General features: G+C 35.2%; 1 protein-coding gene across 7 annotated transcripts; it reads right to left on the bottom strand.

Annotated features, from left to right (window-relative positions):
- Positions 1–246,475: 246,475 nt before the first annotated feature.
- PCDH9 (protocadherin 9) lies at positions 246,476–1,105,332 on the bottom strand. Of its 7 annotated transcripts, none has more exons than XM_010982176.3 (5): positions 1,104,767–1,105,332; positions 1,100,354–1,103,524; positions 784,462–784,563; positions 547,110–547,311; positions 246,476–248,659 (listed from the first exon to the last, which is right to left on the bottom strand). In XM_010982176.3, exons 2-5 carry the CDS (start codon positions 1,103,387–1,103,389, stop codon positions 248,286–248,288), a joined length of 3,714 nt encoding a protein of 1,237 aa, XP_010980478.1. In that variant the 5' UTR covers positions 1,103,390–1,103,524; positions 1,104,767–1,105,332; the 3' UTR covers positions 246,476–248,285. The 7 variants fall into 7 exon arrangements, with proteins under 7 accessions (XP_010980478.1, XP_010980481.1, XP_010980479.1 ...); XM_010982179.3 differs by having other exon boundaries at positions 547,110–547,185; XM_010982177.3 differs by having other exon boundaries at positions 784,462–784,518.
- Between the last annotated feature and the right edge of the window lie 48,101 nt (positions 1,105,333–1,153,433).

The raw sequence follows: 1,153,433 nt of genomic DNA, 5'->3' as shown, positions 1-1,153,433 counted from the left end.
AAATTTAAACTGAAATTGAAAAGTAATTTATCAGTATATTCTTGTATATTTATATAAGAGATGCCTTTAGATGGTATTTTTGATGCTTTTGAAATATTTATGGAAAAGTATGTTTAAAATATTAATTGAATGAGACAGGTAGCTATACCAATTTAAATAACTGAAATTAGCCATTTCATTTCTGGAAGAAAAACAAAAGGTAATATTCATTCATGGTATAAACCAGGAAAGAAATCAGTAGTGATGAAGGTATCATAATTATTAAGAGTTGTGAAATGGGAAGAAAAGTATCACCAAAAACTGATTTGCATCATCAATAAAGACTCAACAAGGCTAAGCAAGATATTAATCCAAGATATTAATCTAGAAAGGGACTGAAATAAATTGTGTGTTAAAAATTAACTGAAATACTAAATCAAGCTCAGTAAAGCTCAGAATAAAAAAGAAACTATATAGTGCTTATATGTTACTTTCTTTAAAATTTGTTTTCAGTGTTACTTCCTCCAAAATTTACTTAATATCTACATACATATAAAGTTTTAGTCAGAATTATATCAAATATAATAACAGTACATTATTGGAAATGCACAAAATTAATATTTTAACGTATAAATTTTTTTTTGTATTGCCCCCTGGGAATAATAAAAATGATTAGCCTAAGCTACTGTGACATTCAATAATTTCTACCTGTCATAAGATTTCCACTGAGATAGACATGCTTGTTTCAAAACAGTTTAACCAGCCTTGAAGAGACATGATTTACAACACCATCTTTATTAGACACATGAAGTAAAATTAAATATCTTTAGAATACAATATAAATAATGTTGGTGAGATTTTAGGAAGGGAATAATTAGTATCTCTTTCATTCTCAGTTTAGAACTAAGTGAAAAGTAAGACATGTAGGAGTTCACAAACAGGGATCAAGATGTCAGTTTTTAACTGACAGATTTGGAAGTGTAGCTTTAGAATTTTACTCAAATAGTTTGATAATGGCTTGATAATGAGCACATATTTTATAGAAAACACTCTTACCCATTTTTCTCCTCCATCCACTATCTTTTAAATAGTTTAACTGCATTAAATCAAGAAATCTAGACCAATATAAAGTAGTCTTAGAAAGTTGCATATCCCAAAGAAAGCCATATTCCCCAAAACTCAGTTATTATCAAAAAAGATAACACAAGAAAAAGAACCTCCCAGAGCCTGGCTTCAGGGGTCTATCACAGAGAACAGTGGGCAAGAGGGGACTCTCCAGAGAGCAGAATCAGGGATTTATGAAAGTACCTACCCAGATCAAAAGCCTATATGTTTCCCCAGTGGGATTTAAACACTGCTGTGGATCAACGACTGTGGAGCATTTTCACCACTTCTTTCTGAATAGCAGTGTTCATTGCAACTATCCCACTTGATTCCTGTGTACTTGATGGAGTCACCTCTGACTTGATGCAGAGATTGCTATGTGTCACCAGAGATTCTGGAATTTTGAGCTGAATGAAGTAATAGGATGGAATTCCATGGGGATGAGATGAGTGTTTCTATTCTTTAAGAAAGAAAAGGAATTTCTGATGATCAGGATTGTGGCTACTTCTGGCATGTGGATCATGGGCGGAAGTGACAAATGTCACTTCTGAGCTGAATTAATAAAAAGACCCTGCATAATGTTCCATGTTCTCTCTTCTTCTCCTGAAGTAACCCTGAAACACTCCTGTTGAGATTGTGAAGGCACAAAATAGAGACAGACAAGATTATTAAATTGCCACTTATAAGGAGCTGGTCTAAAAAGTTTCTCAAACTACTGCAGAACCTCCTTGAATGGCAAAACAAACAAAACAAACCTCTATTCAGTTAAAATTCTAAAATTTGGTCATTTAACTTTTGTTATTGTAGCTACAACTTTTTTTATTTGTAGCTATAAATTTTATCTTCTCTGTTATAGCTATATAGAACATATATGATGCCATAATTTAAATAAGATTAAGCTTATATATATATATGTGTGTGTGTGTGTGTGTGTGTGTGTGTGTATACCAACAGAAGATACCTACAGTTGAGTGATTCACTTTTCCTTGCAGAGTTGAGAAATCAGGAGAGATACTCTTATAGAAGTCTTGCTATATGGGAACAAGATGTCAGAGGGGAGGAAGTTACCCCACAGACAAGCCTGGAAGGATTGAGTATTATACATTAATTGGGGCATTAGCTTTATAAATACATTTATTATTTACTCATAAAATATTTTATAACATTTAAATAAAGTGTGCTTAAATATTTTTTGTCTAAATGATCCATTGATTTTAGACATAAAATAATAGATATGTTCCTATAATTATCCTCCAAACCATGCTATTCTTAAAATGTTAAATGGGACACAATTAATAATTTTGCCAGAACAACAAATATAAACTAGGACTCTTCTGGGAAAACTAGGACATATGATCACCCTCCCTTTTTTTTCACAGCCCTGCAAGTTTTCTCCATCTCTCTCTCCTTTCTTCCTCCTCCTGAAAGACAAAATAAAACCAAATAAACAAACAAACAAAACTCCCTTTTCTTTCCTTAAAGCACATCTGATGGGAACATAAACTTTCATTCCACTACTGGAGTTTAAACTTAAATCTCAAATACTCTTGGATAACACACTGATTAGTATATACACGCTCAGAGTGGGCTATAGTGGAAGGCTGTCACTTGTAACATAAAACGCAGAGGGATGAGAGTGAGGATGTGAGGGTTTCCAAAGAAAAACAAAGGGTAATAAGTAATGACTGCATGCACCAAAGATAGACTTCACTTACTTTGGTCTTGCAAAGAGCCAGCAATGTCTGAATATATAGTTCCCCAAACTGAATTATCATTAACCTTGAGAGAACTTCATGGTGCATGTTTTATTGTTCCCATTTTATTTCTAATTTCAGACTGAGATCTACTGCCAAGCAACTTTCCTTTCTCCTTCAATAATTACCTGAAATCCAAACTTCTACATGAAGTTTTCAGTGATTAAGTCATTTAAAGAAATTAAATAGTCTTGAGCAATAATCAGTCAGAGCAGTTATCCATTTTAGATGAGTCATTTGAATAATAAATGCTTTAAAAAATCCTCTTCAATGGCACTTTTAGCCTGAATTTTTCCTATAATTGCCTTAATTCCTTAGCACAATTACTAAATGTCCACACACTACTTTTACAATTTTACTACCCAAATCACTTGCTCTTCCTCATCAGCTTTGCAAATTAATAGTATGTTAAATGCACCAGGGTAGCTTACTTGAAAGGAATGCTAAAGTGAATTTTTGTAAATGGCTAATAAATGTGCTTTAAAAGACACTTAGTTAAGTTTTAAGATTCTTTTCTGGAGGAAACCTGTATTTCTTTCTAAATTGCATTCTTCTCATGACATTGAAATTCATTAATGCCAACAACATTTTTAAAGATAGTAATAATAATATTAATAGTAATGATAATAATAACAATAAAGATTATAATAACTACCCATTCATTTAGTCCCAACTCTGAGGCAGATGCTGTACTAGGCATTTTATGTACATTGTTTCATTCTTATTCTTAAGGCTGTAAGCTGTATCTATTCTGTTTTAATCTTTGGACCCTATGTACAAATTAGGCATCTCCTGGATGAATATACTTGTACATATTTTCTTTCAAAATTTCTGACTTATGGAAACAGCAACTTCTATAAAGGCAGAGAATAAGTCTATTTTTCTACTGTCTCTACACCACCTCTACCTCATTCAAGATAATAAAGTTATTACATTTCAGGAAATTTCCTTTAATCACAAATGTCAAAAGTTCAGAAAATTGCTTTCTATAAAAAATAAATAAAATACTATGTAAAGGAACAGAGCTAACACAAAATTAACGAAATTATTTTTGTTGTAATTTGGTAATAATTATTGTGTGACTTCAATTATTTATATTTATCTCAATGCTTGTATTTCCCCATCTACAAAAGCATGAGATTTTTACTCAATTTTCCTTTCTCTCCATAAGGAAAAAATGTTAACTAGACAATTTAGAACACACTTGTAAATGAAGAGGACAATTCTATACAAAAACTGACTTCCAGCAGTCATTTCACACTTTAATTTCTTGCACCCCAATTGTGTTTTGTACCCTTATGAACAGTTGCAAGGGATAAGCCTTGACTGAGTATAAGCCAATCTTAGCAGATAGGTTTCTTTTGACAAATCTTTACTTTCCCAATCCCCCTTGCCACTTGGAATGGCTTTGGGATCCATCTCTGGCCAGTTATATGTGGTCATGTGGGAAATAACTCTGATGTAATGGTAGCCTTCACAGACATTACAGGCATGCTATCCCAGAAGCCATGGAACAGAAAGGTTTATAAACCAAATTAAAATGCTCTAATCACAGTGTTTATCAAAATCGAGTCAAAACACAGTAAAAAGCCAAGGAGAGAGGTGATAGTCAACACATTTAGGATAGGATGCAAGCAAGATAGGACAACTACATTACCTGAATCCTGGGTATGTAATGTTCATATGTCCTGTTTCTTTCTCTGCCACATGAAACTTCCCTGCTGATGTCATAGGAATTAGGACCAGAATGGAGATGATCACAGCTGGGCCAAAAGACAGAAGGTGTCCTTAGCCAAGGGCACTCGCTCCATCACAGGTACGAGGAAAGGCATACTGGCCAAAGTGGTAGCTTGGCAAATATCCTGGAGAACAGCCATGGGATGTAATTTGTGTCTCTTTAGCAGAGAACTCATGGGACTAGAATGGGTGTTACCAGTGCGTGGCCTACTAAGACCTCATGAACAGTCAGTGCCTGAACATTCTGAGATGCTTGTATTTCCTAAATATTTACTACACAGATCCCTCATGAAGATCAGGTATCTCTTGGTTTTTCCATTCCCTTCTGTCTATATTTAACCCACTTCTGCTCCTTTTATTAACTACTTGCCTTAAACATACCTTAAGAATTCTGCCTGTGTGTAAAAACTATTTGCTTATGGGTTACCTATCTACAGTGAAAATGGCTTGAATATTTTTACCTATGTTTTACAAACTACAGACTTATTCATCTAAGATAATTGAATATTCTCAAAAGCAAATGCACATGTCAGATGGAAGGGGAAACACTTGAGAGCATATACGGGATTTGTTTAAAAATGTTAACAACAGACCTGATGTTTTCTAACTGTTCACTTCCTTTCTGCTTAGGTTGCTAGTATAAAGACTTAACTCCAGAAGCTGTGGGAGCCATATTGCTTCTCTGATATTGAAAGGTCTACATGCTGGAGAACAGGTTGATGCCAGTTGGAAAAATTTTTTTTCTGTGTTCTTAACAACATTTTTGAGCTGTTGAATGAAACCTGGAAGTGTGCACTCTAAGTTTTTTGTGATGTAAACAATAGGTACCTTCATGATCTGAGACACCATTAGACTTTCTTTGTTTTCACTCAAAGACATCAAACTGATTCAAAGGCCTATCATCACTCTTCACACAAAAGTTCTCCAGCAGAGGAACCATGGTATATCTAATAGTGTTCTGAGCTTAAAAAAAAAAGCAGGCTAGGTGTAAGTAAAAATGCAAATGTGTTTTTCAAAATGTGCCATAAATTCATTATCACGCATAAAGTTTTTAGAAGCATTCAGCTTATTTTTTTCTAAGTCTAGTTTAGAAGGAAAGGAAAAAAAAGTTGTTTTGTTCTTTGGTTTTTTTATAAATAAGTACACACACACACACACACACACACATGCTGTGTGTGTCCTCATGGCATGCTAAAACTCTATTTTTTGTCACATACACATATTCTATATATATAATATATATAAATAATATATATTTAAAATGTATATATAAATAAATAAAAAATAATATATATATAAAACCTTCAATGAACAGAAGATGTAACCCCTCTATTCTACTTCTTGGAGGTAGATAGATACTGATACAGATGAGATACATATACAGATACAGATATGGATGTATACACTGTAACAATGTTTTGTTTATTTCACATATGTATATCTACTTCTATATCCATATTTATAGCTATATCAATTATATACATTTAAACATATATGTGTATGTGTACATATATACATTTAATCTTGGAGAGAGATACATACACATATATGTGTATATATGAAGATACATTTATTCTTGGATCTATATATATCTCTAAAAGAATGCATAGGTACATATAGATACAGATATATGTACACACATGTATATATACATATATATATATTTATGGCAAGCTAACACTATACCAATTATTTATTTTATTTCACATATGTATGTGTATGTTATGTTAATGAAATGTATAATCAGAGTAGTGTTAGCTTACCTGAAGGAAATAAACCTTCCTTCCCTTTATCCTAGAACACAACATAGTACCTGGCTTAGTAGGTACTAAATTATGGGCATATATAAGTTATATTGTTGGATCTCTAAGGAAATGTTAAAGTCAAATTAAGCAAAATTATTAAGAAAAAGGTAATCAAGGATTTGTATCAAAAATCAACCTGCTTGGTTTAAATTCAGAAAATAAAATATGAAGAAAAGTAATGCTAATTATCTGTAAAAGGTATTAAACATTCAGCTTTTGTTACAAATAATACTGTATAAAACCTAAGACATAACATGGGAAGTGACAGCTACTTCCACTAACAAGTAGTTATAACAGGAAGATGTCATCATGGGTGAGACTCAAAGTGGTTTTCCAAATTTTCAAATGTTCTCTTTACTTTTCTTCAGTTTTGAAAACTGAGTCAAAAATCTTCAAAGAATATAGTAGAGTACAACATAGCCACTTTTAATCTAAGGCAGTTTAGGGAAATCAGACATACATGCATAAGATTTTTAAACATTGTGTTAGAAGTTAATGTGCTGACATATTGAAGAGGAAATTAAATAAAGGACAATAAATTATATGAGAAGCATGTTCTCCAAGGAATGCAGGAGATATTAGCCTATAGTTGAGTTATAAAAAATATGAAGTTTGTAATTCAATCACAGCACCAAATAAACATGAAAACTTGGTGCCTTTTCTTGTGTTTGGTTTCCTAACAACTCTTCCTTCTCTTTCTGTAACAGATGCAACTTTTCAAGTAACAGTCAGGAGTGGGCACCTGGACCTCCCTAGGTAAATAGCAATCTATTTCATGATGGGAGAGACAGTATAGAGAAGCAATTAACAGGGTTCTGGAGCCAAATTCTCCAGTTTCACATCCTGCTTCTGATACTTATTAGCTGTATGACTTAGGTCAAGAAAGTTAGCTTCTCTGTGGCTCAGTTTCAAGTGGAAAGTAAATAATAGGTATAGAATAGTATCCCTTTACATAAAGTTTCAGTAAATATTAACAACAAAAATAAATGAAACAAAATTTCTCACTTATCCCCTTGAAGCCAGACTGTAATTTGAAATTACATGAAGATGAAACTATAAATTGCTTCTGTTTCTGAGATGGAGAAAATGTAGCTTTTCTGTTCCTCCTGCTAAACACAAGTAAAAACCCTAGATATTATTTATAAAACAAAAGAAGACTCTGAAAAGTTGAGAGAAGAAGGCAGGCCACCTAAGGACCTTGCTATCTAAGAAGCATTGCAATGGTCAGTCTCCAGGTTTTCCTTTTCACCTTTAATACCCTGGACTGAAAAATGGAGAGGCTGGTGATCCAGAAATGCCAATGGAAGTAGAAAACAACAACTACTCTGTCTAACCAAGGGACGGGAAAGATGTAGCCACAGAGGATGGAAAACTTTCTGGCAATAACTAATCTGCTGCAGTCAACACCACGTAAAAAAAAAAAAAATGTGGCCTTCCCCTTATCCACCCCAGGAAAATCCTAGTGGGGGGCCTAGAACTCGATCCTGGAGAGGCTATACAGGAGGTACCCAGCGTGTCTGCTAGGGCAATGACAGAGAAGGCTAAGCAGAGAGTCTCGAATACTTCATCCTTTCCAAATGGTGACAAGCCCCCTCCTCACCACCTAAGGTATGGAGAGAGACCACCTGGAAAGGTGGATTTTCACTTCTATCACCAGCAATGAGGCAGCCCTTCTCAGGCCTGCAGATGTGGTGTCAAAGGAGAGCACTTAGAGAGTTTCAGCATCGCCCAACACTAACCAGGCCACATCCCCACCATGGTGTCTACGGTGCTCACATGGGGAGCAGTTACAGGGCCCTCTTACCCCTCACAGCTTGAGGACTCAGAGGTACCAGGATACCTGGGTATTTCATACTATTAAAGAAAATAATTTCTTAAAAAGTGCAAACGTATTAGCTAAGGGAACCATCAATTTATTAGGGTTAATCTTTCTATTCTTTGGGGTTTGTTTGTTTATTTTTTAAATCACTTCCTTCATTTCAGTGAGCTTCCTATTTATCTTTCCAATACATCCACTTTTGTTAAAGTTTTTTTAGTTAGTTTCTGTTGCTTGCCATTAAAGAACTTTAACTTATACAGGTAGGAAGGGTAATAAACTATTTAAATAGACTTTTTTAATAATTGTAAGAGGAAAATGATAATTTGCCCTCTTTTGGTACATAGCAACTGACTTACTCCATACCTAATTCAATTCCTAAATGCCTTCTTCTGTTATGAATATCTTATAATGTGAATGCTCTATATTTCCTAGATCCACTTACAGTTATTTTTTCCCCATGTGGTCTAGGTTCCTCCAAACAGTCACCTACACAAGATGTAAAAGGCAAAAGGGAGAAAGTTTTGAAACTTCAACCTTCACTTGGGGAAATGAGGGCTTGAGGCAGAGACATTTAGCTTTTCTAAGGCAGGGGTTCTTGTCTATTTTTGTGCCATTGACCTCTTTGGTAGTCATGGATAATACTAATACTATTGCAGTTTGTATTACATTCAAAACTTAATACAAAACTAAATTTCAGTATAGAGGACAGGGAAAATACTAATACGTGTACATTTGAATATATATGTATATATACATATATGTATATTTCTGTTCAAGTTTAAGGAATTATAGGATGTTAATAAAGCAGGATTCACAGTCAACTTCTTAGAGACATGGGTCCAAACATGTGGGCAGAGATGTCAGTATAGATGAAAAGATAAGCTTTCAAAGAGATGCCAAATTCTTGTCTTGCCCAACAGGAACAATTCTATGTGTGGTTGGACATTTATTCTAGGTGTATTATCCTATGTGTTATTTAAATTCAAAGGCGCTCCTAGAAATTCTGTACACTGTTATTTTCTTTAAAAATCTAGCTCGAGGGAATCCTGTTGTCAAGTAATAATAGTGACCAATATAGTAAGTGGTTAAAAAGAAATGTTTGCAGGAAATAAAAGCTGAAAGAAATGAGAATCTAAAGTGTTTTTCTGATCTAGATTTTGAAGGCAATGAGGATCAGCTTAACAAAACTTGAAGAAACAGTGGTAATCTCTAGCACACAATGGTGAAACATTAAATTATTTAGCATGGGTACTTGGAATGAAATGCCTATTGAAAGCAAAATGTTGAGTGGCTTTTGCAAGGGTCACTTTTGAAAGACTGATGAGAATTGTCTGCTTCTAAATTTGATGGAGAAGTTAAAGAAAATTATTTGTTTAATTAACTTGTTGAATAAAAGCATGGTCAGAGAACCCTTGGGTTTCTTCTTGTGGTTCACAGAGTTCACATAATTGAATGTCAGATATAGAATCTGAACTTGAGTGGAGCTGAAATATACCATAAGATATATTTACAGCATAGATAGAGTTTTCATATGAAAATTGGGACATTGTTTAGGAATACTGAGGAATTAAGAAATACACTGGAGACATTCAGTTGTTTCTGAATACACAAAACAAACACATTTATTGAGCTTCCCTTCTCAGTAGAAACAGTTCTTTTTCCAATATCGGATGATTTTCTAGCTGAAAATTCTGTAATGACCATGCTTGAGGATAGTTATCTCACAAAGGGACATTGGTTTCCTCATGTCCCACTTACACTACTCTACATTGTCTCTTGGCCAAAAATCTTACCTTGCTACACATGAGAATTACCTGTGGAGGTTTAAAATATCTTGTTGTCTTGACCAATTAAACCAGACTCTCTAAGTGTGGGGCCCAGACACGTGTCTCTTTTAAACACTTTGTAGAAGAATCTTACTTATCTCCTCCCCCAAAATGTTATATACAGGATATATAATATATTTAGATAGATACATATGTAATATATATTACATACACACATATGTATACAAAATATATATACTCTTTCCATATATATATGAAAATATGTATCATAATTATATATAAGTATGTATATATATATATATATATATGCAGAGGAGATATATATATCTGCATTTAGCCACCCCAAAAGCAAAGCAAAACAAACACAGAGGAAGACATAAAACCCTTTATAGTCAGGATAAGAAGGGGTATACTTCACTTACATCCACATTGGAGAGCCAGTGATAGGTCCCATCTTAAGTCCAAAGAAGGCTGGAAAATGTAGTTATCATGTGTTCCCAGGAATAAAAAGCAGTTGATAAGCATCTAGCTAGTATGTACTCCTGAGAGTAATCATGGGAAATACATGAAACATAAGAAACTTGAATATTAGATAACACTATTCTATATAATAAAGCTTTCAATTCAGTATCGAGTTTCATGAGCTCTGGTTGCTGTTATATTTCTGGGACCTTTTTCTTTTCAGCTTCCTGTCACTCCTTACAACAAGAACAGGAACTTCGCAAACCCACATAAACACATTTTGCATATTATTTTAACTCTTATTTTTACTTAAGCTTTTCCCATCTATATTCTCACAACCATGCCTTTGTTAAATAATAGACACATTACTATTTTTTTCTGAGGCAAAATAATTTTTTTCCATCCTTTTAAGTCAATCAGCTCAAAGTGTAGATAATTTTAAAAATAAACAGATTTTCTCGCTGTCATAGAATCTTTCAAAATCTCTGTACTCTCTTTTCCTAAAGCAAACGTTGCCGTCAATATTAAAAAGTGGCTGCTACATGAGAGATACTACTGCTGGGGAGACAAACTCATCACAGTGGGTTTGCTATTCAGGGATCTGTGAGGATGATATGAGATGATATATGTAAATGCTATATCACCAAAATTCAGCTCAATAGTTTTTTTTTTCCTCTTCTTTCTTCCCTTCCTCCTCTTCTCACACAGCACTTCCCTCTTGCTTTCCCCACATGTACTTGGGTTGACTTCTTCATCCTCGCATTTATTAACCTTCTCTAGGATATGAGGTCTTGATATCTGGAGTCTGGAGTTCTAAGAGCACTGCAAATAAGTGAGTAAACACTAGAAGTATACTTTTCCCAAATCTGCTCTAATTTAGGGAGAGGTGACTACTTAAAAAAAAATCTATTTCCAGGGGGACGGTATAGCTCAAGTGATAGAGTGCATGCTTAGTATGCAGAAAATCCTGGGTTCAATCCCCAGTCCCTCCTCTAAAAATAAACCTAGTTACTTCCCTCCAAATAAAATAATTACATAATACAATAATAAATAAAATATTTTGAATATATGTATTTTCATGTACGACTGAAGCATTGTGCTATACACCAGAAATTGACACAATATTGTAAACTGACTATACCTCAATACAAATATATATATATATATATATATGGCTTCTCTGTAAATACATTTGTTTCTCTGGCTTATCTTGTTGCTGTTATTGTGCCTAAAGTGGTAATGTGCACTAGAAATATATTTCCAATGTGGCTTTTTATATAAGGAAATCATTTTCTTAGGTTAATGTAATACACAATGCTTCAGACAGGTGAGCAGCCTAATTGTTTTCCATCACTCCTCTGTACTGGTCAGGAAACAAAGGATCAATCAAATTAAAAATAATTTAAGGTTTTTTTTTTCTCTCTCTATTATATTTTCTAAATACCTACTTCAACTAAAGATCTCAATTTCCCCTTATCCAATGGGGCCCAGCAATTTACACAACAGTGGCTGGAAACGATCACAAATACCTTCATTTTTATCTATTTCACATTTGTTTTATAAATGTTTGTGAAAAAGTAAAATACTGCTGAGTTATACTATAAAGAACACTGATAGAGTTTGATAATGGATGATATTTAAAATCTACAAAACTCTGCTTATAACTAGTTGTGAAATAAATTTCCCCAAATCTGCATGAAGGGCAGCTCAAATTGGGCACATTTGTTATAAGATTTCGCCTGTACATAAATTTTGCCTTTTCCTTTGTTTAGCTTCACAAACATCCTTACCTTTTTTCTGAGAGACAATCTCCGTTTCTATTCAAAGACTAAACAAGCACATATTAAGTCTGCCTACCTGCACACTAAATTTCTGGAAACAATACAAAAATTCAAAAATGCATAATTGCACTGAAAACAAGAAAGGGAAGACTACTGTCTCATAAACTATGCATAATCCCTCAAATATAGACAAAATTAATTGGAAGAAGGAATCCACAGCTTAGAATGGGTGCCATAGTACACTTCTGTAAACAAGGGCTCACGGAGAGAAGCAGACAAAAAGACAGGAGGCAGTGTAGCGGCAGCCAAAGGTGTTATTAGTTTGATCCCCATAGAGACAACCAGGAAATGTTCCCCCTGTACATGGCTAACGTGTGTCAGGCGACAGCCACGGAGGCAGACACCTACAGGCAAAAGCACAGGGTGTAGGAATTGAGTTGGAGTGACAGGGCGATGCCCAAGGCAGCTGGCTGCCCCCTGGAAGAAATGGGGTACTCACACCCAGAAGATGTGCTTCTAAAGGACTGTGCCTGCTGCCTCTCCCATCCTTCTGCCACTCGCCTGGAAAACAGATCAAACAAAAGCGGCAGCACCTGCTGCCAGGTCTTTACCCACAAGCAGGCCGTGCAAAGGATGCTCTAGGCAGGCAAACAGCGATCTCAGCTTGGAAAATCAGTACACCTGATACCGGCGCTCAGAAACAACTCAGCCAACACAAGAACCAACACTTGGGAATCAAAATTAACAGGGCAAGCCGAAAAGATGATGATTTCCTCTAATTACATACTTAGAGGAATTAATGACATTGGGTAATGTTCTGATTATAAGAGAAAAACTCCAGATCAAGATTTGGAAAAGTCAGTATATACAATCAATTGTATGGTGAATTTCAATGACCATCCAGTTGATTAAAATAGGAAAAAAGTACAAAATAGAGGACCAGCAATTAAAATTAAAATATTTACATATAAATGTATAAACTATCTATTCAAATATATATTTATTACATATAATAAGTATATATTTATAATTATAAATATTTAGATATTTATAATTTACCATACTATTTATATATAAATATATCCTTTAAAAGAAATTTATTAATAAAAATAAAACTTAGGTATCTTTTTGTCACAACGTATTAAAACATGCCATTTTCTCAGGGAAAATATTTTCTAAACTTAACCTGTTTCAATTTTTTTTCCAGATTATAGATAGATGTCTAAGCTCAAGAGAGAGGTAGTGTTTAGAGCAACATCCCTCTTCACAGACCATTGTCATCAGGCATTAAGAAGAGCCCTCAGACTAATACTGGAGACACCCCCTGCCTAGCACAATATCCCCTTTGCACATCTGTGTACATCTGCAGTAGCGGAAGTCAAGTCAAGTGGAAGCTTAGATGTCTTCCTTATCTGGGAAAGACCCTCAACTCGGCATTATTTTCTTACTCCCTTCATCATTATCTGTCTATGTTTCTTTTGGACTAAAGCCATCATGCTGCTCTTACTTGTTCATAAGAGTCACATCAGTAGCCCAGGACCCTCAGATCATCCCCCATTCCCCAAATCCTAATTCTCCTACTATTTCTGTACAACCCTCGCTCCCATCTTCTTAATCTGTCTCTCTATCCTCTGAAATTCAAGGTAAATTGTCATCAACTCTTTTGTCCCCACTGCTTTTTTCTTCTTGAATTAACTGAAGCCTGGCTTTCTCTGATCACACTGCTTTTCCTGAAACTATTTCAGGAAAAAACTTACTGCTTTCCCCAAAGCCCTAAAACTGCTGGGTTTGGAAGTGGGGTAACTGCTGTTCTTGTATCTTTTTACAGCATCTAGAATATATTTCCTCTCTCCTCCTTATAATCTCCAAATTTGAACCCTAAATAATCAAATTATACCTCTTATTAAGTTTCTTGAATTACAGTCATTAACCAACTGGTTACTCTCTCTTATGCCTTGAAGATTTTAGCTCTAGACTTAATGTCATGTCCTTCAACACTATTCTTACTGTAATTTTTAGCGATGTCAATATCCACATATATGTTCCTTTCAGTATCTTGGCTTCTTGACTTCTTGACCTTTTCTCTTTCAGTAATTCTAGCCTCCATTCTATCTTAGCCATTCCTTTCTGTGATCCTACATCTAACTATATCATACCATAATTTCATCACCTTTCTAATCACAATTTAGAATATTCAGCCCTTTTATCGTCAGCTGTCTTTCTAGCCTACTTCCACTAACACTCCAACATCAACAATGTTTTCAACCCACTGTCAGTCAAACTTATTTGATTAACTTACTCATGTTAATCTCTCCACATCCTCTCTTCCTACCTTACCCAAATTAACTTCTATGGTAAGTCTCTTTTGCATACACCATCCACTCCATACCCTCTTTCTGTTTTTTGTCATACTCTTTTCATCAAACCACAACCCTGGCTAAATCCATCTTTCCCCCCATTCCATGTTGAATGTGATTGAGGAAAACTCACACTTTGGTGACTAATCTCACTGTAAATGTAGTATGTTCTTAGTTCCTTCCAAGAGTCATACTCTATTACCCAAGTTCAGTTTCACACCTACTCTTAGACAACTATTTCATTCTTCCTTCTTACTCCTCAATTTATAATATCTTCTCTCTCATTTTCACTTTCAATCAATGATTGTATTGAACAGTGTCATGCTCTTCTGAGAAACATTTTAATCTCTTTTTGGTTTTTGTTTGTTTGTTTATTTGTTTAGTCCTTGGCTTCAAGAGTGTTCTCACCTCAAACAGCTAGTGCACCTGGGTTTTTTTGTCAGAGGGCTGTCTCAGGCTAATGGATCTTGTTTTGTAAGCATAGTACTGGGAATTTGCTGCCCCGGGGAAACATTGAAACCTTAAGTGATGCATATTGTTGTGTGAAAGTCCAGCTTACTTGCCTTTGGGCAGGACAACCCTTAGGTGTAATTTACCCTTAGAATTCTCCTACAAGATCAGACTAAAGATTTATTGTGCCTGAAATTGTCATCTTTCTTGACTTCCTCTCCTTCCTTGTCCTCCTCCCCCACTGCCTTTTAATGGTCTCTCCTGACAATATTTTCTTAATAAATGGCTTGCACAAAAAACGTCCACTCTGGTCTTCTTCTAGAAAGAAAAAAAATTACCTAAGACAGTGTATTTGTGTCTTGACTGAGAAAACTGAAGAAATTGGAAGAGATCCAGGAGTTATCATTTCATCCACTCGTCTATCTACCCCTATATCTTACAGTTTTTGCTGTTACAATAGGAGGACTATTGAGTACTCAACTCATGCACTCAACTCTACTTCTTTCCTACATCATAAGTTTTTTCCTCTCTGATGCATCATTTCTTCAGTATCTGTAATGGGCTGAATGAAGCCCCCAGAAAGATATACATATACCCTAGTACCCAAGCCTTGTGCATACTACTTTATTTGGAAAAGAGTCTATGCAGACATAATTAAGTTAAGAATCTTGAGATGAGAGAATCATGGATTACCCAGGTGTGCCCTAAATCCAGTGACAAGTATCCTTAAAAGATGCTGAAGAGAAGATGGAAATGCAGGAACAAGAAGAGAAAATGTGACCAGGGAAACAGAGATTGGAGTGACACAGTCAGGGAAATCAAGGAATGCCTGGAACCACCAGAAGCTGTGTTAGGTAGTTAGATGAGTATGACCACTGGGCAGATAAGGTGGAGGAGAGGGAGGATGGTCCAGAAGATGGCAGTATGCCCACCTTCAGCATAAAGAGGCCTTACTTCTTCTAAATGAGTGTCAGCAGGAAACTGGTTAGAACCTGACAGTTGCAACTGCATGGTAGCTAAAAGGACCTAACTGGACATGACCCAACCCTCATTGTAATATGATTAACATTGCGATTTAGCCACCCCCAATGAGTTTTTCTGTGTGCATTATTTGTAAGGACATACACAGAGAGGGGATGGACGTGACTAAGCATTCCAGGGGCAAGAGCCATCAATCAATCAGGAGACCATCTCTAAGTGAGGATATAAGAGAAGAGGCAAACAAAGACTATTGTTATCTGCCCTTGGATCAGCCTGCCTTCCACTCTTGTGGATATACTTTCCCTTTGCTAATAAATCCTTTAAAATCCTCTGCTACACAATGCTTTGTCTCCCATCTGAATTCCTATCTTTTGGGTATGACAAAAACGGGTGATTTTCCTTCCCCTTTTGGAATAACAGCTGGAAGCAGCAAAGAAGGATTCTCCCAAGAAGCTCTAGTGGTAGAGCAGGCCTGGTGACACGTCGATTTCAGACTTCTGTCCCCCAGAACCATGAGGGGATAGCTTTCCCTCATTTTTGAACCACCTTGTTTGTGGTAATTTTTTGCAGCAGCCATAAGAAACTAATAAACTATCCAAACATGATGTTCTCTGTCCCGTCTTTAAAAGTTAAAAAAACAAAACAAACAAAAATGTCATCTTAAACCCATTTCCTTTCCAGCCACCATCCTTTTTTTCTCTTTCCTTTTTCTATGAATGTCTTTGAAAGAATTTTCTCTCCCTGCTGCCTCCAACTTCTTTCTTCTCCTTTTCTCATGAACCCATTCCAATCAGGTTTTTCTTTATTCCCACATCACTACAAACAAACTGCTCTTACTGAAGTTATCAAAGACCTCAACTAATAGTTTCTAAATCCAATTTTCATTTCTCAGTCAGTATCTTACCTGACCTATCAGCAGCCTTTGACACAGAGGATCACTCTCTCCTCCTTAAATAATTTTTCCACTTAGTTTCCAGGGCACCTCAATTGCCAGGTTTCCATCAGCCCTACTCTTGCTGCTTACTTTCTATCTCCTCAATGTCTATAATTTGGATTTCTCTAAGACTTGCTATTTGAATTTCATCTTAAAAATATTTATATTAACTCCTTGAGTAAGTCATTCAATCTTTGTGGTTTTAAATGAATCTATATGCTGATAAATTCATCATTTATATTTCTATTCTAGTCCCCTACTCTGCACTTCAAATCCATATAATGAACTATCTACTCATCACCTGTGCTTAAATGTGTAATCATTTTACCAAACGTAACGTATCCAACTGAGCCCTGACATTCTATCCTAACTCCATTTTCTCTTAAAATTTGTATATACCTTAGTCCATGGCAACCTTGTTTTTCCAGTTATGCTGGCCAAAATGTTTGCATTATTTTCGACTCACCTTTCACTTGCTCCTCAAACCCATCAGGAAATCCACTAGGTTTCACTTCAGAATCAATTCAAGATGAGATCACTTTTCACAGCACAGCAGCCAATGCCCTGATCCAAGCCAACAATGCCTCTAACATGGATTATTGCAATAACCTTCTAAATTGTCTTTCATCTTCTGCCTTTTTCAATTTCTTCTCAACGTAGCAGTCACTGTGATTCCACTAAAATATAGGCCAGTTGATATTTTGTCTGTGCTCAAACCATCCAATATCTTTTCACATCACTCAAAGGTAAAACCAGATTTCTTCCAATGACCGTGAATGATCTGCCCCCTCTCATTACAGCTGGGATCTCATCTCCCACTACTGTCCTCCTCATTTACTCCCTTTAACCATAATGATGACTATCTTACAGTTTATCAAAAAAACGAAGAATGATCCAGTCTCTGAACCTGTCTTTTTATTTTTCTTCTTTATTTTTTAAACTTATCTTCTTCTGAATTGTTCTCCTCCAGATGAGTTCTTTACAAAAGACGCATTCGCATACAGAACTGCTCTGGCCTCCTTGCCTAAAATGTCAGCCCTCCTTCCTACATTAGTTTTCCTCTTTAGCACACATCAGTATTTAACACTCTATATATTTTACTTTTTTTTTTTTTTTAATATTGTGTATTGTTTGTCTCCTTCATAGATTTTAAGATCCATGAAGTCAATGATACCTGCCAGTTATTTTAACTTTTGTATCCTCACTACCTGGCACATGGTAGCATAATTAATATTTGTTGAATGACTAAATGAAATGATAAGAAAACATTGACTCTAAGAGGTCAAACACCACAAACTAAAACATCAAGACAAAAATACCTGATTTATACCTTATTTGTAATTTTTAACAATAATAGAGTCTCAGGTCACACACATGATCAGTGCTAAAATCTGGGTGATTCAACTAATATTATGGATTAAGCATTTGATTCCATAAACTATTTAGGCTTCACTATTTATTTATAACGATCTATTTCTTTTTGACATATGATTTTATATTTTTCCCAAATCATTAGCATTAACTCCATGTCAGAACACACCATGTCATATGGTAGAGAATTGAAATAATCCTAAAGAAGATTTTTTTAATGTATTATCACTTTGTTGACTGCCAAAATTATTATGATAAAAGCTTCATTATTAGCATATAATATTTATCTCTCTTTAAACTAACAAGAAAAAGTAGAAGCAAAGTGTGTGATTTTTATCTAAACCATGCCTCAGAATTAAACTCAAAAAATATCCTTCCTTTAAATATTTTAGGGGAAAAAAACACTTGTATGGCCCTCCTGGATACTCATTACGTTTTAGTTCTAGCACAGCTTCTTATATCTGTAACAGCTTCCTCTGGTGCTAACTGAGGTCTGCTTCCAAAAGCTATACCTGAACTGTTTTATCCAGGAATAATTTATAATCAAAATATTTCAATAGATATCACCATGTTCTTATTATACAACTAATTCTAAAGAAGAAGGACTTTTATATAATAGGGAAAAAGAATCTCAGAATGTCAATATACCTTGATTCTGGTTTGCATTCTTTCAGTTAAGTATTTGGGAAACTCTGAGGGAATCCATTAACCTCTTTTGGCCTCTTTGCACTCATTTGCTTAAAACACTAATTTTTAAACATATATCTTGATTAATTTTTTAGAAATGGTAGGACTATGGAGAAAGAGTAAGGGGAAGAAAGAAATATCTAAAGACAAATACAATTATGTGGAGAAAATATTCATTTTATAGATTCAGTGTGCTTTTTGTGGAGATAGTCACTCTTAATATTGTTTATTCACCACTTAATTTTTCATGAAACAAATATTTGAAGGAGGCTTGAGTACTTACCATGCAGAAAGCATTCTGCTAGGCCTCAAAAGTACAGCAGTGAAAGGGAGATAAGGCCACTGCTTGGTCAGTGTCTCAACAACACACTATTTTTCATATAGAAAAAAAAAAAAAAAGAAGAAGGAAAGAGGAGAGAAACAAAAAAAGAAAGAAAGAATTCTTTATTCTTCCTCACTCTCTTGCTACTGGAATTTTCTTAGAAAAAGGAGAAAATCAATTGCCAATTATTAAAGAGTTAAGAACTTAAAACTATATAGAAATGAAGTAGTTCCTTCCAGAAAACAATATTATGATGGTCTCTGGACCACTTAGATCTGACTTCTGTTCCTGACATTTCTTTGATGATTTTTTAATATAATTTTTATCTTAGAATAGTTGATTTACAGAAAAATTACAAACGTGAAACAGTTTCATATACCCCTCCCTCGATTTTCCTGTGATCAACATTTATATTAGTATGGTACATTTTTCACAATTCGTGAACCAGTATTGATTCTTTGTATTAACTAAAGTGTGTATTTCATTCAGATTTCTTTAGTTTTTAATCTAACCTCCTAATAAAAATTCTTAGGCTCCCACCAAAGATACAATGTTACATTTAATCTTCATGTTTATTGTGGCAACATTCTTTCGTTTGGGGAGTAGGTTTTTGTTGTAGAAAGGACTCGGTGTATTTCACACAGATTGATTTACCATCCTGCTGGGGCTGATGCACATAAGACCCTTCAGCTTCCTCACCTCTAAAATGAAGATAAAAAGCATTTTACTCATATAGCTATTGTCAGGACTACGTTTAAAACAATCTGTAAATCCACTGCAGTCATTAAATTGTGATCACAATTATTACTCAATTAAAACAAAGCAGCTTTCTTCAATCTCTTTTATTCTTACTATTGCTAAGCATAGTAATGAAATTCTACTCTTCTCTTTCCATGTAATGAGGAAGAATGTGAGCCTAAAGCAGCATTTCCAATTCCAGACACCTACAGAGATGCCTATTCACCTGTAAGTAGGTGGAACTGAAGTGCAAAGTAATATAAAAAGGGCTGGAGAATGTGTACATGGGAAAGTGTGTGCCCACTAAGAATCTTTTCAAGTTGAAAAGGGTTTAAATACTAGTATGACAAAACAAAATCTGTAGGATTAATCTGGCCCATTGGTCCCAATATATAAGTGGCTTAACATGTTGCATGTTAAGGAAATTAGAGTGTGAAATAACTTTGTTTTTTATAGCTTTTTTTTTTTTCCACCCAGAGAAAATGCTTCTATGTCTTGCTGATTATATTATATATTTTTCAACAATGTGTGGTTCTGGGAATTTCAGGAATCACACATTTAGTGATTCTAACTCCACATAATAACTTACGGAAGAATTATTGTTGGTAGGTGACATACCATCATTTTGTTGTAGAAATTAAAAACAAAAAAAAACCTACGAGAAAACTACAGACTTGTCACTTCAAAGAATTATTTGTATGCTCCTCTGAGGTCAATCTTAATTAACGACTAAAGAAAAAGCATGGAAAGCAGCAGAAAGACATGCTTGCCCTAACATGATGAGGACATGTTATGTCCATACATTACTCAAATATCGAAAGTGGACATACATTAGGAAGCAATTTTTGATGTTGCCTTTATTACAGGAAAATGGGTTCTCTCTTGGTGTCGTCTTAAACTGATTTATATCTAATCTACTCAACTCAACTCATAGGCAACTTTTTCTCCCCTTAGGTAAACCTGGAACATTTTTAACCCTCAAACGCCTTTTGCTGTTTGCATCTGGTATGCTAAGAGCTGTTGGTGGAAAGGCTCACAGCTAGAAAACTAGGCTCCCGCCGTGGCTCAGCAGACCTCTGCTTCCAAGGTCAGTTTCTTTCCCATGACCTGCAACAGCCTTTCTAAACCTTCTCTGATGGACTCTCCAAACCCATCTCTCTGCTCTGAGATAGGGATTCCACCTGCTACTTCACAGAGACAGAAGAAGCTCCCAAACAAGAATAGTCAATTCCATTCATCTTAATTAGGAGAATAAATCAAGCTCCTTGTTTCCCACCCAGCACAGTTCCTCCAGCCCACCCCAAAACATTAGGAGAAAAACAAAATCCACTGAAGATAAAGAAAGGCTGTGGCTTGTAAATAACTAGCCATAACAAAACTTTTTCAGTTGCAAATTTAGCGAGCTGCTTCCTAAACAGAAGTTGCCATTATCCTATCTGTTACCTGAGCTAGACAGCATTTTCTTTTTTTACCTCTCTAATATCTTCTGTGCTTCTTACAATAGTGACACATCAGCAATATCTGACTGGTAGATTCCTGTACAGATATAAGCACCAGACATACTTAGATACCTTTTGAAAGAATCTCTTACAGATATATGATTCTCTGAACACAATTTGAAAAAAATTCTGAATTGTAAATCTAAATTGAGTAGCTTAGAAGTAAAACAGAACATTCTTTTGGAAGTAGATATAATAGCTACTCAATTTTAGAGAAGACTGAACTAGAAAAAACTGTGTTACATTGTTTTTTTTAATTGAATTGTTTCTTTTTTGTATTCTTACTTTCCTCTTTTCAAACAGCATTGAGAGGTACATGAAGTAACAGTGTCTTTATTTCCACAAGTTGCTTCCGAGTTTTACCTTTTTTGCTACATATAACTAAAACAGGAGAAACCTAGGTGATTTTTACAATGGGAAATGTCTTATTTGACACTTATCTATTCAAAGGGGGATGGAGAGTAAGAAAGAAGACATAAGATAAGGAAAAATGGAAAAAATAAGCTAAAATGAAGTAGAGGAAAAAGGACTACATAGAAATACCAGGAGGTGTAAGAAAGGCAGCCTGCACGTTGGTGAAAGGAGATATTTACATCTAAATTTGTTTCCAACTAGAGCATGTGCTCCTTGAGGAATGGCAGTAACCATCTCCTTGTTCCATTCCACGTCGCCTCCGCTTTGCTCTGTTTAGTGCGGTCACTGAAAAATTATATTTACTCACCAACTAAGTAATCCAGCAGCATAAGTAGAGGTCTTCTCTCGCTGGATGGCCTTAAGGTGTAAATTAAAATGTAAACCTGTAAAATATCAATAAATCTGACATAAAACTTTTTGTTTCCAAAGATAGAAAACAAAAAAGAGCATGGCCTTAGGGTAATATACTATGCCTAAAGGCTAACCAAGTCTCCTGCCACACATTATATTGGAGTGTTATTACATTTTGTCTATTAGAGGCGTAGTGCCCTTGGGATTTTACAGGGTTTTGAACATAAATCCTTCAGCAGCTCAAATTCTAGTTGATGCAGAAGTGTATACCGTGGCTCGAATGCTCGTGAGTGGGACAAAATACCAAATCATTTCTTGAGATGCCTAATGTGAGTGTCAAATTACCAGCCTCCACCAAGCAAAAGGGAATGTTAATTAAAAGGGTAGGACATGTTCCAGTTGTTCTAATCAAAGAGAGCTTAATCCTTCCATAAGCTGGCTGGCTTTGTTGGAGGAAATTCTGAACAACCTTGTTACTTTTGATAACTGTAAGCCACTGACTCATGGCCCCTTGACAGCTAGCTGAGCATGTAATAACATTTCTCTGTATTTGGGGACTGGCTTAGCTGGCTTTATAATAGATTATTGTGGATGTTAAAGTGAAATGTTAGTCTTTCTTTAAAGCTCTGTATTCCCCAGTAATTAAGGTTATAAAAAGGGCATTGAGCACAATACAGTTTCAAGGTCGCCAAACACAGATATAACAGCCTTCAGTTTGTGTAAATAAGGTATTAACCATAGGTTTATTCTGCAATTGTGTCAGGAAAAATAGGTTTTTCAATAGCAGTTTGATGGGAAAGTATTTTGAGGTGAATTTTAAAGTATCTTTTTTTTTTCTTTAAGTTTCAAAAAAAAAATAATGAATAGAAGTCAAAGTTAGTGACATTACAGAAAGGCCAGAAAAAGGGAAATATATATACAATAAAGAGGAGCTGAATGCTATCAGTTAAAGAGAAAAAGCAGATAGTGGAGCAGAGTGTCATCCAAAAGCATTCGAGGTTATTGAATATAACAAGAACCTTGGAGAAATCACAACCTTTGGCATGAAAATGTCTAGGGACCACACAAACAAAGATTTCACTTTAACTTTCCAGGCAGTGACAGTTATTGGCTGTTTGTGTTTCCAATTCATTGTAAATGGAAAAAGTTAAAGAAAAAGTTCACCCAAGAGAACTATTTAACTACTTATTTCAAAGAAAGAAATTGACATAGTTTCATACAACTTTCGAGTTTTGATATTCACTCACCATTTGAATCAGGTCCTTGGTGTTCATCATTACAATAGGGAGAAACATTACATCGTGTGTTTCATAAAAAATACTCCTTTGTGATGTTCAGATGCCATATAATTTGAGATGAGAAAAAGAGAAGAAAGATTTTCTATGTAAGTATTGTAAAGGTAAAACAACTTGTAGCGCAAAAGAGTCACACTAATAGTGTAGATTTCTGCTGCAGAAGGGTCCTAGAGTTGGCAAAGCATAATTTATAGTGTCAGGAAGGCAATCATATTTTCATTCTACCAGATAAGATCAGGGCAGGTACTCCCCAAGGAGCCAGCCTCTTTGCTTCAATTTTCAGCTGATGAAAGGGAAGCTGTGCCGTGCTTTATAGTGCAGACAAAAATGTCACACCAGTAATTGCTATGCAGGTGCTTAAGTATATGCCAAATAAAACCATAAATTATATTTCTCATGCATTAGGCGTTAATTGTGTCAGTAGTTAAAAGAACAATTACCACATAATATGTACCTTTTCAAAAGATAGAAATAATCAGGAAAATCATTCAGATAACATTTTGTGAAGAATCAAGACTTCCTTTCATGGTATTTTACATCTTTCAGCCCATCTATCATCTAAGCAGGAATATTCATGTTAGCCAAATTCCTTCCATCAGATGCCATATATAATATACGGAAGTCTTCCAAAATGTATCAAATAAAAATATAATTAGTGATGTAATGAATTCATTTAAAGTTACATGGTAGAATAAAATGAAGTTTGCATAGTCTAAAGGAAATGAAAGACATCACCAGCCCTTCTGTCTCTCTCTGTCCACACAAATTTACTTGGTTAATCCGTTGTAAAAGACAAATTTTAATAGCTATGTACCTCAACACTCATAAACCCAGTAACCTTGCTTGGGTTGCTCTTCCCTCCTGCTCTTTTCTAGGCATAATTTTCATCACACATTAACCCAATCTTGACTAACCAGAGCCCTTTTCTAGTACCATTCAAAAAGAACTGGGGGAAGGAAGTGTCTTTTTCCCGTCTGGCCAGAAGACAGTAACAATATAAGCACTGGGCTGACGCTGGCTGAGGTTCAAGTATCCCTGAGTAATGAACACACAGAGGGAAGCAAAGATAAAAGCAAGAGATGAAAATTTGATGATATTCAAGTTTCCAATTATCCTCAAGACTATGTCTACCATTGACCTTTCTGAGTTTAGTTGGGTATGTTAATTATCAAGTCTTTCTGGTCTATGACAATTTAGGTTTTTATACTCATAAACAAAGGAAATGTGGTAAACACATCTGTGTTCCTACTACATTAAAAATAATGTTAAGCTACTATATTAATTGCCCAAGATGCCTCTAACTTGCATTTGAATATGACTCAACCATTTCCTACATAGGGTATCTTAGTCATGTGTTTAACCCTCTCTATGGTTCAGTCCCTTATGTAAAATTAGGTAATAAGTATGACTACTTTATGGAATATTGTGAGGTTAAATGAGTTAGTATGTGTAAAGGACTTACACCAGTACCTGGTACAGGATAATAACAACAGTAATATAAAAATAATATTGGGTTCTATTAAGGCTAATTAAATTGATGATTATCTTTAATCATAACAAAAATCCATATCAAGTTGCCTTTATTATTCTCATTTTACAGATAGGAAAACTGAATTTAAGAAGTCATAGTCCCACCATTAAATTCTAGGGTTGTTTGAATCTGATTCTTCTATTCTTTCTTTTTTATCAGGCTACTTCTCATAATGCTAATATGAGACTTATCCTATTATTATTATTATTGTTCACTAGATAAGGATTTGTATCCTCCATTAGATTATAAGTTCCATTAGGGTAGTAACTATATTTAATTCATTTTGCTAAACTAAGTGCTTAGCATTGTGCATATTCTCCCTCCCTCTCCTTCAACTCTTCCCAGGTCAAATGCACATGTGCAAGGACCACGCAGTCTACCTCAAATGACTCTGTCTGGGTCTCTTGCTTACTCACTGTTTCCCTGCTTCCACGGAATATTGCACCCTAAGGAAGAACCATATTGTTTTTTTTTTTTTTTCTTCCCCCTGTGGCCTGAGAACTCCTCTCTGCTTAATTTTTGTAGGTTCTGTTTCATGCAGGTGATCTGATATCTGTTCTCACTGGTCTGGATTTTGTATAAAGTTTCTGATACATCTCAGCTTTGTATCCACAGCCCACTTCCCTCCAATCTTCATTGCCCTAGACATGTGCCTCAAAGATCACATTGCCCTTAATTCTAAATTGCTAGTGTAGGACTGGTATGGAGCTCTGCTTTGGGTCTATTGAACTTGATTACTAGTGGTTGATCACTTCTACTGCCGATCCAGATTCCTTCTTGCTAGGGCCAAAATAACTCTTCCTGCTCCAGAGAGCAGCACCTGTGCCCAGCACACACCACCTACACGTACCCAATAAAGCCATGCTGTGGACACAAAGCCATGAGTTTATAGTACATACAAAGCCAGAAGTGTTGAAGGCCAAGCTGTCTAGGTGATAGAAAGCCATCATATGTCTCAGGGGGCTGAGGTTAAGTCTCTAGAAAGTGACAGGTTATGCCAGCTGAGGTCAATTATGATCTTAGTGAAGAATGGTTTATATTGTAAGAGATTCTCCTTTAGTTTTACTCATATATAGAAACGTCTTCATTACCAAACCAGCTTTCTAAGTGTTTGCAACATATTTTTAAGTACATGTATGCTATTTTGAAATATTCACTTACCTCCTACTCTGAAATAATACTGTTTCTTTTAGTAATTTCATATATTTATTTGTAAAAATATATTTATAATTAATAAAGTATATCTGTTTAGTCAATAAAAGACTATATTAAATAGTCATAGATTGTTAAGAAAATTATCTAATTGATCTTTACTTATGGAATTTACAAATGTCTTTAAGAGTTTAACTAATATCTTTTTTTCAGTGAAGCATAGTGACTATCATCACAGATAAATACCCCAAAATAGCAGGTTAGAAATATACACAGATAGAAATCATGGACCCTTTTCTCAGTAAGTTTTAAGTAATAGGAAGTAAACACAAATAATATTTAAGTTAGTTAACTTTGCATAGGCATTTCATGATAAACAGTCAAACAATGGAGTACTACTTAGAGACTGATGGTTGGAATCTAAATTGGCATAACCACTTTGAAACACTACTTGGCATTATTACCAAAGATAAACATTTCTATATCCTATGACCCAGCAGTTTCTCTTCTAGCTATAAAAAAAAAAAAAAAAAAGGAAATAAACAACTATGCCAAATATCAGTAACGAATGTAAGTAGCAGCGCTGTAATAGCTCCAAACTGGAAACAACTACAATGGTTTAATCAGAGTAAAATTTTAAAAATGCATCAGGACATACTGTGGTAGAAAATACTATACAAAATGATGATGGAAAAAATAGATACGACAAGCAAAAGCATTAATGAGCTTTATGTATATAATATTAAGGCACCGTAAAACCCAGATCTAAAAAAGTGTGTACAGTATAGTTCTATTTATATAAAATTCAGATGAAACCAATCTATTTTGTTAAAAGCCAGGATAATGGTTATCTTTTGGTGGTATGTAGAAATTGTAAGTGATTACAAGACATTCTTCTAGAGTACTGATAATGGTTACATGCGTATATTTTCTGAAAGTTCACTGAGGTGTGTAATTATGATATGAGCATTTTTAGGTCATATGTTATCCTTCAATAAGTAGTTTACCCAATGCTGAAAAGAGTTATAAAGCGGAATATTAAAAATGTCAACTTCAGCATGAGTTTACAGAAAGGTTCACTCAATCCCAGAGTGGATAAGCCTGGGATTATGGAAAACATGAAGACTGAATGGAGGCTTGAAAGAAGTGTAAGAGTAATCCTCATAACTCATCCTGGTAGGAATAGCTGTTAGAATGAAGTTTAGCTAAAAATAACAGACAAGGAAATAAATACAAGCAAATCAATCAGGGTAGCTTAAACAAGATGGAAATGTATTTCTTTCTCACTGAAAAAGAAGTTTACAGAAATGCCCAGGTGAGGTATGGCAGATCCAAAGTATTCACCAGACACCCGGATGCACCCCATCTTTTCACTGCATCATGTTGGTGTGTGGCTATATTTTCAGGTTCCTCATGATCCAGTATGACTGCTGGAGACGCAGCTACTAGAGCCAAGTTGTTGACTAGAAGAAGGAAGCAAAACAGAGGCAAAATAAATAAATAAATAAATAAATAAATAAATAAATAAATAAATAAATAAATAAATAGGATTGAGTCAGTTCACAGGAGCTACATTCCCATTTTTATCTCATTAGGCACGTGGCCAAACTCAACCTATGAAGAGGTAGGGAAATGCAATCTTTCCTTCCAAGAGGTAATATGTTGAGTTTAAAATGAGAATCTATTATTAATTGAAATAGGACAGAAGAGTTGGTTATGGACAGATAAAGTTCCCTGCCACAGTGGAAAACAATAGACTGGTTATTACTAAGGACCTACCTTTGTGAAACACCAGTTTGGAAGAATAGAACTGATTTTGGAGGAAAGAAATAACTGTTTCTGTAACCATAGACGACAGTAAAGTGTATTATCTATCTTTGTGGAACACAAATTTAAGTGGCCATATTTTCAAGTCATTTCAATTTTTATTTTCATTTATGTAGCCATGTCCAAAAAAAAAAAAAAAGAGAAATAACTAGAACAAAACACATTTTCTTTGATAACTGCATATCTAAACATTGGCCACAGCTTTTGTAAATGCTTTGAAATTCCTCAGACTCCACAGTTGCCCCCCTGTAAGAAGGGAACCACCACTGAAGATAAGAATCTTTCTTTTTAGAAAATTCTGTCACATCTTTCCGTTATAGATACTGATTAGAGCAATTGTTTCAAATAGGCTTTCCCTAAAGTTAAATGCACTTAACAATAGCTACAAATGATACTGTCCTGGTCAGCTTGGGCTGCTATAACAAAATTACCATAGCCTGGATGGCGTATAAACATTGGAAATTTATTTCTCATAGTACTGGAGGCTGGAAGCGCATGGTTGGGCTCTGGTAAGAAAACTCTTCCAAGTTGTAGATTGCTGATTTCTCCTGGTGTCCCACATGGCAAAGAGCCAAAGAGAGGAGGCAAGCTCTTTCATGACTCTTAAGAAGACACTAATCCTGGAGTGGAGGGTATAGCTCAGTGGTAGAATGCATGCTTAGCATGTGTGAGGTCCTGGGTTCAACCCTCAGTACCTTAATTAAAAAAATTAAATTTAAAAAAAGGGAGAAAAGATACTAATCCCATTCATGAGGGCTCCACCCACATGACCTCATCTGATCCTAATTACCTCTCAAACACCCCACCTCTTAATACTTTCACATCTGAGGGCAGGATTTCAACATACAAACTTTTCAGGGAACATAAACATTCAGTCCATAATGGGCATTGAGAAAACTTTTACACCAGCCAAGCTATAAAAATGTTTCAGAGTATTCTGCTGAGTTTCTTCAAGTACAGCGTTTCAGGTCAGAGGAATTACCTCTGAGGCAATTAAAGGCCCCTACTAGATTGTACATCCCTGGAAGACAAAAAAAATTCATTTTTATGTGCCTCTAGAATCTGGCAGAGTGCTCAGCAATTAATACAATTGTAAAATTTGAGAATGGGTAATATGAATTGGATTCTGGTAGTGAAAGTCAGCTGTATTAAAAAAAAAATTCTCTTCTTTGCATAAAGTGAAACCAGTGATATTGAAGGTGCAACATGGCTGCTCAGTACTTCTTGAATTTTGAATTGTTGAAACCACTTCTCATCAATTGTATGGGAGCAGAGCTAAGTCCCCGGGCCAGTACTTTTGAAGAGCAAGCGTATTGTGTGCTCTCTCCTGAATGTTTGAGGTAGATGTTCCAAGATCCTGGAGATGGTGATACAGACTAGAGAGCAAATCTAGTCACTATATCACTGCATGGAGTAAATCTACTCCCAACTAGAACTGTCAGATTGGAGCTGATGTGTTGTAGTAAACCTTTGAGATTTTGGGGTTTATTTGTGAAAACAGCTAACATAATCACAACAGAGGCAAAGGTCACTCCCTACAGATAGAAAATATAAGTTAATTTTCTAAGAAAGTGTGATCTCTGAACAGAAGTAAGTCAATGAGTACTTAATCCGTATTGAAACCCTTTCATGTACCGGCATCTGCACTGGTAACGTGTGAGCCATTCTGCAATGTTTAAACATAGATATACATATATGGGAATATTCATCTTTAGTCACTGCTTTGGTAACAAGAGAACTAATAAGGCTCTACTCTTAGATACCAATGCTTGTGTTCCCTATTTTGAGATCCTGAATGGTATGACAACCTCTTCTCACTCAGGGTTTGCCAGCCTCAGTATTATTAACATTTTGGGTGAGATGATTCTCCATTGTAGGAGATTATCTTGCATACTGAAAGATGCTTAGCAGCATTCCTGGCTTTTACTCAGTGAATGCCTCTAACATCCTGCCATTTGTGACATCCCTAAAATGTCTTCAGACATGAGATACTGCCAAATGCCCTCTAGGGGGCAGAAATACCTCCTGGTTAAGAACCACTGTAATCTGAACTTTTATATGTCATTGAAGTACTTGCATTTGCTCCCAAACTGTAAGTATGAGTTACCAGAAAAGGATGTCTGCTGGATTATTATGTGCAGTGTGTCTTATTTATTCAAATTGAGTAACCTCATGCTAAAACATCTTTGGCCCTTTGTAATTAGAAAACTGCAAAATTAAAAAAATCAGTAATAGTGAATTAGTTTAGTCCATGTTGGGATTTGATGAGAAAATATATTTAAATTATACTGGTGTGTGGCGTGTAGTAGGCATTCAAGAAACTGTTGATAATAGTCTAACCCTCTCCTGAGCTAATAATTCCCTCCAAAAGATATGTTTTATATGGAGACACAGTTCATTCAGCTACTCAGGAAAAACTAAGTTAGTAAAGGCAGAATTTATGCTAAGTGCTGGAGCCACAAAGGAGAGGAAATTTAATAATCATGATAGTCTCTTGAAACATTTTCTGGAAAGATTTTATTGTTCCATTCAAGCCCTACAAGACATATCATAGTGCATATCATACCCACAAATTTGGATCTATGAAAATAAAGATTTGTAGTTGATTTTGCTTAAAAGTCCATATAAATATTATTCAGGAAGAAAACCTTTGATTTTTGCATTTTATAGCCTTGATATATCATTAAGAATGTAAATGAGAGTGTTAAAATTGCTGAAATATACATATTTGCATAGATAATGGTTTAGCTATCACAATGTATGCAATGGAGGTATAAAATATAAAAATTTTTATAGATGTTCATATTTCATATTTATTGCTTAAATCATGATGCTTGTATTTTGAGACTATTTCTCATACAGGACACAGTGCCAAGATAAACAGCCACGATGGAAGAGAAGCTGTTAAACTTGCAGAATGAAATCCTGCCAGGGGTAAGGGGACAGCTTAGGAGGCCTCTGTGAGTGACAGCAGTGTCGAGCATTTAGTAGGCCTTCAACTCACATTTGCTGATTGAAGAAGGAATGCTTGACTATCAGAGCAGTGCCCGCCTGAAGTGGGTTCTGTGGACTCCGTTAGTATGTAGCCCAGCTGTCTGCATTTTGATATAAACAGATAATTTGGGAGCTTCACAGTGTGCTTTGCTTCTGTCTGGAGAATGCAGGACTGCCACTGCCCTTAGAAATCATACTGCTGGTGGCAAAATACAGAAGTACCAGTTAGAAAACCAGTTCTTAATTGTTAGTAGAAATAGAGCCCTCCCTTTAGAGCAACATATTCTGAAACAGATTTTGAAACATTTACCTAGAGCATGAGCAAAATAAATAGATCTTTCAAACTGTGGCGCATTTCCAGTCTGTTTATATATTTAGCCATTCTCCCCTCATTTAGAATAGGAATGCCAGCTCCCACCATTCCATAACTGCAATATTTACTCTGGGACTTAGCATTGCAAACAGTCCCCTTAGCTGCTGGCAGTTTTGTTGATAGATAACCTCTGGTGTTTCAGGACTTGGAAGCTTCAATCTCCCCGCTCTTGAGAGCTTGGTATGATTCTGCCTCCTCCTACTACATACGAAATTGTTAATTAGCTGATTATCCTAACACCTTAGCTAACACTCTTATCTGAGAATACCTTCTGCTTACACTGGCATGATACAAGGGACAGTACCTTACTCGTGGCATCTCCCTGCCAAGTCTTGATCCCTCAATCCTTCTCCTTCCAGACTAAGCAAAAATGATGTCCGGGCAAGTGTAGGGGCTGGCACAGATAGAAAAGACACAAGGTTTCCCTACTCTATAGTTATGTAAGCCTGATTCAACTTTATGGTATATCCCTACTAATCATGATCAGATTATAACATCAATAATATGAGAAAGAGCTTCTTCCAGAGCTTTCAAAACACCTGTTTGTTTCTTTCCTTTTTTTGGGAGGGGGAATCGGTCAGTAAGCACATCTCTTCATTAGAACAGGTAATTTCAACTGTTGTTATTTTGATTCCTTTTCTCTCCTTATGTGATTCTTTTCCACCAATCCTTTCAAACCTGTCTCTAACACACACACACACACACACACACACACACACACGTATGTATATATCTGTCTGTCTGTCTATCTATTTATCTATCTATTCAGACAAATCTTGAACAATTAATGGTAAAGTTTTTCCAGTTTTTACTTCAGGAACCTCTAACCCACAACTTCTCTTTTTTAGAAATGCCTAAGGCATTAACTTGATATCAAAGAAGCAATAACATGACATTTACTATATAAATACTAATCTGGGGAAATAAGGAACTGTTAGAGTCTATAGTCAGAAACTTTAAGGTTTAGCTTTGTCAAGTTAATATGTAAGCATTTTAAAGGAATAATGTATATATTTATTGGGCAACTTAGCATTCATTCTGAGGACACAAATTGATTATCCTTAACATGTCTATACTACCTAGAGTTCAGGTCAACTTTATCTAGCTTGTCAAAGCCAATTATTTAATAAGTAGTGATCACTTCATCCTTGAAAATCCTGCTTTTGATAAATAATCTCCCAGGTATTGGTTGTTACTTCCACCACTTCATAAAGACGGTTTGAGTGTGGGGTCGAACTAACCTTTCATTAAATCAAAGCAGTGAACCAAATGCTTAGAGTAAGGCTGATAATTAATCCATGGCCTCATAGAAGAACAAAGGCTCATTTGAAGAAGGCATTTATATGCTGGACTCATTTCTTTTGTTCTTGTTATGTTTTGCATCCCATGGTAATTTAATTCATAAGATATTTGAGAAACATACTGATCATACTGGATATGTGATAGCATATCAGCATTTCAGAAAATCTTTCTAAACCTCAGGGATCAAATTTACCTTTGTTTCTAGTTTTGTGGTAAAATACAGTATACTGACATTTTCTATTTCATCAAAAGATGGACAATAAATTCTACACTGATTTCACAGCTTTGATTCTTACAAATGATCATTAATAGATGTCTCTAAAGATATTAAAGAAAATAGGTTCAACTGAGTTTGGATAAGTGGGATTAGGTCAAAATATAAAATTCCATGCACTTGTTTATTTACATGTTAACAAAGCCAAGTTCTAAGACTCATTTAATATTTTTGTATAATTTTTGTGTATTAAGAAATACAATTTTTTGATACTTATAGTCCTGCTTATATCCATATATTCCATTGGAGGAATAGGAGAAAATAAAGCAAAGCACATGGAAATAGTCTGAAAAACAGTTACTTATATACTCCAAAGAAAGAAACTCTTCTCCAAAATATAACTTTAAGAATTAGAAATTTTCTGAACTAAATTAAAATTGCACACAGCAAGTCCTACTATACAAAAATATCTTTCATTCATTTATTCAGCAAATACTTACCATGTGTTTCCCATATGCCACTCACTGTGCTATTTGATATGAATATAGCAGTAAATATTCTTTGTTGAAAGTGAAAAAAAAATCAATGAAAATTCCAAAAGGAGGCCCTTAGAACTATTTTCATAATGCACAGAATAAGCAGCTAACAGAGGAAACTGGGAACTAAACAGGAGAAAAAAGTAGAAGGAAGACAAATAATTCATTGTATACAAAGGGTCCAGCAATTTCAAATACTGCCAGTAGATCAAGTAAAAAGAATACTGATTTGTCTCTATTGGTAATAAGACAATGTGAGGGAACTTTATTGAAAGAAGTTTTACTGCAGTGGTGAGGCAGCTATCAAGTTGCTGTGGTCTGAGTGAGGGATGTGGGGGAGGTGGAGAAAGCTATGGCATTGAAAACTCTTGACATGCTTTGAAGGAAAAAAAGCTATGGTGGAGGCTAGAGAGCCAACAGATTGAGGGGGTTTTATGGGACAACTTAGTAATGATGTTTATACACTAAAGGGAAGGAATCAACAGAGAGGGCAAGAATGAAAATGCAAAGGATAGAGGGGAAAAAGAGACATAAAATTGCATAGCATTTGCTTCCATTGGCATGGAGGGTTAAGGAACAGTCTAGATGTTGATTAGAATATTGGTCAGGTGGCAGAAGTAGAGATCAGTCTATTAAATGGTTTCTGTTTTAATGTGAATATTTATTAATATAATAAATATGTTTTCTACACTATTGTAGATGTAGCTGGGAGAAAAGGGAAGAGGGGAATTTCAGGAAAGTTTATGGAGATTTATGGACTTTTGTGCAAAAACTTTAAATAGCTGTTTTATAGAACAAGAGCAAGAACTGAAGAAGGGATGGTGAAAATATTACAAGTCAGGATTAAGGTTCCAGGTGAGGTTGGGTGTTGTAAATTCATAGTGTCATAAATTCACATCATTTTTAGTCATTTCCATCAGTGCTGAGTAGCCAGGTGTGTATATTGAGTAGGTGGGCAAATATTATCAGGCAGTATGATTAAAAAATAATATTTTTTAAAAAAGGAATTGGTAAAAATAAGAATCAGAGAATCTTTGAAATGATGGACCAAGAATCTTAGATGAGGAAGAAAAAGAGCATGAGAATGGGAATAAATAGAGAAAATAGGTAGTTCCTAGTCCTTGAATAGGTGGACTGTATGGAGTTGAAGAAAATGATCTCAATATTATTAACCGAGATGAATATAAGCTGGTCTATAATTTGGAAGAGGAATGTTTCAACTCAAGTTTTAATTGGTTGAGAGTTACCAAGTGATGGTAAGATCTAGTGTAGTAGAATATTGAGTACAGATAAAAATCATTAAAGGTGAAACAAAATCACAAAACTGAAAGTTTAGGAAACTGAATCTTGAAGTCATCCAAAAAGGATTTAGATTGTTTCTCAGTGTGAGAAGTGCTCCAAATAAAATGGATAACCAAGAGAGGTATTATAACCCATCTGACAGAAGTGACAGCCAAGAAAATGGTCCTCAGTAGAAAATAACTGAATAACACTTCAAAGTGGATAAAGAGAAAAGAGAAAGGAAATATTTCATAACAGAAAGTGTATGGGATTTGGAATCTGATAGACCTGCATTCTTATCCTGACTCCCCTATTTGTTAGTTCTGTGGTATCATCTATCTGAGCCTTGGCTTATTAACAGTAAAATGCAGATTCATTTAATATATACTTATTGGGCTATTTCTTTCTGCCAGAGAATGGGTTCAATAAGAATGAAATAAGTAAATGTACAGAATTGGATGTGTAAGTAAATAAATATTACTATTATCTCATTATTGCTCTCATTTCTAAATCCTACTAGGAATTATGTGCCAATAATAATAATAATAGTAATAATATACATTATTTTACTACTGCCACGTGAAGACAGAGATTATTAAAATATATCCAAATATTTTCATATTTGAAAAAAGTATATATTTCTAATTCTGCTGAGTTTTTTTTTTTGAGAATTGAATCATTACCTACTCTTTGTAGGGTAACATGCCTTAGGATTTTGCTTAATTGATTTATTTACAACTAATTAATTTGCAGTAATGCACTATATAGTATATATCTATTATTGAAGAATGATATAATGTGTTCTGCTTTATGATTTTTAAAAATGATCAATTAAATGTTATTATATATTTTATTAATATACATTTTATTTTAATATGAACTGTTGTATGCACATACAACTATAGAGTTTAAAAGTTTTATATGAAATTTTTTGCAGAGATTATTTCAGAATAGTAAGTGAGTCTGAAGTATTTATAAAAATGCTTTCTAGTTTCTGTGAAATTTAAAATAATTCATTGTTATGTGAGAAATATGCAGGTTCTTAATATTTATTGAAAATAAACAAAATTCAAATGGTTTCATCATCTATTTTCCACACAATTATCACTATCATGGTGGGGACTATAATGCTGCTAAATCCTGCCACATCCCAGTGGTACCTTGTGATGAAAAACTGGCCAAATTTTTTAGATTTCTTCTGCCTGGATAGGTTTCCTCCTGAAAAAAAAGAAAAAAAAATACTAAAATACTTCTGAGAATAATCTGCTTCCTGCTAAAGCATTTTAAAATCATTGTTAAACTCAAGCAATCTTTCCATATTTTCCCAGGTTTAACTGGAGCCATAAGGATTCCCTTTCAGTGTTGTCAAAAGTCATTTTAATTATAATTGGTTCTGTGACCTTTGGTCTAGACCACCAATATGTGGGGCTGACCACTTCCTTCCCTGACCAAGCACCAGGCCTTTTGATTGCTCAGTGAAGACGGAATCACAGCCCTTGCTTTTGATTGCTCAATGAAGGGAATCACAGCCCTTGCTTCTTGTATTACAGGTAGGCTGCACAACTTGTAATCATGTCGTTTCTTCCTTTTACCAGCTACTGACTCCTAAGCCATCCGTTCCACGCTTGTTTAAACAACCATTTCCCCAAATATGGAGACTATGTAGCTACTAAGAGAATAGATTATCACACTTGTGCTATGCTCTCCCTAATTATTTTCATACTTCCTTTCTAAATCACCCACTTTAGGGTTGACTAAGAGTTACAAAATTCAGAGTGTGGATTAGCATTTTAATTTTACCAAAAGGCACTGGCGGTTTAACAGTTGGATTTATAATGCTCTTCCTTCTCACAAAGAGCCTGTTTTTAAACCTAACATCAATCTACAAAACATAACAAGCAGGATTATACAAAAACACACATGCAGAACATTTTCATCATAACAGATGAGTGGCTCTCAGAGCAGACAAGAACCCATAGGGTATTCACTGCCATGACTCGTCTCTTCAAAATCCCGTCTCTGCTCTACACATGCAATTTTAGATCTCACTGCTTCCCAGCGTGAGCTGAGATACAGCTTCTTGCTCTTTCTGAATATATTCAGCTCATTTTCCACTCTAAGCTCTTTTTTGTACTGTTGCCTCAAATTTACGAGACTACATTTTCCTTCCCATTCCCTTTTCGTATCTTAACTATTTTTTTAAATTTCAGCTTTATTGAGGTATAATTGACAAAATTTTAAGATATTTAAAATACACATCGTGATTTCATTTGCATATACATAGTGAGAGGACTCCCGCTATCGAGTTAATTAATACCTTCATCACCTTTCTGTTTGCTGAGAACATTAAAGTTTTACTCTCAGCAAATTTCAATTTTACAGTACAGTGTTATCAACAATAGTTACCATGTTTTACATTGGATCCTCAGACCTTACTCGTCTTATAGCTGAAAGTTTGTACGCTTTAATCAGCCACTACTATTTCCTCCACCCCCAGCCCCTGGCAACTACTTTTCTACTCTCTGTTTCGGTAAGTCTTTTTCCCAGACTTTTCATATAAGATATACCACACTATTTTTCTTTCTCTGTCTGGCTCATTTCATTTAGCATAGTGTTTCAAGGGCCATCTGTGCTGTTCGAATTATCAAGATTTCCTTCTTTTTGTAGTTGAATAATACTCCATTGATTTATTCATCCATTGAGACACACTTAGATTGTTTCCATATTGGTTATTTCTAAAGATCTGGTTGAGGTATTTCTTCCACCATGCTTTGTCAATCTAACCTATCAATGTTTCTTAATTTGTTTCATCAACTAGATTCTTTTTTTTTTTTTTTTTTTAATAGGAGTAGGTATTATCTTACAGGATGAGGCAGGGAACCCTTGGCTAACTCAGAGTTAGGCAAATAACGTGTCCTTAGTTTTGAGAAGAGGATGGATATTTCTACCCCTGTATTCTTATGTCCACCACAACTAGCAGGGATGAGATGCATTCAACCTTTTACCTTTTTTTTTTTTTTCACCTCCATTTTAATGCTATCACAGTGAATTGTAGTTCTAAGTCTCAGCATGTCAACTGTTGGGTCTCACTTTTAGAAGTGAGAAATTTCCTTTAGAAGAAGAAATTATGCAGTTAAGAATGATATTGTTCTGTGAGTGAGCTTATTTCCACTTTCTGTGGCAAAAATTGTGAAATATTCTGCCTTCACTGAAAAAATATAGGCCGTACAGAACCTTCCCCTTCCCCGATCATTGAGGCAGAAGCTTTTGTCTTCCGTGATGCAAGCAGCCCCTGGACTCTGCCTGGTCCCACTGGCTTGATCTGTCAGTTTCTGTTCCTCACCTGTGTTCCTTCTTGCTTAGGTTAACTGAGGTCTGCTATCAAAGGAGCAAGGTAGAATGCAAACAGAGGAATCACCTAGGTTTCTAGCCTAAGCTCATACCCAACATCAAAAGCCAAAGAAGCTTAAGGTTCAGCGAATTTTGCTGGGTCCTCATAAACAAAGGAATAATTTCTTTCCATATTCTTTTTGCACAGATACCACTGTGAATGAAAAGTATTGCTAACCATAAGAATAAACAAAGGATGTTGTGGCCATCAAGTCATCAGCCACTACTGCCACCCCTAAGGTGAGCAGAGGGAGCAGAGGGAACTCAGTGAGTGGTGAGCAGAGGGAGCAGATGGAACTCAGTGAGCAGTGAGCAGAGGGAACTCAGGATGCTAACAAGCAGTCAGCCTGGCCTCTGCTGCCACCCCCAAGGATGTACCGTGAGGGAACTCAGAATGTGAAAGAACAGAATACTGGCCTTAGATAGCTAGGTGCATATCAAAGGAATGACTTCAGTAAACCCAGACCTTTGCACCTTCCCATCCATAAAAAAGCACTAAATTCCTTAACTTGAGATATCTGATTTTCTTTAATTAACAGTAATATTTTGATGTCCTGATTACCTGGTCCTTGTTTCAAAAACCCCTATTTATCCTGGCTTCTACCTTGCCACTTTGGAACAGTCTCTTAGAGCAACCTGGGAGGCTGCCTCCCAGGTTCAAGTCCTCAGATAGTCTGCCAAATAAAACATAACTCTCAATTTATAGGTTGTGCACTTTATTTCAGGTGACATCTCTTTAGGGAACTCTGAAAAGGAAGAGGGAGAAATTGTAATATATAAGCAAGTCATATTCCAAAGGGACTAATACCCTAGCTTCTTAAAAGTCCAAGTTTAAATATGAAAATAAAAAAGGTTTAAAATAATTTATAAATGTTACTTTGAGTTAAAAGATAATTGAAGTCATAAAGACAATCACATTATGTTAAAGACCAAATAATGTTTAAACATATACATTTATACAATGAAAAAAGTCCAATTAGGTATTTTTAACAATGTTTGCCTGTGTCAATTGCCTCTATTTACTTAGTCTCTTGCTTTGCCTATTTTATATCTAAATATTAGACATAAATGGTGAAAAAAATCAAATACTAAACGTTGTAATGAAAAACAACTCATTTTATATAGCGCCCTGATACCAGTCTATTGCTCTAGTGGAAACACTCACTATTGACATGTTTTTTTTTTTTAAATTAAGGAGTAGATAAGGTCATCACTCTAAAAACATTACTATAACAATTGTGAATGAAAAATACTGTGAGCCATATCAATAAACAAAAAATGCTGAAACCATCAAGTCATCAGCGGCTACCGCCACCCCCGAGTGACGACAAGCCTGCAGCCCAGCCTCTGCAGCCACTCACAATGGTGCACCTGAGCGGACTCAGAATAAGAAAAGACAGAATACTGGCCCTACACAGCTAGATGCTTGTCAAAGGAATGAATCCAATGAGCCCAAATGTTTGCTCCCTCCCATAAATAGAAAAGCACTAAATTATTTAACTTTAGAAGTCTAATCTTCTTCAGTTAATAAGTAATCTTTTAATGTTCCAATTACCTGGCCTTTGTTGTAAAACTCCTATGTATCCTAGCTCCTCCCCTGCCTCTTCAGAGCAGTCCCTCAGGGCAACCTAAGAGGCAGTCATCCCAGGCTCAAAGGGATTCAAGGCCTCAGAATTGTCCACTGAATAAAACATAACTCTAACTTTTAGGCTGTGCATTTATTTCAGTTGACACAATGAATCTGGATTTAACTATCGGTGCTCTATAAGGAAAAAGTATTTAGCTTTTAATCCATCCAAATAATAGTCCTCATTCATGTCACATTTTTGACAAGTCTATTATCGTTATACTATACAATTTTTAACTGTTTTACTTATTACTTTTGTAACAATACATAGTATTATTAAAATTTGGTTTCTCTTTCCATAAAGTTTATACAACTTATTTTATTTGAAGATCCATACAGGATGCTGAGATTACTTGTCATTTTCTTATCAATAAATATTTATTGAGTATGTGCTATATGCAAGGCATTGTTTTAGTCAGAGGGTTCAGCAGAGGAAAAAAAAAACAGGTAAACAAAGAAATAGAAATGCTCCTTTCCTCAGGGGGCTTGCATTTTTATGTAACTTAATAGCTCCAAATTTCAATGTCATGAACACTGTGTATCTGAATATTTCTAACATCTAGGTCAATGTAATATCTTTTCCTATTCTCCATCAATTGCTCAAAAATTTGCCATGTTCTAATTTACTAAATGCTGAATCTTTTTCTTCAGTTGTTTGTTTTTGTAGAAGTGTCTAATTTTTTTTATTGTTGAGAAAAAAATAACGTGCCTTCAACGTATCTTAAACTTAGCCACCTCTCAGTCATACTTTTTATAAAATGGAAAATCCTCCCCCTTCCCCAGATTGCCTTTGAACCACCTTTTTAAGTATGGACTCATTATCTTGGGCTTCACAGGTTCTGACCAGTTCTTATTTCTTCTCTTTGCAGCTGCTTCTAGAGACTTAGGTGAGAGTAATTGGTTTCTATTCAAGGGAAGGGCAGGAGGTATGATCCTGGGGAAAATAGCCTTGGCAACAAAAAGGAAAACTGCCTTAAATCAGGATGTTGGCGATCTGCTGGACCCACTGTTTCCCCCAAAAGCCATCTCTGAAGATTCTGCTCAGGCATAAACAAGAAGCAGGGGTTGTGGGAGCCTTCGTTCCCGCAGAAGAAGTTAAAGGTATTATTAGGCATATTCCTCGAGGGGGAACCAGGATCCTGCCCCAGGTCTGCACTATTATTTCTGGACTGTTCCTCCCTAGCCTCTGCATTCCCTCTCTTCCCTGATTAGCAATGGTTTGAATCTGCCCCTTGGAACTCAGGAAAGGTTAAGGAGGTTGAATGAAGCTCATTTTCTACAAACACAAAATGAGGAACATGGAAAAGTTTGTACCAGGGAGGACCACACAGAGGCCTGCTCTGTGTTTCAGAATAAAGCATGAAGGGTCTTTGCAGATGCCATGGAATATTTCTCCATCTTGTTGTTGATGACATAGGTGTGTCCAGTTTGTGAAAATAGATTGATCAAGACACTTTGGGGAAAATATAACTGAAAACAAAATCTTTTCTCAAGCCAGAAATCCTCTCCACATTTATTATGGAATAAGCATTAAGCTAGAATGTGATGCAGGTTACAGGAAATCCACTAAGAAATTTTAAAGAAAGAAAGAAATCTCACCCTTTTATGTAGCCAAGCAGATAAAACCAAACATACACATTTTCAAGATAAACAGTAAGTAGTCCTCAAGTAAGAAAATTTAACAGCACTATTTGTCACACAGTTCACCCTAAATTTGCCTGGTAATTGGGATGACTATCTATGGTAGCTAATTGACTTTATTCAGAGAAGAAATAAACTTCTTATATTTTTACCCCAAAAAGGGAAGGGAAAAGACCTCAGTTCTTGTCTTACCTGAAAGATAAGAACTTGGACAGGAGAGTGAAAGATTTTAAAGGTTTTATTAGCAAAGAAAAAGCACACCTCCAAGAATGGGAGGCAGGCTGATCCAAGAGCGGATGGCAATGGTCTTTGTTTGTCCCTGCTCTTATACTCTTGATTAGAGGTAGTTTTTTGATTGATTGATGGCTTTTGCCCCTGGAGTGTTTAGTCATGCCTGTCCCCTTTTGCCCGTGTCCTTACCTATGATGCACACAGAAAAATCCATGGTCGGCGGGGTGGGGCTAAACTGCAATGCTAAGTATTTTAGAGTGAGCACTGGGTCATATCTGGTTGGGTCCTTGTCATGGGGCAGTCAGGTTCTAACCAGTTGCTTGATGGCACTCACTTAGAGGATGTAAAAGCCCTTAATGCTGAAGGGAGCATGCCACTATCTTCCAGACCACCCTCCTTCTCCCCCACCTTATCTGCCTGGTGTCCCCACTCAACTACCTGAAAATATCTTTATAACAGAAGGTAGTTTTGTAACTTGAAACAGGGGATGCAGGATCTTCCACAGATACTGGGAGTTAGGGGTACTGTCCTCCTTGATGTTTACATTTGGAGAAGCTGGCTCTCCGGTCCTTGAGAAAGACATTCCTGGGCTGTAAAGTTGACAAAAGTCCTACTTAGCATTCAAAAGGACAAACAGACATTTCAAAGAGAATAAAATACAAAGAAGTTTTCTAAAGTAAAAGACCTAAGGAAAGAGGGGAGTGGTTCTTTCCCTATTTTCAACATAGAGAATTAAGCCTCTTATTTTTAATTTTTACTGTCTTATGATACAAATATGAAATTTTGAAATAGAGCAGGACCCTGTGGAGCTCTCCCTGATCCTTTCCAAATCCCCCATTTCTTGTTTGTAGGAAATGGGCTTCTTTCAGCCTCCTTGACCTTCCCTGAGTTCCTAGGGGCAAATTCAAACAGTTGCTAGTCAGGGAAGGGAGACTAGTGCAGAACCAAGGGAGGAAGAGTCAAGAAAAAAACCGCGCAGCCTTGGGGCAGGGTTCTGGTTCCTCCCCAAGGAGTATACAGAATAATCTCATACTGATACTGATACTGTCTTTTGAGTTATTCTGCAGGAACTAAGGCCCCCACCCAGGTAGAGGATGGCAACTTCAGTCAAAGCACAAGATTCCTGGAACACTGCCCCGTTACCTCTGCACCAACCAATCAGAAGAAAGCCACACATTCTGCTGCCCTCACCCCAAATTTTGCCTATAAAAACTTTTCCTTGAAAACCATCAGGGAGTCTGGGGTTTTCTTGGGCATGAGCCACCTTCTCTTCCTTGCTTGGCCCTGTGATGAAACTTTCTCTGCTCCAAACTCCGATGTCTCAGTTTGGTTAGCCTCACAGTGTATAGGGCACAAGAACTTTTGTTCCATAATAATTTCTATTTGTTTATTATCTTAAAAAGGACTTCCAAAATTGTGTAACTTGAGGCAACTCACAGTTGGATCTATCCTGAGATTGTCCCAATGCTTCATTTTATTCAATAGTTATAGAGACAGCCCACGTGGTTATAGAGAATATCTCTTAATAAGTGATTAGAGAGGAAGCAGAGCTTCTTCCCATTTTAATCTTTCTTACAATAAAGCCTTGAGCAAAAAACAGTGTAATTTTTATAAAATAGTGATAAATATTTTCTCAAGGTTTATTCCAGGATGTATGAAAGTCAAAAGAAAGAAAACAAATGGTTTAAATAGTAGAAGTAAAGCACTGATTAGCAATGAGAAGCCCTATAAATGAAAATAGAAGGTTTAATGATTTTTGCCTTAGTTGCTAAACCCCTTATAATGCATGTCATTAGAAAACAATTTAAATATCTGGTGAAGACACACAAGGGGGCAAATTCCAAAGGTGGTTTTGGACCCTTATTAAAAATGCAGTGAAATCGCAAACCACATTACAATAGTAATTAACTATGGTTAAAGGCACCCTGAAGAGATGCAATTACCTTTAAAGTAATTCTGCAATTTAAGATGTATATTTAATGCATTTATTTCTCAGGTAATTGATAATTTGCCAGTTAAATGAATGTGAAATCTTCCACTATAAGGCATAGTGAATATTTTTCATTCATTTGGGAATATTATGTTGCTGTCTCCTTCAAACAATACATAAGATGACCATCTTCCTCATTACAGCTAAATAAAATATTCTTAGAAAGTTGATAAGAATAAGGTGGTTACCACAGGGCATGTTCATTTATGAGTCATTTAAATTTAAAATACTTCATAAGAGCAATAATAATTCTCTCTGAAACAAAATAATTATTCCCACATTTTAAAAATAAATTGACTATAGTTATTTTATAATGGGTTGGAAAGTCAGGAAATAGAAATTTATAACAAATACTAAACATAGTTATATTTCTAAGTGGCTTTCCTCAGGCTCTATTAACATATTAGAAACATTTCATGATTGTTTAATGGAGGGTGGATTTCTATTAATCAAATCCTGCTTTATACCAATTCCCATCATTAAAAGAGAGACCCATTTTGTCAAATGTAAAACTGCTGCTGGAAAATTTAAATGATAAAATTAAGGGTAGAAAATTTAAACATGTATTAGAGAGAAAATGATAATTATACAGACATTTTAAAATCTTAATAGCAAAACCTTTTACAAAATAAATCTCAGGGTAAGCATATGCTTCAGTATTTGAATTATTTACAGCAAGATTACTTGTTTTCACTGATTTGAAAATTGTAAAGCATGTAACCTGTAATACTTTACCCAGTTGGTTAAATTTTTCACTAGCTTCAAATTGTTTTATTACTTCTATCTGTACCTTGAGTGATAATATTGCTTTCTTCTCTGCTTCTCTTTCAGAAGAGACTCTACTGGCCTCTTTTGAAATGTCCACACCTAATATATCCATACAGTCTGTCACAGTATTATTGAAGACAAAATCCTAAAATAAAGTGCAAAACATTTCAATTATTTGACAACAGAGGGAAGATTGAAGGCTCATGTTTGCCTGAATCACATAGGAGAGCAGTGTGTTCTGTAGCTGATGACAGTAATAAAAAGTATCAAAGATCATCAGAAGAACTGTAACTTCTTAGTGTGAAGAAATAGTTACTTAAGACAAACATTTGATTTAACTGTCTAATTCCTTGAATAATATAATTTTTAAATTCAATATTTAAGTTTCTTAGGCAAATGGAAGCAGAGAGAATCTGGGTTGCAAATCTTATTCTCTACTCCTCCAAAGAGTCCAAGAGCTACAAGACATTATTTAAAGAAATGTTTTTTTGAGATATTGTCAAAGCAGTCACAACAGGAGGTGAAGTTTTAGGGAATAAAAACATGGTTAGGTAGTGAGAGTCTACTTCATCAATGGTTAGACCCACCTACCAACCCAATGTCAATTCTCAAACTGAGATATAAGGCAAAAGATATCCAAACAAAACCTGAACAGATTATTTGTGGAATTAAACAAACTGTTTTACGATTTATATGCAATTTCAAATAGTCAAGAAGAGTCAAGACCTATGATGAAAGACAAAAGAGATGCAAAGACTTGTTCCACCAGATGTTGAAATATAACTATTCAGTCAAGACCCTGTAATATCATCACAGGGAGAGAATAATAAACCAATGAAACAAAATGAAGAGAAACTAGAAACAAGTGTACAGATATATGGACACTAGACTTGAAATAAACTTTTCTTCATAGTGCAAAGGGAAATGAATGAACTAATATAGGAACGTAACTTTATAACATCTGGGTAGCAAAAAATTCCTAAACTGATAGAAAAAGCAGAAACTGTAAAGAAAATGATTGATAAATTTGAATGCATTAAACTAAGAACTTCTTCTCATGAAAAAGTGCCATTAAGAGAATGTAAACTTAGCCACAGAGAGGCTGAGGTGACATTTCCAACCACTGACAAGGGGCTCACATCCCAATTATATAAGAATCCCCCCCCCAAATCAATAAATAAAAGGCATACAAACCAATAGATAAAAACTTAAATATACACTTTGTAAAATGAAAATCCAAATGGCCTATAAACACATGGAAATGTTGCACCCCTCATTAGTAATCAAGAAAAATAAAAATAAAATCACAGCCAAAAGTATGGCTAATACTGAAAAGTCTAACTGTTGCCAAATTTTTTGAGCAAAATAATTCCCCATCTACTTTTTTAAAGGAACGTTAATTGGTAAATTCATTTTGGAAAAGAGTTTGGCATTATCTGGTGATAACAATTCTCCAGTCAGTCTCCTTTGAGCCCTCTTCTGGACTAGGCTTTGAACTGGCCTGCCTTTAGCAATAGTCCTGCTAAATCATTTTAGCAAGAATCCCCCACCCTTGATATATAACCACTCCTCATCCTCCACTCTTGATGTCTAAGTCCCTCACCTGCCTTTATCAAGAATCCTACTAGGTTAGTGAAAACCTCTACCCTTGTTGTCTCCTGTTAGTGATTTTCCATCCACTGATCTCCTCACTCCACTCCTTGGCTATCAATCCCCCACTGTCCTTGCTGTATTGGAGGTAAAGCATAATCTCTCTTCCCTATTGCAATAGAGTTGACTCCTATTACAGTAATCTCTGACAAATAGTCCTTACTGTTTTAACAAGTGTCAGGGTAATTTTTCTTTAACTTTGGTTAGGTAAAATTGCTGCATACCCTATGACCTGGTGATTCCTTTCTAGATACATATGTTGCAGAGATGGGCTCTTTTGTCTGCCAAGATGCTAACAGTCAAGAACACTAATAGAAGCATTGCTTGTGATTACTCCAAATGAATAAATACCCAAATATACATTCATACAATAAATATGATATGGTTTACTCAAATAAAAAATAAACACTAACTGCAAGCAAAAACATAGTTGTATTCTGAAGAATAATATTGAGCAAGAGTAGATAAACAGAAAACAGTATATTCTGTAAAAACAAATTCAGATAAAGTTAAAAAATAGGAAAACAAATTCACATATAACTAGGTTAACATGCTGTGATGATCCTTTCATATGTCAACTTGCTCAGGTGACAGTCCCCAGTTATTCAGTGAAACTCTGTTCTAGATGTTGTTGTGAAGATATTTTGTAGATGTAGTTCAAGTCCATAATTAGTTGACTTTAAGTAAGGAAGACTGCCCTATGTAATCTGAGTGCCCTGACTCCATCAGTTGGACAGCCTTAAGAGCAGCAGAACTGAGGTTTCCCTGATGAAGATGAAATTATGCCTGTGTTTTGCAGCTTCAGTTCATCCAGCCAGCCTTCCCTGATGGCCAGCCCTGTGGATTATTGACTTGGCTACTCAGCTCCCACAATTGCATAAGCTAATCTCTTACAATAAAACTTTTAATACATATCTCATTTTGGTTTTCTTTCTCTGTTTGAACCCTGAGTGATGCATACATATACCATCCAAGTGTAATTAGGTAATAAAACTATAAAGAAGAACACAGAAGTTACAGTAAAAGTCAGGATATAAGATAATTCTGATCAAGAAGAGAATCACATGGGGGCCACTGAGTGATGGAAATATTCATGTTTTGACCTGATTTGTAGTTTTGTGGTTTTTCATTACATTTATTTTTTAACGTGTATATTTAGGTTATCTATTTTTTGTAAGTTTCCCCTTGCAAAAAATTTTAAAAATCTAACTTTTGAATCATGAAAATGGACCTAATTTATCCTGATGTAATACGGCAACATATGTATTTCTCATTCAATTCACTATTGGAAAAATATTCTGTGGGATATTTTACTAATTTTTTCCTAGATTTTTCAGTGCTACAGTATGCATTATAGAATATTTTTAACCCATCATGCAAATTAATCATTACAACATAACTATCTGCTGTGAGACTGAGCTATTGTATCTCTATAGTGCACTTGGAATTTGTTTAGCAAATGTTCTATTTTAGTGTTCTGAAATGCAGTGACCAAGTTGTCAAATTAGATTGCTGAATACATTACTTTAAAAATATATTAGGCTTTTTCTCAAAGAAAAAAAAAAATCACTGAATGGAAAAACTGCTACTTTTACTCTTATTGACCCATATCCTCTAAAGTTGATCTAGGTTTGGTTTTTCTTTGAAGTTAGCATTTATTTCTCTCATATATTATATCCTGGAGGAGGGAAACCATGAAAATGGTGAGCTTACATAGTTTTAAAACTCATAAGATGTTTAAAAGAATACCTCAAATAGTTCTAAAACAGCCTACTTTGTTTAAAATATATTTCAAAATGACAGTAAACACAATAAAATGTAGAAATAGGTTTGTATGTTGCTTTTAACATTGGCTAAAGGAATAATCTCACAAATATTCAAAATTGTTTCCATGAAAATGTCAATTTGAAAAGTTTTAAAACTTCAGTTACTATACACCAAAAATATGTTTACATTAATTTATTATTAGAACTAATGTATCTAGTAACATTTATATTCAGATTCCAAACATTCAGGAAATCATTCTAATTCCAGGTGTATATCTCACATCTATCACTAGATTCTTAGTGTCATACTGTCAAATTCAGACAGGCAGTCCTTGAATTAAATACTCCAGTTCAAGCTTTAACATAGGATGAAAGTTGATCTAACCTGACAGTTCTCTAGAAATAATCATTCTGACATGTCAAAGATGGTACATGCCTGGATCTCTACATTATTCAAAAATGATGGAATCTAGGGAAAGGAAAAGAAATGACACAAAGTCCTACACCCAAGAATTAAATACTTCAAAAGTAAAAAATGGTATAATTCATATAGGCTTGGATTAGGCCTGGAGGATGAGAATACAGCAGTATACATCATTATATCTGTTCAATCTTTTTCTCAGCCTTTCCCCACATGCATTGAACTTCTCAAATTTGGGGAATTATGGGAAAAGATGGATAAGGCAAACTTTCAGCATTTAACTTCAGTGACATCTTTTGATGTGCAGTTCTTGGTAATTAGTAATTCACCACTTGTATAAATATATTAGGAAATGTCAACCATCCTGGGTGTAAGGTTTTTAAGTAATTGTCTTTTTTTTTTCAATAATTTTATCTTTGTAATTTGGTCCTAGATATTTTTAGGAACTACTGGTTATGCTTGAATTGTCCATCTGCTTTGTTTGATTGGCTACTCGTGTCACAGATTGATTGGAACAACTGGCTATTCCCCCAGTTGTTCCCATTTATAACAGCAATGACTAAATCTATTTTGGAATTTGATGCTAGGAAATACCAGCTTAAAGGTTTTCATTTCTATCTAAAACTGGAATTAATGATTTGTTCCAACTACACCGTTAGAATTAAGGGCCTAATCTGCAAAAATCACCTCCAGAGTTGACATGGCAGTTCAGATACCTTTGCCAGCCAAGTCTTACATCCCTGTGACGAGTCCACCATAATGGCCCTGCAGTCAGCATATGAATAGCAAACTAGCTGAGCTGAGTCAGCTGGGTCATCTCCTGCTCCCTGCTCACAGAGGAGAGCTGGAAGTGATAGATAGCTCCATTAACTCTGCCTGACTAATGCACACTTGGGGAACACCAAATTGGGAACTTTTTTTTTATCTTCCCTAGACAAACTGCAGGGAAGCAGTTGGTTCATTCTCCACTTGTAATAAGGATCATATGTGAGAAAATGAATAATAACCACAGAAAGCAGTGAGAATGGTATTGTACATCATGAATGGTATCTGACTTTTAATGAACATGTTTCAGTCCAGACTGTCAAAATATTTTTTCAGCATTATTTACAAATATCTGAGTAAACTCTGATATTCAATATCTCAGTTCAAACATTGGATAGTTTTAGCTTAAGCAGAATGTCAATTCTCATGATATTAATATGTATTTACCTGGCATATTATAGGTCCCATTTTATAATGATGAGATATTTATATGAGACTGCTTTCTAGATCAGAGATTAAGTGAAAGTTTACAACAGAATCACAATTGTTTTCTAATTTGCATTATTGAACATACAAAGTATAATCATTTCTTTTTAAGTTCAAAGAGAGAAATTAAAATTTAAAGATTAAATACACTAATTCCTCAGATTTTTTTAAATAACAGTTTTATTAGGAATTGGCATTAATAAATGGGCTCAGGAGAGCACAAGGCAATGCTGCTTTCCTATTATTTGTCTTTTAAAAAATGAGTTATTAGCAAGAGTCTGATACTAGAAATTGGCAGTCTTTCTGTGTGACAATTCCTTCTTTTCTCTACTATGTGTATTATGAATGATGATTTTTGAAGAGTTAAAAAATTTAATCAATTTTAGCACTGCAGTTAATGGCATTAGAAAATTGATATTAATTATTGAAGTGAATAGTACTAATAATAAGCTAATATTCTCATATTTAATATCCAATGAAAGGATTAATGGCTAGGGTTCAACTCATTCTTTTGCTATTAAGTTTAATGTACTTATGTCAATTTTTATCACTATGTTTATTATTCTTAGGAATTTTAATATATCAAAAATGTGTTTATGGGTATGTTCTGGAGCATATATTTTGTGATGATTTAAATAAATGATTTTGAAAAACAAATTCAGTGCTATAATTAGTCATAGCATAAATGTTTTCTTGTATTCTATATTTACAGATATGTATCATGTTGATATTGTGTGTGTTCAAACACTGAATTACATAATAATACAAAATCTGAAATGACATTAACACTCTAGCAAACTTTTGATGCAAGACTAATAATGAAATAAGGTTCACTATATTAGCAGCTATAATATTTAAACAACTAAAAGCATATAACTCCTAGATATCTAAGGGACAATCTTTTGTCTTTTAATTTTTTAGAGTATTTGATTTTGTTCTTTTAATATGTTAGTGTATGTCCTACTTAGGTACATTTTCTATACTGTGCATATCACTACCTAAATATATATATATATATTTTTTTTTTTTAATTTGATTTTTGATTCTCTCCTTTTGGGTACTTTGGGTCTGGCAAACAAAGAAAAGCCTGCCTCAAAGTAGATATTTCATTAATATGTTTAATTAAATGCATAACTTGTCAATTTTTTTAAATTATTTTAAAACAGATTTCAAATTTTCCATTTTAGGTTATTATATGCTGTTTTACTCCCAGCACTACATTTTAGACATGTTCAAGATATTTTTCCATAAGAGCTACTCAAACCCTTACATTTTAAATAATATGCAACTATAATTATTATGTCTATTATCCAGGGCATTTGGCTACACATACAGACTACATAATTAAAACTGTCTTGGTGGGAAGGGTACAGCTCAGTGGTAGAGTTCATGGCTAGCATGCATGAGGTCCTGAGTGCAATCCCCAGTACCTCTGTTAAATAAATAAATGAATACATGTATACATACATACATACATACATAAATACATAAAACTAGTTACCTACCTCCCTGAAACAAACAAAATTGGCTTAAATCGTAAGAATACATATTATTTACTAAATTTCCAAATTAGTGGTGTAGTTGTTCATTCTGTGTCTTAAAGAAACCACCAATTGTCCAATTTACAAACATTCTTCCATTAGATATAATGAGCATGTGGGTGGTGTCCTTCTGCACAGCTGCTAACTGGCTGCTGCAACTCTCAGCACCTTACCCATTCTTACCTCTCTAAACAAGAGAAGCAGCAGCAAATTAAACAAAAAAAGAAGTAGGGGTGAGACTGGTCTAGTTTTGGAATAGGATAGTATAATAAGACTAAATTTATATTCTTGTCTCCTTTTTGAAAGATTAATTGACCTAGGGTCTGTGGGTTTATTTCTGGGCTCTCTATTCTATTCCATTGATCCATGTGTCTGTTTTTGTGTCAGTACCATGCTGTTTTTATTACTGTAGCTCTGTAGTACTGTCTGAAGTCTGGGAGGTTTATTCCTCCAGCTTCATTCTTTTCCTTCAGTACTGTTTTGGCAATTCTGGGTCTTTTGTGAGTCCATATAAATTTTAGGATTATTTGCTTTAGTTCAGTGAAAAATATCATGGGTGATTTGATACAGATCACATTAAATCTATAAATTGCTTTGGGCAATATGGCCATTTTGACAATATTGATTCTTCTAATCCAAGAGCATGGGATATTTTTTCATTTCTATAAGTCATCTTTAATTTCCTGAGTCAATGTTTTGTAGTTCTCCATGTATAAGTCTTTCTTCTCCTTGATCAGATTTATTCCTAATTATTTTACTGTTTGGGATGCAATTTTAAAAGGGATTGTTTCTTTACTCTCTTTTTCTGATATCTTACTGTTAGTGTAGAGAAATGCAACTGATTTCTGTATGTTAATCTTGTATCCTGCTACCTTGCCAAATTCTTTTATCAGCTGTAAAAGTTTTTGGGTAGAACCTTTAGGGTTTTCTATATATAGTATTATGTCTGCTGCATACAGTGACAATTATACTTCTCTTCCAATTTGGATCCCTTAAATTTCTTTTTCTTGCCTGATTTCTATCAGTAGGACTTCCAATACTGTGTTGAATAGAAGTGACAAGAGTAGACATCCTTGTCTTGTTCTAGATTTTAGTGGGAAGGCTTTCAGCTTTTTACTGTTCAGTATTAGGCTGTCTGTGAGTTTGTCATAAACTTACCATATGATCCAGCAATCCACCTCCTGAGCATATATCCAGAGAAAACTCAAATTCAAAAAGATACATGCATCCCAATGTTCATAGCAGCACTATATACAATAGCCAAGACATGGAAACAGCCTAAATGTCCATCAACAGGTGACTGGATAAAGAAGAGGTGGTATATGTATACAATGGAATACTGCTCAGCCATAAAAACTGACAACATAATGCCATTTGCAGCAACATGGATGCTCCTGGAGAATGTCATTCTAAGTGAAGTAAGCCAGAAAGAGAAAGAAAAATACCATATGAGATCGCTCATATGTGGAATCTAAAAAACAAAAACAAAAACAAACAAACAAACAAAAACAAAGCATAAATACAGGATAGAAATAGACTCATAGACAGCGAATACAGATTTGTGGTTGCCAGGGGGGTGGAGGGTGGGAAGGGATAGACTGGGATTTCAAAATTGTTGAATAGATAAACAAGATTACACTGTATAGCACAGGGAAATATACACAAAATGTTATGATAACTCACAGAGAAAAAAATGTGACAATGAGTGTGTATATGTCCATGAATGACTGAAAATTGTGCTGAACACTGGAATTTGACACAACATTGTAAAATTATTATAAATCAATAAAAAATGTTAAAAAAAAATGCTAGTTCATCACTCCCCCCCAAAAAAAAAGAAGTTGTTGTATATTTATATAATGGAATACTACTCAGCCATAAAAAATAATAAAATAATGCCATTTACAGCAATATAGATGGATCTGGAGATCGTCATTCTAAGTGAAGTAAGCCAGAAAGAGAAAGAAAAATACTATATGATGTCACACATATGTGGAATCTAAAAAAAACAAAAAGAAAAAAGAAGACACTGATGAACTCATCTACAGAAGAGAAACAGACTCACAGACACAATTTTATGGTTCCCAGGGGGAAAGGTGTTGGGAAGGAATAAATTTGGGAGTTCGAGATTTGCATATATTAAGTACTATATATAAAAATAGTTAAAAAACAAACTTCTGTATAGCACAGGGAACTATATTCAATATCTTTTAATAACCTTTAATGAAAAAGAATATGAAAACATATATGTATGTATATATAAGACTGCGACTATGCTATACTGCAAAGATTGACACATTAACTTACCATACTTTAATAAAAATTTTTTTAAATAAAGAGGTAGACATTTAACAAAGAATGAAATGAAAAAAGAAGAGTAAATTTAAGTTAATGTTTTACATTGTTTATGCAGTACCCATGTTATATTGCAAAATGTTGTTTCCTGATTTCTTACTATTTTGTTTCTTTCCATTCCATATACTTTGGGAGTTCAGTTGTCCTTTTTCTCTCTCTCTCAGAATTATTTCATGCTTCTCTCAAATTCCATGCTTCTAAAAGCTAGAGCCAAAACCCAACCCAGTAAATTTCCAGATATCAGGTAGTTAACAGTTATTTTTAGTACCCACAGGCATTAAAAATAAAAACTTTCTTTGTGCTACTGGTGAAATATTAATTTTAAAAGATATTTGAACTCACATAAAGTTTTACTTTTTAGTCCCTTCTTTCTAGGACATCAGTTTCTCGATAGGACTTTTGTCCTTAGCCTTTTAAATATGACTAACATTCCATAATATTACCAAAACAATGTTTGTCACTTAATACCACTATATCCTTACCTTATCTTCCTTCCTTAAAAGTTTTAATTTCTTAATGATCTCTTTTTTCATTATTTTTTCAGCTATTATCTATTCCTACTGCCTCCCACAAACCATCTAATTCTCCATGGTTCTGGCCATGGTCATCTCTGATTTCTGCCAAATACCAAAACCTCAATTGTGTTCTGATACAATAATTTTACTCCTTCAGTCATCCATCATTCACTGTACATCAACTATGTACCAATTGCTGAGCCAAGAACCAGTGATTTGTGATCTTCAATGCATTTTTTTGCTACTAATTATTATACTTTTTAAGAATACAGACTTCCAGTTTACCCATTTTTGTTATCTATATTCATGTTTTTAGCTACTGCTGTGCTTTTTTCACTTGAGATTTGTTTGTATTTATTCAATTTCTGTTTGACAAAAGTAAAGAAATCTTTAATTTATCTATGAATTTTATTTTTATATAATTTATATTTAATTTCAACAAAATACACATGACTTGTCCCTAGCAATACATACAGTACTACTACTTAGGTGAATTTTACTTTTAAGTTTACATTTGGAAAAATTAATTTTCATAACGCTTTGTCAAGTGTGAGAATTAGCTTCAGATAATAATGTGAGTTTAGACCAACACTGGATAATATTTTAATTCTCAAAAAGTGGAATTTGGTTAACAAGTGTCTACATTAAATTTTACACATACTGTATTTTGGTTTTTAATTGGAATATGCCCAAGATAGACTATTTTATGTTATAGCATTAAACATTTATTGCCATCTTGCAAACTTACAAATGATTTAATAAAATATATGAGATACAAGAGACTTGTCTGAGTTTAAAGCTTAACAGGGTTAAATTGATTGTTTTTACACTTTACAATTATTCAACACATCAAAGCAATAATATTTAGTAAATATAATAAATCTATGCAAACATATCAGCACACACATGTATGCAATGTTAATATAACATTTTCTTGAAACATACCAGTGCTTTATGGTCTGTTAGGCTTAAATTTAGAATCTAATGGTATCATTAAATAAATGATTTGGTCTTTTACTTGAGCATCACACTCTACTAATTAGCACCCCAAAGTCAAGAAGAGTATCATACATGTTTTAGCATTTCACTTTGACTTACTTTGTAATGGAAACTTTGGGGAAAAAAAGTACTGACAATTAGAATTCGTTAAATCTTTTATTTGTTGATTAATTTATTTACTTTTGCAGGCTACAGATATAAGACATGGTGGGAAAGGATGGTAGTTAATAAAATAATCAAAGAAAGTCAACTCAAATTCCTCTCTGCAGTGGAGTATAATCTTATGAGAGATTCTCTTATCAAAGATAGAAATATCGTTTTCTAATTTTTTAGTTTTATTTTATAATTACACAGCATAAATTTATTAGTATGAGATAGCCACTATTGCCTGTGATCCTGTGGCAGGATAAATAAAAGAGTACAGCAGGTTAGACAGATGATAGATGCTTTATACATCTGGTATGACTTGCTTCATTAATTTGTGGTGAAATATAGCGACTTTTCTTGTTTTTCCAAATAAATACTATTACCATTACCTGTCTTAATAGCAGGAAGTATGGTATTTCCATCATCAAGGCTATCCCCACCCAATTGTTTAAAAAAAAAATTGATAGAGTTGTTGAATCTAAAGTGAGGTTTTTTTCTGCCTTAATTCACCAAGGAGAGGGACATTGATGTCTGGTCAATCTGCGTCTGCTATTCATTTCCTACCCTAGGGTACTGCTGTTGAGTGACATACCCTTGGGGGTGTTTTCACTATGGCGCTGCTTGGCAATTTCCTTGAGCAGAACTGTTAGAAACCATTCTTAGTCTGCAAAACTGTTATTCTCTTATTTTTTAGAAGCACAATTACCTTTCTCTAAAGCTGAAATACTGTCAAGATGGCTGGTGTTTCCAGAATACCAAAATTACTTAAAACACTTAAAACTAACTTACCAACCTAGACTTTTTTCTTTCTGATATAAAATTTTGTTTCATTGTACTCCTATGCCTTTCCTGGCACTAGATTTTGTTTAGGGTTGTCAAAATCCCATATGTTTCTCTAACTTGGAATATGAGGATGTTTGGTGATTTTATTCCACATTTCCCATAAACTCCAGGACTCTATATAGAAAAATATCCACCATTTCCCAAAAGCAGCTTTGCATTCCAAAGGGGTGACAACTTTCGTGAAAGTAATCAATGTCTCAAAATTCTTATTGCACTTTTACCTGCCAGGCGTCTAACTGCATAAATAAAAGAGCCATTCTAATTATACTGGATAGCCTAAGAAAACTGATAAATAGTAAGAAGAAGACAAGTAACAGTGCTATCAACAGTCTTAGTTCACCAGCTACTGTATTTTTGTTACTTATGTGACAAATGGAAAGGGAGAACATAAGCAAACTTTTCTTAAACACAGATGACATTATGGCTTTAAGGGTGCTCATAACTAATTTTGATCTATTAGACAAAAATACCTCTCATCTGATAAGTTCCAAAGGGTGGGGGAATCCAAAGGAAAATGCATGAAGATGGCACCACGACTTACTCCACAGCCATCTTGTGTTTTCTTGAATTAGCCTCGACTTGTCAATGATTTTGCCATCATATGCCATTTTAAACTCATTTTTGTATCTTAAGGTAGACACAATATGAGAATAGAAAATTTACATGAAAACATTAAATTAGAGTATTTGGAAAAAATCTCTGGATAGATGCTTTAGTCTATTTGCAGGGCTATAGAATTCAGCTGTGCATTTTGTTCCCTGCCCAAATGCACACGGTAGGGCTCAAGTAGGGACTTAACCCAACCCATGCTCAGTTGCTCAAGGCTCTGCATAAGTTTGCATTTAGCCTGGAAGCACAGATATTTCTTTACAATTTGATTTCCCATAAGAGAAACTATTTTTTTCCATTTAGTCTACCTGGGGAGAGGGGTGTCTTTTTTATAACTTGTTCAAGACCTTGTATGTGTTAACAGAAAACTGATTGGTGTCTACTCTTATGATAGTAACAATTTCATAATGGTTCCTGGCTAAACTATTCATCCATGACTTTGGAAATGTGCACCCTACACACATACACACACACACACACACACAATCTTAAAGTAGTTGTATATAAGGTGAGGAATATTTCCACGTGCCATTTATTAAATAAGAAAGAAAAGAAGGAAAAGAGATAAATTTAAGTATTTTTTAGAGTAGGAACCATACCAAGATGGGTCAAAATAAAATGCATAACTAAAGTATTCACCCAATCAACTTAGGGATTTCTTGTATTAAATTACTCATTGAGGGAGAAAAAAAAAAAAAGCAAAACATTACTGAGGGTTTATGCATTCTTCCATCCTCCATCTTCAATTTGCCTCTTTAAACAATACTCACATTTCTCCTAGTTGGGCAACACTTTCACTCTTGTTGCCAAAAAGACAGAACATCTGAAATCTGTTTTTAAGCAGTGTCAGTTTTTCAAAGTAATAGGCACAACAAGAAGAAAAGAAACATCTGCTATCTGCAGATTTTTTTTTTCCTTTCCTCCCAACATCAATCTAGCAAGTCTTTGGCAAGCAGCTCCTTGCACTCTAAGTCACAGAAATGTCAGAGGAGAGTGGAAATGAGACTGGATACCTCTGTTAAAATGTCACTTTGAAAGTAAATAAAATCAATTGGAAAAAAGGCCATCAAAAAACAGGGAACTTAGTGATCAGGAGATGAGTTGTACTGTATTCACAGCCACAAACAGAAATCATGCTTTTTACCTAAAGCATGCTTCATAGATATTGATTGTTTGGAACGGTAAAACACAACATGCCTACATACAAACTTAAAATTTGGTGGCATTCACTGCCTTGAAATTAATTGATTAATTAAGACTACTTTCTATTGAAACAAAATTAATATGCTAAATGAAAACATTTATTGCATGTGAAAAATCTTAAGGGATTTTTATTATAAAACTGCCTCCAGAAATAATAGTGATAGGTGTCAGAGAATTTCACTGTGCAGTAAGGTGTAAAGCATATGGTCAGAATCTCTGGTTTAATTTTTTTAGCTTCATCACTTAGCTGTGTGGCTGTAAGCAAGGTATTTAAACATCTGATGACCAAACTTCTAATCTGTAAATTTTGATAATAATAGTCACCAACTGGATTTTTGTCAGTATTAAAAACAAAGCACTTAGAATTGTGCCTAGCCTGCATGGGTACTCAGAAAATGTTTGCTTTTTATTGTTATTAAGTAATGTCTCCCTAATGCTTTCAGTGCAATTCCTTCCATCATAAACCTATACATAAGGAAGCAATTTCCTCTTCTAATTTCATTTACTACATTGCTGGTATGACCAGAAGTGTTGACTCCTAAGCAAACAATGGTGTTGTCTAGACATACTCATTAAAGAGCTATCAATATACTTATTAAGGATAGAAAGGATTTAAGAGTGCCCTCCAAATATTGATGATGAAAGATGTGCAGTCTCCAAAGAACTAATGGTAGAAAAATTACAGTCATTATAATTGAAATAAGAAATGATCATACTATCATTACGGAATATGACTGTTTTGCTAAACTGAGATGGCACTTCTTACCTACAGTTTGTATGGAAAACTCCTCCAAATCTTTAAAGAACCTCCATCATGTTTGCTTATTTCTTTTCTAGACTCACATATAACTATCACCCTTGTCTGACCCCTCTAATATCATTTACATTAACGCAGATATTTATATACCTAGGTGAAAAGTCAAGAAACAGAATTACTTTAGATGACTTGCTTGGGAGTCTAGGAGCAAATTTACAAGGTTTGTGTTGTTGCTGTTTTTTGCTTGTTTTTTTAAAGCTCCATTATGTTTTATTCATTTATTTACTTTTTAACTTTTTGTTTTCTACATACTTTCTGCTTCCTGGGTGGATTTTGTTTTTTTATTTGTTTGTTTTGGTAAGTCTTGAAAGACAGTCATTGGTGCAGGGCATATAAGGATAGAGAATATCTATGGAATTTCCTCCCTTCATGGTAATGACCCTGCTCTCCTCCATCCTCAGTATTCAAGTGGATGTACATGCACCTGAAACCTTGGAAGCCAGTATCTGTTCTTCAACAGAATCCCCCCCTTTTTTTTTTCTTAATAGTTGAAGTAAAATTTCCTTTGTATTCTGCTAAAATGAGATTCCCAGGGAAGTGGGAAGTGGAATATTTTAGGGTGGCATTCCTGAAGCTCCTGAAGCTTAGAGACAATGCTGTTTCCAAGTTTGTAGAATTGCAAATGATCCAGGCCTTTTCTATGGATAAAGGTCTTCCAGAATTAATCTCCTGCCAGGCAAACTGATAAGGTATCTGAGAGTGGGTCAGCAAGATAAGTCAAAATGGATCTATTTGTAGAGTTTTATTGGCTGCGGCTTTCACCTGTTTGTTCGGCACCTGGAACAAAGTGACATGGTGACTAGTTGCTGCCAGTCCCTATGGAGGTTAAGCTGTAGAACCCTGCCACTTGAGTTAGTCATCATGCAAACCTATGACCTTTCTCCAAGGAGCACAGTTAGAGGAAATACAGGGGCATTACTTAAATGATAAAGGTTTTTGAGCCTCTACATAATATCAATATTCATTTCAAACCTACCCCCATGATATATTCCTGAGCCACCATATTTGGAAACTAATCCTATACAAATGATTTCTTTTGCAGTGTAACATCTTAGGGCAACAAATTACCACTGGATATATTGCGATTTTCCATTTTTAACAGTGTTTTTAATCAAAATGCACCAGTTTACATTTCTCTTTGTCTCTTACTCATATCCACATACACAGCATTTTTCCTTTGCAGAGTTTGGGCCAGTAATAATACAGTGCCCCAACAAAAGCAACTTCTGTTGTTGGTTTGATAAAATGCTCCAGAGAAGTTCCATTTACCAAGTGTTTAATATCAGTTAGGGGTTCATGTGCAGGAACAGTATTGTCTTTATTGGAAAGATTAAAGTCTGCTTTTCAAGATTATTGTTTTTAGCTCCAATGCATTTTATACTGAAAGAGTGTTATATATGTGATGGATATAGAAAATCTTTCTATTAACATGTTGTTTTTGTTTTGTTTTGTTTTGTTTTTTTCAGAAAGCCTGATGATGTAAAAGAGAAGAAAAAAGATTAAGTGAAACTCTAGATGCTTTGTTGAGTAATGGCTTTAGAAAATTAACTCTATAACTGAATAGATTATTTTCTATTCATTTTCTGTTTTCTAACACACACATTGTGAATGTGTCATCCATTCATTCTATGGTCTTTCCTCTTTGATCAATGAATACACATCCATGCCCTAAATCACTATTAAAATTGCAATAGTAAAGAATATTTTTATCATGGTAGTTCACATGATAATTATGATTTTCTTCTAATGCCATTTCACATTGAAATACTGCTCTCCTCTAGACATATCAGATTATTTACCACTCTATAACCATACCTTGTAAGTTTTATACCTCTTTATTGGCAGACTTCTTCATGTAAATTGCTCTTTACCATTTCTTCACTTTTGAAATCTTATTCATTCTTCAAAGTCCAGTTAAAATACAATTGTTTCTATAGGAAGATTTTCTCCATGCCCTTAATCAAACATGTTTCCCTCCTTTGTGTTTTTTAGTATTTTGTTATATAATAAATATAGCATTTTTCCCAGTTTACTTTGTATTTTAAATATATGAAGACTACACGAATATACCCTTTTTAAATTTTAATGGGTTTTTATGATATGGTTAGCACAGTAAGATTTTTAAAATATTAAAAATCAAATGAAGGAAATAAGAAGGCTCCATAATTATCTGCTGGAAAAAAAATTAGAAGAACCAAAATAATCAATCAGAAACTCAGAGCTGGATTTGAGATTGGTCAGTGTTCGTCTGATTTTAAAAAATAAGATTATGAGAATTCAATGAGGGTTGAAACCATTTCCAAAGCACTTGTGAGAGAAGCTTTTGCCAATGTGTTACAAATGTCCTGGTCCCACTGGTGAAGAGAGTTCTATGATAAAATGAATGTATTTGGCTATTATAGATATTAAATATTCAATTTATCTCATGCAGCTTTGAGAATGCACGTTCATCAAGCGATCTTTTTATAGTGACTTGCCTTCCTATAAAGGTTTCCTGGAGAGAAAAGATATTCATCATGTCACTATTGAGTCCTGTGGTCTGTGTGGCAAGAATGTTTTATTGCAAAGAAATACATTGACATTCTGCTTGTACATCAGACTCATGAATTTGGTTAATAATATATGTATGGATCTACACAAGGCTGAGAAGGAGAGCATGCATCATAGCAAACTCATCTGTGATACTTCTTGGAGGTGAGCCAATAGTATTTAAACCCTGCAGAGGAGTTGTGATATTGACATGTGAGAATTCAAGAATATTAAATTTTTATATTTACTAATATAATTAGTTTTACATTTTTTACCCTTTTTTTTTTTTAGCACATAAGAGCAGGTTCTATGTCTTATTTATGCCTAGCACAAATATTGGCCTCCAGTCTCTCAGCAAATATTTCCTGAATTGATTGAGCCTGGTATGCTCTGTTATTGTCCTTTTTAACCCAGTTCTTGATGGTTAAGGTATTCACTCACTCATTTACTCATTCATTCAAAATATATTGTATGCCTGCCACGCACTAGGTAGGCATGTGTGTGCGTATCATTTCTAAATGTCTCTGTAGCTCTTCAGAAGCAGATGAGTTCACCTATTACATACATAATATTTAGTTTTATTTGGTGAATCAAAAACTGGCTTTCTTACAATAGCCTTCTTTATTTTTTATTAATAAAGACACTGAATTGTCTCTGTATACATGGCAGCACAGCTAAAGACTTCATTTCTCAGCCTCACTTTCAGCAATATTGAGTCATGTGACTACATCCTGGCTAATGGGATTGAGCAGAGAGTGATGAGTTCAACTTCCATGCCACATCACGGAAGATCAGGAGCATACCATCCAATGTCTCTTCTATTTTCTTATAGTTGAAATATAGACTTGATAAATAGGATCTTGGCTGTTCTTTGACTATGAAGTGGAGGCAATGTGTTGAGGGCCTCAGCTTAATAAGATAGAAGGATCCTGGATAATAAATATCATGGAACCACTGTCATTTCAGGACTGAGCTATTAGTTGAAAGAACAATTAAACTTTCACATTTATTAGCTACTGCTCTTTGGCCTTTATAACAGCAGCTTATCCAACATACTAATAACTACAACTGGATTTCACTTGGACTTTATAATAACATTTTGAAAAACGTTGATCTTTGCCTGTGTGCTCTGCTCCTATAAATGTGGATTTAGGAAGAAAAAAAAAATCATATACTGAAATACTGATGAGCAAAAAAGATGAAAAAAGTGGAGAGCTCACTTTTTTTCTGCGTTTTTCTCTCTCAGCCCTCTCTCAGTCCCTCATCTCTTATATACCATCTCTGAATGTATAAGAGATGGGAGACTTTTTGCCGTCATTTCCCTAATGCAGAGCAGGAATCTTCAGTGGAGACAAAATTGACTTCCCTGAAAATTATGTTCTGAAGATGTAATCAAAAATTAACATTAAAAAATAAAACCAAACGGTTTAAAGAAATCAGTGGATTTATTAAACTGTTATACAGGTGCTTCTGTTTTAAGAGATTGCCTATTCAAAACTGTATTTATATATTTTTTCTAGAGACCAAACCTTATTCTTTTCTATAAGCATTCCTTAATGCTCCTCCCAATAAAATTTGCAAATGTTTCCCAATTTCAGTTGCAGGACCTGGCCTTAGCCTCTTTGATCTATCTGTTGCTTTAATAAATACTGCATAGTATTTGCCTAGTATTAATAAATACTGCATAGTACTTGCCATGTCCATTCTTCTGGGGAAAAAAAAAAAACCATCTTTTTAGTATCAAATTTAATTGTATTTTTTACAAACTCTCCAGATCCCCACAGCACTACTAGTCTCAAGCAGACTAGTCAGAGCAGTGCATCACACATAGCCACAGTGATCTAATCAATGTTGGGTGTGTGGTGCAAGAAAGGAAGATCAGAGAATCAAGTTATTATTACCATAAAAAATTGGTCCCAATATAAAAAGTTAAAGATATTGGTGGTCCTCATAATGATGTAGTTTTTTACTTCAAATAAATAGTCATAAGTTTTTATGCATCAAATTTTATATAATATGATTTATAAAGGAAAAAAATCTACTAACAATACAGAAAATACAAATGTAATATGTGACTTTAATTAGCCGCTCTCAGGAAATGAAGATAAAATAGATAAAAAAATGAGTAATCCAGTTCATCAGTTGTAACAAATGCACCACCCTGATGGAGGATGGCAATAATGGAGGAGACTTATGTATGTGTGGGATAAAGGGTATGTGATAAATCTCTGTACTTTACCTTCAATTTTGCTGTGAACCTAAAACTGCCCTAAGAAAAATAATGTTTTAATTTAAAAAAATATAGGCACATATTCCTACTTATTCCCTCTCCACCTACCTCAAGTATTCTATACACAGATATCCCCATGTAGTTTCATTTCTCAAGATGTTACCCAAAGACTTGGAGCTGCACAGGGCAAATGGATAAGAGAAGAAAAAAGAAGTTGAGGATGCTGAACTTGTAGCATGAGGAGTTAAATTGTATTTTATTTTATTTTTCTACCAAGTTATATTTTTAAGTGTCTCAAAAGTAAAATAACTCAATCTCTTGTGAACTGCAATCTGTTTTTGTTGTTGTTGTTGTTGTTGTTCCATGAAATAAATGAGGTACTGCTTACAAAAAAATAAAACAAAATGAATGAGCCTAAAGAAGTCCAGAATATCATAATTAACGTGGTGAATCTACACATATGTATTAAATGTATTAAATCTCTGAGGAGATTATAGCCATGGATGAGTTACAAAATGATGATTAGACTTCAGATAACAAAAAGTCAACAATTTATAAAAAGTAGAAATATAAATGCTTCTTGGAATAAATGTTGTATCTTCTCCAAGTAAAACTAGAAATGAATAAAAATAAGAATTTCAAACTAAGAAAACTTACTATAGGAATAAAAAAAAAAAACTAAGAAATATTTGTGTTTACTTCCATTTTCATAAACATGGAATACTAGATGGCTGGACAGAGGTTCTTAATATTTTTAAAAAGCTCAATATCATACAAAAACACCTCTTTATATAACCATGTAGTAGCAAAAAACGTAAAGAATACACAGACAAAAATTGCATGAAGACTGGAACTCATAGAAGTAGAACATGAAAGTCAATTTTTTCCTTGTGGGAATTTTCCAAGCTTAGTAAACATAAGTGTATTTTTTTTTAGCTACCTAAGACTTATAGAACAGATATAGACCAACAGAGATCAAGAGATAGCATCTCAAGTATCCATGCCCTCAGTTTAAGGTAAACTCAAAATAGAAACAGTGTCACCACCTCCAACCTAAAAATAAAATGCAATGAGGGAATTTGTAACAAAGAACAAGACTTCACAAGGCATATGTCTCAAATTCACTGTGACTAAACTGTCAGAAAACTCTAAATCCCAGAATGTTGCCCAAAGAATGTCTCATAATAGTATTTCTTATAGCGTGTCTTATAGAAATAAATAAAAGTCCTTTCTGTAGTAGCCCAACTTCATCCCACATCTTGTATATTTCTGCATTAAAATTTTCTTGGAAATAAACTATACACATAAAATAAATAAATAATCACTAACCCCACACACACTAATAAGGTAAAAAGAATTGAAATCAACAGAAAAAAGAGATGACAAAAGCAGAACCACAAAAACTCACAATATTGGAACAATCAGTAGGAGATTATCACTAGTACAAAAAATCAACAAATAAAAGACAAATCTAAAATATTAGTACATAGCAAAAATTTTTGAGAAAAAAGAAAGAAGTCTAGAAATGAAAATATAATTAGTAAAATTAAAAACTCAAATCAAATTTGTCAAACATATAATCGGTCTAAACATTACTTCATATTCAATCTGGTTTTATTTTACTCTTACTCATTATCTTTCAAAAAGTTATCTTTGAAGAGCTAATGATTGAAAAATTTCCAGAATTGGTAAGAGACACCAGGCTACATATTCCAGAAGCATAACTAATCACAAGAAGGATAATGTAGAATAAATCTATACCCAGAAACAACTTAAAGAAAAAGCCCAAGAAATGAAAAGTGCAAAATAAAAATGCTTTAAATAACATAATCAGTAATTAAAATAACTTTAATAATTATTAAATTTAGTAAATTAATTAAATCCTGAAATAATTTGAGATTGGACAAAGGAACAGAGCCGAGGTACATGCTATTTTCAAGAGAAAAAAAAATCAAGCATAAAGATACAGGAAGGTTAAAGTAAAAAGAATAAAATTATGTAAAGTAATGCTAAAAACAACAAAAGTTTTTTTGGTAATATTAATACCAGACAGCAAGCAAACAAGAAACATCATGTTTAAAGCAAAAAAGAATTACCAGCAATAATTAGGATTAATTCATAATTACAAAATTTCAATTCATTATGAAAGAAAAACAAATTTAGTTTACATACAACTGAAACATGGCTTCAAAATTTATAGAAGTTAAAATAAGAAAGAAATATATGAAAATAGTGGAAGATTTTAAAACACTTCTTTAAGGAATTGACAGAAATAATGGTCAAATATTTAATTATAGAAATTCAATTGAAAAAATCTAAAAGGTTGAGCAGTAGATATATAATATTCTAATAGCTATATAATATTTTATAGAGCACTGAATCCAACAACTAGAAAACATACTCTCCTTTTAAACATACTTTAAATATTCACTTTCTATAAAACATACCATGACAAATGTTAAGGGTTTGCGTCATTAAAGTCAACATTATATAGAAAGTGAATAAGTTAGAAAGTAAAAATAAAATGATAACCAGAAAAAAATATGTTAAGACGTTAAGAAAAAATTCAAATACTCATGAATCAAAGTCACAATGCTACGGGAAACTGAAAATATTTACAAATTAAAACGAATAAAAATATTTAAAAATTTATGAGCTGAATCTATAATATTATTTAGAGGGAAATTTGTGACAAGTCAAGTGTCAACAAATCCAGCCTTCTGCTCTTTTTATACAACTATTGAGATAAGAATTTTTTTGATACACTTCTAAAGGGTCATGAAAAAAATACAAAGATACAAGTATTTTCAACAGAATCCATATGTGGCCCACATAACTTCAAATATTCACTATCTACTCGTATATAAGAAAGTGTTCATTGACTCCTGGCTTAAATGCTTATATAGAAAAGAAAATAATGAGCTTAGCAGTGTATACTTCCTAAGAAATTGATAAAAGACCTGTAAAGCAAACCCAAAGAAATTAGAGGAAAACAGTCAAGATAAGAGTAGAAAGTAATAAAACAGAAGTCAAACCTAGGGCTGCTATCGACAAAAGCCAAAGTTGTTTCCTTGAAAAGTCTAGTAAAAGTGACAAGCTTCTGGTGAGACAGATTGAGGAAAAAAAAAAAAAGTGTAGGCACACATAAACAATGCTAGAAATAAAACAAGAGAGATAACTCAGATTCTTCAGACCTTAAAAAGTTACTAAGAGGATTCAATGTGTAAAAGGGGTATAACCAGATGCTTCATAGTACTAAAAGTTAATAAGAATATACTAGGGAAAAATTATGCTACTAGCTTAAAACACTCATGATACTGGATGTAAAAATTCTAAATAAAATATGAGCAAATAAAATCCAGCCATGTAAGCAAAAAATAATACATCATCTTAGTTAAGTTTATTCTGGGAATGCAGATTGGTTGGATAAACATTAGAAAAATCACTGAATATAATTCAGTACAACAAATAAAAGAACAAACACATAATTATATCAACACATGCTAAAGCAAACACTCAGTAGAACTCTCTCTCTCCATATATGTATATAGTCATTATTTTAAAAAGTAGTTTTATTAAAGTAAAATTAGAAGAGGACTTTCTTATCCTGAAAAAAAAACTATTAAAGCTATGAACAACAACAAAAATTAAATGAGATATTATAAACTGATACTAATTCTATTTAACTTTAGAAGTAAGCCAAAGCAGACTACCATCACTAATCAGAAAATGTTTTCAACACTGTCTTGGTGTACCTAGCCAGTAAAATAAGGAAAGAAATAAAAGTGAAAGGGAGAAGCACTGGAAAGAATATAGCAAAACTGTCATTATTCTCAACATGATAGTTAACATTGAAATTCCAGAGTATTTTTACATATAATTATTAGAAATAGAGTAAAAATTAGTAACATCTCTATGTATAAACCGGAAAAAATAGATACATAAAACACTGTATAGCATATTATTAGGATAAGCAATACTAGCTTTGGTAACAATTAACCTCCCAAATCTCACTGGCTTAACACAATAATGATTTATTCAAAGATAATAATTTATCAGGTATTCCATGGATAGTCGTGCAGTTTGTATTCATGGATCCTGCCTCTGTTTTCAACATGCATCATTACCTTCTAGGACTTCCTCAGAATTCTCTGCTCAATCTCTACATCCTTTCAGGCAATGAACAAATAGAAATAGCAACAACTACTGTGATTGTTTATGAACAAGCTTGGAAGTAACATAACACGTCAAGAGAGTCTTGTAATTGTCCTCTTCCTATATGCCCAGAAAGATGAAAGGAATTCCTGGTTATCTAGTAGATTCCCCACAATAATTGTAGTGATGATGAACCAATATTTATTTCCTTTATTTCATATAATAGAACTCACCAACTTCTTTCTTAAGGAAAAACCTTCAAGTGCTACTGAAGTCAATGCATTTATTTCAGTGTTCAGGATCTCCAGGTGATGTAGCTGTTTCTTTTTTTAAGTATAGACAGTGGCCCAGAAATCTATCGAATAAAACAAATTACCAGTCTTCATCTTCACTGTTGTCCAGCCCCACTGTTATAGTGATAAAATAGAGATAATCACAATAAATCCTCTTTTGTGGCAGGGTGAATAATGGACTCCCAAAGCTGCCCATGTTTAAATTTCTGAAAACTGTGAATATGTTACCACACAAGGTAAAAGAGGCTTTTTATTTGATGCTGTTCTTAAGTTAGGGATTTGAGATGAATGGGCTCAATGTAACCTCAAGAGTACTTATAAGAATGCAAGAGGCAGAAAAAGAGGGAAGGTGATGTGATGATGGAAGTCAAGAGGAAAAGGAAGATACTATGCTGCTGGCTTTGAAGACAGAGGAAACACAAGCCAAGAAATTTAGGCAGCCTATAGAAATTGAAAAGGCAAGAAAACATATTGTCCCCTAGAGCCTCCAGAAGGAATGCAACACTGTAAAACTATTTTAGACTTCTGATCTACAGAAGTGTAATACAATTAAATTTGTGTTGTTTTGAGCCACAAAATTTGTGATAATCCGTTACAGTAGCAAGGAGGTTTTGGTACCTAGAATTGTCGTGCTCCTATAATAATAACCTAAAAATAAAGTGGCTTTGGAATTGGGTATTAAGTAAGGCTAGGAAAAATTAAATAAAATAGCTTGAACAGACTGTTGGTAGAAATAAAGATATTAAATTTTCTGTAGGTGAACATTCAAAAAAGAAGTGAGGAATACAGTAGAGAAATTTTACATTGTCTTTAGGAGAAACTAAATCATCAAAAATGGAATGTTGCTGGAAATATAGGCATTAAATTCCTGCTGATGAGAATGAGAACAAAGGGAGGTGAATGATGGAGAAAACGTTTATCATCTTAGAGAATGTCTGTCATCATAAATAATATCAGAAATATGTACATTAAAAGTGCTACTGCTGATGGCTCAGAAGGAAATAAGGAACAAATTATCAGAAACTGGAGGAAAGGGAATATTGTGGCCAAAAAACTTAGCTGAATTGTGTCCTTAGTTACTTGGAAATCAGAAATTGTAAACTAATGAACTTGGATTTTTAGTTTAGGAGCTTTCCATGTGAAGTGTGGAAGGTGCACCCTGATTTCTTCTTGCTGCTTATAGTAAAATGAAAGGGGTGGAGATAAATTGAAGGAAGAACTGAAGTAAAAAAGAAACCGGGACTCAATGATTAAGGATATTTTCAGCCTATCCAGATTGCAAAAGACACTAAAATGAGTAAAGTCACTATCAAAACACCATGATCCAGAGACAAAGCCAAATATGTGACAGGATGATATTTTTCTAATGTCTCACAGGGAAATATATGTCACAGCATTCTGTCACAGAGAAGGATCTCTGAAGAGATTAGTCACGTGACTCATGGATCCCCTCAGTCATCTCAGTAGAAACCAAAAATAGAACAGATTATATTGGAAAGACCTGGTGAAGAGCCTCTCATCAGAGTGAATCTCTATGATTTACAAGGGAGGCATATGACGTTTGAAGGAATTTTTTAAAAATTATTTGATTTATTTAAACTAAAAACGAAAACAAAACAGTTCACCCATTTATCCCACCACCCTCTATCCTTGCATCTGTCAGCCACCAATCTCTTTTCTGTATCTATGAACTTAGTGTGTGTGTGTATAAAATATTTGGATTCAACATATAAGAGAGATTATAAGGTATTTGTCTTTCTCTGTCTGACTTGTTTCAGTTAGCATAATTCCCTTGAATTCCATCCATATTGTTGCAAAAGGCAATCTCATTCTTTTTTTATGGCTGAATAAATTGCTATTTTATATATATACGTATATACCGCAATTTCTTTATCCATTCATCTATTCATGGACATTTAGCTTGTTTCCGTATCTTGGCCATTGTAACTAACAATGAACATGGGGGAGTGCATAGGTTTTTCTTTGAATTAGTGTCTTAATGTTCTCCAGATAAATGCCAAGAAGTGGAATTGCTGGATCATATGGTAGTTTAATTTTTAATCTTATTTTAAGTTTTTTTGAAGGGTAGGGAAGATAATAGGTATGTATGTATGTATGTATGCATTTATGTATGTATGTATGTATTTATATTTTAATGGAAATGCTGGGGATTGAACCCAGGACCTCATGCATGCTGAGCAACATCTCTACCACTGAGCTATACTGTCCTCCTCCATATTTAATTTTTTGAGAAAACTTCCTGCTATTTTCCATAGTGGCTGTACCAATATTCATCCCCAATAAGGATTTACAAGAATTCTCTTTTCTCCACATCCTCACCATCAGTTGCTATTTCTAGTCTTGTTGATAATAGACATTCTAATGTATGAAATGATAGCTCATTGTGGTATTGATTTGCATGTTTCTGATGATGAATGATGAAGATCATCTTTTAACGTACCTGTTAGCTATTTTTATGTCTTTGGGAATATGTCTACATAAATCTTCTGCTCATTTTTAAATTAGATTGTTATGATGGGTTTTTTCTTTTTCTTTTGTTATTGAGTTGTGAAAGTTCTTTATGTATTTTGCTATTTTTTTACCATTTATCCTATTCAGTATGTTGCTTTTTCATGTTCCTGATGGTTTCCATTGCTGTGAAGATTTTTTTTTTTTATTTTGATGTAGTTCCTTTTTTTTTTCTTTTGTTGCTTTTGGTTTGGTGTCTGATTAAAAAGTATTGCCAAGACCTATATCAAGGAGCTTATTGCCTATTTTCTTCTAGGAGTTTTATTATTTCAGGTCTTACAATCAAGTCTTTAATTCATTTTGAGTTAATTTTTGTATATGATGCAAGATAATGGTCCAGTTTTATTCTTTTGCATGTGACTGTTTAATTTTCCCAACATCATTTATTGAACAGACTATCCTTTCCCCATTGCATATTCTTGGTTCCTTGTCATAAATTAATTGGCTATATATGTATGGGTTTATTTGTGGGCTCAAAAACCACAACCGACTTCTGAACAGCCATTGAGAAAAAAGACTGGAGTCTAGCAAAAAGGATCTGCTTCAACTGGAAACATTGAAACAGAAGCACAACAGGAAGGTAGGAGGGGTGCGCTAATGATATAGTTGGGCCCCATACCCTCTGGGTGGACAACCCACAAGCTGAAGAATGATTAAGTCATAGAGGTGCTCCCACAGGAGAGAGAGTTCTGACCCCCAGGGTCCCCAGACCAGGGTTCTGGAAGTGGGAGGAGGAGACCCCAGGGCATCTGGTTTTGAAGGCCAGTGGGGCTTAACTTCAGGAGCCCCACAGGACTGGGAGAAACAGAGACTCTATAGGAGGTGTGCAAGGGATCTTGAGTGCACCATGTCAAGGGGCAGAGACAGTGATTGCATAGGAACCTGGGCCATACCAGCCATGCTGGTTTTGGAAGTTCTCCTGGGGAGTTAGGGGACTGCTGAAGCTCACCAAGGGGACATAGAAGCTGGTAAGGGACATTCTAAGAGTGTTGATCTACATGAGCCTCCCTGGAGGCTGACACCTTGATTGGATTAATAACACTAAGACCCAGCCCCACCCAACAGGCTGTAGGCTTAAGGGCTGGAAACCCGCAGGCCAAAAAACATACTGGGTGGAAACACAGCCTCACTCATCAGCACACTTTCTGAGCCACAAATGCCTCTAGGCAGGGCCCTACCCACCAGAGGTCTGGGCCAAGCTTCACCCAGCAGTGAGCAGACATCAACCCCTCCTGCCAGGAAACCTACATAAGCCTCTAGCCCAACCTCATACACCAGGGGGGCAGATACCAGAAACAAGAAAATAATAGCCCCAAGGCTGTGGAAGGAATCCACAAACACAGACCAGACTCTACACTGGGACCAGCTCAACCCTGCCCTTTGGGTGACAAGAGATTAGTGTTCTGCTGGAACTCACAGGACATCTCCCACAGAAGGCCACTTATCCAAGGTTGAGAATCATAACTAGCCCATCTAAAAACACAAAGAGAAAGACAGAAAAAATGAGGCAGCATAGGAATATCCACCAGGACAAGACACAAGATAAAAATCTCACAAGAAGAAATAAGTGATGAGGAAATAGGCAATTTATCTGATAAAGGGTTTAAAATGATGATAGTGAAGATATTCAGGGAACTCAAGGGAAGTATAGATGCACAGAAGTTTTTAGCAAAGAGCTGGAAAATATAAAGAATATCCAGAGTTGAAGAATAAAATTATTGAAATGAATAACACATTAGAGGAACCAAGAATAGGCTAAATTAGGCAGAAGAATGAATTAGTGAGCAAGAAGACAGAATAGTGGAAATCACCACTGCAGAACAGAAAAAAGAAAAAGAATGAAAATAAATGAAGATAATTTAAGAGAACTCTGGGACAACATGAAGCACACCAATATTTGCATTATATGGGTCCCAGAAAATGAAGAAAGGACCTGAGAAAATTTCTGAAGAGATACTAACTGAAAACTTCTCTAACTTGGGAAAGGAAATACTCACCCAAGTCCAGGAAGCTCAGAGAGTCCCATACAAGATCAACCCAAAGAGGAATACACCAGGCACATACTAATCAAATTCACAAAAATTAAGGATAAAGAGAGAATATTAAAATCAGCAAGAGAAAAGCAACAAATAACATATAAGGGAACTCCCATAACGTCAACAGCTGATTTTTCAGCAGAAATCTTTCAGACTAGAAGGCAGTGGCATGATTTATTTAAAGTGCTGAAAGGGAAAAACCTACAGCCAAGAATACCTTATCCAGCAAGGCTATCATTTGGACTTGGTGAAGAAATCAAAAGTTTCACAGATAAACAAAAGCTAAAAGAATTCAGCACCTCCAAACCAGCTTTACAAGAAATATTAAAGGAACTTCTCTAGTCATCAAATAACAAGAAAGGAGAACAAAAAGAAGAAAGATAGAGGAAAAAAAAAAAAAACTCTACAAAAACAAATTCAAGACATTTAACAAAATGGCAGTAATAACACACCTATCAATAATTACCTTAAATGTAAATGGATTAAACACTCCAACCAAAAGACATAGACTGGCTGAATGGATACAAAAACAAGACCCATATATATGTTGTCTACAAAAGACCCACTTCACAGCTAGAGAAACGTGCAGGTTGAAAGTAAGGGGATGGAAAAAGATATTCCATGCAAACGGAAACCAGAAGAAAGCTGGAGTAGCAATATTTATATCAGACAAAATAGATCTTTTAAAAAAGACTGTTACAATAGAGAAAGAAGGGTGCTACATAATGCTTAAGGGATCAATCCAAGAAGAGGATATAACAATTGTAAATATATATGCACCCAAGGTAGGAGCACCACATTATGTATGGCAACTTTTAAGAGACATAAAAGGAGAAATTGAAAATAACACAATAATAGTGAGGGACCTTAACACCCCACTTACACCAATGGACAGGTCATCCAGACAGAAAATCAATAAGGAAATGCAGGCACTAAATAACACATTAGGCCAGATGGAACTAATTGATATCTATAGACCATTCCACCCCAAAACAATAGAATACACATTCTTCTCAGGTGCATATGGAACATTCACCAGAATCGACCACATGCTGGCCCACAAAGCTAGCCTCAGCAAATTTAAGAAAATTGAAATTATACCAAGCATCCTTTCAAACCACAATGCTATTAGGTTAGTAATCAACTACAAGAAAAAAACTGCAAACACGTGGAGGCTAAACAATATACTACTATGCAACCAGTGGATCATGGAAGAAATCAAAAAGAAAATCAAGAAATATTTTGAGACAAATGAAAATGAAAACATAACAATCCAAAACATCTGGGACACAGCAAAAGCAGTTCTCAGAGGGAAGTTTATAGCAACACATGAATACCTCAGGAAGCAAGAAAAATCTCAAGTAAACAATCTAAACTTACACCTTAAGCAGGTGGAGAAAGAAGAACAAATACACCCCAAAGTTAGCAGAAGAAAAGAAATCATAAAGATTAGAGCAGAAATAAAGACAAAAAAAAAAAAAAGAAAAAAAAGAAAAGAAAGAAAGAAGAAAGAAAAAAAGAAAAAGAAAAAGAAAACATCAACGAAACTTAAAGCTGGTTCTTTGAAAAGATAAGCAAAATTGATAAGCCTTTAGTCAGACTCATCAAGGAAAAAAAGGGAGCAGGCCCAAATTAAAATCAGAAATGAAAAAGGAAAAGTTACAACTGACACCACAGAAATAAAAGGAATCGTAAGAGAATACTATAAGCAACTATACGCCAACAAAAATGACAATGCAGAAAAAATGAACAATTTCTTAGAAAGGTACAATCTGCCAAGACCAAACCAGGAAGAAACAGACAATATGAACAGACCAATTACCAGTATTGAATCACTAATGGAAAACCTCCCAACAAATAAAAGTCCAGGACCAGATGACTTCACAGGTGAATTCTACCAAACATTTAGAGAAGAGTTAACACCTATCCTTCTGAAACTATTCCAAAAAAATTGCCAAGGAACACTTCCAAACTCATTCTATGAGGCCATAATCACCCAGATACCAAAACCAGACAAGGATATCACAAAAAAGAAAATTATAGGCCAATATCACTTATGAATATAGATGCAAAAATCCTCAGCAAAATACTAGCAAATCAACTCCAACAATGTATTAAAAGGATCATACACAATGATCAAGCTGAATTTATCCCAGGGATGAAGGGATTTTTCAGTATATGTAAATCAATCAAAGTGATACAGCACATTAACAAATTGAAGAATAAAAACCATATGATACTCTCAATAGATGCAGAAAAATATTTTGATAAAATTCAACACCAATTTATGGTCAAAACTCTCCAGAAAGTGGACATAGACAGAACATACCTCAACATAATAAAGGCCACATATGACAAACCTACAGCTAACATCATGCTTAATGGGGAAAAGCTGAAAGCATTCCCTCTAAGATCAGGAACAAGAGAAGGATGCCCACTCTCACCCCTTTTATTCAACATAGTTTTGAAAGTCTTAGCCATTGAAATCAGAGAAGAAAAAGAAATAAAAGGAATCTAAATTGGAAATGAAGAAGTAAAGCTGTCACTGTTACAGATGACATGATACTATACATAGAAAATCCTAAAGAAGCAATCAGAAAACTATTAGAACTCATCAATGAATATGGTAAAATTGCAGGATACAAAATTAATGTACAGAAATCAGTTGCTTTTCTCTTGCTGTCTTTAGAATTCTTTCTTTATCTTTAACTTCGGCCATCTTAATTATAATGTCTTGGTGTAGGTCTGTTTGGGTTCTTCTTATTTGTGATCCTCTGTGCCTCCTGTACTTGGATATCTGTTTCCTTCTTTAGATTTGGAAAGTTTTCATCATAATTTATTCAAATACCTTTTCAATTGTCTTTTCTCTTACTTCTCCTTCTGGAACTCTTATTATGCATAGTTTGGCATGGTTTATATTATTCCATGCATCCCTTATATTGCTTTCATTTTTTTTTACTTGTTTTTCTGTCTGCTGTTCTGATTGGGTGATTTCTGTTATCCTGTCTTCTAAGTCACTTATTCATTCCTCTGCATTATCTAGTTTTTTTGACTGCTTTTTTTCTTGGCTCTTATTTTAGCCATTGAATTTTCTGTTTTTAATTGGCTCCTCCTTATAGGTTCTATTTCCTTTTCATAGTATTCTCTGTCTCTATTCGTAGTCTTTCTTATTCCTTTCAGTGCTTTTATCATCTCCTTTTTGAAGTTATGATCTAGTAGCCTGTTGAGGTCTATCTCATTGTTTGTTCTTTCAGGGGACTTCTCTTGTTCTTTTAATTGGGAGTGGTTCCTCTGCTTCTTCATTTTACTATATTTCTCTGGCTGTATGGATTTAGGAGTACCAGTTATCTATTGTGGTCTTGAAGGGCTATTTTTGTTTGTTTGTTTTTATTTAATGTGGGAACATCTCTGTGTAGACTGTGTGCATCTAATCGTTTTGTTGCGAGGGCTGTTCTTAGTGTGGATAGTTGCCACATCTTTCTTCTGTGTGTGTTGGCTGTTATCCCTTTAATTGGGGGTGTGGTTGGTGTTGTGTTGATCAGAGCCTGTCCTGATTTTTGTTGCTGAGTGGGGCCTCCTTTTTTGTTCTGTTGCAGTCACAACCTTGACAATGGCCGAGTCTGCTGCCCTGTTGCTGGAATAGAGGCTTCTCGACCTATTTCTGATCTGTGGTTTCTGGTAGGCAGGGTTAGAGTGCTTCAGCTGGGAAGAAGAGTCGCTGAGTGTACCTCCACAGATGTCCAGTGCGAAGTGCCCTCTCAGGTGTTTTCTGTCACTTGTTGTGTGGGCTTACAAAGTACTCTTTGCTGATGCTGCCTTCGTCCTCACCTTACCTCTGGAAATGTCAGCCACCCACCCTGGTGTCCCCCAGGTTCTGGACCTCAGAATCACCAGCACAGATCCACCAATGTCAGCAACTAGGGCCCACTGTAGTGAGTGTAAAGTCACACCTCTGATCCTTTGCCACAGGATCAGCACAGACCTCAGCCCTGCCTCCACACACATTAATTTATGCTTGTTTCTTGTAAATGCCTTTACTCACCCCTACAGTGTGCCAGAACTCTGCTCACTGTCTGTTCATCCTAGAGACACAGATCCACAAAGCCTTCAGCAGAGTAAATCCACCCTCTCTGCCTTGGGTTGTAAACAAATCTCAGTCCCACCTGTGAAGTTGCAGGTTCCCTGGGTATGAATTCAACTTTCAGCCCCACCTCTGCACAGCGGCAATGGCTATGACTGAGCCTCACCACTCTTATTGGAGAACACACCAACAGTGGAGCCAAGCAGAGATGGGGCTATGGTGCGGCTGCATTGTGCCCCTCCCCACAACACACACCAGCAACAGTGGTCTTTTATGGATGTCCCAGGTTGTTTTGTCTCACACACCCCCAGCCAAAGCTCACACTGCCTTCCAGTTACCTGAGGCTACCTCTGTGCATTGGGCCCCAGCCCTCTCCCAGGGCTCATCACCTATATCCAGCGGCCAGTAACAGCTAATCCCTGCCAGCTCAAGTCTAGTGCTGGGAATTGCAGGGACCCTCCATGCCAGTTTCTCTTAGTTCTGTCTGTCAGGTGGCTGCCACTTTTTCAACCTAGCCTCGGAAGCTCTGCTCTGTCCCCTCTGACCTACTGGCTGGGGAGGGTACATCCCGGCATGAGGGCGTCTTTCTTCCTTTGCTGCTCCCTCACAGCAGGACCAGTCCTGCAACAATTTTCTTTATCTTTCTTTTTTTTTTTCTTCTTTACTCTTACTGGTTTTTGTGAGAATCCTCCTGTATTTCCAACTGAGAGACATTCTGCCAGAATTCAGTAAGTGTTCTATGCGATTCATTGGGTCTGTAGATGTAATTCTTGGTGTATTTGTGGAAGAGGAAGAGCTGTGAACCTCTCTATCTGCCATCTTCTACAACAATTTAAATTTCCCTGAATGTCACAAGTTCCTGATCGTTTTATATGCCACTATAAGGTGCTGTTTATTAAACAGATATTTTAAAATAGCATAGAAATACCAAATTATAATTGAATATTATTTTTAAATGTATATGTCACAGTTTTCTTGGTCCAAATTTCTTCCTCTTTTTGTTATCTTCCATTTTTCTTGAGATGAAATTGACATGCAGTACTGCATAAGTTTAAGGTGCACAGAATAATGATTTGACTTAGATGCATCATGAAATTATTTCTATGATAATTTTAGTGAGCACCTATCATCTCATATAGTTACACAATTAAAGAAATAGAGAAAAATCTGTTTTCCCTGTGATGAGAACTCATGATTTACTCTCAAAGCAACTTTCATATATAATATGCATCAATGTTAATTATATTTACCATGTTGAGAATTCCATCCCTAGTCCTCATTTATCTTATAACTGGAACTTTATACCTTTTGACTGCCTTTGTCCAATTCTCCCTCCCTCCACCTTAACCTCTGGTATTCACAAATCTGATCTCTTTTACTTCAGTTTGTTTATTTGGATTTTTTTGAAGTATAATGGTCCTACAATTCTATGTTAGTTCCTCTTACACAACTTAGTGATTCAATATTTCTATACATTTCAAAATGATTGACACTATAATTATAGTTTCCATCTGTCACCATATCAAATATATTACATAATTATTGACTATATTCCCCTCACTGTATATTTTATACCCAGGACTATTTTTTCACACCATGCACAAAAATAAATACAAAATGGATTAAATGCTTAAATGTAAGACCCAAAACCATAAGACTTCTAGAAGAAAATACAGGCAGTATGCTTTTTGGCATTGGTCTTAGTGATTATTTTGGATATGTCTCCTCAGACAAAGGAAATAAAAGCAAAAATAGACAAATGGAACTACATTAAACTGAAAAGATTTTACACAGTGAAGGAAACCATCAACAAAAAGAAACAACCGCTTACTGAGCGGGAGAAGATATTTGCAAATGATGTCCCTGATAAGGGGTCAATATCCAAAATATAAAGGAACTCATATAACTCAACATCAAAAAAAACACAACTTAAAAATGAGCAGAGAATATAAATGGACATTTTTTCCAAAGAAAACAAAGAGGGCCAACAGGAAAATGAAAAGATGCTCAACATCACTAATCATTATGGAAATGCAAATCAAAACCACAATGAGATATCACTTCTCACCTGCCAGAATGACTATCGTCAGAAAGTCTACAAATAACAAATATTGGTGAGAATATGTAGATAAGAGAACCCTCATGTACTGTTGGTGGAAATGTAGATTGGTGAAGCCACTATCAAAAACAGTATAGAGATTCCTCAAAATATTAAAAATAGAACCACCCTATAATCCAGCAATTCCATTATTGTGTATGAAGAAAATCAAACACTAATTTAAAAAGATATATGCACTTCTATGTTGATTGCAGCACTATTTATAATAGCCAACATATGGAAGAGATCTGCGTGCTCATCAATAGATGAATGGATAAAGAAGTTGTATATATCTACAATGGACTATTGCTCATCCATAAAAAAAGAATGAAATCTTTCACTTTGCAACAACATGGATGGACCTAGATAATACTATGCTATATGAAATAAGGCACATAGAGAAAGACAAATACAAAATGATTTCATTTATATGTGGAATCAAAAATGCAAAAAATGGACAAATTTAAAACAGAAACAGAGTCATAGATGCAGAGAACAAATGGGTGGTTGTCAGATGGGAAGAGAATGGGGAGAGGAGAGAATTAGGTGAGTAAGATTAAGAAGTATAAACTTCCAGTTACAAAAGAGATTTTTTTCCTTTTAAAATATATATTTTGATATATATTTATGTATATTATTAACTATTCTACATATATTTTGCAAATAACATTTTTACATGACTTAAAATCCACTTGAAAGGAAAAAAAAAAAATAGAAGAAATAGAAATGAGACCAAGAGGTTAACAAGGAGCACAAATGTTCCACATATTTTTATGAACTGGAATTTTTCTCCAAAAATACCCCAAAATTTGTCATTAAGATTCTTGATAACCAAATGGACAGCAATACATCATCCTTTTACATAATTACTTTTCCCAGAATTAAACTATAACTAAAAAACTTTTTTTCATGAGACAAGTTTTATAGTTGAAATTTTATATACTGAGGATACTAAATATTATGTTGAGTAACATTTTTTATGTTAACAGTAAATTCAGAAACAGATTTCATGTTGCAGTGTTGACAACTATTACCAATGAAACCTGATACCATTGTTACTTTAAAATATTTTCCAGATATAGAGAAAGCTGCATCAAGATTGAGAGCTGTGGGTTTTAATGACCCTTGTCCAATAAAAATGAGACTATGCCTGCAAAGAAAATCTATAACCAATAAAGAAACTATGGAATTACTGATTTTTCATTTTCTGTTAACTCAGGAAATATGGCATAGTGGATAAAAGTGAGGTTTGACTTTGAAAGAACTGGATTTGTTTGTGTTGTACTGTTTATACTTTACCTTGTATTTTTTAAACTCTTGGAAACTTTAATTTCTGTATCTTTAAAATATCTGTTTATTTACCTACTTGTATGTATCTATATCCACATCTATATTTATAATCACTTATAGTTCATACCTTTAGGATTGAAAATAGATTACCAATTTATCTGTCATTTTGTATGTTTGGTTCCAGAGCTAAGTGTTCTTCAAAAAATAAAGTTTTATTATCCTCTTGTCAATTAAAATTTACTCATAGTGCACAAGTATTTTTTAATATCTCACATAATACTCTTCACAGTGTTATGCACAGGACTATCATGGAAAAATTAATTCTCAAAAATAAAAATCCACAAATTTAAAAAGTCATTTTTAATAATTTACAATTACTGGACTTTTCTTTTTAATTATTGACCACTTAGTTAAGTTGGCTTTTATTACCCATATTTCCTTAAAAATATTATGTTATTTTGTTTTAAGTATATATTGTACAAGTCTTACATTATCTTTATATAGAAGCCTTATCCCCAGTCACTAGTTTTGCTTAACCCATTTCTTAAGGTGGTACCAAATACTATTTAATCTAACAAGTGAGTATTCTTCATTATAACATGACAAGTCAGGCCTGATCAACATGTCCTCTCTATGTTACCTAATTATTTATAATGCTATACAAAAATAAATTGAAAGCAAGGAGGATAAACACACACTGTTTGGGTAGTTTGGAGGGTTGAGGGTGGAATGGGAGAAATAGACTGCTAACCATCAAAGAAGTTAAGAGAAATGAGTGACAGTATGAATATTCTGACTTTGGCCACAATGACATTTTGGTAAATGTTGGGATTATTCAAAAGATCAAAAAATGTAACAGATTATCAGGGCAGGTATTGAGCTAATTTTCTGACTTTCCTGGTCTTTCAACAGGCTAGATAAACACTTAGTGGAGATGGTCTTTCAACACAGGCTGGATAAATACTTTCCTAAGAAGGAAGTTCATAGTGATGCACGCCTTCCTCAAAAAACAATTTGAAATTAACAACCTAAGCTACCACCTAAAAGGATTAGAAAAATAAGAGCAAACAAAACTAAAAATCAGCAGTAGGAAAGAAATAATAAAGATCAGGGAGGAAATAAATTAGAGATTAAAAATAGAAAAAAATCAATCAAACCAAGAGATGGTTATTTGAAAGTGTAAACAAAATTGGCAAAACTCTGCCAGGCTCAACAAGAAGAAAAGAGAGAGGGCACAAAAAACAAAATAATAAATAAAAATGGAGAAATTACACCCAACACCACAGAAATACAAAAAAAAAAAAAAAGAAAATATATATAGAGAGAATACTATGAATAACTATATGCAAATAAATTGTACAACTTAAAAGAAATGGGCAAGTTTCTAGAAACATATAGTCCACCAAAACCGAACCAAGAACAAATAGATTATTTTTTTAACATTTTTTATTGATTTATAATTATTTTACAATGTTGTATCAAATTCCAGTGTTCAGCACAATTTTTCAGTTATTCATGGACATATACACACTCATTGTCACATTTTTTTCTCTGTGAGTTATCATAACATTTTGTGTATATTTCCCTGTGCTATACAGTGTAGTCTATTCTACAATTTTGAAATCCCAGTCTATCCCTTCCCACCCTCCACCCCCCTGGTAACCACAAGTCTGTATTCTCTGTCTGTGAGTCTGTTTCTGTCCTTTATTTATGCTTTGTTTTTGTTTGCTTGTTTGTTTTTGTTTTTGTTTTTTAGATTCCACATATGAGCGATCTCATATGGTATTTTTCTTTCTCTTTCTGGCTTACTTCACTTAGAATGACATTCTCCAGGAGCATCCATGTTGCTGCAAATGGCATTATGTTGTCAGTTTTTATGGCTGAGCAGTATTCCATTGTATACATATACCACCTCTTCTTTATCCAGTCACCTGTTGATGGACATTTAGGCTGTTTCCATGTTTTGGCTATTGTAAATAGTGCTGCTATGAACATGGGGGTGCAGGTGTCATCCTGAAGTAGGGTTCCTTCTGGATATAAGCCCAGGAGTGGGATTCCTGTGTCCTATGCTAAGACTATTCCTAGTCTTTTGAGGAATCTCCACACTGTATTCCACAGTGGCTGCACCAAACTGCATTCCCACCAGCAGTGTAGGAGGGTTCCCCTTTCTCCACAGCCTCTCCAGCATTTGTCGTTTCTGGATTTTTGAATGACGGCCATTCTGACTGGTGTGAGGTGATACCTCATTGTAGTTTTGATTTGCATTTCTCTGATAATTAGTGATATTGAGCATTTTTTCATGTGCTTTTTGATCATTTGTAAGTCTTCCTTGGAGAATTGCTTGTTTAGGTCTTCTGCCCATTTTTGGATTGGGTTGTTTATTTTTTTTCTTATTGAGTCCTATGAGCTGCTTATATATTCTGGAGATCAAGCCTTTGTCGGTTTCCCTTGCAAAAATTTTCTCCCATTCCGTAGGTTTTCTTCTTGTTTTATTTCTGGTTTCCTTTGCTGTGCAGAAGCTTGTAAGTTTCATTAGGTCCCATTTGTTTATTCTTGCTTTTATTTCTTCTAGGAGAAAATTTTTGAAATGTATGTCAGATAATGTTTTGCCTAAGTTTTCCTCTAGGACGTTTATTGTATCTTGTCTTATGTTTAAGTCTTTAATCCATTTTGAGTTGATTTTTGTATATGGTGTAAGGGAGTGTTCTAGCTTCATTGTTTTACATGCTGCTGTCCAGTTTTCCCAACACCATTTGCTGAAGAGACTGTCTTTATTCCAATGTATATTCTTGCCTCCTTTGTCAAAGATGAGTTGACCAAAAGTTTGTGGGTTCAGTTCTGGGCTCTGTTCCATTGGTCTATATGTCTGTTTTGGTACCAATACCATGCTGTCTTGATGACTGTAGCTCTATAGTATTGTCTGAAGTCTGGGAGAGTTATTCCTCCAGCCTCTTTCTTTCTCTTCAGTAATGCTTTGGCAATTCTAGGTCTTTGATGGTTCCACATGTATTTTATTATGATTTTTTCTAGTTCTGTGAAATATGTCCTGGGTAATTGGATAGGGATTGCATTAAATCTGTAGATTGCCTTGGGCAGTGTGACCATTTTAACAATATTGATTCTTCCAATCCAAGAGCACGGAATATCTTTCCATTTTTTAAAGTCTTCTTTAATTTCCTTCATCAATGGTTTATAGTTTTCTGTGTATAATTCTTTCACCTCCTTGGTTAGATTTCTTCCCAGATATTTTATTACTTTGGGTGCTATTTTAAAGGGGATTGTTTCTTTACTTTCTTCTTCTGTTGATTTATCGTTAGTGTAAAGAAATGCAACTTATTTTTGAACGTTAATTTTGTAACCTACTACCTTGCTGAATTCTTCAATCAGCTCTAGTAGCTTTTGTGTGGACCTTTTAGGGTTTTCTGTATATAGTTAACATGTCATCAGCATATAATGACACTTTTACCTCTTCTTTTCCAATTTGGATCCCTTTTATTTCTCTCTCTTGTCTGATTGCTGTGGCTAGGACTTCCAGGACTATGTTGAATAGGAGTGGTGATAGTGGGCATCCTTGTCCTGTCCCAGATTTTAGTGGGAAGCTTTTGAGTTTTTAACCGTTGAGTACTATGCTGGCTGTAGGTTTGTCATATATAGCTTTTATTATGTTGAGATATGTTCCCTCTATACCCACTTTGGCGAGAGTTTTATCATAAATGGGTGTTGAATTTTATCAAATGCTTTTTCTGCATCAATTGAGATGATCATGTGGTTTTTGTCCTTTCTCTTGTTGATGTGATGTATTACACTGATTGATTTGTGTATGTTGAACCAGCCTTGTGTCCCTGGGATGAACCCCACTTGGTCATGATGTATAATCTTTTTTATGTGTTGTTGAATTCTGTTTGCTAAAATTTGGGTGAGGATTTTGGCGTCTATGTTCATCAGTGATATTGGCCTATAATTCTCTTTTTTTGTAGTGTCTTTGCCTGGTTTTGGTATCAGGGTGATGGTGGCTTCATAGAATGAGTTTGGGAGTATTCCCTCCTTTTCAATCATCTGGAAGAGTTTGAGAAGGACTGGTATGAGTTCTTCTTTGTATGTTTGGTAGAATTCCCGGGTGAAGCCGTCCGGTCCTGGACTTTTATCTGTAGGGAGGTTTTTAATTGCTATTTCTATTTCCTTTCTAGTGATCGGATTGTTCAAGTGTTCAGATTCTTCTTGATTCAGTTTTGGTGGACAGTATATTTCCAGAAACTTGTCCATCTCCTCTAGGTTATCCAGTTTGGTTCCATATAGTTTTTCATAGTATTCTCATATGATATTCTGTATTTCTATTTTGTTTGTTGTAATTTCTCCATTTTCCTTTATTATTTTGCTAATTTTTGCTCTCTCTTTTTTCTTCTTTGTGAGTTTGGCCAGAGGTTTGTCGATTTTATTTACTTTTTCAAAAAACCAGCTTTTGGTTTGGTTGATTTTTTCTATGGTCTTGTTAATCTCTATTGTATTTAATTCCTCTCTGATCTTTATTATTTCCTTCCTTCTGCTGCTTTTTGGGGCTTTTTGTTCTTCTTTTTCTAATTCATTCAGGTGGTGGGTTAAATTGTTTAATTGAAGTTGTTCTTCTTTTTTGAGGAAGGCCTGTTTCGCTATAAATTTCCCTCTTAGCACTGCCTTTGCTGTGTCCCATAGGTTTTGAGTGGTTGTGCTTTCATTATCATTTGTCTCAAGGTATTTTTTAATTTCAGCTTTGATTTCCTCATTGATCCATTGTTTTCTCAATAACATATTGTTTAATCTCCATGCTTTCCTTTTTTTCTCCTTTGTTTCTCTGTTGTTGATTTCCAGTTTCATGGCATTGTGGTCAGTAAAGATGCTTGAGATAATTTCTATCTTCTTAAAATTGTTGAGGTTTCTTTTGTGCCCAAGTACATGATCGATCCTGGAAAATGTTCCATGTGCACTTGAAAAGAATGTATATCCTATTTTTGGGGGGTGTAATGCTCTGAAAATATCCACCAAATCTAGTTTTTCTATTGTAGTATTTCATTTCTCTGTTGCCTTGTTTATTTTCTGTCTGGAAGATCTGTCTAGTGATGTTAATGCAGTGTTAAAGTCTCCAACTATGATTTTATTCCCATCAATATCCCCCTTTATCTCTGTTAGTAATTCTTGTATGTACTTAGGTGCTCCTATATTGGGTGCATATATATTAACGATTGTAATATCCTCATCTTGTATCACTCCTTTAATCATTATAAAATGTCCTTCTTTTTCTTTCTTTATGGCCTTTGTTTTAAAGTCTATTTTGTCTGAAATCAGTACTGCAACACCTGCTTTTTTGGCTTTTCCATTTGCATGGAGTATCCTTTTCCATCCTTTCACTCTCAGTCTATATGTGTCCTTCTCCCTAAAGTGGGTCTCTTGTATGCAGCATATTGAAGGTTCTTGCTTTATTATCCAGTCTGCCACTCTGTGTCTTTTGACTGGAGTATTTAGTCCATTAACATTTACAGTAATTAATGATAGATGTGTGTTTATTGCCATTTTGAACTTATCTTTGCAGTTGAATTGGTATATCCTCTTTGTTCCTTTCTTCTTCCTTTTGTGGTTTGGTAATTTTCCTTTGTATTATCATGGATTTTATTTAATTTTTGTGACTCCTTTGTAAATTTTTGGCTTGTGGCTACCCTTTTTTTGTAAATCTATCAACCCATTACTATAACTGTTTTTATTAAACTGATAGTAACATGATCTCAAACCCATCCTAGTGTTAAAAAAATTTTAAAAAGAAAGAAAAAATATTCTATATTTCCCTGCCTCCCTCTCCCACTCTCAGTGATTTGTATGTCTTCTTTTATAATTTCATGTTTACTTTATTTGTAATTCATGAGTTATCACCTTTCCAGTTGTGTGTTCCTCATTTCTGTAGCATCCTGCTGCTTTTCTATTTAGAATAGCCCTTTCAATATTTCTTTTAGCATGGGTTTAGTGTTGCTAAACTCCTGCAGCTATTTTTTTTGTCTGTGAAACTCTTTATTTCTCCTTCTATCCTCAAGGATAGCCTTGCTGGATAAAGGATCCTAGGCTGCATCTTTTTTTCATTCAGGGCTTTGAATATATCTTGCCACTCCCTTCTGGCCTGTAGTGTTTGTGTAGAGAAATCAGCTGAGAGCCTTATGGGGGTTCCCTTGTAACTCACTCTTTGCTTTTCTCTTGCTGCCTTTAGAATCATTTCTTTATCCTTGACTTTGGCCATGTTGATTATGATATGTCTTGGTGTGGGTCTATTTGGGTTCTTCCTGTTTGGGACCCTCTAAGCTTCCTGTACTTGGATATCTGATTCCTTCTTTAAGTTTGGGAAGTTTTCAGTCATGATTTCTTCAAAAACCTTTTCAATCCCCTTTGATCTTTCTTCTCCTTCTGGGACCCCTATTATGCGAAGATTGGCATGCTTTATATTATCCCATAGGTCCCTTATGCTATTTTCATTATTTTTTATTTGCTTCTCTTGTAGTTCTTCTGAATGGGTGCTTTCTATTGCCCTGTCTTCTAGATCACTAATTTGTTCCTCTGCATTATCTAGTCAGCTTTGCACAGCTATTAGATCATTCCTCATCTCTGTCAATGAGTTTACCCATTCTACTTGGCTCTTCTTTATAGCTTCAATTTCATTTTTGACATATTTTATATCTCTAAACACTATCTCTTAATTCCTTCAGCAATTCAATCACTCCTTTTTTGAAATCTTGACCTAGTAGGCTATCGATGTCTACTTCATTGATCTTTCTTTCAGGGGATTTCTCTTGTTCTTTTAATTGGGAAAGGTTTTTCTGCTTCTTCATCTTGCTCATACCTCTTTGGCACTGTGGTTCATGGAGTATCAGTTGTTTATTTTGGTCCTCAAGGATTTTATCTATCTGATGCCTATTTAGGAATAGAACTTAGGAAAAAAAGAAAAAAAAATAAGAGAAAGAGAGAAAGAATTTTAAAAGAAGGGAGAAAGAGGGTTTGAAAACTGTGTAATGAATAATAGAAGAGTGAGTTGAAGCAAAGTATTAATCGGGTTGAGACGTCCTTTTGAAACCTTTACAAAAAAAAGGGGGGGAGATGAATAGATGTATTTGAAACCTGTGTCTAATCAATAGCAGGACATCAAAACCCAAGAGAAATAGAAATGAATTAAGAAGTAAAGATTAAGAGAGTAATAGAAAATAGAACAGGTAAAAACAGATTTAAAAAAAAAAGGGGGGGGGTTCGGTGTTCTCCTGGAGTCTGTGTGCTTTTAATGTGAAGTCTTTCTGTCTTCGTCCTGTTTTGGAAGCTCAGCTTGCTGTTTTCAGAGGCCCTCCGTTGGCGCCCTCTTCTGTGCTGCTCCTAGCACCTGTCGGCAAGCAGATCGCGCCTCCTCCTAACACTGGGTCAGGTGCAGCTCTCTGCTGTGGGCGTGCGGGTCGCTGCCCCTCCGGATGCCGCAGTCAGATGTTGCAGACTGGCCAGGTAGGAGGGCGGGTCGTGCCCCCTCCCAGCACCTCGGTCAGGGGCTGTGTTCCTGCCCGAAAGGCGGGGGGCCGCTCTCGCTCTACCTGCGCCGCCGCGGGTAGCTCCGCCGGTAGCTGTGCGGCTGCATGCTCTGCCCTGGTCGGCGCTCCGCCCTGGTCGGCGCTCCGCGGGTGGGCTCGGGGAACACCGAGGGACAGCCCTGTCCCTGCTCCGAGCCAAAACCCAGCTCCTTGTTTGTCTTTGTGGAGCAAGTTCTCTGAGGGACCAGGATGGAAGGATCCTATCTGCCCCGGGCTGCAGGCCAGTCTCCGTCTGGCCTTTGAGGCTGCTAAATCCTTCCGTGCGGATGCAGGTTTCGCCCCCTCCCCCGCCTGAGTGCTCAGCGCGGAGGATATGGCAGCTATGCCTGAGCCCCGCCTCTCTTCCCCCGAAAACTTTCCGCGGGTTTTCAGAGATGGGGGTGTGCACCCTTCCCCCGAGAGCACATCAACCTTGCTGTTTTATGGAGGGCCCAGGTTGTTCTGCCCTGTGCACCCACAGCCACAGCGCGCAGCCCCTTGCGTTCCCCCAGGGCTGCCTTCATGCAGCCACTTCCGTCCTCCGCCCGGCTTGTGCAGCCTGGCCCTGCTCGTGGCTGCCGGCCGCGTCTCAGGCTGGGTGTCGGGGGGACGCTCTGTGCCCTTTTAACTTAGTTCTGTTAGTCAAGGGCTGCTCTGTACAGATCCGAGCCTCGGAGGCTCCCCCTCCGTCCCTCTGGCCTCTCAGTTGGAGAGGGGAGACCCAGCGAGCGAGCCCCAGTCCTCCTTTGCCGCTCCCTCCCCGCGGGACCCGTCCCGCGCTGCTTTGCCTTTTGTTCTTTCTTTTTTCCTTTTCTCCTACCAGATTTTTGGCGTCTTTATCTTTTGAAGAGGGCGATGTTCTGTCGGAGTTCCACAGGTGCTCTGGTTGGCTGAGTGGGTCTGTAGATGTGGGTCTTGGTGTATTTGTGGGAGAGGGTGACCTGAGAGCGTCCTTCTACTCCGCCATCTTCTCCGTCTTCCGACAAATAGATTATTTGAACAGACTAATCACTAGAAGTGAAATAGTATCAGAAAAAAAACTTTCCTTCAAACAAAAGTCCAGGACCAGATGGCTTCACTGGAGGATTCTACAAAACATACAAAGAAGAACTCATTACAATCCTTCTTATAATCTTCTAAAAGATAGAAGAGGAGAGAATACTCTCAAACTCATTTTCTGAAGCCACCATCACTCTGATACCAGAGCCAAACAAAGACACTAACAAAAAAGAAAATTATAGATCAAAATCATTGATGAACAAAGATGTAAAAATCCTCAACAAAATATCAGCAAGCAGAATCCAACAACATATAAAAAAGATTGTACACCATGATCAAGTTGGATTCATCCAGGGACATTAGGGTGGTTCAATATACACAAATCAATCAATGTGATATACCACACCAACAACAGAAAGGACAAAAATCACATGATCATATCAATAGATGCAGAAAAAGCATTTGATAAAATTCAACACACATTTATGATAAAAATTCTAACCAAAGTGGGTATAGAGGGAACATATCTCAACAAAATAAAATCTATTTATGACAAAGCACAGCCAGCATAATACTCAATGGTGAAAAGTTGAAAGCCTCCCCACTAAAATCTGGAACAAGACAAGGAAGCCCACTGTCACCATTTCTTTTATTATATTTTATTAGAAGTCCTAGCCATAGCAATTGAACAACAATAACAAAAAAGAAATAAAAGGGATCCAAGTTGGAAGAGAAGAGGTAAAATTGTCATCATATGTGTATGACGTGATACTATATAGAAAACCTTAAAGGCTCTACACAAAAACTGCTAGAGCTGATAGAAGAATTCAGCAAGGTAGTAGGATACAAGATTAACATATAGAAATCAGTGGCATTTCTTTAAACTAACAATGAAATATCAGAAAATGAAAGTAAAGAAAAAATCCTTTTTAAAATTGCATCCAAAAAAATAAAATACTTAGGAATAAATCTGACAAAGAGGTGAAAGACTTGTATGTGGAGAACTACAAAAATTAGAGATGACTTAAAGGAATGGAAAGATATCCCATGTTCTTGGATTGGAAGAATTAATATAGTTAATATAGTTAAAATGGCCATACTACACAAAGCAATCTACAGATTTAATGCAACCCCTATCAAATTACCCATGACATTTTTTCACAGAACTAGAACAAATAGCCCTAAAATTTATGTGGAATCACAAAATACACAGAATTGCAAAAGTTATATTGAAAAAAAAAAAAAAAAAAAAAGAAGAAGCTGGAGGAATAACCCTCTCAGACTTCAGACAATACTACAGAGCTATAGTAATCAGAACAGCATGGTATTGGTACAAAAATAGACATATAGATCAAAGAATCAGAATAGAGAGCCCAAATGTTACTCCACCAATTTTTGGTCAGTTAATCTTTGACAAAGGAGTCAAAAACATACAATATAGAAATTACAGTCTCTTCAACAAATGCTGTTAGTTAAACTGGGCAGCTGAATGTAAATCAATGAAGTTAGAATACTCCTTCACACCATATACAAAAATAAACTCAAAATGGCTTAAAGACTCAAACATAAGACAAGACACTATAAACCTCTTAGAAGAAAACATAGGCAAGACATTATCCAACATAAATGTCAGCAATGTTCCCTATGGCAGTCTAGCCAAGCAATAGAAACAAAAGCAAAAATAAACAAATGGGACCTAATTAAACGTATAAGATTTTGTACAGCAAAAGAAACCATAAGCAAAACAAAAAGACAACCTATGGAATGGGAGAAAATATTTGCAAAAGATGAGACTGACAAGGGCTTAATTTTCAGAATATATAAACAGCTCATACAACTTAATAAGAAAGACACAAACAACCCAATCCAAAATTGGGCAGAAGACCTAAACAAGCAATTCTCCAATGAAGACATACAAATGGCCAATAAACACATGAAAAAATGCTCAATATCACTAATTATCAGAGAATTGCAAATCAAAACTACAATAAGGTATGATCTCACACTAGTCAGAATGGCCATCATTCAAAAGTCCACAAATGATACATGCTGGAGGCTATGAAGAAAATGGAACCCTCCTGCACTGCTGGTGGGAATGTAGTTTGGTGCAGCCATTATGGAAAACAGTATGGAGATTCCTCAAAGGCTAAAAATAGACCTACCATATGATCCAGCCAAACCACTCCTGGGCATATATCCAGAGGGAACCTTAATTCAGAAAGATACATGTACCCCAATGTCCATAGCAGCACTATTTACAATAGCCAAGACATGGAAACAACCTGAATGTCCATCAACAGATGACTGGATGAAGAAATGGTGGTATATTTATACAATGGAATACTACTCAGCCATAAAAAAGAATAAAATAATGCCATTTGCAGCGACATCAGTGGACCTGGAGAGTGTCATTCTAAGTGAAGTAAGCCAAAAGGGAAAGAAAAATACCTTATGATATCACTTATATGAGGAATCTAAATAAAAAAAGACAACCTTATTTACAAATCATAAACAGACTCACAGAAATAGAAAACAAACTTATGATTACCGGTGAGGGAATGGGGTGGGAAGGGATAAATTGGGAGTTTGAGTTTTGCAGACACTAATTAATATATATAAAAGAGATATATACAATATATATTTTATATAATAAATATAAAAGAGTTGTTCATATATGACTGAAGCATTGTGCTGTACACCAGAAATTGACACAACATGGTAAACTGACTATACTTTAATAAAAATATTTTAAAAATTAAAAAACATTGTTTTAAGGTGTCATTTAAGGAAAAAGTTTGACAATATATCTGTTCATTCATATGAGTATAATTAGAGGCCTATTCATATAAATCAAAAAAATTGTAGCTGCAAAATACAGAGTGGTTAAAGACACGTAAACTGCTGATTTCTATATAAATTACTTGGCATCCAATTTTTCTTAAATATTTAATGTTTCTTGAGTGAGTTTCTGCTTATACATCTGTTTTTTTTTATTTATTTTATTTTATTTTTTTGCTTTTCTCCGTAGAAAAAGTGGAGCAGATGGGGATAGTGAGACAATATAAAGATAATTCTTCTTCCTGGATGTGAATTCACTAACTACTCTGGATCTTGGCAGCAGCAGTCATGTGCCACACACAGAATGACAGTCCTATAATTTCTCCATCTATAGATGACAGCTGTTTTATGTATTGACATATATTTTCCATTTTCTACACCCACACATTGCAAACTTGAGGCATACGTGTGTTTACTTATGTATATTTCTTTGTATATATGTTCCTGTATCGAGATTTTCTCAATGAACACAATTAACATTCTGTCACAAATGTCTCCCATGTGTAATATTTCATTATATTAATATCCATATGCTTTTAACTATGAATTATTAAACATTTGATTTTTCTTTCCATTTAATTCTAAAATGGATATTAATCTTTGACAGTCTTAACGTAAATAGTTAACAATAAATTACTGAGGCTGTGAAATAATCAACATTTTAAGGGTTTTGATTCTTATTGAAATTTGATATGTGTATGTTTTTATGTATACATAGAAAAAGTGAAAAAACCAACATTTATAAGAAACAAGCATATTTTAGAAGACTTTCTTTTAGACGATAAGACTAAAATTGGTTGGATGATCATATAAAACATTTGTATAGATCTCTCCAACAATTTTATATGTATATAAGTAAATGAAAAAAAGCTTTAAAATCTTAAAGATTAAAATGGATCCCCAAAATAAAACACAAGCAATTGTTGAGGTAAACTGCATATGCTACATAGGGGATTTAGTTTCTACAGTGGAATTAAATTTCCTTGGAATCTCTTCAAGTGACTTTAGATGCTACAATCCAGACTTTTAAAAAGGGAATTTTTACTTGTATATTCAAAAGTATTGAAAAATGAAATAGTAATAAAAATGGTGACTGTGTTGCCACAGTTAAAATAATATATTTATTTGGGTACAACTAGAAGAAATTGGGAGAATCCCTGTCCTGTTCATTCCACATTATCTAAGTGAAAAAATATATATGGCAATTTTAAATATTATTTTTAAAACATTTATTCCAAAGATTGATTAAAAAGTGTCCATTAGGGGACAGATAATTCAAATTTTCAGAATACCTTCACACTCTAACCTAGATTTCAAACTCACCAAAAAAAATATATTAATATTTTACAGAGGGGGAGGGTATAGCTCAAGTGGTAGAGCATATGCTTATCATGCGTGAGGTCCTAGGTTCAATCCCCAGTACCTCCTCTAAAAATCAATTAATAAACCTAATTACCACCCCCCCAACAAATTTAATATTTTACAGGGACCTGGAAAGGGAAAACTGTTCTAGAAATGAAGGGTTCTCTAAGAGAGTAGGAGGGATTGTCCTGGTGTTCACAACGAAACACACTTCCTGACATCTAGTGAATCCTAAATTTCTGTTAGTAGAAATGCTCAGACTCCAAAAAATATCTTCTGCTATTACATATTGTCTGATAGAACTCAAGTCTTTGTACGTGCATGCTGTTTAAAATAGGAATTTCAGAACATAGACTTTCTTAGGAAATCTGCATCACAAAATTCTGGACCTCCAAAATTCAGAGTAGACTTCATACTTAAGGGCAAGCCTAAAATATATCTTACACACACACACACCCACACACTTTCCCTTAGAAGAAGGATAAGAAATAGATGTTAAATGTATTATCTAAGCAACTTTACAATAACATCAGGTTATATCTTAATTTAACTGAACAAATAATTTTGTCCTCAATACATATTATAAAGTACATGAAAATGAAAATTTAAGGGTTATTCTCTCTAAAATTCTTGCCAGTACTCTCTTCTAGTTCTCATCAAGAGGAAATAACTTGGCAACTACCTACAGTTGGCTACAGCTTTCTGACAAAACATTGTTCTGGAATTTACCTGCATCTAACTGCAGTTATACACAAGACACATCTCCAAGGCCAAGTAACGGGAAGAAGAAATGCATGTTACCATCTGTGGCTTTTGGACTGGGGTCTGCACAGCATATGCTTTGTCTTTGTAAGGAGGAGACAACTCATTCTTCTACCCCTATAAATGACCTTGATTATCAAAGGGTCAAAGGAGAGACCCACCCTCAGGGATATAGGTTGTCCTCACTGTTTGCAACCATTGTCTAGAAGACACTAACACTCTGACTATTTAGGAATCCCGTACCCCCCACATCCTTACAGTATTCTAATTATCCAGGCTTCACATCCATTGATTTTTTTATACCACAGGTGAATTCCTTTCAGAATTGTCAAATTGCATCAGGTTACAAATTCAACAAATAATTATTAGTCACCTATCATGTAGAGACACTTTATGTGAACACAAAGAATAGTAAATCATTGCATCTTCCCTAAAGGAACTCAATGGAGAGCTGAATGAAACACACAGTGCATAATTACCTAGAGAAATGCTCTGGATGTTATCAAACCCAACGAATAAGAAATGGATCTGGCCAACCCCGAACAAATGCCACTTAATGGCATCTAACACAAAGAAAGCATTTATTTTGATCTGTTTTTTGATAAAACATTGCTGAGGACAAGAACATTTTGGCGTTTATTACTCCCTTGCATTCCTTGCTTTAGAAACGCGTCTACGTAAATGGTGTGCTGGGAAATATTCTCTACTCCCTAGTCGCTCTCTGAACTAGTCATTCATGGTTCATTTGACCACTCTAGGGTTCAAGTTCTCTTACATGAAAATAAGAATGCAAATCACTTCACAGATATAAGGTCTGGCATCAATGCTACTTTAAAAAACTCTCATGATTCATTAAAACACTTCATAGTCTCTCTACCTCAAACCTCTATTAGGTGCTTAAGTGCCACCAAAGAGCTTTATCAACAAGTACTCAGGCACCACTCACGGGAAACACTCTCACTGTGAAGGGCATGTGCTCACACAGTAAATGCCAAACGTACAGAGCTTTAAATAATTACAATGTGCACACTTAAATCAGATCCCCATTGTCGGATTTAGTGAAGTACCACCAATTTTGAATGTGTGCATAACATCTATGCACATATTTTCCCTGCAAAACTGCTAGAATTTCTAAATGATGTTTAAGAAACCTTTATCCACCAAAATTTTTCACTGTGAGGTAACTGAATAGGAAGTAATAATAAAAATGCAAGGCATATAATAACCATGAATTTTAATACTAAAAATGCTACGTATCATAGATATTGGTGGATATATATGTGGTTGTTTTAACTTGTATGTTGAATATTTGAACTAAGGTATAAGCTTAGCAAAAGACATCTACAGAAGTACAAAACTATTGCTAGAAGTCAATACAAAACTTAAAATGAAACTAATTGGACCCTGTGGAGTATGTAAGAAAAGATTGATTAAGCTTTGTCACAGCTTTTTAATGCCAGCTCAAGACCAGCTTGAACCTTTCGTGAATTTAATGCACGTGTATCGCTAATTCACCTATAAAGCTTTTCCAACTCCTAAACTAGATGATTTTACTTTTAAGCCTGTAATGAACTACAGTAGGAGAACTACTTAAATGATAAATCAATATGTTCCTCTAGTCATAAAAGTAGTTCTGATTCTCTTTCCAGATATCAGCGTCTACTCAGAAAGTATAGTATATTGCAATAGTTTTTCCCTTCATTAGGGTACGGAGAAGAGATTCAGTGAGCCTCATCCCTCTGGCATTAGAGGAAAGAGGGTCCATGTATTAATGATTTACACATCACAAGCTATTTATGCCTCAGACATGATGTTCATGTGTGGGGGGGGATTGAAATAGACTGGTGGATGAGAAATCAATATGTGAAGCTTTTTTTAAAAAAAATCTTGATTTTATGAATATATAGGAGACTGAACTGTCCAAAGTATGTACATGTTTGGGCTATGAAGATCACATTTTCAACGTTTGAGCTGTAGAATACTTTTAACAACCATTCTAGTCCAATGTTAAAAAGTTATTATTAATAAATTGAGAAAAGCTGTTTGGGTCTGCAGTACAATTGGGTTTACATGAAGCTAATCACTGCATTGCTTATCTACTTTTTATAGATTTCTTGCTAACCTCTTTTTACATGAAAAACAAAAATGTAACCTTGTAACACTTGAAATGGAATTGATACATTAATTGGTAAATTTAGAATTTTGAGAAAAATATCTGAACAATTGTTGCTTAGTGTGTTCTCCTTTTCAATTTGAACTTTCCAGAAATAATGCTATCGATAGCTATTTTGATCTTCAATGTTCAAATTTTTCAGAATTTTTAGTAGTTAATGAGATTGCTGCTACAGAAGAAAAACTGATGAGATACAGAAGACAAAAGTTTTGCAAAATACTACATAGTCTAAGATAAATAAAAATTTAAAACTTTAAATAATTGTTTATGATTCTTCTAATGTAAGTTATGGAGTTTTTATTCATTTGGGGTCATTGATGCCTTATTACTCTGGTGCATTGTGACACCAACACAGACTTGAGTTTCTATTCTATGCTATGGACTATCAAACTTTTTCTCCCTCAGTTCATGAGCATTACGTTTTCACAGGCCTGTCTGTGACATTCTCCACTTAACATAAGTAATTCTCAACAAAGGAAGGCATGGATTGCTATAATAATTTAACATCTTTCACATTTCCATTCCCAGCTCCATATTTGAAAATAAGGCTCAGTAAAACTGGCTCAATCATCTCTGCTTTAAATCTTTAATTCACAAAGTATGGCTCTGGAACCAGTATGGTGCACTAGACCAGAGCTTGTTAAAAATGTAAAATCTAGGCCCTTACTCAAATCTGCTTAATCATTAGGGTTAAGTGTCCGTCTTCTCTGATGACAGCAACTGTGACTAGTATTCCAGGATCAAATGAGACAAAGCATGATGACGTGATCCCAAGGAAATATCTTTGTCTAGTTCGTAAGGGGTTTGTACATCTGGTAATAGAAACTCAGAGTTTCATGGATCCCTCTTAATATAACAAAATGACTACGACATGTGATACAACATCATAAATACTATAAAGAAATGGTTTACATTTGTCTTGATGCTGAGAAGAGGAAGATATTTCTATTTGAGGCGTAAAGTCTACTGGGAACTTTTTGAAAGCATTAAAAAATGCATTGAACAAATCATCAAATAGATGAGTGTTTTGCAAAATACAGTGAGTAATTGCTTAATTATGCAGGTAAAAATAAATTTTAAAATCGATCAGTGGGTAAAAGTCTCAGCTGCTTGTGCTGTGTGATTTGTTGTAGTTAATTGATTATTAAAATTGTCAAAATTGTGCTAAAACTAATCATTTTGAGAAGCACAGTTGAAGGCTGTCAAACAGTAGATAATTTTCTCATCCCTTTATATTCAATGTTCATTCTTGTTTGAGTAAAAGAAGTCCCAAATTCTTATAAATTAAACAAGGATTCATTAATTACTCAACATTGATCACTGAAGTCACTATTGTGAGGAGAGAGAACAGTGTTGATTATGTTGACAACAATAAAGGAGAAAACAGGATGAATTTCACACCCAAGACTCTAGGATAGGATCTAAAACTGCTTCTCAGCTCACTTTCCTTCCCTGTCCACTTCCCCAAATGTCATTTTACCCTGGTTAGCTGGACCAGACCCTTCCATATTGCATTGTTTTGTCTATACTGAATCCTGTGACAAGAATAACCTCCTCTTGGCTTCTTCCTTCCCATCCCCAAGTCTGGAAATCTCTTGATCATCTTTATGATATAAATCAAATAAAATTTCTCTATGCATCTTTTCTCACAAGTCAAGACCAACATCTGTTGTGTTGCAATAAAAAAGAACTTGGTATATATTATCACCAGAGCATTTATCTTATTATATAGTAATAACACTTTACATGCCTGCTTCCCCCACAAGACCAGGTACTTCTCCAGAATAGAGACAATATAGCATCCGTTCTGACACTCCATTAGCACAATGCTTCATACACAGTGTGCTCTCAACAATGCTTTTTGAATGAAGGAATGAATTTTTCATCCATTAGACATTAAGATAAATTCATCCACTTAAAATCTTTCTTTTCTTTTTTACTGCATGCCTTGTAGCAATGACAACAACAAAAATATCAGACATTTATTGGGACTTGTCTAGAGCTAGGCACTGTGCTAAGAGCTTTACATCAATTATTTATTTCATTTAATGCTCAGAACAATCCTCTGAGGTGGGTATAATTATTATCCCTGCTTTACGATAAGGAAACTGAACAAAGAGACATTACACATTTAGCAAATGGCAGTGTCAAGATAAAAACCCCGGTCTTCCGACTCCGGCACTTGCCATTTTGAACAAACACGAAAAGAAAGTTCTTACATGATTGATAGGAGAGCTAATTAAATGCTTTAGCCAGTGGCATAAATAGCAAAACATCTGAAAATAACCCCCTATTAACTACAAAAATAAGTGACTCTTCATAAGAAAATCGCCATGGCTTTCATCTTTCCAACCCTGCACTGTATTTATTAATGTGTTGTGGTTGTGATATAGATTCCATTATTTATGCTGCTACTATGGTATTTACTTATGCCTAGTTCACCATTATGTAGTCTTAATTTATTGGCCATCCTATCCTTTAAAAGTTCCTTTTAACTAGAGTATCTCATTTTACTTCTAAAAAAGCATTTATCCTATAAGACACTGGGATATAAAAAAACCATTGAAAATTAAATCCAATCTTTGAATAAAATGATTTTTAGATAGTACTTTAATTTTCCTAATCTTTTATTTTAAATTTGCAAAAATTTTGTTGATTTTTTTGCACACATGCACACATACACAACTACACAGAAAAAAATCTCTACCATGTTTTAAAATTCCCTTTTGTTTATATGAATGCATATGACATTCAGTTATAGCAATATTATGGTTTCAATGTTTCTCAATTAACATGAGTGGTAAATTGAGTTAAAATTAATATAGAAATTACAACAGTGTTCACCTATGGGGTATGGAAGATTAACTTGATTTTAACGTGGTTGAAGAATGAGGAAATATTTGAGTTGAAGAACTCAGTTGAGGTTCTATATCTCAACTGGTTTCTTAGTCAGCCAAAAAATATATTTTCTCAGCCTAATTTGTCCTTCTGTTATATTGCACTTAAATTTTTTAATAAAAATTTATTTTAATTTTTTTAATTGAAGTATAGCTGTGTTAGTTTCTGGCATACAGCATTTTGATTGAGTTATACATATACATTCTTTTTCATATTCTTTATTATTATAAGTTATCACAAGATATTGAATATATTTTCCTGTCCTAAAGAGTAGACCTTGCTGTTTTTCTATTTTATGTATAGTAATTAGTATCTGTAAATCCCAGACTTCTAATTTTTCCCTCTCCCCACCTTCTCCTCGGTAGCTATATATATATTTTTTTCAGTGTCTGTGTGTCTGTTTCTGTTTTGTAAATAAGTTCATTTGTGTCATCTTTTTTTAGATTCTGAAAATACAAATACTAGAGAGGGTGTGGAGGAAAGGGAACCCTCCTGCATTCTTAGTGGAAATGTAAATTGGTGAAGCCACTATGGAAAACATATGGAAATTTCTTTAAAAAACTAAAAAAAAAAAAATACTTACCATATTATCTAGCAATCCCTGGGCATATATTTAGAAGAAACTCTAATTTGGAAAGATACATGCACCCCAATGTTTATATCAGTACTATTTAAAATAGCCAAGGCATGGAAGCAACCTAAATGTTCATCAACAGATGAATGAATAAAGATGTAGTGTATGTATGTGTGTGTGTGCTATACAGTATGAACTTGTTGCTCATCTATTATCTACACACACACACACACACACATATACACACAATGGAATACTACTCAGCCATAAAAAAGAATGAAATAATGTCATTTGCAGCAACATGGATGAACCTGGAGATAGTCATTCTAAGTGAATTAGGTCAGAAAGAGAAAGACAAATACCATACTGTACTTTCTTTTTAATTCTCCTTGAACTAGACTCCTCGTACAATGGTTTTAACATCATGTCTTTACCAATGCTATATTACTTAGTCTTAAGTGTTTTATATTGTTAGAGTCAAAACTGAATTTATCTTAATTATCTTGAAGGAATACAGAAGACAAGTTCTATGTCCTTATTAGAGAAGGCATAAGCTAAGACCTTAGTAGGGGCAAAAATCAATTATTTTCTTAGGATTTAAAAATTATTTCCATATATAAAGCTTACATAGATAGAAAAAAAATTTTTGTTACCTTGGACAAGACTCAAGGTTGCTATAATATTTATGTGACTGTCCATAATACTAACATTATATTTTCATTATTCTCTGGGAGGATTAGAAGTACATCCTTGAAAGACAACATGTTCTGGAGTACTTTTTGTTGCACAGGAGCTGAGAAACACTGCTCTCCTCTTTCCTAGTATGAGAAATCTTACTCCTCTACCGAGATATCACAGAAGGCACTTATTAACTGACTGGTAGTTTCATGGATGTAGTCTAGGTGCCCATTCTATGACAGGTCTTGTGCTAGATGCAGCAGCTACCTAGACAAATCCCACAAAGACCCTGCCCTCAAGGAGTTCAAGATCTAGGGGGAGAAAGAATAACCCTAGAACAACTACAAAAATAAAACTTTTTAAAAGCTAAGACCATTTTACTTATCAGAAATCATTTAAATGTCACCAATTTGAATAACACCAAACAATTTCTACAAGACTAATTTTGTCTCACATTTATAAAGACATTATCCTGGCTGTTAGGGAACGTACAGTTTTGTGAAGAGGCATCTACAAGCAACTAATTTTGCTGTGATCTGATAAATTCTATAATAAGGCTAAGTGTAATGACTTTTATATATATAGACTCATTTTAATGCAACATTTACTGTAAAAAGATACCACCAAAATTATATTTCCACTCAGTTTAACCTTTATTGACTTTTCACAGGCTATTTTCCAAATATTTTTAAAACATTTTACAGAAATACTTCAGTTTTAACTTGTTTTTTTCCCCCCCATAACAATCAGTTCTCTCCTATCTCATATGAGTGGAACATCTTTATTTAAAATGATGCTGAAGTAAAATGGAATGTTAACTTGTAATCCAGAAAGTAACCTACCTGATTTCATTCTAATACTATGCCTAATTATTGTCAAGTGTTTTTAGACTATTAAAATGCAACTGTTCATTCTGGCATGAATCTTCACACATCCCACGTCTGCCCAGCAATGGAGTACTGGTCAGGATGCACTCCAGTATGTGGCTCTAGCAAATCATATTTTTCTCAAATTTTCAGGGAAAATCGATAAAGAGAAAAAAAATTTCTTCTTGAAATTGAGGTGGGAAGCCCTATGAAAAAGACTGGCAGGACCCCCAGGCAGGGCCACTACTCTTCTCCCAGCATCATCCGTTTCCTGGCCTGGTGTCATTATCCCGCTTCTTGCTTCTGAAATGGCTTGCTTCTAGGAAAGTGGAATTTACCCCTAAGATTCTATTGGTTCCCTGAGCTAACTCCTGATTGGTTCATTTGTAATGCCTCATTTGCATGGAGCTCACTCCTGATTGGTCCATTTCTATCACTCCTGATTGGTCCATTTCTATCACTCCTAATTAGTCCATTTCTATCACTTCTAATTAGTCTATTTCTATTACTCCTGACTGGTCCTTTTCTATAAAGCTCATTCTTAATTAGTCAACTTTGTTACACCTTATTTGCATATGATGTTGCAAAGTCTAGACTGGAAGCCTATAAAGGCCTGTGTAAACTTACAGACGGAGTCCAGAGCTTGGAGTGTTAACTTCTCTGGGCCCACCGGCTTACTAAACCTGAGTTCTCCAACCCTCCGAGTACTATTTGGTCTCTTGCCCGGATCCAGGTTGCTGTCACAACTGAGCTGTAACACTGATGTGTAACACACTTTGCAGCAACAAAATCACTTATCTTTAATATCAAATAATAGTCTCATGATTTATTCAAATATTGCTATTTTAGCTTTAGTTGTTTTGATTTGATTTCACTTGATTTGATTTGATTTGGGACCAGTTTTTTGTTCTTTTATTTTCTTTATTGTCATTAAAACTTATTCATTTTCTTAATCTAATGTTTTTACGGATAAGACATTGTTTATTAATTTGGAAAACAGAATCCAAATTTCAGTGGTTTTTATCTATTATCTCAGTTTGTTCAGATTCCAAATAAAAGAAATGAATATTGATACTAACTGAAGATGTAGAAGTGCACAAGGCAGAGGTGACAACATTCCATAGTAGGTTCTCCAACATGCTGTCCCTTTAGGACTGAAGCACATCTTCCTTCAGCTGATGGGGATGCTGCCTGCAGACAGCCAACAGTCCTCTTTAGGACCGCCTTGCCTGAATTGTATTATCCTCCTCAACATTGTGGCATCTTCCCAGAACAGCCTGAAGCCAATGGCTGACTCATGTGCAGATAAAACCACTGGACTCCTTCAGTCCTGTTCAGAACAACTCTAAAGTTCGATCTCAGGTTCAGAGCTCCTGTTGGATCATCTGAGGTCATCACTGAGACTGCATCACAGCTCACCTCCATCATCTATCCAGTCCTGCTTCCTTCCTTTCCACTCTTCTGGTGTTAATCCCTAGAATGCACACTAAAGTTTCTCCTGCTTGCTAATTGCCTGAGTCTACTAGAGGGAAATGCTGAGATGAGCCCTGTCCAGTAAACTCTAAGAGAGGATCAATTGGCTTCAATCTTATCTAAAAAAATCTAATTTATTCTATGATTGAATGTCTTGATGAGGAAACAGGCACCATTCTCTGCCAGCAATTCAACATAAACTAATAGTTACTTAAGCTTGTGAAGGAAGTTTTTTTCCTCCTCTTACAGATTTTACCTAGTCAAACAATGCAAGAGGGATTTACTTAGCAGCCTTTGCCTAAAAAGTCAGTGTAGGAGAAAAGTGACAATCATTGAAAAGAACAATAGCTCTCTAGAGAAGATTAGTAGAATTCGGGTACCTATAGCAGGATCACCACAGGTCCATAAAATAATCCCTTTTTAATACTGGGCAAAGTTATCACATTGTTCATTCTTCTTTCCCCTCCTTCACTTTAAAAATATGCAATTTATTTTGTTTGTCTCTTATGTATTTATTTAATAAAAAGGAGAAGAACAATTAGAGCTTATGTAAAATCACAATTCACAAAAATTTAGAAAGAAAGATGCTTTTAGGTTACCTCATTTAGGTATCCTATTTTAAAAGTGAAGGATTTGATAACCTGTATAGTTAAGTTTCAGGGAAGAGCCTAGAAGCTGTTTTTCTCCCCCCAAAGCATTGTGCTACATTGTCACCAGTTTTTGTCCACTAAGTGTGCATATTTGTACAAACTGCCTTCAATTACTACATCCTGCTTTTTAGTGGGGGCAGGTACAAATAAGTCAACAATTATGTAGCTGTTTAAGTTCTATAAGAGAAGTAAGTTCTACTGTGCCTTTTATAGTTCTAAGAGCTGCAGTAACAATTATATGTGTGTGTATGTCTGTGTGTGTTGTATTGCAGCTTAAAACCCTATTGCTTCTATTATTTCAAGCTTAGGTTTCAGCCTTGACTGTATGAAACACACACTACAAACTAAAATTCTTAAACTGCATAACTGTTAATAGATCTCTCTACCATGGATAAATGTATGTGTATATCTAATAATGCATTTAACTGCACATTTTCAGGTGTTGGATATAGTTTAACAATGATAATGCAAACATTATTAGTTCTGAATATTAATATTTCTCAATATTAATAATGACAAATCATTTTGTAATTGCAACAAGGGCTAGCAAGCCATGAAGTAAAGTTGATTAATGCTTTTCTGATGAAGATTGGAAGCACTAAAGAAGTTTATTAATCAGAACGACTGGAATGCTTGTCATGTCCCATCGCTTAAGTATTCCATGGGTTGCTTTAAGCCACTAAATTTTAAATGAATCTAAATAACATATTGTATTAAATTAATTTAATCCCTAATAAATTGATTCAATAGTTACTAATTGTATATCTGAGAATGGAGAATATATTCCTTCAGAGTTGTGCAATCATTTACAACTCAGATCATCTTTACATTGCCTGTGGTTGGCCTATTACAAATAATCTATTCAGAATACATCCCTACTCTATGAGAATAGATTGGGTACAACATTTAAGCCTCAGAGGGGAAGACACAGTTCATCTTTCCAATGACTAGTAAAGTGCTTTGTAATGTGTCAACTTGCTCTGCAGACTTTAACCTCCAGCATCAGATGTGAGAACAACAACCTTACAGAGGTTCTTAACCAGATCACACAATTGCATAAGGTCAAATCTCTTAATAAGCCCCATTTCTGTTTGTGAGTGTATGTTTACAAATTCACACCATAGCCTGCTTCTCTGAGTTTTCACTGATACAATCGTCCTGAACAAGTCAAACAAAAGCAGGTTTGATTCTAGGAAAAGGAAAAAAAAAATGCAAAAAAAAAAAAAAAGCAACAAAAACAAAACCTTTTACTGTTCCTTCATCCTGAAGCTAATAAAAACAACTGTCCCTCCTGATAAACCCATCAGTAAACTACTTGTTATCCTGGTTGTATGCTCATTAGCATATATGTATAACTTAAAAGTATTTGCTTTTCTAAAGCAGGATCTTTAAACATTATTTTATTGCTTTATTTTATTGTATTGTAAACCCTTATCAGTAAATCTGAGGATACCTGGATTCATATTTACTCACTTTACCAATCATTCTCATATAATTATACTACTCTGTATAACAATGTTGCAAAGCTTTTTTTTTTTTTTTTGCAGATGACAGGCTCCCAGCTGTTTATTGAAATACTGCTCTATGAACATGCATATATTCAGAATTGTTAAATCCATTCTCTTCTGCTTCTGGAGTTACTTTTAGGTACAGGTAAGTAGACATTGAAATTCCAAAATTTTCTGTGTACCAAATTTTGCCTTGAGCACCTTCCTGGAACATGCATACGGTTTGTTGGGGTAGGGTAAATGACAAACTATCCTGTAAATTAGTATCCCTGTCCCCAACTAAATCCCAGTAGTTCTCTCACCCTCAATGAACATTGAGCAAAAACACTCCCAAAGTCTATGTGCCTCCTAGGTTAGCCATACTCCATCTGGTTGGGATGCTAATGCTGACTAAGAGGTCCAGTGAACAGACTGGAGCCTGGCCATCTGACCACACTTGGCTTGTTTTATATTCCCATCTGTAAGTATAGGCAATTGATGGGCTAATTCTAGTTGATAAGATTTCTCCTTTATTCACAGAGTTCTTCCAAAAACCAGGCTTATTTTTTGCTGCATTCCCCAACATAATATATAAATTCACAAAACAGCTGAAGAAAGAATAGTAAGCAAGGAATATAAAATGATGTCAAAAATTGCAAAATGTGATCAAATTCCCAGTAAAACAAGGATAATCTTAATAATTCCAATTCATTGTTCTAGGATTATGTAGAAATACCAAATTCATTTTCAGTATTACAGGTAAGTTAATTATTTTCATAAGTTAACCTTTGCCTAAGGGTGTCTTGGTAAAGTACCAATACAAATGACTTTTGTAGCAACCCAAAATTTAGATCCAAAAGCATAATATGGCCCTAATTCTGGGCTAAGAACTTACAAACAATTACAACTCTGTTTACAAAATTAACCAGCATTTTCTTGTTTAATACAAACAAATTTTAAGTAACGATTATAATTGCAGTTCAGTCTATATGGGAACAACATATATAATTATCCTGAATAACTAATTAATTTTAAACCACTGTCTCTGCAGACTTAAAAGGTGATTATATTTTATAAAGTAGTTCCCTATATTGCAATTCATTCAAACTACTCTTGTATATATTTCTTGTTGCAGTCGAGATTTTACTGGTTTATGGAAGAGAAGAAAGAGATGATGACAAGATTTCTAAACTTGTGGCAAAGAGTCATTTTCAAGATATATTTCTACTGGCAGGGTTTATCACCAATTTCCGTAATTGATGTTTCATCTACAATACCACAACCTTTTTATATGATATAGATAATTAGCTAGTCTTCACTTCTAAGTGATTATTTCTATCCTCCCAGGAGCCTCATGGTATAACGGACAAAATGTCAAGAATAATTAGGAATAATGATGGTGGCAACTATGCTATCAAACAACACGTACTTTGGCCTGATTCTTTTAAGCCTGGCTTTGAAGAAGATATTTAGATGATTTAAATCTCTTTTCCAGGCTCTAATTTTCCTTAATGCAAAAGAGTAAGATTCCAAAAAAGAAAGACAGATTGCCTTTATGTTCATACATATGATGCACACTGCCTGGGTTTGTATATTTATTTTCATACTTAAGGTGGTAAAATCAATTGAGCCCAAGTACCCCAGAGCTTTACAGCGTCTCTGCATATGTAGCTACATGTTATCTTCCACATGATGTTTTGAAAGCTAATAGATCTATTTATCATGCTGAATGAAGTCAGTAGAAATAATTTGTATTCTTTGTCTGGGATTTGATACATTTATCTTTGTTGATACCCAGTCACATCTATTCACTTTTAGGTAACTTGGTGTCTGCTCATCCAATACATTCTCTAACAGTGGTTCCTCGAGATGACTGAGCAGAGGAGAGGAGAGCAATGTATACTCTCATATTATCATATTCAGTCTAATTTACAAAGTGTCACTCTGTCAAATTACATTGAAGTCATTTATGTCCATCCTGTCATACACTGCTGATCATGAAGAAAGCAGTCATTGTTTTCATTTCAAACTGCAAAATAATTATAACTATATAAATGTATTTCATAATATCACATATATCAGATATCATATCATCTAGCATATTAATGCTGTTCTGTACTTCCCAACATTTTAACAGTGTTTACCTTGTTATATTACTAATACAGTCTCCTTTTTTATCCATTCATTGGCTGTGAGAGAATGAAAAGACTTTCATTCCATATTAAAGATAAAAGCTCAGAAGTTAAGTTATTTATCCAAGGTCAAATGATTGGTAAATAAATGTCATTAGGAATAGAAGTCAGTCTTTTTTGAATTTCTGTTATACTATCCAAACCCTACTCCAGTTCTTCTAACATCACATTATTTGTACAAGGAAGCCAGATTGATGAAAAATTAAAATTTTCTTACTAGTTAAAATTGTAAAAAGTATCTCTTAAAATATAAATATTTAATATCATACAATAAATATCTAAATTTTATTTAATATAATAAAACAGGTTGATAATCCCAGTTTAGAAGGGATTCAGTTATATTATACAAATAATATAGATGTTTAGAGATACCATATTTAATTCCTGTACATAACCTTCACTCCCAAAATCTAGTGCATATCACCTTACCTGTCAACCAAAATCCAGATTGAACTTGTGAAGTCAGTCTTCACTCCACATGCAGAAAAAGGCAAGACTGCAACAGTAAAATAATGTGTAGGAAGATAGGTCTTCTTTTACAAGTCTCTTGGATTCCTCAAAGATTTGCTGTGAAATAAGAAAAAGACACAAGAAATCTTATGTATGGGATATTGTTCAGTGATGCTTACTCCTGGGACCATGCTCCAGAAAAGCAAAAGGAGAGGTGCTCCTAGAAAAGTGTGATGTCCCTGGAGGTAAAATAATCCTCTGCCACCATCTAAATCCATGTTAATCAAGTGAAGAGCAGAGTGAGCCTGGGAGAAGGGGATCTAGTGCCTTGTTTAATGAGGAGCTCTTTATTCTTCCCAATGGGGCCATTTCATGCAGTATAAAGGGAAGACTGGTATCAGATGAAGTCTAATGTCACAAAACAGGTTGACAAGATAACTGAAATCCCTAAGAACTCAGAAGCATTCATCACAGGAACAGGAAACTAGTACAGATCCCTTTATTCTTTATGTATGAAAAAATTTGTATCACCACACATGCCGCAGGTTACCACCAAGTTAGACTGGTAGCTAGAAATCATTGCGGATGGAATCTTTACCTCTCCTGGGTATGAATGCTTCCTTGATTTTGCCAATTCAAACAGTGAATAAAGCTGAAAAGTACTCCATGAATGCTATAGATGCCAGTTATCTGTAGCAAATGTTTCCAATGGTTAATGATTCTAAATGAGAAAAGCTCAAAAGGCATGCTTTGCAGTCCCTTAAAATAATATTTTAAAATATTGTTATATATTTTAAATAATTCTTTGGCTGATTAATATTTATGAGTCTATGTAGAAGCTAGCTTGATGCTGCAGTTGGGAAGTTAATAATTTACACAGACTGCTTTGTAGTCTAATGGCAGCACTTGACTTTTGCTACTGCTTGAGGGCTTGCAACTTTGATGTTTCTGTCTTAAATTAAGAGAAAAGGAAGAGTCAGGTATCAGCTCTTGTGCAGTTACTTTTCTGAGGGGTTCTTTTAACTGAGTTCCATGAAGCCATAATGTCTTTTAACAAGAATATTGATTGCAAAATAAAGCCTTGTTCCATTATCTTCTTAGAAGAAGCCCAGATAGAGGTTTTTGTTTTGTTTTGTTTTGTTTTGTTTTTTCTTTTTTTTAAAGGTTGAGTAACATTACTTCTTTGCAGAATGTAAGTGTACTGTTAACTCTCTGGAACACCTAAAAGGAAAGTTTTATGTAAGCAAATGTTTTCTTCCTCCCCAGTTCAAAATAAAAAGCCATGGCATTTAAATTCCTCTGACTCTGTGTGTGTGTGTGTGTGTGTGTGTTTTAATTTAGAGAAACTGTCTAGACCTCTAGATTTTACTTATTACCTTGATCACAACTGTGTGCAATGAACACTCTTGCTTGCTACCTTGAGACCTAGAAATTGACAGGTTATGGTTCATAAGGTAACCAGCAGTACCAGTTTTCCAACCCCAGTGTCCAGCAAAGCTAGCAGACTAAGACTCAGCAAGTTGAACCATTGCTTACTGAGTGTGGTTAGCAAAAACTTGGAGGGTCTCCGTATCTAGTGGACATTATCTTTAGTTCTTCATCATCACTGCAGTTGGTTATTCCCACATTCCAAACATAACAGAGTTCAGCAATTCTCCCATTTTATATTATAATAAAGCATACAGTGAAAACTAAACATAAACCTTGAAAGGTACTTATTTTAATGGTCTGTCAAATGATAACTGAAAAATGTCACTGAACAATCCAAACAATGAAAAGTTATTTTATTGAAATATGCAACATTGTTATCTGGGAAACATGATTTCTGATTCCCAAGCAAATGTAAACTAGAACTCATCAAATGTTTTGAGCTCATTCACTGAGGGCTTATCTATTGCAGACTACATTAAATTCAACCCCACGAGAAAAGAGACAAAGCATGACAACAAAGTGATTTCTAACAGCAGGAAGGACAGAAACCTGAATCTAAGCTACTTACTTATACTAGTAACTAAATAGTAAGTAGGTAATGTGGTTGGTAAAACCTTGAAAGACCCACATAATTCTTAATTAGTTTAAAAACTAGCTTTCAGTGTCTTTGCTGGTGCCTGGTGGGAATTCCAAAAATAAAAGAGATGTTACCTTTACTCAAAGTCCATTGATAATACACAAGGCATTAAATAATAAAAGTTCTTCAAAAGAAGTCTTCTTTAATGGCCATACTAAAACACAACCATATCACAATAGGTGTAAAATTATTCAAAGCAATGTAAGTGACTTTTTTAATGTTACTATGTGAATAATTTGCTGAGAAATTTAAGTAGTTTAAAATCTGATGAAGTTCCACACATTGATTAATTCAAGAAGGTCTCTGAACGTTTTAATATGTTGTTTTGCTAATTGGTCCCTTTAAGCAGAATTTAGCATTAGTTCCTGACTTCCCACTTTAACTAGCTGAAATAAGCCATATCCTAGATAACTCGTGTATATTAAGTGCTTTCAGAAAAGATACTGTGTAATACCTTGGGTCCTCCTAGAGTTTTTCCTTAGTTCTTTTTACAAATCAGATTCCTCTTATTTGCAAAAGCATCTCAGGCAAGTCTTTCTAAACACTGTCCATGCAATACTAATATTCTGTTGAATTTACTTTATTTTCTTCTTACAGCATCTGAGTTACATGATTTTTTAAAAATCTATCTATTCATCTATCATTATCTAATCTATCATCTTCTATGTGTGTAGATTTTGTCTACTCATATTTATTTCATCTTACCAAATTCCTATGATAATGACAGAACTTCTAAAGAACTTGCCTTATTTCTTGAGGCTCCCTTATTGATTGTCCTAGGGGGCATCAGTAATCACCCAGAGATGCGCCTGAGGACTTTAAATACCTGCTAGAGATTAAAGAAGGAATGGAGTGGGTTAGTAATGAGGAGAATATTGTTGAGAAACCCACCAGCAGTATGAATAAGTCAGAATAAGTGGAGAAGAGATACAAAAAAAAAATCATCTTGTTAGTTTGTTTTTCCCAGAATCATATTCAGTCTCATGATTTTCCAGGGAATCAAATTGATCAAAGGCTTGTAAATCACAGAGGCTTTGTTATTCCTACCATTGATCTAATGAGAAAATACTTTTTAAATAATGCATTTTAGCTGGTATTGTCAAAATTATTCTATATTTTATTGCTATGCAAATAAAGATAAAATTACAAAGCTGAAGTTTTGTACAAACTGCACAAAATTTCTTCCTCATGGCCACAAGGAGTCCTGTATTTTCATTTGCATCTGGCCTGGCATTTAGGAAGCATATAATACACTCCTAGGAAAGGGCAAAACAATTTACCCTAAGGTTATGTTTTCATAAGCAAAGTAATTTTAGATAATTACACAGTTCAAGCAGAGTGGGTTTAAATTTATATCACACAGATTATATAATAGAGTGATGCTTTAGCAGCGCACTGCCAAGGACTGTGGACTTTTTTTTCAAGTGTTAGCTCTTATTCTAATTACATGTGTGAACGTGAACTAGCCAAATTGTCACTTGGCCTCCACTTCCTCATCTATAAAATGAAGCACTTGGCCTAAATTTTGCCAGTGTTTCTTTCTTCTAATACTTATGTTTACCTCAGTTCTCATTTTGTCTCATAGCCTTCAAATTTCTGAACTTTTTATTCCATTTGAAAGTGTTTTACAGGATGCTAAGATGTTTACGAAATTTACTCTTTTTTGAAATATAGTTTAAAGATATTATCCTTCAATAAAATTTCCAATTAAAAAGTTAGAAAATAATTTACATATCCATTGAAACTGATCCATTCAAAGGACAGAATGGAGGCAATATTCTTGTGATAGAACACAGCTTTGAGGACTAAACATGAACTGACTTTTAAGTGGTTGAAATGAGAAAGCAATTTTTAAACAGGGCTAATCTATACATTTGGTGCTTCTGTTGTGAGAAGTAAATGCTTATTCTAATGCATTTAAGCAAGCAGTATTAATGATTAATGACATTTTTGATCCTGTAACTAGACCTACAAATTCCTGAATAATTAATAAGGTACTCAATACTGCACAGGATATCCATCTGCTAAGAATTTTTTTTGTGTGTGCAAGCTATTAATATTGAAAGCCTTACACAAAAGCATGAGGAAGAGACTTTGGGGTTGAAGTAATAATATCTATTAAATATACAAATTTTTAATTTCTTATTTTAATGTTCTTTTTTAATGCTAAATGTTTAATGCTTAATACAAAATGCTTATAAAGTGGTCATAAAAGAGGTAATAGCACAAAGACAATGATTTTTTTCTCAGTTTGTCTTCTCCTATGACAATAATGAATAGCTGTTGAGGAAGTACTAAATTGTAGCTATTGTGCTGGATTTTAAGAATAATATGAAAAATCTTAATTCTTCATATTACTTAATGTCTGTTATATTGAGAGAAAATTATTCAATGGACTATTTTTTAAGGCATCACTTGTATGCTCATTGGAGACACAACATTTTTAAGACCTACATGAGAAGAAAAAAAATGTTAGTCCAGAAGTCATCACCACATCATCCTAAATGTCTAAAAGATAATCTCATTCTTCATAGTTCATCTCATATTATAACTTTCAGGTTGATTTCTTTATTAAAAAAATAAATTTATTTATACTGTATAGCACAGGGAAATATATACAAGATCTTGTGGTAGCTCACAGATAAAAAAAATGTGACAATGAATATATGTATGTTCATGTATAACTGAAAAACTGTGCTCTACACTGGAATTTGACACAACATTGTAAAATGACTATAACTCAATAAAAAATGTTAAATAAAATAAAATAATTTAGAAATAAAAAAAACGTATGTTGGTCATAGAATTCTGGAGACAGATTTGAATGAAATCTTTAAGAACATTTAGTTCAATTTTCTTATTTTACAAATAAGGAAGTTGAAGCCCAGACATCTTAGAATACTCAAGAATTCCCTCTAGGTCTACGGTATTCCATTCTGTCTCTCTTATGTGAAACTGTCATTTTGAATATATTCATGTGATGAAGCCGGTCTGTAGTCTAAGTAGCCTAGACTGCGGAGAAATGTACCACTCCCTGTCACCATGGAAATGTACTGCAGTCCTTTACATGGTGGAGAAGCGGAGGGCAGGTAAATATTATAAGGCACTGTTGAGTTCAGCTATAAATTATTCTCATTTTATTCTTTAAGTAAAACCTGATAGAGAAGTTATGATAGCAATACACAAACTAGTGACAAAAATATTTTGAGAACTAACAATGTAATTATTTGCAATTTTGACAGTATTGTCAATATAGTCCAGGTAGCTCATATGTATATAAAATTACATTCATAAAGCCTGTCTGTTTCATTAATCTAATAATATGACACACTAACACACATCCATGCAATATAGATGGATATGCATACAGCTGTGTAGTGACAATACTATAAACACTTACTCCTCTAGGAATCAGAGACCTTTGAAGTTAAGCTGTAGGGCATTTATAGTGTCATGATTTTTAAGTACAGGTGCTTTTGATAGCTCAAGCTTATCAATGAAAATAGAATTTTGAGGACCTTATAATCTATTTTCATTTTAAAAATGTATGAATCAGTCACTAGGAATATGATGGTAAACAAGATAAACACAGTCTGTTTTTTAAACATGAAGAATTTAAAATTATTATAACATAATATAATACATTTTGATATGGAGAAACAGTGTGTAACAGTAGAAAATAAATCAAGTATAAATGAAATTAATATACATGAAATTGTGTTTTTAAATCATTTTATTGGGTTATAATTTACATATATTAAAATGGACCCATTTTTAACATAGAGTTTGATGAGTTTCGACAAACATCCGTCAATGTAACTACCATCGCAAGTGCTATGTTTCTATCATCAAAATTTTCGTCAAGCCCTTACTCAGATCAACTTCCCCCAGGCCTCCCCAGAGGTAACCATGGTTCATATTTGTCGCTTTTTTATATTGCATTTAATGTTACTTTTTTATATTTATGAATTTTGCATACAGAATACTCTCACTGATTACAACTCTAAGTTTTTTTGTAATCAGACATATATGGTTGTTTCCTAAACAACTGTTTTGCATTTATCTTAAGAATTTTGTCGATTTTGTACATAACTAGGTTTGTCCTCTCATGTTCAGTGATGAATGTCAAAATTCTGGCGCACTCTTGGCAAAGACATAGAATTTATGGTGTCTATTTTTATCATAACCTCCTTTCTAGCTCCATTTTGTGTCTTTAACTTTGTTGAATTTGTCTATTATATATATAAGTTACATAGTTCTCTAGTATACATGTCAGTATAAGCTTACTCAATTAATCAATTAAATCAGTTATGCTAAATATTTAAATTATTTTCAAATTCATGTAAACTTCTAATCATTTAGGAATTAATTCAGAGGGCCACCTCAAAGTACTGTCTTTACCTCAAATTTCGTTTTTTTTTTTAAATTAAATGTCCTTTTATATCTTGGCAGGGAACAATCTCATTTAGAACTGTGACCAGCAGGCTAGGAAGTATTACGAATAAAGTGAATTTGATATGTGCTGGATACATATAACCCTTTGTTGTTAGTGTTTATGTGAATCACACTTGTAGAAGCAAAGTCCAAATCCTACCAGCTGTTACAGCAACTCAGTCTTAGCGCATTACTCTAATTAAAGTAAGCTTATTATCAGTGCTTCCATTTTCCTAAAAAGAGAAAGTCAGAAGATATAAAATCAGTGAACTTTCTGAGATTAATTAGGAGGAAAAGAAGCCTCTAAACATTTCCAACATAATAAAATTCTTTGATCTATAACAATACTATGTACATCCCCAAACATACATTTCAAATGAAAGCTTTAAGGCATAAAAATTATGCTTATAACAGAAATTATTGCTGAAGCTATCCAGCTGCCTTTTCATTCATAATAAATTGCTAAGTTATACCATATACATATGGCACTTTATTTAGCCAAATATTATTATATTATAAAAATTGCGACTCCTTTTCCTTGTTAAGAATAAAAATACTAATAATTTTTTTGCCATGAGGAAACAAATTCTCAATATCCAAAATGTAAATACTTTATACATGTAGCTTAATCACCTAAAAACAGGAATAATGTGGCTGAGACATTTATGTTAGATCCTACTTCAGAGTGAAGGTTTTGCTTTATAACATGAATATGAGTCTATGTATTTAGATAAAATGCACGAAAGACCACAAAACTAAGTTGATGTTGTGTATTATTAATGATAATTATTGTTTTGGCCTAAATTCTCATATTTCTAAACATATTAAGTAAAAACTTCTAAAATTCAAATAGACTTGTATTTAAAGGCAAAAACAAGACTATTTTATATTTCCTGAAAATTGTTTCTGACCCTGTAAGTGGGAAAACGTTTTCTAAGCCTAAATTAAATAAATCAAAGAAATTCTCTCTAACACAGGTTGGTTTAGCCCAGAGTTATGATTTTTAACCAGCCATGCCCACCAGGAGTACTTGCCAGGGAGTTAAATTCAGGACAGGCTCCTCATCACTCTCAAGCACCCCGGATCCATCATCACCCTCAAATGCTGGAAACTTGCCAGAAGGAAATTCATGGAGGAATTCAGGAGTGTGGCTGGTTTGGCCAAAGTGGACATGGGGAGATGTACGGCTCACACAGACCTGAGCCCTACAATACTGAGCTGTAGTCAGAGACTTGAAGGTCTCCATGCTTTCAGGATACGTGTACAGGGTCCCAGCAGCCATGGTGATTTCCCAGAGGAAAGGGCCATTGATTCTTCTTTAAAACCTTCAGCATTTATCCCTTCATCTTCATTCCAGTCATCAGTACTGCTTCATTCCCTTGTTGTCTCTTCACAGTGTCATTGTAAATGATTTCTAATTGATCCATCTTCAGCCCTGTCTCATGTATTGCCAGAATGTTCTGTCTAAAATGCATCTCTGATTATAGCACAGACCTACTCAAAACATGTCTAAGTTTCCAAATAACCCATGGAATAAAATTTATAACCATGTCTATTGATACACAAGATCTGCATTTTCTGGCCCTTATCTATCACTGCAAATGATTGCCAACGGATTTCCTACCTTTACCTTCTCTCCACCAGACAACTATTCATGGTTTTCCAAATGTATAATAGAGTTTTCTGTCTCTGTGCATTGGCATATGTCTCTCATTCTGGAAAGCTCTTTCACTTAATGACCTGGGAAATGGTTACTCAACTCTAACTCAAGTATATTGGTTATATAAAAATGTCTCTGATTTCCTATTTTTTGTTGTTTATTACCTCCTTGTATTCCCATTATATGTTTTACATGATCTTATCATTCGTACTCCTTACAGTGTTCTGAAATAATTACTTTGTATGAGATGAGTCAAGCATTCCAAGCCTTTTTTTTTTAACTGTTAACTATTAAAGGAAAGTATAAACAGCCATATTTTAAACACTTGACTCCCCACTCCCTAAGCCACAGAAAATCAGATTGTGGATGAACACCAAATCCTAGGTTAACCATTCAGTAGACTGAACAGAAAACATAGATTAAACTAGGTGATTATATTTTATCTTTCAGAAATTTGACCTAGAAAATGTAGGGATGGTAAGATAGTTTTTAGCAGGCAATAAAGCTAGAAAGATCCATTCAAGGAAACCCTCAGGTAGTTTATAACAGATAAGGGAGAGTCAGTTCCATAAACATTCATGTCATGCCGAAGTTATAAGGAAGAAAAAGTTCTAAACATGGAAAATCGAATATCTATGCATAGTGGAGAGAAGACAAAGTGAGCTGGTAGCAAAAGGGGAAGATAACAGAAATCTGCAGGGTCATGAGACATATTACACCAGAACACATAATCATCAATGACTCTGCATGATCTTCTACAGCTAATGTTCTCAGTACTGCCTTAGATCCCTGAAGAAACTGAGGTTTCTAAATTTTCTCATTCATCTGCAATATTTTGACTTTTATTTGCATATGGTCTAATTATGCAATTTTTCCCCTTAGGTTAAACAGTTACTCTCAAAATAAATTATCCATTGCTAGAAGTAGGTTCTCTTGGTAGAAGTGATTCTCTTCCTTTTAACCACTGGAACATCTATTCCCACCATCATGTGAATTTCACCCAGGCTGGAACACTCTCATCTTTCTGGTTATATCTCTGGTACATAGTAAGTACTTTCCCTTCCTCCAGTACTAGATACTATTAACATGCCCCAGTCTGCCCCTCAAATCCTGTTACTTACTCTGCAAATCGTCAATTCAATACAACCAAAAGAATTACAGTTTCTAATCTCTTATAGTAATTACCATGAAAAGGGGAAAGGGCAGCTGGACAAACTGAATTCTATCTGAAAAAGATTAGAAGAGCAAACTTCCTGACTCATATATGAATAAGCTTTTCCAGATGCATTAGATCCCACAGTGACCACAATGGGGAACACTGAAGACAGTAAAAGCAGCTGGTAATTGGACCCAGAGAACAGAAGTCTAGACCATCTACTGAGATGAGCACTGCCACAAGACCCACTGGCAAAACCTTCCCATTTTCCCAAAATGGGCCCCTTCGGGGCTTCCAGCTGGCCCTGAAATTCTGAATTATGACTTGTTCAGGGGACCACTATTTCTTGTATTCAAAGTTTCAACCTTACATACACTCATGTTTCCCAGTCTCTTCTCAGTTCTGGAAACTTCTCATTTTAGATTCTCACAGAAAATCTTATGTAATGGAAGAAACCGCCCATCATCCTAAGATCTTATTCTCTTAGCACTTTAAGTCATCCTCTACATCACCCTCCACCCAAAAGCAAAGCTGCCTTTCATAACTTGAAGATGATTTATTCCTTTATGGGTGATAAACTTGTCTTTAAAGTACTTATTTTTCCTAGAGTCCTTCTTAGAGCCGGAAAAAACCCCATAAAACATATGCAAAATCAAAATTTTGGCAGAATGTGCTAAAACGGTAATGAACAAATGAATCAATGAATGATGTTTGCACTAGAAACAAGTGGCTGAGATCATGGCCTTATATATATACACACACATATATATATAATTTTTATATATTTATATTTTATATTAATTAGTTAATTAATATAAATTAATTAATTTATATATATATATATACACACACACACATTTTTTAACGGAGGTACTGGGGATTGAACCCAGGACCTTGTGCATGCTAAGCAAGCACTCTACCACTGAGCTATTTCCCTCCCCACTAATTTAACTTTTTTAAATAGTACAGTTAACAGGCTAAAACTAAATTACTTGGTGATCACGGCAGAAGCAATTGTAGGCACATTAATATTCCTAGAGCACACAGGCCACGATTATTAAACTCAGCACTTAAGTGCTCCGGTTTCACTCTTTCTCTTTCTACATTGAGAAAACGGCTGTTAGTAGTTATTAGGCAGCATTTACATACCTAACAAGTCAAGAAAATCTTCATGCATTGTCTCACATCCACAAAAAAAAATCAATTTTTCTGGATCAGTAAGTTGAGACATTTAAAAAAGTTTAAATGTAGCATAGTTATAAATAATGCATTTTAAATGTATAGCATTTTTTAAGAGGAGGAATAGATTGATAGTATACAAAGAACACTTTTAGAATTCAATTTTTTATTAGATTAAAAATGACTAGTTCCTCTTACTCTAAGTTGTTCCATGGTCTTCCAAATAAAATAATTTGACGTGATAATGTGAATGGAGAAGAAAAAGATCCCCTGAGAAAAGCAGAGAATGACAGGAGAGTTGTTTTTGCCATTTATCAAGGTATAATTCCCAGTGTATAATTTTTAAAGAATCATAAAAACCTAAATATATTTATGCTATCTTTTGATTATACAAGGAGTATAAACTAAACCCTGGTTTATTTACATGTAGTTGGTCAGAAATACTTGTGGCCCAGAACTGGCAAATGGCATCTGAGGTGGGGGCCAGTCTTGTGGGACTGGGCCCTTTGACTTGTAGGGTCTGATGCTAATTCCAGGTAGATAGTGTCAGAATTGAATTGAATTAGTGGGTGCCCAGTTAGTGTCAGAGAGTTGAAGAAGTGATGCTGGAAGAGCACCATGTCTTTGTTGCTAGGAGGGAAACAAATAACCCCTTAATTGGTGTCAGAATTAGTGTGAGAAAAACAGTCAGAGTGAATATGTTTAATTCAGTCTTTGAAGAGAATGTGTTTTCTGCAGTTCTCTGGACACCTCAGGCAATGAATGCAGTTGCTAGGCAAAAAGATCAATGGGAAGAAGAAGGCCACAGAATACACACCTAGATTCAGCAACTTTCGTTGTTACGGGAAAATGTCTAGGTATTACCAGATATTCACAAGAGGGTAAAATATTTCAATAAAATGTAAAACAAAGAAATTTTATATAGCCATCTTTAGAGATCAATGAGACGAAGACATGCCCTGAATTTAAAACAAATGAACATTTAGTAATGGCTGTTTTACCTCTTTCCCACTTCTGCTGCTCTAATTCATTGCATTCCTATTGAAGTTGATAACATTTTTGGACCAACTTTAGAATTACCTTGATATGTAGATTTTCAAATTTTAACTGAGTGCATTCTCCAACTTTTCTGGTATTGGGTTGCACCCTGCAGGCTTGCAAGCTCTACATCTGCCCATCCTCAGGACTGAAGAAAGAGCCCAGAGTCAGAGACAGAGACATCAGTGGTTTAATGGATAAGGGGATCCTGCATGTCTGAAGTAAGGTCCTGGAGTGACACCCCACCATGCACAGTAGACAGTGGGCAGGACATGATGGCAGTCTTCTGGCAATGCTCCTAGAGGGAGGGGGACGTTACTAGTTATAGGGGGAATTGACATCAAGTTGGCTCATTAGTTTCCAAGGGAACCAACAGAGAGTCATATCGCTCTTTGCTTCTTGGTAAGTTATTATAGTGGAAATGTTCTGATCTTTAAATCAGAATAATTTCTAGCTAGGGCTGTGGCAAGTATGTAGGAAGGTCAGTCATGTGAGTGAGGTGTAAGTGAAGTAGGCATTGGTTGAGGAGGGATATACAGAGCACAAGAGAACAGCCATGTTGAGTGACCTGACCATACATTTGACATAGAACATATTAGGGTAGACAAGGCTCTACGCCTGTAACCAAGAAGGACAGGTGGGGCTTTCCTGGGACATGTCCCTCCAACCACGTCTTCTGCCTGTCTCTTGTCTGTGGAAAAGTTGTAGTCTCCCAGGCCTCCCCTGAGTCACAAAAGCTTGGGTCAGGAATTAAGTTTAAAAGGATGTGAACATGTAGTGACAAAAATAGCAGTTGGGCCAGAAGAACTGGTAAGAATTTAACAGTAAGTCAGCCATATGGCAGTCCAGAATTTTTAGTTCCTCCCTGAAGGACATGGATAACAGTGTCTGATACATATTCCTGAGTTTTTTACACATGCTAAAACCCCCACCAAATGGAAGACATTGACTACTTGATAACTATGAGTATGTAGACTTCAGATCTACTGGAGACTGAGAGTTGATAATGTTAACTCCTGTGAAATCACCCTGTTACCCCACAATCAACCAGTCAGAGAACTGCATATGAGCTAATCACACACCCTGCGACTCCTCTCCCTCTCCTTGCCTTAAAAATGCTCCCCTGAAACCATCATAGAGCATGAGCTGCCCTGTTCTCCTTGCATGACCCTGCAATAAACGTTTCTCTGCTCCAAACTCTGGTGTTTCAACTTGTTTGGCCTTGTTGAACTTGAATTCAGCAATACACCCATTACCTAGAAGGCATCCTAGGATTTAGAGAATAATCTTCCTATCCAGAATAACTATAAGGTCCTGGATAGTGTATTTAGTGTATTTTCTTGGGAGAACATTTTTGTAATTCTAAAGAAGAAAGGGTAACCTAGCATTAGTTCTAATTTATAAGAGAATTTTGCCTACTTTGGTCACTGCTGTATTCTCAAAGACTATGAAATTGCCAGTAACATTAAGTATCAAACAAAATTGCAAAGTGCTTGTTGAGTGAATTAACAAACAAGCATAAATAAATTTGAAGCTAAGGAGAAAAGATACAGGATCTAGAAAACCTTCTCTATGTTACAGATGATGAAACTGTCCTAGAAAGGTGACCCTCTCAAAACCTTAAATCTGGTGAAGGGTAGAATTAAACTCGGAAACCCAATTGCCAAGGACAGTATTAAATTCCATGACATCAATATTGCAACCGTACTTCTAACTAAATTTCCCTAGTAACTATTATTTGATTGGAGAATGAAATTGTCATTCCTGTAGGTCAAAAATAGTAAAATATTAGCAATTTCATATAGTTAAGCATATATGCATTTATAAAGATAGGTAGATAGACAAATATAGATGACTTATAGATAGATAGATTTATCTAGATATAATATATACAAAGGTATATGTCTGGAAATATCTATGTAAATAGATATATCTCTTTGTAGCTATATATACTTATACATACATATACACATACATATATAAGCACACATACATGTATTTCATAGAAATGCACACCCCATCTGAGTTATGAAAGTTTAGAGAACAAATGAAAAGCACATTACTTTCTTTACAATTCCTGCACTATCTTTTCTAATTAATAAAAAATATAAGTATTCTTGAGAACCTTCAAGTTGCTCCCCTTCTGTTTCTTGGCAGTTAGGTAAGGATCATGGAAGTCCATTGAACTTAAGGAGAATTTTCTGGCAAATAACTATGATGAATTTCAAAGGCCATAAACAATATGAATTTTTGAAGGATATGGACTTTATTAGAAATGAAATAGATATACTGGATGATGTTGACAAAATGGAAATTGGAGATTTCCCAAGGAATCTTTCAAATTAATAAGAACATATATAAATTCTGTAACAAAACTGAGGCCTAGAGGCTGGATAAATACATGATTTACAAAAGTCTTTGTCAAGACTTTTAATCTATGATTTCAAGAAGAATGGGAAAGTCTAAGCAAATTTATGCAAGCTTTTCAGAACAGAGAATATCCAAATGTCACGATATTAAATAACATGGCACAAATGCCATACCTGTAATAAACATACTTTTTGACCTATTACCTAAGTTTGCATATATTAATCCAGAAGCTCAAAACTTCCACAGATTACTAATCATTGATTTGAAATATATTCACTTGTAAGTGGTAATTCCTTCAGGGTAGCAGACTGCATTGTTTTTAACTTAATTTTCTATAATCACTACATTACCTTACAGGAGTGCTATGAACTATTACTAATTAATGATTATAACATTTAAAAAGTTTGATGTGCTGCGCTAATGCTGAGTACCATGATAATAATGTCAGATGTGTAGTACACCAATGAACTCTTACAAAAGATAAACAAATTCAATAAACATAATTACCTAGTTGCCAGAACCATTATCTGTCGAAAATTGAAATTGTTCATGTTCATATTTTTCCCAATGAAAGACAATATTAAATTAATTACTTATTCCAATTTTATTCTAGGAATCATACACTAGGAAACATTTCATAAATTGGGCTATGAGAAAACAAAACACCAAAATGTAATTTTTGCATTCAAAGCTTAAAATCTTTCCAGGAGAAAGGTTATGTATTTAATTTCACAACCAAGGATTTACTTAATTCAAAGAATATCTACATTACTGATTATAACAGAATCAAAATTGCTATGTTTTCAGTTCTGAGACCACCTTAAAATTTCCTAAAATAATTACATATCTAGAATATAAGAGTTGACTTTAAAATCACATGATCTATTGATTATTCAATTACAGTTAAGTACATGGACCATGTTCATATTCTCTGGATAATAAGCAGAACATATATTGTGATTCATAGCTAGCAGGATATTAGTATAGGCAGAAAAAAATATGCTCCCTAATGTCAGGACAAAGAATGTTTGCTATATTTGAGCCTGTATTTCCTTCTTCCTAACACTTCTCATGTTTTTGTTTGGGTATTCACAGGTCTACCATAGAGTTCCTATGCTTCAGAAATGAACTCACCAGCAGATGGAGGTGAGGAGGTGGATGTTAAGTGTTGAGAGTAAGAGCAGTTTGGTTGAAAGTTCTGTTAAACCAACTAACAAATTCCACTCCCTTAGTCAAAGGGGTCAGTTCAACTGTGAGGGAATTACAGTACTACCTTTTGAACAGCTTGATTATAAGAGAAGTATTTATTTCTACCTATGGGAAAAATGAAGAATCTGTTATTCCTTATTGTCTTCAATCATGAGGAAATCAGCCCAAGGACAAAGGAAGAGGACCAAAATGAAGACATCATAAAGAAACAGATAACTCTCTCATCAAAGTAGGTCTCAAGTCTTCCTTACCTCTACATAACTAAGCTGCATGAGCCAAAACATCTCCTCTGTTGTTTGAGATGGATTTCATATTGGGTATATTGTATGCATTTCCCTAATTTGGAAGGCAAATATTGTGATTTCCTCTTGTCATCTTAGCTGGACACCTGTCCTACAATGGTATGAATTGCACAATGGTAGGAACAGTACAATTTCATTTGTTTTACAATGGTATGAATTCATGATTATGTACCAAAGTCCCTAGCATTATATATACATGTGCCCATTATATATAATATACATGCATGTGTATGTGTGCACACACATACATATATATTTCAAGTACCATGAATGTTTTGGTTGTGAAAAATTCATAGTATTTTTCTCTAATAAGTTTTTCTTTGCTGATTGATTCTAAATAACCCACAAGTTTCCTTTGTTTGTTTGCCTGTTACTATTATACACAGCTTCTAAGACAGTTTCCTTTATAGCTCTTTTGATATAGACCTCTCCAGTCCAGGGACTCACTCCTGCTCCTGATCTCCTTCATCAATTTTCTTCCTTTTCCTTTCCATGGTGCTTTTTCTTTTCAGTCTATCCTACTGCTTCTGAGACACTGACGTAACAAGATTTCATGGGGTAGTTTGAAAATTCACAGCCTTGTAAAACCTTTATACTTCTCCCTGGGTCTCCGGAGTTCATCCCTACCACTGAAGTGTACACACTTTAGAAATAATAAAGTTTTGAGAGAGAGAAAGAGAGAGAAAGAATACATAAATAAATTAATAGACGATTGAGAATACATATTATAAATCTATACCAATATGTCTATATTATCATTATGTTATTTTACTGTGTCCCAAATAATGATTCTATCCTGGTACCCACTAGTGTTAACACCCCACTACTTAAGTGTAGAGTGAATAGTGGCTTGTTTCCAAAGAGTACATTTTGGAAAGAGAAAACATAAAAAAGAATAACTCCATAGAAAAGGAATCGGGCAAATACTACTTCAGCCTGGTGGTCATGATCAATACCAAGAATGATAAGTCATGTTGATTTACGTGTCTTTGATATGATGTGATAAGAACAGAATCTATCTCTGCAGTCTTCCAACCAAAAACTCATGACCCCTGTCCAATCAAAAGGAATACATCAGAGAAATCCCAGTGGCAGGATGTTCTACAAAATACCTGAGCAGTCCTCCTCAGAACTGTCAAAGTCATTAAAAACAAAGGAAGTTTATGGCCAAAAGGAACCTAAGAAGATATAATGACTAATCACAATGTGTCATCCTGGATGGGATTCTGGACTAGATGAAATACATTAGGTAAAAACTAAGAAACTCCAGGGGGAAAAAGTTTCAGTTTTAGCTAATAACAATTTACCAGGACCAGTTTATTAATTGTGACAATATATTTAATGTAAGATGCGACTATATGGGAAACAAAGTGTGGTGATTTACACACTTTTCTGTAAATCAAAAAATATTCTAAAATAAAAAGTTTGTTTGAAAAAACTACATCTGCGACCCCTGACCTGACATAGCTTCTGACCCACTTCTAAGACCTAAATTAAAAGGAGGCAAAGTGACAACACTTGGCCATTATTTCCATGTCCACACTGTTGGGCTCTTACATCATTTAGGTAGAAAAAAAGTCCCCTAAAATAAAAGAGAACAAGGGAAAAGAAGCCCTGCTCCCAGGCTTTGGATCAGGTTCTCAACTTTGTGGGCTTAGCAAGAGCAGGGGAGGCATGCCAGTGTGAGGGGCCCCAGTGTGAGAAATTCTGAGAACAGAAGCCAAGGCCCAGTCATCACTTGCTCAAGCCCATATCTTTTTACAATCCCTTCATTTCTTTTCCTACATCTTCTATCCACTAAATAATCATCAGTGTCCTTCATCTGAATCATAACGTTTTCTCCTGTGGGTAGAAGGGAGAAAAGACTAACACAATATTTATTGCATGCCACTAAAACAATAATTAAATTTTAAATAGAATCAACGTTAAAAATGAGAGAAGTTTTAAGAGTCAGTAGAGTGTGTTTATCAGTTTAGGACATGTCAGTTACTTACACATAATCTTTAGCAATAGCTCTTATTTTTAACTTTATGGAAAAATTTCAGAGAATGTCATGTAGGACATATTTGCTCTTGTTTATAACTTTATTGCCCTCATGTTGACATTTATGCAAAAATGACCATATTATGCTAATTTGCATTTGGAAGGTATATCTTGTGCCAATACAACAAGTGTTTTGTTGTATTACTTAATAAAAACTAATATCTCTTGTTAATGATTTTTTTCTTTCTTGTTAATCCATATTCATCTTCATTTAACTTTTATCTTGTCTAATTACTGTTCAATGCCAAGTCTTTAAATATGAACTTATACGTATTTAGTTTTCTGCTACTACCACAAATTACTACAAACTTAGAGGCTTAAAATAACATACATTTATTCCCTCATAGTTTGTGTGGGTCGGAAATCCAGGCATGGTTTAGCTGGATCCTCTGTTTAGGATCTGACAAGGCTACACTCCAGGCGTTTGGCAAGCTGTGCTCTCATATGGTGGTCTGAATGGGGACGATCTCACTTCTGGATTGTTCCACATCACCATCAGATGTTGGTAGAATGTATTTTCTTGGGGCTGTCAGGCTGAGGGCCTGGCTTCTGGATGACTATGGGCTGGAGGATGTCCTCAAGTTGGAGAGGCTGCCCAAAGATTCCTCCCACGAGAACTTTCCTAACACAGCTACTTTCCTCATCAAACCAGCAAGGAAAGTCTGTAGCGCAAGTCAGCCTCCAAGATGGATTCTTACACAGGGGATGTCTTCCCTGGAGGGACAAACCATCACCTTTTCCACCTGCTTTTGGTTAAAAACAAACCACAAGTCCCTGCTGCATTCCAGGGAAGGAGATTGCGCATGAATACTGTAAAGACAGGGAAAATGGTGAGCCGCTCTAAAGTCTCTCCATCACAATGACAGAGTTGACACACATAGTTCAGAATTTTGACTTTGTAACACTTTTCAAAATATGCCAGGAGAGACATATTCATTTTCACACGAGTTGTCAATATAGTTGCAACTGTAGTATGAATATAATAATAGCAAAATTCAGAACATGTTTTTTAGAGAGGTGTCATTTATGAAAAAGAGTTGACTTTAGTTACTTCTTTGCATATGATTACTAATCACAAAGTACCTATTTGGAAGGTTACCCATGGAAATAATATAATATCAGCAGTTTTCTACGGGAAAGTCAACTGAGTAAAGTTTTGTTTTATTTTATTTATATATTTGAGCCATAGTAATGACTACCTATCCATCAATCTAATTAAACATTTTAGAAGTCCATATATAGCATTACAAACAGCCACAAAATCTAAGTGATATCACAAAATGTTAAAGCTGAGAACCATCCTTGCTCTTCCTGTAATTATCAGAGATGATGTATCTAATAGGGAGTTCTAGCTAAAGAGCTAGTAAAAGCAGGCATTAAGAAGATAACAGCTATTAAACATTCTGACAGTTAAAACTATTTTAAATTTTCACTTTCTTTTGTGTTGGTCCATGAAAGAGCAGAAGAAAAGGAAAGTGCAAAACACATACAAAGCACCCAAGGGATGTTAGCAAGAGAAATTTACCAGCAGACAGCAGCGACAATGTAATGATCTCCAAAGCAACGGCACAAAATTTCAACATCATTTTAAGCATATTAATATCTGTTACTTTAAGACAGCCCTGTTAGCATTTAATGATTTTGATTCCTGGACACCAAAGTAGGATTTGAGCTCTATGATGAACAGAAAAGCCAATCCTGTTCACTTCCACTTTCCATCATTGAAACAAACAGCGTAGAACTGAAAAAGAAAGGCACAGAAAGAACAGTGTTTATGAGCTTACAATTTTTAAGGCAAGTGCCTTTAAGAGTCTTCAGAATGAAGTCACTGAGCAATATTAAAACCATATTTTGAAAACCTTTTAAATGAGCTTTTTGCAACGGTCTCATAAGTGCTCTCTTCTGAACTCAACCATTTCTGTTTTGTTTCTGCCCATGAGTTTGAATGTTGCCCTAGAGGCTAAGGGATATCAGTTATAAGCACTGATAACCGCAGTCAGACTGCGGCCAGAGTAGATAGAGATGTACACATCTATCCTTCTCCATTTGAACAGTCTGCTAAATTCTGCATGCAGCTGTTGGCTCTGAATGGTTTTTAACTCTTCTGTAATACAAATTCTGAAAATATTTAGTATATATTATTTTTTTACCCTATCTACTGTCCTTGTTTCTATTCTCTCATTTGGATTGCAATTTAGATATAATGGATCTGATGATTCCATCAAATCTCTGTAAGGTGAGTGTCACCAACAAGATTATGGTCCAAAGACATCTTTGTCTATTCATTGATTATACAAATAACATATAATGAAGCAGCACAAGGGAGCAAACAACATCAGTTTAATTTTTGAAAAAGGCTATTGGCTAGGGTTCTTCTATGGCCAGTGTTCAATCAGTAGTTTTGAAATAAAGTGGGAGTACTGAGAATAAAGGCAGAAGATAGAATGTAGACCTAGGGTAGAGAATCAACTTCTCTGAAAGCTTCAGCTTGGAAAAAAACGATAAGAAAATGGAATGATGGAATGATACAGGCAATGTTTCTGCCTCTTCCCTTCACTGTTTGGGAGGCTTAGTCACTTTCCACTGATGTCTCTCCACCCTCCTGTTCCCTCTTAACTATTTCAGAGGATTAGACTTAGCTGTTGTAAATCAGCACACCCAGCAGACTCATTTTTTAACAGAAAACTAAAATTGGGCAATTTTCCCACTCATGTCCACCCACGAGTGTGAAGGGAATGTATCAGCAAAGTAATCATGTGTAAATTTCCCCTTGCTGTAAATGAACATCTTCTAGAAATGTGTTGCCAAAGGCAGTTCAGTTCTGCTCTGTAAAGGAAGCCCATCCTACTCATGAATCCAGATGTCTGTTCTTGCTCCCATCAGAATGCAGACTTTTACCACCGAAAAAGCTTGGAGCCACAGCCACATTCAGCAAATGAAAACAGCGAGAGTTTTTCTACTAAGAAACCAACTACACAGTCCAGATTCATTCACATTATATGGTTCTGGCGTCTGCCATCTGTAGCACACAGGCAAATTCCCCTAATTACTGACATCGCTCTAGGAAGGCCTGTGTTCTGTCTGTGTGTTTTGCACTTTCCTTTTCATCAGCTCCCTCGTGGACCAAAAGCAACAATTCTGCCAGGTGAGCTTAACAGATACCGTTTTCTGACCCAGTCAGTCAAAGGCCTGTTACTTTGTTTTGAGCTGGAAATACTTCTTGTTGTATTGTATACCAATTGAGCCACCGGCTTGCAGCACATGTGCCAGCTTACAATCCTTATCAAAATTAGAAAATGTATTCACAGTACACCTATGGCCCATCAACCGAAGGCATACAGTGCCCACCAAAAATCAAGTCCATGAAAACAATGAAAAATAAGAAACGTGATGGGGTCAGGTAAAGAAAAATAAAGGCAAACAGCTCTCAGTCTTAGTGAGCACACAGAAGCCAAAATCAACAGCTACATCCAAGGTCAAGGCAAGCCAGCATGATGAAGGAAGCAAAGGAGGTGAACTCAGAAGATACTAAAACCTTTCTGTACAGTATGGTCATTTCTGACAACTTTCTGTGAACATTCCAGTCACTGCTCCTATATTCCTGTCTCTTTTTTAGAGGTGCTAACAGCTTAGGCCACTGTTTCCATCACCTAGACTATTTTCCACTATCTACTTCCCCAAATTACCCCAACTCTTTGACTTGCATGTATCTTTATTACTGGCATCTTCTTCTTGGACTTCAGAATTCATCGATTTCCTTCACTTCTGCATTACCGTTGCACTTATGATCTTTATCTTACACAGCTAAACTTTACTCAGTCATTCCACAAACATTTATAAAGTTTCCATCATGCCCCAGTTGTCCTTGACTCATATTTGCTTTTTCCTTTCTACTGGGATATAAGAACCTCAAAGATAAGATACTGGTGATAGAAATTTGTTTTAAATATCCCCTATATCCTTTAGCATAGCATAGGATACAGAATAAGAATTTAGTAGGAACTTTTTAATTAAAAAAAAGATAAGATGGAATTATAAGCAGATAAAAATGAGATAGGTATTACAATTAAACCAAATACGCAGTAAGAATATTTGTTTTGTATATTGGAAATCTATATTTAAAAACGGCCATAAATTTCTTGGTGGAATTACAAGTTAGGTTCTGAACTAGGGCCATAGTGTTTGGTATACTAAGGTAGGGGGCAGCATTAGAGTCAGAGGAGGACTGTCAGACTCATAATTGATTGGACACAAGAGATAAATTAGAAGAAACTTTTATAGAATGACTTCTAGGTTTAGGGATGGATGGTGGAACAAATATTGGTATCATGAATCAAGATTTTATTTTTGTCATGCTCTGTCTTTCAAATGCACAGATAACACTTGCTTTCAGCGTCACTGGCTATGTTTTATTCCCTGTCAACTTCACTATCCAAGATGGATAAACTTCATTCAGCATTTATTTAGCAATTATTTATTGGGTGAATGATAGGAGAAGAACCTAAACAGGCACAAAGATGCATAAGACCTGGCTGGGAATTTAGTCAGACAGAGAGTATTTAAACCAAGGAAACTGAAACACTGTACATATTCAAAGTGCTGTGGAAACACATCTAAGGCTTCACAAACAGAGCGGTGATATTTGAATTGATCTTTGAAGAATAAGCAGCGTTGAATTGAGTAGTGGACATTCCAGCTAAAGGAAGCTGCATCTGCAAGCTTCTAGAGTCCAGAAAGCATGTTACATTTAGAAAAATTCCCAGGTTCCAGTCTTCCCTGACTCTTCCTCCTTCTGTAAGCAAAGGGACAATGCCCAGTTATGTCATAAGATGTGGTGTGCTTTGTATGGGAAATGGATATAAGAAATACTGAATTAAGAAAGAAATTAATTCAAGGTATCAAGCCTCCAAAGATCAAAAAGATAAGCCGTAATTTGAACTTGAGTTTTGGCTTTATTTCTCCATTTTACACTGTGTGTGTAAATAATATAACAATAATGACATAGACTTTTCACTTGTCCAATGTCCTTTGAGAAGCTGCTACCAAATCAGGTCAGAGCACTTTGATGAAGATCATTTAAAGTTTTTAGCTGTTTTACATAAGTTTCCCTCAAAACTATGAATTTAGAAGGACAATGAAGAAATTGATGTACACACAAAACAAGATCTCTATCTTACTGATATATTGCACTATATTTTTAAGGTTTCTTTAAGCATAAAAAGTATGTCCTAAGACTGAATTTTATCTTCTTGCTAGATTTCTATTTAACATTCACGTGAAATGAAGGTAAAGAAGTGATTATGTTAAACTTGAGCTATAAGACCTTGAATTCTGCAAACTGTGAGAAGTCTTAAGATAAAAGAGATGGGTAATCACATTGTCTTAACTGTTTCCACAGGGTGCAGAGTTCCTTCTATCCATGAGGAAGTTGTAATGGCCTAATCTTTGTACCTGAGTGTTGAATTGCATGATAACCAAAGGTAAATTGAGAGAGAATTGGGAAAATTGGACATTAAACAATCCAAGATGTTACTCTCTTTATTCTTGAAAAACTCGCCAAAGGGTAGAATGTATAGGAAAATTTCATAAGCTTTGTGATTTCCTTTTCTTTTAACTTTCTCCATGACAGCTCTCTACTGTCCTTGCAACAGGACTTTCAAAATGAGTTAGTGTGATCAAATGAAACTCCACAGAGGCAGAAAGAAGAAAGCAGAAGACCAGCTTCCTACTTCACAGCCTCCACCGGATTCTTTACTTGTTATCCACCTCTGTTTCCATGCCCTACCAGCTGAGCAGGTAGGGGAAGGGTTGTACCCCAAGGGTCATTGATCCCACTTAGCACAATGTGAAAATGTCTCTCTAACCTGCTACTGCAAGAATGGGTTATCTGGTAACAATCCCTGCTCAGGCATCACTTGTGCAACTAGAATCAATACAGCTGTCAGAAGCAATTGAGGGGCTGCTTCCTACACACACTCCCTGTGTTCATATGGGTGGCTGTGTCCACTTGGGTTCCTTTGTTTCTATTTTAAAAGCACTTGAACAGGATCCTTTCAAAAAGGAGTTTAGTGAGAGTCACCAAAAGAGTTCCTAGAAAGTTAACTCTGTATTCTCTATGTTGATAATTTCAGAATGCACGGTAATCATGATTTTTATTTAACAATCATTTCCATATCAGTGAGGCTCTGAGTCTTTCGTGGTTAGGGGAAATATTTCAGTACTGACACTGGCTGGCTGTTTGGTGATGTCCTTCTCTCTTGTCTTCTCCAGTTACCTTCTGATAAAGTGGAAGGACTTTTAAAATTGGGCTGCCGGCAGGCCTTTGACACCTTCTCCATTCACTTAAACCCAAAATGTGCCTGCTAACAACCAAGAATTCTTCCCAGTTCAGGTAACTGAAGATGGCCATGTTTTCTGTGAGTTTTTTTTTCTTCGACTGATTGAGAAATGTCCCTCTCCCACCCTTTGGGTTTGCATGTTTCCCTGTGCTGTGCTGTACTGTGCACCAAAGTTACAGTCTAGTGGTCTCTTATTGCATCATCCTTCTAAGCTTGCTGAGCAACCAGGTTACAGTCTGTGGTCTGATGTCCTAATTAATCTCTCTCTCTGCTGATCCCAGAGTCTCAATGATCCGTCTGCTTTCTGCCCTGAGCACATTATGAATAGATAGATACTTGTCCTGCTGTCGTCATTTTGAGTGTGAATTAGAATAATGGCTGTATTTTTTTTTTCTTACCATTTCCTATATGGCAGATACTGTGATAAGTACTTAATAACACACATTATCTAATGTGTTCCTCAAAAATAAAAATGTACAAAGGAGATACCAATATTAGTCTCTTTTAGAGATGAGAAAACAAGATTAGAGAAAATGTTTATATTAAATACAGTTATAATACAGTTACTAATAAATGACTCAAGACTGTCTGATGCCAGATTCTACACTCTTGTCCATTAATCACAACAGTATGAGAAATAATTCCCAAGCAGGGTTAGACTAGGAAAATATGTTAGATAGTTAGATATGTTCAGGCACTGTTCAGACAGGTGGAGGAAAGGGAGGATGGTCCAGAAGATGGCGCTATGCCTGCCTCCAGCATAAAGGGACTTCACTTCCTTCCTCTAAATGAGTGCCAGCAAGGAACTGGTTAGAGTCTGACAGCCAAAACTGTGTGCTAGCAGAAAGGACTTAACCAGACATGACCCAAAGCTCATTGTAATATAATTAGCATTGTGGTTTAAGCACCCCACCGTGGGCTTTTCTGTGTACATCATGGGTAAGCACATGTGCAAAAGGGACAAACATGACTAAGCACTCTAGGGACAAGAGCCATCAGTCAATCAAGAGATCACTTCTAAGTGAAGGTACAAGAGAAGGGTGGACAAAAAACTACCACTTTTCCTCCCTTGGATCAGCCCGCCTCCTGTTCTTGGAGGTGTACTTTTCCTTTTCAAAATAAATCTTTTAAAATCTTTTGCTACACAACACATTGTCTCCCAACTGTAAACTTATCTTTCAGCTATGACAGGAACTGGGGTCTTTACCTTTTGGGGTAACAAATATATCACGTTCTTGACAATGTTCTGATCTCTTTTGAACTTGCCCTCCTATTACATATCTAAAGAAATAAGAGTCTGTTTAATAAGCAATAATGTGGCTCTTGGACAAATTATTAATATTGACAAGGAGGTCAAGATTGTATTTTAGCATTTTAAAATATTTTACTTCTTCCTTCCCTTCTCATCAGTGGGCTCATACTACATTTATAGATCATTTTTCAACAACGACAGCAGCAAAAAAAGAAATACCCTAATTTTGCTCTTTGAAATTGAAATTGTAGAGGCATATAACCAACACTCCCTCTAGAGTTTGGACTGTGTCAAAGAGAGACAAATGTGTTCCACAAATGGAGCTTCAGGCACCAACTTTCTTATGGACAGAGTTACTGCACAATTTGGCTGAGTTAATCAGAATTAGGCTGAGTCTTCCATTCAGTCTCATGTGACACTCCCTGTGAATTCAAGCCTCAAAGCAGTGATTTTTCACTGGATGGGATCCCCCTCCTTGGAGATACTTGGCAATATCTGGAGAAAGATTTTGGTCATTGCAAGTAAGGGAATGACACTGGTTATCTAGTGGATGTAAGCCAGGGATTCTGCTAAACATCCTACAATGCACAAGACAATCAACACAACAAGGAATTACCTGTCTAAAATGTTAGTGATGCTGTGATTGACAAACCCTGAGCAAAGCTTATGGAAGGGACCTGCATAGAGTAGAACACATTTTTCTCCGGAGGAAGGCACAGCCGTAAGGGAAGGAAGCATGATGATACCGCCTACATTCACCTAGTTCCTGCTTAAAAATTTATCCATTAGATAATTTATTCATCTTGTCCTGGTAAGGAATAAGGGAAAGAGATAAGAGAGCCAAGTTTGTGTTACACGAATTACTGTCCCTCAACAGAGAAGCACTGACTCTGACACCTATTAAAATAATGTGATTTGTTCACATTTTCTAAATCAATTCCAATGGCATAGGACCAAGATAACATGAAAGTAGTTTGGCTTCGTATCATACTTTGTTTAATTCATGATCAGAAGAATAATGAACCCTTTATTTGTATTAGGCCTGTCACACGGGAAAGGAGTGACCAACTGCAATGGGTATTCTGACCTATGCTATCACTTTAAGCTTTTACTTAAGTACATACATAACACTTTTCTTAGGTGGAGGAAAAAAGCAAAAACTAATATAGTTTGCAGAAGGCATATTTGCTTTATTGATTAAACAATTCAAATTGGGTTTGACTAGTTACTTCAATGTCCCAGAAGCACTTAATTAGCCTTACCCTGAAATATAAACAGGGGAGAGAGGCAGAAAAGGAGGGCAGATAGGCAGAGTCATTTAAATTACCACAAAATTGGGGTTCAGGCAGATGGAGCAAAATTAAAGATAGATTCCAAAAGACCCTGCTTATTTACTTATTTCTTCTTTTTCTGTGACTTCTTGTTACTTTTATATTCTGAAACATGTCAGCGTTTCCTTTTCTTATCTCCCTTTTTTGGGCCTGAAGAGAAGGTATTAGTATACAGTCAGAAGCCAGGCAGGTTTTCATTCTCTGCTGTTTTGAGGTCCACATAAAATATCTAGCGGATTAGCTAGAACTAGTAAACATTAAAGTGGAAAACTGTCCTTGATACCAGCAGGCCTCCATGCAAAAACATATGTCACTCTTAAAAGAAATATGAATAATAGCATGCTGCTCATTTAAGGCTATAGCAAAGAGAAAAGACCAAATCCCAAAGCAGAGTTCTAATAATAACATGAATATTTAACATTTGTTAAATGGTTACCATGAGTTAGACACCATATACATCAATTGTATGCAGTATCATTTTTTTTCCTCACACCGTATCTCTGAGTAAGGTTCTGAATTGTCTCTATTTTACAGATAAAGAAACTTGTCCAATGTCAGGCACAGTACACTGGGATCCAGACTCAAGTTCATTTGACTAAATATCCTGTCATTTTTAACCACTAGATGAGAATAACTTGATTAAACAACAATCATAGTAATAAATATTTCTGGGATTCATTGATTCCTAAATGTAAGAAAACCACTAATATTGTGGCAGTGTTTAAATACTTTAAAAATATTGCTTGTTATGTCATAAGCCTTAACTATGCTGAAATAGTTTCCTTCAAATGATTTCTAACTAAATATAAATTACTTTCCCAATGTGAGACAGAAGAGTCCTGGATAACTCCCAGATGATCTGCTTGGGCAACAGGAAAGACATAACAAAACAAAGGGTCACCAATTAAGAAATAATGTAGAGAAGGAGAAATCTATTTTTACAGAAAGATGAATTCAGTTTAGAAATGTTAACTCTGAAGCATATTGTGTATAAACACTGTTTTTGAAGGTTTGGGAACACTCTTCCTCACTCTGAAATAGAACTTATTTTTCAAAAGTGAACCTCATATTACAGAGTTCTAGAGAGCTACCCCTTCTTCACCCCTTGCAGAAGAGTAGACATATGAATGAGGTCATACCAAGCAGAGTAGAATGTCTCTCTGGTCACAATGACTTGCTTAAGGATGATGCAACAGAGCCAGTTGGAGTTCTCCCCATAATTTTTATTGGTACTGTCTGAGAAGAGTGAATGGTATGAGAACTAAGTACCATGTAGACCTTAAGCTGCCCAAATCATCTTTGCCATCATGTTACAGAGACTTCCAATTATTGACACTTTCATAGAGTGAAGAAGAGGAAGAGAGACTGACTCATCACTTGAACACCTGTACTAAAAAAAGCAGAAAAGTAGATTTTCAATTATGAGAGCCAAAAAATTCCCTTCTCTTAAAAAAAAAAAAGTTAATTTGAATTGTATATTGGAACGTGCAATCCAGACAGCTACAACGTAAGAGTTGGTACAGCACAGAAGTGGCCATGTTACCATCTCTCACACACCTCCACTCAGCTGAAGGTGAAGTTGCACCCACTCTACCCATATGCTGTGGTATAAATTCCAGATTGTTGAACCACTGCCACCTCACGCTGAAACATTAGCTCTCCTGCTTCCAGCTTAGTTATCACGGTTTATTTGAAGTCATGCCATATCACTTTGCATCTCTCCCAAATGATCAATGCAATTCCTCCATCTTCCTTGATGACTTCAATATATGGCTCACTTGCTTCCTCTCTTCATGCTTAATCATTTGCCGTTCCTTTAATAACAACCTCAGTGATTTATTGAACTTCTCAATCTGGTCATCATTATCATGCAATTCGGTCTTTTTTAACTAACTGACTTTTAACTGTACATCACTCCACTTTCCTTGCAGGATTTTCCCATTTGTCTTGCTCACCCCATAGCACAGTTCAAACCTCAAAAACTGAAACAGGACTTTCCCTTTACAATGATCTCTGAAAATTATGCTTCATTTGTTTTTTTTCAACACTTGCTGTCAACTCGTTAACCATCTTGAAATTATACTTCCCTTCATTTTTCAACTTCAAATTTCTATTATGATAACTCAATATTATTACTTTTGCCATAGTACGTATCTCTTTTAAATGTTACATTTCACTCATTTGTTCATTCCTTTATTCTTTTTCTGATCTCACTAGAAAAATGGCTCAGTATCCAACCTGTTGACTCAACACAGCTTTCTCCCACATGTGTGACATCTATCTCACATTAAATCTTACTGATTTTACTTTCTACTGCCTAGCATTTATTTCATTGTCTCCATATGCATTATTTCCATCCTGATCTGGCTACGTCATCTCTTGTTTGGACTTCTAGTCTCTCCACATTTACTCTTGCCTCATTATATTCTGTTCCTCACATTTTAATTTGCTTTTAAATGAAATATTACAATGATGTCACCTGTTTAAGATCTAATTACTTCTCATTGTTTCTAGAAAAAAAATCACAAATCCTTACCATGGCCAGTAGGTGTCATTGGTCTGATCCCTACATCTCTACCTCTTTCCTCTAATCTCACACCAAATATTCGCTTGCTCTTTAAGTTTCAAATATACTATCATTCTTTTCATTCTTTGATTCTGTCATGCTTCTTACCACTGCTTCTTTGTGTACTCCTGTTCTTCTGTTTGGAATGCCCTCCCCTTTGCCCGCCTTCACCTAGTTAACTCCAATTCAACATTTACATTTTTCTCCCATTTAAATACTCAGAGAAACCTCACCTGGTACCCAAGTTTTTAGGTCAGGCTTCTGTCTTTTATATGAAAGTCTGTGACTGTATTCTTTTCTGTCGCTTGCTTATCTCAGTTTGTACTATTGCAAACTCTGCTGGTGATTGTTTAATATTTATCTCCTCCACTCAATAGAAGCTCCTAAAAAATAATTGCTAAGTGAATAGTTAGATGAATAAAAAAATGATTTTGAAAACATTATGTCCCAGGTATTATACTATATCTTGGATATGCAAAAAACTGCATGGAAACTGTGGGCACGTAAACATACATATTTGTGAACATATCAGTGTGATAGTTCTGGTCCAGCCCAGTTAAGCTTAGGTTAATAAGTGTCAAAAAGAGAATCTCCTGACACAGTCTGAGGACAAATTTAATGGGGAAAAGACTGGAAGTCGAGATATCACTTAGAAAGTGGAGAGGTATTGCCACACTAATCCCCACAACTTATATATTTTCATTCTTGTCTCCCTGGGATGACTTGCTTTGATGGAAAAAGATAAAAAAGCAATTCAGTACTGCTTCACCATCGATCAGTATTTAATTCATTTAGCAGATTTTCATTGACTACCTACTGTGTGGCAGACAATGTGTTAACCTGGAAACGTAGAAATGAATGAAACTGTCTCTGTCTTCAAATCTTTCCCAGTCCAGTATAGCAGAGAGACTTTTATGGTACAACATGATAAAAGTATGCAAAGGAAAGTGCCAGATAATATGGAAGCAGTTTAGAGGACTATCTAAGCAGCCTGATAAATTTGGGGACGTTTTCCTCATTTTGTAAAACCTGACAGGACTCTAAAGATATAAGTAAGATTAAACAATTTAGATAAAAGCATTCCAAGAAGAAAAAGATCACACGATGAATCTGGGGGAAATGTAACTCACGTTGTTTCACTTTATGATGTAGGGTATCTTAAGGAACATTTAGAGAGGAGTCTATAGCTATGAGCAGGGGAAAATAATGAATAATCTTATGAACTATGAAGCTTGGATTTTATCAGGAAAACAGTGGAAAGAATTATAGTTTGAAAAGTAACATGAGATTCATTTTTAGGGAAAAAATAAATGACAAATGTGAAAAGAATATATTGGAAGACTGAAAGAGTCAGGAGTGGGTTAATCTTACCAATCATGCAGAATTCTACTTAAGATGTTTCCCAGATCAAGGGTTCCTTACAATTTCTCCCACAGCTCCCTGTACCCACCTCCATCACAGACTTACTATAAAGTACCAAGCCCACTTATTTATAAGTAGGTAGTATCCAGCATAATCATGTGTCTATGGTAGACTGGATAAACACTTGTAGAGACAGTGAGAGTGAAAGAAATAAAAAGTCCATAAGTCAGTGAGAGAGCTGTGAAGATTCCTAACAGTGATTAAAACGGTTTACATACTTACCTTTCATGTGATGCTAAATCACATTGAAATTGATTTCTTTGTTCTATAGAAATATTTAATATTCCTTTGGAAAACTTTTATATCTTCCCACTGGAACAAAGCCAGCTATTTGAAGAAGATAGAAAAGCTAAGAAATGTTGTTGAGTCAGTCTTCCTTCTTCCAAATTAACTTTGTATATCTCAGATATCAGAGTGACTGTTCCAAGGAGGCAAGCAAATATTAAGTGAATGCAGTTTTTTTTTTTTTTTTCGGTCAGAAAGGATTTAAGCATTAAGTTAAATTATTTATAGAGGTCAAAGGATTCTTCAGTCCTTGGGTTTGAGAAAAAGTAATAAATATATCTTTGTTTATGTAATGTTATTTTCAAAGGTATAAAAGAAAATGTAAAGATGCTGTTTGTTTTTAAACATCCTTATTTTTGTTATTCCAGTTTATTAAAAGTCTTTCTACTAATTTATTCAATCTATCATAGTTAATTTAAATAGCACATGAAATTTTAGGCAGATGTTATGTCATAAATATCCAGGGTATAAATATTAAAATTATGCTTGCAAGCATAGAAAATATCTATTTTTATTTGAAGTGATTAGCACATTTTTAAAAGAATATTTTTACAAATACTTCTCAGCTAGGAGAGAGCAGCAGCATGGATTATCTGAACTAAGAATAATCCAGAAGGCATTTATCTACAATTATGGGATGTATTTTTTTTTTTTTTTTGGTAACAGAACCACATTATAAATTTGTGTTACTTAAGCAAAAACTCAAATTAGTTTACATTTCCTGTCTACATGGGAAATGGTTTACCAGCTGAGTTGTTAGCTTAGTTGATGAGAAATATGTTGGGTTTTGGGAGGAGGAAAGAACAAAGCCACAGGTAATAGACACATCACAATGCTTTTATTAACTCATTTTATTAGATGCATTTTTGTTTTCTTGATTTTAACTAGATTTTCTTTTCATAGACATTTAGATAATTCACCTTCTGTATTATTTTTATTGGAACTAAGAGTATTTAAAGTGATCAATGATAGCAATTAGTGGATGTACTATATATTTTCAGCATTAAGTAAAAATTTTATATTTCCTGTAGTGAAGCTGAATGAGGGCCAATAATCAGCAATGTTTCAGGATAGATAAATAGCAAATTATGCTCAACACATCCTGTCAATAATAATCACCTTCGGGTGAAGACAAATTCATTAATTCCTTTTTTATTCATTTAAAACTATCAATATATGTTAAGTTGTATGAAAGATGACATTGAGATCTGGGGTATAGGAATTGCTAAAATAGCATATCTGTCTCTATGGAGCTTACCTTTTAGAGGTAAGCTTCTGTCTAAATGAAAATACAAAATAAAATAATTTTGTTTAAAGAATCTTGGTTGTTATAAATATTTCATAGCTTGGCTATTTACATTTTGATATCATTCTTCTTAATTTTCTTTTAGAACAAAATATACATCCACTGATGGGAACAGAAAGATGGAGTTGTGGGTGAAAATAGAGGTGGAGGCAGAGAAGTAGATGGGGGATATCTCAGATAGGAAGCTGAGAATTTCACATTAGGATACAGAGAAGGGAGTATATCTATGTCATTCCTAATTATCCCTGTAAACAGTTGTTTCCAGGAATTGCTGCATAATTAGGGGACAGGGATGGTTTTTGGGATTTCTATTCGGAGTTTGGCACTGGAGAAGCCAGGAGGAGAATGAATGGAAAAGACTGCAAGAAGGCAGAGTAAGCATTCTGATAAGCCTGTACAAATGTTGGCAGTTCCAGTCAATAGACTCAAGAATAATAAGAAATGAAAATGGAGAGATTAAAACCAACACCACAGAAAAAACAAAAATCATAAGAAAATACAATGAACAACTATATGGCAATAAATCTGACAATTTAGAAGAAATGGACAAGATTCTAGAAACATACAGTCCACCAAAACTGAATCAAGAAGAAATAGAAAACTTGAATCGACCAATCACTAGAAGTGAAATGGAATCAGCAATAAAAAACTTCCCTGCAGACAAAAGTCCAAAACCAGATGGCTTCACTGAGGAATTCTATCAAACATGCAAAGAAGAGGTCATACCAATCTTTCTCAAACTCTTCCAAAAAATTGAAGAGGAAGGAATGCTCCCAAACTCATTCTATGAAGCCACTATAACCCTGATACCAAAGTCAGAAAAAGACTCTACCAAAAAAGAAAGCTATAGGCCAATATCATTGATGAACATAGATGTAAAAATCCTCAACAAAATATTAGCAAACAGAATCCAACCTCACATAAAAAACATACACCATAATCAAGCTGGGTTCATCCCAGGGACACAAGGATGGTTCAACATAAGCAAATTGATCAATGTGATACACCACATAAAAAAGAGAAAGGACAAAAATCACATGATCATCTCAATAGATGCAGAAAAAGCATTTGATAAAATTCAACACCCATTTAAGATAAAAACTTTTACCAAAGTGAGTATAAAGGGAACGTATCTCAATATAATAAAAGCTATTTATGACAAACCTACAGCCAGCATAATACTCAATGGTGAAAAGCTGAGAGCCTTTCCACTAAAATCTGGAACAAGACAAGGATGCCCACTGTCATCACCTCTATTCAATATAGTATTGGAAGTCCTAGCCATAGCAATTAGACAAGAAAAAGAAATAAAAGTGATCCAAATTGGAAGAGAAGAGGTAAAATTGTCATTATATGCAGATGACATGATACTATACATAGAAAACCTTAAAGGTGCCACACAAAAACTACTAGAGCTGATAAAAGAATTTGGCAAGGTAGCAGGATACAAGATAAACATACAGAAATTAGTGGCATTTCTTTATACTAACAACAAAATATCAGAAAAGGAAAGTAAACAGACAATCCTTTTTAAAATTGCAGCCAAAAAAATAAAATACTTAGGAATAAATCTGACCAAGGAAGTGAAAGATTTATACATGGAGAACTACAAAACGCTGACTAAGGAAAATAAAGAGGACTTAAATAAATCAAAAGATACCCCATGTTCTTGGATTGTAAGAATTAATATTGTTAAAATGGCCATACTACCCAAAGCAATCTACAGATTTAATGCAATCCCTATCAAATTAACCAGGACATTTTTCACAGAACTACAGCATATCATACTAAAATTTATATGGAATCACAAAAGACCAAGACTTACCAAAACGTTATGAAATAAATGAAGTAAAAGAATGACGATGGAGGAATAACCCTCCAGACTTCAGGCAATATTACAGAGCTACAGTAATCAAAACAGCATGAATCAATGGAATAGAATAGAGAGGCCAGAAATGAACCCACTAACTTTTGGTCAATTAATCTTTGACAAAGGAGGCAAGAACATACAATGGAGAAAAGATAGTCTCTTCAGCAAATGATGTGGGAAAACTGGACAGCTGCAGGTAAATCAATGAAGTTAGAATATTCCCTCACACCATACACAAAAATAAACTCAAAATGGCTTAAAGATTTAAACATAAGACAAGACACAATAAATCTCCTAGAAGAAAACATAGGCAAAACATTATCTCACATACATCTCAGCAGTGTTCTCCTAGGGCAGTCTACACAAAAAATAGAAATAAAAGCAAAAATAAACAAATGGGACCTAATTAAATGTATAAGCTTTTGCACAGCAAAGGGATCCATAAGTAAAACAAAAAGACAACCTATGGAATGGGAGAAAATATTTGCAAAAGATGAGACTGACAAGGGCTTAATTTCCAGAATATATAAACAGCTCATACAACTTAATAAGAAAAACACAAACAACCCAATCCAAAAATGGGCAGAAGACCTAAATAAGCAATTCTCCAATGAAAACATACAAATGGCCAATAACCACATGAAAAAATGCTCAGTATCACTAATTATCAGAGAAATGCAAATCAAAACTACAATAAGATATTACTTCACACCGGTCAGAATGGCCATTATTAAAAAGTCCACAAAAGATAAATGTTGGAGAGGGTGTGGAGAAAAGGGAACCCTCCTATACTGTTGGTGGGAATGTAGTTTGGTGCAGCCACTGGGGAAAACAGTATGGTGATTCCTCAAAAAACTAAAAATAGACTTACCATTTGATCCAGCAATCTCACTCCTGGGCATATATCCAGAGAGTATTAAAAATTAATTAATTAATCTTAATTCAAAAATATGCATGCACCCCAATGTTCATAGCAGCACTACAATAACCAAGACATGGAAACAACCTAAATGTCCATCAACAGATGACTGGATGAAGAAATATTGGTATATTTATACAATGGAATACTACTCAGCCATAAAAAAGAATGAAATAATGCCATTTGCAGCAACATAGATGAACCGAAAGAATGTCATTCTAAGTGAAGTAAGCAAGAAAGAGAAAGAAAAACACCATATGATATTACTTATATGTGGGATCTGAAAAAAAATAAAGACAGATGAACTTACTTGCAAAACAGAAACAGACTCACAGACATAGAAAACAAACTTATGGTTACCGGGGGGAAGGGGAAGGAAAGGGATAGAATGGGAGTTCAAGATTCGCAGATACTGACTGGTATATATAAAATAGATAAACAAGTTTATACTGTATAGCACAGGGAACTGTATTTGATAACTTGTAGTAGCTTACAGTGAAAAAGAATATGAAAACAAATATATGTACATGAAAAAGAAATTGGCACAATATTGTAAACTTACCATACTTCCATTAAAATAAAATAGAAAAAAAAAGGAGTATAAGGGCAAGAGCTCTACAAAGGAAACAGTTTTGGCCAAGGTTGGTAGGTAAATGGATGCTTATGTACATGAGCTAACCAGAAAAAGGGAGAACCAAAAAGGGGCAAGCTGGACTTTTGTATTACTCTGTAGATTGGCTCCACAGGGTTAGTGATTTACCTCTGGAAAAGTGAATTCCAAGTGCGATTGTCCTTGAGATGAAGATGTGGGCTCCAGTGGCCAGGAGTGAGACGAAGAGAGAGTGAGGGTTCAGGAGCAGCGCTAGATCCATAACAAGGATATCAACATTTCCTTAAGACATTAGCCCGGAGGAACCTCAAAATGTTGATGTAGGGAATATTTATTAGGTCATTCTCCATGAAAATATGAAAGTAGTCATTATGGGAAAGTCAGAATATTTTTGGATTATTAACAATTAGAGTTTTAAAATTATACATGAGGAATGGACTCTTTATTTTACAAGGTTTGTATACTCCTAAGGCTGGTATACTAGCTCTGGCCACCTCTGAGTGTGTTTTCAGAAGGAGAGAGTAGCTATTGTACAAAATACACTTCTGCTATTATCTGACCTGACCCTAACAAGTGGGGCAAACAGTAGAATACTGGTAGATTTACTATTTTTGCTGCTATCAAGTTACATGTTCTCCAGGCAATTCAAACATGTAAAACTGACAAGGACAGTTACCAGTGTATTTTAGGTGACCAATAATCCAATAATAAGCTTAATTTTCTACTCCTCTTCTTTTCATCCTCTTTCCTTACCTTTTTTTTTCTTCCTTCATTTCTTATCATCAGTAACACTGTAGTCAAATCTTAAGGCCTTCTAGCTAGCACTCATCAGTCAGTTCAGGAAATAGAAACCCTCCTACTTATTTCAATTAGAAATAAATTTAATGCAGAGAATCAAGAGTGAATCAAATCCTTGGAAAGCATGGAGGTGCTGCAGCCAGGAGACCATTCATCATTCTACTAATGATTTCAAGTACCACCATCTAGCTCCAATCTAGAATGCAAAAAGATGCTGTTGACATTGCAGCCCCCAAGGCTGGCCAACAGTGCTTTTTAAAGCCCAGGAAGCTGGATACAGGTGTTGGAACGTTGAGTCTGGTCACCACACTTTTTCATGTCTCATGATCTTGCTTGCAAGACCAAACAGCAGCCGGAGACAGCTTCTGCCTCACGTTCATCTTCCAAGCCTTGTATGTGTGCAACTGTTGGGGTACCTCACTTGCATGCAGATCCTATATGTAAGAGAGAGGCTGGGCAAAGTCGTTTTTAGCTTTCTATTATGACCAAATTGAACGAAGCTGGGCTGGAGTTTGGGCAAGCCAAACCAAATGTCTAAGACAAGCTGAAAGACTGATATGTATTGAGCTCCCATTTGTTTCCTATACTTGTTATTTTATATTATCCATGTCTTTCATTAAATTTGCATCTTATGTGCTGCTTACCTCTCCCTTGACCTTGCTAAATCTCATTTCTGTCCTTCTGTGTAAGTCCATTAGCCAATTTTGTGGTTTTGTAACATTGCTGTTACCTGGCCTATTTGCTGTATCATTAACTCAACTTCTGGAACAGCTCTCCACAATTTAGGGAAGAAATACGCCATAAAGTTAAATCAGAACTTATGTACCTAAACAATGACTTATTTACTATGGGCCTAGATATAATGGTCATATTACTTCATCAGAATATTTGTTTTGAGCAAGTGTTATTTCTATAAGTTATATGCTAATCAAAAGGTAAAATTATTGAATGATTAATAAAATTCCAGGTAGACTATAAAGAAAAGTGTCTAGAATTTTAACTTGCTACTAAGTTGACTTTTTAAATTAAGAGATAAGACATTCATTATTCAGACAAATTTTTCTCATATTGTTATCATGGATATTAAGTTTGTGTTGTATTTTTAGACAAGCTAGCAAAAATGATTAAAAAAATCAACAAATATCATTTCCATTATAAAACCAACATAGTTAATTCTAATCTTTCTGCTTGAGTTTTCTTTCCTCTGCGTATTTTTTACCTGTACATGGGCTGATACTGTCCTTCTTACTATAAAGGGTTAAACTTGATTTAAAAATAGGAAATAAAATTATGTCCATTCTACTAATAATCCTAAGACTACTTTCTCTTGATCCTTTAAGGTAAATGTGAAATTACTCCTCCACATTTGCTAAGTTTGACACCTCTATCAACTATCACCATACTTTCCTGTTTGCTGTCCCTGCATCCCAAATAAAATGGGCTTGTAAAACTAGTTTTGAATTCAAATAACCTATTAAAAATGTCTGCTCTCCTTTTCTGGACAAGGATTGTTGCTCTGTTCAAAGCATGTCTTGTTATCAGAGACTGTGAAGCTGTATTGTCCCTTGGTTCAGAATGTTGGACCCGAGAGTCTGATGTTGTATTTACTGCATGAACAACAACTTAATTAAGTGTTGCTTTAGAAACATCACCGGAGCTTTGTTTCTGGTGTGGCACTCAGGCATGTATCACATTGTTTTGACACACGCAGTGGGAGATTTGCTTTGTAGTTAGTCATGTTTTTGGAACACTACTAGTAAAGACAGAAGAAAAGAATGATTCTATTGGTAGAGCAGGGAAGATGCTCTCAGATCCAAAAAATGACTGTAAAAGTGAGGATCAAGGGCAAAATTTTCTTCTGAAAACACTCTCAGTAAAACCAAATTTCCTCTTTTGGCATTTAACTGCTTGAAAGTAAAAGTTTTAATGCCTTAGTAAAGATTAATAAATCAAATGTACAAAGATTTCTTCCTTTCATATTTCCATATTTATCTCCCTAAATAAATTTCATCTTTTGATTTTAGATTGTTATTTACCATGATAAAACACCTTTTAAACCAGGCAGGGTTTGGGAAAGGATGATGATGCATGGACATATTTTCACACGCTATTCTGCAAAGAAGTAAACACATTTTTCCTTCCTGGAATGCTCTAAAAAAACACCTGAAACTAAGAGGAATTAAATGCACCAGCCTCAAAACACTAGAATGTTTAACTCCACTATTGGAGTTTGTAAAATTAAACCAATTGCTTAACAAAGATACAAACATTTGAAAAAAAGAAGGCTACCAACTATTAAGAAAGGAGCAATTTCTTCAAAGGCAGTATGGCCTGGAATCTCTAGACAAGTTGGCCCAAATGATCAGTGAGGGAAAGTACCCCAGAGGGACACAGAGCTTTAAAGATCTGCAAGATAAAGAAATGAAAATGATTATTTTCAAAAGTTTTCTCATGTCCCTTTTAGCTCAATAATTATCCCTATTCTAGTCCAGTGATAAATGGTCCTGACTAAAGAAAGTCTCGCCAGACTTTGTTTACCTCAAAGATAAGCTAATATTGGACCTCAAATCTAAAGTACCCAACTTAAGCAGGGTTTTAAAGCACTTGCTAGAGAGAGATTTATAAGGCAACTATATTTAAACTGCTGTCTATGATTTAGTGATAAAGTAAGTCTATTTGACAATTTCACATACATTTGAAAAAGTGTTACATTAAAATTTGATTATTCAAAATTTGATTATTTGTGTGAATTTATAAGCATTTTGGCATGTGTGTTTAAGTTTCTAAGTTATCACTTTATTTCATAAGTCCAAAGATCGATACCACATTATACATTATGTGACAATGTTTTGCCAGAGCAGAATGGATGCAACTGGGGGCAGTAACAGAAAGCTTTTTCAGAATGTGTCAGAAAGTATTCAAAGAATTAGGCAAAGGCAGAAAACACATACACAATAATAACCATGGTGAAAATTAAATAAATGGTCCAAAATTCCTTCCCAAATGGCCATGATCCCAGAGAGTTCATTCAAATAGAAAATTATCTTGTTATAGAAACTATTCCAGACTGAAGAAAATATGAAAAGTTTACTTTACGATTTTATAAACCTAATGTATCTATAATATCATACTAACTATATTTCAATTAGAAATTAACAACCAGATCCACTGGGTCACTTATTAAGCTATTGTCTCTCAACTATAAAGTCACCTTTCTATACACTTTCCCATCCTTGGAGCCGGGCCTCTGAAAACTGCATTCTCCCATCTCAGCTGACTGTACCACTTTTCAGGCATCAGTAGTGTTGAAGGGCAGCTGACACTGAGAAAGAATATGCTTCACTCTGTTTGCTTGTCATCCCCTTCAGCATCATCTCAGTGTTAATTTTTCAGCAGAAACAGATACTCCAGATTCCGTGTTTTCTGGGTGGGTGAACACTTGGAGATTGGGGAGTGGAATGCTGGGAGAGGGCATGAAAGCCCCAAGCCCTTTCTCCATACTTTTCTCTGTGCATCTTGTCCATCTGGCAGTTTCTGAGTTATCCTTTTATAATAAGCCAGTAATCCAGTAAGTAAAATGTTTCTTGGTGCTTTGTCAGATCCTCTAGAAAATTAATGATGCCCAAGGAAGAAGGGAGTTACTGGAACCTTCAATTTGTAGCCAGTTGGTTAGAAACACAAGTAATAACTCAGGCTTGTGCCTGGCTTTTGTAGTAGAGGTAATCAGGGACAATGCTGTAGGACTGAAACTTTAGCCTGTGGAATCTGATGCTACTTCTGGGTCAATAGTGTCAGAATTGCTTGGTACTGTGTAGGAAGCCCCCTTTACACACACTCATTGTAATTGGGTCCAAGAACTCAAAAAAAGTTAGGATGGGTAAATAAAAAGACATTCATTTATATTATTAATCACAATAAAAATGAAAAAAAAAACACCTTTATCTGATCCTTTTAATAGAATCCAAAATGCTTTTGGCAAAATCAATATCCATTCCCAATAAAAATACCTATTAAAATAAGAAAAATAATCATGATTAAACTATTATTTTTTCATGCTAAGAGCCAACATCATATAAAACAGGAGAACGTATCTACCATCCTGATAAACTCAAGAACAAGGCAGTGATACACATTTTTGTCACTATTATTTATTATTATTCTGAATATAATCACTGCAAAAAGCCATGTGACTTACACTGGCTCAAATGAGAGCAAGTCACATGATTACTTATACACACTTAACTGTTTTTCTGGTGTAAACCAGTTCTTAGTAAATGGAGCAATGGATACTGCTCCACATATTCTTTTTACCAGAATTGATTAGAATCAAGTAAATTCAGAGAGAGGTAAAACAGTTATATTTTTTCCTTTTACTTTTGTCAATTTAATTATAGGAGATACAGGACGACAAAAACAGAAGATAGTTTACAACCATTCAAAGTCGATAAAAATAATATAATTGACATAAATAATAATTTAATTTAATAAAATTTAACTAAGCAGAAATTAGTTACAGAATATTTCCATTTAGGAATATTAAGAGTTCATATGGAACAGAAGGTTAAATGACAGCGTAGGTGGTGGAAACTTTGTACATATCTGATTTGTTAAAACTTCAATTTGCCAATTAATGCTTTAATATTCCTTAAGAAATAGTATATAATCTATTTATAAAATCATACATATTAGGCAGAAAAAGATTTCACTGATTACAAATGAGATTATTTTTAACATATTGCTCTGAAGGGTTAGTTCACAAGTGATTACATTACTTATAAAATAATTTCATTAGAGATTTTTACCTGATTAAAACAACAGGAGCTTTTATCTTTTGAATTCTCTTCCTGAAGAGTGGAAACATTTGGGGAACAACTCTTACCTGTTAAAAGTCTCTATCTTAAATACCTATAAAATGCTGTAACAGTTCTCCTTTATGGCTATGTCAGGGTAGATTAGATTACAGTATTTTAGTAAACAAACTGAAAATCTCAGTTGCTGAAAACAGCAAAGTTTCCTTCCTTGTCTGTGCAGCCTGCTATGTTCTTTGCAAATGTCCGACTGTTCTTTATATGCTGATCTTACCTAGATATCATCATGTGTCTCCATGTCCACGCAGCAGAAGAAACAACAAATTGAAGAGTTGATCTTTGATAACTAAATATTTCCACCTAGAATTGATTCATATAATTTCAGCTCAAATGTCACAGTCTACAGAGAGTCATATAACCTCATCTCTCTTCAAGGAGGTAAGTACAATTTACCTGTTTCTTGGAAAGTTAGGAAAATCAGACATCACTGAATAGCAGGAGTGTCTACCACAAGAATGCTTTGAAAATATTTTTATTATGAGTAATAAATTAGAAAATCATTAATATTACTGCTCATAACATTCAACATACCACCTCCAAACAACAGTCATGCACGTACACACATGTACAATCACTTCATGCCCAAGTCATGTAAATTACCCAAGAAGATGGCAATGGAGGGCCTCAGTTAAGTAAATTACTGAAGTACAAATGAAAAAGCAACAGAATGCACAAGTTTTTTTTGATGAGTTTATATAACAGTGCACAAAAAGTATCTTCAATTCTGGGTAAGAATTATCTAAAGAAAGAGGGTCTAGAATAAAAGGAAAGTGGATTATATATCCTCAGTGATGGGTTTTTCAACTGCATCTGAAAGCATATGCTTTCCATTTTAATCTCCAAATGACTATTGCATCAAATTGAGAAGAAAAATCTCCATGTAAGTTATCCACATGTAATTTCATCAGTTACTTCCAATCACAGAACTCTTGATACCCTACACCTTTCACTCATCTGCTTCAAACCCCAGAACTATCTAAGATTTACTCTATCGGCAGGAGGTGTTTGGAGAACTTTATTTTGGATACTCAGTTCTTCTCTATCTTTCTACAGTCCCTGCTGCTATGACTCTAGCAATCTCAAATTTTAATGTGTTTTGGTTTCTGATTCCTCATCACTTCTGATTTCTGCTTACTTATGGGATTCTGCTGACTCATCACTTCAGTTTACTCATAGCTTCTGCTGACTCGTCACCTCTACTATCTCAAGGTCTCTGTGTGTCTCTTCTGGTGTTATTTCCATAATCAAATGCTGATGTCTTTCTATTTTGCACAGTTAAATTTCTTGGAAATGATCTAATTTAACCAGCAACTACATTATACCTACATGGTATAACCCTAATTTTAAGCTTTTTCATACAAAACTCATTTATCTATACATTGGTTTCCTTTGAAACAATTTCTTACATGGAGCCCACCAGATTTTTCTCAGAAGAGCAGTAACATAAAAACAAACATTGTTACCAGGTCCAAACTTGTTCTGCTCGTGCATGACAGGCCAATAAATCAGGAGACGAGGTGTTGGGGCAAGGAATAGAGACTTTATTTTGAAAGCCAGCAGACCAAGACAATGGCAGACTAATGTCTTGGAGAACCATCTGGCTCCAGTCAGAATACAGGCTCCTTTTATACAAAAAAACAGGGGAGTGGGTGTGGTTGGTTGTTGCAAACTTCTTAGTGTAGGAATTCTTTGTTCCTGCAGCTGTCCAGGTGGGCCAGGTCATGGTGCTCCTGCAAAACCTCCAACAAAACAAAGGCTACCCTCTATTCTGCAACTTGTTATCTTTATATAAGTGCAGAAGTGTTAATATCTTTAAAGGTCAGAGACTTGAGAAAAGGCTCTCCTGTTTACCAGACAGGCTAAAGGCAACATTCATTTACAAAAGTTGCAGAGCTAGCAAGAATAAACCCAGAAAAAAGGGCACAGTGATTAAAACCAAAGGAACAAATGAAAAATAGAGTCATATCTGTTCTCCCCTATTACAACATGATCCTCTATACTTAAACAATTCTGTAGGTTTACTACTGAGGGCAGAGATCACAGTCAGTGATTATCTTAAAAGAAAACAGAAGTCATAGCTATTTGCAATCCCAGGTAGTCTTATAAGACTTCATACAGGGTAATATCTGTTAGGCATAACTGTAGAATATATATATATATATTCCTATATATATATATATATAGGAAACAGAAAAATGTAAGGAAATGTTCAAGAGAGAAACATACAATAAAGGAATCATACCATAGAAAACTTTTTTAGAAAAAAATAACCCTGAATAATTAATGCCAAAAATTATATGTGATGTTTGTTATATCCACATTTCTTCCTAACCTTTCTTAAATTTATCATTTATTGGTCTAATCCTCTAACCTCACCTTGAATATGTACTCATACTACTCAATTGACAACCACTTTTCTCTTGCTCTTATAACCTAAAGAGATCCTTGGAGGCCATAGATTATGTTGGATCCAGGAATAAAATCCCACTGGGTAAGTCATGTGTATAAGTTCTAAAGCACACTTTATTAGCATATAAATTGAAAATAGCAACTTTGATCAGGTTGTTTAATGAAAAACACCTCTTAGCACAAGTGAAAAACCATTTCCTTAATCCAGTTTGCTTAAAAAACAACAACAAAAATTACTTATGTGATTACTGCAAAAAGTGACAGGAGACAGGAAATCAAAGTGTTGGCTGAACCAATCACCTTTAAGAAAAATCTTATGTTAACTCTGGGCAGGTAAATAGCTGGATATATGTGTAGACAGAAACCCTTCCAATAATGTTCCAAATGTCAAGGTCTCTTGGGCAATAAAGACTTCCCTGTGATGAAGTCCATTAGGCAGCAACCTTATTAAACACAGCACACACAATTAGCTCTGGGTGACTACCTCCAGTCTTCCCTCCTGTGACAATACAACGAATCTTCATTTTTTTCAGTGAAGGGTGATATGGCTTTGATTAAACCTTCTAACTTCAATTTCCCTGGGTTAAAAATATTCCTACAAAGCCTTTTTTTTTGGAGATCTAACCTCACAGATACATTCTTTTATTTTTCCTTCTCAGACATTTCCAGACTCTATGCAAATACCATAATTAAAGAATGAACTCCTTCATCAAGGGTTGTCACTGAAGTCTATGATTTTTATAATTCTATTACACAAATATTATGTCAAATTTCAGAAAAAAGTGAACAAATTCACATTGCTGTATATATTTTTATTCATTCATTTTGAGAGTATACCTTAACTTTAACAATAAATCTCAACTTAATTGTAAAGGACATCTTGCTATTATTGGTCACTGTATGATCAAGAAGAGAATAAACAACATATTACTGAATGTGAAAATTATGGAACCAAAGGATGCCATCTTCTACAGCATCAACAAAAAAATCTAGCACACAAATGAAGTCATACTATATGATAATCTAAAACATTTTGTGACTAAAAAACAAAACATACAGTTGGGGAGAAAAATATCTACTATCATTTAAACACTAAAAATTTTTTTTAAAAAGTATGCAAAGTAGTAATAATGGGAGACAGTAGTTTTCCATAAATAGACAGTCATAATACACCAGTATCACAATGCATAAAATATGATGGTTTCTTTTAATAGATTTGGTTTAGAAATCCAAATGAAAGGAAAAAATTGTACTAGAGGTTCTCAAAAATACTGTACTACTCTCCTGTTGTAGCTTTCACAAATTAAACTACATAAATTTATCTTACAGTTCTAGTAGTCAGAAATCCTACAGAAACATGTCTCACTGGCTAAAACTAAGACATCAGCAGGGTTGTATGCATTTGTGGAGGCTCTGGGGGAGAATCTATTTCTTGCTTTTTACAACTTGTAAAGTGTGTCTGCATTCTGTGACTTGTGACCCCTTCCAATATAGGACAACATTTGCCCTGAAAAATGTTTAGTCTGTTTGTCATAGACAATGATGTAAATTTATTTTTATGTCAATCCAATTTTAATCAAATTCATATACACTTTTTTTATTCTTAAGGAGGTTCTTGTATTTCTACTACCCAGTTTCTTGTAGAGAACAGAACATATTTCCTTACATATTCAGTTAATAATATTGGTTAGGGTCTTAAATGTTTGTAATAAAATTTTCCTCCTATTTGACTTTTTTCCTTATAAACCTCATCTTTTCTAATAGTACAAAATATCTTCACTTTAAGTCTGATAGAGAACAGGATTTTTAATTATTTATATTCCAGGTTCTATCAAAACCCCAGGGGAGAAAAAAATTTATTAAGCTATATGTTTCAATCATGTTCATACAAAATTGTGCTTTAATCTTAACCTTTGAACTTGGACTGAGAGTCACTAAATTAAAAAACATTATTTCTTCATTATTTGTTCTGACATCATTGTTGAGGGTACCCTTTATTTCAAGGAATAGCATGTTTTAAATCTTAAGCCTGCCACTGTATTTGGTATATATAAAAACATAAAACTCTAACATTTGAATCCTTTTAGAAGTGATACTGTCACTGTCTACACAGGGCCACAACACCCTGATATCTCCAAACAAGCTGTTTTATGCATTTACATTACCTGACAGACTCTTGAAGGCATTTGTGTTTTCTTGCTCTTGTCTATTATATTTCTAAATGTTACTTCACACATTGAATTGCTGTCAGCACTTGGGACTGCTAAACCTTTGTCTTTGCTAAGGATTGTTTTGTTTTGGTTTTCCTGTATCACTGTCTTCCAAATGATTATAGTATCATTAAAATTTTTGACCAATTATGCCTACCCATATATATTTATTTTTTATTAACACTATATTAATACATTAGTTATATCAGAAAGCATGCACAAAATGGACATTGAAATATAGATGAGGTTGAAAATATAAGTAGAAATGCTAATATTTTTGTAGTATCCCACTATGAAGATCATTATTTAAGTATTATCTTTTCATTTCTTACACATAATGGTTGGTGAGAAGCCCAGGAGCAGTGGTAATGTCCAATGAAAGAAACTCTATTGACCTATGTTGGCAACTCTTGTCTTTTCTTGAAGAGTTATTTTCTCAAGTCCTGTTTTTAATTTTAAAAATGTTTCTTTTGTATGTTTTTTAATATCTCTTTTGAAAAAGAGTAAGATATGATAAAATAATTATTCAGTCCATTGGGTAGAGTATCAACATATCACAGAATATTGAATCTCAAAGAGTGATTAGAAAAACAATGTAATTTTACAGAGATGTAAACTAAGACATAAATTCTAAAACACATTCTCAAGGTCACATTTGTTTCTATGTATGGCATATCAAATGTAATACAATATCTTTGACTTCCTTTACTTTTCAATTGGAACTTTAGTCTTCAAATTGGCTGATACTTTAGGAATAATTTTTGAATGGACTGAAATTTGAAAAGACTGCATCTTTTCCAAAATCAAATGGAAGTTTTGAAAGTATTCCATTGAGGAAATACAGATATGCCTTCCTCATAACTTCCCAGGCCAGAATATACTCTGTTACAATCATGCATTTTAGTGATTCTTCATCAGGCTGGCTTATCAGACCATCATACCAGGAGATTTTTTCAGACTCAAAATGCTATGGCTTCTTCCAAGTTGAGAATCACTTGTAGCCTCTTTATATATGAAAAGGAAAGGAAAGAAAAGGTTATTTGAGCAATGTGTAGACACTTCTACTTAAGTACTGATGGGATACAGAGATCTGAGGTAATGACTAAAAAGGAAATTTAAATTAATTAAATTTAAAACCTCATTCTTAATTAAATCAACTATAAAAATTGGCCAGCTTAGATGTGTGATCTTACACATAAAAAGCCCTCTATTTTCATTCAATCATTTCTCAACACTTTAAATGGCATTGATTTGCTTGTACCATATCAATTCTTCAGCTGAATAATAAATTAGAAGTAAAATGTCTACCATAATCACTTTAAATGAGCCAAGATCTTATGAAATCTAAACTGTGACAGTAATATTGGTGTAAGACCTAATAAAACTCTAACATAGGTGTAGCCACAGTTGGTCTCACTGCATTTATAAACCTAGGTGATAGTGTTTGTTTTTTCTAGAGACTTGGAACTTGGGCTAGAGATCCATCCCAGTAAGTTCTGTGTGATCCTAATACCTAAACACCATAATTGGTGATTCACGAAATGAGATATGGAAATGGAAATGAATAACAATACAATTTTGAATTTTGTACTATTCTTTTCATTTTCTAATCACTGCCAAAACAATGAAGTATGGCTATACTGCACTTACATGAATAAATAAATGATAGATAAATTGATAAATCTGGACTATTATGCCATTGCAAAAATTACTAAAGTGATGAAAACTCATTTTCTTTATTTGGACAAATCTAGTAGTTATATTGAAATATTCACTAGGGAACATTTTCAAAGCTTTTATGATATCTTTTATGCTGCTACACATTCTGGTTTTGAGAGGAAGAATTGCCCTGGAGGAGAAATCCTTCAGAAAGAAGAAGAGAGGGAACACAAGGACTCAGAAAAAAAAAAAAAAAGTTTGCAACTGCAGAGAATGATTAGTACAAGGAAAAGGAGGAGGAGACATCTGTTGGTGAAATGATTTTTAGAGATAATTAAGTGCATTCATCCAGAAATAACACATATTATACATCGTTTGCAGGCACACATGGCTTCACTAAAAACAAGAGACTTTGAAAGGCCCACAAAAATAATCAGCAGCTTTGATCCGATGTCACCAGAATGTCAGTCTTCCTTGTGTGCCCCACCTCAGCCTTTCTAAGCCCCTTTCATGCTCCATAACAGTTTCTATTGCAGGGTATATATATTATTTACAGAGGTCAGCTTTATTGGGAAGTATTGGCAGAAAGACGTAGCTTGGTCCTCGTGTTTCTTAAATAGCTTAGATTAATATCCCATTTCAATCTCCTGAAATTTAATTGGATTTCTGGACATCTCAGAGGTCCACATGTAAAGAATATTAGTGTTCCAATTAAATGGATGCAGATTTTTTTCTAAGCACAGAATAAAGCAATTGACCTGACAGTAATGCCTATTTTAAAGACAATAAAAATTAACCTCAGAAATAAAGTTTAGATTTCGCTTGACATTTTTGCTTATTTAATTTTCTTCCATAAGGAAATGTATGCTTCATATCTCTATATGTGATGCCTGCTTGTGCAGTCTTAGATACACTCTGTAAGGTATTAAATGATAAGCCTTGAAGTGCAGAGTTAAAGAAATAAAGAAAGAACAAGGTAAAAGACATATTTTATTAGAGTTTACATATCTCATTCACCATGCAAAGAACAAATCAGATCATGCTCAGCTTTTAAATCTAAATGAATTTGAAAGTTTTAGATCAGGAAGTATATACATATATATAAACAGAAGTGGAAGACAGTGATTTCCTCTCATTGATTGAGATTAACCATAATGATAAAGTAAACAGTATTTGCACACAATTCATTTGACATTAAAAGGTTTTCTAATTCAAAACCCAGATGCACATTTTGCTTTTCTATTTCATCTTCCCTGTCATTCTCCATCTCCTGCCACTTCAGCAATTATTAAAATTCTAATGATTCTTTAAAATTTAGCCATAATGTCATCTACTATGAACTCCCTCTTAGTTAGAAGGCTTTCAACTCCACATCTCTCCTCCTAAATAAAATAGAATTAGTTTTTAAATAACAAAAAATATAATATTGCACATAGTAAAAACTCCCTAGGTAGGATGCTCCTATAGTTGATAAATTTATTAGCTCAAATTAAGAATCTAATTTATCTGGATTCATCTTCTCAGTCTGCCGCCATTACTGTGTTACCAAAACTCATGATTCTAAAGTGGCTGCCAGTGTTCTGGGTGTAAAAGGTACACCTTTGAAAAGCCAGAAGGAGGAGAAGAGTCATGCCCCTTCCTTATGGTCCTTTTTATGTCTAGGACAATTTTCCCAGATATGTCTAGCATGGTCATATCTTGTAGGCTAGAATCAAGTCACATGGCACTCATATGCCTCTGGAAAGACAGAACAGAATAACCATGATTGCATAGCCTTAGACAAATCAAGATCAACTAGCACATGGCTTTCTGCTACCTGAACTATATGAGTTCAAATGGCAAAGACAAAGGGGATGTTGGTGATGCTATTGTATTGGCACCAGAGTGTCCAATACATACTTTATTTACCCCACATCTATTGCAATGATCACTCTTCTCTTTGAACTTATGTGAAATGAGTCTTATATTCACTTACAGAATATAAACAACTTTTAGGAAGAGGGTGCATCAGAAAGCTTTTTCATTCCCCATTTTGCTTGATGCAGTGGTTTAATTATAATAGGTAATCAATAAAACGCTTTTGAGTGAATGAATAAATTTATAAGGTTTTGTTTGTCTGGCATGTGGTTTTCATTTGCACAAGTTTATTCTTAGCTATGACTAAATAGAATTTTTTTCTTGACTTGATAAAATGTTTCCTGAAATATATTTTTGGAATGCTTCTTCCTGAGAAAAAAACCTTTTAGGTGTAGGAAAGGAAGTAGAAATACAATTTGCTTCTTATAAAAATCAAAGAGATATTTTTAAACTATAACTTTTACAAAATGAAGTATCAAAATATAAACAAAGAGGGAACTTGGTTCATTTTAATAATGTGTTCTCAAAATAAAGTAAATCTGCAGTAATTTTAAATTAACTGCTTTGATGCAATTTGGTGCAAAACTTTCCAGAGATAATATAAACACCAAATGTTGGGGGATGACTTTTGAGTTGTCATTTGTCATTAAACAAAAATGGAAAATATGCTTGGAATAAAAATGAATCTTATGTGTATTCTATTACAGAGAAATTCAAACATGGATGAAAAAAAAATCTGGTACCCCTTTTTCTCATTCCTATTTTTGCCACCCAAATCCAGGTGTCACTTCTCTAACCTGAACTTTTACCCTAGCTATCTGCACTCTATTCCAAACTAACAAACAAAATTCTGCTACTTTGATCTTTAATGCACAGATCCAATCACATCAATCTCTGTCATGATGTGTGCTGACTGACTATATGTTGTCTAGAGAATTGAATACAAATTCATTGGCCCAGTAATCAAATCTGTTACTAAAATAGACTCAATTCAGTTTTTTACTGTCTTATGTTTTGATATTCATACACAACTTATTCTCCAGTCTAATTGTACATTCACAGTTTCCAAACACAATCTCCACTCTCTCTAACTGTCAACATTCTCACTTTTTTCAAGTTTACATCTAAACTCTTGTACTCATTGGAGAAGACTTTCATTATTATCTGTACTGTCTTGTAAGCTTTTTACCTAATTAATACACTTTAATACACTCTGTTAATATATCTCATAATATATCTCATATCTCATAAGACATAGTTATTGTTGAATTGTCTCCCCCCAAAACAGTTATGTTGAAGTTCTTACTCCCAGTAACTCAAAATGTGACCTCATTTGGAGATAGGGTCTTTGTAGATATAATTAAACTAAAATGAGATCACACTGGAGTAGGGTAGACCCCTAATTCAATATGGCTGATGTCCTTAGAAGGGAAGACAAAGAAAGATGAGTGAAGACCAAGGCAGAGATTGGAGTTATGCAACTGTCAGCGAAGGAATGCAAAGGACTGCCAGCCAACCTTTGGAAGAGCAAGAAAGCATTCCCCTACACGGTCCAGAGGGAACATGGCCCTTCCAGCACCTTGGTTTCAGCCTTTAGAATTGTGAGACAACAGAAGTCTGTTATTTTGAGGCACCAAGTGTGTAGTACTTTGTTAAAGAAGCCTTAGGAATCTAATACAGCCACAACATAAATCCTCTGTATTGATACAGGTGTTATCCTATAAAAATTCTGTGGATATCCCTTCTGCCCTTCATTTTCTCTACCTAGTCACCTGTTTCTACATACTAATATAAAACATACCTCCTGTCATCATAATCATATAAAGGCAAGCATTTTATTTTATCTTTAAATGTCTTAATCATTTTTGAAACCCTTTCAGTGACTTAATCATTGTAGCTTAATAGAAAAATAAATTAAAACATTCCGAGACAATTTTATGATTTAACTCTCCTCTTAAGTGAGTGGAAATGCTTCAGGCAAACACCTAAAAATATTCACAAAGTACTTCTGATTGTTTCCATTTCTTCCACAAACCATCTGGCTCACAAAAGCATATGCATCCTGACAAAGAGTGAGTTTCAAGGACTACTTAATTTAAAATGTACAGATGAAAAGATAAATATTCAGTCAATTTTATACATATAAGTAAACATTCAGTGAACTCAAAACATGTTCTATTTTAACATTTAGAATGTATAAGTATTTCAAGCAAGTAGAGGACTGAGAACCAGTTAATTGCATATATATAAAAAAGTAGGAAAAGAAGATTAAACTTTCATATATCTAGTATTCAACTTCAAGAAATGTCATTTCATGACCAATTTTTTTTAAAAGTGGAATTCCTCCAACATTGTACCTTTTATTTTTTATTTTATTTTATTTTCAGGGGGAGGTAATTAGGTTTGTGTTTATTTATGGTTAGAGAAGGTACTGGGGATTGAACATGGGACCTCATGAATGCTAAGCATGCACTCTACCACTTGAGCTATACCCTCCCCTGTCATGATCAATTTTTTTCCATATATGTCACCACAATTTTCCTCACAAACAAGTGGATTATAAAAGCATACATTTTTTAATTTCCTCTCATCAATCCCTCATCCTATATCTAGCACTTTCTCTACCTCATAGATACCTAAGTAGCATTTTTGATGTTACCTTAGAATATACGTATGAGCACATTTATGATCTAGATATTCTAGAATATCTACATAAGAATATTCAGGGGTAAGACTTGAAAGACAGGAATTAAGAAAATTTTGAATATCAGCTGATTTTAATATATTCTAGTTTGAAGGAACACAGTGAAGAAAAGAAATGTTGGGTTATTTAGTTATAAATATATAAAAAATTCAGTTGATATGTATAAGATGAAAAATTGAGAATCTTTCAAAAATGTCATTGATTACAGGGAAAATCTTTAGTAAATCAGGCTAGACAGAGGTTTGAACAGGTGAGTGATGGCAGGAAAGAGGTGACTAATATTTTGTGACAGTGGGCAGTATGGAACAGTCTTCATTTCAATTCATTCATTTAAAAAATATATTTATAATTTTCTTAACATACAGGTACTGTTCCTAACTCAGGTTATAGCAATCATTCTGAAATTAAATAAAATTTTAGTTAAAAAATTCAAATTAGTTTGATGTTTTTTAAAGTCTGATTCATCGTCCATATTCTCATGAGGGAAATAGATTTGAAACAAGTAATCAGGAAACATGTAATTTGGGGTAATGTAAAGAATGAGAAAGCCAAATGAGCAAAATAAAGGGTTAGATAGTGACCTCAGGCAAGACTATTTGACTTAGGGTGGTCAAAAGTTTATCAGATGATGTACATTCGAAGAGAGATACGTATGACAAGAGGAAGTGAGTCACACCAAAATCTGAAGGAACAGCTTTCCTGACAGAAGGAATAGTGTGTACAGGCCTCTGAGTCAAAGTTTGGCTGTAAAGGGAGCAGCAGGAGGGAAGAAAAGAGTGAAGGTGGTTAAAGTTGGAGACCTCCACAGAGCAGAGTAGGTAAGGTCAACAAGACCAGTAGACCGTGACATGGAAACAGAGTTTGGCTTTATTCTAAATATTTTCTTGGAAGCCATTTTCAGAGCTTAGGACAGAGTTTAGAGTGGAATGACATCAACTAATTTTAAGATTCAGGAGATCACATTGGCAGCTGTCTGAAGGGTTGACTTTGAGGCTGGTCAAAGAGTAGAAGCAGGAAGACAATTTGGGGATTATTACAGAAATTCAAAGAGTTTTATCAGTGTTTTAGGCTAGGATGGCTAGTAAATGGCTGGATTCCAGGTATATTTTGAAGGAAAAGTGAATGAAAATTCCTGATGGGTTGGATATGGGTTTGAGGCAAATAGGGAAGTCAGTGTCGATGTTTTTGGTTGGGTTTTTGGCTTAACCCCCAGAGTAAAGATCATACCATTTACTAAGATGGGGAAGTCTGGGACTGAAAGAGTTCTTTGAGAAAAATAATCTTTGGTCATAAGAACATTGAGGATGCTTCCCAGACAGAATTGTCACTTAAACTGGGGGGAATATGAAATTGGAGCTCAGGGGAAAACTGGGTTTGAGGATAAAAGTGTGGATTCATAAGCACACTGAGTGGGTTTTTAAATACATAATTCCTAGTATTATATGCTGGGATTATATTCCTTATCACTATTGGTTTAATAATGCCAATAAGATGATTATTAATTTCCTAATTCTGGAGAAAAGTACACTTATACACTTTTTTTTCTTTTAAAAAAAATTTCTTATCTGAAAATAAATCTAGAGAGCTGTTGGTGAGAATATGGCTGTTTGAAGTTCTTGAATCTCTTTTTGGAGTGCTTCTCTTTGAAAAAAAGGAAATAAATTCAAAGACAAATATCAAGAGAAAAATTCAAAATGTATTTTGGAAACATGGGTTCTCATTTTTCGCATAGTTACTTCATAAATATTTGTGTAGATTAAATTTGTAAACAAAGACTGGGGTAATTATTTGAACAATTATTAGCAAATTTAGTCAATTAACTAAATGAATCTATCTACAACATGCTCACACCCACCACCTAAATATTTAAATATTTTAAGTCAATACTTTTTTTTCAAATAGTGAGCATCAGTATTGCTTGGGGAAGCTGTTTCAAAAGCCCATGCCCAAATGTCACCTCCCCAAAATGTGAACTTTGATTCAGGGGATTTGTGGGGGAATCTGACGTGTATTGGGAAAAGACTGATGCACCCAAGTTTAAAACTACTGCCTTAAGCAAAAAGGTTTGGATTGGCACTGCTGACTAATCTCTCTGATTCATTTGTCTCCTCTTTTTTCTAACCAAACTCCCAATTCAAATTTAAAACTTCTACGGATAAATTAATTAATCCATTGAGCAACTATAAAGTTTTGCCTTATATGTCAGTCTCTTTGAGGTGATTTTGGATAACTTTGATTATATCCATTACGTATAAATTTTGTAGGTTAATTTATATGTTACAATTTTTCCTCTTATTTTAAATAAGTGGACAGTCTCTTATTTTTGCCTCCTGTTCGCTGTTGTTCATCACTTAACAAAGCTAACACATTTAAAAGTTTTTTCTAAATAATATAATTTTTTTTTGTACTGGTCTCCAATCCATCATTCAATTATACAAGTATTAAACTAGTTTCCCTGTTTTTTAAAATTTGTATTAAGAATTTTCATCTACATGCATGAGATATACCAATTAATTATTCTCTAAAATTATTTCCCTCTGCTGTATGTAACAGGTCATTAACCTTATTTAAAAACTTTAATGTCACTGGAAAATCAGTTTTATTTCATAATATATACCTATTCAAACATGACCAAAATATATTTTTATACTTTTTGAATTTAAAGTCTCATCTTTAATAAACAATAGTAAAATCAGTTTGTGTTTTTAAACTTGGGATTTTGTTTTTAGTTTGAAAATCTCCTCTGATTATACAAACCCCTTTTATATTCTACACAATTTGCTGGGAAAAATTCCCATTGAATTCCCTGCACTGATCATCTAAGAGTTGTTTGTTTGTGAAACAAATTCAGACTATGCTGTGGAATATACAGTGGAGGCAGTGAGGTTAATTTTATTCTGGATTTATGAGGTCATTTTCATGGCAACTGCAAATTTTCTCAATGCCAAATCTATAAACATGTTAATTTGTCAGAGTTTTGGAACATAAATACATTGTTAATAAATGTCTGTATTTATTAAAATGCTTTTCCATATCTAAATGTTTATTTCCAGCATTCTGGAAATGGTGAGACAAACCTTTGAGAAACACACTGAAGAATACATTTGGAACCTAAACAGTCACCTATTAAGTACGATCATGTGGACAACCAAAATGGCCTTTGTCGGAGAAAATGGGAGTGAGAGAGAGCCAATCAGGATTCTGTGCTGCAGGAGAGAAAAATAGATATTTTAAAAATTACATGTATCAGAGTGACCTGGGATATTACTGCATCAAAATTTTTAAATAGATAAATTGGGAGATTTAATTTAAAATATGTTAAGTCAAGTTATAAAGTGTGTTAAAAACAAATAACTTTTAAATAAATACTGGTAGTCATTAAATCACATATTTGAAAAAAAAAAAATCCTTACAATTTGATATTCAACATCTTTGTTCTTAAAATCCTTTAAGCCTTCCGGCATCAGTTTTCCACTGGCCAATATTTGTACTACAGGCCCCTCTGCTTGCCTCACGTTGGTACCTACTTTTGTGTTAGTTTCTCTCCACCATCACCATCCTCACCACCTGCCTGCACCATCTAGCAGCCCTCTACATATACATTCCCAAACACCCTGCTGTCCAATGTGTAACTTTCTAAACAGATCAGCTTATCTAACTCTCTTTCTGGCTCCTGCCCATTACAAGTTATGTCAGATGGCTGAAACCTTAAAACTGAACTCTCCATGTAGGGTTTTTCATATGTTAAGAAAGCTTCTATAGCCAGATTGTACTTTTTTTTTTTTTTTAAATGTAGCTAGTTCCTGTAATAGTAAAAAAGAAAAAAATTAATTGGTCAAGATTTTAATTGTGTGCTAAATCAATGATGGATTTAAATCATTGATCTAGCAGTTTCTTAGCTAACTATTAAAGAGCTACTCAGGTAATGTCCCTTCATATTTGGTGCTGTACGTGTCAGAGTTTTGGTTGCAAACAGTAAAAAGCCCATTTTAGTTAATGTAGGAGGAAAGAGAATTAATTAAATTGAGTCAAAAATGTACCCAGTGAGTGGCTGAAAACTATGCCAGGCATAAACTTTCTGCAGAAACAGTGAATGAGGTCTACAGAACTCATTTCCATGCTCCTAAAAGCTTAACTCCACAACAGTTACTGTGAATTTACAACTTTTCTACTGCGGTAGTTACAGAGCTTTGAGCATTGCTGGTACACCGTATACTATTTAACTGATACCGCATACTGTAAATTTTTGGTGGAATACAGAGCCATCAGACTGCTTCCTGAATATCAAATGTGTTTACATCTGGGCAGAATAGAATTATAAATGGATGAGGGTCCAATCAAGACAAAGAAAACCCACCAATGATCAGAAGTAGAGTTAATGTAAGAAATAATTACTAGTAAAAAGGGATTCTAAGAGTAGTTAGAATTTTAAATGATAGAGATCGTAAATGGTACTATATTGTTGTAGTCAGATTATGGACTTCCAACTTTCAGTTCCATAGGTAAGGAGCTTGGAAGTCACCACTCCTGCCTGACAACAAGCAAGAGCTAAACCGACTGGCAAATCCACAAGTCTTCTTGGATCCATAAACGATCCTGTGTGGAGGAGCCACCTGCTGCCCAGGACTTGGGAGGGAGGCGATACAGGAACTCATGGCTACCAGAGCTCACACTCAGATACCACAAGCAGAAACTTCCTCTTGAACTAAAAACTCCAGGGGTACTCAATTTAGGATGCACAATATTGAGAGATTACTTTCAGAAACTCCACTTGGTCCCAATAGTAAATATCAGAGAAAAATTTCCCCCTGCTTCTGGCAGGAGGAAGACAGAAAGAATCATTTTTTTTTTAAATTTTTTTTTTTAAAGTACAGTCAGTTTACAATGTGTCAATTTCTGGTGTATAGCATAATGTCCCAGTCATGCATATATATACACATATTCATTTTCATATTCCTTTTCAATAAAAGTTATTACAAGATACTGAATGTAGTTCCCTGTGCTATACAGAAGAAATTTGTTTTTTTTTTTTAACTATTTTTATAGATAGTGGCTAACATTTGCAACTCCCAAACTCCTATACTTATCCCTTCCCACCACCTTTCCACCAGCAATCATTTTAAATACTCTGGAGACTCCGTTCTTCCTAACAAGGCCTTCCCTCAGGAGAAACTAGTTAACCAGAGCCTAACCTATGGGAGTATTAATTAGAGCCTTCTTCATCTGGGGGAAGGGAAATACCCAATTTCAGCCCACTCCAGCCATCCTGTCCCACCTAAATGGGGAAAAAAAAACTGAGAAACTCTTGTGAAATTCACAATCCTGAGGCAGAGACTAGAAGACTGAGACTAGGAGGGTGGTGTAGCTCAGGGGTAGAGCACTTGCTGGGCATGCTCAAGGTCCTGGATTCAATCCCCAGTACCTCCATTAAAATTAAAATTTAAAAAAAAGACACTCATTCTAGGACTACAATGCTTCCCTTTCCCCACCTCACCACCACATTACTAAAAGCTTGTTTACAGCAATTCCTTTCAGCTGGGAGGAAGAAAGTGCCTGCTGGGCTGTTACTGGCACTCAGGAGAAAGTGTGCAACCCTGGCTCTCCTGAACAAGGACAAGGAAGCCACGGGCTGGGTGCTGGCCAAACTCCCTGGAAGGGGAAGATGGGGGGATCCCAGCACACCCTCACATGCAAGTCACTATCTGGGGGCCTCCAGCAAAACACACTACGAAGACTCAAATGCCAGTAAAATGGTAAATTGCCAGTGAGACTTGCTGGGAGGGTGACTATCATTGTGTCTTCTATGAAGTACTAGAAAGGAAACAGCTCATTCAGATTCTGGAGATGCTCTGGAGGGTGAGAACCACTGAGCATTCTTCATACCACTGGCAGAGTTCTGATATTTGATTCAAATTGTGGGTATAGTGGCATTAAGGGCTGGTTTGCGGAGAAAGAGCATCCTCTTTCATGGCACCTGCAAAAGGTGAGGTTATCACAGTGTCTTCAAACAAAGGACGTCCAGTCACCCTTGACATAAAGGGAAAAACTTCCAGTTAGTTGCAATGGAAGCTCAGCTGACTTGTGAGTTTGACTCTCCATGGCACCTGAATCAAAACAAGTGTGTCCAATCCCAAGATTGGTTCTGTTCTTTCCCAGTCACTGCAACATTCGCGTGAGAAATTGTGTCACATGCTGACATGGTGAACTCAAGTGATGTGATTCAGCAGCCTGCACAATTGTTGTTTGGTTCTTGAGCAATATCACCTCTACAAGTAAAAAAAAAAAAAAAATTAGGTGTTATGAGGGCTTTCATGAAAGCGTTCCGATTTTCAAATCATGATTTGAACCAGGGGTTAAAGGGCTTGAGCTTGGCATTTATTTCCTGTAAGTTCTCCAGTCAGCACATGCCTCTCACAGCACAGCACTTCTGTGTACCATGATCACTTACTTAATGGTTCAGGTGCAACAGCCACTTAGGCTTCCAAGGCACGTGCTGCAGTTGACACTTCATCAGAATCCACTACAGGTGGTAGTTTGATTAATTGTGATGCCACTGCATGCCTTGAGTTATTAGCATCCTGCATCCCAGGGGTCGGGATATCAACACTGCGCACAAGCCCAGGGGTATGATGAAACCAATCCCTGAATCTCATCTTTAAAGGTTTATCTCCTAGGGCCACTTCTAGTTACTAATTCTACATTAGTCAGGATCCAGTTAGGAAATAGAATCCATTGCAATAATTGGCATATGGAAAATGCAATGTAAAGAATTATTAACTAATTAAAGGTGGTTAACTACTAAACAAAAGCAACTCTTAAAAAATACAGGACCAGCTACATCTAAGGCCAGGGGAGAGTATATGCAAGGAGGGAAGAACCTCGGAAGAACTGCCCTCCACCCCAAGCCAGGGTGAACCTCAGACTTTGTTGGAAAAGCCAGGGTTGTGGCACACTGGATAACAAAATTCCCAGAGGTACTGCAGACCGGAGCTGCTGGTCAGAAGCTGCCAACCAGGTTGCCAGCTGTCCCAGGCTGGCAAGCAGAAAACCTCCACTGGACATAGGATTGTCAGACAATATAGGGGATGCTGTGTGAAATTTAAATATCAGATAAATAATGAATAAAAGTTAGTGTAAGTTTATCCCAAATATTGCAAAAAATGTTAATCTGAAATTCAAATTTATCTAGACATCTCACGTGTCTCTTTGCTAAATACAGCAATCCTACTCTGCAGTGATGTGAAACCAGCTGGAAACCGTGCACCGCTGGTCTCCCACACACCATTAGCAAGGAACCTGCCCTTTGGGATACTAGTGAATCTTGCTGAAGGCGCAGTCCCAACAGGTGTCCCTCCAACCATGACCATCAGAAGTTGGAAGTAAGAAACACCAGAATCAAGAAGAAAACCTTCTCCTGTTTTTCCTTCCAGACTTCTTTTAATGTCATCTAATGATAAACATTGTACCAGGGATCAAAGAAAAATTGCCTCAGGATGGAGCAGCACCAATTACACAAGACAAAACAAGGAAGACTGGATTTGTAGTTGAAAGACAATAAACCGGTAACTGTCACTTAAACCGGTAAGTATTCACTGTGGATGTCTTTTAAAAATAAGATTTGATGCCTCATTTGAACAAAATTATACAAGCAACTATGTGTAAACCTGCTTAAATCACCAAGTCTATATTTGTATATTTAATTTTAAATCATTAGCATTTGTTTTCTACTCAAGGATTCTTACACATTATAATATTACACATTTATAATATTTGTCTAAAAATTTCTTTCCAAGTGACACTTTTAAATGGTGGCTACAATCATTAGTGATAGGGAACAAATCAAAAGCCTATGTAATGATTCATTTCTTCACAACTTCATAATTCATTGCTATAGTTATTCTTAAAATCCATCAAATTTAGAGGTCGATAGGCTGGAGAAATAAGCTACACTAGTATTTCTCTGAATATATGAGTTTTTTTTTTTTCTTATACCAGTGGCATTTTGCAGTGATGGAGTTTCAGTAAACTGCTATTAGATGCATTTTTCTGGAGTAGAAAAATAGCAACTGCTAATTTTGGTTGGATAGAGAGGCCTACAATTATATTCTCTTCTACCAACAAAGCTATCGAAGATTTCCATGTTGTACAACGATTTATAGTAGCTTGTTTTTTGGAGATTTATGTGTGCAATCTGTTGTGTAGTTCTGCTATATAGGGACATGTGATTAACATATTTTCCCTTCGCATCAGGTAAGAAAGTGAAGCATTTGAGGATTTTATTTCATTAAACTTTGAAATCAACTTAAGAAATGAATGTTTGGATTTTACTTTTCAATATTTAGATAAACTACATGCTCTGAATGCCTTTTCACATAAATGTGCAAAAGAGGTTATTTAAAAACTATAGGTGAATGTATAGGAATGGAAATCTTAACAGGTCAAAAATAAGAAACTGAAAACTAGAATGGTAAGTTAAAAACAGACTGCAGCTGTCTGAAGGGGTGATGGTTTGGGATTGGGTGTTGCAGTCTCAGTAAATTTTTGGATTTAACAGCCATACAATAGGTAAAGCTTGGTCATTATATGGTGGGTGACTGGAACTCAGAACATTTAAAGGATCATATCATCACTTCATTAGATATTCAAAGGACCTCACTATCATTGAAAAGGTAGCTTAGAAAAAAATCAATCTTTGACAGCTCAAAAACAAAGAAACTCATCTGTCTTTCGGATTAATGTGTAAATTTTAAAAAAATTCCCGAGTAATAATAAATGGGTGTGACCTCATGTGAGTTGGAATATTTCGTCTCTTGCATGATCCAGAAACACCCAAGCTAACAACTTAATATAATAAAGTGGCCTCAAAGGGCATCAAAAGTGAGAGAATGGCAAAAGTATTCTAGAGAAACATTTAGTTCAGATTAAAGAGGATTCCACAGATAAATTCTCACTTAATGTGAACTCACAACCCAAAATGGCACAATACTTGTGCAGTCTTTCAAGACCAAGAATTTGCATACATAATGAGATCCTTATGTAATAAAATTATTAGATACAGACTTTCAAAGGATAAATGCTTAAATATATTACAAATTTGAAAATGAATAGGCAAAATCAAATATCAACAAAATTGAACTTCTGTCAATGAAATATATACTGAAAAAAATACTTTTGATGGATTGATCAAATAGCAAATAGTACAGATATGGCTGAACAGATACTTAGCAAAGTAGAAGACATAGCTGGGAAATTATAGAAAATAAAAACCTAAATATTCAAAGAGAGAAAATATGAACAGTCCAATGTACATCTAATAGAATTTCAAAAAAGGACAGATTTTAAAAAATAGGAGGTAAAACCCTGAGTCCTGAGATTTGGGAATGCCTACATGGGAGATTTCAAGCCTACATGAAATATTCATGAACTTAAAAAGAATGACTATATATTAAATGTCACAAAAGTAACTCTCAGCAAATAACAAAAAAGAGTGTCATTCAGAGCATGTTTCCTAATCACAATAAAAATGTTATAAGTCCTTGTTGAAAACTAACTTTAAAAAGTCCCATACATATGGAAGTTTTAAAATGAATACATAAATAGCTTATACATCAAAGACTAAGTCATAATAGATAAAACTTTAGAAGAAATTTATAATCAAAATTACATACCAAAATTTATTAGGTCCAGCTAAAGTAGTATTTAGAGAATTTTTTTTCCATAGGCTTACAGTAGGGGAAAGATGACTGAGAATGAAGATTAGGGTACAGCATGAGAAACTAGAAAATTAACTGAAGAACCATCTTAAGAAAGTATAAGAAAGGAATTAATGAACATAAAACTATAATTGAAAACAAAAATATAAAAATTTTGTATCAATAAAACCAAAAGCTTATTTTTAAAAGACTTTAAAAATATATAGATAAGTAGATTAAAATAATACGAATCACAAAATCAATGCTAGGATTTGAAATCTAAAAATTTGCATTTTCTATTTTAACATCCCTGAAATCAGATATATTACAATCAATAATGTATTGTATTTTAATTGGTGAAGTTTTTTTCTTAAAGGAATATAAATATATGGTGCATCTGACTAAGTAAAATATCATTATAAGAAAGCATCATGAGCAATTTTATGCCAATAAATTTGAAAACTGAGACAAATTTGATTTAAAAAATGTAACTTAACACAATTAACACAAAACAGTAGAAAAATTAGATAGACATGTAAAATGCTTTAGCTTAGGTTTCCTTAGAATCAGACATAAAGCCTTGAATGTGGTACTTATGTGAGAATGTGGTGCCATGGAGCAGGAGTATAGGACAGGTGGAATGAAACTGAAAAAGAAGTACAGCCAACCTATAGATTAATCAGATTGTGCTCAACTCTAGGTAAATACTACTGGATCTAAGGGGATATGTCTCAGAATTCTTCACCAGGGGGACTATAGATTATCATACTAAGTGAAGGGGAAGAACATCTCCTTCTGTTCTCATTCCTTATTGGTCAAGTATAGCCCAAGAGTCAATAATTTCTCTCCCTTCTGGTATGTCCCTCAGAGGTGAGAGTATTGTTGATTGATTGGTTCTACAGAAGTGAGTTTATCTGAGTAAGTTTTCCCTTGATTGGCTGACTTTCAGGAAAAAAAGGGTTGACACAGATTGGCTGGCTTGGAAAAGTATGCTTATTTAGGCATATTGTTGATAGAATAAACAGTTGAAATCCAATTCTTATGTCTGCAGAACAATATGTATTTTCCTAAATTTGTGAGAATATATATATATATATTTTAATTGAAGTATAGTTAATTTACAATGTTGTATTAGTTTCAGGTGTACAGCAAAGTGATTCAGTTATACACACACATGTACACACATGTATACATATGTATATATTCTTTCTTATATTATTTTCCATTATAGGTTATTACAAGATATTGACTATAGTTCCCTGTGCCATATAGTAGGTCCTTTTTGTTTATTTTATATGTAGTAGTGTTTGTCTGTTAACCCCAAACTCCTAATTTATCTGTCCTCTCTTTCTTCTTTGGTAGCCATAAGTTTATGTCTGTGAGTCTATTTCTGTTTTGTCAGTAAGTTCATTTGTATCATTTTTTTTAGATTCCACATCTAAATGATATCACATATTTGTCTTTCTCTGTCTGATTTAATTCACTTAGTATGATAATCTCTAGTTTTATCCATGTTGCTATAAACGGCATCATTCTTTTTTTATGGCTGAATAATATTCTGTTCCATATATATATACACCACATTTTCTTTATCCACTCATCTGTTGATGGGAATTTAGGTAGATTCTATGTCTTGGCTATTGTAAATAAAGCTGCTAAGAACATTGGGATGCATGTATCCTTTCAAATTAGAATTTTCTTCTTTTCTGGATACATGCCCAGGAATGGGATTGCTGGATAATATGGTGACTCTTTTTAGCTTTTTAAAGAAACATTCATACAGTTCTCCATAGTGGCTGTACCAATTTACATTCCCACCAACAGTGTAGGAAGATTCCTTTTTCTCCACACCCCATCCAGCATTTACTATTTGTAGACTTTTTGATGATGGCTGTTCTGACCAGTGTGAGGTGATACGTTATGGTAGTTTTGATTTGCATTTTTCTAGTAATTTTCAGTATTAAGCATCTTTTCATGTGCCTTTTGGCCATCTGTATGTCTTCTTTGGAGATTTTCTATTTAGGTCTTTTGCCCATTTTTTTTTTTTTATTGGATTGTTTGTTCTTGTATGAGCTATTTGGAAATTAATCCCTTCTCAGTTACATTGCTTCCAAATATTATATCTTGTTCCATATGTTGTATTTTAATTTTGTTTATGGTTTCCATTGCTGTGTGAAAGCTTTTAAGTTTAATTAGGTCCCATTTGTTTATTTTTGCTTTCATTTCCGTTACTCTAGGAAATCATACCCAAAAAATATTGCTGCAATTTATGCCAAAGAGTGTTCTGCCTGTGTTTTCCTCTAGGAGTTTTATAGTATGTGGTCTTACATTTAGGTCTTTAATCCATTTTGAATTTATTTTTGTATGTGGTGTTAGAGAATGTTCCAATTTCAATCTTTTACAGGTAGCTGTCCAGTTTTCCCAGTACAACTTATTGAAAAGACTGTCTTTTCTCCATTGTATTTGCTTACCTCCTTTGTCATAGATTAATTGGCAATAAATGTATGGGTTTATTTCTGGGCAGTCTATCCTGTTCCATTGATCTATGTGTTTTTTGTGCCAGTACCATACTGTTTGATTACCATAGCTTTGTAGTATAGTCTGAAGCCAGGAAGCCTGATTCCTACAGCTCCGTTTTTCTTTCTCAAGATTGTTTTGGACATTCGGGGTCTTTTGTGTTTCCATACAAGTTTTAAAATCATTTGTTCTAGTTTTGTGAAAAAATGTCATTTGTATTTTGATAGAGATTGCATTGAATCTGTATATTGCCATAATTAGAATGGTTATTTTAACAATATTGAGTCTTCTAATCCAAGAACATGGTATATCTTTACGCCTGTTTGTATTGTCTTCACTTTCTTTCATCAGCAACTTATTATTTTCAGTGTACAGATCTTTTGCCTCGTTACATAAGTTTATTCCTAGGTATCATACTCTTTTTGATGCAATGGTAAATGGGATTGTTTCTTTAATTTCTCTTTTTGATAGTTTGCTGTTAATGTATAGAAATGCAACAGATTTCTGTATATTAATTTTGTATCCTACAAATTTACTGAATTCCTTGATGAGCTCTAGCAGTTTTCTGGTATCATCTTTAGGATTTTCTATGTATGGTATTGTGTCATCTACGAATAGTGACAGTTGTACTTCTTCCTTTCCAATTTGTATTCTTTTTATTTCTTTTGCTTCTCTGATTGCTATGAATAGGACTTCCAAAACTGTGTTGAATAAAAAGTGGCAAGAGTGGGCATCCTTGTCTTGTACCTCATCTTAGAGGGAATGCTTTTAGCTTTTCATTGTTGAATATGATAGCTGTGGGTTTGTCATATATAGCCTTTACTATGTTGAGGTATGTTCCCTCCATGCTCACTTTCTGGAGAGTTTTTATCAGAAATGGATGTTGAATTTTATGAAAAGCTTTTTCTATGTCTATTGAGATGATCATGGTTTTTTTTCTTCAGTTTGTTAATGTGGTGTATCACATTGGTTCATTTTCAGACACTGAAAAATCCTTGCATCCCTGGGATAAATTCCACTTGATCATGGTTTATAATCCTTTTAATGTATTATTGGAGTCAGTTTGCTAGTATTTTGTTGAGGTCTTTTGCATCTATGAATTTGTGATAATATTAAAACACGTAACACAGTAAAAAGTTTTGCTGAATCCTAACAGTGTAGAACTTCCTTAGTTGGCTAAGAGGTATCTACAAAAAAGCCAAAAAACAGAAAGACCTACTAAAAATTACGTATAGTGATGAAATGATAGGCACATTCTTTCAATTGGAACAAAACAAAGATGTCCCATTATCATCACTAATTTTCAGCACTTTTCTGGTGGTGCTAGGCTGTAGAAAATAACACAAAAAAATGGAATTTATGATAACTGGTCAGGATGAAAATGGAATACTCAAAAATATATATATACACACACACACACACACACACACACACACACACACATACTTTTTTTTAATCCAAAAAGATCTACAAAATATTGCAAGAGTAACTTTACAGAAATCCATTGAGCTTTTACATATAAGCAAAAACAGTGGAAAATAAACTTTAAAAATCTTTTTATAAGAGCAACAGAAGATATTAGGGAGTCTCTAGAGAACTTTGTGGTGACATGCCATGCGTCCAACTTCAAGAGAAAGGAAGAAGCCCCAGAGCATTAAGACATTCCATAGTCTATTCTCCTCTACCCTCACTTCAGTCATTATCATTAGAGGATAAGAGGTTGTCCTGAAATTTTGGGCATAAAATTGCTCTGATCTTGACTCTGCAGGAGTCAGTCTAGAGCCCCTAGCCCCAGGAATTCACATGCGCCTTGAAAAATCTCCACAAATATAGATGCTGATTTCTACCTTCAGATCATCAAAATTCATCAGTCACAGAATATTTCATATCCTGGGGTCTTGTCATTTCCTATAAGAATCCCATGATTCCCAGATCATCATCACAAATAACCTACTCAAATTCCTTTACTGACCCCATTTCCTACCTCTCTCCAATTCCTGCATCCTTTTGTGCCGTTTGGAATTTTATTATAAAATTTCAAAATTCTTTATGTTTTCTCTAGTCCTTACCTTTAACTTCTCAATCTAACAGAAATCTAGAATCTCTCTTTCCCCAGGGTTCTTCTCTGTAAACTTTTCAAATGATAAGTTGAAAACATCTTCACCACTGCACTATTTATTGCTTTGGAAATCTTTTTGCAGGTATTTCTAGAGTTCTACAATAGATATGGTTTTTCCATTATGGATTAGTATTTGCTCTGTCTGTTGCCAGGTGACCAGGACAGAATTACTTTTAAACACAATTTGCTGGAGATAGTTCCCTAGACCACTTTAGTGATGAGAATTTGGGCTGCACATTGTCAACAATAGGGCTGGCTGAGAAGATTTCTCTCCCTCTCTCTCTTCCTCCCTCCCCACCCCCCTCTATCTCCAGTGCCAAACAACTTTTCTTTGTAGTCTCCTGAGTGAAATAACGAGGGGGTTGGGGGCTGGCTTACTTCTGGTTCATTCTTACTCTGATCTCATTTTAATGAGCAGAAAGGTCTACCAGATACTTTATGTTTTGACTTTTATTCTTCAAGGCCTCAAAACTAGGATATAATTTACTACTTGATTGAGTCTTGTGATCAAGGGCCCTCAGATTTTCATAGTTTCTGTTTACCTCTCTAGTTGTTATGGCTTGCCTTATAATTATTTATTATTTTCATCTGTCTTATACTTTTAAAGCATTCTATTTAATGAGACATTTTTAATTGAAAGTTTTCCCTGGTAATATCCCAACTTTACCCAAATCAGAGGTTTTTAGAATATTATTTTTTGTGTTTTACTCATGTGAAATGAAATAAAAGAAGAGTACTAGGAATTAAGCTTCCATATAGAACCAACAAACCCATGATTAAATGACCTTATAATTATAATTATATGGGGACATTTTGCATTCATATATTAGAAGAATATTAAAAATAGCAATCTGAGTTAGACTGGAATAGTACAAAAAAAGAAAAATTGAGGATTTTTTATGTTTATAACTAGACTAATTCCTTGATAAGTTTGGCCCAGCTATCTCTTTCTCAGAAGATAAAAAGTTCTAAAATTATGTCAGTCCATGGACCCTGCTGTTCAACATTTGGGGATTACATTTTCAAGACCAAGAATAGATTACCCACTAGAGTTTTAAGCCTGATTCTTCACTGATAGCCTTCAGAGAGGTTCAAACATTTCTCCTACTCTTATTCTATTTGCTGCAGTTGACACCACTGAGTGGCAGCTACTACTTACAGGAAATGTATCAGCTAAGACTACTTACATAGTGAGATTAAAAGTAGCAAATTTACAACCTAAAGATAGACTTGGAATTCTCTTTGCATTCTTGAAGGAGAGATTTAAAAAATGAGTTTTCCAAACCAACACACTCTCTCTCTCTTCTCCATTTATATAAATATATTTATATGTATGCACATAAATATATATATCTATGTAAAGATTGTAAATATATTTCATGTATAATGTGTAATGAGTATGCATATATTATATAACTGATTCCACATAAGTACATACATATGAATCAGCTATATATTGCTGTGTAACAAATGACACTAAAATCCAGTGTTTTAAGATTATAAGAATTTATTATTGCATCTAGGTTTTTAAATTGGCTGGGCAACTTTGCTGATGTAGCCCAGGCTTGGCTGATTTTCTCTGGTTTTGCTTATACTTCTGCCATCAGCTGGCATTTCAACCAGAGGCTCACTGATCTGGTGATTAACTCACAGATTTCCTTCACAAGTCTTATTTTTAACTTACTGGTATATTTATTTGGTTTTTAGTCTGTCTCACCCACTAAATTCTAAATTCTAGAGTCAGGACCTCTTTTGCCTTCCTTCCTATTGTCACTGGCCCATAATAGGCACTTGGTAGCAATTTCTTGCTCTAGAATGTGAGTCCATGCAACTCTTGGCAGTGGCTCAGGTGTCCACAATCAAAATCTAGAAAGTAAATACAGAATTTAAAAACAGCTGCTTCTATGATACCAAAGAGCAGGTATAAGGAAGAGTTAGCTGCTCCAACAGATCCCCAAGGCCCCCCACTGGCTTTTATGCTGACACAGTCTAAACATACCTGCCACAGCTGGTCAGATTTTATGTCCTTAAAGATGTCCGTCTAGATACTGATATGATCTTTTCTTTGCCTATGTCCTCAGGAAAAAGAGGAGCTCTGAAGAGCAGTGTGCTGTCTGAGGCTGGAGGGAAGCTGCGGTGGTTGATAGAATGACCTCAGGACTTCCAGGTAAGCTTGTCATTAAGTCCAGCTTGCACTTGCTTGCTCTCTCTCTCTCTGTCTTTCTCTCCCTTGCTCTCTCTCCCATTCTCCTTTTGGTATCCTGAATATATCCAGGATCTCCATTCCTAAATATCTTCCAGCTTAAAATACATGTATTATATATAGTGATTTTATCATAAAAATATTCTGCACACAGTTTTCACTATGAGTTTTGTTACCAACTCCAAACTCAAGTTCTGTTCACCACAGGATAGGCCAATAAGTCTGGAGACATGAAGTGTTGGGGCACGGAATAAGGACCTTATTTGGAGAGACAGTGGGTCAAAAAGATGGCAGACTAATGTTCTAGAGAATCATCTTACCCAAGTCAGAATTCAGGCTCCTTTTATACTAAGAAAGGGAGGGCGTGTGGTTGGTTGTTGCAAACTTCTTGGTATCAGAATTGTTCGTTCTTGCAGCTGTCCACGTAGGTCAGGTCACCATATTCCTGTAAACCTCCAACAAGACAAGTATTATTCTCTGCTCTGCAACTTTTTCTCTCTCTATGAATGGAAAAAATGTCATACCCTTAAATATCAGAGCCTTGAGAAGGGGCTATTCTGTATATTTCAGGCTATAGGCAACATTCTTTGCACAACCAGCATGACTAGGGCCAGGAAACAGAGCACAGGGTTAGAGCTAAAGGAACAAATCTAATATGGAGTCAGATTTGTTCTTCCCTATTATAATTTCTTTTTGGACAAAATATATTTGCAGAGTGCTTACATATTAGCATAACTTCTGGATATCTTGCCTCCCCAACTAGATTCTAATACCTTTTATGGATTTACTAAGACATAGAACAGAAAAATAAATGAGGCACTGCAAAAGAAAATAACTCTAAGGAAATTTTGAAGACATTTAACACTTTTAATGTAAATTATGTACCATATTTGTATATAATATATAAGGTTCAACATCTCTAACATGTGACACAACTCATGCAAACCTCTGGTTTTTCATAAAGAAATACATAGTCACAAAATAAAATAACTGTATATTTGTAAATTTTTATTTTACTGCTATTGGGAGTAATAAAAGGAGAGGGAGAAAAGCATTTATCAAGAACCTATTATGTGCCACACATTTTGTTTGCCACTTTAGAGGTTTTATTTCAGTTAATATTAACAGTAATCTTATTATATTAAACCCAGAAATTGCCCCTAAGAGAGAGTGTGAAACATGTTCCTGGTCACAAAGTTAATAAGAAGCAAAGCCGAGATTTAAACCCAGTCTTTTTTCCTAACTCCCAACATCTGGATGTTTTTCATTTCACCATGATTCTTCCTAAAACTTTTTTTGGGGGGGGCAAAGTATTTATTCTAGAGCTATATATTGACACAGTCATGCTTTATTGAGAAATTTATAAGCTGTTTCTGAAACAAGCAGACTTTTTTTTTTTTTTTGAGAAGCTACAAGATGTTTGTCTTGAAGGGGAGGGAGAAGGGTCAGACTTCAAATTAATCCATCTTTTTCTATGCCAAGGAATAAAGAAGATATTAATTCTATCACAACTCTGTGAATGTAATCCTTACAGATGTTAAATAACTCAAACTGAACAAATTTCCTTTACTGTTGATTCTCTCACAAGATGGATGAAAGTATTAAATGTGAAATGAATATGGGAAGTTTGGTTATCATATCAAAGTCAAAAGATTTACAACTGTAAAATAATTTTTACCCAAATAAGGATTACATATAACTCAGACACTATTCCATCCTCTAAAAAAGTAAGAAAAGTTCTATAACAAGATGAGAAAGTATAATTGGCAAAGATACCAATTTAAAAAACAACAACTTTTGCCAAAAAAGATACTGGAAAAATTCAAGTTGCCTAGTTATTCCATAAATATCATTGATTTACTCTCCCTCAAGTTCAACTCATTAGCTATTCCAGAACTTTACTGGACTCCTCCATTCCTCCAGTTCCCTCGTTCCCTTTCATTTCTGGCAGCAGCTCTATTCTTTGCCTAAAAGTTCATGGAGTGGGGAGGGTATAGCTCAAGAAGCAGAGTGCATACTTAGCATGAAGGAAGTCCTGAGTTCAATCCCCCAGCACCTCCTCTAAAAATAAATAAATAAGTAAATAAGTAAATAAATATATAAATAAATAAACAAACCTAATTACCTTCTCCTGTCAAGAATAAAACAATTAAAAAAAAACCTTCATGGAGTAAATAGAGACAATACAGGAGATAACTCGCTCAATTTTCTATATCGCTACTTGCTTGGGTACACGCACGCACGCGCGCGCGCACACACACACACACACACACACACCCACACACACCCCCAATATCCTCACATCCTATATGAGAAAAAGAAGTGTCCTTTTAGATGGACTGTTAAAAAGGCTAATACATCCAATCGCACAGTCTTCAAGACACCTAATCAAAAAGCGAATCCCTCTGCCTCTGTTTTGATTTTTTTCACTCATAATAAAAACATGCTCTAGGACAGCCTCTCAAGGAAGCTTTTAAAAGCCCCCCAAAATCCACAACCACAATAAGAAAACTAAACAAATCAAAAATATCTCCCCTGATTTGAGTCATTGCATTCCTTCCATCTCAGTCCTGGCACTGAACTAGAAAGAAATATGTACATATTTCTCCTTTTTTGTGTCCACTTTTCCCTCTCCTCTTCCTTCCTTCATCTGTCATTCTGTAAATCTGTATTTATCATCAGTTCTGTTAGAGGTTGAGGATGCAGAGAAAAATAGGTTCATGCTGTCAAGAGGTTGGCTCGCCTATAATGTAATAGAAAGAGAGAAATAAATATAAATAACCAGGTACAATTGAATGTTTTAGTGCAGTAGGGGAAAGATGAGAATGCACTATTCTATGCCAGTGGATCACAAAGAATTCAAAGACAGAAAACGGGCCTTGAAAAATGAGCAGATAATTACTTCTTGAAGGGGATCAACACATGGAACAGAAGAAAAATTCAGGCAGGATAAGAGGTAAAAGCAAAGTTAATAATTTGTGAGAGGACCTGGGGTGTTTGGAGGTGTGCAAGCAGGTATATATAAATGGCATTATGCTGGGACACAAGGACTAGAGCTGGGGAGAGGTATAAGAGATAAAGCTAAAGAGGCAAACATAGATGAGATTTTAAAGAGTCTTGTATATGATGCTGAGTTTACAATGTATTAAAAGGAAATGAAGAATGACTCAGGAGTGAAAATCCTGTTTCAGTCAATTTTGCCATATAACAAACCACCCCAATACTTAGTGACTTTAAAACAACAAATACTTATTTCTCAGATTTTTCTATGTCAGTTGGGCTATTCTGATCTCATCTAATTCAGCTGATCTGTGTAGCTAACTAGCAGTTCAGCTGGGGTTAGACGGCCTAAGACAGCCTCACTCGTATATCTGATAGTAGGCTTTTTGTCAGCTTGGTATTAGACCGACTTGGCCATGTGTCTCTTACCATCCAACAAGCTCACCCAAACTTTCTCCCATGACAGAAATCTTAGCGTAGCAAGACAAGGCAAGCCTTAATCAAAAACACTTAAGTGTCTGCTTACATTAAATTGACAGTATCCCATTGACCAAACCAATTCACATAGTTAAGACCAGAATCTGTGTAGGAAGGAATTACCTACAAGCTTGGATAAGGAACTAGCAACATAATTGTGGCCGTTTATTGGAAACAAACCACCAGAGCAAGGAACCAGACCTTCATAGCATGTGTCATGTGTTATTTAGAAGTAATTTATTACTAACTGATTGACTAGAATCACCATCCCTTGTCCTCTACCTGTATCATATAATCTGCCCTTAATAAAATGGAGTAGAGGCCAGAATGCTAATGGAGGTTTATATTATATTTATATTTATAAATATATACATTTACAAGTTATAAATCAAGCTAATAAGTATTAAATAAAATACAAACTTCTTCCTACTTTGAAAGATATATACTCATAATGACCTGGAAGACCAAGTTCAAATTTCCAGGACTTCATGGAGATTCTTGCTACAATATGGAGACCAAGGAGATTTGATTCACAGCATGCCCTTTTGTGCTTCCTGCTCTGGCTCTAACAGTGTAGGGATCTTCACACCCATGTGTTTATCAGAGTCCACATTTCCAGGTTCTTTATTTGTCTCCAGACATCAAAACATCACCTGTTGGTCCTACAGTTGTGTCCAGCGGTGGTATGGTCCTTCCTCTGGAGGATCAACATGGAGAAGAGAACTTTGCAAGTCCTGCAAATAGACCTAGAGCCACTTAGACAAGGAATCTGGAGTGAAGAACACAATCTAGAAATTGGGGCATGGTCCCTGACCCATGCAGATTTTCTGCCCCTTGGATAAGGATGCATCTGGAGACAACAGAACTAGGACAGTGAACCTCTTATTTCAGTGTAATGATGGTTATTTCAGGTGAGAAAATAGGAATAACTGTAAGTACTATTCTTACCATGGTAAAAACTGAACTGAAAGCTGGACAACTGTAACTGGGGGCCCGCTGATGAATTTCTCCGTGAGAAGCTCTTCTGGGGTCCGTGGCCCCACAGATAGGGCATGAGCGTTCACTACTGCCTCCTTTCCTTTATACCCATGAAATCATGGCAGTCTTGCTCTTGAAGCTGCCCAGATACCAAAGTAGCTTTAGCAGCAATGGCCATTTGACTGTCTAAACTAATGGGCATTTCTCAGAACTTATCTCACTGGTAATAACAATATTTCTGGTGGTCTGTTAATCAACTAATTTTTCCAACTTTTTTTTTCCCAAGAGTGGACCCATAATGAAAGCTACCCAGTTGACATGTTTTATCCTCCTGAAGAACTGACATGACCTAAGCAGAGCCAATCAGAGTCCTTTTTCAGAATTTATATGGACTCTGGGAAAGAGAAAGTCACCTTCCCCCCTTATACTCTGGAATAAAAAATAAGCCCCCAACTGCCTGGAAAAAAAAAAAAGCAATTGAAAGAGAGGGGAAGAGAGAGAAAGAAGCAGAGAAAATAGAGAGAGAGAAAAAATAACTTCTAGTAACGTATCTTAAAATCTTGGATATAACCATGACTGATCCAGTTGGATCAGCCTGGACCATCCCATGAATATGAAAAAAAAAAATCATTCTTGTAGATATTTGTTGTTTCAAATAGTTTGAATTAGGTTTGTATCATTCATAACTAAGAGTGTTCTGACTGTCCTGTAGTACATGGTACTCTTGAACACTGCCTCTGTTTTTTAAATCTCTCTTTCCTAAACTTCCAAGAAATGTCTCTCTAGTTTTCTGGCCTGCATTTTTAATACTAAATTTATTAATTTCTCTCTCTATCTGCCCCTTGAATGGGGATATATCTCAGCCCTTGTTTATTTCATGCAATAGATTCTGAATAATACACCAACATCCATTGTCTACTCCCCCTTTATATCAGTAATGTTCAAGCCAGGTCTTTAAATATAGGAAACAGGTAAGAATTCACTGTATATTTCTGTGCTTTAGTTCAGGACTTGCTTTCACCACCCACTTCCTCAAATTCCCACCCTTTAATCATATACTGTAGTATATGACTTAGCTGCTTGAGCCCACCTTCACGTCTGGACTCCTTGCTTTTTGGTTTCTCTTCTTTGCTCTCGTTCACCAGGGCAACTCCTGCTAATCCTGAAGGAGATAATCTGATCTTTAAAAACATTCCCCAGCTCATGCCCTAGTATCATCAGGTGATACATAAAATCTTACCCCTAGGAGGGTGAGAAAACCTACCACCCAGGCCAGTGGTTCTCAAAATTTAACATCTGAATCTCTTGGAAACTTATTAACACACAGAACACTGGGCTCTACTCCCAGCATTTCTGACACAGTAGGTCTGGGATGGGGCTTGAGAATATGACTTTCTAACAAGTTCATAAAAAAAGCTACTGCTGCTGGTGTGGGCCGTAAGAATAATTCTGATCTAGTCTATATTGTTTATTTTCATTACTGCAAAACTTGTGTTGTGTGCTCCTCTTGAGTATAGGAGAAGCCTATGACATTTCTAACCAATAGAATATGGCAAAGTAATGGGATATTTCTCCCATGACTATAGTGTGTATATATACACACACACACACACACACACACGCACACACATCTATATACAAGACTGTATTTTAGGGAGGGTGGGTTATAGCTCAGTAGTACAGTGCATGCTTAGCATGCACGAGGTCCTGGGTTCAATCCCCAGTGCCTCCATTTAAAAAAAAGAGAGAGAGAGACTATTTTAGCAGAAAGGAAACAGACAAATTCTCCTTCTGGCCTTGAAGAAATAAGCATCTATGTGGTGATTGTGAGCTGCCTGTACAGAAGCAGAAAGCAGAGATATAAGGGTGTCATCCTCTAAGACCTGAAGGCAGCCTCCTGCTGACAGCCAGTAGGAAGCTGAGACCCTCAGTCATGCACTCACAAGAAAATGAGTTCTGTCAACCACCTAAATGAACCTGAAAATGGATTTTTCCCCGGTTAGGGATCCAGATGAAACACAGTCCAGCTGGCACCTTCCTTGAAGCCTTGTGGGGCCCTAAGCAGGAGACCTAAATAAGCCCTGGCTGGACTCCTGACCCATGGAAACTGTGAGATGATAAATGTGTGTTGTTTGAAGCTGCTAGGTTTGTGGTAATTTGTGTTGAATATCCTCTAAAAAGGTTATCCCCAGCATCCACCTCACCAAAGCTCCCTTTGCTTAAAAGATAAAATTTAAACAGGCATGAAATTTGGGGAGTTATAAGGCTTTTATGAAAGGTGTCCTGCTCCCTTCTGTCATCTCAGTCCTCAAATTGTTGTCCCTCCCGGTTAGTACCAAACTATTTTAACTCCCTCTTCAAGCCTGGAACATGCTTTAATAGATATCCATCAGAAACTTCCAAAGTTTTCCACCTAGAATTTCTCATTTTACACCCACTCCTATCCCTTTCAGAATTCACTTCTGATGTTGTCATCTTCTGTGAACCTTCTGTGACACCCCCATCAACCCAACTCCTGAGCCTATTTATTTATAGTCTTTGCCTCTAAGTACAATGGGTTTACCTCTAATTTTTCAGTTATTACATTGCCTTGCAGAGTTAGCTTCCTTTCTTGTCTCCACGAGTAGGTCTCAGTAGTGTGAAGGCAAGAAGTTTCCCTTTAGTTTCTCTGTGTCCCACAGGCCCGTCAAGTCGTATCTATTCAGTGGCTCAATCAAGGACAATAGTGAGAATCACATGTATTTTTAAGAGGAAGAATTGTTTATTAAGGTACCACAAATGCAAATACCTAGAATTCTTGGTAGAGGAAAAAGGTGTATAACATTGACCAAGTGATGTCTAAAACCATGATCTGAAAATCCCTTAACAGGGATGAGAAATAATGAACAACAGGAGGCCTTTGTCTAGCCATGGCAGGCGGGCCGAGCACTGAGCTGCATTTGTATTTTCCAGGCTCTCTGTGATGCCACTTTATAATATTCTGTTTCACACTGAGCCAGTGCCACAAATGTAAGTTCTATATAGTTCCACATGGATATACTCTCAGAATGAATCAACTATTGTCATGTTTGATGGAAGATATTTAATTCAATTACTAAGTAAACAGATAATTATATACTTTATAATAACCTAATTTTAAATGTGCTACATAGTGAGAGCATTATAACTTTTTTTTTTAAAAAGCAATGGTCTATTACAGTTTCTAATTCGTTAAAAAGAAACCTCACCCTCTTATGGTTTTTCCTCACTTTTCCGGGAAATTAGTTTTTAAAAAGTTGATAGCATTTAGATTTACATTGAAGAAAGTGTTTCATTCTGGTTCTACTGCTCTTCTCCTCAAGATGCATACGCTCCTTGGAGTTGTCATTCAATGTAATAACCACATTGAATTCTTTCTCTTTTTTTCCCATTATGCTAGACCAGAATGAAAGGTTAATTTCCTCTGACAGTCTTAATAAATGCAATTTGTAACATATAAACAGTTATACAAGGAGAGAGGGTATAGCTCAGTGGTAGAGTACATGGCTAGCATGGGTTCAATCCCCAATACCTCCATTAAAAATAAATAAATAAAAATAAATAAACAAACAAATAGATAAACCTAATTACCTTCTCTCAACAACAACTGCAAAAAAAAAAAAAGTTTAAAAGAAAATAAATTCCCCTATCTATTTAAAAAAGAAAAGTAATTATACAGGAATTACAATAAATATGTACAATTCCATAAAGTTAGGATACATGGCAACAAAGTGTTGTCTAAACAAGATGTGTTATTCTCAGCAAGTCAGACCTCCGTGCTCTTTGGACAAGAGAACCACAATCACTCTTTCAGTGTAGATATTGAAAGGCCTCCTAAATCTTCTTTCTTATGAAAAAAAATCACAAAATGTAAAAGAGAAAGAGAGCACAGGGCTTATGTTAATCTGCTAACACCGTTATGGACTGAAATATGTCCTCCCAAAATTCATATACTGAAGCCCTAACACGAAATAACTAAGAAAGTGAGTATATTTGAGATAGGGCCGTGAAAGACGTGATTCTGTTAGAATGAGGTCATTAGAGTGGGCCTTAATCCAGCCTGGCTGGTGCCCTCATAGGAAGAGGGGGTTAGAACAAACAGACTCAGCAGCGATGCGCATACACAGAGTACAGGCCTGTGGGGACACTGCCAGAAGGTGACCTTCCACAAGCCAAGGAGAGGCCTCAGGAGAAACCAAACTTCCAGCACTCTGGCCTTGGACTTCCAGCCTCCAGAATTGCGAAAAAATGAATTTCTGTTGCTCAAGCCCCCAGGCTGGTATTTTGCCCTGGCAGCCCTAGGAGAGTAATTCACTCCCAACTAATACATACCAAGGGCATGATGACAATGATGTTAAAATTTAGGAAAAACAAAACCAAAAACATTTCTCACCCTTTGAAAAAATGAAAGAAAGCAAATAACTGCTGATGCTATAAATATTTCTCAGAAGCACTTTTACGAACGCTGCATAAAACTAGATCTATCCTTATTAGTGCTATTTCTCTCTCTCTCTCTTTGCTTTGACACAAATCTGCTTTGTCCTGTGCCTCACAGAAACACTAACCCAAGTGTATTACACTAAGATTAGGGGAAAAATGATAACTGTATTTAGCGTATCCCTAAAGAATTTAGCAGTAAAACGTAACAACGAGGGAAAAGGAGACTTTCACTTTAAACTCCATGCCAGAACACTGCAACAAAAATAGACTGTGTAAGTGCAAAACTTTTAAAAATTGCTTTGTTAAATATCATTGTAAAGACAACTTGACATTTGGTCTTTTAAATTAAAATGATGAGCTCCAGGTTAAGAAACTTTGAAGTACCTTCTGTCTTATAAACAAGAGCGAAATTTAACAGCTGAGAAATTTCTTTATCTTCCAACCTGTTATTATGACTGGCATTTTTTAAGTAGTGAAAAATGAAAAATACATGATTCCAGGTATTGCTACTGAATGCGTCTTCCTGGGTTGATGGTTGAATTCATAAGTGTGTAATTACTATTCAGACAAACAAAATGAACATAATGTTTTCTGTTAATACACTACAAGCCTAAAGCCTTTTGTGTTAAACTCTTTATTCCTTTATGAATGAAAAAATCAAAATGAATTTTTATTATATTCTTGATATAAAGGAACAGTATTTTATGATCATCATTATATAATAAGACACCTGTTCTATACAAAATTTGATTCCACTAGTCACAGATCATTTTTAAGGTACTTAGGCTACTGGGGTAGCAGATATTACATCTTGAAGCCATCGAACAATATACCAGCTGACAAGCTAACAGAAAATTGAAAGACAATTTTCAATACTATGCTCCAACTAAATGCCAATTTAGAAACAAAATATAACTCCTGGATTCTGTTTGCACTTTAAAAATTACATTCCAAAGTTTAATAGTGGAACAACGTTTTCTGTAAGTTCTACATTCTCGTCTTGAGGTTTCAGTACAGTTTGTTCCAAAAGAATGAGCACTGTTACTTAAAATGCAAAAAACATTTCTAAATCGTATACAAATATTACAACTTTTATGTAAGAAAAAATTTTGGAACAGGGAACTTCCTAGTCATCAGGGTAATTAGGAACAGACCAGAAGACTAAACGACAGCTTCTACCGCTAGGAAGAAATGACCTGTACATACTGTACACACTCTCAAGTGGTTCGTTTAACGTTTTTGGAAATTTAACTGTCAGATGCTGTGCTGCCTGCTAGAGAGTGTTAAGACCCAGTTGCTGAGATCGAGGAGTTCATAAACAACTGGGAGTCAGCAGAGAAAACAATGACATGCCAGTGAGGTAAGAGCTGGTCCAGGGTTGCTATGGGTGGTCTTAGGAAAAGAATTACTCCTGAGAAGGTATGTAGTTGGGAGGGGCAAGTGTTGGTTTCTTGCAAGAGGTGACATATATAATACGCTTTAGAAAATGAGTAGGACATTGGCTAGACACAGAATCATGTACAAAGGCACAACAGCTTCCATATTATGGTCTATAAGCTGACAATTAGAGTGGCAAACAGGGAGAGGCAAATAGTTAGTGGGAGAAATTATAAAGGGCCCTATTTGTGAAATCTGCAAGAACCCAGCAAAAGGTAGGGTGCTTTATGTTTGGGTATTATTGCTCAGGGTTGCAATCATGTATCCTGTAATAAGGAAATTCTGCATTCTAGTATTAATTAAGAAAGTTCCTTCCTTTTTGTATCAGCATACTTTCCTATAAAATGGCAATAGTAAAATCTACCTCATAGTTTGGTAATGATAAAAACTTAAATTGATTTATGTAGGTATAATGGACAGAATTTGGTGTTCCCACAAAACATTTTTGAAGCTTTTAACCTCCAGTGCAGCTGAATTTGGAGATGGGAATTTTAAGCAACTAGTTTTAAATGAAGTCTTAAGGGTGGGGTCCTGATCTGATAGGAGTATCCTTATAAGAAGAGACACCATAGAGCTCTCTTTTCCTCTCTTTCCAAATGTACACCAAGGAAAGATTATGTGAGGCCAGAGAGAGAAGGCAGCTGTCTGCAAGCCAGGAAAAGAGCACTTACCAGAAACTGAGTTGGCTGAAACCTTGATATTGGACTTCTAACTCAAGAAATGTGAGAAAATAAGTTTTTATTGTTTAAGCCACCCAGTTGATGGTATTTTGTTATGGTAGCCCAAGCAGACTAACACAATAGGTAAAAGGCAAGTCACTGAAGTTAGCACACGGTAAGAACTCAGGAAACTGAATCAGTACCTAAAATGGCATAATCAATTTTCTCTGGAGAAGGATAACCCTTAAATGAAGATAGAGAATGATTCAGATAGGAACAAAGCAAGAGGTGGCATGTACACCTGGTGGCTGCACATGTAGCCCAGGTGAGGATTAAAGCTTTGGATAGAAGGATGGGGAAGGCCGATGAGTTGGAGAAAGATTTGAGAGCTATTAAGCAGAAGCTTTAAAATCTGATGACCAGCTAACATGTAAGAAATGAGAAGGTAAAATGAAAGATGGCCTCCAAATGTGTACAAGTCCTATTAATACAGGGAATATTGGAGGAAGTAATTATGGGGGAAAACATTGAACTCAGTTTTTTTTAACTTTTTTATTTTAAGGTATTATTTTGTAGCAGCATATACACTGGAATAAAAATTGGGATTTACAACCAAATTCTTCCAGAATTCTTGAATTAATATATTGTTCAGTATCCAGAGAAAATGGCTAGAGGCGCCATCTCATGTAATTATAAAAGTTAAAAACCTTCCTCAAACTTGCTGTGGCTTCCAAAATGTTTAACTTTTGTGCTTGTGTTTTCCTCCAAATTTTGTCTCCAAATGTATTTGTGTCTGTGCATGTATGTGTGTGTGTGTGAAAACACTTAACATGAAATCTGCCCTCTTAACACATTTTAAGTGCACAATAAAATATTGCTCACTATAGGCACAATGATGTAAAGGGGACCTCCAGAACTCATAAACATCTTGCAAAATACCAGGTCATCTGTCTAACATAGCCACCTCAATGTAAGCAGACCTTTTATATTTATATAAACATATGTAAAATACCTTAGGGTTCCAAAGCCCATCTCCCAAGAGAGGAAGATGAAAGAGATAAAGCCAGGAAGAGACTGTGTAGCTGTATTGACTCATATGACCTGGAAAGTCATGCAGTGTTGCTTCCATTGCATTCTGTTCTATAGACAAGTTACTAAGGCCATTTCACACTCAAGGGAAGTGGAATTCAGCTCTTCATCTTGAGGAGTGTAGTGGGTTAAATGTTACGCTTCTTCCCCACAAAAATGCACATTTTCTAACTCAGAGGCCTGTATATATGTAACCTTACATGGCAAATAAGACGTTGTATGTGTGATTAAAGATCCTGAGAAGGAAAGGTTATCCTGGATTATCCAGGTGGGATTGAATGAAATCACAAAGGCCCCTACAAGAAGGAGCAGAAGAATAAGAACCAGAAGGAGATATGCTGACAGAAAACAGAGGTCAAAATTAGGCAGGACCACAAGCCAAGGCAAGGCAGCCTCTAAAAGCCAGAAGAGGCAAGGAAGCAGATTCTTACCAAGAGCCTCCAGAGAGCTGGAGCCCTGCCTTGATTTTCAATCCATTCTGGACTTGTGACTTCCAGAACTGTAAGATGATAAATTTGAGTTGTTTTGTTAGGTAGTTAGATAAGTAGAGGCACTGGGCAGATAAGGTGGAGGAGAAGGAAGATGGTCTGGAAGATGGCAGTATATCCACCTGCAGTATAAGCAGCTTTACTTCCTATAAATGAGTGCCAGCAAGAAACAGAAACTGCTTAGAACCCAACAGCCACAACTGCATGGTAGGGACAAGGACTTAACTGGACATGACCCAGTGCTCATTGTGATATAATTAGCATTGTGGTTTAGCCCCACTGACCATGAGTTTTTCTGTAAGGACATGCACAAAAGGGGATGAACGTGACTAAGCACTCCAGGGGCAAGAGCTGTCAATCAATCAAGCGACCACCTCTAAGCTAGGGTATAAGAGAAGGGACAAAGACCATAACTATTCACACTTGGATCAGCCCACCTCCCGTTCTTAGAGGTGTACTTCCCCTTTGCTAATAAAACCTTTAAAATCTTTCACTACACAATGCTCCGTCTCCCATCTGAATTTTTCTCTTTCAAAAGCACTGAGGTCTTTTCCCTTCCCCTTTTGGGGCGACAGTTTCAAGGCATTAACTTCTTGGTAATTGGTTGTGTAGAAACAATAGAAAACTAATAGAAGGAGTATCAAATAATTCATGGACATGTTTTTAAACTACCACATTCATCATCTTCTTTTACTTGTTAAGAGACTCAAATGAGTTCATTAAAAACCCTGTATTATGGAACTTCCATGTGCTAGCATTGGGTTAGATGATAAGGATATAAAGATGAATTAAACATGATTATTTTCTCTAGAATGCTCACAGCTAGCATTCATGGAAGGACTTTGTAAAACTCTAAAGGGCAATATAAATGTAATATATTGTGAGTCACTTGTGGAGTTTAATATGCAAACCAACCATTCCTGAATTTACTAAATCATAAATAAGAATCAATATTTCAACAGATGGGAACTATGCATACTTCCTGAGTAAATTACAAACAAATACAGAAGATGATTTAAAAATTAAATGTCAATTGGGTTTGTAAGAGATGTTTATCATGTCTCAAAGTAAGAAAACCTGTTAGAACAAGTACACTACGGTCTATCTCAGAGCAAAAGCTCTGTTAATGAGCCTCCAACAGGCTAAGGGACATCCCCTAGGGATGAAAGGCTAGGTTGGTTCGTTCTCTCACTGAGCTTTTAACTGAGGCAGCTAACAAGGTAGCCAACTGTGATTTAGACACATATCCAGTAGAAACTAGATAGAGATTGCTAATTTAGTTTGTACAGGTCACTGAACTGATTCCATTAGGTGACAACTTATGGTCACTACAGATAAAATCATGAATACAAACCTGAGACCAAAAATTAAGGGGGTTAAAAAAAAAAAAAAGGAAAGAACTTCTTGAATTATCTTAGTGGCCAAGAAAAGCAAATAGAAATAAGAGAAATAGACACTCACTTAAACCAAAGTACCTATTTCTGTTGATATTTAGGTCTTGGAATAATTTTGTTCCTTTGAGAATCACAAATAGAGATCTAAAGTATGACTAGAATATGTAAATGAGTTCATGAAAACAAGGTTAAAAGGAACAATTTCTTTAGAGAACCACAACCACTTGAATTCTTGAAGAAAGTTGACTGTTCAAAGGATAACTTGCTTAATGATTAGATGCTAAAAACCACAAGCTATCAAGAAAACGTAAAGAAGTGATATATTCAGTGATCTGCCTTGGGTGTCTGGGGAGCCCTCTTTCCACAGACACAGCTGCTGGCAGCTGGCCAGCATCTCAGGCAGGCAGCTGGCAGGGGAGGAGTGGGCTCTGCCAGCTGGCACTAAAAAATTAAAATTAAGGGGAAAAAAACCCAACCTGAGTCACACATGCATAACAATCAGGCATTGATTCCTGGTGTCCGCCCTTCTGCAGTTGGCAGGGAAGCCCTGCAGTGAGGTAGCGCCCTCCCTCCCCACCTTGGGGTCCCCACCCTGCTCTTCTCTGCTTCTGGTTCCCTATTTGGGGAGGTTTTCTGGGTTCATTCATCCAAGCCACATTTCTGGACTCCTAGTGTGTGCCAAGCAATGCACTAAGGGCTGAGGATGAAGATATAAATATCAGTTACATTCCTGACTTCTAGAAATATGCACATTAGTCAGGGTTATGGGCTTCTTTTAAAATGCCTATAAATCACTGCAGACAATGGGGCAACCCTAGTATTTAAGGAGAATAGAAGACAGCCCAGATGTGATGATGGGAGACAATGATAGAGGAAAAGACTCGTTAAGGCTTTCTCAGCTGGACAACCCCGAATAACCTCTTCAAGGGGAAAGAACATGAGGAAATGAATGGAGACAAAACATGGAAGTGGAATTTTAACATACGAGTATAATATTACAGTATATTCTTAGCCGCTATAACAAAGAGTCCAAAAATTATAGAAGCTTCAAGTACCTTCCCTCTCTTTTATAGTTATGTTTCAGAAGGATGTGGCTAGTACAGCAACACTGCCATTCTCAACACACAACTTCCAATTTCCAGATCTGGGAAAGCTGCTCCAGCTTCTGTTATCATGTCTGTATCTCCAGGAGAGGGAAAAAAGGGCAAAAATCTCTTTTCAGGAGGGACAACATAAAAGTGGTTCACATAACCTCCACTCATAGCCAGTTTCAAATGCAACTGGGTAGACTTATGCCCCCCTAAGACTTAGGAGTTCTATTAAAAACAAAAGGAGAGAATTGACATTGGTAAAAAGCTAGACTCAGTCAGAATAAATAGTAAATCCATATGAGCATAGTTCTGATTTTTAGTGCATAATTAGTTTTGTGACTTTCTCCTTAAATTATTTCATCCAAGATTTATATTCCTTGGGCTATTACCAGGCCAAAAATATGAATCACTTAATGAACAACTATATATTAGAGATAAGTTAGGGACAAGACGTTGTGGGAAGCGTGGTGGTGATAAAATATGCTTAGGTGCACTATGATAAAGGTGGAATTTTAAAATATTATCATGAGAAGTGGAAAGAGATGAACACACATTATTAGAGCCAGTAGTGGAGTAGGATGGGCATCAGCCTTCTTGACGGATGCATGAGACTCACTATAAAATAGCCCAAATAGTCATAAAACCTTTCTTCTGTCAAGTCAAAAAACCTCCACTGAAAATAAGTTTGCTCAACCTGCATTTTATCCTATCTCTCAATCTAGCCATCAGATCTTGATCTATGTGAGCCTCAAGGTAATACATTATTGCTCCGAGAGTCACCATATATTCCATGCAGTCACATTTCATGCATAATGAAGATGGCAGTGAACTACAAAGGTTTTATCAACTCAAACAGGAATACAAATGCTGTCTCAGAGCAATTTATGGTGTGTATTTTAAGAGTAAGAAAAGGAGAAGTTTTTAGGTCAATTCATATGTCTTTAGGGAAAATTATGTCACTTAAAGCCAGTTTGAAAGGAGAAAATTTTCACTTTAATTGTTTTTAAGATTCTTCTCCACTTCATACATCTATTTTTCAGACACACACACACATACAAACACACACATAACAAATGGTAGTATTGACAATTCAAACAAAAACTCCTAGAATTTTTTTTTTAAGTATAGGTATTTTCTGTTTAAATATTTATTGATTGCCTATTGTGTGCAAGGCACTTTGCTAGACACTGGGAATACAAACTTGGGTAAGTCATTTATTTTAATTAGGATAATTTTGCTGGAAGGATAAAAGATTCATCACAAACAGATCAAATTAAGAAAGTGTGTTGTTAGAGATAAGAAGTAGCAGTCTACACAAATTTAAGAACTACATGCTGACAAGGCTGGGACTTACTCAAACCAAACTGAGGAAGCCCTAAGGGTCTTAGCTGGAACCCCTAAGGGTCTTAGCAATATTTGTGGACTTTCCAGTGCCCTGCCTTTAAGTGTGACTTAGCTACATAACAGAAATCTGGGCTGGGTTTAGTTTATTTTTTAATTCATTTTCCTTTTGTTTGTTTCTCTACCAACTGTCAAATTCCATCTAATATTCTTAGTTCAAATTGCCAAGAAGAGACACCTGATTTACACAAATCATTTCCCAGGCCATATATAGTCTCAGGTCCCCATCCTTACTTATGTACCTGCCCTTATATAATCAGGGGAGACCAAGGTAAATGAGGTCACAAAGTAGAGAATCTCTCAATTTAGACAGAAGGGCATTGGGGAATGAAAGATAAAAAAGGCAAGGGTTTTGACTTCATGAAAAAAAATGTTTGAATTATTTTAAATTAAAATGACAAAATGCTTAGCAAACATAGCTATTATCATTTATATAATATTTTATAAAATACCTTAACATAAACTGTATATTCACAAAACCCCTATGGTGTAAGTGGAGGCAATATTCAGAAGAGTTGACTGTTCAGAATAGTTGTGGGCACCGTCTGATCACAATGAACACCTAAAATATTAGAACAAATGATGTTGAAAGCAACCAGTGTAATCAATCAGCTCATACTGGCTGAACAGCGGTCCTGGATCCAGATTCAGCCTTTCTTTTATACTCATTTTACAGATAAAACAAAGAATGACATTTAAGGGAAGTTTGAGTTCTTTGCACTGGGAGCTGGGCCTTCAGATTCCAAAACTAGTGTATTTGATCCACCTGGCCTCCATCTGTTCCTTGTTACCTAACACAACATACAGCATGCCCAAGGCCACATCTGTGACCTCCCTAACTAGCAGCCCATTGTCCTTTGTATGGATTCTGAAGTGAAGTGTAAGATTTTATCTCTGTTGTCTCTCCTGTGACATTGACTTTCTATTGTCTTCTCTCCTTTTCCTGCAGAGTACACTCTCTGAAGGAGAGTCTATTGGTATTTTTTTCCTTGTGTTAGGTAGTTAGATAACTAGGGTCACAGAGCAGATAAGGTAGAGGAGAGGGAAGATGGTCCAGAAGATAGCAGTATGTCCACCTTCAGCATAAACAGGCTTTACTTCCTCTAAATGAGTGACAGCAAGAAACTAGTTAAAACCCAATGGCCACAATTGTGTGGTAGTGACAAGGACCTAACCAGACATGAACCAGTGCTCATTGTAATATGATTAGCATTGTGGTTTAGGCACCACACCCCCTCCATGTGTTTTTCTGTGTGCATCACCAGTAAAGACACGTGCAAAAGGGGACAGGCATGACTAAGCACTCCAGAGGCAAGAGCTGTCAATCAAGAAACCACTTCTAAGCCTCACTCATAAGAGAAGGGGTAAAAGAGAAGTGGCAAACAGAGAACATTGCTATCTGCCTTTGGACAAGTCCCCTCTTCCATTCTTGGAGGTGTACTTTCCCTTTGCTAATAAATCCTTTAAAATTTTTTGCTACACAAGTGTTTGTCTCCCATCTGAATTCTTATCCTTCGGGTATGACAGGAATTGAGGTCTTTTCCCTTTCCCTTTTGGGGTAACACTTGTACTCTGTACATCCTATGTTAGGCAATCAGTAAATATGCTGTAAAATTTTTTGAAGGGAAGAGAACTAATCAAGTGTATGTAAACTAGTCCTTTGATCAAAGACTTGTGGAATTTAAATAAATTAATGAATGTAAAGGGCTTAGCACAGTGTGGGACACACAATCAGTGCCAAATGCCTCTTGATTGTTAAGCAGTCTGTTATAGACTCCACCTTCTGTTTACAGAGGAATCATATATTACCTACGACACTTAGAGTTGGAAGTCAGTGCAAAATTTTCTTGAGTAATTTTCAGAATTACTCTTGAAAATCCTTTTATCCATACAATTCTACATTAAGCTATGTATAAATGATTAATGCATTTACTAATATATCTTTTTAAATTTATTTTTAATAGACTTTATTTTTTTAGAATAGTTTCAGGTTTACAGCAGAATTGAACAGAAAATGCAGAGTTCGTACATAGCCTCCCCCACCCACACATATGTACTCCCGACCCTCAACATCCCTCATCAGTGTGGCATCTGAGTGTTTACATTTTTAAATACCTGTGATTTTTATTATAAATTAATTTTAATTTCTCCTTTACATTTGAGTTATAGCACCTTTCAAAAGTGTTTGGCAATATTTTAAACCTTAAAGGGTTTGGATGTCCTTTGGATGTCCCCCCCAAATTGGATGTCCCTCTTGTTTACTTACCTATGACAAGGTCAGACACAGACACCCCCCCCCCCCCGATTCCCATTCTTTGCCTCATAAAGCATTAGCTGGCCCACTGCCCTGCTAATCAATCAGAACAAAATGCTTGTTACCCAAACTTCTCTTAAGTCCCTTTCCTTCCCAGGGAAGAACTTTGAATTGCCCTCAGGTGGAGACAGCAAACAGCCCCTTTTGCGTATAGGCAGACTCTACTGTAAAACATCCTACACCATAAGGCCACCCTTTAGTCTCACTTCCCCATACCCACTTTTTTGTAGCCTTGGTTACTCCTCCCTATAAAAGAAAAACGCTTTCTTGTCTAACCCTTCAGGCACGGCAGATCTATGGTCAGAGATTTCTCCCTTTTGTAATGCCCTCCCCCCCTTACAAAATCTTTCCTAATGAAGTCTCTCCTTACTAAGCCCAGATTTGTTTTTAACTTGACATATTGTTATCTGAGCAAAACAAATTCAGAAACAAGCAAAAATGTATTCAAGATCAGAAAAATGCCAGGGAGTCCAAATATATACATTTTACAGAATTTCTAGAATAGATTCATATATATTTAAGTTTGCTATAATTCCTTTCAGAAACTCATTACAGTAAATTCCTAAGCATCCTTAGACTGCTCTGTCAGCCAAAAGATGATTGTTTCTTGCTTTCCTTGTTTTTTCTTAAATTCATCATTCTTCAGTATGTGCAAGACTGGCTAATAACCCCTGGACAGTCAGACAGGAGCTCTCCCTGGCTGCACTGCTCTGCTTTGTGAGGTTAGACCAGGCTCCAACAAAGGTGGAGAAAGTATGAATGTCAATGGTAGTGATTGTTAAACAGACTGTGGAAAATGGGGAAAAGATTAAGCCAAGTTTAGACGACCTTCCTGTGCATTTAAGTCATAATGGCCCTTGGCTGCTCGTAGCCCTGTTCTTCTTCACAGAGCACTTAGCCAGGCAGCAATTTAACAACACGGCTGATTTTCCCTCCTCAGGATGGTGGTAGTTTAGGGCTGGTTGTAGTAAAAGGATAAAATGTCATCTAATAGTTACAACCTATGAAGTTTTGCATTCTTTAAATTGGCCTAAAAACTCACTGTCATTACCGGACAACAAAAGAGAAAAATAAAAAGCAACCACTGTGATTGTTATTGAAAAGGTTTTTTCTAATATATAAACCAAAATCTGATTTGTGCGCTAATAAGTGAAAAAAAAAATATGCTGGACACAAACGAACTTATCTACAAAAGAGAAACAGACCCACAGACATAGAGAACAAATTTATGGTAACCAGGGCTTAAAGGGGATGGGAAGGGATAAACTGAGAATTTGAAAAGCACACCTCCTGGGGAGTGATGGAAATGTTAGCTATCTTGATTGTGGTAGTGGTTTCACTGGTGTATTCATCTATTAAATAAATAAATAAAGGCTAGTTTAAAAAGAGAAAAGAAGAAAAAAATGTGATCCTACTTTTCATAAATCAATCTGACCTATAACTTCACATCTGATGCCTTATTTGGGCAAGATTCAGAGTTGAAGCCATGCGTGTCTCTTTTTCTAAAAACACAAGGTGTAGGTGTTGTCCTAAGTTCCTCCAATTCCAAGAACACCTGCTGTGGGACTGCGGCTGTTTTGCTGGGAGGGCAAGAAAGAGTATCACACAGCGCTACTGCTGCAGCTGGTGGAGGTCAGCCACCGTGATCTCTGTCCAGAAGAAAGATAAATGAAAGACGAACTTCATTTTTCAGTTAATAAAATGTTAATGCATTTGAAAGCAGAAAGTGACATTTTCTGATTCTAATTTTCAAAAGTAAACATTGGCGTTTTATCTCAGCATAATTATTAATTGAGTCTTCTGGCTTAATATGAGGTATGTATGTGTCATCATGAGTGCAAAAACACATAGACTAAAAATTAATTTTGACTTGCCTTAAATAGTTGAATTCTTCTTTATAACTGTAGGAAACCTTCATTCCAGAAATCATAGAATAAAATTGCCTAAAGTGTTCTGTGATTTAATCATAAAATCATTTATTTAATTTGTGGTTTGAAAATAAAGACAAAAGCTAGTATGCTAATGTAATTTAATTTCTACATAACATCATTTCCTTTAAATATTATGCATATCTCTAATCCCAGTTTTGCAAAATGATAAAAAGGATATTTCACAGACACACTTTTATATTTTCAAATGTGTATATTTTACCATTCAGAAATGCTTTTCATGTTAGCATTTCTTTTCACGATATCCCCTTTTTATCAAGTCCTAAGAATGCCCTCCAACTATGTAATTGATATTATGTTTCCTTTTTATCTGTAACCAGAAAACAGTTGGTAATTCTATATAATTTTTTGTTTGTTTCTGAGTGAGAAAAATAGAGAAAAGAGAAAGAAAAGAGAAGTTGAAAAAGAGAATGAAACTAATATTCTTTGTGAATGGCCTAAAACTAGAAGATTATTGAGGCAACAGATTCCCCATCCCCTTGCCCACCCTTGACCTTTTCCCCAGGGAACATGGCATCTATCATTCAGTGAGGGGTTAAAGCAGGTGGAAAAAATAACCATAATGATCTTCATTTTCTCCTGATAGAGAAGGTGGATAAGGTCAGGGACGCAGGCCCGTGTCAGGCAGAGATGTCATTAACTAGTCTGCAATGATGATTTGAGTGTGTTTATAGCACCTTTGCCCTGGGTAATTCCAGAAAGATGAAATAACATGCCTTTTAAACAAAGTAGAATCAAGCTCCTCATTAGAAGAAGAGGCCAGTATGTCTCTTGGGGATGTCATTCATCTCAGATACTGTCTATTTTAAATGGTTCATTTTAAGACAATATAATGAACAATCATCTTACTTTTTCACTCCTTAAATTTTCTTCTATTATTAACATCGCCTTAGCTTCCCAATCTACAATTGCCACTTATTTGTTCAGGGCTACCAGAAACACTGACTATTTTGTTACCCATATGATTTGCCCTTCATTTCACACTTTCATCTGTTCCATCCTTTACAATGCTGTGTGTGCGCACCTGTGTGTGCACACGCACGTGTTTCCTTATCTGCGCTGTTAGCACTGAGCAATAGAACAGTACCAACAGATCCTGTTCTGTTGCCATCCTCAGACCTTGAGCTATGCGAATACAATAGGTGTGAATGTTACACAACATCTGTAGTATAAGAAGCATCATGTTTTTAAAACTTTTGGTCCAAATCCTCTACTCAGCAATATTGGCATTAGGTCCACATTATTCATTTTTCATCATTCTTTCTCCTTCCCTTGAAGCTGTAGCTGCCATAGTCTAGGGAAAGTGGAGTCCACTGCCTCTCAGCTAATAATTGTCACTGTTGCTAATGCTCCTTGACAGGCAAAACAGGGACTTTCCAACCTCCCACGATTAGAGTTCTTGGTGTTTAATTCATCACAGATATTCCCCATCTACTCCCACCCAAACGCCTTTAGTACACTGATGATAAGCTTAGTGCCAGTCTGCCACTTTGAGAAACCAATACTTTTTTGTTCCCCCAGTTTAAGGAATATTTGCCTCCCTTACATGCAGACTGCCAACTTTCAACATTTCCCATCCTAGAGGAAATTTCCAACTCATTTCCTTAATTGGGATTACAGTAAAAGCTGCAAAATGATGGCCTAACCCCCTAAGTCAACCTGCAGAAATGTTTTGGTGTGGCCTAAGCCGTGTTCTGAAAATTGGGGAATTTCTTAAAAATCTAGATTTTAAGTTGGTCTTGAAACACAAAGAGGTTGCTCTCATTCCTAGTAGCAAGTGAACCCATGATTTAAGAAATACCAAAAATTGACTGCAAAAAAAAAAAAATCTAAGTACAATAATAGGAAAAATTTCACATTAAAGAGTTTTCACATTAAAGAGTTCATATTACCTTACAAATATGTTTTTCCTTATATGCAGAGGACATTTGATGATTTTGGCTCATGGTCTGTTTTCATAAAGTAAAAGAATCTAAATTTCCTGGGAACCTCCCTATGCCATTCTCTGGGTGGTTCTGATGGAATTAAAATATACCTCTTAGCCGTAGAGATGAGTGAGTGACCCAGACACAGTCAGACAGAGCTAAGGATACCGAATGTTCAGGACATTTTTTGGAGGGGAGGGCAATAATAATAATATAATTTTTTTGATGATGTCAGTGAGACTGTGAGAACTTATCTCTGACACTGTGGAGGTAGCAAAGAGTAGAGAGCCTGCTAAGAATGAAACCAACAGAGAAGAAAGCAGAACTCAGGCCAGAGTAAGAACGAGACCTTACAACACTTTTTTGAGGCCCTGTGTTCAGTCATATCTGAATCTGATCTATCTCTGGGGATTTTAGATTCATAGGCCGACACATTCCCTTTCCTCCCTCAGCCTCTTGGAGTTAGATTTCTGTCACCTGGAATCACGGGTCCTAACAAGAGAGCTTCTTATATACACGCTGTCCCATCTGTGGACCCTCTTGCTCTTAACTCCTTTCTTTCTTCTAACATTTCTCCATAATCTTTCTGTTACTGAGTCCAAACTCATTCTGCTCACTGCATGACAGGCCAATAAATTAGGAGACAAGGTGTTGTGGCAAGGAACAATGACTTTATTCAGAAAACCAGCAGACCGAGCAGATGGGGGACTAATGTCTTAGGGACCCATCTTACCCAAGTCAGAATTCAGACTCCTTTTTTACTAACAAGAGGAGGGGGTGTGGTTGGTTGCCGCAAACTTCTTGATATCAGAATCCTTTTTTCTTGCAGCTGTCCACATGTCAGGCCATGATGTCCCAGTAAACCTTCAATAATAAACCTGCAATTCCTTTTATCTTTATATCAATGGGAAAGTGTTATACCCTTAAAGATCAGAGCCTTGAGAATGGGCTCTTCTGTATATTTTGGGCTGTAGGCAACAGTCTTTTACAAAAGGTGCAAAACCAGCCTGACTAAGCACTGAAAACAGAGCACAGGGTTAGAGCCAAAGGAACAGATTGAATATGGAGTCAGATTTGCTTTTCCCTATTACATTTCAAATATACTCCTTAATTTTTACCTTCTCCGGCTGATCAGACTTGTCATTGTCCTGAAAGACAAATGTTGTATGTGGTATCCTAGGATCTTGAATATGGTCCAACATGAAACTCCCACTCTAGAATGTTACACAAGGAAAAAAAAAACTTTCTTGCTTTCTAAACCACTGAAATTTAGGGGACAATTTAGCTTACCATCAGTAACTTATCAACATATTTTCATAATTCAAATTTATCTGGTGGTTGTGTTATGATTCACACAGGTCAAAATTCACATAGCACACTGATAATTTTGATGATAAGTATCTACAGTTATTTAAAACAGATATTACATTTAAAGTCTATGAAATGCTAACTGTAGAGGACTATTTTCCTTTTAACAGTCTAAACATATAAAAACTGGAATACCGGAGAGAAGATAAAATATATGGTAAATTAAATTTTTTTTCAATCCATTACGAAGTCCTGCATTTAAAATGAAAGGATGAGTGTTAATATGTGAAATTAGCTGCCTTTATGGATTAATAAGAGATTTCACAACAAACAAATTGAAAAGGAAATTTAGAGGACAATGAGGTCATGTATTAAACAAAATCATCTTCTTCTAATAATTCAAATTTCCACTCTTGTGGCATTTGACCAGTATTCATAAAATCCACCCCAGGACTAAAATTATTAGTGAATGGTTGGAAACTGAGGTGAGCAGGCATTTAGCAATTGTTCAGTGGTCTGTAAAATGAATTTCTGATCTCAGTCCAGTCATAAAACCTATCATCACAATTGATGCAAGTCAATGCCTTTTCTATCAGTCTCATCAGGGAAGCCTGGGACTGCCTGAACACAGACACAGAAATGTCTCCTACAGAGCCAAAATCTGTAAGTCAAAATTAAGGATCACTGGTAAGGGAGTTGCTGCCTCTGTTTGAATCATTCTGTAGCTAAGTGCAAGGCTTTAAATGATGATTCCAGTTCCTTTAAGAAGATTTACATTCTCTGTGAAGATAAAGTCAGATAGATACCATGAAAATCCTACGTCCAGTAGAGAAGAAATTGAAAATAAGGAACCACTTCATCCCACAAGGGAGGAAGGTAGCAGGTAACCTATGGTCCAAGTCAATGCAACAGACATTCTGACTTAGAGGTGGAGGGAGCTCCAAAAAGTGCCCTTGATATCAAAATGGGTCCATGGAATTCAGACTGTGTTAGAGGAGGCAAAATTACACATGTATCTAAATTAAATGTACTTATGCCTGTCTGAAATTACTTGACCATATTTTGTTGCAAAATTCCAGATGTCCCCCAGGTCTTCTTCAAAAGGCTTAAAGTAACATCTCTTTGTCAATCAGTGTCATTTTTTTATTCTTAACTTCCAGCCTGTTTCATAAAGTTGCATCTTTTGGTGGTGGTGTTAAATTTGGTTTAAATGGGGTTTGCAGGACCAATAAAAAAGATTTAAGATGATCAAACCCAGTGGCAAATTCTGAGTCCAGCCAGAACAGATCTTTGTTCCTCTTCTCTTGATTCCCTATAAAACTCTTGTGGTCCTTTTCCAGCCTGAATGCTCATCCCTTTGTGATTGCAGAAGTAGATAGAGCAGAGATCTTAGGATGTATATAATCTTTTTAATAGTCTGAGCCTGGATAATGCTAAGGTGACATTTTGGTGTCAAGATTCATCTGTCTAATTTTCCAGGCTAGAAACAGGTGCTGTATGTAGCAAGATCTCAAGGACCTAAAAGATTTAGATCAGATCACCAAATGAGAACAAAGATTAAATCACCTTAAGTACAGACACCTCCAAATTGAAGGTGAAGTTCTCAAGTTTAAAATCTTTTAACTTCCTTTTTTTCATCATAAAACCCCTCTGAATTTTAGGAACTATCCCTTTAAAGTAAGAGGAGTGATAATATGGGAGGATATATTATAATTCTTAAGGAAGTTGTAATCTGCACAACCATTAATGAAGATTTATGCCTTCACTTTAGGTATGGTGTAATATACTGATTGCTTTCACGATGCCAGCAGATATCATAAACATGTAAATGTGTCCTTTAGCTTTAGCATGTAAATTTGATTGGTCTCTTCCTCCTCTAATTTTTATTTGTGACATTCAGTATAGAATGGGGGTGGGGAAAAGGTCCTGAAGTATTAACTGTTTCAGTCAGAAAGTAACTGGTTCTCCTCAATCTCCCTAAACTGTATGCAGCACATGGTCCTGGACTGTGTGATGTTAACAGGGCTCAAGCTGGGAAATATTTTCCCAGAATACAACACCTTATAAGATTCTATGTAAGAACTGGCCAAAAGAGAAACTGTGAGAAATTTGGGAGGTACAAAGAAAACAGTGTCGTTCTCTCAGAAGGTCATCACAATCACACAGAGTGATGGATCAATAAAGAGGTGCCAGATGGTCCCAGCTGGTTCTGCTCTCTCTTGTTTCTCTTCCCAAGTGCTGGTCTTGCTGATCAAAGTGGCTTCAAATTTCCTATCAGGCACGTGACTTGGGCCCACGTGGTACCACCCACCCAGAGGAAACAGCTTCTCCAGAGCCTGCAGTTCCCTACAATCCCTCTAGGAGTGCTCTTTTCACAGTCTAACTTCAGTTGTCAACTCGGTTTGGCTTCTCCGAGTCCCCTGCAAGTACAGCTGGTCCATGCACATCAGATTTTATTAATTCTCAGTTCTTAGGCTTATTCACTCATCGGAAAAGTAGAGACTTAGTCTCTGAATCATTAAACTCATTCTGTATGAAGCATTACATTAATTGGGTTTAATATTCCATTAAGTAGATTTTTTTTAATTGAAGTATAGTCAGTTACAAAGTGTCAATTTCTAGTATATAGCACAATGTCCCAGTCATATATATATATATGTATTCATTCATTCATTCACAATGTCCCATACATATATATATATATATATATGTATTCATTTTCATATTCTTTTTCATTAAAGGTTGTTATTACAAGATATTGAATATAGTTCCCTGTGCTATACAGAAGATATTTGTTTTTTTAATCTATTTTTATATCTAGTGGTTACTATTAACTAGCTTTACTGGTGACATGTAATTAATTGTCATACAGTCCTTGAGTGAGGCCTAGACATTTCCTCAAATTCAGGCTGCTCCCATCAGAATAGAGTTTATTTCTCAAGGTTAGAGAAACAAAAACATTCAATGAACAGGGAAGGGACAGAAGAATAAATCATGATTATATTGTTTCAGCCTCTGCTCAACCTGGCATGAGAAGTGTTATGCTCCCAGACCAGCCTCCTGAGAGAAGTCCCTAATTACGAGCTCTGTCAGCACCTTCACTCAATGCCTGTTAGGTTTCCTACTTGTTCTCATTTCAGGATACTCTTAATTGAGGCAGGGATTATACAGACATTTCATTTCTACCTGTAAACTTTAATTTTTTTTCCCTTGAATTTGTAGAAGATTCAATCCTGGCTTTGTTTATAGTTGTTGTTTTATTCTTTCTGCAATTGTTTTGGGGAGGAAAGCAAACTTGACAGTCTAAGCCCATGAGTGAAACTGGAATCTGTTCTAGTTACCCACTGCATTACAAACCAGCCCAAACGTGATAGCTTAAAACAAAACAGTAATCACAGTACTGTATTCATGACCTTTAGGCCAGAAATTCAGGCCCAATTAGCTGGATAATGCTTCTGTTCTAAATGGCACCAAATATGGTTCTTATGTGGTATTCCATTGGAAGCTGACCTGGTTTGGAGGATCCAAGACGGCTTCACTCACATTTCCGGTGCCATGGCAGAAACAGTGGCCCTACTGGTGCCAGACTCCCTTGCTACAAGTTCCTAGGGCCTCTCATGTGGTCTGTCCAGCAGGATAGTCAAGCTTGTAATACGACAGTTCAGATCTTCAAGCATGCTTGCTCCAGAGACAGAGCATGGCACAATGTAACTTCTGCCATATTCGGACAGCCAGAGTAGTCACAGAGCCTGCACAGATGCAAGACTCAGGGATACAGACCCAGTATCTCAATAGATCAAGGAATGAAGCATTAAAGGTTTTCTGATCATCTTTAATTTACCACATAACTAGAAATGGATTGGCACATGGTCATTTAAAATCTTAATGTATTAGAGCTGGGGGGGTCCTTAGTGCTTATTCAGCCATATATATATATATATATCATATATATATGATGGAATACTACTTAGCCATAAAAAAGAATAAAATAATTTCATTTACAGCAACATTGATGGATCTGGATACCATCATATTAAGTGAAGTAAGCCAGAAAGAGAAAGAAAAATACCATTTGATATCACTCATATGTGGGACATTAAAAAAAAATGACAAAAATAAACTTACTTACAAAACAGAAACAGACTCACAGACATGGAAAACAAACTTATGGCTACCAAAGGGGAAAGTGAAAGGGGAGGGGTAAATAAGGATTTCAGGATTTGTAGATATTAACTAGTATATATAAAATAGATAAACAACAATGTCCTACCGTATAGCACAGGGAACTATATTCAGTACCTTGTAATAGCCTATAATGAAAAATAATATAAAAAAGGAATATAGATATGTATAACTGAATCACTATGCTGTGCACCAGAAATTGACACAACATTATAAACCAACTACACTTCAATAAAAAAAATAAATTAAAATGTACAACTAAATCCTAGTGGTAATTGGGACTTAAAGAAATGAAATAGTTGATCAGATTCAGAGCAAAGATTAGAACTCTGAGCTCCTGACAAATTCTAGTACTTTTGAACAGAAACAGATTGATAATAATTATTACTTTCTGATAGATATTTTTGATATAATGATAATCCACAACCCCACAAAACACCATCTAAAAAAATCTTAGCAATGTTCTCCTAGGGCAGTCTACCTAGGCAATAGAAATAAAAGTAAAAATAAACAAATGGAACCTAATTAAACTTAAAAGCTTTTGCACAGCAAGGGAAATCCTAAGCAAAACAAAAAGACAACCTACAGAATAGGAGAGAATATTTGCAAGTGATGCAATTGACAAGACCTTAAGTTCCAGAATACATAAACAGCTCATACAACTTAACAACTAAAAATAAATAAACAACCCAGTCCAAAGGTGGACAGAAGACCTAAACAAGCAATTCTCCAGTGAAGACATATGAATGGCCAATTGGCACATGACAAAATGTTCAATATTGCTAATTATCAGAGAAATGTAAATCAAAACTACAATGAGGTATCAACTCACACCAGTCAGAATGATCATCATTTAAAAGTCTACAAACAATAAATGCTGGAGAGGATGTGAAGAAAAGGGAACCCTCCTACACTATTAGTGGGAATGTAATTTGGTGTAGCCATTATGAAAAACAGTACAGAGATTCCTCAAGAAACTAAAAACAGACTTACCCTGTGATCCTGCAATCCTAATTCTGTGTATATATCTGGAGGGTCCTCTAATTCAAAAAGATACATGCACCCCAATGTTCATAGCAGCACTATATACAATAGCCAAGGCATGAAAACAAACTAAATGTGCATCAATAGATGATTGGATAAAGAAGTTGTGGTATATTTATACAATGGAATACTACTCAGCCATAAAAATGATAAAATAATGCCATTTGCAGCAACATGGATGTCCCTGGAAAATGTCACTCTAAGTGAAGTAAGCCAGAAAGGGAAAGAAAATAACCATATGATATCACTCATATGTGGAGTCTTAAAAAAAAGAAAGACATTAATGAACTTATATACAAAACAGAAACAGACTCACAGACATGGAAGACAAACTCATGGTTACCAGTGGCAGAGGTGGGTGGGAAGGGATAAATTGGGAGTTCAAGATTTGCAGATACTAACTACTATGTATAAAATAGCTAAACAACAAGTCTCTACTGTATAGCACAGGGAACGATATTTGGTATCTTGTGGTAACCTATAATGAAAAAGAATATGAAAAGGAATATATGTATATATATGTATGACCAAAACATATGCTGCACATCAGAAATTGAGACAAAATTGTAAACTGACTATACTTCGGTTAAAAAAAAGCCACAAACACCGTGTAGCATACAGCAGTTGCTGAGTAGTTTAAAGCAATAAAACAAGCTTGTGCATATCTGTGTAGGTTTGGAAGCAGACTGAAGTACCACTTGGTTTGTCTCCAGGCTCCAGTATGACTGCAGTTTGTTATTTAATCTTCCTGTTATTTGGTTTCTTCATCTGAAATAATAAGAAAACTACCTTATAAGTTTGCTGTAAGGATAAAATGAGATGATATATGAAGTGTCAGGCACAAATCAGTGGCCAGTAATTCTCAGATATTGTTTTAAGTTTGGGATAGGAGGATAATGCAGGGTTTTTTTTTCCTGAAGATATTTATTGTGTCATTCATGTCTTGGTCAGGTCATCAGCTGAGAGTGAGGTGGAGCGAAACTGTAGGAATATTGAGCAAAGAAGAAAAGCTATAAAACTGTTTTCTTAGAAAGTGAAAAAATGTGTAGAATTTCAGAGCAATTGAATTACTCTTTGAAGACTGTGGTAATGAATTTAAAGTGAAACCAGGGAGTCTGGAGTAGTTTTTCTCCAGCAATATGCACTTGCTTAGATGTGGTTGTTGGGCAGCCTCAGAGAATAGGGATCTCCCTAGACAGGTGTGACAGAAGGAGAAGATGAAGATAGTTAAAGGTTTTTACGAGAAAATGATAATAATAATGGACTTTGGAAATTGAGCAAAATTAGGCAGAAAGTTTGTATAATTTTTCTAACACAATAGTCATTTAAAAAATACTGATTGCAGAGGTGTAATAGTTTTGGATAATGCTAAAGTCCAGTTGTGTCAAGGAAAGAGAAACTAAAAAGTGTGGAGACGAAAGTTATTAAAACTGAGGCTAAATGATGCTGCTGCTGGATCATGTGGGTGTGGAGTTCTAACCATCAATGAAGACAGAGGCTCAGTTTCAAAGCCTTGGGGGAGTGAGAAAGAGACAGAGGGTAAGAAGAGAGGAGTGAGGATCAGGAGAAGGGCTGATTGACTAGCCTGATGCCTTAAGCTTCAGGAGACAAGGGCCAGAGTCAAGGAAGAGTTTTCTAGAAACCATCTCAGAGCAAAAAGTAGTTGAGCACATTACTGAAATTCTGAGGCTTAACAGGTAGGGAAGAATTAGCAACAATACTTTGAGAAGGCTATGGAGAAGCTGTATCTTTGCTGCAGGATGAGAGAGGGTGACTGCCACTTGAGTCACAGATGCTAGAGGAAGTGTTCTGTCATCACCATCACTGTCATCACCGCCATCATCATTAGTATTGTTGCTGTTATTAATATACTCATTGTTCATCTAACCAGGGCACAGTTGAAAAGACTGAGAGTGAGGGACCAGGGCTGGGTGATCCAGAAGAGAGGGATGAAACAGTGTAGTGATAAAAATGAAAAGATAAGTAGGGAAGCGCTTATTTCCCATAGGTGCTTCCCTGCTGTTTAGTGACTGAGAAGAACAGGCCTGAGAAGTATATGATCTCATTGTTTCCAAAGAATTAGTCCTATTAGTGCTGGTTTGAGGGGATTGTACGCTACAGCAGTGTTTCTCAAAGTTTGACACTCATATGCGTCACCTGAAAATCTTATTTAAATGCAAATTCTGATTCAGTAAGTCTGGGTAATGCCAGTTTCTGCTTTTCTAACAAGATCCCAGGTGCTACCCTCTTTTCATTCTCATTAACCCAATCAACACTGCCCACATTACAGGCAACAAAAACCAGTGACAAGTCTAAATGAAAAACAGTCACTCTTCATTTACTGTGGCACAGAAAGAAACAATTAGAAGAATGAGATTTAAGTGGTTTGGAACAATTTATTTACAATGTGTTGGCTTAATATTTGTTACATCTATTTACTCTTAATATAACCCCAAACCTCAAATAATTTCTGGAAATTGTGTCAGCAAGAATTTGGTTAAACTATATTAATTCAACATCTCAGCTATTTCAAGAAGTGCTGAACTTCGGAGTGGGGAGCGAGAATGTGATGTGTAGAAGGTTGAAGATTACCCAAAAAGCAATATTCCATGAAGTTAATTAACTGGTAATTCAAGAAAGACTGACCGGACATAGGCATTACACACTGAAGAAACGCTTTCCTTGTAAGTTGCGGTGATGTGACTGAGCACAGAGGAGACACCAGTCCTTTCTCCTCATTAAAAAGCCCACCCAAGCATCTTGATATATTTCTGGATACACCAGGATGCTTTTTCAAATCAACTAATAGAAGAAATCAAATTTAGAAATCAGATTCAAGATTTTCTTCAGTTACTGGGTAATGTGTCTGTAAAACTGGAAGAAATATTTTACACTGAGAAGTCAATCTCCAGTAAATTATTAACAATAGATTAGGCTGAAAAAAATCTCAATCTTCTGATTCAAAAGGGTTGAAGCAGCACAGAAGGATTTACAAGAATCCATGAAGGGTGACTGACACAGGTACAATATGTATCCTGACTTGGAATGACTTTAAAGATATCCAAGAGGAGGGGAGGGTGTAGCTCAGTGCTGTAGAGTGCATGCCTAGCATGCACGAGGTCCTGGGTTCAGTCTCCAGGACTTCCATTTTAAATAAATAAATAAACAAACAAACAAGTCTAATTACTTCTCCCCCAAAACAAAACAAAACAAAAATATATACATCCAAGAGAAGATAGAGGCATAAATATGATTTATTTAATTGCTTGACTTTCCTTGGAACTTTCTCATGTTAATCATTTATATCGTGAGTGTCTCTCTCTTTGTCCTCACCTAAGAGTGTTATAAAATGCCTCTGCATTGCCCCCCAGTATAGGCAGATGTATTTAGTTGCTATGATTGTACTGTGGGTCTCTTAGGGCTTGTAAGCATCCCAGGGCATTATAAGAACTCACATCAGTGGAGTAGGCAAAGAGTTTGGTGTGGAAATTCAAAGCTCAGTGGCACTGAAGCAGGCATATGATCCCAGATGAATGACAGACATAGGGATCTATTGCTTAGATGGTCAGAGGCCAGTTCCTGAGTCTCAGGAAGCATCACTCTTTCACTGACAGCATGGACAACCAGTACTGCCATCGAATCTTTGTCCCTACACAGCCGTTGGCCTCCTGAATGCCTCCCAGATCTCTAAATTAGTTGTCAGTGACATTTCTCAGGGAGGAGATGCAAGCATCTGAACCTCAGATACATTGATCCAAATATGTGCAGAGCAACAGTCTAGCATCTAGGAATCAAACTGTGACTGGAACAGTCACTGACCTCAGGAGCTTAAATTCATTGTGCTCATAGATAACTAGGGGACAAAAATCAGTTCCATTTCTACACAGTAATAATAAATTATCAGACAAAGAAATTAAGAAAACAATCCATTTTACAATTACATCAAAAAGAATAGAATGCCTAAGAGTAAATTTAACCAAGAAAGTGAAAGACTTGTACAGTAAAAATTAAAAAACATTCATGAAAGAAACTGAAGAAGAAACAGATAAATGGAAAGATATTTTATGCCCCTGATTGGAAAAATTAATATTGTGAAAGTATCCATACTACCTAATGAAATCTACAGATCCAGTACAATCTCTTTCAAAATTCCAATGGTATTTTTCATGGAAATAGGAAATAATCATAAAATGTGTACAGAACCACAAACAACCTTAAATAGCCAAAGCAATCTTGAAAAAGAGGAACAAAGTTGGAGGCATCACACTTCTTGATTTCAAACTGTATTATGAAGCCGTGTGATCAAACTAGTATGGTACTGGCATAGAAACAGACACTTAGATCAATGGAAAAGAATGGAGAGCCCAGAAATAAATCCATGTGTCTACAGTCAATTAATTTATAATAAAAGAGCCAAGAATATACAGTGGAGAAATAACAGTCTCTTCAGAAAATTGTGCTGGGAATACTGGACAGTCACACGCAAAGGAGTGAAACTGGACCACTATCTTGTACCATATACAAAAATCTACTCAAAATGGATTGGAAACTTGAAGTTAAGACCTGAAATCATAAAGTCTCAAGAAGAAAACATGGAGAAAAAGCTCCTTGACATTGGTCTTGGCAATGATTTTTTGGATCTGACATGAAAAGCACAAGCAACAAAAGCAAAAAATAGGCAAATGGTCTACATCAAATTAAAGTTTCTGCATAGTAAGATCCTCAAAATGATAAAAATAGGACTACCACATAACCCAGTTATCTCACTTGGGGGTATACATCCAAAGGAAATAAAATCACTACCTTGGAGAGACATCTGCACTCCCGTGTTCTTTGCATCATTATTCACAATAGCCAAGTATGGAAGCAACCTGAGTGCCCACTGATGGATGAATGGGTAAAGAAAACATGGTACACACACACAAAATGGAATGTAATTCCACCTTAAAAAAGAAGGAAATGTTGCCATTTGTGATAACATGGATGAACTTGAAGGATAGTATTCTAAGTGAAATAAGCCACACAGAGAAAGACAAACACTGTATGATCTCACTTATACGTGGAATCTAAAAAAGTTAAATTCACAGAAACAGAGAGTAGAATGGAGGTTGACAGGGGTCGGGGTCGGGTTGGGGTGAGAGGGGAATGGGAAGATGTTGGTTAAAGGGTACAAACTAAGTCAAAAATAACATTTCTTGTGCTCATAATCTTAGTAGTGACAGTAAAAATGTAAAAGGGACAAATGAAAATTCTGCCATTTGCTTCATTGCATTGTTTCTTTTGTTCTGTAACTAATTGCATACATTTTGCATTTAAAACAGCACACGTATTTTTTTCCTTTTACATTTCTGTAGAAATCCAACATGGGTCTCACTGGGCTAAAATGCTGGTGTTGGCGGCCTGTGTTCCTATTTGGAGTCTCCAGGGAAGAATTCATCTCCTTGCTTTTCCAGATTCTAAAGGCTGTACTTGTTTGGGGCCCCTGCCCCCTCCTTTCTTCATCCTCAAAGCCAGCAGTGTTGCTTCTTCCGATCATTTTTCCGTAGTCATGTCTTCCTCTGATCGACTGCTGCTGGGAAACTTTCTCCACTTTTGAAGGGCCCTGTGTGATTTAATTGGGCCACCTGTATAATTCAGGCTAATCTCTGCTCCTCAATGTCCTTAGCCTCATTGCATCTTACAGGTTCCAGAAATTAGGACGAGGACATCTTTGTGAGACTATTATTCTGTCCTACCATACCATTTTATGCTTTTCATTTCCTTTTTTAAAACCTGATAAGAATCACTCAGAGATTTCCTTGAAATCTTTTCTTAATCAACTCTCAGTCCCTCATCTCTAATGAATAGTTGCAAGCCTCAGCTAAACTGCCTGTTCAGTTATTATGGCAGGACTTCATTACAGCCCGGTTATAAACATCTCAGACAGTATTTATCTATCCATCTATAAGCACCTGTATTAAATAGCAGACTTACTTTATCATGTCTCTTTAGTGTGCATCTTAGTTTTACCAGGTCCCTAACAGGTTTTATCCAATATCCTTTGGATGCCCATCCCCAATAAGTCAGAGAAGGGAAAAATAAATTGCCCATGTCTAAAGGAGGACCTGTGACTATAAAATAAATATTCCATCACTGTAGATGTCTTTTCTTCATTCTTCCTTATCTGAAGAAAGAATAGCAGGTTCACTAGGAGGTGTCTGGCGGATGACTAAGATGCTTGTGAAGGATGGCAGAAGTGAAGCCAACAGCCCTAGAAATCTCCAGCCAATCGGGTTAATTGAGCTAAAAAGGAGAACATGGTATGGACAATGAAAAAATACATAAGTAAATTGATAAACTATGTATCTTCACAGCAAATAATAGTTATATATATATATATATATGTATGTATGTGTATATATATATATGTATGTATGTGTATATATATATATATATATGTATGTATGTATATATATAAAATGTGATTGTGATGTTATTAAAAAGTAAATAAATGAAAAACACAATTTAGGTAAAGTGGGGAGGAATGGCATTGCTTTAGGTATTATTTAATCTAAGATCTGAATGAAGAGAGAAACCAACTACTATGAACATTTGGAGAAAGACATTGTATGCAGAGGAAACATTGACTAAAAGATCTGGAACTACGGTGGGGATGTAATGCAAGTTTGTGCAGCTAGAAAAGAGTGAACCAAGGCTGGGGGTAGGAGGGGAGGTGAAGGATAAGAGATAAGGATGGAGAGGAAGGCAGAGTCCAACACAGACCTTTATAGTTAGAGAGGCTCCAGAATCTACTGCTTTAACTGGGACAATTTTTAGAGTGGAAAGGATGCTATCAACAGGGCATGAAAAAGAGCATGGAGAATAAAAGCCTAGAGCAGTTTAGGACAATCCACAGAAATGTGGACTCTCCCAGTCAATCCAAGGCACATGGTTTCCTGACTTACAGACCAGGTAAGGGGTTTTAATTTTGCTCTTTGGCAGTGTGATCTGACAGCTGCTTTAAGAAGATGATCTGGTTGTAATGGGCAGAATAGATTATGTAGGAGAAAGAGAGGATACAAGGAAATCAGTGGGGACATCCTTGTAGCAAACTGTGCAACATTATGGGTATAGCAGTGGAGATGCTCAAAGATGGTTAGATGCAAATTACAATTTGAAGATAGTGGCATCCAGCCTGGAGAGTGGATGTGAGGAAAAGAGCAACATTAAGCATGGAGTTTTACCTAAACAAGTGGGTAGACAGTTGTGCCATTATGTGAAATATAGATGACAATGAGCTTCAGTGCCGGTAAGAACTCTAAGATGGGGATTTATATTTTAGAATTATTTTCATAGAGGTAAGACTTAGTATCTTGTGATTTAATGACATTGCTGAGCACAGTGTCGAGGATGGGCAAGAATCATGAGGTCCAAATCCCTGTTAAAGTCCAAAGAAAAGAGAAGTGAGGATGACTAAGCAGAGGTGATGATGATGGTTAATACAAAACAAATTAAAACAGAGTTTTCTCTTGAAAGAGAGGATAAAAATGGTAATTATAATACCCTGATTTATTTCCCTTTCTCAGACTTTTCCTTAGATTTCCAACAGCCTTTTCTTCTAATAACTCTCACCTTTCATACTAGGATCAGATTACTGCCTCAAACAAATTACTTACCCTCTCTATTTCTAAAGTCCCCATCTTTAAAATGAGGGCAATAAAAGTTGCTAATATAAAGTTGATGAGAAGATTAAAGTAGATAATACACATAAAATGCTTGAGACAGCACCTACATACTGTTTTTTTAATTTTACAATGATTATTATTATTGCTATTATTACTACTCAGAGTATCACAAATACTTTTTTATCCTATCTCCAGGCTAAGAGAGGTCCCATCCTAGGACCCCTTACCCCTCCTTGAAGGGAAAAAAATGCTATTTATAAACAGGAAAAACAAACCCCAGCGAATACAATTGGAATTTTTATAATTTGGTGTATAAAATTTCATGCATATCTATAATTTAAAAAATACACTATGTGCTTAATTATTTATTTATTTATTCTTTTTTTTTGTTGAAGTGTAGTCAGTTACAATGTGTCAATTACAGGGGGGTACAGAATTGTGTTTTGGTCATACATATACATACATATATTTGTTTTCATATTCTTTTGCATTATAGGTTACTACAAGATATTGAATATAGTTCTCTGTAATATTCAGAATAAATTTGTTGTTTTTAATCTATTTTATATATAGTAGTTAATATTAGCAATTCTCTAACTCTCATTTTATTTCTTCCCACCATCATTCCCCTGGTAACCACAGGTTTGTGGACTGTCTGTAAGTCTGTTTCTGTTTTGTAGATAAATTAATTAGTGTCTTTTTTCTTTTTTCTTTTTTTTTTTTTTTTTTTTTTTTTTTTTTTTTAGATTCCACATGAGTGATATCATATGTTATTTTTCTTTCTCTTTCTGGCTTGCTTCACTTAGAATGACAATCTCCAGATCTATCTATGTTGCTGAAAATGGCATTTTTATGTCTAAGTAGTATTCCATTATATAAGTATACCACAACTTCTTCATCCAGTCATCTGTTGATGGGCATTTAGGTTGTTTCCATGTCTTGGCTATTGTGTATAGTGCTGCTATGAATATTGGGGTGCATGTATCTTTCAAATTAGAGTTCCCTTTGGATATATGCCCAAGAGTGGGATTTCTGGATTATATGATAACTCTGTTTTTAGTTTTTTGAGAAATCTCCATACTGTTTTCCATAATGACTGCACCAAACTACATTCCTACCAACAGCGTAGGAGGGTTCCCTTTTCTCCACACCCTCTCCAACATTTATCTTTTGTGGACTTTTGAATGATGGCCATTCTGACTGGTGTGAAGTAATATCTTATTGTAGTTTTGATTTGCATTTCTGATAATTAACAATATTGAGCATATAGTCATGTGCCTTTTGGCCATTAAATATTTATTGAAATTCATTTTTTAAGCCAGGCATGAGCAAGCTTCTACTGCATAGTTTAATTATAAGAAGATCTCCCATCTATTGCCAGTGCACTCGATGTTGGGAGCTGTGTGAGGCAGTTTACACATACTACCTTTTTTAACAGCCACAATACTTTTTGTATGTAAGTATGAATATCTCCCTTTTTACAGATGAGAGGCCTGAGGTTTAGAGTAGTTTATCTCCTGAGGCCACAGGTTTAAAGGACTCCACAGTCTTCCTCTTTCCAATGTACAGAAATGGCTCAACTGTATAATACACATCTTTAAACATCTATTGAGCACCAATTCTGTATAAGGACCTTCAATTACAGCAGGCCTGGGGCACATGGATCACAATCCCCATTATATAAACAGGGACTCAGAGACCCTGAGAGATCACCATTGTTTGTCCAAGGCTACATCATTTACAGCATTTGGAATAGGGTTTAAACTCAAGATTTCCTGGCTGCAGGACAGGTCTTCTTCCTGCTTTCCCAGCAAACCTTTCAGTAGATAGTGTGGCTGTAGGAATGCTGGAAAGGGAGCACTGAAGGGAGGTTCAAGGACGTGTTTTGGTTTTTAACTTCAGCATAATTGCAGTTGCATGAAATAATAAATTACAGTTCTCAAATTTGAAACAATAAAATTTACATTGCAAACTTCAATTGGGGGGTCTAATTACATGTAATGTCAGTTCATAATAACTTAAACTTCCAATTCACCTATTTTTCTATTTGACTTCTAACTATTTAAAACATGATCCCTGGTTGGCGATTAACAGACACATATTACTGTATATAAAATAGATAAACAAGAAGGAACTATTGTATAGCACAAGGAACTATATTCAATTTCTTGTAATAACATATAATGGAAAAGAATCTGAAAAGAAAATTCAACATATGTATGTTGAATCACTTTGTTGTTCACCTGAAACTAACATTGTAAATCAACTACACTTCAATACATTTTTTAAAAAATAAAACAAAATAAAATAATAAAATATGATCCCTGGGTTCCAATTACATCTTCTTGGGAAAAATAACTAATCAATGTTAAATTCTCTTTTTCCTTGACTTTTCTACTGCATAGATTATATCTTATACTTGTAATGTGAAAGACTCAATCACTGGATCACTCCAGAAATTTATTTCAGCAAACAATATTTTTGAATCAATGTAAGTCTTTTAAGTGTCATTCTGCCCCTGTACTATTTCCCCTCTATTATTCCAGAGTTTTCATTAATGTCATATATTTTTATATCATCTTTAATCATGTCCACCCTTATCTTCTTACTTCTAAAAACCAGACTCAGAATTTATACCACATGCATGATAACTTAAACTAAAAGTATTCCAAAATAACAAAGACTGGATTATTAATATTCACAGCAGCATTTTCATCTTTCTGCACTCTCAAAGAAATGGGCATTTCTTACAGAGTCTTTAAAAGCAAACTTGTAGAGATTTTTGGAAAGGGCGCAGAAAGTTGTCACTATTTTACTACGTCATAAAAATCACATGTATTTGTTACCTTCTTGTCTTCTACAAAACAAATCTTTTGTAATAACATTTCCTGCCTTACGAGAACATCTCCCTACCAGCCTTCCTGCCCTGAGCATTATTCTAGAGTAAGTACAATAAATAACTTTTTGCTTTTCATGCCCTTGGCAGGCATTGGTAATGAAAGACAGTTTTTATTTCAGAATGTACAATAAAAATAACTAATATTTTTGAACAATTATTACATGCCAGGCACTCTTCTAAGTTTTATTAATCACTACTTTATTTAATTATTATAACAGCAATGTTCTGTGGGTATAATATTATTCCCATTTTATAGATGGAGAAATAGAGGCACTTAGAACTAAGTAAGCAACTTTCCAAAAGTCCCTCAGCAGGTAAATTGCTAGATAAGAATTTCAAGCTAATCCAGTAGCCAAGTAATTAATTATTGCTTTATGTCTCCTCAAAAGTGCAGTGTTCAGATCACAAAGAATCATGGCATTTTGAGGTTTCTGGTGAAATCCACGGGTGAGGTTTGGGTGGGGTCCTGTGATTACTTCTCTTACAGGGGTGTTACTGTAGACTGAATGTTTCTGTTTCTCCTAAATCCACATGTTGAAGCCTAACCCCCAAAGTGATGGTATTTAGAGGCAGGGCCTTTGGGGTTGATTGGGTTATGAGGACAGAACTCTCTTGAGTGGGACTAGTGCTCTTATAAAAGAGACCCCAGAAAGACCCCTTGCCTCTTCCATGAAAGGAAGACACAGTGAGAAGATTGCTGTCTATGAACAAGGAAGCAGGTTCTCATCAAATACTAAATCTGCTGGCTCTGAAAACAAATTGCCCCTTCCTTGTTTAGCCATTTCTGTCCCCTCCTAACCTAAAAAGAACTTAATTATAGGCATGAGATCACTAAGCAATTGAAACTAACTCTTGACAAACACTTTCCTGAATGCACACCATGACTTGCCTAACCTATTGATTCTTTTCCTTGATTAAAAGAAGTAAGAATGAAGAACTGAGATGTTAAAGAATGACTAGCTCTCTACTCCCAACAGCCCCCTTAGAAATCCTGCAGGCAGATCACAGGGAGCAAGATAACATCTGGAGAGTCAGCCAGCCTGCACACAATGGAGAATAATGCAGAATCCAACCTCCTGCCTCAATGATTCAATGAGATTCTTTTCTCCATTTTTCCTTTTAAAACTTGCCATAGTGCTGCTGAAAAACCAGCCTCTGTTCCTCAATCACCAAATTGAGACTTGGAGGCAGAGTTTGGGGAGAATTAGAAAAGGACAGCTTTACTGCTTTCCCAGGCAAAGAGGAGTCAAAGCAGGCTAATGCCTAGAGACTGGGAATCCATGTCCGGGTTGGTGTCCCAAGGTTTTTATAGAAAACCAAATGGAACAGAAAGGTGACAACAATCAGGATGTTTTCCAGGGCACTGTATTCTTAATCTTGATGAATCCACCTCGTGTCATGGAGAAACTCCAAAGGATCTGTTCATTCTTCTGAGGCTAACAGCCCATGTGACCACCTTTCTGGAGCACATCTTCTGGGTTAAAGGCTAAACTCTTCTGAGTAAAGAATGTACAGGGAGTGGAGACTGTCATGGGAAGGCTAGGGGCTGTTTAGAACAAAAGCAGTTGAGCAAGTGAAGCAGAGATGGGGGTTTGTCAGAGAAAAAAGAAAAACAAGTTACAAGAATTTTAAGTCAGAGTGAATCAGCAAACAGCTTTCGCATTGGGGAAGCCATTTTGTTTGTTTCCTACTCTTTCAATGGCTGAGCAGAATCTTTGGAGTTGGTCACTGGATATGAGTCCACCTTCTCCCCAGATTGCCAGCTTTTCTGATTAAAGCACTTTTACTTTCTAGTGACACTTTCCTTTTGATTATTGGCTTTTAAGCAGTGAGTGCCTAAACCTGAATTCAATAACAGCTCCTTGATCTTGGACTTACCAGCCCCCCGAACTGTGACAAATAAATGTTAATTGTTTAAACCACCCAATCTATAGTATTTTTTTATAGCAGCTCAAACAGACTAAGACAAGTGTTCTACCACTCAAATAAAATGACTTATTTGAAAACATATGTTAAATAACACCACACAGTTTGTTGTAATCAGTAGAATTTTAAATAATAGATCCTTTCATAAAGTCATCCTTGTTTTTTGAAATTTTATTTTCAAGTTCAATGTTTTTATTCCATCCACTTTTAATGTAAGCTGATTTTGAATATTTTGAATAACAAACCCCTTGAAGGTATGTACTGTACTTTAAAAGAGAATTAAGTATTTCCTTTGTATTTCCCTATGAATATCTATCAATTTCTAAAATATTGAGGATTGGAATAAAGTGTTATTCAAATAGAAATAAAAAAATCAAAGCAATGGAAAAAAGAAATTAAAAAGTGTGTGTGAAAGGAATATAGTTACCACTATTATAATAGTAAAATTGGTTCTGAAATTTTTGACACTCTAGGGTTACACAATTCATTTTATGTAATGGAGGAAAACACACCAATTATTAAGGGATAAAAATGGTATTGAGGCACTAAATTCCAAAATAAATTTGTCATATGACATCTATTTCATGAATATTGTGTCACAAAGTAAGTATCTTTTATTTTCACTTTGAAAGGTGTTGTATAATAGAGATTCAATGTTCATAAACCAGCTATTAGTTTTGTGGACCATTGTGAAAAATAATCTAGGTAAAAGGGCAAAAGCAAACCTTCTTTTTATCTGACTTGACACAAAGCTAAAGTTACACTATGTAGTGACATTTGATGGGGGTAACATATCCATTACCTACATAACTCACCTCTTACTTCTCTAGTACAACAAACTTAAAAAAACATGACTATGTCAGTTTTATAAGAATGTGAGATTTATAGATGTTATGTGGCATGTCTAAGCTAAGTAAAGAATTATATCCAAGCAAGTACATCTCCAAAGTCATGTTCTTTTTGCAGGAGAGGAGGGTAATTAGGCTTATTTATTTATTTTTAGAGGTACTGGGGATTGAACCCAGGACCCCATGCATGCTAAGCATGTGCTCTACCACTTGAGCCATACCTTCCTCCAAAGCCATATTCTTTCTAACAAAATTTTCTTTCCTTCTGAAAAGTCAAAAGAGTTGGTGATATTTGAAGGAAGTTTGAGAGCATCCATATAATTCCATTGGTTGTTTTACTAAGTCCAAACTCATACTGCAAGCTAAATGACAGGCCAATAAATCAGGAGACGAGGTGTTGGGGGAATAAGGAATTTATTCAGAAAGCCAGCAGAGCAATAAAATGGCAAACTAATGTCCTGGAGAACCATCTTACCCAAGTCAGGCTCTTTTATACTAAAAAGGGAAAGGAAAGTGGTTGGTTGGTGCAAACTTCCTGGGGTAAGAATCATTTGTTCTTGTAGCTGTCCACATAGGTCAGGTCACTGTGTTCCTATAAATCTCCAACAAGTATCTGTTCTGCAACTTTTTATCACTGTATGAATGGAAAATTGTTACACGTTTTAAGGTCAGAGCATTGAAAATGGGCTCTCCTATATATTTCGGGCTATAGGCAACATTCTTTTACAAAAGGTACAGAACCAGCCTGACTAAGCACAGGGAACAGAGTACAGGGTTAGAGAAAATGGAAGACATCTAATATGGAGTCAGGCTGTCCTTCCCTCTTAGGTGGAAAGGGAGGAAAAGGGCAATCCAGACAGAGAACAGCATTTGCAGAGCCTCCAGACATGACAGATTACCCTGTACTCAGGGACCTGCCAGTTGTTTGACATGGATGGAGTATGGTTAGACTTGCATTATGGAACCAGATCATTCAGAAAGTTAACCATTATCAGAAGTCTGGATTTCATCATGGAAGCCATGAGAAAACACTGACGGATTCTATGTATTATGTGGGGAGTAAGAGATAAAAGGCGTTAAACAAAAGGAAAAAATAATGCTGGTAAGATTAATAATGCAGCTGAAGTCATCATATTCTTTAAATATTTAAAGATGTCAAAATTCTCTCCCCCCCTTTTTTTTTTAACTAACTGAGTTCAAAAGTTCAAGCACAAGAGTAGAGACATTAACTTGTGGAGTTGGATAGGATATTCACAGTTGAATAAAGTAATCAAGCAAATTTAGGATGACATCAATAGAACAGGCAGAGATGTGAGTCAGGTGCATGAGAGAAAGGAAGTAGAAGATAGGGTGGATGACACACTGACATGTAATGTAATAAGAATGCTAGGTCTGGATGCGGTTAAAAGAACTGGTGTGAGTGATGCTGAGGAACACCAAGTTTAGGAAACATCAAATCTAAAAGGTGACGTCTAGCAAATCTGCCCAATATCTGTCCAAGGGAAATCATGTCTTATTACCTTTCAGTGTATCATCTGAGGGTGGAGGAAGAAGACTTCACTATATTGAAATGTTTTGGGGGAAGGAGATGTTCTTTATTCATGTTATATTGGTCAGGAGACAAACGTAGAGAAATAGGTTTTCTCTAGCTGCCAAGGCTGTTTGCTATTCAAAAGTCTTTAACAAAATAAGCCAGGATGCTGTATAGAAATACTAGGGAGTATTGCCTCCTAAGATTCTCACAGGTGGATTTTTTTTCCAACTATAACAAGTTCTGTGTTATAGAAATGGGTTGCTAATCAATATTATAGTTACCAGTAGTAATGGCAGAAGCTGACACAAAGTAGATCATGAAAACGGTCGTCGAGTTCTTGAGTGAATTGCAAAGAGCAATCTGAATTTGAAGATAAGTGATGAAAGACCAGAATAAAAATCTATGTGAAAATTTTCCTAAGGGAAAAAAAAAAGAGAGAGAAAGCAATAACCATACAGCAAGACTTTTTATTGCATAAGAAATAAAAGAGCTTTTATTTTGACAGTCCTTACTTCCAAAAATATTCACATAAACTCTAGTTTTAGTGGTTTGCAGGCTGAGGTATTTAAGGAAAAGTGTGCTTTTAAATGTACCAAAAAACCAAGATGATGATGAATAGGTAGATAGAGATGTGTTTAAGCAAACATCGTAAAATATTAGTAGTATCATCAAGGAAGTGGTGATACAGATGTTCACTACAAATTATTTTATTTTTTCCTGTATGCTTGAAAACTTTCTTATAATATGTTGATGGGAAAGGATGGAGTGGTGGTGAGGATATTTGCTTTCTTGTTTGCTCCACTAAAGATCTGAGATGTTGCCTCCCCTACACTGGGGTCTAAACCTCTACAGTACTGCAGGAAGTTCCCATTGCTTTGTCAGAACTCTGGGCATTCTCTTTGGTTCAGTTCTCAGCTTCTTTGACCTTGAGTACTGTAGCCTCAGTGTAGACTGCATCGAGCACCACAGCTGTGGTGGCCCCTTGGGGAGCAGCTGTGGCCTTTGACAGTGGCAGTGACTGCAGGTTTAATCACAGCAAACCAGAGTCTGAGAGAAGCGATCACAGGAGCCAAGAGGTTCGTGTAAAAAGCCCTTTGTTGCATGTCCCCGAAGACTCTTCAGTGTCTTTGGAGGAATCTGACCATATCCAGGATTTCAGAAGAGTTGAGGAAGGAATCACAGAACTACTGGCTGATGAGTATAATATGTCTCTTTACATGGCATGACTTTTAAATCAATCACAACTTATAACTAATTATTTAAAATAGCCGTGGACGGGGAGGGTGTAGCTCAGTGGTAGAGTACATGCTCAGTGTGCGCGAGGCCCTGTGTTCAATCCCCAGTACCTCTATTAAATAAATAAACAAACACACACATAAATAAATAAACCTAATTACCTCCCCTCAAAATAAATAAATAAAAAATAAAATAAATTAAAAAAAATAACCATGGAGTTGGAAGAATGTTCATTATTTTGTCCATCAAGAGTTTCCAGTATTTAATAGAATAATGAGTTACCCACCAGCAAAGAGATGGCTCTGGAATAGGTTCTAAGGCTAAAGTTGGAGTGAATGATACATAGTGAGAAAGGAAAAGCAGGGCCATTTGAACATGATGAGCTGGGTATTGGAAGCCCCAGTGCAAAGAACTGGAAATGAAGTCACATGGGGGAGGCTGAATAAGCAGACAAATTACCCCAGCAGAATAAGAATAGAAATGTTGATTGGATATGAGGTTTGTTTAAAGTCACAATTTCCCTCTAGACTGTGAACTTCATGAATGTGGTCTTGATGTGTCTTCTGTGTTCCCAGCACTAGTTACAGTGTTTGAAACTAAAGGCAAATTCCCTATGAAGATAACAAAGTCTTAGGCTTCAGGGTCCATTCTTTCCATAGGCACCTTCCAAGGCCCTGGGAGAACTCCAAATGAGTATTTTACAAGCCCCTATGTTTTTGTTAAACATTCTTTTTTAACATTTTTTATTGATTTATAATCATTTTACAATGTGGTGTCAAATTTCAGTGTAGAGCACAATTTTTCACTTATACATGAACATATATATATTCATTGTCACATTTTTTTCTCCATGAGCTACCATAAGATCTTGTGTATATTTCTCAGTACTATACAGTATAATCTTGTTTATCTATTCTACAATTTTGAAATCCTGTCTATCCCTTCCCATCCTCTGCCCCCTTGGCAACCACAAGTTTTTTTTCTATGTCTATGAGTCTGTTTCTATTTTGTATTTATGCTTTGTTTGTTTGTTTGTTTGTTTGTTTAAGACTCCACATATGAGCGATCTCATATGGTATTTTTCTTTCTCTTTCTGGCTTACTTCACTTAGAATGACATTCTCCAGGAGCATCCATGTTGCTGCACATGGTGTTAAGTTGTCGGTTTTTATGGCTGAGTAGTATTCCACTGTATAAATATACCACTTCTTCTTTATCCAGTCACCCGTTGATGGACATTTAGGCTGTCTCCATGTCTTAGCTATTGTAAATAGTGCTACTATGAACATTGGGGTGCAGGTGTCATCCTGAAGTAGGGTTCCTTCTGGATATATGCCCAGGAGTGGGATTCCTGGGTCCTATGGTAAGTCTATTCCTAGTCTTTTGAGGAATCTCCATACTTTTTTCCACAGTGGTTGCACCAAACTGCATTCCCACCAGCAGTGTAGGAGGGTTCCCCTTTCTCCACAGCCTCTCCAGCATTTGTCATTTGTGGATTTTTGAATGATGGCCATTCTGACTGGTGTGAGGTGATACCTCATTGTAGTTTTGATTTGCATTTCTCTGATAATTAGTGATATTGAGCATTTTTTCATGTGCCTATTGATCATTTGTAGGTCTTCCTTGGAGAATTACATTTGTTATTTTGTAAACTGTTTCATTCAATAGTTTTTTATTAAAGACAGCCTCCCAAATTATATAAGCTTAGGGTCCTACAAATCTGAATTCATCACCACCTAAGATATAATTCAGTGAACATTTATGAAACTAATGAAAGCTTAGAAAAGGTATTTAATAGTAAGGGGCCCTAGAATCATTCCTAAGACTTAGAGAAATTATCTTAAAAGTGTTTAGCACTTTGCATATATTGCAAATATACATGAAATCTTTTCCTAAAGATAAAAAATGAAATATATGTGTATATATTAACATTTGCAGAAAGTTTGTGAGAGGAGAGAGAAACAAACTTAAGAGGAAAATGGATGTTTTACATGCACCTCAATGTTCACAGAATTATTTACAATATCCAAGATATGGAAGCAACCTAAGCGTCCATCAACAGAATGAATAAAGAACACATAGCATCTACTTATACAATGGAATATTAGCCCATCATAAAAAAGAATGAAATTTTGTCATTTTAAACAAATAGACCTGGAGGGTATTATGCTTAGTGAAATAAGTCAGACAGAGAAAGACAAATATGGTGTGTTATTACTTATATGTGGAATCTAAAAAATAAAGCAAACAAATGAGTATAACAAAACAGAAACAGGCTCACAGATACAGAGAACAAACAGTGGGGAGAAGGGAGCAGGGAGGGGCAAGAGCAGACAGAGGATTAAGAGGTACAAACTACTATATATAAAGTAAATATGCTACAAGGATGCAGCACAGGGAATAGAGTTGATATTTCAAAATAACTCTAAATGTAGCATAATCCATCAAAATGTTGAATCTCTATGTTGTATACTTCAAACTGACATAGTAGTGTAAATCAACTATAATTCAATTTGAAAATAAAATTAAATAAATAATGTTTTAAACACCTCACTCCAAAAAATATATATGGAGGGGAGGTATATAGCTCAAGAGGTAGAGCACATGCTTAGCATGCACAAGGTCCTGGGTTCAATCCCCAGTACTTCCTCTAAAAATAAATAAATAAACCAAATTACCTACTCCTCTAAAAAAAAGAAAAAATATATATTAAGAAAAAGAAGAGCAAAAAATGTATAAAACCCTATATTCTTAAGTAAATCAAAGAAATCAGACTAAAAACATTGAATTTTTTCAGCAAAAGATGTAATGAGGCATACATATTTTATTTTCTCTAAATAGCTGTGAAGAACAGCCTTGAGAAACTTGTTCTAATTCCAAACCAGATTATAGAAGAAAGTGGGTAACCACTGGAGAAATAAAATACTAATACAAGGACTTCCAAAAATATTTCTATAAAACAAAAGAGGATGTGATAATTGGATAAACTAATAAAATAATTAGTACAACTTTGGAAAAGTTTGTGAACAGACCAGTAGGTATTCTGTAAATGTTTATGAGAAACCAAATAAAGAAACTGACAGATACCATGTTTGATTATCATCACTAAACAATTCTAATTTTTTAAAGAAAGAGAAAATGAAATTGTATTCTTAATCCTATTTGTTATGTTCATGTTAAGAGAGGCAGCATTAGGCATATTAATGTGTTTGCCTCTCCTTTAATTTATGATTCCTTTCCTCCTTTAATGAGATCTGCTCCGCAGCCCATAAAATAATTGTTATGGTAAACTGACTTTTTAAAATTAGCTACACACCAGTTGGTCCAGAAACCTATTCCTCTAGATCATTCATGCACAAAATACCTTTGTGTGAAACCCTTTCCAAATGTGTAATGGCTGGAGTTAGTCCAGAAGTTTGCCTGCAGAGTCTCTCGGTGGAAGCAGCCTTACAATTTCCTTTCCTTGCAAGCGTTTCCATGAGACTGTCAGGCAGGCATGTTTGGGCTACTGGCAGACGACCCAGAATATACCTTCAACCTGAGCTCTGTTTCCAAAGAACTTGTTTTCTTTTACCTGCAGGGAGGCTGTCTGACCTAATGTCTGCCTGTATGGCACAGAAGATGAAGGGAAAAGTTGTCCAAGGATTCTCGGGGAGCTGGAGGAAGATTTACAGGGAAATATCTGGGCTGTCCTTAGAACAATTAGCTCCTTGTTTCATACACAAACTGTTTTCCCCGTGTTAAGTCTCAAGGTGATTGTTATTCTGCCGACTGCTGGCGCCATTCTTTCCAGAAAGATTGGAAAGAAAGACGTCTGTAGGATGTAGGTACCGGGTAGCCCTGAGTACTTCAAGGGAACGTGGAGAGGGAGGGTTGTGAAGAGCTTGCAGGTTCTTTCCCCTCCTCAATAGCACTCCTGAATCAAAGAGGCTAACAGGGCTGAATGTGTGCTAAAGTAGTTACTATTAATATAAATAGTTTTCAGGTGTTTCAATTTGTGTTCATGGAAGCATCCTGCATATCTGAAAGAAAAATGAAGCTTTGCTTTGGAACAATTAATATCAGTATCTTTTGTAACACATAAAAACTCCAAGGGAAAATAAACTAAAACAAGAAGAGCTTTTAGCATTACTTAGCAGCCATTACATTATTCTACTGAACTATTTTCCTTTTTTTCTTGAAAGCATGATAGTTTATTGTGCAAAAGAAGATGATGAATTCCTCTTCCTACACTGACACACACATTCCCCTTAAGTCTGTTTTACTTTTGGCATTTGAATTAAGGACATGAACATTTCCCTATTTAATTTTACAAATGATATTAAAAAGCCTCTAAGTGCAGGCATTGTACTGATGCTAGAAATCTAGTAGTGAACAAAGTTGACATGCAATGGAAGTTACCAGCATGCACACTATTTATTTTAAATAAAATATGTTGATAGCACTGTAATCTGATCAATTTGACACTACCTTATTTTGTATTCAAGGCAAGATGTGATATCATCACCTATTCCCAGGGGGAGGATGACAAATCAAGTTTTTCAGCTTTTCTCCAAAGGAATTATCTATTCATTTAAAATATAACCCAAATGAAAATCGTGGTTCATTTTCCAGGAATTTACTTTATGGCCAATTGAAAAAGAGTAAGGTGAGTAGTGAGCAGTCCCTAGAGAGGAACTGCCAGATGAGAGGAGACATGAGAGAAGGTGAGACAAAGCGTAAGTCAGGTCAATATTTGACTTGCAGAGTTTTTAAATGTAGGGAAATATACAAATAGTTAGGGAAGAAGTGACCACAGCAGGCAGAAAACTTGTGATTCAGCCAGGCTCTGACCAATGGCAGAGAACAAGGGACAGATTCAGATCTAGAGCCATTCATTGAAATATGATCATTTTAGGGAGAATAAAGTCAGATGCAAATGCTAAATTTCATGAAAAGAATACAGTGGTACAGAGATAGAAAGAGAGGTAAAGATGGAGAGAAAGAGAGAGAGATCAAGTATAGTTGGACTAAGCAGACTACAGATCACAATAGGATTCTGGAAAGCGAGTGAGTGTGTGTGCGTGCGCACGCACGTGTGTGTCCTGGGAAAGGTCCCAAAGATAGGGTTAAGATATTAGAGGATGCAGGCGGGCAATTGATTGGCATCAGTTTGCATTTGGCTGCAGGTAACAAATCTGCAGACCAGTAGCTGTTCTGCAAATCTTTCCAGTATCTGGACTTCAGTTAACTTTAGCTAATTTAAGATTATGGCTGATCTCTAGGGGTAAAATGATTCCTTAAGAAATGAGAAGGAAGTGGTGAGAGATAACAGAGTTTAATTCCATTCCTTAATAAATGTAACAAGTGGTGTGTTTATAGGCAAATCTTTAACATGTTTGTTTTCAGAAAAGAGTAATCCTGCTTCTGTAAAAAGAATTTTTGCCTTCAGCAAAGACAGTTTGGCATACCTTATAACTACGTGAAAATAGTCATGTTTATTAGCAAAGAATACCCAAACCAGTTAACTATTTTATGTTTTCAAAATGTATTCAATTGAAATGTGTAGGAAAAAGTGTTTGAAAAATAGTAAACTGGGATCCATTAAAATCTGGCCATAGCAACATTAATAATTTTAACTGTACAGAAACTTTCAATGTCTTATAAAAAGGTCATCTGAGAATGTAACTATTGAATGACTCAAAATTGTATAGTTATGGATTTCTTGTATAGCTACAAAGACACTTAATGATGACATAGGTTGGATATGGAAGAAGGAAGATCAATTTTCTCTCCAAAACTTCAAAAACTTAAGTAGTGGATTATGAAGTTCCATTAGGGCTAATGGCCACTATTTTGCTTTAAATAAAACAAAATGTGGTAAATATTACAGAGAAAGAATAACAAATAGAGTGCATCGTATGCAGTATATCATGAAATGTTTATTTCAGTTGTGCATTTGGATATATGTGACCAATCACAGTATAATATGTATTTCTTATTGTGGGTTGGATTCAAAAAAGTTGGGTATTAACCAGTCTAGAAATGGAATGGGGAAAGGCCCTATCCCTTTCTATAAATTCTTCTTCAGGCTATATCTTATGATATTTTTCTTTATTTGAGTGTATTATGAATGTTGCTTTTATTTGATTTCACCTGCATAAAACAGTTGGGAAATAAATATGAGAAATAAGACATTTTTTAAAAAATGTGCACCTCTTTAAAGATGATTCTGCCAAATAAAATATTCTTCCAAGAACTACAGCTTCTAAAACTCCAACTTATAGACATTGTGCAAAAAGTTAAAAAGTTAAAGTTAAAAGTTAAACTTAAATGAAAATCTTGATACTATCAAACAGCACTAATGTTGTTGGTTTTCAGTTAATCATGTCACTAAGCCTTAAAACTCCTGACACATATAAACACTCCATCATTACAATTTTAAAACAGCTTTAAAAGAAAAACTCAAATGAGTCAGACTTTTTTTTTTTTCTTTATCTGCTTCAGGCAATGAAGGAATTTGCTGTGTCTCAATGTGACATTTGAAATTTCCCTCATTTAAACTGTCCCAACTTCAAAGCATTTGAAATACAAATCCATCTTCTCTTGGCAGTCTCAATGTCAAAAAGTTATCAAGGGAACAAAGCCCACCTTCAGCTTAATAAAACGATACTTTTTACAAAAGACGTTTCCATTATCTACAGCCGAACTAAACTCTATAAACAATCACCACAATACTGAATTCAAATTTCCCTACTTAAAAAAAAATTGTCAGAAAGTGAGGAATATTAAAAACTCCAAGGAGACATAAAATCAGAAGACTCAACTCGTAGTTAACAATGCAGCCCACAGAAGTGTCGAATGAAACCACAATAGCTGTTGAGATGATAGAAGAGAGATTGACAATTTTGATTTCTGTATTCGTTTTCAGGAGTGAAAGTATCATTACACATACTTCATTCGTTCCAGGTCTTGGTTTCCTGCTTAGAAAAAGTAACTGAAAACTCATGTAATATCTACTTGTAATCTGGGTAAAGGGATCTACTGAATAAAAACTAATCTTTTTAGTTCTAGATTAAATATTATCATTAGCTTACATTTAGGAAATGGTTTTATTGTCTTGAACTGGGCTGTTGAATTCATAACGTGATGATCGTGTGATGTTGGTCAAAGAACTGAAATTCTCTCAGCCTCAATTTTCTCATCTGTAAAATGGAAGAGCATCCCTGTTTCACAAGGATTGCTATGAGGATTCAGTAAATTGGTAGATGAAAACCACTTAATATAGCATCTAGCATGTAAGAAATATTCAATAGTGATTTGCTGTTATTATTATTATTAGCTTAAATTTTCCATCTTCACATCCTGACTTCCTAGTGAAATTGTGAGAAATAATGAAAGAACACATTTGAGCATTGTCTCATTAGGTAAAAGGTGTTATGTAAATAGTGGAATTCATAGAAGCATGGACCACACTTTGCTACATTTATAAACTACTCTTAATGGCGGACTATAGAACAACATTAATGATAATAATAACTTTTATTCATAATCCTAAAAGTTAGAATTACTCATGTATGTTCCAATACATTGGAACTTTGGGGGAAAATACACAAATAAAAGTGTTTCCTGTATGTTTGCTTCCTCTCTACTTTTGAATTTAAGACCACAAATGCAACTACAGAAAAGTTTTCCTAAGCAGAAATACTGGTTTCTCTGACAGTATAGACTAAAACTCAATGTACAGTATCTGGCTTTTTGCCATATTGGGAGGAGGGAGCTCTGGTCCCTCATGGAGCCAACCAAGCACCCAACAAGACACGCTTGTCTGTCTTGTTGGCTTTGTCTTACTCTGTTCTTCCTACTCGCTCCTTGACAGAAACTCTAGTGTCCCAGTAGAAACCAGGCTTTTGGATGTTTAGGCATTGTAATGATTGAAGGAAAAGGGAACCAAAAGATAGTATGTGATAGAGTGAAAAAGACTATACCTTACCAGTTCTGAGCCTGGGTAAAGGCCTTGTCTAGAACGTTTAAAGAGGTTTTTTAAGGTCTCCTCCAAATCTGAAATTTCATATTTAAGGGAAGTAGTTATAGATCTGAATTCTAACCTACAGTCACTGTGATTGCGTAGAGTGTACAACGGCTTTTATTATGGCTTTGTGAAATTAACATGTGTCGAGCACAGAGTGCACATGGTGAACAGTGAGTGGTTCAACAACAGAACAGAAGAGAAACTGAAACAGAGTCTATTACTCACAGGTCCTGGAGAAAGTAGCTGGCAGGGAGGTCAAGGCAGAGTGCAGACAGAGAGGCAGGACCTGGGGGATATTCCTTTACCAATGTCTGTGGGAAGAGTATTTTGGAGTTCTCAGGCTAAGATACATCAATTCAAACCCCAAAGAGTGGAGTTTTGGTAAGTTCCACAGGGTCTCATCTAAGGGGCATACAGAAGGAAGGTTCCGGGCAGGCCTAGGGGAGAGGCTGCAGATGACAAATGCTGTTAGGGAAGTACTAACAGGAACTCATGCTTGCCTGTGACTCTGTGAGCTCTTATCTACAGTGTGCTCTTGTGTGAGGGGCTAGCTTCAGCTGAAGAGCCCCAAAAATGAATGCCAAGACAGCAATACCAGGGAGCAGCTTAGCTAAACTCTTGACCTTTTAAAATGCATATTTTTCTATTTAATATGACAGAAACTCCATGAGATTGATCATCTTCACTCTAGAGTCACGTACATATAAATGGAGGTTCAGAAAGGTTAAATAAGTCATGAATGGTGGATAGCAAGTGAGATTTTGAATGTATTTCTTTCAAATTCAGAGCTTGTGCTTTTCTAGTACATCACATCACCTCTTATATGTGCTCATTCAATGAATGTAAAATGTATTGTATTTCCCCAATGATAACCAGTCCAGTTTCACATATGAAACTACTCTTGTCATCAGCAGAGCTAAATGAACTCTACAAATTTAACAAATATTTACTAAATGACAGTGTGATAGATGCTGTATAATGTATCAGGATACAACGGTAAACAAGAGAAAGGTACCTAGCCTTATGGAGTTTATAGTCAAGAGGGAGACACATGATTTAAAAGTATAAAAGATGTTCAATTATTTCTTCCTTGTCTTTTTTGGTAAGCTACCAGAATTTAAGGGTCACTATGTACCAACATTGTGTGGCATGCTTTTATATATTATTTCATTTAATCCCAGTCTTAAGTATTCTTTTTTTTTTTAATTATTGAGTTATAGTCATTTTACAATGTTGTGTCAAATTCCAGTGTAGAGCACAATTTTTCAGTTATACATGAGCATACATATATTCATTGTCACAATTTTTTTTGCTGTGAGCTACCACAAGATCTTGCATATATTTCCCTGTGCTCTACAGTATAATATTGTTTATAGATGAGAAAACATGCACATTAGTACACGTTTGTGCCAATTTATTTTCTTTCCAGCAATGGATAAAAATGGCCTATTTCATCATATCCTCTACCATACCATGCAGTTTCCTAAAAAAAATGCAATTTAATAGATTAAGATATTGAAACTCATTGTTTTCAATTTGTATTTTTACTCCTAATGAGGTTGGAAATTTGTTGATTTATCAGTAAAGACTTATTAGGCAGCTATTATTAACCAAGTAATACATGTGGCACAGAGGATAAAAAGATAAAATTATTGTTTCCAAAGATTAGAAAGATTAAAAGAAAAAAAACTTTATAAGCATCAGAGGTGAAAAGAAACAGACAAATGTTCTTCATGGCCTAGTATCACCCTCTTGGTCACAGAGTCACAGTTGGTGAATTTCAACAAGGAGAACAACGGACATTCTGAATCATTGGTTTTTTACTACTATTTTTATAAGGATTCTGGCTTAATAAAATTAACTATGGTTTTACTCTTTGTTTATGGGTTTCTGTTCAGCTTTTTCTATCTACCATACTTCAATGGCTTGAAATTTAATATTGGTCCCAAGTTAAAACCTAAGAATGGCTTTCACAGTGTTGATCTTGACTATATATAGATTTAACAGCTATAATTCACCTGAAAAAAGAATTGATCCTAACAATATATAGATATTAATGTCTATAAGTCATCTGAACAAAGAATTGCTAATTTGAATATAAAGTTTATTTTAATGCCCTTGCAGAATATGTCTGTTGTGTTTGCCATAATGTAGGTCTTGTATTTGTAATGCTTCTTAAAGGTTATTAGCTACTCCTGAAAAATCAGATTAGTACTAATGCAGTTTTATGGTGGCTTGGCTTTCATTCCATTTTCTTTCAGCCAAATCATACTGGCTTCCCACCCTCCTACTGGACAGCAAGGGAAATTGCCCTAGGCTAGGATTATCACAGTATGAAAGTCAGATGCAATGACAAAGGCACCTAATATTCACTACACCCATATGGCATAGTTATTTTTCATACAGCTCTCTCTTTGCTTTGGAAAATCACCTATTTTATACCATCTCATTGGTTTTGCTTGTTTGTTTTTAAACTGTAAAAACTATCAGAGTTGCAGCTTACATCTATTTGTAGATGATGTCAAGCTACTCTAAGCTACTTCTATGAATCTATTTATCTGTAAGAGTTGATTTTTATATTAATCGAAGACTAATAGTAGCTTAAACTATAGGACATTGATTGCTCACTCACTGGAAAGTCTCAAGGTTGGTGGCTGCTGGGTTAGTACACAGACTCAATATGTTCAGGGCTCTGAGTTAGCACCTTGATGATCCTCTTGGCCTTTTTTTTTTTTTTTTTTTATCATAACAAGACAGCTACATGCAATCAAGGCAAATTTTTTATTAAAGGAAAAAACAACAAGTTGTCCTCCAGAGGTTCTGCCAGAGACTTTCCTTTCTACATCGCTGGCTAGAACTTTGTTACATACCCATTCCAATACTAGACTATCCCTTCCTTCAATGAGATTAAGAAATACCTATTCTATTCATGAACAAAATTAAGCCATGGCAAAAAGGAAAAATTCGGAAAATAATTTTTGTATAAAAATCCAGGAGTATCTGAGGAAAAAAAAAATAGTGATTGATCAAACCTAATCAGTTCTTAAATCTTTTTAAAAATAGAAGAAGAAAGTAAAAATTTGTTATGATTGAATTTGGTCCAGGGATAAACACTATAAAATTTGAATAAGTAAGTCTATCACAAAATTGCATATTTGACATGCATCTTTTTTTTGACATGTATCATAAAACCAGTGTTGAATCATATTTTATATGTATTCCTATTTAATTTTACTAACATATTATAGAATCATGATTTGATTCCATTGTGCAGCAAAAAGTTCAAAATTTATTGATCTAGTTCAGCTTCAGTAATAAAAGGACCATATGTATAGTCAACTTAACAAAAATAACATGAGAACATATTTCTGTAACAAAAGAGAATTTCTTATACTCGGAATTGTCAAGAAGATATTCAGCTTGTTTGAACATCTGACACTAAAGTGAAGTTTGTTGAGAGGTAGAAAGTATACCTTTAGAAAATTGAACATATTTCAACTAAGAAGCATATCATACAGAAAAAAATAACACCAAGGTTGGTCTAGATTTTTAAAATTTATAATTATCTGCTATTTTTAGCAACATCTTATGAATAGAAGTTGTACAATAATTAAAATCAGAAAGAAAACTAGACTTTAAAATTTTTTGTCTCATTTTGTTTTTTTTAGTAAAAATGTTTAAAATGTCAATATTTAAAATTAATAAATCAAAGCATATTTTATTTATGTAGGCTTTATTTTTATTTTACTCTAATGAATATAACATGAAATCTAAGATTACTACAATGCAGAATTATTTTCAGGTGCTTATACAGTTAATATGATTCAGTAGGCAGCTGCACTCTAATAACTTTGTACTAGTGAAAACTTTCTTTTAAATAAAATAATCATCACTTGATAGCCTTCTATTCTTTTTGATTTGTTTTTGGATATTTAAAGCTGTAAGGTGATCAGTAATTACAGATGATCTTTTCAAAGTTTTCTATAGAGTTGCACATAAAAGATAAGATTACATTTTAAAGGAATGGGTGGGGTGTAGGTTTCTAGAAATGTTAACGGCAATGCACATTTAAATAATCAATATCACAGAGATAAAATACTGTTTTAATTTTCCAAAGAAAATAAACTGCACAAGCCAAAATTAATGATTATTTTGGGGTGGCTTACCAAAATAAGTTTTCTAATAAAAAAGTGGAAATTACACTAGAACAGAAGTGTGTAATCAATTAAAATTGTTGGAGAAAGGTTTTTCACCTCAGCTCACGTCAAACAAGCATTAGAGCAGTGTTCTAATAAGTATTTCTTGCTGAGACAGTAAAGCTAAGTCTGTTGCGTAAGTGGCAACTATTTCAAGTCATGCTCCCAAGAATAGTTTCTTAGAATTTTCTGGCATCAGAACTAATGCTTAGAATTTGCTTTCTTTAACGCCTTTCCCTTCATTTCCTTCCAATAGCTGCAGCCTAACATTGCCTGTCTGCCCACTCCATCTCTACTTCTCATCATGATGGAGGGAGATTCCTGAGCATGGCCTTTCCCCTTCTCCTCATTAGTGCTACTGGCTTGACCAGCCAGTCCCAGCATGACACCCCTAACTCCCTGTTCTTTTGAATCATCTAGAAAAATCAGGATCTTCTGCAGGTGCTGCTCTCAATGTACAGAATTCCACCTGTGGCAACTCACCATAATTTTAAGACCTATGTCATGATGGAAGTGAGTTCTAAGAAAGAGTTTCATTGTATTTTGTCTGTTGGAAAAACAACAACAACAACAACAACCACAACAACAACAAAACAAACAAAAAAACTACTCTTTAAATTTAAAAGAACAGTTGGTTTGCAATCAAGACAGTGTTTTGATCCATGTTGTTTCAATAAGCTTTGTATGAAAGCAAGACACTGTGGAAAAGACAGCAATGTTGTACCCAAGCGCTGAGAATTAGAGGAAAAATCAATAAGGTAAAGAGGCTTCTGATGCATTCTCCTTGAGAAAAATGATCTAGATTTCTAACACTTAATATCCAAGGAAACTTTGGGAGTATGACCTGTTTAAGAATGCATGAATGCTTGTTTATGTAAACTAATTGACTTTATACTATGTACATAAATTCAGTAAGCACTTCCTGAGTTCTTCAACCAAAGCGGTGTCTCCTCTGATACAAAAATTGCATAGCCCAAGCCCCCAGTCCTATGTGATTACAGAAAATATGGGTTTTACATAGATTTACCTCCCTTACTATTTCTGAGGGTTCCCAAGGAATACTTTTCTAGTACAACAAATTGATCCTGGTTGCCTCTTGCCATGTCTTCATGTGGCATCCTTCCAGAATTCTCATTGTATCTCTTGTCTTAAAATTGCTTCTCCAAATGTTACCATTTCCCAGACAAAAAGGGATTCTACACATTCCTGCATAGCACAGCTAATACTAGTTTGTAATATGTAATACAACTTCGCTGAAGTTTGATTATAATGTCAAGAATTATGATGCAGGAAGGGACACTTCAAAAATGGATACCAGATAATCTAGCAGTCTCTTCACTTCTAGCACCATCTGTTTTTTTTGAAATTTTGCATGTGGTCAACTTCTATCATCTTGAAGTCAAATTCCCATTGTCTCTGTGTGTGTGTGGGTGGAGGGGAGGGAGGTGGGAGGGAGGAGGAGGTAGATGGGAAGAGGATGAATAAACATTATAGTAATTTCCTCTAGCTCTGACTGAGCCCTGATGGCTTCTTAACACCTCCATGTGATTTGTCTTCAGTGAGACTTCCTCTCTGGTTCAAGATTGCCTCAAATCTGCATGAATCTCTGTTGCTCTCAAGTCAACCTGACCAGAATAAAGGGAGAGTATTTCCCTGCACAATTCCCATGTCTCATCTGAAATTCCAAAACTGTTTATAAATCCCTTTTTGCCTTTTGTCAGCTTCAATAGTTTTAAAATCCAGATCATTCCACTTGGAGCAATGGGAGGAACTCTTGGTAAATTTAAAATAGAAGTTTATCTCCACTGCATAAGCATTACTGCTTCTATATGTTGGAGCATTGAGTAAGTGCAAATTACTATCTGTTCTGGGATATCATTTGGTATTTCAAATAAAATGCACCTTTTAAGAATGACTGATAACTCATAATTCAGTATTTAATGCATAAAACTTTGAACAACTCTATTTGAGTATAGAGTTTTTTCATATTCACAGCCCAACCATTTTATTTTATAGTGCCATTTAGCAATTGCAGCATAATTCTTGAGGAGTTCATATTTGAATTTGAAAATTTGAAACGTTTTTGAATTATTTATACTCTGATACAAAGTAGAAGAAGAAATCAAAAAAGAACTTTGAGCAAAAGGTTTTTTCACTTAAGACTGGAATAAACTAGTCCAATGTCTGTCTTATTATCATGTTAAAAAAGAAAAACTTCTAATGAAATAAGTACACTTAGAAGAAACAGAATTAACTTTGTGCCTTAATTTTCAATTTTGGCTTATAGACCTTGATTTCCCAACCTTACATTATCTTATATACTTCCCTTACATGTCTCCTACTTACCATGTTACAAAGTATTACAGAATATCAAATTGGAAGAAATTATATTTAAAGACCATTTAATCAAACCCACATCTGATGTATATATCTTTTTAAAATTCTGACAAATAATCATTATGTTTATAGCTGACTACTTCTAGGCAAAAGAATTTTATTACATATTTCACATTACACCTTCTTTAAATGCTTACTGTAAGTTCTGTATGAGATGTTTATTCCATAAGGGGACCCAGTCAGTCTCTGCCTTCAAGTAGCTCCCAGTTGGTAGGAGTGGCCAGGAAATAAATTGACAATGACAATTTAATGTGATAATATTTTGATAAGAAAGAGACTAAAAGAATGCACAGGGGGGCACCTGGGCAAAAGGAAAGACAGTTTCTCTCCAGTGCTTGCCTACTGAAGGAGTGATCCCTTTTGCTTTTGCCTTTTTGTGTCAGCTACACCTTGGCAAAGGCAGTAAAGGCCAAATCAGCTCCTTTCAAAAGAGTCTACTTTCACCCTGGACAGAAAAAAAAGGGGGTGGGGTAAAGAAAAAACCTAAAACACATAGTATGTGAGATAGAGAGAGCAGAACAGTCCTCCTAAATTGGTTTAACAATATTTTAATACCTTTATAATACCTATAATACGTCTATAATCAGCACTTAGATTGTCTTCCAAGTTCTCTGGATGGCACCAGTGTGCATTTCCAAGGACTCAAACACTTCACTTTGTAGAGGATCCTACAATTAGATTACAGTCATGAATTGATTCCATAAACATTTATTTATTGGGGGAGCTTGTGAAGAGGATGGTCAAGTTATCAGAGGACAGTGTGCTGGAGTCTGCAGGTTATTTTAGGACCTGGGGACTTTGCAACTGAGAGTAATAGAGAAATATTGGATAGTTTAAGATTTCATTTTAAACATAATATACTGCTTATGGAGAATAGATTTTCAGGGCTTCAAGTCAAGGAGTGGGTAAGAGTCCATTACAGATTGCTACCCCATCATACTGCCTATATCAGATTTAAAGCAATGCCCCAAATTTGCTTAGCACCAATCAACTCCTCAGTGTCCTCAATGACTTAGGTGGTTTAGTGGCTTTAGTGAATTAAAGTGGAGAAGTGGAAAGGGCTGTCACACTACGCCTCATGTCCTAGCATGATCAGCTAGCTGGGCCTCTCTCCATGATGATTGCTCTGGCAAACCTCCATCCCACCAGCTAGAGCAGGACCTGCAGCAGCTCTGGTGTCCAGGCACACAGAAGCTCTGGTCCTTTCTCTATTTCTAGATTCAGACATAGTCTAGAAGCATGGTTTTGCTCACATGACTGAAAGCAAGACTTCGAGCTTCACTAGAAGCTGCATGGAGATGCTGAATGGAATTGAGTTTGTGGCATTTCTGGAACATTCCATTGGCCAGTTGTTCTCATCAATCTGGTATGTAAGAAAAAGCTCGACTGTATTTGTGTACCTGGGAAACTTGTAATTGATACATTGGCATGAGTGATATCACCTAGAGTATGCAATTAGAGAAGATGGAAACTTGGAGAAGAATAACGCTTCAAACTTGGGAAAAGGAAGGCATTTTGCATAGAATACTAAGAAGACACTTAAGATATAGGAAAAAACACAGCAGAGTTTCAAAAATAAAGGAATAGAGTCCTGTGCTATACAGTAGGACTTTGTTGTTCATTTATCTTATGCTAGTTAGTATCTGCAAATCCCAAACTCCTAATTTATCCACTCCCTTTTCCCCTTTGGTAACCAGTTTGTTTTCTACATCCATGAGTCTGTTTCTGTTTTGTCAATAAGTTAATTTGTGTCAATTTTTAGATTCCACATATAAGTGATATGTGATTTTTGTCTTCTCTGTCTTAACTTACTTCAGTTAGTATGGTTATCTCTAGGTCCAGCCACGTTGCTGCAAATGGTATTATTTCATTATATTCACTATCTTGTAGTAATCTATAATTATAAAGAGTATGAAAAAGAATGTATATGTATGTATAACTAAATCACTATGCTGTACACCAGAAATTAACACAGCATTGTAAATCAATTATGCTTCAATAAAAAAAAGTGTAAAATCTAAGAAGATGTGAAATGCTGCTAAGAGAAGTAAAGCCCAAGAGGTGGCCTTTATTTAGAGAAGACATAGGCAGCTGATGGAGAATTTAGCCAGAGAAATTGTGTTGGAGTGGTTAGAGGTGGAAGAAAAGACTGTGGTGTGTTGATGTACACTTTTGAGAAGATCATGAAGTGGAAAAAGAGAGGAGGCAGTAGATAAAGTAAATGGAAGGAAGATTTTCTATTTATTCATTTATTATTATTTTGTTCTAAATTAGAGGTGTTCAAATATTTTAAAATATTATTAAAAAGCATAAGCTTATAAGCAGTTAAAAAAAAAAGAGGTTAAACTTGTAGAACACAGAAGAGAGAATTTCTGACTAATTAGCAAACATGCTACCTTGTGGCCTGCAAATGTGTGTGTTTGTTTTAAGCCCAAAACATAGTCTAGAGAGATATTCCCCACAAATACAGGCTTCACTTGAAATTTGGGAAGATCTGGCACCTATTGGACACATTCCTCTTTTTGGAAGTGTCTGTGGTGGTCAAATAGCCATCACTATCTCTTTCAAAGGAAGAAAGTACAGTTTCCTGCTCTCCTTTATCTATGCTGAACCACTCTCTTCAAGTACTTGAATTTGTGTGGCCTGAGCTATAAAATAATAAGAGAATAATTATTGAATAAGCCTGAAAGAGTTGAAAGATACCAATTCAGAAAAGTTGAAGAATTTTATTAACAGAAGTGAAGAAAGAAAAGAAGCAAGAAGGCAGCCAAGTTTCTACCTGTTTTGGTTAAAAAAAGTTGAGAGAATTCTTGACTGACAGCATCTCTGCTCTCTGGAGTTAGGGGAAAATTTTGTCTAAGAGTAGAGGGAAGTTCATTAGTAAAAATCTTGTAATAACACTTAGTAAGTAGGAGTAGAACTAAAGAAAAATTAATTGGTGATATTATGTAAAATTAATATATTTGAAATGTTTTGTGATTGGAAAAGATTTTCCAATAAACTACTATTGCCACCACTACCACTGGTAATATAAAGAACACTTATAGAACTTACTGTATTTCAGATGCCATTCTCAGCTCTATAAATGAATTACCATTCAATCTTCACCATGAGCCTATGAAGTGAATATTATTCTCCCAATTTTACTTCACTAAAAGAGTATTGTGTCAATTATATAAAACACTACGTTTATCCTGCTAAATGGAGATTTTTTCAATTTGATGAGATTCAGTACTATTATCTCCCTTAAATTTTTCTAACCAAGTAGGATTTATAAGCTAAATCTCCTTATCCTTATTTCATTATTAATTTTAATAAATACTGAAATATGAAAGGGAACTTCACTACCACTAAATATTGCTGAAGGCAAGTATTTCATTTTGTACCATCTAAGTTTAATTCATGAGCCTCTAGAATGAATAACTAAAGCAATCTTTCCTCTAGTGATATTTTATCTGCACTAGATAGTTTAAAGCCATCCCATTAGGAAATGGGTGTTTGTGCTAGAGGAACTTCTTTGCTTAGAATTCTGGAATTATATAAGCAATAACAAATTAACACAATGAATAACCATATGAGCTGTTAGTAATAAATACTATAAATAACATACAACAATCTATGTAACTATATACCTTTATATACACACACACACACACACACACACACATATTTTTATCTATCTACCCATTTATCTATATATCTCACTGATAAAACATGCCAAGATTCCTAGGTTAACATTTTCTAAAGGAAATGACCACATGTATTTTCTTTCACAAGGTGTTTAGTATTGTTGGTTTTCTCATACTGATTGCTGTGTGTCCATTAAGAGACAGGTATTTCCTATGCACCTGATATTCAAGTACTTGCATCAGCAATTAAGCAGACAAATTATTAAATATCAAAATATGAAAGAGGAATGAAAAGTTTCCCTGTGCACGTGGCTTAATGGGGCAACAGATATTGTGATATTATTCAAGCGCTATTAATTGAATACTTATATTTAACACTTTGTGTAATTTGTTATCACACTGTTTTATGAAAAGAGTGTACTGTAAAATTGTGAACTATAGGAAGCTGACATTTAAAAATTTGTGGTCAACCTTTCCCGGGGGACGGGAAGACTAATGAGGTACCACTACATAGTATGACCTTGGCCTTAATATGTAAATTATTTCACACCTATAGTCTGGGATTCTTGTTAGTCAAATTAAGAAGTACTTCTCCATTTAGACAATAAACCAAACTGTAGAAGTAAGAGCAGTTGATTGAAATCAGTGATGCAGTAAGAGAGGGTGTTTATGCTTTGAAGCTTAACATATAGCTCTCTCCATTGATGCTCCAGGAGTCCATTCTGTTCTCTGTTCAAGCACATAGCTCCCTTTGATGTCAGTGGGAGCTGCTTTTCCGTGACGAGGAGAAAATAGGCTTGCTAAAGTTAATTGTCAAGCCGATTTTGGTCTCATTTTAATGCCCTGTTTATTGGCAATGGAAGCCTGATGTGTGGCTCACTTCGTTCCTTACCTGATTTCCAAAGTAGGGAACAGAAGGCAAGTGCCATGTGTAAAAAGGTGTGAGCTGTGAATAGATACACCTGGGGTATGTAAAAAGAATTCAACACCTTAAACTATCAACAGGGACATTAGCTAGATTTCCCAGTAACACTGTTTAGGCTCTATTCCCTCTAAATTGTGCTCCATTTTAGACAGCGCTATTTTGTTCTAAGGGTAAATAGCACAATAGTTACACTTTTAATAAATAAAATATTTAAACCAACATATAAATACGTCATCCATTGGGTAAACCAAATTCTTAAGTGGGAGGGGGAAATTCATTTCAGAATAAATTAATACATTATTTTATTATTGTTATTTTAAAAAATGGCAATTGATCATTCAGTCTGAATCAAAAAAGGGTTTGAATCTTTTATAAGGAGGTAGTGTTGCCTAGAGTTTAAGAGCCCAGACTCTAGAGTCAGACCAACAGACTGGTGCTGCTGCTTTCTGGGTGTAGGATCTAGAGTAGATTCATTTGAACCCCTTGCATCCTCCGTTTCCTCATCTGTAGAACAGTAATATACGAACCTAAAAAGCACACACCTAAAAAATAAAGTACATGGAAAAATTAATGATAATATATGTAAATCCTTAGAACTATGCTGAGCATAGACTGTTTTTAAGTGCAATTATAATATTGATAACTAAAACAAACTTTACTGAAGAATAATTATATATTGTGGATAAAAAGGATGGCAAGTATGTTTCCCACATATTTGAGTTTCAGTCTGACAACTGTGCAACTAGGTAGATTTTCCTAGGGAATTATATTCTGTGTATGCTGTGTGTGCCAGGCTTCTCTAGCAGTTACTCTGAAGACCTCTGTGTTCTGAGTCAAGCTCCCCCTATTTCTACCACTGTTTGGGATAATCCCAATCAACAGTAAATAAAATCCTAATTTTTAAAAATGCTGTGCATTAGTTGTCATATTATAGAACTTAACTAAAGGCCATCTAATCCACATACACTGGGTGATGAAGATTTTAACAATCTTTTGTAACCTCTGCCATATCTAGAGTCAGTGGTCCTTTAGATCCTGAACAGAATTTTATGAGGGATTCTGTAAACAAGTGGGAAATGAGGACACATTATTGAGGCTGGATGTGTATTATTTTATAGGGATTATTGTCTTCTCAGCTATGATAGCCAAGGTAATTTCCTCCTTCTGAAATGGTAGGCTTTCCTAAGGGAATCAGTCCCTTCAGAATGTAGAGAGGAGAATTAGAGATTGATGGGGACCTGGGTGATGTGAGTGCTCTGGGGGCCAGCATAGATGACATTATTATGATGTTTTTCCAAAGGGTGAAAAAGGATTGCTTTAGTGATATAGAAACATTTTTTTAAAATATTAAAAATAAATTAAAAGTACATTTTATATAGAATTTCATATAGTTTAAATAGTGATATCCATGATTTAACTATGACTTAAAACAAGGTTAAACATTGAAAAAACGAGTGTGTTCAAAAATATTATTTTTAGTGGTCCATTTATTATCAGGCTTTGGAGAAAAATAAAAAAAGATAGAATGTGATCTGTGAAAATTTTAAAATGCATTTTACATATTTTACTGATGAATGAAGTGGGTTTTGCTTGTTTGTTTTGCTTTGACTCCCAATTATCTTAGAGACAAATACATGGCCCATTTCTGGCAAGTGTGCAGAATTGATGTGAATTCATATACATGTATAAAACAAACACACATTTCCTTTGCCTCAACTTTCTGGGTTTTTGGTTTTTTTTGTTTTTTTTTTTGGTCATTTTTCTGTTATTTTTATTTTTCTGTAATGTAATGATTTGGGGGAAAAAAAGCAATCTAAAGCTTGTTTGTAGTAGAAATAAGGTGTGTTTTTATAGCGGCTACTACATTAGCCTTTTCCATTAGGTTGACGGCCACAAAGATCGTCTTCTTGGTGGTATTGACAGTGCCGGGGTAGACTATGTTCAGTGAAGGCAGCAGAGTGCAAGAAAGGCTTGTGTGGGAATCTCAAGCCATAAAGTGTCAAGGAAGAAACACCACCTGTAAAAGCAGTGACCACATACCACAGTCAGTAGAAAATGCAGACTTCAGGGAGTACGGAAAGGAAAATTTGTTCCATGAAGAAACATTATGGAAAAAAATGAAAATTATTTCCTTTATAAGTAAAATCCAGCAAATTCCTGGAAACATAATCATTTTGTACTTGAAATTAATTGAAAAAAAGTTTGGTGTTCCCCTAGGGAAAAACAGACTAATTCCAATAAGCAGATAGAAGGGAATAGAAGAGGGAAAATGTAGTGAGTGGAGTGTTTCAGTTTTGTGCAAATAACACATTTTGTTATAATCTCCTAATCATTTAACCTAAATGGCTCCTATTTTGTATTTACTGAGGATCTTGTTTTCAGTGTGAAAACTGGGCTATTTATCTCTATCACATGTATACAACCTGTAGAAATGAAAAAGGCTGAGAGGTAGGGAGATAGTTCATTCATTCATTCATTCATTCACCATAGAGCTACTGCTTGTGGCAAACACCATTCTAAGAGCTGTGGATATGAGACAGGAGGGAAGCGGGCAGGGCACAACCACTGAAGAAATGATACAGCCACTGAGGACAGAAAAAACTGTTTAGAACCAAGATGCTAGAAGATTTGACTTACAGTAGATCTTGAGCCTTATGGCACACCCACCTGTGCCATGACAGTTCCTAGGCTGACCATAAAAGGTCGAAAAGTGAGTGGGGTGGGGGGTTGGGGGGTGGTGCTGATTCCTGGAAATCCCTGCCCCTTCCCCAAAATAGTTGGAATAATCCTTCTACTCATTAGCATATGAAATTACCTAGCCCACAAAACCTAACAGCTCTGCACCTCGTGGTCACTCTCTCTAGCCTTCTGAGACAGCCTGTACTTTGTCTATGGAATGCGTATCTACTTTTACTTTAAACTAAACACTCCACACCTCCTGGTCTCTCTCCTTCTCACCTTTCTGAGATGGCTCACATTCTGTCTATGGAGTGTGTATCTCTCTGTGTAGACTTGGTTTCACTTTCCTATGCCTCACTCTTGAATTCTTTCCTGCACGAGGTCAGAACCTATTCTCCAGCAACAAATATATCAGTGAACAAAAAAGTTAAAAATCTTTGCCTTAATGGAGCTTACCTTCTTGTGGGGGTTGACAGACAATGAACATAAGCATCAGTAAATAAGTAAATTATACCCATGTTAGAGAGTGATCATCGCCACAGGGAAAAAAAGTAGAGCTGGGTGTGAATGGGACTGAGAATGCTAGAGGAAAAATTTCAATTTTAAAATGAGGTGGTCAGATATGCCCACAAAACAAGTCTCAATAAATTCTAAAAGATTGAAATCATAGAAGGGTTCTTTTTTCTGATCACACTAGAGTGAAGCTAGAAAATCAGTAATAGAAGGAAAATGGGAAAATTCACAAATAGGTGGAAATTGATGAAGACACTCTAAACAACCCATATGTCAAGGAATAAATAACCAGGGAACCTAGAACATAGTCAGGGATAGATGAAAATGAAAATACAGCACATCAAAACCTATAAGATGAAGAGGAGGCAGTGCTCAGAGGGAAATTTAGAGCAGTAAACACGTTGAAAAAGGAGAAAGATCTAAGGACTGGCCAGTGAGGTAGGAGGAAATCAAGTGTGTGATCCCCAGGAAGCCAAGAGAACAAAATGTTTCCAGGAGAAGGGAGTATTCAATTGTTTGTCTGTAATTAAGAGGTTTGATGCCTCAGCACCAAGGTCAAATTGTCAGTTACACTGACACTGAAGTATGTTTGGGGGTGAATGACAAATGAATTTAATGGTACCTTACATCTTTTCATGAAATTTTTTTTTCTGCAATAAAGCAAAAGCACTTCACATATCAAGTAATATGGGCCACAACTGCTTATGTGAATAGTCAAAAGAAAATAGGCATAATATCATTCAATATAAAGGTATAATTTTACTTAGAATCACCTAATACTATATTGCAGAAAATTGTGATTGTGTTAGACTTCCAAAGTAAATATTATTTTTGGGGTATCATTATTCAGGATTATGTCAATGATGCCAAACTAGTGATGAATTTGAAAAAAATCATTGTTAGAACTACAAAGGTAATACACAGGATAGTAACTGTAGTTGATAATAATATATATTTGAAGATTGTTAAGACAGTATATCTTAAAAGTTCTCATCGGAAGATAATAAACATTGTAATTATGGGTGGTGATGGCTGCTAACTAGATTTATTGCAGTGATCATTTTGCACTTTAAACTGATACTGAATCTTTATGTTGTACACCCAAAATTAATACAATGTTATAGGTCAATAATATTTCAATAATTTTTTTAAAAAAAAACAAAGGATCCAGAAAATGTAGGGATTGAATTTAAATAGCACTGTAATGTGATTTGAAAAACCACTGAAGTTGAAACATATTTGAAAACCTGTGGACTTTATAATGTCTGGCATTGAATGAGTCCAATAATAATTGCATTGTGTTTATTCTAAGAAGAACATAGCCATAGGACTTTAAAAAGAAAATTTTAGGATTAAAAAGTTAAAGACTATTTAAAAAAAGATTTTTACTATAAAGCTTCAAGAACCATGTGATATGTTAGGATCACGAAAATGTTAACAGAACTCATTTTGTTGTGGGGTGCACTATTTAGGACTTCTAAGACATAAGAAAATAAGACTATTTTAAAATGGATGATGGTGGCATCATGACAATAGAAAATTGATATCTTTGAAACACCCATCAATATAAATGAAAATTGAGTGTACTAAAGTGAATGAAATATCACTATGATAGTCATGTTTTATGTAGTGTATCTTATAAAGGTCTTTATTGTATTACTAAGATATTAATTTTGTATTTTTTCAACAGTGAAAATCCTGGTTGATATCTACTGAAATTTAGATTGGTAGTTGTGATCAGGGAAGAACAGTATATAGAGAAATCATTATGTGATCACTGTGCCTTTAAGAGCACTGAGAGACTCTGAAAGCAATCTCTTTCAAAAGAACCAATGAAGGCGCTTCCTTTAGGGAGAGAAGATCAGCTCTATTTAAAACAAAGCAGAACAATGAAGCATTTTCAGACTCCCAGCACCACTCCTCCTTTTCATAGCTTGGTTTCCCCTTTTACAGAGTAGCACCCTGGCATCCACAGTAGAACTGAAACCGACAAGGCACCCCTTTTATGCATGGCTGTGAAACTCCTCAGTAATAATAATTAGCCATTCCTGGCTTCTATCCAAGGGAGTTTAATAAATACTAGAATGGCTTCTGGTCCTCAGCTGCATTTCTTGCTTTAGCTGAGGAATGATGGTGGGGAGGGAACACCACTCTACTGAATGAGATTTGCTGAATAGCATCAGTGCAGCAAAATGACTACTCAGTTGTCTGCAAATAAATGACCATTATTTAAATATATATTTTATGTTAGAGTATGTGTAGAAATGTTTACTCAAACAGATCATATTTGGCTTATGAAGTTGTCTCTACCTGCCTTAGAAAATGTGTAGTATCTAGCATTTGATAATCACTTTAAAAGTCATTATTTTTATACATTTCATATGTGGGTGTGCTTTACTAGGAAATGTAACTGGCTTTGATTTCCAGGTAGATGATGATTTATACTGTTCAATGTCTACACAATAAAGCAAGGTGGGTGATATTTAAGGATTAGTCATTGTAAATATGCTATTTACTTAATGAGTAAATACTTCAGTTTGCTTTGTGATGTTACCTATCTTAAATTTGCACAAGAGCATATAACTGAATGCTTTGATAAGAGCAGAGGTTGTCATATTTATTAGAAGAAATACATGGAGGATGGGGAGTTTCTTTACCAAACTTCTGGTTTGGAGGAGAGCATCTCTGCTCTATTCTTTTTGGGAAGGAAAAGGTAGGAGAGTAATTATTTTAGTTTCTCTCACCTTTTACTCTTCAAGGCAGAGGGGAATGACTTATTCAGTTGGTGAAAAGTGGAGGAAGGGAGTGGGCTGGTAAGGATTCTACTTTTTTCCAGAGTGGCCTATTTTCAGATTCACTCATTCTCTGTGTCCCAGGGCAGGCTCTGTCCCTGTGAAGGAGAGGACTGTGATGCTTCAGACTTCTGGATAAACCTGGTTTATTCAGGGGTGAAGGGTTAGGGCTTCACCTATGGCTGCTGGTCCAAGCAAATACATTTACCTCCACATCTACTCTCTCCTGAGTCTTATAGCCCCTGGAAAAGCTCTAGAGGAAGAGTCAGGCAGGTTTATTTACCCTCAGACTCTTGTCCAGTTGCTCTCCAGTGAATATAAACACATGGCATGTATGTGAGTGTGTCTTACTCTCCTTGGCAGTTTCTGGGTCTATTTTTCCTTATCTGAAAGAAATATAGATGAAGGTTTGGCCCTTGTCTCAAGGACTTAATCCCTGAATAGTTCTCTTCTGCTGTGGCCAGCAATGTGATATATGAGAGTTTGTGTCATGAAATCTTGTTAAAGAGACTAAAAGCCAAGAAGATAACCTCACTCACTAACCAGTGTTACCTGCCCAGTTTCTGACAGGATTTCCCTTTGATGAAACTTGCATGAATCTTGACTAGAAAGTGAACCAGCATTCTCCATGAGTTTCCCTAGAAAATAACTTCATAGATCATTAGGGAAACTTACCTCTAACTTGGAACTATATTTTTTAGAACATAGGTATTAAATCCTTTACATATCTTCCTTGATTTCTATTTAAAAGTTAAGTTTTATCAATGTATCATTTATCTAACAATTAGAGTAAAAATCATTACTTTAGATAGTGACCAAGAATTAACACACTACAGTCAGGAATTCAGAACATTTATTGCAAGAGCTGAATAATTGTAAATAATGTAGAACTGGCAAAGCAGTAACAAGGATAATTGTTTAGATATTTATTCTGTCAAAGTCATCAAACACCCCTCACAAACCGACAAATATGTACTGCAATAAGCAATGCACCCCTAACCCATTATTTTCCATTATACTGTGGAAAAATGTGAATTGCTATTTACAGAGTAATTTTATTTTTGGTAAGAACAAATTAACTATCAGATTAGCAAACCTTTTTATTTTTTATTTTTTTATTTTTTTTACTTTTAAACTGATGTTGAACTGTGGCATTAAGATAACTTTCACTTCTTTCAATAAAGACATTTTGTTGCATGCTATTTATTTGTTTAAATCATCTGTCATGCCTTAACAAAAACCTCCTAAGAATGTTCGAATTTGGATTTGTTTGCACGTGCAACTGAGATCTTATTAACATTAGGTGTCATTCTGTTGGTTTGACCTAAGTGACGAGATGCTGGTACCTGCCACGCATTGACCAACTATGATAACAAACAGTTAAACAGCAATAATTAGAGATTTATCCCTTTATTTCCCCCAACTAGCCTACCTGGAGAATGTTCTGTTACATCATGAAGGCACAACACATTAAATATTTTGTGGCTATGGTCTAACACTTGTGTTACAACAACATTATTGTATATGAGGATCAACACAAACGGCCATTTCAACAAAGTTGTAGACACACACACGCCCAATTGAAACTAGGTTTGAATAGTAATTTGTCTTCAATATATGCTAATTTTAATACATTAGTTTTGCATGAGTGACAAGCACAGGATAGTATATCACTTTCTGAAGGATAACAATTTCCCATTACTATTTCACTTAATGCTACTAATTAAGTGATTTTGCTTTTGCCTACTTTGAAAATAAGGATGTCAAGAAAATCGGTTCTGAATTTCCAAGCTTTTGCAGAAGTTCTTATTTTTAATATAAAGTTTCCACTATTTATCTTTATTTTTTATAGAATGCCAGCATCATAAGCTATCATAAAAGAAGCAAGATTCCAGAACCTTTTTTTCAACACAAGTGTTTGAGATCTTTTGAACAATGTGTGTCAAGACAGACTACTAACGCAGAAACACCTCACCGAAAGAAACAACGAATATAACAACAAAGAGGCAAAAAAAAAAGAAAAAAGGAAAGAAGCAACCATAAAACACAGAATTATGCTACAACATTTTTTAGGTGAGCGATATAAGTACACAAAAGTTGTTAATAATAACTTGCTTCTATTTACAAATACTTTAACACTGATTGACTTACAAGTATCCACTAACGTTGTTAACAGCACAATAGGTTTAATGCTTATCTTTTTTAAGTTTCATTTGAAGTATAATGTCAAGTATAGCAGTCCCAGCACAGATCAATGACAAAAAAGCACAATTTTCTAACTGGATATGTTTGTCAGTCACTCTAATCCATGGAACTTTCTTACTCTCCAAATGCATATTCTATTGTTCATAGCAGCAGTCCAGGGTCAAAATAAAATGCAATTAAAAAACAAAAGGATATTTGCACAATGGAGAGATCTCTGAAGAGTTTAATCAATTCTAGTAAAGAAGATCACATGGCTAGTAGAACTGTCTTTCCTCTTGTGGTAAAATATGGTACCCTCCATGGCGCTAACACAAAGTTATGGGTATCCCTGCTCTAAGGGGCATAGCTGTAGAGATCTACTGCATACATAAAGCTCGACACACACGGTATTAGCATGTCTATTTAGATTAAAGTTATTAGGTCCCATTTAGCCTTTGATTTTTAGAGTTGGTGCTCCTTAGGACTCTCCATAGCACCTCCTGCTTGTTTATAAGACTTCAGATTTGCCAGAGGAATGTCTGTCACGTGGCTGCCATTGTTGAAATGGCCTTCAGTGGAGCCATACTGCTTCCGCTCATTGAACTGGTTCCTGTTGCTCTCTTCCTTCCAGGCTCTGGTCAGGGTGTGCCCATTCACAAGCTTGTCCTTCTTGACCCATTCTTTCTGGGGTGCAAAGGTTGAAAGAGGAGATTTAGGGTGTTGATATGGACCCAAGCCAGGAGGCATCCAGCAATTATCAGAGTGACCCAAAACCAAGCACTCTTGAGTGCACATCTCTGTAGCTTCCGCTAATCCTCGGGGGCCCAGAGGCCCATCTGCAAAGGACAAGAGATAGAGAAAATAAGAAAAGAAACTAGTTAGGGTTTTCATTTAAAATGATCTCTTTAGAGAAAAAGTGCATTGGCACTCTCATTTTCTCATGAAAAGTATCTTAAGTAAAGCAATTCAAAGATATTATTTCTCATGCTTTGAAGAATAACATAGGAGGAATAACATTCTTTGTTGTGGAGGTAAGAATTATCTCTTTTCCTTAAGCCTTCATTTATATCTAGAGATACAGACAAAAAAAGAAAAATAAATAGCTATACAGACAGACAGACATGGGTAAACAGATATACACATGATATATCATTTCTGGTCAACTTTATCCATGGCATATATATTATTACTGACATACATCCTAATTCTCAACAAAAAGCTCATATTCATGAAAAATTATGAAAAACAGAAAAATTTTATGCACAATGTTGAAATATATGTTAACATTACAAGTCTATGAATACAAAATATAAAAGTACTACTTGAAACACAGTATTAAAAAGAACTATGCTAAGTGGTTATATAAAATATTGTTCTTTTCCATATAAACCTGTGATTTTTAATATGAAGTCACATGAAATGACTTTGCAACATTTAAAAAAGCTAAATAATTATTTTAAAGAATATTTTAATTAAAGTATATTACTGTAGACTGCAAGCATGGTGAAATCTGAATAAATAAAGACACCATTTGCATCCAAAGACAACATGCGGTTCCTTCCAAGCTTAACCTAGTTGCTACATTTCTAAGTGTATTAAAATAGCCCAGATTTCACTGGAGTGAAAGTCTAGCTCAGTTGAGAATTGGATCACATGGAGCCTAATATGCAGATAAAAAAGAAAATCATAGATATTTCTCTTTATTTTTCTACCAGCAGGTAGTCTAAAACATTTTAACCAGGATTAAGTAAACAGGAAGTCAGTTCTTTACTGAAAAACAATAAAAGTCAAATGGTTACAGAAAAATTTGGTTTTTTTGTTGTTGTCTTTTCCCCTTGATTAAATGGTCAAGTGATAAGTGATAGCTTGAAAATTAGGAATTGATTTTATGAACAAGGTTAAGTGGATCGGCAAGAATGCCTGAGGCATAAAGTATTTTCAAAAGCAGAGAGTCATCAGAATAAAAATGTAGAAGAAAATGTGAGCTTGCCTACTCAACAATTAAAATCACTAGACAATCAGAATGTAAGTCTTTGCTAAAACCCAAGTTAGCACTCCTAACATTTTTAAGTGCCCAATAATTGTGGGATTTTTCTGTTTATAACTATTTATCTTAATAATATTCAGGTTATATCTTACATGAAAGAAAAAATAAAAACCTGAGATAGGTAACAGTTGGTGTCAGACACCTGAGATCGCAAAACACAGGCAACATCAGAATGGACACTGGATGTGAAAAAAAAAAAAAGTGCCTAAAATGTACACTTAACATACAAACTCAGATTTTAGTCATTTTTGAAATCTGAAGTCTGGGATTTAGAATAATCTTAAAATTCCTTCCCATCAGACCTATATTCCCATCCCCTCAAAGGTAAATAGTTTTGTTTTGTTTAAACACATTCATTACTTACAAATATTTCTCTGACAAACCCACAATGATTTCCTACTTCTTAGGATATTTAATTTAAACTTCTCTGTGAGCCTTTCTTTGTCCTCTGAATTCTGCCCATACTTTAAAAGCTCAAACTAATTTCTCTCTTTTAGGTTCGCTTTGGTGTGTTCAGTGACTCTGTAACCACAAAGCCAGTACACGTGGCTTAAACCAATCCCCACTCCTTACATAAGCATCACGGCTTAGAAGATGCTTTTTGCCTGGACTGTTTTCATTTAATGACTTTAATTCTTTCTAGGGCCAGCTTGCTTCCATGTACCACAGTAAGCCTCCCTAACTTGGCCAACTGAAGTCTTATATGCCCTTTGAAGATTCCCCAAATCTTCCTTTATTGATGAATAACATATTTCTTAATTGAGCTCACTCAACTCTTACTTTAATGGCATATTTGTCTTGGGGTGGGGGAGGTCCTACACATTCATGAGCATACATTTTTATTTTTGTTTTCTCTCAACTAGATTTAACATCCATTGATGGCAAAAAAAAAAAAAAAAAAAAAAAAAAAAAAGATGACCTATCAGTCTTCTGATTCCTCATAGTGCTAAGCAATAGTGATGATCTATGAACAATGTTAATTGTTAATTAAAATTTTATGAGGTTGAAAATGTTCTAAGGAATTATTAAAGATCTCTTCCATTTAAAAGGCTGACCTTAAGATGCTGATTTCACAAATATCACACCAAAATCTTCCTTCACAACAAATCTCTTTTCCTAGCAATACTTTGTGACAGTTAATAAATGAGTTATTTAACTTTTCTGTTGAATATATTTACTCCATTTTAGACATGAGTGAAGATAATCACCACCCTGATGTATAATGTATCTTGAGGCCTATAAACCAATCCTTAATTTTCACTTTTCCAAAATCATTCAGAAGTTTTTCTTTCCCTGTTAATATCTCCAAAGGAAAAACAAAATACATTATCAGCTACCTCAGAAACATCAATAGCATCAGTTTTTTGCTGAATATATTAAAATGAAAGAATATGCAAGATTATTTTTAAGTAGTCCTATCCAACATACATTGCCATCATATTAAATTAAGACTATTACCCAAGGATTAAGAACAATGTTTGTGCATATATCCATCCATAAGTACATGTGGACTCTTAAGTCTTCAATGCTGAGTGACACATTTTAACAAATAGAGTTTATTCCTTGTTTTTCAAAACTGGTAACATTTATTTATTCCATAAATATTTACTGAGCCTGTTACTATATGCTGACACTGTGACAAGAACCCGGACTACAGTAGTGAACAAAGCAGATGTCAACACTCTCCTCATGGAGTTTCTGGCCTATCCTGGGAAACAAACAATTGCCTTAAAAGCAGGGAACCACGAGGGGAGAAAAGGAAGGAAAAGGAGGCAAGGTTTCGGGAGGCCTGTCTCTTTACAAGGCAACTCGTGGACTTTGTTCTAAGTTTTATCCTTTCTGAAAGTTCTTACTGATAACTGACAGTTTAAGACATTTATAGGTAAAATTTATGTGCACTATACAAAATCTTTCACTTGAAAAATCAAATCTTTTTTCATTAAATAATATGAATTGCTCTTTGAGATTTGTACTTATTGTGCATTCTTGTAAATACATTTGAAGGCTTTTGACAAAGTCTATAAATAAATGTATAGAATTTTTGAGATTCTTAGGTAAGTCTTTTGGGTAGTTGATTGTTATATAAGATTTAAAAATCCATCAGAAGGTGGGACAAAACACAATGATTACATTGATTTTCATTACTTTGAGTCCTAAAGGAGAAAAGGCCACCAGGCAGGGCTACACAGAGGGTTGTGCCAGGAACAGGCTAATGACAAGCCGGAATTGTCCAGGGCAGTTTAAGTACAGTCAAGCAGGGTGGGGTTAACTAGATTTCCAGGGGCCTCTCTGTATTGACTGGTTTGAATAATTCCTCAGGCTGTAGGGTGCAGAGGCTATTTCAAATCACCTGGTACCTGACCCTTGTGGCAATTAAGGTGGGTACATAATGACCTAGGAGTGTGAGCACTCCAGAAGAAAAGTGATGGGATGTAGACTTAGTTAAGGTGGGGATCTGACCAGCCTCTAGCCAGGGTCACAGAACTGGGTCAAGACAGCATTGAAAAAAATAGAAGAAGAAAGAAAAAAAAAAAAGCTATATTAAACTACCTTACACCCATTTGCTTATTGGCTTGAGCTGCATGGTTGGAAAACATACTTTGTTTTTTTCTTTTGCAAGTTTTCATTTTGAGACATGACATTAAATAGGGAAAATTATACTTTCTGAATTTGGACATACATATAATTCCCAGTAATTGCCCTGATAGTAAAAGGAAACACACACACCCATACACACATAGACACATACAACACACATACAAACACTGGGTTTTATTTTGGGAAATAACAATGCCTCTAAGTCTTCTTCCATAAAGTCTGTGTCATGGTGTCATGAATTGATAGAAAGAAATAAAAACATTTTTACTATGAGTTGTTAAAGGGAACAGTCATTCCATTGGTTCCCTAATAGGCCTGGTCCTTTAAAAGTTTATTATCTGAAGCATCTTAAACATTGAATAGTCTCCAGTTAGTTTTTCTCACTTTTAGAACCACTTACTGAATTGTTTTATACATTGAAAATGGAGAAAAACATTCATTAAAAAGCACTGACATCTAATATTGTCGTTTTCCAAAATATAATTGAAAATAATATATGATTCTTCATCAAATATATAGCATTTAAAATATCAGGACATTTTTGCTAATATTACAAAATGTATGTGTATTAAAATAGTATCCTTTATCTTTGACACATAATTACCTTTAATGTTATCACTATACTTGTCTTAATTGATGAATAATTTTATTTTTTGTCATATATTTCTTTGACAAGTGTTTTGAATATCTAACATGTATTATGTGTACCAAACATGTGCTGGACATTCTTAGCACATGTTGAGAGTGTGTGTGTGTTCACATGTGCACTTAGATTTTCCCTATGTCCACAATTTTTTCATAAATTTTGATATCCTATTTGCACTACATCATACAATATGTATTTAGAATCCAAATCTGGATTTAAAACTGCTTACAAATGCTTTCTATAATTTCAACATCATACCAGTTTGTTTCCCTTTTCTTAAAGTATTAAAAATCCTCCAGGATTTTTTTTTAACACTGAAATATTTATTGATTTTTTTTTAAAAAAACCTAAATTATTTGTTCCCTTTCACAATCTGCCGTCTATGAGTCTCGTTATCTCTCTTGGTTTCTGAATGTGTAAAGGCACAAGTGCTGATAAAACTGTCAAGCCATCTGTCTCTGCATTTAAATGTTGAAAGCAAAAACAAAAGCACGTAACAAAAGGCTTCTTGAAAGTCATCTTAGTTAATGTTTATATATCAGGTCTCAGTGTATTTCTCTTTCCATCTTTGCACAACTCACCTTCCTGCTCAAAACCAAACAAAATACTTTTTCTATGATTTAAGCATCAATAGCTGTCAGAGAGCAGCTTGAACTGCTGACTTTTAAAGATGTAGGTTTAAAATGTGAAACTTTCCAATTTAATGGATCTCCAGCTATACTTAAATGGTAGTTTACTTGAATGAGTTTTGATATCATTTTAATTTATGCAGGAGCAGAAATGATACCTCATTGATTACCCCCTGCTATAATTAACACGTACCTTCTGGCCCGTTGTCCACTTGTTTTTCAACCTGATCATTTGAAACCCTTTAATTCCAAAGATAGAAATCGATCTTTAAAAAAAAAGTCATGAGACCTTTCATATTTCTGGTTAGGTTTCATATTATATGAAGGTTTGGACTTTCATGTGAAAAATTTTTCCTTAGAATTTTTACTTTTGGGTAAAATAAGACTAAACAGACTGCCAAAATTGAATTGTAAAATAGATAAGTCATTTTTGTATCATTTTGGATTAAATTCATCACATCTCACTCAATTTTTTTTCATTCAATTTTTGTTAAAAAAAAATACCTCTTCCATGCAAAACACATCTGACTGTCATGTTATAAATGGCCTTTTTGTGGTAAGAGCACATATCATCATTTTTATACAAAACATTGGTTACATTCCAGTGTTGCTGTACTCCCTCAGAAAAGGTACCATAAAAGGTAGCATGAGTGTGGGATGCAAACAGTTGTGCATCACTAAACATCTTAAAAAGAAAGATGCATCCACTGATTCAAACTTGCAGAAGCAGCTTTCCTGATCTGTAAGTACAGTGATGAAATTACTTGTTCTAAAGAAATTGCCAATTTTATGTAAGCCTTTATCCTATAATTTTGCATTGCACCTGCTATTAATGTACTGAGAAAGATCTTAATTTTCATACTTGCTCCTTGCCTTAATCAATCTTCCTATAATAAAATTGCAGGGAAACAAATAGTCTCATCACTACACTTTTAGTTAATTTTAGTATCTCTAGGAGATCAATACAAAAAAATTACTATTTTTATTGGCTCATTTTCACCCTCAATATATTTCTATTCTTTTTTTTTTATTTTTTGTGAGGCAAGATGTAGTGGCATAACAAGTTCTTATCGTTTTGTGGATTACCCTGAGTGGAAATCTACAAGTAGATGTTTTATGGAAATCTGCACGGCCCTGAAAGAATGTCAGGTAAAAACTCACTTGATATGCAACCCTATTATCTCCATGCATTATATTTATTAACTTTTGCAGTTACAAATCGAATCAGTCAATTTGCTTCCAATCTCAATATGGTAAAAGTTAATTTTGATTATGAGAATTGGCATGAAAGCAGAGGAAATTGTTCAGCATTGCTCACATTCCCTTGTGATATGTGATTTCTATGTTATTTCACAGTATCCTATGTCCAATTAGTATTTTTAAATCAATGTCACATGGGAATAAATATCACTTATTACTCTGCCTGTATTAGAGAGAAAAACAAGGGGTACAGATTTTATTGCCATTTTAAACTCAGATTTGTATATAAAATAGTGCAACATAGTTATGTGTACAGTCTCAATCCAAAAACAGCATAGCTATAGGAATATATTTTTCATGCATTCATTCATTCAACAGTTTTTGTTTGATCTCACGTTAGGTTCAAGGGATTGTTGCGTAAAGTATCTAAAATGAGAACAAATCCAGAAATATCAAGTCACATGATCATCACAGCTCAGACAAATGGAAATAGATTCGAGTCCTAGTAAAACAGTAAGTTAGCATGGACTTTGTGAAAGTCGTTTTTGATTCCCTAGCTCCCAGTTTCTCATCTAAAAATTGAGAGTAAAAGACTAGATTTAATGCATGACCTCTTATTCCTTTATTAAACATCACTGCAGTTTGTCATAGTTAATCAAACTTTTCAGCGCCATTTTCATTTCACTAATGAGAAGCCCAAGGCAGGGCAAAGAGATTATGAAACAGTTGCCCTTGTAGATTAGTGTATTACTTAAGTCACATTTAGGTGTTGGAATGTGAAAGTATGTTTAGAACAAGTATTTATATTTCTCAATCTAAGTAAAAACTGAGTGGTTTAATCAGAGTTTCAGCTTATACCTTAAGTTTAAACACAATATTGGGAATGCATCTCCTGTCACCTTGAGAAACAAATGCAAAAATCCCACACCAGCAGGATTTGACAAAACCTTGGTTTAATAAGTAAACAAGGATTAGACATTTTACACATTCCTCATACAGAATTCTTCCCGTGGTCACAGATGAAAAGTCAACATTTGCAGACGGAGCCAGTCCAAAAACAATAACACATGGCCAGCCCAAGAGCAGATTCTCTGCTGGAGAGGCTATTGCCATTTGGACAGACTTCATAGCTCACAAAGAATGGAGAGCACTTCTTTATAAATCTTTATCTTTCTTCTGTGTGTCATGAATTATCAGCTGCCTTTTTCTCATCTTCAGAGCTAACTGCTGAAAGGAACATTATCTTTGATAATTTTATCTATTCAACATTAGCATTTGATATTGTAGTAACTTGAATGGCGATAGTCTAAGATTATTGCTTGCTGAAATTAACTATCAAATTCTGACCAAACTGCTTGAAATAAAACACCTTATTTACATTATTGAAGATCATGTTTACTATCTTCTATAGTTTGCCATATCTTTTAATGATAGTTGATGTCTATCATTTAAAAGTCATTCATATACTGGTATCTCCTGCATTAGTCTCCATTTCTTGCAATTTGCATTATTTCTCAAAAAACATAGTAAATATTATTTGGTGTGCAAAAGGTTTTAAGGGGCAAATCTATAGTATTAAGAAATGAAGTAATTCTTTACAGATGAATTTCAGGTTTAGACCAAGTTTAAAAAGATGCAATTTATATAATTTTCTGTCTTCTTAAAAAAGTTTCAGTTGCTTGTCTGAAACCAGAGCAGCAGTATACAATACTGTGAAGTAATATGTCTTTACACAGCCTCCACTGTTTCCCATATTTCAGATATATTTAATTAGAATGGAAAAAAATGTTGAAGTTAATTTTTCACTTGCCCAGTTTTCTCTGATAATTTTCACCTGGGACACTTATAACTGCAGCCTCGTTCCTCCCCGAGTCTCTGGGCTAGAAATTCTACCTCTCACAGTTTTCAGAGGGCATGGAGATTTGTTCCTGTTTTTTTTAAGCATTGCAAAATTTGGGGAAAATACTTTGCTATGTTATTAAGAATTAAAGGCTTAATAAATTCTGTTCTTTAAAAGATGTCTGAAAGGTTATTTCTCAGATGGAATAAACCATCAATTTTGATGCATGTGACCTGTAGGAGTGTGTGTGTGTGTGTGTGTGTGTGTGTGTGTGTTTACACCTGGATTGTCTTACCTTAACTGAATTAATATAGCAAAGATCAGTGGTTCTCAAATGTTAATGTGCATATAAACCACCTGGGGAAATTGTTAAAATGCAGAATCTGATTCAGTATATCTGGAGTCCTGAGTTCCCTCATTTCTAACAGTCTCTCAAATGCTGCTGCTGCATTTCAAGGCCCTGGCTTGCAGGTGTAGACACACTGAAGACTTATCCACCTCCATTGGCTAATTTCCTGGTGTTCTACACAGCTCAAGTTCCCAAACTTTGCATGTATCAGAGTTAGCTGGAAGGCTTAACACATAAATTACATGACCACATTCAGGAATTTTGATTCAGTAGTGTTGAGGTGGAGCCCAAGAATTTTCAATTCTAACAAGTCCCCTGTTACTGCCATCTTTTCCTGATTTCTCCAGTACATCACTAGACTCTCCATTTCACTTTCCTTTGATGATACCACAACTTTTTCCAGACTCCTGAATGCTGCAATGCTCAGTGCTCCCTACCTACACCTCTGCTAGATGAGCTCACATAATTATGTGGCCTTATAAATCATATATATGCTAGTGATCCCCCAGCTTACATCTTTAGCTCCATATCATTCTTCTGTGGTCAGATTAACATGTCTGACTCCTGGACCCTCTGCCTCATTTGGATTTTGAATTGGCATTTCCATGTAACATAATCCTTACCATTATACCATTATTTTTCCCAGAACATCTATCCTCCCTGAATTTACCTGCTTCACTGATCACCTGCTTGCCCAATTCAGAAAGGAAAGAGAGAAAAAAAAAAAAAAAAGGAGTCAGCTTTGGCACCTGTTAGGCAGAAATACAAAGTTCCCCAACTTAATTCCTAGGACTATAAGCACAGTAGGATATCACACAAGTGGCCATTTTATGATATGGCTGCTATGGACTGAAGGCTTATGTGCCCCCAAGTTCATATGTTGAATTCCTAGCGCCCAATGTGATGGTATTTGGAGGTGGGAACTTTGGGGTGTGATTAAGTTTCAATGAGGTCATGAGGGTGTAGTCCCCACAGTTAGATTAGCGCCCTTATACGGAGGGACCAGGCAGCTGGCTCTTTCTCTCTCTCTCTCTGCCACGTGAGGACACAGCAGTCTTCAAAGCGGAGAGGGCTCTCACCAGACACCGATTTTGCCTACACCTTAACCTTGGTCTTCCCAGCCTCCTGAACTATGAGAAATAAATGTTCCCCGTTTAAACCAGTCTGTTGCATTCTGTTACAGCAGCTCATTCTGACTAAAACAACGGCAAGAGGCTTTGCAAATATAATAAAGTCACTCATCAACTAACAAAGTTGATTTTTAGTTAAATACAAGAGACCGTATTAGATGGGCCTAATATAATCACGTGAGCTCTCGAAAATTAGGGCGTTTTCTCCAGCTATTAGCAGAAAGCAGCTCAGAGTCAAAGCACAAGAAAGATTCAATATATCATTGGTGACTTTGAAGATGGAAAGAACTGCACGGGAAGAATCTGAGAAAGCAGCCTCCAATTGCTGACAGCAACCCCAGCTGGGCAGCCAGCAGGACACCAGGGGTCTCAGTCCTACAACCACGAGGAACAGAATTCTGCCAACAATCTGTGTGAGCTAGAAAACTGATTCATCATCAGAGCCTCCAGAAGAGAGTTCCATTCAGCTGATAAATGAGGTTGGCCTTGTGAGATCCCAGGCATGGCAAGCCCATTTGGACTGCTGAGATAGTAAATGTATGGAAACTGAGGTAATACATTTGTGTGGTTATAACCAGCTAAATTGGGGTGATTTATTACTCAGAAATAGAAAACTAATACAACATCCGTCTTTTACTCAAGATACAGAGTCAATCAACACACTTTTTAGTCTACCCCCCTCCCTGAAAACCCACCACCTCAAGCCACTGTTGTCTCCCAGCAGGGCTCCCTCTTCTCACCCTGACATTCTATGCTCTAGTCCCTAACTAGAGGCATGTTCATACTTATATTAGTTTCCTATTGATGCTGTAACAAATTACCACAAATTTAGTGGCTTCAAACAACATTCTCCTACAGTTTTGGAGGTCAAATGTCTGCAAATCAATTTAACTAAGCTAAAGTCAAAGTGTCAGCCAGGCTGCTTCATTCTGGAAACTCGGAGGGAAAATCCATGCTATTCCTTTTCTTCAGCTTCTAGAGGCCATCTGTGTTTCTTGGTTTCTGGGTCCTTCTTCATTTTCAAAGTACCTTCTCCAATCTCCACTTCTGTTACCACATCACCTCCTCTAACACCTCTTCTAAGGACCACTGTGATGACACTGTGCTGATGTAGATAATCCAGGATAATCTCCTCATCTCAAAATCCTTTCTTTAATCATATCTGCACAGTCCCTTTTGCCAAATAGGATGATACAGTCACACATTTGGGGACTAAGATGTAGATATATTTGAGGGCTATCCAGCCTAACCCAGTATTTAAAGCAGAACACTCCTCTGCTTCCAACCACATCAGAGGAAAAGCCATACTCCTTCCCAGGCCCAGAGAGCCCCCCACACCATCCAGCTCCTATCCACCTCTCTGACATCACATCCACTCAGCCTCTGCCGCCTTCTCTCCTTCACCCCACCTGACTCCCTCTGTCCAAGTACACTTACTTTCTTGCTGTGCCTCAAACAGATCAAGGTAAATGAAGTCCCAGGCGCTTTGAATTTGCTATTATTTGTGCCTGGACTATCCTTCTCCCTGGCCTCACTCTCTCAACTTCATTTAGATGTTTCCTCAAGTGCCGTTCTTCATACAGGCATTTCATGACCATCTTACAAAAATACCCTTTACTCAGTCACTCTCTATTTCCTGACCCAGCTGCACTTCTCTCGATAGCACTCATCACTACTGTCACAGAATACTTATGTGTTAACAGTCTGGCGCCAACACTAAAGTGTAAGCACCACAAAGCTAGGTAGTTGCTTTTAGATGACTGTCTCCTCAACACCTGTCACCATAGCTGGGCATCCTGTAGATGATTACTAGGTAGATTTTGATAGAAAGGAATAAATGAATTTCATTTGGAACCCCAAATCAGTGAGCTAACATAAAAACTCTATGTAAAACACAAGACTAGTCATATACAATCAGAAAATAGTTGGTAATCGAATAGTTTTCACCTGTATTTAAGAAACATTGCTAGGAGTTCACAGCATAAAATTTCACTAAGATAATATTTGGAAAGTCTAAATGGTATCACTGCAAAACAGCTGTATTCTAGAGAACTTGCATGCTACCTTACTTTGGGTCAAAGCAAGTGGAACGCCCTGAGACGAAACATAATTAGGTTGCTTCTTGTATCCCACTGACCTACTTATCAGGCCAAAAGGTCATAATTCCATTCACTCACTGAGCTCTTCAGATGTCTTCAGAAGTCCAGATTCACAGGATACATAACAAAACAATTCTTTAAAGCCTGAAGATTCCAAAGTAATTACTAGCAATTATTCCAAAGCAGATCACTAATGAGATGCTTGTAAGTGTGCAGGATTTAGCCCTTTGGCACAGATATGTACAAGTACATGAAAGGATATTTAGAAAAAATTAAATTGATTAGGGGTGATATTAAGAACCTAAAAGTAGTTTAGATTCCATAACTTTATTTGCTTACAATCGTTAAGGGATGAAATTACTTTTCACAAATTTTAGGGGAATGTGTGATTTTTAAAAGAGGCTAATATGTCACATTAGATTGCATATAGAATACCATGGTGAAATTCATTATTTAAATTCAGATGTACATAAAGAAAAAGTACTCTAAAAATGAGAATCATGATGTTATATTTTGCAAGAATTCCCCTAAGGGGGCTGTTGAAAATACCATAGCTTCATTATTGAAAATGGCCTGTATATTGGAGGATTGTGAAGAGAAACCTTGCCCTCTTGATGTATTGCATAGGATCACCATTCTGATCTAAAAATGTATGTTTATCTTTGAATGTACCTTGCAAATGCAGAGAAATCACATCATTAATATAGGTCTTTGAAAGATAAACTTCTCTCTTAAAATAACAAGAATTCCAGGTGAATTTTATAACATTTATATAAATTTGGCTGAAGTTTCCTGCAGTATTTTCTGTTCTGCCTACTGCCAAGTGGTGACTATAATTTTATGAAGACAAGTTAATTTTCTTTAATATTTCACTATTTTATTGGCAGTTGACCATAAGTCCCAGATATTCAAAAGATATAATATTGCCATATTTAACACCCAAAATATTGCCATTGTGATTTTATTTATAATATAAGAATCCTTTATCATTTTTTTCTGAAACAGCACAATTTCATCACAACACCAATGCACTTGAAAATTTTATCAGAAGTATTTTTAGAATTCTCAACATTAAGCTGATGTTTACATATAAATTTTAGGAAAACCAGCATTACTCTCAGAATAAAGCTTCTTAGTGAATGTAAGAAAACAAAATAAGGGAGAGGTACTACCCTTCATTCTATATCTGGGAGAAAAACTCATGGTAAGTAAAATTTGACCTTGTCTTCTGAGGGATTGTCTATTTTCTTCCTCTGGGTTATTACAAAGACTTCTTTGGAGGAGTTATAGCTAATCACGTTTGCTGCCTATCTAGATCTGCTGTCCCTTTGCAATTAAGTATGTTTTTATTATCTTCCAATCTGCCTCATCAAAATGACCCGTCTCTTGGGCATCATTGGTGGTTGGCTACTCTGATATTCTCATTAATCTTACAATGTTATTGAGCAAAATGCTAAGTGTTAGCCTTTGGAAGAATATCTACATGTCAGTAAGAGCCTTAAAAAGCTGCTTCAATGCATACTTAGGAATGCTTGAAGCATAAGGCAGAAGAATGTGATTCTGAGATAGAGACGGCTTTGAGGCATCCATCAATCACAATGTGAAAGTATGGCCCAGTATGAGCTGGCATAACTTGGGCATATCTTTCAATGTTCTGGCATGAAGAAGATGGCACTCCAAAGGACTAACTGAAAAGAGTTTAATGCAGGGACTCTGTGGATGTGAGCTAAGAAAGTGAGCTCATGTAGTGAGGAAAGCGAGGACCTGAAAAAAATAGGAAATATTACCATTCCTAAGCCTGAAGGGGTAAGGAAAGGGGCAGGTGAAATGTGCTCGGAATCTAGAAAGAGCTTCGTGAAAGATTTACAGGAATTTATTCAGGAAACCAAAGAGTGAACCAAGATAATTTGTAATATATAAGAACAGAGCAAACAGGGGAAAGTTTTTATGTTTTCTGTTTGTTTGTTTGTTTTTTGCTCTTGTAAACCACCGAGTATAAAGCCAATAAACGTCCTTTGAGATAACCTTCCCACTGGAATCCAAATTTTAAGGGCCTAACTGCTCAAAACACAACTTCAAAATCTTTTAGGGTCATCGACCACTAATCCAGACAAGTGTGATCAGTTTGGGAACAAAACTTCCTATTAACCATATGTGATATGTAAGCAAATTATTAGGGTACTAAAACTCAGAATAAATATTATTCAAAAATTCAGAGCAGGTTTATGAGCTGATGAATAGAGAGCTAGTAAACAATGAATGGAATATTCCATTGTCTTCTAAATATTTCAGTAAAAATTATTGAAATGCCTCTCTTCACATATTCACTAAGCACCATACTCTTTGTATCATGAGTCATTACAAAATAACTAACCTCATATATCTTCACTGGAAATAAAAACTATCAGTAAATGTATAAATCATAGATTCTGTGACTTTGTAACTTTATGCTGTACACTCCTGTTTTGAGCTCTTGAGTTGGCCTCTGTGCCTCAGTCTACCACATCAATAAAACCGCAAGACGGCTGGCCCCTGCCAGATATCAATACTGCTTAGGGTGTCAGCTCGTTCCTCTCTAACAGAAGTGAACTGCACAGTGAACCTTTACTTTTTAATCTAGATGACATTCAAAGGTTTTGAGATCTGTGAACTTTTGGCAAGATTTATAAAGTTAAGTTGTCATCTGAAACAATGGGTATGGCTGTGGTTCAAAAATCAGTCGCTAAGAATATTCTTTAATCTGGCTGAAATACCCTAGAATGTTCTCCCTGTCAGTGTGGAATGCAAACAGAACTCCATCGAACAGCATATTTCACAATCATGTTATCGCCACTAAATTACTTGGAGTTATTACTTGGATAACATCTCTGTATATGTATTCATCTATCTATCCCTAAGCTTGCTATCTGGGAGTTACCAAGTTGACAGTAGCATTATTTTAGTTAATATAACTCTATTATGTAGGTCTTAATTATATTCTCCAAGCCTCATTGTACTAAAAGTTGACACAGATGAGAGAAAATGAAATGGTATTATTGAATTAAATAGATGATTTAAGATCACGTAGATTTGAGCAGCCTCCCTTTAAGCAATGCTACTGAACCAAATTTCTTTCCCTATCAGAGCGTTTTTCACTAAATCAAAAGCATTGCTTCCTGGTAATTACTCTTACAGCCACAAAATGTATTCTCCTCTCTGGTGAATATGCTACAAACACTTTCTTCAGCCCTTAAGACATATACCTGGCATTGCTACACGATCATGCCTGTTTGGCTCCTCAAACGAGCTGCAAATATATACCAATGATTACAACTTACTCTTCAAATTCCTTGACATAAAGTTGAAGAAAGCCAAAGCCCTGAAGTAGGAGACCTGCAAAGATGTTACTCAGATTCAGAGTGTTAATTTACCATTGCATTTTTCTGCTTGTGATAAAGATTCAGTGATTTTTTTTTTTAATTTGCTTGTTTGCAGAGGGTGAGAGGTTGATCCTCTAATTAATTTTCAAAAGAGAACTAGAAATGATAACTATGAAATATATTTTCCTTACATAAAGATCTAGTTTGGAAATTGGTGTCCAGGTGCATGATCATGGATGAAGGTCAACACGACACTGACAACATATTCGTGTTTATATAAATTCTTTTTGGTTAATGGTCATCGCTGCTATTTCAGGAGATAAGGCTGCTTGAAAGTGAGTTGCTTGGCTGGCTGCCTAACCCAGCGCCCTTGGAATTCCTTAGATGGTCAGGTCAATACATCAAATTCAAAGCTGGTTTCATCCGTTTGTTTAATTAAAACCATCACTACAGATGACCAAGTTGTTTGTAAACATATAGAGAATTTACTAAAAAAAAAAAACACAACTTGTTCTCTCTAATTGCTGAATAACAAGATAAGCAAACTCTATGTATGTTTTCTAACTCCTGCAAGACTTGAAATGACTAGATTTTTTTTTTTTTCTTTCTAGGTTGTTTAAAGTTTCTTTGCTGTAGCTCACTGAGGTCCATTTTTCTTTCTTGTTATCCTTTCTTTGTTTCTTCACTAGCCCAATGCCACAGTGTCTTTGTATCTAGCTACAGTGCCAGTGGACTAGAAATATTCTAGGCCTGTGATCTTACTGCCTCACCAACAATTACTAAATCTAAATCATAAGGAAAACTGATAAAATAACACAAATTACATGAACAGAGTCATATATTGTATTTTGGGGAGCATGGATGGTGCGATTATTGTTATTTGGCAGTGATACCAAATTGCTGTCACATTATTTTCTCTGTTTTCCTGAAGGACATGCTGTGTTTTATTTTGTTTGTTTTGTTTCCATGAGAATACTTTCCTGAGTCATAGCAGTCAAGTACCTAACAAGATGTACCAAATGAATGGAGGGGAACCAAGCCGTTGCATTCTCTTTGGTTATCCCAATGACAGATGTAAATTGACACATGATCACGGTGGCTAGGAGCATTGGTGATGATTGCATAAATGGCCACAACTCAGTTTCTCACATAGAGACACTGCTTCAGTGTTTAAAGTCGTGAAGCCAAACTCTCACACAGTTAAGTTCAACTTGAGTGGAAGCACTTAGTGAGCTTTAGGGACTAGAAAACAGGCTGGATTTGGGGTAAGCTGGCAATTTATCCCTGTTTATGATTTACCACCCTGTACCAACACGTTTTCTCGAGCCATCTGCTTCCTTCATACCATTAGAGAACAAGACACAGGCCACATTTCCTGTGTTTATTTAACAGAATACTTGTTGGTGACGACATGCGTACAGTCCTTATTAATTCAAGAACTTATATTTTCACTTAGAAAAGTGTACTATATGAATGTTGGAAAGGATATACTCTAGTAACCAATAACATGAAGTTTTCTGAAGTTGATCCAAAGATTATATAATTCGTGTTTAGTGGACATCTTTGTTTCATTTGCATATGCACATATGTTCATTCTAAGTTTTGTTAACAAAACTAGATGTATGAAAAAAGCTCTATATATTTCATGTCCAATGGACTACAAAATCAATGCATTGGTAAAACTCTCTGGCTCTTTTTCTCTTTCTTTTTAAAAAATTCTTCTAATCATATTTAACAGGAAAATTCCTCCACTGTAATTTATGATACATTAGGAGTTTCCATTTTTAACAAAAATATAGTTTTAACAGAACTATTAAGTAAGATCTGGATGAAAAGAATTACTGCCTTTCCAAGTGTTAACGTATTCAGTGTTTTTCCTTCTTGGCAGGAATAGCAGTGCAGATGTTAATTATGATATATGATATATAGAATGACTCGTCAAGACACCTAAAATCCTTGGTCTTCATGCCCCCTGGTCCTCTACTGGGTTTGATGACTGGCTTATGTTGGAAAATTAGGAAGTGGATTTCTAACAGTCATTTTAATTGAGAGTCTTCACACCGCCTCCCCAATACCTTTCCAGAACATTTGGCTTTACTTCAAAAATTAACTTCAGGAAAAGAACTATTATAAAAATTTCTTTGAGTGGGAATCTACACTTTAATCAGCTGCTTATACTTGCATTTGGTGTATTAAATTATTTTAAAAAATAAATAAATAAAAACCAATTCCAGAACAGTGAGTAACTGTGAGGCAATAGAAAATTGAAGTTTACGTGTATGTGTCTGTGTGAGTATAAACAGATTCATCATCATCATTGTATTAATGTAACACAAAAGATAAAATTTAAAAAAAATCATTGAATCATTGTGTCACTGAAGAAAGAAGAGTTGTTTGGTTTCATTTGAAGAAATTAAGGAGTTTTGTTTCTTTACTTCATTCTTATAATTTTGTTAGGTAGTTAGATAAGTGGAGGGCACCAGGCAGATAAGGTGGAGGAGAGGGAGGATGGTTCAGAAGATGGTTCTGTGCCCACCTTCAGCATAAATGGGATTTACTGCCCCTAAATGAGCACCAGCAAGAAACTGGTTAGAACCCTATGGCTGCAACTGCGCAGTAGCAACAAGGACCGAACCCGAAGTGACCCAATGCTCACTGTAGCACTGTGGAGTAGCCCCCCTGCCCCCATGGGCTTTTCTGTGTGCATCATGAGTAAGGAACATGTGCAAAAGAGGATGAGCACAACTAAGCACTCTAGGGGCAAGAGCCATCAATAAATCAAGAGAGCACCTCTAAGCAAGGGTGCATGAGAAGGGACAGACAAAGACTGCTGCTTTTCCTTCTTTGTATCAGGCTGCCTCTCATCCTTGGAGGTGTACTTTTTCCCTTTCCTAAATAAACCCTTTAAAATATTTGTTACACAGTGCTCTATCTCCTGTCTGAAATCACCTTTTGAGTATGACAAGTATTGGGGTCTTTTTCGTTCCCCTTTTGGGGTAACAATTTGAATTATTGCTTCTATAGCATAGATTTTATGAACACTGCAGCAATTCTTTCAAAATAAACTGATTTTTAATTTAAGTTGTCTTTTTATTGGTTCTGTTTTGCTTTGGCACTTACAGTTTTGAAACCTACCATGGCATCATATCTTAAGTAGGTTTTAAAGTGAGTGTTTAAGGAAAAATTTGGGTATAGTCAGAACTACCCTTGAAGTGCATGCAGCATGTCAAGTTGTTCAAATTCTAAGAAGCACGAGGGAACTGGAGGGCAGGCATTCATATCACCCACAGCCTATTACTCAGGGGCATCTGCTCACTCTACCAGGAGTAATGACTGACAGAATCACCTGGACTGTTTCAACTATCTGTCTCTCTCCCTGTTTCACTACATTGGTCCAGCCAGTGTAGTGAAGTTGTACCACTGAAATACACATACGTACATTTAGTAAGACTTTGCTCTATACAGAGTGGTTACTTTTTGGCTGCAATTCTGCCCTAGCTCCTACTTCTTTTTATTTTTCCTATGTAAAGATGATACAGGAAGAAGAAAGGAGAGTTTTGAGTCAAGTATTATACATTAGAACTATGATAGACCATATGAAACATGAGGCTGTATAATAGGGATGAACAAATTTGACTCCGTATTAGGTCTGTTCCTTTACCTCTAACCCTGTGCTCTGTTTCCTGTGCTTAGTCAGGCTGGTTCTGCACCTGCTGTAAAAGAATGTTGCCCATAGCCTGAAATATACAGGAGAGCCCATTCTTAAGTCTCTGACCTTTAAAGGTATAACAGTTTTTCATTCATATAGAGATAAAATGTTGCAGAACAGAGAATAACATTTGTCTTGTTGGAGGTTTACAGGAACATGGTGAACTGACCTAGGTGGACAGCTGCAAGAACAAAGGATTCTGACACTAAGAAGTTTGCAACAACCAACCACACCTCCTCCCCTTTTTAGTATAAAAGGAGACTGAATTCTGACTTGGGTAAGATAGTTCTCTAGGATATTAGTCCCTCATCTTCTCGATCTGATGGCTTTCTGAATAAAATCTTTATTCCTTGCCCCAACATTCATGTCTTCAGGTTTAGTGACCTGTCCTGTGGTGAGCAGAACAGGTCTCGACTCGGTAAAGCTGGGCTTTCCTTTTGACATAGGAGAGAAGAGTGCTGACACTAAGATATGCACCATTTTGCTCCACTATCTTGCCACGTTCTCCTCTTTACAAGGTGGAAAAAAGGTAGATATATTGGTGAATGTTGTAGATAAGATTAGATGTTTTAGAAGTGTCCTAGAGAGACAGTAGAGAGCCCCTCCCTCATTCTCATCATTTTCATTAGGTAAGATGGTTCAGAGAGATAAAGCAACCTGCCATCACCACACAGCTCTTAAGTTCTAGGCCAGGATTTAGTGCTTCTAATTCTAAAAACACTGTTGCATGCTGCTGCTTCTCTGTTGCAGATACAGGACATTAATTTTAGACTAATAATGGTAATTAAAACAAACACGACCAGAATAAAATAAAACTACATGTGCCAAACAGGACAGTCTAAAGTGTAGGGGTAGCCACTGGACACTTTATGGAATGAAAACATTTGAAAAGGGAGAATAATAGACTGTGCATGGACAGCACAGAAAAACTGATTGTAACAGCATTCTAGAAAGTTAATTTCCTAAGCAAACAGAACAAAATAACTTTATAAACACAGAAATATGCTGTCTGTAAGGTGGAATTATTCAGAACACTTAGATGAATTTAATTCACCATGACTGGAAGTGACAGGTTTACCACTGTAGAGTTCTACCTGTCACCAGTATTTCTGGGTTGGGTTTCACAACCTGGAAAACTTCCTCATGCTGAAAATAAGAAATTTGGACACATATACAAATTTAGAGCATCTGTTATCTCTTACTCCCATTCTGGGAAATTAGATGTCAGTTATCTCCACTTTGACTACATTACCAATATTGTGCCTTTAGTATAGCTTATAAAATACCATCTGTTCGTGTGACATAAATAGTTGTTTTCACTAGCAATCTACTATAAGACTCATATTTTGGCCAACAAAATAGGTAGGGTCTATGTAGTGCAAACTTCATGTGCATTTTTACAATGTGTTTCCCTAGCCACTCTCAGTTCTGCATAAGAAATATGTGCTGTTCCATCCCAGGGTTGGATTTTGTGGTCTTTGCTAAGAAAGAATCATTATTCAGAAAGCTAGGCTATAAACATTAAAGGATAAGTCCTGATCTTCAGGTTTGTGACAGATCACTTCCCTTTTCTCCCGGTTAAGGTTTAAATGCACTTATGACATCTCTGGGACTTGTGAGAGTTGTTTTTAGCCAATGAGATGGGAAAAAAAGAGTTTCCAGAAGCCCGAAAATGCTAAGGACAGAGATAACATTTGTGTCAAATTAAACTATGTCAGTTTATTCCACAATTAGAGCTGACAAGGTTATACTTCTGATTTTCTTTTATGGAATAAGCCAGCATTTAGAGAAATATAAGGACAGCTTTCTTTTTCTTAGTCCACAATTTACTTAGAAAAATGGTGCTTAAGAATGATCATTGTGCCAAGATACTGCATGTATTTTCTGTAGGGTCACTGTTCCTGTGACATAGATTTAATCCAAGAATACATCAGTGGGAGGTCACTCTTATTTTATTCTCAGTTGTTAAAGTTCATGCTTTTGGTTGCCATTAATGAATACAAGGATTTTCGAAAGATACTGAGAAAAAAAAGTCACAGAATTAGAGTAAACTATGTAATCTTGTATCCATGGAGTTGGACTGAATTAGAATGAAATAGCTTTAAAGCAGAGATTCATTATAATCCTAATGAAGCAAAATTGGTAGATCATTCCCACCTCCTATTCAGAAATATGACAGGAACTGTGGCTTATTTTTCTCCTTGTAACATGACTCAGGTACCTTATTCCTCTCATTATCAAACCTCTGTGCAGTTTCTGGTTGTTTCACATCCAGAAGATTCTAATAGTCTAGTTTTCACCAGTCCCACGCTTCTCACATCTTTGGCTAGTCTGCTCTAAATACCATGACAACCATATTATGTTCCTCCTGTGTTACCTTGATTACATCCTCATATGGTTTAAACCAGGGCATGAATGGTTAAAACTTGAACACATAATTAGACATTCTTTCCCACTTACATGTATGTAACCCTGTGGGTGTTCTCTTGGCTGTGTATTCCCAGGTCTTTCATCTTTCCCAATTATAAATCCTTTGAGATTAACACCCATGTCCTTTTCTACATTACTTTATAAACACCCATTGATACCAGGGCAATTCCATAGATGCATAATGCATTTTAATTCATGATAATTCTACTCCCATGGGTGAAATTAATGACAGAGGCATCATGAAATTTTATCCAACTGTTACACTTTATAGATAAAAACAAATGTATTGAATTTAAGAAAAAAATAAGCTATTAAAAGTATTAAACAAATGCTCTCCCTTCTCAAAGCCAACCTAAGCACACTGCCTTAGTTGAAAACCTGTCATTTCTCTCTTGGACAAATGCAGTACCTTTCTATTGGGCTCTCTGTGTCCACAGAAAGTCTTTCTTTCCTTTAGTTTTTCTCTCCAAGGAAGTCACAATCATCTTTCTTAATATAATCATCTTTCAAATGATTTCAAATAATTCCGTATACAAAACCAGAGCAATTGACTTAAGAATCGCCCTAACAAACTCTGAAATAGTCACAGCAAGGCCCAGTTCTAAGAATGGAACGTGTGCTTGCTGTGAAAGCTAAGAAAACTCTCCAGGAAAACACAACCCCGTAAGCAGATTGAACATGAGTTAAACTTCTGATATCAGGGATGCTTCTGGTGTTCTGGCTAACCTAAATCCCTCACCCTATGTGAGAAAGCCACAGCATTTCATTTTGTATCTGGTGGAAAAGAGAATAACAGAATACTAGTCTCTTTAAATTTGCCTTTCTTTACTTTGGTCTGGGAGAGCTTGCCTCTTTGAGTAGGCAAATGTGAGACCACGTGGTACAGAAATTTGAGAAGCAAAATAATTAGTTTGTCCGAAAATATGATCTTCACAACTCTTCCCTTTTTCCTAATTTTTCCCTGTTAGTCATCCCTTTAAAAATATTAACCAGGGAATAAAAAAAAAAGAACTATGTGAACATGTGAAATGTAGTCTTACGAGAGGCAGTGTAGTATGGGCAAAAGAGCTCTAAACCAGCTTCTGAGCAGCAAGGTTCAAATACCCAGGTCATCACAGGCAGTGACATTGGGGATCTTATCTAACATCTCTGTACTGTCATAAGTGCATCTCTAAAATTATAAACAATAATACTCAATTTATCATGAGGTCATTGTGAGCATCAAAATCAATTGGATGCATTGATTAGATGACAATTTTGCATAATCTCTATAAAAATGAAATGAAAGATCTATAGCCAATGCATTCGAATTCTTGGATTCTATTCTCCTCAGCTGTGGAGCCTAGAATAAACTTAGTTTTGTTTATTCCTGTGTCTTTAATCTCTCTAAAATTATTTGTATTTTTCCACAATTCTTGGAACTGATTTGGCATCATCTTACAAGTAACTAAAGGCTTATTAATTAGATGTCAGATGATGCCAAATTAAAGATCAGTGTGGAAAACATAAATAAAATATCACTGACCCTTCAAAGAGCCCTTTAGGTTTCAAAAATACATGTAGGAAACTTTATAATTAGTTGTTGCATGAAATTCATCAGTCAGCTTTTAATCTCCTTAGGTTCACTCTCATCAAAGCCGGAAATACTTTTTTCTTTTTCCAAAATATTTTTGAACATTGAACAAAATGCTTTACCCAACTACTAGCATTTATTACTTTTCTCCTCTGGTTTTATCTTTATGGACACCAAATAAAGGATATTTTTCAGACATAAGTAATATTGGCTCAGGTCTGTTTGTGATTCAGTGGCTTCACACCTTTCAAACTCAGGAGCACTTTGACAGCATCAGAAGGAAAATACCATGCGAATAAGAAGTGCTTCAGAAGGATGATACTGTCATTTACAGTAAAGGAAGCAATAGCCAAGGTAGGACATTAATATATCATTTTCAATTACTTTATTTTACATTTCATATAAGGTACAGAACATTGGCCGTGTGGTATTATGGTCAAGCCTCCGAATGCATCAGTGGCCCTCCCCGGCTACCCACCATTCCTGCTGAGCACTTGGATAACCTGTGTGAGAGCGGACATCTGCATGTCTTCGGGGCGGTGGAGTGGTTTATATTCTTTCCAGTTGATCCATGTTAACTGAGAATGGGTTTTCTGCCTGGATTGAGGACAGTCACCGAGTGTGACGAGTATGACTGACAGCAGCAGCTCGAGTAAGCACTTCAGTGTTTCAATATGATTTCTACAGTCAAGATGAGATTTTTTTTTTCCCCTTAGACAAAGATATTGAATTGAGCTTCAAAGGAATAGCAAAGCATATTTTCTTGGAGACTGGCCCTAAAAGTGGAATGCTCTTTTTTAAAATGGAACATAAAGACACAATTCTTAAAGCTCACTTTAAAAGACTGGTTGCATTTTAATTTTTAGTTAATCATTCAAAGATGTCATTTTCTAGCAACACTTCCTCTTAATATTTTCTTTTGTCATTTTCAAGAGAATAAGGTTAAAAATCATTCCTTTGGGGAGATAATTCTACATTTTTTATGTTCACTATTGGGATTTAGAAATCTGTAAAGTGATCATTGAAGAAGATATTTAGAGAATAATTAGTAAGTCTTATCATAAAGCATATATTATAACCAAGACAGGTTTTCCACCAAATAATCTCTGTAATTACAACTCTTCTGTATCTGTAACTGTGAGTCACAGCCCTCAGTCAGAATTGCCTATGTGACCACGTGATGGGTAGATTCTGAATGCTTAGCAATTATTCTGATTTGTCCTGCAATGTGGAAAAGCTATGTAAACAGCTTGAAAAAAAGAAAAAAGTTACCATCTACTGATTCTAGGAGCAGTTCAGTCCCCGGATGTGAAGATTCAATTTAAGTTTATAATTTCAAATTATTATCCCACCTCTCCTCATCGCCCCTCATCTCTCAGTTCTGTGGCCCAGTGGAATCTACACTCAACTTTTTTCCAACGCCTTTTTTCTTAGGAGAGTATAGCACACTTAGCAGAATGTCTCCAGCTGGTGAAGGACACCATGGTTCATCATGCTCTCCAATGTCTTTCCCTGTGGCTAACACATGGAACGAGCTTTTAATAAAATGTTCAGGGATCCCTTATTAACCCTTGTCAACCAGAGGAAAGCTTGCTGTTTGTTGCTCTGCTCTTAGGTGGTCTCGTGTGCCTGTGTGCACGCATGTGTGCTGCGGGAGGGTGTGTGAGATTTGCATACAGCTAGGCGCGTGGAAAGTGTAAAAACAGAGGTCTTTCTGAAATGAAAGAGACCACACCATAAACATGAATTTTCTTTTCTCAGCTTAACCACCACCTACTGAAGCAAAACAGTTATTTCTTATTATATGAAAGTACTGAATTTCTAGAAGGAAAAAAAAATTGCATAACTTCATAGTATCTACAATGAAAAACATCTGGTAGCTGTTCTGACTATAAACGTTTTATTAAACACTTAAACTGCATCCTTTCAGTGCTAATTAAATGAACTTAACCCAATTAGAGGATTAAAAACACTTTGTCAACCCTCGATAGCAGGAGTGCCTGAGAATCCCTCCTCCCCATCACTTTCCCCTTACACGCCACTTGCACAGGGCGTGAATCGTGGAAGTCTGTTTTGTGCTTATTTTGAGAGTTGTTTCCTGTTTCTCTTTGCTCTTGAAAATCCTCTTGTCCAATGGCTTGGCACGAGTTGCTCATTCAGGATGCTTGCTAATTCACCACGTCATTGCTCAGAGGGACCTGTTTTCAGAATTTGAAATATAGAAGTGGGGAGATCTTCTGTTTCCTGCTGATACAGGGACATATTTAGAAGCAATTGTCTATACAAGTGTCTGCCTCAGCACGTCCTGCAGCAAAATTCAGCAGCAGAAGCACTTGCCCGTGCTGCATGCTCACCACGCTTCAGACACTCCTCCTTCCTGCCATCACCCACTGTGTTCCGCTATGGCCCATTGGACAGATTTGCTGCCAGTGCTCTGTTTGTTTTTCCACCCCCACTCCCTGCTAAGCAAAAGGGGGAAATGTGATAAGCAAAACTGTACCTCAAAAGGAAAGATCAGGGATGAAATAAATTCCAGGAAAAATTCTTTGGGATTCTTCTGAGATAGTTCAAGTAGAGTTTAGACTATAAAGACTTTCAAGTCTCATTTTTCATTTGAGAAAAATGTCCTGCACATAACCACACAATTCTGTATGAAACAAATGTCCACATTATGTTATGTGTTCAAATACAACTGGCCTCTATGCATCACATCCAGTCTTAGCATAAGACAGCTTCTGAACTGATTATTTTAAACCAAAAGGATGCTGTTTATTAAAAGTTAGGCTCACATCCGAAGGCTAGGTAGTTTGGCGGGAATAAATACATGTTGTGGGATATTTTATTTATGTCTGAGCTAATAGGTCACAAAATACACTTCTCTCTTTTAGGAGAAATGTATAGTTGGAAGGATCCTCATTAGGAATTAGTTGAATCAGTCCAAAAAAGATATGGACACAAACTTTATGCCCAGAAGAGAAAATTTGTGTGTGTATGTGTTTGGGTTTCCTGGAACAAACTCAGTCTCTTAAAACAAGCATTTATACTGCACAAAAATATGAGGTAAATGAGTCCTCATGACTTCCAGACAACCCAGGAGGCTCTCCAAATTAAACTAGAGTCATATCTGATTGTCACTGGGAAAAGCTGAGCCTTGGCACATCCATTAATGAAAGGGATGAAGTTTGGCCAACACATATTGAAATATTATTTTGGGAACCCTGTGGTCCCAAACTATAAGAGCGCCAAAGGAAAGATGGGTGGTTACAGTAGATCTATTTATTTGGTTTAATGCTTCCCAGAATTTATCATAAGGTATCTCTTTGTGAACTAATAAATAATCATATAAGTGATTCAAAATTCAAAATTTAAGTGAGGATGTAATTTAAAAAAATAAATGGCATAAAATGGTATAAATAATCATATAAGTGATTCAAAATTCAAAATTTAAGTGAGGATGTAATTTAAAAAAATAAGTAGCATAAAATGGTATAAAAACTTTTATGACTCTTTGAACAACTTATTTAAACTGGTGACCAACTCAAATGAGTTGGCAGGAAGTTAATTATTCAGCAAAACGTACGTGATCCACTAGTTGTGTCAGACACTGCTAGGTACAGGGACACAGCCAGGAACAAGACAGTGTACCCCATGAGGATGGTAGTTTAGTGGCAACAAATGAGTAAACACACCAGACTTTCTCTATGGGGGAACTTGGCAGCAGCAAGTTCCTTGGCAAGCAAGATAAGGGACTTCACCTGAGAAGCAATCTATTTGTTTAATTTCTCTGTTTTATTTGAGGAGTGGACTTTAGACTGGTTTAATGGAAGTGGAGAGGTGATGCAGAAGGGAGGATTCTGTATTGCCTCTCTGGCAATGAGGTGAAATAAACAAACATTTCAGATAATTACGGATGGTGATAAATGCTATCAAGCAAAGAGAGACTGTGCAGGGAGAAAAAATAAAAGAGAATCAAAGGTGCTGGCAGGTGTTTTCTAAAAAGCAAAGAGAGGGCTGATTTCAGTCATCCCACTAAGAAGAAGAGTCAAAGGACTCTCCACATCTCCTTGGCTCACCCAGAAGAAACGGGCCTTCCAAACTGTGGAGGCAGCCCCAAGTGCTAAGTAATTCTCCACTCTGAAGTGATACTGCTGTGCCCATACAGGGGAGATGACAGGGGAGGAGGGGACCAGAAACAAAAAGAACAAAGGATGCTGGATGGGGCAGAGCACACCATATAAGAAAATACCCTTAATTAACTCTTGACAAGCCACAGCAGCTTGTCCACCACTATCTCCTCTTTGTCAAAAAAGAATTTTGTCAAGTCCTGTTATTAATAAAATTCACAGAGTTCTATCTATCTATCTATCTATCTATCTATCTATCTATCTATCCATCTATCTATTTTTTTTTAATCAAAGAATTTTGCAAAGTTTAATCCTGGAGACAGTCCCGTAAGATGGGAGCCTACTATTGTAACTTCCATTTTGCAGATGAGGAAACTGAGGCACAGAGGGGTCAAGTCTGTGGCCTGAAGTCATGCAGTGGGCAAGTGGTCACACCAGGATACAAGCCCAGAGTCCATGTGCTTAACCTCCATGAGACATGAGAACATAGCATACAGATGCTACTCAATAGATGCAGCTCTGGTTAACCCTGGTCTCTTGAGAGACATATCCTCCAAAGACATGTCCTCCTCCATTTTTCCCCACCCCCAATTGGAAATGGTTGTGTATACTGTGGGTGCTTACTAAGTGCTCTATAATAACTTTAACTCCACAGGAGGGGAGGGTCTATCATCATTCTCGAATCAACAGAACTCATTACTTGTTTACCAAATGATTCCTTTATGTTAATTCACTCACTCAACAATACTGATTCTGCAGATCCTAGGGCTGGGTTCCTGGGAAACAAAGACCATCGAGGAGGTCATAGTCTCATGGGTGAGGCATACAGGTCACCAGGGAAGGTGGCAGTTACAATGAGAGGTATGCACACGTAATATGTGCGCACTTATGTCTGGTGTCTCAGGGGAGGGGTGGTCAGGGCAAGCTTCCTGGGAAAAGTGGCTCCTGGGATCAGTTCCATGGGAGGGCTTTTTGGGAATGGGGAGTTGAAGGAGAAGGGACCAGAACAGCAAGCACTGGAAAACTGGAACAATGCTAAGGAAAGGCTTATATATATAATCACTGTATGCAAAAATCTGTGTACTTATTAACTCTGCTCTTTTTCAGAACTAAACAGGGATGTTTGTCACTGATCATTGGATGACAAGCTCATTTCAATGCAGTTCCAGTTTTACTCTCCTAGCATTCATAGCATTATTTGCTCTCTTACATTGATGCTGACAGATGCTTGGTTTATATTTAACCTAAAAGTGGCATTTACAACTGCAAAGTCTCTTAATTATGATCGATTTGAAAACATACAGGATTCTCATGACAAGGAAGACTTTCTTACTAGCACGTGTTTCCTTTTAAAACACCAAATACAAGATGAACTAACTGAGACAAGAGAAATAAGCATGCAGGGTGTATATATTTTCAGGAATCAGAATAGTGTTAATAGTCTCAACATATTTTCAAAGGATAAGATGGAAATTTTATTTTTAACCTGGTCCCAGACATTAACTGCAGGAGATATCAGAAATCTGCTATGCCCTTTGTACACCAATATAGCACTGAGGTAGACATGATGGACTAGACACCCCCCATGAAGACCAGACCAGCAGGGGTGCTAGGCTTTTCACAACACAGCCACAAGCAGCATGTCCCTTTGCAATGCTCTCTTTCCTCAGTCTTGAAGTAAACAGTGGGATCCCTGAGGACCAGATACTTCTGTGAAGGAGAAAAATTACCTTGGATGGAAAATTTTAAATGGAATGACCCAAGAACAAAGATCAGTGTTTCAGATTTTGTTTCTTTTGTTGTTGTTGTTATAAAAATTGTGGATTTTAAAAGGGGAAGAAAGAAAAAAAATAAAATAAAAGATATTTCTTTCAGAAATAGATTTTGAAGGGATATTTTATTGTATGTTTGCCTCTGGTGCTTGCAATGTTTAGTAGTAATAGAATGATTAGTTAATAACAAAGTGATTTGAATTCCATTCTGAAAAAAATATGGATACAACCCTATGATGGTTAATTGTAAGCATCAATTTGGGTGGGTCATGATTCCCAGGTATTTTGACGAACACCAGCCGAGATGTCACTGTGAAGATATTTGTAAGGTGAGATTAATTTCAGTTAGTTGACTTTGAGTAAAGCAGATCATCTCCCTAATGAGGGTGGGCCTCACCTATAGTTGAAGGCCTTAAGAGCTAAAAGACAGACTTTCCCCAAGGAATTCTGCCTCCAGACTGCAACAGTAATTCTTCCCAAGGTCTCTAGCTTGTCATTCCTCCCTGCAGACTTTTGGACTTACCAGCTTCCACAGTCATATGAACTAACTCCTTAAAATAAATCTCTGTCTCTCTCTGTCTTTGTCTCTGCCTATCTCTATCCATATATATATTCTATTGTTCTGTTTCTCTGGAGAACCCTCACTAATATGAGTCCTCATAGCAAGTAAGTCTGCTCTATTAAAAAAAAAAAGCTTTCTGGTCAGATTATCCTATCCAACTAACTTTTCTTTATGATTCACTTTTGGTGTTCACTTAGTGCAATGATTATGAATGGGGCACAGACTCCTATTCTTGCAACACAAATTTTTCTTTTGATTCATATTTTATAAAGAACAGATAATAGCATGGCCCTTCTTACTTGAACCTGTAATCATACATGCTAACTAAAGAGGTCCCTATTATCCTTGGCAACTCCCTCAAATCACAGTTTAAAGTTTTACAGCACATTTGTATTCATTAATTTCATACTGTTGATTTTCACACACATACACACACACACACACACACACACACACACACACACACACACCCCTAAGATATAGGTACTTTTACAACTTTAAGTGGATGACAAATGAGGCTGAATTTTGCCCAGACCTTTGCAATATAAGTGACTCCAAACTTTTCAGCTTTTCCATCACATCAGAGTTACCTAAGTCAAAAGCATCTCCTACAAAAGTCTTAACCATCGGCTTCAGGCTGCTCTTACAAGTCAGCCCAGCAGGACATAGAAGGGAAAGCATTAGATGGACACCTGAATTCTGCTTACTTCAAAGTATTAAATTTCTGGATCTTAATTCCTTCCTCCCTCTTTGATATTTGAGAATTTTCTCATCTCTTACTTATCTCCTTTTAACACAAAGTCTGCTCTGACCCTTTGTACGTGCTCAATCCATTTAATATGTATATATTTCCTAGCTTGTTAGCTTGTTAGATAATTGTGTTAACAGCAAAAATTACCAACACCAGCATAAAAAAAAAATTAAATGAAAAAAAAATCCAAAACTAACATGTTTTGAGTACTTATGTACCAGGCACAATGCCAAGTATTGGATTTGCATTATCTTTTGAAATTAATAACCTTGCGAGGTGAATCTTTCTATTTTTATTTTAGCAAAGCAGAAACAGAAAGTCAGAGACATTAATTTGCACGAAATAGCTGAGCTAATAAGTGGCCAAGACAGCCCTTAAACCCAAGGTTGTCTGATTACAAAACATACTTTTGGCCACAATGGTAGGCAGAATGAAATATTCCCTTCTTGTGAAATGTGGTGTGCCCCAGCAACCTTTCTTCTTGGCAGTTTTTAATGATCTTTAACAGTAAACAAGAGGAACTTGACTCTTCTCTTTATAATCTGGTAAAACATTAGTAAAAAGGACAAGGGGCTTCTGCAGAATTTGATAGCATGGCTCAGGAGGCCTAGAATGTCACTGTCAAGCAAGGTTTGCTGGGTAAGAGTGATTCAGCAATGACCTGGCCTCTGGCAGAACACACGCTGGAAAAGCCTGTAAGAATAGATGTCCAGCTACATCTCCAACATGCTCTGGGTGGCCCCTTCTAAAGTTAGGCTCTCGTGTGTGGAAAAGGTCATGAAGGGAAGCAGAACATGACCCCCCTGAATGTGTCACTTTGGCACGTGATTACTTTAAGCTGAGGACAATCCAGGGCCCAGCAGACTCAGTAAGAATCTTTTATCCCCCAACCCCATTAACTGCCTGAAAATATTTTTAGATCAGTGGCCTGGATCAGAAAGAAAGCTGTTACCAGAGATACTTTTTTATACCAGAAGGACTTGCCTGCATGGTAGGGCAAATATTTGTTTACCAAACATTTGCTCTTCTCATCTTCCTGTGAATTGTCTTCCTCCTGTTTGAAGCCCCAGACCCCTTCCAGCTTCTCCATAGCTCAGATGGCATATAAACACCAACTACCTGACTGCCTGTGAGTCTCACATTTTTATGGGGCGAGCTCTTGTATGTGTGAAATGTGTTTTTCTCCTGTTAATCTGTCTTATGTCAATTTCATTATTAGACCAGCCAAAAAACCTAGAGGGGGATAAGGGAAGTTTCCACCCTTTCAGACACAGGATGGAAAGAGAATCCTTCCAAATACAAGCAGATATGGAAGGCCCCAGTGAAAGAGGTCTATAAGAACCCACTCCCTACTCACAGGAGTGACAGCTGTACTTCAGATCATCTTAACATTATCAATTTAAAGTGTCACTTAAAAATAGGTACACAGAACAAATCATTTTTCCCATATTTCAGTACCCTACCCAAAGGCTTCAAGTTGCAAGATGTTGTTTGCTTACAAAATCTGCAGTACTATATACAAGCTGAAAACACATGTTTGGAGTGCTAGCCGTGGGCCAGGATTTGGTGTGCAAATGCAAAATTAAAATCCAGGCCTAATATGGCCTACACTATTCATTTTAGAACTGGTCAGACTGAGTTAGAAGGATGATCTCACACTCTGGAAAAAGCAGAGCTATCTCAATTATTTTAATAATAAGAATCACTGAATAAAAATAGTATAATGTAAATTAACAAAATATGAAAAATATGTTAATATATAATAGTCTACAGATGCTCTTAAAAATGCCAAATAATCTTTGATGAGAATTGAATGGATTAAAAACAATTTAATTTTTTTTTACTTTACGTGTGAAAAAAATAAATGAGCTTTGTTACTCAGACAAAGTAGGCTGGAGTTAAAATTTTAAAATGGATATATTTTCTAAGTTGTAAATGGCAAAATGTATGTTGGCAATTTGTGGCTCCTCAACATCACTTTTTTCCTTATCCTATGGAATGTCAGTATAGATTCTATTTTTAAACTGTTTTGTAAACCTCAGCCCAGAATATTGTCTCTTGTGTCTCATAAGAATCAGTTTCTTTCCAACTCCAAATCCCCCAGATCTCTTAGCAACTAAGTATAGGCAGGTTCGATTAAATTATATTATATGCAAACTATCTAAAAGTTAAAAATTAAAAAATAAAACAAAATGAACAGAAATAATAAATAATAAAATGTTCCATTGAAGTAGATAATTTTCTTTTAAAAAGATTTTTTTCTTAGAGAGTAGTCTTTTTCCCTAAAATAGAACTTGAAGATATTTGTACATGAATCAATCTAAAATACTAAATAAAGGGTTTAATGACTATGTATATGAACTCATCATGAGAATGTCATAAAAATAAGGGAATATTTGGTGTCTTTCCAATATCAAACTTAGAGCATTTTATAAAAAATACTGAAAATGACATGAGGTCAAATTAGGCTCAATAATAATTATGACTTCCCATTCAACTTACATATATTTAGAAATTTATGATTGCTCTGAAAAATATGTCCTGATATTTGATTTGGTCTCTGAAATAATAAGCACAAAAAAGGTAACTATTCTTGGAAAAACTAGGGGAGTTCATTAAAGGGCCCCGTATTGATTGGCTTTAAAGTTTTCCATCCTGGAAGGCCCTTGGGAACTGAGGTCTGAGGCCATCATATCTGGCTTTTAGAATGGTCACATCCCTCTTAAAACTTCGTTTCATCCTAAGACTTAATGCTATTGGATTTCAATTCCATGGTTTAATATTTTAGAACTGTCCCCATTGGCTATAAACTCACCTGAGGGTACTTGTGAAAAAAAATGCAAACAAAAACCAAAATACAGACTAATTGACCTTTAATATCTGTGAATGACTTTAATTTCTGAATCTAAGTCAAGGACTGCTCATCACTTAATGATATTTTAAAGTTTTACAAGGCACTTGTGAGGTTGTTATCAACCTCAAAACCTTTCTTAACATTCCTTAAGTTTAAGAAAACCCTTAACTCTAGCTCAATCTATTATAGGCATATAACATAACAACATATAATATAATAGTAGGTATTATATATAAATGTTCTAAATAAAGGACAGTGGATTTCTAATTTATTTGAGACACATTTATTTAAAATAAAAATTAATTTAATCAAATAAATCTTTTGAATGAACTTGGGAGAGAAATCTGTGCTCTTGATTTTAGAAAATTATTGTACCACTGAGAATATGGCAGAAGGGCTGGATAACATACACCATGAGGGTGGGTACAGAGATCACTCACAATTGGTGAATGCTTTATCCTTCTGCATTAGATTCAGATGGACTTGGCCCCAGACAAACCATGTAATCTACATGTGAGCCTTGTGACTTTGGGTAACTTAGTCAGCCAGAATTTCAGTTTTCAATTCTATAAAGTTTTGGATAGTAATGCCTACCTCTGAAAACTGTCGTGAAGCTTGTTAAAACATGAGACTAAAATCATGTCACACAGCACATAGTAGGTGCCCAATAATATGTTTCACTTTCTTTGTCCTTCCTTTTCTGCCTCCCTGACATCTAGCTTCCTGTGTCACTGGTTGAAGGACAAAATTATGAGTCCTAATTGACTCATATATATGTGAACATATTTCTGACATATTAAAAACATTATGTAGCATAAACATTATCTAGTAATACTGGTGAGTATTAATTTAATAATTTCTGATCACTGATAATCAAAAGAAGGGGTTTACTAGCTATAATAGGGTAAGAAATGAATGCACATGGGTTGATGTTATTTATATTCTGGGTAAGACAGGATCAGTAAGTCCATCCCCAAACTCATATTTGGTTTCATTCTTATTTAGAATATTTTGTAAACATAATTAATAGTGTTCTTAAACAGAAGAAGGTCCTTTTTCAAAGACATACTCATTGCAGGTGAAGGCTTTCTATTCTCAGCATAATTTGCTGTGAAAGATGTGGGGGGTTTCTCTGTGCAGAAATTCTATCTGCCCTCTAGCTAAGTTTGCTTCAGTGGAAATGAGATCCTGACCACTGGGCTGATGGATGTACACATAACTGACTTGTTCAATTCTAATTTAATTCTGGAAATCTATCTCCTTTATGACTTTAATTTTTCTGACATGAAAACGTTCTATCTTTTTAGGCTTCCATTGCTTCTGCAGAACAGAAGTATTCTCTTGGTGGAGGAGGAAAAAAAGAAGTCAAGAAGCAGCAATAAACCATCCCGCAAAACCAATTTTCACATTGGCAGAAAAACACGAAAACTCCAAATAGCCATAACTTGCAACAGTGGCAGATCCTTGGCAACGTATGATTTGAAATTATTAATGAAACTGTTCACCACCAACATGCACATCTTTTAGTTTCAGGAGACTGGAGCTTTTCACATAGGTAGTAGTCTGAACATGTTATTAGACCAGAAGAGAGAAAACATAACTTCCACTCTAAGCACGGCTTTCACCTTTATCACAGGCCAGTAAGGTATTTATTTCAATTTTCTATAGTATATAGTAATGAGAACCAAAAGAGGCACAAGAATAATCTTAAGAAATCTCTTTGTACATCTCTTTGCTTATCTCAAGTCTTAGAGATGGCCTGAGTACTCTTGACTTTCCAATTGCATTAATCATGAGTTAGTTTTTCTAATAAAAGAAATGTTTTCCTTGCCTCTTACATCACAGATGTTATGTTGAAATTTTTTGAGATAATTTACCTAAAGTACTAGACTTTTAGAATAAAGATCTAAGCAAATACACCATATCACGATTATATGTTTTGCAGTCAAGTGTATGCATTGCTTTATTTTCAAACATCAGGGAGTGAATAAAATACATGCATTAGTTTTCCTCTAACTTTAATCTTTTTGAACATGCGATCATGGTAGACTCAAATAGCAGAATGGGAAAAAAAAAAAACTTTATCCAACACCTTGCAGGCACTTAAAAAAAAAAACTGAATATTATAGCAACCTGTGGCTTATTCTAGTTCACTTCTTTAGTTTTCTTCAAGCCTCCATCATATAAAAAATGCTCTTTATTCATTTTTTCTTTCTCTTGGCATATAATTTCATTCTCTTTGAAGTAGACTCCCTTGCCACCTCTTAAAAATCTATTGTTCCTCAAGCTCAGTAACCTATTGACATAAACTTCCTCCTTCAGAGTCCCTAAGCAAGGTTACTTGAGGGAAAATATGAGGAGAGAGAAACTTTTTAAAACCGAAGCTTATCCACTGCTTTCCTCAATCATTACAAATGATCAGAATGAGAAACGATAATTAGAATTTCTACTTGGAAATTAGAAACTCCAGAGTAGATACAAATATCCAGTCACCAAGTAAGTAATGTGATGAGACTATATTATTTTTAAACATTTCAAATTCCACTCCTTAGGTATGAAACCAAAGTTCATTTGCTAAGAGTTGGCTGACGTTTTAGATGTCCTGAGGATCTTTTCTATTTTGTTCTCAACTAGTTTGATCCCAGCAAATTTTCTCAGCTAGGAGACATTCTGAATTGGGAAATATCAAAGATACTGTATTTTTTTCCTGAGGGAATAGTTTTCATGGTGATACTTTTCTACTTTGTGGTTTGTTTTTCCTCCCCCAAACCCATGGGCTTAGAATTATTCTAAATGATATGAAACACTAGCAAGGCTAGATCTAGCTTCTGAATGACAAACGAAACAGTTCCTTCCACATTTTAGCTTTGCCTATAGACTGGTAACTCCACAACATCAGCTCAACTGTCTCTTAAAAAGGTGCTTCAATATGGGTCTGCCAAATATATACCCTTTTAGACCTGCTGAATTTCTTGAAAAGTGTTTATTCCTTTAATATAGACATTTTTCTAAGTTGTTTACATGATTGATTCATTTACTTCTTACATAAATCCCAGGTAAACTATATGCTCCCTTATGCAAGGAGGTTATTTGCTACAAGTAGTTCAGAGGTAAACTGACACTCTTTTCCAAAATCTGAATTACTAGAGAATGTCTTTTACTAGGTTTTCTGTATGCATTAATACTAAAGTCCCTGTATCAGATATTTTTATTTCAAGAGAAATGATTTAAGTTCAACACAGAGGCCTTTAGCTTGATTATAATTGTCCTTACATAAGAGCAGATACCCCAAATCTCTATTTTCATAGTAAAATGTATTGTGAAATGATGAAGAATTGAGTGCATATTCACAATAAAATTGTCACTTATTCATAGGTGACAATGACTTGCTAAAAAAGAAATTTAATTACTTAAAATTTAAATGGCACTCTAATATTTTGCCCTGCACAGTGTGGGGTAGGGACTGTAACTGGGGTATCATCACTTGGGAGGTTGTTAGAAATACTGACTCTCAGCCCCACCTCAGATCTCCTAAATCTGCATTTCAGTGAAGCATCCATGATTCCTGTGCATACTGGAGCTGGAGAAGCACTGATCTAATTAATGACGCTGTTGATTTTGGACTGCACAAGTGACCTGAAGAGAAAACAAACATCCTACATCTCTGTGTGTCCTGAGGTGCCAGGTGGACACCTGCACAGAGCTGGTTTGCAGGAACGATTCTTGCACTAACAGCACAGGGCTTTGGTGTAGCAAGGGCCATAAATCTCCAGAATGAGAGCGTGGTGGGGGCAGAACACAGGTAGAAATGAGGAGAGTGTGTGGCCCCATGGCGCTCCAGGGAGGCATAAATATGCACAGCCGAAGTGTGTGTTTACATACGCTCTGCTCACAGCTGCACAGGCTGTAAGTGTCCACCTTGGTCAGAGGGAGGTCTCAGGAAAACTGCAAAAGTGAAAAAGGGGACTCTTGCCTCTTCTGCTCTGGGCTGGGTGGGGACAGCAGGCTCATTGCTTATGTCCTCATAAGTTCAAAGGGAGAAACTTGACATCATTTTAGAAAGGCAAGAATTTTTATGAAAACCGTTAACTCAATCTCATTGACATTAAAATACATTTGAACGTAGAGATTTTTAAATGTCCATATTGTGATGACATCTGCCATCTGGGTTGACTCAATATCACCTGTGCACCTGTTTCGATTTTAAAAGAAATATCAATTCTGCTTCAAAATGTTCAGCACAAGGAAAGTTACTGTTAGATTTTTTAACATACTAGAAAATTAATACAACATGACAATTCTTATCTTAAGTGAGGGTTCCTATTGAAATAGCTAAATGCATTATTTACAATTATAAAGATGGACATTTTAATAATATTTAAAATAATATTTATAAAGTACTTACTCTGCTGCATGTTACATGTATTAACTTACTCTGCGTAACAAAATAGGTACTATTATTATTTTACTTTACAGATAAGAAATTGAGGCACAGAGAGGTTAAGTAACTTGCCTGAGGTCCCTCAGCTAGCAAGTGGTAGAGTCAGGATTCAAACCCTTGCAGTCTTTCTCCAGAGTCCATTTAATCAAATATTACACTCCACTACCTTCTAACTCTTGTTTTTGGTGATCAGGAATCATTTTTCATTATCACTCCCCAAATAAGCAAACAAGCAATAAACAAACAACTCCTGACAACTTCGCTGGCTCCTTTAACTGCTGTAGCTGGTAACAAGTATTTAATTCCATAAATAAAAAAACAGGTAAACTGAAAATAGTTACATAAAGGGAAAACCTCAGAAACGAATACCAGAAGACAGGTATATTAATTTCCTATTGTTAGCATAACAAATTACCCAAAATGAATGGCTTAACAGAATCCTCTCATTATCTCACAGTTGTGCAGGTCAGAAGTCTGGGTATAGAGTGACTCATCTGGGTTCTTGGCTTAGGGTCTCACAAAGCCAGAATTGAGGTATCATCAACACCACATTCCTTTCTGGAGGTTTGAGAATGAAAAGACTGCCAAGCACATTCAAGTTCATAGCCTACATCAGTTTCTTGCAGTTTTTGGGTGGAGGATCTGCTTTCTGGGTGGCTGTCAGCTGGGAGCCACCCTCTGATCTTAAGGTCTCCCAGATTCCTGGATTCCTGACCCCCTACCCCGTCTACCTTCTAAGCACCAGCAATCTATGAGTCCTTCTCCCACTTTAAATCTCTTGGACTTCCTCTACCTATATCTTCCGGCTTCAGCCAAAGAAAATTATCTGCTTTTAAGGGTTTATATGATTAAATTGAATTTCCACATTTTAAGGTACATAATCAAAACCTGCAAGATCCCTTTTGCAATGTAAAGTACCATATTCATGGATTCCCAGACTTAGACGGGGACATCTTCGAGGAGGGGCATTCTTCCTCTGATACTAGATTTGGGAAGGGTGAGGGATGGAAGGGGGCTCAGACAGCCAAACTGGGGACACGGTGGTGGGGGAGGACTTAAACTAAACTTGACAGTCACCTAAATTAGTCTAATACAACACTCACCTCACACATAATCTTTACTTTATGTAAATCTTTATTTGCTTTAGGCAAGAAAATATCTTAAATCATATCCCAAATATTCATCAAAAAGGGAATTGTAAAAATTTAATTTACCCATGTAATTTAAGTACAAAATCTGATACAAAATGTCAGTCTCCTCAATAGCCTCTGTCCAAAAAAAAGGATAAACTGGATGAAAAAATAAATTCTTCTCCTTCTTAACCTGATAGTAGTTCAAAAGGGCACCCACATGTTATTAACACAACCAAGTGGACGCAGATGTAAGTTTTGTGAATATAATACCGTGAAGGAATGTGAATCTTATCATAACAAAGTGTACCAGTCGTGTTCCTCAAGTCTCAAGGTAGCTAGAGACATATGTTTCACTTTCAGTAGAAATGTAACATCCAGTACTGGGGCAAAATAAATTTTGAAGTCCTGCCCTTAAGCTCTCTGACAGCTCTATTTTTATAAGGTTTTTATTCTTTGGGATCATGCCTGCTGTCCTTACTTCCTCTCTAAATATGGCAGGCTTGCTGCTGTGGTTATTAATGGGTTTTTTTTTTCCATTAATTTTTTTTTCACTGTCCCATCTGTAAGTACCATGCTGCTTAAACCCAAACACACATGCACATCTCTGGAGCAGAAGACTGACGCTGGACTGCTGACACATGAATGAGATTCTTTGTCTAACTAACACAAAAATGCAAATGAATTGCAGAAAAAGAAAACTGAGGAATTCAAAGGCTTTCTTGATTGCCGTCTTTAAAATGCCAAGAACTTAAGCTGGCCTTTCTTATCTTCCAGTGCATGCATGTGACACGTTAGGAGGTCTTTCTTATTGTGCTATAATTCAGGGATTGTTCCAGCGCTGTGCTTCACGCCTGATTCCAAAGGGCAGCCTGAGATGTATAATTCGGGTAATGAACAGCTGCATAATTTAAGGGTCAAGCTAGTAGGGCACTGTTCCTTATTTGTGTTGCTTTAGCAGTTGCCAAGATGTTCCAGGCCTATTTAGGAATACAATTTTTTGACTGCTTTATTTCTCTCCGATGATATATGCTGGGATTTGGTTGTGTTCCAGAAAGTGAATTTTATCAGCAGAAGTACCAGAGCAAGCTTTTCTCTCATTTTACTCCAAAGGGCAACAGCACTGAGCTATAATGAGGTAATTTTTTTTCCAGCCATGCACACGCCGTGTTCTATCAGGCAGGGTTGTTTAAACCTAGTCCTGTCCCTTTCCAAAGCCAGATAGACTCAATCAGGGAGCTATCAAAGGCATTTCCACACTGCATCTCTCTCACACAAGGCCCATCTCCTGAACATTGAAAGGGGCCGGGCACTGAGGCCCTTCAAGATGAAGGCTGCCTGCTGATTAATCAGCTGTTTTTTTTTTTTTTTTTATTATTATTCCACCTTGGCAAGTACTCCCTGTTTGTAAATAAAAGGTCCACACTGAATTTCCTGTAAACTCAGGCATAAGACTGATTCAGACCTCAGTCACAGAGCAGGAAAGCTGTATGCTGTTCAGTCCTAGCACCGAGATGTGTTGGTCCACTGTCACTGTTACTCCTTCAGGTATCTTGACGCACATCCTGAGTCTGAGTTAATCCAAAAACAACTGTCATTTCCTGTAATAAAGCAGACTAGTCAGGCTCAACAATGTTTTTTCCATCTCTTACTCTAGCACTCACTACTTCGGGGCAAGATCCTTGTGTGTATTTGCAAAAGCACTGCAGTGTAGATCACACAACAATAAGCTTGTAAAGGGAAAAGCATCAATAAAACAGAGTATATTTTTTTTTCCAAAAAATAAACTGGTGCAAACTTTCACTCGTCATATGGTAAATAGCTAATGGAAAAGAAATGTGACAGACCACGAGGACTAGGAATTGTCTGCAAACTGGCAGGCACAGTGATTTGCAGATGACCCAAATTATCTCCCAGCAGTTTGGCACGTTTCTATTTGTCACACTTAGACGACCGAGCCAAATGCATCCAATTAATACAGAGTATTTTTTCCTCTTCTTGAAGTAGGAACAAAACAGCGAGCATTTCTTGATTGCTCTCAAATACCCACAAACAGCCAGAATTAGGAGCCTCTTGTCATCACCCATCTTAGGTTATTTTCCATGATGAGCACACGACCACTGAGTGAGTCATTCCGGACCAGGGGTTTTTGTGCATAAAGGAACACACCTGCCACATGCACTGCTGCGTGGGTTCCAAGAGCTTAGAAAATGTGGTTGTTGAAATAACCTTTTGTGGTAAAAGCATGACTTTTTCTCTCAGTGCTGAAAGAAAGGTGAGGCGACTGATTCTGTGAGAGGGTCCACACCTTTAGAATCAATACCAGGGGCTGACATTCCTATAGACACCCATCCGTCTCAATGCAGCATTTCAGCAATGCTCCCAATATGGCCCGCGGGGTTGAGGGGATGGCCTGAGCTTCTGCAAGGGTACTTATGGAAATGTGGGAATGTGAGTTTTCTTCCTAAAATCTCTTCCGCCATGAGACAGAATGCCTGAGCTACACAGTTCAGAGACAATTGGCTGGAGGTCAGAGGCCCAGCTCCCCTCTACCCAGCGCTCCCCTCATGCCTGTCTTGGCATGGCTTTACACATCCTGAGAGTGAGGTACTAACCCAGACTAACACAAATGGCATCTCCCAGCTGTAGGAATCTATGAATCACAAACACACTGAGAAAAGTTTTTATTAATTCTGAATGAATGCATAGGAGTCATAACAAAAGCAACAACAGTAATGAAAAGAAAAATGCCAACTTCCCCCAAATAAAGTCATTCCATTGTATTCAATTTAGGATTCTGGGGGTACGTTAACTCTTTCAATCCTTGAGGGGTTTTGTGTCAAAAGAACACATCTTTACAACTAAAAGTGTACTATGTATTACAATTATAAGTTACAGCTAGCTATATAAATTTTATACAGTGATATAAAATGTACCTGGCACAGGAAATTTAAGAACGTCTCCAAAGAAAAATATATTAAAGCACCCGCTCAATTGCATATCGAGTGCATTTTAATGTATTCGTGTTTCTGAATGTATGTAATACACAAATAGAATGCAATAGTAGTTTGCATTTACATCTTGAATTTTAATAGTTTTAGTGAATCGCACTGTTTAAGATAGAAAAATATTTTTAACACGCACAATTCCCTTATCATTCGGTGAACTCAAAATGTAATGTTTCAGGCCTGAGGCTATGGTTGAGACTGCAAATTAGAAACTAAAACAAATGTCAACATAGGCAAAAATGATTCTACCACTTGGTATGGTACCACTCCCCACAAAACCTGACTTCTGAAATCAGGTACAAGCCAGATGCTCCTTATTTTCTTTCCTGCACTGGCAGATTGAGTTCTTCATCCTAACTGAGACCTCACATACCTCAGGGGTGCCCTACTCCCTGATTTATTAACTCCTTTCCGGCCCCTCCTGCCCTGGTGCCCAGCCTTTGCCCCACAGACAGCCACTCTGGGGACTCCTGCAAGGACCTTATCAAGCCTCTCTCTGCTGACCCTCCACTTTGCCATCCTGGCTAATTCTTCCCTGCAAAAGCCTCCCTCCTGCTTTTCTGCTTCTCTCCTAAGCTGCCAGCTACTGCTGGAGCGGCTCCGAAACTGGCGCTGACAGGCTCTTCTAGAAATCTGTGCCGTTCAACCTCAACCCGGCCCTCACTGGTGTGCAGCACTTCCTTTCATCATTGCCTGTTGACTCAGGGGAGAATTCAACATGGTGGTGTGTCCTCAGCCCTCAGTCCAGGCTGAAACACCTCATTCTTGGCAAATGACAGCATCTGTTAGTTAACTGGGACTGTCAAAGCTCTCATTTTTTTTTTAAATCTTTTCTCCTTTATACTCATTCCTTTTCTTTGTTAGTCTCTCAGAGACAGAGAGTCAAACCATCCTCTGCTTTGCCTCTAATCTTTCACCTGTTTTCTTTTACCCCCTTTTCTGTCACACTCCTAGAGTCTTGCTGGCTTCCCTGCACACAACTAGATCTTGGCCAATAAATCATTTCTCCCCAATCACACACTTCTGTTTCCCTATCTGAGGCTCCCCTCACCATAGAAATATACAATAACTTCCCCCCTGTCAAAAAACAGAGCAACAAAATCCAACCACAAAAACACTTTCCCCTCACCTTATTGCTGTATCTCTCGAGGGCATATATGGTTGTGTCAGGCAGTTAGCTAGAAATGAGCATCGGGCAAGGGGAGAGGAAAGGGGATAGAACAATCCAGAAGATAACAGTACACCTGTTCTCAGGATAAGGGGCTTCAAAGAGTTTTCCTCTCTCTAAATGAGCACCAGCAAAGAAGCAGGTTAGAATCAGATGCTGTGGCTATGCAGTAGAGAGAAGGACCTGACTTAACATGACCCAATGCTCATTATAATGTAATTAGCACTGTGGTTTGGGTCCCTCCTGTAGGGTTTTATGTGTGCATCATGGGTAAGAGCATGTGCAAAGGAGGTGAGTATGCCTGAGCACTCAAGGGACATAAGTTATCAATCAATCATGAGAACGCCCACCCCCTAAGCCAGGATATAAGACAGGATAAACAAAGGAGAGCCACCATTTCCTCTCTTGGGTTGGCCCGCCTTCAATTCTCAAAGATGTGTTCTACTTTAGTAACTTTTCCTCCACTAATAAAACCCTCTGTTTATACCGTGCTTTCAGTCTCCCGTCTGAATTCTTTTCTCTCGGGTAAGACAAAGAACCGAGGAACCGAGGCCTTTTTCCCCTTCTTGTAACAACAGTTGCAATTTACCTTTCTCTCCACAGCCCAGCTTCCCTAATGATTAATAGCCTAATGCCTAATAGATTCCACTTCCATATCACCCTTTAAACCCTGGCATTCAGCGCCCTTCCCCCTGACTGAAGTTATTTTTTCAAGGTCACATTTGACTTCCATGTCAACCCATTATATTTTATTTTCTGACAGCCATGTTCTTTTTCTTCTCTCCAGCACTCATACAGCTCATCACACTATTGTAAACTTTCTCTTTCCTCACACAGTAGAAGTTTCAGCCTAAGAGTTCAACCTTGTGCTCATGTATGGTCCAAGTATAAAGGGGAGGCCAAAAGCGGCAGTGACCACACAGATCTGTGAATCAGACCTACCCAGAACCTAGATTCCTGAGCTCACACCAGGCCTCCTAAATCAGAAACTGCAGTGATGCAGTGATTCTGAAGTTCTGAGAGTTCATCAAGAATTGATCCAGAGGGATCCTTGGATGGTATTCCACTGGGATGAGGTTCACTACATGAGGAAAACACCTCATCGTAAGGCACCCAGTGGACAAGGTTTGCTGGAGGAAGGATGCTGATGCATAAGAGGTTCTCAATAAATATTTGCTGAAGAAATGAATTTATGAAAGCCTGCCTTGGTTGTTGAGGGGAAAGAATGATTTAAAGTATAGCACTGTGTTTTTCACTCTTTTTGTCTGCTGCTTAGTTCCCATTATCTAAGAGATGACAATTTATGGCTGTTAGGAATTTGAGCCCCAGAGCAGAAATGCTTGTGATCCACTTAGAAAAAGAACATTTTCTCCTTTTTTGTCTCAGAGTGTAAGATTGTGCTTTGGAGAATACAGAAGATGTGTCATAGCTTTGGCAAATCCAGAACTATTTGCACAGTAGTGGATCCCAAAGCCCTAGCGGGACTCCTAGCATCCAATATGCCAGGGGCAGCAAGTGCCAACGTCTCCAACAGCAGCTGATGAGAGAACCGGTGGCTTTGGAGCAACAGGAGATAGCATCACCATGGTAGTCCCCAACAGCAGTCATGCTGCCTTTACCTGGCTTACTGGATGGTGGACGCTCTGCCAACTGGATAAACAGACAAGTTGTGAAGAAGGGAAATGTCAGACACCAGTTACAAACTGAGAAACTGGAGCCCACGGAAGCTGCACATCTTATAGAGTAAGAAGGGTTCATGCTAGGGAACCACTGGTTCTTACTAACTAGCCTGATTACCTTTTTAGCTACTGATTTGTGTAGTCAAAAGAAATCCTTGACTTAAAGATAGGATGCAGTCCTGGTTCTATTCATATTGCTACCCTAGCCCTTCCCCATTGATAAATCTTTTCTATCCTACCGTTAAACGTTAAGCATTCCCAAAATGCTTTCAATTCACTCTACATGCTCACTGATATTATCTAATCCAAAGCTCAACATAATTTCTATTCATACGATACTCAGTCTGTAACTTCCAGTCCTGACCTAGCTCTGACCTCCAGACTCATACTTCAAGTCAAACCTGTCTGATTTCACATCTCACCCATATCATGAATTCAACTTGTCCCAAAGTAAATTCGTTAGCTTCTTCCTGAAACCTCTTCTTTCTGACTCCCAAGGCGTGTTAAAAGTAATATTATTTCCCCATTCACAAAGGCTTGAAATCTTCAAGTAATGTCCTCCCTCTCCACACAGCTTTGGACGGAGTTGATCACTTTCTCTTTCTTGAAATATTGTATATTTTCCATTTGGCTTTGTGAGAACACTCTCTTGGAGTTCTCTGGCATCACTGCCCACTCCTCCAATTTCTTTGTTATGACTACTAAGCATTGGAGCATCTCAGAGCACAGTCCTCTCACCTCTTCTCTAACTACGTTCTTTGCAGACGGAAACTTATCTTGTCTCAGCTTTCCCTTGTCTCACTCTTAGTCAATGAAAGATCAATTCTTCTCCTGGTGTCTTAACACAAAAATCTTGTAGTTGTTTCATATGACTACCTAGTAATCCACGTCACTTTCAGTGCACAGTCATATTCTGTGGATCTTTGTAAGAAATCCAAAATCAGACACTTCTCACCATTCCAAGCACCCTCGTCCAAACTGCCATTACTTCCAGCCTCAATTACTGCAGTAACCTCCTAACTGGTCTTCCTGCCTCTGGCTTTCTACATCTATTTTTCAAACAGAATCAGACTGAATATCAATATCTATGTCAGATTATGTCATTCCTCTCTTCACAACTTGCCTAGAGCTTCCATCTCACTTTAATCACTGGATCATCAACAATGTGTATGTTACTTGATAGCTTTAGAAATAGCTCATCTTACCGATCAAAATGCTGTTTGCCTTCTTACCAAGCTTCCTGGCTAAACTTTTCTCATTTACATTGTTCCAAAGAATTAAAAACCAACTGTACATATCCAAGGACATAGGACATACCCATAGGATAAACATTAAACATTAATATTGATAGAAATGAATAATAACTATCATTTGTAAAGAATTCATTCCAGGCCAGACACAGTACTAAACACTTTATATGTATTCTCTCATTTAATTCTCTCTGCAACCCCATAATTTAGTCATTAAAATTATTCCTCTTTGGCAGCGTAGCCAAGTTTTGGCAGATGAGACTGTGTATATCTTGGGCAAGGTCATTTAACGAGTACTAGAAGACAATGGGTTTACGACAGGAGCTAATAATAGAAAAGCAATTTGACCCACTTCACATCTTTATGCCAGGAGTCTCTTACCGTTTGTGATACCAAAAGCTACCAGTCATGAGGTTAATTTTTTTCTTTACTAAGAAATTGGTTAATTATTATATATTTAAAGTAAGGAATGGGTAAAGGAGAAACATGCATGTTTTATTTATAGTTATCTTAAAGGAAAAATACAATATTTTCTTTAATAGGTCAATATTTATGAAATGATGGAAAAATGGGAACAGTATTCCAAATCCTCAGATATTTTTGTGTGCCTATTAGGTACCAAGCACTGAGCTAAATTAGCTCAGATAACCTCATTTAATACTCACAATACCCACATATGATATTTTTATCCAGATTTTACATATAAAATAACTACATTTTCAAAAGATTAACTGACATGCCCAGGAGCATAAAGCACAAAACTGACTGAATCAATATTCCAACCTGTATCTTCTCAATGGTGGTCCATTGTAATTCCTCACTATAACAAAATGAAAAACAAAGCAGCTTCACCTTATACATTTCTTTCTTATGTTACATCCTTTCCTTCATTCTCCAAAGAGTTTTTTTTTTTTTTAACTTTAATCACAAAATAATAGACTTTCTCTTTGTCCTTTTGTTTGTAAATCATCTCACCCAGAGTTTTATTTGACATCATCTATGTCTGGGCATGTCCTTATTCTTTTTTAAACTCTACATAGCAGTATGAGTCTGTTCAAGTTGTCGTAACAAAATACTGCAGGCTGGTTGGCTTAAAGCACAGAACTTTACTTCTCACTTATGGAGGCTTAGAATTCCAAGATCAAGATGCCAGCAAGGTAGGTGTCATTCTAAGGACTCTTCTTGTCTCTTATGGGCAGCCACCATTCTGCTGTGTGCTCACAGGACCTCATTCTTTTGTGCTCCCACTAGGGGAGCAAGCTCTCTGGTGTCTCACTTTATAAGCACACTAATCCTACTGATCATTGCCTTGTGCTTGTGCCTTCAAACCTTAATTACTTCATTAGAGTCCCCATCCCCAAATACAGCCACACTGGGGCTGAGGGCTTCCCATGTGAACTTTCTGGGGGGACACAAGTATTCAGTCTATGACAACAATCCTTCTTGTCATAGGTCCTGTATAAGATATTTGATCACCAAAAGCTGAAAGTGTTTCCAGGAGGTTACAATTCCAAAATAAAATAGCTAGTTGACACTGGTTATCACAACTATCTGGCAACTTGTAGACGGATCACAATGCTATGGAACGTTTGAATGGATTCTTCCATTTTGATCTATCCATTAAATTACAACTAGGGCCTAATGTACAGTCACGGTCAATACAAATGCACATAGTGGCTGTAAAATAGCCTCTCTAACCAGTGAGGGTCATCCTCCATTCTACAGACTTGAAGAGTCAATCAATTAAATGCTGGATAAGGTCAAATACTATTGATTCAAGATTCAATGAAACCCCTTCCTTTACCTTCCTCTCTTTTGATTTTTCTTGTGATCTAAGTATGGTTTCCTTAAAATGCATTTTTACAGCAGCTGCACTTACATACTGGTAGAAAGTGAGTGGTCCTCAAAAAACAGAATGAGTCACTGGCACTGAAATCAATAGTGTTATAAAACCTTGAAGACATGAAAGATTGAAAAAAATATTAATGCCTAGACTTCAAGAGTGTACTTAAGAAGGAGAATTTAAGAGATGCCCATTGCTAGCCACTGCTTGTGGGAGGTAGGTAGTTCATACAACGATTTAAAGAAACAACTTCCTACAGTGTATCCATCAATGTTGAAAAGAAAACAGCATAAAGATGCTATTAATGATGTGTTGAAGTCTCACTCTTCATCCAACAATGATTTTTGACACAATTTCAGATTATGTCTTGAAAGTACCCTCAGTGCCCACAAGGTAAATTTTATACATAATACACATTTATTCTGGACCAGTTTCGGTTTTACGGACACCTTCTCTTTATCTCTACAACTGATAACGTTTCTAGATTTTTATCTCATCGTCTAAAGTGAAGACAATCACTTCATATAGGTTTTTTTTTTAGTCTTCATAAAAATCTTAAAAAATGTCTTTTGTACGTGAAACTGCATTTCAGGGCTCTGTCTGCATTTGAGTCTCAGATACTTAAGTACATTCCTCTTTCTGGGAAAGAACTATTTGCTGCTGCATTTTTATCTTCCTGTCTCCAGGAACTAGTAAACAGAGAATTGTAAATATCGCATGCTTGGAAAAATTCCACCTGGCACAAATCAGTCACTAGGTGGCTAAATACTGTGAATGGAAACAACTGGCAAGAATGGAAATCCTCTTGTCAGGAGACAGCGGCATTTAAGTGCTCCACAGTAACGTGGAAACAACAGCTTGCTTTTGAAGAGCTTTGATAATATTTAGTGGAAACAACACTCCTTTCCCTTTTTTACTCTTTTTTCTTTCTTTGTAACCACATGCATTTTTAACTTGGTTTTTGAGGGGTTTCTTTTCTTTGCCTTTTTTGTTTGTTTGTTTTAACTTTTTCCAAAGTAAAACTGGAAAATATAAGAATAAATAGTAGGTTCACTCTGATTTTCCAGAAGATCTGCTCTGTGGTTATAAGTCTCTTTGACATATTTTTAAAAATAGAGACATTCTTTAAATTGTTTTTAAAAGACAGAAATAGAATATGCAGGCACATTTAACATCACAGCAACTCATTAAAGAATCTCTAATCTGGTCACCTTGTGCTTTTACGATGAAGGTGATTTGTTTTCTGTTTGATGTGTTTTGTTTTTAACCAGAAAAAAAATGCCTAAAAGACGAATGAACTTAAATATAAAACAGAAGCAGACTCACGGACCATAAAATACAAACTTGTGGTTGCCAGGGGGCAGAGGGATGGGAAGGGATAGAATGGGAGTTCAAGATTTGCACATACTGACTGGTATATATAAAATAGATAAACAAGTCTATACTGTATAGCACAAGGGAATATATTCAGGATCTTGTAGTTCACAGAGAAAAAGAATATGAAGATGAATATATGTATATTCATCTGTGATTGAAAAATTGTGCTGTACACCAGAAATTCACACAACATTGTAAACTGACTATAATTCAATAAAAAAAGAAAAAAAAAAGATCTCGAGAGTGCTATTTTTAAGATCGAATTTCCTCTCAGTTGCAAATCTTCTTAGAAAAAAAAACTAACACATCTTTTTTAATGTAATTAAGCAATGGTAGAAGGTGACACTTTAGAGATAAAAGTGAGAGAAAAGAATGGAATAGAGCTGCAGTGGCTAAAAAAAAAAATGGATTTTAAGGAAATCAGACTTATAAAACCAGATCAAAAGTGGAAAGGCTTTCATTTCAACAAAGATGATGCAGCTGTGTGATAAAAAAAAAATGCCCCTTCCTCTTTCTACCACAGTTAGGGCCCAGTGCTTCCATCTTTACAGTTCTACAGCACTTAAAAGCTTACCTATCCAAGACATGGAAACAATCTAAATGTCCTTTAACATATGACTGGAGAAAGAAGTTGTGGTAAATTACAATATTCAGCCACAAAAATGAATCAAATAATGACATTTGCAGCAACATGGATGGAACTGGAGATCATCAATCTAAGTGAAGTAAGCCAGAAAAAGAAAGAAAAATACCATATGATATCACTCATACATGGAATCTAAAAAAAAAAAAAAAGACACAAATGAACTTATTTACAAGACAGAAACAGACTCATAGACATAGAAAACAAACTTATGGTTACCAAAGGGGAAAGGTTTGGGGAAGGGATAAATTGGGAGTTCAAGATTTGCAAATACTAACTACTATATACAAAATAGATAAACAAGAAGTTTCTTCTGTATAGCACAGGGAATGATATTCAATATCACATAGTAACCTATAATAAAAAGCTATATGCAGGCATATGTATGACTGAAACCTCAAGCTGTATACCAGAAACTGACACAACATTATAAGCTGACTAAATTTCAATTAAAAAAAAAACCTACAATGGCCTCTAAGTGTTCAAATGAAAGGAAGAATAACATGTCTCTTACTTTAAATCTAAAGTTAGAAATTATAACCTTACTGAAAAGAAAAAAAGAAAAGCTTACCTAGAATTCTCACTTAAATTTGCCTCATTCAGTTTTTTTTTTCTTCCCAGACAGAGAGGACATTATTATCACCATTTTACTAATCAGAGATTAATTCACTATGTGCCTTGACTCATACAGTTCAATCTTTAACATGCATGCAAATTGCTATAACACATATTCTGATCCAGTAAGTCTGGGACGGAGCCTGAAAGTCTGCATTTCTAACTGTCTCTCAGATGTGTCAGTGTTGCTGGTTGGTGGGCCACACAGGAGTGACAAGGCTAGGTCACTAGCTGAAGGCTTGGAGTGTTCACAGTTCCATCCAACAGCACAAGTGCAGATGTGTCATGACTGGGCACAGTGGTTCCTTACCTGAGCAATGACTTATGCCAAGCGACCACGCTTTATCAGCCCCCAGTTTGATGAGGAAGCCCATGCTTATTTACCTTAATCCTCCTTATTCACAGATTCTGTATTTGCAAATTTGCCTACTCTGTGGCCACAGAGTTCCACAAAATTTCTCTGTAACCACAAAAAATCAAAGATCACACTTTTTTTTCAGTCGTGGACATGCTCAGGCACAGAACAAAAGAAAATTTCAGTGGCCTGAGGTCCACATTCACGTGGTAACTCTCCGCCTTCTTGTTTCAGCTGTAACAAGTATCCTTTTTGAGATCTATTTTGCCACATTTTCTTTTGCATTTTTCTGTCTTTTGTTGGTGATTTCACTGTTCAAAATGACCCCACACATAGGGCTGAAGTGCTGTCTAGTGTTCTTAAGAGCAAGAGCTGTGATGTGTCTTATGGATAAAGTATATGTGTTACATAAACTTTGCTCAGGCTTGAGTTATGGCACTGCTGGCCATGGGTTCAGTGTTAATGAATTAACAATATATATTAAATAAGGTGACATTAAAACAGAAACACACATAAAACAAGATTCTGTATTGATTATTTGATGAAAAGACTATGACCAGATGCTCATAGGAACCTAACCCTGCACTTCCCCAAGGAGCAATGATTCAGTGTTGGCTAATTCAGTGTTCCTGGGGACTTCATGGAACAAAAGAACTGTAAATAACAAGAACTGACCATGCCTGCTAACCTATTCTCAGGAGAAAACTTCAGTGGAAATACTGACTCCAAATTGATGGCCCCTATGTGTCAGAGGGTTTTTGGGGGGTTCACCCCAACAGTCACAGTCTCAAATCATATATTTTCAAACTATTTTAGTGAAAAATAGTTTATTAAATAAAAAATTGGGTGAAAACCAACATATATTATAGGCAAAGTGAAACTGTATTAGAATAAGTGATTCCTATGCTTTAAAATTTACAATATTTGGTAATAAAAACCAGTTAGTCAAAACAAAAGTTAAAGTATTGGAGGACTCCAATGTATTAATGATTTGAAAACATGATACGTTTCAATGGTTACTTTTAAAATTACAGCCTTAAAACCATACAAAACATTTTAAACTGAAACGCCAATTAGACTTTTACACAATCCCTGAAATGCCTTCACAGAAATCTTGCAGCCTTGCATTTTAAAGGTTACCTTGAAAACACTCTTTTAAATGAATCTTTCTCTTTAAGCATTTGACAAGGTCATCAATTTCTACAATACACTTCTTTCAATTCCTGTCTTTGATAAACCAAAATCTGTTTTCTTCAAATCTCTTCTACATGCCCCTCTTATAGGTTCTTATCTCTTGTTCTATAATTATCACCACCTTTACTTGTCTTTCTCAGAAATATTTTCTTTTTTTTTTTTTTTTGTCAGTCTTTTTGCTCCTCCCCACCAAAATGAAGATGTTTCAAAGTCATCATTGTATCAAAGACAATAATGTTAACTTCTTCCTAAAAGGCAAGTGAGACAAAGTGCAAAACAAAAATGTTGTGTCAGGACCATAATGGCAAATTGCATTGGGTCCAGTGAGAGTAAATTAAGGACTATTTCTTAAAATAGCAAAAGGAGATCCTAGTGTGATGGCCAAGTCACTTCCCCATTGAACAAATATATGCTAATACCTACTAAGTGTAATAAAGCTTTTTGCATGAATTAAGTATCTTATTTAATCCTCACGACACTCCTATGATGACAAGATGGTAATATGGGGAGACATACACAGTCCTGGGGTAATTTGCTCAAGGCCACAGAGTGGAAAGAGCTGGAAAAGCAAAGCTAGCATGGACTCCCCTCTCCCAGTGTGTGGGAAAAAATTAGAACAATAAGTAAGATGTATTCCTTACCACTACAGAACTTGCAGCTTCTCAGAAGAGAGAAAAGAAACACAAAGTATGATGAGACAAAACATGATCAGAATATCAGATGAATTAAGAAAGATAAATACATTCAGATGACTCATCTAAACTGTTATAAAGAAGATTGAATCCAGGTGGGCTTTGGTGAGTGGGGCAAGATTGCAACAGGCAAAGGGAAAGGTGGATAAAGGGAAAGGTGAATATAGTATTTTTCTGTCAAGGGCAGTGGAGAATTGCAACATGCAAATAAAAAAGTAAATTGTTTAAATGGGGTCCTTGGTGAAATTAGATTTTTTTTCTTTTCTTGAGTGAATTTGACTGTAACAGTGGGTAAATTCAAGGGGTACAGCTGGTTCTTTTGGTATGTTTATATGTTGTAATATGATTGCCCATGTAGCAATATTTATCACATTACATAATTATAGTACATTATTGTCTATATACAATATACTGTGCATTAGATCTCCACAGCATATTTACTACTCTTTACAAGTTTGTCTCCTTAAAACCATCACTCTTACCTTCTTTCACCCTCAGCCACTGGTAACCACCATTTTATTTTCCATTTATATAGGTTTGACTTTTTTTTTTTAAGAAATCAGATAAATTATTCAGGGAAATGTTAGGGAAATGTTAGGGAAATAAACCTTGAAAGGCTCATTGTTAGGAAAACTGAATGTTTTCTAGGTGAAGGTGGGGGTACTTTGTCTATTCTAAGGGAGATTAGCCACAGATGCTGAAATGAATGAAACAATGTATCAGTTAATTCTTTGAGTAATTTAAATGGCAGCCTTTCAAATCCTTAACAGCCACCCTCACACTCTTCATGGAGGAGCATAAATCATAAACGTAGATGCTTATTTGACCGCACGTGTTAAAACTCTCAGTTGCTAAATTGCATGCAAAGATTCAACCTCACAAGATTATTTCCTCTCAGATGTCTATTACCTACACTGTAAGACTACAAAAAATTAAAGATAGAAATTATCTTGTGTTCAATGTTCATTAGGTCACTGAGGTATATATCATTCAGTAAGTTTAATCAGTGCAGAAACATCATAAGATTTTAAATTTTGTTTTCATAGCAAATGGAATAAATGTATTGTTTGAACAGCTAGCATAAAATATTCATCAGAGATATACTCTGAGCAATGTAACATGAGTTGTAATTCTAATTAAAATTAAAATTTGATACAATGTAAGGAATATAATTAAATTGCTTACCAAAATTGAGTTTAGGCTGATGAGTATATAATGATAATCCTCTGATATAATTTTTTCATTTCCCTATTACAACATGCAGTAAATTATTAATAATTTTAATTTAAACAGAACTACTAATTAAAAGAAAATATCAGTGTAATCAAATGTTAATAGCATGGTCATTTTTATATTGGCATGGCATCTTTGGTAGGATTTAATTATTTTCTGCATTTTTATTTCCATTTCTTTAGAGATAAAATATTTAAAATATTAGAAAAAATTTATCAGATTTTATATAGCCATTGTTACACAGAAATAAGAATATATATAATATATATACATGTGTATAATTTATATATATACATACATGTACACACACACACTTTTCACAACTTGCATGGGAGAAAAAGGTCCTTCATAAATTCAAAAATAATTTTTGAAGTAGTTAAATTCTCTTTTCTATACTGGACAATTAGAAACTCTTGTTTAAAAATTATTAATCAATACATATGGGAAACTTTTTTTCAGAGGGCACACTGATGATTATAAATGTTGATTTGGGTTGAATTTATTTTGTATAAACTATTACAAAACAGTGGGCAACTGAATTTTAACATTAGCATAACACTTGATTATGCAAAAGAATAAGAGAGGAAATCTGTCTTTTATACACAAAATAAGTGTATTGGTACAATATGGGCTACTTCCCTCTTTAACCTAACCGTCAGTCCATTAGTAACAGCATGTTATTTTGCCTATGCTATTTTTCCTCTAAGGACAAATGGCCTCTCCCAAGGTGATCTATATATAAAAGTCCCTAAAATGTTAATATACAAAATGTCACCTTCATTTTCAGGGCTTCTTCTTTTTGGCTACTTTCAAGTATAATCAAGCCTGAGGGATATCATAGGAGTGAAATAAAGCATTTAAAGGAACACAGTTGACATTGAGTCCTATAATTTCACAGTTTCATCCTAAAATTGATATTTTAGATGCTTAAAGTTTAAATTCTGTACGCAAAAGCTCAAGAAAAACATTGCATTCCTTATTATATCATTTTTTTCCTCTGAAAGACATTTGAGCCATCCTGAAGTTTTCTTAGTTTGAAGGAATGTCAGCATTCCACAAAGGCTGCTGATTTTCTTCATTAGACATAACATAGTTAAAAGGTAGCACCTACAATAAGTCAAAGTATCGGAAGATTGCATTGAAACTTCTGACGTTACCGAGTTTGGTGGGCGTTGGTTGTTTTTTCATCCCAGTATTTTAGGGTCATCACTCATAACAGTGAAAAGTATAGCATAAAGGGGGAGAAAAATTCAGAATGTTCCTAAAAATAAAATAGAAAGCCCTCAGGAGCCCTTTCAGAACAACAATAAAAAATATTGCTAGCTGTAAAATTTGTAAGCAGGTTCCATCCTGTCAGCACAGAAACAATGAAGATGAATTACATTCTAGGAGAGACATTGGGAGACTGTCTGGTAACAGTGGCAAATCTACGACAGGAGGACAAAGCACAACTGTCTTCTGTGTCTTAACTTGCAGGTGTCAGGACAGGAAGGTAGAATTAAATGGAAACAAAAAGACCATGTTTAGAAATTATCTCCTTAACCATTCAATTCATTCACTTGGCCATTGTTTGGACTACTCAGTTTTTGGAATCTCTGTATTACTTCTGAGCTCATGAAGACCGGGGTATAATTGCATGTGCTAAAGGTATAAATAGGTACACTTTTTATACATGACAGAGGAATGTGAGTTAGGGTGATGGCAGTTATTTATGTCTCTTTCAAATATCTTTATAGATGTGATAGAAAACAAGATTGAGGTTTGTTTGGCTAGCTTGGAGGAAAGGTGCTTTTGTCTCGGGTGAAAGGACATTTGATCTGCTTGGGAGCTGTTGGCAGCTGGCAGGCAATGTTGGGGAGGACCCCACAGAGCCCTGCAGAGCAGACCTACTACATAGCAGCTCATCTGCACAGGAACTAAGAGGCCTGTTTTGCATATGTCCTTGTTTGATGCCCTGGCTATTAGTGTCATAGCTGAAAGGCATGCTGCTAAAATGAGAAATATGTGGATTGGGGTTGTTTTGAAAAAAGCTAATGCCCACCTTGATGGCAGGTTGTAAGTTTAATAACAAACTTTCCACATCCTAAACCAAGGTCAGTATATGCAAAATGAAACTCACACCACAGCAGAAATAGGGAGAGTGTTTATTAAACCTTAACTGTGATTCTCAGAGGATGTTTAGGTGTGCAATATGCCTACCCTCTACTAAAACAGCTTGACTTTTAATTTAAATTTAAAACTCAGAGGTTTTCTTTCTTATGTGTTTATGAATCTTAATTAAAATAGACATCAGACAGTTTGAGCAATTATTTAGAATCTTTATTTCACAATATTTGAAAGTTGCTTTCCTTTTATGTAGGGATTCCAATTTTTATTTTTTTTACTTATAAGTAATGAATGTGGCTTGAGTTAATTGTACATTAAAAATTGAAAGTAATATTAGGTTCTTTGAAAATCACTGAATATTGCCATAGTACGTGTTCCAGAGTTTCCATGATTTATTGCTTTAAAGCAGGAGTGGAATTCAAGGTGAATTGAAAATAAATGTTAAATGGAGGAACTTTTTAACCTCATCAATACCTTTCTAATATATCAATTTTTTTTTGAGCTAGAGGGGCAATTAATAGTAACCAAATCTCAAGCAATTACCCAGCAGTAGATAGGGTATTTGTTTGAGTACCTAATAATCTCTTAAACCTTTGTTTTTCCCAGCTGAGCTAATTTTTGATGGAACACCATTGAGAACAATAGGTCACTGAGAGAAGATGAAGTGGGGCCACCACTGTGTTTTCTCAAGGGCTCTCCCATAGCCCTGCACTGGATGGCTGATGAGGTAATCTGCATAATAACATGGTCCTAGTGTGTTTCTATTAAGTCAATGGAGCATTGACTATATACAAAAGCACCACGGGCATCTATTAAGCGGACAGGATCCACGGACCCACAATGACTTAACTCATCCGACAGGAAGAGTTGTGCACTAATCTCATAATTATACCCCTTTCCTCCTCCACTCGGTTTAAATTTTGTCTGTTGGCAGTAAAATAAGTATCATTCGAAGTATAATTCTAACTAAGTGGGTTAAAATGCACTGCTCTAATAATTTGTGTATGTATGCTGCCTGGACTAAATATGTGTAAATAATTATTAATTCAAATTAATGAATCTTGATGCAAGTGTATCTAAAGTACATTTTAGGTACGGAGTAGTATTCATATGGAGCTAGAAATTGGTGAAAATGTGATGCAATTAGGTGGTAATAAATACATTAGTCTTTCCTGTCATTAGCTTTTCTGGTTGAAACAGGATTCTAGGATGTCACTCATTTGATATCTCCAGTGTCAGAAAAATCACAGTAAAGATGAGATTTCAAAATTGAGATCTTGGCGTAATTTTGAAGCGTATATTTCAAGACATTTGGTATGCTTTAAAAAAGGGGTAGAAAACAAATATCCACCACATAAATTCAGTTTATCTATTGATCAGCAGGATATACATTTAAAGGTAAAACAGGGCTTAACCTATAAATTGCTCAAAGTATTGAATTTTTAAAAAAGGTATATACTCTAAGGCAAGTTTATTAAAATATGGTGTATGTGCAGTGCCAACCACTGCCTCCATTAGTGTTCAAGCAGCTGTACAAAATTCCATACTTGGCTGCCTGAAGTGACACTATCTCTTGGCTTACATTAAAATTGGCATTTTTAAACTTAGAAGAGGAAAAAAATCTCTTAATTTTGCAATGTCAGAGTTTTTGATTGATAAACATTTGATTAAATTAGGCAGCGCTTTATTTAAGTCCCAGCTCAAGATTTTATAATTATCTTCTTACTCTGACATCATTTTGGAACTGCTAGAGAGCACTCAATGTCATTAGAATGCACTTTAAATGTGATCTGCATCTCCTCTGTTATCTGTCAGTAAAATTAATCAATAACATCTTCAAATGGATAGAGTACCTGTGTGTTTTAACAATCATTTAAAATCTTTTATGGGAAGTATAAACTCAGTCTATCAACTTAAAGCAAACCATGTACCAATGATATGTAAACAGAATAGGGACCTATCTTCTAGCCAAAATTGTTGTTTCATATAATACTCCTGTGAGAGAGCCACATTTCAAGAATATCTAGGTTCAGCATTAGTCACGTTTGGGCCCTCCCATCAGGAAGCTATTCTCAAAGTCATTACCACCGGATGGTCCCAATCCAATGTATGGATCTGATTGGGATTCTGGGGATGAGAGCCACTGATGAGCATGCATGATGGCGAAAGCCTCCATCCATTGTGAGAAGCCTCTATCCATGAACGTGTCCTTCATGACATTTTCTGTTTATGAAGTGAAATGAGTACCATCTTACAAGTGCTCCGAGCTGCAGGAAGTACGCTTGCCCATTTCTCCTCCCCTCTCTCCCTCTTTCACTCTCCCTCTCTCTGTATCTTTCTGTCTCTCTCTCTCTGTAAGTAGGTTTGGACATGGATATGGCTGAGGGGGGTGTGTGATTCTGGCAATTGATCAAGACTGACTATCTGAGGCACAAAGTGTAATAAAAGGACAAGCATCTCATATTCTAATTGCAGTTCTTGTGCCAACTGCAAACAATATCTTACACAAGCCCCATATTTTATTTACCTTGTATCTCCCTTCATCTACAGAGAGATAATTAGGTGACAATCCTTACTTTCTTGTGACTTGGTGTGAATAAACAATTCAAACACCTTTTAGATTTATTTGACTTATCATTTTATCAGATCCTCTGATTTTTCTCCATTGGTAATATTACAAATGCAATATATTTTTAGGTACCTTTGGCAAAAGAGAAAAGGATGAAGATTTAGATTGACCACTAGAATATCTAGCTTAAGCATTAGCCAGAAATCAGTTGAGAACTATACACATCACATTCAATAGAAATAAAAAGAAACACCATGAAATGAGAATAAAGATATCTGTAAGATAGAAGCTTGGTACTAAAATAATCCTTTCGAGTAAAAGTACAGTCTTAAAATTTAAGGGGTAATTAGCAAGAGTATTCCAAGTCCTCCTTACTTATTTTATCAATTCAAGACAGACTCCATAGTAAATTCTGTAGCCAAAATATGTAAAATCTAGATGGTAGAATTCAGTTTTACTGAATCTCATATGAGAAAATGTACTTAAATCTGAGCAACTGTATTTGTACATGTGAACATATTCTGTTCATGCATAATGCATTCTTTTGCCCATGTCAGTGTGTATGTATCTCCATGAACACACATCCACACACAGCATAATGATGTTGGGCCTACTACTGTTGCAGTTTCTAAAGAAGAGAAGTTTATTGTCTCATTTCTTTTCTACTTGTATGTTTATTTTATATAAGTAAACATTCATACAATGGAGCAGGCTTGGTTAACTATCCTTGATTTGATTGTCTACACACATAACAGATACCTTGAGTCATGGAGCTGGTGGTTAGAGGAGGTCCTAAATCTTTCATCATGTTTGGCTATTTGATCAGTCTAAATCCTCAACGAGTCCTCCGTCATCGGAACTTTATTATTGATTGTAATTGGTAAACATTTAAGATGTTTATACTGAAAAAAAAGATGATTTCATTCCAACAGCTGTCTGAAGCATGATCTTACCCAGCAGTAAATTTGTTTTTATAACATCTTCTTTGCAGAACTAATATATTTAGGATATATGGGGGAAATATTAGGAATATCACCTTTCTACCCACTGCATTAAATTGCCTAATTTTCTGACATCTAGAAATACATAACTTGCATGCATAGAAAATGGAATGAAATAGAGGGTGAAACCCCACTGCAGATTAAAGAAAGAAAAAAAATGATCTCTATATAAGAAAGAAAACCTGCGAGAGAGGAAATAGCTAGATACAGCTACATCCCTCATAAATGTGAGTCAAAGATTGATTTTCTTGCATTCTGCAAAACAGATGCAAAAATTATGCTGAAAACAGGAGAGAACATAATTGTACAATTGCCAACTTGAACTGAAGCTTCAAGTCTAACAGAGGCTCTGACACTAAGCAATTCTAAACCACGGAAAGGCTCAGGAGGCGTTTCTCATGCACTCTTGCATCCCTTGAATTCTGCAGCTCTGCATTTCAGAAAGGATGGGTGAATTCTCAGATGTGGTTTTTGAAGCCCTGGCCCTTCATTTGCCATGAAGGAGGTAACGCAAATGAACTTAACCTGTTTCATTTTGTGCTGTATGTAGCTGGGGTAAACACAGATCTCCCCTATGTGCTCTGTACGCCTTCCCTCACTCCATTCTCTGGCTCATCACACCTCCAGAGTGAAGCCCTGCAGCAGGCAGTGAGCAGAACAACAAGGCTCCCTCTCGGAGACATGTCGTCTAATGGCCCTTGCAGTCCAAGTGATGGGGCACCTCTGGAGAACGCGGCCATGTGACAGTTGTTTCTGAGTCATCTCGGTGTGTTTGAGACAGTCAGTTCTCTCCCTTAGACACTTGTCAACATGTGCAGGTGATGTTTTAACTGGCACAGTATCACCAGTGACATCAAATCAGGAGAAGCTGAGTAGCTGTGAAAACTGTGACTTCCAACTCAAGGAAGAATAGGGTATTGGAAACAGAAACATACCAATACAGAGCCAGTGCTTTTTAAAAAATTCCTTTAAATGTGTGGCTATTGTGTTAATTGATGTTATCTGTATGTTTCTCTTTCCTTTGTCTTGCACCCTGGTAGAGATGATTGCAGCATGGGCTTGCCTAATTAAAAAAGAGAGAAGAATGACTGAATGGTATTTTGTTAATTATGTGAATGGCAAACACAAATGACTTCAATTCCACCTCAACTGGCCCGTGATTTTTCCCTTTGCAGTAACAAATTTTGTTTTGTCTTTGAATCACCAGTATCTAGCACATTTCTTGATATATAACAAGGGTCCAATAAATATTTATTGAATAATGAATGCTTTAATTAAGTACTGTAAAGTAAATCAATATAATATATGGAATTTATATAATCTTAGAGGAATAAAAGGAGGTTAGCAGAGAACTATTTTTGCAAATCTTAAAAGTATCACTTTGTGATTTGTTATAAAAGTTTCCAAATAACTTAAAATGCAGATGGAGTGAAAGTTTCTATCAAGTTATATTAATGTTAGGATTCACCAAATCAAAATGAGGGGCTAAAACAATAGCAAAGAAAATTTAGCATTTCTTCCTTGGATGCAGATTGAACCTGGTTCTTTTCAATTTCACATGTTCAGGTTAAAAAATATATTTTTTCTACCCAAAGTGTTATTTTTGTTATGACAAAATTGACTTTTGCAGAATTATAAAGTTTATTTCCCAATTAGAATCATTCTTTAATTCTATTCATGTGTCACCTAATGCCAACAGATTATTTCCATGAAATAAACATATTACCTAAATTTACTGATTTAAAGTAATCTTTTCTTAAGAATCTTTGGTATTTTTCTCTTCTATTACAGTATCTTTCAATGCACCCTAACTCTGACTCCATCTCTCTATAAAATTACACCAAAATTAATTTTCCTCTCTTTTAAAACCTACGAATGGCCTTCATTGTTTTTAAAATTAGTCATGAACTATGAGTTTTCTATTACTGCCTTGACAATTTTTTTTTTTGTCAGAGTATATCATTTACCCAATTAGACTGCATGTCCCTGGAGGGAAGTGAAGGAGTTAAACTTTTAATAATTTCTCATACAACATTGCATAGTTATTAGACTAAATGTGTACAAAGCTCCTAGACACACAATATCTAAAAAATTAGCTGATAAAAATAACAGGAGCTCAATAAATAATTGCTTTCCTTATAATACAAGGTACCTGAACAGCATATGTAATTATAATTAAATTAACCTGGTTCACCCTGGTACTTTTAAATTTTATGGAAAAAGTATTCACAAGTATCCATCAACATAATCTGACACAACTTCTACATGCCTATTAAATTCCAGAGATTCTCATAAGAGTAGTTGTGTTTAATAAGACTCAACACTAATCATAATTTTATTTTATACTTTGGATATCACACATAATGTATAACAGAACTTATTTTCACATTCTTTTGTGCTGCCAACAATCAACTTTTCAATATCATCTACATGTCTACCAAACCAAACCAATGTAAAACAAGTATTGTGTTGCTCAAACACCATTTTGTTTTATTTTCACCTACACTAGCATTTTATTTTTTATTGTGTATCCATTCATTTAAAAATAAATTGCAATGTAGCCAATAGATTGATTCATTTTAAGAAAAATTATATGCAAAGAAAAAAACATGTTTACAACAGACATAAAATCTAGACAGAGCCTATGTCAACACAAGTATAAAATAGAGGCTACAAGATATAAAAGTCAAGCAACAGTTATTTAAAATAAACACCATTTAATAACCTTTCCTTGTCAATCAAACTGTGGCAATTCTAAATATTGTGTTGAAATTGCCATTCCAGGCTGAGTCTTAAAGCTCAGCTGTCACTTTCCAATGAAGCTCTTTCGAAAAACCTTTCTTGACAAGTTAACTGCAATATAACATCAAGACTGAAAAATTCTGGGCTCAAAGGTGACCAGTGAAAGGAATAGGTTTCACAGGACCCTGCAGAAAGAGAGAAAATGGAAACTGGGGAAATGTACAATACAGAGTGCAGAATATTTGAGAGAGGCTGACAGTAAATAGCCTGAGAAAGTAAGACAAAGGACCTTTCATGAGGGGCTTTTATACATGGCTCAGATGTTTGGACTGTATCATGATGATGAAGAGAAGCCACTGAATATTTTTGAAGAAATGTAATAATATTTGTTTTGGAAAAGTAACTAGAAACTTTGTAAAGCCTAGAAAGAATAGAAAAGATGCCTTCAGGAGATAACCCAATAAATGTAATCTATTTTTGCACAACTTCCACGCAATCCTTAGACATTAAAACTCTACATCTCCAAAAGTGTAATCAGGCTGTCAAGATGTAAATATATTTTTGAAATGCAAATTGAACATTCAAATTAAGAAATTTAAAAGCCAAATTAAATATTTGAAGCAAAAGTCAATAGAGTAAGTATACAAAATTTAGTTTAAAAAGGAAAGGAAAAAAAGGACTCTTTATTCTAAGAAAAGCAATTAAATTTAACATTTTTAGAGCAGATGATGAACATTTTCCTGATGTCTTTGTTAACACTACTTAGTAAAATTTGAATGCAAAAGTTAATTTGATAGCATGCAAGTTTGTCTTCCTTTTTCTAATGAACATATCCAGAATTATTTTCCAGTATTTTTAAGATAAAATCAAAATGTGTCCAAATTACTGAATATATTATCAAAGCAAAATTTTAAGATAATCTCCTTTCCTTCAATAGACATGAATTTATTATTTATTTTCAGTGTTCAAATGTGGATTTTTATTGGGTTTACTAAAATCAGCAACATCTCTAATTTTATATTACATAAAAACGACGTGAATCTTCCTGGTAAATTTCAGAAACAGAGTCTGGGTTAAAAAACATTCAATATTTTAAGTTCAACACAAACTGTAAAATATATAAGGCTAAAGATCAAATATTAGATGAATTAAACTGCCATTTGTATAATGAAGATCCTTGTTTTGATTTTTTTGTTAAAAATAAGAAAGTTCAAAAAGATTTTCCTTTGGTTTGGGTGTATTTACAGGAGTACTTAGTAGTCTTTAGAAATGGCTGCGTCTACACAGAATAAATGTATCTTAATTATAGGGTTTTTTTTAGGGTGAACATCTGTGCCCTTTTCTACAACTATGTAGATACTTTGTTGGTTATCTGAGAATATGTGGTTAAATTTATATACTGTACTTACTTGCTAATTCACTTTATTTAGTATAAATCAGGAATTTTTAAAGGTTTATCTGTATCACTTTGACATACTACTTAACACTTAACACAATTTTGTTTTCTGTAATTTATTTACAATATAAAATTAGATGTTCTTTTTTTATTGGGATTTTGAGTTGCTGAGAAGTAAATTGTAAATCTCCACTTCTCTTATTTTTAGTAAAATGCTAGTTTCTTGCATAGTGAACAGAGTTCTTTTCTTTCTTGCACTGTTTGATAATCACTTTGACTTTAAAATTACATGCTACCTAGGAAAGTATAATGCCACATAGTTTTTTAAAGGAAAGTTATTTTATTTTACTTATCTGATGTTATAAATAATTTTAACATGGACAAAAGGATACAGGGAAACCCTTTAGTCACAGAGTATGAATTTAAACACTTAGAATTACCACTAGTTCTTTCTGTAGGAGCAAGTAAGTAAGCATGGTGTATGGTGGGGGTGGACTGGGAATGATTCAGCAAGAATTAATTTTGATAAAGAGACTGGTATTTGGAAACTATTGACAGAAAGGCTTAAAATTGTCTATTTCTAATCCTCTAACTATGACATTTTGTCAAAAGTATTGAAAATTAACTTTCCCCAAGAGCAGTGGAAATACCTACCTTGGAAAGAATTCCTGTCACATATTGGCTTAGAATCGCTTCAGTGAAAAGTGTAGCCAAGAACAAATTTGAAATTTTGGCTAGATAGCTAACAGTCCTAAAAGGGAAATATCTACTGTGACCAAGAAGGTCTTAACATTTCCTCAGCCTGACACAGCTTCAGACAGGCTTCTTCCTGACTCCAGGCCCCTGGCTCCCTTTTTCTTAAAGCATTAATTTTTGAAAACTTGTAATGGTTAATTACTCCTCTACTCCTTTGAGATATAAATCTCTCCCAACTCAGGAGCATCTTTTTTCCAGGACCTGGGAACCATCCCTTTGATATGTAATTATCAAGAAAAATAGGACCCTGTCTCCCAGTCCCTGTGGGAAGATAGAAGACTACCTTGGATAAAGGACAATTAACAAACACGAATGACCGGATCATTTAGACCACCTTCCTCCCTAAAGTGTTTTTTTCCATTAACTCATCCTTCTGTTTCAGCAGAGTGAGTTCAACTTTCTTCCTTATTGCGAAGTCTTAATGCCTTCATATCACAATAATCTTGAATAAAGTCTTCCTTGCTATTTTTAACAAGCATCAGTTACAATTTTTCATTTCTGACTCTTACTATTTCTTTGAATTTATGAATTATAATCACGTTCTTCAATTATAACTTTGAAACTTCTGGGCACTGGTAAATTCACAACATAATAGTTTGCTGCATTGATTAGAAAGTTATAGAAGTGATAATGACACAGACTTAGTTGCTTATAACTTAATGAGCACTGAAGAAAATCATAAATGTTTTCTTTTGATTATAAGACCATCATCACTCCTGATGATATAAGATGGCTTTTGAAAAGTAATATTGTAATTTCAATAATAGTACAATGGTGGTAAAATTGTTCTCTATATTTGAGAAAATCTTTCATGAGTCATATCTTTCCAATTTTTTTCATGTTACTAATTATAAAGAAGTATTTCCCAGAAACAAAGTCAACCAACATGGAAAATATGAGGAAATTAGTTCAGTGCCCTTTCAGTTAACTTGTCATTACCACATGATATTAAGATTTTATTGAATACTTGGGGAACACACATAACTACTGCTCAACCATCCATACAATTTACCAGAACACTACTTGACTTCCTGTATTCTCTGTCTGTACAGGAGGAAGTTTGTCTGTATTTCAAAAAAGATATGTTTGTTGCAATTAATTAAAGCTTTGCCCTTTGTAGGAGGGATGGGTACTGAAATATATTTCTGTAATGTTTCTAAGGCAAAATTTAAGTGTGTTCCAAATGATACATCCTTTTCATCTACTCGACTATAATTAAACTCTTTATAAAGTGTTTTTCTTCAATTTTTAATACTCTTGTAATAAAATAGCTATAACTTGACATACCTAACAGACTAAAGTAACTCAAATTAATTTTAAATTGAGCTAATTTTTAGCTTCCAGGCTAATAAACTAAAAAAAAAAATTAAATAAAGGATGCTAATCACCAAATAAAATAGACTTCTCATTAATCTCATAAATAAGCAAAAGCTTATTGCCATTACTTACAGATTTTCCTCAAACTTATATTTCAGAAGCCAAACTTACCTTTTTTGTCTGCTTGTTTTCTCAAAGATCTCCACAATGCACAGAAGAGTGGCAAATTCTTTGCAAAATCTTTTAGATTTGTGGCTTCAGGCTCAAATGCCAGCCCTATTTGAACACCTTTCTCCCTGCTTCCTCTCAGCTTAGCAATTATAAAGTTTTCATCACCTTTAAGAATCTGAAGAAACTGTGTCTGTCCCATTCTACAATACTTATGTTAATTTACTCACTAATTCATCCCCTCAAAACACATGTATTGTTTGCTAAATGTGTGCCAAGTACTCTGTTATATACTGGAGAAAATAAAAAGAAGAAAACACAAACGCACAGGGTCTGCCTTCCAGCTGCAGTTTGGAAGCTAAATCTTGTATGGAACTTAAGGCACATAAATAACTATTATACGAGATAGAAAATGATAAATGTCACAGAAGAACAATCAATAAAATGCTATCAGGGTCCTGGGTTTGGGGAAGGGCTATAAAACCATGAAATCAGAGATGATTTCAGAATTTTAGCTGGAGTTTGAAGGACATGAAGGATTTGAACAAGATAGAGAAAAAGTATGTTTAAAAACATTCCAGATAGTGAAAAGCGTATAAACAGGCCAGAGTATCAGAAAGTGAAAAGTTTTGAAAAATATGTAAGTAATTCAACCTGGCTGGAAATCAAGCTAGGTGAAGTGAAATGGTGAAATCTAACTGAAAAAGGTTAAAATTATAGCAAATCTTGACCACCAGATTAAACAATTGTGATTTTATACAGTAGCCAGTGAATGCAGAGACATTTAAATATCAAAAAAATTAACAATAGCATCAGAGCTATGCTATAAAAAGATTACCTGGCAGGCATTTGAGAAAATACTAGAGGAAAGAAATAACCTTTGGTAAGACAAATCCCAAAGCACATAATTATAATTGTCTGGGTACATGGTAATTTGGCTGTAAGCATGGAAGCCTCAGGATATGTTGAAGAGGTATAATATGTAAACCATGATCAGTGATTGGATGTAAAGAAGGAGGCAAAGAGCAGACAGAGAATCCTAGTTGACTCAAATTTAGTTTGGTTCCTAGGAGGTCTTGGACCATTGATGGCTGGTGCAACTGACGTGGAAACCAATATGGTGGTTCTTCAAAAAAAAAAAAAAAAGAATTATCATATAATCTAGCAACATCACTTCTGAGTATATGTCCAAAAGAACTGAAAGTAGGGTCTCATAGAGATGTACACCCATGTTCATAGCAGTATTATTTCAACAGTCAAAAGGTAGAAACAACCCAAATATCCGTTGACAGATGAATGAATAAACAAAATGTGATGTAGAATGGAATATTATTTAGTCATGAAAAGGAAGGCAATTCTGACACATTGTACAACATGGATGAACCTTGGGGACACTATGCTAACTGAAATAAACCATTTGCAGAAGGACAAATACTGCATGACTTCACTTACATGAGGTGTCAAAAATAGTCAAATTTACAGAAACAGAAAGTAGAATGGTGGTTGCCAGGTGCTCAGAGGAAGGGGACAAAGGGGAATTATGGTTTAATGGGTATAGAACTTAATTTTTAAAAGATGAAAATTTTCTGGAGATTGGCTATAAAACACTGTGAATATACTTAACACTCCTGAACTGTAGGCTTAAAAATGTTTATGATAGTAAATTTTATATTTATTTTATCTCAATGAAAAATTTTAAACATTTTAAAAGAAAAAGGATGGTAAAGAAAAAAGAGAAAGGACAAAGAAAGAAAAGGAATACATAACCACATACACTTGCGTTTAATCAGAATTACATCTTCAGTACAGCACATAGTGGAAAGAGGATGTCAAACAGAAATGGCCTTTAGAAATTACCAGTATTTATTCAAGAGCCTCTAAAAGCTACCAGTAGCTATTTAAGAGCCATATAATATGAACAAAACAGAAACAACTTTGGCCTGTGTTAAGGGCTTGTAGTACAATTTTAACAGAAGGATAAAATTCATTATTGGAACTTGTTGAAAAAAGATTTTCAGAGTCCCCACTGTGTGAGTATGAAAATAATGTAATAGGAGGCTGAACTTCCAGTCCCCTCTTGGCATTTCCTATTCATAAGATCTTGGAGAAGTCACTTAATGACTTGATTAAAACAAGCAATCATAAATAATAATACCTGCTTCTCTCATGGGATTATTATGAGATTTAAATAATGCATTTATTAGTGCTTGGTATACAAGAAAGGCAAATGTTATTATCATCTGCTGACCTCCTTGATGGGATTTGTATAAACAATGATGGCAATTTCTCGGTTAATTGCTGCACAGAGGATTTCCAGAGGCTGTCAGAGGAAGGCTGAGAGCATTACGATTGGCTGAGAACATCTTATAGCACATTGTGGTTGGTGATGAGAGCAAACTAGATTATTTAGACTCAAAAGTTTAGACTCATTTACCAGGTCTGTATATTTACATTAATATTATTTACTTATAAAAATCCAGCACTTATTTCTTCCTTGCTGCATACTGTTAAAGAGTGTTGATCTTCCAGTTAAATTCTCTATGTAGCAGTCGAAAGGACGGAATGGGAACAGGGGACCTATGTGAATTTGACAGAAACATGAAAAGGAGACAGGAAAAACGAGCTTTGAGGAGGAACTGAAAGTGACAGAATACTACTACTTTTAGAAACGTGATTAGGGAATTCTCGTTCATTTAGACTGCAGCCAGCAGGAAGCTGGGGAGTGAGGGAGCAGCCTTTCCCATCCCTAAGCTCAGCACTTTTACACGTTTTATTTTATTTAATTTTCACAACATTTCTAGGAGACAGACTTTTATCCTCATTTTTCAGATGAGGACACTGTAAGTAATTTGCCCCAAAGCACGCTAGTAGTAAATGGTGGGTGGGTTTCCAGTTAATTATCACTTGCTTCTGTGTCCACACATTTTCTATAATTGCATTTGACCAAACTCTCACTTCTCAAAATGCACTCAGGTGTTTCCTGGAAAGATCACCCTTCCATGGCATTTCATTTTCTAAATCCAAATGGCCTCTAACTGGAAGGCATATGTTTATAAAATGGAGTGTATTACTTTGCTGAACAACAAAATATGTATCTTTGATGAGGACAGACAGGTCAGGGTCCTTCTGAGCACAAAGAACACTCAGAAATCAGCACAGCTGAGGACAGTTAGACCCAGAGAAATGAAAGATTGTGTCCAAGGGCACTTCATAAAACATTGCCAATTTTAGGTAAGCAGACTTAAGTGGCTAAGTATTGCTTGCAACTATTCTAAAGCCATTCAGGGATTAACAAGGGCTGTTTAATGAGTGATTAACCCTGTTAACAACATCTAACTTGTCAATAAAAGATAAAAATTTCACTGCCAGTGGCATAGTTACTTTATCAAAATTTGGCAGTATTTACCAGATGGAGAGAGACTAATTTTTTTTCCCCATAATTTCATGTTATTACTCAGGTGCCTACTGGTAAGTGTTATTCTTAACTCTATCATCAAAGTCCTTGGAAGTAAAACCACACTATCATCTGTAATGAGCCAAAGGTAGATTTGCCTAGCAACCCTGGCAATCTTGAGTTCCCACCCTTGCAGTGAATTAGACATTCTCCTGTTTTCATTGCCCCCTACTAATTTCATCCTCTTTTTACTAACCCTTAAAACTAGGCTCTCACCTTATTTTGATCAACAGAAGAAAATATACAGAGTATACTTGTCCTTCCATTATCTTTCATGACAGTTAACACCTGCATATTTTATTACAATTTTAATAAGAAACTTTAGGACAAGTAACAGAACTGTTAGGCAGCTAGATGAGTGGGGGCACTGAGCAGATAAAGTGGAGGAGAGGGAGGTGATATGCCCACTTGCAGTGTAAGGGGCTTTGCTTCCTGTAAATGGGCACCAGCAAGAAACCAGTTGGGACTGGCTGGCCACAACTGTGCAGTGGCCACAAAGACCTAACTGGACATGACCCAGTGCTCACTGTAATATAATTAGCATTGTGGTTTAGGCACCCCTTCGTGAATTTTTCTGTGTTGTATCATGGGTAAGGACATGCACAAAAGGGGATGAGCACGACTAAAACTAAGCACTCCAGGGGCAAGAGCCATCGATCAAGAGACCTCCTCTAATTGAGGCTATAAAACAAAACAAAAAGCAAAGACCACTGCTGTCCTGCCTTGGATAAGCCCACCTCCCACTCTAGGAGGTGTACTTTTCCTTTACTAATGACATCTTTAACATTTTAACTACACAAAGCTTTTGTCTCCTGTCTGAACTCTTCTTTTTTGGGAGGACAAGAATTGAGGCCTTCCCCTTTTGGGGTAACAGAACCAGGCTTCTCCAATACTCAGTGAGTGTGACTTATAGGACTTTAAGTTTCATCTTGTGATATTTCTAGCCTTGCTAGAAAACACTCATTAAGCTGCATGCAATATTAAGAAATTGTAGGTAACAAACTGAGAATATAATGATGAAGTTAACTATTTAAAATGGAATATGATTTAAAAAAACATAGTATTTTCGAATTTAAAATTATTGATTTGGAGCCAGGAATACACCCCACCTCCAGAATCACCACTACATTATCACCCATAGCATAAGTTGAGCCTGCATTAGGGTCAAAGTCCTGCATGAGATCCTTAAAAAAAAAAAAAAATCTTCAGTTTTCTTCTGTGAGTGTTGGGCATGCTGTGCAAATAACAAAAAATATATGATCAATTTACACACAACTCCCCATTTCCCCCCAAAAAAAACATTAAAAAAGGCAAAACATCCTCATAACTCACTTCCCATGGAGTTAGACCATTCAAACTTTCCTAATGATAAGAATCACACAAACATAAATACAGGGAAGAAAAATAAAAGGCCCATGAACCCAAATTTACCATCGTCTAAAACAAAAAGAATCAAACAAAGTTATCTGAATTGGAGAACCTAGCACATTAGCCATATCCTAATACAGTGGACACTGGAACAACACAGGGTGGTTGGGGGGGAGGTCAGGGACACTGACACCCTGGTTCCACATCCCCACATTCAACCAACCTGGGACCCAGCAGTACTGTAATATTTACTCTTGAAAAAAATCTGAGTATAAGTGGACTCACACAGTTCAAAGCTGTGTTGCTCAAAGGTGACTGTACAGAAGAGGGTCACATCACCCTGCCTTGAACCAACCCAACAGAGGAAAACTCATTTGTTTTCTGAAGCCGAGGAACTCCCCAAGTGCTGAACACTGAGGCTAAGGGTGGGGCAGCTTCTCTGTTTCACCAGCTTCTGTACCTCAAGACTTGCCCACCTGGCTGCCTGCTAACCAAAAGCTACTTGTGATTGTTTCCAAATTTGATCTTAATATTGTAATTGTTATTTTAATTGTCTAATGTAATTAATATGATCTTTTCACTGTAATTGTTTTCCCTATAAATAGGTAACAAATATTTTATAGATCATTAAAATTAAAGTGTCAAATAGTGAGGTTTTTTTTTTCATGAAGACTACAGTGATTTCTCTTGAAACGCAAAATAAAAGCCCATGATCCAAACAAAAACAAAACAAAAGTATTTTTGAATTTATGTGTGGGTAATGTGTGAAAGTTGGGGAGAAATGTCATAAAAATCCAGAAAAGTTATGTATCAAAACTTATTTCTTGACATGTACGTGTAATTTAAAATCACAGCAAATTTTGTACTTAAAAGATTACAAAAGTGGATGAATTATTGTATGAGTTAATCAAGAAAAAATACAAGTTCCATAAGGAAACCAACCAAAAGATGGCCCTGGCATTACATAAAAAAGACTGGCAAGTGATCATATATTTGCATGTTTTAAATTAAAGTGTTCTTGTTGTCCCTGCTTTCATCAACTTATTTAAATAATCAACCACCTACCTGGGCCATAGCATCAGCTATGAGGGTGTCTGTTACATGTAATTAGAAGTAGCAAATAATGAAAAGTAGCAGTGTGGAAAACACACTAGAAACCAGTTCAGCTGAGGTGCCCTTCCAGGATGTCATAGGCACAGAGGACGTTGTGCTTTGCTATGGTTACCTTGTCACCTGCAAGCAATCACCATGACTGTGAACAAAATATAATTAAGCCTAAATTGGGGGTAGGGTATAACTCAGTGGTAGAGTGCCTGCTTAGCATTCACAAGGTCCTGGGGTCAATCCCCAGAACCTCAATTAAATAAATAAATAAATAAACCTAATTACCTCCCACCCAAAAAAGAAAAAAAAATAAATAAGCCTAAATTGTTAGCTCTCTGTGTGCATAGACTTAAGTAGGACACATAATCATGTTGTTTTTAGTGGACACCTACTCTGTCCAGGTCACTGTACAATGAGCATGGTTTAGGATGCTCAAATTAGAAGGATCTAATCACCTGGATAGCTTCTTGGGATGGCTTGACACCCAGAATGGGGGGCCCTATCACTTGAGTTTTGGACTCAAGAGTCTGGTATGGGGCTCCAGGCTTGCATTTCCAAGGAATTCCCAGGTGCTACTGCTCCTGATTGTCCAAGACTGCATTTTAGGAACTGCTAATTCAGGATATCAAAAAAAAAAAAAAATTACTCTAGAAAATGTTGCCATCTTAAAAAAAAGAACAAAAAACACAGAAACAAAAAACCAAAACCAAAACAAAACAAAATGGAGATAGGCTAAAGTCACATGCAAAAAGTAAGGCATATAAATAATTAAATAAATTAGTTAACCAATTGGTTGTCCACTGATGCATCCCAGAGTTGGCTAGAGTCAATGATATAAAGGCTTTTAAAGGAATTAGCCAGAAAATGTTCTCCATCCCAAGATTAAAGGAGGGTAATTGAGGGTTTGTAGGAACAAACAAATGTGACTTCATGTGCTCTAAGAAATATTTTGAAAGCATACTGATGCAATTATATCTATTTCTTTTCTTAAAATTTGACAATGCAATTTAGAGAGAACTGAAAAGATTCTTACTGTCTATGTCCTCCTATCTACATGCCTATTTTCACCTTCACCTTACCTCTTGTTGCCTGGTATTCTCTTTTTCTTTTCCTAATGTTTCTCTCTCTCTGCATTTTCAGGTCTAGTCACTAACACAAATGAGTTGTTTTAAGTCAATATTTCAGGAACAGCTCCAACTGTGTCACAGGTTGATCCTAGAGGTACAAGTCTGTTCATTAGTGTAATAGATTAAAATCTATTTGGAAAACATTTTTCAGAGAAATTTAAACTGTGCAGAGAAAGGAAAATTCATTCAAAGAGACTCTAGGTTATACTTTCTATTCCTCTTTAAAGGATTGATTATAGAAATAACTGCTTAAAAGCCTGAAGGATGAAGAGAAGGGCAAACTGTGTGCTTAAATGAAAACAGATTTAATCACATGAACTGTGCTGGAATTATTTTCTTTCAACGTTTCAAAGATATAATAATTTTTATACCATCTTGCCCGTGTCCTGGTTTTTGTGAGAAGGAATCCATCCTGAGCTCATTTTATAGTTGTTAGCGCCTTAACTGGAGACGGGTAAGTGCTTGCCTCAGATCCCAAGTTATGCTCTCTGTAAAGTTATACATTGAGATTGGGACAATAAGTAACCTTTGTGTGTGTGTGTATTTTTAAACTGTACATTTTCACACTGACTCCATCAGAAAGTGTCATTAAGTCCTGAGGGGACATTTTTCCCAAGCTAAATGAGAAACCTGAAAACAATATGAGGCTCTGTTTTTATGGGCTGCAGTAAAGAACTATGATTCTAGAATGTAACTATGCCTTCCTGCACAAAGGGTGTACACTTTTCATACAGACCTGTTTTTATATGCCCCATGTACCAACTGGGCATGTTAAAATCACTTCTAAGTGTATGCAGAAGGTAAACAAGAATGATCACAGATTTAAGCTTATAAACAGACACACTAGAAAACTAAATTTTGATGTTACTTCTATTAAATACAAAACACTATTTATTAAAAAACAGGTTTCAATAGAATATTAAGTAAATGCCATGTGTTCTGGATTTTAATGGGCTTGCTGAATGCAATTATGTTAGGACATTAAAACCTAAATCATTTGAATACCATGCTATCCAAAAGAGAAAAGTATCACAAAGACAGCATTATTCTAAAGCACCATATTTGACAAGTATAGTATTATAGTTCTGTATTTCCCAGATAGTAAAAACATATTCACTTCCACCTACTCCATCCCCCAAGTTTAGGACAGGCTTCAAAGAAGCTTTAGGTCTCTTCATTTCTTCAACTAGACTTGAATCCCCTTGAGTTTAGGAAATATTATTTTGTATCCTCATCTTATTCATTGTTCCTAGATAAGTATTTATTAAACATTATTAAAGAGGAAAGATCTGAGAAGACTGTTATTTGTGAAGCTCTTAGAACTTGGTGTAACCATTTGTATATTAACCAGCTGAATGTTTACACATAAAAGGACAAAGCTGAGGTGCTATTCTCTGATTCATAGCTAAGACTAAAATGTAAGGTTAGGAATTTTTGAGGTCTTAAAATAAAGAAAAGATGGTAGGTCATTCAGTTCTGTGAACCTACAGTTTGCTGCTGAATTAGGGAGATGACAAAAGTTCACCAGGCAAGTCACCTTCAAGCTGTCAATAGATTGCCTTTGCCTCTCAAGGGAAACCATGCAGAAAAAAGACACTTGGAATTTTTCCACTGTATAGGCAATCCCTACCTAATTGTTTAGCAGCAAGGATCCCAACAGTCTGTAGAGCAGATGTGACTACCTCACTTAACACTATCATACGAAGGAAATAAGGGCAGAAGAGTCATATGCTAATGGTAAAGATGTACAGAAAAACTGCTGCCTGAGCACAGATAGCACGCCTCTCTCTGGCCATCTGTCCCACCAGGTGTGCTGCATGTCACTGGACGAGGTGAGGGGGTGGACAGCTGACAGAGGGGTGGACAGGTTTTCAGAGTGGCAATAGGATGGTTTTCAACAGCACTGTGACACCAGAGGATAAGTTTTCATTAATATTGCAAGGAATGTATTATTAATGTTACTTAAAGGACCAAAGATTTTAGTATTGTATATTGTTACGAAACAGTGTTGTATTTTAGCCCTTTCTTTCCCTCACTGCATTCTGATGTTCCTTGAGTGGCAGGGAGAGATGCAAAGTCACAGTTGAGATGCAAGAATGGTACATGGGGGTTTCTGGTGTGTGACACCCATTCTGTGTATATGGATGAGACAAAGGTGGAGAGGGGCTGCTGCAGAAAATCATGGACCAGGTTCTGAGCCCAGAGGTCCACCCCACTGGACTACCCTGATATCAGTGTTACTATCAGGTCAGAACTTAGCATAATATTTTAATGTAGTTTGGGTGTCACATTACTTTAACCCTTACTCTCAAAGCCTAAATTCTGTGGGATAAGAGAAACTCTGTTCCTGCCACACATAACTGGATGAATAAATCTTGCTGAATAGAATCATTTTGTTAGGAAGTCTGATAGAGTGGGCACTGGGCAAGGGGAATGGAAAGGGGAAGGAACAATCCAGAAGATAAGGGTACACAGAATAAGGGCTTCAAAGAGTTTTCCTCTCTCTAAATGAGTACCAACCAAGAAACCAGTTAGAACTGGTCCACTGCAACTGCCCAGTAGAGAGAAGGACCCGACCTGACAAGACCCAATGATCATTATAATGTAATTAGCATTTTGGTTTAGACCCCGCCATGGGCTTTTCTGTGTGCATCATGGGTAAGAATATGCACAAAGAAGACAGGCATACCTGAGCACTCAATGGACATGAGTCATCAGTCAATCAGGAGAATGCCCCTAAGCCAGGGTATGAGACAGGAGAAGCAAAGGAGGGGTGGGGCCATTATCCTCTCTTGGGTTGGCCCACCTTCAGTTCTCAAAGGTGTACTTTGCTAACTTTTCTTTACTAATAAAACTCTGTTTATACAATGCTTTAGTCTCCCACCTGAACTCTTCTTTTTTCAGATATGACAAGAACTGAGGCTTTTCCCCTTCTTGGGGTTACAAGTTAATTGATGCAGAGGGAGGTGGCATGGGGAGGCAGGGCCTGGGTGGTAGGTAGATACGGGAGTGAGCTATGAGCCTTGATGAAGCTGAGATTTCTCCCTGGGGCTGAGCAGGCTGTATGTAGATGTGGGGCACAATCTACTTTGCTCTGTGCCTCAGTAACCTGGCTGAAGAAAAGAAAGAGGGGCAGGGGGGAGGGAGGAGAAGGCAAAAGGAGGAGAAGCAGAAAGAGAAGGAGAAAAGAAAGGAAAAGGAGGTGGAGAGGAAAATCCACTTGGAGAAATGGAACATGAACAAACAAAAAAGTTTAAAATCATGTCTGTATGTTCTATCTGTGCATGTGTATGTAAAGCTGATGCCAGCAATTAGCTTTCCAGAGTTATTTCTTAAAAAGGAGGAACCACTATTAAGTGTCTAATAAGAAAAGTATTCTGAGTGGTTGGGGGAAACGTCCTGTGCCTTCAAAACAAACAATAAACAAAATACAAAAATGAGGTGGTTGTTTTCCAGATAGAGAAGAAGAAAAATATCAGTCAAGAAGGATTACACTTAGTACATTATCCCTAGTGAAATCAAAAAGTCATCCAAACATACAGTTGAGATCAGACAGTCATAGGCAGCATATAGAAAAAACACATAATTTCTTCCAGAACAAATTGGCTCTTTATTCATAAACAATATAGAGGCAGCCATAAAAGTTTTAATCCTGAGGAGGACCCTGGATTTCATGAATGAATGGACCTCTGATAAGTAGCTTCCTAATCCTGGGATAACGAGACAGAGTCCAACTGGATAAAATGATGGCTCTGTGTTTGGAACTTCAAGACAAAAACTTCCAAACTTTTGTCCATTCCAATGTCATCCGGAGATACTACATATTATTTTCCTATTTCAGGGATGTCATTCAGCAGTACACTGTGAGCAATCTGAGGAGCTTGGGAAGTGCTAAGACGCAAGCAATACAAACCTCTATAGCGAATTGACATTGAGATAAGTATGGTAGAGGGCACACAAGCAGGGGGAGAAGATGCAGAGGGATTGTAGTTATTTGAAGGGAGAAAATCACATTTCCCTCCATGGTCTATGGAAAACTATGTTACCTGTGTTCCTTTGTGAGACCGAGAAGTGTAACCCTGATTCAAGTTGAGAAAGAAATATTCATTTCAACTTTCAGTAAGAGAAATACAAAGAAGTATTTCTATCAGTGCACATAATGTCTGCAAAACTATCTAGTTACCTCATCACACACCTGCCAAAAAATCTTTTTATTTCTCTGAAAAAATAGAATTTTAAAAATATAATTTCAAAGAAGAGTTAAACTATTTCTTTTGAAGACCATCTTAGCAATAGCCTCTCTCTTAGGGATAGTGTATCCATTTCTTAATCAACTCTTTAAACTTCTGTATTTCAGGGGTCAAGTTTATATTTCACCATTTATAAAAGGTTTGAATTCATAATGGGAAGAATAGAACTTTTGCCTTTGACTTTAAAGAAAACATACAGGACAAGCATTTGGAGCATTTGTTTCTTTGTTTTATAGTGACACAAAATATTTAATTAAAATATGTGCTCTCAATAAAACGGGTGTATGACACCTATCATAAAAATGTATTTGAAATAGATTCTAAATGATCTAAAACAACTCAAGATGAGTTTCTTTTTGTCACATTTTGTAAGGTTTAATTGTAGAACTGAAATTAAATAATATATATATTTTTACGATTTAAAGCCATTTTCTCTGAAAAAAGCACAAACAAAAATCTCCGAAGTCAGAAGCATAGCAGAAGTTCCCAAAAACAGTCGCAGAAAAGATAAACATGAAGCTAGTCAATTAAAGCCACCAGATTGTAAGGTACAACTAAAGGAGTTTAAATTGTAACTTAAGCCTTGTCATGTGACTTTAATTATGGCAAAGTCTCTTGATTGTTTCATTTCTCCTTGAATAAATTAAAAAAAAAAGAGTCAAATTGTACAAACCTCCCTGTAAGCATCTTATCTGTTAGTAGTTTTAAGACTTTCAAATTCTCATCCAGACTCTACTTTAGAACTGCAGTAAATTAGACAGCAGTTTTTAAGTTGTCTCTAAATGGCTATAATTAAACCCTCACTTAAAACGTTGCCATCTATACCAAGGGCAAAGTCAATGTGATAAAGGATGCATAAGAAGAATTATTAAGGAAAAAAAAAAAGAAAGCAAACATGTGACTTGGCATAGACTCCTGTATAAAGGGTGCAGGTTAGGCACTCCGATAATTTCTTTTAAAAAGAAGTTATTGTATGAAGATCAGAAAGGGTAGGTGAATAGAGGAAATGTATTACAACCTTTCCCTGTAAAGCTACGCTTAAAAGTGAACTCTTACCCAGGAAATCTATTAATTGTTAAACTTTTCATCTTTTAAATACACTGCAAAAGCAAATGTAGTTCTTGAAAATGACCCTAATGCAAATCCAATGTGTACTGAGAGGTCCAATTCTTTGAAATGAATCTAATTAGCAAGAATAGGCCACCTAGCCCATGGGTGAGGAAAGGTCTCTGGTGAGCCCTAGAAATAAGATGCTATGAATGTCCAGAAAGGCAGAAGTGGTGGCACTGACCTAACACAGTTGCTAAATTGAATGAAAACAAACAAACAAACAAACAAAAACAGTGTACTCTTTGAAACAAGATGAGATTACCAATTGTTATCTCCTTAGCTACTAAAAAACTTGAAATGGAAGTAAATACATTAGACATTTTTGCTGTTTAAATTATGATGATGTTTGAATGATTTTTATGAACTTACTCACTTGGTCATCTAATAAATTACTTGGCCATTTAATATACAATTTTGGGGGTAACAAAACTATTTTCAGAGATGAACTGAACATTTATCAGAAAGCTGCTGTCCCAGAATGAGGATCTGTAATTTTCCATCACTAAAAGACAATTTTCAAGTATGATCAAAGGATAATAAAATATCCTTAATTTTTTCCCTATATGAGGAAAATGTACCTTACCTTTACAAAGCATAATATAGTTCACACTGAATGTTAACAGGCATTCATTTCTGTTGATCAACAGGATAGTCAGAAGAAAAATTACACTGTAAACATTTACTGATGAGGAAAATGAGATGTAATGAATATAAAAAATGGCATGCTTCTATATGGATCCTTCACCAAAAAAAAGCAGAAGGATCTTTTGACAGTGTGTTGCTTTTTCTACCCCTATAAGGTTGGTTTAAAAGCACTCTGACCCATTGCTTTTCTTCTAAGAAAATGTTAGCCCTTGGTGTTCATGTTTCATTAAAAATACTCAGAAATACCATACCTCCTCAGGGGAAGTACAATGTCATTTTCAAAGATGGCACACATCAAAGTCAATTTGCTAATTGGTTTTAGTTGTTTTGCAACAACTATGAATGCTACCCAGTTATTCCAACAGCACTTCTAGGGGAAACAGTCTGATCACTTGGCATCCAGAAATCAGCCAAAATAACAAAAATACAGTGTCACCATGGTTTTCACTATGAAGATACTAATACGTACATCTTGTTTCTGCCAGTGTTTCATTTATGATCTAGTATCAGTCTTTTCGCTTTCTTGGAATTTTTAACAATCACTCTAATTTTCCAAATTCTCATTTTCCCCATATGCAACACTATTTCATGATCACTGCAAACACTATGAAAAGTATCCAAATGAAAATAATTAAAATGAAATTTCCTTAGCAAGATGATCTTCTAACAGAGGAGAAATAACAACATTTCAAGGATATAATATTTCTACTGAAATGTGTTAACTGGTTATTTATATTAATTGTTGATGATATATGTATTTATATTAATTTATATTAATATTTGCATTATGTTTATATTGATTTTAAAATATAATATATATTTATATTAATTTGTGATTAATAGCCATTTTTAAATATGCCTGCTTGTCATGTTTTTCCTTTATTATATTTATGTTTTGTATGTCCTTGGTTTTCACACACAGAATCTAAATCACTATATTCAAGTAAAAATACTTCTGATCAAAGACTAAATGGTAATTTTGACAACATGAAACTCATAGAAATAGTTAACATATAAATGGAGAGTTTTCTGTTTGTGCATCCCAACAATGGCTACTATGCAAATTTTCTTTTGGTTTAAGTATTTAATATGTTTACCTTGTTTACTAGTTAAGTGTACTGTTTTATCAAAACTAATGTTAACTGTGTACATCTGTTGATAGTGCAAAGAAAGAGTTGAGAGCTATTTTAGGATAAAAAAAACGTAAAGAATATTTACACTGCTATCAGAAAAGGTAAAAAACAATAAGAATGGAATCCACTATGTATTATTTTCTCATGCCTGTCTCCACCATGTCCCGTTCCCCCAAATAACAGTGCTTCAAAACCACTAATTGAACCATTGATGCAGCATCTGAATGCTCCTTTCCACCCAGCCCAGTCCAACAAATTAACCACAGGGTGTTTCACGTTCTTCAAATTATGTCATGGAAATAATCAGATTCAAGATGATATGATCAACAGCTTCTCAGAGCTTTTGTCTTTTTCTTTATTCGTTCTTATAATTGAAATGTATCACTTGTAGTAAAATGGTTATGGATTTTAGAGGATTCTCACAGTACAATTACAAGAGGGCAGTCAGATATCATCGTAATAAGAGATAAATGGGTTCAGTTACATTTTAATTCTAACAGTGGTTTCAAATATAACCTGTCTGGTAGGGTTTAATAGAAAACAAAATCAGGTTTAGAACTCTGGGGAATAATATGTCAATCTTGAGAGAAAGCATGGAATGTGAAAGTCTTTGGTGGACAGGCACTTAAATGTGTTTAATGTAGCAAATGAAAGACTGTTACAACTGTATATTCTCTTTTGTTCTAAGAAACATGTCTGATAAAGAGAAGAAAAGATATCTTTTAACTAGAGTCAAAAAATGTTGGTAATAAATCAGTTTAATGGTCCATGAGATTTTTCTCTTACACATGTGCAAATTATATATATTTGCAACAATGCTGCATATTATCATTAGTCCAAAACAGCACTGCATCTGCACAGTTGAAGAATAATACCATGCATTTTTATACTAGCGCATTTTTCTCTTAACATTATAACTTACTAATTTATGAAATTGATATTACACCTTCCATCTCAAAAGAAAATCTTATGAAGTGTATTTCCCTCTCCATTACCAAAGGTTGTTTTGTTTGTTTGTTTGTTTGTTTTGCTTTTTGAAAGTCAGATATCGTATCTTTGATTTCTTTGCATTCCCACTCCCCTCTATCCCATGAAGTCTCTGACTAACATAAAATGAATCTGCCTTAGTTTCTTGGGGATAAAATGATGAATCAAGATCGAGTTGGATGAATGTTTTATACCATCAAAGAATAAAGAAAGGACTTACTAAATATAACTTTAAAACATAACGCCTTATTTCATTGTACCCACACAGCATAACCTTATTCATCAATCAGATTAATCTGCTACAGATTAATTACACTATAGTCCTAACTTAGCAAATGGGTTCCAAAAATTATGGTATCATAGAAATATACCAGCACCGACTGGCAGAAATGGAGGGCTACTAAACTCTACATTAATCACAAAATTGAGTGGTCTCCAGCACCACGGTGCATGTGTTACACAACACACTACCTAATAATACTAACATTAGTTTATTGGAAATAAAAGAAGAAAGAGAGCAATCTCTCAAATAGGCCAAGTTATTAAGCTGTCTCACTAATCACTTTGCTACAAGATGTCACAGTTTCTCTGTTCCTCATCTCATATAGTAATGGCAAGGTAGTTAACTTGTATTTTTAATAATTCTTAAGTGTTTTGGTTTCTACCAAAACAAACAAACAAACAAAAACCATTATTTGCCAATTTAAGTCCCTGAGACACAAAAAGTAAGTCCGTAATTACTATTCAGTATTTAAATAACCATTTACATTCGGCCCTCTAAAGACTATGCACTATTTTGGAGAAATGGTTTTCATAGATATACTTCCTTAAAAACAGACAAATAAAGACAAAAACCTCAGACATAAAGCATTATTCTACCATCGTCCCCAACCTTGACTGTACACTATTACCAATTACAAGACTTTCTTCTCCAGTCAACCAATTAAGCAACAAAAGTCCTCACTTTTTCACTGATTTCTACTCATCCTTCAAATGTGTCTCAAAAGTTATTTTCAGTGTGAATTTCCCATAAATTTACAAAGAGTTTTCTGCTTCCTCTGAGCTTCCTGGCTAGGTTTACTGACAAAAACCTCCTTTACTGCAATAATTACTTTTGTGATTTTGACTGGGAGCTTCTCAAATACAGCCTTCTGTTTCATTTACACCTCTTGTCTCCAGAGCCTACTATGTGCCTAGTGCATGATTGCACCAATTATTTGATGAATAAATAACTGAATAAATTAAATAGATAAAAAGAGCTCCTTCCCCAAGCTGATACTGGGCAGTTTTTAAAAGTCAGACTGCTATTATCTGGATGCCAGTCAAATCCCCTGGAATACATATCTCAGGCAAGGGTGATTATTGCAAACTTATTTTCAAAGTGCTTTCTATCGGAGGACTTCATTAATTTATAGTTGTCTCAATTTTTACCCATGACCACTCAGAGTAAAGATATATTTCCTTTAAATAATGGTGCTTGCCAACAGAATGAACTCCTCTAGACTAAAAGGAATGGGGGATATATCATTTATATTTATGAAACTGTGAGATGTATGACTATGTTTACACTCATAAGAATTATACTCCCTACTCACTGGAAATAGAATTAGTCTGTATTGGATAATGATTTTAGCTTTGGTGAACTGATTTTTAGTTTTTTCATTCATTGGATTTATATAGATTTCACAGTGACTATTACCAAGTTTCAAAGATAGCCAATGTGGTGTTTATGATTTTGTCAAGCTTTTTCCCCTTGTACCTCCCACCACAGTCAGTCCACTGGATTTTTCAGTAATAGTTCACAGCAGTATGTGGTGAATTTAAAGGCTAAAAGGTTTTATTTTTGACCATTTTTTCAAAGAATCAAAATAATAATGTTTATGCCTTTGATTCAAGTGTTCTGATTTAATATTCACAAAAATCAATAAGAAAAAAACTTAAAGTTCATTGTAACCTGAGGGCAGACATTTCCATTTCATGTGATGCTGTTCTTTATACTGTTGGATATCATGAACACTTGTTTCAAAATCCTGTTAACCAACATCTATTTTCACAAAACGTGTAATCACGCAAGTCTCTTGGGGAGGAAAAAAAGGCCATTCTTCATAAATATGTAAAGATGTTGCCTCTCAGAGAGTGAGGCCTATATAATATTCAGATCACATTTTCAAGAAATGAAATTAGTAACAATCACTGTTAATATTCTAGATTGAATTAGCCATATTTTATTATGTTTTAAATTATTCCAAAATAGATTATGATGCATGGTTTTCCTTTAAATTATGTGTGCAAATAATTGTGTTTCTTCTGCAAAAAATTCCTTACCCTATTTCTTTTCACACTCTTAAAACATGCATTTTAAAATCCTTATAGTAACAGAAAATCATGCAAGAAGTAAACTCTCCTTTTAAAGACATCATTATCTTTTGAACAACATCATTGGATTAAGAAATTAGCCATTTCAGATTTTAGCATCTAATTTTGATCTTTATAATGTGCTTTAAAGTACCATCTTGGGGCCTATTACCATCTTGTATTCCCCAGTGTTCACCTTGCTCCCCTTTTCCAAACTCTGTTTTAAAATAATTAAGTCCAATGTGAAAGAGCTTTGAAAAAATATAACCTTTTTCTTAATACAGGATGCATACAGAAATTGGTTCAAGAAAAGTGGTTTCTAAGTATACATGAAGAAATGTGCTCTGCCATTATATATAAATGAAGTTCTGAGTCAAGGTTCAAGGGTGAACATTTGAAACTAAAACAAATCTCAAAATACTGTTTAATTTCCTAAGACTTTCAAAGATACAATTTTAACTAAAAAGCTTTGAGATTTAAACATACATTTCTAATGGTAAATTCTAAATTCATTTAAACAGCGTCTTCCTTAGGTATGAAAACACGGTCCAAAAAGAGGCTTAAAAACTTGATGTTTATATGTGCTCTTAGGAATCTCAAATTTAGTTGGTAAAGAGATTTCAATTCCCTTGACTAGTTACAGGGACTAAATGTAATATCAGATAAGCAGAGCCCTATTGATCTGCTTTTGCTTCCTAGAAGCTAATCTTCCAGGTTCATGCAGACTCAAAAAAGTAGTCAGTGACTTTAGTCATGAAAGTTCTTTCCCAGATAACAATCTTTACCTCAATGAAAAAAAGTATTTTATAAAGTTTTCATTTGCATTTTATACAGACACACGTGTCTATTTTAATTAAAATGATACTTTTTAATGTTGTCATCCTGGAAGGAAGTATTGCCCCCCCCATACGTACACCCACACGTAACCTTTTCAAAGTCACAGATTTTTCATAGAGAGAGAGAAACAGGGAGAAAGAGACAGAAATAATTTCAAGGCACAAGACTACATCTCAACGTGTTTCTTAGATCATTTTCCATTGGATAAAACTTGTTAATTTTCAATAAGTGTCTAAAATGCACATATCTATGCTTCAAAAAATGCTGATACAGAAAAGAATACATTTCCCGAATGGTATAATTGAATTGTCTCTCCACTTACACTCTGTGGACAAGTGGCAGGCACGGCAGACTCGATCTGAGTTAGTTCTGATATGAGGGATCAATGGGAGCCATTGGTCTGTCTTAGGACTCCCCACCTTTTTATCACTCTGATCCCAGAAGTCACCCTGAAAACTTATAATTAGATCACATCCTCTAGTAGATCTCCTAAATGAGAATTCTTGGGGGAGAGAACAGCTAGGAAGAAATGGGACATTTAGTAGTTGTCTAAAAATCTGGGCTACACCATCCTACCTACAACAGAGCTTCACAGACCATGACATATTTTACAGTGTCCCACTGTCACATGCTAGGGAATGAATGGATACTGTGTGGTGAGCGTAGAAACTGTCTTTGTGGAGAGTTGGGTTTAGCTTCTGAGGTCCTCAAGCCAATCATGCTTCCATTTATCTTATACCTTTGGCTGTCTTTCCTTTGTTTTTCCTTTCAAGATTTTCCATACTGTTACTTAAATTAGTATTTATCCCTATTAAGCAGAGAGGAGAGAATATCAAGGAATTCCTCCTAGCTCTGTGACCTCTATCCCAATCCAGCAAGCTACTACGAGGAGAAGACCAAATGGGAAAACAATAAGCTTGGGGTCCATACTCCTTCCGAAAAAGTAAACTCAAATGACAGCTTTTTATTTTACTAATACAGTCATTGTAAAGCAGCATATAATATGTTATATTACCAGTATTGTTTCTTACTGTAACAGTGATCTGTAATTCATTAATTCTTTTTTAGCTTATTTCAGCAGAATGTTTTAATATAAAATAAACTGTCAACAGTAAAACAATGAAATAACATCCGATAATAACAACCAACAAATTTATGAGAGAATTGTGCTACAGTTAATGGTCAGAACCTATTTAAGATCTTTGGTTCTGCATATGTAAGGCTACAGTCTGTTGACAGGCTGTGTAATTATAAGTACATTCTTCACGTCAGTGTCTTGAAAGTTCCTAATGAAATTTGTACCATGTAACTAGGAGGCTCCAGATACTGTTAAAGTCTACAAATGCTCTGTCTGCTTTATCATTTTCTTCAGTGAACAGGTACATTTTTAAGGCATCCATGTGTCAACAAGTGTATCTAATAGAGCCTTGAGCTTCAGTGATTTCATAAAAGAGGAACTTGCCAACAAATTTAGGAAACTCACATTATATATTCAGGTTAGATTCACAAATTCAGTGTTGCATGGCAAGAAGTCTATGCTCATTTTTTGGTATCATGAATTACAATTTTTCCCCCAATTCAGAGAACCAAACTTAAACATTCATAAATGAATGAACAACTGAAAGGTAGCTCATACCATAGAAGTCTTGGAGAAGGAAATTATCAATGTATCCATTTTAAAGGGCTCCATTTATGACAGACATGAAAGCAATCTATGTCCAATCTGCCCTGACATGGAATAAGGTTGCTCAGAATAAATTTGATGTACAATTTGTAGCAAAAATATACTTCAGTCTCTTCATACACACATACATACACATATATGAGGGTTTTTTTTTTAGTTTAAATGGTAATTTCTGGGGAGAAACAACGTATCAGCTGACACACTTGCAACATTCTCAAAACCTACTTGCTATATAAAGCTAGGAATTAGAGACAGATGTTTGAATCACTGACAGCAGAAAATTCTGTCTTACTAGCCTGTATAACCCGAGTACTACATGACATGTTAGGTATCAAATATAATTTTTTCAAATGAAACTGACTAGAAATGCTAAGATTAAGTACTCACTGGAGAGAAACATACCATGTTTTCTCAATGTAAACAACATTATTTCAGCTAATATTTGAAGAAATCATTTGCTAAGCCCATTTAGACATGTATGTATATGTATATACATAATAGTATTTAATACATATAGAAGAAAAGTTGTAACAATGCAGAAAATTGTTATTCACAGCATTTTCAAGAAAATTGTTATTCATGGCATTCTCAAAAATTACAATCTCATAATTGTCAAAGTATTTACTAAGTTAATTATGGAAATGTTTATATGGTTGGCTGGGTATGTAATTCAGGTCATGTCTTTTATAATAAACCCAGAAGACATTTTAGTATTCACTGAAAGTAATAATAATTTTATCATGTGTTGTTTTCTCCCCACAAGGAATTCATTATTTCTTAAGCTGTTCCACTGAGTTTGTTTGCAGAGCAATTTTCTGTTATTCCTTAAATGTGAAACAGAGTTACTTGCCTCTGGATCTGAAAATGTTATGTTAAAGTCTGCAGAGCACAAAGTGAAGCAGGGCTGGGTTTGTGGGTTAAATGTATTTTCCCTGGCCATCTACACTTCTGGGTTTGAACTGCACACTTTCATAGCTTATGGAGATAAAATTAGTCGACACCAGTTCAGGTTCAGGTGTAAAAAGTGCTGTGAAGGCTGCATCTCTATTCTGAATTACCCAACCCTGATGGAGCCAGAGGAGCCTCCCTATCTGCACACAATACATTGTTCTTCTTTTCAGAGAAGCAGAGTAGGAAAAAATACAGGCATGGTGTCTTTCCTAAGGTAGGACTTTAAAATCTACTGGAAAAGGAATAATTGATTTAACCCTTGTGTAAACAACATTTATTACATTGATAACTCTTTAAACTCTGGGTGTTTTTTTTTTTAGATGCAAATAAAAACACTACTTCGCACCTACACTTTTGTTCTTTTCTGTGTATTTCACCTGACTTGCTGTGTGACCTTGAGCTGAGCTCTTGGAGGGTTTAGACTTCATTGTTCCAAGTGTAAATTTCCTTCGGGTATTAAAAATGATATAATTCTTATTGTTGATGTTGAAAACGCTAGACCTAAACATTTTTTCTTCCAAATAAATCTGCACACAGACGATAGAAAAGTCAGAATATAAATGAAGTTTCATGTCTGCAAATAGCCACATGTCCACTCAGACAAGACAAATAACGATTCATGTCATAAGAAGAGGAGGGAAAAAGAAGACCTGTAAACAGATCCATGGGCACAGCACCACTGCTAACTCCTTTTATAGGAAGAGCTGACTTGGCAGTGTCTTCAAAGCTTTGCAGGGACAGGCACTGGCACAGGGGCAGAGGGACCTGATGTCTGGCTGGGGAACAGAAATGCAACCACACTGAAAATAGTGCAAAGTATGGACACGTTGACAGGCATGCGAGATTCGTGCCATTGGGGAAGGCCGGCGGGAATCCAAAGTAGCTTTTGGCAATAGACAGTCATTAACACATAATTAATGTTGAATAAATATTTACCAAATGAGCAAGTAACTTTAAAGGTATATCACACATAAATGACATAAATAAATAGGACAAGTATGCACAAAATATTCTGGGGTTAGAGAACTATGGGTGGGTGGAGAGGGGATGGATCCAGGTTAACTGAAGGGAAGGATATATTTTTAGAGGTGACTCTTGAATTGTCCTTTAAATGAAGAGGACCATAAGTTATCCAGGGAAGGACTGAAGTTCGTTTGTCACTGGTTGCTACTGGCTAGATAAGAAAACTTTACTGACTAGAGGAGAAGGGAGAAGATGAGGTAAGAAATGAATCTGTTGAGTGTGTTAGGGGCTGACTGGTACCATGCTAAAGCATCTCATATCACACTGCGGCTGATAGGAGATATAGATGGGTGCCAAGCCGAGGACTAAAACATGACTTCACTTTTCATCTGGTAGAGATGCGGAAGGTGACCCAGTGGTCCAGGACTGTGATTATCCAGACAGAATGATGAGGATCTGATAACCAAGTGGCAGTGGAGACCTCCTCAGATTTTCATGGGTCACTGACCTAAATAATAAACTGTCAAGTTTACCTTTTACAGCATTTCAGTGAAACACATCTTCTTTGGTGAAGCATAAAGGAAATTACCTTAGTTTAAGAAATGCCAGCACACAGAGATCCTTCTGTTAGAATTTCCTCTATCCTTTCCAGAAAAAAGTATTTATCTGCAGGGTAATTATTTATAGGTGGACCTATTTGTTTGAGCATGGTAAAGAGAAGGAAGCCTGACTTAAAGATTTGGATTAGAAAATATTGCCATATTTTGTGGCTTGTTTTCTTTATAGTCAACCATAATCAATTACATAAAAACCTACCACAACATAACAATGTGCCCATGACAGAATTAATTCTGTTTATTTATGGCTGAAGTGGGTATACTTGCATTCACATTTTCTTAGCAAACTCTGAAAAAGGATTGGGAATTTTCAAAGTTCCTTCTTATTTAAAATATAATAAGGGCATTGAAAACTGACTATACTTCAATGGCAAAATTTTTTTTAATATAAAAAAATATATTCAAGGGCCATCATCTTTAAAATGTCAACTGCCCTCTTTCTAATTTGATGTTTTACTTAAACATAAAATGTTCTAATTAATACACAACTTTGGGAAATAGGCCAGAAAAAGGAGTGGAATAGATGATGCTGCTTCTTTACTAAACATGTGCTACTTTTTAAGTGAATTAAAAGGACAATTATGCTGAATGGAGGACACAAAATAGTTCATTTTAAATAAATGTAGCTGTCTGACAAACGGAAAATTAAAGGAGATTATTCTATACTGAATAAAAACAAATTACTGTAATATTTGTCAATGATTAGATCATGAACATACATATTTAAGTAATTCTTCTGGTCTCTCAATAACAGGGAAATTCCAAAAGTGGCAGGGTTCAAGGGAATATCCTTGCAAAACAATATTAGTCATATGCAATATCTTTTTCTGTTCATTTGTTTGTTTTTATAGTTCTATATCTTGGAAACATGATAGTTGTCCTCATATATAAAAACAACTTCAAATGCCAATGATACATTCAATGAAACTAAATTTTAGGTGTTGGTTCTCAAGGGATGGAGAAAGGTGATGAATATGCCTTCCCTCTTTCCTTTAAATACACAGTTGAGCAATATTGATGTATTCAAGAACTCCGTGCTTCCCTAAAGAGTGAATCCATGAAAAAAATAAATATCTATAGAAGATTTGAAATAAATAGGACTCAGCTCATATAGTACCCAGGGAATGTATTTTTAAATATTTTGTATCAGCAAAATACTCTCCTTTCTTCCTGTTTATCTTAAACCAGGAAGTCACTATGCACATGATAATTAGTGGCTAAAATATGGAACAAAAAAATTTTAGACTCAAATATGCACGCAAACAAAGCTCTTACGTTATCTTTTCTGTGGTATATTTATATTAACTATGAAATCCCATTGCATTATTCGCTATTTATATATCAAATATTTAAAATTTTTCTACCAAGTGAAATGCATTCTTTAGTATCATCTGACTCAACTATAAGTTGCAGAATAAAGACAAAAAATAAGATTTATTTTCTCGAAGAAGATCTAAATCTACTGAAGGAGCCATAAATGAACACGAATATTTAGAGGAAGTACGAGTAGGAAAGCTGAGTTTGTACATAGCATGTATCACTCACTTTAAGGGTTTAAAACCGGTATAACAGAGAAGAAGCATTAAGGACAGGGAGGTTAAGAATCAGAATTACCCCTAGAACTTGAGCAAAGTACACAGACCAAGCACCTCCTACCTATCATGGAATATCAGAATATTAGGCCAACCAGGGTAGATGGGTGGTAATTCTAATTGTCACAGAACTCAACTCCTCCTTCATTGATATAGCCTTTTTACTAAAATGTAAGTTCTTCAAAGACAACAACTTTGCTTTATTCACATTTTTATTCCCAAGAGCCTAACACCTCCCAAAGGCACAGTAGCTTCTTTAGAATATGTAATGAATGGATGCTGGAGTCTGACTTAAAGGCTACTTTACACAAACTACTTGATATGACTCTAACACTGATCCCAGATGCCACAAACACTCCTCAGCACCAGTCATGACAACCTGCACTTTTGGATTCCTATCATGACCACAAGTGAATGAATGAACAAATGAGCAAAGAAACAAACAATTAAGATGTGTTTGCACTTTGTTGCAGTGGACGGGACTCTAGACTTGGAGCAAAAGTCTCAGTCCCATACCTTTCCTTGCCACATAGTAAATTCATAGAAGTGGAGAGTGTACCTTTATTCCTATCATTGTTGTGAGTAATACATAAAATAATGTGTATGAAAATGCTTATCATAGGGCCTGGCATTTCAGCTAAGTAGATGATTGTAGCTTCTAAATTTGCGAGTCAACACAGGGATATAAGTGATATTGGACCAAGCACAAGAAAAATAAATGAGAAAGAAACATTAATACAATGGCATGGAACAAGGAGATGAGTGAGTCATGGAGAACATATTCTCATATCATTCTATAATAAGCATTACCACTTCTGCTTAAAAAGATAAATGCCACTGAAAATAACATTAAAATAGCTATGTAAATGTAGATCTTCTATTTGTCTGATGATAAAACCAAAATCATTTGATGGATCAGTAAGTCCAGTAAAATGGTAGCTACCAAAATGTCTGCCCACACTTCTGGAATCAGAAACATGCTTTGAATTTAGGAAGTTCATCCCCTCCAGGAAGACATCAGTGGTTGATATCATGTGATCACTGATTGCAGTGCATTAAAGGAGTATTCAGTCCTGTTTCTAAACATGGTAACATCAAATAAATAAAAACAATTGTTTAAAAAATATTTTATTTTACTTTATTTATTTCTATATATATTTAATGCCTGTTAATATTGTAAATGAGATTTCTTTTAATTTAAGTATGGTCAGTTTACAATGTTGTGTCAATTTCTGATGTGTAGCATAATAGTTCAGTCATACATATACATACATATATTTGTTTTCATATTCTTTTTCATTTTAGGTTACTACAAGATGCTGAATATAGCTCCCTGTTCAATACAGTATAAACTTGTTGTTTACCTATTTTATATATCGTAGTTAGTACCTGCAAATCTCAAACTCCCAATTTTTCCCTTCCCACACTAGTAACCATAAATCTGTTTTCTATGTCTGGATTTTTGTGAAACTGTTCTTATTTCTTGTTGGCACTGAGTGGCTAAATAGTTCTGTACTAATTACTGAACTTATTTTCCTTTCCCCTAAGAATCTTCTTGTATTCTCTGTAGAAGAGGAAGATAACTGGACAATTGGCTTCTCATCTGAGGGCCTTAGAAAAAATGATTGGTATGAAGTGACTGTTATTGATGATAGCAAACTATAAAATTATTATTACCTTTGTGAAATAATCAGGGGTTTTGAGAAAACAAAAATGAGATACATTTAAATTATAGAAGCAATCATGGCAGCATATATTTAATTTCATTATCATCCCGTTATTCAAAACTCTAAAATACTCTGACCCTTTGTTTTATAAAATAGAACACTGAGATTCCGAATGGTTATGCGATTTGTCCAATGTTACACAGTACATGATAGGCAGAGTTAGGACTGGAAAAATGAGGCCACCAGACACCATATCCCACGCTTTCAAACAAAATCTGGAATGAGGAGTGTAGCAGTAAGAAAACAGCTCTGCAAGATTAGATGATAAGCATAAATTAAGGATAAATTTTCAGTAGAGAGTGCAGCTTTTTTTTTTGTTTGGTTGCTACTTTTTGAATTATTGTTACAACATTCAATGTATATATTTAGAAATTCTGCTGTTGGAATGATTATGACTTGATTTTATTAGTAATAGATTTAGGTTTAGGAAAGAATACAAAAAGTCCTTGGGGATTTAGAAGTATTTTAATTAATTGAAGACTTTGTCTACTTAAAAAAAAAATCTATGTATCCTAGATTTTCCTTACTCTCTCTTTTGTTGATTCTCACAAAGATGTAAAATTGAAGCACCCTCTTTAAATGTGAAGAAGAGACCAAGAAAAGTTTATATCATATTTAAGTGAATTTTAAATTGAGTTCTGAAGTTAACACATAGAATTTTAAATATATAAGAAAATAACATCTTAGAACCTACCAAGAAAGTTCAAAAACTAAGACCAATGCATTATCCATATCAACCACCAGACTATAGCTAATATTTATTGGAATATATGAGAGTGATTTTTAACGATAAACAAAAATTTGATTTTCATCTACTGAATACAACAAACTTACACAAACAAGAAAATAGAACAAATAACAAAAGTGATACATAGTCCATCGATAGCATGCACCTGGACAAGTAAGTTTTAATTGCATGCTGTGAGATTTGTTGATGAAGTTACCAGGGGATAAGGCAGTGCTGAATCCCACCTCTCATTAAGACAGGAGCTTTTCACTGCACTAGGCAGTGGAAAAGCTTGGAATTCGGCACAGCTGTAACTGAGTCCTGGCACTCCCACACACAACTAGAAGACCCCAGACAAGTTACTATGTGTTTCAGAGTCTCCCTTTTTTTCAGTGATAAATTTTGGGAATACTAAACCCTATCCTGCAGAACTACAGTGCTGTAGAAATAAACATGCACTTTAAGGCCCCTGGAAAACAGCATGACACTGTAAGTGTTCAATTGTTTTTCTCTCCTGCATAATCAATCAGCCTGGTTCTCTTCTGATGGGGTTCTACTAATCTGAACTGGACATGTCTATAAGCTCACCCAAGGTGGGGCTGTGCCATTTTCTGTGCTAGAAAGAAACTTCTGAAAGGTGTGTATTATGCCTGGGGTCAGTCTGCATCTTTCCATCTTGTACCAGCAGCTTATTTTTGATATTCAAGTGCTTTAGACAGGAGTGAACATTTCCCAACTCCCCTCCCCACCCCATTTTTTTTTCAGCAGTGCTTAAAATAGCAAGCTGGAAAAAGATTTAGTGATGTTACTAACACATGTTTGGAATTAGAATGTGAGGGTCACGGTAAGTAAATATTAAACCCATTTGACTATTCCCCTAAGGTAAGATGTGTACCTAAGCCAAATGGTCATTTGTTCATTTTATTCTGAGGTGTATGAATAACATTTAAATTTCAACCTACAGTGAATATCATTCCCAGGCAAGGAGGCACTATTAATGGAAGAGAATAAAAAGTATTTTTAAAATCCTTAGAAATAAATATTAATCAAATGCAGCATATAAATAATAAATCATATCCATACAATACATTTCTAAGGGCAAAAATGTATCCTCATCATTTATCCATAGTTAGCAGTTGCTCTCCAATTAGGGCTTTCCCTACGGAAAAGAGTAAAACATATCCAGATAACTTTATAAATTTCCATTTGCAGTAATGAATAGTGAGAGCGACAGACACAGCCCAGTTAATATTGTTAGATTTCCACCTCCACTGGAAGCAAACTCATGAAATACCAATTCTCCAAGTAAACTGCAGTGGACTAATCTGATGGGACTATAAGACTGCTGAAAGACTTGACAAATCATTGATTGAATCTCAAGTAAATTTGTGTGGAAAATGCCCAGTCTTAACAATGGCTATACAGCAAATACAATTTTTTAAAAAGGTGTTTGATTTCAGCTGTTTAAATTGAGATTATAGTTTTGGAGGGGGGAAAAAAAGCCAGTGGGTCCCAAGACTCTTTGCTCAGTGATTTTAATTCTTTTGTGCTTTAGAAGTTAAGAAGACCATACTAAAGATGGATTATATAATTTAACAAAATGCAATAAGGAATCTAGACTCCCTGGAGAAGGAACAGGGGAAAAATACCATGGCTTCTTCACACTACTTTAAATGTGCAGAGAAATCATAAGTGTGTGAAAGCAATTCATTGACCTAGTGCAATGATATGCCGATGCGGACATGCATCCTACTGGTTTAACCTTAACACTGCTTAAGTCTTGATACATACCCAGGTAAAGGTGGGGAGAACTGCCTAGTAACTGCCTTCCAACAAATACAATTTATAGAATAAAAACTGGTTTTCATGATTCAAATCTCTTCAGACTTTTTAAACCACTTAAGAACCTGGATACTATCTTTCTGTTTGCCTTTACACATGTCTTTACCCAGCTAACGTTTACCGTACCATCAAGATTGTGATCACTTAGCCTCGCCCAGGTCCTGGCGCAGGGCTTCCTCGCTCTCTGGGTTTCCAAGCATTCTATGCATGTCCCTGTTTTGATCGCTTATCAGTTATGGTGAAAGCTGTTAGTTTCCTATTCAACACGACTGATTCCCTTCCTTCCTAATGGAACTAGGATGTTTTCCAGAATTTCAAGGTGCTAAGCCCAGAAGGTGACTGAGAGATATAAGCCAATTATTCACATCTTTTCTACCTGATAGTCCCTTCCCAAGCTTTGCTTGCCCCAGGGGATGGCCATATGACACACTTATGAGCAAGGAGTCATTAGGCAGGAGAAGTCTGTGGGAGGGTTTCTGAGGAAATCTATTCTTCCTGTTTTAAAAAAATCGATAAATAAATGGTCTCTCTTTCTTCCTTTCTGCCTCAGAAGTCAGAGTTAATGTGTGAAACTTGGATCTAGAGCAGCCATATTGAAACCAGCAAGAGAGAAAAAAGTGACACAGTAGAAAAAATAGAAAACACTCAACCTTTGATGACATAATTAAACTGCCATTAAACCAATTCTAAAATTGAGTACGATCAAAGTTCTTGTTAAGTAAACAAGAAATGTCTTTATGGTTCAGAGAAATCTGATTTATTTTATTTGCATATATTTCTTTAATAAGAGAAACACTGAATTTAAAAGCTTACATAAGAATATGCTTATTAACATACCTAATATCTATATTATTATTACTATAATATATTATTACTGGTTACACACAGTAAATGTCAGTGTAACTTAGATTAAAGATTTATATCCATTCTGCTAATTTAAGACTTTGAAACTATAATGATCACAATCTGATTGTTGATTGACCCAGATCTTTGATTTATTAAATCATCTTAATGGATGCAGCAGAGATGCCACTATTAATTTTGTTATAAATTCAAATTCTTATTAATGCTGACATTCCATATAAATGTATAATATGTTAAATTTACCTCTGCTGAAAAGTTGTTTCTCAGCATTTTAGAACTGAAATAATGTCAACTCTTAATCATGCAAAATGTACTTAATATAACAGTGAACAATGAAAAATAAAAGTTGTTTATCACATGCATACAATAATGGCAGAGATAATAAGCAAAAGTTTAACCTACATTATACCCTTATGTGTTTTAAATCAACTTTCTAAATACCATTTATTTAATTTTATTGAAAGGTGATAGCAGTTGGCTAAAATTATATTACTGCTGATACCGTTTAATGAAATAAACACAAAGTCTCTTTCTCTAAATACTGTTCAACAGACAAAGTACCCTGCCCTCAGGCAAAAAGGCTTCCAGAGACATGGTAGGTTTATTTGAGAATGAAGAAAAATGCTAAAGAAGTACTGATAACTTTTAAGAGAAACTATCATAGAAAAGCCTGGTAAAACCACTTCAGCTTAAAATTTACCCTTATAACTTCACCAAGTATGAGAAATAAGCAAAATATCCCTGAAGCTTTATACAAATTATGTATATTTTATAGCTATCATTGAGACTTGGTAAAATGCTACCCATGACTGGACTGTAACAGCAGTTCTCAAATACGTTGGTCTCAGGGGTTCTTGACACTTTCTAAAAATGCTGAGGACCTTGAAGTGCTTTTGTTTACGCGAGTGATATCCATCAATATTCACTATGCTAAAATTAAACGGAAACATTTTAAACGAGAATACTAAGTTCACATCCAATTAGTGATCAGAGCAATGAAGTAATCACATGTGATGCAGTGTTTGGCAAACTCCTCTCTGCCTGTGAAAGAATGGTGGTGTCATTGGCAGAGAACGTCTCAGTAGAATTGTGAAAACAGTTTCAGTCTTCCTTCCAGACCCCCAGGGGTCCCCAGCCCTTACTTTGATAACCATTGGACCACAGTAATAGGAGGGAAACTTCGAGCAAGATGAATAGACCCAAGTTGCTGGGAGGTATGCTGTTTTTTAGGCAAGTATACAAAAAGAACAATTGATTGGAGAAAGAAAGATAAAGACAGATATTCTACCAAAAAGCCTGCAACATGGAAAATGCTTTTTCTAATTCAGTTTGTCGCTGGCAGGGCTTACGGGTGCATTAACTATCATGAAAACTGCTAGACAAGTCAGTTATCTGAAAGTAGAATATCTGATAAAGTTTAAGACTCGCCTTGAAGTCAAATTTTATCTCACAGAAAGTAGAAATAAATAGAAGCAGTGCTTACTCCTGGCTTAATTCTGATAAATAAGGAAAAACTGATGGTTGTTTATGTGTAAGTGATAGGAATCCTCAAAAGACATGGGCTGCTCATATTTTAAATAATAAAGAAAACAAACTACAGTCAGGCAGGAATTTTAGATAAGGAGAGTCTAACATTTCTAAGAACAGAAATTTAGGGTTTTATTGTCAGAATTTCTGTAAAGCAAGACTTACAAGGGAAGGGGGTTCCTAAAAATGAAAATGTAGGCTAATTGTATAGAAAGATAATAAAGAAAAAGGGGGCAAGACTCTTCTAAAAAATTAAGTTCAGAAAGAGATTAATGACCTCAGAACTGTGAGTAAATAAAATGAAATTAAAAAAACAATGAAGCAAGCAAAAAAAAAGATGGATAGAGGGAAGGAAAAGAAAGTAAATGAAATTATGGGACAGGGCCTGAATCATTCAGTTTAAATACATCACTGAGAAGCACAGTGTAACTGTAACCATTATAACTGGCATATGCTGTTTTAATATGGGTGTTTTGGAAATGAAAGAATCTTTTCTTCTTTTTACTTGCATCTCTTTCTTAAATGGCCTTTTTTGCTTTTCTATCTTGAGTTGATATACGTTTTTATCAGAGTAAGATCTGTCAATTATGAGTTTTATATGAATTGTAAGATAAATTACTGGAACATTCCTGCTTATAACTGAAATACAGTAAAACCATATTGATAGTCTGCCCTCCTTCCATTTATAGCTTGCATGCTATTGAAAAGTTATAACAAAAAATATCTTAAAAGAAATGAACTATCACAGGTATCACAGACACCTGGTAAAGATGGACAACAATTTTCAGCAAAGTCACTGATCTTAAACAGATCCTAACACTGGGTGAAACTGGAAGGAAATCATAATAGCTATTTTATATCTCATTTCTATTTGCTCAATTTTTTTTCCCCTTTCTTTCTTCCCCACCCCAGGTTCAATCACCTACGGCACACTCTGCTTATCATCACTTCTCTTTATTACTCCTTTATAAAAGATTTAACTTAGCAGTCAGTTTCTAAGATGTTAGTTGCAGTAAGAAACTGCAGGAAATGACTGGTGGTTGTCATGATAGCAAAATTTGCACTGCAGTCTATAAACACCTCTTCCTTTGCAGAAATACTCAGCTGGGACTGAACAAACCATTTTACACAGCACATTTCCTCCCAGATGCATAGGTTGTGTGTTTCAGCACTGACCAAAGGATTTGCAGGAGAAAATAAAATGTTTTTATCCATAGACCCTCTGAACAGAAAATAGATTATTAAAATGCTGTGAGGAGAAGGTGCCAGTTTTTTGTCTCCTGTTGGTTTGAAAGAGCAAAGAAAAGTGGAAGTTGTTACTACCCAGCTGTAGCATGTGACTGAGTGCGGGCTGAAGGTGCATTAGTAATGTAGTGACTTTACTCTGACCTTAAGGGGGAAACGTTTATGTGGCCATATATCGGGGCAAAGAATATTCCTCCCTTTCATGCTCACAGTTTTCCTAATCTAACACACAATCTAAACCTTGGACTCTTATAAACAGAAAGACCTTACATCTTGGTTTCTCCAGGATGGAGCTGGTTTATAACTGGTATTTCAGAGTAATTATTATTAGCGCCCCCTCTTTACTCCCCTAAATGTCCCAGTTCAGGAGATAAACTCTATGGAGATCTTACATGTAAAGGGAGAGACTTGGAATGGAATTAAATTAGGGAAAAAGTGATGCTAGAGGAAGATTATTTTAGTAGAGGATGGCCAAAATCTGCTCCAAGGTTATATGGCCAGAGTGCTGTTTTATGAGGAAGTTAGTGGACTGCCTTGCTGCTTCCACAACACAGGTTTGGGGATAGGGAAAGGTCTATCAGTTTCACATATGGAAAAAGCAGAATGGCTGCTCCAAGCAGTGCAAGCCTTAGATTAAGGATCAGATTAATGCAGTAGAAACACATGGACTTTGGCATCAGATGAATGTGGTTCAAGTTTTTGTTCTGACAAGTAGCAGCAGCAAGATTCAGGTGAGTTTTAATTACTCTTGCCCTAAGCTCCACATTCTTCAGCAGTAAAACAGGACAACTAGCCACACCTTACAGGATGGCTGGGAAGTTTGTAGACAGTATTCATGAGCCAAGCAGGCAATGTACAAACTGCTCCTCTTACTATTAGGATCTCAGCACACATCAAACAGTACTAGTAACTAATAATTATTGTACATTTCCTGGAAATTTAGTTCTGTCTTAGGCTCCTCACTTTAATTATATAACCTCAGCTTCAAAAGAGTGATGATTGTTATTTTACCGTGAGAACATTATGACTCAGAAAATTCAAAACACATATTCATCTTTTTAAAAAAATATTTTATTCTATTTTTTTTTCAGGGAGGAGGTAATTAGGATTATTTATTTAGTTAGTTTTTTAATGAAGGTACTGGGGATTAAACCCTGAACTTTGTGCATGCTAAGCATGAACTCTACCACTTGAGCTAAACTCTCCCCACCATATTCATCTTAAGGCTAATAACTGAACAAGTCAGGATCACAGTTTAGGTCTGTTTAAATCAAGTTATATCCTTAACCTTTGAGTTATGTATTCACACCCTCTAGAAGAACTGTGTGCTTTTATTCACCACTGTATTACCAGTGCCTGCGGACCACGCAAAAACGAAACAAAAACAAACAGAACAGACAAGTAACACAAAACAACCCCCTAAGATGAATGGCAGTAAAATACGTAGATATTATACCTGGAAATGCCACAAAGTTGTAGGTTCTTATATTTTTCATCCTATGTTGCCTTTTTTTTGTTTGTTTAAAATACATGGGAGGCTTTTAGCTACAGGAAAATGTCTATTTTCTGTGATTCAGCAAAACCAAGTAAGTGGTTTAGAAAGAAGCACCCAAGAGGCAACTAAGGAAAAACACTGCCTTCCAAAAGAGAGTTTATATGCCGTTTCATGATCAGGGCGCAGCTCACTCTTGGAGCCCAAAGACACACTGAAAAAGCGTTTGAAGGGAAACCTTTCCATGGGAGCGATGTCATCCTGTTAAACGACTTTCATCATTTCTCCTCAGAGATGGGGAACTTCTCACAGTTTAAAGTGCTGATAATACTAACAAAGCAATGAAAAAAGTGGCAATAAGTATGCTTGAGTGTAAATCTATCTGAGAGATACAAAAGCTTCCCAAGAAGAGGTTGAGGAATGAGTGCTCCCAGATAGAACCTTTCTTCCAGCTGCTGCTCACTCTTGTGTGCTTACACTGCATTTGGGGTAGGGGCTGTAAAGTGAAGCTCAAGTAGTGGAGCACGTGCTTCGCATTCACAAGGTCCTGGGTTCAATCCCCAGTACCTCCTCAATAAATAAATAAACCTAATTATCCCACCAAAAAGTAAAAATAAATAAACACCACATTCAATAAAGGACACAGATTTGGATTCATTAACAGAGAACAGTTCTTCATCACTGCAATTCTATTCTGGAACAGGGTAGCAGAGAGGGGCCAGCTGTGTGGCCTGCCCTGGGGCAGAATTCATCTCCTAGCCATAGGGGCAATTTTTCTTTCTACTGCTGTTGCTGTAAGTGTGATTTCTGGGTAGTTAAAACATGATTTAGAACATTTCAACAAATCCCACCTTAAATACTTCATTGCAACATCTACAGCATTCATGGGAATGCTGTTTTTGTTTTTATGATTCCAGAGGATTAGAAATACAACCCTCAGTTATAACTAATTTTAACATGAATATGATGAGCATCTAATGTGAAAAAACTGCAACCCATCAATTTTGGTTTTCTTCAGATTCCTGACAACTTAAAATAAAACAGAATACATCTGTAGCCACTGAAACAAAACATCCTTCAGACGGCTCTAAACCTTCACGTTATTAAGTTACATGTACTCATTTAATAAAATTTTACCTAAATAGTCTATCATATTTCATTATTTTAAACATTGTGAAGGAAAAATAAAAGTCAGGCTTTCTAGACCACAGTGAGTTGCATAATTGAGACAGACAATTTAGACTTTAAACAAAGTTCAAGTGAAAATACCCAGAATTAAAACAGATCCTTTATAGGCAGGGGTCACTTCTGAAGGGCAGAGAAGCAGATGGAACCAGGGTGTGGGTAGTTGTGAATTGTCCATGTTGACCACCTTCTTGACAGGGACTGCATTATTTAAAGTGTTGATAAGTGTAACAGAAAGAACTGTTTTTCTGGATATACATTAGCACAAACGGGCTAAAAAAGAATAATGAGATAACACGTGGATACGGTTTGGGCTAATATTCTCTAAAAATCTGTGAGTCTTGGTTTGAATTGCTCTACTTTAGCTAAATAGTAGAACCTACTTTAAACATTCGGATGCATCCTTGTGAATGTCTAATTGATCTGAGCCTTGAATAACCACATACAAATGTGTGTATTTTTCTCTTCTTTTCCTTCCCTTCCCCACCCCCAATTCTTTTTCTCTCCTTTTGTTTTCTTTTTTTTTTTCCCAAATCATAATTATAGGGGTCATGTGCATTAAATCATTGAACAGGTTTAAGTTAAATGGCAGTAAGTAGCAAATATTTTCCTGCCTCAACATTACTATTTTGTTTCAGTTGATAAATGTTAGCCTTTGAGGTTTGGGGTGGGGGGATGTCTGTACCGACATATAAAGCAGAAAATCTTCCTACTTTGAAATTTATAGAAACATACTTAAGAGATTCTGTGAAGTAAAGGAGACAGTATAGAAATTCTTTATATGTAAGGTTTAGGTAATATAATGGAAGCAAGACAGAAAGGAATAGGATGGGAGGCAAGGGGGAAAGAGGAAGAGATTAAAATTCGGATGAGTACATGTGTGACTGGGTTGGGTAGAAGCAGAGAGATTTAATGCTTGAATACCACACAGACTTTGATAAATGAAGAAAAGAAGCCAGGAAGCCAAGAAAATATCCATAAATATGAGAAAGTAAATACAGGGCTTATAATAAATTTTTTTTAATATTCCAACGGAAGACATCTTTAACCTTCTGTTCCCTTCCTGTGAATTCCATGGTCTTTTAAAACATGATTTAAGCATTCTCTGTATTTCAAAATCTAGCTTCATATATCAGATTTAAATATTTAATACTGTACTAGCTTTTTTCACTTTTTTTTTTCTATGAAGGCATATTTTGCAATGACAAACTCCGTAATGCCAGGAATTCTCCTCCACAATTGCGCTTACATGAACAGTCACGTTTCCAACATTTTCTGCATCTGAACAGCATCACAAATTCTTCAGCTCCAGAATTTCTCCGTTTCCCTAGATGTTCCTTTAAATTTTAGCCAATAGCCAAGCTAGATTTTTCTAACATATGCCTCCTGAAAATGGCAGTCAACTGGATTAAGCAAATCAGGTATTAGAATTACATCTAAGTCTAGTCCTAGGTTCCCAGGTGATCCATATATTCCAGATCATCCCAGTTTTTATCTCTGAATCATGAATGTGAAATGGGAAGCAGGACATGGTTGTGACATCTGTGCCTGTCTACAGCATTTAGCAATGTCAGTATCTAATAACTTAGTCCCATTGGTCTAAGAACAAACCCCCCTGCCTCAGATCCCTGATAGACACATATGCCTACTCCAGATTCTGAAAAGTGAAACCTGGCAACCCTGTTTTAAGGTTCCCAGTAGCCACTAACAGCCGTGAGAAGCAGCAGCAATAAAGAATGAGCTTTGTCTTCCCCTCTCTTAAGCAGATGGTTGGCTCAAACTCATTTCACACGGGAAATCAGTTTTAGATTTTTAACCTGGATACCAAGTAATAAACTATAACTGCCAAGTCTGAGAAAAGTAGCCTCTGCATTGATTTTTATCTGTAATGATAATGATGAAAATATGAAAAATAATGTTGTAGTTCTGAAATCATTTATTCTCTTCCTCTTTTTTTTTTTTTTAAAGAAACTCAATGGCATTTAAAGAATGACATTTTGAGGAAGGCTACAATGTAGAAATGTGGTTCTCCACCTAAGGATGAGCATTCAAACATAGTTTTACCATGCCCAAATCTGTAGCATGTTCACACATCTTGGAATAGTGCAGAACAGAAAATTATAATCACATGCAGCTAATTTTCAGATAGAATCCTGTAAGTATGGCTGGCTATTCCTGAGTGGTCACTGGAAACTACAGTTTGTGCCAATCTCACTTTCTGATTATTTTGCTTAGGTATTATGGTCACTTTCAGAGGCAGATATTAACTGCTCAAAATGAACGATTTCTGGTGTTCCAGAAAAGTGGAAGACCAGAATCTGGGAGTTGGCCAGCCACTTCAGGAGGTGAGCTCCTGCAGGAAAAAGTGTCGCTGAGCATGGGAGGGAAGGAGTTTAAGTAGGGAGGTATCACTCACTGAATGAGGGTCTTCCAAATAGATTATGAGTTGGAATCACACAATTCTTGAGTTAGTATCAGTTACCTTAATGAAAGATAAAATGCTGATTTTTTTTTTTCTAGAGGAGACAGAAGATTTTTAGTAATTTTTCCCTGCTTCTCAATTGCCAAAGATCTGGAAAAACTTCTAAGAAATGGGCTTTATGAATTGTATGTTTTAAAACCCACAAATATCCCACTCCAAAAAAAAAAAAAAAAAAAGAAATACCTAACCACCAAGAGAGTTCTTCAAACAAATTCAACACTTACTTCTATTATTCCCTGCAATGGTAATAAGTAAAAGTTAAAAGAAATAAAGATCATCAGTAGTATGTTTTATTTTATTGCTCCTTTTGATTTTGATCCTTAAATGTCCAAAACTTAGATTATCACTTATGTGATTGATATTCTTTAGTCATCTCATTAGGAAAAGAGTATTTCGACCTTTTCAATGACTAGAGAGTTCTACCTGCAGGTTGACATCCCATATCACTAGAAACCTTTCCTTAAGTTGATGAATTGGGTAATCACTTCTTGGTGCAGTGATTTAAAGAAATATCATTTATCTTTGTCTAAAATGTTACAGAAAAATTCCTGAAATGCTGACAATTGCAATTTTGAATACCTGGCTAAAGTGCTTGACTTTGATCAGTGAAAACAGACAGACAGATAGATAGATAGACAGACAGACAGACAGACAGACAGACTAGATAGTAGGTGAAAAAATCCTAAAATGAACATTTTGGAGTCAGTGCAGAAAAGAAATTCAGTATGTGCATATCTAAGAAATGAATTTCTCTTCTGAAACATATACAACTTTTATTCATGTAAGGGCAACCTTTTCTAAATGGTTTTATTTCAATATTGATCTAGCTAGCAGCTACTTATGATCTGGCAATGGGTATCAAATTCCAATATCATTTACTAAAATGGTAGCCTGCTTCCATAGAAACAGAAATATCACCCTGCAGAGTATTTTCAGATAGTTACTTCTTTCTTAAAAAAAAAAATTCCATGATCGTAACAACATACTTCAAATAATTCTCTGCTGTTGAACTTGTCCCAGGAGAACGTACACATAGAACTGTCAAGTCCAGTTTGACAGCAAATATGGGACCCTGTACAAACTACATTCAAAACTCAGACTTACAGTATCTTAAGGGGGATATCACTAACAGGCTCTTTCCTTATTAGCATAAATGTAAGCCAGGAAATTAAGCCAGGAAAGCCAGAAGATTTTTTAATGTACATTTCTTTGGAAAGAAGATTTTATTTCTTTTGTTGCTACATTTATCATAGAACTTGTACACTCATTTATGTATACATTAAATCATCTCTTCTTTAATTTTAAATATTATTTGTATTCCCTCAGTGGAGATAGATAATTGGTGTCCTGAATATAAGACACAGTCAGATAGTTGAATAAGTCTATTAAGTTACATTCTATTTTCTTCAGGCTAACAACCTTTCCATACAATTCCTGGTGTCCAAACTTGTACTCACTTTTAGTATTTTAGTTGCTTCCCTTTAACCCCTGCTCAATATTTGAGTAAAAATAATCTGGCATGATATTGACTGATCTGAATTTGGATGTGGTAAATTGCCCTAGAAATCTAAAATATTTTATAGGGAATGTTGAAGGCACTGTGTGAGCTAAACACACACAGGGAATATGTTCATTATTTGCTGCACCTATGCATAAAAGAACATTTTCAGTGGGCTCTGCAGAGATTTGGATAAACAAGCCTTGTTGTTGTTGACAGACATCGTGTGTTTAATTCCAAGTACACTCTTCTCCAAGTTGACATCTAAACATTGGACTTAAGCAGTCACAAGACAAGGAATTTTCCAGGGAAAAAAATGCAAGTGCTCATCATTTATCCCCCATCTTTCCAGATCTTACCATCTTGTTCTTATGCCCGTTTACTTATGATCACAAGGATATAGTTGTTGATCTTAAAATACTTAAATTACATTTATTATTTTTAAAATGTATATTTTTTGTTTGTTTTGGAGGGGCAGGGGGAGGAAATTAGGTTTATTTATTTATTTATTTATTTATTTATTTATCTTAATGGTTGAACCCAGGACCTCATGCATGCTAAACTCGTACTCTACCACTGAGCTATACCCTCCCCGCTTAAATTGCATTTGAATAAATTATACATGAACTCATTGCAGCTAAAGTTAAAATAGGTTCAGAATTACTTAGTCATATACTTTCTTATGAACATCCATGAACGTATATGCCTCAAATTTAATATATATCCAACTGAAAAGATATATTCCTTTTAGAGTAAAGTATCTCCAAGAATTCTCAGACTATTAACTTCTTTTTGTTTGAATAATCCTTGTTCAGATTGAACTGTAATAAATTAAGAAGAAAAAAATTGTTATTTTTATGTTTAAACTAATTACTGACCTGTGATATGGGCAATCAAGCAAAAACCAAATGTCCCTCTAAACAGTATTATCAAAGTACTTTCCAATACAGCTTCACATAGTTAGTTTCAGATTTTAAACTGGTCCCATAGGTATCTAATTTTAAAATGTGTTTTTTCTTTCATATATATAATATTCTTGTTTAGATAATAGTTAGAAAGGGGGAGTTTCTTCCAACACCTTAAAGTTGAATGAAAAAAAAAATATGTTTCTAATCCTAAAAGATTAAAAACAAGACTATACTGGGAAAAAAAAATCAAAGACTAGACATGTATTTCATGCAGTTCATTTATTTTCATCTCTTTCCTAACACTTTAAATTTCACTCTGCAATTTGGAACAGATTTGATCAACTTGCTTTCATGTGTCAGTGTTTTTCAACAGCAATGAAAATAAACAAATGGGTTTGGTGCTCCACAAAACTGTGGAGATGCTGAGTTAACTACAACAGTTACTTACTTTGGCACATGTAACACTGTACAGCCCTTGTAGAATAAAGTATTGTCTGGTTATCCAGAGTTTATGTGAAACTGTTGAGCCGGGCGTTCCTTACATCAGTAAAGCCCCTTTAGGTAGAAAGGAGAGTGGGTCTCTGTGAGGTTCCCCTTTTTGTCAGAGAATATTTGGCATGACAAAGATCACCAGGGGCTATGGTTTACTTTATGATCCTGAGGAAGTATTTTTATTTTAACTCTATGGAAACATACATGTATTTGTTTTGTGCACTTGAGCTCTGCATGGCCTGTGAAAGTGGTTAATGAAGTCCAAGAGTTAAACAAGTTTAAAGGTTTAGAGTTGTTGCAGGATGCCACTACATGTGCCCCCAAAACTGTGGAACATAGTTATTTCTAGAGATAATGTAATAGGGAAGAATAAATCTGACTCCATATTAGGTCTGTTCCTTTACCTCTAATTCTGTGCTCTGTATCTTGTACTTAGTCATGCTGGTTCTACACATTTTGTAAAAGAATGTTGCCTAGAGCCTGAAATATACAGGAGAGCCCATTCTCAAGGCTCTGACCTTTAAAGGTATAATATTTTTTCCATTCATATAGAGATAAAATGTTGCAGAACAGAGATTAACATTTATCTTGTTGGAGGTTTACAGGAACATCGTGACCTGACCTACATGGACATGTGGACAGCTGCAATAACAAAGGATTCTGACACCAAGAAGTTTGCAACAACTAACCACACTTCCTCCTCTCTTTAGTATAAAAGGAGCCTGAAATCTGACTTGGGTAAGATGGTTCTCTAGGATTAGTCCATCATCTTCTTGGTCTGCTGGTTCTTTGAATAAGGTCATTATTCCTTGCCCTTACACCTTGTCTCTGGATTTATTGACCCGTTGTGTGGTGAGCAGAATGAGTTTGGACTCGGTAACAATAAGACTTGTCCATGTGATCAAATTACTAGCACCATTCTTAATATAATTTGCTGTCTGCTTTGGAACTGTAATATTTCAACATGAAAACTTTTATGTTATACTTTTTTATTTTGTCCCCAAGAAAATAAACAGATTTGAATTTCAAAATAGTACAAATGTTATGGATGAATGAACAAAGCCAAATGCATATCCATTTGACTTTGTGAATGAACAGACTTATGAAAATAGGACAAAGTGTGACACCTGAAAACATGAAACAGATACTGTTAATATAGTTAAAAGAACTAGCATTGCTCAGAGGAAGATGCCCATAACTTCTTAGCCATCTATATGGCATTAATAGATAACAAACTTGATGCCAAAAAAGTGAATGAGAGAAACTGATAAGACTGAATACTGCCAAATGTAGTATCTGGGATTACGTTTTTAAAATAGGCAGACTGAATACATTTTGGAAGTTAATCGTTTAAAAAGAACTAGCATTCTGATTAAAGACATCCTTAAATATCAAACACAACTCAGATCCCCTTCTAACATTATTTCACCTTCCACCTCTCACTGATCTTATCTCATTACTTTGCTTTTCTTATTTAGATGAAAATAGCTTTGCTATAAACCAAAAAAGCTCAAGAGAATGTTTATAATGGAAACGGTATCTGTTAAAACGTCTCCCCCAATCCATCTGTTCCAGAAAACATTTCAGATTCATTGACCACCTACTCCACATTGCCACACTTCCAATTCTGTCCATGTTATAATAAATGTCATCTCTTCCTGGATAGAATCCACTGCATATCATTTCTCACCACCCACAAGTAAATCCTACTAGAACTGGGTAGGTAGTACTCAACGTATAACAACTGTCAGATTGTTTGGCTGTAGAATGCTCTACCATTTGCTGACTACTGCTATCTTAGATTCCCTTACCCTCTGTCTTTCTCCGGAAGCCACTTCCCACTTCCCTCCCACCATCATTCAACTTCGAAGAAAAAAGGACATATCATCTCAAAAGTGGATGGATATAAGTACTAAGAATATAAAATAGACACATGAAAAGTAAAAGGGATACAAAAGAAAAAAAAAACTAAGGGAAGTGAAAGAAGCATCACTCATACCTCATCTTTAGATTCTAAAAGTTAAATAATGTAAAAGTAGTCTAAGCGTAAGATTTGTTGTCTTACAACTGAGAGGTTGTAAATTAATTCCTATGTGATCTCACAGTACTCCTTTTTAAAAATTATATAAGAATGGGCTTCTAAAGTGTAAGCTTTTCAGAATATTTCCTGGTTATTGTCAGAATTCTTATTGGTTTCCCGTCAAAATTTGAACTACAACAAAAATTTTAACAGATGTGAAGCCAGAGGAATGCCTCATTACTAAATTCTAAGTGTTTGTTGCTTCAGTGAATTCCAAGCTGTTTTAATAGAATATTGCAATTTTGTTGGGGTGGAGGAAAGGATTTTTTTTTTTTTAAGTGAATGACAATGGCATATGGAATACAACCTTTTGCATGTTTTTGTTTTCATGGGTACTCTGAAAGCAGTATGACTTGAGAATTCTGAAACCATCTTCACTTTTCATGGTGTGAGTCAAAGAGGAAAGGAGATAACATCTGGACACTGCTGGCAATTTATGCGTCCTGGGTAAAAGTATATATTACTAGCCCAAAGAAGAGAATCTTAGTAAAAAAAAAAAAAAAAATCACAAGAATTTCTACAAATTCTGCTTCAGGTCATATCCAGGACTCCACACTTTTACTGACTGGGCAGATCTCCAGCTAAAATATTATCCCTACTTTCTTCCAAATATCTAATGTAGTATTTTTATAAAATTAGAATAAATAGTATCCTAAGATAGAATACTATTCTCAGAAATCAGAATTCCCAGGCACATTGCCTTGAATCTGTATCTTTACCAAATTTGACAGACTTTGCAGCAGGGAGTCATCATGGGTGTGTGCTTCATACAGGTCCAGGCAAGCTGGAAAGCCTGACAGGAATGTTGCTGGGAGGGCAGAGGCAATATGTATTGACAAAGTTGTAGGCTTCACACTTAGAATTTTATCTGCCACAATGAAGTTGGGAGTCTAGCTTCTCCTCTGCATCGGTCAGAGACCACTCGGATTACTGTGCTCAGCTCTGAGTAAGAAAGGGAAAACACTGAGAAGATGTCAGGAAATGTCCCACATTCTGGGAGAATAATCTGAACGGTGCAGGAGTTTGGACCAACATCAGGAGGAGATGTACATAACGAAGAAAGAAATGTCATCAAATATTTCAAGTGATATAATGTAGATGAAATATTAGACTTTTTCTGTGTGATCCTGAATGGGATAGTGTATAATGATGATAAGATTAATTGTTGGTCTGTTTTTGAAAAAAGCAAAACTTCATCTTAGCATGCCTAAGAGAATCGAGTTTCTTCAGAGGAAGGATGAGTTTCTTTGCCTGGAGTTATTCAACCACGGTGTAGAAGACCACTGGGAGTAGTATAGAAAGAATCTAAGCTTCAGGTCACCTGTGCAGATGGTTTCCTCCAACCCTGAGACTTTATCATCTATAAATAGATAAATTAAGTGAGAGTCTGTGTATCTGATGACAACACTACTTATTTCCCAGTTTGCTTGGAAATATTCACAATCATCCTGAAGACGTCCTATTACAACATTCCCTGTACACAGGTCAAAGGTTTATATTAACAGACCAAATGCACACAAATGCTTTTCGTATACAAAAGAACAAAAGGAGAAAGAAAAAAAATTCATCAGATTATCAGATTCATCAATTTGTTTGATTTTCCTTTGAGTAAATGCCTCTGTAGTTTGCAAGTAAAAGTCACAGGGCTAAATCTATGTATAATCTTCTGCAAGATTTGAGCAATACCTAGAATGATACAATTTTTAAGTACCTATATTGGGAAGTAAAGAAATAGCTAGGTGGAAACTTTATCAGTGATACTAGCAATTAAACCTAAAAGCAATTATGGCACTTGCTGTTAGACACAAAAGAATGATAAATATTGCACTATTATCCTGTTGAGTATATTACACTATTAAACAAGTAACCTGAACACTCTTTCTGCCTAAAGAGCTTTGTGAAAGACATTATGGACAGAGACCATTAAGGCTGGACAACTTTGGTCACAGTCAACTTTTTATTTCCAATGCCTTCTGAAGTCATAACATTTAATAGTGCAGCAGACATTCAGTTTAGATGCACTCAGTGACCTCCTATCACACTGAGTATATCACCTAGCTTGCCATCGGTTGCCAATAATAAAAGCAAGAATACAAACAAAACATAGCTAGTAAACCATAGGTTTATTTTTAAATATTCCAATCTCATCAAAGATCTTTAATTCATCATTTTTTTTGGAGGAAAATCCATCCTACTTACAGAAAATGGGGAAAAATAGTTACCCAGTGAATGTGCTTTTGTTCTATAAGAGTCCTCTTAAAGGCATAAATTACATCTTAGAAATGGAAGTAGGAGCTGGCTAGGTATATATTCAGGTCACCAGGATTATCTATCATAGCTATGTACATTGTATATGTACAAGCTAAACTTTGGGGGAAATAGTATTTTACTGAATCATTCTGCTTATAATTTCTAGTATTTATCATAAATAGGATGAATTTGGACATTTGTGGATGGTATACTAAGTAAAAAAAAAAGTATCCTAAGAAAAGTCAGATAAATGTGCTCTTTGTTGAAGAGACAAAGGTGACTTCTGATGCTCATTAAGAATTCTAATCTCCATCAAATCTCATCAGCAACAAGAAATGAAGACATCTATCTAAAATGTAATCAATGAAAGATAAGTTATTGTCTAATTAATTGTAGGCATGTCCACTATGATGTAATTTTGTGATGATAGAAGGTGATCAGGACAGATATTCATCACAAAAGAAGGAGAATTAGGAGTAAGAAGTTCCTTGGTTTTGGTACTAAATACTAATTATGGAAAAAAGTGATCAAATTGGCCACATGGATAATTTAGTCTTTTCAATAGGTAGTAGGAAAATGATCCTTTCTTCCTTTCTTTATGTTTTTAATGTAGGAACTGGAGACTGAACCCAGGACCTCATGCAGGCTAAGCATGCTCTCTACTGCTGAGCTATACCCACCCTCTTTCTTTCTTTTGAATTCATCACAAAAATGGAAAAGAAAAACTATTCCCTTCCATAACCAGAGAATCAAGGTTAATGAATGTTAATACAGTCTAACCAGAGCAGTAGACCCCATAGTTCTACTTATCATTTTTCAAACATAGAATATTCCATAGAATACATGAACCGTAGGTATATTCTTTAAACTTAAATAACACCTAGAGAGAGAACCTCCACTGAAAAGGTTAATATTTTAAATAATCCTTTAATTTACTGGAGCATCAATTTTACTGCTGTGTTTTATTTTCCAGACTATCACTTGACCTTTGAACAGCACAAATTTATGTTTTTTTTGATACTATTTGTAAACATGGGGGAAATTATAATATGTAATGTTAAAAGCTCATTCACAGAAGTTATTATTTATTATTATTATTATTAAGAAAAATATGTAAAAACTAAACATAATGAAATTCTAAATCATTGGAAACTTATAATATCAACTTAGGAAAGAAGATTTTTCATTAATTGAATTGAAATTATCTGGCTTTTATTAAAGGCCAGTACCTCACTAAGTAATTGTCTGCATTTTTTTATTATTATCTTAATAAAAGTTTACCACATTTAAGTAAACCATGTATATTTTACTATTAATTATTCCTTTCATATTTATTAAAATGGATATCCTTCTTTTGTGTAATAAATGTACTGATGGAGTTCTACATTAAAAACAATTCTTGAACATGACTTCTAATTAAAACATTTTGTCACAGCATCCTATATTAGAGTAATTACTGTTGAGTTTATCTTATAAATTCTGATTTTATATATTGAATTTGAAGACAAAGGGCTATGTGCTGTCACTGTTATGGTATCAAACACATGGAAAAACAAATAAGGGAGTAGGTTTTGTTTACAGTGTCAACATCAGAAAATTTTACACTGCTTCTTTACAAAGACTGATAAAATGTTTTCTATGTGAATATAATAAAACCAAAAGTCTCTAAAGGTACTGATTTTTAAAATTACTAATGTATACCATGAACTTGTGAGGAATACTTGTTTAATACATCCAGTAAATACTTGTGATTATGCATTGAATTACTACCATGACAGTTCAGTTCTAATTACATGATCCTTGATTACCTACAATACATCTTACCTGCACGTTCATTGACAGAATGAACAGAAGCCGTTTAGTTACTCAATTTATTGATATCTCTCCATTTTCTTTCATTGTTTGCATTTATTCTTCTATGACTGAATGCACTCTCAAATCCAATTAGCCTCATATATGGGAAAGTTAGAGCTCACTGGCTTATGGAGACTTATCTTTTCTATTAGTTCCAGATAGGAAAGTTTGCTCTTGTCATAGTTGTAAACTGAAAGTCAGGAGCCCAGGAATAAAATCTGGACCCCTGCCCTATTTCATTTTGAATTGCATCTTTACGGAATGGTGTCCTTTTTTAACTGAAAATTTTTAAGGACATAAAGTATAATTTTTCTAGCCACCCCACTGCCCATATTTTTTTAAAGTGTGGTTAATCAAGGCTTAAGCAAAGGCTAAACTAGTCCTGTGAAAAGGTCCCACACAGTCACATCGACCAGGCTGGGGGATCTTTGGCAATAGGTATTTTACTTAACCTATCTTGTTCATGGTAAGCTCAGTCATCACAAAGGGTAATCACTCCCAGTAAATGTCTTATGTTGATAGTGATCAAATCAACCAAACTCAATGAAAATGCTAACAGATATAAATAATGCAAATGCAAATAAAGAACTGGCATTATATATCTTGAGGTAGCCCCATATTATTAAGCTCTGAAGACTAAAGCTTTGCTACTTTTGTTTTGACCATACAAATATTTTACTTAAGGAAACAATATTTGACAGTAAGTAGTAGTGTTTTGGGCTATCCTGCTTTTGTTGATATATTGAAAAAATTCAATGGAAGTTTTTCACGCCAATCTCCATACTAGATGGTGGATCATGTCTAACCGCAGTCTTTTAAAAATATCTGATGCTGTTCTGTATAACCCAATGCACAAAGGATAGGAAAAAAATCACAGTGAGTGACTCCAGAAAGGTCAGGAAAACTTCCCTTAGACAAGTCAAGACTCTGTTGGATATGCTAATAAAAGGTCTTAAGAACCAATAGGTGTCCTTGTTGAACCTTTGTACAAAAGACTGCTAAAATTTCTACCTACAGCCCCATAGGTCTGAGGTCCTAGCCAAGGATTACATAAGATTCATATAAAATTGTAGCACTATGAACTCTCCCAGGGCAGGTCTTAGAACTTTGTCATCTTTTGATTGACAAATATTAGTCTGCAAATGCAGTGAAACATAAAAGACAATACAGCGCTAAAACCCACTTAAGGCAAGGTAATCAAAGAAAAAAAAATCTACTACTATACAGTTACCATAAGCATTGAATATATATATATTTATGCATATATACATCTATACGGACATATGCTGAATACATGCTGAATGGCTGAATGAATGTGTGTGATATCTTGGGTTAATGGGTTTATATCATTCCCAGATATTCCCCCTTACTTTTCATAAATTAAATTCTTAAATTCAGCTTTTGGTTTATTGATCATTTTAATCAATAAAAGTGGAGTGTTAGCTCACACCTAACAGTCATTAACATATTCAACCATTTTAAGATGATATGCTCGAACATTAAACAAGTTAAATTCACTAAAAATAATCTAAATCTAAATTATATATAATCAAAAAGCTAAACATCTAGTGGATGGATGTCTATACTTTCATCATGTTCAATAGAACCTTAGTCTAAAAGAAGGAGTTGAAACAAGGGAGGAGAATTTCACTGTAGCCTGCACATGATTAAATTAGTTCTAGAGCATATAGTTTTACAATAGTGACCTGAAATAAGAAAGAGCACACACTGTGTCCTATTTGCTTTGTGGGAAAATATGTTTATACAGTAAAAATCACTCTGATGCGACTGCAGTTGGGCAAAATATAAGATTATACCTTCCACTGTAGGTAAATAAAGCATTTGAAGAATGACATGTCTGAGAAAACAAGAGAGATTAAGAATGTACATGAGAGGAGTTGGTGCGCTAGGAGAAACAAGCCAATGTCATTTCCTGAAGAAAAAGCAATGTCAATAAGAGGGAGAAATTATGTAATATGTAATGATGACTACTCGAACAACAAAAATCTGGTAGTGAGACTAACTCATTTCTTTTCATTTTTTAATTTCCTTTAGTTTTGTTTTATTTTGTCTTATACCATCGAGAGTAAAAAGAATACACACACACACAAAAGTTTCCTAACACAGAACATTTTTACCAGAATAAATATGTCACAAAAGGAGGTTTGGAGGATACAAAATACTGAGTTTGAAGAGTGCAAACTAAAGGGCTCCCTCAGAGGGATCTGAACTTGATCTATAAATATCTTCAAGGTAACCGTGTGACTAAGGGAAGGACATCATTCATAATGTCAAAAGATAGGACACAGAACAATGGCCTACAGCTAAAAAAGAAAAAAAAAAAAAAACTTCTGCTGGTTATTTTAAAAGTTCTTAGGACTGAGGTCAACTAGTTTGAATCACTAGCAGACAAGCACACAGTGATGATCGCAATGGATAGTCAAGGACAGTTTGTCAAAGGGTTTAGCACCAAAGGTGAAGTTGGCTAGTTAGGATCCAATCATCCTTAGCATTTCAGAGCTTATTAAGGGGAAGGCAGATGCTGGTGAGGCCAAGTAAATATATTTATGCCTTCCTGCCATGAGCTAAGTGTCAAAGGGGTAAAGTTTCTAGGAGCTGTACTTTAAGTAGCCAAAAGACCTCTTTTGTATGCAGATAGACTCAAATCCACACCCTTTGGCCATTTTAGATTCTGTTTCTAGTCAAAGTTACTTCTCTGTTTTAAAATAGCTTATTTTTCCTATTTATAAAAGTAACACATGTTTAGTACAAACATTCAGAGAAATAAAGATTATTCTTAATTCAACCATACAATGACAGCTACTCTAAGCATTCGGGTTTATATTCACTTATATTTTCCCTAATGATAGACACAAGCAGACATTTTTAAAAAAATGAGATCATGAGACACATCTCATGTTAGCCTAATCCGTTCACTTAATCCATCAAGGGCATATTTCTCCATCAAGAAATATAATACACTTGGATCAGAGTAAGAATAGGCTGAGCTAAAAGTAGAGTAAGAATGACAGAAACTAGCCCCTCTGTTTTCCTCACAGCTGCAAATCTTGGCTCCGGGTAGTCTGTGAGGGAGAGTGGAGAATGCATTTTTAAAGATGTTGTTAAATCCTTCCAGTGAGGTAATAACATGGTATATTCATTTATTCATTCAGCAAACACACACTGAGTGGCAACCAGGTGCTGGCCCTGTGTTAATAGCTAAGCAACCAACATGGTGACAGGGTCCTGGAATCAAGGGTTTCTCCCTGGTTCCTCTCCCCACTACTGACTCTGGGAAAGCAGTAAATATCTGATTCATTTTATCACTAACACATAGCAGAGTCTTGGAATGTTGCTAAATGAACTGGACTGAAGGGAGCCATACATGTAAACGATCATTTGAAATGCTCCGTGGTAAATGTGGCCCTGGGGGTCAACTCCAAGTGCAGCAAAGACAGGGAAGGTCTGGGGAGTCGGCATAAAAGAACCTTCTCTCTCAAGGCTGGAGAGAAATTTAAACTGTTATTTCCCAAATCATAAGGAGATCAGATACGATGATTTATGTATTCACAAGTAAATCTGCAAATTTATAGTTTAGCTATGAGGTGTGCCTTGGGTAATTTCAATTCGTTAAAAACTTTGAACACTTCGTTTCAATAAAACTTCAATATTTGTACATCTTGCCAATGACCCCTTCTCAAGAAATCTGATGATAGATCTGAGGGAAATGGGAGGAGTAATTTTTCATTCAGTTCAGATCTGTGTCTGAAGTAGCTCATGAAGTCCTACTCAAAGAGGCAAAATTTGAGTTTATTTTATTCAGTAATAAGACTAGTTAAAATATATTTAGCACCTTCTATGTGTTAGGAACAATACAAAATCATCTCTCTATATTAGCTCAGTTAGTGCATTAATGCTAAGAGGTAAGCATTAACATCCAAATTTTATGAAACAGGAAACTGACACAGAAACAGGTTAAATAAATTGATCAAGGTCACAAAGCTAGCAAATGGCACTAGGTGAGACCGAAACTCCAGGAACCTGGTTTTATTCTGCCGTGCTCCAAGGATCTGTTCAACCTGCTCAGTATTTACATTGATTTAGCAACAATTTAGTTAGAACTGTAAGCCCACGAAGAATATGCCTCATATCTTGTATTAACAACAGTTCTTTTTAAGGCTCTTACTATATTGCTACTCAAATACCAATTTAACATGGTTATACAAGGGTTTAACAATATGTGTTGATTCAATTTTTATCAAAATCAAAGTACACACAAAAGGCTTTCATTTCAATGTCTTGTGTTTCAAAACCAAGATACCCACAAACACATGAAGTGATTATTTAAAAAGCACTGGTAATATTGAAGGGGGCTTTAAAAAGAGAAGCTTTGCAAGAACATGGGTGATTGCATTTTAATGACTTCTGAGACTCATTAGGGTTTGTGTCTCATCATTCTCTCTGATATGGTTTCATAGACTATCGAAACAAGACAAGTGGAATAACAAGCCAATTTAGTCAATGAGCAGATTTCTAACGTTGTTGTTTTGGATTGTTAACAATACTTATTATATTCAACTCAGTATTTCCAAATAGTTTCCAGGAAGATGCTACAAATGGCAAGATTTTTTGTTGTTGGTTGTGTTTTTAATGATATTGATGATACAACCTTTTTTCTGTGTAAAATTTCTTTCACTTTTAACCAAGTTCTTACTACTTATTTGTGATTGTGTAAGAAAATACTAGCAAATAAAGTAGATAACGTTAATTATCCAAATGTTTATATTTAGGTAAACCTTAGTTTAGACCTATATGGAAAGCTCGTAAATCGAATGGATTATTATGCCTTTGCCTGGTCTAAAATGCCATGTATGTAACAAGCTAACAGGAACAACAGAGTATGAGACAAGAAGGTTACTTAAAGTGGCTGTTGGGAATTTGTGACAATACAATGTCTGAGACTAGAGATAATGCACCTTGGGCATTTTGAAAACAATAGTTAATTACATGCCATGTTTCCCGTAAAAATAACATGTGTGATGTCCTTAAATGAAATTCCTTTTCATGAAAGCTATTAGATAACTTAGAAATTTTTTCAATATGTAACGCTTAGCAAAATTAGAGGAATTAATGTCTTATCATTAAAAGCAAGTCGAATAGAGACCTCTTTAAATATCAGGGTGTAGCAGGAAGAAAAATGCAGACTTACAGGAGAAAGGACTAATGAGTGTGATAGGAAAATTCTAATGTTTCATCAGTCCTTACAGAAAATCATAATGGAGGGAAAGATTCTATATAGAGGAAAGTAAAGCTGGAGGGGATGAGAAGATCGAGAAATTTCTAGACATAGTCCCGTCCTTCTCAACTGTTGGGACCCTCTCCCTGTTAACAGTCTCTGACCCACTAACATGTGCCTGTTCTTAGATGAACATGTGACTGAGGATGTCAGAGAAAGCAAGAAGACAGAATTGTAGATGGAGGTTAGAAAGTGAAACTGATAAATTTAGAATGAAGAAGAAATGGTGAATACCATTTAGTTTAAGTAGTTACTTACTAAATAGCACCCCACTAGCCTGTAGAAATTCACACAGCTCCCAATGTGCTTCAATTACTCCCAGGGCATAGATGTGCACACCAGGAAGAGATGGCTCAATGCCCTTAGGAAGATACCTAATTTACCACAAGGAAGTAAATTCTGTACTGAGAAAATCCTCTGTAGTATAAATCATATAAATAATGGTCTTGGGGCCAGAGAAATATTCAAATTCTATTGCTCTTATTAATCTGTGAAATGAAAGGGATGCTGAAGCAGGTAATTGTCATTTGAAATGGAAGACAAAACAACATATATTTTAATCAACACATTTATTAAATGTCGATTGTAATTTTCATCAACTAAATTATGTCAGACTAACTTGCAATAACAAGCTTGCCAAATGTTAATTAGAAGAATAAATGTTAACTATTAGTTTAATTTTAGTGCCTTTGGAGTTTTCAAAATTTTATATTTATGAAATACTAGGCAATTAATCTTTCCTTATTTTCATCAACTTTTTTAATTCTAACTAACCTTAACATACAAAAATGCTCTCAGGAAAATTATCTTAATTAATATGTAGTTAAGAATAATGAAACCTTTCCTTATTTTTCAAGCATTTTGTCTATTTCATAAACTAGAGATCAGAGGATAATGCCTGCATACTAATACGAACAGTTCAGATGTTACAGAAATGGATTCTTTTGTTAACGTCCACTGAAACACATACACATATCAAAGTGTATCTCTTAATTGGTTTATAGTAGTTCAGAACCTTAGCTTCAATCAAATGCAATGTTATAATTTCTATTACCTGATATTAAGTATCTCACTATATTCATTAATATGCTAAGTATTACAAATACCATTTAAACATTGATTCCTTTCAAGTTTGCCCATATTTAAGTTAGATAAAATATATTTTGTTGGTTTTTATATACTCTCAATTCAGAAGTCTCTCCTTTTGTAAATGTAATATTAAATTACAGAGCTAATCAAATAAGCATTTTCCCTGGTAAAAATTGAAGGAAAATTAATTAGACTTTCACAATGGATCTTTATTTCAATGATGTTAACTGACCTTTTGTTTGGATAATCCTTCTTGAAACCTATAGTCAGATACCCATGGTCAAGAGGCAATAATAAATTTCTAGACCTAAGAGTGAAATACAGGAATGTTGATTAAAGTTGGACCCAATGTCACTTTAATTTAAAGTATATATGAAAACAGAAATATATAAAATACAAAATTATCAAGATAGTCTCTGAAAGTGGTTGTAAATTTCAAGAATTATATCAAAATCTGTAGGAAAGCCAATTTGATGCTAGGTGACACCAGTTCATTTTTATGACATGTCTTCACATGAATCTTTCTGATTCTCTTTAAACTGACAAACAAATACATGCATCATGTGAATATCTATAAGCATTCTGGATTTCTCATAGTAAACACAACATTTTTTTTTGTTCTTATTCTCAGCAGAATTTCAGAACTTAGAAGGTAAGATCAAATGAATTGTTCTTTAAACTTAATCAAAGGGGCTGTGTGTATCTTGGGTTGACATTATATGTCACATACTCATTTGTTTATGTTTTGCCTTCCCTGACTCTAAAGTAGGGTACATAAAATTGGAGAATTTCTCTGTTTTGTTCACCATTGTATAATTAGTATGAGTCAATGTGTAGCACGTAATGGGTGATCAGTGCTTGCCGACTGGATAACAGTGTGAAAAAGGCTAAGAAAACTGAAATGTAGTAGTAAAAATTGTCAACATTAAAAAAATTCCCATGAACTTGAAATATATTTAGGTTTAAAATGGCTTGCATATACACTGAAAATAATGTTCAAACATTGTAAGCTATTTTTCAGTGCCAAATTATAACGTATTCATTCATTTAGAAAAATTGTGAAACTCTCTGTAATATGAGATCCATAATACTAAGGAGTCTATGAGTCACACTGAAAAGGAGAATGATGTACAAAAATAATTTGATAATAATGTAAACATGCTATAACAGAGTGTGAAAAACTGTGCTTGGAGGGTCCAAATAAGGAAATATCTAACTGCTAAGAAATCAGCTGCATTGGAAGTGAGGTTTGACTTAAGACTGGAAGGATAAATCAGAGTGTGGAAATCACAAGTGCAGAAGGTCATTCTGGGGACTGGACGAAAGTGCAAAGGAATCCATTACTTGATTTAGGAAAATTGCTCACTTTTTTCAGTAAGTTTTACTGAAGAATATTTTGGAGTAAATAATAGAAATTAAGTCTGGAAGTGTAGCTGATAAAATTAACCATTATTTCTGATTGAAGAATTAAGTTAAACTAAATGATCGTGCCTGTCTGTAGATAAGCAACTCTATGTCTGGTTCCTTTTAAGTGGAAATACATTTGGAGAAAGATAAACAAGATATATGAGTCCCTAAATGCCATGTCCCCAGTGGGTATTAGTACATTATCTAGAGCATATAGATCAGTTATTAAATGGAAACTAGCAGGATTTTATCAAAGCTGGTAATTCAATATAAAACTCTTATCATAATATTTGCATTGGTAGCATGCTAATTGCTTTCTTATCATATGAGCCAACTTGGTGCTTGAAAGTGGCTAATATGTTAAAGCAGTGATAATACCTTGAGATGTATTAATAACTTTTCTAAGATTAACTCATGTCATGTTCACTCACACGCTAAGGCTTTAATATCATATATAGCAAAGTACTTCCACATAATATTCATTAAAACTGAATTCATTAAGACAAAGTGGAGATGAGAGATATTCTATACTGCTTGAGAGTAATAAAACGTTGCCTTTTATAGTGGACTGCAAAATGTGTCTGCTTGAATCATCTTTGGAGATTCACAAAAAGCTGAACAGCTAAGAAAAGAAATCCTGTATTAGGATCCAGGGTTGAAGGCAGATCCAGGCTTGGAGATAATAGTACAAACCAAGGTCTGGGGAGAGAAAATGGTTGTCTTTGGTGCTCTCACTTTGTAGTATTATCTTGGGACCCTAGATATCAGTGATTCTCTTCCACTCTTCCTTCTGATGGTACACAAATATTTGGTAGTGTTAGGATGTCAGCAAAGCAATAGCATTATTTTTCAAAATAATTTGATACATTAAAATCATTGCCTTGTAATCATAAGAATAAATCTCATTTTGCTGGACATTCTTAAGTTTGCTTTATGGTTTAGTATTATTTTAATTTAAATTATTCAATAATTTTGGAGATAGCTAAAGATTATAATTCATATTTGGTTCCAAAATAATTCTAGTTGTCTCATCTTTGCTTCTGCATTGTTCAATTCTACTTCTATCTTCCAAAATCTCTCTGAATGTAGCATGATATACTAACTTTACTTCTGAGGTCAATTTTTCCACTTTGAGTTGCCTTTGCAAACCTAGATTGTGCCTTGATCTCAATTAAATTGTCATAATTGTTGACATACATATAGGCTTAAGCTTCATCCTTTTAAATTGCTTAAATTTACATATAACATATGATTGCAATTTTTTAAGTGAAAGAAAATTACAAGAAAAGCTTTACAAGCAATTTCCATTCAATTGTATGCTAGATTTTTCTTACTGATTTCCTCAAAATGAACATTTTTTTCAGAAACTATAAGTTTTATGAATTGCAAAATAAGTCATAATAAAACATTTTCCTGCCAAATTCAGGTGAGAGTAGACAATAGGTGATTCCCTTTGGGGTACATGAAGGAATTACAATCAAGTGGTTTGGATCCCTATTACTCACTTTGCTCCGTGATGAAAAAGATGGACTCTAAGATGCAGATATCACTCTATGTACAATTCCTGCATTCTCATCTTGTTGTAAACAAGGGTAAAAGCACAAAGGTAGCTTCTAAACTTGCAAGTTACAATTTGAAAATAAACAGAAAAAATTAACAGGTAAGAGTGGAATTCTTATATAAATCAGAAAAGTTAGTGGCTTGAAAGGATGCTTCATCACCTTAGCCATCAAGGACACATAAATTACATCACAATGAAATGTTTTATATGCCAACAGAATAGCTAAAATGAAAAAGACAGAACACACCAACCATTGGATAGGGTGTGGCACACCCAGAAGTTTCATGCACTGTGGGTGGAAGTGTAAATTGGCACAACAGCTTTGGAATATTCCTTAGCTTGGCAGCATGTGCTAAAGCTGAAAAAAATACGTCTTATGCCCCATAATAATTCTCCTATGTATATACTTAAAATAATTCCATACATATGTGCACAAAAAGATATGTACTAAAAAGGAACTGGAAGGGAGCCCTAGATGGAATTCTAGATGTAGGTAATGTTCTGTTTCTTGATCTGGTTGCTGCTTAAATGGTCACTTTTAGTTTGTGAAAGTACAGTTACGATAGCTGTACTTTTATTGAACAGCACTATACTTCAAAAAAAGTTTGTTTATTTATTTATCTATCTATCTATTTATTTATTTAAAAGCATCTTGCCCACTCTTTGACATCAGAGGAAAATAATTTTATTAGGAAAAAAATGGGCATTCTCACCATGCGTCATATACATTCAGGTGCTAGTAATGGAAGGCATGCTCAATAACTGTTGCATAACTTATTTGCATCAGTACACAGTTCTAGGGCAAAATGGCAGGGACTGGTTAATCATTTACAAAACAATTTCCCATTTTCTCCTGGGCATACATCAAGAGAATACTTCCCATTCTCTCATGTTGGTGGATATGCAGGTATGTGACTCACATGACCAGTGCAGTGTGTTCAGGGATCTTATTCACCACCTGCAGCCCCAACCTATAGGTGCCCCACACAAAGCTCCTCTACTCTCTCTCCTTGTTGGACAGAGTCAAAGGATCAAGAGAGGTGTCTAAGACCTAGCAAATCATGTAACAACAAAGACCCCCACCTCTGACCTACTCTAGACAGTGATGCAAGAAGAAATAAATAGTATTGTGTTTAGTCATTGAAATTTTGGTTGTTATAGCAGCAAGCACACCCTAATACAAGCACTGCAGTCAACCCAGTAAGCAAAGGTTGTGAAGCAGGGTGAAAAATGGTAGCTCTTTCCAGTGCTGAAACATGTGGTCCAATACAACCCCATCATGTTTATAATCTGGACAGTCTGATACTAAACTAAATAAGTGGATCTGGTTGAAATCCAAGATCTTGGAGAAACATTTACACAGAAATCCTGAAGCAAGACTGACCCAGCATAGGATCAGTTCCCTCCTGGATTTTCAGTAAGTAGCTTGTCATCATCCTTAGGAACATCCTTTTTGCCCATTCCTGACCCAGTCTTGTGTCTTCAAAATAGGAACTGTCTCAATTCATTTCTGACAGTTCACCTGAATTTAATTTGAAATAGCCGCTTCTCATCTGCGTGAACTTGGGGTGAAATTACTTGGCGTTACTTATCTGTGAAACATCATTAATAATATAACAGTATAATAATAATTCAGCTAATTAAAAGAATACTTGTAAAGAATGTGGCTTCTCACAGTCAACAAACGGTGGCTGCCACAGCTGTTACTGTTGGTGTTTTTACTGTTATTGAGAGATCCTTGTTAGAACTTATTCTTTAAAAGAAGGTCTTGCTGTTCATGTAATGTATTTATGGAATTAAGCCCCAGGGAATTTTATAAATTATACAAAATTTTGTGTATACAACCTTTTAGTTTCTCACTGCATCCTCTGAAACTGTCCATGGCTTTTGCAAGATACAAATTGGTTTTGTGTCCCTAAAATAGCTCCCACAGTTCTATGTATTAAAGGAGTAAATAAAGGGTTACAAGAAACTATTTTCAACATTCAATTGCACAACTTATTTGGCTGTTAAGTAAGTTTATACTTTATCCTTAATTTCTCAAGTGTACATTTGGGGGGATTTGGTTGTTTTAGGTTTTTTGGGGGGGTGTAAGTAGGCATTTATTTATTTATTTATTTATTTATTTATTTATTTATTTATGAATTGAGGTACCGAGTATTGAACCCAGGACCTCCTTCTGGCTAAGCACGCATTCTGCCACTGAGCTATACCCTCCCCACTCAAGTGCACATTTGTTGAACAAATTAAAATTTGTCTTGAACTAAACATGTATCACACAAGGTAAAATGAATGCCTAGTAATATTAAGAGAAAAAGCAATAAAGATTCTTAAACCTATGACATAAACAAGGTTTAGTTCTTTACTTTGGATGGAAAATGGAAACTAATTTCTCTCCATATGACGTGGGTTTATCCATCAAAAAGTTGGTATAAGTATTAACTTCCATGTGCTGTAAATGGACCAACTTAAGCCATTGCAGCAACAATTGTATGGGTAGATTTTGCAGTTTAATCCTAAAAGAACATCTCAGAATTTTCCTTACACATTTATTTTTTTGATTCAGGAAGCATGTATGCCAATGCTGATGTCACTGACACTTTTATTTATAGGAGAAACTGCCTAAACTGTTGCCCAAGGAAATTAGGCCATTGCTTAATTTATTACCAAATTTTGTGTTTTATGTCTGCAAATGCTTTTTAGATTTTGGCTGCAGACTTCAAGAGTTAAACCAGTTTCTGTAATTAATATTACACATCTTAATAAAGATATATTAAAGAAACTATGTAATTCTGTGATGCGCACAATTCTTCTGTAATTTTTGCAATATAATATATGCAGCATAAATATTATTAGTTCCAATTTATAGATGAGAAAATAAGTTCTAAAAGGTATGAAGTCAAATCTAAAGGCATGCGGTAAGTGGTAGGGACAGGGACTCCCAAACAATAAGCCCTGTTGCATTTCTTCCTTCACTAAATGCAAATGTTTGACAAGTATATCTAACAGAGCAATATTTTTAGACCTTTTTGTTTTTTGAAAGGAGCCCTCATACTCTTATTCTTATTTTCTCTGCCTGTTTTCTTCTACTTGTTTCCCTTACCAACATGTCTCTCCATATGTCCAACATACTTTACTTATCTTGTTTTAAGATACGATTTCACAGAAACATACAGATTTTGCATGACATATATCGGCCACATAGTCACAAGATTAACCACAAGCATAATTAACTTTAAAATGACTCAACTTCCTTCAACCATATAGTTTTGTCTTTATTGAATATTAATGTCTTTTATTTTAATCAAACAATATCCCTTCACAAGATATACACTAAGAAATGAGTTTCCCTAAATGAAATTGCTTTTTTATTGCCATTCTACCATACACCCCATTTACATCTCCAGAATATTAAAACCACTCTTTGGAAGCAACTTCACCAGCAAGTCAACTGGGTTATCTTGTAAGAACTCTGGCAGACAGAGCGCTTGGTGGATGGGCACAGGCAGACAAGCTGCATTAACAAACTGAATACCACCAATATTTTCACAAATTATCCACCAACGCTGGAGACAAATTTCATATTCTCAAAGCAATGAAAGATTAAGAGACTGTGGTGGGGTTTTTTGTTTTTCATTTTTCTATGTCATGAAAGAAGGGAGGAAATTTATTAGGACAACCACCTGAAAATACATTGAAGCAAAAGTTGTTATTTTTAGAATACAGATTTGGAAAGCAAGATAAATATTTTTTAAAATTTCTTCCAACAGAATTGGTTAATTTCAATAATTATTGAAATATATTTCAAAAATATATGCATTGAATGTTTAACTTCACTGGTTTATTTTGAAATTCCTAAATGCAAGGATAGAGTTCCCAAGCTAATAAACCATTTTTACAATAATGACTTTAGAACCAAAACCAGCATTAGGCTGGTTCTTTTATTTTCATATTTTATTACTTTATATTTTTATTAAATTCATTATCTCTTTTATTTAATGAATTAAGACTGTAAAAGAGTAATCATTGGTGCATAATGAAAAACACTACAAATACCTAAAAACAGAGTAAAACAGTGTATGTTTTATGAAATCTCAGTACTACGTTTCTTATCTACTATAGGTGTTTCTGGGTTTCTACATTATAAATCTTAAAACCATCTTTTTATATACCCTAAGATTACTTCTAGCGCCAGGTTATGTATGCAAGCAGAAAATTTGAATCCCATTACTCCAGGAGAGTAATTCAGTTGGGTTCTTAATTTAAACTGAATTTAGTCAAATGTATCTAGTTGTAGCAACATCATAACATGCGTTACGTTTTCCAACCATATAAAGGTATGGGGGAGGATTCTACCACCTGCTTCTACAAGGTTTCTTGTCTAGTAACAAGTGTGCTGTGTTAAAACTGGCCATTATTATATACAACAGTTGGCTTTGATTCTCCTGTGAGCACTTTGCAATGGCTGCATGAAAAAGTAAATAAGTAAATGTTAGAGATCGCCACAAAGGTCCCTGGAGAATATTTAGGGTTTATAAATGCAGTCGTAGAAGAATGGGAGAAAAGTGGGGACAAAATAGTACAGTCTGGTCTTTCAAAGAGACGATACATATTTTTCCACTTTTATGTAAAATCACAGAGATTTCTAGTCAAAGGCTGAAGTTAAGTCAAGTATTTAGTTAATTAGTTGAAGAAATGTTCAAAAATTATCCCCTGTTCCTTGTTGATCAGGTCATAGACTAGTATTCTTTTCATTGAAAAAGGATATAATGGAATAAATGTATGGTGATGAGGAGATTATCCCTTCCAAAGACTGGAATAAATTATTAATATACATAAAATACCTTAACTATTCAAAGAAATCAATTTTAGATTTCAGAGTAATAAGAACTATTCTAATTGCCTAAAAGAATAAATTCACTCTTAGTTTGTTGTTTTTTTAGTCTTATCTGAGCTAAATCATTTTGATGTGAGCTTTAGATATATTATTAGTATAAATTATTAATTTAGTAATAAATGATTAATTTGGTTTTGATATTGTTTACACTCCCTTATCACATAATGGTATCTGTTTGTTCATCATATTTTTTACTTTTCAGGTTTTTTGAGATTTAACCACTGACAAAAAAAATCCAACATATTAAATATTCATAATTTACTTTCATGATTAACTTTATTAAGTTAGTAAAATGTGCAAATGATAGTTCCTAATTCCAGGCATAGCTACATGATATTTCCTTTTTTGGTTTACACAGCTGCAGAAATTAACACATTTCATCAGGGCAAGCCTAAATTACATGCCACAAGTACCAATTCAGCCCTCTGATTCTGAATGCCAAAACAAGAACAAAGCATGAGGTTAACTACACACATCAAAAAACTAAAACAGACAGGAAATATATTAAGTAACATGTAAGGTCAGAATGGCCAAGAAATAATTCAGAAAATACTGGCTTGGTTTTAGCTTATCTTTCATGAAATAAACAGATTTAAGACAAAGCCACAAACTGAATGCTTCAAAATAAACTCATCCATCCCTTGGCCAGCAAGCTGTAACATTTTTTAGTCAGCATTGAAAATGAATTTTAATTGGTCGAAGAGGTTGTAGCTTTTTAAACTCTCACATAATCTTTTAAAACCTGTGGCACTTTTCAAGGTTTTAATTTTCCATTGGTCTGAGTGAATCAGTTCTTATGTTACTGTTAATCTAGCTTTTACATACTCATTATAATTCCAACAAACTAGCAAGACAAATGATTCTTTAAATGTTCATGATTAAAAGTGACAAAATGCTAATTTAACTAATAGTGCTGATTTTCCTTTCTTTTTTTTTTTTTTTAGTGTCAGAATGTAATTGAAAGTTCAGAAAACACTCATGCGTTTGTCACAACTTTACATGACATGAGTTTGTATGATGATTCTTTTAATAAGAGTCTGTCTTCAGTTCTTGGCAATATATATTATGTCAAGTCTGATTTCACAATTTTTTGAATTTTATTTTATTTTGGAAGGTTAGCATTTTTTAATGGGTTAAGAACACTTAACAGGAGCATTTTTATGTGCACAATGTAGTATAGTAAATTTCTAAAGATATGTAAAAAAGATACTTAAGCAATGCTGTGTCTTCCATCACAGAACTGTTCATCATTCTCCACATCTCATATCCATATACATGCAAAGGAGAAAAGTAAGTGTTCAATGTTATCATCCAATTTCTTGGAAATTATCCTAAACATTATTAAACAAATTTCAAATTTCTTGCATGTTCTTTCTCTCTTATTTAAATTCCAATTTTACAAGGTAATGCTGTGGTTAAGTCAGCTTTAGAAATTACTTTCCTCCTCTACAAATTCACCTGTTTATCACTAATCCCTGGGTAGTGCAAGGCTGATCCTATAATCTGTTAATATCTGATTTACCGAGAGCCAGTTGTGCCCCACAGAGACTAAGCCATTCTTGCTCTCCAACACATTAAGAATTAATACTTACCCTTACTGGATCTTTCAGCCTCCACAAGAAACTTTAACAAAAGCTGTGCAAATCCCTATCCAACATACACTGGGAGGATTAATAATAATTCCTTTTGATCAGAATTACTCCGTTGGCCAGCAGTGGTTTCCATGGTAATCAGGTAGTAGGCAGGGCTGAGACTGATTTCATCAGTTGTAAGACATCATTAAAATTATCCTACGTGTCTAATTATAACTTACCAGGACTGACTTCTACGTAGTTTAGCTCAGAGGCACAGGAAATGAAGTTATGAGTTTTCACTGTTAGAAAGTTTCCACAGGAAAGAAATTATTTTGCTTTCTCCTAATAAGGCTTTTCTTTCCCCCTGCCAAGAAGGTTATGCATTAGAAGGTATTTTGAAAAGAATTTTTGTAAGAAATGGAGCCAGAGTGGTGTACCTCTAATGAGAATTTCACTGAAACATTTTTGTCCTAATAGAAAAAATAATTTGTAATCCTAGAGAGTTTACATTTTAGAAAACATTAGCATATTAGAAAGAATTGTACCAACCATAAAAAAAATTAATAAACAGAAAACTCAATTAAATAGAGTTGGAAAACCAGAAGGGGGAGCCCTCATACCCTGAGATGACAGCAGAGACCAACAGGAAGATGAAAGACTCCTCTTCCTTACCAGCAAGAACTCAGCCAATGAAAAGCTGTGGGTTCTGTTTACTCGTGCCTGTCCACTTCCTTTTCACTTCTGTAAAAGTGCTCTCCTTCCCCAGCTGTGCCAAGGCTTGTATGTGGCTTGTCATGGTTGCAGACAGCAAATTTCAATTCTCTACTCATCCTGAATAAACCCATCTTCACTGGAGAAATACCTGGCAGTCTATTTGTTTCAAGTCAACATACCCCAAACTAATAAGGTATTAGAAGAAAAATGCTCAGAGTTTGTGTGTATTGCGGGGGGAGATGGGGGGCAGTGGGACATGTAAGTACATATTTCTGTGTTTGTTGCAGGTGAAAATCCTTGCATCTTTTTTTTATTTTTGAAATAGAAAATCACTTAGCAGCGTTTTATTACAGTGTCCAGCTGGTAATACTAGAAAGAAAGGAGCCAATTTTTGATAAGTTTGCCAACTCAGCACTTACTTCTTATTTTAAAGGCAAAATCCACAGTTGGGAATTTTTAAAAAAGGAACAGAAGACAGCTAGAAATAATGATACAAAATAAGCACTATGGATTTGTAAATTTATCCCAATGCATAGTGATTCAGTTAAAAATAAGTGTCACTGGAATTTCTCAAAAAATAGATAAGAAAAACAGGACCCCAAATGACTTACACCTGAAAGAAGCTAAATTTATCAAAAGTCCTTATAAGAATCTAAAAGAAATATTAAAAGATCCTTGCTACATATGAAAAAGATATTGCCAGTCTTCTGTTCTGTAGGTTAAAGCATATTCTACTCTTAAGGAGAAGCAGGGGAAGGCAAATTTTATTTTAATTCCTTTAGGCAGTGACTGAAAAAAAAGAAATAATACATTTATATTATTTAAAAGAATGTTGATGTCCATCATCATCAGAAATCCCCCAAATTGTAGAATCAGTTAAATGTTGGACCCTTTTTATCTAGTAAAACGGTGGACTCTAAAAAATAGAATTTAATTTCTATTCTTTAATACAATTATTTAAAAAATAAATAAACATAAAATTGCATTTATAAATTAATAACATTCTATAAATAAGTACGTTAGAAGAAAGAAAACAAGATTCCTTGAAATGTAGCTAGAGATTTGGCTTTAAAATTTGAAAGTTAACAGTTTTTCTAAACATTTAGTTTGCTCAGAAATTAATTAACATGACAATGATTATGCAATTAATTAAGAAAGTTTTTTCCTCGCTCTGATAGCAAGATTGGCTAACAAAAAATAAAGCTACAAAATTTATATTAACCATCTAGTTACCATCATAAATATTTAATGGATTTTATAAAGTATTATTTTTCTGAGCCCTGTAGAAATTTTTGAAAAGGCTATAATATATTTTTTTAAGTTGCAATATAGATTTCCTTCATCAATTGAGCCGTCATTTTATGGTATTTGCAGCACAACTCTGCTGGAACACGTGTATTCAGAGTTAACATAACTAATAGCCTGGGAGAGTTGAGTCTAATATTAGGCTTAAAAATTGCCCTGTGTTCATAATAAACTGCTAATGCTTTAAGAAATATAACTGGGAATAATTACCGCATATTATGTGTCTATGTCAAGGGAATCTGCCCATACTAATTCAGCTTCTCCCAAGAAATGTAGGTATGACTTTTTTCTTTTTGCAAAAAAATAATAATTTCATATTCCTTTCTGCTTAATGTTTTTATATTTTGTGCTCAATTAAAATCTCTATGAAGGGATCAGGACTGAGTTCCTTTTTCTCCATTTGCCATTTACTATAGTTCCTTAGAAATGTCAGGTTCCTGAAGCTCTACAAGACAACTGAACAACAGAAAGCATAGTTATCAAGGTTAAAGCTAATCTGTTCTTAGAATTACTTGAAAAAATAGAAATTGAAATACAGTGAGTAAAAGTTGCCTTCTAATTTGTAAAAGCTGGGTATTTAACACATTAAGTTTAACATTGCAAGACAATGGAAAACATGATTACATCCTGATTTTGCACGTCTCTTTCCCAAATCACTAGTTCAGCTCTGCCTATTTTCACGTACTGAGAAAGTATCTGAGTCATTTCCCTCAGTTTCGAGAACTACAGGTATCCTAACTCTTTCTCATTATATGAACTTCACCACAGTCATTTGTGTCTTCATCACTTAGTTATCACACTGTAATTAGGTCCTAATTGGGTAATATTTAGCTGAATAGGCCTTTCTTTTCTCTCATGAGCCAGTAAAAGAGAAAATCAAAAGCTAGTGGGGAAATTTAGCTACTGGCTCTTTAGAAAGGATTTCCCAGGCCAAAATAGACACAGATTCAAGTCTAAGAAAACGGGGGATTTCAGATGTGAAAAATCTATATCCTATAGTATTTATGGATGACCTAATGCCAGAATTTCCCACAGTTTTGTGAGAAGCATCTAGAGAAGTGTATATTTGATGGCTCAGACTTGCAGAACTCCAATTACATCCCCAGAGACATAGCCGTACATTGTGTTTAGGAAAAGTGTGTGTACAGTCCACCTGTAAGTGTGAGATAAACTGAGTGAATGCTGCATTTCACATCGGAAGGGTCAGGTCCTAATTGGAGCCTTGCTTTAGTTCTTTCCCTGACATAGCAAAAAGAAATTGCGACGCTTTAAAGAAAAGACCCATAGAATTGTAGCTAGGTTAATCCTAGGATTAAAGAGACTGAGTTATGAGGACAGGTTAAAAATCTTAGTGTAAAAAGAAAGTCTTTGAAATTCCATGTAAAGGCCTATCTTGGCAATATGTTAAAAAAAAAAAAAAGCACATGCAGTTTTGATAATACTACATCAAAGACACTGAGGCAGGGATTTAATTGAGGGCTAACAAAGGTAAATTAGACCATATATTAAAAGTACTATATGAATGAAAGGAAGAAATACTTGAAAAGACAGCTAGCTGAGAGGAAAATCTACTGGTTTTTAACAGAAAGAACGAAGACATTTGTTACCTACAATTTTTGAGCTTCAAATATTTTCAGCCAGACAATCAAGTTAGTAGATTTGTTTCAGGAAATTAATCAATTTATGCTGCAATGTCATCTTCAAAACATGAAATAGATTCCAGCTGAAAATGCAACTAACATGGAACATTATCAGCCACCTTCTGGTGCTTTAGGTCCTCTTAACTGACCGATTTTTTCCTTAGTTTCAATCAACACTTTAGACCCCAGCAGAGGTGAGAAGACTTTGATATAAAGAAATTTAATAGTCCAGACAATCCTCTTAATGTATCTCAGCAAGAGACAAGAGCATGAAATTGTCTGCTCCTCCTATGAGCTTATACAATCTTTTATAAAAAAACTAACTAGAACCAAAAAAAAAAATTAAAAAATCCGTATCTTATGGTATTTTAATATTAAACACCCAATTAGTGACTAGTATTTGAACATGGAACCAAGAAAAGGCCTTCAGAATGTTTCAGACAAACAGGAAAATTAACAAGAGTAAAACTGAATATCTTTTCATGCTTAAATTTGTCGTGCAATGACAAGATATAACTTCAAAGTGGTTGTTTCAGATTCCTTTTATTTCTCATTACTATGTCTTCCTATCTTCCTTTTACACACTGTTTCCTTCTATTATATTTGGTTAAGAATGCAGATTTTTTTTTAAATTTTTTTTGAGAGAAAGAAAAGATCTGCACTTGATATTCTGTTTTTCCACTCTTAGCTTTAGGACTATGGGCCTGTCATTTGACCTTTATCATCTTCCATCATGTTAGGAGTATAATGGAGACTTTAATACTGCCGTGGACTCCTCAAATGAGTGTTAGGAAAACCATTTCTTAAAAATAAAGTGTATGGTTGAAGAAAATTTGTATAATTAACTAAATAAATAAATATCAAGACCTGTCTGGCAGGGTTTCTCAAATGAGTGAAATAATCAAAATATGCATTTAAACTTAGGCATAATGACTTTCTAAAATTTTATGAAATGCCTATACTCCAATTTTAACTAGTGTTGGCATACTACTTACAATATTGCTTTAACAAATATGATTATCCTGTATCTGTATATGACTCTTTTAAGGGTTTGAAAATATTTTCCTATATGAACTAATTCTATTAACTGTACATAAGTGACATTCGTGACTTCTGAAACATAAAACAGTTCTATCAACTATACTTTATGAAATTTACCTCCTCTACACGATAGACAGGAATATTCATTTGGGAATGGTCATCATAAATATAAAGAAGGCAATTTTCTGGTCAAGATGGCAGAGTGGTAGGACCACAAGCTTGCCTCTCCTTGTGACTACAACAGAACCACAACTGACTGCTCAACAATCATCGAAAAAAAGACTGGAACCCAGCAAAAAAGATCTTCTGCAACTGGAAACATCAAGAGGGAACCACAGCAGGATGGTAGGAAGGGAATGCTCATGATATAATTGGGCCCAATACCCCCCAGGTAGGCAACCCACAAGCTGAAGATCTGTTAAGTCTCAGAGGCCCTCCCACAGGAGTAAGAGCTCTAAGCCCCACGTCAGGCTCCCCAGCCCAGGTTCTGGCATTGGGAAGAGGAGACCCCAGGACATCTGGTTTTAAAGGCCAGGGGGGCTTGGCTCCGGGAGCCCCACAGGACTGGGGAAAACAGAGACTCCATTCACTTGGGAAGCGAACCCAGAAACTCGAGTGCACCAGGTCCAAGGGCAGAGGCAGCGATTTCACAGGAACCTGGGCCAGGCCTGCCTGCTGCATTTGGCAGATCTCCTGGGCATGTGGACACTCACCCAGGGGACATAAAAGGTGATGGCGAACATTCTGGGAGTGTTCATCTACATGAGGTTTCCTGGAGGCTGACATCTTGATTGGACCATTAGCACTAAGACCTAGCCCCACCCAACAGCCTGTAGGGAAGCCTGAGGCCAAACAATATACAGGGTGGGAACGCAGCCCCACCCATCAGCAGACTCCCTAAGCCACAAAGGCCTCTAGACACAGCCCTACCCACCAGAGGTCCAGGACCAAGCTTCACCCAGCAGTGGGCAGGCACTGGCTCCTCCTGCCAGGAAACCTGCATAAGCCTCTATTCCAGCCTCATCCACTAGGGGAAGATACTAGAAATAAGAAAACAACAATCCCAAATCCTATGGAAGGAATCCACAAACACATAGAAAGATAGAGGATATGAGGCAGCAAAGGAATATCTCCCAGGCTAAGGCACAAGATGAAATCCCAGAAGGAATAAGTGATGAGGAGACAGGCAATTTATCTGAGAAAGATATTACAGTAATGATGGTGAAGATGTTCAGAGAACTCAAGAGGAGTATAGATACACAGAGTGAAGTTTTTAGCAAGGAGTTGGAAAATATAAAGAATACCCAAACAGCGCTGAAGAATGAAAGCACTGAAATGAATAACACAGTAGAAAGAACCATGAATAGACTAAATGAGGCAGAAGAATGGATCATTGAGCTAGAAGACAGATTAGTGGAAATCACTACTGCAGAACAGAAAAAAGAAAAAGGAATGGAAAGAAATGAGGGTAGTTTAAGAGAACTCTGGGACAACATGAAGTGTACTAATATTCGCATCATAGGGGTCCCAGAAAGAGAAGAGAGAGAGAAAGGACCTGAGAAAATTTTTGGAGAGATAATCACTGAAAACTTCCCCAACTTGGGAAAAGAAACAGTTACCCAAGTCCAGGAAGTGCCAAGAGTTCCACACAGGATCAACCCAAAGAGGAACACACCAAGGCACGTAGTAATCAAACTGACAACAATTAAAGATAAGGATAAAATATTAAAATTAGCAAGAGAAAAGCAACAAATAACATACAAGGAAACTTCATAAGGTTATCAGCTGATTTTTCAGCAGAAACTCTACAGGCCAGAAGGGAGTGGCATGATATATTTAAAGTGATGAGAAGGGAAAATTTATAACCAAGAATACTCTGTCCAACAAGGCTCTCACTCAGACTTGATGGAGAAATTGAAAGTTTCACAGATAAACAAAAGCCAAAAGATTTCAGCACCACCAAATCAGCTTTACAACAAATGTTAAAGGGACCATCTCTAGTCATCAAACCATAAGAAAAGAGAACAAAAAGAAGAAAGAGGAAAAAGAAAAAGACCTACAAAAAATTGCTTTGGCTGTCTGGGATCTTTTGTGATTCCTTATAAATTTTGAAATTGTTTGTTCTAGTTCTGCAAGGAATGTCATGAGTATTTTGATGGGAGTTGCTTTGGGTCTGAGGATTGCTTTGGGTAGTGTGGCCATTTTGATAGTATTGATTCTTCCAATCCAAGAGCACAAGAAATCTTTCCATTTCTTTGTGTCATTTCAGTTTTCGGAGTATAGGCAACCTACTTGGTTAAGTTCATTTCTAGGTATTTTGATGTTTTTCATGTAATGGAAATGTTTATGCTGGTTATAAAATTCTGGTTTTTGAAGTGAAAAAAAAGTGAATGAAGGGCTGTAAATGGCAAAACATCCTTCTTTCTTATGGGTGAGTTGTATTCCATTATACATATATATACACAAACACACTGCATCTTCTTTATCTGTTCAACTATTGATGTGCGCTTAGGATGCTTCCATATCTTGGCAATTATAAACAATGTTGGTGTTAATAGCAGGGTATATGTATCTTTTTGAATTAATTCTTATTTTGTAGTTAGCTTTATTCCTGTGATAACTATGTAATTTAAAAAAAGCCAAAGCTCTGAACATTCTTAGAAACAATGAACAGTACATATATGTAAATTTAAAAATACATATGCAGTAAAAAAAAAAAAAAAAGAAAAGAAAAAAAAAGAAATGAGCTATCAATCCATGAAAGACATGGAAGAAACTTACAAGACATATTACTAAATGAAAGAAGCCTGTCTGAAAAGGCTACAAACTGTACGATCCCAACCAAGTGACATTCTGGTAAAGGCACAGCTACAGAAACAATGAAAAGATTTTGGTTTCCAGGGGGTTGGGGAGAGGGAGGGAGGGAGGAATAAACAGATGGAGTGCAAGGGGTTTTTAGGTCAGTGAAATTATTCTGTATGACACTATAGTGGTGGCCACATGTCATTATGCACTTGTCAAAGCCCATAGAATGTACATCATCAAGAGTGAACCCTAATGCAAACTATGGACTTTGGTTGATAATAGTGTGTCCATGTTGGTTCTTTATTTGTACCAAATATGCCACACTTATGAGGGATGTTGAGGGTAGGGGAGTATATATGTGTGGGTGGGAAGGGCTATGTGTGAACTCTGTATTTGCTGTTCATTTCTGCTGTAAACCTGAAACTTCTCTAAAAAAAAAAAATAAAGTCTATTAATAAAAAAAAAAATAAAGAAGGCAATGGAAGTTTAGACTTCAATACTTCCAATCATTTTCTTCAAAGGAGTTTGTTTTCAAAGAATAAAAAACAACAAAAAATACAGACAGGCAAATTTGATCCAAGAAAATTTTAGCAGTCATTAGTTGATCTTATTAAAAAACATTCCAAAATTGTGCAAAATCTTGATTGTATACAACCAGCTAAAACCACTACAAACAGATGAATTGCCATTTTGCAATAATTTAACAAAACATATTTAATGAACACTCATTAGAAATATACTATTATACATTCTGCTGTAAGGTTTAGACATCATGAAAGTGTCCCTGTCTTCAAAAATCTTTTATCCCTCTGAACATGAGAAAACAAGTAGCTAAATGACAATTATGAATGCTAGGGTATTTTCTAAAGAGCTGTGACTGCAGAGAAATAGTGAGTCAGAGGACGGAAAACACCTTCCTTTTGGCTGGAAGACTTCGCAGAGGATTTGAAAGAAGATTGAGCATTTAGAAGAACATAGAAAGATCCGTAACATATCAATTGGAAGACACAGGGGAGCAGTAGAGAGGAAAGAATAAGCAAGCCTTTGAACATTCAAGAGCATGTTTGAATAATTCAAGTAGTGACCAATATTGTGTTTTCCAGCAGAGTTGTGACATTTGCCAATATCATCAAATGGTAATCTATATTTTATGTAATTTTCATGCCAAAAGTTTTGATAGCTTAGGGAAGTAATGGGTATTAAATTTCACTCAAAAAACTATATTTCTAAAGCCAGGCCTATTTTTCACAAAATGAATGAAATAAATTCTATTGAATAAAATTTAGGAAACATATAAATTTAATGTAGACAACTGTCTCTATTTTATATTTTGCAGTATTCCCTCTGCAGAAGGTGTTTTGATATGATTTACCTAATCTGAGTATTGCAAGATAATAAGTAGGTGCCATTCTTTCAAGTTAAACTTTCCAAAGGTGCTGCTCTGGTAACATTTTAATATGAACCTGAGCATAAGAACAACTTTGATGAATTTCCATATACCTTTATTTACTAAATTATTATTTACTTAACATTTTAAAGCTACTATTAATTAGTTTAACAGTGAAATAGACCTTTAAATAATATCTCTATAAAATGAGACTAGTAATAGTTTGTACTCACACGGTGCATTTTATATTCAACATGCATGCATTTTCAAAAAATTGTTTACAAATGAGGAAACTAAGATTCAGAAAGACTAAATCAATTCCAAGTCACAAAGCTAATAAGTGAGACATGAAAGGCTAAAAACCAAAGATTTTGATATCCAGCTATTTAGTGAGTGCTCTATTAAAAAATAACATAAAAATCTAAAGTGTACTATTAACATGAAGAAAATTCATCTAGAGATATAAATTGGAGATACTGTGAGACTCTCTTTTCACTAGACTATTTAGGAACTTAGAATTAATTTACATACTATTAGAGTTCAAAGATAATAAGACAATAATTATCTTTGTAATAATTTTGATAATGTTGGCAATGTTTCCTCCAGCATTTTTGTTTGTTTTTCAACTTGAGCCAAGGCCTAGCTTGTCATGAGACCCCTAAATTCTGAAATATTCTTTTAAGGCTTGATGACTCTTGTGTCTTCAATAATCCTCTGAAGGATGTGACCATATCACTGTGATGGATAACAACTCCATCAGCTCATATCTGCTAGAAAAAGACTTGACAGTGTAGCTGACAGCAAGACAGCAAAAGAACAGCTAGTGGGGGCACTGGGAGAAAAGCATGTCTTGAGGGGAAGGGAAAAGGGTCTCTTAATTATTCAAATAATGTGGGCCACAACTGTCCTTTGTTACCACTACTGAACTCTATTATTTAAAATGCATTATATATTATGCTCCATAGGTTCAGAGCACAGCTCATTTATTATCCCTCAAACAAGCTATATTTTGCCAAATTTTCAATTCTGCGAATATTTTAACATTTTCCCAATAGTCCAAATTCAAAATTTTGGATAGATTTCTGACTCTTCTTCAGTACCATTATAATGAACATGCATTTCTTGGAGATCCTTCATGTTGAGTGTTTTAGGATTTGCCTGGATTGCTCCAGTCTCACTGTGGCTCCATTGGTGCATGACCTCATTACTCTGTGCCTGATTACTACAGTAGCCCTCTGGTCTCCAGTCTTCTCAGTCAGCTTGGATGACTAATTCCAAAATGCCCCTCTCCTGACTAAGAGTTCTCGGCGACTTTCCTAAAGCTTCTCAGGTCAGGTGCAGCTTCATATCACTGGCCTCTGAGAAACTTTGTAAAGAGATTTCCACCTTGCTTACATACATCCAAACATATCACTCTACCAAAAAATACAGTTTCAGACAGCACATTTCACTCACAATTATTACAACTCCCTAATATCCCTTCATATATAACTTTGTCCAAACCAGTGTTTTCAGTTAGAATATATCCATGCATCCATCCATCCCGCCATCCATCTCATCTATCCCGTCATCCCTCTCATCTGCCTACCCGTCCGTCTGTTCGTACAATTGGTCAACTAGCCAGCCAGTCAGCCAAACAGCTCACATTTGAAGAAGATGTGCCTGGCACACTGCTAGATATAGAAATACAGATGAAAACATATTTTTCTGTCCTTGAGGTGCTCCCAGTCAAGTTGAGAGACTGAAATTACCCAATTGCATGGCAGTGTATGCTACATTTGAGAAACGTGTTATGGGAGAACATGAAAGGAATTTAAACTCAGCTCGAACGAATCAGGAAAAGAAGGAGGTAACAACTAAGCTAAATCTTAGAATTTTCTTTCGTCTTAACTCTGGTCATCTAAAATCCTGCTTAAAATAAAAACTGACTCCACTCCTTTCAAAGAAAATCTCAAGTTTAACTTCCTACATACAGCTGTCCTCAACAAAATGAGATGACCTAGAGAGCTACTCTTTCTCCTAGCTGTTAAGTGCATTTCAACATAGTGATAGTCTGCATCATACTGTTCTCTCATATTTCCTTTTTTGCAAGTAAGACCTCAGAACTATCATCCATCCCCAGGAAATCACTAGCTTCTTCAAGGTGGGCTCCATTTCCTCTTCTTTCTTCTTCTTCTTTATAATAATGAATTACTTTTAACTGTGCTAACATAAACACTCTCAAAGTTAATTAAATCAGCTTCTTTTGCCAGTAATCCTCCAGCCATTGTGGACACCCACAGGGACACCTGTAGAAATATCATTTTATAGGCTCCCAGCAACCGTGTTCCTGCAGTGATAGAGGGGCCAGGCTGGGTTAAATCAGATTCCTTGCATATATGTCATTAGTAATAAGTCAGGAATAAAAATAAAATAAATCTTTCAATTGCAATTTGTTTCATTGTCAATAATCCAGAAATTCTCATAACATTATTTTTAATTAGATGAAAATACTATATTTGTCTTTGGAATAATGGCTATGATTTTTTTATAGTATTGTCAATAATTTTTTTACTTCTAAATGTATAGTTCTGGAAATAAGGACTGTCCAAAATCACTCCCCCTTTTTTGTTCTTTCTGCTAAGGCTAGTATCATATTTTGATCACCAAAATATATCCACTGGGAAAAAATGTCTCTAAATAAAGACTGGTTTCTTTGCATTTTCTTCTCCCCAAAATAATACGCAGTTTTACAGTTTTGTTGTTGTTGTTGTTACTGGTACATAAAAGTTTATATTTGAGCAAATAAAATATAATGAGCTAAAGGAAGGAGAAAAAATTAGCAAATTGGAATTTCCTTACTATCAGACTTTTTATTTTAATTAGCACATATACTATTTAAGGACATTCTTTAATGCACAGAACATACAAATAATGCAACAGTAATGAAAAAGGTCCTAGAAATCTCTCTTCTCTATCTATCCAAAACATAAATAAAATTTGACCTTCTCAGTGATGTAGGATGGACAAAAGGAAGCAGTGCTGAGGAGGGAATCTTTCCCTCCTTCTAGTCATTGGGAAGGCATATTTAATGTATGTGGGAGATTATGCTCTGTATCCCTTAAAGATGAATTACCTAAAGTCACAAAGGCCTTGAAGGGAATGAGACCCAGACTATCTCTTCTTCTACAGGAGAAGAAATAAAATAAAGATTATGGGATTACTGGTAAAGTTTTCTTTCTTCATGGAAAACATGATCTTTGCATATCATTGTTGCAAGATGTAGAGAAAGAAAATTTTAAGAATATAAATTAGTCCTAAGAGATTATTAGTAGATCCTACTGAATGCATAGCTGTAAAACTGGCCAAGTTTCTATCTAAATATGGGGGGATCCTTCCAAGGAACAATAAGAACCAATTTCTAATTCAATATGTATTTTAGGATAGCAATTATTTGTGGTGATTTTCCTTGATATTTTTGTATCTTTCAGAAATATTAGCCAATTTCCTTTTCACACATTTGTGCAGTTATACAAAAAAGTGAAGATAAGATCATCACATAGGTAATTCAATGATAAATGTAATAATTCAATTATAATAAACTATTATTTTTTTCTGTTTATATTTATTTATTTCAATTCTCTTGACCCCAGCTTGTTATCATTCTTATTTTGACACTGATCGATATTGACCATATATTCTTTGCCCTCCCAATCATATATATTTATACTTTAACACCTAAAGAATTATGTAAAATAGAACTTTTTTTTGTACAAATTATTTTCTTCCCATAAAAGTGTTCATTGTTTTCCATTTATGGCAACATTCCCACAATTGTTTTTAATCATTTTTTGGAATAAAAACATAAAATTCTATTGAAAACATTCTTTCTTGTTTCATTAATTCACCAGATCCCCAAGGCAAACTATTATGCTTCAGTCTTGGCCCAAGATAAGGCACTTATTAGACTCCCAATAAATGTTTTAAGAATGAGAGCATGAAAGAATAAATGAATAAATTCTGGTTATTTCCATTAGATAATCCTTCCAAATTGGACTTCCTCTTCCATTTTAAATTGTTCACTGTGTCCATTCAGATTTACTGATCTTTATTTTTTGAACAAAATTGTGTCCTATATTTAATTTCTTATATCATTTCACTATGAACATAGAGTATCGCAAACTTGAAAAGTAATATTTTACATTTTTAATTGTTATTATCTTAAGTGAAAATATCTGGTTAATATAATGCCTTATGGTACATTTTCATATGCTAAAGAAAGAGAAAAGGACTATTTTTAATGCTATTTTACTGTAAGATAAGAGGCTCAGCCTGGAGCCCACATAGAAACTTCAGAGCGGTCTACCCAGGCTATTAAATTGAATGAACAATGTTGCCTGGATATATATTTTTCAAGTTTCTGTGTTGAGGGTACATTGATCTTCAAATGTCTAATAGAGATCTCTTAACAAAGAGAACTTAGAGCTCCTATTAGAAAATATTATTGAAACTTTCTAAATGAATACAATCTAATATATGTGTATAATCATTAAAAACAAAATGCCTTTAACTGATGATTATTAATCAAAAAGAATGCAAAAATTTAAAAAATTATTTGGAAAATTCAAGCCAAAATTTTAAAAACCTACATTTCACTAATAAAGAACTGGATAAATTTAAAGGTCAAATTGTCACCCTTGAGTTTCCTCTCTGTTCAGTTTTCCTACACTGAAACTCAGCTCTGAGCTTCATTTCCCCTATGATGAGAAGGCAGTATTCCAATTTTCACACTTCCTCAACTTGCTAAGTTGTTAAAAATATGTCATAACCTGTTCAATTTGGATTTTTCCTTTTTTTCTGCCAACTATCACAACCTAATTCCTTCATGTGTTCTTTGAGTAAAAGTAAAATTGGAAAGAACCTTTCGTTTTTGCTATGAAATACTTCTAAAAAATTATTTATTTTTGATAACATATATATATATTTAAGGTGTAAAATGTGATGTCTTAATTTGTGTATACATTGTGAAATGAGTTCTGCAGTCTAGTTAGTTACATATACATCATCTCACATAGCTACTTTTTCTGGGTGTGTGGTGAGACCACTTCAGATCTACTCTCTTATGAAATTTCCAAGTATACAATACCTTAGTAACTAGTCACCATACTGTGCATTAGGTCTATAACTTGTGTTACAACTGAACATCTGTACTCTTTGATCATACCTCCCCTTTTTCCTCACCCTCAACCTCTAGTAACCACATTCTACTCTCTGTTACTGGGAAAGTGAACCTTTTTATTTTTCAAGATTCGAGATATAAATGAGATTATGTGATATTTGTCTGTCTGTATCTGGCTTGTTTAACTTACCACAACATACTTCAGGTTCACTCATGCTGTCACAAACAGCAGAATGGCCTTCTTTTTAAAGGCTGAATAATAGTCCTCTATACACATATACCATGTTTCTTTTATTCACCAATAGACACTTAGGTCATTTCCATACCTTGGCCACTGTGAGAAAATACTGCAATGCACATGGCTGTGTAGGTAAGCTCTTCGAAATACTGGATATACACCCAGAAGTGGGAAAGCTGGGTCATATGGTAGTTCTAATTTTTTAGAATTTAGAGAATGGTTGTTTTTAATTTCTTGAGAAACCTCCATCCCCTTATCAATAGTATCTGTACCAATTCACACTGCCATCAACAGAACACAAAAGTTCCCTTTTCTCCACATCCTCCAAAATATTATCTTTTGACTTTTGACAACAGCTCTTCTAACAGGTGTGAGGTGATATCTCATTGTAAGTTTCATTTGCATTTCCTTGATGATTAGGAGTGTTGAACACTTTTTATAGACCTGTTGGCCATTTGTATGTCTTCTTTGAAAAGATGCTTATTTAAGTCCTTTGCCCATTTTTTAATCTGGTTATTTGGGTTATTTTGCTATTGAATTTTATGAGTTCCCTATCTATTTTGGATAATAACCCCTCACCAGATAAATGGTTTGCAAATATTTTCTGCCTTTCTGTGTGTTGTCTTTTAATTTTGTCCATTGCCTCTTATGCTATGGGGGAGCATTTTACTTTGATGTAGTCCCATTGCTTTACTTCTGCTTTTGTTGCCTATGCTTTTGGTGTCAATTCTAAAAAAAATCTCTGCCAAGACCAATGTCAAGGAGACCTTCCTCTAGTTTCTTCTAAGAGTTTTATGGTTTCAAGTCTTATATTTAAGTCTTTAAATCATTTTGAGTTGTTTTTGTATATCGTGTAAAATGAGGGCCCATTTTCATACTTTTGCCTATAAATATCCAGTTTTCCTAACACCACTTGTTGAAGCTATGGAATATGTTAAATACAGAGAAAATGATAAAAAAAATAATGTAACAAATGTCTGTACTACCACCAGTTTTGCCAAGTGTTACCATTTTGCAGTATTTGATTGGGATATTATTTAAAGAAATCAAACATAATAACTGTGTATCTCTTCCTTATCCCATTTCTTCCCACACTTCCCAGCAGTAATCACCATCCTGAATTTAGTAGATGTTATACCTATTTATACATTTTATGTTTGTTACATACTCATAAACAAAAGCAGTTATATCTTCTTATAGTTTACATGAATGTGGTCATACTATATGAATGCTTCTTGAATTTTTCTTTTCCAATAAAGTTTATTACTTTGATATCTATCCTCATTAATATGTAAGGCTCCAATATGCTCATTTTAACACAATATAAAATTTCATTGACTGCACCTACCAGCTGTTGACAACCCAAATATCCAGCATTGCTTTCTGAATCAAAGCAGTTAAAGAGAGCATTTTCAATTTTAAAATAAAAGGAATATTTACATTGATACACAATTAAGAAATATTTCAAATATAAAAAGCTATTGTTCACAAAAAAAAAAAGAAAATAGCTTCCCTGATTTATTTTATTTTTTAGAGGATATCATATTCATGCCAGTATTCACCAAACACGGCTGTACATTAAAATAGCCTAGGGAGCTTTTTAAAATCCCAGTGCCTAGCTCTCACATCTCATAATAATTAAATCAGAATGTCTGGAAGTGAGAGCCAGGCATTAATATTTTTAAAAGATCCCCTGGTAATTGTGAAGCACAGAAAAGTTGGCAACTGCTGAGTTATGCTGAGCCATTTTTTATTTAAAGTATCGAGATTTCAATACCTCCCCTGTAGCCGCAAGCACACCGACTAACTTGCTTCACCTTCCTCAACTCTACGAAGCTTTCCCTGAGAAAGTGTTGAATTCCTTTTTTTCTTTTCTTTTCTTTTTTTTTTTTTTTGGCTTAATTTCTTTACACATGTTACTCCTAAAACTATCTGGTTCAGTACTGAATGATATACCTTAAATTATTTAATTCATCCTGCTCTTAGGTTTGCTTTCTGTTGTTTTTAAGCCCAGCATATTTATTTATATTGTTATCAATTGTGCATTTCAAGGCTCTAAAGATTTAGAAACAGGTCTGTTAATTAGCTCTGTACAGTACTGATCAAATGACTACATGCAGAGAGACAAATCATGCTTTTTCTGATCATGATATCTTGCACGAAATAAAAACTATTAACTCTCAAAGATCTGGTACCGAATCTTTTAAATCATACATAGTATCTGAGCTGTTACATTCTGGAGTTTGTTTTTATTCAATCTTATACATTATATGAAGTTTATTTACATAGTTTTCTGCTTATTTCAGATTATAATTGTATTCATACTTTCTTAAATACAATCATATATAAATTAAATACAAACTAAACAGTATTTAGATTTAGAACCAACAATCTATATTTCAAAGGGTATATTTTTTTTTTAACAGAGAATTGTCTTCAGTACAAAGAAATAATTCCGCTTCTACTTTGGAAGCCACAACACTTCCAGCTGAAGCAAAAATACAAAGACAACACACATTGTTTTCTGATGTCTACATTTTTTTTTATTTCTACCTCCCTTTCCTTTCTCAGCCTCTCTCTGACTTTCTCCACCACTTTGAAGGGTAACAAACTGTTTAGCTCACTTATAATTGGAAATGTGGTAGAATGTGATCAGGTTACATCCATCACCAAGACAATAGGAAAAGTAACTCGATCCTATCCAAAATGTTATTTAAGATGGTTTGCATTTCTACCAAATGGTAACTTTAAAAGAGCACAAACTTGTTGTGCATAAGAATAATTGTGATGTTCCCCAATTTTCCCATGAGAAAATATACTGTAAGATTTCTGTTATAAAGTACACCTGATCATTTAGCTTAAAAGTTAAATAACTAATTCAAATTATGTCAACTGTACATTGTCATCTTAAGATGACATTCTGCAGGAGGTAGTAATGTAGAAAACTCTAAAGCTAGTGACAAATACATCAGGGAGATTAAAGGAAATCAAAGCAGCACCCTTTTTGGAGGGTAGGGGTTGTTCAGCTCCAAAAGGACCAAAATACACTATTTCTGGCTCTTGAATATAATAACTTGCAATTCAATGCTGCCTGTTTTTTTCAGTTGGAACTTCAGGAAAAACTACTTTCAGGGGCCTAATGTCTCAGGTGGAAGGTATTAAGCCTGTGGTAAATTTTTGCCTGTGGAGAGGTTGACCCAGAGGAAAAGAATGCAAACAGCTGAGTCACAGAGGCATGTATATTTATGGGGTTCTGCTTCGGGGTTGTTTACAGTGCTGCAGGGTCCAGCTCCCAACCAGGCTGTCACCTAGTGCAACAGTGCGGAGGAATGGAGAATTGACAGCCTTTGTAACGTGGGGTATCATCTCTGGGTGAAAAATAGAAAGATGCTCATTTTTGCCTTCCATGTGGAAGCTACTGATCGTCATGACATGAAGTATATCCAACTACTTTGGTGCCAGTTTCCCTCCCATTCCTAATGAACTTGAAGACAAAATGTATTATCATGCTTAAAGCTGTGCATTCATATTCAATGTTATAGCAGCTAATAAGTATCTGCATATCAAATTGGATTCGAGATTTACATTCGTTCTGAATCCTTTGATGTTTTTACAGATTGTGTAAATCATCCACAGCATGTGAACATATGGTGAGAAGCTGTGTAATTGTTCTCATACAGAATATCACCCTGACCTCCAGTTTGCACCTCCGATTTGTTTATTGAAAGAGCATTCATATTCTAGACACAAGAACTGAGGAAAAACCACCACTAAGAAAACTAACATAAAACGTGTGCTGTTTCATTTGTCAAATCAATAGCGTCATTTTAATATCTTTATGCTATACTGTTCAATTTTTACAGATTTGGTGACAGGTATTGACCTCCAGCTAGAGATATGAAATGTAAGTATTGTTTACATTGCTTAAAATGTACAATTGAAATTAACATGACAGAAAACCAATGGCATTATGCAAATACATAATTCCGCAGAAGTGTATGGAATTATAGACTTTTATAATAGGAGAGAAAAAAGGAAGACAGAGAAAAGCAGTTTTATAATTTATGAATGTAATATAAATATCTAAATACAGGACTGCTACCTTTTCTGATTTGAAGAGCTTTATCAGCCTGAAGCTGCTTTAACAGGAAACAGGATGCCATGTGGGAATGACTCTATCCCTTCCCAATACGGCTTGCTTAACAAGAATATTCTAAGTAGTGACAGTCAGATGTCAATAATCGTGGAGAGAAATGGTGGTTACTCAGTGAGGGGAACTTCAAATTTCAAAAGTAGGAACCTAACTAACAGATAAAAGAAAATTATAAAAAGCCTGGGTCTTTCCTCATGGGGACTACAAAAGGTTGAAGGATGTTATAATCAGACTGCTGGGAGATGGTTAAATTTAAACCATCTTCCTGGTTTAAAGGTACTGGGATAAAGATACCAAGGGTTTTAAGTGACTTTTTCTAAGGTCACATAGATGAGTCAGTGGGAAAGACAGGTTTAGCTGCTGAGTGTCAGAGACAACAGGTGCTGTAGACCCCTCTCGACACCTGCGGAAACAACTAACTGCTCCAGCATGTGCGTGCTTGACTGGGGACATCATCCTGATTCCTGCAGGATCTCAGCGGAGGTGATGGTACTGGAAGATTTACCTACGGCCTGGTTGTTTCTTCATGTTAAAAAATATTACTGATTAGATTACTAGCAGTTATGGAATGAATACCAGAAGAGAAATTGACCAAGGATTTTTCATAACTGTTCAGACAAATTATTAAATGCTAAAACAAGTAAGGTTAATGCTGGCCAACCATTTAGACTGTTCACCTCCTCCACCCACCCATCACTAATGAAATCCCCAAGAGACTGTTCTCAACATGCTAAAATAAATTAATCGGGAGTTAGTTCTTAAGATATCACTACCACATTAAAACTTCTTAAAAGATTATGCCTGACTCATATACTCCTTTGATTATTCATTCATGTGGAATTTAAGACTACAAATCACATTTGTTACATTTGAGAAAATTCTCTTTGCATAGTTTCAGTTATATCAAAACTAAATAAATCATCTTTAGCCAAAAATACTTTTTAATCTTCAAGTTCCTCTGGGATGCTATATGTTTCTATTCTTCCCAGACTTCACTGAATTAAAATTTATGCTTTGTGTTGAATGCAGAAAAATGTTTAGAAGGGATATTGATATTAAAAAAGTAGATCAGCAAAGAATGGTTTTAGTTTAAATAACTTACAGCTTTTAAAGCATACACCTTCTAATTCATTAAAAAACTGTCCATATAATTGGCTATTTAAAAATAACATTATGCTAAACATAGATTGTGACTTCTGTTTTACTTGCAGGAGGCATTATGACATTACAGCCATATGCACAAAATGTGAGGCCTACAATTTTGGAAGTTTGTTGTTATCTGTGTATGTATAGTCCTTTCATTTTTCAGAAATGTTGTCGTACAGTGCCCTGAGGATTGATAAACAGGTGCTTTAGATATAACATCAGTTACATTAAGCAATTAATGATTTCCAGAGAAATTGAGAAGAAAAATATGACAGTAGCAATTTCTAATTCTTTTTGGTTATTAAATAAATGACTAAATTGAGTTATAAAGTTAAACAACTTAACATTCAAGGGAACAGAAGTTAATGACTAAATTTAGTTATAAAGTTAAACAACTTAACATTCAAGGGAACAGAAGTTAATGTCAAAATTCACATGTAATCAGAGCCCTTACCTTAAGTATCCTATTCCTTACTCAGTGATCCTATTCAGCACCTGTATTTTTTGAGGACTTGATGCAGCAGAATTCTGGTGCCACCTTGGAAGAGCTGACTGTTCAATATTATGAATTCTGCAAGCCATCATTACCATGAAATCAGCCATGATGGGAGACTCTCCACCATGGAAATTGGCAAATGGTATAAATCATGCCTCTCTCCAGCCACTTAACTAATACAGTACTGCAATTATCTAGAAAAATCTGTGTAGAATGCTACAGGGGCAAAAAGCAATAACCAAAACCCAGCCCCAGTTCTTAACATACTTATTTGAAGGAACTGGACTGAAGAGACAAAGCTTAAAAACTGAAAAGAGGAAGGGTCAAAGCTCGTTTTGACAGTTTAACTCTTTCAGGTTCAGAGAATGAAAAGTGCCACTATCAGAAATACAAAACTAAAAAAAGGACATTCATTTGGAGAGTTTGGTTGGGACATGAATTGCTCGCCTAAGCATGAAATTCAGTGGAACGATCAGGGGAGCTAAGTATGTGAGTTCAAATCATCCATGATCACATCTTTCTCTATGACAATAGTTCACAAAATGGTATGAACATTCAATCGGCTGGTGAGCCTCAAAAAACAACGATGTCTGTGAACCACCCCCAGAGATTGTGGCTTAATTCGTCTGGAATGTGCTCTGGGCTTTGGAATATTTTAAATACACCAGGTGATTCTAATGTGCAGGCAAGTTTTGGAAACACTGGTCTATGTTTCAAACATTTAAGAATCTTTAATGCTTACATTCCTGAAACACAAAGCATAGTGGAGACATCACAAGCTTTCTGGCCTTGTCAGTCAGTCCCTCAAAGTGTGCTAGTTACTACCATTACTCAGAGCTGAGGGGGAAAGACACTTGTTTTCTACTGCAAAGAGGTCAGTAAAATGAGCGCACTGGCTTTCTGCGCCCTTCCAATTTTAACAACCAGTAGTTAGGCAATTGTGGGGAAACAAGTGAGTTGTTATTGGTATAAAATGAAATGTGATGTCACCATGTGCACAAACTATCCAAAATAAAATGCCCTATACATTGTTTGATGCTTGTCTAAGTCACCAAATGTAATATCGTATATATTTGTAATTGGGGTAGAAGAGGTAGCTCGGTCACCTTCTCGGTGATACTTGGTAAGGAGGGGAAGTATCCCCTTAGGCATATGCTCTTCCATAGAGAGACTTCTTTAAGATGACAAACTTGATCCTACCCTTTGAATTCAAGAGAGTATAGTAATACTTTTTCTCAGGCATCACAGGGCACCCCTCCGTCTTCTGAATGGTAGAATTCCAGGTTTTTAAGAAAACAGAATGGCTTAGAAGATGTTACATAAAATTTGATGATGTCCTTTCTACCTTAACGGTGCTCTGCCACATGTGTGTGCCATTACACCAAGCCACAAACCAGAGAGAATGGGAGAGACAGACAGACAGACAGAAGGAAGAGACAGGGTCTGCCAAACAGAGATTTCCAGCACTTAGTAGGCATTCAAAATACAGATTCTGATATAGTGTCTTTTGGGGCTTGGGATTCTGTATTTTCACTGAGTTCTCAGGGAAAATTGATGCTGTTACAGTCTATTGGTTCATGATGGTAAATGCCCAGGATAAAAAAGTTGGTTGGAAAAAATAGTTAGATGAAGGGTTAGGGAATAACAGACACACACTACTATATATAAAATAGATAAACAACAAGGACCCTGCTGTATAGCACAGGGAACTATATTCAATTTCTTGTAATAACATATAATGGAAAAGAATCTGAAAAGAGAAAAAAATATGTATGTATATGTATAACTGAATCATTTTCTGTACACCTGCAACTAACATTGTAAATCAACTCCAGTTCAATAAAAAAAAAAAAATTAAGTTGGTTGGACCCATTGAATTCACTCCCTGTGCATCTTTGCAGGGTTTATGACAATACAATTCTCAGGTGCAGAAATGTCATATACACAACGAGAGAGGAGCTTTTCCTCCCTCACCAGAATCATCACACTTTCCTCAAAGGTACAATTAGTCATTGTTATCAAAGAATGTTTTATCAGGTGTTGGCTTAAGCTCACCTTGAATCTACATATGATTCTGTATGATTTATTCCTATAGAAGTAGATGCTTGGGGGTGGGGGGAGGAGGCAAAGCAATCCATCAGCATTAAGAATTTAAATTTAACTGATACCAGAATTACAGAGCATGTCTGTCTTACACTTTATACACCAAAGTGATCGATGGCATCCTTTCTGCTCAAACATCTATTTTGTAAAATGTTGAACCAAAATATTGGCGTCTCCACTCCTTATGAGTATTTACCCAGCCCAGTAAGCAGATTCAAGTGTTTAAGCAAGGAAGGACCCCAGTACACAATGCAAATCAGCCCATTAAGACAAGTGCAGTCACTGACTTATGAAGCAAAGCAAATGATTAAAAAAAAAAAAAAAAAAAAAAAAAAAAAGAGCTCCTGCAGCAGCTTCACAGGGCGATCAATGGTGTTCACCTTCCTCTCTCAGTGTAACTGGAATGTCTATCAAACCCAGAAAATGGAAGGCTTCAGAAGCATTATGGAGCTAAAAAAGGAGACTCTTTTACCCATTAGTAATAAATGTACCTGCTGAGCAGAACACAGTTATACCTGAAAAGGTTCCCCAATTCTCTTTTGCTTGGCTCTGCCTGCTACGAGGGAACCAGTGTGCTAAAGAGCATTTTGTAAAAGCAAAAGGGTTTATATAATTGACTTTACTGGAATTAGAAGACAGAGTACAGTGTGCTCAACCTGCAGCAGCCAGCTCTGTGATGAAGGAAAATTGCACAATTTAATAGCCAGATATAGGACCTGTGTGCTAATAGAAGCAATCAGAGGCTTGGACATGCTTAAAGGAACAAATCCCTTACTTTTCTGTTTAGTCCAGATGGGGGACAGCAAGTGAACTATTTGCAGGAAAGTGCTTGGGCACAGCTGCTGAAATTGGGTGACACTTAGAAAAAGGAGGATTTAGGAAGGGACAAGTGTAAGTGTCTTAATGTTGGCATGTCTTCTGGAAATTCAATTCTTGTGCTCAAAGGTTCTAACTTCTATTTCATGTGAAAGTTATAAAGGATGCATCTAATTTATTGAAGTTAATTTCTCACCCTTTTCTACTTGGTCACACCAAACTTCACCTTCATTAAGGACACCATCTTATTATACCCAACACATATTTTCTACAGAAATGCAACAACTGAGCCATATTTAGGGTGAAAACATATTAGCCTTTCTTGAACATCTGGTATAAAGTGACGTTTCAGCAGTAGCAATTTATACATCTGTACCATCTTGGGGGAGATGTGACTTGAGTGATTTAATAGCAAGAAGGAGCACTGACTTACACCGCAGCCTCAACAGAACAACCGCCTGGGAAAATCAAAAGTATTCAGATCCTAACCTCGGGTGATCTTAATACAATCTCGATGTTACCAAAATTCAGATGATGAAAAACATTTTATAGTGGACCAAAATGTGTTTCAGTAGATTCAGAAATCTGAATATAGAAATGTTGATGACCAAGAAGTACATTAGAAATCATTTCGGTCTTGTCAGACCCTGAATCTAACAGTATTATAATGATTCAGACTAAGTGGTTGAGCTTTGGATTACAACTAAATTGCCAGTTAAACACATATAAAATTAATTTTAGTAAAATATAAGTATATGTGACAGCTCAATTAGTATGATTTATATACTTCAAAATAATTATATTATTAAGGTAGGCAGTACACTGTCAAGTTTTATTCACATCAAAAATCCTTCTCATGCTTTGGTGAGCTTAAACTGATGGCAGCATTATAGAAGAATGAACACTGAACTAGACTCTTTCATGAATTCTAATATTCAAACAATTATTTAGTCTCACTGTGCCTTATTTTGCTCATTTGTAAAATTATTATTAAAAATGTTGAGTTGTCTAAGTAATCCCACAGAAATTAGATACCCATGTTTATTTTGCTAAAATAATTGTATAAACTTTTAAGTGAAAGCTCTTCTGTATAAGCCAATACAAAATTGTATTAAATGTATCAATATGCGATCAGATCTCACTTAAACTGAAGGAAAAAATAGGATTAGACTCTTCCACAACATCCTGGCAATTTGGTAAGTAAAAAAGGTTGTCTTAAATCAAACGTTATTGTTCTCAATATGCTCTTCAAAAAGTACCAAGTTCATCAAGAGAAATAAAGAATCTCACAATCAAAAATATAGAACCTAGATTCTGAAATTAGATCTTTCAAATATTGGCAAATTCTTTTTTTTTCCCTCACAGAAATACAACTCAACAGTAAATAAGGAGATACTTTCAAGTCTTCCTTCCCCTGAAGTATTTGTTGAATCCCCATGTCTTATACAGTCTAAGACTCCCTAAGGATTTCCCAGAACTTACTTGTACTTTCTATTTCCATTGCACTGGTTCAGGAGCAAGATGGGTCATGTAGGTTCTGAAAAGTCCCACACTCACTGAGTGAGTTTATTCTACATGTTGCTTCAAGGGTAATCTTTCTAAAAAGCTATCACTATTACTTTTCCTTTAATGGCTTCCTATTAAAGAGAAAAAAAAACACATGTTTTTATGACTTTTGTGTTTGAGGAGATAATGATAGCATAGACCTGGGGTAATGGGGAAAAAAACCAATTCAACCAGCACAGAAAAAGTAAAATTAACATAATGAAAAGTTAATTATCTCTTCAACCCCAACCCTCAGCCTTACCAGGTCTCCCCAGCAAAGACAACCACTGTTCCTGGTTTCTTGTGGATTCTTGTAAGGATCTTTTATGCAGAATAGACTACCCAAGTCTACTCACTAGCAATTATATATCTTCTCCTCTCTTCTCAAACTTCTGATAACTTCTTCCCCATCCTCTTTCTTGGATGATGACTTTGCCAGCTATTTCACAGAGAAAGCACAAAGTACCCCCACATCTACCAGCCTAGTTACACCTGTGTCCATCTTCCTAGTCTTTCTTCTTGTTTCTATGAATAAATTGTTGATTCTCCTGTGGAAGGACATGCTCTGGAGAATGGTCCCTTGGGGCTAACTCAAGAACATTGTTCCAGTGATTATCGCTCTATCCAGGGCCATCTATGCTTTCTTTTGAATGCATCATATCAATCAGAAAGAGAAGAAGAAAGTAAACAAAATCCAAAATCTATCTTGACTGTTTATCAGAGTCAAGTTATTATCTTTCTCTGCTCTTATGTATAGCATAAAAAAAAGTTTAAGTTGACTATACTTGTTTCTCCAATTCATCTTTCTATTCTTTCATGAACACTTTGCAGTAGGTTTTATGCTTACTTCTCTTCATTGAAACCTCTCTTATCTATGTCAACAGTGACCTTTCTGTAATTATATCCCACAGTCAATTCTCAGTCCTAATCACACATCTCCTCTGCCTCCCTTCCCTGAAATCTAAACTTGTATCATTCACTTGCCTTTACTGATTTGTTTTTCCAACTGCCCCCACCGTATCTGCAATTGGATGTCTAATACATTTCTTAAACTTAATGTTTCCAAAACTGTTCTATTATGTTCTTCCCTAAGCATTAGCCTGTCCATTTTGCATTCTTTCTCATCCCAGGAAATGGCACCATGATGTTCTTTCAGAAGCGAAGTCCAAAAACCTTCAGATCATCCTTGGTTTTTGCTTTTCTCACATATGACCTCCAACCTGTTGGCAAATTCTCTATCTTAAAAATCAATTGAGAATCAGTCTACTTCTCGGTAACCCCACTGCCACCACCCTGGTCTAGCCCACCGTCAGCTCAGAGCCTTCTCTAAAGACCCAGTCTATTCTCAACACAGTATCCAGAATGCAGCTTTTAAAAATAGAAGGTAGACAACTTCCATTTCTCTGACTCACCTAGTCATGAAACTCTTAGCCTTGCCCAATTTTTATTAACCACTTTCATAATTCATCCTCTCTAACGCTTCATGACAAGACATACTCTGCTTACAATACTGTGATAATACTAACACTCTTTATTAAATGTCTCTCAAATGCAAAGAGATGTGTTACTAGTCACATATATGTATTTAAGTAGTATCCTGATTCATTCATGGAAAAAGCATGGCTGATAAAATGATCCTCTACTCAATGGCTTGTATAATCTAAAATTTGTTTTGTGTTCACAATTAGGTTACACACACTGTTTCCATATGTAAAGCATCTCACATTACTAATGAGTTGAATAAAGCTATGAGTATACCCCTTTTACAGAGAAATTTTCTAATTACACTTCTACATATTTTCTAGAGAAGCTTAAATACCTGAAATTACAAGCATGCTCACACAGATTTAGTCATTCTGTACCAAGGAGACAGGGTTAAGGAATAAGACTGAACAAAAATATATGCAAAAGCATTATTCTGAAAACAATGTCCAGTAGAAACGCTTTCATTTATGCATTGTGTGCGTGTATATGTGGAAGGTGTGTGTGTGAGTGTGTATGTGTGTGTGTGTGTGTTTATAGGACCTAAAAAGAAGTTGAGTCAAAAATAGCCTTATTGCCAGGTAATTAATGTCTTCCTCATGCCCCTTATCATTTTGAGAATACATTGTATCCATTTTCCAAAAATACAGTTCTTTTCACATTGTTCCAAAACTGCTTATAAATGTAATAATTTGATATGCAGTTACAGTTGACAGTTTAATTTGTTTTAATGAGGATAGTAACATAATTATTTGTACAGAAAGAAATGTTTTGCTATGACAAAACCATATTATGTTGTCTTATCAGATACTTTCTTAAACATACATAGTATATTAACATTGATTTACAAAAGACATTAATATTAGAAAGTTAAGAAAAAAAAGAAGGAAGAAAGGAGAGGAAGAAGGGAGGGAGGAAAGAACTGCTTAAATTGTAATTAAAGAGTTAAACTGAATCATTTTCTCTCTTATCTTACAACTGTCAATGACCAAATAGATATTGATAAAATTCATTCTGTGCCACTGAGCATTTTTATTATCTGTTACTTTTAAAATTATAAATTCTTCCCTCAAGGTGTGGTGATGGTGCACTGAACACATGGAAGATGCAACACCTCTAATGGCCTCCTGTTTGTATATGGAGTTGTGTGTTCGGAATTTCTGCAGGCTTCTCATTCCCTAAAGGTTTGCTTTTTCTCTCTCTTTAGTTTTACCCCCTCTCTCCTTTATTCTTCTGTCCTGGGCATTTTATCTATGTCTGCAACTGATAAAGAAAGCCAATGAATCAACATGCTGTACACCAGAAATTAGCACAACATTGTAAACTGACTATACTTCTGTTAAAAAAATAAATAATATAAAAAGAATTGAGCCTTAAAAACAATGGAAAAAAAAAGAAATCCAAACATTTCATGAACTGGGGCACTTGCATCATCCTTCAAAGCTAATGGCAGAGAGGTGATACTGTGAAAGGCACAATCTGCCTGTTTTTCCAGACTTGGTCCTCTTTCGACAATGATCTCTGGTGAACTGCTGAAATCAACCAGCTCTACCTTTCTTTTCCTTCCCTCTCTAGTTGTTTTGTTTGTTCGTTTGTTTCCCAGGAATGTTTCTGTTCTCTATAAGTGATTAGGCAAGTACTGATGAATGCTACTTCATATATTAGTATTATTGCTTCCATAATTAAAAGAATATCTCAGACTTCCTCTTGCTAGTTTGAATTGTGACATCTGTAGGTATGTATATATATATATATATATGTATATATATATATATATATGAGAAAGAGAAAATAACAAGAAAGTAAAATCCAGAAAGAAACAGGATGACTTAAGGCACTTTTATACTTAGAATTATATATATCCTTCTGTTGAATTTTAGTGCATATGCACACCCAACACATGGCTTGCCATATTTATCCAGTGCCTACTCCTTAAAATGCAGGCACTTATATAAGATGCATTAACTCAATTCCCTAAGTACACTACCACTAGTCACTAAAATACTCTGGAAATCAGAAAGTGTTAATGCATCTTTGAAAAGTGCAATATTCCTAAAGAGTATTTGGTGTCTTACAAGAATCTGGGTCAGTTTACGTGTGGAAAAAAAAAAAAAAAGCTCACCTAAGCAGGGCCTCACTCAATAGATATACAAACACATCTCTGTGTTCTATGATGAGGTACAAAATACTATAAATGTGACATTTTATAAATATCCAGAGGAAGAAGTCACAGGGGGAATACATGTGGCTTTGTACAGACACAAGCCTTGAAATCCAAAAAAGACTTTTGGAAGCTCACATAGGAATTAACATGAAAGGCTGTGGAGACACATGACAGAATTCAAATCCTACCAGCTCCACCCGCTGTGCAGACCTGGACAAGCGCTTTGTCTCTGTGAGGATAAACTTGCACAGTTACAAAATACAGGCTTTGTATTTGACCCTTAGGTGACTTAGAAGGATTATTATTATTTTTTTTAATAAATGCACTTGAAGTACATAAAGAACTGGATAGTAAATAGTAAGTATTCAATAAAAGGCAGCCTTTATTAATGTTCAGCTGTTAATATCTGGTGTGAAGAAAGTATTTCTACTGAGCACCTGGAGGAAATGATTCCTTATCTTGTAAACCAGACCACCATAGAATCCTTCCCTGGAGCTTAAAAAAAAAAAAAAAAAAAAACTGCTGCTTGCGCTTAAAATCAATCTGTGTTTTTTACTTCATATTTTTAGCTTCAGTTTTAAAAGGACTAATCTATTTGTACATGCCTTTTCTCAGGGAGGAGGGAGGCAGTGAGAAAGGTGATTGTTAAAAATGTTACCGTGACAACAAAGAGAACCAATTATGAAATAAGCAAAAAGACATTCTTAGCAGTTACTCAGCTCCTGCAAGTTTAACTAAAAACAGTCAATTCCATTGAATTGATCTTATAGAGCGCTGTTTAAATATATATATTACTCTTGCAGAGATTTACTAAAGGAATCTGCAAAAATTAAAGTTGACAATGATTTTAATTTCATCATAGTGGATCTCAATGTGATCGCTTGTGGATATGTAATTCTTTGATGTGACTGAAACACTGACATTTTTACTTCAGTATTATAATAGGTAACACATATGTCATATTCTATTTTCCAGACACTATGTAAAACAGTTTACTTGTGATGAACCTCTTTAATCTTCATAACAGCCCTATGAAGACGATCCCATTATTAACCCCTTTCACAGGTGAGAAAACTGAGTCAAGAGAGGTGAAGTAGCTTGCCCACCTTACACAGCATCTAAGTAACAGAGTTGGAATTGGAACCCTGGCGTCTAGCTCCAGAGTGTACCCTCAAAACCATCCTGCTATTATCAGAGGGACATGTAAAATAACCAAAGGGAGTGTGAGTTAGGTCAAGATCTGGGTTATTTTGTGGTCCCCCCAAATTATATTTCTTCTTATAACATTTTTACTCATTTAAAATGGAAATATTTTTCATTTTGTTAGAAAGAAAAATGAATTTTACTATAAAAATTTTGCTTGAGTTTCCTACTTCAAGTTACCGACTATGAAAATCACTGGCCCAGTGTCAATACTGAAAATAATTCCAGAACTCTCATTTTTAAAAATCTTTCTTTTCTTGTTAAGAAGCTTCTAATTGAGTTTTAGGTTTAAGCACCCTAGCCTGTCTTATTGTTAAAATCTTCTCAAATTCAGAAAGCACTCAATGGGAGGAAAGAATCTGAAACCAAGCATTTATATACTCCATATTTTTAAAAAGTTATCATAAGGCTTGTTAATTCAATAAAATACTGAATCATTTTCTAAGCATAAAAAATAAGTGCATTATTGTATTTGAAATTTTATGATTTCTAGTTATATTTATTCCACTTAAATACTAATACGTGATCCTAAACTTACAAAATTTTTTGGTTCTATTTTTTAATTTTTTGTTTGGTTTATTTGTAACAGGTACTGAGGAGCTTCCAAGTAACAATTGTAGTTTCATATATAATCTAAGATATTGAGCCATGATGGTTTATTCAAACTTCCTTTAGACTTCATTGGAGATGCTAAATCTTACAGAAGAAAGTATATATTTTATGATTATTATCTACAAGGCAATTTTTGAAGGTTATGTTGGTGGAGATTTTAAAAGATAAGGCAGGTGCATAGAAAATTTTTTTAAAAATTAGCAGGCAATGGGAATTGAAATAGTAACATTTGCCAGTCTTACTTTGAATAATCTAATATAAATATTAATGATAAATTAATAATAATGAAGGTATTATATCTTCTTTCAAAATTTCTACCAGCATATATAGAGAAACATAATCCATTTAGTAACATAAGGTAGAATTCTTACACTGAATACCACTAATAAATGCATACTGAAACTAAATTTGTATATCTCTATTAAAATTCTATCAATAGCTCCTGAATAATACATTTATTAGAATTCATGTTACAAATGTAACTAGCAATTTACTGCACACAATGTGATAAATGACAAAAGATGAGCTCTTCAAAATCATTCTGTATGTGTCATTAGCAATTCACTTCACATCCTTACCTATACAAAATATCTTAAACCACTTAACAGGATTCTAAAGAGAGCCCTATCTCAAGTTATTAATATCTTTATTTAAATGCAGATCTTGACTTTTCCTTGGGGACTAGTAAAGCTTCCTCTATAATGCTGCAATGAGAAAAGCAAATTTTCATCCACATAATATCCACAAAAGAAACATAACTGGCTCTTTATCTCCTATGAATATGTAGCTCTCTTTATGTTTACATGTTTGTCATTAACAAATATTGCCATTAACAGCTATCTTAATAAACGATATAAAATTCCTTAACCCTTTCATTTCAATATGCACATACCAATCACAACTTTTAATGTCCAGCAAAAATGTCAAAAGTCAAAGTAAAATGACCATTTATTTAGCCTTATTTAACACCACCATTTAAGGAAACTGAATGAGACAATAAATATATTCATTATATCAGGATAAACTTAGGCTTAGCTAACCAGTGGATATTGGATACTTTAATGATCATGACCAAAATTAATCAGTCCACAAGTTTGCCTCTATTTCTTATTTTGGCTTGCCTATCTGCATGGCAAACCACAGTGTGAATCTGGAAAACACAACTCCATGAAACAGAACAAAAAGACAGTCCCCAGTAAGATGGCTTTTACTTCTCTGAGTTCATACAGATGCCAGCTCTCTTGAAGACATGATTTCAGTGGATAAAATGAGAAAACCACAGAAAATCTAAGAGATTCACTTCTACTCTTGAATGTACTAATCTGAAGCTGTATACAATAGACTGAGCACTGTAACTAATAGTGTAAGGTATGTTAAGCAGGTAATAAATACTTGCTGATTGAAATTTTAAAAGCATATGTATTCAATATTTGGTTAGAAAGACCTGTACTATTCATAGAAGAAAATATTAAGCAAACCTGAAAAAAAAATCACAAAAATTATAGTATAAAATATACCAAAATACAAACATATCAGTAATGGTTATTGAGTAGGCTTAAAACATATAACATAAACTTACTGTTTCATATGCAGAAATTTTATCCTAGGAAAATTATTTAAACAACTAGAGTTAAAAGGTAAATGGGGTTGATAGTCTTTGGCTCTTATCACTGTGTCCCGCTGAGTCAAATGTGCTTCTTAACTGGGAATCACCACAGCCGATAATCTGTCTTTTTATTTCAGACTTGAAATTCCAGAATTGAACATCTTTTGCTCCTATGGTTTCTGTTCTTAGTACCAAAGAATTCTGAGGTGGAGCAGAGGAAGTTACCTAGATTCTCCTTGGATGAGTTTCACTGTCATCCCCTCAAATAATTGAGACTATGTTTACATGCACACATTTTTTTCTAGGGGTAACTGTAATCTTGGGACACAACACATAGGTGAAAAATATAACCAATCAAGGTAGGTGATGTGTGAAGACTTCCAGACTGGTGGAAAAGAAGAATTCTGTAAATTCCTAAGAAAAAGGGATTGCCAAATACAGCGAGATTTTTTTTTTTTCATTATACAAGTGTTATATTCTTACAGCATAAAGAAAAGCATTTGTTGGTAGTTGTGGAGACTATCTGGATACAAGATGAGCAAATATCTGCCAGTTTTGCTAAATGAGACCATATGTATAAAGCACGCTTGTTGGCACATAGTAAATGCACAAAATATGTTAATCACCTCCTTACACCCCTGCTGTCACTGTGACTTGAAAATAGCTTTGCAGAAAATATGCTTCTTTGTAAGGGTCTTCATCATGATTTTTACTACATACTATTCAATTCGTAAACAATAACTATTAAAATTTCTATATTCTCATAGGTAATAAGTGCCTAAATTCATCCATTCTGAAACCAACAGTTTGGAACTATTTTTTGCAGCTTTCCAATTTTTCTTATATGAATATATTCCTTTTCTCAGTTGTCTTCCCCCCTCCCTCCCTTTCACTCTGTTTTCTCATCTTTATTCTTCCTATGTCCACACAAAGTAGATGAAACAAGATGCAAAAAACAGATATTTGATATGAGTTCTACTTAGTAATGTGTCATCAAAACATGTCTCCTGTCAGGAGAAGATAATACTCAGATCATCACTGAAGTCATTCAGTGGGATGCCCAGAAAGGTATGTTTAAGATTTACTCAGTCACAGTGAATTGCAAACATTTGTTCAACGTGGATATTACCACAAAACATTAACATCAGACATCTTTCACTATCTCTTCTTTCTCTCTCTCTCTGAATTTGAGCTCCCCAGTCCACCTCCAAGTCTCTTCCCTGAGTCCCTGTCTCCTGAGTCTTCCCTTGTTCTCTATCTGTTATTGTTCTTTGAGTTAAATGAGTTTTCTGCAGTTTTTGGTTTAATGTTGCTGTTTTTTTTTTCCCCCTTTCAGTTTTCAGTCCTCCTCACTGTTCTCCTGGCATACTGAGAACTGGGTTCTCTTTCTTTCCTTAAAGATCTTCTCAAAATGTTTTCCTAAAACAATTACTCTAGAGTCTTATCCTGAGCTCACTTGTAATATTCACATACCTTTATAAAGCCAAAAAATTGGTTAATTGCTCAAGTTTTCCTGAGGTAGCCTGGGAGATTGTTTTGTGTCTGTCTCCTCTCGGGTATAAATTCAAAATATTATCTCTGCTTACCTGAAAGCTTCTCCCCCCAAGAGGAAAGTTGTATTTTTTAAAATCACTAAAATAGTATATAATGTTAATAATACACAAATTACTAGGCTTTGTTAGAGATAGATTAAATATTAATTTCTTATTAAAAGAATTATCAGTAGAATTACTGTTACATGCATTCATATTAAAATTTTCCAATCTTGTTATTACCTTCGATAATCTTCAATCCTAATTAACACTAACTATAACCAACTATTATGAAATTAAGTAAAACATCATAAATATAAATAAATGAGAGACATAAGTATAAATTTTCAATAGTGGAGATGGGTTAGATTTCTAACATTTTATTTTGTTTTATTTATTTTTTTTACATTTCCAATGTTTTAAAAGATTTCAATATCTCTGTAGCAAAGTGGGTTTAATGTATACTTCAGATATGTCAAGCTTTAAAGCCTTGAAAATGGGATGTTTGTGTCTCTTTTATACAATGTTAGAAGGTAAACATCGTCTTAGGAGTTGACATTGTTTTTATAATCACAAAGTAGGATTGTCCTTTGGAGACTTATACCCAAAAATGCTGTCAGAAAGGAAGAAGGTATCACACTAACTAATGATGTCAATGTTATTTCAACTCTCACTTTGTCAAATAAATAGCTCTTACTTCTTAGGCTATAATAATAGGGATATTAATAGGGATAATAATAGTACCAATCTGAGGCTGCTTGGAAAATGGAAAGAATTGCCATGGAAAGAATTGCCATGTAAAGCACTTATAATAGCACCTGGCATAGAGGTTTTCCATAAAAGTTCATTGCTATTATTATTAGCATATTTAACATAAACATAAATTTAACATAATTAACATAAATCATAAGCAAACCATACTTGAATCTACATTCTGCCAGACCAAAAAAAAAAAAAAGTATATTTAGCATAAAGAAAAAAATAAAGTGCCAAAAAATCACACTCTATCCATTCTCTTAAATTGCAAAAGCTTGGCTCACTTTACATAAGCTCATAATTCTCTCTAGCATTACCTTACATGACCATGAAACTGCAAAAGGGATTATTGTGAGAAACTACATATTGTCATTTAAAACATCTGTTTGGTTAACTCAGTTCAAACAGCACAGCACAATGCTGAATTATTCAAAGTTAATTGTACATCTAATTACAAAGGCTCTGTCTCAGAAAAAAGTAATTGTCAATCATAATCTACCTCCTCCCACCCAATCTCTTAAATTAAACAAAATCTAAAATCTTCATTTCTTTAAGAGGTTGGAAAGATATCCACAGCAAAAGTCATTAACAAAAATCTAAAAAAAATCATGAGTCATTCAGAGAAACACACGCAAAATAATGCAAAATAAAAGATAAATACAAAGCTGATAAATAAATATACCCAGTGTGCAAACCAACATCTATAAAATCTGTTGATGTGAACCCTTCATCTACTTGCAGAGAATAGGAGGAAGTTATTAGCTTGGAATGATCCCAGCTGCAAGCAACAGTAACAACAGTTCTAACAGGGACCTAATCAGGGAAGACATTAATATCCCACAGAACAAAATGGCTGCTGAGAGGAAAACAAATGATGGAGCTGCAGCTCAAAAATGTCTTCAAAGACCAGTCCCTTTCTAATTTTTCTCTGTCATTTCTGGCAGTTGGTCTTTTGATCTAATGTTTGTCATTTCGGTCTCCCAATATGGCTATCCTGGCTCCAGGAATAACATCTAAATACTGCTCCCAGAATAACATCTGAAAGCAGCCTCAGCCACTGCTGCCCATTGTGTGCTTCCCCAGACGGCCCCCTTCTCCTCCTGGAGAAGTTGTCCCCTCATTTCTTACTGACCAGAAGTGGGTCATTCTACTACCCCTAGCAACAGGAAGGCTGACACATTAAGCGCCTGACAAAACGAAATCACGATTTCATGGTACATTTCTATGAGTCACAATTTATCACATGATTCTGGGCATACTGCCACCCCAAACTGTCGTGTTCTGAAAGGGAGGAGGGGATGCATACTGGTTGGACAACTCCCAGGATCTCCAACAAGTTGTTATTTCCACAACAGCAGCAACAGCATTACTCTGATGTGATTTATTTTCCCCTTATTTTTCTTCTATTTTTGATCTCTCCAAATAGTAGATCAATTCTGAGAATTTTCCAACACTCCTGGACAAAAAAATTATTCTTAGCTAACTGAGGTAAATAGTATGAAATAATTTTGAAACACCTTTTCATGATGTTAATTAGAATCATTGTGAGGACCTCCTGGCTCTCACACGTCCCCCCAGGCCACCAGTGCCCCTTTCCTCCCGCACAACCTAAGCACCACCATGTTTTGCTCTGGAATTCTTGGATAGACAGTTGTGGCTCTAAGGAAGAATGTCAACCAGATGACTGATTACAGAAAAACTGTTCTTTGTGACTCGTGTTCTAAAGACTCTACAATCTATTTTGGACATTGTTAATTCATCTGAAATGCACAGAAGAGATGTGACATTGTACCTGAATGTTTGCCTTCGAACATTTTTGAATGTTTGCTTGAAAGTGATTATAAGCCATTCTGATCAGAGGACACACTGAAAACCACACTGTATTGTCTGTTTCTGATTTGTGCTTTTGTCTTATAGGAAACAAGTATATACTACACAGGAATTACAGATTCAAATACGTTATGTACCGAGAAAGAGATAGCTATGTCAGTATCTCTATGTAAAGGGGCAACTGAGGCAGGCAGGCCAGAGTCAAATTTATAATTACCATAGCTTTGCTGATAGAACAATCTCTGGAAATGTGGGGTGAAGAAACTTCCTGTTATGCCACCATTCACATGGGAGAACTATTGTCACCAGCACCTATGTCCATGCACATGTACAAAAGCAAGGAAACTCATTTGATTAAAAAAAATCCAGTTCAAAGTTGAACTACCTTGTGATTCACAAATCCCACTTTGCAGTATATATCTGAAGGTAATTTCATCACTGTCTTGAAGAGAGATCTGTACACTCATGTTCACTGAAGTGTTTTTCACAATAGCTAAGACATGGAAACAATCTGTGTCTATGACAGATGAATAGATAAAATGTGAGATGTGTATATATTTATATACACACACACACATATATATACACATATACATACATAATATCCCATTAAAAAGAAGGGAATCTTGCCAATTGGCTCAATATGTATGCACTTTAGGGGTATTACACTTAGGGGAATAATTCAGACAGAGAAAGACAAATAATGCATGATCTCACTTACACGTGGAAACTAAAAAAGTCAAATTCACGAAACAGAATGTAGAATGGCAGTCATCAGGGGCTGTGGGTGCAGGAATGAGGAACTGGGGTACTAACTTCCAGGTATAAGATGAGTAAGTTGTGAGGATCTAACATACAGTATGGTGACTATAGCTGACAATACTACATGGTAAACTTGAAAGTTGCTAAAAGAGTAGAGTAGAACTTTAAAGGTTTTCACCACCAAAATAAATGCAACCTTATGGTGGTAATAATTTCACAACATTTATGTATATCAAATCACCACTCTGTACACCTTAAACTTAATGCCATCTGTCAATCATATCTCAATAAAGATGGGAAAAAAATCCTGCCCTGAAAGTAACATTGGTATCTGTATTTCTAACAGGAAATGACAATACATTGTGCCTTTCCAACCCAGTGCTTTCCTCATAATATACCCTAAACTGAAAAAGAAGAATTAATTCCAGAGGACTATATTATTGGGCAGACCTCAGTGCTACACATGTAATTTATACAGGTCTTAAGATTAAATTACAATGATTTCCTAGATTCTTGCCAATGATATTGAGAAACCCTCATGCAGACACCTGTATAGAATAGTTATTCATTGCAGGACCATGTATAACCACATAAATGTGTGTGTAAAGTGAGAGAGAACCAGTTACACATTGTGGGAAGAGGGTGATGCGAATTCAGACCTGGCTTTGGATTCAAATTCTACCCATGGGAATATCACTTAACACCTCTGAGGTTTTGCTTCCTTATTTGTAAAACAAGGATAATTATATAAATATTTCATTCACTTGTAAAAATCAAGTAGAATAAAGTATGTACTAGTGCTTTGTAAGGTGAGGCGAGCTCTAAAATTATTTGTTATGTACTGGATAAAGAATCCATAGATGTGCACACGTATGCTTTAAACTTCTGCTCCCGTATTAAAAATAAAGTGTACCTGCAATTTGGGTTATTTATGTGTTCACAAAATCAATTTTAAAACACTGATACCTGTCACTTTTTATCCCATTCGGCAAGAAAGTGAAATAGAAAGGTGGATGATAAATTCTATGGTGTTCAGCCCTGACAGTTAAATAGTTGTCTTGAAAACTTGAAGCATAGCTTGGGGAAAATTTAAAGCTATGTTTTGTTTTCTGCTTCTTTAAAAAAGTAAAAAAAGATATGACATAGAAATCTGTCTAAAGTTGATGGAGTCACCTCATCAAAGTTAATTCTCTGAATAATTTCTTCCTATATTAGTCACTCTAAAATTTACTTTTAAAGGCTTATGTATTACTTCTTGATTTTTTTTAATTATTCTTATGCAATAATGACTTGTTTTGAGATTAAGAATCATTAAATTGACAAAATAATATGTAAATTAATAGATTTCATCATTCAGCAAACATTTCCTGTAGATATACAGGACATTTATCAATCAATGAGGTTTGAATTCAGATTTAACAACATTAAATAAGACTTGGTTCATATACTCAGGAGTTCATATAGTCAAGGGACATATTCAAGGGAATGAAGCAGTGTATGCATGTATGTGTATATATGACATATATATATATATATGCTTATGTGTGTGTATCTTAACCTGACAACCTGATTAGAGGTAAGTTTACCTCAATCAAATAAGTTTGATACTGGCAACATGTGTGGCCACACAAAGCTTATGATGTACCAGTGGATTGTTAGCTAGTAGTGCAATTTCAGAAGTGATCTAGAAAGCACATATATGTCATTAACTGTACTTCATTAAAAGAAATTCTGTGTAACCATTGATGGTTCACATATATATATACGTTTTTCACAAGAACAGTGGATTCAACAATTAATTAAATTTAATTTGTCTGTTACATGTTTTTAAAAGGAACATTAAACATATTACCATATTTTAAATAGTAATGCATCAACTTAACACATTTGCAGGGGGAGGGGATAACTCAGTGGTAGAGCATGTGCCTAGCAAGAACGAGGTCCTGGGTTCAATCCCCAGCACCTCCACTTAAAAATAAATAAATAAATAAATAACCCAATTACCTCTCACCAAAAAATAATAAAGAAAAAAAGAAAAAAAACACATTTGCAAAAAAGATTTTGACAATTTTTCTCTTGTCTTGCCAGGATGTGGTGCTGAAGATATCCCTCATGAAGCAAATTGTACTTTGAATGTTTATAGAATAATTATAGGCTCTAAATAGATGAACTAAGTTAATGATCAATATTGCTGTATAAACTACAGTTTGCAAAGGTATATTTGTGATGTGCAATAGTTCCTTAAACCATTGTCTAATTCTTTACATGTTTTGTCTTATGTTATCTCAAAAAAAAGGAGCAATTCTCATTTATATAGGAAAGCTTAGTTTATAGTTATTGAGTTACTAAAAGTACATGTATCTCACTAAATTTCATCCTTTATGGAGGTTTTCTTTTTTAGAGAAATGGTGCCTGTAAATTCAATATAACTTGCATATTTATGGTATTGATATTGTAACATGCTTTTCTATCACTTGCCAAACTTACTTTGTCAGTGTCCGTAGCATAAACTGTTTAGGAATGGATATAAAGATAGTGAAATGGCTTGTTGTTTGAATAATCAAAAATATCCTACCTCAGTGAAAAACAAGCTACCATTTCAAATCTGAATCAAGGAGAGTTTTACTGGGTAAATTTTAGGAACATGCCTGAAAATGTCTTCCTTTCCGTCCACTACCGACTCCAATTTTTTCCTTTCCATTGTCAAACTAATGGAGAGGCCAGCTAGATGCAGGAGGACTAAGGATTTATGGAGAGAACTTGACTGGGTAATCTTCTAGTCCAGGACCAGGGGATCCCCTGGTGAGGACCGGATAGTGTCTCATCCTGGGAAGGTCTTGGCTAGCAGAAATCTGTGAGGCAGGAAGTTCATAGTCAGAGCTGAGTCCTCAAATGGATGAGGCACGTGGAGTACAGCCCTGTAGCGGAACCACAGCATCCAAAGGGATTTGTGGCTGAGAATGGACATTTGTTTTAAAACCACTGAGGATACTTTGTACTCAACCAAACTACTAACATGAAGCAACTCCAACACCACCTTCTCAGCCAAAAGAAGCCAACACTGAGTAAAAACCAGGCTAACGCAACACCTGGAGGAAAATCAGTTCAGAGAAACACAAAACAGATCCAGTGAGATAGAACAGCTCGGGCGGGTGGTGGGGGTGTCCTATAGTGATTAAAATACAATACCAAGGAGAATTCCAGTGCCAACAAACCTAATTTCCCAGTTAACAATTGGGTGTGTAAAGGGATGGTCATTGGTGAGGACCAAATGAGTGCCCCAGAAAATCAAATGCAAAAGATATCATAAAGCATGGATAAAAAGTTGTTTTTAAAAGATGATAAATTATAAGGAAAAGATAATACACTTATAAGAAAAAAGATAAGACACTTAGGAGTAACTGTATGGCATAAACATATAATACCCAGCAGTTTAGATGGAAAAGTAAGTGCCCAAGAATAGCCAAGAACAGGGAGAAAGAAAGAATGGGATATCATAAAATTCTATAGGCTAACTGTAATAAAATTGATATTGTATTGGTAGAAGAATAATTTAGAGAAATAAAATGGAGCATATAGACATATGCATACATATATATGAGAATTTTGTATGTATAAGAATTTAACGCCCGATATTGTTGATAGCTCAATTCTTTGTGAGAAAGATCAATTACTTAATAAAAGTTGGTGGTATAAAAAATGCTGGCAATCCATTTTGAGGAAAATAAAATGAAATCCCTATATTGCATTACATAGAAATGTGTTTCATATGGATTAAACACTTAAATAAAACAAAACAACCAATAAAACAGTTTAGTTTATTAATCAGTTGCAACATGTGAGCGTACCAGAATATAAAAATATGTAAGACTAATGTATGTGTGTGTACACTACACCCACATATACAGCTGCATTTTAGTCACATTGTGAATTCTTTTGTCGGCAGTTTGTTAGTGGTTTTGGAATTTAAACAACTTGCAAAGTTTTTAACCCACAAAATCATCATATAGGTAGATACTTTTCAGACTAAATTTAAATGATCTTTATTTTTTGCTCTTTTGAATTAGTTATGAGGCTTCTTCCTAATTGTGGCACAATTGACAGCAAATCTTACATATTGTACTGTATGACTGCTTTGAGAAAATATTTTAAATGTCTGCTCCCCAAATGCACCCATCCTAGACTGAGGTTTTGGCCCATTTCTTCTTACTCCAAAATTCCCATAGTATATTTTTTATTAATACACAATTATATGTGCACTGTATATACATATGCATCTACTCCAGTGTAAATCCCTTGAGGAAAGTTCCATCTTCATATGCCCAGGGCTTAGTGTAATTTTGTTGATCCCACTGAACACATACGTAGAAAGAAAATCAGTGAGGGATTCTCACCAAATACACACCTGCATTCTTAGTAGCTTAAAGTATAACCAGTTTCTGTTATGATCAGAACTCAGAGAGCTACAGTCTTAAACATTTTCAGTCTTTATTGTCCTCAAATGGAAAAACCGTTTCAATTACAGAATTCTCAGCAGCTGAGTATGCCAGTGATTTCCTGATTCCTGTTTAAACACGAAAACTGAAGCACTGGGTGGAAATATTGCTAAATCTTGTGTCCTCTTTCCTGACTTCTTAGGGAGATTATGTTGATGATAATGGTTAACCTAAGGTCGTTGCTAGGGAAAGAAATTCCTGTCTTTTGCTGAAGAAGGCAAAACCATCAGGACCTCATCAGTTTTTGCCTTTTTACCAAAAGTCCTAAATGGTACTTTTAAGCTTGGTGACACATTCTCTGCAGATGTGCTGGGTCCTAAACATCGTCATGCTGGTGTCATGACCGGAAGCTACTCTCAATATATCTGCCAGTAGCTAAGCATTTCTTCTCTTAATTTCCTTTTTAATCATCTGTGGACTTTAAAACCAGATAACAAAGCTGGCAAGAATATGAGAGTATCCTTTGTGGGGGTGGTTCATGAAAGATTGGGGGTTCTTTTTGGTTTTCTGGTAGTTTTTTTGTTGTTTTTTGTTTTACATCGATGATATCTATATCTGTGGTTTATGTTTTTGTTTTTGTTTTATGGGAGATTTGTTGTTGTTGTTGTTGTTAGCTTGTGATGTTCAACTGTTTTTAACGCATGAGTTGGTGGCCCAATACTGTTTCAAGCAAGAGAGTTATCAGTTGTGTAAATCTGTAATTTCCTTAACTATTTCTTGTTTTGTTTTTTCTTTTTTGGAGGGGTGAGGTAATTAGGTTCATTTATTTATTTAACAGAGGTGCTGGGGATTGAACCCAGGACCTCGTGCATGCTAAGCACGTGCTCTACCAGAGTTATACCCTTCCCCCCTTAACTATTTCTTAATTGATAAATCAAGCACTTAAGTCTCAGAAAAAAATTTCCTGACACAGAGAACTCTGAGCAAACCTAGAGGATTTGTCTTCCCAGAACCTGATCCAAATAAGCTTTTCTCCCATATATTAATTTAAAATATGTATAAAATGTATTTCTCTGGTCAGAACTTTCTGTAGCTTTTTTCTGCCCAGCTTGCCTGCCCCTGTTTCAGGCTGTGCTGTAGAGAATCACAGCTTGTCTGAAAGAGAGCCTGCCTTTTCTTTTAGCTAATTAAGCCCTCAGTTTCTAGAAATGAGATATTCTTTTACTCTGGGGTATTAGTTTCATAGACTTCTCAGCTTCTCCTCTACATCTATTGTAACTGAAACTAAACCTCCCTAATGCATTCATCACCCCTAACAAAATAGAAAATTCCTTTGCCTTTTTGTTTCTTTGTTTAATACAGGCAAATTTGGCTAGGACCAAGCTATATGGATTGTTTGATTAGTGGTTAGTTCTTTTAAGATGATGGTTAAGGATCATTTGGATAAAATACAATAGGGAAATTTAATAAGATGTTGGCTTTTATCAAAATTCTCAGGTAAATTTTGCTGCCTGGAACTAAACAGGTTTTGGCAAAGAGATAGTATGTGTGTGTCTGTGTGTCTTTGTGTTCAGCCAGCAAATATTTAGTAAGACCTACTATAATCCAATAGAGAATACAAACATTTTTCATCTAGTACCAATCAAGGTCTCCCAAATGTGCCATTTTAATGAGTTAAGTGACATGTTGGTTTCCAAGTTCAGTACTAGGAAAGATGATTAATTATTTATTCTTTAGTCTAAACCCTTTCAATAAAGTAAGATACTGAAAGGAATCTGGTTTCTTCTTGAGGAATTGAATTATTCAACTTAATGGGTAGATATTGGAGGGCTTAACTCATATACTAAATCATAGAGATAAAATTATTTTTATCAAAGTGTCATTTTTTCAGACAATTTTAACATAATATACCTATTTTATACTGGCATTTTTGTCTCATTAGAAAAGGTAAGTTTTTAGTTTGGACAACTGCTGATTACTCACCAGCATCCATTCCCTCCTCACCTTTCCTGGACACATATGTTCTATTACAGGCTTTCCCTCTGGAGCTCATGGGTTTTTAGTTAAGCTGATTTGAGATCATTGGAGTGTATACTGAGAGGTTCCATCTCCTATTGTATATAACTGTCTCAAATTGCATGCTGCAGGTAACCCAGACCGAAGCCACACATGTATGGCATTCTTCTAGCTACAAGCTTGTTTCTCAGATGGGTATACATGACCCAAATTGTACTAACGAAATGAGAGAGAAAACTCACCTCAGACTTTCAAGAAAGAAGGTCCCACTCTTAAAAGAAACATCCTGGAGAAACAGCAAAAGACACACTCTCTGTCCTTTCTATTGTTGTATGACTTTTTTCATGGTATTTACTATTAGTTTCCTTGACTTACAGTTACTTATTATTCACAGTTAGAATCCCTTTTAAGACAGTAAGATCCTTGAATCTAGAGTCTTTGTCTTATGTATCCACATATCTCTATACCATCAAATTTTCTCTAATAGAGAACATATTAAAGCTTCCTGAAGGTAGGGAAGTATCTTGCAGATCATTCTATCCTTGGCATTAAATAAGGCTTCAATATATATTTGTTCAAAGCTAGGCAACTAAATGAATGATAAATAGATGGGTGGATGTTTTGCAAGTAGCATTAGAGGAAAACATGATGCCGGGTTAGGAATACTGCAAGCTGTCAGAAAAGATAGATGGCTTTGCTGGCCATGCTATAAATAACCACCAGGTGCCACTCAGAGCTGGTGGAAGCCTCATCCTGCCTGACAGTCATTGATCTGCCGCGCAGCAAAGAAACAACCTTTTGTGACACCACTTGAGGAGAAAAGGTTATGTTTCACATTTAAGATTTGAATAATAAGGTCATGATCAAATTAAATAAATTTCCCTGGCCAACACATGAAATATATACAAATTAATACAACAAATTAGAGACATTATTGCAAAGAAAAGGTGAGCCAGCTGGAGCTAAGTGTGATCCTGGAACTCAGTCCTACTGAATGTTTTATTAATGAAGAGGCAATCCCGCCTCATTAAAAATAGCCTAAGAGTGAGTTCTTGCCACCCATGGGATGACTCTAAACTGCAATCTAGGCTAGAATAGCACAGAATAAATAAATAAAATCATAGATATGTTTCCTAAGTGATCACAAACATATTAGGGCATATTCCATAGGCAAGCAAAATATTCAGAGGAAAATCACATATAGGAATTCTTACACTGACATCTTTTTTCAGGCTTGTATTAAGTCAAGTCTCATGCTTGGCATTTGGAGGAAACTTTGATTGCATTTTATATTAGTCTGGCAAGTATGGTCCTGTGGGGTTTGAGTACTAGCTAGCAAGTCTTCCCTTATGAGACAAAGCAACAACTGTATCCCTAACTTCAATTTTCAAAGCTAATACAGATTGTACTCTTTGATCCCCATCTAACAGTTAAATCTTCTATTATGACAACAGTTGCCTTCGTACATTTAGCATGTGTCTATACCTCATTTCACATACTTGAGCAAATAGCAGTAATCCAAATGGTTTCAATTTTAAAGAAGCAAAACTATCCATCTGTGTTTCCTACAATGGGGACAATTTAATTGAGTAGCATATAAGGCATTTTAAATCCTTAAGTGTGAATGATCAAAAAAAGTAGCAATTCAAGATTTCTCAGCTGCAAATAACCTAACACGTAAAGATCTGCAGTTACCAAGGAATTACCATAACCAAGGAAAAAGCCATAAATATATATTTAAAACACTGTTGTATCATCAAAACTATGCACTCACTCCTTCAACAGATTTTTGTGAATTTCATACTTTGTACTAGCCATTGATGTAGGCAGTTCGACAAATTGGCTGATGTATTAAAAAAGCTCAGTTTGTCATTACATTTGCTTTTCATATATATTCACCTATGGACCACATGATCACACTTATCATTATTAATGATAATTGCAATGCTTGAAAGTTTTAATAACATTTTCAACATAACAGTAAAATATATATGATTATGAGCTCCATCACTGCTAAATAACAATGGCAGTGATGACCACGATCACTCTGAATTTCATATGTAAGATCTGAGTTAAAAATAATTGTATGCTAATTTATTGATGAGGAAAGAGACTGTGACAAAGGGAAGGGAATGGAATGTAAACATTCTGTCCATGAGAAAGCAGAGATGTGGAACATTACTGGAAAATGAATCTAGATGGCCAGAGAACAAGGTCAACAGAGCCACAGAACCAGTGAATTTTCTATTCAGAGACTTGCTTGCTTTCAGGATGGCAGACCTTCAGAAAACAGCTCTCAGCTTTCGGGGCATGAATTTGTACTAGCTGATAATAATTGTCAAGATACTGAGACATTCTATCACAGCAATGTAATGAATAGATGGTGTTGGCATGAACAACAATCTACCCAGCCTGACAAACAGTGAAATGCAAATCTAGCAGAGGTAGCTTTAGTTTTTGTCAATGAACCATTAAATGATCAAAATAGCTGTGTCGAGTTTGCTGAATTTGAGGAGATAAATGTATCCTGACTGGATATAACATTTACCTAACTAGATGTATGTGTCCTATCATCTGTCTGTCTTCTATCTTTTGTACTCTTCATCCTCTAACTTTGCCAACAATTGGACCAGAAAACAAAAACTCTGGAGCTAGCAGGCTTTAAGAAATATGCATATTTTAAAAGTGTATATAAAATTAAAAAAAAAATTAAAAGCATGGAACCACATCCAGAGTGTAGGAGATTTCATAGGAGAACTGACTTGGTTTCCTTAACATACTCCTCACATGGAAAAAAAATAAAAATGGATGGGGGGAAATAGCTTTAGGCTTTAAAGAGACTAATTATCCATAACAACCAAAAACAATGTCTGAATTTTGCTTAGTCCTTGGTAAGGAAAAGACAACTCTACAAATAATCTTCTTCAAACAATTATAGACATTTCAATAGAATGATAATAAAGAATTACTGTAAATTTTATTAGGCATGATTATGGGTTACATAAGAAAATATCCACATTTGTTACTAAATTATATGTAGTTACAATCCATTCAGTTCAGTGAAACTTACATTACAGTATGTAAGATGTTAGATGGCATGACATGATGTGTAGGAGTTGCTTTAAAGTTCTTCAAGGAAAGAAAACAGGAAGGAAGGAAGGAAATGGGGGGGTGGGAAAATATGGCAAGATTTCAAATTTATATAACTGATTAACTTAGTAGATAGGTAAGTGGAGGTTCATTTTACAATTCTTTCTATGCTTGTGACTGAAAAATTTCATAATTAAAAAAAAGCAATAAAGAAAAGCTTCTGGCAAAGTACTGGAGATTCTTGTATCTTCCCTGGTCAAGATCTGATTTCTAATTCTTGTTTAGGTCCAGAAACCTGTATTTTAAAAGCAGGTACTTTTAACACAGGTGGTCAGGAGGTGAAGCTTTGAGAAACACTAAAGAGAATTAGATTTGCTGTCTGGAATGTCACCTGAGATCAACCTTCAAAAGCTGCTAAGTACATTTAGTTGTTACTGTATTCAAAGGCACCCCGTCTTGGCCAGGTGGGGATTGGGAGTGAGTTCTGCCTGGTCAATCAGAATGCAGTCCTTCCTTTTTGAACATTAAGATGATACTTCTTTTTTTAAATTATTTTTTCCGTTTTTTTACTGAAGTATATAGTCAGTTTACAAATTTATGTTAATTTCTGGTGTACAGTATAATGTTTCAGTCACTTCTATGATTGCAATGGATTTTTTTAGTTTCTGTTTATTTTCCATAAATATAGTGGAAGTATATCAAGAAATGAGTGGTACTCATAAACCATTTATATTTAATAAGTTATGCTGTGTTTTACATTCTGCAGAATCTTACTTACTATGCTTAGTTTGATATAATTTCAACTGAGTCGTATAGTTTTGAATTTATGCTCAAAAATCAACTATCTCTCCTTCCTTCTTTCTCAAGCTGTCTCATACCTGAGAGAGATATTCGAGATTGTGTTTCAAATGTTACACATTAACACTTAGGTATTTGAGACCAAAAGAAGTTAAGAGAAGTTTTTAGCATCACTAGGTGGTAGTAAGATGTCCAGACTTAAAAGCAGGTGTTTTTGCTCCCCATGAGGAATGAATAGCTAAGAAAGTATGCAGAGTAGAGGAAAACCTGCTTTAGGCATTCTTATTATTTTTGACACTCTGCTCTCACTAAATTGCAACTAAAGTTCTCTTTCTCGAGTTGAAAGAACAAAGGCAAGAAGTGTTGGCAGGACAACTCTGCATTGACTACTAATCTACTTACTTCCTCAACATCCCTATGGTCTAAAAAGGAACCTTCAATGTTGTGAAACTTGTCCTCTCTACATAATGTTGCAATGTCATAGCTCATTTCCAACCCCTACATGTATTCAAATGTTCAAGAAGAACATGCCATGGTTTAATCAAAGAAATATCTCCATGATATTAAATGGATGTTCCAACAATAAGACCCTGGAAATATATATAAAAAAGAAAGAATAAAATGAAATGCTGGTATCTTGTACCATATCCTGTGGGGGAAGGGAAGAGCTAAAAGAACAAAGAAGCAGTTGTCATCTTGCCTTTGGATAAATTAGTTCTTAGAGTTGAGCCTTGAGTTTGGCTCTTAAGTTGTTTGGCAACTACAACAAAAGCTGTCTTCATTCAATGGACTCAAAATACAATACCAGAGCAATTTTTAGATTCAAACAGCTAAGATGCTAGGCTGTCATTCTCAAATGTCACATGGCAATAGTTCCCTTAAAGAACAACAAACAGAGTGAAGTGTGAAGGGAACATTTTACTTTCCATCACTGTTTACTTACATTCTGATGGATATGTCAGACCTGAATGCCTAAAAGCAAATGTGGACGGGAGAGACAAAATAAAAGCTTATAGATGTGGGTACTAGAAAACTCTTTATGCCGTATGTATTTTATCCTAGTGTTATGCTTGAAACATAACATTACTACAACTTGAAATGAAAAGAAGACAAGATTTGCGTGGGCAAAAAAGAAAAAGTAATAATGATATGATTTATTTTATTTATTTTTGTCTTCATACTCAATCTCTGAAACAGATTTTTTTTTAAATTTCAAAAATATCCATAGATGAAAAATCAATTTCTATGTTGGATATAGTTGAATAATGATGAAAGAATACAGTGCACATTAATTCATGTTTCAAAATGTGTCCAAAACAGTATGGCAGTGTGTAATGAACACTGTTGTATCAATTAACTAGCTGTGAGATCTGAACATCTCTGTGACTCAACTGGAGTTTTTGATTCTCAAGTGGGTAGTGATGGAGGCAGTGTTGTTGGTGGTATGAATCAAAATCTCTCAAAGAATCCAGTTCAAACCAAGTAGCACATGGGGTTGGTGGTAAGTCAGAACAGGTATTAATCATTTCCTTTGAAATGATTGCAATAGCACTGATAGAAATATGCTAACTATGTGAACACCATAGCAACACATAAAAGGTAGACAACCCATTAAGATAATCTCCTCTTTTAATTCTATTGTGTCAGGTCAACAAATTATTAAATATATGACATAAAGAGAATAACTGAATTACAGTAATTGCTATTCTGGCTTGTAATTCTTGTGTATGTCTCAGGGATTTCTTTTCTCCTTCCCTTTTTTTAATGTATAAGACAGAAAAAATAAAATTTCCTAACAAAGTAAGTTTTTAATGGGATAATGGACATGAAATATTCAGCAGGGTAACTGGCTGTTAGGAAGAACTCAACAAATGCTGGTTACTGTTACTTTTATTGGTGCCATCCAAAATCTGAGATGTCAAGATTTTTACATTATGAAAATTACAGCTTTAATGTATTTTTTTCTTTACCAGTTTCCAAAAAATAGTTAATTCACTTAAAAGAAAGACTACATTATAGTCTTTGTGTCTGGATTCCCTATATGTTTCCTACTTTTATTTTCTATTTCATTTCTGTAGTGTATATTTTGTTAATACCTAAATTAATATTCTAATATCACTATTTTCATTACAAATGAGATGCACTCCTTGTATGACAGGGCAATTACTTTTTTTCTTTCCATCTTTCTACACAGCATTTCTTATTTGGTTGAGAATAACAATAACCAAAAAATCCTTGACAAAGCTAATACCTGAAATACAATAATTCACATTTCAAAGGACTTTATTCAGTTTAATTATAGCTCTAATAGTTATAATATCTCCATAGGAAAAGGATAAGCAAGAACTTTTAAATTTAATGCAAAACATAAGAAATCTCTTGTACATTGTTGGTGAAATGCAAATTGGTATAGCTGCTATGAAAAACAGTATGAGATTTCTTCTCCAAATTAAATATAGAACTTCCATATGATCCAGCAACCCTGCTTCCAGGTATATATATATGGAGGAAATGAAATCACTATCTCTAAGCGATATCTACACCCTTGTGTTCATTGCATCATGGCAGCATTTTTTACGAGGACAAGGAAATAACCTAGATGTCTATTGGGATGAATGGATACAGAAAAGTTGGTATATATAATATATTACCATATAATATATATAATATGATAATAATACGAATATTATTCAGTTATAAAAAGGAGGAAATCCTGCCATTCATGAAAACATGAATGAATCTTGAGGGCATTATTCTAAGTGAAATAAATCACAGAAAGACAAATACTGTGTGATATGACTTATATCTGAAATCTGAAAAAAACAAACTGGCAGAAACCAAAGACAGATTGGTGGCTTCCAGGGGTGGGGGCTAGGGTGGGGGAAATTGGTGAAGGTCGTCAAAGGGGACAAACTTCCAGTTATAAGATAAATAAGTTCTGGGTTGTAATGTACAGCATGGTGACCATAGTTAACAATACTGTATCGCATTTTAAAAAACTTTTTTAAATTTCTCACCCCCCCAAAAACAGTAACTACATGAGGTGATAAGTGTGTTAACTAACCTTATTGTGGTAATTATTATGCAACATACACACACATAAAATCACTACACTGTACACCTTAAAACTTATACAATGGGTAAAGAAGAAAAAAGAAATTTCAACAGAAGGACCAAATTTAGAAGAAATAAAAAATAAAATCACATTTAATTTAAAATTTAAAATGCACATCTTTAAGAGTACTCTATGCTAGGAAGTTTGAAATTAATACTTTGTGTTCAGCTTTCCTTATGAGAGCGACATCTTCTTGACTGGGAGACTCAAGCACTTCAGTGTTTTACACCTCATTTCTCCATCAAAGAGAAAAAAAGTCTTAGATTAAAGTACTTCATCACGTGGTGAATCATCATTAAACATTTGCTGACTCTAAAATGTCAACTCCATTCTCTTGTGTCATAAAGAATTTCATTAAACAGCATAGGGGAAAAGAGCAGAGTGATTTTAGGAAATTCTCCTCTCCATTCATTATAAGCTTTATTATTTCTCTCCCAATCCATTTTCTCCCAGCAACTATAAATGATCTCTTATTCATCCAAATGCTTCTATCTCAACTGCAGGTTTATATATTTAAGCAAAATGTACCTAGAATTAAAAAGTAACTTTCTCAGTGGTGGGCAATAGTAATCATCCGGTGAATTCTAAAGGTTCAAATATGCAGGCATATTAAATGATTAAGATAAATGAGGATTGCAAGAAATAGTCATTGTAGGAATATGCACCCTAAAGAACCAAAAAATCAAACTGACCCCAAAACTCTCTCCTCCTTCATCATTAGCACACGCACTCTTGAAGATCTTCTAATGAGGTCTGTGCATTTTACTTAAGTGGAGGCATTTCCTCTCTGGGAAGGATAAAGAATTCAGAGCCTAAGTGACAAAGTGCTGTGTCATCTAACAGAAAAGAAGGCAGAGGTACGAAAGCATTCATAAAGTCTGAGCGCTGCAGAGTGATTTCTGGTCTGGAGTGATGTGTTAGGCATTGAGAAGGTGATATAAAGGCTTAATTAATAGATAGGTGAGAAACAGCAGCTTTTTAGCAATTTTGCCCATGGCCAGCTTTGATATTCTCTCTGTGCTGTCAATATGACAGCTACTGAGCTTTGGATTAGAAATGTGCTTAAGAGCTAGATTTAATTAATTAAAATTTAAATTTAAAAACTGGAGCAGAGTAAACTGTTTTTGTTAAAAAGACCATTGTTTTAGTAAAACTTAATTTCATGTTAACTATTACAATGCATAAAGTATTATTTTAGTGTGCACATACATTTTACCCTTTTTAACGGAGCTATTAGAAAATTCAGAGTTGGCTCACATACTTCTACTGGAGAGGGCTACTAGACTACCTGTAAAAAGTGTGATCTATTTTATATGATCAGAATTCATTTCTTAACGGTTATTATATTTAAAAAAAACACAAATGATTTCTTCTTTTTTATAAAAAGTGAAACTATATAAAAACACATTTTGAAAAAAAATAATGATCTCCTGAGGTTAGCAGTTTTATCTGCCAAAAGTTTAGATAGTTTTCCCTCATATTGTGAGAGGATGTGAAGAATCTGGAAGCACATGCTTATGAGGAATATCTAGAAATCTAAATAAGAGTTAACTTAATGAAAAATAAAACTTTTAGTAAAATAGAAGTAAACACTGAAGGCAATTTGATGAAATATTGGTAAGGTAAAAATCCCACTGTAAAATGTTCCTTTAAGAACCAGTCAGTTCCTTCCACAAAAATGCTTATTATCTGTAATTTGGAATTGCATTGAATCTTACTGTTAATTTATCTTCATAAATGCATGCTTATTCTCCAATATCACATAATTCTTCCACGATGGAATAGCTCATTTGTCAAAAGTTTACATAGTAAATATTTTTGCTCTGTGAAGAAACACTGAGATTTCATTTTCCAAAATACAGTGTACATATATCAGTGTTTTGAGGGAGGTGGTTAAAAATATACATTTCCAGGGTCTCATTGGGGACTGTTTGATTTAGTAAGAATCTGTATTTTATCAAACACACAAGATGATTCTTTTCCATAGTAGATCTAAATGATACTTTAGAAATATTATTTTAAGAAAGCCCTACTATGTAATTTTCCTTCCTTTACTGATATAGTTTCCTATTTTTTTTTATTATATGAAAAAGAAAGCACGAAGGAGATGTAGTGTGTTAGATGAGGATAATTAGATCCACTAATAATTTCTGGGTGAATGTGAGCAAGTAACTTGATTCACCTCAGCTTCAATTTCCTTATCTTTACAAAAGAAATAATAATCTTATTGACCCCATCTTATTTTAACCAAAAAAACCATAAAGCGAAAGCCTTTTATACATATGCATCTTTCAGGGGCTGATCTGAAACTTAATATTTCCAATTTTATGTTGTTATCTTTTCCTCTACCTCTTTCAGTCAAATTACACTTAACTGGTCAACAGTTATGCACAAAAATTCAGAAGGAACTTGTTACATGAAGGGATACAAAACAGTGAGGTCAACAGAAGAGACAGATCATGGGTGAGATGTGCCAGAGGCAAAGTTTAAAACCTTCTTACCATTGTCCACAAAACCCACTAGTCAGACTGATGCCTAATTTCTAATCCAACTTCATCTCAAGCCACTCATCCCTTTGCTCACAATTTCTCAGACACACTGACATCATCTTTGCTCCTCAAATACCCTTTCTTTCCTGCCTCTCCCAGATGACCCACTGTACTCACTGGTTCATTTTGTCCTGCAGAGTGCAGAAAAATACATTTTTTTTGAAAGGCCTAGGCTGATCCTTCTTTCTAAAATGGTCTGCTGGACCAACTTCTATCTCATGAGTAAGTTTATTTCCTTCAAAGCGTTTTGTGATATTTGTAATTATTTATTTATTTATCTGATTACTTATTTATCTGTTTAATGATTTAAACTTAACTCCCCCTAAGGTCAGATTCCCACACTTCTTTTCAGCTTCTTCCTTCAAAGGATGACATCTGTTCTTCTGTCTCTTGAATACTGTTGGCTCAGTGAGTGAGACCATCACAGACCACCAAGTCCAGCTGGTTTCCACTGAATGCAGCCCCACAAGGAAGCCCAGGCTAGACCAGAAGACTATTGCCCAGTCAACCCACAGAATTGTGAAAAAGAAAATGATTATCACCTTAAACTTTGAAGTTTTAGGTATTTTGTACATAAATAATTTGCACACCTTCAATAGATTAAATTTCCGTGAGCACAGAGACTGTCAATACTAGTTATTTATCCCTGTGTTCACAGACCCAGAGCTATGGCCAGCACAACGGGTGCTCAATAATACACGTGGAAAGAGGGGATCAGATAAAGGAGGGAGCTGACACACCTGGCCTGCTAGGAAGAGGTTTGAAGGACACATCACACAGGATCCAAGACTGAGTGAGTAATACTTATGAAGAGAGACACTCTCCAGTTAACATCTGTTCCCATGGTCATCTTCCTCCAAATAATCTTAACAGATCACACACACCCTTTCAGTGGCAGCTAATTTCATTGGGATAAATTCAAACTCCTTAGTGGATGTAAGGATCAGGCCACCCAAGGTGGTTGTTCTCTTGGTTCTCTGTACATCCTCTACTCGACCAGTCCCTGCTTCACCTACACCTGCTCACATGACCGGCCTCCCCTCTTATCACGAAGCCTAATCAGTAAATACCTACGTACTTTCCCTGTGTCCCTCCAGGACTGCTGCTGCTGCGTCCTACCCACAGTCTGCTGTCCACGGCAGGGTGTCACTCCAGGATCTTTTCACTTCAGACATGTAAGACCCCCCATCGATTAAACCACAGATGTCATTGACTTTGGGCTCTTTCTTTGGTTCTGAGGCTGGGCAAGTACGGGGCTTTCAGGCCTGCAGGGCACAGCCCAAGAGCAGAGCAAACATGATCCACTAAAAACTGGCATCTGTATTCCGTTCCTGTGTTATTTTCAGAAACTCCACCATTGCATAGCCTGCATTCTTTCCGTATCGGGTTATGTATCATTTCCAGACATACTGTGAGCTTTGCTGTTGATGCATCTCCCTTAACTCTATTCCATCTCTAGAATACCCCTCCCACCTTTCCCAGCCTGGGATAACCCTAGTCAGCATTCAAAGCCTACTTCTATTTTCATCTCCGATGAGATTCATCTCCTAAAGTGGGAGAGTGCTCTGTCTCCCCATATAATTCTTGCACATATGTAGGGTATATCTCCTAACCATGGTCAAAGAGTGCTTTTTAATACTTATTTTTCTGCCTTTTGAGATTATGCGTTCCTTGAGGGTAGACGGCATGCCTCATTGTCTTCCCTTTCCTTGGCAGATAGATATTCTCTATAAACAGCTGTGAAGAGAACCAAATAATGCCTAGAAGTATTTGGTGGGGGAGATGGAGTCAGTATTCACATTGTCTTTTGTGAGCCTGTAATGTTGCACATGTTTTGTTTATAGAGTTGAATTACTCTACAAAACAAGCTTGGAAAATTTCTATGATCATATTTCCCTAACTCAAAATTTAAAAAGTTGTAAACTCCTGCTATTTCTCATTCTTTCCTCCCACCATGGAAGATGGGCATAATAACAGTCTATTTCAAGGTTCCTTGGAAACAGAAAAGCATGTCAGAAATGAGAAAATGCTCATGGATCATAATAAGAAAGAAGATCAATTTACAAACATCATTACTAGAAAAGATCAAACTGTTATGGTCATTATTCTTTAACTCAATAGGTAAAGACACTGAGTGGGCTGGAGTCCATTCTGTGGTTACTGAGCAGGTTAAGGGCCTCTCTGTTCTAATGCACAGAGACCATGTCGGTTTTAAATCCTGATTATGGCGCCAAACGATGAGAAAGCTTAATAAATGCTTAATAATGATAAGATACCATTTATTGCACTTGAAGCTATTTGAATTTAAAATAAAAATGCAAATGACTTTCAGAAGATAACTTTACAAAGTGTTTTGTAAAACCACCTTTGCTTTTGTAAATAATAGCCAAAAGGAAGACTTTTTCAATATCTTTAAATGTCTATGCCTTGCTTTATAACACCAGATTAAATGCAACAAAAGTTCTTTGTTGTGTAGGAAAACCTGGAAGGTTGTAACAAATGATGGACAAGTTCTCATTCTTAGGCATTGCCTATAGCTAGAGACTTGCATATTTTTATTGTTATGATGGTATTGATTGTTAAGTCAACAGAAAGCTATCACAAGGGATTGCAAATTTCTATACCAATACTCTGTTCTGTAACATTAAAATGTCATTACTGAATCACCAACTTTTTTTCCTGCTGTAATATTATTCTCTGTTGATTGCCTGCCTGAGCTGAAATTTGAAACTGTCACCCTCAGACTTGCAAAAGTGATTCAACTTCACTTATAAGGAAAGTGAAATTAAATATTCATTCATGGGCTGAATTTCAAGTTCAAACTGTCTGAAGCTCCTTAAGGCAGAATGTATTTAAGTTGAAACACATTTTTCCCTTCATTTTTATGCAGCAAAAATTCAGAATGGGTATCATGGGGTGACAAATCACAAAATAATAATTTATTTTGATCTTTGCATGGGGGAGGGCTGAGCTTTCCTTCTTTCTTCTGCAACCCCTCTACTGTTTCTGACCAGCCCTATTTATCTCCTTTGTCAGGAAACCTGTATGTGTATGTTTGTGGGTGTTGTTTATTGTTTGATTTCTTTATGCATCATGTTCTAGCATTAATCAAGTTGTAGAGCATCTAAGAATTCAGTGAAAACATAGGCGCGTCGATCTGTGTCTGTCATAGAGACAAAGGATTACTCAGTGGTAAGTATGCAGACTCAGTGGGTTAAAACCCGGCTCGACTTCGTGTTACCTTGGTGGCTTTCTGTAAGCTACCTAACCTCTATGCCTCGGTTTGTCTGTATGGTTACTATAAAGATCAAATAAACTATTTGATATAAAGCATTTAAAATAGTACTTGGGACACAGTTCCTTCTAAATAAACGTTGGAAAATGAGTATTATTTGTTATTTGGACTCTTATTTAATAATGATAATTTGCATTTGAAAAGAACTGGGTATTTTAGTTATTTTTGGAACTCCTCACACATTATTTTATCTCATGATCAGAACAAGGACATAATAAAGTCCCAAACATTAAGAAGAGTCTAGAAATTTGTGGCAAATGTCATACGTTGGTTGTTCAACATCCTTTCTGCCTCCTTTTTGTGTAACTTTCTACAGAGCAGAAACTGGAAAGGTAAAAACTGCATTTTCCAGATGCTTTTGCATCATAATCTGAGTTAAATTTAATTTTAGTTTTTTTGGGTTTTTTTTAACCAATCAGATAGACTTAGTTACATTTACACTCTGAATCCAGTTACATGAAGAACAGGTGAGGTGCCATGAAGCACTTTTGCTGGTGTGGATTCTAACAACATGTATCTCTGTTAGCAGCTCTGTGACTCGGTGGCTCTTTACAAAGGAGGTGGGACGTTCCCCCAACAATCAAAGACAAGGCCAGGGACTCCAGGGGATGGAGCCATGATTGGAAGTTGCACCTAGAGCCTGCCCTATGATTCATTCACTGAATGCACTAAGCCACCTTTCTGTTTAAGTGAGTTAGAGTTTTGTTTGCAGACGAACCTTAACCTATTCAGCATTGAAGCCAGCTGGACTTGGATGGATTATTGTCTCTACTTTTACTGAAGGTGTGACCTTAGAGAAACTACCAAGATGATGTTTACTATAACTTTGCCATCTATAACATGAGGTTAATAACACCTAACTTGAATTATTGGAAAATAAAGACAAGATGTATAGAACACTTAGTAAAAATCAAAAAACGGAAGATCATATGTAGGGGAAGAAACTGAGGCCCAGTGTGTTAACTGGCTGATCCATGTCTTCCAGGCTATTCTGTGGTAATTTTGGGACTAGAATCTCATCTTTAGGTACCTAGTCAAATGCTCTTTCCATTATACCAATTTGCTTTTCAGAAGGAGTAAATACAGCAGGAGCTATTCTCTGCTTCCAGAAGGAATGTGATGTTTGATGAGATGGTTTGCTTTTTATAATGCCTGAAATGTATACAAGACTATGAGTTTTCACATGAAAATGGCAAGTTGCTAGCTACAGCTTTGCATCACTGATATAGATGGGTTAACAATTGGTTTATATATTTTACTGTAAACTATGGACACAGAGCAGTGGATCTCAACCCTGCCTAAATATTAGAATTGCCTGGGAAGATTTCAAAGTTTACTGAAGCCCAAACACCACCCGGCCCAAAAAACAAACTAGATGGTTTGTTTTTAAAAGCTCCTTAGGTAATTTAAAAACAGGGCCATGACCCTTGGGTGCAGAGTGAGAATTTATTGTCACCTGAGGATAGGTAAAGCTAGAAGTAACTTCTTTACCCTCTTTTCTGATAACTAAGAAAATTATTCTCAAAAAGAAAACTTTTGCATCAAGGATCAAGAAAGGATCTTTAGACAGCACCAGATCTCACCTCTCATTTTCAGGAAACCAGATAGATTATTGGACACCATCCTGGTCTCTCAGCCACACACTCAGAGTAGAAATATATTGCTCTGTCCATCACCTGTGGGGCTGAGGGACTGGATGCCACCATGTCCCAAATACTGACTTGTATGCCTGTCAAAAGCACATTAGCTTTCTCTCTTTTCCATGTCGCTTTCTCTAACAAAACATTTTATTGAAAAGTGCATTAGTCAGATAGCAGACATTGAATTCTTCACTCTTGTGTTCCTCACTAGTAGTCAGAACATGAAAGAATGGACATGTACTTTGAAATACAGTTGTCAAACAAGTACAAATTACATCAAGAACTTTATAGTCAATTAATTGACGTTTCACAAGCACTGTGACCTTCATTAGGCAGGGAATCTTGGCACCCAGTGATATTCACAAAAAGCCCACCCTAAATATTGTCATTCGGGATCATCCATCATGTTAGCCTAATGGATTATCATTTTACTCATTTCTTATACATTATGGCAAGAATGAATATTACATGCAACTATAGCCAAACTAGTCATTAAAAATATGTTTCTGTTTGCAATGAAGAAACTAGAAACTACTTTTTTTCAGAAACTGCTATTTTGAGTAAGACAGACCTTGGTTCAAATCCCAGTCCCTTTACTTAGAAGCCCTATGAAACTCTCTTCTTTCATAGGTAAACTGTAAAACTGAGAAGGATTTCTCAGGGTCATATGAGGATTAGATGAGATTATAAATGTAATGGGTTTGAATTCTGCTTGACACATAGTAGACACTTATAAATGTACCTGTTGAAAAAGATTGTTATATAATATTAGGTGTAAAATTGGTAAAGTTATGTTGTAGTAAACAAAAAGAAACCACAAGATTCTCAAACTATTAGATATGTATATAAATACACACACACTGTGACTGAGCTCCAAGTTCTCCTCAGCTTGACTAAATTTTAGGCAGGTTTTCTCCTGACTCTAGACTTTGGAACTCCCTTTTCTTAGAGTACTTACTTTAAAAAACCTGAAATTGTAATTTTTGTCTTTACGAAATGATGCATCCAAATCTCTCAGCTTCTTGCCGGTTTCACAACCTAGGAAATATCCTTCTCAAGGATCTTGGAGCCATCTCTTCGATATGTAAACATTGAAGAAGCTAGTACCTCCAGCTTAGTCATAGATAGGTGGTAATTAGCAAACATAGATGGCCTAATCAAAGAAAAAAATTGCACACTCAAGAATAACTAAATGAACTTGACTCAGCCACGGACTCCCTGCAGTCCTCCAGTGTTTTTTCATTAGTTCATCTCGATGGTTAAAAATCCTCTCACCTTCTATTTTGGTGGTTCAGTCTCTCTCTTCTGTTACCATAGTCTTGAATAAAGTCTACTTTGCCTGTTTAATTTTGGCCAGCACAATTTTTGCTTTGACAATTCACACAGAGTCCAGTGACATCTTCCTGGAACTTAGCATTTTACATAAAGATTTGGAAAGAAAGATGTAACTTAACTGGACACAAAATATTTTTCAGTGAAAACAGACATGAATATATTATGGGGTAGAATTCAATTTTTGTATGTACTTATAAAGGAAAGAAATTTCAAATGTATTTCCACATAAAGATTGACCAATTTGGTCTGAACTTGCAGCCTACAACTCTATGTTTTTTGATGTTCACTCTTTCCTCCCTAAGGAAATTTCAGCAGAAAATTTTGAGAAGATCCGTCTCAAGGTATCTTTCAGGTTTATAAGTCATAGAGGCTACACTGAATAATGAGTTATTAATATACATCATTCCTTCTATATCTTCAGTAAAAGCATTTTTGTTTAATCAAACAATTGAGTGTTTTGCATTTTAATACACTTCATTTTTATAATGAATACATTACATGCTGCTCAGGGATTTAATAATTTTTTGTTTTTGTTTTCTATTTATAAAGCAGCCATGTCTTCAATTGTGTATTTTGATTGGGGAAAAAAAAACATTTTTTTTTTAAATCTTTACCTTATATTCTCTACTTACAGAGTAGTTATATTTGCATTTTTAAGAGGATAAAATGTTTGCAAAACTAGACCTTTTAGGTGACCTCTGAAATTTCTCATTGAAGTGCTGTTAAATTTTTATTAGCTATACACAATTAGGCAAAATTTGAAGACCAAGAAATGTGTGGTGGTAATGAGTCCTCTGCTCACTAAAGAAAACCACTCTTTCCACATCATGCAGGATAAATGGTGTCAATAAGGCCTGAAATCGTGAGGAGCTTTGAAAGTTCCAGTGCCCCTCAGAATTAACATCCCGAAAGATTCTGATACTAAATTCATAGCATTAAAATTCCTGACGTATTTATGAAACACACAATCACCATAAATTTGAGTATCGCTCTGAATAAATATGATCATGTTTACATAAGTTTTGCATTGTAGTTGTTTTTCATTGTATATATAAATATAGTAGAACAACCTACTTAATTTCATAAATCCCTATAAACTTAAATTGGGATTTTTATTCCTCCACTTACTAGCTGCATGTCCTGGGGTATATTATTTACCCTCCTGGAGTATTAACTGCCTCATCTCTAAAATGCAGACAAGAAGATCACACAGGTCTCATTAAGTGAATTAAATGAGATAATTAATGCAAAACCCTTGCACAGTGCCTGCCATGATGTAAGTGCTCAATAAATGGTGGTAGTGGTGGTATAGACTGATCGGGTCATTATAACCAACAGGTTTTGCCTATTTTTTTTTTGAAATCTACTCCATTTTGAAAGAAATGTTGAGACAGCTTTACCATCACGTTAATGAAGCTTAACTTTTAGCAATTCTCACTTGTACAGGTCTCTCCCTAATTAATATTTACTTCCTTAAGTAATGTCTGTATTACTAATTTTATATTCTTTTTAAAAAATAGGGTCCCATGACTTTTATAATATTTAGGTCTAGATCCATACCTACCTACTTTTCTAATGACCTTTTGCAGAAGCATATTAAACATTAATTTATTCAACAAAAAAATACATGGATACATGAGGAATTCTATGTATGTAACAAACAGGCTTAATACAGATCTATTAATTATTAATCAACAGAGTGAGTCAATTATATATAAAGACTTATACCTTATAAAATACATGTGGTTTTTATTTTTATTTTAATTTTTTTCTACTTTTTTATTGAAGTATAGTCAGTTGACAATGTGTCAATTTCTGGTGTACAGCACAATGCTTCAGTCATACATGAACATACATACATTCGTTTTCATATTTTTTTCACTGTAGGCTACTATAAGATACCCAATATAGTTCCCTGTGCAATACAGTGTAAACTTGTTTGTCTATTTTATATATACCAGTCATGTGGCTTTTAAACAACTTTATTTAAAGCTACCTTTGACTGAGAAATGGGAATGAATAAGACATTAAATGAGAATAGGCTCTGAGAGTAACTAGGAAGGATTTCAAAGGAAGGGAACGGAGAGGTTTCACACTCTCTACCGTCCTGGCTGGGCCACCACAACATCCATAGATGCTGCTTATCTGTCCCAACAGCTCATAAGCTTGCGTGTCATATTTTAAGAAGTTTTAAAGACACACACACACAATCTCTAGATTTACAAAAAAGTAAAAAAAAAATGTATTTCATATTCTATATTGTTGATTTGATGAGGAAGTCCCTACAATTTAAGCTGCAGAGCTCCTAACTCCAGCAAAAAGACATACTCTTATGTATACTATAAAAACAGGCAAATCTATTTCTGTTTGCCTGTAAAACAACAGATGTTCTTCTGTGTCAGCTAGAACATTCTATATGCCAGGGTGAAAAACATGCCCCTTTTCTTGCATTTTACCATTACTCTCCTCAACAGCAAATGAAAGCTTTTACAAAGCTGCTTTTTTTTTTTTTAAAGTCTGCCATAGTTTATGTAATAATCTTTAAAAATACAAATCTATTTTTAAAAAGCCTCAGGTTTCCTTATGTCTAAGCTCTTTGAATGCTTCCCTTTACATTTCTTTCCAACCACCTGTCCCTAAATATTCCTTCTTTTACATAATTTCCTCCATCCGCCAGCCGTGTTTTTCTGCCCTTGCTCTCTTCCGAAGACAAAAGAAGAGGAAAACTACAGGCCCATCAATCAAAAACAACACACTCAGCACCAAGTCCAATAATGAAAACCATGATTTCATAAATCATCTTCCACAGGTTGGGGTCATCTTTAAAGAAAAAAAAATCTTATCAGGTGCAGCTGAATATTCTCATGGTCTTTCATTCCTCAGTCTTTAATGAAAACAATAGAATGGCTGACAGAATACAAATGTGTAACCTTTCTTAACTTAAAAAAAAGTGCCCTGACTGTGCCCTTGAAATAAGTTGAAGTAGAGGTTTTTTTTCCCTCAAAAAGTCCAGCCATTCTCTTCTTGAGCAGTTTGGCAATGAGTTAGCTTCCCCCACCCTCTTACTCTGTTTTTAGTGATGTGTGTTTAATTCAATCAAGTGGAGATTAAATTTAAGAACTCCGTTTCAAAAAGCTGTTTCCTGGCAGTGACTAACACTAACTGCAGAAGGAGGTTTGACACGGCATTTTTGTTTTAGCTGAATCAACAACTCTTGGGTAAATTCTGTGCTGTGACCCTGAGCCCACATCTACATATTAGGGAGTTACATATGCAGTTGGTAATCACGAGGTGGATTCAGACAGAAAGGAGATTTATCCCTTTAAAAATACAGACTGTATTTGCAAACCTGGTTAAATAGGTCTGAGTCAAATAAATTTTGATTAGGCATACACAGTACCGTATACTTAATCAAAGTTCTCAAATTGATTTTTCTAAGACGTGGCTGCCTGGCATATCCCAAGTCCCTAATGTGATTCAATAAAAACTATTTTTTGGACGTGAACTAGCCACACTTATTGTGACATTCACCTTGTTCGAAGACCTAGACCTGATTTGAACAATGTGAAATTCATTTAGCAGTGGGATGGCAACATGGTGCGGGGGCACGTCCTCACGTAGACAGAGAATGGCAGTGTGCCGAAAGAACAAATCGTTTGGGTTTAAAAATTAATGAATGGGAAAATGAAGTAGATACAGAAAGAAGATAGACATGCAAACTGAGTTGCTGAGTGTAGGTAGGAGATGCCTCGGGCAACGCTTTGCATGAAATTTTTAAAGCCTATGATACAGAATTCAGAAATCCAGTGCTGGTGCACTTTTGTAGCTGACGTGAGTGAGAAAACCAGTCGATTTAGCAAGCTCCCATTGTCTTTTTTAGTAAGCATTCTGGAAGCCTCTATTCAGAAGAGGTTGCTATTTACAGGCATTTTGAATTCTTACCAATTTTCTGCCTGCTACATAATGTAAAAGCCATGAATGGCTACACTGCGTCATTCACACTTTCAACTCTATGTGATTATCTGGTCCACTGGGCTACTGTAGTGTATCTCTGAAATGAATTGAAGATAAACCCATAATAGTCCGTCTCAGACAGAGACATTTGTCTCAGTTTAAATTAAGGGCTTAAATATCTACTTATTTCCATTCTGTTTTGTAAGTACAGTGTTTTCATCATCATAAAACTGTATTAGCTCCCTGATTATACCTGGAATTTTGCAAGTGCTGTGAGTCAGCTACCAATTTCATTCCTGGTTGTTTAGCATCCTCACTCTAAAATAAATAACAGTTATTGAATAAAGAACAGAAAATTCAGAAAGGATTTGTTGGAAATTTCCCTCTGGATACCACACGATGTCCAGTTTTTTATAAACAATATATTTGTGTGTCACCAAAGTACTCATATTAACTTCTTTGCTCACACAAACACAACACAGAATATTTGAATACGAAATCAAAGCATGACTGGTGTTTGAACAAGTACGAGTTTGCTACTATCTAACCAATTAGGAAGAGCTGCTAATATGTTTAGTAACTATATGTGAATAACATCAGCTAATCAAATACTTTGTTATTAAAATATTCTTAAAATAAACTAATTTTAAATAAAGGTGGTAAAAAAAATACATATATTATCTAGGTAAAATTTAAAATAAGAAAATAATTATCATGTATTGTCTGGGGAATTCAAATCCATGTAGAAAAATTTTAAAACCCATACATACATAGAAATAGTATGTCTGGGCAGGAAGAGGAAAGACTGTTGTATCTGTAATGTTTTATTTCTTTCATAAAAATTAAGCAACCAGAAACAAATGGAGTAAAATGTTAATATCTGCTAAGTCTAGGTAGTGAGTTCATAGGCATTTCATTTTTTTTCTACATAATTAAAAATGGATAAATTGAAAATATTATGCAACAAAAACATAAATGAGTGGTAAAATTGACAGAAAATTATGAATCCTGTAGAAGCAGTCTATACAAATTTTGCACAAATGTAAATCTGTTGTTTATTGCTTCAATTCTTAATAAATTTAGTATCTTTTCTATACTGAATTTCAAATTTATAAACAAGTGTCATTGAGAATGCAAAATCAAGATTCAAAAAGAGATGACCTTTCTGTGTGTTTAGGAATGAATTCATATAAATTAAACCTATAGTGTGTGGGTTTTTTTTTTTTAATCATTGACTTAGTTTTAAAATCAGTTGTGCATTTGAGGAATCTGCATTGTTTTGTGTGTTTTCATACAAAAGGATGACTACTACATTTAAAAGTTTACAATGGACCATTTTTTCTCCCACAGCCACAGGTTATGACCTTGTTGAAAATAAAACATTTTTTTCAGAATATGTTCTGAACATCATTTGAAATACTTAACTTTTAAAAGAAAATTTTGGTCCATATAACATTATTTTTTCTTAACTCTCATAACTATGAAAATAGTGTAATAATTCAATGTAACTTTATTTTCCTCAGTGCAATTCAACAAATAAAACACACAACTTTATAAAGCAAGAGTCTATGGAACACATATGGTATCTAATGGGTACATTTGGCAAAAATATTAAGACAAAGACACATATACAGTAACTCAGGATGGTTTAATGATGACTAGTCCTTCAAGCAAAGATAAGAGAATTACTGAATAATGTTAATTCTGTCAATAATAATCCTAAAATAAGATGTGATTTTTTTGTCGTTATTGTACAGTATTCTGTAAAGGTAAAAAAAAATCAAAATGGTATTCCAAGCCTTTGATATTTGTACTCTAATATTTATTAATTAAACTTAAAAATATTTTAACATATGTGCCAAATGAGCAAAGTTCAGGAGGAAAAAAAAAACATGTTTATGAAGGTAGAATAATAAGACATTATAGCAAGGCTTATTTTTCCATATAGTATTTGTGAGTAATTCTGTATTTTGATGAATGGAACCAGTGATTATTTTGAGACTATCCAATACCTTATCTTTAGCCATTTGGCCACACACCTAAAGGTGACAAGATGTCACCCTCCTAAAACTACCTGTCTTCAATACATACATGCATATACACACACTCTGAGTGTGTATTTGTCCTATTCAAGACGTAGTCAAATTTATCCTCCTCACCAAAGCCTTTAGCAACCTCCTCCTTAGTCAAGGATTTCTCTTCTCTTAAACTCTTAATGCACCTGCAGTCAGCTGCCTATGGTTTGGAATTAATTTAAATTCCATTTACTATCACAGGAGTTTGCAAACTACTGCTAGCAAACCAATTCCAACCATGCCCATTTGCCTGGTATTGCCTATGGCTGTTTTCATCCTGCAAAGGATGCACAGAAGCCTGATGTGGTCAGCAAAGTCTGAAACATCTGCCATGTAGGTCTCTATGAGAAAAGGCTTCTAATCCTTGGCAAACTGTGTCTGATACAGAATAGAATCCAAAAAATATAATTTAACTATATTTCCAGCATCCCTTAATTTAAGTAAGTTTATTTTTCCAATTAAAATGCAATATAGTGGAGACTGAAAATAATTTTAAAAGCTTATATTTTGGAAATGACCTCAAAGTACCTCACACTGTTCAGGGGATATATTGGACACTTGATACCTAATTGATTTATCAACCATTGTAGAGCAATAAATCCAATTATGATATAAACACATTTCTTCTAAGCATGACTTGATCCCTTTATCTAGTGAGATCATCAGAATGCTACATATCTGGGCTGCAAAACTGCAGGATTAAAGAAAGCCTTGAGGACCTTTGACAATAATTACGCTTTCAGCTTTTCTAATACAACAGGCATCCTTAGAAGTCTATGTAATTAAAAAAATATATATATCAAGAACAACATCCAATGTATTCTTCAAAGCTCCTCTTGAGAGCTCATGTGAAATCCCTCCCAGAATTCAACATGAAAGAAAAGTATGTGTTTCCTGATAAACTGCTGAGCCTCCCTTTTCCAGACAGTCACAGCCACCGAATCCCTGGCCTTTCTCTTTTTCTTGTGCTCCACACTTTTAATATATAATTCTTGGATTTTTTTCCCTTTTAATAATTTTATATTTTTTTTTAAATTTCTGTATAATAAAATCATTTGGAAGTAGGCATGATGAAAAATGATGAATGAATATATGCAAAAGTAAATGAATGAGCGAATGAATCAGTATGTTCCACATTATGGCATCTATTATTCCCAACAAGATAAATTGGCATGTTCTTTCCAATCTTATTTGCCTGTATCTTCAAAGAAAGTTACAATAGGGCAATAGTTTAAAGAGTGTCAACAGTGAAATTATTAAATATTAATTAAATATTATGGAAATATACCTTTATAGGTGCAAGACTGGGGCTTTGAGCAAGAATTAGAAGGGTGCACTTCAAACTTATGCTGTTAGAATCAAACTTACATTGGGGAGGATTCAAACTTACGTTAGTTAATCCATTTACTAGTGGGTAGAAGACAGTTATCCCAAAGCAGATATTTGCTCTGTGAGAAGACACCTGAGGGTTGTAAGTTATACAAGTTTGGGAGAAATATGAATTTACTTTGAATGTTTTCCAGTTCTGGGAGAGAGTGATAAAATTTTTGACTTCTCATACTCCAAAATCCTTGGTCCCCAGTGCTGTTGGGGGGGGGCAGGGAAAGACAAGGAAATTCAAGGGGAGGTCAATCAATTTTTAGAAGGAATTTGAAAACTTTTAGGGTAGGAGGGACCAAAATCCTAATCCATGATTTGAAACCATAGGCAAATTGCTTTATTGAAACACAGTGGTTCCAATAAAGGACCAAGGGCACGCAAGGCAAGAAGGTCCTGAAATTAACTGCTTTAAATAAAGGAAATCCCGTCTGGTGACCCAGACATGACAGAAAGTTTTCTCAGGGTTCACGGGGGATGGACTGCTTCAGGGTACAGCTTGTGTTTGAGGCTGGGAACCTCTGAGGACTCAGGTATCTAGGAGTGAAGCTCTGCTTTGGGGAAGATGACCACACACGTGAGATCTGTGAAGGCTGGGTTATTTTTCCTATCAGTGTTTTGCTATCCTCTTAGGGTTCTGTTAGGATAAAATAACTTAATATAATAAATCCCTGAAAAAAACCTCAGATACCTAATACATCCTAAATGAGAGACTGCTTATTATTATAGCCCATCAACATGTTTGGCCATATTTACGCAGGTGGATTCACCATTAATTGGATTATGTACATAACTGGTGATAGAAAAATGGCAAGAGCTTTGTGATGATCAAAATGACCATCAACAGAAGAATCAGAAGCACACTTTGTATAATCTCAGGCTTGTTCCTAATTAGCAGTATGTCCGTGGGTACACCACGTATAGCTTTTGCGTCTCAATTTCCATATCTGAAAATTTTTTAAAAAGTGAGTTCGTCTAGAGAGTCTCTGAGGTCCTTTTGACCCTGAGATTTTATTAGTCTATGAATCCTCTTAAATGTGCAGGTATCATATCCTGAGTCCTTCATTATGAGAGAAACAGGCAAAGCACAAGCCAGTTCCCTTCTGTACAGAAGGTTATGATTCTGATAGAACTAAAGAGCCTTTTAAATCCACATTTGCACAACACAATAACATTATCGATTATATACACTCTGTTAAGTATTTTTCTGATTTTGCAGGGCAGGGCCGCCTTATACCACTGGAAAATCTTGTGCAGATTCAGGATGACCAGCATTTGCAGACTCTGAGCTTCTCTTTTTGAGTGATCGGTGGAAGTCCTATTAAAACAGAATCTACACGTTCACATTTTACTGACAAGGGATTAGATTCAATAAAACTTTGTTGACTGACACATATTTCCTATGACTCAGATTGTCCTTTGCTGCCAAACCAGAATTCCAAATAGGTTCACGACCAAAAAATCAGACAGCCATGTCCTCTCCTGACTGTCAGTGATGATGAGAGGGAGCATTGTACCTCGGAACAGGCAGTGCGCTTCTGGTCCTTTGTGCCTTTAGCCTTCTCCTTACGTCCTTTCCTTATCCTCAATATGATTATGTGTTTTTAGCACTTTCTCCTCTAACTTCTTAAGCTGATAAGTACTAGATAATCAACTGTCAGTGACAACACGCTTCCTTGAATTTGCATTAAATGTGTATATAAAGATTTTTTCTCTCTCTCGTGGAATTTGGAATTTACAATTGTCCTGAAATTCCTTAGGTCTTCTTTCCTGTTAATAGAAGAAATCAGTCATCTTAACACGAACTAAATGCATTTAATTTTTTTCACAGCACTCTGCAGGAGTTAATATCTGGTCAGAAATGACCAGGTGTTATGCCCTGCTGCCCTTACCTTGTCATCATCCCTCAGATCACCTTGTAGGTCTAAAGCCACATAAAAACCCATGGTGCAAAGCAGCCTCCCTGGGCCCAGTCAAGCTTACTTTAATGCTTGTTGCCTTTAGAATTGATCTATCAGGTATCTGATTATTTAGCTGATCTTTTCCAATGGCAGAATCCTCAAACCCTGTGCATTTGTAGGATGAATTCTTAACTCTGGACTTTTTAGGGCTAGTAAAATCCACAACAGAACCACGTAAGTATCTTATGTCTTCATTCATACCCAGTTTTAAAAGGGCCTGTTTCCATGACATAAAGAAGCCCTTGTCTTCCAGAACAGAGGAGGATGAAATGCTTGGTGATTAATGACACTATCTAAATACTGGCACAAGCCGGTGAGCCCTTGCAAAGGAGGCGTGTTTGACTGCATTCTGCCCAACGCAACAGCTCATTAAGCAATATTTTCCCCATTAATGTTTAGTATTAAACCCTGAATGAAAGACTAAATATCATATGAAAAGACAAATTGAAAACAGCATGGTAGGGTTGGGGCTAAGCAGCCAAAAGCCTCCCTTTCATTTGGAAGACAGCTTGCATACCTATTCCAAAGATTAATGAGCAATCAGTTCTAAATTAAACCAAAACCTGCATTTAAAGCTTTTTTTCCCCCTCTGTTGAAAGCACGGCTATGAGTTACACTAACTGAGATAAAATACAGTGTTAGCCTTTCCATGTGTTGTGTAATGTGGCTAAAAACATGAAAGATTGTTTCTGAAACATTTCCTTTCCATTTTTTCATCATTTATTTTCCTGCACAATTTGAAAGGAAATGGGCCATGATCAGGTCGGTAGTTTCTGCCACATGATGTAGCATCCGGCTCTCTGTCAGTCACTCAAAAAACAGTCACCCCTTTGAAGATGGAATCATAAAACTGCTTTTACGAACATCACAGATCCTATCACTGGCGGCTAACACAGAATTTCAATTTTGTAAAAACTGTCCAAAGAAACTACCTTGTAGTATGAGCACTGATATTGTTATCGTGAGCGGGAACACTGTGGAGTCTGCTAGACCACTGAGGCCTCAGGACACCGATAACACCAGTGGTATGTGTTCCAGTGAGACATTTTCAAATACAGAGAGGTGTGGCTTAACCCACAATGTTCCTGAATCCTGAAAAGGCAAAACTGGTCCAAGAGTTCATTGGTAGGGCTTGATTTAGAAAAATCTGATATAGGAAACCACACACAAATTCATTATTTAGGGATTCTTAATTCCAGGTCTCTAACCTTCAAAAATCTGGGAAAGAACTTGCATCAATATGTCTACACATGCATATATTTTAAATATATTATTCTGTGTGTGTATGTGCACATATACACATTTTCCCAGGATAGATTCCATAGTTTTGCATTCATTTCTGAAAGATAAATTTGATGTTAAATTTTGAAGAATTGTTGCATAAGGTAGTGTTTCTATACTTTGGCTATACTTTAAAAATTATGTAAGTTTCACTAGGTCCCATTTGTTTATTCTCACTTTTATTTCTTCTAGGAGAAAATTTTTGAGATGTATGTCAGATAATGTTTTGACTATGTTTTCCTCTAGGAGGTTTATTGTATCTTGTCTTATATTTAAGTCTTTGATCCATTTTGAGTTGATTTTTGTGTATGGTGTAAGGGAGTGTTCTAGCTTCATTGCTTTACATGCTGCTGTCCAGTTTTCCCGACACCATTTGCTGAAGAGACTGTCTTGATTCCATTGTATATTCTTGCCTCCTTTGTCGAAGATGAGTTGACCCAAAGTTTGTGGGTTCATTTCTGGGCTCTCTATTCTGTTCCATTGGTCTATATGTCTGTTTTTGTACCAATACCATGCTGTCTTGATGACTGTAGCTTTGTATTATTGTCTGAAGTCTGGGAGAGTTATTCATCCAGCCTCTTTCTTTCTCTTCAGTAATGCTTTGGCAATTCTAGGTCTTTGATGGTTCCATATAAATTTTATTATGATTTGTTCTAATTCTGTGAAATATATCCTGGGTAATTTGATAGGGATTGCATTAAATCTGTAGATTGCCTTGGGCAGTGTGACCATTTTAACAATATTGATTCTTCCAATCCAAAGCATGGGATATCTTTCCATTTTTTAAAGTCTTCTTTAATTTTCTTCATCACTGGTTTATAGTTTTCTGTGTATAATTCTTTCACCTCCTTGGTTAGATTTATTCCCAGATATTTTATTACTGTGGGTGCTATTTTAAAGGGGATTGTTTCTTTACTTTCTTTTTCTGTTGATTCATTGTTAGTGTAAAGAAATGCAACTGATTTTTGAACGTTAATTTTGTAACCTACTACCTTGCTGAATTCTTCAATCAGCTCTAGTAGTTTTTGTGTGGACCTTTTAGGGTTTTCTATATATAGTAACATGTTGTTGGCATATAGTGACACTTTTACCTCTTCTTTTCCAATTTGGATCCCTTTTATTTCTCTCTCTTGTCTGATTGCTGTGGCTAGGACTTCTAGGACTATGTTGAATAGGAGTGGTGATAGTGGGCATCCTTGTCTTGTCCCAGATTTTAGTGGGAAGCTTTTGAGTTTTTCACCACTGAGTACTATGCTGGCTGTAGGTTTGTCATATATAGCTTCTGCACAGCAAAGGAAACCAGAAGTAAAACAAGAAGACAACCTATGGAATGGAAGAACATTTTTGCAAATGAAACCGACAAAGGCTTGATCACCAGAATATATAAGCAGCTCATATGACTCAATATGAAAAAAATAAACAACTCAATCAAAAAATGTTCAGAAGACCTAAACTAGCAATTCTCCAAGGCAGACATACAAATGATCAAAAGGCACATGAAAAAATGCTCAATATCACTAATTATCAGAGAAATGCAAATCAAAACTACAATGAGGGATCACCTCACACCAGTCAGAATGGCCGTCATTCAAAAATCCACAAATGACAAATGCTGGAGAGGCTGTGGAGAAAGGAGAACCCTCCTTCACTGCTGGTGGGAATGCAGTTTGGTGCAGCCACTAAGGAAAAAGTGTGGAGATTCCTCAAAAGACTAGGAATAGAATTACCATATGACCCAGGAATCCCACTCCTGGGCTTATATCCAGAAGGAACTCTACTTCAGGATGACACCTGCACCTCAATGTTCATAGCAGCACTATTTACAATAGCCAAAACATGGAAACCGCCTAAATGTCTATCAACAGGTGACTGGATAAAGAAGATGTGGTATATTCATTCAATGGAATATTACTCAGCCATAAAAACTGACAACATAACACCATTTGCAGCAACATGGATGCTCCTGGAGAATCTCATTCTAAGTGAAGTAAGCCAGAAAGAGAAAGAAAAATACCATATGAGATTGCTCATATGTGGAATCTAAAAAACAAAAACAAAAACAAACAAACAAACAAAAAAAACAAAGCATAAATACAGGACAGAAATAGACTCATAGACATAGAATACAGACTTGTGGTTGCCAGGGTTGTGGAGGGTGGGAAGGGATAGACGGGATTTCAAAATTGTAGAATAGATAAACAAGATTATACTGTATAGTACAGGGAAATATACACAAAATCTTATGGTAGCTCACAGAGAAAAAAGTGTGACAATGAGTGTGTATATGTCCATGTATAACTGAAAAATTGTGCTGAACATTAGAATTTGACACAACATTGTAAAATGATTATAAATCAATAAAAAATGTTTTAAAAATTATGTAAGGAGGTTTTAAAAATACTGATATCAGAAACCTTTCTGAAGTTTGAGTCAGAACAGCAAGAAACAGGATCAAGTCATGAATTCTTTTTAAATGCCTCAAATTTTGAGATAATACATGGAAGGTAACCACAATAAGTGATACAGACAACACATGCTATTGACATGAATAATGGGAATCTGGTGAAACTCAAGTGGCCAGAGATCACCTGAAAGAGGTTTGATTATGACATCAAAGTGAAGACTGGATAGCTTTCAGAATGGAGGAAATAGAAGCAGTAACTTCAAAACTGATTCAGAAGGGCAATTACACAATTATTTTAGAAACATAGCCATCATATAAGTATAAGCTAAGTATGTGGGTATGAGGTCAAATGGTGACCCTAAAGAGAGATATTTACGTCCTAATCCCTGAAACTGTGAATGTGAGCTCATTTGGAAAAAAAAAAAGTCTTTGCAAAATAAATAAGGATCTAGAGAAGAGATCATCCTGGATTTTTGGGGTGGGTCCCATTTCCAGTGAGAAATATCCTTAAGGAAGCGCATGGAGAGACAGAAAGAAAGAAGAGGAGAAGCCAGTGTGATGATGGAGGCCAAGACTTGAGCCGCGCGGCCACGCTGAGGAACATGTGGCCTCACAGGAAATGGGTGGCACAAGGAACGGATCTCCCCTCAAACCTCTAGATGAGATGCAGCCCATCCTGCATCTTGATTTTGAACTTCTGGCCTCCAGAAGTAGGACAGAGGAAGTTTCTGATTTCTAAAGCCACCAAGCTCATAATAATTTGTCGCAGCAGCTACAAGACACTGATAAAATATCTTATTCTTATTTAGCTATTAGTAGAAAGCATAATAATCACCACAGTTTAGTTCCCCAAACTGAAATCACAGTCTTGGAAGAGAGTTTTACTATGTTTCTCTTACTAACTGGGTATTTGTTCAAAATGACTTTAAAGGCAAGGGTAGTTTTAGGTGAAGTCAGCATTTTTAAAAGTTCTCATTCTCTTATTTGCTTTCCTGGCAACTTTGCTTTTCCGTGAAATGCCCCAATCTCCACCCACCCCTCCTTCTCCATTGCCATCACTGCCATGACTTACAATTCATACCACTTGCTAAGTACTAGGATATAATATAAGAACATTCATTTCATCCTCAGAGCAACCTTCTAACATATGCAGTATTATTCAGACTATTTTACAGATGAAGAATGGAAAAACAGAGCTTGGGTATTTACCTAAGGGTAAAAATAAACTGCGGCACAGTGATGCTGTTACAGATAATGACAACTCACACGTTCAAGTAAGGTATAATGTATGTCTTCTAAGAGCATAGTTCCTTCCCCTAGCTATGTTTCAAATGACCTTAACTTACAGACAGCACTATATGCACTGTAACTCAGCAGAAGAATGCACATACAGACTGCTCTACAGGAGTGTGGTGAGGGGTGAAAAGGATATGTTTTATTATTATTATTACCATGAACACTGAGAAGACAATTTGCTTAAATGATAGCATCTGTAGAATACTCTCAGGACATGGGTTTTTTCCATGCATTATAGGAAAAAATAAATCCTTATGGTTTTTAGCAATTTCAACTATGAAAGATACTTTAAAAGAAAATAATTTACTAATAGAACAATCGGAAAGTTTTACATTTTAATCCAGTCTATACCAATGAAACCTGAAACCTCCACTGACATGCAGATAGTTGAGGTCAGTATAGCCCATTATGAAGTTATGGAAAATAATGGTTAATGTGCTTCATCACTCAGATCTCAGGTGCAGAAGTGAGGGGTAAAAATTAAATAGTGGGAAGGGCTTTAGTGAGTGCATGTTGTTTTTGCCAGGACGAGCTTTCAGAGTCTTTTATCACAATCTAATTATAGAAATTATTCTATTAAAATCAAAATAAATTGAAGAAATAAAATGTTTTGAAAGTATTTTATTATATATGATAAATCTCACAGTTTTATAATCATACAAAATGGTTACTAATTTCCTTTGAAATATGAGCTCCATTTGTATTAGAAGTATCAGATTTTTTTTTCTTATTTCTCTTATTTGGTGTCTAAATTTACTCTGCCAGGGAAGATCGGTCTTGAACTTTTATAAATAATTCCAGAACAAGTAATCAGTATCCTTAAATTTCAAGACCTGTTAAGAATTCTCTTCTTTCCAGCTAAAAGGAAGCACTAATGATAACATTATAATTTGGACTTGCACAATGACCTGGAGAAATCTGGAAATGCAGAGCCATTAGAAGGATAACTCAAAGGAAGAGGAACAGACAGGAGAATTTGGGGATGTTAACATCCCTCCAAATGTGCTGAGAAATGCAAAAGGACTAAAATGGTTACATGAGCTTTCTAGCAAAGCAAACACAAGCCAACATGTTGCTGTTTGTAATGAGAAACATTACAACATTAGGGAAATAAAAACGTAGAGAATATTCATTCTTAAAATAGAGAATACTATTCTTAAACCAAAATATGGAGCTACCTCAAGTATCTTGAAAAAACTGCTGTACTTTGCTCCTGTTTTAATAGAGCTGGCAACTTTTGAAGGAAATCTGTTAAAAATCTGGAGTGAGTTTGTGTGCACCCAAGTGTATCATGCATACTTGGGGTCTCAGGAGAACAATCTCAGAATTTCACAAGTCAGTGTCACTATTAACTTGCAGCTCTAACCTCAGCTGTGGGCTCCTTAGTACTGCTCGGACCTGCTGCCCTTTCTCTCTCATTCCCTTTCTACACAGTGGCATTTACACCTTCCTGCTCTCTTTCACCCATCTTCCCCACCAAACCTCCCCTCTTCCTCCCTCCACCTCTAAAAGGCCATGTCAATTTTTGGAAACAGACATCAGTAGGCAATTCCCCAATTTGCCACCCCTTTACAATCCTCCCTAATTCTTCACTCTTAATCTTTTCTGTTTTCCCATCTTTAAAATGAACAGCAGCCAGTATCCAGTGACATCCTGGTCCCTCCAGCTGTGTTCTGCATCCAATTTCCTCATCCCCTCCCTAGACCTAAGCAGTATCAGTTATGATGCCTTTATTCACTCTTCAACATTTCCTTCTTTTTCTGGCACACTTCCATCAGCATTTACATATGTCCAAAACTTTTCCATCACTAGAAAAAAGCAAAAAAAAAAAAAAAAAAAAAAAAAGGAAAGAAAATCTTTCTCTTTTATCCACTCACTCAATCTTGCTGCCTTAAGCCAAATTCCTTCAAAGTTTTTTCGAACATGTTTGTCTACATTAAATGTCTCTGACTCTTTACCATCCATTTACGATTCAAGCTGTTGTAATCTGGCTTCTGCCCACAACACACATTCAGCTGCATCTCAGACATCTCCATTTGTGTTCCCCAAAGGCTTATCCTTTTCTCCCTCAAACTTGCCAGCTTTCACCTTGCTGCCAAAGCTAGGACCATGCATGTCATCCTTGACTTCACCATTTCCTTCAACCCACACTATTTAATCCTTAAATGTCAGCTCCTAAATATTTAATTTAATCCTTAGATGTCAGCTCCTAAATAGTGTTTAAACCCTTCCATTTATTTGCATTGCCACTGTACAACCCTTCTCTTTCAAAGCTTTTATTTGCACTACTTAATTGGGAATCAATTGGCCGATTCTGCCAGTAGAAGGGGCTATAGCAACACTGTCTTCTGTATAGTTTTAGGACTGAGCACCAAGCTTAGACATAATTGGTGCTTCATAAAAATAAATAATAGCTGTAAGTGTGAGGCCACCTATCCATTTCTATCAAGAAGGGGAGAAAGCTTCCACTCACCAGATCCTCCCCATTTCAAGTGCTTCAGAGAAGGAGAAATGCTATTTGTTTTAATTATAAACTGAACAAGCACAGAGAAAGAACACCTGAGGTTTGAGTTACAAACGCTGTGTAAAGTGACTGTGATCCTGTGGTGTTAATAAAAGATAAAAATAAGAGTACTGTGCCTTGTACAAATATTTTGATTAACATTTTGTCGGAATGAAGATTCCCCAAAAGAGGAAAGTCTGTACAGCTCAAAGTTCAGAAATTTTGCTGAGCTGAAATGCCTGAAAATTATGACAGTTTTAAATTCCACATATTTAACTCACGCAGTGTTTTGAAAACTTGGTCCTTCTCCCTCCTTCATCCCCCTACTCCCGGTGTACAGCTATACAGTTCCTTCTAGAACACCAATATTTGTTAAATTGTCAGAATTTTTATTTTTATTTTATGAGAAAGAGATTCTCACTGCATTGGGAGTGAACATACAAGAAGCTTCAGATACCCTGGTTTTTCTCTGAATGTCTTAAACCTAATATCTGAAACAAATAACTGAAACATAATAAAGTCAAATTTCACATAAATGGAAGTTCAAAACAGACTTACCACATCCCCAGCAAAAAAGTATCTCCAAGCAACCTAAATCAGAAATGTTAGGATTACTTTTGTTTTTAATAAAATCTCTGTGAATAAGAGAATCTGTCTTTTGAAATGCTTATAAATGATAAATTTATAGGGTTATCTTTGGTTCAAATAAAACTGCATGAACAGACAGTGATCATGTCACTGAATTCAGAGGACTGCCCAAGGGCTGGAAATAGCCATTCCGTGCTTGGTTGAGCTAAACAGGGAGCAGGTAGGATGTGCAGCAGCAGTGGGATTTGAATATGAATATTCTTGGGATTTCCTCATTCCTGGGCCAGCTTCGTTTGGGGACACTAAAACTAGCTAGCATTAATCCTCTACAAAAACTTTCAGAAAACCTTATCAGTCTTACAGGGCACTCCTTGGGGAAAATAGCCAGTTACAGGAAATTTATATTTTTACTTTTGTCCATCTTTCCACGTTGTACTAACCACTCCCAAATTATTGCAAGTGTCAAGGTGAAATATGGCCACCTCATTTTATTCAAACTCTCAAACAATGAAGAATTCCAGACCAGTAAATGTTGTCATGTCATTTTTTTTTAAACTAAAAGATAGGATGCTTCCTTTGATTCATCACTTTGTATGTCAGATATAAATCTTCCTTACTACTTTGACCTACAGATCTCTCTTTCTGCATTCATCTCTGTCCCTCTCTTCTAATTTATAGAAAACAGAAGATAATATTCAGGTGCTTATGTGGATGTAGTTCTGATACTTCAGAGTGGGAAACTGAGTCTTCTGGACGTTCTATTTTCATAGGCTGGATAACACCCTTTGTACTAATGAGGTTCCACATGGTGGAAACTACTGAAGGAAAGCTGTTTGCCTTTGTCCACCTTTAGTAATATATTGACACAATGGTCCCAAAAGTGTAAGGAAGTTGAAGATAAAAGAAACTATGAAAGGATGGGTCATATATGAGTGATAAATTATCAGAGACATTAATTATGCACACACTGATCGAGTGTCCAAAGACATCCCCCGTTATCCCTAAATAAACACTACAAGGAATCAAATTATGGTCGTTCTGTTGGAGAGTTATTATACCGTAGTCTCTAAAGCAAAAGGGGTGAATATGTTACATCAGGAAAAAAAAGTTTAAATTATACAAACACGAATAATATATTGTTGACGGGTGATAATTCTGAAGGAGTAGCTTTTTTATTTTATTTTTTTTTTCCTTTCTACAATTTCATCGTCTCGCAGTTAACTAGAATCAGAAAAATTAAAACAGAAATGGCAGAGGAAGACAAAGTCTGGTCTCTTTGGATCTGACTTTATAATTTCTGAAAGATCCACCCCAGCTTTGTTATCTTGGGCAATGAAAACTCTCAGCGGTTCCCTTCACCGGGGAGCCTTCCATTTCCGACTTGGCATTCCTCCTAGGCCAGGCAAGGTCAGTCAATTGTTCTCTCTTCAGATGCCAGCCCCACAGAAGCAAAGCACTCTACTGAGGAACCTCCTAGTGATAGTGCAATCGTACAAGCAGAAACAAAAGTACTGGCATCCTGCTAGAATGTGTTTTCCCAAGCAACTGAAGTGTAATTTTCAGCTGTACAATATCAACTCCTAAACGACACATAAAATGTGAGTACCTAGTCGAAAGGAAACCATCTTTCTTCATTCTAAGCCAGTCATACCTTTTGTATTATCGTGTAAAGTATCATTTATTTAAGTCAGACTAACTTATCCATAGACAGGAGAAACCCATTTAGAAAAGTGTTATGTTAGTACAGCAGTAGCCAGCAAAATTCTCCTAAAAGGGTAAAGGAAGAAAATTCTCCTGAAAGGCAGGAAGAGGACATAACAACATTCTTCTTTCTACATTTAAACAATAAAACTGTGCTGATTTACACAGTTTATAAGAGCTGTGAAACTCGTACTGAGAATTAGAAACACTTTTTCTTATATTTGTTATAACAGGTGCATCATTCTGCTACTCACTTGGGTGTCTGTAAGGTAAAATTTAAAAAAAAATGACCCCCCATTACTGAGTTAATTTTCAAAGCAGTGGCAAATTTATCCAGAAAACCACTATTGAACTTGAGTGGTACCCTTCATATTTTTCTCTAACAGTCTTATGGGGACTGATTGCTTCCACAGTTAAATAGAGTATCTCCTTTAATCTCCTTTAACTGCTGTTGACCTATCTCTGCCATTGCTTCCCAAGTATATAATAAATCAAGTGCATTTTATATGAAAAATGAAGTAATTACTCAGTGAATCTAATGGCTAATTGCACATAGAGGCCTTTGGGAGATCTGGGACAAATCAGTGTCAGATTTCAAAAGGCAGAAAGGAAGTTGAAGTTAATAACTCTCAAATACTGACAGGGTGAAAAGGACTTGAAATGCACCACTTCTTCAGACACAAACTGATTCCCCACTTAAGGGAATTGGAAAATTCTAGCTATACACCCAGTCTTTACACCAATAATAGTACTAACAGCTGAGAAAATAGAACCTATTGCATGAAAGCGAACTATTTTGGGAGAAAAGTAACTGCCTTTTATTACTATTTGTGTGAAGTTTTTGAAACCAAAAAAAAAAAAAAAAGGTTTGTATCTCCTTTTCTTTTTGTTTGCACATCAGTAGAGTCATAGTTGTTCCAAAAACTAATAACTACACTGTTTGTTAAGATGTAATGAAGTCTGATTGTCTAAAGAATATTGTATAAAATGATTTTGGAACTGAATATTATGCAGTCTCTTTATTATAAGAAGTTTGTTTCACAAGGTTTTTTTTTTTTTTCAGTTTGCGGAAGTATCTGATAAAACAAACTGAATTGTTCTGTCTTTCTTCTTATATCTCTTTTTATAGAGCAGAGTAGATATCTGTGACATAAAACACAATATATACCACAATTACAGAACAAAGTTATAAAGCATAAAAAGCTCTTCATACAGATCAATATCACATCACAAGATAGCATTGCATACCAGAAAGAAATTATATCACCATACTTGCAGGGGCTGGAGGGGGCATTACTTGTTTCAGGGGGAAAAATTCTCATTTTCCAGGAACTTAATGACCCACAACTTTTATGATAAGAGTTAGTCATAAATACACACACAACACATTCATGTAATACACCATAAACACACACGCATATCTCCCTGCAGATCTTGTTATGTTATATCGATATTTCCTATTGTCAATCACCATATGTGGAATTTAACAGGCAATAACTTCTCTGCTTACAATTTCAAACTTAAGCGCAGGTTTTAATTTTAATTTCTTTTTAAGCTGCTTCTACTTCCTTCCTATATGGGTTTTGAAGGTCTTTGGTCTATGGAAAGAAATTATTAATACTGTCAGAGCATGGGAAGATGTGTGTTTGTGACAAGGATTCCCAGTGGCCAACCTTTCAGACTTCATTATTTTTGGACAGCGTGTGGCTTGTCTCCTGAAACTATCTCAAATGAGATGAAAATTTAACACTTACTTAGTACATTTTATTTCTCTGTTACTGTAGGGTTTGAAGGTTAGGTATTTATTCATTGATGTAGATTATTTACCTAGTCCTATCTCTATGTTTTGTATTCTTATCTCTGTACCATCTCATAAGTGTCTATGTGGTATCTCTCTCTTTTTTTTTAAGTAAACTGTGATATTAACAAGAAAAAATTCTCACAATTTTTATCAATCTGGTATCACAATACACGCTAAATAAATGTTATTTAGAAACTAAGACAATCCTCATTATTCTTTAGTTAAGCCTATTTCCATGTGTCTGCTGACCCAATGAAAACATAAAAATACAGTTACTATTACCAACAGGGTTTTCCCTCTCTTTTCAGCAGCAAATAAGTTGATTGTGAGGAAACGAGATACTTTATCCTTTGCTGGTGTTGGCTGCACTATCATCTTGAGGACTCACTCTGGGAAGAACAGTGCCTTCTAAAATACTTTGCCAATCTCTCCCTCTTTTGAAGTGTTTGTACACCTTTCTGTGAAACTCCCTGACTTCTCCCACGTACTTTCTCCTGTTTTCTCAGGCCAGAACCATGATGCTAGATGTTGAAAAGCATCTGTTTTTTTTTGTTTGTTTGTTTGGGGCTTGTTTTTGGTTTTTTGTTTTTTTTTTTTAATCCTTTATTGTTTTCCCCACAGGCTTATTATCAGGATCTTATTGGAGTGCCTTAAAAAAAAGGACTTTAAAAATAACTTGTGATTAAAAATTGTTGAGGGTAAAACAAAAACTCTATTTTTGTTTTAAATCTTTTTTTTTTTTTTTTTTTTTTGTCTTTGCTTCCCTTTGTCTGCTGCCTTTGATCCCTTTTGTCCCTTGCTTCCTTGATAATATTGGTTCTATCAGACTCAGGTGGTGATAAGAACTCTGGTCTAAATAACAAAAGACAAATGAGAACTTGCTGATAATAGATAGCTCCACTTTTGCATTTATTTTAAGACTGGGAGGATACTGCATTTTATTCCTATCAAGTACAAGAAAGCAGCAGTCTTTATCCCCATTTAATCTCAATGGATTGCTGGGATGTACTCATTAAAAGTTATATATGGAAAACTGATTAAAAATCATTGTTTTCAATCTGGCAGTTGAAAGCACTGTTACCAACAACAAGACAATGTTAAATTAAAAGGATAGTATATTATGACTGTCTCAAGAAGCAATCTTCTTGTTATGGTATGAATCTTTTTTATTCAGTTGAGATTCTTTACTATCAAGAATCTGGACTAAAGGAAGAAAAGCTTCATCTAAATTTTAACAGCTCTTCTAAGGAGCATCGATTGTGTCCTGAGATGTGTTTGTGGTGACTGTCCTTTCCCTAAATCTCTAAAAAGCAAGACAGCGCCTGGACAAGCAGGAGGAGCGATTTTTGAATGTGAGGCTTTAAATAATATTCATTTTAAAATACTGTTTATACATCCTAGGGAATGAAGTATTAACACAACTGTGTTCATTGAATTTTAAGTGAAATTTCCGTCATGTAATTATTCATGAAAGATGACAACAAAAAAGGAGATTAGGCTAAGGCTCACCTTCACCTAAATTCTCTAAGTTACAGTGTCCTCCCCTGCAAAATGAGGGGAATGTCTATACATCCCCAACCACTCTGTTTCTTCCATCCTAAGATACGTTATTTATGTTTACTTCATAAACTGGAAATCCTTAAATCGAATCTCTATGCTTAAACATGTCCTATAAGTCAGTCAGCATAGAAGTTGTCCAAAGAGCAACTGGAAAAGATTTACAAATTGACCAGTGAGTTTTAATATTCAAGACACTGAAATGAGTTGTAATTGGAAAAGCAAATTTAAATGTTTTTTTCCAAATTCTTAGCAATTGATTGCAATATTACTTTCTGTTTCAAATATATAAATAATTTTGATTTTATTTTCTAATTGCTCAATTCCATATCAGAATACCCATTCTCCTTGATTTTTACCTTTCTTTCTACCTGTTATGAGTGCTTGGCTATGATGGCATTTTTGGCAGAGTAATATACTATTTCAAACTAAGCGACAATGTGAGAACTAATTACAGTTTTAAAAAAAAGAAGGTTTAACCAAAGATAAGATGTAGTGGCTTAATGATGGACATAACTCAAAGCATCCTGAAGTAGTTAAAAGGTTAGCCCATGGTCTTAGCAACACATCTTTGTGTAGGCAGAGGAAGCTTCTTGTGCACTTAAATTCCCAAGCACTCTGGAGGTCCTGTGCTGCTGGGATTCAGGGCTTCTGGGCCGATGTTATTTCTGGCAGAGAAGGATAAAACCAGGGCCTTCACTTGAAGTGATGGTGAAGGGGCACCAGCTGTTCCCAGATAATTGTGGATGAGTTCCAGACTACTCATCTGTTCCTTTTTGGAATTCTAACTCGCTTTCTGCTTTCTCAGAATGAATCACTGAACCCTTTTCTAACTCTCATGGTTTATATATATTAATTAAATATTGAGGAATGTCAAACTAATTAGAAAGTGCAAAACTATTTGGATATTCATCACAAATTACCAATCAAATTCCCTTTGCCTTTAAGTATAATAATTACTTGGAGAAAATAATTGTTGAAGAAATCATTGTTCCTTGGAACCTAAGGTTATTTTTTAGCGAGATCCTAGGTATTAGTCAATTGATTTGTAGGTAGTCATCTTAGTGGTTAAAGTCAACAGAATAGATAGGATGTGAAAGTTGCCTGAAACACATTGTTCAAAGGAAAAAAAAAAAAGATTTGCCATCAACACAGTGAGCTTATATAATTCCCATATAGAACTCTAAGCTCTAAGTTCTATATCAAGATCCAGGTAGTTAAGTAGCTAAAAAGAAATGAAAAGTGCAGAAATGAAAAAGGAAATAATAAAAAGCTTACAAACTAGGAGAAATGTTGTAATTACAATAACACTCAAAATACTGAATCCATAGATTACATTTATAAAAAAAATCATTTAGTAATTCTGGTTTTCATTTGCAAATAGGCAAAATTTTATCTACTGAAAAGAAAGTGTAACCATATTTTTTTCACTTTTGCTGAGTAAATACCATTTTTATCAATATTCTATAAAGATAGTTAAGAAATTGAAAAAAAAAGAACACAGTTATTGAAAAAAAAAAGTGCTTCTAAAAAATTAGTTTTACTGTCCCTATTGAGTTAAATATAAAAACGCTGGGACCATAACAATCTGTTTAGAAGTATTTAAATATTTAATGACATAAGTCTTATATGCTTCTATTAGAAGCAAAATGAAAGACAAACTGTTATTTCAAAAACATGAAATCAATTTTAAGAAAACAAATGCATCTTTATAAAGCCAAGTAAATTTTATCATATTGAAGTTACAGCAAACAAAGAAGACTTTTCTTGAAAATTCTTCTAAACTTTATCTCATGTTTTTCCTATGTGTGGCAAGGAACAATATTTTAAAATTAAGAATTACTTAAAATTTAAGCATATATCTTTAAGTTTTCTGCAAATTTAACAAACAATATATTTCTAACATCTCCTTTACTTTAACAATATTATATCCCAGTAATCTTATAAGCACTGATGAAAACATCTGACTTTAAGCATTTTTCTCCTCATGTCACTGAGTTTAAGTAGATTAAGTAAATAGACTAAACATCATTACTTAGTTAGGGCAAGATGCACTTATTTAACCACCGTATTATTTTAATTTGTTTATGTTGTTTGCTTTAAGAGGCATAGCTCTGACGTGTATTTTGCATGGCTATCCAACAACTTTATTAATTGACTGTATAATCTAACAACATGTTTTGATTAAAATGCAATAAAATATAAAGGCACAGAAAGAATACAAAAAAAGAAAACTCATTTTATTTAACCAAATCCAGCTTTGGCGTTAATGACTGACTTCTGGAGCTCTGTGTGGGCAGCATATTGATGGAGGGTGGAAATCCGGTCCGATTAGACAATTTGAAAATATAACTGAAAATAACACTATGACATGCTCATTATGATAGCGTATACACTTAGTTTGGATTCAATAATTTTCCTTACTCTTGCCTTTAGAAGTGCTGTTATCATTAGTGCATATTGATGTTTCAACTTCAAAGACTGAACCAGATGAATTCAAAATTGAAAATGCAATGAGTCCCAATTCTATGATATCATTTTGATACAACCAGATAATGTACAAGAGTCAGGGAAATTTTTGGAGAAAAGCCAAGAGAATCTGAAACTGCTAGTTTATAAAGATGAATCTTTTTTTTTTTAAAGGATGTCTTAGTTAAATTTTTATTGTATATTTCTTTTCCTTTCTCTCAAATACTCATTTTCTTTTTAGAAAGACCTTAGTTGCGTGCATTCCTCTGAGAGTTATACTAACTGGTGACTCGTTACTCAGTGGAACTGTCTAACGAATACAGTGGACATCAAAGCTGACAGTCTTGTCTTTTTAGTACCCTTATGAATTTTGGCAGCATAATCTGTTGTTAGAGATTCTGAAATTCCTAACAAATTCAAAAATAGCTCTTGTCAAACTGTGACCAAAGCTATAGTTATTAAGACCTAGCAGGAATATTTTATTATAAAACGGTGACTTACCTTTTTCTATCAATTTATTATATAAAAATACACCAGGCCCCAAAAGCATAAAGTGGCTCTGTAATAAAGGAGAGCTGTTGAGTTCTTCGATCCAAACCTTTTTTTTTTTTTTTTTTTTATGTATATATGTGGCATGAATGGAAACCAAACTGGTAACCCACTAAATGTTTTGGCATTCTGATCAATAAAGAGATGGTAACAGAACAGTATTTAAAGAATACTTCTCAGAACATGAAATATTGGAAAACTGGAATACAGACACTTCCTCATGTAGTCATGGCAGGAATAATCTGTATATTAGTCACAGTAAAAAATGTTAGCAAGATGGAAACATTTCCCAGTGTGTCTGGTTTCCCTAACCACTAGGCTCTGACTTTATACATAGAATAAGCTGTTCCTTTTCAACTAACATGTAATTAAAAAAATAATAATAACCGTGAATATTTTTCCCACCCCTTTAAGTCTAAAATAGCATCCTATAACCACAAGCATCCTTGCTGAAACTCTCAGAGAAGCATGCGGTTAGGCTTGCTGTACATAATAGCACTTTTCTGTCCAGTCCTCCACTACGTGGCCCAGATGTGCCGAGAGCAATAGGCAGCATAATCCAAATACAATACTTTATACTATTTTGGTTCATAACACATTTTAATTTATGATATGTCAGAATGTATTTCAAACTTGACTGATTCAGAATGTAACAGGTGAAAAGCTACCCCTGACTATATAGAAAGAAGGTATATAGTTGAGAGTGGATCCTAGACTCACATCTCAGAAAACTCTCTTCTCTGAATTTCATCTAATTAAAATAACACTCAGGAAGGACTCTGATGGACACTTCTTGAGTAACACACCATCAGTTTTTCCAGAGCCATACAATGCCATCATTGGCAGCTCCCACCACCACAGATCTGGACTAGCAGTATGAGGGAACAGTTCCCCCAAGTCTATGATGCTAGCTACCAGAAGAAAGAATGTTTCAAAGAATAAACTAAAAATGTCCACCATAATATATTTTTGAAAAGAACTCTAGCTATATTTGTAATAATATCATTGAAATGAAGTAATCAGTTCTCAAAAGGTGTCTTAATGACCATGCACACACACATACAGATATATCTATATGTCCTTTAGAAAACAATCTGTCAAGTATTATCTCTCTTGATTATCCTCATTATCCCACAGAGTTGTAGGAAATACTTATTTTTGCTTTATAAAATATAAGCTCTTTGAGTTTATTAGGTGACTTATTTGAGGTTACACACCTTAGGAGACAAGGCAGCTGAAGCTCAAACTAAGCTCTTCTGATTCCTCACTCAGGGACCTTTCCTTTATACCATGTTGGGATGGAAGTAAAGACACTAATAAATAAGTTCATTTGTGTCTTTTATTTTAGATGCCACATATGAGTGATATTATATGGTATTTTTCTTTCTCTTTCTGGCTTACTTCACTTAGAATGATGATCTCCAGGTCCATCCACATTGCTGCAAATGGAATTATTTCATTCTTTTATATAGCTGAGTAGTATTCCATTGTATAAATATACCACATCTTCTTTATCCAGTCATCTGTCAATGGACATTTAGGTTGTTTCCATGTTTTGGCTATTGTAAATAGTGCTGCTATGAATATTGAGGTGCATGTATCTTTTCAAATTAGAGTTTCTTCCCAACATATGCCCAAAAGACACAAATGAACTTATTTTCAAAACATAAACAGACTCACAAGTATAGAAAACAAACTTACAGTTATCAGTGAGGAAGGGGGGTGGGAAGGGATAAACTGGGAGTATGAGATTTCCAGATACCAACTACTATGAATAAAGTATATAAACAATAAAGGCTACTGTATAGCACAGGCAACTATATTCAATATCTTGTTGTAATCTATCATGAAAAAAATATGGGAAGGAATATATGTATGTGTATGTATGACTGAAACTTTATGCTATACACCAGAAATTGACATAACATTGTAAACTGACTATACTTCAACTAAAAAAAGAAAAACCCAATAAATAAACATAAATAATAATTAATAAATAAAAACCAGGAATTACTTTCATCCTTTAGCACAATTTCTTTCAATATAAGAAAAACACATAAATTTGGTTTGGGGCAAAACTGTGTTGTGCTCTTATTTTATGACAGGCTCTGTCGTCAAGATGCTTCCCAGATGTCATCACACTCGGTCCTCATCTGTCTGTGAGGAAAAGGTAAGACTCACAAAGGAAGCCACACATTCTTATCAAAGTGGCTTCTGCTGCTGAATACAAATGAAGAAAGCATTGGTATTTTGCTATCTTTTAGACAACAAAAAAAAATCATAATGGATAATTTGGGAGCATTAGAAAAATGTTAGTGAACTGTGCAAAAGAGTTTTAAGTAAATAGCTATTAACTCCTAAAAAGTGGATATATGTAAATTGTTATTTTGAAGATGAAATACATTAAGTAAACACTGATTCTGAGTTATAGGACCATGCTTTTCTATCACAGAAAATGTGCAAAAATAGTCAATTAAGTTAAAATCAGTGGGTCTTTAAAAGCAGATATAAAACTAGATAAACAGACAAGTTAAAACATAAAGCATGTTACAGAATGGCATTCAACTGGTGAGTTTCCTATGACTAAGCCAATACATTTTAGAAGCTAAAAGCTCTTACAAATCTCTTTAAAGTATTTTGAGGGTATAACATGGAATTATTAAAATTGAAATTTTAAATGAATTAGCTTATTTATTTCTCAACACTATTTTTCTGAAGAATAGACCTCAATTTTAGAAGGTACAGAGATAATACAGCTTCAATTATTTGCCTAGAGGAGGACCACTAGCTGCATGCACAAGTGGTCATGAGTGCTCTGCAGATAAGCATCCTGGAAACTTCAGGGCTCATTCATTCATCAGCCCAGGATGCACTGTGCTCAGTGAGTGCTGAGTGCTGGCCCCACGTGTGGTAGGCACACGGTCTGCAGTACATTGAACCTCAAACCTATCCATATTGTCCAATTTATCTAATTAGTACATAGTTTCTACAATTAGCATATCTATTTTGATATACATAATAGGTAAGACAGATAGGGTCAATTGGCATTTTTACATAGTGCACAAGGCCTACTGAGAAGATGACATTTGAACAGAAAACCTCAAATAAATGAAGGAGTTTGAAGGTACCTGCTGGAAGGGCATTGTAGGCAGAATTTGCTTTGCATGTTTGAAGAATAAAAGGAGGCCAGGAATGCTGGCACAGAGAAGAATAAGGAAGATGTATGGGGAGAGGAGGTCAAGGAGGGAGCCAGGGGCCAGATCATGTAGATCCTTGTAGACCACTGATAAGGCTTTAGTATTTACTCTGTAAAGATTAACCCAGAAGTCATTCAAACAGTTATTCTAATTAAAAGAAATCTTTTACCCAGGGCACATTTGGTCACAGAATATCTTAGTCACTGAATAGGAAGTCCTCTTGGCTTTGGGTATTCAGTGACCAAAGTGAGACAAACATTTTTGTTAAGGGTTCATTTCAAAAGCTATCTAGTAAAATTTTCACTGTACACTAAAAGGACCCTCCAATTTACTTATGGTGAATTGTTCCTATGCAAAAATGAATGCGCTTTTCCTTGGATCATTATATGCTCTTTGACAAGACCTGTAGAAAACCAAACATGCAATGCAGGGATATAAGAGGGTAAAAGAGTTTTTTTCTCTACACTTCTTATTAGCATTACCTTGGTAGTCTAGTTCCATGACAAGGATACTTTCAAAAAGTCTTTCATGTTAATAATATTCAGACAATACAAGTGTTTCACTTATATTTGCATTAATTGGTGCTTAGGACTCTTGCTTTCTGCATATTATTCATAAAGACAGAGTGAAAGGTCATGGGATGACAATTAAAACATGTTTATAACAAGCAATTAGAAGTGTTGCGGGGACATCTACTAAAAGCATATAGCACTGGAAGGTAATGATTTAATGCTTTTTAATACTTTTCTATGTAAAAATGTTCTACAAACTTTGTCTACAGCTAGAAAATTCAGAGGAATTGTGTTTGGAGGGTTTTTTTTTGTTTGTTTTTGTTTTTTTTTTTTACCAAATTAGATACCTGATCTTTTAATGTTCACATCTCATGGGGTATGTGGGTTCTCCCAGAGAAATAGAACTAATATGATATGTGCATGCATGTGTGTGTGTGTGTGTGTGTGGATATATAATTATGTATGCAATATATGTATAAATATATTCAATATATATATACAGAGAGAGACAGAGATTGATTTAGTGTAAGGAATTAGCTCACACATCTGGGGAAGCTCTCAAATGCAAAATATGCAGATAGGCTGGCAGGCTGGGGACCCATGGAAGAGTTATAGCTGGAGTTCAAGGCAGTCTGTTGGCAGAATTCTGTCTTCACTGGGGAAAGTCAGTCTTTTTAATAAAGGCCTTCAGGTGATTAGATGAGGCCCACCACATTATTGAGGACAATCTGTTTTACTCAAAGCCCACTAATTTAAATGCTAATCTCATCTAAAAATACCTTTATAGTAGCATCTAAAATAATATTTGATCAAATATTTGGCTACTGTGAGCTTGCTAAGTTGTTACATAAAATTAACCATCACATGTGGAATGACATTCATTATAAGTTTGGAATGGAGAGTGTTTCTCTTTAAGGAGTATGAGAGGTTTATCTCAGCGAAATACTTGGCAAAGATTATTCTTCAGTGAGAAGTGTGATTTTCAACAGTGTCTCATGATTCTAAAGGAATTAAATAAAACTGAAGTTAAACTTTAAATTAAGTAATGCATATAATTTATTATATATATGAGACATTGAAATATTTTTGTGTCTAAATATGTTCTTAGTAAGATTAAGAAAAAAAAAAAATCCTTCTTCCTTTTCATCCAGACTTCTCAGAAGAATAGTTTATACCCATTGTCTACATTTCTTTAACATCACTCAACACCTTACTGCAGTCTGCTGGAGCCACATTCACTGAAGTCACCATTGACCTGTTAACGGGCATTTTTCAGTCCTGTGAATTCTACAACCCTCTTCTTCACACTCAGCATTACCTTCTTAAAGTCCATGATCTTCATTTCCTCCATGAGCTCTTTATTTTCCATCATCCCAGTATTTTGCAGATTCTCTTCACCCTCTACTCAATTCCAAGGTCAGTGTCATTCACTTGGAATGATTTGAAATTTCAATTACTTTGATAAAATTTACTTCTCATCTCCTGAAAACCTCCAGATATCTTTCAGGGTAATATCCAAGCTCTTTGTATGGTGTCCTCAGCCCCCTACCACAGAGACTCAGCTTCACCTCTCCTCTGCTTTGCATGGCACATTGAATGTCATATTACGTCCCTGTGCAAGCTGGATTATTGCCTTCTGTTCTGTCTCTCTACTTGCTTCACATTCCATAACCATGAGCCTGACATCCCATCTTATTAGTAAGACTTTATTCACTTAGGGACTCTTCCCAAGAAATACTCTTAAGTGTATTATGCTTCTTCTTCACTCCTTATTGAATGAAATAAAGAAATAACAATTCTGGAAATTAATCCCTTGTCAGTAACATCTTTTGCAAATATCTTCTCCCAGTCCACAGGTTGCCTTTTTGTATTGTTTATGGTTTCCTTTACTGTGCAAAAGCTTTTATGCTTAATTAGGTCTCGTTTGTGTATTTCTGTTTTTATTTCCATTACTCTAGGAGATGGGTCCAAAAAAATATTGCTGGGATTTACATCAAAGAGTGTTCTGCCTATGTTTTCCTCTATCTAGTTTTACAGTATCTAGTTTCACATTTAGGTCATTAATCCATTTTGAATTTACTTTTGTATTTGGTGTTAGAGAATGTCCTAATTTCATTCTTTTACATGAAGCTGTCCAGTTTTCCCAGTACCACTTACTGAAGAGACTGCATTATCTCCATTGTATATTTTTGCCTCCTTTGTCACAGATTAATTGGGTGTAAGTGTGCTGGTTTATTTCTGTGCATTCTCTCCTTCTCCATTATTCTATGTGTCTGTTTTTGTGCTAGCACCATACTGTTTCAATTGCTGTAGCTTTGTGGTACAGTCTGAAGTCAGGGAGTGAGTTAGGGATTAATTTCCAAAATATACAAACAGCTCATACAGCTTAATACATAAAAAAAAAAAAAACAAACAGTCAACAAATGGGCAGAAGATCTAAATGGACATTGCTCCAAAGAAGACATACAGATGGCCAATAGGCACATGAAAAGATGCTCAATATTGCTAATTATTACAGAAATACAAATCAAAACTACAATGAGGTATCACTTCACAGCAGTCAGAATAGTCATCACTGAGCAAGTCCACAAATAATAAATGTGAGAAAGAATGTGGAGAAAGGGAACTGTCCCACACTGCTGGTGGGAATGTAGTTTGGTGTAGCCATTTATGGAAAACAGTATGGAGATTCCTTAAAAAACTGAAATAAGCTTACCCTATGATCCAGCAATTTCACTTCTGGGTGTATATCTGGATAAAACTATAATTCTGAAAGACACATGCACCCCAATATTCATAGCAGTGCTATTTACAATAGTTAAGACATGGAAGCAACTTTAGTGTCCACTGACAGATAAATGGATAAATAAGATGTGAGATATATATATATATATATATATATATTTTATATATATAATGGAATACTACTCAGGCATAAAAAAGAATGAAATAATACCATTTGCAGCAACATGGATGGACCTAGAGATTATGATGTTAAGTGAAGTAAGTCAGATAGAGAAAAAAAAATCATATGATATCACTTATATGTGGAATTCATTATACTTTAATTTTAAAAATTTACTAAAAATTAAAAATGACACAAATGAACTTATTTACAAAACAGATATAGTCTCACAGACATAGAAAACAAACTTAGGTTACCAAAGAGGAAAGGGTCGATAAATCACAAGTTTGGGATTAAAATATACACATTACTACAGATAAAATAGATAAATAACAAGGACCTACTATATAGCACAGGAAACTATATTCAATATCTAGTAATAACTTTTAATAGAAAAGAATCTGAAAAAGAATATTTATATGTATAACTGAATCACTTTGCTGTACACCTGAAACTAACACAACATTGTAAATTAACTAAAGTTCAATTTTTAAAAGTTATTAAAAATAAATAAAGAAAAATTTTTAAAAATTAAAAATTCTGCCATGACTCAATGATGAAACTGCCTTTTTTGGTATTATACAAAAATCCAGATGATGTATTTGGCATTGAAATAAGCATTATTTCAAAACACAGATGCATAAAGAAAGAAGTTCTTTAAATATAAAAATTTATAATCTACATATGAGAGTCTAGTAATAAAAAGATCCATTGCTTTGAGATTTTTATACACAAGGACATCATTATATTAGAATTGATCCATTCATTTATAAGTATAAAATAATTGGACTGATTTTTAAAATAATGGATACAACTTATTTTATGTAAATGATAAAATTATTTTAAGAATCTATGTGTAATACAATATTAAATAATACTGGATTAAATGTAACATGGTTTCCTAAATAGCTGAAGTTAGGTGACAAGAATCTCAGGTGTGATTGGACATTTAAAATTATCAGCTCAAACCCATCATTTCATTTGTGGGAGAATTAATGCTTAACAAAGTTGTGACTTATCCCGACTTTATAATTACACATGTACTCTGTCACTGTGGGCTGTTTCTGCTGTACAAATATTACTGAAGAGATTTCTAGACCAGCTAAATTGGAATCTTTGAGTAGAACTTTAAACTATTCATTTTGCGGTAACAGACTGCAAAAATGGCCACAAGTCTTTATTCTACCCTATAATCATTGTGACTTGGAAGCTTCTTCCATCAATAGGTAGAGTCTGTTTATTCATGTCTTGTATTTTTGATGGGCTTGGGGATTTGCTTTGAGAAACAGAATGTGGCATAAATGAAGTTACGCCAGTTCTGAGCTCAGGGCCCGAGGCCTTCCCCAGTGCTGCTCCCATCCCTGGAGTCCTGAAAAGATGCCCTGAGAACCAGCCTAAGCTAGCCCATGGGATGCTGGGAGACATGCAGCCTCCTTGCCCTTTCACCTCAGCCACCAGGGAACTCACAACCATCTTACCTCAGCCATCCCCTCGTCAATCAATCCACCATGTGACTGGCCACTGAACACAATCACAGAGCCCAGCCATACGCAGAAGAGCCACCCAGCTGAGCTCAATGCCAGCTGCTGACCCACAGCACCTTAAGCTAAAGAAATGGTTTCTGTATTGTTGGACAGTTTTAGAGTGTTTTGTTCATTTGTTTGTTTGTACATGGTAACAGATAACTGATACACAAGTACACAGGTTATTTCTTTTAAGCACTATGAGTTTAATATTTACTGTTTCTTTCCCTTGCTGCCTCTCTAAAATTCTATTTGAAGAGATTTTTCAAATGGGACCGAACATTTAGACTATAGAAGATGGACTGCTGAATAGCTTTCTAAACAGAACTGAGCAATAATGCAGTAATACTGAACAATAATTCTGAATTTGGTGGGGGGAAGCTATTTATACACACATATGTTTATAAAGGAACTATTGAAAACTAAATTATGAGTTCACATAAACACAGTACCTTGTAGTGCTGGTTTTGCAAATTTAGTAATTGTAGTAGAAAATTAAATTTGATCTTAACCACATATCAAACTGTCAGTTCTAGTCATACACATTAAATGTAACTTGTGCTGCCTGAACATAATCAGAAAATTAGTTAAGCTTTCTTTACACGCCAACTGAAGTTTAAAGTTCTCCTAAAAGCTCTCAAGGATAATTTTATATTAGAAGCCACTCAGGACACAATTAAAATTTTATGTACACTTATGCTGACAGTTGTCAGAAAATACCTTGAGAACTTAAAGTACTTTTGTTTCTGTGTAAGAGTAATTAATACCCACTCCCGAAAGGGTACCTCATGTGCAAAAGGAACTGAGGCCTCCCTTTAGGTGAATTATAAGTGTGTCATACCTTAGATATACAAAGACCATTAATGGTAATTAAAATTTCTTTTTGTATCAGTGATAAGCTAAAGGATCATTAAAGGTCATGACTTTGTTCTTAATTATTTAGGTTATTGTTTTTATTTAATTACACGAGCTTAATGAGTCTTTGGTTGCATGATGACTCCAAATGGAGACACACACCTTGAAAGGCCATGTCTTTGACAGCCTTGGCAGCTCATTCTTACTCTAATGGAAGTAACTTATTGTGCATGACACACAACAGATTAGGGCAGTTAATTCTCCTCAGGAAAAAAAAAAAAATTGGATTAGGAAAGGAATTTTGACCAGATTCAAAGAATTCAAGTCAATTCAACTAATGTGGTATTTTAAACATACCCCATTGAAGAAGAATGCCTTCCTCCCAGATAAATGGTGTCTAATCCAATACATTACTTTTTATACTGTGCAAACCCTGAAGAGAAGTGCCCAAATGGGGCGTCCCCTCCAAATACAGAGTCTCCAGAATCTCACAGATTTAACCCAAGTCACTGAAGATTTTTTTTGCAGAAGCTTCCCTATTCTTTTCAAAAGTAACCTAAGGAAAGTAGAGAAAGCTCCAATGTCCAATTTTAATGAAAGTGAATTGTTTCTTAGGGCAGTCATACTATGTTACCACCAGCTGGGTGGCTTACAATAACAGAAGTTCATTTTCTCAGTTCTGGAGGTGAGACGTCAGAAATGGAGGTGTCGGCAGAGCCATACTCACTCTGGAGGCACTTGGGAAGGATTTTTCCTTCCCTCTTTCAAAGTCTGGTGGCTTTTGGTGTTCCTGGGCTCTGGTGGCATAACTCTGGTCTCTGCCTCTGTCTTCATGTGGCCATCTTCCTGTGTGTTTCTGCATCTTCCCTGATATTCTCCCTGTTTCTCTCTCTCCCTTTTTATGAAGACAACAGTCATTGCTCCTTAGTACCACCCTAATCCAGTATGACCTTGTATTAACCAATTATATCTGCCAAGAAACCATTTTCAAATTAGATCACATTCTGAGGTCCTAAGTGAACTTGAATTTTGGTGGTGGGACACTATTCAACTCACTACAGAGTAGGGATTCAATTATAGATAAAACCCAGAAAGAACTAGGAAACTATGCTCATGCGTCTACTTGAACCAGAGACCCAGGGAAGCTCTTGGGAGTTTTCCTTATCTGTAAATTAACAGGTTTGGAATATATACGCCCTTCTCATTTTTAATTCCTGTAATGTTCATTCGTATTTTAAAGACTTGACCATATAGATAAAGTGAATTAAGAAGTATTGAGAAATCTGTAGAAAATGGTAGAAGAGAAGCCTTTGAATGAGGTGATGTAAAAGTTTTTGGTAGGTTTAGACTAATAATCGTCTTCATCAGGCATTGTATCATTTATATCTGCACTATGTAAGGTACTACATGAAAGATCAGAATATTTCCATTAATGATAGCAGGCTGTAAAAGTAAATTATGAGCATCAGATTTTATCAGTGAAGAATGTAATGATTAAACTTATATGTCAACTTGGCTAAGCCATGGCACCAAGTCATGTAATCAAACTCTAAAGTAAGAGTTGTTCTGAAGGTATTTTATGGACAAATATCTATAATCAATTGACTTTAAGTAGAGGAGGTTAGCCTACAGACAGTGGATGAAACTCATTCAATTAGTTGAAGGCCTTAAGAGCAAAAACTGAGGATTCTTGGGGAAGAAAAAATTCTGCCTAAAGACCACAACAAAACCTGCCTGAGTTTCCGGTCTGCCATCCTGCCCTACAAATTTCAGACTTGCCAGCCCCTACAAACAGGAGAGCCAATTTCTTGATATTAATAAATTTTTTTATGTATATATGTATTTTACATTGCAATTTTGTATATGTTTATCCTATTGGTTCCGTTTCTCTAGAGAACTCTCACTAATAAAGAGGGTGAGTTACATAGTCAACATTGTAGAGGAAATTTACAATGTTCATAATTTTCAGATTATTATATAAGCATATAAAGTCATATAATCATAAAATGTGACCTTCAACTTTGGCAAAACATATACAAAGATAATTATAATTGAGTTTTGACCAGAATAGCTTTATTTTCCAATAATGTTATTCTTCCTTTTATTCCATTTCTCGATACTCATTAACATAACGATGTTATTGAAGAAGAGAATTAAATCATTTTAAATAAATTGCACATTAAACTGTAAAAATCACTGACACATTCTTTCATATCCCTAGATGGTAGAATAATCAGCAGTATAAGTAATTTACACCTCAAACATGTAAAATCAGCCCTTTGTATCCACAGGTTCTAGATCCTCCAATTCAACCAATCCTGGAGAGAAAATGGTCAAAAAAAGATTTCTAGAAAGTCCAAAAACAAATTTGAATTTGCTGGTCACCTGCAACAGTTTACATTGCATTAGGTATCACAGAGATGATTTAAAGTATAAGAGAGAATGTGCACAGTTTAAACACAAATACTACACCACTTTATACAATGGACTTGAATTCTGGTATCCGAGGGGGGTCCTGGAATCCATCTCCCTATGGATACTGAGCAGGATGGCTGTATGTGTAATCTGGTCATGTGCTGAAATTCTTCTCATTCTGGCAAGTGAGTATTTGTCACACAAACTCTTTAAATGCATTTTAAGGCAGTTCAAGAAAAGAAACAGTCAGTTGAAGTAAAATATTAAAAAAAAGATACATCTCACAAATCTTTCCCTTTAAACAACATGTGCTATAAACAAATAAAATAAATAAAATACAGAAATGAAACATGGTGATGTCAGGCTAAGAGCCTTGACTCTAAGGAAAAATCACCTAGACCCAAGCTACCCTCTGTAAGGTATTTGGGAATGAGACACAGCCAACTTCTACCTCCTATCACACCCTCACCTCCTGGTCCTTCCCAGTGGGGCCGCCACACAATCTGAACAGCTCCTCCCTTTTCAGCAGTTTAATACACATAAGTTCAGTATACCAATGCCTTGACTCCATCATTCAGACAGAATTAGAAATGTGTGACTACTGAATACTTTTCTTACAATTCAGTTACAGGTAAACTTTATCCTTGCATTATGCAGGGGTTTGATGCTTTGTTTTAAACATCAGCGAGCTCCCATGACCACAGGAACAGGGTCTGTCTACATTACCAATATTTCCCTGCTTTCTGACACCAGCAAAAACTTAATAATAAATGATAATTCATGTATAATATTGATGAAGGGAAATGCTAAGCTCTTACATAAACTTCTAATTTAATCAAACACATTCAATCAACTTTAGTAAGGGCAGTTTTATGCACACACACACACACTGACATTCATGTACACCTACATACATATGAAAGCACAATTCATTTTTATTTAGGCAGATCCAATGTTCCCTGGCCAATATGAATAACAGAGAGTTTAGTTTTAATGCAGCTGAATATAAAAATGATTTCAGCAAGCTTAGATGACCTTTACGTTGTTTGTTACCCCAAGATTATATATAATGAATAAGAAAAACATAAAGTGTATTTAGTTTCCTTTACTTGATTTGCATGCTGTTTCTTTTGCTTGTTTTATTGTCACTTAGAATCAAGACAAACAGATCAATAGTCATTTTCATGGAGAAATCTTGAGATTTACTTTTCCCTTAGTGAACCAGAATGAAACATTCTGATATTGATAAACCCACCCCTAGATTTGCATTCCCTGGGTTAAACAGATGTAAAAAGAAATAGATCAAATTAGTTAATAAAAATTTTCAAGAAATGTAATAAATATCAGGCTTCCTTTAATTAGATGATGGTATATCTAATAGAATTGGATTTTACTTCTGTATCTAATAGAATTGGACCTGTATTGTTGACAAATTATATAGACTTACTATTCCATAATTACCTTAGTCTTCAACTCAGTTACTCATAGCACCAACTTTATAAACATAAAACTTAATTGATAACTTTTAAAGTAATCAGTTATTATTTGCTGTGTACACAGTAGCTGCTAAGAAGTGCTTTATCCACGATTTAGATCAAGCTTATGTGTGCTGTGTAGGACTTTGCAAAGCCAAAAATGCTTTAGAAGCATTTATTCTTAATTTGAGGACATTATGTGCCCCAGTAAAAAAAGAAAAAAACAGTATTTTTCCATTCTCCATTTGATAACTGAATTTTTTTCTTCTTTGTTCAAATTGACAGAGTATTCAAGGCTATTATTGGGAGATTAAGGTTAATTAAATTGACTTCCTATAGTAAACATTGTTATTCTTTTCCACTGAGTCATACAGTAGATTTTTCTTATGTGCACAAAGGTGACTGTATTCTGCATTCTTTCCAGTATTGGCAAGAACCTTCCCACAAGCCCTCTATATTTGTTTGGAATGGAATCTTTCTCCTTAATCCTGATAAAAGATAAAGGTGCCTCTGCATTACTTTCCACTAATTTTACAGAAGGGTTACAAAGAACTACCATATTGCTATTTAGTAACTTATGAAAGGAAATTTCCTTGGCTGTATTATAATTTGAAAAAGCAATTTTCCTAATTCCCCATCCATGCAGAGCCAGATTATTAAGTAGGTAACACAGAATGCACATTTTTGAACAATCCAAAGAGTCAAATGGAAATTCTAGTATATAAAATAATTTGTGGAGCTTTTAAAATAATATTTAATTATAAATAATTATTTTAAAACACTATAACTTGTAGGAAGCCTTATGAGGTGTGTGTGGGGTGGGGAGTGTGTGCTTTATTACCTGTTTTTCCTGTCTTAAAGTTGAAAAGAGCAATTTTATGTTCTTCATTGTGTAGAGAGATGTGATATACTAAAACTTAACAGTAATGCCTTTTGGAATAGACATGTTGAACTTTGCAATATCAGAGCCTTATAATTCAAAACATTCCTCTAACTTTTAAAGATTTCTCCTTATAAAAGTTATAAATGCAAGTTTTTTCTTCTTTTTTAAAAAAATTATTTTCATCATTTCCTGTAATTTATGAAACTTTTGACTTTGGATTTGTATCCTGTTGTGATCACAACTATAGTGATATCTACTTTAAATGGTCTACATTTGAATAATACAGATTTTCATTTTCATCATTTACTTGAAAATTTATTTGAGCTTTTCTAAGGTGATTATAAATAGCATTCCTGACACTAACAATTGCCTTTTGTATGTTTAAGAAATCCTGGTTCAAAGTAATCAGAAACTAAAAAGGATAATCTATCATTGATATATTTTTCTAATAAAATCTTATGATTGAAAACCAGAATACATTTTAAAATGTTTTTGTTTTCAAAGTTAATTCAAGGAAAAATATACCATCATAAGTAAGAAAAGAGTCAAATTTTTCTCACTTCATTGCAATTAGTCATTCTATTTGCAAGATGCTTTTTTTCCTCCAACATATACTTCTTTTAAATAGTTTTTGATAAGTATACACACACACACACACACACACACGATAGGACTAGATGGGTGAGGATGAGTTGTTTGAATTTACATGGGAATGTTTTTCCATTTATAAAGGTAGCTTTTTTATGTTGTACAGGAAAATCAAAACATTTTCAAAATGCTTTTGATACATGTGTTTCCTAAAACATTTTTGACAGTGATATCTGACCTCCATTAAATCAGACTACTGTTTTTAGTTTTTAATGAGGACAAAATTATGGGATGAATAGAATGCAGAAGATTAAAGAGAGTAGGTTTTCTTCTGTTTTCATTTTAAGCAGGGAGGATTTATATAATTTAGATTAAGACAAAAAAGGTACATTTTTAGATTTAGCAAACACTTGTTATAATGCTTAAATTACACCAAGTGCTTTATATATAATAAGTTATTTAATTCTCATAGCACTATTATTATTAGGTTCTATTTTTATCACCATTTTACAGAAAAACAAAAAAATGATGCACTTAGTAGTTTTCATAGTTGACCAAGTTCTTACAGCAGATAATTGGCAGAGCTTGGCTTTGGAATCAGACATTCTGGCTCGACAGGCTGTGACCACAACTTTCTGTAACCTCTCAGATAATTCAGTTTCACTCTTCTTAAGTTAGGTTGTTTGCTTGTATATGTTCAATAAATGTCAATTATCTTTATTATTAAATTGCCTACAGAAACTACAGATGATACTGTGAGAGACGAAAGGGGGAAGAGATTAAAATTTAATTTGTCAAATATACCTTAAAACAAAGGAATACTTGAAATATTTTTGGTGCTGCAGCACTTAATTTATTTATTAAGGTACAATTGACTTACTATACTACATTAGTTTCAGGTGTACAGCAAAGTGTTTCAGCAGTTTCATAGATTACACACCATACAAAGTTATTGTGAAATATTGACATTTCTTGTGCTGTAAGTTACATCCCTATGACTTAGTTATTTATGACTGGTAGTTTGTTTTAGAATTTACAGAACTACTTTAATTAACAAGAGAAAAGATGAATCCTTATAAAATGTATTAAAATTTTAATTTTTCCCATTATTTTGTTTATCTTATTTCTTATTCCTACTTCTTTGTGCTTTCTCCCTTTCTTATTCATTATGTTTTCCCACTCTCATATTTTTATTCATTCTACCATTTTTCTATTTTTTAATTTTAATTAATTTTAGTTAATTAAAATCAATTATTGATTTCTTCCTTCTCAGTTTTTTGGCTTCATTTATTCTTCCTAATTTCTCAAGTTGAATGAGTAGTTATTAATTTTATTTTTTCTTTATCAGTTTAATAATTTAAGGATGTAGGTCTGAGGATTGACTTAAATATATTGACTTACAGTGTATACATATGTATGTATATATACATATTTAATGCTTTGATGTGTGATGTTTAAATATTTGTAATTTTCAAAACAGTATACAGTTTTAGTTTTAAGTACATCTTTCATGTGGGAGTTATTTAATCCTGTTTCTAACATGGAATTTTACTGCACTATGTTCAGAAAATCAAGACTCACAATTTCTGCTTTGGAGAATTCATATATACATTTATTGTCACTCACAGATTAGTTAATACTAAATTACCTAGTTTATATGCAAATCTCTCTCTGGTCTTTGTAACAACTAATACACATGCTATTGGTATTCTTAAAGGTGATTAGAATTTTGATAAAATAAACAGTTTTCTTTATCCTACACAATTGCACCAGTCAACTCTAAAGAGTTTTATTTGCTTTTAAGTAATGTTTTTGGATAGGCATCAATTTTTTGTTTCTCTTCCGTACTTAAATGTAAATTTATTATAGTATACAATTTTCTTAATTTTGTATTCCCGATGCTAAGTAACGTTCCTAATACATAATAGGTTTTCAATGATAAATGTTTTGCTTTTGTTTTTATTTTTAGTCTATTAGTAGTGAAATGACATAAAGTTGGTAAATAAATTATGTCCATGAAAAGAAGTATAAAAGGTGAACAAAGTTATCAAAATAATAGTTTGTTATTAGACAGTTACAACATAGATAAGGGAAGTGAGGCATGAATACATTATTATAAACTACAGGACTATATATATATAAAAGTTTAATTTTTAAAAATTAACTAGGCAACATTAGAGAATTTTCATACAAATGAATTTTCCAGTTTTGATATTTCTATTGCTTTTGAAATGACCCACATGGTGTCTATCCTCTCTCCCTCTCAAGATTTTTTCTCCAGGGTTATAATAAACCACATTGCATGCTAAATTTGTGACTTGATTTTAATAAATAAACTAACCATTTGTATTTCAACCAATGATTTTCATCATTTTGTAAAATCTTTTCCACAAAATACTAGTTCTGTGAGATCGGTTTATTGATTTTTAGAATAGAGTATTAGTAGTTAAATATGTTTACATATCACATTTCTCTCTGGAAATATTATAATGTAGATATATATTAGGATGTCTTCAAAGTATTTCAGTGTAGGATTCTGTTGAATTTTGCTAAATCTAGTGTTCCAAAATGTGCTCAAGTATGTGATTTTGGAATTAAATACATTGTTATAAAGAGTGAAATATATCAACATGCACATTCAGATATATCTGTATCAGTGTATATATGTGTATACCGAACTATTTTACCATGGAATATACTACATTGGAAACACTGGTCCAAAGAGTACTTTAGCCCTAAATCTTTTCAAGACAGTTAACAAGTCAAATTAATTTTTCTAAGAATTTGATGATCAAAGACCTGATCTAGACTTTAAGGATATCTTGGTGGTACCTGTGAAGCTTATTTTCTTAATTATATGGTGCTAATAAAGAAAGTAATAGATGAGTCTATGGGAAATACCACTAAAGATTCATAGACATAAAACTTTTTTGAGGGAGGTTCTTGAGTGAAAAATGAATTGTAATAGAATTAATTAAAAGAAAAAACAAACTTCATGTTAAAATTTGCCTTCTATACATAATGAAAAAGAAGAAAGTCTATAATCCAAATCACTTTTGAATGTAAGGTACAGGGGTGCATTCAACAAATGATAAGTGTCTTGCTTTTGTTTAACTGATTAATTTTGAGTTGATTGGTATACACAACCTATATTTGAAAAAGAAGAAAGTCTATAATCCAAATCACTTTTGAATGTAAGGTACAGGGGTGCATTCAACAAATGATAAGTGTCTTGCTTTTGTTTAACTGATTAATTTTGAGTTGATTGGTATACACAACCTATATCATCTGCTCACCACTGGCTAATTTGTTTTTGGATTTGTATTTTACAGTAATTGTTGACAGACTTTAAGCTTAAGGGGTAAATTCAAGTAATGGAATACCACACAATGTTGATAAAATTCTTAGTAACAGAATTGAAAATCCCACTGGTGTTTTTATAAAAAAGTAAAAATACTATACAAATTATAGTGCAAGAGTATTAACATTTTATAAGACTTCTCCAAAGTGAATGAGGTGCTGAGACTTCTGGTTTACCTTCAACATTCTTCCTCCCTTGTTCTACAGAAATAGACATTTTGTTTGGCCACCACTGGCCTTGAGGATAAATATAGGACAAAAGAAGTGTCTAGAGGAGGTTGTTGGCCTGTTCTTCACCCCTTCCACCACCCTGCTGCCTGGGTTTGGGAGCTGGTCTCTTGGGCCTTCAGTCAGACGCGATATATAGTAAAACGACATGTACCAAGAAGCCTGTGTTCCTGGATACAAAGTCCCATACCAGCCCTAAAATTTTACATAAGTGAGAAATAAATTATTGTATTTATGCCACACGCTATTTTGGGTTTTGTGTCAGTTGTAGCTAAACCTCAACTAATACAGAATTGTTGGAGGGAAGAGGGATGATGCCGAACAAACAGCATGGCATTTTTATCAAAGAACAGTCATTCTTTACCTGTTAAGTGATTCAGGAGCACACTAGAGAGGCATTGTATGCTGAGTGTTTACGACATTACAAATGATCCTCCAGACTAATATCCCCGATTTCTCTACTACAACTTGTCTGATTAGCCCCTTGACACTATCGCAATTGAAGGAAAGCAAAAGTAATTCGTGACATTTTCAGAAATGTGACTAATCTACTTTCACAAGCTTGTCAGTTGGAATTTCAAACTCAGGGTGATGCTGCAGTTAATTTTTTTTTTAATTTCTCATTTTATAAGGGAGGTAGAGTTTTTCTAGTAACAAATCTGTCCCTTTATGTTGGCCAAGAATGCCTTTTCCCTGACTTGAACCCTGCTAAAATAACCTTGGAACTAAGATCCCAAAGGACTATATCCAATTTAAGCCCTCTCTGCCAAGGGGAGACTAGATGGTTATTTTTTACAGTGACAGACATGAAGCATAATGCATCTGCCTGCAGAAGAGACAGAGAATATGATTCATAGCATTCATAGGATTCATAGCGTTCACAGCTCACCAAGGAAAGAAAATGCACTTGGAATCACATGCCCTTTTGCTGTCCCTTGGCTTCCTCTTCATTAGAAAGAATTAAATTAGAAAAGATTACAAAGAAGGTGACAACATCAGGGAACACTGGGAGGGACTACATAACTGGAAGTTAGAGTTCTAGAACTCGTGTCGAATTTGAGGCACATCATAGTGACAGCTAATCAATTTTTAGAAATTCTCCATGCACTCTACAACTACTGGATAGTGCAAACATTAATGCTGATGCCCCATTGACACAGAAGAATGAAGCTTGTGGCAGAAATCAGGGTCAAGCAGAAAGAAAATATGGCTAATTTAAACTCCCAAGCTCTGATTGACTCTCAATGAACAGTTTTAGATTGGACATTTTTCATTTTCTGCATTGCAAATTGGGTGGAAGTTCTCCACCTCAAAAGAGAAGCAGAAACATGTATCATACAATATTGTATAGCAGTTTTGGGGCCAAATAACCTACATTTGCTTAATTCAGTTTTATGCAAGAAGAAATAAATGTAGGGATAGTATCTTAATGAAGAAGTGTCTGATTTTTCTCTCACCTGGTGCTGAATGTTAAATGTAAAGTGAACCCGTTTGTGAACAGGATGAACACAAAGAGCATTAATGGAGATTGTCTTACTATGTCAGTCTCCAATGCAGTTGTCTCTTCAGTCTGACCAAGATGAGCCCTCTGCTACCTTATTTATTACACCAGGTTGGCCCTAATCACTTCCCACTCCAATCCGGTTTGAGGCAGACCTTTGCGCTGATCTCTGCCCTCACACAGTCCATGGTGATAGGTGTGGCTCAGTATTACCCATATCACCCCAATATCTGATCTAGGTTGACATCCCGATACTGATTCCTGGATTCTGAATTATTCCCTCATCTTGGTCTGTACTACCTTGGCGTCTAGTTCTGTGATGAGTTTCACAGCCAGGGTCCATCTGAACTACTTTCCCATGGTCTCCTAGGCGCAATAGTTGCCTACTTGAATGTTTCCTTCCTACCTCCATTCTCTCCTGCGTGGCCACCTCCTTCTTCAAGCACCATGAAGTTTCACTTTGGACTCTCAGTACAGATGTGCCTAACAAGAGACCAAAGTTTGGATGGTATCCTTCCCTCCTAAGTATCAGCTAACATATTAAATGAGTACAGTGCCAGAGCGTGATGCCTTTCCCAGCTTCTCTTGGCTTGCTGAGCCAGTCAGCCTATATTCAGTTCAGTTCTACAAACAAATGCTGAGACCCTACTGTGCGCCAGACACTGGATATATTGAAATTCATAAGATATTAATTTATATCTTTGAGGGAAAGTCATACATATGAAAATCAACATAATGTGTTCAATATGTTGATAATTGGTCTAGAGAGTTAATAATCTGAAGTAGCTAAAAGAAGAAAGAAGGACACCTGTACTGGTCGAAAAGGATGTCCAGTTCTAAACCAAAATCACTGGAAGATTCCAAAATGTGGAAGAAATCTGAGGAAAGAACCAATGTAACAGCAGAATGTTAACTTGTGTTTTCTTGTATCCTCAATTCCTAAAACACAGCCTAGTGCCTAGTTGAAATGCACTAAATATTGATTGAATGGATTACTGATTGAATGAATAAGTGGTAATTCTTCCAGTAAACTAAACTTTTGGATAAGTTAAACAGGTTAATAGAAAATTCTCACTGATGTAGGTCTGTGACTCAAATTCATAAACCATATATACTAAACTGTAGCATGTCAAGTTGATTTGTAAAGTGGCTTCATATGCTACTTCAGTTGAGGGAAAAACTGCCCCAAAAGAGAGAGAACATTTCTGTGGAAAACTGAATGTTGATTACTTATATTGAGATGGTGTGTAGGGGAAAAAAAAAAAAACCTCAACAAACTAACCCACAATGGAAATGTGATTTGTGTCAATGCCAAGGGCCACACAGACAATTCTGTGTCCAATCATTTAGAGATTTGAAGAGGCCTCAAGAAGCAGCCCTTGCTAATATCAAGTTTTTCCTCTATAAAAGAAAATAAATATATATATGCATAATGTGGACATTTTATTTCCTCTGCAATTTGATAATATACCCATTTTTACCTATTATGGAACCATTTCTTCTTCCATTATAATCATATAAATCCAGACAAACTATCTAATATCAGTTTCATAAAGTAATTTTATATACAACAAGTAATTATTGATAGGTTCTGTCATTATTCCATTTCATTCACTAAGAGTTTATGTGGCTTCTGTGAGGGTTTCTGTGCATTCTCTCCTTTAAAGGCTGAGATGGTCTTTAGTTCTAAATTGCTCCTATATCAAAGCTCCTGAGATGCATAAGCTATGTCAAAAGGACATTTCAGACAAAAAAAACGATTAGTCCAAGACAGACTGGGAAGAACACAATATTGTTTATAACACTCTGTTCTGTATTTTAGGACCTTAATAACCTTCTAGAGAAGCTGGGCCAATTGCTAATCAATAGTAATTATTTTTTTTCTCACCACTTAAAAAGTACACTTTAACCCCTAAAAGTAAGTTTTTAGCAAGCCACACACTTATTTTCTAGACATTAACTTTACAGTTATAACTAGAGTTATGATATGTATAATGTATTCTCTGTTGCAACTTTATAATAGTACCATTTTCGGCAACTGAAAGTGAAAGTATCTTTTCTGAGAAGGTAGTTTTAAAAATCAAAATTTTTCAAAGATTAAAGCAATGAAACATTTCTAATCACTCTCAAAATTTTATTGACTAAGCAAGAATATGAAAATCAATATAGTATATGTATAACTGAACCATCATGCTGTAGACCAGAAATTGACACAACATTGTAAACTGACTATACGTCAATGAAAAAGAAAGTTCACATTACACACACACACACACACAAATTTTGACTAAAGACATAGAGATTTTAAATGGTTTGCTAAACATAGGAATATACTATAAATTTTTTTTTCTCATTTCAATTGCATTAATAGTTAAAATCCAAGTAGTTTATATCAAAATAGTAAAACCTGACAAATAAACATGCTGTTGGACATTTTTGCTGCCTTACAGAAAAATTGCTTAGGTGTGGGATTTTATTAATAGGTGCAGAACATCATCATCATTACCAAAGTTAATAGAAATTATTAAGAAAATCTAATGCTTCAAAAGAAAGAATTACCAAAGATTAATAAGAAATTTTGAGTAAAAGCAAACAGCATATTAGCAAATTAATACTGAGTAACAGGTTTAAATTAAGAGATGGCCTTAGAAAAACATGATGAATATAAAAACAACATAAAGCAGTTTTGTGTGTCCTTTTAGAAAAATGCTTTTTTCTCTTCCTACTCTGTGCTAGGCCATATATTCACACTGGACATACAAGAGTTATTTCACAGAAACAAAGAGACCCCTTCTCTCAAGCGTTTCTTGTTGGTTTTTGTGGATTCTCTCATATAATTAATGGAGTTACTGCATCATTGATGCTAGAAACCAAGGTAGAAATTTCAAGCTGCTTTGTCCTTTTATCACCCAAATGCTGGCCAAATTCACACAAAAAAATTACCTTCCAAATATATTTCTCATTTTCCCTTATTGTTGTTACTTGCCTACTTCAGATTTGCATTATTTTTTGTTTTAATTGGCCCTCCTGAAACTGTCTGAAGTTCTCTTTGCGTATTAAAATACTCAATTTGTTATACTTTTACAACATTTATAATAATCAACTTGAATTTAAGTTTTCCATTTGCATATTGATGTTCTTCATTAAACTGGTAACTCTTAGAGGGCAAGTCTTATGATGGATTATTTTCTTTAGCTTCAATCATCTAAAACAATATATGAATCAAAGGAAATTATTTTCAGTCTCTTACTTTGAGCATAGGCTACCAATACTAAGCTTTGAATGCAGTGTGAAGCCTATTCTAAATTTGTTCACTGAGTCCTACAAAGCAGTTTAACAAGAGATATAGTCCTAAAAATAACATGAAGTTAAAAAAAAATGCAGGTAATGGTGACTACAATTTATATTATATACATACATAATATGTGTGTATATATTATATACATATATAGTGAGTAAATTGTATCATATAAATATATGTATATATTATATGTTTCCTCCAGAGCATAATCATAAGATGTGAGTATTGGGAAAAACTGGCTACAATAGTATAAACAGTTTACTCCTCAAGTATTAAGGTATAAACACTATTTCTCAGTGTGTCAAATGTGACTTACTTTTGGGTGGAATTTTTTCAAAGAAAACAAACATAGGCAGTTTCTGTTTTCATATATAGAATATGTCACAACATTCAGAAAAATAACAGGAACTCAATGTTTTTCTTCAATGGTAGTTAAACATTTCAGAACTGTAAAACCAGAAATAGATTTTCAGATAAATCAGTGTGATAGGATCAAAAGCTATATGAATACCTACTAATACACAATAAAATATAAACAGTTCTTAGCAGATTTCAAAATGGTTTTTAATATAAAACTTGAAACTAAGGTAACTAGATGCAATTACATATAATTCAATGAAAAAATCACATTTTGACATTCTTTGATGATATTTGACATCTGAATCTGAGAAAGAAACATAAAAATAATTGAGCAGGACCTTTAAAGGAGTTAAAAACTGTCTTCTTGGAGGAACTGGCCTATAATGTCTTCAAAAACTCTAGAGATGGTCTGACCTTGAATCTTTCCAAGTAAGATGGATCACAGCAAGCACAATTTCTTCTGCTAAAGAACAATTTCACTCTCCTCCAGTTTCTCATTCACTGTTCTCCTTGACATATAAGAAGCTGAATGGAATATTGGCACCCCCAATTTAACATAGAGCATATAATTGTAATACATTATGTCTGCAAATTTTGCAGTGGATTTTCATGGGACATATCAATGTAGGTAATGACATTATAATTTCTAGGCATGAATTAGTCTAAAATCATATTGTCCAGGAAAGGCTAGGTAATGATATGATAACAAATTAACCCTGAAAATCTATTGTCATAATGTTACCCCAAAAAGGGAAGGGAAAAAGCCTCAGTTCTTGTCCTGCTAAAAGAGAATTCAGATGGGATATGAAAGCATTATGTAGTGAAAGATTTTAAAGATTTTATTAGCAAAGGAAAAGTACATGTCCAAGAGCTGAAGATGGGCTGATCTAAGGGAGGCTAGCAGAGGAATTTGCCCCTTCTCTTACACCTTCGCTTAGAGGTGGTCTCTTGATTTATTGATGGCTCTTGCCTCTGGAATGCTTAGTCATGCTTGTCCCCTTTTACGCATGTCCTTACCCATGATGCACACAGAAAAGCCCATGGTTGGAGAGCCTAAACCACAATGCTAATTATATTAAAATGAGCATTGGGTCATGTCTGGTTAGGTCCTTGTCACTACCACACAGTTGTGGCCGTCGGGTTTTAACCAGTTTATTGCTGGCACTCATTTAGAGGAAGTAAAGCCTGTTTATGCCAAAGGCGGGCATACTGCCATCTTCTGGATCATCTTCCCTCTCCTCCACCTTATCTGCCCTGTGCCCCTAATTATCTAACTGCCTAACAATAACACAATTCAAAGGTTTTTTTTTTTTTTTTTTTTTAGCTAATTTTACATGACCTTCACAGATGAGTGTTTCTTTACAAAGACACTCAGGCACCACCCTAACCAACACTCCATCCACATGTAGCTGCTCCATCTGGAACATGTAGCCTTCTAGGTCATCTCAGCTGAAAAAGAGCCTGGAGAATTAGCTTTTCCTTAGCCTATGAATCATACACCAGAAAAAGTCAGATGGTCCTGCCTAATTGCAGAGGAATTGGGGAATCAGAGAAGCAGATGGGATGTTTTTGATGAGGGTTACTCTTTCCATCAGTAATGGATAGCTTACAGGTTGTAAGTGATTTTGTAATATGCTGATCAAGTTATTAATATTTTCATGATGCTTGCCCAAGGCGCATAATTTAACTATGAAAATTTCAAAATAAAACTGAGGAAAAACTCCTAAATTATGGTTTAATATTGTTTTGTTTAGGTCTCTATTGTGGCAAACCCTCAAACTACAGTTGTTTGGTAGGAAAAATTATTAAAAAAAAGCAAAAACAACTCTACAATGCTTCCTGAGACAGAAGGGCATATTATTTCATGACAAAAAAGGCAATCATGAAGTAGGAAGAACAAAACCCATGAATCTAAGTTTGTGACAGGTAAAAACTAGATTGGCAGCTTTATTTTGTTATTTAAAATCAATACTTAAGAGCCTTTCCTCCTTCACAAAGATAAAGGAGTTATCAGAGCTAATGGTTGATGTGAATGCTTAGCACTGTTTTAACAGATTACAGGTCGATTTTAATTTTGCTTTACAAATTACAAAGGAGTCCATCAATAAGATTATGGACTAGAGACACCCAAATACTGCTGAGGAGGTAGTCTACCTTTTCAAGTTCAAATGGATTAGAGAAAAGTATAAAGAGGAAAAAAAAATGCCGGCAGACACAGAAAAGGGATGTATTTTTTGCTTGTGTATAAACCATGCAAAACTCTTACTGACATAATTACACTGTAATGTATGAAACCAATAATTATTTATCAGAAAGATTTTGTAAGAAGTTCAGAAGAATTTCCATGGTTAATCCAAAAAGGTGACATTGCAAATTCTTTACAGATACAGAGTATTACTAGAAAACAATAGATTTATCAGGACTTTTAAAATGTAACACTGTTGCCTATTTTATACATTTATATTTTAAGACTGTTTTATTATTAAGGATATTTTTTCACAGAAAATTAGAAAACTTGAGAGAAAGATATGCTTCTTTGGTTGATAAATACAGAAATCACTGTATACATATTTACACAATGATTTCTTTTGCTTTCCCTTTGTTGTACAGGAACCATTATTTTCCTCTATAGGAGTTACAATAGAATTCCCCAATAAGTTTGGTAACATTTTTTTAAAAAGGGAAAATATAAAGCAAGAAAAACCCAAAGATGAATGTTTATAATATTGTAATAGGGGTTTGTAGAGAGTCCTGTTAGACTTAAAGTTAAGAGTATGACCAATATCTGAAGGAGAAGATATGTTAAGGAAAGCATCATATATATATATATATGACATATGAAAAGTATCTATCTAAACTATAGTAGAATTGTATACAAAGGTCTATGTCAGGAGTGTGACCAAATTATGAAAAAAAAAAAAATTAAAGTGAAAGTTAATAAGCCTGCTATGCCACTGTTTCTTTCACTTTTACCACTAAATAGCACCATTATTACATGAAAGTCCATTTAAGTAAAAAGACTCTGCTTTGGGAAATAATTTTACATACCATTACATGAATTTGTACTTAAAAAAAAAAAGAAGCCTTTTATGACATGAACATTTTAGCATAGTCAAAAAAAGGGTTGAAAGTCCCGTCCAGCAGCTGCCCTGTAGGGGAGCAGAGAGGAGGCGATCCTACACTGGACTCCTCTCTACACTTTTCTGAAGTCATTTCAGAGGGCCTCTGGTGAGATTCCATTCTCTGCAAAGCACACAGAAAGATGTTTCACAAGGGGAGAGTTAAAGAGTTGCTGAGGAAGAAAATACCCCCAAAGCTCTCTTTGGCAGAGACAGGAATAAAAAACCTTTCTTCCCTCCCTGAAACTTTCAGAAAGTGCCCTCATACACAGTCAGTTCCTCTGGAGCAATTGCTGGAGTCAGCGCCTCCAGCAGAGAGGGCAGGCACTAACAGCAAAGGAACTCAGTCATGCAAAGTATGGGCTTAGTCTGGAAAATACTGGATTCCCCTCAGACCACTCCAGATGCAGTCAGCCAGAAGCTAAAATTTGGTACTCAAGACTCCTTAGGGCAAAAGTTCAAATGGCTTATTCTATAAGATGTTCCTAGGACTGTTTTTAGTTGTAATTAAGAGAACTAAAATTCTGTAAGCCAAACGGAAGACTTTGTCAATGAAGTGAGACATAATTACCTGGTGGTGGCTGAGAGTTCTTAATTTGTGCTTCAGTTGACAAAAGCTGACAAGCGCAGAGTTTTGAGGTTGGAGAAGTGGGGTCAGAAGGAATCCTTAAAAGGCTGGGAGTGGAAACTTCCCACTTAGTCTTCTCTTGTGCAGTGAGTTTGAAACCTGTCGTTTCCATTAGCAAGATTTACCTTTGATCTCAACCAGAAGGGAATTGTCAGGAGAGTAAAGAATAAAACATCTGACTCTTTTATTGACTAACTTACAACCTGTTAAAACTTTTAATATGTCCACTTTCCTGGCACCTGGTAATGTCTTGATTTAGGAAAAAAAAAAACCTGTGTTAATGAATAAGCTACTAAGAATTCAAATATCTTGAACCTCTCCTATACCCACAGATTAGGAAAATGTGCCTTTGACATTGTATTAGAGGACACGGTGTGCTTGCTATAGGACTGATATTTTAGTATATGTTGTCTCCTTTAATCTGATGGATCTCTTAAGATGGTGATTATTTCTGGGTTAATATTATGAAACTGTACTTCATAGAATTTAAGTAACTTTGATATCAAGTAACTGAAAGGGTGGATCAGGACTCAAACCAGAGGCAAAGCCCATCTTCTTTTAATTTCACCCTGCTACATCTTCAGTTAATCTAATATACACAGCTGAGGAGCATCATAGTTTCACACATAAAGGAGCAGCAAAAATTAAAAATTGAAAGTATTGAATTTATTCAATCTCAAAATAAATTGTTGTTTCTCAGGGATACAGACTTTTAACCCCTGCTAGACCACGTAAGAATGGACCTTGAGCCTGGAGCATTTCCTTACTAAGACATAACAAGCCTTCACAGTCTGTTCTGGGTCTACGTTTCCTGTGGGAATATCTTTCCCTTTTCTGGGCTTGATATATACAGTTAATGATCGATAACTTCAGATTGCATATCCAAGAATTCAATCAATCTCAGATAAAAAATACTACACCCCCTACAAATTCTAGAAAGTTCCAAAAATCAAAACTTGAATTTGCCCCTCTGGCAATTATTTACATAAAATTTACATGGTATTTACAACTATCTACATAGTATTTGCATTGTATTAGATATTATAAGTAATCAAGAGATGATTTAAAGTATACTGGGAAGATGTGCATAGGTTATATGCAAATATTATGCCACTAGGCTTGTGCATCTGAGGATTTTGGTATCAGAGAGGTCCTGGACCCAATCCCCTCCCTGACGAATACCTGATACCCAGGGAGGACCATATTTTTAAATTCTATTCATGAAGTACATGTGTCAGTGGTCCTCAGGCACATGCCTAATTTTCTGTATTTCAGACCCCATGTGGGAGGGGTTGGGGTTCTTTTACTGCCACAAGAGGTTGTGGGGTGTGCAGCTACATTTCCTGCCTTGGCTACAAAGTGGATCTGCTGGCTGTGCAGACATGCAGGACAAATGCATTGCAAGGGACTGGATCTCCGGCATGCTCTCCTTTCTTGCTGTAGGTAAAGGCTGCTCCACTTGAGCAAGGTGTGTGTGCTTTCTGTTCACAGCACTGAGTCACGCGCTGGTCTCTTCCCTGGGTAGCACTTATCTGCATTTTAATCTTGACTGCAGAGCCTGGCCTGTGAGTTCACAGTGAATGGTGTAACACTCGGTTCTGGATGTTACCATAGGTAATTATGCGAATTTAAATAAATGATCTGTTAATAAAATTGGCTTCCAGCTACTGTTGGATTGCAGAGTTGAACAGGAAGGCTTAACTCAAGACATCTTTATCTTCAGGCCACAACTTAAAATCTCGTTGTGATTTAAGGCCACTTTATCTACCTTGGGCTTTATGTAACTGCTGCCATTGTCACCCACCCTCCACCGCTGCCCGCCACTCCTCCTGTTCACCTGTAGAAATGCCACCCAGCACCAGTCCAGAAGTCAAGGACTGTGCAGTCTAAGAACTGTATAAATTCTGTAAGCGCAAGTTAGCATATGACATATTTTAAAAAGAAAAATAAAAGAAAAATATTCAAACACAATAAAATGTAAATCTATTAGCACTGATGACATCATCATTCTGGATATTTTTTTTCCTGAGCCCAGCATGTTGGCTGCTGTGTTTCACACATCATTAAACTTTTAAAGAGCTCCTAGTTTTAGACACAAATAGATCTCAGTAAAGCAGATGCACTAAACGCATGAGTGCTCAGAGTAAAGCTGTCCCCCTTGAGTAAAGAGATGGAGAATTGTGAAACTGAGTCACGAAGACACAGAGCATGCTAAATAGAGAGAATAAAGCACAGCTAGCAGATCATAGTTCCACTCTTTATTTATATTAAATTTTATATGTATATTTGAGTATCTGGAATATATATACATGCTGCATACACATTTGATTGTATATATACTTTATATTTAGTAAAAGCCTAAGCAAAATTCAGTTTAACATGTCTTCTAAAAGTTTCCTTTTCTGTTTGAATCTATTGACTTTTTTGAAGTTTATATAACATTTGTGGGTTTTGCTGGGCATCATTCAGGCCTGAGAAATGAGAGGGTAACATCTTGACTCTGATGTCTTATATGTGTCTCTACCCTGACTTATCCAAAGCAGAACTCTTGTTAATTCTGCCCACCACTCCCTGTGGAACCCTGTTCCTGTTCTGTTTCCACATCCCAGTTCTCTTAACAGCATCACTATCTACCCAGTCGTGAAGCCAAAAACCAAGGAGTCATTCTCCCTTCTCTCTCCTCACAGATAAATTCAATCTACTGGCATGGTCTGTGGACTCTATCTCCAAAACAGACCTCATTCATCCACTTAGCTCCTATCTCTTCACTCCTACTGCTTTAGCCAGAGCCATCATCTCCCACCTGGGCTGCTGCCATGTACAGCACACAGTTCTCTCTGCTTCTTCGGGGGGAGGGGTCACTCTTGTAAATCCATCTCTACTTGAGCAGGCATGATTCCTCAAAATTATAAATAAGAGCTTAACCTTCCCCTGCTTTAAACCTCGTGCTATCTTCTCCTTGGGCTTAAAAATAAAACCTGAACTCTTTATTTTCAGAACAAGGGGCTGAGTGACCTGACTGTCCACTACTCTCGTTAACCCCAGGCTCAGCCTCACTTACTAGGCTCCATGTTCATTGAGTGGGCGTCCTTGTCTTCTTCAAGAGAAAAGCCCTTCCAATCCTCAAAACACTTGCACGGCCCTGTTTTGGGATGCTGTTTGCCTAAACCATTGTCTTCCCTTTGAGACCTTTCTGTTTTCAGGTTTAGGCTTAAATGTTACCTTTTAAAGAGAGATTTCTTATCTAGCCATTCTACATTAGCAGCCTAATCACCCACCTACCTTCTTTTGGAATCATATTATCCAGTTTTGTTTTCATCAAAAATCTTGTTGCAACTGAACTGTTACTATTTATAAAGTTTTTTTGTTTTGTTTTGTTTTGTTTTGTTTTTAATGAGTTCTATCCTCCCATACTGCAGTCTTTTGTAAAAGCCATGTCTGTCATTGCCCATCGTATTCCCAAGGGGTTCAAATGTGCCTGACATGCTTAAGAAACAATCATAGGATAAGTGAAAGGGCTTTGCTGCTGACAATACACCAGACACACATAATCTTAAAAGCTGGCAGATCTAAAAGGAACAATGACACTGACATCCTGTTTTCAATATTCTTTTGATACTCTTTTACCAATGACTTGGCAAAGATTTTAGACATGATTTTTAAATATGCCAAAAAAGACTGATGAATGGGAAGTGGGAAGATTCCCACATGTGACGTCACTAAAATGACACATAATGTCTTCTCAAAATGCAAGATACCTTCTAGTGACTTGAGTTCTCCTCTCTGAAAATAGTAAAATATTCCATCTAGTTGCTAAAATACCAACACATTTTACTGTTTCCTTGATGCCCAGTGAATAGGGAGTTCTCCCTCACAGGTAATTTTTTTTTCCATACCTTTCATCCACTTCAGAAATGCAAATAAACACTTAAATGCACTCAGACACATCATGGTCATAATGAAGGCTTCTTCCTTTCTTTCTTTATCTTTCTTTCTTTCTTTTTTTTTTCCTTTGAAATTTTGATGCCTTGAGGAATTTTTTGTTGTTGTTGAAAAATCAATGGAAGGGTTATAGTCATCCACACAGATGCAACTTCTTTCTGTCTGAGAGACATTGTATGGAGAATATTCTTCCCTTAGGAAGCTATACAAATACAACACAATATCATAAAATTCGTACATATTCTTTTAACTGTTTCAGATCAATAACTGTACATTCTGAAAGGCATCTACTCATTTATGTTTGGTGCTAAAATGCTATATAAATCATTTTTGCTGGTAGAAGGCTACATCTTGAAATCATAGCCTCACATTGACCCTAATGCTGAGGTTGAAAAGTTTCTACTCTTGTACTGAGAACATTAGAGCATGTAAATAAATAAGCAGTGATAATAACTTAACTGCAGAGGAATAATGATCTGTTTTTGTGATAAGGACTGTTCTCTCATTTTCATGACTGAACGTGCCCTCCAGATTCACAGGGTATGATAAGGAAAAGCTGTCTGAGAAGCCTAGGAAGTGCAGGTAGACACATCCCTGAAATCAACTGTCTCCTTCCCGGGTTCACAGAAACTGGCAGATTTGTAGAGAGTGGCAGATTTTGACAGAACAGCTGTTACTGCTAGTACATAGAAAGCTTCAAATGATCTCCATCTTAGCTTTCATGCTCTACTTTCCAACTCTCCTGTAGCTAGTGATCTCACCTTCAGGCCCTTCTATTGTTTAACATTTTCATACTCAATTGTAAGATTTCTTTTTGAGCTAAAAATGTTATTTTATGAAAGAACACACATGTCTTGATAAAATCTATGGCATACCCAGGTTCCTTAAGAAAATACATGGACATCCATATACATTCCTGTGTATTTGGATACATTCCTTTGGAACATTGGTCTGTCAGAACGTAAACGTAGAAGGGGAGGGTATAGCTCAGTGGTAGAGTGCATGCTTAGCATGTATGAGTTCCTGGGTTCAGTTCCCAGGACCTCCATTAAAATAAAGAAAGAAAGAAAAGAAAAAAAATCCAACCAAAATTTTTAAAGAAGGGTAAAGAATGACAGAATATCCTTTTAAAAAAATAACATAAATATAAAGTGGCAATCTACTCATTGTTCTAATATCTGGTGTCATATTTCCTCTGCTTGGAAGAGATGTTCAGAGTTTAGAAAATGGTGGCAAAAGTCTAGGGCAAATTAGAGAAGCCCTCTCCCGACCTGCCTGGGAGAAGAACGTCTTGGTTTGTGCGTTGGCTGTTTTGCTGCAGGAGCAAGGAGGCAGTGAGGATAGCAGAGAAGTGAGGGATTTGGAGAAGAGACTAGAAGAGAGCCTGAAAACCAGGCTTCAGGGTGGGACTGGGCTTGAGAGAAATTCAAAGTGGCAGAGTACCTGAAAAAAACCTTTAAGAATATGAAAGTTTAATGTTCAATTTGGAATTGACTGACCTTTGAGGTGCTCTTCAGATTTCCCTCTATTCTAGACTTAAAAAGTCTTGAAAAATACTTTCAGGAGTGTATATTTGTTTACATAAAATAAAACTTACAAAAGCAAGAAAGCCAGCAAGCAAGAAAGGTGAAGACTTTCGGGTCACTAAAATGGACCTAAAGAAGCAAACTTCTGGAAGAGGACCAGCCATAAGAATGCAAGCCTCCTGTAAATGTCTGTAACATGTAGGGAGAGCTTCAGATTCCACAAGATAACCAGGGATGTTGATCCAATTTTACCTCCGTGTCAAGAAGCAAAGTGCCTTCAGATGACTTCTGTTTTCTATATATACCTGCCTTATCTAATTAAGAAATAGCAATAAGGTCTGAGTTGATTGTCTTTCCCTTTCTTCACACTGAACACCTAGGCAACGAAAAGGTAAGCAAGCACACAATAGAAAACTTACAGAAAGTAAAATGAGTACACCAAAATCGCTATCTCTTTTACATGCATTTCTTTTACTAACAGTAACGTTGCTTGTCAGAGACCTACCCATGGAGATGTCGAAGCAATCTGATCTGATATTAGTTGTTCTGAAATGGAATTGCCTTTGGCATCTTAGAAACCAAATTAATGGCTAGCCTTGATGGTCAATTAGGTCATAGTTTTAACATCTAGTCATAATTTTGTTAGCATCTTATAAAAAATCATACTCAAGTTTTTGATGCATTCATTTAATTCTATATCAAGAGTAAAACACAGTGTTATAAAGGTTAACGGAGACCATTTTGACATTTCCCAATTATATTAAAAAACCTGCAATTATTAAGCTGTGGAAGAGGACAAGAGAATCACTGGAAATCCTCTAGGACTGTGTGGTAAATATAAGTGAAACAAAAATGGTACATGAATAGAAGAAAATAATGAGGAAAAAAAGATTCTCTCTTCTAAAGTCGTAAAAAAGCCTTATAATTCAATTGTTTGCTGGAATCTCAGCCAGCCCTAAGAAAAAAGTCTCTTCAATCCAGGGTTTTTAGCTTTAAATCAGCTCAATTCAGAAGGTGCACTGCCTGGTTTTCTGGGCAGAGCACTGGTGCTGGGTGCTACGCAGGATACAATGAAAGCTACATCTCTTTCTCCAGGGATTCACTTTCTAGTTAGGGAAGAAGAGTCTGTGAATACAACAGCACCAAACTAGATTTGAATAAAGGTGTATGGTTGGGTTATGTGGCTGTAAGAGTTGCTTTCCATAGGTGTTTTTTAATCAGCTCCCTTTTCCCCTGACACTTGTCTTCTCCCTATCCCATGCATTCCACCAGAATGTCAATCACTGACTGACCTTCAATTATTGTTTTGATCTCTTTCATTTTTACAACATTGAATAAATCTATCCTTCAGCTACTAAATCAATAGTCTTGACCTCAACAAATGATGTTACAGTGCAAATGCATGATCCTAACAAAGAAGGCCTAGACTTCTTAAAGCCCTTACACTTCTTTCTTTTGCATAATAGGCCAAGAGTTCATGTTTGGAGCAGTATTTCACAGAACATTATTTCACCAATATCAACAGCTCAACAGTTAAGTTTTCTTTAACTGCCCAAGGTACAATTTTAAATTAAAAAAAAAAAAACTTAATTGACAGTACAGTCAGTGACTTTTTTTTGACTATCAAATCATGTAATGAAGAAGAACTTATCCTTGTATACCCAAGAAAATTGTAGAATTTACAGTGTTTCTGCTGTGAAATTTTAGTTCTTATTATATAATCCACATACAGTCATTTCTATGCCAGACTAATTTAGAACTACTTTTTGTTGAAAGTATGTTTTTCTGGCTATAGCCCTCTTCTGTTGGTTTGCATCTAAAGCCTAAGGAATTGCTTAATAATCAAGCCTACTGTATGTTATTCTGCATGTTATGGACTAAATGTGCTCTTCCCCTCTTGAAAAATTCATACATTAAAGCTCTAATCTCCATGGTCACTGTGTTTGGAGATGGAGGCTGTGAGGTGGTGATAAAAGTTAAATGAGGTCATAAAGCTAGGGCCCTAATCTGAAAGGGCTGGTGCCCTTGAAAGAAGAGACAGAGACACAGGGGCCAAGTAAGGCCATCTCTGAGAGAGGAAGAAAGCTCTCAGCAGGAGCTGAACTGGCTGGCACCCGGGTCTTAGATTTCTCAGCCCCCAGAATTATGAGAAAATGAACTTCTGTTGCTTAATCTCCCCAGTCTGTGTTATTTTGTTATGACCTTCCAAGCAGACTAGGACACTGCACAGTTAAGACTTGGGGATATTGGCACACGTGTGTGTGCAAACACACACACACACACACACACACACACACACACACACAAGTGGTTTATAAGGAACATGTAAAATATATGATTGAGGAGGGACAAAAGAAATTCAAATGTCTCTTTAACATTTAATGGAAGTCAAAAAAGGAAACAGCAAAACATATTCATGAAAATATACAGGTACATTTTGAACAGCATTCTGAAGGAGAAGGGCAACAAAGGTTTGTGAATGGAAGGTGAAAACTAATGGAAGTTCTGGAAAGGAGAGGGTTTCCTCACACTGGTTGGAAGCAAGAGAGATGTATCTTAATATGCAATTGCTAACCAATATGCATCATGAAATGTTGGAGTATTTGGAGTTTCTATTAACTTTGTAAATTATCATTTTATAAAAATTAGAAAATATAAAGTCACCTATAATGCTACTATTCAAAAGTAAACATAATTTGCATTTTGGTGTTTTTCTATATATATAACTTACAAAATATACAACATACAATGCAAGGTTTTTCCACTTAAAGATGTATCATGAATATTTTTCAATGTCATTATATTCCACTCTTTCTCAGTATAAATTTTAAGGTTACCACAAGTCCATGCCATACTCAAAAATTTGTGTATTCAAATTCCCACCTGTGGGTTTCTTGGTTGTTTATTGGTTGGGGATGTTTCTATTTATGAAGAACATTCAGAGAATTTGTAGGGTTATTTGACAAGAGATGTGATGATCAAAACTTAATTAAAGACAACACCAAATGTTGGTGAGAATGTGGAGACATTCAGTTGGATTCCCACATTGGATACATTGTTGTGGGAATGTAAAATGATACAATCCCACTGGAAACTAAGACTTTTTCAGTCTTATAAAATTAAACCTGCAATTATCATATGACCTAGCAATTGCACTCTTGGTCATTTATCCCATAGAAATAGAAATTTATATTTACATATCAAAAACTGCACACAAATTTTCAGTAACCACTTTATTCTTAATTGGCAAATCTGGAATACTGTTCAGATATTCTTTGATGAGTGAATGATTCAACAGACTGATTTTACCATGGTTTACCATGGAATACTACTCAGCAATAAAAAGGAACAGACTATTGATACATATAACCAGTTGTACAAATCTCAGAGAAATCTCCAGGGAATTATGCTAAATGAAAAAAGCTGATACCAAAAAGTAAATACTGTATGATTCCATTAATATAACATTTGTGAAATGGTAACATTTAAGAAATAGAGGACAGATTAATGGTTACCAAGGGTTAGGAATGGACTGGGGATGGGGGATAGCAGTGGGAAGGAAGTACATACAGTTATAGAAGGGTAACAGGCGAGATCTGTTGTGTAGTAGGGAACTATTTAGTACCTTGACTGTTGTGACGGATACATGTGTAAAACTAAATACATGTGTAAAACTAAAAAACACATGAACACACATACACATACGCACGCATGCACACACACACAGAGTACCAGTAAAACTGAAGAAATTTGAATAAGATAGTCAGACTGCATAAATGTCAATATCCTGATTTTGATATTGTACTATAGATTTTGCAAAATGCTAGCATTTGGTAAACCAAGCAAAGTGGATAAAAATCTCTCTGTATTATTTCTTAAAACTGCATGTGAATCTTCAATTACCTCAATAAACATTTCAGTTCAAAATTAATTGGAGAAGAAGATTCATAGTGAAAACAAAGTAGGGACAAGTGAGATTTCAGAAAAGGAAAAATAAATGGTTAGCTTCACAAAGTGGTTGGCATTTGTCAGTGGAATTTTGAATACAGAATTGTAGAGGTTGAAGACTACAGTATCCACATATGACACTTACAAGACATAACATAAAATGGTATGTATTTCATTTGTGAATTAGAGGACATATATTAATAAAGGCTCTCAAAAATAAAGGAAAATTAATAATTCTACAATGTATACTATAATTTCAGTACTTTATGACATAATATTGCACATCAAAAAAGGTGAAATTGATCAGGATGTATAAACATCTATATTCATGAACTAATAATGGAGATATGTCATTTTTATAGTATTAGTAATATTTTTAACATTGTAAGGTGTAACAGAATCAAAATCTTACTATAGCTTCAAAGTATATGCCAAGAACTTTTGCTTCATCAAAATATACTAGATGAGATCTAATAAAATTTGAATTACATTTCCTATGAGAGAATGTTTAATGTAATATAGTAAATTATCCTGCTCAAATAGCACTCACATACTGTATCAGATGCTCTTTTCTAATTCTGATCCTCCAAAGTATCTACTGTGAATTGTTATGGCTTATTCAAACAATATTCTAACACATTTGAAGTCTATAAGCAATAAATGCAAGTAATTTAAAAACATTGACCCTTTGCTTGGTATTTGTAGACCCATCAGAATGATTTGCTCACCTAACTGTATATAGAAAATTGTAATAGCCAGAGATTGAATGTTATGGCAAAATAGAAGAGCATTATCAAAGACTTAGAAAGCTCTATGTAGGCTAAAAATAGCAATTTTAATGGCATTGATGTTTTTTTTTTTCCTGGTTGCCATGAGAAATAATTGTCCTCTTCTGCCCTACATATCAGTTGTACTCCCGGCTACCATACTCATTATCACTTGACAGTTCAAGTGCTAAAAAATTGCTGTTTTTGTATAATTATTCTTATTAGCCATTTTTCATAAAAAAGCTTGTGAGTTAGACTGTTAAGTCTATTGCATATGCAATTAGAAATGAGAAATCTCAACAGAGGATGGGCAAATAATTCTTTGGAGGTTGTAAAGTAGTCAAATGTTTGAGCATAAAAATAATATTTTTTCCCCTTTCTAGTCTTTGCATCTGACAGCTTGTTCCTGGTTATCTTGGCTGGGTCTTGGAAATAAATCTGTCATTGTGAATGCTGGAATTAATATAAATGTCTGATTGCATATGAAAATCTACAATTTGCCCTCATTGCTCCTGCAGCAAATTGGTGGTGACATTAACTTTTAAATATATAGGCTTTTGTAGACAGTATGTCAAAACGGGAAATAAAGTAAGAGGACTGAGTCAAAAGACTTGGATTCTACTTCAACCTCTGACTCTTTCTGATCGTATAAACTTGGGTAAATCTTAAACCCTCAATTAGGATCCAATTCAACCATCACCTTCTGTCATTTTCTGTGACCTTCCTAGGTAGAGCTTCCCATTGCCTTGTGTGAGTTCCTTGCAGGCAAGTTCATACCTTGTCACCTTGTGTCACTGGATTCTACCTAGCAGAATATCTGGCTAAGTATCTAGCAACCTGAAATGCCAGGCTGAGATAGCATTACGTGCAGTGCCTATAAACTGAAAAATGATTCTCAGACTTACATCTTTATTGTTATCAAATGGCAGTCACATAATTAAGGGTATTTAGTTGAGTGCTGATGATTTTTTTGGGGGGTGGGGAGGTACGAAATCAAGTGAAATGCAACACCACAAACCAGTCTACACTACTTGCACATGGACAAAAGCATCCTGAAAAATTCCACTACTACAGTGTTCTTTTACCTCCCAGATAATCTCCAGTTAATTTTATCCTTTGCATTCCTTCTCTCCATCACTCTACTCTAGCTTTATTTTTCTCTCCATTTTAAAATTGTATAGTCTGTTCATAAAATTCCTCTAGTTAATAGCCTCATTGTCCTGTCATTCAGGGCAAAACCATGTGGGAAAACACCACCTCTCAATATGTTCAGTTTTCTGCTTCCTCCATGCCTACACCCAAGCTGTTGGCCATTGCTAAAAAAAAGTTATATCACTCAATCAGATGGTTCAACTCTGTATTTGTGGCCACCAGCCTTATATAAAAGCTGAACCACATTGGAAACAACAATACTGGTTCTCTGGTCAGTTTGTCATAGCCCATCCATAAGCACCTTTGCCTCCACCCCCATGCAAATGACCTAGCCCACCAATATATAGAGAAAACACAAGTCCTCAGGAGAGAATAATCTCCAACTGATGGTATACAAGCTACATCCTCTTTCCATACGCTTCTTTTAAAATGGAGTATCTGTTACCTAATGTTTTCTTCTGAGTTCTATATTCCAATCCCTCCTTCTCAATACATTGACTCTGCTAAATCAATCTCTTTTGTATCTTTAAACTCTCTGTTGAAGGTCTTCAAGGTAGATTAAATCATGTTCACATTTGGAAATAATTTTTGCAAGTCAATGTGTCTAGCTACCACTTTTCTTTCTTTCCACCAAATACTCCTGAAAAAGTCACCTCCTTCACAGTTTCCATCCTGTTATTCTCCACTCCAACAGACTCCAGTGCCTTGGACTACTTCTGCCTTGGACTGCTTCCCAGGAGATGGTCTCGCTCTGTCCACTAATGATTCCATTGTGACTAAACTCCTTAGAAGAGGAAACAGAGGTGAACTAGCAACAACAGGGGTGTTTATGTTTGAAATCCTTATGTTTGCACATTCAGCCCTTGCTCTTTCCTGGCTCCTAATGCACGAATATCCAGTTGTATTCCTCATGAGTGTCTATCATTCCTGCAGCAGTCCCTACATCAGGAAATGGCACCATTATTTACCTGCTTGCTCAAGTCTGAAATCTGAGTGTCTTTACCGATCTCTCCTCTAATCCTCTCCACATCCAGTCCTATCGGCATTTATTTAAAATCTGGCAGAGATTCTCCACTGCTTTGGGAGTAGTGTGGAAAACTCCTAGATGGTTCACAAGCCCCTGCCTGATCCTTCCTTGCCTACCACTCTCCCCTTCAGTGATGAGTGTGCTCTGAGCACAGTGCCTTCATTCAGTTCCTTGTTCTTAATTCTCTCCAGTCCTTAGCATTCTCTGTTCTCACTAGGTGATGTCCTCCTCATCCAGCCACAGTCTTTCATTCTTTAGGTCTTAGCTAAAATGTCATTTCCTCAGAGACTTTCCTCGACCATTTCCATCCAACTATATCCTGCTTCTTTTTAATGAACTCTCTAAACACCCCATAATTTTTCTTTACTTATTTTATTGTAGTTTTTATAAATTGATTAATTATATGTGACTTCCTCACAAGACAAGTTCAGTGATAGAAGAAATCATATATATAAAATGTAGCCATGTATTATATGGTCCTGTTGAGAGTGGCAGCTCAATAAATAACATTTAATTATATGTTTTTGTACTATAATTAACACATGGATGTAGTCCAAAAAACATCATCATATTAAAGTATATAAGCTGAACATTTTGTATTATATTTAACCTAAAAGAAAAAGAGCAATTACCATAAAACATCACAACAGGGAAAAAAAGCAAAAAAAAAATTCTTTAACAGTTCAAAGCAAGTAGCCTTTACTTTTATAGTCAACATGAGGTTAGAAACCATTTTGTAAATCTAATAAACTATTATAATATAAAAATTTTATTGCTATGATAGTTGCATTCCTTTAGAACTTAAAAATTAATATGTAATCTAAAAATGTTCATTATAAATGAGGTAGGTGGCTCATTGTGATGAGGTATTATATGTGAATATACAGATTTCTTTACACACACACACGCCCCCGCCTACTGCTATGTATATAAAATTATATTTCTTTTTATAATGCCCATAATTGGAGCAGTCAAAGTTAAGGTTGTAGACTCAAACCTTTACAGCTATTACAGAGCCTCTGGAGGAATCTTACTCAAGATTGTTAAAGATAGAATTCACAGTTAGAGTCCTGACCTTGGTAGATCATTAAATAAGAAGCTACTAATGAGACACTCCCTTCGTCGAGCCAATGCTTCTTTTTCATTCAGCATGACAGCATCCACACCATAACCACCAAGTAATCTGTTTTGTTTTGGAATCATAATTACATATTGACAAGTTAAACTGTGAAACCTAAATCAGGGGAATTTAAGCTATTATGGGAACATTCTCATGGGGAAAACCTAAAAAGACATCAATTATTTTGCCACAATCCTACTCCTTTTCAATTTCCCATTCTTGCATGGAGTGGTATCCTAGGAGAAAAGAAGCTAGAGAAAAAGTGGATGCAGTACTTTACCATAGGATTGAGAAGTAGCTTCTCTGGGTAATTAAAATAAAAGCAGGCCTAACCCATCAGCGAATTTATTCAGAGGAAGATATTTCTATCAGATTTCTTCAGTGAACTGGTCTACTAACAAATAAATATACAGTCAATTTAAACTATAAATATTATCATGTATACTCTTTGCCAATTGGTATACAAATTAAGATGGATCTTTAAAAAAAAATTTTCAGAATTGATTTATCTTAAGGATAGAATTACCCTGGATTTCAGGAACAGGAATTATTGAGTAAATAATAAAAGCAGAAATGAATAATGGAAGTAAAATTTAAATTTAAATTTTAATTTTGTTTAACTAATAACATTTTTGAAATAATATTTACATTATCAAATTATATGAATTCTGCCTTTGGAGTGCAAAATACTTATACTGTCAGACAATTTGGGATGCTTCGACACCGATTTTAGAATTTGGTCCTTTTCCTTAGTTGGTAAGACTGAAATACACCGCATAGGATGTGCAGTTCATATCTATATTTTTATTACTTTTGTATCCTCAAAGAAATTGAAATAGAAGCAGCCTGGTTCACTGCTAGTGGATTGCTTTCACCTTTTCTTAAGTTTTGCAGTTCCACTTGAGTTGAAGAGCATTAGTTATCGGTTAAAAGAGGGTTTTCAAAGTTATGGATTTTAGCACTTTCGTGACTGAGGATTCTGATGCTCAGCAAACTTGGCTAAAACCTAGAAGGTGACAGATGCGTGAAAAGTTGAAAAATAGGACACACAACTAACTGTAAGCTCAGCTGATAAACTTGCCTGAGATTTATCATTTCTTAAAGTGCTGATGCCGAAGTAAAGGTGGGAAAACTGATCACAAATGAATTTCTGGTGCTTTCCTCCTCTCACAACCAGTAATCAGCTGGAGACCCAAGTTAGACTCTATGTAAAAAGCAAAATATATCTCTATCAAGAGATAATATAAATTATCTAAAAGTCTGATCATCTGAATATTTCCCTGATGCATTCACTTTCCTCCATGGAGACACCTGAAGCAAGTCTAAAAACAAATATTTCTAAAAACCCACATAAGCTAGAACCTTGTACTCTTTTAGATAACTTGTAAAAATGTTCCTCAGCTTCGAGGAAGACATCATTCCACCTGGGCTCCTGCCGTCTTATCCCAAATGTGCTACGTCTTTGCTCAGGGAGGAGCATCTGCCGTGAGGCTTCAACAGGGAGAGCACACTTTGAACTGAGTGTCAGCTGCCTGCCTTTAGACAAATCACTCAAGTTTAATGACCTGCAATTTTTTTCATCTTCCAAGTGAAGTTAATAGTTGCTCACTCTGCAGGGCAGTGAGAGGATGAAATATTGGAGTCAGCCTGCTTCAGGGCATGGGTGAGCGCTCAAGACATCTATTGAGTGGCTATCGGCTTGACCCATGGGGACGGTTCAACTAGGATGCTTGCTCACAATAGCAACTTCTAAAACAGGGATCTCAACTGCTTCCATCTCAAGCATAATTTCTGAGAAGCAAATGGCCAGAGCTAGAGACTACAGTGTGTCTCCAATAGTCCACGAGTTAAGTAGAAGAAACGGAAAGTCAAGCTTTGAATGAACAATGACCATCCATTGAACATTCCATTTCCAGCATATATACTTCTGTGAAAACAGTGCTAAAAACAGCCACAATGATGATAACATAAGGGTACGTAATATGAGGTAACATGATACATTCAGCGAGCATTGGAGGGACCGTTTGAGTTCAGATTGTTCTCTGACAAGTAACCACACACCCCTTCATCTCTTGAATTTTCAGTCAGTCTTAAAACTTTTTTAACCTTTGCACATCTGACTGCTGCTTAACTATCTCAGCAAGGCTAGGTCACTGTTAATTCTGTCACTGATCCCCACTTGAGACACTCATTTTAGGCCTCCACTTTCCTGCTAGTGTAGGTCAGGGAGACTTAGTGATCAACACACAGGGGCCGGGACCTCTAGAGTAAATGCCTTCCCACTTTTTATAACCATGGAAACTGTATATTTAATAGAAGCCCCTCCATTCTACAGGTACATGGTCTCTTAATTGCTTTGTCTGTAGTTTTGGCATGCATAATAAATAGGGAACTCTTTCTTCCAAAATTGATGCTCCTGTTAGTTTTATTCTGCAGTAGCCATTAACCACAACTAAAATATAAATATATAAATCATATTAAGTGTTCCATAATGGAGATCATAAAATCTACTACATAAAATGGCTTCATATAAATATACTGAAGTATATCAGCAGCCAAAATGCTAAACTTCAAGCTGGAAAAAATATCACAACAGGGACAAGAAACATTAAATAATCACCAAACAAAATACTGCCACATTCATTTACTGAAGGTCAAAGACATGAATGAGAAAACAGCTGTTATGAGAAAAATGTGGACCAGTGGTGGAAAAACAAACTCCCTATGCAAAAAATTCTGCTGTCAACCTGGACCTCTGATCCCATGGTATGACGTGGAGACAGGAGGTGAAAGAAAGCTATCAATCAATAGTGTTGTTTCACTAAACAACATGATAAAAAGTAGGCTTATTTATTTACACCCATCTTATTCCAAACAATGTTTTGAAGTAGCTTGACTGTCAAATAATAATCCAAAATAGTGCCTGGCACACAAATATTGAAATACCTCAAATATTTGAAGAGAAAAAGAAAGTAAGGAGAAAGAAAAATGACAAAGGTAGGATTTATTTTAGATCTAGCTGACAAAATCAGTATTCTTAACTATTAACTTAGAAAAAACAATCTTTAAAGATCTCTCACCATAGCATGTTTAATGAATTGATCTTGGAGATAATTTTTTAAACCCAGGAAATATTTCTGGAGTCAAAATTAGATCTGAATAATAAGATTTTTGAAGACGCTCAAATATCTTTCTTGAAAATGAAAATGTATCTTTGAATTCTCAAGTTTTCAGGATCACTAGGATCTATACATCTCAAAAGACTATGGATTCAAGCCTGACATAAACCACATCAGTCAGCATTATATGTGATATATGTTTTGATTAAAAGGTAACAAATAATTTCTTGTAGTATATGCATATAAGTTTTATGTTTCCCTACCCCAGGTAAATTTAGCCAAAACTTCCTTTGAGATTACACAATAATTGAAAACATCTTTGTTAAATTATCTCATTTTTCTAGAATTATTGGCATATACGATTTTATTTCTTACTAGGCTGCTTGAGGCCTAGTATTCATTTCATTTATCTATTCATTTTTCTACCCTCTGTACCTACCATTCTGTCTGACACCTGGGAGATATTCAATAAAATGCTTATTAAACAAGTATATGTCAGATATCACCATAATCCACATGTGGAAAAAGTCTTTAAACCTTGTATGAGTGCTAAATATTGCCAAATTCTAAGGCATGCCGGCTGGTAGTGGTGGGAAGTGACTGCTAATGGGTATGGGCTTCTTTGGGGGTTGATGAAAATATTCTAAAATTGAGAGCATTGATGACTGCAATATATTCGTGAATATATTAAACTAGGGAAACGTACACTTTAAATGAGTACATTTTATGGTGTGCAAATGGTATCTTAATAAAGCTGTTAAATATACAATAAGCTCAAGCATTGACATGTCAATGTTGACAATTTTTCTCCTATAGACTCAAGCTGATGTTGAAAATAGCCTAGGAGGATCAGAGCAGGAGGAGAGGACAAAAGTGGAAATGTAAGAGACTTCCAATGGGTGAGAGTTTTCTTAAGCAGGGGTTGGTCAGTGATCACAGATATGGTCAGTGAGTGTGAACTCTTGGCCATAGTCTTGCCAATCTTCACTTCTACAGATATTCCTACATTCAGAGACCCTAATTCTTCCTTCAAATACTTGTATTCCCATTTTTTAAATGCTATGAGAGCTATTAAGCTTTATCAAAAAAAGAGTTATGCCTCACCTTGGAAGCAAATAGAAACCATAAAGTCGTACTTTTTGAATTCCAGTGAAAATGTGTAAAGATATTCTGGTTTAGCTTTCTAGAACAAATTTCAAAAGGCAAATCAAAGTCTTAAGACTTTATGGTCACTAGCAAGTCAGTAGCATTCCATGGGTGGGATAAATTAATTGTCAAGACAGCACAATTTTTAAGCCAGGCCATATTTTGCTATGTGAAGGTCTCCTGCAATACTGGGTGGTGAATAATAAGGAGATTAGCATTAAACACACCATCTGTTGTGGGTTTTCTCTTCCAAAGAAGATGCACAGTGCAAAAGTGAATTCCCTGAAGTCCAATGTTATCAGAGATGCTTTTAATTATAGCATTTGTTTCCACTCCTCGGGACAACAAACTTACACTGGAAGGAAATGGACAGATAAAAGACTAGTAAAAGGAAACTCATGACATCAAACTTAACAAAAGGAAGTTCTCTTTTCGAAGCCGAATCATATAATTACTGTAAGATTTCCTCCAAAGATTCAGATTTCAACCACAGAAATTGAATCAGAGTCCACGTGTGACCAAGAAGTGGTGTGCCAGGTGCTGCTATGAAAATTAGCAAGACAGAGGCTGTCTCACATTTTTTTCTTCAGCCTCTTTGTGGTTTCAGATGCCTCCTGCTCGAAGCTCTGCCTCAGAGATCTACATAATAATACAAAATTTACACAGTCTGCCAGTCATCCTATTAGATCTTGAAAAACGTACCTCATCTAGTCCGCATAATAACTATGCATATGGATATGCAACACACCATCAACTAACCCATTTCTCTTCACGCCCTCTTTCAGTCAGTCTCAAACTTAAATCTTCCTCCTGAAAGCCAGTGAGAATCCTACGCTCCATCAAGTCATTCTGGGTAATGTGTTGAGACCAAAGTGTATATCATGTATATCATTACACACCTAACCTACCATAATGAGATTAAAATAAAAAGGTACTCTTATTTTTTAAAAGAAGGACAAAAAATTGTATTCTATTTTTTTTTAAATAATAATTTTGGCTTACCTTTACAGTTTCACGCTGTTATATTCCACATGAGAAAATAAGATTATTTCTTTCTTCTGATGGCACCTATTCTAAGAACAACCTGGGTAAATTAAACTGTCATTAAACAATTTCAATAACCATCCTGGTATTTCACTCATCTCAAGAAATTGTTTTCATACTAAGGATAAAATATTAACTAGTTGACTGATGGTTGCTAGTACTAGACAGTCTTGTTCTTTTACTATCTCTTAAGAAAAATTAACAGACATCCCTTTTCGATGTTCAACACTCTGTGCAATTATTTAGAATGTGTTTATAAAAGCATTTCTAATGCTGATAACACTAAGTCCAGTGACCTGCAAGACTAGTACTCTGTGGTCAAAACTACATAAGTAGTACGTAAAAATAAACAGACAGCCAGACTGGGAATCATAAATGGATTGTCTTCTTTAAGCTCCAGTTCACCATTAGTGGAATCCATTATAAAATCTCTTTCTCAGTAGCAGAATAAAAGTTACAAAGGCTGAAGCAAGATCTTGGTTCCACCTTAATACTCTTCTGAGGGCAGGTATTGTCCATCAATTCTTGTTAATATTTCCTTACATTTCACAAACTCTCTTTGGGCTCCAGACATAAATCCTCTACTTACTCTCCGCCCAGATAACTGAAATTATCTCTCATGTAGTTTAGATCTCTCATTCACCAAAACACCAACAATAAGCTTAGGGTTCTATAGCCCTCATTTCTGTTAGTTTGGACTGCCTTATTATTTATTTATTTATTTTTGTAAATTTGACTTTCTCTCCTTGAATCTCATTTTTGTCCCCCACAAAACAAGATCCATACATCAGCTCTAGAATGTTCTTGAAATTGCATGCAAATTTATGAGTATGTGCGTGTTTATTTTTCTTGGAGTGGTTCATTTCAGTGTCATGGACCACTGACAATTTGATTAAAGAAATGGATACTCTCTTCAGAAAGATAAATGCATCTGTGTACCTGCCTATGAGATCGCGATCATTTTCATTTACTTGATAATACTTTCTTACCACCAGATTACTGACTCAATATTTAGATTAAAACTTTTCAAAAGGGTTTATCATCCCATGCTCTATTTAGTCATTTTATTAATCTAGAAAGAAGCTATGCTATTTAGGTAGAAAATATTTCATGGAAAAGCCTAGAAAGCTACTTCTCAAATCATCCTGATAAAATATCTACTCAGCAGAGGTGTTTTTAAGTATGAAACAGATCATGATTGCTAGACTGCCATGAAAGTCCACAAGTCCTAGATTACAAGCAAATATTAATAATACAAACAGCTCACACCTTTCCATTTTGATTGGTAGGGAATTAAAAAGTTACCAAATTATTGGCCAAAGTAGAGATATTACCATGCATCACTTAAATGGGTGATTCATTTAAAATTTCCAGTTACTTCAGGCTCAGAGAATTTATTATGTTGCTATAATAATCATTTTAAACCCTAAATGTCATATATCTCTCACTTATCTCTAACACCACAAAAAAAATCCTGAATATTTCTCAGAATTATCTTCATTATGTTAAGTTGTTAAGAAAGTGTCATTAAATGCACTTCAAACAGCATTTATTTAGCTCCAAAAATGTGTAAGTCATGTTGGTTGATAGAGAAGGGGACAAAATAATGTCTTTGACCTCTAGAGGGTCATAATTAAAGTAGGAGGAAGTTTTTATAAATGTTAAAAATGGTAACATCTATCTTAAGAATATGGGAAAAATGGCCTAATTCCAATTAGAAATAAGCTAAGGACACTTCAAAAAGAAGGTGGTATTTAAATTAAAGAGAAATAAATCTCTGTTATGTAAGAGAAAGTGTTGAGGTCATTCTAGTTAGAGGAAATAGTTTACACAAAGGAAGATAATTAGGAAAGCACATGAATTGCAAAATTAGTAGTTTTGGGAGACTGAAATATAGGGGTGCATGTTGTAAGAGTGTATTGTTCATATTCGAACAAACAAGAAAAATAAATTGTCTTTGGACTGTGTAGAGTGTTGATTATCAGTGAGAAGTTGAAACTAGGTATTTTTCTAGTGTAACTAGTACTTTATATCCCTTATGCAAATATCAAGTGCAAACAATTAAAATTAATTGAAGTTGTATCTCCCTTTCTCTATACTAACAAATTATATCAGCCTTCCTGACAGAACTTTCTGAATAAGTGAAATTCAACAAGATTGCTCCTTGCCTTATCAATTTTTTAAAATAAAATGGGTTACTTTAAAGAGTATTTTATCTATTCATTGAAGAACTTAAAAGAGATATTTTATAAATCAAACCCTTTAACATATTCCCTATTATTCATTATTTTATCTTAAAAAAGTAATCACATTGTACTAAGAGCTAGAGATACTGACACTAGAGAGGACCTGAAGATGACCTCACACTGTTCTATCAGAAGACCTTAGAAGTGGCTTGTCATGATGCTGGCCTTTTTTTGCTTTTAAAGGACTAACTATAACCTTGAACTGTACTGTGGTGAGTACAGTTGAACAAATGATCTTAGTACCTGAATATACGACCAACAAATGCAGTTTCAATTTTGACCTAAGACAAAGAGACTAAAAGAGGTCTTCTGTTCTTCTGTGGCCAACACTGTGTTTCAAGCTGAGACCATTAAGCGAGTGCTTTATCTTGGGTCAACTCTATTATTGGGTTAGCACACTATCTACACCTTTGTGATACAAGCTTGCTCCATTTCAAGCCACATCAAACAGAGACCTTTAATACAAAGTTCTTTCTATGGGATAAGGGCAAGAGAAAGCATTCACATCTGAGTGTCACTCATACACTTGCTAAATACACCAGAAATAATGCATTGATGAGTTGATTTAGACTCTCCAATAGATTCAGGGAGCAATAAACATAAATGAACTAAAAGTAGGAAAATATTAGCATAATGACAGATTGGAATTTAGGCAGACTAAAGACATCACACTTGAAAAAGTGAAAATGATCAGAGAACCAAAATAATAATATATAATATTTACAAAAAAGAATCATATTAGCTGAAATGTTGAGATTAAAATCACAGATTTTTTTAAACTTGACCCATTTTCAATTCAAGTAATGCCTTTTGGAAGAAAGTAATCACTGTGACATTGTATACATTTCTGATGAAATGGATCTAACCCTGAAGCTGTTAGCCTTTTCTGCAAGTCACTGGATGGATCAGCTGGGGTCTGGGCTCAGCTGGGAAGCTGGAGTGCTTCTGGCTCTCATCCTCCAGGAGGTTAGCCTAAGCTTCTTTGAATGGAAGTCTCAGGGTTCCCAGCAGCAAAACAGAGCAAATCCCAACATGCCTACACTTTGCTACCTCTTTATGGGAAGAACTACAAACAGCCTGACTAGGGGGGAAAAAAAACCTACCATAAAATTATTACATAATGTGTTCAGGATTAGAAATTTTAAATGGCCAATCTGGAAATAAATTCAAAGTCCCTGGTTAACATAATCTGTTATTTCCAAAAATAAGTTGAAAGAAAATCATCTCATCATGATATCAACATTTTTTTAAAGTAAACTGATTGTGCTGATTGAACCATATCATTATTAACTCCCTAACCACATAAATATATTTTATTTAAAGGAAAATCTAAAATAAATGTGCTATTGCTTGGAATATAGTATAAATCAAGTAAGTAACAGACAAAGAAATATACAAACATACAACAAACAAAATGAGTAACAAATTATTTTAAAAATGATCTTAGGTATCATCTTCATTGACTGCCAACTTTTGATCTATTCTTTTAGAGACATCCAAAAGTAATACTGAATTAACATTCTGAAGGTAAACCCACCTTAGTACAACTGACATTTACATTATGGATGTCATCACTACACACTTCCAGCTCTGAATCCCAGGGTATTTCTCAGAATTGGCAGGTGAATGTCCTAGTGTCCTGAAAAAGTAGATTCCTCAAAATACAGTCTCTGCATGTGCGTGTGGTGCTCAAGTTTCTAACACAATCTCAGGCAAAATTCCTGAATTAGATCTCAAATGATTCCTTCCCAAGGAAAGCATTTTACAGTGGTGCAGCAAAAGTTAACTTACAATATCATAGAAAAAACTCTTCAAGATTTTTAAATTATGCATAAAACTCACTTTCAAACCAAAATTGTGAAAACAATCAAGAATGCTAAACAGAGTATGATATTCTTGAATTTTTACATCTTTAGTGGTCCATATATTTTTGGTTGAATGTCACTCATCTCTCTCTCTTTCTCTCCCCTTCCCTCTCACAACTATTTTGTCCTTTAATATTCTAGGATACTGAGCAAAAGAAGGAAAGAAATGGCCGCAACCTCTTCATTTTTTTTTTTAACAATAACTTTGTAAAAAAATCATTTCTTGCTTCACAGAATTTCCCCATGGCATTGGGCCACCTTCACATAGCCATCTATAATTTTTCTTCTGCTTGAAACAATCTCCCACATGCCACTCTTGTTAATGACTGAGATACCCCCTGATGGTGCTTAACATTTAATAGTGCTGGAGCTCCACATTTGCCCAAACAACCTTTTCCATTTACCTTACCTCAAAGGCCTTCTAATTTTTCTTCAGAGACAGAAATCCTTTAAGCCCATTGTATCCTTAGGCTACAAATTTACTGAGATTTAGGTTTCCAATAAGAGCGTTGAGATGAATGCCACCATCTCATTTATGAATCAATTTTTGCCCATCGGCTTTTTACTGTTATTACTTTTTATTTTATTTTGCACTCAAAGGAGAGAACCTCTATTACATGTGTGGAGGGGTGTGTATACATATATATACTCGCATGTTTCACATGTTTATTAAACTGTTGAAAATGTAAAGAAAATGAAAGCCTATGTATACAAAAATTTCTAAATAAATTCCTCGCCCTAAGATCTGTCACACCTTGTCTTTCATTTCTACATTCAGAGGAGAAAGATATACAGGATAAAACTCCTACAGATTATATTTAAAACTGATTAAATAAGTTCTTTCCTTGAATATAATTCATAGAAACTCAATATAGCTGACAGCATAATATATTTTATATAATTGTATGGTTTGGGGTTCTAATGCAGACAGTACCTTGAGATGATGAAATAACAGAGAAAAACCCAATTTTTCCAGGGCAATTACAAATCTATTGTTATAAGAACTTTTTTTAACTTTCCACTGTTTCACAAAGAAAGACTAGGAACAGAGGTTGACTTTTAAATTACTTACTAATCAATACTTCTGAAAGGTTTCCCATACTTTTTTGCCTTAGTTCTCTTTTCATCTGGCTATCATATTAAATGTTCACTTTTACCTAAATCAGGAAACGCTGTTTCAGTGGTCGGCTCTTTATTCCAGTTCCAAAAAAAGGTTTGGATATGTCCTAATCTTTAAACCCAATTAATTGAAGAATTACTGCATGACTTTAAAAATGAAGTATGTATATACTTACCTTTCTTTTAAATCTTACTGACCTTTACAGATTAAGTACTTGAAGTAAAGCAATAAACTCTGACAAGTTATTTCATTACAACAAAATTGTAGGGTGAAATCGCAATATTAAAAGATTAATTTTAAAGTAGCTGTATGGATAGTTGTGTAGGAGGGCATGATTGAGAGCTGCTGTTCCACGGACTCCCAGGAGCTCAGAGGCCCCTGGGGGTCCCTTGGGAGGTGGTCTTCATTGTGATGTGGAGCTGGGATGGTTCTGGGAAGGACACCAGGCTGGGTTCATTTTCGCTTGTCCTGTCTTCAACTACACAGCAGTTTTATATCACAAGTAATACTGCACATGATTGAAAAGTTCTATAATTGAAGAAATTAAAAGTTTGAGAATACACAGGATAGTCAAACTGAATAACCTTACATCTGGGGAAATTATGTGACTCCAGTAATTTCACACAGCTATTTAAGAAAGCAGAATCAAATGTTTTATGTCATGTCAAAAAATGACTGGAATGCCTCACAGGCCACTTAAAAGCAGAGTTTTATTGATTTTGTCCATATAAAAATGATAACTCAAATGGGAAAAATAGGAAGAACTCTAAAAGAGAAATAAATTATCTACCATTTTCTATAAATGCTATGTAAATTTGTTTTGTGCTGCTTAAGATTTCCTATTCTTTATACATTTATATAAGTTTGTATTATTCAAGCCAACAAAATTGATTACATTTGTATTCCATAGTGGTTGTTTAACTAACATGTGATAATGTTTAAATTCGAGGCATAGATAAGAAATTCTTGAATTTTTAAAAGTTATTAATCGAATTATTATCTCTAACTACTGTTCTAAAGATATATTTAAAAGAACATTAAGGAAAAAGCACTTAGAAGTCCTAAAGACTCCTTGCCACCAAAATTCCTAAGCACAGATTTTTTTTAAACCTTAAAACTTCTAAATGAACAAAAATTAACAATTTAATTCCACAGATATTTTAAGCCTCTTATTATCCTCATTCTGAATATCAGAGAGTGGTGATGCATATGAGTAATTCAGCCTTCAGTACTATTGAAAAATCTATGTAACTAGCAAGAGAAAAAGAACCATTCTCTTGAACTTACTTTCTAAAAAGTTAACATAATAGACATGAGATAGAGTCTTTTTTTGGGACTATCTAAATTCATTGGTTGACTTTTTAACCAAGTGAAAATTAGAATCAGGGTAGGAAATAATAAAGTTCTGGGAACAACAAGTGCAGAGAATGAGGATCCCTTTAAAGACATCTCAGTCAAACCTACTTCTATCATTTTCAGAAAATTACTGGAAATTATCAATTGAAATATACAACTATTCAGTGAAAACTGTTCTCAGTGTTTGCTTTTGCTATTTGCTGCACAGCCATAATTTAGGTTGAAAACACTGTTTTTTAAAATTTACCTTTCCCACTTACACTCAGCAATGCCAAAGCTAAAGCTAAATCTAAAAGTGGAAGTATACTTCATTATCTATCTCACTAGATGAAAATATATTTCCTTTACATATAGCTCTATATTTTGATTTATTGTCTTACAGTCTTTTATTCTCTTTTCATTAAATATATAATATAAATATAATAAAATGTGGTAATTTAATGTAAGTGTATTCTTTTAATATAGGTATCCAAATTAATCCTAAAATATGTACTGGGTTCTGTGAAGCCATGATTTAAAAAAATACAAAATTACATTAAAATTATAGGCAATCTTATATTTGATGTTAAAAATATGTGCCTCAGTTGCTCTTTATTATTTAATATTACAAAGTAATGTTAATCTATGATAATCAAACAAAAATCTGTTTTCTACATTTATTTCAGGTAAAAACATTCCATAGAAATGTGTTGATGTCCCACAGGAAGCATAGTCATCAATACATCATCCATTTATCTGTTTCCTAATTATTTTGATATGAGACATTGTTTATTGTTTTTGTATATAAAATAAGGCAACTGTGATATGTCAGTTTATCTGGAATATCATATACCTTATGGAACTCTGCATGTCAATATTTTGTAATAATATATTTGGCCTAAAATATATTTCTTATTTTACCTTATGATGAATCACATGAAAAGAAATTATAGTATGGAAACTAAGCCAATATGAGCTAAACTTTTACCTACAGCTAGTAACTATCTTAAAAGAAAAACTAACAGCAAAATCTCATTTTTGGAGTCTTGTCAAGCAGTATGATGTACTGCAATACAGAAAGAAGCCAAATTAAACAGAAATCAATTAGCATGTAACAAGTAATGATCAGCTATGATTTAAACTTCAAGGGAAGAAGAGCTGACTCAGACAGAATTACAATAGGCCTGGAACATATTTTAATTTGTAATTATCTAACAACAATGAATTTTGAATAAAGCCAAAAAAAAATCTGCCATGGTTACAGGCTTTATAATATTGAAATACTATACAATTCTGATGATATAGTTACCTGAATGCAAAGTAATGGGGTAGAGATTTATAGTGGAAGGAAAACAAGGTGATAAAATAAAATACTGAAGAAAAATATCTGTACTATTTTCAACATTAAATACTAACATTACAAAACGCAAAGTGTATTCTCAGGACAATCTTCATAGAAAAGTAGCTTCTGAAAACATGACAATGAAAAGAGAAAATTGAAAACATCTGCTGCTTATGTGAGAAGGTCAGCTATTTAATGAATCGTACACCATCCAGAGGGACTTTCAGACTTTAAATCTGATGTGAGTCTCTTTTTAGCAGTATCTCTCAATACATGGAGTACAAATAAGCACAAGATAGCGTCTTTATTTCTATCCTGAATGTGATTGGACTAAGCTCACCTTTAATTCATGGTTTACGTTCCACAAGACACAAAACAAGTAGAACACCACTTTAGTGAACTAGAATGCTAGGCATGATTCACTATGATGAATCTAATGTACTTGTTAACTCAGAGTTCACTGTTAAGCTTTTAATAAGAAAGACAGTGAGACTGATCAGGACCCTGTGGGACCCTCGAGGGTACAAAAGCCCTTCTTTGTCCCCTGTTTCCTGTTTGTAGGGGGAAAAAGGCTTTGGTCTCCTAGGCCTTCCCGGATTCTACAGAACAGGCTCAAGCAGTGGATAGGATAATAGAGTCACAGGACTCCTCCTGAAAGGACGTCGATAATGGTATGATGTGTGTCTTTGAATTGCTCTGCAGAAATTAAGATCCCCACCCAGGTGGAGGTTGATAACTACATGCTGATCTCAAGCAGGTAGACCCCAGACTGACTGGAACCTGAAGGCTGAGATTCTGGAGACCACACCCTGTTACCTTAAGATCAACCAATCAGAAGAAAGTCACATCCCCTGTAGCCCTCATCCCAAATCCTGTCTTTAAAAACTGTTCCCTAAAAAACCACCAGGAGTTTGGGTTTTCTGAACATGAGCCTCTTCTCCCTGTTAGTCCCTGCAATAAACATAGTTCCAAATCCAGCCTTTAGGTTTGCTTGGCCTCACTGTGTATTGGGCACATGTACTTGGGTTCAGCAACAGAAAGTGAAAGAAAAGGGAGGTGCAGGGAAAGAGGGACAGAAAGAAAGAATGAAGAATTTAAAATAGTCTTTTTAACACTTCCTCGCTTCTTGCCTCATATTTAATAGCTAATCAATAGTTCAGGACCTTTCAGAATGCAGTGCTATTGAAATACAAAACATCAGTGATTTGTTATTAAAAGCAAAATAAATTAACACTGAATCTACACTAATATCAGAAAGACAGAGTGCTTTTGAAATTGTAATTTCGTTTTGTTTTCTGTGATTTTCCCCTTTCTCCTGAAAGTCAGATGTAAGAAAGAAAGCCCAGTGAATTGAAGAATTTTATATTGTCTTATTCCAGATACATATATTCTTCCTGTAGCTGGTTTGAATTTTTTTCTCATTTTATCTATTTTATCTGTTGTGAGACAAATACAGCTTAATTTTCTATAATATCATCTAAGGAAAATGACTAAGAGGAATGATTTCAAAAGAAATGGAACAAGGAGATGACAAGAATAAAAGAAGCTGATTACTGAAGTTGATTATTGAAAGGTTAAGACTACTTTATATAAACATGCTTGCTTAGAAAATGAAACACATGAACAAATATAATAATTAATGGAAGAGAGACAAAAAATAAAAATGAAAATATAAGAAGCTAACACTTCAATGTAGTTGAATGGCTTGCTATTATTTTACTACAAAATGAGCATTCTTCAGACATTTATTTTCCACTGTACCTTAAAGTCAAAGGTGACAGTAGCATCAACAAAGGCCAGGACAGAGAATATTGCAAGAATACAGTGGATCATAGATCTTCAAATCTACATTGATAGTTCTGAGACCTTACCTAAATTTGGAAATATTTATCAATAGCTGTTAAGATCGCATGGTCCATTTTTTGCTATCTTATTAGATACAGTGCTTATATGCACCCAATGTGTACAAGCAGATTTGTCGTAGAAGACTGTCTTACTTAAAGCACTTCTCTCATCATTGTCAAATGTAATTTTATTGGTATTGTATTAACCAGGGAAGATTTTCATATTGGTGCAGGAGAAAGGAGTGGAAGACAAAGAATGCAATAAATTAATATCTGAAATTGTAAAAAATGCAGGAAAAGAAGATATGGGATAAAGTTCTTGGGATATATATTGCTCCCCAAGAAGTGGTTCTGATGTAGACCAAAAAGTCTAAAGCAACAAAGAAAGATGACATTATATTTGTAAAAGATACTGCTTTACAACCAAATTCCATTATTCTGTACATATAAAAAATCATTTAAAACACTGAAGAAATAGTAAAGAACATGGTGGTTTTATTATAAAAGAAAATTACTTGACAATGGTTACAGACCCAGAAATATTATGTTTCTAACACCCAAAAGCATTAGTCAATAATCTAACGTAAATAAATGCAGCGAGCATTATTTTTGATGCAAGGAGGGGAAAATGTTTCTGTTTGTTTTTAATCCAAAGTTTTCATTTGAAAACAAAGGATAAAAAAATACACTTTCCAAGGATGGAATGGACTTGTAATTTGTTAGACTCTCCACGGATAGCACCTTGGGGAGTCATTCATTTTTCCTCGGTATCACCCATGTATACATGAGGTATACATGTTAATAAACTTCTGTTTATTTTTCTCTTGATAATTGACTCAGAAGGTACAGGAAAAACTGCTTTCTTTCCTGTACATTTTCTAAGTACTTTTCCTCTAAATGACACCAAATTCTTCTATGCATTAGTATACCACTCATCAGGTTTTAGCACACAGAGGAATTAATGTTTTCATTATAAATATAGTATTTTTATACATTGTTAAACAATTATTTTAAGGATAATGGTGTTTGGAGTAACAGATGGTATGCCGTAACTCAAGTAATTATATTTTATTAATGTAACATACCATGGAACGACACAAAATATCTGCTTGGAAATAGGGCTTTGCTAAATTTAAGCTAATTTAGAAGTGATGCATTAAGGCAAAATATTTTCTGAAGTCAGAATAACATGACTCACAAATGTGTGATATGAGAGAAAAGAGAAAAAATATGCCCATAACATTGACAGGAGAACAACAGTCTACTTAGCAATTCACCATGTTTGAGCATAATCTTCTAAATCAAACAAGAAGCAAAAAACCTCTAACCCTCTGGCTCTGAAAAAACATCCAGCTGAAATTTTATATGAAAGCTACCTGCAACTACCATTCCAGTTCCTTATTTTCAGGAAATTAGACAAAGCTCTTGAGGGAATAATATTGATGAACACAGACTAGAATTGGTTAAAATAAACAAAATTAAGGTAATGATCATTTATTTCAGATTAAATAAACAATTATAGTGTTGATAGTATAAGGACAAGAGAAAATATAGACTAAGAGGCTAATTCTCTGTGCTGAAAATAAGGGAAAAGATGTCTCTCCCTTCCTTTTTTTTGTGAGCATGTACTTTATGAAACTTAAAACTGTAAGTATTTTCTATTTGTTTGACCTATGTGTCAAAGCTTTTAAAAACCAGATAGGCATTTGGTCAGCTTTAGGACCCAGGGAGGTCTTTCTCAGGAACCCGGGACTCATCTCTTTGAAATGTAAATGTGAGGGCGGTACCGCCCCTGTTCTCCAGGAGGGGAGGAACCTAACTTCAGCAGGTTACAGAACTACCTCCCATCATAAAGACGGAAGAAGTTGGTTTTTCCTCTTGGTAAAACCAATGAGCTAACACAAATGGTCACTCCAATTATCAAATAAAGTTACACTGAATTATGTGTGACAAATGGTGTTATCAAGCCCTCTCACCTGAGGACTGATTTTTGTTTATCTTGAGAACATTTCTGCTGTGGGTGGTATCTGCCCGTCTGCACAACGGAGTGAGATGCATTCTTTGCCTTCTCTCAGGTGATGACCTAGATGCCCCGCACATCTTGGTTTAATGCTTATTGGGTACTGAAAAGTGTTTTCCTTCTCTCCTCCATTGGTGCAGAGGATTTCTGGGTTGGGAGAAGAATTTGTTTCTTATTATAATTCCCTGACAAGATGAAAATTAATCAGAGACGAAGAATTCAGGGAATTTTCACCAGAGAGAAAATATATGTCAACATTTTAGTACTAGTGGCATAAATTAGAATACATTTAGGAATAATCATTGATAATCATATTCCTAAATATAATGTACTAACATCTAGGAATTATTTCTTGTCTGTGTAGAAATAAATAAATATAAATTCTCCAAAGAGTGTCAGGTTTTTCTTTTAGCACGTGAATCTTTTGCTAATAAACTGAACAAGGAAGACTGTGCCCATACAAGGTAAAAGTGAAATTTGGCATAACCCTCTAGTAGACTAGGATTTTTAAAAAATGCACTGGATTGGATAGTATATTAAATGCACAAGGTCAAAGACTGAGCTCACAAACATGAATAATTAATTATTTTTAAACAATAATAAAATGTAATGATGTATGCAATAATTTTTACAAACAAAGCAAATATATATTGAGTTCCCATGATTCAAAAGAAGGTCACCCTGTTTCAATCCAATCTTGAAGGTGTTTAAGAAGTGCAAAATTGAATTTCATATTGTGTAGAGATTCCTTTTATTTCACACACATTCAAAAATGATAAATACTATATATCTGCCAGTCCAGGCAGGAGAAAAATTTTTATATCAAGTCTTCATCATATTTATCTACACTCTGTCCCATTTCTCAACAAATATTCTTTAATGCATGCATTAGCAAATTAAAATTGTCTGTAATTTCTAGAAAAAATTCCTGAATTTAAAAAATAAAATAGAGGGATTAAAATGGTTGTATGTTTATGTCTATGTATATACATATCTATACGTACATATTCACAAAAATTTGCAGTTTTATAATAGATACATATATACACACCCACATATATATAAATTTGGGAGAGACACATTACATTATCATTTTTTCCATATGTAATACATATTGCTAGATATTTGCTATTTGCAATCTTTTAGGAATTTTACAGTTGACCCTGTTAAGTAAATGGATGAGACAAAGACTTTATTAGATTGTGGGAATAATGTTATTTATCACTGGATCACTGTTTTGTCTTAACAACAGTATGTCAAATCAAGAGAAAAAAAAAATCAAGAGAAACAGTTGTAATTCATGGGATAGAACTCCCATATATATTATTTAATAGTTCATCACTTTACTGGGAAGGAGACATTTTGCTTGATTCATATTTTCCCCAAGTAACTATTTATATTTAACTATTTTATAAAATGTTAAAAAAAAAGATGCCCTTTAAAATGGAAGAGTAGAATTTGTGCTGTAGCAAAACATGTAAGAGATTAATTTTTTTTTTGCTTTTTTTTCCCCTTTAGTTATCTTTATATTAAGTGGAAGAGTAAGTGTAAAGGGAATATAGAAACAATACACAAGTTGAGAAAACATTGTTCAAAGACTGTAACAATTTATATTCAAGATAACACTCAAAAAATTAATACATATTTATCTTTTTTAAAATAAATTAAGTATTTGAGCAAGAAAGGTTAAAAATGGCTCAGGGAACAACCATGCTAAGTAATTTTTTAGGGCCTTGATTTATGCAACAAGTTCAGTTTAATAATGAGCGAAACTGCTAATCAGTGCCCACAGATATTAGATAATAAATTCAACAGGGCCAAATGGATATTTCGCAGCATAGCAACTACTGGCTTAATGATTTAATTAATCTAAACACGCAAAACTTTGTGCTTGCTTAAATTTGTTTAGCACATGACACATTAATGGAGATTAAAAACTAGGGGTGTATTCATAAATTTAAAAAGAGTTTTAAGGGAGAAGGGACAATTACCAGATCTTCCATAAATGCCTCATAAGAACCACATCAGGAACTTGAGAGAATGAGTTCATGTATTTGGCCTTGTAATTATTTACCTTATATTGCTAAACTGAAACAGCTTTGATTAGTACAGTGTATCTATGAAACTGCTCTAAAGGAAAGACAGTGATAATCAAAGTAGCACATAATTAGGAGAAAGCTAGTTTTCCCTAGAGCTTCCTTGTTGTAACAATTACTTAAAGTGAACAATTTAAAATCATGTAATTTGCTTTTCTCCTTACATCTAAGTGAAAACTTTCAATGGTTTCTTTTACAAAACCATTTTTTGGGTACACTTTCAAATTTTTCATTTTTAAGCTGCTTTAATATGGAGAGATATTGTATGTTTCTTTTCATTTAGCACGATTTTCTTTAACTGTCCATTAATGTAAACTGGGCTCTCTATTTTACTACTTGATATACTTATGAAATATAGTTGCACAATCATCCTTTAAAAACAAAACCTTTTATCCTCCTCTGAGAATTCCATATGTATTTATTCTGGTTGAGGAATTTTTTAATTAAAAAAAAAGCTTCAAATTTTAAAATCCCTATTCAGAAATATTTATAACATGTAAGGGCTTAGTGTATCACTTAGTGGTTTACTTGCATGATAGTTGCCAACTATTAGAAGTTATTAAATGAAACATTGATATTTTGTTTGTGTTTGCAACTGAATTTGCTTCTTGAAAACATTTAATTATATTATACATCATTAATTAACAATTTTTAAACCTTGCACTATCATTTTAAATATGTTAATGCTATCAACTTGATTACGTGAATGTTCTGTGTATATCAGAGAGGGGAAATACCGAAAACAAACTTTTAGTACTTTAATTTCTTCTGTGATAGATTTTTGTCCCTAATATATTTTACTTAAAATTTGATTAAAGAGGGATTTCAGGATTGGGTTTCAGTTTCAATGTTTAACAATGATAAGCCTCTTGATTGCTATATGCTCTCAAATGACCCATTACCTCAATTATAGCACTTTTCAGATAAAGACTGTACCTCATTTACATTTCCCTTCCCAGTTACATATAAACCTGCAGTAAATTTTAAATCAATGAAAGTACAAATGAACAAGTGGAATATGCACTCCAGACATGAAGTTAAACAGCTCTCCTGCATCTAACTACATCCAATGAGTTTATCAGACCAACAGACCAAGAAAGGACTATTAAATATACTGTGCAGGCTTTCAAAGTGATTTGGATTCCAGAATGTATACCTCAAGTGTAAGGATTTATGATGAGAACCATGGCTTTAGAACTCATTGTGAGACAATTCACAGACGAAATAGTTTAGTACCAGAGTCTACTAGGGGATTGTCTAGCAATTGATAGTATTGATTTTCAATCATGTTTTTTTTTTCCTAGAAAAAAAAATCATATTTTATCCCACCGATATTATTTCTGGTGACAGTTTCTAATAAGCTGACAAAAGATAAATACAAACTAAAAACTCTCCAAACAGTTATGTAATTATACATTTCCTTCTAACATTTTGTGTAAGTACACGATAAAACATTTAATTGCCCTACACTAGCAATTAGGAGTTGGGACTGTTTCATATTCTGCACAAGTAGAGCATTATATTGTCATATCTGTTTTGTGCTTCATTTTATGAACAGTAATTATAGATATTGGTACAGACATTGGCATCAGAGTATATGAACTCTTCCTTATGTGTTCAAGAAAATGCATGTATAATAACATTTTAGACAAATATATTAAAAGTGTGTGTGTTTTTTTAAAGAAGCTAACTTTATGCCATGATATATATATATATATATATATGCATTTATTTATTTTTTTATATATATATAAATTTAAATGTATGCACTAAGACTGAAATTACACACAAGTTCCAGGGAGCACTCTAATTTACTTGAGAACACTTAACCTTAAGATTTTTTTTCATTTTTATTGTCTTAATTACTGTAACATTCCAAGGGGGGGGAGGGAGAGAGAAGGAGACTACAGAATTCCATTTCCAGTGGTTTCCATGAACAAATTAAACAAATATTTCCCAGAGGCAGAGCTGGGATTCATTTGTATACTTCTATGAATTCATATTATAAGAAAATATTGCTTTATATTTGCAGTGTCTTTTTCAATCAAGTTATATATAATATTCTATTCATAAAACACATGTGTCATATCAGGCATCATATCCTTTACATAACAGTACTTGGATGGATCTAATTGCCTCTAGATTTTACTCCCAACTGATACAAAGAATTTTTTGAGGTATTTTTTGCAAAAGATTATTGGTGCCTTTTGTCTGTTTGTAAAAAATAGATATTTAACTTTTCTCTATGCCCTGTGCAGATCTTCTTAAAATGTATTTTAAGAATACACAAACATAAACTGCCTCCTCAGAAGAACTTTTGCTAGAGAATGACTTTGGGTATCTCCAAATAGTACAAGTGCAGTTAATTTGTTAGTTAATTTGATTAACTCAAACATTAAAAACAGATATTAGTTTCACTTAGTAACTGTGAAATTGTCTGCACTTTATTTGGTAAGGGTGAGGAAGAGTTAAATAATCAGGCCACAAACCTCCTGGAACTGTAATTGACTTAATTGTGAGAGTAAACCCTTTCTCATGACTCTGTCATCATTGGCATCAGAAGAAAATCAACTCAAATATTTTAGCATATAGAGCATGTTATTTGCATTGACATTTTCTCAAAAGGTTGTTTTACCACATAGAAATATTCTAAGAGCACACTCAAGAAAATAAGTCATACGGGTTCAAAAAAAGCAGAGTTAAAAAATTTTCCAAAGATTAATACTTATTTTAGTGCTAGTTATGATTATGCATAGGTTGACTATTAAACATGTAGAAATCCAATACAGCTGGGTTAATTTAGATAGGAGGTTAGCTACCTTGTAACTTGGAGATTGTGGCTGTGATAACCATAAAAATGCTTTTAACTTTTTCACTTAAAGTTAATATGAATTTATCTAAGTATAATTCCTTGAATGTATTCAGCATCATCCTTCCAAAATTCTAAATATCCTTGCTTATACTATTGGAGAAGTTTCTTCCACCTATCAAGTGTAATGATAGCTTGGTCACTGAGAAATAATTTAGTTCATTTAATGTACATCCAAGAAATTCCACAGAAATATATAATCATGCGTTTACAACATATACACTGAAATTCATACACTGAGTATTAAAATTATATTTAAGCTTTACTTAATTTATTTTCCTTATTATAAACAGACCCCCTTTTGCCTCTTTTACATTCTGTTTAAATTATGATACTTATTCTAAGCATAAGGGTTTTTTTAAAAAGTGTGGTATGTGACAACTATCTTTTGAAGAGTTCTACGTTTTAGTTGCTTACAGAAATTCTCTCATTTAAGACTTTGTTATCTAATTAAGCAGTTCAAAATCAACCAAAAAATATATGATATTACCAAATTACAAGTACAAGAACATAAAATCATAATATATGTCTATTCAATTAAACTTAGATTTGTTTTATTATTCTATCGATTTTCTTTAGTGAATCTTTTTCTTTTTAATTAGATGTGGCTGTAACTATGCACTTCATTTTCATTTGTGATAGATGTTTTGACTCCTCTTTATAAATATACACATTCTTTTTTATATAATAATTTACATTTTAGGTTGTCAAATTTATATTCCAAAATACAGCTCCTCAAAGAGAGGACTCAACCTTGGCCCCATTCTTCCTCACTCTCAGACTTCTCTGTCTCTGGTACTGTGTTATTTGATGCTTGCTTTCACTTTGTCAGCAACTCCAGCCCCGAGTTCTCCTGCATGCTTCAAAGGGAGAGAGTCTTTTTCAGGTTGAAATCTATGTTTTCCCAATGCACCTGACTTAACGTATGATTTTTCATACTGTAATATTTCTTTTCAGAATAGATATTCTAAAAATAATTTAAATATGTCTAAAGACAGATAAATAGTTATGTATGTGCACATTTATTTTGTCAATTCACTGAGACAAAGGGACAAATAATTATTTTTATTCAACCTATTTTTCATTACCTAAATGTAAAAAAGAAAGCTCTATGATTTCAGGTAAATTATTATATATTATGAATTATACATTTTTCCATCCAAAATTAGCATATATCTCCTAATTAATATACGTCTAAAGAAGTGTTAATGACCAGATGGGTAACTGATTGTTTAACATGATTACTAAAAACTATTAACCTACTGTAAAAAAATTTTTTTAAACTATTAACAAGGGTTATTTTCCTTATAAGAAATGAACATAGGCTTAACATATAAAATTTAAATACATAAAAAATAGAATAAATGATAAACTCCTTCTCAATAAAAACATTCATTAGCAATTTGTTTTTCAAAAATTTTTCTATGCACAGTTTTCCTCAAAGTTATCTCTGTTGGTTGGGCAATAATTGCATCACTTTCCACAGTATCTTCTCTTGAATTAATACTTGCTTTTAAATAGGGCAGCAAAGTTCCAACTAGATGAGGTGGTCACATACTGATCAAACTGTGACATCTACTAGGTTTCTGGGATTTGGGAGAAAGTGAGCCATCAAAATCCTTGAGCTCTAAGATATATTTCAAAATACTATTATCTCTGAAATTTCCTAAGTTCATGCGATGACATTAATTACTGGATATTTATAGCACACCAAATGTATCTTCTATGCAAATTTACCAAAACTAGTGCACACACACCTAAATGAACTGGAGTGGTTTGTAGATTCTTTTACAATATTTTAAAAATGTTTGACCAAATGCTTAACCAAAATAATATTTGTACCTGAAATGACCCGAGGTATGCTATCCCAAGACAAAGTCACTGGATTTATGGAGAAGCTACTTTTTGGGAATAATTAAAATCAAAAAGTAATATACATATAACTCTTTGTAGTGTACAGAGGACTCCTTGCACTTGTTTCCTATGATATTTTATAGTGTTGAATACAAAATATAGTGTTGAATTAAAGTTCTGAAAGGAAAGACATAAAAGAAAAGGACAAAGGAGAAAAATAAACAAAGGACAGTACAAGACTTTTACAAGCGGCTCTTACAAATAATGAACTACAGGCTTAATAATAAAGCCTCATCTATATTTAAAAGTTATTGTCTACTTGGCTCCTATTCTGTCCTGTTCAGCCTTCAGCTAAACAGTAAATGAAGTGTCCACATGACAGACTATTCAGCAGAACTGGCACTCTGATTATTTATTTAACAATTTTATTTATTTATCATTTGCAAGATAAATAAACATGTTCTCCATACATTATCTTAATAGACTTGATGATGCAAACACAACATTATACAATATCATGTGTGGCTCAAATGACTGCAGTTTTTCTCCTGTAATTCCCAGTGTTGGATAGAAGTATTCATTTATCATGTGCTAGCACCATTTTTTTTTCCTAGTAGTAACATTGGCTGGGTTCACTTTTTCACGTACAATTCATTATTCTGGATAACAGGGGTATCCACCTCCTCGAGAGTCTGCCAAGATGTGCAGGATCTAAAATGCAGTCTAGGGGAGTGAAAAGGAAATCAAAGGCTGCCTTCAGAATTCGTGCAGCTCTTTAAGCTACAGGCAGCCCTTTCATTTGTCAATGGTCCTTGGGATTAGCGCTTGCAGAGGAACAAGGCTCAACCACTTACTTATTTTTTCCCACACAAAATCAGAATTAGGAGAACAGGCAGTGGGAACAAATGGCCGGTTGACTGCTTCTGGCATAGAGGGTCACTGCAACAGTTTTCGTGTGTCTATCACTGGTAAGAAAAATGTATACATTTCCCTCCTGAATATGTGCTGAATACCTAATATGAGCATAACCACAGTGAGCACTTCTTGTGTTTATTCATCTATTTCTTCAGCACTTACTTGTTGAGAGCCTCCTGTGTGGCAGGCATTGTTCTAGGCACAAGGGATACAGCACTGAACAAAACTTCTCATAGAGCTTCCATCCTAAGAGGGGAAAACTCATAAATACATTAGATGGCAACAGGTGGCTGAAGGGAGCAGAACTGGGATTCTGGGGTAACAGCTGCTTGCTTCTTAGGACGGTAGTCTTCTTTCAGCTCTCATTGTAACCGCGGTCTGTGTGCCGACAGCATCGATAATCAATCATTGCAAGGCAATATCAGTATTTTCTACTAGGTATAAGATTGCCAGATAAAATATAGGATACCCAGTTAAATATGAATGTTAAATAAGCACAAGTATTTCTTCAGTATAGGTGTGTCTCAGGTCATTCATGGTACATATTAAAAAAGTTTTTCATTGTTTATCTGAAATTCAAGTTTAACGGGATCTTGTATTTTTATTTGCAACCTAACTAGACAACGTTTTTCATTTAGGTAGGCCATGCTAACCTAAATAGCAGCCTTTTCTTTTATTTGAAACTTGAAAATTAGTATCAAAATCATCTAACCATTGTTTAAACAAAAGTTAAAAGCATGTGAAAACCACTGTATTACTGTTTCTTACGATTCGCACATTGACATTCAAGTCATTTGTTATACTAAAATGATGTTGATTCTTTCGTGTTGTGTGATATGAAGGACAAAATCCTTTAGTTAATGACTAATCTAAGATGGTAGATCCCACTCATAGTCAAAAGACTTCAACACTGACTGGTTTTCAGGAGGGTCTGTTAAAACACTAAATATCTCCACTGAAAAAGTATTTGCTTAATATAAAAATATTAAAGTTAAAAATAGAATATTAGTTAAGGAATGTCTTGATGAGGCAGTGAATTTAGTAGATGAAAGCTAAATTCAAGACCCTATCCTCTACTCATCAGCATGGTCACCTGGAGCCAGTAACTAGAGAATACAAGCCTGTTCGTTTGTTTGTTACTTTGTTTTTTGTATGGTAAAATGATACTTAATTCATAAGGTTGTAATGTGGATAGAATGATTTCAGCCAGGAAAAGAATTCATCACAGTGCCTAGCACATTGTAAGTCCTCAATAAATGGTACATGCTATCATTAAAGTTCCAACTGTGTTACAGATTATGTAGTGTCCTACTTTTCTTTTATTAAACATGTGTTAGGAATTACAGTTCTTGGAGGTAAAAATTTATGAGACCCTTACCAATTGAACTACCAGGCAAAATAAAGCCTCCTCAGGCATCTAGTACTGCATTTTACAAAAGTTAGCCCTAATTTCTCTACTGTTCTAATTAATTACATCACATAAAGACACGAGCAACATCTTATATATCTATATATCAGCATTCTCATAGTAATAATAAGTCAGTCTCAAAATTTACTTGATTCAATTGATTATGGTTAAATAACTCCAAAATTTAAGCATCTGCTAAGAGGAATCCAATGCAGACTGCTGATTACTGTAAAGTAGTAAAATTTTCAAACTAGCAAAATATAATAATAATAATGATGGAGGAAATAATAATAATAATAATAAAAACGACTGAGGAAATTTTCTAGTAATAGAGTTGATCATTTGTGGAACTATTTAATAATCAATTCAATTATTATTATGTGACTACAACTTTTCAAAGAAAACATGAATCGAATGAGCACTGAGTAGACAAAAGCAAATAAAATACAGCACATTTTTAAAATGCTTCTTCATCCAGCCTGTAACATTGGAAGCTGCCGGTAAAAATTTTCCAAATGTATGAATAAATAAATGAAAAATGAAAATTTTTAAATAAATGAATTTTTTTTAATAAATGAAAATGTTTGGATGACAGAATAAATCAATGAATGGAGTGTGCAAAAAAGAAATTTGCTCCTTTGGAAACAATTTGGGTCAGAAGATGCATCATAAGTGCTTATGCTGCGGCATATTTGCCCTTTAAAACAAAAGATAGATAAGCAGAGATAGAGCTATATACAAAAGCTGATAAAAATATTTTATCTAACTGTAAGTTAGATGTCTATGATAACTGATTATGAAGAGATTATACAGTATCATTAAGTTTAAACTTTTAATACATTGTGTAATTTCCATCAACTGCTCTTATTGCCTGAGGAAAACAATCCAAGTCTAAAACTTCAAGGGGACCATACTGATTTTTTAATAATTATAAAGTTCCCATATATATGATCACACACATCTCATCTGAATAAACATTGCAGGAAAAGTAAAACAACTAAATGTAGTATTTAAAAAGTATCTTCATTTTGCTTTACTGGTACAGAGAGGCTGCATTACAGTTAACACTTTGTTCCAGCTGTTTGGAATAAGAGGACAGGTCTCATAGTTCGCTCAAACCTCTAATTCCCCAAACTAATCGTGCTAGGAAAGAGGCGAGGGGAATAGACAGAGTATGAACCTCACCCTAAAGGTTAATGGAAGACAGTTCTGTCAGACTCCTCCAAGCAGGGGGATACCCTGAGCTACACCAGGCTCAGAGTCAAACCCAGGGACTCTTTGGGCGTGCTGCTCCATTTAACCTACCTATCATCATAGGACCAAAAAACAAAGTGATCTTTCCTAAAATAGTGGGGAAATTGATCTAAAATGTTTTGGATCAAAATCAGCATCTTCAATTGTGAGATGAGGTAAATGTCATTATCCGTAAGGAAAACAGAAAGAAGATGATCTCAACAGAATACATCTTTGAACTGTAGAAAAGAAATTGGCTAAGGGACCTCTCGAGGTCTCCTTTACTTCTGTGTTTCATTTCATGGAGACCCCAACGTGGTGTGTCTTAAGTGAGATCTCTGAGTGTGTGTCAGGACAGCTGGGAGTGTGTGATGAGCTGTCAAAGGCGAGCACATTGTGGCTAATGTCCGAGAGGAAGGAGATGCTTAGCCACAGAGAAAAGAAACACTCTATTCCAGGTGCTCATACAATTCAGTGAAAATGAGAAAGTCAATGCCACGTGCCAGGCTCTCTAACAACAAATCAGGACTGTCTGCCTGCAATTCATCTGAGGCCAAATAAATAAGCAATTCAGAGATAGAAGGAAAATAGAAAAACACTCCAAATGAAGTAGAAAATTTGATCGCTGTATCAATAGCATTTTGAGTGCAATATATAAAGTAAATTACTACAAATATATTTTTTAACTTAAAAATATTATATATCATAAAAGTGAATGTTCTGTTTTGTCATTATAGCTTTACAGCAATTTCATTTCACAAGTTACTATTATTATAACTCAAATATCTATTAGTGAAACAAATCAGTAACTTATGAATTTTTATCATGTAAATATAAGTATAATAGAAGATAGTGGTGGATTTTTAGTTTTCAAAACTCTTCATGAGAATTTAAACTTTCTACATACATTTGACAGATTATTTTGGATAGCAGACCACTCAAGAATTTTACAGGTCTTTATTCATTATCACCTAAACTATTATAATAATGTGTATTGGCTTTCCTCTGATTTTATATTTGGAAAAAAAATCCTTAAAAATAATTCTTTTTGAGAACCAGAAATTAAATAACAATTTTGTTTGAACCGTCAAAATACGTTTCCCTATATTTATAAAAACACGCTTGTACCTCATCCACGGAAATATCCCACAGGTTTTCCTCAGTTACTTACTCAAATTTTCTCTTCAGTTTATCAACTCAAGTTTGATTACAGGCTTCATGTTGGAATAACGAGATGTGAGGACACTGAGACAATTGAGAGAAAGCATTTCTTCCTTAATAACAATAATATTGAGTTTTTTGAGCTCTTATTATCTGCCAGACCTTATTCAGGACACTTGGCTTATATTATTTCTATACTTCCAGCATCCTCTCTTTAAGACAGTTCTATTTTAATCATCAAGAAACCGTGCATGTGCAAGATAGAGACAGAGAGAAGACAGAGAGTTCTCATCAGAACTGGAAAATACAAGGTCAGTGTCAACCTCAATTTTGGTTTATTCTGAAGCACGTGTTCCTAGGGTGCTTCACATTGTAAACTAGCTTCATATCCTGTAACTTTTTGGACCATAAATGAACTAAAGCACTCAAAAGCCTTCTGACTGTGCTGGTATCACATAAAATTGATAGACCATAGATCAATTTCCCTTCTCTCTTTCTTATGCTGCTTTCTGCTTATGTCAAGACTTTACTGTATGTGGAGTATTTGTATTTCTGGCTCAAAATACCTGAACTGCTTGTTTTAAATCATAACCTTCTCCTGTACAATGGTTTTGACTTAGGAGAGATTACTGACGAGTTACTGTTGGATATTCTACAGCTACTTCTGAAGGAGCTTAAACTGGAGCCCAACATCTTTTGCAGGAAGAACCCCCTTTGACTTCGTTTAAAAATATAATTCCCCAATAAAAAGAGACCTTGAAAAAATATTCCAATGAGGCACCACTCTTCCTATGGTAAGATGCTACCTTTCCTAAGACTGGGCTTGTTGCTGTGTGGGGTCTCTACCTCTAGTTTTGGTCCCTAATCATAGTTCCACAATTGTCATTCTGTGTTTAGCCCAAGATTGCATCTTAAAAAAAACGTAAAATATAATGTACTCCTTTCCTTGACTAAAGCAATTCTTTTTTCTTTCATGGAGTATTTTAAAAGCTAGCTCACGTTTCCTCCTTTTATTCCTACAGTGAACTGGTTTTTCATTTGAATGCTCAGGAATGATAAAATACCTGTTCATGTCAAAACACAAAAACACGGGGGGAAAAAAATCAATGAAACCAGTGCCTGCAGTTAGGAAGTTTATGGTTTAATTCTTTCCTTCTAATGAGCATTTAAATCAAAATTGTTATTATGTTATTTTTAACTGTGCTTTTAATTTGCAGAGATTAACTGGCAAATTTACCCAAAGTACAGTATATTGCCTGTTTGCAGATTTGACTGTGAGTTAGGTTACTACTAACTACAAAGAAATAAAGCGTTTTCTGGCCAATTAGTAGTAATAAATCTGTAAAAGTCCAGAATTCAAAGGAAGATTAGAAGTCTGGAATATCATTAAGATTTTCATTAATATCCCTCATATTTAACTGTCACCAGTTAAACTATTTGTGGATGCTTGGATTGATCCTATAGAAATACCAAATTCCCTCCATTCAAAAGCTCTTTTAGACTAAATCTATGTAACACTTCAAAAACTGGTGCTAAATCACACAATTTAAAAAAACAAAATTTGACTGTCTATGCAAGTAAAGTGAAATGCAGCATTAATACTATCTTGATGATTCAAGGAACACTAAAGAGGCAGTACCCATTTTCCTCAACTAGCCAGGAAGAAACTGGAACTTAGGAAGGCTAGATCTCACGTTTCTCTCCATGTTTATCAGTTATAAGGACAGAATTGAAGCCAAAGAGTTTGCTTAGGTAATTATTTAGTTTGACTTAATTCTTGCAATAATACTAACATAGTTGAAGACTTATGTGAACCTAGACTGGTTTTAAGTAACACTTGTGAGCTTGCAATGCTTAGAAGTCCATGAGGTAAACAGACTTATGCTCACCCCACACTACAGATGAGGCACGCTGGGGCAGAGCAACCTGCCCAAGGTCGTGCAGCTGGAACACTGAAGAGACATGACTTGTGCTCTGTCTGTCTAACTGCACAGCAATTAACCACTCCATGCATTTCCTCTCAGCATCTTACCAGAGAGCTCTTAAAATAGATTTTGTGTACTCTAGGTGAATGTATTTACCATGATATGCAACTGAAGCCTTAAACTTCCAGAAACAAATGGAAACACTCTCTCTCCCCTTCTGCCTCCCTATCTCTAATCACATTCCCCCACCCTTTCCTCCCATGTTGGCATAGGTTTCTTTGGGGGTGGTTAGATCTCCAAAATTATAGATTAGATCCTGAAGGCAAATAAAATCTGTCGAAGTCAATGAACACATAAAAAAATCCTAAAATATGATGTATCAAACAGACCCATTAAACCAAAAAAAAAAAAAAAAAAGAATTAAAAACCTTAATCAGAATTTCTTTTCGCAACAATAGTAAAAGATCAACATAAAAATCATCATTCAATGATGGAGTAATGCATTTACACTGTTGAATTAAAACACAAACTAAACTTCTAATGTTGAAGTGTGATTATTTTCTGGACATGGAAATATACTAAAAATTGAATCTTTTTTTAAAATAAAGAAATGATGTCTCTACATGGGGCAGTGTTACATGACTAACTCTTATATAAGGTTGACTAATCATTGCTCTGAATTTTAATTGTAATTAAACATATGCCACTGGTAGAATTTCTCATAATACTTAAATTATATTATTTAATTCATTTAGCGCCATCTTATTAAATCACCATATTTTTAGGACAGAGCTGCCAGATTTAGGGAAAAAAAAAATACAGGATGCCTACTTAAATGGGAATCTCAGGTAAACAATGAATACGTCTTTTGTCTAAATGTATCCCAAATACTGCAAGAAAATACAAGATACTAGTTTAATTTTGAGTATATATCCTTTATAGCTAGTAATTTATTTCCATGTTTTTCTTATGAGAGGGCTTTATTTTGAGCTTAAAAAAAAACCCTTTAATTATATACTTGTAAGAGTTACTAAAATCAGTAAGCTCCTTATTTTTTAGATTTGGCTACTGGTTTGTTTATCTATTTATCTCAAATTACAATAAACACAGATATACAAAGAATAGTTTTTTTTTTTTTTCCCTTCAAGGCAGACCATACATCAAGGGTTAAATAATGCCATTGCTCTTTACCGACCCTGAGAAGAATAAATCACATGACAGCAGGCAGCTATGGAAATGCGATTTTTTGCAGCTCATCAGTGAAAGCTGACATTCCCCTTGCTTTACACTAGGAGGCACATTGTTCCTACGGATTTTTCTGCTATGATGCTGAACACACTATTTGTGACCTACTCAGCAGGCTCAAATGCAAGAGGATATTACTAACAACTTTTAAATATTAATAATAAATGAGTACTCAAACCTAACTCTTTTGGGGATTAAAGTCATACTTGAAATTGATGAGACCTAAAACTTGCCAGCAGAGAAAGCCTGTGTCCCTGCTGGTTTTACAGCCATATTTTAACAACTTTAAGTAATAATATAGAAAGTCATCTCATTGCAACCCTCTTAAAAATAAAACAGTAATAAAACAAAAAGTACATTGTGAATGATTAATATTATAACAAATACTTTAAAATCATAAAGGGAACATAATTTATTTAAAGTAAAAAAATGAAGATACTGGAGCGTAAATATATTTCACTATATAACTTTCATTAGCTTTAGCAAACTATGATGTTTGGAAATGCCCATCAGATATGATTAACATGAAAAAGAATCATATGAGAAGAATTTGAAATATACAGTTTTTAGAATTTGAAACTAACACTTTTTGAGAATTTTCTTTTTTATTCTAACATATAGTAAGGATTTTACATTTCAAAACTCACCATGGTATTTTTAAAAACGTGATTGGAAACATTTGCTAAATAAGTAAATACACTTTTGATTCTTCTACATATTTTCATATTGATGATAATAATTAATAATACTAATACTAATACTAATAATAAAATTAATGATACCTGTAAACCAACAGCCCGCATGTATTTATATATGTACGTTATGTGCCAGCAGCTTGTAGCCCCCAGATCAGTGAAGTCACAGGATACTCTGACTCCAGTCTGTGTTCTTAATCACAACCCCACATTGCCTCCAAAAGAAGCCAACATTGACTTTGTATAGGACTCAAACCTCCCCAAAGCTTTCAAACATCTTTTTGACTCTACCTTAATTATTGTGGTCTTTCCTCTCACTCCAACCTCACCTTTGCCTGCCCTAAATGTTAAGGTTTGTCATTATCTCTTTCTTGGACTCCTTATTTCTCTTTGTAACTATCATATTTACCCCCCAAATTTCATTCACTTTCTATGTTGTCAGGTTTCATCTTCCGGAACCATATTCTTAGTTCCTATATAACCTTGGGCATCTGCTCAAATTTTAATTTTTTAAAAAAAGCGTTAATTCCTAATCTGACTTCTTCCTCTTATATTCTTTAATTTATTTAGTCATGTCAAAATCTTGGAATACCATCAAGTCTTTCCTTTCCCTTCTCTGCTATTTCCAAGTAGAATGTCTCGTATCCTCCCCATCATTCAAAATCTGGTTCTAACTTCTCTCTTCATCCAGTTTCATTTCTTGTCAGAGAATTAAACAGCTGAATAGCAACCATTTACTGAGTATCTACTATGTTTTAGGTAATGTGTTAAGTGATTCTTTATATCAAATAACTATAGTTTTTGTTACACTATTCTCAAAGATATTAATAGCCGCATTTTAGAGGTTAAAAACCTGAGACCGAGTGGTGGAGCTAAGCCTTACTGCATGTGCTACAAAGATACTCAACTTTCCACTGCTTACCCAACTGGCCACGACACTTCACAGCACTAAGAAACCTGCATGTCCCGCGCACATGCGCATGCACACACACAGACACACACTTTATTGACTTAGACAATTTCTGTTATCCCATGTCACTTGTTTAAAGTATCACTCTATAGAATCTTTATTGATTTCTTATTTGAGACTTATAAGACTTACCCTTTTTAAACCCACTTTTGATGTACTTATCATTGGCATTTATTCTAGTTCACTAATATTACTGGTATCCAGTGTCTTCTCTTTTATAAAACACAGTATTTCTTTCTTTTTTTTTTCCTTCTCTTTGTGGTCTATAAAATGATCATAGCATACCCTTCAGAAAAAAATGCAAAAGAGTTTCAGGAACTTCACAAATTCACAAAAACTTACTCATGGCCTTTCTGATCTAGGAACTCAGATTAAAGAACTCTTACTTTCACAGTCTCATAACTGAGTTTTGTTTTGTTTAAGCTTAGGGAGTCTTGGTTTTAATGTCTGTCCCTGGAATCTAACATAGTACTTGGCACACAGTAGCCTCTGCATGAGTGTTTACAGAACAAGTCAACAAGTGAGTGAATCATGGAAAAGCCAGGTGAATAAAAGAATAAAAGATCATAAACAAAAGCTCTTGAGTTCTAAGATATAGTAGAATAACTAAGACTTGCATAAATTGTGGCCAACAATCTTAGAGTGACCCCTCAAGATCCCAGCCTCCTGGTATCCCCTTCCTTTCATGTGGGCAGGACCTGACACATTCTTATGACCAACAGAATATGGACTTGGTGATGGAATGTCATTCCTGTGAATACATTAAGTTATATAAGACTTTATGTTGCTACAAATTCACTCTAGAGATGGTCTATTTAACTGGCCTTGAGGAGGTAAGCAGTCATGTTGGAAGGCACATGTGGCTAGTGGCTGAGTGTGGTCTTCAGGAGCTGAGAGAAGTCTCCAACTGACAGTCAGCAAGATACTGGGACCCTCAGTTCTCCAACTGCAAGTAAATAAATTCTGCTAACAATCTGAAAAATCTGGGAAGTAAATTCTTCCACAGTTTATCCTACAGATGAGAATGTAGCCTGGCTGACATCTTGATTGCAAGCTTTTGAGACCCTGAGCAGAGGACTTGGTCAAGCCATGTTCAGATTCCTGACATAAAGAAACTGAAATTATGAATGTGTGTTGTTTTAAGACACGAAGTTTGTGGTAACTAGCATTAGAACACATATGCTAGATGCATACATACATACATACATACATAAGAGATTAGTAGATGTATATTTGGTTTAAAATCTAAATGTTTTTAATCTAGAACATGTTTTGCCCTCCCTGATTTTAATTAATGATAGATATTTTAAACTTACATTTAGAAAAATATATTTAGTAAAGCATAAAATTAAAGTTTCTTAGGATAAAAATGAAAATCAAATTAAGTTTTTATTGTCATTTTTTCCTTTAAACTCAAATCATAGTAAGATTGATTACTTTCTGTCTATGCCATTCTCTGAGAAACTTTAGATTCATTAACTCAGGAGCCACTATTGTAGGATCAGCCTAAATGGTTTACAAAACTCTCATGGGGAAGTGAACACCACAGGTGACCATATAAAATCTCTGAACAATTTTGTCTGGATTTATATAACTAGCTCAACCCAGGATACTTATAAAAATTATAAACACAGGTCACGGAAATTATTTAATACAATACTGTGCCCCAAAAATCAAATTCATGTTAAATTTGCAACGTAAATCATCATTAGTGATTTTTTTTTTCTTGTAGGTTAGGATGAGCACAATTTCTTGGGATTGGAATTTGATAGGGTAATCTTTCCTGGATTTCTCTGGAGTATCTTTTATTTTGTTAACTTGATTTTTTTTCTCCCTAAAATGACAGCCTGTATCTCATGCCCCAATATTTAAATTCTTATTTTTTTCTTAGTGTGTATATCCTATATCTTAAAATATTTTTAATATAAATTTTTACTTCATACAAAAATATATTCTAAGAATGATTTTTTCTCAACTCTGTGTCAGATGCTTTCCATGTAAATTACAAAATGAAAATATAATTTTGAATGCATTATTAAAATTGTGGAAAATAGAGACAATTAAAAAGAGGAAATCAATACTTCAAACTGAAGATAACCACAGTTAACATGATGTACTTCTTTCTAAGTTTTTGTTTATTTGTTTTTATTTTGATAGAATGCTTAATTTGTCTGAATGTGTTTTCTTGTGTTTGTGAAATACTGATTTATTTTTTCAGTCAACAAATAGACATTGCCATCCTACTATATGCTAGGTACTGTTATGCCTGGAGAATGGAAAAGTGAACAAACAGTCCTTAGAGATGAATAGGAGAGACAATTGTTAATCAAATAACTACAGAGATTTTCTTTAAGGAAAAGGCATAAAGGCCATGAGAAAGAACAACTGTTCCAATGAAAAGAGTGCTAAATAAGAATCAGTGTATTTGAGTACTATTCTTAACTTACAAACCACGTAACTGTAGGCAAAGCATTTCCCTTTATATGCCTCTGTATAAGATGATTTTATACTGTGTGATCTGCAGGGTCCTACTGAGGTCTAAATTTTCATGAACTCAATGCTGAAGAATCCCTGCAGAAGGAGCTCTCTCACAAGCTGCTCATCTCATGAATCATCTTCATAATATTCAGTTTCTCAAATTTCCTCTTAAAAAATAAGATCAGTGCCCCAGAATTTAAAACTCAATGTCATGATAAGTGTGCTGAATTATACACTGCCTTAACACATGTGTACATTGAAGGTGGCTTCTCTGCATAGTAAAAGCATGAGCTGTGGATTCAGGCACTCCTAAGTTCATGTTCTGTCTCAGCTACTTGCTAAATAATTTTAGACAAATAAGTTTTCTGAAATTCATTTACATATAATACTACCAAACTGGCAATATTGGTGTGAGATCATACAATATATTAAAACATTTACTAGCATTGTGACTCATTAGTAGACCTCAATAAATATCACCCATAAATAGCATTGGGTATCAAAACTATCCTTAGTGAGAAGTTCACCAACTGATTGATACACAGTCCAAGTAGAGATTGAAGCATATGACAGACAGGGCTTTAATAAAATAAATATAATCTAAATTTTTGCACATGATTAAACAGCAGAAAAGTCCTTTAAAATAACATTTAAAGAAATATTAGATTAAAAAAAAAACCTCTATTCATAATTCTCAATGGGACAATATGAAGATATAACTCTGAATAAGCTTCTCCTAGTCTGATCACATAATAGTATTTTTTTCTTTTAACTTAGTGAAATTCCTTCATCAATCTAGTTATATTTGTTAAAAATTAAAATCTTCCATTGAAAATCCCTTTACTATTTTCTTAGAATTAATGACCTACACAGAGTACATGATCATATTAATGTTAACTTCTTAAATGAAATATGATTTACTCCTTGGAAGTGGGATAAATCTTTGTATGCAGGAAAGGTGACAAAGCTCAGTGCAAGAAACACTGCATGTATGTCATTTGTGGGGCAGTTGGCTAAGTTTGCTCTAGGACTCAGAAGTGCATGGAACACAGAGACACCATTGATTTGGTTGCCAGATGGTTATATTAAGGCCTTAAGTTACATTAAAGCCTAAAGTTTCCGCAAACTTGCTCACATCATACCATTCATATTAACTTATTTGAAAAAATGTATAATGAAAAAGCTGCTATGAAAACAGTACTAATGTTCCATTTCTTTTAAGAATCATCATATTTGAAAAATGAGGACTCCATACAGATACAATACTTAATAACTCTACAGATAACACTAATATTCATGGTTTATATCGATTTTGCATGGTTGCTATAAAATCATGGCTCTTTAAAAATTAACAGAGCAATTGCCAAGATGGTGGAGTAGAAGGAAAATCAGCTCACCCTCTCCCATGAGTACAACAAAATCTACACCTGGAACAAATCTCATAGAATACCTACTGAACTCTGGCAGAATATCTCTTACAATTGGAGATACAAGGAAATCCTCCCAAAACTGGGTAGGGGGAAAAAAAAAGAAAAAGAAAAAGGAAATCAGTGCCAGACCTGTCCCCTGTGGAGGGAATGGCAAAGGAGGAAAGTGCCCTCACTCTCAGAAGCCCCCTTTCCAGCAGGGTCAACGGGGACAGAAAGGGAGCTTCAAAGGCTCAGAGGAGAAAGCAGCAGCCACTTTGCATACAGAACTGAGAGAAACCAGCAGAGAGGGTCTCTGCAATCCCCAGCCAGAGACAAGAGCCTGTGGGGGTGGGCTGGGACTGGCTGCTGGAGCTCTGGCTTCTGTGTACGAGTCTGGGGAGAAAACTGGGGCTGACTGCACAGAGGCAGCCTGAGGGGGCTGGAGTGTGGTGTGGACTGAGGCTGGGAGAGTATACAAACCAACCTGGGTCCCTCATAGAGAGCACCACTACTGGTCCACATGGAAGGGGGAACAATGGAGCCCAGCCATAGCAACCATCTCCCTTAGCCTAGAGGGTGTTGCTCAGGCATTGTTGGCATGCATTCTCAGGACAGGAGAGGTAGGGTTCAGACACAGCCATCTTGTCTGCTTGCTCTGGAGGGCTCAATATCTGGTGCATGGCTCCTAGGCAGAGGCAGGGCTGAAACTTCAACACATACACAGGGGGCTTGCAACTTCACAGGTGGGACTGAGATTTGATTTGAGCCCCAGGTGGCAGCAGCAGATTTGCCTTGCTGGTACCTTTGTGGATCCACGCCTCTGAGACAACCAAGCAGAGTTCTGGTGCATGAAGGTGGGGGAGTCTGGAGTTAACAGAAGGCCTGCATACAGGATACAGATGCAGGGTTGGGGTCTGGGCTGACCCTGTGGCTCATGGTGAATCCAGGTGTGTGACTACATCCACAGTATGGTGGGTCCTAAAGCCTGACATCGGCATTCTGCACTGGTGGCTCTGCAGGCACAGAACCTGGGAGTCATCAGGGCAGGTCGTCAACATTACTGCAGCTGAGGAAGGGACAAGGGCAGTGTCAACAAAGTATACTTTGTAAGCCCACATAAAAAGTGACAGACAACACCACAGAAGACACTTTCTGGCGGACATCTCCTGCAGAGGAAAACTCAGCAGCTCCTCTTATAGTGGAAACACTCCAATCCCGCCTACCACACACCACAGCTCAAACACAGGTCTGGAAACCTCTATTTCAACAATAGGGGAGCAGACCTGGACACTGTCAGGGCTGTGACAACCACAGAGAAAAAGGAGGCCTTGCTCTACAATCAGGGAAGGTTCTGGTCACCACAACACCAACCATAGCCCAATCAAGTGGATAGAAGCCAACACACTAGGAGGAAAGAGGTGGCAACCATCCGTAATAAAAAACATTGTGACAAAATATAAGATGTGCACAGTCTAAACAGAGACACTCCCCTTTTAAAAATAAAGCCCTTCAAAACCACAGTAGATAACTGTTACTCCGAAATTCAGAGTCAGAGAAATATAAGTAAAATAAAGAAGCAGAGGAACTACTCTCAGTTGAAAGAACAGGAGAAGTCCCCTGAAAGAATGAACAATGGAATAGACCTTGACAGTCTACTAGATTCCATGTTCAAAAAGGAGGTGATAAAAGCACTAAAGGAAATAAGAGAGACTATCAATAGAAATGCAGAATACAGTAAAAAGGAAACAGAAACTAGAAAGAGGAGATAACTAAAATCAGAAAACTCAACTGCCAATATAAAAGAAAACTAAAGTCAGTCAATAGCAGAGTAAAAAATGTAGAAGAACAAAAAAGTGACTTAGAAAATGGGATAATGGAAATGACTCAATCAGAACAGCAGATAGAATAGTAACTGGAAATCAATGAAAGCAATATAGGGACTGATGGGATAATATAAAGCATGCCAACCTATGCATGACAGGGGTCCCAGAAGGAGCAGAAAGACAAAGGGATTAAAAAGGTATTTGAAGAAATAATGACTGAAAACGTCCCAAAACTACAGAAGGAAACAGATATCCAAGTATAGGAAGCCCAGAGGGTCCCAAACAAGATGAACTCAAACAAATCTACACCAAGACATATAATTAAGACGGCCAAAGTTAAAGACAAAGAAAAGGTTCTAAAGGCAGCAAGAGAAAAACAAAGAGTTAGTTACAAGGGAACTCCCATAAGGCTTTCAGCTACCAAGAGTGTTTCTCTACACAAACACTGTTGACCAAAAGGGAGTGGTGAGATATATTCCAAGTACTGAATGAGAAAAAGCTACAACCTAGGATACTCTACCCAGCAAGACTATCCTTTAGAATAGAAGGAGAGTTAAAGAAGTTCTCAGAAAAGCAAAAACTAAAAGACTATAGCAATACTAAAACTATCCTAAAAGAGATACTAAACTATTTTCTCTAAATAGAAAAGAAGCTATAGAAGAGAGAAAACCACAATTGGAAATGTGATGACTACAATGAACCACAAGAAAATAAATATGAAGATGTAAAAGAGGACATCAAAATCATAAAATGTGGGAGAGGGGAGCAAGAAAATGTAGATTTTTTTTTGTTCTTGTTTTTCTTAGGATGTGTTTGAGCTTATATGACTACCAGTCTAAAACAAACAGATACAGTAATGGGTTAACATACTTGAAAAACAGGATAACCACTAATCAAAAGCAAACAATAGAATCAAAAAACCAAAAAGAGACCAAGCCAATACAAAAGAAAATTAACAAAACACCAAAGGAAAAATAAAAGAAAAAGAAAGGAACAAAAATAAATATCAAATCAACTGGAAAACAAATTTTAAAATGGCAATAAACAAACATCTATCAATAATTACCATGAATGTCAATGGACTAAATGCTCCTGTCCAAAGACAAGAGCCTACAATATGTTGCATACAAGAGGCCCACTTTAGGCTGAAGGACAGACATAGATTGAAAGAAAGAAGATGGAAAAAGATATTCTGCACAAATGGAAATAACAAGAAAGCAGAGGTAGCAATATTCATATGAGACAAAATAGACTTCAAAACAAAGGCCATAAATAAAGATAAAGGATACTGTATAATGATAAAAGGAGCAGTACAAGAAGAGGATATTACACTTGTTAACATATATGCAACCAATATAGGAGCACCTAAATATGGAAAGCAAATACTAACAGACATAAAGGGAGAAGCTGATGGGAACATAACAACAGTAGAAGACTTTAACACCCACTAATATCATTGGACAGATCTTCCAGACAGAAAATCAATAAGGCAATGGAGATACTAAATAACACAATAGAACAGCTAGACTTGGTTGACATTTTTAGGGCATTACATCCCCCTAAAACAGAATATGCATTCTCTTCAAGTGCACATGGAACATTCTCTAGGATAGATCATATACTCTGGCAAAAGGAGCCTCAACAAATTTAAAAGGGCAGAAATTATTTCAAGCATCTTTTCTGACAACAATGACATGGAACTAGAAATCAACTACCCGGGCGAAAAAAGAGAAGAAAATGACTACATGGAGACTAAATAACCTGCTACTAAAAAACCAATAGGTCAGGTCAATGATGAAATCAATTAAAAAATTAAAAAATACTTTCAGACAAATGACAATGAAAACACAGCCACACAGTCTATGGGATGTAGCAAAACAGTCTTAAGAGGGAACTTCATAGTGATAAAGGCTTTCCTCAAAAAACAAAAGCATTCTCAAACAAACAACCTAACCTACAACCTAAAAGAATTAGAACAAAAGAACAAACAAACTTAAATCAGCAGAAGGAAAGAAATAATAAAGATCAAGGAGGATATAAATAAAATAGAGATTAAAAAATAGGAAAAAAATCAATCAAACCAAGAGCTGTTTTTTTGAAAGAGTAAACAAAATTGACAAGCCTCTGGCCAAGCTCACCAAGAAGAAAAGAGAGAGGACACAAATAAACAAAATAAGAAATGAAAATGGAGAAATAACAATCAACACCACAGATATACAAAAAGTGACAAGAGAATACTATGGACAACTATATGGCAACAAACAGGACACCCTAGAAGAAATGGATAAGTTTCCAGAAATATTCATCAACATTGTTGATAAACACAGATGAAAAAATTCGCAACAAAATATTAGCAAACAGAATCCAATAGCACATAAAAAAAGGTCATACACCATAATTAACTTGGATTCATCCCAAGGACACAAGAATGGTTCAGCATATGCAAATTGATCAATGTGATACACCACATCAATAAGAGAAAGGACAAAAATCACATGATCATCTTAATAGATGCAGAAAAAGCATCTGACAAAATTCAACACCAATTTATGATCAAAACTCTTACCAAAGTGAGTATATAGGGAATATATCTCAACATAATAAAAGCTATATATGACAAACCTACAGCCAACATAATACTCAGTGGTGAAAAACTGAAAGCCTTCCCACTAAAGTCTGGAACAAGACGAGGATGCCCACTCTCACCACTTCTATTCAACATAGTATTGGAAGTCCTAGCCATAGTAATCAGACAAGAAAAAGAAATAAAAGGGATCCAAATTGGAAGAGAAGAGGTAAAACTGTCACTATATGCAGAAGACATGATGCTATATATAGAAAACCCTAAAGGCTTTAAAAACTGCTAGAGCTGATAAAAAATTTCAGCAAGGTAACAGAAAACAAGATTAACATACAGAAATCAGTTGTGTTTCTTTACACTAATAATGGAATATCAGAAAAAGAAAGTAAAGAAATTGCATCCAAAAAGATAAAATTTTTGGAAAAAAAACCTGACCAAGGAGATGAAAGACTTATTATAAGTGGAGAATTACAAAACATTGAATAAAAAAATTAAAGATGCTTTTCTTTAAAATGGAAAGATACCCCATGCTTTTGGATTGGTAGACTCAATATTGTTAAAAACACCATAATACCCAAAGCAATCTACAGATTTAATGTGATCCCTGTTAATTTACTCATGACATTTTTCTCAAATCTAGAGCAAATAATCCTTACATTTAAATGGAATCACAGAAGACCTAGAATTGCCAAAGCTATACTGAAGAAAACAAATGAAGCTGAAGGAATAACCCTCCCAGACTTAAGACAATACTACAGAACTATAGTAATCAAAACATCATGGTATTGGCACAAAAACAGACATGGATCAGTGGAACATAATAGAGATCCCAGACATAAACCCACTCACTTATGGTCAATTAATCTTCGACGAAGGAAGCAAGACTTTACAATGGACAAAAGTCTCTTCAGCAAGTGATGTTGGGATAACTGGACAAAAATATGTAAATCAATGAAGTTAGAACACTTCCTCACATCATACATAAAAATAAACTCAAAATGGCTTAAGGACTTAAACATAAGACAAGACTCTATAAATCTCCTAAGTTAAAAACATTGGCAAAACATTCTGACACAAATCTTAGAAATGTTCTCCTAGGGTAATCTACCATGTAATAGAAATAAAAGCAAAAATTAACAAATGGGACCTAATTAAACTTACAAGCTTTCGCACAGCAAAGAAAACTATAAACAAAACAAAAAGACATCTTACAGAATGGGAAATAACATTTGCAGATGATGTGACTGACAAGCGCTTAATCCCCACTACTGTGGAGTTCATGCAGCTTAATAACAAAAAACAAAGGACCCAATCCAAAATTGGGCTGAAGATCTAAACAAGCAATTTTCCAATGAAGGCATACAAATGGACAATAAGCCCATGAAAAAATGCTCAATATCACTAATCATCAGAGAAATGCAAACAAAAACTATAATGAGGTATCACCTCACACCAGTCAGAATGGCCATAATTAAAATGTCGCAAACAATAAATGCTGGAGACGGTTTGGAGAAAAAGTAACCCTCCTATACTGCTGGTGGAAATGTAGTTTGGTTGCAGCCATTATGGAAAGCAGTATGGAGATTCCTTTAAAAAATAAAAATAGACTTATCCTATGATCCAACAATCCCACTCCTGGGCATATACCTGGAGGGAACTCTGTCTTGAAAAGATATGTGCACACCATTGTTCATAACAGCAGTATTTACAATAGCCAAGACTTGGAAACAACCTAAATACTCATTGACAGATGACTGGATAAAGAAGTTGTGGTATATATACTCAGCCATAAAAAAGAATAAAATAATACAATTTTCAACAGCATGGATGGACCTAGAGATCATCATTCTAAGTGAAGTAAGCCAGAGAAAGAAAGAAAAGTACCGTATCACTTACATGAGGAATCTAAAAAAAGGCACAAATGAACTTATTTACAAAATAGAAACAGATTCACAGACATAGAAAACAAATTTATGGTTAGAAGGAGGTGAAGGGGTTGGGAAAGGATAAATTGGGAGTTTGCCATTTTCAGATACTACTGTATATGAACTAGATAAATTGCTATATATAAAATAAACAGCAAGTTTATACTGTACAGCACAGAGAACCATATTCAGTATCTTGTAGTAACCTATAATGAAAAGATGAAAAAGAATATGTTTATGTATATGTATGACTGAACTATCATGCTGTACACCAGAAATTGTCACAACATTGTAAACTGACTAAATTCAATAAAAAGAAAAGGAAAAAAAATTATCAGATGACAAGCAATGAACTCCATTGAAGCAAAAGAAACAGTTTAGATCTATATAGTAAGATTATTCCTGTTGAAGATTATTGCTTCAGTTATACTGTACCACAATCCACAAATTCTTCAAAGTTCCTTACAAAAATGTGACTGCAGAAATGTAAGATAATATATCATAATACTATCCTAATATAAAGTACTGTTTAGTTGCGAACCTTTTAGCTGAGGCCCAAAGACAAGAGGAGCCAACCATTCCCACATGCAGAAGAGGTGGTCAAAACCTGGTTTTGAGACCCTTAGAGTAATGCTAAATAGAGATGTTTTACAACTGGAGAAGGGGAAGTTGGTGACTAGGAAATCAGTTTAGAAAGAACTGTCCTACATTTTCCATCTCTTCACACAAGTCCAGGAAAGGCTGATTCAATGGAAGCACATAAGTTCAATGGTCCTTAGACTAGTCAAAACCAAGAAATCAGAGGAGAATAGTTAGCCAACTCCCCTAAATGCTGTGAGATGAGAAGTTGCCTCTTTGGGTATGTCCTGACTTCCTGGATATGTGAAATCAAAAAGATGCACTTATGTTTTCCTTATGAGACCAAGATATACAGGACATGAAAGACTGAGAAGCAGAGCTGGTATGAAATTTACTTATATCTTCCTCGAAGATTGGCTGGTAGAAACCTCAGCAGAATGAAGATGCAAATGTAACCCCATATGCCGATGAGAACAGAGCCATCTCTCAGAAAACCCTGTAGAGACTGGGGCATAACTTCAGCAGGGGTGTGGTGGGGAGGAGTACAAAATATGCCTCCCCAGCACTGCCCTGCAAACAAAGTGTCAGTTTAAGCTGCTAGAAGTCAGAGAACACGATGCTGAATTACCACAATAGAACTAGTTTAAAAAGCCCTTTCCTGCTTTTACCTCCTCTTGGTATTTCTACTTCAACCACAGAACTGCCAGAGGCACCTTAATGTCTAAAGCAGCGACAGAAACAGCTGGAACATTAGGAGAAAGTCACCTTATCCCCATTTCCCACTGTAGACAACCAATTTGAAGCAGGTTTAAGATGGGTTAGAAAAAACCTTTCATTCAGATCAAGTAGAAATCATGATCCTTAATTTGGTCTGGACATAATAATTAACGAATAGGACTTTTCATTTTTTAATAAAAGTAAACTAGTCAGTGAATTTTTTCAAAGAATAGCATGACCAAAGAAGGTATAGCACTTGCCCACTATTGTCTCCAAAGGCCAAGGAAGATATGTCCTCACAGAGCTTACCTGGAAAGGGCAATGATTTCTGAGGTGGGGTGTGGGTGTGCAGAGAGTAAAGGATTTTGCCAATTCCATCCCACCCATTTCTGCTTCCACTTTTTCAATATTGGATAAAAATAAGTCCTCCAAAAAATTTTGGGCAAGTACTATACCTTTCTTTGGTTCAAAATTTGCAAATATTAACTACTATATATAAAAATTAAAAAAACTTCTGTATAGCACAGAGAACTCTGTTCAATAACTTGTAGTAATCTACGATGAAAAAGAATATGAAAATAAATATATGTATATATAAGTATGACTGAAACATTGTGCTGCACACCAGAAATTGACACAACATTGTAAACTGACTATACTTCAATTAAAAAAACCTCAAACCCCAAATCATCCAAAACTAAAATGCACAGAAAATGTAAAACCCTAAAATCACTATCACCCTTCCTCATACTTGTCTTAATCACTATCTTCTCTTTTTTATTTTTAAGTCTTCACTGGAAAGTAGCATTCCACAGACATTTTTTTTCTTTTTCTTCTTTGACTATGTTCACTTAACTATAGTTTATCAATTCTAAAATGTTCAAATGTCTTCCCATTATAATATCTTTGACATCTAGATGTCTTACAAAAATGACTTTTTGTAATTATATCTGTAGCATTTTTTTCATGATTCCTAAAATAAAAATACATCATACAATTTAAAAGCCAATATATCAAGCTCATTAAGCTTGGTATAATTCAAAGAACATAATGACAACAATAAAGGCAGCAAAACACAACCCAACATCCATTGACTTGCCCCCAGAATAATTGTTAAAACTCAAGAGCACAAGAGAAAACAAGAAGAATGCTAAGTAAAGATTTTAAGGGGACTCACCAGAGTTGGGGTCAGAGTTGCCATCTGCTTCAGTCCTCTTGTCCGGAGAGGCTTGGTCGTAGAATTCGTCCTGTGGCTGAACCAGAGGAAGAGGGTGTGAGATCAGGGTTCCACTACCCACCGGCTCGTGGTCTCCTAGACCACTGTCACTGCAGCTTTCTTGGGAGCCATCAGGGAGATGGAAGGTAACCCGGCGCTGCGACTACAAAGAAGACCACAGGACACGCTGTTAACACCCCTCCCGAAGGGAGCAGCAGCGGAACGCAAGCAAAACAACTTTCAACACAGTGAGTACAATGTCGAGGCAGGGTAAATAAAACTTGGAACACAGCTGGGAACAAGCATTTATCATGTGCTCTTTACTGTGAGTTATCCAACTTGCAATATACAAGAAAATTTCAGTCTTGTGTAATTCAAGAACAAGAAACTCATGGTAAACTGCTGAAAATTGTAGCAAGAAAGGCAAAACATGTATATATATATAAAAACTAGTGATCGAAGCTATAGAAACATTTAAAATAAGCAGAAATATGCAAATATGTGTTCCATAGATCTGAATAAATATGTTGATAATCAGGTTTCTTATGAATGACCTGGCATCGTGTTTACTTGAGGGTGTTAAGACAGCTTTTGCAATGAAGTCATCATTGTCCACTAGCTCAGCTACTGCTACCAGCCGCTGGTTACAGAATATTCCTGTTGAAACAAGGTGTTTGGAATATTATTTTGGCATCTTTGTGCACAATGTCACCATCAGAAGTGACCTAAAATATGCACTTAAGTACTTCGATAAATTTTGGTGTTTTAATGAGATAAAATTGTGCATTTCAGCACAGATCGCTGCTTGGTTCTCTTGGTAAATATTATTTCAGCTGATGTAATCCATGAGATATGAGAATGTTTACACCTGTGTGGCATGGAGCTTTATGTCTTACAGAATTCTGTGAGAGTCGTAAACGTGTGCTGTATGTCTGACTGCATCTAATTTGCATTCTGCTTTGAAAACCAAAAGACCTTCCAACATCATGTCACATGTGAGTAGTTTTACTCAGATTTAATAAAATTATGAACATATAAATAATAACATATAATAATATACAAAGACATAATTATAACCTAATCATTTTATCATGCCTAAAATTTGTGTTTTTCATGAGACAAGTCATAAATCTCATCCATTTCAAAGAAAACAAAAACAGGGAGAGAAAAAATGCTATAGACAGAAATACTGCTATTTTCTAAATGATTTTTTATAGTCTGGCAATAGAACATAGCCTCTTTCCTGTGAGTCACTGGTTCAAATCCAGCCCAGAGTCCTAATGGAGAAGAGTTGATACCACTTTATTGCTGTTCAATGACCTGTGTGAAATGATTTGATAGTTCAGTACGTTTTTAATGAACTGATGTTGACATCACATAAACTCGAATCATAAATGGTACTAATTGAGTCTATTGTTGCACATTTCACCTTCATGCACAACTATCTCAGTACCCTCCTTCCCTTCTCAATAGATTTTGAAACGTGCTTAGGTGAGTGCTACACAAAATGCAAGCAACACTTGAATATTAAAGTCTCAAATGCATTCCTACTTTTACAGGGAAAGTCATGTTACTGATTTTATTTGTTATAGTGTTTCCTCTCTCATGTGAATTTATCCCTCTAGGGAAAACCAATAATACAAGTATTGTCTGTTTCTGCCTCACTTAATTCACTAGTATTATTCATTAGTATTATTTTGTAATAAGCACAGCCACTTAATTCATTAGTATTATTTTGTAGTAAGCACAAAATTCAGGACAATGACCAGATGGCCCACTATACATGATTGCCAAACATTTCTTTTAACATGATTGGTCTGCTAAAAAGTCCATAGTTTTAGTGATTAAAGTATCTTTGGTGTTACCTCTGGAGGTAATATAGCTCTTAGTTGCAGCTCAGGTGAGTAAAAAGGGAAAAACACAAGAGAAAGACAATGGAACAGTTGATTTTGCAATTTTTATAAAGCATTTCTGAAAGAAGCATTATGAGCTATTACAAAGTATTTGTTTCACAGACAGAAGGAAAAAGGAAAATGAACATCTGTGATATTCTTCTACACATAATTAATGTTGCTTTAATTACAATATTTTTTCCCTAAGAAATGTCCAAACCTGCAATATCAGTTATATCTTAATCCAGCAGTTCTCACAGCATGGTCATTAGAACTAGTATTTATGGAACACCTACTGGTCCATAGCTGGTACTATAATTACACTGAGAATAAAAAGGAAAATATTATTTAAACTATTTCAAATACAATTTATTACATTACATCTAACATACACTATACTATGATATTTCTTTAGCACTTTATAAGTGAGACTAAGAGATATAAATCTAGTGTAATTTATTTGCAATAAGACTCCAAATTAGAGTGATGTAATGTTTAAGCTGCTGTCACTTATGGAAATATTTCCTAATTATTTTGATTCAAAAATGCTTAAGTCTTAATTGGCAAAATTTGGCACAAGTTATCAGTCTAATGGGAGGTAGGGGTGTTGATGCACATGGACTAAGAATTGCAACACGGATGTTATAGTATGAAGCAAATTGATCAAGCAAATCGATCTTTAACTTATCATCATAATGACGGATATAAGTAGAAGAATGTTTCAAATATCAAGGTAGAAAGAAAGAGACTATTTGAATAAGTTAAAATGAAATGTAAGGATGCATGGAGTGCTAAGAAACAGGAGTTGTGAGTGTCATCAAGGACTAGCAGTACTTATTCAGGTTTGGCCAGAGAGCACCAAGGGAGGACCCAGGACCAGACCTCCTGGCTTGAGGTGCTCACTTTTCAGAGCCTGCCCCGGGCAAAGATGTCATGTCTTTTTGAATGAGTTCTTGGCCTTATAAAATGGAGAGAACAGTGCCTTCAGTGGAGGAGTGCTTTAAGGCTCAACCAGATAAAGTAAGTGTTCCTGGTATAGAATACATGGCACACAGTAGGGACTCAATGAAATTAATAGCTATTTATTCTCTTTTAACTTCTGGAGCTATCAATGTTCAGCTAGTTTTAAAGATGTGAGTCCTTCACCCCAGAAAAAAAGGACTGTTCCTTTGAAAAGATCTGCCTGGACTGCAGAATCTTGGCATGACTCACACATGCCTGTAGATCACGTTTTGGCCAGAGCTCTCGGAAGGAGAGCTGATCTTGGATGGGAGTGAAGGATAAGACCATGAAGACATGATTTCTTCTCAGAGAAAGTGAAGGTACCCCACCATTCTTTCTAGAATCCTATCAGTGTTTGTAGACTTGAAGAGAGAAAGGGAGAACTTATACTTACTACCTCTGGGAATTTTGCTTTGGGGTTATCCCCATGGAAATGTGCCCAATTTGGATTATAAATATAGTGAAACCCTGCCTGACTGAATTGGGACCACACATGTTACCATGAGGCTATTTCAGACTTTCCAAAGCCTGGGCACTTACATTTTGTTTTCCTAAATCTATTTCTTATCCATTCCATTTTCTCCCAGGGGAAAGATTATTATTATTTTTGGCTATGTCTGGTTGACAGGTTGAATGCCACATCTGTTTATGTGATTTATCACTGACAGGTTAGCTCCAAGTCCCAGGCTGCCCTGAGAAAGAATAAGATGGGAATAAGTTTACTACAAGGCTGTTCCATGTTACTTTATCTCAGGGCTGCTAGTATGATTTCTGATCAGGCCAAGCTTCCATCAGAAATCATGTACTCTATACCAGCATAAAGGGCCATTCATACAAATACAGTTATGTCCAGCATCCTGCAAATCAGAAGGTGCCACACTGGTTAGATTTGAGAAACATCAGCAAGCACTTTTACAGTACTTTTTCTTGTAGGCTGCTATGAAAGAGAGGGAAAATTCAAGGTGCCCTGGGAAGATGCACATGTCCTGCATTGGGCACTGTTCTTTAAGAGTCACTGAAAGACTGAGTCACCTAAGAAATCGCAGTCATTTCTTTAAGTCTTCTCTTGTGTGTGTCTTACTGGTATAGAATGTTATTCACCAGTAAATGACTCACATTAAAGCCCACAGTCCCAGTCTCACTTATCCAGAGGAATCCCCACGTGCAAAGATTTGGTGATAAGGTTTATTTGTGTCTTTGCATAAAATAGCATAAAGGTAGAAAAGAGTGAAATGTCTAGGAGGTAATTTATTAATTAATTATGCAATAATACACAATTGAATCATCAGTACTTAAAATTATGTTCATTTATGTTGGCATGGGAAATATTTGTAATCTGTGTTAAGTGTAAACATCAAGTTAGTAAGGATTTTGCTTAGTTGAATTGCATTTTTGTTCCCACATTTTGGGAAGCGAATATGCATAAGCTAAGATCTGACTATACAGACACTAAAGTGTTTAAAGTGGTGTTGTTTGGTCTTGAAATTGTCATAGTTAATTTTTTTTATTATTTTGACTACACTAAAATTTCCATATGTTATCTCTGTAATATTAGAACATATTCTAACTTTTAAGTATTCCTCTTCATCACTTATAGCAAATAAGTACTTAGTCCAAGAGTTTGGGAAAATTAAGTAGACAGTAGGTAGGCTTCCTCTTGAGCCAGTCTCCTACCACTGTGCTGCTACTCTAACTTCCATTTTTTACTTTCTTTACCTAGCTTTTTAATGACTGCAATGAAAGATCCTTGCTTTTTCCTCAAATCATAAGATAATGCTAATCTAGTCTAAGCCAATTATTATAAGTTAAATAAACAAATGTATCAGTTAACAACTGACATTTAAAATAATTATTTTCTGATTTACAGTCAAGATGGAGGAGTAGTTGGACCACAATTTTGCCTCTCCTCACGACTACAATGAAACCACAACCAACTGCTAAAAAACCATTGAAAAACACACTGGAACCTAGCAAAAGGGATCTTCTTCAACTGGAAACATAAAGAGGGAACCACAGCGGGATGGTTGGAGGGGCATGCTCGGATATAATCAGGCCCCATAACCCCCAGGGTGGACAACCCACAAGCTAAAGAATAATTAAGTTGCAGAGGCCCTCCCACAAGAGTGAGAGTTGTAAGTCTCATGTCAGGCTCCCCAGCCCAGGGCTCCAGCATTGGGAGGAGGAGGAGGAGATCCCAGGACATCTGGTTTTAAGGTCAGCAGGGCTTAGCTCTGGAAGCCCCAAAGGACTGGGGGAAACAGAAACTTCACTCTCTTGGGAAGTGAACACAGAAACTCATGTGCACCAGGTCCAAGGGCAGAGGCAGTGATTTCATAGGAACGTGGGCCAGACCTGCCTGCTGGTTTTGGAAAGTCTCCTGGGGACATAGGGGATGGCTATGGCACAAACAAGGTTCATAAAAGCTTATGGTAGACATTCCAGGAGTGTTCATCTACATGAGCTTTCCTGGAGGCTGGCATCTTGATTGTATCATTAGCACCAAGACCTAGCCCCACCCAACAGCCTGTAGGGAAGCCTCAGGCCAAACAGCATACAGCGTAGGAATACAGCCCCACCCATCAGCAGACTTCCTGAGCCACAAAGGCTACTAGACATGGCCCTACCCACCAGAGGTCCAGGACCAAGCTTCACCCAGCAGTGGGCAGGCCCCGGTTCCTCCTCCAGGAAACCTGCATAAGCCTCTAGTCCAGCCTCATCCACCAGGGGCAGATGCCAGAAGTAAGAAAACTACAATCCCACTGTACAAAAGTACAATCTACACTGGGACAGGCTGGGCCCTGACCCTTGAGTCACAGAGTGTACTGCTGGGACACATAGGACATCTCCCTCAGATAGCCATGCTCCAAGGTTGAGAAATGTAACCTACCAAAAAATACAAATAGAATGATAGGCAATATGAAGCAGTAGAGGAATATCTCCCAGGCGAAGGCACAAGATAAAATCCCAGAAGAAGAAATAAGTGATGAGAAGATAAGCAATTTACCTGAGAAAGAGTTTAAAGTAATGATGGTGAAGTTGTTCAGAGAACTCAAGAGGCGTATAGATGCACAAAGTGAAGTTTTTAGCAAAGAGTTGGAAAATATAAAGAATACCCAAATAGAGTTGAAGAATAAAATTACTGAGGAGTCTAACACACTTGAAGGAACCAAGAATAGACTAAATGAGGCAGAAGAACAGATCAATGAGCTAACAGACAGATTAGTGGACATTAATACTGCAGAACAGAAAAAAGAATGAAAGAAATGAGGATAGTTTAATAGAACTCTGGGACAACATGAAGTGCTCTAATATTCACATTATTGAGGCCCCATAAAGAGAAGAGAGAAAGAAAAGACCTGAGAAAATTTTTGGAGAGATAATCACTGAAAACTTCCCCAACTTGGGAAAGGAAACAGCTACCCAAATCCAGGAAGTGCACACAGGATCAACCCAAAGAGAAACACACCAAGACACAGTAATAATTTTGACAAAAATTAAGAATGAAGAGAAAATATTAAAATTAACAAGAGAAAAACAACAAATAGTATACAAGAGAACTCCCATAAGGTTATCAGCTGATTTTTCAGCAGAAACTCTACAGTCCAGAAGGGAATGGCACAATATATTTAAAGTGAAGAAAAGCAAAAACTTATAACCAAGAATTCTCTATTCTACTAGGCTTTCATTCAGATTTGATAGAGGAATCAAAAGCTTCACAGATAAACAAAAACTAAAAGAATTCTCCACCAACAAACCAGCTTTATAACAAATGTTAAAGGAACTTCTCTAGTCATCAAACCATACAAAAAAAGAACAAAAAGAAGAAAGAGGAAGAAAAAAAGAAAAGACCTACAGAAGATTGCTTTGGCAGTTTGGGGTCTTTTTATGGTTCCATATAAATTTTGGAATTGGTTCTTGTAGTTCTGTGAAAAATGTCGTGAGTATTTTGACAGGAGTTGTATTGGATCTGTAGATTACTTTGGGTAGTGTGGCCATTTTGATAGTGTTGATTCTTCCAATCCAAGAGCACAAGATATCTTTCCATTTCTTTGTATCATCTTCAATTTCCTTCATCAATGTTTTACAGTTTTCAGACTACAGGTTACCTCCTTGGTTAAGTTTATTTCTAAGTATTTTGATGTTTTTGATGCAATGTAAATGTTTACTCCAGTTAGAAAATTATGGCTTTTGAAGTGGAAAAAAAAAGTGAATGAAGGGCCACAAATGGCAAAATATCCTTCTTTTTTTATGGGTGAGTTGTATTCCATTTCATATATGCTGCATCTTCTTTATCCATTCATCTATTGATGTGCACTTAGGATGCTTCCATATCTTGGCAATTACAAATAATGTTGCTGTTAATAGCAGAGTGTAGGTACCTTTTTGAATCAATTCTTATTTTGTGGTTGGCTTTATTCCTTTGATAACTATGTAAGTTTAAAAAACTAAAGCTCTAAACATTCTTAGAAACAATGAACAGTACATATACGTAAATTTTAAAAATGTGTGTAGTATATTGTGTATATGTATTTACACGCAATATATTGTATATGTGCAAATTATAACAATTCTACCTAATAAAACTGAAAAATGAAAAAAAATAAAAATTTTCTGGAAAATTATAAATTGATCTAACAGAAATAGAAAAAAGTGCTTTAGAATTGTTTAAATATGGTTTAATTTATAGAAGATTCTTTAAACATTTTTTCAAAGAAATATTCCTAATTCTTAGTTTCTTTAACAACATTTAAAAAATAATATATCATCTATGTATCTATCTAGTCTCAAGATGGTACACAAATACACCCCCCAACACACACAAACAGACATCAACCAGAAAATACTTAGGATCAAGTAAAAGACAAAAAAAGTGTTATAGTTCCATATGTGAACTTGTTTTGTTCTTTATTTCATCATACAATCCAATGAAGACATGCTTTTTCTTTATTCAAAATATTTTCATAGGTATCTCTTCTCAAAGTAAATCATATCATAAAGGATTAAAAATACCTGGGGACTGGAAACTGCATTTTGATTCAAATATTTCTTGTAACATTGGTTAGAAACATTTTGTTCTTTCTTATTTTTAAGAGAACATATTTTAATTGAAAATTTAAAAGTAATAATTATGAGTATAGTCTCAGGTTGCAAGCTATGGAAAGGGGAATTTTTAAGTAACAGAAAAAGAAAAAAACATTTTCAGCTAAAACCACTGATTCAATTCAATAGAAAGTTCCTCAATAGCTTCTTGCCATCTAAAAATCAATGCATACTCTTCCTCTTAATAAAATCCATAATCAAGTAAAACTCATAGCAGTTTAGAAGTTAAGTTAAATGCAACCCCCAAAGCAATCTATGGTTATAGTTTAATTTGCCATTACTCAATACAGGCTCGACTGAAGGGAAGTTAGTACTAATACACACATGTTCTTTTTCATTCATGTTTCAGAGCTCTCATCAAGAAACTAAGAAATTAAGAAAGCAGCTAAAAAACAATTTTGCAGGACAAAATTGTAAGGGAGCTTTCAGCTGGTGATAAATATTTTGAGCACAGAATTATTTTATGAGTCATTTTATTACTTTTTACTGGTAAAATGAGTTAATCTCCTATCCTCTTTATTGGAAAAACTTATGGTAAAAGGCCTCTGCTAAAGTAGAATTTGTGTATTTGTGTTTTGTTTTGTTTTGTTTTTAAGCTGGACCTTATTTAAGGATTTCCTAGTCTATTTTAATCTGCTATGTATTTTGCTGATGAGGAAATGAGGTAAAGCGGTGTGTCTGTATAGGTTGCAGTGGGAATAAAATCCACCTTTTCTTATTTTCAACATAAAGTTTATTCATCCATTCAAATAATAAATAATTATTGAGCACCTACTTGTGTAATTCATTAAAGAAATCTCAACCAAAACAAGAGGCAGGACAGGTTTGTATGGGGAGCTCTCACATGCCACCATTCATTAATGAATTATCCTAAATAGAAAGAGATACACTCCTACATCTCCCTCAGGAAGGGTCTCCTAATTTATTACCCAGTGACAAGAAGAAAACTTCTCTGGTCCCTGAATAGCCCAGCCAATCAGAGATTGTAACAGCCCAACCAGTAAGAAGCCTTCCTACTTTGGACTCCCAGCTTCTTCCAATGGACTCTGGTTATTACAGTCTTCCAAGCTCCTCCCTTTTCCCTATAAAACCAAGCTCCCTGTTCTACTTCTCTGGATCCACCATAGTTTGCATATCCTGAATTGGAATTCCTGTGGCTATTTCTGAATCAACTCAATTTTCCTGGTATTTAAAATAACTATTATATTATTAAAGCTGACATGCTATATGCTAGAAACCATTCTACCTGCTAAGAATACAATGGTGAACAAGACACAAAGCATATCATACAAATTCCTAAAAAAGTAGAATTTCATTAAAGTACTCTTTAACAGTTCTGAGGATGCTTTTGACCAGCAGCTGTGTCACCTTTTTATAATTTGATTTCCTTCTAATTCTTGCAAGCTATGCATACTTAAGCAAGGTCAGTGCATGAATAAACCTTCACTGTGTTAATCAGCAATAACCTAGGGAGAAATAGGAGGGAAGGGGAGTGCATTCTGAGTTTATGGCAAACAAGGTCTGTTGGAATCCATTGCCAATTTGTGAAAATAAAACAAAAATAAAAAGGATAGAAGAGTAACTAAGACTGTTAGAGTAGGCTATTCTTGACTCAAACACAGACTTATTGACTCTGCATATCCTTGAGCAATTTTTTCCTCTAGATAGTTGAAGCAATGTTAACAACCTCTAATAAGAATTGATGAAATCAAATCAGCAAGTTTTTCTGAAAAATGTATACACTTGACATTTTGTGAGCTTATCATGAATATTTTCTGAATGAAGTTGATTTACCCAGGACGGAACTAGAAAATCTAAAGGGGATGTGGTAGAAATGAAGTATCTTTGTTCGTCCTCCAAAGATGTTTTCCTGTGGGAAATGTCCTCTGTCTCCCCATCAAGAAGTTTGCAGGGAGTGTAGCTAAATGAAACACGATAACAAACCACTAGCTTCAGCCTTTTCTTATTTCCCCTTTAATGTTTACACGACAGATTATTTGGAGACAAACAGGCAGGTTCAGTATGTGTTGGAGGAAGATATAAAACAACTTCACTGACCTAGGTGATGAGTATAAGGTGTCAGCAACTTTGAAATGTATTTTTTGATTCCTAGTGTCATCCATGCTGTGTAAAATAGGACCAGGGTATGGACGATAACTGGCCTTATAAAGTTGGAGAGCATTTTCAGGGGAAATGGGGAATGTTCATCAATACTATACTTTCTGCTCTGTTAACCAGTTTGCTATCTGCTGCTAGGCAACTACTTCATTCCAGGATAGAGCTGTTAGCTTTTGTTCTAACTTCACTACTCAACTGCATGCTTAATGTAGAAAGCTTGTTCCGTGTGTGTGGGAAGCTCACACTAAACTTAAACTTAGCCTGTTTACTTTACTTTGTAAAGGTCTTGTGAAATGACTTCCTCAGATTAAAGACCTGTACTTTTTGTGCCTTGTAAATACAGGGCATTGAATACCTCTCAGGACTGCATACGGCTGGAAGACTCACGGCAATGACATACGATGAAAGTTTTAATGTAATTTTATTTTTATTTCCTTTTGATCTCAATATGATTTGTGAGACAGGAAGCATTTCTCTTCATGTGCAAAAAAAAATTGATAGCTTTGAGGAACTTGAGAGAAAATAAATTCTTTGTAGTCTTTTTGGGTGTAACCATGGTGCTTGGATTTAAATATTAGAAACAAACATAAAACAGGAGTCTCCTCCTTATATCATTTCCCCTGTGGGACACCAGAGACAGGAACAAGGGTTTGAATCAACTTTCCTCATTGGTTTGGTGGCATCACCACAGTCCTAAGTTTCCTCTGGGTTCCAAAGCAAGCAGAGAGGATTATGAATTGTAGAATTGTTGGTTATTTTGCTCCTTATATTCTTATCTAATTCCTGCTATCAGAAATACCCTCAACCTATTTCTTACAGTTAAGTGTTGCCCAGTAGGAATGCAGCACTTTATCTGAGCATATAAAATATAAAATGACTGCATTAAACAGAAGCAGCTGCTCCTGAATCTCCAAGCAGAATTTTTGCATCTATAAATTATATGCACAGAAATAGGGAAGAAACAACTCAGCAGGAGTCCTTTGCAATTTAGTTTTCTAGTGTAAACAAATCCATGTGACACAGGAAGTTATCCTTATCATATTTACAAAATCAGCGTACATGATAGTTATAGCAATTTAATTAGGAATTCCACGAAGTTATTACTGTTATTCAGTAAAAATATAGAACCCACTGACATAGCATGCGGGTCATTTACAAAAAGTGAGCCTTCTTTTGTTAATTGAAAAAACCACTAAAGAAAAGCATTGAATCTTGTCAGTATTGATAACAGAAATAGAGTCTGATTTGGTTTAGGATTTGACAATTCTTGTCAGGTAGTTTTAGCAGAATTAACTAAAGAGGTAATGGGTATCTCTCTAGCTTTTCGCTCTTAATTCTCAATACAAAGGAAGACGTAAAACCAAGATAGGTCGTATTTTCTTTAAGTAAATTGTATTTTTTTAAAAGGTAGCCCCGATTTTATATTAGAATTAACCTCAGACCATGGATATTTGACTCAAAAGAGTTTAAATACACACATACACACTTCAAACTTCCCTTGTGTATTACTGAACACGTGAAAGATCATAATTACATAGTAAGAATGAAAACTAGTATTTCAAAGGTTTAGAGGATCCCCTATTGCAATTTAAAGAATAAAACATATAGAGCATAGAAGAAGCAAGAAGCAACCTGTATAAATTTTCCAAGAAATACTGTACGACGAGGCTGCTCAAAGCCCTCATGAAGGATTGTGCCTAAAATGTGGTATAATCTGTTACAATCAATCTTGTGTCAAACACTCCTGTTTCATTTTGATATTTAACTTTTTGTCTTATTTTTATAGTATAAAGAAGAACACAAAAATTCTTTTCAGAAGCAGTAAACGAATAAGAACTTATTTGAACTAATCCTAACACATGTAAAGGATATGTCACTAACAGTCTATGGATAACAAATTCTGAGATATCCATCATACTGTCTTCAGCAAAAAAGGAAAATGTCAAAGGGAATGATACTTCTGGCAGAGGGGCCTCTTTCTAGTCTATGATTCAAATATGAAGAGTATCATGTAACTACTGGAGCCACCAGGAGGAGCCACTCAAACAGTCATGATAAATAACTTAATCCTCATGGGCAAGTTAATGGGGGACTAATTTGCATAGAAAAGATGGATAGTAGGACATCATCTACAAAACAGAAGTCAAAGTTCAAGTTACACTTAGAGGGTGTGGAAATGTGTGTGCACTGGCAAGACACTATTGACCAACTATTGAATTTTTTTTTTCTAGGCTTTTCTGTAAACATGACACATATTTGAGAAATGTTTTTTTCCAGAATAGGGGAGGAGGAAACAGCACAGATAAGGAAGAAATTGTCTTTGCCATAAGGAGCACACACAAAACAAGCATCCTTGAAATTTCATCTGAAATCTTGGACTCATTGGTAAATTATCTAACAGGTGATACATTGATAGAGGTTGATATAGAATGACTAGATATTCTCTAAAAATGGTGTCTGTATTTACCATCAGATTTTAAATAATTACTCAGAATTTCATTTATCCTTTGTAATTGTGTTGTAAAAACACTTCTACTGTGAAAGGCGAGTGTTTTCTTATTTTGTCGTGTTTTAGTTCTCTCAAAGGATATTGATTTAAATATTGTTTGCAGTTGAAAAATTTTGATTAGGAGTGTTTGATATTCAAGTCATATTTCTTTTTTTCTCAGAATAAGTTAGGAAGAAAATGAGAATACTTTAAAAATATATCTACAACATATACATAAATTTGTGTATGTGTATGTATATACAAATGAAATAAAATTTATGCACAAACTCCAATACAGACATAATGCACATGTCTTAGCTAGCATGTGAAATTTTCCTATTCTTAGACAAGGAAATTGTCAAATGCATATGAAATCTTTGCTTTATTTATTAATGTTGAAAATGAAATCCAAACTTTATTAACTGAATCTGAGAAAACCTGAATTAATCTAGACAAATCTGATACCACAAGGTGCACTCCAAAAAGAATGCAACTTCCTGGTTATATTTAGTGCCACATAATGTATACTGTTACCTGGTAACAAAAAAGTTACTTGCTTAGCAATGATACTTCACGGAGTATAGAACTCACCATATATAATTGTGATTACAAGATGAGTAAAAACATTTTTTAAATAAATGGAAATTATACAAAACATCTATTTAGTTCTTTTAAGAAGGAGGAACTTAACCTAGAAATGGTGCCCCTATATTTTTAGAGATTTTGCAGTTTGTGCTCTTGAATTGTTTTGGGAGCCTGTGGTGACATTATATTGCAGTGTCTCAAGGTGCCAACTGTTTGCCTTTTCTGATCTGATTTTACTTTTTGAAACAACTAACAGCCATCTGTAATGAGGAACAATAGCATTTTTAAGAGGAGAGAGTACAGAATAACATGGTACATTTTCTTCAATGGCTTTAAAAACCATCTTTGAGGACAATTACAAAAGAGCAGTTCCAGAATATTTTGAGAAAGGATGATCTTGAGGAGGAAAAGAAGAGGGCCAGTTTGAAGGACAGCATTCCTTGAAGCGTGTCACTTCTGTTCCTTAGATGAGCATCAGTCTCGGCTTTGTTCTTGGCTTATATACAGGAATGACCTTTTTGGATCTAAATTTAGGAAGAATAGTGAAGGCAGTATGGTATGAGACTATGAGATGAATGGCAGTGATCTTCATAAGGGGTTTCGAATTGCCGAAATCTGAGAAAAACCTCACGACACAAGCTTGCTGCATATGTATTGAGCAGTAATATTTGCATATGGAAATCCTATCAAAATAGTTTTGAAAGTATCAATAAGCATCATTCAGTAGAGTGTAAAACACTGATGTTCTGATAAACTAGAGGAAGATGTTTTAAGTTGCTTTTGCTTTGAAAAATGTAATATGTAACTACCTACTGTACTCTGTTAGAGCCCTTATAATGATCTTAAGAAAACAGAGAAACTAACCCAGCTGAAATAAACATGAATAAGATTTCATATCTCTTTTCTCCTGGGTAGAGCAGACTTTGTTCTAAACATTCAAAGTGGCTGGACTTTATTTTAAAAAAAAGTTCACCTTGTATTGCAGACAGTCACTGTGACTTTGAGCCTGTTATTTGAAACAAAAATCCTACATCTCAGTGATACTCGCTACTTGCCCTGTGGCTCTTAGTCTTTCCTCTGAAAACATCACCGAGTCACCAATCTCAGTTGTTTGTTTGCTGAGGATAATTTGCTTTCCCTGAATACAAATCTAAAATCCAAACGTCAGTCAAAAACTTCTGTATGTCAAAAGGTTCTGTCGATTTAGGTAGCATCTATGTAATATTGAGCTCTATTCAGAAAAATGTATTACTTTTGGAGAGACAAAAACTCCCAAATATTATGTTCCAAATGTGGACACAGCATTACCCAGTCCAGAAGGTAAAGATTACAAAATCTTAGCAATATTTTTTGAAGGTAAGAAAGTAAACATTTTTAAGCCCCCTTGACTCTGAGATCCCACATGTGTGCCCAGAAATTCCTTCTTTTTTTGTCCAGGACAAAGATGGAAAGGCAGTTCCAGAATGAAACATTTACAACATTTACAGAAACAACTTATTATATAGTACAATTTGGCCTGTGCGTTAAATTTCGAGAACAACTTACTACAGCCTGCAATTTGAAAAAACAAATGCCAAATTTCCTAAAGTTTATATTTAGGATCTTGATAGAAATATATTATGCTATATACATAGTGTTAAACTTGCTGGACAAATTGCTAGTCAGGAAAAAATTATTTTTAATAAAATTATTGTTGTGAGCCATTGTTTAAATATGCATACTTAAGTAAAATGGGAGAAAATTACAATTAAATATTTGAAAGAAGAATTGTTTTATCTAGGATATATTAAAAAATATTAGAACACAAAGAGCTGACAGCAATGTAAACCATGAACTTAAGTTACTAAAAATACATCAATATTGTTCATTAATTGTAACAAATGTACCAAACAAATGTACAATGTTAATAGGTGAAGCTGTTCTGGAAGAAACTATATATGGAACTCCATAGTTTGTGCACAATTTTTATGTAAACCTAAAACTGCTTTAAAAATTGTTTAATTTTCAAAAAAAAACCCTAAGAATTAAACAGGGAGAGGAGGTAGACAAAGATTTTAGTAGTAAAAGTGAAGAGGATTTCAGATTATTTTCAAGGAATTTAAATGATAACACTGTTCTACATGTATTGAATTTTACTTCTACTGAGTTTGTGTGAGTGTTTGTGTGTGTGTGTGTGTGTGTGAAATACTCATGTATTATCACTCTTATATTTAGCCATAATTGATCCTTTTTAAGTCATAAATAAACATTCTATATTTATATAATTATATGCATTTCAAAAAAGAATATTTCTGTATGCACAATTTGTGATTGTTGTCTACAATTGTCCTTTGTTCCTTTTTGACATTTTTGAAACAGTATAAACTTTAAAAAGTTCTCCATTAAATAGACATTTTAATTTGTGTTTTGCAAGGATATAAACCAATTTTGACACTTTTAGGGACACATTTCAGATGGTTAACTTCAGGAAGGTGATATAAAATGTTCTTCATATCAGAAAATAATTCTGATCTAGTTCATGTCCTAGCCTGACAGATGGAAGATAGATGATGGCACTTTGGGAATTAAGGAATTACTTTTCCTGGAATAGATCATAGAGCTTAAAGTCTACAGGAGGAATCTTATCTTAGGTTTCACAAACTGACAAAGCACATGGAGAATGTAGTTCAGATGCCTTGTTTGATCACTAACTTTTCATAGATATGAAAATCTAGGAGATTTTCATTGGAACTGCAGGGTGGATGATAACGGATCAAACATGGCAGCTAACCGATTTTAGTTCCTGGGAAACTGACAGGAAAAAAACCTCTTTTTGTGCACGGAGATGATCATCTGACTCTTATACACATATAGTCGCTCCTAATGTCAGTAGAGCCAATTTTTTAGAGCAAAAAGTACCATCACAGAATTTCTGGTGAAGGAAGGAGTTAAAAATGAACAACTTGAGATTTAAATTTATTTCAGTAATGTATGTTAAAAATCTTCCAACATATTCTATTCACTGAGTTTGCATACATATAAACTGTATGCAAGAGATGTACCTATTAACAAAATCAAGTAAAAGGAAAACTACTTAAATTATCAGTCCTCATAAAGTGGACTCGCCTGAAAGTACACTATTAGAATAATTTGTAAGTGTGGGGAATATGTGCTAACACAGACTAGTTTAAGATTTAAGAAATCCCTGAGAGCTCTTTACTCACCTTTTCAACAAAAATTGTTAATCACCCACTTTCTATCAGGTACTCTTAGAAACTGAGGGGACTTTTTCTATCAAGAATGGCAGTTTCTCCACTCGTAAGGCTTACTTTCTAGTAAATGCTATGGACTGGAATAAGTAATTCCCAATGTCTTAGCTTTCATGAGAAAGAAATTCAGGGTGCAATAGAAGTATATTATAGAAGGACCCGACTCACCTAGGGAAGTCTTCCAATAAGGAATGTGGCAGCTCATGTGTGTTTACTTGGCAGATGCTGGGGGACTACAATTCACAGTCACACTAGCTTATAATTCCATAAAAAAATACGAAATAACTCTTCAGAAGTAGCCCCTTGTCCACATTTTTTGCTTTATTTTCTGGAATGTAAACTCTATATCCCCTAAATGAAGGTGTCATTTAAAAATTTAGATACTTTTGAAGCCCATTTCCCAATGCTTCTGAGGCTCTCCTGCTTTTTAGTGCTCCCACCAAAATACATTAACATAAACATGGTCTGTAGTGTAATAGGGATGAACAAATCTGACTCCATAGTAGGTCTGTTCCTTTAGCTCTAATCCTGTGCTGTTTCCTGTGCTTAGTCAGGCTGGTTCTGCACCTGTTATGAAAAAATGTTGCCTCAAGCCTGAAATATGCAGGCTAGCCCATTCTCAAAGCTCTGACCTATAAGGGTATAACACTTTCCCATTCATATAAATTTTTTCAAAAAGTTGCAGAATGAAAAATAACATTTGTGTTCTTGGAGGTTTACAGGGACATCGTGACCTGACCTACGTGGACAGCTGCAAGAACAAAGGACTCTGACACCAAGATGCTTCCAAAACCCACCGTATTTCCTCCCCTTTTTAGTATAAAAGGAGCCTGAATTCTGACTCAGTGAAGATGGCTCTCTAGGACATCAGTCCCCCATCTTCTCTGTCTGCTGGCTTTCCGAATACAGTCTTTATTCCTTGCCCCAACAACTTGCCTCCCAACTTATTGGCCTGTAGTGCAGTAAGCAGAACGAGTTTTGGAGTTGGTAACAGTAGTGATGTTTATATTCTTAGGATTTAATCATTAGGTCTTAATAATGCAGGGTACTTAATAACAGTACCTTGATACACTCTTCATTGTTTGTTTCAGGATTTCTTTGGATATCTGTTATTTTCAGCTTATTATCTGAAATTATGATCAAAATCATACATGAAGAAAATTATTACTAATCAGAACTAAAAGTAGAAAATCCTCAAAGTCAGGAACCATATCTTAAGTGACTTGCTATGTACAGCACCTAGCATAGTCCCTGACACCTGACAGGCATTCAAAATATGTATTGCATGAAAGTATGTAACAATCTACATAATCATAAAGCTTTCTTTCCCTTAATGACAATGCCAAAATAAAAGAACTAGCTTGATTGAATATTGTTTTAAACATGAAGCAAAAATACTTAACTGTTCAGAAAATAATACTGAAAATTTACCTGAGTTGACTGATGGAAAGAAAAAAAAAATAAGCAGAGGAACTCTGCATTTTTTTTAACACCTGAAAAAGGGTATGTCAGTGCAGGTGAAATGGACTGTATAGAACTGCTGATTGTGTCAGTGAATTTCCCCACTGTTTTAATTCTGAAGGCCATTCAACAAGTTGTATCCCTGCCTGCAATGTCTTCCTCTCTGGGAACTACAGAGAACTGTGCCAGGGATGACCCCACTGTTATGAAAGAAAATACAGAATCACAGCCTGAATCTCAACAATCTAAACCAGAGGTTAGGCCCAGTGAGTACAACCCTGACAAACGATGGAGTTTAATTTCCTGATCATGGATTAGAAAAAAAAAGAAAAAGAAATGAGGCACAAAATAGCTGTACAGAATGGGAAATAGAAAAGGGGTAAGAGTCTTCAAGTGTTTCTTTATTCACACGTGCAGGGCACATTTAAACATTAGGAATTTTAAATAATAAAATTCTAAACAATCTTTTCAATGTTATGAAATACTGGATGAGGAATTGTTGGCTAAAATACGTTTTTCATACAACCTTCTTAATGTTCCTTCTCTTTATATAAAGTCAATCCTTTAAAAATATTTAGTTTAAACAGTTTAAAAATTGTAATACATTTGAAAATATATGCCATTCTGACCATAAAGTGATTTATGTAATAAAGGGGAATATGTATTTATCATAAACATTAATTAAGGTAAATAACGCTCAGGGAAAATATGAAAATCCTAAGTGATTACATAAATTATTTATTACAAAAATCTCCTTCTTAGGCAGATAATCTTTTGCAATATACATTTTGACATGGAATGAATGATGACTTTTGCTGGAATTCAAAATTATACTAACATGTATTTACTCCTAATAGTGTCGAATTTCATATTGCAATGATTAATCACAGTGGATGACTTTTTATTTTCTGCTGTTTTAACTACAAGAAATGATCTCTTCTGTTTTTATCCTATTATAAGGATCGTTACAAAAATGGGAAACAATTAACACCGGGTTTAATGCCTGAGTGCTATAGAGCTGAAGTAATTGCACTCAAGGTCTGCTAACTTTTTAATCAGGCATTTGGTTGCAAGCTGCTCACAATTGATTCTGAGAGAACTAACACTATCAGAGGAGAAAAGCAGGTGTGCCAGAAAAGCAGGCATATTGGCAAAACAAAAGAAAGATTTTGAAAGGAAAAGGAAAAAAGCAAAACCAAAGCAAAATGCTTGTCATTGGGCCATTTACTTAGCTCAGCTCATTACTGAACAAACCCAGTTGTGAGCATAAGCATAGTCAAGGAAGCCCCACTGACCTGCTGATTTCAAGTGTGATAGTAAACCTTAGCAGTGATGAGCCCTGTCCATTCCAGTGTTAGTGAACTGAGTTAATCAACAGAGAAAGCTTGAAATTTCCATATTCTGAAGAGTTTAAGATGCCATCAGAGGTTTCTGGAATTACATCCTAATTAAAAAAGTTCCCTATTCCTTGCATTTGGGCGACTCTTTGAAAAACAAATTTAGTTAGGTACTTTGTTCTCTCCTAAAAGAAATAAAAATTCTACAGTTTTCCTCTGAAAGCTAATGATATTTTATCATTATTTTTTTAATGTCATTCTTCTACTGTGAAAATGACTCCTTCTAGGCAAGTTGCACACATTTAAAGGTGCATGCATCCCTTAAGAGCACTGGGGGTTGGGGACATTGAAAAGATCCCCTTCTCTGGAGTCCCTTGAAAGAGGTGCCTCTAAGAGTTAATAGTCCTGTAAAAGCGCTTCCCACTAGTGGAGAATAATCTAATGAGAAGATGCATGTTTATAAAATTCCAAGTTTGAACATTTTTATGATGGTTAGGTACACCCTAGATCTCCCTTTACATAGAGAAAGGGAAACAGCTAACAGATTTGGCCATTTCCCTGGCAAACTCCAAGATAGCGCTATTCCTTTCTTGAATTCCCAAAAGGAAGCAAGAATATTTGAACATTTAAAATAGAGTATAAAGGAGAACTATCTCTTGCCCCAGAAAAGCAAGTCAGAGTAGGAGGAATAAGAAAAAGAAACAACAGAAAGGAGCTTTCTCAAGCAAAGTTCCATGAGCATTTTAATTACACTTGTGTGCCTGGGCCACCAGGCAGTTGGCGTTAGAATTCATTAGGATTCTCAGAGCCCAGAATAAAGGGCACCTAGATAAATGGATCTAAAATGTGATAGCTATTTACAGGAGTTCCTACTTCTGCTCCAAAGAAGTTAGGGAAGCCTCTACTCCTTTAAGCGGATCATTTTAGCTTCCAGCGAGCTCTTCCTTAGCTTCTCCTACTGTGAACAGCTCTCACAGGGTCACCACTGCGTCTGTTGTTTCTAGGTGAAGGGCTACAACAAATGAAAGGAAGGCATCTGGCATCAGTCTGCCTGCACATAAAGCCCCTTAATCATACGGGATTCTCACATGGCTATGATCCCAAGCAGTTCAGGAAACATGCCAAGTAGGAGGAGGACAAAGAGACTGGCAGGCAAGGACCCCCTTGGTGGCCCAGATTATGTCACAAGAATGGCTTTTGCTAGGTTAAAGACTTTCTGACTCCAAATGTGACTTTAAACAAAATTCTCTGTGTTGCGTTTTACAGCAATTTGAAATCCAGTATGCAAGTAATCCTTTGGAATCCAATAGACCTGAATGGTGTGCGTGCATGTGTGTATGTGTGTATTATATTCCGAGAATTCATGGAAATGTGTGCCATAATATCTCTTCCTGCCAGTGGAACAGAGAAAGGCATCCCGAAACTCTGAACACATTTGTGAGTTCAAAGTAGCGCCACCTACGTGGATTATTCTGTATATCATCATGTTTATTAGAAGCATAATGTTAGTCTTCCAGTGCTTCCATGTCAAAGAAGTCTTATTAGGGAATCCTGCCTGTTGCTAGACTTCGATTGCTTACGTTTGTGTGTATGCGTGTTGAGTGGTTTGAGTTTCCTCAAGTTATTTATAACAATCAAATTTGTTTTGGGAGATAACACTATTGGATAATTTGGTTGATTGATGCCAGTATAACTCAACACATTTAGAAATAAGTGTTTCCTACTTAAAAATAATAAATACAATAAGAAGAAACACTGTTACATTGAGCTGTATTTAATTTAGAAGTGTTTCTTTTTCTATTCTAATTTCTCCAGTAGAAATAAAAACAAATTTTCTTTTAGCTTAAAAGACATCTATAGTTTTAAAGATTATTTATTCATTTGTTCCAGATCGTTGCTTAAACTATAAAATAAGCAATGCTTAAGGGTATTATTTAGGCATGATCTTATATTAGTTAATTTATTTTTTATTTCCATGCCTTTCCTCAATACATATGTGAATGTGTGTACATATAGTGATTATCAGTTTCATCTCTTTCTATACTATTAACATGAATTACCTTCAAATTTGAAACACCAAAACCACTGTGCCTCCTGAACACAATTTAAACACCCATTTGTTTACACATTACTTTCTTAATGGTACATAAAATAATGGTTAAATATTTTCTTTGCAATCTGTGGTTTCTCAGATCTGATGAAATACTATGTTAGCAGCCAAGAGGAAGAAAAAAAAGGAACTAATATTTTTGAGCATTTATTGTTTTCTGGTCACTGTATTAGGTGCTTATACTAATGACTATATTCAGTGAAGACTTAAGGACTTTTTGCAAAGGAGGAAACAGACAAAAAGAGGTTCAGTAACTAACTTGCTCCCGGACGCACTTTTTAAGTATAAGGGTTAGGTCCCTTTCCTTGTTGTTAATTGCATGTATTCTCTCCACTTGCAAAACGAAACAAAACACATACACCCTACATTATCCCCAATGACGGGAAAAGTGACTCAAATTTTTTTTTAAATGACAGAAATACAGAAAATAGTCAATACAATGATAAACTGGCTGCTCATCCACTATTTTCCAAGCACCATGAAGATAGGCTTATGTTTGCTTTCCTGCCAAATATATCCCTAGCCTTGGATCAGTGTTCATTAAGTATTAACTGAGTCACAGAATTTCAATCACAAAGGCATGTTTTGTGCACATGCTCGTCATCCATGAAGAGGTCTAACACTGTCAGACTCAATTATAAGTCCAAGTTTTACATCCTTGGAGGGGAGCACTGCTCTGAATCATTCCAGAAAGATTTACAGAAAAGTGACTTCACTAAAACAGGCCTTGGAACATGGGAGACCAGATGCAGTTTACAGTGGCTTATCCCTCCATTTGGGGTGTATGTTTTGTGTGTTTGGCAGAAGAAGTAAAGAAAAGAATGTTTGCTTATTCTTTAGCAGGTTTTAACTTTCTTCGCCAATTTTAAAGCACTGCCATTCTGCTGGATTCTCCCTGAGCAACTTTGAAAACTTCTATTTCCTTTTGCTGTTTCTGTACACCCTCCCCAATGCCACCAACCCCTTCCGAGCCCTTGGTCTCTTCTTTCTCTACTTTTTCTTTTGTTCTCAACTTAACTCTACCCAGGGAATCATTAAAAAAAAATGTGGTCTGACTTTTGCCTCAGAGGAGAGTGGATTTGGGGAGAGGGTGTGTATTTTAGCTCATTTTTACTGCAGGACCAGTGCATGTGCCAGGGGCAGACAAGGTGGCCTGTGACAAGGAGCTGCAGAGCTGAGGACGGTGCTTTTCAGGCACCATAGCTTTACTGGTGCTTAAACCAGACTATTAACTGCTGAAGGAAGCTGTACTTCCTGAGAAATGGGAATTATTTAAATCTTTCCAGTGTTCAAAGCAGATGAGTGCTCAAAATTTCTCTCTCTCTCATACACACACAAGCACACCTAGCTACTTTTCTTTGTGAGTTGAAAATAATACACCACCATACAGCTGAGCAAATCATAATTTGATGAGGCTTGGGATTTCAAAAAAGAATATTGGAGGAGGAGAAAGTTTCCAGCCTGCTAAAGGTTCCTTGGAAAAGTGGAATTATTTATTTTTATCTTAAATGCCTTCAACACCAGCTTTCATCCACCTGGAGAAGCAAGACCTGTCCTGGCTATTTGCAGAGGATAGAGTTGAGGTCTTTATTTCTTCATACTTTTCTGCTTCGTACTTTTCATAGTTTCCTTTGTGGCCATCTTTGGGCTAATTAATGAATCATCTCAGTATCTGAGTAGTAAGGTTGCATTTAGATAAACTGGCCTGAGAATATGAAAAAAGTGTGTCCAAATATTGATACTCACTTACCTAACTGATTATGATGACTGATCTACCCAGGTATCTGACTTCCAATGACCAATAAATTCACATGGAACACCTCTTTGAAAAAACCAAAAGTTTTGGTTGTGAGGATTTTCTTCCATATACAATTTCTAATTGCAACAGTAGTTTTAAGCCTGCACAGTGCAAATACTGTAGTGATGCTTTCTAGAAATGCATCTAGCAATTTATTATTCATGCTATATTATTAGTTGTTTATTACGAATAACTGAAATCTAAAACAATTCATAGAGAGTATTCAGAGAAAGTAATTTTTGAAAATAGCAGTGAGGAGGATATCAGTAAAAATCCTCAAAACTTAACAGCTTAGTATTTACGAACAAACGGAGGAAAAATCAAGCCCTGGCATGAAGTGACTTTTCTCGAGGACTTGGTTTGGTGACCTGTTAGTTTAGCGATAGCTATAATTATGCTCCCATTTCCTATGACCTTTAATAGGAAATAAAAATTAAGAGCTAAGAATTTCAAGATGAAGACTATTATTCCTTATAGAAAGTGAACTGAGCATTTCCCTTGCCCTGGCTGGAACTGCAGAATTGAGATAATTCGGAAACCTGACACTTTGATATGAGTTCTAGTGCCAGGAGCACGAGTCCCCTTCACTTTGATCTTTACTTCCAGGAACTAACTCTAAGTGACACTTCTTATTACCCATCACCAGTTCTTCCCCTAAGCTCCCTGTCTTTCATAAGTTGTGAATGAGGAGTCTGACTGATGGCACCAAATTGTCTGCTGAATAACAGTTTGTTTGGAGTCTGCAGTTTCAGGATCTTTTACTAATTAAAATTGCTTTGCCACTGAGAGGTCCCCTGAGGTTTACCCTTGTTTATCTGGGTTAGACCATGAAATCATCATTGAACCAACCCTAGGACCATAATTTGCTGCTAATTCAAATGAAAAAGTTGGAAATTGGCCGCAGTTTTATCCACAAACAAATATAATTAGGTTCATCATAAGCAAATAAATACATGCACAGATACACAAACTGATACCAGAAGGCGAATCCTCTCCATGGACCGATGGAGTTACATGACTAACTTCCAGATATGCTATTTATAAACAGGGGAGAATGGACTTTGAGCAAACTGCATTTTCTGGTTGATTTAGACTTATAATCACATAGTTCTGAAGTTCTAATAGCATAGCCCTTTGGCATTAACACATACACTCTTTAGGGTATAATCACTCAAAGCCAATCAATAAAATAGCTCAGGCTTCCTTTCCCACATTAGGTTAATGCTGTGACAACATGCTGAAAAATTACCATTCATGTGTGTGCTTTGTGAGTGTGCATATTTGGGGTAGGGCATGGGGAGTGGGGATGGGAAGGCTTCCAGAAACTTTGAATCCTTCAGTGTAGCTAGCAACTTGGAGAGGAAATATCAAGTATATAAAAGATGAAACCCAAAAGAACTAATAAAATAAATAATTCAAAGGCAACGTGGAAAATAGGACTTAAATGTCAACAAACCAAGCAGTTTTCCTAATTTACATCAACTGTCCAAGATAATTCGTATTCAGTACTTGGCAAAGGGCCTGGCACACAGTCGACTCTCAGACAAGTGTGAAAAGCTAAGTGGGAAAGGATGGATGGGCAGGTGGAGGATCAAGGGGTGAAGGAAGGAGTTGGTAGAGAGCTCTGGTCTGGTCACCTCCAGCTCAACATTCGTCAAGGGCAAATAAGAGAAGACAAGCAAGACGTAAATAATTCAGTTTTGAAACATGGTATGTTATGTGAGAGTCAGCGAGAAACACTACAAGAGAGTTCAAGGCTAAGACTTGCAGCTCATTTTGAATTGAAACACTTCTACGTTTAGATTTCAAACCCTCACATTATTTTACATAACCAAAGAATATTGAGTTCACTTAAAGTTTTAAAAATAAGCATTGACATGATATATTTTATGTTAGAAGACACAATTCAATTTCTTTTTTTCTTCAACCTTTTGTCAAACTAGTCTCCACTGGAGAACCTTAACAGCCGTAACCTAAATGACGTGAAAGGAAGGAGACGCGGGGGCAAATAAGTTGTCCTAGTCTTGATTAGATCATAGCATCTAATGATATTTATTGGTTTATGATATTTCGTAAACTTTGGGGCAGATTTCTCAGTTATGTTACCTAGGAAATATCTTGAGATATTTAAAACTAAAGTGTACAATTATCCAAAGCAAAACAAAAACACACAAAAAGAAAAAAAAAAACAACAAATACAAAAATCAGAAAACCCTTTAACCATGACTGCTATTCCATATCTCTGAAAGCAGGAGGATCTTTCCAAACGTCAGGAAAAAAAATCACTGGGTAGAACCTGACAGCATGAGAGAAAAATGCTGCTGAATTAGCACTGCCTGAGAAGGCCTTGGGGAATAGAGCACACATTATCATTTTTGGAAGTCAGTGACAAAAAGCGATTTGGGAAGTAAAGATGAAAGTTTTCATAACCATGCCAATATCTTTGCTAATGTAGGAAAGTGGCCTATATCCTAAAATATGCAAATTAATTTTCACAGAATAAATGATTATGCATATGTATTTATCTGCAAACACCTTGGCACCACTGACCTATGAATTGTTGCCGTATTTTCTGACACATGAACTAGATGCACAGACAGAACACGGACATGGAAATCAGTTAATCTTTAAACGTTTTTGTCCTAATAGCCTGTCTTTTGCAAACATATGGTTCACTCTGTTTTAGTTTGTAATTCATAATTTCCTATTGTATATTAGAGATGTGGACATGCCTTGAAAATTCCGTGGAAGCCTTTTTAGGCACAAGCTGATCTAAAACGAGGCATATGTTAAAGCTTCCTGCACGAGGCCAAACCCCGGTCTTGCTCCGCACCCTACGGTGCTCATCCGAGTGAAGAGCCATCTTTGAAGGCAATTGGAGCTTCTTGCTTGGCTGAGCACCATGGAGCTTGGAGCAAGATAAAAAAAGAACCACAGACTTTCAACTGTAATTCTGCTAGCAGGACACACTGAATCCATCCAACCGGACCACTGTGGGATAACTTCACTAGCCTCTTAGCTACATGAGAAACACAATCTAGTCTATTTGGCCAATGGTGATTTCCATTAAAAAATGAGAAAAGAGTTTCTAAACACGTTCAAGATTTATTTCATTGAACATCTCTTCTGAATAATCTGCCTGCCTGCCTGCATACACAATTATGCCATTTATAGTTCATACATTTCATCTGTGTTGGGATAAGGATAAATAAGAATTCATTTTATTGAGTCAGTGCTAAAATAATTTACAGCAACACTACGAGGTCAGAGCACTCGTGGTAGTTTCTTATGACTTCTGGGAGTGCTTGGGGTTGTGTATGGACCCTCTTGCCCAATAATCAGCAATTTTCAGATCCCTTCCTAAAGGGCTAGTTGTTTTTTGTTTTTTGATTTTTCAAAATGAAGATTCAAATACCTCACCTAGTATCTATTAAATCAAAAAAGATTAACAAGTTGTTCAGGGTATTCTGATACGCCATTAAGTTTGGGGACCACCGCTCTCGACGGTATTGTGACTCCTAAGAACTTCCATGAAGTTCCAGAAAGATTTCACTTTCAAAGTTTACTTTCTAAAAGAAGAAATGTACTTATCTCGCCTGTAAATTATGATCTATCTACCCATGGAAAATAATAAACATTTAGCACCCTCATGTCTACTCCCTGCGGTGTGACTCTTACCCACGATTTCTTCTACAGTCTCACTTTCATGACCTTTACTTGAAGACGCACACCATCTCGTAATATCCTGAAATAGTTATAAGCCACCCCAATCTCAGTCTCTCTCTCCTACAGCATAAAAAAATAATCTTCCGAGGATATGAGTGGATTAGACAACGTCTTACCAGTCTCTGCACAGAAAAGTGAACCTTCTCACACAAACTCTGAGGCCCTCAGTGGAAAACTCCAGCAAACTGCTCCACTTTGTTGTCCTATTATTGTCCTGTACCAACATTATCCTCCCACCAAAATAAAAAACTCTTTCCCTGATAATGCTCTATATTTTACCAATTCCACGTTTTTTCGCCTTACTGTTCTTTAGTCTGTTAGGTCCACTTATAATGCCATTTTCTGCCAAATCCTACTAGTTCGTAAAGAGCTACATCAAATTCTACCTCTAAAAGGAAGACTTCCTTGGTGCCCCCAATGTGCAGCATTTCTGCCACTTATGAACACTTTTGCTCTGCTTTTGCTGTTGTTAGATTTTAATGTACCTCTGGGGCACCTGCCATAGTCTGATTATTCTTTATGTGGTTATTTTATGTCAGGTACTGTCCTCTACATGTGCTTTCCCCTTGGATATGTTCAATATAATTTTAAATTGAATTATTGATAGAAATTCATTTAAGCTAACACTTGCACCATTCATGGAAAAGTAAATGCATGCTGGCAGGATTGATTTACTCATGACTTTGAGAAAGATTAGATTAGGGTAGGGAAGTATTCCCCACTAAAGGTTAACAGAGTGCTCTTTCGAAGCCACCCACTGAAGAGAGACATGGACAGGACCCAAATAATATCAAATAATCAAGCTGAAGTTTTCTACTTCAGGCCCATTTTTGGGACTATGGGTCTAGACCTCAGATTCCAAAGAGTGAAACCAAGGAGGTTATGGCTGAATTAGAGGCCTGAAGTAAGTGAACAAATTAAGATTGCAAATGTATCCAAAGCTGGGAACTGAGCACCTGACTGTGTGTGAGTGCAGAAGCTGCCACCAGGAGCCAGGCTGAGTCCAAACCAAGGACTGGTTGTCATGGCAACACGGGTACATCCAGAAGTCAGAGCAGGAAAACGGGGCAGGTCAAACGTGGAACAGGCTGTGGGTCAGAGCAGATAGGTGAGGGCCAGAGAACCAGACGAGGTTGAAGCCAAGGATCACTCCACGCTGCACAGACTGCAAGGGAAGGTCCTACTTGAGTCCAGATGGAATTCTGCTGGATGTCTGGTCCCAGCTCCAGCTGGCTCTCGGTCCCATTTGCTCCTCATGCACAGATTCTTCCAAATGGCTTCTAAAATTCTAGGTTTTCTGTCTTTTGGATGGTCTCGAAGCAGCCTCATAAAGCTGTTTTGCCAGAAGCTCCGTAAGGTGACCCCGTTTGTAGAAAATGCCAGAAGTAAGTTAAAAGATAGGTTTTTCTTTTTAAACTACCTAGAAAAGATACAGTATATCTTTCTGTGCTATAATGAAAAAGTTCAAGAATTTTCACCATGCTAGCTAGGCAGATTCTAGAATAAGCTTTGGGGAGAATTAATTCTACCATGTGTCAGATTCTCCACAGGAAAACACTTATTTCTTTATTGCTATTGTTCAATATCTTGTAATAGCCTTTAATGAAAAAGAATATGAAAATGAATATATGTGTATGTATGCATGACTAGGACATTATGCCATCCACCAGAAATTGACACATTGTAACTGACTGTATTTCAATTAAAAAACATAATAATGGTGATCAGAGTTTCCTATTAAAAATAGACTGTATTATGAGAGTCAGATTTTCACATTGCATTAATTGTTTCCTAGAAATGGTTATCATTTATTGATGCTTGGTTATAAGGAAACTGAAACTTCATATACTTGAAAACCAAATAAAAAGAGGAACCAGAATACAAAGAAAAGAAGGAAGCTCTAATGCCGGCCATAGACTCAAATGATAAATCATCAATCTTTAGAATTCATAGGGGTGATGGATCTGAAAAAGTGAGTGGAGTAAGCTGAGAAAAGAAAGGGAGATAAAACAGTCAGGCTAAAGGGATCTCACAGTGGTCTGGCTCAGTGTGCCTGTGATGGTTGGGTATTGCAGAAGGGAAGGGGTAGAGGGTAGATGGGGGAGCAGGAGGAAGTTGGGTGTGTCATCCGCTGAAAGGTCTTTGCCATCTGTAAAACACTCACAGATGTGATAGTTCATTGCTAACAAGAGCCTGGCTAGTCCCAAATATTTGGCTATTTTATAAAGCATCCACAGTAATGGAAATATAAATACACTGTAATAAAATTTTGCCAAATGGCTGTAATTTTTTTTTTTCCTCAGTGCCTATTGATCTTATAATGAAATCTTTGAAGAATTGAATCTAGGACCTTGGACCTAGTAGCATTAGGGATCATAGATGAGGAACTCCAAATATGTAATATTTTATTCCTTAATAGTGCTTATACTTCCTTTTGAATGATAAAAGTCTAGGATCTGTTTCCACCTACAAATGCGCACGTGTGAATTTGTCCTTGTTGCTGTAAAGGACAATCATTATATCCTCCCAACTACTTTATTCCCGACAGAGCACAAATCCAGTACCACGCACAGAGTTGTATTGTATATTATTGTATCTCACCAACAGCATGTGAAGGCAAGCTATCCTTAGCTTCACCACTAAATGAATCTTAATAAGTACCTGTCTCTGTAGTATTAACTAAATATTGGAAAAAAACCTGCAAATGTGGTCATGAGACATAGTTTTAAATAACTGTAGCCTAAGCTGGTTCTAGAGATTTATAGCCAATATCAAACACAAAGAATTATGTATTTCTTTGTACATCTAATTTTACAGTGGAATAAGCACAATGAATAAAATCCACTGAATGATTTGAAACGATATGAGTTTCAGGAGGTTGGGAATTAAATTACTTATTTGTTTCCCTGTCTCTGTAGATTCTCCAGTTATAATTTCTAGCGGCCTATAGTCAGTAAGGCAGATTAGGGTGATTATTTTTCTCTGCTTCTTCTTTTAAAACAGTTTGAAAAGGTGAATGATAACTATGTAACGAAAACATTGGTAACCCTTTTTGACAACTGAAGGCACAACATTTGTGGTGGTTTACATGGTGGCAATTTTTTTTTCCCTAAGTGTTTGTCTAACTTTCCTTTCCAGTCTCTCTTTGCCTCCAAGATCCCAAATCCTACATGTTTTCCTTCTGTTTATTTATCCCACATACATGGTAATAGCTAACCCACAATTGTTCTAGACTGAAGGGCTCCAAACCCTGAAATACTGGTTTTCTTTGATTACTCTCAAACTCCATTAATTCTCCTAAAACCATGCAATACAAGTAGTCGATTTGCTTGATTTGGGCAATTCGTAGTGAGATATGAATTTCTTGGTGAAATGTAGATGGTATCATGGAGTAGTCTTGGAGAAAGTCATCCAAGAATTTCCAGAAACCTGTCACATTTCAAAGACTAACATTTTGGAAGCAACTTATGATTGAAAATCATTCGTTCTCTGAAAAAATCATTCTCCCTCCCTCCCTTATTTAAAAAAGACTTTTGTTGAGCATCTACTATGAATCATTTAGCACATTGTCAATGAAGAAACCATTTGCATTCTTTTCTCAGATTTTTAAAAAATCTAGTGTATTTGACAGGTTTTACATTTTATAGTAGCATCGTGGTTTCACATTTGTTTTCAATAATTTCTGCCTCACTGCTTCCAGATCACTGATTTGATATAAAAAGCATTTCATAATCTTTAGGAAACTATTTCACCCATAATTTTGGTAATAATTGTTTTGTTTACTTTCACTTTGCATTTGGCTTTGGCATGGATTTTACTTCATTGAATCTGTTTTAGTTGTTTTCCATTTGGCAGTAATCAGATGGAATATCCCCGTATACCTGTGTCCATCTAAGGCTATATTCTGGACTTCGTTTCTAGTATTTCACTATGGGGATAAAACTTAACTAGTGACTGGTTTGAGAACAAAGAATAAAATTTAAAGATAGCATTGACTATCTCTCCATTTCAGTCTCTCTGTATCTATTTGTTCTTTAAAAAAGTATCCCGCAGTAAATTTGCCACCTCTGCAAACAAGAATAAAAACTCAGGCTGTTTTCACTCTGAAAATGAACCAGTTTCTTAGCCATTGTGTTTTATGTCTGAATTGTCTAACTTAAATTGCTTGTCCTTGGGGCAGAAAGAGCTGGCCTTCTTTTTTTGTTTTTTTTCCTACAGAGCCAAGTATCCTGTCACTGTTCTACAAAACAATAAATAATGAAGCCAATTGAAGATGTGTGAATTGTGCCTGGTTGACAGAAATGGAGCCCATGTTCTCAGAAGTGTCACAGCTGTATTTCCTAATGAGCAGCCTGAGCCACTCTCCAACATCTCAGAACCTAGGGGAGATGGAGGATAAGAAAGTGGAAGGGAGGAGAAAAGCAAGCAGACAACAAGGATATATGAGGATATTCATTTGGAGTGAATTAGTAGTTGCTTGAGCTGATATCTACATGAAATGAACAAAGATAGTGAAGTGTCTTTTAATCATCAGGCATCTTCGCAAGAGTCATTGTTCTTAAATACGCATGGAAAAGTAAAGCCCTCCCACGAGAAAGTTTACTTTATACATGTAATGTGTAAATGAGAACATTATACATAGGTAATCATATTTGTTCGAGCGTTGTTACTTGGTTTTTCCTATAAACAACCAAAGTGCACCTCTCGTGAGGGGACTTCCTTGACAGTATCTAAGTCCACCCCATCCTCAAACTTCTCCCTACATCTCTCTCCCACTGTCCTACTTTCCTTCTATAACTCATCTCTTTCTGAAATGGTTTATTTAGTGTTTTTTCAATCTGTCACATTACTAGAATATAAATTCTGTGAAGATAGTGGCTTTATTGGTCTTGTTCCATGAGTACCTAATAGAATGCTGAACAATGGGAGGAGTCAAATATTTACTGAAAGATAAGAAATTTAGTTTTGAAATAAAATAAACAATTTAAGTAATCTATATGCTTTAAGTAATTCATAATGAGATAGTCCGATAAAAAATTGTGACACCTAGTAGGTATTCAATAAATGTATGTTGAAAGAAGAAGCAAATGAGGATTTGAGATAAAACACTACACAAGCATTGTTATCGTAATTATGGTTTGGGATTCAAAACTTTAGAGCAGCATCTTTTAAAAATATGGAAACTTACCAATGTGCTGGCGTGAATTATTTTTTATATATCATACAGGAAACAACAGGTACTCAGATTACTGGGAAGAATGAGGGATGTATAAGGGAAGATTGAAATTATGTGATGCTAACTGAAAGAGAAAATGTGTTTCTGCTTAATTTTTGCTGCTTCCATACATTCACATATATCAAATATCAATCACTGTTTATCATTATTTCTGGAAAATCTTGGTGATACAATGAGTTGATATGATATCCATAAGCTACAGTTTGAATTATGCACACACCCCCCACCACTGAAATTCTAATCTGTAGCACTTGTGAATATGACCTTCTTTGGAAATAGAATCTTCCTCTGCAGATAATCATCAGGGTGGGCCCTAATCTAATCTGACTGTGACCTTATAAAAAGAAGACATTCAGACACGGAGTCAGACACGGATTCAGGCACACACAGACAAACACAAAGGGAAAGCTGTGAAGGCACAGGGACAACCTCATCTACAAGCCAAGGGACACTTGATGCTGCTAGAAACTGGGAGAATCTTGGGACAGATTCTCCCTCACAGCTCTCAGGAGACACTAATCCTGCAGACTCCTTGATTTACGACTTCCAGCCTCCAGAATTTTGAGACAACAAGATTCCTGTTGTTCAAGACACCCAGTTTTGGTACTTTGTTATAGCGGCCCCAGCAAACTAACATACCATAGGGTCTCAACTTCGATGGATGACACCACAGTATAAGCCTAATATCTAGGTGTTTAGGTATTGGCTCAGTTGACTTATTATGGTATATTACATTCATTTAAGTAGTTTACAGTACTTGACAACAGCTACTTTAATACTTTATTTATTTAGGTAATTACACAGCTATGATTAATTTGTCTTCTTCGTATCATTTTCTCACTAAAAAATCAGTTTATGATATCCTGTTGCTATTAACACATTTAGGGAATTATAATAAGGCCTAAAATTAAGAGATATTCTTTTGAATTTTATTTATAGAGTACATAAAATTAAATATTAGTGTATTTTACATAAAAATAGGGGGCATTAATTTTCAAAGTTTAGATCCTCTTCAAATATCAGACAGCAGATTTTCCCACCACCCAACAAGATGTTTACTATAAGGAATCCAGATAATATAACATTTTCAAAATCTTTGGAGCTAATTTTATGAGAGTGATTTACAAATGTGTACCTACATTTACAGTAAGTGAATATACCTTGTCTGATACAACTATTAAAGGAATGATCACAGTTAGTTTGCTTTAACCTTAAAAATGGACATTGTGCTTGACTAGAGTATAAAATAGAACGGGGGCCTATCAACAATTTATATAGATAAACTTATGTATGTAGAAAGAATTTCCATTTTACATCTTATTGCATAAAAAATTATTAAATGCAGATGGGAAACCAGTAGTAGAGGTTAATACTAAAATAAACAGGCCCTGTGGGCGTAATGTTAGCTTATGCTATATTCTCAAATTGTATAACCTGTAAAACATGCCCTCTGTAGTTTTCCTGTTATATACTGTAAAATTGAATATAGGAATTTTTCACTAAATATCAGAGCTATCAAAGGGATATAATTAACAATAAAGAATAGAACTAAGTGATAATTATTTTCCCATTGTACTTATTTTAAAAATCTGCAGTATAATTGTGGATATGTGAGTTCAAATCAATTATCCGCTACAATAAATGTTTGCCTTTCATGTAATTCACTTTAATTTAATTAATATTTATTCCACTTCTCTAAGATGCTCTGAAAATTATATAGAAAACCTCAACAAAGTTTTACATTATAAAATATGAATATTTACATTGAGCTTAGATGTAAAAGTGTAGTGAACTAATGCTTCCAGTAAATAAGAGGAACTACCATTAAATTACATCTCCCTGTGCATTTAATGTTAAATCATTCCTGATAATCTTTTAATTTAAGTTGTGTGATGATTTGTGTTTTCACTTAATCTTAATTTTTGTAGGGTTGGTTTACTGTTACAGGAAAGCTAGATAAGAATTTTGTGGGGATAAGAAATTTATACTTACGATGCCTTAGATTCCTTATCTGTAAAAGTAAATTGATGTAAAGCATAATGCCTCAGCCATACATGAACATACATACATCTGTTTTCATATTCTTTTTCACAATAAGTTACTACAAGATATTGAATGTAGTTCCCTGTGCTATACAGTATGAACTTGTTTTTAATCTATTTTATATACATTAGTTAGTATCCACAAATACTTCAGTAAAAATATATGTATACAGAAAAATTTTGAAGATTTTAAGATAAAAACCTACATTTGCATTTTGTGGATTTTTTAATTTTCCATTTTATAAGCTATAGTAAAATGCAATAAACACAAATGACACTAGGCAGTATATTCTCCTCTGAAGCCTGTTGCTCGTGTATTTGCCTATGGTTTGATTTTATCCAAGAGCTCTTTTTTGAAATTGTAAACATCATTTTTGTGCAATTTTGAACAATATTTTAAATAGATAAAAGAAATGGAAATATATCTGGATTTTGAAATTGCAAATTTAGAAGATTTTGCAGAGAATCGTGCTGGTAATTGTTTTGTGAATTACTGCATGTTTCTGGTTATAAGTGCTGATCTATCTCCCAGAAAGTAGAGTAGTCAAAAATGTGCACTTTTGATCAGGATCTACATTCAGGATCTAGATTTAGATAGAGGATTACTTCTTTTATTCATGTGTTTGTAGTTACCTGTCAAGGGAACAAGTAACTAAACTGAATTGAGTTTCAGGTGTCTCCCCTGAAGAGATCATCATGACATCTACGTGGGATGATTACTGTTAAATGACATATTATAGAGCCTCTAACTGGTACCCAGCACTTATTACTTCCTTCCCTGACCCTTCCTTCATCTTTCTTCAGAATGGGAAGAACAGTGCCAGGACAGTGGGCTTTTGGTTGTAGCTCTGTCCTCAAGAACCAAGTCAGTTAAGCCCTCTGCATCAGCTTTCTTGTTTGCTGAAGGAGAGGTTTAACTTAGATCTCTTTCCGATAGCTGCAGTAATTTTCATCTCTACTTTTATTATTCTAGTCTGTGTTCAAGCATCACACAAAATAATTTGAAACAGGCAGATTGCTCCATTCCTCTCCACCCTGCAACTTTGTATTATGACTGAATTCTGCACCTCGACAGCTTCAACAGTCCCAGGTAGGTCGATCCAGATTTTTTTCAGGGTCATCTCTCATATGTCAGTCTCTGCACTATTTTTATATTTTATCTCAATCTTCACAGCATGAAGATTCACAATTTCAATAACTTCATTTTATGCAGGTTAGCTTGACACACCCACTGAACTCTCACCTTAGCACTGTTACTTGAAAAACTAGTGCAAAACTATTTGCTTCATATTTTAATATGATTCACTGAATAACACATCTTTTATAAGAGTAATTAAAATCACTGCAGTCCAATGGAAATATATCACATGACACTAGCAATCAAATACTTTGCCATTGGACCAAACTTATCTATTTGTTATGTTTGAATTGGAACCAAAAAGTGTTGGAAACATTGCAAAGATATTAAAGGACAAATTAAGAATACCTGCCCATTAATAATGCCTATAATCCTCTGTGACTTGTAAATAGATGTTGTGGAGGGCTTACAAATTTGTTAAAAGTCACATGACATGTGATTGGTGAAGCTAAGACTTTGCCTTGGTGTATTACTCTGAACATCAAGGCTCTTCTCATTTATTATGTCATTTCCTTAAAAATAACATTGAAATTAAGGATTCGTGTTGTGTAACTCTCATTTATCTATCTCTTGATGAATCTGAAGTATACATAAGGAAAAGAAAACAATTCTGTATTGAAGTGTGCACAGGTGGGTCTCATTCTGTAACTGATTGGCATGCATGTTTTTAAGTGCACGTCATGTATCTCCTAATTGTGAGAATCATAAAACTATAGACTCTCAGGTGTACAGAAGCATAGATTTCTGTAAAATACTCTCGTTAGCACTCTGAGCATAATTTAAATATTTGTTTTCCCTTACACCATTAAAATATGAACATCTATTTACATGTCAATATTGATTCATTTTCCAACTACTCAATGTATGTGGGTAGAACTTCTCTTAGATCAAACTCAAGAAGATACAGATAGTGATCCAGGAATGTCTTGAAGGTTAATGGACTGACAATGGCTAGAAAATCATTAAAGAATGTACAGCCATCAGGGTACTTGTCTTCTTAACTTCTTTATAAGGCAATTTAGAAAACGGTAAACACAATGCCCAGACAACAATTTTAAGATGATATAATTTTTTAAAATGCTATCTAATCAATGTGAAATTTCATTATAAGTACCTTGAAATGAGAAGAAATGCATGTCTAGGTTAGATTACAAAAAGCCACAAGTCAACAATGTTTTTATTATTATTTAAATTTATGTAAATTATGAATTTCATTTTTAAGCTCCAGGATACTAAATAAGCTGGTTTAAAATGTATACAAACATGTTTAAAAGATTTTTTAAGTAACTATGGAGTTCATACAATACTGGAGAAATTTTAAGGAATATATATTAGTTAATGCTCTGCTTCAGGGATATTTGGTTCCTTTCAAAATGCTTACTTTGTGTATGAGTATTTGCTTAAAAATAATTTGTTTTATTTAAAAATTAGCAATGCATAATTTTCCTTTTAAATGTAACATGTAACAACCATGAACAGAGTCTTCTAAAGAGATGTTTTTCATGTGACCATAAGTTATTCCTTAAATTTTGAAAATATATGACTGGTTATTTTATAAAGTTGATATATTATGGTGATCATTTTCCTTCCCACCTATTTCTGGTGTTACTGTACAAACATTGACCTTAGCTGACTCTCTTGTTTCCCTTTATCCTTATTTTACTTTTCATTAGAGGTTTACTTTAAAAGTTGTTAATTAAAATTGTAATAAATGATGATCTCCAGGTCCATCCATCTTGCTGCAAATGACATTGTTTTATTTTTTATGGCTAAATAGTATTCCATTGTATAAATATACCACAGCTTCTTTATCCAGTCATCTGTCCATAGACATTTAGGCTGCTCCCCTGTCTTGGCTACTGTATATAGTGCTGTTATGAAGAGTGGGTGCATGTATCTTTTTGAATTAGAGTTCCCTCTAGATATATGACTAGGAGTGGGATTGCTGGATAATATGGCAAGTCTATTTTTAGTTTTTTGAGGAATCTCCATACTGTTTGCTATTTGCAGCAACATGGATGGACCTGGAGATCATCATTCTAAGTGAAGTAAGACAGAAAGGGAAAGAAAAATACCATATGATATCACTCATATGTGGAATCTAAATAAAAGAAAAAAGAAAAGAAAAAAAGAGGACACTAAAACAGAATCAGACTCACAAACATGGTAAACAATCTTATGGTTCCCTGGGAGAAAAGGGGTGGGAAGGGATAAATTTGGGAGTTTGAGATTTGCAAATGTTAACCACTATAGATAAAAATAGATAAAAAACAAATTTCTTCTGTATAGCACAGGGTACTATATTCAATATCTTGTAGTAATGGAAAAGAATATGAAAACAAATATATGTATGTGTATGTATGACTGAAACATTATGCTGTACACCAGAAAGTGACACATTGTAACTGACTGTACTTCAGTAGAAAGTTTGTAATAAATATTACAGTCAGTTAATTTATGTGCTTTTAATTGAGTGTATGAATTAGTACAATTAAAGAAATGAATGTCAGAAGCACATAGATGTATAGCATTTAGATCTTATTTTCATTCCTTTGAGCCTGGAAAAGTCCTTGAAACTCAATCCTAACTTAAAATGCATAAAACAAAATTTAACACAAAGCTTTTTATTTATGACAGAAGAGTCAATGGAGTTCTTAACACACATTACCATATGAATTACCCATTTTAAAGATTTAGAAACCAAGTTTCAGAATGATTGAGTAACTTAGTAATAGTAAATGTGCCATAACACTTATTGTGAGCCAGGCACTGTTCTAAACATATCATATATATTCAATAATTTATTTCTGTGCAAAGCCAAATAGTTCTTAATCAGAAAAGCCAAGAGTGGAAGCTGGGTTTGTCAATACAAACCAAATGATCTGCAGTGTTAACCATGCTGATTATTACTTTATATAAGAGGAACATTTAATAAGAGAATGAGAATTTTCTTATGAAGAAAACAGGATACATAATCAAATTAGGAACTGAAAAATGTGTGTCCTTTAACTGTATTTGCTATTCAGATGCTGAAAACCTTGAGCTAGTCATCTGATATATAAACATATAAATGTATACATACATGGGGAGAGACTGAGAGTTTCATATGATATGAGTTTCTTTAGAAACTGCGTATTATCTGGAATTTGTATAGGGGTCTGAATACCAATTAAAAATTTTCTAGGCCACAATCTACGTACAGTGCAATAATCTCGCCAAACTGGCTCCCAATAAATTGATTACCATTCTTTGAATACCTGGTAATACTTTTCATAAACCATATCGACTACGCCCAGAGTAGTCTGGAGACTCAGAGCTAACAGGACACATGGGGTCGGCTTACCTGTGCATACCAACTTCCACTGATGGGCTGGAGTGTTTACCAACATTATCTTTTTTGTTCCCAATCTCTTTATTTAACTAATAATTTGACTGATAGTCAATCAATTAAGTAGCATTTATGAAATAATACGAACTTGCAGTGAAATTTGAGTACAAGATAAAGAAATATTGTTTTCTATGGATATTGAGTACTTTGAAAAATCTTGATCAAGTTGCTGAAAATTCTGTTGAGACTGATATGAGCAATTTTTGAAAAAGTACAGAAATATTCAAAGACTTTCTAAGGATTCTCCACTCAGACACCTAAACTCAAACCTAGAATTCATAGTTAATGCACTTTTTTCATTGTTTTTGCAGGGAAGAAAAAGCGGAGCTCAGATAAACACTGAAAGAAGGTCTGTGGCCTGTAGGCCACTGTAGGTCCCAAGGCATATTCTAAGGTACATATTCGTTACATTTAACCTGTCCACCATGATCATTTTGGGTGAGAGATGATGTCATATAAATAAATACATAATATCTCTGTTCAAACAAAGCTTTAAATTAAGCTGATTGTCATCTTACACTTTTTTAAAAATCATTTAACTGCATTTATTGTCAAGTTATTGGGCATTTTGTACACATATTTCATATTCCCAAAAAAAGTCAACTTTTAAAAAATTTTACTTTGGTCTTTTAACAATTTATTAATTATAGGAATTCATAAAGTAATGCTAATTGTGCCATAGTACAAATACCATCATTATTATAATGTCAGCTCAGTGGAACTGGAAACTTGAAAAGGTTGAACTCAACTGCATTTTACTCCTTGTAATAACACATGCATTCGCAGGCACAAACAAACACACACAAACCAAAGCACTGGATCCAATAGTGGTTTTTTTGAAGCTTTTAGCCTAAAGATTACAATATCTTCCCAATTCAACATAACCTTCTCATGTGTGTTTAATTTTTTTGTTCCAAATTATTATTGCCTTGCTCTGAAAGATGAGAAGAAAAGGTTTGAATTAGAATTAATGTGTCTGAAACCTTCATTTTTATATTAACATAGCAATATTAATGTTATAGTAATTTAATTTGAAAAGCAAATCCCCGATAGATTATTTAAATACGTTATCTAAGAATATAGAGACATAATCGCTTTCAGAGATATAATATGCATAGACTTCCAATGCTGAAAAGAACAAGTTCTATAATTTTTACTATGCAAATGCTTTTGAAAATTACTTCACCTGATACATGGCAAGGTCTTGAGCGCATCTTTAATTGGATGATCTTTTGAAAATTCTATTTAAATAAAGGCAGATGATTCATGGGATAAACCATCAAATTAAATTGCTTTTTTAAACATCTTCTTTAATACGACTGAAGAATTCTGATAATCTGGCTAGGGTTTTCACATTTTTTTCTCTCTTGCTATTTCTTCTGGTAAGAATCAGCACGTGTGTTTAAGGGTTTCGATTCCCAGTTTCAATTCTCAGGTCTCTTTGGCAAATATTTGTGGAGGATCGACTATGTTCGAGGCACTTTGGAAGCTGATATCAGCATGGGTGAGGTATGTGCACTGTCTCTAACACCTTTTTTGGTGTGGTACTGCAACATCTCGGACTTGTGAGAGACAGGGTGAAGTCAGAGAGCAACAGAAACAATACAGAGATATTTAGATGCTGATTCAGTCTTTCCTCACTTTGTAATTAATGGCCATCCTACTTACAGGTCATTTAGAAAGTTTCTTTTCATTGATGAGAGACAGAGATTAATGAGATCTTGCCAGTTTAGAATGTAGCTAATCAATCCATCAACTAGTTTTGCAGCCCATTACACATACTGCACAGTTCATTCTCTAGAGAACCTGTGTAGTTTTATTTGAGTTGGTATATTTCATAATATTTTTGAGTATTTTGAGTTTTTATAATCATTTACTCTATAAGGTTCTATGTTTTCTAAGAATTTGCTATTTCACAAAGAGTTTTTGGACAAGCTTACAGTGTTTTGTTTTTTTTTTCTTCAGATTTTACTTTCATCCATGAGTTACTGTCATAAAATAAAATTGCATTGTCATTTATAATTTCCCGTTTTGATTAATGACATTTCTAAATCTCTGCTGTTTTTTAAATGAACCCAGGGGCTACTACCAATGAGAACTACTAGACAATATACAGTACCAAAATAAACTCCTCCAAACACAAACAAAACAACAAGCCACCCAATTCAAGAGAATACGATGAATTTAAATGTAATGTTTTGTAAATACTTTCACAGCCAAATATAATTCAAAAAGAAAGAAAGAAAAAAGCAGCAAAATTAACATATCAAAATAAATATTACACATATGCACATAATAACTTTGCACTGATATGAGACAAAATAGACATGATAGATAAGACTTTCTTCTCATTTTTAATGCCTTCACTGTGGTGTATTTTTATATTTGTATGCAAGCTATTTACATCTTAGAAAAGCTCTGGCTATTAAATTCTCACAACTTGTCACTTGCTTTTATCGAAAATATTTTGAGGTGTAGTTTTGTTTTTCAATCACTTCATTTGTCAAAAAATAAAAAAACACTGATAGAGCAGTGGAATCATTTAATGGATTATGTATCCCTGTTAAAGAAAAGGCTTAAAATCTGTTACTCCTTTTAGACTTTACTTTAAAAACTACAGGTCTTCAAAAACAAATCTTGAGCTTCCTATGACCACTTATAGATGGATCCCAATATCATTAGGCTGTTGCAGATAGAAATCACATACGTCCTAAAAACAAGCTCAGTTACACTCCTACATCTGTTCAAATTCTAGGTCTATTCCTTCCATCAACATGGACTGCTGCCTTAACTACAGAAGTGTACGGCAAATGTCACAGGCATCTCAATTCAGACTGCCACACATGCCCTGTAAAATCTTGTCACCATAGTTTTGCCCCTGACAAGTACACTGCTTGTATAATTGACTAAATAAACCATTGCGTTCTTTATTTCCTTTTCACCAATTTCCAGATGGCATGTGGCCAAGCAACAATTCCAGCTTTTGGAATTTTCATTTGAAACATTGCAAGAGGATTCTTCAGTACTTAGAAAGAAATCTGATGTTAAACATTGATTAACACTGGAAGTGTCCCTGGACCTAGTCTAGACTTTAAGTCGCACCACCCTGATTAGGCCAATGACTCTATTTCTTAAAATTATGCAGTGGTGTTTCTATGGGGAGATACTCCAAAATGCTCAGCAGGACTTACTTTGCCTCTTTCTATCTCTGAGCTACTTCAATTTTACCATCTTCCACAAGCCTTTTCCTTGGGACTAAACTTCAGTTTTCTGGGTTCCATCTGTTTATGTGAACATGATACTGACTGTGACTTCTGGGACAGAGACATGTTAGTGTCTTTGCTTGGGACGCTCTCTTCCATGACCTTTGCCTGCTGTCTTCTAGTTATCACCCAGGTATCACATTAAAAGTATCTTTCCACAGGTCCCTCTGCTACATGTTCTCCAAGCACCTGCCTTCTTCCCCTCATCCTTTCTGCTAGTAAGAGTTTGATGACTCTTTTCCTCTGGTTTATATTCCCCATAAAAGCACGTTTACTGCTTTGTTCCAGAGGAAGTTCAGTGCCTCTCACCTCGTAGGCACTTAATAAATATCTGTGGAGCTCAGTTGAAATTAAAGTTGTGTTTATCAGATATTGTACACATTAGTCTAAGTATACACATATAACAGTTTTGGAGTTTTGTTTTGTTTGTTTTCGTTTTGGTCTCCATGCTTCTGCTGTCCTGTCATCCGTCTCTCTGTACCATTAGGGGTCCTGATAAAAGTTACTAATGGCTCAGAATTCATACATCTTCATCTGTATTTCTTAGTCTTGTTTCCATTATCACACAGCTAGTAAGTCTTTTTAGGTATTTTTTCCCTAATCACGCCTGTCCTGTGAAATTTTAAACCACGTATATACTGTATCATTCTTTATGTACAGTGCCTCTTTGAAGAAACCATAACCATTCTAACATCTAATTTTTTTTTTGCCCTCAATCATGGAAATAATGTATGTTTATCCCTCAGGGCAATATTGCCTCTGTAGAGAATGTATGATTGATCTTTATGTCTGTCTGTCTGTCTGTCTATCTATCTATCTATTTTTATCTAAAGAGAAAAAGGAAGAAGAAAAAGAGAGAGCAAATGCCCAGTTGAACACTCTCTGATGCATTGTTTCAGCTTTTCTTTGCAGCATCTTTTCTTGTTTCCAGCGCAGTCTCAGAGCTTAGGTCTGCCCAGAGGCTTTGCACAAAAAGAGCATCTTCCCTTCTGATTGTTGTGTTGGTCTCCTGGCTATTGCGTACTTTACTGAGTGTTAACAAAACATTAATTTGTATGGAAATATTAAAGTCAGAATGCATTGTAATTTTAGATTTTCATATTTTATGTTTGCTATAGTTATAATTTTATTCATGTCAGTTTCCAAATGAAATGTTTTTATGTGTTCCCAACTGGAATTAATTTTCTTTATCTAATTACTTTCAAAGCTGTATTAGAGTTAAAGCTTTGAAAACTATTGGTGGCATTAGAATCTGTTCAGTTTCCATAGGCAGCTTGAAAAATAACTCTCTGCGGGCAAACATCTCAGGTGCAGGGAAAACAGTGGTTTTACACGAGCAGCTGCAGAGAGAATGGAATTGCAGCCCTATTTCTTGCTTTCTGTGGTTTTTATTAGTCCATGGAATGGTTAGAAAAAATGGCAATGGTTTTCTGGGGACATTTTACAATGTCCAGTAGGGACCGCCACCTTGTTAAATTCACTTGCAGGGGGACTTGTCATTTAAATACAATGCTACAACCTGTCATGACACAGAAGAGGGGTGGCTTATAAAGCCCACAATCAAGGAAAACTTCAGTGATGATGGCAAGTCTGAAAGACACTTTCCACTTGCCTTTTTTTCCCCCTTTGCCCCTCAGGCACTTACAATCTGTCCAACTCCAGTTTACTCCAGATCCACTGTCAATTTACAAGGTTTAACTGACAAATCGTGCTTGTCACCAGTCATTAGTCGTTGCCCTCCGTGGAGTCCTCTAATACCTCATTGGCTTCGAAAACAATCAGACATTAATTACAGCAAAATTGAGAGACATTTCCAAATGTTCCCAAACCCCTTTCCCCACACTAAACACTAAACCATAGGCATTATAATATCTCATTTTGCTACTGCAGTAAACCCTCTATTCCAGTCCAATGGATGCATTTGTAGCCCACATCTTGATATTAGCAGCTGGTGCTCCCTGGCAGACACTGTATTTAAGTGCTTCATTTCGTTTATTCTCATACCAACCATATGAGATATGCATTACTATTGTTCTGTTTTTACAGATGACGAAACAGGCTAAGAAGAAAAAAGACCTTATGTGATAGTAAACAGTCAGGAAACAGTAGGTCACAGGTTTGAAGTCTGAGGGTATGTAGACGGAGCCCAGGGTTCAAACTTCACCCTGAACGATATTTCCATGCTCATTATTGTAAAGCAAAGCTAATGGTCTCTTGCGTTCATCACACATGCCCCAATTTCAGCCATCTTTCAAACCCAAATCCAAGTCTCTTTTGTTACTCAAAGTCTCTCTGAAGGAATGTAGTTCACAGTGGTATTTTAAGAGTGAGAGCACATATGATTCATTTATAAAAGATGACATCAATATCATTCTAAGTGCAATTAACTTTTCAAGATTCTATACCTTAAATAGGTCACCCCTGAACAGATCAGAAGGTTTGGGGGGGAGACTATTTTCTGATACTCCTAGTACTTTTTTTTATAAGGCCTAGCACAATGCTTCTTACATATTTGAAATTGTAAAAAAAAAAAAAAAAGAAAGCTTACTCTAGTGTTTTGCTTGACTCCTGCAGCACAGTCATTTAAGAGTCCTATATTTTAATTTCAATGGTGCCCTTTGTTATTCCATGTAATTGGTCATTTCTCTGATTTAACCTACCTACTGGTATAATCTTACTTATCAATACATGAACAAACACTTGAAATTATTTGCACAAATTATAGAATCTCTTGGAAAGCTCCTAATCATTGTAAGTCAAAGCTAAAGGGCAGATATACAAGCATGAGAAGCAACAGAAGAACTGCCAGCAACAGCCAAATACTTATTGACTTAGTAAATTAGTCTGTCCTACTTGCTCCCGAGTACTCAAAATTGTTACTTGCATTTGTCCCTCGAAAGTTTGCTTATTGGTTTATGTCTTTCCAAACAGAAAAAAAAATGTATATACATCCATGAAGGCAGATCACAATGCCAAGTAGAGCAGTGTTGTGAAAATTATGACTCTTTAGAAAGAAATAATAATGAATCTCTAAATAATGGGAAACCTGAATTTTAAAACTTTTATGGCAACCTAGAATCCAACACAGACAAAATACAAGCTTGAAGTTAGAAGATATGGTTCCATCTAAATGGATGCAATCTTTAACAAATTATTTAACTTTCTGAGTTCTTAACTTCTCACTTGTAAATTTAATTAAACATACCCTACATATACATCACTTCAGTGTTTATATCCCTAGTAACTGTTACTGGAAAGAGTACCATAATTATAGCTATCTTATCACTACACATTGACACTTTTTCATGGTAGCTTTTGATGAATTATATGAAGATATAAATCATAACAGTAAATAGTATTCACCTAAAATATCCAGTTAGTCTTTGGTAAGCATCACCTGGTAATATACATTCTTTCACAATCTATATTTGTCATTGGAAATTTTTAAAAAGTGACTCTAATTAAATTACTTATCACAACAGAAATTCTTAAAGTTGGAAGTTTACAACCTCTCTATACAAATTTAAAATAGGAATTGAGTTATAAGGTTTGTCTGTTAACTCCTGCTTTATTTATAGAGTAGGTATTACTAGTTTTGTGATTGTGAGTGTGAAGTCATGGCTTGAGTAATCATGATCCTCACTAAAAAAAAAAAAAAAGAAAGAAAACAATATAAAAGGAAGAGGAAAGGATTCTCCTCATATTCTGTCACATATAATTTCCACCTTATGTGAATATAGTCCATTTAAAACCATATTGATTATGTATATATGACAAAAGTAATTGTTTTGCATTTCATATCAATAAAATCATTCTGATAGTATAAGTATGAGATCTTGAGGTATACTTTGTATATTAACAGAAATGTATTTTATTTCTGTTTGAAATTCAACTCATATTTACTTCTAGCAAACTTGTTATAGTCTTCTAAATCAATGTCCAAAATTAAATAACTGTGAGATGACTAGCTTACTTAATATGTTAAGGCACACCATCAATTCAGTAGTATTTCAAGTCACTTGGAGAGGTCGTCCAAAATACTCAACGCATTGGCTTAATAAAACGTTTGTAATTAAAAGAATGAATTAAGCCCAATTTTTCCATATACTGCAAAAAAATCACAGGACAAAGTAAATACTATATATCCTCTGGAAAATATACCTTCATCTTCTCTAAGTCAGTGTGGATAAGGGTGTAAGGTGGTCATGTACCTGTTTCTTACTTTCCACCACTTTCTCAAAGTTGCTAATAAGTGAGTCATTTGCTAATAAATGGCAGATCCAGGGTTTGAACAGAGACCTTATTCTGTCCTTCGGAGATAACATTCCAAGAAGAGTATGGAACTAGTAATGAGAATCTCACAGTTTAGAAAAAATTCTCAGAAATACAGATTGTCAAAATTTTAACTATAATGTCTTAATTTAAATCTGAGGAAATTAAATATAAAGAAATGGAACTTTTATTAAAAAAAAAAAAAACTATTCAGAACCAAATGCCTGTGTCTTAATTTCTCCCAAAGAAAGAGATGTGAGGTTACTACCGAAAGCCAGATCAGATACAGTTTGGGCAACGACAAAAAACTGCAGGTGACCCTTGAGATACAGGGCTATTTTGGGAGAAGTCTGAGTTACTCTCGTGAGGCAATCACAAGCTCCAATAAACAGGATTTTTTTCACATGGCCAAACTGAATAATATGCTTGATTCAAGGTCAGAAATACTAGGAAAGGACTAGATGGTAAATCTATGAGTTACCCTTGGGGTTGTTTGAGATAAGGTTTTCCAGTCTCCAGATTTAAAAATGTTTAGTAATCATTCTTTAATATTCTGCTTCATTGATGTCTATTTCTTCATTTTTTTCTGTTCTGTTTCACTTACTCCTCTCTTTATTTTATTATGTGTCAAAGTAATTTTTTCTTCTATATCCTGCAAAAATACATTTCCTGAGGCCTTCTTTCTTCATTATGTCTTTCCACGTTCTCAGATTTTTGCATTTACCCTAAGCTCAATCACCACCCTATGTAGATTTCTCCCAATCCTATATACCTATTTTTGACTCCTTTTTCAGGTTCTGTACTTGAATTTCCAGCTTGGACATCCACTAATGTATTCTACTGGCTTCTAGAACTTAAGTGTCTAGTACTTGCGCAACACATCTGTTTTGAATGAGTTAATAGATACACAAATCCAAACAAAGTCATGTACACTTTTACTCCTTCCCTAATATAAGCCACCCACTCACCCACCCCTAATATCGGCTGATACTGCCTGTTTCAAAACCTAATTTTGAAATGAGGTTGCCAGACACCCTTGACTGTTCCCCTTTGGAACCTTCTGTTTAGTGCTGGAAGATTACTCTCTTCAGTGGTCTTGGACCTTTTACTCCTCTGTTGCCTATGCTATAGTTCCTCCAGGGTAAAGTTCAAAGTTCTTCATTATATTTATGTTATTATGTTATAATAGTTTATGTTGTAGAATTAAGTCTTACTCTTTCCTACCTGAGAAATATTGCCTATGATTTTCCTTTCTCCTGAGGGATTTTTATTCTTCATCTGTATTTCTCAATATGCTGTCCAAATCCTCTCTCTCAGAGACCATTTTGTTTATAAAGGATTTCTACACTTTCTTCTATATGTACTGTTCTCTTCTATTTATGTTTTCTTTGTTGAAGACATTTACCATAGTCTGCCTTCTTTTACAACTGCTTGTGTCTCTACATACCCGACGCTCTAGATTTTTGCCTTATTTTTTTTCTGCCCGGCCTTTGTTCCACTCCATTGATGTAACCTCAGCTTTGTAATAATTCAATAAACTATTTAGATCATCATGTGCTCCACATATTATTCGTTTATGTGGACTGATCTGTTTCATCACTCTTCCTAAGTTTTTACAGATGAATGGAGATCGTGTATGTAGGCGACTTACGTAAAAGTGCTTTTCCCCTTTTATAGTATTTAAGTGCAGATGCTCACAAAGTGCTGGTATCTATCCAGCATGAAAGTAAAAGTGAAAGGCTTATATTAGCTTGAAACTAAAAGTTGATATATAGAAGCATTGAAGCCAGAAAAAAAGTAGGTGAGAGTTATCATCCTTTGTGATGTGGCTTTGAATCAACTGCTTCACCAACAATGCAACTTTCCCTAATCTCATTCAGTCTGTGATGTTCCAGAAACCACTGTCTGAAAGTCATTATACCATGGAAACTTAATGCTTAATAACCATAAATACAGCCACCTTACATTTTTATAGTGCTTGCATATTTTCAAAGCATTTTCTCAGCTATTATCTCATTTCAGCCTCATAACAACCCTGCTGTTATGTATATGGAACACGTAGTAGCAAATTCATTGTAACTACCCCATTTTTTTTTATCCTACTGTTAATGTGCTACAACATAAACACATTAATTATGTAAGAAAATATATTGCCTCTGGTGGCTGTAAGGGAAAAATATCTGTAGACATTTAAAAATTAAGGGAAGGTTGATTTGAAGACCAATAGTGTCAATAAACAGGTGTTCTCAGGTAGTAATTATGCTTTGAAATAGAGAATATTAAGTGAAACACACGTGCCTATCTAGCCACTCATTTATTGCTGTTCTTATACATTCTTCTTGTATTTTTGTATTTTCAAAGACTGAGTTTTAATTTTAATTTATAACGTGAACCCTATCTTCTCAGGGAATCCAGCACCTTAACAGGTTACTGAAAAAAAGACTTCTACAGCCCTCTAGTGTTCCAAAGCTGGAGACCACCCCCCCCCCAATAGAAAACACATTCAAGCGTGGCTAAACTCACCCCTCCCCCACCTCCTTCAAGGTGGGATCACTACTGACAGTACTGCTAGGAGCACACATTATTTAAACCACCAAAATTATAGTGTTGGCAGTGGGAGCCGAACTGTTCTCACTCACATCGCTAGGGAAAGTGTGCTGAGTACATGACAGGTTAGAAACTGCCTTTATGGAAGAAAATGTTCAGATAAATCAATTTTCTGCAGGAAAAAAAAAGGCAAAAAAAATTAATTTGCTGTGTACTTATTTAAACCGCTGACTGAAGACTTTATTATGCTTGATTGCAGGCCTTCAGCGATAGTTATAACTTCCTTTTTCTTCTTTCCTTCTCTCCCAGTGAATTCCCATTGACAGAGCCTACAGCTATCCTCTCAGAAATCATATAAAACCTGACATTGCTAAAAAATTAACCTCAGAAAGGTGTCTTCAATCAAATCAAATTTTAATAGACAACTGTGAGCTGAGGGCTCATTCTTCAGAACTCGATCACGAAGCAAGACTCACAAGCTGTCCCTGGTCTGCAGATGGAGCTCTTGACAAAACAGTCTCTCCACTCGAGAAAAAGCAGGGCACAGACTTGAGATTTTACTGAATCTTTCTTTCTTTCTGATTTTTAAGGACTGTATCTCAAGACATACCCTGAGTATTATTTTTCCAAGTAAAGGACATATCATCTGAAAATTAAAAACAGCTTCCAAATCTGATGAGCGTTATCTAGCTTTGTTAAAGAATTGGACCACATAAAACCGATCTAAATAAAAACAAAGATGCATGCCAGTGAACAGTGATTCAAACACACACATAGACTGTGGACTATAAGCAATGATAGTATAGAAATCGAATCTCTATATCACTCCTGTCTCCATGGGATTTACAACATGGCATGCTCCATTATTTAATATTTAGCATTCAAACAATACTTTCTGTGATGGAATACACTTTGGTTTTTGCTATCAAATAGTCCATCATCACAATATAACAGGTAAGTGACATAGTTACTTAAGAAAATCGAGGTATGGAATAGATAAATATAAAACTGCCTAATTTTAAAGTTGGGAGAAACTTCGGTGACAATCCAGACAAGATTTAATAGGTTTTCGGAGTTAGAAGGAACTGCAGTGATCATTCATTTATTCTTCCAACAAATACAAATGTAACTCATGCGAAAGGTCACATTTGGCTGGTATTAGGATGAAAGAATCATCTAAGCCCTCTCCTGCTCCCAAGAAGTTTACACTTAATGTACGTAACAGGCACATCAAAGGTTTGAGGACAGTGTAAAGGGCTATAGCAACAAAGAAAAGCGCCAACCATAAGTACTGCAGTATATTAGAAAAGGCGATCCAAGAAGCCACTTTTAAGGTCACTTAGGAAAATTTCATCATTTTATAGAAGTGAAAAGCAAGTTGGCAAAAATAGCTGAGAGGTGTCAAAATCAGGGTCAGAAATGAGCTTTCCTTGTTTCTTTCTCAAATTCTTCCCACAAAAAACCACACGTTTAGGTGAAGAATACATTCATTTCTATTCAAAATGGAATTAAAGATTCCCAGTGAATAGTCTAATAAATGCTAGGATGCAGACATGACATCTGTCCCCAACCATGAATCTCATGAAACATCAGGGATCTCATAACCTTGGCTCTAAGGCATGTTGCACTAAGGTTTTACAAATTATAATACTTTTAAAAGTTTTAAACAATTTTTTCATCCAAATTTGATGCTTTTCAACCAATGTGACTTCTGTTGACATAGCTAGTATAGCTGAATACTGAATTCCTATCATTGTGAGTGCTTAAAGTGTGCTATGAAATAACACCTGGCCAAGTGTATTGTCAAAACATCTGTCCTCCTATGTTTTGTTGCTTTAAGACTGAAAAAAAGAAAAGCTATATCTGATATTTCCTGATTGTTTTAACTTTTTATGTGATAAGCAATAGAAACTACTTAAAACATAGATGCTTTTGCACTTGAAAATTACTATAATATCTGTCTTGATATCTCAGAGGAAAAATAAACGTATTCACTATAACCACTATTGGGAAAATAAACCCACATATTCTATACTCATTGAAATTAGAGTTCTTTCGAAGAGAACAAGAACAGGAGAATGAAAACATGCATTATATTTGTAAAAATGTGTTGAAAGCCATAAAAGTCTAAAAATAGGGTAACAGTGTTTTCAAATTTCATATCGAAGTCATAATGTTTGAAATAATGGTCATCATATTTATTTCTTATCTCCAAACAGGTATTCATCATACTTAGTTTCATTGAAACGATGATATTTTTCAAAATAAAAGTTAAGAGTTTCCTGGCAGGAGTAGGACAGGGGGAAGGAAGAATGCTATGACACCTGCTTAAACCTGAATTTTTTAAAATCCACCTTCATTCATCCAAAGCTCTGGCTAGGCTACCCTGAGCCATGGGGCCCTGGGCTTCTGAATGTCTATTTAAAACTTCACACATCAGGGTAGAAATCAACTGCAAATAATCTCAATGATGCCCATGCTATGGAAAAGTGTCTTTGATATTAGGTCCCATAAGTGTGGAGTAATTTTGTCAACCTTCAGTTCACCTTCTAAGTCATAAATTTGAAAGTGACGTCAGTTATCTTCGAAGGAAACTTAAAACTATAGCTTTATTATCAATGTGTAACATGTTAGAATTTCAGAGAGGAAACATTTCCTTAGTCAAAATATACAAAATTTTGAAAATTAAGGCACATTTCTTAATTTTGGTAGATTGGAAGCATCATCTCTGGTTTTGTAGACCTTTACATAATTCAGTGTTCTTCATTTCTAATAAAAGACTCAAAAAGAAGCCCTGTGATGAAATAATATAATTATGTTCACTCTACCGGTATTAATTAAAGTTCACGTATTAGGTATTGATTAAGGAAAATATTACCCTGAGATTTAATTGCTATTTTCTAAGCTATCTGGCAACAATCCCAATGCAGCTAATGTATTTGAGAACACCCACACAAACCCATACTAATTCATAACCATCCCTTTACAAATTATGTTCTCATTCAATGTAAGCTATCATACAGTATTTAACACAAATACCCATAGTTATAGTACAACAATATAACTTAGATATTACAGTCACTTAAATTACATTTAGAATTATCTTTAATTTTTGCTGTAAAATATTCCAATCACTATTTTATTTAGAGAAGTGCTAACAAAACCATTCTATACAATTTCTGATCAAGATGAGTATCACTGTATACAAATCTATCATTATGCAGTTATCAACATGATCCTGTCCTGGGGGCACTGATATAAACAAGCGAGCAGTTACTTGAGGAGAACTGTACAAAATTGCCTACAATACAAGGAACTAAATATAAAACAATGACTAACAATACGAGTGGTTGCCAACAACACCTATCAATGAGAATTCAAAAGAAATAAAATTCTCAGGGAGGAGTAGGGTATAGCTCAGTGGGTAGAGTGCATGGTTAGCATGTCTGAGGTCATGGGTTCAATCCCAAGTACTTCCATTAAATAAAAATAAATAAATAAACAAACAAACAAACAAACAAACAAATGTCATTAGCTCCCCCCTCAAAAAAAACCCAAAATTTAAAAATTTTTTTTTTCTAAAAAGAAAATCAAATTCTCTGCTGTGGACTTATTTAAGATTTAGAGAAGATTCAGCGTAGTGAGTGAACAAGTGCATTTATCTAGATAGCAGGAGGCATAAGTTCTAATTCAGGTTCTACCATTAACCACATCTTCTTGTTAAGATGTTTTACTCATTATGAACATTAATCTCCTCATTTGTAATTGAAATAGCAACAAGCTCCTGTTTATATCACAGAGTTGTGGCGGTGTGCTTGTTCTCGTAAACTTGGAATGGTTTTAAGTTTGCCAGATCTCATTCAGACACATATTGATTATAAACAATTTCTTAGACTGTGCTTTTTGTGTAAGCTTTTTATCCTATACTAAGAAAAGACACATTCATCTGAGATTCTCACAGAACCCACGGATAAGAATAGAAAGTAAACGGATTTGTGAGGACCTATGTATCATCATGACTTGAGCACAGTAACTAGCAACATATACTTGGTGATAGAATTATTTATTAAATATTAATAATTCATAATTTTAGAGGTCCATTTTTAAAACTAAAAAATGTCAGGATGTTTCTTAAGGTTGCTTTTGAGGAACAACTTGCCAAGTGTTCATATATCCTAGAATTGGTCAGCTATTTTCCCAGTAACAAAATTGTTTTGGCAGGATTTATATTTTTCCAAATTGTATATAAAATGGGTCAAATTGTGTCCTCTTAAACAGAAATGTGTAATATACCTGCATGGTAAATGACAAATATGTTACTAGGCGTGTCTAGTTGATTAGTACTGATATCAGTAACGTGAGGTGGAAACGGTGGGCTTGGAAATTCAGCTTCCATCGGTATGATATTTTTGCACAGCAAATGGCAGCGTTCTCAAAAAACAATTTTAGAAGAGAGAGTAGAACACATTGCCATGTCTCCAGTCACACATAACCTCACACATACTGTGAAATACATAAGACATTTTTAAAAATGAAGGTGGAATTTGCAGGTGGCATTTAGCAGACTTGCTGGTTGGAGTATGGGACACTCCCACAAAGATATCCCAGCTGAGAAATCTAGACAATGCCCTGTTGTTTTCAAAATGTCCCTATACCATCAGTTGAAATATTCTTCAAGTGCAAAAAAGTCATCTCTGGGTGACACTGTAACTCAAAGCTGAAAGGATCTTATCTGAATTTCTATAATGGATGTCTGTAATAAAATCGTGTATGTAATATGATTTCAAGAAATGCATTACCAAAGCATAAACACCTTGTTAATTGCATCAGCCTAAGGCATCGTCAAATGATCAACATAAACCAAAATATCAGAAAACAACTGTGTGGGTTGCAGGCAAATTAATTTATAAGGTCAGTTGAGGGAAAGACATCACACAATTGAAGTTGCATTTACTCAGAACAATAGTTTGGTTTATATTGATTGCATCAGGGATACCCTTAGGTGATATCAGGCATTAACTTGTGGCCACTCTCACACAACTGCATCAGTAGGTTAAAATGTGACCTATTGAGAGAAAAACATCATCGTAAAAATTTTGTGATTGCCGTATGTGAACTAATTACTAAAGAATATTATAGAAGATGAGTGAAAGCAAACAGCCAAATGTGATGGTTATTATATATTAATGTATATATATATAAAGGGTCTTTTTTCATTCACCTCAATATATCTGGCAATTTAGACATTGTCAGGCACACTGCAAGTGGCCAATAAATATCTACTGGATTAAATATATGAACATTTCTTAAAGAATACTCATTCATCACTTATATAAATATTTTAATCACTAATTGTGCTATATTGACCCCAGTTTAGGAATCAATATATGTGGGTTCTGGTTTCTGTTAATGAATCTGAGGCTTCAGTCCTATAATACAGCTCATGTTAAATCTAGATTGTTCCAGCCATAGATTCAGTGAAATCAGGCTTTTCTGTTGAACTATCAAATCCTGAAGACGGGCTATGTAAAAATAAATCTCAGTAACAGTGATTCGCCTGATGTGACTATATCTCTGTATCTCAGGCACATACAACACAATCATGCTTTCTCCTTCACTAATTTTTTTCGGGACACTAACTAGTAAGTTGATGGTAATTTGCTGTGCTAGAAATAAATGTAACATATTGTATAATCACACTGTAAGAGAGGCTTTGAAACCAGCACTGGATACTGTGATGGTTATCAAGCAATTATTTTTCAATTTAGACTTATTCCTCCACTGCCTACTTTATGATATAGAGGCTGCATTCTGCAAACTGCACTTCTTTTTTGGCAACTGGCTCCCTGCTAGGTTCTGCTAGGATGGGGCACTTAGCTGATGGGAAAGGAGGAGGAGGGCCCCAGTGAAAATATAGCTCACACCTTTGGGGAGAGAAGATTCCTGTAGGTTCCTGACAACATCACTCAAGCAATGGTACGTTATCATTTGTGCCAGTTGGTTCCAACTGCAATTCATTTCAGACTCTAGTTTCTCTCCACACTACAGACCCATCACACTTCAGAAGATGTTCCAATTAGTTCCACCTCTTCAGAATTCCAGCTCCACGAGACCCCTCCTCTGAGCCACTGAGGTTTGGATTCTGTGTCTTTGGAACTCGATCTATGAGCACTAGCCAGGTAGACCGCTTCCTCAAAGATCTGATTCCTGTAGGACAGGTACCTCCTCCAAGCTTCTAGGTTCTGAACACCTCTTTCCTTTGCTCAGCAGTCCTGAGGATGGTAACTGTGTTTAGTAGTCACTAGTTCAATGTTCCCTCAGTGTTCTCACTTGGTCATCTCAGTCTTCCTCTATCTCTTTAACCATTTGCCTATATTAAAAACTCTCTGTTGAAGTAACCATCATAGTTTTTGTTTTCCCAACCGGGTCTGGACTGACACAGGAATTTTTTTTTTCTGGTGAGTTTTAGCTCCATAAAATCTTTTATTATTGAATTGATTGCCTTGTAAATACAAAAATAAAGCTACCAGTTTTAATGTCCCTGAACTTGAGTGTGAGATTAAATGTAGTGCACATACTCATGTAAGTATGAAGTGATTACATTTGTTATTATATTGTTATGCCATTTCAATATTTTCAATAAGTGGTTAAATAATATTATAATTCACATTGTGAGACTAAATATTAACAAGCAATTAGGACATAATTTTCTTCATGTTGTCATGTATTATCACTACATTTATAACTCAGAAAATACGGACATGATGAATAAACACAGCAGATTTAGCTAGTTATCCATCTCAGATTGAAAAAGTCTTTATTATATTAAAAGTTACATAAGCTCATGAATTATCTTTGTGTGCTGATTAAAAAGCAGAACATTATACGCTGATTAAAATTCACTGCTAATTAGACATGTGCTACAGGTGATATGTGAATCTGATGGATTTTTCTGCAAGTTGTTTTTCTGAGATGTTATAACATCGAAAAAAGGAGGAATGATTTTTCAATTGTACTAAATGAATGGTCACTGAAACTTCATTTACGTTACAATTCAATATTTCATAATCATTGATGTACTTCTCTGATAGTTATGCAATCTTTTTTCTAAAAAAATCTGAAATATTAATCTGTACTTTTAAATTGTGCAACCGTCTATTTTAGAGAAGACATAAAGTAATCATCTTCAATAATTTCCGTACTCATGGCAATGCCAGACAAAATGAATATTCTCTAACATTACTGTAAAGAAGTGTTCCTACTTCATTTAGTGAATCTTCTATAATCTATATCTTAGTTTATGTCTACACAAACCATCACTCTTGTGAGACGATGCAATTAACTTACTAATAGCAAAATTGGATTGCTCTAGGAAGATGTTTTGATTAATAATATACTTCGAAACTCTACTTATGTGCAGTCAAATGTTTGTAATCATATTTTTTGGCCTCTAATTTCTAGACCAAATGACCTGCTAGACATTTCCATTTCTGAACTGGAAAGAGGAAATGCACTAATCATCCAGATAGGTAGGATCTGTCTGGCTAAGATAGCCTGAGTCTACGAGTGGCTGACAGAGACTCTAATCATTCTTAAACTGAGTAAGAATTGTGATGAGAAAACATACCCGATTGGAAGCTAGATTTGATCTTCGTTTGAGTCTCAGGTTTTTCATTGGTAAAATGAAGGTTGAATCATGGGTTTGAAGTGATGGCACAGAGGGCCCTTTGGAGCCAACAGAACAGAGGTGGCCCCTTTAAGGACTCTGTTTAAACCCCCGTGAGTGCCAATTTTCTTCATCGATGAAATAGAGGCAGTGGATTCAATCCAGCAGTAGTTGTGCAGTACCAGTCACACATTGACCCTCTACAATCTAAAATCTCTTCTATCCTTAAAATTCTATGCCACTAGAGGTTTTGAATATTTTATTTTCTATAAAGTAGATTTTTTTTATAATCGTTGGCCATTACATTTCTCCCACAAGTTTTCGAAGAACCCTAATGTGTTTTTCTTTTTAGACTCTGTTCTTTAAACAAGGGAAAATTAGAAGTTTGTAACCTATATTCCTGGAAATAGATAATTGAATAAATTTAAAACACTAATATTAATGTTTAATGCATGTTTAAAATTATGTATGATTTCATGAATTTTTTTTTTGAAATTTACTAAAATTCCCCTAAACCTGAGGGAAAGTAATGCAGTTGAACATCAATCCTCTTCACTGCCCAACATGTAGTTCAGTATCACAGAGGAGAACAAGGAGAGGAGAGAAAGTGTATTGTACAATGTCTTATGGTTGAAGCATTATTTACAGAATTATATAATGCAATATTCCATATCTCTCTGATGCTATTTGGAAGAACTAAAGTCATAGGATCAAGATTGTTCTTAATTTAAGATTTCTTTAAAACAAGGTTTCTCAACAGGGCATGATGGGCATTCTGGACCAGATAATACCTTGCTAATGGGGAAGGGTGCTCTCCTATATATTGTAGGCAGTTGAACAGCATCCTTGGCTTCTGCTCAAAGATGCTAGACTACCCCCACCTGCCTTGCCATGACAATAAAAAATGTGTCTACAGTATGGCCTTTCCTCAAAAAACTAATCATAGAATTATCGTATAATTCAACAATTCCATTTTTGGGTATATTCCCAAAATAACTAAAAGCAGAGAATCAAGCAGATATTTATATACCAGTGTATGCAGCAAAGTTATTCACAATAGCCAAAAGACGGAAGAAATCCACACATCCCAATATGGTCTATATATACAATGGAATATTATTCAGCCTCAAAAAAGAATGAAATCATGATACATTCTACAACACAGGTGAGCCATGGAACATTATGGTGAGTAAAATAGGATGGATTCAAAAGAACAAATGTATGATTCCACTGATATGAGGTACCTAGAGTCGTCAAATTCATAGAGACAGAAAACAGAGTGGTGGTTGCCAAGGTCTAGGGGAGAGAGGAGTGGGAAGTTATTGTTAAATGAGTACAGAATTTCAGCTCAGAAAGATGACAAAGTTCTGGAGATGGATGGTGGTGACATTTGCACAGCAATGTGAATATAGTTAATTCTACTGAACTGTACATTTAAATGTGGTTAAAATGGTAAACTTTATGTTATGTGTATTTTGCCACAATGAAAAAAAAAAAAGAATGTCTCTAGACATTACCAAATGTCCCCTAGAGGATGGGCAGAGGGGACAAAATCACCCATGATTGAAAACCACTGCTTTATATCATAGTTTGTATGTATATTTTCTTTCATATTTAAGCAATTAATCACTTTATTTCTCACAGTGCTAGTGTTATTTCTTTCACATTTCAAAGTCTTATAAGGGAAGACATTTTCTGCCTTTTTTAACTGATTAGTAGCACTTTTCTCTCAAGCCATTTTTGATGAGAAACAATTTCTATTTTAAAATGAGTTTTTAAGTAGTACCACAGAAAATAATTGTCTAACGACTAGCAAATACATGACAAATACTAATCACACTGGCAAACATCATGTCTGGGAGGTTGTGGGTTGAATTGTGTCCCCCAAAAATGTTAACTGATGTCTTAATCCCTGGAACCTGTGAATTTATTTAGGAAAAAAAGAAAAGGGCTTTGCAGATGTAACTCAATTAAGGATCTCAAGATGAAATCATCCTGGATTATACAGATGGGCCTTAAATACAATGACATGTATCCTTGTAAGAGAGGAGAAACACACAGAGCAATTTGAAGACAGAGGCTAAGATTGGCCTGGATGCTACCACAGTCCAAGGAACACCGAAGATCGCCATAGCCACCAGAAGTTATGAGAGAGGCCTGGAAGGAATTTCCACCTGGAGCTTCCTGAGAAAGTGTGGCCCTGAGGATGCCTTGGTTTTCGACTTCTGAGTTCAGAATTGGGAGAAAATAAATTTCTATTACTGATGCCACCCAGTTTTTGGTAATTTAATATGCAAGCCACATAAAAGCAATATGAAAGGCAACTACAATTTGCAACTAGAAAAACCATACTCACTCTTCTCTAAAATACGATATAAAACACTTAACCCTATCTCAAACATGGTGTTGATAGGGAGAGGCTATGTTAGCCTGATACTTTTTTTTTAAAAGGAACATTGCTACGATAGTGGGTCTATTTTTACCTAACAATCAACATATCATATAGCATTGTCTCTAACTGTTCCAGCATGTTCACTTAGAGATCTCAGAAATATGTAAATCAAGGTGTCTGCTCCTGTTCAGCGATGCTCAGGCTATTTGACTGTGATACAGGGAGCTAGTTAACATGCACTTACCGTAGCGGACCCCGGCACCTGTATCACAGGCACTGATCACAGTGCTCCTTCATGGGGTGAAAGAATCACTATTTGCAATGCAATAATTAGGCTGGGCGGAAAGACTTGTAAAGTAAATCAATCTAGTCTGCTCTGGAGATCTGACTCCATTCTCTGGGCAGATTGTTAACATAATGAGACAGCAGCCTACAAGAGGTCCTGTGGAAAAGACCCGTGTCATTCCTCTCCCTTCTTTCTTTAATTTTACAAGGCTTCTTTGGATGTAATCACAATGAAAACCAATATAAACAGCTGATAAAACATAGGACTCTACAGTTTCCAGAATGGGATGAAACTGATGAGCTGAAAGGCAGAAGCAGTCTGAACCCATTATTCACAAATTTTGGAGTTGTCTCACGGCAAACTCCCCAAAGAACAAAAGAATTCCCTGTAAGTAATTACAGTTGAGGGAAAAACAGGGAAGAACATTCAAAGGCCAGCTTGAAAATCCTGGGTTGATTAACCTGAAGTTCAACAAAAGGAAACAAATTAAGTGTTCTTTATAAATCAGGATGAGACTTTCAAAAGCAAACTTACTTGTTCCGTGCTGAATTGGCAAAATGCTCTGAGCTCCCCCAACAATGAAGCTATTTTCTTATACACAGCAAGATTTTCAGACAGTTGTTGAAAAATGCAAGTCAATGGAAATCATTCTTACACTTGATAAGTAATTTTCTATCCTTTTCCATGCTTTGAAATCCTCTTTCTATAAAATCTACTATGTACATATTTCTTTTCCTTTTCATAGGTGTAAGGAATCAAATTAGACTCCATTTTAGCTCTACTTACATAGTTTAAGATTTTCATAGAATTTTTTAAGTTGGTTCTTTTCTGGGATAAATAAATATACACCCAAATTAGAAGTAAAACTTAGAGATATTTGCATTCTATAACTTGCATCAGAATGACACATTTATTTGAAAACTTTGTATATCTTGAAATGAGGAATGTTATCAGATCCAAGCAGGCAAGACTTTCCCTGATAGAATTATATTGTGAGCCTTCCCTCTGATTACATTTGTGCATCATGGCTATTGTGAGCAACAATGCTGTGTCTCTGTCTCTACCTCTACCTCTGTGTCTGTGTGTCAACACATGTACATACATATATGTATATGTGAATACGTGTGTGTTTAATTTCATACTTTGTTAATGCTCAGGGTACCCAATACTTGAGATTAGTTCTGCAGACATTAGAGAACCATGGAATCCTTAATTAATGTGGTTATCTTTTTGTTGGACCTGACTATTTATACACAGAATAAAATTGCATTATCTCAAGGGCAGGTTCAGAAGCTTCACCAACACCTGAATTGGCACTTCCTGGTTGTCATTATCATTGTTTGGCTTTATTTGTTTTGATTGATTGGTTTTTACCAGTAACAAAATCACTTCTTAGGCTTTGGTAAGCTGGATTTCATTTCTCTGGTATTCTGGATGGAAGCATGATACTAATTGAAAATATGGTAAAGAAAATAGCAAAAGTTTTCATTTGATACTGGTTAACTGTATGCCTAATACCATGCACATTTGCTGATAATGTCAGTTCCTGGGAGGTTGTCATTGTTATTCCCTTTTTACAGGGGAAGTATATGAAGTTTAACAAAATGGGTAACTTGGCCAAAGTCAGGAGTCTGGGGAAAGCACAGGTCCCCAGGGGTGATCCCAAAGCATGTGCCCTTAACTGGAAAGCAGTGCTGCCCAGAGAGCATGTATACTTTTATTCTCATTTACATTGATTGTGTTTTGTTTCCAAATAGCAACATAAACAACACTGGTGCATATAAAGTCTGATGATATAAACTTAAATTTTCATGATTTGCTTAAATAAGTACTTCCTTTAAGAAATGAATTCATGTAAAAAACCCAAACACTTTGCCAAAGAGAAAGTGTGAAAATTATGAAGCACTAAAGATGCTTAAAATTATATTTTGGCACTAAAATTTCTATCACTAAAGGTATTTAAAAGGAAACAAAAGTAAGCCTTTCAGAACACAGAATTTTAGTTTTAGAAGATAAGTATACTAATGTACTATGAATAAAGGAAATAGGAAACAAAACATTCAAACTAATTATAAAGCTTCCAGTTTTCAAAGGAAAGACATACATTTGTCATGTGAATTTCATTTGCATGTTTCCACTTCCAGTATCTCAGTGGAATCAGACTTGTAGTGATAGAAAAACAAATCAATTTTGAAAAATAAAATACCAAGATATAGTGTATATGTAGATCTGTATATAAATGAGTATATACATATACAAAAACACATAAATATCTACACATATAGGGAAACATTTACATATATTATATATGTGAATGAGTATGCATTGTTTTCCCAGGAGAAATTTAGAATTAACAATGAAATTACACATTAAATATAAGGTAAAACAAAGGAGTTATTATTACTAATAAAAATGTACTAAAATACTCATAGAACTTGTCTAGAATCTTAATATTTCTGTTTACTACTTTCACGTAATGCAATGCATTATCATTGAATTTTTTGTTACAAGTCCTAATTCTACTTAACACTTACACTTGACCCAATTACTTCTTTCTAGGAACTGCCCTTCCCTCTCTCTTGCTCATACAAGCAATACCACAAATAACTCTCAGGCTTTGATTCTGCATTAGCATAATGGATTATACTGCTTTGTTTATATAATTAGTTGTGCAATGTGCCAGGATTTTAATAATTGACCTAATGAACAACAGTTATATGTTGTGATGGATAAAACCCTCAATCATATTTAAATTTCTTTTGGCATTGCTTACCTCCAGAATCAGAACAAAAGGTGTGATTAAGAGGTCATTTTTCTCAAGATAGTCTATACAGATTGGATGGATGGATACACTGATTGAAATTAAGAAAAGTTTTTCCGTTTGGTAAAATCTTTGTGGCCATGCATTGTCATTCTTTAATGTTTATCCAGTCCATAAAGAATAAAAAGTGGTGTAATTAAACATATCTGCCCTGATTATTCTTTCTTTTAATGATACTGAAAATGCTTCATTACACTTAGAGTATCGTGGTGTGCAGTTTAAAAGTCACTTTTTCAAAAAATTTATTTTTGTATACTCAAGCATGTAAGACTCATACAGAAACAAAACTTTGAAAGATGCTCAACCTTGATTAAAACAACAATCTTGTTCATGAAATGAAATTTGATATGTTCAATTATATATGAAATAAAATTATATATTTAGGAAGGAAATTAAAACTTCAATTTTGTAAAATGCCTTCACGATAGTTAAATCATAAACCCATATCTTATATGTGACAGGCAGTTTAGTTGCCTGAGGCTAAACTGATATGAGCCACAAGACTAGACATTTCTTAGGGCTGTTTTCTTTCAGTAACACTTCTGCCTTACATAGATAATTTATGTTTTATTGAGAGTCTAAATAAAAAAATAGATTTATTCTTTCCTAAAATGTAATGATGATACTAAGGTAAGCCCTCTGGCACTTAAGAAGATGAAAGTGAATGAGAAAGGCAGTTGGGAAGAGGAGAGAGGAAGATTTCCAATTCATTTATAAACTATAGGAAATTATTCTAATAGAACAAGACATGGAAAGAACATAAGTGTCCACCGACAGATGACTGGATAAGGAAGCTGTGGTGTATTTATACAATGGAATACTACTCAGCAATAAAAAAGAATAAATAATGCCATTTGCAGCAACATGGATGGACCTGGAGATCATCATTCTACATGAAGTAGGTCAGAGACAGAAAGAAAAATACCGTATAGTATCACTCATATGCGGAATCTAAAAATAATAAAGAAAAAAGAGGACTCTAATGAACTCATCTACAAGACAGAAGCAGACTGATAGACATAATAAACAATCTTATGTTACTGGGGGAAAGAGGGTGGGAAGGGATAAATTTGGGAGTTTGAGATTTGCAAATGATAACTACTATATATAAACACAGATTAAAAAAACACATTTCTTCTGTATAGCACAGGGAACCATATTCAATATCTTATACTAACCTTTAATGAAAAAGAATATGAAAAAAAATATATGTGTATATATATATATATATACATACATGACTGGGATATTATGCTCTAGACTAGAAATTGATACATTGTAACTGACTATACTTCAATTAAAAAAAAAAAAAACAGAATAAGACAGAATGATGACAACGGAAATGACATCATGAAAAGAAGAGGCTGGTAAGTGTAAGCTTTAGCCAGGGAGCATAAACTCACAATTCCTTTAGAGTAGGGAGGTTGTGTGGAAGCCCATTCCAGAGGAATAATTTTGTACACATTAACTATGTGAGGCTTTTTGTAGGTCAGTTGCACCACAATAAAGTGATTTAAAAAAACAAAAGAGAATGCAAGTGATAAGAAGTACGAATGTGTCCACTTTTGTTCTACTTAGAATCTCTTAATATACTATTCTTCATTTGGGTTAATATTATGTTGGTATTGAAACATTAGTACACTGAAATATATTTCTAATGCTAAACACTTTATTATTCTTGTATAGTGTATAGCAATCATGAATGCTTACATATAAGAATTTAGTTAAATTTATAAATTTTATTTTATGATTTTTAATATCCCATTAAACCTGGGCGTTTAAAATGTGTACCTTTTCTCTAATGAAAGGAACAGCTATCCTAGAAATGACTACAAAGGGTTAAATTTATAGTGATATTTTATGCAATACAGCTCTCATAGAAGAGATAACTCAGTTTCTTCTATTCATGAAAATATATAAGGTTTCTTGGGATAATTTTGCACCATAGGAGTATTATGCATAACACACGTGCATACCAGGACATCATTTTCTAAAATGAAGAACAAAGGCAAAAGGCATAGCACATAAACTGCTACTATTGTGGTAATGTTTATAGGAGACATGGGAAAGCTTGTCCTCCATGCCGGCATGAATCAACTGTGGATGCTAGCACATTTCTCCAAGCTTAACTGCATGTTGATTAGACATGTTTGTTGCTTATGTTGACTCCCTCCTAAATTATACAGTTAGCTAGAGGGAAACAAGAAGTCGCCCAATCCCCTATCACATCTAAATAAAGTTTACCTCATCTATTTTAGAAGAAGAAACTTGAAAATGCCTGCAAATTGGTATAATGTATGGTGTTTTTCATAAACAAATATATATTTCATATATATTAAAACTTTGCAAACAAGCGTCTTTTCATATGTGAAATACACTCTACAAAGAAATAAAAACTAAAATGCAACTTTCTCTCATCTCTCCCCACATTCAGAAATATAGTATTACAAGAGGAATACATATGCTAATGATGGTGAAAATAATATATCGTAAGACAGGATGAGAAGTTAAAATTTAACTGAGATTTTAATTCAATAACCATGTGACTTTTTAAGCCACAAACATAAGAGGACTATAGGAAACTGGATTCTACAATAAACATATTTGATTGTTCACTACTGAAAAGAAAAGTCCTTCATCTCAAGGCTACTTTTCCTTGGCCCCACAACCTTTCGATTTTACACAATTTTCTTTGAAGTTGTTCATCAGCTATTGATCATATCCCAAATGGCTGTAATGAGATACTTTGATTGGGGAAGACTAAAAGCATACTTGGGGCCTTTCAAAGGCAGCTAACATTATGTAAATAAAGAGTTATTAATTACAGGTAAGTCAAAACATGAAATGTAGAGTACATATTTGAATAGGAGAAGCACTCTTTAAAATAAATAATTTAACTTAAAAGTACTTAGAAACCTGGGAGTTGAAGTAAGACCACGAAAGTCAGTGGCTTCACCGTCAGCTCAAGAGCACCCCCAAGTGTAGTAGGTTATGTTGGTTGATGGAGATACAAAGATATTGGGCTAGATTCAGAGATACTTTCTTCAAAGTTCCTATGACTCAGGTTAACTTTCCTTCAAGTTCATGCTCTGCCACGTAAATGACTAAGTGTACAAATCTGGACAAGTTCCTTCACCTCTTTGAAACCCTATTTTTCCAACAATACAGAGTAAGGAAATACTTAGATCCCTGCATTTTTGTTAGGATTGGATCAGATGAGACATACAAAATGATTAGTAAAATAGCTGATAAATATCACTTGCTTGACAAAACATTAAAATGCTAGTAGCTACTGCAGTGGTTGTGGCAGTAATATTGTATTAGCTATTAAGAGCAGCCACATCTATATACCCAAGACATAAAGCAGAGACCATGTGCGAAATGATGTTTTAGATAGTAGAAACAGATGAGAAGTTGTGACTGGAAGGCTATGAGAGATAAAAGGTTAATCATGACTTAATTTCTTACCCAGTGAAAACTTTGGAAACCAGAATTGAGATAGAAAGAGGACAGAAGCAAGGAATTTAGGTGTCGGGGTCAGGATTAAAGAGTCAGTCATCAAACAGCTTATGGGTGCTGCCCGTCAAGTCACCAGAATTGGGTTCTAGGGGGAACATTGATCTCAGTCACAGAGTCTCTTATGTCTTAGTGCCGTGTGGGCATCTGTCCCCAGTTGGGCTCAGTATCCTAAGCCTTTAGGGAGAAAGATGTCAGATCACAGAACTGAGGTCAAAACTTTGGGCTAATGGTAGGACAAATTATAATAAGTAATCTTTCAAATTAAAAAAATGCCGAGGTTCCTTTAAATTTTCCCCCACCAAAATACCCTAATTTCAGCAACTCCCTCCCCAAATATGGAATATACCACTGATGTGAAAGAGGCGAGCTTAACAGGATGGTGCTTGGCCTTCAGCCCAAACGTGTGGCAGTAACATGGCCTAGGTCAACTAAGCAGTTGCCACGTAAGACAGCATCAGGTTGACAATTTCCACTTTTTTTTTTTTTGGTGCCATTTTGAACACTGCAGAAGACCTTTGGTTTTCTTAGTTTAAATACTTAGACTGCTGACTTATTTCACAGGGTTGAATGAGGAGATACAACGATGATGAGGCATTTAGGAAAAAACTAAAGACAGATCTGCAAAGCAGTATATAAAGTAGCTATTAAGCTACAGGACCCTTCAAGGACTGGAAAATTTAAAATGAACTTGTCTTAGCTTAGGCAGCTCTTAATTCACTCCCCACTTACGGAGAAATGCTCATCACTGTTATCAGTTAAGTGCTGATCAACACAGGGAGAAAGGAGCTTACACAGGCTCTCTTACTAAACTCAGATGATCAACACTAATTAATTAACTCATCAATGGAAATGACCCACAGAGATTATCAAGATTTTAAGGATGACAAATGAGTAGTAACAGAAAAGAAACATTTCTCTCTTTGCTCAGGTCACTTACTTATCTTTTATGTGCAAGGGGGTGCCTGGCAGGATTTTATCTAATCATCAGCAATTAACATTTATTGAATGACTCATGAACATATCACTCTACTGAATTGCCAAGGAATGTAATAGCAATTTACTAGTTAGATATCTATAGTTTAATATGTTCTCCTTGACATGCTATGATAAGCTCTTTTTTGGTGTATTTTTTCCTAGAAAATTATTCTGCTTCTTTACAATAAATTTCTTGACACCACTATCCCCTCCAATTATGGTAGAATTTTCATATTCTTTGTTTCCTTGTTTATTTCCAAGGCAATATGCAAATTAAACACAAGGAAATCTCTTTATCTTAATTCTTCTTTTAAACTTAGAAGTGTACTTGGTGGTTTCTTGCCAAGATATTTTTCTTTTGGTTTAGTCTAGTTTCAAACCATGAGGCAACACCAGGAGATGTTCTCTTAAATACCAGTCCCACAGACATAGTATCATGTTCAGGAAAATTTAATAGAAAGCTGTGGAATACTAAAGACTGGTATGTAGCCGTCTCTTAATGACAGTAAGTCAAGTCTATATTCCAGTTTTGGCAGGTAAGAAAGGACTTTGATTGTACACCATCACAGAACGCACAGATTATCCACATCAGAAACACACAGAGGTACTGAAAATATAAAGCTTCTTTAGTGTAAGTATGTGACCCAGATAGTGGACACTGACACTGCTTTTGGTGATAGGAGAATCAAATTTGCAATTAAACCACAGACACAGTGGCTCAAAAGTAGATTGCTGGTAAAACACTCCCTGGCTTCATAAACAACACCCAAGGGCAAAACCCACGACCTTCAGCTGCTGTCTGGATAGAGATCACTCATTCTGCCCCCAACCAAATTTTCAGAGGTTTGATTTTAGGGAGATGATTATTCCACCCAAAAGTGTCATAGTCATTATAATGTGCTCTGATATATCTTTGGGAAACATACCATTTCTAAGTAAACCCTTGGTTTGGGGACACAATCAAAATTGAGATTGAAAGCTTTAGCCACAAGATAGTCTTCAGGCTTTTTCATTTGTAGGATAGAGTGAGATGTGCTGGTAGAAAACATGACTTGACAATTGATTTACTGAACAACTTCCTTGAAGGAGGTTTCTCCAATTCACTGGAAAAAGAACATAAGATTTTTCTATGCTGCTATTATTATTTACAAATTTGAGGAATCATGGCACCAGGAAGGACAGTTAGAGACTAGAGATTTCAACTGATTATTTTACTCTAAAAATAAACTATATTCATAGATATATTTTACACAGTTATTCAAACATACGCTACTTCCTCCCAATAATAACCAAACACAAGTGTATCAGAGAAAAGTACTATTTAGAATTCAGAAGCACTGAATTGCTTCTGTTTTCAATATCAGTCTCTCCAGGACAAGCTACAAGGTACATTCTATAGCTCCTTTGCAGTTAATTACCCTATCATATTTTCTAAAGCCAAATTTTATTTCATGTTCCATTTTTCTAAATAGGCATATGAGTTAAAGATATTAGCCAGGAATTGATAAGTGTGCTACCAATAGGCTGCTTTCCTAACAAAACAAAACAAGCAAACAAACGAATATCAATTCACTTTCTGGTGCCTGAAAATTTCACCATCAAACACACTGTTCCGAATCAAGACCCTGGTCTTTGAACACTGATGTTAAAATGCAACATATGTTCACAACATAAGAATAACATGTTAAAAATCATTACAATGACTAATTCAATTAGCCGAGAGCTCCAGGGCTGTGATCAAGAACATGCATGTTTTAATGGGATGATGGAAGATACAGAACAGGGAAGATATTCTCGGCAGAGTCAGGGCAGAAGTAAATTAGAGATCTTTATTCATCTAAGGAGACAAGCATTTTAGAAGAAGGATGAAATAGGTAAGTTGACAAAATGTTAAAGAAAATTATTGGTGCATTCATTATATTTTCTAAGGCTAATTCTGACCAAGGATTTGGGTTGATTAATCAGTTAATATGTACATGCATAACTGCATATATAGATATATAAGTAAATTTATATATAGATAAATAAGTAAAATCATTTAAATACAGCAAGAAAAGAAAATATCATCTCATTTAAAATAAATAAAATTTATCAAAATGATTTAAAAATATCAGTGGATTTTTCTGTGTTTTTAAAAGCTGGGGATTAAAAATTTACCCAATGATCAGCCATTAAGATAGTTTAATGAAGGCAATTGTCACTTGACAATTCACTTCACAGTTTGGAATAAGAATTGTGCAGTGAAATCTGTCCCATTAAATATATAACTGGAGCTAGAATACTTTTTCTTACTGAAAATTAACAGATAGCTTTTTTTTGCACCTTTTACTGGAATGTCTTACATATTCTATTATTTATTGCTAGGTGCAACAAATGACTTGATTTGATTTGATTTTGAGCTCCAGAAGAAAAGAGAGTGCATTGTGTTATCTTGGTTCCATAAACAATAATACCTAGGCTTTCAACCTTTTTAGGAGAGAAGTATACAAGATGACAAGACAGCAATGTGCTTTGCTATGTAGGATATTTGCTTTTACTATAAAAGATAGATGTTTTCCAACTGGGCAGCCTTTATACTTTTCTTGAAACACTTAAAGTATGTGGTTTTCTGTATTTCAGTAACTCTACTTCAAGCAATGAATATCTACAGAAATGTTAATGCAAGCATAATGTATTCTTTTTTATCGATGCTGTACTAAATTACTACAAATGGAGGGACTTAACAACAATCCAAGTTTATAACATTACATTTCTGTAGATCAGAAGTCTGTCACAGTTCTTACTGGGCTAACATTAAGGCAGTGGCCGAGCTGCAGTCCTCCTGAGGGGCCCAACCTGTTAATCCAAGATAATCCCTCTGTCTCAAATACCTTAATTCATTCACATTTCAAAGTCTACTTTGTCACGGAAGGTGACACATTCACTAGTTCTAGGCACTAGGAGATGGAGTTGTTGGAGGAAGGGGGCATTATTTGTCTAGGGCACAAACGAAACTTTACAATGTTATTTTAATTCACATTAAGCTGGAAACTACCCATCAACAGAGAATTGACTAAGAAAATTTTGCAACATTACACACCTGCTACAAAGAACAAGGCAATCACATATAAATGGCATCCAAATATAACAATATATATTAAATACAAAAAACAAGATGTTCTCAGTGTGTTTGTTAAGACCATTGGTTCTAGGGATTCAGATCCATCATGTTCAGATACCAGTCTGGACGTGGAATTTTTATAGAAAGTGATCTAAATGTATTGAGGAAGAAGAAAACTCCAAAACATGATCATCTGAAATATAGCAATGTGTTGTAATTTATTTTTATTAAAGGTCACATGGTGCTTGTGATGTTAGCACTGCATGTTTTCAGTCTTATTCTTGATCATCGTCAAGTGCCAAAAATAAAGAAGAAATCCAATAATGTTTTACTTAAAAAGAAGTAATATTATTTAATAGTCATGCTTCACATGAAAGATGATAAAATTCAATGGAGGTAGACCCTGGATTTTGCCACTAATTTGGGAAATGGAGTTAAAATCATTTTCGAAATGTGTTCATTCTTTACCACAAATTATTTATCCTTTTTATAATCCTCGGTACATTATCTGAATCATTTATACTCTTAGCCTTGAGCTTTTTGGAGTCTGTTTATACTCAATGTTTCAAGGAACATCAGCTGCAATCTTACTTGATTTGTTTAGACCTTGTTGGCTTCTGCTCTGGACAGCAACTTACTGCTGAGAGCTCCTTCAGACTCACAAAACAGCAAGTCTACTTTTTTTTTCTTACTTTTTGTCTCTGTGTCCTGATTCCCAGGTTTATGGCATTGCATCATCCCTTTCCAGCTCATGAACACTTTTTACTCTTTCATTATGTCCCTTTTCCATGCATTTTAGAGCAAGAGTTCTACTAAAATCCTTATGAATCAGAATTTTTAATAGGTGTATAGATGGATAATGGGAAATTTTTTAAAAGGAATATTTTTGTTTTTGTTAAGATTCTGAACTAATTTTAAAATAAGTCAAGGTCCATATTTTGTATTTCTGGAAATATTTTTCTTTTGGCTTTGCTTTATCATAGGCATGATGCATGTAGTTAAAATTATATGATGCAATGCATTTGCTAGATTACACTGAATAAAAAAGGGGTTATTATTCCATAAAACTAATAGTCAAGAAAAATGGAATCAAATAGTAATCCTAGCACTTGTTAATTTGCTGCTCAGCTGAAATAAAATAGTATCATTTTAATAATGCTTGCTAAAACTCAAGTCTGAATTCAGAATTTTGATTTTTTGTAAAATTGCTTACACACAAATATGATTTTCATTCATTTAAACACAAGAATAAATATTATAATGGGTACAAGGAAATGAAAAATAAATACCTTTGAATTCAGAAGAAGTTCCTATTACAATTTTAAAATAAGATTTCCTTTTGAGAGGAAAATGGACACTGCCAAGCTCTAAATACCGAAACCATTTGGATAATAATTCTGTTTGTTGTATGTAAGTAATCTTACTTCCAGATCATTCTCCGAACTTTTTTCCTATTCTTATTAATTCTGAAAATAGAAGTGTGGAGCTACTGATGTTACATACAACTCTCATATTTTCTAGTACATTATAATAAAATTGTACCCTTTGGGTTGGCTGTTTCTACATAAACTAGAAAGGTATATATTATATTAAATATGTGCATAGAGCTAATGGTCAAATTCAGCCCTCCATGACAAATCTTAAATAATTAAATTCAACTTAGTTGAGAAATTACTTGCAAAAGTAAGTGGACAATCGAAATATCATTTTAGATTATCCAACACCTTGAGCTCAGGTTTTGTTTGCCAATAAATCTTCTAATTTGTTTATGGCTGTTTTTAGTGAATACGTAAACATTCCAACATCAGTAGGTTTCCAAATGGCACATTGTTTTTTTTAGACAGTATAATCTAGGTTTTCTTTTTTTAGGAATGAACTGGTACTCTTAAAAAACCTCACCATAGACTGAGTTTTTATAGTCCAGAAAGGGAGGTACAGACCTAAAATATGGTGACCTTACTAAGATGTTTTCCCAAAACAACCCTCAAAAAGACTAGAAAAACAATCCTTGCCTATTCTTTAAATTACATACCTTTTAATAAATGTTTTGTGTTATGTGCAGTAATTATGCCTCAAGTCATTGCTGTATTGTTCTGAATAAAAAATAGTTGCTTTCTTAGGGAAAAAAAATAAAAGCTAAATTGAGATACTAACTACTATATATAAAATAGATAAACAACAAGTTCATACTGTATAGTGCAGGAAACTATATTCAGTATCTTATACCTTATGGTAAAAAAGAATATGAATACAAATATATATATGTTCATGTATGACTGAAGCATTATGCTGTACACCAGACATTGACACAAGATTGTACTTCAATGAAAAAAATATATATATATGCACAAAAATAAAAGCTAAATTTAAACTCATTCAACTTCTTTATCCAAGTTTCTGGGTTTTCTAATAGTATAAATATCTCTGTGTCCTTTGTTTTTTGTTTTTTTCTCTTTATGGTGTTTACTCAATCTCATTATTATTTTTCCAGGATACTTTTCTATCTGTCGATCTATCTACCTACCTACCTACCTACCTATTGTTCGTGTTTATATATAAAACTATTATTTTATATATATATATATATAGTTAAGGCCATTCTTTAAAATAAAGGAACTGTATTAAAATAAATCATATACACAGAAAGTAGATACATTGAAAACTGAAATATATTCATTTTTGATGTAGAAAAAATTATTTTGAGAATATCATTCAAATCAAACCCAACTGAAAGATTTAATCATGAAATCTATTCATGTATGCATGTTTCTACATGTGTGTAAATGCATGTTTGTGTTGATGAAAAACAAATACTGCTACTTGGTTCATATTCTTTTGAGCTCACTCATAATAATTTTCAAAGTAATAGATTCCAGCTTTTAAAAGGAAAACATATAAACTCTTCACAAATACTGGATATTAACCTAACTGTTAACGAAATCTTCCTATGCAGTCTCAGAAGTGATGTGTGTAATGAGCAGAGACTCTCTGTATTTGATCCTTTTTCCTATTACATCTTCTCTAATATAGGAAGGTAAGTGCCATTCCTGAATGAATAAGACAACCCACGTGCCACTTTTCTAAGAAATTGCTTTAATAATACATTCATTCAAAATATATTTCTAGGGATATTTCCCTCGAGAAACTTCTCCTATTGTAAATATGAGGTTATTCTGCTAACCTATGTAAACTAGAAGATACCTCACTCAGCAAACAATAAAATTGTATTAAATGTTATGGAAAAATATGAGTTCCCTTCTGGATTTTTGAAAGCTGCTTCACAGCCTCCTCTGTCAAATCAGATTGAACAAAAACCATGCACTGCATGAAAATTTAATTAAAGAGACATAAATTAAATAATATATTAACAAATTATATATCTCAGCCTCTTTCTGGAATAATGTTTCTAGTAGGTGAGAAAAGTCAGGCAAGATGTCAGTGAATAAAATTATTACTACAAAGAGCTTCAAATATGAATTTCTGTTTATGCATGGTTAGGTAAATTACACTTCAGACTACCATTTTGCATCAAGAGAGATGGTTTATAATCAGGAGCAGTCAAAATCAACTTTTTAAAAGTTGAGTCTAATTTCAGTGGGTTATTAACCCATTTAGCATTACTGAAAGAAAAGTACTCAGACAATTTGTTTTTAAGCTGCCTTAAATATTATATGCTTCTGTGGAGGTGAAAGGTTAGCTCAGTGGTAGAGTGTGTGTCTAGCATGCATGAGGTCCTGAGTTCAATTCCCAGTACCTCCATTTAAAATAAATAAATAAATAAATAAATAAATAAATAAATAAATAAATAAACAAACAAACAAACCTAATTACCTCCCCCTCAAGAAAAATTAAAAATAAGTATTATATACTTCTTCAGCATGAATAACCTAGACAAATTTGGACAATTCTAACTTCAGAAGGGAAACGATGAAGGTCTTGAACAGATAAATGGTATAATTTGTTCTTCCAGTAGGACACTGCTTATGTCATATGGTTAAGTTTTTTAAATGTATGCTACTAACACTAAAAGAAATCATGGATTTCCATATAATAGAAGTCTTCCATGCATCCAAAATAGAAATATATGTTAATAATAAGTCCAATTGTAGTATTTCTTATATTCCTAATGGAGGTAAGGTAAAGGGGATTCAACTGCTTCTAAATGCAGAGAGTTGTGCTGGTAAGGTTAAAAAAAAAAGCATTATGTTGAGTTTCATAAAATAAGTAACATTTAAGTCAATGGACACAGACTTCACTGTCTGATAAGGTTACATAATGGGCCAACAGATCAAGAAGATCATAAACATTAACTGCCAACTGTATACTATTTTCAAATAAGCTTGCTTTATGCTCTTTCCTTATTTAAAAATATATATATATTGAAAAATTGAGAAGCAGATTAGCCATCATAAATAGAACTCTACCAGCTATTCCTCTTGGGGTTTCTTAACTTTTGTCCTTTCCCCATTTCCCGTTCCCAATTCTGCAAAATTTCTCTCTCCCAATAAGCTAGATGATTACCTCACTGTACTAAAGCATTAGCACTATTGAAAGGGTACTAGCAAGAATAAAGAAGAGTTAAAAAGGTTTTCATTTCATTTCATGTGGAAGAATGTGAAATCTGGAGAAAGAAATGGAAATCCAACCGTGTTACTCTTTCCTTGTAGATGGGTGAATGCGACCTCTTTATCTACAACTTTGAGCCTCAGTTTCCTTATCACTAGGTTGAGCTGTTGTGGATGATAAGAGAGAACATGTATTGTCTATCACATTGTCCATTCTAATGAAGGTAGTTATGGCCCCATTTTCTACCCAGTGGGTTCTGTTTCAGTATAAAAGATAAAATGCTCACAATTGTGGTAAGTCTTAGTGGTTTTTTTGCATAATTGTACTTCAGAATTTTATTTTCTACTTGGTACGAGAGACAATAGAAATAATAAATAAGTAAAAATAGATGAATATTACATAGTGATAGGTTAGGGAAAATAAAGCAAAAAATAGAAATAGTAAATATTTGATGTGGGATGTGAAAGTTTAGATTGGGTACCAAAGTTTAGACTGGGTACCAAAGGAGGTAGCATTTAAAAAGGATCCAAATAAATGAACGACTGAATGAATAAATGAGAATAAATGAGTCTCATGACACAACCTGGAAACCTATTAACCATCCATTACTCAGTAGGAAAAAAAATCATTTTGGGTTCTAAACAGTCAACTTAAAAATGAAAACAAACTGAAATATATTGGAGTAAAACCATACTCTAATTAAACTTTAAATTTCACTAACATCATTTTCTGGGTATTCCAAGTTCCAATTGGCCTTAAAATAGTTAAACACAGAGTAACCAAACAAGAGCAATTTGGAACTGCCAAATACAATTCAATGTATCCTCCTATGGAAGCCATAACAAGGGTGTTAAGATGCTTGAACATCTTTAAAATGTTTATGATATGTTACACCTTGTCTTTTTTATTATTTTATTTATCTTTTGTAACTACTGAAAAATCTAAAGAAATGTATTAAGACCCAAAAATGAAATATTCCAAATGGAATAAAACTGATGTTTTCTACAAAAAAATAAGGGTTGACAATGATCTGTTGTCTTTGATCCTCTTATTGGTTGTGCAGCCAAAGATAAGACTTTATCTTGCACAGTTGTAATTCATTAATTGTTTTGGATTATTTCAGAAAAAAATAACCGGGCAACATGTAATTAACTAATTCTGACTCTTGACTGAAATAATTACTCAAATATTATGGAATTGATGCTTTGTAACCTGGGAACAGATACTATTTTAGTGTGATTTCCAGGAAAAGGTTCCTATCACATTTAGTTTTATTTTTTATTATATTTACTATTCTTTAATATAGCTCCTTCTTTCCTTTAACTCTTATATTTCCTTTTCTGATAACACCATTTGTTCAATACCTTTGTAAGAATTTTAAAATCATTGTTCATATTAAATCAAAATACTCAGCTATGCAAAGCTAACATTAAAAGCCACATGTAAATTCCAATATTGGACTATTTGGAATATTGTCTAACAGCTCTCAATGGATTTTAAATATGTTTGATACATATTCAAAATACAGTTAAATCATATCTATAAGTGAGTGCAGTTATCCCTTGGTATTGGTGGAAGATTGGTTCCAGGAGGCCTCCGCTGATACCAAAACCCATGCATGCTCAAGACCTTAACGTCAAATGGCTCAGTTCAATGAGCAGAGTCGGCTCTGCATATCCTAGGGTTAAGCACCCGGGAAATCTGCCAATTCTAAGGCTGACTGTGGCTCCCTCCAGCCTTGTTTTCTGAGACCACAAGCCAGCTCATCCTCATCATTAAGGGAGGCATGAGAAAGTTATGCAATGCTGCTTTTCACCCAGTTAACACGAATTCAGCCTCTGAATCCATGTTCAAACATTCTTCCCCTAGCAGGGACTCTCTCCTTCTCTTCAATTTTTGTTCTGGCTCCCATATTACATTGTTCTCAGAAACTGTCCTATCCCACTCTAAGTTATTTCCTAGAAAGAGGACAGAAAGTAAACATATTAACAAATAAGTGCACAAGTATGGATTCTTGTAAGTAATAAGTAGAAAAGAAACAGTGCATGCTCACTTGACGTCTCCACTGCTTAATACACAACTTGACATCTGACAAGCAAATGGAAGGCACCATGTGAGCTTCTAAGAATGGGTAGCTTTAAGTTTACTTGAATGATCCTGTTGAATTTAAAACAAAATTGGATTTCACCTTTTATCCTCAACTGCTTTCCTTTCTTTGGTGTGAATAGTTGTGTTTTGATGTCCTTAAGCAACTGATAGTATTAACTTGCAGCAGAGTTGAGTTAAATCTCTGTGAGATAAGAGGTCCATGAGGGGTACTGAAGTCCTCATAGCCCACAACTCTGCATAATGCCTGGACATAGAGAGTGAATCTTGCAAAGTATTATTTTTGTTCTTGATCTTTTGAATCCTACTTATTGCTTGTGAATGATTGATCAATTAGTTTCACTATTGTTTCTTCATCTTATAGTTTATTCTAAATGTAATAAAATGAATATATATTTGAAGATTAATGCAAATTCCTAGGTAATGGATAGCTAAGCATGCTATATAATATAAATGCAATTATAACTCTATATTAGGATATAGATGTTGGACATGAAAAGGATATTGTTTATCAACAGTGTTTTAAAAAACATTACATTTTATATTATAGGAATGGGAGCATTTTCACAGTCCAACAATGCAATAGTAATGGAAATAAAAATACTAGTATAATCAATAAATTATCTATCTATCTATCTACCTATCTATCTACCTCTCTATCTAATCTGGCTTATGTAAGTGTGCAAGCAACCTGTTTCTGTTTTTATCACATCACCACTTAAAATTAGATTATATTAGTGGATATGCACTGAATGTTATAATAAAAGCAAGAGTTTGCATTTTATGTGACTTAAATCAATTGAGATAATCTAAAAGACTATCACATTTCTTCTAAGTAAGTTTCCCTTGAAATTTAAATAGTATTACCTTTCCTTGAGAATCAAGGAAACATCAGAAATCCAAATATTTTAAATGTTTTATATTCTTTTAACTCATTGTTGCTACCTCTCCACAACTCCAGCACAATGATTTGGGTGTTGTGGCTAAGCAAAACTAAGTCAAATATCAGCATCTTATTCTGAGTTTGTCCAAAAGCAGTGGCCATCTAGATTCAATTGGAGGGAGCGAGATAATAAGGTATTTTTTCCCCTAAAGGATCAATTGGATATGAGGACAAAAAAAGATTTCCTTTGGAATAGAGAGCAACAAATAGATGTTTAGATTATTCCTGTCATAGCAAGCCCACTTCTTAACTTCAGCCCTGAATCAACATCCCTTGGCCTCTTTCCATTTCTCAAGACAGAGAATACACTTGAACTCCAACTCTTAGGCATATGGCCAACATTCTAAAGTACTTCCTATTAAACCCCATGTGCTATTTATATTTTCTGCCACCTTAAACGAATTTTTCTTTCAAATCCAATGTCAAACCACCTCATGAAAGTGATTGGTATTTTCCTTCTCAAAGTTATAAGTTTTGTTGGTGTTTTTCTAATGCTAATTATGGGTTTACTTACTTGTGTTTTAGAGATACAGGACTTAAAAATGAGGTGATTAATAAGAAGAACATGTAATAATGAGACATTTGTTCACCTGAAAATAAGAGGATGCATAATTTAGTAGTCAACATGTTGTATTTGTAGGATGCTTGAGCCATATGTAGCTCATAATTGGATTTCAACTAAATAAATTAACTCAGTAATTTACATGACACTGTAAAATGTTATAGCACAGATGATAATTCATCATTGTGCACCTCTTTGTGTGCAATGTGCTGTTTCCACAAGATTCTACTCCCCCATAATAAAAACCCTAGTCTTTATCTAATTCCTCTGGGTATAAAGATGTCAATAAATAATGGACAGACAAATAAACACAACAATAAACAGATACTAAGAACCGATAGATCAATATGAACGTGTGTTAGTGTCTGCATTTCAGACGTGGCTTAACTTAAAGAAAACCTCCGTTTCACATGGATGCCTTGCCTTCTTTTTTCTTTCAACATCTTCTGCTTTCATAGATATACTAGTATGAAGGAGAACTTGGAACCTTTAAAATATTTCATAAGGCAAAATAGAGATAGTGGATTATTCCTGTCTTCAAGAGTGATAGAAACTATTCCAAGAATTACAGCCACTACCTATGGTGTAAAACAGGATTAATAAAAACATGCTTGATCCTATCAGAGGGAGTCAAATGGTGGCTGCAAAGCACTGAGAATAGGTTTGCATCTCTGATTTCTCATTGCTGTTTTTCAAATTTCAAATGATGAGCTCTTAATTTATTTTGAGAAAACATGTTTTTTGTTTTGTTTTGTTTTTGTTTTTGTTTTTGTTTTTGCCTGGAAGATTAGTCATATCTCTGCTAATATAAAGAGTGCTATAGAAGAATACCTGTGTTTGCTTGGTGAAAGCAGACATCCGGGTTACTTAGTCCACATGTGGGCGGTCTACCAAACACCTTCAGAGAGATAATTAAGTAATGTCTGGGCTTGGGTAAATTAATGTATGTAATCAATAGGCCTGTTTATTGATTTACAATAAGAAGTGCAGAGGAGACCCGAAGGTTGATTCATTTTGCCTTTTCATCTTCTCCCTGTAAGCAGAGGATGGGGTACAGCAGGGGAGGGAGAAGGGGACTGGAAAGATGGAAAGTTTTGGGTGGAGGTAACTCCAATCTTGGCTTTGTAAGTGAGGAATCAGATCCTGGTTAAGATTCTAAAATGTCCGGATGGAACCATCTTCCATCACAATTTTGCTGAAAAAAATTCAAATTCTCAAATCCATTAGCTAGGATTCTTCTCCTTGGCATTGCTTGGCTATACGATGTCAGTATTTACCCCCCGGGATTATCCTGGTGATACAATTTTCTGACTGACCCACTTTTTTCTTATTGACATGTTCTCTCTCACATGCTCACCCACTCAATCAGCTCTATTCAGTAGGAAAGCCCTGATGGTAAAGAGACTTAAGCTCTTCACTTTCCAAGTCCTGAGAGAAACCAGGAAATTGTGTCCATGTGGTGATATATCCTTATAAGATTTGCAAAAGTGAGATATTTGCAAAAGAAGATCTTCCAATATAAACTTCACGCCACAGAAAATCTGACTCTGCTCCTGGTTCTGGTTGAAGATGGTAGTCCTAGTCTGGTAGCCATTTTGTCACCTCATGGTGATTTTTCCTAAGTATATTCTGATTTTAAAGCTTACATTTCATAAAGTTATCTTATCTTCTTTATTTTGAACTTCTTAAGGGGCTCTTCAAGGTGTTTCCCATTTACTCGTACCATATGGTAACTTTGAAAATAAAGTGAAGCTAAAATTTAAATAGAGCAGGATATGTCAGGCATATGAACACAATTTGCTTAAGAGTTTTATCAATCTCAAATGATTTACCTTCTGCTGTTTAAATAGCCCTAATATTTGCAGACCATTTCTGAATGTCCTGCCTGCAAAGTTTTATCAGCAGCTTGCAGTTGATCTTTGTATCAAACTTCTTGGATATTCTTTACTGTGATCTTTTCTAAGTAGATACATGTAGCAATGTTAATGCCAATTCTTCCTAGATCTGATTCTCAGAACAAAACTTCCTTTATGTCTCATATATGCATCCTGAGATGTCCAACATAGTTTATAAGGAAGGATTCTATTTATTTATGGAGTCCCATGTTTCTCAAATAGAAAGAGGTGGAAATCATTCCCAATGGCAATCAAAAAAATCAGGATCATTGTAACACACATTGTTGTCTATTCAGAGCTTACAAACTTCAATAACTATAACTTCAATAACTATAGCTTCTTTCACATTGGGAAAAAAATTGAACAAGGTCACATCAATTAGACTTGGATGACAGTACAATGATGGGAAGAAAGAGAAAAAATTGTCTTCTCACATTGTGCTCCTTTCAAATGTGTTCAGGCTCAAAACACCTTGGAAATCAATATTTTAATTGCATTTTATAGATGAATAAGTTGGGGCTGCTACACTGAGCAAAACTGAAAGGTAAGCATGAGGGCTAGGATTCACATTCAGCTCATTTATCTTAGGATCTATTCAAACTAAGAGGGAAGGTATTACATATAACACCTTAAAAAGTGTTTTTCATATATGTTGTGTTATTTCTGCTTCACAACAATTCTGTAGTGTCAAATTTTGTAGGTGTGCACACTGAGGTTCAAAAGGGTTAAATTACATTTTAAAATACTCCTTCTCTAGCCTGCTGAGGTGGGGCTTTAACCTAGGTCTCCAGATATAGTTGAATCTAATTCCATAATCTGCTGTACCAGGCAGCTAGAAAAATGACTCATGTTTATCTGTATATCTTCCAAGTAGGAATAATAGAATTAAAAGATAATAAAATACGTTTCTATTATCATTTGTCTTAAAATTGTTAAGTGCTAAAAGGCAAAAGAAGGCATAAAAGCTATCACCAGAGGATAATTTCTGGAAAGCTTATGATTAAGTTGTCATGAGAATTATAAGTTATTGTAGAGGGAAAAGCCACAAATGGTTTTGATGATTCAAACTTTATACTGAAACAAAAGCACCCGAAAAAGTTTATTCCCCCAAATAAACACCAGATTCAAGCATGTCCTATGGTGAAGGTCTGAGTTTCATCATGATTTGTAAGAGAAGAGTTTTAATATTTTCTTGAGCAAATGTATCTTTATCTTCCCATAGCCTTAGTAGCACCTGACAGGAAGCATGGAGGCAGCTGTCCCAGAACCAGGGATGCTGAACTCCTCCAGGTGCCATCCTAGGTGTTAGTTAAGACAAACTCCAAGCCTATGGATGGATGATAAAGAAGGCTGTTGAATTATTTCCTGTCTGCTGATTTTGTTTTTATCTAAATTTACAAAACTTAGCTAATATGGCTTAACATTTTTTATTTCTTCTTTTCAAATAGGAACCTATCATATAATGTAGATTTCAATAATAAATTCTTCAGATGTAATAGAAGGAAGAGTGGTTTAATAGACTGCAGTTTGGTCCTGGAGATAGCTATCCATGGGCTTTGATACCAGCTCTGCTACTCTGTAGCTCAGTGGTCCTAGAAAAGTCTCTAGTAGCCCTCATTTCCATAAAAATTCTAATATTATGAATTAAATATGAACATTAAACATGATTGGTGCTCAATATAAGATGGTGATAGTAATGCAGAAGATAAAGAAGATAGCTAAACATTTGCATCATTTTTTGTGTAAATAATTTGAAGAAGATTCTAAGATCTTTCTCTAAACATCTATAGTGAAATTGTTTGGCAACAGAATGCAAATAACATAATAACTTAGAAATGATTACAAATCTTTTTCTAAGCAGCTATGGTTAAGTTGTTCAGCCAGAACATAATTAGCAACAAAAAAGGGAACAAGATTGATGAAAGCACCAATAGTTTATATAAAAACAAGTGTGGCAGTTCAAACAGAACAATGAGGCAACTGCAGACCTAACATTATAATTGAATCCTCTTCCTCCTCCTCTTCTGTTGGCTCCAAGTTTCAAGTTAACTTCTGATTGCTCAGCCACCATGTCTGAGCTCTTGGGACACAATGCAGAAATGGCAAGAATTAATATTAAATGTTGTTAAATACCTTTAGTTAAGAACTGTTTCTTTGATTTTATTAAAAATGTATTTGCATTAGACAACATAAAAATAAAGAAAACATTTATTACAGATAAAGCACCAATTTCTTTTTAAAAAAATTGACAACACACAAATATTTTTTCCCAAGAATTACTAGAATCCTAGTTAAATGCCATATATACCACAAATTTCTGTGACAAAAGACATAGTTAATGGAGTTGGGGGGAGGGGCACATATCTGACAGGAGAACAAAATATTACATACATTCTCTAGAATGAATTTTTATTTTCAGGTGCCAATCCTAAACAACAACAAAAAACTCAAAGCATTCAGTAAAATTATGGTAGCAATAAATTTGGTACATAATAAAGCATGAGAGTAAATCATACTAGTTAGAGTATGTAATTAAAGAATATAGTAGTAACTTGATTGTACATTCTGGGTCCAAAAATCCAAATGGAATTGTGAGTATACATAGGTGGAATGAGATAAAAAAACAATGTAAATCCATAATACTTGTACACCTACCCTGACTGCAACTAATCACAGTGTCAGAGTTACTGTCACATGCATAAAAATCCATTTATGGAAAAGTTTCCAAATGTTATGGGATTGTAACCATTAGTATTAATTTAATATAAAGTTATTTGTACACAGGAATCATAAGTTCTTTTAATGAAGTATGTATGAAACCATTCTTCTGTTATATGGGCTATGCTGATTATATTTCACTAAATTAGGAATAAAAATAATACAATATGGAGAAACAATGTAAGAAAGTTATGTTTCCTGAAGTCGAGCCTTCAGAATACCTGGTCTCACAAAGTGTACTGTGGAAAAGTACACTGAAATCAAATACATCTTGGAAATTCAGCATATTACCTATTTTCATCTTGGGCTTCATAATGCACTTTGGTGTAATGAAGTCTCTGTGAAGTCCTGCAGTAAAGACACCTATTTATCTTTGTTTAATTGAGTGCATTCTGTTATCACCTATTTATATTTAAGGAAGGTACAATATGCACTGGGAAATGCTGAGCTAAACTATAAAGGCTTTCTGACTATTTTCATATTAGGTCTTAGATATTTCCAAGGTTTTTTTTTTTTTATTGACATGACAAAACTCATTATCCCCCACAACCATCTCCTGATTGAGATGAAAACACCTAGAATTTATAAAGCAATCTGTGTTTTTAAAACACTTGGGATAAATTTGGGTGTTTGAGATTTGCAAATGTTAACCACTATATATAAAAATAGATAAGAAACAAATTTCTTCTGTATAGCAAAGGCAACTATATTCAATATCTTGTAGTAACCTTTAATGAAAACGAATATGAAAAAACAAGTATGTGTATATATGCATATATGCATGACTGGGACATTATGCCCAGTCACCAGAAATTGACATATTGTAACTGACTATAGTTCAATAAAGAAAAAAAAATGCATTTCATCTGTCAGTATTCTCCTGAAGCATTAATAGCTAGTCTAAATCTGAAAACAGGAAACCTAACGCCACAGCTAGATGTCTGAGAGCTAATATTATTCATACCTAGTCAGTAAGTAAATCCTCCCATCTTTTTCAAAAAACATCGAAGTCTGAATCTCTCCTTATGGCCTCTCACAGTCTTCTCTTATAGTGCTTTTCTCATTCAATCTCAGGTACTAGAAATTCCTCATCTATCCTCAGACCTCCAACAGTATGAACTTCCAATGCAGAACTTTACTATGGTTCCTGATCATTTCTGAGGGAATAAATTTATGAGCACAGACACAAAAGGGATTTCTGAGTTCGTTTCCACCTATTGGGTGTCATTTATCTTCAGCTATTATTCTGATATACTTGCTGTAAGGAAGACTTAATCCTGTCCTTACTTTCTGCAGCACTTAGGGTGACCTAGATAATCATGGACATTCGCCAGAACTGTCATCCACGTGTGAATGGCTTCATAATATTAAGGGGTAAGTGCTGCTTGCCTTTTCTTAAAACTTAGGCTTTATATCAGGTATGCAAATCCACCAAATTAGGACGTGCTCTACAACAATCGTAGAGGTAGAATATGATGCATTTAATGTGTCACTTTCGGCAATAATAATCGCTAGCATTTATTGGTCATCTTAATGGTGGTGGCGATACTATTATCCCCATTTTACAAAAGGGAACACTAAATCTCAAAGACTGAGCACATTGCCCCAAGTGAAACAGCGTGTAAGGGTTGGAGACAGACTTCCCCGGAAGCATGATTGTTGTAGTGTGCTACCCTTTCCTCTCCTCTAACGTTTACTCATTGGACTCCGCTGGTTGAGGGAGGCCAAACAGAGTCTTTTCGCCTGAAATTCTCCTGTGAGAGAGAGTCCTGTCTCAGTGTCTCCTGACCTTTTGAATGTGTGATTCCTGGGGCAGCCACTTTCTTCCTTGGGGAGAAAGGCAAGTGGAAGAGAAAAGATTAAGTAAATATAATGAGAAAAAATGAAAGACTTCTATTTCTGACTCTTGCAAATTTTTAATGTCTCCACTTGTGTTGCAGGACATAGCTATGCATACTCATAATAAATCCCCCCACCATTTTATTTTTGGTTTAAGTATTTTGGCACTGCTTTCTATGATATGTGATCAAATAGTTCCTAACTAATAATCAAAGTCAGTCCAGCTCTTTGCCCTATTATGTGGCCTTTCCTTTAAGTCTCCTTCTGCTGCCTCTTATCCAAAGAAAAAGTATGAAAAGCCTTTTCTGGATCTCTGCAAAAGAGAAAGACCCACATGTAACATCTTAGAGACAAAGAATCATCCTTGATGAAATGCACAATCATTGCTAATTGAAATTTTTAGAATGAAGTGTTCAAAAAAGGAACAGCATTAGGTTTTACAAATTTGGGGGAAAGGTGTAAGAAAATTATACCAAAGGATTGTATGTATTTAATCTAACTGTAAAGGAGAGTTAGCTCAGTGTTCTATTAAAAAATCCAATTGCAAATAAAGTCAAGTAGTCATATAAAATATTGACTGTGGTTGAAGGTAGGGAGCTGGCTTGGAAGCAGATGGTCTGGAGAAGGAAGGAGCCAGGCATAATCATAAATCATAACAGAAGAAGACAAAGGATGAGGAAGCAAGGCAAGGAGGGTAAAAGAAACCGGATAACAAAAGACCTAAGCAGAAGCAAAAGAGAAGGGGGTAAAAGGAAGGGCATAGTAATAAAGGAAGGCTCAGGATGCCAACAAAATGCAGCATGCCCAGAATTCTAATGAGAAGCTGCAGCGCCGGGGAGCACAGAGCAGAGGAACCACACAACAGTTGGACAGTTTTTAAATGCAGCATTGTGTTGAGGGCTGGTAGTGAGCCTCACCCCACAGAGAGTCCTTTAAAATTTAAAGGACATGGCTCTGCTTTATTGGAAGTCACTCTGTAAAAGGAGGCCACTGGTTTAGGGGAGAAAAACCTGGCAACAGAACCCAATGAAAGAAGAAGAGAGAGAAAGACAAAAATGGGCAAAGTGACATTAAAGGCAAAGCTAATCAATGATGGTGTTGAAAGCGCGCAGAAATTTTTTTCCTCTTTAGCAAACCACTTCTTTCCAAATGACCTTGACTCAGAGCTAAGATATCTCCACACAAAAATCTAATAGTTAGGATTTGCAGACAATTTATGATTACTTTTCATGACAGGCGTTATTTAACAAGCCAACAGCAATATTGAAGTTAGTTGTGTCCTTGCAGAGAGGAGTTAAAACTTGGATGAGAAGCACCATGGAAAACTGACAGAAGCATAGGGTTTAAGATTGCCACAAGGAGTCTGTAAACCATCCACCTGCCTCATCCAGTGGTGTGACGAATAATTCTATGCACAGTGACATGGATGCAAATTGTTGTGTTTCCACCTTTATTTTTTCTACCTACATTTACTCCTAAGATCATCATATCTAGTGTGAGATGCTATGTGAATTGATGATAGCTGGATCCCATAGGACAACAGAACTCTGACCCACATAGATGTCCAGGGAGCCAAATCATAGTCTCTGCAGCAATTGTCCCAGAAAAGGCAAGACTTTGTTGACAGATATTTGCTACTTTGCCACTGCTCCTCTTCCTTCCAACTTGAGATTGAACAGAGAAAGCCCAAGAAATCTTCTCGAATCAATCACATAAGAGGCCCCACTTCTGGTTAGCCCACTTCCAGCTCCCTATGCCAATACTCCCAAGCAGGAGGTTACTGAAATCTTCCTCTTTCCCTCCCTACCGTAAAGCTTTCCCACTCCCCTGCCTGCCTGGAAGTCTGCTAAACTCAAGCGATGGCAGCTGAGTCCCATGATATAATAAGCTCTGAATTAATAGCCTCTCTTTGTTCTCATTTGGGTGGACTTTGTATATTTCCACAAATTGTTGGGATTAAAATACCATATAGTGCAAATGACGCCTAGTGTATCTCTAGCCCAGGCTTCTCCCTCAAATGCCTGGCTTCCTGCATGACATCCATACTTTGAAATGTATTGAGTTTGTCAAACTTAACATTTGCAAAAATAGCTGTTCCCCCCCCCCGACCCCGAACACTCTCTAAATGTTCAACCAATCCAATTTCTTAAGTCTGATATCTTGGCATAGCTCTTTATTTCTCTGTCGGCTCAACCTTTACATTATCCAGAATCTGATTAAATTGCACTATTACCTAATTGGTGGAATTGTCCAAGCTATCATCACCTTTCACCCAGATAACTGTAATAGTCTTTTAATTGATCTCCTGGCTTCTACCCTTGACCTCCTGTTTCCTATGAAAACCACATCCAGAATGATCCTTTTAAAGTGTCAATCAATTTAGCATTTCCCTAGTTCCATTCTCACTCAGAATGAATGTCAAAGTTTTAAAATTTTCTGCAAGGTCCTGCATGATCAGGTCACTGACATCCTCTGCCCTCCAGTTACCTCCCAGCTACAGCTGTTTAGACTGTGCTAGTTACCTCTCCAAAAGCTGGGCAGTGACTTATGATAGTCTCTGGTTAAAAAAAAAAAAAAAGTGTTAAAGGATAAACTTAAAAGAGAATATAATTATGAATGTCATACAGATATTTATATTTTTATATTTATTTTAATAAATATGTGTCAGAAAATGTGTTAATGAGGGAACTAGTAAGATGTTACAACTTGTTCAAAGGAGAACCAAAAGGGCAGAGACATACATAGGCAACAAGGTTCTGAAGCAAATTTACAAATAGATGCAGAACAGAACCATCCACAGTCCACTGGCCAATAATAAATAATCAATAATGCACTGGAATAACTAATTTCCTAGGTATAAGGATCATGTCCATGATTATTACTTTTCTATGACCTCTAGAGTTTTAAAATGGTCAAATACCATGAAAAGCAGAAATAATAAATGATCCAGATTGAGTGAGGTAGATAGGACATCTCTTACTTTCTAGTCTTATTTTGTTTTGTTTTTGGTCATTTATAGATGTTTCCAGAGTTTTTCCTGACAACAAGAGGAAAGAGAGAGAAGAAGAGGGAGGAGGAGGAGGAAGAGGGGAAAGGAAAAGGGGAGGGCAGGGAAGGGAAGTGGAGAGAGGAGTGTGTGTGTATTTGCACACATGCATGTGTTTACCCAATGGAAGGCAGTTGTACTTTCTTTCTGTAAAATTTGAAATAGGCATCATGGAGCAATCACATGAGTAGAAATCAGACCTGAAGTTGAAAAGATGTATTGTGAGAATCCCAAAAATAGATTCAGAGCTGTAACAGAGAGGAGTAGAGTTAAGCCTTGCAAGGGAGGCTAGACAAAAGTTTAAAGGTAGTAAGAACTGTATGATGGAAAAGAAAAGATAAAGCAAGTAGACGGTAAAAGAAGCATTTACACACAGAGAGTAAGGAAATGGAGAAGTAAATGACTCTATAATACAAAACATTAGGATGAAGATCCAAGAACCCTTGTTACTTGGGGTCCTAGAAGTATCCTTGAGTCACTGAGTCTCTCATGGTTATGAAAATGTATTCCCATCTCTGTGAAGCTCAGCTATTTTAGGGTCTTGGTGGCATTGCTGCTTCATTTATTCCCAAAATTATAGCAAAATAATCTTGCAACACTTGAGGTAGCTTTTAAAGTCAGTTTTTTCCCCTTCTGCATACCAAGGACCATCATAGAACACTATCTGAAGTATTCCTGTTGGTATCTGATTTTGAGCACAACTCCTGAAGTGTAGGATGTGTTACATAAATGTTTGGAGAACTAAACTGACTTGAACAAATTTAGCCAAATTTCTCGAAGTTAACCAATCTGGCTTTTAGGGAATGCTGATTATCTCAAATATATTCACTAATAGCTAGAAGCTTCTACGTACATATCAGCCTACTTAACCTCCTCATTTCTTGCACACCTTTAAATATTTTGATGATTTAAAAAAATCCAAAATTCTTGATAACATAATTATTTGCACATTAAATTTACAACCTCTTTCAAATATAGTAAAAGAGAATAGTTCAGTGTTTTTAATTTGTCATCTGCCTAATAATGAAATGTAAGCCTCTATTGCTCACTATCTTTTCCTCTATGCTCTGTTTCTCAAAAAATAAAACAATGAAGAGATTTGCTAAAACTATTACGTTAATGAAGGGAAAAATACTCACTCTAATATACTACAAAATATTAAGTTTAGCCATGAAGAAAGGAAAGCCAAATAATAATAGATTATGTTTTTGCAGGCAATAGATATGATTCTTTATTTTTTTTTGCATGATAAATCCTTGACTTAAAGAGAATTTTTATATCTTTCCTAAAGCATCTCAGATCACTTAACCAAACTTCATATTATATGGTGGACATATAATTCAGTATATTAACTGTACTGTTTGATTACCCTAATTTTTCAGCATTACTTTTTATTTAGGGCAACAATGCTGTACCACTCAACTTTCTTGAACACTGGAGTTTCCAAATAACTCTTTGTTCCTCACCTGTATTCTCATCTCTGTGAGGCCTGTAAAATATGTAGACATACCAATTAATGAAACCTAGAAGCTTTGCTGGAAAATGCTTTGAGTTCTGATCTCTTTCTCCTTCTCATCATGCTATACTGTTATTCCTTAGGAGGTAATAGTTAATTCAATTCTCCAGGTTTATTAACATTCTTTAGGCTAGATCTTGCCCACTCTTGACTTGTGCAATTGATCTTTGGATTTAGCTGTGGTAATTTATATTTACCCTGTTAAGATTTCTTTTAATTTCATTCTTCCTTCACATATAAATGATCGATCTTTAGACAAAATAAGTAGGTCTCACAGGATAGAAACTTCCTTAACTTGATGATGACAATCTACAAATAACCTTCAGCCAGCATCATACTTAATCGGATGAGAAACTCAGTGCTTTCCCAGTAAGATCAGGTACAAAGCAAGGAGGTCCTCTCTTTGCCTTGTACCTTTTCAACACTGTACTGGAAGTTCTTGCTAATACAAGGAGGCCAAAAAAAAAAAAAAAAAAAAAAAGAAAAAAAGGAAACAAAGGTATACAGATTGGAAAGGAAAAAATAAAACTGTCTTTGTTTACAGAAGACTTTATTATCAATTACCATTTATGTATAGAATAGGTGACTACAAGATAATGAGTACAGTTCCCTGTGCTATACAATAGAAACTTGTTGTTTATCTATTTTATATATAGTCATACCTGCAAATCTCAATATCCTTAATCCTCCTTCTCCCTCTGGCCCAAAATTCATCACAAATTCCCCTTGGATCAGGCTCTCATCTTGTCACTCCAGTGCTAGTACAATAGACAATCAGGTGCACTCCTTGTTTTCATTCATGTGTGTGTATGTGACCGAGTGTGCAATTTTAAAAATTCACCCTTCTTCTGCTTCCAGAGATATTTCTATAAAATGTAGATCAATTTGTGTTACTCCCCTGCTTAGCAATCTTGAAACCTTCCCTCTCCTTGGTGTCAGTAGGAAGTCCAAACCTTTTGGAACATTACAAAAATTCTCTAGTGATTGTTTTAGTCCCATTTCACCTCCAACCTCTGCACATGTTTCCAGCCACACTGAACGAGTTGCTATCTATGCTGCTTACCAACTCACACTGCCACTGTTGCTCCTTCTGCCTGAGAAAATGCTTCCAAGCATGTACTAGGACGATTCTGCTTGGCTGACTCCTGTTCTTTTTTTCAAGGTTAAACTCCTCCACACACTGGTTGTCCTCTGTGCTAACCAAGATTTTAGCATTGATCACAACATGCTGATAATAAGATTCTTCTGGCTTGCCAAGTAGACTACAGAATGCTTGAAAGCAGAAAACACAGCATATTGTTCCATCTTAGTCCGTACAGCTTCAAAGCCTATAGAATAGTATGTGTTTCAGAAAAGGTTTCTGAACGATCATCAAACCATGGTTTGTGTTCATTTCATTTTTTAACATATTTCACCAACTGCAGTGGACCTGTTGCTCCATTGTGCTTTTTTCTGTAGAGATCTGATCTTCTGTATGTTGTACAAAATTCATATCATTTAACAATTTAATTCTACTAACAATATGTTATACATTCATTCTATTATTTTTACATCTTGGAATCTTTTAATTCTTTTGCTCCTACTTTACTTTTAACACTGAAGATGTTGAGTAGCCTTTCTGTCATTTAAATGTATTTGATATCCTTACCTTTTCATAGCATGTTTGTGCATTTTATAATTAAAACTAATTTGTCTTTTAAATCTATACCATATAACAGATTTGCCTGTGAAAAAATTTGGACAATACTATTAGAAATGTTTTGCTTTTCCTCTCAATCAAGTGAACTACAACACAATTTGCAGATCTCAATTTAAGTATCCCTTCTGTATGGAAATATTATTTGCCTTCGTGCTGAGCTGGATTCCTCTAATACAGGCTCCCAGGGCATCATGCACCTTTTGTCTACATTGGTTATCATAGTCACAATTTTTTAGGTGTATGGTTACTAATCTCTACATGCCATGAGGGCAGGAATATGTGTCTTCATTATCTCTCCATTTTATATCCCACACCTCGCCTAGTGACTAACATAGTTGGTGAGCACACAATACGTACACATTTATTCATTCAAAGAATGAATAAATGTAACTCCAAAGAAGAATAGTAAAATCTGATTCAATAAAAACCTTTAGGCTTATAGAAGAATCTTTCTAAGAGAAGGACCAGTTATTTCTCAAATCTATGGAAGAGGAAATGGTAACAATCAGCAAAACAAACCCTCAGTAGAGGCTTAATTTATTTCCAATGAAAAGCTTTAGATTTTGAAATAACCTGCAAAGGAATTTTACAGAATATCTTTTGTACAAACATCATGGTTATATTTAGGATTGGCAGTCAATTAAGACAGTGTGTATCCACTTTGTATCTGAATATGGTTCTAGTAAAAACAGAGAAGATGGCTTTTTAGGGTTATTTTTAGCCTTTAGATTTTGAATACATTTTATTTTACTTATGATTATATAATTCTTGAATTATATGCTCAGATAGTACTCCATATTGTTTCATTAACCTAATAAGATGAAACTTCGTGTTTCCTATGCAATAGAAGTGCAAATTATCTGTACAATATTAAGTTTATCACTGTGTTTTCCGAGCCACAACATGATGAATCATAGTCCCAGTGAACATTCACATGAGCTTTTGCATGGAAAGGAAAAGGAAATTCACTTTGAACTGAATTGAGATAAGCATATCTCATAAGTGAATCAAGTTTCAATAATTCACAAACAGTAAAACCCAAAATAAGTCAAAGGAGATATATTATAAATGCCCTAGCCCAAACTCAAAGGAGTATTATCATTATATTAAATTATTTGTCCTATTTATCAACAGGTTTCTCCTCTATGCCTTTCTGGAAAACACAATATAAAATGTTTTATATCAACATTAAATAAAATCGCATATTTTATATTATTATAAATAGACTTTGCTGTATTTCTTTGATGCTGCTTTATTATTTTTTGTGGATCATAGGAATATCACCATAAATGGAAGGCATAGGCACTAGTATAATGCCTTGAGAAGTCAAAATATACTTGGAAAAAATATGTTTTTTCATTTATTCTTTTTCTTACATCTAAAATACTTTTGATTTTAAAACAAAATACAATATTTAATATTTTAAAAAGGCAACATGATATTATCATCTATAATGTAATATAAAATTTAATGTCTACATTGATCTGGCTTAAATACTATCTACATGTGTTCATATGGGCCAAATATGGGAAATAAAGTTACTCAATTATTAGCATCTAGTTGAGGGAAGAGACAAAAGTTTGCCATCCCAGAGTGAAACTAACACTTAAAAAATGGTTTTTCTAAGTCATTAAAGCCAAATTTCCAAAAGCTAAGTACCTACCAGATATCTTCATCATTTTGTTTCCTTTTCAGATATAAGAACTTAACATTTTATATTTCTGTTAAATTGCTTATGTTTCCAAATTGTATTAATATAAGACCCAGTCCTTGAATTTAGGACAGGTTTATTTGGAAACTGACATTTTTGTTTGCATATGTTTTGATTGCATATGTTTGCAAATTAGCCTGTTAAGATTTTTAACTGACCCACAACTTCCAAATCTTCCAGGAAATGTGATCTAAGAGAAACTTTTTTGATGATTATTAATTGTTGCCATTTTACCTACTTAGTTCTTCTACCTTACTTTCCCTGAATGTGGACATGTGTGATACTTACTAATGCTGATACTAACACAGAAACGTGCAATTGAATCATATATGTATATATTTTACTAAATTAAATATTTTAACAGAAGCAGATGTTGGTTAAGCCATCAAGAAAAATAAAGGCTTGTAGGCTGTGATGTAGACCATGATCACTACACAGATTTGGGACCTGGCTCTCTGGCTTTGAAACTAACCTTGAAAATCCTCTGCATATAATGTTCTCAGCTTAGTCATCAGGGAGTGTTTTCATTTACATAATTGTCCTATTGAGGATATTTCCATCTCTTACCATGTCCCTTTAACTATGACATCAATAGGATAGGAACTTAGAGCTCCTCCTTAGAATTCTGTCAGGTGTAGCCACAAATTATTCCTTTCACATTTTTAAATTTAAAAAGTGCCACTCAATCACTTTTAGTTAATTGTTTAGATCACCTTCCTCCATGGTAATTATTTTTGATGGCTATATTTATTAATCTTGTAACTAAAAACATAACAAACTGCAAACCTGGTGCCAAGAATTCATTCCCCAAATTGGCAGGTATAAGCTATTGACTATGTGCTCGTGCTGTAGAAATTCAGTCAAGGCAGATGGTTCAAGTCTCTATTCAGATCATAATAACTTTCTTTGGAAAATCTTGCAAGTATATTGTGTTTCAATCTTTATAGTTAGTAATTTTAAGACTAATGATATTTTTATATACAAAAGGTGTAAAAGTAGCCTTTTATAAGATTGAATATTGGAGATTATACTTCAAAAATTAGCAACACTTTGTATTTATATTCTTATTTTATGTTATTTCACTAATCACCTTACATATTCTTATAAAATAACAGTGCAAAAAAAGCAAAATGAATCAAACTTTTTGCACAATTTAGGTAGTATAACTGTGTGGTGAATAATTTGACCTTGCCCAAAGAGAGGTCTTGCCTTTTCCCTTGGCTTCTGGTAGGTAATCCATGTCATACTCTATAGAGGTGACTTTGCTTAGGGCAGGGGTTGGTCACACAAGATATTATGGTGATGCTGGCAGCACCCCAACAATGATTTTAAGGAATAGGCTGGCCTGCTGGAAAGACTGACCATGAGATTTAGTGTGGGGGCTTTAAGTCACATGGTATCAGTCAACCTGCTGACTGAGTTCAACACCATGGGTAGTCAAACAATCAATCAAGCCTATGAAATGCATCGCCAATAAAAACTGGCCAGCAGAGCTCTCAGGTGAGCTTCCCAGGTTGGGAATTCTCCCTGTATTTTGCCAGAGATCAGTGACAGAAGGATAACACATCCAAGGACACTGGAAGCTTTGCACTTGGAACCTTCCCAGACTCAGCCTTATGGCCTCTTTCTTTGGCTGATTTTCATACGTTATCTTTTCCCTATAATAAACTGTAACCATAAATATAATAGTTTTCATTGAGTTATGCAATTTCTCCAGTGAATTATTGTACTTTGAGAGCAGTTTTGTGAACCCTCCAAATTTGTAAGTGATGTCAGAAGTGCAAATGATCTGGTGACTGTGCCCTCAGCCTTTGCAGTTTGGCAGCTTGCTAATCCTCTAGCATACTAGTTGTCTATACTAGACATCAATATTAATTGGTATCTACCTCTGCTTGGTTGAAAAAATAATTAAAATAGGAATCTGGTAAAATAAACAGCAGCTCTATTATTGGGTGGTAACATTGTGCTTGGCACTGCACATGAATTAAAGGCTTGGTTTAATGTATCTGTCTGTGAAATATATGTTGCTATGTCCATTTTCAAAGAGGATGAGAAATGAGTAACTTGTCTAAGCTCTAACACCTAGTGTGTAGTAAAACCAAAACTCACAACCAGCTCCATTTCAAATCCCACCCTCTCAGAAGGACTCTCAAATGCAGCTTCTCCTTGTTAACACAGCCCCCAAATCTATTTTGAGGCTGAGTTGATTAAGACTGAAATATCTTAAGACTAAAAGTGTATGCCAGTTTGATTAACATGATTAGCTAAAATACAAGAAATAGCTTGTTTAGTCACACAAGGACAGTGCTGGACACGTTCCGTAATTCTGAAATATCATGGAGCATATCGCTGTTGTGTGCAAAATTATATCTACAACAGATTGTGCGATTGACTTCTCAACGTTTCAAATGAGTATCAGCTAATTAGGGCAGCTGTAAAATCTCAGGCAGATGCCGCCACCTTCGCTTGACACAACGTGCTGCCAAGATGCTCCAAAATACAATGTAACGTTCAACTATCAAACACTTGCAAAAACTTATGTAACTAAAATTCATCCTATCAAGATAGGGGAGCTTTCAAACTATTAAAATGGAGCGAGGTTTATGAGATATCAGCCAGTGTCTCATAAACAAGATTGGGTACTCTTTGTGCACAAACACAGGACTAGAACGTCTCACATGCATTTACACAGATTTGGATGTGTATATAATTTTATGTGTCCAGAAATATATGCAGGCAAACTAAATTGAGTAGAGTCACAGATCTTCTAGTGCAGGCAAATATAGGAAGTATATAGGCATGAGGGGAGCTACCATAGGAAAAGCAATCAATTTAGAGTCAGAATTTCATGAATTTGAATCTGAGGTTTGTCACTGTGTGATTTTGCTCCTGCCTTCTTGGGTGGTGGCTGTAAAGATTAAACGAGACATAATATATTTGAAGATATATAGTACATATGCTGAAACATTATAGTTACTCGATAAAAGTTAACTGAGTATATTACATTTTATTAATATAGCTTATATTATCTATTAATTAAATATAATGTACTATTATAGTTATATAAAAATATATAATATATTAAAATACATTTTCTTAAAGCCCAAACTTTGGGTTTTGTTATGGGATAAATTGTATTCATTCAAAATTCATATGTTGAAGTCTTAATTCCCAGTACAGCAGAATGTGATAATATTTGAAAATAAGACCTTTAAATAGGTGCTAAATTTAATATGATACTTTGAGCATGGGCCAGTTTAACTGGTGTCATTATAAGAAGAGGACGTTTGGGCACCCAGGGAGCTAAGGATGTGTGCCCACAGAGAAAGATCACGTGAGGACACGGCCAGAAGGCTTGCAACCACCTGCAAGCCCAAGAGAAGTGGCTTCAGGAAACACCAAACCTGTAGGCATCTTGGTCTTGGCCTTGGCCTCCTAACTTCCCGAACTGTGAGAAAATTAATTTTTGTTGTTTAAGCCACCAGTCTTACTTCGTATTTTGTTCTGCTGGTATTTTGTTATGTCAACCCTAGCAAACAAATCAGTCTTTTAATTAAATACCAAATGTGTTTAGGATAACATCTAACTTACAGCACAAATATTCATTCAGATCTTTAAAAGCGGTCACTCCTGTAATCAATTTCAAGGTACCCAAGCATGAATCACAAAAGATGACCAGGTAGGTCTGCACTCTTTATCTTTAACTTGAAGATGCTTCTGAGAGTCTCTGTTCTATGTGTGCTCCTGGAGTTCCCATTTCTGGAAACAACCACTTCCTTTGCATCTATCCGAATCCAATCTGTCATGCAGAAACTAGCTCTCTCTAAAAACACATAACTAACGTTTCAGTCGCTGAGAGGTCTTTCCCCTGAACTGACCCTTCACTACTAACTTTTTTATCTGGTAACTTTTTGAGATCATTTGTCTTTCTTAGAAAGCATTAAAAAAATGTAATTTGCTGAGAGGGGAAAAAATCACTGAAGTCTGTATCTTTTGAATGTCACACAAGGCTCAGGATAGTGCATTGCACAAAAATAGCGTTGAATTAATGAATCACTTTATTAAAACATTAACAAGTGAAAAGGTATCAAAATAATTTTCTTTTGTAATCATTCATCAAATAGTTATTTTACAGAGGTTGCACTAACAAACGAATGTTCTTGTTTGTTGCTTCCTTTTTTCTGTTTGCCATATAAAAACACAAAATTGCTTGCATCTTGGTTTTCTCTGGTTTCCTATTATGCCATTAGTAGGAAGTGATTCATAGTGATTCAAAATGGATAAATTTAGCCTGTACACCATTGTCCAGTTCTTGCCCATAGATTAGTGATCCTTGAAGCTTTCTTTGTCAGTTATCTCTCCCAGAACCTGACCAAAAGCTATAGGTTTTTATTTTTTTTGCCCCCAAATTAACACAGATACACACACACACATACCTCTGCAATCAATGTCAGAAGTTCATTGACTTCACCAAACTTATGTCTATAAACATAATTGTAAACACTCTCAACTTAGCGCAATTAATAGGCTACTGTCATGGAGATCTCCACTTCACTACTTGCCTTTAGGAAAGGGATGTTTCTCAAACATCCTCACTACTACTTAGCAAATAGTGAAGCTAAGTTGAGAGTGTTTCATTTGAGGAAAACATACTAACTGTTTTAGGAGGACCTATGCATTAGGGATATCAAGGCTTCATGCTGGTGCAAATAACTAATGATACCCAGAAATTTGCAAAGCTCATAATAGGACACCTCTTATGATTAAGTGATTTAATAGACACCAATTTGTCGTGTTCCTTTTCACTGCTTTAACCACATGGTTGTTTTATTTTACTTTTACTAACTTTTTAAATTAATTTTGTAATTTTCAAAAATAATCTGCTAGGAAACAAAAAAACAAATGGGTTCATGACATACAGCTTAAAAACATGTCCACACAAAACAAAAAACAAAGATGCAAAAGATAAAGGAAATGCAAGATGCAAGTACAGAAATAGTCCAGCGTGTCAAATAAGATTACTGGTATTATCCACGTTCATCAGAAATGCTTTCCCTGTGCCATGACTGGAAGCCAAGAGCCTTACAATCTAGAAAATGGAATTCTTATGCTTGTGCCTGAAATTCTTAAACCATAAACCATTTTTCAAACATTCATTAATCCCTGGGACACACATATTTGTTATTTTCATAACATTCAGTGCATATTTCCTGGGAGACATATGTTTTATGACTCTGTGAAGACTAAATTGGCCTGACAGAACAAAACCTTGTGTCCTATTTATGAAATAGTTAAGCAGTTTATATCAAGTGGATCAGGTGCCCTAAACTATGGAGATGGGTTCTAAAGCATGACTTTGAAGTAAAGGCTAATCAGGATTATCAGTGAATCACTGTATTTAAAGAAGCCCAAGACTGAGAAGGGCAGATATCCAATCTCAGTAAACATTATGATTGTGTCAGGCTGCCAACATCCATCACGCCCAGCACGTGTTCACACAGGAAAACACACTCCCAAAATTTGTTAATTATGCATAAAGTCAAGTGTGTCATAATTTCACTTTGTATAGTAAACAAATTTTATGTAACAGAACAAATCTTTATTTATAGTGTCTCCCCATAACCCACATTACACCCAACACAAATACCAGAAAGAAACCCAGATATAAAGAATCATGTTTTGTTCAATATGTTACTCATCCAGCGTAAATATGGACAGAGTTTTCAACTGAAAGGAAATATGGCTTCTAGTCCCAGTTGGACCACTGACATGTTGACTTTCATAAATCTGACATCTCAAATTTTTATTAGTTCTGGCATTTACTAGCTACTTCCTTACCTCCGGAAAGAAAATGAGATTGCCTATAAATATCTTGTAGAGAAAAGTTTTTGGTGTCTCTTTGCTACATTTTATTTTTACACTCAGCTGTGTACAATGAGTATACATACTCCGTGGCCAGACTGTCTGGGTTCAAATTCAGGCTCCACGACCTATGGGCAATATTACCTTAAGTGATTTACCTCTTTCTGTGTCTCAGCTTCCTCATTTGGAGAAATGGGAATAATAGTACCTAACTCATAAGGACGATGTGAAGCATTAGAAGGTTAACACAGCTTCAGCAAGTAGAACAACATCTCCCATTTGATGAGGATTAAATAACTGTGAAATATTGTTATTTTTGATGATGATGTCATGATGTCTTACTCATTTAAAATTTTAAATGATTTCCTTTCCCTAAGTATTATACTTGAAGAAATCTGTAACAGACAGAAAGCCCCCTCCTGTCAAACCCCTAATTCTCTATTTCTTTCTTGACTTAAATATGTCATTGCTCATAAGATGAACAAAAGGAGCACCCTCTCAAAATGTGTCCAGAATAATAGACTTTGTTCAACAAAGAATCATTTGCTCCTGAGCAGGAGATTTTCTAATTTGACTTGAGAGATCAACCAAGCAGGAGTGAGCTGGTTCCAACACCTCAATACAATGCTAATGATTTTTTCATGTTGAATTAATAGGATTGAAATGTTTGTGATTTCAGCAGCTGTTGGGAACAGTGGGAGAGCTTCCACTAACAAACTGACAGCCTGGTGCCCCTCACATGGCTGTGTTTAGGTAAAACAGGGATGCTCATAGTCTGTCAAGAGTACATTAATCTTAAATTATTAATAATTATTTTCACCAAAGGCAGATATCGAATATCTCCTCCAACCTTTGGAGAATTTGTGTATTTTTTATGTGTTCATGAAAGGGTAATTTGTTGTGCACATAGAGTAAAATTTATGTTTTGAAGCAGGTGAGTGGCTAGCGTGTAGCTCTCTCTGATTATCACAGCAAGAAATGATTAAGATTTGCCAACATGGAGAACATTTTTACTTTGCTCCAACACATTATTATCCCCTTAGATCCTTTCACTGGCTCCCAGATAGCCTTCTGGTTATAACATTTAAATGTTTCCTCTACGTCTATATTGAGCTTTTCTCCTCGTGGAAATACTAACTGATTCATTTCTGCGCATTTTCCCCCAACACATCAATGTATTCATTTACATCACTTTTTCTTATTTCATTCTCTCTATACTCACTTGCCCTTAACTGTACGTTGTCACATACCTTTCATTTGTCTATTCTTTTAACTTTAGAGGACAAAGGATATCATGGGAATGTTCCTCTGTAGTGTGCTTTGCTTACAGCACCTAAAAATATTACAATGCTAATAAGAAGAATAAAAAGAGTATGTAGATATGGACACAAACTTTAACTAAGGCTAATTTTAGAAATAATAATTAATAGAACAAATAATAATAAACAGAATAAAGATACATCAGAACAATGACAAAGGAACAAAAAAAGGGTTGAAAGTCATCACTAGTAAAATATCTCCAAAGCAAATAAGCACAAAAATTCACTTGAAATTTGTAAAATAAAATTCTGAGAAATATAAATGTAAGTATGTATAATTTAATTTGTATAAAATATACTTGGGGGTCTTCTTGCTAAAAAAGTTAAGATATCTATTCCTTTTTTAATAGGCAATTTGGCTTATATTATTTAAAAATAAATAGTAATATTTTTCACTCAAGAAAGGCAAATTGAAATCAAATGCACATACCTCAAGCCACATTAAGTTTTTCTCACCACCTTGGTAAAAACAATCTGTGTTTTAGAGAACCAATACTTCTAAGTAGTAAGAATAGTGCCGCTTGGCACTTTTTGTGTAACAAGTGCTTTGGCTTGCTACATGCTGTTCCTCCTCCCCAACTTTCACGGTTTGTTAGAATTCTTGTTCATTTTTCCCCTAAATATCAAAGTGTAAAAACAATGTTATAAAAATTTATGCTGGGGTGTGTATTTATAATGAGAAACAGGATGCCTAAATCTGTTAAATATATGGCATCATCCTGATCCTTTTCATTAGAGTATTTTAATTGTGACCCATATGAGTGTTTTGTTCAAACTCCACAATGGAGAGAAGCGCTAGATACATTTACGAGAATATATTAAACTCGAAGCTTTTGACAAATAAATTAAGAATTTAATTACGAAGTAGTGTTTTTCGTCTAATATATGTGTTTGTGTATACATATACATACATACATATAGTCATATTAGATACAATCCAAAAATAAAATGTCCTGAATAAATATATATTTTGCCAGGTTTATCAAAGACAAACACACACACACACACACACACATATACAATGAAGTACATGTACACATATATAGTTTCCATATTATAATGGAAAACTTAAGTTTTTTCTGCATCATAAAAATATGAAGATAATCACTAATTGTGGTGTCTAACCTCTGAAACTACATGGTCAGATATTATTCATTACTGAATAATTAGATGGAGACCATTAGCATCATTGCTGTGAACTTTTCAATGTAGCTCAGGAAATAGTGTGGTAGAATCAATTAAAACAAAAAACATTTAAGATGGTAGGGAAATTATTAAAGCCAGTTCATTAGACCTTCATATTTTGGGTTCATTGCTATTGAATATGAACTCTTGAACAGAAAAACTTGAATCTTTGATATACCCCTATTGTACACGTTTGAGACAGGATAGCTGTACTATAGGGTACTGATTACACATTGGCAAGGCTATCTTAATAATATAAACAGCTACAAATGTTAATGATAACAATGGATGGGTACAAACTGAATTCTCTTAGAATCAGGTGTTGTTATTGTTTGGTTAAACTTAATGAGAAGAATTTTATTCACTATGTATCTTTGTTGGTTTATGCCATTGTCAAAAGTCAAATTCCTTCCTGAAGTGAATGAATGCACAGTAGCAAAACCATACAGAATCCCAGAGGGAGGTTCAGAACTCTCTCTCTCCCATTTTGAAATTCTCTAGACTGTTCAAGTATCACTAAGGTAATTCTTTTAGAAGTGGTAACCATTGGTAAAAACTGTACAATTGCTGATGAAATTCTGGACCCCCACTTGCAGTCATCCTTATCAAAACATCATATTGAGGAAGAAGGAAGATACCCATTCAAACACAGATAGATGAATCACTCATCTGGATAACTGACTTTTTAGCAGCACAAAGACTTTCATCTTCTTAAATCTCATTACCCACCAACAATACGATGTGGGTGTGGGGAGCATTCCAGCAACATCTGTAACCTGGATAGCAATGAGTATACATGTTTTAAATTCTGCCAGTGTTTTTGACAATCAGCAGCTGTGGTGACAGGATGATCACATCCATCTGCACCTTCCTGCACCCACCCCGGGGGCAATAACAACAAATACATACAACATAATCAATGATCATCTGCTAAGTGCTTACCATATGTTAGACAGTTATATATTTTTTTATCCTGAGAACAATCCTATGACATAAACATTACAATTTACTTTTGCACATGAGAAAACTATAGTTTAGGGGCCAAGAACACAATCATATTAAAAAAGGTCGGTACCATAAGAATTCACTTTAATTCCAAAATCAGTTATCTTAACCACAGTACAACATTGTCTTTCCCATTCCTACCAGTAGCTCAATACTAAAATTTAGGAAATGTCTCTAACATGGTTTAAAGTGAAGATGCACAATGCCTAAAATCAGGATTAATGTCTGCATTAGAAGTTGGCCACCTATCACTCAGTAACTTTATGCCTCTAGGTTCCAACACAAACTTCTGGTTTAAGCTCTAGGAAACAAAACCGCTTCATAATCACAGACACCAGACACTGATCCATCACTTTCATGCTAGTTCCAGATGCTGCAACAAATATGCCCTGTGAGAAGGCAGAATCAAGAAAAAGCACAAAGCAGGGTAGGTACAATGAGAATGGTTTTATCAATCTCTCTCTCGATCTCTCTCTCTCTCTCTCTCACTCCCGACTCAGTGGTCCAGGTGAGAGATCATGTTTTCCTGAAATAAAGAAGTGGCAACAGGGATGCAGAAAAGAGCATTTACAAGGTATTTAGGAAGTAAAGAGACAAGGGTTGATGACTGATAAAATGTGGAGGAGGAATAAGAGACACCTCTAAGGCTAATCTGGTAGATGTCATTGCAGTAAGAGAAATCAGGACTGGCCACCTAATTTGTGGATCCCACAGCAAAATGTGGGGGCCCTTGTTCAAAAGTATTAAAAATTTCAAGATGGCACCAGCTGAACATTAAAACAAGCCCCTCTACATATGGGACTTTGGGCAGCTGCCTGGGACACACATCCATGGATTCAGTCCTGAACTAATTCATTAGTTTATTGGACCAAAAAGCAGGAAAGTAAAAGAATTTGGAAATATGCATCAAGCAATATTTTAAATAAACTTCATATATAAAAAAATAGGATAAACAAGAGAGAATTTCTTTCAGAGCCTCCTCTTCTGGCCCCAGGTGGACGTCTTTCCCCTTAAGCTGGGCTATCTTTCCTAACACACCTTGCCTCTTACTCCAGGGCAAGGTCAGACCTCCCCACCAGGGCTTGGCTCTGTGGGAGAGAGGCAGAACCCTGCTACTGCACTGAGATATTGAGAACTGTTTTGTACCTTCACAACAGAAAACCTGTGTAGGGTGTGTGGGGTGTTTGTGTAAAGAGGAGAGTGAAAGCCTGTCATTGTCCTGCCTTCTTCTTTAGTCCTGTACCCCCGAGACCTCCTTCATTTTGGATTGGCTGAGTTTACCCCTCACAATAATACCAAGAGCACGGGGATATCCTGTGGCTGTGGAAGTGGCCAACTTCTAGCCATGTGGGGCTGTTATAAAAGCAATCCTCTGCATGTTGGTCTACTCTGTGTCCTGTCACTGGGGTTGACATCTGCCTATCAGAGGGTATACAAGAGAAGTGGGGAAGCTATCTCAGCCTTGCCAAGAAGTGTAGGATTTACCAGCCAGGAGCTGAGACACAGCACTGTATATTTCTCGTTCTCAGTCCAATGTGGAAATCAAAGCACATTCCCTTTGCAATCAAGAGAGGCTGTACAGCAACTCAGAGAAAGAGATAGCTTTTTCAACACTGTATTTGGGTGCTTATGTGGGTGCAGGCATTTGGAGCAGACAGGATGAGGTCACAGGACCCGGGCTGCTGGAGGTAAAGTGGGAACATCCTGACATGGGGCTGCCACTTCCTAAGAAGGGCTCAGAGGAACAAGGGAGGTCTAGTGCCCTGTTACTGCTAGTGGAAGGTGAGGCGAGGTAGAGAAGGCATCTCCTCATTGTGTCAAAGAGGCTTAAACGGACGGGCAATTCTGCTTTTCTCTGTACCTTCCCATCACCAAAGCAGCCTTTGTTTTTGTGACAATAAAAAGCCATGCCCGTTACCCCTCAAAATCCATCATTTAAAACAAGACAGAAAAGATAAATCATCAGAGCATAAAAATTAGAACACCAAAGGAAAATCTACTATAACAAAAGATAACAAATATAACTAGCTTAAATCATCCCAATTAAAACAAAGAAATAGATCTTGGGTTGAAGCTTTTTGAATCTAAATATGTTTTACCTAATAAAAACATAAGAAGGCTCAGAAATAAAATTTCAGAATAAATATAAAAATGAAGTGAGCATAGCTATTGCCACAAAACATTAAAGGAAGCAAAAGGAAGCAGGAATGGCTATATTAATATCCACCTGATGCTGAAGACTTTTGAGGCTACATGGGGTCTTACTTACAAGTATAATGTATGCATTTGTTTAAGACTAAGTGAGTGCTCATTCTTGAAGATGAATTCCTAAAACATGAAATGTGAGAAACACAGGGGACATTTTAATTCTGTATAAAATACTAGCTTATTACCAGCAGCTAACAACAGACCCAGACATTCTAATCCTCTTACTTTATATTTTCACTAAGCTCTCCTCTCTGCCTTCTAATATCCCCACCCCTTCTTTAGGGACTCCAGTTTCCTTGGCATCTATATTTCATAATAACATAGGTACCTTGCAAGTTCTGAGGCAGAGCAAATAGACTGGCAATTCATCAAATATATTTTATTTCATTTTATAGATACATGAAAAGGAATAACATTTTGCCCCCTGGCAGAATTCTTCTATCTCCTATTTCTGTTTGGATCTCCCAATGACTTCAAAGGGAAATTTTCTCTGGGAGAAGTGAGCAAGTTTTGTAATATATAAATCTAAGTTTTTAAGTGTCAAGACATAAAGTAGCAAAAGATTTACTATTTTTTAAACTAATAAAAAAGAAAAAGGCCAACAAAAAGAAAAACAAGGTAAAAAAACAAAAAACCCACAACAACCCTTCCACTGTTAAAATCTCTTTGCACCTTACTATAGAAGACAAACTTTCACTAAGTTCATGTACCAAAAACATATGGTTTGTAGAATTCTGTGGTCCATTAGCAATTCTGTCTTGATGAAACTCTGTAGAGATCTCTCAAAAGCAAGCAACCAAAATGTTATTCTTTCTAAAGCAGCACTGTCCTTTTTTCATTGTAATCATGGACACATTCCCCGCACTACTGTGGTAGCTACTAGTCTCCTGTGTCTATTTAACGGTTGAAATGTGGCAGGTACAACTGAGGAAATAAACCTCCAATATATCTGGTTTTCAATTAATTTAAATTGAAAAAGCCACATGTGTCCATTGGCTACCATGTTGGACAGCACTGCTTCAATTTTACTCTTATAATTGGTGATCTGCCAGGCAGGTGTCCAGTGAAAAATGGAACCAGTCTTAGAACTTATGATTTGGTGCTGGTGAAAATGAATAAGCAGAGGAATAAACAAAGAAGCTTCAAATGAGAACTGTCAAGAAGAAAAGCAAGATAACAGATTCATATCTGTATTCCCAACAACTCTTTAGTGAGTTTTCTATACAATTTTTGTTAAGGGAATTTCCCACTTAAAATAAAAATTGATGGGGGGATGTCATCCAATCAAGAGAACTGGCTCAGAGGAACTGCCTGGAGGGCAAACAGAGCAGACTGTCTATTCCAGGCTCTCTATTCACTTGTCCTGACAACATCCCCACTCTCATATCACTCTGCATATAAAAAAGCTTTAATGCATTGACCCAAAGTTCGACACCGCTTAATCACTCTAGATAAATGATACTACTTCTGCTTCAAGCAGTATGGCTAAAAGGCACGAAATACGGCAGCATTTGCTTAAACACAAAATATCCAGACAATTAACACTGTCGAAAACATACATAGGGACAAATAAGTATCATGAAAAAAAAAATTCTTGTAATAGTACCGAGTCTTCATATTTTCTGTTAGTTTTAGAAATTCATTCATCATTATTTTTTCTTCTAGTTACTGATAGTATGCTGCTGCCCTCTGTATCTTCCTGAACCTGTCTTTCTTAATTAAATGGCTTCCTGAACTTTCCATCATTCTCTTTGCTGGAAAAGCTGTGTGGGTGTGTGGGTGTGTGGGTCTGTCTGGATGTACAGACACTGTTGGGGAAGAGAAGGGGTAAACTCACTTTTGAAATGTAGTCCAGAGCTTTCCAGAAACATTTATGGAGAGAATTTAAAAAATGTCATTCTATACTTTATCTACTCATGCTTTAGGAATTCTGAATCTTTTAGGATTCCATAAGGAAGCATACTTGCTGATCACTTAGTTTTGTAATTATATAATACATTCATTAACCAAATGAAATGATATAAGTGAAAGTACATCAAGCATGTATTTTAAAAACTAAAATGAATAGTTTAGCTCTCTGGGATCAAAATTATAAATCACAGTGGTAATTCACTGATTTCTTTTATTTGTGAGAAGTACTATCCAAGAAAGAAATTACATATACATATTTATAAATACATATATATATATACAATATTAATATTTTAAGGTAGATTTAAGTTTATGTGAAATGAATATATCTCTAGAATTTATTTTCATGTGAAGAACCCTTGTTGACAAGGAATGAATTATATGAGTTATAATAATGTGAAAGGGATTTGCAATAAATTACTCCTCTCAAGCTCATAATGTGCTTTGGGGATATTTACCTTTTGCTTCTTCATGCAAAGACAATATTCAAACAATCCCCAAAACTGTAATGTTAAAATTTTAAAGTTACTTTAACCATAGAACCAAAAATGTGCTGATTCCAGAGCAGGAACATAAAATTTCATATTCATTATTATTATGGGAGACAAAATCATTTAATTTCTCATAATATTCTTATGAGGCAGATATTATCCCCTTTCTACGGAGAAGGAGATCAGTACCTACCAGTATTAACGTAATTGACTATATCATGGAACTGGCAGACTGTAAACACTTTAGAGGGTCTGGACTATCTTACTCTTTTGTGAACCTATAGGACATAGTTAGGAGAGTGACTGACATATTGTAGGTATGCAGTATATGTCTGTTCAATTGAAATAAAGTAATGGAGCTGGGAATAAAAATGAAAGTTTTTGGCATTAAAACTCACCAACTTTTGGGGGAGGGTATAGCTCAGGTGGTAGAGCACATGGTTAGTATGCACAAGGTCCTGGGTTCAATCCCCAGTACCTCTTCTAAAAATAGATAAATCTAATCACTCCCTCACCAATAAAATAAAATAAGTAAATACCATAATAAACAAATAAAATATTTTTAAAACTCATCAACTTTCTACTGTGTTGTATAACACTTTGGTAAATAAAGAAATAAATACCTGTCACAAAAAATAGATGCCCACTGCTTTGCAGCTCCCTCTTGCTGAACCTTCTTTAATGGGAAAAAGCAATTTTGATTTTCTGAAATGCATATTAACTTTACTATTAAAGAGCCATAAAACTAACTGAAATCAGAGGGTCTAAATTGTTGAAGAATGGAGGTGAAGGAATCCCATAAAATCTATCAATGAAGGGAATAAGAATTATATGCCCTGGATTTGGAAATGCTGTCCAGGGAAAGAAGAATGAACAAAATAATAGATGAGCACAAGAGAAAAATTCCAACGACTGAGAAGTCAATACCGACAGAGAAATTCTCCAGGGCTATGTCCCCGTGGCTATGGAACAGGAGGCCTCTGCACTTGAGTGGCTTTCTGTGCATGTCAAAATCCTTCACACCCCTTGGAGCTCTCACCAGGGTGCCTTATTAATAACAAGTGCTGAGTAGATGTGGTCACATCTTGATTAATACCATGGACCTGTAGAAGGCCCAGAGTAAACAGCTACATTACTCAAGGGAGTGAAGATACGGCTTCCTTTTAAAAGAGTCTAAAATTAGATTTAGATCTACATTCTTGTAATTAAGTGCTTATGGTGGGTAAAGCAGTATATTAAGTGCTTAAAAAGAAACAGCTTGTCAGTTCAGAATCAGTATATCTAAAAGTTATGAGCAATATAAGTAAAATAAATGTGAACATATTTACCAAATCCTAGCATATTAGAACAATGAAAAACCAAGGATTCTTGAATAATATTACAAAGAATGGATATTATGTGAACCATGCATTAACTTACTAAATTGATTATCACATAAGGCTATAAAGTCTGAATGATGGAAATAGTTTTAGGAATCCTATTAGATGATTCGTTATTGCTTGTTATTAAAGGTAACATAAATTATCCATAACCTCTGATTTTGATATCAAGGAGGTCAACAAGATGCTTCATGGGTAATCCTTGATGCAGACCAGTCTGAATCATACCAGCTGCACACCTGGGAAATGCCAATTCCAATCCCTATCTTTCCGAGATTCAGTTTTGAACGTGATCCTGTTCTTCAAAAATCATATCTGTGTCTGTGCCAAGGGGCCCATGGTAATTGTACACCAATTTATGTTATCTGCTGATCTGATAATAACATACTTGTAGCTGGGAATCATTGCCCACTTAGGAGCCGTACTTTTCAGGGATCCTTAAAGCTAAGTATGGTCCTGTGGTTGATTTACAGACCAACTTGCATGTTAGAGCTTCAGTGCTTCTTCCTTCTGCCTTTTCTAGCATGACATTGGAGGACACTAGTTGAATACGGCAGACCTGCCCTTATCGGGGGTAGATGAATAACTGCACAGAGCACAACAATTCATTGACCTGAAACAGCTGATTTAGTCCATTAAAATAAAATTGTTTGTTTTATTTTACTCATGTTGTATTCTTTAAGTCAAGGAATTACTTTTAGGTTTACCTAAATTATCATTTTGGGTTGTTTCATTCATTTAATCAATTTCTATATGTCCTCATTTAAAAATACGCAAAATTCCTAGAATGTGCAAATGATGGAAAATAGACTAGAGAGTTTCTCTTTGAGGATATCAGATTAGAATTCAAGCAAGACATATAAAATATAGGGTCAAGTTTACCGAAGGACACATGGAGGGAACTATTACCTCATTCACCCCCCCCACCAAAAAAAAGAGAAAATATCTGACTACTGTGGAAAAACATCCAATAATAGTTATTCAACATCTTCATATGCACCAGCTGGTATCAAGTACCTCAGTGCCAATGAAACCAAAATGTTTTTGTGTTGATAAAAGAGTTAAGAAGTACAGACAATGGGATTTCGCCAAACTCTGAGCACTTGTGAATTACACTTAAATCACACTTAAAATTAGGGTTCAGCATTTAAATTAGATACATGGTAAAATATTTTTCAGAATTATAAGACTACTTAATTTTGTATGTATGTATTTGTGTATAGTTGCAGTGTGAGTGTGTATATATATGTGAATTTTATAAAATAACATATATTTTCTCTATAGTTTACATGCATGAGTAAAGAAAGACATAAATACATATGAAACTGGAAAACAAACAATTCAGAAAAGGCAACATGCAAACAACAAGCTGTATTTAACAAGTAGCAGTTGTTTTGAAAGATAAAATCAGAATTTAATAAAAGGTGAGCTATGGTGGCAAGAATGTGAAGTACGTAAGAACAAGGGAGATGAAAATGAACTTGGATTAAGATAAAGGTGATTCTACTGAGGCCAATAGAATTTTTCATTCCGGATTGAAAAATAGAGGTGATACAGCCAAATATTTCGATCCTACCCGCTGTGGCCCTCCCCCACGCATTTTTATAGAGAAACCTCATGTACTGTGATTGATTGTCTGACAGAGATCTCAAATTTTCTTTAGTTGTAGGTCTGAGGAATTTAATCTCTTTGATAATTAAAACTGGGCAGTTGTATATAGGGTCTTCTATACTGTATTTTTCAAGAGGTAGAATATGACAAGGTCTACATATTGAAAATAAAAAAGGTAATAATCAACTACACACACACAAATGTAAATGTGTGCACCAAAAAACAAACAGAAGCCCTTGAATCTCATTCTGGTTGTATTTAAGAGAATATTTCATTTGAGTCAAACAAAGTCAAGGTCAATTAAAAGAGAGGACCCTGGCAAAAAGGAGCTTGTGACTCAGACAGGCGTTAACTCACTCATGTCAGTTCTTGTGAGTTACAGCCATTAACATTTGCATGTAAAACTTCCTATACAGATCATAGGAGATGTTCCAATTCTAGACCTTGAAACAACCATAGATCATTAAGTTACACCTCTATTAAGCAAAAGGTTAAATAGTTTGAAGAAAGCAACAGGAATTCTCATAACATACTATCATTTTATAATTTAGCTTAAAAATGAAAAAGAAAAAAAAATTGAAGGAAAAGAGCAGCACAATAATTCTACGTCCTCCAAAGCAGATCTATGGAATGGAGTTCAAAGGCATGGCAGGGCAAGTTCAATAGCAAAGAAGGCTGCAGTTGATCACTTCAGCTTTCCCAGCACAGCACAAATTCAGTGATTTCTGAGTGAGCAAAATGCTATTACAGCTTTGCAACATTGTTAGTGATGTCCATTAAGAAAACCCTGATTTCTTGATATTTCCTTACACACACACACACACACACACACACACATATACTATGAATATGTGCAAATACATACATATATATATATAATTTGTCACTATAGCCTTGAAATAGCATAAAATACGTTAATATTAAATTTTAGATATGTTTTTCCTAGTAGCTATACAAAACATACCAATTCATTGAAAAATTGATGCAGAGATAAAACAAATCTATTTAGAATAATTGTCTCTGCATATTTTAAGAAAAATTAAGGTTTCTTTCCCATATAACTTTTCCTAGTGGATCCCAAATTTACAAATATTTATCATATTCTTGTTTTGGGGTATTCTTCATATATGAGACCTTGTTCATGCCTGTTAATAATCTTGGAATAGGCTACAAGATGGAACTACCTCATGCAGAAAGTTGCTTTCTTGAGAATGGAGGTATCTGGTATTAGCCAACTAATTGAAGTTTTTAATTTGTATATGATGTTCTTTATAGGCATTCACAGCCAGTGGTGCTAAGCCAGTATTTCACAGTCTGGGTTACAAAATAACATTAATAATTGCAAATTGTGTAATAAGTGGTTTTTTTAGGAATAGTAAAGCAACCTAGATTGGGAATGATTTACTTTAAAATGATTTGTGTTAAAAGCACACTAGAGTCGATTCACAGGTCCTGCAGCCTGAGGTCATCCTCACGCACATGTTTTCCCGATGGGGAGAGAAACAGGTGGAGTTAGAGCTGTCGCACAAAGAATCGTGCCCAGGTTGAGTGAATCCACTTGGATATTTCACAGTGGGAAAAATGGACCAAGGATAGGTGGAGGTCTACACAATAAAAGAAGGAAAAGCATTCCGCACATCAAAAGCACTATCTTTGTTAGCTTCTCAACAACTTTGTTAGTTTGCAAACACAAGGTATATTGTTATTTAACAGTTTCCAAAGTAATACTAAAGGGACTTGGTTCTATTCTTTAGCCTATTAATAAAGGAAAATTTTATCATTTAAAATTATTTTAACTTATCCTAAAGAGGTGTTTAAATAGATAGTGCACCTGTAGAGTACTGAAGTCACAATATTGGTGACAATGGAGCAGTGGAAAGACAATGAGATTTTCAGCCAGAATTCTTGGGTTCTAGCAGTGAAACAGAACAAATCTCAAAGTTTGCTCTTCAGTCCCTCTCGCTAAAAATAATAAACATCTTCTATGTAAAATATAATTTTTTATATTTAAAAATTTGTTTTCATTTGATTGCTCAGAGATCTCAGATTTAATATTTAATCTTTTGAAGCCTCTATGTCCTGATCTGTAAGATAAAATTAATATCAACTCTTATCTCTTAGGCTTTTGAGGGAAAAACCATAGTTGCAAATTGCTTAGAACAATACTTTGTGCAGAGTCTTCTGCTCCCAAATATTAGGTCATGATGTCGATATGAGTTTCTTAATAACATTTACAATCTACATTCTGTTACTCTGAGACTGGAAGCCTGCCAGAATCATCAGGTTTTAAATCTAGAAAATGAAAAGCCCCTGCATAGAAGCAATTAGTTAAATCAAGATCCATGATCATACTTCATGAACTGTGATTGGTTAGTTCATTAATAATAATAAAATAACAGCAATGCTACTTGCTTGACATAAACTGGTGAGATTTTCAGGTTGTGATGTGACAAGAGAGACAACGAAGGAAGAAGAGAGAGAAGAGGAGAGAGAATTGGAGTTAAGAAAAACATGGAGGAATTTACAAATGGCAGCATCTCCAAGGATGGGTACTGGACGTGGTGAAAGGGTCTGTCACTGTGGCAGCTGTTGAGAGGCTCAGTAAGAAGAGAGAGCCACCAGATCATGGCCCCGCCAAGACAGAAGAGGCTGCTGCTTAGTAAAGGGAGAGGCCAAAGGGCTCTCTTGAGTGTTTGACACACAAATATAAGACGTACCTAATCATTTCCAAACATAAAGAGAATCAGAAGGAAAGCAACATAACCCAAGACCCCAGCCTAGATAGAGCAACACGCAATCCTTACAAGCGTTTTTAAAGTGAATTGTGCAGGTAATTCTAATGAGGAATAATGCAGTCTACAGATCTGAGTTTGGAAAGTCCTATTTCAGAGAATAGAAGGATTAAGAAGAAAAGAAAGAAAATCAAGAAGGAGGAGGAGAAGAGAAGAAAGGAGCAGAGTTGGGGAGGAGAAGAGAAAGAGGAGACAGAAGAGCAGGGAGAAAGAAGAAGGGGAGAAGAATCCTAAAAATAGTTTTTATTTAGTCTTGACAGCATGAAATAGTCTAACATTCTGAGTCCCTTGTGTGTAGGAATTTCAGTTTTTGAGATGCATCAGTCAGCTGTGCTGGTGGATGGCTGAAGTTTACTGTGTCAACAGCAAGCCCAGATACAAACTGAGATTTCAGTTTCCTCAATAAATGTTTCACCCTTCCATATCAGCTACTATAACATGTTGGTAGAGTACCACACAGTGGTTTCATTCAATAAGCTTTATGAAAATATGATGTAGTTGTCATTTGAAGTTACAGCCGGGGGTCCTATGTGCAAAAGAAGGGAAACAACACGGCTTTCAAGCAAGTTGAGCTATTAAATCAAGACCCAATGGTCTGAATGGAAATATTTAAAATCTCTTTACATAAACTGACTCCCAGGTCTGGCCTAGAGTTGAAAAACCTAATTGAAGTAGAAACATACTTAAAGAAAGATTGTGCCAATTTGAAGGGGTTGACAGAGTAGCCAAGGAAAAGGAATCACTTGAAACACTCACTAGCAGTGACTCCCAGGCACTTTGCTTGGGAGATGGTCTCCCATAAGACCAAAGGGAAGTTTTTATGGGAAAGTGCAGATGCATTATGTTTAACGCAATACCTTAGCCTAATTCTTTTAGGCAGATCACACTTTTGGAGTTCCTTGATCACTAAACAGCATCCTGGCGATTTACTGTCTGTTCAGTTTCCCACCTGAGAAAAACTGAGTCAGGATAATGTGAATTGTGCCTCATTTAATGTTTGTTAGCTATTTTTCATTTCATAGAGACTCTGGTTTTCATACTTTTTTGTTAGCTCATGCCAGCTGCAGACTAAACCTGACACCCACCTTAACAGCAAAATATCCACTGCCCATTTTAAACTTCTGCTAAAAGTACATAGTAGGTCCCTTTCAGGAAGAGAGTTGGCTATGTTGACCAGCTTGGCCACAAAGGGCCAGAATCTCTGCGACTTCCTTTTAACAATACACACTGGAAGGTGGAATTCAGAATAAAGTGAATTCTGTTGAACTGTGCTCAATATAGATTTTTTTAAATTTATTTTTATTTATTTATTTATTTATTTTCTGAAATACTGAAAGAATGTCTGCAGTAGTCAATCTTGTCTATGGAACAGTCTTATCACATAGATATTAAAATTGATTCTTTCTTGTCTCCCTTTTTTCCATGAATATTTACTGAAAACTTTGAAAACAGACCAGACAATCCAAAAAGGACTAGAATTGCATGGATCCCTAAGGCTGGATCCTACATCTACTCAGTCTACTAGAGCAGACAGACTTATAAAGTAGTAATAGCAACAAAGTATGATAGTTGGTATGAGGCAGGAATACATGGGTTGATGAATCAATTCTTCAGTGGCAAAGACTAGGATTGGGAAAGTTCTAGAATCAAGGTCTCAGTTTGTCATTTGAAAAGTTCCTAGCCAAGAAAGATCTATTTTAGTACAAATCTTATATCTATATGTATTTCTGGTATATTTATGACTTGTATTGTTCATTGTCATCCTGGAAAATATGGCTAATTATTAACTTATTTTATTGGATAAATATTTACCCAATAGCAATGGTAGATATAATCAAAGGCAAAAACAATTAAAGAAATTGAATTAAATTTATATCTTGTGTGGTTGGCCAGGCTTTCCAAACACAAGTTTAAATTTATACTTATTTATATAAGGCTAAGCATACATAACAAAGTTTTGAGGGACAGCAATCCTCATGAAACCCAATATCTTAAATTCCTGCAATGTCAACAGATTTAAAGATCAAACACTTTACTCTCCTTCTCTTCAGGGAAAGGCACTCTATGCCAATGAACAGGATATGCAGGATGTGACAAAGGAAATTTTACCCCTCTAAAGTTCTATCAATTCTGGACCTAATGAGAAAGTTTTACTCATACATAAAACAATAATTTTTAAGAGCTTAGAAAGTTGGCCAGAAAGAATGATATAATTTTAGATTTTAATCTATCATTTCAAAGAGTTTTCTTGATGAACTCTAAAAAGAATGCAAGAGTGTACCAGCTACCAGAAAGCAAATATAAAAGAAGCCCCTTGCTGACAAAGCAACCTTTTATCCTTCATACTTTATCTATTGCTGAGAGGAGATTTAACAGGCAAAATGTCACTGCAGATCAAATGTCTTCCTTCTAAAGCTCATTTTATTATATCTTAATTTAAAACATTAATTAATGTCCTTAAAGGTAATAAAGTTAACAGGTAACTCAGATAGCAAAAAACAAGCAAAAAACAAACAAAACCCCCCAAAACAGTTAATTCTATGTCAATTTTCATGTTCAGTGAGATAATGCAAAAAGATCAATGGGATTTAATGAGAAAATGTTAAAATATGCAAGGTATGCCTCATCTCACTTTGTACATATTTGCACTTAATTTTCATAGAGAAGGACTTGCATTTATATCTATACGCAGAAGCAGACTCTGGTTAAAAATCTCATCTTTATTAAATCTCAACTAGCCATCGAACAAACAAGTACATTTCAAAGTAGTATCCCCACCCTGCAGGGTTCCAGTTAAGGAAATAATGAAGTGAAATATGGGGGGAAAAGATTGTTCCTTGAGAGGAAGAGATCTAATTAGAAGGAGGCCCTAACAACTCCATGGATTAATTGGGAGCCAGCTGAGATAATTGGACCTATGGGAGTAAGATCACACCCATCATAAACTGCTTTTTTCACAAGTATAGGTTAAGTGCTTGATGCTTTAATTGGGTATAGCACTACAATGAAAGTAGGGATAATATAGAAAATTAATATTTAGGAAGGCAATCTCCTGAAGTTCTCTGGCATCATTAATAGTTCTTTTTTTTTTTTTTTTTTTTCCCAAAGATGCAATTCTCTTGGTTTCTTGGAACCACTTTGATAAGTGTGGTTACAATTCTATCAACCCAAATATATTCATGCTATTAAAAGTTGACCTACAGACCGCATGTAGCTGCTTTGCAATTAGAAATTCAACAAGATCACATCAACCTGTGACTGAAGTTAAAATAGGCTGCTTTTTTGGAAGATGATATCCTTAAATGTTCAGTGCAACAAACACTCGCTTTCAATTAGATGATCTTCCAGGAAACAGAACCACAGAACTATAGAGCCTCGGGGAACCTCACTGATCATTTATTTGGTCAAACTACCTGTTTTTAAAATTGAAGAGTTTGCATGAAGACAAATGGTGGAACGTTCTAGAACAAAGCAAGGTCTTTACTTGCTAGAAGGTGTAGGGGCTTATTTGGTGGCGGGTGGATATTTCCTTTGGAAAATAAATTACTGAGAAATGAGTACTCATTTGGATATATCTCAATACCTTGAGATCCTATAATATTTTTAAAACAAATCTCTATTAAGGGAAGTGTGGAGGTGGCAAATTGAGATTCATTCTATTTGTACTAGGAAATAAGATTGTGTGTACTGTTTAATAGTGAAAAGTTATTCAATTTGTTAGGTGAAAAAGTAGAAAGAAGATTCAATTCTTACTATAACAGAGAGAGTATTACTCATATCCTCTATGTAAGCAAGTAGGTCAGCTTAAATAACCGGTTTAATAAGAGCTAGTGTCTTTAGGTTTAATTCTTAGATCAAGCAGCCATCTCTCCAGAAGACTAATTTTTAATGGTGTGCTGAGAATTTCCCTTCTCAACCTGCTTTGTGCCCAGAAGGCTGACCCTCAAAACAATCTCAAGAGAACCCTCCTGCCTTCCGTCTTCTTGTTGGGTTCCACCAAAGGGACAGGAGTAGAGGATGGATAGTGAGCTAAGATACAAGTCTGGGTAGTTATTCTTGGGGATCTCTGATCAGAAGACTGGTCTTGTGGTCACCATGTCCCTTCAATGGCCACAGCTTCTGCCAGAGAGCTCCTCCTACTATGATACCAATAACTCTCTCCTCCTCTTGGCAAACTCTTCCTTCTTTGGCCTTTCAGGCATAAATCCACCCTTGGCCCCCCTTAACTCTCTTTTAAACACTAATGCCAGAGGAAATTTTCAAAAGTACAAATATAATCATTGACAAATCGGGAATTCTAGAGTTGATCCATGAAACACAAGGGGTCCTGGCTGCCCCTCCATCACCCCAGTTTCACCTGAATTACCTCCTATTTAAACTTTAAGGACCAACCTAAATGTCACACCCCGTCTAGGTTTGTACTACTGCTGTATTCTTGTATGTATTCATAGCAGTCATCCAAATTTTCATGATTTGTTTAATTTAGCTTTCAATTTGCAGGAGAATATGAACCATTTTCTTTTTCCCTTCTCCCACTTCCTCCCTCCCTCCCTTCCTCCTTCCTTCCTTCCTATCTGTATCATTCAGTCTTTCTTCCTTTCAGTTTGTTCTTTTCATAAACACTTAGCAATAGCTCACCATGGTCCCTGATCTCCTGGGTATTACATCTTGACAGGGAAGGCAGATGTTAAACCATTCATTGCAATACCAGTTGTTTAATCATAATGATGATAAGCGCTAAGAGTACAAGATTCCAGGTCATGTACCACCTTCACTACATTAACATCAGAACCCACAACAGACACTAGCAGATGACAGACCTGCTCTAAGGCAAGGAGGCAATACAGAGTTTGGATAAAAAAACATTGGTTATACCGACAATTCTAACTGGACTGAAAGTTCAGTCTCTAACTTTGTTACTTATGGACACTAGGCAAGTTGATTTACCTCCCTAATTCTCAGTTTCCTAATGATAAGTAGGACTTACAGAATTTTCCCTGCGGAGTTACTCTAAGTGTTAAATGAGAAAAACATTACATAAATCAGAGGAGAATCTGATAGGCATGTTGAGTGAGCACTATGGTAATATTTCTAGAAAGGCAAAAACTAATATCTTGAACTCTGTATATAGATTGGTAAGAAAAGTAAGAGGAACAAGATCAAAAATAATCTACAGATGTTCTATTTTTAGAACACTATCACAATTTAAATTAACTATAATTAAAACGGTACAAAGACAGGAAACAATTGAATTTTAAGAACAAGACACAAGGTAGCCACCATTGTGGCATAAGGAATTTGGAAAACTAGTGTATCAGCTTCAGAAATACAGCTTTGTGTACAAGAAGCCACCTGGCAAATGCAATAAAACAGCTTTATTAATACAGAAAATGTTTCAGGCATAAATCTGATCAGATTTGCTCTAGCAATCAACCTGTGTGCCTTAAGACACCTGCAGTGGAAGAAGAAATCATGCTTTTTATACATTCCTAAAACTCTCATCTTTTGTGACCTCTGCTGAGGGTTAACTTGTAATCCAACATTAAGTCAGCCCTCTTTAGCAGTGGCAGGCCTTGTTTACATGCAAGTGATCAATGTCTAGATTATTTTTCCCTTATTTATAAAATTATTTTAGGAAGGTTTTTATTTTTTTGGTAAACTGTTAGCAAGTAAAAGCTGTGTATTATTCTCTTCTATTATAGGCTCTATTACTGAAGAGTTCACTTGAATTGTCCCGGGGAAAACTATACCAACCGGAAAAGTTTTTGTCTTTTAATTTTCTGGATTTTACACACGTAAACTTGCATATAAAGACTCATAACATGGTGTTAGTGTTGGTTAGTGTAATGTTATTTATAAATGTCACAATGGAAGGGTCAACATAGATATAATAGTGATTTTAATAAAACAAGAAAAACAAAAGTAAAACCATGAAAATATCAAAGTTAACCTTATAAAGTTAGAAATGCTATATTTCTACTGTTCATTATCAACTACCCAACACTACAAAGCACATTAATGTCATAGGACAATCAATATTTACAACACAATATTAGTCATTTCTCTACCATCTATACATAGATTCACGTTGTTTGGTGGAAAGTAAGCGAGGAAAAATAGTCTCACAAAAATAGTTTCCATCATTTAAATTTAGTTGATTACAAAAGGATGCCAGCCACCCTCTTTTAAGTTTAGCTTGATTAGACATGAACTGAATAAATTAAACCAAATGTATAAGTTGCAGAAGTTCACTTTTTATGATAATGTGAAGTATCCATTCAGCCACATGACTGATTCTAAATGAGCCAGCTGGTGTGCCATCCATGTATGATGGTTCCTATCACATCAAATACAAAACAAAAGAAAGTGATAGGCTTAGCCGGTGCTCTCTAGCAGAACTTTCTTCAGTGATGGAAATGCTCCATAGCTGTGCTGTCCAATATGGTAGCCTATAGCCACGTGTGGCTACTGATCACTTGAAATGTACTTACTGTGACTAAGGGACTATGTTTTTTATTGCACTGAATTTTAATTAATTTAAATCTAAATAGCCACATAGAGCTAGTGGAGACGGTACTGGATGGCAAAGGACGATCTGAATAATTGTGCCTGTACCTATTCCTGCAATTTCTTAAATTAACATTTTCAAGAAACAAGACAAATTATCTCCAAATATATTCATAATAATCTGCTTCAAGTTGCAGAATAGGACTCTTCCTGAGTCTCTTTAGTTATACTCACAAGGGACTATAGATCACCGGAGACAGACTTGCTATTATGAGAGACAATGTCTGACTCACCCCATCTTTACCAGGGGGAATAGAAAGCCACCTTGCAAACCTAATGTGCTTGCACTGTCCCTACGTGCATCACCGTCTGCTTCTGTGATGAGAGGAAGAAGGCAGCTCCTAAACAGATGGTTTATCACTGTGCAGAAGAAAGAGGAGGGGAAATGAGGGAGTCACCATTTTTTTCTGCTCATCTCCTAGATTTCACTCTAAGGGGAATTCATCAGAAAATTTGAAAAGATATTTAACAGATTTCCAAAGCATAGAAAATGCGCAGGTGGAGAATTCCATGCCAAACATAATGCACCGTGCCTATATTTTAGTCCTGTTTGTTCTATAAAAGAAACCTATGTATTTATTGTGCTTCATCAAGGTACCAACACTTGGGCATTGTTCATCCCTCGAGTTTTCATATTGGTCCCTGGAGGTGATTTACAATACTCCAAATGACGTATTGTTATTATCACCTAAGCCTTAAAGTAGCCTACATTCAAGTAAAATCAGTACTCAGTGGGTAATAATTCTATTGTGTATAATTACAATTGCCCATGCCCTCCTAACTTTTAGCCAATATTCACTCACCTTCAATCAGACAGCTTTGTTTTATCCACTCAAGTTTGGGTTCTTGACTCCCCAGGTAAATTTACCATTTTGCCATCAGCTAGCTTGTTACTTTCCTTCACTTGATTTAATTTGGATATTATTTTCTAAGGATGTGACATTGAAATCCTTTATAATTATCCGATTCTATCTGCATGATGATTAAGCTCCTAGTTTTTATGCTGATTACTCCTAATGCTTTACAAAAGGAAGAGCCTTTTACCTGAGCAGCTTTGATTTATAGCTTATGAACTAACACAGTGTTTCTTTCAAAAATGACATAATATTTGTTTGCTTTTTAAAACGGATCACTTTTGAAGAATAAGCAGTGGAATAGAGAGTCTCAGGAAGCAGTGTACGCATGTAGTAAAGTTAAATCACTTTACATTTGCAATATGCCTAATGTTGCTGTCAGATTTGGGTAGAATATATATATAATTTCTCATCCCAGAAAGGGACAATTTTGAGAGTAAAATAGGTCTCTGTTAGTAATTAAGCTGGGTCAGCAGGTGTCAGTGGTGACTATTTCATGTAAACCAGGGCACAGTGACCCTGGGTCTAAAGATGCTTGGCTGTATCACAGGAGTTCTACTTCAGATGAAGAAGAATCCTTGGGGATAAATTTCCTAAAGTGAAGCCTGAGCTCCCCTGTGTTACAAGGGGTTGATGAGTCTCCCATATTGAAGGCTCCATTGATATGACTGACTTCTGTCTTTATCTCAAGTCTTCTTGTTGTTCAGGTCTTTCTATTTACCTTATTCTCTGAAATGTTGTTACCAAACTGCTATTTCAAAATTCTCTCATTCTTCAAGCTCCTACTCAAACATTTAGTTATAGATTGAATATTTGTGATTCTCCCAATTCATATGTTAAATCCAAAGCCCCAATGTGACGGAATTTAGAGTGGGGCCTTTGGGATGTAATTAGGTCATAAGGGAAGAGCCCTTGTTAGTGGGATTACTGCCCTTATACAGGGGACCCTAGAGAGCTCCCTTGCTCCTACTATGTGAAGACACAGTGAAAAAACTTCTGTCTATGAACCAGGAGATGGGCTCTCACCAGACACTGAATCTGCTGGTGCCTTGATCTTAGACCTCCCAGAGTCCAGAACTGTCAGAAATAAATGCTTGTTGTTTATATGCCACCTGGTCTATGGTAGTTTTGTTACAGCAGCCCAAACAGACTAAGGCATATTCTTTTCTCTCTGGTATCATCTCCAGTAATATCTGTGGAAATATTTCATTTGGTTTCCAGGTTTGGTCTGTAAATTTTACTTCTAATTTTAGTTAAAGTATGTTCCTTCATGTTGCAGATAATTGTTCACACGTCATTCCGCCAAGATGGCAGGAGTGGTGCCTCTTCCAAGTTTGGCTCTCCATGATGCCTCCACCATGTACTCTGACATAGTGTTCTTGAGTCGATTAAACAGATTACTGAAGAAGTAATTGAGGAAGTTGGTAATTACAGGGAAATTACACTACAGTTATGTTACTAACTCCAGTTATTGTCTTCTATGTGACCAGACCTGTTATGAATGCTGTAAAATATTATTTCACATAAGTCTAAATTATACATACCTAACATGTCAGTGATGGAACTGGGATTCAAAAAGTTAAATATTATGTCCTGAGTCATAGAGCTTCTAATTGACCAAGCTGGGATTCAAACTCAGGCCTGTCATTTTTTTTTTTTTAATGCAATAATCTAAAAAGCAAAACTGTATGTTTCCCCATCTCTTCTGTAAATATTAACCATCTTCCCTGGGTGGTAAACCTCATCTTCCTTGTTTATCTTCTTATTTACAACATTGATTAAACAAATCATATATAGTTTCCTTAATATTTTCCCATATTATAGTACATTAAGGAGTTAGCTTTAAGAAAATAATTTCTATGGGCAGAAGACCTAAACAAACATTTCTCCAATGAAGGTATACAAATAGCCAATAGGCACATGAAAAATGCTCAATGTCGCTAATTATCAGAGAAATGCAAGTCAAAACCACAATGAGGTATAATCTTATACCAGTCAGAATGGCCATCATCCATTAGTCTACGAATAATGAAGGCTGGAGAGGATGTGGAGTAAAGGGAACCCTCTTACACTGTTGGTGGGAAATGTAGTTTGGTGCAGCCACTATGGAGAACAGCATGAAGGTTTGGAGATTCCTTAAAATACTGAAAATAGAATTACCATATAATCCAGGAATCCCACTCCTGGGCATATATCTGGTGATAACTCTAATTTGAAAGGATGTATGCACCCCAATGATCATCGCAGCACTGTTTACAATAGCCGAGACATGGAAACAACCTAAATTTCCTTTGACAGACCATTGGATAGAGTAAATGTGGTGTGTATGTGTGTGTATATATATACTCTGGAATGGAATACTCTGAGCCATAAAAAAAATAATAAAATAATGCCATTTTCAGCAACACGTATGAACTTGGAGATAATCATTCTAAGTGAAGTAAGCCAGAAAGAGAAAGAAAAATACCATATGATATCACTTATATGTGGAGTCTAAATAAAGGACATAAATGCACTTATTTACAAAACAGAAACAGACTCATAGACATAGAAAACAAACTTATGGTTACCAGGGTTGAGGAAGTGGGGTAAAGAGTTAATTGGGAGTTCAGGATTTACAGATACTAACTACTATATATAAAATAGATGAACAAGGACATACTGTATAGCACAGGGAACTACATTTAATACCTTATAATAGTCTAGAATGAGAAAGAATATGAAAAGAACTATATATATATGTATAACTGAATCCCTATGCTTACACCAGAATTTAACACAACAGTGTAGATCGACTCTACCTTAGTAAAAATAATATCATTTTAGAAATTAAGCTGTTCTCTTGTGTTTGTGCTTGTCTTGCTTTGAGTTTATTCTGTCAGAGTTTCATTGCTGAAAAGCATTGGTTTGTCGCAGAGGTACCTATGCAGTCCCCTCGATTTTGGTAGGCTTTCTACTCATCACTTCCTCACTGGGGTCATTCCTAATTCTGCAGTGCAGTCCTGTCATTTTATACCTTTCCATTCTCTGTGAGCAGTATTTCAATTTAGAAAGGTCGTCCATGGGAGTAAACCTACCCTTTGCTTAAAATTATATTTCCTAAAGACATGGTTTTCTATTTCACTGGGAATTACATCTGTGCCTTTCCGCTTTGAATGGGACCATATGAGGTCACAATGAGTCTTAAGAGAGTAGACCCCAGTTGCCAATCCCCAGGCTCAAATTCTGACCGCATGCCTGCTACTCCTGAAAAGCTAGCTGGGACTCTCCTGGCTTGGGAACTGGGATGTTCCTCTGGCTAGAATGCCTTTCTCCCAGACACACACTTGGCCATCTTGGTCCTTCCTTGGGATCTCCCCTGGAGAGCTATTTTTTCAGGGACACTCAAGACCATTCTATTTAAAACTGACTCCCCCACTCTCCTCCCCAATTGATGTCCTTGCCATATAATTCTCCAAGACGCCTATGAGCCTTTAATGTAACACACACAACACATCAAAAGTCACGTGGGTGTATTGTGTATGTCTTAGGGCTCTCCTACAACAGAATGAAAGCCCTAGGAAAGAAGATGATTTCTGTTTCTCTCAGCACTTTATCCCCAGTAATATAATAATAAAAGAACAGTAATATCTACCTAAAAATAATTGCTTAATAAATATATATTTTTTACTGACCAAGTGAATCAAAAACTTGTTTTGCTTTTTACCACAACACATGCAATGTAAAAGACCAATAAAACCTTAATGGAAGTAACAGCCTGAAGCTGCAATCGTGGAATTTTAGGTCATGTTACAGAATAGCGGAGGGAGGGCTAGGCATGTTGAAAGAATTTGTCATTATGATTTCTCCACAAATAACTCATTGTATGAAGCAGCCTAATATTCAGTAGCATACAACTGGGTGGAAGTCACTGTGGACATGTCTTTGACCATAAAGGAATTATGAGAAGAAATCTCCTATTTCTAACTGGGTCACATTATCACACTTAGGTTAAGTATTATTTGCTTGTATTTAAATTAGAGTTAAATTGAAATTAACAAACAAACGGAAAATGACTTTGGGTTCTCGTAGCTTGTGCGTGTCAGTCACTCCACATTTTGCCCTTGATGGCAACAATGCACTAGGAGTCGCCTCTTCCAGGGTGAAGTCAGAACATGGACTTAATCCAACTTTTCATCAGCTGTACAGATGGGTTTATTTCACAAATACACTATGCAGCACAGATGGAAGTTACTGAATGCCTGACAAGGTGTTAAAACGATTACTGATATTACAAAGAATTAAAAATCAGCATAGGAAATTATCATTAGTAGGGGCTTGGTCTCAGAGGAGTATATTAGCTCAGCACTTATATTTTGTCCTTGGCAGGAAAAGAATACATATTTGGGAAGAAAAAAATTAAGTACACATCAGGCTTCCATGTTAGCTTTTACATAAAATATTTTGGGGGCCATGGAGGAACTTAGTAACTTCAGTAATATGCTAATCTGGTAGAACACATGAATTCCAGTATTTTTAAAAGTATTTCAGGGGTTGAGATTTTTAAAATTCCATTGTATCTGAAATACAATTTGAAAACAATATGTCAATGATGAAACTAGTACATAAGTTATGAACTTAGTTTAGTGACATATTAAGCTATTTTTACAAACTAAATCACATAATAATCAGTCTACTATGAAATAGCTGCATTTAGGTCTAAATCAACACACAGCTTCTAGGTACTATCTAAAAATCTGCCCCAAACACCCATCGTAATTTATTATGAGATTATTTTCTTCAAGGAAAAGAATGTTTCCATTCTTCTGTTCAAGTAAGTCTCAATATATTAAGCTTCTTGGATGCAGACTTCAGTATTTTAATTTTTTGCAATTTTCTGTGCATGGACGTCTTGCATGATACTGCTTCTTACACTCTTTTAACATTACATTGTGCATTCTTAACAATGTCTGTACTTGGTATGTCCTCCTTCCTCTCCCTTTCATTCTTCCTCCTCTACCAACTGCATCTGTTGTTAGGAGTATATAGTCATTCTATTTATGAAATAGAGAATTCCTACTTCCCATTAATTTGGAATTAGTAAGAATTTATAAGGGCATAGGCACACTTGACATAAATTATTTCCCAGTCTAATAAAAGAACTGAAAATGGAAAGTTTAGGAGACATGGCTATCAGCTAGCTGATTTACCCATTTGGGGAGGTGCAGGGAGCTATAGGCCAATGATATCAATCATGATATTCTCTAGAACACCACTGCTCAATATTAACTTTGACAAGTGTAGATAAGAGACAGTGGAACAGATCATTTTTTTCAGTCCATTTACCATTTCACAATATGACTAACCCATTTGTTTATATATGCTCTTAGTATTATAAATTTCTGTACTTATTTTTTGTACATTTTTATATGTTTGCTCTTCCTATCACTCATAAATAAATATCCCTCCAAGTGTGAAAAAAAAAAAAAAAAAAAAACACTGCTGCTCAATGTGGTAGCCAGTCACCACCTGTGGCTATTTGAGCCTTTGAAACGTGATTAATCCAAAAGGAGATGTGCTGGAAATGTAAAATATTCACTGTAATTCCAAAAATGTCTAAAATATTGCAGTAATATTTTCATTTTGATTCCATGTTGTAGTGACACTGTTTTAGACATATAGAATCAAATAAAATATATTTTCAAAATTGATTAGTTAATGGATTAAAATTCATTCCCCCCCGGCGCCATTTCTTTTCTACTTTTGTTACTATTGCTACTAGAAAATTTTAAATGATATGTGTGGCTTGCATTTGTGGCTCACGTTATGTTTCTGTTAGACAGCACTAGCCTGGAACTTATTCAGAGAGAACGTCTCAAATAGGGAAGGGTGTCCAGCAAGAGGTAATTACATATAACTTCAGTCAGATACATAAGATTTCTTTTCTGTCAAATGGTAATGGATATTATTAATATTTCTAAATTAATGACCCACTCTACAGCTATGGCTCATTTAATGTAAATTAATCTAAGTAATTTCACATTGAAGTGTTTTAGTTTTGCTCTTCCCAATGCAAGAATACAAACTTTTTCAAAAGCAGCAGGGCTTGTCCAGGACTAGAACCAAAGGGGCCCCATAGACCGTTTAACTCTCTGAAGAGACACGTGCATGGTCTTAATCCCTACATGGGCTTTTACTTCGCTCTGCCTGTAGCCTCTGGCTTTTTGCTCTAGTCCATGTGTTCCTGACTCCCTCCCTGTTTTATTCCTTGTACCAGCTTTGGCTTTTTAACGGCCACAGAGGGCTTCCTCCAGCCTTTTTCTGCCCGTGATTTTTTGTTTGTTTGTTTGTTTTTTGCCTTGGTTCTCATTGTTCTCAGTCGATTCCCTCTTTATTTCATAATTCACATTCCCTAGAGAGGGAATTGGATTGTTCTTGCCCAACTTGTCATGCTCTGCCGTAACCATACCTCTGTGAGCTTGCCAAGGACGACCCTCAGGGACAAGGTCACCTGGGAAAAGAATCAGCAACACCAGATCATACCTTTGCCTGATCCTGGCAGGGTAGTTCCCCTGCGGAGTGTCAGGCTTCATACACACCATGAAGCAACCTAGAAACCTTGGACCACTCATCTCTAAGCCTAATTTATGTTCAGATAAATAAAACTTGATATATTTTAAGGAACTTTTATTCTGTTTTCCTATTATATGCAGCTGGATCTAATCCTTTCTGATAAAGTATTACTAACTTTAAAGTCATGTTCTCACTGAAACTCATACAGACATTTCTCCCAAGACATGAATGATGTCATGCAATGGAAGAAATGAAATAAACCTAATTGAAACTAATGAACAGCGCCCCCTGCAGAAACCAGAATCTTCAACGTTTACCAAGAACATACAGTGATTTTAATGGTTTTTATTTTTCTATGAGTTTATGTTAATTCATTAAAAAAAATTTAAAAACAAACAGAAAACAAAAATTCTACACACGTCACTGAATGAACAAACCAAATAAAGGAGATGATCATTCTGCTATACCCTTAGCAACATGCAACGTTTTCACTGACGTTATATATTCCTTCCCCTAATAATGGCCGTTCCTATTATCCAGATACATGTTCTGATTTACTGTAGATACAACAGAGTAGTATTGAAATATCTTGATTATTATCAAACTGTATGCAAGATTGCATATTTGTTCCTTTTAAATTCATTTCTAATGATCTCTGTATCATCGAGCATGATTTAATTTTATCTAGGAGCTGTAGTAGAATAAATCTCCAATTTCAAAATGGTAAGATGGATTATGTAATTGAAAATAAATTCATAAACAGTTTAGATTAAAAAGAAATTTCATTAAGGGGAGGATAGTGGTATCAGGAGCATCAGTCGTAGACATGTAATCATGCAGAAAAAGCTGCTGGCTGCCTGTCCCTACAGCTATGCGTCTGCCCCACCGCAGCAACAGTACTGCAGGGCTCAGCTAGCACATTGCCACTGTGCATGGAAGACTACACCTGCCAGCACCCCTTGCACCTGGGCATTACCAGATGCCTAAATGTGAGCCGATGGGATCAGAAATGTTGTATGAGACACAAGGGAAGTCTTCTGTAAAAAGGATTAGAGTCACTCATTTTCCTTCCTTTGTGCTTCTGGTTACCTGGAAGGAAGGAATGCAGTCTAGAGTTTCAATAACTTTCCAGGACCCGAGCTTGAGAACAGAAGCCATTGGCCAGGATGTCCTGGGTCTCAGGATACCCTGAAACCATCCAAAAACTCTGGACCAAGCATCTCCAGGCTTAAGTTAAGTTTAGATAAATAAAACTTCGTATCTTTTAAGTGACCCTAATTTTATGTTTTTCTACTAATATGCAGCTGAGTCTAATCCTTACTGATGGAGTATTACCAAATTTAAAGTCATGTTCTTACTTTAACTCATACAAGCATTTCTCCCAACTTGTAAATATAAAACTCTTCTATTGGTGTCTCCATATATGTTGTATTTTTTTAAAGGTTGCATTCAGTTGAATATATTATTTATCAGTACAAAACAGTCAGACTGCAAATAGCATCTTTATATAAAAAGATCAGTTAAAACATATTCCTAAAGTCAATACATCTTAATATGATTTCCAAGGAGAAAACCATGCTTCATTACAATGCCTATAACTTCATAGACATCTAAGTAATAAAAATCTATCTTAAAATTTTTTCTAAACCTTAGACATATCAACTGCAAGCTGTCTTTCCCCTTTCCCTCATTTTTGAAATTCTATTTAGTATTTCCACTATTATTACAAGCTATAATTCTAACCCACATTAAAATACTAATAATTGTCATCATTTTTCCTTTAAAAAATGAGATGATACTAACCACATTTTTACATCTGCTTTATCCACTTAACATGATAACAGCTTCATTAGCCGTGGCATTAAATATTCTCCAAAAGTGAGTAAATAGCATCCCATCTGGAGTTAAATCATGTTTAAATATCCATTGATCCATCATTGGATATTGTAGATTTGTCTAATGCTTCACCACAATACACCATAATAAGTTAGTACATTCATGGCTGCATCATCAACTGTATGTTTGAAAAACTGGTAAGTGGAATTTTGAATCAGAAAACATGAGCAATTTTAATCCTAGTGATGAATATTTCCAAACTGATCTCTTGGAAGAGTGTATCATTTTAGTCTCCTTCACTGAGCTTTTGTTCAAATAAATCACCTAATTATTTTTTTATCTTATTGACAGTAATTTGTACTTAATGTTCATTTGTGATTAATATATTTCTATTGGTTTTTAATATGTGAGTGGTAGAGTTTTACTGGAAGTGTTCACTTTGGAAAGCATATATCTGCCAAGGCAAGGATGGGGTCATTGATTTAGTAAATTTAGAAAAGTTCATTCTATTGATAAGTGACAGTGTATTAGCAATATTAAGGTGAAACGTCTGCATGTCATTCTGACCTACCTCCTTTTTTTTTTTTTTTTTTTTTTTTTTGTAATCCAGTAGAAAGCTGATGGCACAATGTGAGTATGGATTCACTATTTCATCATCTTCCTCAACTGAGGAGCATCATTGAACAGGCCACGTGTGAGCCACCCTGCATTGTGACTTTCACTCACTGATTAGTGTTGAGGCTTTTAGATTTCTATCGGAAAAAAAAAATTTTGGCTACTTGAGACTGTCATTTATTTAGGTCATAAAGACTCATGAGATAATCAATTTTAAAGCTTTAGCAATAATAGAGATATGAAGATAATACTATTATAATACAAGTAGGTAACAATTTTGATTATAGAGTATGGCAAGATATTATATCATTATTTCATGTTACATTATCTCATTTAATTTCTTAGTTCCCAATGAAGCAAAGTTTCATCTCTATATTTATATTGCTCTGAGAGCATAATTGATGTTTTCCTGGTCACACAGCTAATTAGCTACAGTGGTAAGTTATTTGAAAGGCCAATATCCATTTTTCTTTCTCTGCTTAATTATAGAACCCTGGTATTTTTTTTTTTTTTTTGAGGTGTCTGAGTCTGCTACATAATGCCTCATGCATCGGGGAGAGCTGGGCACAATGCCAAGCTCCAGAAGGCAAATCCTCATGAGAATCAGCCCTATGGTATTGCCCTGGTGACTGCCCCTGATCAAGGATTAGACCTGTTACATAAGCCAGTCCAACATGATCACAGGAGAAGGCCTCTACTCAATGCTCAGGGGAGAGGTTTGCTTTTAAGGTCTCCTGCATGTGAATAAAACTCTCCAAATTGTTATCTTGTAACCAAGAGACTGGAATGACACTGATGCTGGATTTCTCATTGACATTACTGATGATCTGAATGCATCAAGCTAATTAAGTGAAGTATAGATTTTCTTATTTTTTTAACTCATATTGAATCAGGTTTCTGTTACTTATAGCCTAGCTCATTCAGTTTGTTCCTCTGGCCTGTCAGAGGCGATGATTATCCCCTTTGTTTTTTACATTTTTTAAATGGTCTGTTTATTTATTTTATTATTATTTGTTTAATGGAGGTTCTGGGGATTGAACCCAGAACCTCACGCGTGTTAAGCACATGCTTTACCACTGAGCTATACCATCCCCCACAGATCATCCTCTTTCAACTACCTTATCCTTTTCAGAGGGTAGGCTAGCTTTATTTGGGGGAACTCTCATTTGGATAAATATATGATTTAAAGATAACAAATAGCTTAATGGCTTAAACTGGACATCTCGACTCTTCAGACAGACATTAAAACAGCGGTAAAGTTGTTCATATTTTAGAAAATTTATTCTTAATTGAATTTCAAAAAATATGAGAAATGGATTTTGGCATGCATATTAAAGAGAGGGGAATAATCACAACCAATGGTGAGTTACAAGAGATTCTAAGCAATATATTAAAAAGGATAAAAAGCCAACACGTATGATAGTGACAGATTCTCAAAAGCATATCAAAATAACATGTATCTGACTTCCTAAGCAAACTTCTCCAAACCACAAGGATTTCATTCAGTAACCCTGACTGATAATTGTAGGTGAGAAGTAGAATAAATGATGGACTTCTAGGCTGCGATATTCTGCCACCAAAACAGATCAAGTTTGTTCCCATGTGTCTGTGTGTGTGTGTATGTGTGGTCCATCGTATGACTCTCTGCTACATGCAGTGCTGTTTGATGTAACTCCTGTCACTTTAGCTTTAGTACCCCTGTCATATGAGATGGAAGCATCACACACTGAGTACAGAACCCAGAACATTTTCTATGGGATCCTGTATTATTAAGATATTAGTAATACATTAAAGACATTTAAAAGGTAAATGTTAAGAAAATCTAAATTTATATTCGCTGCTTTCTCTTGGTTATTACTGAATGATGCTTTTTAACTGTAACCCAGGGTCTCTCAAAACCCTTTAGAATCAACTGGAAAGATTTTTCCCCAGTATTGGGACCCAGTGCTATAATTTCTACTCTCAAGGGGAACAGGTACCTTTTACATCACCAACAGCCATAGTAAAGTCTTTGATAAGAAAATATGTTGGGGAAATTAACCCACTTTTTAAAAAGAGGGATTCCTCAAAATTGAAAGACACAGAGCTTGGAAATACACAATCTCATGTTTTCCCTTTTGGTTCATGTTTGAAGCAGTAAGGAGACAGCATGAGCCTAAGACACCTAGACTTGAGTTTAAATCCCTATTCACCATGTTACTATTTGGCAACCTTGCGTGCGTTTATGATTTATTTGACAGTTTCTGTCCTCATCTGTAATATGATAATAATAACAAAAACCACGTTACAGGGATTTGACTGTTAAGCTGAGTAGCGTCTGTAAAGGCATTTAATGATGCCTGGCATATTCAGCCTCTCCCTATAGCTCTCATATTAAGTTTTGGAATTGCTTGCTGTCCTGCTGACTTCCACGCTGAATTTCAGATTGAAATTTCGGTCCATCATCTCCCAGAGTACAAAGAGAAACAGCGTTTTTGTTTTTTGTTTATATATACATATATTTTTACATATATTTTCTTCCTGAGTTCAAGTCAATGTCTTAAGGGCTCAAGGGAAAAATCAAAACAAAATAAAACAAAAAATCTCAGGAAACTAAACTTATCCTACTACTATGCTCCCGGTAGTCTGATTGCATGAAATCAGTGGTTAATCCCATTGCGTCCCCTGTCTAGTCTTCCCTCTTTTCTGGTGACACAGGAGAGGGGCAGAGTTTCCTGCAGATTTGATTCCACCCTGATGAGCACAACCAGAATTCCCCTAGTTCTCTACAAATCCACTGGTCTTTTAAAATCTTTCTGCTTTTCTTTCCCTCCTTGTCTTCACCAGGAAGGCTCAGCCATCCTCATCACCCAAGCAACAACTACAACAACCATCATCTCCTGTTTATGGGTGCTTTCCATGTGTTGGGGTCTGAAGTGAAACCTTTATAGATGATGTCCCATTTGCTCCTCACAAGGTCCCTATGGTTGATGGTTAATTCAGACCCCAAGGAACTTGCTCAAATTCAGCTGGCTGACATCTGGCAAAGCTGAGATGTGTGGAAATGTCTGTCTCATTCTGTAGCCCAGACTCTTAACCAGTGCTCTTCCATCTCAAGGCAATCTCTTCAGTGGCTTACAGTTCCTATTAGCCAGGCCGTTTTTTTCCGAGAATTCCTACTTCAACCTGTGCCTGCTGTTGGAGGGTGTATGGAAATGATACTTTCCTTGACAATTGGACAAACTTACATTTTCACCTCCAGCTTGTCCAAATAGTCCCCACAGAGGAAGGCGCTAATCTATCCACAGTGATTTTTTTTCCTTTTCCTATTAGAAAGGCCTTTTTGCTCAGAACCCAGGCTCACTTACAGAGCAAGCAAAGCTACATCCAGACTTCAATGTGGATTATTATTACCTAAGTTTCTCTGGGTCTACATTTTCCATTTGTAAAGCAAAATTTAAAACGGCAACTTTGCACCAGCACTCTGTATCCCTCTTTGCTGCTTCATGGGTCTCCTCAGCCATCTTCTCACACTATACAATTTACTTTCTTCTCTTGTTTATTCTCTGGCTTCCTTCACAAAATGCAAGCTCCACGAGGGCAATGTATTTGCCAGCGTTGTTCACGGCTGCATGCTCCACATCGAGAGCCATATATCACATGTAATAGCTGTTTAGCAATGTTTGCCAAATTAATGAGCAAGCAAACATTACAGTGGATAGATGAGTCTACTCTTCAGTAGACATTTTTTAAAATTTTGAGTCATGCTGAAGTCTACAATACTGTCATCAGCCAAGATTATTTCCAGGGCATGTATCTCGTAGTGTAATCACTGAGTGCTAGGGTATTTACTAGGTAGTGCTAAAATTCTTTAGAGTGACTTCACCAAGTTTTGTTTCTACAATGATTAAGAATTCCATTGAAACCACATGCAGAATGCTTGGCATTGTTAGACTTTTTTTTTTCCCCTTTAGAACATTTTTGTTCAAAATTGTTTTCAAATCTGATATATATGTGAAATGGTTTTACTGGCATTTCCCTGGTAATTAATAGAGTAAGACATCATTTCATATAGCTATAAACCTCTATTCATTCTCCTCTATAAAATTATTTTGTCAATTTTTCCTAATGGATTATTGTTATTTTTTTTTCCTTTTTAATTTGGAAAAGTCCATCATATACTTTGTATAATAATCATTCATAAGTTAAATAAGTGGCAAATATCTTCTAGTTAATTGTTTGATTTTTTTCTTTCATTTTTTGGTAACTTCTCATAAAGAAAGGTTCTTATTGATTATAGTTTAATTTATTAGTCTTTTTCTGAATGCTTTATAATTTTTGTCTATTTTTAAAGGAATTCTTACAGAGGTACTTTTCTGTATTGACCTCTAAAAAGTTTATTAGTTTTTGTCTTACAGATTTTGTCTTTACTTCATTAGGGATTGCCTTTTATGCATAATGTGAGGTAGAGGCCTAACTGATGTTTTTATTCAAATGAATAACCAACTCTCCCATAACTATTTATTGAAAATTCTATTCTTAACCCAATCATATGCAATGCCACCTCTTCCATGTGTCAAATATCCCTATTTCTTCAAGTGCTCAATCTTTTATATAATTTCAAAAATATTCTTTCATATTGCCAGAAATCCTTAGTCATAGTTTTAATCTGAGAAATTTTACACAGGATTAAAGAAGAACTCTTATGTCCCTCAGGAATTTAATCACCTTAGCTGTTTATAAAATTGTATTTTATCTTAGTCAATGTAGGCCCTCTGCAGGAGTTAAATTTCAAAAGTATTCAATCAAACATAATGTGGGGAAGTTAATACCCAAATTTAAGACAATTTCTAAAAGGAGATTTACTATTACTATGCAAATTCTCCAGCTTCAAGCCTGTAGCAAGGCAAACTCTATTGTGTAAACTTAGCTATCATCTTTCACCACACACCAAATTTATTGCAAGAGTAGATGGAGTGATTTTACTTTCTATTGTAGCCTGGCCAATCTACAATAATGTGAGAGCAAGCCTTTGCACATAAACTTATCAAGAAATTAATACATTTTAAATAGCACGGCAAAATGAAGGTTAAGGTTGGTGAGTCATAAAACACAGAGGTTTTAATGCTTGACAATTATTTTATGTTTTGAATTTGTGATAAATAGTCCCTATATTGTAACTTGAGTAGTCTTTTATAAAAATAATTAAGTATGTGTTAAAAAGAGAGTTCATTATTTGGCTACGCTGGTAAAACCTTCAGTGAAGTAGTTTTAGACTGCTGGCAATGTTAAAATGACTAACTCTGCAGGTTTGTAAAAATTTTGAGATTCACATGCACACATATAACATTTTGTTGTAATAGTTTTCTGAACATACATAAACCACAATGTCTTTACTCCTGCCCTATCATGCAGACCTTCCTACGATATAAATATTACAGTGTATCAATTACTACTCAAATATACTGAATTGTGCCTCCCTCCAAATCTTTATTCTACTGACCCAAAGTCAATAGATACTTATTCTAAGACTCTTAAAGACCTGGGCTATGAATTTTACAATGGAAATCAATAATTTCCTATTTAGAATGCTTACTTTGCTCTACCAGAGTGCTTTGCAAATTTCATTTCACAAAACTTGAAAACTTGGTCTATTAAAGTATATTTATGTGGCTTTAAGTAATGCAGTCACTGAAAATATTTTTCTTGTTGGTCAATCTCTCACCTTCAGGATTTATTCCAGAGTAACATGACAAATTCCTCAGTAGTAGGAAACTGACTGTATTAATATAAAAAACTGGGTAAATTACTGCAAGGATATTCCAGTCAAAACTTATGGGAATATATGGTTTTATTAAGTATATAACTCATGTATACATAGTAATTCCATGCATTTAGGAGAAAACAGGCTGTATACATGTTACTTATTATAAAGCCCAAATCTATGAAATTTTTTGTATCACTATGTTACTTTTGAAAACTTGATCACTAAATTGACTACACATGTGTATACATGTCATATAAAACATTTATATGCCATGCATATATTTATATGTATTTATATATATTTATACGTGTACATGGTCATATCTCTATATTGTATGCAAGTTATATAAGTGTTACATATACTATGTATACATATATGCATGTTCTGTATAACATGCATGCATATTAGAGAGTTAATGCTGTGATCAGAATTTTTGTTCATACATATATTTGTAGATTTTACACTTAAGGGCAGAATGGCAAAGCAAACCAAGCATTTAATTAAAATATTCTGACTAGTTACACAAAGTGTTGGTATCTACAATGTTAAATCAAATCATTGAAATACTTTAGAAATAATTTCAACAGTCAAAAAAAGAATGAGTAACATTTTCCCCTTAGTTGATTGGGTTCCATTATGGTAGGACCCTTGGTGAAACAAAGCAGATAATTAAAAAAAAAAAAGATAAAAAATGGCTTTTGCTACTGATTTAACAATTTCACAGTACTGCACATGTGACTTTATAGATCATAGGCAACTGGTACTTTATCATGCATTGTTCTAGACAGTCAGAAGACCTGGAACTGGGGCTTACAGTTGGATCATGAACATCTCCCATGCACCAGACACTCATTTTCAGAGAACTTGGGCTCTTGTGATCTACTGTTAATTAATCTTGACTGATATGCCGGCCTCTAGCCTACCTTGATATACATTTACCTATGATTTTCCACCAAATACTAGATTTATTGCAAGAGTGGGTGGAGTGAATTCATTTTTCCCTGGATAGGTGGAGAAAGAAAATTTCTTTTAAAAAGATACTGTCTAGAATAATAGAGCTAAAAAATAATTTAGTATTACTCTAAATGAGTAATTGATTTTACAGATGAGGGAAAGTAGGGCTCGAGATGAAATTCGTTCTAAATACTGCTGCTACGTTGACTTTAACGGTACCATCTGCCTTTATCACCACTGTCCTGAAATACATGTAAACAGCCCTCATGTCTTTCAACATTTGTAATGTCTTTATTTATTCATTACTAGTGCCAAGACACTTAATTGGAGCATTATGAAATGATTTATTGTTCCATCACTCTTACCCTTTTTGGCAGAAAAAAAAAATATGACTATATAATTTAAAATCCAAGGGAAGAAAAAGAAGGTATGAGGAACTGGCTATTCGGACCTAATTTCTTTCAGAAAGAACTGTGCTGCAAACTTTAACATCTGTTGAACTTGATTATTGAAGGTTTATTTTTATTGGCTTCCAAAAAAATTGCCGCTACATTCAAGCTAGTAGATTAAATGTTATTAGCTTTAATACCTTTTAAAACAAGTAATCTGCTGGATGATAATGGAATTTAAAGTAAGTACATTCACTAAATTGGCTTTTACACTATTGTGGTTTCCCTGTTGGCCACATGAATCTCTAAACCTGACATTGCTAATTACAATGATAATAAATGGTATATGCATACGTGATTAACTTCCCATCCCACTTAAAACAGAAAGGTAATTGAGGAACACCACTGTCATGTATCATTCTCACAACAAAAACCGGGTTTTGCTAATTTATTTGTCTTACAAATGAGAAATAGAGGGTTTTTCACATAAATGCATGAACCCATTAAAATCAGAAATTTAGACTAAGATATTACTTACTAACTGGCTATTAGATGAAGGTAACGGGACTCAGAAGGGAGGAAGGAAGGAAAGAAAAAGGAGGGAAAGAAGAAACACTGATAGGAAAGATCCAAAAGCAATCTCTTCCAGTATTAATACACCCCAATTTAGTTTTTCAGTTACTTAGACTTGAAGAATTGGCTCCACTGTTCTACATGGCCAGAGGCAGAGTTTCCATACTTCTTTTTTGTGTCAAGACACCTGTCTTTTTACTTCAGTGCCAGAAGGGTTTAGCATCTTGTCACCGAAGCGACACAGCCTGCACATTTATAGGTGTCACTCACTCTACCATCTGTTCCTTAGGATAACAGCCACCATTATCACCCAGCCTCCACCTGAGGCTTTAACAATCTCTGTGGATTAAAGTTCCTATCTACAAGAAAGAATGGCTGGCAGTAATGTTGCCATTCAGCTTTGCTTGACCTGAACTCTCCTGCTGTCAACACTGCACTGCAGCCTGTTAACTGGCTTTTTCTTCCTGTGTGTATATCGAGCTGTAAAGTTCTTGATTAAGTAATGCAACCGTATAAAAGCCTTTGCACTGTTTTTAGCATTTTGGGTCCTTTTTCTGCTTCTAGTTCACTAAAACACTCAAGGATGCATCTATAGTGTTTTAGATAAATAAATTTAAAGTGAATGAATCCTAATTCAAATTTCAGTTCTAAGGTAACTAATCAGATAGTTTCACAAATGGAATTAACTCCAACACACACATACCCACATAGATTGAAATAAGAAAAAAAGGAGGATATTATGTTAAAAGCTAACAAATCCAAGTATAAGCAAGTTTCTGAAGAGCTTATTTAATATGGCATGAATGATTTTTTCCTTTTTAATCTAAAATAAACAATATTGTACATAAATATAAATACATTATATGTTGATTAACAAATACTTACTACTAACACTTCCATTAAAGGTACTATCTGACAAATAATTTATAACCACCAAAGAGTCAATATATGACTGGAGGCAAATACACAAATTCTTTCTTAATTTATTCTCTTTCTTTTCTGGTGTTATGCAGTGTTTCCAGATCAGGAGTGGTATTTTTATGCCCCCTGGATTTTTATGGCTGTCATTATTTCTTCATAAGGCAACTTCCACATGCAAATGATAGGAAAAAGGAAGTGGGCTCTGTTTATTCATTGCCAATCAAGCTAATAAAAATGTTTTGCAAAGATGGTAAAACATGATAATACTGTCAATTGAAAGCAGCTCATTACAAGGAGGAATGTTTGCGTTCGTCTTGTTCTACACTGAACTTTTACTGTGACTATAAAACAGCATCCCTTTGTTACTACAAACAGTGAATTCTGCTGTATCCTCTCGCTTTCCCCACTGATTTGTTTGTGTGCCTGCTCATCGCTTTTGGAACGATTCAGCTATTCTCTCCTCTGGGAAGCAGTAACTGCTGCCCAGTAATGTTCTAGGATGCCGGGCTGGGTGCTCTCTCCTCCATTTTACAGGCAAAATTAGCAGGTCCAGCAGTGATTTATTCAACAAAACAAACAGTTTTAGGCTTTCACTGCAATATGATATTGCCATGACAAGTTGGCATGGTCCTCTGAGGGCAGTTTCTACCAGTTACTACTGGCCAGTGGCTTGCAGGGCACTTCCGGCTTCTGGCTTTCATCTGCAGTTGGCTGGCACTTAGATGTCAGGATGACTCCTGGTGCATTTGCATATGTGTGAAGGAAGCTGAGCTCCTCAGCCAGCTCCCCTTTTACACAGCATGATGGCATTTTGGTAATGCACACAGAAGCTGGAGGGGAATGATGTTGCAGCCCCTGGTCTGTAAAACACGTGAGCCTAGCATGGAACAACATGATAACGTCAGTGTAACATTCTCATTGCAGTCGCATTGCTTGTAAGCATTAGTCGCCTTCCTTCAATTACTGACAGTCACTTAAGCAGTCTGCCAGTCTACTGCTGATAGTGGCAGCCTCCTCAAACAGCTCTGCTTCTCTGGTGTGAAAAGCTAAGTGAGTCTGATCATTTTTCACTTCTGGATGATAACTGAGGAATGGCAAACATAATTCCATGCTCCCCACAGGAGATATACATAAATAATAAACTGAACAAACACCAAGAATTTTAGTATTATTCAGAATATCATTTTCCTCTAGGGAATTAATTCATTCAACAAATATTTATTGAACTTCTACCATACACTGGAAAAATGATGGATGAAAGGGTTCTTGCCTTCAAGAAGCACAAAGTCTAGGGAGACAGACATGCAAGGGCATAATTATACTGTATTTGTATGACTGATATAACAAAAGTCAATGGGAGCGCATTAATGCTTCAAGAAGGGGGGTCATCCAGAAGTGAACAATAAAAAAGGAGAAATAGGAGACTACGAGGAGAAGCCATAACGAGGAAGGGAAGTTTCATTTGTGTGGCACAGGAAGACTTTAAAAGGTGGGCAATATGCAAGAAAATTCTGTGCAGAGAGCAGAAGAGGTGTAAAGACATAAAGTAATGAAACAATATGGGTTATTAAAGGAATTTCAAGAAATTCAGTATAGCTAATTCATACTTTGCGATCAAGTGAAAGAACCAAGGATATAAACAAAGAAATGATCCAGGGGGACGGTATAGCTCAGTGGTAGAGTGTGTGCTTAGCATGCACAAGATTCCAGTACCTCCATGAAATCCCCAGTTCCTCCATCAAAAAATAAATAAGTAAACCTAATTACCTACCCCCCCAAAATGGAATAAAGTAAAAATAATGTTTGTTTTTTTTTTAAGAAATGATACAAGGGATAGTTCTATGCCATGCAGAGTAATTAAGACTCTATCCCATAGGTTAGAGGAATCTGTTGTTTTTTTTCTGAAGTACAATATTGTGTTGGTTTCAGGGGTACAGCAATACATATGTGTAGTTATACATATGTGTATATGTATTCTTTTTCAGATTCTTTTCCATTATAGATTATTACAGGATATTGAACATAGTTCCCTTTGCTGTACAGTAGGCCCTTGTTGTTTATCTGATTTACATATAGTGATGTGTATCTATTTATCCCAGGGATCTGTTGATTGGGAGCTAACTTTCAAAATAAGCACTGCTTTAATTTTTCTAGCACTGTAAGTCTTGTATTGGTTTAAAGACTTTTTAATCTACCCATATGGGAAATTTGGGGGAAGGAGTAATTAAAAACTCAAGATGATAATGAAGTATATTTATTTTAAATTAATTTTACCCCATAATCCAAATGTGTGTAAGTTTCGAACTAGAATTTAGCACTTTACAACAGTGATGTGGCTCTCTGAATTGTAAATGTTAATCTTCGACTGCTTCAAGTTTATTAGAGAATAAAGTTACTGCAGAATATGAAGTAATATCCTCTAGTAATAAGCTTTCTAAGTATCTTTTCTATGCAGCTCTTAATTTTCAAAACAATTTTGAGTAAATGGTAAGCAAAGACATCACCAAGTCAGTGTGTATGTCACAGTATATTAAACACCTATGATTATTTCTTACAAAATAACATTGAACCTGTACCATATGACATATCTTTCTTTTGTGTATACTATATTCCCCCAATTACATATGGTTCCATTTAAAGAGCAAGCACATTAAAACAAACACCCAAACTGGATTTTTGAAAATAAGGAGCATATTTTACATGGGGAAGACCAGGAGACTGTGACTCTTGAATGCCCTTTCCCAGTTTAGTGGAAACCTTTCTACCTCATTTAACAATCATACCTCATCACAAGTGGTCTTCTTGTCACAGACACAGAGACCACTGAATTTTTTAATGGAACAAAGGGAAAGAAGGGAAGAGAAAGGGAAAACAGGTGGGAAAAGGGGGAGTAGAAGGAGGAGAAAGAGGACAGAGAAAAGGAGAAGGAAGAGGAGGGAGAGACGGAAGTCATTCTTGGGAGCTAAACAGAAAGACTCACATCCTAGAGTAGAGAGTCTGGGTCGCCCATCAAAATTCAAAAGGGAAACGGTGGCTCCCTCTGTGTTTGTGTAAAGGTGGACATATCTGAAGTGACATCTTGGCAATAGAGTCAGCTCTCTTGAAGGCGAGTGCTCACTAATAGAAGCCTGCCCTGGGCAGATACTCTGCAAAACCCCAGACCTCAGGGCTGCTTCACTCATTCTCTTCATCATCTTCCCAAGAACAAACACATTCATCTTAGACCCAAAATATCTTCTTCCCAAAGAAGGTGATTTTTCATCAGAAATTGTGGTATAGCATGCAGTGTGGAGATGCAGAAAAAAGACTCTAAATGACTTCAATTATTTGACTATACAATCTCTATTCTTGTTTCTTTTTCTTCAAGGGGATATTTCACCCTACTTTCTCTTATATACTTCACAACCATATTTTACTACTTTAAACTCCTTTTTTATCTTGAATCTCTGGATTTACATCCAGGTATTGTTCTCTTCTTAGTTCGAAAGCATAGGAGGTAGTTTACACAATCAAATGGCCAAAAGGTAGTCATATTGACTGAGTAAGGAGAGGCGATCAGACAATTGTGAAAGGCCTGAAATCATACACATCAGGCCAAACACAATGGTTGGCTAAGTGTGCACTATTGAAACCATGGAAAATATTTCGCTGTATTTCATATCAAACCACAATGAGATGTTACATAATACCTGTTAGGGTAGCTATTACCAAAACACAAGAAATAACAAATGCTGGTGAGGATGGAGGGAAAAGGGGACCCTTATATGTTGTTGGTGAGAATGCAAATTGGTACAGTCACAATGGAAAACAATTTCTCAAAAAATTAAAAGTAGGACTACCATATTAACCAGCAAATCAATTCTGGGTATATTCAAAGGAACTGAAATCAGACTCTCAAAGAGATATCATTACCAACATGTTTATTGCAGCATTATTTACAATAGCCAAGGCATGAAAATGGCCTAAATATCCACAGACCAATGAATGGTTAAAGAAACTGTGGCATATATATATGTATAATACATATACATGTATACATGATGGTGTGTTATTATCCTTAAAAAATAAGGAAAACTTGCCATTTGCCATAACATGGATAAAGCTGGAGAGCATTTTGCTAAGTGGAGTAAGTCAGACTGAGAAAATTAAATATTATATGATCTCCCTTATATGTGGAATATAAAAAACTTGAAATCCTAGAAACAGAGAGTAGATTAGTGGTGCTAGTGGCTGGGCAGGGGGAGGGGGTGGCAATGAGGAGAAATTGGCTAAAGGTTACAAACTTCCAGTTACAAGATGAGTAAGTTCTGAGGATCTAAGTATATCTACCTATAATGATTATCAGACTTGGTAAGACCATTTTGTATAACTGAAATTTACTGAGATTAGATCTTGTGTTCTCAACAACAACAACAAAAAAGGTAACTTTGCAAAGGTTATGGATGTGTTAACTAACTTCATTGTGGAATCCTTTCATAATGTGCATGTGTATCAAATCATCACATTGCACACTTTATTACAATAATTTGTTAATTATACCTCAATAAAGCTAGAGAGGAAATCTTGATATATTGGAGGAATGTCACCATAAATAATAAACTTATTACCCTAATGAGTCACCTATAAGCATGTGACTGACTCTACTAGCAAGGCATTCGATGTTATAAAATTACTTTTTACTAATAAATAGCAATACTCAATAATCATCTGCTAAGATATATAAAGATGAGTATTTATTTCATTCACAATTTCTTCTTGGGGAATGAGGAATGCCTCCACATTGTCTTATTTCTATTTGCCTTTTAATACAACCATTGATTTATAAAAAAGTCAGTGACTTTAAAACATCTGTCCTTCTAGCTTTTATTAAAACCTCTACCTTCTATTTATTTAAATTGAAATATAGTTGATTTACAATGTTGTATTAGTTTCAGGTGTACAGCAAAGTGATTCAGTTATATATATATATATGTGTGTGTGTGTGTATATATATATGTATATATCTGTATATTCTCTTTCAGATTCTTCTCCATTATAGATAATTACAAAATACTGAATACAGTTCCCCGTGCTATACAGTAGGTCCTTGTTGTTTATTTTATATACAATAACGTGTATCTGTTAATTCTGAAGTACTAAATGTATCCCTCCCCCGCCTTTCCCCTTTGGTAACCATAAGTTTGTTTTCTATGTCTGTAAGTCTAAATGTCAATTCACAATATCAGAAACTAGGTCAAATGAAACACTTTATAGTCTGCTTGAAATTTAGACATTTAGTGGTCTGGGCAACAGCTTTAAAACTCCAGCCCATCTGAAAGTTTTGTTAGCATAGCCATTACGTGTCTCCTGAATCTGACCCTGCCCCACCACTTCTGCACCATCTTGGCCCTAGTCAACTGGACTGGAACAAGAATGTCTAAGTTGTCTTCCTGCTTCCCTTCTTGTTGGCCTCTAATCATATTATAATAAAATTCAAATGGTTTCCCATTGAAGTTCACAATATCATCCAACTGTTGCAATCTCTCTGACCTTATAACATTCAATTCTACTCTTTTATCTTTTCCTCCATATTACTAATCTCTTTCTCCCCACTAGGGTCTATTCCTTCTTCCTAAAATACTTTCTTCCATATTGCTAAGATAATCTCTCCACATTGCGTTCAAGACTTCACTCAACAAAGCGATTCCTAATCACTCAGTCTACAATTTAACCCTCCCCTCCCTCCACCACCAACTGCCCTGCACAGCTTTGTTTTTCTTACCACCACCTGAAAATACATTATACATCTATTTGTTTACTTGCTTATCATTTGTCTCCAAAAACCTCTTTCAGCAGTAGGACTACATGACTTTGTTTTGTTTGACTTGCTGACCAATAAATGAATCTTCAGTGCTTAGATGAAACAGGTTGTAAATACTTGAGCATGTACGTGTATGCCAAATGAATATATGGAAATGACTTTGTTAATCTCAAAGTTTGGAGAACAGAGTTTGGGTCAGTAAGATGCATCACCTGCCTATTTATTTTGGTTAATGGCTTGGCACATTTAAATCTAGAAAATCTTGGTAGAAATCAAACTTTGACTTTTATATTGCAATATAGGTCAAATTGCCCTTTGTATAAATGTATTTAACAACCTCACTATTCCTCATTTTCCTAACTTAAAATGGGCATAATAATGAAAGGCACTTCCTAGGGTTGTTGTGCAAATTAAATAAGCTAACACTTCGAATAGTTCCTGACACATTAGAAGCACTCTATAAATGTTACCTCTTATCACTATTATTTCTTAGTTTAGCTCAAACCAACATGCATTCGCAGCATTTCCATTCTGATCTCACAGCAAATACATCCTTCTTAATTCAAAATGCATAATCTGAAAGATCCAGCAGGCAGAAGTATATTTGAATGCTTCCCAAGCACCTCACAAGCTGCCTGGAAAACAATAGACATTCAACAAATGCTACTTGGCTAAATTAATGAACATGATGGAAAATAAGCTTGAATTTTTTTTTTTTTTTTTTACTGAAGGTTAACCAATAACATTAGCTTTCTTTTAAATAATAAAAGCACCTTCCACAATGGTGTGTTCAAATAGCTACAATATATGTAGCTAAGTAGCAACCAGAAGAAAATACAGTGACTTTAATTTCATTTTGTGTATGTGTTCTAGGGCAAAAGTATAGACATTGTCAAGGTCACAGAATCAAATGCTCAAATGATTAATAAAATTATACTTACTGATATTTGCACTGTAACAAATTTCCATCTTAAAGCAAAGTGAAGTTTACATATTGCTGCAGGCATTGTGCAAATTAGAACTTCACTGAATATTAATAAATTACTCTTTGCGGCCAATTGTTATGCAAATTACAGAAGTGTCAGAATTTATCATTTTGTTTGGTTTAGGATTAAGGAGAAATGTGTTTTTAAAAACCCAGCTGATACCTTTACAAACTAATATATGAATTCAAGCAAGAAAATGTTATATAACCCCACAAAGTTCAGCATTGCCATGCTAGTTTTTGGTTATTTTTTAAAAATATTAATTCAATGCATATGTTCTTCAAATTGCAGAAAGGTTAAGATATATTGTTAAGCAAATGGAGAGTGGCCTTGAGGATTTTTAAAATTCATTTGAACATTTAAAAAACAAAATCCATATGGCCTATTTCTCTACAGATTAGTAAAACTGAGTACTGTATTAACTTTAGAAAATAATTTATTTAAACAGAGCATATTTCCAAAGAATTTACCAGACCCCAAATAAGGATTTAAAAATCTATCTATAAATAAATAATCTTTAATTTTCATTAAATGGGAATGAGATTTTTTTAATGAAAGTTTCTGGGAGGAAATATAACAAAATGGCAATAACACTTCTAAACAGGTCAATTATGCATGGAATTCATTAATCAGATTTTTTTTTCCCTTACAATATTTGTTTTAGTCTGCTCTTAAAAATTAATTCTACTTAGTTTTATCAAGGCTTCAAACATATAGTTCTAATAACTGATTTAAGTCTTCAGAGATGACAGATTGGTAAAGAAAAAAATATTCACTGACATTGATTAAAGATGTTAAGGCAGGCTTTATTCAGGACTATCTTGATAGGTATAGGGACCACTACAATGGGATTTTACAGTGGGGGAGAGAGACTGGGGTCAGCTCCAAATACAGCATGGGCATGTGGGAATTTATAGCTAAGGAGCAGGGTGGGAGGGAGGGCAGTAGGTGGAATGTTACCCAAGAAAAAACATCAGGCTAAGGGGGGTTTTGCTAACCCATCCTTACAGGCTACTGGCTGAATACAGGCAGGGCATTCAGGTATCACATGATCAGAGGGATGGTGGAGGATGAGGAAACTGAGCAGATACCCATGTGGTCCAATATGGAGAGTGAGGGGTCTTGGTTAAACTGACAGTACAATTTTTGCTAAAATTAGATTTTTAAAGGAGGTGCACAGATGAGCCCAAGAGAAGTTTCAGGTGTCTGACTAAAGTTTGGTCAGGCAAAGATTCTGTCAGGACAAAACTTCTCATAAGGATGAGTTCCTTTTTTACTACACTGCCCCTGCAATATAAATATACTGTGAGCAGGCTCTGGCGAAACATGAATATATTTATTCATACAGGATATTTAAAAGATTGAAAATGCTTATTAATAAATACTAGTCATAATTTTTAATAAATTAAAAATGAGATTTTTCACATATTTCGCCTTAGGAATATTATGAAATCTGAGATGTGATAACTATCATTAAAATGAAATACTGTTAGATAAACAACAAGGTCCTACTGTACAGCACAGGGGACCATATTCATTACCTTGTGATGAACTATATTAATAATGACACATATATATGTATAACTGAATCACTATGCTATGTACCAGAAACCAACACAACATTGTAAATCAACTATACTTCAATTTAAAAAAAGGAATAACACTGATCCAAATAAAAAAATAAAATAAAATGACATATTGTATACCTTCTACTTCTTGAAGACAATGGAAAGTGTTACTCAACTGAAAAACGAGGCATATACTATCCATTTCATTGGTTATTTAATCTGTTATAAAGAACGCCCACTTCTGTAGGTTGTTGTAAAGTTTAAATCTACTTATTTTCTCTCTCACAAGAATCATTAAACTTTAAAAAATTCTAAGTGATAAAAATTCTTAATATAGGATTTGCAAAAAAAAAGTTTATTTCTGTAGCATTTCAAGACAACTGAGACAAACAGAAAAGCTTATATATCCATTTCTTATCATTCCCCTATCATTTCTTTATTTTTCAATTATTGCAGAACTTTGTGGTGATTTGCCAATTAAACAGAGTGACCAGGAATCACTAGCACTTTAAGGGTACTAAGAGATTATTCTAAGGGATCTCTTTTCTTCCACATTCAATCCGTTTTGAGGGACCCTGTGTTGTCTTTAACCTACCAGTCAAGAAGATGTTACTTGTTTAATGATATATTTCTAGAGTTGGAGGTATGGGCGTGTGGTTTTGCAAATGGGATCAGCTCTGAGTACAGAGTAGAGTCAAGATTGAATTTCAATACTGTGAAACAAATGGTGTAATTAATTATGATGTCAGCCTCTCCAGAGGGGGCATTCTGTCCCTAGAGGTACACAACTAATGTGTGCTGTTTTCAGCCCTGTGCCATAAAACAAGCATTCTTTTTCTCTTCTTTGCTTTCTATAAACATGCAATTCCCAATGCAATCAACAGCCGGAATAAAAAGCTATCAAATGCAGGAATGAAACATGCATAGCTAACTGAGGAAACCTATGAAGTAATGATGAGGTCAAAAGGTAACATTTAAGAGCTAAATGAAACAGGGCCTGATTTCCACTACCTCTCATTTCAAACACAACAATTGCATAAGATTCTAGGCAGTTTAGCCTCAATGACACTCACTGCCCATTTCATGCATCCTGTTGAGCATCCAGGAGAGACCACCCGCCCCCTACCGCCTTTCCCACCAGAGCTCCTGCAGCAATTCTGAAAGCCCAAAACCACATGTTCATGGAAGCAGCCCCTTTGCTTTGACTGTCTTCAAAACTGGGGCGGCAGGCTTTTACTTTATTTTCCCTTGCCTCTCCATTACTCTAGAGTGTTCCGGATTTCATTATAATAACGATTCATTTCATATGCACGTGGCAAACAGGTTTGGAGACTGCTTAGTGTAAAAACGTGTGGATAATGTTACAGATAACTTGACCCATAAAGAAAAAACTGTCAGCAATATTCCTTTGCTTAGTAAAGTATTTTAAATAACTGTGCTGGCTTATGGAATAATCCACAAAATATAAAGGTGCTTTCCAGCTGACTGAGACAGGCATGCTGTTAAGTGGTCTGTGTGATTAGCCTGGGGTAGTAACCAGATGTCTGTGTCTCACAGGGTGGCTGGGGCTACATGAACAACTCAGCCTGAGCTTAACAGAGACTGCTAAGTGACCGCAACATGATTTTGATACAGGCAGCCGTTTTCCTGGTTCATATCAATGAAATCCTGCTGTAATACAGCAGCTTCTGGGAATCTGACTCTACTATTGCCAATCATGAGCCTTACCATCTAACTTACTTATGCATCCTATTCTCCCTTTCTCTCCTAGGATGTCACAGTTTGCTACACTGTAGTATTTTGGAGCAACACTCTCAAATAATTCAGCTGTAAAACTGATCCCTGTGTTAAGAGCCTTTTCTGTGTTTCATTTTACAAAAGATTCGTAAATATTTAATCAAAAGAATGTATTCCCTTAGTCACCACGCCATGTCAAGAGCAGAGGAGATTGGTACTTGGCATAAGTAAATTGAATAGATTAAGTTACATGCCATTTTGCACAGTTCCTAAATTACTTAACTTCTAAGATCAAATTTAATATATTTTTACAAAGTTTTGTGGTTAGGGTAAAGAGGAAAATTGTAAAAGGTACTCAAGGTTGAAATGGTTTCACAAGCACTGCAGAACAATTTCTAGTTGTCTTTTACCTCTTACTATGAGAGTTGCAAGACAAGCAATATTAATAAATAAACAAATTAATACATAAAATAAAAGAAGAGAAAGGTACCTTTGCCCTCTTACTCTTCAAAGAATCTGTTGTTAGCTAATAGGAATTATTCTTATAGGAGTCAAGTTAGTTCGTATTCATAGCTTATACATTTTTCCTAAATGAAAACATTTTTTTTTTCTTTTTCTGGAAAAGTTGGAAATGTAATTAATACATTTTAAATCTCCTCAGGAGAGGGAGGGTATAGCTCAGTGGTAGAGTGCCTGCCTAGCATGCACAAGTTCCTGGGTTCAATCCCCAGTACTTCCATTAAAAAAATAAGTAAAAACAAATAAAACTATTACCTCTCCCCCCAAAAAAACAAAAAATTAAAAATAAATAAATAAACAAATCTCCCCAGGTGTGTAAAAGGAAGAGATATGAAGATCTGAAGTTCAACTCTAGAAAGCAGGTAGGGATTTCCTATACTTCCTATAGGGAGGATGAGAAAATACCTAATTGCCCGATTTCAAGCACTTTTAGAACAAAAGGGAGTACTGTTAATAATTACAGGAGGATAGCCAGCATGGTCCTGGCAAAACTAAGATATATGGTCAAACTGCCTATGAGCAATGTTTTCGGAAGTTCTAAGAACACTGGCTAAGCTTACTGACCACATGGGTTCCATGGAAGGGGTAAGTAGGCTAAGCCCACAAAGAGAATGCATCCTATTCCGCTGTCCCCCTTACCTCTGCAGATAGTTAATGGATATTTTTACGTCATTGTTCACTTACATTTTATAAGATCTTTAAATGCTTTTGTCAATTATATATACAACACCAGTTTGGTTCAGTTTACATAACGTAATTAGTTCTAAGTTTTAAAATTCAATTTTGCAGTGTTTCCTAAAGTACGTACACCACAGAAATCCTACAAGATGCACAGCAGATCTCTGATCTCTGGAGAATATTCTTGTCCCTAATTGCCAAACAAGGGAATTAATTCTACAGGAAGACTTATTCAGGATACTCAGTAGCAATGGTCCAAAGACAATCATTTAGGGCTTGAAAAACCTTTTAGAGAATCCAAGGGTGACAACTCTGTAACTGCGGAGATTTTCAAGAAGGATGCAACTTTTAAGCTAAAGTAAGTAAAAATAAAGTTTCATGTTTTTCTATAAAATTAAAACATAGATTTTTTTTTTTTTTTTTTTTTTTTTTTAGTTGCTGGAAGGAGATGAATGGTGATATACTTTAACCCCTTTCTGTTCTTCGGGGCAAACATCAAGATCACTGAAGTTAAATCATAGGAGGAAAATCATCCAATCGGGAACTTACCCATTGGGACTGTAACCTAACCTCCCCTCCGTTGTACATTTTATGGAAGAAAAAAAAACCCAAATACATAGGTTTTTAATATAAAATGTAGTCGATATTCCAATTCCCTCATATTTTCTTCAGATTAAGATGATACTGTGGCTTTTTCCTTATTTATTTTGCTACAGTATTTTTATCTACTCTGGATACAATGCAATTGTATTTGAGGTTTGGCAGACTGCCCTTTTGGTTTAGTAGAGTTGATAAAAGGTTGCCAAATACCACTGTAGTTCATATTTATTTTCTGTTTTATGACATTTTTTTCCCCAAAGCCCAGCATTCTTTCCCTCAGCAAACCATCAATCAATTCTAGGAAAAAAAAAAAAAAAGACTTCTTCCATAGGCTGCCAGTGTGGCTCTGGCTGCTGACAGCATGTCTTTTACATACACAAAATATATTTTTTAATAGCTCAAATCCAGTGCAGGAAATGTTGAATTTCAGAATCTTGTATATTTACATGTATGTGAATAGATCTTTATCTATGTGCACACACAGGTATATGTTCACTGGTATATAAACACTCCTGTTAGAAACATTTATGTTAAGACTTATTTTAAATCCTAAATGTGATTTAGTTTAATTTTTCCTTTTTGAGGGTTGGCCTTGTGGGTAGTTCAGGGTTACCAGGTGAGTAGCAGTATGGAGCTCTGGTGATACAGAGTAACCCCCGGAGGTGTGATCTCATGTTGACTAACTCACAGTTTAGAAGATGTCTGAAGTATATATAACCACCTTGTGCTGTAAATTTAAGTTCCCAAACCAGTATCCAACATGATTCAGACTATTAGTTATGATGCTGAAACAGGCCCATCTGTTGAATGCTTTTGCCCAATGTCATCTTGGCTTCATAGGATTACTTTTGTCATCGTTGTTATGGAAGCAAAGAGCTAGCATCTATTCTACAAACCGTTCCTACAACCCACATGTACTCATTAACAAAATTTAATAACTAGTATAAGGATGAGGAAGACTGTTGCTGGGTTTGTAGTCTGACTCATCTGTTTACAATTTCTTGCTATGCATCCTTCTGTGATGTACTGCATCTCTCTAAATTCTGTATATAAACTTGGGATAGTAATAATACAGACTTGGGATAAACTTGAGATAATATATCCTGCTGTGTGGTATTTAGTGAGACAAATTAGTACAGAGCTTAGTACAGTGTCTCCATGCATGCATTCATCAATCAATCCGTTTAATTTTCAAATATTGACAAATGGTATGTACATAATAAATAGTAGCAATTATTGTGCATTTTGCAAAAGTAAAACAGGGCCTTTTGTATCCATTTATGATTAAAAAAAGTCTTCTTAATTCTATCTCCCATGTTACACATTTTATATCTCAAATATCTACAAACTAGATGAGAAAAGTATCATAGCAGGCACATTGCTTTTACTTTCCCCTTAATAATGTAAATTTAAACTCCACTATCACACTCAAACCTTGAGTTTAGTTCATAATTGAATCACAGATTTATGGAATATTTTTAGCAGTATGACATGAGACCATCTTCAACCATTGTTCTCCTATCATGGGTAACTTCTAGGATTATTTTGTATAATAGTTTAAAAGATACAGTTTTATCATTCCCTCATCATTCCCTTTCTTCCTAAAAAACATCCTCTCTTCTAGTCTATAGATTTTGAAGTCTAATAAAAACACATATCATTGCGTTGCTTGGAAGTTTCAATGATTGCCATTAGCTATATATGGATTTGGGCGACCCCCTTAAATAGTCTATTTTTAAATACTTCAAACTGAAAAATTAGAAAATTGTCATGTCTCGTTGTTTAAGTAAAAATCAATATCATAGGTTGGTATAAAAGAAATAGGACCTGAGATGCAAAAACTTTCTATAATCATTTCTGCCCCTCAGCAGGTGCATGAGTTTCTTAACTTCTCCAGCTTCAGTTCTCGTCTCTGAAATGGGAATAATAACTAGTGCTTTAAATGAGAAAATATGTGTAAAGACCCTTATACAATGCACAGTATAAGAAACACTAATATTTGTCATTATTATTAGTTATTTTTGAATGCTTTGAAAGGTATCAAGTACTAGACAAGGAAATATATTAATTTCATTAAATAGTATAATATTTTTCAGGCCTGGAGGCTTTTCAATCCATTGTACTATTTATTCAAAGCAATACACAAAGTCTTAATTAATAAACATTTATTACACACATAAATAGTTCTCTGCTCTGCAGAAGCGTTCATAATTGTGAAAGGTTTGTAAACTTTTCTGAAATCTTTAATAGTAAAAGATAAAGGGAGGTAGACAGATAGCATTCTAGTTGGCGTTTCCGATTTCTAAGTGTTTCCTGGGAGGGCTGGCAGTAGGAGGAGTGGTGGGCGTGGTGGGAAGGGATGGGGGAAATTTCAGAAGTCATGTCAACAGTGTATTGAACCAGAGGGTGAGTTTTCCCAACCTAAGGGTGTTCTGAAGTGGTTTCTTCTCAAATTTGTGTCCAGAGTTATACAAGCAGCCAGACCTGAAGCAAAAGCTAGATACTACCATCAAATAATAAAACTATAGAGGATGATCATAGGTCACAAGTCCATTCTACTGAGCAAAGCAAATCTTGGCAACTCTAAGGACATGGACTGCATTTGGGTATCTTGATTGCTTTCTCTCTGATATTGAAGAAAGGCAGAACCGCTGAATTTTGCTTTTAACCGAGTTTCCATAGTGTGATGAGATATCCTCAATATACCATAAACAACAAAGACTAGATAAAAGTCAGTGTAGGCAGCAGGAGTTTACTGTTTATAGCACATGGCAGATACCTGACTTTTACATTTATAAAAGCAACTTTTAAGTCATTATATAGTAATGGAGCAATTTAATCTCAGACTATTTTACTGCTAAATTCAAAAAAATAGGTTTAAATAAATGTTGACAGATTTGAGAACAGTTAAGACAACCTGGTTCCTGATACTCACCTGATAAGACTTCCAAATCCAATCTGATTAAATTCAGGTTTATTGAAAATATTTCTATTCCTGCTTCCCCACAAAGCATTAGTAGGTTAACTGACCACAGAGGTGAAATATACTCTCTGTCTTACAAAATGCACATTAGTCAAGACTACTCTTGGTCATGTTTCTTAAACTGCAGACACTAAACCAGTTCCATCATCAAAACCCAAAAGCTTATTTATTAGAAATGCAGAATCTCAGGACCTACTCCAGGATTACTGAATACAAATCTGCACTTTTAACAAGATATCCAAGAGATTTGAACGCACAACACATTTTGAGCAGGGACATAAAAGATATTCTTGAAATTTAAAAACCTTAAGACAATCACTTTTTTTTTAAGGGAAAGTACTGGAGGCTGGGTACAAAAGACTGAGTACATAATATACACTGAATACATCTTAAGATTTGTAGAAAATTTTGTTTACAATAATGGAAAATAGGCAAAATGACAAAGATCACAAGATCTTTGTGAAATCTATTTTTTCAAAAAATTATTTTGCAGTAAGTAAGAATGCTTAAGTTGTTACCAATACATGGCCAAAGTAGGCAAAGAAATCAGTAAATTCTAGTTCTAGAAAGGCACTAAATAGGGCAGAAAAGTTATCTATCTCAAAGGTCCACAATGGTTATTAAAATGACACTTTGTGTGTGTGTATCTAGCAAAGGCTCAGGATTGTAACAATTTACACAATTTGTATATACTTCCAGTTCAATGACTTCTAATTTCACTGTATTCTTCGTTTACCCTTATGTCTTGCTGTACTTACAGGCTCATGAAAGCAGGGACAATATTTTATTAGCTTTTATAATTCTAGTATCTACCTTAGTCCTTGGCAAAAAAAAATGTTTAATGAATATTTACCGAGTACAACTGAAAATATACTCAACAAAGTCAACATAAATAGAAGCTTTCATAAATTTTGTAAGAATGATCCATATTTTGGCCTTGACCCTAGTGACTAGAGAAAGCATAACATTATAATAGTTCTAATAATAATAAATCTATTATTGAAGAAATACAAGACACTGCAATAAAAAGAGGCATGGCAAACCAAAAGAAAGAGAATTAAGCATAAAAGAGAATACAAGTGGAAAACGTTAAACAAAAATGACTATATCTTGTGGAATTATGTTTTATTGCTATGTTTTTTACTATCATAAAACCATGCAGACACAATTCATTGAACATTTGTATTTTATAAGCACCCCATATTATAGCCTTTTTTCCTGTTAACTTTACAAAAAAGGTTTGAGTGTAGATATGGAAATTTTTATGGACTTAAAATTCTTGTTGGAAACAGAAGATTAATATAAATGTGGATTTTTTTTTCTTTAAGGTTCTTTCTGCCTACTTCATATTTTTAATAACTTGTATCCAAAAAGGATCATGGAAGGGTCAGGTGCTTTACAGTTCAACAAACACACTCAAATTTAAGTGTCATCTTGTCATTTACTAGTTATGTGACAATGGATAAGTTATTTAACTTCTCAGAGTCCCACTTTCCTCATCTGTTAAAAAGGAGATAAGAATATACAGTTTTTTAAATTGAAGTAGTCAGTTATAATATGTCAATTTCTGGTATGCAGCACAATGTCCCAGTCATGCATATATATACATATATTCATTTCATATTCTTTTTCATTAAAGGTTATTATAAGATATTGAATATAGCTCCTTGAGCTATACAGAAGAAATATTTTTATCTATTTTTATGTATAGTGGTTATCGTTACATTTTTTAATGTTATTGGGAGGTAATGAAGGTTAAAATACCTGGGAAGGTAGCTGCTCAGTTACTGGTGGCTATGACGGTTTATACCGTTTTATATAAACAAGAATGACCACTTAAGTGTGTGATGCCATACTCTCAAATGAAACCTTTAGCGATGATGCACTTTATTTCTATCTTCTTAAAGAGAGTTTCTATATGTCTGCAGCTCTGTCTCTAAAAGACACCAAAAGATGCTTGAAGGATCTTGTGGCGAGCTGCCACTTTTAAGCAGCAGATATTATTATGGTGAAATACTTCAAGCTTGATAAAAACCAGCATTATTACTGAAGCTGAATGAGAGCTTATCCACGGCATTGCCAATAACATCACATGATACATATCATTATTTTCTTTTATTGATGTGGAAACTGAACAAACATATAATTCCATTTCAGCTAATATAAAGTTTTTTTTTTAATTTCATCATACTTATCATACCTTCACTGACAGCAAGAATGAAATGAAACCCCTTCTAACACAACTTTTGGGAACTGATTGCAATTCCATTGAATGCTATTTCAGCACAGGTACTTCTGGGTCAAAAAGAAGTCATGTCTACTACAAATTTTGCCCCAAATTTGTTTAAAAATAGAATTTTATTTTAGTTAATCAAGGAAACAAAACAGTAACACAATGAACATCTAGATACCATAAATGCTGATTTCAATTATTAGTTTATAGCCTTTTGGGTCTTTTGTCCACCAGATGAGAAAACAGTGGAAAAATACATTCTTGCTATTTTGCAAAGAAATGCTTATTGACACAGGGGCCAACACGGTGATATTGAAGCATCTGCTAATGAGGCCCCCAATGGTCCTGAATTAAGCACCTTCCTTTGTATCAGGTGTGTGATTGTCAAAGATTTTGTAATCATGAAGGGAATAATTTGTAGAGATATTTTAAGGAATGTTAACATTCGGTTTCCATAATAGTTTTTCCTATGCTTAAAAATTTCACCAAACTAATAGCTGATACCTAAAAATATTCTTGCTCACTGGCAATCAATTCCAACATTTTTCTCCCCCATCCCTCATTCCCTCTCTTTCTTTCATTCTTTGTCTCCTTTACAAGATTTGCAGCCCAAAATATCTCTGCAAACTTAGAGAAAATCATAAACATAAAGAAAGTTTTCATGGATTGAAACTCTCCTTTCCATACTTTCTAAAGGTAGAACTTTCAGGATAAGTGTAACACCTATAAAAATTAGGGAAAAAAAAGTTTGGAAGAAAGAGTTGCAAAATACATAAGGTGACAAAATATAAAATGCCGGAGCAAAAATCCCTAACAGCAAATTTTTAAAAAATTGGTTATGCTAAACTAGGCATCTAAGAGAAAACAGAACAATGAGGAGGAAAAAAAAGCTTAGCTACCACTCTAACCAAATCCCATTGGGTCAGGAGGACTAATATTTAAGTGACATATTATAGACACTGATAAATCACTATGTCAGGCACTCAAATTATTGTACTCTGATGATACTGAGGAAGAAATTATTTGCATATAAAATGTATCTGATTTGTCTAGGAACAACTCATCTTCTATTCTGATTTCACAGCCTAAGGCACTGATGGAGCCTGAGGGGATTTAAAGTAGCACGTGGAAGGAAGAGCCAAAGGAGTACCATAAAATAGAACAGCACGGAGCACTTCATCCAATTATGCAAGGTTACTTCCAGGAGCAATAACACTTTAAAAAAGGACTATTCTTAGGACTAAGTGACCCTAGTTCAGTTGTTACAGGATTGAAAATAATATCTGAAGAAATATTTAAGAGCAGATTTATCACTTCCATTATTTTTTCTTTGGCTTAAACCTCCTCATTGTGTCTTATAAAGGCAACATGGTAAAACTACTCAGTGGTATTTATAATCCCAGTGGCAACCATCACAGACCCCAGTTTATTCAAACACTATCCCAATCCTGTGGTTAATTGTGTTCACACTCACTACCCTCTCCAGCCTAAATGAAAATGGGTAATCAACTGGCAATCAAGTAATTCCTCACACCCATAAATGCAAGTTGTTCACGTGGAACTGCTCACTTTCCCCCTTTCTGCCAGGAGCACACTGAATGGAGAAAGCGATGGTTGTGGAGGTCAAAAAATGAGAAGATTGCTACCCTGGCTGATGCATGTGGTTTTAATAGAATAGAGATGACCACCTCAAGACATTCTGACTCTCAGAATTCCCAAAGCAAGTCCTAAAGCAATAAAAACTGTATCTAACTTCACCATAAGCAAAGGAGGTATTCATTAAAGTAAAGTAGATTTATTCTATTCTTTATCCAGAAGATATAGATATAGATATAGATATATAGATATAGACATAGATAAAGATCTAGATATATAAATAAAACAATAAGGATTTTAGCCAAGCAACTCATGGTGCATAGTTGATACTCAGTAACTGTTTACTGAACATGTAAATGAGTGAAGAAGGAAACAAGAAAGGAAGGAAGGAAGGAAAGAACAAAGAATCAAAGGAATAGAAGAAACAGGTATCAAAATAAAAATACATATTACTTACCTACCATATATAAATAAAAACCCCAAAGACAAAAACAAAGCTATCGTTAGATATTGTATAGATTTTCTGGTGCCTTTTTAGATATACTGAGTATAATTTACCTATTGATCTGTTCTTTATTAAGCATAGCACATTATTGTTGTTCACTACCACGTGGGGCTACCTGACATTGTCATTCAATTGTTCTTAAAAACAACAAGGACAAGCGCTTTAGCACACATAATATAGTAAAGTTCAGGCCCCCAAATACCCTAGCCTCTTTAAAAAAAATGGTCTAAATAATCCCCAGAGTCTGCTTTAGGGTGTTCAGAATAGCCAATGTCTCTCTGTTGGCTTTATACAAAGATAAGAAGGAAAAACCAAGATCATAAGTTTTGATGGTGAGAGTAATAAATTTTCATATGCCAAACTTTAAAAAAAAAAAAGGGGGGGGGGCAGAGAAGAAAAAATGGTCTAAATAAAAAGTCAGAAGCCAGGCAGGAAAATAGTAATGATTGGCTATCAAAACACAGACTTTTAAAATACCAGCAGGAAGGAGTGGAACAAGTGACAAGCAAGTTATGAGAGGTCTAAGCCTAACGAGTGAAACACAGTTGTGTTAATGTGTAAACGCAGCACTGAAGTAAAACACACGGATGCTACTACCAATGGAACAGATGGACACTGGGGCTATAACCTTCTAGAAAGTCAATAAGTAGCACTTTGTCGAGGAATGCAAGGCATCTTTTAGTGAATAAAATTAAGAAAGTAGTGCCTTCCAATAAAATAGGCTTATTCGGAATGTATGGAATAACTTATCTCAGAGTAACTGCAAACAGTGGCCATGGACATTTAAGCCTCAACAAGTGTAACCTCTTGTTTGCTTTCTTTTTTTCCACTTATAACTCTCTCCAACAGGAATCTATTAAGCTGGTATTAATCAGTGATGGTTATGAGAAAAGATGCACAATTTCCATTTAATTTCAAAGCTTCCTTAGATATTCATATAAATGCAACTTACTGAGTGTTTATGCTATTATTTTAAACTGTTGTATTTCATACATACTTATCCAATTAGATAATAAAATAAGCCTTTTAGTTATCCATGCCTGAAGCAAGTCTAGTTGGATGCACACACACACACACACAATACATTTATCTGTCTGATTACAAATATCCATAAGCCCGTTAATGGGCTCCCAATGAAATAACCAGCTTCAAACGCACTAGTTCTATTCATTAGAATTTTAAGCTAAAAGCAAAAACTATATTGGATTTGTATCCTCATGACATAACCTGATTCTAAGACAAATGCAGTTATTTATATCATTTCAAAGTTTAGGAAAAAGTTTACTGAGTACTGCTACTCATTACAACAGTTGCTTCACATATATCATATGTTTCCCAAAACAAGTCTATAAATTAGGAATTGCAATTCTTTCTCACAAACTAGAAAATTAAGATGAGAAGATACTGACTGCTCCAAATTCACGTAAATCTTAGATGTGCAGTGGAGAATGTACATCTGAGGACAGACTGTGCACTCTTTCCAGGACACCATGCTCTGGCCCTACATAAGATGGCAAAGGTGCCTGCAAAGCCAACAAACCAGAACTTAAAACTGAACCACCTTAGTCAGCAGGATTGTGATCTAACTATAATATAGCTAGAGTTTCAACCTGATTCTGGGATGTGTGCACAATTTCTCTCTCTCTTTTCCTCTCTTCCCCCACCCCTTCAGAAGCACAGACACACACATATACACTCATACTCATACTCACAATATTTAAAAACTGGATTCCATCTTCCTTATCTAAGTTAGCACTAGTGTTCTTTTCCTGGTTAGTGTACAGCCTGGAGACAGTAGGAGGAGAAATTCCTCTGTAGGTAGGTATTCAAAAAATTCAGTGTATTTTTACAAATAGTTCCAATCCTGGTGGGTAAAGAAACATATACATATAGTTTTGTGAATCCTAGTATGTTGATGGTATTGTACGATTAGTGTCTGGATTCACTTGACTGTATAATAATTACCATGTGCATTTTTTAACATGTTGAGATCACAAAGCTTTGAAAGTTTATTAGCTCCTTTAATGTTGAATGTTGCATATACCTTTTCTCTTTTCCTAAATTTGTGCTAGGAAAAGGCATCCTGGAGAAGACTAATACTGTTAGTCTAAAGGAAATCATTTTGTTTAAGTAATTTTAATTTGTGTAAGGTGTGTTTTTCTCTCTCTCTTTCACATCTACCTATTTGATGTACACTGCTGAACATAATTCAGCTATTGAAATATTTGCAATAATCCACAATAAACAGAAGCTAAAAGAGCACTTTAAATACCATAGCATTTTCTAATTTACTTCTCATTTTAGTAATATTTATTACTAAATATTTTAATGTAATTTTAATGTAATATTTTAATACTATTGATATTTCTGAGTAAAATTACTTAAATAATTTCATACAAATGAAACTATGCATTTAACTTAGATTTTCAATTTTTAATAGATAAATAATTGATCCCGAGAGTTCTTTTCAACATTCTAGGGAACTTTTCACTAGGCACTAAAATAAATATATTCAAGTAAATCACTGATGCTGAATATCAAATATACGGATCTTTGCTTTCTAAAGGACAAAGTCTCCATTGCATTTCTTCAATGGTAACATTTGCATTAGAGAATAAATAACTATTACGATGGTCTGAAATATTGACTGGTTTTAGCATACTGCTCTGGGAGGGAGCAGAATCTTCATAAATCCTGTTGTATGAAAATTCCCTCTTCTCCTAGACATGGGCAGATTCAGTACCTGGGCAAATGAAAAAACTTATATATATATATTTTTTTAATTTTTTAATTGAAATATACTTGGTTTCCAATGCTGTGTTAGTTTCTGGTGTACAGCAAAATGTGTCAAAAAATAAGCAAATCTTAAACGTCCTTTTATAGTTGTACTGTTGTCCTTAATTGGTATTTAAGTTATATTGCTGCTTACTTTTATAATTAAAAATATTTGATAATGTTTCTCAGGAGAGGAAGATGTACTTCAACTCGAATTTTATTCAGTCTTTAATTTTTTAAATAGAAATTAATTTATACAAATACACATAAAAAATTACTATGTCTAAACATTTATGCTGCGGCACAGTATCAGAAAAAAGCAATAAACAAACAAAAAAACCCCTAAACTTAGAATATATCAAATCAATAGGCTAATCAGTAACTTGAAGTACTTTCCTTCCACATAGCAAATGTTGACAAAGCCAGTAACATAAGCAGAAAGGAGAATCGTTGTTCCTTGTCAAAAAGGTGTCAGGATTTATGTCAAATACAAAGCCAAAGAGTTTAAAATAAAACTTAAAAGGGTGTCAATATGCATAATTACAACAAAGTACCCTACATATGAGGGGTTCGTTAGGGCAGTCAAAACCAGCAGATGGGTTCCAGCTCATCACTTCCTCCAACTGAGCGTAAGAAAGATAAAATGCTTGGCTGTGGGGCCCATATTTTAAACAAATAAAAGGGAAAGTTACCTGAACCACTGACTTACTTAAAGTCTGTTGGGTTCTCAGATCTTAACAGAGCTGCCTTCTCAAGCATTGATTTATTACTTATTTTCCCATCATAAAACTTTCATTTGCTTCCTCTCAAAGTAGCTGGTGAGGAAGAAAGACGAACCTTTCAAAAGGTATTTTAGCTTGACTCTTTCTTTATTAAAATGAACCTATAATGAAAAAGAGTATGAAAACTGATATGTGCCTGTATATGTATGACTGAACTATCATACTGTGCACCAGAAATTGACACAACACTGTAAACTGACTATACTTCAATTAAAAAAAAAAAAAGATACTACAAAAAAATGAACAATGTTGAAAGATGGGCTTTGGATTCTGTTACGTACCCACTCTGTAGTCCAGAATAGTCTTAAGGTTAGTAAATTTTACTCTGAAAAGAAATATGGAGGTTTCCTTATTATTGGAGACTATTTGATTAAAGAACAACACCTCTAGTTAGACTTTCATTAAATCCCTAAAAATAAGTAAGTTAGAGAGAGTAATTGTATCTTTTCAAAACATGCTTTGCAATTTCTCTTCATTCTCATTCATTGGAAAGGGCAAACAGATTCAATAGAAAAGAGAATTATGAGTTCTTGAAAATAAACAAAAATAATGCTTGCCTTCATTAAAAGAGTAATTCAAAGTAACTAAATTTTAGAATGAGTAGGAATATTACGAATAATCAGCAAATTTTAATGTTCATCTTAGTCCAATAAAATATTTTATAAACATTTAAGTTAAAATGATTATCTGCCTTTTCAGTGCCAATAAATTTATTCATAAAAATAGAAACCAAAAACATAATATGCATTATGTGCTCTATCCGGGGTGTCAGGTCAGCAAACTGAAACAGGTAACTTTTGTGTGCTTGTAAGTTCTTCCCTGACCAGAAACGTGATCTATCCAGCCAGCTAATCACCAAACAAGCCAGCTCTGGGCTTTCCCACCCAAACAAGGTTGACCATGTCATCCCAGCCAATCAGATATTTTCTGTTTTTCTCTTCCTTATTCTTCATTTTTCATCCTATTAAAGCTTTTTGCCACCTGCTCCATTTTGCAGTTCTCTCAAAGGAGACTGCCCATTTCATGAAGTGTTAAAGCTTGTTTGTATCACCTAAATTATCTCCTTTAATCATTTTTCACATATTTAATTTATTATTTGTTCTACTTTTCATAGGATTTTTTTGGATCAATATTCCTAAATTTTTAGCCACTGTCCAACTCATTGGGTATTCAAAAAATTCCTCCTTTGATAAAATCAATCTATTCATAAACTTGGGTACCACATTCTGATTATAATGTAAATTCAATTCAAACTATATGTTTTAGTTATTTATATTTTGCAAGCCTGTTACACTTCTATTGACCTTGAATTCTCTGTTGTACAATTATAGGTTAAAGGTGGAAATGTTCACGTCCATTTTTATGTTTAGTGAAAGCAGTTTTCCTCTAGATAAATAAGTACAATCATGTTTTTTACTCAGATCTTTCTTAGACCTTTGGATTAGGAAAAAAATGAAGATACTTCAGAAGCTCAAAAAGAAATAGGCAACAAGAGGAAAACTGAATCACAGAAATATAGTAGCTATTCCTTTTTGAACCTTACAGAGTAATAAGGTTTATGTAAACATAAGCTGAACGGACCGTTTTATATCCCTCTGAGACTTTCTGAAAGCCACGCTCGTAAGAGTCATACTTCACTAACAATGGTGCAACATGACCAAGTACTTAGTTTTCATACAAAAAGGCAGTATTTTAAATGGCATCCTTAAGAGAGTAAGCCAGACCATTTATTTTCTGGAGGAAATAAATTTGGAGTGGTAAATGATGCAGGAACTATTTTTTTTTATTAAGTCATCCTAATTTCACAGCAGTTCTAAAACTCTGTGACCAGAATCCCCAACTTAGAAATAAAAACATCTAATTGTTCCTGTATGAAATTGTTATTCTTATGTGAGGGTTGTTGTGGTGTATACAATTCCCAATGTGCCTTCATACCAAAACTGGAAATAATTAGCTACATGTCTGGAAGGTTTAACTACGGAACATGTTAATTTGGCTTAGAGATAGTTCTTTTCTCCTGCATGTTTACTTTTGCAGATTTCTTACTGATTTCTCTATATGATTTTATATCAACTGACTGTTTGTAAAATTGCAGTCTATATGAACACTGCTTTTACAAAATGTTGAAAGTCGTTTCCTTTATTTTTGAATTTTATGTCTCAACCTATATCAATATTTTAACATGTCAGTATGAAACAGCATGGTTCAGCTCAATAGTCCCTTAGCTTTTCTTTCTCTTTTTAACTTTATTGAGGAATAACTGACAAATATAATTGTGTATATTTAAAGTGTACAATGTGATGACTTGACAAGCATATACATTGTAGCATGATTACCAAGATCAAGATAATTAACACATCCATCACCTCACATAGTTAACATAGGTAACCCCTTTTTGTGTGTGCGGTGAGAATGCTTAAGATCTACTCTCAGTAACTTTCAAGCATACAAACTGTATTATTAACTAGTCACTATGCCGTACATTAGATCCTTAGAATTTATACTTATAACTGAAAATTTGTACCTTTTGACCTTCATCACCCATTTCCCCTCTCTTTAGTCCCTGACAACCACTATTCTATTCTCTGTTTCTATTTTTCTCGCTTTTAAAATATATACATAGTTTATAATTCACTAGTTGCCTTTTCCATTGGCTTCTTTTTTTTAAATCCTTGAAAAAAATCTGTGAAAAGCAGAGCCCTGGAAAGGAAGAGCTAACATGTTGGGCAGTATTTGTCTTTCTTTTTCTGGCTTATTTCACTTAACATAATGCCCCTCAGATACTAACTACATAATGAGTTTGGCTTAACACACACTCATACATACACACACACATACACACACAAATACACACACACACACACCTGCTAAGTATTAAGGTTTTCTGTTTACATCATATACTTATGTATAAGATTCATTTATTTCGTATATCTGCTTTTGTCATAGCATGCAGATCTTGAGTGTTTAGCATGCTCAATACTCTCACATTCACCCATACTCATTAGGGAATGGACATCTCTGATTAAATGAGTTAAAATTTAAAATGTACATGTTCATGGATTGCCAGTTTTCAAAGAGTTAGAACCTGCATCCCATCAAGCATATCCTGCTTTCAACTTTTGATATGCTTCAGAGACAATTATGAGTAGTTTTCATTATGTAGCACTCCAACTATGCTGAATAACAGATTATTCTGAATTTGTGACACCCTAGATTTTTTTAAATTGTTATCTTACCATTGGTCTTTATTACTTTAAAAAGATATGTATTAAATAAAGACAACTGAATTCCCTAATTTCTGGATGAATATGAGCTATCAAAATATGTAGCATAGAGAATTGCTAATATACGTGTATATAGAGATGTGTTGTGAATTTTTAACACGTATTTCCAGTAGTTTATAAGTTTTTTAGAGATTGTAATACATAATTATCTATACATTTAGTAAAGCAAGTATAAAATATTAAAATATGTAATATTATTGAGAAAGAGAAATTATTGTTTCATTTTCTCCATTAGATTGTCAATTTAACAGTACTAAAAATTATAAATGTTAAGGAATTTGAGATTATTTTTATATGCTAAACAGAAAAAAGTAATTCTATTTTAAGTATATATTTACATGTCCTTAGTTTTCCATAAATATTAAAGTATAAAAGTTAAATCATTTTGAGGATCACAGTATTTTCATACCATGTGTCTGAAAAGACAGCACATTGAATCATTCACCATCACAAAAAGAAAGAAGCAGTAAATACACAGATGCCCAACTTTACACAAAAAATATTAAGTATAATGTATAAAGATAATCCATTTAAAATATTTCATTAGTTATAGGCAGACTTTAAAAAATAAATCATGACTGTGTAGCCAAACTTAATTTAAATAATTAAAAGGAGAGATTTTACAATACAGGATGAAAATAATTTTGAAAGTTGCTTTATTAAAGAGTTAACCAATGATTTCCTTTAAAGGATGAATTTCCATAAGGCAACAATATAATTTTAATTGCAAGTTATAATGTTTTGATCTTTCAGGAACACAGATTAGTTACTGAGGTATTCTAAAACCTCACCCTGTTATCAAAGCCTGTTTTGGTTAATTTCAGCAACTATGCTTTAACACTAAATGTTCTAAATAATTTAAGAGTGTGCTCATAAAATTACCCATGATGTTTCTGGTACATTTTAGTTTCAGACCATAAAAATGCTTGCGTAGGGAACAAAACTGATTCTCTGATACTATATTATATCGAGTATCAAAACTGTCAGGTTTTCTGATTTCCATTTCTATGTGTTTGTGTCATCCAGTAAACCTAAAATTATAATACATTATAATTATAAAATTATAAAACATTCTTTTTAGGAAAGTACTATGTGGACTCCAAAGATGAATGAGGCCTGACCAACTTTCTTTTTTACAAGGCTCTAGGTGTTTTGTACCCCAAAATTCCATCATAACTTACTAAATAGTCAAAATTAATCAATTCAATCGAGACTATTTTTAAAAAAATTACGTACTAGGACAAAAATGAAATCTCTTTTAAGTTTATTAAACCTATTTAACTATTTCAAATCTATTTCTCAAGCTTGCCTTAACCAACAAATGTATTTTCAGCAAAATTTAAAAATTTATTTTTAAAGCTAGCTTGAACAAACTCTTAATCATATTCTCATTTCTCTGAAATTGTATGTAAACAGTTAAATGTCCAAAAATGTTAAGTCCAAACGGTTATAGGATTATTATAGTCAGTTTTCCAATTCAGATGTGATCAAGTTGAGAGAATGATGCATATTCCAGAAATATCCCAAGTAAAAGTCTAAAATCTGTTCAAAACTTTATGCCCACATAAGAGGAGAAGCTTTTGTAGTTTTCTGTGTGTCCCAAGTGCCAGATGTCTCAAGCTGTAGGTCTGTGGAATATCAGGGTAGCCAATTAATTACAGATAGAGGCTAAACTGTTCAAGAATAAAATATTTTCATAAATTTAAATATTTATGCTCATATTATTAAAAACCAATGACATGTCATTCTTTAATTTTAGTTAGTTATACATTGAGCAGCATTTTCTAATCTTCTGAAAGGGAAAAGAGGTTCCAGAATGCTTTCACTCCATTTGGCCTGTTTCTGAACAACATATGGAACAAATGTAAATGTATTTCCTACCTTTGAACTCATGATATGCTTTTTCTAACCATATTGGGTGAGCATTTAGGACTGGTCCTAAACTTTATTGTATCAACACTCAATAACAGTAAAAGCGTTGTTACAAAAGCTTTTTAAAGGCTTAATGCAAGTTTGTTAAGTTATTTGTTTAGCTAAATTAAAATCACCAGTTGATGTGTTTCAAAACAAAATCAACATGATGAAATTCTTGGGTTTTTTATATACCCGAGGAACTACTCCACATGAAAGCAGTGATTCAAAATTTTGCTTGATAGACAAACAGCGTGATAAAGTAAATGGTACCAAAAGAAATCACACACTATGTGCCACTCTAGAAGAAAATAATTTGCATTAAAAAATAATTATTACAATGTTTTTGAACATTGATCATAATCACTCACTTGGTGAAGCATTTATATTTAAAGAAATAATAAATAAAAAGGAAGTATTATATATATCAAATTACTTTTTTGTATTGCATTAGAACCTAGAGACTTCTTAAACATTTCAATAAAAATACCCCAAAATGATTATATTTAACATTCCATAATCAATTTTAGGATGATAGATAGCTTGTATGTTAAGCACCATATTGTATAACATATTCAAGGACTTACATAAATCATTCCCTGAACTTGAATTAACCATGTGATCATGGAATGAATTCCAAAATGGCACAATGTCAGGAAAAAAAATATATTTTCAATAGCACTTCTAAGCATATTACTGTCCAGGATTCCCTGAAAAAAATGCAAATGATGTCTTTTCTGGGTTTGCTTTTTCTTGTTGTGGCTAGGTAGATTGCATATTAATATAGGTCACGGTTCAAGTTACTTTCATTAAAGAGAGAGGTAATATAAAAAATGCAGGTCTTGAAATTAGACAAATCTGAGATGAACTCTCAGTTCTACCACTGCTAGCTCTGTGATCTTAAAGACTTTACTTAACACCTGTGAGTCTAATTTACTCATCTTTGTAACTGGAATAATATATCATTTACTCAACATGTATTTAAGAGATTACTATGTTCTTGCCAATACAATTAATCCAGGGAATGCATCAATGAGCAAGACAAAGACCCTGACTTATGGTGGTGCAGCCAATTAGACAGTAAACAAACAGAATAACATCAGAGTTGTACAAAGACAGCAATACAAATCAACTACAAATGAGAAGGAAGGAAGGTTTTCAAAGTATAGAGTCATAGAAGATCTTTTTGAGGAAATGTCTTTTTAGCAGACACCTAAATGAGGAGAAGAGGCCATATTTTGGGCCAAAGGAACAACAAACGAAATCACTCAGAGGCTATAAAAAGTTGACTTGTTTCAGAAACCAGCTGCAGTTTCAGCAAAGCAATTCAAGAGAGTGGCAAGTTGAAGAATGGCTCCCTCCCACTAATAACTTTGTGCTGTTTTAAGCATTAAGTTTATGATAATTTTTATAGCAGTAATAGGAAACTAATTTAGAGGGAAATGCCAAAAAGTAAGTTTAGAGGGGTAGGCAGGACATGAATCATTTGAAGGATAATCATGAAAGCAAGACTGCCAAGAGGTCTCCCAAAAGTCTACGCATCAGATGGTAGTAGATTGGACTTGGGTAGTGGTGGTGATTGAGGTGGAGAAAAAGCTGTGTCTCAGCTACATTTTGAAGGTGGTGTTGAAGGAACTTGCTGATGGTTAGGATGTATGGAGTGAAGAAGAAAGTCATCCAAAAACCTGGAGCAACTGGGTGATTGTACATCAATTATGAGAGATTACTAAACCCACACCGAGGTGGTAGGGAATCCAGAGTTCAATTCTTGTTCACATTCTGTTTCAAGTGGTAGAGTTGTTTTAAATGTGAACTAATGGTTCACACAGAGATTCACCTAAAGGAAATGACCAGAGAGAATGAGAGTGATCGTCCCTGAGGCTCCCAGTTGACACAGGAGATTTAGAGGACATCATAAAAGACGATGATAGGAAGGCATCCTCACCCCCTCCCACCAATGATCACCTATATTCTCATTACATAACAATTAAACAGTAAAACTGCATATTATTCCTTTTTATTTTATTACTAGCATAAAAATAGATCTCATCTCTTCTCTCTTTCCAGCTTCTTTACAGATAAAATGGCAGGTGTACACACCTAGAAATTAAATTCAGGCCGACATCTGAACTAACATCTGAGGAAAATACTGGCAGACAGAATAAAAGAAAAAACAGAGAATACTAAGTTTAAAACATGAAAGTACTAATTACTAATTTATATGGCTGATGTAAGGATAAATGAAAACATAAGTGAAAATCAGTAACCTCATAGAACAAAGAGGTAAATCAAGGCAGTTTGGAACTTCAAAGTTCTATGTGATAGCCAATTTTATCCTAAAGGTAAAATAATTCCTGAAGTCTTCTGATGTAACCATTTCAGAAGAGAAATATAAATGCAGCACAACCAAAATGAAACTCCTAAATAATATTAATGACAACATTCCCAAAAACACACCAAATACTTAGTTTACCCCCTACTTACTAAAAATACATACTTTACCTCCCAATATACATATATCTCCTAATTATATTATTTAATTCAACTTTTAAGATAAAACCGTGGGTATCTATAAACAATAGTACATATCATCAATCTTCCAAGAAAATCAATGTTTTTTTCTAAAAGTGTATCAGATAGTACACAATGTTTTAGAACAGTTGGAAAAAACTAAAATAATTTAAATGTCCATAAATCATTGCTTGTCTTAGTAAATACTAATACAGGATATTCAGAAAAAGTGACAGTGCAGGGAGTCAGGGAGAAGATACAGAATAACAAAAGCATTTTAAAAAGAAATTTGTGGAGAACAAAACATGTCCTTTTACCATCTACGTATACCTCCTACTACAGCCGTATTTTTAAGAGGATGTTTGTCTTTATTAGAGGTTACAAACAGCCATAAAAAAATTAACAATGGTGTTATTAAAAATAAATTAAAAAGCCACACTCAGAATGTAAGTTTCTCTATACATGATATTCTAGTAAAGGCAAAAATATGGGGATAGAAAACTTTAGAGATTACCCTGTGGTGGGATCGGGGAGAGGTTGACAATAAAGTTGCAGGAGGGGATCATTAGGGATGATGGAAATTCTCTGTTATCTTGATTGTGATGGTAGTTACCTGACTATCAATTTGTCAGACACATAACAAATGTACACTGAAAAGGGGGAGGTTTACGTAGGAAACTGTAACTGCTCAGTTAACCTGACTTTAAAAAAAAAGAGGTGAAAGAAAAAGATACCCTTTTTGGAATGTTGAAAAACTACAGACTTTGTTCTAGAATTCTGGGTTCTATGAGTTATTCCAAAACCACAGGTTTGCAACCCATTTTTACCTTATCAAAGCTTTATATGGAAATCTGAAGTTTATATTAAAAATAACTCATTTACATTCAACCCTAAGGCTAAAACATATAAAGATTATATAAAAGAAACTGTATCAACTTTTTATTAACTTTGGTTTTGAGTTTGTTGAGAAAACAAAACAAAAAGGCAACAAATGGGCTAAGCCAAGTTATAAATATTACAAAAACATCAATAAAACTTTAATGTAAAAAAAACAGCAAATCCTTGAAATGAGAGCAAGATAGGCAAGATAAACTTCGCTTTTCAGTGACCAGCAATGGGCACTTAAGATATAATTTAATAAAAAGAGATAGGATTATAGATATGAAGGGACATGAACACTGGTTGGTCAAACACTTTATGATTGTTCAAAATTTGACTTGACTTTTTAAAAGGCTAGAGGCTACTTTTTTTGCAGCAATTTGCCTGTTTGTCAGTGTCATTAACACACTTCCATTACGGAATTCCCCCAAAACAAGCAGGTTACACCCAATATATTTCCATAAACATTATTTCAGAATTTTTAAAGTAACAAATGTATGCCAATGAAATACAAGAACTAAATACAAAATATTAATACATGTACATCCACAAATATATATCATATGTATAATCAAAAATATTGTTTATATTACGAAAAACAGTTGAGAGATTATAATGAGTTATGAGACAATGAATATTTAAATTAAGGCCCTGTACACTAGTTGTAGGTATCAATACAGTAAAATTAGTTAGATCACCTCTATGAATTTTAAAATGTGTGAATTTTAGATATTTTCATTTACCCATGGTCAATACATGTGCAAACTGACTCAGGATATCCTAAAGACTTAATTATTTTTCACCATTGCAGACAAATCATTTTTAGAAATTTTTTCTAGGACAAGAAGAGGAAAATGAATTCAAGGTGAGTAGCATGTACATACATTGCAGCTAGATAATACTTCAATTAAATTTCAAGCTTTTAAATTGTACCCTTCACAAACTTTGTGCCTGGGGCACAAGTACCAACATAAAAACAGTAATAGAAAATACATAAACCAGAAGTAGCTGCAGCTATTATAAAGTAAGCTCCCTTAGGGTAGGTCAGTATATAAAGATATGAGACTATATCAGAGCTTGTAACAAAACACACTCTACTAGGCAAAGAGGGGTACAAGTTAGGGAGGGTCCAGACTCTCTATGGAGAGATACACTCTACAAATGTGGTAGTTCACTCTTGAACAGTGGTGTCTCTTTCTGTCAATCTTTCATGCATACTAGGCTGTGGACACAAAATGTGTATTCATTTTTGTATTGAGCGTGATGCAGCATTTTACATTTTTAAAATACACTTACAACCTCATTTTGTTTCAAGCTAAAAGGCTTTTTTAAATTGATAGTGTGAAGGAGGAAGTGTGGCTTCAGGACACCAATCTTTCCTAGAAATTAAGCTACACTAAAGCAGGCATTGTTTTCCCTGTCTTTTATACTCCGAGTTGTTACAAGGGAATTCCAGAATGATACCAGCTGTGACAAGCATACTAATTCTTGAGCACGACTCGTGTTTGCTAGCCGACTTGAGGAAATGATCTCAGAGCCGGGGAGGCAGAAACGATATGGGGACAGAAATAAAACCTAGATGTCACACTGGTGTCATATCAAAGCTGGGGACATTTAAACAGCAGAACAACCTAATCTTCAGTTAACCTCTATTTGATTTTCACAGATAGAATTTCATCTGCAGCACCAAATTAAATCTGAGACAGAGAAATGGGCCTGTATATTAAGATGTGTCCAAATTAATTGTTGTCATGATGCGTGCCTGGCTTTCAGCCTCAGATCTGTGTGTCGCTGTATTAGTACTAAGGTTCCAATCCATGGGGGAAAATGAAGCATAGATTTTACCCTCATTTCAGAACATGACTCTCAACATCAGGGACAACACTGCAGATAGAATTAGATGCCTGGCAACTGAATAGTTAAAAGAAAAACTTGGGTGGAAAAACAAAAGCTCCAAAAAGTCCATGTAATTCCTTGTATGTCTCTGTTTTTAGGGTATATATTAAGGGAAACTATTTCAAATATGTTCATTTGCTTTTCACTTAGTTGCTTAAACATGTTTTTGGATTCAGGCCAACGTACAAGAGGCCACTACAGTATTCGCCAAGTTAAAGGATGACAGTAACTGATCAACTACCTCAAAAAGAAAATTCTCTATTTTCATTGACATAAAAACAGCACACAGAAGGTATAGGAGCACAACTGGCTGAGAAGCACACACCCAACCCAAGATACAAAGCATTCTCTTTAATGATTATAAACAAAAATTGTATTGTCTGATTACAGTCAACAGAACTAGAACTTGGAATACATTTACAACATAAAATTCTGTGTATATGTATGACTGAACTATAATGCTATACACCAGAACCTGACACATTGTAAACTGACTATACTTCAATAAAAAAAGTTATATTTAAAATCAACAATGACAAAATTCTATGTAGAGTTTAGTTTATTTAAAGGAGACTAATAACTGAAAAAGAAGTAGAATGTCCTTGGATTCAATGAAGTAGCTAAACCATCTTGCAGAAATTTCAACACGTTAGTTCACTAAATACCATATATTTTTTTCCTAAACTTTATCTGTAATGATGATAAATTATAATTACTAATATTTTATAAATATTTCTGCAAAATCAAATCTATGGAAAATCTGGATATCTTACAGAAATGTTTTTCACATATGTTGATATATGTGTATATTGAGAATGCACCATGCAAGAATGAGTATTTATAGTTGAGTAATAGCTATCCATTTCTCAGTCTCTCCCTATTTTTCTATATATAGGATGATTCCATTTGGTTAAATTTAGGTTATAAGCCTAAATCCTTTTTCCAAATGTCTAATTAATCAAATAAAAATGTATGTTTCTATGATTGAATTCTGATAAAATGGCTGATAATATCAACTGTTAATTCAATTGTTAGCTCAAGTCAGATGATTACCAAATGTTTCTCTGGTCCTGGCCCCTTTTCCAAGGTCTTGAAGCCACTAAGATGATTCATCAGTGAAACTTTAATCATATACAGCCCTGAATTTATTTCTAAAGCAACTTTATTATGGTATAATTTCTGTACAGTAAACTACATGTATTTCAGATGTACAATTTGATGAATTTTGATAGTTGTACACATCTATGAAACCACCACCACAATCAAGATGACTAATATTTCCATCACTTCCGAAGAGATGCAAATTTCAAACTCCCAATTTATCCCTTCCCACCCTCTTTACACCCTGGTAATCTTAAGTCTGTTTTCTACGTTTGTGAGTCCCTCTCTACCTTGTAAATAAGTTCATTTGTGTCTTTTTTTGGATTCCACATATAAGTGATATCACATGGTATTTTTCTTTCATTTCCTGGCTTACTTCACTTAGAATGATAATCCTCAGGTCCATCCATGTTGCTGCAAATGGCATTATTTTATTCTTTTTATGGCTGAGTAATATTCCATTGTATGTATATACCACATCTTCTTTATCTAGTCATCTGTCAATGGACATTTAGGTTGTTTCCATGTCTTGGCTATTGTAAATAGTGCTGCTGTGAACATTGCCCTTATTTTAAATCAAACACTTTAGCATGTAGTCTCCCAGCCAGTCAATCTTCTCCTTCCCAACAATCCTGTACATTAACACCAGGTAAATTTACCCAAAAGGGAGCTGTGATGCTCTCACCTTACTGCTCTACCATCTTTACTAACTTCTCACAGTAACATTTAGGGAATATGTCCCACCTCATTACTTTTTCCCTTCTTCCTAACAGAACTGAATTCAAACTCCTCCCTGGAGTCCAGGTCTTGTTTTGCTGATACTAATCCTATTGTCTCTTCTCCTCCTTTTACTCATATTTCCATAGTTGTAAATTCAGCGTGTTGATACCATCTGAAATGCCAGTTCCCCCATAAGGCCTTGGCTGATCCTCTCTCCACCCTGAGTCGGGCTTGGGGGGCCCACAGTCTCATCTTCCTCACTTGCTCTGTTCCTCCTTGTGGCCTGCATCATGTTATGTTTTTTCTTTACCTTCTATGTACTTGTCCTTCCAATTTAGGGAGTATAACCTAAATACTAGGTTGAGGGTAGGCACTGTTTCTCATGTTTGTGTTTCTCAAAATTCCTGAAAGATTATTTTAACTAGGGCATATGATTAATTATTTTTAATGTATGTGAATGCTGAAACATTATGCCATACATCAGAAACTGACACAATGTCACTGACTATACTTTAATAAGTTAAAAAAATATAAAAACCAAAAAAAAGATGGAATAATTGTCTTTTGGAATAGCAACATGAAAAATCTCCTTTTCAGAAATGTACTTCATCCCTGCCTGGTTTAAGATACACTAAGTACAATGAGCGTAGTAAGAATAAAATTCCATATTTATTCATGAATCTCACTTAAAAAATATGTGGATGATTGAATAATTGGCAATTATTACATTTCTCCTTATTTTGACTGATAGTTTTGAATTTAAGTTAGCAATTTCACATAGAAAAGAGGTCACAGCTGTGTTAGTGAAGTGGTATCAAAAATTCACATAGTTGGTCTTTATAAGCATGCAACCATCGGCTTTCACACTAAAACTACACAGTGAGGAAACTATTTTCATAAATTTGAAATTTGGGTTGTGTAGGAAATTGTGGATAGCAGGTGATCAGTGACAGAAATGACTTACATGACTTGTTTCACTTTGTGCTGTTTGCTTAGGTGACAATTAGCAGACAAAGGAGGAAGTTAAATGAAACTGTTACCAAAATATCTGTTCCCATGGAAGAAAAGAACATGTTTGGTGGACTGAAAAAACTCAGTTCTTACAAATTCATTCCTTTGCAATAATATTGCCTTCTTTATATAAACATGGTCTTCATACTCTTGTGTCCCCTTCACATGTTTCCCAATTCATGCCCTGCATATAATTTCTACATGCCTAATGATCTTTCTAAGTGTTTACATACTTTAGACGCATTCATATTAAAACCCCAAATTACAATGTATAGATATTTCTAAATTTCGCAGAAGCCCAGAAGAACACTAGAATCCTCTCAAACTCTGTAAGTGTTTGCTTTATAGGAAGCACAAAAAGTCACTGTGTTATGCTGTTCATGTATTATACAGTAAGTGGTTGATGTAAGATGCCAAACTCATAGCACATTGGGGCATCAAAGAGTTAACTTTTCCAGTGGTCTTTTAGCTAAAACACTCTTTGGAAAGAATTATAACAAAGAGTTAGAACAAACACATAACCCTTACTTAAATGCCACTAATATTTAAATACACCTGTAAGTGAAGCTTCTGTTCCATTTAACACTTCAGCAAGAGGCTAATGAACAGAAGACTGCCTTGTGCTTTTCTTCTTAACCTGGATGCTGTGTTTAATAGAATGACCTCTTTGAAGTTACAAGAGCAACCCTCTTTAAGTTGAGGTCAGAACATATCTGCTTAGCTATCTTAATCTAAACTGAAAAACAATAACTTAAATAATTGGGTGCAGAACAGCAGTGCCACAATGATTACAGAAGTGTTTTGACACATGCTGTGTTAATTGGGCTCTGGTTTTGTCTGGAAACTCAAGTCCGGGGGCTAAACATTACATGTAAGTCCTGAGGACTGACTACCAAAGTGACACAGTTGCTAAAGACAGTCGCCTGCTAGGCCTGGTTCCAATGGGAAACAATTTCCTCTGGCAGCTTTTGAAGTTTGTTTTTATAGGAAATTGCCTCTTGGAGCAGATAAAGCTAATTCATGGCTGTTCCCCAAGCTCCCGCACACCCAGCTGGGGCTCCCCTGTGGACGCAGCCGCCTTGTTGACAGAATCGGACTGGGATCTTGGCAAAACTCCAGCTGTTTGTGTAGAGCCAGTCAGATTAGGTTGAAAACCTCTAAATCTTCCCAAGTGTCCCCAGGAAGGGAATATAAAATGGTTATGGTGATGTGGCAAGAGCCAGGGAACAGAGCAAACTTGTGACATTTGTATTTGGACCTGTCACTGTGATTCAATGACACAGAATTTGATAGGGAATTCAGCCGAGGTCACGATACAAAAGTGATGGATTATCTGCAGTTCGTTTTTTCCCACTGAATCTATGTAATGTGCTGGGGTAACTTTTCTTTGTGTGTCGGTTATGGTCCTACAAAACCTGCTCTCCTCCTAACCAGCAGGCCATCACAACATGTATTTGTATGCATCAGAATGCATATAAACATTTGCATAATGAATTTTAAATAAATGGGCTTTCTTTCTTTTGCACAGGAAACAGTCAAAGGCAATCATATAATATAAATTTGAAAGGGAAGCTTGCTCTTAATTTGATTATCCCTCTCCTCCCAATTCATTTAATACATACTTACTAAAGAAGACTTTAAGGACAAAAAAAATTATTTACTCAAATTATAAAAAGCAAGGGAAAAAAAAAAAAAAAAAAGCTTGACTATGACCCCAGACATCTCATTTGACATAAAAGTTGAAAATCAAAAACAATAGCAACTTGAAATATAAAAGAACCAGCATTTATTTTTCCAGGTGTGAGAAACACTAAGGTTTGAGCATAAAAGTAATGTTAATCTAGTGGAAACATCAGAGACAAAGAAAACAGCAGCTGTGTGCAGAATAGTTGGGAACAGAAGTGAGAGAACATTTAGTCACATGGGGAAACAGAGTTGAAGGAAACTGTGTATCTGTCTGAATTTGACGTTCTTCATGGCGGTGAACACTGGAGTTCAAATGAACAGCCATGTCTCCATACCCTTGGCCCCTCTTTCTTGGCTCTACATTTCTTAGGAATAAAAGAGGATGAAAATCTGATTAAATATTTCCCCCCCATAGTGTAGTTAAATTTAAGGACTAGAGTATCAATAAGTTTTATGTTATTTAAATTTTATAAGTTATCTTTTTTTCTTTTATCGCATTCCTTTCATACTTAAATATCATCATTTACTTTACATTAAAAAAAATTTAGGGGGAGGAAGTAATCAGATTTATTTATTTATGTATCTTTTAATGGAGGTCCTAGGGATTGAACCCAGGACCTCCTGCATGCTAAGCACATTCTTTACCTCTGAGATACACACCCTCCTTGCTTCATATAAATTTTTTTTTTAATGTTTTATGCTATTCCTTTTGTTTGGAAGGTTATCCTGGTGCCTAGGCCTATCCTATCAAACTTCTTAATCTTCTTAGCAGTTCCATTCCATTTCCTTTCTTTCTCATGTCTTCACCTGAACCCTACGCTTATAGGCAGAGAGTTAATGCCATCCTCTGTGCACCTACACCAGCACTTATTTCACTAAATGGTAATTTTTGCTTGTAGATCTGTCTTATCTAAGAAAAGCTGAGCTATATGGGATTGGGAACATCATTGCCCTCCCATTTTTTTCTTCATTAGTGTCTAAAACAGTTTCTGGCCTTCAGTGGATTTTGAGTAAATGTTTCTGAGTGAATTCATCCGTGTCTTGCCTTGTTTCTGGCTTTCCATTTGCTGTGACTTGTAGGTAAAAGCAGGATTCTTGGTCAGATTGTCCTGGCTTGAATTCTCGATCCCTGATGGACTAGCTGTGTAACCTTGGACAAGTCACTTTCTTAGGTTTCAACGCTTCACCTATGAAATATTCTGCTACATACAGCTGGCCTAAGGGATAAATATGTTACTGTGTAAAAACCACTTACAGAAGCATTTGGTACCTAACATAAACCCAAGCCAGTGCTACCAATTAGCATCCTCACCCTCACCTCACTGACATATGGGACCACCTGTGTGGAAACCACGTGAGGGACTCCTTGGCATTTGTACTCATGGGTGGAATCACCAGTTCAGGGATGTCCCCAAAATTACGAAGGTCAGCTGCCTCAGCTAATGCTTTCTGAGATGCTCTTAACACTTTTTTTTTCTGCCTTAATTTGAAAATCTCTCAAAAACAAGTGCTGTTTTGAGTTTCCTTTCGTTTTCTATTTAACAAGTATTAACCCAGCACTTTCAGCAGGCCAGGTCCTTTTCTAAATGCTTTACATATCAACTCTCTTAATTCTCATGAACTAATGCACTGGCTCCGTTTTACAGAAGAGGAAAGTGAGGGACAGAGAAGTTAACAGATCTGCAGAAAATGAGGGAAAATGAGGCAAAAATAAGTGGTTCAAGTGATCACGCTCAGAACCACTGCATTTCCCTGCCCCGAACCAGCTGGGCTCCCTTTAGACACCTTTCTATTTTTTCGTTTTTAAAGGAAGTATAATCAGTTACAATGTGTCAATTTCTGGTGTACAGCATAATGTTTCAGTCATACATATACATACATATATTTGTTTTCATATTCTTTTTCATGAGAAGTTACTACAAGATATTACACCTTTCTATTTCTAATTCTGTTCTGCCACCTTTCCTTTGTTTCTCTTCCTGATTCCTGTCCTGCTTCTGTTCTCCAAATCAGGTAGATGGGTAGGGAAGAAAGAGAACAAGACCAGGGAGTAGACAGAAACCTTCCTCTTTTCTGTGCCTTGCTGCAAATTTTGCCTGCTCTACTGCCTACTAAAAATATATACAAAATATTGCATGTTTCAATTCTTTATGCTTAAATGACTTTCTCTATAAATAGCAATCTTCCAAGCCATCTTTGTGTAACTATAAATTTTGGTAATATTTTCATCAAATAAGCTTCAAGGAGATAAAAGCAATCCCCAGGCAATAGGCATAGTTACACCACAAGACTGCCAAATACACACCCATGGGAGGTAACACCAAGAGCTTCTTCCTCTCCCATTTCAATCAAAGAGTGACAGAAAATGCAATAGCAATAGGGAGATGAAATTGAATACCAAGAAAAAAATTAAGCATCAAAAATTAAAATTAAAACATAAAAAATTAAAACTAAAATTAATCCACCATGCCAAATTTTCCAGTTTTGTTCTCATTGCCATTACTTCCAGGTTTCTAAATATATATTCATGTTACAGAACATATTTTTCATTCCATGTTATCTTTTTTTAATATTTCACTCTTCTGCAGAGCTTCACTCACTAGTCTCACCAGAAAGCCATTTCCATTTTCCCCTTTAAAGGCATCCTCTAGGTATACTTCAGCCATTTGAATTGCATGGGTTAGTAGAATCAACTTAGCAGTGCCATTCACTTAAAATTTTATATTGACACAAGTATTTAAGTTAATCTTCAGAAAGAGTCACATTTAAAAATGCTCATTGTTGATGTGCTGACGGTTAGGAAAAAAAAGTACATTCTAAATTTATCTTAAGTAAATTCTTTGTATATATTCAAATACAGTTGAAGAATGACGTAAAATGTACCCAGGCTTTCAATAGTTAGAACTTGCTCCGATATTAATAGCTAGAATGCATTTGATATATTTTACAACCTTTTGTTCTACTTCATTAAAATTGAACCAATATTAACACAATTTTTCAGGCTAGCATGAAAAAACTATAGTACATAAAAACTCATGTGAATGTTTGCATTTTAATATTACAATTGAAATAAAGTGTATGAGTTTATAGCCATGTCTTATTGCAAATATAGCTAAATATAAGTGACATGTTGCTATTCCTTTTTTCACTTAAAAGGAAATCATGATGTACTAGAATTATTTAGAGCAACTCATTTCTCTGTTGTGTTTATAATGTATGATGAACTAATCTCTAGTAACAGACTTATTCAAAAGGGAGACATGATCACTTCAAAAATAATGTCACATATTTGAATAATTCAGAACTGTAAAAAGACACTGCAAATAAATTTTTATCTGGTGCAAGGAAACTAACCTCTTCTAATGATTATCCAATCTGTGATTTTTGTAAAGTGCAAAATATAATCATGAGATTTTAATCATTTTCCTATTTAATGCATTCTAAATAAACATCTATTTCAAAGGAACAATAGTATTATCAATATAAAAATAATAGTATATTACTAATTTCTCAGTTTATTTATTTTCAAAAATGACCTCTTTTTGAAGATTCTGAAACATCTATTTTAAACATATTAAAATACTATATAATTGGTCAATATGCAAAGATCACTTTTTAATGTTCATGTCTAATCTGACTTCTGTCCAGATTTCTACTTCTAAATAATTATTTTACACTACATCTAGATATATCACTAGAATGTCCAAGGTATTATGTGCTCAATTCTTTACCACAAAAATCTGTTTTTACTCTGGTATCCCTCCTGCCTCTTACCAGCGTTTAAACAGTTTCCAGTCAGTCACGTGACAAATACCTGGTCTGCTTTCCACATTTTCTTCTCCTCACACTTCACAGAGTGTTGTGTCAGTGTCATCTAAGAAATCCCTTGCTATGTGGTGGGTGTTCCCCAGGTCCTCTCTTCAATTCTGGTGTATTATCCAGATGGATATTTGATAGCCCTTTAACTCATCCCCCTGGCTCTACCTCTCTATCCTCAAGCCTTCTGATTATAATATCATCAATCATTTTCCAAATATACCTCTCTAATACTATCATCAACCAGTCTTGCCTCAGTTAGCTAATTAGCCATTCAGGTCTCTATTGAGGCTCAGGGCTCTGACTGGGAAGACTCTAGACTGGTACTGTTGCACATCCTTAAATATCTGTCCATTATGTTTCCCTTCCATCCGGGTCCTCACGTTCTCAGAGATAGGCTGAGGTTCTGTTAAAAATTGAAAAGAATACTTGGAATGTGAAGTATCCATTATATTTCCTGATTCACTGCTACCGAATAATTTTACCTTCCTATTTTTCCTCCTGGGTTTGACTTCATTAGCTACTTACAAAGTCTTGGGCAATAGACATTGCAACTGAACATCTCACTTCACCTGTAGAGAACATTGCTGTCCTAAGATGCTGTCAATTCCTCTCAACTCTGTCCTGTTCAGTCCAGGCACTGTCTCTCTGTAGACCAGTCAATCCACTTAGGATCCAACATATTTGCACAATATGCCTGTCAAACAATCTATAAAGCATCCAGCACCATCTTTTGAAGATACAATATAGCCAATAATATGGAATCAATTACTCAAGGCCCTTTGTTTTATGTTGGAAAGATAATATTTTTTGGAAGCAAAAGCTCTGACTCAAATTACAGATGTAATTACAATTAGAATTAATTGATTTAGAGGACTATTTAGTATTTGCAAGTAGAATTTTTTTTTTAATTAAAGAAACATAGTGAACTTATTCAAACATTTCTTGGTTTATTTGTGGGCATAGACGTATTCACATGAGGTTAATCATTTTATTTAAAACTGATGACCAGATCTGACAAAAGAGTACAGCGAGCCTTATAACATTTGTTAACTACTTTACAGAGTGAAGCCCTGACTATAGATATAGACTCAGGTAAGAAGGCTAATGAAGAATCACCATAGCGTCAGTAAATATGATGCTTTTATGCTGGTTTGTGCAGCAGCAATGCACTTGCAGGGAGAAGAAAACCACAAAATGTTACGAGAATGGGACTGTGATAGAGACATGGATCTGATTTCACTCGAGTAGGGCAGTTTTTTCATATGCCTCTTTGAGTGCTTCTCTTGTACATCTGTTGCATGGCAAACATAAAATGGTTGGGTTCACTATCAATTACAGGCTGGAACAAGTAAGATTTTAATTACAACAGGAGAGCAAAACAGCTGCGAAATCCCCAAGGCGGGGTGCAAGAACCAAGGGGGAAACAAACATCACAATGGTACACTGCATACTACTAATTAGAGAGAAATGAAGTCAAGTTAAAAGAAAATATCCCCCTGGATGCTCTGTTTCATAGAGACCATTTGGGTCCTGAAAACAGTACCTCGGTGGCTTGTCTTAATCTGAAGTCGCATGTAATTATTGTCTCATGAGGAGCTTAAGTGAAAAATCCAGCATAAAAATAACTTATTTTTTAAGATAACTTATTTTAAAAAATTCAATGGGATCAAATCTAGGCATTTAAATCATACCCATTTATTTTTAAAAGACAGGGTGTCTTGAAAAGGTAACAAAGTAAAAGAAATGAAGAAAATTATGATAATGCGTCTTACAAAAGCTGCAGCTCCCTAAATAAGGAATGCATAAATATAGGCACATGTAAAAGGCTTCTTGACAAACATCTAAGAATAAAAGCAGGGATCCTTCTCCTACGTACACTGCATGACAATGATGTGAATTTTCCCTCCATGCCTGTTTTTCTTACATTTAATTAAGTGAACTGAAAGCAGTGCACATGAAAACAGCACAATATGCTATTGAAAATAAAGTTTTTTCAAACATAGAATCTAGCAATAGATTTAAGAATTAGCTACAGGTTGTAAAATATTAGAACCCTGTAGAGCAGCACATTTTCTTTGTAGTTTGCAGAATCAGCATATCTCATAGCAATAATGAAAACTATGCTAATAACAGCTTTAGAATCAGGCCATACTTAAATGACCTGATCTACAACCCACCCCATCCACTTTCTTTGAGCATTCACATTTCAGATTTCAAGGGGATAATAACAATAATTATTATGATTGTCCTAAATATTAATAGAGACACTCCAAGATTTACCCAGTAGCTCACACAAACACGCTCTCAGAGTTGAGGGGGTGAACATCAGTGTGAAGTTTGATCTGGAGTTCACCAAAAAAATAAATCTCTTTATTGCTTTATTTTTCTCAATAGGAATTCATGTGGGAAGAGATAAAACTCATTGCATTAATTCAGATAAACATGATGAGGGACTCAATTAGGACACTGGAGAAAATAGTGAAATTCTAAAGGTACAAATTACAGTTATTAAAGAACAATGAGGGTAAGGGTGAGGGGAAGGCGAATTTAGGATTACTGAGATTCTTAGCTTGAGACAATATAGAGAATGCAGGAGGAAAATTAAGTAGGAATGTGGACTCTTCTAGCTCACAACAACATTTTTTATTGACACTAAACAGCTTCATTTAACATCATAGTTTAAAATTACATTTCTTTAAATTTACGTTTTATCTTAATTTTTTCCTAGATGATGTAAGAGTTTTTGAAAACCAGTAAGTCCTCTGATAGTGACTGATATGTCTGAGGGCAGTGTCTCTTACAAACTACTTTACCAATGACCTGGGTCTTATTTGAATCATTATCCTGGGAAAAGAAAATTTACTTCCCGCACAGCTTCTCCCAATGTATACATAGTAAATGAATTCTAACGTGACTCCCATCTCAGTTCTTTAAAGCTTCCTGCCTTGAACAGGGAAAGGTGATTCCAAGCCCCTCACATCTCCTCATTCTTTTTCAGTAAATTTTCAAGCCTCGGATGACACTTCTAAAAGGAACAGTGTGGGTCCTCTGGAGGTTTGACCTGCTATAATCTCCCTAGATTGTTATTTTCCTCAGATTATAGAAATAAGGAAACTTCTTTTCTAAGTTGAAGATTGAAAACACTGCTTCCAATTGGAGCCAAAACAACAACAGAATAGGATGAATTTTGTATAGAGATGTGTTTTGGTAATGACATTACCCATATATTAATCCCAATGTCTAGGGAATAAGAATATAATATTACTTCCCAATGTTTGGATAATGAGAATGAAAGTTTGTAAAATAGTTATAAGCATTTAATAAAAAGTGAAAGGTACAAATTTGATGATGGTGAAGGAGACAATTTTCTTTTCAGGTCTGGTAGTGTGAGATGTGTCCCTAACTTGGTGTATTGGGAGGAATCCATCAGTGCCTCAAAATTAAATTCAGAAACACGCCTGGCCTCTATGGAAACTGTGAAAGAAGGACTCTGTTTGACAGGCAACAGCAAAATTGCAGCTGCGAAGATTGTGTGTAGCCAAGTGCCACTTCACTCTTGATCTATGTTAAGTTGACTGAAGGAAGGAAATCAATTACTATCGGCAGTGAACTTCAGGTAGACCTGGTTTGAGATGCCAGCTACATGCAGGTGTGTGCCCTGAGCAAAGATAATTCTGACTCAGCCTTCATTAATTAGGAGTGAGACTGCATTCACTGCTTTGAGATTTTAAGTGGCTGTGTTTGAAATGTAGACAGAGATGGATGGAGAAACCCAAATATTATAAACCTAATATCACCAACAAAAATATCTGCCTGATCTGGTTGAACTTCTTCTGGGAGACCAAGTCTATTAGAGGAGCATAGACTCTCACACACACACACGGACAAATATTCTCTGGTGAACACACTGGAGTCTAGACATGTTAAAATCCTAGAGACCACACGTATTGGATATTTGTCATTGCTTTCAGACTGGAATCCATGTACTTTTTTTTTTTCCAGTTAACAATGCCCCAAATTCACATTGGACATGTTGTTTTCTTAATTTCAATCCACGAGTCTGAGGCCGGGGGCAAGGACTATTCAAAATAGCATCTCTATTTTCCAGACGCAGATATTGTTCAGGGATGGAAACATGGTCAATTTTCCCCAGGGAGATAGGGTGACTTCCAGGCCTAATAGGGGAACTCCTGGACAAGACTGAGTGCTGAAGCTATGGGAGTTAGGCTTGCTGCTGGGGTCACAGAGAGAAAAGGGTCTGTCAGTGGAGCAGCCCAGAGGAAAGGGATTATGTCTACCAGCTGATGCTACCAGCTGATGCTTGGATTTTAAATGAAGGTACAATCAAAGTGCAAGTCAAAAGATACCTTTATAAATGCCCTTCTGAGGGGATCTCTTGTATATATGTGCATTTGTGGCTTAAATTGCCGATCTTACATCAGTGTGCGCAATGCACGGCAGAACAATGGACTTGACTGAAATACACAGCAGCAGTCTACTTTCCAATATGTTTTCAAGAGCATATACTGAGACAGTTGACAAAGACATTAGTGGAGGGGAGTTGAGGTGGTGGTGTATGTGTGTGTATGAGAGAAAAATCTGTGACTGCCTTATGATAGATTTCAATCTAATTAATTCAGGGAAAAAAACTCACACATGTAGGTATTATTATTTAATCCTGTATTTAATTATGTTTTCCAAATTTCTCATTACCAACATTATACATATTTGCTTTCTAGTTTATATTAGTTTAAAAAAAATCACTAAATAAAATACTCCAAACACTCAATGGAATAAAAGTCCCTAAAAGATAAAATCACCTAAGTGACATGTTAATCAAGAATATCCATTCTATGGGAATTCTTTGTGGAATAGAGAATTTCTAAAAATCTTATTTGATGCCAATGACCTTTGCCATTATTAAGACATAGATGTCTGTCCTGCCACTTATATCCAAGCATTTGAAAAATAAATTTTGTCCCCCAAAAAATAGAGAAAGAAAGAGAATTCACAAAGCATTTGTCATATTTTTATAGATTCTTAGGTAGTTTGTTCAAACTTTTTGATTCTAGGACACTTATAAAATAAAAGGTTAAGGGAAAGTCCAAACGCTATGGACAAGCCTTTTGCCATGAATTGTGAAATAACTTCCACAAAAGGAAAATTTTAAGTTTTGCAACTCAATGTGGGCTTTAAATGTCCCCTCTAGCTTTGTTTTATTTTACAATGAAAAAAAAAAAAACAGTTATACTAGTGCATAAAAGATCAGTTTGCATGGGCCAGTACAACTGTATCATATAAATGCACACTCAGAGACCTTTCAAGACAGAGATTAAGCTGGTAAATACGTATTTAGATACTTCTTAAAATGGAGATCAGTACAGTGATAGCTGATAATGCCATCCATGTGTTTTAGAGAATTTAAAACATGGATTATCGACGAGATGGACCATAATACGTCCTCTGGGGCCATTACAGTGGAGCCTGTGAATGCGTATATAGACAATGCAGGGAGTAGGGAGCAAAAGTCAGCTTGTGTACAAGCAGTGCACAAAGCTTCCTGGGAACATGATACAGGGCACTGGGTATGTATTTAGGAGATGATTTGTAACGAACGTGGGGAAAGTATCATTGAACATGGAAATACTTTTTTCAACAGAAAACCTTAATTTTGTGTCCTCCAAATATCCAAGGAAATCTCAAATGTTGATAATTGTTGGTTAACCTATTTTGCTGAGTTATTAATCAGATTCCAGTCTTGCTGAATAATGGAACATGGGCATACCTTTTCCACTAACATATTGAACCAGTTGCTTTTATTCCCCAGCTAAAATTCTAGAAATAGAAAACAATCCTATCACCTAAGGTTATATGAGTATTACCTTGCACTTTATTTTTGGAAAGAGAATTCATATAGGTGGTCCTGTACGAGTTGTTAAGTTCTCTTCCTTTCCCTCCTTTTCTGTCATCATTTCCATTTTATTGATTCTTGCTTTTCTACTCTTTCTTTTATTTTTACAAGTCAAATTATTGGGCACTATACTCCATTCCAGTCCCTTTACATTAAAAATTTTCATCTGTGAAAAATATGTAAATCTTACTGAGAATGAAGCAAAAATTGTAACCACTGGATAAAACAACCAGAAATGTTTAAAGTATATTTTCCTTTTCTTTGACTTTGCATGTAAATACTATAATAGCAAGAGATGCATTGAAAAGAACAGGATCTTTCTCTAAATGTTCCACCAATCTCTCTCTCTCTTTCATTCACAAAACACACATACACACACACACACACACACACACACAATTACACCACATACACACTCCACTCCACACACACCACACATACACACACACTACATCGCACACACATTACGTTGCACACACATTACATCACACACACATTACATCACACACACATTACATCACATACACAGTACACCACACACACACACACACACAAACACACACACATATTGCAGTTGTTTCCTGACAAATAAGATAACCCGATAGGAGCAAATCTCAAATTTCCAATGAATCACTTCTCCAATTTCTTTTGAACAGGTAAAGAGATAAATGTTAGAAGCAACTTTTATAGGTCTAAGTGACACATTTTCTAAGTTTGATACATTAAAGCTATTAAGTGATTCTCACCTTTAGAAAAGATTTGCATTGATGTTTTCTCCAAAACAAGGTTTATACAAAATTATTTTTGTACACCTAAATATTTCTTTAAAGCATTCATTTTTTTTCTATAATAAAACTGACTGCATAACATGTTGTTTCCCTTTCAGCTATGATATAGGCCATTTTAAGTAACAAATTTACAATTTATTTCATGCCTACATATTTTTATAAAATCTTTTTCTATGTGTATATATTTAATTTGATTAGTGTATGTGTGTGTGTGTGTGTGTGAGAGAGAGAGAGAGAGAGAGACAGAGAGAGAGAGAGAGATTGTGCCTCTGTTTTTGGTTTGATTGATTGTTCCAGCATCTCTGATATCATACCACTCATGGTTTGCCAGATTTCCAAATCTCCTGTAATATTTTGGCATATCAACAAAATTCAGTGCTGAAAGCAAGTAATACTTGAATAAAAAAGGCATCAGTTTTATTGTAAAGAATATGTTTTCCCTTTTATTTAGCTATATTATAAACTGATATTAAAATAGCTAATTCAATAAAAAGAAGGTGTATTTAAATAATGGAACATTTACAATTTTAAAATAGCTAACATATTTCTTAAATTCTGTGTTTGAATTTTTCAGCTGTGTTTTTGCCAGAAATTGGCAAAAGATCCTTAAGTGGGCAATCACATGTTATTGCTATCTTTCATAACCAAAGGAAAAACATAATCCCATTTTAATTTTTTTGCTAAGGCATCATTAATCAAACATTTACCCTTAAAAAGCAATAACAACAGGTCTTGGGATGTATAATCTAGGTTAGTTTAATGTGAGAGTATTAATAAACGTTCATGCTCTGTCGCTAACTGCTAAATATAAATAGCATTTCATAGCTCAAATCCTCTCTTAAGTATGCACTTTAGATAACTATACATACATCAGGGACATAACTTCTAGAATATGTGAGAGGAGAGAAAATTGATTTTTCTTTTATTTGTTACAAGGTGCTTGCAGTAACATCACTACCAAATGTTCTTCTACATGTGATATCCTTTAAGTCAGAAGTTCCAATACAGTAGTATTTTTCGTATATTATACATTTGTAGTTCTTTCATCACCTATTCAAGTAGCAATATTAGATATTCTGGGATTTATATTACTCATTTTCCTCCCTGGTAATATTTTGTTAATATATTATGATTTGACCGATATTACTACTACCACTACCGGTAAATAAGATGTAAGAATACAGTGGCATTCATCACTGTACAGTTCAGTGTGACAGTACACTTCATATTGGCGATGTCTGGCAGGGATACTGGTTTTGTTAAATACAGCTGTCAAGGCAAAGTTTTACTGTGCAGTGGATCTGCTGAATGATTTTATACCTGGTTAGTATACATGTAGCTGTTCTGGGGGACCTGTATGATAAGATATTTAGGGATGGTATCATATAGAGAGAGAGATGATGACAGAGACAAAAGGTAGATGATTGATCGAAAGGTCGAAAGATCAATAGATAGATAGAGATTGCAAGTCTTACCAGCAACGTCTTTTAGGCATGAGTGGGGTTGAGAAGTACTACTTAAGGCAGCTTAAAGTGCTACTTTAAGGTAATAGATTCCGAGAGTCAGTTAATCTATACCTAGCCTCAGGGAAGAACATGTGATTATCTCCTTTGGAGGAGGCAAAGAAGAAGGAATCAGAGCTACGAAATTATGACTAGGACTCACTGCCAAGGAGAACTGAGATTAAAAGAAGCTATCAGGTGATGCTGCTTTTAGCATCCCCAAGTCTTTAAGGAGAGCTACCAGAGACAAAGCCCAGAGATACTGCTGTGAACTGATGCTGTCCATGGTGCTGCCATATTTGCATACAGGGAACATCGGAGCAGTCTATGTAGATGCACCTCTTCTCCTTCAGCATTGAGTTACTCTTCAGGGAAGAGAAGGTCAGTCTCTAAAGGGCCACTGTATATCCCAGGGGTCCTTCTTTCTAGAGATGGCTGTTCTTTCCATTTTACCACCTTTCAAGGAAAAACAATAATTCTGTACCCCTGAATGTGGTAGAGCTGGAGGTGCCCAAATCATGACTGACTGCTCGAGAACATTAGAGTGACACCACTACAGAAACAAGATTTTTTTGTTGGTAAGGCACAACTATTTGAAAGTAAGTTAAAATAGCAAAGTGAAGAAAGGAGATGTAAACAGCAAGGGAAGGTTATTACTTCTTTTGCTCTGGAAATTATTTAAAATAAAAGAAAGTAAACTGCTTAAAAATCTACTGACACTTAACTTAAAGATGATTCATGTGATTCTTTCTCCTTAAGTGAAATTATATTCCAACGTATCTGTTGATTTTCCATTTGTAATGGTTTTACATTCTTCGATGATTGTACATTGAGCTGAAATATTAGAAACTTTTAGTTCAAACCAGGGAGTCATCTTTAACAGGAAATTCTTCTGTTTGAAAATATGCCCAGCTGATCTTTCAGATAACTTATGTGGGGTCCTGTGTTCTTCTCAAGTTTCATCACAGTGTTAAACGCTTTGAAATAGTGTGTCTATAGACAAACTAGTCTTTTCTAAACTGAAATTTTGGACCTCCTTGAGGAAATTCTGACTCTGTCGACTTGCATGTTTTCAAAGAAATGTCAAATTAAACCAGTAGAAATCTAGTTTAGGTTCTTCTAACATCTTTTGAATATGAGGCACTGTGCCTACTTTCAAAGAGCTTAAAAATACAAAGTGTAACAAAGGACAGGAAAGCATTTGAGAAACTTCTGAAATACACGCTGCCCTTAGACAACTTTCCTTTGAAATCTGCCACAAAAGCGTTAGTGTCTAGAAATATTTCAACCTATTAGTGAAAAAAAAAAAACTCCTCCGAATAGATTGCAAAATTCCTGACTCTGTCATAAAGAATCACAAACCCTTTAAAACAGAAATAATAATAAATTTATCAACAAAGGACCTATTCAACATGTAATAGTCAGTGTATACAATGATAAATTGCTGTAATTTTCAACAAGTGAATCACTTATAAGGAAGCGATTTTAAAAGAACATTGAAATATTTTAATTATATATCCATAATCAAAATTAAAAAGTCAAATCACATGCATCTATTAGAAGTATGTATGGTTTCATCATTAGAAGTTCAGGTTCTGGTGTTGGACTGCGTAAGTTATGTTCACCCCTGGCCCCTCCTCCTAAACACACACACCTTTTATTGGCTATGTGACCTTGAACAAGCTACCTAAACTTTCTAGATTTAGACTGTTTGACTACAGATGGATCATACTAACTTTCTTCAAATTCCCAGGACAGCAAAATGAGAACATATTAAAGTCCTTGTCTTAGTCTGCTTTCTTATACTTCTGGCGGACGAAAATCCATAGGGTAGCCAGCTTAACAGTAGAAATTTATTTCTTACAGTTTTGGAGGCTGGAAAGTCTACCATCAATGTACTAACTTATTCAGTTTCTGGTGAGATTTTTTTCCTCCTGGCTTGTGTATGGCCACATCTCCTTCCTACGCATGGGTTTTAGGCATGGAGAGAGGGTAAGCCATGGTCTCTCTTCCTCTTCTTATAAGGATGTTAATCCTATTGGATCAGGGCTCCACACTTGTAACCTCATTCAACCTTAATTCCTTCCATAAAGGCCCTATCTTCAAATAAAATCACACTGAGGGTTAAGGCAGCACATGAATTTTGGAGGGCCACAGTTCAGTCCACAAGCAGTCCTTAATCATGGATAAGTGGTAGCTCTGTGTGGTGACAGCTATTGTAATGGTCATGATGATGACCATACTATTGCTGACCTACTAGTAAAGGGACTCCAGAAAGTACCATCCAGCTATGGAGCTGGTAGACAACTAATTTACCTTTCCCTCTCAATCTGTTGATGTAGACACTGTCAATCGTCCTCCCCCAATCTTAATTTCTCTCTTCATTTTCTGCTTAAATCCAAGCAAGGTAAGACAGTGAATGACCAAATTGTCAGTGGTGATAGAACAGGAGAAAGCCTCAACAGGAAAGATCCCTATAGATAATCTTTTATTTTCCTCTCTTGATCATTGAGACTGAGAAGAGTCAGTTCTCCCAGGTCAGATTCTCAAGTCTCCTTTCCAAAAGATGGAACCACTGTTAGCAACTTCCTGTTACCAATCGTGTAGACAAACGTTCTGTATAGCTTGTTTCTGGGTTCTGCTTACTTTCCTAATATTTTTATGTAAAGATCCTTTGGTAACCTGCATTTATGGGCTCCATTTCCTTTTAAACACTAAGTCACAGGACTCAAGGTGGCCCCATATTCCCACCAGAGGAATACCTGGGAGACATGCAGGTTAAAAGTGCAGATTCCTGAGCGCCAGTGCAGACCTGTTTGCTCAGACTACCTGAAAGTGAGATCCGTGCATCTACATAGTCTTTAAAAATCACAGTCTGTAGGTGATTTTTATTTATACTGAAGTGTGGGAGCACAGCACTTATAGAAGACGGGAAAAAGAGACAGAAATAAACAGAAAAAAATGTAAAAGCTTACTTTTTTCATTATTAGTACTAAATTTCCTAAGAACACAGCAATTACTTATGAATTTTGAAATTTAAGGACAAGAATAGAAATGAAAATCTGTACAATTTTCTTCTTCAGGGTAGTAAAGAGGGGAGAAAAACTGGTCAAAAGAAACAAATGGGGGATGTGAAAAGTTAGCTCACCAGTCCAAATATGTGGTGAGTAGCAGTAAGAAGAGGTACTATTTAAGTAGAAGGTCTGATGATCAAAAGGGTGTTAGAAGGACTAGGAGTCCTTTAGCTCTCCTCACCCCTTACTCTCAACTACTTTCCTCTTCCCAAACTTCTGATCTCCATCAGTTTCCTTCTTCTCCCTCTCTCCAAGTCCAAAGTTTCTGAAGTCCCTTCCAGTGACTCTTTCAGACCTCTATCAGTGCTTTGAGGTGGGCAGTCCCTGTATCTGTCATTCATTAAGTGAATGTGAGTCCTTAACCTAATTGCACTGGGGACATACACATTTTTTTTGGTATTTTTTTTAATCAAAGTACAGTCAGTTATAATGTGTCAATTTCTGGTGTACATCATAATGTCCCAGTCATGCATACATATACATATATTCATTTCATATTCTTTTTCATTAAAGGTTATTAAAGATATTGAATATAGTGCCTTGTGCTGTACAGAAGAAATTTTTTAACCTATGTTTATATATAGAATTCATCTACAAAACAGAAACAGACTTGCAGACGTAGTAAACAAGGGAAAAGGGGAGTGAAGCAATACATTCAGGAGTCTGAGATTTGCAAATGTTAACCACTATACATAAAATTATATATATATATATATATATATTTGACATTTTACCCAGAAACTCTGTTTTCCCAAGGAACCATTGTTATAGAAGGTGGTTCCAACTAATACTGTTGGTGTTATTTTTCTAGCCCAGTTTCACTATGGGATAAATGGGTTTGAAGGGGCTGGTCTACCACATTACCCACTATGTTTAAACACTAAACTTCTAAATGACTCACAAATGAACACTGGGAACATGACTCATCCATGAGTCATTTTTAATAGGAATATGTACACTGAAAAATATGAAACTATTTAGATGGAGAAAAATACAGCTTCACACAATGTACGAAGAGGGAAATATCATTTTACATTTTAATAGCATATTCAAAGGTAAGAAGTAAAGCCTTGAACCTGAGATTCAAAGATCAAAAGAAACACTAAAATGGAGCAGGTTGTTCTTTCAGCCACTAATGTTGCTCAACTGTGAATAATTGAATATCATCTTGCTTATAATAATAAGAACAGTATAGTGGGTAAGGGCTTGTAGTATCTGGAGTCAAACAGGCTAGTGTAAATCCTGGCCTGTCCACTTCTAGCTGTGTGACCTTGGCCTTACTTCTTTCAGTCTTTATTTCCTTGTCTGTAAAAGAGTTGTATAGTCATGATTGTTAAATGACTATTCATGAAGTGCTTCATTCAGTGCCTGACCTGACATTTATACAGTTGTTTATTATTGTTATCAATCATCTCTGTACCACTGTTATCCTAGTGTAAGGAGAAAAAAAATACAGACTCTTTTAAAAAATAGATTTTTTTTAAATACAAATGATTTTACAGATACCATCAATCCTCATCATTCACATGTTCCATATTTGTCAATTTTGCTACTTGCTAAAAATTATTTGTAAATTGACCTCAAGTCAATAATCATGACTCTTTCATGGTCATTGGTGGACATGTCCAGAGCTCCAAAAAATGTGGGTTGCCCAATACACGTGTTTCCAGGGAGGTCAAACAGGGTGACCCTCTGCCTTCCTGATTCTGCTCTCATATTGCAAACAAGCATCTCTTTTGCAGTCTATTTTGTGTCGTGGTTTTTTTTTTTTTGCATCTTTATGCTTTTCAATGGTGATTTTGCTGTTTAAAATGGAGCCCACGTAGAGTGCTGAAGTGCCTGTCTAGTGTTCCCAAGCATAAAAATGCTGTCATGCGCTTTACAGAGAAAACATGTATTAGATGAGCTTGTTCAGGCATAAGTTACAGTGCTGTTGGCCATGAGTTCAATATTAATGAATCAACAATATGTATTAAATAAGGCATCTTTAAACAGAAACACACCCGGAACAAGGTTGTGTACTGACATATTAAAATGTGTGCAAATCCTGAACTCCCAATTTATGCTTCCCCACCTTCTTTCCCCACTGGTAACCAGAAGTTTGTTTTCTGTCTGTGAGTCTGTTTCAGTTTTGTAGTAAGTTCATTTGTGTTATTTGGTGGGGGAAAGGGGGTGAATTTGCAGATACTAATTACTATATATAAAATAAAAAACAAGATCATACTGTATAGGACAAGGAATTATATTCAACATCTTATAATAACCTATATGGGAAAGGAATATATATATCTGTATAACTATGCTGTATACCAGAAACTAACATGATATTGTAAATTCTATACTTCAATTTTAAAAAATGGAAAAAAAATAGCCAGAGGCTCACAGGAAACTAAGAAATCCTATATTTCCCCTAGAAGCAATGGTTCAGTATTTCCAAATTCAGTGTTTAAGGCAACTTTACAGACTATAACTGCTACCCATAAGGAGAGCCCAAATGTATTTCTTTCTAAATGGAAATCTAAACATGAAGTTTGACAGTTTAGGAAACACTGAATTCCTCTTTTTTGCCTTCCTAGGTGACAAAGTATGAGGTCATTATAAAAGGAGTAAGAGCAGGCGTGAAGCCCTGCTACTAATACTAGTGGAAATATGATGAATCTGTGCCCTGGGATCATGTCCGGATTCTGTTTGGTTCACCGATGCTGTGGACTTGGTCCACAGCAGAAAAGTCACTCCTCTTCTTCACCAAGAAATGATAACCTGTACTAAGATAGGAAATCACCTCTAACCTACAGACCTTTGCTTTAAAGCTAGTATGTCACACATGAAGAATGGATCAGAGATTGCTAGCTGTGTTGTAAGGATGCCTTGATTGATTGTTTTCTTAATGTATACGAAGTGCTGACAAAGTGCAAACCTCCCACTCAGCGAGGGTGGGACCACTGTTGTACAGAGTACAATTATGTTTTTGTAGCCTTCACTCTCTTCCTGATTTCCCTAGACTTTTTCTCAAAGAAACATAAACAGCTTTCAATTGACACAGGACTAAAATAATAGCTAACATTAATTGAGCTATTATTCCAGATAAAAATTACCTGTCTGTATATATATATATATATATATATATATATATATATATATATATATATATATATATTATAGATATAGCCTATTCTCATTGTAAGTCCATGCATTAAGTGTTATTATTACTGTTACTCCAGTTTGCAGACAAAAGGAGAAAGAAAAACAAAACTTGGAGAAGTTAAGAAACTTGTATAAAGCACATGTTTCATGGTTGAGCTGGAAATTCAAACTCCTGGTTAATGTACTTGTCTTGTTTCTGTTCTCTTTACAGAGAATGAAATTTTATGTGTATTTAAATAGGTATAAACATAAATAGACACATATACCCCTATCTACTTCAGCAAAAGTGAGATATTTGTTATCATGGATAAGATTTATTGAGAGAGTGAAACATTAGAAGTGAAACATTTCATCTAAAGATGAAATAAAAAGATAAAATCATAAATCACAAATCAGTAATGATAATGGTTCACTGGTTTCTCTACAGAGATGTAAATGGGAAAAGACGGATCATTTCAATGCATGATCGTTATGGGTTTGGGGCTTAGTAAATGCTGTTTTACTTTCTAATTTAAGAATAGAGCATTTTCTTCAGTCCTTTGACTTTCCACAATAATAAATACCTAATTTACTAACTTCAGTAACGTATAAATAGAAACATAAAAAAGCGATACTATTTTGGGACTTTCTAGCACACTGAAACAGGTTTGACAGATGACAGATTAGTTTAAATTAAATGTTTTATCGCCATTTTAGAGATTGTAAAAGAAGAGTAAAATACACTGCACATCAGGGGAAATGTGCAAAAGTTGGAGGTAATCTTTTTTTAATTTATGGAAGCCATGGGAACTCAAATGCATTGAAGACATCTAGAGAATAAATATGAAACAGAGTGGTAATTAGTTTCTCTGATCACCTGAAAGTAGGTTATCAGCCACAATAAATAGCTTCTTTTGAAAATAATAATTTTATGCCTGAAAAGTATTTTCTCAAACCTATAGCAGCAATGATAGGATGATAATTTGTCCCTGTGTTTCTTTAGAGACAGGATAATAATGCACATTCTCTCCTTGCTCTTTCTGCAGAACATCATAATAAAATCTCCCTTAAAATTATCATAAGCAGTCTATCCATCCCATCCCTTTGATTCTGCCCCACTGCCACAGGCACCCACATTCATAGGTGATGAAAGCCAGAGATGGGGTTGGGAGGGGAGTGCCCATGGTAAATATGGATACTCAGTGAATATCTTAACACAGATATCAGCAATATTTATGCCACAGGTATGACACTCCTCATCACCTGCTCTCTCTACACTTCTGTGTCCCCACCAAAAACTTATTTTGACAATCATATCTTCCCTTAAAAACCAGGTACACACACCCTTACCTTGGTGGGGAGGGGATTTACCTTGGGGTGGAGAGGCATATAACTGTGAAGATTTATTTTGTTTTTCATGTAACAATTAATAAAACTTTTCCTTTTAAAAATTTCATATAAGGGGGGAGGATATAGGTCAGTGGTAGAGTGCATGCTTGGCATGCACAAGGTCCTGGGTTCAATCCCCAGTACCTCAGTTAAAATAAATAAATAGATAAACCTAATTACTTCCTCTGCCCCCCCAAAAAATTGCATATAACTGAATATAAGAAATTTAACAGTTCCTGTATCAACATTAAACCTTTTAAGTTTTCATCCTTTTCATTAAAAAGTATTTTAATCTTAATTTTTTTTCTACTTTAAGTTTCTGTTTTTCAAGTTAATCATACCAATTAAGTCCCTCCGGCATAGATGCTAGATTCTCCATGTCTTGAATTCTGAGATATGAGTGTTCCTGATATTTTACAGCAAAGTCTTTAAAGAGTCAGAGGTTCTTGAGAGACTTGTGCCTTATCATAAATTCACAATCTCTGTCTGACTTTTGAAGGTCAAATGACTCTGCCTTGGGACAAAAAGCATCATCCCATTGATACATTTGGTTTACCAAAATCCCTTAGAAATAAATGAGTAGTCAAGATCTTTTGTTGGTTTTACAGATTAGCGATATATATGTAAGGCAGCCTGGGTGGAAGAGGTGAGGAAAAAGGATATTCAGTAATCAGAAAGCAATCCGGGGAATAAACAGCTGCCCTGCTTGTACACTGCATAAAATTCTTCTGATGGAAGCAGCAACTTGTGGCAGTAACTGAGGAACGCATACAGACCTTCATTCATATTGGCCTATTTATACCCTGGTATAAAATATAGATCACACATCAGAGGTTTAAACATAGCCCTTCTTCATTTTGGTCTGTATGTTCATTTCTCCTTGTCATCCTCCTCCTCTTTTGTTTATTTATAACTATCCAATTCTGACTAGATGAGTGATTTCAGATTATATATTATTATTTGATTGGAAAAAAAATGTAATAAACATTAAAGCTTCAAAGATCAGTTTCTTCTGTGGTTGTATCTTTGGAAACATGATCCACACACTGAAAACAGAGCATCTCCTCTTCCAAACTCATAGACAGACTGGAAATATCTGCCGTGTCCACAACAGTAATCCCAGAACCTCAAATTGAGTGGCAAAGCAAAAAACAGGCCCTTGATAAAAGAGCCACTTATCCCTTATCTTGCACCTAATAACTCAAGAAACATAACCCCATCAAAGTTCTGGGATGACTAGAATGTATGGGATCCTTCTTTCAACCCAGTTAGTCAATGGTCCTTTCAAATAATATCCTTACTAGGATGAATAGCACAATTACATTATTAAGGTCACCTCTGCCTCTTTGTAAAATTCAAACAAGGTAAGTTGACGTATTTTTTATTTGATTTGTTTTCTCTCCTGGAGGAGACTGTATTTAGGAATGTATCCCTTTAATTAACCAGCTCCCTAAAACTGAGCAAAAAATAAGATAGCTACTTTCAACATTTGCTAGAGTGACTTTTTTTTTTTTTCCTGGAAATCATATTTGATACTTATAAAAATGCTTAAATTATTTCATTGTCTTTCGTTGTCACAGGTGAAATGTCCAAGTTTCTTAGTCTGGCATAGAGGTTGTCTGGGACCTCTAGTCTTATCTTTCCAAATCCATCTTTTGCCATGTTCACACCCCATTCCACTGGATCGAGCCACACTGACTTGCTTATACTTATATTAAGCCTGTGGCTGCTGGCACATATGTTTCCCCTGTCTGGAAATCTCTTCTTCTTTTGACTGACTCCTCTTCTGTATTTTAAGAATCAGATCAGATTTCAACACACTTTTGAACTTTTCTCTGCCCTAGTTACCAGTCGTCTCAGGACAGAGTTTGCCAAGTCTTTTTTGTTCCTAGAGCTCTCGGAGGCTTTTTATTTTCAAAATTCTCACATGCTTTCATTACTGGTTTGTGTGTTTGCCTCCCTGACCAGGTAACTGCGTCCAATGATGTTTATTTCCCAAGGTTTAGAAGAGGATCTGGCTCAAAGTGGACACAATGCCTCATCAGGCATGTCTCATATCAGCTTTATTATGTCTATTACAATCACTGCATAGTTTGACTTAATATTTGATAATAATTACTAGTGAAAAATGAGCTTTGGGGAGTCTACTACCCAGTGTTCTGAATATCAGAGACTTGAAAGATCTCTTCAAAACAAAGACATTCATATATGGTTCTATCAGTATTACTTTCCTGAATATGTGAGCTTCACAAATCATGATTTTTATGAAAAACAACAAAGGGCTGTTTTGCTAGTTTATGCATTTAAAAGTGGAGCACATAAATAAAACTCTTCCATATTCAAGTTACTAATTAGATATCCAAACCAGAAGTACATTTCATTTATCAGAAGACTTTCTATTTGCCAGACACTCAGATCTCTATCCCACCATTGTTGACAGTTCCTTTTTGGTGTCCTAAAAAAGCACTCTGATTTGTTGTTTCTTTGCTAGTCATGTCCTCATATTGACTTCTCTTAATGTCTGCATTTAAATGGGAAGAGCCTTCAAAGTTCCAACACTTGACCAACACTTTAGCTTAAAACTTAGATTAAGGATAAAATTTAGATTAGGTAGATGAGTTAGTTTTATGCAATAGCTTATAAAAAATGTCTTTAAGAGTTTTTTAACTGAGCAACATTGGTATAAAACATTATATAGATTTCAGGTGTACAGCATTATGATTGGATATTTGTACATACTACAAAGTGATTCATCACTGTAAGTTTACGCAGTTGATCTCCTTCCCTGGTTCACCCTCCCCTCAAACCCCCTCTTGCTCTCTGGTAACCACTAATCTGTTTTCTGTATCTATGAGGTTGTTTTTGTTTTGTTTCATCTGTCCATTTATTTTGTTCCTTAGATCCCACATATAAGTGAATTCACAGTGTATTTGTCGTTCTTGGTCTTAGCATAATATCCTCAAGCCCCATACATGTTGTCACAAATGGCAAAATTTTCTTCTCTTTTAATGGCTGAGTAGTATCCCATTGTAAATATATATCACATCTTCTTTATCCATTCATCCATCAGTGAACACTTAGGTGGTTTCCAACTATCTTTAAGTTTTACAGTAAGTCTTTTAAATACTCTCAGGAACAGAAAGTCTGCATGTGTTTTCGAGCACAAACAAAAATCATTTCAGTGCAATTTTAGAGAAGAAATTTGATAATTAAACTGATATGTAATGCTGTTTCTGGTGAAATATAAAGCAATCAAGTAAAGTAATTTTTTTTCTTGTGTTAATTACTAACCTGATTGTAAAGACATTTGTAAAATAGGAATTTCAAAATTATTTTGAAAAAAACACAGTATAAGAATAACTATATAATCTAAGAAGAACATACACATGGTGGTGGTAGTTGTCAGATAATTGCTGATTGCTTTGTTACCCTTTGGTTTTAAGGCAATACAATCCTATTAATGAAACATGTTTAGTTATAATTTAAGGATGCACAAACTCATTTGAATATAATGGATTTAATGGATATCCAAATTTTAAAAATTTACAAGCATTTACAGCCTAGTTTTATTATGACCTGATGCATTTTAGATCCTCTGTCTATTTCAGTACAGAGTAGATTGGATTACAGAAAAGTATATGTGGAAATCAAGAGTTGGCCAATCATTTAACATTATGCAAATGCCAGGAAAGTGATAGTGTCAAGGTTCCCAAAGTAAAGAATTTCCATTTTCCAACAATGCCAATGCCTCAATCAATCTAACAATAAGTCCTAAGTAGAATCTATTTTTGGCAAGGGATCACAAAGGAGAATCTTTTCACTGCTAATCTTCAGCTTTATCAATGAACCCACCGTCCCTGAGAACTCACTATATCAAAAAGCACCCAGGCATGGGCAGCAGCCCATGGTGCACGGCCACTTCTACACCTTGTTGGGCTGGGGAAGGTTGCTGCCTTTGGCCTAGGATCCAGCTAGCTGGTGAGCAGAGTTGACACCAGTTTCTAGCCCAAGTTTTGCAGAAACTAACATGAGACAGTACGGGAAGCTCTTGTCAGCACTACTGTATTTGATCTGAAAAGACACGGAAAAACTCACGTTCCAGAGCTGTCAACTTGCAAACTTGCAGCAGAAAGAAAAGCCTCACTTTAAGAATGTAAACAAGGACGGTGAAGGTCTTACTCTCTAAAGACATCAGCATACAAGAAGCACTCCGGCAGCTTGAATGCAGCGAGGGGGTGGCCAACCCCCGTCCCCCGTGGTGAGAGTAAGCCTACATTGGAGACTCCTGGCACTGACTTCTTCCAGCTCAGTACTTTACCTGTGATTGCAATGGCAGATTTTTCACAAGAATGAAACAGAAGCCTTCTCTTTAGAGGCAACGGCAGTCTCTCTGAAAGAATCAGTTTGGCGTTTCCAGGGGAAAGGTCATTTCTTTACACCTCTGAAGAGGGTAGATAACAGTAATAGAAAGAGTATCAGGCATGAAAAGCTACATTTTCCTGGACCCCTAAAGGAAAGCGCAACACAGCTGTGAAGCTGGTACAGGGAGCCAGTGCACTGATTTCTCCCACTTCAGTGCCCTGACTTTCCTCTTCTGTGAATGGGCATCCCAGCTGGGAAAAGAAGTGTTTACTGAGACTTGCTGAATTTTATTTACAGGCATAGTGGACTCCTTCTAAGTTTCAAAGCAGAGATATCTCGAGCGTGGGTGAGATATGGGATGGTGTGAAAATCACCCAAATGTACTTGAAAGATAGCACTCTTGTGACCTAAAGAAGGATAACATGGAGTTAAGTGTGGCACTTTGAGTTCATCCAGCATAAATATCAGTGCCAAGGCAATCACATGGAGGGCCCTTGGGATACTGGGGTGATAAATCAGAACTTGGAAGGAAGCCTCCAAAATTACCCTGATTGCAGTGTCTAAGGAACAACTGATTGAGCCCTCTGTTAGAAACTTTTTCCCATCAGAAAGTAGAGAAATATTTGTCACACATTATCTAAAAGAGCGGCATTGTTTCAGACATTTCTATTCAATTATTTATATATCCTCTTTCTGGTAAATCTCATCTGATTTTCTCTCCTTTCTAAATGTCATGAGTTTTACTCTCGCCTTGGCACTGATGTTAACATTTGAAGGGGGGAAAGGTTGGACTTGAGTTTAATAGATTTTGTATTTAATAATGTAGTCAATAAAGCCGATCTACTTCATCAGTCAAAGGCTCTTCCACTCTGGACACTGAGTGCCTCCAGTGAGTCATGTGGTTCCCATTACTCACAATTCCCTCATTATTTTCAACTCTTTGGAAAGTATTTTAATATTTCCAGAGCTTTACTTGTCTATAAATAAATAAAATGGCATTGCTTTTAAATAAAAGAAATAATGCTGACATTATACTTGATACATTATCATTTACAACATCACAGAACAGGGAAAGAAATTCAAATCTACCTGGGATTTGAAGGATTTAAAGCATCTGGAAGAAAAAAAAAATCATTGTAAACTTTTATATCCTTTCCTTTCTTGTGACAAAGATTCTTTGCTTGACCAAACTTTAGTCAGTTTCCTGAACCTTCTCCTAGAACCATCTGTACACTTTTTTGAAAAATTCAGTTTTAGCAAGGACCCTGCTAAGTCAGTTTAACAAACCCCCCTCAGTCTCAACACCTGACCTGCCTGAATATCTGCTCGGTTTCCTCATCCTTTACCATCACCCTGATCACTCAATACCTGAATGTCCTGCCCGATCTTCAGCCAAAATCCTATTAGGATGGTTTAGCCAGAACTCGCCTTAGCCTGATGTTTTTTCTCTTGGGTAATATTCCATCCACTGTCCCCAACCTGATCCTTAGCTAAAAATTCCCATGTGCCCATACCGTATTTGGAGTTGAGCCCAGTCTCTCTCCCCCACTGTAAAATCCCATTGCAGTTGTCCCTATATTCAGGCCGTAGTCCTGAATAGTCTGTCTTAATATCCTTAATAAGCGTCATTGAATTCTTTTTCTTTAACACCTGCAAAATCTCATTTTGTAAAAGGAAGATGGCAAAGGAAAACAAAAGGAGAATTCTATTACCAATCATGGGCCCTAACATATCCATGTATTGTCTGTTTTGCACTCAACTTCAAAGCAATACACCGCTATTAGTCACAGCAATGCTATTCTACACGGTATTAACAGCATCGCTCTATTGCCTTCACTGTAGCTTTGTAGCCATTAAAATAATATGTTGTCAAACCTCAGCTACTAATACCTAACAGTCTTTAGAGAAAGGTGCATGTTGAAGCACCTTTTTTTTCGTATCTTGTAGGGGTTCTATTAGTTCAAAAGGGAGTATGTTCAAAAAAGAATTACTCCAGAAAAAGTCTGATTTTAAGCCAAGAAAGAATTTATTCAGTTCCCTGTGTTTATGACGAGTAGGTATAGTGTTGTAAAGCATACTAAATATAGTGGTTTGGAGAATTGAAAAAAAATTGCTGTCAATTTTTTCTGTTACAGAGAAACAAAGGACTTAAGTTCCCTACATGGTTGCCTATTTTGGGACTCCTATATTCTTCTGTTCAGAGAACCTGCGCTTACATGGCTGTTAAATGTAGCTCTTTCCTAGAAGTTAGTATTGAGAGGTGTCTTTAGTCTTGCTTGTTTTTATTGAGGACTGTGAATAAAATTAGCTGTTAATTTTTTATTAATGATTTTAAACTATCTGAAATGTAAACTGCTAAGCAAATGAAGTCCATTCTTTGTTTCCCACACTCATTAAGTTTCCGTTGAGAGTCTCCTTTCTCAAAATGTCTCTTAAGATGCTCCAGACTAGGTTGGTTCATTTGCACACAGGGCAGTCTCCCTGCCCACAGCTTTCATTGCATTTGTCACTCTGTATTATTATGAGCTATCCATACTTTTGCTTCCCAGCTACTCTGGAAATCCCTTAAAGTCAGTAATTTTTTTAATGTAAAACATGGAATCATTTGCCAAGAGAAATTATCACCATACTGTATGACACAAGAGATCTACATTCATGAAATGAGGCCCATCTCCACCAAGAAAGAATTCCCACATGACTTGCATCATGGCTGTGTTCAAGGATTTCAATTAGTACATATTTGCTACTCTATTTTGTCATCTTCCTGCACATCCTAGTTGAAAAAATCGTGACAAACAAGAAGATTTTGAGAAACCATAATGAAAGAAAAACTGAATCTTGAGAAAATTAATTATATATTTTCAGGCATTTGGGCAAATACAATTTTTTTTTTTTTGGTATGTTTTTAGCAGCCCACCACAAGTAAGAAACCTTTTTTCCTAGTCATTTATTGTTGTTGTTGTTGTTGTTGTTGTTGTTGTTTTGTAGTTGGTATTATTCACATATGTAGCTATTCCTACTGAGAGGTTAATTTAGTTGTCTCATAGGGCTGGAGTCAGGTTGAAAAAAAAACAAAAACAAACAAAAAACAAGGTCTGAAAACAGACTGCTTAGAGTGTAATTCTGCCTCTGTCCTCTTTGGTCATGTAACCCTTAGAAAGCTAGTTAACCTTTCTAGACTTCAGTCTGCTCATCAGTAAACAGTGGTAATAATAATAACCAACACTGAACTGGGTTTTAAGGATTAACTGAAATAGTGCAGGCAAAAAGCATTTAGCATACTGCCTAAGAAATATGAAATGACCATTGAGACAAATCCCAGGAACCCAGCTTACTGAGTGCAGGTTTTCCAAAATGAAACTATGGTTAAGACCATTCTGAAATGGACTTGCTGTGATAACACCTAGTAGTAGTAGTAGTAGTAGTAATAATAATAATAATAATAATAATAATAATAATAATAATAATAATAATAATAATAATAAAAGAAGGAGAAGAAGGGGAAGAGGAAGGGGAAGGAGGAGGGGAAGAAGAAGAAGAAGGAGACATTGTATGACTTATGGGACATGCACAGTTTCCAGTGAAACTTGACACTATAGAACATTATGGGAAATTATAATACAAAAAGCACTTTATAAAATTATTGGAAATTAAAGTGCAAATTTTCTGTTTGGTATTTCTCATTTTTCTTAGTAACAATGGGAACTTTTTTGAGATTCTTTGGTGACTGGTCCATTCAGTTTCTGAGACTCACTCCATGCACCACCCTCTCCTCAAAAAGGGGGACTGGGAAGATTGAAAAGCAGATCTTAGGTGTTTTGAAAGAAGAACAACTTTATTCTAAAATCTAGTTGTTTCTCTTTTGCATTGTTTTCACACTTGAAATCATTTAATTAAAGAGTGATTGTGGATAATTCAATCTCCAGATCTCAGCACGTCACTACCAAAGCATATCCACAGCATATCTGGACATTGACTATAGTTCTTTCATTGACATTTAACTCCACCCAAACTTTGTGAGCAAACTCATTTTCAGAGTTGGTAGAGCCCATGTTTTCCTACCTACAAATTTCTCAGGCAATTCTCTCTCCCAGTAGTCACGAGGCTCATTCAGCCTTTTGCAGGTGGCTAGCCTGCACTGCTTGCTTGCTTGTGTTTCACAAGTTAAACTGTGAGCATTAATCAGATCCGAGAAGGTTTCATTTTGTGTGTCATGGTAAAAATACAAATAAACCTGGAAGCTGACCAATTGCCTGGGAAGTACCAAAAAAGAACAGTTGCTGAACAAAACTGCTAAGGAAGAAAACGCAACACATGTCCTCAATCACTTTGTCATGGTAGAAAGTTGGAGGAAGCACAAGAGCAACAGAACAAGAACAAATACTCGGGAAAGGAATGAGCCAGGATCTTAAAAACAAATCCTTCTGATTGGGTTCTGCAGATATGTTAAAAATTAAATGTATATGAAAACAGAGTCTTTAGAATGTTTTTTTAAATCTTTTCCCTGAAAAAAAAATTAAATAGTTTGGGAACATGATAAAGGGCTTTAAAGTTAATTTCAAAAGATTGGTTAAAATAATTTACTCTTAAGCATATTACAGGCACATTAAAGTCCCCTGTGCTCATGAAGCTCAACAATGGGCAATTCAGGTAGCCGGGTGCATTTGCCTCACAGAAGAATATATTAACAGAGCACTCAATTCAGAATGATGTATGTCATTAAATGTTTCTTTACAGTTTTAAATATATCTTTACATGTTTTAATTACAAATTGCAATGGTTTTAATACCAAAATGACTCAATAGTTTTGAGAAATAATTAAAATCTATGGATAGAAAGGATGTTGTTTGATCCTTATTAGCTTTTCTTTTATAGGGGCAGTTTTAATTCCTTGACTTCTTCATAAGTCAGCAGCATCAGTCAATACAGATAACTTGCAGGGAGTCTCTGCTAAGACACATCATGAAATATCTTCCCTATCGTGTAGGGGTGCCTGATGAACAGCACAGAGAAGGATGCAGGCTGTGCTGGGGGTGCCTATTTCTTTCTCAAAATTCTATTATTGTAAATGTTCTGCATTGTAGCAGAGGTTGTTTTCACTTTATGCTTCTTTCAGGTTACTTCCAAAGTAAACTCTTGAATTACGGCAATTGATCCAAAATTGAAATGTAGTAATCTTGAGTGGTTGAGTTTTTAAAATACATCCTTTGAATGTATACCCTTATCTGTTTAAAAAAAAAAATGGTTTGAGCCAGAAATTTCTGCAGTCTATACAGAAATAAAGGCCACCCTTAAATTTTGCTTCAAGTTCATTAACTTATTACAAATGTTCACTTAAAAGTGGGACTTTCCATTACTACATTAAAAAAAAATACTGAAGATAGAATATGTGGGATAGATTGCTTTGCTAAGAGGGTAGGAAAGAGAAACAAGGATATTGAAAGAAGAAAAGAAAAGGAATGTATTTGTTAAATGATCATCTTTTTCTATTTAATCATTTCTACAACCAACACTCTTTGGAGGAGATACAATCTTGGGAGGAAGGGAGGTGGGACTTGCTCACTTGTAGGTGGATATCACTATTCCACTGTAGAGAATTATACAAAGTTTCTGACATTTTTTAAATCCAGCAACCCTAAGGCAAAACACAAATATTCTAAGACAATGGATATTAATAGTAAAACTCACTGAAATGGATCTGAATGGCTCTCACACTGTTTTTGGTAATATTCAAATACACGCCCCTGTGCTGCAATTTTTGTGTTCAACATTTAATAGGTCTGGTTGCTAGCCCAGTTTTTCTTTTTGAATCTTTTATTCTTGAACTCACATGCGAAGAAAGAGAAAACCAAAAGAGAAGTGATCCGTTACTTGAGAGTGGGTCTCTCTCAGACCCTGAGGATCCATAGTGAAGTGTATGCTACGGTTGGTCTTCACTTATGTTAAAATCCTATTAAACTATTTCCAATTTCCATGGAGGCACATACCTAATGATTATTAATGTTCTTTCTGGTGATGTTTATGGATGCAGAACTAGGGAACAATTTGTCTCAATAAGAGAGTTTCAGACTGCAGAATGATATTTGGGGATCTAAATATTTTAAACACCTAATTGCTTATCTCTAAGTAATATTTCCTCCCTTTAGGGGAACTGCAGAGTATAATGCTGAGTTATTAAATAGAATATGATTTAATATTTTTATATGAATCATAAAATGTAAAAGACCAAGGAGAGGTATGGATGTGTGATGAGAAGAGCTACAATTTTTTTTCAAAAGCTTAGAAACATGAAATGTGCTGAATAATTGAAAGTTGCTGAATAATTGAGAAATAATTTGCTAAGCCATGCCATTCAAAAATATATCCAAAATGTATCAGCAAGGGAAGTCTATCAAGCTATAACCTTTCTTTGATGACTTGGAGTTTGCCATTGCCAAAAAGTAAGCCTTTCAAAAATCATTTAAAATACAAATCTGTAAGGGTCAAGTAAAGAACACCAAGATGAATATTTTCTCATGCTATCAAGTATTATCAATTTTTGGAAAAAATCCAAATATTAGTTTTTATTCTTCTTTAATTTTTTCCTTTGAAAATCAAATGTTAAAAGCATTCAGTTATTTTTGTAAAGGGCTGAATAAATAACATAGATTTCACTTTGATTCTGATTAATTAAAAGTTTACTTTATTGTATGTATTCACATAAATATAATTGGTTGATTGCTAAAATGTATGATATTATTTAAATGATAAATTAGCTAAAGTGAAAATGACTCTCAAATAGTTTTCCTAGACTGATTTACTGTCATAATACAAATGCCAAAATGTAATGAGTGATTCAAATTTCACTGATATAATATGACATCTGACAGTTAATAATGGGTTCCTAAAGCTGCTGCTAAAATGTAATATGCAGTGCAAATTTAGCATGGCTAAATTCAATATTAGTCTATGAAGATAACAGTACAACTGGGCAAATTAGGTAATTTTACCATGACAAAATACTATAATTAGTTTTATAATTACGTTTATTTACATGGTGAATTTTGCTAATACTAACTCATTTTCAAGTCATGAAATTTTTTATAGAAGATAATATACAATTGTATGTAATCCTACAATCATTTGAAATCATTGGCTGTGGTTTTCCTACTATCTTATAGAAGGGTATACTCAAATATACTAATTTGTCTTCCTTTTGTGTATTTTCAACATATATCTGAGGAATACTAACCCTGTGAAAGACAAAAAGTAATTAAGAACTGTAGAAACCAAAATGTGTGGAGTGGTTTTCTGTTGTGGTGTGAGGAAAGAACACCACAGATATGAATCCAGAGGGAGTAAGGACCAAAGATGAATGCAGGCCATTTGAAATCTGCTTGTGAGAAAAAAAACAAAAAACAAAAAATACTCACTGTTATGTAGAATGGTTAGGGGACATGTGGTATGAGAATATGGCAGGAGTTGATTGACTCCGGTTTGTCACTTCTGTCCACTTCAAGGAGAAGTTGGGAAAAAATAAAGCTTATTTTGAATTTAGTGAACAGGTATCTATTAGATGACTTCCATCTCCAGGCACCATGCTAAGAATCACAGAGTTTAAAAACATAAGAAAAATCTGGTTCTCTTTGAAGGACTTATAAATTAACATAATAAATATACACTTGAAATCTTTCTTAAAGTTATATATACAGATTTTGTAGATATACATAGAACAATGTTTTGCTGTGAGAATAAAATGTGTGATTAAATAGGTCTGGATGAGCTGACTAGAGAGTCAGTTTTGGATTCAATCAAACCATAAATTTTCATGCATGCGTTCCCTTGAAAATAACCATAGATCCTGTGTCTTTTCCAATCTGACCTACAGTTGACAGTCATGGTCCATGGCTGTCCACCAAGAGATGTTCTTTATCACAGCTTCAGCTCTCTTACTGAAAATGGAACAACTGAGGAGATGATTTTAATATATCAAGTTAATGCTGAGTTTAATAATTAACTGTAGTAACAAAATGAGAAGCTTTAATAGTGTTCTTGTCCTAACAGAACCTTAATCATCACCATTGTCATAACTAACATTTGCTGAAGGCCTACAGTTGGCCAGAGGCTGAATCCAATATTTGTTTTATTTTTGCAATCTCTCAAGGTAGAAACAAAAACCTAAAGCATGGTAAGTCAAAATACCTAGGATTTTACTGCTTGAAAGCAATATAGATGAGATTTGAACACAGATTTCTTGGACTGGAATGGGTGGAATTTTCCATTTTCATTCTGTTTACTTTCCCATCTAGCTTTCTTGCTCGTATGCTGTGCTCCAATAGAAATATTTGAATAACGATAATATTGTTACAGGAATCCCCACCCTCCATGTTGAACTTTTACGTAAGACCTGTTATTTATCTTTGATTGGCATTTCATTGTTGGTCAAGTATTTGTTTATTCCAAATTTTTATTGAATTTGCAAAATCTTGTTAAGCACCCCCCCCCAAAAAACACACACAAAGTTACAAAGCTTTGTGTCACTCTTTCCTTACTTTGTTCATTACTGGTTCTCTACCACCTACATGACTGGGGATAGACTATAAACTCAGAAATATTTGGGAGGATGGAAAGAAGAAAGAGGAGTGGAAGTTTGAGTCTATAGAGAGGGACTGAACTCCTGTTAAAATGCAATTCTTTTTGATTCCTCTGAGAGCACAGAGGGTAAAAATAATAAAATGATCATGTTGGTCTACTGCCATTTGTCACTCTGGGCCTCATCAATTTAGAACTAGATTTTGTGTAGTCTTCTAATTCATTTTGCTGAATAAAAATTGCCAGAGTCATCTTCTTCCATACCTGTATGCCCATGTCATTCTGATTGTAAATTTCTTGTTATTTGTCTTGACTGTATCTTGATCTTCTTGTATAACTTTCGAGACCTACTTCTTGGCACTTACACCAAATCAAACTTTTTTTCAAGTCAGTGCTATTTCACCTGTCTTTTTTTCCCTGCATTTCTTATTCCCTTTGTCTGAAATATTCTGCCCTACCTTCACTGCATGGCAAACTTCTCATCCTTCCAGATTCTAGACACAAGTCAAAATTTATCTCCATTCACTGACTTCTCCAAGCCCCCCAATCAGAATGAATGACAAGCCTTTCTACACATACCTCTAGTCTATTTGTAAAACTGTTTTGATTATTTTAACATGCCTGTCTACTACTAGACTTCAGATTTTTGTAGAGTTGTCTTAACAGTGTCAGACATTGAGGATTCTCAATAAAGGACAAACAACAAAATTATGAGCCAAATCTGAGGACAGTGTCAAAATGAAAGATGTTGCTCATCTATTATAAATCTTTGATTTCAAGAAGGTAAGTTTTGCCTTTTGTTTTGTGTCACAACTCTTTTATTATCAGATCCACACAAATGTAAATACAATTAATTTTGTTCATCTCTTTAGTTAATCAATTCATAGGGAAATGTAAGATTCTATTTCTTTTTTTTTTTTTTCTCTAGTATATTGATCTCATCCTTTCAATTCTAATTTTGGTAAATAAAACTGAAATAACTTTGCCATCTCTGGCTGTACCCATATCTCCAGCATACCTCTAGCATGGCTATGAGATTTGGAAAAGTTTTAAGTATGTGGCAATTCTTCACAAAATCACATAGTCCTAGGGAAAAGATGGGCAGGGCAAAAAAAAAAAAAAGCCACAAACAGCATGAAATAAAATTTTAATAAACAAAATTTTTTTAAATCGCATATTTATCTATCATCATTCTGTTAATAATATTATCTCTTATTTTCTTTATATGACATAATCTTCTAATCTTCAGTGAGGCCACGTGAAAGCATATATCAAAGCCAACATGACATCTGAGTATAGTTATGAATCAGATTCTCGAGGATTTAACTTGTAAGTCTTTGAAAATAAATAGATATGTTCAAATATATTGGCCAATGCTCTTTTCTCTACTCCTCTCACTAGTTACAATCTCCTCAAAAAATGTGCTTTTAAGAAGTCAAAAATATTTTTATAACAATAAGCAATTGAGGAGATAACAACTAACAGACTAATAAATATACAAAGAGATCACTCAATTTTTATGGATTATAGGGGGGACATAGTTTCTCATTTTTAACATTAAAACTTTAAAACTTGAGTTCTAACATTAAAAGTTGCCATTAAATGTTTACAATAATGTAAAATTTTTCTTTTTCTTCCATTTATTCAGAAAAACATCACCTCAATCTTAATATCTGAAGAAAAAGATAAAGTCAAATTAACTTGTGTTTGATTAGGATTCTTTTTTGTAAACAATATTCATGAATCTTATGTTGTTATACTTGCTATGATATCCACAAAACACCATAATATCCATAAAACATTTTTAAAAGTAGGAGGAATGCCATCTTTTGTGTATTTAAAATATGCATAAGCTATATTTTCACTACTTTCGTCTACATTTTAAATATAAAATCTTAAGTATTTAAAGTGGAAGGAATAGTAACTACCAAACAGTTTAATTTAATATTAACATGAGAAATGCATTTCCAAGGACAAGAAGCTCATTACAATCTGTTCTATTGTGGGACATTTTTTCCTTGCTACAATTTTCCTTTTAACATGTCAGGCTTTTCTCCTAATCTCCATACATCTGTCCTATTGAATGCCATTCCCCATAGTAGTCTTCCTAATATTTGAAGATACATAGAACACACACAGTTCCTTTCCCCATCTCCCCCCACCCCCCAGCTTCCTAAGTTGTCTTGTTTTTCATACACATCACTCCAGTTGACACAGAAAATGATGTCCATATAGCCATGGTCCAGGTACAAGTTTATCTCTTTTGTATACACTCCACTCCAGCAACGCATCCTAAAAAGATTCCTGCCCAGAATTGGTTGCAAAACTCTAGATATGATTTGACAAGCCCCATATAAAGCCAAACCATTAAATTCATTAGTATAGTCCATGTATATTAATCCAGTTTAAGAAAACAGTATCCTTTTCAGTAATGCTCTAAACCTGCTAGATATAACAAATTACGATCAATTCAACACTCCAAATCTTATCATGTGATTCACTGCAAAGCTAGGGCAAATGCATTTTCTAATTATATTTCTCTTTAGTTCTAACGTATGTGCACAGTATCATACATAAACTGTTAAATTTGTCTGTTATTCAAGTCACTGAGGGGTTTTCTTTATACTGGTTCTCTCATCTACTTTGTGGATTTCACTTCATACAACATGCAGATATGATAAACATACCTTTTGGATGTCTGTCGAAGTCAGTACTCAAGTAGGGCTAGACTAGACTAGGATCTGGAGCAGTCATGATGCATACAATTACATGTTACACAAATGTACAATATACGTGGCAGTGTAGAGCACTCCTTCAGCTCACATAGCTAGCATATGGAGATGACTACAATATTGTAAAGCTGTCAGAATTGAGTGAGATCAGGATGCCAGAGAAATACCTGGTTTATAATAGGTGTTCAGTAAAACACTTGGTACAACCCTTTGAGGATGAAACACTAAATAAGACTCATTTCACTAGAGAAGACTCATTTAATTGAGCATCTGGAGGTTTGAAGACTTCCTTAAGTATAAATCCTCAATAAAATTGTTGAGATATTTCAAACTTTTCAAAATTCATTGAATTTTATTTCCAATGGAGTTTTAGAGAGGTGGAATGTAATAGAGTATGTGTGCAAAAGCGTACGTGTGTGTGTGTGTTAGAGAGAGGGAGAGGGAGAGAGAGGGGAAGCGAGTCTACCAGAACTCTAATATCTTTTGGAGAAACGATGTTTCATAAATTCATGAAATAGAGAAATTAGCTTCGAGCCACTAACTAACATCTATTGTACCACCTGCAGGGGCAGTATCAACATCGCCCCTAAAGGAGCTAGACTTGATTATGATTTTTTTTTTCAAATATAATGCCAGCGGCATTCGAACAGCAAGATGACTTTGATAATTCAAGTAGTATAATTCTAACACATGGCTCATGAATGAAGGATTACAATATCACAACCCACTGTGTAAAAATCTGGTTACAGAGCTCTGAGTGTGTGTGAAAAATTAATTTCATATTAGATCTAGATCCACATGCATCTTCTAACAAATGATTTGGGATATTCAAGCATATGTTCTGCTTTCCTTCCCAGGCGCTGCGGTAGGAAATTGTGCGCCCTGCTGCTTCGTACACATCAGCATGTTTGGATTCTCAGGGAGTGTGCATGATGGGAGATCCACAGAGCAGACAAAGCGAGGGGTGAGTTGCTGCTGGAAGCAATTTCCTACTTTTCTACACATAAGAGTGTGGGCAGTTTCCATTCCAGGGTCTATTTCGGTGAAAAGAAGTGCATTACATATTTTTAAATGTCAACCAGGGAGAAGTTTCCACTTATCATAAGAATCACATTTTACCCTGTCTTTTTTATATAAGTAGCTGTGTTTGTTATCTACATTCTAAACAGTAATCTGTCCCCAATTTATTTATAATTGACTGTTAACAATTTACAGCTATGTTTACCGATTCCAATGAGTGCTTTCATATTCGTTTATACTGGAATTTAAAGATTATTCTAGTTAGTGATATAATTTGGGGGCTCTGGAATATATACTTTTTCTCTCTCAATTTGTAAATGCTGTGTGTCAGGCAGAGTGGGGGTCCTAAAGTCCCACCATTCTCTTGAAAGACAGCCGATGCTAATATAAGTTTAATTTGATTTTAAATTTAGATATTGCTGACCACCAAAAAGATTCATCAAGGCTTTAAAGGTCATTGTAAATTCTGTTCTCCCCTCTTGTCATCATATGAATGGTAATGAATTGATTAATGCCTCTTGGGAATTATCACAGTGTTCAGCAGTTGATAGAGTTATTCACTAAAATATTGCCACAACTTACTTAAACCAATGACTAGAACTGATTGGACTTTGTACTGTGAATTAAAGTGAATGCTATGCATCAAAGAGTGAGAAAGTAAGAAAGTAAAAAATATATTACTCAATTATGGTGCATCTCTCTCAGTGTAAAGCAAAAGTGTGACTGCAGATCAGATGCAGTTACTGCTGATTAAGAAAGAAAGCACAGCATAAAATCTTTGCCTTAGAAGGAATGAAGTAAAAAAATAAATAAACGAATCACAAAGCATCAAATGTTGTATTGTTCATTCAAATCTGGTTTCTTGTCTCTAAATTCAAACGCACGTCTCTGCTCTTCCGTACGTCAATAAATGAACTTAATTTTTAAAGGGATAAATTAGGAGAAACTTCGGTTACTCCAGCATTTGATGTGAGTTGATTCTTGTTTTTGTTTTATAGACTTAGACATCAGTGATAGCCTAATTAGTAGTCAAACTAAAATGAATAATAAATAGAGGTATTATTAACTATGTTAGAGAAAGTATTTTGAAATTAGCAGAGAAAAGAGACTTCCAAAGATCAAAAATGTTTTAAATGTCACCAGGCAAAACACAACTTTAAAGTAAAAGAAAAATTTGATAATTTCACATATTCTATTTTTATTAATGTGATAGTTTCCAGTTTCTCAAAGTTTTATATCTTTGAAACACTGTATTGCAATTCAGACAGCTCTTATTACTTGGTATCGAATCCCTCTTAGATACTGTAATGGTTTTATGTTCTAAATATGAAAATAATAATACCTGCTTCAGAGAGTTAATTGACAAGATTAAATAAGACAATGTATATGATAGCTCCTACTAATACTTAATGTTCAATTAATCTGAGCTGACTTAAAAACTGAAAAAAATGCATTATTTGAAAGACAGCAAAGTCAGATGTATGTCCTTTTAAACATTAAAAATACAGATTTGTATTAAAAAACACATTGTATTCTATAAATAAGTAATAGCATTAGAATTAACAGAAAGCAAAATTTACAGAAATGTAAATCTGATACCATTTGATTACTTTCTCTTGCACTTAAACCTCTGCAAGTTTCCCAAAGTGGTTTTGAACTCCAAGCAGAATTCCAAATCAGAAGTAGTTAAAGAACTAGAGAATACGACCTTATAAGCTTTGGAGTCATCAACTTCAATTAGTAGGTTTTTAGGAGTTTCCTCTGGATAAACTACCTGAACTCTGCCCATTCCAAGATTCAGAAGGCATTCAGCTCATTTTTATTCCAGTTTCTCCCTCCAGGCAATGTATGCCTAGTTTTATGTTGAAACCAACACTTTGGACAGGAAACAACATCTTCATTGGATTGGATGTTTGATGTTCATAGAGGAAAAAATATTATTTTTCAACTCCTTAGAGCCTACATTTTTTTTTTTCTGGTGAGTGGCTCCTGTGAATTCAAATATCTTATCTGGAACTGTATTCTTCTAAACTCAGTAAGAATAAGAAACACTTCTATATTTCAATGACTCCCACAAGCCCTTTCACCTTAATGGGTACTTAAATTAACTTTGAGCTTGCTACTCACAGACCAATAATTAGAGAAGACAAACTTTTACTCTAATACTCCCTCTTCCTTGATTAGTAATTTGAAACCAGTCTTCCTTCCAAGGGATTTTAAAATATCTTCAGAAGTAGCTTTGCAGATCATAACAGATACAAAAATAAAGGCTGTGTTCTAGCAGAGAAAGTAGAAGATGCAAAGAGTGAAAACTAGAGACGGGTAAGAAAAATCTTAAATTCACAAAGAGGCTTAATGTAAGAGCAGTGGTGCTAATTAAAAAAAGAAAAAGAAAAGAAAAAAGAGAAGAATACCGTTTCATATTTGGGCTTTGAAAGGCTAACTGCATCTTTGTGAAGTATGATGTTGGGTACCATGATAGACAGGCAAAACCAACAGCTAGTCTTTAGCATCTGTGGTCCTGAAAGTGGAATGGGGAATAGATGACAAATTGTACATTGTTCAACTTAAAATAAAATGCAGTCTAAGAAGAATGATATTTACAAAGAAAGAGAATCATTGGGAAATTGAATCAAGAAGCAATTTTGTTGGTTTCAAAGTGTAATAAACAGATCAGAAGGCAAAGAACAGAAACAAGCAAGAACAGCAAAGGAATAGGGTCAGCGTTTTCCATTTTCTTGCAAATTAGACAGGGCATCATGTGCATAGGAGACAATTAAACCAAGGAATACTTGTGTGAGTGTGGATAACCTAAGGCTGTGATAGATACACTGTCATTCAGTGTGGCAGGGAGGAGGCATCACTAAAGAAAGAGCAAAGCTGTGGCTTGTGAAAAGCTATGCCTCTCCCATGGAGATGACAGTCACTTTGGAAAATGGACACTTAGCAAATTTGCTGTGACCTAATTTCAAAAGATTAGAGGGCAGTGATTGATTCTTAAGTCAAATGAAAAGGAAAAATCAAATGCACAATTAATGATTATGCTTCTCCTATTCTGAGTTTTATCATGTTGAATAGTAGGAATTTTCCCTATCAAAACCACTAGTGGAGGTATTCTCTAGGGTGGTGGAAAAACAAACAAGTACAAATCTTAAGCTAATTTTACAGCTGCCTACATAATTGCTTTGGCAACAGTCATAGACATGTCTTTACTCAAAAATGCTATTCTTATATGGAAAATAAATGACTGAAAAACAATATACCTAGAAATGAGGGTGCCCTGCAGTAAGAACATGCTTGGTCCCAGTGGTTAGCTACCAGTTATCATTTTTTTTTTCTTTGTGAGACATACACATTTACACACCCCTACAGATGGCATTAGTTTTGGAAAATAAGCTGATACACTTCCAAATATCAAATGGCAATTTAAGATTAATTAAGCGTAAACAATATGAATATGGAGGAAAGTCCATTTTTTCCACCTTATTCATTTTAAAAATAAATTCAACTAAAAGGTACTTTGACAAAAGATATCTCTACTCAATTTGCCCTAGACCTTGAGATAGGAAGGAAACATGAAAGGGAATCTCAAAAATGCATTTGTCAGATAACACATAAAACCTCTAATAGAATAAAAAAAATTCAAATTAGATTCACAATAGGTTGTGCAGTTATTAACACTATAAAATTAAAAAGCATAATAAGAAATAAGACATCCCTTCGAACCTACTGACACATTAAGATAATTTAAGTGGCTTGGCTTGAAGACAAAATAAAAATGTGGTTTAGTGCAAATGAAAGTAAACAAATCCTAGAGCCAAAGGACAAATCCAAAAAAATGCTCCAGGATACAGGATGAAAAAGGAGATGTTATTATTGAAAGAAAAATAGCTGCAAAGCACTCAACCCGGTGCAGAGTGGCAGTGAATAGAACAAACAGCAGATTGGCTGTATTGTGTACTACAGAATAAATCAAAGTAAGTAGAATAATGGCAAAACACTAGTTGGATTCACAGAACTGACTATATGACTAGTACTTTGCTAGGAAGCTATGGGAAGGGCATTCCTTTTCAATGTCCGTGATACACCAAACACAGCTGCCTAAAAAGCCCCTGGGTGCAATCATCCTATGAGGTTCAAACATCAGACATCATCACTTGTGACAGCAACAGCTCCAAAAGAGAGGAACATTGATGTGAGATGAGACATGTGCCTTTTAAATGTTACAGTCCACTCAGTAATTGAAAGCTAGCCATCAGGAGCAGAAAGACATTGAAACTTCATTGGGCAACAGCAACAACAACAACAAAAAATAGAAAAGAAAATAATTATAATCCTGGGCAGAAAAGTAACATACATTTTAAAACAAATAAAAATCTAGTTTTATTTAGATATTTTTTCTCTTTTGTACTTAATATTTCATAGTCTTGATATGAATAATCTTAATTGTCTCAAACTATCTCAAGGTCTGATTGCCTTTGTGGTACAAGAAAAAAATCCCCATGTGCAATATGAAAAGAATTAACTAACATGGGATCTATTTAATTTACATGATATATATGTAAAGCAGGTAATAGGAAGTAGGGTCATGGAATATACATGGGTAAAACATATCATAATAATTCAATAGGTTAATTCAGTGAATATTTTACTGCTTATAAATTCCTGACAATATGGAGTTTGATGTCATGGTGACAATGGTCGGTTCTGACCCACAATTCAAATTTCGATATTGAACCTGGTTGCGTGACCTTGTACAGAATGCTAAACCTCCCTACCCCTCAGTAGTCTTTTCTGGAAAAAATGGGAGACTGTCATATTTTGAGTTTTTAATGAAATAACTCACGTTAAGTACTTCAGACATGCCTGACAAGAATACTTGTCAACTAGTAACAGTTAAGTCACTTATGTAATGTCTATGTATTAAAAGCAACTAACTGAACTATTAATAGAATATTGTAATTTGCAATTTTGATTTGTGATTAGGGAAGTATTTTACGTTAGCCAGAAATGTATAACAATATGTAATTCCAAATGCATGTTATTTGAAAAAAATTAATGATGGACATTTAAAAATGGGTTTGTGTCTAGGCACTAGGAATTAATATGTTTTCAGGTATTCTAGTCTGAAAACTTCAGAAGCATTTCCAATGCTTTCCATAAATTTTTATATTGTGTATATTATTGAATTCATAAGTGCAGAAATGGGGCTGGGGGGAAAAATAAATAACTCTGCACATGTGAAACACAGGGAAGGAAATACCACCAATGTTAGAGGTGGGTAAAGCATGTAGCTTTGTAGGTTTAGCGAAGATAACCTTAAGCAGTGCTTTAAAAATGCATGGCCTAGTCTTAATTCAGTTGTAGTATTTTACACGTAGTCTATTAGATCTGTACAATCCACTTTTAAAAGCAAATTTATTATTTTCTAAAACATAACTTACTGCCATGTGACCAATTTGGATTTGAAAACCAAGCTACCAAATTCAAAAGCAAGTAGTTTTCTGTCTCCGTGGAACATTGGCTTCTCAGAAATTCTCTTGGTGGCAACATGATTATTTCTGAAACTAACATTTATCTCATGTGCCACAAAGACACTCCAGTTAACATTTTCAGAAATCTAAAAATATTCTATGCTTCTCTAAATTGAAACTCTAGTCCTCATAATGTGCGTTATGTTTCCTTAGTGTACTTCTACCCCACAAACCAAATGTTTGTCATGTTAGAATCCTGCCTGTTCCTCTCAAATGCCAGGTGAATGCTGCAAGAAAATTTGATAATAATGCAGTCTGTTTATGCCTTCTCCTACCAGACTGACTCAGCGACTCCTCTTTACCTTTCCAAATTTTCCTGATTCTTCAAGGTTGGGCCCTTTTTTCTTTTCCTTTGTTGAGGACAGGCAACCTGAATTCCTGCTTCTATGCTCTAAACTGTTGTATTTACATTTTAATTCTGCATAATATAACATATAAGTGCCCTCAAAAAATGTCATGTACATAGATGTGATTTCTTTCACTCAGACTAGCACTCAACAAATATTTGTTCAATTTTGTATCCCTCAAAACATACCCGAAAAGCAGATACTTGGCAGCAGTTTGTTCTCTGGTTTAAATACAAGCTGATGACAACTGCTCTTTCACGATGACCCATGACCCTGATGAATGGGCCAGATGTCCAGCTACAGGAGGACACCGTCAAAACTACACAAACAAAACTGCCTTCAACCAAATACCTGAGCAGGTCTTCTATCTGCCCACACTATCGTAAAGACACGTAATGCTGACTTCATGAAATCTTCAAAGTTTCTTCTTTCTTATGATGATGTCACAGTTCACAAACTAACAACTTCACACTATCTAGAGATTGACTTTCAAACTCCTTATCATGACTTTCAGTGTTCTTTAGTGTCTAGATAAAACTAAACTCTTTTTCCCATGTATCTCATCTTTTTTTTTTTTCCCAAAGCATGCTGCACACATTCAGTCGAGCCAGGGCCCCTCACCGTCCCCTGAAGTTCTAGACAGAACTTCTGTTTGTACTGTTCCCTCTGCCTAGAGAGCCCTTTATGTACATCCACATCACTTCTAGGAGGTGACTCAAATGCCACCTGCCCCAGGACAGTACAGCTGTCCAACAGGGGGACATAATCCTTTACTCCCTTGTAAAACTTGAACACACAGTGAAAACCTCTCTCTCCTGAGAGTGCACTCCCTACACCACAATGTACCCTTAGAGACTTACACTGTTTTACTCATCTTTTCCTTATGCTTATGATGCATAAGTAGATTTTCAGATGTATAATCAGGGCTAATGCATGTCTGTGCACTTGTTTGTCTGAAAGAATTTGTTCCCACTTCAAGCATGCAATGAATCTTGAATACCTCCATCTTCCTTCATCTGACAGAATAGGCCCATTTTACTTACTGACGGAGGGTATTCTAACTCAGCCTTTCCCAAGTTGTATTCCATGGAACACCAACCAGATTAGATGCCTCTTGAAATGATGACAGTGTCTTAAAGGAGAATAATGAAACCCAGAAGCTTGTTAAAGGGATGAAGATGTCCTCCAGGAAAGAAACCTTTGTTATCCGAAGGGTTTTATTAGCCTGTGTTATTGTTGCTGCTTTTCTCCAGAACAACATCTCAGGAAACATGGTTTGGAAAGCACCATTCTAGCCTCGCAGACGACCAGCTCCTTCTGTCCCATAACTGCATGCTTATACCTTAACCCCTCCCCTTTCCCGAACTGCTGCCCCCTCCACCTTGAGGATTTTGCTCCTAATTGACCACCTACTGAATTCCTAATTAGTACTCAGTAGAGATCTTAAATATCAGCCTCTACTAATTCTTTCAATTAGCTGCTATCAAAATCTAATTGCGTATTTCTTTGTGTTCTCACAGCACGTACAATGCAGTAGGCACCATAGGATTGTTATTTATTTTATGCTTCTCTCTGATTCTTAATTTAAGTGAGTGTACTATTCTGCCCTTATCAGGTAATCAAAAATGTTTTCAGTACTGGACAGCCACATGCAAAAGAATGAAAATACACCACTATCTTACAACATGCACAAACAGCAACTGAAAATGAATTAAACACTTGCATGTAAGACCTGAAACCATAAAGCTTCTAGAAGGAAAGATAGGCAATATGCTCCTTCACATTGGTCTTAACAATATTTTTCTAGATATGTTTCCTCAGACAAGGGACACAAAACAAAAATAAACAAATGGGACTACATCAAACTAAAGAGCTTTTGTGAAGCAGAGGAAGCCATCATCAAAACAAAAAGACAACCTACCAAATGAGAGAAGATATTTGCAAATCATATATCTGATAAGGTATTAATGTCCAAAAATATAAAGAATGTATACAAGTCAACAACATCAAAAAACAAACAACCCAATTAAAAACTGGGCAGAAGATCTGAGTATACATTTTTCAACAGAAGACATGCAGATGGCCAACAGGCACATGAAAAGATATCCAGTATCACTAGTTGTTAGGGAAAGGCAAATCAAAACCACAATAAGATATCATCTCACACCAATTAGAATGGCTATTACCAAAAAAGGGCAAGAAATAGCAAGTGTTGGTGAGGATGTGGAGAAAAGGGAACACTTACACCATGTTGGTAGGAATGTAAATTGGTACAGCCACTATGGAAAATATTATGGAGATTCCTTAAAAAGTTAAGAATAGAACTACCATATTTTCTAGCAGTTCCATTCCTGGGTGTTTATCAAAAGAACATGAAAACAATAATGTGAAAAGATATATGTACCCTTATGTTCATTGCAGCATTATTTACAATAGCTGAGATGTGGAAACAACTTAAGTGCCCATCAGTGGATGAGAGGATAAAGAAGATGTATATAACACATTGGAACTATACTCAGCCATAAGAAAAGAATGAAATCTTGCATTTGTGATGTGGATGAGCCATGAGGGTATTATGCTAAGTGAAATAAGTCAGATAAAGAAAGACAAATGCCATACAGTTTTACTCATATGTGAAATACGAAAACAAACAAACAAGGCAAGACAAACATACAGATACAGAGAACAAAGTGGTGGTTGCCAGAGGGGAAGGCAGCTGGGGCGAGGGCAAAATGGGTAAAGGAAGCCAAATGTATGGTGACAGACAGAAACTAAACTTTTGGTAGGGAGCAAAATGTAGTGTATACAGAAATCAAAATATAATATACACATGAAACTTATATAATGTTATAAACCAATGTTACCTCAATAAAAATATGTTTGCTGTATTGAAGGAATCTTGTGAATTAGGCTGATTTTCTGTGGATGTGTTTTGGGAGAATGGGTTGATGGCAGTTGTGTTCATTCCAGGGGAGAAAAAGATAAAAGGAAAGATGGCATAAGAAAAGTATCCCAGGGCTAAACTTGCTCTTCCTCATTATAATATTTTTATTACGTAATGTCATATCGGTAGTTGCCCAGACCGTGTATAAAATAAATGGCTTTGTGGAGTGATCAGATTTATAATGAAATGTTCTCAGGTCATAGGGTAGAACAGGTGGATGCCTTTGAAGGAAGGAAGAAGAAAACAAAGGTCTGCCACACCCACAGAAGTGATAAATCTGCTCCCTGTTCTCATTTCTCCTTGTTTTTCATCTCCCAAACATTACTGCCTGAAAGGAACAAAATTCCTTTATGATTAGACTTGTGAATTTAAAAAAATGACAGGTTACATCTTGTTTCTCTCAAAAACATTTTAAAAAAACATTTATATTCTTGCACTCTGTTGCTGCATATCTCAATAAGTCTTTAGTGTCAGAATATTATTTCTGGTTTACAGATTCATATCAGTGGTAACATTGATTTAAATGTATCACTTCGATTGCTTTTCAGCCTCTTGGCTAGGATTGGGTGTGAAAACCTCTCTCTCCTGAGAGTGCACTCCCTACACCACAATGTACCTGACATCTGCCCATCTTCTGCCCCTTACTTTGTACATTTGTCTAGTCTGCACTACTCCCACCATATTCTTTCCTAATTAGTGCTCCAATCTCCCGACAGCTCCTCTACTAGTCTCTGATGCTCTGCTCAACTCCCATGTCTTCCATGAGGCATTCTTGACTTGTCAGCCTCAGTCTCTCACTTTCCACCCTTCTTCCCCATCATGTGCTCCATCACAGCATATAGATCGAACTAGGCTGCAGTATTGATGTGGATGTAGGATCTATTTCAACCTCTAAAAAAGCTGGATGTAGATGGGGGGATTGCCAAAGATGGTGGAGTAGAAGGACACATAGATCATCCACTCCCACAAATACACCAAAAAGTACAACTGTAGACTGCTCAATTCGCTAAGGATACCCACTGAACTTTGGCAGAATAGCTCTTACTTCAGAAATACAAGAAGATTCCTCACAACAAAGGATAAACAACAAGTTTCTTCTGTATAGCACAGGGAACTATATTCAATATTTTGTCATACCCTACAATGAAAGAGAATATGAAGACAAATATATGTGTGTATATGTGTAACTGAAACGTGCTGACACATAGTAAACTGCCTATATTTCAATAAAAAAAATTTTTAAAAAAGAACTGGCTAAAATGTTTATCCTCAATGTGCTCTAGGAAAATATCTGCATAGTGTAGGTAAGCAATATACCAATATGCATATGTTAAGTTGAATATTAAATGAATGTGCTAAATTAGTTAAGCCTCTCTGAATTGAATGCATTTACTCACTTTTGAGCCATGATATTATGTGGCAACAGTTTATATTTTATAATATTTTCAAGAATTTTCTTTCAGTAAGTCTCAAGATATTTCTTTTATTGAGTATCTTTAAAATATGAAGTTCCTGGGTTTAATATTTAATGGAAAAGAAACTGATAAGAAAGAATTCGAGAATTACTTATTTATATTACCAAATCAGCCAATATCCAATTCACTAGTTGATGTTACTGAATTCTAAGATGTTTTTAGTTTTACAAGGTCTTCGAGTCCCCTCATTGGTAAGAATACTTAATTTCTCTTTTATAGTTAACTTGAAGCATACAGGAATAATACTGAAATAAATTGGAGGAATTATAATAGCATAGTTTGTTGTAGCTTGTCACAGCAAATGGAGACTTTTCTGCTGGGTTTTGAACACCTCGGACTCAGAAACAGCTTATACTTCTTTCTCATAAAAGTCTCTTATTTATTTAAGAACTCACTTTTATTTAAGAACGTCCTGCTGGACTCTTTCCATTTCTTCCATATGTTCTATGTCCTACCCCTCTAGGATCCTCTTGGTATCCCAAAACATACCATTTTCTTCTCAGTGAAGTCCTCCAGCTGGAAGAACTTGGACTGTAGACCGATTTTCACACCAAGTTTAGGTATTCAGCACGAACTCAAACACAGTGATCAAACCTCGCCTTCCTACTGTTTCTGTCCTGCTGACTCATTTGCCTTTGTCAGACCATTAAACTTATAATAGGGACTTGTGTGTTTAGCTCTGTGTCTTTTAAAGGGCAAAGATGTCACTGAGCCCAGTCTCTGATCTGGGGTTTTCAGAGCATCCCTGAGCAATTTCCCAAAGGTTGATCTTTCTCTGTGGCTTCTAACAAGAGGAGGGGAAAAAAGAGGAAGGTTTCTTCTCCATCTGCCCTCCAACCTTCTGCACAAAACATAAGCAGAACTAAAATCAGAAAGTGGCCTGTGAGCATGCGTTGAGGATGACATAGGTGTTCCCCAGTGTCCCCAGTGTCCACAGCTGCAGCTTCCACTTGGAGTCTGCTGGGACTTGATTCTAAGTGGCTGTGAAAAGCCACTGAGGGGTTTGTGTTAGCCAGGGGCTATGAAGCTGCCATCCCCGGCTGAGTGATTCTCTGTTCAAACTGGGCATAAACCCAATTTGAACAAAGAATCTGTTTTCTCCCCTTGTTTCAAAGAGCACATTTCCATATACTTCCTCATGTGCAGGGGTGAACTGGGAACAATAATATTCATTGATAAAAGAAATCAGAGTGGTAATTATTATCACCAAGTGTTAGTAAACACCTAAATAACACTGTGATGTGGAAGGGTATAGGGATCTGAAGAGCTATGCATTCTGGTCCCTTCTTAGAGAGTACACATGTATTAGAAATTATTTAACCTTCAGGAGCTACATTCTTTAAATCCAAAAGTGACACCGAGCTATCTGGATATTCCCCAATTTATGTATCCTAAGATACATATATCCCCGTGATAGAATTGCTACCCTTATTCAATATAGTCTTGAGGTAATTGAATACTCCCTGCTTCCATTATTTCTTCTATCCTGTGTGCTATTTCCCTCCTTCTAACTGATCCACAATCCAATATAGTAATACACAGACACCCCATAATTCTGGACAATTCCTGAAATTATTCCAGACACTCTTCTAGGCATTGGTTTGTTTTCCGGACTCGTGGCTTTGGCACTCCAACACCAAGTTCACATCCTGGACCACGACGTCTATTAGTGGCTGTCTGGGCAGACTCCCAGTAAAGCTGAACCGCTTCAGTCAGTATCATTAGCGGGATGATGGTATTTCAGTTCCTCTTCCTTTCATTCCTCTTTAGTTTACTATCGGTGCCACTGAGCTTAATGAACCAAACTGCCTGCTCATGCATTAAAAACAGAGACGTGCATTCTGCCACAGAGGAAAAAAAAAATAATAAATGCTCTGTTCTACTTTCTACAGCAGACACTCTTGAGCAAACATAAAGTAGGAAAGGAAAGTTTGAGAGTATTTATGTAATATTTGAAACCTGCAAATAAAGAATGTACTGGTTTGTAAGAGTAGAGAGCCCTGATAGACAACATGCATTCATCATAATATAGAATCATTGAATGCGGTTAGTAAGTACTGGTTACTGCTGTACTTAGGTACTAGCTATGCTAATACTAGCGTGCTAATTACTAACAAACTCTCAGGAATCATCTTAGTGGAACAGTGTTGTCATAGAACAAACCTAGACCTTGCTTTCAAATCACTGTTTTGCATCACCTCTGGTATTTCAAGTAAAGCAGACACTGATTTAGAAGTAAAAGCATTCCCATATTGCTAAAACTACTTAAAAACCTAACTGTAAAATCAAAATGTTCTTTTTCTGCATAAGACTACCTAAAAAATTCTATTGTTGCAGACCTAAACGTCAAAATATTGCTTTGAAACAGAGGGCTGGTGACGTACCTAATGTGGCTAGAAATGATGCATTCGATGATCCGGGTGGCGCGCCAATACTTCGGCCCCATATTTTGTGGTACTGAAGTCACTCTGATCTGTCAAACCACTGTGACATGGTTTTACTGAAATCACTTGCAAACTCCTCCAGCTACTGAACTAATTCACTGTACTCACTCCATCTCAGTGAGGGGGACGTGGGAGAGGAGCCACTCAAGAATGTTATTCTCATCAACTGTGTGTTTATTATGTGTTTACCTAATTGAGCTCTGCTGCACATGCCGGAAATGGACATTTGAATCACAGGTGATTTTCAAAGAGAAAGGCAGGCCTTGAGAGAATCTGGGGTTTTGTCAGCATCTGTGACAAAGGAAGCATAAGGTTCAGAGAGAGAAGGTGGAGAAGGGGAAAGATGAACTGAAACTGCCTGGCAATCTTGTTCCATCCTTTCAGTAAACATATCTTTATCTGCATTTCCTCACGAAGAAAGGCACTGCACGGTGCTTTATGAGTTTTCCCAACATTTAGAACCTCTTAAAAGCAGTCCGGGCTCCTCTTTATGAAAGCTGTGATTTTCCTACACTAATTTTTTATAATTATGCCAAAGAGCTAAAAATAAAAAATGACATAAGAAGTTTCGCCACAGTGAGAATCACAAGCTCAACTGTAGAACTGAGTCATCATCTTCGTGTTTCAGAAGGTGAGATCCAGGTTAGCAGACTCACTGCACTGATTGCCTTGCCCCTGCCTGTGCTGGCTGAGACGGAAAGTCTACGGTATGGTTACCAACAACTGCTGGGAACTCTGGCCATCATCGAGCAGAAAGCTGCAAAGTACTGCTGTATTGAGAAAGCAAATGTGGTGAGAACCAAGACAGGCTAAGGTTCACTGAGAAAGTCCTGACTACCGTGCAGGCTGAGCACCTCTGATCCAGGGCCGAGGCTGCACAAAACTGTTACAGAATTTACAGTCTCATTTAAACGAAACGTATATCTAGCTCTCTCCATTTTATTTCTCTTCTTTGTGCAGCAGAACACAATTTTTTGGTTTATCATGAAACTTCCGTCTGGTCCATCCTTGAAGCCATTTGTCACACTTCTCAAGGTCATGAGGGAGCCTCAGAGAGGAAATATTTGTGTTGACTGATCGGTTCTGTGATGCTTTTGCCCACGGATGCTGCTAAATGAGACTTTTGTGTTTTCAATGAAGGGAGGAAAGGGTGGGGAGAGAGGGCCTGGAGAATCCTGTTAACAAAATGCAGAAAGCGTGCTGTTCCCTTGAGAGCCCTTTGCCTTGCAGCCCCAGTCCCTAGTCACTTACTCCCTGGTGAAAATGAGACCTTTGCCCTCTAATCACCACTACAGGGAAAGCAGACACCCTCTGATTCTGGAATTAAAATAAAACATTAGCAGTATAGGAGTTAACGTAGAGAAACTCTCTTCTTTTTCTGCCACTATGTTGTTGCATTCCAAGGTAAGCACATGACATAAAGCAAAGTTCACTCCTCCTGAGATGCTTTTCACCCTAACTATGTACATCTGTTGCTGTTGAAAGACTAGGTCAATTGCTTCAATTCTATGATGCTAGAATAGTGTGTGTGGTACAGCATTTGGATAGATCAGTGTATTGATTTTAATCAAGTATGTTCCTCTGGGTAACAGCTTCTTGCTTTCCTTGACAACTTAGTAAACAGAAAGATATGCAAGCCAACATTTTATCTATAGCAGCTAAGGTCTCTGTTTTGTATTTGTGAACAGAGACCTGCTATCTTGTGACTGTATTAAGTTTACTAATTATCATGTCACTAAGGAAAGATGTCAGATGAGCCATACGTGGAAGAAAAAGGATTTGTTTCCTAGGGGGTTGTAATTTCACTTTTCCCTTTTTCTGTGGCATCAGGATCTTACTGCTCTCGTTCTACACCAATGATGATATTTTTCACTGCTGTATTTTTTTTTTTTTTTTTTTACTGTCAGGCACACAGTCAAATGATTTGCATGTGGTGAAATTCACCCTTTTAGGAGTAGAGGTCTATGAGGTCCGACAAAGACACAGTCATGGAACCTGAGCAGGACGCCCGTAACACTCCCCTGAGCTTGACTAAACTTTAGACAGCCTTCTTTCTAGCTCTAGGCACTTGTCTTCTCTTTTCTTAGAATATTTGCTTTAAAAAAAGCCTTGCAATTGTAAATTCTGTCTCTGCCTTTTGGAAATGAAAACCTTATCCCCTCTCTTGCCAGTTTTATAGATCAGGAATGCCTTTCTCAAAAATATGGTGGACATCCCCTTGAAATGTACTCATCAAGAAAGAGAAAAACATGGTTGGTCCTTATCTCCTAGTCTCTTCGGAAGGGGAAGAGTCTAATTTTGATAAGTACCAGTGGCAAACACAGATGGCCTGATCTCTTTGACCAACCTCCCACCCCACCTCCTCTCATGTCTTCCAACAGCTCACCGCAGGGCTTAAAAAAGTTCTCCCGTATTTGTTTCAAAGGAGTTGAGTTCCACCTCTCTCCCCTTTGCAATAGTCTTGAATAAACTCTTCTTTGGCTTTTTAATTCCATCCAATGAAATTCTTCCCAGAGAAACCACAACTACAGTCCAGTTATAGAACATCTTTATCACTCCAAAAGCTTCCTCTGAGCCTCTCTGTTGTTAATACCCTCACTTCAAGCCCCAGCTGCTGGCAGCCACTGATCTGAGTTCTGTCTCTAGAGCTTTGCCTTTTCAAGAATGTCATAGAAATTAAACCATACACTATATTGCCTTTTATGTCTTTTTTTTTCCACTTAGCATGATACTGCTTGGATTCTACCCATGTATTAGTGTTTCTTCTTTTCACTGCTGCATCGTGTTACATTGTATACTACCACAATCTGTTTATCTATTTTTTCAATCCATATTTCAAATTTAAATTGGACTCTCCTTATTGTATCAACATTTGTCTTACTTAAGATGGTACTCATCATATTGTGTTTTCTAGATACATTCTGAATCAAGATTAGACTCAGACTCACCCAAGAGTTTCTTGCTTTTCCTGCCAGGTTGAGTGGAGGTTTTCCATGGTCTCAATATTTCGATCTTATTTTTAAAAAATTCTTAGTGGAAATGGAAACAAAAAGACATCATACTTCTGATAAGATACATATGTCTCCTTAAAAAAACCCTGACACATTAGAATGGGTAGCAATGCCAAAAGTAATAAGAATAATCTCATTAAGAAAGCTTTTGCAACTTTTGTTTTTTGAATGGAAGTTCATTTGAAAAATATGCTAGACACATATCATTAAAGATTTTTGTCTAAAAATCAATGTGGAATCAGAAATTTTAAAAAATACTTCTACTTCTTTGATAACAAGTGTGTGGATATTACACAAACACAGGCACACCTTTGACATCATATACTTTTGTTTTATTTTTAACATATATCTTATTTAAAAATGAAGATCTTTTACTTAAATTTCAAGAGTCATGATTTTAACATCAGAAAATCAATTTTAGCATGTAGTCTTATTTATGATCTAGGCCAGTGTTTATCAAAATGAGTTATATACAATATAATATTAATTCTTTGAATATGATTTTATAGTCAGATTATTTTACCAGTGACTGCATTAAACAGTAATGAATAGACTCATTCACTTTAAATTGGTTAAGTGCATCTATACATAAATCATATTGTAAATCATCAAGAGGAGTTATTGAAGGGAGAATTTTTTAAGCTCATTCAGCCTACACAACCTTTTTACAAGGAACATCTCACGGGACAAATGATCCATGAGACACACATCACTAAACTCTGACCTAAGATTGGGATTCAAGAAATGTAACTGATGAAGAAGAATAGTGTCGTATTGTTCTGTGAGTTGGGGTCTGATCTCAAGTTCTGGATCTGCCACTGTCTTTGTCGGAGGCATTAGAGCATACCCTCTAGATCAGATTCTCTGGATTTGAATCTTGCCCCAGGCCCTCTATTTACTACTTGACAGTGTGCAAGTCACGTGCCTTCCTTTATTCAACTACAAGCCAGAGCCACAGGAGATTTTTCCCTGGAGAGCTGTTAATTCATTTAGGAAAATCAAAAATGTTATTGAAGGATCCCTGATAAATAAGTGGTATGTAGTGTGAACAATTTTTTATCAGGGCCTTTCAAACTTTTGACCTCAGCCCATAATAAGCAACCCATTTTACATGGAGACACAGTGTAAACCCTCAAGCATACACAAACATATATACCTGAAATTAAAGTGAAATAATACTTCACTATTTTATACGCCACACACGCTAATATTTTTTTCTCTTCTATTTTCCTCTCATTTTCTCTTTTTTGTCTCCTCATTCTATTTCATTCTAATCAATTTTTCAATTCTATGCAACTTATTCTATTCTGTTATTTTCCATTCTATTAATCAAGAGCTGGTCTTGATCCTCAGATTGCAAGACATTAATTTATCTATATGACCTGATCATCATTTAAACCCTGCCTTCAGTCCTCCTGTCCACCTTCCATATAAAAACCCTGAGATACTTCATAAAATTTGACTTTTTCCCCCAAAATTCAGATTTAGATGCCATGCCTGACCTGCTGAATATGGATCTTGTGATGCCTTGCTTCAGAATTTACCTCTCTCAGGCATCACATGCTATAGACACTGAATGATCTTCTAAATTTCCAATAATTCCAAAATTAAAGAAATAAATGACATTTAAAGAGAAATTTAATTTATTCTTGTTAAGGATTTAATCTGTATTTAATATATGGAACACACACACACATGCACGCACACACATGTACATTCAATGTCTGAAGAATCAAGGGAAAAAAGAAAAAGTCCAGGCAACTCTTCCTCACTAAATACAGTAATTCTATGCTGCTTCCATTTATAAGTAAGTTTTGGCATTTTAAAACTCAAAACTATGTAAAGTTGAAATAAGTGCTTAAATCAGGTCAAAGTTGAGACTCTGTAGTTTGTATGATCTGCATTATTTTTCTATTTACTTAGCATAGATAAATGTATGGCAAACCTTTAAATAGGTGAAACATCCTTATATCTATACCCAGAATTTTACGTACCACAGAGCAGATGAAAGGTCTAGCTATAATTGCATATCCATTCCTCCCAGAATTTGGAAAACATCAAATGATATCTCATAGGACCTTTGAAGTAATCATCACATGTGTGTAATAGTAATGTTTATACTATATAAATATATAAATCCAGTGCAAACATCCAAAAATCCATTTGAATTTTGAAATATCTTTTATCATCAGAATTTCTGTAGCTTGCATCATCACTTAGAACATATTGATGAATGCTACAATGTAAGCATACAATTAAACTTGTTTTATAAAATTTTAGTTACCTTCTATAAAAAAACATTATTCTTGGTGGAAGTTTGGAAATTAGAATGAGGATTTTATAATAGGAAATGCTTTTATGAAAAAATATTTAATTTAATTAGTCAATGTGCATTCCTAACAATAGATATGTTCACTTTTTAGTGGATTTCAAATCCTTTGAATAGCAGTTAGAAAGGGATCACACAGTTCACAATGATCAATGAGAGAAAAAGAATTTTATTCATTATTACTTCACTACAAGTACACTTTTCTAAAAAGAAGTTATTACTTATTTTTCCATTTTTTCCATTTCTATGCTTTTCTCACATAAGCTTGTTTTAATTTTCCTCCTTCCAATATGTCGATATCCTGAGATACTTGGCATCCCACTGGACTATTTATGATCATGTACTCTAGAGGAGTCTAAATTAAGGGCTTCCTGGCAGGCATCGGTGTCCACAGATGTGCCGAACCTTCTGAAAACTCCACACATCCACGTAAATCCCATCAGCAAATACCTAACCTGTATTAATCACAAGAACGTGCAACTTCAGTTGATTTAAAAAGTGCCATAAAGGCAGCTGTATTTTTCTCTCATTCTCACAGTCTGATATTATTTATTGTCATTTTAAGTGTGGCTTCCATGCTGTTCCAACAGATGTTGATTCACACCTTTTTGTAGTCTACATTTTGGTTGTTTTGTTACATCTTCAGGATCTTTCGGTGGAAGCTATTCTGGTTGTCACTTGTTTGAAAGGCTCTTTCCCTCTCTCTTTGTACACTCCATTCTCTCCACGAACAGTGGCATCACCACTGTCACTCGGAATGGCGAAGATGTCTGGCAGATAAGCCTACGCCTGTGGCACACACAGTGTCTTCAAACAACTAATTAGTGGGAGCTAGGCCACAGCAAGGTTTGGTGCTGTCCATCAAGCCTGTGACCAGTGCTGACACCATCAGCAAGCCTGTCAAATGTGGCTCTTCCTGTGAATAAAACCAAGCCCACTTGTTCTGTGATGAAGAAGGAATTGGCAGAACTTGTTTAATAAAAAGTAAAAGAAAGTGATAGCCATTCTTTGTACAGGGTTAAGTAATTGAAAGAAATATTGTGCTGGTGGAAATATGATAACTGACTTTTATCTGTTGCTAGAACACAAGGAATCCAGCTGAAGATTTCCCCATGACTTTCCAGTGGAACAAATTTATAAGGCCACCCACATGGTTCAAATACATTTTTGTAGCCTTTGGAAAATAGTAATGTGGACTTTCCTTACTAATAAGGGGCTATTAATTATTATCTATAAAATCAGATGTCCACATCATGTAAAAATGCAACCCTACATCAGACTTACATATAATAATTGCATATATTCATATATAGTATATATACAATTATTATATATAAAATGTGTTTCTAAAATTCACATTTATAAGAATACATATAAATGTGCATATCTGAGTTTAGAATGAAGTGTTATAGACGTTTTAAAGACAACTGTATGGTAAATACACTGAGAAAAAGTAGACAGTCATTCTTTTTAACTAAAAATGTATATAGATATCACACTGACTAAGAATGTGAACTTTGATAGCTCCTGTCATCCTGAATTTCAAACCAAGATGAGGTCTTAATAGTGGAGTCAGAAAAGTGTTCTGAACTGAGAAGAGTAATAACTAGGGGGACTCTTCCCAAACCTGTGCTGCCTTCTCCTGACATCTGGCCTTCGTAAGTGTGGTCCACTTGAGAAATACTTTCATTTTTCCACCACCACATCCCACACCACTCCTGATCATTCACCTGGTGGACAAGTTTTATGTTAATGTTATATTTTTTCTCTACTAGGTTAAATTGCTCCTGTTACATGGTCTTCTTGAATCTGGAACAGATCTTATTTTAGCAATGCTTACAATTTATGGTAATTGATTGACTGTAAGAGGGTATCCCATTAGACTGTAGTATATGAGACAGAAAGAACCACATTTGCCTGTTCAGCATGATGTACTTAGCATATAACAAAACCATGTCTCTGGTATATTTGCTAGATATTTTGGAGGGAAGGAAGGAATGAAGGAAGGAAGAAAGAAAAGAAAAGAAGGAAGGAATGGTTAATTAATGACTCATGCATTGGTTTCAGCATGATTATAGAAAAGGCCAATAAACAGGAAGATGGATAATTCATTTCTTCTCTAAAGAATATGCTCAACATCATGTCTGTGGGCAAGAAACAGAGAAAGGAATGTCTATCACCCAGTCCTTGTCTACATGACTTAGGGGATGCATTTGTGGCATCACTTTCAAAAAAATAAATGAATTCACATCAGGATGCAGAGATAAGTAGCATAGGGTTGGTCAAATATGTGTATTTTTATGTTTGCCTACATCTCTAATGCCTCCTAAACTTTTTAAACAGAAGTTTAGTACTGTGAAATCAAACAAAATTAATATATTCTAGGAAATACTATTATACACAGGCATTAAAGACGAATGTATGCAGTGTCTTTGTACTATTGTACTATAAATTTTTTGAATTCTTCATCATTTGTTTCAAGTTTATATATGCTTACTTGACAGCTAATAAGGACTTAACATATATTTTTAATGAACTATTTAGGAAAAATTCAACTCTAATATAATATAAATTGCACATGACATACATATTAAGCAGAGTTTTCAACCACTCATTATACAGATTCCTAAATACTGTTTAGAACAGTAGTCAGCAGTTGTCCCATGATCTGTTAGGAAGACTTTGCAAGGCCAATTTCACATGCAATGGCATGTGGGAACTTTGACTTTTCTCAGTTGGACATGTAGGATTTAACTCTAACACCTGCAATCCATAATGCATACTTTTTGTTATTTTGCTCAAGTGCAGATTTGGATCCTTCATGATAAAAGGATGAAAAGGGGGCTACGTCCTTATCTAGCTGTCGGCCAGTGTGCCTTCCCTATCGGTTGTTGTACATGCAAAGTTTCACAGTGACTGAGGTGTAACATAGTTTTTATCATTTTTTGGCTGATTTATTGCATTTTAGAAAGTAATTCTATATGTTACTGAGAATTTAAATGTTTTGTTATACTAGGAATTATTTCCAAAATACCTATGTATATAATGTATATCATATGCATAGTTATATGCATATGTGTGTGTGTGTGTGTGTGTGTGTGTGTATGTGTATGTATGTATGTGTATATGTATTTATGTTCATATATATCTTTAAATATTTTTTACATTTTGGGTTTCAGGAAAGATTGTTCCTAAGAAGAAATAAAATTAAACTAGCTCGTGAATTAATAGTACTATTGGTAGTAATACTGAAAATCTATTAATCCCAATAACCTTTGTTACTCCCAAATAGTATAATACAAAAACAAATCACTAAATGGCTTACCTATTAATTATTTTCATTTAAAAGTAGCCATCAACTGTAATGCTTAGTCTAAGTACTAAACACATGTAATTATTGAAAGCTGTGTGTGCGTGAGTAACACACCTGTGTCATACGCCGTCAACAGGAAAATGCAAGTAGGTAGTACAATGTTCATGTATTAAATCCTGTTTGTTTAGGTCCAGCCTAGTAAGTTAAGTTAGTTAAGGGTAATAGGTGATAAGTACAGAAAAAAAGGAAAGGAAAGAGGAAAAGATAAGAAAAGCAAAGACCAAAACCAAGGAAGACAAAAGCAAAAGCGTTTTGGCTTTATAGCTCTCCATTTTTATTTGAAAATAGCAGATAATGTTAACATTTTGCTCTATTTGGTATTTTTCATTGAAACAGGAATTTTCTAAGCCAGTTTCCAAATATTGAGCCCATTGTGTTCCCAGCTCTCAGTGTGCCCTTGGTTTGGCGACCCACATTCAAGGTGCACCCATCACTCCATTTTGAATGCAGAGGGAAATTACACTTATTGTGAGGACTGTTGTTCTAAATAAGGTTAGGAAAGTGAAGTGCAGGATATAGCGATAGTACGAGTTTAATACATTTTAACTCTTCTCTTACCATATCTTCCTCTCAGCCTCCCCTTGACATATTTTTATTCTATTAAATATTTCCATCAAATGACAAAATGAATATTTGTGAAACCAATGATAATTTAACTTCTATGAATTTCTGAATCCAGCAAAACCTATGTTATAAATTTATGTGAAAGATCAGAAATATTCCCCTTATCAACTGGTTTTCCCGATTTTGGACTGGCGATTTACAGCAGCGGCCCATCCCGGGATATCTTAATCAACCATCTGCACACATGAATTTCACACTTGTGATAACTGCCACATTTCCAAAGTCTGGCAGCTAAAATTCACACATTTTAAACCTCTTCCACAATCTCTCTAACTCTTAGACCTAAGATTTCCATCTGACATTGATTTTCGGATTTCACTGCTACAAGGGAAAAGTCTTATCTCAAAAATTCATACACCGAACACTAGGCCATTTTGTAAAAATACTTCGGCTCAGGCATCAAAAACAGTGACAGGGAACAGCTACTCATACTGAGACGCAGTCTTGTGTGAATTCCAATAACTATGAGACATTTTCCTACAGATTGCAGAATATAGACACTGAAAGTTCTAGCTGCTTACATTTTATGCTGTTTCATGGGTAAAGGGAATAGAATATAGTAAAGGGAAATGACAATAAAATTTATCTATCAAAGATGCTTAATAAGGTAATATGCATTTATGATATGAAAAGTGTGCATTTATTTATTTATTTTTTACTTCTATTTTAACCATTATGGTGCTCTGTGTATCCAAAGACAGAAGGCCTGTCAGGAAGATAAAACTTAAACATGAGAGTTAGTTTAAATTCCACACCTTATTTGAAATCTAATTGAAGACAAATTGCAAATATGAACCATTTAGTTATTAGATCACTCCAGCATCGGAAAATCTGGATCCCATTCTCATGCTACCTCTAGCAAGCTCTGTGACCTAGGGCAAGCTACTCCCTCTTTCTTGTCTTCAAGTTATGCTTCAGTAACCTGAATGTATAATATCCATGATCCCTGACAGTCAAACAACCTGTGTTTGTTTGTTTGTTTTTTTGACTTAGCCACTATCACAGAGTAGTTACCTTGCAGTGTCTGAAGCCATGTTACTGTGGTTTATTCCAGCTTCACTAATTACTATCTGTGAATTTGAGAAAAATTATATAAGTTCTGTGTGTCTCAGTTTCCATGTCCGTAAAATGGGAATAATAATAATAGTGCCTACTTAATGGGGCTCTGAGCAGAATTAAATGAGCTATATTTTAATTATTCTAGTATGAAATTTTCCTAGATTTTAGCATATCTTTTAAAAGGATATATACTAAAGAATATGTATTAAAGAAATTAAAGAATATGTATCAAATTAAATAAGCACTTATCAGAGTTGAACTGACAGCATTTTTTTTCCCTACGGGCTCATAAAATTGTAGCATGTTTTATACTCAGTACTATCTTAGGTTAGCTGAAACTTGGTAATACATGTGAAGTGCTTAGAATAATATCTGATACAAAAATTGCCCAATAGCTAGTATTAACGTTTCTCTATAAGTAAGCAATAATTGTTATATCTAAATTAAGAGTGATAAGTTAAGACAGATTATTTAATTATGATCAAAAGATTGCTAGTCATATCAGCTTGGTTTTATTTTGTATTTAATGTCATAGCACAAATTTCATAACTTCATTTAGATTAATCAACATTAACTGACACAAAATATGACCTTTTACTTCAAGAACAGTATAGCCTTATATAATTAAATATTTTCATGATAAAAAGAACGAATATGCTCTTTTTTACTTAAAATGATTAAAGAGGGAAATTACAAATTGTGAGAAAATTTAAAGTAAGGAATATACATACAATTACCATTCAAAATAAGGAAAGAAAATAACATATTGCAGGAATAAAATTTGTAGGTTATAATTGCCTTTTGTTATTAATTCTCAAGAATGATTGATACTAGATTAGTAATTCATAAGGAACTAGTTACTAAAACTATCCCCTATTACCAATCTACAGATATTAAGCATTTATAAGAAATCCTGTCTCTCAGAATACTTTATAAAACTCCAAAGTTGGCGTCACTTCTATCTTCAAGTTTTATTTTCTAAGAAATACCAGAAACTGTTTCTCCACATTTAAAAAAATGTATACTTAAGAAATTAGGCATAATATGATCAAAAGCAATTGAAACTGATCAAGGGCAAAATGTAAATGATGGTCAAATACAGAACTTAAAACAGAACCTGGTGCAAAGGACATGCTACAAAAGTGTCAATTGTTATCATCATCTTTTATTATATCATAGACCACCAGAGAGAAATAGGACCTTAGAGATAGCAGTCTCAATCTAAAACATTATAACAGGCCTGGAGTATGATAGTTAAGTAAGAATCTGCGAGATAAAAGTTTCTAAAGTACCTTCCCTTCTTTCCTTTGTTTATAGCACAGTAGATTTACTTTTCACTGTTTTTTGATGACTGAAGCCATAATAAAAATCAACTTCATAACTCTGATTATCATTTTTTTTTCTTTTCAATGTTTCCTACAACTTTAGTCAAATAAACCCAGTACAAACTATGTTCTTGTGCTTTGAGACTGATAAAATATCTAGGGAAGAACAAATCTGGTTCATAGAAAATTATTTTAATTACAGCTCATTAAATTCTCTACAAAAAGTAAGAAAATCTTCAGTTAACATTTTCCTTTTTCCACCCTTTGGGTAATTAAAGAGCTCTCTGGGGAGTATAGAGTCTTTGTTCCAAAAATACTGACATGAAAATATTATAAAAAATAAATATAATTCTTAGGAATTTGAAATACATTTGGATTTCAGTGGCTTTCAGAACATTCTAGGTGGGCTTTTTTTTTTAATTTACACATCTTTATTTATGAATAAAACTTACTTATTTCTGCCATAGAGTAAGGGTCATTGTGTTACTACTGAATGAAATAAGGGTGACTAATGGGACAAACCCCTGTGTTCTAGACATGACACACACACAGGGGTGAGGAAATTCAAGTGGTCAAAATGATGGTGGTTCTGTCAAGTGATGAACATTTTGGGAAAGAGAGGGAGATAAGGAAGAAAATAAAAGCAAAATAGGAAGAAGAATGCATGCTGTAGTTTAGAAGGATGTTTCTAAACAATTAGATCCAAACAAAGAAAAATAAGAACAAGTAAAGTATGTGGAGAAAGAATTGGGGGGATAGACAGCCCAAAATATCACTTTATCTTTTCTCCATTTCAATTAATGGTTTGTTCAAAAAGAAATTGCTCATTCAATCACATTTCTATTAACCAAAGTAGTCTCTGACCTATATTACACCTGGGGCTTTGAGAATGATAGATTTCTTTAGTTGGAAAAACCTTTTACTGCTAACAATAATCAAAACGTTTTCAATACCTTTAAGGGAATGGGGGGTGGGGCGGTGGAATCCTAGCTTCAATGAGGAAATGGAATACACACTAACACAGCAACACACAGACCTACATATATGCACATACATATCCATCATCCATCTACATCTATTAGGATAATAGGTGAAACAAATATGTGTACACTGATATTAAAGTTAACTATGAAATACAATTCTCTAAAAACAAATTGCACGATATGAAAATACTTAGCACTACAAACTGTACACTTGAAATGATTAAAACGTAAATTTCATGTTATGTGTTTTATACCACAATTTTTTTAATGAAATGAAAAATAGCAGATTTACACATCCTGCCATGTTAAAGTAATTGGTACTGGAATAGCTCTCTCAAAAGAAAAAAAAAAAAAAAGAATGGATCTTATATAGTGGATGAACTGATTAAGAAAAAAAGAGAAATTATTTTTATTTTAAATTCAAACATACAGGAAAATAAAAGATCAAGCTGAGAAAAGTAGCAAAAACAAAGAAAAGATTAATGAAAACTTCAATTTAACCCATTCATATTAAGCAACATTGTCTTCTATTATCTTCCTTGAGTTTAGGGGTGGAAGCAAATCAATCTTTCAACAAATGCATGTGCACATCTTTCAGCTCAAAGAATAAAAATAAATTAATTAAGATCATATAACTCCACGAGAAAGTTGCTCATTACTTTCTCCAAAGAATTGATCAAGTCAACACTTTCCATTCAGTGACAAGAATATTCTATTTAACAATTTGAGAATTACCAAAAAGGAAAATGACTGCTGGTTGCTTTTTCTTCTAAAATTATTTAAAGTTGTTTAAAAAGGTACTGGTATAAAACTATGACCAGAAAAGAGGTCAGCAAAGAAAACACTTATAACAGTTAACTTAGAGTATTTAAATCATTAGGAAAATGCAAATTGCTTAGTACTAACATGTTCTCTACAGAGTTACAGCATACCTCGTAATGGCTTTCTTCATTGTCCTGAATGTGGAAGCCCGCAGAGCTGGGACATTTCTGAGGAGTGACAGGAATATTGTCACTTTTGCTGTTTGAGTTACACTGAAAGAGATTACCAAATAATTGTGACACACTACTCCACTTGAAAAATGTCGATTGAGAGACCTGATTGTTTGCTAAGAGTCTAATAACAGGGTTCCATGTCAACATGTACCCAATGTCTACCGTGGGTACATGCATGAATACTGGGACTTCAACAAAAAGACAAAAAATGTCCCCAGGATAAACAAGCTGCCAAAATGTTTTAACTAAAACTAAGTAAATCTAAGACATAGTTCTTTTATTTTTGCCATTTCTTTTTTTTAAGCAAGATGGACTTATTATACTTATACCTTTAGTAGCTAAAACTTATATGATGCTACTATTTGTGTGAGATGTTATTCAAATGCCTGATATATATCATATACAAATTATTAAGCTGTGACATAAATAGCATTACTATCCCACTTACAGATGAGGAAAATGAGGCATGAAAATGTATTTTTCCCACAGTTGGGCTGCTACCCAGCTTTCTGGGACCATGACCCATACCTTATCTACTGTATGCATGCCCTGTATAAATGATACATATGAAACAGGTAAAACTGAAAAACTAAACATTTAAGGCCTTAGAATATGGCTCCACTTTTTTTCCAAATATATTTTTAAATGGGTTAACTAAAATAATACACCTGGAAATGGATGTGAATTGTAAAACATAAGATATTAAATTATGACTTGGCCTTTCTCTGTGAAAATATTAAAATGGCTGTTTTTCATATTCCTCACAAGGGTTGTTTTATGTGTAAATAAGATATTATTCACTTCCTGTTATTATTATTTCCTTCTTTCTAAATTTCATATTGGATTCAAGGCAAGGAATATTTATAAGTATTGCCGCTTGGCCACTGATTAAACATAACATTGGAGTTTCTAAGGTTTCTACTTTAATAAAAGGTATCTTAGTGCCTCCTAAAAGGGTGAATCATTGGGATGTAACCTTTCCTCTCCTGCAAGACTACGACATATGCACAGCTTTTTATGGCATAAGCAGGGAAGACACTATTTTTCCAGCTAGTATGCTACATTTTTGGTTCACTAATAAAATTTTACTTTCCTCACCCCAAAGAACAATCCATTAGAAAATTAATATCAAAGACAAAGACATTTTAAAAAGCAAATGAGTTTTAGAATTTAGCACTAATGAGGGCAGTATATTTTCATCTCAAGATCACCAATTTATATATTTAAACATATTTTGAAATTGAAATACTTACATTATATTTTTAAAACTTTTTTTTATTTTAAAGTAATTTTAAAATAAAACAGAAAAGGGGAAAAATTCGAAAAATTATTTCTGAATATCTTTCATCACATTTTGAAGAATATCAGTTATTAATTTCTCATTTATTTTTATTTGTTTCTTTAAGACACAGCAATATGGCAGATTAAAAAGGCCTGACTCTCAAACCCAAACCCATATTAGAAAGATTTTAGCATGAAAAAAATGATCATACATCTGTCTCTCTACAAACAGCATCCTTTCAGCCCAGTGCAGAACCTACTTCTCTAGGAACTCTCCATGGGAAATGAATTGCATTTAATCTCTGTTTGCAACCTAAGTGACTTAGGTGCAGTTTATAACATGTTTCTCTACCAGGATTAACTCTTGGAATATCAATAAATTGGTCTGAACAACTTCATTGCTAACTATGAAGGGCTATCTTTGATATCTTTCCACAGCATCTTCTTAGCTTTCTAAAAAACCCCAAAAGTTTAGGCCTTAAAACAATTATTTTCTTCCATGATATTACTAGACATTTTAATCTCTCAGTTTCTGTCCTAGCCTTTCCTCATATCTATTCATATCAATTAATCTTTTCCAGCATCTTAGGTATTATGTGTTTTTTCTCTCTAGAAAATTTCCTCAATTCCTATGGCCCACAGTGGGTCTGATTCTGGCTATATGTTAGAATCACACAAGGAGATTTAAAAGGTGCCAATGACATGGAAACAACCCAAATGCTCATTGACAGCTGACTGGATAAAGAAGATGTTGTATGTATATACACACATACACATATATATGCACATACACATGCACACACACACACACACACACACACACACACAAACAATGGAATACTACTCAGCCATAAAAAAGAATAAAATAATGCCATTTGCAGCAACATAGATGGATCTGGAGATGGTCATTCTAAGTGAAGTAAGCCATAAAAGAAAGAAAAATACCATATGATGTCACTCATATGGGGACTCTGAAAAAAAGAAAAGGACAGAAATGAACTTATCTTCAAAACAGAAACAGACTCACAGACATAGAGAACAAACTTATGGTTACCAGGGGGCAAAAGGGGTGGAAAGGGATAAATTGGGAATTCAAAAATTGCACGTCTTGGGGAGTGACGGAATGTTAGCTGTCTTGATTGTGGTGGTGGTTTCATTGGTGTATACATCTATTAAAATTCATCAAATTGTTTATCTGAAATATATAGTTTACTGTGCAGGAATCATTCCACAAAAAAAAGGTGTTAAAAAAAATGTCAATGACCAAGACCCACCTTAGGTTAGAGTTCAGGCAAAAATAATTTTTAAATACCCAGGTAATGCTAGTGTCCAGCCAGAGTTTAGAATCTCTGGATTAAGGCCTCCAGATACTTAGCAAATTCTGCCTCACTCCTCTTTCAATCTGACCTTTTGCTCCTTAGCATTTTTTTGTCCTTTTCCTTATTTAACCATTGTAATATTAGGCGATTTTTTTCATGAATATATCATAATGCCACTGAATCTGAAAAAAAATCCTATATTTGCATAATACTTTTTATCTTTCCATATAAGATTTTATGTATTATCCACAGGAAACCTCTGCAGAGAGAGGCAGAAAATGAGATCCTTCTTTAACAGGTGGAGAAGGCAGAGGTTCAGATATATTCAGTGCCCTCTGTCTGCAAGGATTTGCCCAGTAATAGTGACAAGATTGGGGCTATTGCTACTCTGCTATGTCTCCCTTAAAGGGTTCATTCATTTGTTATTCATTCACATATTCTATCTGTTTGTTCGTTTGATTCTCAGACATTTGCTAAGTGCAGCTATGTATCAGGATTTTACTGTTTCACAGAGGCATGGCATTTAATATCTGCAGCACTCTCATGCCAGTGGTAACTGGAATATGTAACCACCGTGAGATCTGAAACTGTCAGGTGAAAACGCATGCACAAGTTGCTAAGGGATGGAGAAGAAATGATGACTCCTTCCTGGGCTTGATACACAAGCCGAGTCTTGCAAGACAGACTGATGATGGAATCATGTCCAGAATGTTCAGGACAGACAGACAGCATGTGCAAAAGCTAGAAGACATGAATCTGGGGACTTGGCCTATGAGCTACAAATAGTTCAGTAGTGTTTTAACCATAGATCGAGTGAGATAAAATTTGAGGATACAGACAGGTTATTAGTTCATCAAATTTAACAGTAGATCCAATGATGAGAAATTATAGGGTTGGACTTAATATAAGAGATGACTACCCAATAATGGGGTAGATGTTTTATATATGGTGGGTGCCAAAGGTGAGCTTTCATCATTATTCCTTTAATCCCAACCTTCCTAAGATAGTAAATACAATATAAGCAAAATGAGTGCATTTGCAATATAACTCACACCTGAATAAGTTCTTCCATCTAAACAAGATTTCACACATCACCCTCCCCCGGCCCTCTTCCAGGTCTAATTCTGGAACAGCCCCATTTATAGAACAGTCAATGACACCTAAGGGAAAGTTTAATCCAACGGTATTTGATCACTTAGAAATTTTCTTTTAGTGTTAAGATGTAAATAGCCTCTGGAGATTACAAATCTATGAATCAGAGCAAGAAAGAAAGAAAAAAAATAACACAATAAACAATATTTCGAGATCAAATATTATTAATAGCCCAAACTCTAAGGAAACAAGTTCTTGAGGGAAAAACAATTGCTATGAATTCTTCCTAACAAGTTTCTATTTCAAAGAGAGTTGCAGCTGAAAATGGAAAGATTTATCATGAAAGTCTTGAAATTTCACCCACTAAATTTTTTTTCCATTTGCAAAATGTGATATGAATAACTGTATAATGACTTATGGTCAAGATGGATTTGCTAAATCAGATTTAGTATTGCCGGATTCATGTGTAAATCAAACTTGAGAGATCTAGAGCTCACTAACAACAATCATATTAAATGGAGATCTCTACAAATACATTTATTTTATCGTTTAAATTTAATTTGATGTTTTCCATTTAATAGTCTCTATTGTATTATGTGGATATCTCTTACTTCCCTTAAGCACCCATCACAGTTCCTGGGAAATTGTCCTTCAGTATCCACAGAAATACCTACACAAACTTGCCTGCTGATCAGAAACATTAGCTCTTTCATTTTTGACACATTCTAAGGAAGTGCTTCATAGGCAAAATATCAAAAGAAAAACAACAGTAGCAAAAGCAACAAAAGATTTCATAAACCATAAGTAAGACAGCTGTTTTCTTTGCTACAAAAGGGGTTCCTTACATTTTCCACCCTACTTTGTAGTAGTTGCAATATGCCCTGTTATTCTATTACTCCTCCTACCTCCTTACAAAATCAAGGTTGTTTCCTCAAAATCAATGGTGCTGTTAAAAATGTTGTGTAATCATTATAGAGGCAGTCACCTTGTACTTTTGTGCTATAGGTTTCATTAAATAACAATTCCTTTTGTTAAAACGTCCCACTGAAAATGTTAATCCTACCCGTTGAAAAGAAACTAGGGATTGCTTTCATGAAGCATGATTGAACATATTCTTCAATTTTCAACACAAAAGTTCTAAAGGCTAATAAAAAATTCACATTTACAGAAAAGAATCTACCTTAAAGGATTGCCTATACCTGGTGTCTTCAGTGTCTCCATCCATTCCTTTGAGAGCCCATGTGTGTCAAGTTTTCACCACCCCTTTGGCTGAACCTGCTCTTTCATGATCATCAATTACAGCAGATCAAAGGGCAAATCTTAGTCCTCTTCGCCCTTGACACAGCTGACAATGTCTTCCTACCAGATACATTTGTGCCGTTAGCCTTTCCGGACACCACACTTACATGGTTGTTTTTTGCCCTCCTTCTGGAATCATTTAACTGCACATGTGAACATTGTCCTTGATAAAACTGAAAAGCTTGGAGAAAATGAAGATTGATTACTTTCTCAGAAAACATGTTTTCTGATGGCCTCCTCCAATGGTTCCTGATTCTAAAACACTTTCTCAAACAGATACATTAAACAGTTTCCTGTCTGTAAACTGACAAGGAAAGGACTCAGAACACTCTTAAACATGCTTACTTCAAACCATGTATTTTTATGATACTTCAGGAAACTGATAAAATGTATATTTTCAGAGATCCATAATGTAGGTTCTTGTTTCTGAAAATGTGTTCCAGTCATTTCATGTCTCAGATCAGGAAGCCTTGAGCCTGTATCTCTTGCCTTCTCTCTAAGGTCTTCAGTGAATCCTTCTCTGTTGGCTTATTTTCCTGTCATCATTAAATATGATTGGATAAAAAAGCTAAAATCCTCATCAAGACATGTGAACGCATATGTATTCAGCTTGGGTAAGAGATATTTTGATTTAAGTTAAAAATGCAGTTTAAATTTTAAAACCAAATGCCATATAAGTATGTAATCAAATCATAGAAACACAGATGGCTAGAATACATATCAATATCAAGGTAGAGATTACTTATGTAGAATGAAGGGAAATGGTGGACCATAAAACAACTTAAAAGGAATATCAACTATACCAGTAGCATAGAGGAAGTCTGCTTGTTTATTTTGTGAAAATAAAATTGTTTTGCCTTTCTTCTTTAAAAAACTTATGTCTTTAAAAATTGGAATATCAGAAAATATTAACATATGTTAATGTTGGGTACCAGGGACATAGGCATTTTCTTTATTTCTCTTGACCTTTTCTGAGTTTTTTAAATACCCAAAAATGATTAAGCACGTAGAAAAACAATTAGCATGCCTGTGTTAAAAATCTGCTCAGTCCACCTCAACCAGTTTGTAGATAGTGTTTATGAAAGGGCTTTATGCATCACAAAATCTTGAAATTGTGTTCCTTTAAGAGTTTGGGTACCACATGGGTGATAGGTCCCTTCTGATTGGCTCAGATCAATCCTCCCCGTTACAGAAAATGTGAGGAACACACTGGGTTTTCCTTCTATGGTATTACAGCTTAAAGGTCCTTTTCTACTTCCTTATAGTTTGCTTTCTCTCACTTCACAGGGGAGCATGACCCTCCTATTGGCAATTTGTCTCCAGTATATAGTACAATGCCTGCAGTTTACTAGGCATTTTATAAATATTATACATGAAAATTTCAAGTGAAATGAAAGAATAAATGAATAAATGCAAGACTTTTATAGTGACTCATATTCACCTAGATTGTTTTGGCTTCTAACTCCCTGGGTAATAATTTCTTTGTAAGTGTTTGCTTCTTCGCTTTTATTTTTTTGTCCCCTATGGACGAATTCATTGTGAAATTACAAAATTAGTATTCCCAAGACCTGCATTCTGTATCATAAATGCTAAAAGAACAATAAAGTGCATTAGTCTCCTAGATTGAGAGTACCTGCGATAAAAACAGCAAACAAAGCAGTGGGTTTAGCCATCAGGCTTTGTTTCTCCAGCTGGACACTTAGTAACTCATGCCAGGAAGCCATTTTCTCACAGTAATACATTACATAAGTGGATACATTTGAATTTCTCTACTGCATATATGAACACATTAGCTCCTGTTCAACTCCTGGGTCCTGCAACATTTCCCTTTGGGAGAGTTTGCCAAGTCTATCTTCTTGGGCATCAGACCCCCTGGGGCATGCAAGTTGACTGAGATCTGCTTGAAAAGCCCCTGAACTGACAAATAGCCCTTCCTCGCTTTGTGTACATTCTCTTCCACTCTTCCTACCATCCCTTTTCTGTATCTCATTTCAGTCTAGAGAGAGCCTTTCTTCCCCTTTCTTCATGTCCCGAAGGGACCTCCTCTCCTTTCTTCCTCAGTAGTGCTTTCTTTCTCTTCTGCCTCAACAAGCCTTTCCGTTTTCATTCCAGGTTTCCAGAGAGTCTAGCCAGATAGAGGTAGTCATTGTTGCTCAGTGAACAAGGAAACGTTGACTGCTCCATGTGAAATTTATGAGAAAACAAAAGCTGATTTTATATAGTCTTTTGGCACAGGTCATTAAGTAGAGTAGCTGGCTTCCCTCAGTTATACTCAATTATAGTTTCTGGTGATCGAGTGAAATTAACAGATAAAAAGATCTGTTTCTTATTGTGTACTCTTGTTGCAAGGACATCACTTTTAAAGCACTGGCATAATATTTACCTTGATTTACTATTTTATAATTCACTAAATGGAACCTATTTATTCCAAGCCAGTTGAAATATAAGGAATACTTTATAACCCCCTGCCAAAAATATCTTAACAAATCTGAGTAAAAAGAGGATTAGAAAAAAAATCTAATAATGTGAAATTAACATCTGATGAAATCCAGTTAGTGGTTCAAGTTAAAGTACTGGATGGAACTTTTGCCCTTTTTAGGAATTCTTCTTTCATATGCTATTCCAAAATGTAATGGTTTCTATTGTAGGCTGGCAGACATTTTTCCAAACAATTGTAACAATTTAATAAAAAGTATAGGTGCCAAGTACTGTAACCAAGAAATAGCTTCTCTCAATGTGTTATTGCTTAAGTGGTATTTGAGAGCAATCTTTTGCCATAAATATTTTTGCTTATTATAAAGATTTAGCAACTCCATGTATTGTTCATTTCCTGAGAATGCTTGGTTTTCCTTCTATGCAATGGCTTTCGAGTCTTTTCTCTCTCTCTCTCTCTTTTTTTTTTTTTAATTTGTATTTTTTACTGAAGTGTAGTCAATTTACAGTGTTAGTTTTAGATACACATATACAAACAGATATATATGTAACTATATATATAAACTATATATATATGTATATATATATATGTATATATATATATATATAGTTTCAGATTCTTTTCCATTACAGTTCATTACCATAAATTGAATGTAGTTCCCTGTGCTATACAGTAGGTCTTTGTTGTTTATCTCATTTATATATAGTAATGTGCATCTGTTAATCCCAAACTCCTAATTTATTCAAGTTTTTCTTAAAGAATAATTCACAAATACTGAACTAGAGATAGAGATACAGATAGAAATAGAGATATATTCCTAAAAGAAACATTCAGTTTCTAAGGGGACTACATTAGGCTGAATTTTATCTTCTTTCTTGAATATAATATTTAATGAGAGTGGGAAGAGAGGAAGAATTGTGTTGTCTTGTAGAAATATTGATAATTCAATTAAGAATGAAACAACAGCACCCTATGTCAATGTTACTCAGCAGCTTTCCTCTAAATGTGTAGGAACAGAGCAGACCTCTGTGAACCGAACACGGAGTGAGCCAGGGTGCTGGGTCCACGAGCATGAACTCAATTTTGCTAAATAAACAACTATATGAATAAGCCCATATATTTTCCCACATCCAGTTATAAATTTCTTTATAAGCAATTACTACTAAGCTCTCTAACTTAATATAGATAAACTGGAGACAATTTTAGGTCATTACTCACTAAGGAACAGCAATGCCAAGCTACCATTATGAGGACCACAAATTGTAGCTGCTCTCTGCACATCACAACCTTTTCTTTAAGTTGTTCATGGACGCTGTATAGAGTTTTATGCACCTATTTTGACCCAGTTGCTATGGGTATGCATAGAAATAAAAACCCTCAGAAAGTAACACTTCAAACACTAATGTTCTATACTTTACAATTTTTCCATTGGTCTCCTTCTTGTATTATTACTTGGCTATAAAACCATTTCACAAGAGTAATAAGACATTGAAGGATTTTAAATTACAAATGGATTGCATGTTATATTGTTCAGGCAAAGCCTCGTTCATGCCAGTCAGCACTGCACACTGCAACTGTACTCTGCACTTTAAATAAATGGATGCAGATAATGCAGGCCTTCGCAACCATACTGACACTTAGGGAGAGACACTAACTTCTGTCCAGATATATTCCAAAGAATACAATAACAAACATTTTCAGTACCAGGCTTAATCAGTATTATTCATGCTATATTTTTATTCAAGACAATTGTTTTATAATTCATTTAAGTTTATTTTACTATTTTTGTTATAAAATCCCTGAGACTTTTTCATGTATTTGTCATTGATTTGTATTTATACCTTGAAGAGAAATAAAAATTAAAATTTTCTCAACACAATTAAAACTAAAATGAGTAAAAATAATTTTACTATTCTAAACACCATGAGAGAGGTCCTGTATTAGATACGCTCACTGGGAATTTGAGGGTGAAGTCTTTCTGTTATGTTTCCAGACTGAATTGTAAAACATCAGGGAAGGAAAATGATGAATCTCATTTCCACCCTAGGTCGTGCATGCTTACAAAAGTCAACTTCCAAGGAGTTCCGAAAGAGTGTCAAATACATAGTTTTCTAAAACTAACTTACGAGAAAACAATAGTGTTTGTTCATTAAATGTTCCAATTACTGACATTAAAAACACACAGAAAAGTTAATAGAGCCTAAAATATAGGTGAGTCCAGGCCATGAAGTGATGGGGTTTCCACACATTAAATATTCTATACAGAGGCCACATTTTGTGAATTGAGCTTACATGTGTGCACACACATGCAAACACACACAATCATGCTTGTGAGTCCGTGTTTCTTATAGGTGATCTGTATTTTTTATGTTGACGATTACATATATTTGTACATAAAGGAGTATTTCTTTTTTACACAGAATTTCTTTTATTAATATTACACTGAGTACTATATTTTTTTCTAAAATATTTCACACTGCACTATATGAATTATAGGTTATATAAATATTTATTTATAAAATTTTATGTGCTACAAACAAACTGCATAGTTTTCTCTGCTGTTAATATATAATGTCTAAAACAAATGCATCCTGGAGTGTAGGGTAAAATATTTCTAAAAAATTTATCTTACCTAGAATTATGACTATATTTTGAAATTTTCACGATAGAGAATTTTTTTAAAAATCAGAACTGATATAATTTCCAATATTAGGACCGTGTCCTTACATCATCCTGAAACAATGTTTTCCAAAAATAAACCTTTAACATCATGTTAACCTTGGCTATCAGCATGCCAGCCTTTCACAACAGTCTGCAAGTCAACCTTCAATCAAAAGAATCAGGTGATTAATTCAGAGATTCAAATCCAGAGTGCTTTAAAATGAACTCAAAATTCAAGGCTAGGCCAGTTATTTGAATATGTCTTTCAAGGCAAATTCTTAAATAAGTTCAGTGGCTTATTTGACTTCTTTTACTGAAAAATTTTCTGAAACAGACCCTGAAACTACAACCTATGTTTTTAATAGCATCCACAGAAAGAAAAGGAGGGAGAGACATGCTTTGTTTTTTCATAGTATGCATATTAATAGCAGACAAAGAAACACTATCCCTTGAATACATAATTTTAATATGTGGTTTCATAAGTTGAGAGTTTCAAATTTTGACTTTAAATTTATTTATATTATCTAAATTAGAATGCAAATTCATAACTTTTAAAGTAATGATTTAGATTTAAAAAAGGGATGTTCCAGAATACACTAGAAAGTGCCAGTCGGCACTTGGGACACTTGGACTTGACCCTCAACTTTGTCACCATCTGAGCTTTTTATTTCACAGCCTCAATGTCTTTGTTTATAAAATGCAAATTTTAGATTAGAGAGTCTCTACCTCTCCACGTCAAAAATGCAGTATGTGTGTGTGTGTGGGGATATTATCAGATATGTCACCCCACAACTTAAGGTGGGGTATGCTTCTTCAAACATCAGCCACTCAATTTAGATCTTCATAAGACAACGTAAATAATTTACTTAATAAAGCAACTGCAGGAAAGCTGAAACTTTAACGCCAATTCTGTTATAATCATTTGCTCTTATCTGGCCGGTAGCTTTGAAAATGCATGTATTAAAACTAAAGTATAATTTTTAACTCTCCTGTTCCTTATACATGTTTTTATTTATAAAGAGAAAAACAGCACCATCAAAGTTCTGATGTTCATTAACTGTAAATCCACTTTCTTTTCAGAAAAAAAAAAAACTGGTACATTGAGAACCTTCTGAGATAATTTGAGTATTTAGGGCCAGATTAAACAAACTAATCACAGTGCTGTTGGAAGGAAACTCTTCAGCAAGTCTGGAATCTATCTAGCTGTGACTGTTTAAAAGACTAGAGTGTTTTTAAAATCTATTTTTAAATTTAAAGTTCCATGTATTTTAAGGAACAAAACTAAGTCACATGAGAAACATGCTCACTTTCAAAGTCTGAGAAATGGTTCTTCATATAGGTTTGGGGTGAGAATCCCTGAAGAAATGTACTTTAACAAACAAGGAAATATCTGCAGATGAGTCACTGCTAATAGAACCCATCTTTTGAATTACTTTCTTTGTCTCCAAGCTCCAAACTAATATAACTTCAGCAAAGCCACTGTACTGTTCATCTTTTAATCCTCAGGTCAGAGAGCTGTAATACACAGATGATTCTTTAAAACACTAACACTTCCCTGATTTAATCTTATGAGGTTGTTCTCCTGGTGACAAGAGGTATGAAAATGAACCAGAAATAGATTACAGGAACTTGTATTAAGAAACTATTTTGAAAATATGTATTAATAAATATAAAGCATAACTGGGAAACATATCTTTCTGGAGGAAGAAAATTTGATTTTCTCTTCAAGAAGCACATTAAATTTTGTGAAGATTCTCCCAAAGAAAAGCATTTATTGACTCAACAAACATTTCTTAATAACCTCCTATGTGCCAAATACTTTGTAATGATTTGATTAAAAGAATGAAAAGAAATAATCTTTGTCCTCAAAACGTTGGTCATATTTTAAATGTGGTCATTTTAATGACCTCTCTGGATCTCCCAAATGTGCTCAGCAATGTATAAAAACATCTCAAAATAAAGAGAACAAAAAGAATAAAATCTGAAGAGAATAAGATGAAATAGTGGCATTTTTACATTGTGGTATTTTTTTTCCTCTATGCTGTTCCTCAAAAACATACAGAATAATGTCTTTGTCAAATAAGAGTGTATTTTAGGCTTATAATGATATTAAAATAAATATATTTACTCCAAGTAATAAGGCTTAATACTTAAGTTTGGGTAGTTTTTATGAAGTGGGCATACATGATAACACTTTGTAAAATATTTCTCTTCATATTAATAATACCGATAAGAGAAATCCACTTCCAAATCAAGATAATACATGATATAAGGAAAATAATTTTAGGAAAACAGAAATAAATATAGAAATTATGATTATTGCCTCAACTTAGAATTTGAATCATGGCTCTTTGTGATCTTGTATGAGCATTCTGTTACAATTTCAAAGTATTATACAAAAGTTTTTGTTTTAATGCAACCTTAGATGATAAAGATCTGATAAGAATGAGTAGATTTTTTCACACTCCTTTAAAAAAGGAACAACAACAAAAAGATTCTGCTAGACTATTTACATGATGTCTTTTTCTTATCATTTCCAGTAGACCTAAGATAAACAGGGAATGAGATCACCAACAGTAATTTGGGTTGGCTTTCTTGCATCACTGTGGAGAGACGTTGTTTAAATTAATCCTACAACCCACAATGTTCTGCAATAATTGGAACAACTATGGAACATGTTCAAAAACAAACTGTAACTTTTCTCCAGCTTCTAAGGAGGAGCTGGTGGAGTGTGTGTGTGTGTGTGTGTGTGTGTGTGTACAGAAGCAGAAGGAAGCAAGCAGATAAGGTAGCTGCCTTCTTTTGAGACTCAACATCAAAAGAAACAGGAAATAAGAGTAAATATGATTCATACTCCTGACACTGAGTTCAGTAGCTCTGAATCCCTCTTTGCCTTTCTTTCAGCCTTTGCTCTTTTTAAGTTCTATTAGGTCTCTTTTTCATGCCCATCTGAGACACTGAAACTCTTTTAAGAGCTTGGAATCTGGGCTTGAAAATTGTACTTGCAAGTAAGGATGTGTAGCAATTCCCTTCCCTTTTGGTGACTTCAACATCTGATAGATTCATTGAATATTAGAGTTGAAAAAGACATGAGAGATTCTTTTCTTAACTTCTGTTGTCAATGAGGAAATCAAGGCACAGAGACTGATTGACCCAAGATCAAATAGTTAGAGGCCAATGGATGAGATATTTTATCTTGTTTATATGACATAGGGTAGAAATGATCTTAATTCGTATTAATATAATAGAAGCAAAAAAAAATCCAGCCATATTCCCAATCCCATATTTTAAACTATAGGTTTACAGGGTTTAAAAGGACCTTTGAATTCAGCTCATTAAAATTCTCACAGGTTAACCTGATCACTGCCAGGTAAGAGGCTAATAACATAGACCCATCAATAGACTGGATTTAGAGCATCTAATTCATTCAAGAAATGAATTTAACAGAGGGTATTCCATTTAACAAGAAAAAAAGTTGTTTTCCTGGGAAGCAACTTATAACCAAACCTTAAGAAACCATCTGCTTAACTAATGTATCCAAATATAGTCATAAAATACATCTTTCTCAGTTCAACTGGAAATATGCCATGTTCAGAATCTGGGAAACTGAAAGGGCCAATCAGATAATCAGAAACATCTGCTAAAAGAGGAGAGTCTGATGAGTTTAAAACCAAATACTCTGATAAATACGTGTTCGAATATGGTCAAAAGTGTAGGTCTAAGTGTTGCAACTGTATATGTAATTTATCCACACAGCTTAGACCATCTGTGTTAATGGTTGATTGTGAACAAGGCTTGACTGAACTTTACCAACTGGTATTTTATGCTTTTAAGCTAATTGACGTCGTACATATCATCTCAAAATACAAAACATTCTTTCCAATCTTATTCCCCAGTGAGCTCTCTAAAGCATGGAGAGGTATAGAAAATAGAAAAAGGTCCACAGTCTTATTAAAATAAATAGCTAAACCCAAGAAGGGAAGTTTGCTGGAGGAAGGAAAACGCATACACACGCATATACCTAACAAAGGGCACATTCAGCAAATGTTTACAAACTTTTAAACAAGCTATGGAAAGTACACATGAAAGATAACAAAACCTTATTTTCTGCTTCTCATTAAACTGAAACTTTTTGGGTATGAAATTTTGTTTGAAAAATAAAGTCACTACCTGCTTTCTTTTACTTTAATTGCCTACTTCATATAGTGAGCATCCACTTAAAACATACCCTTCACTTGCTGCAACTTTTATCCACTCATTTGATGGTGTATATTGATGTCAAGTTACACAAGACAACAACTTCTGTACAATGTATTCTTCATAAATAAACAAGAGTGTACTTTACAATCAACTGCCCTGAAACTCAGCCTTAGGGAATACGTTGCATGTGAAATTCAGGTGCCCTTGCCTTACATGTGTTTCACTAATGAATGAGATTCAGTGTCAAAATGGCCCTTTCAGTTCTCCTCATCTTTCAACAGACTAAGTCAAATGACTCACCATATTCTAGAAACATTTTTATATTTTAAAATCCTTTTGAAACATAATCACTAATGAGTTATTTGGGATCATAATCAGAAACATTAATCACTAGAGTCTTGATGAAAATTAAGACATTATCTCAAGAGGGCTCTGGTCGAATAAATGTGTTGACATGCTATTTGTTTTTATGATAGTTATTCATTGTGATTCGGGATAAAATAAATTTATGGAAAAGAAGTGACAAATACTGGGTGTGAGAATCCAGTATAAACAGTAGGAAAGATAGAATCTACCAGAAGATCTTTTTAAATTTCATTTCAAGGTAAAAATACAAAAATATTCCCTTACTAAAATGCCCCCAAGTAAGAATTCTCTTCATTTATATGAACAACTCTGCATAAAGTGTCATGTTTTCATTTTAATATTATATATGTGACATACTACTCAAGATATTTCCTTTTCCTGTAGCTAGTCCCCTGAAAAGACACTCCAACTGCAGGACACAGTCACCTCTATCTCATTCTTTGCCCCTCAAACCTGGCACATTAGGAAGTGGTGGACCTCAGACACCCTGACGAGCAAAATCTGAGCTCACTAGGGTGTTGTGTTAAAACTGCTGTACATGGCTATGTTCAAAGACGGGTTCTTCCACTCCAGTACTTGTGCAGAAATTTAGGAGAGAGAAAAGAAAGCCTAAGTTGGTGATTCAAGTGCAAGTTGAAGGGTTGCAACATACAAGGGCTGGCAGCAGCCATGCACACACTGTGACAACACAGCACAGAGTAGTGTAAGCAGATGTTTCCACAAATGCACAGTTGCCAAATGGAAGAGCGAGACAGAGACAGACAGAGGCACAGACCGAGAAGCTGGCTCAGTCATGATTCTCTGCTCCACTTTCGATAACTCCAGGGCTCTTCATTTCCACCCCTTGGATTTCAGGAGATCTCTATTTTAATCTAGCTGGTGTAAGTGAGTTTCTGTTCCTTACAACCAAAAGTTTCTTTATCATCAACTTTTATAATTGTATACATTATACTATATCTATGTTCCTAAATTATGTTTTATACCACTTTATGATTTTTGTTTTGCAGCAAGGGGTAAGACAAGTAAAGAGAAATGGACTTTCAAATTAAGTTTTATTAAGGCAAAAGGAAAAAAGTGTCATGAATTTGCCATTTTAATAGTATATATAAATCTCTATAGTAATCATTTTCACCAATTTTTCTCTCTTAACAAAATAAGCAGAAGAGTAGACTACATGCCCAAGTATCAAATGGATGCCCAGCTATATCTGTATTATCTTGATAAACCACTAACTACTGCCAACATGCCTGATGCATTTAAATCTAAGTAATGCTATAAGTTTGTCATTTCTCTTATAAAAGATTTATAACGATTTTTTTTTTTTGGTCGTGGTAAAATAAATGTACATATAATTACTCTCTTATTGGTATTTTCAGCCCTCAATTGTCCAGCTGTTTTTCTCATAGTGCATTTTGGAGACAATATTCTGAAACTTCTACTTGCAACTTTCTTACTTCTTTTTTTTTTTTTTTTAATTAAAATATAGTCGGTTTACAATATTGTGTCGATTTCTGGTGTACAGCATAATGTTTCAGTCATACATATACACACATATATTCATTTTCATGTTCTTTTTGTCAACTTCCTTACTTCTCAATTATGCTTCAGCTTCCTTAACACTTGACAATATTACTCTTGGAAAGTCATCGCTCTTTTTCTTTCCCTCGTCTTCCGCGATGGTAATCTTTCTGCTCCTCAATAACTCTCTTCATTTTGACATCCTTGACTGTTCTTTTCTCACCAGAAGCATCCTATAAGTTGGCATTTATCAAGTCTACACTCTTCGCTAGCTTGTCTTCTCTCTATTTCTTATTTCTCAGAGAAACTTCACACGATTCCATCTTTATCTGTCTCCTATACATCTGTAAGTGACGACACCCAAATTTACTGCTTCACAGCTACCAGCTGTTCTCCTGTGCTTCAGTCTATACTCTTAAGTGTTTGCTAATATTCCATCTAAGACTCCTTCACACGTCTTAAAACCAACTCGTCCAAAGCCCAAGTCACTGGTTAATAATCCCCTTATTCTTTTCCTTTCACGTCAATAGCAAGCCTTGCTTTTTGGCATCCATTTCTCTGAACATAACCACCCCTTGCTGTCCTAGTGCTGTGAACAGTGTCTAGCAGGTAATAGACCATTAGAGCTGTTTTTGAATAAAATATTCAGTATTTTAAATTTCAAATTCTGTTATGGAACCTCATATTACATTGGCATTCACACAATTCCATACATTGCTACACTAGAATTATCCATACATTGGAAACACAGAATATTTGGGGCAATTTCATTCAGGCAGGTTGCATGCAGGAATAGTCTTCAGAATGTTCCAGTGGAACCTATAAAACCATGAGCAAGTGGTTGTGTCTCCATGGGGATGATATCATCCCCTTCTACCTATCAGGGAAGGTGGCTAAGAGGTTTAAATGAGATAATTAGATATAGAAGAACTTGAGAAGTATGAGGGGCTACACAAGGTCGGGTTCTGTTAATATTAACATTTAAAAGTATATATAACATGGTCCTAATATTCCTTATTAAGTTTAAAAATTAGCATGGTATTTGCTACCAAGAATAACATAAATATTACACTGTCTGTGACACTTATTACACTGTTCCAAGTGTAAACCCCGGCAGCTATTGTTCAGAAGGACATATTCTTGTGATCTAAGCACTGTGTGTATTTACTTACATACTGTTTGCCTTGTAAAAGACTTGACTTAATGAACCCAAATATTTAAAGATGTGTACTTTTAACTCTTACTTGGGGATGGTCAGAATTGATAGTTTTTTGCCTGTGTTTACAGGCAAAATATGGATAACAAGATATCCCAACACTGATTGGATTTCCATGTAAATGAAGGGAAAACTAACTATATTCTGATTGTCACTAATCCTCAAGACTTTTATCACAATTTTCTGAAAATTCCTGCACTGGAGCATTAATCTCCTTGAAAGGGAGACACTCAATTTACAGTGTATTTTGCATGTCCCTAAACAAGTCTTGAATGATGAATTTCACTGTCTGATTGAGGTGGTTTACCTCAGCACATAATTTCTTACATTAATAACCTTCCCCCAGGAGCTGAATGACCTTCTATAAATACAATCCTTTCATTCAATCAAAATATTAAAGCCTGTAACCACCTCACAATTCATCATTTTTTACAGCAATTGTTGAAGCAGAAAAAAAACACAAATCCCCAATTCTCAACCCATGTAACATAAAATTATGCAGCCTTCTGCACTTATGTAACATGGATATATTGAAAATTACATAGCATTTTTGTGTTCCAAATCAATTCCATTGAGTGAATTTCTCCTTCCAGTGAGCCACAATTTTCAGGGCAAAAAATAACTCCTTTCCCAATCAAAGGCATCCTAAAACAATAGCTTCCTGAATGTTTGTATATTTTAATTGGTCTTTTAAAAATGCCACTTTATAAGAATGCCTCAACAATTGTGATTAAGCCAGATTATAGGTTGAGTCTTGGAATCTGCAAGATTCTTATTTACATAAAACTGTCAAAGAATGAATTTCAGAGTTCGGTAATGGAGGTATCCTCTCTGAGTAAGACTGATGAATGTTTGTACTGAATTTTACTCCACATGAAGACCCTAAAAAATATACTCAACAAGTGAATGTAAGTTCTTAGTTCAGCTTGAAAAGATCTCTCTCTGAAAAACATAATCCTAGAGCAGATTGCAGAGTTATGTCAGAGAATTCTCTGGTAAATGAGAAAATGTCAGTTGAAAGGCTTTAGATAATTGGTATATTTTCAAAGTGAATACATTTAGAATGTTGGATAGCATTTTAAAATTCAATATTCTTAACTGCTGTTAATTATAGTAACTATGGAAGCAGAGATTGTATTTATATAGGAAATGGGATATTTTTAAAGACAAAAATCAGAGTTCGATTCAAAATAGCTCCCTTTAAAAGGCAGACAACTCAGTTACCATGAACAGTTTCGTTGGCTTATCCACTTGACAAAGTTAGGGTGAGAATTAATTTATTGCATCTGGTCCTCTCACATTAGATAAGCAACCCTATTTTACTAAAACTATATAAAGACAAAGGCAAGTTCAATGGAAGACCTAATGAAGTTAAAATTTGCCACATGAATACACACACATACACACCCCTTACACAAATATTCAGACCTACTGGAAGAATTGAAAAGACTAAGTAAAGCATAATATCTTTCAGAATCTCAGACCTGTAGGGAGGACTACTTGTATATAAAATATTTTAATATAAGGTAGGATGTGATGTGAATGCTTCCTATTTGGAGCAGTGGAGCTGGGCTGGGTGGTTAGCGGAGCTTCAGGGGAAATATACAAAACTATCTTAATAGTGAAAATTTTAATAGTAACTGTCCTCAAATTTATTCTGGTTATAGGTAGTAGTTTTCATAAACTAACCATTTTGTAGCACTATTAAGGCCAAAATGTTGCCACATGAACATCGCTATTGAGAAGACAAATGTTTATGTAAACTTCGTAACTTTGTAAACATTATGTAAACTTTGTCAATTACCCCTTGAGATGACTTGTTTCTTGGGTTAAATTGTCTCATACATAATTAATACCAATATTTGTTTTCCTTTCACGGAGAAAGACAATGTCATTTCTTCAATTTGTTACACTCAATCCTGTGACTGATTGCACACTGATGAAATGATTGTGCAGAAATTAAATGTAAAAAACCATTTAATTTATCAAAATATTGATTTAATATTTTACAAAAATGTTTTAGAATATATAAAATATATATCCACTAAAGCCAAGTGTCGTAAATATTTTTGGAATAAAACTTTGATCAGCTATTTCTTCATGAACTCCAGAAGAACTACTTCTCTGCTTTCTTTTTATAAAGATTTTTAACCTAAAAAAGAGAAATATCGTACATTTGTATTGCTTCTGAATGGGCAGGAGACCGGACTCAATGAGTGCTAACAGGTATTTTCTATCTTTAATTTTCATGATTCTACAGGAGATGTGTGAGAGGAAGGTAATTGGAGAAATAAACCCAGCAACTCACACAGAAGTAACTTCCTTATGTTCACATCCTCGCTGAGCTTTTGGCTTGAATAACTTTGTTGGTGGACAAACGTTGCACCACCTCATGCTTGGAAAGTTCCGAATGTAATTGACTGTCAATGATATGATGATTTATAATGCAATCTGTTCCTATTGCTAGTGCTGCAGATAACTTTAATTTTCCACTCTTGTATGAGGTATGAGGAACTTGACAGTCCTCAGTTTTACAGTTTAGTTTTCCCTCAGGTGATACGGCCAATCAAAATAACCTCCCCCTTCCTTGGGAAAAGGATGACACTACTTAGACTAGCTATTATTGCAATGGTCAAGCTTTACTAACTCACTTACTTTTACATCTTATAAAAACCCTTGTTATATTATTAGATGTTTGGCAATAAATAGAAGTGTCTGTTGGTCCTTTTTAGCTATATCTCAACTAATCTGGCATCACTGGAGTATGAGAGAGAGGAGAATATTTAAGCTCAAGTCAGAAACTGAGGATATAACATAGCTGATGTATCATGAGTCTGGAAACTAAAAAAATGCACAATTCTAAAAGGATTAAATCACTAACGAGTAAATAAATTATTGCACACCCATTATCCGTAGAGCAGAGAATGCCATAATTCATATAATTTCTTTAAATTCATGGAATTAATATTTAAGGAATGCTACACCTGGCTAATACACAAAAACAGTTGCATAATTGGCACATGCTTGACAGCTAATTATATGTACCAAATCTTGACTATGCAGAATAAGTGAAAGGAGAAAAACATACCACATCTTTCAGTTGGATTTGTAATTATATGTAAACTGTGTTGCATAGCAGAGTTATTTCTGAAAATTTTGTATTCAAATATTTTTATTTTGTAAATTGAATAAAGATCTCATTTTAACCGAGATAATCAACATATCTAGTTCTATATGATTGGAGCTATTTTCATATCCAAATTAAAAGCAAAAGCTTAAAATTATAGGTCATATTGATTACTATGTGCCAGATATAGTTCTAAGTAACTCAAATGTATTATTCTTTTTTAAAAATCTTCATAACCACCCAACATAATGTACACTATCTACATCCCCATTTTAATAGATAAGAAAACTGAGGCACAGGGTGGTTAAACAATTTGCTCAACGTCACAAAGCTAATTGGTTAAAACGTTCAGGTGTGAATTCTCTGCCATGGCTATAGGGCCCAAATGTTTGGAATCACACTGTTCTATTACTGCTTTATTAATGACAGTAAAGTGGATTCCAGTGATCCACAAAAATGTATTCAGGCATCTCCACAATTCTTTCTGATTTACTAGCTATGACCTATTTCATGAAACTGTTGTCTGTTTGGTGTTTAAATACAGCTCTTAATATACAGATAAATTTTAATAATTTTATGTTTTAAAAAGGTTTAAAGATAAAGGATCTTCCTGTTTCAACTAGTCACTGCAGTCAGCTTTCAACCTTAGACCAGATTCCAAAAGCATGCTGTCGTACAGACACAAAATTAAAGGAGGAAACAGGACAATCAAGAAAACAAAATGAGACTAGAGAGATGAGAACACTGTTCAAATCCTGTAACCTAACAGGCAACCATTCTTAAATTTTACTTTATCCTTAAGACATTTGACCACTGCCTACTTACTTCCTTATTCAGTACTGATTTTCAACTTGTATTAGTTTGAAACCTTCTGGAAGTTCCTTTGGGTAAGAATTCAATTGTGGTCACTAATCAGTGACCAAGTAGCCATCTGTTTCTCCTAGAAAGGGCATCATTTAAGAACTCCTATGCCACACAGGGGAGGGTATAGCTCAAGTGGTAGAGTGAATGTTTAGCATGCATGAGGTTCTGGGTTTAATCCCGGTACATCTTCTAGTAAATAAATAAGTTTAATTACCTCCCTACCCCACCCACCACCCAAAAATCTCCTGTACCTTTTAGGCTATACTTCTCATCCTTCATCAAATCAAGTTGTGTTAAACTTTAAGATAATTTATCTTTTTATCTCAAATATAGATAGAGCAGGATTGATTTAAAAAATGTTTACCATTTCATGTCATACTGCTTTGAACACAATAAAATCTTCCCATTTCAAAATATTCTCTCCACTATTTTATTGTTTGCAAACGTATTACACAGGTAAAAACACGTCATCTGGGGAAGAGAAAAATGTGAAAAACACAGGGTCTTCATTTTGCACATATCCACAACCAACTCCTTTTTATAACTAGGTCTGAACACAAGGTAAGAGTGTTGAGTAGTGCTACTAAAACTAGGGTTCTACCAGTATTTAAATAAGCCAGGGAACCTCTTCACTTAAACACAACCTGACAGGAATGTCATTCATGTCCCAATGCAAAAAACACAAGCAACAGTATAAATCTGAAAACCTGTAGAACCAGGCTCATAAATATTTTGAAAATTATATTATTAGTACATATATGAAGAGAAAGGTATGCATACATGAGCATGTAAACACACATTAAGTAGGCACAGATAAAAAAAATAAAAGAAACATCTACAGATATGCTAAATATTAGAGAAATTTCACTGCTCAGAGTTAGAGGGTTCGGAATTCCGAGGTGGCTGTGTAGTTGTATTACTATTTAAGTGTGTAGGGATTTGGATTGGTAGAATGCAGTATCCCACAGGGCAAGCTGGCATGCTGGGTTACAGCACATAAGCCCTTAATACTTTCCAAAACTCACAAAGTAAAATGAAGATATAAATGAAAGGCATAAAGGGAAGCATAATTTTTGGTAAGAAACTTGAAACATTTCAGCAAATGATCTGAAATTGTGAAGTAAGACACAGGAAGACTATAAATCATAAAACTAAAAGGCATAAATAGCCTACAGATAAACTTTATTCTGTCAAGTTGGTTCAAGTATCAATATTTTATTCACAAATGATTTTAAATAGACTAAGAAATAGAGTGTTGGAATGACGATTGTTCACTCAGAAACTTTAAAATGATTTCTAAATAATCTTTGTGCAAGCCACTTTGTTTAAAAAATCAGAATTTGCTTCCAATGGTGAAAATAAATCTCTTCCTCATGTTGAGTCCTAAAAGCCTTCATTTATATGCATGTCTCTACTGCATCCACAATGTTCACCTCACACAATATTTTCCCTAATAGGCGATCATTCAATATTTTGAGAACTCTGTATGTATTCCATTTGGAGCTCTACGTGGAGGGGCCACAGCACACAGATCTGACTTAACGAAGTCACACTGGAACCTGAAAGTTTGGTTTTCCCGGTACAACAGTTTTTAGCTTTGCTGATCATTTCAGAGTTGGAGGTTGACACAGTTATGTAGTCATCAATTGGTATTTGTTGATTCTCTGTTTAAGCTTGTTAAGTCTCTTTTGTATGTTACTTCCTTATCCATATTACACACTCAATGCCTCTTTCATTAATAGCATATTTGGTTCCTTTTAAAATTTTTAATATTTAAGCAAGAAAAAAAGTTGAGATGTTCTCCTTATCAAATTTTCATGACATACAAATGTATTATAATGTAGTAAGCTGTAATAAAATCAATATAGCATAAAAATATTTTTGCTAACCATTTTCTAAGATAATTCTTAAAATAAATCTTCCCTTTTAGATATGGTAATTTAATCACCATTTACTCTTTGCAGGGCTTCGTTTATTTATTACTTACATACAATCATCTGAACAAAACAGCAATGGCAGTGGTGATACCTGAATTACATCACTATGTAAACAAATATTATTTTGATTTCTAAACCTTATTTTCCCAGAGAAGTGCCATTAACTGGCATAATGAACTTCCCCTAGGAAACCATTTCCCTCATGTGACCTTAGCAGCACAAGTGGCTCCCGTCTTTCTGAGAGATGGGGAAACAGGTGCCCCCTCAAACTGATTTCCCCTGGATACAGTCTCCCCAGACCCCGCTCCCTTCCTTGACTACTGAGAGGTATCTGTGACAAAAAGAATAAGCTGCCCCTTCCTTATGTTGTATTTTCCTCTTTAGATGAGTTAAAGGAAGTTAGAAATATCCTCATAAGAACCCTCGGAGTGTCTTCAGTGATTGAGGCTCTAATGCCCTGTGTGGACGGGTGTGCCTTCACTCCCCTTCCAACACCTCCCCCCATGTTGATAAATCATACTGTCACCAGGCTGTCAATCCAAACTTCTTATTTTCTTCTAATTAATATCACGTCACTCTCTAATTGGGCTTTCCACTTGTAAGCTGCATGGATTAAGATGTGCATTGCTATGTTAATTAGCTTTAGGTACCAAGGATGATCTCTACAACCAAGAACGAGAATTACCAATGTGGAATTCTGCTCTAATAACATTGGCATGAGTTAGTCTCTCCTGGAGACCCTCCAAACAAATTTAATTACTGAGGTGCTTAAAAGATCATGTTATGAGTCTTATTCACCACAAGACAATCAGTTACATAGCATAGGTATTCAGATCAGCATTATGAAGAAGATTTAGTATAATTCCATGAGCATTTATCAAGTACCTACATATGCCACACACTGCAATTTGCTGTGATAAGTGCTTGGGGACAGAGTCTTTATTTTACATGAGCTAACATTCCTTTAGGAGTGACAGACACACAACAAATCAGTAGAACACAATGTAAAGAGCTTCCTAAGAGAAGTCCACACCAAGGTACTGGAGCAGCCTCTCAGGATGAGACCAGGAGAGTGTGTTCAAGGAAAATTAGGGTGGCCCTTCTAATGGGAGACTTCTGAGTATCACTGTTTCCCTTGCCTCTTGGGTAGTTGTTTTTTTCAAGGAAAAGAATAAAGTCTCCATTTGGAGAAATGCTTTAGCACCACAAGAGCTGAAATGACTGGCTCTGAATGACACAATGGAGATAAAGTTTCCAGAAAGTTGTCTGGTGCTTTGTGAGTTAGTTTGCTAGGGCTGCTGTAGGAAAGTACGGATGGCTTCATCAGCAGGAATTTATTTCCTCACAATTCTAGAGGCTGGAAGTTCAAGGTCAAGGTGCTGGCAGGGTGGGTTTCTTCTGAGGCCTCCCTCCTTGGCTTGTAGACAATTTTCCTATCTTCACATAGTCTTCCCTCTGAGTGCCTCTGTGTCCTAATCTCCTTTTCTTAAAAGTACACCATCCTTATTAGATTAAGGCCCACCCTGATGACCTCATTTTTAACTTGATTACCTCTTTAAAGACCCTATTCCCCAATATTGTCACCTTCTGATGTATTACAGGTCGGGATCTCACAATACGTATTTTCGGGGAACACAGTTTAGCATATAACACCAAGTGAATGTACGTTTGTTAGCTAGAAGCTAAAAATAAGTAGCCAAAGTAATTACCATCAATCAAGTTCTTTAACTTGAAGGTCTGTTTGAATTTATATCCCCTAAACTGCACCCCAGCAGCTAAGGAGCCAGGGTGGGAAAAACGTTAGGAAGGAAAAGCATTATTCCTGTATTTACTCTCTACACATGCAATCACATGGGAAGCACCCTTGACTGGAAGGCAGGAGCCATGGGTTCCTTCTCAGTTTGCTACACACTTGCTGTGTGGCCTTGGCAGGTGGGCTATTAGGGTCTCAATTATTTTATTTGTAAAATACAAAATTTGGAGGAGAGGTACTTTGAAATTTCTCCACATTAGAGGAGACTTTAATGGCCTTGATTTTAACAAGGTGGTGGGATCTTGGTGATGATGAAGATGGTGATAACCGATACCAGGTTTTTAGGACAAGGTTTAGACACTGTCTGGCTTTTTCTCTGCAGAATTTCATGTTCTCACAACAATACACAAGGTGAATATTATTATTCTAACTTATCTGACAAGGAAATAGAAGCTCAGAACACTGAAGAAATCTTCTTAAGCTTCGTAACCAGGAAAGAAATGGCTCTGTGTTTCCACAGCCATGATTTTTCAGTATCAGGCCAAAGTAGCCTTGTAATTTCACAGTCATATATGTCAAAAAGCAACAATAAAAAAACAAACCTTGATTCCATTTTTCATGCTTAAAAGTATTTTTAGCGACAGAGAATGATTTCCATACCAAATACATAAATTTTGGGACATAATTCTGATATTTTAAATGTATTTACCTTTAAGCAGATTACATTTTAACCAAAGAACAATGTTTTCCCCCTTCTTTTTCCTCTTACACGTTAGACACAAAAAATTAAAAAAAAAAAAAACTCATATGATCAACAGTATAGTTATAAAGTACTTGGGCCAAACTTCATAGAATAAATTTTGATTTTTTAAAAAATTACATTTCCCACCTATATTATATTGACATTTTTCCTGTTAGCAATCTTACAACTTATTAACTTTTATCTTTACAATTGAGTTGAATAATTCATATTAATTTGAGCTTTTTGAAATGGGTCAGCTACTGTTCTGTATATTTATTTTTATATTATCTAGTCTTCACAATAAGGGAAATATTGAGACATCCTGAGGAATATAATGAGGCAGGGAATTTTCACGTTAAGTGTATGATGCACAAATCTTTGTAATTCCTGTCAGTAAAATAAAAAGAAACCTGAAAGCCATATTGTGCTTCACCACCCTCCTCAGTGATGCATAATCTAGTCCTTCGACAAAGTGCGGCTTATATGCTCACACTATTAATTGGCAGCTATCTGGTTAAACTGAGAAATTTGTCTCTGCTTTCTGATGACCTGTATTACTAAGAAGCCAGTACTCAGCTCATGAGTTGTAGACGTGGTCTTTTTATCTGAACTGTGTTCCCATGGTATCCTCCAGCCCTGCACAGACTGGGAGAGTACTATATCAAACTAATGGCTTATGTGCCTTTATTTCACAAAAGTAATGTTATTTAGCATTCTGCTCTCATTCCAAGGATACAGTCATTCAAACTTGTAACACCATTTGTGACCTTAAAGATCATTTTGAGTGGTTTTCACAAAATGACCACCATTTAATTCCTCCGTTGCATGTGTTGTAAAAAATCTCTCTCAAGAAGAGTAATTCTGATCTAGGACTTTCCTCTGGCCTGTCAGTGACAGCAGCAGCAGACTCTTCGACTAAAGCATATTTACAGGTGGAAAAGGAGACCTGGGGAGGACACTACATGGATTTCTATTTCAGGGCTCTGTTTTCCTTCACTTGTAGTCTTTGATCTGTAAATTTAGGCTATCTAGTGGAAAAGCCATTGAAGACGTATGAGCATGAAAATCATATGAAGCCATTTTTCAAAGACTGCTGCATCTGACCACACATATATCATAGGGATTATGAGCAATTGTCCTGCTGTCAGTCATCCATTCATGGTCAGTAACTACTTTGGAGGGCAGGGAGGAGGTGGAGCCAAGTCTACAGACATGCAAATATGTATTTTGCACCTATTAATGATCGCTTTTGCATCTGACAAAATCAAGCAATGGCTTAGACTTGGAAATATGATCTGCTTTTGTGTATTTATCAGGTCTCTGTACCTTACCCCACCAAAAAATAAAGGAAAAAAAGAAAGAAAGAAAGAAAATGAAAAAGCACACTGAGAAGCCAAACAAGTTTCCTTTTTATGACAATGACCTCCATATAAGAAGCACACATGCAAGTGGTGAGAGGAAATGTGATTAAACTGTCTACTAGAAACCTTTTAAGGTTCTCATAAAAATTGGATGTGCAGGAAATACTTGGACAATGCATTAAGTGGCGGCACGCACTGAATGTGCTCAGGGTTTTAAAATTTTTAAAAGGGAAACCTATCTTTTCTGCCCACCTCAACTAATATTTCCCAGCTCCGTTTTGTTGACTGCAGCTCACTGAACTCCCATCTCACCTTACTTACTTCAAAAAAAAAAAAAAAATCAGCTTAGAGCTCTGTAAAAAATTGCTTTCGTTATGAATAGAACGTTATGTGTTTAAATTTTCTTTCTGAGTTTAATTCCAATTATAAATGTTACTTGGGCTTTTTCTTCTTCATTTATTTAATATGCAAAGATAAGCTAACCATACTGTAGTAAAAAATAGAAGATATAAAAATATTCTTAGACTATATGAGGTCTGCATAACAAAAGAATATCAAGAACAAGAGATAATAAGAATCCAGCCTCTAAGCACCTTACTTGACTCACTGGTTGATAGATCTACTGCTGAGGAGTCTTCAGGAGAAAATTCCTATGGTCAATCAGGGGGATTCTGCTATCTCCTCAGAAAGTATAAATGGATGTGTTTGATGTAGAAGAAAAATAAAATCTATTTAGCTTCATTCTGAAGTTAATGATGTTTTAGAAGGGTAGGGACAAGCACACACACACAGTAATTAAAGAGAAAAATGCTGTCACTCATTGGAATTCTAATGCACTGCATTTCGAGTGCTTTCTAGAGTAGGAAACACCGAGCAGTTGGCATGGGTATTCTGTTGTGGTATATTCTTAGAATGGAGACATTGCCTTTAGCCAAGTCCTTAACGCCTGATATCGCCAGCCATTGACTCCATCTAAGTCATTATATACTGATTGAATGCTATTAATAATTTCAATTCTTCAGAAGATTTTCCAGACATGCTTATCAACCCTGCCCTTCACAAATGTCTGACTTTGTAGCAAAGTACTCCGGAGTGGCTGGGAGAATCTATATTTGCAGGGACTAAGAATGGATGAGTATTAGGGTCCATGCATGGATGTGTATGTTCATGAGTGTATGAACATCCTTTCCTTTGAACGAAACTGATATATTACTAGGAGTGAAGTTTATGTGAGCTAAGTGAGGGAGAAGCAGCAGTCAACAGGATACGAATAATAGTCCTGGGTATCATAACCGGAAGGAAACTGTAGAGTCTTTCCAAAGACCTCAAAGAATAATTTATGATCTTTCTTGAAAGAGTACCAGAGCACAGTTGATTCACAGGATGTAGGAGCCTTGAGTAAAACTCTTGGCTCTGCTACTTGCTAGGTGTTATTAATATTAATATTAAAGTAAATTCACTTAGCTTTTCTGCGTCTCAGTTTCTTCCTCCATATACTCTCAGCTAAGAACATCCTGTCAACTGTCTTTCATTCCTAAATTTTTTCAAAGGATCTTTTGAAACCCTTCATTTTCCTTTGATTCCAAAGTGATTTCTGAAGAAGTTCTGCTACAACTGTAAACTCAGATGAATATTGAAAAGCCACATCAGCAAAACAAAGCCAAAAAAAATATTTTTCTAGATAAATAATTTCTAATAAAATAACGCCATTTGCAGCAACATGGATGGGCCTGGAGATCATCATTCTAAGTGAAGTAAGCCAGAAAGAGAGAGTGAAACATCGTATGATATCTTTTATATGTGGAATCTAAAAAAAAAAAGAAAAAAGACGACACTGATGAACTCATCTACAAAACAGAAACTAGACTTCAGACATAGTAAACAATCTTATGGTAACCAGGGGAAAAGGGATGGGAAGGGATAAATTTGGGAGTTTGAGATATGCAAATGTTAACCACTATATATAAAAATAGATTAAAAAACAAGTATCTCCTGTATAACACAGGGAACTATATTTAATATCTTGTAATAACCTTTAATGAAAATGAATATATATATGTATATGCATGACTGGGGCATTACACTGTACACCAGAAATTGACACATTGTAACTGACCACACTTCAATAAAAAAAGAAAAAACAATAATTTCTACAGTACTATATTCTAACTAAATGCCCTATTTACTGTGACTTGTAAGAAGAGGAGCCACATCGTTCATTCTTGAACATTAAAAATAAACCTTCTGTCTAGGCTCAAATAGGTAAATACCCTAATTTTTTAAAAAATAGTATAAGGCTTTCAGGTTACATATTGCAAAACCACAGTATAGTGAAATCACAGTAGTGTAACTGAGGGGAAAACTATAAAATTATTTCTGGAATATCTAGTATTGAGTCAAAAATTTAGAAACTAGCTAGTCATTTGGAAATAGTCTAGTTTTTACATTGATATAAAAACATATTATGTCATATATTATAGAATACATAAATATAGAAATAGTTAAAATAATTACATTTATTGAGTTACTAGGAAACTTATTCTTTAAGTTATATTAGAGGTATATTTAAATATTACAAAATGTTTAGAAATATTGTATATTCGTTATATTTTGTCCCCCAGAGAACCACAATACAACTTAACTTCACAGTAAACTAGCGGTATTTTGCCCTTCTAGCCCTGCCTCTTGTGTCTTGAGGTATGTGTGATTTCTTGTTGTATGTGAGTCTTTCTTTGTCAGAAAGCAAATGCTCTCTTTCCAGAAAAGACTTTTTTTCCTAATAATCTGTGATCTAAAGTGCCTTTCATCTATGACATCAGTATGTTTTCAGCATTGTCAACAAAAAGAGTATTAAAGAATCAGTTTAGAGAAAATAAATTTCTCAGTTGCTCAGCCAAATAAGGTAGTAACTGTTTTGTACAGCTCAACAGGAAAGATTAAGATGACTTGTCAACAGCATATATTATCATGTTGTAGGTGGTGTTCTTTCATAATCCAAATAATACAGCCAAATTTGATCCCCATGGAGAAAAACACTTTCAAGATTTGGTACTGCTACAATAGTAAAGTAGATTTATTAGACCCCAGTACCTAAATTGGGAATAAAAATTCCCTAGTTGGTTCACAGATTAGATTTATAAAGGTACTTTACTCAACGCAGGGTAAGAGATATTTGCAGTTTTGTTTTCTTGTTGTCAAGACAAAATGCTCAGTTCTCCTGTTTAGATCTTCAGCAATTTGAACGTCAGGCAAACAAGGCAGAAAGAGTGTCATCAATCAAATCTTAGAATCCTGGGACGTGCCTTGGATTCAGTAAATATTGGTTTAAAAATGTGTATTAATTTGCGTCAGCTCTAATTAAACATCTCAAAACAAAGCATTTGTTTTTATGTGGAACATTCAGAATCCAGTAATTTTGTAAAAGCTATTGGGGCAGAAGAAACACTGAGTTTCAACTGAACTAAGAAAAGAAGATGAAAATCCACTTACAATATAATCACCCAGACCAAAAGTAATCAATATTAAAATATCAGAAATTGTGTAAGTATAAATCATGGTTGGCAAACAAATGTGCTCCCAGTACCTAAAGCTGGCCCACCCACTACCTGCCTTGAAATTGTTCCCAAGAATTCAACTTAACGTTGACTCAGCTGAATGACTTTATCATATGGCCTCACAGTTATTTCCCTAAGTTCAGTGCTATACAATTGTCTTCACCAATCTATATCATCCAGGAAAAATGGAAAAGCTTGGTGAGGTATAAGAGCAAAAAGCAGATAAAGCAAAAAGAATAGTTGTATGCTGAGGAGTTTTCAGTAAATATTTTATGATGACAACATTTCCTTTTGAAATTTGTGCTCAATTTTCACGTGTTTGCATTTTTACATGTCACTAATTCTTTTTTTTTTTTTTGATTGAACACTTAAGATTTGTAGAGTAAATTTAAGGTTTGCAAAGTTGGCACAATTGAGCTAGTGGTCTCTGTGCTTTCTAGTTATACTGCAATAACTTATCCAATAATTTGTGCCTCATACAAATAGAAACACAGTGATTGACAGTACTAAAAAATAGAGAAATAAGCTCTGTCAAGGTGAAGAGTTCCTATTATCTCCAATGAAATGATGGAAAGCAAATTCTTTATTGTGGATAATTATTGCATAACATTTGTTCACCTGGAGGTGCATTGTTTTGATTACAACATAGACCTTAACAGAGAAATGGCAGAAAAATAAGAATATTTAACCAGAAATAATGAAAACAAAACAAATATTAAATATGATTTAAAAAATAGTCCTAATCCTCTCAATGCTAGAGAATAGTCCTTCGAAGTATCATGAAAACTTCTACTTTGTATATCAAAAATGGATAGACATTTCTTTGGGTCTAAAGTGATACCTGGTTTCTCCTAAATATCTTTATACAGGTTGTTCTTTGAGGTGTTAGCAGACATAATCTTATTTGAAATTTTTCTTAGAGCTTATGTATATCACATCTTAACATCAGGGATCTTTACATTTTAATCGTAATAATTTTCCAACTTGACAGCATAACATATAGAATTTTTCTGAGTTTCTGTTTTTGTTTTGTTTTCAATTAAAAATGTGGGTCCAAAAACTAGATGTGTGTAGGTATTAATTAAGGACCGTTTCAAGAAACTCTTCATTTAAAAAAATATTTAACCAGACTACTGGAAGAAGAAATTTAAGACAGTTAAGCAATCATGTTGAGTGACAAAGTTAAAATTTAGAAGAAATCTAGACAAGTAGAAATCATAGATGGAAGTGAAAGTAAAGTAGAATAGTGCTTGCAGAGGAAATCTTTTTACAAAGACATAGAGGACTTGAATTCATACCTGACTCTTTCATTATCTGGCCACTAGATAAATAGGAAAGATACAGCAATAATATAATAATAGAAGCAACAATGATTTTGGATTCAAAGACATATGAGTTTGAAGTGCAATGTTTTACCAGTCAACAGTTCTTAGTCATAATCCTTAAGCTTTGTAAACTTTTATGGTGTCATCTAGAAAATGCGGATAATATTTATTCTCCTCAAGGTAAACTAAGACAATTTTTAAAGCAATTCTTTATCACTGTTGTATATTTCACTGTTGTATATTTCATCCAAGATTGAATGTCCTATAGAACAAATTGTGTAAGTCATCTTTCAAACCTGCATCATGAACAATTTGGAAAGACAGAACAATTTCTGTTCAGAGCACATGCATTTTTTTTTACAAGCAAAAAGATACAGTATATAAATATTTGTGATAGTAATTATAGTCCTTAATATCATCCGCTTTTATTTGTCAGATACATGTAATAGCAAATTTTACCTGTTAGAATGTGCATGTGCTGGACATTTGGCTGTGTATTTTCCATACATTATTCTATTTGGTAATTACAGGAAGCCCATATGGTAGGTTTAGGATATAATAGAAAAATAATTCTATTGTACAGATGAGGAATTTCAACTTCAGTGAAGTTACTGGGAGAAATTTGCAGAGTAGTAGCATCAATTTCACATCCAAGAGTGCCTGATTCTAAACAGCATGCTATGAATTCTTATCTGAAACTGGTACATACAGATTAGAAGATCAGAATCAACCTCTTCTTTCTGCATAGGATGTATAACTATTTGAAGTTACATATTTACTTACTTTTCTTATTACTGCCTGCCTCCCAAACTTGTTTCTGAGCTCCAAGGGGGCAGCGAATACATTGCTTATTCATTGCTTTATGCCTCACACCTGGTTTACACCTAGTATATGCAGGAATTCAATGCTTATTAAATAAACATGCAAATAAATAATCTTTCAACTGGAGTAAAACTGTATGTGGTTCATCCCTCAGTTCTCCAGAAGTATGACTCATTCCTATGATTTAGAAGAAATTTTACCTAGCTCTGTAAATGGTAGAATTTCATTCCAAACCAGAGGAGTCCTAGGCTTTATTCTGAGAGATAATTGACGGTTTGACTAGAGCCTTCAAGTACCAGAGGTATACTTACAGAAAAATACTAGTAGGGTTTCTTTAAAATGATCATGGTAACAACGTTGAGATTTATACGAAATAATATCCTTTAAATGGTAGACTAGAATAAGTAAAGCAATGATGTTTAAAATTCATAGAATTAGCATACAGTGAAATTTGCAAGATGGGCTAATGCATTAATTTAGCTGTAGTGATGTAGATACTGTGAAGCTTGGAATCATGGCTCTTTTTGAATGGACGATCTTGACTGAATTCAGGTACCAGTAGTAAACTGTAACAAACCCTGTAAAAACTGTAGCAGCCAAAAATCAAAATGCAGTCTTTCCAGGTGATGGTTGCTTAGTGTTTGTAATGTTTTCTTCAGTAATTCCTAACTTCCTGCAGAAGCTACTGTCATTGATGTCATCCTTTTAAATAAAGGAAAGAGAAACATATTTCTTTTTATGTTCTTATATTTTATTCTCTCTCTTTCATTTTAAGCTCATCAACACAGCATCATTGGAAGAGTGAGAAACATTATTTTTGTTAGATAAATATAATTGTTTACACTTTATTTTTGAGGAACATGTATATACTTTGAGTCATCTATTTATTTATGGAAATTTCACATATCCAAATTACTTTAATTTGGATTGCATGTGCAAACATATAATCAGTAAGATAATTCTAATGAATTACTAAAAAGTCACATTTGTTTATCATTCAATTTAATTGAGGAAATGTCTATAAATGTATTTCTTCATATTGAGACATACATCAGAAAATTTATATAAAAAAAGCATATTTGTATAGATAACTAGCATGTAATGAGTTAGTTACTGAAAGATAATGGATGTTACCTGCATTTGAGCACCACGATTTTTTTTCAAGCTGTACTGTATTTGGAGTCACTCAAAATTTACTGAGAGACATCTATCCTATACAAATGTTTTTGTAAAACAAGTCATAATAATTACCAGATAACTCATTTCTTAAATATTATTCAAATTAATAAATATTTCACTTATTAATGATGACTTTTCTCCAATCATGATTCCAGGATTAAATCAAGTTTAACCAAGTAATTGCAAAAGATAACACAGACTTCTGAACAGTATATATTTTCTAGACATGTGTTTACTTAATATAAGTAAGTAGTACTCTCCTAGGATATTTTCATTTTTAATAATAAGTTCTCAAAGACAGTGAGACTAATTTACAGTTTTTATATTTAAATAATTTGAAACTGAAACACTCAAATGTTAAAAATTATGAATGAAAATATTTGACTGATATTGGACTACAGAAGATCTATGTATAGGTAGTAGTTAGTATATAGTCCAAAAGTACTTCTTTTTAGAGCTGTGAATCAGCGTCTTTGGGGAAAGGGAGGGGTTTCTCTGTATTGTTTTGCTTACTTTTTCAATTTGATTTATAATACCTTAAGTATTTTTTTACTATTCTTTAAAAAAATTTTCATTACATTCTTTGGATTTGAGAAATAATTATGGTTTTCTGATGAAGCATAATAAAGTTGGTAAAACTGGAGAATAAGCAAGCTTGTAAGGAAGACTAAAAAGGACAAACAAATGCTTACAATTTGACCTACAGTTTAGTCTGTATAGACCTTAAATATTATGTGTAAAAGTTTTAATTTCATTTTCTTTTCAACTTGGTTGTGATTTTCAATTCACTGGTCCTCACAAACTGGGTCAATGCAAAGCCCCCATTCAAAAGTTTTTTAACACCTAGTTTTAAAATACATCATGAAATAAAAATTACCTTAATCAGCTGAATTTCTACCCACAAACACCATTACACTCAAATCTTTTATTGTTCAAAAAAACCCATCATATTGTATGAAAGTAAGTCTTTCAGAGAAACAATGGATATTTTCTGTGTTTATGAAAAGCAACTTGATGTGATAATAAAAACCATGTTAAAAAATGTTTTCTAAAATTTCTGATTATTCTAGTAATTTATTAATCACTATCAGTAAGGTGTTCAAGTGAATTTGTGTAGTCTATATTTCATGTTCAACTTTTGCATAATAAAGAGAACCAAAACAACATAATGAAATCTGTATGTTAAATGACTGAATAATAAAACCTTTCTATAGATATATCTGAACCAAGTTTTACTGTGAGACATTGTTCATAATTACAAAGATAATAAAAAGTTTCATAGTACATTATGCAAGAGTACAAATAGCAGGAAGTAGAAGTACAAAATGTCACAAATTAGAACAAACCGCAAAAGAGTAACTTTTTGTCATACATTTTTCTCATATTTATTTTTTGCATGTTAAAGTCAAAACATAGTACTGACATGCCACTAGGGAAATATTTCCACACATAGGTTTCGTTTATTCCCCAGGATTCAGGGGATTGGAAGAAAAAGCTGACCAAATTATAGAAACTTAATTTGTGAGGCAAGAATTTGTCTGATGCAAAAACCAGAAAAAATTACAATAAAAAACAACTAAAACCAGTATCCCATATAATCGTAGATACAAAAATTCCAAACAAAATTATAGTGATTGGAATCCACTATTATATTAATGGGATAATATATCATGACTGTGATGGTTAAGTTTAATGTGTTAACTTCACTGGTCCACAGGGTGCCCAGCTGTTTGGTGAAACATTCTTCTGAGGTTTTCTGTGAGCAAGGTTTGGATCAGATTAACATTTAAATCAGTAGACTGAGTAATGCAGATTGCACTTCCCAGTGTGAATGGACCTCATTCAATCAGTTGAAAGCTTAAATAAAACAAAAGAGCTGACTTTCCCTTCAGTCTAAGAGGGAATTAGAGAATTTTTCCTGCCTAATGATCTTTGATCTGAGATATTGGCTTTTCCCATGCCTTTGGACTCAAATTATCAGTTCTTTCTAGTTCTCCAGACACCCACACTTTGGACTGAAACTAAAACATCATTTTTCCTGGTTCTCCATGTTGCTTATTCAACCTGCAGATCTTGGGACTTGCCAGCATTCATGATCTTGTAAGCCAGTTCCTTACAATAAATCACTTAAAATATAGATCCTATTGATTCTGTTTATCCAGAGAACACTGACTAATACAAGAATTAAATGTGGATTATTCCAATTGGGTAAACATTCAAAAATCAGTGTAATTGTTTCTTGGCCTTTCATGCAAGATCAAGTGCAAAAATCAATTAATTTAATTAATTATTTTAACACACACACATACACACACACACACACAGAGTCCATCAAACATTACTGATAAAAATTCTTAGTAAGTTAGGAAGAGAGGGAAACTTCCTCAACATAATAGAGGACATCTATAAAAATACTGTAACAATTATACTTAATTATTAAAGGCTAAATACTTTCCCCCTAAGTTCAGGAAAATGATAAGAATGTCCAGTCACCTTTTTTTTTTTTTTTTTAACATAGTGAAGGTTCTAGCCAGTGCAACAAGGCAAGAAAAAGAAATTCATAACATTCAGAGTAAAGAAGTAATGTTGTACATATTCATAAATGATATAATTGTCTAGGTAGAAAATTCAATTGAACAATCCAAGAAAGTACTAGAACTAATACGTAAGATTAACAGGGTGGTAGAAAACAAGATATATGAAGTTCAATTATATTTCTATATACTGGTAACCAATAACTGGCACTGAAAGTTTTTTTGCAAATATTATTATCATTTAAAAGAACATTAAAAATAAAATACCTATGGAAAAATCTGACAAAATATGTGTAAAACTTATACACTGAAAAATATGCAACATTACAACATTGCTGAGAATTAAAGAACACTCAAGTAAATGGTGAAATATGTGATATTTCTTGTTTGAATGACTCAATATTTTAAAGATGTTAATTCTTTTCAAACTGATCTGTAGATTTAATGGAATCCTTAACAAATTCCATCAAGATTCTTTGTAAAAATTGGCAAGATGATTCTAGAATTCGCACCAACATGCAAAGCACCTAGAATAGGCAAAACAGCCTTGAAAAAGAAGAACAAAGTTGAAAAGCTAAGAATATCTGATTTCAAGACCTATAAAGCTACAATCTAAAACTTGTGGGATTTAATGTGATCCCCATAAAATTACCCAGAACATTTTTCACAGAATTAGAACATGTAATCCTAAAATTTATGTGGACTCATAAAAGACTCACAATTGCTAAAATAATACTGAAGAAAAAGAATGAAGCTGGAGGAATAACCCTCTCAGACTTCAGACAATACTACAGAGCTACAGTAATCAAAACAGCATGGTATTGGTACAAAAATGGACATATGGATCAATGGAACAGAATAGAGAGACCAGAAATAATAAACCCACAACTTTTGGTCAATTAATCTTTGACAAAGAAGGCAAGAACATACAATGAAATAAAGACAGTCTTTTCGTCAAATGATGTTGGGATAACTGGACAGCTTCATGTAAATCAATGAAGTTAGAATACTCCCTCACACCATGAACAAAAATAGACTCAAAATGGCTTAAAGACTTAAACATAAGACAAGATGCTATAAGCCTCTTAGAAGAAAACATAGGCAAAACATTATCTGACCTAAATTTTAGCAATGTTCTCCTAGGGCAATCTACCCAAGCAATAGAACTAAAAGCAAAAATAAACAATTAACAGTTAAACTTACAAGCTTTTGTATAGCAGAGGAAACCATAAGCAAAACAGAATGAGAACCTACTGAATGGGAGAAAATATTTGCAAAAGACAAGACTGGCAAAGGCTTAATCTCCAAAATATATAAACAGCTCATACAACTTAATAAGAAAAACACAAACAACCCAATCCAAAAATGGGCAGAAGACCTAAACAAGCAATTCTCCAATGAACATATGAATGGCCAATAGGCACATGAAAAAATACTCAATATCACTAATTGTCAGTGAAATGCAAATCAAAACTACAATGAGGTATCAACTCACACCAGTCAGAATGGCCATCATTCAAAAGTACATGAACAATAAATGCTGGAGAGAGTGTGGAGAAAAGGGAACTCTCCTATACTGTTGGTGGGAATGTAGTTTGGTGCAGCCATTATGGGAAATAGTTCAGAGATTCCTCAAAGAACTAAAAATAGATTTACTATATGATCCAGCAATCCCACTCTTGGACATATATTCAGAAGGAATCTTAATTCAAAAAGACACATGCACTTCAATGTTCACAGCTGCACTATTATATATTCAGAAGGAATCTTAATTCAAAAAGACACATGCACTTCAATGTTCACAGCTGCACTATTACAATAGCTAAGACACGGTAACAACCTAAATGTCCATCGACGGATGACTGGATAAAGAAGCTGTAGTATATGTATACAACGGAATACTACTCAGCCATAAAAAATGATAAAATAATGCCATTTGCAGCAATATGGATGTCCCTGGAGAATGCCATTTTGAGTGAAATAAGCCAGAAAAAGAAAGAAAAATATCATATTATATCACTCATATGTGGAATCTTAAAAAAAACAAAAACAAATGAACTTATTTACAAAACAGAAACAGACTCACAGATATAAAAAACAAACTTATGGTTACCAGGGGAGAAGGGAGTGGGAAGGGATAATTTGCAAATTCCAATTGCAGATACTAACTAAAATATAAAAAATAGATAAACAGCATTTATACTGTATAGCACAGGGAACTATATTCAATATCTTGTAGTAACTGCTTTAAAGAGAATATGAAAATGAATATATGTATGTTCCTATGTGACTGAAGTATTGTGCTGTACACCAGAAATTGACAAAACATTGTAAACTAACAACATTGCATTAAAAATATACATATAACAAAAATATTTTTAAAAGCTTATGGGATTGGCACAAAGGTAGAATAATAGACTGATGGAGTAAAATAGTTTCAAGAAAAGAAGACCTACATATGCATGAACAGTTACTTTTCAACATAGGTGTAAAGAGAATTCAGTAGAGAAAAAGATGATCTTTTCACCAAATGGTGCTGGAATAGTTGTATATTCATATGTATGGAAAAATCTCCATTCTTATTTAGCATCATATACACAAATTTATGTTTCATGGACCTAAAAATAAAACCAAAAATATAACACCTAGAAGAAAACTGGAAGAAAGCTTTGTGACACCAAAAGTGTGATCAATTAATGGAAAAAAAAAAGATAGTATATGCATGAACTGCAAAGGAGGGAGTGCTAAACAGATCATTCCATTTCTTCATTCTTGGAAAAGTACTATCCATGTATTAAATCTTGAATCATGGATTCAGAGAAGATTTTGCTTTGTCCTTTGCTCCATAAATATAGGCTATTTTCAATGCTCAGGTTTGAAGACTATAAGGCTTGTTATTAAAATTTGTCTGCCTTAATTTCTTCACTGATAAAAGTGGCTAAAGATTATATCACATGAAAATTATATTTAATAAGCAAATGTTTAAAGTACTTAAAATATTGCCTAACTTCAGGCATTCAATAAATATTATATTAACAATACCACTTCAGTTAATTTCTGATTTTTGAGTTTAAAATATTCAGAGACAGATATTGTTATTTGCATATTGTGTATATATATATATGTATGTGTGTGTGTGTGTATATATGCACATACACATTTATATATATGGAGCCAATCAGAATGATTTTAACATATTTTTATTTCTTGGTGGTAATATATGTCCTTAAATCAATCTGGAATTATCTGAGGTAATATCATATCCAAAAAAAAAAAAATCAATAGATTAGAGAGGCAGTAACCATCATCGATGGCATTTCATTCAATTGACAACTCACTGGTGTTCCACTTAGTAGCAAAAATGTGAAAGATTCTGATTTTTAAAAAGAATTTTCAAAGAAAATTTACTAAACCAATGGACTGATTTTGTAATAGAAATCTCACACATTCATCTAGATTAAAAAAGTAAATTTTTGGCTGCTTTTCATTATAGAAATAAAATTCCTTTCAAATACCTAAATCATAGAAATTTATAGAAGTAAGAAAATTTAGTTACCAATAAATCACTTAGAATATCAAGAATTTTAATTTAATTAGTATTTATTTCTAATTAATGTAATTGGGTAGATTAAGAAATGTTGGTTATCAGAATCTCCATAAAATTAGGATATCTCATAAAACAAATGGAAGATTCCAGAAGTTATGAGTTACAGTTATGCTTAAATGGAACCCAGATTCTTATTTTTATATAGATTTTGTTTATAAAAATTAATAATGTAAGAAAAAAGTGATTAGATAATACATAGATAACTCAGATATAAGCCAGAAGATATAAAAGATGTATCATTAACGAATGGGGATTGGAAGGAAAGGGAGGTGAATATAAAAGCCAAGGTACATTTCATAAATTAATCTATATTTGGACTAATAGGAAAATAGAGATTGGCAAAGATTGGATCTGAAAGGGAAGAAAAGAACTGTGTATATGGTATTATCCTCAAAGCAAAACCATAATTATAGAAATTATAAATATGTATTTTGCTGAGATATGGACTATTTAGAATCTAAACTTTAAAGACCTTCAACCTCCTATCACATTAGTCTTGAGTCCATTCATATAAGAATACAGAGTTTTGAGAGGAGGGAAATTTTTGGGCAGATTTTAAAGCCATGCTAATGCCTTGAAACATAATTTTTCTATTCTAAATTATAATAAAGCTTACAGACATTGTATCCAAACCTTATGATATAGTTTGTCATTTTCTCTGATATATTTTATTCTGATTCCTTGGTTAAGAACAAAATTCCTAATTATAACTTTTTAAGGAAAATACATCTTTATAACAGTTTGCCTTAAAAATTGGTTTTTAAGATATGTTCTGATAAAGCAATGTTCTGTATTGAAGGGGAGGTCCTGTAAATAAATTTTGGCATTTCAGTATAAAAAATAGTAATTGGAAGCATGGGTGAATATGTGTAATATACTGATTATTGACATAACACATGATATATTCAATGACATATAGTTTAATGTGTTGTCCTCATTACTATTGCATAATTCAACAAAAATTGGGAAAATTCCAGTGAATGTGGGGCAGAACATGCATCGTGATGTGTTATGCTTCAAATAGATAATATCTCTGATTTTTACTCAATAAAACTATACCTTTTGAATCCTCCCCACCCCCGTCCCCAATAACGAGAGAGTTAAGATTGGATGAGCATGCAGTTCACTCCATGTAGTCACATCTCATTCATCTTCGGAAATTTTCATCGACCATTCCTTCTCCATTCTGGGATAAGGTATTGCACCATTCTTTTAGGAACCACTCTGAGTGACCTCACTGACCAAAGCCATATTTTAATTCCACACTACATGCTCTGCTTATCTGGTTTATGAGTCAAATGCACATTTCAAGGCTATGTGAAGAAGAGGAATAAGGACAGTTCCTCAACCACCAAGCCCCTGAGAGCAGGGATACATTCTGTCTCCTCTTCTTTGGAAAACTGGACTTACCCTTTCCAAGTATCTTTGGAATTATTCTATTCTTTCAATAGAGATGCTTAAACATTCAAAATCACACAACCTCAGAGCTGAAAGAGAGCTAGGAAGAACTAATACAATACCCAAATTTCTTAATTTAAATGAGGAAATTAGTTTTCTGGTTTAATCCTCAGATGTCTTGATCCAAGTGTCTGGATAGCCCTAGAGAAACCGGCCACAGAGGCAATGGATTAACAATGCCTAGGAAGCCAATCTTGGAGAACACAGAAGTGCTGGTAATCTCACAGCTTTCCCTGCATGGCATTGGCCTATCCCTCCCATTATTTTATCAAATGTACAAGCAGAAGGGGGAAAAAAAGCCTAAGAAGGTTTAGTTAACCCTACTTGATAGTTTAATATGAGAAACATAACTCTTTTACATTAAGCGTTGTACTAGTTTAAACATTTTGTAGCACTGATTCATATTCAAAGTAGCTATCACAGTACACCTTCAAATGCATTTGCAAACTAAGTAACTCATGATAAGTCAGGTTGTCTCCATTACATTGCAAAGCACCTGTAATTACACAATACTGTGTTTTTGCTTCTTTTCTAGTCAACTCCAGCCTTTATCTATATCCCCATTCCCCACTATGCCCTCATGGAATTTATTGCAGGATCTATTTTGGTCAAAAACACAGCTGTCTATTTGAAATGGAACAATAGATGATTAATAAAGATTATTTGGATGTTCCACCCTTAATTTTCTAGACAGATAATCAAGGATTATGGGAATCACAGAAAACTGACATTTCTCTGCTCCACCTTTGCCAGTAAGTTCCCTCGTGACAGTTCTTGGTCCCTGAAATTTTCAGTTTATTTAACTTAGGAAACTTGAAATTACATGCAAATTACCTCCATTAGATTCAAATACAATTATTCTAAGGTCTTGACAACTTTTCCTTTGAAATTGACTATGGGCTGGTGATATTATAGCTTTCTCTGGAGATACCTAGAGATGATAAAGAGCTCTAAGCCCAGAGGTCCTGTGTACTTACTTATCCATGTCTAGTATTATGTTTTGTAGTCAAAGAGGAGTGACTCTTGGTATAGTTTTTCTAACAATCAAGATAGGATATGCGAAGACCTCAAGCAACTACTGTGTGGTCAGTGGGGCAGGGGATGGAGGAGAAGCAGGGTGGAAAGGACATCTGATCTGAATGGCACTAATGAAGGCTAGAAAATCTGCTTGAGACCATGTGAAAATGTGAATTACAGAAACTAATGGATCTGACTTCCTAACTATAAACTGCAGAACTCTCAGCTTATCTCCTGAGAACTCAAGAGATCCACATTTCTCAAAGGCAGATTTGGTTAATAATAATGATGTCTACATCATAGGGCCATTATGACACTCTAATGAAATAATGACTGTTAAATCACTTTGAAAATTATTAAGCAATATTTAAATAGTACTTATTATAACTAATTGAAGAACTGCTCAAAATCACAATATTTTCAACAACTGAGCCATTGTATTTCTTCCACAAAAATATATAACAGTAAATGTTTTGCATTCTCCTCATAAATCTTTCTTCTTTTAATCCAACTACCTCCTCCATTTTTAAAACATATGAAAAATTTAGGGATCGCATTTTTGCATAAAGAGATAAAATGCTAAACAAAGGTATAATGATTAGAGTGGTGATTGAGCACAAAATAGATACTCATTAAATACTGATGTAATTAAATTGTATTAAAATACATGAAAATATAAAGAATATTATACTGTGACATTACGGGCACGTATTGCATTTAGTTTGCTACCTTAAGAATGCTTTGCAAAGGTCATATATTACACCTGTGAAAAGAGTACACACTATGTGCTGAGTATTAACAGCAATAATAATCAAAAAAAGAACATCACAAGGGCCATAAATATATAATACAAAATTAGAAAATCTAGTGAAAACTAGAGGCTCCAGGAGTCATCAGCCTTCTCAAAACCATAAAATCTTTATGGATTTTATGGAAAAATATCCCTTCTCCCACTTCTGACTTTACTATAAATTCTCTTTTAGAAATAATTCCTAATGGAATTTTAGTCACCTAAAGGGGACAATATATAGTTAATATGAATCTTTCAAGAAAAGTGCCAAAAATGTGCACTTTGCTGCCAAAATGAAGCCACCATATGCTTAGCCCAAAATACATGTTCAAAATATGTGCTGTGTTTTTGCCTTGAATTTGTCAGCCCTTAAGGCAAATAGTCTCCTTAACTTGAAAACAAGGAGAAAAATAGTTAAGAAGTCACATTTTAACATAAGGATACAAAACATCAGTTAAATAATATTGATTAGGTTGATTTTAGGGCACATAATTCAAGTGTACTCAGTTGCAGGCTTACTCTGCCATGAAGCATCTCTTGGGCGGGCAGGTGGTTGGCATGGCAGCAGAGCAGTGTGTGATGACCAGAATATTCAAGGTCAGGTATCTCATCTGCAATTTTCATTCTGTATATATCAATCTTTGATACCTCATGAAAAGAGATAAAATAAGCACACCTACACTAAAGTAATTTCCCATGGCGTTACCACATTTGTCTGTTGAAAGACAAGTACGCAGATTACTGCAGTACAAGATAGAATATAATTGGCATTAGGAACAGGGAGAGAAAGCTCTGATGAGTTAAAGAACAACATGTTGATACAATTTAATGTTTCTTTTAGTTGATAGTAGACAGGAGAGCTGGTGGGAAAAGATGTCATGGTGATAGATTTAAATGAAGATTAAAGGATTGGAACAGAGGGGGGCAATCAGCTTTGGTACATGACTAGAGGTGAAAATGCACAGAATCATTTTTAGAGAGGAAAAAGTAATTCATTTTGGCTTGAAATTGAGTCACATTTAGGGGAAACATTTGAGACAGGTTTAGAAAGGTAGGTCAAGGGTGAGATTGTATGGAACGGTACACAGCCAGCCTAGTATGTTTACAGTTTGTGGGGGCAAACAGTGGGTTACAGGGCTGACATAATTAAAGTCACCCTTTAACAAGGTAAATCTGTCTTAGTTGAAGGATTGAACAAGAGGCACTGGATGAAGAGGAAAGTCCAGCAGTTACTGGAACTACTTAACCTAGAGAGAAATAAAGTGTGGTAGGGAATTTATTTAAAAATAGGGAAATTTGGTGTGAGAGAGACTACAGAAATAAAATTGACAATACTTATTAACAAGAGAGCTATGGAGGCTAGTGGACCTTTCAGGTATATTTTCATAAGTTGAAGTTGTATGACTCAGAGAATAGTGGTTGACACTGACATAAATTGGGGATTCTGGAGAAATGATCAATTTACCATATTCACTTGGACGTGCAGTGCTAACAGATTATTTGTAGACTTCTAACTGCATAAATGTTAGCATTTATCTAAAGAGGAATAGATGTAGTTTATACTCAAAGAGTTTCTAGCGTACAGCAGAAATTTAATGAATTGTTGCTGATGAATGATTGATCAGTAAACCAAAGTAACAGTTAAGGACTTCTGAAAAAAATCAGTTGCTACACGAGTTTTATAGTGATGTCTTGCCTTTTTACTTCTCAAAATTATTCATGCCTGCTCTTGGGAAGGAGGTTGGAATGCAGAATTTGTATTTAGGATCCTGATTTATGTGCCTCTTTCTTTTTGCTTCATTCTTGGGTATGTATAGTAATGCAGGAAAGAAAAAAAAAGTATGGCTCTAAACATTTTGTCTTTAAATGTAAGCACCGTGAAACAAAATCATCCTCAGAATGTTTGGAAAAAATGAATAAAGCAGGAAATAGGTAAATGCCCAAGATTTTTATACAAATATTTAAATAAGTGGCAAATGTTAACATTTGGTCAAGAAAGAATGCTGTCTTCGGCAGTTAAATATCAGGAAATTAATTAAATGACCAAATGAAGACAAAATTTTTCAGGATGTTTCCCCTACTTCCTTTACTTCAAGAATGTATTTGAAGACCTCCTTTAATTGTTTCCTATTTTTAACGCATTATCATCACACTCAATTACTAAGCCTTTTTGAAAGTTATTCAGCATTTGAGATTTGAAACTACCCAGTAGGGTGTATATTTTTATATAGAAAATTTTGATGGGAGACCACCAAATTTAATCTAGTATATATGCTAAACCAATACTTAAAAGGAAAAAAAAATTCTCTTAATCTTTTTAGTTCTTTCAATTGCTAAAACAAGCAGGCGTCCTAGCTTAGCTAAATATTCTTGAAAGAAAGAGTTCTGTAGGTGAAGTGACAAAAGCTTGCTGGGTGCTTTATTATGCATTCTTTTCTTTGTGTCTAAGAGAATTCTTAACATTTATACAAAATGGTATTTCCCTTTTAGGTGTGCATCATAACACATAGAAGGAAGATGGCATTTCCAGACAAGTCTTTCATCCTGTGACAGCTCAGTTATTCTCTTCCAAATATGCTAAAACAACAGATTTTCATTTTGTTCAAGGCCTTACATCATCATTAAAAAGGCTTTTAGAATTTGTTCCAGTCATCAAAAAGGCGGAACGAGGAGAGAGAATAAACATTGAGATACCAATATCGTACCATCTCTGAGACAGGATTCAAACCTTTGCAAAAGCATGTGCAATTACAGAGAAACTTCTCACTGTAAACAGCAAAGCCAAGGTCTTACAAATAAATGGAGTAGGCAGCTTATGGGATGTGATTAGAGGGGCAAGCCAGATGCTCCTATCTAAAAATATCTCTCCCGCCTGTTACCTTTAGAATTTATTCCTCTGCATCTTGGAGGCTTTTTTTGATCAGCTAGAGACCACCATTAAAATATAAATACTCCCGGGAGACGCAGAGCCTTAATCTTTTATCAACTATCATCTTGGTGGACTAGTGGAATGAAACAAGAAATAGAATAGAGCTTTGGAAAAATGACTAGAGAAACAAGATAAAGGGGAAAGGGATCCTGGCAAGAGAGAGAAAATCATGAAATAGAAACTTCTATATTTCACAATTCTGCCTGGCACCAGTTCTGAGTAAACTGGGTATGTGTATGTGAAAGAAAGAAGAAGACACAGAAAGGCTTTCAGACTCAGAATCGAAATGCTACTCAAGCAACTTTCAACAATTTGTATTTTACAGAAGAATTCAGTGATTAGAAAAAATGCCTTTGGACCTTGATAGGTCTAAGTTCTATATGAATTCAATTTACTTTTAAATGACTGTGGAAACACCAGTTAATGTTGATAAATAAAAGTATCAAATTAGATGGAAAATAATGCCTACCATAGGATTTCTGTAAATTTTAAATTAGGTGGCATATAGACAGAGAAACACAAAATAAGTATATTTAACAAAACTTAGGTTTGTCTGTAACTCAAAAACAGTTGTGAATCCTCCAATTTAATCCGCAGAATTCCTTCCGAAGTTGATGGTTGTCTCTACTGTGCCTGGGACATCACAGAGCAGGGGAATACAATCAGAAAGAAGATCTGAATCCAGGTTCTGTCACTTGATAGCTGTGAGATTTGTAGTACTTTCTTCAACCTTTAGAAACGTTCATTTACTCATTTAATCACTACTGCTGTGCTCTGCCATGTAGGATTCTTTTGAAAATTTGAGATTATTTATGTAGCATATCTAAGGTCAAGGAACATAGTAGTTTCACAATAAAGGGTATTTGCCTGTGACATACTTTACTCAATATTATTACTTAAAGGAGAATTTCAGGTTGTTTTTCTGGGAAGATATTGTCTTCTCTTTGTAAACTAAGTCATATGTATTTGGTTAAAAAGATTGTTCTGTTAATGTTTAATAATCATAAGTGGCAGAATTTAAAAATATAAAACAAGAGGCCATAGTTATGTATACACAGAAAATACTTTCCTGGAAAATATCTATTCAGCACTGCCAGGACCTTACAAGGAAAATAAATATTCAAGACAGGTGATTATTGGACTTTAAAAATGATAAAAACCATGTGAAGAGCTTAAAACTGTCTACTTCAACAAAGAACACTTCTGCTTCTCCAGGCTACCTATCCATCCATCCATCATATGGCATGGGACAGGTTTTCCCATGGTGCATTTATTTTTTCTCATTACTAAGGACAGCTGGTTGAATGTGAATTTCCATCAGATACATTTAACCCTTGGCTTGTAAGCAAGAACAATATTGAATTTTATCATTTCATTTATTTTTCTCAACAGTTACTGGGTGAAACATCTTCCATTCTGCTGCATTGCTTGGTTATCAGTAAAGCCGGAGCATAGTTCAATGAGCTCTTAACTGGCTTTGCAAAGCCTTTAGTCCAGCACCACATACAAATAGGTTACTAACCAATGCTCTATAATAATGAAGAATTTGGATTTAAGTAATCATTTACTCCTTTCTGTCTCTTTTCTAATTTCCAGTGCAGCTGAAACATATACCATTTGCTCATGGTGATAGCAAAGGGTATCACAAATGCAGTGAACACATATAGGGCCCTATCTAACTACAAGTCTCCCAAAGCAGCCTGCATTGAAAGGTGTCTGGGGAAGATGAGGAAATTGAGATACGTTTTGCTCAGCCACAGAGCATTTTCCTCCAATGAGAGAGAGCGAATGCCGACTTAACTGGACTCATAATTTCCAATGAGAAATAAGCAGCAGTCACAAGTGAAACTGCTGTCAAAGATCCTATTTTTACAGAAGCAGACTGGTTGCTCATGTTAAATGCAGAGGGAGGAATTGGAAAGAAGACAGCCAAGATGAGTATGTCTGAGCCAAACGGTCTCCCTGTACCACCCCTTCCTAATAGACTCAGTATCCTTAATGACACAGATGTCCAAACACCAAATGGGCTCCCAACAGAGACCAACAGAATTGATGGTGCCATCTAGATTTTCCTCACTGAACTTTCAATAGCATTTGTTTAAAGAGAGGGGAGCGTAGGGTTACAATTTCCTGATAACAACCTTAATTTCCTCATTCCCTTTTTATATGTAGATAGAGTTGCTATCTCCTAGGTGCCTGCAGGGATCTATCTGTTTTAAAGAAAATTTCAAAGGAGAAGGTGAATTTGTATGTTAATCCTCCTCCAATAAAATAAACATGGGGTGTGTTGTAATTATTTCTTTCATCTGTTACTAGAGATGATTTGAACTAAAGTAGGGGTGAGCATCTGTGCTAAGGTGAGCGAGCTGGCTCTGCTGAAGGCTGCGACTCTGCAAGTCACTTCTCTGCATTTTGTGGCATCTTCTAAACGTACATTCTTGTAGATGAACAGCTCACATGGCTGTGCACAGGCCAGTAGGTTTCTTCATGAAATAGCAGAGTGCTGACAGAGCACTAGGGTACAAATGCTTCTCCAGCAAAATCACAATAGATTGTGGAAGGCCCCTTGGGCAGTAATTGATATAAATCCTGCTTCCCTGTATTCACTGAGTGATGTTCAACCTTCTGCATCTACACCAAGACTGCCCTAATTATTCAAGCTGACATTTCTCGCTACAGTGTTATTTGACAGCCTCGCAGACATGTTTAAAAAAAAAATTAGTGTAAGTTAATGGCTTATTCCAAGTATAGGAAGATACTTAGCATGTCACAGGTGCCTCGTAACGTGTTTCTTGGGCTTATAGTCAAGGTTTTCTGATTCATCTCATCACAGAATATAATGGTTCACCTAAGGGGTAAGGAGTAATGTGAAGCTGAAGAAATGTAAAGTATTAAATAAATGTACAATCACAGATTTAAGGGACACTAATTATGTGTTATAACCTCCACTATATCTTGGCTACTCATCCTCTCCCCCAGTGTGAAAGCAAGAATCACTAAAACAGGTCACCAGATTGATGATTTTTGAGGAAAAAAATGCTAAAACCAGAATACATATGCTGTAGGCACTAAACTTTACAAAATTCTGCTAGTTAAGAACAATCATCAATATATGAATATGTATATATATATACTTATTTAAATTTTACTTAAAAATGACAACATGGAAACCATAAACCATAATACTGCAATTATTTACTACGTGCTCTCTCAAATCAGGGACCTAGTGGGATCTGCTCATCCTGTGTCCCCAGTGCCTACAACACCTGGAACACAGGATATGTTCAAAAAATACCTGCTGAATCAATGATTGAACATTCCATTACATCTCTTAATTGCAAGGTTAGTCATTGCAATATTTAGTTTATATCTTGTACGTATATAGTCATAACTTTGTTCTCAAAATTTCTCAGCAAATATTCTTGAGCACAGATTATCGCTGCAAAAATATTACACAAATTATTTCTAACTGCGTCAGTGTCTCTGCCTCTTCCATTCTGCTTGCTCTTTTCTCATCATAAGTCAACCGTCTACCCTGCACCCATTAAAAATAATGGGAGGTGTTGTTATTATTACGGCCTTTAACTCCTCATTTACCGTTTCCACTCCCTCACCAGCAAACTGAACGTGCAGTGTGTGTCTGAAATAGCTTTCTTCACAGTAATTTTACCTAGTGTTATCTAGTATATATATTTTCTCCTTGGGTTCCGAATTCTACTGGGTGAGCTTCCATTAAGTAGGGGATAAGGGAATCGAATCATTGAAAATCAAGGAAAACACACTCTTCTTCCCGCAGAGATACTTGAGTCATAATAGTCATCTTTACTTCACCTTTCCCCTTTGCTTCCAACTGGAAGGTAGTAGTTCCGTAGTTCAGCAAATCGACTGAAATGTCAAGACCACGGGACACGCAACCCAGGACATCTCACACTTGAGAGAGCAATTTCGTCAGGGCACGTTCTCCAGTGAAGAAGCCTCTGGCTCCACAGTCTAGAAGAGTGGGGTTGGAAAGTAGCAACTGCCAAGTACCAGGAGCCGCTGTGACCTACTTTCTTTAATATCCTGACTGCTGCTGGTTCATGCCTTACGACACTATGACACTTAGGACCGTGTGTGTGCTATCTTTACACGTATATAATCGTGTATGTGCACAATTGTATATTATACTCTCAATATATAATCTTACAACAACTCTGCAAGATGGAAATGATTTTCTCCACTTTATTCAGAACACTGGTATTTAGAGAGATTAAGCCCTCTGTACAAGGTCACCCAGCTAGTAATTGGAGAAACGGATTCAAACGTAGGCCAACTACTCTACACTTGCTGCCTTGCCTCCTACAAATTGTTGACCTAAATATTAGGTACGCTGAAGCTGATATGAAAGAGCAATTTCTGGGTTGTTGCGAGAGCAACATTAGTTTGAATGATCACTGTGACACATCAAGGGTGCTGGTGCGAATCAGCCAAAGGGACTTGGGCTCCTCCCCATTGCCTTTTTGCTGAAGCGTCTAAGCTGTAGATCACTGCAAATCTCAGCTAAGGGACCCTGCCCATGCTCTGGGCACAAAGTGTAATTTAACAACAGCACCCTATCTATCTCACAGACCTAGGGCACTTAGATTAGGAACCCTGCTCCTAAACTCCCTCTCCCTCGGGTCAAAGACTCTTAAGTCACAACTGATTGCCACCAGTCCTTTCTCGAACAATAGCATGTCATTGACTATCAATGATCTGATTATTTCAAAGCCTCTTACCAGGGTAAAACTCATAATGAATTAGAATTCAGAGGGAATTAAATACTGCTTAGTATCTTTAGGTACTAGTAGGACTTTAAAAGAGAGAGAGAGAAGGAAGGAAAAGAAAGAGAGAGAGGGAAAGAGAAAGAAAGAAAGAAAGAAAAAAGAAAGAAAGAAAGAAAGAAAGAAAGAAAGAAAGAAAGAAAGAAAGAAAGAGAAAGAAATTAATTTTAAATAGGATTTGCAGTGATGATAAACTTGCTCTCCTACTAAGTTATCTCAATTATTAGAAATTTTAGAAATAATTATTAAGATATAATTCAAATGAATAAAATCAGCTTAAATCTGCCATCCAGACATTGGCCCTTTGGAGCAGAAAAAATTTCATCATGCCCCTCCCCTTTCTTTTAATTGAGATATAATTGACATATTATGTTAGTTTCAGGGGCATAACATAATAATATAATATTTGTATACATTACAAAATGATCACCATAATAAATTATTTAACATTCATCACTGCACATAATTATAATTTTTTTTCTTGCAATGAGAACTTTTAGGGTCTAATCTCTTAGTAACTTTCAAATACACGATGCAGTATTGCTAACTATAGTCACCATGCTGTACATTTCACCCCTGGGATGCATTTGATTTTGAGTGGAATTTTGTACTTTTAACCGCCAAATGCCTCCTTTTTAAGGGACGTTAAGTACTATGCATGTATTAAATGTAAGGTGATATTTTTTTCCCAAAACTACCCTTCAGAACAAAGGAGCTAGACTACTTATGAGCCCTGTTTGAAGAAGATACATCAGCCTTTGAGAGCTTGAGTCAATTTCTGTCTTGGATGCTTCCATTAAAAAGAATAACAAAGTACTTTAACACAGGTTAATAATTAGCTCAGGGATGAATTAAAATTTGCAAGTGTTCTGTAACTTTGAAATGACACATTTTCAAGACCACTTCAAAAACTCAATGGAGAAAATGCATGTGTTGTGGCAATGAAGAATATATACCTAGCAGTGAATGAAAAACAAACTTTTCCATTGTTATGCAAATATAGGAACACAATACATCCACCATCACAATCTCAAGTTTGCCTCCTGTGGGAGCTGTTTTGTGACCACTCAGGACGAGTCGATCCACTGCCTTGCTGCACCTTCTCTGCAGAGGCTGTTTCAGGCAGAGGAGTCTACAGACATCCTGTGTTGTGATGTGTCTTCTGACAACCAGTATCTGGTCACTGGCTCTAAGAACAGTGCCGCGGTTTACCAGCTCTTGTATTGAAGGTTGTGAGCCATGGTCCTCAGGGAAGACCCAGAGAAGGCCAGTGGGCTGAGAGGTTGACCCCAGGGTGCTGGGTAACTTCAGTACCTCCCACACCTCTGCCTTCTCCGTGGCCAGTCATCTGTCCTTCCCTTCCCACCCAGCCCACACCTAGCCTGCCCTAACAGGTTTTTATTATATGGCTTAGGAATTTTTCCTTCGTTATTTTTCTACCACTAATTTCTGGATCTTGTATTTAATAAAATAGAAAAGCAAAACCTGAAAAAAAATTAAATTAAAAAGCGCTGTCTTTCTACTAACTTGAAAATGGTGGTGGCGTGTTTGATGTCTCTCAAGTGACATCAGCGATGACTGAGACCCTGACAGTGATGTGGCTTAAATTAAGTTTAAAATATTTTTGATACAGTGTGATACTAAAAAAGCAATAACTGTCATTTAAATGTGACAAATACAAATATGACTATTTCTTACATCCCTAGATGATTATGTATTTAGATAGGTCACCGTTTTTCCAGGAAAACAAGAATTATTTTTATCTCAGGCGGCATTATATTCCAGTATATGAGAAATCTGAAGCCTTGCTTTTCAAGCTGGTGTATATTTAGACAGGAAGTTCTCTGATCCCAGAGGGGATACTCACAAGGCATGATTTTGATTCACCCTAATATGTATCATTGAATATGTGATACCCAGAATTTAATACAACAGTGCTTTGTAGTTAGACACAGAATAGAGTGAAGTTTTATCTCCCTTATTTTGGAAGCTGTGTGCTGACTAAAGTAGCTTAAAATTGCATTTGCACTTTGGCAGTCACATCACACTATTGACTAATATTCAGACTTCCTGCAACTAAAATCCCAACATCTTTCTGACATGTGCTGATAAGCCTCATAATCCTCCAGCCGTACTCGTGCTGTTAGCTGCACTGAACTCTATTTTTACCCTTACTTTTGTCCAGCTTACAAGATAGCCTTCTAACAGAGTACTGCACCTCCACATTTCTCATAATCTACAAACGTGATGCCTGTTAGGAATCTCTGGCCCTACTGAAATTTTTGCTAGAGAAAAATGATCATTTCATCTGTATCCCACTAGTTTTTAATGTCAGTAATAGTGTCTAGTTCATTAAAGTTCTCACTTAGCGATTAAAAAAAGAATGAAGATGCATTGGTGAGGTGTCATGAAGTTAAAAACAGATTGTCTTCTAAAGAAATATCAGTCAGTGAGTGCTAAATTCTGCAGAAATGTTGCTATGGACTGAAATGTCTCTCCCCCAGAAGAGTCTGTATGCTGAAGCCCAATGTGATGGACTTTGGAGATGGGGGTCTTTGGGAGATGATGAAGTTTAGATGAGTCATGAAGGTGAGGCCCTTGTAATGGGATTAGTGCCATCTAGAAAGATACACCAGAGAGTGTGTTGTCTCTCCCTGCCATGTGAGGACATAGCAAGAAAAGAGCCTTCTGCAAGGCAGGAAGAGAATCCTCCCCAGAATAACCCTATGCTGGTACTCCGATCTTGGATACTTCTAGCCTCCAGAATGGTAAGACAATACATTTCTCTTGCTTGAGTCACCCATTCTATGGAATTTTGATTTGACAGCCCAAGCTGACTAATACAAAGGAAAAGGAAAAGGGAGTTCCATGCAAACTTGAAAGGAGTTAGTCCACTTTGGGTGCTGGATTAATATAAGATACATAAGAATAAGATACTGGAGGCATTTGTTATATATCATTTAACTGGAGAATTTTGGTTCCCAAAACAAGGAGAGATATGATTGATGTTTAGAAGAGGAAGGCTTATGCAAGAAGGTGCCTTCATAGTAAGAGAACTCTCCCTACTTGAAGGCAGAAGAAGTGAAATCACTGAAACCATTAACTGAACATGATGGAGAGGGTCAGTCTAGTTGAAAGGGAGCAATGGATGAAATGAAAGCTAATCATAAAAAGAATAATCCTGGACATGCAGAAATGGAACTGGAGTGCTTAGAAAGTGGAAGTTATGAACTGGCTGGATAAAAACAAGGAATTCTACGACTAATTTCACAGATTGCAAGTAATCAGATCAAAGGAAGTAGGAATTAGCTAGATGACAAAATGGTCAGGAAATAGCATCGATATAGTACTTTTTTCACGGCATCCTTAAATTGCATGGGCTAGAGAAAAACAGGATGGAGAAAGGGGAGGGTCAGTAACATGGGTTTAAGTGACTTTAAATTTAGAAATGTGTACTCCATAGCAGTTAATATTTAAAGTCTCATATTTGTTTTCCCTTTCCATTCATTCCTCCCCCACTTACAAGTGCAAATAGGACATGCTATTCATTGATGTATTTTTTAAAATTTTTGTTGTATTATTTTTTCATGAAATTGAACTAGATCTTTTCAGAGCATTTCTATATTAGGCGCAGGGCTTTGCTGCTGTTTTTAAGCTAAGTTAAACATCAATAGGCACTCTCTCCATTTCCACTGAAGTGTCACTCAGCAGAGAACCCACGCTAGCCAGGAGGTGGCTCTCTCTCAGAGATTCGTCATGCTGTGTTTAATCTTAGACATTTTTTTCTCAGAAATGAAACCATTTACATTTCCCATCTTATTGTCTGTAGTTTTTCTTTGAACCCTTGCTGCTGTTTCTATCTTAAACTCAACTTTTATTATTTCTTCCACTTTAGGACTTGAGTTTTAAATGATCACTTATGCATGTTCCAATTTGTATAAGAGCGTACATGGGTTAATATAATTTTAAATAAGATTTGTATTCATAAGTATACAAAAATTCAAGAAATATTCAAATGATATTTTCAAAAGAACACAATAAAAACTACTACATTCATATAGTATTCTTCACAAAACTTGGGGTATGTGTAAGAAAGCCTCCAAGAGTCTGAAATGAATGCTCTAGCAGGTGCTATGAAATAAGTATGATTATAAATTTTTTAAACAATACAAAACATCCTATATCACTCTATAAAGGTGTCTGACAACTGTAAGCTACCAAGAAGTGCATTCTCTCAATAAAACAAAAAATTATCAGTATATTTGGCCAACTGTGCACCTTCCACAATAAAAAATATTGATTAAGAAACAGCTTAAGAAAAAAAATGCCCTTTTGGCCTAAGAGCTGGAACTAACAAGACAGGTTACCCTTTTCTTTAAGTCATCCAGCATCAATCAATGAAATAGAAATCCACAGAATTTCTGAAATGCTTGAGACTCTATTTCAAAAGTTTTCCTTGATTTCTGAATTTATTTAACTTACTGAGGACCTTTATATAATGTCCTTAGTGACTCAGTTTTCTAGAACAGCATCCAGCATACCAAAATATTTATTAGGGAGTGATTTTTGAACATAAAGCAAAAAGTCCCAAAGTTTTGCTTGTGACTGGATTCACAGCCAATAAAGATAAGTATACTTTTGCGACTGAACTGAAATCAAAACATCTCTGCTGACCACAGGTTCATTTAAAAAATATATTTAATTGCAAACAAAGCTTTTGGTCATCAGTCAAAATTAGGTGTTAGTGTTCTATAACCATGTTACTGAAATAGTTTAAGAAAAAATAATCACAAAAGAATTGTTTTAATTTTTAACAGTGACACATATAATTAAATATTTCCTAGCAATGCGATATTGTTGGATCCCATGTGAATCAGAGTGCTTTGCTCACTACCATCAAAGTTATATATCAAGATTTATTTTATCTGTTTTCTTTCCTCCAGTAATTTTGAAAATCTTATAAAGAATTTATGATGGGAATTTTGTCAATCCAAAAAATTTCAAATGGTTTCACTTGGTTTGTGGAAGGAGATGGTCTCCTGTTAATTAAATTCTGCCCAAGAAATAATGAAGGTCACTGTCACATTATTATTTACTTCTTTGGATTTTCTATAAAGTAGAAATTAAGATTATAAATAATTTTCTTTAGAAGTTATTGTATTCTAGTCATTGATGTTAAAATGATTATTTTAACAGAATTTATAATTAGGCAGCTAAGAAAACAGAAAATAGTTGTATTCATTAGTTTTAATGTACCATATAGAATGAAGAAAATATTTTTTCAAAGAAAAATAGGATCACTAGATCAATTCTTAATAATAATCTTCAATTAACTTATAAAATTTTAAAACAATGCTGATTAGTTTTTCAAATTACTAAAAGACTATACATATTTAACCATTTCTGGCTTGGTTTCCATGGAAGGTTAAACTTGGTTTCTATGGAAAATTAAACTAGACTATCAATTAGTAAAGGAAGGAAACATTACATTATTTATTGGTCATCTTTGAACATTAGCAGCTGTTGAAAAACCATATAAGTGGATATAGATGTATAATTAAATACTTGTATATATCTAAAACTTTTGTATGTCTTCTATTTATTATTTCTTCAACTGATTTGCACCAACATTAATAGGACTATTATACCTATAGTGCAAAACATTTTACCATTTCTAATCTTCTTTAAGCCGCCACACAATTTTAAATGGACTGAAAAAGAAACACTGTGATACATTTTAAAGCATATGTTCAAATACTCCATTGGTGTATCATTTTAAAGGATGTTATAAAAGCAAGCAAAGAGCTCATTGTTTATTTATGTAACATGGGGATTATATCCCTGAAATAAGGTCCACTAGACTTTGAGCACAACGACGGCAAGAAATAAGTCACTTTAACATTAATATTGTTCCCAGAAAAGGCATTGCCAGATGCTAAATTGTTATTGAGTGAACTGACAAAGTAAATGAAATCCTTAACAGGGTTCTCAAAGGGAATAATAGAAGTCTATATCCTTTCCAACATTTAATAAACTTATGTAGTTTAAATGTTTATCCCATGTAGGGGTGTGCAGCCTAAAATATCAAATGTTTATGCTTGGAAAGCATTGAATCAATTGAGAAAAGTAATATAAGATTTTTTATGTTGATCAAAAACTTTGATTATCAATTATAGATGTCTTTGGTTAATATAAGTTGTAAGGCAAGGAATTACTTAACAATGCATTAGATAAATTTGTTTCCATTGGAGAAAGGGAAGATGAAAAGGATCTTTGATGAAAAAAATTTGGTGATGGGCTCACTTAGGGTTCTAATATTCTAGATGAAGGCATGTGTGACTCTCTGAGATCCACATGAAAGTGGACAGGCGTCACCAGCAGTTGTCTTTAAGTATTTGAGAACACTTGCAAAACTGGATATGAGTCAAACAGTTTAAATTCTACAAATATCACCAAAGAAAAATCTCACCAATTATAAGCAGATCTCTTTATATATATATATATATGTGTGTGTGTGTGTGTGTGTGTGTGTATATATACACACACACAAAATGTATATATACAAAATTGAAACATTGGATTATTATGCTAAGAAGTTACTCAATTGCCAGAAGAGTAAAATGCCATACGAAGTCCCACATTACACCTTGGTTCTTAAGTGTAATTTTTTATTTCCAGCATATTATATTTGCTAGTAGGTTTAGTGTCTTTTCATAATTGAATATTCAGTAGAGGGGTTTAAATCCAGTGAGAATCCAAGTAAGGTTAAAAGATTCACTACTTAGATACTCTTAATGATTCCCATGCTAAGTGTACTAAATTGATAAAACTTTGCTTTTATGACTAGTGTCAGCATTTTTTAAATTTGTCTTTTTTTCTAATAATGCAGAGCTGATGTGATAAAAAATATTCAAATAATCTTACAAACACATTTGTTGGTCAAAGGGAACAAAGATGGAAACAGCATCTCCATGTGAAATCTCTAAATGTTCAGTATCCTTCTTTGGGGGAGTTAATAAAAAAAAAAAACACAATTTAATGAGTCGACATACAATGGACATAGGAATTCATTTTATCAACCTAAAAGCAAAGGGTCATGTATTTTCTTAATCTTGTGTATAGTAATAATTTTGAGTAAGGCAACAATTTTTCGAAACTGGTATAATATGGTAGACATTCTTTTAGAGAAATTTTGCGTTCATGTTGTATGTTAAGTACCACTAAAATTGTAGTGACATAAATATTAAAACTACTAGCAATACTACATATAGTTTCCAGATTTAATAGTGAAAACAATAATACTTTATCTCTTGGGTTTAAAATTTGAAGCTTTATAACTGCATGAAATGAATAAATCCTACCGACTCAGTTGCCACTTATATTCAGAAAACCAGTGGTAATGTGGATATCTTTATTGACAACGGGGTAAGTACTAAACAGACATGAAGTGAAATCTTATTCTCCATCACTTCCTGGGGATCACAGTGCTGTCTGGTGCATTTAAAGATTAGGCTTAAATGGAATACTTTTCACTGTGGTTATACTTGTTGTACCCTCGGAGACAAGACTAGTAGGCATCCCAGATAAAGACAGGCAAAAATAATCTACTGATATTAGTAAACACCCTGTAAGGAAAATGGATTGTGGTGACTGCCTCCTTTAGTTAAGACTTTGTCAAATTTTCTACTTCAGCTCTGTGACTTAAAATGATTGCTCTAAGGCAATGTAGACCTACTGTGTGCTTTTTATGGTTCAGTCTATTGCAGGGGGATGCTATCCTGGGAAAACCTATGAAAAAAAGTTCTTCAGAATTTTAAGAGACTGTAAGTTAAGGAAATTTTCCTTTTAATCTCTTGCATTCTTTCCTGGCAAAATTTCTGTCCAGTTTTAGACTGATAGACAAGATGTCATTCCCAAACTGTTCCTTCAATTATCTGGAATAAGAATCTGTATATAAATATTCTTTTGATGTAAAAGTGTATGCTCAAGGTTAATTAACATTGTAATTTTTCTTTGAGTGAGAGATCTGGGGCACATCTAAAATCAAGGGCATTATGGAACTATATGCCTTGTATCTGCCTAACAATCATTAACTAAAAATCTAAAACTATTAAATATGTATTTTTTTCATGTACTAGAGGTGATGCATTAAGCAATTAAAAACAGCAAGTAGATTTCTGCACATTTTGAAGAAAATTTGTAAATATTTCTTCTTATAAATAAAAGAAAAATGAAACATTTAAAATCTTTGTACATTGTAGATGTCCTTACATGTGGAAAAGAAAGAACACACACTGCAAAATAAAGTCATGATGATGCTATGCAAAGCATAAAGTTAAACACTGCAGCTTACCCATTACTGGACATTCTCAATTCTAAATTCTACTTTAATCAATATGCTGAAACTGGAAACTGCTCTCATGTAAAACCTTCTTTAACCACTCCAGCCAGTTTAGCCTCTTATTGAATTATTTTAGTAGATTATTCTTTTAGAGAGCATATTCAAAATAATCTCCTGATGTCAAAAAATATAGTGACCATATCTACATCTGTTCTCATCTCCTTCCCCCAGAGCATTTCCCTCCCCCCACAACAGGCTTTTCCCTTGATGTATCCAATTTTCATCTTTCCTCCCTAGCATGTCTGTGCCACTTTTTCTCACCACTCCATATGCTTAGGAAGCCTTCCAGATTACAGTCATCAAGTGAGTGCAGCCTCCTCCATATATCTCTAAAAAACACCCTGCCAAGTCAAAAATTCCAGTTGTGCCCTTTAACAAATCTTGAATTCTCCTATGTATATTAAATTGTCTATTTCTTTTCCCCCTCAGGGCCATCACACCTTATATTAGAAATTTATTATTAATCAATTGCAAAAGGTTTCATAATTTATTTATTACAATGTGTATGAATGAATGATTATCTTTAATCACAGCAACTCATTATGCCCTAATAACATAGAGAAGGTGATAACACTATTACCATATTAATAGAATGATCTCTGATTGTCTTTAATGTCAACTATGGTTGTTCTATTAGACAGAAGTTAAAATATGTGAAAATGGGTATGCAAGTTCTCATAGAAAACATTGTAGATTTATATATTTCTTCAAAGCGTACAAATCAAAGTCAAATGATAAATTAAGGAGAAGCCAGAAATTCAAAGTCAAAGAATATTTTACACATTTAAAGAACTGAATTCAGGTGGCCTAAATCCTTTTGAAAGTGTGCTTATTACTAATTTATACCTCAAACTAGGAAACAGCTGAATTATATGCTGTATTTTAGAAATACTTAGCATGTATTCATATGGTACTTCTTATTTCTTCACATGAATATTAGGGGCATTAAGCAAGAGAAGTTTTGGTTTTTCTCCCATCTCTGCAGCTCAGTACACACAAACTCTTGAGCAAATCCCTCATGTTTCTGAGCTTTGGTTTTCTCATTTAGCAAACAAGGGTAGTAATGATTGCCTTGCTTACCCCACTTGTTGAAGATGTTTCAAGCATCAAATTGGATAACATGGAAACATTTTTATTAAAAAAAGTAAATTAAAGCAATAATAAGATACAACAATATACCTGTTAGAATGACCCAAATCTGGAACACCAACGACATTGAATGCTGGTGAGGATGTAGAACAGCAGAAACTCTCATTCCTTGTTGGTGGTATTGCAAAATGGTACAGCCACTTTGGAAGACAGTTTACCTGTTTCTTACAAAGCTAAATATATTCTTACCATTTGATTCAGCTATCATGTTCCTTGGCATTTGTTAAAGGAGTTGAAAACATGTCTACACAAAAACCTGCACATAGATATTTACAGCAGCTTTACTCAGAATTCCCAAAACTTGGAATGTCTGTCCAGTGGGAGAATGGATACATAAACTGTGGTACATCCAGACACTGGAATATTACTCAGCACCAAAAAGAACTGAACTGTCATACCATGAAAAGACACAGAGAAAATTCAAATGCATACTAAATGATTCGAACTATATGATATTCTGGAAAAGGAAAGCTATAGAGACAGTAAAAAGATCAGTGGTTTCCAGTGGTTGGATTTGGGAGAGATGAATAGGCAGAGCACAGATGATTTTTAGGGAAGTGAAAATACTTTCTATGACTCTATAATGGTGGCTACATGTCATAACACATTTGTCCAAACCCATAGAATATACAACACCAAGAGTGAACCATAATGTAAACTATGGCCTTTGGGTGATTATGATGTATCAATGTATATTCATTTGCTGTAACAAATGCATCACTCTGGTGGGGGATGATGGTAATAGGTGAGGCTATGCATGTGCGGGGGCAAGGGTATGTGGGCAATCTCTGTATCTTCCCCTCAGTGTGAACCTAAAACTGCTCTAATATATATATATATATATCTTACCTGAATAAGAAACAAGTGATACAGTATAGCAAAAATTCCAACCTTTAAAATACCCAAATGTAATACAAATATAAATTCTTCAATAAGCTTCTCTTTATGGTGGATTGTTTACGATGGTACACAAATACACTCAGTGCGGGCTGTCAATAATGATGGTTTTCTTAGGAGAATAGAATCATTTATTAGGAAATATTAAGGTATCTTTCTGAGTAAGAAGAGAAGCTGGAATAAAAGCAGTAGAGAAATTCAAATCTTAAATCTAGGTTGGCTCTAAATTTCTATGATTCTGTGATTTTTAGATGACAATTTAAGCTGCCTTCACAGTAAGGTGAAAACTATTCACAAGACTCTAGTGCCCTACGTCTTTTGCTGTGGGGGTCGTGAGGACACGGCTGCATTCACAGATGCACTGGTGTATTCAATAGAATGTTTACAAATGAACTCTCTGGTGAAATGGTGAGAGAATGATAAACAGTTTGAGAAAGAAAACTGGAACTCCGTTCTGTACAGAGTTGTTAGTAACTCAGAATCAGAAAACATCAGCAAATAAAATGCAAATGCATGAAGCCAAATGGATAAACTAAAATAGTGTGACCCGCCAACTATATGAATAAATAGATATATCAAATGCAAACTCTAATGCCTAACTAACAGACCAATGTGAGAGAAAAGGGACAAGGCAAGAGGACCATCCGGTGATAGCTCTTGATCAGATATTAGAAAAGTGAGGTTTAAAGATTCAAGTATTGCTGTAAGTTGTCAAAGATGATACAGATTCCAAGATATGTTATTTGAGTAGTAGCGTGAATTTAAGTCCTCATAATATGAAAGAAAATAAAATTTGGTCCTACACTTGTGTTCTTATTAATTGACAAGTGCAATTGTTTTTAGTGATACCAAGTTAATCCAGTTGTTTAAAGCACCATGGTCCAATATTGTTGCTGCATATATATACAGTTTAAACATACAGGTGTCTATTTAAATTTAAACAAGTACAACTTAAATAAAACTAAAAAGTGACTTCCTCAATCACACCAGTCACATCTACAGAGCTCAGGAACCATGTGACTATTGCACAGGCTAGCAGAGCTGTAGAACGTTTCCATCGTTGCTGGAAGTTCTTTTGGACAGCACTGCTTTAGGGTAAGACAGTTTTCCCAAGTACTGAGGCACAGAAGCATATTCACAAGTGACAGGGCATCTCACATCAGAGATAGGCCCATAATATAACTCTAATAATTGTGAATGCAAGACAAAAAACAAAGACTGCAAATACAGAGAAGGTGCACCAATTTTCCTTATAGCAAGTGCTGACTAAAGTAAAAAATTAAGTTGAACTAAATGCTTTGATATCAAGGTTTGAATTTGCTCACTTTATGTTTACCTGTTAGATTTTATCATAGAATGTCACATTTACAGGCTAGTCGGAGGTCTTGGGGTGGGTTGGGTATTCCTTGCATCCTGACAAATTTTGCTGTTTTAAAACTCATGCCACTGACTAGTCTCTGTTCATCATCTTTGTCACCCTGGTATCCAGCACGCTTTCAATACATGTTCATGGAATGAGGGAGATTCATCTAGTTCTAACAGGAAATCATTCAGCATCTGCTTCCACACTTACACTGGCAACAGATTTACCACCTCATAAGAGAAAGTGTTCCATTTTTAACAGCTTAGTTAGAAAGAAGTGTCTTCATTACAAGAAGATCCAAATTTACCTGCTTATATAACTTCCATTAATCCTACATTTTATCAGATAAAATTTGAAAGAAGAGGTTTATTTCTTTTTCTACGTAACAGCCTTTGAAATACTTGCAGGTTACTGTAACACTTAACCTACCAACTCTTCTCATAAGGGCTTAATTCCAGGTACTTCTTTGTTCTCTTCTAAGTTGACCTCTCTCAAAAAAGCAATGTCCAGAACACTACATCATCTACCAGTTGTTCTGATCAGTGCAGAGAACTGTGGGAATTAAGTCCATGGCTCTGTGCAGTGTACTTCTACTCAGGATGCCCAAGATTCCATTAGCTTTTCTTGGCATTCTCATCACAGGATGACTCATAGTCCACTTACAATCAACTAAGAGTTCCTAAGTCTTAAAGATGAGATGTCAAATCATGACTCCTTCACCCTTGGTCCTTGTAGTTGGTTTTCTTATGCTTGAGAGGAGGACCTTACTTCTTACTGATGTCTGAGGGATGTTGTTTCCATCAGTCAAGATTTTCTAAATGTGCAACAAGCATAACCTACATGCCTACATCCAAATCATTGATAAATAGAGTTTAAGGGCAAATGCCCATATCACAATACCAGAAACCTCATTCTAAGGTGATAATCACACTTACCATTTTTTGATCATTTATGATGATTTAGGAACCACATATATATGATTGTTAACTCTTACAAAAACCCTCTAATATACACCATTTCATAGAGAAAAAATGGAAAATGTGTATGATTTCATCAAGAGCACATAACTAGACCATGCCAGAGCTGGAATTCCATCTGGGACCTCCTCACTCCAAAGACTGCCTTGTTACCACATGACCCACGATGCTAACACCCTTCGTGTACAGATGTGTCTCCTTAGATCTCACATCTAGAACATGTTTATTCTTTTCCCTGAAATTTATCTCATAAAGACTGTCAAAAGCCATGCTGACACCACTAATTCATTTCTATTGTATTCCAGTAAGCTACCAACCTATTTTTTCAAAATTAGAAATGAACTCTCTTTGGAATCCTTGCTTTTGTAAGCACTTTTTAGTGATTATATTTCTTTTCCTAAATATTTGCAACATATCTAATTTTCTAGTCTATGCTTTGCTATAGAGTGTTAAGTCTTTAATTTAGTCTTTAATTTTTTAAAATCCATCATTCAACCCTTCTTGAATTTCAACCCCCCACCAAGCAAGTAATATATATGGTGACACTTTCCATTTCAGCATTGTATTGCTCACTGTTACATCCAGAAGCTTATAAAGTAATAGTAAATTGAAATCATGAGTCTCATGTCTACAATTATGTTCATAACATAATCCTGCCAGGTGAAAGAATATTTCACTCTTCAGCTTAAAAGTATGACTGAGAAATCTAGATTTGACTCTCTGGTCCAGTGCTTTCTTCATGAAACAGAAACATGAATATCAATTAAATACCCTTTGCTTCAAACTATTTTTCAATAACAAGTGTTGATTTATTTACTTTCTAGCAATTGTTACCAAACATCACAGAAATATTTGTGTTTTGACCTAAAGCTTCTGAAATGGTATTTTGATCAAAATTATATTTTCACAGATATACACAGAATCAATTATAAAAGCTACATTTATTTTGAATATCAGCTATTAGATTTTCTTCTTCTTATATAATTCTGAAATGGGGCGTGTACATATTCTTGAAACCTCATTAGCTACACTGTACTTTTTTTTTTAGACTGAAAGCTAATTGCAGAAGTGTTTCCTGGAAAAATCATAAGTCTAAAATAATCATACTGATAACAATGACATTTTAGCTTCTGGTTCTGTGTCCAAAATATATGCATATACATGCAATAATAAGGTATTATTCTAGAGCTAATTTTCCCTTTTTCTTTTCTGCAGTTATACACTTATACTCCTTGAAAGAAAAGGAAATGGGAAAGCAACCTGCCTTAGATGGTCTTACAAAGGAAAACTAGATTATCTCACACCTACAGAAGTTGTTCCAGGTCGATGCTTCCTGAAACTCTGATTAGAATTTCAGAAGATCTAGATGCATGACAACTAGAGAGAGTGTGATGATTATTACTCTCACATAATTTTCACTGCAGAAGAAACTAAAAAATAATTTGCTGAAATGTGTAGTCTTATGTGAAGTTAGATGCATACTAAGAATATCAAGCATGTGAAGCATTTCTTTGGCAAAACTTAGGGAAAAAGTATGGAGTTAAAAAGGCTTAGTTCCACTTCTCACACAGGTCCAGCTTTTTTCTCCTGAATTCTCACTCTGGGTCCCTTCTGACTAAGCCTAACATTTTCAGAGAGTAGCTAATAGGAGTGTTTCAGACAGCGAGGTTTCCGTCATTCCCCCGCCCTCTTCTCCATTATGGTTATAAGTCTCTGAGGGTATCTCTTTATTAGAAAAAAAAAAAAAAAAAGGCCAGCCTATATTGAATTCTTCTGTCTAGCCTATAATGATCAGTGTCAGAATTGCCGCTTACTCAGTCTAATTGTTTGACTGTCTTATCTATGCCGATCACCGCACAATCATGTCAGTCTCAGATATTGATCAAAGGGGGCCACGTTGTCCAGATCTTTGGCCATGCATGAGATCAGCTTTCTAATCACGGCCCTGCAGATTTAAAGTGCATTTGGATGAATTCTGTGTCTTTTTAGAATCTCTCTCCTTTTAAATGCGGAATTGTCATCTAACACTGTGGCATGATTCACTAGACTTCGGTGCGGAGAACTGTCAGGATACTTTCATAGATTACAATCATGTATATCACAAAGGATACACGATTGTGTTATTCATATGTGTAATCATCCATAGACTGACTAGAAATAACAGTGGTCTTATTATGCAAACAGCAGTCCATAATATGCAAATGAACACAAACAAAACCAAACACAAACCTCCAGAATAATGTTTACTGATGTGTCCTTAAAAATTCCGTTCTTAAAACTACATTTTTCCTGCCTTCTGGAAAACATTAAATAAGATCTAAAATGAATGCATGAGGAAGTTTATGCTTCCTCTCTTGCATGTTTGTAAAGGGACCACAATATGATTTTATTCAGATTATTTGATTTATATTCTCCCAAGGCCATTACTGCTTCCTGGCATCATTATATGCTTGTGTAAGGTTTATATGGTGTCTCTTTTAATTGCTTAAACTAATCTATTCAAAGACTACAAATCTAATGCACACTGGAACAGGCAGCCCATAAATTCCATCCTTCAGATGTGTCCTTGACCATGTGTGTGTCCTGATGAAGAGTAGAAACAAAATAAGAATAATAAGATGGGAGAAAGTCTTTTCCAATAATATACCAAAGAGACCTTAGATGCCTCAAAGATATTTTTGTTAAAAGGAATAAAAATAAACAGCTCCATGCTCGTTTGTATTTCATAGAGGATTATTCTAATCACCTTACACTTGAGACCTAAGGCTACTCCTCAACAATAGCGTGCTAGTACCAAAAGGTGACATTAGATCGTTAAGTACATTAAATATGATCTTAAAACAGTTGGTATAATATAAATTTAGTTTTAGGTATATAGCCTCAAAGGAATACAAATATTCTTAATACCAAGGTAGAAAACTAAGGTTATAATGACAATTTATTTCCTAATCTTGTTTACGCTGCTCCATACTGATTATAGAGAGATCTACCTGAATAAATTTTCCACACACACACACACCACAATGCAGGAAATCAAATTACTTACACAAGGTAATTGTTTCAGAATTGCTAAAATATATCCAAACCTGGATTCTCTTCTGTGTTAGACTAGTTATGTTTTTCCCACAAAATACAGAAGAGTAATCACAGATACAAATAGTGGTAGAAGGAGACTGAGAAACAATTTTCATAAAACCCAGAAAAAAATAATAATTTATATTTCAAAGTATTTTCCTGCATACATATCTATTTTTTTTTTTGTGGACTTCTAGTTACCTTGTACTAGAACTTACTGTTAAATCCTAAAAATGAATACAGACGTGGCTTAAGTCATGCAAATGATATTTTTGCAGGCTTCCCTTTGTTTAAGAAATGGTTTCTGCTACCCTCCTCACCAAACATATGTGCAATACTTCGTTTCTCTCAATATCCTAGAACATCATTTGCAGTAAGTCCTGAAATCACTCTGTGGCCTAGTTGCTGAGCTCTATGGCTACTTCCAAAAATACCCTTCTGAAAGCCTAGTTCACTGTCTCATTTATTTTTCACAAGAATGATTTGACACAGTTCTAGTCTCCATTACATTGCTACAGAAAATCAAAATCTGCTTTCGGCAAACAAAAAGCCTCACGATTAACTTGAGTCACGGGTTAGTTCTAGGAGATACTTAAGCTTCATGACTCACACTTGTCTTACCATTCTTTCTTGAAGAGAGCAAAGCTAAACAAGGAAGTGAAGCTACATTAGAAGACAGGTCACTAGCTTTTCTTTGTCTCTGGTTTATACAGAAAGGTTCATCATGTATCAGGTCAATAGACAAGTAAGTAAGTAAGTAGCCTTTGGAACTTGCCTTCCCTATTGCTCCACTGGGTACATATCCATCTCCTTTCCAATCGACACTGTCGAATACCATTGACTGTAACCGTATCCTAAAACCACTCCTTCACTTCCCTTGGATTCAGATCCTAGTTCACCAAATTGTAGTATCATTGGGGGAATCAGCCCTTTGAGTAGCTCCATGGTTTATTTTTCATTGTGGCTTCCTCAGGGCACAATATTCCCTGCATCCAACTTCTCAGCACTCATCTCTGTTCCTAATTGCCACCACTCATGTACTCAAAGATACAGGATCTTTTGAAATATTGCTTTAGTCCTTCACAAACCTAAATTTTTATCTTTATGTTTTTACCCCTTCTCATGATGTAAGTTGTTATAAGAAAGAACAAAAACCAGTTTCCAAATATCAAGACACAATGTGGCACTTTTATTAAAAGAAATGCTCATGAGACTGGTTTGTGTTCCACAGTCAGCTACATAAGGAGAGAAAGTGTACTTATGAATTACAAGGTCAAGCAGTGGAAGAGGAAGAGGACAGACATGTTGGAGTTTTTCAAAGGAAAATGAAGAGGTGACAGGTGACAGGGTTGTGATCTAGACCCAGTGGTTTCAAACTATTTTGCTCATGGATCTTAACCAGTTTTAAAAAAAATAAGATATAAACATAAACCTTCTATATGTAACTACTCATTTTAAATTACATCCATGTGTTCACATGGTGAGCTAATCTATCAAGGCACAACAAAAAGCCAGGGTAAAATTCATCATTAATAACAGACAATGTAACAACTGATTTCAAATACCTTGTCCGAATTCAAGTTTTTGGTGTAACTTCTTATCAAGTTAGGTAGATCATCAGTTACCTTAGAAAATATGATGTATTTGATGTAAAGCTTATTCTAGAAATAGACGTCATTTCATTTTCTGGATGTTTGCAGCATCTGCTTGTAATATGTTCAATTGGCAGGTTTGTGCTCTGTTCATTTGAAAATGGACACGTGCCCACTAGCTGAGGATTAGTTTCATTACAGTGGAATAATACAATGACTACTTCACATAACAGGAGTGTGGAGACTGGTACACGATACATTAGAGTGAAATCAAATGCATGATTAAGGATGCCACAGCTATCTTCCCATGCTGTGGTTTCTCCCACTCTTCCCTGAGATTACCTCAAAAAGGTGACTATGACCACATTGACCTTGGTGATGGGGATGAGTTTCAATCCATATATTAAATCTGAGACGGTTAGCCTTTACTTGTTTTCTTTAAGAAAAAAAAAAAACTGTGATTCAAATCATTTTTCCACACTACAGTGCATCATCCCAATTGCCTTCTGGAGGAGGCACTCCCCACTTTGGAGACTCCTGATAGAAAGGAGTAGCTGTAAGGGATTATAGGAAAGAAAATCTCACTTCTGTTTTCCCTAAGTCAGCCCCACTCTCTTGCCCCCTCTCTAATCACAGCCCCTTTCTTGGAGCCATTCTGGCGCCTACTTTGTTCAACTTCCTGCTCTAAGATACAGGTTTGAGACGAAGGGGGCTTGACTCCATCTACACAGAAATTGGATTAGATAACAAGTGGGGAAATTATAGTCCAGAACTGAAGCAAAGACAGTCATTTGAACTTCTGAAAGCATCCTTCCATGTGACAGTCATGCATGAGTACCATTGTACATGACTTTTTCTTGAGATAATTTATGGGCAATAAATTGTTTGTGGGCTAGCCTATTTCCCTAATTTCTTAAAATACATTGTTTCTATAGTACAATAATGGTTTTCTAATTTTGAATAATTGACCTTAACCACACGTTTTGGAAACAAAATGCATTTGCAAATGACAAATTGCACATGTAGAGATTTTCAGCTCTTATACCAAATGAGAGTCTAAACCAGCTCAAAAGTGAAATTCTACATTGTGAGATTTAATTAGGAGCGACTGAACACACAGTGCAGTGTGAACTATTCACCTTATCTGCAACAGTGTTTTGACATAACCTGGTTTAAATAAGAGAGTTTTAACCACATAGTCGTTAAATGACTTTTGATATGACACTAATAAAAGCCTGTCTGATGTTAGGTACATTTAGGCTTTTACTCCTTTGTTTATTTTGAGAATATTAATCATTGTATTAAACTAATAAAAGAAAATTGTGGGTTTAAAATATCCATTAAAAAGTCGGTATCTTCACCATGAACCAGCATGATGAATCTCTGTTGATCCCAGTGTAGTGTAGATTGAACAAAAGAGACGTGAATAGACCAGGGTCCAGAAAGCAGGAACATAAATTAACTCTAATTATTGAATTGTAACAATCAGAATCATTTCCAGTATCACGACGTTTTCTCGGTTGACAAGATGTAAATAAAATATGAATTTTTGAGGGGTGGGAGAGAAACAGTCAGTTCTAATGTCATATTATCTCAATGGGCTTTTTGGTTAGGGTAAGAGCTAATAATAACGGCTAACACTGACTCAGCACTTTACTACATGCTTTACACATGTGGAGTTATTTAATCCCAAAAACCAGCTCACTCGGTTGATAGGAAAGTGAAGGCTCAGAGAGGAAAAGTGTATTGCCCAAGGGCACGTAGCTCAGGAGCATGCTTCTAACCACTGTGCCAATATGGAATAACTACTACGTAGGAAGCTGAAAGCTATTCTGTTAGTCCACGCTGAACATCTTACTTAAAGCAGTGATACAGGTGGAAGGGAGGTAGGTGAAAGAGGGACAAAGAAATTAAAGAATCACTCAGCAGGCATTTCTATATTTATTAATGTTCTCATTCAGCAAGCCTTTAGTGAATGCACACTATGTGCCAGGAACTAGATACCTAGGTGCCAGGAATACAAAAATAATGTACTTGACCTTGGGGAGGGGATTCCAGTACAGTAAAGGAAATAGAAATAATTACAGTAAGATATGGTAAGAGGCAATGTATTTATACACCAAGTGCTATGATATCATCCCCCTCCAAATGCAACTGCACAGTGAATAAAAAGAAATGTATTTCTAAGTAAAACTGTGGGAAAGAGCAGGTCAGCAATCAGTGCAATATAGTTAATCACATGAATTGTCCGTAAGAGGTGGGTTTTTGCTACATTGTCTAAAAAGGGGTGAGAAACCAAGACTGGAAGAGAGAAAGGAAGTATTGAAAAGAGCATTTCTTCTGAAACACAGGGTCGTACAAAGTGAGACAGGAAATATTCCCTTTGTCCTGCGTTGAAAAATACGCAAAGTGACTATTACCTATTGTCTAAGCCAATCAATCTAATGGATATCCTTCAATTCTAAAGTCCACTCAAATCTTAAGAAAAGAGAAAAAGAGGACACTAATGAACTCATCTACAAAACAGAAACAGACTTGCAGACATAGTAAAGAAACTTATGGTTACCAAGGGGGAAAGGGGATCGGAAGGGATAAATTTGGGAGTTTGAGATTTGCAAATGTTACCCACTAAACATAAAAATAGATTAAAAAACAAGTTTCTTCTGTACAGCACAGGGAACTATATTCAATATCTTGCAATAACCTTTAATTAAAAAGAATATGAAAATGCATATATGTAGGTATATGCATGACTGGGACATTGTGTTGTACACTAGAAATTGACACACTGTAACTGACTGTATTTCAGTAAAAAAAAAAATAGGTAAATCAATCAAATCAAACAAAGTCCACTCACTAGTAAATTGCATTTCAGTTACAAGCAATTTTTTTTCTTGTTAAAAAATAAAATATTGGAGGAAAAAATGTTGATTATTCATCTCAAAACATTAACAGAGAGAAATATGTGGAAGATGTGGTACTCATTCACAGAACAGCCCATCTGAGGAATGCACAAACTAGAGATGTATTGAAAGTTCCACTCGCAGCTCTTCTATGGGTCTAATTTGAGGAGGACTATACAGTCCCTTTGGCTAAAACTCATTTCCTCTATGAAATCTCTCAGTGCCTGAAATATTACCAGTAAAATAATTCCTTGAGTTTCAAATGATTTTTGGCTCCATGAATAAACTGTAGATTCCCCCTCGGCAAGAAACACACCTTATTCCTATGCATAATACATTTTACTGAGAGTGGCGGTTACGTAAACCCAGCAAAGCTTAAGGGGAACACAGAGCAGGAGACCATACTCAGGCAAGACAGGCAGTGCTGTCTGGGGACAAATCCCTTACTCTGAGTAAGGAAAGGTGGAAAAATCGAACACAAACCATCATTTGTTGTCTGTATGACCTATATCCAGTCCTGGATATTACCTCTTATCTGTAACAAAATAAGAAAAACAAGACAAATATGATGTTTTGAGGGAGCGAAGTTTATTTTACCCTTGTCATTATCTATAGATCCATCTCATTATCATGGTTCTTTTTTCAATAATTCTTGAGGATAAAGACAAAACCTAAAATAAGACTCATCTTTTGGAAATTTCATACTATTTTCACTTTTGTTTTCCATTCAAATACTTCCCAAATTCTGAGACATAGACCATGGCACGCCAGACCCAGGATTCCACACATCTACTCTCTCAAGCTTCAGTGAGAGATTGGGGGGTATCATTTTCCTTCACTCACTGAAAACCTATAATAGTTTGGGATCTATCATTTTCTCATTCTATTAATACATTTCTGAGGTCATTATACTTCCCCTCAGGTAATAATTAATATTTCATTCTTCTTAAATAGTCTACCTCTCTTTCTATCTTTAGAATCCCTACCATCTATAGGCTTGACACTTGAAAGATCTAGTCTGATTTTCATAGGAAGAAGACAAATCTGGCTGGCAGGGTGTTTAGAGCATAGTGATGACAGCCTATATGCCAGTTTCACCAGCGTCGCAGCCTGAGTCATAGGCTGTACTTTAAACGGCAGCATATGGCTGGAGAGTCATAGCAGCAGGAAAGTGTGGCAGTGCCCAGATCACAGCTGCAGGCACACAAAGTTTTGAGGCCAGTCTCCTTATCCCTCTTTCTCCCCAACAACAAAAAGGATGACTACTTAAGATTCTGTTGTCTTAGAGGCTTTATTAAGTTATTGCTTAAGGTAGGAAAAAGATATTATTGTCTACATATGTTTGCCAGAATCACGCAGCTTCCCTATTCTGGCTTTCCTAGCAGGTGTCTCTTTAAGTACTTATTCTAAATGGAACACAACTGGGAGACATCAGAAAGGGCACCATTGACAACTGTCAGAGCAGGTTCCAGCTTGACTGGTAACTGAGCAGAAGGTCTCTCTCCAGAGTACTTCAGATCATCCGAATAGCAGCCTCATTTCCACTAGGAACCCAGCTCCTACCAGAAAGGAGTGCTGGGAAATAGTGCTTCTGGTGAAAGCTGATCTCCTCCCTGGAAATGGCCCATTTTCTACAGAAAATAGCTATGGTGAACTTACAAGAATCCTGCTTTTAAAGGCAAAATTGTAACATTTGAAGCAAGCACATAATCTAGAGAGATGTCATAATGTTAAGTGAAAATATGCTAGATTAATCTTCATTCATACCTGTTGAAGCTTTATACTCTAAAATCTTTTCATAATATAAATGGAATGAAAACCCCCAAGCGGTCCAACTTTTTCATTCAACTAACATATAAAAGATTAATTTACCAAATATGGAATGATAATTTAGATGTATACATTCAGGTATTTGACATTTACATTTTTGCCTTGTATTATTATTTTTGTTAGTTCAGGACTTCTGTTATTGTTGCTGTCATTAACTAGGAGAGAATGGGAAACTTATTTTCATATGCTAAAATTTAAGAGCCCATTTAAATAATTTTTTAGTTAGAGCTGGTAAGATATTTAGGGTAAAGTTGCTCTGCAAACTAAATATGGGGAAAAAAAAACCAATGGATTTTCTTCTTGCTCAGGATTATCCATCTGCAAAATAAAAGCTACTGTAACTGCTGAATGATTACAAGAAAATAGATATAATCTAGCATGCTATAATATATTATAAATTTCTGAAAGGCACCTCTTGTTTATAAAGTAAAATTTATTATGGGACATTAACACATGTTCTTTTCCACATTATTTACAAAGAAGTCTTCCTATATAGAAGTGAGTCATAGATTGAAGGTCCATACATAAATTTTGTTTTCTTATTTTAAGCTATTAATGATCTTCCGTGATAATACACATGTATATTTAAATTATAAGAGACAAAACACCATTGTTGATATTTGTATTTACAAAAATTACATAAAATTATCTTTTACTCTTATAGTCAATATCCTAATTTGATTAGCAATGAATGACTTCTTTTTTTTTTTTTTTTGTAATTGTAAGTTGTAAGTGTTGAGTTGATATTAAATGTCCATAATAGAGCAAGGAGATTAAAGACTACACAAAACAAATGTAACTACAAACTTTTTTCTTTGTTTTGGAGTTTTGGAGTTTTCACTGTTTTTGAATGGTATAGACCTGCAATCCATGCAAAAATGAACCCTAGGCAAACTTTCTTATAATTAGGTCCTTCTTGACTTTTGTAATAGAATGCCCTTTTGTGGATTCCAGTGAAAAGCAAGGCCTTGTATCATATTTCATTGGGAAAATAAGAACTATTTGCAGAATCTTTCTCATATTTTATCAAAAAAAAATCTGTAAATCCACATGGTCCTGAGTCTAACTTTTCCATTGTCTTGCTCAATAACAGTAGTGGAAATATCTTTCTTCCTATTAAAAGTTGATAGAACCATCCATTCAGGGACCAATCCCCGACTCCACACTTCTTGAAGAATTTGTCCTCCTGCATCTTAAGCATTCCTCTCTAATGGATCTTTCTTAACAACATACAAACATTCCATAGTGACACTCATTTTAAAGCCAATTATATTTAGTCCACATCTCCATCAAAATACAATCTACTGTCTCTTTTCTCAATTGTGTTCAAGTTTCTTGCAAAAGTGATTTATTCCAATCAGATTCCCTTCCTTCTAACTCCAAAAACATTTCTAAGACCACCGGCAACCTTTACATCTGTCAAATCATATGGATGCTTTTCAGTGCATATTTTGCACAATTGACCATATTATACTTGAATCTCTACCCCTCCCCCTTCCCCATCCCTCTCCCCCTGTCTCTGCTTCTTTCTTCTCTCTTTCTCTTTTTGGCTTTTCTCACTCACTACATACTAGTTATTTTCTCCTACCCCTTGGCCTGTCTTTCTTTGATTTTCTTTCCTAGCTCTTTTCTATTTAACTACTGACTACTAAAATTCTTAATAGCTCAGCTTGGAGTAATTCTTTCATTTTTCCCTGCAAGGTAATGTTTTCTATCTCCATTGCTTTTAATACCACTTATTTAGCAATGGTATCCACATTAATATATACTATATATATGTATTACACATACTAAATATATTATATATAGATACACTATATATATACATGCACATATATATTTTATTATCATCTATCTAGTTAGAATTCTGATCCTTCTAACAACTTATTTTAATCTCATTTTTCATCTGAAAAAATTGCAATGCTATTTAGTTGATCATGTTCTCAAAATGGGAGGTGTTCTTAAGATATCTGTCCCTCTTACCAGCCTCGTATAATTCATCAAGAGGTGATCTTGGTAACATCACATACTCACAAACCCACACACACACTCACACTCTATCTATCTCCACAATCCAAGTTCACTTCATACAAGACAGCTGGGGTAATCTCATAAAAGTATAAAGGAATCATCATGTGTTTTATCTGAAATAATTTTTAATTTAAAGTAAAAGATTTGTTATCTTGGCCAACATATTATGATGGTTTCTAACCACTTCAATTACTACCCTGTAGTAGAAATTTCTGTTCTAGAAATTTCTATCCATCCTTTACATCTTAATTTGAATATTACTTCCTATAGGAAAATTTTCCTGATTTGATCTAAATGAAATGCCTTTCTCCTATCTCATCCCCTCTGTTTATTCATCATAATCTATATCACAGTTTGTGATCATATATTCTTTTTTGTTCTCACTTATTTAAAACTTTATCATTCTAGTTTTTAAGAATCATAAAAGTAGTGTTGGAAAGATAACTCATGTTCTTGGATTGGAAAAATTAATATTGTTAAAATGGCCATATTGCCCAAAGCAATCTACAGATTTAATGTGATCTTTATCAAATTACCCAGGACATTTTTCACAGAGCTAGTACAAATAATCCTAAAATTTATATGTAATCACAAAATATCTAGAATTGCCAAAGTAATACTAAAGAAAAAGAATGAAGCTGGAGGAATAACCCTCCCAGACTTCAGACAATATTACAGAGCTACAGTAATCAAAATAGCATGATATTGGTACATAAACAGACATATGGATCAATGGAACCAGAATAGAGAGTCCAGAACTAACCCCCCAGACTTTTGGTCAGTCTTTGACAAAAGAGGCAAGAATATACAATGAAGTAAAGACAGTCTCTTCAGCAAATGGTGTTGGGAAAACTGGACAGTTGCATGTAAATCAATGAAGTTAAAATACTCCCTCACACCATACACAAAAGTAAACTCAAAATGGTTAAAGACTTAAACATAAGACAAGACACTATAAACCTCTTAGAAGAAAACATAGGTAAAACATTATCTGACCTATATTTAAGCAATGTTCTCCAAGGTCAGTTTACCCAGGCAATAGAAATAAAAGCAAAAATAAACAAATGGGACCTAATCAAATTTATAAGCTTTTGCACAGCAAAGGAAACCATAAGCAAAACAAAACAACAACCTACAGAATGGGAAAAATATTTGCAAAAGATGAGACTGACAAGGGTTTAATTTCCAGAATGTATGATCAGCTCATACAACTTAATGATAAAAACAACAAACAAATAACCCACTCGAAAAATGTACAGAAGTCCTGAACAAACAATTCTCCAATGAAGATATATGAATGGCTAATAGGCACATGAAGAAATGCTCAATATTGCTATTACAGAAATGCAAATCAAAACCACAATGAGTTATCACCTTATACCAGTCAGAATGGCTATCATTAAAATGTCCACAAATGATAAATGCTGGAGAGATTGTGGAGAAAGGGAACTCTTCCACACTGTTGTTGGGAATGTAGTTTGGTGCACCTGTTATGGAAAACAATATGGAGATTCCTCAAAAAACTAAAAATAGACTTACCATATGATCCAGCAATCTCACTACTAGGCATACATCCAAAGGGAACTTTAATTTGAAAAGATACATGCACCTCAGTGTTCATAGCAGCACTGTTTACAAAAGCCAAGACATGGAAACAACCTAAATGCCCATCAACCAACAGATGACTAGATAAAGAAGCTGTGGTATATTTATACAATGGAATACTACTCAGCCATAAAAAAGAATAAAATAATGCCATTTTCAGCAACATGGATGGGCCTAGAGACTATCATTCTAAGTGAAGTAAGCCAGAAAGGGTAAGAAAAATACCATATAATATCACTTATATGTGGAATCTAAAAAAAAAAAGACAAATGAACTTATTTACAAAACAGAAACAGACTCAGACATAAAGACAAACTTATGGTTACCAGAGCTGGGGAAGAAGGTAGGAAGGAATAAATTAGGAGTTTGAGATTTGCAGATGCTAACTAGTATATATAAAATGGATGAACAAGTTTATACTGTATAGAACAGGGAACTATATTCAATAACTTGTAGTGATCTATAATGAAAAAAATATGAAAATGAATATATGTATGTATATGTATGACTGAACTGTTATGCTGTGCACCAGAAATAGACACAACACTCTAAACTGACAATAGTTCTATAAAAAAGTAGTGTTTATGTATGACTATGCAAAGTTACACTTTGCTTATTACCTTATTTCCAGCCTCTTGCTTAAAATTTGTCACTCAGTAGGTATTTAATAAATATTTGCCAATAAACAAATATTTTAGCAAAACGCTTTCAGCAGTAAAGATCATTAAGGTGAAATTCAGTATAAATCTAAAAAAAAAAACAAAAAAATGCATAAAAACACATGCGGATTCCAAGCTGTTTTATAAGCTATATTTGTTCCATCATGGTCAGACTTTGTACAATGCTTATTAAAGTAAGCTCCATGTGTTTTGCTATTAACAGACTATTTTAAACATGTGCTATATGCTAGGTATTATATCTATGAACAGAATATAGAAAGTATTGACCTTAAATTTGCAGAATCGAGTGCAACAAGACTAAGCTATAGAAAAGGTAAAAACCAGTAAATTATACTAAAAAAGTTCACTTCAGAAAGGTTTAATTTTTATTTATTACTATTATAATTACTTACTTAAAAATTAACCCAATTGAAATTTACTGAATTCTTACATCTTAAAGATCCTCTTAATTATACAATTTCTACCAACAGAAACAAAAATTCCCTGATTGATTAACCTATTAATAGAATTCTTGTCATTTTATAAATTAAAGCTCTCTACTTACTGAGTGCAAAATATGTCCATCCACTTTCTTGGTTTGTCATGATGTTAATAGTGATTAACACCATTGACAATGCAAATATTATTGAATGTTTAAAAATCAACTGAAAGGGTGAAGTTAAAGTTAACCTGGAACACTGGCCTCAAATGTATGACACATGGTTAAGATATAAAACAGAAAATTAGTCCAACAGTAACTTATTTACCATTAATGATAAAATAACAAATATCTTATATCAACTCCTATAAAATACACATTTTCCTATAGAATGTTCTCCTAAGATATACCCAAATTCCAGAATTACACAACGTATGTGTATAAAAGTAGACATGAGTGAGTATTAGGGTATAAAACTGCATTGTAATTCGATTTTTAATTTTAAAATCCAATTAGGATTGGAAGTAGCTTTCCTCTCTGCTTTGGTTGCATTATTTAGACACATAAAAGCTGCCTTCCAGGACAAGTCTACCCATGTCCAGGGGCTCCTGGAAGGAGAAACAGGCTGCCTGATCACCCCATCTACTTCCTCCTCGGAAATGTCCTGGCTCATTTCTACCACCTCTATCAAAACTGGCCTTCTCTGAGCCCCGATCCCTCAAACCCTATCTTGTAAAGAAATGGTGATTCTGTATGCTTTAAGCAGAAAATTGGAGGAAAAAGAAAACTCTTGAAATTACTTAATCTCCTCAGCAGCACTTCTTTCTTAATGTCAAATGAAATTATTTTATGAGCAGGTTTTTTTTTTTTAATCAATAACAATGTGAACTCCTGGTCTTGATGTACATCTTAATTTATTTTGTATGTTCCACTGTATTTTCCATTTTTTTGGAAAGTGAAATTTTCACCGGGGCTTTAACATTGAAAAAGTTATCAGGGGACAGAAAGTAGCCTAATGGAAAAACAAAGGTTTATTTATATTTATCAAGATCTGTAGAAAAGTTCTGAAAAAGGGGTCGCCCATTGATGGCGGCGGGGGTGGGGGGTGGTTCCAGGCAATGTCAAAGTGTGTGGTTAGGGAACAAATGATTTTGCTGTTTTCTCCAGATCTTTCTCAGCAACTTTAGGCTCATGACTATATTTCTTTGCATGTGACAAGTCAAACAGGGTAAATAAAATCCTTTTTCTTTCGTGCATATAACAAATCAGACAGGAGATTTATACCCCCTCTTCAGTTTTCTTGGAAGGTGTATTCCTGTCGTCACATAACTGCTTTCAAAATGCATGGTATGAAGATCCTAACTTTGAGGTCAGATAGGTTTGAGCTTAAAATCCTTTGGTCAAGTTAACCAGTTTCCTCATTTTTAAAATGGCAACAATACCTAACCTAACAGGCTGTTGAAAGGTTTGAATGAGATAAAAAAAAAAAATTATTGGCTCATTTATTCAGAATTTCCTAAAGAGTAGTCTTTATGCTATTTCTCTCTCTCACTTTCAGTTTTCTATATGGATAAATTGTTCAAATGCCTAAGTAGAAAAATGCACATCTGTTCACCACCTAGTTTTAATTTCTTTATTGGTATAAAAGAGATATTCCTCAAAAGGGTGTTTTCAGTCATATTTTTATCCAATGAATACTTGCATCTTTGTAGGTCATAATCAGTTATTCCACACAGACACTGACAAACTCCTGTGGTTGTGTGTGTGTGTGTGTGTGTGTGTGTATACATATAAATATAAAATGCTAGTGTTATTCCAGACATTTACAATTTCTCTAAAAAAAGGAAAAATATCCAGTCCCAACCTCTGCTAGTGACAATCGATGAAAGTGAAGAAAATGATGACCCGACAAGATCACTCAGACAGCCAAACACCTTAGTCACCACTGGCATTTCACTTACCAAATATGTTATCTGAACACATACACAATGTTTTTGAAGACCAGAAATAGAGTTTTTCAAAATGAGAACCTATCTCCTTCAACTTTAGTTAAACTAGTTCATGTCAAAATCCCTCTTACTTAAAAAATAACCTGTATTCCATAAGAGATTTGGAGAGTAGTCATTTAACCTGCTGTTACTAAACTCTATGCATGTATATATATTATATATACATATAAATAATCACTCATGCAAAATATGTGTATGCCTATTTAAAATGCTGGGGGAGTTTACCTATTTATCTATCTATCAGTCTGTCAATCTATCTATTTATCTCTCTCTGACTCCCCGGCTCTTCCCAACATGAATTGCATGTTTGCAATTGCAACCCTGAAGTGAGACAAAAATGAAGAATTGCTTCACTGAAAAGAGTGCTGGGCAGGCATGAGCATCCTGAGGTTTCCCTCCCCTTTCCTCTGATGCAAAGAATCTATTTTCTTAGATGAATTAGACTATGGGCTGTGATAGTTGGCTTAAATAACACAGTCCAGTAATTTTATTAGAGTATATCTTTGGGATAATGCAGATGGGAAATGTTACATTAGCTTTCTCTGAATAATTATTATATTATATATTCAAAGAATATAATAATTACTATGTTATAAAAAATAATGATCTTATTGTCTAGTTTTATGCATGATCTAGATACCATATGCCACATATTGATTTATGTTGCTTACAAATGCATAATTATATGTTATGTTTCACATTATGGTATTTAACCAGGGGTAAACATAGTTTATTTCATAATTAGAAAGGTCACAATTTTCTTAATTTTTCCTGTGTTCTAAGAAAGAAGACAATTCTAAAGTAATAAGAGCAACCAGAATGGAAAAGAAGTTTGCCTTGTATAGAGTCTTCTGACTTATTCTATTTCAAAAATGCTTTTCGAAAAAGTTAAGTGTTTGCTAAAATAAATAATGCTGTCTTCGTCCCTAAATTAATCTGCACTGCCCACAGCCAACACGCTGTTAACCCAGGCCGGATTAACTGTATAGGACAGGCTGAATGATACATGATGAAAGGCCACACCTTGATTGCAACTTTGGGCTTTCTAGTCAAAGAGGGCACAGGTAGTTACAAGCACCAGGAGATTTATTTAACCTTTCAAAGCCTCGCATGCTCACGTGTAAATTGGGGGTAAAGAGTTTCTACTTCACAGAGTTGTAAGTATTAGGTGAGATGATTCACGTAATTGCTAAGACAGGGACTGATACCTTGAAAGCTGAAAATATTTGAGTATGAAACCCAAAGCACACTTCCCATAGTCTATTCTCACCCAGCAGCTAGTCCTTTTAGAGTATGTAGATCATGTCTTTACGCTCCATGTTCTGCAATAGCTTCCTCCTCAGAGTAGGAGCAAAACACTGAGTATGAACCTTCTACAAGGTTATACACAGTCCAGCCCCTGCTGATTCTGACCTCAACTCTTACCTCCTTCCCCTTATCTCCCTCCTTGTTCCTGAAATAAACCAAGTGAACTACTGATTTGGGCCATTGCACTGTCTTTTCCCCCAGACTTTGAATATTTCTACCAATTCCCCTCCCCACAGCCACTCCCCAGGAGCCCAGTACCTTCTTGCTGACTTCTTCCTCGTTTCCTGTCTGTTCAAATTTCATTTCATCAGTCTTCTTTACTCACCTAATTCATTTCTGTACCCACTACCCTGGCCTCTCTCCACTTACCTTGCTTTATTTGTTTATTTTTTATGGCACTAAAAATACCTTTGAGATGCTATTTACTTATCAGCTTATTGTTTATCTCACTCCAATAAAATGTAAGGTCAGGGAGGAAAGGGATTTTTTTTCTTTTGTTCACACTACTTTTGCACAGTATATTGCATATAGGGAGAGTCATTAAATATTTCCTAGATTAATTAATAAGCCTCATTGCCATTTTTAAGGTTTTAGAATTTCTAAACCAATCAATTATACAGGCTCAGAAACAGAATGTGGCAGATGTTTTCAATCAAAATACAATTAATTATGTATTTATATTTGTAGGACTCCCAGGAAAAAGCACACTTATAATGGGGGGTTTGTATTAAATATTCTACAGTGTGAATATTAAAAATTTTATCATTTAAATATTGTTGAAACAATATTAATATGAAATAGGATATAAATTTAATGTATTCTATATTAAATAGCAAAATAGCAATATTAAACATTCTGTCAATATCAATATTCATGCAAAATGTGAGTTTATAATTATTAAAAATTTAACTCATAAAAAAACTGTTGAGTAATAGGAAAATAAAATATAACTGTCACAATTTCTTAAAAATAAAATATAACTGTTACTATTTCTTGATAAAATTAATATAACATAACACTGATGGTAATTAAAGGACTTTTGAAAATATAATGTATGAAGTAAATTATATACTGTAATCAAAACCAATAAAAATAATTGCCTACATTAATTCTCAATATCAAAGTACTCCTGTTTGCTTCTCTTTCCTACAATGAGATAAATGATGAGATTTGGTATTTTTATACATCATACGTTATCAGAGTTTAGGATGGATGACTCCACAACTGCCCTTAAGGGTGGCCTCTGGCTGCTTACCAATCCACATAATCATACTCCTTACATCATGGTTGGTTTAAGGGTAGATACATAACCCAAGTGTAAACCAGTTCACATGTGGCATCCATAGACACCAGTGATTGCCTTAGGGTGAACCAAGGAACTATCAGTAGGAATCTTGGTCATGGGCTCGATGTTTCAGGCGGCATGTACTGTGTGAGGTCAACAACTTTAATAGCACTTTTGCTACCATGAGAGAAACCAGCCAGAGGATATATCTAAAGAGAAAGCAAAGATAAATCAAGAAAATAGCAGAAATATGGAGAATTTCTGATCAAATCATAGCTAAAGCCTGTGCCTCCTAGCCTTTCAGATACAAGAGCTAACATATTGTTTGTTTGTTTATTTAGGACAGTTTTGAGTTAGGTTTTTTTGTTTCTGGCATCCAAGAATGTCTACTATATTGCCATGACCTCCTGTGTGTTTTCAAAAATATGTAAATGAAGAAGTTGCTGCAGAACTGCGGACTAACTTGAACAAGATTCTTGCCAGAATCGATGGTGCCATCCTGTAACAGAGCTGTATCTAATGTAGCACTGTAACAGAGAAGAACAAACCTGAGTCCACATTGGATCTATTCCTCTAGCTCTAACCCTGTCTGTGTTCTGTTGCCTGTGCTTAGTCATGTTGGCTCTGCACCTGTGTAAAAGAATGTTGCCTATAGCCTGAATATACAGGAGAGTCCATCCTCTTTAAAAGTGTAACACTTTCCCTTTCACATAGAGATAAAAAGTTGCAGAACAGAGAATAACATTTGTCTTGATAGAGGTTTACAGGAACATTGTGACTGGACCTAGGTGGACAGCTGCAAATAAAGCGGATTTCAGCACCAAGAAGTTTGCAGCAACAAGCCACACACTCTCCCCTTTTAGTATAAAAGAAGCCTGAATTCTAACTCAGGTAAGATGGTTCTTTGGGACACTAGTTTACCATCTTCTTGATCTCTTGGTTTTCTGAATAAAGTTTGAATTATTCTTCTCCTTAGGCATTAAAGATTCTGCTCAGAGTTGTCATTACTTTTAAAGAAAAAAAAAACTCTCAAATTTTAAAATGTTACTTTGTAAAATGAAATTTGCAGGTTATTCACTATAGTAGACTATTTTGTTCTCTTTCACTCTTTAGCAGAGCTGGTTAACCAAAAGTAAAAAAATAAAGTTCATTTTCAATTTGTGATTAAAGTAGTAAGTGTGTAAAAGTTAGGTGTTTCTGAAAGGAAAAATAAAGATAAAAAGGTAATTAGCTAAATAAAAATAGTTTTTGGGTTATTCATTTCTTTACTTTATCCTTCTTTTGAGAAGGTAATTGGGAACTGATTGCATTCTCAAAATTACTAGAGATGCAGCAGATGGCTTTAAAAATATTCTCAAACTAAACATGAGTTTAGTTTGTGCTCTGGAAACAGAAATCATAAAACTTTATATATTCACTCCCATTTTTGCTGATGTAATCTAATGTAAATAAGAATTTCATTCTATTTAAAAGCTAATTTTTGTAAAATTTCTTATCCTCAACACCATATTTTAATAAATACTAACTAGACAACAGACAAATGCCCATAATTGTACATATTCTGCTACAATTTATATATAGTTTATACATCTATACCATGCAAATAAATATTCATACTAAGTAACAATGCAAAATTTCATGAAGACAGATATAAATGAAATTGTAACTTTACCAAATATTAGAATAGGATTGAGAAACCTCTTTGCTAGCTTAGATTCTATTCATCGTAACACTGAGAATAAAGAAATCATTCACTATTTGTGTATTTTTTTTTAATGGTTAGAATATTATTTGCCTTCATCTTGGTGGCTTTAAGAATTACATAAATCAGACATTTAAGTCCTCATGAAAATTGTCATATATTTTAAGATATCCACAACCTATATTTTCAAACCAACATTATTTTTTCCACCTCTTGAGTATTTTCATAACCAAGATTCGCATGTGGTGTGGCAGGAAAATACACACTAGCCTGAATACTCAGAGAAATTTACTTCTCGAGCCTTTCCTAACACTGCTTGATTGCCTAGGAAAACTCACTGAAACAGTCTAGGCTTTGGTTTTCTCATCTGTAAAAGGGAAGAAGAAATATTTGGATCTGATAAAAGCTAAGACATTTTTCAACACTCTAATCTACAATGGAACCAAGACTCAAGAAAGCAGATGATAGAAATAAAATCTACTTACAAGGAATAATGAAGGGAGTAATTTAACTATAACTGAAATTGATTATCAAGATATTCCTACCCTCAAATTCAGGGTTTTTTTCCTTTTAGCAAAACAATTGATATATTATTTCATAAAATATTAGTATATTTTCTCACTACTTTTAATAATTAGGTTTTTTTTTAGTAATTTCCTATATTGTTCCCAAAGTATGATTTGAAGAAGCCTTCTGTATAAGTGAACCGTCCACCTCACTCTTCCTGTTCCAGCTATGTTGGCTGTCTGCTAGCTCTTCCAACTTGCTGGGAGAAATCCAACCTTAGGTTACCTGCACCTCTTAGTTCTGCCTGGAATACTCCAAATCATTGCTTGTCTAGATCATTCAGATCTCAGATCAATGCTCATATTCTCAGGAAAGTGTCCCTGATTTGTCTAGCCATTATTTTCTGTTATATCTCTACTATTATTTCTCAAGTTTATCCTTGCCATGGTGTCTGTTAGAAGATGAAATCACTTTGTTTGCTTACGTTTTGATTTTTCTTTACCTTGACAAGAAAGTATATTCCTTCTGCTTTCTTTACTATAGTGCCAAGATCAGTCCCTGGCATTAAAACCTATCATTTTTGAAGGACTGTGGCAGTACATTTGGGCATTTATAATGTGTGTGTGTATATATAAATATATATATATATACAGGTAAATGATTATTAAAATAAAGTTAATTTACTCATAGATAGTTAGGTATGATGATGTTACACATTTAAATCTTTTTCATAATTTGGCCCATGAACAAGTAGCTATGTCTAGTGATTTGCACTGTATATGTAGTGAAAGCTTACACATGTGTATTTTTCTTTTAAAGTTTATTTGAAATTTCAGGCCATTAACAAGATCAGAGTTGTGTTCTTCTTTATCCAGGGACTGTATCAAAGTTCACAGGCTATAATTTTCTTTCGATTTCTGCCAGGCATCAACATAGCTTATGTGCATGACTGATTAGAAAATTTACTTATTCATTGAATGATGCTCAGCTGCTGTAGCATTCAAGCTCCGTAATAATAACTGCAGGGTGACTGACTGATAATGGCTTATCATCTCTCTACTAGAAAGGCATGTAAATTAGTAAAATAGATGTTTAGTTGTGTTTGTGTGTTGGAGGTAGGTGTATTATGCTCTCCCATTTCAATGCATTGTAGCACACTATGCAACCTGGGAGGGAAAAATATGTGTAGACGAATGAGAGTCAGTCCTACCCATAAATCCTTGTCTAGTCAATAGCCTCTATATCCATTTGCTTAGCCGTGACTATGACCAAAAACATCATGTACTCACAAGTTGTCAGTTTTTCATTGGTAAGGTCTCTTCCTCACATCAACCAAAACAGGAGCAAAAGTGTGTTTCTTGCATTTTCTTTGACACATTATGATTAAATGATCATGACAAAACAAATACAAATGAATTATCTGCTTTTCATTCAGGGCAAAAAAATTCAGGGTAACCTGATAGTACCTTTAAGATGTGTTACTGGAAATAAGCAAAGTCCAAATACTAGGTAGTCCATTTACACAATTGATGGTAGAAGAATGACCTTAAGCTACTTATTTTATTCTAAGAATTCAAATTAACTAATATCTTATTGAAATTTCTATAGGGAAACTTCATAGTGATTTCCAACAGATTTTTAAGGATACTAAAGCCATTCGGTTTTAATGTTCATAATGAACATAAAAACAATCACATAACAGAAAGAAACAAAAAATAAAAAATAAATATGTAGAACATTAAATAGAGCATAATCCCATTATTATAATTCTAATGAACATACAGTAGATAGATAGGCATTAGTATATAGATATATATCACAGGTAGGAAAATTGAAGGAAAAATTCAAATTAAACCATTAACAGAGCCTACCTCCACAAATGGCACTGGAGAGGGTAAATATTTTAATCTTTAGTTTCCACACTTCAGTTTTAGTTAAATGTATTACAATGAATGTATATTATTTTGCAGTTAAATTTCTTAAATCAACTAAAAAAGACCTGTGATTTATATTTTGCACATTTCTATTTTATTTCTTCAATGAGTGCTTTGTAATATGCATACAGTAGTCCCTGACATTTGCAATTTTGCTTTCCTAGATTTCAGTTACATGTGGTCATCAACTGTGACTTGAAAATATTAAATGGAAAATCCCAAAAATAAACAGCCCATAAGTGTTAAATTGCATACTGTTCTGAGTAGAAGGATGGAATCTCACACTGATCTGCTCCATCACACCCAGAAATGAATCATTCCTTTGTCCAGCGAATCCTGCCCATTAGTCACTTAGTAGTGGTCTTGGTTATCAGATCAACTGTCATGGTATTACAGTTCCTGTGTTCAAGACACCTGTATTTTACTTAACAATGTATCCAAAGTGCAAATTAGTGATGCTGGCAATTAGGATATACCAAAGAGAAGCTGTAGAGTCCTTCCTTTAAGTGAAAAGGTGAAAGTTCTTGACTTCATAAGGAAAGAAAATGCTAAGGTTGCTAAGAACTATAGTAAGAACAAATCTTCTATTCTTCAAATTGTGAAGAAGGAAAAAGAAAACACTGTTGGTGGGAATGTAAATTGGTGCAGCCATTACAGAGAAAAGTAGGGAGGTTCTTGAAAAAACTAAAAATAGACTTAGCATATCATCCTGCAAAACCACTCCTGTGCATAAGTCTGGAGAAAACTCTAATTTGAAAAGATACATGCACCCCACTGTTCATAGCAGCATTATTTTCAATAGCCAAGACATGGAAACAACCTAAATGTCTATTGACAGATGACTGGACAAAGATGTAGTATATATATATGTATACACACACACACACACACACACACACACACAATGGAATAATACTCAGCCATAAAAAAGAATGAAATAATACCATTTGCAGAAACATGGATGGACCTAGAGATTATCATAGTAAGTGAAGTAAGTCAGAAAGACAAATATCATGATACGTATATGTGGAATCTAAAATATCATACAATATGAACTTACAAAACAGAAACAGATTCACAGACATAGAAAACAAGCTTATGTTTACCAAAGGGGAAAGTAGGGGGTGGGAAGAAGGGTAAATTAAGAGTGTGGGATTAATTTATACACACCACTATATATAAAATAAACAACAAGGACCTGTGTATAGCACAAGGAACTATATTCAATAGCTTGTAATAACAGATAATGGAAAAGAATCTGAAAAAGAATATATATATGTATGTATAACTGAATCACTTTGCTGTACACCTGAAACTAATACAACTTTGTAAATTAACTATACATCAATAAAAACAAGGTTATTAAAAAAAAAAAGGAATTCATACTAGTTTTGCTGTCTTACCTCAGGTTGAAAAGTCACAGCCACAGTGTGGATTAATGCTTCATTAAGATGAACAAGGTACTACAGTTTTATGATAAGATATTTTGAGAAAGAGAGAGACCACATCCCCAAAACTTTTATTACAATATACTTTGTACTAGTTTTATCACATTATTAGTTACTGTTGTTAATTTCTTACTGTACCTAATTTATAAATTAATGTTTATCATAGGTATGTATGTATAAGAAAAAACATAGTATAGATGGGGTTCTGTACCATCTGTGTTTTCAGGCGTCCACTGAGAGTCTTGAAACAGATCTCCCGCAGGTAAGGGGAGACTACTATATTTCTGAGCTTCCTGGAAACATTTGAATCAGAGTTCTTTTAATGACTCCTAGGCTACGTGTTGGTATTTTTCTGTAGTATGCATGTGACAAGTCTACAGAGCTCAGCTTCCTTGCCTGTTTATAAACACTCAGAGGACCCTGGTGTGAGCAGTGGTATCATTACATTGCTGTTTAATAGCACATGCTGTTGATACATTAATTGCTTTATTGACTATTTTAAAAGTTTATGACCTCATCTACATTCCAATTTGACCTTGTTTTGCACTTTTCCAGTGAATTGCCACATTCAACAACCTACATAATGTGAATTATACCAATAAATTTATAAAATGAAAAAAGAGTCAGATGATATGCACCTCATTATTTTTTTAATCAACTAAATCATTGGTAGGAAGGATTTTATATTGCAAAGAACTGCATAATCACAAGACTGTGATGCTATAGCCTCATAATTAGAAAAGATGCTCTGCTTTTTTAAAATGTAATTTTCTTTTAAATAATACTTACCAAATGAGTGGGCCAGGCAATATACTCATGGTTTGAAGCAAGAGGATTTGCTCTAAAGCTTAAACCTCGAATATAGATTTTGTTTGGAAATGCCAAATAAATTAAGAGTGTGCTTGCTGACACCATAAATATCTATTCAAAATATGTGTTTTTAATGGAATTGTTGTTTGTAAAACCTCAGTAGGGACTTATGCTTTCCAAGAAATGAAAGCTGATTGGGAAATGGACAGAAGTTAATTGAGGCCATGAAAATTTGGTTATGATGCAAGATAAAATTTATATTGTGTATCTTAAGTGTACCCCAACATTCATAGCAGTATTATATACAGCAGGCAAGGCATGGAAACAACCTAAATGTCCATCAACAGATAACTCGATAAAGAAATTGTGGTATATTTATACAATGGAATACTACTCAGCTGTAAAAAAAAAATTGCCATTTTCAGCAACATAGATGGAACTGGAGATTGTCATTCTAAGCGAAGTAAGCCAGAAAAAGAAAGAAAAATACCATATGATATCACTTGTATGTGGAATCTAAAATAAAGACAAGTGTTTTGTATTTGCAAAACAGAAATAGACTCACAGACATAAAAGAGAAACTTATGGTTACTGAGGGTAAGGGAAGGAAGTGGGAAGGGATAAATTGGGAATTCAAGATTTGCAAATACTAACTACTATATATAAAATAAACAACAAGATTATACTGGATAGCACAGGGAACTACATTCAATATCTTGTAGTAACCTATAATGAGAAAGAATATTAAACAGATATATGGATGTATATGTATGACTGAACTATTACACTGTACACCAGAAACTGACACATTGTAAACTGACTATACTTAAATTAAAAATATATATATAACCTGTATCTTAAAAGTAGCCTGATGTCTATGCAATTAAATTGCATGTAAAGCAGTTTTGCCACTTTCCCCATTCCCATTTCACCCTCAAAATGCCAAGAAAGAAACTTCTTTAAAGAATCTTCATACAGTTTCTCCCTTGCTAGGCACAAAATGTCAAGTTTGTGAGTTTTGTGTTCTAAAAAAAAAAGGTAGGACAAGGTATTAGAGTCCATGGCAGAAAAAGACAACACAGACTTTGGGGGTATTTACTGAATTTTCATTATTGGAGAGCACTGTTATCTATAGTGATCTGAGTGCTTAAAAATGGTTTAAGAAGGAGAACACATACAATATTCTCCGTATGAAATGTAAATGAAGGAACTGGGCAAGAATACAAATGAAAGAATGAGGAAAGGATTAGTGGGAATTAGAATTTCAGAGCTAGATGCAATAGAGGCAATTATCTAGTCCGACTTATTAGAGATGAGGAAATGAACACTCAGAAGCCTTAGATGACTCGTGCACAGTTTCAGTATCAGTCAGAGTACAAGGGTGATCTGCACTTAAAGGTCTTGTAACTACACAGCCAGAGCTTTGTTACTGATTGTGATTGCAGAAAAAGACCATGCGGATCCATTCAGGGCAAATAAATGGTGCGCAAATTTGCTGACATGAAAGAGATGCTCACACGCAGTGGATGTTGCTGTACCACAACTTACACACTGTATACCAAGCAACAGTGAGACTACCAAGAAGACAGACGAGTTTAGAAGAAGGGATTTTTGAAAGGGCAAAAATTCAAGATCTTCCCTTACTTCCCAATCATGGTGTATAGGTATTGGTGTAAATATTCTGTATGTTGCAAGCCATGAATTGATTGTGATTTCAAGTGAAATAACACGGAGCCACTAGAAAGCATTTTTTAAAAAAAAACATACTGTAATTAGCTTATGGATGTGACTTGTTAAAGTAGCTAGAAATGTTTTCCATACCTGATCCACCACTATCCCAGACAACCCCAGGAAACAAGAGTCACACTGCAATTAGGTACAGAGAAATTCCATAATAGAGGGACTGTAGCCATTAAATAGGCTGCAATTTAATTTCATCTTCCCAGTGGTTTGTTTCCTCTGATCTTCCAAACAGACTTATTAGAGAAACAGACAAAAATTTATTCCTCAACTAATTTTATCCAGTAGTGAATGCCACTTTCTGATTGTAGAAATGGCACTTTATGAAATTACTCCATGTTCCTAAGTCTTTTTTTTTTTTCCCACTCAACCCCTTTACCAGAAGGACTTTTATCTCAGCCTCAGCTCTAAATCACTTTATTCATGAATAATGAACGAACAATCCTGTGTACTTGTGAGTGATTTTAGATATCTAAATTATTGTTAAAATTTACATTCTCACTTCATGTGACAGGGTGTCTAATTGACTGCTCTCGATGGAGCAGCCGCTGCCTCAGACTCTCGCAGAATATTAAAGAACGGTGTGAGCCATTAGCAGGACGGGGACATAAAAAATTAAACAAGGAGGAACACTTCTTCAGACTGCAAGCATTTTCACCTGCACAGCAGAACAATTCAATATCACTATCCTGCTGGATGCCTGGGCTGTTTCCTTAGAAGAAACAAATAAAGTGCTCTATCTCAGCACCTTCAAAGACTGATGAAAAATAATAAGTTTTCAAGCCATGGCGGTATAATAAATGTTTCAGCAACTTTTTTTTTTTTTTTTAGCTAAAAAGTTATTATTTTCGATGGAAGATAAGGTGTTGTGGTGTTTCAAAATTTGTTTTTCTTTGGCTTTTCTGTTACGGTTTGCAAAGTTTTCTAACTCCTTAACAAATTTCGATGATAGTCCAGTGAATGGGGTCATTAATTTAAAGGCAAAAGTGAATGAGGTTTAAAATAAAAGACTGTGTACATCCTTAGAGGGGGCGGTAAAATAGGACACAGTTTTAAAACTCAGATCATTGTAAACAGTTATAAGCAGTAAGCCCCAAGCATTAGCTATGCCTGGATTGGTGACAACTTGAGTGACAACACGAGTGACAACACTTGACAGCCCATCATCTCTGTCTCTTTTTCCTTTTCCTCAGAAGAATATAGCATTTGTGACACAGTTAAGCAAATGTGAGGCCCAAATCAATATCAAACACAGATTCAGTAGCAAATAAACTTGATAGCATTTTCTCATTTATGTTCAAAGAAAATTCCCATTTCTGAAGAGGGTCTCCACACTTGATTTCCTACAACATATTAAGATGTATGCTTATTTCTATTTGATATTTTCATTATCCTTTGTTTAACTGATCCAATTTCCATCTTCCAACTCCTACTTATCCTAATTTTGATTAAATTTTTCCTTTTTCTTTCATAAGAGAGAAGTACTTTTTCTAGTCAAGAATAAATTCACTACAGAGAATATCCCCAAAATAGGTCTGGTATTTATCTCTCCATAAAGTTTGGTTTTCTTGTTATTGTTTAATGTTAATTTTCCTTTCCAGAAAACTCATCTAAAAATATTTTCAATTTTAATATTTCTTTAGTCCATCCCTGACTCCAGCTTGCAGTTATATCTCTCATCTGGACCAGAGCTCAGAATGTATTCTCTTATTCTTTTTTCTGTTAGTCAGTGTTGTCTAAGGTCCATAAGTTATCTGTATACAGGACAAAACCAAGGTGAAGCTCAAGACATCACCAAGCAAGACCAAGCTGTTCATGTCTAAAAACTATTAAGAGAAGAACAATGAGGCACATTTTCCCCCATTGCAGTGGACAAGGACAAGGCTAGACATCCTTGTGAAATATTTTATCATGTATTTCAAGACCAAAGTGTACAATTAATGCTGCTTTACCAAAGAAGTATTCTCTAGGAAGAAAATATGTGTGTGTGTTTATGTGTATATACATACACACATACACATATAAGAATATAAGACTTCAAAGTAAAATTAATTTCCTAGTTACACACTTTTTGAAAATACATACTTCTGACTTACTCTTTTTTTAATAAGCTTAGCATCCTTTATTATTTCAGTTTACCTCAAATTTGATTTATTCATTGTAATTTCACTTGACTGACTGCTTTTCAATTCTATTAATATTTTCACCTGAACTCAAGCCTGGGAAATAATGTCAAGTGAAGATTAAGAATGAGGTTGACTTGAAAATAAACAAAAGAACAAACCCTAAACCCAAGTCGAAATAGAGTGTTTATTTCAGAAGTAAAACCAAGCATATTTCATGAAGAAAATCAAATATTTTTCTTAGGGGAAAATACTAGTGTTTTTATGAAGGACAGTAATAAATTTCACTAGCAAAAATATAAATAGAAATAAGAAAAAGAGGCAATGTAAAAACTGATTGGGGCATATTCCTTGATTAGGAGAAGTTTCATACCTTAATATTTCAGAAGGTAATAATTGTGATAAAATATGTTTTTTATTTAATGTTGCTTTCAATAGAATAAATTTTGGTTTTGCTTAATGTTACACAGAAAGGAGCGACAAACTTCTAGACTTTTAGAAATACAGATTAAAATGGTGACCAGTGAGCTTTACATATATATTTTCTGACTCTTGATTAATTAATCAGCAGATTATAACCTGAGATTCAGGAGAAGATAGGAGGGTAATATCCCCATAGGAAAACAAATGCTTTGAAAGTCTAATGGTACATTACTCATCAAATATTTTCTGAGCACCTACTGGGTTTTACTTAGTATGTGAGGAATTGGGGTGCAATGGGGGAAAGACACTGCAGCTGCCTCAAAAACAGGCAAGGGCTCTAATTTGATATTGCTGAAACCACACCCTCCAGTGGAGGGAGACAACTTGAAATGTATACCAAGCAATTAGAGATGCTACTTCTTTCCTTGGCAGGGTACCAGTCCAACTATGAGCACTGTTCTTTTCTTTGACTCTTGTACCTCTTTTGTGATATTAATTCATTTATTGCTTAATGTATCATCACACTCCTATTAGAAGACATGCTTTTAAAGTTTCAGAGCCAGTATCTGTCTCTCCTTCACAGCCCCCTGACATTCTTAGTTGGATATAGTGGGTGGTACAAAAATATATGCTAATTAATAGTTCATTCCAGACATAAAGCCCTGGATGACTCTGAACTAGTCACAACAACAAGCTGAACTGATAAAAATGCATGCCCCAAAAGAGAAGACAGGATAGGAGAGAAAATAGACCAATGAATTTCATCATCAAGAATCTGCTGGGGCCAAGGTACACCAGTATTCTTGCCTATTGGTTGTCTTTATGACAATGTAAATCAGAGCTGTAGAGTAAAATCTCTAACCACTTAAAATCCTTGACTCAAAAAAAGTCCAGAATGGACAACAACTAAAATGTAAAAAAACAGCAAAGGAGAAAATACATCTCCCATTGAAGGAAGTATCTACCTATGCTTCCCTTGATGAAAATGTTTTACATTAAAGTTTAGACACTAAAATTTAGATTTTCATTGGAATATACTCTAGTAGGGACGACAGATAATTTTCAACATTCAATAAATACTCTGCATTGCTTACATTATTTGTTATTTAGTAAAGAGTGATTCCACAGAGAAGTTCCTATTAAAAATGTTCAATCACCATGTGATATCACTTATATGTGGAGTCAAAACAAAAAAGAAAAAGAAAAAATAGGACATTAATGAACTCATCTACAAAACAGAAACAGACTTGCAGACATAGTAAACAATCTTATGGTTACCAGGGAAAGGGAGTGGGAAGGGATAAACTGGGAAGTTTGAGATTTGCAAATGTTAGCCACTATATATAAAAATAGATTAAAAAATAAGTATCTTCTGTATAGCACAGGGAATTATATTTAATATCTTGTAATAACTTTTAATGAAAAAGAATATGAAAATGAATATATGTATGTATATACATGACTGGGACATTGTGCTGTACACCAGAAATTGACACATTGTAATCAACTATACTTCAATAACAAAAATGTTCAGTCAGTGTTTAATATGTTGCATAATACATAGTAGCCATTTGTGAAGCATCTATCAAAACATGAATTAATGAATATACAATAAATGAAAATGATTAGCCAAAGAAATGGTTTTGTTTATTTCCCTGATATACCTGGTACTTACTTCATATGCTTAATATAAAAAAGTAAGACCACAGCAATAATTCAAACTTTCTATAAACAAACATTTGCAGGTAGTATTCTCCTTAGCTTAATTTCATTTGAGGAAAGATTTAATTGGACTAATTCCTGACATTGTCTTTGTTCAGAATAATCTGAGGCATGGCGATCGTAATAAGGAATAACAAATCTGACTCCATATTGGATTGGTTTCTTTTACTTTAACCTTTGTATTCTATTGCATTTGTTACCAGTTAATCACTAAAGGGATGTTGCCTATAGCTTAAAATATACGTAATGGCCCATCTCCAGGAGCCCTGCCTTCCATGTCTGAGCATTAAAGCTAAAATACCTTTGTTTAAGCTCACAGGAAATGTCCTGACCAGGCCCACCTATGAATAGCTGCATGAAAGAAGAAATTAACACATTCCCTCTGAAGTCTGGCCAGACCAGGAAATATTTGCAACAACTTATTGCCTTTTTTACTTTACCTGCTCACATAGTCCTCTTTGTTCTATATAAGAAACTAGCATCCAGACCCAGGCAAGATGGTTCTTTGGGACACAAGTCCACCATCTTCTTGGTCTGCTGGCTTTCCAAATAAAGTCACTATTCTTTGCCCCAACACTTCCTCTCTTGATTAATTGGCCTCTTGTGCAGTGCACAATACGAGCTTGGACTCAATAACACTATGAATGAAAAGTAACCATATCGTTGTTAGTACAATGATGAAAGATATTACTTGAAAAAGGGTAGTTTCTCTGCTTTTTACCTAAAACCTCTCACTTAACTCTGAGTGACAGACAGGGAGTGGGGAGACTGAATAGTGGAGCTCCTCACTAGTACAACAGCTAATAGGGAGAGTGATTCTCAGAGTTGTAGCCACTGTCACACTTCTGTCCTTCTTCACACCTTGGGTTAAAATGCAAGACAGACATCAGAAAGCCAGGAAGGGTGGAAGGGAAGGAATCAATAGGTGAATAAGCTGTGGGGTAACCTACTAAGAAAGTTCATATTTTTAAAAATTACATACGGGGGTGTGGGTATAGCTCAGTGGTGGTGGTAGCATGTGCAAAGTCCTCAGTTCAATCCCCAGTACCTCCATTAAAAAAGAAAAGAAAAGAAAAGAAAAGAAAAGAAAAGTTATGTTTATTATAATCACATGTAAAACATTTGCAATGATCTAAGACAAAAGAAATTAGAATCCTCTAATCATTCCATTAAATGGAGTCCTTCAGAAGCTAGAGACAATTTTTTTTTAAATGATCTATGGCACTCGTACCAGCCAAGGACCAGTTGGGAGAAAACAAAACACATTAGTTGTTTTAACAGAGAGAATGTAACATACAGAATTGTTAATCAGATGTTGGCGGGCTAAAAATGAAAATGAGAAAAAAAAAGAGAGAAAAGAAAAGAAAAATGACATAGAGGTAACATAGCTGTGAATAACTATGGGAAGGAGCAAACATCCATACAGAGGGTTGTTGGAAATAGAAGCCTGGCAGAGGGTCCCACCAAACTGGGCCTCAGACTTTGGAGAGGACACTGCCTGGCTACTCTTGGTAACTCCAAGGGGGCGTAATGAGACAGATTCTAGAATGCTTAAAAAAAAAAAAATCCCTGCAACCAGGAATGGACTGCTGCTGCTGCCAGGGTGAGTGCCTTTGCTGGGGGACCCTGAAAGGAAGAGCCAGCAACGAAGAAAGCCACAGTTTACTTAGGCTTGGCCAGCCAGCCTCCCTCAAAGGCACCCTGCTGTCCAAAGGGAAAGGCAGTTCCCTGAGCCCCCACCCAGGAATCTCAAAGCTGGTCTGGAGCCGGAGGATACCAGCTTAATAACCAGCATTGACATTTAATCAAAGAAATTAGCATGTGATAACTGATCAGATTCCTTTCATTTTAAATAATAATATTATTCTGTGAATAACTTGAGCTGAAGTATGGACTCCAGAAATAGCACTGAGCATGTCCCAGAGGCTTGGTTGTGGAGAACTTCTAAGAGCAAGAGAAAAGAGGAAAACCTTCAAAGTACGATTTTGTCATCTGATCTCCTTTTTTTGAGTCTCTTTTGAAAAGAATTACGGCCTTGGTGATTCAATGACATTGTCTGCAACACTCTCCTGACTTTATACCCTCCTCTATACTGTATATAAATATATGTGACGACCACATAGGGCCTGGCTATATTTAGTATGCCCCATTTATCATGGGATAGTTAATTTGTACATTCATCTTTTGAAACTAATAATGAATTTCTAAAACCTTTTAAACGGGCTTAAGTTTTGTAATCCATTTATTGAACATGCCTGCAATGAAAAATTAATTATTAAACAAGTGCCTTGGGAGGACATCAGCGGCCTTGTCACCCACGCACGAGATTGATAACATGTCAGTTTTCCGGCCACAGAGGGTGCTGACAACTCTCAAATTTAAACCTGGAAGGGTAATGCTAAGCATGTCATGGCATAAGTCACATTTTTAATTTATTTTTTATTAAATGTTAGATAGAATAAATTCATCCATGCCTCTCAAACTCGGCCTGATTAAATGAGCTGGCACCCTTTCAAATGTAAGGCATGGTTACGGCTTCTCAAGGGCATCAGAAACGCTGAAGCATAAGACAACGGTAAATACAAAAGCAAAAGAGGCGGACAGTGATATATGCACAGGCACCACGGGCGAAGTGAGGTTTGCGAAAATGCTGAGGCTAACAAAACAAGGGCAGCGCGTTCCCCAAATCGTGACTGCACCTGCAGGCTGAGGCTGTGCTTGAGCACTGATGCGTCAACGTGTCCACCACGAAGGTTGAGGGGGGAGAAAGAAGCCTAAGACACAGAAAGGAACAGCTGTAATCAGTTTTCAATCCCTACATCTTGGGGCTGGGTTAAGAAGTTGGGAGAATTTGTTAATATCCATGTCAGTTCATCCCTTTCATTTTGCAAAGCGAAGACGGGTTTCTGTGACTATAAAGGAGGAAAGAACAGCTGTTAGATTGTGTGTTCCTGCAGCTTCTTGAACTCTGCTCCTTCCAGGCAGAGCTCAATCTCCCTCTATAAAGTGATTGAAAAGTAGTTTATATCAAACATGCTCAACCGATCAGAGAGAACAGATCATCTGAATTACTGCAGTCTGAAAATGCTGAAAATATGAAAATATGTTAAATGCAAATGAAAAGAGCCTGAAGGAACTAAATGGTGATTACTTAGACCTCTTAGATGATTCTTATTGGGCCACAATAGTTGGAAAAAAGATAAAGAACATCTTCTTCACATACTGCTTTACAGTATGTAATCCTCACTCTTTCTTTTTTTTCAGTAAACAATTAGTGGATATTTACTAGGCTAATGGGCTAAATAAATACTGTGGAAGATAAAAATATGTGCTCAATACTGTCTGGCCTCACAGAGTTTTTTTTTTTTTTTTTTTTTTTTAAAGCGGAAGTTATGGCTAAGGAGAATTTAAGTCTTATCTGAGAGGTACAAGAAAAGTGCAGAATAAACCACAGCTTGGGTCCTCAGAGTAAATTTCAACAAGAGAGAATCTTTTGAGCCGGATGTTGCATTGAAGGTCACTATGTTGGGAACGCTCGTGAATTGTCACAGATATCCACCTTTGTAGACTAATGAGAGTCATAATAAAATAAGTTATATGGCATTTTAGGTAAAGGATTTTATGGGAAATTCAGGATAAAATTGAAAATTACCTAGGTTTTTAACTAGTGTCAGGATGGAGAGGAAAAGGGAAGGAAAGCGTGGTAATGTAAACAGAGCAGTGCTTTGAAGTGGTGGTTGAAGAAGATTAGATGTGGAAGAGACTGGAGCTAGGGGAGGTGGTTAATAGTCACTTAAAGCATCATTGCAAGAGATAGCAGAGACTTAGTCTTGGATTATGATTTAAGAACTTAAAAACTGGGCCATATCCTAAAGAAACTGACCATTCATTGAAAACCAAAAAAGAGTCATTATCATCAAGGCTCAATTCAAAATAAAAACAAAATAAAAGCAAAGACTTCACAATCATTATTGACTAAGAAAAACCATGACTACCTTATAAAGACTCCTTTGCACACTATACCGGCCTCCTTTTCATCCTTTACCTGTAACCATTTCCCCAGCTCCCCACCCTTTAGAAAGTCCTGCTGTCCAAACTAACTTCTCTACCTGTTTTCAGGTGATAGCTTTATTCTTTTGAACTCGGTCTGGCAGACTCCTACTTATACTTCAAAGCCCAGATCATATGCCATGTAATCTCTAAATTCAATTAATTTAGCTTGAGATGTCATGCAAGGTTCAGATACAGTTTTCAGTGTCATTAACAAGTAGTAGAAATGCTGATAATGGGTGAAAGCAGCAAAGGAAGAACATATAAAAGTAGATAGGAACAGAGATTGCCAAACTCATTAATACTTCTAAAGGACATGCTCTCCTTGCAAATTTCTTTTACATTATTTGAACTTTTAAATGAAATAAACTTACTTCTAAAGGAATAAGTAACTTGATATCATTTCCATTCTTCAATCATATTTCTGAAAGAATAAATTTTACAAGAAAAAGAATCAAATTCTCTTTGTACAGAAGAAAACTAATAGAATTCTTAATTTTTATCCATGCTAAAAAGTGGATTTTAGGCTTAACTCATAACAGTTAGCTTTATTCACAATGTTTTTAAATAGTTTAAGCTAGAAAACAAATACCGAAAGAGGTCCTAAAGTTGAAAATATTAATTTTCTGATACTTTTAAAGTGGTAAAAACATTTATATAAAATAGTATCTTTATTGGTATTATTGATTTGCATTTATTAAGTACTTATATGATCCTGGCATATTTCTAACTATTTGTATCCTTTACTCACTTACAAAATAATAGATGATGGGTAGCTTTTATAATTATCCATGCTTTCCAAAAGATTAAACTAAGATTTATGTAAAACATGTTCCTCAAGTCATGTATCTAATAAGTTCAACAAACAACTAAATCTGTCCCAATCAACCTTATTTTCCAACTGTGGAGCTAATTAGCTAGTTTTGATAATCACCACACTCAAATAAAAGTGGGAGATTTGATGTTTGAACTAAGATTCAAATACACAGATATCATGCTTCTTTTAACCACACCTTGGTTACAAAAAAAAAACAAAACAGCAAAAAAAAAAATTCAATACTGTGTGTAAAACATTGAACATTTGTGCCATAAAATTTTAAGAATTATGTCCCTGAAAAATTATTCCACCAGACACAAAAGAACAAGACTAGAAGCGATCCTATGCTGCTGGGAATCCAAGTTTTAGTTTGTTTCTTACTGTCAACAAAACAAGGGTAGAGAAATCCCAAAATGGGAAAAGCCATGGCTTGTTCCTTGGCTGTCATGGTCTAAGAATGCTCTTGGTACAGTACTCTAAGTACCTAGGAGAGAATGTCAATCCCCTTGGTTTAATTAGGACCAGAGTTGTTTGGCTGTGACTGAAAGATGGAGAGAAATCAACATGGGATCTGAGAAGCAGGAGGAACAGATGGCCTGTGTACTCCTAGTGGGACGGAGGGGACAGGAGCATCCCTCTTGGTAATAGTGAGTCCCAGGTACCCTGCTCAAGAGGTGAATCTTCCAGGGACAACTATTAGCCATTCCAAAAGCATGAATGCATTTGATATATTAAGGTTTTACTTTGTACCTTCCTAGTTTTAATTTCTATCAGTAAAGGTGACTACTCTATAGGAAGCTTGTAAGAATTCAGTTATCATAACAGAGATTTTTCAGCTTATTTATTATGCCTCCAAGCTCCTGTACAAAATTAATGTATGTTTCCCCTGTAGTCTATCATTTGTAATATAAATATTTATTTTTTGAATTAATGCTAAGAAATTGATCCCACTGTCCCCAGAAATAGTTAGAACCAAACTGCTTTAATATAAAAGTAAGCAAGTTAGATTTTTCTATAGAATATCTTTATTTTCAGAATTCCTTGAAGTAAATATTTGTAAAAGATTCAAATCATTGAGTTTTATGGAAAATCATATTCTATCAATTACTGAAATATGGACAACATAGCAATCACTAAGGGAAATGTTTATTATTAAACATTTAATTTGCAATATCAATAAACTTACAGTAAAAGATTTTACTTAGGATTTTTACATTGCCTATAATAAATTTATAAGCTGTTCGATATCCTCCTAATTTAACTCAAATGAAAAAGAGATACAATAGAGTTCTCAAAATGTATGTCAAAATGCGTATCATCTAGGTGTGCACATGAAACAGTATTTTACACTGAGTTAGAATGACAGTCAAATATGTTCAAGATTGAATTTTTCAATATATTTAGTCAGCCCTAAATGTCATTATTTTGTGTTTGAAAGGAATTTAACAATTCATCAGAAGTCTAAGATATCTAGTTTTTCCATTTCTCACTGTTTTTTCTCTTTTTAAGAAGATAACTGTCAATTTTTAGAGGCCAACGGTTATCTCTGTTTGGTTTCCAAATAGGACTAATGATGTGCTAAATCCAATTGCTCATAACTTTCACTGAAACCAAGTTTGCCTTTCTAAAAGAGAGTTTAATCTTCTATGAAGTTCTTTTTTTTTATTCATTTGCCGTCTGACTATAAATTATCAGGTTTATTCTGCTCTTTTTGTCTCTAATGGAAAGTATTACAAATGGTGTCAGAAAGTGACATATTGATCAGACCATTAATTTTCAGTCTGTCTGCTTCTTTCTAACCATCTATTTCTGGGCCTTTCTGTAGTCTCTGTGTAGATCTGATGCTTGCTTTGTTGTTTGGTTCGGTTTTGGTTTTTTGGTGGTTTGTTTTACTGTTAAATAATGTAACTACATTTATTTATTTATTTAGCATTATTAAAAAAATATTTTAATGGAGGTACTGGGGATTGAACCGAGGACTTGTGCATGCTAAGCATGTGCTCTACACTGAGATATACCCTCTCCCCCGTCACTGCAGTTGGACGGAGATGTTTTTAACAGTCACACATTATTTATGAGCTGCACCTCCCCCTGAGTTTTAGTGGCCTTTATCAGACTTGTTTTCTACAATTCCCCAATCAAACGGTTTGACCTGGTTCCTTTAGGAAGGTTTCTCAGAATTATAAGTGTACACACACACACAGATATGGTAAGTGTATATGATTCAGAAATCCATTGTATAAAGCAAATATATTTCTTGAAGTACTGTTATATTTTAAAAGCAACTTTACAAATAACTTTCTTGCAACAAAGATATTATTCGACTTCTAAAAAGTCACTTACTCCCCAAACTTTCACATTCTGGCCCTCCACAAGATGTTTTTTCCTTCATCATAAGCAGCCCCCAATGAATACACATATTATTAGATAGACCTAATATTACTAGACTTGGGATAGACTTAGGAACATCACGTCCAATTATTTAAATGAAGATCAGGAGAGAAGCAATATAGCATGAAGCAGGAGATTCCATTACTTCATAGACTGCCAAAGAGTCTGTCCCAGTTGTGAAATTAGTCATGATACACTCTTAAGATATTTCACTCGCTAGTCTATCCATTATAACTACAAAATTAAATAACACTTTACAGGAACTATTTTAATGATTGCTGCTCATTATTAGAGAATTGCATAGGAAGAAAGAGCATTTATTAAAAAAAAATAGTCTCTTTAAAAGGTATAAAATCCGTCACGAGTTCTCTATCCTACTAGTCTCCAGGGAAGGCAGATGGATGTCCCTGCTCCCACGTGCAGGGGAGATCTTGCAGACCTGACTGAGCCTCTGATAAATCTTCTCTATAGTCCCATTAGTTTTGATGAAGTTCTTTGAGAAACTGAGAAGAGAAAAATGCCTTTGAAAAATGCCCCGATTCTACAGTGTGGTGTTATCAGGGCCCTGGTTTATTCCATAGAAGGGAGTAGGTCACAGAGGAAAAAATTAACTTTTTTGTCTTTGATATATTTATTTGCTTAGTGCAAACATATGATTAAAAGCCACAATATAGATTTTAAAAGCTTTTCACAATATTATACTTTGATTAGATTATTTTAAAATATTCACAGAAAATATGTGTTTCTTAAATAAAAGGAATTTATACCCTGCACTTTGTTATGAGCATTTCATTACCAAGAGCATATTTTAAAACAACGATGTTTAGAATATTTTTGGCAGTAAGTAGCAGACTGTCGGCTTCAATGGAGTCCAGGTTGGAATTTAGTTTCTCTCACTTGGTCAGTGTGTGATTTGTGGGATGTTTCTTGGATTACTTGTGCTTCAATTTCCTTAACACAAAGAGGGGAGAGATAAAATATTAAATTCATGAGATTTGAGGAATGATTGTTTAAGGCTCTTGTTTTTCCTGATGTAAAATAACAGATAAATATGCTCTACTGTTGTTGTTATTATTATTACTATTATTATCAGCATTGGCCAATAAATCTTCAAGTCAGCTATTTCTAAATGAATATCAACATCTAATTAAAAAAAGCTGTATTTTGCAGTGGTCACCTAACAATAAATATTATTTTCCAGATTATTTGCAGGATTTTCTTCCTCCTCTCAGTAATTACTGGACATTAGAGATGGTCCCCTTTGGAAAGAGGTGGACACAAGAGGAAGAGACTGAGCATCAAGGGTTTCCTGTTTAAAACCTTAGTGCAGGAGATTAGGGGAAGTTTGACAAACTAAGGCAAGCAGAGTCAGGGACATCTCAGCTTGTGGGACCTTCCATTTGCTTTCCCTACTGATCAGGTAGAATACTCACTACCTCAGAAGTAAGATCTCTATGGAAGAGTGGCAGGAAGAGGTGTCAGGAGGGGAAGTTGATTTGGTGGAGCAGGGGAATTTTCTCCTCTTATTTGAGTTTGCCTTAAATCGATGGTTTTCCATTTTGAGGGTTTGGGTCAGTGAGCTTGGTCAGCAGTAAACCCAGGCAAGCAGGGTTTGGAGGACTTTTCTGCGCACCTATGTCTGGACCATTCATCACTTTGTCTTCAGACTGCCTTCTCCCGCCCCCTCCCCCAGACTACTACTTTAAAACTTGAAGTCAAACTTTTGTTTCCCTCAAACATTTCATGTGTGCTTCCTGTGGTTGGCCTCTGAGATAATGTCAAAAGTGCATTTTTAAAATGTCTTCCAGAGACAAAATGCGTACTTCTAATTTCTAAACACAAAGAATGAATTTAGCTAGGTATTAAGTGATGATTGTCTTCTATCAGTGAAAGTGAAAGATGAATATGTTATTTCAATGTCCTTTAAATAATATATATTGGCTTATTTCACAGGTATTTAGTCCTTTAGCCCTACAGCCAGAAGGCTTTTATATAAGGGTTATATGATAAATCTAAAAAGAAGTAGCAGGCATCATTAAATAACGGGACTAAACTTGAATTTTATAAGTAGAAATATAATAATACCTTTAAGTCTGAGCTCTAAGAGAACATGCTCCTGCAGCATGGAGGGTGGGCTGTGGTGGGAATGTGAGAAATATAAAATCAGAATAGAAATGGATTGGGCGTCTCTGGCAATCCAGGTAGTTTGTTCTGAACTCTGTCTGAAATTATCAGAATTACCTGGTGAACCTATTAAAAATACTGATTCCCAAGCCTCAACCCCAAAAGATCTGGTTGATGAGATCTGGAAATAAGTATTTTTAGCCACATCCCTGGTGATTTTATATGCTCCTTTCCACGTGGATCCTTGGACCATCATTTGAAACTAAGAAAACATAGAAGAGGGAAAATTAGTGAAGAGATAGATTTAAACATAGTTTTTTGTTTGTTTGTTTTTTTAGCTTTATAAATTGGATTAAGATCATTTATTCTAAAAGCATCTCTTTGGGACCATTAATTTGGATGTAATTTTCACTTATTTAACTCCTGCTATATGGTAAATATTACTATGTAATATTATATTATTAGATATAATAACTCTATATATTAGCTATTTTAATTAGGTATAAACAACATATTCATGTATGTTTTTCAAATATATAATAATTCAATTTCAAAGGGAAGTGATATAATTTCAATGGGAAAAATAATTATTAAAGGAAGAAATCCATCTGAGCCTAACTTGGTTTTCAATGTTAAGATCTAAAATATTTATACATATTCGAGCTTCAATAATACTTCCAATGTGTGAATAGATTACAGGGAAACATTCCAGAGTGCATCAAAACTTATCCTAAAATCTTTTTTTTCCTGGAAAATTTTCCTAAGTTATAACAGTAGAAAGAGCCGTTCTCTAAAACTTTCTATGGTGGCATGAACTATGGCAAGAGTTGGAATGGCTAGGTCTATTTCAGAATATCAGTACACTGTTAATACATTGAATATTGTGCAGCCATTATAGTAATAGTTTAAAAAATGTGAAAACCTTTGGAAATATTTAAGATATAATTTTAAGTTAAAAATAATGAATGGGTTCTACACATCAAGATAATTAATCTGTAAATACATTTATGATTGAGCACAAAGGCCTAAAGGAAAAGCAAGAGTTCCAACATTACTCAGGATAAAATAGTGAGATTAGAACTGGTTTAGACATACTTAATTTTTAAAACATTAATTTTATCTAATTTATCAATGTAGAATATATATTAATAAACAATATTCAAATTTTTCTGTATAGAAAAACTATATTAATTTGGCTTAGAAATGATTTTCAGTCTATTAGCATTTGTGGCATAACTGAAAACCCTCATTCTCTCCTCAAATTTCCAGAGCTGTTGTGAACATAGACTACTGAGAAAGAGGAATAAATAACTTCTATCCACCCAGTCAGCATAAAGTTACTAACAATATACTATATGTTCAGGCCATGCAGTGGGAGTAAGAATCCTCATATATACATGATGCAGGTGATGTGTGCTTTTGTTTCTGTGTTCCTCATTTTGTCTAGTGTTGATCAAAAGTTTGTGTGACCAAACCTCAGGACCTATGCACCCCTGAATCCTTGTACCTATGACTAACATTTATATTCAAGTGTCTTTCCTAATATGTATTATAGCCAACTCGAGAGTGGCTGGGCAGTTATGAGGATCTCAGCTTTACACCACTAAAGACACAGGATGCAATTGTATTACTGCTTTGAAAGCAACTGGTGTAAGAAAAATATTTCTGGTCTTGTGTGATTGTACACAAAGACTAGGCTTTCAATCAGAACTTATTTCACCATTCATATTGGCATCCATCATAAAATACATTTATTATAAATATACTGCAAAAGTACCAATAAAATAGCACATTTTATTAAAGTTGAATAAGTCCCAATCAGCATTAAATAGGATGCATAGATTTTGGAATAAGAGAATGAAAGAGAAGCATAATAATATGGAACAAAATAATGAAAAGTACTCAACAAATCCTTTGTCTCTGTTTACATTCTCCATAGCAGTTAAAATTGCTAGAGCCTATTCAAAGTTACTGGAAAGTAAAAAGTCCTATAACCACTAGTGGAATTTCTTTTAAGTACTAGCTACCCACTGGGTAAAGAACTGTATCACATTTCTTTTCTATGTAAACAATTCGAGAACTGAGAAATCAGCTAGTTGCACAATCTATAAAATCGTTAGTTTGTTTTTTGAGGAGTGAGGAGGGTGTGTAATTACTTATTGTTTTGTATTACATTGTTATCCAGGAAATATGCTAACTCTACATATCCATTCTTTGCAACTAACTCCATTCCCCACTTACCTCACTGGCTACTGGATACTTTTTAGATACCTCACTGATATCCCAGAGTCAGCATACTCAAATCAGATTTTTTTTTTAAAAGTGATAGAGGTCCTTTTCCCTTCCTGGGCCTCTCTCTTCTCATCTCAGAAACAAGGATAATAATACTGGCCCCACTTCTACAACACAATTGCTAAAAGAATAAAATTGTATACGTGCGTGTGTGTGTGTGTGTGTGTGTGTTAGGTAGTTAGATAAGTGAGAACACCGGCAGATAAGGTGGAGAAGAGGGAGGATGGTCCAGAGGATGGTGATATGCCCACCTGCAGCATAAAGGTGCTTTCCTTCCTCTAAATGAGTGCCAGCAAGAAACTGGTTAGAACCTGACAGTGGCAACTGAGCGATAGCGACAAGGACTTAACCAGACATGACACAATGCTCATTGTAATATAATTAACATGGGGATTTTGCCCTCCCCCATGGGTTTTTCTGTGTGCGTCAATGGGTAAGGAAATGTGCAAAATGGGACAAGCATGACTAAGTGATCCAGGGGCAAGAGCCATCAATCAATCAAAAGACCAACTCTAATCGAGGATATAAGAGAAGGGACAAACAAAGACCATTGCAATCACCATTGGATCAGCCTACCTTTCATTCTTGGAGGTGTTCTTTCTCTTTGCTAAATAAAACCTTTAAAATCTTTTTCTATACAGTGCTTCTGTCTCTCGTCTAATTTAATCTCTTAAGGGTAAGATAAGAACTGAGGTCTTTTTCCTTCCTCTTTTAAAGGGTAACATATGTGTGTGTGTGTGTGTGTGTGTGTGTGTATTTCCCTTCATTTGATTTCTAAATAATTTAAGAGAATAACACCACCACCAACAAATCTGTGCCACTGTAGAATCTGAAACATCATTTTTCTGATGCCTCTGACCAATTCTGCAGTTTTCTCATCTTTAGACTTGCCTCCTCCTTCCTAGTTCAGGGCACCAATTTGGGTGTAAACCCCTGTCCAGTTTGAGTGGAGAGGACCCTAGGAAACTGAAGAGGCCCAGCTCCTGCATCTGTCTAGCCTTACATCTTCATGTCACCTGCTGCAGCCCAAATCTTGAAGGCTTCCTCTCGTCCTTCCCTGGGACACCAGATTTGGGAGGATATCAGCCTTGAATGAGACCCACCATCAAACTGAAACTCCAGGAACACCTCCAGGACAGAACTGAAAATAATTTATAACATGCACTGAGTCTAGGTCTCTAACTACATTGAAAACAGAATTTCCTGTCCCTTCTCCCATATATCAATCCCATCTTCTGCTTCTAGCAGACCACCTCTCCTGACCTCACTGTTGCTGTCCAAAGCAACCTGGACCCCTGGACTCATCCTGAAATAAACCTCCTGCATATCCAAAATGCAGCAATCAAACCTAGTCGACTTCCCTTTTCTTATACATCTTCATATGTACCTACCAGTGTAACAAAATCATCAGGTGCCTACCTGCCTCTCATTCAGCCAATGCTAAACCTGTGCAATGTGCCTGAACCCCTCCTTTCCTTCGGAGCCTGCTGCTACCTAACTCATCTTTCCTATAGGCAGCTCAGGGCCTATCTCCCAGACTGGTGAATTCTCAAACTTGAATGTCCATCTAAATCACTGGAGGGTTTGATCAAACACAGGTGGCTGGCCTCAAAGTCTCTGAGTCAGAAGGTTTGGGGTTGGGCCCTAGACTTTGCCTTTCTGACAAGTTCCTCCCTGAGGCTGACGTTGCCAGTCCTGAAAATCTACTTTGAGAAACTTTGTTCTAACACTCAGTTCTGAACTCCTCTTCCAGGATTTCAGAGCTGTCCTTAACTTGAGGCCACCCTACTCATTTCATCACACTGAGTGATGAATCTCTCCTTAGATAGCTGTGGATTTAGAGTGAAGTTACACATCAGCTTCAGGTCTCCTTGAAAGCCTAGTAAGTAATTTGTATTATTTTTCTTAAAGAGAGACCTACAATATTGTTTCAATCACACAAAGCCTGGATCTCCTACTGCTAGGCATCTAGGGTTTTTCCTTGATTTAGGAGCATGTTAAACTTCTTTTAATTTCTGTGCCCTGTCTGATCTGTTCTCCTTACTAAGTCCTTCAGCCTTCACTCTGCACTTGCTTGTCTCCTAAGGCAAATACCACCCATCCTTGACTACAAAGACCACGTCTTGCATTTACTAGATGAAGTCCAGCTCTTCCTTGTTTGTTTGTTTAATCAGCTGTCAATTGCTTTGTGTTCTACTTGTTCTTTATGAGTTTCTCCCTAAAGAGAATATATGTAAAACCCTTTCGGGGTTTTACTTTTTGGATGTTACTTTGTCAAACTATATATCTAGCAATTAACGAACTGATGTTAGGGAAATATGAAGACTAAGTTAATCAAGTTAATTAAAATAACTATAATAATAGCAGCTGATATTTATCGAAGACCTACTAACTGGCAGGCACTGTGCTAAGTGTTTTACACATATTATTTCATTCTAATCCCAGACTTCCCCTAAACTAAGCTACTATTACTAGTGCAATGATTGTTGTTTTAAGATAAAACTGAGGCATGGAAGGGTCAGACAACTTCCTCAAAGCCCCTCAGCTAACACAGAGCAAGGATTCAAACTCCAAACTGTCAGATTCCAACATCTTAACTCCTGATCAGCTAAAACGGAAGCTGTAATCCATTACATCATTACGTCGAGGTACAGTGGGTGTGGGGTGGCTCTTTCAATTATTTTTCTTCTCTCTATTGCCTACAAAGCTTGCAAGGCAGGATGCTAACCTTGCTTGGCCATAGCACAATGGCACTGTGGATAACACGGGGCCACACCAACTCTGAACAGGACAGGTAAGTTGCAAGTCAGGAGAATGACATTGAAGAATATCAGGAATGTCATTTTTTATAGTTTCTAGACTGATGACTAGTAGCTAACTGATTGTGATGATTGTTATTATTTGGATGAACGTCCTAATAGACTTACAATTCCCTATTAATAGATTATCCTGGTCTTTTTGCAATATTCTTTTCCTTACAAGAGTATGCAGTGGCCAATTTGTAAAAACTTGACTCCTGCAGTCATTTCTGATGAGAGACACACCTCAGTGCACATTAACATTTCTCCTGGACTTTACACTAACTCGAAGGAAAGAAATTCAAATGCAGATCAGTCACCTTTGGCCAGAGGTTGAAACTAGTGGGTAAAGTCAATTGTGGGATTATTTGACTTCCATTTTTTTTGAACCAGAAAGATTTAATACTTAGTTCTTACTCCTTGCCAGTAACCCTCTTATGGATTCAAAAAAATATTCACAGACACTGTGACGTTCATCATAATATTCATGTGACTTAGAGGTGACAAACACAACTCCCTATATCAATATAAAACTTAAAAAAAAAGGAAGTTAAGACATATGTACAACGTGTGGGCAAAGACAACTTCTGACGCTACTTAACATGCGTCATTTTTAATTTTCTTCTAACACTGTTCTCTTATATCATTTTTTATTTCTCACTTTAATCTATGTAAAATAATACCAAATGTTTACTTTCACAGTTGTCATCTACAATACTTATTAAGTACATGCTGTATTCAACATAACCAGGAGGCAGCAGAAAAATCTCCATTCTTATCCCACATTTCCAGTCTAAAGTCTACTAGACCAGAATATTATTGAAAAGGTAATCCAGAAGTTTACCATTTATCAAGTTTTTTCTTCACTTTACGTAACTGGGACACTAAAATAATTACTAGTTTTCCAAAACAAAAAGCATTTTATTCTTATCTTGGGAGATGGAAGCTTTGCTAAAATGCTTCTCATCAGGTATCTGTAAAATTAATACCTTAGAGGTGACCAATATGACTGAGGAGTATTTTGGTATGTTAATAATTAAATGCCTTCTGCAGTGCTGACCATCACTGCTACACAAGAGACTGTCCCCACATAAGCCATCACTAGGCCCTCATAATAAGATCTGAGACATTTCATTTTCAACCAGAGATGCCTTTAAAAGACTCATCAAATTGAAATTACAACAAAAAATAGACGCACTAAGAGATTCAAAATCAGGAGTTTGAGACTTGCTGATACTAACTACTATATATAAAACAGATAAACAAGTTTCTTCTGTATAGCACAGGGAACTATAGTCAATATCTTGTAGTAACCTAGAATGAAAAAGAATATGAAAATGAATATATGTATGTATATGTATGACAACTATTATGCTGTATACCAGAAATTGACACATTATAAGCTGACTATACTACAACTAAAAAAAAAAGAACTTGAAAAAAATTTACTTAGAGCCATGCGTGATGGTTGGAGAGCTGAATGCTGTGGGCTGCTCTTCATGAAATTATCCTGCCAAAGTCTTTTGCTCTGGATAGAGGCACTCACGTTTAGATCTCCTGTTCCTTGAAAATGTGGTTAGGTGGCTCATTCTCTAAAATAACAAAGTGCCTATTTTTGCATTTAGCTTTCTTTTACTCAGTAAAAACGGCATTGAACTTTTCTTCATATTTTAATGAAGAGAACACATTTCAGTGTAATTATCAATTAAACCTTGAAACTAAGAATAAATACAAGACCTTGCTTTGGGTACAGCATTCTCTGCAGAGCAGTGTAAATTCCTTCCTCCCTTCTCCTCTCCCTTCCTTCCTTCCTTTTTCTGCAATTATGTAATCACTCTATTTTGTATATAGTTTTTTAAAAGCATTAAATCTTGAAAGAGTTGATTTCACAGAATTCCTGAATAGTGACTCCATTGTTATTTGTTGCACAGAATGTTAAGCTATGGAAAATGAAACAAATTTAACCCTTTTATAAAGTTATATAATAAATTAGCACTCAGTATGAATATTAGCAAATGAATATTGAAAGCCATCAACAAGGAATAATGCATCCATAGCCTGCTTCATAGCACCTGCCTGATGTTAGAGCTCAACAACCCTTCTCTCTCTCATAGTATTTTTAATAACAGTTGTGTGACTGATGACTATGAGGTTTGGTGAGATTTAGGCTATAGTCACATGGGCAAAACAATATTTAAATACCTGGTAGCATGTTTGTATACATGTGCCTGTATGCTTATGAGAGAAAGAGAGAATGAGAATGAACCTGGCCATCGGGTTTTCTATAATGAATTACATTCTTTTTCAAGGTACAACAAGCAAGCTATTACCAACAGTATTTAATTACTTTTGCTAATTTATCACTGATGGAAGAAGGAAAGGAAAAAGCAAAACAAACTGTGGGACCTCAAGGTTTCTCCTGCTGAATGAACACTGATAAGAAAATTCTGAATCATTGTTTCACCCAGCTTATACTATTCACGGACTGATGAACAGGAAGGCTACAAATAAATTGAATGGTTAGTGAATCACATTGTTTTCCACCTCATGAACAGCAAAGACAGCCTCTGAGGCATCCAGCTTACTCCCGGAATTGCGATGGTTCCCCCACTTCCCTCTTCCAGCTGACTAAATCAAACGGTTAACACGGAAGCACTCAATAATTGACAAATATTTCCTTTTTGTGTGTGTAGGAAGATTAAAGAGTCACGCTATCGAGAAAATTCCGAAGTATTATTATATCATGAAAGAGTCAGGAGATCAATTGTAGAGGACTTAGGTGTAAATTGGCTGGCATGAGGCATCATGGCAAAAAGAACACACTTTCCAAAGCTGCAGGAGATAATTAGGCCCAATTACTAGGTGAAGCCACTGTATTCATTTAAAAACCAGACAGTATGTCAAAGTGTGTATGTATGCGCACCATAAAAATTGTGGGATAGCAACATTAGAGCTGTGATCGCATAAGTATTCTATGTTTTATTAATAAGAAAAGTGATACACGGTCACTGTAAAAAAAATGAGCATATCTAGGTGAATGTATTGGAAAAGGATAAATCACACATGAAACCCCCACTCAGAAATAACCAGTGTGAAAATTATATTATAGTTTTTCTTAGGATTTCTCCTAAGCATATGCTTGTAATATGCACGCACACACACACACACACACTTCTCTCTCCAAAGATACGCATCATTCTTTTGTATCCTAGTTTTGTTTAGCTAACTTTACAACATAATCATTTTTCCAATATCATTAAATATTAAGTACAAAATTAGAATTTCATTCTACACATGTACCATATATATTCAACCATAAAGCTATCTGTAAACTCTAAGAAGAATTCTTTCTCTACATCTCTTATTTTTCCATTGATATAAACTCCTGGAAGTAGATCAAGGTTTTGGTTTGTACATGGTGTAATCATAACAATATATTTTTAAAATATATATCCTTGAAACCCATGTGCAGACCACCTAGCCCATGATTTGGAGCCTGCTCACTTAGAACCCCTCAGCTGTTAGATTTACTCATCCCAGATTGGTTTTCCTTGGATGTTTTACCCATAGTTGATTAATTGGAAAAATATCAGAGGATAAATAGGCACAATCAAATGTTTAACACAGCAACAACTAGGGATTGGAGAAAAATAGGTGTAGCCTTAAGACTATCCACATTAACTAAGAGGAAATCTAAGTCAGCCAAGAGAGAAAAGGCCAGGCTGGTGGAAGACAGACACTAGGTGGGAAAGGGTTGCCATGTTGAGGCAAGCATTCCCCCAGGCCCCTGCTCTTGTTCTCATTCTCAGTGTCTAACCCAGCGCTCTGGCCATCTGCCCATCTCAACTCTGCTTACTTGCTCCTCAGAAACAGTTCTGTATCTTTCATACTTGAAGCCTTAAAACCCAGATCAAAAAAGGTATTTTTCTGTTCAAATTTTAAACTACTCCCAACTGCACAACTTCTTTTGCCTTCCTTGAATCTAGGCAAGTTATGCGTCCCCACCAAAAAAAGGATCCCTTTCTCTAGCATATTCCAACATAGATATCTTGCCAGATTATTATTGCCAGACAGCTGTGGTGGGCCTGGCTAATATAAGTAAGATTGTCCCATATTGATGTCCTTTGTGAAAACAAGGAGCTGGCAGTCTGTAGAGGCAGGAATAGTCCCACGCTAGACCCTTTAATGTCTCTTTCCTTGCAAAACGTCCTTTCGAGGTTGATTGTGTCCTCTAGAACTTTTATTTGCTTGCTAAGAAAAAATGGCTATCTTCAGTCTTTTCTCCCAGAATGTTTTCTCTATTGCTCTGCTTACCTGAAGTCTGGATTTCCTTTGAAAATATCACTGCTTTTATCTCAGTGCTACAGAGCACACTGAATTATGTCTACTCAGCTTCCTTCCCCATTTCCTTTAACAGAGTTCTGAGTTATAATCACCCTGCTCAAAATACCCATCCCCACCTCCCCCCCACCCCCCCCCACACATCCAGCCCTTCCACAGGTGACGAATTTCTGTGTGACTACTAGCCAGCGTCTTTACACTCTCTTGTGAATAAATGGCTCAGTTCATTTTGAACTGTGTTTTTGATCTTTCACCTCTCCCACTTCTTATAGCTTTCCTTTAAGAATGCTGTGTTTTCCATCTGGAAATCCATTACCTCCATCCACCATTTCTTTGCTTGTAGATGTTTTAAAACATCCATCATGATGGTCAAAAATCTCCTTTGAGCCCAGTTTCTTTTCAGGAAGCACTCTCATCTCTCCCTTCCTAGTTACCAACTTTCTTGAATTAATTGTCTAGCTTTATCTACTTTTTACCCTAATATAAACATTACCTCCCCCCACCACCAGCTAATTTATGATTGTCAGTTCCCAGAATCAGCAAAGTGAGTTTTGGTCTCAGTCAGGGTCCCTGAACATCACTGAAGCAGTTAACAACAGGACATTCCTTACTTGTTGAGATTTTCTTCTGGAGCATCCATGGCATTATTCACTTCTGGTTCTTCATTTACAACTCTTTTATTTCCTGCTGTTGACATGGACACCACTTTTGTGAATAACCCCCTAAATGTTATTTAGATTTGGTCTTCATTCTCTTGTAATTCCCTCTCCCCCATTCTCCTCGGATAAGCACACTGACTTCCGTTGCTTTACTGTTCTCTCAACACGAGGCTCTATCAAAGCTGCAGATATTTGGGTGAGTATTAAAAAATACAGCCTGAATTTTATATGAAGATTGGGAGGCAGATACAGAAGAATATTAAACTTGATTTAGAAAAATCATGCTTTGCCATTCCTTTCCTTCTGTTTAGCCTTGCTTCCCCTCTCTACTTCTGGTATTTGGTGAATGGAATCACCACCCACCAAGTTGCTCAATTTAGGAATCATCCAGTCCTATCTGAATTATCCTTCTCTGCTGCTGTTTCTCTCCACAACTCATTTCTAATCTGTTTTTCTCATCACCCTTATGATTACAGATACATAGGACAGATTAAATACATTGGTCCCACTCAAGAAGCTTAAACACTTTGATCTCTGATGGCTCTGTTAACAAGATTCAGTGTACATCTACTACTCAAGTCCTTTACATTTTGGTCCCAAACTCTTTTTTTTTAATCTCAATTCCTCAATAATTTTTCTTGTTATGCCACCAAGCAGAATGAATATCTATTCCATCTGTGATACCACAGCACACTGTTCTTGTCTGTAGTTACAGCTCTCAGCTCCTTCTGCTTTAGTAAGTTCTTAGCATGTCTGTTCTTCTAGTTAGAAGTTCCTGAAAAGTAGCAACTGGATCATTCATCTCTGTAACTCCCACACCGGCACAATTCCAGCTGTTTTTCTGGCTCAAGAAATGTTTTAAAAACTAATTTCAGTAATTAAAATCATCCTTGTATCTACAAGCCTTTGCTGCCTTCAGATGAGGTTAGCTCAGTAGCAACACATGTTTTAGTGTAGCTTTAAATTTATTAAAATTTATTGCATGTCTTGTCTTCAGAAGAATCCCAAGAATGTTCTTGAGAATCGGCATGATGTCTTATAATACGCCCCGTGGTATTAAGTGAAAAGTCTGCCTATTTCTCCATGGTAGAGATAAAGGAAATTAGACTAATAGAGGTTAAGTTACTTATAATTGTCACAAAGCCAGTGGGTGATACAGTTGAGAATTAAAAACACTTACTTTGAATTTCCATTCATTAACATATTCACTCTATAAAGCATTCATTCAATAGTAACTTCCTATCTCTTTATGAGGACAAATGAGATAATGTCTGTAAGACAATTTGAGCTACTCAGGAAAAGCAGGCTATATAATTTAAGAGATGAATTTGATAAATTGGATTCGCAAATAAGGAGATTGGCTCAAAGCCTCTAGGAGAGGAAGTTATTGTGTCATTTTCCCAATCATCTTGCCAATTTACCTCAAGCTTTTACAATCATACACGTCTTCTATAGAGCTCAGCAAATGAACTTCTTGAAAATGTGGTTTGGTCTCAATTCAGTAAATTTTATTTGTACTTTCCTCGTATTCTCTCCAACAGTTCACTGACCCATTACGTCACCTAAGCTTACTATGCATTCAAATCAGCAGACAAGCACATTTGACTTGTTTCATGGCTAATGCTTTAGCAACAGTCTCATATCACAACATTGATTGGCTATAAAAGCATTTTCTGTTTCATATTATTATATTTATGTGTAGGTTCTACATGAGAATTCACCATATAAGCCTTCGAGAGTGTATTTCTTGCACTTTTGTCTTTTTCAGTAATAGCACCTACTATATAGGACCCAAGGGCACCCATTAAGTGCTCAATGATATTTTCTATGGGACTTTTTTTTGCGTCCTTGGAGAACATTTCTAGCACTCTCAGAAGGGCAATACAATCAATGCAGCCTCTGACAGTTCTGAATTTAACAGCGTGCATGCTATTGAAATGCCGTAGTAGATGAAGAAGAAACTGCTGGAACAGGGGCACATGTGAATCCAAAGTTAGCCAGACAAACCTGGCCGTGTCCTGTCTTCCACTGCTTAGAAAAAAATAGAATGGTTTCATTGAGGGCAGAACCGTGATTTGTTGCACAGAAATAAAGTAGAATTCAATTTGATTTCAAAAGTCAACCCTGCTCAAGAAAAGTGGCTCGGTATAAAGCAAAAATGCAATTTGAAACAACACAATACATTTTAGATATCTGAATGTTCATTCGGTGTTCCTATAAATGACGTTTCACTTTAAGTGAATTACACTGTCACTTTGCGGGATCTAAATAAGTCTTGCTCTCTAAGAAATGTGCCGACAATGATATTTCCTTACAGTTAAAATATCCTTGTTTACAAAGATAAGGCAGATGGATACCAGCAGATGGGCACCATGAGGGAAAGGAGAGGTACCCACCTGTGACTATGCCCGTGAGCCCAGGTTTACTGAGGAGATAGTCTATTTTTATATCTTTGTTTCACTTATGAAGGTTAAATCATAGTTAAAACATATTCTCCTATATTACTATTTTTAGAATTTAAATTTATCCCAAATATAAAATAATGATGATGTTAACACCTTCCCACAAAATAATAATTACAAAATCTTCAATAATTTAAGAAAATTATTGCTGTGAATGGTCTGTGAGTGATTAAAATTATACTGCATATGAATTTATCAAGAGTGCTAAGTAGGGACAAAAATGTTACAAGTTTTTGCTGTGCACCAAGAAAAATTACAAATCAAATAATCTCTGATTGGTACTCCAAAAATTTCGTATTAATTTAGAACTAATGGTGTAGGTGAGAGAAAATTACAACTTTAAAAGCACACAGATACACAACTCAGCTGGATTTACGAGGGAATCTTTGAACACAGACGTTTATAAACCTTCCTTTGATTAGTAGTGATCCAATTCTTTGTTGTTACTCTGTTTATTTATTTTTCATTTTATTAAATTTTGTTAGATTTGAAGCAATTCACTGATTACTAACATACAATATGTTCTTATAATGTCACCATTCTTTGGACGTTGACTTGCGATAGTCAAAATGGCTAACAAATCCATTTTGCAAACATCGACTAATTGAGAATTATGTGCAAATTATGTCTGAAATAAGCAAAGCTATGTTAGGTAAATAACATCATTGGGGCTCCAAATAAACTTGCAACTTAGTTAGAAAAAGGGTCAAAAATGGGCAAAATTAATTAAAAATGAGAGAATAATATTGCATTTCAAAAGGAACATAAATAAAAAAATACATGACATGACATTAAATGGGATGGCCAAATAATTTTACTAAATAAATTGAGCATATTCTCCAATGAGATTCTCCAAAGAGTCAGTAAACTAGGAGTCACCTTGTTAGGTAGTTAGATAAATGAGGGCACCAGGCAGATAAAGTGGAGGAGAGGGAGGATGTTCTGGAAGATGGCAGTATGCCCGCCTTTGGCATAAACAGGCTTTACTTCCTCTATATGAGTGTCAGCAAGAAACCGGTTAGAACCGGACAACTGCAGGTACATGATAGAAAACAAGGACCTAACCTGACATGACCCAATGCTCATTGTAATATAATTATCATTGTGATTTATGCCCCCTGTGGGCTTTTCTTTGTACATCATGGGTAAGGACATGCACAAAAGGGAACGAGCATGACTAAGCATTCCAGGGGCAAGAGCCATCAATCAATCAAGAGACCACCTCTAAGCAAGGATACAAGAGAAGGGGCAGACAAAGACCATTGCTATCCATCCTTGGATCAGCCCACCTTCTGTTCTTGGAGTTGTACTTTCCCTTTGCTAATAAAACCTTTAAAATCTTTTGCTGCAAATGTTTGTCTCACATGTTAATTCCTATCTCTTGTGTAAGACAAGAACTGGGGTCTTTTTTCTTCCCCTTTGGGAGCAACAATCATGTAAAAAGTAGCAGATGTATGTCCCCTCACTTGGCCCCTCTGTTTGGGGGTGGATTTCAGAAGTGTTGTATCCTTCAGACAGAGCCTGGTTTGGCTCCCCTGATTGGTTAGTGCTGTGCCCATGGGTACCAGGGTGGGAGAGACAGCACTTGTAGCTGTAGTGACCATCTCTCTTCTAGACCCTTCCCTCTTTTCATTCTCCACATGCCGTCAAGCTCCATACACACTCTTCTCTCCTAAACACTTTCTAAGGCACTGTAATGTACCCTGTCCTAGTCTCTCTGCCTCTAAACTCAATAATGCATCCTGATAATTGAATTTTCTTTCTGAAAATTAAATATGGCCATGTCACCCCCTCCTCCAAAATTGAAAGCCCTACAAAGTTTGAACGCTTATTTGGCAAATAAGAACAACCCTAATCTCATGAGTTCACGGATATCTATTCTTATGACAAGCATCATTACTCACCCTGCCTGTTTCTCACTTTTCCCTCAAGTAATCCTAAGCTGGGAGTGGGGACAGCTCAGTGGCAAGCACGAGGTCCTGGGTTCAATCCCATGTACCTCCATTAAAATTAAAAATAAAAATAAAAATAAAAGTTATCCTAGGCTGATTACAGCTCCTTGAACAGCCCTTATTCATGCCAGATGTTTTTCCTCTTCTTGAAATGGCCTCCCTCACAAAGTTCACAAGATAATATTCTCCTTTTGAAAATGTCAGTTCAAATGGTTGTCTGTGAGGCCTTCCCCAACACCTTCTATCAGGCTATAGGTCCTTTTTTGTTATTATCTATACATTTCCACTGTACTGTTTGCTTTTGGTGGATCTCCCACAAGACTGCAAGCTCACGCGGTCAGGTTCATGTACTCTTTCACGGGTATGTTCCCAGGGCCCAAACATCACTAGGGCCAGAGCAAGCAGCCAGTAAATACTGAAGGAGAGGAAGGATGCCCTCAGCTGAGATTGACCGGGGAGGTGTTAGGAAAGAGGGCATGTCTGAAAGTCAGGGAGGAAGCTTCCAGAGAATCCTGGAGGGAACAGAGCAAAACTTCAGGGGCAGCAAAAGGGAACACCAGGCACACTCTAGGGACAGAGAACAAACTGTTTTGCCCCATGAAAGTTAATAAGGAGAGAAGAGTGCCTGGGTGGGTATGGGAGCTGGACAAGCTGGCTTTTATCTAATAATTCGCTGGATTAGACACACTTTCTCAATCACTGGCAAACTAATAAATTCTTTATCTATGAACATATTTTCTAAGTTTGAGTAACAACGTTTTTAAAATAAATTTTCTACAAACAAGCCTTTGATTATCATAATTTATATTTCAGAATGCACAGGTATCAAGTTGTAGTTTTCTTTTTAGTCTGTATGTATAGTTTGTGTTTCCTTTTTTCTATAAGTCAAGTGCTGCTAATAGGCAGAATTCATCTGCGAAAAAAAATACAGAAAAACAACAACAACGAAGCTTTTATTTGGTTGTGTGATACTCACTTATCTCAGTTGGACGATGTTATGTCATGTGTGACTAATGTCAATTCATCCAGCCACCTGCCTTCTCCCCACCAGCCACTGACAAGCTGTGGAGGGAAGTACACTGACAGATAACAATATTTTTTGGATTCACCGCTCAAGTAAAGCTTTGTTGAATCCATAGCAACCAAAGCAACATCTATATCTATCCTGATTACTCAGCAGACTAAATGTGGATCTGGAGGGCTGAACCCCTGGAAAAGCATCCCCACATTGGGAGCTGAAATGCAAAAATTCTTTTCTTCCCACACTGATTGCAAAGCAAAGAGAAAAAAATCAGGAACAGACTGTCCATCAAGATAGCAACTGGGAAAAATCAAAACAGTAAAATACGTAGTTGGCACGTTGCTTTTCTATACTGGCCAAATGCCCACAGGAGTAAATGCCATGCAGATTTCAGTCAATAAACAAATATCTGACAAGAGGTCAAAGAAATCAATCCAGCCTGTTATAATATATTATATGCAGAGGAATGGGAATAGAATCATCATCATAATGCCAATAACAATGTGTTTGGTTTTAAGTGGATTACGCCTTTATCATCTGTTAACCTGAATCATATGGGACTTCAGAAAATTTTTATTTGGTGTATGAAATGCTTTGGGTCCACAAAAATCTGAATATATGAGATTTCCCTCAGCAGTTAAAACATTAGTGAAAAAAAGTATGAGAAAACGGAGGTATAATTAGGGCAAACAAAGTACACAATAAAATGTGAATATCTTTATTATATAAATATCTGCATGATATAATTTAGCACTTTTGCCCTCTTTTTTTCTTTGCCTATGTGAAATAAAAGAAACATATTCCTCCATCAAAGGTTCAGTCTCCATTTACATTTCTTGTCACTCAATGTACAACTCATTCCTATGTCACCCGATGCAGACCTAGCCAAGCTTTAAACTCAGGGAGCAAAGTGGCCACTGCTTCAGTTATATTGCTGTACTGTGCAACTACGAGCAGACAAGGGAGAATATTTTGCTACACCTATAAGCCCTCATTTGAAGATTAGGTGGAATTCTGCAGGAACCACTCATAGTTTTATTTCTCTCACCTAGCACAGTGCCTGAGTACCAGACTCTCAATAAATGTTTAATAAGTGAATACAGCAGGAAAAAAGGAATCATTAAATACTTGACTGATACTTACTGACAAGTAGTGCAGCTTTATTTTATTCAAGTACTCACAAAAGTTTTTGATACTAGAAAAGTATCATTGAGATAAATTACATAATTTTTCTTTTTATGTCTCTTGGTTTAAAAATGCATATGATCTACTATGAATGCACCAAGGGATACGGAGGTTTTTTCTTTTTTTTTAAATACTAATTATGATGTCATTTTCAAATGTAAATCTTATATTCTTTTTTCTTTTACTATATGTATATAAAGTACATCACTTGCATTTTTGTTAGTATTCACCAGGTGCTAAGTGAGAAAAAGTATTTGTGAATCAATTGGTATGCATTAGGGCCTCAAAATGGAAGATTTCTTCATTTCATAAAAATGCTCCAGCCTCTGAGTGTGTAGGGAAGAACAAACCTGACTCCATATTAGATACAGTCTTTTGGCTCCAACCCTGTGCTTTATTCTGGTGTTTAGGTGTATAGTCAGGCTGGTTCTGCACCTTTGGTAAAAGAGTGTTGTCTATAGCATGAAATACAGAGGCTAGCTCATTCTCAAGGTTCTGATCTTTAAGTGTATAACACACTTATTCATATAAAGACAAAAAAAGCTGTCTTGCTGGAGGTTTACAAGGACATCATGACCTGACCTACCAGGACAGCTGCAAGGAGAAAGGAGCTTACAACAACCAACAACACCTCCTCCGCTTTTAGTACAAATGGTGCCCGAATTCTGACTTGGATAAGATGGCTGTCTAGGACATTAGTCTGCCATCTTGTTGGTCCACTGGCTTTTGGAATAAAGTCATTGTTCTTTGCCCCAAGACTTCATCACCCCTCAATTTACTGGCCTGTCGTGTGGCCAGCAGAATAAATTTGGACTCAGTAACATATGTGCTGGGATGGACAAGGAGGTTTTTAATTAGGGACCTGAATCAGAGCCCAGGAGGACTAGGGCATTCCATCCCAACCCTACCCAGTGTGTGAAATAACTTTGCTATTTTTCTCCTTAAGCAGGAACTATGCATGACTTCCATGAACACCTGTTTAACTCAACCTGCTACACTGAGCATTGTAAATAACCAAAATGTGATTTCTTTACTTTCTTTCAGGAAAGAGTGTCTTACACTTCCAGTGTTCAGTCACATTTAATAAAGATGAATCTTTCTAACAATTCAACACCCTCAGCTCTTTTAAAAACAAGGAGGCAGACTGTTCTGAGATATTTTTTAAATTTATAAACCATGGAGTTCTTTCCATTAGTGATAGAAAAGAGTATTGCCTGCCCATCAGACATCAAAGGCTCCTCTCCCAGGCTGAAGCATCAGGAATGGGGGTGCAATTATTATTGAAAAGGAAACTGACTGTTTAAGATTGGCTGCTTCAGCGGCCTGATACTGACTGTGACAGGGTCTGCAGGTGTACAGAGTTTTGCCTATTGATACAAATTGAATCTGAAAATAGCAATTTATTCACCAAATCAAGCCAATCACTGCAATGCAGTTTTCTCTTTTGGCTCTTATTTCCAACCAACCACTCTTAACCACTTGGCAACTTTGTTTTACAGTGAACATTTCTGTTTTAGAAAGGGGATTGGGGAAACCCTCATGGAAAACTTTTTTTTTTTTTTTTAGCCTTTTTAACTTCAAGCCTTTATTTCAGAAGATGGTTTGTTTATAGTTGTACTACTTAATCTAGGCAAAAATGATGAACACGTGTTCCAAATTAGTACTCCAGTCCCACACTCCTTTCTCTCTTCTCCAATTGTCATGTGCCTTTCTTTATCCATAAAAAAAGCAATCACATTAGCATCCTTTGTAACACAATTTCAAATCTTCAAAGACATACAAGAAATTCTACAGTAAAACTGCATCTTCAGAATCAACTTACAGGAGATAGGAAAGAACATAAAATAAAGACATATTTGAAGTGAATCTTTTTTATTTCAACAGTTACTTGAAGCGACACCTAATAGCCAAGTCAAGAATTTGAAACAAGTAAATGAAAGATTTGCCTGAGGGGAAGCTAACAGACCAAAGAACTCTCAGTTTGGATCAAAGACTGGACAACTAAAGGAACCCTCTCAAATCTGAATCAACACACATCCCTGGCATTTTGCCAGCCTTTCCAAAGCTCCTGGATGGAGAGGTTCACAATGGTTAACAGAAGTTGTTGTCACGGCTATAAGCAGCCATCAGGAAAAACAAAAAGCAAAACAAAAAACAAAAAACAACAATAACTTGAGAAAAGGCAGTTGGGAAACACTTGAAAGAAAAACAAGTTAGACTAGAAAGAATGCATATTTAAATGTAGTTTCTAGGCAAAGACAGAGTCAATCCAAAAGAATATAAACAGACAAAATAAATTATTTCAGTAACAAACCAGATTGTATTTTAAGGATCCCCCATATTATGAGGGTTTCTAGCTGGTGGAGAAAAGAGAAGAAAAAGCAAGAGGGAGATGAGGAGGAAGGGAAGTGGTAGTAACAGCAGAAGTTCTGGTTGTTGTTACTGTTTTCCATGCCTTAACCCTTCAAACAAGAATCCTGCATGCAACTGTTAGTCCGTGTACTACTCTAAATTCTTTATCAGGAAGCCAACACAATGTGATTTTTGTATTTTACCTTTAAATCAGTGTATTTTAATGTAAAGGGATGATGGAAAAACATTGAATCATTTAGATCAAGAGATATAGAACTTTGTACCCTGGTGAAAACTTAACAAAAGATTGACCAAAACCAGATGATTAACTACCAGAGAGCAAAAGTTTGTATTAGAGCAGGCTAACTACCACAATACTCAATGGCCAATGGTCATAGTTTCTATGTTTGTGAGTGTAGCATTCTCTGGGCAATGGTGTACTGGAGCTGTTGAAACCTGTTAAATTTTCAGGAATTATGTGATCCAGTTATTAATCACAACCATTATTAAAAATTAATTGTAGAGGAGCTCATAATTTAGTAAATTATATTAAAATCATTGCTTTAGTAACTTTTACTATTATCAGTGCCCTCAAGATTGTTCCACATGTGGTAAGTGCAAACAGTATGTAATGCTGTGCCACACGCCTCTCTTTTCAACACCACGCTCTGAAATATCATGTTGGTAGATTACATTCACCCTAGTGAAAGGATTTACACCATAGAAATTAGCTAACTCTACATATCAGGGCTTGATTTAGCACTTTGTTAATTATCTAGACTTAAGACGGAGATGGAGAAAATAATTTTAATACAGACTGAACTTGAAATGTCTCATAGCTATAGCCATTGCATCGCACAGAGCAGAAAAAAAATGCCGTATGCTCCTTCAACATCTGAAAACTACCATCTGGTTAAACAAATAAGTGCTTACATTGTGGATGAATGCGTGAAGTTCTGAAATACATCTTTTGTTTTACTTCTGTCTTTTGCACTAACATAAATGAAAATATCAGCAACGTGCCTGACAGAAGTACACTCACTTGTCATTTGCCAATTAAATAAAAATATTCTGTAAGAATCAGTTGGTTGTATGAAATTTAGCGTGAAATATATGGTATTTTTAAAATTGTGAGCTACATATTCTTTATCTCAGTAAAATACGTAAGAAGCGTGTATATCTATGTGAGTGCAGGGATGTATACATATGGCAGGGAAGAAGAAGTTACTGTTTACTGTGGTGCTGTATTCTAATATTTTTCTTCTAATAGAATAGGTGAAAATGGTTGAGCATGTTTTATCTTAACTCGCCTATGAAAAGCCAAGCCATCTGTTATAGATCATGATTAGAATATTGGACAAATGTAATGATACATTAAAGCCAAGTCATTTCAGATATAATTCATGAGATGTTCAAGAAAAATTAATATAAATGTTTCCTTACTCTTCCTTAAGTATTCAGAGATCTCTATTGCTATTGAGGGAAGCCCCTTATTTTATTTTCTCTCTGGACTGCAGGAGCACATTGAAAAATACATAATTATGATCTTGCCATTGGCGTCAAAAATTAACTAAATTATTCTCTCTGAAAAAAATCACTTTGGAGCATGAACTTAATATTCCATTTGTTGAATGTCAACTGTGTGCCAAGTTAAAAGCAATTCCATTTCTGAAACAGTAGATTAAATGTGACTAGGGGAAGATGGGAGGGAGTGGTTACAAAGGCTTCAAGGAACTTTTGTTGGTGTTTGAGACGCATGGTATTTTGATTGTGGTGATAATTTCACAAGTATACCCACATGTCAATACCTATCAAATTGTATTTTAAGTGTGTGCATCTTATTCCGTCAATTTTACTGCAATCAATCCATTTTAAAGTTTCTAGAAAGAAGAAAAATAGGTTAAAGAATATATATATGTGCTTTTACTATATATAATATATACTACTATAACACTATATAATACCGTAGTATTATTCTATATACTTTTAGTGTTACCATGGTGTATCTGATTTTTGCCTACTTTTTTATCATTTGTGCTATGCTCTTTTAAAAATGTAACAAACACATTTTGTTTGATGATAAACAATTATTATATCTCTTAAAGCACACAAAACACTATATACATAGAATGAATTCATTTTTAAAGAGTGAAACTTAGAGAAATAGATAAAGCTATTTAGCTATTAAAAGTTAGTTAACCCAAGACTTAGGAAATTGCAATTTAAAATTTTCCCTTTCTTGTACTTTCATTCTAAATATATTTTTTATAAATATTATAGAATATGTGTTACTTCTCTACATTGAAAATATTTCATTGAAATATCTGTTTACAATGCACCCTCATTGACACCTTAGGATAAATAACACCTTAATTTTGATGGATTGTCTATAAATTTAAATGAGGGCTAGATATATTTTGAATCTTCAGAGTTTTTTTTTAGGGGAAGATAATTAGATTTATTTATTTATTATTTTTTTTTTCTTTTTAATGGAGGTAATGAGGATTGAACCCAGAACCTTGTGCATGCTAAGCATTCACTCAACCACCGAATATACCCTCCCCACATAGAGCTTATTCTTCCTTAAGGTAGACTATTATAGCTGAATTATATCAGAAAGATAATTCTTGCAAAATCATGTTGGCCTGAAATCAAATTGGCTTCTAAAGATACCTTATATGAATTCTGTGATTTTAAATAAGTCTCAATATATTCTTATCGATTTCTTAAGTTATTCAATAAATATTTTGACTTAAACACTGATTATGCAAAATTGAATGAAATAAATGATCTGCTGTCATGGAACTCATAATTTCAAGGCAAGACAGACGGAATAATAATTTTGATAAAATACTTAAAAAGCTGTTGGAATTTTTTTCTTATCAAAAAAGAAAAGCAGAAAGAGAGGAGGGTATACCTTCCTCCAATTTGTCCTTAGATGGGATTTATGTGTTAAAAAGCTGTGCAGGGTAAGAAGCATGAGAAAAATCACTTCTTCAAAAGAATGTTAAAACAGTCTTCTGCAAATTTTCACTGTTTCTAATTATGGAAATATCCTGGGTAGCCTCTCAGGGAGGCCTGTCCCCAGTCATTAAGAATTATTTATCTTTCTTCAATATCTGCTGATATTCAATATCTGCTGGTATTTTCCATCCCTCTGAGAAAGTGCTTCAGTGGTTAACCTCTTCATTCAAAAGCTAATATATCCCTATGTTCCCTAGAAAGCAGCTCTCTTTACTGGCATAATTCCCTGCATGTGTTTTAAGAGCCTTGACTAAGTCATTTTGCCTTTTAGTTTGCAATGTGCTTCTGAATGATCAATATGCATTATGGGACTATGCTTATTCATCATTTTTTTCCAACCAGGAAAACACATCAAAATTCTAGTGAGAACATTTAAACATACATAATACTACTCACCTAATGCAACCTCTCATTACTCTCCAGTTTTCAACTCCCAAACTCAAAGAATTTCAGTTTGTTTCTCTATTAGTGTTTTTTTTTTTCATTCTTTCCAGGTCAATGTCTTAATTTCATAAATAATAATTTTGAAACAAATCAGAACCCTCTATCTTTCCGTCAAAACCATTGTAAAAATTAGAAGAGCCCTGGGAACATTCACAACTTTGCCATTTTTGATCCACCCAATTTTCTGGCTGGCTTAGTGAGCCCATTAGCAGGAAGAGATTATATATTGTCTTGCAGGAATAGAAGGAATGTCCCAGGCATTCCCTGCTCTGGACAGGCAGCTTTAGATCAATAGCAAAACATTTTCTATGAACACAAATGGGCAAAGTGGAAGACAGCGAATTGTCCTACTAATTTAGAATATTTAGAAGAGTCTCTGGGACCCAGCACTCCTTCCCAGAATAGGAGCTTTACCAGAGATTGAGGATACTTCTGCCAGAATTCAGGCACCTTCTGCCCAACATACCCTTTATGAAAAGATTAACTTATGCTCCAAACCTCCTCAAAGCCTTTATCCTGAAGGATGAGGGTTTTATATTAAAGTTGTATTATATTAAAGATCACCTTCACGCTTCTCCCATTGCTAAACAGAGTTGTTAACTTAACGACTTAGGGAGCAAAATTAGGACTTTTTAGCAATAAAATAAAAGCAAGTAAGTGATAAGAAAATCTAATACATTCACAATTCCTAAAGTAAGTTTGTTTATGTACTATTTTAAACATGTCACTCAAAGTAATCTCTTTATACTCCTAGTAAAACTGATATAGGAAATTTAGAATAACTAGCCCTAAAATTACATGCTATGGTTTCAAAAGTGACATTTTAAAGAAAAAGAATTACTGTTTCAAGCTAACTTTGCATTCAATGCATAAATGAGTGAAAAAATGTTGCCATTTATAGAAAGCTTTGAGAGAGCTGTAATATTGCCTTTTTTTTTAGTCATAAACTGCTTTGAAAGCAGGTGTTATGAATGAAACCGCAGTGTAATCTAAAGTTGGAAACATCTATAATTTTTGTAATGAGCAAACAGATAAAAAACTAGTTATCTCAGAAGTTTAAAATATATATATAATGAAGTTAAAAGTTATCCATACTTCCTGCAACTTACGATAATAATTTCTTGAGATCTCTTAACTCTTTCCTTACCTGTAAAAGTACAATTCAAGTAACATTTTTGCCCTCAAAATGTCTTGTTCTGCTTCTTTCAAAATAGTATTTCATAAAATATGGGATTTTTCATTGGTTGAGTATTTATAGATAATTTTTCCATTATTTATGTATTAAATACTTGCCTTGCCACTTGGACATTATGGAGAATTAACAATGTTTGTATTGTTTCTGATTTACTATTACAGATTTAAGAGACACTACCTTTGAAAACTATGCCTATCAAGGAGACACAGCCCTTCTGGTCTTTTACTTTGATTTCATATGATTTGGTAGAAACTTGCCAATGATAAACAGAGGTAAAAATTAGTTTCAAAACAAATATCCAAAAAAATTTTAATAAGAGGAACGATTCTACAGAGAGCACAGGTGCACTTATATCAACAAGAATTTTGTAAATAGCCATTGAGCTTCCAGGGTAAGTTGTTAGAAAAGTTGGTAGACATAGGTTCTAGTTGTGAAGACAATTGTTAATTTTTTTAAATTAAAACTTCAGTTTTCATAGGAAAAAACTTATATAAATATTTCCAATTTAGAGAATTATAGAATTGTTTGTATTTATGTAAAAATTCTGTTGAGTATTTTTTTAAATGGTCTTCTTTGTCCTAAGGTTTAAATGTAAAACCGGGAAGTTATTACATGTTATTAACACAATTTGAATGAGTCTCATTATAAGACTATTTGGACAAATGTCTGTGCTATTTTTTAGTTTGAATTAAAACTGTGAAGTTTGAAGACCTCTGGCTATATTGTTCAAAGTGCACCAAATTTAAGAAGATAGTTCTTCATATATAAAACAGGACTGATGCTGTTTCAGGCAAGTCACTGAATGACAATTTGAAGAATTTGCCTCCTAAGCACAGCAAATGCTCTGCTTTGAAGCAATCAGAATCAGTTATTATTTGCAGATCTACCATATTGTTTTTATAGTTTGCAAAATCTGAGTCACTGAATTCTGGTATTGGCCCATGTTTTTGGTCTGCTTGCTAAGTTTCCTTCTTTTAAAGTTGCTGACTGTTGATGGCTGTGATGAGTAGTTAAAAAATTTTTTTTTAAATCGATCTGAAGAAATCCTTGGAGTACAAGCTGGACTCCCTCCCTGTCTTTCTGTCCACTTTTTTTTTTTTTTTGTCATTCTTTCTATATAAATGCACAAGTAAGATGGCTGTAACAGTCACTTTCGTGCCAGTGAGAATTAGGATTTCTCTTTCTCTTTCTTTTTGCTGTGATTGTGTTATCAAATAGTACATTTATATTTTTTACTGGATTTTGAAGCAGGATAATGAAATATTTTCTATAGTGTAGCTATGCTTGATTGTAGTAAGAAGTTAATATTCATATAAATGATAGTACCAGATAAGCAAGGAAAAGGTAATAATAAAGGGGGAGAAAAGAAACTAGCACATTGGTCAATAAGTGTTTTTGCAAAGCTAAAGAGGGATTGAGTTCATGTGTTACAGATGAGATACTAAAAGACTGGAGGAAAAAAGATGGAACACTGATGATAGGTAGTTAGTCAAGAGAGGGCACAGGGCGGATAAGGTGGAGGAGAGGGAGGATGATCCAGAAGATGGTAGTATGCCCTTCTCCAGCATAAGGGGGTTTTGCTTCCTCTAAATGAGTGCCAACAAGAAACTGGTTGGGACCAGATGGCTAAAATTGCACAGTAGCAGCAAGGACCTAACTGGACATGACCCAATGCTCATTGTAATGTAATTAGCATTGAGGTTTAGCACCACCCCACACCATGGGTTTTTCTGTGTACACCATGGGTAAGGACATATGCAAAGGGGACAAGCATGACTAAGCACTCCAGGGGCAAGAGCTGTCAATCAATCAAAAGACCACTTCTAAGCAAGAGTCTAAGAGCAGGGACAAGCAAAGACCACTGCTATCCTCCCTTGGATCAGCCCACCTCCTGTTCTTAGAGGTGTATTTTTCCTTTCCTAAATAAATTGTTTAAAATCTTTTGCTATACAATGCTTTCCATCTCTTGTCTGTATTTTTATCTCTCAGGTAAAACAAGACCTGGGGTCTTTTCCCTTTCCTTTTTGGGGTAAAACTGATAGGAAAAAATGTTGTTATCCAATCTATGAGAAGGTAGATGGTGGGGTGTATATTATCGTTTTGCAAATAAGGATATGTTGATTTGAACAACGTCTTTCAGTCTGGAATACGAGTGTGAGGCCATGATGTTTGGTGCTGTGGCAGGCATTCTGTGATCTTGCAGGGAAGACAAGAGAATCATGACAATTCTACCCTTTACAAACACTGCACTCACACTGCTGAGTTGCCGATCCCCAGAACTGCCTACCTCTCCTCTTTCTGTGATATGAGATTATTAAATGTCTTTACCACTTAAGGAACATTTGACTGAGCCTTCTTATACTAGAAATCATTCCCAGAGAGTCTGCGAAGCAAGACACTCAATATCTTTTGATCACTTAATGTGCATTTCAATTCAGTGATGATAAACAAAACAGTAAATGAAACATCTATTCTCTGAAGACAGCAAGGACTGGGAAGAAATTCAGACTCTAAAAGAAAATTGCAATTACAACTTACAAACTTCAAAAGGAGTGTTCACTTTAATTTTCATAAATAAAATGGACAATGATCTGCTCTTAAACATAAGTTATATATTATTTGAAGTATAAACATAGCATATATATGTAATAATCTAAGGCCAATTCATCACGTTTTCAATATACTGACCATTCCTACAACATTCAGATCACAATCTTCATTATTGGTGAAGTGGGATTTTACTAATGATCTTCTAGCATGTTCAATTAAAGAGAAAGAAACAAATACAAAAGCCAGTGCATACTGTAAAATATGTATCCACACTCCAGCTGTGTTACCCTGGGCACAGGGAACTAACTACATGATGGAACCAGTTCTGACAGAACAAGTACAGTAAACATTTTTTTCTGCAAAATATACCATGGCATTGTTTAGTTCTAAATCTTTGATGCAAGAGTGTTCTTCCATTTCTTAAAATTTTGTCTGTTCAAAGTCATTTGAACTATTGGGAGCATAACTTAATGCATGTAAGTTCAGGAACATCTCACTGCTGAAAGTTTAATCAATTAGTTTTACTATTTCAGTCAATCCTAAAATGATATTTCATTCCTACAGAAAAGAATGGCATGATTCCGTAATGAGTATAGTGGTCATGAAATACTGCAGTCTGTTCCTTGTGGGTACATGTATATACATACTCATATATATGTGTATATTCATGTATGTGTACATGCATGCCTGTGTTACTACATAATGCTTAAAGAGAAACAAATGCAGGTTCAATAATTATCAAATTGTTGTTATTTTTTTCAATGGCATATATGAAATTCCAAGCTGAAAAATGTGCTCAGTTGTTTCACAAATAGATCTCAGACCAGGGGTATACCACAGGATAAAATGGCAGGCAGGCATGTACTTTCCAAAGTGCACAAGTCATGTGTCTCTTTCCAAAATGTCCTATCATGGTTTATTCTTACATGTATGTGCTACCCAGAACATTTACGTACATATACCTCATACAGCAATAGATATAATCACCATTTCAATTTTCCTGTTGTATTTACTCAGAATTTCCATGATGGTGGAATTATGTTCATAGAATTGATGTACAGTTTCCAATTTCTTAAGCAAACACTTATAATTGTTCGCTACAACATTATGCCTCTCTTAACTTTTGAACCTTTTAAAATTAAACTCAGAAATTGGCCTTAAAACAAAGACTTCTTCAAATTAATGCATATACAACTATATAATTTAAACAATATTTTAAAATTATATTATTAAAATTAAATTATATATTAATTTTTGACCTGTTAGGGGGAAAATAGACGGTAATTATGAGAAGGCACCTAAGATATATTTGGACTCAGATTAATTAATTATGCTTGGAATCAAGAAGTCTCCCCACCAAACTTGTCTAGGCAACAATCTCAAAAGACTTGAAGAGGAAAAGATACATCGGAGCAAATCTCTCACTACTTCTGCAGCACTATTCAGAGCCTGCTTACCCATGATGAGAACTCTTGTCTTATTTATGCAAAAATAATACAAACATTTAGAGTTCAGAACATACCCCCATTTATTCTCGGTTGATTTTCTTATCTGCTTAAAAGCTATCTGACCATGCTCTGATTTTAACCTTGAAAACTTACAGACATAAATCATTAAAACTGTTCCAAACAATAAAATGTTAAAATATGACAAGAAAGAACACCTCCTATAAATTTGCAAAGCTCTGATAGATTTTTCTCTTTTCGAAGCAATTACTCATGCCATTGACGGAAATTGGAACAGCACAGGAGCATTTTAGTAGAGTCACAGTCTGTTCTGAATCTAAAAAGGAAAAACATAAAATGCCACATCTCACAGTAAACAAAACGTATTCAGACACAAGTGTCAGAAGGGCTGTGTTGGAGGCGAATGCACATGCCTTTGACAAAAATGTCGGTACAGTGAGATTGGTTTTGCCCCACCGTTTTATATTTTGTCTGTATTCCTAAGCTAAAGTGCACTCCCCAAATCAAGTTTCCAGCCATTCAAAACTCTATTCCTACGTAAAGCTCTAAAGCCACTAATCTCTCAGCCCTTTGGTAAGTCAACACTGTAATCAATAGTGTGCTGCCTTTAGGTCTCAGGGGCATCCTTTGTTTACCACCAGCTCTCCAGGAGAATCCAGGAAAATCATATCACGTTCTACTGGATCAAACTATCATGCAAGTTTGGGAAACTGAGACATTCAAGAGAAATGTGAAAATGACCCAAACTGAACTAAACATGTCAATTTCAGGGGGTTTTGACATTTTGTCATATTTAAATTAAAAACGATGTTATTTTGGTTTCTTCCTGCTCTAAACATGTTGGTTTTCTCTTTTAGGAGATTCTGATAAAATATGTGATCATCCCTTGCCAACATTTTCAATTCCTCTTCTGTGCAGACAGCAGGGTTTATATGATAAAATTTTAATGACCATGGACCTGCATAACAATGTGAGGCACCGGCACATTTTCAATAAGGCTGTGCATTTGTTAAGACTGGCATTGGGTGGTATTCTTTAAGCAGAAGCCTTCGTGGCCTGAGAAGCAGGCTTAGCAGAGATAGAAGATGCTCCGGCAAAAGCCCCATTATCATGCAGCAGTCATGGGATGTGATGGGGATTTATGAATCTCTGCCAAGGAAACTATATTATGGGCTGCAAATTACAACTGGGGTTTAACATACACCCGACACTAGGCTGGAGGATCTAGTTTTCAGATTACCCCACAGACTTAGTTAAAAGCAGCTTTAGAGCACCCCTCAATCCCTGATACGTCCCCTTCAACTTTCCACAAAATCCTATACTACTTTCTGGTTGGCAGTTTCATAAGAGGGAAAAGTGTAAGTCAGTTCAGGAGAGGTTTTGGATTTCTGTTTAACTCCTTTTCAATCCAGGGTTAAGCAGCACTAGAACTGTTGGGGTGGGGTAGGGACGGGGAGAATGCTCGCTTTGCAATGTTAAGTCATGACGTTACGGTCCTTACTTTGCTTTCACAGAAATGGTTCTGGAGCTTGGCTTCATGACACAAGTCTACATCCTCAACCCTGAGCCTGAAGATATGTATACTTTCTGCAGCTTTACTGCAGGTATGCTATGAACAGACACAAAATTCTACTATGAATTTTCAATTCTAAAAATTGTTATTTAAAGATTTGTTTGTTGTTCATAACTATGGTCATCTTTGTGAACTCTTATGATCCCAATATAAACACACAATTCTGAAGGCTGATTCTGAATCTACATGTCCCATCTTCCAGAAGTGATCAGGTTTGTGTAGCATTGTGTACACAATGCTAATCTTGTTATGTTGTACAAATCTGATACCAGAAGAGTTCTTTCTGTGAGAACTATATTGTAGCTTTCACAGGACAGAAATATTCTGAAAGGTCTCCTCTGGCACTGAGCATACTGTCACAGAGCATAGACATGAGAGATGGAAACTCTCAGATGTGTCATGGTTCAGGACTATTCCATTTCATAAATGAAAATTTATTACTGCTATTCTTCATTATCTTAGAAAGATAAAATTAACTGGACCTTCAGGTAAAAAGACCAGCTTGAGAATGTGGAGGCATAGTTTATTCACCCCTCTAAACCTTAAGTCTTGGCCAATGGAGAAATGTCTTTCTGAGCAATCAGAATATCAGAATACTGGCATATATAGAGCAATTTTTTTGGGTAATAAAAATAGTGAAAAGATTATTGTAATAGAAATGGAAAGATGATGGGGAGGGCTGAGGGAAAGATTGCAAATATTAGAATACAGTTGTGAGATAGTAAAGAAAATAATTCCTAGAAGCTTAACATTAAAATATAAATAATAGTTCATATGGATACAATGAAAACAGCTGTTAAACCAGAAACAAAAATCACTAATGTTTTAAAATAATTTGCACAAAATTCCACTTGAAATCAATAAATCACTTAGAAGACAAGGAAATCGCCTTTGATATTGGTTGCCAGTGTATTTTCTATTATAAAATGAATCAAATTTTAATTTAAGATGAATGTTTTTGGAGTGAAAATACTATAACATTGATGGCATTATGAAAAGCCACCTATTTCAAATATTTTTTCAGAGATATTTTAAGATCACTGTAGATCTGAGAGAATAAGAATAAAGTAGTTGTAAACACAATTACTGTAGATAAGCATAGCAATTTAAATGTGCATGTATACATTTAGGGTTTTAGGAAAATACATTCTGGTATGATGTTTAAAGTATTAATTTTAATATAATTACTCATAAGGTAATAACATGGTAGATTGCCTTAACAAACACACATGCCCCAAATCTAATTTAATTAGATTTGAACCAAACTGTATCCAGTTTCCTGATGAAGTTACAAATCTAATATTTAAAAACACCTAGTCAAACAATCCGCTCTTCTCTCTGATAGTAAAGCACTAAAACAATAATAATCACATTAACATGACTTATTTATAAAAATAAACATTCAGATCATATTGGAAACCTGGAAATATGTTTTTTAATAACCAACGGCTTTTTGAATTTTTAACTTGGGTTAAAAATTGCTCGTACACAGCAGGAGCAGGGAGGAGTGTTGGAGGTAAGAAATATTTAATAAATTTTGCTGCTAAAAATTTAGTATTTGTGGCAACAATAAAGATTCAGCTTTGCAAATAAAACAAGTTATAGCTTGATTAAATAATTAAATACTAAAGACATAAAAATACTTATTTTTATTTCAGAAGGAAAAGTTCTACTCTTCCAAGACTTAAAAAAATTAAGTATCCTATATTCACTCTGGAATATTTCCCTCCATTATAATTGTTGATTTTGAAGGATGTATGAAAACATTGATAGATATTATATTTTAGTCAAAATCAGAATTCATCACCTTATATACGCACATGCTAATGTTTTTGTGATACAAAACACATTTTGTGTAGGCATTTTGTTTGTTTATTTGTTTTTTGCCTTCCCAGGATCCATTTCCTTTTTAGGGACTCCCCCTCCCCCAAAATCAGTCCAAGAATTTCAGATAGAGCTGACCACAAATGCATCCTCTCCTGCTCCAAGTTGGGACAAATGACATAGGCCCGGCCATTCACAATATTTGATCTACTAATCACACTGATTACTTAAGGTTTAAGCATTTGATTTGAGCCAGGGTAATGAAATTCTCTTTCTGGACTCTTGCTGGAACACTGAGCAAAAATAGAATAGCTAACACTAATGAAATGCTTACTGAGTGCTGGGCTTTCTTTTAGTGCCTATAGTAGTAGCTAATGCAATCTCCCTAATAGCATCACTTTTAATGAGCAAAGAGGACACAGAGATAGCCAAGGAACACCAAGGGACCTAAGGAACAAGAGCCTTCTTTGAAAGAAAACCTAAATGGAGGAGAGCTGGTCTGGAGATGGGAAACAAAAGGAGAGCCCAGGTACTGACAACATTATCAGAGCAACAGGACACAGCTGAGCCTTCAGTCAGAGCAGCCAATGCCTGGACTGGTCAATACTATCAGCCAACATGTTCCCTTTTGTGTTTAAAAAGCACAGTTGGATGCTGTTCCTCAGAGTGAAAAAAATCTTGATGAAAAAAGTAGGATAATTTAATACTTTTAAAATTTTATTTCATTTAATTATTAATTTCATTTATTTATTATATTTGCATTTCCTTTGATGTTCTATATGCAATTCGATAGAAATGTGATCTCTATAGATGATAGATAGATCAATATAAAGAGAGGAGACCTATAACTTGAATCTCAAATGAAAAGCAATATTTCTCGCTGGAAAGACAGAAATGAACTTTCTCTCCCTGCCTCCTCACACATCTTACTAACTTTTCTAAAACTGAATTGCTCTAGAATCTATGACACAGGAACCACAAGAATGTGGTGGAAAGAAAAGCCACAAACACACTGCATTTGCTCCCTTCTGTTTTCTGCCCCCTGCCATTGGACAAGGCCATGTGACTAGTTCTGGCAACTGAATGGTGATAAAAATGAAGCATGTCACTTCTCAGCTTTGACTGCAGAGAAACCATGCATAATTCTCCACTCTCTTTCTATGTCGTTGCTCTGGCAAAAGCCCCATGTTTCCCAAGGGTGCATCTCCAGGATGGGCACATGTTTTCAGCCTGGATCCCTGAGTGACTGTGTGGAGTGGACGTATTCCATCATGCATAGGGTTTGGGGCACAAATGAGAAGTGAGTGTTGTGGTTTTGAATCTCTGAGATGTTGAGACTTTGGTGGAGGGGACGATGTTGTTTTGTGTTACTACAACGTGACCTAGCCCTATCCTGATAATTACAACACCTTTGTAATTTTGCCAGAAATGAGCTATAAAAATCTCTGGAGTTCACTCCCTCTCTAAGTTCTATTGCCTCCCCTTAGTCAAAGAGAACACATATTCTCTTAATATAGTTATAATATATAATCGATGATAATTTTTAATATATAATTTTGATTTAAAAATATTATAAATTGTGTTTTCCTGAGTAGTGGCTTAAATTCTGATTTAAAAGAAATCCAACCTTATCTCCCATTAGGGAAGGCATTCCAGAGCAGAAAAACAAAATTACAAAGCAATATCGAGCATCTTAGTGAAAAACAAAGTAAAATGACCGAAATAAACATAAAACTGGGCATGTGCTATCACAAGGATAATTGCAAACAGAAACAATTAACTCTCTGAAACTTTCCTTTTTAACAAGCTGGACTGACGTCACATACAGATAGCCTTTAGTCTTTATATTAGCAATTCTCTTTTGTACTATTCATTCCAAAACAAATGCCGCTTGTCTGATATGTGCCAGGAACAATGAGAATATTAGAAATACAATGACAAACGGTGCTTAGCTCCAAGCGTTCGGGGTTTAGTAGAGAAACAGGCAAGTAAATAAACTATTAGACTGTGCCTTGCTGTGCTCTAACAGAGGTATGGGATGACCTAACGGGAGCCTAACAAGTGCTGGGGTAGAAATTACATTAAAGGTTACCCCTGACAATCTTTGAGGATAAAAAAGAGTTTGCCATATACAAATATAAATTATAGAGAGTACACAGGAGGAGGTGAACTTGAAAGACCATCACATTGGGAGTAAATAAGTCATACTTGAGAATTTTAAGAAACTCCATATGAATGAGACTTGGGATTCAAATAACAATCAGCTAGGCCATGCACAAAAGGAAAAGAAAAGGAACATGTCTTAAATGTCATTCAAAAGATATGGGGCTTTATGCTGGGAAGCTAGTGGGAGTTGAGTTTAAAATCAGCTAAAAGCAAGTTACTACAAGCAAGTTAGGCAGATTATGTTTGGTGGGTTTAACCAGATTAGCCCTCCTTTTCATTTTCAATGGTCACATTTTAAAATTTCTATTTCTGATGTAAATTTCTCTGACATCTATTTAAGGGATAGGAAATTACTTACACATTTTAGGCTGGAAGAGGACATGCCAAATTTTTGTTTTAGAAAGCTCTTCCTAGAAGTAATTTGGAAATTGGATTTTTGGAGGGAAAAGATGGAAGGTGAAAGCATGGTTGGCACCTATCAAAACAGTTCATGTAAAGGATAACTAGAGACTGAAACAAGCCAGATGAAGTAGGCATAGGAGTACTGTATGAATTTAAATGATATATAGAAGTTTGAATCAATAAGACTTCATGACCCAGCAGTTCCACTCCTGGGTATATGTATATCTGGAAAAACCAAAACACTAATTCAAAAAGATACATGCACCCAATGTTCATAGCAGCCTTATTTACAATTGCCAAGGTATGGAAGCAACCTAAGTGTCCATCAATAGATGAATGAATAAAGAAAAAGTGGTACTTATACACACACAAACACACACACACACACACACACACACACACACACAATGGAATACTACTCAGCCATAAAAAGAATACAATTTTGTTATTTGCAGCAACATGAGTGAACTTGGAGAGCTTTATGCTAAGTAAAATAAGCCAGAGAGAGAAAGCAAGTACTGTATGATAGCACTTATATGTGGAATCTAAAAAAACCCAACAAACTAGTGAATAAAACAAAAAAGAAGCAGACTCACTGACAAAGAACAAACTAGTGGTTACCAGTGTGCAGAGGGAAGGGGGACTGTTATAGAGGTAGGGGATTAAGAGATACAAGTTATTATGTATAAAATAAATGAACTACAAAGATATATTGTACAACATGGGGGATATAGCCAGTATTTTATAATAACTATACACAGAGTATAACCTTTAAAAGTTGTGAATTACTATATTGCGTACCCATAATGTATAATATTATACATTAACATATTTCAATTAAAAAATACTTAGTGATCAGTTGGCGATAGAAAGTGAGGGGAAAGAGGAAGGGAAACAACTAAGGTTTCTCCTCTGTGACAAAGTGGATGGTGGTATCAAATAGAGGAATAAAACATACAGGAAGCGGAACATCTAAAATAGTGAGATAAAATTACACAGCCTACAGGACATGGAGGTAAAAATATACAATATCTGGAATTTCAGATTAAAATCATAGGGAAATGTCTAGACTAGTATAATAAGAGGGAAGAAATTGCTTAAAGTACTTGGAAAAATATTGGCTCATCTAACAAGGATCCAAAATTATAGCCAAGTGTCAGGTTAGTTGATCTAGGGGTTTAAAATTGCCGTCACCAGTTCCTTTAGAGTTACATGTTCTATAGTTACTTCATCACAAATTTGTTATCTCTGATGGTCATGGGTTGGCTCTCAGGACAACAGTCAAGACTACATACGGAAATTTGTTCACGTCCTATAGGAGAATCGTGCTGGCCTTTTACGGTCTGTTTTAAATGCATGGAAACTTAAAGCAGGCCAAGCAAACCTCTCATCAAATTACTTTAAACTGTTTTAGGTTAATCCATTCCTATTCTAGGGAAAGAAGACTGGTTTTAACAAAATTAGTTCATTGGAACAAAATTTCAGCCCTGGAGCAGGGGTTAAGACAAAAGAAGAAATCCAGACACCCTCAAGGTTCTGCTGGGAATGAAGGATGGAGTCACAGATACTAAGCAGGCAACCAAGTTCATCCACAAAGCTTAAGAAAAAAATTTGGCTAATTTCTGAAACGCCTTTATCCTGAAGCTTTGCTAAAATAGAAATGGAAGAGAGCAAGATGATTTCAAAATTAAAAGATTTAAAATACCCTTTGCTTCAGAAAATAGTAAGAAATAAAATCTTATGATGACACTCCATTGCTAGGGTGGCTAGAAGGTTAAGATCAAAATTCCCCTCACATTTTGTACGGTTATCAAAATGAGACCCAGGATGCTAGTTCCATATGGAATTCTCACTGCTCCTCAAAAGTATTCCATGTGTGTTTTCTACATGTATGAATGCCTGTGTTGGTGCACAATTTATGCACACACACAAACAAAATACAATCACTCACTCATTTCTTTAGTCCCAAGAGAATTATGCCCTAAGCTTGCTCCAGGCCATCCCTTTTAAAACAAGTCTAACTCTTTCAACGGAGTTTCATAAGTGGAATGGCAGATGTTAAAGCACATCCTGGAATCTTCCAAAGGCTGCTGACTTTACACTACAGTTTCAGAGCTAGGAAAAGGCTGCGACTAATCTTACTGAACATTAATAATTCAAGAAAATGAGCAAATTTATGGAGGTGGTGGGGAAGTCCCTTAAGGACAGGGATGTCAGTTTGTATCAGGGCTTCAGAGGAGGAGGAGAAGCTACTCTCAATGAGACGAGAGGGAGGGAGTGGAGGAGAAACTTAGGGTCATGACCTCTCAAGTCTTCAGCCAAGTTGCTAAAAATACCAAATGCTTGCTGTGGATGATTTTTTATGGAAAAATGATGACACCAAATCAGATATTCTGCCAAATATAGTGTGATTATAGCAGAGATTGTCTGTGCAGATATAGAGGCAGAAATGGAGCTGGCGATGGAAATGCAGCCTAAGGGAATTCACAAATTGTGGGGAAAGATTGAAACATCCACAGGGTATAAAAAATTAGGGAGAACAGGGTAAGAATGCTCAGATCTCCAAGAAGCCAGGGGAGCCTCAGCAGGGAACCGAGCAAAGTAACATTTAGAAACAGAGCCCTTTCTCCAGCATCCTTGTCATTTCAGTGCCCGGTGGATGCTTGATGTGGTCAAAGTTCCCAGCTGAGTTTGACTTGTTCTACATACTGACTCCGAGCTTCCTTTCCTATTTCATTCCTCACCACCCCTCACATAAATGCTCTGTTCAGGCCAAACTAGATAGTGTCTTGTACAATTTCCTCCCAAGCTTTTTTCTTTCTCCCCTCACCAGGGTCCAGGATACTTTCAATACTTTTCTCTTCTCATCTCAGTGTGTCTAGACGACTACGCCTGGTCCTTCTCAGTCATCACAGACTGTGTCTGTCTCTCCACCTCCCGTCTCTGCTTTCCATCACCTGTTTTCTTTCTTGTTTGATGGCAAAAGGGCATTGTCCAGCAAGAAAATTAACAGAAAAGGCTACCCAGTGACTGAAAAACAGTATGTCTCAAATGAATTCAAAGACCACAAGACTCTGAATGTTTTTAACACTTTTTTTTAATGTTTGTTTTTTAGTGGGGGAAGTAATTAGGTTTATTTATTTATTTTATGGAGGCACTGGGGATTGAACCCAGTACCGCCCTCATACTAAGCACACATTCTGCCACTGAGCTATACCCTCCCCACACAAACTCAGAATTTTTAAATACGCTATTTAGTCATGGAATTGGAAAATCCAATTGGAAAACTTTAGTATCAGTAAGCAAATGTTTGGAATGTCCTTACCACACCTACTACTAAAATTTAATTGAATATGATGACGGCTTCAGCGTTTGTTTTGAAAAGGAATAAACCCTTAGCCTCATTTTGGCTGTCCAGAGCATTAAGGGAAGAAACTTTCCATGAAACTCTCGTAATTGTTGGTCTTTCATTATTTTCTGTATTTGTTTTGCTTTTGTTTTTATTTTCTCCTTATTCTTTATTTTTCTCTCTAGTCCCTCTCCTCTTCCTAAATGGTACTGGGTTTTTAATGGGGAAAAAGAAAAAGGGAGAGTGCTTATCTAAATGTTACTCACTTTATCCACCTCAAATATAAACTGGAAACCCTTCAAACACAGCTTATACTGGTAGGAGATCTTCATCTCAACAGATTATAATTCCATCCTTGGCCAGTGGCCCGTGCTATTATTCATGCCACTTTAATATGTTAAGAACCAAATCCCCTGAGAATATAATTATTATTAGATAATGCACTCTCTTATCTATGTGGGCTTCACTAACAGTTATAAAAATGTTGCCAAGATTACACTCTAGCAATTAGTCCTCAGTGTGGGCTGCTAATGGATTTTACACTCAACTTTAAGATATAGACCCTAAGACTATTTTAGAAAATAACTCTTAATCTCTTTTTTAGATTAACAGGTAGGGACAGGCTTACAAATCTTGGTGAAACACACCTTTTTCTGTTTGATAAAACTGATAAAGCTAGTAGTTTACTAATAGTTGTATCACCACAAACAAGTACAAAAACATAAAAAGGCATAAGCTTATTAAAAAGACCTAAGGTCAAGTTCACACTTGATGTAAAGATCACTATTTTGGCAAACTCTGTGGTTTCCCTGTAAGCTTTTAGTGGCCGATGGAACTGAGAATCTATGATTTCACTTATTTTGTCACTAAGAACAGCCTATTGAGGAAATGTTTTCCTGTGTCTGAGTGAGCCATTTGAGCTACAGAATTAAAATTAAAATAGCAATGGTCTTCGATAACACAAGAAATGTATACCAAAGGAAAAAAAAAAAAAAAAGCCTGCATTCTAACATAGTATAACTACAATAGGGAAAGCTCCAAGGAAATCCTGCTTATCCTGATGAGGTGAGATGTGTTCTTAGTTTTATCTGACAGACTAAAAACCTAAACAATTGAGAAATGAGGGACACAAGAGGTCAGTTCAGCTTCACAAACCTCACTAAGCATCTAATATGTCAATAAAACATAGTCTTGGTCATACAGGAGAGTCACAAATAGATCAGTTCAATATAATCTAGTAAATATTCTAACAGGACATTTCAAAGAGAGCAATGCATGTAAAGAATTTATCATCACGCCTGCCCAAGGAGCACATGATACATGCGGGCTGTACTATGTATATAACAATGGAAGTGCAAATGGGGAACGAAACAGTGACACTAAGACAAGGCTAGTGATGTCCTCTTGGTTTCATAACTAGCAGCCAAATCAGCTGGAATCCAGGTTTCTTAACACCCACTCTAATGGCTTTCCTAAAAGGCCACATGGCCCTCACAGGCTCCACTGGGATGAAATCTTTGAGCTGAATAGAAAGCAGCACCTGCTGGAGTGCATTTGCCTTTCTCTTCCCTCCTCCAACCCCACTTAAGTAAAAACAAAACACTTTCAAAATATTCAAGTTATGCATTTCTAATTATAGCTTTAACCAAAATGACATCTTCAGTTGAAAAGAGTGGCATTTTCTTTTTGATTTCATATATATATATATAAATAAATCCCAGAACACTTTAAAGGTTAAGTTATGCAAAATATATAGTTACATACAAAGGACTCTCCCTCCTTCTGTTCAGTGGAAATTGACATCCAGAAGGTCTTCTCTGTGAGTCCTATTTCTTTCACAGTCTTGCTGCCTATCAATTTGGGGTCACAACTGCACAATAAGAAGGTCTTAATATAGCTTCCCAATAGATACAGGAAGGAGTGAGTGCAATGTCTTTAAGTAAAATTAAACATACTAGTGAATTGTACAATGCTATTCCAAGTCACACAGTGTCTAACATCAAGCCACCAAGTTCTTGTGCTCCAGTATCTGCCTACTTACACTGAAAGCCAACTCTCCTGATTTTAAATTACCATGCATTGTGTGATGACGATGCTAATGTTAAATTGGAAGGTCGCCTTAAGGACCTACGTGGATTAATACTCTCAGATTATTCATCCAAAAGCATGGTAGAACATACAGCCAGTTTTCTACCAACAAAAGTACGGTACAATTTATGAACCAGATTTCTTTGAAAAACCAACTCAGAGGGATTAATTACTTGAGAAATGGCTGTTTCTGATAAAAATGCACTTCTTGTCAGTAGTCGAAAAATTAACTTTCATACTTCTTTGGTCATTATGTCTGTTGCCCATCCCTTATCCTTGATCACTGACCTCAAAAATATGTTATTCCAAAGCTCTAAGTAAGGATATTGGCCCTAAAAGAGACTTGACAAGTCATTTAACTCAAAAAGGATCCAAACACTTGCTCATCTTACAGCGTAACATGAGAGCTCCTTGTTCTTAGCCTAGTGACTGAAAATGGCATGGAAACAAGTGTTTAATGGCTTGATGGGGTGTGATTTTCCTCTTCCATAAATCCTTCCCTCTCCCAGGTGGTTCGCAAACACTGCATTTTTCCAGGAAGGTACAGTAAATTTCATATACATGCCATTAGTGGCTCTGAAGACCAGCCCTTGCCCGTATGCTCAGGACCCAAAGTGACAGTGTCAGGAGGGATGGAGAGTGTGGCCAGTGAGCTTCTAGGAGCACAGCTTGCTGCCTGCGCCTTCTGTTTGTGTTCATGTGCTTGTGCAGAGATTTAGCGCATTTACTCCCACACCAACGTATACTCTCAGTCTATGGGAGGAAGACCACCCCAAGAAAGAAATCCGACTGTCTGGGAAAACAAAGAGAACAGTAAATGGGTGGGTGGGGGATGGAACAAAGGTGTGGACTGAGTTTCTTTGGGCCTGCAACCTCCAAGGCTATTTGACTTTAATTAAAAGCTCACTAAAGCCGGAACCTCTCTCCCTAGATGGTGAGCAGTTTACAAGCAGGGCCTCTGTAACCCACAGGTGTGTCCAGGACTCCTACAGCTCTTGCACACAGTAGGTGTTCATATTATGTCTCTGGAATTGAGTCTGCTGCTGGGATTGTTTTGTTATCCTGACAGGCAAACACAGGGGCCCGTTAGAGTTTGAGTTAAAAGCAAAACCATCCAAAGACATAAAACTGAAACACCTGCAGGGTTTTCAGTGGCAACGTGTGCTTAAAACCTTAGGAGACCAAAAATCCTAGCCACCCTCAGAAGGTAAATCATTTTTTAGGGGTAAGTGCATTGCAATCAGATATTTCTAGAAGTCTAAAATTAAAAAAATGGTTCACTCTAACTTCTAGCTTTACTTAACTGGTACTTATTGTTTTAATAGAAGGTAGCTTTCTCGACTACCGTGCTCTCTGTGTTTAGTAAAACATAGGCATAAATGTAAAAAAAATAATATTTGAATGATATAGAAAGGATTATTTCATGGGCTGAGCACACTGCTTTATAAAAAAAATCTTAAGCGTATCATTTATACGGTCTTACAGGCACATACTAAGGAATGATGTTCCTAACAGTAGGAATCTGTAAATTGTGGAAAATTGTCTACTGTGTTATATTTCATACTTGGATGTCTTTAACATTAGGAATAAAACATACCCCAAGCATTTTGGAAAAGCATCAAATTCCTCTTCCCAGTGATGCACAGAGTTTTCCCAAGGGGGAGATTATTGTATTTCCCTCCTCACCGTCAGTGGAGCAGAAGCCCAGGGGGCAGATGTATATACATCAAGGACTTATTAACACCTTTTGTAGGAATCTTTGCCTGCGGATAACTATAAAGAAGCATGCACTTTGTACAAGGCACCAAGTCCGTACTGGTAGCTGGCTAAGAGGCCCCATCTCTTCTAAAGGAGACGGTTCAAACAAAGGAGACAGTTAGCTTCCCAGTCTGTGAAATGTCTGCCAATCTGGGAAACTCTCATACATTAGCAGTGTAAGAGATTCAATAGGTCTGTAGGAAAATGTGTCCAAGAAAAACACCAAATGTATAAACATAAACACCATTTTCTACTGTGTTCTGAAGAACTGTCTGCAGCCCCCAAATTCTGCAGATAGACAGCAGGACAAGATATCCAACAGTTAGTGTTTGCTTTGCTTCTTGCCTTCAGAGAACAGTGAAGTCAGAATGAACAATAGCAAATTCAGAGGGAATCACAGAGAATGAAAATGTTATCTAGTTGACCTTAAATGTTTGTCACAAGATTTCCTGCAGGCTTTTCTGAATCCCAGTCTGATACTGTGTAGGTTGCAGAGTATGCCACAAAATAGTGAAATATTTTGGTTGCAAAAAGAAAACATAGTATTTTCATCACTAGAGATTTGCTCATTGCGGGTGGATTTCCTATCCTAATTTTGGTTGCAAAAGATACTTCATGATCTGATAGCATTTATTCCAAAGGACCCCTTAAATATGTCTAAACAAGTCATTGTTCTTTGGATCTACTTTGTCTGAACTCTCCACACACACCTGAGCAGGGAGGAAAGGAACCCACAACTTCACTATAATGAAAAGGGGTGATTCCATTGAATCAGGTCCTACCATATTGGTACTTTATATTTGCAAACATTCTGCTCTTTTAAGAATGAGTCTCTTTCAGTGTGATCTCCACTGGGTATTTATAAGAGGCACTAATAATTATGTTCTTGGCAAGCTTATGAAAATCAAACCCAAGCAAGAATTAAGAAGAGAGCAGAACACGGTTTAGAGTGAAGGTATCACACACTTACTCATCTACGCGTGGTATTCAGCTTCATGTTGTTATTGTGCAAAGCACTTCTAAAATCTGCTAACATTTGGCTTAAACTTAATGGAAGCTTAGGATTGGTACTTTAATGACTGGAACAGTGACTCTGTCTAGTGAAAGATACAGACCTAATGAAACTGGCAAGTTGTCTTCTTTAAGCCAGCAAATTCTCTGCTCTAAACATCATGTCTGTCTGACAAGCAGGGTATGTCTCACAGCAGATCCTAGAGCATTTACATCTCTCAGATTTCCATATTTCTTATTGCTTCTTTTCCCCCCAGATACCAAACAAGTATTGATTTAATATCACCCTGCTGTCTGTCTTAATTGAAATCTTCAGCATATATAAACATGTCAAGAGCTAGAAATAAAGAAATACAACTAAAAGCTCAACAAGCAATAGATATAGATCTTTGGGGGATTAGAAATCTTATTCCTTCACTTGGTTTCTGAGTTGTATTAATGGCCACAAATGAAGATGCAATAGTACTGGGAATCAATCAGACTCTGCTTACAGCACAGATCCAGTAGAGAGTATTTCAAGATTCCTTATTTAAGGAAGATTCTTTATTTTACCTGCTCCAAAATAATTACCCACCAAACTGACCCTGGCAATGAAAATACCTAATCTTTTAGCCTTTCGATTAAGCCATTTTCTCTCCAGAATGTGATTATGAAATGCAAACACTTAATAAAGGGAAAGAAAACAGTTTGAAATTTGTGTTGACTGACTAACTACCCTTGTCTCTCATCTTTCTGGGAGATGGGTCTGCATGATCTGGTGGAAGGATTAGTGGTTCTTAATTAGGGGTAAAGGGTACAATGAAAAGGTCAATCAGCACTGGGGTCCATTAGCAAATAGTGAAGGACCAGCAAGAAAAGATTGAAGGGAAGCTAGTCATATTTTACAACTGGCAGGCAGAACACATCCCTTTCAGTTTCTCTCTCTTTCTCTTAATACCTGTTAAACTATCATATTACTTTTTAGGTCATGTCTTTGTTAGGTAAGATGATAAATTATCCAACTGAACTAACCAGAGGTTGAATAACTTTCATGTTCAGAAACAGCAGGCTAATATCTACCGTGTTTTTTAAGTGTTTCAGGTGCTGTGTTAGACGTTGTTTGCTGTTATTAATACTTGCTACAGCTGGGTAAGTTGGATACCACAGTCCATGCCTTATAGATGGGGGAAATAAAACTTGGAGAAATTAAACGGTATACACAAAGTCACTCAGCTATGAGTGATCAGGTTAGAATTAGGCTCTTGTGTTTCTGACTCCAAATTCAGTTTCCTAAAGCTTTATCTGGTGCTATTATATGCTAGGAATTTTCAGTGAGCAGCCAGCATGATGAGGGGAAGCAAACGGGGCAAACAACACATCTAGCAAGGGCCTCAGGAGGAGGGGGCCAGGCAACACCTAGAGAAATGACTTCGAAGAAGTCAGCCCTTTAAGAAGGGATTAGGGGAAAAGATAGGAAAGATTTCCAGCAGGGGAAATGCATGCCCTCAGGCTAAGAGGAAAGAGAGCTGATTGGGCTCCAGGAATTAAAAGAAGTGAGGTGCAGAGGTCAGCGCTCAGATCACTTTGTAAGCCCTGTTAAGGATTTGGGAGGTTATCTGAAGGATAACTAAAAACTAAAACTAACATGGAAAGTTTTACTTGTCAGTTTCATCTATATAGATGCATTAAGCACATATATATATATAAGCACAAATATATATGATTTATATATACACATACATATATATTCATAAAAGATCACTCTAGCAGCAGTTTAAAAGTAAAACAAACAAAAATATCCACAATGATAGGTGAAGAGAGGATGCAGGAAGTCCAGGTAAGAGAGAGAGGCAGCCCTTCAGCTGACAGGTACTGAGAGACGCAGGTAGGTGACTGCATAACAGGAGATATTTACATAAATTATATTAAATTATAAGTTTAATTTTAATTTGCACATTATACATATATAACTCTTTCCGAAGGAAGGTTCATGAGCCCAATGCAACGTGAGGCCAAACACATCGAAACGTCGGAGGTTGGAGCAGAGTAAGGTTTACTGTAGGGCCGAGCAAGGAGGATGGGGTGGCTCATGCCCAACTTCCCAAAGGGTTCCCACAAAACATATTTAAAAGCAGGTGAGGAAGGGGTGTTGCAGGGTGCATGATCAGCTCGTGCACAATCCTCTGATGGGTTGATGTTGAGGTAACAGGGCTGTCAACACTATCAACCCCTAGGTACCAGGTCTGGGAACCACATGCGCTCAATCATCAAGTAGTTAATTTCTTCCCTTTGCTGGTGGTTTTAAATATCTGAAAATCTTAGGAAATATGCATGAGATACTATTATCTGGGTGCTTCAGAGAGGAGCTACAGCAGAGGACATGGGGGAAGAGTCTGACCCTAGAAGGCCCCACAGGTTCCTGCTTGGTTACATAACTGCCTGGGATATGTATGAGGCAGAAAGAACTGAGCTTTATGATTTTTCTGTGGAGGTGGGGGGTGGGGAATGGAGAAACATTCAGGATTTCTGGTTTGAGGAAGTGGGGATGCTATCCACTCAAACGAGCTATGCAGCAAAGCAGACAGTTGCCCTGTCTTAGGAGGAGTTTGATGTGCTGCAGATTTCCATATGGTGCTGCTCCTGTGGGCATGACAGGTAAGCAATTTGAGCAGAGCCTGAAAGGTCTGGTCTAGAGATACAGCCCACAGTCCAGGAGAGGGTGGAGAGGTCAAGTGCGGTGGAGTGCCCTGTTTCTGAGAAGCCAGTGGAGCAGAAGAGGAGACCCCAAATAGAGGACATAAAGAACATCTGAGTGAAACTCGCTTACTTAGGGCAAAATTTTTAAGTGAAAAACACTGTGAATTTCAGTTTTCCTCTAGCTGATTCATTTTTTTTTTTTTAACGGAGGAAAAATGGAATTTGTGGCAGAGTTTTGTCCAAAAATAAACTATACGCCTATCTAGAACTGCAGTTTTGCTCTGCCCTCCAGGAACCCCAGGATGAAAGAGGGGAGCAGAAGGGTCACAAGACCACAAATAGCACAGAGAAAACAGGACATAGGATATGAAACAGCAAAGTGTCATAGAATGAAGGGCATAAAATGGGGTGCTCTGGAGGGGGGGGATTTCAGTTAATAGCACAAAATAAGATAAAGCTATTGGAAAGGGAGCACAGGCTGAAATATACATAAATTACATTAGTTTGCTCTCTCTCTCTCTCTCTCTCACACACACACACACACACATCTTTATTCTCTAGACCCATAAGATATCTCAGAACAGTGACTTTATGCTACATTCATCTCCTCCATATTTGTGCACCAAAACAAACAAAAATAATACAAAACACCTTTGTGATTCCCTGCTAAAGTATATGTTTACAATATACAATTTGCCTTTTAGGCCCAGTTGTCATTTACCTTAGGTGTCTTAAAGAAACAGCTGAAACATTCAAGTTTATAATTCCAATATTTATTAGACTCATGTTTAAAACAAGCTCTGTGATCACCTGAATAACAACGTCTAACATTTAATGAGCACTTACTACATGCCAAGTATTTTTCCAAAACAAGTACAACTATTCACTCATTAGATTCTCATAAAAACCCAAGGAGCTAGAGACATTTACACTCTTTCCAGTGGAGGGAAAGTCTCTATTCTAAGGTGCTCTAAAATTATGAAACTTCTGAACCATCATCAGTGAAAGATGCAAACTGTTGATTCCCACCACTCACTCATCCACTCACTTTGGGGAAAAAAAACAACTTAGGTGTAACAGATAGACCAATAAAATAAAAGAGAAAAAAGACAGGGAGGGGCAAAACTTTTTTTTTTTTTAAGTCCTTCTGACCATGCAGTTAGAATGACATCTAAAATCTCTTTAAAATATTCAGTAATAGTTCATTTTAATTGAAGACACATAACTTAGTTAACAGAGTAATACATTAAGTAAAAATCTGCTGTTTTGAGATCTTATTTTTATTTTCATATATTTTAATTTGCAAAACATAAATGTATACATACCTACATCTGTAACTGAGCAGGACCCTGTGGGGCCTTCCAGGGTCAGACCCCTCCCCCGTATGCTCTGCTGTAGCTCCTCTCTGAAGCACCCAGATAATAGAATCTGTTGTATATTTCCTGAGATTGTTCAGATGTTTAAAACCACCAGCAAAGGGAAGAAATTAACTACTTGATGATGGAGAGCACGTGGCCCCCAGACCTTCTGGCACCTAGGGATTGACAGTGTTGACCGCCTGTTTCCTCAACATCAACCAGAGAATTGTGTATGAACTGATCATGTATCCTGTGTCGCCAGCCTCCCACACCTGCCTTTAAATATGCTTTGCTGAAAGCTTTCCAGGAGTTAGGGGTTTTCGTAGGCATGAGCCACTCTGCCCTCCTTGCTTGGCCCTGCAATAAACCTTCTCTGCTCCAAACTACAATGTTTCAGTTTGTTTGGCTTCATGGTGCAGAGGGCACACAAAGTTACCTTCAGGAACACATCCATATTTGCTCCCTTCCTCTGGGAATCTGTGTGCTTTTGCATATGATTGTCCAAAAGATAATGGATTCATTACTGTCACTTCTGCTGCATGTCCTAATTTTGTTTGAAAATCATTTATCTAAGAGCCCTAAAAGACCTAACTAGCAGCTTTGGAGGTTAGACGAATTATTCTGGCTATCCTTTTCTAATGCACATATGATGGCTACATGTACATCTTCGACAGTGATGTTAACATTCAACTCCTCAGGGGAGGAAAGAAATACAATGTTGACATGCTTTAATGTTAAGAAACTAGTTATAGTCAAAACAGCTTGAAGGGTTAAAAGTAGAAACAATAGGCTTAAATACACTCTGACTGTGAGAAAAATCACAATCCCTAATGTTGGGGACATTCATATCCCAGCATCTGTCATATTATTCAGCAATGGGATTAGTATTCAGTAGAAATTAAAAAAATACATAGTTTGCATGATAAATGAGTAATTGTGTTTGCTGTAGCCATTATATAAGCATATTATGTTTGTTCAGACCATCAGAGAAATCATGATTCTAAAAGTAACTTGAGATGCTAATTCTTGCTTAAAATTCTCACTGCTGCATTGGTACTATTATTAATCTCCATTTCCCTTTGGTGGATTATATTTTATTATTTCCACTTAAAAGTCTTTGAACTGTCTTGATCCTATGTGGGTTCTTTCTCTTTGAAGAAAATATTACACTTATTAAAAATTGTTCTTTTTTTCCCGAGGTTTTTGATAGTAGTATGTATATTAAATTAAATACTGAATCATTAAATATAAGAGTAATAGTTGCTGTATTTTGCTAAACTAGTTGTATTGGTCAAAATGAACTCTGAGGTGTTCCCAACAGTTTGCAAATGTCAAAGGGTTTTTCTGAAAACTCTCTGTTGAGATTTTAAGATAAATATGTGTGCATCTGAACAGGCAGTGTGAGTAGAAACAGTAGTCTTCCAACCCACAGTCACTGAGTGCCTTCAAAAGCGTAGTTCTCCTCCTAGGGTTTTTTGGTTAGATTCAGGTGGAATAATGTGTTCTAGACCTCTGGCGGGAGGGCTTGTGGGAGTAGGTATAATAATCTGAGAAAAATAATGTCTAAACAGAAATTATGCAAGCAGTATAGAACAAACAATGTGTCTTCAGAAACAACATGCACAAATGCACAGATTTACTAAAGTGGACTCTTCAAAACTGAGCACTGTTATTTCAGAAGGGGAAGCCGCAGGACACTAGAATATTTAAAGAAGTCTTATCAATTCTCATAAGGCGGTTAATGTACTAAATGAGTCCAGGGCTGCAATTTACTTATGTAAGAGACAAGCACTCATTTGTTTAGAGGAATGGATGGTACTTAAAAAACATCACTAAGGGCCTAATTAACAAAAATGTGATTATTTCTCGATCTGATCACTACATCTATTCTAGTTAGCTAGCTGACCAGATACTATCTATCTATGTACCTCTATGTCTATTTTCGTATGGCTGGGCTTATTTGATTTCCTGCTCCCAATAAGATGCACAGTCAATAATTAATTATATTCACTAAAGGAGGGGACGGAGTTCAATATTATGGATGATAAAGAAGTTTTCTTGCTAGAAGTGTGTCTCAGGGGACTCATTTAAAGAAGACCCCTAGCCTCCCTTAGAGTTCTTTGCTCTCATGGGGACAGCAAAGTGTAAAATTAGGAGCCCATGTTCTGGAGGGAGAATGTCCGGGTTCAATTCATGACTCTATAATAATGTGTAAACCTTGACTAATTAACCTCTCCAAACATGCTTTTCCTCCTCTGTCAAGTGAGGATGAAAATAGCATCTTAATAATGAGAGTACTGTGTGCATTACATGGGAGAGTGCGTGTAAAGCACTGAACATGGAGCCTTGTACTCAGTGAGCATAAGGGGGTGCGGTATCGTCATCATCACCATCCACCACACCCTCACGAGGGCGGGGAGGGCAGATTCAGCCTAAGCTTTTAATCCAGTACTAATGATGTATGCACTGTTTTATACACATTGTGCAAGGTACGTGGGATAGAGATGAACAAATCTTTATTCTGTAACTGCATTACTACCCTGTTTGTCATATACTGATTTATGACCATAATAGATATTTAATTTAAAAGATATAAATCATCACCATGAAATGGATTCACCATGAAATGGGTATTCTTGTTTTTGTTTTTGTTTTTGTTTTTGTTTTTTTAACATTTCTGGTTGAATGTCAGCTTCTTTGAAGCCAGTGGTTCTTACAGCTATTTGATGTGCCTCCTTGGGGTTGGGAATACTTCTGGCTTCACAAAGTTATGCTGTGGATACTGGCTGCTTCATTGCTGAAAGGAATTCTGGGAAGCCTGAATTTGATTGACTGGAGCTTGGAAAAAAGGAGGTAGAGTTGACTCCATATCCAGAGAGAAGCATGGCCTTTACTCTTGGTGGCCTTTGGATCCACTGCACGGCATTAGAAATAACCAAATGTGGGGGAGGATGGCAAGTCACTGTCTCTACTTTCCTGGAATTTAACATCATTGACATACTCTTTGGCAACCTTTGCCTCAGGGGTACAGCAGACAGAACACAGGCTTTAAACACAAAACAGTAGCTATAATATTACCTACCCCTTACTGAAAACCAGCTAGATGTCACACACTCTTCAAAGAACATCATATATATTATCTCCAATAAATATCCCAGAAGCTCTACAAGTTTTTATTATTATATTCCCTGTCTATATCAGAAAACTGAGGATCAGCAAGGTTAAATATATTGTACAATGTTTTATAAGAATATAATTTGAAACCACTTGGAATTTAAAGTCAAGTGTATTTGACACAAAGTTCCACTTATTTCCAACATGTATTTATTGGAGGATGCAATTTCATGCACCTTATTTAATTATACTAACTTCTTCATTTATAAAATGGATAATACTAACCACACCATTGACTTGCATCATTACATGACATTACCAACTCAAAATACCCACGCTCATAAATATCCTCTCCCCATCTTGATCAGAGGCTCACTTTCCACTCATTAGGTATCACTAATTACTTCTGAATGAATAAGTCTCTATCTTATTAAAAAAAAAAAAACAATTATTCACCTATATTGGCTCCTGAGATGATCCTAGTCCTCTAGGAACTCACTGTGTAGTGGTGGAAACCATATTAAACCACATAATCTCTACAGACATTGCATTTCAAAGTGCTGGACTAGGCTGAAAGTATTTGTTCTGCACACAGTTCAACAACAACAGAAACTGTTCCAGTATTTAAAAATGAGTGATTTCATTCCAAAATCTGGAATCTCTTTATTCTGAAAAATTATAGTTCAGGCAACACTGGGCGCTACCACCACACAGCAACCACCGGTGAGCCTTCAGGGGGAGGTGCTCTCTCACACATGCTGGTTGTTTCGGGTAACAGCAGATGGGCCTCATTCACCTACTTCTCTTCCTTTTATCACCTGTCTGCAAAACTTGTTCCCAACCCTTGGAGAAGCCCGCAGCCTCCATAAGGATCAGGACAAGGTCTGGCACAGTGTGTACTCAGGTCAGTATGCACTGTGTGTTTATTGAATGAGAAGACTAAAGGGAAGAACAGTAGTTTTTAATTAACCTCTCTTTCTCAGATTCAAACCAATTTTTTATCCATTGGCAACTGATCTTGGGAAATGGCTGGGAGGACATGAAATTCTCAGCATGACAACATTTTGAAATAATCAAAATGTGCACCTTCCAGGTCATGGGTCATCAGCACCATAGTTGGCCATCAAAACAGAAATGTACATCAAATCCAGACCGATAAGCCATGTAGTTGCTGTGTTTGATGGATTTTCGTGCCTTCCCGGCACTAAATTAGGCTTACTTGTGGTGCCCTTTCCTAAATGGTGTATTAAGAGAAATAGACAAAACAAAAAAATGAACAAAACAAGATAACATTACTTTTGTGGGAGGAGGGTAGAAAATTGGATAAACCCAGAAATAATAAAGATGGACTTTGAATTTAGAAAGAGCTGAGTCTAAATCCTGGTTCTACCAACAAACATCATTTTAACTATGGTCACATCACTAAATGTCTCAGAAATGTTGTTTCCTTTCCTCTACAAATAAAGACAATGCTTAACTTTTGTATTAGCTCTAAGCATCAATAGTAATCCATCTAAAACATGGTCAATCACTACACCTGCCCATAAAGCTCATGAATAAAATATGATATTCTTTTTTTTCCCTTTCCCCCTTCTTACTTACAATTTTGTGGAATTTTTTTCCCTGACTCAGTATTATTCTCTGAAACTCTGTAATTATGAATGTGAAAGTAAAAAATCTAAAAATTGAGTTTTACTTCCATAGTCTCGATTTTTATCTGATTTAAATAGTAGCATGCTTTTAAAATCATAAGGAAGTATTATTTCTAAATCCTTACCTTCTACATTATATTATACTATACAGTATGTATTTTCTCTTTATATCAAAACATTGTAAAAATAACTTATTGAAAGAGGAATTTTTTGGTGAATTCACAAATTTTCTCTCTCAATATGTAAATACAATTGATTTATTCAATATACACATATATCTGTGTGTTTGTGTGTCTAACTATAGACACACCTATCCTCACACATGAACATATATATCATTCAGGAGAAAGTTCGAGGCATCTAAACAAGAGCCACAATACCAGTATCTTAGCTTCTTTGAACAATATGATTGAATGCTCCTTATCTTACTAGAGTGACCCCATGTTCTCCTATGCCAAGTGTGCAAGTTCCAGCAGTGGATTTAAAGCCAATCTCATTTTAAGTTTCCATTGTACTCGGCACGATCCTCATTTTTCACTGCATTGCCCTCGTCAGGGCTGTGGTCCAGGCTGGGACACCACTGCTGATAAGCCGGATCCATAATTGAACTTATAACTATACATGCTTTTCCTTCCACAACAGAAGTATTACTATAAATGAGAGCAAGCAGATTTTTATGCTTTGAAGTACGTGGGTAATCTCAAATGGCAGTAAGTGTATGCCTAGGATAGATTCAAATAGTAACACTGTGTAATTGGCTCACCTCTGATCCTGAAAGTGTAACAAATAATTGTGTTAATCATTTTCTATACATTAGCCCACATTTGAGAAGGGCTTTCAGCGAGACATGAAGGCAGCACCTGGCACAGGGAAGCCCACCTCCTAAAACTAACAACACAGTGAACCTGCAAAGATACTGCAGCTTTCTAGTCATTGTCAACACATCTCCTCTGTTTTTAGGTTTAATTTTTTTCAAGGAGGGGTCTTTCAATATGGTTTGAGTGAAAAACGGCTGATGGGCATTTTAGTAGCTAACCACAGTGGAAGTGAGGGGTTCCACCTGCACCTAACTTTGCACTGGTCTCCTCTCCCTCTCTGCACATATAGTTCCAGTGTGCAGACTCACAGGAAAGTCTGAGCTCTCCCGAGGTTGCTCTGGCACCCTGGACCAAAAGTTCAGTCTCATCTCTGTCCTCCCCATTCTGTTCTGTCCTCCTTTGTTATCCTCAAATCACAAGCATGGTTGCACTGTTGTCCACATGTGACCATCTGTTACCCAGAAACTCCTCCATCCATGTATGCAGTAGATATTTACTGCCTACTGTGTACTAGCATTTTTCTGGGTGCTGAGGACAAAGAACATGCAAAGAAAAAGTTCAGGACCTAGAGAATCTTATACTCCAATAGGGAGATAGAGAAAAAAATTAAGAAGTAAAACTGTAACAACCTGCCAAATAATTATAAATGTTGTAAAGAATAAAACAGCCAGTTGTGTAATGCATCGCATCGTGGAGGGTGATTGTAGACAAAGTGGTCTGTCCAGGAGGGTCTGTGACATTTGAGCGGGAGTTGAGTGACAGGAATGAGTGTAGTTGGGGGGCCCCCTTGGGGAAAGAATCCAGTCTCACAAGGGCTGAAATGTCCTCTTAAGGCAGTAATAAGGCTACTCAACGTTTGCTTAATCAGAGTAACACAGGAAGCTTAATAGAAGAAACTATTTTGAATGAAGAAATACACTTATTTCTAGCATTATCCTCATCTTCTAATTAACCTGTTTTGCAATTTTATGGAAATTAACTTTGAAGCTATCAGCTTCTCAGAGGTCTTTGCTGCTTTAAGGGCTTCATAACACCAACATTCTGTGTTTATCTATGTATTTTTTTTTTCTGGGATGAAGTCCTGTCACTTTTATTATATGATCACAGGGTATCAAAATACTGTTTGTGAAGAGGAGAAATGCCATTTATTGAGTGCCAGCTGTGGAATAGTGAGTGTGGCTCTGAATTCAGAAGAACCTGAACATAGAAAGGGAGGTTATAGCTCAGTGGTAGAGTGTGTGCTTAGCATGCACGAGGTCCTGAGTTCAATCCCCAGTACCCTCATTAAAAAAAAAAGTAAATAAGCCTAATTATCTACCCATGACCCCCCAAAATAAGAAAACCCCAGAAGGAACTGGATATGAATTCTAATTGGGCAACTCACGATCAGTGTGGTCTGAATGTTTGTAGCCCATGAAAATTCATGTTGAAACCCTAATCCCCAAAGGTGGTGGGATCTTTGGAGAGGTCGGGTCTCTGTGAGGTGATTAAGTCATGAAGGTGGAGCCCTCATGAATGAGATAAGTGATCTCACAAGAGAGATCCACAAAGCTCCCAAGCCCTCTTCCCCCATGTGCGAATATGAGAAGTCTGTGCTCATGAAGAGGGCACTCCCCTGAGCGTGCTGGCACCCTGATCTCAGACTTCCAGCCTCCAGAACTCTAAGCAATACATGTCTTCTGTTTCTAAGCCACCTAGCCTGGGGTGTTTTGTTACAGGCACCTGAACCGACTAACACAAGGCGGGTTGCCCATATCCCTTGACCTCCACTACTCGAAGTCCTAATGAGAGGCAAACTTCCCCACCATTTTGCTGGAAGGATTTCAGGAAGTCAGGTACACAAAGTGCCTGAGCTCTGCTTGGCACTTGGAGGAGCAAAGGAGACCATAGTTGGTGAATTTCCCTTGCTTTATTCCATACAGTTTTTCTAATCGCCCAATTTAATCCAAGAGGAAAGAAGTCCTGAAAAGTTAGGTAATTTCCCCAAGCACTCACGGTATAAGTGAAGAGCTCAACTTCAAACTAGGATTTTCACAATCACAAACACCTATTTTGTTTTTCAGTGGCTGTTTTTTTTTTTTTTTCCTGCTATGTCAATTCACAAATAATAAATGCTTTCGATTCTTTTTTCTCACCTGTTTGTCATATCTAATCACTCTTGAAGACTTGGGGATTACTGTTGTTTTGTTTTGAAATGACTCTGTTAACAATCCCTTCATTTCCATTCTCACTGCCAGCACCACAATTCTGACAATTATCACCATATAATAGAAATATGATGACTTTCACATCAGCCTTTTTGCTTCCATTCCCTCCTTTCTCCCCAGATTAGTTTATCCGAGTCATTCTGAGAGCAACATTCACTGACTTAAAACCAAGGAGAGCATCATAATAATATAGACCAATTCCTTCCACCTTTGCATCATTTCCAAGATGATGTGGACTGAATTTTCCTTCCGCAATTCTTCACAGATTGGAATACCTGAACCTTCTGTGATGTCTCCTCTACAAAGGTTTCCTTTAAGATCACTTAAACTAGAACACTCCTACATAAAATCTTTGGGGAGGAATTATGAGCACCTTGTTTGGCCAATAGGATCTGGTTTATCCCATTTTATTATTATTATGATTATTAATATTAATAGTAGTATTACTAATTGTATTATCATTAGAGAAAGAAATGAAACTATATCTTGCATAGCTGACAAGCCAAATGCTTTTGAAATTTAATAAGTGTTTTTGTAATCTTGTGAAGTTAGATTATATCAGGTGAAACATGAAAAAAATATTATATGTATTCAGTAGTAGAAAAAAACAGAAACAAAATGTTAAACCTCCTCCTCCAAAGTGATCTTTTCTCCCTTAGCACCCTAGATGTCTCCACTCCCCTAGGTGCTGTCTGAGATCAAGCCCTGGGCTTCCTTCAGTTCTATCAGCAATCAACAAACAGTATTGTTTTGCTCATTTGACTGCTTCCACGAAAACCTCGCAGGTCAGTTATGGAAACAGTCAAATGAGCAAAAAAACGAATGCCTGTTGAGCTGCAATGTCTTTGAGATCAGGAAGGATGCATTAATCACCTCTTGGTATACACACCTAGCACAGGTACAAGATAATCGCCATATTCATATGCAAAGAAGCTGTGGTTTGAAAACTGGCAGGAAACATATTTGAACCGACATCATGACTGATGAAGAAAAGATTGGTTTAAAAATACAGGCCACATTTTTTTTCAATTTACTTTTTTGTCGTTATTTCAGAACCTTTTGCCTTTGAGAAACTTTCTAATGAAACCATTTGAAAAGCAAATCAATTAACTTTCTCATTTCTCTCCATGTCACTTCCCTCTCAACAAACTCCCAAGGAAAAAATGTACCTTAAAAAAAAAAAAACTGCATTATAGACATGTTCTTAGTGGCTTTACAGATAAGGAGAAACAACCTTCCTACTGCCTTACATTTTCTAACATTTTCAGGTAATTATGTGAAACAGACCTTGGAAGGGCAGAATTCACTTCCTCGCATCTGTCTTTTGGGCAGAATCCAAAAAGCAAAGGAACCAAAATAAGGAAATCAGTTCCTGCCAACAAGTGCCTGAAAAGCTCCAGCTAAATGAACTGATGTAATCTCAGTGCGGGACTCAGGCGGTGATGGCGGGGGAATTCTCATTACTCCCGAATCTGGAGGAGGGAGAGGGAGATGGAGTGAAGTGCTCCAGCAGCTCAGCTGGTGGAAGTCAGAGATTAGTGACAAGACAGAGGCCAAAGGAGCCCTCCCTTGCCTGGGCTTGGGCGATGTGTCTTACGCTGCTGTGACAGGAATCCAAGGTACCACTATCAATCTTATTTGCCCCAAACAGACAGTGAAACACAGACAAGAAATTGGTGAGATTAGATAGATAGATTTAAAAAGCCGAAAAACACAACACATTTAAGCTTGTGACCTGTGCTCCAAATAACTCAACATACTGCTGGAAAAGTTCCAGTGTTGATCAGAATGGGCCCAGGCATGCTACATTCATCTGACAAAAGAAAAGCCTTCCTTGCAGTTCCCAAAGTGGGACGGGAGAAATTTGCAGAGGATGCCAGATTTCTTTCCCAATGTTAACCATCTTAGATCACATAAAAGGCAAGCGCATCTCCTGCCATTTCACTGGATGACTGCATACTGCACATTGTGTATTGTCAGCTCATATTTGCGGAGGCAGCTATAACTTGAAAAGGAAGAAAAAAGGGAGAATCATCAGGAACTATGAACAATCGTGTATTCCTGTAACAACATCTGGAGAGCTGGGCTTAAGGAAACTTCCATTTAAAAAAAAAAATTGCCAAATTGTATACAGACTCATTTCATACAGCAATCTAAGGAATTATAAAATTCTTCAGGAATCAGAAGTATTAGGAGCAAATTTGTGTCTAAAACAATTGTGGAGAAATTAGCTAAACATGCTCTAGCTTCATTAAATTGATGAGGTCAATTCAGTTTTCTTTCTAATGTGTTTAAGAACATTAAGATATTTTCATTACTTTTCTCTCAGAAGGGAAGAGAAGTAATCTATGAAACGTGCATTAAACTTTCTTAATGAAGGTTAGAATTTGCTGTTAAGTGGTAAGTAGTTTCAAAGAACTAGTATAATGTTTGAATTAAATGCTATACTTATTTAAGATTTTATACCTCAGGATAGGTTAGAGTCTGCTGCAGTAAATAGCCCCCAAAGCTTGGTGGTTTAAAGCCCAGTAAGGTTTATTTCCACTCGTATTCCAAGTCCGTCACTGGTCAGCTAGAGGCTCTGCTCTGTTTGGGATCTTAGCTGACGGAGCACCTGCTTCCTGCACCATTGCTGGTTGCCAGAGGGAAAGGTAGAGTCTGGACAATCTCCATAAGCAATTACATGCTCCAGCCCGGCAGAGACAAACCTCACTTTCACCCACAATTCACTGTACACTGTTCACAAGGGACACTCTAACCACAAGGAAGTCAGGAAACATGAGTATCAGCCATGGCAGCTACCATTTATTAAGTGCCAACTGCATGCCAAGGCTGGGAAGGTGCTATACTTGCTCTGTGTAATTTTCATACGTACAGTAATGATGTATGTGTTAAATATCTTACACGTAGATATTATGAAGGTTCTACTTAGCTTACTAAATGAATCTGAGGCTCAGGGAATTTAAGAACCTTTTCAAAGCCAAAAAAACTACTACTGTGTTATGATGGTCAACATCCTTTCCTTGACACCACACAGCTGATTACCTCCTTAGGTCTAGAAACTATATAATTCTTCCCTTTAAAAGCAATAAGAAGATGTGTCCTCCAAGCATACAGCCCATCTGATAGACTTTGTTATTTTATGTTACACATTGTCTGTGAAACAAATCAATGGTATAGAGCTAAAAGATGGTTTTAATTATTTACATACAGAAAAGGGAATAGTAGCCATAACTTTAAAAAATGTGGGTATTCTTTGTATTTATTAAGACTCAAATATTTACTACAAATAGTTTGCAGAGCTACAGGGAATGTGATGAATTGACACAGTACTTATATAGCATCAAGAGTCTATAGGAAAATTGGAGACAGAGAGAGAACATTTTGGCATAAATTATTCAGTAGAAAAACAAACATGATACTCCATCCTCTGAATTTCCCCTTTTGTCTCTTTCCCTTGCTTGGCTAGTTCTGCTGGCCTCCGTGTTAACCTCAGAAAATAGTCCCATCTGGTCCCAACTGTTAAAGTGGTAGAGACCTCTGTTGAGCAGCATCTTCAAAATTGCCAAGTGTTCTAACGCCTTGATATTGAAAAACAGTAGACTGGAAAATTACAGGAGATTGGTTTCCATAGACCCTTGTTTACAACCGTAGCTGATAACTAGATAGCTCCAACTCATTCTACGGCAAGTGGTTTCTCTGAAAACCTCTAGATCAAAAAAGCAAAACAAAACAAATGTCCAAATCCAACCCCTCCCCCCGCAAAGAAACAAAAACGAAAACAAAAACCTATGCAGCAAATTTTAAACCTTATTTATTTTTCCTAAATTGCGGCATTTTACAGAATCAATCAGCCAGAGTACCAGTACAAGAAGCTAAAATCCTTTCTATATCTAATATAAATATTGTGAGCAGAGGAAATTATCTAAATGGTAATAAAATAACAAGGAATAACTGTTTTTAAAAACCTAATAATCAGTTAGTGCTTTTATCACATCAAATGCACTAGAATTCTTTGAACTGAAGCCTTTTCATCATAATGTACTAAATTAAATATCTGTTCCTTGTAGAATATGATTCTGCTAAACTAGATTAAAATCAGATCATGGGCAAAATCAATTTTGCTTACTATAATCCTAGCCTATCGAGATGCTAGTCTAGTAATCATGATGAACGTCTCCCCTCATTTTTTTCCCCAAGTTTGGACTTTCCCAAAAGATATAACGTGTCAACCTTGTGCAATTTTTTTATGTATTTCATTACAGTACTACGAAGGATAACAAATGGCACCCATTTCAACAACCCACTAGGGGATTCAAAGGAAAAAAAAATGTGTATGTTTGTGTGTCTGTGTATATGTGTATAATCTTGTGTAAAGAGAGGCTCAATCAATCGATCTATAGATAGATATGTAGATAGATGATAAATAGATATGTAGACAGATAGATAGATAGATAGATAGATAGATAGATAGATAGATAGATAGACAGATAGATATTATATCTGTAGAAACGGAATCCAAATGAACCAAAGGATTAGTTGATTTAAGAGAGAATGATAAATATTTAAGCTGTCTTGGGGGAATTATGCTGACATTGGATCTTCGGATTACTTCTCACATAAAACTCAGAGGATTTGGTATCTTGTCAGGAAACTGGAATGAAGCATGCTTACATGATGTTAATCATGCATTTAATCATTCTTGTATTGCAAGCCCCCTAAATGGTGACAGATAAAATGAAAAGAAAAACAGGCAAGTGTTTGCTCCACCCCATCCCCTACCACTAAGCTTTTTCAAAGGCAAACACGAGTTTAGCTATGTTCATTTGAAAAAAAAAAGTTTTTTATTCATCTAATTTTAAAAGAATACCTGAAACAAGTCATTATCTCTCACTTAAAGATGCAATTATTTTTTTCACAAATTATATTCAGTTGTCTAAAATTATATTCTCATTTCAGATGCTAACTGATCTGCAACTCCAATACAATAGAGTCTAATAGCTTTGATTTTGGAAGCTACTTAATCATGATGCATGCATGCTAGTTATCTGAGAGGGCTAAAATTTTCCACTAAATACATGACAATGGTATGGTTTCAATGATTCAACTTTGAAATGAAATTTTAGTGGTGAACTTCAACAATTTCACTGGCAAATATTATGTGCCACCACTGCTGCTTTAGAAAAGAGGGAACTGTGACTCAGAAAATTGATATAAAAATCATAAAGCCATATGGTTGTTGGGGGCAGAACATGTTTACTCACGAACCCAGTATTCTTTCACCCAATCTGAAGAGACTTTTGCCTTTGTCACTTCTTCTATGGTAGTTTAATTTTATTCTTAAAAAAAATTAAGACTCCGATATAAACATATATTAATGTGACTATTTAGGTATCAAATTGGGAAGCAAAAATCAATGTATGTTTTGAGAGACTAAACTTTAGAGAACTCATGATTAGAAAATAGTCATCCACCTATATTTTGGGTGAAAGTACAAATTGATACAAACTTTCTGAAGGAGAATACGGTTCAAAAGAATCACAGGTTACAATATGTGTTTTCTTTCACTAAACATCTCTACCTTAAGAAATTTATTTTTTTAAATAATGTAAGGTGTGTCCTTAATTGATATGAAGGTTAAGGATTGTTTCTTATGGCATTTTCAAATAGAAAAGAAATATCTGTTCATGTTTGGTCTATCAATTTAGTGGAATACTTGGCAGTCATTAAAAACAGTCATTATATGTTTGGATTAGTCAGTTTTAAAACCCGAAGAGAAAGTATGCTTCATCTTAAACCATGTATGCAGAAGGCTTCTTCTTCGTCTTATTTGGTTAGTATAACTTAAATAACTGGGAAAAATCAAAATCTTAAGTGAAGACTTTCATATAGAGAAATCTTTTTTTTAATATTTGTTATATTGTTTTGAAATTCTAGGGATTTTATCAGTGTTTCCTTGCTGAAGGAATAACAGACATGGTTAACATGAAACAAAATAAACTGCTTCTTAATTTTCCACATTAGCAGACACCAAGTAATTATTTTCCCTATGTGGTCAACTTCAGCATGCCCACTTTTGCTGCGATTTGTTGGAGGCCATACATTTCCCTAATGGGTTGATGAGGCTACACACTTGCAGTGTCTTTGATGGGGTTTAGGACATGCTACCCCTTAAATATGGCACCTCGTCATATTGAATATGTAAGCTGAAGGAGTCTGAGAAAACAGCAGATGCAGAAGTTTACTCTGACCTTCCTCCACCCTTTTCCCCTGAAATTGGTCAACAGACACTCCTGTGAGAGCTGCCTTCTCTATACCTGGAGGGAGGGAGCATCCTTATCTTTGAGCACAAAGGGACATTGAGAAGAATCAGAACAGACCTTGCTAAATTTCCCCCAGTTGACTACATTCGCCTCGTACTCCTGACTTCTCACATTTCTCCACAACTACCCATCCTTCCTCAAACCTCACATAAAAAGACTCACACCTGTTTCTTTGGGTCTTTCTCTTCTTATGAAGTCTCCTGTGTCACATAAGCCTTATAGTATATAAATGTGTATGCTCTTCCCCTGTTAATCTGTCTTTGTCATTTTAATTTCCAGATCCAGCCAGAGACCCTAAGAGGATGGAGAAAACCTTTTCACTGTTATATTCAGGGCAGGCACAACTATCCATATTAAATGCACGAATCTATATCCTCAGTAGCATTGTCACCTATTAGTGCTTCTGAACTCTGTTCTTGAGGATGAGAAATGGCGAAGGCTTGGAAACCACCTAGGGCTCCCATGCCTGCCAGGGTTATTTCTTCTTCTTTTTCCTTTTTTTAGCCAGGGGTTCCAGACAAAATCTTTTCATCCATATTGCTAGCAATCCTATTTTATATTGTCCTTCAGTTTAATAGTTGGGAGAAGATGTCTTTGTTTATGAACAGAGAAACACAATTGTCAAGTTAACATCTATACTGCGACAGTCCAACCAAAGTATGTAAGCCAGGAATGTCATTTTAAATAGTTTAATAGTCATATTTGAAAAGTAAAAAGAAGTGAAATTAATTTTAATAATGTTCTTTATTTTACCCAATATATCCAAAATATTATCACTTCAACATGCAGTCAATATAGCATAATATCAAGAAGATTTTTACAATGTGTATCTAAGTGTACTGTCTTCAGAATTACCATATATTTTATACTTCGAGCACATCTCAATCTAGATGAGACAAATTTCAAGTGCTCAGTTGCTACATGTGGACCATAGTGATCCTGTTGGGTGGCAGGGCCATTACAAATGTAAAAGATCATCTCACTTTCCAAAGTACTTATTCTGGAGGCATGTGATGTTTTTAATCTTTTTTTTTTTTAATGATTTTAAAGTATAAAACAAAGATCACCAGAGATAAAAACAAAACAAAACAGAACAAAAAACACATTAAAATAAAAATCTAAGTGCAATAACTTTCCAGGCAGGGGAACGCATGCCAGTGTAGACATGTGCTGTGTGGTTCACTGATTTAGGGAAAGAAACCCAGGGTTCTAAGTACTAGGTCTACATAGGGGAGTGGGTGTCAGGGGAGTTGGCAGGGGTGGGTGGCAATTTCATGCAAGTTACGCTAACTAAAGATGGAAAACTAGCTCCTTGGATTGGATTATACGCATTGATTCTGCACATTTTAAACCCAATAATCCCCTGGTCGGAAAAGTCTTCAGTTAGTTTCAATAAAGGTCTGTCATCCTTAGATCTCTCAATGTTTACAGATCTTTACTAGTTTTATTTAGTTCAAACCAGTTGTGGTAACAGAGCATCAGTTTTCTTTGCTTCTAGGCAAAATACCTTTACAAGCAGCACATGTTTTACAATAGAATAACCTGAGAAAGCAGTGTAAATAAGCATATTAAGTACAAAACAAGGTTAATTATTTTCTAAGTTTATACAACACTGTCAACGGTAGTATGAATAAAATAAATGTATCTAGTAAATATTATGTCATTTAAATTTTCTTTAAAAAATCCTTTACGTGTTATGTAAAGAGAATATTCTAAAAATGTGATTTTTATGTAAAGCTTATTCATTAAAAGTTTATTTTTCCAGAATGCATTTCTCAACAAAAGTTAGCTTTGTATGCCACATGGAGCTTGCATTACGCTAACAGCTGGATATACAAAGGTGTTGGAAGTGTAGTTTCCACTGAGGTATTGGAGGAAAGAAAACTGGTATTCATTGTGTGTAGAAAATTAGGAGTTACATATTTCTTACATTTACTCCAAATGCCTTTTGGAGTTGGATATTATTATCAGCATTTTACACATGGGGAAACTGAAATTCAGAAAAATTAAATAGCCCTGTCCCTGCTTCCACAATTAAGTGGCAGAGTCAGCATTAGAACAGGTGTGTCTGATCCCAAACCTCAAACTCATTTCTGAACAGCGTGTTGCTTACGGTTCAGAATCATCTAGCAAAAACCTGGAAGCAGGAAAAATAAAGGAAAAATAACCTTTCAAATATTCGCTAAATGATACCTGTAAAAACACTAGATGCCACTATTTTAAATGATCTCAACACGTGAAAATATAAAGTCAGGATGAATCTTATCAGAATATGCTCATGTCTTAGTTTCCTGTCATCTTCTCCGAATAAACTGAACTCATCAGAGTTAGTCTTTGAATTTAAAATTTTCTTCCTCTCTAATAGAAAGTTCTCTAAACAAAGCTTAGTTGCACACTGTTAAAAATAAAACAACAGGCCCAAAATGGAGTCACTTACGCTAAACCCCACATCATCACACTGAGACTTACTCACAGTCAGCTTCCCAGAAATGGAGTCAGTCAGGAATCACCTGATCAGCATTAGCTGGGTAATTGCCCTGCTAGACCCCGACAACCCCTGAAGTAAATTGTCCTCACAATAACCATTGCCCTCTTTACCTGCTATAACTTCCGTTTTCCCTCTCCCTTCTGACTGTACATTTTCCATTTTTGTGCAGCTCCTCAAAGCTCCTTTTAACCTGCTAGATTGGATGCTGCCTGATTTGAATCAATTTTTGCTCAAATGAACTCTTCCAGCTGTTCTGGCATCAGAAGAAGAAACTGAAGGGCACCCTGATGGTCCCCAGGAGCAAAGAGCAACCAGGCATAGATGCCCGTGGAGCCCCGTGAGCTCCCTGCTTTCTCTCTGCCTGTGAAGGTCCCTCTCGGTCCTGGCTATGCAGCTTTGGGGTTGTGAGCTTTCAGATTTTATTTGACCATTTCTTTTTTTCAGACTGGTTTTGACTTAGAAACCATTTTGGGTCCAAGGTCTGACTGAGTCTGACTGGAACTAGGCTGGGTCCAGTGTGAAGCCTTGGGTGAGTAAAATTTTGTTTTAAGGCTGAACAATCAGTTTAACTTTACCACAGATAATCTTGAATTACAGTGGCTACAGTGGAAAATCTTTAACCTAGATAAGATTATCTTTATGAGGTCCCCTAGGGTAAAAACAGCTCAGCCAAGCACTCACCATAAAGCATAGAGGGAAAATGAATTCTTTCCTCCTCCGTGATGTCTAGTGACCAGGATGAGACTTTTTGGGACACCCCACTCACTTGAGAGCCTACAAACACAGGATCCTGGGAAAACTGACAGAAGCCCGCAGAAGGTGAGGATTCTTACCGAAGTCAACTTTCCCCAGCTCCACTGTGACGCCTGGTTAAGAGAGGAAGGTACACCATCATGTTGTCCCTTCCTTTCCAAGCTCAGATTTGCAGGAAACAGCATTTGTCAGAATTAAATCTTTGGATTGTGACTTGTGAGTTTGCTCTCAGGTACCCATTGGTTACAGATCCTTTCTAACCCTGAGACAGCTAGTGCCTTCTTGTTTGTCTTGTGTTTGTGTCCTGAGAACTTGGGTTGGTTGAGGGCCCCCAAAATACTGCTGAACAGAAATGTGGCTTGCAAAGCCATTTGCAGCCAGGGTCCTATTGGCTGTTGCCAGCTCTCAGGGAATTGCCTCTTTCCTTTGTTTCTCTTTGGGAGTGACTCTGGATCTTGTGAGCATGCATCTTTTTTGGAGAACTCCTTTTGCTTGCCAGGAGTTGCTCAATACTTCCAGGAATAATTATTTGTCCAAGCTGAAACCTGACCAGGTATTTGAAAGGAACTTTTATTTTTAAATTACGTCTATGGTCAGAGATTGGCTGAAGTAGCAGCTGATATTCAGACTGATAGGAAATTTGTTTTCAGTCTTTCTCCAGTAAGCTCAAGTGAAACCAGATACCCAGTTTCTCATTTAACAACACAAAGTTTCCTCCCTCAAATTTTTAATATTTTACTTTAATATTTTAAAGTTGAGGATTTTTTTTACAGTAATGTTTCTGTGAAAATAAAAGCTAAATAAAACCACTTGATTTACATTTAATTCCCACTCGTTTTTACATCTGTGAGCCTGTTTCTGTTTTGTAGATAAGTTCATTATAATCTCCAGGTCCATCCATGTTGCTGCAAGTGGCATTATTTCACTCTTTTTAATGGCTAAGTAATATTCCAGTCTGCTATATATATCACAGCTTCTTTATCCAGTCATCTGTTGATGAGCATTTAAGTTGCTTCCATGTCTTGGCTATTGTAAATAGTTCTGCTATGAACATTGGGGTACATGTAACTTCTGAATTGGAGTTTTCTCCATATTTATGCCCAGGATTGAGATTGCTGGGTCATGTGGTAAGTCTATTTTTAGTTTTTTGAGGAATCTTCATACTGTTTTCCATAGTTGCTACACAAAACTGCATTCCCCCAAACAGTGAGGAGGGTTCCCTTTTCTCCACACTCTCTCCAGCATTTATCATTTGTGGACTTTTTAATGATTAAGGCCCACTTTTTTAAGACATATAATAAATATATTTAACTTACATTTTCACAGAACTTTTTTGTTAGTAATCATTTTCTAATGAATTTCTTGGAAAACTGCCAATAGCCTTTCTTTCCAAAATGCTATGACTTAATGAAGAGAGCATAATATATGATATATCTTTTCTCATCCCCCCAATTTCTCCAAAACCCCAAATAAACTGAAGTGTATCAAATGTAGGGGCAACCTTATGTTCTACTTTGGCGTCCAATGGTAGAGAAAATAACAGTCTAGCAGAAAATAAATGTGAAATACTATCTAGTTTGTAATTGTTTTAAAAATTATATTAAAATATTTTGCAATTAATGATCTGCTAACTAAAACAAAAACAAAAACAAAAATGAAAGCCCACTTCAATCAACATCATAGGGTAATAGGATTATCCTTCTTCTGAGAAGGATCAGGCCAGTTTCAAGTCTGCTTAAGTCTCCCTTTCTTCCCAGTCTGTGCAGAGAATGAGCAGTTTGATCTCATGCTAAGGCTTTTCACACCCTGTAATAGACCATCTCCTTTTACCCTGAATCTCCTTTTTGCAGACCACAAAAGTTCTTTATGGTAAAGAAATCATTACTTGTGTTTACTGTAAGGAAACTTCCTCTAATTAAATTGTTGCCTTTTACCCTTATGGAGTCTAGAGTCTAAGAATAAACAGTACTAATGGGAGCAGATTTAAGCAGATTAATTGATAAGTATCTGTGGTGATAATTGCTCTGCTTCTCTGAAAAATCCTGGGATCGTGAAGAGAGGGATATATTCTGAAAAACATGTTGAGCATGTGACGGCCATCCCTCATTCATGTCACATTAAGAACCTCTTTCAACAGAGACCATTACACATCCCTCCATCTTTGGTACAGCGTGCTTCAAGTACTTTCTGGGTACCTGGCAGGTCCTTGCTTTTGACCAGCTCTGCCCCCTACTAGATGAAGAATAAACAAGATAGAATGCATTATAAATACAAAAATGTGAATTTTAAATAAAATACAATCGTTTTCCACATAGAGGTTTTTAATGGTCACATATTAGCACTATGTCTTATTACAGACTAAATGAAGAAGTAGTATTTACCCTTTGACTCTGTGCATCTACAGAGAAGAGTTTAGAGGCACCAATCTCAGGGCTTCACCTCAAACCTGACATGAAGTATGGCCAAGCATAACTGCTGTGGAAAACAAAGAGGCTCACTTTACCTTCACAGTTTCAGGAAAAAATCAGAAGTTCATTTAAATCTGTCAGCAGATAATATGAAGTGTGTGACATCAGTAACACTGGATGCAAAGAAGAGTGGACAGTCACTCACTGTTAAGTGTGAGAAGCACTGACACCTTACAGTTTGCAGGAACATGGTCTTTTCTATTTTGAAACTTCTCTTCAGGCTCACAACTGTTTCAGGAACCTACCTGCTGTGCCTGTTTATAGTGATTACATGGAACAAACAAAACAACTGTTTTATGTTGAGCCTTTCCTCTTTTATCTAAACCTTGCCATTGCCACTGATTAAATTATGCAGAGGACATCGAGAATCATTACATTCCATCTTAATGTATATTTCCTCTTTAAATTATACATCTTGATAGCTCTCCTTTCTACAAAAAATTGTGGTCTCTAGTAGGTATTTCTAATAATTTGTTCAATCTAGCTCTTGAATGTAAAATCTAAGAATTACATATAAATTGGTTGTCTTTATTTTCTTTTCCCCAGAGTATTGGTGCTCAGATTATAGTTTGCACATGGTGATGTTAAAATGTAGATTCCCTCCCCACTCTCAGAAGATTCTAATTCCAGGTCTGGAGCAGTTATCTGTACTTTTCTCAAGCTCTTAAACTCTAGGTAGTCTGGCATATATTTTGACAAAATGTCCTTCTAGCAAATTGAGGCAATAATCTGAACAGTCAGATTTACATATTCATTTCTGTTAACTTCCCAAACAAAAGGCACTTTCTTTTCAGAGACACTTCTCTTTAAGGAAAAGCAACTGTCCCTACCCAGCCCCCTAGTCTTGGGCATAACAGAGAAAACAGGAAGAGTTCAATTATTTAAGGGCAATAAAATGATCAAATTAATGAATTAGTCATCTCATTTCCCTGTTTCCTGCCTAACCACTGGCATTGATTCTTTTTTAAAGGATGAATGACTACCACCCTCCAAATAACAAAAGAAAAAATATAAAAAGCTAGACTCACTAAATATTATAAAAGCCAAAGGATATTGTCGTGTAATGTAATGTCTGACTCTTAGATTGCAAAATTTTAAAAGTTTAAAGCTGATCATTTCTAGTCTTGGCAAAACCTTGGTAGGAATTTAAATTCATACAATGGTGAAGGAGAAATATCTTCTCCTTTGGTAATATCTGTCAAAGCTAAAATCATCACAAGTTTTTATCCAGCAACCTTGTAATAAATTTTCCAACAGAAATAAAACACAAATTTATTAAAAGTATATCAAGAAAAAATAAGATGAACTCTTCAATAGTATGAGAATACTTGAAAAACATGGTTTAATACCCTCTTGAGACAGGTAGGGAAGGGGGCAGGAACCAACAATTACAGGAATGACACAGCAAATGAATATAGGCCAAAAACTGGTTAACACCCAACTGGGCCCAAGATGGCAGGAAATTCAACTCTGGTAGGCCTTGAGCTTCATTATAGGCTCAGTGCAATATATTTGCATGTAAATGGCACACGATGGGTACCATGACAGTTCCCAGGCTGATAGTAAAAGACCAAAAAATAGGTGGGGGCCCAATTCCTAGGAATCCTCACCCCTTCCCCAAAATAGCTGGTATAATACTCCCACTTGTCAGCATATGAAATTACTGAACCCATAAAAACTAAGCACTCCGGGGACACTCTCACTTTCCAAGACAACCCCATCTCTGGAGGCCTCTGGCCTTCTGAGAAGACCCATACTCTGTCTATGGAGTGTGTTGTCTCCCTGAATAAATATACTTTCACTTATTATGGCTTGCTCTTGAATTTTTTTCCTGTGCGAAGCCAAGGACGCACACTTGCTGGAGACCTGGCACATGACCATCCTCTAAGGCCCATTTTCCTGCAACACTGTTATCTTGTAAATGTTAGTAAAATGAACAGTTATAATATGATTGATGTAATTGAGTTCCCAGGAAAAGGTGTAGAGTCTTGCATAAGGCTTGTTTCAGACCATTAAGAGATGTCCCTTTCTATCATCAGGAGGGACTGCTGACCTCTGTGGACCTATCCACGTGTCCATATTAAGGTATCAATCCTATACTGTTGGCACTGGAGGGTGAGGTTCTGCATGCTGGAACCCGGGGGGCAGAGAGGGAAGTCCTTATGCAATGTACATCCAAAAGTAGTGGTGGTACTCTGGTAAATGTTCCAAAATATCTACAAAGCAGAATGTGTCCTGTTATGTAATAATATATGTATACTCAAATTAAAAATAAATCTCAGTAGTTGTATTACCTTAGAAATATCTGTTAAGTGCTGAAAGCATACATGATGATTCTAAGGAGCTGATAATTATAGTTCAATTTTTTTTTCTTCTAACAAAAGAAAATTGGAAATAATGGTTGATCAGACACAGAAATGAATTGCAAATTTTTTGAAGAAAATGATTTGGCTCTACACAAGCACATTTAAAGGCGTTCAGTTGATTCTTTGAAATTCATGCCACTGAGCAGTCATTTTCAGGCTTCAGACATCTGATAATCAAACAAGGTGCTTGTTAAAAATTGCAGATTCACAGGTACACATGCCCAAATGATCTGGGGTGGGGCCTAAGGATTTCAATTTTCATAAAGTATCCAATATCAGTTTTACTCAAGTAGTCTGGAAATCACAAATTAGAAAGGGGTGTCCCAGAACAAAATTGAGGTGGATGGGTTTAGATGATTGTCCTAAGCTGTATTTCTGATGGCCCCTCCAACTATAGTAAATCAATAATATTGTGCTGAAACTCCATATTATCAAGCACCAAGGGGTTCCAAAATCCAACAGAAAGTGATGGTCATGGAACATACTCAAATAGTAATAGTTTGTTTTATATGTTAGATTATTTAAAATTGACCAATTGAATTTTAGCAAATATCTGTCAAAAATAACAATTTTATTTTTCACCGGGTGAATGTTGAGCCATACAATCTGACAATAAATATTAAGACGTATATCAGTAAAAGCTATCTTTGGTTCGTGCTACAAATAACTTAATGTTTGCTATTACAGAAACACATGTATCCAATTAATTTAACTGCAGGAAATCGCAAAGAAGAACTAAAACATCATCCTACTTTATTCCACTAGGAATTAAGATCTGGTTGATTAAAATATTCCTTATGACCACCAACGAGTTTATGGGTTAGGAAGAAAGGCAAGACATGTTGCAGAAAAACGTGATACTGCATGTTATAAGCAACAAGAGAGAAACAGATGAAACAATTAGACACAATTAGAAACTTATTTGATGGCAAGTGGTAAAATATGCCAGTAAGTCTATGAAACATAAGAATTCAGGGAGTTCTTTAAAAGCTAAAACTTTTTGGCAAAAAAATCAACCAACTATTGCTCACATTCGAAAACTTTATAATTTAATAGCTTTATTATATATCTGCTATATTTTATGAAAATTCTCCCATGTGTAATAAAATATCTTTACTAATTGTGCATAGTTTTGAGATTCAAAAATGTGATAGTTTTTTTGTATGTTAACTAGAAATCTATTCCTTTAATTTTTTATATTACAATGTTAATATATGTATATTGTTTATAACATGAAACATCCTACTTTTCAACATAAAAGCTGTTTTTTTTTCATTTCCACTAAAATGAAGTACTTCTACTAACAGTCTAGTTCTTGAATTGCTTTATGAGCTTTTAATTTCTGGTGGGAAATTTGGGACTTAAACTTTCTGATTTACAGTTTTGCAAAGTAGCCTTCCTGATGTAAGACTTGGCCCATCTACTTTATTTTATTTTATGGAAATAAAATATCTGTCTGTCTGTCTGTCTGTCTATCTATCTATCTACCTACCTACCTACCTACCTATCTATTTATCTATCTTTACCTATAATAGCAAATGTTATGCAGTAAAAGTCAATACAAGATACTTTTGGCTTGAAACCCAGCCGAGAGGATATTGATTTCCCAAAGTATCTGCAGGTAGCTTCATTTATAAGGTTATCCAGGAGAAGAAAACTCAAGACAAGTACTGCAGAATAGTTCTACTCAACTGTAAAAATACAAAAGTCAAGCAAAAATGAGAAAAAACTTGGAAGGATGTACTGTAGTCTAATGTGTCTTTAATTTGTGATTTATAATATCTGAATAAAAAGGAATTAAGCAAGATTATGGCATTACTAGTATTAATACGTAAAAGTCTGTTTTGGACTCAAGACACAAACAGAAAGGGAAATGCTTTCGTGGGGACTGTGGTTCTCAGTATAGTTTATTCTTACACTTGAGAACAAGAGAATCCCCTGGTACATGATCAGATACTCTAGAAACCTGAGGGGAGCCAAAATTTGCTTGTCCTAAGTGTGGACCTCTTTTAGGGATCATGCGTTGTCCCAGTGGGGAAAGGATCTCTTGTCAGGTGCACATCCGCTTGCAAACCCTTAGTGTATTAGTGTGATATAGACAAGAAAAAAAAACAATGCAACTCCTTGTTTCAAATAATATGCTTAGAAGCAGATCGCCAAATGATGAAAGTATTTCAGGACACCAAAATGTATCATTTTCTACATTTAGCTCTCTTTTTTGAAGTTGTTCGTGGTGCTCCAAACTTCTCTGTCAATTTATCACATTTGTTCTTTGGGGAACACAATTACTGTTCTTCTTGTGGGTGCATAAAGAGGAAGGTTATTGAACTCTGTTATGAAAGAGGCAAAGAAAGAAGAGGAAAGGAACTGGGAATATCTTGATTTTACATAAACATAAAGTGAAAAAAATCCCTGACAGATGTAGCTTTTATTCATGCTCACTGGGCAGGGTACAAGAAGATTCTAGGGCATTCTCTGCTATATGATTCCTGCCTTTAAATTTCTACTTTTCTTATATGATATAACATTTGAGTTAATGCAATTAATTGTTTTAAAGATAAAAATGGGATTTTCAAGCCTGGATCTCATACGGGAGAGCAGTGGAGTACCTAGGAATCTTTATTCATGCACTTTGCCACCCCTGGTTCTAGCTTCTCCATTGGAACAGTTCATTCTTCCTCGAGGGCCTGAGGAATAATTAACACATGCTTTCTTAATGATGACAGGCATTTTTCAGAAAGTTTCTCAAATCTCTCCATCTATTTTCACATCTAGTTAAAATTCCATCACACCTTCTTACTATACACCAACTCCTCCTCACCCTATATATATATTTTTTTTTCTGCTCTTTCTTCTATTTTTCACACATAACCTAATACATTCTCCACTTTAGACTTAAAATCTTCTTAAAAATATCCATTTTTCCTTACTAGTAAGAATAAAACACTCCAGCTGAATATCCTGGTGAGAATTGTTCAAATGTGGTTTTTTATTTATTAAGAAAATAACAGTGCTATACTAACAATAAATAAAAATACCTACACATCATGTATCAAAACTGTAATAAAATCCTATGGTACTTTGTGGAGTACTGTCTAGCCCACTATGCAATTCTATAAATTTAGAGATTGAAAGAACTTGGGAAGAATTGACAAAAATATTGTCAAGGCAGGGATATGAATGTATTTATTCTTCACATAATTTTCACAATCAAAAGCTTTAATCTAAATTAAAATAAAAATTTAAAGACAAAAATAACCATTCAAATAAGCAAACATGTTGATTTTGTCTAAAGCACTCCACTTACAACATTTATTCTTCCAACCATTCCAAAAAAAGAAATGGTGACTGTAATGAGTATGGTCGTTGTAATATGGGGGTGGGGGGAGTTGAGCACTTTCTATGGTCCAGAAACTGCTCTGAGTACTTCACTTGCATTATTTCAGGTACATATCTCTTATGGACAAAGATAAATGCCAGCCTCTCAGGTGGGAGAGAGCGTTCATATGTGGAGATTTAGTGTAGCAGGGCATCTGAGTTAGTGGAAATGAATGATGCCCAGTGAATTTATGAGAAGCTCTGCCTTTTCAATACGTGAATACCTGGGAACATGCGTCATTCTTTGGTCCACCGAATAGCTGTACAGTGAAGTAGTGGGAGGAATCTTACATGCTGGGAAGGACCCCTTGGCTGAGGGGAAGACAGAGGTCTAAATCAGCAAGCGCTACAAAGCACAGGCACCATGACTGGCAAAATGGAGAGGGTTGTGGGAGCACGGAGTGGAAATACAGCAACCTGTGATGTGGGCTCTGTCGAGGTGGTATTGAAACCCAGAGCTTAAGCATGAGGAAGGGAAATGGTGTCTCTGACAGATGAATCAGCATCCGCCAAGTCTTCTTCCATTTCTGTGAAAGCGATTAATAGCAGTGATCATACAATTCTGTGAAACCAAGCTGTTGGAAGAGAAATGATAGTACATTTTATTCAAGACAGATTGCCAGCTACACTCAACGTATGTAGAGCTGAGTTTTCCTGTTCAAAGGGACCTAAGATGTGTGTTTACTACCACCGCTTCACACTTTGAGAAGTCAATATACGTAGTCATGGAAGGACAGCAGTGTTTAATGGTGGATTGCGTCTGGTTCGTGGATCCAGAATCTGAATTCTTCCCACTACATTCATTGCTATTCTCTCTGGCCTGATATTGGGAAAGACTCACATGAAGTTGCCTTGTTTCTGAACTTGCCCTCCTATGGCCAGTCTGTTCTCAAGAGTACACAGAATGAAGAGCAAGGTGAAATCATGTCACTTCTCCGTTCAGAACTATCAGTGACCTTTAATTCTATGTAATGTCCCAAAAGATAACTGCCACACACCATCCCTTCATCGTCACTGCTCACTAATCTCTGGCGTTGTCTCCCATTGCACTGCCTGGCACTCTTCTCTGCATCTTCTTGGCCTCCCACTGATTATTGACCTGATTGTGTCAGGAAAGCTCTGACTTCAGGCCTGTTGCTTTTCCTCTGTCCCTCACCCTCCCTCAGATACCCACTTGCCTTTCTCAGCTATTTCCACATGTTGTTTTTTCCCCAATTGTCATTTTGATGAGTTGCCCCTGATCACATTTTTCACAAGAGCCACTAATCTCCTTATCCCCTGGTCCTCTTGATTCTTCTGCACTCTCTGCTTGATTTTTCTCATAACACTTATCACCACTTGATAAATATCTTAGCTTTTTTGTTCAACTCCATATACTCATGTCAACTCCATTTCAAAAGAAATTTTTGTCTCTTTTGTTCTCCAACATATTTCTGATATCTAAAATCATATTTGGTGCTTCAAGAATGCCCAATAAATATTTTTAATTAAAAAAAATTGGAGAAGAGGTAATTAGGTTTATTTATTTATTTATTATTTATGGAGGTACTGGGGAATATCAATATTTTTGAATGGAAAAATGAATGGATGACATTAACATTCTTTGAGAAACCTAGATTCAAACTTAGTATTGCTTCTCTTCCCTGTCATTCTTATATCCTACTTGTTCTTTCTTCCCAAGTCTTTGATTCTTTTGTCAATGTGTTTCCCTGCCACTGTAATTCAGTCATAGCTATTAACTTCTGATAGTAACATTTAGGGCATCATTTTCTTTTTCAGTTGAATTAGTACAGAAGATAGTGAGTTTAATGTAGCCATTCCCCCACCTTGTTAAAAACCCATCATTTGTGTATTAATTTAGATATAGTTCTAAATGCTAATTCTTGCTCTTCCTGCAATGTCCTCCTTGTCTTTCTACCTGTGGAAATCTTGCTTGGTCATAAAGTGCCAAAGTCCAAGCTCACATGTGCCTCATGTTTACCTGTTCTGTAATTTTTCCAACTTGTGAATTTTATATAAAAAAGTCTTTATTACAGCTCTTCCCGTGCCATATCTCATCCTCCCATTGGACTTTAAACCTTTTGATGGAATGACTCATGTCTTATTTATCTTCATAAAGTGTAAACACAGCACCTTGGAAAGTTCTAGAAATCCAATATGCATTTGATGAATTAGCTGCTGAAGGTGCTTTATTAGAAGAGAGCGAGGTTGGGACATCAAAATAAAGTGCAATTTATGATCTAGAGCCCCTCTTCACATTTATATCTAAATCTTTTATAACATTCCAGTAAGTCAGAAAGCAGCTCTCTATCACAGCACAGTGGTGGCCAGTCTGGATCTGGTCCACAAATAAGAAACTACGAAAATGTCACTTAACAATAGAGAGCAAACCCCAAGCTTTATGGGGTGGGGTAGGGGTAAAGAAATCCACATGTAAGTACCATGATCTTAAAATATATTAGATAAACGCCAAAGATCAGTGTAACAGGGTTGGAAATAAGGATTTCTGAAGGGTATAAAAAACAAGGCATTTAAAATATACTATCACATGGAAAGGAAAGGTATATTAAAAATTACAATATTCAGAAATCTATTTCTATTTATCACTTCAAAGTCTGATGAAATGTATGAAACATAAAATAGTTTCTAATTGTATTTTCTTAAATTAAAAATATTATCTTGGTAAATTAATACAATTTATAGAAATTTAAAACATGATTTTGTCATTTCCTAAATCATCCTAAGTCAAAGCTCTCAAAACATTAACTAATTACCCCACAAACTGTGATAAATATTTTTTTCTATCCATATAGACATCAGAACACCAACTTTGGGATTTTAGTGAAAAATGTGTAAGAAAGCTATTTGAATAAAAACTTTCAACAATTTCAATTCCAGTAGACATGTGCTACATTAGCAATATGTTCTGCCTTGTAGTCAATGTCCAAACTTCCCTCTTTATGTACCACTCTGATTAGCCATTTATTAATCTATATTTCTGTGAAGTGTTAGTTTTCAGTCTACTGCTGTTGTCATGTAACTGTGGGTCACTTATGGCATTAAGGGGGGTTAGCAAATCAAAATCGATAAAACAGTTTGAGATTTCAGAAGAAATAAAAGAAAATTACTACTGTCTAGGCAAATTCCCTTAGAATCAGTTACCCAATGTTAACAGCCCATTAGGATGGCTGTCAACAAGCACATTTCATGTTCTGAATGGATAACAGAAATATCAGCATATCAACCTTTTTGTGAGAATATTTAGTTATATTAGTTGTGATGTATGTATTGGTGCATAATATAAAAAAAAGATGAAATTATCTCTGTGACCTTGTTGTGAAATGACTTGCATTATTTTGCAAAAAGTACAGTAACTTTCTGATTTACAAACCATTAATTCATTAATGCCAGTAATTCTAACAATGTGACGTATTCTTACATTAAGGCAATGGGGATGGTAAAAAAAAAAAAACTTTCTAATTTAATATTGAGAAAATGAAATACCCATACCTAATTGTCCTACGGTTTAAAAGTTTTCAATTTATTATGCTGGGAATTGGGAGACAGACTGAGACGTAAGAAAAGACAAGGATATAGTGAACAATGGTAATTCAAGAAGGAATCATGTGCAATCGTGAAATAAAGAGTTATTTGTGGTGATAATATTTTAAGTAATGTGGTTTCTTCTGTTTGATTTGTTTTGCTATACATTTGGCCAAGCATCATCTATGACAGTCTCATGAAGTTTGTTTTACATGGTTAATTTTGGGGTATACTTAAACCCTACAAATTTAATCTGTATTCATTGCTCTGTACTGCAAATCTTCTGTTTTTAAAATGGTAAAATCCTGTCCCAAATTTAGCATTAAATGTCTTTTTCATATCTGAAATGTAACAATTCTACTTCACTTTTAGTGGTTTCCAGGGACTGACTGGCAAGAACCAGGAGTTCTACAATTTTCCTTTATCAGATTTTCTTAACTTTCATGTAATCAACTCTTGTTTGGCCTCCGATGAGACATAATTTAGGTCCTGTACATTCACATATTTTGCTTAATATTCCTGAGTCACAGTTTAATTGTTAAATCAAAATTTCACTACTTATTTTATTTCTTTATGTTCTACTATCACTTGCTCTAGATTTCCAATTTTTTTTTTTCAGAAATCATTTGGAAAAAAGTATATCTAATTAAAAGTCCATATTTACAAATGGTACTTCTTATCATCCCCATGTCTTCATGACCCAGCAATTCCACTCCTGAGTATATATATCCAGAAAAAACCTCCCTAAAAAAAACAATTCAAAAAGAAAAGTACACCTCAATGCTCATAGTAGCATAATTTACAGCAGCCAAGATATGGAAGCAACTTACACGTCCATCAACAGATGAGTGCGTAAAGAAGATGTGGTAAATACATATACAATGGAATACTACTCAGGATAAAAAAGAATGAAAATTTGCCATTTGCAGCAACATGAATGGATTTCAAGAGTGATATGCTAAGTGAAATAAGTCACACAGAGAAAGACAAATACTGTACGATATCACTTATACATGGAATCTAAAAAGTACAACAAGTTAGTAATTATAACAAAAAAGAAGCAGATTCACAGACACAGAGAACACAGTAGTGGTCACCAGTGGGGAGGGGGAAGGGGCAACCTAGGGGAGGGAGAGTGGGAGGCACAAACAGTTGGGTGCAATGTAGGCTATAAGGATGTATTGTACAATGGAAGGAATATAGCTAATATTTTGTAGTAACTGTAAATGGAGTGTAACCTTTAAAAATTGTATAAAAATTTAAAAATTAAATACAAAAAAATCACAAACATCTGTTCTCAAAGCTCTACATATATAAAATTCCTAAATAAACAGACCAAATAATTGTATAGTGCTATGTTTAAATAAAAACTACCAGCAAACTTCTTAAATTGTGTCTTTTCAGACATTGTTTTCTCCTTGTTCTTTTATTAAATGAAAGTCCAAGTCCCCAGAATACTAGGATGTCTCTGGAACTTTCCAATGTACCAAATACTTTTCAAATTAGATTATGATGCTGAAATAAAATTAATGAAAAAAGATCTTGAATCCTGGTCAACCCTGAAAAAGTTTTTTTCTCTTTTTTTCTAGTTGGGTAACATTAAAGAAAATAACTTTAATCTGGATAAAGAGTACAGTTAATCTCTACAAACTGAAAAGATACTCTCATCTCATTCAACCAAATATACAGATTAATAACTTATGTATTATTAATATTCATTTGCTACCTCTGTTGAATTCCACTTTATAGAGTTTTGCATAATTAATGTGGTATTTTAATCATGTTACAATAACAAAAGTCAGTCTGGAAACATAACTGGGTTAGGTACATTCAGTGATGTCTTGTGGGAACATTCTTATATCAGCCTTAAATAAGTAATTAGAGAGAGCAACAAAAAAAGTGTGTCATTAGCATTATTAAGGAAAGAGGATATACATATTAATTTTTAAAATTAACCTATAACTGGGGAAAGGAAATTCTGGCCATTTAAAATGTATATACAGAGAATGATGGGGAAATAATTTGTTCTTTGGCTTTTTATTACTAAGTATCCTTATGCAACATCATGAACCCAATGTTTTGTTTTGTTTTGTTTTTTTTGATTTTTATATCAAAATGTTGATCGTCCAGTAATAAGAAAAAAATTGACAAGAGGATGCTCCACAGGAAAATGAGCATAGAGCACAAAGGACTCCTGAAATGGAACATGTCAGGGTCCATATGATGTTGGGACAAAATGACCTGAGAGCTGCATCCATGTAATGCCAGAGAATCCACCCCATCAGATTCCAAATATAAACATGACATAGTGCTGTTTATTAGCATGATGTGGGAACACTCATTATGAACACTCATTTGAGACTAAATTGTTGGCAATTTAGTTTAAAAGAGATTTTTTATTCTGTTTTCATTTTCCAGCCCATGCAAATTCCATCTAAATGTAGAACACTTGTATTAAAAATTTATACCAAACTAGTTCCTGGTACATGTTGTCATTTTAATCTTACCATTGGGAGGTTTTTTGTTTTTTTTTTTTAACTTACTCATTGGAAGCTACACATTTTATTAACACCTACCCTCACTGCTGGAGATCAAATATAAGAAAATTTCACTCTCTGTGTTTTCCTTTAAGGAGAAAAAATCATTCTATGAGTGGAGACTTACATCAAACCATTTAAAATGGCTTCCTGATGGAAATATTTCCAGTCCAAAAATAATCAAGGTAGTGATATGTGAACATCGCCCTAAGAATCCTAAGGAGCTTTCTAAACTCTGCAAGGAGCAATGTTGTATGTCTTTAAAGAAAGACTGTCAACAACAGTAGTAAAAACAACCAGTGAGAGGAAAAGGAAAGATAAAGAAACATTTAATAGTTAAACCTGCTATGTGCTGGCTGCTTTCCAACATGTACAGAATATTGCTGTATGAACTGTAAAGTTCAGGTATTTATAAGGGAAGAGTTATCAAATGAATTAATTTTGCTCACTAATAAGCATCATTGACAAATAAGCATTGGAAACAAAGTTTGTTAATATCACCAAGTGGTGATAAAGTGCTGATTCTAGTAAGTGGATCTAAAGAGAAATACTTCTCAAATAGTAAGAGAAAGTTAATGAATGTTCTTATTTGATTGAAAAAAAATAATTTGAGATGAACTCTTACTATGTTCTATTTCTGTGGCTACTATGCAATATTCCAACCAATGATTTCATCCCTTGGCTGAATGACCTTGTCCAAAGGATTTGCCAAATGCAAATGACTAGTTAGGGTAGACAGAGCTCCTGGTATAAATTAGCATTTTCTTGTTATGTTAGTGAACAAGAGTGAATGCCCCAGAACCTCGTCACAGGTTAATGTGAAGTTTCACAATATGTAAGGTGGAAAAAAAACCACCTTGACCCAAAAGGATCCCACCAGGTAATTCTAAGAGATGAAGCTTGATATAGCCTCTTTAATCACCTTTATTGCTAAGGGAAATATTAACACTCTATTCAGACAAATTATATATGGGCAAAACTGTGGGTGAAAACAAACCGTATATCCCCTATGAACTGTTCAGTGTTTTTTCTTTTTGGTAAAGACCTAAAAGAATTTATTCTTTAGGTATAAAGCATCTTAAATTAAGTAACTTAATAACAAACTATCTATACAGGCAGGCTCATTTGGACATTTCTTATATGTTTGAATTGTGGTTACCTTAGTATAGTTAAGTAACACCCATCTGGCAACAACATGGTTCAAATTTTAGTTACCCTGGTGTGTTGACAGTGGCTGACATATCATTTGTAGAGTTACACAGCACAAACATTGCTGCTAAATATTCAGTCTTCACATTACAATGTATTTATCAGTGACCTATCTTGGCAATTTTTTTTTCAAAATGCACAGACAGTAAAGCACATACAACTGGCCCTCCATATCTTTGGGTTCTGCATCCTCAGATTCAACCAACTGCAGATCAAAAATATTCCAGATTTTAAAATTCTAGAAAGTTCCAAAAAGCAAAACTTAAATTTGCTGCATTCCAGCAACTATTTTTATAGCATTTACATTGCATTTAAAACTATTTACATAGCATTTACATTGTATTAGGTATTATAAGGAATATAGAGATGATTATATTATACAGAAGGGTGTGGGTGTGATGCCATTTTATATAAAGGACTTGAGCATCTGAGGATTTGGGGAGGAAAGAGTCCTGGAACCAATCTCCAGTGGATACCAAGGGGCTACTGTAGCTCTGTTGGCTTCTGTCTCCCAGTGGTAAACCTACATGAAATTTTACAAAACATGGACAATTGAAAAAGGTAACTGGCCAACAAGGATGAAAGTGCAGCAAAAAACAAAACAGAACAAAGCAAAAAAAAAAGGATAGTATTACAGGTAAAACTAGGGCAGGAAAAAAAAAGGATCTGTAGAAGAAATAACTCAGTGTGGGAATGTTAATCTTGTTTCTGTCCAAGAAACTCTAGCTCTGCAGCCAGCGGGGCTTAGTGGGGGCAAAGTTATTGACATAAATGAGGAAAGTGACTGAGATGAAAAGGATGATAATGTCTCAGAAGAAGTGACTCTGGCAAAAAGGTCACAAGAATGGAACTTGTAGAAATACTTCACAACACTGAAACTGCAGAGGATCAAATGTTGCCAGTTGATCCAAACTGAGAAGGGAGTGTGACAGCTTACCAAGACATAGAAAAGACACTTGTTCTGTACCAGAAGCTATACGATGAGAAGAAAAGGGATAATTTTTTTTTTACCAAAAAATAAAACACTTTAATCCTCAATGTTTCTCAGGTTTTAAATTACAGTACACAGTAAATGAATATCAGTTTTAGTATTTGCTCATTTCCTTATAGATGTATAATTACCAGGAAGAGAGTTTTCCATGTTTTGGATAAAATCTTAAAGGTGACAGAATAACCGTGATTTCCCCCGTGGATTATTAAGTCTCTTTGCATGATTTTGGCTAGCACAACCATTTTTAAGATTCTAAGTGTGCAACCCCAGGACTGCCTGTATTTCAAAGAAGAGGTTTTAACAGTGCCTAAGCTAAAACCTTCCACTAGGCTTCTGAGTTTTAGGCTTTAAAAAAGTATTTGATATGCTTTAGGAGAGCAAAGATTAAAGGATACAAGAATAAATCTTCTTAATACCAATTTTACAAATATGTCAAAAACCCCATTTTATTCTAATCTACAGAAAGAAAGGTTTAAACTTTCTAATCTTCCTTAAGAAATAAATTTTAATATAGTAAGTAATTCAACCATTACTAGAACATAAACGGTAAATGCAAGGTCTGGGAGGAAAAAATATTTTAAACTCTCATCTCTTGGTCTCCACGAACTGCAGGGCAATTCGGAGCTGAGAACGTTCCCACTACAAGCTTTGTTCTTCTTGGTTGACAAGCACGGGTCAGTCCGTGCTCCATCCTCCTGTTAGACACACTTTCCTTCTACAATACAAACCAGCACGTTTTTTTTTTCCCCTTGGGATGTCTTTTGGGTCACCATAAGCATCATAGACATTTTCATCAGTGATGCCAAGGGAACTGGGAACATGCTAGTTTACTTTTGCTTTCTCTGTTGCCTAGTTGGCTGCCTCTGCAGCAACAGAACAAAAAGAGGAGCGTGCATGAAATGCAGCTGTTATTTATGAGGGGATGGCTGGTTTTAAAACAAGATAGATGTTTAGTATTCTGGGGATATTCCCCTAGCAGATTGTAACCGTTCTGAAGGAGGTTAAATTGTGAGCCAAGACTGTCAGAATTTTCTCTTGATGTAGCACCAAAATAGCCTGATCAGCCCAAAACCTGCTGAGCCTCACCGTTAGGAACTGCAGCAACTCTGCAATGTGAAAGATACGGGATTCGGTCTATTTCATCATTTTGGATTTTTTTTTTTTTTTTGTCCTCCGAGAATTACTGCCTACAGAACAGAAATTTCTGCTTGAATGGCTTGATGTGACATTTATCTCTAGTTTTGTGGGTGAGGTCATAGTGTTGTTTAATGCACTACATTAACCCATGTTTCTTGGATCTCAAATCATTTCAGACTATAGTTCAGTTTTACCAAGTGTCTAGGAGTGGGTATACAAACAAGTTCAGATGCTTTTCTAAATCCATCTGTAGCCCATCTACTCACTCATCAGATTTTATTAAGCATCTACTATGTGCCAGTGATATTGCATGGATAATTCAGAAGTGACAAAACTTTTTTTTTTCCTCTTACATCATTTCCCAGATTTTTCCTTAGAAGATTGATATAAAATAACTTAGAACTTTGGCAAAAGTATTAAGAAAAACTTAATGAAAAGTGAAGTATCTCAACTAATGATGTGTAAACTTTGGACAGACTGGCCAACATTCTCACCCCAAAGAAGGGAGAGTTATACTAATTCCTTAGGAGATCTTAAGAAGACTTCAGGGAAAAGCATATTTGTCAGATCACCTGGCAGAAAAGAAAGGGTTTAATAACCTGAAGCATACAGGGTTCAGTGTGCTTGAGTTAAAAATTAGGCATTTTAAACTCTGTGAGATATGTTGCATTATTAAATATATGTTTTAAAATATTGAACAGTTAAAAACACAATTCTAGTTTTATTTCAATGGTAAGAACATTGTAAGGAAGTCAGTGATTGTTGGTCAATCTGATACTTGAACTAATATTTCAAGTATTTCTAATATTAATCATAGAATCATATTTAATTTGTGGCACAGAAAAAGCTTAGACCAGTAGCTATAAGATTAGAAAATATATCTAAAAGAGATGACAGAGTTTACTTTATACAAAATTATATAAGCAAACATATTCTGATTTTTTTCTTATTTCTCTTGTCTATTCATTGCCTTTATTCAAAATGTCTCACTAGTGAAGTTTTAGGGCAGTTTCAGGCAACTATGCTAAAAGCAGAAAGAGTAAAGATCACTAATAATGTGTGCATTATTTTCTAATATCTAATTCCACACTCAGAGGCAGAATATACAATTACAGAAATATAATTGCCTATTTATGTGGCTGTATTTTTGCTTGGCTTTTTTCTAAATTTGTTCTTTATTTACAAAGCCCAAGATATATAACCTCAATGGTACTTCTATCAATGATGAAGTCACAATGATTCATCTAAAGAAGTTTATGTGTCTCCTGAATGAATCCAAAGGTTTCAGTCAAGTTCCATTCAATACAATTTTATTGAACTATTTTTTTTTGAACATATACCATGTCCATACATTTTATTAGGACATGAAGATGTAAAGGATAAACAAATTTGCATTCTGCCTCCAAGCAATATAGAGTTTTGTGAAAATTTTGTAATTTCTTTTTATAAAATGTTATCATACCATGACAAATAACCAGCTCCTGAAATATAATTATTTAGTCACATGTTATAAATAAAATTATTCTGAATACAAAAGGGAAAAAACATTATTTATAAAGGATCTCTTTGGTCAAATAAATATTTTCCCCTACATTTACCTGTATTTGAACATTATTTATCCCTTTTCAGGTGTCCACAGAGCTATTCCTGAGCAAGGAATACAAAGTTCATATTCAGTGTGACTTCTTTATCCTGCTTATACCTTTTAGTGTGCTAGTAAGCACGATGGATTGCACCACCCGTGGACCAATTTATTAGCACCCCAAATACACTGGATTGTCCTTTATTTTTCTTCATTGCTTCTGTGGCCCCTCCCCAAGCCCAAGCTAAGATACTAATTTGTCTGCTGAGATCTTAGCATGGTCATTCCAAATTGACCTTTGCCCCTTTGTCATTGATCATAACCTCAAACCATTCCAATGGAAGAATTTCAATAAACCCCAAACAGGCACTTGCTAAACATATGTTGAATTAATGAATTAAACGATTACTAATGAAGATGGCAATTAGATGAAAATGTTTTAGAGAAGTCCTCAAATTTTAATATGCATTATATTTATTGAAAAAAATTCATGTATAAGTGGACCTGTCTGGTTCAAACTTATGTTGTTCAAGGGTCAACGCTGCGTGGACCATCTAGGGGTCCTTGTGAAATACAGATTCTGATTCGTTACTTCTAGGATGGGACCTGATTGTCTGCATTTCTAACAAGCTTCTACGTCATGCTCATGCTTCTGGTCCCGGACAACACTTTGAACAGGAAGAATTTAGGGCACTACTGTAACATTTCTTTCATGAATATGTTTTTTTGGCTATAAACATTTAGATTAAAAAGCTTTAAAAAGGCATAATCCTGCACTGAACTTAAAAATAATGATGATATTTGTTTCTTCACTTAGTGCTTACCACACGGCAGGCACTTTTACACGTTAGGAATTTATAAATTCACTGGAGGATGAATAAAGAATGTTGTACAGCGTAAAGCAGAAAAAATAGTAGTGCTGGAATTAACTATTATCAGCCATAAAAGCAAGAGTTGTGTAAAATTACAATGAAGTTCTGAAACGTTGAAGAATAAAAATGAAGAGAACTGTTAAGCTTCTTAGAAACTATGAGGAAAAAGAAGGTATGCTATTTCATTGAGGGCGTATTCCAATCACAAAGGGCTCGAGGCAATCACATTTTAGATGCTCCTGTTTGTTAACTCTTTCAAATAATCTGAGATAGGTTCTATTTAATAGATGAAGAAACAGAATCTGAGGCAGGTTAAACCACTTGGAATAGGTTATGCAGCTAGGAAGTGGAGGAGCCAGTATTCAAATTAAGTCCTATTCTAGAATCTTCACTGAAATTATTTTTGCTTAACATTACAGAGACTATAGAACTAAAAGTGTGCTATCATTTTTAGAACTTCATTGTACTTTTCCTCAACCTTGATTTTATACACGGTGCTATCCATGGCTATATACACGTGACACATTGTTATGTACACGTGTTATATACATGGTGTTGTACATGGCTATATACATGTGATACACATTTACATACATGTGTTATATACACAGTTGTGTACACAGTGTTATACATGGCTATATATACATGATACACTGTTATATACACAGTTATATACACGGTGTTATACATAGTGGTGATTATAAAATGACTGATTCAACTTCTCTCTTTTGAATGCTTCCTATCCTGTTTCGCTTTGTTCTTCCTCCAGTGAATTCGTTAATTCATACCATGTTTGAACTCAAGTATTAATTTAAATAAAATCTACATCCCTTTGGTGCAATGGGATTTAAAGTCACATATGCTCTTTATTTAAATGACTTAAATATTATAATGTACATAAAACTGCAATTCAAAATAAAATCCATGTTTTATCTACACAGAAAATCTTCATGAAAGATGCAAGAGATGAAGCTAATAGGATGTAGATTTTGCAAATTTAAATCTACACTGTTAGAAATTTAAAAGCTAAAGTTTATAAAACTCCAACTACAAATATTATCACGTCTTATTGAACATGCGGATTGCCCTGACTTGTAGGGCTTGCTGCCAATGTTGTGCTCTTACTATTATACCCAGATTTTAGCTTATATGCCCAAGAATCTGTGATGGCAGCCACAACCTTTGAATTTTTTCATATTCACTTTGATTTTCATATTTGTAATCTTCCAACATTAATCAGACTATTTGGAGCAAATGTCCTACATGTCAATCATCCCAAGAAATGATTTGAGAAATAGAATGACTATAGGCTTAAATTTAGACAGCAGGATTGGGGTGATTTTTCAAACTGCTTTCTGACTTCTGACTGCCACAGATAATTAATAGGTATAATAACAATAAAAAATCAACAGCTATTATCTGCTCTGTAATTGACAGAACACATGCATCAACTTATATGACTATTGTTATGTCAACCGGAAGATGATATTAACGTTCAGTTCTCCTTACAGATGAGAGAACTGAGGCTCGCTAGCCTGAAGGGAAATACCGTGAACTCAGGCGTTGTGAATCAAAATCCCACTGCTGTTTTTTACACCATGGTTATCACTTCTGCTTATTAGAAGTCCTACTTACATCAGGTACAAACAGGTACTCAGACATGCTTTTACTACTTTTGTCAACAACACAACTAGGGCTTTGGAATCTCCTGCAGGAACACACTGTATTATTCCTGAGATCACTGCCTTTGAAACAACGCACAGCTGATCCTGCTCGAGCCTTTATAAACAGCCTCATATGCACAATGAAGATAACAACACTCGAAGTTTTACAAAGTATATGTAAAAATCAATAGATGACTTAACACCGTGGCATGATTCAAATCGTGGTAGGAATTTACTGTTAATATTGCCTCAGGTATGTCACAGACACCTGATCATTTTTTTTCCTGTTGTCATTTATAGTGTCAATTCACAAGTAATTCAATGTGAAAAACAAGTATAGTCACACGCTCTCGTTCACAATAGAGTGGCTTTGTTTTAAGTATTATTTATTACTTACTGACTTTCATTTTTAATACTATTTTATAATTTTCTTCTGGGGCATAATATAATTTTTTAAAGGGAGTATGTTTTATTTATATCTAAAATATAGAAAGAAGATTTAAGATTTTGACATTTGTCAAGAGGAGTTCTGTAGTTTCTACACTGATTTGACTTGCTGGTCTATACTGAAATTATCAGAGTTTTAGATAAACTTATTTTCATTCTGATCTTACTTTCAGTGTAACAGAGCACTTTGTCCATTTACTTTGGCTGTTCTTATCTTATGGAATTTAAAATTTCTTAATATCTACATCAAAGATCTATCATGTATCCAGCTTATGATGCACACATGAAAAGTGATCTCAATCTTTGATCACCAGCAGATTTTTATATTTTAGGTTATTTTGCTTTTAACGGTATAAATTCTTAGCTCTCAGTTTGCAGCAAAGCCAAATTCCACAACACGGTTTGTTATTAATCTCCTTATTACCCAGCTGCAAAGAAAGTGGCTCAAAGCAATGAACCTGGATGTATGTAGAGCTATTAGTATCCAGGCAAAAACCTAAGAGAGAAAAGCAAAAATCTCATTATTAAGGACCCGTAGAGAGTTGAACTACTGCCCCTATCATAACCCTTTCCTGGTAGTTCATCCCCCCGACTGAGGGGGCCACTTCAATGCCTAACGCTGCTCGGCCTTCCTGGATGGCAACACCCCTTGTTTGCTAAAGCTGTCATCTCAACAGCACTAAACCACATGATTTCTCCTCTATGTTATTTCATTTTATTTCCCATAAAAAAGCACAATGAGAAATATCCTAGGAGCCAGAGCTTTTACTCTCCAACTGTATTGTTCAGTGTTATGACATTGTTAAGGTTTCTTCCAGAAAAATAATAATGTGGGCAATGTGAATCAGTTTCTCATACTGGCTTCAGCACTTCTGAGGCCTAACCAACGATCAGATTCACTTGCTGACTTGAGTTTCACCGATTAAGTGATGTAGACCACTAGGCCACTGGATAAAGGGAAAAGAAATCTATAAACTTCAAAACTAGGTAATTGTACAATATCGGTATCATGCTAATAAGATCTGAACTGAGGGCTTTGACCCCCAAAAAAGAAAAGTTACCATTTGAAACCCAAAGGAAGTAGCTATAAGGGAACTTAAATTTTATTAGTTAAGAAAAAATAAAATTTGATTAAGTGGTCTTTATTACAGCAAAATTGTCAACTGTAATCTTGGGGTTCTGAACTAAATTTGTTAGCCCCTTGGGCTAACAGACATCAGATTAAAATGGGCTAATTATTTATCAAAATTAGCATATCCTGCTTCTTTATCTCATTAGGAGGCCAGTACATTTATTTAAAGACAGCAGATTTGCAGGGATTCCAGCCCTGACAGTCAGTACCTGCCTGCAAGGTGGCTACACAGAGACAGTGGGACCCTATGGTTGGGGCCACAGCCATTAGATGACATTACTCTCTAGTTCCAATATTACTTAAGCAACTTGGGAAAATTGCTTTCTGGTTTTAGGGAATTTGGAAAGATGAGGTAGTAGAGAAGGTATCAGATATGGAGTGGGTATATTTATTAAGAAACAGAAAATAGAATAAGAATTTTTAAGTCACTCCGTGGACTCCTACAGATTATAAAAATACGTTTGCTTAGATAATTGAAAATACTTATACTCCACTAATCTGTGCCTGTGATATTAAGTCATAGAAAATACACCACCAACCAAGCACTCAGACCTGCTTCTGGGTATTCAGGAGCACAACAGGACATTCTTAAGTAATATCCATAGCAATGTTGGTCAGAAATTCAAATCATGGACTAGTGAGAATGCTTGGTGAAAAAGTATTTCAAACATTCTGTTTACTTCTCATATTTCCATTTTGCATTCCTGTAACTTAAAAATTTTACCACATAAACCCTTCTGTTTGGTTGTATCATATCCACCTCCAGCTGGAAGTAGCTGAAGAGCTCTAAATATCTCTACTAACAAAGCTCTACCATGACTGAATGTGGCAAGGTAAGGATGAAGCTGGCATTTATAGAAAGCATTCAGTGTGTTCTATGCTATAGATATTTTGTAGCATTAAACTTTGGTTCCTATTCTAAGAAAACCGTGTTTCTTTATACATGGTGGAAACAAGATTAAGTAATTTTTCTAAGGGGACAGAGGTGACATAAGAATGCCAAGGTACAAACCCATGTCCAGCATTGCTGTGTGACATCCCAAAAAAGACCTCATTTTCACCTCGGTTTTTATTTGTTAATTTGTTTGTTTTGCCTCAATAAATACACTTAATAAAACACACATGTTATCTCTCCCTCTCTCTCTTTTTCACATCTAATGTCAAGCCCTCTTAGAACTATGAATCTCTTCTCCCTAATTCCCAAATCTAATGAATGTTCTGAATCCCACAGTTGGGGAAACTTCACCCTTCATGTGTCTTACCAATTTATCTGCTCAGCCCAGAATTGGGCCAAAATTGCCAACTAAAGTCAGGAAACAATAATATTTTAAGAACTGGAAGGCAACCCTTAGTTGGAAATCAAGTTGTCTCCCTCAGCCGATGGGAAATCTGTGAAAAATTTGGCTCTCCTTATGACATATCTATTTTGATTTAAAGGCCCAAGAGTGTTTTTTTTTCCAAAAGACAAATATTCTTTCAAATTGTTTTGTTCATTTTTACCATCTTCACTGAAGCATGAATAGCACAGAAGTAGGCATTAGTCTTTGGCTTGTGTGTGATTCAATCAAGTGTTACTTGCATTCCAATTACTCAGACAGCATGGAATACAGCTGTGAGCAAGAGTTATCAGAGTTCCTTAGAAAACTGTGTGGTGGTATAAAATCCCCCTGGGTTGTATGGGAACTATTCTGGTTTGGATTTGGACTCAAGGTGTATCTTGGTTATTAATTCAAAGTCATAGATTATTTACAATTATTACCAAATTCTGGAAAGACTTGCAATATTATATTTTAAAAAGGTTTCAGATTCTCAGGGTCAGTCCCTTTGTATATGTGGGGTAAATCAGACAATGAAAACAGTGTCAGATAACACAGCCCATGACAGCCACCTCTCTGTTAATACTGAAGAAAGGAGGCCTATTTGACCAGGATAAAGCACTATTAAATTAATCATCTGGGCAATATAGTTTGCTAAACTCTGCCTCTGCTATTCATAGCTGTGATTTTAGAGGCATGATTAGCTTTCAGTTCTTCAGTTCACTTTAATGGGCTCCTTGTTTGTGAAGATTAAATAAGATAATGTATATAAAGTACCTATCATGGTACTTGTCAGCTATTAAATCTTTGTCACTAGAGAAATGATGAGTTCCTTTCCCAGGCTAAATGAATCTAAAACTTGTTCTCAGACAATACCTTATTTATCATGAACTGTTGGGTATGTTGTATAACAACACATGGTCCAAATAACCACAACTTGCATCTTTATACTCACAAAAAAAGCCACAATTAAATAGAAACTAAATACCTTTTACTAAAAGGCAAATCTAATTCCCCTATGTCAAAGCTGAAGCTGTAGTTACTCAAGACAGTAAGGAACAGAGTGTTAACTTGTATAATTTTGCACACTACAATGGTAAAGTTAAGCAGGCATATAATAGTCAATGTTTTCTTTTTGCCAAACCTTAGCTAATATTTTGTAGAAAATAAAATTTTCTTAAGTACCATAACAGATTTTAACCTATTATGAAAAAAATAAATAAAACATTTGCTTAACATCTACATAGGGTGGTCATTAATAAAGAAACAATGAAAGGTAAAAAGTGTGTGTGTGTGTGTGTGTGTCGGGGGAGTGTTTTCTATACTGTGTTTTCCTTATCAGTTTATAATCTTGCTGTCACTATTTTAACTAGATTATTATATAGAAACACAACAAAGCCACAAACCATAAAATTCTACCAAATCATTTGAAAAACATTCTATTTCCTAGACCCAGAAGATTTTCAGAATTTATTTTAAAAGATTTATTTTCATTAATTCCTGTCTCCCCAGAATATGTTCTCATGGCTCCAAGTAAGAGATGGAAAAAGTGAGTTTATTTTTCTGTAGATCATTTCTCCCTAGACGGATATAGTTCTCAGCAGCACCACACGAATCCTTCGCAACTCCTGGAATATGATTCTGATTAATTCCAACAGTTTGGCTAAAAGGCAACTTTTAGATGCTGTTCACATCTCTTAAATTGCTCTCATCAGAAGTTCTCTTTCACATCGCTGGCTAAGGAAAGCAATAGCATATAGTAGAACAACCATATCTGAGATAGTAATGCTATAGATTTTGTGTTACTGCATTATCTATCCAGCTCTGTTTTTCTTTCTCTTTCAATGGTAAATGTAAAATGTATGTAACCTTCTAGTGTGGGATGGTGATGGCAGGGGAGGCTCTGTGTGTGGGAACGGTGGGAACTCTCTGTATTTTCTGCTCAGTTTTACCATGCACCTAAAACAGCTCTAAAAAATAAAGTCTATTTTTAAGAACTATGTAAAGTTAAGATGAGAAGATGATTTTTCAGTACCTTGTTTTCATTATCAAATGCATGACTGGAACAGTTTGTAAAATATTTTAAGTGTTTTTAATTGGAATATTTTCAAAATATAAATGCAGGTTTAATTAAAAATTAACCTGTTAATTTCTCTTTTTATGTTTATTTCATTTAGTTTATAGATTTTACCTGCATTACAAAATAAATGATCAATATTCTTGGGGACCAATCAATTTTGAACTAAACCATCAAACATAAGGCATATAAAATATTTTTTAGTATTAAAGATACTTTTTCTAAGCTGTTTACTATTAGAGAAAAAAAAAAGACTCATTAGTTAAAATAGTAATTGAATCTTTTAAGTTTTTACAATCTACCATCAAGTGAACTTTCTGATCTTATAACTACTTGGTCTATAGTTACTCTTTTCAGTAAAGTCAAAAGTAATTTAACTTTAATGTCAACATCGTGGAAATCATACAAAGCAAATTTGTGGCAGGGGGGAATGTATAAACTCTTTATATAAGGGAAATCTACACACCTGGAACAGATGAAAATCAAAGAACACACCAATGATGAGCTAAACATTTACTGTTGTAGGGGAAAATTATGAGATAAGGACTTTAGAGTACTATACAGTAGCACTAAGTATTTTTTAATTAGCTAATCCCAAACAACACCCTTGTGGAGTTGATAAGTGCTTTCGACACTTATGAATAAAAATATTTAAAAATTATTGCAGAAAGTAAAGCAGTTCTTCCAAAGCCAATCTCTTGAAGATTTGGTTACACACACACACACACACAGAATAACAGAGTCACAAATCATTAACACAACAGTGAATCTCTGACCCTCAAGTATATCACTGAAACACTAAAAACAGTATCATTGCCAAGATTCTAGACAAAGAAAACAAGTGGCAGAAACAACAACACAAGACACGGGAGGAACAGATGACTCTGAAAAACCAAAATAAATAGTGCTATAGACTAGTATGCAGTAAATAAATGTTAACTTGCAGAATACCAGAATACCTCTGTCATCTCTGCTTCATGGCATTTTATGAACCTTCAATCTGTTAAATCATGGGATTAAGTTATCTTTAAACCACTGCCCAATTCTGCAATTCTCCACATCTAGGATTAAATAACATTAAAAAAAAAAAAAAAAGCTTTAATGCCTAAAGAAAATGTCTCTCAAAACTAACTGAAATTTTTAAAAATCAGGACATTTGCTACTAAAGATGGTCTTTTTCAAAGTCTCTTAAATGTAGTTTCATTTTTTCTTACTTCTGATTATAAAGAATGTATTTTATTGTCTACAGTTACTTTCCAATTGTTTATCTAAATTCTGTTTCCACTTACATTTATTTAACCTAAACTTCCTTTAAGTTTAATAGTTTTTGTGGCTACCTTATGCCAAAAGTGTTAGAATAAAGTAAAGGGAATAATACAAAAAAAAAAAAGAGTTTGAGTTAGAAAAATTTGTATTTGTATAATCCACTCTTACTTGAAGTAGATTTGTTATTGGGTGATAGGGAGGGATGGTTAAAATATCTTTGTTAGGAAATGCAAATAAAGAGGGCTGCATATTGCATAAAGAGAAAATAAAGCAACATATGTAATAAAGTAAAAAGACAAATAAAACAACATAGCAATATAGCAATATAACAACAACAAGAGAACTGATTCCTGACTAGAAGCTCAGGGTGATAGTGGGGTAGACTAGTTGTTCAAGTTATTTCTAGAAGGGTGGTAGATATTTAATAAATCATAAAGCATTTGCACTAAATATCACATCAGGTAATTCTTTGTAAAGAATCATCTCAAGTTGGACCCTTGGAATCTAGAATTTCACACTAAAGTCTACATTCATATTGTCGTATCACCCATTCCAATCATTGTAGTCAACTAAGCAAAAACAAAGTCCTCATGATACAGAATCAACCGACATAAAGCTGAAAATGCTGTGAGGACGGTGGTGGCCTTTAGGGAGACTTCTCAGAACTTTGGCTTGAAATTTAGTTTTCCTGTTTTGGGTTGTAGGAAAGATTAATGGAGAACTCGTCAAATAGGTGTGACTTGACAGATCTAAAGGGCCATTCTCTACAGCCTTTTACAGATACTACATGTCAAAAAACTAATGTAGCACACATGAAACCACCAATGGAAGTCAAAAGTCAATAGAGTTTTGAAAATCTGTTATTAAATTTGTCAAACTTCAAATATATAAGATAACTATCAATGACTTCCAGTACTAACTTTTTATGATCTGACCATAAATGTCTAATTTAAGGGAGTGTATGTATAGTCAGTAAATCTGACATTTGATCCAGAACATCCTAATTGAAATAGTGTAAAGAAATATCTTTAAATATTCAGAAATGGAGTTTATTATGTGTCTAAGCACAATTCATCTGACTAGACTGCACAGTGGGGAAAACTCACTCATCTACAATGCAGTAGATAAAGCAGAGGCTCTCGGGTGAAGGGTCCCGTGGAGAACACAACAGGACTAAGTAGAAGTTGATATGAGGGGCTGACACTGCAGACCGGATAACGTTCACACTCTTAGCAGCAAAGGGCCAGTGAGTGAGGTGTCTCTGAGGATAATAACTTAGAATACCTTTCAACCCTTCATCTAGCTTCTTCCTCTAGCACGGGTTAAAAGTAAGTGTGACATCGTGTTCTATTGCCGGCACTTACCCCCAGGTAATAAAAGAGACAATGAAATATAATAATGGGTCTCTGTGCTCTGTGGTGCTGTATAACATCCACTCCACACCTCTAAGAGTTCAAACACACTCTGCCTAGTGATTTTAAATCATTGAACTCCATTTAAAAGAAAATAAAAGAAAACATTAGAGTAGACATGTCACTAAGTCTCTGGCTTTTGCCCCTGCCTCTGAAGGGGCTGACGTCTTCATTAGAGCTCCTTCTCGTCTGTAAAGAACTCAACATGGCTTCAGCCATTAATGGATTTCAAGTCAGCTGATGTGTAACATATTAATTAAATTATAAGTCTGTTGACTTCCATTGATCCTCATTACACTCTTGATTAAGAAATGATTGTACACAGTGTTAATAAAAATAATAATGAGCTACTTTACTGAGCATTCAGTTTGTACCAGGGACTGTTTTATATCAATTATTTAGAGTTTTTCTTGAAATGTAGAAACATTTGAAGAACACAAAATAACATACATATATATGTATTCATATCTATATATCTATATATCTATATAGATATATAAAGTACAGCCAATAGATACAAAGGAAATGTTTATATTTGAATCATACTAACTTTATTAAAGTAAAGCCTGCTAAAATGCAGGGAATATTTCTATCTTGAAATACATGGATGTAAGTAAGAAATGCTCTTAATTCAATAAAAGAATTAGTGCTAAGAAACTGCCAGAACAAGTGCCCAAAAAGTGATCACTGCAGTTTGTATCTTACCCGAGCTTTACCAAAAATTCTTCCAGAAAGACTCTTTGAAGAGTTCTTTTCTTCCTCAGAGACTTTTTTTCACCATTTCTGTTTTCCTCTCACTCTTTTGCTTACTGTCTTCTGATACCAGCACACACTTTGAAAATTGTACCTTTTCTTGGTTGCTTCCAAATTGCTTTAAACTATTCACTCTCTCTCATCCCACTGAGTTGAGGCTGCACCACTGTACTCTAAGCTGCTCACAGGACATCTATGGAAAAAGGCTTCTAGGAAAGTAGCACCGTGAGAAGTACAGAGAGAGAGCTACAAGACAAAGCTGCTGGGAAGAGATGTAATTGCTCAAAAAATGCGTACATTTCTCTAGAGTGCAAAATGCCTCGGGAAAGGAATCTGTGATTTACCCCAGAAGGGTGTCACTGGCTGCCTAACCATGTCCATCAGACTGGAAAAGCACTGCCTGGCCGCAGAAGGCAGGGACCACTGATACGTGTCCTCCCAGGTACCCAGAGCAATGCTCTTTATCACCCTCATGTCCTGTCACTGTGACCCAGCACTGGAGATAGTTCATGTAAAACTCAACAGCAAACCCCAACTCCTTCATTTCCATCCATGCTTTCAGAAAGAAGGCTTTAGACACCACCTGATTATAGGCAGGAATGTGCTATCTAAAAAAACCTGTAATTGTGACATGTATTGTCATATCATCATTCACTGAATCAGTCTGTGGGAAAAAAAGAAGTTAAGGTATAGGTTTTAAGTGAGAATAAAAAATACAGTAGGATTTTATATTTCAACTTTCCTTCTGAGATCCAATGTGATAGCAATTTTGTAAAAAAAAATAGGATTTCTGAAACAATTTAAAAAGCAAGTTGCCAATGAAGTAGGATATAAATTTGCCTCACCCACTAAGCTTCCTCAAAATATATATGCATTTGTATACACACTCATGTATATATGTATATATGTGTGTATCCAGTGCTGTTATAGAATGGGTTGGAATGCCTCAATGGAATACTGATGCTGTCAAATAAATGAAAATTTCTGAATCTCCACAATATCTCAGTCCCAACACTGAGCCTCTGTGAAAAGGCTTCTTTCTATAGTAGCCATAAGATTTACATCACTTTTTATAAGTCTTCTCTATCATAAAAAGGGGCTAGGTCCATTTTCCAAAAGTTATTCTCTTACATTATAAAATTTTAAAAACTGCAAGTCTTCCAAAACTTCAGTTAAAACCCATCAGATATGAAGGACATAAGAGACCTTGCACAGTGCAGTAGTGGACCTGCCAGATGGGACTGCTGGTACCTTGATTCTTAGCAGCTGCAAACCAAAGTGATTAGATTTCATACACATTGGCCCTTTCATTAGTTTCTTTGGGTTTTACAAACTTGAGATCTTTCTGAGCCTTAATGATCTCATCTAGAATGTCAGCAAAACTACACCCACAATCAGCATATTGTGAACATGGAACAATCCACAAATAAAATACATCAATATGGAAAAAAATATTAGCATTGTTGACAGTGTGCTCTAACATCTGTGTTTTTACCTACAAAATAACAAAACCAAAAGTTCAACAAGTTGAAAGTAAACACTTTCATATAGAAAAAAAACATACTGACCACCCAAATTAGCACCTTTATTTATCTTTCATAGCTTTCAAGGTCAACAAGAAAACACATCCAAGATTTTTTTTTTTTTCTACCTAGGAGAGAATTGCAGAGTGGATGTGACAAAGAGATTCTAAATTTAATCTAAAATGTTAAATAATAAGAATGACAGACATTCTGGGAAAGAGAGATAGTGATTAGACCTGAATTACTGGATATAAATTATACTATAAATCCACTGTATTACTGAAAGAATAACTGACAGATGAAAGTGATGAAACAAAAGTAATAGGAACAGAGACTTGGATATACATGAATGTAGTTTGTAATTAAAGTGACAGCAAAAACCATTAGTTTGTTAAATAGTACCTAGGCAACTGATAAATTTGCTTGAAAGACAATAATGTTTTATTTCTGTATCTCATCATATACAAAAACGATATGCCCTACCTTATAGAGTAGGGTAATAACACTTTAATAGTTATTAAAATATATAAGAAAAAGTATAGATAAGTAAGTACCTAAGATATTTTCTAAGCATATGGTAAAGAAAACAGTCTTAAAATAAAAGCAATAGCTCTACTACACAGACATTTTTAAGGGTTTATAAAATATAGCCAAATTTAAGTAAAAAACTGGGGAAATGTCACAATACATGACAAAGTGTTTTATGTATAACATGTTGGGATTTATTTAATCAATAAATACAATAATAGTACTGGAAAAAAATCCATGAAAAATATTCATAAATGTAAAATATTAACTACCAATGTATGTGTGAGGAGGATTGGAGAAATGGACACCCCACACTGGCCTTTTGAGAGGCTAACTCCATGTGACTGCCCTGCAGGTAGAGATATTGACAAAAAATGGAAAAGCTTTACAAATTTTACATTATAATTGAATAATTCTACTTCCAAGAATTATTTACAAGTAATTATTAGAGGTGCCTACAAAAGGTGTATATTGTATAACTTATTACTAATATTGTATAACATCACAAATATCAAAGAGCCAACTCAAACATGCAACATTAAGTTTGTAAACCTCTAAGTTCAACATAACTTCAAAAGTGAGCTAATAATATTAGCAATTCATGTTGATTTTCTTCAAGTAGCAGGAAAACAAGTGCTTTTCTTTTCTTTTTCCTTCTCTATATTTTCCTAATCTTTAATGAAAAAAACACCCTGCATTACTTATACAGTCAGGACAAGTATTATAAGTTATGTTGAAACGGAAGTGGTGTGTGATAGACAAGAAGCAGGATCATTTAGTTCGCACTCAGAGAAATACATTGGAGAGTTGTGGATCACACAGGGGCTTGAATGCCTGAGGAATTTCTGTCATTGAGCAGGCAGTGGGGAGCCACTGAAGTTCTTTGAGCAGGAAATTCACACAGCCAATTTGATAGTTATATGCAGGGCTGAGTGAACTACTTTGAATCTAGTTACAAAGAGGCCAATTGTGATCAAATTACAGTAGTTTATAGTGTAGCTAGAGTTTAGTGGTCTTAACGTAACATCAGACATTTGAAGAAAATCAAATACATTTCCCTAAGACATGGTTGTTATGACATGTTCAAAGTAAAGCCTTGCTGTCAACTGCAGTAAGATACAGCAACATGTTAAGCTTTGTGTTCCCCCTCAAGGTTATCTCTTGAAAACAGTGGCATCAAGTTCAAGTGGTTCATATGAAGAAGCTACTGAAAGGATCTCATCTAAAATCTGAGTCCTGGAGTTTTAAACACCTTATACTGAGTTTAGGCTAGATTTCACTGGGAAGATAAAAGAAACGCATTATCTCTGTTATTTCTGACTAGATTGTCTATGCGTTGAACTGCCAGAAACTCAAATATTTCAGAATGCCATGGTAGAAATAACAAATTCACATGGAATTTTTAAAGGTCCCTTAGATATTCAGAGCATTGTCAGAATAGCTATTTCAACGATAGGGGCTGTTACGACATTCCCCTTGAACTCCCTCCTTTTGTTAGGCAGTTAGATAAAAATGAGCACCAGGCAAGGGGAGAGGATAGGGGAGAGAACAATCCAGAAGATAACAGTACACCTGCTCTTAGGATGAGGGGCTTCAAAGAGTTTTACAAAGAAGCTGGTTAGGATAGGAAGCTGCGGCTGTGTGGTAGAGAGAAGGACACTATACTATTATAAAGTCATTAGCACTGTGGTTTGGGCCCCTCCCACAGGCTTTTCTGTATGCATCATGGGTAAGAGCATGTGCAAAGGAGGTGGGCGGGACTAAGCGCTCAAGGGGCGTGAGCTGTCAATCAATCATGAGAACGCCCACACCTAAGCCAGGATATAAAACAGGAGAAACAAAGGAGTACTGCCATTTTCCTCTCTTGGGTTGGCCCGCCTTCGATTCTCGGATGTGTACTCTACTAACTTTTGCTCCACTAATAAAATTTTCTGTTTATATCTTGCATTCAGTCTCCCATTTAAATTCTTTCCCTCATGTTAAGACAAGAATTGAGGACTTGTTCTCCTCCTGGCTGTAACGCTTTGGAGCCATTTTTCTTCCCCATTAGAATATTGTTTTTTTTTTTTTTTAATTGATGCAAATTTGTTTAGCATGACATTTCACAAATGATCCTTTTGGATTATTAAACATATAAATTGTATCTGGTTATACAATGAAATGTTTTTAACCTTTAGGATTCCTGTCTTTCTATAAGAGAATCCTTAATCTCACTTTTAAATCAACTCAATTTCACTGAAATAAAAACCATCTCCTCTTCCCTAGAATGTTTTTTTGAAACTTCCTTTCCAAGATTATGTTACCCTTGAACTCTCTCATCGCTCACACTAGTAGGTCTACATTCACATATTTTGCCACTAACACTCTCAAACTTGAAACCTCCTGGTCTTGAAGTTTCTGTTTCATTCACTCAGCATTTTCTCTCTTTTCACTAAGATAATGTCATTTACCAAGCCACTCAACTTTTCAAATCTCTGCTTCTTCATTGTTAAAATGAAGATAATGCTTTTACAACTAAGGAAGACTAAACACATAAAGTCACACATGTGGAAGGCAGTCAATAAAAGAACCCTTGCTTGTTTCAGAGTTATTGTGAGGACTAAACTGGATAATTTATGAAAACTCCAGAGGCCCTGCTTTATATGTGATTGCTGTTTATCCATTTCTTCATCCATCCAACATGTACGTGTTAAGGACAGAGCTGACCCTTAAACAACATGAGTTTGTACTGCCTGGGTTCACATACACATGCATTTTTAAAAATAAATCTGGTACCTGAATTTTCATTTCAAAGATCTTTAAATTGACTAAGTGTGGCTGTTTCAGCTTCCTGTCCTTGGATGAGTCATGTATCCATTCTTTTCTCTTTGAGGCAGAGCTAGCCGTAAGCAGATTTCCACCTGCACAAGTGTCTGTGCCCCTAACCCCTGGGTTGTTTAAGGTCCACTGTACCTATTTTGTGCTAGGTAGTTTAAGTGCTCTATGTTAAAAGAGTGAATGTTTTATATAAAATACAAGACAAATGGAAGGTCATCGAGGCTACCTTAAACATTAATGTGCTTCTAGACTTGCTCTGTAGTTAATGTAACAAAGGATTATTACATCTTTAAGTGAAAAGCAGCAGGTTAATCACTGGTTGTGATTATTTCATATTTCATGGTGAAAGTTAATTTGGCTGTGCTACAGTTCTAATTTTAATATGGAATATTAAGGATAATGCAGTTCTGACTCCAGATATTATCTTTTAAAATAATTAAATGATGTATACAGGTCGCTTATTAGTAATCTGATAGCGTAATTACATAGAACTAAAGATTCTTTATAATAAGCGACATACAATGTTTTAAATTAAGACAGTTAATGGGAGTGAGACAGATGTGCTCAAAAAGGCAGCCGTGCCAAGTGATAAACAACTTGCTTTGTCAACTTCAAGAGAGAAAAATCCCACTTTTGGACGGTAATAAAATCCATTTTTAGAGGAAAATCTAATCTCCATTTGTATCATCTCTATTGCATATCGCATAGCCAGATACAACATTTATTACAGGAATAAAGAATAATCCACAAGGCTATGGTGGGACTAATTAAATTCACACAAACATGAAAATCATCATTTCTTTATCAAATAAATCCATAATTTTAGTTAAACTGGGGATTATATTAAATAAGTAGGTGAGGACGAATGAAAAGTTTTATACATTGGAATAAATATACATCAACTTTTTCTCCACTGGATGCATGTTTGAGAAAAATATGCATTGATTTCCATTTTAATAACGTTATAAAGAACAAAATATGGCAGTATGGACCTACAAAGCAAAAGTATTAATCAGGCCACCGAAGTATTTTAGCATAATTTTAACAGGTTGGCTCAATCCCATTGCCATGTCATAGTCGATTTTTGTCAAAGTCATGTGGCTTGTTTCACATGAAATAAGCAGTCTCAGTCTCACGTTTGGAAAATATCTGTGCAAGTTTTAAAAATGTATACATTTTATAACATGTCTTTTAGTAGTAACTAATCCACAGCAGCCTCTCCTACATCTGAAGTTTTGAAGAGATAATGAAGATTAATTATATCTCACAAGAAAAAGCAAAAAAAATGGTTTTTAACTAATTGAAAGGGGGTTTTCTGATTTTTACCACTTTTTCTCCTTCCTCTGTACTTCTTACCCTCTCCCTACTTTAGGTCCATACCCTAACAGCCATGATCTTGATTTATTTTGGAGTTCTATTCTACCAGTGAGATTCAGGTAATTGTGTACTATGAAAATGATCACATTCATTTCCCTAAGTAAGCCAATAATGTAGCTTAATCATGGAGTTTGGCATATTTTATTTTTTAAATGTGTCTGTCTTCAGTCGGTATGCTTCTACAGTTGTTCCAAATCTGGACATCTTCCCTATTCATAAGCACATGTAAACCTTCATTACTGATTTTTTAAAAAGGTTTCTCTGAAATTTGCATCTAACACTTTCTAACGCTCAATCAATATGTATACTACATATTTGAATAAAAATGTATTATCATAATGACATAAGAATTGTTTCAAAACTCATCTCCAGTAAGGTGAAATTGATTTTCATGCTATTTTAGAAATTGTGAAATCTTTTAGATCAAAATAGTTTTTGGGCTAATTTGAAAAGCTAGTTCAAAATTTTTTAATATATTCCTCTATTTGGTTTTAGGACAGGGTATTTTGCATCTTGAAGCTTTTATTTTTTTTATTTATAAAATGAAAAAGCAAAGCTTTTGTGATGAAGTACTAGTGAAATGACAATATGCCTCTTTAAGTGGCCCACATAACATAATTATATTTAACCACAACCCCCCTTACTATGTACACAACACACTTCTTGTGTACCTCATTCCCATAAGAGTATAAAGAACTAGATGGGTCCTTGATCTCAGGGCTTGACAATTTAGTTGAGGAGGCTTTACACACACATAGAAGAATTTAATGATAGATGGACTGATACAGCAACATCTAGGCAAGTGCTCCTTTTAAGGGTCCTTGTAATCTAGGTGTCAACTCCTCAGATGGAAAACTGCTGTGTAAAAATGTTCATTTACAGAAAATCAAAATATGGAAATGATCCTTTTAAAACTACACAGCATGTTGTTGTCAGACGATGAGCCAGGTGGCCCCTGAAACACAAGCTGGTAGTGATGCATTTGAACCAGGTTCCCTGTGATAAGTAATTTCCCCAAACACCCAAGGAGCACATGACCACCCCCACTTCTTTTTAGTGGAGCAAAGACCCCTGACCACAGAATAATTACTTTATTTAAAGTGAGAATTAAAAGTTAAGTACAAACAGCTGACTGTGTGTTTAGTTTCTGAGTCCTCTGCAAAAGCAATTCTAAGAGAAGGGGACATTGTGTAGACGAGACCCAGCTGTGTGAGGAATCACTGTCGCTTTCATTTCATGGTTCTTAACTGACAATAACTGAAGACCTCCTATGTACCAGATATTATATACATCATATATGTAATCTCATGACCATTTTGCAAGGTTGGTGTGATCCTTCTTTTCCAGGTTTACTGAGCCTATGTAATACACACAGGAAATGGCTGAGCCTTGATCAACATATACGTCTGTTTATTCCTCTGACTCTACTCCTATGCTTGTTTTTATACTACCCCCCAATAAAGCACTCCACTCAGTCCATTTTTATCCTATTACCCGGCTTCATTTTCATAATAGTAGTGGTCATGATCTAAAATTGTACAATGTACTTGTTCCTAGGTGTATAGTCTTATCCACTAGAACACAAATTCCAAGAGGTCAGTACCTCCTGCATTCCTAGTGTTTGGAGCAGGGGAACTATTCAATATGCATTGGTTGACTGACTGTCTGAATAAAATAAACTGTTTGAACTAATTGAATCACCTGCCCCTTTCATCACATAGCTTGCTTTCAGATGGCTTCTTGGAATAACATTTTGCTATTTCTTTAATCAAGGTGAATTTAAAATTCTAATTCTGTTTCTATCTATCAATATATCATAATTTCAAATCTTTTTGTGAAGCAGGTAAATACATCAACCTGGGATAGCAAGTAGCAGAAGTCATGAGTCTGGTAACACATGGAATTAGACATAGTTATTATCATTTTTAGGTACTGATCCACCAAAATATTTCTATGTTATTCTTTTAGGTAAATGACCCCACAGACTGTAAAGTTTTCTGTAAACAAATAAATGAACAATTGTTTTCAGGAAAGGTAAGCACCAGGCTAAAAGGGCGACTCTTAGCTTGTACCATGTGTGTATGGCCCATTGTAAAGGCCAAAAAACAAACACCAGCCAAGCAGTGACCCACTGTGAAAATGGTAAGTTCCTGTGACAACCACCAAAATTTTTTTTAAGAGTATGGGAAAAAAATTAAAATTCGCTGTCATGTTATTCATCTTTAATTATCCATTGTAAAATTAACGAGTATTTTTGCCACTCAACTACTCTAAAAGCAGGTTTTCTTAGTGATTTAAATAGAGGAGGTCCCAGTCTGTCCCTTCCCACCCCCCGCTCCCTTGGCAACCACAAGTTTGTATTCTATGTCTATGAGTCCGTTTCTGTTTTGTATTTATTTATCTATTTTTTTTTAGATTCCACATATGAATGATAAACAAGATTATACTGTATAGCACAACAGAGAAATATATACAAGATCTTGCGGTAACTCACAGCAAAAAAAAAATGTGACAATGAATGTATGTAGGTTCATGTATAACTGAAAAATCATGCTCTACACTGGAATTTGACACAACATTGTAAAATGACTATAACTCAATAAAAAAAAAGTTTTAAATAAATAAATAAATAAATGGAGGAGGGATCCATCACTGGAAATTGGTAAGTCAAGTCTTATTTTTGAGTGACTTTGAGAAGACCAGTGGAATAAAAGTCTAAATATAATAGCTAACCCCCCAAAATGTAGGGTTGTATCTAACTCTTACCTTTTTAGGCTAATCAAGTCTCCCATGCCACAGTGGTCATTTATTTATTTATTTAGTCATATTAAAGTTACACATTTTATAAAACTACTGGTGTTTTTCTCTTAGTCTGGAACTAAATTTTAGAAAATCCACAAAAAATTTTAGATGCATTTGGTCTAGTCAGTTGTGAGTTAGGCCGTGCCGCTTCAGCACTGTCAGCAAGCACATTCACTTTGTACACATTTTTTAATAAAGCAATCTGATGCCAGAATAATGCTGGAGAGACTACTCCTGTGTTACAGTCTGCATTTAAGTCATTGGTGACAGAGTAAAGTCTGGGTTCCCCTTTCACGTGTAAGTCTTCCTTATGATGCTGTGTATGCAGTGGTTATTAAGACCATGCTAGCATCATCACTTTCTTTAATCCTTAGTACTAAACCTACTCAGAACACTTATTCTGAACCAGGCAGAGTGTTTAGCATATTATATGTATTTACCTTCAAAGCAGCTTTGTAACACAATTACTCTGGTTGTCATTCAATCAGAGAAGCAACCCCTTTATCCAAGGAGATGGGTAATATGTGGAAGATCCCCGTTTAAATCATGTGTTGCTGTATGCAGGGGCAGACCTCTGGTCCACAGCAGGTGCATTCATTCTGTTTCACCCTGAGAACCATAGCTCTTCCAGGAAAGGAATTCTCATTTGTCCTCATCCCCTGAACCTAATATAGCATATTAACTAATTCAATATCTATCAAAGAACTAAAAGAAGTGAAGCTACAAATTCTCTAAAAGCTCTTTGCAAAACTGAATAATATTTTCTTATTGTTTGACTAAAATACAAAAATGCATAAGGCCTCTGCAAGATAATGTCTTGTATCTATTTGAGTCTCCTTGGCTTTGTGATTTTTCACCCAAACTCGCTAGAATATGTAATTTTCCAGTTAGAATTGTATTATTGACCTTGGTGTGATCTTATTTCCTACTTTTAGACTCCAGTTCCTTATTAAAATTTTGCCTTTGGGTTGAAACTTTATTGGAATTAATTTTGAATCCATAATTTAATACTGAGTGAAATACTGGGTATAGTACCCAACATAGTGAAGTAGATCAAATCAGCCTGTAACTTAACTAGACAAATACAACTTTATCCAAACAAAAATCACACAAAATAGTTTTGACTATATTTCTTCTGTCATTGTCCCTAGAAAAAGGCAAAGGAAAATCTTTTTTTTATGAACCTAATGCCGGTGACTTCCAATGCCCTGTGTCTTAAAATTTTAACCAAAACACTGTTGGCTTTGAGGAATATTCCTCAACAAACTGCAAGTGACAAAACTGCTCTCCCTTCCATCATTAATAATTACTTTTGTTCCATATGGTAACAGGAAGAATGCCTTACACAAGTTTGTGCATTGCCAAATCATGTTTCTTTCTGATACAGTAACTGCCAAAACTTTGCCCATCAAACACCTGGATCACACTGAGAAATGCAATCACTGAGAAAGGCAATAAAATGTACTTGTTTTGCTGGATGGAGCTAATTAAAAGTCAAGGTGTTCAACTTGGAACATTACAGAGAGTAGTGCTTTACACAATGTAACCCAAGTTTTATATATTTACTTTTTGAATCAAATTAGAGAACATAACATGGCATAATTATAACTTAGCAGGAAAGTCTGAATTCAATCTGCTTAAAGTTAAAACCATTGGTAAGTTCCATGTAAAATAGAAATGGACAAAACTATCCAGTGACCATGTTATAGTTTACTATTCCATGAACTACAGTAGAGTTGTGTTTGTCAACCTTTTAAATTTATTTCTCCCTTATGTAGCCTTAAGACATTCTTTTCTTAATTATCAACCCCATGAAATTTTAATCCTGTAGATAAAGTGTATATCTGCACCTTTGAAAGAGTAAGAAACTAACAAAATGGCTTCCCTGGTGCTAAAGCTGTTTGCTGATATATTCTGAATTAAAATTTTTGCAACTTGCTTCTCTTTTTACTCTGACAAATCACCATCTCTGCTTCACTTGCTCAACTGCTTTTGTGCTGAAGAGCCGCCTACCTTTCCATTACACTCTCCACTCCCTGTACATTCTTTACCCAGAAGAGCTTTTCCTTTAACCCAGAAGATGTACTTCAGGAAGGTGGTCCCAGGCTCATAGCCTCAGAAGAATGAACAGACCCTCTGGAGTTTCTCCAAGATTCCAGGTGGATTCATCAAGATTAAGAAGAATACAGCACCCTGGAAAATTCCCTGAGTATTGTTACCTTTCCATTCTTCCAGATTTTCAATAAAAACCTCAGGACCCCAACCCCAGGATGGATTCACAGTTTCTAAGGCATTCCTGCTGTGGCTCCCCTTTGCCTAGTAAAGCAATAAAGCTGCTGTTTTCTAATTCTCCCACATTCTGCCTCAGAATCTCAATTTGGCCATCAGGGTGCAGAGGCTGGTTGTTCGGCAACATCCTTCATGTATGCAGAGCTATGTTTTACACACACAGAGTAAAATTATTTCCACCCTCTCCTCCAGGAACCAACCTTAGCCTCCTTGGGGGCTATATTTTCCATTGACAATGCACGCAGTAGACAATATTCAAAGTTTCAAATCATAGAAAATATATTTCCATTTATTTTCAGTAAGAAAATAAATTTGCCAGCTTATACAGTTTAAACTGCCCTCATGGCTTTTTAAATAAAAAATTTAAATAAAAAGGAGAGAAATGGAGAAAGGCAGAGAAAATATTCTTGTATTTGTCTTTAAAGCAATGTACCACAGTTATTCCATGACACAAAGGTATTGCTGAATATAAGATGTCTATAATTACAAATAAAGAGTTTTAAATGAACTCCAGACCTATGCAAGAGAAGTCCCTTCCTGCACATTCTAATTTTGTAAATGATACCTGGGGTTGGGAGGAGAAAGGAGAAAAAGAGAAAGTCAATAATAAATATACGAGTTAGAAACTTTGGTTATAGACAGTAACACAAAGAATATTGACTGGAATTTTGACTTTGGTTAGACTGATGTTATATAGAAATTGCCTTACTTTTGAGTATACTTTATATGAAAAAATTGTGAAAGACTTTGAAATTTGTCATGACTCTCACCCATCTGCATTATCTCTACTTCATTGTTATCTCATTGTCTTTGTTTAGGTTTCTTTGCAGCTCTGTATGGATAGAATTTAAACTGTAGAAAAACAAAAGTGTATAGCATGGGTTAATTTTAGCTGGTTTGGACTGACCACACCCAGATCCCCATGGCTACTGATCCAATGCTATAGAATCAATTAACTAATGCTATAGAATCAATTAACTAAAGATAAATGATATTCTGTAACCAGGAGTCTATATGAGTTTTAGAGTAGAATATATCAAGCTGTTATCATTGTTAAGTAATAATAATTGGATTTATGATTTACATCTAGTTTTGGTGAAGCCTGGGATGGGGTTTCCAACGTTAGTACTGGTCATACATAAGATGTGCCTGCGTGAACAGCATGCCTCTCCCAATGAGCAGACTGTGGGCTTCCTGGCATTGAGATACTGTGTGTATACTCGGGTGATGGTCCTGGAGACAGTGCACATCTTGTGCAACCTACCAGGAATGGGAGAGGAAAAAAAGTCTGTGCCTGATCTCTCTGGACCCTTTTCAATGCAAATATGTCTGCTGCTACCACTGCTGCTGTTCTGTGTCTTTTGCCTGTAATAAAGGTGTCCCATTAGAATAAAGTGAATCTTGTGAATCCTTTAAGCAATGGGACACAGAAGATGATTAATGTGTAATTAACACATATAGTAATAGAAATAATTCCAGCCCAGAAAAATGCAGATTGTGTCCAACAGAACACAATTGATTACACTCCTAGGATTTTGACCTGTTTGCCAGTTTTGCATCCCTTTGTAAATTTATTTTAACATTCCTTATCTGACTTTAATGTGTGAAATTTTGGGTTCTCCTTTGACCAAATGTAGTGACTTTCTGTTTCCTTCATTAATTAATGAGTTAAATAAAATCCTTGAAATGTTCTCATTTTATAACTACATGAGAGTAATAATTATATCCTGTTTTAAACTGTATTCTTTATCAACTTAAATGAAGAGTGGTAGCAGGGTCTTTAGGACCAAAGACATTAGTCAGACAACGTAGGTTAGAACCCAGATGCTGCCAGCCATGTGATTTTGGCTAAGTTACTTATATCCTCCAAATATCTATTTCAGCAGTAGAGTAAGGGGGTGACTAACATAACTTCCTTATATTTTTTTAAACTCAATATGCCTCTGTTTCTTATTGGCCAAATAGGAATACTATCAGCCCCTATCTCATAATTTTGAGATGAATAAATGAGAAAATCTGTGCAATGAACTTACCAACAATAAAATAATAAAACCCACATAAATAGTTGGAGCTAAATATTAAAAACTACTTGAGAGTAGTGTGGCATTTTATTTGCTATCATTTACTCTTTCTTCCCTTTATTTTTGACTAACAGTGTTGATTTTCTTCTTTCTCGCCTTATTCCAATATGCTTCGCATTGCTGACCTCTTGGGAGGAATGATACAATCTGTCAAATCACATAACTCCTTTTGTTCACCTCCTTTCTCTGAGATGCCTGATATTCAAAGACTGTCTTATTTCTTTTGTCATGTGAAAACTCCCCAAACCTAGTTGGAAACCCCCAAACCTAGATATTTTAATATAGATCACAAAATCAACCAATCAGAGAACACTGGAAACCTAGCCACACAGAATCAGGGGAAATCAGATGAAAGTGTTACATTATCTTCATTCATACAAATTCCTTTGAATTATTGCTCTCCATTTCAAAAACTGTGATTTCCCTCAGAAGGAGATCCTGACAGTTTGAAACGACTTCCAAAAATCAACTCATGATTTTCCCAGCTTCTTCGAAAGTTTATCCAGTGGGAGAGGAGGAGATGAAGAAAAGATTAGCAAGACCAGTTGGAAAATGAAGCGCTAATTGTTCCCACTCTTAGGATGTGAATTGGGTAAATTATTGTTGAATTCAACTGGATGAAAAAAATATCCTCCTGGGAATGAGGCTTAGTCAAGCAACTTAAAAACAGATGCACGAGTAGTCACTGATGTTTTCTCAGTCTAAGGTGAACTGACTGAAATAAGGCTGGTGATATTGACAAAAGCAAACACATTACTCCTTTGCTTCACCTGCTTTAAATAGACAAGGAGACAGTATTAAAATCATTACGTTCAAGGTGCGGAAAATAAGAGGTTAATTTAAAATTCCATGCTCTGTTGAACCCAATATACATACTCTCCCCAAAGCAACAACAAACGCACCACAGAAATGCAATCAAGGCCTCAAACCCATTCTAGCATACTTATTGTGCCAACCCATTATTAATGTTTCCTCTCAGGTAATCCACAAGAGCTGGGCCAAATATTATTCACAACCTGACATTATCATGTTTTATAATTTCCACTTAAAAAAGAAAGAAATGTATATAACCAAGAAGGATGATCTTTAAAGGATATGCTCTAATAACAGAATCAATCTTTAAAAAAATGACCAGAAAAAAGTGTCGACAAATTTGTAAAGAATTCATGATACTGACACTAATTGGTGGTAAATTTGACAGGTTATAGATAAGTAAGTTGTCTCTGTTGAGGAGCAATTCTGTAGATCCGTTTTTCTGTATTCCTTTCCATGCCAATCACTGAAAATGCCGGTGAACGGGCCCAGCTGAATTGAGCCATTGAAGGCGAGAGTAGGGAATTAATTGTGTTCTCTTGCATCTTTCCCTACTGCCAAAGAAAAGCACTATTGTCCCCCTTGAAGGATTTGCTTTCAGCCTTAAGGATCACTGCCAACCTCATTGAGAAAGTCAAACGGCATATCCAAATGGAAGTAAGGGGAGTTCATATCCAGCTTTGTTCTTGGGGAAGGGGGCTGTGGTGGATTCTAAGTATAAACACCTCAGAGCATCATATTTTAAGTTTATTTTGAAAGTGGCTTCATGAAAAGTGAGAAACATGAAAGTAAAAGGAGGAAAAGAATAAAGTACAAATTTATAGCCTGAATAAAAGTTGCACTGAATGCTATTTATAATGTTGTCTATGTCTGCATGCTATGAAATTGCACTTGTTAAATGCATCAGAGCCTCTGAACCACAGACAGCAATCTTATCTGAAGTAATAATATAAATGTCCACTTTCACAGATGAATGGATACATTAGATTTTAAAAAAAGCACTTTCCTTAATGTGACCTAATTAAGGGTGTAAATTAAAAAGGATTTTGAGCCATAAAAATGTCAGATTTCAAATATAACTTATTTGAGGATTTGAAGATAACCCACATAAAATGCAAGAACCATTCAGTGACTCCTGGGAAAAAAGGACATGCTAGTATATTTCCATGGTGAACATGGATAAGTTGACTGGATGATCAGAGTTAGAATATATGCAATTTTAAGAAAAGTGCAACATCACTGCATAAATGAAGAATCACATTATATTTACAACACTGAGCTTGTCTGAACTCAGTAAAATTTAGCAGCCTAACTGGCAGTTAAGAGTTCATATAGGCAACGGTAAATAACTTTAAGGTAAGAAAATAGCTGCTTTCTCTATTTATGGATTACATACTGTGAAAACTTTTGCTGCAGATATTGGAACAGGGGTACAACTATTATTACTGAAGAGACAGAGTGTTATAGTCATTAGCTTAAATATCTTTATAGCTCTTGGTGCTTGTACCCAGATTAAGAGGGAACTATTCTGTAATTTTGTTCACTGTGCTAGGTGAATTTTATTTTCTTACATTTTCTGCAACAAAGATGTATTTTTTTATTTTTAAATTTTTTTCCAGAAGTTTGGGCAAATAGCCCTACAGAAAACTTCTAAAAACACTACATAATAGTAAAACAAGAAAGAAAACCAAACAGACAACTATGAAATGCATAGGCCAACAGTTTTATTTGGTAATAAATGTAATCATATGGCACAGCTGCCATCTGGCACAGTGGCTTTGGTTCGTTTATCTGTGCTTCCCTGAAGAGAGCTCCCAGCATTTCTTGTTGGTGAAAGAGCTCTTCTACATGTGCCTTCCTGAGAGCCCAGCACGGAGAAACGCACACACCCCCCTTTAAATTAACTTTCCAAGCGGCAGTACCTTTTTGAAAAGCAAGAGGCCTTGGAGTACAATAGGATTCAACTGAAGATTGGCCTAAACTCAGGATCAAAATTTAATCAAGCTCCTAAATATTTATATCTTCGGCATTGTAGCACCTTCACACTGCAACCTATTTATCCTAAATACCTTTTCCTAACAAGTAATTTTCTGGATGTCACCACAATTTACCAGGGTCAGCATCCCAATGTAGAACAAGTACCTTATTTAAATGAGTTTATTTGGTCAGGAAAAAGCTGTATGACCCGGCATGCATCATACGATTATTAATTTAGTTGTGCTTAGGATTTAAAATGTCTTTGCAGTAGCAGGTGGTTTGTAACAGTGAATTAAAGCACAAACCGTTAAGATCATGTTTAGAATATATCAAGTGAGAAAGAGAATGTCCTTTTTGCAGGGCCGCAGTGGAGAGAAAAATAAAACACTTCTTCCTAAATCCATTATGGGCTGAAAGCCTTACAATGTTTAGCAGTTTGATTTTTTTCTTTTCTTTTTCCTTTTTGGGCTTATTTGTTGTTTTGGTTGTTTTTATTATTATTGGTGGTGCAATGATCATCATCTTTTAATCAACTGGACTTAGACTTCCTGGACCTTAACCTGGAATAAAATACAAGATGTGCTAGTACATTTTCTATAAGCAATTATTTATGAGACCTTCTAATTGTTAGGATCAACACAGAACCCCTGCAGCTCCTCTGGTACACACCACCACTGCACTGGTGACGAAAGAGTGTTCATTTCCATATTAATCTTAATTCTTCTAAAAAATGATATAGGACAATTAAAAATATCTTTCAAATAGATTATTGAATTTGTCTATACTAGCTAATGAAAATAGGTAAACAAAGAGTGTGTTATTCAGCAGTAAACTAACAGCACAGGAGAGTCATGGGACAAAAGTTAGAGTCCAGTAGACTAAATGGGTGCAATCTGCCAGTGTGGAGACTTACATAGGGAAATGGTGCAAATTAATTCATTTCCTCAGGATTCAGGGGTAGGATTCAGACCCAGGCATTGATTGACCAAGTGATATAATCTACCCAGAGTGACAGAGATCTGTGTGTTTCAGAAATGCTTAAAGCACTGATTTTCATTGGCTCTTAAACAACTGGGATAATGTATGGAGTAGGGAGGCAGACACATATATATCTTTAAGACTTCAATGAGTGGTGCAAGTTACTTAGGAAGACACTGGGCCAGGTAATCATGAATAGGCTGGGCTGGGAACACTGTGTTTTAAGTAGTTTAGTAGATTTTGTTTTACATTTCCAGATTTTCCATTGTCTATTTATGTTTTTTTCAGAAAATATGGAAATATATGCAGAAAATTATTATGTATTAATCTCACTCTAAATTTATAACTTTATATGACACTTTAATAATCTCAAACCATCCCTAAAAACAAAAAAAATTAATAAATATATGAGGAATTTAAAGGTATTTCTGTTTTTCCCGTCTGTATCTGTATACAGTTGTGTGAATTAAAAGTAAGTCTTTCAGACTCTACTGTATATCATGCCTATGCATTGAGACATTTAGGGTCTATATAAAGTACTTCAAGAAGGCTGATGGTGCATTCAGAAAAGGCGTTTATACCTATGCTATTGTTCTCAGTCTGAGTCTACATGCAAATACAAAATGAAATGTGCATCACAGATTTTTCTCTGTACACAGTTCACCCCTGGGATCCAGGTACTGTCTGTTATGGAGGTGAATCTTCACTAGCCATTACTCATAGCTAACACCTGGAATTGAGGGTAGTAGAGGGTTTCATTCCTTTTTCTGCCACCCAACAACTTGTCTTCCCCTATTCAACCCTTCTTCTTTTGCTTCTCCCTTCGTCTCCTTTAATATTTGCACCCCTCAATCTTTTTTCTTAAATTGAAATATAGTCAGTTTACAGTGTTGTGTAAATTTCTGGTGTACAGCATAATGTTTCAGTCATACATACACATACATATGTTTACTTCCATATTCTTTTTCATTTTTCATTCTAGGTTATTACAAGGTAATGAATATAGTTTCCCTGTGCTATACAGAATAAACTTTTTATCTATTTTATATACAGTAGTTAATACTTGCAAATCTTGAGCTCTCAATTTATCCCTTCCCACCCTCTTTCCTCACTGGTAACCATAAGTTTGTTTTCTATGTCTATGAGTCTGTTTCTGTTTTGTAAATAAGTTCATTTGTGTCTTTCATTTTGTTTTAAATTCCACATATAAGTGATATCATATGGTATTTACTTTCTCTTTCTGGCTTACCACTTAGAATTGATGACCTCCAGGTCCATCCATGTTGCTGCAAATGGCATTATTTTATTCTTTTTATGGCTGAGAAGTATTCCATTGTGTATATGTGTATGTGTGTGTGTGTGTGTGTGTGTGTGTCTATATCTCACAACTTTTTTATCCAGTCATCTGTCAATGAACATTTACATCGTTTCCATGTCTTGGCTATTGCAAATAATACTGATATGAACATTGGGATGCATGTATCTTTCTGAATTAGAGTTTCCTCCAGATACATGCCGAGGAATTGGATTGCTGGATCATATGGTAAGTCTATTTTTAGTTTTTTGAGGAATCTCTGTACTGTTTTCCATAATGGCTGCACCAAACCAGCACCCTTCAATCTTAAAGATCCAGTTTAAACTACGATTCTTCTGTAATTACCTCCAATTTTTGGCACAATAAACTCAATGGTTTTCTCATTTTTGCTTACATAGTTCTCTGCACATAATTCAATTACACTGTATCAGTGTTTGTCACAGGAATACTTGGTCCAAGGTGACAAAGATTAAGTCTCATTGATATTTGAATCCTCAGTGTCAAATATTAGGCCCTCTTTTAAAACTTGCTGAAATAAATTAATAATACTTTTTATTTTCCATATTGGTAATATTTTCAAGTTTCCAAGTTATTTTCTCATATATTATGATACAAAAACATAGACTCTGCAGCAAGGAGTCAGCATATATTCTTAGCTGAAAAACATTTTCTTTTGAGGATATGAACACTCCATTGTTAACAAAATCTATCCATTTCTTAATCTACCTAATAACTACTGATATCCTAGCTTATACTCGGCTAGATTCTGAAGATACCAACTAATGGCAAAGTTACTGCCTCAAACAACTTACATTTGAGCAGTGGGACAGAAAGATATACAACACTGTCATAAAATGATCTTCATTTCTTTCAGAGTACTTCTCTACATAAATATTTGTTTTTAAAATCTGAGAATTGTTATAAAATATAAGAATCAATGTACATTCTAAGATTTGCAAATATAATTTCTTTTGGCCTTAAGTGTAGTCTAGGACATCCAGACTCTTATTTCTGCTTCTCCTGGAAGCTCCAACTATTTGTCTCACAAAGCAGTCAGTGAGTGTGAGCTGTCATTTTAAAATGTATTGAACCTCCAGGTCCCATGAGTTACTGTATTGGGATTGGGGAAAACTGCTTTGTGTTTTGCCAGAGAGTTACAACATATTGCCGCCTGGAGCAATGTTAACTTTTAACGTCTTTGTTGCAGTACCTTAAGCTTTTTTTTCTCTCCTTCATACAGAATAATTATTTTTCTCTGCCCTTTTCCACGTTCCTTTGTATGGTACTCTCTAATCTTTTTTTACATATTATCAGCAATCTCAAGAGAATGCTGCTTAAATGTATACCTCTTTCAGAATTTTCAGAGAAAGTACTTGTATAATAGAGATGAATAGAATCTTCTTGATGCCAGATCATATGACCTTTTCTGTCTGTAAGAAAACCCTTCTGTTATAAAGTGGAAAGTGGTCTGGATTTGAGAGTGCAAGACATTTGGCACTATTTGGGTACTCCCATTAAATACATGTATGTAGTTTATAGAAGTCATGTTATTGCCCTGGGCTTCAATTTCCTCTAGCTAACTCTAGATTGTTTGTTTTATTCTTTTTTTTTTTTAAATGATACAGTTGATCATGATGAATACAGTCTAAACATATTATCATAAAAAAGAACTTATATTTATTTTAAGCCGGCCAAGCTGAATTTATTGACAAGGCCTTTCCCAAAGTCTATTAATTGGTCTAGATTCCTGATTTGTTTTTTTCTTATGTTCTTTCTTATTTATGAATAACTGAATTACAGATGTGACAATTTCAACTGCAACAAAGGAATTAATGTCTGTGTAAATAAGACATAGCACTCGATTATAAGCACCAAGCATTTTCTTACATGGCACAGATGCTTGTGAAAAGGCATCGATATCTCTTAAATACCTTCACCTTCATAGTGTAGTATAAATATTTTCTAGGTTATTCTTAACCATAATCTTATGAAGAATATGTTATCACCATTTTACTGAAGAAAAAGATGAATTCAGTGTGGACTTAATAGTTAGCAAGCAAGGATCCATTTAGCTGAATATGACTCCACCAAACCAAATCTTCCAAAGTCTTCGAGGGGGATCAGGCAAATAATATTGCTTTTAATATGTAGCTTAGGTCACCCATGAAATTAATGTCATTCTTTTTGAGAAACAGTTCCGTCATTGTTTTGTTAGTGACACAAGCATTGAAAACAGTGATTCAACAGAGCTAATCAAAATTTGTATATAAATTTCCTAATTTTGTTTTCTGCTTTCTCATTCATTCATTCCGTCATTCAGGTGTTAATGTAACTGTTCTCAAATTAGCTTGATTCCTCCCTTCAAATTTGGAAAGACAAAATCTGTTCACTTTTACAGACATGTTAGAGTAAGGGACTCTTTATCTGTCTTTATATTCTTTCCTGATTCACAAATGATAAGTTCCCAGCATCAGAAAACAAATAAAGACCATCATGGTTTGCTACTTTTAAATGGACATATATGGCAGCTTGTTTCCAACCAATGCTGAGAGATGTAACCATCCAGAACTCTACCTTTCCTCTCCCAGCCTGGCCCCAGCTAGAGAAAGTCAACATGTGTGTGTTCCAACATATTACCTCCAGTCACATGTTTAAGGCAAAAAAGGATGCTCTCTGTCCTTTATAAACATACACTTGGTTGGAGAAAAAAGCCTTCATTACCTGTGTTTCTATATCCTTGATTTTCTGCATTAGCTGAAGCTCTACTTTGATTTTCTTTTATTCTGATATGTGTCTTTCTAAAGCAATTTTATGACACCCATCATGGTTAGTATGACTATTAAATTATGAAAGTATGGTTAGGAGAGAGTTTATGCCTACAATTAAACTTCATATCTGTCATCTCATTCTTGCTTAATCTAAAGAAAATACAAGGTATTAAAGAGCTAACTTGTTTGGAATATTAAGAAGAAATTATAAGTTTCCAAGAAGTGATGAAAAGAAAAAAAGTCTAATTAAGTTAATTGATTTCTATACTTTTTGAAAAATAAAACACCTAGTCAAAGTTGATTATAAAACTTGTTTTTTATATACATGTTATATACTGTTGCTCAAAATTAGTTCAGATTAATTAGAAAGTCAGTACTAAAGAATCACCCCCAATAGTATCTTAATTCTTAAAATATGCTTCATCTGAAGAGTTAAAGGAAAAAATTAACAAAAATGCTTGTTATCATGCATAACCATGACTTAATGTAAGTCTTCACTTTAGTGTAATTTTCACAATCATTCTTTTTTAATACTAAATAATAATGAATCCATAGTCTCAAAAGAGTAAAATGCATTGCATTCCATAATCACTAAATATCATCAGAGCAATGGCATCCACTCTTCACTAGAAATAAGGAAGATAAACTGAGTTTAAGGACATTCAGGTCTTTGCTTTTCATGATAAATAAATACAAAAAATAAAACTCTAAACACAACTGGATAAAGGACCAGTGAGAGCATCTCAGCTGTAATAGGCTTATACATTCATTTGAAGACTCTAATGTACACTTCCTGGATACCCAACATGTGTAAGGAATATTATAGCTGTAATGAAAAAAAAGAGTATATAAATAACCTGTTCTCTTTCCTCAAGCATCTTTCAATCTTGTGAAGTAGAAAAGGATGCTAAAAATTAATTCTGTAACAAGGTAGAAGGTCCTACAGGGCTTCTTAATCAGTTCTTAGCTGTAAAACAATAAACATATTGTTGGCTGCCCAGTATTAATTTATGACAAACCCAAAGCACTTTTCAAGCTACATTATTCTTTATTAAATTTAATAACCTAACATCTACTAGCATATCACCCCTACCTTTCTTGTGGAATTATTTGTTGATATAGATCATTGACCTCACCTGCAGTAATTCTTTCTTGTTTTGATTAAATTTTTGGAGGAAGAAGGGGGAGGAGGAACAAAAGGAATCTTCCTTTGAAATACACAGTGAATTAGAAGAAGTGAGAATAGAAGACAGATTTTGGATTCCCTTTGATTTTATACTTTTCCTTCTGTGATCATTGCTGTCTAGAGTAGATTTCAGCTGTCCCAACAGACAGTAATACTGTTCAGGAAGCTCTGTCCCTGTGGGGTGAGAATCACTTCACTGGTGTTGAGAAACAGGTTTCTATGTCACTTGAGTTTTACGAGCTGGATATCCCCAAGCTCCAGATGGGTCCTTGGTACAACTCCGCAAATTAACACCTTATGAAAGTGACTTGTTTATGTCAACATAGCCACGGGTCTTGTGGCTTGGAGTCAGTGCAGGGTGCAAATTCTGGTTCTGCAATTCATGAAACCTCTCACTTTGGGCAAGTCTTTGAGCCTTAGGTCTGCAAACCTGGGGATGCTCAGAGATGAGTAGAAATGTAGTGGAACAATGGCTGTTAAGCACCTGTGTTTAACACAGAGCAGACACTCATAAAATGTTCACCCCTCTTGCTTTCTTAGCTCCCAGATCAGGACTCTTCACAGTGAGCCACTGGGCCTTGTGCAGACATGGATTTGGACCTACAGTGTCATCTTTTGCAGCTCTTCTGTGACAGTGTGCCACTGGGCATTCGTGCTGCTGATGGAAGAATGATACAACCTTGTTAGGGAATGATTACATATTTTTCTTTGTTCTTTATTCTTAAACCTTACCCCCAATTGGTTTAGGGGTGGTATGAAGGGCATGGCTTAAAATAAAAGCTCTATGGCTTTACCTGGCCAGGGGTAAGAGGGAACAAATATAAGGATGGAAAGGAAGAACCGCTCCTCTCCCCTTTGTTATGGAAATACTGAGTTACCAAAAAATCACACCATAATTGTGGACATGGCATGTAGAAGAAGGAGAAGTGAGAAAGTTCTGGGAATTTTTGAACCTGTGTCACTTATCTCTTTCATTATCAATGAATATCACCATCATCCAGTCTATGATACCCTTGGAATTTAGTTCTTTTAGTTTGGAACACAATAAAATGTGGAACAAGTCACCTGTAGTCACTTCTCATGTATTTCTTATATTTTCCCTTATTTTTGCTTGATTTATCTTAGACTGACCAGAGATTTTTACATTTTGTCTGTCTTTTAGTGTGGCTATCTGTAGTGTCTTTTTGAAAAGATTCTTTTGAGGTTACAATGACAATCATATCCCAATATGTATCAAGTCAACATGTTGTACAACCTTAAACTTATACAATATTATATGTTAAATATATTTCAATTAAAGAAAGTTTCTTCCTAAAGTTTTATATATGTGTATGTATACTTTTATATAATATTAATCTGAGTTGAGAACAATGGGGGTATTGTTTAACATGTTAAGTATCCTAATCTTCTATTGCCACAACATTCTTTGTATTAAGAATTTCAAAACATCTCTTTCTATACTTTTCCTTCATGTATTTACATATAAAAATTGAGAGCTTTGAGAAATATGAAACCAAAAGATTTACATAATAAACTATTAAGTTTAAAATGAACAGCCTACCTGCTTAATTAAATACTCATAGTTTCAATAAATAATGAACTTAGTATTATCAATATATTAGTACATATCTACTTCATGATTAAAATTCTTCAAAATCTACAAAATTTCCACCAATATTTAATATGAATAGTCAATGTTTATTGAGCGTTTATCATGTACCAGTCATTCTTTTAAGTGCGCTACTTATACTAGTTCATTTAATATTCCTAGTGTTTTATTTTACTAAGTTCTTTTTGGAGGGGGAGATAATCTGGTTTATTTGTCTAATTTCTTTAATGGTGGTACTGAGGATTGAACCCAGAACCTCATGAATACTGAGCATGCGCTCTACCACTTGAGCTACACCCTCCCCCACAGTGCTCTATTAATATCTCCATTTCCCAAATGAGAAAACTAAGCTGCAAAGAGGTTTAAAAAAGTTAGATATGTCATATATTTAGTAAGTAGTGATCAGGATTCAAATTTGACTCTGTGGTTGCAGAGTCTAGGCTTGTAGCCACTACCCTATAGTAAGTTAATTACCATGGTGAAGCTATTTCATTTTTCATTTGACTATTTTAATCAACCAATAATATTGTTCCTTAGTGACCTCTAGTATATTCATGATAGAGTGAAATTTTACCTCTTCTAAAGAAGCATTCACTAGATCAGTGTAGCCAAGATATTAGATTATAAATACATTGTTTTTTTTTAAGATTTAATTTGTACTTTAGTTGTTTAAATATGGGAACAATATTATAAATGGTGGTTAGATGCCAAAGACAGTTACAAAGTCCTATCTAATCCATTACTAACTAATCATTAATTAAAGCACTAATGTTCCTGTATCCTGGCAGCAGGGAGGCTTGCATGGCAAAGAGCACAGACACATTTCTTCCCTTTTCTAAAGAGAAATAGGGCTGACTCAGGCAAAAGTTTTGAATAGCTGAAGTTTGACTTCGGTACTTCCCAAATATCCCTAGTGTCCTCAAGCTATTTTAGCCCATGGTATTTCATTTCCATGGCAATCAAGAATTTAATTTCCTTAAGTCAATTGATCTTTGCTATGGGTTAGGTGGGGAACATGGAATTTAAATGAATAATAGTAATATAAAAGGGGCAATTGTCCCATGATGGTTCCACAGATATTTATATTATAAAAAGATATTCCTTGCCAAGATTAGTAGTAAATTAATTGAATTTGGTCTCTAAATGAGGAAAGACAAACCCAGTGGCCCTGGAGGCAGATTTTCTACCCGCTGTGGGTAGTTTCATGAGAACCTGGCTTAACAGATCTAATGAACTCAATGGAAGAGCTGGCTGACATGGCGTCCCCTGAAGGCATCACCATCCAAGGCCACCCTGTTGGCAGGAAATTCTAGATGCACATAGTAGTCCAGATGTTTTTGTCCCTTGGTCTCTAATATGTAAAGCATTGTTGGGGTGGGCGGCCTCCTCATGGAGCATTTACCCTTTTGTGACTTGTCTAGCTATTTCTAGCCTAAGCATCCTTCTCTGTGGAGTAATGAGAGTTTGGGGGACCTTGGTAGTGACTCTCCCTGATAACCTAACCTAACACCCTACAGGGTGTTAATGTGTGTATGTGTGTGTGTGCCCTCTCTGGACTACAACTACAAAGGCTCATGCTGTGGGGAAGAGCATTTTGAGCGTGTCCTTCTCCAGACATCTCTGAAGTCAGCTCCCCCATGCATTTCAGGGGTTTTTGTTTTCGTTAGATATATGGATGTAAAACATATCAAGCCATAGTTTGTCTAATCGCACTAGTGTGGATACTGACAGCTCATGTCATCTGTTGCAAAGGAGTCAGTAAACTGGGGACAAGAGCACTTTGTCCATAAGAATCATTTGCAAATCAATTGTTTATGTGTCTGGCATTTTGTTAAGAAAGGGAATGCTTTTATTATTTTTTTCTAGATGAAGTAGATGCTTTGGGATCTTTTTAGCACCACTTGTTTATGCCAAGTAGGAGGATATTACACAGGTATTCTCATCAAAGAAATTAGGTTGTTAGATGGGCTATGCATGTGGCAGTTAATGTGATACATTAGTTAAATTGTAACCCCGAAAGCTTGTGGGATCAGAATTGTAAACGCAATCTGCATTTCCTAGTCCCCTGAACCTACCCCTTTAGGATATACCTCAGCTATAGCAAGAGGGAACACTGCAATAACAAGATTATCATCATAAGGGTCTGTGCTGATTATCCTAGAGAAAGCACTTGTGTAAAGATAGTCAGCATTTAGAGAGCACATTTGGATGTGATGGAATTTTTCCACAACCCCCAGACATGCCAATCAAAGATAACACAATGCAAGTATCTCTGAGTGACACTTCTAGCTGCATTCATAAGCAACCTGCCTCATTCAAAGTCAATGAAGAGACAGGACTTAAAGCCCATGCTGAAAAGTTATTGAAATGTGACTGACATCTCAAAGAAATGGTGTCAAAAGGCTTGCCTGACCCAGTGCTGAAACACAGCAGGGTTAATCAAAGTTAGGGCAGTTGGGTAGCACAGAGGTCTTCCCTAAGTTTTGGTATTTATTTTATTTAATTCAAATCCCCCAGTGGATTTATTATCACCCTTCTACTCTCTCCCTCTGCTCTCTGCAACCCCTAGTTTGTATTATTACTTTTATTTCGGTAACCATTTAAAAAGGAGGAATTTGTGTTGTTATTTTGAGGCTTCTGTGGATAAACACTGATGTTACATCTCTTTCCTTTGCTTGAATTTCCCAGGGAGATCTTGGGCTCCCACAATTATGTTCGAATATGAGGTACCTCCTAGGAGAGGTGGATGAGGCAGGTAATGTACAATCCTGTTCAAAAATATTCACTTGTACGTGCATTTAAGATTTATGGAAACCCTGCTTACTCTCAGCATGACTCAGGAAAGGGACAGTAGAGATAAGTTTGATCTTGGCCTATCGAATCATTTTGTCATTTTGTCTCTTCTCAAGGGCAGACATATTCTCCTGCCTAGTGCTAACCACTTGACTACTGTTTTTTGTTTTCCTTTTTTTACTTGATGCCACTTCAGGACAGAGGTAAATCCTTTGAGAAGAACTGTAACATAACCATGAATAATAGTTATCAACAGTTCTATTAAATCTAAATTTTATGCTGAATGTTTCCATGCAGTCTCTTCAATATCATTGTAAAATACAGAATATCATCATCTGACTAGAAATATCAAATAACCATGCCTAACAAAAGAAGGGGAGAAAGGAAAAGAAAACTTCTCTGTGATAAACAGATTCTGGCAAATGTTAAAATTATGTTCACAGTAATTATGCTCATGGTTTAAAAGATGCAAGTAATTATGAATTATGTTTATACATCTTAGAATGTAACAGTGCATGATTGAAATTGCATGAGAAATGTGTGTGTGTTTCATTTGGGCCTTATTTCGGGTCTGATATTTTTGACTTTTTTTTTTTTTTTTTTTTTTTTTTTTTACTTTGTGTATCTTCTAGGAATGAGTCACTAGTTAAAATAACATAGTCACAAACTTCCACATGATAGGCTGTTAAATCAAACATCTGCCCTTCCCTAGAATCTCTCCATCCATCCATCCATCCATCCATCCATCCATTTATCTTCTCTATGGCTACTTATTCTCTATTCTATAGAGAGTATATATACATATAGCTAAAAGGTCTACAAAAGAAATATGTTTTTCTATCCTGTCAAATAATTCCACAAAATAACACTACAAAGTAAGTGCTAGGTCTGATAATATCAGATAAATTATCCATTCTGGAATAAACCCACAATTTATATTAAAGTCTGTTATGACAATACAAGAAAAAAAAATAAAGGAGACAAATGACAGTAAAGTGACTACATTCTTTGTTATTAACTATTTTTAAAAATATTAAAAAAGGATGAGAGTTAGATTTGAGAAAGTTCACCTTGGAAAGAAAGTATATCAAACATGACTAGCAATGGACTTTCCTTTTACAAAGAATAATGGTTTAATGTTTAATTAATCTTATCCATTTCTGCATTTATGGGAAAGCAGAGAAGAGTCTGCTTTATAATGTAGAAAATTAAATATTAAAACCCTGGTGCCTACCAGACTTACATTTTCTTATTATGAATGAGCATTTTCACTTTCTGCACACACAAAGAAAGAAACAGGAGATAGATGTCGTCACTTAGCTCTGCAAGAAAGGATTATTTCAGTGTCTCTCTGATAACATCTTGTTATAGAAACAAAACATGTCAAGGATGAATAAATGTTTAAAATCAAAACAAAAAAATGCAAAACTCTAAGATGACTATCATATGTAATGTAAACTCTTAATTCTAAATATAGTTAATAAAGTAATTCTTTAGCTTTTTTATGTATGAATTATCTAGAATCCACAGATCTAATAATCCAAAACAGTATATTGTTTACAGGATATTACAACAGTTTTCATATTTTATGATGTCTTTTCCAGTGAGAAAACTGAAATAAGGTAATAATTTAAAACAGTAAAATGCTGCCAGATTAAAATATAGAAATGACAACTGAGAACAATAAAAAGAAAGATCAGATGTTTAAATGCTTAATTCAAACTGGTACCTACTTATGTTACTTATAGTTTTGTCCAGATGATATATTTTGCAATTAAATATGAAATTTTGACTTATATTTTAAACTATCACTTGGACATTTGGGTTCCAATATATTATTTATCACAAAGGAGAGCCTGTAAAAAGGGTCAAGGAAGTGTCTGTCTCACAGGAGTCCCATCTCTTTCGAGTTGGATATGAAATAAATTCACATCCACTGATCATCAGTGACACTTTGCCTCTTTAGGATGGGTGTATTGCTCCTGGGAAAGAGAATTGAATTGAAAAGAAAAGAAGGCACGTTTTACAAATACTGTTCCTAAACAGTTATAGGATTTTTAATATGTGTGATTTAACTTGGCAGATTATTCTTAAGTTTTTGTGTGCATCTCTGAACTTGTTGACCTCTTTATTGCTAACCCTACAATTTGTTGCTTCTACAGGTAAACCAGGTTAGAAGATATTACATTCATAAAATCTCAGTGACTTTTTTTTTCACTCATGATTGTTTTCACTGTCGCTATTAGAAAGCACTGACAATAATTAAGGGGCAAGGTAGCAGGAAAATTAGGGGAAGTCCAGAAGAAGTTGGGAAGTAAATAAAATCCAGAGAATCTAAGTACATGTCTTTAATTTGTTTTCACACATCTTTCAGTTTCTACCTCAATGATCTTCAGCTACAGTGCAGGGTGAGATTTGGATGTTGCCTTGGACAAGTGCCTTTGAGAGAGAAATTATGGATATGATAAACTTATGATTCCAGTTGCAATAGACTTTGTGATGGTCTGTGTATCCCCTGTCTTGCTTTGGCAGTAAACCACCTTTCAGTGAGAACTCAACCCTGGCTCGCCCACCTGTCAGCACGTTTGAGTCCATGTGCCCACGCCAAATTCATTCCTGGAGCTTCTGCTGTTACTCTCAGAAAGAGGTGCCCCCTTTTCACAGGGATTGCAAAGGCAAATATCTAGTTCAGTTTAATTAGCCACCAATTTGCTTTTTGTACCTATAGATATGACTTAAGTGCTAATTGATAAGTCATGTGAAAGTGTAATGATTTTCTGATCAGGGGAAATAAGGAAAAAATGAAAATTACTTCAGCTTCAATTTTCCTTTCTGCCCTATTAGCAAACAAAGCTCCTATTTAACCTTGTTACCTAGTACCTTCCCAGCTCCGGGAATATATGTGAATTACTTGAAATATACTCCCCTTTACCCTCCCCCTTCATCTTCTAATCTACAATTAAAAGATTATATCTTCTGAGAAATGTTTCCTGATTCCTTCTGCTAGAAATATCTTAGGGGTTCACCATCAAGTTTACTTGCTGGTATCTATGCAAACCGAGAGGGTAATTCAAAGGCCTTCCATTTTCACTGTGTTTAAATCAATAATTTAAATTAGGGTAGAGAAGGCATGTGTGTTAAATAGAAGGTATCACATAGTTCATAGCAACAATGAAAGATAAAAGCAGAAACTCAAAATAATTTTAACAGTCTGTAATCGTGGGTCAAAATCAACAACATAGAAGTTAATAGTAATTCCTGCCAAGTACAGAACATAGCATTAAAAAAATAAGTGACTTTAAATATATGACTGCAAAAATGGTTGCCAAAGTATGTCAAAAGGATTGAGTTCCTTACTGTAACATGAGGTCAATAAAATTCAAGAGTTCAATACAAGGTGTAGTATTAGGCAAAAAACAAACAAACAAAAAAATACTTCTACTCTTGATCTTTTCTTCTAGTTAAATTCTATACCTTCTTTAACGACCTGCTTAGATCCAATTATACCCAGATGTCTATCCTAACTACTTTACTCGTTTTCTGGATCCCTGAAATACTCATTTTATGTACCCAAGTTTAAGATAGTGTTCCTTGTAAGATATTTCAGTGATACTGTTCAAAAGATAAATGCATAGATTAGGTACCTGTATCATGAGAAACAAGACTTCAAAAGTCCAATCACATACAGGTAATCCTGTGCCCATAAAAAAATCTGTGTATCAGATTTTTGAACAAGAAATGCAACATTTCAAAGAATAAAAAATAAATTAAGAACATAATATTTGGATCCATCTATAATGAGATGGGCCCAATAAGTTGCTTCAAAATTTTAGTGGGTCTTAAATTGGAGAAAAGTTGATCTTTTCATCTTTATTTCAGAGGATACAGAGAGGAACAGCAGATAAAAATAATAAAGAAGTAGATTTTTATCTTGACTTCTCACTGAAGCACTATAGTGCAATAGGCCACCCTTAGTCAGGATGAGTTTCAAATATCTGGATAGATTTGCATAGAGGCTGAATGAGACTGCAAGGAATTCTGAATCGGAATTCTTACATTGCTTGGAAAGTTGGATTACATGACTGCAAGATTTCTCTCAGCTCTATAATTCTATAATTTCAAATTTAAATTCTATGTCATAACATTAGAGAAAAAGACAACTCCTTTTCATTAGTTTAGTGCTCTATAGAACACTGGTCTGTATCAAACGGAGATAAAAGATTTGCCTAAGAGGAAAATTGGAACAAACCCAGGTTCCCTGGCAGGCAGTTTGTGTTTTATCTAAATGACTGTGTTACCTCTTCCTGTGTGGCTCGTCCAGAAATGAAAGGTTATAAAAAGACAGTGCTCAGAAAATATCTTAATAGTCAGGTTAGACTATTCATGCAATAAATTAATCAAAAGCTAGAAAGAGTGACTGTTTCATGGACTAATTTAGTTTCAAAACCCATGGAAGGCTCGTACGTTCCTTTAAAAAGTCCACAGAGAGGATATCATGGAAAAAACTTCTATCTAGACACCTGTAAATGTTCATAGTCAGATACATCTCTTAAAATATGTATAGAAATGGAAATGTATTAAGGCAGGTAAGGAAGACTAGCATTCTTGAAAATTTGCACTGTTGAAAATTGTCCATCCATAGCATTTTGATGATTTAAAAATATTTATATCCAATAATTATATTTGCATGTTGAACAACTGAACTTCTATAAAAGTGACTATTTTAAATAAAATCCACTAAGACAGCCTCCAAGTGTTTTCAAAATAACTGTGAAAGCCAATATTGGCAAAAATATGCAATTTGAAAAACAAAAGCCCTCATGGTGATATTCTCTTCTTTTCCCATTTTCAATATAGCAAAGATTAGGATTCAGGAGAATTTAAAATTCAAAACACTCCCTGAGGTTCTTAGATATAGGTCATTTCATTTAGATAAAAACACAAACTTGTAATAAGTGATATAAATCACCCTTTATCACAGAATTAGCTGTTTTAATAATCCAGAATAAGCCCTTCTTCTTGGCACACTAATTCATGACAGCTCATATCCACGGCCACCCCAAGGGGGCCTGGAATCACTAGCCCTACTGCTCCTGCAGCATTAAGATGACCCTGGAGAATCAGAGCCACTGAAATTTTGGTCCCACGGCCAATTCTCTCTTGCTGCATTTTACTCTAATATACGTGTGCCTCTTCATTTAAAGGGTTTATTTTTTTCCTTTCTTTTTTATTTTAATTCAAAAGCGCATTCTTAAGGAATGGAAGACTGAATTGCAGGACGGCTTGCTGCTATAGTACATCTGAAAATACCCGCAAACAGCAGCCTATAGAAACGTAGCAACATGCTTGCCAGCAAACAAGGCATCTATAAATACGCTCCAGGAGCTTCCAAAACAGCGCAGAAGTGGCATCTGGCATGGGTGAGATGGCAATTTAAACTCTTCGAGTCCTCACCCAAATTGATGCTTAAAGCCCTTTCAAACAACTGATTATTTAAAGAGAAAAAGAAATCATGTTGTGTTGGTTGATTTTTCTGCCACGGAAACTGGAGAGAAACCATAGTTATGAGGTAGCAGTGACACGTGAAGAATCAGAAATTTCTAATCCCCTGTATAATATGCAGTGGCTTATGAAAATCACTCATAATGATTGGGTAAGGGAGATTACTATTAACTATTATTGTTAATAATAATACATTTCATTGATTCTAAGATGCCATCAATGGTACAATGCATTGTGATTTCATGAGCCATTAAATATATTATCAATTAGTTTTACAATGCCATCGATTGCAATTTCAGAAATATCAACGTGGCTGTTGTGAACTGTTAAACTATAGTAATAATGTTTTCTAGTTTGTGTTTTGTTGGCTGTTTTAGGACACTGTGACTTAGGGGAGCATGGAAGCCCTTGAAGGTATCACTGTCAGCACAAACTGGAAATCAGGCTTCAGATATCAGCCTGTGTATATCCAATTTCTATTTTCTACATTTCCCTCCATTTTCCTCCTACAGGTCTCATTTTATAAGGGGACATTTCCTGTCTTTTTTTTTCCTCTTTCTTTTTTTCCGATATCTCATTTTGATTCACCTAAAACTTAAGGTCTTCTAAAATTATTAGGTGGAACATCTAACCAAATACCAGTACTTCACAAACTGGGGTAATTTCACAACAAGAACACTGGTGGGCAGTGTTTAGGCGAGAGGAATTGGTGGATTATAAACAGCAGTGTTCTGAAGGGAGGATGTAAATTGAATAAAATCAAATGGAATTTGAAAATGTATACAGTGAAGTTGTTAGGCATCAATTAAAAAAAAAACTTACAGAAAAACACAACTGAAAAAAAATATAGTACATTTTCAAATTGGAGAGACGTGTTGACATGTTTTCCCATCATATTTTCTCTCCTATGATGCTGTCTTGGTCAGTGGGAGAATTGGAGATCTGTAATGTTGAATACCCGGGAAGCTATGCTACCCGTGTTTACAGTAACGTTTAGGCTCTTAGAAAGCAAAACAGGGCTTCCCTGGCAGGTCTACTCTCATCCCTTCTCAATTGCTGTCACCTCCTCTCCACCCACACTGAGTATTCTTAAACTCTAAGCATAGATGTTAAGGCAGAGAACAAATCAATCCTTCACCGCCTCAACTGTTCCTCTTCAAGCATATCTGTCTTCCAGGTGGCATCCTAGTCTAGACCTTCGGTTGGTCCTTGGAGTTTGCTGCATCACATAATGCTAAAGTAAGGAAGGTTGAGAGGAAAGACTGGGTACCCACTCTGAGAAGTCAATATGTGGTATTTAATTGCACCCTCTAGAAATAAAGGGTAACTAAGCTATCTAGCTATTTACATAAATGCTGTGATTTCAGATGGATATCTTTGTCCAGTCTCTTGAAGTGGAGACTAAAGCTGCAATCTTCATCAATCACTCAGACCTTAATTTGACATTTTACAAATTAGGTAATAATAATAGGGAAGAACAGTAAAATATCCATGGCTCCATTTTTTTTTTCTGTCCCCAAATTTTATACAACATGCTTATGAATGGAAGGCTGTATAAAACGACTGATGGTGATGATTTATAGCGATTTAGCTGTACTGTTATTGTGTAGCAATGTAAGAAGCAATGGCATCCCGTTCATTCATTTCACTCAGTAAATATTTTATCATTGCCTATGAAGAGTCAGGGACAGATACATGTAAGTCAAATCATATTCAGGTAATGTCATCAGGAAGAAGATTGGTTGGTAATCTAGTTAAATCAAATCTTGTCTACTGAAATCTCCCACCATAAACTGAATGAAAGCACCAGAATATCTATCACTGTTTCCTCAGTCTGTTTTATCAAGTGCAATTTTGTAGGTCAAAACTTTGGGGTGATCCTCTTGCCTCCATTATAAGGATGAAAATATAGCATGAATTATCTTTAGTGATAAAGAACAGTTACCAAAATAGAGATGATTCAACTCCTGCACAGTGAGCTGCGTTGTAATGGAAATTGGCTTTCAACTGCTGTGACATGCAATTTTATAATACATTTTAGAACATTTAACCTATCCACATTTTTTTTTCAGCTCTGTCTGTGATAGTGGGAGATAGTGCCATTGTTACAGATTCTGCTAAAGCTGCTTATGTGCTATTAATATGCAGGAATAAAAGGGAATTCTTTCTTCTCTGGTGGTCCTTTCCAGCTACTCAAAATCTGGTTGGCCTAAAAATGTCATTAACCACAAAGATTTTTTTGTTTTCTTTGCCCATAATCAATTACTTGGCTTTTACTAAAAAAACACAATTTAAAAATGCCTAAACAAGAGAGAAACTCTGATCAATCCCATGTCAAAAATTTCTGAAAAAATTTTAAAGTCAAAAAGAATGCCCATAAACAATTTAATTCTAGTCTTATTTTCAGTAGTCATGCATAGATATATAGTGAAGGAAAATAAAATTTTCTATGAGTGAGAGAGAGAGTGTGAGAGAGAAAGAGAGACTAGGAAGATGTCCATTTTCGCTCAATGGAAAAATACATGACATTTTTTATATTCTTTATTATATGAAGTGACATTGAAGTCCATCTTTACTATTTGAGAGATTCTGAGCAAAGTACTCTGTCTCATTGAGCCTTAGTATCCTCCTTTATAAAATGGTGAAATTAACATATGCTCTTTCCTTTGACTTGGTGTGAGGACCAAATGATCTGGTATATTTAGGCTGTTTAGCACATTGCCAGAACATAAATACCTGGTGTCCATAACTTACGCAAGTAATGTATATTGCATGAAATGTTTAAAATATGGTTATGATGGTTTTCCTGTGTTCATGCTTTATTTACAATCTGTGCCTACCTGTTGACATAAAGAACTGAACTTAATGGTAATCTGTTTGGATATCATTGCAAATAGCCGGTACAAATCAAAGTCACTAAATACTTCAATCAAGTCACACAAAATTCTCCCAGGAAACAAAATGGAACAGTTGTAGTTTAGAGTAAAATAAAACAATATCAACAGTACATGTATCTGAGTGATTGAGGAAATGGATCCAAAGCATCACAAAGATACCTGTATCAGGAAGAAAATGCCATGCCCCCCAAATTTCAAGGACTAACTCTCATTAGTTTGATCACCTGGGCGTCTTCTTCTGGCCCACCCGCCACATCTGCCATGTCCTATTTTGCATAAGCCAAGGTAGAGTCTGTACAAAGCCCTAAGTTATAACATAACCATCTGACATCAACTGTCATGCTACGTGTGAATCAAATTTGCTCCATTAAAATAACGTGGTTTTGTTCTTACTGTTCAATGTTGCCATTCAAATCTGTGAGCAATCTTATTGACTTTTCCCCACTATTAACAAGTCTTAATTGCTCAGAGATTCGGCACAGTTGGATATGGCAATCAGAGCAAATTCCCCATTTGATTCCAGCACAGAAGTTACCAGTGAAACTAACAGAGTGACAGTATAAAATTCTCTAACTCCATCGCCTTTTCTCCCAACTCTGTGAATAAAAATGAAACTATTTGGAACTTATTTGTAGGAGGTTATTTCTTGAATTTGCAGTGGCTATTAATAGCCAGGATCACTGAGGATTTGAACACAACCCAAATATGTTACTAATACTTTAAAACTGAAACCATCCTGACAATCAGCAGTTTTGCTTCTCAAAGTGTACGGCTTGTACATCTGGTTTCCCAATCCAGTGGCGAGGCAATCACTGTAATAGTGTCAGGTTGCACATAGCATGACATCTGCTCTACAGTCCCCAGTCTGACTCTGGATACAAACCATTGAAATAAAGTAATTATGCTTGCATTAACTCCAAAACAGTTCCCATATTTGGTCACAGATAAAAAACTATTAATAATTAAGCCAATTGAATTATTTGCAAGTAGTCTTTTGGGGGGATTATTTTTTAATATATAACATAGTCAATAGTCTGTAATAAACCATTGTGGAAAAGAATGAATGAATTAATATGAAATATGAAAATGAAAAATTCCTATTCTTTTCCATTATGCTTTATTACAGGCTATTGGATAGTTCCCTGTGCTATACAGTAAGATCTGTTGTCTATCCATTTTTGTTTTGTTTTTCACAGTTATTTTTTTTTAACACTTGTATTGTGGTATGGTTCCTGTACAGTAAACTACACATATTTCAGATGTACAATTTGATGAATATTGATAGATGTGTATACCCATGAAACCACCACCACAATCAAGATAGCTAACATTTCCATCTTGGGGGGTTATTTTTATGACAGGATTTAATATTTTTCTTTATCTGAAACACACTGTTCATCAGGTAATTCTATCAGCTGATTTCCCTTCTGCTACTGGAAATGCTATTTTCTGTTCACTCTCCATTGCCTTATTTTTTAAAACAATCATATTCTTGGGGTTTAAGAGAGGGTTAAATCATAAAAGAACATGCTTGCTAATGTCAATGGCTGGTGATCTATGACAAGAGTCTTTTATTCAATTATTGTCTGAAAGACTAAATGTACCCCTTGGGTCCAGAGTTAGTCATACAAAGTGTCTGGCTCACATAGCCGGAATTGCATTAGCTAAGAGGCCCACAGGTGGCAATCCATGTATATCTTAGATTTTTTCTGGAAAATGTGCAGCATGAGAGCTATTAGAGGTAAAAGTCCACTGGTGAAAGAATAGGAGGAAAATACTGCCAAATGATAGATCCTTTAGAGTATCTAAGGCAACCTCTGATTTAGAAATCAGAAAACCCAGGAGGATCATACTGACAAGCACATAGATCTGATATTTTGCTGTTTCAGGTCCAAGATCCAGGCCTTTCTACTCAAGTTCAGGTCTTCTCAACCCTCAGGGCAGTTTATAATTATCTTCAGGGATTTTTATTTTTCAGAAAACAATATAGTAACATATTTCCAAGAAAATAATGTGGAACATTATGGAAAACAGAGGCATCTCCATGGGCTAGCAGAAACCCACTAGTCCAAACACTACATTCTTCCAATATTAAAGTCCTTAAGACACAGAGGAAATGACCAACAACAGACATCTAAACATCTATTCCAAATCTTCAGTGGTTTTTAAAAACAATAAATTTGGGTTTTTTACCCACAAAGATTTTGATTTAATTGATCAAAGGTGGGGACGATAACTGGTATTTCTTAAAAGCTCTCAGTTAATTCCAATGTGTCTTCTCCATTGATTCTTTGGTTGTAGCATCAGGAGAAATATTTCTCTCAGGATCAGAGGCAGTTTGTTGTTATTTGGAGGAATGCATGTTCCAGACAGTGGAGAGCGTGTGTAGCACACTTCTCTTGTCTTGACTACTGGGAAGCTGTTAGGTGGGCAGTGAACGCTGTCTGTGTCATCCTGCAGGGCACATGTTCCTTTCTGGTTTGGTTTTATGACACTACCGTGTCTTTCTTTTGCATTTTCCTGCATGGGTATGTAATATTTGTTCTTTTGATGTTTTCCATTTTATTGGAAGCCAACTTTGAAGAACTGGGTACAGCACAAAAGATAAGGAGCTGGATCCCTCCCAAGGGAGAAAGGAGAAAAATACATGATTCACAGAATGAGAGTCCTAAAGAAAGAAGGTTTGAATGTCTTTCTCTATTGTGATTGAAATTCCACAAACCATTCAGCATGGACAGAAATGAAGAGAGAAGAGCACATATGCAAGAGGAATGGTGGGCTAAGCGTTATAAGTCAGTGAGAAAAGTAGAAAAAGAATAAGCAGAAGGCATGAGAAAGTTGAGTAGTGGGAAGAAGAAAGGCAGGGAAGCAGAATGGTGTGCCCCTTGGGATTATAGGAGGTAACCACAAAATGAGTCTTAAGGAGATGATTGCATCCCCTTTACTGTTCCTTATTTTCTGGCAACATCACATGGAGTCCATTCTGCATCAATAACTATTTACAAAGTACCAATAGTTTCCATGGCTATAAGGCTTGCCTCTGCACCATTGATGAACGTGGGACTTCACCTTTTATATGCAATAGTTTTAGATGACAACCTAAATGCACTTTGGGTAAGAAAATATTGTGGTGGTGTTGGTGACTGCAATTGTATGTTACCATCAATTGAGCAAACTGTGTGGCTGATAGGAAAGCCTGGGGAAATATATGTAAATAGTACATGTAGTAGTATGAATAATAATTCATTTGACTCCAGAATGTGGGTAATTAATCCCACTTCACCCCATTGTTTTGGTACTGTTCATTTTAAGAAAATCAAACAAAATTGACTTTTGTATGGTCTAGTAAATTAATAAGTTTTTAAAAAAGTTTTGTATGGTTCCATTTATCAACATTAATTGCCTCAGTGAAGTTCTTACATTGATTCAATATGGAAATAAAATTGCATCTAAGATCTAGAAAAAGGGCTCCAACTTATTCTATATAAAAAACTGGTATCTCAACAATGATGGTTTATACTTCATTTTAATATTGCAGCTTTTAAATAAACTACAGTTTCAATGTCCCCATTCTTACCTGATGTTTGAACTTTTAATAAAAATGAAGGTGACAGTGTAATTCACTACTTTCTACCTAGTAGTCAAGAATGTCTGGCAGTATGTGCCAAAGAAAATGGTACAGAGTGAACACTGAAAAGATAAGTTCTAAGACCACAAAGTGATATTAAGGAAAGAGAAAATTAAAATATCTTTAACAATGCAAATAAATGCTAGGATATTTGAGTTCTGTTCCTGAAATTACAAGCTTTAGAAATTCCTGATAAATTTTAGGACAGTAAATGAAATAAGAAAAAAGGCATCAAGAAATTAGACTAATTTTCCTTAAAATACATGTTAAACACATCAAGATAAAATTGTTTCATCAAAAACATCATTAGCATCACAGGCAGCAAAAGGATTAGATTTATAATTATTTAATAACTCATTTTCACACAATTTTGCTCTTTCTACTTTCCCAAAAATGTCCCCCTCTGAGCTTCAGAAAAAATCCTATGAGGTTGACATAGGGTTAATTATTAAGGAATCTAAGACTTAGACTAAGAAACCTGGGATTAAGTTTGGTCTGCTCAATGACTGGGGAATTTGTATAGTGTTCCTTCTGCTAGTTATTTGAAAAATGGTTCTGGTCACACTGACATCATAATGCATATGCTTATCAAATAAAATATAAATACACTTAATATGAACACATCTAGCATGAAATATGTCTGTAGTATTTGAATGAAAAAATGTGGGAGAGCTCTCTGAGAAGATGTCTCTTCTCTGTTGGACATTACAGCTTTAGGGAAGTCACAAAGGACCTAGCAAGAAAGGAAGGAAGGGGACATTGCTGGCCAGACAGAACAACAGGCCAGTGGGAAAGTTAGGAAAGGAGTGAGCTATTGCAGATACATAAACCCTCTGGAGAGACAGACCTTCCAACAGAGGTCCTAGTCAACTCAAACCTATTTAAAGATATCATGGCTCTCACATGCTTCAGTGAGGCTATGAAAGGGAAATTGAAGAAGAGATGCATCCTGGAAAGGGCATAGCTCAGTGGTAAAGCACATGCTTAGCATGCATGAGGTCCTGGGTGCAATTCCCAGTATCTCCACTTAAAAAAAAAAAAAAAAAAGAAAAGAAAAAAGTTGAAAGAAATGCATCCTTCGATAATTAGGTGAGTCCTAAGCATTATACACCTGTATATTTGGGGACAATAAACACTACCAGGGAACACACTTCCCTATTTTTCCCTTGTGGAAAAAGATCCTGTATCTCCCTGAAGGGCAATAGTGACTTTTACAGAGGGATTCCCTTTAATCTATGAGAAAGGCAAAAGAGTACACGTTAGCAGCTTTCTAACATAAAAATGTGTAAAGAGAAAATGCAAATAGAGCAATTCCCATTCCTGGTTTTGCCACACAATTTCCAGAAAAGATTTTTAATTTGCTCTAATGAGAGTAGGCTTATTTACTAGGGAAAAATTTCAGGAAGAGAATGTTTTAAAATGAAGGACAAAGAGGGTGCTACCACTTGGTAAAATTTGTAAGTAACTGCCTCTTAGGAACAATGATCTTATTTTCTCTCCTTGTTTTTCATCCTAATTAATAGTGTTCATGAAAGAAGAAGAGCCTTGCTATATGTAATATCTTACTATTGATGTTGTTATTACTAAACTAAAGAAAATACAGTCCAGATAAAGAACCAGTGTCGATTCATCTTGAGCCACCTCAGCTAATTAGCAAAACATTCATACATTTTTATAAAATATTCATACTAGGAAATATCTATAGTCCTGGGAACAAGTACACGAATTAAATGTGTAAAACATTAGGCACTTGAGATATACAAAACTGACACTGAAGGAGTAAAAATGTCAAGGATGCTAAATCCCTGTATGAACGACTTTTATCATTCACTGTGAAAGAATGCTAATAGCGTGTCCAGAGAAGGCTTTGTCTATCAGATTCAACATTCCTCATGATTCATTCCACTTACGGTTTAAAGCTGTTAGATGGAAGGTGTGTATGGATGGTGTGCATTAAGTAGAAAAACGTACAAAGAGGAAACACAAATGTTCTGCATTTCACTACCTACTTTCTTTACACAAAAACAGGATGAAATGGGAAACGCTGTCTCAGCATTCACATTCTCTCTAACTGAAAACTTTTCTTCTTTGTCAATGATTTAAATCCCATCTGTCTCTTTGACTTCCCCTTAATTCCTAAAAATATATGTTCTCTAGACACATTACATAATTTGTTCTCTAGACACAATTACATAAATTGCTCTACTTTACAAGAAGATCCATAGATTGAATTGAGAGGTGGGCGTGTTCAGAGGTTTTCAGATTTCCTCCTAATCTTTGGTGTTTGACATTAAAACAATAGGAAAGTGAAAATTCTGTTAAATCAAATATTCATTAGTTTTCCCTAACTGGTTTTAAAGGGAAAGTCTATTCCATACCATGGTACAATGCAGTGATGATAGTAAAAGAAAATACCACTCTCAGCATGTATTGCATGATGAGTCTTCAAAGATCTTTTTGGATGACCATCTAAATACTAGTTGCAAACACTAAAGAAGTAGAATTATTCAGAAACTCCTGATTCGATCTGAACAAGAAATTCGTAAATGGAGTATCTATTAAGATTCTTAGGGGTTTTTTCCCAAGTGTTCTGAATTAATTATTTGTGCTTTGTCAATTTTTTTTTTTTGCTCTTCCTTTCTCATCCATGATAGAAATGTTGAGGGATTTTAGGCACCTCACTTTGTACCACGGAAGCCCAAGAGTCTTAATTAAGACAAAATATGATTTTTCAATAACAAGAAGAGACTGTTCATGCCTAACAGGAAAGAATATCCTATTATTAAGTTATTATCATTCACATTACAGTTTACATGACGAGTTTTACATTATAAAATTGTAGACTACACAAATGAAACCTTTTGAAGTTTCAGTTAAACACTACATTCCATAACACTGCAAATCCAGGAATAAGTAACAGGAGTCTTTTATGGATAAAGACTAAAAGAAGCATTAAGGCAAACTAGTCCAGCTCAAAGTCAAATTACTACTTGATGGTTACTGCACTATTTTTATAGGATATAAAATACAGTAGTATAATGAATGAAAAGTCTTCCTAATGTGTTTAGAAAGTCAGTTCAATGACATTCCTCAAACTTCAGAAGGGACGATGTATCTGTCAATAAAATGACACCAAAATCATATTTTATAAGAATTTTTATATTAACATGTGCTTTTGAAGGATGACATTATAGGATCTTAATATCTATAATCAGAAAGTCTTTTGCTCTTAACTTGCAAGGCAATAAGTTTAAGAATTAATTTTTTTCTGCTATAAAGCGACTTGCCTTTAATCTTCAGATTTAACAGGTCTCCTTTTGCTGAATGTTTTAGGCAGGTAATTGAGGAAATAGTCCACGTTCCATCTCAGTCAACATGAAATGACATTGAAGTGTCTTCAAATGATTCCAGGAAATTCATGCTAAACAGTCTCTCTGTTACATTTGATACTGAGTAACAGCAGAAATCCCTGCATTTAATGAAGCCTTCTCTAAGATTCTACATAATGAAGCTACATGCTCATGATAACTTACTTTACTAATTAAGATGTTACAAAACTTAACTAAACATATATAAGATGCATGTCAATGAACACGTGCATACATGATGCTTAGTACAATGGAGAATATCATGCATGCTGTATATTCTTTTCTCTAAATGGAATTTCTTATTGTAATTTTGAGGTCAAATGCCTACCAAAAAACCCAAAATGGAACAAACAAAGCAGAATGATTGTCCTTGGTTTGCTCTGATGGACATCTAAATTCAGGCTTTCTGCCATTATTTATGTCAATGGAAACCTTGAAATATCATCTACTCACTAAATTTTGTAAAGTGCACACACACACACACAAATATGCGTGGAACATCAGAAACCGGCAAATGACCCTATCCAAAATAGATCCTTCCAGGAATCTTTGAGACTGTTCACATTTAGAAGCGGCAGTGGTTACATTAAGGACTTATGAAAGGGTTCCAATTCTGAAATGCTTTCAATGCTGTGGATAACTGGCAACTTCTTTCTCTTTTATTAAAAATACTCTGCCAGAAAAGCCGATTTCAGTCAAAACAAACTTCCACTTAAGAGCAGACTTTTTTCTAAACATTTTCAAAAAGTAAATAGTGAAGTTCCTTTTCTTTTCTTATTTTTTTCTTTTCCTTTTCTGTCTTTTCTGATAAGAAGTGAGATTTTAGTTTGACAAGGAACAACTGTGACTTTGATTTTCTTTTTTTAAGTTTAGTTATTCTTTCATGGTTCTGAATTTTGTTATATAGGTGCCCAGAGGCAAGTGGAACCATTTTTATACATACAAAGTAGATAAACAATGTAGGAAAGAGGCTCTAATGGACCATTTCTCAGCTCCCCTCATCTCGCCTAGAGCAGTTTATCTGTTCTGCAAGTTTTACAGTTCATCTGAAAAGGCTTTTTACACCATTGTTTTAGACTTACTCTTTTTCATTCCATCCCTTATTTTCCACAGCTGAAATAGGATGCTTAACCTTTCTATCAGACCTTCACCTTTTGAATTAGACATTAAATTTTTGGAAAAATAAAATGGCTTTATCTTTGCCATTGCTCAAATATACTTAGGTTATTTATTTATTTACTTTTAACAGCAGAGGTGTGAGAGCAGACAGATAGCTATATATGAGCAGAGAAAGGGGGACACAGGCCAAATGGCAGGAATTGGGCAGAAAGGAGGGGCACAAGCCAAATGCAGGAAACCACACATCATGTAAGCACCAGGGATCCCTGGACAGAGAAGGAAAAGCAGGAACCTCTGGGCTGATAACGGGTCACAACTTTTGGGATTATAAGTGGCCTCGAGGCCCACAAAGAAAGGTGGTAAAAGGCAGGAATCTCCAGGGTCTGCATGTAACCTTTCCTCATTATGCCTTCCTTTCAAAAAAATTAGCCTTGCAGTTTAGAATTACCCATCATGCATGGACGCCATGACATTTCCAATCCAGACTAAATAGGGACAAAAATCCCTCCTCCCTTCGGGAAGGTGGAGTTGGGATGAAAACCAAGGGATATGACCTCAAATCCTTCCCTCCCCAGTGAATATTCTGCCCATTCATATTTACATCCTATGTAACCAACTTGCCAAAGAAACTCAGGGCAGTCGCTCACCTGAGCCTGCCCGCTGCTCACCTGGAGAGTGTACTGTCTACCCCTTAATAAATCTCCACTTTACTTTCTTAACTTCTTTGTCTCATCTCTGAATTCTTTCAGGAATGGGACAAGAACCTGGACATTGGTTACATCTACCAGCAACAGAGATGGGAGTTAAGTGAGAGGAAAGCGTGAGAAAAAGTCTACATCTCGAATATAACTCGGTGATGTGGACCAACAAGGACAGCAGTAACACACTCTTTGGTCACATCCAACCACATGGTCTGTGCTATTCCTTGGGGGAGGCGGGGTGCTGAGCATGGTGGATGAGGGTGGACGATGCTTGCTTCACTTTAAAGTGACCTCATTGGCTAAGGTTCACAGCTGTGTTGCTAAGCTTGAAGAGGGAGTCACATACGATTTTGTTTTGTTTTGTTTTGCTTTGTTTTTTAACCAAAAGGCATAACAACTGAGATCAAGTGATTGTGATAGAAGGCTAGGACATCTGGGGACTGTTCCACAATGGCTACCTTTTCAGTAGCCAAAATCATGTCCTTATATTGCAGGGGCACATTTCCAAGCAGAGACTGTCCACTGTTCATTAGTTTTCCCTCATTAGGTATTAGAAGAGCGCCTTCACAGATGAATTGCTGAGAAATAGCTGGGGTCTGGGCCAGTTCTTCTGTGTTTTTGGTCTGTTACCTCATTGTCAAAGCACTCCGACTCTCCTGTCCAACCGCTTCTGTCCCCCAAGTAAAGGAGTATGCGTTACACACGGGAGAAAACGATCATATCCTTATACAAATGTCCTTTTCCAAAGTCTAATATAAAGCAGACCTAGAAAGTCTGCTGCTATAATGATTTCATGTTTTGCTGATCCTGGTCTTTTCTTCTGAAAGGCTTTTTAGTGGTCCCCAGTGAAAAGTTGAGATCAGCATTTAAATGCGGGTCTATCTTTTTAACATACTTTAAGTCCTCAGAAGTCACTAAGTCTCAGCGGCTTTGAGAATTCAGAAGCATATCTAGGATGTTAAGGGTAACGTCCATGTCTTTTTTTTTTTCCCTGCAAAATTACACTAATTGGAATTTGTCTTTTTCCTCCCTTTTGTGCTTTGAAAGAAACACGCTACCAAATAGGAATAAGATTTGTTCAAGACTATTTCTTTGTGGGAAGGATGTCTCCCCAGACAGTTGGGGACCAATTACAGGAATTTCCTAGATTCTTTGGATTTTTACAGCTGATGTACACTAGGTCCACTGCCAGGTAACAGTAGCATGCACATGTGTAGTAAGACTCAGGAATGAAAAAAAAAAAGAGAAAAGAAAAAAGTAATTATGTTGTTCCTTGTTATATGCATTACCAGCATTTGGTTAGAATGCCCGTGTGAGTTTTAATTCTAAATGAAAAGATTAAGGCAAAAGAAGCCAACATTCTTTTTAAAATTACCACTTTCCTGCATCAATCAACATATTCATTTGCATTTAGAACTTAGCATTTCTTGCTTTGGTCATATTTTTCTTCCATGTCCTTTGAAGTCCTCCTCTACTTTTTTTGCCCTTGTCATAAAGACACTTTTACTTACCACTAAAAACCTGAGAAAAACTGATCAAGCCTGAAGCTTTTCACGTGATTAAAGGTTTGTGTCTACATGTTAAATTGCAAAAATACAGCCACTGAAAACTGTCCAAGGATAAATATAATAAGTGGCCAAGTTTTTTTGATCTTTAAAATTTGTATGATATTTGGTTTTTGATTCCTCTGATGTAAAACTATTGCATGACCTTGTCAGTTCTCATCAAGAATGTTATCATCCAATAAAACACATTTTATTGAGCATCTATTACAGGGCTGCAACTAGGATAAGGTGCATGAGATACCTACTGGGCAAAATTTAAGGAGGTTTTCACCCTCTGAAGTGTGCTCCAACCTGAGCACTCAAGTCCCTGCCCTAATCTACTCTATGGCACTGTTAGGTAATTAGATAGAAATGAGCACCAGTCAAGGGGAGAGGAAAGGGAGAGGGAGCAATCTAGAAAATAACAGTACAACTGTGCTCAGGTTAAGGGAGTTTTACTTTCCCTAAATGAGCACCAACAAAGAAGCTGGTTAGAATTGGATGCTACAGCTGTGTGGTAGAGAGAAGGACCTGACCTGGCGTGACCCAATGCTCTGTAATTAGCACTGTTTTGGGCCCCCTCCCGTAGGTTTTTCTGTGTGCATCATGGGTAAGAGCATGTGCAAAGGAGGTGGGCGGGACTAAGCCCTCAAGGGATGTGAGCCATCAATCAGTCACGAGAATGCCCAACCCCTAAGTCAGGATATAAGGCAGAAGAAACAAAAGAGAACTACCATTCTCCTCTCTTGGGTTAGCCCACCTTCACTCGGAGGTGTACTAAATTTTACTAACTTTTGCTCTAATAATAAAATTTTCTGTTTATATCATGCTTTCAGTCTCCCATTTAAATTCTTTTTCTTGGGTAAGACAAAGAATTGAGGTCTCTTTTTCCCCTCCTCATGGTGATACCAACAAATGACCCTTCAACTATATTTTGTGACCAACTTTGAGCTAACAATGTTGTCAGGTATTTGGAAGAAATATTCAGATAAATAATTATGTAGGATACATCCTAAGACAGAGACATAACCTCCTAGAGTTTCTGGTCTTTGGAAACCTACTTAGTATGAAGACAGCCAGAATGAAATAGCAAAGATACGAGTTCCTGTTCCGGCTGTCTGAGATGGGATTCTGCTTCACGCATAACAGACACATTATTTTTAATGCTTCTATGTTTCATTTTATTTACAAAGTGTCTACAATAATAGTGCCCACTTTACCAGTGTAATGAGAATAAAACAAGATATCTTATTTTAAACATAATGCCCAGCACACTGTTAGGACCTGATAAATCTTATTATGATGATTATCATCATCATTATTTTTTCAAGAAAGGAAAGAAACAAAACTGAGCAGAACATCTACTTCTATACAAAACAAAGTAACATTAAAGGGAAAATCAAACTATAAATACTAATGGCCATGAATTTTTATTTGATTTTATGATTACTGGTTACCCTAAGATTAGAAAGAAATTGCAATTTCTACTTCCATGAATAAAAATTACCTTAAAAGCTTTTACTTCCTACAAAAAATTTTAAGATTATTAACCTGAAAACTAGGTAAAGGCAATAGTAATAAAAATGCATTTGTGCAGTGTTTGAGTTTGAAAAGCTCTGCTTTTAGTCAAGCACTTTTACACAAATGGGTGTATTTAATCTGTACAAACACCCTGGATAATATTTTTACCCCCATTTTACAGATAAAGAAAATAAGGTTTCATGTTACAGAGCTTCTCAGTGGCAGAGGTATCTGATATTGACTTTTGAATAAACAATTCTGTAAATCAAGGCCTTATAAGGGTAACATATAAGCTGAAATATTTTCAGGACATATTTTAGTGGTAATCATAATTTCAGTTTTAATCAAGAGATCCAAGGCATAGCTTTCCATAACAAGCCAGGAAAAGAAAATCATAATGGAGATTGTTACATGTATTAAGCCATATTTGACTGCATTAGCAAGTAAAAAGGAGGCATAATTAAGATATCTTAAACAAATGCTAATCAGGAATATAACCATTGGTTTCATGTTCATTTCAATTGCCCCATGTTGCTCCCCTAACCATCCCCTTGGTTTGGCTAAATCAGTAAGTATAATTTGTTTGTTATGTGATTCTTAAACACAATACACCAAAAATAGGTGCCTGTAATTATAGCAAGGAATAAGAGAAATGGTTTGTAAATAAATAGAGAACCATGTACAACTGCAGTTGACCCTTGCATAGCATTGGTTTGAACTGCACAGGTCCACTTATGTGTGGATTTTTTTTCACTACAAACAGACTACAGGACTGCATGATCCACAGCTGGTTGAAACCCCAGATACAGAACTGAGGCTACAGAGGCCAATTGCAGAGTTATACACAGACTTTTTGAATGCCTGGGGCAGTGGCGGGGTCAGTGGTCCTAACCTCAGTGTTTCTTAAGGGGGTCCACTGTAATGCGTACTTGTTTTTAATTTACAACAACAGCAACAAATACGAGAAAACAGAGTAACCAGTACAGGCATACATTGGAGATGTTCCAGGTTCAATTCTAGACCACCACAATAAAGGAAATAAAGCGAGTGACACAAATTCTTTGGTTTCCCAGTGCATGCAAGAGTTATGTTTACACTGTACTGTAGTCTATTAAATGTGTAATTTAATTTCCTTATGTCTAAAAAATGTACATACTTTAATTTAAAAATATTTTATTGCTATAAAATGCTAACTATCATCTGAGACTTCAGTGAGTCATAAACTTTTTGCTGGTGGAGGCTCTTGTCTGGATGTCGATGGCTGCTGACTGATCAGGGTGGTGGTTGGTGAAGGATGGGGTGGCTGTGGCAATTTCTTAAAATAAGACAACAGTGAGGTTTGCTAAATCGATTGACTCTTCCTTTCCCGAACAATTTCTCTGTAGCATGCAATGATGTTTGATAGCATTTCACCCATAGTAGAGCTTCTTTCAAAAGTGGAGTCTCTCTTCTGCTTTATTAGCTAAGTTCATGTAATATTCCAAGTCCTTTGTTGTATCTCAACACTCTTCACAGCATCTTCAGCAGAAGTAGATTCTATCTCAAGAAACCACTTTCTTTGCTCATCCATTAAAGTGTTACCATGAGATGGTAGCAATTCAGTCACATCTCTAGGCTCCATTTTTAATTCTAGTTCTCTTGCTATTTCTACCACATCTGCAATTACTTTGTCCCACTTAAGTCTTGGATCCTTCAAAGTCATCCATGAGGGTTGGAATAAACTTTTTCTAAACCCTTGTTAATGTTGTTATTTTGATCTCTTCCCCATGAATCATCAATATTCTTAATAGAATCGAGAATGATGAATCCTTTCCAGGAGATTTTCAATTTACTTTGCCCAGATCCATCAGAGGAATCACTGTCTATGGCAGCTATAGCCTTATGAAATGTGTTTCTTAAATAATGGGACTTAAAATTTGAAATTATTCCTTGATTCATCGTGGGTTGCAGAATGGATGTTGTGTTAGCAGGTACGACAACAACACTCATCTTCTTGGCCATCTCCATCACAGCTCTTGGGTGACCAGGTGCATTGTCAGTGAGCACTCAGTCTTCATAGAATTGAAAAGAGTTAGGGCCTTGCTTTGGATTAGGCTTTGGCTTAAGGGAATGTTGTGACTTATTTTATCTTCTATCCAGACCATTAAAACTTTCTCCGTATCAGCAATAAGGCTGTTATACTTTCTTATCATTCACATGTTCACTGAAGTAGCACTTTTAATTTCCTTCAAGATTTTTTCCTTTGCATTCACAACACAGGTAACTGCTTGCCACAAAAGGCCTAGCTTTCAGCCTGTCTTTGCTTTTAATATACCTTCCTCACTAAGCTTAATCACTTTTGGCTTTTGAATTAAAGTGTGAGGCACATGACTCCTGCCTTCACTTGAACACTTTAGAGGTCACTGTAAGGTTATTAATTGGCCCAATTTCCATGTTGTGTCTCAGGTAATAGGTAGGCCTGAGGAGAGGGAGAGAGACAAAAGAATGGCTGGCCAGTGGAGCAGACAGAACACATGTATTTGTCGATCAAATCCGCTGTCCTACATGGGAGTGGTTCCCGGCACCCCCAAACAACCACAAGAGTAACATCAAAGATCACTGACCACAGATCACCATAACAAATATAATAATAATGTAAAAGTTTGAAATATTGCTAGAGTTACCAAAATGTGGCACAGAGACATGAAGTGAGCAAATGCTGTTGGGAACATGGTGCAGATAGACTTGCTCGAGGCAGGGGTTTGCCACAAGCCTTCAATTTGCACAAAATGCAGTATCTGCCAATCTCAGTAAAGCAAAGTGCAATAAAAATGAGTGTAAGCCTGACTGTACTTGTTCTTTGTAACCAAAGGCATTCTGTGCTATTAACTCACCTAACAGAACTCCAGGAAGATGGTATCTTTCCACTGCACAACTACTCACAAGCAGAGTTAGTAACTAATCCCCTTTAATCCAACAGACTTGCTATAATCAGATTAATCTTCTTAGCTCACCGATTTTAATTGTCACTCTCCCAGTCCCAAGACCTTCAATTGATCCTCACTGTCCACTGGATAAATAAAATTGAATTTATGGCAAAACTGAATTAATTCAAATTCACCATGTGTGACTTCTGCCTTACACTGCCTTGTCCTCTGCCCTTACCTATTTGAATCCTGAAAGGTCCTCATCTTTTTCAAAGTCCAGCTGAAAGGGTCATCTTCTTTTCAAGGGCCTCTTTGGTGATTCTGTTTAAAACTATTCCTTCCATCAATATCTACTGCTCCTTGCTTTTGTCACATCTTTGTACTATTTTGAAATAAGGCAATTTATTGTTGTGTGTGTGTGTGTGTGTTTTTCTGTTACTAGAGACAGACTTCTGGTAAGACAGAATTTTTTTTTCCACTTTTATATTCTCCGATTGCAGCTTACAATACTTTAAGGATAGCAGGTGACTAAAAATATTTGAAGAAACTAATAACATATTTTTCCTCTTTAGAGATGTTAATATTTAATCTAGCAAAGGGACATGGCCTTCTTTCCTGCCTCCCTCACCACTTCTCTTTGTGGGTTGCTGGATGTGGATGTATGTGTCTGAGCAATGCCAGGGGAACAGGGTCAAGTTCTAGTGGTGAACCAACAGCTGCAAATGTTTTGAAGTTTTGCTTGGAAAAAAATGAGGGCAGAGGGATGAGCTCAGTGGTAGAATATAAGCTTAGCATGCATAAGGGCCTGGGTTCAATCCCCAGTATCTCCATTAACATACATACATACATACATACATACATACATACACACACAAACAAACTTAAATACTGCCTCCGCCAAAAAAAAAAAAAAAAAAAAAAAAAGAAAAAATGAGCATGATTCCAACTTGGGTAGGAAATCTGAGAGGCACTGCCTTCTAAAAACCTATGATGTTAGAGTTGAAAGGCCCCCATCTGATCCAAGGACCTCATCTCACACAGCAGGACACAATGGGGAATAGTACTTCTTTCCTAGAAGCTGGGAAAGCTTTTTACTCACTACTTAGAGGAAGAAAAAAAAAGGTCATCATTATGGATCAATTGATCCAAACTGAGGCAAATAATAATCAGAGGAGAAACTAATATCATTAAGCTCAGGGACGTTAGACTTCGAGGACCTGTAAAGAACTCAGGAGGTAACAGCTCTGACAGAGCTGCAGGCAACAGCTCCACTCAACTCAGGCCCACACCTATTTTCAAAGCATCATGGCCTGGTTGTATTCAGGAGTCCTGTACCCTCATTGTGTCTAACAAGAGAATTCTTTTGTTGCAAGATGATGGGAGTGAATGCAGGTTCTTAAGCATATATATTTTTCATTTCTTAAAACACTCCTCCGAAACTGTATGAGAGAAATTGCAATATTTCACAAATTCCCCCACATTTCATCTTCTTATAACTAAAGACTTATGTTATACTTGTTTTAAGAATTGTATGTTTTACATTAAATAAAAGCACATGCTGCCTTTTGGAAACGAGAACATTCCATATCCCCAGAAGAAACCTGTATGTTTTACTGTTGATAGGAAATGGAGCTCTGCCAAGCAGTGAACTAATGAATTAGAATTTGGCAGCACTCCATGCCTGATACAATTTAGTTCAAATTTATGAAACCTACCGCTTCCAGAAATCTACTTGTGCCTAAGGCCTCTGTACCTTTCAGAGTAAAAAACCATAACATTTGCTTGACTTGTGATTTTACCTTCCTGATGAAGAAAAAATTATGAACAATATACTTCTTTCTAACCTAAATCTCTAAATATCTCTTCAGTCTTACAACAAGAGCAAATCAGTTGAAATCTCTTTGGGTAGAGAACAGGCTAAGTCTCTGATTAAATTAAATCCCCTTAGCCATGATACACCTAATCATCTCAAGAAAATGTCTGCTGTCTTAAAATGATTGATGTTCTTTTGGAAAGGAAGGAATATCAACTCTGTTCAAAGGCATGTTGTCTTGTCTTCATATTCTTAAAACAAAAGGAGCAACTTTTGTTTTTTTTTTTTAAAGTTGGGGAAAAGTAATAAAACCATCAATCAATGTGAAAAAAGAATCACCATTAATGCTACTTGAACACTCCCTTTATTGGGGGGGACTCTTTCAAAATTATACTGAAGAAAAGAGCAAGAGGAAAATCAGAAATTTCAACTACCTAGGAAGAATAAATTGGAGATGTTAATTAGAGGACTGAGGCTCAAATCTCAAGAAAGCAACGTCTTCTTTCTAAATACATACATAATTATTTCTCTTTCTTTGTAAGCAGATGAGGGTAGCCATCATCCTACCCAATGTTGCTCAGAACAACATTCCAGACATGTCCCCCTAAGTAGCCCCAATCACTGCCCCCTGGCGCCTCCCCACCAGCCTCTTCTCACCTCTGGGCTTCACAGCCACCCTGTCCTTTCCCCTTATGCTGCTTGCCTAAGGTACCTGCATGGTCCTACGACCAAGTCCAAGCTCCCCTTTTCAATTCTCCTTCTCTAATAGAATCAGTTATATCTTTCACAATATATTTTTAAAATATTTGATAGCCTTCTCACAACACATTTAACACCTTGTTTAAACATAGTTTCTGTTTGTAAAGTTATGAGCTTTTCACCTATAAAAGCTGAGTCATTTTCATCCTGTATACTTTGAAATGCCTTACACATTTAGGGCATTCATATGTGTTGATCAAGTCATACAATTAAGTAGGTTTTTTGGAAAAAAAACCCTTTAATATCTACTCGCTTTGCTTACTCGGAAAATTCTTCTTTTATGATGCTTTTCTTTGCAGTGACTGGAGATTTACCATTTGCTGAAAAAAAATATTTACAGTATAATAGGCACTGATGAAAAATTCAGTTCACCCTGAAATAACTGAATTGCCAAAGGAAATCATTTTATATGAATGACAAAAGCAATACCAGTCTCATTTGGCCTTGTTGTGACCTTAGAATTAAAAAGACACACAGTGAATGCACACATGTACTTTGGCATCTTGCTCAAGGCATATATTGTTTTATGCCACTAATTTAAAAAGAATTGGTGCAATGAATTAAAAGAAGTGTAAAGAAGAAGAGAATAAAAATAAACAGAAACTTAAAATGACAAAGAGACCTCCTTGTATAAGACATAAAAAGTTAATGCATAAAATTATTCACTGCTAGTTTAAAATATACAAGAAAGAGATCCTATCTTGTTTTGGTAACTTATGCTGTATTAAGAAATATTATCTCTTCTATCATGATTTCTTCTTACCCAATTTTCATTGTGTTCACTTAATGTGTGTCTTTTGTCAAAGGGGTTTTACTTTCTGTACATATGACTTTCAATTTTGAATTTTGGCAGCCCATCCCAGCTTATCAGATATTTCACAATTTCTTACTAACCTGCTTTTTAAAACTCATATCAGTTATTTTTCAGGAGCAAACTACAACTCTGTCTGGAACTGAATGCAACAGGCCAGCAGGCTCGAGCAATTCCGGTATCATTTGTAAATCTTTCAGGGTTTTCAGAGATAGTTCAATGCTTCAGGCTTTTCTAATATTTTAAAATCTGTTATGAGGCTTTGGTGTAGTGATTACTTGATATCACTGTATCAGAGGCTAGCACATTATGTAAGCATGGGACAATTTCCAAATGGGAAAGTGATATAGAAAACAAAATGTATTTATGTTGAAATTGGATCATCATTTTGAGTAGTAATTACCAAATGTATGGAAAATAAAATTCTTGTATTTTTTTAATAGCAATGTGCTAGATGCATGATGTGTTCCATTAGGTGATTTTATTTTTAAGTCATCTTCTCTTTAAGACCCAAAGGCACCCTCCTTTTCCCTCCATATTTGCCGAGGAATTACTCACTGTTGACAGAAGCTAGCTGCCCTAAAGGAAATATCCAGAACACTAAGAATTGTACAAAGAGAAGTAAGACATTGGACTCTTTCTGAAATAACCAACAAAAGGAAGCTGTTTTCTGGGGAAAAAAAAAAAAAGCAATATCAGTCTCACTGGGCTTTGCTTAGGCATCTAAATTCTATCCACACTTTAAAACCCTCTCAAATACTAACACAACTGGCAAACTTAAGCCTGCTTCAGAGCCTTCTGTCTTGCTCTTCTGCATGGAACATCCCTCTCCCTGATTTTCGTACAGCTGGCCAATTTCATCCTTCAAGCCTTCCATATTACATCCTTAAGAAGAGCCTGTCACCTCCAAACCCCTTTCCTCTCACTTTAACACATTTCTTCCAAGTATTTAACATTATCTGATATGATTTATTCTTTGTTTATTTCTTTCTTTGCTTTATAAAATAAATGACTTACCTTTCATATTGCCCCTATGCCCTTGATGCCTACATCAAGTGCCTGACATATAGTAGAGAAATATTAACTTGTTCAATAAGTGAAGAAATTTACTCCTTTCTGAGCCTTAACATATCTTCATGACATCTTATCTCTGGTCTTGATACTCATTCTTGACCCCAAACTTTGCATATATCTCACCTAGGCCACTTTATATTCTCAAGATTTATGTAATTTAAAAATATGCTCAACTATAAATTTCTTGAGAGCTGGATTTTCTTTTATTCAATTTTGAAACAGTCATGCCTTTAAGACCTATGTACACTAAGTACTCAAATAATATTATTTGAACGAATAGGTGTACATTATATTAATGGTGGGTTTAAGAATGATTACTTCTGTTTTATCCAGCAGCTTAAAAAAATTCTCTGAGGTGGCACCTACATGATTATAGCTCTGGCCTACACTGTGGGTAAGCTCTACTGATTCTCCACATCATGTGAGGTCATGCAGAGGTGAGTGCCTGTAACCCCAAATAATCTCTTTGATCAAAAAGGAACTGGATAGAAAATAAAACATGCCATGTGAGATAATGAAATAATAATCTGCTTATGAAGGTGGTCGAATTTTAGCCTTTATGTTTGTCATAGATATTTCTCTGGTGATCAGAAGGACCTTCAGCAGAAGACAACCTTACAACTATCACATAAGCAGACACAGATTTGGGGAAGTGTGAAACTTGAGTTTGAAACCTTATTGGGCATTATCATTTCTTCAGTGCCAGCATCATCCTCTCAGCCTGGGCTCTGGCAGGGAATCCAGACAACTCTCACTGCAACCTGGGGGTTGACATTAATTAAAACCATAAAATCATAAAGCATCTGTGATGAGTTTAGATGCCAAATGAGACGGAGCAATTTTAAGAGTAAACTTCTTGCAAAGGTAACTGAATGTCAGAATCTTATGTTTTTTTTTTTCTAAAATAACAAATAATTACAATGTCTTTCTATAGTACATCATATGCACATTCTTATAATTGACATAATTGGTATCTTTTAATGTTCCTGAGAACAAAGTTACAAGGGTATAGATATTAATGCTTATTTTAGACCCAAAGAAAGTAAATATATCTGCTTCTTCACTCTGTTTCACATAATAAAAGCTAACAGAACAAAATATCTATTTATTTCCATGTATCTTTGGTTTTAATGTTTATGTAACTCACAAACTGAAAGCAGGAATTAGAAGCATTGAATTTATTCTTCAGTGCTTTTTGTCCCAACACAAGAAGACCACAATGCATAAGTGCAAAATAGATCATTTTTGTCACAGCTTCATCCATCATAATATACAGGGACTTGTCTTCTACAGTGTCTTTGCTATACCTATCTAATTGTGGGGACACTGAATGACATAGGCAAAAGATGCACAAGCCGTCATGTTGAAATTACACAAGTTTAGTTTATTTCCTATCAGCAAGAGGAAAAAACAGTCTCTCAGTTGTCCAAAATCACATCAAACTCCAAAAGAGGAAGGATATAACCTTATTCATGGACAATAAGACAGACACCTGCCCAGTGACACTATCTTTCATCCTCAAATGAACAACAAAAGGAAATGTTGTATCATTCATATCTTAAAAGTGAAACAAATTGTAGATAGTCAAGTAAGATGATTTTGTCAAGGTGATACATCTAGAAATTGCCAGAAGGACAGGAGGATTTTCATAGAAGGAAGCAAGAGAAGGGTGTCCCATAGAGTGATCAGCTGTCCTGGTTACTGGACATGAGGCATTAGGCTAAACCGGGACAGTGGTGGGCAAAGGATTGGAGTGTGGTACCCTATGTGGGGACATAGGAAGCATGGCAAGTCATTTAGAACTTATTCTAAAGGAAAATGTGTCCCACTGAAGTGTTGTAGCATGGGACTGCCATGACTTGCCAGGAAGCCAGGGCAGAATGTCCCATTTGGCACACTATGGGCACATGTGGGCCTTTACAACACTTCCTGAAATCCATGAAATGTACAAAAGGAAAAGCAATAGGGTGAGTTCTTGGAATTCGAGGAGGAAATAATGGAGGTCAGAGAAACCAGAATGGGCCCTGGAAGATACGAGTAAAAAAAAATTAATAAAATATTATTTTAGATTTGTGATTTATTGAAACACTCTCCTTTCAAATATTCACAATAACTGGAGAAATGACTGAAGGGGTAGGTGGTGAATAATTTTTACCTAATAAATGACAATGTATCTTTTTAGAAAATTCATTCAGTAATTGACTCTCAGAAACAAGTTCCCTGAGGAAAAAAAAAATAAACTGCTAAACCTGACATTGAAAAAAAATGTAGTACTTGGTACACAGGAAACCAATATTGTAATAAAGAAATAACTAAACTATGCAACCCAAATATGTCCTTTTTGTAAGAAAGGAGCTTTTGCCTACTTATGCTTTCTTTTCTTTTTTTCCTATTATTTTTTAGCACAGTGGCTAGAACTTTAAGGGCTTCTCTGTAATTCTACAAGTGAATCAACTCCTCGTATAAGCTTCTTTCCTGTTTCTCCCATTGTCAAAGGACTCCAGCTCAGTGACATTCTGCACAGCTTCTTCAGATGAGCATCACAGCCATCTGGGAAGTCCTGACTCCTCTGAGTTGTTGTGACTCATTTCTTTTCAGCCTTGTTGATTTCAAACAAGCAGATTATCCACAAGGGCAACAAAGTGCATCCGTAGCAAATACTCCAAAAGTTTCATGAGTTTTCTTTTGTGCAATAAAAAATTGCCTTCATATTTCTGTCTTGATTAAAATTTTAATCTTGTTTTGCCTAATGCTATTCTTATCTTAGTGTTTATGTTTTAAATACAAGTATCCAAGAAAACAGTCAGGCTGTGATACCCTTTGCACCTTTGTGTTTTATCAGATATAAATTAGCATCTCATTTGAACCAGTTACTGAGGTTTCATGAGCCGTAGCATCATTCAATGACCTTTCTTAAGGAAGGCTACTTCTGCTCACAGGCACCTAAGAGAACCATTTGTCCTCCTGAGTCAGATTCTAGATTTCATCTGAATATTCACACAGCCCTGAGTACAACTGAATTCTTATACCGTTGAATTAATGTGGTTAGGAGCTGGTTTGTGGAACAGTCAAACAATTTTCCTAGTCACTAAAATATTTTAAGTGTCTTTGAAATCCGACTACCATGGGGAAATTTATTTGAAATTTCAAGTAATCTGTCTGGAACAACAGTAGTAAGTGAGGTAAATAGAGAGATTCTTGGGAAGAATACTTTCTTTGGGTGTTTTTCATCACACTTTCAGATCACAGTAAAATTAATGGGATAAAATGATTTAACAGTTGGGGTGTCTAGAGGAAACCATTCCCAATCCCCTTCCTGATTGCAGAACGAGCCAGAATTGTTAGGCAATTCTCTATAATTTTACTTCGGCTGTAAATTTCTGTTCCAATACAAGGAAACTCTCAGGGAAACAAAGCATATGTAAACAGACAAACCTCCCAGTTAATGAAATGCCTCCATGAGGATTGCAATCAATAACAGTATAATCTATGTTCATAAATAAGAGTATGGCCTCTAAAGAGTACAGGGCAGTGATGAATTATTCAACAGGTCTGCTGTACTGCTACGCCCACACTTAAAGCTCTTCAGTGACAGAACACCTGGCTTAGCACCCGCGGACTCCAGCCTCCTCTGAGTAGCTAAATGTCTTTCTTACTTCTTGTTCTAAATGTAATTTATCCACAGAGCTCAAATCTCTTGCAGCTTATCCGAGGGGAAGCTCCAATGAGATCCACTGAACTCCAAGTGGAGTAAGTCACCTTCTGCAGAGCTATCGCTTATGGTGGGGAACTGTTGACTGCAGAAAGTACCACAGGCAGCTGTAGAAAGCTGGGACCTCATATCCCCTTTAATTTCTCGGGACTCTCAGGCAGGGTTAATGTGAACAGGGAGAGGGAATTAGTAGTTAATAAGGGAGAATAATAGAAAATGAAACTCTTTCCCCTTGCCAAATGCCTGTAATTTGTGCCTCTTCCCATTAGTTTCACAACTAAAGAAGATATTGTAATAATAGCAACTGCACAATTCCTCCAAGGATTATAAAGGGTTTTGCCCTCTCTGGACTTACTAAAATGATCACTGTGCTATCTACATACAGTCAACAGAGTCTGGGAATTGGAAAGAGCCAAAACTTATTAGCTGGCCTAGCCCACTGTCTGAGCACTTTGGTCAAGTCAGCTTTCTTAAATGACCCCAAGAGTAGAGATTTTGCCACATCTTCTGGGAAGCAATTATATAGCCAATAATTTTTAGTGTTATTAATTTTTCATAGTCAGGCTAAATTTTCCTTGGCTTTATTCCTTCCATTTATTAATACTTGTTGGCCTAGATAGCTACCCTAAATAATGTACATTTGCACAGAAGTAACATTTGTAGATGATAACATTTGATAAAAGAGGAAGATAATGCTAATCTCTTTCTCAAATTGCATTGTAGCTCAAATTTCTTCTAAGATACAAAAATTTCAAAAACATGTTAACTGTCAAAGCTCTGAAAGCTTCCCTCTAAAACATCAGTTTCAAAATTTCAGATGATTGAATGGACTAGATATATTTTCTTGGGTATTTTGATGTAAATATTTTTATTAAAGTTCACACACCAAATACCTCAAGCACTGTTGACTTGTACTTGCTGGACTCCAGACTTACAGAAGGACCATCAGAAGCCTTTCCTATCTGATCACCAGAAGAAATTGCTCACAGAAGAAGGTTAGCAGTTTTTGACCTAGTTCCTGGCCTGCAGGAGTCTGCATCAGAAAATAAAATTGGCCAAACTTCCATGCCCTCCTCGGAAAACTTTTTTTCAGAAAGAATAGAGAAGGTAAGATGCTTGCCTCTTTAGCATCTTTCTTCATATCAAAGAGAAAGGAAACTGATCGAGTGCCCCCACCCCTATACATTACTATTTAAGAAAGGACGCATTCAGAAAAAAAGAGAACTGTCAAATACACAATGACTTGCACTTTCCAAACTGAGAAAAAAAGCACTTTGGTTTAAGGCCACCGGAAAGAGAAATTCTTTCTGAAGTTCATCATCACATTCTGCAGTGAAATTTAACAATTAATGAGAAAATATGTGCAAAATTGTGGAATTTCTCCCACATTCAGATGGTGATTCAGAGTAGCCACGACAATTAATTAGTTACCCTATATAAATAGTCAACCTTTTAAGTTCAGCATATAAAATCAGAGAACTAACCAACTCTGGGCTTTCAAAAGTTTGGTTACTGTAGCAACTCCATGAGCATGAATGAGAATCAAAAGGAATCGAATATAAAGAAGCACACCCAGATCTATCTCAGCATGATAAATAAAAATGTGGAAGTAAAGACCATAGCTTTCAATTAAATGGCAGGAATTGTTCATAATTCATTTTGGTGATCAATCTATTTTATTATTTTAATACCATGATGGTAATGAAATCTATTTATATTCTTTTAAAAAAAATGTATTCTGGGATGAACACTTAACATGATATCTACTCTTTTAACAGATGTTTAAGGGTACAGTGCAATATTGTTATCTACAGGCACAATGTCATAGACGTCTGCTATATGACAATTGTTCATAAATTAATCAGTCCTCAGCAGAGAGGAATCAAGCTACTCTCAAGTATAATAACACACTTAAAATATCTAAAACCCATAATATATAATGTAGTATAGGATCTTAAACAGTGCTTTCAGAAGATAAATTAGGTACTTTTACCTCATTTATCAAACACAGTTACTAAAATTATCTTCTATACGTGCACATTTTCCATCTTAACTTTGTTTCTCTGTCATTATATTCCAACCATTTAAAATTCCAGTGCCAGTTTTCTACAACAAAGTCACATCAAAAACATTAAACTCTCTAACTTCTAATCATTGTAACATTTCATTTTATTTTGTAAGAAAATATTCAGGCAGTAATTATAATTTCTGGTTTTTGTTGTTAACACGTGAAAGCAGGCCAAAAAAAAAAAAAACAAACTTATTTTTACTCCCAAACTTGCTATATCAGATAATTGAATTTAAACACTACATAATATTTTGCAAAGGTATGTGATCACTTACGACTTTATATTGAGGTGGCCTAAATGTACAGTTTTTTTAAGGAATCGTCAAAGGCTTTTTTTTTTTTTTTGGTCTTATACATAGTCAGGAAAACTATCAATAAACATGTCCAGATTTGTTTACTTGTGATCCAAAACCAGGCCATTACAATAAAGAGAAGCATAATAACAGCCTCCAGGAATTTTGAAATAAAAGATAAAAGAGGTTCCTGAAGTTTGTGAAGGGAATAAATGACATGATTTTCCCTCACCTTACTGTGAAAATTAATTAGCTGCAAGTTTAAAGGATTTAGTTTTTAAAAAGTTATTAATCCACTCAACATAACTATGTCCTTTGATATCTTCTAGCCATTGCCCAAATGCAAGTGCATTTGCACATAATGCAATTAGAGTGCATCTCCAAGTTCATTTTCTGCTGTTCTCATTTTGTCCACGGACATTTCTTTCTTTTTTTTTTTTAACATTTTTAATTGATTTATAATCATTTTACAATGTTGTGTCAAATTCCAGTGTTCAGCACAATTTTTCAGTCATTCATGGACATATACACACTCATTGTCACATTTTTTTCTCTCTGAGTTATCATAACATTTTGTGTATATTTCCCTGTGCTATACAGTGTAATCTTGTTTATCTATCACAGACATTTCTTTCTGTTTGTTCTTTCTGCCCCTTTTAAAAAACACAGATTTATAGTTCAGCTAAAATATTTGAAAATACATAATATGTCTAGCACAGAAAAATACAAAAAGATGTATTAAGAAGAGCTAACACTTGACTCTGGCTGTCAAACTCCCACTAGCCTTCTGGACGGCCCACTCTGCTCTGGCCAATTTCCCATAGTTCCAAGGGTGGAGCCAGCTCCTCCCCTCAGGCCTGTGACCAGACTGTCTTTCAAGTTTGCTCCTCTCATCCTCCTGGCCTCAGTTGATTTCTAAACTCCTCAAATCTTCTCTGACTTGACTTTACATATATAGAAATGTCTGATTTCTCGCCCCAGCCAGTCACTTTCTATCTCATTATTCTGTTTTGTGTTCCTATAGGCCTGACCCTAAGGAAATTCCCTTACTAGTGAATTCTTTTACCTGTCAACTTTACACACGAGTGAAAGCCCCATCAGGCAGAGACCTTGACCATCTTATTGACCAGTAAGCAACACATCTAAAACGAGGCCTTAGCAAAATGTAGACACTTTACCATGTGAGTTGAAAAACATGTATGAAGGAAAAAATTAGTTAAAAAATTAAAAAGCACATATAATCCTATCACTCAGAAATAAACTTTGTTCATTCTTTTGATATTTACTTCTCTCACTTTGTATTTTTTTATGAGTGAGCTATGATAATGAATAGAAAGTGTTTGAGCTAATTAAATAGTAAGTTAAACATAAACATGGTTATATGTGATAAAATATATATGTTTACTTTTACAGAGTGAAATCATACTGTGTTGTTTTGTAACATACATTGATAAAAATATCAGCATTCCATTGAATTCTAAAGCTGAATTTTATGGCTGTAGAATATGCCATAATGTATTTTACAATAGTAATAGCTAATACTCTGTGGGTGCTTCCTATACTATAATCTGTGTTAAAAACCTTATATGAATTACCTCATTTATGTTCTCAGTAGCTCTGATATTGCTCCATTTTATGAATTGTCAAGACTGCCTTTGGATTAAATGGCAGAACTGAGATTGAATCCAGGATAAACAAAACACTTTATTCTTTCTTTTTTCCTTTCTTTCTTTCTTCCTTCCATGTTGCTATCTATCTATCTATCTACCTACCTACCTACCTACCTACCTACTTACCTGTCTATCTATCTACCTACCTATCTATCCGTTCCAGGAAAAAACAAAGTGTTTCCAATTTATATTACCATCAACGCTTCATAAGAATGTCTTCATGAGAATGTGTTTTGAAATCTAAGCTGATTTTGGATACTTTATTTTTTATTTTTGACAGTTAGATAGGATTTAATTATTGTCTTTTAATATAATTTTGTTTCCCAATGAACTCGAAAATTTTTCAAGATGTATTGTCATTTGCAGGTTTTTGTTAGTGTAATAAATCATATTTGAATGATTGATTTGTTGATTTATGATTATTTCTTAACAGCCTATTATGTTTTGTTAATTAGAAGCTACATAACTCTACCCATTTTGCAGACAATGTATTTATTGTAAGTAAAGATTTAACCACATTTAAACCAGTATGACTAATTAGACTTTCTGAGTCTGTTTTTTTCTTGAGTTGGAAATCTATAGTGTGCGGTCATTTGGCCTGATTTATTAAGACCAGGAAATCTGCAATGGCTTCTTTTGGATTACCAGCACGTTTTCCCATCAGCACTCCATATCCGAAAATTTTCAGATGCACCAAACCTCTCTGGCCTCTTTTATTTCATTATTCACTTTTGATACCTTTGTGAGCACCTGATGTATATTATCTTGTTTTTTCTTTTAATATTCTATTAAATATGGAGAAGAGCTCTCAGAGCAGAATCTTCTTCATTCAGCTTTGTGCTGTATCCTCAACCTCTGATCCTTATGGACCAGGCATTCCCAAGATGCTTGCTCAGAGCAGGCATCCAAAAGATAACTGTGAATGGAATGATGCATGACATTCAAGGTCTCTCTTACAATTGGAAGCCTAGTTTTACTCCACTGTATAACCTTGAACAAGTCACTAAACTTCTTTGAAAAATCAGTTTCATATTATACAAAGTGTGGCTATTTGAGTATGTACCAAAATTATGCAGGCAATGAGTTTATATAGATTATTTGCTTGGTACATTATTTTATTCTGGTAACACAGCATAAATGATAATTTCTATCAAATGAAGGTGTCTACTTATTTGATTAAACTCCTATGTAAAGCAGGATTTTTAAGGATTTTGAGTTTGTACTGTTTTGATTGTTTTGTTGTGCTTTTATATTCTGTGATATATTATTATAGTGGTAAAAGGAGAAATAAAGTTATTTTTCTCTATCTGGATTAAAAAAAAATGTATAATGTTGGAATAAAATGGCCTACAATGAGTGGCCAAAGTCAATGTTTATCTCTGCCTGGATTTCTGCCTAAGAGGTCACAACTTTAAATCATTTCTATTACCTGAAAAATATATTTTCTTTGGTAAAGTGGAAAAGGTATTTGCATGACATTAATAATCATGTAAATTTAGAAAAATCGTCACTAACAGTCAGGATTCTTAACACTATCATTAGTAATTAAATTAATTTCTTGCCTTAGAACAATACCTTTCCTTATTCTGTTTTAAAGTTATATAAACTCTTTAAGATTTTTTTAATCCTTTGTTCAATCTAAGCGTAAAACATTTAGGTTACATTACTTGATTGTAAAAGGGGCTATATGTGTCATTAACGTAATGAAATGGTTATGAGTAGAGAAAATTTGGTTCCAGACTATGTAGATTTTAATCTGCTTCTACTACTTAATAACTGCATAGTTCTCAACAAATAACTTAAACCCTCTGGGGCTCTATTTCCCCTTGTTTAAAATGAGGAGGATAATAAATACGTTTACTTCATAGTGTGAATTTAAGGTGTTAATATAAAAAAAATAAGGACATTACCGGAATTCGGCAAGGACTCTATCATGTAATTCCCTAGTATATAAAGTCAAATTTACTGTTTCATAGGAAGAGAAGGCCACTCTTCATCAAGCTTTCACTTAACCATAGAAAAGCTTTTCATGTAGCATTCTAACTCGTTTGCTTTAAGTCACCATTTTTTCTTTACAAGTGTTGACATTCCCCTGTGGCAGAAAAAAAAAATCAACATTTTGAGTCACTTGCTTTATATAATGGACCAAGGCCCAGCTTCAGCATCTATCCATTTCCAACTTGTTTTCAACAGCCCTTTAAATACGCGGAAGTTCTAAGCCCCATTCCATCTAAATATCAGGAGATTTGTCTTTCCTTTTCTTTAGGATTATGCCTCAAAGTCTAGTTATTGTGGCATGACTAAACTTAGAACAGCTCAGCTGTCTGCAGTGATATGCTTAATCCAATTAATTAGCAAAAGTATTATGATTAATGTATAGAGGGAATTTAGAATTACAGGAGTCAGAAACCAAACTCTTTCTAATATATCCATGGAAAAAGGCAAGGAGACAGAGTTGTCTTCCTGAACTTGAGGTCACATTCCCATTTCATGCAGAAACAAATTGTTTGCTTTACAGAAAATAGATAACAAAAGCTTATATTAAAAATGACAAATACAATGTCAGGAGAGAAGCAAACATACTGATAAAGGCAACCATGTTGTAGACAACTTCTCCAGAAAATCACTTGTTATCCAAAGCAGGTGGCAATCCATATTCACACTGATGACAAGTTGTGACAAAATCCTTATTCTTTCAGCCTTCTTCTAATGTGGGATATCTGATTTGAAAATGATTTCAATATATAATCTCTCAGCTAAACCTCGGCATCGTATCACCATCTTATATTGCTATAGTTCAAGAACATTGATTCTAAAGGCTGATACAGAATGTTCATAACCATGGGGAAATAAACAGGGAAGAAGAGGAAATATGAGAGAGAAATAGATCTATAACAAGAATACTAAAAAGGACGTCAGTGACTCTAAAGCGGGTTATTAATAACACAGAAGAAAACACCAAACAGAAAAAAAAAAATACCACCAAGTGTCAACTGTTGTTCAAGATTCATTTACAATGCTATTTCAGTCTTTAAACTCTTCTTTGTTTCTGTTTCTTTTGGGGTTTTTTTGCATTCTTTTTTATTGAAGTATTGTCAGTTTACAATGTTGTGTCAATTTCTGGTGTACAGCATAACATTTCAGTCATACATATACATACATATATTCCATTTCATATTCTTTTTCATTATAGGTTACTACAAGATATTGAATATATTTCCCTGTGCTATACAGTAGGAACTTGTTTATTATCCCACTGTGGTTCCCTATTTATGTTACCAGTTGAAGATCTTTTGTGTTAGGTTCCAGTCTTTTTAGCAGTCAGTGTGGTTTTGTTGTAATCATGAGAGGAGGCGAGCTCATGGTCCTACTACTCCACCGTCTTGACCAGAAAATTGTCAGCCTTTAAACTTTCTTTATCTCTGACTTGAGTGGGCTCCACCTCCTATGAATCTCTACACTTTCAAAACTGACTTTTAGGGTCCCTCTCATGAGTAACCAGGAACTCTGTAGTATTCCTAAGGATGAGCAGTTCTGGTAGGGGGATTAATAAAATTTTGTTGAATAAGTAGGTATTAATATATGTTTTATGACTCTTCCCTACTCCACACACATCCACAAGACACTGAAAACTCTTGAGGTATAGAAACTGTATCCTATTCACACTGGTGACACTGACAGCCATCCTTGTCATTGTAGAAAATCAATGGTTGTTTATGAATGGTGGCCACAGCTATATTTGTCAGATGACAGATGACTGAATTTGACATGAACACCAGGAATGCAAATACAAGGCAAAGACTTGCAAAAATTGAAAATTCATATTTTAAGAAACTAAAGCTGTAATATTTTAAAATCATGAGTTCAATTTATTTATATACATTTTGCAATGATCATTGTGGTATTTGTATTTAAATTTAACACCTCATTAAGATAATCAAAAGCTTACCCACTGATGTGTTCTAATGCTCTACTACAGAAAAGTCCTTTTTCCTTTTTTTTTTAGAAAAGCTCTGGCACAGATATAACTCATAAAATCATTGCTGTTTACACTTCCTTTGGCATCTTTTAAATAGTATCTTATAGCAGATTCTGAAGTGCTCATTTTTCAATGATTGTCATGAAAAGTCTCCACAATGGGCTAAAGAGATTGTTTTGTAAGCTAAACAATACCTTAAACTTATTCTGTAGCTATTGAAACTGTCACATCAGTGTTAATTCCCATAAAAGCTTAGTGAAACTGTGTTACTGAAAAAAAAAATCCAACAAAATATCTGTGTATTTTCCAACAAGATATTTTAAAGTGACACTTTTTATTACTAAATTAATAAAACACTTCTTTTACTAATCACTTAAAAGACCTTGAACAAGTGAATTAATCTTGTTAGCCCTCATTTTCCTCTCTTATATATATATATATTTGTCCAATTAGCTCACTGCTGAAAATCTCACGGGGTTCTCTGCTTCTTTTTCTCCCATATTTAACTGAATACATCAAATTACTATGTTGGCAACCAATCTAGCTCCCCATATCTCAGGAATAGATTAGGTGTACCCATATTTGCTTGTAGAGCACCCTGTTATAATCTTGTTCCCCTTGTATATAATTTATTTTATAATAGGAATCTGCCTACTTACAGGCTGGTCTCTTAATGATGCATTCTCTGAGGATAAGAACTAACTTATGTTACTCAGAAGTATGGGGGCTAAAGCATTGTTAAAAACATCAGGTTACTTTTATTTATATTCTTTTGCAAAGTTCTCTTTGGTGTTTGTATTTGAATGTAACACTTCATAAAGAAAGTTTAAAACGTACATGGTTCTGTACTTTGATGTCCACCGTAAAGAAATGGTAACACATAACACTGCTATAGACAATCAATAACTGTTTGCTTGAGAACAGAGGTAATGACTATTTTCCTAACACAGGATTGCATTTCACGTGGAAGGTTTCAAAAACTGTTTGCTAAAATTACTTCAGAATTGGGTAAATTCTATGGTAAAAGGGTTATTTCTATACCAGATATGGAAAGTGACTGTCTGGAAAGGATGACAAGAACCCTAAAGAGAGAAATACTATTTGGTTTGAGAGGGTAAAGGAAAGTCTATGAGAGATCCTAACTTAAGAATCAAATTTGTGTAATATAACATTAGGATGTTGTAATAAAATACTAATGGGGATGTATATTGGAATATACTTAACAAAAGTAAAAAAAGAAAAAAAAGAAAAAAAAAAAAAGATTACTATGGGGATAATTTAAGAGTCACATGTAATCATGACTCAGAGAGAAATATGACCGCTATATCCCTGGGAGCTATCGAAGGATGGTGTTATAAAATTTAACAGTTCCTGTCCCAAGCAACTTCTCCCTCCTATGTTCAATATGGCATACCAAAGCCGACTTACCATGAGCTGTTTCCATATTATCACTGAAGGTTGTTTGCCACTTTTGCTTTAATGTTTCCAATAAATTCTTCTACAGGGAATGATTTTTCTCACTAATTATATGCACTATAACCAAATTAATATGTAAAAGACAAAAATGAAGATAAGGCACCCACATTAAATAAAGGCAAGCATAAATAGTTATAAATTGAGGTAAAACTTTAAAATGAGGGTAAAAGGTGACTTTTCCAGTTCAAGCTGGTTGTGTTCCCACTAAGATCAGAGGACTTTGGGGGCACTAGATTGTCACCATTCATTGAAACCCTTAATCTCTTTCATTCGATATTGTTTCACATTGACATACTTCTCCCTAACGTGTCAGAAGTGAAAAACCTTGAGCCAAAACACTGAGCTGCCTTTGATCTCATGCAAAATCTCAGGAACTAGACCTAAGTGAAATTATGCAGCACTGACTTATCCTCGGTAATATGGGCTACATCCTTATTTTATTATACATTTTTCAACCAAGACTTTTAATGGTGTAGAGCATAGAAACTAGACCTTGAAGAAAACGTTCCTCAGGATTTACATCCTGCCTCAATGACTTTTTACTTTTGTGATCTTGGATATATTGCCTGAGGCAACTGAACCTGAGTTTCCTCTTCTATAAAGTGATTATAGTACTTTCCTGCAAACTGGGAAATCATAGAAGTAAATGAGATAACAGTTATAAAGTACCTAGCAGCATGATGGACACATTGTAAGCCCTCAATAAATGGAGCAGTGGAACTGATTTCCCTAAAAGGCTTTATTCTTAGCATCTCATTCTCTGCTACAGGTATCTGTATTTCAATGGATACGCTAAAAAAAAAAAAAAAGTTTTCAAAACACTAAAGGAGCACAAGATAATAGACAGAGATGCACATTCAAAACTTAAGACCAGAACTTACTAGGTTTTATCACATCAGATGAGACCTTGAACCTCAACTTCTTATCTACAGATTAGACTAGCAAGATCATTCTGGAGCCAAGATCTGTGAATGTGTGTTAACCGGTCTGAAAGAAAAAAAAAAAAATGTTCAGTAAGCATCAGCTTCTCTTCCAATTGCTGTAATGGGACCATTTCAGGCAACCCTGCTGTCCTTCATCACAAGTGTGTGTCGACAATGTCTAGCATGATTGCTCTTGTGGCCTCCCCTGGGCTGTTTTCAGATCACAGGCAGAAACTCATACCTTGTAGCCATAAGCCGCTAAAATCTAAAAAGCAAAGAGTTGCTCAACTCCCAAAACCTGTTCCTTACAATGCATGAAGCTCAAAATACTTCTTAAAAAATCTTTGTTTAAGAATAAATCAAAGGGAGAGAAATGCAGACCATCGCAGTAACCGTATGCAGACAGACCAAAAAAATTGGAGCATGGGAAGGGCTGGATTGACAGTTAATCATCTTAAGAGTCTTTTCCCCCCATAGTGATCTGGAATAAATAGAATTTGCAACTGGTTATATAAAAATAACTGTAAGCAGGAGTGCAAGGTGGGGAAGTCTATTACCTGAGAAGTATAGGTATCAAATCCACCGTCCTGTGAAAAGTATTAAAGTGCGAATTGTAGGGGTGAATAGCTTAGCCCCTGGAAAGATACATCGTTTAAGATCAGCAAACTATATATATTTTTTTCCAACTGCAGCCCTGATTCACAATATAGGGGCCCACAGCGCATCTGTCAGTATGTAGCTCCATTTTCCCTCTGCGGCCTCCCTGCAGGAGTTTCACAAGATGGAAAATTCACTTAGGCTACCTGCTCCAAATAAAAGTCTGGAATGGAGAACTCAAATCCCAAGAGCCTCTGGTACATACTTCAGTTCGACAGAGAAAAATTTTAACTGCACTTGAAAGAAAATGACCCTGGAAAATAGGTTAGCAAGGCAGCAGGAAGTGTGTGCCTTGATATGTTTTGAATTTCGAATTCTAAGCACTCTTTATAGGCAGAAAATGCTGTTTTATGCCTCTAGCTATAAGACAAAAATAAAACAGAACCCCACCACCCTCTTATCAGACCATAAACTTCCTCCAAGAGGCTTGATCTGTAGAGTTCATGCATGAATTATTTGTGCTTTAAAAACATTTTTGAACAAAAGCAAAAACTCTTTCCAATATTTAGAGTGACAAATCTCCCTTGTCAAATGGATCTATCCGTTTAAAGGGGGAAAAAATTAACAATGCATGTAATGTATAGACCTTAAATTTTACAATCAATGTATTCATATTATTATTTTATTTTTTAGATGGAAAAAATCAAAAGCATCTTTAATATCTCATAGACCATTGGTCTGTGTGCAAAACACTGATTAAATTAACAGAAGTATTTATTGATGGGAAAATTAAGTATTTCTCATACATATACTCCAAATATACATGCAACTCTTGTCCTTGTGTACTTGTATATAAACTATTAATTCTGAAATATACTAGTTATAGCCACTAGCCAGGTAATACACAGATGGAAACAGAAGTACACATATATATGCATATATTCATGCATTGGGAAAGTGTGTAGGGAAGGACGGAAGGAATTTATCATTTATTACAACGGTCCTGTCTACAGAGAGCCCAGCTATGAATTCATGCTGTATTGTTTTTGTTCTGGATTATAAGTTTTGCTGATTATAAACACTGTTTTACAATAAATGTATTTATTCATTGAACTAATAACTAAAGCTACATTTCTTTCAGGTAATACGGGGGTGAGGTAGCCTGGGCTTGTGTGGGTCAAATCTTACAGCATTAAATACAAGGCTGATGTGTCCATCCCAGACTTTTTAATTTCCGTGTTAAAATGGTCTTTGATTCATTTATTTTATGTTAATGTCAAATTTATGTTTATCGATTCACTATAAAGTTTAAAGCAAATCAAGTATCTTTTATGTCAGAAAAATACTTCTTCACTGACTTAGACCTAAGCAAAGCTAAATGCTGTTTGATAAAGAGGCATTTCCACAGATTGGAAAGTTGCAGGGAAATTTGCTTTTGCATGATACATCCAGATATGGGTAGAAACAATCATCTTTTGTTATTTGATTTAATGTGTTCCTTCAATGATTCTCTAAGCTTGGACCGTGTGGTGTTTATGCCTGAGAGATTTATGATATTCTTTAGAGAAACTAGATTTTTTTAAATGACTGAAAGTAATTATTACTATTGTAGAAAAGTAATTTTCACAACTCCAGAAATAAAGGGGCCTTGGTTGGTTTCTACCTACAAGCCAAGATTCATTATAAATAAATCTTCCTGATGTGATAAACTATCTGAACTCTCCCGTATAAACCGCCCTAACTAGCCACGAGAACACCAGATTCAGGGCCTGAAACAAATGGAGGCTATAACATGGCAAAAAAAAAAAAAAAAAAAAAGGGCAGGATATCTCTCTCTCTCTCTCTCTAAGCACCCTCTCTGCACATACACATAATGATGATTGTTTTGGGTGAGACCCAACTTCCTTCTGCAATTATTTCCACCTAACCCCTCACTTCACACTTGCTCAGGGTACCACACGTATCAGTGGTCAAGGTTCGGGGGGTGTCCTAGGTAAATGAAGATCTCATAAATATATTTTCCCTTATTATGAGAAAGTAAATGGAAACTGAACTGTTGCTGGAGAGGGGTTTTTTGTTCAAATTGGTTACAGGTAGATTAAAAGTATGTACTTATTTCTGTAACTCTCAAAGCTCACCTAAAACTCATAACGCATGACCCCAATCCCATTCCTTAGCTCATTCTAAAAAGAATTATGTTAGTACTTACTTCCATAAAACTGCCAGCACTAGATTTTAGAAATTCAAGAGTATGCAGACCTAGAAACCATGTCTAATTTTCAAACAACAGATCCAGACTGTTCTAACAACAAAATCCAGGGAAACTTTTTTTTTTTTTTAGACGAGTCTGTTCATTCACAGCAAGAAGATGCTTCCAGCTGATGTATTTGATTGAGCTAGCTGATAAGTTTTATTGCTCTCATGTAGACAATGAAACAAACGCCTAATGGGGGAAATTGCATGGAGCCTTACTTGGAAGCCAAGTTGGCCTCTGGCTAGTGAGTGGGTCCAACTGAGAAAACTACTTTCAATCCCTTATAAGGTCGAAAATGTAAAGCAGGAGAGAGAGACAGAAGATGGATATTTCATTAAGATAGATGAACTCAAAAAGAGCGGTGATGCAGAGAAAGTTAATAAGGGAAGTAGGGAATAAGCGATGTTGCAATTATTACCAGCATAAAGCAAATTGCTCAGGGTCCCATAAATCTTTTCAGGTTCAATCCCCCATGCTTAACCAGATGATCTGCCTGAATCCCTGCACATGTATCTTGCCCCACTCTCTTCATTTATTGCCTCTTCAACTAAAAGGTATCTTCAGTTCAGTGTCAGTTTTTGAGTAAAATCACTCTACTATCAATGCATTATTATTAAAGCATCTTCTGAAAGGTTTCCAGAAATAAAAACAAAAAGCACAAATAAAAATGTCTCTATTAGGACTGAAAAACATATTTAGACCTGCTTCAGCTGACAATTCTACCTAGCTTCACTTATTCCTGCAGCCCTAACCTTTTTAGACCAAACAAAACTGAGTATCAACAAACACAAGATTAAGTAAGATTATTTTTCCCACTTTATCTCACCTTGTGTATTTCATTACACACGTGATTCTTTGGTGGAACTTTTCTTTTTGCACTAACATAGGCACTCCCTTTTTTAAAAGAGCATGTGAGGATACTTTTATCTACTCTCATAAGATATTATTCCTGTGATCTTCTTTGAATGAAGTGTAGTTGATTTACCATGTTAGTTTCAGGTGTACAGCAAAGCGATTCAGTTATTCATATGCATAAATACAGGTATATATTTTCAGTTCCTTCTCCACTACATCTCATTACAAGAAATTGAATTAAGCTACCTTTGCTATACAGTAGGTCCTTGTTGTTTATCCATTTTAAATATAGTAATGTGTATCAGTTCCTGTGATCTTAATACAAAAAAAAAATAGAAAAGAAAAATATGTCACACTGATTTGCTTTCAGAGAGGAAGAGCTGTGCAATTATTGAGTTACCTACGGTACTATGTAATCTCTCATAGTCATAATTTCTTCATCGCTAAAACTGGGAACAACAGTCACACCTTTGTCACAGGCTGCTGTAAGAATTAAAGTACCTATTATTAGTAAGGAATATTGTGTTCAGCCCGAAGCAAGCATTCATCTAAGTGTCTTTATTATTGCTATGAATACTCATAAGTCATACAAAGTTTCAGATATTGATCTATTCCTTTCAAAAATTACATTGGCTTTCTGAATTTAAATGAGAGTACCCATCATTTATTGAGTTACTAAATAATTAGTACTTTCTGTCATTAAGTAAAATCATTTGCCACCTGTTACCCCACCCAGCTTCTATGTCTTTTCTTCTTTCAAAACCAATCTTTTTGGAGAAATTATCTCCATTCACCCTCCATTTCTTAGTCACCACTTGCTGCTTAATGGCCCAACTGCTGTCTGGATTCCTCTACTCTGCTGAAATTTCTCTCAATCTTAGGATTCCTTTCACCAAATCCATCTGATTTTCCAGCCCTTATCTTAATTAGTGTCTCGACAGCACTTGACCTTGTGACTGTGCTTGTGACCTTGACCTCCTTTCCTTTTGTTGAATTCTGTCCATTTCGCTCCCATCCCATCCTGCTGTCCATCTTTGAATACACAACTTTACAATCTTGCTTCTATGCATAACCCTTAAATATTTCTGCTTATTCTTCTATGTTGGTGTTTCCCTCTTTTGTCCTCTTCTCTCTTACAACCTCTTGCAGGGCAAGACTTCAGCTACCATTTATTATCATTTACCGCTGATCATCCTCAATTCTCTGCTTTCAGACAGGAAGACAAACATTAATAAACTGGATATCTCAACTTGGATATTTTCCCTATGTCTCAACCTCAACACGTCCAAAATCGAATCCATGATATCTCATCTCCACTCCTCAAATTGGTCATCTTTGTATGTTCCCTGGCTCAATACAGGGAAGCAATACTCACCCATTTGCCCAAGCCAGGACTGGAAGTCATCTTTGAATCATCCTGCCTATTCAAACCCAATATACAATCAGGCATCAAATGGCATTGACTCTAAATGTCTCTCAAGCTTGTCCTTTTATCTTAATCTCACTGCCACTATCTCAGTCCCTGTGATATTATTTCTTGTCTTCTTACTGCTGTCAACTCCTGTCTTATCTCTCTGTACACTGAAAAAATCTTCCTAAGGTCACCAAGATGGGGAAAAATATTTCATTGAAGTTAATGTTCATATTAAAATAAGCTATAATCCCATGTTCACCAGTGTAGTTGTACAATCTTGGGCAAATTATTTATTTCATGTCTCAATTTCTTCAGGTATAAAATGAGGTCAATTGGTATCTTATGTTGGGAGGATTGAATGAGATGCTGCATGTCAGGTACTTCATGTACAATAACTGTTCATTCTGACATTCAGTAGCTGTTCCTTATTGTTGTTTTTTTCTGTATTTGATCATATCAACTCTTCACATTGAAAACTTTTGGTGAGTTTTCACTGCAATTTAGAATAATGTCTACATTTTCTAACTCAGTTGATAATTGGCCTTTTCATGGCTCTAGCCCTAAAAACTCTATCCTTGTCCTAACTTGTGACGGTGTGCAGAAGCCTATTCGGTTGTTTTAGGTTCTCGTCAGTGCCACTCCCCTTCCCCCACAACTCCCCCTCATCCCAGGTCTTCGTATATACTGTTCCACTTTCCTGAATCACCTCTTTTTCCAGTTAAATCCTGCTAGATTTACATCTTTTAAACCTCACCTTAAAAATGTTAATGTTAAGCAACTTTTGTTGTTACATACTTATTTTGTGCCAGACACTGAGTAAAGACTTACACAAATAATTTTATCTTTAAATTCCTCAAAACAGCACCATGAAGGAAAGGCTTTCCTGAGCTCCAGTAGAGCAACAAATAAATACCCTGGCTATAAAAGCCCTTTGTCCTCTATACTTAAGAAAAATAGCACAATGCAAGGACTTGCTTAATTTTCTTCTTAGTTCTACTGTGATGTCCACGAGGATAGAGACTTTAAATACAACTTGTGATTTATGCCCATATATCCATTTAAACACAGCTGTGGCACACAGTAACCTCACAATAAACCTTTGAGTCAGGAAGACATAAGTGAATATGTTGCTATGTCTTAGACACTGTACTGAGTTTGCCTTTTTTGACTAGTATGAGTTAGGTGGTAAAATCCCAATTTTACAGAAGAGAAAACTGAAATTAAGAGAGCACCTAGAACTTGTTGTCTGATGCCCATAGTAATTGTCAGAGTAGGTACTCACTTTCAGAATTGGCAGTCACAAAAGTCTATGTAGAAACTTTCTTTCCTTCGTTTAACAGCTGCATGACTAGCCCTTGTAATGGGATCACTGAGGCTTAGGTAGGTGAAGGTGCTTGCCACGAGAGTCAGGGGCTGTGCTCAAAACATAGCGACCTATCCACACACCATCAGCCAAAGCCTGTTTGGCACACAACTGCTAAGGGACTACGAAGTGGTTGTGAAAGTAACTAGATCACAGGTCAAAGCAAGACTACAGGGACTATATCCTAACAAGCCAGGTTAAGCAAAAACAGATTTCTAGTGTTAACTGCTGTTTATTTAATTTAGAATAATTACAATAATTACAGTATTAAATCTTGTTTTTATGCCTGTCATACTCTATTAGCATTAAAGCTAAAAACACCAGAAGCCATTTTGAGGTCATCACTTATGAAGTAAATCTTCCACAGAACTTCTTTAACCAAGAATTGTTATTTTGGAAAAAAAATGATAAAAAATTAAGATATGCTCCATTTCTGCCCAGTTTCTTGGATGTACCCTCCTGACTTCTCTTGGGAACCTATTTCTATCATCTTTGAAAACTTATTTCAAATCAAAGTTAAGGGGAAGGGAACAGAGAAATGGAACAGAAAAGTAAATACTGATTGCAATACAGACTTAAAACTATGATTTGATAAGAAATCCATGGTCCACATTTCAGGCACCCACGGAAACTCCAAATTAAAATAGAGCCATTATTGTATGCATTTATGGTCAATTAGTCACCCAGAATAGGACTTCTTTTAAATCTCCAAACTGCTAGTTGATATCATTTCTCAGACATTCTTTCTACAAAATTTGATTGCTTGGAAAGTTAGATGAATATCTAATTCAAGTGTGATATACCGAAGTGCTTTTAAACAATATATAATATTTCCAAAAGATTAGTTTCATCTCTTAATAATAGAGTCTTTCTGCTTTGTTATTTCTAAGGAAGAATAATAGAATGGACAAGCTATGATGCTTAATGTCTACAAATTTTAGTTTACAACCACAATCTGTACGCTACGTAACTGGCACTAGTTTTCAGGAACAATTTTTAGAGTTACACCATCTTATTAAGTATTACAATTCAAACCTGTTATCATCTCCAAGTCTGCTGGTGAAGCTCACTGGTGGGTTCTTAGATGGCTCATTGAAGGAAATGATTCCTTGATCATTACAGCTTGCCTGTAACTCCAAGAGTCACTTGTATTAAATCAACTCATCGCATTGTTGATGGCTTCAAGCTTCCTAATTCACTTTTTGTTATTGATTTTTGGATTTTGCTTTTGACCATCTGCATGGCCTATGCACATTTAAAATAACTATTCAAAATCCCCAGGTTGGTCTTCGGACACAGAGCCAGCTCTGTGAGCTGCTCCGAAGTCTCGTGTCATTATGATTACCCCCTAGGCTTTTCTATCTATTGCTCCTTCTACCTTCAGAATTAATAGATGGGGAAGATTAGGTCAATTGGCATTTCTGAGGCAAGTCGGAATTAATTTTCTTTCGCTTGTCTTGTTGAATTTCACACTCCCTGAGCATTTCTCACTGATAAGCAGATTATGATGCTGGCTCATGTTCAGGGTAGCAACTCCAAATATGTTTACAGGGTTGTATTGCTACATTTTCGCACTATCCGCTGCATGCAGGAAGCCTTATCATTTATAAAGTTAAAGCTCTTCATTTTAAATTTGTGTCAAGAGGCTAATATAACTGTGATTTTAATACTAAAAATCACTTTCAAATTAATGGGAAATTTAACAGTGGGGGATGTGTACGAACCCAGAGACAATCAGTTTGGCCTTTTCCTTGGGTGTTGTCCTCCACAGAAGACATTAACATAATCCTTGTTTTCTAGATCAGTGGCTTTCAATGTAGGGTCTATGAAAAGCTTAAGTCAAAAGAGGAGTTCCTGGGGATTTATTATTGAAATTTAAGTCATGGTAAATCAAACTTGCAAACAGTGCAAATAATTTTTTTTCAACTTTCTACTTAAGGTAGTCACACAGAGAGAATAATCATAAAAAGCCACTGGTTTCAGTGTTTATGAAATCATTGGTGTCATTAAGTAGAACCATTTCAGTCGAGTTAGAGAGGAAAGTCATATTGCAAGAGGTTTGAGAGAAAAAGAACAGAGGACCTGGGAGGAAAAGGATATAGATCACTGGGAAAAAAAAATTATGTTTGTGAAGTGAATACTAAGACAACTGCAAAGCACTGGAGGTTAAAATAATTTTTTAGTTTGTTAAGACAAGATGGTATTTGAATCTTTGTCGGTAATAGTGTAGGGGAGGCTGTAGAAAGTGAATAGGCCATAAAAATATCCTGAAAGTGGTGAGAATGACAGTGGTTACTGGCTCTGTAAATAGGTGTAAAAGCAGAGTAATGTGGATTAATCTTCGAAAGACACTGTAATCAGGCTCTCACTTTTAAAGTCACCAAAGGGACACAGAAGTGACTGAAACTGCAGGACATGGAAAAAACTGTACATTGGATTTTTGAACCATTACTCTCAAGGCCGCACACAGTATCTTCCAATGCCCTCATGTATCTTCAATACAATTTTACCAGATAATCACTCCCTCTCCCAGAAACACTTTTTTCACTTGGTTTCTAGGACATCACTGTCCCCAATTTGCCCCTCACCTTGTTGGCTACTTCTCTGAGTACTGTGGTGGCTCCCCTCCTCCTGCTGCTGAACGTGGACTTCTCTCACAGCACTGTCCTGAGACATCTTCTCTCACAAACTACTAGATTGATATCCAGTTTCAGAGCATCAAATTATACAATGATGGATCCTAAATACATGTCTCCAGATACAGCATTGCTCCCTCTCAGGACTCATAAATTAAACCACCTTCCTGATATTTCTATTTAGATGTTAAACAGGCATCTTAAACGTCTCTTACCTAAAATAAGACTCTTAGTTTCCCTTCTAAATCTACTCCAGCAGCCCCAAGATTTCCCATTTCCTTCAAACTGAAAATCAAGAAGTCAATAGGTTAGACAAAAATCGTCTCTTTCCCCCATACCTCTAGGTCTAAAAAAATCATAAAGGTGTATCAGCTCTACTATATATGCAGGAAATATCCCAAATCTCACCAGTCTTTACTATCTCCTTGACTATATGCCATGTCCAAACTAGCACCATCTGTACCTTTGTTTTCACTCTTTATGCACTAAAGTCAGTTCTTATGTAACAATAGGAATTTTTTTTTAATCAAAGGTCACATCAAGCTATCCCTCTGCTGAAAACTTTCAGACACTCCTCCTCTTCCCACTCAGAACACAACCCAAATCTTTGCTGATTAGACCTCAGGTGAACTGATCTTTACAAACTTTTTAGCTCATGAACATCCCTCAATACATTGAGAGTAAAATTTTACCTCTCAGACTAAAGAAACACAGATTGAAGGAAGTTGAATAAGTTGTTTACTGGTCCTTCTTGGGAAAACTAGGAGATGAAATAAAGCTTTTTGGGGGGAGGGGGTACATTCTTACTTTAGTTGTCCCTGCCCCTAAGCTCCTTCCTACAATCCTTAACTTCTGTGGAGGGTTTGGAAGGTGCCATGGCAGGAAGGATCTACATTTTAAAATTACTCTCCTTTCAATTTCTTGAAAAAGATAAATGAACAAAAAGATTGTCTTTTATTTTCTCAGTGCAGCTTTCTTAGCTAGATACTGAGAAGAATTAATTGGATTCAATTGATCGATCTACAGATTTGAATGATTGTTACAACTGTTACGGCTACTATAGCCAATACCGATGATAACAAAAATAATAACAACTATGTATTTTGTGTTGAGCCATCTATGTACGTTTGAACTTCACTGCAATACATTTCAGAAAATAAGGATCAGAGGGGCTAAAATTTTGCCTAGCAATGTTTTTGAGAGCAGTGAATGAATGTTACACTAATTTCTTGATCCATTAGAGAGACTGGCAATTAAAATAAATGCATTGTTTGCAGTTTGCTTTAAAAAAAAAGAACAGAAAATTGAACACTTAAAACTGCACAATAAAAGAGTAAATCTCATGTTAAGTGTTCTTACCAAACATACGCACACATACACACACACATAGAAAGAAAAATAAAAAACAAAAACCAAAACACCACCACCACCAAGGACAACTTATAATATATTCTTAACAATAGTTCTGAAATATGGATTTCTACTCTCATTGCTTAATTTTGGATATTCCTTTTTTTCACTTGTTTAGTGGGGAATAGTGGAAACCTATCAACAATGATGAACAATATAACATAAAAACAAAATTAAATTTCTACTTTTTTGCACAGAATTAAATAAAATTCATTAATATTGAACTAGTGTTATTATTAGTAGCTACGGTAATTTGAGTTTCTTACAATATAAAACTATATATTTCTTTGTGTGATATATATAATAGATTTCTAAGAATTTTATGACAGTCTAAAAATTCCTTTGCCATGTTATATTGTACTCTGAGACTAATGCATCTCTATATATAGTTGAAGATGTGTGTCCCAGAAAGAAGCAAATTGGTTAAGCTAAAAAGAAATGTTTATTAAATGCATAATTAATGATGGGGTCTTTGATAGATAGGTTGAAGTGGCATTACTTTCCAAATTATTTTCTGGGATTAAAGATAGTTTGAACATATAGATGATTTCAAATATTTTAAATTACTTAAAAATGACAGGAAAACATTTCTCAGTTAAGTTATAGGAGGGGGCTACAAGAAAAAGTAGGAGAAAAAAAATACATACAGGTTAAAAGATAAGATGTTGAGTGTGAGGGGACAGATATGATGTCATAAATAAAGATAAGAGTTTTGTGAAAATATATTAGTATATAAATACGTGACATATGGTATAAGTGATCACAATAAAAAGCAAATATACATTAAAACAACACACTTCATTATAGACCAAGCAATCTTTACACATGAAGCTAACATAATCTGGAATTAATAAACCCAAATCAGTCATTTGAAATATCTTATTTGCTTAAGTATTTAATCTACAATTTTCAAAAATTTCCAAAGACATGACACTAAGACCATAGATCTCAAATCTTCTGGAAAAAAAAAAAAAACTCTCTTAGCCATGGGGAAGTTGATAATCTTCAACTAGTTGGAAGTATTTTTAATAAGCACTTACAATTTTTCAAAAGCTAAAACTTGTTATGGTGTACAAAAACACAAAAGGTACCAATAAATATGAAACAATCTGCTGTTGGAGAGAATTATACTCTTGCTCGGATCCTAAGAGCATAGAGTTAAATCAACAATATGGACCCTGACAGATGAGTTAATGTTAAAATAATCTATGTTGACTCACCATTGAGTAGGCTGAATGACTCTGAAGTTAAAAATTCATGACTTGATGGTTTTATATAATAGAAAAGCATAATTTCATTTCAGGAATCAAAAAGTTATACAGGATTAGGAAATGTCTAGTGCCATATAACGCATACATTACAGCACTGCCCCTCAAATTTTAATATGCATTCAAGTCACCTGAAAACTTTGCTGAAATGCAGATTCTGGTTCAGTAAGTATGGGGATTCTGCATTTCTAACAAGTTCCCAGGTAATGCAGATGCTTCTGGTTCGTAGGCGAGCTGCATTTTTAGTAGCAAAACCTTAAATAGAATTAGTTCAGTTTTAATGATCTATCACGAGTGGAAAAGATTAGGGTGAATGAAGGGAAGAGAAAAAGGAATGTTACTTTCCTCTGGTAAAAGACCAACTAAATAATAATTCTATCTGATGTGTAGCAATAGTATACTAACGTTTATTTTTTCCCATATGAGTTTGCTACAATCCCAAAATCAAGGTCCACATTGGATCTCTAGTAAGCTTCCTTCAGACATGGAAACTTGGACTCTAAGTCTGGGCTGTTAAAGCCTGCATGAAAAACAGTACTGTAAAGCCAAAACTGAAATATTAAGGCCATTTTCTATCACATATGTTATAATTAAAAGAGAGGAAACCATTGATAATTTGACCAGCATTTGATAAGTATTTTTGTTTGTTCTTTTGCTTGTGTGTTTCCATTTTGGTGAGCCCCAAAGCTTTTAACGTTTTTCCTCTAAAGGTTTAAGTATAAATGCAGCAAGCATCTGTCTTTCTCTGTGCTCTATTTCAAATCTAACCTATCCCCCACAGGCATCAAAGCTGAACATGATGGACATGCTGTTCCATGAAGCCCTGAAAGACAAACAAAAGAACAAACACACCCCAATAACTTAAAACCTGGAGCCAAGGGAGCTCTCCAGGTTGACGGATGCCTCTCTGATCCTCCCAGTAAATAGAAAAGCTGCTTTCTTCAGTAACTGAAAACAATCCTAACTGTCTTTCCTGGAGTCTCGCTGAACCTCTGGGGATAGAGGAAAGACAGAATATAGAAACCTGCACCAAAGTGTCCACGGATGGATTTGATTTACACAATACTGTCTGCTACAACCTGTAAAGATGAGATAATGGGTTTTCTTAGATAGAGTCTCTGTGTCCAACAGAAGGCCTTCTAGCACCTTTAAGTGGTAATCTATAAAATTCTGCTTTCCTAAAGTACAACTGATCAGAAAATGCTCTTATTGAATGGCATCATAGTATTGTACAACTTTAAGTCTGAATATATACAGTCACAAACATGATCACATCTATATGCCTGTGGTTTGTGATAAAATTCAGAAATCACATCCATTTTTATTTTATTGACATAGGCTAAGGGAAAATGCAACTATACCCACAATATAGCAATTTCAAAGCCCATGTTCTTCAACTGAACAAGTCAATTTCAAGAGTAAATTCTAATTGTAAAAATTTCCTAAGAAATTTTGGTATTAAAACTAACAAAGCAGTTTATGTGTTCTAATTTACTAATGAAGTTTCATTTTAAGCAGAAGTGGAAAAAACTGTGCCTTATATTTATTATACCAATTTGTACACATCTATGTGAGATTTCCTACTTTATTAATAATTTTATTGATAGTAATTTACTAATTTTAGTCAGTTTGTTGTGTCAGCCAAGCTATACTACTATTTTTAAAAAAGAGATTATTTTCTGTCATAAATACTCAGCTTTCCCATACTTATCATCTATATTTTGTCTAAATCTTTACTGAGCCTAAAATTGTGAAGCAAATGTCATTTTTTAAAAAATTACAGCTTTGGAGGACTTTTTTGGACAATGCTATTATTTATGAAATCATAAACAATTTTATTTAGAGTATTTTTAATTGGCAAGGGTGGTATACTTTTTCACGTGATCACGTATAGTAACACTAATATTTTCCTAACATAAAATAATTTTCTATAAATTTCAGTAAGTCATTTATCTGTAGAGAAATTTATCTTTTCTTTTAATGAAATACTTGCAATCACATTTAGAAAAAGGAAAAAAAAAACTAGTGATTTGCCCTGGAAATCTTTGACTTCATGGGTGAACAAATGTCTGGGAAAACTGGTTTCATATTTCACTTTTACAGATTCTTTCACTGTATGGGAATAATTTCATCTAAAATAAATCAAAAAATATGTCTTAATTGAAAACACCAACTTACATGTAAGGTTTTGGATTTGACTAATTAAATGCAATTACTAATTGTGCATTTTTTATATGTCAATTATTGTAGTGCTGGAATGACCGAAATGTTCTGTGTCTACACTGTCTGGTATGGTAGCCACCAGCCACGTGTGACTATTGTGTAGCTTATATTTCTTACATTATTTACTTATATTATTTACTTTTCTTATATTATTTACTTATTTTATTTCTTATATTATTTACTTTTAAGTAAATAATTTTCTTATATTATTTACTTTTAAGTAATTTCAATTAAATTGTCACATGTGGCTGGGAGCTACTTTATTGGACAGTATAGCAAACCTAGACAGTAGAGATACAGCCTTGGTGTAAACAAAGAAACCAACCTTATAAAGCTTATTTCTCATTAGTCATAAAAATGCATACAGTTAAAAAATAAATAAATACACAATATACAGAAAAAAATAATTTTCATGTTATGAAAAATAATAGTAAAAATTAAAAAGAAGAGACACCATTGATGGAGGAGTACTGAACGGAGATGTGAATGAAATGAAGAAAAATGCCACTTGGCAATGTGGGTAAAGAATGTTCCAGGTACAGATAAGGAACTTAGCAAGAGAAAAAGGGGTTACTAAATTAATACTTTGAGGAAAAAGTAACTAAGCTTCAAGAGACAAATGTGGATGTTTGAATGTATCTGTATAAATACAATTAAAGGATGTAAAGTAATCCACTGAAATGAATATTCTTAATATAAAATGATTAAAAGTAATACAACTTTACATGCTGTCGCAAAGGCACATCAAATATTTATGACAGTCTTGACCTTACACTTATAAATTAAAAGCTTATTTGCAAATCTCGTGTTCTAAGGCTTACAATATTCAGAAAGTTTTGAGGAAGTCCTTGAAATTAATATGCAAAGAATCTTGGAAATTCTACTCAAAAACTCCTGATTGTACAGATAAAGAGCCTAAGGCATTACAATGCTACACCTGGTATCTCTAATACATCAAACATGAGACAGGCAGAAAATAGGACAGAGAAAGACTACTTGCGGACAGAATATCAATGTTTATTAAGTTGGTAAATTAATGGATAAATGGTAGTAGGGTTAATTTTTACTTTCCTCAAATTTGAAATTACCAGATTTTTTTATGGTGAGTTCACCTAGACATTGATACCTTAAATTTGCAAAGACTGTTTTATTTTGTTTTGTTCGTAATGAATTCAATATCAAGAGAAATTTGAGCAATTAATGGATTCTTTTGAGAAAGATGAATTAGCAAATCAAATAATGTAGTTTCCAAGAAAGAACTTTGGATTTCTACTTTGAAAATGCTGAATCCAGCAGACTGAGAGGTTAGAATGTGGTAAAAAGTAAAATTAGTAATTAAATTATAGATAAGTGCCCAAATGCATTGAATAATATAGATTTGTCAACAAAAATTTTTTTCTTAATATAGTTTTACTATTTGTAACAAAATTTTCTGTAATTTTTAATGATATATTTTAACATATAGCAAAACACTTTCTCTTCTAGTTGGAATGTACATTGCTTTTCTAATGTTCTGTGTTCCTTAAGTTCTTGATTCCTCCCAGGAGTAATATTTTAAAACATCAAATGAAAGCTAATTTTTTCATTTGATCTTCTTAGAGATAAGTGGAAAATGGGGGAAGAAGTCAAATTGGAAATGTCTTTTTCTCTCTTATAGAACAATACTAAGAAATGATTGCACGAGATTTCAAGGCTTTGGCCCCCATTTTACTCATATGTGATCTCTTAAGCCTGAATCTCTCAAAGCAACGAAATACATTTTTGATGCTTTAATAACCACTAATATACTTTGGTGAATGCCCTGAAAATACTCCCTTTTAGGAAAATAATTCATTCTTTGAGCTTGTAATCTTTACTTTGGGCTAAATCTTCATTCCATAAGTAATACAAATGTATACTTAACACATTGTATAACTACTTTATTTCTCTGCCTAGAATGTAAATTCCTTGGAAAATGTACACTCCTTAAGAAGTAAAAAAAAAAAAAAAAAATCCTGGAAAAAGGGAGGCTGTCTTGCTCATTTTGTTGTTTTACATTCTAGCAAGTAACAGGTTTCAATAAATACTTGATAAGTATTTGAATGAATATCAAGAATTTATGTCTACAACCTACTACTTTTTCATTTCCTCATCTCACACTCTTGAACTGCTCCCATTGGCCAAAATTATGTCCAACAATGAAAGAAAAAAATATATGTATATATATAATCTTACATAATGTTAGGGACACATCCCCACACTGCAGATGGAAAACACTGAAAACAATGGGAACACCTAGAAAGTTATTCTGTGCTCACTGTAATTGATACCAGCCTGCCACTTCCTGCATCACTCCAACCACTTTTCTGTGCACACTTACTGGACCTGCCTTATATTCTGCATGCCACTACCTCTCCTCTAGCAGTCCTGCCTCAGGCGTCTCCTAAGAGCATTCTCCCTCTCTTCTTTCTCGGCTAATTCTCCTCCAAAGAAAGGGATCTGAATGGAATCAGAACAAGGGATCTTACTGGAGTTAAACCACCTGCTTTCCATGTGACCCTAGGCAAGTCATTTTACTGCTTTGATTTCTTGCTTGAAAAAATTGCGGCAAATCAATCTATAATTAAAAGGATTGCTGGAAGGCTTAAAAGAGATTAATGTGATTCTTAAATATTAAGAGCATAGAGGGAAGGGTATAGCTCAGTGGTAGAGTGCATGCTTAGCATGCACTAGGTCTTGGGTTCAAGCCCCAGTACTTCTATTAAAAAAAATCAAGAAATCACGAAATCAAGAAATCTAACTATACCCATCAAAAGAATATATATTCTTCTTCCACAATGCATTCCATCATTCAACCTTATTTGTGTCAATGAAAAGGTGTGAGGAAAAAAAAACAAACCTGACCTTTCAAACCCATAGTGTTTTTGTGAACATTTGAGAGAAAAATTTTTAAGTGAAATGAAAGTTGACTTTAACTTCAAGAGAATTTTGTTGTTTCAGTCTCTTCTGTGAAGCTTTCCTGACCATCCCAGTCATAAATAAAAATGTACTTTTCTGTACAACATGTTGGTTGTGTATATATTGCCTAATATATAAGATCCATGGATTTAGAAATGTTTTTATAAATTTTTTCAGGATCTTTGGGTTCCAAATGACAACAGCATACTCAGTCTGACTTAATAAAAATGAATTCAAAACTAGAGGTTAGAAATGTCCCAGAAGGGTCCCAGTCTAGCTCATGAAATATTAGGAAGGCTGAATAGCTAAGCATTGGTGGCTAAGCTCTGGAAACTAGAATTCGTCAAATTGCAGCAGGTTCCTCAGGAGATGTCATTTGCAATAATACAGATAATCTAGGAGAATCCTTTCCTTATTTTTGTGTACGAAGCTGCAAGTTTTAAAATCACTTGATTTAAATACACCGTTCATTGAATTATTGCCAGAAGCGTACATAACTTCCATGTGTTTGCAAGGAATGTTTATGTAGGATTCTAACATCTTTCATCAGGTAGCCAGAGGGGAGTTTTTTTTTTAAACGGGAACTATCCTCTCTGCTCAGTTCTGTGGAGAGCGCCTTCCTCCTGCTGCTCTTTTCTCAATTTATCAACACACAATTTGCTTTCATGAAAACTAGAGAGACACACTGAAAATATGTACAGGAAAGTCCAAATGATAGCCCAAGGCATTATCACTAAGCCCTTATACTCCTGGCTAAAGTCTCATTTGTAATCCAACATCCATCCAGTGACAGGCCAGATTCAGATCCCACCTAGGACAGATTTCTTCAGCCTAGTGAAATAGAGAAGTCTGATAAATTCATCCCACACCAAAGGACTTAGTATCATAAGAACTCCTTTTCCTTGAGGCTTTAGTTTTGTTTGACTGTGTATAAGGAAGGAACTGTGCTTTGCGCTATAGATTAAAAACATACCCTCACAAAAAAAGAAAGAAAGAAAGAAAGAAAGAAAGAAAGAAAGAAAGAAAGAAAGAAAGAAAGAAAGAAAGAAAGAAAGAAAGGAAGAAAGAAAGAAAGCCACTGACACACTTCCTTAAAAATCTGTCCCATTCATACACTTTTTTTGCATAGTCTTTTAGTATTTTTCCTCTATTCAGGTTTCACTATATTTAATCTAATAAAAATCAATGCAGAAAAGTAAGCATGGTATCTCAAATCTGGTTTGATGCTGAATGGAGCTAAGAAATGTACATGAATCCCTTTATATTACCTGTCTGTTAAATTCTGAAATGTGAGTTTTTCCAAAAGATATAAAGCATAAAAATAAGTAACCTCTCATGCAAAGCCTATATTACTATAGATTACCTTGAATACATATTCTCAGTTCACGTTCTCATAAGTGTGGGCAAAAAGTTTAATTTCAAGTCATGATTAAAGAGAAAGGCTACAGTTACGAGTTTAGGGACGTTTCAAAGAAAGGGTCTTGTAATTTTTCATTTTGATAGTCTCCTGTAATCCCCATGGCAACAACCCTTTACTAACTCTGCTCATATTTCTATGGAAGTGGAATCAGTTGTAAATAATTCTGTTAAATCAGATTTTATTGTACAAACAAGGCTAACATTTAATTTTGGTGTCACTAGTATTTAAATTATACATACACACAAAGGAACAAGAAACAATGTCACTTCCCAATTTTGTCCATTTAGATTATTTTAATTTTTTTCTGCCATATAACACAGGATGCATTTTGTTAAAAGCTGATGCAACAGAATACTCTTATAGCAAAAATAGTTGTTAAAGTTGAATGGAAAGGGAAACTTTGTTTTGGAAATCCCAGCAATATTATTTATCAAACCCTGTATGATGCTTACTATGTTCCAGGCACTATTCTAAGTTTTTTTCAAATGTTAATTAATTTATTGATTATTGCACTCATATAAGCACTATAGAAATGTTAATACATTTACTACTTTTCTGTTTCACAATGTGGAGACATGCAAAATCACTGGCTTCAAATTGAAACATAGGGGCAAAGACAAAAATTCAGTAGTGACCACCGAAGACTAAAACGAGCTTTGTAACTCCACTTTCATCTCCATTATCTTTAAGTACTTCGTTCTTCATACGTATGATGAATCTTCAACGAACTATTTCTCTGTTATTGATCATGTCTGGTCATGTCCTCATATTCCTGTTTAATATTTGCTCAATAATGAATCACTTAAATCTTTGCAAAAAAAAAAAAAATTCTTATTGAGGAATTAAATTTGCTACCAAAAACCCAGGAATGGTACCTTAATAGAAAAGCATAGAATTTGAATCATTTACTTTTTTGCAATACATATTATTATTGCTTCTTAGATAGAATCATATTCATATTTATCATTTTATTAGATCATTACCCTTGCAGACTTGAAGTTTTTGTTTTCTAATGATCTCTGTACATAGATCTTTTGTTTTCTAATGATCTTTGTGCAAGGAAGCAGTAAGTATTTTGTTTCTACTCGCTTAGTTTACTGTGGGAAGACTGATAAGTTGTATGGTTCTGAAACTTTTTGTCAAAAGTGGCACAGTTGAACCTGCTCAGCAATTAATGTGCATGCTGAGATACAGAAAAAACAAAATGTTTCAAAAGCATAATGAAGAGACACCATTAATATGAAGAAGGAAATGTCTACCAGGAGAGCCAGCTGTAATTACAACAACAGAGGTGACATGTGTCTCAATTAAATTGCCAATTTAATTGAGAGTGGAAACCTGGATCATTTGTGTCACCTGAGAAATCTCCAGCACAGGTCATCAGAGTCCAAAACACTGCCAAAAAGTGCCTATAAAAATGCAGTAAATCCAGTCTCAATGGGTAAATTAATGGTATCTCAAATATTGTTAGTTTACATATATTTTGAGACTTTTGAAAGTAGTTAATTAACCTGCTATTTAGGTGGTTATCTATAATCTAATAGGTAATGAAGTCTGCAAACACCAGTTTTGGGTGCAATAAGATTTTGTCACTCTCGTGAAGAGTTACTGGATTTTATCAGCTCTTTTTGAGAAAAATAAGAATATGCCAATTAGAGACACTGGGGAGAAAATGATTTATGTTCATGGGGATATAAGTAGATGCTACTTATATTTTCACAGTATCAATAATTATAATGATATTGAAAGATGTATTAATTTTTTAGTGTAAAAAATGACCATTAAAAGGCAAAATGCAAGAGATTACATATGATATAATTCCATGTGTATAAAATGTCCAGACAACAAAAAAAGTAAATTTAGTGGTTGTTTGGAGTCAAAGGGTTGGAGAGACAGAGATCACCAGTGAATAGGCACAAGGGATCTCACTGTGGTGATGAAAATGTTCCCAAACTGATTTATAGTGATGGTTACACAACTTGCTAAATTTACTAAAACTTGTGGAATTGCATACTTAAAATGAATTTGTTAAATGATATCTAAAAATACCTTATCAAAGTTGTAAAAAATAAATAGATCACTGACTTTTAAAGGTGTGGCGCTGACATGATTTACTCCTTAATCTCTAATGGTTTGCTGTAAAAGTTGAAAGGAACGTTTTGAATACATTACTTAACATCTATGAAACTCAGTTTCTCATCAATGAAATGAGAATAAGAACAACTTTACTTCCTAGAGCAATTTTGAGAGTTAAAAAATTCTATGAATAGAAGAATGCATGAAATGTATTTAATGCACCACAATTACTAGGTATAGTAGCTCTGGGCACTGGTAGGAATTCACCAAAACTAAAGAGTAAATGTAACTGGAGGGGAATGAAGAAACTTGACCTTAATGGACTGGGAGAGAATGGTAGTCAGTACATTAAATGGTTTGTGTTGATTCGAATTTTCATCCAGGATGTCTGTCTTTCCCCTCAGTGAGAAGAGAAACTTACTGTCATCTCAAATTCTGGTGAAGGATTCACAAAAAAAGAGAGGAAGGAAGGAGGGAGGGAGAATGGAGGGAGGGAGGAAAAAAACCTTACTGATTCATCCAGAGTGAAATGTCTCTGACCATGAGTTTGAGAAAAATACAAATAATGAAGATGTGCTGTGCAAAGTATCTCTGCGTATATGACAAACACTAATAAATATTATAAATAAATAACATTTAAAGTTTAGTGCATATTTTCAAGGAGTTCTGGGCTAATACATTTTGATGTATGCTTATGCAATATTAAATTTCATTGTCTTTAAAGTATTTTTGTCTCTTTTTCAAATCAACCCTGATTTCTAGGTTGAGTGGTAGAAGATTAAAAAAAAAAAAATTTTAGCTGAGCCACAGAGGAGCTGTGTGACATTGAAAGTCTCCAACACTGAGCTTTAGTTTTCTCAGAAATGGGGATAGAAGCCAAATTTAAACATTTTTGTGGGGTTCAAACACAATCTTATGTGAAATTAATTTATACATTTTTATGGCTATAGGCAAAAAATTCTTGTTTTTATTATTCTCTTTGTAAGGACAAAGCAAATGTGAGGCAAAAATCTAGATTGGAAAGTGAGGATGAAGAAGAAATTACACCTCTGTGATGTCATTCCATAGGGATTGTCTGTGCATCTGGCAGCAGTGAAAGAACAACGGGCACACTATAAAAAAAGAAGTCAAATTTAACAAATAGTGAGACCGGCATACATCAAAGAGTTTAAATTTAAAGCTGCCCTATTTCCTATAACTGACTCTGACTGCTTATTTGCAAGTCTGCCAACAGCATCAGTCATATATGCAATGAAGAGCATTTCATTAAAGTGATCAATGTATTCATTCCTATGGCAAAATGTATGTTTTAATGTGTTATCTTATTTTTCTACTGTACAAGATAAGGAAGCAAAAATATTTCTAGGTTTTAAGCATTATTATAGGAGGAAGTGGTTCCAAAGAGAGTTCATTTTCTAAAAAGATGGCTACTACTGAGAAAAGAATATTGAATTCCTTTTGTTTGAAATACTTCAAACTATTTTCAAAGAATATTTAGAAGGAGTTGCATAGAGGCAAATAATTTGTATATATTTGGTCATTACCCTGGGTCACAGGACCCTGTAAGATTTCATAGATGGACTTCATAGAATCTATAGAAACTTTGAATGATTTGCAACTAAAAAATATATATATATGTATGTATATGCGATTAATTAATATTTCTGGAGAGTGAGTCTATAGTTTTAAAATGATACTCAAAGGAGTCCAAAATACAAACGTTTAAGCACTGCTGGATTGGAAATAAAATATTTAAAGTAACAAAGATATTTCTGTTATACTAATAACCATTTATATGCTTAAGGCTATTACACATTTACAAAATGATTAAAATAAGTAATTGCCAAAAGGCACAATATCACATGCATGCATTTAATAGATATATTTAAGAATTGTCTCTTAAATGTACCAATTAATACTTATGATTTATAAATGAGTGAATTCTAACACTGCTAATCTTCTATATAAGACAAGAGGTGATAACGCAAAGGAAGTCACACATGATTATCAAAAGTTTACCAGTATTTTTTTTTCAATATTTTAAAAATAAAATGCCATTTTAATAAATACATACACTTAAAATGGCAAATAGCTTGATGGTGACTTTTCTGGACTATAAGGCTATTACTTATTTTAAATATCAAGTATGTATTTTGTGTAACAAAACAAAACAAAAATTGTTACTTTCCTCATTGAATGGGGAACGCATTTTGTTCTATCTTGCAGTAAGTACGTTAAGAAGAAAAATAAATGAAATAATATACAATTAACTTTAGCAAGCATCTTACCCTATAATGAGATTAACTGAACTTTTATTTGAAAAAATATAAATTATAATTGCTAATAGACACTAAAAAAACAACTATATCATCAGAGCCTTTGGTCACGCCTTTATCCATAGAGTATAAGTGTCTATTATGAACTGGGAATTTTACCAGATTTCTTTTGAATTTTCAGTATGTTATTAAATCTCACTTGGTATACAAAACTCCCAATTTTACCTCCTCTACCTTCCAAAAAAGAAAAACCCAGTCACGTTACAGATCTTCTATTCAAAATGGTATAAGTGCAGTATGAGAAACACATCAAATTATGTGTAAAAATCCCAGTTGGCAAAAACATACACCATTTTATAGGTGGTCAATAAATATTTATTAAATAAATGATGTGGGGAATTGTTCATTTTTCCCTGATATAGTTTTTAAAGTAATCAAAGAAAAGTTAAAATAGTGATTCATTTACACTAACTGGAGTATTCTAAATTTACTTATATATCCATGGGTAAATGGTTACTTGCACATTTTCAAAAACTGAGTGTTGTGCTCTGCTAAAGGAAATATATTTAAATACCAAAAGCAGCAATAGTAAAAATAAAGACCTTAACCTATGATATTTAGGTTGATAAAAATTAATGGTAAAAACTCCAAGAACTCCATCTACTCAAAATTTTGAAACAGAAATCCGATGTTATTCAAATAATATCAAAATTAAAGTACTGGCATTAAAATATATATTAAATTCTGACTGGATAATAGATCATTAATTGATTATATCTAATAAATAAAAAATTTTACAGTGTAGAAAATTAATGTTTCAGTGTCAATCTATATAAACATATGTATATGAATGTATTTTTCTATATACATGTACATACAGATTAGAATATATTTAAATCTGTATGTATAAATACAAAACATATACCCACATACAGATATATCTTTCAGATTAAGCAATTTATTTCTAGTCACCAAAAAATAAAATTAAAATATAGATTAAGTTAGATGGTGTTGTCTATCAGAATATCTTGTTGTTAGCTATAATATTCATTACCCTCCTAAATTCTTCTGTTAAAAATCACTTACTTCTAAAATGTGACTAATAATACATATATAACCCTCCAAGTTAGTATCGGAATGTATTTTTGAAGTGAAATTAAGTGGTAATAATTATTTGGATGATTTATTGTGTTATTCTGTTTTAATGTTTTAACAAAAATACACACTATTTATGAATAAAAATAAAATAATGTATTTGCAGCAACATGGATGGACCTGGAGATCATCATCCTAAGTGAAGTAAGCCAGAAAGAGAAAGAAAAATACCATTTGATGTCATTTATATGTGGAATTTAAAATTTAAAAAAAAGGAAAATTAAAAAGACACTAATGAACTCATCTACAAAAGAAACAGACTTGCGGACATAGTAAACAATCTTATGGCTACTGGGAAAAGGGGTTAGGAAGGGATAAATTTGGGAGTTTGAGATTTGCAAATGTTAACCACTATAGATAAAAGTAGATAAAAAACAAATTTCTTCTGTACAGGACAGGGAACTATATTCAATATCTTGTAATAACCTTTAACAAAAAAGAAAATGAAAATGAATATATGTATATATATGCATGACTGGGATATTGTGCTGTACACCAGAAATTGACACATTGTAACTGACTGTACTTCAATTAAAAAAATAAGGGAAAAATCTTTGTAAGGAAGTATATCTAATGAAAAAATATGAAAGAGAAAAGGAAAGGATAGAAATACTGGATAGCGTTAAAATAGGAAAAATATTCAAAGAACTAAACAAAGGGGAAAACGTATTTTGAGTCACTTTTCTTCTCCTATGGAAAAAGCACCTTGTTATCTCTGACTGTTCAATATTTATCTAAGGTACCAACAAGCCACCTGCTCAGCTTCTGATGGTCCTAAGATTTGACTGCTTCAGTATTTGAAATGCTGTTCATTACATGGATAGAAAGAAAAAAGAAAAGAAAAGAAAACTGTTCTGTCTTGCGTGTAGCATAAGAATGTCAATGCAAGCTAACAGTATTTTCATTCAACTACATTTGTTGAATGGATCTGACCAAATTACGTTTTTAAGAGAAAAACATACATAAAAACAAAACAGAACAAATCCTATCAGGTAGGGCAGAATGGGCTAAATCTCTCTGGGTTAAAAAAAGAAAACTTGGAGATCAACAAGAATTTTGTATCATGCTCTCCACATTTATGATGACTAAGTTTTCATCTCTGCTTATTCAGATGAATATCATTACAAAATGGAACCCTTGCATGTGAAAATGTTGGGACTTTTAATGACATCAATTTGTTGTGCTTGTTTTTAACAAGTATATAAGTAGCCAAAGATTAGTCGTTATAAAATTTAATTCAACCCTCCACTTCTTATCACAGGGAGTCTAAACATACACCTGACAAATACCATGTGTAGTACATGGGTTTCTCTGTGGAAAGAGCCAAGAGGTTGTGTCCCAACAGGCTTCAAGAGTGACACTGAAAACTGTAGTGATTCAGGAATTGTGATTCAGCCCAGAAATCTGAATTTTATTAGCAAAATAAGTGAGTCTGGCCGTAAGTGTGCTAACCTGAACCAAATGTAGATCTTTTTATTTACTGTATTTGAGAGTCAAGCTTTACACTTTACTGGGATGTCAAAAGCAATGTTTGCCAAACTTTTACTCTTTTTTAAAAAAAATATTATTTTGATTTTTGGGGGGGTGTAATTAGGTTTATTAATTACTTTATTTATTTAGTGGAGGTACCGGGGATTGAACCTAGGACTTCATGCATGCTTAGCACGCACCCTCCCCCTGACTTCCTGCCAAACTTTTTTCTTAAATATCTAACTTTGGTAAGCAGAGAATAACAAAAGTTTGATTAACAGACCTGCATGTATTTTCTTCACATTACCTCCATGTAACTGGCTCTCTGCAGTCTAGAACACTCAGTTTAAGTGCAAATTGCTTGGCATTCCAGTGTTGAAAAGTGGCATAATGAGTAACTATGGATTTGAGGGGGCAGCTCTTTTGGTGTCCATTAGCCAAGGTTCTACAGGTGTGAGCAATTCATCACTTAGGAGAACAGCCTCCTAAGTAAACAAGGACAAGCCCTTCATCACACCAAGTGTGTGTGTGTGTGTGTGTGTGTGTTTTTAACTCATCCTTTTATCAATAAGATTAAGTTCAGGGACTCCTTATTAGAAAACCAGAGAACAATTTCAACAAATGTTCACAAACAAATTCAACACAAAAATCTCAACGTTGTTACAAAACAATTTCTGAAACTTTATTGTGAATTTTAAGGTACATTTAGTAAAGGATGTTTTCCTTAATATAATTAATTAAAATAAGTGGAAAGAAATGCACATACTATTTTTTTAAAGCAAGGATAAGTACAGACTTTTGAAGCCACAATATATACAATTATATGAGTGCAATAAGCTTCCAAATACATTAGGTATATATCTATTTAAATAAATAGTAGAATACGTGATTTGACAAATGTGAGTCGTACTGATTACACCAAAAAATGTTTTACAAAATATAGCAAAAAAAATGGAAAGTTATACATTCTGATATACAATTTTTAAATACTTTATATTCTCATTACTTAATTCAAATGATAGTGTACAGAAGTCCATTTTAATGAGGACAAGTTGTAACTGTATTTTTAACACTTCAGCAAGTATGGATATGAAGATGCATCCCTATACATGTTACTGAATTCCCACTCAACTTAAATCACTAGCACAGGGAAGAAAAATTTCTACCAATTATTAACAGTAATAATTTGTGTCGATAAATATCAATATAACACACTGCAACATTATTTTGGCTATTTAAAACCTAAACTATATCACCTAATTCTTCAGCCAAATTTTTTGGTGTGTATATAAAAACTTAACTTGAAATCAAAATAGAAAGATATCGCTACATTGAACTTCTTATCTACTCTGCCCTATACTTATTTTAAATGATGCCTTTAATTATCAGTTTTCCATTGGGAAAATATTCCCTGTAAGTCTTTAATAATAATGCTTTGTATAGTGCCTTATTATGAATCTCAAGAATTCATTTCACAAAGTAGCAATGGAATATATTGTATTGTGAATGCTACCTACAGAATAATGGTATTATAGGAACATGTGAGGTCAAGTGTTTACATTTATAATTATTCATACATTGTAGCACAATAAGGGAGATTATTTTAAGCCACATTTCATCATTTTTAGCGTATAGTTACACATGACAATTTGGAGTATGTGAAAATATGGCTATTTTGCAGAAGTAAAACTGAATATAACTTACCAGGGTGGTGGTGGTTGTTTTTTAATTGAAAACAAATGTTTTATTTTCTGTAGGGTTCTTTTCAAAATTAAAAAAAAAAAAAGAACAGAAAAGGAATTAAACATATCTATCTATTTTAGAGTGGTGATATGGGGAGAGGAACCATGCAATGATCATTCTCTAAAAATCACCTGGGCAATGATTATTGAAAAGATGCATTTTGCATTTAAATAATGAACAATCTGCTTCTCTGACTATGTCTATAAAAACTGCCTGGTAATATCAGAACACAATTATAGAATGATTAAGAGTATATTACCTTTTCTTTTTTTTACAGTTGGACTATAAAAGTAATACAAGGAAACCTATTGTATGTGAACTGATATTGCATTTTTATATTTTTAGAACATTAGGTTATGAACATATCTAAAATCATATCTAAAGACAAGCAAGACAAGTTAAATTCTCCTAAATTTCCACAGCACCAACTGCCCATATTTTTAATGGGGCTGCACCACACGTCAAGCACCCAGTCAATCTCCATAATTCACCAAGCTGCCTTTTATTGGTCAGAATGAAAAGTACGGACATTTTCTCTAAGAAGTCGGTTGATGTTAGGGAGACCGTGCAGAGGACACAAGCAAATGCAGACCTAACCTGTCAGTGCAACCATAAGCCTGCAAACCCTAAGCTTTTCCTTGCTAACCATACAGCCTTGTTCTTCCATTGGAGAGAAATGCCATAAGGGCGATTAACGTTCACGTTAGGAAGAAATGTGCCCACTTATGCGTGAGCGTCTTTCTTTTGCTCATATTTGCATTATAGGCGGGCGTGTGTTGGTATAAGTTTTCAGGGTAGTAAAACATTAAATACAATTCAAGTGACATGTAATTGCCAAAGAGGAATCTTATTTCTTGCCCTGTGAAATGAACAGGGGTTAATTAAGCAAATTGCTGTCTTCTCAGCACTCTGTGCTTTAAAACCTTGACGGGAGCAAAGCGATGATTTGTTTAACTATAAAGTACATATACATTCACACCCAGTGAAGGCATTGTCAGTCTCTTGACTACTCTCTTGGAATATTAGAATGAAATAATAGAACGTCAAATAGTCTTTCTTTGTTAATTTCTTGATGTTAAGTGAATATGAACAAGGTTTCATAAGGTAGAAATATCCCTAAACTGAGAAACAGATTTATTGAAAGTTTAAAGGTGATCATCCCATTTTGTCTACCTCCAGAACTGTATCATTATGGTTAACAGACTTTACAATTCTATTTTAATACCATTCTGTATATCAGAGATTGTATATCTACAATCACCTTAAATATAGAATGATTAACAAGTTTGTGATTTCTCTTTTTCAAATGATCATCTTAAATTTGGTGCATTCCTGACCCTTTTGGCTTTAATATTACTATTCTAAGAGATAGTAATATTTTAAAAGCCTTAAAAACTACTGTGCATTACTGGAATACCCTGTCTAATTGAGTGGATCTGTAAAAGGGATAGTGTCATTTCCACATTGCTGTAGTTCCCTTTTGCCAATCCACATACAGTATTAAAATACACTTTGTGATTAAAAAACTAGAAGCATGCAACTAAGGAAAATAAATCATATTTTCCTGAATAGACATCTCAAAAATCACATTGTGAAAAATCTAGAATTAGTACTCCCATCAGAAATCTATGTAAAAATATACTCAAGAGCTTGCCAAATTTGAGTATGAAAACTAATTTTATTAAAGTGTGACTATGGAAAAAATTAATTGGCAATAAAAACATTTGAAAAATTCTCAGATAATTGAAACAATAAATACACAGCCTTCGTCGTAGAAAACATTGCCATTCTACTGCTATGATAGATAAGCTTTGTAGCAAGAAAAATAAAAACAGCTGGAGTTAGGGGAGCCTTCAATATTTTGTAGTTAAACTATTTTTACTAAAACTTTTTGGTAAGATATGAAAAAATCTTTTCATTTCAGAGACAGTTCCTAAAGCAATATATGTGTATAATTGTATATGAGATTGGTTGTGTACACAGCTAATTTTCTCATTGTGATCACAGACTAGGCATACCTTTTCTGTGACTATTTTTCAGGGATAAAAGTGGTTGTAATTAAATAGACAAAAACATACCACTGAATACAATCAATAGTAGAGCACTCTGTTGAACCAGTTCTTTATATTTGTAAAAGACGAGTTACGTATTTGATGAGAAAAATTGTACCAGCTTGAGTTACATAATTGTTTTCCACTTCCCTGTTCATACATTTTCTTGAAATTCTGAGTGTGCAGAGACTAGGAATTGGTGTTCATTTGCCTTTTCTACCACATCACTGTGGGAAAAATCATTATAGAATTTTCACCCCACTAGCGTAATGTTGTCCAGTTCCATTAATCCTCCTATGTCATTCCTCAATGGCCTGAAATTGATGTATATTAATTCATAATTGTGGAGGTAGAAAACAAAGCACAAGCTGGAAAGCTTCTGCTGTGCTCAAGGCAGAAATTTCCAGTGTTAAGACGATTAAATTTGGCTCTTGTAATGTCCATTTGGATAGAGTCTGCCTGTCACGATCATAACCAATAGGTATAATGTCACTACAAATTATCAGCCACACTCAAAATGTCAATGCAAAATTAATTTCGTTTTTCACAAAGCTTTGTCGGTCTAGTCCATAAATAAAGGAGAATTTCAGCTATATTTTAAGTCATCTAGAAAGCTCCACGTTAGGCCACTAACATCTGCACGCCAGGGTTGCATCACAGGTTGTGAAACCAGAACATTTTGGCACTCTTCTACCTGAATCTGATAAAAAAAAGAGACTGATAAAAGTGTTGCTTTTGTATTTTGTTTCATTGGATGTGAATTCTATCAAATGCATCATTTTAAAAAGTTGCATCTCTAAACAGGACTCTATAAACAAATACACAGACAAAAATCATTCCTTTCATCCCCATTGACTTTGTCTCCTTGTGTATGTCATGGAGTTCAAAGGAAACTTCTCTGTGTATCTTTGTGTGCGTTTCTAAGAATTACGTTTCTCCAACCTCTTCCCTTAATAATTTAAACTAAGGAACTCCTGCCACTCTAGTTCACTGACAAATTAACAGTTGAATTTAGCTTCCTTGTATCAGTGGTTGATCTAAAACCTGACCAAGTTCTTGTCTGATTAATACTGAAAAATCTACATTTGGTCAACATGGTCAGTACTGCTCTTTGATGAGAGTAATTGAAAAATTTCTGGCTACTGAAGCTTATTAGTAAGGGTCCTCAAGAAAAAGCTGCTGCCCCTAAATCAAACCAAACACAATCACAATGTAAGCAATGCAAGCTTCAAGACTTCAGAGTTTTGGAATTTTAAGTTAATCTGATGGGCTCATCTCAAGAAACTCTTTTTGAAAGATCAGATTCTTATTATTCTCTAAGACTATAACAGAGTTTATGTTCTAAATAAGGATAGCACCCATGAGTAGTTTACTGATTCACGTGAACCACAGGCAGTGGACAAAAAGGTTAGCATATTGTTCCAAGAATCAATTTACTTTGCAAAACAGAAGAGGGAAAGCAACCATAACAGCTATTTCATTTTCACCTTCCAATACACCTCAAATTAAAACTGCAACTTTCTCACCTAGGAGTTTTACCAAAATGCATCCACTAGAATAGTCACCGATAAACAAAACTCATTTGACTACACAGCTGAAATGCTTCTCTCCAGTTCTCAGATTTAAGGGGGATCTTGAAAGTCCAGAATGGGGTTGACAAGGGTTGAGACTTCTCAGAGGTTTAAACAAGGAGACGTGAAGATGCTAGTAATGAAATGCGGTGTATTAATGGAACTGTATAAAATGACTAGGTACTTTCTGTGGTTGTAGGTGATAAAACTGGAAAAAATTTAGGACTAAAATTTTCTAAACAATAATAAAAAATGTTTTACACACATTTCTAAACAGACATGAAGATACGTCTCCCAGTGCACTCCTGATAGGTTGGGGGAAGGCCCATGCTGATGTTAGCTGGCAAGTTTGTGTAGAGGTGGGTGGATGGTGGTTGGTGCTTCTGACTCATTTGGGAACAGGGGCCGAAATTTTTTTTTTTTTAAAAGGAAAACATCATTCTAGTCCAGTGAGGAAGGGAGATCTTTTTGTTATCGTTATAGTTTGACCTCCCTCTCTTCCAGTTCCCTTATTATCTAGTATAAGGAATAGTTTAAAAAAATGACAAAATTCTTGTTCTGTTTTGAAATTAACTGAATGTTTGAAATTCACTGTCAAAATATACTGTTTGTGAAAAGTATCCAGGATCCTACCGCCTAAAATATACAAATGCTATTATTACCACGTTTACTACTGTACTGTCTGTGAAAGTCCTTCGTAAACTAGCAAGGGCCACATGTGCCTCGGGTATGGCTGAACCATCAGCCATGTGCTCAGTGGCAAAATCTGTATGCTACGGGAATTAACAACAACCATGTTAAATTAAATTTCAGCTTTTCTTTTTTATATTTACACAAATAATTTCTTTTGGCGTGATTGACTCTTGGTGGTGAGCCACAATTTGATTTTTTAAAATAAAAGTTCAATCATAGAGGCAGGATTGTTTAGCAACTACAAGCAAAACCTCTGGCATAAGACCGTTAGGGTTCAAGTCCTGGACTACCCTCCACTTACAAGAACTGTGACCTTAAGCAAATCATTTAACTTCTCAGCTGGAAGAGAGGGATATTAATAATAATACTTGATCCACAAGGTCATTGTTCCTATTTAAAAAGTTAATACATGTAAAGGGCTGAGAAGAATGCCAGACACACAGTGAGCACTCAACTAAATTTTGGCTAATTGTCATTACCTGGTGTTGGAAATCAACTTTCAAGGCATCACAAACTAAGTTTCTGGAAATAAAGAGATAATGCTGCCGAAGAGAGTACTGTGATCTTCTTTTTACAGAGCTCAAAATATCTTCCATTTCTCCCGTGAAATTGTTTGCTATTTAGCTGAAATTACCGTGGCTTATTCTGGCCAGTTACTTTTATACATACATAAAAGCATGTTTGCATTTTTTAGGGATAATGACTAATCATGTTAAAGTACTCCATAGTTAGCTTTAATTACAATTCATTAAGACCAATGAATTTATTCCTTTTAACATTAGCTCCCCCCCCCCATACAGGCTACTCTAACTTTATTATGGTTATCTAATGTTGCCTTTGTCCAAATTCCTGATGACTTTATTTCTCTTCCAGGCACAACATTGGAAGGCACTAATCTACAAGCATGCAATTCCAAATCAGATGCTGATGGACATCATCTCTTTGTTCTTTTTCAATAGAGAACTGATTTGATTAATCATATAGCTGTGATTCACTGAACTGTCCCCAGAATGGCTGGCTCTGACAAAGCTTTGTAAATTCACAGGATTTTAAGCCTTGGCCTGTCCAGCTTCTCACCTCACCAGAGATTGCTTACACCTCATTCCACCAATTCCTGCCCCAAATAGCTAATGTGCCTCTTCTGCAAAAATCACAGGGTTTTCATTTGACACTAATCTACTTGTTTTATATACTTCTAAAGTCTTTATAATTTGCCATCACTTGTATTAGTAACATTAAACAGTTTGGGGATTTTATATAACATCCATATGATTTTATACCCATGGAATAAATATTGAGAAAATGTATCATGCCCCTATAGCCATAGGGTTAAGGAAGGCATCTTTGTTGTTGTATATTCAGAAAGTAAGCATTGGAGGAGTCGCTTAAAATAAAAACCAAAAAAAAAAAAAAAGTCTTGTGACCAACATGTGGCATTTCAGAAACTACACCGTCTCCATCTGTATCAGTTTCCCAAACTTGCAAAGTAACTCCTAAACCCATCCACACACAGTGTAAAATAGTCTTTTGGTAATACTTCCGCCAAAAACACTGATAGAATTGAGTTTTCCTAAAGCTTTTAGAAAATGAAAGAATATAAGGAGGTAAATAGTGATAAATACATTAAATTTTGAGGTTCAGCCCTAAGCTGCTGTCCAGCTTTCAGAACCATCCCTATAGGGCTGTTTCTGCTGTGTTCTGGAGAAAATGTGGTAGACTGAGCTGTGGCAAAACCGGTTATTTATATTTCTGTAAGCAAATAGTCCTTGTCGTGTGACATTCAGCTGGTATATTTTGGGGCTACAACAGCTAATTCGTAATTCAGCCCCTTTCAATTCCAAACTTGATTTTCCTTCAGCAATAGATTGACAGTTCTGATTATTTACATTATATCTTCACCTTAATGCTATTTTGGTCTTTGAATAAGCAGGCTTCTAATAAAATCAATGAGCATTATTCTATTCAATTAGCTTTTCTAAAAACTATCCTGATAACAAATGATACCATCAATCAAAAATTACCACTGTTTGACTTTTAAAAAAGTATATCTATACATTATTCCTAAACTGCGTGTAATTCTCCAATATTCACAAAGGTTGAAATACTAAATTCATCTTAATATTTTTCTACAGGAAAAGATCAAACATAATTAAAGTAATATTACTAATAAAAATATGGAGGCTACATATTATTTTAGGTTGACAGTTTTCAAAAAAAAACATAAACACTATTAAGCTACTTGAGATTTTATAGTTCTTCTGTTTTGTGATTTCTGATTTAGGGGGAAAAAGTTAATTTTCTAGTTCAGAAGGGGAAAATTAATCAGGCAGCGACCTCAAAGAAGATAAAGCTAACGCTCTGTTATCAACACTAATGCAAGAGGGTGATAACATAGATCATACAAACAAATGAGAATACTGCAAATCGCTCATTGTCAGGAGAGACTGAACTATATGACTTACTTTGTAATTGTTTTTCTTGAGCCAGTGTCAACATTGATTTGCACTGTTTGAGCATATATCAACTGATGATGGAAAGAAGTGGGCCAGGCTGATGTTGGGTTGTAAGAGGAAACTTGCCAAAGAGTGAAGTTTCCCTAAGTAATTAACAAAAGCTCTAGTTTAATTTTTAATAATAGAAATTTGAAAATGGCTGAATCCAATGATCTCATCTTCAGATGAGAAAACTGAATTCTCAAGAGGCTAAGTGCAATTTTAGCAAAGTATAAGTGGTTTTGAGTAGATATTATTGTTGTCCAAAATTAGAAAATAATGTGTAGCAAAGTTTTGAAAATGGAAACAATCTGAGTATTTATTTTGATTAACCCCTACTGGTTTCTTTAGTAAAGCAATGCATAGTTACTTATAAAAACCATAATAAGCAAAGAATTAAAACTATATAGTAACAGCAAGTTAAACATCACCATGAGTCCTGGTGAGATGGCCACATTTCTGATTTTATGGAGAAATTTATTACTAACACTCCTGTGATTTCCACACCAACTTTTATCTGAATGTATCCTTTTACTTAGCTTAATATATCCTGTTGCTTTCCAAATAGTCCATAGTTTCATATCATGAAAAGTGAATTACATTTAGTTACATGATGGTCATATCAACAAATGTATGATTTCCAAAAAAATGGTTTATATTTTAATCAATATATTTAGTTAACAAGGGTTATCACATACTTTATTCCTGAAGTCTACATATTTTACCAGGATTCAATTTTGTCATTCATGCATAATATAGATATTACCTGGAGATAGTTGCCTAAATACACGCAGAACAGTTGGAAAGATCTTTTTGGAGTTAGGCACCAGCTTGATGGTAATCACTGAAGCCTAACTACAATTAAAATAAGACATTTTCTGGCAGTAAAAATTCATCCTAAAAATACATTTGCACAAAAATGTGCAAAAGCAAAGGCTCTGCTTGCATAGTATGTTGAAACTTTGAAATGACCTGCTTATATAAACACTCACCCATATGTAAATTAGTGTTTTAGAAATGATTAAGTTAAAAATAACAATAGTGTCTTGCCTGAAACGGAAAGTCCAATTATGACATTTTCTTCTATGATTAAAGAAAACCAAATTTTCAGGATTTGAATGTTCCTTAATTTAAGAAAAAGTATATATAATAAGGTCTCTATTTTCAAATTTATGTCATTGCAGCCATTCTTTGAAATATTGTGATAAATATTCATAAGAAAATGGACTTGCCCAAATCAGAACCATCTGGAGGTGAAAGCTAATTAAACCAAACATTTATTCCAGCCAGAGCTTAACATCTATGTTCCATGTCTATGTTAAGCTTGTCTTTTTGAAGACTAATGTCAGCTAAGGATGAACATCCTTTTGCAGAATATCATGCCTGGAAATACCCCTTTCAAAATGGATCCCTGCATAAATGGAACTCCATTTTTAGAGAACACGGTCCTTTTTAACTTGGGTTATTACTCAACATTATCAATGTGTGCCATGTTTTTAAAGTGATTTTTAATATGGCAAATATGCTAATCTCACATAGTTACAAAAATGAAGTTTTACTTGCAACCGCATTTTATTAACACCTTTGCCTGTAGAAGAAGTGTGATTTTAAGGATGAAAAAGTGTATTTCCCTCTAAATTAACCCAAGGATAAATTTAAACTTGGCATTCCTATAATTAGAGTAATAGATCTTGGAATTTTATAACCCTGCTGAAAGATCAAGTCTCCAGCACTAGTTAAAAAAAAAAAAAAAGAGTGCAAAAATATATTTCAGGGAAATGATGACATCAATTTAAAACTAGGACAGAACTCATTTTTTTTAAATAAGAGAATTCTAAGGAAAAAAGTATTGTAGTGGAATCTTTGAAAGCAAAGACAATGTCTTATTCAGTTAAAGAAAAGGATTTCATTGCCTAATACTGTTCCTAGATCACAGCATTTACTCAACAGATGTCTGTTGAATAACAGAATTAATGAAAAATTAAAAAAAAAATTCATTTGCCTCTGTATCAGTAGATCATATCACAGTTCTTTGGCAGCAGAAAATACTCATAGTCACATAAGGGAGAATTTAAAAAGAATACACATTTTAAAGTTATGAGATATAATTCTGGAATAAGTTTTAGTATCCATTAAGGAAAATATAATATAGCTGAGCAGTCTAGTGATAAGGTTGGATATTGTGTGGTTGTCAGGCTTATGCCTGAAAAAGATAAGGGTTCAGCAGGCAGAAAAAGTCCTTCTCATTTCTAAATGAGACAATCAAGGGAACCCTGATCACATAAGAAAATATATGAGTGGTGCAAGAAATACAATTCTCTTCACAGAATACAGCATTTTCTCATTACCTGAACTGGAATTTAAATAAAATTTCTGGGATACACAGTCACTTCTACACTCTAAGAGTTAATAGCATCATTGATCTGGACAACAGAAAATGATAGCCAGCTTAATTTACATTTATATATATATAAAGAGAGAGAGAGAGAAAACATGTATATGTACTTGATGCCATGCTAAATGTTGCATATAAAACTATGAACCCAAATACTTAAAGCCTGATTCTTACCATTTAAAAGGTACCTAACACCCTCATTTTGCCTGCTTATCTCCATGCTTGCCTCTGTGGTGGGATTAAGTAGAATTTATTAAACACCTACTATATGCCTTATAACAACTCCATGAGGTCTGATACTCAAGGTAACAACCAGCCTGTGTCCCCATCTGGCTCCCTATCCCAATATTGTAAGATGGACGTCACATCTTAGCATAAAACAGGCAGTAGTTTAAAGGAAATCATGCCACTTTGCCATGGTTTCTCTGTTACATTAAATTTTTCTAAGCTCAAAGAATGAGTTTTTGTTTTAAAGTCCTTTCTTCCTACTGAGCCACTGTCTACATAAAAAATTACAACTAAACCAAAAGGCTAATCCGGAAACAACTGAACAGCCCTGAGAGGGTCATAAATGTCAACAAGAACTTAAAAATTAATTTCTACTATCTAAATCACAATGAGGCCAACTGAAATTTGACTAAGTCTACTTTTGATTTAGTTAATACAGTTCATTAAATTAGTAACAAATCCCCACTATATTCTGCTCCAAATCCAAATCATTAACATTATCTCCATGATTTCGGCTGTTTTAACACAAGACCATGATTTTGACCCCAGGATATGAAGAAAAATTATTTTTCAGGTACTATTATATTCTGTTATATTTGTATTTTTTGGGTCTCATTTATGTTATTATGTCACCCACATAATGAAACATTATAAATGTGCATTTAAGACATTAAAAACTTACTATAATTGAACAAATATTATTATAAAATAAGAGTAAAAAAATTGGTTATTATGCTTCTGGCATAATTTGATGAATCCCAGAAATATGATCCATATACTCCAAGGTATTTTAACTAGTATGATTATATCATGGATGCCATTACTTCAACAGAGATGCTTTCTAGTCTATGGAATAATTGGAAGCAAAATGCAGCAGGTTTCAAATGGCTCCAGCTGTGCTAAGTACTGACTGTGAAACAGATTCACTCTCTTATATGTTGTTTTGTAATCGGAGTGATATATAAGGTGAAAATCCCCAGTCGGGTGGAGTTCCTATGGGTAATCCACAGGGAAGTAAATTAACAACAAATACTAAAGGAGGCAGGATGAATTTAAAGCACAACATGCAAAGGAAAATTGTGAAATACTCAAAATGAAAGATGCAGCAATTATACAAACGTGAAATAATAGGGATCAAGATCAAAAGAAAACAGAACATTCTATCTGCTGTCTTCTGATGCTGTTACAAAGATCAGAAATCCTAAATAACCCCCCCAAACAATGTTTTAAACCAAAAGCAGATTAACAGAGATGACTCGCTTATTAAAAAGATATAAAACTCAGATTCAAGAAAACCACCAAAAACAAAACTAAGAGAACATCCATTATCTGTCAGTGCTAAGTTTGCATCCTTGGACAAAAGGGGTGGAAAAACAGGTAGGTTTTTGGAGTGTCTTCCTGCCGTGGTCCAGAGATTCACATGCACCCATGTCCCCACTCACTTAATCTCCTAACAACCCTGTGGGTTAGGCATGATTACATCCATGTTACAGACCAGAAAAACAAGGAATGGTACATTCAAATGATGCCTTCAATGTGACACAGTTTTTAAAGTAGCAGTTCCTCAAGTCATTTTATTTTTACTTCAAATATCAAACTACTTTGCGTGGTAGTATCAGCTTTTTCATCTGGAAAAGGAATTAAATAGGCCAAATAATCTCAAAGGTCCCTTTTGAGCCTTGAGAATCTATTCTGTGAGTTCTGTTAGACACTAAATTTATCTTTCTAAAATTAATATAGTAGCCAGACACCAGTTTAGTCACTATTCAATTATGATTTTGCTTCTTTTTATAGAATTCATGTGTGATTTGAGGGTGCCGTCTGGATGGCTCAAACTCTATTAAAGGAACTTTAAAGTGATGACATTTTTTTCTCCTTCAAAACACACTGCCTCTATTAAACAGATATCAAAGTGAATCTATTGAATATCATTTAGAAGTAATCACTCAATTATCTAAGTTTTTGACAGTTTAAAAACAAATTTGGGATGAAGGGGCTTGAAAGAAAAGGAATCTGATCCTCTTTACCTTTCCCCTTCCCCTTCCCCTTCCCAGGATGTCCTAAGATGAAAAAAGATGTTCTGATGGGTAAACATAGTGGTGTAGAAGAAATGCAGGAGAAAATGGAAATCACAGGTTTCTCTAATTGTTACAGAAATGTATTTATATACAGTAGAATCAGTTTTTTAATCCTTTGCCTCTCTGATACATAGGCAGAAATCATTAGTGAATTAAGACCCTGATAAATGATATAAAGATGCTAATTACATTACTCGGGATAGAAAAAAATCAAAGCGTCACAATGCAAAGTCTAAGGATGTTTAGACTTGGCCATCGACAGGACGAGTTTAGGTGAGTGGGTCTTCACTAAGCCTTTAGAAATATGAATGGAGGTGCACTAGGGAGATCATGACTTCCTACATTAGTGAACATGGGGATTCCTCAGCCACACATACACAAAAAAAGCCCATGTCGTATGCTTGCCACACTTTAATCTGACAGTCTAGAGTTAGTTTACTGGGAGGTAATGCATGAAGAACAATTTTGGGTGCAATGAACTGCCTTGCAATATGGGATTTTTTTATAAATGGGCTTCAATCCTTTCCAACAAAAATAGTGGACTGAATGAATAAAATATTTCAGACTTACACCTGACCTAAAAATAGTGTTTTACCAGTAAAAGGAGGTGCACACGAGGGAGAAATACCAGTGTAGAGGTAGAGTTTTAGACTGTAAATAAAAGTTGTCGCCATGTGACTTGAAAAGAAACACATTTTCTTTCTCTCAGTTTCTACGTAAGTTGAATAAGAATGGTAACACCTTCTTTCTGTGGTTGTTACAGAGATTAAATGAACCAAAATATTATGCATATATGAGGCATGATTCCAATACCAGCTGATCTCTCCTGTTAGGTCAACATGTATTGAATGATGACAAAGTTCACTCTTCTAGGCATTGTGGTAGGCTTAGCCTTGGAAATGCAGAGGTAGGTAAGACATTGCCTCTTACTTTGAGAAGATTTCTTATATTCTCCTTAATTAAGTTTAAACTTTGATATACCAGTCTTCGATTAACTGAGTTGCCATTTGAGACTGAAAGATCATGAGGAACCAGGGTTGTTTTGAACAATCCTATTCGCCTGGGGTTGATGCTGTAAGGCTGGAAAGGATGTGCAGCCCCGCCAATAACAGATGGTCCTCCAGGAATAGCTTAAACCCTGAGGAGTGTTGTTCCCAGTATCATCCAGAAGTCAATAACCCTTAGCTAAAGGAGAATTTAATTGTCTAAAACAGAGACTTTAGGTGTCAAAATGAGTCCGCTTAATTATTACCAAGTTTAAAAATCAATCAGTGAATCCAGCATATTTTGTCATCATGGCTGGGCAGAAAATGTTGCTGTCAAGACCAAGAATGAAAATGAGTTCATGTCAAACTAAAATATCCTAAAGATTGTGTCTGTTGTTTCTACGGTTGAATGTAATTTTGATACTCATTTCAGTTTTGCAGCAAAAAAAGAATTTATTTTCATAAAAATTCTAATATATTTAAATTCTAATATATTTTGACATTGGAAATTTAAATGCATTGAAACATTATTCACCTAGATAGCTAAATTTAACATGATTTCTTAAATTTGAAAATGGTATAAGTAATAACAACCCAATTTTAAAAACTGCAATGGGAAAATATAAGTAGAGATCTGCTATTTCTAGGAAGAAAGGACACATTGTGGATGTCTTATTTAATGCTTTATGGATGATCTTGAGTAAAATAGTTTTGTTTTGTTTTGTTTTTGGAGGGAAGATACTCAGAGATAATTTTATGTCACTTAAAAATCTATCAAGAAACTAAGAAGGCAGATGTATACGAGGTAATATAAGTGAATAAAATCCACCTAGAGAATGACAAGAAATGAAGCAAAGAAGCCCAGGTGTGTTCACAGCTGACAAACAGGGAAGGCATTGCGATTCCAGGCTTCCAGTGTGAAAACCGGGTCAATGACATGAATATACGACACAGGTGGGCATCAGCTCGCAACTGAGAACTCATTCCATTTGTCTCCATTTGTCACCTGCACCTTCTACAAAAACTTCCTGCAAACCCTACGTAGCTGTGTATTTGAAAGTCCTCAGCATGCAGCTGCTATCACATGGAGGCACATATTGGTTGCATCCTCTGAATCCCAAAAAGCACCAGTAGTTCTATTTTCCTGAAGAAAAGATCTGCTATGAAACTAACTGTCTGCAGAAGACATTGTCCTCCTATGAAAAATACAGCTTCATTTTATACATCCTTCAGTGTTTCCATGCTTCTCCTTCTTAAGGTTTGTTTAATGAGAAAACAAAACAAAACAAAACAAAAACCCCTCATTTAATGAATTGTGGTTGCTATTGTCTTGCACGAAAACTGTTTCGCTTTTAAAACCAGTCATCTGTGGGGGAGGGTATAGCTCAGTGGTAGAGCACCTGTTTAACATGCACAAGGTCCTAGGTTCAATCCTCAGTACCTCCATTAAAAATAAATGAATAAACTTAATTACCCCCCTAAAAGTTAAAAATAAAATAAAATAAAATCAATCATCTATGATGATTCTCAGCTAGTCCACCGTACTTACTGTGGTCTGCAGGTGCACTACATACATATATATTCACTTTTTCTAGGAGGCAAAAATGTAAGATTTGTGAAATCATTAAAAAATAGGCATATCTGTCTTCACTGATTTTATATCTAATAGGGCCAATCAAAGACATTAAGCATTAAATAACCACAGGGCATTTTACTGAACTCTGTCGTGAAGGTAAATATATTGAAACCCATGTAGGTCTTGAATGAAATGCTGTGGTACAAATGCACACTATTTACAAAGGGAGCAAAGATGAGTTCTAAAAATACAGTTGGAGAAATGATTCAATAGCAATCCCTTTGAGGATCAAAGCACTCACCTAGGAGTCAGCCCTCTTCATTATGGTAATGCTACAGTTTTATAGATACCTAGGGTTTTAATCTGACTTATGTATAGAGGAGAGTATATATACACAATTGAGAGTTTCTTCTAGAAGAGGTGAAGGCTGGATCACGGGCATCAGAGGTACCACAAGGAAGTAGGAGGGGGCCTGCTTCGTCTACCTTGAATAGCAAATCTGTCCATTCTAAGGCAAGTGTTTGAGAATTTTATTCTTTCAGACACATCTAATGTTTCTGCATTTGGAAAAAAATAGGCAAGACTAATTCCCGAGGCTCTAAATCACTCTAATGTGGAGGGAAATGTGTTAGCTAGTTGTATTACAAAGCCTTTACTTCATATTTAATAGGCACCTGCAATACCAGCATTATACAAAGCTCTCTACTTTGCAAATCTTTAAAACCCCACTTAATTTTCAGCACTGATTTCCTGCAATCTAAGAGCTTATGAAGGGTTCACTGTGTTCATACAGATCCATGCACAATGTGCCAGAATTTCCCTGTCTGTGATGGCATTCATTTGGAGGTGCATCCCAAATTTCTATCACTGGCATGCTTATTTCCGACTAAAATAAATATTCTTAGAGTGAAAGCTGAAGATTAGGAGGACAAAAAAAGAGGCAAAGTAACTAGCAGTGGGAGAGATATATGCAAATATCAGCTCAGTGACAATTCTTCATACCATTTACAATTGAAGCTTAAAGACCCAAATACTCTGCAATCCATTAGTTTCTCAATATCCTGAAAGGGATTAGAGTATTTCTTAATCAACTGCTAACAGACTGAAAAAGGCCAGAGGCTGGATATTAACAAAGCAGTGTAATACTAAAATATGGAGATGTTCAGATAGAAAGACAAACTGAGGAAGAATGTTAAAATATAAGATGTTATACAGACAAGGTAAAACTAACCAAATTCCCATCCCACCCCGCAACCCACATAAATTAAAAATCTATATAAATGAATGCATGGCAAGACTACAGTTGATGCATTTCAAGAAAAGATAAGCTAAATTTGTATGTTTTCCTCAAGAAACTCAGGATAATTAATGTAAAATGACTAGAAAGAATCAATCAAATGTGCCTCAAAGATCTTGCCTATGCCTGTATCCTCACCACTCCCAGGTGGTCCCAAGTCCATCACTTTAAATATGATACGTACTTATGGCACTGTAGTCAATCAAACTGTTAAAGGCTGGGGGGAAATATTTTCACAGGCCATTTAAATAATGGAGACATATGTAAAAACAGGTCCTTAATGAATGACTTAAAGTTCTGAGTGCCTTAAGTTATATATTATAACACAGAAAATTCTGATTCTGCCACTATTTGTGTCTATAGGAGGCAAACTACTTATAGGACAAAAATATGAGTGAGAGATTATATATGGGTTGTTTTCCCAGTTTATTCCTGCCATCACTCTTTTCTGTTAAGGAAGGATAGTTGTTGAACTTATTTAGAAATTTCATATTTTAATGAATCTTGGCTCAGGGAAAAAAAGAATATAAATCAAGACCAAAATGTCAATCATGGTAATATATCTTTCTTGTTGTATGTTTTTGATGACTGACAGCCTGATAGGTTTGTATCAAACAAAGGCAAAAAGCAAGTGTTCCTTTCCAAATGAAATGTTGGACAGATTTAAGAGCTGTCTGAAATAACTGATGAAATTTTCAAAAGTGAAGTATATTTCCTTTTGTAAATTGAGAGATCATATTTTTGGATTTGGATTTGTTTCTGTGATCTGATGTACATTTTAGAGGTGCTAACTATGAAAAGGCCATAACATGTTAGCATTATTACCTATTAAACGTGATTTTTATGCTTCTAGACATGGAAAACTTTAGAGTAAACCTCTTGCTGACCTGCATTTCCAAATTCTCACGAATACCTGGCCTGGGATTAGAGTCATATTTCAACAAACCTGATATAAATTTTAGGGCCTTGGTATGTAATCAATTCTGAAAAATATATTAAACACAATATCAGCTGTCAAGAAAGACAAAACTTAAAAATCCACATTAAATAAAAAGTAATTCTTACTTTGTTTCCAATTATGTGAAATACACGATATTAATTTGTTAATTTTAGCAAGAGACTAATTTATAGTTTTAACGGGGGACCCCTTTTAAGAACATACCAGACTAAATTCAGAGAAAGCTAACTGCAAGGATTTTAGGCGAAAGTGGTAAACCATTAACCAGACTCACAGCTTTGGTTTTGTCTGTTTTAACTATATGTAAGCTAAGAGCTCAACTCTGACAAAGTCAAACTGAGAAACTACTGAAAAACAGCAAGACAGTTGGCATGGCCTCGACTCCTGTAAACACCCAGTCTGGTACTGCTAGACTGCAAGCATTCAGCTTCTAGCACCTGGTGAATTTCTACACTCCCCCACAAGCCAACCAGAAAAATTTTGAAATCAAACAATCTCAACAAATAATAAAATAAAAATAATTGTGAAAACAGGGCTTATAAAAGAAAATAATTCAAAGGTCTCACTTTCCTACCTCAGTACCATCAAGTAAAATAATGGGCTGTGAAAAATGATTCTTCAGGATGCCACTGCTAATATCTTGGGTGTAATTTACATATGTCTCTTACATGTCAATATGAAAATGAAACTTTAAGAGTCAAAATAATTCAGAATTGGTTATGAGGAATTCTGAGTTTAGATTTGAGGTTTTCCATTAAATCTAAATTCTGTTTTACCATTTCACATATTGTATTTTAATTTAATTTGTGCTATTGTGAGAAGATAAATTTTGGCTTGAAATACTTAACTAACAAGACTATGCACATTCCATAAAAATATCACACATTAGTAACAAAGTACAGTATTTACAAGGTGATTTTAGTGATACCAAAGCCTTTTCTGTAACACCATGAGGATGACTCATCTGAAGCTAAGGGAACATCAGTTTAGAGTGTTTCTCTATATATAATTAATTGCAACAAAATTTAGAAACTAAGATAATAGAATATGTTAACTACTGAAATTATTTTCTCTGTGTTAACCAGTGTTCAGTCATCAGTAGACATGTCCATACTTAATACAGTGGTAACTTTTCAATTTTTATTTCTCCTTCAGGTTTTTAGCAACAAATGCTCAAATGTACCTTGAATTTTCAACCTTAACTGTATCAAACTGAAAAAAACATCATTAAATATTTGTCTTACAAACCCAAGAGGAAAGGTAGCCAGGCTGGACACCTGGTCTATGCTCATTTCAAATATCTGAATCAATATCCAAGGGCCCTAGGTATCTTCTACCTCATAACTGACTTCATGATCATAGAGCACTTAGCCAAAGCAAAGGAGGAACAGAAATCACAACTGATAACATCTGAAATACAATTTACATTTTGGGGAGCAATTTTTGCCCACATCCCACCCATGTTCATCCATCACAATAGATGGCAATATTTAGTAGTTTAAAATATCTCAAAGTTTTTGGTAGCCTCACATTAATTAACATTTGCTCCCTTCACTTTCAATTTCACTTTTCTCTCTCACTGTTCTAAATAGCAATTCTAGGACTATCTTGTGCATTTTATGTGACATAACAGCATTTCAGTAGCAGTTGTAGTGGGATTACTCAGAAATGAAAAGTAATCATAAAAGTAATATAGTATCTCTAAATGATTGGGAATAGAAGTAATTCCCTTTATACTGTAAAAGTACATGTATACACTTGAGTAGGGCGTGCAAACACATTTTCAGTGTATAATTTCTTCAATATATACACAAATGTATATCTGAGCAAATACTTAATACTCTAGACTGTGAAAAGTTAAAGTAAGGATATTTAAGCTCTAAAATAAGCATTTCATTTAGAAAATTAAACATGACTGTTTACCCAGAACCAAACTCTAGTGCAACTATCACAGATTGTTTTATTACCGGAAGAAGTTGTCAAATGTAAATAGGTCACCTTTTTTTTTTCTTTAACATTTTCATTTACATCCCTACAAAAAGCACACTGGGGCCAAGAAAATTAATTCCCCAAATGCTGTCAACCAGGTTGGGAAACAGTAAGAAACAGCTTACTGTAAAGCCTCCAGCTACAATAAAACAGCTGTCAATAAGCGAGCTGAGAGTTGGACTGTGCAAAAACAGGTCCTCTGGAAATGATAATCTGGAAGGGGAAGGGGTTGACATTTCCTATTCCAGGATGCTGAGGCAGTGGTCCTCAAAGTGTGCTCCCTGGACCAGCAGCATCGATATTACCTAGGAGCCTGTTAGCAATGCAGATTTTCAGGATGACCCCAGTGGTCCTGGACCAGAACCTCTGTGAGTAGGGCCCAACAACTCATGTTTTAAGAAACGTTCTGGGTGATTCCACCCTCAAATTTGGGACCTTAAATACCACATTTAAAAAAATCACATCCACCAAAAAAATCTTTTCCTTTTAGAGAAAATGCACCAATGAGCTTTGACATTCAAAGCCCTAGTGGAAGTGACTATGCCATCATCCTCTCAACCCTGTAACTATGACCTTTGCTTATTGATGAATAAGACATGATCTAGCTTTAAAAGGGGGTGGAGCATTTCACTCAATCTATGAATGCTAAGGGGACTTCCAAAAATTCATAGAAAATAACTTATGGACAATACAGTGACAGATCTGTTACATTCAAGGAGAAGGAACCTTGGTAAAACAGAGTGGATGAGGAATGTGGGTGAAGACTGTTTCATAGGATATTTGCAGGGTCACAGGAGGGAAAACAGCAGGGGAAAATAGACAAAACAAGAATCAATGCACTACAAGAAAACTCATGGTGTAAAAGGAAGACTATGTTTTCTTTGTACAGGCAATACAAGTTCATGATATTTATATCTGGCAACCCTGTGCTCAAGAATCTTGCATTTTATCCACACATCAACTAGCACCATAAAGTGAAAAGATGTTGCTGTTAACAGTAATCTATGCCCACTCAACTAAAAATCTTCACAGCTTATATGTTAGTTCATAAATTCCTTTGAAAGCTTTTGTTGTAATAAACCCTACTTTTTCAAAATTGTGTAGCTTCAGGAGTACATTTGGTATAAAAGCAACTAGTTGAAGTGAAGAAGCTAAAAAAAGAAAGGAAGAATTTTTCCTTTCAGCTTAACTAGAACATCTTCAGATAACAATCAGATAGTTCCGTGAAAAAATAATTTAAAGAGTAGTATATAATCTGTGTTCCTCATTCATAGAAAATATGCCTCTTTTATACCAAAATTGTATACATATTGCTGTAAGCATCATCAGTCCTTACTTCCAACATTCCTTTCCTCCAAAGTCACAATTTTTTTCTCAGCATGAAAACTTCTAAAAGGTATAAATAAGCAAAGCCATTTCAATAGCTCTTTATCATAATCGTGAATTATAGCAACATTTGAACATCGAAATGCCTATGAGGAGAACTGCACAGTGACACATAGTCCTAAGGAATGTCTAAAATGCACTTTAGTTCCAGTTAGAGAATTACTCAGCATCCTATTTCAAAGATTACATCATAGAAACAAATTTTCTTATGAGTAAGCCTCAACAAAGGATCTTTTCCATACTTTGCTGAAACACACTTAACATTTATGCCTCTGTACTATGTGTATATACATATATGTACACACACACACATATATATACACATATATATTCAACTTTTGTGAAGAAATCTGAAAAAGTGGGTCTGTGTCTCCTTGTTCATAATACCCACCACACTTACATGAAAAGAAAGACGATGTGGGAATAATACCAGTAAGTTTCTTTGGAAGAGAAATTTCAAATTTTATATGAAGAGTTTTAAATTGTGTTAGTTTTTTTTTTTCAGATCTTATGCAAATTATAAAATATCAGTATTTTGTGAGTGACATCCCATTAAAAGTAAATAATAAAAAGCCATTTTTCATTAAAAGAGCAACTTCATATTTAATTCCACTGCATTTCAAAAATTACTTTTCTTACCATGATTAACTGTTTACCGATTTTCATAAACCTTTACAAAACTCAGAAATGCTCTAAATTTTAAAACCCCAAACCTCTTTTAACAAGCTGATGAAGTCTAACATGAGAATAATTCATTCAAACTTCAATATATATCTAATAACTTTTTATTCTCCTCTAGAACTTCTGGGCTGATGTATTTTAATTCTTTTCAGCCTGTGCATTCAAGCTCTAGGTACATGTACTTTTTAAATGCACTAGCTATTTAATTTTTTAAGAAATGGAGATTTTATTTATATAATCATAGGCATGTACTTAGTGTTCAGGGAGTATCTCTGTGATTCATTGTCAAAAGTATGAATAAATATCTTACTACCACCAAACCTTCAAGTCACTCCAGAGCAACAAACCCTGGATGGTGAGAGAAAAATAGAGTTTCAGTAAGACATTCTAACCCATCCAGATGCCACTCGGGAAAAAAAAAAAGAAAAAGAAAAACTCTTGAGTTTTCAAACACTAATCAACAACTGTCAATACTACCCTGCAGATTTATTTTGTTTTACTTGATTTTCTGAAATCTCTATGTTCCTCACTTTAACACGTTCAGATGGTCCATCACCCTGGGTGGACTCAATACCAACACAGCCAGAACTTGGATTAGGAAATCCTAGAAAGTTGGTGTATGAAGGGAATCACAAAAAAGCAAGCAAATGAACTTAAATGCTAGTTGCTCCAGAGCAACTATCATTAAATAAAAGGTATCTTTGGCTGGAATACCAGCTTGAGCCTTCCCTCCCCTTTCCCTTGCTACTGCGGGATTGGCACCAGGCCAGCACAAGCGACATGATACCCTAGTGCCATCTACAGGCTATTATTGACACTCAGCTTTCATGGCAACAGACAAGCACCAGTGAAATAAATTAGACAGCGCTGCATTTAAATCTTTATTAACAAGGAATTATTAGACCTAAGAAAAACTAATTCTGGATTTGGTTGAAATATGAGTTTCTCAGCCTCTTAATCCCTCTTCATATGGCATATTTCACAGTTTAAAATGAGTTATGACAGATCACTTATGCATATGCACTAAGATGAGAGAATATTTACAATGGATTCATTCTTTTCTGTATAAATCAGTTATATCAGGGAGAAAGCATTCCTTCTTTTTTTTTTTTTTTTTTGAAAGAGTACTTTGGCCATTGTGGGCAATCTGCAAACCTTTCTAGTCAATCCCCAATTTACTATAATACAATAAAATCATCTGAAAGCAAAGAGAAGACTTCCTGTATGGCTTAGTTGCAATCTATCAACAATCATGTGCTTCACGGCCGATGTACGTTTAGTATTCTACGATCTTGTTTAGAGACTAAAAAAAATTAACCCCTTTAGCAACCACAGCTCCAACATAATTATTATAGTCAGACCTTCAAATGTCAGTTAAAACTTGAGATTTGAAGGTGATTTTTTTAGATCAAAAGGTAATGTGGAAACGTTGAAGCAGTCAATTTGGAAACCCCAGGAACAGAATTTGGCAGATCAGGACAGGTTTTCTTCTTTGGCAAACATTATCTTGGGACATTTTGGAATAATTTCCTCTTTTCATCTTTTGCCATTTGAAGGAAACTGGGAGGTTAAATAATTTCTCAGAACTCAGAAATTTCAAAGCTGTTCTAAAAATTCTTGACTGAGCCCCAGAGGACTAGAAAAGGGGTCAAGTTTTTTTTTTCCCTCTTTATCACTAAGCTAAAGTTAGACCAAAACAATAGACACACTGGCACATTAATACTGGTTGACTGGGCACTTGTATGCAGTACTTATAGACCAGTAAAAGTGCTCGTTTACCTGTCTGGTGTGTAAGGGGCCCTTTGTCTTGAAGCCTCCTTGGGAGCTGCACTCTGAGGCACTGAAGTGATCTGAACTAGTGGACGAGCGTTTGGAAAGGGTGTCACAACCCCCGACAAAGGTGTTGTCCAAAGGGAGCTCCTGAATCACGTGATGCTTTTTCACAGAAACCGGAGTGTCTGGTTTCAGATGGAAAGCGGGCTGCGGAGAAGCGGATTTGTAGTGCTTGGCCAGGTCAGGGCTGTTAGGCTTGAAGGTGGTGGGAGGTGCCGGGCCCCAGTCAAACCTTCCTATGCTTTGCTCCTCCAGCTCCGCCGGCAGGCTTATGGTCCCATTGATAGGTTCGTGAACTGCATCATCGGGTTTGGACTCTTCAATTGTAACAAAGTTCAGAAGAGAGCTCTTAGGAGACTTTCTTTTCTTCCTTTTCTTTTTCTTGTTTTGTTTGTTCTCCTGGTTTGGGGACATCCACTCGGCACCTTGCTTGCTCCTCTGAGCTGCTTTGAACCTGGATGCGTGGCGACAGCGCACCAGAACGGTGACGAAGATCACGACGATGACCACCATGGCGCCCGCCACGATGGCGATCATGATGGTGAGATAGTCCTCGTTTTGATAGGGTTGGCTGCTGTCCCCTATGTTCCTGTCCAATGGGGTCTCCATAGTCCTGCGAATCAAGTCATAGATATAGGAGGCATTGCCAGCAGTGTCATTAACGTAGAGAAAAACCAGCACAAGTGTGTGCAGAGACTTAGGGTATCCCAGGTCACTTATGTTGACCACCAAACGGTGCAAGCCCACATCGGTGGGTGCCGGTTTTTCTTCCAGAGTAATGTTACCTGTTACCGGATCAATTCGAAACAAGCCTTTGTTGTTCCCACTCACAATTGTGTACTTAAGTTCAGCGTTCATCCCAGTGTCAATATCCACTGCAAAAACCTCTGCTACCACCGAGCCAGGAATGGCCGAGAGAGGCACCAACTTAAAAGAAGTATTAGAAGGTGGCGAAATGACAACCGGGCTATTGTCATTGACATCCATGACATTTATAGTTACTTTTGCAGTAGAGGAACGGGGCGGCTGTCCCCCATCGGTGGCCTTGACATCAAAAGTATAGGAACTCTGCTGCTCTCTATCAAATGAGACGTTTGACTTTATGACTCCAGAATGCGGATCCAACACAAAATTATCATTGTCATTTAGAATGGAAAGAGTCACAGCTTTATTCTCTCCAGCATCTGCATCTGTCACTGTGATGACCCCCACGGTACTATACTTTGGCAGATTCTCAGACACAAAAAATTGAAAATGATTATGAGTAAACTTGGGGCTATTGTCATTCTCATCCAGAACAGTAACTATCACAGCCGCTTGGCTTTGGAGGGGAGGGGTCCCATTGTCCCTGGCAGTTACTGTAAAAATGAATCGCTCTTGTTCTTCTCTGTCAAAGACTCTGGAGGCTGTCAAAACTCCTGTCTTTCGGTCCAGATCAAAGAAGGAGGCATTCGGTCCAAGCTGATAAACAATATCTGCATTTTTCCCACTGTCTTCATCTGTGGCACTAATAGTTGTTAAGTATAACCCACGTCGGTTGTTTTCAGAAACTGACAGCTCAATTACAGGCTGGTTGAAAATTGGTGGGTTGTCATTTTCGTCCTCAAGCTTAACCCTTACCAGAGCAGTCTGATTTAAACTGGGCTTCCCAGAATCAGAGGCAACAATTTTAAAGCTGAATTCTTTGGTGCCCTCATAGTCCAACAAAGAGGAGGTCTCTAGCAAATACTGGTTGTCATATACTGCCTTCAAATGAAATGGGACCTCTCTCTCAATAAAACAGATCACTTTGCCATTCACATCGGTGTCCTTATCTGAAACTGTAATTAGGGCAATCTTTGTATTGACAGGATCTTTCTCAGATAAATACACTGTTCCATTGATGGGACTGATAATGTACCTGAGGTCTATGTTCGGAGGGTTATCATTTACATCAGTGACATTGATGGTAACCGTTGCTCGAGCGGGAGTGGAGCTGCCATCACTAGCCAGCACTGTCACTTTGTGAATGGCTGTCTCCTCTCGATCTAAGGACCTCTGAACTGTAATCAGCCCAGTAGTATTATTTAAAGCAAAGAGTCTTTTGGTTGCAGGGGCGACCTGGGCACCAAAAATGTACCGGATTTCAGCATTACTGCCTATGTCTGCATCAGTGGCATGGAGCTGAATTACAGAGGTGCCGATCGGAGCATTCTCTGGAATATGCACCTCTACTTGACCCTCTTTAAACACTGGCCTGTTGTCATTTACATCACTTACTGTGACCTGCAGTATGGCTGTGCTGGATTTCTGTGGAGTACCTCCATCCTCTACTTTGATTTTCATCACATAGGTATCTTTCTGTTCTCTGTCCAAGTTTTGCTGAACAATCAATTGCGGCCACTTCTCTCCTTCCGGAGTTTCCACGATATCCAGTCCAAAAACACTCTGCCCATTTAACAATTCATAATGCTGTACACCATTGAAGCCTGTGTCAGGATCTGTTGCTGATGGAATTGGAAAGCGGCTGTTGATCAAAGTGTTTTCTGGGATGGAAATATTGATGACAGGAGATGGAAACATGGGGGCATTATCATTGGTATCCTTGACAATTATCTTTATTTTGATCAGCCTGAAAAAATCATTGGGGAGGATCACCACCTCAAGTTCAAAGAAACACTCATTCTCCTCAGCATAGAAGGCTCCAGCACAGAGTTTTTCTCTGTCTATTCTATTGGAGGTTGTGAAAATTTCCCCAGTGCTACTGGATACTTTCACCAAAGGAGCATCCCCAGCTTTAGAAACCAGTCTGTAGACAAGGCTGGCGCTGGTCCCTGTGGCAGCATTGATGTGAGAAATGTTCAGATCCTTTGGTATGTTTCCTATGGGCACATTTTCAGGCAATTCCTCTCTAATAGTGTAAATAAGTTCTTGAGCTATTGCAGAATCCAGCCTTAGACAGGCAATCAGAGCAGCCAACAGGTAAAAATCCCTCAGGTCCATGATAATGTATTTATTTTCTTTTCCTGGATTTTAGGGTTTAAAGGTTTCCACTGAGGAAAGATGCACGAATTGCAAGAGGAAGCGTGCATGGACTGGAGGACGCATTACAGCTCATCGCTTATTTGGAGACAGCCACTGTCAACACAATCACATAGACAATATTACTCTTCAGTAAACAAAAGCACACAGTCACGAAACATCACAACACATTTTCCACTACCTATTAGTAAACGTGGCAGTTTGCTCTGCCACTGTTTGCAAGTTAACTCTGTGAATAGAAACACTGAATATCCCCTGCTTGTTGCATTTGCCCAGAGAAAATGAAATTCTCTACTTTTGGATTAAGGACAGCTGCTATTTTGACCTGTATTCACCCAGACTGTTTTCAGGACACTGTTTAATTCAAAACATGCATTCTTGTCCTCCTTTTCCCCTCCCCCTTGTTCCCCCTTGTCTTACCCGCCTTCTGGCTTCTAATCCACCTCTCTTAGTTTTTTTTTTTTTTTTTTTTAGGCGCAAGTGAAAAACACTAAGTATTTAGCTATGGTTCCTGCTAATTGCTTTGTCACATGTCAAATGTGATATGTTTTCTTCTCTGCCACACTGAGTCATCTCTTTCTTCTAAAAAGACTATCTTTTTCTTTCTTCCGAGTTCCTCAACTGCCTTCTCACACAATTTTACCGGGGAACAAGCATCCGGACATGGTGCTGCAGCATCAGAAGCAATAGTCACTGGCCACTCCATATCCTCATTGCCTAAAAGCACAATACCAAGACCTCCAATTTCTTACCAGACAGACCTCACTCTCATTTCTCCATGATGTCAAATTATCCCCATTAGAATTAATAAACACATTAAAACTTTTACAATGTATATAATAATAAAGGATTCCTTATCCTAGAGGTGGAAGAGCGTGCCAAGATGTAAGTGAAACGCAGCTAACATTTCCATGTAACAGCATAATATTTTCTACTGAGCATAAAAGAAGAAAAAAATGCAGTTTCTTAACCCCGATCTCTGGTTATAGTATTAGTTAACATCGGCCACACATAAATACTGCAATTCAGTAATGCAGGTAAAAATCCTGCTGCTTAGATGCTCCCCTAACTGCAATTTAAATGGGTGCAAGGCTCCAGGCAGCCACCTACTTGAGCAGAACTGGTCAGTTCCCAGGCTCTAATCTTATCTGCATTAGGCTGCACGGTAGCTGATGCCTGCGATTAGTTCCGGCAGAGTGATGCAGGTAGGGATGCAGATACAGCCTAGTAGGTGAGCTCTGCCCCAACCGTCTACCCAATTACAAACATCCTTCGTCTACAACGAGGACATAGCTAAAAACAAAATTTACAATTGTGCATGCGAAACTTTACACTTACGTTAGTTGCCTCAACCTTTCCCCTTTCCCGGTATGCTGCAGTTAGGAATGATCTGTTCCAACACATAAAAAGCCATGCATCTGGTAGCACCAGTTTGGGGAGAAATCAGAAGCAGCAAAACGTTTCTTCCTTGTAAAATGTGTTGCTTCGGGCTGGCAAATTAGCAACTCCAGAGAACAAATTCACAGATTTGTCGTTAGTCATTCTCTCCACATTTCGTCTCTATTACCCACGGGGTCTGAGCTCTTCTGGTATTTAACACACACACAACATCCAGTTGCACTTCTTCAGCTCAGGGGTATTTTCCACAGCATCAAGCATACCATTTCTCTCCGATGTCAAGACTGCTTAAGTCTCTAACTTCTTGTAGGAAACGTCAGAGTTGGGGTGATGGTGATTCTCTGGCTGCTCTCCAGGGTGGCAGTTGCCCGAAAAATTCCTAATTGGTTCTCTCTTTCGTGCTTCGGAGACTCTAGGGCGCTCCTTCCTGTCTGGCATGCTCTCCCTCTCTCCCTTCTCCTCTGCCCCTCTCCTTCTCCCTCTCCTCTCTCTGAACTGAATTTCTTGATATAACTCTCAATAAGCCCAGAGGGAGGGCGTGACGGCCTAAGCCCAACCCCCGGCCCCTGATTGGTCCTTATCTTGCGGTGCGGGCGGCCGCAGCCGCGCGCGGAACAAGGCGCTGACTGTCTCCCGGCCTCCCCTCCCCAGCGCCCCCTCGGCAGCCCCGAAAACCCGGAGCCCCGATCCTGGCCCCGGGAGAGCCGGGTTCCAGGAGGTGCACTGAGCATGCCCGGCAGGCTCCGGCCCGGGAGGGAAGCGCCCACGCTCCCCCGGCCCGCGCGGACTCCGCTCTCACAGGCGTAAACCGAGCTGGCGGCTGCTCGGGGCGGCGCGGGGCAGCGGGCGGCCGGGCCCCGGCGGTCGCACGAGCAAGGGCGGCGCGGGAGGCCGGTGGGGCTGCCAGGCGCGGATCCGGAAGCCTCGGGCACCGCGGCAGGCAGCTGAGGGGGGGGATGGCGAGGCGGCTCAGCCGCGGGCGCACGTTCCGCACCTCTCTTGGCATTTATAAATGAGGGACCAAAATGCAGAGATGGGGAAGAGTTCACCTGCGGTCCGGGACGTGAGGTGCATTGCCGCCCCTCGGAGGGGAGCACTGGCCGGGAGGACTACACGCCCGGTGCTGCAGCTAGAGGCTTTGCTGGCGGGGACACTGGCAGGAAGGGCAGAGAGGGCGGATAGCGAAAGGTCGGGACGGAGGATGTTTGAGTCTCAGTCAAGACCGGAAAGGAAATTAATTTGAGCACTCCCCACATGCCGGGAGACGGACGCTGCCGGGAGAAGGGGAAAAGGACGGCCTCTGGGATCCCCTTAGTCGGCCCTAGGCCAGTCTGGTGTGCGGGGCGAAGTCTCGTCTCGGGAGCAGGACGGGCCGTGAAGGCTGATCGAGGCTGTCCTCGCGCTTCTGCTCCCGCCGCGCCCGGAAATCAGCGAACCCGAGCTCTCCAGGACGCGCGGCTGCGGCAAAACCCGCGTCGGCGCACCTAGCTGCAAACTTTGCTTGCGGGAGGCTGGAAGGAGTCCCTTCCAGCTGCTCCCCAAGCTGCGGAGCGTCTCCTTTCCCCTTCCACCGTCTGCTGATCCCAACTTTACATGTAGTGCTTGTCTTTCCCTGTGCAGTTCATTTCTCTGACTCCAGTTCTGTCGCGTATCCTCCCACGTTTCTCATTTTCCTAAGAGAGTCGGATAGAATGGCTCTCGAAAGGATTAGCTTGCTCCTGAAATACTGGCCCCAAAAGCACTATCTGTATTGGACTGATCTTTTAAAATCATTAAACCACGAAGGTTTGTGTGATGGGTTGTACCTGCAATGTCAGATACCTGAGGAAAGTTAGAGGCATTAAAAATAACAGTTCACTTGGAACAAAAAAAAAATCATTTTTTTGCATGACCTATAAAGGTTATCTGAGAAGGTCTTAATGCATGATTGAAAACTTATTCTAACTTACAGGGAGGATAAAGGGCATTTATTTTAAACCTCCGTGTTCCCCATCCTGTACTGGGCTGAAGATGCCTTAAAGGCTCTTCATGTAGTTCTATGCACTATGGTGATGTGTTCAGGAACACTTCTTGTTTTTGAATACAATGTCTTTCTTTTTCAGTATGAACACTTCTTTTTAGATATTTAAAAGTTAAAAAAAAAAAGCCAACCTACCAAATTTAGATATTGTATAAATAATTCTATTATTTAAGCAACTCATTTGACATTACGATTTCCCCACATCTATGAAAATGTACTCTTTTTTTATGCAAACTTTTCCTCGGTGAATAAGCACAGTAAAAGTGCAGTGCCTAAAAGCCCACTGTAAAATACATTAATGCCTTATATATGACATATAAAACAGGTTTCTGGCAGGCCATAGGTTGATAATGCTTTTAAATAGCTAAACAAGTTTTATGATAGTATTTTGTGTGATCAGAATATACAAAATTAAAGAATAAAAAGGATTGTTTAAGTATCCAAAGTCAAAAGAAAAACATTACCTCATAGAATAATGCGAGTGAATTAAAGGAAGGTTTTTATTTTACCACAATGAATGATCATTTTGCCATTTACAAAATCTGCAGTTAAAGCTAGTGCATTGTTCCAATTGTCAACTATTTTATGCTCTGAACTAGTTTAAAATAATAAATGAACCATCACTCTGATACATTTACAATAAACATAGCGGCACAGCCGCTTTCCGGTTCATTTCATGAGCATCGCAGTGATCTCACATTCTTATTCTAATCATACCACAATCATTTCAAAGTCTTGTTCTGATCGCAACACATAGCTTAGCAATAATTGTTTAACATCATCACGAAGTGGAATTGTTTCTGTTTGCTAAGAGGTAGGTTTACTTGTAGTCAGAACCCATCTATACCCTAGGCTCATAAGTGAAATCTTAGAGTGAACACAGATGAAAGTTAAGGAAGAGAAAAAAAATAATCACATGATAAAATTTATAACCATGAGACTTCAATTAACAGAAACCACCAGTCAAAGCCCCCAAATGAAGTAAATGTAGATTCTTTACAAAGGTGATAGAAAATAATATAGAAGTAGAGCTACTGACTTCAGTGCATTCCACCTTATTGGTGTTTATTTGGCATATCTCAATTATTGGGATTATTTAATCATACTAGTCTTAGCTCTTAATTTTAGAATAGTTGAAGCTTATTGTTTGCCCTATTATATTCCAGCTGCTAAACTCTGGGATGAGAACTTTTATTAGAGATCTTATTAATATTCCTGGAAGAAAATTAAATTTAAAGGGTCATATTCCTAACCCTTTGCTGTCATAACGAGGTTTCTGCCTAAACCGTATATAAAACATTTGCTGGTCACAACCCACCTCTCCTATTTCTTTTTTAAAAAGTCATATCTGCATATTTATGAAGCAGGGACATGTTATTACCCATTAATTTTAGTTTTCGTAGAAGAATATTTATTGGGGGTTTTTGGCTGCAATGTTAATCACTTTTTTCCTTAGTGAATTTAACAAAGTATTAGATTTTCAACTATATGACTTTCAAATATGCATCTTCCAGTCTATGGGTTAGATTTCCAATTAGACCTTTTCAATTAACCCTATACAGCTTTGTCAATGCATGTTTTCTACAGCAAGAAATTATCATGTTCTCACCTGTGTTGTACCTGATTAGTACTTTGAAAATCATGCCTGCCAGGCTATAGTAAAATTGCCTTAGTATTGTCTGCTGGTTATATAGGTAATAGAATACTTGTGAAGCTAAGTCATCTTTGGCCAGCTAAGTGAAGACTAAAATGCTATTACAGATTTATATAGAAACAGAAACAAGTTAATAAAATTACTTTATATTCTAAAAACTTAATGTTGTTTATTTATATATTTAAACAACAATTTCCATGTAATAGCACTTAATAACCTACATTATTAAGCAGTACAGTGTGTTAATTGGATTTTCATCTAAGATTTTCTAGTTACCACTCAGCGTTTTGAAATTACATTTCACACAGAGATTGTAAAGGCTTTTTAAAGTTACATTTTATATAAATGGCATAGACTGTGGTATTTGGAATGATCAAACGACTTCCTCAAGGATTTCAAGACTAAAATTTTCAACTCTAATGTACTAGTTCTATATTCCAATCAAAGTTAAAAATAAAATAAAATAAAATTCTTTTGTGCCGTGTACTTCAAAAATTCTTTTAATCCAGATGTCTTATTGTGTCTAAGGGACATTAATCAATCAATCACAGGGGCTTCTATGTCACAGCAGGTATTATTGTCCCCATTTCACAGAAGAGGCTAGACTATTGTACTGTGTTTCTGGGAGTGGGGGCAAGGGAGATTGTGTGGAAAAATGCTAAGGGTTATTTATGTCATCACTATTTAGAAAATGACAGTGCAGAATTTTAACAGCACGAAAAGGAAATTAACACCTTTTAAGTCTGTGCAAACTGGCAAAGTGTAGTAAGCTCCTGGAATCATTCTTTTGCTGCACTATTAGCTCTTTTCTTTGAACACCTTTCTTTTTTTTTCCTTTTCTTTCTTTCTTAAAGGAAAACCTGGACCAAGGTATTCAAATGACAAAGGAAAGCAGGTGACAAGAAGCTTCAATCTGTTTGAATGACTGAACTAAATTTATCCCAATTTGCTATATTTTTATAACTGACAAGGATTATAGACGTCAGGTTTGTAGCTCTAACAGTTATTACAATATAAACTGACATTTTCCAGTGCCACTGTTTTGTCATGATTACTATATAAATAAAGAAAATATTGCATTTTCAGATTTCATCATTGCTTGTTTAAGACTTCATATAGACACAGCTCTCACAACAAATGTTTTCCCTATCACAGGTAGAGCTCAAGTGATCACTCAGGAAACATGAAAAAGTGATTTAAAGATAGTAAGGAGAGAATAAATATATTTAACTTGAAATCATTTGATCATTTTAAAGTCACATAATTTCAAGTGAAATATAACATACAAAACTTTCTATCTCTTGTGTCTGTATGATATTTAGTTTTCTAGGTAAGAACTGTTAGACTATCAAGTATGATTAAATTCATATTTATGTAAATGATACATGTCCAAATACAGCTTGCATATTATTTGGAAGCACCTCTGTTTACACCTTAAAAATAGAAATAGAAATGTTGAGACAGGAATATGTGTTCAGCACAAAAGCATTTGCCCAAGATAATTGGGAAATTATTTTTCTTAGGTGTTAGAAATTTTTCAAGTTAAAATAAATATAATGCAAGTATTTCTCTTTCAGTAGTACGTTCTTATCATAAGGATATGTTGTTAAGAATAGAAGTTTATGTGACTTGAAATGACAACATTCTAGTCATTTTCATTCCTTATTCCCCTCCCCCATCTTCTTCATACATATATTTCCTTTATGTTTATTTTTTTCAGTCCTTTTTTATTTTTGAATAAACCTACATGATATTCTTCTAGAAGCCCAATTTGTTACATAATATGCACATAAATAGACTTACTAATATAGGGCAGGATGGATAAGCCTGATTTTTCTCCTATAGTCTCCTCTCAGGAACCAAATTCAACCCACAGTCCCCCTCTAATTAAATTAGGATGAGTCAGAGAGACTATGCATATGCCATTGACTCCTGCTGCTCTCCAAATCACTGATAACACCCAAGAAATGCAGAGAGGGATTGCTCGGCCTTTACAAGATACTGATACACTTTGTTCAGGGTTTAAGTCAATACCATTCTGCTTACAAAAATTATGTGTTTGTATATATATATATATATATATATATATATATATATATGTAATTCTTTAAAATCTTTTCTCTTAAATGCAAATCTTATTCTGCAGTATACACTAATACAATCCTTTAAAAGATCTTAAAATGCACATTATCTTTTCATTCCTATGCCAAGCAATTTACTGTGCTTCATTCATCCTCAGACAGATTGGTGAAATTTTCAGAAAGGATTAAAAGAGCCTCAAAGAAACTTCTTGTCTGTATGGAATGGGGTCATCATAAGAGAGATTTATTTTTAAAAATAGCATGCCACAGGACACATGATATGTGGCGTTTATAAGAAAGCCTAATTAGGAAAATTTTCCTTAGACAAAATATAACTTGTAAAATATAAGAAAAAGCAATAAATACTCCTTACAGTTTCAAAAAGATGATAAAACATTTCTTTATGTCACACACACACACAAAAAAAGTGCGCCATGTGTTGATTTGGGTGAGTGAATCCCACTCATGTTTGAGTGCAAGATCAGCATAGCTAAGGCCTAATTGCAAATTATTAGTTTTGTTTGTAGATGTAACAATACCAGTGGGGGTGTCTTTAACAGTTATGCTGAGGGGGAAGGGTATTGCTCCGCAGTAGAGCCTGTGCCTAGCATGCAGGAGATTCCTGGGTTCAGTCAATCCCCAGTACTGCCATCAAAATAAATAAATAAATAAACAAACCTGATTACCTCCCCCCCCCAAAAAAAAAAAAAAACCCCACAAGTGAACAGTTATGCTGAAAGAGTAATAAAATGAAAGGGTAATTTTTTTCTGGTAATATTTGTCCGTCACTATGGAACTAGTCTATGACAACAGATCAGTAGATCGTAAAGACTAGGTAACACTTTCGGTAAATACTACAATCAGTAGGAAAAAGTGGAAAATGAGAATTACATGAAAAGATTGTAAAATGCACAAGGGACAAATTTAGCATCATAAATCTATTCATTAATTCATTCAAAAATTTAATTAAAAGATACTATGTAAAAAAATGCCTAAAAAATACCTACTATATATTTAAAAACCTCCAGTGTGCTCAGCGAAGAAATAGTCAAATAGCTCTATTTCAAGCATAATTCAGCTGAGGGCTATTATTGTTTGTTTGCTATGAGTCTTTTCCACTTTGCTAATTCGCATCACAATATCGCTCCTTTACATTTTAGACTTTACAAATTTTTGCTTGTTACATTAATCAATAGTTCTAATGCTCAATAGCAAGACTTTGATGATGTACATAAGTACACTAGCAACCTAGTTGTGTTTATTTTCATATTGTTCCAGAATGTTTACTGTTTATTGCCATAAACTAAGTATTATATTAAAGTTGACTTTGACTCATGAGTTAAATAACAATTAATTAAACTGTTCTGCATTCCTTGAACTTTAATGTGAATACAAATTACCCAGAGATCTTATTAAATGAAAAGGCAGGTTTTGACATAATAGATCTGGGGTGGATGTCCTGCATTTCCATCATGCTCCCTGTGGGTCCTGATGCTGTTGATCTATGGACCACATTTTAAGTAGCAAGGACCTAAAAGGCATCTTAGATACAGTGTCATGACTCACAGGAAAGCAAAACAAAACAAAACAAAAAGTATTGGAAAAAGGCCTATATCTACAATTGTACCATGCAGGGGCCCATTATTTCCAAGCATACTTTCTACACACAAGTACTTCTCAGAGGCTCAAGAAATGTACACATCACTCCTGTATCAATTTGATTTTGTTTTCTTCTCCACAGAGGTGCGGCATCTTGAGTAGATTTCTGTTTTAGCTTACCTCACTGGGAGTGGGGAAGAAGCCTGTCTGGAGCCCGGCCCCCTTTGGGGGAAGGCAGGCTGCATGGAACAGAGCAGGAGGGCATAGGGCACCGACTGAGCAACCTGAGGGTACCAGACCACTGACGAGTTCAGAAGGTGTCAACAAGGAGGTGCTAGACTACACGTGCAGACACCGATGGGTCCTGTCCAAGGCGCACAAGAGTTCTTTCTTTAATGGAAATGTTTCTTCCCATATTCTAGCCACTTGGAAGACAAAGCAGCTATCTTCACACGGTGTGGACTCCTCTTACCCTGCCAGAAATTGATGGATCTGTCTCATGCTGCCAACACTTCATTATGTTTATGAAGACACTAAATTCAAGATGGACCAGTGACCCCTTTACCAAAGAACCTAGATCTATAATAGATACACTCCACGATCAATCTCATTGCTTTGTGAATAGGAAGTGATGTCTATTCAGGAGTAATTGGAAGCAATAGTTTTCATAACATAGGCTGGAAAACCAAAGGAAGGTTGAGGGAGAGAGAACAAGAAAAATGAAGATGAGGCACAGAAGGAATCAGAGACTTGGAACCCCTTAGGGTAGTTTATTACTTGGTTCCAGTTCATTTTTGGTGTCCGATGATATCCCTGCCAATGCTTCTTAAGAGCTACACTGTTAGCATTGATAATAGCTATTACTTGCAACCAAGAGTTCTAACTAATATGAGGACTAACCAGCAATTTGGTAGTTTGGCTTGACTCTATTCCTGATTAATTGATCCTTTGAAGGACTAAAATAGGAACTGTGATAACATGATTTGCATGTTCTAATTTTAAGGGAGAGTAAAAAGAGTGAGAAAAAATCAAATGTTTGTATTAGTGGTTTTCAACTTAAGGTGATTTTACCCCTTAGGAGATGACTGGAAATATCTGGAGACATTTTGATTGTCACACCTGGAGCATGGGCGGAGGGACGCGTGTTGTTACTGGCCTGTAGTGGGGTAGAAGCCTGGTCTACAATGCCCAGAAAAGCCCCTGCCTCCATTTTCCCAAACACCGCTCCCCCCAAATAATTATCTAGCTGAAACTGGCAGTAGGTGCCAATGTTGAGGAATATTGCTTTAGATGAGTAGCATTTACATTTTTATATATTATGATTCATTATACATTATGATTAATTTGTATCTAATTACATCTCACAATAGCCAAACCAAGAGTTAAAATATTACTGAAGGTCATTTGATGACCTTTAGGAAAATGGACAAAATGCATTATAAATTACGTCTCTGAAATACTAATTGAAAATATGAAAAAACAAATCTCTCTTCTAACCATTGGTGACAAATTTTCTGTCTTTAAAGAAGGCACAGCGAATCTATAAGCCAACCATGGGCCTAAACTTGACTATTGTTATCCATCCTTATTTTCAGAACATTTAAGGTTCTTAAATGTATATATGAGGCATTTTTATTGATTTTATACTAGTGTATAATATATACACTGCAAAAGTTAATTTTGTCATTTAAAATCATTACTTCTATCATTTTACAATTAAAAAAAACCATCTGCCCCACCCACAAGTTCTCTGACAAAATGATTGCCCTAGATTCTTATTTGGGTTGTTTATCAAGTCCAAAAAGTAAAACTGCAATTACTTCAAATGCAAGATGAAAACCTCCCTTGGTTATAAGACTGTATATGTCCCAATAAAGCATAGATAAATCTATTCAAACCTCTGATTATATGCAAGCTTGAAAAAAAAAATTTTAATTCATGTAGTTAGTTGCTAAGATTTCTTTCATACTGGTTACAATAGTCACAATAACTTATTTTAATTTCTTCAAAGGATACCGATCACACATGTTTATTTTAAAGTTTTTGGGTCAACTTAATTGTTCCTGGAAATTTGCTAATTAAATTGCAATAATAACCTAATAAGTGAGCAAAAACTTGCCAATTAGGTTAAACATTCATTCAGAGCAAAACAAAAATGCTGAAGAAATACTGAGTACTAAAAACAAAATAAATTTTTAACTCTATACTGTTTGACTCACTTGAGAACCATTTTAAAAGTTGAACTAATTTCTAACTGTGGTAAACACTGCCATCTAGAGGCCTTTTTCTGCAATACATGTTAAAACTAAAAAGTCTTAAAGTGTTAAATGTAAGGATTTATGCTATAATGTTTATTTAATAAATTTTATAAACCTGACAAGTTATTTTCTATCTTTCATGAAATTAACTTAATGGGAACATTAAAACAGGAAACCATTTTTTGCTATGATTTCAAACATCAATATTAATTTATTGTCAAAGAAATTTTGAATGAAATAATTTTTATTCATCATCATCTTTTTAAGTTGATTACCCACATTTGCCAGATAGTACTAGATAGCAATTTGCTCTTTGCTATTTAACAAGCTAATTATAATATCAGCATTCTAGTCATATTCTTGCAAAAATATTTTAGAATCAATAGGTAGAAGAACCAGCAATACAATGACATAGAAATATATAATGTATACACCTTACAACAATTGTTTCTTTCAGAAAAGTGACAAAATTGCCTGTGCTATTCTTGTTATTTCTTCCTTTCTTTCCTCTTTTGTGTTAGTTTTAACGGGAACATTTTTCAGTCCTGTTTCATTAACTTACACAATGTGCTGATTTCTAAGGTCTGCTTTTTGAGGAGTTACTCATTAATCAATGGTGGCTGAGACTCTGCAGGGTACTCAGGACCTAAAAAGGTGTAAAAAGAGAGATCCCTTGCTGTGTAGCCTATTTAAATAGAAATAATAGCGTCTTAACACTTATGAGATTTCCACTGTCAAAAATTGACAAAAAAAATCCCTTTTAAAGTTAAGTGGCTATCAAATATATGCGTATAGTTAAAAATTATACAGATGGCGCTTACTGAAATTTACTTTTATATGCTCCTTGAATGCCAGATTGTTTACTAATGAAATCTGTCCAATAGTCTACTTTGTATCACTTGTAACCTCCATGTATATTTGCAATTTTTTGAGATGAGTCAGATTCTATTTCAGTATCTTCTTTATGTTAGATCTGCACTCACTCTGCTGGAGATTATTAATTCTGCTATTAGGAAGACAAAGAAGAGTGTACATTCCAAATTAAGTCAAACAAGACAGATACACAGCATTAAAATGTAGTTCTGCAAAGTTGCCATAAAGCTGTCAAGACGCCTAGTTGAAGGGAGAATCTATTACAAGTGGATGTGAAAGTAATTTTTCTTTTCATAATTTGATGTTTTAATTACAATGAAGATCCATGATAAAGTCCAATACAATTTTATTCGATTATTGTTTTACATTTATATGAGGAAAAATTCCAGGGTTAATGACAGTGATGGAATGCTGACTGGCATAATCATCACCATTTTGCATCTGGTGTTTCACTTGTAAATGATCACTGATGGGGAAAAAAGGAATTGAATCGTTATCAATGTACATAGGAATAAGTACTTCTTTTCCAATGGAGATTTCTGATATTTTTTATATTATTTGATATTACATATTACTTTTTTAATCAAGGTAAGAAATGCATACGGACGAAAAGAGTCTACCAAACAGGAACAGAAAATGTGAAAACGTTGGCCATTTCTATCTACTTGAAGCTTTGGATCCTTGCCTTTTAATAAGAAAAATTTTATGTGTGTAGAAAAATAGTATAATCCTCTATCTAGATTCAGCAATTTTTATTATCACGTCCATTTTCCTTGAGCTCTTTCTCACATTTGCTCAACCATTTGAAAGTAAGACACAGACCTGTCGCTGCAAAATTACTCAGAATGCATGTCCTACCAATGACAGTCCCCTTCATAATCACAATATCATTATCATACTTAAGAAAGTAGTAATAATTCCATTTCATCACCTAATATTTAGTATATTATTCATTTTCTTCTTCTCATTCCCAGAAAGAAGTTTAGAACCATCTGTGTTCTCCTCTCCTCTAAATCCAATCCAATCTAATTTATGTTCACATTGCCTTTATGGCTATATCTCTTTAATCTTTTAGTTTAAACGAAGTCTCTCAAATTTTTCTTCCTCGACATTTTATTTCTCTTGACTTTAAGGCAGTTCTACAGGAGACTCTTCCACAATCTAGATATGCTTAATTGCTTCTTCTTGGAGTCATTAACGTGATTCTCTCTGACTTGTATTTTTGCAAACTGGGAGTCAGATCTAAAGCAGTGCTGTGCAATTAAAATACAATGCAGAGCACACACATAATTCTAAGTATTCTAATAGCCACTTTAAATAAAAAGGTGAGATTATTTTTAAAAAGATATTTTATTCTACCCAATATATCTAAAATACATTTCACCATGTAACCAATGTTAAAAAGTTAATAATAATTAAGATATTTTACCTTTTTTTAAAAAAGAAGGTAAAGTATATCTATACCTTTTTTGAGAGTTTTTATCATGAAAAGATGTTAAATTTTGTCAATGGTTTTTCTGTATTTATTGAGATGATCATGTGATTTTCACCATTCATTCTATTAATGTGATGTATCACATTTATTGATTTGCAATATGTTAAACCATCTCTGCATCCCAGGGATAAATTTCACCGCCACTTGTTCTTGGTGTGTGATCTTCTGTTGTGATGTTGAATTCAGCTTGCTAATGTAATACTGAGAATTTTTGCATCTATATAATCAGGGAAATTGATTTGTATTTTTATTATCTTGGCGTGTCCTTGCTTGGCTTTGTAATATGGTAATGCTGGTTTCAGAAGATGTGTGTGGGAGGGTTCACTCCTCTTAATTTTGGGGAAGAGTTTGAAAATGATTGTCATTAACTTATTTTTTTAAAGCTTTGGTAGATTCACTAGTGATGTCATCTGGTCCTGGGCTTTTTCTTTGTTAGGAGGTTTTGAATCCTAATTTAATCTCCTCACTTCTTATTGGTCTGTTCAGATTTTCTGTTTTTTAATGCTTCACTTTCAGTAAGTTTTTTGTTCCTAGGAATTTATCCATTTCTTCTAGGATGTCCAATATGTTGGCATATAATTGTTCGTAGTAGTTTCTTACGATCTTTTGTATTTCTGTGATATCAGTTGAAATGTCTCTTTCATTTTTAACAGAAGGTAAAATGTATCTATAAAATCTGGTACATACTTTCCACTTATGGCACGATTCATGGTCTCAATTTCCACATGTGTCTACTTGCTGCCATAGTATAGAGCACAGGAGAAGTCTTGATTAAAGCTGAGCATTCTGATCAATAAGATTTCAATATTACTGGGGCTGTGTTCTTCTTATCTAATCACACCAGGAGACATAATTTCAGATTGCTTCATTATTCATGATGTAGAGTATGACCACTTTAGGCAGGAAGTAACCATAATCTTTGCCATTGTAGGGGATTATTTTCTCCTTTCAAAAGTAAATGATCTGTGGAAGGGCACACTGGCTCTATTCCATTGTTCTATTACTTGACAAGCTGACATCAAGTGATTCTGACACCCATTTTCTGATCTTTTACCTGAATCCCTGAATTAATGATTACATGTTGCAAAAATAGGAATTTTCTAATAACTATTAAACTTTCTTCTTTTATTAGATGTCACTTTCTTTTCAGTAGAAAAGAACTTTCTCTCCTCCTCATTTTCTTTTACTCTTATTTTTAAAAAATTTCCAAACAATCATACTTTTAAATTCCAATGTACCTTCACATTCTCTGAGGGATCCTTTTTTAATAGTGTCCTGTTCTTTTTTCTTGAATGTAAATTTTCTCTCAAATTGTTCTGAGTGTACTAGTTAGTTCTTGATTTGGTTTAACTTCAGATCCACAGTGTGAAGATGATTAAGGCCCAGGATGCAAGTAGAGAGGCTCCGGGATCCAGGCCCTGGAGAACCTATCCCTGATCAGGAGCTCACGGGCTAAGGCATGAGCCTGAAAACGTTAAGATGGAGGATTTAGGGTCCTCTCACACATCAGCTAGCAAAACCTAAAGCCACCCACAGTCTGACTTATTCTTACACCTGTTGTGAGTCTGGGATTCTTCTAGGTTCAGCCCTAAGCTTCCTGTACCCTGAACTACAGTTGCTTCTACTTTAGAAATAGGATCCCTTTATTTTACAATTTTCCATAAATTTATTAAAACTCCACATCTACTTCTGACCATCTGTGCCCTTCACTCCTGTGGCTTTTGCCCCATTTCATTTTGTCATTGTGAGATGGGTTTTTGAAGGACTTAAACATTCAGTCATTCCCTTATCTGGAAAAAAAATCACACACACATACACACTATATTAGATTTAGAAATAGATCCCAGAAATGAGCTGTTTAAACCACGAGCTGTTTAAACCACATTAATATGAACACAGCATCACCTATGCTGGCTGCACTTAGAACAGCCTCCAGTCACCTGATTACTTCCGCCTAAAGAGGAGGAATTCTGCAAACATCTACTTCCCTCTGTCACTGTGCATGTAGAATGTGTGGCTCAGAGGAAACACTTTCAAAATGTCACCTCTTAGGGCTCTGTCACGGTTGCTTGCTTCTTCTCCCTACCTAGCCTGCAGCCACTTCCCCAGGATGAAGAAAAGTGATATCCAGCTTGTTGTTTGGCAGAAAAAATACAGTCCTCCAGTCAGAGCAGCTGAGTATAAAGTCAGTTTTCCTCACTTTACTCTTCAGCAGGTAATAAGCATGAAAAGAAAGACGGTCACTTGGAGTTCAACAAATGAACTCACGGCAAAGCCATTTGAGGAAGAGTCTTAAGAAAGAGAAACTCTGTCCTGCCATTTTAGTTGCTAGGGCTTTTGCATTGTCTTGAAAAGCCCATAGGGAATCACCGCTCATATATGGGAAAACAAATACAGAGAAAACAGAGACAGAAAGAAGACCAAACAGAAAGCAAACCAAGGGAACAGAAAGGCCTCCCCAGGCTCTGCAGGGCCGGGAGGTGGGGCTGTGAGGGGTGTAAGGGTGGCGGGTGGTGGTGGGGGGGTGGGTAGAGGGTTGTGAATGGGGAGGTGGGGAGTTGGGGGTTGGGAGGATGGGGCTTCGCGGGTGTGGAGGTGTGAGGGATGTGGGGATTTGGGTGTAGGCTGTGATCCGGGTGGTAAGAGGGTTGGAGGTGGGGAGTGGGGTTGTTGGAGGGCTGGGAGGTTGGGGGTGTGAAAGGGGGGAGGTAGGGTGTGATTGTGGCAGTACGGGGGGTGGGGGCATGGAGGGGTTAGGGGTTGGGGGAGTACTCTGGGTTTTGCCTGAAGGGTTGGTGTAGGTTCCTTCCTAACTCAGACCTGAGCTGCTGCAGGCAGCCCACCCACCCCAGATCAATAGCGTTACCTGGAGTAGATTGGGAGCCCAGTCCACCCGCACGTGAGGCCTGCAGTTTACTGGAGAATTCACCAGGAATCCTCAAAGACAGGGCGATGCCTAAGCCTTAACTCCCTGGACCCTGGTCTCCACCGCTGTGTCCAGCTCTGTCGGCCAAGCCCTATTTCGCCCTTCTTGTTCTCTCTTCAGAGGCCCTGGGGTTCTGACACCCGTGCAAAATCCCAGCGTGCTCAGCAGGCATCCTGCAGCTCCTTGTTCCGATGTGCTGCGTGTCTTCTTGTCTCCATCCCTCTTTGGTTGGAATAGGCCTTAATTCATAAAGCCACACAGGAGCCTAATATGTCACCCGCCTAATTCTGAGCATCATCACGGGGCAGGGACCACAACCACCAAATACGGACCTGCTGGAGTACATGTCCTGTGCTTTGATTTGGACACGAATTCATCAGTCTGTCCTGGGTGTTAGCACTTGTGATGCTTTCCTTCTTCATCCCCGTCCCCTACTCCCACTTCTGCATTTCCTGGGGACACTCTTATGACAGGTTACACCTCAGGTACTGACTCCATCCGATCCGCTGCCCTCTGCACGCCCTCCTCCCCGCTCCTTTCAGCTTACTCATTTCCTCTTGGCTGCCTGTTGCACGGAAATTGAAAACTCTTCTGTTGGAATTGTAGTGGTTTTCAAGTTAGTTTGAGGGCTTTCTCATCTGGCTTTTAAAACTACTGCCCAGATACTTCTCAGAATATTTTTCCTTTACTTGAGATTTTTTTTCTTTAAAATAGGGTTATTACTTAAAAATGTAACTTTTGATACTTTAAAGAAACAAACCTGAAAGACCACAATGGATTGTAGACAACTTGTGAGTTAAGTTGCAAGAGCTGGTGTCAGCCTATGGGGACGTCTGTTGATTTTCTTCCTGAGGTTTCAGGGTTGGGTCCTGACTCAAGGCATGTGTGACACTGATATACAGTAACCAGCAGGTCCGCATGCTACGTGCATTTCTCCTGCAACATAGAATTATACACTTAAACTCAGCTTCCTGAGTGAAGTGAAACAAATCTATTCAATCATCAGGTTTCTAGCATTCCGTTAACCTTTTACCAGGTCTAAAGCACCCAGCATGAAAATAGTTTTATTTTTCTCTGAAAATCTTTTTTAAAAGCTTGGAAAAATGATCTAGGAAATTACATATACATGAAAAAATATATGTAATTTTTCTTTAAAATATACTTTATTACTAAGATTTCATATTTGCTGAGATTCATAGAGATACTCCTAAGTCGCATATGATTTATTCTTTAAAAAAATAACATACATTGTGTATTTAATTACATGGATTTTATTATTTTCCAATTGTGGCCATTTTTATTGATTTTGTTTCAACAGTATTTTCGTTTCTTTTTTATTTTAAAGTGTTATCAGTATGAGTTATACCTGCTGTTTGCAATTCTGACAATTTGTGAGGCTTCATTGTCTTCATTTACCACTTTGCATCTTAAATTTATATAATCTATTTAAATCCAAACCTCTAATAAAATGCTTTCAGTGCCTGAGAAATAGTATTTTTCCTACATAACTTTAACTTAAGCAAATCTGTTGTAAACATTTTAACAAGTCAAGGTGAGAAACTCGATTATTTAATTTAGTTTGATACAAAAAGAATGGTTACCTATTCACATTCATGATTAAATTCCACTTTTAATCTTACTTTTAATACTCTTCTTTTTCCACCAAAATGTGGCATTCATGGTCCTTCTCAAACTCTTTCAGAAGATTGAAAAGGAGGGAATACTCCCAAACTCATTCTATGAAGCCACCATCACCCTGATACCAAAACCAGACAAAGACACTACTAAAAAAGCAAATTACAGACCAATATCACTGATGAACATAGATGCAAAAATATTCAACAAAATATTACAAACAGAATCCAACAACACATAAAAAAGATCATGCACCATGATCAAGTTGGGTTCATCCCAGGGACACAAGGATGGTTCAACATACACAAATCAATCAATGCAATATACCACATCAACAAGAGAAAGAACAAAAAACACATGATCATCTCAATAGATGCAGAAAAAGAATTTGATAAAATTCAACAACCATTTATGATAAAAACCCTCACCAAAGTGGGTATAGAGAGAACATATCTCAACATAATAAAAGCTATATATGACAAACCTACAGCCAACATAGTACTCAATGGTGAAAAACTGAACAACTTCCCACTAAAATCTGGAACAAGATAAGGTTGTCCACTCTCATCACTCCTATTCAACATAGTCTTGGAAGTTCTACCCACAGCAATCAGGCAAGAAAAAGAAACAAAAGGGATCCAAATTGGAAAAGAAGAGGTTAAATTGTCACTATATGCAGATGACATGATACTACATATAGAAAACCCTAAAAGTTCCACACAAAACTACTAGAACTAATAAAATAATTCAGTATGGTAGTAGGATACAAGTTTAATGTACAAAAATCAGTTGCATTTCTTTACACTAATGATGAATCAACAGGAAAAGAAGGTAAAGAAATAATCCCTTTTAAAATAGCACCCAAAGTAATAAAATACCTAGGAATAAATCTAACCAAGGAGGTAAAAGGCTTATACATGGAGAATTAAAGAAGACTTAAAAATATGGAAAGATATCCCATGTTCCTTGATTGGAAGAATCAATATTGTTAAAATGGCCATATGACCCAAAGCAATCTACAGATTGAATGCAATCCCTATCAAATTACCCATGACATATTTCACAGAACTAGAACAAATCATAATAAAACTTATATGGAACCACAAAAGACCCAGAATTACCAAAGCATTACTGAAGAAAAAGTATAAGCCTAGAGGAATAACTCTCCCAGACTTCAGTCAATAATATAAAGCTACAGTAATCAAGACAGCATGGTATTGGTACAAAAACAGAAATATGGATCAATGGAACAGAATAGAGAGACCAGAAATAAAATCACAAACTTTTGGACAACTAATCTTCGACAAAGGAGGCAAGAACATACAATGGAATAAAGACAGTCTCTTCAGCAAATGGTGTTGGGAAAACTGAACAGCAGCATGTAAATCAATGAAGTTAGAACACTCCCTCACACCATACACAAAAATAAACTCAAAAGGAATCAATGACTTAAACATAAGACAAGACACTATAAACCTCCTAGAAGAAAACATAGGCAAAACATCATCTCACATATATCTCAGCAATATTCTCCTAGGGCAGACTACCCAAGCAATAGAAATAAAAGCAAAAATAAACAAATGGGACTTAATTAAACATACAAGCTTTTGCACAGCAAAGAAAACTATAAGCAAAACAAAACAACAACCTATAGAATGGGAGAAAATATTTGCAAAAGATGAAACTGGCAAGGACTTGATCTCCAGAATATATAAACAGCTCATACAACTTAATAAGAAAAAATAAACAACCCAATCCAAAAGTGGGCAGAAGACCTAAACAAGCAATTCTCCAATGAAGACATAAGAATGACCAATACTCACATGAAAAAATGCTCAATATCACTAATTATCAGAGAAATGCAAATCAAAACTACAATGCAGTATCATCTCACACCAGTCAGAATGGCCATCGTTCAAAAGTCCACAAACGATACATGCTAGAGAGAGTGTGGAGAAAAGGGAACCCTCCTACACTGCTGGTGGGAATGCAGTTTAGTGCAGCCATTGTGGAAAACAGTATGGAGATTCCTCAAGAGACTAAAAATAGACTTACCATATGACCCAGCAATCCCACTCTTGGGCGTATATCCAGAAGGAACCCGAAAGCAAAAAGACACCTACACCCCAATATTCATAGCAACACTATTAACAATAGCCAAAACATGGAAGCAGCCTAAACGTCCATCAACAGATGATTGGATAAAGAAAATATGGTATATTTATACAATGGACTACAGTTCAGCCATAAAAAATGACAGCATAATGCCATTTGCAGCAACATGGATGTCCCTGGAGAATGTCATTCTAAGTGAAGGAAGTCAGAAAGACAAAGAAAAATACCATATAATATCACTTATATGTGGAATCTAAAAAAAAAAAAAAAAGACAAATGAACTTAAATATAAAACAGAAACAAACTCACAGACATAGAATACAAACTTGTGGTTGCCAGAGGGGAGGTAGGTGAGAAGGGATAGACTGGGAATTCAAGATTTGTACATACTGACAGGTATACATAGAATAGATAAACAAGTTTATACTGTTTAGTACAGGGAAATATATTCAGGATCTTGTAGTAGCTCACAGTGAAAAAGAATATGAAAATGAATATATGTATGTTCATGTATGACTGAAAAATTGTGCTGTACACCAGAAATTGACACAACATTGTAAACTGACTATAACTCAATAAAAAATAAATTTTAAAAATGTGGCACTCATATATGAAACATTTTTCAGAGTTGCCAGAGCTTCACAAGTTATAAAGCTATACAAACTCCTTAGGGAAAAGGAAAATCTAAAAATAAAAAAGTCTAATGTGGAAAATAGATATCTTCTTTTACATTGTTTTTTTCATATAACCACACCTCAGATGCCAGCAGTTTGGTTTAAACACCTCAAGACCCTCTCAGGCTCCTACCCTCAACCTCACTCCCACCACACTACTCCACACACATAAGTATGCATTAGATATTTATATCTATTTTTAAAGACATCTTGGTGTGCAGATACTTAGAGACCAACGTTATCAGTATTGGTGGGAACATTCTAGAAATTTACCCATTCCCATATACATAATTTTTTTCCAGAATCTCTACACTACATTGGCCGTCACAACATATATGTCTCTGTTTATTTTGTCTCCCTATAGATAAATACCTGGAACTGAGATTGTTGGGTCAAAGGAAATGCATATATGTTGATAAATATTTCCAAAATGCCTTCCAGATAGATAACAATTTAAAGATATACCAACAGTATATACTCAACCCTTTTCTATCATTGAGTGTGATCAGTCTTTAATTTTTATCAGTCTTACAGGCAAAATAATGTTATTTTCAACTTTTAATTTATTTGATCACTGGTTAATTTGAGACTGTCAGACAATGTATATTGGTTTTTTTGTTTGTTTGTTTGTTTTAGAAGACACTTGTTCATGCCATTTTTTTCTCACAAATTTATATTTTTTAAATGAAATGTAGGAACTAATAATGCATTTTTTAAAGTAAGGCTATCAGATAATGTGATTATTTTTGTCTCTCATTTGCATTTCAACTTTATGATTTTTTTTGAGACAGTTTAAATCAAAATCAAATCTGTTCTATGTTCCTTTCCAATTCTGAGTTTCACATCATAGCCACAAGAGTCTTACTCACCCCAAGACCATAATAAATATTTGTCAATTAAGTAGTTACAGGCTTTTAAACATATTTTACTTAATTATTCTCCATCTCTATACAAAGCTATACTAACATGACAATAATAATAAAAGCCAACTTTCAAACCTGTATGACACTTTAGCAAGGAATGAATGTTGGATACATTTTTATAAGAAAAAATTCAATTAATTTTTGAAGACTATTAAACAAAACAAGTATTCAGCCCAACTATAATTTATATAACATGTCAGATATTGAGAATATAGGATGAAAGAGAGAGCTTTTCTGCCTTCTCAGAGTTGTTAGGTGGATGTAGATGATGGGAGAGAAGAGAAAATGCTCCCTTAACAAGCTGATTTCTAGTTTAATATGATTTGTATGTTTCATCCAACAACATTTCCCATAAGGTGTTCCTCAGCATGTAAGAGAGGATCAAATGTAGATCTCAAGATGGGTTTCATGGTCAAATAAATTTAGAATATTCTATCATATATATATATATGCATATAATATATATACATATACATATATAATATATACATATAATATATATACATATATAATATATAAATATAATATATATACACATATTATATATATATATATATGTATCAGGGTTCCAGATAACATTTCAAACAGTAATAGGTATTATCACTTACTAAAAGAGGTATGTTTCTTAAATTCATTTATTGATAGATCACAAAGGAGCAGCAATTAGAAATGTTGTTTCCAAACACAATAATAGATAAAATTGTATATGCTATAAATATATATAATAAACATGTTTGCTCCCTATGTATATGGATAGCTATTTACACACATTAACCTGATTATTCTCTAGTCTGGAAAATTCTAGTTTTCCCCCTTGCCTGCCTCTTGGAAAGGAAAAGTTCAGATAACTAGAAAGACAATGCTTATATTTTTGAATTTCAAAACATGCTTTAATATTCATCTCAAAGGCATTAATTTGAGAGAAACAAAAGTTGAGGTCCAAAAGCTTGGATTTGAGAGCTAAGCCCTCAGAGTCTGGGGGTTTTAGATGTGAGCTCCAGCAGAAGCATCGTTTAGAAGTCTACACCAGCCTCACGTGATCAAAAACTGCCTCCCTCCAATGTCAGGGCCAGGCAACCTCATGGAAGCCCAGAGAATAAAGGCTGTCCTGCCATGTTAGTCACTACTACCCACTACCACACGGCTTTGTCCTTCTCATCTCTGTCTAGCAGTGACCTCTCTCTGCTATTAGCCTATCTCCCCCTGAAACTTCAGTGGAGTTGATGTCTTTTGAGTCTGAAGCTTTGCTCAGCTCAACTGAACTACCTCATGTGGACAACTGTCTCTTTTCAGCAGTGCAGAGTGTTCATAAAATCACTCTACTTAGAGGAACAGAGGGGCTATGAAAGGTCCAAGAGCCCAACATATGCACACTATGTGTGTCTCTGTGTCTATGGAGCAATGACTCAAATTCACTCAAATACTTTCAACTGAGCAAATTAATTATGTTTGATCCAAACGTCGTCTTCTAACATCCACTGTTCTATACTGAATCATGATGGTTAAAGACATGCTGGAGGACAGAGAGGACTCAAGTCTGCCAATTAAAAGTATCTCAGTCTTTTCTTATTCAAGAATGCACGTTTTAGGTATTTACTATACCCCATGCCATTTTCTCTTTCTTCATTTCCTTAACTTCTCCATGGCAAGGAACTCTCAAATAAGACGTCTCTTCATCCAGAAAGCCTTCATCCTTAACATCAATTTTTCCCTTTGTACCACAAACCCCCAACAATTGCTTTACTCATGTGTTCTTCTCCTGTGTCTTCTATTTCACTGAGTGACAACTATACGTATTTATCACATTGCATTTGCACGTGTGTTGCATTTGCTTCTTTTCCTTAGGATGCTCCATATCTCCTGAGCACCTAATAGGTATTTAGTAATTATGTGTTTTCACAAACGATTTTGTAAATAATGTAAATATTCTCAAATATTCCCACAGCAAACTTGAATACTTACATTAGAAAACGGAACTCAGGATCACGACCTAGTCATTCTTTTATGATTTTTTTTTTTTTACCTCAACCCTTCTTGAATAGTTTCACCCATTTCCTACCTCTCCTCAAAAACCACAATGACAACCACTGTTTTCATTCCAAATGTTTTTGCCATGCTGATATAGAAAAGGGTGAAATAGCAAGGTCCCAGCATGATAAGAGGGCCTGCAGGACCGAAGGTCTTCAAAGTGACAGGGCTCCAGTAACCTAATTTCCCTATTTTGACCTGGAAGTTGAAGACATTTCCCCTTTTTAGACCTGAGTAATCTTTTCCTAACCACTTACTGGACTATCAAGGGATACTTTCAGGAAAGCTGTTAAAACATAGTTGAAGATGTCCTGATCCCTAGCAAATTTATCAAGTCATTATTGGTTTATTGGAAAACATGTGTGATTCAAAGGTGATAGGATTTAGGTATGTTGAAAGTAGTTAATTCAGTGTCACTCTTTGCATTTTGAATAAGCTGCTCTTGGTTACCATATGTTGACCTCCATCACCTAACTAAAATTTTTAAATAAGCATAATGGTAGGTTTTCATTTTCTTTATGCTGTATACCCTCCCCTTTTTAAATAAGGGTTATGGGGTCTGGGACAAATACCGTTTTAGAGCAAATTATTGTTATTGATGGCAGACAGCATATGAAAGCCATCCTCTGAGGTTAAGTTCCAATAGCATCCTATCATTAAAGTCTTTCTAACATGCTTTCCGACTTCCTTCACCTTGGGAAAAATGATTCGTTGTTGAACATAACCACAAGCACTTATTGAATGCCTACTGTATGCAAGTCACTCCGCTAAGTACTTTATAATGGCATGTCTCATATAAGCCTTTTCCTGCATTTAGCAACTCACGCCTTCATTTTGCAGATGGACAATTGCATTTAGAGAAGTGAAATGCCATGACAATTCCACACTGCTTACTGGTGGTGGAACAGGGATTCAAAATTATTTTATTCTCACTTCAAAGTACTGGCTATTTCTCTAAGAGACGGTCTTCCAAATCTGTTGCACTCAACTCAAATATATTATTGTTTTTTTTTTCACATGTTAGTTTCTCACTAAATTTTTAATTTCCTATAGAAGTTATTCCATTAAAAAATATTTAAAATTCTTAACTTCAACTGTGCCCGAGTTACATATTTCTTTCTTGGAAAAGTTGGTTAAATGAAAACAACTGCAGAAACCAAAATACTTTATAAAAGAAAAACTCAGAGTTCTGAATACAGATATTTAAATGTATTTTGTGTCTTACTTCTCATTTTTACATGTATTTTAATGACCCCTTTGTTCTTTCTCAATATGTTTCCTTCTGTCTGGTATTCAAATATGGTATTCTGTGATGAGATTGTATAAGTAAGTAGATTAAAAAGGTGTTGAAGCATTTGCTATATTTTGCTTAATGATAGAATTCAGCAAATATTTAATCTTTGGTCAGTGACATTTCTACCAAACTTCTGTGATTCTCATTCCTATAAATTAATTTTACCAGTATCCATTTCTGTGGTAGTCAACTTAATTTTATAAGCCCTGATTTTTAACTGTGAAAGTAAATACAATATTCCTGGAATTTGAAAGAAAGCCTCTGTGTGAGAAACTAAGAATCTTTTACTAATATTTACATTTTTAACATAACACGTATATCAATTGATAATACGTTAGCATATAAAACTTGGTAATTTCAAATATCTAAACTTTACTTGCCTTTGGGCTTTCTTCAAATGTGAGACATTTCAATTAAAAAAAATATATTTTTGGAAGTGATTCATCATCAGCCTAGAAAATACAACAGGTATTTTGGTATATTTAAAGGAGAATATTCCAAACTATTTGTGCCTTGAGTAACCTTTGTTAAAAAAAAAAAAACAAAAAAACAATTTTTAGTGCCTTTGGCAAATAGTCACATGCAAACAGACTTACTTTCCTTCTCAAAAAAAAATGCAAAATTTGCCAAACTTAGAATTCTTAATTTTCTAGAACTCTGTCCATCATTATAATGAGGCTTTCACAGGTGTCTCTTTTTGAAAACCACAAAAGCTCAAATCACATCCGGTTCCTATTCAATTATAGAGCCTGATCTCTAGTCCCTAGAGGTAATGGTGAACTTCAAAATCAGTATGAAATAACAATACTAGAAGGAGGGAAAAACCAGTATGAGTTGCATTTGCAATGGGCGTTAATTCCTCCAGGACACTAGGATTGGAAGAATGATCACATTTAATTTTTGCCAAGCAAATCAAATCTAGCTCTGGATGCCTATTTGCAAAAATCAGCAAAAAGGCTGCATGATATACGTGCCCATATACACATTAGGGTTATGCTCTAATCTGGGGCTACTGCTATCCAATACATTTGGAGGGATGTATGTAGGTTGGGTTAGGAAGATGCCTCTGTTCATCAACCAATGAGCTGAGCATTCTTTGGTTATTATGTAAAATATATATAGTACAGTTATGTTACTCATAGCTGTTGTAAAAATGCTTGAAAGCCAGCATTTTAAAGAAACACCAGAGACTGCTATATAGGTAATTACCAAGAATATGGAGGGAAAAAATAGTGTTAGGATAAAATAATGAAAATATGGTAGCATGTAATTAACAAATAGTTCCTTTAAGAATACCAATTGATTTTATCACTGAGAGGGCTTTTGGGCATAACTTTATGAATTATAGCCTAGGTAGTCTCATTTGCATACATATTTCTGCTTAATGTAATGCAATAAAAGGTAAAATTAGGGGACATTTATGAAATAGTATATATTGAGGAAAAGATAGTAAGTTTTTGTAAGTGGAGATCATCTGGTCAATAATTGGAGGTATGTTTTTTGGTTGATAATTTAACTTTTCTTAGAAATGGGGAAAAAAAGACTAACAACATTAAAAATGTGAAAAGTTAAATATAATGATAAAAAATGAAAAGATTAGGAGAAACAAGGAAATAATAGATAACAAATTAAAAAATTCAATTAAAGTCAGTGACCATCGATTAGAAATAGAGAGGTAGAAAGCTGTGAACAGAAAGGTTTCTAAAACTTGCTTATGAAACCATCCTTATTTACTTCTTTAATAAGATTTCTAAAGTGATTCATAAACCTGCTTGATTTATAGATTTCACTAAATCTGGAGAATGAAATAGCACATGAGTAGCAAAATCTAAAGATGATCAGGAGAGATTATATAAATGGAGGGAGGAGAAGCATATGAACTTTCCAGTAGATATCTGTACTAGATATTTGAAAATTACTTCATTTTAAATTTCATTCTCTATTAATGATATTCCAGGATAAAGTAGTTACTTGTGAGCTTTGCCTGGAAGATTTGCCAAGAGGTTGAGATTCTTTAATGAGGAATGTTGAACACAAAATAGAAAATATTATTGTATATGTCTATAAAACAATGATATATCCAGACCTGAAATACACTGTGAATTTCTGGAAACTGCACTTCAAGCAAATTAGCACATTGAGAAAAGTTCATAACAGCATAATAAGTTAAGGTAGTAATTCCCATTTGGTCAATGGATGATGCTATAAGTAGCCGTAAATTATTGCCCTCAGGGCCATAACTTCCAGACTTGAATTATACATCAAATTCACCTTGACCCTTTTGAACATTCAGATAATACAATTGATACTTGAGCAACAAGGGTTTGAACTGCTGAGGTCCAATTATACTTGAATTTTTTTCAAATAAACTACCAGGGTACAACATATCCCCTGTTGGTTGAATCCATGAATGTGGAACTGCAGATATGGAGGAAATCCTGGAGCTGTAGGAAGCCTCTTGTATGGGAGGCAGACTGTGAATTATATGCCCCTAAACCCCACATTTTTCAGAGGTCAACTGTATGCTCCCTTGGAGACAATGAATTAGAGTATCTTGGGATGTTTGAGATGTCTGAATTTTACAAAGTCACCCTCAGAAGATGATCATAGTTTGGATGTAAACTACTAGTCTATTTCTTACTATAGCTCTTGTTAAATGTTTGAAAAGACAGAACAATTGAGAATTGTCATCCTTAGCACCTCGTTCTGTGTGGTAGCTTACAGAACCTCAGTCTTCCAGCCAGTAGGGCAAAAGCATCACAATTAATATCTTCATCCTCCTCTCCCTCATCTTCATATAAGTGTGAAAATGACTAGATCAATAAGGACCAGGGCCATGTCTGTTTTGTGTGTGTGTGTGTGTGTTTTCAATTCCTAAATACTCAGCATCACTACAGACTAGTTTTTAAACAGATATTTCTTAAATAAAGAGAAATTTACCAGTGACTTTTGTGAACTATATTAGGCTGTTGCATATATTATAGCTTTAATTTTTTTTAACGATACTAAAAGATTTGTGAGACAATCCCTAGATAAGAGTAAGGACAATGAGGACCCGAGTTTAAGTTGTCTAAACCCACACAGCTAGTTAGTGTCTGCTTTGGCAGTGTCCCTCCAAACCCTTTCTCTCTACACTATTGACAGCAAGTCTTCAAAGAAGCAGACCATTTCCTCATTACAAAAGCTTGAGGCCTCGTGAATTATGGAGCAGAAAGACACTTCTATATAAGTAGAGATTTTGAAAAACATTAGAATTCTTCAACCTGGAGAAAATAAAAGTCAAGAAGGAATGTTATAAAATCCATCAATTCAAAAATATTATGAGAGGATGAACATGAAAATTTTTAGTAATCTGAGAATATTTGAAGAGTCTGTCCCCAGAAACTCACAAAAGATACTTTTTAGAACTAATAAAAGACACTTCCATTTTACAGAGTTAGTTGTAAAACTCTGAGACTTAAAACCTTGTAAATGTTCCCATGCTGAAGCTATAAATCTGAAGAGAGTAGAAAAAAATTCCATAGGTGGCAAATTCATAACAAATTCATAACAAATTCATAACATATTGAAGGGAAACCAGGACTTGAAAGCCAATATGGCTCCAAGCTATAACTTGTGTTAATGAGTTAGCTCAATTTTAAGTTAAGTTTGAAGTTCCCACTACTCTTCCTCCTGGTTGCCTAATTTTTAAAAACTGGTGTTTATCATGACTGTTAATTAACTAGCAAAATTAAATCAATACTGTAGTTCCTTATGAGGAAAAATAGTCATTGTAATGGCGTAAGCCACTTTTAAGTACGTACTTAAAATCCAGCTCTAAGTTAACAAAATTATAGTAAATTAACAAAATCCATATTTTATGAGACTTAAAAATAGGACTATGCATATTTTAATTTTTACACTGAGTTTCATGATAATAGAACAGGGTTTTAACCGACGATTCTTAATCAACGGTAATTTTGCCCCCTACCCCTACCCTGGGGACATTTAGCAAGGTCAGGAGACATTTTTGATTGTGACAATGTGAGGTGGAGGGTGTAATTGTCATCCAGTGGGTGGAGGCCAAGGATCCTGCTAAATATCCCACAGTGCATAGAACAACACCCACAGCAAACAATTCTAAGATGTCCCTAAATACTCACCACCCCCTCACAGTGTACACACCTTGTATAATCACTGAACTGTAGACATGATTATGTCAAAAATCACAGTTGACTTTCAGACGGGGAGATAATCAAGTTGCCTAATCATATGGGCATTTTAGAAGAAAAGCATTTTCTCCCCATGGTCACAGCAGAGGAAATCAGAGAGATTCTGAGTGTGAGATGGACTTGACAGATGCGAGGAGGTTCTTTGCTGCTGAGGTCTCGAGGCTTATGGTCAAGGATCTGTGAGTGACATCCAGCAAGAAAACAGGGACTTCAGTCCCACAAGCACAAGGAATTGGGTTCTTCCCATAACAGAAATGAGCTTGGAAGAAGGCCTCCAGCCTCCAAGTGAGAACTCAGCCTCAGAGGAGAGAACCCTTCCACACCGTCTTGGACTTCTAATCTACAGAACTCTGTTAGTAAATGGGTGTCGTGTTAAGTCACCAGACTTGTCATTTGTTATGTAGCAAGAGAAAACAAATATTGGCCCAACAGGTCAATTGTGCCAAGGCTGAGACACCATAGTTAAAGAATTCTAGTCTATCTAGTGCTAAAGGGTGCTACTAAGTTTGTTTGCAAAGAAACAATGAATAAAAAAACTTTTCCTGAGTAAAGGGTTTTATTTAATTTAAATCAAGTTAAAGATATTTCTTTACTGTGGGACATCTTGTAAACTTTACCATCTTAACTATATTAGGAAGCTATAGGGGAGGATTTAATTCTGCAGTAATTCCAAAGAGAATTGGAACAAAGACCTGTTGTTCTTGTCAAATGGACTAATATCTTTTGATCCTAAGGTTTCTTAGGATTGAGTTTAGTAAAATGTACAAATTAGTAAATGTTAAAAAAAAATCAATTTGAGTTTTATCTTTCTAATTTCAAACCAAATATACTAAAAGTATGCATTATCCTTTGTAATTTAGTCTTTCTCTATTTCAGTAATGATGCTTCTTGATCATTTATTATTGTAGAGGTCTTAGAATAAAATGTAAATGATCTGGAATGATAAATCTGCAAAGAAACTGTATATATATCCCAATTATTTATGCAAGGGAGGAGTGAGGGCTGAGGGAAATGCATATTAGACATTTCCTCAGCTTCTACTTTTACTAGTTCTGCTCTTGCCTCCTTTCCAAGGTCTTCTGGTCAATTATATAGCATTTCCACAGACCTGGATGAAAATTTAATTTCTGTGTTTAGTAGCGCTCTCACAGATTACAGGTTCATCTACAATCCCAGAATATGGAGACCTGGGGGTGGTGGTGTGTAGTGCAGAGATCAGTAACTTCCTGGGTGTCCTCTGTTGTCCTTCATGTGTTTCAAAATGCCCTCATCCCTGTTTTCTACTATTGCTGGGACATTTGCTTGTCTGCACTGATACTTGAAATTGCTATTGAGCACCGTCCCTTTCTGTTTTTACTTCTAGGCTCCACATCTTCAGTTTTTATTTGCAGTAATGTCAGTTTTTCCCAGCCCAGTATTCTCCCCCATGTGTGGCTCCAGTTTTAGAGATGATCAGTATTTAATATATACTGTGCTGCAGATGGTAACCAGTCACTGCTGACCAGATCCAAGCTATGGGAAGGTTTTTTTGTTTGTTTGTTTGTTCTTTCTTTTCTTTTTTTTTTTTGTAGTATGTTAGTTACCCTAGAGATGATTTAAGGGTAAACAACCATACCTTTATCAAAATAGCTTTTGGAATTTCTTCAAGTCTCTTAGTTGAATAGATACTATGTCTGATTTAGTGTATTTATATTTCTAACAATTTTGTATCTATTAGTTATCCAATAAATATAGCCAACATTATTTTAAATATTATTCTGTAAATGACTCTTTTCAGCCAATCTTATTGCATGTTTTTTACAAAAATCACTTTAGAGAACAATTGTTTTTATTTAGCTAGGAAGTAATACAGAGAAGAGCTTCAAAATATAGGATAATACATTGTTTAGATTAGAAAGCGCTTTTATTCTATTCATTGCTTGTGGATGATTAATCTCCATCTTGTGTTGAGCTGGCCAAGTACTGATTATGCCTGAAGAACTGAGGAGAGCTGCTTTCCATTGGCACTGAGGAGCTGCTGTAACCTAGACCCAACTGGTCTTTATGGTCTAATCCCACATTACCACCCTACAGAGGGGGCATGCTCTAGCCAAACTGAATTTCTCACCATCTTACACTCTTGATGTGCACATATAAACGTTTGTTTACTCTTCCCTCTACCCAGAATGTCTTTGATTGATTAAGGGTACATTATAGCTTACGGTAGCAAGCAGCCCCAAACTTAGTGACATAACTCAACCTGTTTGTTTTTGGCTAATTCCTTATGAAAATACTTGTGTAGCGGATGGCACACAGGAGGCAGACAGAAGGATGCACTTTGCTCTACGAAGTCTCTTAGAGACACAAATTGACACAGACTCTGCAGGTCATTTCATCTCTTTACATCTCCTCATCAATAAAATATGAGTAAGAGTGTCTACCTCTGCAGGTCTGTCATGAGGATTGAATATGTAAAGCACTTTGCTGATGTCCCATAAGGAGAATTCATCTCTCCCCATCCCCCTTTCTCCTTGTTCCTCTCCCCCTCCCCTGGCCCCGAACACCTGTAACAAACATTCCACTTCTCATTCCGCCTGCTAGATTGTAAATGCTGGAGATCACAGCGTGTGTCTTTTTCATTCTTGCGTCTGCTTGAGCATCCAGCATGGTTTCCCATAGACATTTAAAAATACTTGTTAAATGGAGAGGCTTCATGATTTTCCAATATATATAAGTGGTTTTCTAAGATTTCTCTGTAGTCTTTAGTTTGATATTTATTCTAAAATTGAAATAGAAATAAAACTTTAAGCACTTTATTTTTAAAAAGGTCCTATGAAGTATAAATGCATAACTAATTTTAGCTTTAACTTTTTTCCCCTCAAACCTCTATTTTTTTTTTTTTTAAGATGAAACTTTTTGGATTAACAACCTTTTTTTTTTTTTTTTCCCAATAAGCATGAGACCTGGCATACAGTAGTTGCTTAATGCATATTTATGAATAAAGCCTGATCCATTTGCAGAGAAACTATACAAGTACAGAGATATTAATTATACATCTGTAAAAACATAAATTGGTATTGGCTTTTGTGAAGAATTTTCCTCAGAATATCAGAAGAGAAGTATTTCAGAATCTTAAAGTGGAAATTCTTAAGTCATATACATTTTGAAGAAATGTGATTTCTGAATTTTTATACTTTTAGCGGGGGGAAGCACTGATATAAGGAGGAAAAAAACAAAACAAAAGTCCTAAAAGTTGCAGAATAGAAAATAACATTTGTCTTGCTGGAGGTTTGCAGGGACATCATGACCTGACCTACGTGGACAGCTGCAAGAACAAAGGCTTCTGACACCAAGAAGTTTGCAACAACCAACCACACCCCTTCCCCTTTTTAGTATAAAAGGAGCCTGAATTGTGACTTGGGTAGGATGGTACTCCAGGACATTAGTCCCCCATCTTCTCAATCTGTTGGCTTTCTAAATAAAGTCCTTTTTCTTTGCCTCTACACCTCACCTCCTGACTTACTGGCCTGTCACACGGAAAGAGCACAGTAAGTTTGGACTCCATAACATACCCACCCTGATGCAGTTGCCTCACTTACAGGATGTGAGAATCAGATGCAGTTAGTTAACTGAGACACAAATTGTAAGTTATTGTTGCTATGCTATTGTTTCTACAGATTCATTTCCTTTAGCAGTGTCATGTATAGATTTAGATTTAATACAAGAAAATTTTCTCTTAAAAAAAATATGCCATTGAGATTATTTTGTCTAGAAAAGCAACTTAAAATTCTCAGCTACATGAGTAACAATATGTGTGTTTATGTGTTTAAACATACTTCAGCCCTTGAAAGTGTGTTGGGGAAAACAAACATCTTACTAACTTACTGAATACATTCAGGAATGTTTTAGGATGAGATAAATGTTTTAAGAAAACATTCATATTTGAAATATGTATTTTACTTATAAATTCCTTGCTTCTTGATATTCTAGGTGTCAACCAATTTTTCACCGAATTTTCAACCCATAAAAAGGAGTTGTAAATTTAAGAAAAATGAGACTGTGATTCCCAGACAAATACATCACCAAAGGGTGAATAAGAAAGAAATGTGTAGTTTCCACAGAGGCAGGTATTTCTCTTAATTTATGGAACCGTTTGTCCTGCTTGTAAAATTCCGTTTTTTATGGAATGGAGAATTATTGCTGCTGTAAGATGTAACAAAATGGCTAAACGCCTGAGGAAAATATAATAAGGACATTTGGGTTAAGAATATAATATTCAAAAGCTTTCACTGGGAAGTAAGATAGAGTTATCTTAGTTTCCTTCTAATAAATTGGAACAGAATGCAGACTTAATATTAAAAAAATATAATAGTCTGAATGCTGCCACATAGACTGGTGTAATCCCTTTGAAAGCCTGGTTGATATGTATTAATAATTAAAATCAGTACTGAAATTCTATGACTTTCTTTTTTTTAACATTTTTTATTGATTTATAATCATTTTACAATGTTGTGTCAAATTCTAGTGTTGAGCACAATTTTTCAGTCATACATGGACATATACACACTCATTGTCCCATTTTTTTCTCTGTGAGCTACCATAACATTTTGTGTATATTTCCCTGTGCTATACAGTATAATCTTGTTTATCTATTCTACAATTTTGAAATCCCAGTCTATCCCTTCCCGCCCTCCGCCCCCCTGGCAACCACAAATCTGTATTCTCTGTCTATGAGTCTATTTTTGTCCTGTATTTATGCTTTGTGTGACTTTCTTCTATGTTGAAAATCATAGCCATTTGTCTAATTTGGGCTAATTATTAAATATTCCAATGACCTCCATTTGCTACATTTAACTAGATATCAAAGTTCAGAATTTGGATTAAAGGGGATGTGTACTAGGCAGTGCTGTCTGTGTACCCAATATTCATTCTCCCCCCTTTTTTTCAGTAACAGAAATCCAGTTCTGTTTGGTTTAGTCATGTGCCCACCTAAATACTTGATTTTCAAGCTGCTGCCCATTGAGGTGTGGCCTAGGAGATATTACTTGTGGCCAATAAGATGTAAGTGGAACAATATAGGGCAGGACTCCCAGGAGAGCTGATTGTTCTTGTATTTAATGAGACAGATTTAGCTGTCATTGTCCTTTTATTTTTTCCCCTTCCCCTTTTATATCCTGGGAAGTCTTTGTGAGGTGTGAGAGCACAGATGCCATGTTGCAATTAGGGATAAAAGTTACATTTCAGAAATTGCAGGCCCCATAGGTAGACAGTGCCTGAAGCCTTGAGGGTCTCTTTGGGCTACTACCCTAGTCCTGGATTCTTGTTAAATGAGGAACATAAATCACTTTTGCAAAGCTTGTTGTATGCTTCTCCTTCCTACAGCACTAAACACAAGAAAAAAAGGAAAAAGCAAGGAGAAGAGGAAGGAAGACAATAAGCCCATGCGTTTTAGATAGAGGTATTGAAAGATTTTAAATTAAGCTATGGTTATGAACTTCTTCATGCTCCAAAAATGACTTCTAGTGTCATGACATCTGCAGTCCAGGCAGGAAGAGGGAGACAAGGAAAGGGTAAAAGAGCAAGTGAAGGGGAGTCGGCCTTCTTTTAAGAGATCTTCTCGGAACCTTGATTAAGTAACCCATACTTGGACCAAAATAGTCCATCCTCTACCTGTAAGGGAGCCTGAAGAATATATCTCTTTGCCTTGGTGCAGCGCTACTCTAACAACTTTGGATTTCAGTAAGTAGGAAGAGGAAATGGTATTCAGTAGAAGATCCTTGCAATATTACTCTCATTTAATAAGTTTTTTTTTCCACTATTCTCTTGAAAATTTTGGGCCAACTTCTTACTTTCATTCTGGTAGTTATGTATCTATATCTACATATGGGTAATATGTGTGGCAACCTTAAGCTGTGATCTCAGGTTCAGCAAGAATCAAGCTCCAAACACAAGATAGGGTGAATCAGTAATTATGAATCTTGAAGCACAGAAAGGCAATTTGTTTTTCTCTCTAGAATCCTGGCCAAGACAGACATGTTTCCTACATTCGCTGTCAGCGAGTGGGTTGGTCTTTCTTGATGTGCTCTTTTATTGAGGGTGAAACTCCTAGCTTCTATCTCTTTGGGCCATTCTGTTGAATACAGTCTCAGCTCTCAGTGGCCATCTTGCTTCTATCCATTCACCTCTTTTCAAAACCACAGCTTCTTGGTTATTGTGATGCCTTTAACACACGTCTGCCATAGAAAACAAACTTATGGTTACCAGTAGGGCAAGGGGGTGGGTAGGGATAAATTGGGAGTTTGGGATTTGCAGATTCTAACTATTATATATGAAATAGATAAATAGCAAGGTATAGCATAGGGAACTATATTCAATATTTTATAATAAACCATAATGAAAAAGAATATGAAAAGGAATATATACATATGTATGTATATGTATAACAGAATCACTATGCTGTACAACGGAAATTAACACAGCATTATAAATCGACTATACTACAATCAAAAATAAATAAATATTGGTAGTCAAGTTCACAATGACAGACACAACTTTTCCAAAATTCTAATTATGCCTAGAAAACTCAAATTTTATCACTGACAATAAATACTGTCAGTTATTTGCTGTGGATGGATGGGCTCAATTCACTCCTTTTTGAGAAAATGTCTACCACATACCCAAATCTGATCACCAAGTTTGCCCGTCAGTTTTCCAAGTAAAACTGGGGAAAAATAAAAAGACTGGTTCACCTCACAACTAATACAATCACACTAATCCTTTTACTCAAGACATCAAACTTCACATATAGCAAGAGAACTTAAAGTACTTCCCACTTCATGACATAGATTAGAATATTAAGTAATATGTTTTCAATGGCAATATTTAAAAATATATGTATAATTAAAAAACAAAGTGTCTACAAATTCTCTGACATTTGTTCCAGGTAGCAGATTCATGAACCAAATTCAGGTGATTGTTTAAAGTCACTAAGTTCTGGGCTAGTTTGTGTTGCAGCTGCAGCAACTGGAGCAGTTGTGGAGATTACACCCACCCTTGACCAAGGAACCCATCTTTCTAACGTTCAGTGTCTTCATTTGTGAAACGTGTGGACTTCATCTTTCCAGAAGCATTTTCCATTGAAAAATAAAACTCTACTCATAGGGAAATATATACTCTTAAGTTTGATTTTGGAAAAATCTTGTTTCAAAGTTTGAAAATCAAAACTGTACTAAAAGAGAAACACCAAGTAGCTGGGCCTAGTATATTTTGTGTCCACGGCAAAAATGTTCACTTACGAGTTCAACTTAAATAATGATTATAGACTTTTCAGTTCTCTTTGATTTCTGAGGTCTGTTTTTAGTAAACTCTTTTCTTCAAGAAATTGTTCATTTGTCTAAGATTTTGATGTATTTGATATGTATTCTATGATATTCTCATTCTAAATATTTTAAAATTGTGATTGCATCTCTTTTTAATTGTGTCTCTTGTGTTTTCCTGGATTAATCTCACCAGCATTCTTTCTGTTTTACTTTATAAATAATTATATTTTTGGCATTTTATTATTTTCTGTTGATTATTTAAAAGCAGTTTAATTGCTTATTTTATGTCCTCGCTCTACAACTTTAAGAGTTTCATGCTGACATTTATATACTCCTCAAAGTTTAAGATGTTTCTCATCTCTTTTTCCCCATTGTAAAATCAAATATTTTTAGCTATCCACCATGTATCATCATTCAATTAAAAAATGAAATTATGAGTGGAATAGAAAGTTATGGTAAAAATTAAGATAATGATTAAATTTTTGGAAGTTTAAGATATGCCCTTAGGCATGAGATGATGAAATAGAGTGGCAATAGCAACAGCTGAATAAAGGTAATTTAAGAAAATAGACTTAGTTGTTTGATGGATTTCCAAACAGATATGCATATTTCTCAGTTGTAGGACAGGATGATGAGAAGATTCTTTAATTCAGTCTAACTCCTGAATGACTGTGAGCAAATGACCCACCAAACATGTTAATGAAAAGAGGGCAAGAGGGTGTGAATATGAAGGAGCAAATTTTGGGTGAGGATGAAAGAGTAATAGTCAACTTTGGAAAAGCTTGGTTAGAAGAATGCTGACTGCCTCTTGACTTTATGGTCAGTAATGTGAGGGGAGAGAGAAGGATCATTTTCCACTGGTGAAGACTGCAAAAAGGAGAGGGGAAACCCAGGCTTCAATTTGAGGAAGTAAATAGAAGCCTCTCTACAGAGAGGCAACAACGACAGCGAAGTCTGATTTGAAGTGCAATGAAGTTGGATTACGCAACAGGATTGAATGAATGGAAAGCCATGTATGGACAAAAGAGGAGGGGAAATGGGCAAGTAGAAAGGTACATGGGCTTCAGGAATGGCAGCACTCATAGCTGTGGGTGGTATCGATCCATAAGCGTTAAGTGCTGTATGGCTGAGTCAGGGGAGTGTCAGCATCTGAGACAGAGAGGGCGTTGGTGGGCTGATCTAGGCGGAGCTTGGACCGGCATGTCCATCTCTGCACGTGCTGCATTACCTAAGTCTGAGAGGAAAAGAGTCCCATCTGCCTTGTCCTGCTTCCTGTCTTCAGGGCTGGTCAGGGTGTTGTTTCCACCACTGTTGGAGCCTAGACTTGTTGAGCCCAACAGGATCTTTGGGTGCTCTATCTTCCCTTAAGGGTAAAGGCAGCATCTTGCTGGTGGAGCTTACAAATGCTTTGTCTAGATTGAGAGTAAAAGTTATATGAAATTATCACATCAAAAGATAGAGAATTCAGACCTGACTTAAGGTTTGAGTTAATACTTTATCATGGCAATTACAAAATTCCGGGGTTTCAGGTCACTGGGAGCAAGAACACCACTTTGGCGTTAGGTTGTAGTGGTTAGATCCCTTCTCTCTGCTTTGGAAGCAGGGGTGAGTCTTTTCTGGTAACAGGAATGGGATAGCAGAGACCTTATGTGAAGCATCAGACAAGGACACGTCTTTCCCAGTGATCCTTGTAGCTTGATATTCTGTTCAACAGGCTTTCTGGATATTACACTGTACTTTTTCAGCATTAATATTCCCATTTTCTCTCTTAAATTACCCAATAAGAATGATATAAAAGTTATTTCCAGTGCATTTTCATTTAAGGATAATGAACACTAATGACCAGAAAGCTGAGATTTCCTCAGCTCAGAAAGTCTGGATAGAATTAAAGAAAATGAGCAAGGCTGGATATTAGTGATAAATATTGAAGACTGGCCCTCTGATGGGGGTAGAAATAGGTACTTGAATGGCTAATTTAAAATGAAAATTAAAATAAAACTTACAGTCACTGAATTGTTCTGGGCCTGCTACTTCTTGTAAACAAACCCTTCTTGTATCTCTTTATACTATTACCAGTTTTGCTTCTAATTTCAACCTAAGCCCCAAATTTATGGACATGTCATGTCACAGTATCTCCTTCCACACCTCACACATCTCTGTTCCTAAATCACAATTAGTACATTCTCACCAAGTCTGTAAGTGTTGCAAATACCCCATGATTTCATTTTGGCTTCATTTTAAATTTATTCTTGGTCTAAAACCAGGTCAAATTTTTTATAATTGATCTGAAAGTTGTTAAAAAATAATTGTGTATAACATTTCCTTTTAAACTTTTTTATTAAATCTGGAGATTTCCTTTATTTGTCTTGTTTCCATCTTTCAATTTTTATGTTGGTTATTCTCCTTCTATGCAAAAGGAAATGATGAGTATTAATCATCTTCTCCCACTTTTTATTTTTTTACCTTATTTCCTCTGGCCGTGCCTTCCTCAAACTCCCCCACCTGGGATCACTGATGTCTGTCACTGTAACCTTGACTGACAATGTTCCTCACTGATCCTTTGGTCTTCCTGTGTCATATGTTGGTATAGCTAAGAACCCCACAGATGAAAATGTAGGAGTCCCTTTGTTCCCAGTTCAGTTTTCTAATTCCTTTATGATAGTGGCTTTTTAAGTGGAACTGCATTGTGTCTTAGAAGTCTCCTTAGAGTGAAATTAAACCAGTTTTGAAGTTAGTTGTCTGAAGCTTTTCCCTACTCCTCAGTTTTATAGCATGGGGGTTCTGCCTTCCATGGCCATCTGAACCTTGGCTATTGAACTTGTCTGCCTGTCATAGAAAATCTATTGCTCACCACTGTCTGAAATCAGATGGATCTTGTCAATGTATTTGGCCTATTTCCAATTTGATTTGTTTTACCTCTAGAACAAGTCTTTACAGATACCTCAGCTTTCACAGTGTATTTCATAATCAGATTCACAAGTTTTATTCAAAGTCTAGACTCTAGCTGGACAATTGTGCCATGAACTTGAGTTTCCAAATTTCCAATAATTTGCCAATGACTGTACTGTGTATCTTCCATTATCCTGACAATTACCCTGTCTGCATCTTTCCTAGCACTTTTATTCTAAAAAAGCTCATCTAATCTTAGTCATAATGCTGCCTAGTCTTGCCTAAGAATTAAAGATGTACCCTGATACCCTAGTCCAGTATACTGACTCTGAAAACTCCATTTTAGCTATGGTAGTGGGTATTGAAAACAAAAGTGAAAGTACAGCACTGTATAGCCTGCTTTTTGATGTATTTAGTGTGTGTGTATACATACACACACATATATATATATATATATATACACACTAACTTTGTACAGTTTAATAATGATAGTCTTATCTACTTTTGATTCTATTACTAGAATATACCCAAGACCCTATAGGCCAAAAATGGCACCTAGCTACCCTTTGTCAAGTAGCACTCAAAAATATGACAGTAATTGATAATATTGGTACCTAACACATATGATGGAGAATTGCATTCATGTGAAGAGAGGATGGAGATGCATTAGTTTAGAATAGGAAGATGGAGAAAGTAGTTTGAGTAAAATACATTTGCCTAATATCACTTTCCAAAGGAATTATTATCTAACATCCTCTATACTTTTTCATGAAGTTGGTTATAACCCTATTGAATAATTTAGTTAGGTGCAAGGGCAAATTACTGACCTTCCTGAAACCTTTCCTGGCTTATAAATCAAAAAAGAGTAAGGGTACTTTTATACATAGAATCCTTAGTTTTATGGAGCAAAAGCAATCTCAAGGGAGTCATGATAGCATTAATAAAATATTTGTTTTGACAAATCTATGCTTGTTACTTTGTGTATGTTTAAGTTGGTAAAGTAGACCACATACAACATCGATTGTGGAGACTTAGAGTTAATTAAACCACATCTGTCATATAAAATGGGTGTCTGCTGGTAATGTTGGCCAGAGTTTTACCTTTTGATATTAACATATAAGGTGCTTTTCAGTAGAATTTGGTTTGTTCTTTTCATGAAAACATAAGAGTTGGATTTATTTATATTAGTTAGAAAAAATTGACCCGCAAGGGCAATTTTTCAATTTTATGCATCAACTGATTATAGTTATGAATGTTAATGAAAATGTGTTGTTATTGTATTTTCCTGTCTATTTTGACTATGATTTACATGTATAGTAATGTTTTCAATGATATATTTTGAATAATGTTGAATTGATATGCAATGTAGGTAGATACTGAAAAGGGAGTGTCTTTTTCCAATTGAGTTTCAAGGTAATCTAGCTTGTTCTTACCTATAGTCTTACCAAATAGTCGTTTCATGACATTGAGCATAAATGATTTACCCATGTTTCCTTCCCTCTCCTTCTCTCCTCCTTTTTACCTTCAGTTGGTTTCCCATCTCTTTTGTTATTACTTTTCTTTATTTCTACAAATATTTACTGATTCCCAATATATGTTTATATTTGGAACTTAAAAATACATGATCTCAGCCCACAAGACATTTTTAATCCACTAAGAGAAAAAAGATGCATGCACTTTAAAAGTCCATTGACAATCAGTTGACAAATTAATAATCTGGAAATATGTTTTCTTTTTATAACTGCCACCACAGTTAGAATGATAAGGCAATGTATATAAACCTATTACATGGCACTTCTTTCCTTAAAATTACATGGTGAGAGAAAATTTCAGATGTCTGAGAAACTAGACCGTGTCCTGAATGAGCACAATAACAGAAATCAAAGAAAGCTGACAAAGTAAAGATGGCAGATTAAGCAGTGCCATAACTCTCCTATTCTCCACACCTAATGGAGCAAACACACAAAGAAACACAGTAAAAACAGTAAAAAAGTACACTAGCATTAATCAAACTAAGCAAGAGTAAAAAATCATATTAGAGAGTTGGAAAATTATTGGCCAGAGAAGGAAAAGCAATGGATAAATATATGAATGTTATTCTGATCTTCTGGTAGCACATAGTGTGTGAATAGATGCTGAGGGTAGCAGAAATTGCTCAGTGTCCCCACTATCCAGACTTCCTGTACTTTTCATTTAATATTTTTGTACTATTCAAGGAGTTTATATTATACCAGAAACCATGCATGAATTTAATAATTTAAGTTCCACTATAAATTTTCTTGATAAATACAATCATTCCAATTAAACAAGTTTTTTTCAATCTTTTTTTTTAAATGTTGAATATTTTATTGTTAATCTATTTGGGGTTAATCTCGTTCTATTAGTTACCTATTGTTGCATGACAAATTACCCCCAACTTTAGCAGTTTAAAACAACAAACATTTATTATATCATCATTTCTGTGGTTCAGAAACATTGGTGCAGTGTAGTTGGGTCCTCATTCACTGTGTTCAGTGAGCTCACTGTGTCTCATAAATCTGTGATCAAGTTATCAGCTGAGGCTATATTCATTTCAAGGCTGGATTAGGGGAGGAGCCCCTTCCAAACTCACCTGTGTGACTGTGGTCTCAGGTCCTTGCTGGCTGTTTGTTGGAGACATCAGTTTTTTCCCACTTGGACCTCTCCATTGGGCAACTCAAACATGGTAGCTGGTTCTTTTTGGAGCAAGCCAGCCAATAGAATGCAAAAGGGCATGAAAGACAAAAGGCACAACTCTTCATAAGTTTATCTGGTAGGGGATCACCCACCCTGGTTGTCTTCTGCATGTTCGAAGAGTGTCACTGGGTCAGCCCACATTCAAGAGGAAGGGATGACACCAGATGGTGAACACTAAGAAGCAAGAATCACTGGAGTCATCTTAAGGTTGCATACCACATTTGTATTAAATGCTGTTGTTCAACTATAGTAAAATAAAATAAAATAAAAGATTCCAACAGTCTGACCTCCACTTTGTCCAGACATCTAAGGGAAAAGTTCACAGAAACACATCAGAAATTGGCTTTAAGAAAGACTAATCTATTTGTTTATGTAACAAAAAAGGCTCAGAGTCTCAGGGTTGTCCTGACTGTAGATATAGTAGAATTCTGTTCTCCCCAAAACACATAACTCTGCTTTCAAAATAGTTTTGAATGATTCCTATTGGTCTGTCTTGTGCTCCACACCCATCCTGATGGTGAGGGAGAATGGAACGCCGCAGCTGACCAGTCCTGGGTCACCTACACAGTCACCTACACTGGGGGAACGTGACATGAGTAGAAATCTAAATCATGTGAACTGAGAGTGGGGGAAGGAAAAATCGAGGTGCTGTTGCCACTGCAAGTGATATTGGCTAATAGGCAAGCAAATCACTGTTGCCCACCACACTCATCTGACCCTGTTGTGCCCCTACCTGTTCTAATTCACGCAGTTTGCTGTTTGTCGTGGATCTAAGGATGTACATAACAGCTTATTTTATTCTGCTGGCAAGAATGAGGGAAGGAAACTACTTTCCTGAATGAAAGAATTTATGTTAAATAATTGTTTAAAGTCAACAACACACATTAATCCATAGTTTTGATATGCAAGTATGTCCTAGAGGAGCAAATGTTTCCTACACCTCCCCCCCCCCAGATTTATTGAGATGTAATTAGCATATAGCATTGTGTAAGTTTAAGGGGTACAATGTGTTGATTTGATGCACTTATATATTGCAAAATGATTACCACCATAGCATTAGCTAACACCTCCATTGTGCCACATAATTGCCATTTCTTTTTGTGGTGAGAACATTTAAATTCTACTCTTTTAGTAACTTTCTAGTACATATAATGCAACATTATTAACCATAATCCCTGTGTTGTACATTAGATCTCCAGAACTCATTCATGCAGTTGGAAGTTTGTACTCTTTGACCAATATCTTGCCTTTTCCCCCAACCCCCAGCCCCTGATGAACCATCATTCTGGTCTGTTTATATCTGTTTGGCTTTCTGACTTCTTCCTTTCTTTTTGAGCAGTAGAAACCTTACCTCGGAACATGAACACGCAGGATAAAGACTACATATTCTAGTCTTCATGCAAGTTAAGTATTGAAAGTGACTTCATTTTGACAAATGTGCTACTGGATAAAGTGGTGTGTGCAATTGTAGATTGGTTTCCTTGAAGAGAGGGGGCATAATTATTTCCTCCTCTGGCCCATTTTTATCTGCCAGTGGAACTAGTGGCTCAACAGGGAGTTTTCTTGAATCACAAAGTAAAATCCGGGTACCAAAAAATGAGAGCACAAGTTGAAATATGATGGAAATGATTGGTTCCCTCAGGATCCTGGAGCTGTGCTAACAACACTGTACTGCCTACAAGCTTTAGTGATAAAGAATTTAAAATTCTCTCATGGTGTAGCCATGTAGTTTGGATTCAGTCACAGCTGAAAATAATTTCATTCTTGATGTGGAAGGACTTCAATTAGAGAAACACCCTTATCTTCTATTTTACTCATCAGTCTTACCTTTCACTCAGTTAAATGAACCAATCAGAGTTCCTAAGGGGAAGAATTTGTTTTTTATATATATATATATATATCTCCAGAGTAAGAAAGAGATTGTTTTATGTAAATATTTCTGCTCTACAGACTCAGATTTATCTTCAGTGGGCCATGCAAAGACCGTGGGCCAGGCTCACCCTAACCCTGCTTTCTCCAGCACTTGTGTGTGATGTGTTCACTTTGGACATCACCGTTTCAAGTCTCTCCACTGGTTTAGAGGAAGGGAGAAGAGAAAGTAATTTACTAGCAATCTCAACCCCCAAAAGATGTTTTAATGGGAGAACAAATTCTTCATCTAAAAATGTAGAAGGGAGTCTGGAGCACGAGACAAGTACCTCAGAGACAAAGACATAGCACATAACTCTGGTTAAGGGGCCCTCTGCACCACCACATGTGGGTAGAAGCTGTAAGGCTTGCTAATAATATTCAGGTCTTCTCTTCTGGAAGGAGGGTGTTGACAAAAACTAGTCAATCTAAGAAAGAAGTGGAAAATTTAATTTGAGCCAAATTTGAGGATTATAACCCAGGAACAACATCTCAGAAAGTTCTACTAACTGTCCCTCCTGTTAGAAATCAAGGCATAGATTTATAAATTTTTTGAGACAGAGGGCTGTACATCAAATGCTGTATTATCGACAGTTTACATAATCCAGATCTAAACATCATCCCAGTGGGTCATGTGACCTCCTACAAGATCAAGAAGAAATATTATCTTCTTTTTAATTATTTTTTTAATTGATTACCATGTAGTTGATTTACAATGTTAGTTTCAGGTGTACAGCAAAGCAATTCAGTTACACATATACATACAGATTTTTTCAGATTCTTTTCAAAAGAATGTTATCTTTTAAGGAGTTGTCTTGTTGATGTGAGAAGAATGTTGCTCTTTTTTGGTTGAGCAGGTATCCCTGCTGATGGGGGATGTTTGGTCCATGCATAATGCAGATACACAATGCACAGTGGAGGGAGAGAAGTCAAAGGGCAGAGAAGAAATTTTTATGTTTAAATTCTTATGTTTAAACGTAAGAGATCTCAGAGAATAATAACTTTGCATCATTATGATACTTATTGCTTTCTGGCCAAAAAAAATATGTAAAATAAAATTTAAACAAGGCATAGCAGAAGGAATCAAAAGGAAGGGAACAAAAGAGATGCTGGAAGTTATGGGTGTATCAGAAGAGTACAAAGACGGCCTGAAAAATTTAGCCTCTGTGCATGTAAGGCTTTTCATCTGTAGAAAAGATTTTTATCTTCCTCATCTCCTCTACTAGGTGGACTTGGGGATCCAATGAAAGAGACTAAATAATGTGCTTCTCTCTAAAGTGCTACAGATATTACAGTTATTTTCATTGTCCCTTTGTTTTTCCTTCATCCAGTCTTTTGGTTTAGAAAATTGTTCTTTTGGGACTAGTTCTTACCAATTTGGATATTTTTCGTATTAACTCTTCCCATGTATTCTTTCACATGTTAATCCTAGACTCATTGAAATAGGGTAGTTATTTAGATTCTTCTATAATCAAGATGACTTTTTGGGGGAGGGGGCACAGGATTTACTCTGCAAGTAAATCATAACCTTCAAATTGCCATCATTCCCTTGTTTATGTTGGATGGCTTTTTCAGTATCAAAATTTCTAATTACCTGAATCAACTTGTCATCAAAATGGCTTTCTGTCTGGGAAGCCTAATTTACTCTATTTCCCATTATCTCTCCTAGATCTCCCAGGAGCTTATTTTTTCATTAACAGATTACTATCTATATATCTGATCAGTTTTATTTCTTTTCACCAGTTTTATTACTTGCACCTCACTGCATTCAGACAGCCAGTGCAATCTTTTCAGGTCATTTCAAAGTTTCCTTAGCTTTCCTCAGATGATGTCGTTTTTATAATGTTGATATCCTTGGGAAAAAAAAAAAAAAAAAAAAAAAGGTGAGCTGAGTTGGATTTGCCAAAGGGGAAAAAAAAATCCAGGCAAGAATAGTCTTGACATACAAGGTGAGTTGCAGACCCATAAAAGGTAATTTTAGTCAAAGTGATATAAATCAGATCTGATTTGTCTATAGAAATAATGGTAAAATATTCCTGACAGAGAGGCACAACACTGAATTTTTTAAAGAGATGCTCATAGATTTTGTATTTAATCCAGTATGAATAATTTTTAAAAAATCGGAATACTAAATCTTTTCAAATGCATCAGTGGAACATACTTACTAATCATATACAATTTTACTTAATATATCACTTATATTGACTCAGTTATATTTTTACCACAGGTAAATCATATGTTAATAATTCCAGACATATTTATTCTGGAAATATAAGGAAGAAATGAATATTTTTCTACATCAAGTTGCTCTGAATTTTTTTTTCTTTTGCTAAATAATAATACATATATTTGAAAATTGTAGTCTTTCCCGGAGACCTTTAAAAAATGATCCGTAGAGAAGTAAAAGAAAGAGGAGGCTTTAAAATGGGGTGAATCCTTTGACAAACAAATCAAGCTGTATTAGAGTGAAATCATTTGTGCTTCTATGTGCTGATGAGTTGATAATTTGCATGTAGCTGGCTGCGATTCATAAATGCAAAATTCTACAACCGGTCTATTCACCTGCTTCCCGAGGGGAAAGACTTGAAAGAGAATTTGAAATAGATTTCAAATGGAAGAATTTTGCCTTTTAATGACAGTGTTATTCTTTTAGGTCAGGACAATATTGAACTTTGTAAATTTTCACTTAAAGCCTTTGTTTAAAAATAAGACAAATTAATCTCTTACGTATTCCTTGGCACCTGATATGTCTTTAGTATTTATTTATTGAATAAACAAATGAAGGAATGGTTTCTCCATAGCAAAACAACCAACTGAAATTTAAAGTAAATGACTTTGCTTTTATACAGCCCCAAACAATAACGTGAAATGGCGATTTGACTGCATTCAAGCTTTTCCCCACCTCAATTTATTTCTGCCCATTTTTGTGTGTATTTTTGCCATTACAGCCACAACGTGAGCTCTAATCTAGTACATCCAACTGCAGACTTACAATTTATACGTGTGAAGTTGGACACACCATAAATATTCTGCTAAGCTTTCTCTTAAATCTGCCTGTAAGTATCTTACAGGATTATGGTAATATAAAGTTTTCCTACCTTCATCATATTTATAGTAATGAGTAGTTAATTGACTTCCCTACAGCAGAACTCTCTTCCTTTTGAATTAAAGTAAGAGTAAAGATGGGGATATTAAACTCTATTAATAGTTTAAGATGTAATAAATGTCTCACCCAGAAATAGCTGACTCAGAGACAGATGAAGATATTTTAATTTCTCAACAATTCATATGCAAGGACCGATTCTCCAAGTCTGGAATTGGAGAACTGTGGGTTCTGCACATATTACTAGAATGCTCGAATCAGAAACTCTTAGAGAGGGCCCTGTGTTTTTTTTTTTTAAAGATTATCCTAGTGGTTTTTGTGCCTTCTAAAATTGTCAGCCATTCCTTACAATTTCTTCCAGCGATTAAAGAAAATTTTTCTTAATTGTGATTATTTTCTTCACTTAAGCATTTTGTCCTATAAAATTTAGCCACATTGACAATGGACAAAAAAGTCCAAAGGGGAGTAATGAAAACAGTAGCTTAACAGTCATGTTGATGACAGCATTCACAAATATTTTCAAATAAAAAAAAAGGCAATGTGATTAATATTTGTACAGAAAAAAAAAAAGATCATTAAAACAACTATATGATTTGTTAGTAGCAGCTACAAATTCACCAGTATGCCTTAGGATTTTTTGCCCTATCTAGCCCCTTTAGTGCCCAGCTTCTCTCATCTAAAATTTTGTGCATTCTAGGCATTCTGGAAATTTTCTTTCATCTCTCAGCAATAATGGCATTTTTCAGCCTGAATTTTTGACATGCTTCTTCACCCAAGCAATTTTCAAATGTAAGAGATCATGGTGGAAGTGTTCCTGACACACTGACACATACAAGACTTTCTGTAAGTACTTGTTGAATGGATGAAATAAATCTCTCATGTTTTACACGCAGCATATTTTCACATGGCTTGTTTGCTTGTTCTCTGATCTTTCCTTTTTCTCCCCATTGGCATTCTATTTTTGTGTTGAAGATGTAACATTTTTTTTCCTAATCTCTCTGGATATACTAATTAGATATTTTAAAATATACTCCTTTCAATTATTTCTCTGGGAATCCGCTTTTGTTTTGTTGATCTTGGTTATCTTTCATGCTATTGCTAGATAGTTAGATAAGTCAGGGCACCAGAAAAATAGGTGGAGGAGAGAGAGAATGGTCTGGAAGATGGTGTTATGCCCACCTCCAGCATAAAGGGGCTTTACTTCTTCTAGATGAGTGCCAGCAAGAAATGGGTTAGTACCCAACAGCCACAAATGCACAGTAGCAGAAGGGACTTAACCAGGTATAACCCAATGCTCATTGTAATATAATTAGCATTGTGGTTTAGGCCCCCCCCCGGTGGGTTTTTCTGTGTGCATCATGGGTAAGGATATGCTCAAATGAGGCCAAATATGACTAAGCACTCCAGGGACAAGAGCAGTCAATCAATCAAAAGACCACCTCTAGGAGAGGGTATAAGAGAAAGTGGAGGCAAAAGTATCCACTTTTCCTCCCTTAGCTCAGCCCACCTCCCATTCTTGGAGTTGAACTTTTTCTTTTCTAAATAAATCTCTTAAAATCTTGTGCTATACAATGCACCATCTCCCACTTATAATTTTATCTTTCAAGTATGACAAGAACTGGGGAGCGGGTCTTTTCTCTTTACCTATTGGGGTAACACTACCACTGTTTTTATACAACTATCTGCTAATCTCTGGATGTCCATTTATATTCAGTAGTGAAGCTCTGGGAAGGTGGTGTTGGTTTCTTCTGTGATATACACAGGATGATTTCTCACCTTCCTTCACTGAGAAGTCTGCATGAAATGGAGCAGGATCCTGTGGAGACCTCCTGGATGCAAATCCTTTCTGTAACTCCCATTTCTTGGTAGGAGGTAGGCTTCATTCAGCCTCCTTGGCCTTCCCTGAGTTCCACAGGGCAGATTCAAACCATTGTTAATCAGGGAAGGGAAAGGATGCAGAGACAAGGGAGAAAAAGTCCAGAAACAATAATGCAGTCTTGGGTCAGAATCCTGGTTTCTTCCCAAGGGGTGCACATAACAGTATGCACCTCAACAGTGCAAACACCTCAAAGTTTGGTTATAAAAACTTTTCCCCAAAAATCATTGGAGAGTTTGGGTTTTTTGAGCACAAGTTGCCTGTTCTTATTGACCCTGCGGTAAATCTTTCTCTGCTCCAAAATCCAACATTCCTGTTTGTTTGGCCTCATGGCACTTCAGGCACATAAGCTTTTATTCCATAACATGCAGAGACCCCAGTGAATGGGGAAAAGTTGGGGTTGACTGGCCATCTTTACTTTAAGGTGGACAGACAGGTAGCCAGCTGTCATGTAGGGCTCTAGAGTCCTCAGAACTGAGGACTTTACTCTGACACCCTAATATTTCATCAGAAAACTTTGACTTCACCTTACTACTATTTTAATTTCTTTAGATAAAAACCACTTGTACCTTTGTCAGAAGTTATGCTCTGTGTGTGTGTGTGTGTGTGTGTGTGTGTGTGTGTGTGTGTGTGTGTGTGTACTGGTAGGAAGGAGACTGGCATTGTGCTCATTGTTCCTTTTTCTACACCTTCAATTAGTCTTCTGGTTTTCAGTTCTGCCTCTTAGTCTGGTCCTCCAAGGTAGGTGCTGACTTTCAGCTCAGTGCCTCTCTGGGATTTTGAAGGGTAGATTAGCTCTCATTTCTGCTACAGTCTCCTCCTAGTGTAGGTCTATAGTTTAATTTTGGATCAGTTTTTGATCTCCGATTTATTAAGATGTTGTAAAAAAATTAACAAACAGAAAGTTCAATTACAGAGTTGGGAGACCAGCAAGGGGAGCTTTTATGTCCTGTGACCATAGTGGAGCCCAACAGGAAGGAAGACTCCTCTTTTTTCCTGGCAAGGGGTCAGGGAATGAAAAGCCATGGACTC

Source organism: Camelus dromedarius, chromosome 13 (assembly GCF_036321535.1).
Source record: "Camelus dromedarius isolate mCamDro1 chromosome 13, mCamDro1.pat, whole genome shotgun sequence".
NCBI lineage: Eukaryota > Metazoa > Chordata > Mammalia > Artiodactyla > Camelidae > Camelus > Camelus dromedarius.
Note: the sequence above shows the minus strand (reverse complement) of the source record. Positions and strands in the feature narration are given on the sequence as shown.

Bases quoted from the DNA above. Each gene is read 5' to 3' on its own strand.
- PCDH9 (XM_010982176.3), bottom strand. From the start codon at position 1,103,389: ATGGACCTGAGGGATTTTTACCTGTTGGCTGCTCTGATTGCCTGTCTA. The intron at 784,564-1,100,353 runs GTAAACGAGCAC...AATCTCTTTCAG, and splicing joins GCCCCTTACACACCAGACAG to TGTAACTCAAACAGCAAAAG. The intron at 547,312-784,461 runs GTATGCTGTAAC...TCTTCTTTGTAG, and splicing joins ATGAAGAAAGCCATTACGAG to TCGCAGCGCCGGGTTACCTT.